The sequence below is a fragment of the Macaca thibetana genome, chromosome 3 (genome assembly GCF_024542745.1).
Source record: "Macaca thibetana thibetana isolate TM-01 chromosome 3, ASM2454274v1, whole genome shotgun sequence".
NCBI lineage: Eukaryota > Metazoa > Chordata > Mammalia > Primates > Cercopithecidae > Macaca > Macaca thibetana.
This window is the reverse complement of record NC_065580.1, coordinates 41014164-41967108: the sequence shown is the minus strand read 5'-3', so window position 1 is coordinate 41967108 and position 952945 is coordinate 41014164. Positions and strand designations below refer to the sequence as shown.

Sequence of the window (952945 nt, the reverse complement as noted above, 5' to 3'; positions counted from 1 at the left end):
TCTTTTGAAGGCAGGCTCTGCAGAGGAGGTGACAAGGATCAGGTCACTCTCCCCGAGTCCTAGACATGGTCCCTGTGTCAGTCTGACACAGCCCTGCACAGCCCTGGTAACTGACAGAAAAGACATCTCATTGGGTTAGTCACTCCCTTTGCATAATGTGAGGTTATCACATTACAGCCAAATTAATGGAAGGACATTTGAAAACTGGGCGACCTCTTTAAAATGTTTTGTCCCATTAAGACTTTATTTATAACTTTTAATATTAAATTCTGTCAGTGAGGAAACATCACCTGGTATAACTGCTGTGAACTTACACGCACTTCTTGTCTAGTGAATAGGATATGTATTCCTGTGAAATTCTAGTAAAGCTTCTGTGTTGTTACATCTAAAGAGAAAACAACTCCGGAGACCTTTCGGCATCTATGCAGGTCGTAAAACTACACTTCCCAGATGTTATTGGATACAGGTGTTGGTCCTTGCTAGCAATAATTGAGAACATATGAGAGCATGGACATCCTTTCTGCATGCTCGAAGTTCTGGATTAAATAGTTCATTCAACAGACTTTAGTTGGAGTCTTCTCGACATGCCAACATACACGGTGTTCATATAGAACCAAGTCCTCTGCGGACCCAGTGACTCACAGTTGTGTTCCTTTAGAAAGATGCCTAGCTGAGCAGCGTCAGTTGGATGATACTCTAGACAGTACTTAAAGAGGTGCTTCAGAGCCTCAGATGATTGAGTTCTTAGTGAATGGGCCACGTGGGCGGCTTGTCATGGAAGGCAGGCACAGGTGGAGGCTGTGCCTTTGACGGTAACTTCTGAAACTCAGCCTCTTCAAGTGCAAGACGAGAGAGTCATATTAGAAATTCGGCTGGGCGCGGTGGCTCATGCCCGTAATCCCAGCACTTTGAGAGGCAGAGGCAGGTGGATCACGAGGTCAGGAGTTCAAGACCAGCCTGGCCAAGATGATGAAACCTCTGTCTCTACAAAAAATACAAAAATTAGCCGGGCATGGTGGCGGGTGCCTGTAATCCCAGCTACTCGGAAGGCTAAGACAGAGAACTGTTTGAACCTGGGAGGTGGAGGTTGCAGTGAGCCAAGATCACACCACTGCACTCCAGCCTGGGTGACAGAGCAAGACTCCATCTCAAAAAAAAAAAAAAAAAGAAAAGAAAAGAAATTCATTTCTGAGGTTCACGCCAGCTCTATGGTGAGTCTGAGGGTCGGTAGAGTTCAGAGGATGGGGTGGCCATGGAGACCTTCTTGCAGGGAGGTGTGTGTAAGCACCTCCAGAGTGTATTCCCCCCGTGAAGGAGGGGAGACAGGAAGGGGACTGGCCAGGACCTGGTCAGGAAACACACCAGTTACAGAAACGGACAATTCAATATAGACAACTGGAGAACATCAAGGGAACCCTGGGCTATTGCAGAAATAGGAGGTGCAGGAAGCAGCTAGCACTCTTAGATATAGAGGAACAAAGGGAAGAGGTTGGGATTTTTTGAAATTAGAAACTTGGAGCTAAGGTGGCGGTCCTGGCCTGATGGTGTTGGTATCTGTTAAAGCCACAATAAGGCTGGTCTGCAGGGTGAGAGAAAACTGTAAACTAGAACCTGCTGCTGCTGCTGCTGCTGCAGGAGGAACTGTTGCTGAAATAACACAGACAGGAACATCCAGCAGACAGAGCGCATCCCCTGTCTTTCTCCTCTTCCAGCCTTGTAGTCCCCTCTGATATCTTTCTGAGGAGCCAACCAAGGAGTGGCTGGCAAAGCAGAAATATGGTTTGCAGCTTCAGCCAAGTGGCCAGAGCTGTGCACTGAGTGATGGTCTGGAGATGAGAGAGTATATTCATACCCAGCCCAGGAAGAAAGGGGAACAGGGATCACTACTAGCTAGGGAACTTGTTTAAGCAAAGTAGTAACCATATTCACCATGTCCAATATCCCCCATATCTGCTTGTATCATTGTACCCATTCACTCTTTAATCCCCACAACCATTGTATGAAATTACTATTGTTATTCAACTGTGGCAAAGGAAGAACTTAGCTCAGATGGGTTAAATAATTCTCCAGTCTTACCCAGAATGGGGATCAGAATGCAGAATTGTCCCATTTTAAAGCTCTTCCCATCACAGGATGCACCGTGTGTGCTGAAGATATGCTTGGTATGTCTAAGCAGCAGTGAGTAGACTGGAAGGATTCATGGGGAACAGATTTGGAAGGGGAAGTATGGGCTAGATTGTGAAAGAGTATGGGATTTGGACCTTTTAGGCATTAGGAACCAATGAAGATTTTGGAAGACTGCAGAGAAACGATGGAAACACTTTTAGAGTGATTTATTTGGAAAGAGTGAACAAGGTGGATTGATGAGAAGAAAGTCTGGTGCCAGTGAGTCTCATTGGGCATTCAATTTAATAATTTAGAAATGAAGTGATATAGGCCTTGGTTTGGATGGTGGCAATGAGAAAGAAGAGGAAGGGAAAAATATTTGAAAGAAAGAATACACAGAAATGGTTGCACATAGAGATTATATGAAAAGTAGGACTCAAGGATAATTCTGAGATTTGGGGGTCTTGATAACTAGTAGAATAGTGTTTCTCCCTTCAGAAACAGAACTTTTGGGAATTCTGGAATGTTCTTCCTTTTCAAATGTGGCCTCTCTCCCTGCACTGCCCCCTGCCCCTAATTCACCATGATGGCATAGGATTCCCAATGCTCTGAGCTTCACCCTTGATTACCATCAGCAGAGTTGATAAGTTGAACTAATTCAGAGATAACTGTTTACTGTGTAGTCAGGGAAAGCATTCGCTTGGAGACTGGAAACTGCTGTTTTTCACTATCACCAACTTGCTGTTATTCACTAGCTTTGACTTATTTGACAAGTTATTTGATAGTATGGCTAAGAGGATGTATTGGGATAATATAGGTCAATGGTTCTCAACCTTTGGTTTTATTGTAATCCCCGGGGAGCTTTTAAGAAATACCAACACCTTGGCCCATCTCCAGAAATTCTCAGTTAATCTGGGATAGGGCCCAGTCTGCCCCACACCAACCCAGGGTGGATCCAAAGGGGCAGGATGGAGGGGGTGACTGGGACCCAGTGTTTTGTTGTTTTTTTTTTACCAGCATTTCTGGTTATCTATTTGAATGCTCCCTCACATACATTCTCAAGGACTCTAGAGGGTCTCACTAATGTCTAAGGGTTGTCAGCACAAAAGAACTCACCCAGAACTGGTTGACCACATTCAGGACACTGTGGGCATCTTGCAAGATAAAGGGGCCAGGGGAGAAAAGATCTCTGCTTGCCAGTACAGCCACAGCCGAGTAGGACATTTTGGATTTTCATAGCCTCAATCAATGAAAACATATTTAAAAATTCAACTAGACTTATATAAGAGGAAGAATTTGTTACTCTACCTTCCTAATGTTATGTGAGTGTCATGGGGCATTCTGAGGGGGATAGGTTATGCACGTGGCTGCAGTTCTTAGAGAGGTAGCACATTATATTTGGGTGGTCCAAGCCAAGTTGAGACCCAGTTTACCCAGAGGGCATGTGCTAAAGTATAATCCAAATTACCCTTGAAATTCTCTTGTGAAGATCTGAAGATAGTGTAGTTCTGCCCTCACAGTTCAACATAGATTTTCTTTTACTGTTAAAACTCGTTGCTTATTCTTCCCCGAGCCCTTAAGGGATGGTTGGTTTGTGTTTTAAAAGAGCCATTTATACCTAACAACAATATTTCTAAATACAAAATTCACACCTAGAAGGCTCAGGTGCTCAAGTGAGAGACAGGCTGTGCCCAGAGACATGGACAGTAACTGAGGGAAGCACAGATTCAAGTCTCCAGTCCATTGTCACTCAGGGATGCCTGCTCATTGAGGTAATGGCCCCACTAGCTCACATTTTTACCCATATCTCCCCCAACCACTTCACTGTCTCTTAAATGCCACAAGTGTTAGGTTTCTGATAGAGGTCATCAAGACCTTGTTGGACACTCTGAGAGGGGTAGGTTATGCATTAATTAAGCACTCATATTAGATGGTAGATTAAAAGTCACTGATATAGAGAAGGGGCTAATTTCCCCAGCACACATGCCACACACCTAAGGACATCTTCATGTTTGGCATACAGTAGTCTCCTGTCAATGAAAAGAGTAAAACCCTGTGAAATATTTGAAGAAATTTATTCTGAGGCAAATATGAGTGACCGATGGCTGGTGACAGCCCTCAGGAGATCCTGAGAACATGTGCCCAAAGAGTTTAGGCCACAGCTTAGCTTTATACACTTTAAGGAGACAAAAGACATCAATCAATACATGTAAAATGTATATTGGTTCAGTCTGGAAAAGAGAAACAACAGGACGTGGGGTCTCTCAGGTCACAGGTAGATTCAAAGATTTTGTGATTGGCAATTGGTTGAAAGAGTTAAGTTATTATCTAAAGACTTAGAATCAATAGAAAGGGTTAAGATAAGGGATTGTAGAGGCCAGGGTTTTATTATGCAGGTGAATTCTCCAGGTAGCAGGCTTCAAAGGGAATAGATTGTAAAATTTTTTTTTTTTTTAAATCAGACTTAAAGAGTCTGTTCTATCAGTAATTTCAAAAGGAATGAGGGTATAATGAGGCATGTCTGACCCCCTCTTCCCATCATGGCCTGAAGTAGTTTTCCAGGTTAACTCTGGAATGCCCTTTGATGAGCCGGGGGTTATATTCAGATGGTTGGGGACTTGCATTTTATTTTTTGGTTTACATACCCTATCTGTGATTTATCTTTCCATAGTTTCAGTTACTTGCAGTCAACTGTGGTTCAAAAATAGGTGAGGACAGTACAATAAGATGTTTTAAGAGAGAAAGATCATATTTACATAACTGTTATTGCAATATATTGTTATAGTTTTTCTATTTCATTATTAGTTACTATTGTTAATCTCTTACTCTGCCAAATTTATAAATTAAACTTTATTATAGGTGTGTATGTATAGGAAAAAATGTAGTGTATATAGGGTTCAGTACTACCCGAGGTTTCAGGCATCCACTGGGGGGTCTTGGAACGTATCCCCTAAGCATAAGTGAGGACTACTGTACCAGCAACCCTAGGATGATCCAGATGGGCTGGAATCCTCTTACTGAAGCATTGGCTTTGACATCAGGGAGCCTGGTGCCAGCATTTTGGAGTGTGAAGATTGTATTTACATTCCTGACTCCTCCCACTTTTCCCACACTCCCACCCACCCTTAAGTTAGCATCATCCATCTATATCATTGTGTCCTTAGGGTAAACTGTGTGTGTGTGTGTATACACCACTTCTCCTGTCAATGGCTTCTAATCATCCCTCATTCTTAGCATGATGTAATTAAGCACCAAACTCACATTTTGTGATCCTTGTGGTAGGTTGTAAGGAGAGAAGAATAGAAACTTAAAGTAAGATTGGCCTGGTTTCATTCTCTGTTTGGTCCAAACCTCAACTTATGCCTAGAATTGGCAACCAGAGGAGAAAATGGCCAGCAGAGAGTCTACCCAAGAAGACTAGACTAAATTTCCAGGGTAATTTAGGTTTTTTTTTTTTTTTTTTGTTTTTGTTTTTGTTTTTTTTTTTGTCCTTGAGTTGCTTCTACAACTCTCCAATGTCTTTAAAAAGTAAGATTTTGAAAATAGTTTTTTCTAATTGTCACAGTGGGAGGATTGGCCTCCAGTCGACTCCATCTTACCTGAAGGCATGGGTGAGGTTTTTAAGCTAGTGGGTCTGTGTACTGTAAATACTAGGTATCAGATGAAGACATAAATCAGCTTAGAGCAGGATCTCATTATGAAAGGAGTCATTTGTGTACCCAGAGTTAGTTATGCTAGTATAAGAACACTACTAGACTCTCCTTACCCTAGGGTGAGGACATTAGCAGAATCTTTGAAAAATTCCTGTGGTTTATCAGTTTGCAAAAAGATCCTTGGAGGCTCATAGTATGGAATGAGTGTGAGACTCCACCCTCATCTTCCTAGGAATTGAATTAGAGAAATCCGTTTTTAAGAGTGTGGCCCTAAAAAATAATCTGCTGGCATGAAAGGACCTCAAGGTCCCTAAAGGGGAATTCATTATGAGAGAGTCTGCTTGTGATTCCCGTTCAACATAAAAGCATGGAGGTTCTTTGGGAAGGAGAGGTTCTAGCAAAACATGTAAGTGAGGCTGAAGAACCTGTGGATCTACCCACCAAGACATATTGTCATTCTTTGAGAACAATAGATGAATATGTGAGTGAAAAATAAAAGAGCTATACCTTTGGAACCTAAGTGTGAGCTTTGGGCTGTTCAGGGATCTGCACTGGCAAGGGTATACCTGATCTTTGAGCTAGAGTCCTTGCAACTCCGCAGGGCTGGTGTTCAATGATGGGGTCCTATGTAAGTAACAGAAGCAGTAATGCTGGTAGGCTAAAGAGACTTTCCAGTTAGGCTGCTTGGAAATACTAACCCATTTAGATTCAATGAGGCTTGGGGATTCTTGGATAGTTTGCAGTGGGAGCCTCAAGAGAGAGATCTTGGATTTATACTAATTAGGATTGGAGGAAAATGTGTAAATCTGGTAAAAAGGGTTATACCAGCTATACTAGCTTTCAAGCTCTAGTTATTCATTTGTAATGGGAGTAGGGACAGAGTATAGGGGAAGAAAATTCTAGTAGCATGATCATGTTTTGAGACAACCAGCTCTTAGGGATCATTAGGCTTTTGAGATCCTTTTACTCATCTGCAGGAAATCAGAGTGTGAGTTTCTGATGCTTTCATGTACAGGTCATTATGTATACACCAAAGACTTACTTGAAGACACTTTCTGAGCCATATGATAAATAGCAGGCTATTGAAGTTACCATATAAAATCGGAGTTTTCTTTACTTTAAGAAGTGTTTTGAAAGTAGTAAGCATAGTTAATGCTCTCCTATTCTTGTATTTTAATTGTTGCAGATTATTTTTCATTAGATTAACACTAAGAAGTCAATATTGTAATATATTTGTGGCTCTCAGAAAACCTACAATAATTTCAGTTGTAACCAATTTACAAAACAATCTTGGCAAGAGGTTGGTTTGCATACTTCTGAGAGATTCAAAGCTGGGTACTACCTTTATGGTATGAATTTGTACCAGGCTTGATGAGAATTTTTTTTGAACGTGTACATCAGAATTACTTGAAGAACAGTTGAGTCTTTTGTTTATTCATTCCTTTGTTTGAAAAAGCATATGAACTTATCAAATACTTGCTTTATCATTGAATCCAGATTGAGACGTGAGAAAATAAATTGGTGTAGGGAAAGGGAGGAAGGGAGGGAACCTGCCTAAAAGAAATAGTCCAGATCATCCTTGGCTAATGTGTATTGGAATTGTAGCTTTATAGATTAGATTAATTTTAGTGAAAAGTTGACATTTTATAATATTAGGTCTATTGTAGTATTCTCTCCATTCATTCAAAGTATCTCCTTTTCATTACTAAAGTTTTGTAGGTTTCTTTCTTAATAGTTCTGCATAGCAATTACTGTTTATTCCTAAGGACTTTTTGTTTCTGCTGTGAGTTTCTACTATCCTAACCAGTTTCCCAGCTTTCAGAAAGTTCTTCCCACATCCACACCTGCAAATTCACTCTCCTTTTAGGTTGACTGAAGAGGTGTAAAAATTATTTTCATCTTTCTATGAGATAAATTATTCATTTTTTTGTTATAATTTTATCTTTAAAATTTTAGCATGCTTACTTAACAATGTCTAAAGTTTATCAATACTTCTACCCTTCTAAACAATTTTAAAAAGTTAAACTGCTTAAAACTGATCACTCCATTTCCATCTTGATGTTGTTGCCAATACTTTGTTTCACTTTGTTTTATTACCAGACATTAGTAATTACTAGTTATTTCTAAATATTCACTGTTGCCTACATTTACCTGCACAAGAACAAATTTATTTATTCATCATATCTTCTTGCATCTCAGTTCTTCCTTTTGGAATATATTTCCTTTTTCCTGAAGTTCCTAGATAGAGTATGCTCTTGGTAGATTTTGTCCCAAAATGTCTTTATGTTTTCCTTGCTCTTTAATAATAATTCAGCTGGATATAAAGTTACAAATTGACAAGAAATTTGAAAATTGATTCCATTGCCGTCTGCTTTCTATCAATGCTTTGAAAAAGTCTACTCTTAGTTTGATTATTGTTCTTTTTTAGACAACTTTACTTTTTTCTCTGGTAGCTTTTTGCGTCTTCTCTTTTTCTTCTACTCTCTACAGTGTCTCAGCAATATGTTTTGTTATAGATTTATTTTGTTAATTCTACCTTGTAGTTATGCTTCTTGAAACAGGGTTTATATATTTCATCCATTCTGGAAAGCACTCATTTTTCCCATTCTCTGTCTCTTTCTGGAACTTCTAGTATAAGTATATGAGGAACCTTTTCATTCAATCTTCCATGTCTCTTAATCCATTTTGTACTTTTTCTTTATATCTTGGACAACATTCTGGGTAATTTCTTTAAATCTATCTCCTACCTACTTCATTAACTTTTTCTTTAGCTGAATCTATTTTTTCTGTTCAGCAGAAAAACTCCACTGAGTTTTTTTAAAAAAAGACGTATTTAATCAACATCAAGATCAGACTCTTACATTTAGCGATCAACAACATGTGTACAAAAATAAGGATATTATAAAACTTTTGTTATAATGCTTCATACTTTCCACAGAACAAAACCTAAAATACCTGTTATATAGCTAGTCACAAATACTATCCTTTTGGTTTTTTGCTTATAGGAGTATGTTCTAAAGCATCTCTTTATGTAGGATGTAGATCCTGCCACTGCAGTTGGCTGAGTTCATAAACCTATTGTAACCTGTAGCTTTCTTGTTATTTTTCAGGCTTTCCTCTTTTGCTAAGCACTTTTTCTTGGCAGTAGTTCAAATCTTCTGCCACTGCTATAGCTTCTGCTGATGCTAAAACAACCATAACCACCTTGCTTTTGTGGTTTGGCAAAGTATTGGCTCTCCTGGTATAAGAACTGGAGCTTGTGCTCTACAGTCTCCTTCCTTTAGGGGTCCAGAATTTGAAGATTATTGAAATTGCCATTGTACACTGTAGCTTCCACTATCTCCAAAATTGCTTCCATCATTACCAATACCATTATAACTATCCCCACTGCCATCATATCCACCACCATCATGGCTGCCACCAAAGCTGTCACAACCATTGTAGTTTCCTCCATAATTAAAGTTGCCATTCCCTCTAAAATAACCTCCACAATGACTGCTGAAGTTTTCAGAACCACTTTGACTTAGATAAGGCACTTACAGTCTCTTGCTTAGCCAGGGATTTCCCTACTTCACAGTTATAACCATTCACAGTATGTTGTTTCTGAATGACAATCTTATGAACTTATGGTCACCAAAGTTTACAGAAGCAAAGACTCTCCTCTCATCACTGCCTCAGTCTGTAATGATTTCACTTCAATCTTCCTATACTGCTATGTATTATCTATTATGAGAATGATAGAAGCAGTTGCCTGTGTAAGGAAATATTTAGTGGCTGCTTCTGTAGAGCAGGGGTTGATTTTTTTAAATGAAGATTGGGATAAGGGGATGGAACTTAGGCTTAGCCTATAGTTCCATCAATTTTATTGTCCCTAGGAGGTTTACCTCCATTAACAGGATTTCTGCCTACATGAGTCATTATTCAAGAACTTACAAAAAACGACAGTCTTATTTCCCCAACAATTATAGCTATTATAACCCTACTCAACCTATACTTTTAGGTATGCTTAATTTACTCTGCCTCAGTGACAATATTTCCCACATCCAATGACATAACAATAAAATGACAGTTTGAAAACACAAAGCCCACATTATTCCTCCCCTCACTTGTCTCTTCTACCCTCCTTTTACCCATTTCCCCATTAACACTATCTATGATCTAGAAATTTAGGTTAAACAAGACCAATGGTCTTCAAAGCCATTTAACATCACCCGTCCAATGAATCCTCCCAACGAAAAAAGCTTTATGTTTCTATATTAATTATCCTACAGATTTTTTAAATTATAGCATTCACAACCACAGAACTAATCATATTTTATATTCTCTTTGAAGCTACACTTACCCCTATGCTAATCTTTATTACCTGCTGAGGTAAACAACCAGAACACCTCAATGCAAGCTCATATTTTCTATTTTATACACTAGTAGGGTCTCTCCCCTTATTATACTTATTTATACCCAATTACCTTAGGTTCACTAAATAGATAATAATGACATTCATCACCCAGGAACTATTAGTCTCCTGATCCAATAATCTCATATGACTAGCATGTATCATAGCTTTTATAGTAAAAATACCGCTATATGGACTTCACTTATGACTCCCTAAAGCTCACATGGAAGCCCCCATTGCCAGCTCAATAGTACTTGCAGCAGTACTCCTAAAATTAGGCAGCTACGGTATAGTATGGCTCACCCTCACCCTTTAGCATTGACTTAATGGCAGAATATTATGCTTTGTTGTTTGGACTTATGTAGTACAGGAATAACTGCTAGAATGAGAATAGAGAATAGAAGGGCCAGTATACCTCCTAGTTTATTAGGAATGGATCATAAGATTGCATAATCTTCCTATACTATTCAGAATAATCTCTTATATGTTGTTCTTCAATGTCTTCCTTAATGCCACAAAGATCTTTTTCATAGGTAACTGGGCACCTGGTCTTTGGTAAAATGTTTAAAAAATATCCCTCTTTGATTTCACAACTCTTCCACCTTGTGTGGACTTCCATCCATGACTGAATCTGCTTGCACCACGGTGGCATATATGACAAACCTAAAGATTCTGGAGTGCTTAGTGTGTGCATCTTTCATTACCACACAATCTGTGTGCATTTCCCATTACTGAAAATGGCTCTTCCATCTTTTATGATTATTTTAATAAAGAGCTTCTGCAGTTCTTTGGGCTCTTTGGGACACTGACTAAGACATGACTGCAACAGGAGGTGACTACTGTGTTTCCTCTGTTGTGGCCACAGGCAGAAAATCACAGAGTTTTTCATATCAGTGGTTATATTTTTAATTTCTGGGTATTTCCTTCCTTCCCTCTTTCCCTCCTTCCCTTCCTTTTTTTTTTTTTTCAAGGTCTCGCTCTGTCACCCAGGCTGGAGTGTAGTAATGCAAACATAGCTCACTGCAGCCTTGACCTCCAGGGCTCAAGCAGTCCTTCTGCCTCAGCCCCCTCAAGGAGCTGGGACTACAGGTGCATGCCAAAACACCTGGCTGATTTTTGTACTTTTTTATAGAAATGGGGTTTTGCCATGTTGCCCAGGTTGGTCTTGAACTCTTGAGCTCAAGTGATCTGCCTGTCTCAGCTTCCCAAAGTGTTGGGATTACAAGCGTGAGCCACCACACCTGGCCCTGGGTGTTCTCTTTCAAACATCTTTTAGCTTAACCTTCCTTCCTTCCTTTCCTTCCTTTCCTTCCTTTCCTTCCTTCCTTCCTTCCTTCCTTCCTTCCTTGACTGAATCTTGCTCTGTTGCCCAGGCTGGTGTGCAGTGGCGTGATCTCGGCTCACTACAACCTCCACCTTCCGAGTTCAAGCAATTCTCCTGCCTCAGCCCGGCTAATTTTTGTATTTTTGTTAATTCAACCTGAGTAATCAAGCATTAGGCAGAGGCTTGGAGAAAACTCTTAAATTATGATTCATACCATGTCTAAGTTGATACATAATATTTTAGAACCATCATCAATTGTGGATGGACTCTCTACATGACAGAGAAAGAACATTTCTTGTGACTAGAAGTCTCAGATTTTCTGCAAGAATCTAAAAACTATTTTATTTTATTTTTTGAGACTGAGTTTCACTCTTGTCACCCAGGCCAGAGTAGAATGGTGCCATCTTGGCTCACTGCAACCTCTGCCTCCTGGGTTCAAAAGATTCTCTTGCCTCAGCCTCTTGAGTAGCTGAGATTGCAGGTGCTTGCTACGATGCCCAGCTAATTTTTGTATTTTTAGTAGAGACGCTGTTTCACCATGTTGGCCAGGCTGGTCTTGAACTTCTGACCTCAGGGGATCTGCCCACCTCAGCCTCCCAAAGTGCTGAGATTACAGGTGTGAACCACCACACCCAGCCAATCTTTTTTTCTTTAAATATTATGTACCTTATTTATGTATTGTTCATTTTTAATTTTCTTTTATGGTTCTAAACAGATTTATTTATATAATCTGTCTGTAATAATTTTATTATCTGATATTCTTGGGAGTCTAAGTTTATGATTTGTTTGTTCTATGACTCTTGATCATGGTGGCTTATTTTGTGGTGTGTTTTGTAATTTTGAATTATGGACTCAGGTTTGGTGAAATTTTTATCTGTGGGTATCCCCTTTAGCCTGGTTAAAAATATGAGCTTCAAGGAGGTTTTGCCTTTGCATCTGCTCAATCCAGAAAGTTTTTAAAGGTTGATTTCTTGACTAAACAATTCCTGGCATATACAAATTATGTAAATTCTAACATAAGAATAGGGTGAGAAGAGGATGTCAGCTGTAAATGGTCAGAGGATACATTTTCTCTACTACAATTCTATTTTACAACAGACTAGTTCGTTGCTGATTCCCTGTGGTTGTGGTCAGATTTTTCCTTTATTAAATACATAGCTCTTTGAAGAGTCTGACTGTAACCTTATTTCCTACACCAACGTGGTCTTCAAAACCCAAACATCTAAACAGAAGCATTAGTAAACTTCTACTGGGGTACCGAATCGGGTTTTCAGCTTTCCTCTTCATTTTGGTCTTTGGAGCTTTCCTATATTAGAGACCGAAGGTTGGGAGAGTTCACTTATACATTTCAAAAGATGTTTATTTTACTTTATGCAAAATTTCTGGGCATTTGTAGCTGGGGGCTTTTTTGAGAAATATTTGGTTTGCCATATTACCAGAAATATTTATGTCTCATTTATTTCATTTATCTTATTCTATGGTGTTTCCCAAACACTAGGGAAAAATGTTTGGCAGATTGTAAATTGTACCAGATATTTGTTGAATAAATAATTGTTGAATTAAGGAATAAAGCTGAATAATATCCATGTATTTTAGAAGAAATGTTCAGAAGATAGATTCTTAACTCCAGGCAGCAGCAGTAAGGATGGGAATTTTCAGCACTGTTCAAAGACAATGAAAGAAAATGATATTTGGAGAAGAGTTGTTCCCTGTCATGGGTGTTAATATATTCTACCTAGGGGTCTGACTCTGCTATAGTTGCTATTAGGAAAAAGGCTTACATGTCCAAGGAATAGAAAAATTTCCTTTGGCCATCATCTCACTCTATTTATTGCTCCAAAAGAATGAATCATTTGACTACAATAAAAGTTGATTAACAAAAAAGAAAGAATCAAATTCTAGGCAGGATTAAACTCCCTAGATTTTATTTACTTATTTAAATTACCACCTTCTTCATGATCTCACATTTCTTAACAGCTTTCTCACAGATTAAAATGCATATCTGGGGGCAGTTTTTTTCCCTATCATGAATAAACATGAGTGTAAATCTATTCCATACACTTTTAGAATAATTATAATAAAATTTCTCCACCCTCTCCCCTGACCCCTTGTTTAAGATTTCATTTATACAAAGATTCCCTCATTTGCCTTCACTCTTCAAATATTTATGTGAGGACTTGTCTTTGGTTCCCCTACTTTCTGAACAGATTTCCCTTTTATTAATTTGGCCACCATCAGAAACAACCCCAATCACAAGTTTGGACTAAGTGACCAGTCAATTGGAGGTCAGTGCTGGGAACCTATGTTCATCCCTACTGGACTGTTTCTAGATAACAAGGTGTATTAGTCTGTTTCCACACTGCTGATAAAGACATACCCAAGATTGGGTAATTTATAAAGGAAAAGAGGTTTAATGGACTTACAGTTCCACATGGCTGGGCCTCACAATCATGGTGGAAGGCGAAAGGCACATCTTACATGGTGGCAGGCAAGAGAGAATGAAAACCAAGTGAAGAAGGAAACCCCTTATAAAACCATCAGATCTCATGAGACTTATTCACTACCACAAGAACAGTATGGGGGAACCGCCCCCATGATTCAATTATCTCCCACAGGGTCCCTCCCACAACATGTGGGAATTATGGGGGCTACAATTCAAGATGAGATTTGGGTGAGGACCTTTTGTTTCTAGAAGCATTATCCAATAATCCTGTATTATAAAAATCTTCCCAGTTTGCCTTATGAAGAGAAAGAACACCCATACTTCATGTTAAAGGAGGCAAAAATCTTATTGTTAATAGATGCCAATATCATATTTATATGTACTTTTTGCCTTTAAAATATTTTAAAATACATCATTACATTTGAAAGCAATTCTGGAAAATATTTCTTAGATATTGTTGCTAAGAAAATTCTTCCTTCTTCAATGAGAGGGCAAGTTTATTATGAAAAGTATTTTTTAAATTATTGACATGTTAATTAGACCTGAGTAATCAAGTATTAGGCAGAGGCTTGGAGAAAACTCTTAAATTATGATTCATACCATGCCTAAATTGATACATAATATTTTAGAACCATCATCAACTGTGGATTGACTTTCTACATGACAGAGGAAGCAGATTTCTCATGACCAGAAATCTCAGATTTTCTGCAAGAATCTAAAAACTATTTTATTTTATTTTTTAAGACTGAGTTTCACTCTCGTCACCTAGGCTGGAGTGGAATGGTGCCATCTTGGCTCACTGCAACATCTGCCTCCCGGGTTCAAGTGATTCTCTTGCCTCAGCCTCTCGAGTAGCTGGGATTGCAGGCGCCTGCTATCATGCCCAGCTAATTTTTGTATTTTTAGTAGAGACAGGGTTTCACCGTGTTGGCCAGGCTGGTCTTGAACTCCTGACCTCAGGTTATCTGCCCACCTCAGCAGTGCCGGGATTACAGGCATGAGCCACTGTGCCTAGCCTATTTTATTTTAAGGAAAAGTGCCTGTTGTGTATAATTCAAAGTCACTTTCTGGTAGTTTTGTTCAATATGTACCTACATATGATTTGCTATCTAAATTTCATATAAATTAAATAAAAATCATAGAAATATTTTGGCCATCCATGTATCCTCATTTTTGCTTAGCGAATATGATCATTGAACTGGTCGTTTTCAATAGCCAGTTGGATGAATGCTCATTGAGTTCTAATCACAGGAAGCCTCTGTTATTCTAGAAAGGACACTGGAGTGAGAGTTAGAAGACAAATACTTGAGTCCAGTCTGTGCCTCTTATACGCTTATAAGTCTTTCATGACCTGGAGCAAATTACCATATCTGAAACTTGCCTCATCTCAAAAATGGGGATAATCATATCCATATCTAAGGGTGGTTCTAAGCACCAAATCCAATCCAAGTACTTTACAAAGTGCTTGTCAGGCAAAAGGAAAAGTGTTCAGTGTCAGTCCTTCCAGAAGGCTCTGAGCAAGTGTATGTCTGTCTTAGTCACGATTACATTTCCAGTAGGTAGCACAGTGATTGACTCATAGGAGATGCTCAATACAGCCTTACTGAATGAATAATAACTGTTCTTCCCTGAAGATGATTCAGAGTGTCTTGCTCATATCACAGTTTGAATCATGAAGTTTCTTTTGTTTTCCCATGAATAACATCTGGAGGTTGGAATAAATAACCTACAAAGTTCCTTCCAAATATGACATTCTGTGATGCCAGGAATTTTCACTCTCAGGGTCCCGAAGTGTCATGTAACCTCACTGCTCTGTTGAAGTCCCATATCCATATGACAGAACAATAATAATTTTCAGAAACTATTTAATTATCTGTCTACAATATGTAGGCCAGAGGAATCATCTTGACTTGCTCATTCCGTTGGTTCAGAAAAATTTAAAGAAATTTGCCAATGAATGGTTAATAGCCAAAGAAAATATTCAAATTCATTTGTCTGTATAGACAGTCTACTGAGTAATTCTTACTCCAGTTACTAAATCCTGTAGAAGAGGAAAATTTCTCATCTGTGAATCATGATTCTAATAAAATCTCCAAGGGCTGGTGTAAATACTTTTAAAAACACAAATGCTTATTATTTCATGAGAGTTGCTGAGAAGATAAGGCATTGTTTATAGTTACAGTAATATATAGGAAAGTTAAACCCGTACTCCCTTCTTTTTCTAGTCGTACTTTTAGGCTGGGAATATTTGTCTTGATTAAGCACGATTCCAAAATGACAATTCAGGGTTCAAGGCCTTTCACAAAGTTTCATTACCATTGGAGAATAATGATCCAGATGCCAAAGATTATGTGGGTGAGTAGACTTTTGGAGACACCGATTCAGATTTTGTTTTCTGTTTTTCCTGCTATTTCTTTGGCTGGTGGGCGACCTCCACTTGTAACCTGAAGCACCTAAACATTTACAGATGGGTTTGCGACGCTCCCCAGCCCCTGCTGAAGCCACCAGTGTGAGCAGTCCAGCTGAGTGAATCCTGGTTGCATCTTCATCATTTAATTATTTGAACCGGGTTTACGGGCAGTAATGTGATTCCTCTCGTCTGTGGAACTTAGGAAAGCCTACGATGCTGTTAAAAGAGGACTGGGTGAACTGCCTGGGGAAATCCAGGGCCTGTGATTCAATTTCAGGGGCTTTCACGGGGTCAGTCACTACTCGGAAGTTACAAAATCAATTTAAGGGTCCAAAAATAGTCTATATGTTAAATTGATCGTGTTGATCAGATTTTAATCGTGCTCTTATCTAGAACTAGATAATACCATGAAGGAACAGATCACGAGCTATTTGTTCATCCAAGCGGTTCTTGTCTGATCATTGCTTCGTTGGGCAGCATAAAATATAAATTCAGTTTTGCCCATGAATTGTCATGGCAAAGACAAGCTTTCTGATTACTTCTGTCAGTCAGTTGTCAACTGCCCCAAATTCTCCAGCCAGCTGGGGTTACCCTTCTTTTTTCCTTTGAGACAGAGTCTCCCCCAGTTGCCCAGGCTGGAGTGAAGTGGTGCAATCTCGGCTCACTGCAACCTCTGCCTCCCGGGTTCAAATGATTCTTCTGTCTCAGCCTCCCGAGTAGCTGGGATTACAGGCATGTGCCACACATCCCGTTAATTTTTGTATTTTTAGTAGAGACAGGATTTCACCATCTTGGCCAGGCTAGTCTCAAACTTCTGACACCAAGTGATCTGCCTGCCCTGTCCTCTCAAAGTGCTGGGATTACAGGCATGAGCCACTGCGCCCACCTAGGGTTACCCTTCTTCTTGTCCACCACCTAGACTGTTTTTTTTTTTCTTCTGCACTCTACTTCATTTTCCCTCCAGCATGTGCTGCCCTTTCCCACCCTTTACTGGCACACGTTAGACAGTATTTCAGTTTGTTCTCTGCTAAAATACCAGCTGGACCATGCCAGGGGACATGTGGTGGGGCAACTGGCAGTGAGGAGGGGGGTTTCAATGAACAAACTGCAAATGAGACCCATCTGACCTTAAACTTGAAATTCTCTCTCTTCACTTGAAACCCAGATTTTCTTCATTTCGCAGGGTCTCCTCCTTATTATTACTCTCCCTGCTGACTATCTTGAGAAACTCAAATGTGTTCAATTATTTGCTGCAGAGGTCTGATGTTCTCACTCCTCCACCTTTCTGGGCATATGTATCTTGGGGATTTGGGGTTTTCTGTTTTTGTTTTTCCCACTGAGAGTATTGTGAAACTGAAGAATTCCTAAGAACTCTGCCTCCAGCTTCTAAAACCACATTATTGTTTCTCCTTGTTACCCTTCCATCCTTTGTCTGATTCCCCTCAGTTAATGCCCATCCTAGAAACCCAGGAGCCTCACACTTGCACAGACTCCAGGGACACACAGTGCAGGCCTACAGGAGCTTCCAGTCAAGTCTTAGCCTTTCTTATTCTGCCCCATGATGCTGAGGGGTTTCACAACTACCCCTTTTCCTAAAGATTCCTTCTAGCAAGCCTGATACATTAATACTAAGAAGCCATCTCATTCAACTAATGTTCCCGATGAGGTGTTTCTAACTGAAAGTGGCTTGCATTTGAATAGAGGGCTTAACCCAAAGTGTTAGACCAGTGGTTCTCAACTGGGAACAATTTTCCTCTTACCCCTCCTTCCTTCCCTGGGGAACATTGGGCAATGTCTGGAGACATTTTTCGTTGTCACAGCAGAGAGTCAAGGGAGTTACTTCTGGCATACAGTGGCTGGGAAGAGACTAGGGTTGCTTCTAAACATCCTACAATGTGTAGGACAGCCCTCTTACACAAGAAGTTAGAAAACAGGAAAATTTCATTGACAATTTCAGGGCAAAATATTTGGGGGAGATGGTCTTTGAAAAAAACACACAGACACATGAATCACGACCCCTTTTTATTTTAATTTTTTAAGATATAGGGTCTTGCTGTATTGCCCAGGCTTGAGAGAAGTGGCACCGTCATAGCTCTCTGTAGCCTCAAATCCCTGGGCTCAAGCCATCCTCCCACCTCAGCCTCCTAAGTAGCTAGACCTATAGGTGTGTGCCATCACACCCAGCTTATTTTATTTTATTTTATTATTTATTTTGTAGAGAAGGGGGTCTTGCTATTTTGCCCAGGCTGGTCTTAAACTCCTGCCCTTAAGTGATCCTCCTCCTTTGGTCTCCTAAAGTGCTAGCATTACAGGCATGAGCCACCACACCCAGCCGGTCTCTCTTTTTCAGATCATCTAAGTAGGTGCAGGAGTTTCTAGATGGGTGGATGGAATCCTAGAGGGACAGTGTGCAGTCTAACCGCAGGGCTGCAATGTGGTGCTTGAAGTGTAGAGCACATGCCTTGGTCAGCCAGGTCGCCCTAAAACACAGCTCATCCAGGAGGAAAAAGTGGGGAGGGTGGACTTCCTTTTCCACAGGAGAGTTTATTCCCATTTTCTGAGCTTTTACTGCTTGATGGAAGTAGCCCCCAAAATCAGGATGCACAGATTTCAGTAACTGGGCAAGGGATTCTGCATGTTTCTCACCAAGCAGAGAAAATGCTATTTCAGCCCAGAGTCAGCACTTACAGGGAATGCAATAATTTGAGAAGTTGATGGGAGTGAGTTAGCTGCTAGGGAAAGACACCGAATTTATAAACACTGACAAAACATGCTAACATCAAGAGAGGGCAAGCACTCAGATTGGTGCACACAGGAAAACACAGGGTGAAAATGTGGCATCATTTCTCAATTTTTAACCTAAGCCTCACCCATCAACTCACAAGAATAGCTACTGAGGCAAGTCAATTGCCCTCCTGAACATCTTTACAAACTTGAAAGATGCCTCTTGATTGAGTTGTTCGAAGTATGGTCCTGAGAAAAGACAAGGGAATAGTTCCCATAACCTGCAGGGACTTCTTTTCACCAGAGGGTTTGGCAAGACTACCATGAGTTTAAAATAACAGAGTTAACACTGAAAATTCACTTTATTATGTTTTGACTTCACAGAAAACGTAGACTTGTAAATAACAATAGTTCTTTGTAACAATCTGCATGACACTTTTATTAGCTAGTGGAAGTGGGAGGTTTGGTTAAACAGGAATCCATGTGAATATCGGGGGGAAGAAAGCTAGAGCTGGAACAACTATGATTTAGAAAAATAATAATCATGTTGGGTTTTGCAAATCACCTGTCACCTTGCTGATCCCCAGAAAAATGTAAAGAACATTCTCATGGATGAGTGAAAATTTTCTCTGCCTAGGTAAGGAGAAGGTCAAAAGACGCACAGCTTAGCTGTCAGTTCGCACCCGCGGATTGCTTTTCAGAGGCTCAGTGTGGACTTGACAAAAGCTATTTACCAGCTTTGGAACTGGCAAGGTTTATTTGTTGAGTACAACTCTTGCTCTTAAGATAAGGAAACCCACGCTGAAGTACAGTAAATAGACACAAAAGAATGGTTCTGGTCCATTGGACACCCCTCTGAGCCTTTATTCTGAGAGTCGGCAAGAGGAGAGATGAATGTTTTTCAGCTGAGCGAGACAACAGCCCGGGGCCAGCTTTTAATAACCGAGAAGTAATAACAATACCCCGGCCTGAACAAGCCGGCCAGGAGAGCGCATGCACGGTCATGTTGTCCCTTCTGAGACACCCCTGCTTTAGGTCTGTTAGAGTTGATGTGAGGTTCCTTCATAAATTAATATGGCCTAGAAACGTCGATGTGAAACTGGATTTTCTGACTTTAAAGCTACCTTCTTTGAAAAAGAAATGTAATGCCTGATTTTTTTTTCAGACTTTGTAATAATTCTAGTTAAAAAACAATACAGTTGTGACCATTTCAAAACACCTCTTGAAATTAATATTGGCTGCCTGGAACAGAGCTACACAATAGGTGTGGACAATCTGAGCCATGGCCTGGGTCTCTGAGCCCGGTGGGCCTCACGATGGCTCAGGAAGTAGGTGCTGAATGTAGGGACAGGGAAGTGGCAGCAGGAAGAAGGGTGGGGATTACCAACAAAAGCAGAAAAAGCCACTGGCCCCCACCCCCCATTTTTTTTAAGAGACATAATCTCACTGTGTCACCAAGGCTGGTGTGCAGTGGCACCATCTCCGCTCACTGCAACCTCCGCCTCCCAGGTTCAAGTGATTCTCCTGCCTCAGCCTCCTGAGTAGCTGGGATTACACCACCACCATGCCTGGCTAACTTTTGTATTTTTAGTAGAGATGGGGTTTCACCTTGTTGGCCAGGCTGGTCTCAAACTCCTGACCTCAAGTGATCCACCCACCTTGGCCTCCCAAAGTGCTGGGGTTATAGGCGTGAGCCACTGTGCCTGGCCTGGAAAAAGCCACTGCTCTTGATCACCAAGCTTGGCCAGTCACCTGGCAAAAGTTACCAGGTTCTTTCCCTCTCATGTCCCCTCCCATCATCTGGCCCCACCCAGATGCCACATGATAGATCCCTCTTTTCAGATGTTTATTTCAATCTGGTGACACCTGGAGAAGGGAGAGCAGATAGCATTCTGGGGTGCCCTATGCCTCTCCTGCTTCCATTCTGAGGCATCTTTAGTCCAGTAACATGCCAGAGCTCTCCCTCATCCCTGAGGGGCACAGAGCCAGAGCTTAGTGTGGTCGTGGCACTGGGGACTAGTGTGCTTGAGCTTAAGTCACTTGAGTGGATAAATCATCTCTTAAGGCAGAGGATTAACTCTTTCAGGCCTTGGGGGGCTACCCAAGATGCTGAAACTGAATGCTCATTGACAAAGTATGTTCCAAGAATACAGACAAATATCAGTCAGCACCATGAACCAACTTAACAGAACCAAATCTGTTGAAGAAAACAACTTATATGCTCAGTCTCAGGGTCATGTGCAGATTATATCTTTATTGTAGAAAACTCCAGTGAACTAGTCTATGTCCTATTGTGGGCACTTTTTCAGATATTGTAGAAAATTAATGGACATTATCTTGGACCTAGAAAACTTCAATTTATAATAAGATTTTCATAAGGAGGGAATTTGTAAGGGGATTTCCCAATTATTTTGTTTTGGCTAATTTGTGCCATACATTCCCCTTAAAAGCCTCAGATAATTCAGAGTTTCAGTGTATTTCAGGTTCCTGGAATACTGATCCTCTACCAAGCTCGAAGGCAAAGGAGTTTTAAAATTACCTTCATTTGTTTTGTAATTTTTTTCCCAAACAATAGACATTTCCTCTTTCAGAAGTAAAAACTGATAGCAGTATTTCATTCTCTCATTTTTCCCTCCTCAGTGGCAGGACCCACCACCACTTGCGATGGTTGCCATTGTCTCCCTTATGGATTAGGACAATTTATGTAGGTTTCTACGTGGATATGCCTCGTCCCCTTGCTACTTACCAGGAGGGATATATCTCAGCATAAAAAGAATGTCAGATCTAAACATCCCAGGCATTTAAAAAAAAAAAAAAAAAAAACCAGCAAACACCCCATTGGAAGCTAAAATTATTTAAAATCCACTGAGTTAATTCTGGGAGAAACTAGTTTCATTTAATGGATGAAGTCCTACACTATCTCAGACTCTCAGAGTGTGGTCCTATTTGTGATGGAGCATTGGGCAATGCCTGATATGTGCACCGATCCCTTCACCTCTCTTGGTCTCAATTTCCCCAAACTGAAGGAAGCTGAGATGTCTCCTAAGATCCTTTCCAATTTGAAACACAGCCTGGATTGATGATTTCACAGTTCATCTAGCAGGAGGAAGGGCTGATGGCTGTGGGGCTCCCATGAAAGTGCCTTTGCACTCTCATGAAGGAATTCACACCAACCTTCAGTGTAACTGAAGACTGAGCAGCTGCCCATGTGCCTGGCCTTCTTCACACCAAGTTCAGAGCAGCTACTGTCATTCTACTGCTCCCAACATCTGAATCCATAGGATAAAAGGAGGAAAGAGTCACTTTGGAAAAGTTAGAGAACAAGTTAGGGGTTTGGGAGTGAGGCAAAGGGGATGAATTATGTCATTTTTAAGAGGGCTGGAGGCAAATGTCAACTATGACAAAGTACTCCAGTAGGTTGTTTTCTACGAGTCTCAGTCTAAATGACCTTACTGTCCAGTATTAGAGAATGAGGAAGCACCAACAATTTGATACCAGATGCATGTAATAAAATATGCTGTTAATGTAGCACTGCAAGGAAATCATATACAGAATAAGAACCAAATTTTTCAAGAAGACAAGAAGTAGTTATTTCACCTTTCTTTCATTTAATATTAAAAAATGGTGCAGGCAGCCCCTCCATTTTCCCTGAATGTCATCTTTTGGCTGATGGCAGGAGCCAACCACTATTTGCATACTGATACTCCCATAATTACAGCTGAGTCCCTTAAACATAGTCTCCAAGTTACGATTTGTTTGCAATATAATATAGCAGGGTTACCAACTTTATAAGCAATGCTATGTGTCATTTGCTTTAGGCTACAGTATCACATCATCTTGTAAGCATCAAATAAATACAATTAAATATGACAGGTCTTTAAACTGGGCTTGAAGGGTGATGGGCATTAGCAGACGGTGGACGTGGCCGACTTCTTTCAGGCATCTGCTTCATGTAAGGCTGCCCCAGGCGTGAGTTAGCTCTGGAAACCTCTCTGTCAGCATGTTAGTTCACCAATCTTGTATCCCCAAAATTTTCGTCCTTAAAGTCATTTCAGTTATGAGGTTCCATGGCTCACATGCATAACACCAGATAGGAATTTTATTCTCCCTTTTTTTTTTTTTTTTTTTTTTGATCTGTACAGATACATTTCTGATATTCCATCCACTGAATTATTTTCCACCATATTGACCCAATAGTTACAGAATATTGCCAGACCATTCCTCTTCCTCATAATCCCCTTCAGGTTCTAAGTGAGAAGGAAGTCTCATTCCCTAAAGATTTTTTCTATCAAGGGGACAGCAATGCAAAGCAATCCCTTTCTGAGGCTTTTGCTCTTACAAAGATACAACACACCACAGTACCAAAGCACACACGTCCCCACCTCGTTACATCAGATTTTAATATGGCAATAAATGCCTTGAAAAATACACATTTGAAACTTAAAAGTGTATTGAAAGCCATTCTTCTCCAGGCAATTACCAATTACCCCTAGGGGTGGTAGCTGTAAAACCACTTGATCAGACAAAAGTCTTGGTCTTTTCAAAAATTAAAGTTAAGTCAGGGGCAGTTGATTCTGCTTTCTTTACTGTTCCCATCAGAGAGAAGTATGGAATTTCTTAATTGGGACCATTTGTGGGAAGACATTGAGAAAGCTCCTTTGAGCCACTCTTTTTTTCTGCCTGGCCAACTGCTCTAGAAAGAAGAAAAGTTGAGGTGGGTGGAGACAGTGGTCTGGGCCCACCACCCTCCGGGTTGAACAGCCTGTCGCGCTATTTCCAAAGAGAACTCACCAGGAAGGGAGATGACCCCAGAACGCCGGGAGATGGATAGAATAGGGTAGGCTTTAGGTGCAGCATGTGGCCCCCCCATCCTGGGGCCCCCAGAGAGGAAGAGGGGCTTCTGTTGAGACAAAGGCCACATGCCTTAGGAAATATCCCCCCAGAAAGAACCTGAAGGTCCAGGGTTCTTGCAGATCCAATGTAGTCCTTGCAGAAGGGAAGGTGGATGGTGACATCTGCTGGGGTCATGTGGGGGTTGTCCAGTCGGCGTTCTTGGGGGCCTTGCATGTGTGCACATCCAGGGCCTCCAGGCAGTCCTGACAGCGCACGGCGCAGCACCAGTGGAACTTACACCCACACTTGGTCATCCGGGTGACATGGGAGGTGTCGTAGCCTCTCCCACAGCACATGACTTCGCAGCTGTCCATGCCCCGGGAAGTCAGGTTGCACACACGGCCTGCTGTACCCAGGGAGCCTGGAAGACAAGCCAGGGAGTGTTACTGAAAAGGTCTGGGTGGGCTCCAATATGCCTCCGGAGGAGGAGCCATGAGGTCCATCCGCTAGGACAGAGCCCTGGCCCGCTCTCCCTACAGCCTGGGGCTGTTATACCCATTCTGTGGGCCCATGCCACGTGTGCCAGTCCCATTATGCCAGCTGCAGGAGTACAGTGGTGCTGAGAGGGCCGAGTCCCGAAAAGGTGAACATGAAACTTTGGATTTCCTTGGACACCCTGAATCCAGCTCTCCCACTTCTGAGTTGGATAAACTTTGCAGATTATCCTTACCCAGGCTTGAATTTAAGGATCCTTGATCAAGCAGAGCCAGATCAAAATAAAAGAAGGATCTATCCTGGCTCCCTCTCCCTACATCAAACCACATTAAGGAAGCAGTGACCAAGGTTAGCTCTCTTGAAATTTGTCAGGGCATGGAGCCCTCAAAGGGAGGCAGTGTTATCTCCCTAGACCTGATTACACTGGCTTATTAGAAACAGAATAGAACTCTGGTTCTGAAGGGGAGAAATGAGCATCATTTTTGTGAGACCCCGAGGAGGGAGAAAGGCCTCACCAGGTTTATCATATTAACTGTCTCTCCTGCTGTAGTCTGGCAGGACATATAGATGTGTGTGAGGTCCTGGGTGAAGCCAGGATTCCAGGCCTTCAATAAACAAAACTGGCATAGAAAATCTGCTAGGAATTACCAGTGGAACATTGTCTTAGTTAATCATGGTGATGTTTGCTAAATGGCAATCCATATTTAGGTATTTGTTTATGAAAAATAATTTTAAAGCTAGAAAGCCTATTCATTTACTCTACTCTTGGGGACGCACTCAGAATTCTTTTATAAGCACATTATCAGTCAACAGAACGAAGCGTAGTAGACATTTTGGGAGAGTGCTGGGCTTACCATGATCCTTTCTACTTCCTCCCCCACAGAGATGGGCACCTGGCAGCCATGTTGTATAACATCACCCTGCTCACTGGTGACCAATAATTGGACCAGGGGCAATCACCTGACTTGTGCTGGGCCAATCAGGTAAATTCCCTGAAGATTTGTGATTTTGACAGAGATGGTCACTATTGCCACTTAAAAACTCAGTTGCTGTTGGCAGCTGTACACCATGGTGAGGTCTGCAGACTTGAGGAGGTCCACAGAAAAATAGAAATGAAGCAAATGTACAGTGACAGTGAAGACAAGACATGGGAAGAAATGCTGCCCAGATCCTGAACTATTTTCTAGTTCTGCTTCCATTTCTCCCTGAGGCCTGGCTGCATTCTAATGCTTGAGTTCCTAGAGACTCTGTATCCTTAAAAGAAGCTTCCCCTTGTGGCTTAAACTGTCCCAGTTACTATTGCTTGCTATCAACATTCCTACCTAATTGATAAACCTAGAGAAGCTAAACTCTTATTTAAAAAAACAAAACAAAACAATTTATATCAGGGTGAAAAAGACAGTGACTTAATCCATTTTGAGTTTCTCCATCATTTAACTAGGAATCTCTTCCTTTTGATATCTCTGACAATGCCTCGTGACTGGCTCTCTGTTTATCACAGTCCACTCTGTGTTGGAATTATCTACAGAAATGTCATGTTGCCCTCCCTGTTCAGGATGACCAGGGAAGCAGCAAGGTTCAAGCAGGGCATGGGGTCAAGAAGAGGAGAGGGTGGGGCAGCGCTTGGTCAGAATGATTGGCAGCGGAGAGCAGGAAGACTGGCCGGGGAACTTCATGAGGACAGGAAGGATGGCAAAAGGCCGGGGTCAGGGTGGAGGGTGGGTCAGCCAGGGATGGCTCCGAGCTTGCATCGTGCTGAAGAAGCATGGGGTTAGAAGAGGCAGCAGCTCAGCTTGGATTCCAGGCAGCCATCAGGACAGTCCTCAAAATGTACTGATTATGCGGAAAGGACTCACTGCCAAATGCTGCCTCTTCACAGCACACCCATTATTTCATTCAGTAAACATTTAGTGAACACAAACATGTGTAAGACACTGTGCCAGCTGCTTGGGGTTTGGGGGACAAGGGAGAATAAAATAAATAGGACCAAGTTCCTATTCTCAGTGAACCCGCTATAAGGCGCAGAGATAAATATGTAAAGAGAAACTTCCACTACTTTGGGTTGTCTGATTTGCTAAGGACCTACTGTAACCCACAGTACAGTCATGTGCAAAGCACCACAGCACACAGAGCTCAAAGACGGTCAAATGAGGTTATTTAGAGCTTGAACAATCAGGGTTCAAATCCTAGATTTGCCATGTATCAACTGGGTGGCCTTGGGCAAGTTACTTCAACTTGTTAAGCTTCAGTTTCCTCCTGTGCAAAACTGGAATAAAAATAGTTATTTCATCATAGAGCTTTTGGTGAGAACATAATGAGATAATGCATGAAAGCACCTGGCATAAAATAAGTGCTCAATAAATGTTAACTATACATGTCTTCATCTAGCAAGTGTTTCTTGAGTGACTACTATGTGCTAGGCACAGTTCTGGGAACATGGGATATATCAGAGAACAAAACGAAGATCCTGCCCTGAGAAGTTTATGCTCTAAGAGCATGAGCCAAACATATTACAATAGTGATATTTCTTGGTATTAACAGTAGCAAATAGAAGCCATCAACTACACAGTTTTACAGAGGAGGTAGCATTAGAGATAGGTGTAAAGGATGACTAGAAGATTTGCAGGTAAAGAATGGGGTACACAGCATCCAAGAGAGAATCTTCCGGCAGAAATTCTGAGGGCAAGTTCACAAAAGACTGCTGATTCAGGGAGGGTATTAGAGACAATGAGCATAGAAAGGGAGGCTGGAGCAACAGGTTAAATTTTTGTTGTTGTTGTTGTTGTTGTTGTTGTCTGAGACAGGGTCTCACTCTGTCGCCCAGGCTTGAGGGCAGTGGCACAAACATGGCTCACTGGAGCCTCGACCTCCTGGGCTCAAGGGATTCTCCCACCTGAGCGTCTCAAGTAGCTGGGACTACAGGCACACACCACCACGTCCGGCTAATTTTCATATCTTCTATGGAGACAGGGTCTTGCCATGTTGCCCAGGTTAGTCTCAAACTCCTGGGCTCAAGTGATCCTCCTGCTTCGACCCCCACCAAAGTGCTGGGATTACAGGCATGAGTCACACGCCTGGCCTAAAGGGTCTTTATGCATGCCACAGTTTGATTTTTATTACAAGGTGGGTGGTGGACCTGTCCAGACCTTTAATTCTGAAAACTGTGTTGCAGAGATAAGTCTGGAAGAGCAGCTTAGGGCAGGGAGGAGGGCTGTTGGAATAGTCCAAGCAAGAGATATTGAGTGAAGAAACAAGCAGGACAAATACATGATTGGCTGAAGAGGGTGAACCACTAGAACTTGATGGAATTAAGGAGTAGAGGGAGTGTCAAGTAGGAAAATACTAAAAAAAAGTTAATTTGGCTGCATACCAAGGAAGTAACTGGTGCCCTTGATGAGAGTAGTTTCAGTGGATGATATACATGAGTGTGGTGGAGGAGAGGACATGGGGACAGTGAGTGTAGGTAAAGTTTTCAAGGGGCTTGGTGATGAAGAGGACAAAAGAGAGTAGGGCTGAGAGTGGTAATGAGAGCAGAGGTGGGACTTTAAGATTGTTTTAGGCCATTACATTTTTTGGTGGTATGTTTTGCAGCAGTAGATAACTGCATAAGGTTTTCATTTCAGATTAGGTTTCCATGTACATAAAGTACAGAAATGGGAAAAACTAGTCATTGCTATTAAAGTCAGGGAGGTGATTTCCCTTGGGGAATAGAGAAAAAGAGCGTGAGACATGCCTCTGGAATACTGGGCCTCTTCAGGTTCTTGATCTGGGCACAGGTCATGTGGGTGTGTCCATTTGTGAGAATTCATTGTGCTGTACACATGGAATGTGGGCACTTTTCTGCATTTCATATTTCAATAAGAAGAAGAAGGTGGTAGAGTAAGAAGAGAAGGGGAGGGAGGAGAAGGAAGAAGGCGAAGAAGATGAAGGGAAAGAGGAAGAGGAGGAGGAAGACAAAGAGGAGGAGGAAGAGAAGAGGAAGAGGAGAAAGAGGAGGAGAGAGAGGAGGGGGAGGGGGAGAAAGAAGACAAAGGAAGAAGAGGAGGAGGAAGCAATGGTGGCATGTGCCAAGGCCAGGAAAGGAGCAAAGCTCTGCAAAAGAGAGTGTTCCCTATGGCTGGTACACAGTACTCAAAGGGGAGAGTGTCAGGAGATGAGGCTGGAGTGGTGAGGGGAAGCTGCATTCGGAATGGTCAAGGGGTTTAAAATTGAACTGGAGGGCAACAGAATGCTATCAGGGGCTTTCACGCAAAAAGGCAACGTGATCTGATTTGTGTTTCAGAAGGATGTCCAAGGGTGTGGGGCTGGAAGGAAGTGGAGGGGGCTGGAGTGAGGGCAAGGAGACAAGTTAGAGACCAGTACAGACTCTGTGCAGGACATGAGTAGCCTGGATTAAGACAGTGGTAGTGGGAATTGGAGTGGTTACTAGAGTCAAGAGAAGGGGAGGAGGCAGGACCTGTGGGACATGGTGACTGAGTGGAGGCTGGGAGAGGATGAAAAAAGTTAAGAGGGTTTCTCAGGTTCTGGCCTGAGTGACTGTTGGTGCTGTTAATTCCCTGACATGGGGACACTTGGTTAGGGGCCAGCCTAAAGAAAAGATAATGAGTTCAGTTTTCAACAGGTTGAGTTTGCTGTGACTGTGGGTCATTCAGGTAGAAACGTTTGCTGAAAATACTCTCTGGGACTCGAGAGAGGTGGGCATGAAGACTCGGGTATAGAAATCTTTCGTGCAGTGGTGGTAACTGAAGCTACGGGCGTGAATGAGACCCCAAGTGGGTGTGAAAAGTACTCTCACTTGGCATCCCAGAAGTGACTCTTAAGTTTTACTTTTTTGTTATTGTTCATATGCCCTGAGCAGCAGTAAACATTCTTCCCTTCTATTGATCTGTATTTATCACAATGGGAATACAGTGCCGTGCATTAGAATTCTTTATCTGCCATAGGGCTTTGGGCTTAAGGGAGCCAGGATAAGGAGGTGAAGTGTCTCGTTCCTGACTCAGACTGTCGATCTTTCACTGAAATCTAACTTGGTGGTCTTTCTTTCCTGAGTGGCTTACAGCCTGATGAGGTTTGAGCTTGTGGTCTGACTCAGCCTTCTGTAATGGTCATGGTGTCTTTTGTCCCCCAGATGCAGAAAACTGAACCAGACTGTCTGAACAGAAGGATCGCTCAGTGTAGTGACCTCAACACCATCCGAACTCAGAGACAGGAGCAGACAAAGCTATGCCCATTGACAAAAGCTTAACTCAGAAGTGGTTTCAGTAAAGGAAACAAAGACTTTGGCAATGAGACGTCTCAGTAGTTCAATGCTCAGCTCTAAAATGCTGGAAAACACAATCTGAACATGCCACTCTCTACCAGCTGCCCAAACAGGGCATAATGAAGGCCCAGAAGACAGAAAATGAGAGAGGGTTTTTGAGGATTGACAGCCACTGATGAGAGAACAGCAGTGAGGTCGCAGCCTGGGACTGTGACGGGCCCCCCGAGGTATCAGGGGCACCAGAGAATGGGCCAACTGGGCGGGGAAGGGTGGTCCCTGCAGCTGGAAGGGAGGATGAGGCTGCCTCGTGATGGATGACAAATTGGCCCTGTTTGGGGGTTTGGATCTAATTAGATCTAATGACAGGTTGTAGGGCAGAAGGGCAGTTTTGACACTTGCTGTCATTTTAGCAGAACATAGAGCCATTTCATCAAAACCCTGAAAAGAGCATTTCCAGAGTGCAGAATCTATACAAAATCGCTGGCATTACTTTCCCTTAGTGAATTACAATAAAGACTCATTATTATCAATAGCAGTAGGGCCATACTGTTCCACTGGTCTTTTCAAAACAGAAAGCATCACCATTATGTTTCAAATAAAATATAAGAACCAAGAGTATATGTTTATATGTGTGTGTGTGTGTGTGAATGAAAAGGAGCCACTGACTTTTACCATCTGCCTATTTGTTTAGTTCTAAATCTTTGGGACACATACTTTTAGATCTTTTTTCTCAAATAATTTACAAACTTGTTAACTGAGTCACTCACCCTTGCTTGGGCCACAACAGGAACCACCAGGGAAACAAACCCGGCTACATCTATCAGCCTTAATCCCATAAGGGTGAGTTTTCACATTTTCCAAGCTGAATGGAGTGAAAAACGTCCTTTCTTGTTTTTTTTTTGTTGTTGTTGTTGTTGTTGTTGTTTCTTTCTCATTCCTCCTTTTTCCTTTCCCTCTATCTTCTTTTCACTCTTTTCTTTCTGTTCACAACTGGAACCAATATTTATGGAGCACTTATGTGAGCTAGCCCCATGCTTAGCATTTTACCTGCCTTACCTAATTTAATTCTCATAAGCTTCTAAGGAAGGTACTATTATTATCACCATTTTGGAAATGAGGAAATGGAGATTCAGGAAGATTAAGTAACTTGCCCAAGATCACACAGGCAGCTGGTGGCAAGGACAGGATTTGCAAGCAGGCTCGCCTCTCTAGAGCTGAAGCTCTTGACAGTTGTGACATTCTGCCCCTTTGCCGAGTGCCTCGTCCTCGTGCCTGGCCAGGCACCAGAAAGCAGCCTGCTTTATAATATTATGTGACCGGTGCGGCAGCGTCTTTCCCGCACTCTCTTCTTTTATCAAATGAGTAACTTGCAAAGGTCCTGACATGTAACTTTTTGGGGAGAGGGCCTTTTTCTCCAGCTCATGATATGCTGTAGACAATTAAAACACACAAAGTTATGTAAGAAACTGAAACAAAGACTGGGATAGCATGGTGTTAGTTGCTCATGCTGCATTTTTCCTATATTGATATTCCTAATGGATTCCTATAACCTTTTAGAGAAATGAGAATAATTTGTTTGCAATGCCAGGATGCACGTCTCCAAAATATGCGTGCCCTCAAGGTGATTTTAATGTCTGTCACGGATGTGGCCAAGGCTGAGGACACTGAGCCTTCTCTACGCAGAACCTTCTGGTTTAGGGAAGCCAATAGCATCAATTTGTATCTCATCAAGACTATAACTGCTCAGATCATCTACCTAACTCTTCATACTTCATTTGAAGATTCTCTGAGCCATTTCCAACAAGCATCTTGATCTTTATAGGACAAATATTTGTACCACACTATATCTACAAAACAAGTGTAGCTGGGTCTTAAAAATACTCCAAAAGAGACATTTTAAAAAGATTTTCAATTACTGGTCCTATCATTAGAGTCTCCAAAATTGATACTTTAAAAGGATAAACATATATCTGGGTGCTTCACATTTAACAAGTTTGTTCTACAAAATCATTCATATTGGTTTATAATGTTATTTCTTATTGCAGTTTGATTTACATAGTTCACCTAAGAGGAGAGTGACAAGTTGGAAATTCATTTCTCTGACTTCCTTTTGCTTTATATTTGTGAAGTGTCCCCAAGATGTGTGGCCTGCCTAAGTCCAGAGCCCAACCCCCAGACACAGAAGGTTGCAGACTCAAAACTTCCTGTCATCTTTATACCAAACAATTGTGAGATCATCGTCCTAAACGCAGTGTCTGTAAGATCCGGGCAGAGTTGCTAAGGTTTGGCAATGTCTGTGCTGTAGGGAAGGAGCTGCTCCCAGCCAGATGGACCTTTTGCTTGCCCATATGTGTTGTCCTCATCCCGACTCGCACAAGAGCTCACAAATGCATACGATTAAAAAAAGGACAAAGAATTGGAGTTTCTAAATCACATCGGTTTGGGACCATGTAACACTTTTGGTGGGGCAATGCCAAGGGAACTTTACAGAATTGAGAATCCCATCTCTAGAGCTATAAAATTAATAATGGAGTCAGGGTTCCCAGTGTAAAAACATTTCTGTCTCCACTAACATGCATCTTGCTGACAGCAGAGGAGGAACAGAGGGGCTTTTGCTAATAGTTCCCAGACCCACACCTCTGGGACCTGGAGGAAGGGCTCTCTCTCTCTCTCTCTGTGGCTGTCTGTCTGTCTCTCTCTCTCTCTCTCTCTCCCCCTCCCTTTCTCTCCCTACCCTCTCTCTGTCTCTCTCTATCTCTCCCTCTCCTCCTCATCTCCTTCTCCCCCCGACTCCTCTCTCTGGATAGGCCTGTGTCTGGAAATTCCTGCCACTCCAGGATGACAGAGGCCCATATGTTGACTATTAGGGCATAAAGCAAGATTCACTTAAGCCTGTCATCCAATAGGCTGTTTCTCCTCTGGTTGACTTACCACGTTGTCATTAATGACACAGATTTATTGAGGGAACAAAAGTATGTTAAAGAGCAAATGTTAGGCCAGGCGCGGTGGCTCAAGCCTGTAATCCCAGCACTTTGGGAGGCCGAGACGGGCGGATCACGAGGTCAGGAGTTCGAGACCATCCTGGCTAACACGGTGAAACCCCGTCTCTACTAAAAAATACAAAAAAAACTAGCCGGGCAAGGTGGCGGGCGCCTGTAGTCCCGGCTACTCGGGAGGCTGAGGCAGGAGAATGGCGTAAAAACCCGGGAGGCAGAGCTTGCAGTGAGCTGAGATCCGGCCACTGCACTCCAGCCTAGGCGACACAGCGAGACTCCGTCTCAAAAAAAAAAAAAAAAAAAAAAAAAAAAAGAGCAAATGTTAGAGACCGCACATTCATTCACTGGCCAGGCTCACCCCTTCCTCACATTTGGACTGCACAGCTTAAGCTACATAGGAAAGACAATATCTTCACTTATCTCAGATGATTTTATTCAGTGTTTTCATAAGTTGGAAAGTTTGACTGGCACAGGAAAGCATGTCCCATTAAATTAGCAAATCTTATAATGGAATTAAAGTTGTTATGGTCAGACTCTGTGAGGCTTTCCATATCTGGCACTACACAGCCTACTCAAAGCTATTTCCCACAGTCCTCCACCTGTACCTGCTAACACGGGTGTCTCTTCACTGTCCTACTGAGGTGACTTTCTGATGTCACAGTCATGTAGACTGTTTCCTCATAAGAGTTACTTTCTGCCAGGCACGGTGGCTCACACCTGTAATCTCAGCATTTTGGGAGGCCAAGGCAGGTGGATCACAAGGCCACGAGATTGAGACAGTTTTGGCGAACATGGTGAAACCCTGTCCCTACTAAAAATACAAAAATTAGCTGGGCGTGGTGGCGTGCCTGTAGTCCCAGCTACTTGGGAGGCTGAGGCAGGAGAATCACTTAAACCCAGGAGGCAGAGGTTGCAGTGAGCCAAGGTCGTGCCACTGCTCTCCAGCCTGGGCAAGAGTGAGACTCTGTCTCAAAACAAAAACAAAACAAAAAGTTACTCTCATCTGCTGCATTGGCCTTTCCTATAACTCCTTGCATCAGAAGTGTTCCCATCTTTCCAGATTCAAGCCTACTTCAGCATTTTCTATACAGCACTTTCGGTCTGCAAGCCCAGTTATCCTCCTTCATTAGGCCTGTAATGCACGTCATGCCACAGGGCTCATGCACTGTTTGGAAATATTTGATCATTTTTCATGCCTCTTGTCTCCCCAAGGACAGGGGTTGGGTCTTATGCTTTCTTCTTATGCTTTCTTCTATATACTGTGTAGTGCTCAGCTGGTCAACACATATGTGCTGATTTATTAAATATCACATTAAAAATCGTGTATTAAAAATTTAGATCAAGGCCGAGTGTGGTGGTTCATGCTTATAATATCAATACTTTGGGAGGTCAAGGTGGGCAGATCACTTGAGGTCAGGAGTTCAAGACCAGCCTGGCCAACATGGTGAAACCCCATCTCTACTACAAATACAAAAATTAGCTGGCTGTGGTGGTAGGCACCCATAATCCCAGCTACTCGGGAGGCTGAGGCAGGAGAATCGTTTGAACCCAGAAGGCGGAGGCTGCAGTGAGCTGAGACTGGGCCATTGTACTCCAGCCTAGGTGACAGAGCAAGACTCCGTCTCGGGAAAAAAAAAAAATTAAGATCCGCCTTCCTTTTGCCTGATGAGGGCACATTTCTCCAGGGACTGGTCACCCAGTCTTCAGGCACCATGGTGGCAGGAGATCAGCTAAACCTTGGCTCTATTCAAATGATCTTGCTTGGTATATGGAAAACACATACCAAAAATGTGGCACATTTTTAAATGATAGAAATTAAAAATGACAAGAAAGTTGGTGGTATCAATTTAAGGGTCTGTTATTGCAAACTTAAACTTAATTAATAATTAATTCATTCACTTACTGTATCAAAGGAACCTTAGAAATTGCTAGACGGAACAACCATTTCTTAAGAGACCCAGAGACGTTAATTTGCCCGTTAGTCCTATTGGTAATCAGCAGAAATAGTCCTATGCAGCAATCTGTAGCACCAAAGCCTCCTTATACATCACACAGGGCTCCTTCCCTAATAATATGAAATTCACATATCTTTAAAAAAGAGATTTACCAGTACAAAATAGGTGTCATGGGGAAAGCTTAAATGAAGTAAGCAAATTTGTTATTTTAAAGTATTTTAGCATCATCCTTTTGTTTGCAACACATTTAAGTGGTAATTCAAAATGAGTACTTTCTATTTCCAAAATACAAAGATAAAAGGACATCTATTTGGTAAAGTATTTGTCAGTAGTTCAAACTAAGTCAAAGAATTAGAAATAAGAAAATAAGCATTTTTCTTTTCCTGAAAGAAAAGTGTCTTTTTTTTTTTTTTAGAAAAAAATCCTTTTTTCAGTATTCACAATTCAATATGATTATCACTGTCAATTCAATTTAGGGCACATTTTAGTGTATCCTAAAAATATAGTAATTCTACTAAGTTTGTATTTTAAAAATAACACAGATTTATAGATTGTGCCTATAACATCAAAGAGCATTGGATGTGATAAGTATTTTTGCTAGGTTAGTACCAGAATTAGGAACTACCCAGGGAGGCCAGTGATAGTAGTGAGTGAAAAATGCCCTTCCAAGAGTAAAAGAACTGAATCTCTGCTGCCAGTTAAAAGCAAGAGATATAGTTTGCTGATGAATTTGTTCACTTGAGACTTTTTATCTCCAGGGAAATAGCCAGGCAAGCAACATCTGAAGCTCCTTAAATGCCTTATGAATGTGCCTGAATATGAGGAAAAATTCCACTGAACACTTAAGCTTAAATGGGAATTTTCATAGGCTGTGTATTAAAAGCTAATCAGTGCTGGGTGGAGACGTGCTTAGTAATTCCCTTCAAAGGAACCGAGTTATCTTTAAGCTATGAAGCAGCACTAACACACTTAAGAATGCAGCTAATCTAATGAAACTATTTTATGTTTTTTACAATTAGCCATTCAATTCACTTCAACACATGTTTGTGTACTAGGAGTTGGGGAATGAGTGAGCAAGGCAGATATAGTTCCTGCCATCACAGGATCCTCAGTGGACTCCAACGGTACAGGCAGGTCACAAACACATGTTTATACAAGCTATGGGGGGGGGGGGGGGGGGGGGGGGGGGGGGGGGGGGGGGGGGGGGGGGGGGGGGGGGGGGGGGGGGGGGGGGGGGGGGGGGGGGGGGGGGGGGGGGGGGGGGGGGGGGGGGGGGGGGGGGGGGGGGGGGGGGGGGGGGGGGGGGGGGGGGGGGGGGGGGGGGGGGGGGGGGGGGGGGGGGGGGGGGGGGGGGGGGGGGGGGGGGGGGGGGGGGGGGGGGGGGGGGGGGGGGGGGGGGGGGGGGGGGGGGGGGGGGGGGGGGGGGGGGGGGGGGGGGGGGGGGGGACTCCAACGGGGGGGGGGGGTCACGGGGGGGGGGGGGGGGGGGGGGGGGGGGGGGGGGGGGGGGGGGGGGGGGGGGGGGGGGGGGGGGGGGGGGGGGGGGGGGGGGGGGGGGGGGGGGGGGGGGGGGGGGGGGGGGGGGGGGGGGGGGGGGGGGGGGGGGGGGGGGGGGGGGGGGGGGGGGGGGGGGGGGGGGGGGGGGGGGGGGGGGGGGGGGGGGGGGGGGGGGGGGGGGGGGGGGGGGGGGGGGGGGGGGGGGGGGGGGGGGGGGGGGGGGGGGGGGGGGGGGGGGGGGGGGGGGGGGGGGGGGGGGGGGGGGGGGGGGGGGGGGGGGGGGGGGGGGGGGGGGGGGGGGGGGGGGGGGGGGGGGGGGGGGGGGGGGGGGGGGGGGGGGGGGGGGGGGGGGGGGGGGGGGGGGGGGGGGGGGGGGGGGGGGGGGGGGGGGGGGGGGGGGGGGGGGGGGGGGGGGGGGGGGGGGGGGGGGGGGGGGGGGGGGGGGGGGGGGGGGGGGGGGGGGGGGGGGGGGGGGGGGGGGGGGGGGGGGGGGGGGGGGGGGGGGGGGGGGGGGGGGGGGGGGGGGGGGGGGGGGGGGGGGGGGGGGGGGGGGGGGGGGGGGGGGGGGGGGGGGGGGGGGGGGGGGGGGGGGGGGGGGGGGGGGGGGGGGGGGGGGGGGGGGGGGGGGGGGGGGGGGGGGGGGGGGGGGGGGGGGGGGGGGGGGGCTATACACACTGTGGCACGTGCTATGAATGAAAGAACGTAGCTCTGTTTGGACCTAGGGGTTGGTAGTGAGGATGGAGAGGTCCCAGTGGTACCCAGCAGACAAGGAAGGATGGCTTCCTTGACACAGGGACTTTTAGGAGGTCACAAACACATGGTACCCAAGGATGATAGGTGACAAGGAAGGCACGTGCTATGAATGAAAGAACGAGCTCTGTTTGGACCTAGGGGTTGGTAGTGAGGATGGAGAAGCAGATAGGTCCTTGACACATTTAAGAGGTCCCAGTGGTACCCAGGATGATAGAGGTGACAAGGAAGGAGTGTAAGGAATGACTCGCAGATTTATGCTTGACCACAGAAGTGGGTGGCAGTACCATTTTCTGAGATGAGGAGGGCTGGGGGAAAACAAGTTTCAGGTGATAGGGCAAATAAGGAGTCCAGTTTTGAGCAGAAGCAGGTTGATATAATTGTATGAAATCTGGGTGAAGCTGTCAAGCAGGGAATTGGATACAGGATGATGGTACAGAAGGCAGACAAGGACAAAGACAGCATTTAAAACCATAGGAATGGAGAGACCAAACCAGGGAGAAAGTACAGAGAGAGAGCAGAGAGGGTTCAGAGAGCCTGGAAGATCTTCAAAATTTGGAGAAGGAGAAACTGGCAACTGAAATCAGAAAGGACCAGTTATTGGAGCAGGAGGAAAAGCAGGGGAGTGTGGTGTTATAGAGTCAAGAAATTAAAGTGTTTTGGGGAAGAGGGAAAGGCTAATTATACTATACGCCGCTAAAGAGTTTGAAAAGAGGGCTCAATGGATAGTAATTAATACTAATTCTACAGCATAATCAGTAACTACCCATGAAAATGGTGGCTTATAAGCTTCAGTGAAACATTTTTTTCTACAATTCTCTTCTGGTCTAGCTATCTTAGCACCTTTTAGATATCAATTCATGAATTTCTATAATTCTCAAAGCAGAAGGAGATGAATAACTCATTCTTTACCTTGTCAAAATGACATATGTAAGATAAGACCTTGTAACAGAACAATGCAACAAGGACTGAAACCTAAACACCACCACTTTACTGCCCCAGTGTGAGGGTTCTCCAGCACCTAGACTCTGTCCCAGTGCCTGGCTACTGCTTCAAGGACCGTGAAGTCAATGACGCCATAAGGGTAAGGACTGAGTCGGTTTCCCCAACCCTGCATTTCCAGTGATTGTAAGAGTGTCTGGCACATAGGAGGATCTCAATGAATATTTGTGCCGGGAAGAAATGAGGGACTTAAGGTGTATCGGTTAGAACTTCACATATTAGCGTCTAAGTAAGATCCACCCATTGCTATTGGCTGACATATTTTTAATCATGTTTAATCATTAAAAACATGTTCCCTTGTTTTTAATCAGCTGGTGGGACACAATCCCGGCATTCGTCAGCTTCTGCAAAGCAGGCCACACCGCTGGGCATGAGAGAACACCAGTCTCTGAAAACCATGATTGGGATGGGGTACCCAAGGGTTCTGAGTTCTGTTTGTCAAACATGATTCGTGTGGGGGAAAAATATGATACCTCAGTGCTTACACCATTCACAGCCTGGAGTTGTCAACCGGGCTTTGGAGTTTTTTGCAGGCAACAAGTTAAACAACCACTGAGCTCTGTTTGTTTTTTGAACTTGACTGGAGAAGAGGTGGAGGGTGGCTTGTTTCCTGCAGTTAGAGAGGAGACCTCAGGGTGACCTCTGGCCCAGGTCAGGGTTTTTACATCATAACTAGTGAAAGTGGCCTGTGATTAGGTGCAGACGCATTCTCTAGAGAGGAGAGCAGCAGCATTCCTCAGTTAGAGATGAGCCTATCTCTACCTTAAGGGCTCCTTTGATTTACAGATGCCTGGAGCAGTGACCAGAGCAGATAACTATAGAACCACCAGGATACTCATCCCAGACAGTCCAGCTCCCAAGATCTAGCCTCCAGTTTGGCCTGCAAAATGTCACATGCACAACGTCACACGGTTGTATGTACTCTTCAGATCTGAGCTGCACGGGGGCAGTAATTATAGTTGAACCTTAGAGCACTCAGTTTCTCCAACTGAAGACTAGAGGAAAATGTCTTTTGCTGTTGTTCTTGCCATTATAATATCTTCCTTAATTGGTTTTTAAGCTTACTATTTCTTTTCTCTTTTTTTTTGAGACAAGAGTTTCACTCTTGTTGCCCAGGCTAGAGTGCAGTCTGCCGAGTAGCTGGGATTACAGGCATGAGCCACCACGTCTGGCTAAGTTTTGTATTTTTAGTAGAGACAGGATTTCACCATGTTGGCCAGGCTAGTCTAGAACTCCTGACCTCAAGTGATCCACCTGCCTCAGGCTCCCAAAATGCTGTGATTACAGGCATGAGCCACCGCATCTGGCTGTTTCTGTCTTTTCAACAACCATCTTACTTCGCTTCTCGCTGCATCAGGCACGAAGCACACAGCCGCAGGTGCTGGCTTTCTGAAGGAAGTTATATCACTTATTTTCTCTATTAACTTATCTCTCTTCTGTCTGAGACAAATTTTAGCTTATCTGACTTTAAAAAATATGAAATTGGTTCTCAGTTGGTGTTGATTAACCAATGTATTGGATCAGATTTCCAGTAAGATTCCTAGATTACTTATAAATTATTTGAACTGTACTTAATGTTCTTTTTGGCTGAGCCTAAGAAAATGCCAAAGTGGTTGATGCAAACCTTGCAATATTTCTTTTGAATTCTGTTGACCATCATATGATTATTTTATTAAAAATATGATTTAGGATATTTGATATTATGTAAGCACAAGTCCAGATAGTTAACAATTTTTTTATTGTATATATTTGGAGTCCTATGCAATTAGCCGCATGTATGAGATGTATAAGATGCAAGTTTTATCTGAGAAAACCCGCTTCCACCCATATGGCTGCTGAGGGCCTTGCTCTTGGTTATGTAACCAATGGCCTTTTAAAGATGAGGCTTGGTCAGGCACGGTGGCTCACGCCTATAATCCCAGCACCTTGGGAGGCCGAGGTGGGAGGATCATTTGAGGCCAGGAGTTCAAAACCAGCCTGGGTAACATAGCGAGACCCCCATCTCTAAAAAATAAAAAATAAAGTTGAGGTTTTATCCTGGCCATTTTCCACTAGAAACTTCTGTAGCATGTGCTCTAGCAAGTCAGTCATCCTGGAAAGAATGGAGTCATCCTGGAATGTCCTCCAACCTCTGGTTAGTAAAGGCAGGGGGTGTAACAGAGAATCTGAGACCTGTAAGAAGGGGGCTTTCTGCCTTTAACTCAGTGGGATCTGGGAGCCTCTCTCTTCTCAAAATGAAGGTGTTGGGTATCATCTTCTCAGTCTGCACTGAAGAGCCACAAGCATGTACACATTATTGAGTAAGCACACCACCGAGAACCCCAACCCCACCGTGCTAAAATCCTCTTGCATTAGGAAAGGCCTGTTTCCTGGTAAACAGAACTCTGGCATGTTCAAAATGGGCTAGCATCCTGGGATAGCCAGGCTCCAAAACAAGTCCAAAGTTTGCAGGCAAATTTAAATCAAGTAATTAATACAGAATTTCTTGTTTTTCATTTTCTCTTTTAAAATCGGCATTAACCCTTCCTGACATTGCATCTCATACCGCTCACTCTGCTTTGTTGTGGTTATTTTGTTTGGTTTTGCTTCTTCCTTTGCTTTCCATCATTGCTTTTGTTTTAAGATCACGCACACTTAATAGTTTTCAACTTAGTGGGCACCTTCTACTTGCTGGCACTGGGGAAGCAATGGTGGTGAGAAGGTTGAACATCATTAGGGAATCAGTATTTGGAAGTGACTGGCTTTACTCCTGCTAGTCAGCAACTGCATCGTGTGCAAGGCAGCTTGTTGACTGAGGTGAACTGGCTTGTTTTATCAGTTAGGTTTGCGCAACTGATGCAGTCTACAGGTGTGGTCTACTTTTTTCCAAAGGAAGTGGCTCTTCAGCAACCTATTGAACCAGCATCTCAGGGAGCTGTTCCTGAAATTGTATACGTTTTTCTGTTTCTCATCATTTTAATTTTTTTTTTTTTATTGCTCTGTTGCCCAGACTGCAGTGGCATCATCGTGGCTCACTGCAGGCTCCGACTCCTGAGCTCAAGTGATCCTCCCACCTCAGCCTCCCAAGTGGCTGAGTCCACTGGCGCCGCTTTTCAAACTTAAACACCTCAAAGTTTGAAAAATCAGTGATTTAGTTAGCCTGTGATTCCTAATTTTCTCTAATTATTAGGCAAGAAGAAATTCAGGGAGACACACCTTTTTTTTTTTTTTTTTTTTTTTTTTTTTTGAGTACCTGATTTCTTGCTAAGGAAAACTAGATAACTCTAAATAAACATCTCCCAAAAAACATCTCCCACCATGGCTTGCCCAGTATAAGAGAGTCATTCTTTCACTTTTAGGCCAGCATCCTCAGGAACCCTCTTTGACTGCAAATAAAATCATTTCAGCCATCAAAGCTTTCACTGACAGCAGTTACCAAGTCAGCCTCTAGAGAAGTCCTGAAATAATGCTAACAGGCTAGTGAAGTTTGATGAGAAAAATTGCAGAGTGGAGACCCCAGGTTATTCCTGGATGGGGACAGACTTAGCTGGAGAAGGATGCGGGAACATTTGTTGCGTTCCTGCTGCAAGTCAGGCCCTGCGCTACACACGTTATGTGTATATTCTCTGACTCTTCAAGGCAATTACCTCCATTTATAGAGAAGGAAAGTGACGTTCCAAAAAATTACTTAACTTGCCCAAGATGGCATGGCCTGCAAGTGAGAATAAAAAAAATAAAAACAACAACCCATACCTTTCTCACTGTGCCACTTACGTCCCAGTGTGTGCGTGTGTATGAGTGTGGCTGGGAGTAGGTCCTGTGTGATGAAGAGGCAGCATGAGGATGCGCGAACTTTATGGGGTGAGGTGCCCACAAAGAGGGGAGGTCAAAAGTAATCAGAATCAAGCTTCACCCACATTTCGGTTAGGTTGCCTTGAAGCGCTTCTCAATTACAAGCCCCTCAGATTTTCAAAAGTGTCAATTCAATGTCTTTGATTGCTCCTAAGAAATAGTTAGCTGGCTGGGTGCAGTGGCTCATGCCTGTAATCCCAGCACTTTGGGAGGCTGAGGAGGCTGGACCACCTGAGGTTGGGAGTTCGAGTCCAGCCTGACCAACACAGACAAACCCCATCTCTACTAAAAATACAAAATTAGCCAGGTGTGGTGGCGCATGCTCATAATCCCAGCTACTCAAGAGGCTGAGTCAGGAGAATTGCTTGAACATGGGAGGTAGAGATTGCAGTGAGCCAAGATCATGCCACTGCACTCCAGCTGTGGTGACAGAGCAAGACTCTGTCAAAAAAAAAAAAAAAAAAAAAAAAAAAAAGTAAAGAAAATAAAAAGAAAAAAAGAAAGAAAGAAAAGACAGCCAGGGCTGGGTGCGGTGGCTCATGCCTGTAATCCCAGCACTTTGGGAGGCTGAGGCGGGTGGATTACCTGAGGTCAGGAGTTCGAGACCAGCCTGGCCAACGTGGTGAAACCCCATCTCTACTAAAAATACAAAAATTAGCCGGGCGTGGTGGCACACACCTGTAATCCCAGCTACTCGGGAGGCTGAGGCAGGAGAATTGCTTGAGCCCGGGAAGTGGAGGTTGCGGTGAGCCGAGGTCGTGCCACTGCATTCCAGCCTGGCCAACAGAGTGAGACTCTGTCTCAAAAAAATAAATAAATAAAAAATTAAAATAAATAAAGAAAGAAAAGAAAAGAAAAGAAAAGAGCCAGGCTCAGGTTTAAGTCCCTGCTCTGCCTCTTACCAACCACAAGTGGTTGGGGAAAATCTTTACCCTCTCAGAGCTTCAGTTTCCTCCCATAAAATGAGATAATAACACACTCACCTTATAGACTCTCTGTGAGAATCAACGAGAGAATGCAGTTGCAGCCCTGGCATGTGATGGGTACTATAAGATATATCTGCTATTTCAGGATTAAGAAACAGAATTTCTTTCTAATAGAGTTGAAAAAGCAGAGTACCCAAGAATAACTTAGTAACTTGAAGAGGCAGCAGGGATTAGATTCAGAATCACCTCTGTGGGGTAAAAAAAAAATATGGTCTATATTTCGTTGACAATAAATGTCATACCTGTTATACCTAAGGCAGTACATATTCCTCAGGTACACCAGCTGGCTTCCCTGTGCAAACTGCTTCAATCCAAAGAACCAGAAAAGACATGCTGGGGAAGAGGGTCCTCTTATATTTGAAATAAGGTTTTTGCTCCCCAAGGCCTTTTCACATATGTGTCCTTGGAGGCAGGCAGGGGTAAGTGTGTAATGACAGGGTCAAAGCACAGGCCAAGGGATCAGACATCCACCCTCTCCTACCAGTGAGATCGTGAGCGGGTCATTCACTTTTCTTATCTGTACAGTGGAGAAGATGATATCTAGGGTTGCTTATCTGACTTAAAAAGTAAGATGTGAATGTGGTTCTTGGTTGGTGTTCATCATCCAGGAGCCACCTCTTATTCATTTTTCTTTTTTTTTTTTTTTTTTTTTGGTTAGTAACAAGTTTCAATACATTGTTGTCATAGGGCTGCTGTAAGGATCCTACTGTAAGGATACAATAAGACCATGTGTGCAAGAATCTCAGCTCAGTACCCAGCGCACAGGAGTCAATGCATAGGACTTAAATGATCAAGACAGCAGCATCTCCATGCTCAGTGTGAGGAGGCTGAGGTTAAACAGCTAGTGACCGGTAGAGGGGGGTCAGACCCCTGGGACAATCCTGTATCCAAGCATAGGTTTCATGGTGATTTCATTATAACTTTGACCTGACAGGTAGGATGACTTGTTAGAGGTCCCAAAGTGTGTCAGGAATGCAGTGGGGAACAGCATCTGGTCCTCTGCTCAGTTGTCATTAATCCCTGGGCTGCGTGTAGCAACCTGCTCAAATGCTGCAAAGAACTAGCTCATCAAGCCATGAAGGCAATTCAACCACTCAGGGAAAAAAAAGGCTTTGGCCTCCTTGTGACATTCCCTGGTAACCTTGCCTCTTGGTCAATCTAACTGACAGCTGGCTGCCATCTACACCATTTTTTTGGTGCCTCTGCAATTATTTTGAAATAAAAAAAAAAAAAACTCAGACTCGAAGTTAGAGGATTTTTTTTTTTTTTTTTCTGATAATGAATTCCTTTGCTTTCTACCAAGTCTTAGAAATTGACTTGGGCTGTGGACTCCCATCACCTCCTATGAACTTAGATTTGTACTCATTCTTATTTTGGACTAGAATCTTTACAAAGAATGAGCTAAACCTGGAGCTCAGAATTGATCAGGAGGAGTGAGAGGTAGAGCATAAGCATGTGTAAACCAGATAGGTGGGATGGCTGCGGTGTTGAGGCTGACAGAGCTGTTCTTTGAGGGATGGAGAAGGTACCGTCTGGAAGGGAATGGTGTGGCTTTCATAAATGAAGGGCCTCTGACACAGCCTTTATTATACACTGCCCACCTATAGCCAAGAGAGTGGGGATAAATTCTTGCTTTTTATCTTTGGCGATTTCTAAGCATATTGAAAAGAGCAGGGAAGGGGAAGTAGGGCAGATTTCAGAAGAGTCTAAATTTAAAGCCCTGGGACCATTTTCCGTAGTCACAGAGGTGGGATTTAATGTATCCTGCTCTCAGCTTCAGGATCACATGAAAGATGCTGGGCTGCTCTCCCTAGTGTACATCGTCCACTAACTAGAAATCTGCCCAAGCTGAGGAATTTTGCTAATCTGCGTATCTTGACTTTTTGCCCCAGACATTGTGCAGTTTCAATTTCTCCAGAATCTGTGCACTGTCAACCCATTTCTCCAGTTGCATAGGAGAGCTCTCTGTGCAGTTTCTTTTCTTTTCTTTTTTCTTTTTTTGAGATGGAGTTCACTCTGTCACCCAGGCTAGAGTGCAGTGGTGTGATCTCGGCTCACTGCAACTTCTGTCTCCTGGACTCAAGCGATCCTCCCACCTCAGCCTCCTGAGTAGCTGGGACCACAGATGCGCACCATCATGCCCAGCTAATTTTTTGCATTTTTGGTAGATTCAGGGTTTCACCACGTTGCCCAGGCTTTTCTCGAACTCCTGAGCTCAAGCAGTCTGCCCACCTCGGCCTCCCAACGTGCCGGGATTACAGGTGTGAGCCACTGCGCCCGGCCCTGTGCAGTTTCAATAAGAATGGTGAGGATTGTGAGCTTCGAACCCAAAGACAGCAGGCTGAAAATACAGAACCTCATTTAAATTGTGGATTATCAATTGTTGAAAGAATTAGGTGCTATGAAGAAAGTCTTCTGAGCTTACCTGCCTCTCGGTCCCTGATACAGTAGTCTGGAGAATTCTCAAAATACACGAGGTCATTTTTTGTTGGCTTCTTAAACCTCTCGTTAGCCACAGTGAAACCTGTACCATCCTGGTTCATGACCACCTGGATGGCCCCATTGTACTTCCTCCAGAGATAATCGCCCGTTTTCCTGAAGTCGGCCATGGCCAGCCAGCATGTCCTGAGAGTACACGAGCCGCTCACCCCATGGCATTTGCACTCTTGTTTCAAGAACCGCTTTACAGCCTGCCAAAAAAGATAGGGCCAAGTTCAGTGAGGTGGCTTCGAGCAGGTGACACATGCTACAACTACTCTCCTTGCCTCCCAGTAATCCAGAAGTGACTCTCAGGATGCTGGATCCCGGGGCGAGTGACTGGGAGATGTTGAAGCATTGCTTGTCGCTTGTTAGCCACATTAGCCACCTGCCCTGACTGCAGCAGGCAGGACAGTGGGTAGAGAGGTGAAGGATAGCGCCTAACTGTGTACCCCACTGGCTAACAGTATAACAGAAACCTCACTATTTAACAGGGCATGTGGCCAGTTTGAAGAGCGAGGGACTGAATTATTTTCTAAATAAATAGAGCTTTATTATAGGAAACATGTATACTATCCAATTAATGCTGTCCAGTTTAAAATAAAATAATATAAAAATGTATGCTATTATGCAAATTAGATTAACAAAATAACTGCTAAGTCCGAATCCTTCAATAAACCAATCATAGTAATTGGTACTACAGCAATCCTGTGCTACTGTATTTATTTTGCCGATGATCGAGAAGCAAGGCTGAGAGAGGTAGAAGCATTCGCCCAAAGTTACACAGCCAGGAAAAGACAGAGCCAGGCTGTCCTGCAAAGTCAGTCAGTGACCCTGAGGCTGACAGTAACTTGGGGAGATTCAGCTTAGATGACAGGGGTGGGTTTGCTCTGATCCTTCTTAGAGAGGAAGCAAAGAAACTGGGACAGGCTCATCTCGGCTGGCTCCCAATACAGAGACCCCTTTTCTGTGGGTGCAAGGCCTGTGGAGAGGAGAGGGGACGGGTGGGCCTGAAACTTCCAGGGAAGCTTCTGCTTTGTTTTCATGAGCCAGCAGAACAGCACTTTCCCCAAAGCAATTTGGTGAGCGTTATCCTGCCCTGGCCCATTTTCTCCTTTGCTCACCCAAGTGAAGAGATTATTAGTGCTCATGGTCCTCACAACAACTTTGATCTACTGCTCTTCCCATGTTACAGATGAGGAACCAGGGATGGGGAAGGCAGGTGACTTGCCCAAGCTCCGTAATAGGAATTCACTCCCACTCTCCCCAGGCTGGGCCTTGGCACTAGGTGTTTTTCCCACCTTACCCCCACCTCCATTGTGGATGGTGCACATTTGAAATCTGTCCCCCTCAACACGAGCCAGCCCTGGAGGGCAAGGATGGAGAAGCAAGCAGGAAGCATGTGCTTAGCTTGACTCTCCCAGTTACAGGGACCCGGGCATCTTTAAAGGATGTCTTAGAATGAACTTCCTCTTTGGAATTACACTGCCCCATGTGCCCCACCCCCATCTTTATATTATGAGGGTTTGGTAGGAGGCTCACAGGATGGCCTGGATGGCAGGCCTCTGCCACAGACACAACCCTGGGAGTGCCATCTTGGCCCTACCACTCTGCCCCACGTGGCTGTCACCTGTCCTGGAGCTGTCCCTCCTAAGATCTTGGAGCATGCCACACAAAACTCACTCCACACCACGTACTTGGGAATTAAACGTGAATGCTCATTTTTCCAAGTTTATTCTTTCTAAATCTAGATTATTTAATCATAAGTAATACTCCTAGATTTAACAATGACAGGAACTATTACTGCTTCTCCTCTACTTTCTTTCTTTCTTTTTTGAGACAGAATCTCACCCTGCTGCCCAGGCTGGAGTGCAGTGGTGTGACTGTAGCTCACGGCAGCCTTGAACTCCTGGGCATAAGCAATCCTCCTGCCTCAGCCTCCTGCATAGCTAGGACTACAGGTGCATGCCACCATGCCCAGCTCATTTTAAAAGTTTTGTAGAGATGAGGGTCTCACCATGTTGCTGGGGCTGGTCCGTAAGTCTTGAGTTCAAGCAATCTTCGCATCTCAGCCTCCCAAAATGGTGGGATTATAGGTGTGAGCCAATGCATCTGGTCAGCCCTCCCTTTCTAATATTGAATTTCCAGATCATAAACTTCAAAGCTGATATTTTTATACAATTAATTGAAGAATTTGCTTATTAATTGAAAATTGGATCTTAAAAATAACGTTATAAATCCTTAAAAAAAATGTGGTGGTGACGGACAGGATCATCTGTGCAACCTTCTCCCTTCCTTGCTAACAGTTTTCGTTCAGGTGTTGGGCAGCCTTGTGTTCCAAAGGACTCCTGACCCCAGAGTAATCTAAATCGCTGATAGTAATTTCACTGTCTTGCCACTAATTTTTTTCCAGCTTGGACCATGTGCTGGTTCAGTTTGGGCCAATCCTGTGATAGGAGAAATCTCTTAGGAGTCTTGTAAAAAAATGTTTCTTCACTCTTTATTTTTCATTTATTTATTTTGTTTTTGAGACTGTGTCTTGCTCTGTCGCCAGGCAACTCACTACCGCCTTCGCCTCCCTGGTTCAAGTGATTCTCCTGCCTCAGTCTCCCGAGTAGCTGGGACTACAGGCATGGGTCACCACGACCAGCTAATTTTTATATTTTTAGTAGAGATGGGGTTTTACCATGTTGGCCAGGATGATCTCGATCTCTCGACCTTGTGATCTGCCTGCCTCGGCCTCCCAAAGTGCTGGGATTACAGGCGTGAGCCACTGCACCCGGCCATGTTTCTTCACTCAAAAAGAGACACATGAGGTTGGGGCACAGTGGCTTATGCCTGTAATCCCAGCACTTTGGGAGGCTGAGGCAGGAGGATCACTTGATCCCAGGAGTTCAAGAACAGCCTGGGCAACATAGTGAGACCCCGTTTCTACAAAATAAACTAGCCAGAGGTGGTGGCACATGCCTATGGTCTCAGCTACTCGGGAGGCTGAGGTGGGAGGATCGCTTGAGTCTGGTGTCCAAGGCTGCAGTGAGCTATGATTACATCACTGTACTCCAGCCTGGGTGACAGAGTGAGACCTTGTCTCAAAAATAACATAATAAAATAAAAGAGGCACATAAGGAGAAATACCTTGTCTCTGTCTCTAGATGCTGGTTTCCGTAGCAGCCTCTCTGCAACCTGAGGGCAGCAATGCCGACAGGCAGCAAGCTGCAGGCACACTTGACGGATGTGAAGATCTGGGTTCTGGGGATGCTGCTGAGCTGCTCAATGAGCCCACTTTGGACCTGCCCTACCACCCGACTTTTTGTGATCCAAGTGAGTAAACTTTCCTCCTTTTTTTAGTGCCTTTGGGATCTGTTACTTGTAGCAGAAAGTATTTCAGCAGGTACCATGGTCACTTCTTGGTGGTGGATTAATGACAGGCTTTATCTGACAATAAACCTGGGAGGAAATTGAGACAGCATCTCTAGTATTGGGCTTGCTCACGTCTCCAGCATCCACTGTTAACGCACAGTGCGTTCAGTGCTCAATCGCGGTTTGGGGCTACCTTCATCTCTTCTACGTACTGGGTTTGCCGACTTGAAATTCAAACCCTTAACCTTGAAGTGGACAAAAGCGTACTCAATCGGAGAGGCAGAGGGAAGGGGATGTAAGCCAAGGCAGCCTGTTTTCAAGAGTAACTGAGATAAGAGTAAGGATATGGGGGCAAGAAACTCACAATGAGGATTCCTAGTTTAGAACAACTCCAGTATTCAAATGTTATAACATGGTAACAGTAACAACCACGTATTGAGTGAGTGCTTCACTGTGTGCCAGGCTCCACACCAGGTGGTTTACACACATTATCTAATTATCACCATCAGGCAAAGTAAGTTATCATTCCCATTCTATGGTTATGAAAACCAGGGCTCTGTAAGGAAAGGAAAATCCCTAGTCACCCAGCTATTTAGAGGTAGAACAAAGATGTGAATCTCAGATCTGTGCTATTTCTAAAAACACACTTAAAATTCTACTATAAATCACACTGTGATTTTGAATTATGATTTGCATTGTGATTTTGAATTATGCATTCTATTTCCCTCCATCCTTTTTTTTTTTTTTTTGACAGTCTCGCGCTTGTCACCCAGGCTGGAGTGCAATGGTGCGATCTCAGCTCACTGCAACCTCCGCCTCCTGGGTTCAAGCGATTCTCCTGCCTTAGCCTCCCGAGTAGCTGGGATTACAGGTGCATGCCACCATGCCTCGCTGTTTTTTGTATTTTTAGTAGACATGGGGTTTCTCCATGTTGGTCAGGCTGGTCCTCAGGTGATCCATCCGCCTCGGACTCCCAAAGTGCTAGGATTACAGGCGTGAGCCACTGTGCCCGGCCCCCTCCGTTCTTTCGAATAATCAAGAATTGACATAAAATATTACATACCTTTTGTAATGGGGCAGAGGAGGAAGAATAGGTAGAGAGAGAAATAATGGGGGATTACATTGCATCTTCCAAACTAATCATTAAAAATTTATTAGACAATTCACAGAAGAAATACAAAGTACTAACAAAAGGACAAAAAGGTGTTTGAGTTCATTAGTAATTGGAGAAATGCAAACTGAAATAATACACTTTTTTGCCTATCAAAAATAGTAAAAATGTCAATCGTTTTTAAAATTTTAAGAATAAAAAAATAGTAAAATAGTAAAAAGACTGATAATGTTTGATGTTAGAGTCCAGGGGAAGAGATGCTTTAACAAACCATTGGTGGGGGAGTACAGTGATCCATCATTTAAACGAGGAGTGTTTTTGCAATACCTACAAAAATGTTAAATGTACGTATCCTTGACCTTTTGATTCCACTCTGGAAACATCTGCACAAGCTTGGAAGGATACACGCCCACATGGATCTTCATGCAGCTATTGCATAATTAGTAACAGCAAAATATGAGGAAAAACCCAAATGACATCAGTAGGAAAATGGCTAAGCAAATTATGGTATATGCTTAATAATGGAATATTATGTGGTCTCTTAACAATGAAGTAGGTCAGTCTTACAGGCAGGCAAGAAAGTCAAGTGATATGAGCAAAATGAAGAACAATATATGTGGTATGATCCACTTTTTAAAGGCCTGCATATGTGTGTATACTGGCAGAAAAAGGAGAAAAGATGTTCTTTTACAATCTGGCTACAGTTTGAGGGATTTCATGGTCTCGAAAGAGAGGGGAAACAAAAAGGGTGAAGCTACTCCACATAGTAAAATAATAGGAATTTGAGGCTTTCTCCCTGGCAACTGGAGAGGGCAGGCCAGTGGGTGTCACTCCTGGCTACATATTAAAATCGCCTGGAGATCATTTCCAGCCTCTCCTGAGACTGCGTAAATCAGAGCCTAGGGTGGTTGTGAGGCCTGGGCCTTGAAGGTACTTGTGGTTCCTCAGGTGATTGATTCTAATATGCAGTCAGGATTCAGAATCATCCAGACCCAGGGATGCAGAAGAGAAGGTGAGAAACCCCTGCACCGTGGCGGGAGTCTGGGGCCTATGGAGGGTTACAGAGGTGAAGAATTCCTGCGGCAGAAGCCGACATTACATTTCTAATAATGGGGAAATCGTTATTCAATTAGAAATTGTTTCCCACCCTATGCCTCCAAAACATCGCAATCTCCAGGAAAATGTGCCACCAGTGACAATCTCTGCTAGTGCTGCTTTGGAGGGAATGAAAGATGGGTGGTGGCCAGCGTCCAACCCAAGTACCAATGGATCAATGGATTAGTGGGCCACACCAGAGCAACAGGCTATAGTGGTGGGATACTCCCCCTGGGGTTTTTGGAGGCACTGGGCAAGGAGCTTGGTTGGGGTGGGGGGCCAGTTTCCCATGCACAGTCACTGATGGAGGGACTGGAGACATTTTATTTGGATGATAAAGGAATGAGTGACTAAAGTCAAGGACCTCTGTTCTGTAGCTACGCTTAAGTAAATTTTGATTCTAAAATTTTAAAACAATAAACATCTACATAATATTAACTGCACAGCCAAGAACTGTGCCAGGATTGCAGTTCATTGTCTCTGATCCAAGATCACAAACCTTGTATCAATGAAGGATGTTCTTAAAGTGAAGTTGGGTGTTTTCTCGTTCTGTTTGCTACCAAGTGCATTGGCTATCACCTCATGTTTTCCACCCTCACAATTGTCCCACCTGCCGTCACTTCTCCTCATTTCCTGAGGGCAGCCACAGTCTTCTGTCCTTTAGTGCCAACCAGGACTGGCTCCACAGCTCAGACCTAACTTCATGCCCTGCTAGCCTGGACATGCTGTATCCTAGATGCCATGTTTTCTCTTTTGATGTATTCCTCCTTTTTGCTGCAGTACAGTGTTGAATAACTCCTTTAAGGTGGATGCATTTTCTGAATTCTTGCATGTCTGATGTGTCTTCAGTCAGCCTTCATACTTGATTAATAGCTTGGCTGGGTATAGAATTCTGGATTTAAAACTTTGAAAGTATATATCTGCAGGCTTTTGGCTTCTAATGTTGCAGATGGGAAGTCTGATATGGGAAGTGGGGGAATCTTTGAAAATGGATTTGTTCTTATTTTCATTTTACTTTGTATTTTTCCCCTATGAAAGCTCCCAGAATCATTCCCTTATTCTTGGGTTCTGAAATATCACAATATTATTCCTCATTAATCTTGTTCAGCACTCAGCAGACCCTTTAAATCCTCTCCTCCACGTTTTTTGTTTTCTTTTTTTTTTTTTTTTTTGAGACAGAGTTTCATTCTTGTTGGCCAGGCTGGAGTGCGATGGTGAGATCTCTGCTCACCGCAACTCTGCCTCCCAGGTTCAAGCGATTCTCCTGCCTCAGCCTCCCAGGTACCTGGGATTACAGTTGTCCACCACCATGCCCGGCTAATTTTTGTATTTTTAGTAGAGACGGGGTTTCACCATGTTGTCGAGGCTGGTCTTGAACTCCTGACCTCTGGTGATCCACCCGTCTTGGCCTCCCAAAGTGCTGCGATTACAGGCATGAACCACTGTGCCTGGCCATTTTTTTTTTTAAATGGCATTCTAATTAGCTGGTTGCCAAATTTTGGAATTGGTCCTCTATGTCACTTATGTTTTCTCTCATCTGTTTTCAGTACTTTCTTCCCAATTTCTTGAGGAAGAAATTCCATCAGAGTAACACTCCTGGCTCTTTCCAGCCCCTTACTCATTTCTCCCCAGAGGAAGAGAAGTGATTCGTCCAACTGGTAAGTTTAGAGGAAGGAGCAGGGCTTGTGTGCCTGGGTTCTTTCTCTTTGGGGATCTGGTAGCCTGTGGAAATGAGTTGTGATCAGCTCCTACCATCTAGCGTGTGGCTCCCTTGCTGCGGGGGCTCTGAGGGCCAGCCTGTGGCAGGTGAGTCTTCCTGGCTCAGGGTTGGGCTGCTCCGGAGCACCGTGCTTCCAGCCCGCTTCCTCTAGGGCAGCATTTTCTTCAATCACGAAACTGCCACTTTGAGTCCATCCATTTGTCCATTTTTCAGTTGGTTTCAAACTCAAGTGGAAAAGAGCGGGGGGCATTTATGGACCTCCTTAATAAACATTTATCTTTTGGGCTTTTTGATGTACTTTCTGAGAGGTTTATTTGGCATTCTCTTCCAAATTCTTTCTTCTCTGATCGTTACCTTTTCAAGCCTTCCATTCTTATTTGTGGGTGTCAATATTATGTATCTCTGTGAGGAGACTGATTAGGCTATAAAAATGTTCTCTTATCCTTGAATTAACTGCTTTTTCTTCTGGAGTAATTTTCCTGCAATTTTTTTTTGTCTTTTTCTTTCATGCTGCTATATTGAATCTAATATATGATAATCCTTGGACAGTCTCTTCATATTTAAGAATGAAGTAGTAAAAAGGCATTCAGGAACTCTGGTTACAGAGGTGGGACTTGTGGACCAAAAAAATGTTGCTTTCTGGTGAGTTGGCAGGACAGTGACTATTTTTTTGAGATGAGCTCTTGCTGTGTTGCCCAGGCTGAAGTGCAGTGACTATTCATAGGCACCATAATAGGGCACTACAGCCTTGAACTCCAGGGCTCACGTGATCCTTCTACCTCAGCCTCCCAAACAGTTGGGACTACATGCAGATGCCACTGCACCCAGGACACTGGCTCTTATGCTGAGGACTCTAACTCCAGAAAGCCTGGGATGTTAAATGCCTGCTCATGGGGAGAAGGGAGGGGTTGGGGTTCCCTATTCCATCGATGGAATTTTCAGTTATTCCCAACTTTCAGGCCTATGTTTCTCTCCAGGGCTTATTTATATCTGGGGCATTCTCAGGGCTTCTTCCCTCCCATGTTGGCAGTTGCCCCATTTGCTTTTATTCTTCTAGCTTGTGGCTTCTCCATCCTTCTTTATGAGCTACAGTTTATTCATTTGCTTTCCACTTTCCATAAATTCATTAAGCTCTTTCATTTCTTTTACTATTCTTCTTATTGTCAATTTAAACCATTTTTTCCATTACTACAATTTTAATGAAGTTTGGGAGGAAGAGGGGAAACATTACATGTCCCGTTCACATCCTTGAGTCAGTTTGCATTTTGAAATGTTCTGGAAGGAGACAAGGACTGTGAGGGGAGAAAACGGGCCCATTTTATGATATACATTTCTGCACTGCTCAAGCTGTTGCTTTTGATACTATGTGCAAGCACTGTTTTTACAATAGGAAGAGAAAGAACTAGAATAAGAATCAATTACAATGACTTGCTGCCTCTTGCTAATGTGGGATACTGAAAGCTTCCGTCAGAACCTCAAGGCCATAGCCCGTGACACAGTCACATCCTGGTTTCTATTTTGTCTCTTGAATCTTTCCTGAAAAGTCTCTTGTTCTACTTCCTCCTTCTTTGATTCTTAGTGCAGGTCGCTGTCAAGATTCCATTTTCAGCATTCTCATATGCTCCTGTTCTCAATTCTCCCAGCCCCCATGGTTCTCAATATCACCAACTGACCAGCACAATTTTTAATCAGTCCCCACTCCTCCCCATGTGCCTTAATCCCATCTAAGTTTTACTCCGTGGCATCCTGTCAATAAATACTTGTTCATGTGACATGGCTACACTAAAAAAGTAGTTTTTTGATGACTTCTAAGGACAGCAGGACTCTTTTGGTGTTTAGCTTCATAGAAACCATTTTTAGCTTAATATATAACTATTCTCAACAAAAACTCTTCAATAGGTTCATAACTGTTTCAGTGCTAAAATCTTAGCAGATTTTTCATGTGGCCCTTCATTTTTTATTTATTTTGAGCATTTTAAGCCTTTGACCTGCAGAGGCTATTTTCTAATTTTAAAATTTAAGAAACTTCTATTTTTTAAAGTTCTTTTTTTCTTTTAAACAAACTTCTAGATATTAGCATTCTATACCAGATGCAGAAGTCTGTTTAAAAAAAAAAAAAGGCTACAGAAGAAGAAAATACATGCATTGCATAGGCTAGAACAATTCTATTTTATATTTCTCTGCTCTAACTTTGTGTCGGAGTATAATACCGAGGCATCATATTCATTAAGTTCTTACCATATATCAAACCATGCCAAGCACTTTATATTCACTATTTTATTTAGTCCACACTACCACATAAGATATATACTATTATTATCCCATTTTATAGATAAGGATGTTGAAACACCCAGGAGTAGAGGAGCTTGCCCTAGATCTCACAGGCAGTAAGTGAGATAACCCAGGCAGGCAGGATATAAGCCAAGTCTGTCTGACACCAAAGTCGACATCACTCTGCTGGTGTTTTTCATATTAGGGTTTGCCAATCTCTGGGGCTCATGTTCCTTGGATTCGTTGAGTTCTATAAGCTTTTACACTTAGTGTTTGCGTATCTAATTATAGTCTAAAAGGAATTATATTGCCAGTTATAAAGACAAACTTCTCCTAAGGAAGTTTTGGTTTCTTAAGTCAGTTCTGAAGACTGAGTCCAAGCAGCCCTTACAGTGTCTTTGTAAAACTTCTTTGTAGAACATGAGAATTTTTTTCTTGTAGGTACCTGCATTTTGCAACGTTTATGAACCCTGTGTCATGTCATGCTGATTTTCTTCCTATCAGAAAGAAGGCAGTCCATTTTATGCTGTGTGAAATATTTGCCAGCTTAACAACTTGTCTTAGAAATCCTAGTTAGAATTTATTTTAGGTCTCCATATACTGTGTCTTCACTAAATTATTTAGTTAAACTTGAGCATTTGAAGAAGTGTTAGTACTTCACTTTTTAGTTGGGTATATTCTACAAAGTCAGTAATATATTTCTGGATCTATATCAGTTTTCCTGAGGGAAACTCTCATTAAAAACATATCATTTAATTTTCAGATGCTGGCTTGAAGCCAAGTACATTTATTAACAATTAAATCCTTTTGACAGGTCCACGTCTCTAAGATAGAAGTTGCTGAAAATTGGGCCAACTCATACCTTTTAAACATACACACTCTGGAACTAAGAAAAAAAAATATTTATTAAAAAACTGTGCAGTTGATTTGCTTATGCAAACATTTATTAACTTAATAAGACATTGTGATTTCTTGAGCACTGTCATTCTTTAAAAGCAGTGACTGTGGGTGGGCTTAGCTAGAAAATATAAGGTGTGGAATTTACATTTGTGGAATTCAAGAACATTACCACTGACTAACCATATATCTAATAATTCTTATTGACTAATGAGGCAAGTCTAAAAAACATTTTCCACTAATAATAGTACTTTACATGGAGTTGTAACAATTTTGTTAAGAGTTATTCCCTGTCTTGGGACTTGACTTCTGGTTAGTTTTTGATTCATATGATAAATAATGATCTCTAATATCAAGCACATATTATTTTGGGGTCCAACAAGACAGAGGTGAGGCTGGCAGAACTGATCTAACTTTTAAAAATGCTTTTCATTTCATGAACTAAGGAGACCAGTAAGTAAACAAATACCTACTAGGTGAAATTTATACCCCATAAAGATGCTCAAGATTGTTGAAGGGAGAGTCAGGATGAGTAGGAGGTTAAAGCAACGTGGCTCTGCAGTTCAGTATGGCTTTGGCATTTTCTTTCCTATTGATATTCCCTACTGTCTAAGAGTGGGATTTCTTTGTCATCATGCCCCAGTTCTCTTAGGTCACACCCATTATTCATTTATTATTATTTATTTTAAATGGCATCAAGGGATCAATTTTTTAAAGTCTCGGCCAAACACAGTGGCTCATGCCTGTAATCCTAGCACTTTGGGAGGCTACGGCAGGAGAATCACTTGGGCCCAGGAGTTTCAGACCACCCTGGGCAACATAGTAAGACCCTGTCTCTACAAAACATTAAAAAAAAAAAAAAAGAAAAGAAAAAGAAAAATTAGTCGAGCACAGTAACATATGCCTGTGGTCTGAGCTGCTTGGGAGGCTGAGGTGGGAGGATCACTTGAGCCTTGTGCAGTGAGTCATGATTGCACCACTGCACACTCCAGCCTGGGTGACAGGTCTCAAAAAAAAAAAAAACAAAAAAAACATCTTTTTAAAAGTCTTTATTAGAATTTGGATTTGCTTGCTTGTAAGGTTTGACTTACATGTAGTACAATATCCATTTCTGTTTACTTTGGAGGCACTTTCTGCAGGTGGAACTTAGAAGTATCTGGTCTGTCCCAGCGCCCAGTAGGCCATGCTCATGCTCAGGGGCAGGTCCTAGTGCTCTGCAGCACTCACCTTGGGTGGTGCTTGTTTGGATGGTGAGTGGAACTAGAAATTTTGGACCCCCTCACCCTCTGTGCTTCTCCATAGAAAATACAGGATGCCAAGTCAAGTTTGAATTTTAGATGATTTCAGTGAGCAAATATATTCAATTTATTTGCTGATTCTGGCCACCCTGCTAAACCTCAGTCTCCTCATATGCAAACTGTGTATAATAATGGTACCTAATCCTGAGGCTTGCTTACCACCTGGTGTATATGCGTATGTATTTTATTTCATATGGCAACCCTGGTTTGGTAACTTGTGCAAGATTTTGCTCAAGTATTAGAGCCAGTTTTCTGATTCCAGGGCCTTATCCTCCATAATGCCTCAGTCAAGAACTCCTAAACTAAGAGCTCCCAATGGGTAGAGTAGCCAATCATGACATTAACTATCATGTTGAAAATGTAAATATCAACACAGTTGCCATATGCTAATTTTTTAATATTAATAAACACCCAGAAGCTTACTATATCAGTACTTATATGTATATTTAAGGCTAAAAATAAAATTCAAAGAAATACAAATTTCTCACAATTTTCCTAGTAAATCTATTTTTTTGATGTGGGATCTCACTATGTTGCCCAAGCTGGTCTCAAATGCCTGAGCTTAAGTGATCCTCTCACCTCAGTCTCCCTAGTAGCTGGGATTACAGGTGCATGCCACCTTGCCCAGTTAATTTTTTAAGTAATGAATTCAAACTTATTACAGAAGGTTTGAACTTTGATAGCTATCACTCTATCAAAGTGGACTCTAGAGAAATTAACAAATGCATGAAAATTAAACTTAAGTATTTAACTTTCTCTCCCACTGTTCAATGCCTTCCTCTTGTCTTCCCGGTGGCATCCAAATGTCTCCGCACAGTATATGAGACTCTCCAGGCCGGGTGCCGTGGCTCAAGGCCTGTAATCCTTTGAGAGGACAACTTGGGCAGATCCCTTGGGCCCAGGAGTTCGAGACCAGCCTGGGCAACATGGCAAAACCTCATCTCTACCGAAAAACAAACAAACAAGCAAAGACACCCAAAATTAGTCAGGCATGGTGGCATGTGCCTGCAGTCCCAGCTACTGAGACTGAGGTGGGAGGATCGCTTGAGCCCAGGAGGTCCAGGCTGCAGTGAGCCGAGATTGCGCCACCGCACGCACTGCAGCCTGGGTAACAAAGTGAGACCCTGTCACACACAAAAAAAATAATAAATAAATAAATAAAGGACTCCAGATCTGGCTGGGACTCAAATTTTCAGCCTCAGTTCCCATTAACTCTCAGTCTTGAACTCCACCCTAGAGTTCTTGTATTCCTCAACTTTATGATACACTTCCTGCTCCAACATCTGTCTTTGTCTTGAAGTCCCTTCATCCTGGAAAGTGCTTTCCCTATCTCAACCATGGGAAATCTTTTATCTCCAGCTCAAACACCCAGTTCTTTTTTTGATACAACCATTATCTCCTCAGCTAACTGGCCATGTGGCTGATGATGTTATTATACCACATAGCATTGCTTGCCTTGCAATTGTATTACACTTGTCTCCTTGACTAAAATTTAGTTTCTTATGGTCAGGGGCTGCTTTGTTTTATTCTTTTCCACACTGATTTAGCACCAAAATGGATGCCTTTCCCAAAGTAATTCCTTAATAAATGATCTGTCGAACCAAAGTTAGTCCCAAAATACAAGAACAGAGCTCTGAATGTTGCAGTGCCGTTTGTTGAAATTTTGTGAATCCTCCAAAAAGGTTAAGGTGGTTTGGGTGTGCTCACAATGACTGGCTGTTCAGTTTTCAGCACTTACAACAACTCTTCCTTGCCATTAAAAACCAATACACATTCATTTTAGAAAATGTGTGAAGACACACACAAAGGAAAAAAATCATCAGTAAACTACCTTCCAAGGGTAGTTTACTGGATTTCCCCCCGTACATATAGAAATATGGTTTGTTTCCTCAGAAATACTCAAGAAAGGCAATATGGAAATGTAGATAAGGGCACATGGGAGAACAGGGGCGGATGTGAACTCCCAGGATCTAGTACTCTGTGATTCTATGACCCTGGTTTAGTCTCTCTATCCCTCTCAGGGCCAGTTTCTCATCTGAAAAGTAGAAATATGAATGCTCTTTTTTATTCCTACAGGGGTTTTGGAAAGATCAAATTATAAAACATTTGACAGTATTTTGTAAATTGAAAAATACTATATGTCTGGTTTTATAAGTATGTTAACTGAATAGAAGATGACTCTATAGATAGATGGAGTGATCAGATTGAATCCTAAATAATAATTCCAGGTGGATGGACTTCTGCCTAGCTCTGTTACCTGACTTACAAATAATCTTAACTTCACAGAAGGGAAAGGAACTTTTATTAAGCATCTATTACATGCCAGGTTCTGTGCTATCTGCCTTACACTTGTCTTCCTGTAGCACCACAAAATGCCCTTTCATACATGAGAAAAACAGATTCAGTGAGCAAAGCCACTGATATTGTAAGATTAGAACCAAGGTGCATCTGATTTGAAGTCCCATGTTCTTTTCTATTTTTCAGTTAGAGGCACCTTTTAGGGAAAGCATTTTCATGGAATTCCTCTTATTCTTGTGGAAATTCTTACTCTTATAGAAACTTTCAGAGTGATGGAAGGGCAGTAAGATTGGAAACATGAGTTATTTTGATACAGATTCCCTTAGGAACGTTTAAAGAAGTTGTGATTATTTCATTATTTCATCTTGGAAGAAACAGTGAACTAACTTTTTTGTTTGTCTGTTTTGTGTTTTTGAGACAGGGTCTCGTGCTGTCACCCAGGCTGGAATGCTGTGGTGCGATCAAGACTCACTGCAGCCTCAACCTCCTTGGCTCACGTGATCCTCCCACCTCAGCCTCTTGAGTAGCTGGGAATAGTAGCTGAATAGCTGTGGTAGTAGCACTACCACACCTGGCTAATTTTTTGTATTTTTGTGTAGAGACAGAGTTTCACCATGTTGCCCAGGCTGGAAGAGTGGACAAATTTAAAAAGTGCTTGTTTACAAGCTCATTAAAGGAAATAAATGGCAGATGTTGACCTTTTGCACGTAATTTACCTAAAAATATCTTAAAATATAATTTGGAAGTTTTTGTAGCATGGCTTCTTTAGACCTAAACAGAGCTGCTGAAGGATGTTATAGAATTTCCTTCTTGATAAAATATTTGTTTTGAACAAGACAGGCTTATCTTTTTGGTACTTATTCATAGTCCTAATTGGAGGTGGAAAACTAGACTCAATCAAGGATGAGCATTCAAGTAAACATGGAAGAAAAAAATCATTATAAATTCTGCTGAAACTGTGATTAAAATAAATGATATAGCACAGAGGATCTAAAATGATATTACAGTACAGAGACACATGAGGGTGCTCTAACCAACTGCTATAATAAATAAATTGTTCAAATATTGGGGAAAAATTAAGGCCCGTGGTGAATGGCAGTGATGAATTCTGACTTTTAACATTAGCTAAACAGAACAATCTCAGAATAGATGGTGTTTTAAAAATAAAATTTATTGCTCTCCCCTACCTCTCCCAGTTTAAAAAGTAGATGTTCATATTGGCCAATTTGGAAAATACTGAAAAGCACAGAGAAGAAGAAACAAAGTGGACTGATGTTACCGTCAGCCCTGGGAGGTGGGGGCTTTCTAGAGCCTAGAGCCAAGCCAGTTGGAGGCTTAGCTCAGGAGGCCTGCCTTCAAACACAAGCCCAGCCTGTTCTCATTTTGATTCCACAGACCTTCTGCTAGTACGAAGGGGGAGTAGAGACTGGGGGTCTAATGACCGCAAGAAGAGAATTAGAGACGCATGTTTATCTCAATACATTTACTCTCATTAAAGTTCATATTCACTGACATCATGCATCTCCTTGAAAAAGTCTGCCCACCCACCATTAATTAAAGCCACATTTTAAAAAGTCAGCGTGTGCACTTTTATTCCAATCAAAAGTAGCCTCCTAAGTTTTGCAGAGCAGGCAGGAGAATATCTGAGGCCTGACAGCTGTTCACCTCTACATGGTGAAGAATCATGTGATTTACATTAAAAGTTGTGTTTATTCAGGGCCTAAAATATAATAGGTATGATCTATTGTCTTGAAGAGTTGAAACATTCAATATCTAATGACCTATTTAGTGAAATTAACATTTATTTTGATAAGTCAATGTTCTTTTGGATACAATATCTGACCATATGCTTTTATCTTTCCAAATAGAGAAATCTACCATATACCCTGTTTGAATGATTAAGCAGCACACTCCTATCAAAGACACCACACTTTATAACTTATACATGCACTATCAATGTTAGGACAAAGGTCAGTGTAAATTTTTTTATCCAAATCATTGCACAAACGGTAATTACCAATAGTTGTAGGATTGCAAAACCATAGTCTATTTTCTTGGCAGTAGTGACTGTAAGTTCATAAATTCATGAAAATTAGGAATGTTGATTTTTAAAGTTCAAGAAAGGTACTATTTGTAAACAGTTCAGGTCACACTCATGTTATACCATGTGCTAAGCAAGAGTTCTTTCCTTCCAACTTCCTTTGAATGAGATTTGTTCTCTCCAGGAGCCTAGTAAAGGGGTTTTCATCCATTCTTTTCTATTATTTTTCCTATTAAAGCCCCCCCCAGGGACCGTTCAATTTTATGCTGATTTTTCTTTATATATTAATATCAAACACATTTTTATGTTGTGGTGATAAAAGACAAATTATGGTTATCTCTTCCTATTGGCAATTAGATTATTCTAGAATAGTTCTGAACAAATTTTTGATTCACCCAGCCAGTTAATGCTTTCCACACAAAAGTATCAAGTACAGCATTACATTCTGTAGTTATTCTGGTCATACCACCATACCAAAAGACATGGGTCATCAATGGGTCGGAACATTGCATTGAAATGGTTTAATCCTAGGGTAAAGCACCCCTGGACTAGGTGTTGAAACCTGACTTTCTAGTCCTTTCTACTAACTTCCTTGTGACCTTGAGTACCTTGAGGGCCTCAGTTTCCTCATTTAACAAATGGTGGTTAGAGGGGGAACACTGACTGGAGCCCAGGAAGTTAATCAGGTCTAGAGGAGAAGGGGACAGAATACCCTTTGGGGATCATGTCTTCCCCTGGTCCACTCACTTATCCAGCACCAGAAACAACAAGGTGGGGCTTTTATGAGTGAGACTTGGGTCAGGTTCCAAAAGAGGGCATCCCTAAATCTCGAAGAAGCCAACGAATCATGCTTGGTGAGTTGTTCTCATGATACATGTAAGAAAAGATGCTCTGGGTCTTTACATCCCTTAGATATAAGCATTCAATGTACCGTTGCTATGTAGGATGAAGCACTATCCTAACCCACAGATCGTATCTTCTGCTTAAATGATTAGTGTCCAGAGGGACCATAAAAGACTTGAATCAACACAATGCCAAACGCAATGGGTGGACTCCTTCAACTAGCTGTAGGAAGGAAGGTGGAGTGTGGGTGGGAATATTTCAACCTAGTTGTTGGTATTCTTCAGAACAAACAGCAAATGGCTAGCGGATAGTAGGAAGTTGTGACTACACAGCATTTTATCAATTCTAGGAAAGTTTAAAATAAGCTCTGCCTAAGTGGTTTATAAAGCCATGCAGCCTACAAAATGAACACCGTTGCATTTCCGTACCTTCCTGCCAGCTCTGTTGTTATGAAGATTCATCAGGGCTCTGGCATCCTTTCCTTTCCTTTCCTTGGCATCCACGAATGCGCGGGCAAATTTGATCCCATAGTCAATGTTATCACTGCAGCCACCCCAATCAAAAATGCCCTTGCTGTCCTTGGCGCTTCCCATCTTCTTTGGATCACAGGAACAGGATTTTACTTCTCCTTGGCTACAGGCCCTGGTGATGGCAAATACAACTCCAGCTGAGGAGATGGCATAAACAAAGGCAGATTCCCGACTACCTGAAACAAAAATGCTTTTCTTAAAAGTGGTCCGGTAGCACTATTTCTGAATAACTTTCATATGATAATTGTTTAATACTTGCTCTGTTTCAGACAACCTTTGCCACTAGACAACAAGGTACTGATATTCTTGAAGGGTTCTTTTCCAGAGCCTGGGCTCTTTCTTTAATATGAATCATCTCTATCTAATAGAAGTTTTTGTCAATTTAGATATCTATATGGCAGCTCTTCTTAAATAAGGAGTATCAAAGAAAAAGATGGCCTTGCCCAGCTCCTGGCTTCACATTAGTCTCAAACACAGGCTTGCCCTGTTTCAACAGAGAGCTCCAGATGTCCTAGAAGAGAGGAGCATAGCATCTCTAGGCCTTTTTCTTTACTTTACAGTCTGAATGCTACAATTCTATCATTCCGCAATATAGTTGGGAACTCATGGCACCACAGCTTTCCTCAAAAAATCCTTCCAAACCTCCAGGACTTCCTGAAGATACTCATATGCATTTAAATTATTGAGAATGAAATACTGAATTCAAAGAAATCTAGGGACCAAGGTGGGAAGAGAATTCTGGCAGTAACCAGCCCCTTGCATTAACACGGGAGAGCTTTGGCTTGGCATTGACTTTCATAAGTAATTGAGAGATTGCTGAAGGCAATATGCAATATCCTTGAGTTACATACTATATGTCTAACTATTAAGGTGAATTTACTTTCTTCTGGAACACCTGCACTAATCACTGGTATTGGGTAAAAGACAGTGAAAAGTTTTTCTTTGGTTTTTCTGGAAGGAAACAAATTTACCGCCTATAATTAGACTTGGGCAAGAACCCTTTGGGGTGCTTTCTTAGAATTGTTCTTTATTAGAGCACAGGCTACTTTCACTTACAGGCTGAAAGGTACATATTTCAGTGCAATAACTACATTAAATTATTTTAATAATCTGTAGTAACTCATAACACGGTGTTGTGGTATAGTGACAGATATAAGGCTCTTTAGGGTCCGTGTGCACCTCATTTTTCAAGTGGAGCTGTATTTCATTGTTATTAGCATGCCCTTTTATTAATGGTTGCTGCAGCAAATATATTAACAATCAAAATAGAAGCTGGACAACCTAATGCCAATGCAAGGCAGAAAACAGAGAACCATTCGGTGATTCAATATGTCAAGAGGAGTGTGACTTTTTGAACCACACAGCTGGGAGAGCAAACCACCTTTTCGCATTGAAGCCCTGCTTGTTTCCGTTTGTCATTCAGTGTTAAAATTTATTATACGTCCCTTGCAATATTTGCTCTGCTAGTCTCATTATTAAAAATCAGGAAAACATATCTACACCATATTAAATGGCACTTACCTCAGCCTTCAGAAAATATTTACCCCCCAAACCTCTAACCATCAAAAAAGGAATCAATCATGCCCTGTAGTTAGGTAAAATCAATTACATGACTATTCGCCATAGGTAGCAGGTAGTCCTCCCCAGAGGAAATATGATGGTTATGAGAGCTATTTTAAAGAGTCCCAGCTTATACTATATAGATCACAGATATTCTAAGTGGAATTGAGATGTTTTGTAAAAGAAGGTGACTAATACATGCTAATGTGACTTAATCTCAGGTAGTGGCTTTCAGATAAATAAAACTTTTATTATATCCATTTTACAGTTTAGGAAAATACCTTTTCCATAGTTACCCCATTTATCTTCTAAAGCTTCATTTGGGATTTAGAAGCCAGTGCCCATGTTTAGAGAGATCACATAGAGGAGGAAATTCCCAAAAGCTGAAGTATGTAGCACTAGTCTTATTTTTTAAGGAGAAAGAAGAGACATTTTATGAGGTGGTCTGTTACGGGAAAGGCATGGAAGATGGGGATGATAGTATATCAGGTAACCAGACAGTACTTTGAAAGCAACAAGAGAAATAAATTGTCTAGGTGCAGAATTCATCCTAGTATAACTTGGAAACAATTACATGTTGACTGAAAGCAAACAAATCACAATCTGCTTCATTTCAGAAATAATTTCCAAAGTAAAAATATGACTTTTCTAAATATTTGTCATTTATTATTCAAACACATTACTAAATAGCTAGATGTTCCTTTATTTAAATTAAAAATTTAGCACATTGACTGGGTTTTTCATTTTACCTCCAGATGGTTTGGTACCATGTAGATATAGCCCTAAGATGTTTTCAGTTAAGTGTTTAGATGAATCACTAAAATGTTATGTGTGAAGTAGTAGCACATTTCAAGAGCTGGCTTTGTAACAAAACAAATTTTGATCTTGGGCCTCTTCTTAGAAAGATTCTTTTTAAAGCTATCACAAAATGAAACAAAATCCAAATCTAAGTGGTGACATCTACATTTCCCAATGTGTTGCTATTGAAGTTTCTCTAATTTTTGTATGGAGATAAATCAAGCAATGTCTGTTAAGTACATAGGCACAGTTTTTATTTGGGGTAGAGGGATTGTTACCTAGGAAGGCAAAACTCTAGAAGCTAGGGTTTCTTGAAGGTTATGGGTTGTTTGACTCTCTTTAAAGTATTTGCTTTATAAAAAAATATTTATAAGGATGAGACCTAATTACCTTTGTGTTTTCTAAGGCTAATTCTAGAATTTTGGAGGTGCATTCTTGCAGGAATATTTTTAGATTTGCTAGTTCTGTCCTTGTTTCTCTGCCTGTGACTGGTAACTGTCTGTTGAATGAGTAAATTACAAATGTTTCTAAAAATTGTTCTGTCTTACTCTGACTCTCTAAAGCCAAACAGGCAAATTTTCTCCATTTCTCTATGACCATGGGACATTTTGGTAATTTTATGTTCTTCTTATAATGGTCTTGCCTGTTGCCTTTCCTATTCATCTATGAGCATATTTAGGTGTCCACAACTCTAAGATGTAACTTTCTCTCTAAGCAACTAATTGTAGAAATCTTTGGATAGCTTCATTGGAATTTCTTGATTATTTCCAAGATGAGCTGCTTTAGGCCAAATTCAGCCCTCCCATAACCAACACAAAATCATCACTGACAGTCATAATAGTTTGCATAAATGTTTGAGAGGGAACCTGGCCTTCTGTGAAGAATGGAAAGAAATTGTGTAGCATGAGTGGTTTAAGTTCTGAGTACTTTGGCAAAGTATCCTGCTTCATTTGAAAAAAAATCTGACGGAAGTATGAGTTAGAATCTCTTATTTACCTGAGGCCTAGACTAAGTTAAACTAGTTCTGTTTCCTCCAGTCCTGTCACCCAGGCTGGAATGCAGCAGCAAGATATTGTCTCAATGCAACCTCCTCCTCCCAGGTTAAGTGATTTTCATGCCTCAGCCTCCCAAGTAGCTGGGATTAAGGGCATGTACCACCACACCCATGGGGTTTTACCATGTTGGTCAGGCTGATCTCGAACTCCTGGCCTCAAGTGATCTGCCTACCTCGGTCTCCCAAAGTGTTGGGATTACAGGAGTGAGCCTGGCTGTTGCCTCTAGTTCTAACCTCCTTCCTCTCAGCAATTCTATAGCTCTGAAGAAACTAATAGTGTCAAGATTAAGTTACAGTATTTTATGAATGAATCCCCAGCTTTGATGGATATATTTTCTTTAGGATCACTGGTCAATATTGCTTCCTTTGATATGTGATCTAAAGGTTTTATTCAAAGTGTAGACACCTTAATACATCCAGAGATGATCATATTATAAATGAGATGCATATCTAATTTGAAATCATTGCAAAGTGGTTGTAAGCACTTTGAAAAAAAATCCTGATACGTTTTAAACACTGAGAGCCATGCATAATCTATCCAAAGATTACTTGTTCTAGATATTTGCAAACTCTCTTTGACAAGGTCCAGTTTCGTTGATTGATTCACTGTGAGATAATCTAGGTGAAGTCTTAAAATTCCATGAAGCTGAAATTTATTATTAACCTTTCAAAAATTTGCGATGTCATATCGAAACTCCAAAAGGAATGCAGAAGAATATAGTTCTTAAACTAGAGAATAAAATTGCAGAATATTGCAGTAAATTAACTTTAGGGATACTCTAAGAATGAGAGTACTACGCCCTTGGGGGATTTTAGAGACATTCAGTTATGCATTTGGCCTCATAAAACCCTAGGGCTGTGATGATTACATGATAGAAACACCCTCTGTTAAGCATTACCAAGTGCACATTCCGGATGATTTTCTTAGGAATTGGGGGGGGGTAGGCAAAAAACAAGTATAAAGTTTCCTATTTTGGGGGTTTGCACATAAACTGCTGTGTTATCAGTCAGATTTTCTAATAGCAAATGGGCTGTGGTAGTTCTTGGAGAATGCTAATAATGCCAGGTTAGCAGATGGGCATTATTTGAAAATAAAATATGATTTTCAATTAATTTTCTTTAATTTTGCATTAGCTAGCAAGCTACTTTCCATATTCAGAACTTTTAAGAAGTTTGCTACGTAATTAGAACATGTTTAAGGTTCCTGTTAAGGAAGAAAAAACCTCTATGGATTCATGTTTCCCACCTCTATCCCCCATAGCTATCCTTATTGCTTAAAATGTAACTGGAAAATAATAAGTACCCACTACAAGTTTATCCACTCATTCATCATAATGAATGGACAGGGCCCGCAATACACAAGGCACCAAGCAAGGTACAGGGAATATAGGTTAGTTTCTGCTCTTAAAGAATTTACAATCTGTTGGGAGGAAAAATGTTGAATTTAGTCACAGAGTGACTCAAGGCTGAGTAGCTGAATGGAAGGTGAAAAGTGGTGAGTAGAGATTTGTCTCTGCTTCTTAATAACACTTACGTGGTGTTTTTGCAATGCTGATCATCTTTTGCTGAGAAAAGATTTGAAGATTCTATCCTGATGATCTGCTCAAATTCTTCTGAAGGAAGCCCCAGAAAGACAAGGAAAAAGTCAAAAGAGACTTGTGGCTCCTTCTCTCGTCTCTTAGAGACGAAATCTGAACCTGGAGGATGTGTCGTATTGAAGGGATGGACAGAGCAAAGAGTGAAAAGACAACAACCTGGGGTTCTACTTCTTCCTTTTAATTCACCTCTTGTAAGCCTCTAGACATGTTCCTTGATTTCTCTAGTCCTCACCTATAAAACAGGGACAATGACGCCCAACAGAACAAACTTCTGACGGAAGAAAATGCAATAGAAGATAAGCAGGGTCTCTGAAGACAGGGTGAGGGAGCTGTGCATGAGTAGAGAGCCATAGGGCTGGGTGAAGGCAGGGGACTTACTTCGGAGTAGGACCCTGCCAAAGAGGCTGTGATCCCTGTCCAGGGTGTTGCAATTCCAGCGGTGCTGGCGGAACTGGTGCTGGCATTCCGCTGTCCACTCGGCCACGCCCTGGCTAATGGCACGCATCACATCTGGATGTCGGTGACACAGCTGCCGCTGGCTGCTCACCAGGCCTGGCACATTATCGCACATCACCCTGGAGGAGCCACCTGTAGCTCTCATGTACCTATAAGGGACAAACCAACACAGAGGTGAGGGCAACGTGAACAGAGAGGCCTGACTCGGTGCTCCTGGGAGACTAAGGAGTTCAAAGCACTTTTCAAATATGAATTCCTTATCCTTCTGGTGGTATTAGAAAGCAAGGGTTTTTACTTTTTAATGTAGTGGAGAAACAGCCAAGGCAGGCAGGCATAGTGAGTGATCTTGCAGAAGTCATCCCCAAAATGCTGTGATGACTTCTGTTGGACATGAAGCTAGGTCCACCAGATGATGCTCTGGGCGGGGGGACAGAGGCAAGGTCGGCATCTGGAGAAATGAATGATGGGTAAGAAGCAATGTGTCTTAGGGAGAATGTGTGGAAGACTTTTCTCAAGAAGGTTCAGATCTCAGTGACACAATGTGTCTGGACTTGGCTTTGAGGGAAGCTGACCTTAGAAGCTCTTCGTTCCCATTTATTTGACAGAATGTCTTAAGAACTGTCTGTATCTGTCTAATCAACACCTGCTGGTATCTGATGTTACACTCTCCTCACAGACAGGCTGTTCTTTCCTTACTGAAGAGCCTTTTAAACATTTCCATTTTGTAGCTCTTTTTGGCTTTTATAAAGATCCTTTGGAAAAAATTCTTTCTATTGTTATTAAGGACACTAAATGTTTGGAAGAATCAAACAGTGTTATAGCTCCATAAAGTACTTTTTGAAAAGAAACTTTAACAAAAAATTACATCATCATCTCTACCCAGATGTTCTCTATTAGTCGTGAAATGTTTAGAAAGGTACCTTTTATATAACCCAAGCTGCCATAGGTGTCTTTTGAAGCGATCAAACAAGGAGAATGTCTTTTTCTTGTATTTTCATTATTTTATATGATCATAAAATCGTTACAGCTGTGACTTCCAAAAAATATATTTAAGTGACAGCTGAGAGACAATGTGACAAAAAGCCCGAGCAATAAATAATGTTTATACACCCATGGAAACAGAAATAGTCATTTTATTGAAAAATGGTCAGTCTGATAAATCAATCTTTGATCCTGTGTCAGCAATGTCAAGGCTAAACGCCTCCCTGTTCAAAGCCGGCTTAGGAAGGAATTGAACCCCTCTTCCCATCAGCGCATTGCCTTGCTCCTTTGAAGAGCTCCAGTGTCTTCCTAAACATTTCCCTGCTCTAGACTGTAATTAAGCTGAGACCCCTTACCAGATTCTTTAAAAATTAGCCCACAATAACGGGTCTCTCTGAATCAATATTTTAATATCTGTTCTGAAACTTTTAGGTGCAAGGAAATTACAGGGCTATCAACTCTATCTCTTTCCAAGACCAGAAAGTCGGCAGATGAAGAACAGTTTCTAGATGGGGAGGCAATCTGCCTTTGGAACTTTTAGCGACCTGTTATGGTTCAACATTCCATCACTATGCAAAAATAAATAAATTGCAGACCAAAGTACAAAGGAAAGCAGCAAAGTTACTCTTTGCGGGGACGGTTGTGAACAGGGTAACATCTTAGAGACAGACCCGGGGTTGTAGCTTTGCATTAAAGCCATAGTCTCTACCTGGAGGCAGCAAAATGTTCTTCCGCCCCACTGGGGTGAACCTGGAATGTGGAAGGACGGGAAATAATACAAAATCACACGCTTTGGGTTCTACAACTCCTGACTGCCTGAATTGGCCCGTCGATTTACCTTGAGGCAGTTTTGGGAGGGGGGTGGGGCGGGGGAGGCGGTTGTAGTTTTCAAGGTGAATTTACACACACACACACACACACACACACACACACACACACACACACACACACACACACGTCTGTGCTAGAGCTGGAGACCGGGCTAGCACGTCTCTCAACAGGATAAGAAATTGGCTGATTTTGCTGTCGCTCAGCTGGATCCAAATAAACCAAACATCGGAACTCTCATTTGGTGGGGGAATGTGGTTTTATGGAGTTGTCAAAGCTGAAATGATCTTCCGGGAAAAGAGAAGGGGCTCACCACGGGGCGATAAGAGGGCAGTAGCCAGGGTTCGGGCCAGAATCCGAGACTGCTGCGGCCGCGGGGAAACGCAGCCAGGAAGGGTCTATGTGGCCAATGAGGTCCCCACTCCGATCTCCAAAATACCCCCGCGGTCGCGCGCGTGTACTTACCACCATGAAGAGTTGACCTCGGGGGTGAGCCAGGTCAAGAGCAGAGGGAGCCAGAGCCAGATTCCACCGAGAGGGGCGTTCATATTAACCCCCTTGCGTCTGCATCAGGTCAGACTCCGTGTGCGGGCGCCATGCGTGCCCAGAGCAGAAGCGCTCAGCTCCGGGAGCGCCTCGTCACGGCAGCCGGCGCCTCGCCGCGCCCCCGCCCCCCGCTCGCGTCTGCGACGAGTGGCGAGACTCGCTGATAAAGTTTCAAACGATGGGCCCGGCGAGCGATAAAGGCCAGCCCGGGCCGCCTCGCCCACAGCCCAATTCCCCAGGCGCGGCGAGCGCCTGCAGCCCGAAAGCTCTGCGCGCCTCCCGCGCGCCCCTGTCCGCTCTGCTCCCCTCCGGGCGCAGCCGAGGGAGGGGGTGCTGCGCCTGGCGGGGGTGGGGAGAAGCGCGGGGTTTTAGACAAGGGTGCATGAAATGATGGCAAGAGATGTCTGGGGATGAGGTGAGGCGGGGAAGGGGGAACACCGCAGCATGGTTACGAGCACACGCGAATACAGGCACCTTTAGGGAAGCTGGGGCAAAGAGCATCCGTGGGCTGTAGGAGCGCGCGGTCCGGATTGCCGAGGCCATCCGCTGGCAAACAAGTCCCTGAGCGTGCAATGTGGGGCAACGAGGAAGGGGGCTGGGGGATAAGGAGATTACTATGCATGGGATACAAGAATCCAGAGATGATTCTCAACTCATTGCTTCGCTTCTCTCCCTGACGCTGGGATGAAGAGCTAGCACTTGTAAATTTGGAGCTGCCGCGTCTATGCAGGGCAAGATTAGGGAGGGGCCAGGCCTCAGCGAAATGACCTGTTGGCTTTGATTCCTTGGTGCTGGGCTTATATACAGAGACCACAGGGAGGGGAACTTGGAGGGTACATGACCCTCGGGACCTAACCCAGCAGTATCTGCCAAAGTACCCAGGAAAGATGCAGTTTTTACGCACATCCAGCTCCTCTCCGGAGCTGCGGAGCGCAAAAGATCACCCAGAGAGGAACCGAGGCAGCCAGGCGTTCGCCCGGGGTGTGCGCCCTTGCACCTCCCGCCGCCCGGGCGCTCAGCCTGTGCGCCTTGTGGAGGTTAAGGGACCCTCGGTCCTGGACCTGGGCCCCCGCCCAGCCAAGAGAGAGGGGCTCGGGCCCGCGGGTGGAGCATTTTGAGCAGTAGCTGGCTTGTAGCAGCGCCGTTTATCACCGGAAAGGAAGGAAGACCAGGAACTCGTGGCGGCCGTGAACTGTTCCATTGCTCTTTTCCTGGGGTGGAGGGACTCACTGCCCGCCCGAGGAGCGTGCTCTGGGGAATAGAGTGTGCGCCTGTGTGTGTGTGTGTGTGGGAGGCGAATTGTTCGCAGGGCGTGGGGGAGGGGGTGCCGCCCAGATCGGAAGGACGGGCTCTCCCTCTCTCCCGCCCACCCTCGGGCCTGGGCTGGCCAGAGCGTCAGCCCTCGCCGGCCACTAGCGCGGTGAGAGGCTGGACGAGGCGAAGCTCAGAGACGCCAAAAACCTGAAAGATGCTGTCATCGCCACCCCCTTCCCCCACGCTGGTCCCTGGCAGGTCCGGCCCCTCCCAGGCTGACCCAGATACATCCCCGTTTGGGTCCGGAAAGGGAGGGGAGGGAAACAAGCACCGCGCCACCCACGACTCGGGAAGAGGAGGGCTCCTCGCCAGGGCCGCTCCGTATCGCTGGGCCGCGACCCAGGGAAGTTCTGCTTGGTCTGCGTCGGTCGGGCGGGCGGGAGGTGCAGGGAGGGTGCATGCGGCGGCAGGCGGCGGGGCGGGGGAGAGTTTCTGCTCGCCGTGTGTGCACGCCGGCCATGGGGAGGGTATGATAGGCACCGGAGAGCAACGCGTCTCTCATGTACCTCCATGCTTCTGCTCACAAACCTCCTTCCCCCATGAAGCAGGGGAATAAACTAAAGCTTACCTCCACCCTTCTTTGTCCCGCAGTTTCTTGAAGTAAATCCAGACACTTGGGAAAGAAAAGGTGGTTGGCTCCGAGGAACCATAAACATTGCCAAAATCCAAAATTTCACTTCTACCGTGAATAAAGTAGGAGTGTGGATGTGTATGTTGGGAAAGGTAGGCAGTTGTATGATTCTCTCATGGAGAATACGATTTGAAACCACCTAAAAACTCCAACTCAAGTTCCACCCATCTCAGCACATCGTGTCCTCACAGCTAAGGGGTGTTAGAAGTACATGGAATGTGACCATCAGCTTACAGGCCTTTCCTCTCCGCCCGGGGAATTAGTGAGTGGCCAGGAGACCTGCCCTTCAGTTGATGGTGAGGCCAATGGAATGACCTAAACCTGAAACAGACCTCCTGGAAAAGGAATGGACCATCCCCAAAAACTAATTAAATCCACCCCAGAGGACCTCATCCTGGGGCAGGAGGAGGAGGAGTGCCACATGTCTCGCAGAGAAGAAATTGATTTTGGTGAAAGGCAAAAGGCTGAAAGTGTTCGAGTGAAGCTAAATCCAGATGTGAAAAAAGGGTCCACCCAAACACCCCTTCCTGACCTGTCTAGAGGCCGTCTGGACTCAATGACTTGTCTCTTCCAGATCTGTGATTCCATTTCCCTCCCATTCTCCACCCCTTTCACTTATGAACCGTTACTTAGCTCCAGCATAACTTCTTGTCGTGCCAAGAAGGCCTTTACTCACTCCTTGTCTGTAGTTATTCTCTCAATGGACCCGTTCACTTTGAAGATAAGGTGTTCACTAGTAGACATAGTTAGGAAATGCTCAAGAAAATTAGGAGGAAAGAAGGTTACAGCAAACCTTACTTATTTTACAATCAAAACTACCATCCTAAAGAAGAGTTAATAAATAATGAAGTAAATTGCATATGACTTCAGCCTCGCTATAGCAGATGATGAGGTAAGGAAAGAAAGGGTCACAGTGTCTTTAGATTTATTAATTTAAACATCTGATTTTTGATTTCTTCAATGAGAAATCTCAGAATTGACTGTAAAATTCATTTACAGTATACAGAACCCAATTCTGTTTCTGGAGCTTAATGTTAGTTTGCTTATAACTTCTGTATAGCACTGTAGCCAAATGAGTCAGTCTATTTTCTTAGTTAGATCCATTGTTTGTCTAATCTCCCAGGGCAGTGTAAGAGAACTCATTTACTACTGAGCCATCTCCACCCTTTAAAAATGGAGAGTTACTTCTCAACCAAATAGTTATTTGTCTTGCAGTCTGAACTGGCTTTTTCTTCAGGCAATAACTCCTAAGATAGCCACTCACTAACCAAAGGATAAGTGATAGTATCAATCATTTAAATCTCAGTGTGCCTTTAAATTAAAGTGTACCAAAATCTTTTGCTTCCAGCCATGAGAGAGTAACAAGTACCTGAGTAGCTCTCCTTCTCAGGTATTGGACAGTAGGCCCCACACGGCTGTGATCCTTGAGAGAAGGGAAACATATTGAGTTTGCTCCACAACTATCCTGTAATTGTCCAGGTTTTTCTGCTGAAGAGAAAAACGTTTTTCTAGAATGTAGGAAGGTAGAACACAGGTAAGGCAGACGTTTCAGTTAAGGGGGGAGAGACTGGAGTTTTGGTTTGTTGAAGCAGCTGAAATTTCTGAAGATAGGTAGTTATGGAAAAGGGACTCCCCCACAAGTCTACATGGAGATTCACCACCAGTCCTTGGCCAACAGCTGAGCTGAATATAGACATGACAAAACTCTGCAAGGCCTAACACAGATTACCTGCTGCATGTAGTGCATTGTTGAGAGACGTTGGAGTTCCATCGCAGCAGGGCAGCGAGACCTCATTGAGCACTTCAGGGATTCAATTGAGATGCTAGAAAGGCCTTGCCTTAAAAGCAACAATCAGGCGAAAAAGCATGTCTTAGAGCAAAATTCAAAATCTTGTTTCTCCATAGCACAAACTGTAACGAAGAATAATATGAAATCAGACAGGACCAGGGAAATTTATAAGAATGAAACAACACCCATTAAAAGAAAACAACATGATACAGACTCCCTACAATGGATAATTAACAACAAAAAATTTAATAGGCTGGACACGATGGTGCACGTCTATAGTCCCAGCCACTTGGGAAGCTGACAAGGGAGGATCACTTGAGCCCAGGAGTTCAAAACCAGCCCAGGGAAACATAGCAAGACTCTGTTTCTAAACAAACCAACCAACAAACCCAACAAACAAATATAGACAAGTGAAAAACACACAAAAGTGACCTATACTGAAGAGAAAGCAGTCAATAGAAACTGATCCTGACATGGCCCAGATATAGGAGGAATTGGCAGGAAAGAATAAGTAACTATTATAAATATGTTCAGGTATTTAAAGGAAAATGAATGAACAAGTGGAAAATGAACAAATAGAGAATCACAGTAGAGAAATGGAAGCCAAAAGAAAGAAATGAAAATTCTAAACCCCATTAGTATAATTATCTAATTTGCAAAATTTGTACTTTCTGAAATGGAATTCCAGAAAGAAAGCAGAAAGAAAATAGGGCAAAAAAAAAAAAAATTTGGAAATAATGCCCCAAATTTGGCCCAGATGATGGGAAGCATAAATTTACCAATCTAAGAAAGGTGGAAAATCCCCCAAAGAATAAATAATCAGCATATCACACTGGCACACACCAAACTATTTAAAACCATAGATGAAAAATTTCTAAAGCAGCCAAAGGAAAAAGATATATTAAATATAGGAGAACAAGAATATGAATTACACCTGGCTTTTAATCAGCAATAATGGAAGTCAGAAGACAATGGAATGACATCTATAACATGCTAAAAGAAAAAAAAATCCACATAGAAATCTATAATCAGTGAAAATACCCTCTGAAAATGAAGTGGAACTCTTTTCTTGCTTCTTCTTCTTCACTTAACCTTAGGAATAAGAACCACATTGCATGAATAAGAGCAAAATGAAAACAGAACAGCCTGAATGAAGTCTAAAGCCAACCCTAGACAGGATCAAGATTTTCCAGTGGTACTTTTTTTGCTATCCAAAAAAAAAACTCCACCCTCCATGTTTTTTTTTTTTTTTTTTTTTTTTTTTAAGACAGAGTCTTGCTCTGTTGTCCAGGCTGGAGTGCAGTGGCATGATCTCAGCTCACTGCAACCTCTGCCTCCCTGGTTCAAGCAATTCTCCCTGCCTCAGCTTCCCGAGTAGCTGGGATGACAGGTGCTCACCACCACACCTGGCTAATTTTTGTAGTTTTTAGTAGAGACATGGTTTTGACATGTTGGCCAGGCTGGTCTTCATCTCCTGACCTCAGGTGATCTGCCCACCTTGGCCTCCCAAAGTGGTGGGATTACAGGCATGAGCCACCACATCTGGCCAACTCCACCCTCCTTAAAGGAACATAGTATCATTCAGGATCTCCACAAATTTTCAGCAAATTAAAAATTATTTTTTAAAACCCCAAACAAAACAAAACCTAGGAAAAAAAACAACAGAAAACAGAAATGGACCCACAGGTAATTTAGAGTTCTGACTTATCTGAGAGGGACTCCAAAATAATTAAAAATGTTAAAAAAAAAAAAAAAAAAAAAAGAACAGACAATTTTAAGAGAGAGTTGGAATCCAGACAGAAGACTTAACTAAAAATCCAGGACTACGGAGAGGAGAACAGAAGCAGTTACTGCAATTAAGAATTAGATAAATGGGTTGAGGATCTATCTATAATCAGCAGAACAGTGGATTAGTAAGCCAGAAGAGAGGTCAATATTAAATATCCAGATTAATGCACAGAGAGTATTAAAAGTATAGAAAATATATAAAAGAAAAAGATAAATATGATAGAGTGAAAAGGTCTAACCTAATTGCAATTGGAGATCTAGATGAAGAAGAGAGAATGGGACTAAAGAAATATTTAAATAACTACCCATTGAGAATTTTCCAAAACTGATGGAAGAAATCAAACCACATATTCAAAAAAACAAAAACAAAAAAACCAAAAAACCCCTACAAACTTGTAGCAGGTTAAATACAGAGAAAACTACGTTCAGGCACATCACACATACATTTCTGACAAAGGCAAAAAGAAAATATTAAAAGTTGCCAGAGGGGGAAAAACATTAATTTGAGGAGAGAAATCACAAGATATGGCTGACTTTTCAATAGAAACTATTGAAATCAGAAGATGGTAGAATGGCATCTTTGAAAAAGAGGTGGAGTGGGGAAGGATACTGCCAACTTGGAATTCTATAGTCATTGCAAAGAGTCTTAAAAATGAAGACAAAATAAAGATGCTTTCAAACAAAAGGTAAGAAAATCCCTTATTAGCAGAGTTAATAATTATTAAGCCAGTTATTTAAGCTGAAGGACAATGATCCCAGACGGAATTATAGAATCAGAGTCCCCTGCTGGTTTTTGTGTTAATGATGTCATATATTTTCTTCTACACATTTTAAACTTTAAAAGATACTATAATCATTGTTTTAAGTGTCAATACTATTTTATATTTATCTATTAATTTACCTTTCCCAATACACATTCTGTTTTGCAATTCCATAATTCCATCTGGGCTCATTTTATGTACTACTGAATGGTGGTGAGTCTCCCATTTTGCTTTTCTTCTGCTATCCTGCAGCCTGGACACAAGGCAGCAAAACCGTGAAGTGGGAGCTGGCATGGACAGAGAGGCATACAGGAAAGGTGTCTGGATTAAAGGAGTGTGAAAGAGATTTCTAACATACTCACAGTGAGTGGGAGAAGTTCCCTGGGTTCCTCCCTTTTAATTCTTTCACATCCCACACCCCTAGGCAAACCTATGCCAATGTTGGCAGCAGTGACAGTAGCAGCAGTGAGAGCCCACTGGTGCTTAAAATTCTGAGAAATGGGAAACTTTCTGTCCAGAGAAACTGTTCCCAAAAAGATGAGATGAAATTCCATAGCTTTTTTCCCCCCTCTTTCCTTCTGCCATGTGGTCGTAGACATGGGTGTAGTACAGGAAATGTATGGCAGAGTGAGATGACTAAAGCCAAAGTTTCTGGCTAGAGGACCAAAAAGAGGAGTCCTTGAAAATCAGAAAGTACTTAGGAAGTCAGGGGAAATGAGAATCTTGGGAAAGCAATCATATAAAGTTATATGTGAAGTCCTGTGCTTACCCTGTAGGTTATGTACACGTGGATTTGCCCCTAATGATCATATCAAAAACTTTCAGAATAGAACTATGGGATAGACCACAATCCAGGTCCAAGACAAGATAATGGGTTTTACCCATGAGACAGGCATGAATAGCATTACAAGGCCTTTGAAAACTGAACTAACATCAGAACCAGAATCCACATAAGGCTGGTCAGAAATTGTGGCCTGAACTCAATTAGGTTGCTCATATGTTGAAACAAGAATATCAACATTCCACATAGATAGCATTTAAATAAGACCCGGAGTCTCTTAACATTCTATTCTGAATGTCCAGGATACAAGAAAAATTACTTGGCATACAAAGAACTAGGAAAATTGCAACTCGAATAGAAAAACAGTAAAGAGACACTACTGCCTAGATGACAAAGATGTTGAAATTATCAAAGACCTAAAATCAGCTGTTATAAAAATTCTTCAAGAAGTAAGGATGAGTACTCTTGATACAAATGGATAATATAAAGTCTCAGTAAATAAACAAAAAATTTAAAGAGGAAACACATGGAAATTTCAGAACTGAAAAATTTATTAACTGAAAACTCTATCTCAATGGATAGGGGTGATAACAAAATGGAGATGACAGAGAAAGACGTGAATGAACTTGAAAATAGATCAGTGGAAGTTATCTAATCTTAAGAGCAGAGGAAAAAATATTGAAAAGAAATGAAGAGATCCTTGGGAAATCTCTGGAATAATACTCCAAGGTGCAACACTGTGTCACTGGAATCCAAGAAAGAGAGGGGAAACAGTCCACTGCAGCAAAAAATATTTGCAGAAATGGTTAAATACTTACTAAGTTTGGCCAAAGGCATAGACCTAGAGATTCAAAAAGCTCAGCAAATCCAAAGAGGATACCTCCAAATAAATTAATGCTGAGATACATAAAAATAAAATTGCTGAAAACTAAAGGCAGAGACAAAGTCTTATAAACAAACAAAGACAAATGATGCATTACTTATGGAGAACAAAGGGGAATGATGATTTAAATTACTTTAGATTTTTCATCACAAATTATGAAAGCAGAAGAAAGTGGAACAACATTTTTTAAAGCACTGATAAAAAGAACCATCATCTCAGAATGCTATATACAAAGAAAATATCCTTAGTGAAAGTGAAATAAAGACATTCTCAGATGAAGGAAAACAAAGACAATTCATTGTCAGTAGACCTGTTCTACAATACTTGCTAAAGGAAGTTCTTCAGACAAAAGAGAAATGATATAAAAAGGAAACCTGTAAAATATGAAGGAAAGGCAAGAGAAATGGTAAATAGCTGAATAAAAGTTACAGACTCTTCTAGTCCTCTCCAGTTCTTTAAGAAGGCAGAAAAGGGGAAACAGGATTGAAAAACCAAGATAACACATAGAAAACAAATAATTACATGATATACTTAAATCTAAACATACCCATAATTATACAAAATATGCAAGATCAAAACACAGGTTTTTTTCAAAATTGATGTATTTATTATAATAAACACAAAATTCAGGAACAACAATAATAGGTGGTATTTGGTGATAGAAATGATACTTAAAAAATAGAAGTGGTATAAACAGGAAAAAGGCAGTAACACAGTTAGAACCATGAGACGTCATTAATACTAAACCACAATCTATGAAGAGAGGAGATAAATAAAAGAGTGATAGCTGAGTTTGAAATGAGATATTACCACCTACCAACCAGAATAACTAAAATTTTATCGATCAATCTGACATTGCAACTGTTAAGATATGAAACAAATGGAACTCTCACTTCTTGCTAGTTGAAGTAAAAGTGATAAAGCCACTTTGGAAAACTGACAGAATCTACAAACTCTGACCACATGCATTCATATTGTTTAACAAGTCCACTCTAATTATATACTCAACCAAAATGCAAACACAACAATTCTAAAACAGAGATTTTCTGGATGGATAAAAACACAAGTATATGCTGTCTACAAGACATTCACTTCAAATACAATTATACAGGTAGGTAAAAAGGAGAAGTACACAAAAAGATAAATGACACAAACACTAATTAAAAGAAAGGCAAAGTTGATATATCAATATTAAAGTAGATATCTAACCAAAATAAAAGTTAGCTAGGATAATGAGGGAACATGACATAATGATAAAATGGTCAATTCACCAAGAAGACATACTGTCCCTAAATGTGTATAGACCAAACAATAGATCTTCAAAACATATGAAGCAAAAATCTGACAGAACTGAAAGGACAACACAGACAAATGCACAATTACAGTTAGAGATATCAACATTCCTCACTCAGTAATTGATAGAACAAATAGAAAAATCAGGAAGATACAGAAAAACTCAACAACGCCATCAACCAATTGAAATTAGTTGACAGTTATACAACACCTGCCACTACAACAACAGAATATACATTCTTTACAAGTGCATATGAAATATTCACTAAGATGGATCATAGGCTGGGTAATAAAACAAATCTTGACTAATTAAAAGAATCAAAATCATTCAAACGGTTTCACGTTCATTACAGAATTAAATGATAAATCAATAAAAGAAAGGGAACAGAAAAATCTCTAAACTCTTGGAAACTAAGGAATACACTTCTAATCATCTTTGGATCACAAAAGATGTCTCAAGGGATGTTAGAAAATATTTAAAGTGAATAAAAATGCATTATTTTGAAACTGTATTTAATATAGATTCTAAGAAGTCAAGAATACATATTGTCATCTCCTGGGTAACCACTAAAAACTAACAAAATATATAACTGTTCCAGTTTTCTATTGCTGTATAACAAACCACTCCAAAACTTGACACTTCAAAACATCAATTTATTATTGTCTTTCACAGTTCTGTAGGTTGACCAGACTTAGCTTGGTGGTTCATGCTTGGGATCCTTCATATCATTTCAGGGGTTGCAGCTGGGACTGGATTCATCTGAACGATTGACTGGGCTGGAGGTCCCATGTGGTTTTTTAACTCCTATGTCTTGCAGCTGTCATCCTCTTCATGGCCTGGATTCTTACAAGCTGGCATAGGACTCCAAGATGGAGGAGGTAAAAGTTGCCAAACTACTTAAGAACTACACCTGAATCTCATCAAAGCAGTCCCAGGACCTGCACAGATTCAAGAGAGTGAGAAATAAACTCTGCTTCTTGATAGGAGAGTAATAAAGTAACACTAAAGGAGAGCATGTGGCAATAGGAAATATTATTGTTGCCATCTCTGGAAAACAGTCTTCTACAGTCTTCCCTTTGGACACAACAATTCACATTCCTTCCACATGGGCGAAATAAACCCACTCTCTCTCCCAAGTCCCCTAAATTCTTATTCCAATATGGCATTGGCTTGAAGTCCAGGACCTTGTCATCTAAATCAATTACAAATGCAGATAAGGCTCCTCAGGTGCAGATCCTAAAATCTTTATGAAAATACAATAGGCATAGAACAGTCATCACAATTTTGGAGAAAAACAACTTGGGAGATTTACATTATGAGATATCAAGCTTACTTACTATAAACTGTAATAATTAGGGGAAGGTGATATGGCACAAGAGTAGTCAAATAGGCAAACGAAACCTAATAAGAGTGCAAAAATAGACCCATATATAGGACCAACTTCATTTTCAGCAAAAATGCCAAGCAATTTAATGAAGACGAAAGGAGAATGATTAAAGTTTTCCAATTTCTAATTTTAAGGGAAAAAGTTAGAGCTACAACTTCCCTTTAGACTGTCCATCTGGTATTATGTTAAAATTTTAAGGATCATCACTAAAAAGAATTTTAAAAAGATGTAAATTTATAATCTCACACAAAATGGAGGGAGAATAAAAAAACAAACTCCATACATTCAGTGGAAAGAAAGTAGGAAAGGAGAAGAGCTTAAAAGGAAGGCAGAAGGGATGTTAGAGATAAATGCAAATATATCAATAATCAAAATAAATGTAAACGAGTTGAACTTTCCGTCTCTATTCAAAGACAGGGATTGGTAGATTGATTTCCCTTTAAACCAAGTTATATGTTATTCAAAGAGATATCGGAACTTAAGGACACAGAAAGGATGAAAGTATAACTATCTTAGAATCAGACAAATTAGATGTTAAGGCAAAAACATTAGTAGAGATAAAAAGGTTGGTGATATAATGATAAAGATAAAATTGACCTGGAAGACAACAATAATTTCAATTTCACCTAACAATACAGTCTCAAATATTCATACCAAAAATGAACAGAAATACTAGGTAAATAGACAAATCCATTACCTTAGTGAGAATTTTAACTCATCTTTCTCAGTAATTGACTGTATCAGTTTGCTTTTGTTATGTAATACACTACCCCAAAATTTAGATGCTTAAAACTGCAATCACTTGTTAGCTCATTATATTGTGGGTCAGCAATTTAAACTGACCCACAGTTCATCTGGGTAATTCCTCTGTTGATCTTCACTGGGGCCATGCAAGTTTGATGGCCTTGCTCACATGTCTATGAGTTTACTGGAGTGATAGATAACTGGGCCATATTTATCCCATTATCTATTAAGTTAATGGACCTTGTTCACGTGATAGAAGATCAGAAAAGTAGCAAGGAAACAAATGTTAATGCACAAGCACTTTTCAAGCCTTTGCTTGCATCACATTTGCTAATGTCCTACCGGCTGAAAAAGGTCACATGACCAACCTGGATTCAAAGGGTGGAGGAAGAGATTCCAGTTTTTTCGATGGACCTGCTATCTCATTTCAAGGGTATAGATTTCAGGTGGGAAAAGATTTTGTAACCATTTTTATAGTCTACATATTGATAGAGAAAGAAGACAAAAAAATTAGTAAGGCTATAAGAAGTTTTGAACAATACAAAAAGTTTTGTATGCTTTATATGTAAAACTTGTACTCTACAATTAGAAAATACAAAATCTTTTAAAATGGACATAATACACCTATAAAAATTAATAATATATAAAGTTACAAAACTATTCTCAGCAAAAAACCAAAGAACTGCTCTTTTATAAAAAGAGCAAACTCAAAACTCAGTTAAGCTAGGAATTAGTTACAAGATAACTTTTTAAAAAGCATATTTAGAAATTTTTAAATGTTTCTTAAAAATTAGTTGATCAAAACAGAATTCATAATAGGAATTATAAAATATTTTGAATGTAAAATATTGGGAAGACTGTGGCATAACTTATGAGATATAGCTAAAGTGATATTTAGATAAAAATTCTAGCTTTAAATGTTTACATTAGAAAAGATGAACAATGTAAACTAATGAGTTGTGCACATTGTCTTAAGTTAGAAAAAGAACAACCAAATAAACTCAGGAAAGCAGAAGGAAGAAAGTGAAAAATAACATAAAGTAATGAAATAGGAAACAGATTCACTAGAAAGGTTCTATAAAAACAAATGCTAGTTTTTGAAAAGTTTGATAGACATGTCTCTTACAAGATGAATACAGAAAAAATGACAAAGACATAAACTGTTAAGAAAAAAGGAGAATTACAGATTCAGTAAGATTTATAAAATAGAGACCCTGAACTCATTTAAACAAAACCAAATAAAGACAATATAAGAAAAATATCATTTATGAATCTAGATGCAACTATAAGAAATAAAATATGATAACATCATGTGTGTATATAAATCATGGTCAAGGAATTCAAGAATACTTCAACATTTAAAAATATCTGCCGGCCGGGCGCGGTGGCTCAGGCCTGTAATTCCAGCACTTTGGGAGGCCGAGGCGGGCAAATCACGAGGTCAGGAGATCGAGACCATCCTGGCTAACACGGTGAAACCCCGTCTCTACTAAAAATACAAAAAAATTAGCCGGGCGTGGTGGCAGGCGCCTGTAGTCCCAAGCTACCCCGAAGGCTGAGGCAGGAGAATGGCGTGAACCCGGGAGGCGGAGCTTGCAGTGAGCGGAGATGGCGCCACTGCACTCCAGCCTGAGTGACAGAGCAAGACTCCCTCTCAAAAAAAAAAAAAAAAAAAAATTGCCAATAAAACACCATAGTGTCTGCAGGGAAAAAAAATTGAAAATCTGTCAATGTCATTTAATATATAAATACTTTTGAAAGGGAAAAATATGATTATTCCAAAATATGCAGAAAAAAATGTTTGATAAAATTCAACAGTTGACATGAATTTTATGTTTTTTAAAAAAAAACTTTTTACATAAGAGCAATAGGAGTAAACTTTTTTTTTTTTTTTGAGATGAAGTTTCACTCTTGTTGCCCAGGCTGGAGTGCAGTGGCATGATCTTGGCTTAGTGCAATCTCTGCCTCTTGGGTTCAAGTGATTCTCCTGTCTCAGCCTCCTGAGTAGCTGGGATTACAGGCGCCCTACGCCCAGCTAATTTTTGTATTTTTAGTAGAGACAGGGTTTCACCACGTTGGCCATGGCTGGTCTCGAACTCCTGACCTCAGGTGATCCACCCGCCTCGGCCTCCCAAAGTGCTGGGATTACAGGTGTGAGCCACTGTGCCCAGCTAAAAACTTTTTTAATAATTGAAAGGAATCTAACAGACTTACAGCAAATGTATCACATTTAATAATGAAATATTACAAATATCTTCAAAGTTACAAAACACGAACATCCATTATCACCACTATTATGAACTATGGGATTGAGATTCTAAAATGTTATGATAATAAAGAAATATGAATTACAAGAAATGGAAATCAAGAAAATTTTTATTATTTGCAGATGATGTGAACATGTACATGGAAAACCTGAAAGTATTAAAGAACAAGACTATCAGAATAAACTGGTGATGGTAGTATGCACCTGGAGTCTCAGCTACTCAGGAGGTTGAGGTGGGTGGCTTGGTTGAGCCTAGGAGTTCAAGGCCAGCCTGGGTAACACAATGAGACCCCATCTCTTCATAAAATCTTAATATATTGACAGCAAATAGATGAATGGAATAGAATGTAAAATTCAGAAACAGATCCACAAGTACATTAGAAATTAGGAAATAAGCCCCACTTCAAATCAAGGGAAAATGATGGATTATTCAATAATGGTGCTGTGAAAATTGGCTCACAATAAGGAAAGAAATGCTATTAGATGACTTTCATACTGTGCACAAAAATAATTTTCAGATACATTAAGGACCAAAATATGAAAAGTAAAACTTTAAAACAGAAGAAAATATAGGTAGATATGTTAAAGGTTTGGGTAACAAAAAACACCAATGACAAAAGGTAAGCAGCAGATGACAGCTATTTCAACATATGTAACAGATACGGATAAGTATTTCAAATATTTAAAGTACCAAAAGTCAACAAGAAAAAGATAATCCAGTAAAAAAAAATAGGCAAATGATAGTAAAAAGCAATTTATAGGGGAAAAAGGGCATATACAGAGATGCTCAATCTCACTTGTAATCAGAAAAGTAAAAAATAAAACAAAAAAATCAATTATGTTGAATCCATCAGATAGAAGAAAATTTAAGTCAGTTAATATTCAGTGTTGGCAAGTGTGGGGGTAGTGAACACTCTTGTGCACTGCTAGTAAGTCTAAATTAATACAGGCTCTTTGAAGAGGAATATAGCGGTGATGCAGTCAAGCTCTCGCCTAAACAGATGGAGGATAATTCAAGGAGGTTCAATTTACAAAGAGACTATGAAGATGTGAGCAGAGGAACTGTTACCACTTCCAGATCCAAAGGGACAAGGAGGAGTAAAAGTTCATAGAATCCAGAAAGGGAAAATCTTGTAGAGCTTGCTTTGAGAGGAGCAGCGCTGTTTGGTTGAGGGACACAGCACAAGAAATCTTGTAGGAGGGAGCTGGTGAATAAATACCTAGACTGCACTCTCCCTTAGATATTCTGCTGGGGTTCCTCATTGGATAAATCCAACCAGGAGCTGAAGGGCCCATCGATATAGTTCATAGAGTCAGCCTCCTAGGGCAGGGTAGGATGGAGAAAGGAAGACTCTGAAGGGGCAAACGAAAGTTAACTGGCAACATCAGTAGTTAACGAATTGAAAATATTTGTGCCCTACAACCAGCTATTCCATTGCTAAATATAGTTACAGAAATTTTGTTGTGCATAAGGACACATGTACGTATGTATAGCACAATACTGTTGAGAAGAGTAAGTGAAAAATAACTCAAAATTTTATCAGTGAGGGAATAGAGAGGTAAAATATGGGATGAAAATGTGATGGCATACTGTAGAGCAGTTACATGAATTAATGACATCTTCACTTTTTACGGATGAATATGAAAACAAGTTGATGGAAAAAGTAAAGAATAGAATGAAGCTACATTAGTAAAACCCCGTATTAGTTGGGAGTGTCTTTAGCAACACTGACAGAAAACTTAGCCACAGTTGCTTAATCAAATAGGGGTTTACTTTTCTCATGCTCTAAGAAGCCCAGAGGTAGACTATCCAGAGCTGGTGCAGCTGCTCTAGGATATATACAAAGAGGGTTTTTTCTGTCTCACTGTTCTTAGTGTATGGCTCCATCTTATGGCTTTCAGGTATTTAGTAACAGCCCCAATGCTTAAAATAGAACATTTCAGTTTATTTAGCAATTCTATTAACCTGGGCTTTTCCATGTCTTTAGTATTAGTTTTCAAATAAACTTAAAGTAAGTAAATACTTTTAAAATCAGTTGAATTCAAATCAAGAAGAAACTGAGAAAATATCTATATCTCAGGTGAATAACCTCTGGTGCACATGATGGTATATAAAATGTTTCAGGAAGATGAGGTCCTCTGTGTGACTTGGGGAGGTGAAAGTGTAGGTAGGTTTTAGGATAAGTACCAAGTAGACAATCTGAACAAGATTGAGTCGTGTACATTTCCACACCGCCAGCAATCTTCATCTATGGAACAACAAGAATGTAATCTCTAGTTCTCTCCATTGTCTCAAGAGGGTTTACTAGTTTGGCTTTATAGACAGTGGTTTCTGCTTCTAACCTGCAACTGATTGCACATCTTTGCATTTGAGTAGGTACAGTTTGTTGAAGAGGAAGAAGGGAAATAAAGGGAGTCTTATGAGATAATTTATTCTCTGTTTGACTGTTAGCTGTTGTCTTGTGGATTCTGAGTATGTCTGTGCCAGTTTAGATAATTTAAGTATTTTTAATTATGTCACTACATTATAGAAAATATTTATTTCAAACAAAAATATGGCAATTTGAAAAATGTGACTCCTTTTCTCACACAGAGTATCATTTTCAGTGCAAGGCACTATAACATATGTTTTATTATGAATAACAACAATAGAAATTATACTGACTACCATTTATTCAGTTTATACCATGTAGCAGGTATTGCAGAAAATCATTTATATGGTTTAGTTCACTTAATCCTTATAGCAACCTTATTTATTTTATTAAATAAGCTTATTATTATTATTTTTGAGACAGAGTTTTGTTCTCATTGGCCAGGCTGGAGTGCAATTGTGTGATCTCAGCTCACCGCAACTTCTGCCTCCTGTGTTCAAGCAATTCTCCTCAACCTCCCGAGTAGCTGGGATTACAGGCATGCAATATCACGCCCAGCTAATTTTGTATTTTTAGTAGAGACGGGGTTTCTCCATATTGGTCAGGCTGGTCTCGAACTCCCAACCTCGGGTCATCTGCCCACCTCAGCCTCCCAAAGTGCTGGGATTACAGGCGTGAGCCTCTGCACCCAGCCTAAATAAGCTTACTAAAATATAGGTTTGATTACATTACCTAAATGACTGGCATATAGTAAATGTCCAATTAAGTGTTATTTTAGTATAATTATTGTTATTTTATAGATGACATGGTAGATACATGAAGGGCTTAAGTAGCTTTCTGAAAGCTACATAGCTAGTAAGTGGTAGAGCTGAAATTGGTACTCGCATCTATCTGGCTCCAAGTCTGCATTAACTATAAAACTCTACAACAACTTCTGTGACATTGCATTTAACACTTGAACAAAAACCCTAGCTCAGGATGATATTTATGTTTTGGATTAGGAAACTAGGTTTCATAGAAAATAATTAATAATGATCTTTTTTTTTTCGTGACCTATTCAAGGGCACTTCTGGTTGGTGACAGAGTTGGGTTCCCTGGGAAGAAAATCCTGGTGGAGATTAGTATATGGGACACATTGGGAAGTGCTCTGGAAAGCAATACCTGTGCAAGGAAAGGCAATGAAATAGGATTAGGCAGACGGAGAATATGGGGTGTGATGCCCTCTCAATGAACGCCTCAGCCATCCCCACTGGGAGTTCTAAAGTGGGATTGTCTTCCAGAGTTGTCTTGAGTTGGGATGAGGGCCCCTGAAATTGGAGTCTTTCTATCCCCAAGTTGACCAGTCATTTCTGTAAATAGGAAATGCTATAGGGAACTCAGCTATCTTTGGCAGAGAAAACTCTCAAAGAAGGTTGAGGGCTTGGGGCTGTCTGTTAACTGTACTCCAGCCACTGGAAATAAGTCATTTATTCTTAAAGGCAGATTTGGGAGCCACATCACACATTCACTTCAGTATACAAAACTTTATTAAGAAAAAAATTACTATTTTTCTTTCATCCTATGCTGGTATTCCTATTTTATTTAGAAAATGATGTAAGGACTTTGCGTAATAACTAACCTTTTGTTTCCATATTTTAAGTTCAATCTTGGTACACCGGAGCTAACCATGTGTGTTAATTGTAATATTACCATTAATATGACAGTTAATTATAATATTACCACCAACATAACAGTTAATATAGTTAATTGTAGTATTACCACTGAAAATTCTAGGTGTTTTCATACTCTGTATGGGGGTTATGAACTCCATATGCAACACCAAAAATTGGTTTAATTGAATGAATCTTGAATCCATGATGAGAAGTTGGTTTAAATCTGGCTTAAATGTCCTCTAAAATATTTCACACATAGGGAACTTTGCCAGTTTTTCATTTGTAGCTGTTTTCTTTGTAGAAGTGTTTTGTAGAAGGTTATAGGTTGAGGTTTAGCCCTACTCCTACATGGAAAATTAAGTGAATCTATTCTATACTCTCAACTGAAAAAAAACTGTTAAAAAACAAAAACAAAAAACTTTGACCGCTCTCTCCAATGAAACAAAATGTGTTTTTCTTTTTACAAAAGTTTACATCTTTAAATGAAGCTAATCCTACTGTTTCTCTTAATAGCAAAAATATTAACTATATATATATATATATATATTTTTAGATATTGGGTCTTACTCTGTTGCCCAGGATGGAGGGCAGTGGTGCAATCATAGCACACTGGAGCCTTGAACTCCTGGACTAAAGCAGTCTTCCCAGCTCAGCCTCCTGAATAGCTGGGACTACAGGCATGCACCACCATGTCTGGCTAATGTTTTTAATTTTTTTTTTCAAAGAGATGGGGTCTTGCTTATGTTGTTGCCCAGGCTGGTCTCTAACTACTGGCCTCAAGCAATCCTCCTGCCTTTGCCTCCCAAACATTGGATTATAGGTGTGAGCTATGTGCCTGGCCTAAGTATTTAAATTTTCTGACCTCTGATCTCATATTAAATATGTAATATATGGTTATAGTGCTTGCACATACTGAGCACTCAGTGATTGTTTAATGAAATAAAATGTCTTTATAAGTCAGTTTCCCAAAACTATTATGCTGGCAACAGCCAAGTATTAAGAATAACTCTCATAATAGCAAATCTCTAAATGTGAGTTCAACAGGAAAATCACTTATGAGGGGTTCAGTTTTGTCTCAGCATTGATTCATGTACATAAAGCCCCTAATAGCTTTGTTCTAATTTTAAGAATTCCAAATCAGATCCACTTCTGAGGATGGCATTATTCTGATTAATTTAGTCAGACTGATCATCTGTTTTACAGATGAGGAAACCAAGACCCAAAGAATGCACAAGCTAAAAACAACAGGGCTAGAATCTAGGATACCTCTGTTCTATCTCTAAATTTAGAGATAAGAGAAAGATTAGGGGTTGAGAAGGGACAGCATACAACAGCAGACATGAAACTCACAAAAGAAAAATAATAAAGAAGATTACAGTGTTAGAAAGATACCAGAAGGGAAGCAAATGTATGGAAACAATTATAAAATATCTGTTTAGAAGAAGGTGAAAAATACTGTCTACTGAAATAAGTCCAGGGATAGTGCCATTCTTGAAAATGTCTTCATTTACTCTCCCTCCAAAAATGTTATACAGTATTCAAAACTTGTTAATTTAATACAAAATATTGAGCAGATAATCTGAATTCACAGGTAAAGAAATATAGCATTGCTCAAATGGTTTAGAGTTTGTTTTTCTAATAACTAATGAATGGTGTCACATAAGTGCAGTATAACATTTTTATTGGCACTTAAAATAAATGCATTACTCACTAGTGGATATGTCGAAAAGAAAATATCCACCCAAATTCTACCCCCACAGAGCTAAAAATGATTATTTATTAATCAGTGACAGTGATTTGGAGTGCAAAAAAGAAATCATCATGGTTGTCTGTATTCTGAAAGATTAACCATCATCAAAGTGTTAAGATCAAAAAATGGTTGGCACAAACCTTCCCATAAAACAAAACAAAACAATACAAAACAAACACACACAACCTCAGTTTTGATTCCGTTCCTTGAAATTGTGGCTGGATTCATTTTTTTTTCTCATTCTACTTCCTTAGTACTTTTTAAGTTTAATTTTTTATTTCAGTAGGTTTTTGGGGAACAGGTGGTATTTGGTTACATGGCTAAGTTCTTTAGTGGTGATTTCTGAGATTTTGGTGCACCTATCACTTGAGCAGTGTACACGGTACCCAATGTATAGTCTTTTTTTCCTCATCCCCACCCTTTTTCCTGAGTCCCCAAAGTCCACCTTTGTGTCTTCATAGCTTAGCTACCACTTATGAGTGAGAATATATGATGTTTGGTTTTCCATTCCTGAGTTGCTTCACTTAGAACAATGGTCTCCAATTCCATCCAGGTTGCTGTGAAGGCCATTATTTCATTCCTTTTTATGGCTGAGTAGTATTCCATGGTATATCTATACCACATTTCCTTTATCCATTTGTTGATTGATGGGCATTTGGGCTGGTTCCATGATTTTGAAATTGCAAATTTTCACACTGCTATAAACATGCATGTGCAAGTATCTTTTTCATATGACTTCTTTTTCTCTGGGTAGACACCCAGTAGTCGGATTGCTGGATCAAATGGTAGATCTACTTTTAGTTCTTTAAAGACTCTCCACACTGTTTCCCATAGTGGTTGTACTAGTTTACATTCCCACCAGCAGTGTAAAAGTGTTTACTTTTCACCACATCCATGTCAGTATCTATTATTTTTTTATTTTTTGATTATGGCCATTCTTGCAGAAGTAAGATGGTATTGCATGTGGTTTCGATTTGCATTTCCTTAATCATTAGTGATGTTGAGCATTTTTTTCATGTTTGTTGGCCATTTGTACATCTTCTTTTGAGAATTGTCTATTCATATCCTTAGCCCACTTTTTGATGTGATTTATGAGTTCCTGCTAATTTATGAGTTCCTTGTACATTCTGGATATTAGTCCTTTGTCAGATGCATAGTTTGCGAAGATTTTCTTCCACTCTATGGGTTGTCTGTTTACTCTGCTGATTATTTATTCTGCTGTGCAGAAACTTTTTAGTTTAATTCAGTCCTATCTATTTATTTTTGTTTTTGTTGCATTTGCCTTTGGGTTCTTGGTCATGAAGCCTTTTCCTATGCCCATGTCTAGAAGGGTTTTTCTGATGTTATCTTCCAGAATTTTTATGGTTTCAGGTATTAGATTTAAGTTTTTCATCCATTTTGCATTAATTTTTGTAAAAGGTGAGAGATGAGGATCCAGTTTTATTCTTTTACATGTGGCTTGCCAATTATCCCAGCACCATTTGTTGAATAGGGTGTCCTTTGCACACTTTATGGTTTTGTTTGCTTTGTCGAAGATCAATTGGCTGTAAGTATTTGCCTTTATTTCTGGGTTCTCTATTCTGTTAGACTGGTCTATGTGATGATTTTTATGCCAGTACTATGCTATTTTGGTAACTATAGCCTATAGTATAGTTTAAAGTTAAGTGATGCCTCTAGATTTGTTCTTTTTGCTTAGTCTTGCTTTGGCTATGTGGGCTCTTTTTTGGTTCCATATGCATTTTTGGATTGTTTTTTCTAGGTCTGTGAGAATGATGGTGGTGTTTTGATGGGAATTGCATTGAATTTTTGGTTGCTTCTGGCAGTATGCTCATTTTCACATGAGCATGGAATATGTTTCCATTTGTTTGTGTCATCTATGATTTCTTTCAGCAGTACTCTCTAGTTTTCCTTGCAGAGGTCTTTTTACTTCCTTGATTAGGTATATTCATAAGCATTTTATTTTTTTTTCCAGTAAAAAGGGTTGAGTTCTTGATTTGATTCTCAGCTTGGTCACTGCTGGTGTATAGCAGTGCTACTGATTTATATACATTCATTTTGTATCCTGCAACTTTACTGAACTCATTTATCAGTTCTAGGAGATTTTTTGATGAGCCTTTAGGATTTTCTAGATATACAATCATACCATTAGCAAACAGTAACAGTCTGGCTTCCTCTTTACCAATTTGGATGCCCTTTATTTCTTTCTCTTGTCTGATTGCTCTGGCTAGGACTTTCAGTACTTGGTTGAAGAGAAGTGGTGAAAGTGATTATCCTTGTCTTGTTTCAGTTCTCAGGGGGAATGCTTTCAACTTTTCCCCATTCAGTATAATGTTGGCTGTGGATTTGTCATAGATGGCTATTATTACCTGAAGGTATGTCCCTTCTATGCTGATTTTGCTGAAGGTTTTAATCATAAAAAGATGCTGGATTTTGTCAAATGCTTTTTCTGCATCTATTAAGGTTTTGTTTTTAATTCTGTTTATGTGGTGTATCACATTTATTGACTTGTGTATATGAAACTATCCCTGCATCCCAGGTATGAAATCCACTTGAACATGGTGGATTATCTTTTGGATATGCTGTTGGATTCCATAGCTGGTATTTTATTAAGGATTTTTACATTTATGTTCATCAGGGATATTGGCCTGTAGTTTTCTTTTTTTGTTATGTCCTTTCCTGGTTTTGGTATTAGGTTGATACTGGCTTCATAGAATGATTTAGGGAGGATTCCCTCTCTCTATCTTTTCAAATAGTGTCAATAGGATTGGTACTTCATTGGATGAGGAGTGTCTTTGAATTTCTAATAGAATTCAGCTATGAATCTATCTGGTCCTGGACTTTTTTTTGTTGGCAATTTTGTAATTACCATTTCAATCTTGCTGCTTTTTATTGGTCTGTTCAGAGTCTCTATTTCTTCCTAGTTTAATCTAGGAGGGTTGTATATTTCCAGGAATTTATCCTGGGAGGTGTTCAGTTTAGCCTTGAATGATCTTTTGTATTTCTGTGATACTGGTTGTAATATCTCCTGTTTCATTTCTAATTGAGCTTATTGGATCGTCTCTCTTTTTTCTTGGTTAGTCTCACAAATGCTGTATCAATTGTGTTTATCTTTTCAAAGAACCAGCTTTTTGTTTCATTTATCTTTTGCATTTTTTTGTCTGTTTCAACTTCACTTAGTTCTACTCTGATCTTGGATATTTCTTTTCTTTTACTGGGTTTGAGTTTGGTTTGTTGATGAATAGAATGTATATTCTGCAATTGTTGGGTAGAATGTTCTGTAAATAACTGTTAAGTCCATTTATTCTAGGGTATTGTTTCTGTGTTGACTTTCTGTCTTGATGACCTGTCTAATGCTGTCAGTGGAGTATTGAATTCTCCCACTATTATTGTATTGCTGTCTATCTAATTTCTTAGATCTGGTAGTAATTGTTTTATAAATTTGGGAGCTCCAGTGTTAGGTGCATATATATTTAGAATGTGATATTTTCCTGTTGGACTAGTCTATTTATCATTATATAATGTCCCTCATTGTCTTTTTAAACTGTTGTTGCTAAGAATAAGAATAGCTACTCCTGCTTGTTTTTGGTGTTGATTGCATGGAATGTCTTTTTCCACCCCTTTACCTTAAGTTTATGTGAGTCCTCATGTGTTAGGTGAGTCTGTTGAAGACAGCAGATACTTGGTTGGTGAATTCTTATGCATTCTACCATTCTGTATCTTTCAAGTGGAGCTTTTGGGCCATTTACATTCGATGTTAGTTTTGAGAAGTGAAGTACTATTCTATTCATCATACTAGTTATTGCCTCAGTACCTTTTTTTTTCATTGTGTTATTGTTTTATAGGTCCTGTGAGATTTATACTTTAAGGAGGTTCTATTTTGGTGCACTATGAGGATTTGTTTCATGATTTAGAGCTCCTTTTAGCAGTTCTTGTAGTGCTGGCTTGATAGTGGTGAATTCTCTCAGCATTTGTTCGTCTGAAAAAAAAAACTGTACCTTTCCTTTATTTATGAAGCTTAATTTCCCTGTACACAAAATTCTTGGCTTATAATTGTTTTGTTTAAGGAGACTGAAGATAGTACCCCAATTCCTTTAGCTTGTAGGGTTTCTGCTGAGAAATCTACTGTTAATCTGATAGGTTTTCCTTTCTAGGTTACCTGATGCTTTTGCCTCACAGCTCTTAAGATTATTTCCTTCGTTTGACTTTTGATAACCTGATGACTATGTGCCTAGGTGATGATCTTTTTGTGATGAATTTCCTGGGTGTTTTTGAACTTCTTGTATTTAGATGTCTAGGTCTCTGCAAGGTCAGGGAAATTTTCCTCGATTATTCCTTCAAATATGTTTTCCAAACTATTAGGTTTCTCTTCTTCCTCAGGAATACCAGTTATTCTTAGGTTTGGTTGTTTAACATAATCCCAACTTCTTGGAGGCCTTTGTCCATTTTTTCCCTTTATATTTGTCAGATTGGGTTAATTCAAAATCCTTATCTTTGAGCTCTGAAGTTCTTTCTTCTACTTGTTTGATTCTATTGCTGATGTTTTCCAGTGTATTTTGCATTTCTCTGAGTGTGTCCTTCATTTCCAGAAGTTGTGATTGTTTTTTATTTCTGTTATCTGTTTCTCTGGAGATTTTTCTGTCCATATCCTGTATTACTTTTTTGATTTAACTTAGTATTTACTTTTCTCTAGCATCTCCTTGAGTAGCTTAATAATTGACCTTCTGAATTGTTTTTCTGGCAATTCAGAGATTTCTTCTTGGTTTGGATCCATTGCTGTTGAGCTAGTGTGATCTTTTGGGGGTGTTAAATAATTGTTTTTCTGGTTCCTTTTCATTTGGGTAGACAATGTCAGAGGGAAGATCTGGGGCTCAAGGCTGTTGTTCAGATTGTTTTGTCCTACACGGTGGTCTCTTGATATGGCACTCTCCTTCTTCCCCTGGATATGGGGCTACCTGAGAGCTGAACCATAGTGATTGTTACTTCTCTTCTGGGTCTAGCTACCCAGTGAAGCTACTGGGCTCCAGGCTCATACCGAGGAGTGTCTGCAAAGAGTCCTGTGACATGATCTGTCTTCAGGTCTCTCAGCAGTGAATACTAGCACCTGCTCTGGTGGATATAGCGGGGGAGTGAAATGGACTCTGTGAGGATCCATGGTTGTAGTTTCGTTTAGTGCACTGGTTTTGTGTTGGTTGGCCTCCAGCCAGGAGGTGGTGCTTTCAAGACAGCATCAGCTGCCATAGTATAGGGAGGATATAAGCTTGCCCTAGGGTGACCTGGATAAGTATTTGGGTTTCTCAGGTGGTGAGCAGAGCCATAGAACTCCCAAGAGATTATGCCCTTTGTCTTTGGCTATCAGGACAGGTAGAGAAAGACCATTAGGAGACCATAAGGGTTACGTGTGTCTGAGCTCAGACTCCTTGGGCGGGGCTTGCTGTGACTGCTGTACAGGCTGGGGGTGTGTTTCTCAGCCTGATGGAGTTACATTCCCAGGGCGATTATGGCTGCCTCTGCTGCATCATATAAGTTGCCAGGGAAGTGGGGGAAAGCCGGTAGGGACAGGCCTTATCCAGCTCCCATGCAGCCTGAAAGGCCAGTCTCACTCCCACTGTGCCCCTCCAACAGCACCAAGTTTATTTCCAGGCAGCCAGTGAGCAGGGCTGAGAACTTACCCCAAGCTACAAGCCTCCCTGCTGAAAAAGCAAGCAGAACTTTCAGATTTCACACCTCTCCACCTGCTGCAGTTTCTGTGCTCATATCTGCACTCCCCATGGACCCCCTCCCCCAGATTCTGTTCAGGAAACTTCACGTTTTGTCAAAATTGTTAAAGTTCAGCTGGAAGTTTCCTTCTCCCTGTGGTCTTTCCCCAATGCCACTGGGAGTCCTCCCTAAGGACCCCCGTGGGACATAGTCAGGAATGGCTTCCCTGGGAACCAAGAGTGCCCACAGGGCTCTTCCTGCTGCTTCCTCTACCCGTATATTTTGCTCAGTTCCCTAAATTAGTCTCAGCTCCAGGTAAGGTCAAATCCTTCTCCTGTGATCTGGACCTTCAAGGTCCCCAGTAAGGATGTGTGTTCTGGGGCAGACACAGTTCGCGCACTTTGGGCACTCACAGTGTTTTTGGACATTTCATAGAGCCTGCAGTGGCAAACTGCTTCCTTAAGAGGGTCTGTGGATTCTCTTGGCTTTCTTGGTATGTTTCTGTGGTAGTTCTTGGAATGAAAGTTCATGATGTGTGTCCCCACATGCTGCTATGTCCATCCGAGAGGAAGCTGCAATTTAGCCCTGCCTTGTAGCTGCCATTTTTCCCTGCTAGCCCCTGGATTCATTTTGGATTGATACCCTTTTAGACATTTAAATCTTGTTTCCATATTTAATAAATATAATTCATCTAAATTAGGTATTACTGGAAATACCTTCCACAGGAAAGCCTTCAAAATTAACAGTGTAGCCTTGCTTTATGTATCATTTATCTAGCCCTAATGTAATCTTGTCAAACCTAGGTGGCGTTTTCCTTTTGCTTCACACAGACTTTAGGTGCTCTTAAAATTTTCAGCATCCTATAGTACTAACCTAAATTTTTAGCATCCTATAATGTTAACTTAAAGCTTATAGAAAAAATCCCTAGCTAGTGTTTCTGGTTTTTAAACAAGAATCCTGCACAGTATTCTGGGGTAAGTTCTATACTAAGCACAAAGCAGATGCCCCAGAAATACTGATTAAAGAGTTTTACTGCCAGGATGGTAGTATGATGAATGTCATAAATGCACTCCCCAGAGAAACAAGCAAAACTGGAGAAAACTATAAAAATGCAACCATTTAAGGTCTTTAGAAAATGTCCTAAGGACACAGAGCAAATGCAGAAACATTTATTCAAGAAAATCTACTAAAACTTAGCACAAACAATGAGACTGTAAGCCATGATCCACTGTCACTTGAAGCCATGATCCACTGTCACCATATCCCCAGCCCCAAGCCAAAACAGCTTAGCAGAAGCTCCACTCTGGGTGGATATGGCCCAGAAGATGAGCTCCCTCTCCTCTTCAGTTCCCAAACAAGTGTTACCATATCTCATCTGAAGAAGCAGCCTACCAGCCTTTCTTATCCCCTTCAACTCAAATGTGAAGTGACTAAATTCTGGTGAGTATGGCTGAGAGGTTGAGGGATTTCTCCTTTCACTGAGCGCCATAGGATGGGGACTCTTCCCCCAGACAAGGAAGGCTGAGAATACTAAGGCCGAGGATACTAAGACCCTGAATTCCTTCACCGTGCTTGCTGAAAGGCAGAGGTTCCATGCTGTGAGAAGCAAACCAAGAAGACCAGAGGCTACTGCTCCACCCAGCACCTAGAATAGTGGCTCAGAGATTCTGCCCATGATAAAAAGCAGTCCTTAAGAAAAAAGTAGCTCAAAAGCTCTCCCCAAAGGAACTGACTTTATTTAAAATAGAGTGTGTGGAAATTCAAGCCTAAGGACACTCTGGAAAACAATAGCTCCTCTTAATTAGGAACAAGTTAAATTCTAGACCAGTTAGTTTACCCTGGAGAACCCCAGGGAAAGAGACAGCTAAGAAGGGTCCTCTTGGGGTCAGAATACACCTCAGAGGCTGGCCTTAAAAACAACTCTGTCCAGTTTTAATTCTATCAGAATACAGAGTAATTTATTCCCCAGGCTATGTCAAAAACAATAGAGCAATTGTCCAGTAATTAGTGCAGCCTAAGGGCTGGGTGTAACACACAATGAGCCGTACAGCCTAGAAGGAAGATTAGAGAAACAGGCAGTTTAAAAGAGCCCTGTTAAAAACCACTGTCATCCCAGGGTGACTATATATGCCCAAGACTGCTCTCTCTGAGAAGAAACATCAAGGACTTCACAATTTGGGGTAAGTAGACTTCACTAATATAATCCAGCCAAATCACTAAACAAAGAAACAAGCAATCTCCTGTGTGGGGAGGGAAAGAAGAATCAGTATCTAGAATTGCTAGAATATATAACCTAAAATATCAAGTTTTCAACAAAAATTATGAGACATGCAAAGAAATAAGAAAGACTGACCCATACATAAGAAAAAGAGTAGGCAACAGAAAGTAACTGTGAGAGGGGCTAAATGTCATATTTAACAGACAAAGACTTCAATGAAGCCATTATAAATATGTTCAAAGAACTAAAGGAAACCATGGTTAAGGAAGTAAAGAAAGGTATGAAGAAAATGTCTTATCAGAGAGAATATCAATAAAAAGAAATCATAAAAAAACCAAAAAGAGAATTCTGAAATTGAAAAAAAGTACAATAAATGAAATGTAAAAATTCATTACAATGGCTCAACAGTCAGTTTGAACTGGCAGAAAAAGGAATCAGTGAACTTGAAGATAAATGAAAAGATTACATAATCTGAAAAGGAGAGTGAAAATAGAATGAAGAGAAATAAAAAGAGTCTTAGAGAAACCTGAGACCTTTTGGGTATACCAACATTGGTATAATGGAATGACCAGAAGGTGAGGAGAAAGAAAAAGAAAGAGAAAAAACATTAAAAAAAATAATGGCTGCAAACTTCCCATATTTGATGAAAAACATTAATATACACATCCAAAAAGCTCTGTGAACTCCAAGTAGGATACATACAGAGGTCCATATGGGGGCTAAAAAGCACTGGGATGACATATTTAAAGTGCTGAAAAGAAAACTCTAAAGACCTGTCAATCAAGAATCCCATATCTAGCAAAACTTTCAACAACAAAAACAAAGTCATTTCCAGATAAATAAAAACTGGAAGAATTCATTGTTAGCAGACCTACCTTATCAGAAATATTAAAGAAAGTTTTTAAGAGAAAGTAAACCCAGATAGTTCTCTAAATCTGTTACTTGTGGCAGGTATCTGAGTTACCAGCAGCATAGCCATATGTGTCCACAGTAACTTCAAGTCTTGCCTCCTCAGAAGAAAGAATTTGATTGAGGAGTGTAAAGCAGAAAAAGGGACTGAGGCAAGTTTCAGAGCAGGAGTGGAATTTTATTAAAAAGGCTTTAGAACAGGAAAGAAAGGAAAGAACACTTGGGAGAAATCCAAGTGGGTGACTTGGAGAACAAGTGCAGTGCCTAACCATGATCCTAGGACTTTATAGGCTGCAATCTTGCACCCTTTTCCTGTGATTCTGCCCTTAGTGTAGGTTACCCACATGTGCAGTGCCCACCACCCACCCCCTTACCTCTGGGAAGTGAGCACGTGCAGTGTGTTCAGGAAATTCTATGCATGCCCATTGGAGGCCTTCCTCCCATTTCTGGTGTAGTGCCCCCAAAGATCATACTTCACCATTTTGTATTTTAATATGCATGCCCAGGAAGTTGCTTCTCCCTGGTGTCTGCATTTAATTAACACTTTAATGTTAACAGCTGTAGATCATCAGGAGATTGTCTCTCCCTGGAGCCCTGGTGCCAGCTGCCGAATTAGAATTAGTGTTTTCAGAGAGGCGGTGTGATAATTGTCAAACCATCACCTGACTTTCCTAGTGGGTCAGGGAGAAGAGCCTTCTCTTGTCCAGCTAATGCCTATCTAACTACTATAACAAATCCACACAAAAAATACAAAATGGTAAAGGTATCTATGTAATTATAAAAGATAGTATAACTGCATATTTCTTTCTTCTCTTAATGGTTTGAAAAGCTATTGTATAAGTCAATGTGTATACAATTGCATTGTTGAGCCTATGATGGATAGAAATGTATTATATTTGAAAATAAGAGAACAGTAGAAGTCAAAGGGAGCAGGGTTGTATTAGAGTAGGAAAATAATAACAGATGGTAACTTGAACCCACAGGAACAAAAGAAAAGAACCAGAAATGGCAAATATGAGTGTAAATATAACAAACCCTAAATATAAATTTGCTCATATTTCTGTTCTCAACTTCTTTAGTAACATGAAATTATGTAAGGTAATAATTACAATACTATAATATTGGGTCAGTAACTTATATAATTGTAATAGAGATAATAATAGTTCAAGAAGATGAAAGACAGAATAGAGCTATACAAGAGTAACATTTCTATATCTTACTCAAATTAAGTTAGTATAAATCTAAAGTAGATTGTTATAAGATGTATATGGTAAATCCTAAAGCAACTACCAAGAAAATAACTTAAAATATAGTTCTAAAAAACCACTAAAGGAACTAAAATTTTACATTGGAAAATATTCACTTAATATAAAAGAAAGCTGTAAAAGAGAAATAAAGAAACAGAAAAGTTATGAAACATAGAAAACAAAAAGTATAATGGCATGTGAATCCACCTATGCCAATAATAACATTAAATGTGAGTAGATTAAAAAATTCAATTAACAAGCAGATTGTCAGATTGGATTAAAAAGACCCCTCAATATCTACTAATATGTTCTTTATAGAAGACACACCAGAGATTCAAAGATACAAACAGGTTAAAAGTAAAAGGATGATAAAAGATACACTCTGCAAATAGCAACCATAGGAAATCAATAGTGTCTATGCTATCAGACAAAATAGACTTCAAGACAAAAAAAAGTTACTACTAATAAAGAGTATCTTTTTATAATGACAAAAGGGTCAATCCATCCAGAAAACATAGCAATTTTATGTAAAAATAACAGGGTCCCAAAATAACATTAGACAAATGATGACAGAAATGAAGGAAGGAATAGTTAACTGAACAATAATAGTAGAAAACCTCAATACCCCACTTTCAATAATGAACGGAACAACTAGGCAGAAGATCAACTTCTGTCTGAAAATAGAAGATTTGAACAACACTATATACAAGTTGACCTGACAGACATTTACAGAATACTTCATCCAACAATAGCAGAACACACATTCTTCTCAAGCACACAGGGACTATTCTACAAGATAGACAACACATATGCTAGGCCATAAAACAAGTTTCAATAAATTTAAAAGGACGGCAATCATATAAAACAAGTTTTCTGATCACAATAAAAACTGGAAATTAATAGCTATAAGGAAGTTTGGGAAATTAACAAATACGTGGAAGTTAACATACCCTTAAAAGAAACAGGTGTGGTGGCTCACGCCTGTAATCCCAGCACTTCAGGAGGCCAAGGCGGGTGGATCACAAGGTCAGGAGATCGAGACCATCCTGGCCAACATGGTGAAACCTCATCGCTACTAAAAATACAAAAATTAGCTGGGCATAGTGGCGCATGCCTGTAATCCCAGCTACTCGGGAGGCTGAGGCAGGAGAATCGCTTGATCCTGCGAGTTGGAAGTTGTAGTGAGCCAAGATCATGCCACTGCACTCCAGCCTGGTGACAGAACGAGACTCCATCTCCAAAAAAAAAAGAAAAAAAGAAAAAAAAAATAGAACCAGTGGGTCAAGGAAGAAATCACTGGAAAAATTAGAAAATATGTTAAGATGAATGGAAATGAACATATAATATACAAATACAGGATGCTTCTAAAGCAGTGCCTAAAAGGAGATTTATAGGTTGTTCTTTAAAAAGATCAACAAAATAGAAAAACTGTTAGCTAGACTGACCTAAACAAAGGAAAAGACTCAAAGTATTAAAATCAGAAATGAAAGATGTTACTATCAACTTTACAGAAAAAAAATTACAAGGAAATACTATGAACCGTATGCCAACAAATTAGATAATGTAGATGAAACAGAAAAACTCCCAGAAAGACAGAAACTTCTCAAATTGACTCAAGAAGAAATGAAATGCTGAAATAGACATAACAAATTGAATTAGTAACAAAAACCTTCCCACATAGAAAAATGGAGGCCTAGATGGCCTTACTGGTAAATACTATCAAGTGTTTAAAGAAGAATGAATACCAATTTCTTCATGAACTCTTCCAAAAAATAAAAGGGAACATTTTTTAACTCATTCTATTAGTTATTATCCTGATAAAACCAGATAAAGACATTGTAAGAAAACTACAGATTAGTATTACTTATGTATATAGATGGAAAAATCCTCAAAAAATACCAGAAAATCAAATCCAGCAATATTTAGAAAGAATTAAACACCATGGCCAAGAGGAATTTCTCCCAAGAATGCAAGATTGGTCACACCAAATCAATAGAATAAAGGACAAAACTGCATGATTATGGGAATACATGTAAAAACATTTGGCAAAATTCAACATGCATTCATGATAAAAGCACTCAACAAATTAGCAACAGAAGGGGACTTCCTCAACCTTATAAAAGGCATTTATGAAAAACCCACACCTAGCATAGTACTTGATGGTGAAGAACTGAATCATTTCCCCTAAGATCAGGTATAAGACAAGGATGTTTGCTCTTTTTCCTTCTATTTAACATTGTACTGCAGGGTCTAGTCAAGGCAATTAGGCAAGAAAATGTAATGAAAGGCATGAAGATTGTAAAGGAAGAAGTAAAATTACATCTATTTGCAGAGAATGTGATTTTGCATACAGAAAATCCTAATAAGTCTGCCAAAAACTATTAGAAATAGTAAGTTCAACAGGGCTGCAGGAATCAAGATAAATATACAAAAATCAATTGTATTTCTATACAGTAGCAATGAGCAAACTGAAAATGAAGTTAAGAAAACAATAGCATAAGAAAAACATGCTTAGGAATACATTTAACATAAGAGCAACATTTATACTCTGGAAACTATAAAGCATTGCTGAAAGAAATTAAAGATCTAAGTAAATGGACAGACATCCATGTTCATGGATCAGATGATTTAATATTAAGATGGCAATGCTCCCCAAATTGATCTACAAATTCAATGCACTCTCTATCAGAATCTCACATTTATGTAACATCAACTATCTTCAGTGAAAGGTGCCAAGACAGTTCAATGGGGAAAAGTACAGTCTGCAACAAATGATGCTGGGACAACTGAATATCCATATGCCAACGAATGAAATTGAACCTCTTTTTCATACCATATACAAAAATTAACTCTAAATGAATCAATGATCTAAATATAAGAGCTAAAACTATAAAAATCTTAGAAGACAACACATAACAAATCTTCGTGGTCTTAGATCTGGCAATGGATTCTAACATATGACATGAACAGCTCAAACAACAGGAGAAAACAAATTAGACATCATCCAATGAAAATAATTTCTTATCAAAAGACATTATTAAGAAAGTGAGAGGAAAGCCTAAGAATGGGAGAAAATATTTGCAAATCATGTATCTTATTAGGGTCTAGTATCCAGAATAAAGAACACTTATAACTAAATAAGACAATGCAAGTAAAAAATGGGCATAGGACTTGAATCGACATTTCTCCAAAGAAGATATACAACTGGCCAATATGCACAGGAAAAAATGCTCTTTAGCCACCAGAAAAATGCAAACCAAAACCACAGTGAGAGAACACTTTACATCCACTAGGATGGAAATAATAAAAAAGGCAGATAAATGGCAAGAATGTGGAAAAATTAGAACCCTCACACACAGTGGGTAAAAAATGTAAAAAGGTACAGCTACTTTGGAAAAGGTCTGCAATTTCTCAAATGGTCTTATAGAGTCATCATATGAGCCCATAATTCTCCTCCTAGGTATATATCTAAGAGAAATGAAAACACGTTCACAGCCCAAAATGGAAAACAACCCAAATGTTCATCAATTGATGACTGGATAAATGTAATATATGCATACAATGAAATACTCAGCATAAAAATTAATGAAGTACTAATACATACTAAAACAGGGATGAAGTTTGAAAACATACTCAGTGAAAAAAGTCAGTCACGAAGGATCACATATTGTATGATTCCATTTATATGAAATGGCCAGAAATGACAAATCTATAAACAGAAAGTAGATTAGTGGTTTCCTAGAGCTGGGTGGGGTTGGGGATGATAGATAAGGAGTAAGGGGTTTCTTTTTGGGGTACTGAAAATGTTCTAAAATTGAGTTTGGTTATGGATAGAAAACTAATAGATGAGAATCCATTGAATTGTATGCTTTAAATGAATGACTTATCTCAAGAAAGCTTTTAAAACAAAACATCGAGTGAACAAATACAAGATCAAGTGTACATTTTTTTTTTAAGACAGGGTCTCACTCTGTTGCCCAGGCTGGAGTGCAGTGGCGCAATCTCAGCTCACTGCAACCTCTGCCTCCTAGATTCAAGCAATTCTCTTGCCTCAGCCTCTTGAGTAGCTAGGATTACAGGCACGCACCACCATGCCTGGCTAATTTTTGTATTTTTAGTAGAGACGGGGTTTCACCATGCTGCCCACGTTGGTCTCAAACTCCTGACCTCAAGTGATCTGTCTGCCTTGGCATCCCAAAGTGTTGGGATTACAGGCGTGAGCCACCACCCGGCCAAGTGTACAGTTTTATAGTGCAGTCACATGGCACACTGCACTATGAAATGCGATGTTTCAGTCAATGATGCAGGAATATCTGCATATAATGGAACTGAAAAATTCTTACCGCCTAGTGGAATCATGGCCATTGTAACACTCTAGTGCAATGCATTACTCACGTGTTTGTGGTGTGATGGTGTATACAAACCTACTGTGCTGCCAGTCATATAAAAGTCTAGCACATACATTATGTACAGGACATAATACTTGATAATGATAATAAACTATGTTAATGATTGAGGTATTTGCTAAACTTTTAAATCATTATTTAAGAGTGTACTCCTTTTACTTATTAAAAAACCTGTAAAATAGGCAGATCATTCAGGAATTATTTCAGAAGGCATTGTTATTACAGATGACAGCTGCATGCATGTAATTACCCTTGAAGACCTTCCAGTGGGAAAAATGTGGAGGTAGAAGACAGTGATATTGATGGTCCAGACTTTGTGCAGGCCTAGGATAATGTGTGTATGTTTGTGCCTTAGGTTTTAACAAAGAAGTTTAAAAATTTAAAAAAAAACACAAAGGAATACTTTTAAAAATAGAGAAGAGCTCATAGAATAAGGATATAAAGAAAATACTTTTGCACAATTGTACAATATATTTTGTGTTTTAAGTTAAATGCTATTACAAAAGAACCTGTTTTAAAAAATTAAGTTCATAAAGTAAAAATGTTACAGTAAGCTGTTTATTATTGAAGAAAAGTATTTAAAAATAAATGTAGTGTAGCCTAAGTGCACAGTGTTTGTAATGTCTACAGTAGTATACAGCAATGTCTTAGGCTTTCATATTTACTAGCCACTTACTCACTGACTCATCCAGAGCAACTTCCAATCCTGCAAGCTTCATTCATGGTAAGCGCCCTATACAGGTGTACCATTTTTATCTTTTATATTGTATTTTTACTGTACCTTTTGTATGTTTAGATATGTTTTGATAAAAATACCATTGTCTTACTTGCCCAAAATATTCAGTATAGTAACATGCTGTACAGGGTAGTCTAGGAGCACAATATAGCCTAGATGTGTAGTAGGCTATACCTCTAGGTTTGTTTAAAAACACTCTATGATGTTTGTACAATGACAGAATTGCCTAACGATGCATTCTCAGAATGTATCCCTGTCTTTAAGTGATGCATGACTGCATTTACTATTTTTAAATATTTTAATTTGCAAATCTTTATAAAGTATTCCTTATACTTTATAACCTTAGGTTTTCTGTTTATCAAAAATGTGATAAACTTGCTCATATTAATGGTATTCTAATTCCAAATTTACTATCTTACATGAAAACTATCCTAATACCAGATTTTAAAACTCTCTGAATTTCTCTTTAAATTTTGCAGTTTTTTTTTTTTTCAATAATACCTACAATTAAACTTGTTTTCAAACTTAGGTTGTAGAGTAGGCATTTTATAGTTGTTTTTTTCATAATCCACTTTTGTTAATATGCCAATTTTTTACCTCTTAAAATCTTGGAATTTTGGAGCTTGAAATTGTACATATCATTGAATTTTTATGTATATACCCAAGCAACTCCTGGCCAGATCAAGATAAAATATTTCCAGTGTTCTTGATTCTTTTTCCAGTCAATACCTACTTCTCAGACCTAGCCACTACCATCACTTCTGTAAGTTTGCCATAAATAAGTTTTCCCTATTTTGAACTTATATATAAATTCATAATATGGTATGTACAAAATTTTGTGTTTGGCTTCTTTTGCTCAATATTGTATCTGTCTGATTTGCCCATGTTTTTGTGTAGTCATAGTTTGTTCTTTTTTATTACTATGCAGTATTCCATTGTCCAACTATTCTGTTATTTATCTGTTGCAGTTTTGGGCTACTAATAAACCTACAGTGAACATTACTGTATATGTCTTTCTGGGGAAGCGTGAACTCATTTCTCTAGGGCACATATTCAGAAGAACTGCTGGGTCATCAAGAAAACGTGTTTAGTTTTAGTAGATACTGCCAAATGGTTTTCCAAAATGGTTTTCCCACTCTGTGGTTTAAACTAGTAATGCATGAGTTTCAAGTACTTTATCCCTACTACCACTTGGTGTCATTCTTTTTAAATTTTAGTCTTTTTGATGAGTGTGTAATGGTATTATATTTCATGGTGGTTTTAATTTACATTTCCCTACTGACTAATGCTGTTGACCATCCTCTGGGCCAAATTTGGCCCATGGGTTGAAGGATGCTGACCTGTGCTCTTGCCTAGCCTCACTGGCCACTCTTTAATCTCCTTTCCTGATTCTTCCTGTCTCCCTTCCTTTGAATTTTGGTATCCTAGACTTACCCTTCTTCTTTGTCTACATTATTCCCTTAGGGATCCAGTCGAGTCTTCTTATCTCTAAAGTGACAACACTCAAATTTTTATCTTCTGCCTGTTTCTCTCTCCTCTAAATTTCTGACTAAAATATTCTGATTATTAAAAATTACTCCCTTCTCATCTCTCCTAATTGTTTTTGTCTTCTCAGAGACTTCCTTATTTCGGTAAATGGCAACTGCATTCTTCTGGTTGCTCAAGCCAAAAAACTTGAGTTATCTTTGACTATTGCTTTTCACTTAGAACTCACATTCAACCTGTAAGTAAATCCTATTGGTTATATCTTTAAAACGTGTCTTGAGCTCAACTGCTCTGTTTCCAATGTTAATTCAAGCTACCATCATCTTGCACCCGGAATATTGCAGCAGCCTCCTAACTAGTCTCACAGCATCCACACTGGTGCCTCTAGTCCATTTAAAAATAACAGTACAGGCCGAGTGCAGTGGCTCATGCCTGTAATCTCAGCACTTTGGGAGGCTGAGGCGGGTGGATCACAAGGTCAGGAGTTCAAGACCAGCCTGGCCAATATGGTGAAACCCTGTCTCTACTAAAAATACAAAAATAAATAAATAAATAAATAAATAAAAATAATTAGCCAGGTGTGGTGGTGGGCACCTGTAATCTCAGCTACTTGGGAGGCTGAGGCAGGAGAATTGCTGAACCCGGGAGGCGGAGGTTTCAGTGAGCTGAGATCACACCACTGCACTCCAGCCTGGGTGACACAGCGAGACTCCATCTCAAAACAAACAAACAAAAAAACAGTACATTCTATTGCTATAGTGATATTTCTGCCTCATGGTTTTTGTTCTGGAATAGTTTCCCCCCAGGTATCTGTATGGCTTACTCTCTAATCCTTTATGTTCTCAAAAGTTCTGAAGTTTGAGATGTCTTCCCTGACCACTCAAAGTACTACTTCTACCCTGCACTTCCTATTTCCTTTTGTCTTGTCTTCATAGCACTTATCACATCTAATATCTTATGCTTCATCTGTTAGTTTATTTCCATTAGAATGTAAGTTCCATGAGGGCAGGGATAATTGATTTCCCAACATCTAGAAAAATGCCTGGCACATAAGTGCTCAGTAAATATGTGAGTGAATGAATGGATGAGTGCTGGAAAGAGCATGGGACTTAAAGTTAAACTGATTGGATTAAAATCCCAGCTTTCTTATTAGCAGTGTGAATTTCAATAATTACTTCAACTGTCTCTGAAACTCATTTTCTGTAAAACAGGAATATATACCTCATGGCCCTGGCCTATGAATTAAATGTAACATTTATGAAGTGCTTGCCATATATTAGGCATTCAAATGGTAATCTGTCCATCTCCGTCCTAAGCCTAAGAAACAATAATAGTTCTTTACAGTATAATCAGTTTATTTTTGAGCAATACTTTTTTTTCAAAAGAGGAAGTTGCAGAAATATAAGTTTGAAGTCACAATGTAGTTTTTTTTTTCAAAAGCAATTTAGAAAAAATAATTTATGAAATAAATGTCAATAAATAAATACTGTAATAACCCAATAGGGAAAAATAGATGTATTTTAAAAGGAATTGTGAAACTACAGTATGTAGAATACAGGGCTTTTAATTTGTTTCTCAGAAAGCAAAAAATATTTCAAATGTGTTTGAAATAACTGAGTAAAGAAAAAGAACCCAAACAATTAAGATAGGAAATAATAAAGGTGGAAATGAAGTAAAAATTTTAAAATGTAGTTGACCAATAAACCCAAAAGCTGATTACTTGAAAATATTAACAAAATTAATAAATTTCTGCTTACAGGATTAAAAGAGCCTCAAATTTGTAACTCTGTGACATTAGACTGAGGTCTGTAAACTATAGCTTGGTGGGCCAAATCCAGGCAACACCTGTTTTTGTAAATAAAGTTCTATTGTACCACAGCCACATTCATTCATTTATGTACTGTATATAGCTGCTTTTGTGCTACAATAGCAGAGTTAAGAAATTCTGACAGAGACCACATGTCCTGCGAAGTCTAAAATATTTACTATCTGGACCTTTACAAAAAAATGTTTGCTGACCTCTTAACTAGAGGTATGCAAGTTCTTTTTAAAAAATGATTCTATTTCCTAGGGAAATAAGAAGCATGGCCATCATTTTAAGAATGAGATGTGGAGGTCTCAGAAGTTTGAGGGAAGAGCAGCCCGAAATAGTTATCTGGTAAAAAGATTACTGAATGTATCAGAGAAATGTAATAAGTGTATCAGAGAAAGGTAGTAAGATTGACAAAGGGCACTAAACACATCACTAAAGGATAGTGGAAAGTTGGGACAAGTAAGCATGCTTCTCTTTGAAAGATACTTACATCCTCAAAATAGATTATTTGTACCAGAGTTGGTTCTAAAGATATAGGAGCATTTTCTGATTCAGATTAATTAAAAATTAAATACCAACTAATTTTTAAAAAGGTTTACTACTTTCAAGTGCATAGAATTAAAACTCAGCTGACAATATTTGTGCCTGTGGTTCAGGGAAGTCTCTAGGGGACACTTACTTTAAATCCTCTTCTTGTTTGAAGAAGAGAAGAAAAATGATTTATACTGAGTTATGTGTTACAAAAGAATGGATATTCTAGAAGCAATAAATGCCTCCTTTCCCACAAAAAAGCACTGTAATCAGGTGAGATAATCAGAGTAGGAAGAGACTTATGCTCTAGATAAAATAACCAATTTTAAATTACAAGAAAAACTTTACCCATAGAAATAACTTCACTAATCACAACAATGCTGCTGTGCTTATTCTCAATCTGTAGTCTAAAAATCACACTGTATTTGTCATGGAAATAAAAAAATCACCATTTTATGGAATTTTGTGACAAATCCTTTTGGAAAGCAAGTGTTTTATAAATTCACATTTTCAGTTTGTCCTAATATTTGCGAGATGGTTTGTTTTTATACATTACTGTATAAAGACATACACAGTAATGTTCATGGTAGGTTTATTAATAGCCCAAAACTGCAAGAGATAAATAACAGAATAGTTGGACAATGGAATACTGCATAGTAATAAAAAAGAACAAACTATGACTATACATAAAATAGTGACCCATCCAGCCAACAGAAGAAATATCAGTATCTTTAAGATGAACTGAGGCGAAAAAGACCATCATAAATAGATAATCTGATAGTATGTCTGTCATTTTCTGAGAGTTTTTTTTTTTTTTTTAAAAGAAACTAAAACACAAGATTTATTGAATGTTTTCTATTTACCCAAGCACTGTGCTGGGAGTGAAACACTGTATGTATTAAAATAAGTACCTTTAAAACTTCTAAAACTCATTTAAATGAGGAACTATCAGAAAAAAATATGCCTTGCTATTTAGCAGTTAGGTTAAAATGTCAGGCACCAATTCATAGTGTGATCACTTTCCAATGACAACTGGTTGAGCATATACTCAAGAAAAGAATGATTGAAATCTTGTTGTTCTGGTATAAGAGCAGAAACTGCGACTAATTATAGATCCTTATAATGTTCTTCCTTTCCACAATTTTTTATCTTTGCTTTGTTTACTTCTCAAACAACTGTAGATCAACTGCATCTGTTTAAGTACGGCACTAAGTCAGGCAAGATTTAAATACTATATTCCCTGCTAAATTGGGCCTGCCTTTTTATTAACTTCACTTTAAAAATCTGAGTATCATTAGGGTGATTTTGAAAAATAAATCTTACTTTAGATATGATAAATAATATGTCAAATGCCATTCACTTTAATAACATTTGTAAGAATGTTATATAGTATGTATGTTCCCCAAAGTATTTTACATAAAAAATTCCAATGTACTTTGTACTTTCAACACTAGTGTCTAATTTTTTGCTGTTTTAATTTGTATTTAAAATACTTTTCCTAAGGATTTAATCCACAATTCAAAACTTTTAACATTTTACCTTTATCCTTTGTATTTTCACAGATACTTTCAAAATTAGTAATTTCCTCATAATGTAATATAACAAAAAAACCAATAAAAATCCTTATTATGTAATAATGGAGGGGGAAAAAAGAAATAAAAGAAAGCTGTTAATTTATGAACACTTTACAAATTCTGTAAGATTCACTACGACAAATGAGCACACTTAAAAAAAGTCAAAGATATTAGATATAACTTTAATTTTGAATGTGATTTACATAAGATCAAACCAAAGAATTACTTATACTTTACTGCCTAATCAAAATTAACATAAACATAACAAATAGTATTTATAAGTCAAAGTAACAAATCACTTTTTAAAAGAAAAAATCTCTACATTGTCAAAATTTTTCCTATGGAATATTGGCAAAGAATGTAAAGTTATATTGTGCCACAAATAGTTAAAAGCAATGATTTTTGGATGGTTCAATAAGATGTGTATATATAACTTAAAACAAATATTTGGGTTATTTTCTCTGGAAAGTTAGCTTGCAAATGAAAAGAAGAAAACCGAATCCGCATACTGTAATAGCTGTCCTCTTCAAAATTCTACTATTCCATGTAGATACTTCTTCCCTTAATTGTATATGAGTTGGATCATTTTCCCGTTCATTTTGCAACTAATATTTGCATGGAAAAAGAAAAGAGTTATTGTATATTAATAAAAACATTTTGATTTTTAAAAATATCATAATATCCATGTTAATTCAATTCACTTGTTTAGATGTAGGCAACTCAAGATTCCCATGGAAGATTTAAAGTAAACATATATGTCTTGAAATACAGTCTTTCATTAGCATCCCATTACTGTAAATTATTAGTTTGCCATTAAAAATACATGCTGTCACAGATAATCACATTTTAAAATGGTGTTTTTATGTCATAAGACAAAGTAACTTTAAATTTAAAGTTTCTGTTTTACTTATAAGGAATGACAATTGATACTGATTTGCTTGTGTATTACATATCAATTAACATCTTACAAAAAAGTGAATCATTATTATAGCAAACCTAAAACATGAAATTTAGCAAAAACGAGAAGACCAGATGCTACTGGTAGAAACTTAATACTTTATTTAAATATAATTGCAGTAACAAATGTCAACAAAAACTTAAGTGGTTCTTTTAGTAATTCTCAGCAATGAAAGTACAGTACCCATTCAGTTTGTAAATTCCCACAGATACAAATTTCTTGCTCAAGAAGCTCCCTTCTCCCCTACCTACTGTGTGTGTGTGTGCCCACTCTGTGTGTTTCTGTGTGTGTGTTTCTGTGAGAGACAGAGAGAGAGAGGGAGAGAGAGAAAGAGAGAGAGAGAAGGGGGAAGTGAGAGAGAAAAGACTTAAAGAGGGAGGGCTGAGAGGAGAGAGATGGCTTTTGGGGGTGGGGCACGAGAGAAAATAAGCAGAAACCAAAGATCCTTGAAAGATAAAAAGAATCAGGCACATTTATAGAGTGATATTTACTAGAAACATCCTGTGCTGGAGTGATGACATAAATACTTTCAACATCAGCAGGAATAATGACTTCCAAATTCGACTGTGTAAATATTTAATTAAAAAGCTTGCAAAATTAATTTTAAATTTATAGCAGAAAACCAGACTCCAACGCCAACTCATTAATACCATATTCTTGGTCTAACTTCCAAATGGCTTCATTCAGCAACAGATTCCTTTTTGACACTGATGCTCCATTTACTGAATCCTGAGACAGTCATTCCTTTTATTAACCAATTACTTAGAATGACCCTTTCTGACAGGAGCCTGTCAGTGTGTTGGCTTGAAAGAGAGTGATGTGGTGTTAAAGTCTAGCCTTGACCTCTCCCACCCTCTCTCTTTGTTACCTCCATACACTTATCTGTGATAACTCATGTTTCTTAAAAAAAAAAAAATCCTTCGATTATTACTGGTAAACTCTGAAATAATATAAGCTTAACAGGCATCATAGCATATTTGCAAATCTGGAAGCCTTCATAATTCCCTAAATCAAAGCAGTCTTATGTTTGTTGAATGAATAAATGTCAGAGATAATACAATTTCTAAGATGCCTTTTTTCTTTGGAAAGAAATTATTTTCTACAAGAATTCTGAAACATGGTGCTCATTTCCCCATTTAAAATGTCCTTTCCCACCTATTATTTTGTATAACAGAATTTGCTTCACAACTTTCTTCTCACTTTAAAAGACTCCTTTTGGGCTGGGCGCAATGGTGCACACCTGTAATCTCAGCACACTGGAAGGCTGAGGCAGGAGGATCACTTGACCTCAGGAGTTTGAGACCAGCGTGGCTAGCATGGTGAAACTTCGTGTCTACTAAAAATACAAAAATTAGCTGGGCGTGGTGGTGCATGCCTATAGTCCCAGCTACTCAGGAGGCTGAGGCAGGAGAATCACTTGAATCTGGAAGGCAGAGGTTGCAGTGAGCCAAGATCGCGCCACTGCACTCCAGCCTGGGCAATGAATGCAGTGAGACTTGGTATCAAAAAGGGGGGGGGAAGACTCCTTTTGATTTAACACATTAATAGCTAGAATGACAATTTATTAATACTTGGAACATGTATAAAGTCTATTTTGAAGAAAAGAACTTTTTTGATAAAATATTAATGAAAATGTTAAATGAATTATGGGTTGAAGCTAAATAATGTATAATCTAACCTTCAAATCAGATATTTCACAAAAGCTTTATAGACATAAATTTATTAAACAGATCAAGAGCTCAGAAGTGAGCTCTCTGGTCGACTGGAAGTGTTTTTCTTTATTATCCATCTTCAACAAAGGTTCCCATTCCAACAGCTTAGATTTTGTTATAGCCATTTTTTTTCGAAGTGGAAAAATCACCTGTCCTTAAATACGGATATATATTATATATTTTTCTGTATGTGTGAAAAACCAGAACCAAAAAAGTCCATACTCTTTAGAAAACAGTTAAATTATAAAAATATTACAGAGAGTCTGGACAATCAAAGGGGTATTTCATCCACAATCCTGTTTCTTTAACAGAACCAATAAATACTTCATTTATTTTATCTGTACATTTACATGTAAGTAATAATGTACAAATATAATTTCGTATCTTTAACCAGCTGATATTTAATTTTCATTTTTTAACTGCTTATTATTATAACAATTGGTATAGCATAATTTATTAAGTTATTCTCCTAATATAGAATACTTATGGTACATATAATTTGGGATAAAATACTATCAAAAGATACAAATTTTTAATGGTACTTGGCACATCCTGCTAAACTGTTTTTGAAAGGGCTTGTGTTACCAGTCTCACATAAGAGTATCAGTTTGGTGAATTCTAACTAGAAATTGGTAGTGATACATTTTTCCCTGCTAATTGAAAAGATAAAAATGACACATTCTTCTTTTAGTATGTATTTCTTTAATGGCCAACAAAATCTGTTTCCTATGTATATTTCTTCCTTTGGAAACTATCCTTTTCCCCACTTGTCTAAGTGTTCCATTTGTTGCTCTTACCAGAATTGCTTCATGGTCTAACACCTTTTGCTGTAAATCATTTGCCTTCGTTTCCCCTCCTTTTAATGTTAAATATATACCTTTTGAATTAAGTCTTTTAATTTGCAGACTTCTTTACTCAAATCTTCAACATTATTAACCAATTCTTCACAAACTGAAGTAAAATTCCGGGGAGAAGCCCATTCCAGCGTTATCTGTTAATATTTTCAAAAGTTCAACAATAAATAATGGAAATAACTTCCCACAACTTTATATCCACAAAGATTATACAACATTCTTAAATATTAAATTATATAATTGATATATATACCAATTTTGTTGATATAGGATAAATATCAAAATTGTTTAGGATAAATACACCAAAAATAAGTAACTTTATAAAAATAATCAAATGAGCTTGCCAAATGCATTTCCTGAATATATGTATATATAACTTTCTATATGGAGATTAATATTAGTAATACCATTTATGATGAACAAATCAGTTCATGAAGGTTTTAAAAATGACACGATTCTCATATTAATTGATGTTATATAAAAATCACTGGAAAACAAGTGCATTAAAAAATTTTTACTCAGACAAACAGCTAAAACCTAATCACATGAAATAAGCTGCTTTTGCAGGCCACTTACACTTTTTCTTCCTTTTTTTTTGAGACAGTGTCTCGTCCCGTTGCCCAGGCTGGAGTGCAGTGGTGCAATCATGGCTCACTGCTGCCTCAACCTCTTGGGCTCAAGTGATCCTCCCACCTCAGCCTCCTGAGTAGCTAGGACCACAGGTGCATGCCATCATGCCCAGCTAATTTTCAGTTAGGACCAGAGGCACATGCCATCATGCACAGCTAATTTTAAAAAATTCTTTGTAGAGACAGGGTCTCACCATGTTGCTCAGGCTGGTCTCAAACTCCTGGCCTCAAGCAATTCTCCCACCTGGGCCTCCCAAAGTGTTGGGATTACAGATATGAGCCACCATGCCCGGCCACTTGCACTCTTCCTATTCTAAATTTATTTAAAAATTTTTTATTGATACAGTTTTTAAATAACACACTGTTTTGTTTCCATTTTCACTTGGGTCTCCTGTCACTTTATATTTTAAACAAGAACACATGGTAAATTCAATACATGGATCAGTTTAATTTTTGGTCTGACTCGTTTTCTTTTTCTTGAGGTAAGAATACAAAGTTTTAAAATTAGTATGTAATGAAATAATATTAAACAAATTGAGTTATTTAGATCTTACGTGATTTTGCAGAACAAATGATATAATTTTAGCAAATCAGTACTATTTATTGAATTATCATGAACTTATCTGGAATGTTCTTCAGTGTTCATACTTTTCTTCACTTAATAACTTTTGTAGAATACCTTTTGAGAATTTACAGGTAACTCAGTAATAATATTCTGTACAGCTGTTATTAAATGGCCACACTGTTTATTTAATTTGAGAAGAAAGTTGAGGAACTCATCACCACTAAAGAAAGGAAACCAACAAACAAGCAGGAATTACCAATAAGAGCAATTTATTTCATTCTACTAGGCTAGTTACTGAAAATCTAGTCATAAAATTAGATTCTTCCAAAAGAATTCATGGAACAGCTAATACAGATTAGGTACTGAAACAGGCACTGATTATAAAAGAAAAACAAACCTCCAATCCCGAGAATCTTAAAGTTCAGGATAAGATGCAGATATACAATTGCAGCTTTATTATTCACAGGAACACATGAAGGAGGAAGATAAAATAATATCTGAGTAGCTACTATGTGAAGACACTGCACTAGTTATTTTACATTTGTTATTTCTTTTGATTTTTCCTAACAACCCCTATAGAATAGATGTTGTTAATACTATTTTACAGTGAAGACATCTAAAATTCAGGGGGAATGAATTTAATATCACATGAGAAGGAGGAAGTAGGGAATTAGAAATGCTTTACAGAGATAATACTTGAATTGTGTCTGTGGTTGAAGAAAAAGTTTGCCAAGTAGGTAAGGAAGAGATTCTGGATAAAGAGAATAGCAGGTGCAAGACTACAAGGGTAAAGGTCAGTAAGGTGTAATTAAAACACAAATTATTGAAAAGTAGTAAGATAAAAGGCTGGATATAACCATTTATTAAAAGAACTTTTGTGTCAGCATAAGGAATTGAATTTTACCTTTCTGATGATGTAGAGTTACTAAGAGATTTTCAACAGGAAATTTGAAAATTAGACTTTTAAATGAGAATGTTTATTTGGAGAGTGGTGTGGATAAAAGGAACACAAAAATAGAAGCAGAATAATTAGGCGACTAACAGAGAAATGCATCCAAGAGATGATGAAGGAAAACTTAGACTAAGGATCTGGCAGTGGCAGTCTTACTGTGGGGAGGAGGGAGAGCAGTGGCTTGAGAAACCTTTAGGAGAATAAACTGAAAAACTTGGTGATGGATTGTATGTAATGGAAGAATCTATGATGATTCTCAGTTTTTTTGGTGTCCATGGAAGGCAGTGCCACCAAGCAAGGAATTGAATTTGGTGGTGGATGGTGGAGATAAAAGAAAACATTATGGCATAATAATTAAGAGCACAGGCTCTTGAGTCAAGAGTCAAGAGTCAATGTGAGTTTGGATTCATCTTCCACACTTACTAGCTTTATGATTTTGGGCAAGAATAATCTTAAGCCAAATGTTTTCGTATCTCTAGAATGGAGACAGCAGGACTCAAGAAGACAATGTACATAAAGTACCTAGGATTGTGTCTAGTACATAGCTGGTGTTCAAGTAAATGTAATTATGATGACTGCAATGGTGAGGAGACATGCAGGTGGCAACAACAAGTAAGTGGTAGAAAATGGGGGTCTTGCAAGGGTATTTATTCTGGGCTCTAAAGACTCATGAAGATAGATACAATTCAAAGTCGGTGAACCTCAATGGGAAAAAAATATGTCTTTATTTTCACTAACTTCTAGCCAAGATTCAGTCTTTCCTTGAATTGTGAAGGTAGCACAAACACAGTAGTATTAGAAATGTCTCCAATAGAAATCAAAACTATGATCATAAAGACGACCATAAGACATATTGTGAAGAAGGGAGAGTTGACAGGGGTGGAACAGAAAAGCCACTAAAGGAAATGTAGCCTGAGAAGTAGAAGAAAATCAGTAGTTAAGAATTGTTATGAATGACAATGAAGGGGATGGATTCAAAGGAGAAAAGATTAAGCACATTAAATAAGTATACTGATTTTGGTAATGAGAAAACACTGGTGACTAGATTAGCTTCAGTGGCAGAAGCCAATTTATAGTAGAAACAACAAAGAAACTTAACCCAACAGAAAAGTTGGTCAAGGCTATTAATAGGGAATTCAGAGAAAAAAAAAAAAAGAAACAAAATTTGAATGGATAATAAATGTGGGAATACAATAACCGTAAGATGCCACATCCTAGCAGAATGATAAAAATTAAGATCATTAATATCAAGAGTTGACAACTGTATTAGATGACCTTTCTGGGGAGTCCTTCAACAGTATCTACTGAAATAAAAATACACTAAAAACTACTATTATTGGACCAAAGGTAATTTGTGTGTATGTGTGTGTGTGTGTGTGTGACAGAGTTTCGCTCTGTTGCCCGGGCTAGAGTGCAGTGGCGCGAGGCTCACTGTAATCTCTGCTCCTGGGTTCAACTGATTCTCGTGCCTCAGCCACCTGAGTAGTTGGGATTACAGGTGTGCACCACCATGCCCAGCTACTTTTTGTATTTTTTAGTAGAGATGGGGTTTCACCAAGTTGGCCCAGCTGGCCTTGAACTCCTGGCCTCACGTGATCAACCTGCCTCAGCCTCCCAAAGTGATAAGATTATAGGCGTAAGCCACCATCCTAGCCCCCAAAGGGTACTTCTAAGCCCATACAGAAATTCTTATTTGTAGAAGTTCTGACTACATACTATACAAAGTTTCTTTCACACTATTTCTAGAAGGAAAGGTTATAAAAAGCAAGCAATGTCAGCCTCCAATGAAAATAACAGAAAACTTCTAAGATACAGTACTGGGATGTATATAGTATTTTCATTTAAGACAAGTCTTTTAGCTATTAGGTTGAAAAAATGAACAATTTCACTTTAACAGTTTTATAAAATACAAACTTTATAAACAAAATACATATAATCAGTGACTTAGAATAAAAAGTATCTGATGGTTGCTTTCAACAAGCAAACCTAAAATTAAAAAATGTAGGAAAACCCTTGTTCTGTTTAGCAATAAGTATTCATAAAACCATTTTCAAAAAATATGCAATTCTTCTTTATTCTATTTTCTTTCTGATCTTTACTCTAGAAAACACAGAACTTGGAGTATATGACACATTTCTGCCAAAGCAACAGCAGTGATTACTTGTATTTTGTTTCCGTGTACTATTTATATAAGTACACTTATAACTTAGATTTCAGTGTTCTTTAAATATTCCAATTTTATTTATCAAGAATAATTACGAAATGAGTAATTCACTAATGCCATATATATTTAATTTATGACCTCGAGGCAATTAAGATCCATTGAGAATTATCATTTGAATTATCAACTGATAGCAGGTATGTAATTTTAGATAGGTGATTCACAAATATATATGTGGAATATAAATTCATCAGTTCTTATTCTTAAGATAGTAAGAGTTCAAATAAACAAATTTTATTACTAGCAAAATTAGTCTTAATGAATGAAAGGAAAATATATACCTTTCTTGTGACATATAATTTTCAGAGCCACTGAATATGGATGGACAAATTGTACAAAACAAAACTCTACAGAGTGCCATTCACACTATGTGAATGGTGTGTCTCCATCACAGCTGCACAGTATATGACCTATACAACTTTACATGGCAGGCCTGATAACTTTGTGCTTATTTAAAAAATTCAAAATAAGCAGATATGACACAGGTATAGTAGACTGTATTATTTGATCAAATTCTCATGTCTTTTCTACTGAGCTAACTACTACCAGTTCCCTGACCCCTGTCAGGGGACTATAATTCATGCCCCAGGGGCATGAGGCCTGACCACATGACTTGCTTTAGCAAATAAAATATGATTGGAAGTTACTGTGTAACTTTTGAACAGAAGCTTCAAGAGCCACTGAATGATCCTGCCATCTTTCTCTTCTTTCCCATGAGAGCAGTATGTCCCAGGTTGAGACTGTTCCTCCAGCCTACTCTCAGAATGACAAGATCACTGTTGCTGACCCATGATACAGATGATCAGGAAACACAGTTTGTTGTTATAAGTGACTGACATTTAGAAATTATTTGTTACTACAGCATAACATAGTATAAGCAAACTAAAACAACAGGCCATTTAAAAACTCTGAAGTCAAGTACTAAGATAAAATTTATACTTTAAATAAAGGTATTATAAACAAAGGTATTATGTGCTCATTGTAGAATATCTGAAAAAAATTAAAATCGTCAACAATCTTACCACTCAAAGACAATGACTAGTACTATTTTCTCTCAGAATATATTTTTATAATACACATTTTCTTCCAGTGTTTTTCCTATGGATATATATAACTGACATTGCTTCACATGACCTTTTATATTGTGCCTTTTATAATTATCATGAGTATTTTCCCATGATGTTAAGTTTCAAAATAATTTTAATGATGAAAAAATAATTATATTGATGCAATGGAATTTAACCATTTTCCTGATGTTCAGTATTTAGAGTTTCAAATTTTAGAATGTTTATAAATAATAGGGGTGAACAATACACTTTTACATAAAATCTTAACATCTATATAGATTTTTTGGGGTGGAGCAGTTTTCTTGATGGACATAGCTTTGAGATGCTTTTGACACCTTCAAGTGGATGTCAGTTAGCTCAGACAAAGAGTCTAAACAGGAACAGTTAAAAATTTCAAATGTGAATGAAAACTTATTATTTCTGTTCAAAATATCTAAAATTAGCAACAGAATGGATATTACAATTTTAAATTGCACTCTTTATTTTTTTAAGAGAGTCTTGCTATGTTGCCCAGGCTGGCCTTGAACTTCTGGGCTCAAGTTATCCTCCTGCCTCTCAAGTAGATGAGACTACAGGCACACCCCACTGCATTTGCTTTAAATTGCATACTTTAATTCTGCAAACATACTAAGGCAGAAAAAAGTAAGTGCAGTGTCTGTATGCATTGTTGTAACAGATTATTTTAGAAGATTTTGACACACAGAAGAAAACTATCTTAAAATAAATCAGTAAATTGTTGAAGTCACATTACTAGGAGATTATAATCAATCAGTTCAACTTTTCCTGCTGTTAGTTTTCTTATGACTTAATGACTGATTTCTTCTTTAAAGAATGACTTTGAACAAATGGTAAGTAAAACCTTTTCCGTAACAGCATGTAAACAAAGTCTGTGATTTAATAACAGGGTCAAATTCCTGGAATATATGTCTGCCAGTTTTATTTTTTTAAAAAAATTCAGTAGCTTTTTATAAGTGAACCATTCAGGATTCTGTACATTCTTTACATTTATTAAATCCCGTAAAGTAAATTCATATAGGCAACCCTGCCATCATACAAATAAGTTACATAAAAACATTTAATTTGTAACTCAGTCATTTAGAACTTAGAATATTTCTTCATAGAAACAATAATGAAGAAAAGCAAGAAAATGAACAATGATATTTAAGAAGGTGTGCTGATTTTTAAGTCCTCACAACTGAAATCCTTCACAATGCATTTAAATATTTAAGAATTATTAAGTTATTCTGAAACAATGATGAGGCATTATTTTAAATACAGATCTTGCTGTAATGAGATATATTAAGGAAGAAGAATGGAAAAATGGGAATAGGGAATTTTAATATGGGGAATATTTATAATTTAAGCTGTATAATAAAGTTTTTAAGAAATTAGGATCATCTATATTATTTTCTGGAATACTTCTCTGAACTCCAAAATAATGTGGAAATCTATTGTTTGTATGTTTAATTAATGTTTATCATAATTACAATATTAGTTTTAGACAGACTATACTAGTGATAATATCACTGCATTTACAAGTATAGTATAGGATATTATAATTCATTAACTCATTTATCCATGTATTCAATAAAATCTTGCTATACAGTCATGTCCCAGGCAATGGATAACACGGTTAATATATACACCAAGCTCCTTAGGTCATTCTGATAACGTAGCCAGGTAAGGAAATCACTAGCATAAATCATGGTTATGAACCCTAATATGTTTTAAAAGCATATATATAGAAACCAAGTCTCTACTAACATGTAAGGTACTTTTATGTTAGCTATGTAATCCTCATTTGTAAAATTATTTTAGGGAAAAAATCAAACTGGAATACGTTGAAATAAAAAACAGTATTTGTATTATCAGTAGAAAACTAAAATGATTGTGATACTCTTAAATTAACTAAAAAAGAAAACTTAGAAAATAATACTAAGCTAGTATTAAAAGTAAGATTACAGGAAACTGAGGAAATAGAAAAAATATTTGTGAAGATTTCTTACAGGGAACTTGTATGTACTTTTAAAAGCTCTAGAGGCAAAAAATTTGATTTGTCCTCTGTACAGGCATTATTCCTATTCTTAGTCCCTGTGGTAATGGTTACTTTTGAACTCATATGAAACCAAAAGAAAGAAAGGAAGAGAGTTTCCTAAGCAATAAAAAAATAGAAAGAATGAGTTAAGAGAAGCTTACATGAGCAAGAGATTGGGTAAAATGTAATTAACCTGACCAACTGCAATGAGAGGTAGAAGGTGGGGAAAAACATTTGGTGCACAAATCCTCAAAGTTGGGGAGAGAAAGCCATTGTAAAAGAAAAAAGAATTTCATAGGCTGGTTATAAGGTAGTGTTGCTAAGTGACATAATTTCAAAATTATCTAGTTGGTGGAATGAAAACAATTATTATAGGTTATTTCGGATTATAAAATCTAGGGGAAAATTACTGAAAAGACAATCATATAATCTAAAAGGCAGAAGAGGCCTTACAGGGTTTGTATTCTATGCTATGGTTAAATTCTTTCCATAAGCAAAAACCTCTAGAAGTAGCTATTATGTACAATAAAACTGTTACCTTATTTATTCTGGACATTATACTTCTATTAATGCAGCCTAACAGTGCTGGCTTTCCATGACTAGTCATGTGACACTTTAACCTAAACTGAGTTAATAATAAACTTAAAAACTCTTAGTGATTCTTCATGTATATTAAGTCCCATCCTATAGTAATATAGTTAATCTTGGACTTTCCATTTATCCTTATTAAAGTTAACCCTATTAATTTTGGGGAGATTTGCTTCAACCTGCCAAAGCCTTTAAAATCTTAATTCTCTGTATCTCCTCCATCTAGCCACCAGTCACATGTAGCTATTGAACCCCTGAAATCATAGAGTATATTCTCAGACTATAACAGAATCAAACTGGAAATCGATAACAGAAAAATCTCCAAACGTGGACATTAAACACCATACACCATGGGTTATTTAGATAATCCATGGGTCAAAGAGGAAGTCTCGAAGAAAATAAAAATATACATAGAAGTGAATGAAAATGATCACACAGCGTATCACAATTTGTGGAATGCAACTAAAGCAGTGCTGAAAGGGAAATGTAAAAGACTAAATGTTTACATAAGAAAAGAAAGTCTCAAAAATGATCTAGATTTCTGCCTCAAGAATCTAGAAAAAGAGCAAAATAAATTCAAAGTAAGCAGAAGGAAGAAAACAGTAAGAATCACAGCAGAAATCAATGACACTAAAAGCAAGAACAATACAGAAAAGTTACTGAAACAAAAGAGCAGGTTCTTTGGAAAAACAAATGCGTAAACCTCTAGCAAGATTAACAGAGATAAAAAAAGAAAAGATGGAAATCACCAATATCAAGAATGAAATGGGATATTATAACAGATCCTACAGTCATTCAAAGAATAGCTGGAAATACTAGGGGCAACTTTTGGCTTCATCAATTAGAAAAAATGAACCAATTCCTTGAAAAACCACACATTACCAAAACTCAGCTAAAGTAAAATAGATATAACTTGAATAATCCTATGACCATTAAATAAATCAAATTGTAATTTAAAAGCTTCCCCCACAAAATATTCAGGCCCAGATGGTTTCACTGGAGAAATCTACAGAATGTTTAAAGAAGAATTAATGTCAATTCTACACAATCTTTTACAGAAAATAAAAGGAGAGGGAATAAGTCCCAATTCCTTTTGTGAGGCCAGTGTTGTCCTGATACCAAAACCAGACAAAACGCAAAAAAGAAACTTACAGAGCAATATTCCTCATGAACTTAGATACAAAAATTCTTAGCAAAATACTGGCAAATCAAATCCAACAATGCATAAAAAGAATAATAACCCACAGCCACATGGGATTAATCCAGGTATGCAAGGTTGGTTCAATAGTTAAAAATCTAACAAAGTAACCATATCAACAGGCTAAAGAAAAAAGTCATATGGTCATATCATTTGGGATAGAAAAAGCATTTGAAAAAATTCAACAACCATTCATGATAAAAACTTTCAGAAAAATGAATAGAGCATAACTTCCCCAATATCATAAAGAGAATCTACAAAAAAACCTATAGCTAACATCACAGTTAATTAATACTAAAAAAGTGGATGGTTTTCTTCTGAGATTGGGAAGAAGGTAAGAATGTCCACTATCTACAACTCCTATCCAACATAATATTGGAAGTCTTACCCACTGCCATGAGGGAAGAAAAAAGGCATACAAATGTGAAAGGAAAAAATTAACCTTTTTTTGCAGACTACATGATTATCTACATAGAAAATCTCAAACATTCTACAAAAAACCTCCTACAACTAATATCTGAGTTCAGTAAGGCTGAAATGTACTGTCAAGACACAAAAATCAATTGCTCATGGAAACAAATAAAAAGATAAATACCATTGGCAATTGCGCCAAAGAAAACAAAATACTTAGGTATACATCTAACAAAATATGCATGAAATCTGTATGATGAAAATGACAAAATGCTGATGAAAGAAAACAAAGAAGGTCAGAAATGGTGGCTCAGGTTTGTAATCCCATTACTTAGGGAGCCAAGGTGGGAGGATCACTTGAACTTAGGAGTTTGAGACCAGCTGTGGCAACAAAGTGGAAACCCTGTCTCTACAAAAAATTTTAAAAATTAGCCAGGCATGGCGGTACATGCCAGTGGTCTCACCTACTCAGGAGGCTGAGGCGGGAGGATCACCTGAACCCAGGAATTCGAGGTTGCAATGATCCATCATTGTGCCATTGCTCTCCAAACTGGGTGACAGGGTGAGACCCGGTCCCAAAAAATATATTTTAAAAAAGAAAACCTAAAACTTTTAGAGATATATGTGTTTATGAATTAGTATAATTGACATAACTGTCAATTATACCTAAATTAATCAATAGGATTCATACAATTACCACCACAATCTCAGAAAGTTTTTTTTTTGTAGAAAAAGCTTTACATAGAAAAGCTTTATCTAAAATGTATATGGAAAGAAAAAGGCTCTAGAATAGCCAAGATGATTTTGAAAAAGAACAAAATGAGAGGAATCACTCTTCCTGATATAAAGGCTTACCATATAGTTAAGAGTAATCAAGACGTGGTACTTTCAGAGGGATAGACATATAAGGAACCCAGAATAGAGAACCCAGATTATACCCACACAAATATGCCCAATTAATTTTTGACAAATAATCAAAAGCAATTCAATGGGCGAGGAACAGCCTTTTCAATAAACAGTGCTAGAGCAATTATCCATCCCCTGGTAAAAAAAAAAAAAAAAAAAAGAACCTCGGCCTAAACCTCATAACATTACAAAAATGAACTCTCAAAATGTATCATGGACTTAAATGTAAAACTATAAAACTTCTATGAAAAAAGCATAGGAGAAAATCTTTGAGACCTAATTTCTTAAACTGTTATTTAACTTGATACTAAAAATATACCAAAAGTAATGTTCTATAAAGGGAAAATCTGGTAACTTAGACCTCATCAAAATAAAAGTTTTTGCTCTGTGAAAGACCCCATTAAGAGGATGAAAAGAAAAATTACAGAGTTGGGAAAAATATTTACAAATCACATATTCAACAAAAGATTTGAATGTAGATAACTCCTAAAACTCAACATTAAAAAACAATTAATCTAACATAAAATTGGCAAAAGATACTGTTAGAATTTCACCACAAAAAGTACACATATGGCAAATAAGATATAAAAAGCTGTTTACATCATTAGCCATTAGTAAGTGCAAGTAAAAACATAACAAGCTATTACTATATACCCATCAGAAATGGCTAAAAAATATCATGCTAACACCAAATGCTGGGGAGGATGGAGAGCAAACTGGATTACTCATACACTTGCTGGAAATATAACAGTATTGTCATTCTGGAAAACAGTTGGACAGTTTTAAAATACACTAAATATGCAACCACCGTACAACCTAACAATTGTCCTCTTCAGCATTTATCCCAAAGAAAGAAAATGTATTTTCTAATAGACTCTTGTAGATGAATGTTCATAGCAGTTTTATTTGGAATAGCTAAAAACTAAAATCTATTCAAATGTTCTTCAATGGATAAATGGTTAAACAAACTGTAGTATATACATACCATGGAATACTACTCAGCAATAAAAAGGAATGAACTATTGTACTGATACATGCAACAACTTTGATGAACCTCAAGAAAATTAGGATGATTGAAAAAAGTTAATCTCAAAAGGATTTATACTGTATGATTCTATTTATATAATATTCATGAAATAACATCATTAAAAAAATGGAGAACAAATTATTGGTCACTAGGGGTTGGTATGGGGAGAAGGTTAGACGTGGCTATAAAGGGGTAGTGTGAGAGAGCCCTGTGTTAAGTACATTGAACACGGAAGTAGTTACATGAAGCCATAAATGTGATAAAATTATATATATACACACACACAGATGAGTGCATAACTCACAAAATATGAGTAAGCTCTATGGGTCGTACCAATGTAAATTTTCTAGTTTTGATATTGTCCTACAGTTATAAAAGATACTAATACTGGGCAAAACTAGGGAAAGAATGCATGGGACTTCCCTGTGTATCTCTTTGAAATATCCCAAGAATCTATATTTCAAAAAATTTTAAAAAATCACTTATTGCTGTATAATATATTAATAAAATCAAATATTATTTTCAAAATAGATTTGGGATTATTAATAACCATTGCTTGACAAGTTTTTAATATTGGAAATGAAGTTTATATTTTGGTAACATAATTTCTTATACAGTAAGGCTGAAAATAGAACTGAGCTACCTAAGAAATGTTTTCTTATTGACCTAAGTGAAAATATTACTTTGAATTTTCAATTTAACCTCTAAAATGATTTTTAAAGGTATACTATAAAAAAGTATGGGATTGTTTATAAGGTTCAATTTAGCAAGATGCAATGAAAAAATAAAACAAAAATATTTCTATGTGAGTTAACAAGAAGACACATTGTTTGCTTCTTGGTAAATGACTTTATAAAAATTGACTTTACAAAGCACATCCAATTTCAGAACACAGTATCTTCCAAAATCTATTACCCTGGGAAAATGATCATATCAAGTAAAATGACTCAGACATTATGAAAATTAAACTAAAAAAGAACAATTTGTTCTTAACACTATTAATGTAAACAAATAAGTTAATTTTACCTGATTTCTAACTTTATCTCTTCAGATAACTCTCCAAATTGTATCTCTTCTACCTGTAGTTCTTTAAGAGCAGCCAGAATTTTCTGCTGGTCTTTACTGGTAATTCCATTCTAAGCAGAAATAGTTTTAAGGTACAGTAAATTAGTTAGACTTGAATAATTTAAAACTCAAAATCACTGAAGATGTTTTCTTACTTGATGAATTCACAACTTGAAAAAATAGGCATACAGTGGAAAAATAACACATTTCTAAAATAATATATGTTTTTCTTATAACTGTGATTGATGTTAGTTACAGCATTAAAATATTTAGATATATAATAACTATAGCCAATTTTTTTGCAATACATAACAACTATGATGGACTCCCAAAACAAATTACTAGAACTTAATATTTGTAATACTTCAAAAAACACAGTAAAACGAAATTGCCTTCAAATTTTCATTTAAAAATCAGTGATAAATGAGAATCAAGTCCTATCTTTGTTTGTATTCTACCTTTAGTGTTAAACTAAATTTTCTATACTGGAGTTAGCTTTGTAGTATGCTTATTTATTTTTAGTGATATTAAAAATTTCAAGTTTCCCATGTGGTCATGCACTCAGATCATTGCTTTTTACATATCCTATTTATCAAGGTGTCTCTAACACATCCCACAGCTATATGTTATTAGGTAATACTAGATGGCAAAATAAAAGGTCTCAATAGTTTTGAGAACCAAACAAAAGGCTTGGGAGACATATGTTAATACCCATATACATAGAAAAACAATCTCTTATTTGTAAGTGCCCCAGTTTACAAATCTATTTCACATTTGAAACTGAAGGATCAGTTTTAGTTCAGATGTCATGACAATCTGAAAAAAAAAAACAAACAACCCAAACTCTAAGTCATTACGTGTTCTTAAAGTAACTTAACACTAACACAAGACTTTAGATATGGTTATGCGTAATCATATCTAATCAAGGACACAGTAAAAGAGCAATCTTTTGTCCGTAGCCCTAGTATTTTAAAGAGAAAAGGATCCATAATTTTAAAAACATCAAACAATATATCAGGAATTTCTGAAACTGATACTAACCTTTGTAAATTCATCTTCCCTCATGGTCAAAAGGTGTCTTAACGTTATATCCCTTTCCTGTATAAAAGGAAAAAAAAGGCCACCTTTCCATATAATTAAAATAGTAGAAGGAGAAGTAGGCAAGTGTTCATAAGCTAGTTACTTGCTTCACTCTCAAGCAAATTCCAGTTTTCTAGAGGGAACAGGATATGTAGATATAGAACTATAATATTAAGTAGACAGTAATGAGTATCATAATAACTATTCACCTAAAAAGTATAAACATAGCTAGGTTTTCAGATTCAAATGATTACTATTCATATTTGCTTACATTAAAAGAAAAGCAGTTCTATAAAATTTGGCAGAAATGATGTTTTATGAATATTTTAAATTTCTGACTGTATCACATTAAACCATCATGTAGTTTTATTCAAGATTTCTCCAAATAGGGAGACATTTGAAGATTATACAATGAAGCCCAACTCTGAAATATTTTAACAGAATGTGCACACTCCAAAGAGGAGTCTATCTTAAATAGCGCTTTACTGCTTCAGTATCCCCACCTAGCCGATAATAACTGTCATGGACTCAAACCCCATAATGTATGCTTAAAACACCCAGACAGTCCTTGGCATATGATCTGATTTAACCTTCATGACAACCCTACACTAGGTATTATTATCCTTATGAAGCAAATGAGATATGTAAGTCACATATTTCAGTGATTAAACATCAGAGCAAGAATCTGATACCAGGTGTGTTTGGTTTAATATCATGCTCTTCCAATATTCTACTCATGAAGATGAGCAACTACAGAAACAAACTAAGGGCTCAGGTGTATATGAAGGTTAGACAATGGGTAAAAACTGTTTAATTTCAGATTCTAATTTATGAAAATTTCTAGAATAATACATTTTTGAAATGTTTGTTTCAAATTTAAAATCGGGATGTACTACAAATTACGGAGAAAAGTGAATAGGCAGTTATTTATAGACATGTTTATGAATTAATATCTAATGTTACAGTAACCAACAAACTAACATATATGCATAACTCACTGTAGGTTATATAAGATCTTACCTTTAGTAAATCTGTCATATGTTCAAGTCCAATACCATGTAAAAATACTTCCAGATCTCCAAATGCTGTATATGAACTGTATACATTTATAGCAATGTCAATTTCAGAACAGACTATAAATGCACAAATAAATATATATTTATATTGCAAGAGAATACGAATAATGATGAATTCATGTAGCATATATGTGCAATCTGCACACCAGACCTATGCTATATCAAAGGAATGAGTAAGGTTTTGTGACTGAAGGTGTATGAGGAGTATAACTCATCTTTCCCCAAAATGAAAATATATGTCAGTATGTACACCTTGTGAAATTTCTGCACATAAAAATCTCCTCAGCCTGGCACAGTGGCATACACCTGTAGTCCAAGCTACTTGGGAGGCTGTGGTGGGAGAACTGCTTGAGCCCAGGTGTTTGAGGCAAAAAAACCCACAAAAAACGGGGGGGGGGGAACCACACCTCTTTAATTGCAGTAAGTAAAATGTAAATAACTTTAAATGGGGTAAGGAGATAATTATTTTTGGCCATGTACTGAACAGCAGTGTTCTGGGGGGGAAAGTGTATGTTTAATTTTAGCATATAAAATTAGAACTGTACTAAAAATAGTTAGAAAACAAGGTGTAATACTGTTTGAACACTAATATAATTTCAGAACATTTAAAAATAGATTTTATTGTTGATATCGTACTTCAAGTTTACATTTAAAGTTATTATCATTAGTGTTAGTACATAAAAATGATAAAAATTTTCTAAAATTCTGGAGAACATTAAAATCCCAGACATTTAAAAATGCTTGTAAACATTTAAAATACCATATATTTTAAATAAGTCACCACATTTACTACAGTAAAATATACACAAGTTTTACTTATAGGTATTCTGTTGAACTAAAACATGCTATATTACCTAAAAATGTGATCTTTTTCTCTATCAGAATCTGTTGTCAATATTTTACAAATAGTGTCTTCTTTAGTTAGCTGTTGAAGTTTTCCTTCCAATGGATTTAAAGTAAAAGAAAGTAAGTTGAAGATCTGAAAAAAGTTAACATCATTCAAATATAATTAACATTGCATACTATAACTTAGAGTTAAAAGAAACCAAACATACGATTATCTCATATCCAGAAAGGAAATTTTAGCAAGTAAGTGGGACAGAAGTTTCACAATTTACTACCCTGATAACAACTTTAAAAAATTGATACATCACAGTTGTACATATTTTGGGGGGTACATGTGATATTTTGATACACATATACAATGTATAATAAACAAATCAGGGTAATTGGGATATCAGGTAAGTGCTTCCTTGACCTATAATAATAATCAGAAAAGAAAAAAGTACATCTAATTCAAAATAGTAAAAATTAAAGTAAGATAGTAATTACTATTTTTGGTAAGATCTATAGCAAAACTAAAAATTCCATTTGGATAAATGACTCAGATTAAATATTAAGATAGTACTTTGAAAACATTGCTAAGTGGGAAGAGAGTAATGCGCGTGACTAAATGTATACAAATCCTAACTGAACACCTCAAAAATACATGGTGACATTCCTGAGTTTTAAAATCTAACTTCTTAGGAAGTCAAGGTTATATCATGTAATCAGCCAAAATACAAGATCAAATCTCATTTCAATAAATGATTTATGACTCAAAATAACCTTTGATGTTCATAAACTTCTTATGTCAAGTTTGGTGTCATCTACTCTACATTTAACAATGTAATAAAATAATTTTAAGTTTTTGAATTTTCAAAGTTTAGAAGAAAAATGGTAAATTCCTTTTTGAAGTTCTACAGGGCTTTAGTGATTACTGTTTACCCTATAATAATTCTGAAAATATTAGAATAATACTTGGAAAATGATAGCCATGTTTATCAGACTGCTTAAAAGGTTAGAGGAAGTTACTTTATATGCAGTAAATGTGGCTTGGTTTGATGATTACATGACGGAATCTTTGGAATTTTACATGCTTTCAAATTCAGGAACTCAGTGTTACAAACTCCCGGACTAAACAACTTAGTTTTATTATTGTACTATATTTGATCCTTGCTTACAAGTTACAGACTTGTGGCTACAGCTTTAATCTTCAGACCAAAAGTTTATATTGATAAAGTAATTTAATGTATGGCAAGTATTTATTATTGAGCTTAACATCTAAATGATAGATTATACATCCAGGTATATTATCACTTTATCGTATGCCCTGTCACACATATAAGAGTAAATGTTGCTTAAATAATTTAATTTTTAAATTTTTTAATATATTAATTAAACTTACAAAAGAATGTTTTAGTTACAAGTTCAAACTGGCATTTTACTAGCTTTCACTCAATAACTTAAAATTCTGGACCAGTTTGAAATGTTTAAATAGTATATTACAATTTTATTCCTGGGGCCAGAATAAGATTTTATTACTCTTTTATAGAGCTTTTAAATTACTGTATTATAAGTGCCTCTTGTTTCACAGAAGATGAATACTCTAGCAAAATAAAGTTCTCATTACCTGGCTGGAGGAAAGATACATATTTAAACATTTAATAATTGCCAGATACACTATAATTACCCTTGTAAATTCTAACAAATTAATAAAAAAGTTCTACAAATGATAATGTGACATGCCACAAAAAATAAGTTTAATATGTACAGAAGGATACCTCATGATGTTTGTTTCTTTTTGCAATCTCACTTGGCATCTTTCCATCTTTGGTTTGTAGCATTTTATTAGCTCCAAGTTCAAGCAACTTCAAAACTATATTTTTATGACCCTGACGTGCTGCCCATGTTAAAGCCTGTAAGTGGGGGGAAAAAGAAGATTGTTTAAAGAGAAGGAGTGTATATGAGACAGACAGGAAAAGTTTTTAACAGTATTTATGACACAATAAAAAAGAGAACATAGTTAATTAATAGAATGATGCAATCTCTTGATTTTACAACATAATGTAAACATATTTCCAAAGTTGTAATTGCAAAGCTGACTGCAAAGCTCATTGATTTTTTAAAACCAGTGTTTTATACAATTAACTGATGTTATGGAATAAAAGGATTTATTTGCCAATCACCAGTTTTCTACAAAAAAGAATTCTTAGGTATATTTTAGAGCCCAGATTTTGCTGTGTGTTACAATTTTTTTTTTAATCAAGAGTAAGGACTAAGAGAGTCAATTAATTCCTCTTTTTTTGAGATGGAGTTTCACTCTTGTTGCACTTCAGCCTGAAGTGCAGTGGTATGATCTCGGCTTACTGCAACCTCTGTCTCCTGGGCTCAAGCGATTCTCCAGGCTCAGCCTCCTGAGTAGCTGGGATTAAAGGCGCGTGCCACCATGCCTGGCTAATTTTTTGTATTTTTAGGAGAGACCGGGTTTCACCATGTTGGCCAGGCTGGTCTCAAACTCCTAACCTCAGGTGATCTGCCCGCCTTGGCCTCCCAAAGTGCAAGGATTACAGGCGTCAGCCACCATGCCAGCCTTTTATTTCAACTGTTGCTTTTTTTCACCAGATAGCAATTATATTCCAGCCCTTTTGTAATTATTACTTCTTAAAACTCTTTTTTTAAAATGGATTACTGATAATAACAGAAACAAAAAGAAACATTGTAAAAATGTTTCTCACAGTGTAACCATTCTCATCCTGGGTATTAACTTCTGCTCCATGAGCAACAAGGAGAGCAACAACCTGGGTGTGACCATCTCGAGCAGCATACATGATTGGGGTCATAAGTCTCCTAAGGAGGAGGAAGAAAGGAAACATTTGTGTTAATGCTGCCATTAATCTCTCATTTTCATTAATTTAACCATACACAATACCACCAGTACTACTTTGAAAATAAAGAAAAAGAAATGAAAGCTTTTGCTAAATCAGGTGATTTAAAAATCCAATCTTCCTGCAAATAAGTACAAGTGAAAGAGATGACACTTTTAAAGTGCTGAATGCTTACACAGCACCCTCTAGTGAATAAATGTATTAAAAAATACATGAAATAAGCCATGCTTTCTACTATGAAGTCTCACTAATATACATATTCATCTAGAAAATTATCAGAGTACCCACACTATGCTTCTGCTAGGAATATAGTAATGAGTGACACAAACAAGGTCCCTGCCCTCAAAGGATTTGCTAATACTAAATGCTTATTACATTTTATTTAGAGGATTGCTGAAACAAAAATGTAAATTTAAAAACTTTATTCCTTTATGTATTCTATTATGATTCTACTTTAGTTTGAGACTGAAAGAATTTTATTCTGACCGGGAGACTTACTGTATGTAATCAGAAAAGAGATAAGTCCAATAGATTAACCAGCTTAATATTCTCTTAAGAGTACTTTCTGGGAGAGGATAGTGGTTTCTCTGTAGTTTATCATTTCCCAAAATTAGAGATTCAATCCTTCTACTCCTGGAAGTTAGTCAGCTTCTGGGCCTCTTCCAAGGACACCAGATTTTATCAGCTCTACTTGGGCTGAACATAACATCATGGTCTGTTTTAAAGGAGGTCTGAGATTCTGAGTCCATTTTTCCTGAGTTGTCCTCAAGATCTGATTTATACACAAAGAACTTTGGAAAAGAAAAATAAATAATTTCAGAGCTCCATGTTTTGATCTTACCAAGAAAGTTTTTATTGGTTATTCACATTACATATACAACCTACAAATAGACTATTTCTCTGTAAGGCTTGTTAGCATAAGGTATACCCTGAAATCTGATCACTTCACACCAATGTCCTTATTAGCACAAAGCAATTCCTATATATTTGTTTCTTCTATTTCATGGTATATTATAATTTGAATGTTTTATGTGAAATTATATGCTAAGGCAGTTGTATAACATTGCCTCCTCTACCTTGAATATCTCTTACATAGTGGCTTCATTAGATAGACAATCTTTATGAAGTAAAGATTGAATTTCCTAGATAACTTAAGCAAACGTAAAAAATTATATACAACTTGCCAGGTGTGGTGGCTCCTGCCTGTAATCTTAGCACTTGGGGGGCTGAGGTGGGTGGATTGCTTGACTCCAGGAGTTCGAGACAACAGAGCAAAGCCCCGCCTCTACCTCTACTTAAAATTAAAAAAAAAAAAAAAGTTAGCTGGGTGTGGTCGTGCACACCTGTAATCCCAGCTACTTCAGAGGTGGGAGAATCACCTGAGCCTGGGAGGTCAAGGCTTCAGTGAGCCAAGATCATGCCATTGCACTCCAGTCTAGGCAACCAGAGTGAGACCCTGTCTCACAGCAACAACAACAACAACAACAAAGCCACAAAAAACCCCCACATACACACACGCATGACAACAACAAATTATTTGAATTAACTAACCATTCTAATTCAAATTCTTCATTACATCTAAGTCCAAACCATTGATGTCTCATCTCCACTGCACTTACCCCTATAATAACCCAAATCGGCTCCTCTCAGTCTTCCCTATTTCATGAAGCCACCATTAACCACATTACTCAGGCTTAAGACTAGGCATAGTTCATGACTCTTCTCTGTCATTCCGAGTACAAGTCATTGGCAGCTCCTATTAGCCCTACCTTCATAATCTGCTTCTGATCACTTCTCTTCACCTCATTAGCTTCTGATCACTTCTCTTCACCTTCATAATCTGCTTCTGATCACTTCTCTTCACCTCATTAGCCACTGCAGTGGTCCAAGACAACATCATCTTTCTCTGACTTATATTATTGCCATAGCCTTGTAACTCCTCTTCATGCTTCTATTCCTGGCCACTTACAATTTGTCTTTGAAAATGCCAAGATCTCCCCTTTGCAGGAACTGTGCAAGTGCTCTTCCCTGTCCCCAGACCTTCATACTGCTAACTCCTTATTCTTATTCAGATCTTTATTATGAGAAGATCAATAAAATTTACAAACCTTTAGCTAGACTGATTAAGTAAAAAAGAGAGAAGAAACAAGTTAGCAGTACCAGGAACAAGAGAAGTAACATCAGTACAGATTATCCAGATTGTAGAAGTATGAGGAAGTATTATGAACAAATTTATGCCAATAAATTAGACAGGTTAGATGAAATGGATAAATTTCTCAAAATACACAAACTACCATGGCTCACTCAAAAAGAAATAACTTGAATAGCCCTAGATTTATTTTTTAAAAACTTAATTAGTAATTATAAATTAAATTAAATTTTCCACAAAGAAAATAACAGGCCAGATGGCTTCACTGGTGAATTCTACCAAACAGTTAATGAAAACAACACCAATTCTAAACAAACTCATCCAGTAAACTGAAGAGAAGAAGCTGCTTTCCAACTCATTCTATGAAGCACAAATTACTCCTATACCAAAACCAGAGGGTGCCATTATAAGGAAAGAAAACTATAAACCAATAATCTTCACTGAAAATAAAAATGTTTTGAAAAAATTTTAACAGAATCCAAAAACACATAAAAAGGTTAATACATCATGACTAAGGGAAATTATCCTAGGAATGCAAGGCTGGTTTGATATTTGAAACATCAATCAATATAATGTACCATATTAACAAACTAAAAATGAAAAAAAAAACCCTCAACAAATGCAGAATGAGTATTTTACAAAATCCAACATTTATTTCTAACAAAAACACTCTCTCAGCAATGTAGGAATACATGAGAACTTCCTCAACCTGACAAAATCATCTATGGAAAATTTACAGTTAACATCATATTTAATGGTGAAAGAGTACTTTCCCCCAAGATCAGAAACAAGTCAAGGATGTATGCTCTCACATTTCTACCCAACATTTTATTGGAAGTTCTAGTCAGTGGAATAAGACAAGGAAAAATAAGAAAAATGGTAGACCTCCAGATGGGAAAACAAGCAAAATTGTCTTTATTCACAGACAGCATGATGTATATAGAAAACCTGATGGACTCTACAAAAAAAGTACTAGAACTAATGAATTTGGCAAGATTACAGCATACAAGAGCAATATTTAAAAAATCAATTGTATTTCTTCATACTAGCAATGAACAACATGAAATGAAAATAAAACAATACAACTTATAGTAAAAATATAAAAGCCAGGAAATCTATTACTGCTTATTAGAAATACACCCAGTATTTGCATATATGCATACATAAATACATGGTGATGGTGATGTATTTATGTATTTGAATATATCTGACTTACAGTTGTCTAGGTAACAATTTGGATCCAGAAGTCTTTTTTTTTTTTTCAGATTCATTTTTTTTTTTAGTACACGTTAAGGTTGGTTAATGGGTATATTGTGTGTTGCTGAGGTTGAGGTTTGGTCTTCTATTAATCCCACCACCCAAGTAGTGAACATAGTACCCAATAGGTAGTTTTTCAACCCTTGACCCCTCCTTGCCTCCTCCCTTTTGGATTCCCCAGTGTCTATTTTTAACCAAGTATCCCAGCCTCAAAATGCATTTTAAAACTTTTTTTCCTTTCTTGTTTTCAGCTTTGAAACATATTTTGAAACGTTTTGTTTCTACTTTTCCCACCAGGCACTTCAATGAACAGTGCTTGCTTATCTACTTATGTGCTTGCTTAGGTAATCCAGGGGCCAATTTTGAAATAAACCAGGCAGAGAGATACAGCTCCCACTTAGGGGTAGTTACGAACAGTTAGCCTACCACTACCAGGCCAAAGTCAGGATGAGGCAAACCAGACCTTCGGGACAGGCAATTTCTCAAGATAATCATTGAAACAAGACAGGTAGACCTGCACCCTCGGGTAACACTCCTGCATATTTTCCACACCTTTTCCTTCTTAAACCCCTTCATTTAGCCCAAAAGGTTGGAATGGTCTTTTGAAGGCATGAGCCTGGCCATTCTCCAATTGCTAGCATTTGATAAATAAAATTACTTTCCTTTCACCACATGTTGTTTCTTCTGTTCTTGGTTTATGGGTAGCCAGCAGCTGGACTTAAGCAAGTTACCTGTTGTTTCCATCTTTATACGCATGTGTACCCAATGGGTAGCTCCGACTAATAAGTGAGAACATGTGGTATTTGGTTTCCTTTTTTTAGTTTTCTTTTTCTACATAAATTCACTTAGGATAATGGCCTCCAGCTGCATGCATGCTGCTGCAAAGGACACGGCTTAATTCTTTTTTATGGCTGTATAGTATTCCATGGTCTATATGTGGCATATTTTCTTTATCCAGTCTTGATAGGCACATAGGTTGGTTCTGTATCTTTGTAACAGTGGGGTTTTTTTTTTTTTTTTTTTTTTTTTTTTGAGACAGGGTTGTACTGTCACACAGGCTGTAGTGCAGTGGTACAATCATGGCTCACCACAGTCTCAACCTCCCAAGCCCAAGCAATTCTTCCATCTTAGTCTCCCAGGTAGCTGGGACCACAGGCATGTGTTACCACACCTGGCTAAATTTTTTATTTTTGTAGAGATGGAGTCTCTGTATGTTGTCCAGGCTGGTCTCGAACTCGTGGCCTCTAGCGATCCTCCCACAGGGCTGGGATTATAGGCATAAGCCACCATGCCCAGCTGCTATTGTGAATAGTGCTGGGATAAACATAATGAGTGCAGTGTCTTTTTGGTAGAATGATTTATTTTCCTTTGGGTATATACTCAGTAATGGGATGGCTGGGTCAAATGGTAATTCTAGTTTTAGTTCTTTGAGAAATCTCCAAACTGTTTTCCACAGTGGTTTAACTAATTTACATTCCTGCCAGCAGTGTACGTGTTTCCCTTATCTCTGCAGCTTCACCAACATGCTATTTTTTGACTTTTTATGTATTATTTTTTGAGAAGAAGCCTCACTCTGTCGCCTAGGCTGGAGTGCAGTGGCGCGATCTTGGCTTACTGCAACCTCCGCCTCCTGGGTTCAAGCGATTCTCCTGCCTCAGCCTCCTGAGTAGCTGGGATTACAGGCACCTGCCACCGCATCTGGCTAATTTTTGTATTTTTAGTAGAGACTGGGATTCATCATCTTGGCCAGGCTGGTCTTGAACTTCTGATTCTGGAATCCACCTGCCTTGGCCTCCCAAAGTGCTGGGATTACAGGTGTGAGCCACTGCGCCCAGCCTGAATTTTTAATAATAGCCATTCTGACAGGTGTGAGATGGTATTTCATTGTGGTTTTGATTTGCATCTCTCTGATGAGTAGTGATGTTGAATACTTTTTCATGTTTCTTGACTGCTTGTATGTCTTTTTTTTGAAAAGTGCTTATGTCCTTTACCTACTTTTTAATGAGGTTATTTTTCTTACGGATTTAAGTTCCTTATAGAGTCTGGATATTTAGTCCTTCGTTGGATGCATAGTTTGCAAATATTTTCTCCCATTCTGCTGATAGTTTCTTTTGCTGTCAAGAATCTCTTTAGTTTAATTAGGCTCCACTTGTCAAATTTTGTTTTTGTTGCATTTGCTTTTGAGAACTTAGTCATAAATTATTTGCATAGGCTAAGGTCCAGAAGAGCATTTCCTAGGTTTTCTTCTAGGATTTTTGTGGTTTGAGGTCTTGCATTTAAGTATTTAATCTATCTTGAATTGATTTCTGTATATGGTAAGCAGTAGGAATCCAGTTTCGTTCTTCTCCATATGGGTATCCAGTTTTCCCAGTGCCATTTACTGAATAGGGTATCCTTTCCCCATTGTTTATTTTTGTTTACTTTGAAGAAGATCAGTTGGTTGTTGGTGTGGGTTCTCTATTCTGTTCCATTGGTCTATGTGTCTATGTCTGTACCTGTACAATACTGTTTTGGTTACTGCAGCCTTTTAGTATAGTCTGAAGTCAAGTAACATGATGCCTCAAGGTTTGTTCTTTTTGCTTAGAATTGCTTTGGCTACTCAGGTTCTTTTTTGGTTTCATTTTTTTTTTTTTTTTCTTATTTTTTGAGACAGTCTCACTCTGTTGCCAGGCTGGAGTGCAGTGGCATGATCTCGGCTCACTGCAACGTCTGCCTGCTAGGTTGAAGTGATTCTCCTGCCTCAGCCTCCCAAGTAGCTGGGACTACAGGCATGCACCACCAGGCCCAGCACATTTTTGTATTTTTAGTAGAGACAGAGTTTCACCATGTTGGTCAGGCTGGTCTCAAATTCCTGCCATCAGGTGATCTGTCTGCCCTCTGCCTCCCAAAGTGCTGGGGTTACAGGTGTGAGCCACCATGCCCGACCTCATATGACTTTTAGAATAGTTTTTCCTAATTCTGTGACAAATGACATTGGTCCTTTGATAGGAATCACATTGAATCTGTAGATTGCTTTGGGCAGTACAGATATTTTAATGATACTGCAGTCTTCCAATCTGTGATTACGGAATTCTTTTTCATTTGTTTGTCATTTATAATTTCTTTCAGCAGTGCTTTTCAGTTCTCTTGTAGAGATCTTTTACCTCTTGGTTAGATGTATTCTAAAAAACGAATGGAAAATCCTTTTCTTTCAGCAGTGTTTTTCAGTCCTCCTGTAGAGATCTTTTTACCTTCTTGGTTAGATGTACTCCTAGGTATTTTAATTATTTTATTTTTTTGCAGTTCTTATAAATGGAATTGCATTCTTGATTTGGTTCTCAGCTTGAACATTATTGGTATATAGAAATGCTTCTGATTTTTGTGCATTGATTTGGTATCCTGAGACTTTACTAAAGTCATTTATCAGGGTTTATGGAGTCTTCTGGGGGAAATCTTTAGGGTTTTCTAGGTATGGAAATAATACAATAAGCAAAGTCATTTTTAAACATTAATAATATACTGTTCATATGTTTTAATTTGCCAATAAGTGAATTTAAAATTATTTTTCTCTGAGGAAATTTCCTCTGCGTTTTGTCTGAATCACCCAAGTTCTGATATAAAGGCCTTGTGTTGTCACTTTTACCAGTTCTATTTTAATTAATCCAGAAATTACCAGAAATTATTAAGATATAACTTTTTTTTTCTTTTTTTTTTTTTTTTTTCTTGAGATGGAGTCTCACTCTGTCACCCAGGCTGGAGCGCATGGCACAATCTCTGCTTACTGCAACCTCTGCCTCCCAGGTTCAAGCAATTCTCCTGCCTCACCCTCCTGAGTAGCTGGGGACTACAGGTGCATGCCACCATGCCTGGCTAATTTTTTTGTATTTTTAGTAGAGATGGGTTTCACCACTTTGGCCAGGCTGGTCTCGAACTCCTGACCTCAGGTGATCTGCCCACCTCAGTCTCCCAAAGTGCTGGGATTACAAGCATAAGCCACTGTGCCTGGCCAGGTATCATTTAAAAAAAAAAAAAATTCTTAAGGACTTTCTTTGTGGTCTATGACGTAACTTATGTTGAAAATAATCCATGCATGTAAATTATGTTAAAGTCAGAATTCTAGGTAAATATCAACTAGATACTCTTGTTAATTGTGTTATTCTATATTTTTTGTCTAATGTTTTTCTAAGAGATATATTAAAGACTTCAAATATGATTATGGATGTTCCACTCTTTTTTTAGTTCTACTAGTTTTTGTTTTATATATTTAAAAGCCATATATATTAAAACCATCTTGTTAAATTGTTGCTTCTAAAAACATCATTTTCTCTTTGGTCCCTTAAGTAATTTTTGCCTTGCATTTTATTTACTACCCTGGGGTATTTTTTTTTCTTGATATTTACCAGGTATAAATATTTGCTGAATAAATGGCATTTAAAAAATCATTTTATTTAATTTCCACTCTAATGTAATTTTTATTTTAGGTGTGACTTCACTGGATTTTGCTTTTAGCCAATATGAGAGTTACTATTACTTTAATAAGTGAGTTTTACCGATTATATTACTTTTCTTAGTTATTAATATGGCTGCATTTATTTCTGACACTTTTGCACCTTCTGTTTATCATGCTTCCATAATAAATACATGTTTCCATGTCTCCTTGGACATGGAATCACCTTGTTAGACTGATCAAGTTCTCTTAGTTTCACTCCCACCCACTTGATCTGAAAGCTTTTAATTTCATTATTTTCTTCAAGTACAGTACTTACTTTTAAGTCCTCTCCTCTCCAAAACGCTTATCCTTACTATTCAACAAAGAGAAAAGTTAATCAATAACTATACATAGTTTCATGAGAAAAGAGATGTTTACTTTTATTTTGCTTCACTCGCTCCTCAGCTACTAGAACACCAAACTTATGATGGAAAGTTAATACAAATTTAACATAAATACTCTTCCCTATGCCGGCCCCCCTTTTTTAGGAGACAGGGTCTTGCTCTGTCACTCAGGCTAGAGTGCAATGGCACCATCATAGCTTACTGCAGCCTTGATCTCCTGGGCTCAAGCCATCCTTCCACCTCAGTCTCCCGAGTAGCTAGGACTACAGGTATGCACCACCATGCCTGGCTAATTTTTAAAATTTCTGTTGCCCAGGTTGGTCTCAAACTCCTGTGCTCAAGCAATCCTCCCACCTTGGCCTCCCAAAGCACTGGGATTACAGTGGTGAGCCACCAAGCCTGGCCAAGATGGTCATTTCTTGATAGGAGTTTTCTTGATATATAATTAATCTCTTCTGTAGTTAACTTTGAGAATTTTTGCCTTCATTCTTAATGTTCTGAAGTTTATTGTGATGTGTCTACATATTTTAATTAAAAATGTATATATATCTATTTGTATATAAATATTTTATTCAATAATTCTTTCAATCCTACAAATTTGTTTTCAGCTGGGAAACATTCTTGGTCTTTATTGCTTCAAATATAGTCTATCTTCTATTTTCTCCTTTGGAATTATTATTTGATAGATGTTAGGACTTCTGGAAATATTCTCCATGTCTCTACCTTTCCTTTATACTTTCCATTTCTTTAGCCCTTTGTGTTATATTCTTGGATATTTCCTCACCTCTATCTTCTAGTCCACTAATCAGCTCATTAGATGAGTCCCATCTACTCTTCTACCTCTTCTACACATATACTTAGTTTTAATATTCAATAGTTCCTTTTTTCATAATTCATTGTTCTTGTTTTTTAATATCTGCTGTTATTTTGTGAAGGCAAATCCCTATTTTATTGTTCAGGAATAAAGGCCTTTTTAGATTCCTCTATTTTTCCCACTTTCTCTAGCTTAAGTCACTCTTTTGTTGAATTTGTTGTACCTGTTTCATGATACCTACATTCTTCAGATTTTGGTGATTTATGGTTGTGCACCTACCTTCTGGTCTATGGCAAAGGCCTCCAAACACAGAAGATAAGATAACCTTGTCTATCAGTAATGCAGATTTTAGGTATTGCTAGAGTTGCCCATCTGTTTCTTTCTTTGGCGAGTTACTCTTTTTCCATTGCAGAGATAACTTTTTTTGTTTCAAAACTAACTTTATCAAAATATTTTAATACCTTTATATCTAAAGCTTTCTGTGGAAGGGCAAGACTTTAGCATATTCTCAGTTTAAGAGCTTGAATTTATAAGCCTATTTTTCCAAAAATTCTTTTTTTGGTCATGTTTTTCTTCCAGAATTTTTAGAATCATTTCATCAAGTTAAAACAATCCCTTTGGCACTCTGAATAAGATGTTTAATTCTATAAATTTAGATTTAAAAAAAAGTCTTTTTAAATACTGAGTCATCCTAGTCAAGATGACAACCAACATCCAGCCAACATGACGTGTCTATTCAATCTTCTTTTATTTTACTTGGTGTAGTTTTAAAATTTTCATTTAGATCTTTCACATATTTAAATCATAATAAATTATATTCTCAAGCTTTTCGTTTCTTGTGAGTTGGAAATCAAATGAAGTTTGCACATTAGTTTTGTAGAAACTACTATACTTTATGATTGTTATTTCTGAGTTGACTATTTTCGGTTTACCAAGCATACATTAATACAATTTAAAAATCATGATTTTGTTCTCCTTTTCCTAATAAAAAGATCTAATAGTTTAATTAGAGGCATAGTTCAATGGTTTAGATCAGCAGTCAGCAAATTTTTTCTGTAAAGGGCAAGACAGTAAATATTTTGGGCTTTGTGATGTATACAGGGATTTGTCACAACCACTCAACTCTGCTGTTGTATCATGAACACAGCCATAGACAATATATAAACAAATGAGCACAGCTGTGTTCCAGTGAAACTTAAGACGTCTGCCAACCTCTGATTTAGAGTGTTAAGCTGTGGAGTCAGAATGCCTAGGTCTAATCTAGCCTCCAACATTTACTGGCTTAGATAAGTTTCTTAAACTCTCACTGCCTCAGTTTCTACAACTTTCTATGAACATAAAATAGTTTCTACATTTGTGGCACCTATTTGTGTTAGTATCACAATCTGTGATGAGAAAATAATGTTTAGTAACAAAGAACAGTACCATGCACAAAGTAAATTCTCAGTAATTAATAGGTATTTTTATTATTAACTACATCTTGTACTTTTCTTACATAACTGAATTGCCTTACAGTTCCCAAAACAATGGTAAAACTAAAAGTGCTTATAACAAGCATCCTTGCCTTGTTGCTGACATTAATGCAAATGCTGCTAATGCTTCTCCATTAAACATGTGATTTGTTTTGTCTTCAGATATATGTTTGTGAAATTAAGGAGCTACTCATCTAATCAAATTTTACTAAGGTTATAAAAATCAGGGATTTTAACTTTTATAAAATATCTTTCTGGCATCTATTATAATGATAACCACCTTAAAAATCCTCTGACCTGCTTATATATTTCCTTAATGTTGAACCATTTTTGTATAGTTGACCTCAATCAATTTGATCAGGTATATTATTCATTTAATTTGCCGATAACATTAAATTTGCTAATACTTCATTACGTGGTTAAGATTTGTGTATCCATGTTCATATAAGATTTCTTTAAGTGGATCTTTTTTAAATTGGATTTCAGAATCAGTGTTATGTTTGCTTTATAAACAAGAAATGAAAGGTTTTTTTTTTCCCCCTTAGGTTTTGATAGTATTAATGTAATCTATTCCTTGGAAGTTTAAAATAAGTAACCTATTAAAATCTCTGAGCCTAACACACTTTTTGTAAGTTATCTTTCTGACATTTTTTTCTCAAAAAATGCATTCAAAATCACAACATAAAAAAATTTAAAGCATAAACAAAAACCGAACTAGAAATAGCATCTACAACATATATTAAAATAATTAAATTAAAAATAAAATTATTTAATTTAATACAAATAATCAAAATAACTAAAAGAATTTAAAAACACCTACCAGACATGGCGGCAGACACCTATAGTCCAACTTCTTGGGATGCTGAGGCAGGAGGCTCTCTTGAGCCCACGAGTTCAAAACCAGCCTGGGCAACATAGTGAGACTGTCTCCAAACCAAACCAAACCAAACCAAACCAAACCAAACCAAACCATGCCAAACCAAACCAAACCATGCCAAACCAAACACAATAAAAAACTAAAAGATCCAATATACAAAAGATTCTTGTTAATCAATAAGAAACATGTGAACTACCAAACAGCAAAACTACAAGGTACATAGGCAATTAATTAGTAGACAAAGAAATACAAACAACTTACAAAAATATGCAAGACTAATCAATTAAGTATTATTAAAAAGCATGCAAACTAAAATGAGGCATCATTACTTGCAAATCAAACAGTAAAGCTCACAACGTAAAAAAATATCTAGTGCTGTCACTATGTATGTCCTCTCAAGTACTGTTGGAGATAGTGTAAAGGTTTTCAATTTTTTCAGAAGACAATTTGGTAACACCTATTAAGGCAGAAGAATAGGGTCTGAAGGCAGGGAATTTAAGGCCAATTCATGCTAATTTCCTAAAGCTGGAAGAAAACACTGGGTCTGAAGGCAGAGAACCTAAGGCCAATTCATACTAACTTCCTAAAGCTGGATCAAAAGAAAAATCCCTATCTCTCCACAGCCTAGTAACAAGGATCAAAGGCTACTCCGTCTACAAGCCTCTCCATTCCACTAAGTCTCAGGTGGAAAGGGAAAGTGCCACAGATTGGCCGTGGGCCAAGCGCGGGCTATCCCTTTATCTGCATAGGGTGCCAGTCCACTCTGGCCTCTGGTTGGCCACAGGCGAACTCACTGCAGCTATTAATCGGCCACAGGCCAAATCCTTCATCCACATAGTGGGTGGCCAATAGGGACCTCAAAAGGGGTACTTAAACCCCAGAAAACCTTGTCAGTGGGGCTCCTGAACCACAAATGATGTATTTGTCATTTCTCTGTACTAAAGGTAAAATAGTTGGTCTTCATGTCATATTTTTATATATAGTTCAGTATTATCTGATCTTTTTAATCTGCTTAAAACACTCCCATCCTGTGGAGTGTTACCTCGCTTCAATATATCCCTACTTTCGCTGTTTCGTTCCTTTCTTACTTTGTGCATTTTGCTCAACTCTTTGTTCAACACGCCAAGAACCTGGACATCTCATGCTCAAGGCCTGCCTTCCCATAACACTATCACAATTCTAAATACACATCTACCTTTGTCTCAGCAACTCCACTTTAGGAATGTGTTCTATCAAAAAATCTATCCAACTTGCCAAAGATGTTCACTGTAGTACTTTTTTTGTGAAACTAAAAAATGGAAACAATCCAAGTGTTCTTCAATGAAATACTGGATTAAGATATCACATCCATACAGTGGAATACTGTACAGCCATTATAGAGAGAGAAGTACCTCTATACATACTGGCAGGTATAGTGCTGACTAAACACTGTTTAGTTGTTCTCGCAATAATCTTTTAATTGGATTTCTTGATTCCAATTCGTTCTCAATCTGCTGTCAGAATAACCTTTACAAAATATTAATATGTTCATTCTTAAATTATTCAATAGCTTTCATGATAAAATTCATATCTCTCAGTAGGATTACACAGGTTATTATCTCGCCTCTGCCAAAGTGGGTCAATTCTGACCCACTTTCTACTCTAATATCTCATGATCTGGTTACAGTATTTCTAGATTCACTATTTACAACTGCCTAAATGAAACAGGCTCTTTCATCTTTCTCCACTTGCATGTGCACCTCCCTCTAAACTGAATATTAATTTTTATGATCTTCAGTTGGCTAACTCCTACTTATTCTTCAAAACAAAGTTTGAGGCTGGGCACAGTGGCTCAAACTTGTAAGATCAGCATTTTAGGAAGTCAAGGCAGGAGGATCATTTGAGACCAGGAGTTCGAGACCAGACTGGGCAACATAGTGAGACTCTGTCTTTACAAAAAATTAAAAAAATCAGCCAGGCATGGTAGTATGCACCTGTAGTCCAAGCTACTTAGAAGGCTGAGGCAGGAGGATGGCTTGAGCCCAGGAGGTCGAGGCTGCAGTGAGCCAGGATCACACCACTGCACTCCACCCTGGTCGACAGAGCAAGACTGTCTCTCAAAACTGAACAAAGCTGAAACTAAATGCTAAAAAAATACAAAACAAAACCCACCAAAACCAAACAACAAAAAACAACTAAGTTTGAGAAATGAACCTCTAGGACGGTTTCACTTGTCATCTGCATCTAAGTTTTCCCAGTTTTTGTTCCTAGAGACACTTTCTATTACCTCTAATCTTCCTATGTTGTAAATGCTTATAGCCTTGGAATCTCTTTAGTACTGTCAAATTCTTGAGGTAAGTACTGCGTCTTTCATCTTCTCACTCTTAGCGTTTAGCATGTATTAATTGTGTAACAGAAACCAATTTTAAAAACCAATGACATTAAGTGATTTTTTTCTTCATCTACCAGGCTTCCTCAAATTTTTTTATAGTCAAGAGTTGGCTACATGTAAAGTGTCCAGAACAGGGGAACCTATAGAATTATAAAGTAGATTAGTGGTTGCTAAGGGGTGGGGGTTGGGAGGTTTGGGTGGGAATCAATGACTGCCAATGCATATTAAGTTCCTTTTGGGAATGATAAAATTGTTCCAAAATTAGATTACGGTGATGGTTGCAGACTACCATAAATATACTTAAACCATTGAACTGTACACTTTAAGCTTTACATTACATAATTGTATCTCAATAAAACTTAAAAAAAATAAGAGTTGGTTAAAAAGAATAAAGTTTATGTACATTATATAACCATAATTAAACTTTATTTCTGGATGATACAGAACCTTTCGTTAGTCTCAATTTCTGGTTATTTCATTTCAATAAAATTTCCACTAGAGGGCATTCAAAGAAAAGCAGAAATCCCAAATTGTCATGGCTCCATCGATGTCAGTAATGGAAAATTTGCGACAATCTTGCTTGTCCACCTCATAAATAGAGACTTGAGTGATGCTATTCTGGTGCAGAAAGCAAAACTCAGTCCGACAGAAAAAATATGTTTTCACCATGATGTATTTGTCACTCATCTGTACCAAGGGTAAAATGGTTGGTCTTCATGTCATATTTTTGCATACAGTTCAGTATTATATGATGTTTTTAATCTGCTTAAAACACTCAGTTTATAGTTGAGAGATTAATAAAACAACTATGATAAAGGAAATTTTGACAATGATAAAATGCTAGGAATTAGATATCCATTTCCACCTATCAGAAAAGTTTTGTTAGATCAAACCTCCCACTGAAAAAGACTGTAAAAGCTGATAAAATACAAATATGCTTATAGACACAGTAGAAAAACCAAAGTTGCCAGAACAGGAGAAGCCAAGCTCCGGGAGAGAAAAGCAGCATTTGTTGAATTGAGTCTTATATCCCCTTCCACTTTTTCCCTTTAGACATTTGCCAGTTCCTGGGTAGCATTAGGAGAAAGCAGTACCTTTAGACCTTCTTATGGTGATGGGGAACTCCAACACTAAAACTGGAGTTCAGGTCTACTAAAGCACTGAGAACTTCAAGAATCTAGAAAAAGGGGAGTAACAGAAAGGTGACCCTGCAGAGAAGTGATCTTCTGTTGGACTTCTGCCTTCAAAGTATTTTCAGGGGCTGAAGAAGACTACAACCACCAAGCTAAAACTAGATGCTAAGAGGGCTTTCAGCCAAATAACAGAGGAAATAAAAATTGGCATTCATGATCCTCAAAGGGAGAGTGGCTCAGATAAACACCCCAAGTTTGAATTGAGACTGTGGAAAATAACAGGAAATAAATGGATCCTGAAATCCAGCCTAAAATCATCTTAATCCCTGATTTAATTGAGGAGACCTGCCCTTATTTTAACTATCAGTCAGAAGAATATTAAATATTTTCTGGAAGCAAACAGACCTGTACCAAATTTTTATATAATATCCAGCATTCAACCAAAAGTTACCAGGCATTCTAGGAGACAGAGCCAAATGACCAAAATAAAACAAACAAATAAACAAACAAAAATCCAGACCTACAGATGTTAAAACATGCTCTAGAATAAGTGTGATTACTGTTGAAGAAAAATAGAAGGAAAAATTAATTAAAGACCTAAACTTTAGGGGAAAAAAAAGAAGCAATCGGAAATTGTAGAACTAAGAAACAAGATTAATGAAATTGAAAAGCTAATAGATGGGTTTAACAGTAGATTAGCTACAGAAGAGAATTAATGGCCTGGAAGACAGACCAAAAGAAAATACCCAGTGTGAATATGGAGAAGATAAAAGAAGGAAAGAGTGTTAAGAAACAAATGCAATATAGATATAATGGTCTAAATCTCAATTGGAGAGGAGAATGAAGAAAAAGCAGTATCTTAAGACATACTGCCTGAAAAATTTCCCAAACTAATGAAATACATCAAACAACAGATTTAAGAATTCCTGTGGGACAAAAACAAAACCCCATTATACCTAGGGATATCATAGCAAAGCTGGTTTTTGTTTTTTTTTTTTTTTTTTTTTTAAAAAAAGACCAACAGAAAATCTTAAGAACAACCAGAGGGTAAAATCTAGTACTTTCAAAGAATCAACAATAAGAGTAACAGCTGACTTTTGTTGTGCTGGACCCCTACTGGCTCCAATAGGGATGGCACTGTGTTTAAGGGGTCGAAGGAGAGACCCAGAATGAACAAATGAGACATAGAGTTTACTAAGAACTTACAGGGCAGTCCATGAGTGACAGGCTGGACAGGAAAATTGCTACCGTTTGTAAAAAGCATTTATGTATAATAAAGCATAAAAAGCTATTTATGCATAAAAAGCATAAATAGCATTTTAACTTTATAATTTCCACCTAGCAACCTTCACCTAGCAACCTCCACTTAACCCCAAAGGGTCTCTAATCCCCTGTTCAGCCTGCATTCCAAGGAATGGGCTAGGCGTTCAGATGTCCTTCGTAGATAAGGAGCGAATCTTCGGGTTGCCCACTCCCAGATTCCTTAGCTTGGAAGCTCAAACACGAACACACATTCTACTTAGACCATACAGCCATTCTTAGGGTATGCTGGAGTTACTGCTGTAAAGTGCATCTGCCATACACTCCATCTCAGCATATTCTTGAATGGCCCTCACATTTTTATCATGTTTTTTTGTGTGTGATTTTTGGGGGCCAGGTATGTGGAGGAGCAGTATGTGCAGCCAAATGCTGTGGCAGCAATACAAACTATAACAAAAGAGAATGCCAAACATAATAGAAATCATACTGTATTAAAGGTTTTTCTAAGCACTTGGGAGTTGATTAAACCAGGCTCGGTGACCTCAATAAAAGATTGTCCTTCAGTTGTCAAACAGGTGACAGGGCTGAGCACCAAATGGAACTCTGCACTTAAGGAACTATTAGTTGATGTGCTCCCCTTGTTTGGAGCCTAATATTGCAGATATGTATGCTATTTGGCCACATCTGTGTCTGGGAATTCCCAGACTTTGGTTTCTGGAAGGTATCCTTTAACCAACCTGCTATGGGATACTGAGTGCATACCAGCACTGGGAGCCCCTTTGTCATGTTGTCCACTGTTGTAAGAGATGATATTTAGCATTGAGTTGTTGCTCCATGATGATATATTTAGCTTCAGCCCCCTTCCATAATTGGGACTAGAACCCTAATGGCACACCCCTCAGGGTAACTGGCTATGTCCAATTCACAAGGTTGTTCCTGTACTAGAGTTTCCAGTCATAACTTTAGTTTGTTTAAAGGCCTCATCGTCCTCTGTGGACCAGTTCCAGTGAGCCCCCATCTTGACTAAGTGATATAGGGGCCTGAGGAGTTGGGCCAAATGGGGAATAAAAGGACACTAATACCCTATAAGGCTTAAGAAGGTCTGCAACTGCTTTGGTGTGGTAGGACATGGGTAGTCCTACACCTGATCTATAATGGCAGAGAGAAGGACTTGACTTTACTCTTACCCAACCAGATGACACTGAGTATTTGATTGATAAGCATGGACCCTTAACTGTCTGTGCTGCCCATACTCTGTCTGCCAAGTGAGATGGCAAGGTGGGGACTAGCAAGCTCCATACCACTGCAATTTGTAAGGTACAAACCACTGCAGTTTGTAAGGTAGAAAAAGACTTAGTTAGCATGATATCATCAATTTAATGGAAAACATGTACCCTCTCCAGGGTAGTCCATTGATTGATGTCTGTGGTCATTAGACCTTCGCAGATAGTGGGGCTATGTAAATATCCTTGGGGCAAGATGGTAAAGGTCCATTGTTCTCCTTTCTAGCTGAATGTAAATTGGTCTTGACTTGGGCGAAATGGGGATGCTGAAGAAGGTTTGGCTAAATTAATAAGAAAACATTACATGCCAAGCACCTGTCCTATTTTCATCAGAAGGGAAGTGGTATTTTAATTTTTGGTAATGTATTGTTATTTTCCATGTCCCGTCAGGTTTTTGTACAGGCCACACAGGGTTGTTTTATGGGCTGTGCACTACTGGCCTCATAATGCCCACCTCGGCTAACTCCTTAATAGTTTCTGTGATTTTATTGTGCCCCCAACCCCCACTCACAAGTGGTATTGCTTCAGCACTACTATTTGCTATGGGGCTGGCAACTGTATTGGTGTCCATTTTGTGTTACTGTGATTATGTTTTGTCATTCTAACTCTCAGTTTGAATTTTTTGTCAGTTTGGAGGGTCAAGCCTGACAAGATCCCCATTCCCAAGATGTATTTTGGGACAGGAGCTATATATACTAAATAGGGTCTTCGTGACAGTCTCCCAACTTGTAATAGTAATTCAACCTTTATACCTCATTCCCTGTCCCCCTTTACTATCTATTGCTGCTATAGGCCCTTGGAACTGATAGGTGTGTTACCATTTATGAGTGTATTTGGCTCCAGTATCCACTATAGAAGGGGTCCTCAACCCCTGGGCAGCAGACTGGCACTGGTCTGTGGCCTGTTAGGAACTGAGTCGCAGAGCAGGAGGTGAGTGGCAGGCGAGTGAGCATTACCACCTGAGCTCCACCTCCTGTCAGATCAGTGGTGGCATTAGATTCTCATAGGAGTAAAAGCCCTATTGTGAACTGCGCAAGCGAGAGATCCCTACGTTGCATGCTCCTGATGAGAATCTAACGCCTGCCTGATGATCTGAGATGGAACAGTTTCATCCCAAAACATCCCCCCATCCCCAGTCTTAGGAAAAACTGTCTTCCACAAAACTGGTCCCTGGTGCCAAAAAGGTGAGGAACCACTGCACTAGAGCAAGCACAGTCTGTTTATTTTTAGGTGACTTATATACAGTTTTACACGAGGCCTCTGGTCCTTGGCCATCATTGCTTTTATTGCGATTCTGAAGCCTTGGCCTTTATCCTAGGCTAAAGGGGTTAGTGCCTGCCATCTCTGTATGCGAGGGGTGGTGGGCTGAGCTTGCGGCTCCTTAGCGAAATGCTGTTCTGGCTTGAGTTTTTATTACAGTCTAACCAAAACAGTGTTAGACTTTTTATCTATTTTTTTTTTCAGTAGGTATCCCTGCCATCAGCAGGTTGCCTACATCTATCAGCAAATCACTCTGACAAGCCCCTTGACTGTTTCCTTTTTTTTTCATGGCTCCCTTATCTTTCATCCAGCAGTGCATACCTCTTGCTTATGCTGTTTTTCTGTTTCCCTTAAGTCAGTGGCCACTTGGGCTGCCCAGGATACTGGCTGCCATATTAGGGTGCTTAAGATGGAAACCGGCATCCTATATCACTACTTAGGTGTCAATTGCAGAATTATCTCTTTTATTCTGGCAGTAACCAATTCATTGTTGGGATCGTGATGATTTTTAGTAAAAATATTAATAGCATGTTTCATTCCCCACTCCCAGAGGACGTCCTGCAACTTTTTCAGTCTGCCATTGCAAAGGAGATGTGGAGATGTCTCCCTCATTTGGCCAGGCCCCCTTGAAGCCCACAACCACTCAGCTAAGGAGGGGAATGGTCTGATCCTCATTATTGGTGCCATAGAAATGCTGCCTCAGGACCAGGTGCTTTGTGATGGATGCCATTTTATTCATCTCGAATCTAGAGAGTATAGTATTCTCTGCCCTCACGTCCCATGGACAGAGAAACCACCCTATGACTGACTCTCTCCCCTTCTGTTTGAACCTATTTCCCAGTTCCACAGTGGTATAATCCCATATTGTGGTATGCTGCCCTCTTTCAGGCAGGGCAAGTCTTGAGGGGCTTCCTCTTGTGGGGTCCACTTTTACCTTGGTCGTGGCCAATGTACATGCAGAGAGGATGGGAACCTCTATGGACTCATCCTAGTCTTCTTCCTCCTTCCCACTAGAGCTCTCCATGAGGTCCCAGGACTTAGTGTTACAGGATGATTTATTCATGACAGCCCTAACTTGTCGGCCTGGAAGTTGACAACTCTTCAAATGAGTTATGTGGCAAGCCAGAGTGTCCATTCTGTCATTCTGTTGGCACAGGCAGGACAGTAAGGTCTCCAACATTTTAGTCTGAGCTAACTAAGCATTTCTTTCTAATCACAGCTTGCCTTATAACTGATGCACCCTTGCCTGTGCAGTGACCTCAGCCTCAGTGGCTCCTCAACACACAGGAGCTGCCAATGAACTATGGCTGTCATAGCTTGGACATATGACTTTCACTTAGTTGGATCTACCCCCTGCAGCAGCTCTTCCAGACCTTTTGGTGTTATGGGGCATCCCCATACTCATGCAGTGGGCCTCATCCATCAAGGATAGCAGTTATTGGGCCCCACATAGATGTGGATGGCCATCCCAGAGTTTCCCTTGTGGATTTCCTTTTCCCTGATCGCATCATCTTGGTGCTCACAGGATTCTTTCCAACTTTCTGGCTGGACTGCCAATTGTTGTGTGGGACTCCTACTGACTCCAATAGGGATAGTATGTTTGAGAGTCTGAAGAGGAAACCCCAAGCCAGTGAACAAGCCATAGGGTTTATTAAAGACATATATAAGGTGGTCCAGGAGCAATGGGCTGATTAGGAAAACTGCAACTATTTCTTAAAAGTGTACAAGTTACATAGCATTTTTACTTAGAAATCTCCACCTAGCAACCTCCATCTAACCCACAACAAAGGGTCTCAATCCCCTGTATGGCCTGTATTCCAAGGAATGGGCCAGGGGTTGAGATGCCCTTCTTAGATAAGAAGTGAATCTCTAGGTTGGCTACCCCCAGATTCTTTAGCTCAGAACTCCAAACACATACTCTTCTTAGACCACAGGGTCATTATCAGAGTACGCTTGAGTTAATGCTGTTGGGAATACAAGCTTTCAGTAAAAATAAAAGACAACAAAATGATAGCTTTAAAGTATCAAAAGAAAGTAATGCTAACTTAGAATTCTATACCCAGTGAAAATAACTTTCAAAAATAAAAAGCAAAATAAAAATACATTCAAAATAAAAATGCTTTCAAACAAAAACACAGTCACCAGCAGATATATTAAAAAAAGGTTTTCAGAAGAAAAATGATCCCTGATTAAATCCCTGTTTAAAACATGAAAAGAGAGGATACAATGAAGAGAGCCATAAAGGGTGAGTATGTGGGTAAATCCAAATAAATGTTGGTAATAATAACATAATTGATAGCAATACTAAAATGATAATAATAAATTGTGAGGTTTAAAGAGAGATAGATTTCTATAATCCCAGCACTTTGGGAGGCCAAGGCGGGCAGATCACTTAAGGTCAGGAGTTCAAGACCAGCCTGACCAACATGGTGAAACCCAGCCTCTACTAAAAATACAAAATTAGCCAGGCTTGGTGGTGCATGCCTATAATCCCAGCTACTTGGGAGGCTGAGGTAGGAAAATCTCTTGAACCCAGGAGGTGGAGGTTGTGGTGAGCCGAGATTGCACCATTGCACTCCAGCCTGGGCAACAAAGAGCGAAACTCTATCTCAAAAAAAAAAAAAAAAAAGAGATGGATTTAAAATATACGACAACAATAGCACAAATGCAGGGGTGGAATGGGCACAAATGAGGTTAAAATATTCTAAGATTCCTGCATTGTCCAGGAATTGTTAAAAGTACTAATTTAGAGTAGACTAATAAGTAAAGAATATATGTTATAATCTCTAGGGGAGCCACTCAAAGAATAATAAAAGAATGAGTAATTACAGCAAGATAGAAAATGGAATAATAATAAATAATATTTGATTAATCAAAAAATAATCAGAACTGGAAAAAAAGAGCACTGACTAATGAAACACCTATCAGTGTGCACATTAAAGGCAGGTAGACTAAATACTTCAGTGAAAAGAAAACTACTGTCAATCAATCTGGCTTAAAAAAGGAGAACTATATATTACTTAAATAAAAGCACATAGAAAGGCTGAAAGCAAAAAGATGGAAAAACACTATACACATGCTCAAGAAAGCTGATATACCTATACCAATATTAGATTAAGTATATTATAATGAAGTAAGAATTACTACATACAAAGGGGTACACTTCATAACGGTAAAAGGTCAATGCATCAGGGATATGGTAGGCTTAAAAGATGGAAGCAAAAGTTGACCAAAATGCAGATCTCAGTAACTGATAGAACACGGAAGTAAAAAAAAAATCAGGACAGTAGTCACTGCTTTATCCATGGGGGATATGCTCCAAGACCCCCAGTGGATGCCTGAGGCCACAGATAGTAGTGAACCCTTTAAATACTATGTTTTTTTCCTATACATATGTGCCTATGAAAAAATTTAATTTGCAAATCAGAAGCAGTAAGTGATAACAGGAACAAAACAATTGCAATAATATACTCAATAAAAGTTATATAAATGTGATCTTTCTCTCAAAATATCTTATTGCACTATATTCATCCTTTTTCTTCTTGTGATGATATGTAATGATAAAATGCATATGTGAAGAGATGAAGCAGGGTGAATGACAGGCATTGTGATGTAGTGTTAAGCTACTTTGACCTTCTTACAATACATTAGAAGGAGGATCATCTGCTTCTGGTGATCCTGCATTATCAAGCCATGACAATGTCTATGGTTGGATGTCAGGAGAAGATAATGTAGATGACTAACAGCCAGGTAGTGTGTAAAGAGTCTTCGTCCAGATACGCTGGACAAAGAGATAATTTACCTCCCAGGTGGGAAGGAGAGGGATGGTGTGAGATTTCACCATGCTACTCTGCCAGTACTTTCTCATATTCACCAACTCAAAAGCTCTCTACAAATCCTACAGTTTAGGGTTTTTTATGAAGGGATCATTAAATCATTGGCCATTGGTAATTAGCTCAATCTCCAGCCTCTCTCATCTCTCTGTGGAGGTCAGTGGGTAGTGTTAAAAATTTCTACCTTTTAATCATGTCTTGGTCTTTCTGCCTCCCTCCCCGACAACCAGTCATCTCATTAGTATAAGATGTCTAAAGACTCTTATCACTCAGGAGATTCCAAGGGTTTCAGAAGTTCTAGTGTCAGGAGCCAGTGATTAAGACCAAATATTTTAACCAAACATACTCTACATCATTCAAAAGATCACCCCATCATTCAAGAAATTACAAGGCATGAAGGAGCTTGTCCCAGGAACCAGGGGACAAAGACCAAATATATATTTATTATATCACAATATCACAGTAGACCATTACACCCAACCATTGCCAAATCACATTATTTTATAGTGCAAAAATTGACCATAGGCTGGGCTATAAAGAACATCTCAAAAAATTTCAAAGATCTGAAATATATAGAATATGTTCCTTCACCATAGTAGAATTCAGCTAGATATTAATAATGAAAAGCAAACTAGAATGAACTGTAATATAGCCAAACATTAGAACATTTCTCAGCAGTAAAAAGAAATGAACTACTGATACACAAAACATAGGTTCTCAAAAACACGCTGAGCAAAAGAATTTAGACGTTAAGAAGTACAATATTGCATAATGTAGTAAACAGCACTAATGCAGGGTAAGAAAAAATAATGAGTGGCTGCCTTCTGGGTTCAGGGGATTATCTTGGAAGGGGCCTAAGGGAGCTTCCTAGCGTAAGGAAGAATATTCTATATTTTGAAACAGATGTGGGTTACATGGGTATATGTATTTGTCACAATAAAAACTCTACACTGAAGATCTATGGATTTCATTTTGTCAATTAGATCTCAATAAGAAAGTGGAATAAAAAGTATGTCAAGTGGCATTATATAATGTTTACGGATGATTACATACACACGCACAGATGGATGATCACTTGTGTAATTTAACTTGGGCAGAAAAAGTACACACAAATTACAAGACTGTGGTTGCTTCTATCAGAAAGAAAGAAGGAAAAGGAATAAATATGATTGGGGAGGATACAAACGGTCCTTTAACCACGTTGTATTGTTTTACTTAAAACATATTTAAAGAAAAATTAGAATAATTAGGCAAAACATAGCTTTTCAAAGACTGTATGAATTACAGTTTTGATATGCTAACAGCTCTAATAAGAACCAGTAAAACAAGGAAATAATTTATTTTAAAAAATTATTCAGAATTCTAATAGTTAAAAGTTAAACATATTAGCAAAAAAGAAATCTGCTTTAAGTCAGTGTTCCTTTACAGTTTGTCACTGAAAATATAAATAAGGTGTCAAAAAAGTCCCTTGCTTTATTTTAAATAAAATATTTTAGCCAGCCAAAAGGGGATAAAGAAATTTGAATTCAACTATATGTTCAGGAAGAACACATTCAAATGTGGAATGTTAATTATAAGATAATCCAAGATTTAATGACACTGTTATCTGTTTAATAAAAATGAATAGCATACAAATTAAGGGGGACCTTGTCAGTTATTTGAAAAACTACCAGGATGCATAAAATTTAGCAAAATTTGAAAACAAATATGTATACGAGCTAAAACACTCAAATGAAAACATATTTTTATTATGTGAAAGAAAAAACTTCACTACTCCTCTTCATAAAAGATTAAAAAGAAGAGTTAAACAAATCCAAGTGAGGCTTCCAAGAAAGAAAAATATTGTTCTCTCTCACCTAGAAAATGTATGTTTAACTAGCTTAGAATTAAGGGATGGATGAGGACCATATTTATGACTTTGCTTGTTAATCATCTTACTGCTTGTTTTAGGAACATGTAAAATTCTCATTAATTCTTTTGGGATTACACATTTATTATACATACTTCTATAATTTTGTGTAACATATCCCTTATAAATAAACTTTTTATGTAGATAATTTATTTTTACTATTTCCTTGAAAACATACTACCCCTAATTATTAATAGATACTCCTTGTATCTGCTTAGTAGTACAGTCATAACTAAAGTGTGATTCTTTAATGGCATCAGCCATTTTTTAAGAAACTTGTCATATTTATATGCAACACTTTTTACAAAACAATTTTACATGATATTGCATCTGACTGTCACAAGAATCCAGCAAAATCAGTGAAACAAATTTTCTTATCTTATTCCATAAATGAAAAATAAAAGTTCAGTTTCAGAAGTTAGCAAGGTTATGAAGCTTATAGTAAGAGGACTTGGGACATAAATTCTGAGTCCAAGATCATTCACAAGTAAGTAATTTTCAATTTTTCTTAATACAGTAACTCAAAATACATTTTTGCTTAATTTTAACAATGAAAATTATGACTATTTTGCCATTATAATGCAATTTTACAATAAAATGGCGGATGAAACAATGTAAAAAATTACAAAGAAAGGATAACAGGGTTTTTATTCAAGCATAGCAGGGTGTTTTTTGGAGAGATTCTTGTTGAGAATTTCTGGTTATCATTATACTGTTGAAAACCAATACACTAAAGTTAGACAACTTATAAACAATAAATTATAAACTCATACACTAGTTCCCTGATATCAGCTATTAGTACTTCAGGACAGGGTATGGAAAGTTGTTTTCCTGAAAGATGTAAGAGGAAAAAAAAAATCACATTTTTAAATGAAAGCAATTAAGCTGTCCTTTCAAATTTAGAATTTAAAGTATAGCAAAAGACAAAAAAGCTAAATTCTCAAACAAACTTTATAAGGAGGTAGTGGTATAATTTTAACCTAATCAGTGTGTATAACATTATTACAATCAATAAGACTTATCAAGAGGTAGTCTATTTGATGGAGAATTGGGTTCAATTTAGAAATAGTAATTTCCTACCATGTACCAGACACTAATAAGATAAAAGTCAAGTCAGAATTTGAGAGGTGTTTGTGTGTGATCTTGGTTTTTATGTATGTGTTTTGAAAAATTAGTGCCAAGAGCTTTTCATCAACTAGCTTTCTTCACCTCTATCCTATTTTGTGCTTTCAAAAGGGCCAGTTAGATTTCTAGGTATCTGAATAGCAATATTAACATATGCCTTAAATATGCAAGGTAACCCTAAGATATCTATCACTGTCTGCATACAGGTAAAACTGCTAACAAAGGTAAAATCAGCTCCTATATGTAGATAAGAGATAAATTTTAAAATAATGGGGGCAATTTATTAAAAAATATATTAAAGGCTAAAAACATAAGGAATGATGTTCAGAAAAATAACAAAACTATATAACATGCTCACTTTTATCCATGATATTGTTCAAACCACAAAGCCTAATAATATGTTAGCAAAAATGCCAAAAACAAAATGGATACTTTCACATGGTTTACCAATGTAAAGTGGAAAAAACTTTTTGGAGGACAGTTTGGATATAACTTGAAAGATTTTAAATGTGCAAACCTTTTGAGCAATTCTACTTCTGAAAGTCTTCTACAGAATTAACACGCACCAAGGATATTATCATCATTGTTATGGCAAACAAACATCTGACGCTTACTCTGTGGCTAGGCACTGTTCTAAACACAAAGCAACTTAATGATGTGAGTGGTATTTTTATCCCCTAATATAAGAATGAAACTGAAAAGATGAATAACTTGCCCAATTACAGAGCTAGTAAATGACAAAGTTGGGATTCAAACCTTGGCAGTCTGGCTCATAAGACAGTACTCTTAACTACCCATAAAACATAACGATAAAAATTATAAACAACTTAAATGCTGTCAACATAATGGTTCAATAAATTACAGTGCATTAATAATAAGGAATATCAAGCAGCTAAAAAATGGAGGTAAACTTATGTACTGACAAGGAAAGATCCCAAACAAGTGAAAAGAAGTGTCTGTGTGTGTGTGTTCATTTGTATGAAAATGTGTATTTTTAAAAAGGATTAGGGACATTTACCAAAGTACTTAAAATAGCTATCCTGGGGCAGAGAATTTAAGGAATTTCTTTAGTCAACAAAGACTCATGATTTACTACATGAACTTCTATATTATTTTAATCTCTTATGACAAAAATGTCTTGATTATTTATAGTTTTTAAAAGGCTAAAAAGAAAAACTACAACATAAATGACAATTTCTTGTAATGTTTTCTAAAGATATTTCTAAAAATTCTTTATGAAATAATAGTTTTGTAATTCTAGTCTACGCTTTTAGAGCAAAGATATGTCACACGTTTACTTACAACTAGAAAACAAGTCACTATTGTAAGCCAAAATTACATTTTTATCTACCAAACTGCTCCTGTGACATTTACAACTAAATTTATGTTCTGAGAAAGTAGGCAACATTTTTCCAAAGGTATCTTCTGTTTATTAAAACATGTAATAGCATTCAACAAGTTAACAATTACACAATGATTACGTCAAAACCTAGGGCATTAATTAATGTGTTCTGCCTTATCAATGGTAATAAAGCATCTATTGAAATTAAAATGCCACATCACTTTACAAAACCCTTATCTTTGGTAATAAAGCATCTATTGAAATTAAAATGCCACATCACTTTACAAAACCCTTATCTTATGACTAAGCAATCTTAACGTAACAAATACATATATGCTAGAGAAATTGCCTTCTAAATGTAAAAAAAATATATATTTTTTAATACAAGAAAAGGTTTCAGCAAACTAGGGGGAAAACCCACAATTTCTAATAACAAAAATGTTAATTGCATATATTTTTTAAAGGCTTATTCTAACAATAAAAATGTCAACTCCAAATTTAAGGTTAAATTGAAGATTTACTATGCCAAGTTCCAATTAATTTGACTGAAGGCCACCTTGTTTTCAGACCTACAGGTGATTAAGCTAAGTTAAAGTGGTAACATTTTTCTGTTTCCATACTTTTGTAGTTTTAGAGTGTTTAAGTGAAAATATTCAACTATAAATTAGGGAACAAGACAGAAAAAAAAACCCAAAAACCCAAACCCAAAGATACAGGAAGTTTAACACAAACATATGTTTTGCAACAATATAAAAAGTCATGCTGCTTAAACTGTTGTGAAAACACCCTAAATATAGACAAGATGAGGAATATAAATACATTCTACTGGTGGATCCTGTTCAGATTAAACTGTTATAAATACCCTTATCAAACCTCTGTTACATTCAAAGGCACTTAAACGCTTGAGCACCAATTTTCTGTTCTGTAAAAAATAACATACCATTTATCAGTGAGTTGTAAAGATTATTTAGACAATGCAATGTATTAACACAGACAAGCAATTAACACAGTGCCTATTACACAGCAAATATTCAATGAATGTTTCATTTAAAAATTATAAAGTCCCCAAACAAATCCTAAAGCCAAAATAAACCAGTATTACATTTCCATATTTGCCACATAATGTACACTGTGTTAAATATTGTCAGTATCAAGATCCAAGAGAAGAATGAGATGTAATTTGTGTCCTAGAGGCTTAATTTTAAAAATGGCTTTCAAGTTGTCAGTTTTTACCATAAGTTCCATAGATGCTAGAAAATGGAAAAATAAAAGAAAATAAAGAAAAAGTAATAAAAGAACAAAGTGGATCTACATATCATATGGAAAGTTGTCCATGAATTAAATCAATGCTATTTCCAAAGCTATTTTAAATAACATTTTAAAAAAGAAGTTTGCATGAGAAGGAAAGAATTACAGAGCTGACACAAAAATAGTTATAAATAAACCATTTAAAAATACAGAAGATGCTGATTTCTATTTCTAGTAATTTTAAGTTAGATAATTTGGACCAAAACTGTGAATCTAGAAGTTTTTAAAAATTTCTTAAAAACTGAGGAACTAAATCCATTATTTCAACAACAGATTAGAAGGTGAAGTGAGATTTAGTGACATAGAGGGAGGATCAGAAGCTATAATCCAGAATATGGCATGAGACTGAAAAATGGAAAATGAAAGAAAGATATTGAGGATACAGTAAGAAGATATAATGGATATACAACCAGAGACTCAGAAGGAGGATGTAATATTTGAAGAAACAACAGATGTGAGATTTTCTAGAACTGAGGTGGCAACCCAAAATTTAGAAGATGCTTGTCATGGTATCATGATGGAGATACCTAAATTAATAATACCACATTTAAGTGATGTTTTTTCAAGAAGCTACTTTCAAGATGAAACAGAAGAAATGTTGGAAGAAGCTACAAAATTTTTGCAAAAAACAATGACACACAGGAATCCAAATGATATTAGCAAATTTAAATGTTTACTTAAAATTTGGATGCAATATAAACTTTAAAGCAGATGAGAATTACTCCTTTAACGTACCTATTTAGTAAGTTTGGAAATATTCACCATCAAATGATAACAATTTAATTATTTATTTTTATTATACTTTAAGTTCTGGGGTACATGTGTAGAACGTGCAAGTTTGCTCCATTAGTATACACGTGTCATGGTGGTTTGTGCACCCATAAACCCATCATCTACATTAGGTATTTCTCCTAATGCTATCCCTCTCCCAGCCCCCCAATCCCCTGATAGGCCTTGGTGTGTGATGTTCCTTTCCCTGTGTCCATGGGTTCCCACTGTTCAACTCCCACTCACGAGTGAGAATATGTGGTGTTTGGTTTTCTGTTCTTGTGTCAGTTTGCTGAGAATGATGGTTTCGTTTCATCCACATCCCTGCAAGGACATGAACTCCTCCTTTTTTATGGCTGCATAGTATTCCATGGTGTGTATGTGCCACATTTTCTTAATCTAGTCTGCTGTTGATGGGCATTTGGGTTGGTTCCAAGTCTTTGTTATTGTGAACAGTGCCGCGATAAACATACGTGTGCATGTGTCTTTATAGTAGAATAATTTATAAGCCTTTGAGTATATACAAGTAATGGGAATCCTGGGTCAAATGGTATTTCTTGTTCTAGATCCTTGAGGAATCACCACACTGTCTTCCACAGTGGTTGAACTAATTTACACTCCCACCAACCGTGTAAAAGTGTTCCTATTTCTCCACATCCTTTCCAGCATCTGTGGTTTCCTAACTTTTTAATGATCGCCATTCTAACTGGCATGAGATGGTATCTCTTTATCTGTGGTTTTGCTGTCTGCAGTAACCTGAGGTCCAAAAATATTAAATAAAAAATTCATAACTTTTGAATTGCACGCTGTCCTGAATAGTGTGATGAGATTTTGTACTGTCCCACTTGAGATATGAATCATCTTTTGTCCAGCATATCCACGCTATATATACTACACATCCAAAGATCAGATTGACAGATCTTTTCAGATCATTTCAGGTCACCAAGAAAGGTGAGTACAGTATAGTAAGATATTTTGAGAGAAACCATATTCACATAATTTTTATTACAGTATATTATTATCATTGTTCTATTAGTTATTGTTAGTCTCTTACTATGCCTAATTTATAAATTATCACATATATCCTAGGAAAAAAAAAAACAGTATTTATAGGGTTTGGTACTATCCATGTTTTCAGGCATCCACTAGGGGGTCTTGGAATGTAGCCCCCCTGCACATAAAGGGGAACTTTGAAAGAAAACTGAAAAAAATGAAATTAAAAAAAACAACAACAAAGGTACTTAGTGATATTAATGTTTAGTACACATACACAAATGGCTTGCTGAAGCAAAACAAATGGAAACAACCACAACATACTCCAAACATGATTCCCAATAAGCAATTCAGTGGGTAAAATAAAGGAGTGGGCCAGGTGCAGTGACTCATGCCTGTAATCCCAACACTTTGGGAGGCCAAGGCAGGTGGATCACTTAAGGTTAGAAGTTTGAGACCAGCTTGGCTAACATGGTGAAACCCCATCTCTACTAAAAATACCAAAATTAGCCAGGAGTTGTGGTGCACCTGTAGGCCTAGCTACTTGGGAGGCTGAGGCAAGAATCACTTGAACCTGGCAGCTGGAGGTTGCAGTGAGTGGAGATCCACCACTGCACTCCAGCCTGAGTGACAGGGAGAGACTCCATCTCAAAATAAATAAATAAACAAATAAATAAATAAATAAAATAAAAAAATAAAGGAGTGGATAGTCAGTGCTTGCTACTTGAAGCATTGATACAAGGCACTTGTCCCTGTTTAGTGACTGAGAAAAACGTACTATATTGTCAGCACTCATGCTGTCTTAGCACACAGCCTAAATATTTTAACATTCTGCCTACTGAAGTCTAGTTAACAACTCTGTGGCTTTTTTGTCTTTACTTTTAATTTCTAAGCCAATCGATTTTTCTGCCTTACTGGAACACTTGTTTTTCTCAGGCCATAAAGAAAATAGCAAACTACTAATACACAGAGCATGGATGAGTCTTAAAATTTATTATACCCAGTTAAAGAAATCACAAAAATACTATATAATTCTAGAACAGAAAAAATTTATAGTGGTAGAAACAAGATCCGGATCACATGGTTGCTTCTGGTGGAGAGGGAACCTGACTGGCAAGAGACATGATGGAACTTTCTGGAGTGATAAAAATATCCCATCTTGTGGTGTAAGTTACACAAATGCATGCATTTTTCAAAACTGATCCAACTATACACTGAAAATGTGAGTATTTTAATTATGTGTATGTAAATTATGCACAAGTTAAAAAATTTAAACTATTACAGAATTCCCTCAGTACCATTCAGCGAGATTTCTAATTAGTTAAGTAGAGGAAATTCAACAGTTTCTTCTTAATCTTTATTCTTCTATCTACCCACTTGTAGTGCAGTGCAAACAGAACCAAGTAATTCAAGTGACTTTCATTTTAAGATCTACAAACCTCTAGAAATTATCTTCCTGCTCCTAATACAAATCAGTAACTCATTTTTCCCCATTTTATCTCAAAGTAAGATCCTGTCTTTTGAGGTATTTCCATAGAATGGAGAAGAGTTCATGCTACTTTACATATGGAAACTGAGACTTCAATCTCAAGCTTAGAGGCTGATCTCCAAGACTTTGCTATTACTTTCACTTCGTAAGACAAGACTACTGATCCCATATTAGTTTAAAAAAAAAAATTAGAAGCCATCTTTCTTTGCAGCTATCAAATATGTGACCACCTATTTAGCTTTCGCAAAATCTAGCCATTTATGTTTTATGGCTGACTCTTTCCTTGTGCTCTTTTTCTTAAGAGGTAATTTTTCTTAGCAAAGGCATTGCTCAACAAAACAGGCTACATCAACAGCTTGAAAATAATTCATCTAAAGATCTGTTTTTCTCCTTGACATCTGAAGAGTGGTTCCCAGATGTATTGCTGGTATCTTCTGGCACTTTTTACAAGAATCTAAAGCTCCCAATCTTCTAATAGGTTTTGACTTTTGTCACTGCTAATGAGTTAGCTATAAAATTCTCTCCAAATTTCATTGTACTCCCCTTGTGTCCTGATATGTTTTGTCTTTTATACTGAAAGTAAGCTACCCCTCCATGTCCCCTAATGCTATCCTTCTTATAAAATTTGCAGCCTAAAAAGCACTATTTGCCATAACTTACCCTCTTTTCAGCTCTATCAAGAAAACACAATTCAATTTTATTGCTTTATGTTTTGAGCATTAAAAAATAAGCAGCTGAATAGTTTTTCAGGTTATTTCTCACATTAATTAATTAAATGCAGATTGCTTTATTTTCTTCAATCATTCTATAAATTCTCCAATTATTTTAGAGAGTTGACCACATACCAATCTTAATCTTGTACTCTTTCAAATTCATCTGCTTATTTAGGATTTTCAGTTTTGAAATTACCTTATAGTGTGATTGCCTTATAGTTTTTAGCATAAGATGCTAACCTTGTGTCATTTTAATTCAAACGGAATCTGTTTTTCCCAATACACCTTATGTACCAAACGATATCTTCTAGTTCTTGAGAAGACAGAATAGTCTAGAACCTATGATACTGGCTTGACTGAATTCTATGTGTTTACAACATTTTAGGTGATTAGGAAGGTAAAGACTTCACTACCTACAAAATCTCATAGAGGCAGTTGGAAAAAAATAAAGTGAAGAGCACCAAGCAAAAATTTTATCTTATGTCACTTCTAAAGGTATACATCAAAATTACAACACTCATAGAAGTTTACTTTAGCGAGGAGTACTAAAGCACATGTCCTAATTCCAAGATATAACCAGATCCAAAAGTTACATTTTATTAAGGATTGTACCATATACGACAGGATAAAAGTTTTTGTTAAAAGTTTGAGGTGGGGTGCAGTGGCTCATGCCTATAATCCCAGCTCTTTGGGAGGCCGAGGCGGGCGGATCATGAGGTCAGGAGTTTGAGACCAGTCTGGCCAACACAGTGAAACCCTGTTTTTACTAGAAATACAAAAATTAGCCAGGCGTGGTGGCATGCGTCTGTAATCCTAGCTACTCAGGAGGCGAAGGCAGGAGAATCATCTGAACCCAGGAAGCAGAGGTTGCAGTGAGCCAAGATCTCGCCACTCCACTCCAGCCTGGGTGACAGAGCGAGACTCTGTCTCAAAACACAAAACAAACCAAAAAAAAAAAAAAAAAAAAGTTTGCAGGTAGGCCAGTCATGGTGGCTTATACTTTTAATCCCAGTACTTTGGGAGGCTGAAGCAGGCAGATTGCTTGAGCCCTGGAGTTTAAGATCAGCCTGGGCAACATAGTGAAACCCCATCTCTACAAAAAATACAAAAATTAGCCAAGTGTGGTAGTGTGTGCCTGTAGTCCCAGCTACTCTGGAGGCTGAGGTGGGAGGATCACCTGAGACTGGGAGGCAGAGGTTACAGTGAGCCACAATGGTGCCACTGCACTCCAGCCTGGGTGACAGAGCGTGACCCCGTCTTAAAAAAAAAAATAAAGGTTTGCAGGTAGTTTCTCTGTCAGTTCTTTTTTATCTTTGTTTAAATATTAATTAGCCACTCAATAAACCTTGGCCCTTCTCACACTAGATCACGGTTTCTCAACCGTGGCACTACTGACATTTTGGGATTTGTAATTCTTTGTTTTGAGGGGTTGTCCTATGCATTTTGGGATGTTCAGCAGCAACCCTGGCTTCTACCCACTAGGTACCAGTAGTATCTCTCAGGTATAACAATCAAAAATGTCTCTAGACATTGCCTAATGTCCCCTGAAAGGCCAAATAGACCTTGCTTGAGAACCACTACAACTAGACCAAAATATATTTTTAAAAATCTCAGCAAAGATTTAGGAATTATCTAAAGCTGTAAAGTACCTTCCAAGGTTGCTGTCCAGGTATCATATAAACTAAACTAATTTAGAACAAAACTTCTGGAGTAAAGCATAATTCTTTCTATATATCAGGTACTAGATCATTACTATCTGAACTAAAGAATTATGAATAATAATTCTATTTGTGCTAGACATTTTTGTTAGATGGGCTACTTCCTACTCATTTTAAAGATTAAATGAAACACAAAGAGAGATTTAATAGATGAAATACAAGATGCAGTCAGAAAGGAAGCCAATGTGATAGAAATTTTAAGCATTCTGATTCATTTTTATTACTGACATTTCAAAAGATGCAAGATAACATTTATGCTTGACTTCTATGTATCTAGAAGCTATTACATACATGTTATTACCTAGTTAATTCATGAAGTCTTAAGAAAATGTAAACACTTAAGAAAATAGAAAATGGACATATTTTCTTAGTATTTTTGTAAAATTGTTTAGTTGTTAAATGTTATACAGAGAGAACATTAAGAGGCTTTACTCTTACAGGTCAATCGTCATATTCTTTTGAGGAGTATGATTCATAAGAAATTATACTATAGTTTATTGTCCTCCTTTTCCTCTCATTCTAAGTTATGACATTCCTCTCAAAACGTAAAGTTGAAAGACTACCTTCATGATATCCGCTTCCTCTGATAATCTTATAGAATTGGAACCATGGCCTTATGAACTATTTTCATTCATCAACTCTTTGGCCAAGTAAACACTGTTCATGATTTTTAAAAGGCTGATACCAAAGAAAAATTATGATTCAACTTGAATTTTGAACAGATATAAAGGCTCTTACCTACAAGCAACATTTGGATCAGCATTTCTTGAAAGTAGTAGCTCTACACACTTCAAGATCTGTTCCTCTGAGCCATGAGCAGAACATGCAGTTATCAAAATAGTTTGCTTATCTATAGTGAATAGAAAAGTGAGGAAAAACCCCCATACATCAAGAGCATCTATTTGATGTCTTTACCACCCAAAACATTCTATTATTGCACTCTAAAACTCTATAACCTCCTCCTAAATCTCTCTCTTAGCAGATAACTTTGTCTTCCTTCATCAAAAGATGAGATTAGACATGAATCCCTTTAGTCTCCAAAGTTTATCTATAAGTCATTTAACTTCCTTCCCCTTTTATTCCCATTACTTCAAGAGAACAGAAAGTGGTTAAGGACATGGACATAGCCACATTGTCTGGATTTGAACAGTTTTTGTTAAAATTTGCCTTGCTAAACTCACGTTTGGGAAACAATGATCTATATTCTCTGATTTCACTTCTTACCCATTTGAAAGCTCCTGAAATCTGGCTTATAAACTACCCTACTGAAATTGCTGTAACTGCCACATCCATTGGTTTGGTTTCTTTTCAGTAATTTTGTACTTGATCTTTCTGAACTCACTGTTTCCTAAAACTCTTCTTCCCTTGGCTCTCATGGTGTCAGCAAAGATTAGAGTAAATTAAACACAAAAAACACCTATTTTGAATTAAAACTTCAAAACAGGTCACCACAGCTATGATTCACATTAGTGGCTCAATATTGACAGAGCATATTCTAGTCCCAGTACTGCCACTGAGAAACTGTAACTCCTGTGATGTCTTAACATCTCATTAGATCTAATATACAGATAAGAACCTAATATCTGCCCTTTGTATGTGATAGGGTTATTGTGGGACACATAAAGGAACTTTTATGTACATTCTGTGAAAAATATATTTTATAACTCTAAGTATCCCTCTGATTACAAGGAGGGAGAAGTATAAAAATAACAATTATTAATTTTTTGAGAATATTTTATACACTTTTGAAAACCTCATTCCTAAGCATAGCTTTCATTGAGTAATTTTTCTTTTTTTGAGACAGTGTCTCACTCTGTTGTCCAGGCTGGAGTGCAGCAGCATGATCATAACTTACTGCAACCTCAAACTCCTGGGTTCAAGCAGTCCTCCTGCCTCAGCCTTCTGAGTAGGTGAGGTTATAAGTGTGTGCCACCACCTCCGGCTAATATTTCTTTATTTTTAGCAGAGACAAAGTCTCACTATGTTGTCCAGGCAGATCCTGAACTCCTGGGTTCAAGTGATCCTCTTGCCAAGGACTCCCAAAGTGCTAGGGCTAGGATTATAAGCATGGGCCACTATGCCTGGCCAAGTGATATTTTTAAATGATACCATAAAAAGAAAAACCTAACAGAAAAAATTAAACATGAAACTGTTAAGACAGAAATTTATGTAAACTATATAAATGAGAAAAAAGAATAAAATTGTAGGTATAAAATTAATGTAAAAATCAATTCTAAAATGAAACCTATACCTGAAATTATGAAGCAAATTTAGTTGTCTATTGAAAATATGTTAAAAATAAGTAATCAGGAATTCAATGTAATAATTAAACTCGATTTGCTCATATACTCTTGTTCTTCTAACACTCAAAGTACTACTGAATGGAAATTATTTAGTAACAAGGACAAAGATGGATTTCATGAACTATCTTTGAAACAACTTTAAGTGATGTAATTTGGAGTTTAGTTTAAAATTCCAGACTGATTTTCAAGTAATTTGCCACTAAATTACAAGCTTTTTAATGTTTCTTTCAAAGAATTTTTCCTTTAAAAGCAACCAAAACCTTAAAGTTAAAGGTATATAATAACAACCAGTTATAAAGATACTGTAACTGGAATTTATGTTTTTGGAAAGAGTTTTTCAGAATATGTATGGCTTCTCATTTGATTTTGTATACTATTTACATAATATAATAAATAGAAAGGTTACTTCAAACTGCTTTAGTTTTTTTTCACTTCATATAATAGCTACTTGGAAATCAAGGAATCACAGTAAACATAATCATTTAAGTTATCTGAAACATCTTACCCTTCTCAAAGCTTGCATTAGCACCTCTGTCCAGAAGGACTCGAACCAGTTCTGCATTGGCAACACTAGCAGCATACATAAGGGGAGTCCATCCATACTGAAAGGTGGAATCTACACTAATGCCTGTCAATATAAAAACAAGCTTTTAAAAGCCCACTACCACCAAAGAAAAAAATCAGCCACCTTATATGCTTAAAGTACTGTGTAAAGTGACGTACATCAAGTACTTTATTCCACCACGGGAAGTTTTGGTAATAATGGCTTCCAAAAAATAGAAAATAATTCTATTGGGACGTTAATACAATTTGCTAAGTTCAGTTTCGCTACAGGCACTACGTTCCAAAAGACTGATCTGACTGATGTTTAATCATATAATATGTAACTGAGTATGTATATATTATAACAGGTTTTTACATGCTACCTTTTTTTCTCTAGGGGAGCTGGGAAAGGTTTCACAGAGGTAAAATGCCTTTTAAATTAGAATATTATCCCTGGGCAATATCAATTATCTCTATGGTTGAAAATACCACATATATCCCTCAAAAACCTTTAACTTTACTCCTAACACTAAACTTACCCATGGGTGACTTATAAAACATGAAGCTAAAAAGATAGGTTAAGGTTAGATTATGAAAGCTCTCTTAAGAAATGCAGACTCTGTTTTTGATCCAGAAAATGACATCATTACATATGTATTATAAAGACAACACAGATACCACTATTGAAAATGGGACAGGAAGCAAGGAAACTAGTTATAAGGCAGGAAGTTTATAAGAAAATCAGAGAAAGGGCAGTGGAGAGAGAAAGGAAGGAAAACAAAAGGACATTTCAAAGATAGGGTCATCAGAATTTAAAATTACTTTGAGGAGGAGGTATGATGGAAAAGAACAAATTAAAAATGACTATCAAGTTCTATCTTGGACAATCGAATGACAAGCAGTGAGCTAAAATAAAAGGAGATATCAGGTACTGAAAGTAAGTTTTGTTTTTGTTTGTTGTTCTTTTTTAGATGGGATCTCACTCTGTCACCCAGGCTGGAGCACAGTGGCATGATTATGGCTTACAGCATACTCAACCTCCCAACTAGCTCCGACTATAGGCACGTGCCACTATGCCGGGATAATTTTTTTTTTTTTTTGTAGTGGTGGAATCTCACTATGTTGCCACGGCTGGTCTCAAACCCTTGGCCTCAAGCAATTCTCCCACCTTAAGCCTCCCAAAGTGCTGGGATTACAGGTGTGAGTCACTGGTTCTGGCCAAGAGATCATGACTTAAGTAGCAATCTTTCTCTTAAATCTATGAAATATTTGCTAATCGCAAGGAAACAACATTTTTCTGTTTCAAAGAAGGAAAACTTGCATGTGAAACACCACTGAAGGTGGGCCTGCCTTTAATACCTTGTAATTTACAGGTTCTATTGTCTTTGGCTATAAAATGTCCTATGCGCACAGATTAAGGTCACATCACAGAAGAAATGCAGACTTGGTGGGGGGTGGGGGTGTCACTTTTTTGACTGTATAAACACTGGGTCACTGAACGACTACATATGTCTAATATCTAATTGTCTAATTTTAATTGATATAAGGTACATAATAATCATTGGGAGAAAACATTAAACCATCTTAGTATAGACATATACTGCTAGCCCTACTTGTCTTCTCTAACAAGTCTTCCTCTTTAAACTGCTTCAATTGAAAGCATATCAATGAGATCAGAGAAAAGATCATTGTTTTCTCAATTTACTGAGAGTACTGCTCAAACTGTGATAGCAAAGATAGAAAGGAAAAGATGTGAAGAAAAAGAAGCAAAGGCCAGGTGCGGTGGCTCAGGCCTGTAATCCCAGCACTTTGGGAGGCGGAGGTGGGTGGATCATGAGGTCAGGCAAACGAGACCATCTTGGCTAGCACAGTGAAACCCTGTCTCTACTAAAAATACAAAAAAAAAAAAAAAAAAAAAATTAGACAGGCACGGAGGCAGGCGCCTGTAGTCCCAGCTACTCGGGAGGCTGAGGCAGGAGAATGGCGTGAACCCAGGGGGCAGAGCTTGCAGTGAGCTGAAATCATGTCACTGCACTCCAGCCTGGGCAACAGAGCGAGACTTCGTCTAAAAAAAAAAAAGCAGCAAATGTGGCATTATAGTATAAAATTCTTACTAAAATTCTAACTTAATGTTTAACCTCTAATATTTAACATAAATTACTAAGCACATATTATGTTCCAGGCATAGTGCAAAAAAAAGTAGGTTTCAAAAAGATGAACACCGTATATTTACAGAGCTCAAAAACATTCAAAGTAATACTATATTGTTTAGGGATATAGTAAAAGTATAAAGATACTCATAAGAATGATAAACATCAACTATAGAAAAGTAGTTATCTCCAGAGGGGGTACCTTTCTTTTCTGAATGTCTAAAATATGTCATACTTTAAAGAAAATTGAAATGATAGTACACAGAACAAAAACTGGAGACATCTTCAAATGGTTAAAAGTGGTTGACTCAAAATGTGCTTTTATTTTTAGAGTTTTCAATCGGTGCAGAAACATGTTTCAAGAACAACAATGACTTTGAAAGGCAAAAAATTAACAATATTTTAAAAAACAGTTACATAATGACATCTGGAAGGAAATACCCTAAAACAGGAGTTAACCTGTGAAAGTGAGGCATCAGCAGTAAGGGGAACGAGAGTGAGGACAATGGTAAAGAAATCTTTCTACTTCTACCTACATTTCTATTACTGGCTTTTAAAAATGAACTTTAAAAATTTTTGTAATTAAAAACAAATTTCAAATGGTTGACTAAATAACTACTTAGCAGCAGGCTCTGTTCAAGAGACTGTAAACCTCTAACCTGCCCATCAATCATATCAAGTCTTAATCCTTCAAAAGCCTCTATCATGTTAACTGTACCTAGTCCCATTACTCCTAAGGCAAATTTTCTTTTCTAAAACAAATCTCTGCTTATTCCACCCCATGCTATGTACACTATACATATATTAACATTAGGTATTCAGGCCTCTTTCTACTTATTCAGAGTTTATTCAATTTCATTTTTCAATTACAAACTCAAGTTCCACTGTCCAAAAAGTCATACAGATCCTTCTCATATCTTACACGAATAACAGCTAATGTTTACATAATTCCTATGTGTTCTAAGTCCTTTAAAAGTGTATTTTAATCTTCCCCCTTGCCAACAACACTTTGATATAATAATCCTCATTTTAAAACGGACAGAAATTGAAACTTAGGAAGATTTGGTAATTTAGTAAAGGTTACAAAGTCATCAAGTGGCACAGTTAGTAATCAAACCTAGATCTGTCTTGTTTTCAAAATTATTTACTTTTCAGTAAACTATGCATTGATTCTAGCATAGAATAAAAACATTATGCTACATATAATCACATCTAACTACCTTGTGTGTGAATGTTTTGTATCTACAATGGCAAAAACCACAATTACTTTTGCACCAACCTAAAGTAAATGCTTGTTATTCCTTTGAGTAATTTCAATCATTATAATCAATAATTTACATTTCTATGTCAAGGTAATTAAAATTTTTTTTTCATTTAATCCACACACACAAAAAAAGTCATGAAGCCCAGGACAGAATTATGATGCTTTACATAAAGAAACTGATGCTCTCTGGCTGGGTGTGGCGGCTCATGCCTGAGATCTCAGCACTTTGGAAGGCCAAGGTGGGTGATTACTTGAGGTCAGTATTTCGAGACCAGCCTGGCTGACGTGGTGAAACCCTCGTGTCTACTAAAATTACCAAAATTAGCTGGGCTTGGCGACAGGTGCTTTTAGTCCCCACTACTCGGGAGGTTGAGGTGGGAGAATCGCTTGAAGCCCGGCCCCCAGATGGAGGCTGCAATGAGCCAAGATGGTGCCATTGCACTCCAGCAGGGCGACAGAGCGACGCTCCATCCCCTCCAAATGAAAATTGATGCTCTCAAAGCTTAAATGCCTCTTCCAAGAAACCAGAGTAGGCAATAAGCTGGAAGAAATTATCCATATACTTATTCTGATTCCTAGCTCAGGCCTCATTCCACCAGCACAAAACAAAAAACTGTAACGAGAAAAACTAAAATGTACTCGAACCAATTCTTAAGAAACATACAACAGGCAGGGCACGGTGGCTCATGCCTGTAATCCCAGCACTTTGGGAGGCTGAAGCAGGCAGATCACGAGGTCAGGAGATCGAGACCATAGTGGCTAACATGGTGAAACCCCATCTCTATTAAAAAAAAAAATTAGCCGGGCGTGGTGGCACACGCTTGGAGTCTCAGCTACTCAGGAGGCTGAGGCAGGAGAATCACTTGAACCCGGAAGGTGGAGGTTGCAGTGAGCCAAGATCGCGCCACTACACTCCAGCCTGGGCCACAGAGTGAGACAACATTCCCCCTCACCCCCCACCACCCAAAGAAAAGAAAAGAAAAGAAAAGAAAAGAAAAGAAAAAAGAAACATACAACATTACAGCAGAGTAAATGAAGAGAAAATTAAGAATGATCAGAGTGGGACAGGATTAGAGTAGGCCTCTTGCTTGAAGGAGGTGGAAGAACTGATGGAAGATAAATAGGGTGGCATTCCAAATGTAAGGAGAGAGTAAGAAAATAAGACAGGCAGGACTCAGAGTCAACGAAGATTATGCAGGATATTATGATAATTTATATTAACATTTGTTGTGTTTCCATTAGAAAAGCAACATAAATCTTTTAAAAATAAGGAATCCTTGCAAACTTAAGACAGTTGTGTTCAGGTGAAACTGTCCTTATCTCTCACCAGAATCTAGGAGCTCCTGGACCAATGAAACATCTCCGATGGTCATTGCTTTCTTAAATTTTTCTTTCTTTTCCTCAATGGGTAACAGCCCTTTCAATTTCTAGAAAAGTGAACAGTTTTAAAAAATTCTTGTTATATATAGTTTTGTTTCCACCTCATCAGGAAACAATAATGTTTGGTTAAGTACATAGGTTTTTTTCTTGGCTTTATTTTGACCGAGATACAAAGTTTGAAAAGAATTCGTGTCGAAAATTATCTTTCAAGGGAATAGGTAATGATGGATCCAAACCCAAGTGAAGAGCTACAACGATCTAAAGAAGCGTATTTGGTGGTAACCACAGTTGGGGAACAGGAGGAAATTTGTGCGGGTTTGCCTAACTACAAACGCCCGTATTTCCACTGAGAAAAAGGGAAATACATGCGAGGAAGTGAGAGGTTTCACCAGGCTGGGCCTCGCCTTCGAGGGCCAGGGAAGGCCGAAACCAGGTGTGGTCAAGACAAGGCCTCCTCTGCTACCTGAGACGTCCGGTCGAGATACCCAATCTCCCAGCCGTCATCCTCGCTCTCGCTACTCTCCCCTCCGCCGGCCACTGGCAGGCCGCGTAGCCCTCCCGCCGCCATGCTAGCCAAGGCAGCTTCCTGTGAGCAACGCGCGTCCTTCAGTTCTCCATGCGCATGCGCACCGGGGTGGGGCGTCCGAAGGGATGCGCGGGAAGCAGCGACGTGCAAGTGCTCGGGTCTGGAGCCTTCCAGCGCAGGCGCACAGCGGCCCGCTGCTCACCTACCTACCCCGTCCCTAACCTTGAGGCTTCCTGAGGTGAAAACCTGGCGTGTCTAACACTGGTGATGAAGTTCGTGCGCCAGGCTCCTGCTGGCACTTCCAGTTCCTCTCAGAGACTTACCTTTCGACCTCTTTAAAGTATTTGCTTGATGAAATTCTTGCTCGGCAAAGAATGCCTTACATGTGGCAGGAGCACACTAGGATTTAATGGCAAGTAAGACTAGACTTTCCCCGCCATCCTTTTCATCTGCCCCCCTGCCAAACGTCTGTTAAATCTGTATCCCCTGGGAGACGGAATCTTCCTCGGAGCACCTCGCTCAGGAGCACCACTCAGACATTCAAGAAGCCCTTACACAAGTAGAGGCCGACAAAGGAGCCAGGAGAAAATACTGCCGCAAAGAATTCTTCTTTTTCATTTCATGTGATCTTAGATCTCACCTTAGATTTAGAAGCTTCAGACCATCAAAACACTTCCCCGCTATGTAGTGTAGATGTCCTAGAGGAAAATATGAAAGGAGGGGGTTTCTGGGTACAGTGGATCCAAAGAGCCAGAAAGAAAGAAATGACTTAAATGGTCAGAGAGCAAATAATTCAAACAGCTCCAGGTGGAAGTGGCCCAAGCTCAAACTCATCTTTCTACATGGTAGAAATGTAGAAAGGTTCTAGACGGTAGAACTTCTAGATGCTGGTAAGACAGTGATTTTCTTCCCCACCAAAGAAAAGTAGATCTACCACGAAACAGGGCATATTATATGTATCTCAAGATAATAGCCATGCACTATTATTTGAAAGCTTTTGCTGTTTTTTTTCTTGCAGATTCTTTGATAAAAGATTTTGAAATTATGTACTTCAGAGACTCAGAGGTAAGTATTTTTAAGTAATTTAGCTATTTGGGGGCCACATCTGTCTTTCTCAATGCATTCATTCAATAAATGCTAGGGATTACTTAGTACAGCCAAGTGCAACTGGGTTTGGGGAGACAACGTCAAAGATAAACCATGGAGCCTCATGGAGCTCACTTTAATAAGTAGAGTTAGACAATGTGCAAGGAAACAAAAACACTATTGCGGATTGTAAGTGCTTCAAAAGAAACAAGTGTGCTCAGTTTCTGGAATCAAACCACTTTGGTGTTTCCAGGAGGAGTCACTAGCTGTAGCTGTGTGCCCTTGGGCAATTTACTTAGCATCTATCTGGGTATGAGCTAACTTATCTGTAGAAGGGAGGTGATGATAGTACCCACCAAATAGAATTGTTATGAGGACTAAATGAAGTAATAGGTTTGGAATAAGGTCTGTCTCAATGTAAGAGGTAGATTTTAGATAGGGTAGTCAGACCTGTGCAGAGTCCTAAATAACAAGCCATATAAGAGTGGAAAAATAGAGCTTTCCTGGCAGTGGAGAGGAATATTACCAAGGTCGACAAACAGAAGGAAAAAAAGCTCATCACTGACCATTAGAGAAATGCAGATCAAAACTACAATGAGATATCATGTCAGCCAGTCAGAATGGCAGTTATTAAAAAGTAAAAAACAACATGCTGGTGAGGTTGTGGGGAAAAATAAATTCTTTTACACTGTTTGTGGGAGTGTAAATTAGTTTAACCATTGTGGAAGACACTGTGGTGATTCCTGAAAGATCTAGAGGCAGAAATAGGATTTGACCCAGTAATCCCATTACTGGGTATACACCCAAAGGACCATAAATCATTCCTTCATAAAGATATGGGCACATGTATGTTCATTGCAGCAGTGTTCACAATAGCAAAGACATGGAATCAACCCAAATGCCCATCAATGATAGACTGGATAAAGAAAATGTGGTACATATATGCCATGGAATATTATGCAGCCATAAAAAGGAATGAGATCATGTCCTTTTCAGGGACATGGATGGAGGTGGAAGCCATTATCCTCAGCAAGCTAATGCAAAAACAGGAAACCAAATGCTGCATGTTCTTACTTATAAGTGGGAGCTGAATGATGAGAACATGTGGACACAAGTGGGAACAACATATACTGGGGCCTGTCACAGGGTGGGGGTTGGGAGGAGGGAAAGCATCAGGAAGACTAGCTAATGGATGCTGAGCTTCATACCTAGGTGATGAGATGATCTGTGTAGCAAACCCCCATGGCACATGTTTACCTCTGTAACCTGCACATCTTGCATATGTAGCCCTGAACTTAAAATAAAAGTTGGGAAGAAAAAAACAAAACAAAACAAAAAAACACTTCTAGGCACCAAGCAAAGAATTCAACACTCAATAAGCCTCCAGGAACAAGCCTGGACTGGCATGCATTATTGAAGTCAAAATATATTTTGTCTCCTCTTTGGCTTTTTACATGCCTTGCCCCCTTGCTGAATACTTATTTTCTCTGTTTCCAAATCAAAATAGTGGATAATACTAAGCAATTAACTACTCTCAAGTTTATATATTGTGTGTTCAAAAGACCAGCCAACATTTCTCATTTTCATGTTACAGTGATGTAATCCAACCCCAAGAGTACACTTAACTCTTAAATGAACTGAATAAATTAAAATTTTAAGCTGAAAAAAAAAAATAAATAGGATTTGGTGACTGGATATAAAGGATGAACAGGAGAGGGGAGTCAAAGCTGATAAGACAAGAAGAAGAAGGAGGAAAAGTTTGAGGAAACAGGTAAGCTTTGTTCTGCAGAGACACATCTAAAAAGCTAAGGAACATCCATGTCCAGTTAAGGTCCAAAGTTCCCCAGAGAGGCCTGGGCTATCCAGCTTTAGAAGTCATCTTCCTAAGAAGTAATAATGGACATATTAAAGTAATAATGTTATCAAAGGAGAAGGGATAGGATAAGATGAGAGGGTCAAGAATATATTCTTAGGGACTATTTGTTTTTTTTTTCCTGTTTTTTTAATTATTATTTTCAATTATTATACTTTAAGTTCTAGGGTACATGTGTACAACGTGCAGGTTTGTTACATATGTATACATGTGCCATGTTGGTGTGCTGCACCCATTAACTCGTCATTTACATTAGGTATATCTCCTAATGCTATCCCTCCCCCATCCCCTAACCCCACGACAGGCCCTGGTGTGTGATGTTCCCCATCCTGTGCGCAAGTGTTCTCATTGTTCAATTCCCACCTATGAGTGAGAACATGCGGTGTTTGGTTTTCCATCCTTGCGATAGTTTGCTGAGAATGATGGTTTCCAGCTTCATCCATGTCCCTACAAAGGACACAAACTCATCCTTTCTTATGGCTGCATAGTATTCCATGGTGTATATGTGCCACATTTTCTTAATCCTGTCTATCATTGATAGACATTTGGGTTGATTCCAAGTCTTTGCTATTGTGAATAGTGCCAGAATAAACATACGTGTGCATGTGTCCTTAAAGCAGCATGATTTATAATCCTTTGGGTATATACCCAGTAATGGGATGGCTGGGTCAAATGGTATTTCTAGTTCTAGATCCTTGAGAAATCGCCACACTGTCTTCCACAATAGTTGAACTAGTTTACAGTCCCACCAACAGTCTAAAAGTGTTCCTATTTCTCCACATCCTGTCCAGCACCTGTTGTTTCCTGACTTTTTAATGATTGCCATTCTAACTGGTGTGAGATGGTATCTTATTGTGGTTTTGATTTGCATTTCTCTGATGGCGAGTGATGCTGAGCATTTTTTCATGTGTCTGTTGGCTGCATAAATGTCTTTTGAGAAGTATCTGTTCATATCCTTTGCCCACTTTTTGATGGGGTTGTTTGATTTTTTCTTGTAAATTTGTTTACGTTCTTTGTAGAGTCTGGATTTTAGCCCTTTGTCAGATGGGTAGATTGCAAAAATTTTCTCCCTTTCTGTAGGTTGCCTCTTCACTCTGATGGTAGTTTCTTTTGCTCTGCAGAAGCTCTTTAGTTTAATGAGATCCCATTTGTCAATTTTGGCTTTTGTTACCTTTGCTTTTGATGTTTTAGACATGAAGTCCTTGCCCATGCCTATGTCCTGAATGGTATTTCCTGAGTTTTCTTCTAGGGTTTTTATGATTTTAGGTCTAACATTTAAGTCTTTAATCCATCTTGAATTAATTTTTGTATAATGTGTAAGGAAGGGATCCAGTTTCAGCTTTCTACATTTGGCTAGCCAGTTTTCCCAACACCATTTATTAACTAGGGAATCCTTTCCCCATTGCTTGGTTTTGTCAGGATTGTCAAAGATTAGATGGTTGTGGGTGTGCTCTCCAGCAAGGGCTCAGAACTAGGCTGCGGCTGAGATGGCTGAAATGGTAGAAGTAAACTTCAGAAGGTAGGTAATAATGAACTTTTCTTGTTTTGGGGATTGATTATTTCTTTAGGAAGCCACTAAAGGAAAGGGATGACTTCAAGGGCCTAAGAAATAGTAACTAAAGAAGCAGGAGACATGGAAGAGATCAATGCTTCAAAAATCTTTCACTGAATCGTAGTCTAAGATAACAATCACAGCAATAATAATGATAATAAATTCATTTTATGGACTTTTCTTATATTAAGTCACAATACTCACACAGTCCTATTGAGGTATATGCTATCTCAATTTTACAGAAGGAATTAGAGGCACAGAAAGGTAATGTTATCTGCCCAATATTATCTACCCAGGAAGACAGGAAACAGTTGGCTCTGCAGTCCATGCTTTTAGCGATTTTTGTTTGTTTGTTTTTTGACAGGGTCTCACTGTGCTGCCCAGGCTGGAGTGCAGTGGCATGAACACTGTTCACTGCAGCCTCAACCTCCTGGGCTCAAGCAATCCTCCCACCTCAGCCTCCTGAGTAGCTGGGTGTATGCCACTATGCAGGCTAATTTTAAATTTTGTTGAGATGGAGTCTCGTTGCATTGCCCAGGCTGATCTCAAACTTCTGGTCTGAAATGATCCTCCTGCCTCAGCCTCCGGAAGTGGTGGGATTATAGGCGTGAGTCACTGCACCAGGCTAGTGATTACCAATACTTAAATAGCACTTCCATGTGCCTTGACACTTTTCTAAACACTTTGTAGTCACTAATTCATATAATTCTCACTATAGCTTTTTAAGGTAAATACTATCTCCATTTTATAGATGAGGAAACTGAGGAAAAGGAAGGTCATATCAACTGCCCAAGGTCGTAGATGTGGAACTTTCTAAACTAACACCAGACTGTTGGGCCTCATAGTGGTGCTCAGATGTTACTTGGAAAGTATAATGCTCACAGAAGCACTCTCTCCCTAGGGGAATACTTGTTTCCACCATTTGTTTTACTCTCTGTAGAGGGAAACATTCCTTTCCAAAGGAGATTTCATCTTCGGACTAGTAAATCAGACTTGGAATGAGCTATGATTCATTTACAGGTAAATCACAAGCTTTATTCCTGGCCAGATAAGAAATCAGTAATTTGGTTTTGTCTGAAGAGATTTGGGAATTCCCCCAAGACGATTTCCTGGAGTGGGTCAGAATGCCACCTACACACTGGGTTAATGACTTCAGTGTTCTGCTTGGTTCACTGATGACAGGAAACTGGTAAAACAAAGAGGGTGAGAAACCAGCTGTATCACAGTAATAAATATTACTCAGATTTAGGCTCTTCTTCCTAGTTCCTGAGTTTGTTTTTTAAACTTTCAAGCTTTCACTCAGACAATATGCAATGATTAGCTAGTAGTTTGTTTTAATATTACAAATGATGATGGTGGATTTTGCGGGGAATTAGTTTTAAAGTTAATGTTATCATATTTTTGCAATTCTTATTTTCAATAGTTTGAAAAAGTTCTGTTGGGATCCTGAATTCTTAATTTTGACTGAGATATAGTGGGATTAATTGTCTCTTTTGGAGATAATTTTAGAGGCATAAAAATGGTAAATCAATTTTTTTCAATTATTAGAAATTATGTGCACAAGATAGTCAAGGGGAAAGATTAGCAACTGCTTTTTAAAATATAGCATTAATTGATTCCACAAATAGTTACTATGCTGCTACTATATTGTTTAGGCATCAGGAATAAAGTTGTGAGGAAGACAAGGCAAGATCCTTGACCTCCAAATGTTTATAGTCTAGCAAGATAAATTAATAAATACATAATTAAATACTAGGTAATGATAAATTCTACACAGAAAAATTAACCAGGTAAATGAGATAGAGAATAATGGAAGCAAATCAGAATTAAAATAGGAATTTCAGAGAAGGCCTCTTTGAGGTTTTATTGTTATTGTGATAGAAAGTTTCAAGGCTCTGATTTACCATTTTAAAAGGTAACTCTAGCTACAAGGAGAAGAGACTGTATTTATGGGAGCAAGCGTAGAATCAGGAGCACCAGTTAAGAGTCTAATATAACAGTCTAGGTTCTCAACCTTATCTGCTGCTTAGAATTCCCTGGAGATAATTCTAGTCAACCCCAGTTGAAACCATGTACTGTATGTCAACATCTTTGAGAGTAGAGTCCAGGAGTTGATATTTCTCAATGTTCCTCTGGTGATTTTAATATATAGCCAAGATTGGAAAAGGTTGTGGAAGAAAGATATCAGACAACAAGTCTAAATCTAGTAGGAACACGGAAGCTGTGAAAACAGGACTGGCTTCTTTTCTGGATTTATTTTCTTCTTTAAGGAATATGGTTAGGTCAGAGAACAAAACAAATTCTTAAACAAAGAGGAAAAAATTTATCAGAAAATGATGAAGATGGATTTTGGCTAAGAAGCATTAACTAATATACTACAAGGAAGTAGTGGTAAATGAAAATGTTCGTCTTGTTTTGTTTCTTCAAATATTCTAGTATGGAGTCCATGGATGAAAATGGTTGTGAAAGGATGATGTAGGAAACTGAGTCTCTAGTGGTTATCTGTGGAGGTGGCTAGATGTCAGATTCAGGATTTATACATTTTGTAGAGATAGCAATTAAGATTCACTAATACATTGGAAGTGGGATGATAGGGAAAGGCTGGTCAGGGATGACATCCGAATTTTAAGCCTGAACAATTGGGTGAATTGTTGCATTTACTTCGTCGGGGGAAAGCGGTGGAAAAGTAGGGATGTATTTGTGTGGGGGAGGAGGTCAAATATTGAAATTAAGAGTATCAGTTTGGACTTTATAATGTAAACAGTGCTAATTAAACTCTAAAATGAATGTAAGTGTAGAGTGATATATAGATTCACAATTTGAATGATCTGTTTCCTGGAATAATTTTCTTTGATTTTATGTCTATTTATTGTTTGAATAACTAGGGAACTTGTTTACTTTTATCTCATTTTTTTTTCTTCCTAGATTTTTAATGTATACCCTACTACATTGCATATAGGTATGGTAGAAGAGTGTCTTAAGACTATGCTAACCTTTACTCCAACAAAAAATTATATTTTGTAAACTGTAGTCCCAATAGATTGCTGGGGAAGAGCAATAACACATAAATGCATGAACATGTTAGTGTTAAAAACATTGCAAAATTATAAGTTTTAAAAAATGGATTAAAAGGTAACTAATGAAATTTTAGAACATCATTTCCAAAACTTGCTTCACTATAGAACAGTTTAAAATTCTAATATATTGATGAAAACCAAAAAGAACTCAACAGATTTAATGGGCTCTTGAATTAAAGTAGATAGCAAAAAATGGGCTTTTAGACAGCTTATTCACTACAAGAGAGAATCATTTATCATGTGTATAAAATACAATGAATTTTAAATAACATAGCTCTATGTTGAAATTATAAGAAAGAATACATAAATTAGACAAATATATATCACTTATTCAAATTCAATTGTAATATCAAATGTAATATCAATTGTAATATCAAAATGTCATTAACTGGAAAATAATACTAATAACTAAAATTTATTGAGCATTTACAGTGACTAAGAACAATTTCCAAACATTTTACATATATTAACTCTATCAGTTAAGGAATACTTCTAGCTACAAGTGACAGTATTCAGTATTGGTCACTTAAAAACCTATGGTTCATTGCTTTTCATGTTAAAAGGAGTGTGGAAACTGGCATTGGTTCAGTGGCACAGTGGTTTCTCATAGCATCTACATTGCTCTCTTGGCCTCATCCTCTTGGTTGCAAGATGTCACTCCCAGGTCCAGGAAGCATGTTTGTGTTAAAGACAAGAAAAAGGAAGGAAAGGATGGACCTGGATACATCTGTCTCTTTTTATCAGGAAAACCAAAGCTTTCCTAGAAGCTCCAACAGATTTCTGCTTAGGTCTCCTCTGCTGGCACTATTACTTAGCACTCCTAGTTGCAAGGGAGGTAGGGAAATCATGTATTACATTTTTTTCTGCCTTTATAGCAGAATAGGAGAAAGGAAAAGAAGGTTGAGAATGGGTTTTGAATTAGACAGCCAACAGTGACTGCCACAAATTCATGTCTTTCTTGTGAAAACCCTATCAAAGTGGTACTTTTGTTTATTACCATTTTGCAAATGAGGAACTAAGACAGTGAGAAGTTAAGAAATTTGACCATGATCACACAACTAAATAATGTAGAACCAGAAATCAATTCAGGTGGTCTGTCTGTCTCCAGAATCGACTCTCTTCTCAGCCACTCTACTGTAGTATAGAAATAAAGCCACAGACAGATTTAACACTGAGCCGTCTCATGTGAGTGATCTTCCATATAACTTCCTTACATTCTCATGAATGATATATTTATTATAATAGGCAGTGCATTACCTAATGATAAAACTACATAAATGTGTGCTATTTCTCTTATTCTTTCTAATTATGCCAATAATAATAAACCACATGGTTAATTCAAATTTGTAAAGTCACCCTTTCAAATAATTCTAAGTATTTTCATACATATTATATACTTCTGATTTCCTCATAAATCCTTTGAGAAATAGAGAGAGGTAGATGTGATTATTTGCATTTGATAATTTGGGAATATGAGATCAAGCTTGTATCAAAAAGTTCTGGGACTTAAACCTAGATTTACATAGAACCAGACCATTTGTACTTCCTTAGATACCTGCCAGTATAGATGTCTTTACTTTAGGATAAATATTAATTAAATTGCAGAAGAATTGAAACAAATGTTAACGTTACAAATTTTCTCACCAAGGCAAAGGTTTAAAACTTTAAAACTCTACGTTTAATGTTTCTTAATATCTTAACAATGGTCTCTGAGATACCATATTTTATGAAAGCTAGTTCTCTTGGTTAGTAGAATTTCTGAAACATTTATATAGCTCTATTTTATAAAATGCATTACCCTGAGTAATTATAAATTATATGCAGGAAGTAATGTATATTTTGTTGTTATTTTTTGAAATTAAAAACTCACAGATATGATTCATGTCAAGTATTTTTTTCTGTTGGAATTAATCATGAGTTTGTTTCTTATAATAAAATTAAGTCATTTTTATTAAGTTTTTTCATATTTTTTCATATTTTGATTTTTTAAAATTTATTTTTTGCTATAGCTTATTTTTCTTGAATATTTATATTTATGCTTTTTGTTTCTATCCAGATTGGTTTTTTTCCCTTTAATTTTTCAACTATTATTTTGGTGGAGGGGTACATGTGCAGGTTTGTTATATGGGTAAATTGCATGTCACTGGGGTTTGATATACAGATAATTTTGTCACCTAGGTATTGAGTGCAGTCATACCTAATAGGTAGTTTTCAACCCTCACCCTCCTTTCACCCTCCACCCTCAAGTAAGAGGGTTACTTACTTGTTAAGATTGAGGTGAAAAAATTGCATGTCACTGGGGTTTGATATGCAGATAATTTTGTCACCTAGGTATTGAGTGTAGTCATACCTGATAGGTAGTTTTCAACCCTCACCCTCCTCTCACCCTCTACCCTCAAGTAAGAGGGTTATGTACTTGTTAAGATTGAGGTGAAAAATTTGTACAGCCTTCCACAGTTTTAAAGAGGTAGTAATAGATACTTATCCTCTTGGTGATATCAAATGTTGTTTCTTCCAAGTTGTTTTTCAGACCTGGTTTGATGTAAGGGTTCATCAGGAGGAGTCCTAGGGTATCTTTGCTATCTTTGTTCCCAGAAGCAAGATGCAACGGAGTTCAGAGGCCTTTTGTTTGGGCATTCATAGCTGCATCATGTGGAAGGAAGAAAGAAGCCACTCTAGTGTTATTACACTTACAAGCGTTGTACGGGGGTATCCAGCTATCCACAGTCACTGGATGAACATCTGCCCCTTGTGCAGTCACCTCATGGATGATATCTAAGTGTCCATTGTAGACTGCTCGATGAAGAAGGGTATATTCATCTTTGTCCCTAGTGTTGTTCACATGATTGGCTTTTTCAGAAAGTAGTCTTCGCACTATAGTAAGGCTAGAAACATGCCTTCAGTTCATGATTTTCAGTTTTTTCTATGGACATCTGGTGGATTATGGTGCGCTCCTGTTAAAAAGTGGATTTATTTCAGCAGCCCAAATAAGCAATTTACTTAGATCTCTTCACACATTTTTTTCTTGCAATTCATATCACTCTTCATTTTTTTCATCTTGCTCCTCACTCATCTTTATCAGAATTGCTTATTCAGAGACTTTGAGTACCAGTGGGAATAAGGTATTCTTGTATTTCTAACAATTCAATTTGATTAAGGTATTCAAAAAAGCTCAAGGAATTTTCTTGGTCTGGTTTTCCATCATCGTTCACTTTCCTTATCCATTTTTACTACTGTTCTAAATAAAAAGTACTTCAAATGCCAGGGTATAAATAGTATAAGTAATCTTTCTAGAAATGTGTTATATCTACTTTATTTTATTCATCAAGATTTGATGATATTCCTGATATTCTGTCAGTAATTAATAGGGTGCCTTTCCAAACTTAAAGGGCATATTCCATTTTGGGAGAGATGTGAACTATGTCAATTTATCACAAACAACTCAGTGACAGGTGGGGCTATAATCTCCATTTTACAGATGTGTTAGTTCATTTTCATGCAGCTGATAAATACATACCTGAGACCGGGCAGAGAAAGAGGTTTAATGGACTTACAGTTCCACATGGCTGGGGAGGCCTCACAGTCATGGCAGAAGGCAAGGAGGAGCAAGTCACCTCTTATATGGATGGCAGCAGGCAAAGAGAGAGCTTGTGCAGGGGAAATTCCCATTTTTAAACCATCAGATCTTGTGAAACTTATTCACTGTCATGAGAACAGCATGGGAAAAACCCACCCCCATGATTCAGTTATCTCCCACAGGGTCCCTTCCACAATATGTGGGAATTATGGGAGCTACAAGATGATATGTGGGTGGGGACACAGAGCCAAACCATATCAACAGGTGAAGGCATTGAAATTTGGATAGATTAAAACAACTTGCCCTAAATCAAGGACCCTTCAATGGAATTGAAAGGCCAGATATTCTAATTCAAAGGTTCCACATTGTTTTTCATTGCACTACATTTTACTGCTCTAAGCACAAAGCAGTAGAGATATTCTGAACCCAAGGATCCAGGGGCAACAGTAAGGGGAAGTAGGTAATAAAAACCTGTAAACTAGAGAGTCTGGTGAACAGGAGTAAGGGGAAAGGGCATGCAGTTCCAGCCTTGTGCCACTAGCTGGTCACTCATAGACCTAGGAGTTCTGCCTGCAGCCTTCCTAATAGTCAAGAGTGGAGAAGCCACTTCCTCCCAATCTGGGACCCATGATGGAGTCTGACCTACAGGGCTTGGCCTGAGGTCACTTGCCTCTACAGACCCAGGAGTTCTAAGATGGCGAGGGTCTACCAGGAAGTAAGGCCCCAATTTTAACATTTCTACAATGTTTTGTAAATAAACAAAATGAGATGATTATTTATCTTTAGTAGACTTGATTGTTTGCTACCATGTCAAAATAGCTTTCATTTTTCAGTGTTTCAAGGTTGTAGAAAATGTCAACTTAACTCTAGAAAATGGATTTATGCAGTTATTGCTGCCATAGAATGCTCTTAAAACAGTTTTTATGAACCTGAAGAAAATGACCACTGGCACATATCATTTTTGTTTAGAAAAGTTTATGTTTATTTCTATGCACACAGTAATTTAAGCTCATTATAAGCTGCATGTGTTTGGTTTAAAACCATGTTTGGAATTGTCACTTTAAAATAAAATGGTAATATAGATATGATGTTTTTGACATCTGAGAAAAATTTTAGAAATGTGTCTCTCATAATTCGTTATATGGATAACAAACATCTTCAAAAGGGGCTAATTGAATGGTATTTATTATATTTTGGGAAAGAGGAGCAGCTGTCTCCTTGCTCTGACTTGACTTTATGGCCAACACTTTTCTTATGTTCTTGTAGCCCAGGTTGAACAGACTTATGTGATTTATTAAACTGTAATGAACTAAAGAATAGATTTTCTGAAGCTTCATAGGTTCTTGCTGAGTATTGTGAGCAAGGTAAACTGAAAGCAGCAACACAAAGAGGAAGGTATATTTAAGATGCAAATGGAATGACCATTAAGCACCTATAAAATGTGGGGCCTTTTCATGCTATTTTATTTAAGTCTGAAAATCACGCTGAGAATTACATGTTAGGCTGATTTTGCAGCCTAATGGGGTCAGGAAATTTAATTACCTTGCCTAGAATCACTAAATTTGAGCTTGGATTTGCAACCAGGTCTGTTTTGTTCCACAATTGTTCAACAAATATTTCTTGACACCAAACTAGGCTTTGAGAAAGACAAAGAAGGAATATTGTGTTGTAAATGTCTTTACTATGCTTTAAACATCGTCTTTCAGATTATAGTCATTCCATAAAATTCTCTACTTTTTTAGATAACAAAGGTGAGTTGTTATGTGCTGGTTGAAGATACCTATAAGAAACATAAAAGCCTTGTTAAACTTAGTTATATTTTAATGGGAATGGCCTTAAGAGTCTGATGGCAGGATCCACTCAGTAGCATGGGAATGCATACAACAGAAGACGACTCTTGGGGCTGGGTGTAGTGGCTCATATCTGTAATCTCAGCTCACTGGGAGGCTGAGGCAGAAGGATCACTTCAGCTCTGGAGTTTGAGGTTACAGTAAGCTATGATTGTGCCACTGCACTCCAGCCTAAGTGACAGAGCTAGATCCTGTCTCTTAAAAAAATAACAGGCTCTTGGATCAGGGGAGGGTGCAAGGGTGGTGGTGGTCATGGTGGTGAAGGTGAGGTAGAAAAGGGTGAGGTGAAAAGGCTAAGAAGAAAAATATCCTAGTTGTAGGAAAATCCTAAGAATACCCCAAAGTTAAGTAGGATTTAGCACTAGGAGATGGGGGAGAGAGTGCTAAGTTTGTTCCAGGAAAGGCACAACAAGAGGTAATTGCAGGCAATAGATGACATTCAAGAAGTGAACAGTGGTAGCTTATTCCAATCTGGCAGGTATGGAGAGCAGGAGCCAGACCACAAAAGGAGGGTCAGCAACAACCATGCAAAGCATCCCTCTACTTTTAATCCCCCTATTTCATTCATTCCTCTTCGTCTTGTTACCCTTGTATGAGGTATGACCTCATTTCATACCACTATCCACTTTGCTCACTCCTCTTTCTCTTTTCCTTAAACATGCTAGATTCTCTCCTATTTTAAGTCCTTTGCTGTAGCTGTTCCTTCTGTCTGAAATGCTCTCCTGGTGATCTTCACTAGACTAATTCATTTACCTTCTCCATGTGTCTGCTTAACTCTTACCTTCTCAGTAAGGCCTCTCATGCCCATCCTATTTAATACAGCAAACTGCTCCTTCATCCTCTGGCATGTCTTACCCTACTCCATATACTTTCAAAATTCATAGTGGTTACCACCTTCACTCTCCAGCATGCCCTACCCTACTCTATATACTTCCAAAATTCATAGTGATTACCACCTTCTAACATATTACAGTGTATTATTTGCTTATATATTATGTTTATTTTCTGCTAAGTATAAACTCATGTAGCAGGCATTTGTGTTTTATTCTTTGATATATTTTAATACCCTAGAATAGTGCTCTAGGCAAGCTGGCCCAAGTTAATGCCAATCACAGATGTCACCTCTGAACCGGTACTTGTATCTTTAACCTAGTCTAATATATATCACATGAATAAAAATGACAAAGCAGTAGTCCTTAGGCACCTATTGCTATTATTCTGTAGCTCACCACCAACCCTCTTTACTATTACAGGATCTGAGTCTTGTGTATTAACCCACTACTGCCTGCCCAACCACCACCAAAAAGTGTCTCATATCCTCACAAACAAATTTGGTCAGCTACTGCAAGGGTTCAACCATTTTTCACTTTCTTTCCATTCTAGTTCCCTTATGCTAAATGGTATGACTTCTGCAAATTCTTCCATATCTTCTTGGCGAGGCTGCTGCTGTCATGAGAATCACATACCAACCCCACCACTTGGGCTTTTTCAGTAAGTACCACCACTGAGTTGCTGGAGACTAGGCACTTGCACAGACATCTATAAAAATAGGCAAGAATGTCTTTATTGTGTCATGCTCTACTGGAAGGGAACCCAAAAATATTTCCTTACTTGTGGAGTTTTGCCAAGGACAGTGTCTTATTGAAAAAAAAACCATATCATTCATTAAATCATTCTTGCCTTCTAGCCATTTAGCATTTTGTAAAGCATCTATTTACTGAGCACATTTACCAGCACCAGCCCTATGCATTATTTTCTTTTTATCCTTGAAATAACCTTGAGAAACAAGGGTTATTCTCCTCAATTTTATAGATAAGGAACCCAAGACCAGAGAACTTACATACTCACCAAGTGTCACATAGGTAATAGCTATGTGGTGATTAAAAGCCAGAACAATTAAGCCCTGTAGAAGATGATGTGCAGCTATATCTACCTTACCCTGCTGTCCATTTCATCCTCCAGCTCATATGACTGTGGGCTGATAATTCAGAGAGTTACTCTCTTCTGAGAGACTATGTTTCTTCCAATTCCTACCGGCAGATCCTGACCAATGACTCAATGATAGGGAGTTATAAAGGACTAACCACTTGCTTCAAGGTAGGGCTAATTCTGTGGTGCAATTTGTGCTCCAGAGCATTCCTGTGGGATCAAACTGAAACTAGTCTCTAACTGAGCCACATTCTTGCCTCTCCTGACCTATCCTACTTCCTTCACTTTTCTTCTTTAGAGAGTACAGCCCAATAAATCACTTGGACAAGAAAACTCATCTCATGCTTTCCTAGGAAACCTGACTTAAACCAGACCCATGATCCAATTTTTTAACTACTGCAGTACACTGCCCTCTTTTTTTATAAGACCAAGAGAATTTACTCAGTTATTTCTTTCCTTACTATAAAGTGCCTCAGTTGCTCATGTAAATGGATAGTACAATACAGTAAATTTCTATGATGAATGCATCTTGTGATCGGGTTCAGTTGTTCTTACACTCTGTTCTTTTCATGGACAGTATTCTAAAGTTGAACATATATGAATATTTGTAATCAGTCTTGTGAACTGCTGGCCCAATGATTTCTAGTGAAAATTTTAGACTGCATTCCTTTGGATAGAATTAAGTTTAATAGTTCATAATTTTTTCTGATAGTAAAAATTGCAAAATTAGAAAATTTGAATACTTTTTGATAACAGAATACTAGATGATATTCACAAAGAACTTTATTTTTCCAAGCACACATTAATATTCTACCATTGGCTGACTGAAATGTATGTCTTATCATTACAAATAACTTCTGTGTAATCAATCCACACAAGGCATTCCAGTGGAGGTCCTTGTTGATTACAGATTGTCCATTTTTACTTCAAGGTCAGGGAAGCAGATAGAATTTGTAATGAATGGTATAATTGTTGAACATTTAAACAAACACAGTCTATTTGGAGGTGAACAGTATGATTTACGTAATGGGAAATCATGCCAACCAATCAGGTTTGGTTTAATAAAATGATAAATAGCTATTTGAAAAAAAAAAGAGGAACAATTAGATGTAACTTATTAACATTAGAAAAAATACCTTTGACAAAGTCTCCCTTTTCCCTGCTGTGCCCTATCATCCCCACACACATCCCAACACACACACATCCCCCGCAAACTGTTTCTTAAAAAGATACACTACAAGATTAGAGGAAATGCTTTATTTTATCTAGAAATTGACTAAGAAACCAGGAATGAAGAGTTGGAACAGTTGCTTTTTAAAAAAGAAAACCGGTAGTTGGCTTCCGCAGTATGAGGTACTGACATTAATCTAAATTTTTTACAGATCAAGCACTTATATTAAATCTTTGCATTCACAGTTGTATTAAACAAGTGATTTTTATATGTGAAAAGAAATTAACAAAGAGGTTTTAAAAGTCTGAGATGCCAGGAGAGAGAACAGAAGGAAGAGAGTTGAACTTTGGTATGGCTAAGTATAAGATAAGGTGTATGGCTAGAAATAATTCAAATTATAATTGTGGGGACATGATCTTATGAGGTCTTAGACCTTCCCTACAGATTTTTGGAAGTTAAAAATGATGGTTCACATTTAAAACATTTTTAATTTTATCTTTATTGTGGTGAAATATACATAACATAACATTTACCATTATAACAATTCTAGTGGCATTAAGTATATTCACAATACTGTACGGCCATCACTGTCATCCATTTCCAGAACTTTTTCATCATGCCAAACAGAAACTTTGTATCCATTGTACAGAAACTCCCCATTCCCCTTTACCCCTTATGCCCTGGTAACCTCTACTCTCTGTCTCTGTGAATTTGCCTATTGTAGGTACTCCTATAGGTGGAATCATATAATATTTGTCCTTTCTTGTCTGATCACTTAGCAATGTTTTCAAGCATAATGTTTTCTTGTCACTTAGCATAATGTTTTCAAGTTTCATCCATATTATAGCATGTATCAGAACCTTATTCCTTTTTATGACTGAATAATATTCCATTGTATGTATGTTTTCTTTTACTTTTCCTTTTGGAGACAGGATCTTTCTCTGTTGGCCAAGCTATAATAGTGCTTGGCACTCTTGTAGCTCATTGTAACCTTAAACTCCTAGGCTCAGGTGATCCTTCTGCCTCGACTTTTCACAGCACAGGAATTACAGATGTGAGCCACTGTGCCTGGCTTATATGTTTTCTTTAAAAAGAAAGTGTATACTATCAGCCATGCACTATGTTAAATATTATATGGCTAATATCTCATTTAATCCTCACTACAGCTAATAGAGTAGATAATATTATTATCTCCAATTTATAGATGAGAACACTTTGCCCTAGAAGGTTTAAATACCATATTTTAGTAAGTGGTGGAGATGGGATTTAAACTAGGTCTGTTTATCTCTACTGTTCAATTGACAATCCTGAACTTCAAAAACTATATGAGGGCAGAGCAAGATGGTAGAATAGAAGCCTATGCCATTCGTCCCCCTCACTGGAATACCAAATTTTAACAGCTATCTTCACACAGAAAAGCACCATCACAAGAACCGAAAATCAGGTGAGCAATCACAGTACCTAATTTTAACTTCATATTGTGGAAAGAGACATTGAGGAAGGCAGTCTTGAATCGCCGATGCCACCCCTCCCTCATTCCCCAGCAGCAGCCAGTGTGGTGCAGGGAGAGAATTTGTGCACTTTGGGGAGGGAAGAGCACAGCGAATGGTAAACTTTACATTGAACTCAGTGCTGCCCTGTCACAGCAGAGAATAAAGCCATGCTGGGCTCAGCCAGCGCCTGCACAGGGAGGGAGCATTTAGACCAGCCCTAGCCAGAGATGAATCACCATCCCGGCGGTTGGAATATGAGTTTCTCAGCAAGCCTCGCCACTGTAGGCTTAAGTGCTCTGGGGTCTAGGTATACTAGAAAGGCTGTCTAGGGTACAGGACTACAATTCCTAGGCAACTCCTAGTGCTAGGCTGGGTTTAGAGCCAGTGAACTAGGGTGGCACCTGACCTAGGAAGACACCAGTTACTGCAGTTAAGGGAGTGCTTGAGCCATCCCTTCCCCAACCCCAGGCCACATAGCTCACAGCAACAAAAGTGACTCCTTCCTTCTGCTTAGAGGAGAGGAGAGCAAAGAGTAAAAAGGACTTTGTTTTGCATCTTGGATACCAGCTCCACCACAGTAGGATAGGGCACCAGGGAGAGTTGTGAGGCCCCCATTCCAGGCCCTAACTCCTGGATGATATTTCTTGATATTTCAAGGGAATAGCTGCCTTGAAGGGAAGGACCAGTCCTGGTAGGATTCATCACCTGATGACTAACGAGCCCTTGGGCTCTGAATAACTACCAGTGATAACCCGGGAGAATGCTATGGGCCTTGGGTTGTGAGATGTGCTGGCTTCAGGGGTGACTCAACACATTCTTAGCTGTGGTGGGAATGGTGAAAGACTCTTTCTGTTTGAGAAAAGCAGAGGGGGAAGGTAAAGGGGACTTTGTTTTGCACCCTAGGCAACAGGTCAGTCACAGTAGGGGTAGAGCAACAAGCAGAGGTCCCTGAGTCCAGGCCTAGGCTCTTGGACAGCATTTATAGACCTGCCCTGGGTCAGAAGAGGAGCCTGCTGACATGAAGGAGAAGTCCCAGACCAGGCAACATTCACCACAAACTGGGTGGAAGAGCCCTTGGGCTTTAAACATCGGTGGTGGCCTGGCAGAACCCCCTGGGGACCGATGGTGCTGGTGGCCACAGGGAGAGGCTCTTCTGTCTGTAGAAAGAGGAGAGAAAGGTGGGAAGAACTTTGTATTATGATTTGAGTGTCAGCTTAGCCACAGTACAATAGAACATCAGGTAAATTGCCAAGATTGTTTTGACTCCAATCCCTAGCTCCCAGACAGCATCTCTGGACACGCCCACAGCCTGGGAGAGCTCACTACTCTGAAGGGAAAGGCCTTAGGCAAGGTCCAGTGCTGTGCTGGCTTCATGTTTGACCCCGCACAGTCCCAGTGGTGGTGGCCACAGGGATGCTTATATCACTACCTTCCCAGTTCCAGGTGGCTCAGCACAGTGAGATATTCCATTTGTTTGGGAGAAAGGGAAAAGAATAAGAGTCTCTGCCTGGTAATCCAGACACTTCTTCCAAATCTTATCCAAGACCACCAAGGTGGTACCTCTATGAGTCTGCAAAAACCACAGCATTATTGGGCTTTGGGCCCAATTCCCTCAAAATACCTGGAAAGCCTTCACAAGAACGACAGGCATAAACAAGTCCAGACAATGAGGACTGCAATAAATATACCTAACTCTTCAATACCCAGATGCTGACAAACATCTATAAGCATCAACAACATCCAGGAAAACATGACCTCACCAAATGAACTAAATAAGGCACTAGAGACCAATACTAGTGCCTTATTTATACATCTATAAGCATCAACAACATCCAGGAAACATCTATAAGCATCAACAACATCCAGGAAACATCTATAAACAACATCCAGGAAACATATATAAGCATCTATAAGCATCAACAACATCCTAGAAAACATGACCTCACCAAATGAACTAAATAAGGCACTAGGGACCAATCCTGGTGCCTAGAAACAGACATGTAACCTTTCAGATAGAATTCAAAAGGGCTGTTTAGAGGAAACTCAAAGAAATTCAAGATAGCACAGAGAAGGAATTCAGAATTGTATCAGATAAATTTAGCAAAGAGATTGAAATAATTAAAAAGAATCAAGAAAATTTAGAGTTGAAAAAGTCGATATGCTGTAGAATGTATCAGAGTCTCTTGATAGCAGAAAGGATCAAACAGAAGAAAGAATGAGTAAGCTTGAAGACAGGTTATTTGAAAATACACAGAGGAGACAAAAGAAAAATAGAATATAAAAAAACAAAGCATGCTTATAGGATCTAGAAAATAGCCTCAAAAGGGCAAATCTAAGAGTTAATGACCTTAAAGATGAGGTAGAGAAAGAGATAGAAGTAGAAAGTTTATTCAAATAGATAGTATCAGAGAATTTCTGAAACCCAGAGAAACATATCAACATTCAACTACAATAAAGTTATAGAACACCAAGCAGATTTAACCCAAAGAAGACTGGCTAAAGGCATTTAATAATCAAGCTCCCAAAGGTCAAGGATTAAAAAAAGGATCCTAAAAGCAGCAAGAGAAAATAAGTGAATTACATATAGTGGAGCTCCAATATGTTTGGCAGCAGACTTTTCAGTGGAAATCTTACAGGCCAGGAGATCATGGCACAACATATTTAAAGTACTGAAGGAATAAAACTTTTACCCTAAATAGTATATCCAGCAAAAATATCCTTTACGCATGAAGGAGAAATAAAGACCTTCCCAGACAAGCACAAACTGAGGGATATCACCAACACCAGACCTGTCCTACAAGAAATGCTGAAGGGGATTCTTCAGTCTATAAAAAAAAAAAAAAAAGGATGTTAATGAGCAAGAAGAAATCACCTAAAGGTACAAAACTCACTGGTAATAGCAAGCACACAGAAACACAAAGAATAATATGACATATAATTGTGGTATGTAAACTTGACTTCTGTAGAAAGACTAAATGATGAACTAATGAAAACTAATAATGACAACTACTTTTCAAGGCCTAGACAGTGCAATAAGACATAAAGAAACAAAAGTTAAAAGGCAGGGGGACAGATTTAAAGTATAAAGTTTTAATTTTCTTTTTGTGTGTTTGTTTATGCAATCAGTGTTAAGTTGCATCAATTTAAAATAATGGACAATGGGCTATAAGATAGTATTGGCAAGCCTTATGGTAACTTCAGATAGAAAAACATACAACAATACACAAAAAATAAAAAGCAAGAAATTAAAGCATACCACTAGAGAAAATCACCTTCACTGAAAGGAAAACAGAAAGTAAAGAAGGAAGAGAAGGCTGTAAAACAACCAGAAAACAAATAATGAAATTGCAAGGGTAAGTCCCTACATATCAATAATAACATTGAATGTAAGTAGACTAAACTCTCAATCAATAGACATAGAGTGGCTGAAAAAAACAAGACCCAGTGGTCTGTTGTCTACAAGAAACACACTTCATCTATAAAGGTACACATAGACTGAAAATAAAGGAATAGAAAAAGATATTCCATACCAATGGAAACCAAAATAGAGCAGGAGTAGCCACACTTATATCAGAGAAAAATAGATTTCAAGACAAAAACTATAAGAGGAGACAAGATCATTATATGATGATAAAGGGGTTAATTCAGCCAGAGGACATAATGATTGTAAATATATATGCACCCAACAAGTGCATATATATTTACAATATATATTAATAGCATTGCTGCTGAAATCTACAAAATCACCCAGATATATAAAGCAAATATTATTAGAGCTAAAGAGAGAGAGAGATATACCCCAATACAATAATAGCTGGAGACTTCAACAACCCACTTTCAGCATTGGGCAGATCTCCCACACAGAAAATCAACAAAGAAACATTGGACTTAATTTGCACTATAGAACAAATACTCCAAAAAATGGACAAAGAGAGAATACTTCTAAACTCATTCTGTGAGGTCAGTATTACACTGATACCAAAACCAGACAAAGACACATCAAAAAAGAAAACTACGGGCTAGTATCTCTTATAAATATTGCTGCAAATATCCTCAATAAAATACCAGCAACCAAATTCAATGATACATTAAAAGCTCACTCATCATGACCAAGTGGAGTTTATCCCAGGGATTCAAAGATGGTTCAATATATGCAAATCAATCAATGTAATACATCATATCAACAGAACGAAGGACAAAAAGCATATGATCATTTCAATTTATGCTGAAAAATCATTTGATAAAATTCAACATCCCTTTATTACAAAAACTCTAAAATCTTGGTATATGAAGAATATACCTCAACATAATAAAAGCCACATACAACAGACCCACAGATAGTGTCAAACTGAATGGGGAAAAACTGAAAGCCTTTTCTGTTAGATCTGGAACATGACAAGGATGCCCACTTTCACCACTGTTATTCAAAATAATACTGGAAGTCTTAGAGTAATCAGGGAAAAGAAAGAAAGAAAGGGCATCCAAGTAGGAAAGCCAGAAGTCAAATTATCCTTGTTTGTAGAGGATATAATCTTATATTTGGAAAAAATACCTAAAGATTCCACCAAAAAACTATTAGAACTGATAAACAAATTCAGTAAAATTGCAGCATACAAAAATCAATAGCATTTCTATATGTCATCAGTGAACAATCTGAAAAAGAATTCAAAAAAGTAATCCAATGTAAAATGGCCACAAAAATGTACTTAGGAATTAACCAGAGAAGTTAAAGATCTCTACAATGAAAACTATGAAACACTGATGAAATTAAAGAAGACACCAAAAAATGGAAAGATATTCCATGTTTATGGATTGGAAGAATCCTAAAATTTATGTGGAATTACAAAAGACCCAAAATAGCCAAGGCTATCCTGAGGAAACAGAACAAAACTGGAGGAATCACATTTCCTGACTTTAAGTTATACTACAGAACTATAGTAACCAAAACAGCATGATACTGGCATAAAAACAGACATATAGACCAATGGGACAGAAAACCCAGAAAAGATAACCCACAGACAAATCCACACATCTACACTGAACTCATTTTTGACAAAGTTTCCAGGAATGTACACTGGGGAAAGAACAGTCTCTTCAATAATTGTTACTGGGAAAACTGTGTAAGCATATGCAAAAGAATGAAACTAGACCCCTATTTCTTGCCATACACAAGAATCAAATCAAAATGGATTAAATACTTAAATCTGAGAACTCAAACTATGAAACTACTCCAAGAAAACATTGGGGAAAATCTCCAGGACTTTGGTCTGGTCAAAAATTTCTTGAGCAATACCCCACAGGCATAGGCAACCAAAGCAAAAATGGACAAACGGGATCACATCAAGTTACAAGGCTTCTGCAGAGCAAAGGAAGCAATCAACAAGGTGAAGAGATGATACAACCCACAGAATGGGAGAAAATATTTACAAACTATTCATCTGACAAAAAATTAATAACCAGAATATGTATGGAGCTTAACTCTATAGGAAAAAATCTAATCTGATTTAAAAATGGGCAAAGATTTGCATAGACATTTCTTTTTTTTTTTTTTTCACAGAAAATCCTTAATGTCGTTCTTTATTTTTTATTTATTTATTTATTTATTTATTTATTATTATTATACTTTAAGTTGTAGGGTACATGTGCATAACGTGCAGGTTTGTTACATATGCATACTTGTGCCATGTTGGTGTGCTGCACCCATCAACTCATCATTTACATCAGGTATAACTCCCAATGCAATCCCTCCCTCCCCCCTCCCCCCTCCCAATGATAGGCCCCTGTGTGTGATGTTCCCCTTCCTGAGTCCAAGTGATCTCATTGTTCAGTTCCCACCTATGAGTGAGAACATGCGGTGTTTGGTTTTCTGTTCTTGTGATAGTTTGCTAAGAATGATGGTTTCCAGCTGCATCCATGTCCCTACAAAGGACGCAAACTCATCCTTTTTGATGGCTGCATAGTATTCCATGGTGTATATGTGCCACATTTTCTTAATCCAATCTGTCACTGATGGACTTTTGGGTTGATTCCAAGTCTTTGCTATTGGGAATAGTGCTGCAATAAACATACGTGTGCATGTGTCTTTATAGCAGCATAATTTATAATCCTTTGGGTATATACCCAGTAATGGGATGGCTGGGTCATATGGTACATCTAGTTCTAGATCCTTGAGGAATCGCCATACTGTTTTCCATAATGGTTGAACTAGTTTACAATCCCACCAACAGTGTAAAAGTGTTCCTATTTCTCCACATCCTGTCCAGCACCTGTTGTTTCCTGACTTTTTAATGATCGCCATTCTAACTGGTGTGAGATGGTATCTCATTGTGGTTTTGATTTGCATTTCTCTGATGGCCAGTGATGATGAGCATTTTTTCATGTGTCTGTTGGCTGTATGAATGTCTTCTTTTGAGAAATGTCTGTTCATATCCTTTGCCCACTTTTTGATGGGGTTGTTTGTTTTTTTCTTGTAAATTTGTTTGAGTTCTTTGTAGGTTCTGGATATTAGCCCTTTGTCAGATGAGTAGATTGCAAAAATTTTCTCCCATTCTGTAGGTTGCCTGTTCACTCTGATGGTAGTTTCTTTTGCTGTGCAGAAGCTCTTTAATTTAATGAGATCCCATTTGTCAATTTTGGCTTTTGCTGCCGTTGCTTTTGATGTTTTAGACATGAAGTCTTTGCCCATGCCTATGTCCTGAATGGTACTACCTAGGTTTTCCTCTAGGATTTTTATGGTATTAGGTCTAACATTTAAGTCTCTAATCCGTCTTGAATTAATTTTCGTATAAGGAGTAAGGAAAGGATCCAGTTTCAGCTTTCTACTTATGGCTAGCCAATTTTCCCAGCACCATTTATTAAATAGGGAATCCTTTCCCCATTTCTTGTTTCTCTCAGGTTTGTCAAAGATCAGATGGCTGTAGATGTGTGGTATTATTTCTGAAGACTCTGTTCTGTTCCATTGGTCTATATCCCTGTTTTGGTACCAGTACCATGCTGTTTTGGTTACTGTAGCCTTGTAGTAGAGTTTGAAGTCAGGTAGCGTGATGCCTCCAGCTTTGTTCTTTTGACTTAGGATTGTCTTGGAGATGCGGGCTCTTTTTTGGTTCCATATGAACTTTAAAGCAGTTTTTTCCAATTCTGTGAAGAAACTCATTGGTAGCTTGATGGGGATGGCATTGAATCTATAAATTACCTTGGGCAGTATGGCCATTTTCACAATATTGATTCTTCCTATCCATGAGCATGGTATGTTCTTCCATTTGTTTGTGTCCTCTTTTATTTCACTGAGCAGTGGTTTGTAGTTCTCCTTGAAGAGGTCCTTTACATCCCTTGTAAGTTGGATTCCTAGGTATTTTATTCTCTTTGAAGCAATTGTGAATGGAAGTTCATTCCTGATTTGGCTCTCTGTTTGTCTGTTACTGGTGTATAAGAATGCTTGTGATTTTTGCACATTAATTTTGTATCCTGAGACTTTGCTGAAGTTGCTTATCAGCTTAAGGAGATTTTGGGCTGAGACAATGGGGTTTTCTAAATATACAATCATGTCATCTGCAAACAGGGACAGTTTGACTTCTTCTTTTCCTAACTGAATACCCTTGATTTCTTTCTCTTGCCTAATTGCCCTAGCCAGAACTTCCAACACTATGTTGAATAGGAGTGGTGAGAGAGGGCATCCCTGTCTTGTGCCAGTTTTCAAAGGGAATTTTTCCAGTTTTTGCCCATTCAGTATGATATTGGCTGTGGGTTTGTCATAAATAGCTCTTATTATTTTGAGGTACGTTCCATCAATACCGAATTTATTGAGCGTTTTTAGCATGAAGGGCTGTTGAATTTTGTCAAAAGCCTTTTCTGCATCTATTGAAATAATCATGTGGTTCTTGTCTTTGGTTCTGTTTATATGCTGGATTATGTTTATTGATTTGCGAATGTTGAACCAGCCTTGCATCCCAGGGATGAAGCCCACTTGATCATGGTGGATAAGCTTTTTGATGTGTTGCTGAATACGGTTTGCCAGTATTTTATTGAGGATTTTTGCATCGATGTTCATCAGGGATATTGGTCTAAAATTCTCTTTTTTTGTTGTGTCTCTGCCAGGCTTTGGTATCAGGATGATGTTGGCCTCATAAAATGAGTTAGGGAGGATTCCCTCTTTTTCTATTTATTGGAATAGTTTCAGAAGGAATGGTACCAACTCCTCCTTGTACCTCTGGTAGAATTCAGCTGTGAATCCATCTGGTCCTGGACTTTTTTTGGTTGGTAGGCTATTAATTATTGCCTCAATTTCAGAGCCTGCTATTGGTCTATTCAGGGATTCAACTTCTTCCTGGTTTAGTCTTGGAAGAGTGTAAGTGTCCAGGAAATTATCCATTTCTTCTAGATTTTCCAGTTTATTTGCATAGAGGTGTTTATAGTATTCTCTGATGGTAGTTTGTATTTCTGTAGGGTCAGTGGTGATATCCCCTTTATCATTTTTAATTGCATCGATTTGATTCTTCTCTCTTTTCTTCTTTATTAGTCTTGCTAGTGGTCTGTCAATTTTGTTGATCTTTTCAAAAAACCAACTCTTGGATTCATTGATTTTTTGGAGAGTTTTTTGTGTCTCTATCTCCTTCAGTTCTGCTCTGATCTTAGTTATTTCTAGCCTTCTGCTAGCTTTCGAATGTGTTTGCTCTTGCTTCTCTAGTTCTTTTAATTGTGATGTTAGGGTGTCAATTTTAGATCTCTCCTGCTTTCTCTTGTGGGCATTTAGTGCTATAAATTTCCCTCTACACACTGCTTTAAATGTGTCCCAGAGATTCTGGTATGTTGTATCTTTGTTCTCATTGGTTTCAAAGAACATCTTTATTTCTGCCTTCATTTCGTTATGTACCCAGTAGTCATTCAGGAGCAGGTTGTTCAGTTTCCATGTAGTTGAGCAGTTTTGATTGAGTTTCTTAGTCCTGAGTTCTAGTTTGATTGCACTGTGGTCTGAGAGACAGTTTGTTATAATTTCTGTTCTTGTACATTTGCTGAGGAGTGCTTTACTTCCAATTACGTGGTCGATTTTGGAGTAAGTACGATGTGGTGCTGAGAAGAATGTATATTCTGTTGATTTGGGGTGGAGAGTTCTATAGATGTCTATTAGGTCTGCTTGCTGCAGAGATGAGTTCAATTCCTGGATATCCTTGTTAACTTTCTGTCTCGTTGATCTGTCTAATGTTGACAGTGGAGTGTTGAAGTCTCCCATTATTATTGTATGGGAGTCTAAGTCTCTTTGTAAGTCTCTAAGGACTTGCTTTATGAATCTGGGTGCTCCTGTATTGGGTGCATATATATTTAGGATAGTTAGCTCTTCCTGTTGAATTGATCCCTTTACCATTATGTAATGGCCTTCTTTGTCTCTTTTGATCTTTGATGGTTTAAAGTCTGTTTTATCAGAGACTAGTATTGCAACCCCCGCTTTTTTTTGTTCTCCATTTGCTTGGTAAATCTTCCTCCATCCCTTTATTTTGAGCCTATGTATATCTCTGCGTGTGAGATGGGTCTCCTGAATACAGCAGACTGATGGGTCTTGACTCTTTATCCAGTTTGCCAGTCTGTGTCTTTTAATTGGAGCATTTAGTCCATTTACATTTAAGGTTAATATTGTTATGTGTGAACTTGATCCTGCCATTATGATATTAACTGGTTATTTTGCTCATTAGTTGATGCAGTTTCTTCCTAGCCTCGATGGTCTTTACATTTTGGCATGTTTTTGCAATGGCTGGTACTGGTTGTTCCTTTCCATGTTGAGTGCTTCCTTCAGGGTCTCTTGTAAGGCAGGCCTAGTGGTGACAAAATCTCTAAGCATTTGCTTATCTGTAAAGGATTTTATTTCTCCTTCACTTATGAAACTTAGTTTGGCTGGATATGAAATTCTGGGTTTAAAATTCTTTTCTTTAAGAATGTTGAATATTGGCCCCCACTCTCTTCTGGCTTGGAGAGTTTCTGCCGAGAGATCTGCTGTTAGTCTGATGGGCTTCCCTTTGTGGGTAACCCGACCTTTCTCTCTGGCTGCCCTTAAGATTTTTTCCTTCATTTCAACTTTGGTGAATCTGGCAATTATGTGTCTTGGAGTTGCTCTTCTCGAGGAGTATCTTTGTGGTGTTCTCTGTATTTCCTGGATTTGAATGTTGGCCTGCCCTACTAGGTTGGGGAAGTTCTCCTGGATGATATCCTGAAGAGTGTTTTCCAACTTGGTTCCATTTTCCCCCTCACTTTCAGGCACCCCAATCAGACGTAGATTTGGTCTTTTTACATAATCCCATACTTCTTGCAGGCTTTGTTCATTTCTTTTTCTTCTTTTTTCTTTTGGTTTCTCTTCTCGCTTCATTTCATTCATTTGATCCTCAATCGCAGATACTCTTTCTTCCAGTTGATCGAGTCGGTTACTGAAGCTTGTGCATTTGTCACGTATTTCTCGTGTCATGGTTTTCATCTCTTTCATTTCGTTTATGACCTTCTCTGCATTAATTACTCTAGCCATCAATTCTTCCACTTTTTTTTCAAGATTTTTAGTTTCTTTGCGCTGGGTACGTAATTCCTCCTTTAGCTCTGAGAAATTTGATGGACTGAAGCCTTCTTCTCTCATCTCGTTCTCCGTCCAGCTTTGATCTGTTGCTGGCTATGAGCTGCGCTCCTTTGCCGGGGGAGATGCGCTCTTATTTTTTGAATTTCCAGCTTTTCTGCCCTGCTTTTTCCCCATCTTTGTGGTTTTATCTGCCTCTGGTCTTTGATGATGGTGATGTACTGATGGGGTTTTGGTGTAGGTGTCCTTCCTGTTTGATAGTTTTCCTTCTAACAGTCAGGACCCTCAGCTGTAGGTCTGTTGGAGATTGCTTGAGGTCCACTCCAGACCCTGTTTGCCTGGGTATCAGCAGCAGAGGCTGCAGAAGATAGAATATTTCTGAACAGCGAGTGTACCTGTCTGATTCTTGCTTTGGAAGCTTCCTCTCAGGGGTGTACTCCACCCTGTGAGGTGTGGGGTGTCAGACTGCCCCTAGTGGGGGATGTCTCCCAGTTAGGCTACTCAGGGGTCAGGGACCCACTTGAGCAGGGAGTCTGTCCCTTCTCAGATCTCAACCTCTGTGTTGGGAGATCCACTGCTCTCTTCAAAGCTGTCAGACAGAGTCGTTTGCGTCTGCAGAGGTTTCGGCTGTGTTTGTTATTGCCCTGTCCCCAGAGGTGGAGTCTACAGAGACAGGCAGGTTTCCTTGAGCTGCTGTGAGCTCCACCCAGTTGGAGCTTCCCAGCAGCTTTGTTTACCTACTTAAGCCTCAGCAATGGCAGGCGCCCCTCCCCCAGCCTCGCTGCTGCCTTGCTGGTAGATCACAGACTGCTGTGCTAGCAATGAGGGAGGCTCCGTGGGTGTGGGACCCTCCCGGCTAGGTGTGGGATATGATCTCCTGGTGTGCCTGTTTGCTTAAAGCGCAGTATTGGGGTGGGAGTTACCCGATTTTCCAGGTGTTGTGTGTCTCAGTTCCCCTGGCTAGGAAAAGGGATTCACTTCCCCCTTGCGCTTCCCAGGTGAGGCAATGCCTCGCCCTGCTTCAGCTCTCGCTGGTCAGGCTGCAGCAGCTGACCAGCACCGATCGTCCGGCACTCCCCAGTGAGATGAACCCAGTACCTCAGTTGAAAATGCAGAAATCACCGGTCTTCTGTGTCGCTCGCGCTGGGAGTTGGAGACTGGAGCTGTTCCTATTCGGCCATCTTGCTCCGCCCCTAATCTTGAATAGACATTTCTAAAAAGAAGACATACAAATGGCAAACAGGCATATGAAAAAGTGCTCAGTATCACTGATCACCAGTGAAAAGCAAATAAAAATTATAATGATATATCATCTCACCCCAGTTAAAATGGCTTTTATCCAAAAGACAGGCAATAACAAATGCTGGCAAGGATGTGCAGAAAAGGGAACTCTTGTATGCTATCAGTTGGAATGAAAATTAGTAAAACCACTATGGAGAATGGTTTGGTGGCTCCTCAAAAAACTTAAAACTAACATGATCCAGCAATCCCACTGGTAGGTATATACCCAAAAGAAAGGAAATTAGTGTACCAAAGAGATAGCTGCACTCCTATACTTGTTGCATCACTATTCACAATAGCCAAGATTTGGAAGCAACCTAAGTGTCCATCAACAGATCAATGGATAAGAAATTGTGTTACTTATTCACAATGGAGCACTATTCAGCCATAAAAAATGAGTTTCAGTCATTTGTGACAACGTCGTTGGAACTAAAAGTCATTATGTTAAGTGAAATAAGTCAGGCACAGAAAGACAAACATCACATTCTCACTTATTTGTGGGATCTAAAAATCAAAACGACTGAACTCAGGGAGATGGAGAATAGAATGGCTGTTACCAGAGGTTGGGAAGTGGGAAGGTGGCAATGGTTAATAGGTGCAAAAAAAAAAAAAAAAAAAAAAAAAAAAAAATTAGAAAGAATGAATAAGACCTAGCATTTGATAGCACAACAGGGAGACTATAGTCAATAATAATTTAATTGTACATTTTAAAATGACTAAGGGCATAATTGAATTGTTTGTAACACAAAGGATAAATGCTTGAGAGGATCGATACCCTATTTTCCATAATATGATTATTACACATACCATGCCTGTACCAAAATATCTAATGCACTCTATAAGTATATACATTTATTATGTACCCACAAAAAATTTTTAAGAAGAAATATATAAAGCTATAGGAGAACATGTAGGGAATGAAATTTTAGAGTAAACAGAATTGAAGGATTTGCTGTTGCAGGAACTAACAAATAGATAATTTTTCTTCGAATAGATGAAGGTAGAAAGGCAAAATGATTGGAGTTAAATATTGAAGGATATGTTTAGGATAAATAGAATCTTTTTTGATAAATCCTGGAATATTAGAAATAGAGATCTTCCCTTAAATTTTTTCAAAAGAAAAATTTTAAGAGAATTACTGTATTATTTAAGAAGTAGAAGTCATAGAGACTGAAAATATGGATAGTTATAAATAAGGGTTTATATAGGTTCAAATATTCTATTAAGAAAAAATAAGGATATTATGAGACTTCAACCCTAACTTGTTTTTAATTAATTCATTAATTTGTTTGTTTGTTTGTTTGTAAAGCCAGGGTCTTCCCATCTTGCCCAGGCTGGTCTTGAATTCCTGGCCTTAAGCAGTCCTTAAGCTGATGGCATGTAAGGCAACTATACTGTCCCACATCACATGCTGTAGTCACATCTTTAAAGCCAGATGAATTAGCTTAAAGGTTATCTGTTAAACTTTCAATCTCCAACAAACTGTTCATTAATCTGTACTTTAACCCTTCCAATGTCAGAAAGAACACAGTTTCATTTCATCATTGGACTATTCAGACATACTGTTTTTGTTTGTTTTCTTGAGATGAAGTCTCGCTTTGTCGCCAGACTGGAGTGCAGTGGCACCATTTTGGCTCACTGCAACCTCCAACTCTCTGGTTCGAGCAATTCTCCTGCCTCAGCCTCCCGAATAGCTGAGATTACAGGCATGCGCCACCATGCCCAGCTAATATATATATATATTTTTTTTTTCTGTAGAGACAGGGTTTCACCATGTTGGCCGGGATGGTCTCCATCTCCTGACCTCGTGATCCGCCTGCCTTGGCCTCCCAAAGGGCTGAGATTATAGGTGTGAGCCACTGTGGCCAGCCAGACATATTGTTTTATGTTGAGAGTATATCTTCATCTTTTGACTTTCCAGCCTAGGGTCTTACTCCTTTCATGAGACTGTGCAGAGCAAGTCTAATGTTTTCACCCCATGAGCATGTCAAATATTCCCTACTTTCTTCCTCTTAATCTTAATCATGGCTCAAGATTAGTAGCCACGACTAGAGAGGCCAAGATACTAGAGAATAAAGTTCAGATTTTGCTCAAGATGCTTATAGATTTCTAACAGGCTACAAAAGCACTTAATTATAAAGGAAAATATTAATAAATTAGACTTCATTAAAATTAAGAACTTCTTTTCATCAAATGATACTATTAATATAAGTGAAAAGTCAACTTACAGAGGGAAAGAAGATATTTGCAGTATACTATATCTGATGAAGAACTTATATCCAGAATATATGAAGAACTCCTAAAAATCAACAAGAGGTAGCATATGAGATAACAGAAAAATGAGCAGATGAATTGAACTGGTACTTCACAAATGAATACATTCATTGGACAATAAACATATGAAAATGTACTCAAAATTATTAATGATCAGAAAATATAATTTTAAACTACAAAATACTTCTATTTACCACAATGACTAACATTAAAACAAAATCCCTGATAGTACGTAGTATTGTCTTAGAGGTGGAACAACTAGAACTCCCATATGCTCTTGGTAGATTATAAATTATGAATTGGTACTAACACTTTGGAAAACGATCTAAATATTTACTAAAATTGAACATATGCAAATCCTATGACACAGATTTTTTCCTCCTTGCATATTCCTTAAAATGCAAAAACAATCCAAATATTCATTAGAGTAGAATGATATATTTATCAAGAGTACACATACAATGGAACACTATGTAGTAAGGAAATAACTGCCTTTATATAGAACAACATGAATGAATCCCACAAACACAAATTTAGTGACAGAAGCCAGACACTAGATAGTACATACTGTAATTTCACTTACCTGAAATTCAAAAACATGCAAAAAAAAATTGATAGTGGTAGAAGTCAGAATAGTTTCTTTTGGGAGGAGATAATTATTGAAAGATGACAGGAGGGAGGCTTCTGTTTTGCTGATGTACTCTATTTCTTGATCTAGTGGTAGCTACTTGGATGTATTCACTTTGTAAAAGTTTGTTGAGATGTATATCTATGTATCTGTCTCTCTATAGGTATATATGACTCATATATACTTATATAGCTCATATATATATGAATTCTATACTTTTCTGTATGTATATTAAATTTCAAAAAAATTAACTTTAGAAGGAAAAATTGGCCATAGGTGGGTCTAAAAATTCCACTTAACCTAAAATGTAGGGCTGCCATATTGTGTAATTGATGAGTCTATCCTTTCATAATAAGCACAATATAAAAACACTGAAACTTATGCTGCACTTAACAAAGTAAGTTTTGTATTGGGAAAATCTGAAAAATACACAGAGACAGTCATTTCCTAATCCTTCTCCCCCACCCAGTAAAAGAATTCTAGCTCATCCCTTTTCTAGAACAAGAGCTGGGCAGTAAATGAGTCAATTACTGATCTAAATTTGTTTTAGGCTCAGGTTTTAGAACATATACGAACTGTTCAACATAGGTTCGGCACATATCAAGCACTTAAGATATAAATTATTATTAAATTTTTGATATTTGCATCCCACTTTATTCTTGAGTTTGCTACTAACTGAAATATCAGAGTCTCTTTCACAAATGATACCACTGCAAACCTCATGCTTCTGCAAATTTTGAACCTGTGTAGTAATTCCTGTTTTGTTTTGGTACAATTTGTTCTATTTCCAGTCTGTTGAAATCTTTATGGATTGGGATTTACTTAATTTTATATTCAACATTGGTGAAAATGTTGGTCAGGGAGGACTAAAGATAAAGCCCTGTAGACCATCCTTATTGACTTCTATCTTGGCTCACAGTGAGACATTAGACCCTTTTGGATATGGTCAGTCAATTATGACTACTGCTAATGGAACTCACATCTAGTCCATGCTTATTTGGTCAATAAGAATATAAAGATAGAAATGACATAAAATGACTGGGCGCAGTGGCTCACACCTGTAATCCCAGCATTTTGGGAGGCCGAGGTGGGCGGATCACCTGAGGTCAGGAGTTCAAGACCAGCCTGGCCAATATGGTGAAACCCCGTCTCTACTAAAAATAGAAGACTTAGCCAGTCATGGTGGTGGGCACCCATAATCTCAGCTACTCAGGAGGCTGAGACAGGAGAATTGCTTGAACGAGGGAGGCGGAGGTTGCGGTGAGCCGAGATGGCGCCACTGCAGTTCAGCCTGGGCACCAGAGCGCGACTCCATCTCAAAAAAGAAAGAAAAAAAAAAAAAAAAAAAAAAGAAATGACATAAACTATCTTTCATAATATTTTTAGATGTTTTAGAGGTTTGTTAGATGTTTATACTCTTATTTTAACATGGTCATTTACCTAAACTATATAAAATAGTGAAATATTTCCAAAGTCTCCTAATTGTTTTTACTCCAATCCTAACTCACAGGCAACATTTATGTATGAATATTGCTTCCAAGAAGAGTGGTGGGATAATATGATGGCAAATTAATCTGGTCTAATGAAAAATTTTATAACACTAAATATTCCTTGTATAAAAGTGTGCTTTTCCGGGGTGTTGTTTGAAGCTTCTTTACTTTTCAATTTTCTCTTTTCACCAGCAGAGGGCAGGTAAGGCAGAGAGAAGAAAATACTGTAAAAGTATCTCGTCCTCCATTCAACTATTTAAAACACTTCTCTGATATATTTACAAAGTGAGCTATTTTGTTTTCTCTTTTATATTTTGAAAACAATCGATCTAAGTATAAATTTTAATTTCTTACATATATTTGGCTTAATGAATCTCCAATGAAATTAGTACTTTGAATTTTCAATTAAGTTTATAAACGAATTATAAATTCAGACTTGAAAAGTCTGAATATTCTTTATATTTTGAAGCGATAAAAAATATCCCCTTTTATATTGGGTAATTCAATTTATTAGACTTTTTCCTTTTGTGGTTTTCTAGTTCAATTATGGGTAAGTTTATGTGAATATTTTCCATAGACATCTTAATATAGCCATTTGGTCATTTCCTTCAACATGCAGATTTGTTAAGCATGGTTTTCAGTTTTATTAATCAAGTAATGTATCTTATAAACATAATTGAAGGAAACTCAAATGGGATGTGATAGAGTTTTGTTTTTTGTTTTTTGTTTTCAACAATATACTTTACAGGAATGTTTAAATACAGTTTAGTAGGTATATTAGGATGTTTTCTCTTGAAACTTTAAATATGTTTAATTAATAATAAAACATCTTTTTCAAAACATTAGATGATATGATAAACTATGTAATTCAGCAGTTCAGAACACCTTGCACATAACCTTTGTTAAATCAAAAGTCAGGTGGCAACTTGGATTTTTGCCTTTTCACCTTGAATAATGGCATTGTTCTGAAGTTCAGTAGTGGGGAGAGATTGAGTAATTCTTGGGAAGATAAATCCCCATATTGCTTATTCCAAGTACTAGAAATTACTTCTTTCCTTTGCTTATTGAGAACCTCATCTTTAAGAGTCTTTTTTTAACTGTCAAGTAAGGTTATGTATGAGGACTCCCCTTGGTCATACTAAGGAATATTTCCAAATACTGGACAAAAATGAACTTCCTCAGGTCACCTAATGAATGGAAGCTTACAGTTATTATAGCTAAGAACATAGGTGTAGGGGAGAACACAAGGAAAGGATCGTCTGGACTAAGCAAAAAGGAAATTCTTCCAGTTAGGCAGAGTGATGAAGCTTCAGGCCTAGGGTTGCTGTGACAGCCTCTTTACTGGTTGCCCATACAATGTCTTCCTTTTCCACTAGGCCACCATGTGTATTTATTCTACCTTTTTCTTTCTAAAATGCAACACGTTGATGTTATTTCCTTACTGAAAACCCCATGCTGACTTCCTTTTGCCAATGATAGTAGGCGTGGGACTTCTTTTTCTGCCATTTCAGACTCTGAACAAGGTCCCAATCTGATTTTCTACATTTACTCCTTCCTCTGCTTTTCACAAACCACAAAACAGTTCTATTTCAAAAGTATGTCCCTTTCCACTCATATCTTTCTCAGTCATCTCTGCCTGTCAGTGGCCCCTTGTCTTTCAAGATCCATTGTCAATGACATTTTCTCCTGAAGACATATCTTATTCTTAACTGGATGATCTTTGGTGCCCTTAAGTCTCATGGCTATTTGCATCTCTAGAGTGGCCCTCATCATATTCTATTATCTATTATTGGTATTTGTATATTCGTTTCTCTTTATATGCCAACCATAAACTCCTTGAGAGCAGGGACTGTGTCTTGGTGTCCCCAGAGATTAGCATGGTGTCCTGCAACTGGCAGAGTCATTCAGAGACACCAGGGCTCTTTGTATTTTTTCAGGCCCTCAGTATATTAAAAACTGAAAAATGCCAGGGTTACAAAATTGTGGCATATTTTAAATGTTAACGTCAAAAAATGGATGTGATAAAAACACATACAGCCCACAAGAATCCCCAGTGTAATTGTGTGCTGCATAAGATAATTACAGGATTTCTAAAATATTTAACTCACGGTGTTTTTCAGTTGGCATAGTCTGATAACTGTACACAAGTGTAGTGTTGTATGTTTTGCATGTTGATTTTCTTCTTTCTGTTTTGTCAGTTTGCCTCTAGGACTGTTAATTTGAGGCCTCGACCAAAGGACCCTCTAGACTCTATATGAGGGGTCCCCATATGTAGATGTCTGATAAATGTTCACTGAAATGAGTTCAGTTTAATTACACACCAAAATGATGCTATATATAAATATTATACAATGAATTTCTATTTTTGTGTAATCATATTATTCAGAAATAAGCTTGAAAGTTATTAACATCTAATTTAATATCTAAATTTAACTTTCAGTTGTTTTACACTTTGAAGGTCAGAGAACTAGATATTGGGGAAGAGTTCTGGGATACACCTGCAGAAGGTGCAAGTTTGTTACACAGGTATACATGTGCTGTGGTGGTTTGCTGCAACCATCAACTCGTCATCTACATTAGGTATTAGGTAATTTCTTCTAATGCTTGCCCCCCATCCCCCGACAGGCCCTGGTGTGTGATGTTCCCCTCCCTGTGCTCATATGTTCTCATTGTTCAACTCCCACTATGAGTGAGAACATGCAGTGTTTGGTTTTCTGTTCCTGTGTTAGTTTGCTGAGAATGATGGTTTCCAGCTTTATCCATTCCCTGCAAAGGACATGAACTCATTCTTTTTTATGGCTGCATAGTATTCCATGGTGTATATGTGTCACATTTTCTTTATCCAGTCTATCATTTATGGGCATTTGGGTTGGTTCCAAGTCTTTGTTATTGTGAAGAGTGCTGCAGTAAACATACGTGTGCATGTGTCTTTATAGTAGAATGATTTATAATCCTTTGGATATATATCCAGTAATAGGATTTCTGGGTCAAATGGTATTTCTAGTTCCAGATTCTTGAGGAATCGCCACACTGTCTTCCATAATGGTTGAACTAATTTACACTCCCACCAACAGTGTAAAAGTGTTCCTATTTCTCCACATACTCTCTAGCATCTGTTGTTTCCTGACTTTTTAATAATTGCCATTCTAACTGGCGTGAGATGGTATCTCATTGTGGTTTTGATTTGCATTTCTCTAATGACCAGTGATGATGAGGGTTTTTTTCCATATGTTTGTTGGCCGCATAATAACGAGTATTCAGATAGGAAGAGAGGAAGTCAAATTGTCTCTGTTTACAGATGACATGATTGTATATTTAGAAAACCCCATCGTCTCAGCCACAAAACTCCTTAAGCTGATAAGCAACTTCAGCAAAGTCTCAGGATACAAAATCAGTGTTCAAAAATCACAAGCATTCCTATACACCAGTAATAGACAAACAGCCAAATCATGAGTGAACTCCCATTCACGATTGCTCCAAAGAAAATAAAATACCTAGGAATACAACTTACAAGGGATGTGAAGGACCTCTTCAAGGAGAACTATAAACCACTGCTCAAGGAAATAAGAGAGGACAAAAAGAAATGGAAAAACATTATGCTCATGGATAGGAAGAATCAATATTTTGAAAATGGCCATACTGCCCAAAGTAATTTGTAGATTCAGTGATATTCCCATCAAGTTACCATTGACTTTCTTTACAGAATTAGAAAAACCTAATTCAAATTTCTTATGGAACCAAAAAAGAGCTCATATAGCCAAGACAATCCTTAGCAAAAAGAACAAAGCTGGAGGCATCATGCTATCTGACTTCAAACTGTACTACAAGGCTACAGTAACCAAAACAGCATGGTACTGGTACCAAAACGGATATATAGACCCATGGAAAAGGACAGAGGCCACAAAAATAACACCACACATCCACAACCATCTGATCTTTGACAAACCTGACAAAAGCAATGGGGAAAGGATTCCCTCTTTAATAAATGGTGTCGGGAAAACTGGCTAGCCACATGCAGAAAACTGAAACTGGACCCCTTCCTTACACCTTATAAAAAAAATTAACTCAAGATGGATTAAAGACTTAAACATAAGACCTAAAACCATAAAAACCCTAGAAGATAATCTAGGCAATACCATTCAAGACATAGGCATCGGCAAAGACTTCATGACTAAAACACCCAAACCCATGGCATCAAAAGCCAAAATAGACAAATGGGATCAAATTAAAGAGCTTCTTTACAGCAAAAACAATCATCAGAGTGAACAGGCAACCTACAGAATGGGAGACAATTTTTGCAATCTATCTGTCTGACAAAGGGCTAATATCCAGAATCTACAAGGAACTTAAACAAATTTACAAGAAAAAAACAAACAGCCCCATCAAAAAGTGGGTGAAGGATATGAACAGACACTTTTCCAAAAAAAGTACTCATTTTTACTGCCTGATTAACTAGTTTTATATTTCCCTGCCCTATGAGGCACATGAAGAGTCAAATTGTATTTTCTATGACTCTTCTGAGTTAGTAACAAAGATGAATGCTTCATGAGAATTAGTATAATTTATTTTTCAAAACTGCCCTACAGGTGGAAAATAATGAAGAATTCTATCACTTCAGTGTATTTAGAAATCATTATCATAAGAGTGAAAATTGATATGAATACTCAATCATTCTTTGTTATTGGACAATATAGCTTAATTTTGCGTAGAGGTATGGGATACCTGAGGAGCATAAATACATGAATTATGTGTCTTTGTAATTCTCTTTCTAGTATAAGCATATAAATCAGGCACACCTGGGTGTGTAAGAACTCATCGTAAGAATTACCATTGTTTATTTTTTTGACATGTATGTATTTAGATTTTTTTAATGGTATAATCTCATTCCCTTAGACTAGTTAGTAGGATGATATGTTTCAAGCCCTACTTTGCTAAATTAACATGAACCCAACCTTTCCTATAAAATTATTTTATAGTGAAAAGGAGAACAAGAAATGAGTTGTTATAATTCAGCAGTAAGAAAGGAAATTTGGTTGTTTAAACATTAGGCATCAAGTTTTTCTCCTACCTCCATACAACTGAGATATCTGATGCTTTTTCAAGGAGCAGGGGTCACTCAAGGAGCAAGGATAAAGATGGATTGGACATAAAGGGTGATGAAGTTTGAATTAACTTGTACTAAATGCAGGTGCTTCTGAAATGTCCTCTGCAAGAATCACATGTAAGAGATACATAGTTAAATACAGAAAAACTTGAAAGATTGTTATTTGGGAAATTTATTGATTATTTTAAATGTTAATTTATTTACATTTATGTAAAACGTATCATATGTTAAAAACATTTAAAAATCCATAATAGCCCTAAAGGTTTTTCTATGACTAGAAGTAAGTTGTAATTTGAATAAGCCATTCTCACACCTCTTTCATATTCTCATTTTTATCCACAAATCTTTATATTCACCAAAAGTAAAAAGCATTTTATTAACCTACAATTTGTTTTTAACTAACGCACACAAAAGCATTTTAAATAAATCACAATAGAACTTAACCTTGGGAAAACTGAATATCAATATGCAGATGCGATCAAAATAGGATTTTATGGAAAAAGGTGAGGACAGTTTCATAAAACCTAAGGAAGAATTTCAAGAGGACAGTTTGTACATACAAAAATATTCCTGAGGCTGGGCACGGTGGCCCATTCTTGTACTCCTAGCACTTTGGGAGGCTGAGGCGGGAGGATTGCTTGAGCCCAGGAGTTTGAGACCAGCCTGAGCAACATTGAGAGACCTCATCTCTGCAAAAAATAAACAAAATTAGCTGGGTGTGGTGGTACATGCCTGTAGTCCCAGCTACTCAGGAGACTTAAGTGGGAGGATTGCTTGAGCCAGGGAAGTCGAGGTTGCAGTAGCCTGAGATCACAGCACTGCACTCCAGCCTGCACGATAGAGTGAGACCCTGTCTCACAAAACAAACAAAAATATGCCTGAAAGGATAGTTTTCATACTGCTTACTACTTTACAGTTGAGTAGGCATGTATATGTCCAACAGGCATCTGAAAATACACACTTATTTGTGGACAAAATTCTGTTAATTATCTAATTGTGAAACATGCAACATAGTCCCAATCATGTCAAAGTCTCCAACGAAAATTTAAAATGTATCTTATTTGGAAGGACTACAAACTTTAATATTTCTGTACAATATTATAAAACGAAACCCAGTATGTGGCCTGATTTATATATATAACCACATGGAATTCTATACTGAAGCCCGACAAAACTTCCATTACCCTCCACATCCATAATTTATCCTTCGCTCTTTCTGCCAACCAAAGGTGTTGGACAATGATTTGAGGTCTTAGTCTGAACTTTTGAATGAGAGGTGCCCCATCAGCTGGACTTCTCCTGAGTGTTGAAAAGGTAAGGGGTTTTGCTTCTTTATTCACTCCTTTCTTACTATTTGCATTATAACATAACTCTCTTGGGACTTAAGGGAAAAAACCATACAGTCTCTTTTGCTAAATGCCAAAAATCAAGAAGCCAGTTGAAGTTTTCAGTGCAAATTGTTTCACAAGTGTTACACAGTAGAAAACTTTTTCGGCAGTTTACGCCTGTAATCCCAACACTTTGGGACACTGAGCTGGGTGGATCACGAGGTCAGGAGTTTAAGATGGTGAAACCCAGTCTCTACTAAAAATACAAAAATTAGCTGGGCGTGGTGGCGGGCACCTGTAATCCCAACTACTCGGGAGGCTGAGGTAGGGAATTGCTTGAACACAGGAGGCAGAGATTGCAGTGAACCGAGATCGCACCACTGCACTGTCACCTGGGCGACACAGCGAGATCCATCTCAAAAAAAAAAAAAAGAAAAAAAAAAAAAGAACAACCAAAAAAAAAAAAAAAAAAAAACCAAAAGACTTTTTTTTTTGTCTCAGTTTGAGGTCTCTTGTTAAAAATTTAAAGAAAATTAATTTTACAATTTCCTATTCTCAATGATTTTGATTTATTGACGTTTTACCCTACAACAATATAGTGAAAAAGTGTGGTTTTGCGATTGGTTAGACGTAATTCAGGACTGCCTATACTAGATGTGAGGCTATAGGCAAGTGTGTTAAAGATTCTTTGGAATCTTATTTTACTCAAGAGTAAAATGGTATGTGTAGTAATGATTATTTCATAAGGATATTGAGAGCATTAAATGAGGAATAAAAACCACATAAAAGGCTTAGCATATTAGAGACTTAATACAAATAAATTTCTTGCATTTTGCTTATCCTGGATATACCATGGGTTTGTGTCAGATTGGAAAACAAGATAGCAACAAAGATCCATGTTTCATGCTTCAGTGACTTAAAATATTAGTTGTTCTGGCCAGGTGCAGTGGCTCATGCCTGTAATCCCAGCACTTTGGGAGACTGAGGTAGGATGATGGCTTGAGCCCAGGAGTTTGGGACCAGACTGGGCAATGAAGTGAGGCCCTGTCTCTACAAAAAATAAAAAACATAGCCAGGCATGGTGGTGTGCACCTGTGATCCCAGCTACACGAGAGGCTGAAGCAGGAAGATTGCTTGACCTTAGAAGGTAGTGAGCCTCGTTTATGCCACTGCATTCCAGCCTGAGTGACAGAGTGGGACTTTGTCTCAAACACACATACACACACACACACACACACACCCCCACACATACACGTATATTAGTTCTACAAATAAAAATATTTTATTTTCAAAACATGTTTTACTAAAAGTTTTTCAGTAAGGATGTAAAAACCATTGCTGGTCAACTTTGACTACTTCCAAAATGCTTTTTTTGAGTGAGATGTTACACCTCTTTGTTAGTTCATTGCAATAATACTGAAATATTTAAAATTGAAACTCAGTAATGGTAAATATAGAAGAATTAGAGGATAAAATGAATGGAGAGATGGAAAGGTACAGATTGAATATAATTATTTAAGTAAAATACTTTCCTAGAGAAAATAAAAAGTAGAACTTTGAGGTTGAATCTCTTTTAATGTAATGTTTTTCTCAAATCCAAGTGTTTTTACACTATACAATAGGAGTAGATTTTGTCACCACTCTGTGCTCAAACTAATTTTTCTTTCTTTTTTTATTTTTACATTAAAAAATTTTACTTTAAGCTCCAGGATACATGTGCAGGATGTGCAGGTTTTTTACATAGGTAAATGTGTTATTTTTAATTTAATTTAACACTTTTTATTTTTAAGTCATACAACTCTCACAGCCAGTAGTTAATATTACCTTGAAAGTTTGGTATGGTTGATGAATTGCGTCCTGTTAATAATTGCTACAGATTTTTGAATAATTGCAGACCAGTTTGATGGTCCTGGGTTGGCATAAGAACATGAAGATTTACTTTTTCCTGTGAGCTTTCTTGGGATGAAGAAATTTAGTGTTTTTTTCTTTAACTTTTAAGAAATGTTTATTGACTATTTTTTACATGATTTATTTCCCACTGAAAAATAAATTCCACTGGGCATAAAATGTATTTTTGTAAGTCACAGAGTAACCCAACTTGAAGCTAGTTTTTCAGACTTAGGCAGTTCATGCTGTAAGCCCTAGATCTCATGGTCACCCTTACAAGAGAAATATCTAATTGAAAAAATTAAATATGAAGAGCATTAATTTTGAAAGTGCTAAAATGACATAAAGGGATCTCACTGGGCTTGAGATATTAAGTATTAAAATTGTTAAAGGTTTAAATTGTTAGTAACTTATTGCATAGAAAATGTGCCAAATGTCAGTAAATAAAAAAATTCTTTTTTTTTAAAGAAAAATTTACAAAAAAATTATGACAATACTACAAAGAGGTTCTGTACAACCCCCACCCAGTTTCTCTTACTATTAACATCTTACATTAGTATGTTACGTTTGTCACAATTAGTGAACCAATATTGATACATTAGTATTAGCTAAAGTCAGGGTTCTTTTTATTGGAGAATGGTGTTAGAAACTAAGGTCTGGGCCCTGTGGTATGGTGGTTGCTGTCGAGATGTCATTACTTTTAGGTTCTCTCCCAGCTGACAGAGCAAAGAAATATATGTGTGTATATTAACCTATGTATACACATACATCTATGATTATTTTGATATGTAACATCTGTATCTTTATTAAGCTAAATATGAGTTCATATAGTGTCTTCAATTCTAATCAATTACAGTATAGATTATTCTAGCCTCTTCCTCTTGCTTATCTATAACTTCCTATTTCAAACAGTGAAAAATCTGTCTTCCACCACCTACTATCTGCTTACCTAATTTCTCATTTCCAGTTTATGTATGTAGTGGTTTCAGAATTATTACATATAGCCGTGTGGGATACAACTTTGTCAACTAGAGTGGTGCTTATGCAGGTTCTGTTATCTTTAGTTTTACTGACTCTACTCATTTCCAAAGTTGTTTAGTCCAGAACATTTCACTCACACTCCTCCTAGTGAAGTTGTTTCATGTGTTAGTAACACAGATTCTTTTTTTGCAGTCTGCATTCCATTTTAGGGTTCCCTCCTCTCCGGTCTCCTAAATTATTATTATTTTAATTCACATACATCAAGGTTTATTCTTTGTGCTGTAAAGTTCTATAGGTTTTGACAAATGCAAAGTGTCATGTTCCCATCATTACAGTGTCATACAGAATTGTTTCACTGCCCTAAAAATATCCCTTGTCCTTTGCCTATTCAACCCTTACCCCCCTTTCCCACACTCCTGGCAACCACTGATCTGTTTATCATAGAGCTGTGCCTCTTCCAGAATGCATATAATTGAAATCATACAATATGTAGACTTTTCACCTTGGCTTCTTTCATTAGCAATATGCATTTAACATTCCTCCATGTCCTTATGTGGCTTGTAGTTTATTACTTTTTACTGTTGGGTAGTATTCGATCATAGAAATGTACCACAGTTTGTTTATCCATTCGCTGATTGAAGTATACCAATATACCTAGGAACATGACTGCTAGATCATATAGTAAGACTATATTTAGCTTTGCAAGAAACTGCCAAACTGTATTTCAAAGTGGCTGTACCATTGTGCCACCAGCAACTCTTGCCAGTGATCCAGTATTGTCAGTTTTTTGGATTTTAGCCATTCTAAAAGGTGAGTGATGGTATCTCATTGTGATTTTAATTTGTAATACTCTAATGACAAATGATGGTGGGTTTCTTTTCATATGTTTGTTTTCCATTTGTAAATCTTCTTTAGTATGGTGTCTATTCAGATGTTTTGCTTACTTTTTAAAACTGTGTTGATTGTTTTCTTTTACTTTTTCTTTTTTCTTTTGATATGGAGTCTTGCTCTTTCACCCAGGCTAGAGTGCAGTGGCATGATCTTGGCTCACTGCAAACTCCCCCTTCTGGGTTCAAGTGATTCTTGTGCCTCAGCCTCCTGAGTAGCTGGGACTACAGGCGCCCACCACCACGCCTGGCTGTTTTTTTTGTATTTTTGGTAGAGACGAGGTTTCACCGTGTTGGTCAGGCTGGTGTTGAACTCCTGACTGCAGATGATCTGCCCGCCTTGGCCTCCCAAAGCTAGGATTACAAGTAGGATAGGCATGAGCCACTATGCCCAGCTGATTGTTTTCTTATCATTGAGTTTTATATTCCTTCATTTTTGAATGGAGTAAATAAACACAATAAAACTGGTTGAGAAGACATGCATTTAAAAAATCGTAACGAATTGTAGGATACACATTCTATTATTTCATGGGAAAAATCATGGAAGAGTCAGTTCAGTATTCAGTGAATCATTAATGTGAGGATGTAAAATTTGATACACACACAATTTATTGAGCACTTATCCTATGTCAATCAGTGTGCTAAATTTTTTTCTTTTATATTAACTCATTTAATTCCCACTACAGCCCTGTGTAATGGCAGCTGTTCTTCCCACCATTTTATAAAGGAAGAAACCTTAGATCACACTCAGTAGAAGAGTTCTAAACCCCTATGCAGTGCTGTCTGATAGAAAATATATTTTAAAATGAGATGATCTAAGGTTTGTTTACTTACAGAGCTAAAGGAAAGTATGTCTTAAATTTAATAATGAGTGATTATAGAAACAGATTACAGGAAATAGTCCATCTTTCTTGAATTATCCAAATTGTTACAAGCCTCAAATTCATTTTTGTTTGTATGAGAACACATTTAGGTGATTGGATAGAAGTATATAGTTTTTCCCAGATGTTAAAATTTATTTCACATTAACTTTTTTTCATCTTTACTTTCTTCAAGGCAAGTAGGATAGAATGTAATAATCAAATAGGTTTTTTCCCCCACCCCATTTTAGAGCAGATAAATAATTTCCAAGAGCCATTTGCTTTGTTATTGGATAAGTAATTAACAAAAAGAATTCCTAAAGACAATTAGAATCATGACCAAACTGAGTCTTAAAAACAGCAGTACTCATAGCTGGTGGCTGGCTTGGTGGCTGGCGATGAGCCTGCAGCATGGGACTGGGTGTTCCACCACAGCTTGGCTGTTGTCCAGGGAGCTCTCAGTCGCTGGGATTCCCACAGTGCCAATCACGAGGCAGGTGCAGAAAGGATGAAGGTTTCTGTTCCCCATTAGTGTTGAGGGCATGCAGGTCGTCTGACATGAGGGGCATGAAAAGTGAAGTTCCTGCTTTGCTTTGGGTAAGAAATCTGCATTGACAGGGGCTCAAGAACCTGCTCTTACACCTCACATGTCTTAGCCTGGCCTTTGAGATGAGTAGGGAGTTTGAGTGGGAGTTTGAGTTTCCTCTTAGAAAAACAGAACCGAGGCACTTTCATTTTTTAGTTTCCTAGTACTTTTGTTAAGAATAAAAGCCAAAATGAGTTGTAAAAATTTAAAATTTTTAGATTTTAAATTTGCATTGAAAAAATTAATGCTTTCTTTTTCTTTTCTTTTCTTTTCTTTTTTTTAATGGAGTTTTGCTCCTGTTGCCCAGGCTGGAGTGCAATGGCATGATCTAGGTTCACTGCAACCTCTGCCTCCCAGGTTCAAGCGATTCTTCTGCCTCAGCCTCCTGAATAGCTGGGATTACAGGCACCTGCCACCACATCCAGCTAATTTTTGTATTTTTAGTAGAGACAGGGTTTCACCATGTTGGCCAGGCTGGTTTTGAACTCCTGACCTCAGATGATCCACCTGCCTCAGTCTCCCAAAGTGCTGGGATTACAGGTATGAGCCACTGCGCCTGGCCAAAATTAATGCTCTTAACATGTAAAAAGTAAAGTGCAGTGGAATTCTGGCACTTATGCAAGATAATACAACTTAAAAGATTTATAAGAATATTAACTGCTAATGAACAGTAGAGGGATCTAATTAACATTGAAAGTTAGATGAGGAAAGTGTTTGTCTTCTATTCCCAACAGGGCATCTTTGTAACTATGACTCCTGAGAAGATTCTGTTTTCAGTCTTAAAACAGGAATGGGGGAAAAATGCAGGCCTCGGTAAGTACAAAAAGGGGAAACCAAAGGAGACAAGGGAGTTACTGTAGATTTTGCAGGGCTGAGGAAAGTCAGAATAAATACCAGAGGCAATGATACTGGTAATTTTCTTTGGGCTCAGAGAAGTAATGCTTTGCTTTGTCAGAGTTGTAGTAAAATTTAGATCTAAGAAGCTCGTTGGAAGTTGTAGCAGAATCCTGTCTTGTTTACTGTGTCCACTGCCTGGCACAGAGATGGAACTCTATAGGCTTTCCAAAAACATCTGTGGAATGGAATCAGAAAGTCACTTTATTTTCCAAGATGCAGTTCTTTATTTTGAAAGATAAATATTTAAAAACTTTATACATTTTTGACATGATTATGACATACATCCTTCCAGGCTTTCTTCAATGCTTATGCAAACATGTATATGTGACCTGTAGGTCTCCTTTTACCCAGTTTTTGGAGTACAAATAAGGTCACATCTCTTCTTAACTTTAAATGTTTAAAACATTGAAGTTAGCAAGAAGCCCAGAAACTTTTTCTAAAGAACTTTTCCACCCCTAATTGTCCAAGAATTCCAAGTCTTTCTTGGTTCAAATAGGTAATTTCTGTTTCTAAACACTAGAAAAAGGAGAATATGAAGGATCTGACTAGTCCATTGTCACATGCCCCACCCCATTTTCTGCTGCAAGAGCCTCTGTCACCACAGCATTGTGTCACTGATGAAAATAGGTCCTCCCACAGAGTCAGATGCATCCCAGTCTATTGCTACTATTATCACCCTGTTGGAACAGATCCCTGCACGGGTCACAGTAGTTCCTGGAAGATGAAACTCATTCTCCCAGCCTTAATATCAGCCAGTAACACTTTGTTGTTGGAGTTCCAAAGTTGCTATAGTAGTTTCCAAAGCCCACCTGGCACCTAAGGATGGGTGAGTAAAGACAAGTTTCCAGTTTCAGCTGCAGAAACAAGAACCCATCTCCCACCACATAGTAGGTGTTGGCATTAAACTTCTCTCTTACAGTGTGGTGTGTTCTCCTCGGTATCTTCGGTATTTCTGTTTGCTCACTCCAGTTGGGATTATCTCAATGCACCAAACAGATTCTAACTACACTGAATCTCAAAAGAAATAGAAGTAGTCTTTGTCAAGCCACAGAAAAGAGCTTGTTCTTCTTTCTTCTCCTCCTAGACACCTACATACTTTTCATTCTTCTAATGAAGATGGTCCATTCAATACATTCAAAAGAAATGAAGAAAAAAATACAAGTCTAGTTTGTGATAAGTCCTTGTTTTCACCTAAACAGAGAAGCAAGAACACAAATTATATAAGGCACCTTTCTCTTAAATAAACAGAAGAGTTCTATGTGGTCTAGTTACACAGAGATCACAGTGATTAACTACTCAGTTCTGGAGCCAGACAACTGGGTTTGTTCAGATTCTGGCACTCTTTCTTGAATTTGGGCATGGCATTTAACCTTCTGTACCTCAGTTTCTTCATTTTTAAATTGTGATGTTAATAATAAAATGTACTAACTTTGTAGGGTCTTTCCTGAGGCACATAATGCAATTTAAACAACAAACAAGTATACATAACAGACATTTTTTTCTTACAAAGACAGTACCATACTAAACTTAATTTGCTTTATTTGAAAAATTATATTTTTAGGTAAAACTTTGTAAGTTAATTTTTTTTGGATGAAAAACATGATACCAATTTATCAATTTGATTTTTCTTCATTAGCATGATATACTTTGTTCTAGAAAGGACTTAGGCAATTTTCATACATGTCTTTAAATATAATTTTTGCACATGTAAATAAGAGTTCCAAAGTGTTTTGCCATCACTTTGTCAGTGTTGCCTCTCAACAGCCTTTGAAGTGGGGAGATTCCAGTCAGTGTCTCAGACACAAGGATGCAGGCTGTGGAGGCCAGTGAGCCACAGTCACCGAACTGGGAATTGGCTATCCTTTTGACCATACAGATTAATCACTGTAGTTTCACCAATCACATTGAACTTGAAGATCAATAAATGACCCTAAAACAATGAGATTTCATAGACTCTTTCTATGTAGTGGAAGTTAAAGCAAATCAGAAAGGAGTCCCTAAACCTGTGAATTCTTGAATTTTAGTTTTCCAGGCCAACAAGCCTTCTTTAAGTGACTTCATGTCCTGTACTTAGTTTTTGATCATAGATTGGTATAAGAAATGACCATAAATGTTTTTGAGAAAATTATTGCTGAAAATACTGTTCATGATGCCACTCAATGATGTAAGTCTCTAAACAGCAAACTCTTCCATGAATGGGGTAGAGGGAGGATGGTTTTTCTTTCCAGGTGAACTTACATATTGTCTTTTCTCAGATATCAGACCATGAGAATAATACAATGGATTGGGCTTTGACAGCCAAGACTTTCAGAATTGCTGTTAGTGCCCATGTGCAATGAAATTTTTCTATCATGTCTCTCTTATTATTATTATTTCAAATGCCCTGTTTTAACTGTTTTGATTACTGATTATCTATTTAGAGGGAAACAGTTATAAATAAATAATTCACTGTTCTATTTACTGTGCACCCCTGCCTTTCTAAATATAACTCTTCTATGTATCATGTAAATTATCACAGAACTCTTCTGAGAAAAAAATGGTTACTTTTCTTTTTAGAATTCAAATTTATAATTATCTACATCTATAGATAGCATCTGAGTTTCAGCATGATATCACCAATGAAAATTTAATCTGTGTTATGAATTCCCTTGTTTCTAGAAAGGCTTCAGCGGGAACATGGGAAGAGAACCCATATGAATAAAACATTTCATGACTGGCAGTTTTAGAAAATCTTACAGGATTTGGTAGCTTTTACATTTATGACAAAATTGTATTTTTGATATTGTTCATAATTATTTCAGTTCGTTAGCAGCATTAATAAGCTCCCATTTTGAACAGCTTGAAGATCTTTAAGACTTCCTTAATGAGAAACTACCTTTAAGTTATAGAAGACCCATCAGGGTGCCAAATTCCATCTGGACAGAGTTACAAATACACCACTGTTTATGAGCTGAAAAGTAGAGCAACCAAACAACAGAGCTTTAAAATGCTATTTCAATACAAGGGGACATTTTCACCATATAAAAATAGAAGTTTGTCTGTAAATAAAAATGATTTTACAACTGCAAGAGTACTTGATTTACCCCTTTTCATTTAGTTCCAATACCAATAAATTCTTAGGGAATGAGAAATTCCAGTGTTCCTGAGAATTCTGATAGCTTTTAGAGAGTTCAGTTTTCTGTAGCATTCCATTTTGCAATCCTACACAAACTCCTAATTTATAACCAGTGGTATGTAATGATAATTTCTAACATTTATTAAGTGTTTATTAGGTTCTAAGTGCTTTATTTCTGATATATATATCACATTTAATTTATTTCATCCAGTGGTTCTCAACTGGGGACAGTTTTGTATCTCTCTCCCCAAGATATTTGGCAATCTCTGGAGATAGTCCTGGTTGTCACAACCTAGGATGTATGTGGTCCTACGAGCATCCAAGGCATAGAAGCTAGAGATACTGCTGAACATTCTACAGTACAAGGGCAACCCTCACATCAAAGAATTATCCACACCCAAATGTCAATAGTACTGAAGTTGAGAGACCCTAACTTAATCTGTTCAACAACCCTATGAGGTGGGGGTTTTTTTGTTTTTTGTTTTTTTTGGTCGGGGGAGATAAAGTCTCACTCTGTTGCCTAAGCTAGAGTGCAGTGGCATGATCACGACTCACTGCAGCCTCGATCTCCCAGGCTCAAGCCATCTACCTGCCTCAGCCTCCCAAGTAGCTGAGATCAGAAGCATGCACCACCACACCTTGCTATTTTTTATTTTTTGTAGACACAAGGTCTTACTGTGTTGCCCAGGCTGATCTCAAACTCCTGAGCTCAAGCAATCCTCCCTCCTCAGCTTCTCAAAGTGCTGGAATTACAGGTATAAACCATGGCACCTGACTAAGGTGGGTATGTTTAACCTTGTTTTGAGGCAAGGAAAAAACAACAAAGAAAGGTTAAGTAACTTATTTAAGGTCACAGAGCTAAGTGTGGTGCCAGGATTGAAAACCTAATTCTTTATTGCTTTAGCACAAGCTATTTCCACTATACTCTGTCATGTTCAGAGAATGTTGATGTCCATCAGTAGATTCTGAATTTTGAAGGATGGAGATACTGCCTTATTCTGTACATCTGCTTTAGCATCCAAGCTCTTGCTTGGTGAAAAATTAATGTTAACCATTCATCTCTTGAGCATCTTCAAATATCCCCTTTAGAATGACATTTCAACTATTAGGTCAGTAACCCCAAGAGAAAATGGTTGGTTGAGTGCATATACTGTATTACAAAATAAGGGCTGAATTCAAAGGAAAACATAAGATGCAATTCGTGCCTCCAAGGAGGTTGTAGGGAAGAGGGGTTATGTATGTATGTAAATAGAAGTTGGTGTGCGTGTGTGTTTATAAACAGAATTGTCAGACCAAACATTATTTTGGAAGCAGTAAAAGTAAACTAGAATCTGACTAGTCATTTCCCAGGACACCTCTTTCAAGTCCTGAAACATCTTTGTAAGACTGTAATGTGTGTTTACATCCTAGGTAATCACTGTGGCCCACTGTTGAAGAGCTGTGGCCGTTCTTACCCTTCTAGCTTAGATAAATTTATAAGCACAACCAGACTACATATATGAAGCTGACGAGACCTTGTCTTTTTTTTTTAAATGAGCTTTTCTTCCCAATAGGAGTGACTATTTCTTTTCTTCTTCCACATTTTCAGGTTTTAGTGTACTTGTGATTGCTACCCACTTATCACTGTTAAAGTCCACTCAGGAGAGAATCTGAGAAACACTCTCAAATTAAGTTGAACATGATGGATAAGTAAAGTATTGTGAAAGTTCACTCCCATGATTTCTAATGGCGAAACCTGGCAGGGTGAGTAATCTTTGACAAGAAGGTTATCACTCATAATCTTTCATATATTGAGATCATGTGTAAGAAGCACCCAGCACATTGCTGAACACAAAGTAGGTATTAAATAAATGTTGGCTTCCTTTTCTCCTACTCCTCCTTGCTCTTCTTTTTAATATACCTTTAAAATGATGCCACACAAATGGCCACACAGTCTTCGATATTTAAGATCAGTTCGGGCATTAGGAAATTCTATAGGGGAAGTATGTGGAATCATTAAATGCTTGGGCTCAGGCCACGGATTGTTTAGGTTTAAATCCAAGTTTCCTCTTTTGTTATTAATTGTGCAACTTGCTTGGGAAAATATGAAACTTGTTTTTCCTCAGGTTCATTATCTGTAATATATAGTTAATGAAGAAGTTACCTGTCCCATGAAGGTGTTGTAAAGATTAAAAAAGGCAAATTAGGCTGTGTATTTGTCATTATAATTTGGCATATATGGTAAGTGCCCAACAACCATAGGCTATTATAAAATTGTTATAAAATGATATGAGCTATCATTGAGCAGCATGAAAGAAGAGCTTCACTGTTTCACCTACTCTCACCCTGGCCCATTAATCTCTTTCCTGTTCCTGACATTTCAAAGATACGTTTAGGATTTCAGTCATGACCTTAAGTCACATTTGAACAGTTTTCTGGTGGATAAGTCCTTATTCCCACATTATGTATGTACCTTGATGCAAATTCTGAATATCATGTCGCAATTAGTGCATTTGGACATGCTTGCTAACTGTGTTAAAGCTCTGAATAATGGTAAAGTTTTATTTCTACCAAAACAAATTTGGACCATAATGTTTTATGATAAAAATCTATGGTCTTCCTATGTACATGTGTGTGTACATGCTTAAAATGGAATGTTATAGTTAAATGTAATTCTTTAAAAGTATATAACTCCAGTGGCTACTTGGTTTGGCTACTTGGTTTGTAGATATCTGCTTTCCTGTTTCATTGTTAAACAGGCCTAGAAGTTATTATTTCATGAAACTAATGTGAGGAAAGAGACTAGGTTGATGTATAAGTGACATTATAAAAATACATGAGGGATGATTTGATTAGAAGCAGTATTACACAGTGATAGGAGTAATGGTTTAGAACTAGACCCAGGTTTGAATCTTAGCTCTATCATTATAGGCATTTACTTAACTTTTCTTGTTTTCTTACTCAACTGAAAACTGAAGATAATAACACCTGTTTACATGGTTGTTGTAAGGGTTATATGAATAATGTCTGGCAAATAGTAAGAACTCAAGTAACTGTTTCATTCTTTCCAGAAGGAGATTGACTGAAAAATATTTGGAGTCTCCTGCAGCCATATTCCTTGGTCAGCTTCTATGATTCTCTTTGGAGCTTAATTCTTAATCCCTTTATTTTCACTTGCTTGTTGATAACAAAGAATAATTTATTTCAAAATAATTTATTTCAAAAATAATTTTTTGAAATAATTTATTTCAAACGCATGTATTATATTTGATGGGCCACACTAATAGTTATAAACCAAACAACAGATTGGGGATGGGGAAGTGGATGGAGTGAGTTCAGTCACATGTCTGGGAAAAGTCAATAGTGAAGACAGTCTCAATTTTTGTCATACTGGAGAGATGAAAACACAGGTAGAGGATTTCAAACAACAGGGTGGATGGTGAGTTAAAAGTGCTAAGGTTCTTTCCTGGTGTCTAACTTAATGCAATGTGGTTTATCTCTTTGCCCTTTTCTCTACTATTCAAATTTAGGATAATAAAGATTAAATGTTTCTAAATCTTACTTTACAATATTCAAGAAAAAAGGTATGCTTTTGTCCACTGAAGTGCAAAGCAGAGCTATGAAAACCTGCTGAACACATTCTTTATTTTCAACACATGTTCTTGTCTTTCCATCATGAAATGCATGTTTTATTTGTACTGTAGTTGGGTGACCACAAGTTAACAATAAGATCATTCACAAGACCCTTGCCTTAGATGTGTTGACAATGAAGTAATCAGGCCAAAATTTTTACTTTCCTTTGAATTTTTCAATTCAAACACAATGTGTGCTTGCTTTTACACAATAGGGTTCAGGGATTAGAGGGTTGGCTCTTTAAATACCGTCAGAGACACAGGCAATCCTACACCAAGTGCTCAGAAGGAAGGCGCCTACGCCTGGGAATGTCCAGTTGCCCTTGGAGAGTTGAAGATGGCGTTTCTCTGAGTCAGGTCAAAGTTAACACATTACCTTCGCTTCAAAGACTGCTTGGATTCCTTTCGGTGGATTAGTCAAGATGTTTTGCTGACTGAGACTAGGAAATCTATAGGAGGGCGGGTTAGTTTACATTGTTGCTTGTCATTGTCGCTAAAACACTCCAAAGCCTTCCTTAAAAATGCACACTGGACTAAAAACGACAGACAAGGAACAAATCCTGGGCTGGTAATTAGGCGAAGCACTATCTCCTCTTACCTCCTTGTAGATTTTTTTTCCCCCTTTAAGTACGTGTCCTCAGATTTCTTTGTCATCCTTGGAGTTCACTCACCTAAGCCTGAAACTAATAAAGCTTGGTTCTTTTCTCCAACCCGCAGAGGAAGCGCTAAGGTGAATGCATCAGACCCACACTGCCGCGGAACTTTTCGGCTCTCTAAGGCTGTATTTTGATACATGAAAGGCACATTTTCCTTCCCTTTTCAAAATGCACCTTGCAAACGTAACAGGAACCCAGCTAGGATCATCGGAAAAAGGAGGAAGAGGAGGAAGGCAGGCTCCGGGGAAGCTGGTGGCAGCGAGTGCTGGGTCTGGCGGACCCTGCCGGAAGGACGGTCCAGGAGGCTCTCCGGGGAGCCAGTTCTGCCGGTGGCTTCTTCTGTCCTCCAGCGTTGCCAACCGCACCTAAAGAGCGGCCGCGACTGTCGCCCACCTGCGGGATGGGCCTGGTGCTGGGCGGTAAGGACACGGACCTGGAAGGAGCGCGCGCGAGGGAGGGAGGCTGGGAGTCAGAATCAGAAAAGGGAGGTGCGGGGCGGCGAGGGAGCGAAGGAGGAGAGGAGGAAGGAGCGGCCGGGGTGCTGCCGGGGGTGCGTAGTGGGTGGAGAAAGCCGCTAGAGCAAATTTGGGGCCGGACCAGGCAGCACTCGGCTTTTAACCTGGGCAGTGAAGGCGGGGGAAGGAGCAAAAGGAAGGGGTGGTGTGTGGAGTAGGGGTGGGTGGGGGGAGTTGGAAGCAAATGACATCACAGCAGGTCAGAGAAAAAGGGTTGAGCGGCAGGCACCCAGAGTAATAGGTCCTTTGGCATTAGGAGCTTGAGCCCAGTCGGCCCTAGCGGGGACCCCAGCGCCCGAGAGACCATGCAGAGGTCGCCTCTGGAAAAGGCCAGCGTTGTCTCCAAACTTTTTTTCAGGTGAGAGGGTGGCCAACCGAGCTTTGGAAAGACACGTGCCCACGAAAGATTAGGGCGTGTGTATGGGCTGGATTTGGGGAAAAGAAATAAGCAGTTTTTAAAAAGATGCGTTATCATTCATTGTTTTGAAAGAAAATGTGGGTATTGTGGAATAAAACAGAAAGCGTTAAGAAGAGGTTGAAGAATGAATTGAAGCTGATTGAATAGACAGCCACATCTACTTGCAACTGAAAAGTTAGAATCTCAAGACCCAAGTATGCTACTATGCAGTTATTTTATTTGATTTTTCTAAGAAACTAAAAAAACTTGTTAATAATAAATACTTAAGTGTGGTTTATTGGTTTTCCCCCTTCATGCCTTGGACACTTGATTATCTTCTTGGCACATACAGGTGCCATGCCTGCATATAGTAGGTGCTCAGAAAACATTTCTTGACTGAATTCTGCCAAAAAAATTTTTGGGGTAGGTAGAAAATATGTGCTTAAAATATTTATTGTTATGAGACTGGATAAATCTAGTATTTGTCACAAGTACATTGTTCTTTAAAAATTGAAAGCAAATTTGTTGAAATATTTATTTTGAAAAAAGTTAACTTTACAAGCTATAAATTTTAAAAGCCATAGGAATAGATACTGAAGTTATATCCAACTGACATTTAATAAGTTGTATTCCTAGCCTAATGTGATGAGCCATAGAAGCTTGCAAACTTTGAGCCATAGAAGCTTGCAAACTTTATCTAATGAGATTTTGAAAAACAGCGTCTAAGTTCGGAATCTTAGGCAAAGTGTTATTAGATGTAGCACTTCATATTTGAAGTGTTCTTTGGATATTGCATCTACTTTGTTCCTGTTATACCTGTGTGAATGAATGAGTAGGTACTTCTCTCTCGTGGGACATTACTTGACTCATAATTACCCAATGAATAAGCATACTGAGGTATCAAAAAAGTGAAATATGTTATAAATAGCTCATATAAGTGTGTAGGGGGGAAGAGATTTAGCTTTCACATTTCTGTTATGTTTAGTTCTCTGCATGTGCAGCTAATCCTGGAACTCCGGTGCTAAGGAGAGACTGTGGCCCTTGAAGGAGAGCTCCTCCCGGTGGATGAGAGAGAAGGACTTTACTCTTTGGAATTGCCTTTTTGTATTGATGTTATAGCACCTTTTGTTACTTCTTCTATAAAATCGGCTTATCTATTGATCTGTTTTCCTACTTCTTATAAAATCAGAATGTCAATTGGCATAAATTATAGACCTTTATAGCAGAGAACTTTGAGGAAGCTAAATGCCAATCAGTCTAAAAATGCAGTTTTCAGAAGAATTAATATTCCATGGATAGTTCTAAATACTAATGAACTTTAAAATAGCTTACTATTGATCTGTCAAAGTGGGTTTTTATATAATTTTCTTTTTACAAATCACCTGACACATTTAATATAGGTTAAAAAATGCTATCAGGCTGGTTTGCAAAGAAAATGTATTACAAAGGCTACTAAGTGTGTTAAGAACATACTCATTTCTGTTCTCCAAAATACTTCATAAGTTGCTCCAAGAATAGGTATGTTTTTAAAAGTTAAGTTCCTACTATTTATAGGAACTGACAATCACCTAAAATACCAATGATTACAAACTTCCTTCTGGCCTTCTGGACTGCAATTCTTGTAAAAAACATATTTTTTGCATTAAGTTAGGCAGTATTGCTTAGTTTTCAAAAGTGGTAGATTTTGGAGTCAGATTATTTCGATTCAGATCCTACATCTACTGTTTAGTAGCTGTGTTGCCTGAGGCAGGTCCCTTAACATCTCTGTGTGTGACTTGACCTTTAAAATTTGGAGACTGTCATAGGGGTTAATCCCTTGAGAAAATGAATGTGAAGGGTTAGCCCAATGTTAACTGCTATTATTATGGATTACCATATTTTTACATTCATTACAGTACATGTACCTTGTTAATATAAGATGCTCAATTCATCTTTGAGTATAATTTTGTGACTCTTAATCTGGATATGCAATGAGTGGGCCTGGATGAGAATTTAATTTATGAAAAATTGTGTTTCACATGGCCTTACCAGATATACAGGAAACACGTCGTATGTTTCTATCATAGGTTGTTAAATGCCTTAGAATTTAACTTTCTGAATAGGATCCCTTCAGTTTGAGAGTCATACAACAGTAAAATTGTTATGGTATGGGTTATAGATTGTATTGAATATCTCTTTATAGGTCTAGGTTTTGTCATTGGAAAACCAAAAAAGTTTGGAAAAAAAATCTAAGTTATTTCTTACTTTCTTAATTTTGCATGGATTTCGCATCAAGTATAAAATTTGAAGAACATCTGAACTATCATAATCCATATATATATATATATATAAAAACAATAAACATAATCTAAGAGAGAATTTTACCATAAAAAATTCAGGTAGTTCATGACTATCATGGCAAACAAGTAAATTAAATAGAAACTTTTATGAAAATGACATTTATGAAATAGGAAGCCATTTTTAAACTAGAAGTGATATATTAGTATAAAATTTGTAATTCATATACAAGTGGGATTGATTTATAAATGGTCACCAATGGAGATTGTGCTATTTAATTTGGGAAAATTTTTAAAATTTACATTTTCTCACAACTTTTAAGGTAGTTATTCAGTTTGTTCCTCTCTGTCTCTTCTCTCATGCCCTGAATTTTTCATATTTCGCTTAGTTGTAAGAGTGTATATCAAATCGTGTGTCAGAAGACATACTTGAATTTTGGTCATGATATCTGTGCTATAAGTCTAGGTCTATAATGAGGAATTGTGGGAACCCCACAGAATCCAAGTATACAGTGCCATTGATTTCTTACAAGGGATGTGGAGTCTCTTATAAACTCTACAGATTAAGTCTCAAGTAAGACCAAAGAGTAAAATATTGTTAGGATCTAAGGTGGAAATTCAGCAAAGAATCACATAGTCTAAGTCTCAAGTTAACAGTAAGATAATTTGAGATACTTTTGTAATTATTAAACACAAAGTAATGAGAGATTTTTAAACAAACCAATACACCTGAATTTATATATTAGAATAGGTATGGTGGTTCCAAATAGCTACCTAATAAAAACCACACTCATATTCTAAACATTCTGCCTTTGATCAAAATAATTTTGGGTCTCATTATGAAATTGCCTTTCTAAGTAATCCATAAATTTCTTCTCATAAGTATATATTAGCCTCATTATTTTATAGTTATTATTTTATATTCATAGCTTGCTTTAGATTAAAAATTGTATTACCCAGACTGGTCTCTTGGACTTGCTTTCAAGTGACTTTTGACTGTACCACAAAATCAAATTCACTCTGAAAATATAAAGATTTTTCATCATAATTTCCTTTGTTAACAGCCAAATTCTACCTAATTTTAGGTGTTTTCATTAAAAAAAAATACATTGCAAACTTTAAAGAAAATTCTTTGTTTGTTTTTAAAAGACAGTGTCTCACTCTGTTGCCCAGGCTGGAGTGCAGTGACACAAGCATAACTCACTGCAACCTCCACCTCCTGGGCTTAAGTGAGCCTTCCATCTTGCCTCATGAGTAGCTGGGTCTTCAGGTGTACAGGTGTGTACCACCATGCCTGGCTTTTTTTTTTTTTTTTAAGTTTTATGGAGACAGTATCTCACTATGTTGCCCAGGCTGCTCTTGGAGCTCCTGGCCTCAAGTTATCCTCCCACCTTGGTCTCCCAAAGTGCTGGGATTACAGGCATAAGCCACCTCACCCTTTCAGCCTAAAGACAATGCTTAATGAAGAGAAATATAAGTGCTTTGAGCAATGGAAGTATAATTAAAATTATATAATGAAAGATTTAAAAATGGCCATTTTGAATGGGACTACACTTAATTTGGTTATATAAATTATGATACACTATTAAAAATTCATCATGATTATTTTATATTTATATTTTATTTACATGTTGGCAATTTGTGAGGAAAGCTAAAATTATGGCTGAGCCATAAATACTTTTGCAGTTTGTCAAGGGTGTTTGTAAAAATGTTGCCAAGGAAGACCAGTTGACTACTCAAACAAGGGTTTAGTCTAGGTCTGATCAATACATATGCATTATCTCAGGTTTGTCTATCAGACAAACCTTAGGCTATCCAAATCAAAATAAAATAGATGCATAAAACAAAGGCCAATATGTGTTGAACAATTATATTGTGATATACAACTGCCAAGGGTTCCTGATTACCATGAGTCTATTTAGTTAGTCCATGAGCAAATGTCATCAATGAAAGCCCAGGGTTTCCATATTCTCTCTTGTCTTTGTATCTTGTAGGAATTGGAGGGCTCTACTTCTGGGATAGGAGCCCTTCTGTCTTGAACAATGTTGCCTGCACACTAACAAATGTTGACTTTCTACACCAGTCCCTCAATAGTCTTTTCTATTTATCTTCCTTTTGCTGACCATGTTTTGTTATTACACAGTTGAGATTTTTCAACTGGGAATATGTGTTAATTTTGTATTAATTTTGATTAGCTTAACTCTCAGAGTTCTAAAAGTACCTCCTATACATGATATATGACTAAAATTATAATCACATATGTTTATATATAAAATATCTGTGTATATATGATTATATGATTAAGTTTCTTTTAGTTAATTTTGCAAGTTTTAAAAAGTTCTCCTTTGTTTTGAAGTTTATTCCTATAGTTTTTTATATGCTAGTTTAATTATTAATCACTTGATTCAAGGAATATTCTTATATACTTATAAGGAATAGTATAGTTTTAATATTTAATGCCTTGCTAAAGAGAGAAGTGGAATCTATTTTTCTTAGCTGCTTCATCAATACTTTATGTTTGATGTGACAGTCAAAATATCTCTCACAGCTAACTGTTATACTAGGGAAATCATGGTTTTCCAGTTTTCCATTTATGTTTTATAGGAGGGAGTGGAACTTATTGTAATAATACTCAATACATAAATGTTAACGCTTGTCTGAAGGTCCTTGAGTGAATACCGCTATAAAATGTGTTATTGTTGCTAGTGTCATTTCACAAGAGCCTATAATTTCAGTGTGATAGAGCTACAATGTAAGTATAGTATTGCAAAACCATCAGGAAGGGTGTTAACTATTTAGCTTGCAGTTATGTGTTGGTTGTCAAACTTTAAAAACATCTCTGACTTGGCAGCAATTTTGGCAATTTTGATCCTGATGCATCTGCGTAGGGCATCTTCCTGGCGAAAAACCTCTGAGATGCAATGAGGTCAAGAGGGGAAAACAGACTATGATAAAGGTCTGGTTTTTTGGAGATCTTGGCAGAAAGATTAATTTACAAATATGTCAAGTGCATGAATCATGGAGGAAAACATTGCTATTTCTATTGGTTCTCTTTAGACCTCTAGAATTGATTTATCACATAGTTGTTTCAGTGTGGAATTAGCATTACAAAGTGGCTTTATTTGAGGGCTTTGTGTCAGCAAAGAGCTTAGGCTTCTTTTAGCAAGAAGCTTGTAAGAATTTAATTTACTATTAGATTGCTTGATGTAGAGAATTACATTCCTACGGAGCTCTGAAAAATCTTTTTTCAGAGTTTTTCACAGCTGTATTCAAGTTGCAAGGCTTGTCAAGTTTGCTATTTTCTGTGCAGCTCTATTAACTTATTACTATCTTTTGACATAAATTATGATTTCAAATTGTAAAGCTCTGGATGTCAGGGCCTTTTCTAATTTGTTTAGTATAATATTCAGACCATTTCAGGACTCTTCCATGGAATGATTTAATAAAGATCTTTTTGTGATGGTTATGAGTTCATGGTGATCAACGCTAGAGACCTATGTATATTGTAGATCGATGACATTCAACAGTCCTGCAGTGGTGGCATCATTTTGATAAAAAGGGGTCAAAGCAAGTGGGACTGTGGGTAGATTTTTAGTACTTAGAACAATTATTCCATCAAAGTTTTCTTGTGTCCCTTCTGCCTTAGCCTTTGTAGGATAGCATGCTTGCTAATTTCTTGCTCATGGGGTAAGGAAATGAAGATTTTTGCTAGGTCTGTAGGATTATTAGGACTCTCAGGCCTGAAGCTATGCCTGGATATAGCCAGAAAATTCTCCCATAGCTTGCTCCAAGGAGCTGAGATAAAGCGCAGTACTTCTTTTTAGGTCATGATTCTGGGTAACTTGAAAGATGACCTCATTCGTATTCTGTATTCTATGTGAGACATTAAGAAGGTAGAGGTGGACAAGAAGGAAATTGTTGCTGCCTTTATGGAACACATTATCTGAAACCCAGGTTTCTCAAGGGCTTCATAGAAGCACTCAACTGGGGCACTTAACCCGAGTCTAAGGCTGGTTAAGGAAGGCTTGCTGGGGGAAGTGTCTTTTGCATTCACACCTAAAGGGGGTTATTCAATTAGAATTATCCAAAGAGGGTGGGGATGGGCTAGGAAAAATTTAAACAGATAGTGTGGAGGACTGACAGGATAAGTAAGCATGGCACCTTCAAAGTATCCTGAGAAGTTCCCTATGACTGGAACATAAAATGTGTGACAGAGATTTGTGGGAGATAGGTCTGAAAACTCTAGCAGGGGCCAGATCATAAAGGGCTTTGTAGGCTTTGCTTGGGCTTTATCATACTGGAAGTGAAGAGCCATGGGTTTTAAACAGGAGAGGCACATAATCAGTTCACATACTGTTGCAGTTTTGTAAAAGAAAAGATGAGCTGAAAGAGTGGCCATGGTGGGGGCGGGGGTGGGGTGAAGAGAGAGAGATTTTAAAGACATTTAGGAGGTAAAATCAACTGGTTTGGTAATTAATTAGCAGTGGAAAGTGAAGGAAAGAGAAGAGTTAAGGATAACATCTATATTTGTTGATTTGGATAATAGAGGGGATAGTGGTGCTGCTTACTGAATGAGAAAATTTAATCAGAGAATGCATGGAGTAGGAGTGCAGACCTATGTGACTCTACTTCTCTCAAAACAAGAAAAGGAAATGATGTGTATGGCTCAGGGTCAGGTAATATGGTTATTTGAAAATGTATTAAAGTGATTTAGAGCTTAGTCTTAGGTAAGAGATATAAGATGTCTGAGGTGACAGTTTTATAAACATGTAGAGTGCCCACTTGTTTGGCCTTATTGTGGCATAGGTGTGACCTGAGAGTGTTAGGAAGAAGCAGCTGAGTTCTAGGGACAGTATTGGTTAAATTCTACTTAGAAATTATACTTAGAACTCTCCTATATAACCTGCTAACTGATGTCTGAACCTCCTGATAACTTCACTCCTTTAGGGAGTGCTTTTCAGATCTTGGGACACAACATATGAGAGATCATAGAAATTCCATGAGGTATGAAAATGTGCTTAGGACTTCAGATATTGTCTCCAGTGATTGAATAAAAATAGGTGCTCACCTACTATTATGAGGTTTTTATGTGTGTTAAAAGAAAGTTTTCATTACTTTTGAAAAGGTTATGTATCCTTGTTTTATGTTAAAACTTTGAGCTTTGTTAAATACACAGAGTTCTCTTTCTTAGCATGGCCTACAGAGGTGCAGCTACCTCCTACCTGACTTCACATCTACTCCCAAATGCCTAGTGAAGGCTTAAGAATTTCAAAAAGGGACTCTAGAATTTCATTTGGTACCAGTCAGATAAATACGTGAAAATTAAACATAATAGGCAGAATCCCATGGGTACTGACAGCTGTGTTTAGAGGTGATTCAAGGGCCAGACCTTAGAGTCCAGCATTGGTTATGGGTATGACAAGAAAATGAAGCCTATGTTGGCTGGGATTAGCAACCACAGTTCTAGAGGAAGCAAGGTGGAGAAACTATATAGGGGGCTCCCTTTGTACATTTTATTTATTTTAAACATCTCTATAAACTCTAGAAATTAAAACAACAATACCAACACAAAAGCATCACTTTTTCAACCAAAGTCCATTGCATACTGTTTTGTGTAAAGGGCTAGACAGTAAATATTTTCAACTTTGTGGGCCACCTAAGTCTCTGCCATAGACAATATGCAAACAAATGGGCATGGCTGTGTTTCAATTAAACTTTATTATTGATATTAACATTTGAATTTCATATAACTTTTACATGTTGCAAAATATTCTTCATTTAAATTCTATTGCAATATGCTTTAGAATGATATAGTGTTTTTTTTTTTTTTTTTTTTTTTTTTTTGAGACGGAGTCTCACTGGTTGCCTAGGCTGGAGTGCAGCGGTGCGATCTCGGCTCACTGTAAGCTCTGCCTCCCACGTTCACGCCATTCTCCTGCCTCAGCCTTCCGAGTAGCTGGGACTACAGGCGCCCGCCACCACGCCCGGCTAATTTTTTGTATTTTTAGTAGAGACGGGGTTTCACCGTGTTAGCCAGGATGGTCTCTATCTCCTGACCTTAATATCTACCCTCCTTGGCCCCCAAAGTGCTGGGATTACAGGTGTGCACCACCGCGCCTGGCCAATGATACAGTTTTTAGTCTTTCTTAGCTTAAAATAAAATCTAGAAAAAATTTTAAGGCTTTTATAACTTTTTTTTCAGTAACTGAATAATTTTAAAAGTCAATGAAATATTTAGACATGTAAAATGAACTTTTCAGGAGAAGAAAATGGTAGCCTAATAGTTATTAGATTATTGTCCAGAATAATTTTTGACTTATAAGCCTCTGTTGATCATTTCATTGCCTCTTTTTTTGGAATATGCATCTTTTAATGTGTCCTTCAAGGCAAAGGCTCTATCTTATCTATCTTGTGTCTTACATTTTCCCAGGGCAATGTTTTTCACAGTTTTTAAAAAAAACTATACTGTAATCAATTTTCAAATAAAATGTTCCGTGGGACCACAGTATATACAAATAGCAGTGACAATAAAAAATAGTAACTCTCCCATAAATACAAAGAAACAGTTAACCTAGTGCTCTAAAGTAAAGGCTGCAGTGATTTTGTATAACATTTATATGCAATTTTCTTGATCCTGCATGCTTGTGTTTTTCACAGAGTTATGTTTCTGAAATTGAGACACCTTTCATAATTTATATCAAAAGAAACTTGTCAGCCACCAGACCCAGAAATATGTTGTAATATGGGAACTTAGCAATACATAAAGGTATATAATCCTGTGACCTCAGTTGAATTATTTGCATTGGTTGCATCCCACAAGGTTGACTCTCACATTTAGTTTGTTGCTTGAAATGTCTTGGGATATATTACTTTGTGATCTAGTTTTGAAAAAAACAGGTAATATTTAGTCTGAAGTTTGTCTGACATACTAAGCAGTGTAATTAAAGTAGAAGTTGCCTAAGCTCAGCACTTTATTATGCCTTGAAATTATACTGCCTGTCCTACAGGTGAAGGTGTTATGAATGCAGCTTGTCACTGTAACCCTATTCATAGCTCTGAAAGGCTGAGAGTGACTCAGAAGAATATTTTTGCTCTGAATATGAAGAACGCTTAGACTAAAACTTTAATTATGATGCTGAAGAAGAAAGTGGTAGGTGATTGCATGAATAAGTACATAATATTTGTTAATTTCTAAAAACTGTGTGTAGTTAATGTAGTACTTCTTTTTGGAAAGGCTATTGTTAAATTGATGGTAAATTATATAACCAATATCACCTTAAAGCAAGTAAGCATGGTAAAGTATTATAAAACCATGATAATATCATATGTGGCTTATTATTGTTATCTGAGTGTTGTACAACTCTGTTATGCTGCGATGAGACCTCATGCAAACAGGTATGTCAAAGATATGATGGGCTGTTAACTGAGCTTGACCCACATATGGTGTAGTGACATGCTCACTATTGCAGTGCAGAGATAACCAATAACAGATCATAACAGGTTTAAATATGTGCAAAGAGATGTCAGCAGAAGCTTTCCTACAGAGTGGATACTAAACAAGTAAGCCTGACAGCCCAGGATCATGTTTGGATGAATCTAGTGTGCTCAAATTAACATATAGTCCTACATTTGAGAATGTGTGATTTTTTTTGTTCCTATCTATAAAATAATATTTTAAAATATATACATTTCAAATCAGAAGTTGGTGAATTCTCTGAAATATCTCTAGAGAACACTCGGTATTGGGGTTCACAGTATGAAAACCACTGACTTAGTTCTTGCCCCATCTTGGTTGTTGTTGATCTTCTCTTGTGTCCTTTATTTCACCCATTTGTATCCTTAGAAAATGATCTCATATTCTACTTCATCTTTATCTTCACTGTCAACTCTCAGGTAGCAATATATGATAGAAGAAGCATGTACTTTGGAATCAGAGACCTAGCTGGAATCCTAACTTTGTCACTTATTAACAACGTGATCTTAGGCAATTTACTTAATCTCTCTGAACCTCAGCTATTCACATCAGTACGATGAGTTATCCTTATCTTAACATGGCACAGTATTATTTTCATATCAAATATTCATTGAGTATTTACTCTGCATATTAGTCAAGGTTTTTCAGAGAAGTAGAACCAATGGTACACACACACGCACGCATGCACACACACACACACACTTTATAAGGAATCGACTTTCATAATTATGATGGCTGACAAGTCCAAAATCTGCAGTATGGTTCAGCTGGCAGGAAACCCAGGAGAGTCACTGTTCCAGTTTGAGTCCAAAGGCAGTCTGTTGGGGAATTCAGTATTTTTCTGGGAGGCCAGTCTTTTTGTTCTATACAGACCTTCAACTGATTGGATGAAGTTCACCTTTATTAGGGAGGACAGTCTGCTTTACCCAAAGTTTACTGATTTCAATGTTAATCTCATCCAAAAACACCCTCCCAGTTGACACATAAAATTAACCATCATTCTTTGTAAGCACTTTCTATGCATTAAGTGATAGCAAATAATGCCAGACATAGGGTGTCTTTAATAAATGGTAAGCACTGTTATCAGCAACAACAGGATTATTATAATTAGCACCTTTTGATCTTTCTGTCTGGGCTCTGAGAAAGTACCTCTCTTCTCTAAATTTATCTCTCCTCTCCTATGAATTAGACCCAGTGCTTTCTCTGAATTATGGAGGTCACACTCCTACAAATGCCCCTTCCCAATTCCACATCTGTAGGCTTTCTTTGCCATTGACTTTTATCCCTAGCTTTTAAATTTACAGGCATATGTCAGTTAACAATGGGAATGCGTTCTGGGTAATATGTCCTTAGGCATTTTTATCATTGTGAGAATACTATAGAGTATACCTACACAAACCTAGATGTCGTATAGCCTACTACACACCTAGGCAATATGACAGAGCCTTTTGCTTCTAGGCTACAAACCTGTACTGAATACTGCAGGCAGTTGTAACACAGTGGTATTTGCATATCCAAACGTGTCTAAACACAAAAAAGATGCACTAAAAATACTATGTAATGATCTCGTGGGACCACCGTTGTATATGCAGTCTGTTGTAGACTGAAATGTCATGCAGTGCATGACTGTACCTTATATACTAAAAGTATCACCTTTGTTCGTTTGTCCCCTTGTGTGCATCATCCTAATGTGGAATTTCTCTGTTGCTTAGGACCAGCATATTAGTTTGCTAGGGCTACCATAAAAAAATACCACAAATTTGGTGGCTTAAATAACAAGAATTTATTATCTTACAGTTTTGGAGACTAGAAGTACAAGATCAAGGTGTTGGCAGGTTTGATTTCTTCTAAGAGCCATGAGAAAGAGTCTATTCCATGTCTTTCCCCTACCTTCTGGTGGTTTGCTAGAAATCCTTGGCATTCTTTGACTTGCAGAGGCATCACCCTGATCTCTGTTTTTATCTTCACATGGCGTTCTCCCTGTGTGCCTGTCTCTGAGTCCAGACTTCTTTACTATTAATATAAGGACACCAGTCGTATTGGATTAGGGTCCACTCTATTGACGTCATTGGAATGTTATTACCTCTGTAAAGATCCTATCTCTAAATAAGGTTACATCCTTAGGTGCTGGGGCTTAGGACTCAAACATACCTTTTTTGGGGGAAACACAGTTCAACCTATAACAATCAATAACAGTCTTTAGGAGCAGAATGAGATATGGAAGTAATTTGAAACCATAAAATATATACATGTAGGGAGTTAATCTGTGAAACCTTTTGAAAGCCATATGTACCTCATGTATAGTGGTCCATAAATAGCATGGAGACATTGCAGAGGATGTTAAGGGATATGATACAGGAACAATCCAAGAGGGTTATAAGAAAAAGGACCTTTTGCTCTTGAGAGGACTGAAGAATGACTTTCCATTTATGAAATTTTGGTACATGTCCACTAAAAATAAGATGAAGGCCAAATATTAGGAAGAATATTTTGATAATGGAGAAGGTTGCATATAAAACATTTTATTGAGGAGAATTAAATAATGTTGGCTGGAAGTTTTAGGATGATCATCTTTAGGACTCAGAGAAGAGAAGAAACATTTTTAAAGAATGGTCCCTGAACAAGTATAGACACCCTCACATATGCATTGCATTTACTATAGAATTGAAAAATGTTCTAACCTTTTTTTTTTTGGCTTTTAATATATTTGACTAGGAGTAAAGGCTAAGCAACACCTATTTGCAATCAGTGTCCTCATGTGGGCTCTAAACATATCATATTTGTGTAATTAATTAATTGACATTAATTTGTTCAATTTCTGCTCTGTCCCAGGCACTGAACAACATGATGGAGATAAAAGATAAATATTACACTTACATTGTCCTCAAGAAGTTAGTCTTCTGAGGGAAAGATATTAGCAAACAAATTGTAATGTCAATTATGTGCCATGTTCCATGCTAGGCACAGGGGATATAATAATTTTGAAAAAACAAGATCTATGAAGTGTTTCTTCTTGTGGACCTTACAGTCTAGGGTGTTTGGAAGTATGGGGGATTGGCAGACAAGTAAATACACATTTTGTGGTAAAGGCTCAGGTGGAAGAAGTACAGGATAGAATAGAGCACACGACGGGGAATTAACCTAGACTTCAGAGAGGCTCACACATACATAATTTATGTGTGACTATTTCAGTGCATTTGAGGTTTCTTGGAAATAGAGGCTAGGTTTTATTTTAAGGAAGTTATCATTTGTTTTTTTTTTTTTAGTGTGATGTGGCTGAGCCAAAGATGCCATGTCCAGTGATGGTAATAGGAGAATCTTTTTAAAAATTAAGAGCCACCTAATGAATCAATAGTTCCATTCAGTGGGAGCTCCTGCAGAGTTAAAAGAAGAGACTCTGGCGCAACGTTTCCTTTAAAGTTCATTTTCCTAGAGTGTGAATGGAAGCAAGAGATTATAACATTTTGAGATCAAAAAAAATTCTGAAATGCCTATAAAAATTATTATCTCCAAATTATCATGATTTGTGCTTTTAATGACCTGATTGCAAAGATGAACATTTTGAATTATTAAATTGCTTATTAGGATTGGTTAATGAATCAATTATCTTTTACTGTGTGTTTTGCTATTGGAAAAAAATATCAAATTAAGTGTTTTGCAGACCTTTACTTAGGTATATGTTGCTTTTATGAAAAAATAAGACGTAAATATTAAGTAAAAGGGATTTAAAGCAAGGTTTTAGCAGTAGAGTCTTATTGATTCCTTGGTAAACCTTGAACCAATTGTCTATATTCTCTGCCTGTGTCTTGCTCCTTGCTTCTGTAATTCACTGTGGGAATGGGGGATTGTTAATCCGGGGGTGCTGTCCAATCCTGCCTCTCTCAAGTTTTGCTATTGGTCTCCCTCCCAGTGATAGTAAAGCTTCAAGAAAATGAAAGTAGTGTAAGTATTGGTCCTCAAACTCAAGAACAGGATGAAACTTAAATCTTGAGTCATACAATTGTGTCTACATACATTCCCTTGCTCTCCAAAAGGAGAAGTAAAGAAGATGCTAACTTTAATTTGCAGTACTTAGCAATTTGTTTTCTTGAGGGTTAAGTAATAACAATGGAAGAAAAAAAGGGTTAAAATGGCACCCAGAACCCAATTCCATGTTTAGTTTGAAAGTGGGAAATCAGCTATCACTGAGAAGTCTGAATCCAATGCCATGATGTTCTTTGAATCCTTCTGAGGAATAACCATGCATAGCCATAACATAACTGTATAACAGAGCAGAGAATATAAACAAATGAAGGTGAAGGGATGATTAAGACAGATGAGAAAAATTCCAGAATTGACTGATCATTTTTGTCTGTTTAGATGATTTCAGGCAGAATCCTGGAGACCAACTTTATCACAATTGAATTTTAAAAATCATCAGCTTTGCCGTTGTGATGCAGCATCAGTTTCAGTATTATCCTTGGAGTATTAATTCTTAATCATCTTCATCTTTGAACATTTTTGAGGTCACTTCTAGTCTCTATTTCACCAGTGAAGAAACAAATAAAAGTCCCCAAACTCTATTGGGTGGAATTACACAGTATTTTTTTAATTATTATTTTGGGAAAAGTCGATTCAAGGCAGTAACTTGCAAGCAAGTGTTAGAAAGGATTTAATAAATAGTAATTTTTCTGTACACATAGTGAGAGGTCATTAAATCATTTGGTTGTTGAAAGTTGTAAGGAAGTCTAGCATGCGCTTTGCCTGTAGTGGTTCCTGACTCTACAGCCCAGAGCTTATCAGAGGATTTATGTCCCCAGAGAGAAATGCCACCTCCACCTTTCAATACACACTTTAGCCGAGAAAAATCAAGTACTTTAATTCCAAATCTTGAGTTAATTCCAGAATGACAACCATGGCTCGGAAAAATATGGGTATTTCTCTGTCAAAGGGCAGAGAAACCTAGTAGAGAGTGTTTACTTTGGGTCCTAGTGATGGTATCTGAACAAGCTAGGTGAACAAAGAACCTCAATAAGGGATTTTGAGGTCTAGAAAAAAAAGAGGAAATACCAAATAAATGGAATAATTATAAAACAAACACCAGCAAAGTTAAATCAATATATCATGTGGTAGATATCCTTATATCACTCATGTGATGTCTATTTTGTTTCTATATTAGGCAGAAGAGAGGTGGAACTTGTTTTCCTTTTTCCCTCTCAGCTAGGAATGGACATGCTTAAAACTGTTTCTCTGCTTCTGTTCTCTAAAATGTGATTGTCTAACAGTAACAGTGATGACGTTTTGACAGTTGCACAAGTTTCTTTCTTTAAACTTTTAAAAATGCCAGCCAGTAACCCAGTGGCATTTCTACCATAAAATCTTAAGGCCAATTCATTTCCCCTCTTCCTTATTTTTTTGGTTTCAAATATATTTTTATTGCCAATGGAAATAAAAATCCTAAATTAGAGAGCAATGGTATCCCTTGTCCTGTGAATAAAGAGCTCCTAAATGTGAACTTATACAGGATGCAGCAATTTATAGGGTAGTTAATCATTCTTCTTTCTAGCCAGTTGTTCCAGCTACAGTTTTATGGCGCTTGTTAGTGGCTTCATTCCCAGATAGAATAAAAATCAAACCAAAATCATGGAAAGGCACTCTGAGGATGCTTCTCTAAAGTAGATGGGCATCATCTATAAATCACAATGCTTTGTTTCTCCTGTTATCTTTCAAGATGGATGGGGATTTTTTTGTTTTTTGTTTTGTTTTGTTTTTTGTAGCATTGCTTATTATTGCCTCTCAAGTGCTTAAGTCTTTGAAATCCAAGTCATGTGAGTGAGTTAGATACAGCTGTTGGAAATGGCCTTTCAACGCCAATGGTACACATTCCTTGGTTTCTTTACAATACTATTGCTCTTACAACTTCTTATCTGAAGTCATAAATTCATAGTTGTCCCAAAAGTTAAGTTCCTTGCTTCTAGAGGACAGAAAATAGACAATTTACACAACTCATGGTGCATGTCACCAGTCCTTAGATCTTCTCATGAGCTATGCATGAAATCTTAACTCGCTTGCTGTAGCCACCAGCCATTAACATATTTGAAAGACCTTAGTGTATCAAAGTCACTATAATGAAAATTTTGATTTCACCCATTCTAGGAGTGAAAAATCAAATGTTCAGTAAAACTTTCTAAAATTAACACTGACAGTTGATTTCTGTATGCTGTTGTTCTTAATAATAACTTTATTGGATATAATTCATATTCAAAACAACTTATCCATTTAAAGCATACAATTCAATGATTTTTTTTTAGTATATTCAAAGAGTTGTCCATCACCATAACCAATTTTAGAACACTTTCATCACTGCAGAAAGAAACTCCATTCCTATTAGCAGTCATTCCTTATTCCAAATCCCCCTGCTCGCCCTAGACAACTACAAATGTACTTTGCATCTCTATAGATTTGCCTATTCTGGAAATTTTATGTAAATAAAACAAAGTGTTCTTTTGTGACTGGCTTATTTCACTTAGCATATTTTTTTTAAAGATTCATCCCTGTTGTAGCATGTATCGGTGCATCATTCTTTTCTATTTTTTTAGAGACAGGGCCTTGCTCTGTTGCCCAGGTTGGAATGTGCAGTGGCATGATCATGGGTCACTGTAGCCTTGAAGTCATGGGCTAAAGCGATTCTCCCACGTCAGTCTCCCGAGTAGCTGAGACTACAGGCATGCACCACCATGACTGGCTAATTTATAATTTTTTGTAGAGACAGGGTCTTGCTATGTTGTCCAGGCTGGTCTCAAACTGCAGGGCTCAAGTGGTCCTTCTGCCACAGCATCCTAAAGTGCTGGGATTACAGGTGTAAGCCACAGCACCTGGCTTGCATCATTCTTTTTATTGTTGAATAATATTCCATTTGTAAGAATATGTATTTTATTTATCCTTTCCCCAGTTGATAGATATTTCGAGTGTTCCTAATTCTTGTCTATTATAAATAATGCTGCTATGAACATTTGTGTACAAGTTTTTATGCAGACATACGTTTTCCTTTCTTTTGGGCATATACCTATGAGTGTAATTGGTGGGCCATATAGTAACTTTATGTTTAATCTTTTGAGGATTTTTCAAACTGTTTTCCAAAGTGGCAGCAGCATTTTAAATTCCTTCCATCATTGTGTGAGGGTTTCAATTTCTCCACATATTTGCAACACTTACTATTATCTACATTTTAAAATTACAGCCATTCTACTGAGTATGAAGTGGTATTTCACTGTTTTATTTTTCTTTCCTCGCCAATGTTTGTGGATTTTCTTTCCATTTTCTTGATGATGTCCTTCAAAGCACAAAAGTATTTAATTTTGATAATTTCCAATTTATCTGTTTTTTGTTATTGCTGCTTGTGCTTCTGGTGTTGTAGCTAAGTGTATGGTACTTTAAAAAGTAGTTGTAATATGGCAAATTGGATACATGTGTAGGCTTTGGTGTCACAATCCTAATTTTAAATTCTAACTCTGCCCTTGACAAATTAATTAAACTTCCTTAGCCTCAGTTTCTCAACTGTAAGATGGAGATATTACCAAGACCTACCTCTTGAATTGTTGTGGGGATCAGGTGAAATAATGTATGTGAAATATTTAGAATTATGCAGGTCTGTGGTAATGACTACTAATGTTAGCTATCATTATTGTTATAATCCCAATAATATATTCTGGTGCTTTGAAAATTAAACCAAAGCCAAGCAGTTGATATGAAGAAGCATGTAATAATGTACAGACACAATGCTTTATAGACAACATTGAATTTGGCTCTCATGAACTTCAGGAATAGTGGTCATGGTAGTTATTACCTCCAGCAGGAACTGTAGCTGAGAGATCTTCAGAGCTTTTTCCAAGGCTGTATCACTGGGAAATAATAGAGACAAGGTTACAAGCTAGGGCTGTGTTTTCTTCTTAATATCTTTCAGGTTTTTCAGTAACAGATTGGTAGTAGGCATCAGGTGACAGGGGATTCGTATTCTTCAAGGTGAAATATTACCTTGTTGAGAAAGAAACCATGTGTGAGACAACCATGTTGACAAAGAAAAAGTGATTTTATAGAAAATTAATATAGATAGTGAGCAGTATATGAAAATCATGGAGTTAGAACATATTTGGCCAGAAAATTTACATTAGTAGTTACCCATGGCAATTAATGCTTTATAATTACATGTACCTTTTCTTTTTTTTTTTTAATTATACTTTAAGTTCTAGGGTACATGTGCATAACGTGCAGGTTTGTTACATATGTATACTTGTGCCATGTTGGTGTGCTGCACCCATCAACTTGTCAGCACCCATCAACTCGTCATTTACATCAGGTATAACTCCCAATGCAATCCCTCCCACCTCCCGCTCCCCATGATAGGCCCCAGTGTGTGATGTTCCCCTTCCCGAGTCCAAGTGATCTCATTGTTCAGTTCCCACCTATGAGTGAGAACATGCGGTGTTTGGTTTTCTGTTCTTGTGATAGTTTGCTGAGAATGATGGTTTCCAGCTGCATCCATGTCCCTACAAAGGACACAAACTCATCCTTTATTATGGCTGCATAGTATTCCATGGTGTATATGTGCCACATTTTCTTAATCCAGTCTGTCACTGATGGACATTTGGGTTGATTCCAAGTCTTTGCTATTGTGAATGGTGCCGCAATAAACATACGTGTGTATGTGTCTTTATAGCAGCATGATTTATAATCCTTTGGGTATATACCCAGTAATGGGATGACTGGGTCATATGGTACTTCTAGGTCTAGATCCTTTAGGAATCGCCATACTGTTTTCCATAATGGTTGAACTAGTTTACAATCTCACCAACAGTGTAAAAGTGTTCCTATTTCTCCACATCCTGTCCAGCACCTGTTGTTTCCTGACTTTTTAATGATTGCCATTCTAACTGGTGTGAGATGGTATCTCATTGTGGTTTTGATTTGCATTTCTCTGATGGCCAGTGATGATGAGCACTTTTTCATGTGTCTGTTGGCTGTATGAATGTCCTCTTTTGAGAAATGTCTGTTCATATCCTTTGCCTACTTTTTGATGTGGTTGTTTGTTTTTTTCTTGTAAATTTGTTTGAGTTCTTTGTAGGTTCTGGATATTAGCCCTTTGTCTGATGAGTAGATTGCAAAAATTTTCTCCCATTCTGTAGGTTGCCTGTTCACTCTGATGGTAGTTTCTTTTGCTGTGCAGAAGCTCTTTAGTTTAATGAGATCCCATTTGTCAATTTTGGCTTTTGTTGCCGTTGCTTTTGGTGTTTTAGACATGAAGTCCTTGCCCATGCCTATGGCCTGAATGGTATTATCTAGGTTTTCTTCTAGGGTTTTTATGGTATTAGGTCTAACATTTACATCTCTAATCCATCTTGAATTAATTTTCATATAAGGAGTAAGGAAAGGATCCAGTTTCAGCTTTCTACTTATGGCTGGCCAATTTTCCCAGCACCACTTATTAAATAGGGAATCCTTTCCCCATTTCTTGTTTTTCACAGGTTTGTCAAAGATCAGATGGCTGTAGATGTGTGGTATTATTTCTGAGGACTCTGTTCTGTTCCATTGGTCTATATCTCTGTTTTGGTACCAGTACCATGCTGTTTTGGTTACTGTAGCCTTGTAGTATTGAAGTCAGGTAGCGTGATGCCTCCAGCTTTATTCTTTTGACATAGGATTGTCTTGGCAATGCGGGCTCTTTTTTGGTTCCATATGAACTTTAAAGCAGTTTTTTCCAATTCTGTGAAGAAACTTATTGGTAGCTTGATGGGGGTGGCATTGAATCTATAAATTACCTTGGGCAGTATGGCCATTTTCACGATATTGATTCTTCCTATCCATGAGCATGGTATGTTCTGCCATTTGTTTGTGTCCTCTTTTATCTCACTGAGCAGTGGTTTGTAGTTCTCCTTGAAGAGGTCCTTTACATCCCTTTTCAGTTGGATTCCTAGGTATTTTATTCTCTTTGAAGCAATTGTGAATGGAAGTTCATTCCTGATTTGGCTCTCTGTTTGTCTGTTACTGGTGTATAAGAATGCTTGTGATTTTTGCACATTAATTTTGTATCCTGAGACTTTGCTGAAGTTTGATTTTGCTTAAGGAGATTTTGGGCTGAGACAATGGGGTTTTCTAAATATATAATCATGTCATCTGCAAAGAGGGACAATTTGACTTCTTCTTTTCCTAACTGAATACCCTTGATTTCTTTCTCTTGCCTGATTGCCGTAGCCAGAACTTCCAAAACTATGTTGAATAGGAGTGGTGAGAGAGGGCATCCCTGTCTTGTGCCAGTTTTCAAAGGGAATGCCTCTAGGTTTTGCCCATTTAGTATGATATTGGCTGTGGGTTTGTCATAAATAGCTCTTATGATTTTGAGGTACATTCCATCAATACTGAATTTATTGAGAGTTTTTAGCATGAAGGGCCGTTGAATTTTGTCAAAGGCCTTTTCTGCATCTATTGAGATAATCATGTGGTTTTTGTCTTTGGTTCTGTTTATATGCTGGATTACATTTATTGATTTGCATATGTTGAACCAGCCTTGCATCCTAGGGATGAAGCCCACTTGATCATGGTGGGTAAGATTTTTGATGTGCTGCTGGATCTGGTTTGCCCGTATTTTATTGAGGATTTTTGCATCGATGTTCATCAGGGATATTGGTCTAACATTCTCTTTTTTTGTTGTGTCTCTGCCAGGCTTTGGTATCAGGATGATGTTGGCCTCATAAAATGAGTTAGGGAGGTTTCCCTCTTTTTCTATTGATTGGAATAGTTTCAGAAGGAATGGTATCAGCTCCTCCTTGTACCTCTGGTAGAATTCAGCTGTGAATCCATCTGGTCCTGGACTTTTTTTGGTTGGTAGGCTATTAATTATTGCCTCAATTTCAGAGCCTGCTATTGGTCTATTCAGGGATTCAACTTCTTCCTGGTTTAGTCTTGGGATAGTGTAAGTGTCCAGGAAATTATCCATTTCTTCTAGATTTTCTAGTTTATTTGCGTAGAGGTGTTTATTGTATTCTCTGATGGTAGTTTTTATTTCTGTGGGGTCGGTGGTGATATCCTCTTTATCATTTTTTATTGCATCTATGTGATTCTTCTCTCTTTTCTTCTTTATTAGTCTTGTTAGCAGTCTATCAATTTTGTTGATCTTTTCAAAAAACCAACTCCTGGATTCATTGATTTTTTGGAGGGTTTTTTGTGTCTCTATCTCCTTCAGTTCTGCTCTGATCTTAGTTCTTTCTTGCCTTCTGCTAGCTTTTGAATGTGTTTGCTCTTGCTTCTCTAGTTCTTTTAATTGTGATGTTAGGGTGTCAATTTTAGATCTTTCCAGCTTTCTCTTGTGGGCATTTAGTGCTATAAATTTCCCTCTACACACTGCTTTAAATGTGTCCCAGAGATTCTGGTATGTTGTATCTTTGTTCTCATTGGTTTCAAAGAACATCTTTATTTCTGCCTTCATTTTGTTATGTACGCAGTAGTCATTCAGGAGCAGGTTATTCAGTTTCCATGTAGTTGAGCAGTTTTGATTGAGTTTCTTAGTCCTGAGTTCTAGTTTGATTGCACTGTGGTCTGAGAGACAGTTTGTTATAATTTCTGTTCTTGTACGTTTGCTGAGGAGTGCTTTACTTCCAATTATGTGGTCAATTTTGGAATAAGTGTGATGGGGTGCTGAGAAGAATGTATATTCTGTTGATTTGGGGTGGAGAGTTCTGTAGATGTCTATTAGGTCTGCTTGCTGCAGAGATGAGTTCAATTCCTGGATATCCTTGTTAACTTTCTGTCTCGTTGATCTGTCTAATGTTGACAGTAGGGTGTTGAAGTCTCCCATTATTATTGTATGGGAGTCTAAGTCTCTTTGTAAGTCTCTAAGGACTTGCTTTATGAATCTGGGTGCTCCTGTATTGGGTGCATATATATTTAGGATAGTTAGCTCTTCCTGTTGAATTGATCCCTTTACCATTATGTAATGGCCTTCTTTGTCTCTTTTGATCTTTGATGGTTTAAAATCTGTTTTATCAGAGACTAGGATTGCAACCCCTGCTTTTTTTTGTTCTCCATTTGCTTAGTAGATCTTCCTCCATTCCTTTATTTTGAGCCTATGTATGTCTCTGCATGTGAGATGGGTCTCCTGAATACAGCAGACTGATGGATCTTGACTCTTTATCCAGTTTGCCAGTCTGTGTCTTTTAAATGGAGCATTTAGTCCATTTACATTTAAGGTTAATATTGTTATGTGTGAACTTGATCCTGCCATTATGATATTAACTGGTTATTTTGCTCGTTAGTTGATGCAGTTTCTTCCTTGCCTCGATGGTCTTTACATTTTGGCATGTTTTTGCAATGGCTGGTACCAGTTGTTCCTTTCCATGTTTAGTGCTTCCTTCAGGGTCTCTTGTAAGGTAGGCCTGTTGGTGACAAAATCTCTAAGCATTTGCTTATCTGTAAAGGATTTTATTTCTCCTTCACTTATGAAACTTAGTTTGGCTGGATATGAAATTCTGGGTTTAAAATTCTTTTCTTTAAGAATGTTGAATATTGGCCCCCACTCTCTTCTGGCTTGGAGAGTTTCTGCCGAGAGATCTGCTGTTAGTCTGATGGGCTTCCCTTTGTGGGTAACCCGACCTTTCTCTCTGGCTGCCCTTAAGATTTTTTCCTTCATTTCAACTTTGGTGAATCTGGCAATTATGTGTCTTGGAGTTGCTCTTCTCGAGGAGTATCTTTGTGGCGTTCTCTGTATTTCCTGAATTTGAATGTTGGCCTGCCCTACAAAGTTGGAGAAGTTCTCCTGGATGATATCCTGAAGAGTGTTTTCCAACTTGGTTCCATTTTCCCCCTCACTTTCAGGCACCCCAATCAGACGTAGATTTGGTCTTTTTACATAATTCCATACTTCTTGCAGGCTTTGTTCATTTCTTTTTCTTTTTTCTTTAGATTTCTCTTCTCGCTTCATTTCATTCATTTGATCCTCAATCGCTGATACTCTTTCTTCCAGTTGATCAAGTTGGTTACTGAAGCTTGTGCATTTGTCACGTATTTCTCGTGTCATTGTTTTCATCTCTGTCCGTTCATTTATGGCCTTCTCTGCATTAATTATTCTGGTTATCAATTCTTCCACTCTTTTTTCAAGATTTTTAGTTTCTTTGCGCTGGGTACATAATTCCTCCTTTAGCTCTGAGAAGTTTGATGGACTGAAGCCTTCTTCTCTCATCTCGTCAAAGTCATTCTCCGTCCAGCTTTGATCTGTTGCTGGCGATGAGCTGCGTTCCTTTGGAGGGGGAGATGCGCTCTTATTTTTTGAATTTCCAGCTTTTCTGCCCTGCTTTTTCCCCATCTTCGTGGTTTTATCTGCCTCTGGTCTTTGATGATGGTGACGTACTGATGGGGTTTTGGTGTGGGTGTCCTTCCTGTCTGTTAGTTTTCCTTCTAACAGTCAGGACCCTCAGCTGTAGGTCTGTTGGAGATTGCTTGAGGTCCACTCCAGACCCTGTTTGCCTGGGTGTCAGCAGCAGAGGCTGCAGAAGATAGAATACTGCTGAACAGTGAGTGTACCTGTCTGATTCTTGGTTTGGAAGCTTCCTCTCAGGGGTGTACTCCACCGTGAGGTGTGGGGTGTTGGTCTGCCCCTAGTGGAGGATGTCTCCCAGTTAGGCTACTCAGGGGTCAGGGACCCACTTGAGCAGGCAGTCTGTCCGTTCTCAGATTTCAACCTCCGTGTTGGGAGATCCACTGCTCTCTTCAAAGCTGTCAGACAGAGTCGCTTGCATCTGCAGAGGTTTCTGCTGCTTTTTTGTTGTTGTTGTTTAGCTGTGCCCTATCCCCAGAGGTGGAGTCTACAGTGACTGGCAGGCCTCCTTGAACTGCTGTGAGCTCCACCCAGTTCGATCTTCCCAGGGCTTTGTTTACCTACTTAAGCCTCAGCAATGGCGGGCGCCCCTCCCCCAGCCTCGCTGCTGCCTTGCGGTTAGATTGCAGACAGCTGTGCTAGCAATGAGGAAGGCTCCGTGGGCGTGGGACCCTCCTGGCCAGGTGTGGGATATAATCTCCTGGTGTGCCCGTTTGCTTAATGCGCAGTATTGGGGTGGGAGTTACCAGATTTTCCAGGTTTTGTGTGTCTCTGTTCCCCTGGCTAGGAAAAGAGATTCCCTTCCCGCTTGCGCTTCCGAGGTGAGGTGATGCCTCGCCCTGCTTCAGCTCTCGCTGGTCGGGCTGCAACAGCTGACCAGCACTGATTGTCTGGCACTCCCTAGTGAGAGGAACCCAGTACCTCAGTTGATAATGCAGAAATCACCTGTCTTCTGTGTCGCCCGCGCTGGGAGCTGGAGACTGGAGCTGTTCCTATTCGGCCATCTTTCTCCGCCCCCCCCTTTTCTTTAATAAAAAAGAATTCTTTCCTTCCAAAATTACGCATGCTATTTTAAACATTAGAGAATATAGAGAAACAAAAAAGAAAATATATTTTTTGATATTTTCTTAATATTCTTCTGTTCCTAATAATGTTTATATTTTAGAAGCATCTCATGAAATGGGTAGATCAATTTTCTATTTAATGTTTGAATTCATTAGACATGAAGTTAGCAAATTAATTTCCATTAAGGTGCCTATATGGTTGTAAATCCTGGATCTCCAGAAGATTTTTCAGTATTGGTTTGTAGTCTTTTGTTTAGCAGCAAATAATTAGTTCTCCAGAGCTTCTGAAATTAATTGAGAGGAGAAGACAGCAGGAGCAAGTGAAAGGCAGAGCCAAGTTTATTGCTGTTTGGTTATTCCAGGTGTGTCTGCTTTGTCTCATGAAACACCTGGGTGATCATTGATTTCTAGTGGAAGAAATGCTGAAGTAAAAATCCTGACTGTGCATTTAAAAATTCTAGGTTTAATAAACTCAGGTTTTTTCAAAGGGAAGGGTAGCTGGAGTTTTGCACTAACTAATATTTCATAAAGTGTCTAAGTATATATGTCTGGGTTTTTTTTTTTTTTTTTTTTTTGTATTTCTAAGACTGGCCTGAGGTAGGCATGGAGAATTCCTTGATGGGACATAATTTTCATTCAACTTTATTGATTTAACCTCACAAAATAAAATATATCCTTAAGATGACTCTGTGGCCATTGTTGGGCAGCATAAGCATAATGGATTTTAATTATCATAATTTACCTTAAACCCAATTTCTATTTCAGGATATAAATAGAGGTTTATTCTAGTGAATCTTCCAGGAACTACTAAATGATACTAATAATTATGGATGGTGAACTTAAGTCTTTATATTACTGAATTTGTTTGGTTTGATGATGCTAGGCTATGGCATTCTTGCTAATCAAAACTATGTGTCATGGTGTAACATAACTTATTAAAATGGGCACAGATAACATAGGAAGCTTTTTATAAAAGCAACTCACAAATTGTGTTATTTGAAATGAACTGGCCATTTATGGGAATGGTCACTGGGTTGTAGATATGGATCAAAAGAGTTATGTTTATATTTTGTAAAATACCTTGAGATTTATTTTTAAATTTCTTGAAAATGCCTTTTTTTGTATGGTATTGACAGTGAAATTCTGCTGATTTGTAAATATAGTATCATATTTTAATAATTTCAAACATATTGGAAATGCAGAATTTATTCATAGTGGGAGCACATTTTCCTTTTTACTAAATGTTCTACAGGTTCTTTTCTTTCCATCCACACACGGTGCCATTACCTTCATTCTAAGCCTTTCAAACATCTGGAAGTAAGTGATCTGCTGCACTTAGCTCTTTCCAGCTGAGCTGATTGTTAAATTTTCAGAAAATTTGTGAGCTAATTGTTAAACATGGCCATTATTAAAAATTAAATTATTTCAACTTATAATTAAATAAATTATATTAAAACAAAAGTATTAAAAACTCTAACATTGGCTGCCTAGGCGCAGTGGCTCACGCCTGTAATCCCAGCACTTTGGGAGACGAAGGCGGGTGGATCGCCTGAGGTCAGGGTTTTGAGACCAGCCTGACCAACATGGAGGAGCCCTGTCTCTACTAAAATTATAAAAAAAATAGCCGGGTGTGGTGGTGCATGCCTGTAATCCCAGCTACTTGGGAGACTGAGGCAGCAGAATTCCTTGAACCCAGGAGGTGGAGGTTGTGGTGAGCCGAGATTGTTCCATTGCACTCCAGCTTGGGCAGTAAGAGTGAAACTCTGTCTCAAAAAAAAAAAAAAAAAGAGAAAAAAAAGAAAAAGAAAAAAAGAAAAACCTCAGAAGTTATCACTTCCTAATTATTTTACATTTTACTATTATCTATGCTATTAAGGTTGTTTGCCTTCATTGTATTTGAAAGGGGGACTGTATTCTATTGTACTTTCATTGTACTATTCTAATATGCAACTGTGTATCCCTTCCCAACTCTGTGTTCAATGACTTTATATTTGGTTGCTTGAAAATGGTGATGATGAGCGTATTTACATCATAGAAATTGGCAAATGCCATAAGTCAGTTTTTGTTTTTGTTTTCCGGAGAGGGGATTGTTAAATATTTGCCTGCATGCAACACCGCTACATGCAGTCTGCTATTTTTTCTTCCTGCTTTGAGGCTCCTCTCCCAGCTGTCTGTCTAGCACAACCCAGCATACTAAATTTTCTTAAATAGGGAAAGCTGAACATGGTAAAAGAATGAATGAAGTCAGAAGAATGTGGAAAAATCTAGTCTTTGCCATTTAGTCCAGTTTAGCATCTCTAAGCTTCCATTTCTTTATCTGTAAAATTGGGCAATGATCCCTTTTTGTTCTACTCATTTAGGAAGATTTTCAAATGAAAACCACAACCTGCTTATGTTTATGAAGGCACTTTGGAAAGCACTAAATACACAGTTTTTTATTAGTAGTAAACACTTACTTCACCTTTTCACTTCTTGACTTTAGTTTACAAGGACTCATAATCTAAATTAGATCGTAAATTGCTGTCCCAGATTTTTTTACAGCCTAACTGCCTCCTATATGTTCGACTTTCCTTTTGTTCTTTATGTTAGATACTGGGATGGTATGCACCAAGTGGGTGTGCCATCACTTTCTCAGACGATGCCCCCTGAAGACCCTGCATGATTATGGCACTCATTTTCCTGCTGTATTCAGACTGGCCTCAAGTATTTTCATTATTGCTCTCCAGGAAAAATTGCAAATCAATCAAACTGGGCAATGAAGACTAAACCTAATTATCGCTCTTTGTTAAAGACAGCTCTTGTTAAAATGCAGATATTGCAAATTAATGGAAAAAACATGCCATAGTAAACCATAATCACTCATTAATAGCTTAGTAAGGAATAAATGATGAAGTTACTTAACCTTAGAGCCCTAATTCAGTTAAGTTTTAATGAAGGACAAGTTGTAGAGATATCAGGAACCCAGGGCAGGCACCTACTGAAGAAGTTCCAGACCAAGGAAGTATAAAGAAGGACCTGGACCCTTAGGGTGGGAGCAATGAGGTTGGACATGAGGGCCACCTGCAAGGTTTTGCCCCAGAACAGTGTCAAAATGTTTGCATTTGGCATAGCCCTTTCTCTTTGTTCTGAATGGCTTTGCTAGAATATTTTTTCTTTTATGAATTTATCTTGCTTCTCAGATATTGCTAAAGCACTCCCTTTTGATTTTTGGTGCTTTTGATACATTACCAAATAAGGTCTGAATGACACCAAATTTTAGAATTCTCCAGAGAAAAGAAAGATGCTGAGGGAAAAAGCATAGGTTTTGGACTCACTAAATCCCAGTTCAATTCCTTTCTTTAATAAATACACAAAATTTTACCTGAGAAAGCTCTCATGCTCTCAAATTTTATTTAGAAATTTCTCTTTGTACATGATTGATTTCACAATCCCTCTTCTGCCTCCTCTTCCACTTTCTTCTTTCTAGATTTTCCTATCTTTATGAAGATTATTCTGCCTTATCCTCAATAGTTAGAAACAATACTTTTGAAAATCACTAGAGTATCCTGCATAGTGATTTCCCATGCCAACTTTACTCATTTCCATTATAAATTATTATTTATTGATGCCTAGAGGGCAGATGAGTGTAGCTGCTATGGAGTGACGAGACAAAACATAAGAAAGTTATGATCCTACCCTCAAGTAATGATTCAAACATGATAATTAAGTCAACAAATTGATAGAAACTAGTCACTAACTCTCTGGCTATAGTCAGTTCCTACAACGAATAGCTCATTAGTGAGTATGCTGTGCTACAGTAACAAAATTATATAAGGCTTTTGATTAAGTTTTGATTAAGTGCCTGTCTTATTCAGAGTTCATTTTATATTTGAAATAGAAGAGGCTGGACTTCAGCAATTTGCTATAAACTGCTAGTATATGATTGTTTGGGGGCAGTTTTTTTTTTAAAGAATAATTTAAATATGGAATGTTTAGCAGTTTGCTTTTTTCCCCTGAGAAAAACCATACCATTATTCCCAATCCCTTTGACAAAGTGTCAGTCATGTTAGTTCAGAGATACTGATGTTTTATACAGGTGTACCCTGTAAGAGATGAAGCCTGGTATTTACAGAAATTGACTTATTTTATTCTCATAATTACGTGTACATAATTTTTCACATGCCAGAAAATTTGAACGGTATCAGATTCTAAATCTGTATTGGAGACCAAATCAAGTGAATATCTCTTCCTCCTCTCTTTATTTTAGCTGGACCAGACCAATTTTGAGGAAAGGATACAGACAGCGCCTGGAATTGTCAGATATATACCAAATCCCTTCTGCTGATTCTGCTGACAATCTATCTGAAAAATTGGAAAGGTATATTCATGTACATTGTTTAGTTGAAGAGAAAAATTCATATTATTATTTAGAGAAAAGAAAGGAAGCATATTGAAACATATTGTAGGTTTAATTCTTATATTTAAAAATAGAAGCCATTACTGACTAATGCCTGCAATCCCAACTACTTGGGAGGCCAAGATGAGAGGATTGCTTGAGACCAGGAGTTTGAGACCAGCCTGGGCAACACAGCAAGATCTTATCTCTACACAAAATAAAAAAGTTAGCTGGGAATGGTAGTGCATGCTTGTATTCCCAGCTACTCAGGAGGCTGAAGCAGGAGGATTACTTGAGCCCAGAAGTTTGAGGTTGTAGTGAGCTATGATTGTGCCACTGTACTCCAGCCTGGGTGACAGAACAAAACCCTCTCTCTCTCTTAAAAAAAAAAAAAAAAAAAAAGGAACGTCTCATTGACTGAAATCATTAAACAATAAAATTGTAAAAGAAAAATAATCAGTTTCCTGAGAAATGATTTTTTTTTTTCCTGGAAAATTCGGTTTCAGATAATTTATCTCATTAGAGACCATGAGATGGATTTTGTGAAAACTAAAGTAACACCATTATGAAGTAAATTGTGTATATTTGCTTTCAAAAATCTTTATATTTGAATACAAATGTACTCCCTGGGAAGTCTTAAGCTAATGACTACTGGCTATTGAACAAATATAAAGAATTGTATATTTTTGAGTACCTATTACATGCCAGGTAGAATATCTTCTCTCAGCCACTCTGAGTGGAAAGCATCATTATCTCCATTTTATAGAAAAGCAAACTGAGGCTCAGAGAGATGATATGCTTTGCCAGTTAATGAATGACAGAACCATGATTCCAGCTGAGGTCTGTATTGCCTTGCTCTCTAGGAATGGTAGTCCCCACCATAAAGAATTTCTCAATTTCCTTTCCAATCAAAAGGTTAGGACCCTTTTGATTGCCAGTGACAGAAACCCAATTAACTAGCTTAAGTAAATAAAAAGGAGTTTATTGGCTCATGAAGCCCGAACTCTGTGAAGACCTAGGTAGAGAACTGGCCTTAGGAACTCAATGGGACCAAGGACTCAAATGCCACCTGGTGGCATTTGCCTTATGCTGGTTTTATTTTCTCAGACCGCACGGGCTTTCTACATAAAGTGGATCCTTGGTTAGAATTCTTCACTCCTATCTTTAAGGACCTTGAAAGAAGGAGCCCTTTGTCCTTGGTTAAATGTGAAAAACCCCAGAGACTCTTGAGTCACAATGCTTACCCCTTGGGCCACTGATAGTCTAGAATGAGCTAGGCTAAGTCTTGTGCCAATAGCACAGGCCTGATGCCAGATAAAAGGGAGAGTGAGTGGGGATAAAAGATAGGACATAGCTAATAAATTATTGTACCAATGTAAAAACATTGAGTTGACTTGCAATTTGTTTCTTTTAATTAAATTCATTTCCTTTCTTTGGTATTTTGAAGGCAAAGTAAGATATTAAACTTTATTTTTATTGATTTTATTCAAAGAATTAAGCTAGTAATTGCAGATTCACACTTTTAAGATCAAGGGCCAGCTTCTATTAATGAACACTTGGTGTGTGCAAGTGCCATGAGGTAGGGATACTTTGTTTTGTTTTTTATTTTTTATTGGGTTTGATCTCTTTTGTTTATGATGCATCCCCAAGTGTCTAGAATAGGACCTGGCATATGGTATATACTCAATAAGTATTTGTCGAATGAATCAATGATTGAAGGTGAAATGGCTAGCATTACACAGAAACCTGTAGCATTGCTGGAGAGATAAAATATAAAACATAATCCATTGCAGGTATATTGACAAGTTTAAAATAATATAATGGATATTGAATATCTAAGTTTTTGTTGTTGTTGTTGTTGTTGAGACAGAGTCTCGCTGTGTTACCCAGGCTGGAGTACAATGTTGTGATTTTGGCTCACTGCAACCTCCACCTCCCAGGTTCAAGTGATTCTCCTGCCTCAGCCTCTTGAGTTGCTGGGTTTACAGGCACCTGCCACAACGCCTGGCTAATTTTTGTATGTTAGTAGAGGTGGGGTTTTGCCATGTTGGCCAGGCTGGTCTTGAACTCCTGACCTCAAGTGATCCGCCCACCTCGGCCTCCCAAAATGCTGGGATTGTAGGTGTGAGACACGGTGCCTGGCTTTGAATATCTAAATTTTAATTGAATGGTGAGGGAATGATTAATCAGAGTAGGGCTGGGTTAACTGAAAAATATGTACTGCTGATACGTTTGTATTTATGGCCAGATAGAGGACATGAATCTGAATTTGCAGAATTATCTGGCTTAACATTTTTTTCTCTTCAGTTTTCACTGTATCCCCCATGTTGATTCAATTTAAAAAATATGCCTATTTTACTTCAATTCAACAATGCTGTGCCAGTACAAACCCATACATTCTATTATTTTTGTTTTGTTTTTGTATCTCTTCACCCTGTTACTTCTTTTCTTATAAAATTGGTATTTGAAATTTATTGAAGTATTTTGGAAGAGTGACATACCATTTTTGGTACTTTGTACCTCTGCATCCTTGGAAAAGTGACCCTGGCTTCACGTTTCATAACTGCCTTGTGACCATGGCCCTCAAGTGGTTGCCAGATGGTTGAAGAACATTAACCCATCTGGCTCCATTTTGTGACCATGGATTGAATCTTCTACATAACTGCAGTATGCAGATCACATATCCATTCCAAGATTGTAGTCAGGATATGAACTTTATAAGAATAAAACTTATTCCCTTCTGATTTGGGCCTGGTATGTGGTGCTACTAGAACCACACCACCTACTCTTGGTGCTAACAATTTGTGGCACCAAGTTGTTCAAGTTTCATCCATTAAAGAAATTCCCCAACCTTGCCTTCTCCTCAGGTAACTACCCCATTCTCTTTTTTTTCTTTCATAGCTAATATTCTCTGCTCTCCTGGTCTCTCTACTTCTCTTTCATTTATATCTCAGCTCCTGAAGTATGGTTTCCACCATGTTCCTAAAACTACATTGCCCAGGGTCACTAGAGACCTCTTATGAAATATAACGACACCTTTCTACATAACTTCGGTGTGGACCACTTTTTCACATTGAACCCATTTTGTTGGTTTATGTACACACCCCTTCCTTGGCTTTCCCATCTGATCCATTTCTCCTTTGATGGAGAAGGTGAGTCTGCTCCATATTTAGCTTCTTACTCTGAGTAACCAAATGTTATGAATGGGAGGTTAGCTCTGTTTGTGAGAGAATGGTGGAGAAGAGTGTGGGGAGGTAAATAGATGGGAAAAGGTAATTAGGCTTTGTAGAAAGGCTCTCATTAGCGAGCTTCTGGGGGATGCTAAGATCCATGCTCAGAGATTGCCAAGCTTGTCTTCAAATCTCAGCTGTATATTACTCCTTTATGCTTTTTTTTAATTTGTGGTGTTTGTTTTTGAGACAGTCTCGCTCTGTTGCCCAGGCTGGAGTGTAGTGGTGTGATCTCAGCTCACTGCAACCTCCACCTTCTGGGTTCAAGCAAATCTCCTCCCTCAGCCTCCCAAGTAGCTGGGACTACAGGCATGCACCACCATGCCCGGCTAATTTTTGTAGAGACAGGGTTTTACTATGTTGGCCAGGCTGGTCTTGAACTCCTGACCTCAAGTGATCTGCCCGCCTTGGCCTCCCAAAGTGTTGGGATTAGTGGTGTGAGCCACTGCCCCAGCCTATTACTCCTTTAGAGTGATTTAGAGCTAAGTTTATTTATGGTAACTTGATAGTAATGGGAATAACCATTGATGAAATGTAAAGCCTTTATCTAATTGTTTACGTAGTTCTTGCTTGTGGTTCATGAAATTTTTCATCTCTGTACAGTTTGAAAATTAAGATGATAATTTTTACAGATATTTTGTTCCTTTGTGAAGAGAAAAAAGGCTTTTATTAACAGAAATCAATGGCAATAACTTAATAAATACAATCAACTGGTGTTCCTATAATATTTAAAAGAAAACAAAGTTTGCTAGATTTCAGCCAGTTTTCAGACTATTTAATGTCTATTCTTACTATAATAGAAAATATATAATTTGATCCTGTTCTCATTTTTCAAAGACTTTTACTCTAATAAATGATTTTAGTAGTTGAAAATGAAGTTTAATGATATTTTATGCCTCTACTTTTAAAAACAAAGTCTAACAGATTTTTCTCATGTTAAATCACAGAAAAAGCCACCTGACATTTTAACTTGTTTTTGATTTGTCAGTGAAATCTTGTAAAATCTGCCACAGTTCTAAACCGATAAAGATCAAGGTGTAAGGGAAAAATGTAGAATATTTATGTGTTTATTTTTTCTCCCTTGTTCTAAGCACAGCAATGACTATTTGTAAAAGCCTTACTTTATTTGTCCACCCTTTTCATTGTTCTTTAGAAGGCCAACACTTTTCTTTAACACATACAATGTGGCCTTTTCATGAAATCAATTCCCTGCACAGTGATACAAGGCAGAGCATTGAATTCTGCCAAATATCTGGCTGAGTGTTTGGTGCTGGAGGGTCTCCATGAGGTTTTGTCTCTATAAATCCTTGGGTTAATCTCCTTGGATATACTTGTGTGAATCAAACTATGTTAAGGGAAACAGGACAACTGAAATATTTGCACATGCAACTTATTGGTCCCACTTTTTATTCTTTTGCAGAGAATGGGATAGAGAGCTGGCTTCAAAGAAAAATCCCAAACTCATTAATGCCCTTCGGCGATGCTTTTTCTGGAGATTTATGTTCTATGGAATCTTGTTATATTTAGGGGTAAGGATCTCATTTGTACATTCATTATGTATCACATAACTATATTCATTTTGGTGATTATTAAAGGACTAGGAAATCTGGTTAATAGGTATAAAAATATAAAGGATGAATCCAACTCCAAACACTAAGGAACCACCTAAAACTCTAGTGAGGATGAGTAAAAATCCTTTGAAACTAAAATGTCCTGGAACACAGGTGGCAATTTACACTCTCATTGAGCTCAGCAAAATAAATTGGTTGCTTAAAAATTATTTTCTGTTACGATTCCAAATCACATTATCTTACTGGTACATGAGGTTACTGGTGCCTTTATTTTGCTGTATTCAACAGGAGAATGTCAGGAGACAATGTCAGCAGAATTAGGTCAAATGCAGCTAATTATACATATGAATGTTTGTAATATTTTGAAGTCATATCTGCATGCTGAATTGTTTCAAAGAAAAATACTAAAAATTTAAAGTATAGCAACAAATTTCTCTTGCAATTTATTTTCTTAATATCTTACATCTGATCAGTGTGAAGAGCTGCACATCTGAAAATCCAGGCTTTGTGGTGTTTAAGTGCCTTGTATGTTCCCCAGCTGCTGTCCAATGTGACTCTGATTTATTATTTTCTACATCATGAAAGCATTATTTGAATCCTTGGTTGTAACCTATAAAAGGCGAAAGGTTCAAGACTTGTTTAATCTTCTTGTTAAGGCTGTGTACAATATTTGCTTTGGGGTGTTTACTTACCATATGAATTGCTTTGTGTTTGTATTGGTCTTTATGCCTCAGGGAGTTAAGCAGTGCTACAGTGTCTCCCAAAGAATGCCATTTGTGTTACATTGCTTAAAAAGTTTCAGTTCATATACCTCCATGAAAAATGCACTTAAAACTTATCTTAACAAAAATAACTACACTTAGGTCCAGAATGTTCTCTAATGCTCTTGAGAATTTCCTAGAATAAATTTTTCTGACTTTTGAAATAATAGATCCATAATATATATTCTTATGGAAATCTGAAATCATGTGGGAAATTGGGGATAAAAAATATTTTATTAGCAAATTTAAATGAGGTAGATGGAGAATTAAATGTCTTTTAAGTTACCTTTGAGATGATTTTTCTCAATCACAGCACCACCCAGAGCTTTGAGAAACAATTTTATTCACAGCTTCTGATTCTATTTGATGTAATTTTTAGAAAATAAGTTTTGCTGGTTGTTTTGAATCAGGGTATGGAGTACAGTTCACTCTGATCCTATCATATACATCATGTAAGTATTTAACATTTTCAATAAATGATTGTTGGATTGAAGTGAATGATATTTCAAGTAATTGTTATGTCATGGCCAAGATTTCAGTGAAACTCAAAATTTCTCCCTGTCGTGTTCTCCATTGCATGCTGCTTCTATCGATTAACATAAGCACTACTGAGTAGAAGCTAGAAGAGGGGTCTAATTAGAAGGCCCCTTTCTATTCTCTGCTTGGCTTGTAAAATAATTTATTTCTCTAGATCCCACCAACATAGTTTCATGTGAGCAAAAACCTAAATGTCAAAGTTTGTATGACACATGGACATGTCTGTAGAATTTTTTTTGGTCTGGTGTATGCCAAAAAATAAACATGATATAGAACAGTTTAATATTTATTGAGTACCTAATCGGTTCCAGTTCAATATGAAGCTCTTTATGCAGATTATTTTATTTAATTTTCCTAGTAACTCCATGGAGCAAAAATTATCTCTAATTTATATAATAGGAAGTTGAGCATAAGGGAAATTAAGTAACTTTCCTAAACTTACATATATGGCAAATTTGAGAAATATCTGTTTCTTTAGCTCCAAAGCCTTTGACCCTTTCACCATATTAGATTATGATTGCTATTAAAATATGATTATAATTATAATGCTTGTACTTAGGTACTCAACAGAATGGTGACTCTAGTAACCAGCCTTGGTTCTGCTGAGCTTCTCTGCATCTTCTTAGGAGACACAGGCTACAGAGCTTGAAGGCTGAGGATTCTTCCAGGGTCACTTCAGGGGCAAATCTGAAGAAAGTTCACAACAGGTAGCAGGGCAGGAATCAACGAGATCTTCTCAGTTAGTTATACCCGGAGGAGGAACTGTATGAAATCCCCCCAAGAACCAGTCATGCTAAGTGCCAAACCTACAGACAAAAATAAGGGATAGGAGAATGAAGTAGGTATGGAGAAAGATGAAATTGTTCTTAAACTTCTCAAGATTAAAAATATCCCAGCAAAGGAGATCTTAAAAGCCCTTCATGGTGTATTAGTTGTCCATGCACGGCGGTGAGTGGAGAGGTACTCCTGAGCCCAAGGCTACAGCTCTGGAACTAGCAGCACGTTTGAAGGGGAAAGCGTGTTTCCACCATCTCAGCTCCTACTGATAACCAATGGAATGTTGGTGAGTGAAGGATCCAGGGGGAAGAAGCAGCTGAAATGTGTATAGTGAGAAGGCAGAGAGAATAATATTTATATTGGGAATGGCACGAGTGTGATGAGGCTGCAGGTTTTTCACCCTTGTCATGGAGAAAAAGCCACGCTGACACCATGCAGTTTTAAATAGTGAAAAATTTGCAAATTGTTAGGTCTTAAATAATTTAGATAGCCATAGTGGCCATTTAGATTAGTGCAGTTTTTTTTCAGGGTATCTGATCTCTTGATTTAATTCTTTTCATCTCCTATAAAAATAAAAGAGGGGGAGAAAATTTAGCCATTATAGTATTTCTGTACATTTTCTCCATCCTTTTACATAACTTACACCAGTACCTTCCTATTTATAGTATTCTTTATGGGTATTTCTTCTTTTCTTTCACTGAGCAAGGATAAATGAGCCAGGGATTCTTGAAACTGCTATAACACTTCTCTTCTTCTCTTAGAACTAGATGGTCATACTTTAAGAATGTCTACACATTCTTAGTCCCTCTAAACAATGACAGTTGTGGCATAAAAATATTTGGTTGGTGTCAGGACTGATAGAGAAAAGTACTATAAAATTTGCTGTTAACTGTGAAAGGTTAAAAAAAAGGAAATGCCATCATGAAGGAGCTAATCTTTCTGAAGTACTGCTGTAATTTTAAATATTATTAGCTATGACTTCTCACCATTAACTATGCAGTTGTTTTTTCTTCATCTGACTTAGCAGCCAGATAGATGCAACATTGTCTTTAACATTTAAGACTCCCAGCAAAGCCGGGCACGGTGGCTCACCTGTGTAATCCCAGCACTTTGGGATCCTGAGGCAGGCAAATCACAAGGTCAGGAGTTTGAGATCAGACTGGCCAATATGGTGAAACCCCGTCTATACTAAAAATACAAAAATTAGCCAGGCATGGTGGTGGGCACCAGCTACTCGGGAGGCTGAGGCAGGAGAATAGCTTGAACCTGCGAGGTGGAGGCGGAGGTTGCAGTGAGCTGAGGTCGCGCCACTGCACTCCAGCCTGGGCGACAGAGCGAGACTCCATCTCAAAAAGAAAAAATAAATAAATAAATAAAAGACTCCTAGCATGGAAGGGAAACTGGCCGCTGAAATCCTGAATGTGAGAGTCAATCAAGGATGGTCTGAGGGAAGTCAAGTAGAGGGAGCTCTGTAAGCAGATTGCTGAGAGAATATGATTATCACAAGGCATTTATGATGATAAGAAATTCACAAGCGTTCATTCAAAAATATTCTTGATTCCTAGGTAACTCTGGGCATGTTTCTACCAACAAATTGAGGCATATGTCAGTGCAGCCTAGGCCACACTACCTTTTTTCATTAAACCTCACAAAATTAAAGGACGTAAAGGAGAAGTCCTGGTACTCATGTTGCAGACTACAGTCTATATGGCAAAGGAGGATCTCTGTCCCTTATGTTTGGATAAAAACATTGGGTAGGCATTTGAATACAAGCTTACTGCTAATGTGGGGGCCAAGGTCTTTGGCCCCCGAAAGGTTTGCTGAAAAATTACTGACAGGAGGCAGATTGATAAGAGGAAAGGCACACAAATGTATTTGATGTGTATACATGGGAGCCTTCAGGATGAAGACCCACCCTCACAATGCAGTATGGAACCTTGTATACCATCTTGAGGTTACAGAAAGAATGGGGGCTTGAATCTTTGTAAAACAGGTTTCAGTGGCAAGACAGGTTATGAGAGGGAGAAAGGAAGAGGCTTGGGTAGCAAAGGGGGTGTTGTTTTATAGATAAATCCTTGGCAGCCCACAGAGAAAATAGATGGTAAATGTTTCTTTTCAAACCTTGGCAGGTGTCAGACTCTCAGTTAATCTCTCCTAGATTTAAAAAAAAAAAAAAAAAAAAAAAAAAAAAGGCCTGGAAAGGGAGAGCCTGGCTGCACTAACACGTTTTCTACAGATGCAAGTTTCTCCCACAAAATACAGCTTTGCAGAACCACTTCTATCCACTGGGCCTCTGGCAACCATTTCAAAATATGTGAATGAAATATATGTGGGGGTAAACTATTTTTATTTACTTCACTAAAGAAGGGATGGTGTTCTTTCGGGAATTCTGTGCATAGAGGGCCTGTGGCTTAGGCACTTTGATTTATGTATGTTTCTTCCTGTGATTGGCTACCTAGGGACTGCCATCTCCAGCAAATCTTCTAAATGTCTGCCATGTAGTATTCCTTTCTTATCTTTCTGTCTCACCCCCTTATCTAGCTGCTTCTCTAACCCCAGAGTGACACTGTACTCCCCACAATCTCCTATGTCCTGAATATTTTACCCCATCCTAAACTCCATCTCTAACACAGCTGCATTTTCTCGTGCTATCTACTGCATTGTACATCTTCCCCTTAGTTCCCATGATGCAACTCTGCCCTACCCCAGAAAATGTAATTTAATTGGTCTGGTATAAAACCTGGGACACTATCATTCTTGAAATGTTCCCCAAGCGATTCTATTATACTGCCAAGGTTGAGAACTACTTGTAGCAGGCATCAGCATGGTCACTTAATGATTTGACTTTTGCTAGATCTAAGGTGAGGAAATTGGAGAGTGGTATCCATAGAAAGAACTGTTTAGTTTAATTTTTTTAAAATTTCTTCTTCTAAAAAAAAATCCAACAACAAGATACACATGCAGAACATGCAGGTTTGTTACATAGGTATACATGTGCCATGGTAGTTTGTTGCACCTATTGACCTGTCTTCTAAGTTCCCTCCCCCACTCCTTACTTCCCAACGGGCCCTGGTGTATGTTGTTCCCCTCTCTGTGTCCACCTGTTCTCAATGTTCAACTCCCTTTTACGAGTGAGAACACATGGTGTTTGGTTTTCTGTTCCTGTGTTAATTTGCTGAGGATGATGGTTTCCAGCTTCATTCATGTCCCTGCAGAGGACATGATCTCATTCTTTCTTATGGCTGCATAGTATTCCATGGTGTATATGTGCCACATTTTCTTTATCCAGTCTATCATTGGTGGACATTTGGGTTGGTTCCAAGTCTTTGCTATTGGAAACAATGGTGCAATAAACATACATGTGCATGTGTCTTTATAGTTGAATGATTAATAATCCTTTGGGTATATACCCAGTAATGGGATTGCTGGGTCAAATGGTATTTCTAGTTCTAGATCCTTGAGGAATCGCCACACTGTCTTCCACAATGGTTGAACTAATTTACACTCCCACCAACAGTGTAAAAGCGTTCCTATTTCTCCACAGTCTCTCCAGCATCTGTTGTTTCCTGACTTTTTAATGATCACCATTCTAACTGGTGTGAGATGGTATCTCATTGTGGTTTTGATTTGCATTTCTCTAATGACTAGTGATGATGAGCTTATTTTCATATGTTTGTTGGCCGCGTAAATGTCTTCTTTTGAGAAGTGTCTGTTCATATCCTTTGCCCAGTTTTTGATGGGGTTGTTTGTTTTTTTCCTGTAAATTTGTTTAAGTTCCCTGTAGATTCTGGATATTAGCCCTTTGTCAAGTGGATAGATTGCAAAAATTTTCTCCCATTCTGTAGGTTGCCTGTTCGCTCTGATGATAGTTTCTTTTGCTGGATAGAACATGTTTTACAGAGTTGTGAGAATTAAATGCGTTAAGCCCATAGAATAGATTCTGGTACAAAGCAAGTGCTCTCTCTCTCTCTCTACATGTAGAGCTCTGTATACAGTGCTGCAAAAGTAATTGTGGCTTTCACCATTGAAAGTAATGGCAAAGAGCATAATTACCTTTGTACCAATTTAAATATATGAAAGGAATATATATGTAAAACCTATATATATGTCACATGTATGTCCCTAGCCTATTATTATAATATATAATATATTATAATTATATATAACATGTGTGTTATATATAATATAGTAATATTTATTCCAAATAAATATATACTATAAATAATATAATAATTTATATTATATTATAATATATAATAGACTATATTATATTATATTATTAAAATATATGCATATATACATATGTATATATATGCCTTTCATAGACTTAAATATATAACAGCAATAATAGGTTAGCATATATATATGTTTGCTATTTTGTTTTGTTTTGTTTTGTTTTCTGCCTTTCAGTTTTAGAGACAGGGTCTCATCATGTTGCCCAGGCTGGTCTCAAACTCCTGTGCTCAAGTGATCCTCCCTGCTTTGGCCCCTCAAAGAGCTGGGATTTCAGACATGAGACACTGCACCTAGTCCAGTCCCTATATTTTTAAATAGACTCTACCTAAGTGCACAAATACTTGTTATTTACATTTAGTTATTTCTGTATATATACTATAAGCAAATCTTGAAGCACCAGTTTGATTTTTATAAGGCACAGGAATATATTTTGCTAATGCTTTAAAATGACGGCAGATTCTAGTATTACTTTAGAAATTAAAATTAGGCCGGGCGCGGTGGCTCAAGCCTGTAATCCCAGCACTTTGGGAGGCCGAGACAGGCGGATCACGAGGTCAGAAGATCGAGACCATCCTGGCTAACACGGTGAAATCCCGTCTCTACTAAAAAAAAAAAAATACAAAAAACTAGCCGGGCAAGGTGGTGGGCACCTGTAGTCCCAGCTACTCGGGAGGCTGAACCAGGATAATGGCGTAAACCCAGGAGGCGGAGCTTGCAGTGAGCTGAGATCGCGCCACTGCACTCCAGCCTGGGCGACAGAGCGAGACTCCGTCTCAAAAAAAAAAAAAAAAAAAAATTAAAATTAATATTTTAACACGTCTTTCATTATTGTGTTATCTGACCCAAACCTATTATTGCTGCTATTGCAGCAAATCCAGGAGGTTTTTCTTATAAAATATGGAGAATATAGCTTAGATTTCTAGTGAAGATGTTACTAGCAATAATTAGTAAAATCAGTAAGCACTAAAAGGAAAATACCAAAACCAAAACATTTTGAATTAGTCATTGAATCTAAAAGAAAGATAGATTTATGTTTTGAGATTCTGTTCTAGGTGTGGTATATGTGTATTTTTGCAAAAACCATAAACAATTGTGGCAAAATGAAGGAAATATTTAAAAATAAACCTCTTAAACAATTCTTCAATGGATTAAGCATGAATATGTTTTTATTTTCTTTGATGAATATGGAAAAATTCTTTTCCTTAGCAATTTGTATGAAGCCAAAAACTATTGTCCGACTCTGCTGTATCAAAATAAACAAAAAATTGACACTCACTTTACCCTGCCAAAAGCAAAATCTTAAACTTTTGCTTTAGTATATAAGCCAGCATTCACTGTATCCTATAAGTTCTGAGTGTAGGTGTGTTTGCTTTCTTCCATTTTTTTGTATGCATGTTTTCTTTTTATTTATTATTGTAAGTTATGTGAAATTTTTATCCAAATTTTTATTTTTTTCTGATTAATAATCAGAATAATCAGATAATTACTGATAAATTTGATGTTCATCCTTCCAACTTTTTCCCATGGAAATTTATACTTAATAAAGGGGAGAGGTCATCATTACATAATGTCCTTTTAATCTGCTTCTCCCTTTAATGTGTTGTGAATGCCTTTCTGGGTCATTAGATGTTTTTCTACCTAATTACTTTCATGAATCATATGGCTGTACCACGATTTATTTAATCAATTCCTCATCATTGAATATTTAAATTGCCTCAATTTTTTACTACTATAAAAACATCCTTCAGTACACACCCCTTTAAAAGCTGACTCTTAGAAGGTGTTCTTGACTCTCTACCTAAATGTACAAATACAAATAAATTGCTTTCCAGAAAAGGTGTACTACTAATTTACTTTCCTGATACTAAACTATGAAAATTCAGTCCTAACAATAGGTATTTTAAAAAATGTTTTTAAAATGCTAAGTGAAAAAGAGCATATTGTTATTTTCATTTGCATTACTTTTGGTTCCTAGTGAGTTTAATATTTTTGTATATTAATTATGCATTTATATTTCTTCTTTTGTGTGTGAATTGCCTTTCATGTTCTTTGTGTGTTTTTATTTTGATGTATTTGTCTCTTTCTTGATACATGACTGAATATTTTCCCTAGCCTGTCAATTGCCTTGTAATTTTGAATTTTGTTTCTAGTGAGTTTTGTTTTGTTTAACAATTAAAAGCTTTAATTTTTGAAAAATTTGCTGGCAAATCTATATATCTTCTTTGTTTTCTGCTTTGACATTATTCTTTTATAAAGACCCATGCCACCCAAATGTTATGTAAGCATGCAGCTATGTTTTTATTATTTCATCTTTTATATTTAACTATCTGTTCTATTTGGAATTCATTGTGATGCATGTATGAGGTAGAAATCTAATTACAAAAAGATGAGTATCCAGTTCGTCCATCATTTATTGCATGATCTCTTTCTCCATTGAAGTAAAATGCTGTATTTTATAATATATTAAAGTATTACATGTGCTTGGACATGTTCCTGGACTTGCCAGATAAATGAGTCTCTTTCTTTGTCTTGTCACATATTATTATGGCTTTATGTTTTCATATCCAGTAATGTAAACTCTGACACATTATTCTTATTCCTCAAATGTTTTTGATGAATTCTCTTCCAAATGAAATGTATAATCATTGTATTCATTGATTCAGCAAATATTTGTTGAGTGGATATTCTGTGCTTGGTATTGTGCATGGTGTTAGGATTGCTGCCAAAATTGAGACTGACAGTCCCTACCCTTATAGTGCCAAAAATTCTCTTCCAAAAAATCTTTAAATTTTCATGAAGATTGCACTAATCTTATAAAATAACTTGGAGGGGAATGTAATCTTTGCAATATTAAGTTCTTCATTTTAGAAAGTTTTAAGTCTCTCCATTTATTTGAGACTTTTAAAATATGTCCCAATAGGCCGGGCGCGGTGGCTCAAGCCTGTAATCCCAGCACTTTGGGAGGCCGAGGCGGGTGGATCACGAGGTCAGGATATCGAGACCATCCTGGCCAACATGGTGAAACCCCGTCTCTACTAAAAAAAATACCAAAAACTAGCCAGGCGTGGTGGCGGGCGCCTGTAGTCCCAGCTACTCGGAGGGTGAGGCGGGAGAATGGCGTGAACCCGGGAGGCGGAGCTTGCAGTGAGCCGAGATTGCACTACTGCACTCCAGCCTGGGCGACACAGCGAGACTCCGTCTCAAACAAAACAAAACAAAAACAAAAAAAAGTTCCAATAATGTTTTGTGAGTTGTATATTTTAAGATATACATCTTATTGCTATTACAATGTATCTTTTGTTATATTGTTACTATGAATGGGATGCTCATTTAATTAGTTGTCATGTTTGGTATATAGAAATCGATTTTCTTAACATAGTTCTTTTTTAAACCTCTATCTTTTAAACTCTTGATTCATTTACATTTGTTACACAATCATATTCTATGCTGATGATACTTTTTCTTCTTCTTTCCAATATTCGTACCTCAATCATTTTTCTTGTTGAGTTGTATTAGCTAGAAATTCTAGAAAAATGTTAAATGGTAGTAATAGCTACTATTCCGTTTTTTCCTGATTTTAAATGTAATGCATCTAGACTTTTATTAATTATGGCATTGATTGTTATTTTGAGGAAGAAATCCTTTTTCAGGTTAATAATATATCTTTATATTCAAGTTTATTAAGAACATTTATCAGAAACAGATATTGAAATTTTATCAGATTCCTTTTCATTTGTTATTGAGATAATCATTGGTTCTTCTGTATTCTGTTAATTAATTTCTCAAAATTAAACTGTCATAATATTCTTAGGATAGAGACATATAAAGTACTGTATTTTTAAAACAAGTTAAAATGATAATGGTGATTTTATTAAGTGACCTCACACAATAGAAAACACTGTAGCCTTAGAATTTTTCCAACTGATCATTCTACTTAGAAACAACTCTGCTTTGGGATCAGAACTCTAATTTATAGTAAAGTAAACCGGGATTAATTCATTTGATGTAATCGCAAGCATGAGTTCAGGTTTCTATTTTTTCACCTGAACTTTCCTTCATGGTTTGAATATCTAGAAAAAGTAGAGTTTCCTATCTCTAGACTAAACATTTGACCCTATCCTAGGTATGCATTATAATTTTTTAACCACAAATGGTTAAAGAATTTAAACTCATCTACAATAACTTTGAAGCTCTGAGCTTGAAGATCCTGTGAGAAATGAGATACCACTCCTAGAAGATATAGGAGATATTTTTAGGCTTCCAAAGTTTCCCTGGGAGGCTGATCTAAATTGAGTCACAAACTTATTCTCACCAGGAATGCAATCACTTGAGCTGTTTTCCAACCTGAGCCCCTCTACCCAGATGATCTTCTAAACTCATACTATTCAGACTTTCATCCTTTTTAGTAGAAAATAGCCATAGTCATGGCAGGGTGAGGGCTAGGACAATTACGCAAGGAATTCTTGGCCTCTGCCATGGGACTCTGCAGACTCAGATCATATAATCAGAGATGTTAGCACTGGAGGGGACATCACAATTAGCCTTCTCCACCTCTTAGTTTATCAGTGAGGAAAACTGTCGAGAGCAGGGAAGTGACTAAAGTAACACAGCCAATGTAGGTAATGTGCTGGATAAGAATTTGGAATTCACGATTTTGAATTCAGTGTTTATTTCACCATCACACTGGCTTACACATTGGTATCAGGCTTCTTCTATTATTGAAGTGACCATTAAGTGAATTCCATCTTGATTCATGTCTGATACAGAGTAATAAACTATTTTATTAAATATCCAAATAATTATACATTCCTCCTTCTTACATGCAAGCCTAAGTTTGCTTGTACTACTTCATGTGGTAACAAATCAGAACATTTCTTGTGTCTGTGAAAATACTCTGAACAACGGAGTACAGTCAGCTTTCTTGTACCAAGAATAGAGGGACTACGTTTCTCCCAGTCATTCTGGGGATAATTTTTGTAAAGGATTGCACGTCATAGATTAAGCTAGGTATCACTTACCAGTGTTTTTTTCCAAATAAAAAAAAATCAGGTGATATCTATAAATGGTTCCATTGTAAATATTAAAGAACATGATGCTTAAAACAGATTAGGGAAAACTATAGAAGGGGTGGAGTTTCGGAGTGCTGATTTTGTCCTTGAATGGTAACAGCTCCATATGGTGGTGAGGTTTATGTTGGTTTGCTGTTTGCAGGTGGTCTTATTATTAGAATTTTTCATACTGAAAATGAACCACATTTTAGTTTGTAAACATATGCCCTTCCAGAGTCGTGCTACCAGTTCTTTGTGAAATAGGTACTGTTGTTCAAAGGATGACTATGTCCTCTTTGGTTGAGGAAAGACGACAACTAACTCAGTAATGACAATATGTAAAATAGGTATTACAAACCAGACATGGTGGCATGAGCCTGTAGTCCCAGATACTTGAGAGGCTAAAGCAGGAGAATCTGTTGATCTGTGGATTTGAGGCTGTAGTGTGTTGTGATTGCACCTGTGAATAGCCCTTGCACTCCAGCCCGAGCAACAAAGCAAGACCGTGTCTCTGAATTTTTTAAAAAGGCATTCCATTCAGATTAATACGCATTTTAATTGTGTTTTGTTATAAATTACAACTAAATAAAAATTCAACAAATAAGCCTGTTGTGATAGGGAAACATCTATTGTGATCTGGAAAATATAATGGAGAGATCCAGTGGAAGAGATTTTGGTTCACATTACTCAAAAGAAAATAAACCTTATAGAAGTCTTTACACTTCTAACTTGAAAAATTCTGTGCTAAAATTTAGCTTGGTTGCTAAAATATTTCTCTTTTTTCTCAGAAGATTATTTTTAGCATCCTACAGACACAAGTTACTTTTTAAAATATTTACATACTTGCTTTGCAATGTATTGTTTATCAGTAGTTCTGTATTCTTTGAGATAATCTATCCAGTCTCCCTGTATTGACTATATGTCTGTATAGATATATGTTAGGAGATAAATGAGTTCTGAAAGGGGAGAAATGTGTTTATGCTAATCATGATATAAGCAATTGACCTTATAAGCAGTGTTCACGGTTCATACCTTTCCTGTTACTGTCTTACAATGAACAAGAAACGATGCTTTATCTGGTATGCATCGTAAATAATGCCCCTTGCTCTCTGCATCATGACCACATGTGATACTTGTAGCATAGATAGCACATGTAAATCCAGTGGCCTTGACTGCAACTCAGGAGAGCATTTTGGCCAAGTACAAACCCACTAGTCAAGGAAAAAAAAAAAAAAAAAAGAAAAGCAAATCAAAGTAAATTGATGGTATTGATATTTGTCTATGAAAAACAGCATAATATAGAACAATTCTGGGATAAAATATTGATCTCAAATAATTTTAAGGATTAAATATTGCCACTGTAAGCATACTATGAACAATTATGTTTGTAGTACAGATATATTTATAATTTTAAATCTAAGATTTACCTTAATTGTACATTTTCCTACTTAAAAACATTACTTTGGAAAAAAACATACTTGAATCTAGAGAAAAGTTGGCAAATACATATGGAAGTTTGTAAAAACATCCAGGGCAGCTCTTTCACTGACTGCAGTAACAGGAGTGAAAACAGCACAACTGCTTCAATGTACAGCAATGGGCAAATAACCCAATGTATTCACAGGGTGGCATGTTAGGCAGCACTTAGAATAAATGAGTTGGTTATACAAGTATTGATAAAGATAAATGTGAAAAACACAGTGTTAAGTTTTTAAAAAGTTGTAAAAAGCACAGTAGGATGTCATTTATATAAAATTTAAAAACCTCAAAAGCCGTTCTCCTTTGATATATATTCTAAAGATGAACATATGTAATAATAGAAGTACAAAACGAACATAGTATATACTGTGCAGTCATTTGTGTACTTACTTTTCAAAAATATTTAAGTAGATTTAGCAAACTATTTACATGTAATATTTGGGTAGGAGGTTGGCAATTTTCTTTTTAACACCTGCCTGTCTGCTGTCATTTAAACTCACATTTAACATGTGGCTATGTGAGGTGAGAGAACTATAATATTTCAGGTTTGTGATTAGTTTGGAGGCTTTTTAAAAGTTTGAATGTTTTCTTGCATTCAGAGCCTTAGTTGACTTAGTTAATTCAAAATAAAACTTATATAAAGCATAGAATGAGCAGCTATACAAAGCTACTCAATCAATGTCAGCTCTATAGGGGTTAGGATTTCTTGTGGGGATGACATTGACGTAGAAAGCACTGTCATCTATTGAGAATGAGGGGGCTGGAGGTATTGGATACTTGAGGTTTAGAAAATACATTGTAGAAAATGGACAAAAAAAAAAAAAAACAAATTAAGGGATGAGGCAGAATAGTGCTTGGCAATACCAGGGATAGGGGGCAGTCTTGCTTGGAAATATATATTTTAAATGGAACCAATTATCATAACATCATTTCCTTTCAGGGATACCGTCTGGTCCCTATTTTACTGGGTCATTATAAAACAAAATGGGGAATTATGCATCCTTCTCTTTTGAGGTCAATTTAACAAGATGGGTAAGAATTAGACCTCCTGGGTTCAAAATCCCTGGATTCAGATCTATTCTTGTATATTTAGGGGAAGTGGTAATAAATTCGATGGACAATTTGGTTTAGTAGTAGATTGAGGACCCTGATGAGGTATATTTGGGAAAACATAACTTCTGCTCTCCCTCACTGACTCACGGGCCTTTGAGGAGTCCAGCAGTCATTGGAATCTGGCCTGAGATTGAGGCTGCTGGCAAACTCCTTCACCAAAGTCCATTCTTATTGCTGACTGAGAAGGGACTAGCATTGGAAATGGCCAATTTTAAATACCACTAGTGCTGGTGTGCTCCTGTCTCCCATTGCCAGTTCTGCCTTATGTGGTTGCCTTGAGAAGCTAAGTTCATTCTGAAAATAATGCCATTGCCCAAAACACTTTAGAAAATTCTAGTTTGAAATTACATCAAGCCACTTGGTCTCTTTGGCCTCAGTTTCTTCATCTGCCATGTGAAAATAATAGTGCCTACTCTGTATCTAAGAAAGTCTCTATAGTAAACAAAAAAAAATGCCTATTCTGATACTGAAAGTTGTTATGAAAAATAAAAAAGGGAAATGCTTTAGAAACTGTTAAGTGCTATGTAGATGTTACTAATTAACAAACCATTTCAGAAACTATACTTTTTATTTTATGGCCACTATTCACTGTTTAATTTAAAATACCTCATATATAAACTTGTCTCCCAGTGACTTTTGCTATAACAAATCCCAAATCTTATTTCAAAGTATCAAGATATTGAAAATAGTGCTAAGAGTTTCACATGTGGTATGACTCTCTATATAAACTCGTTTTAAGTCTCCTCTAAAGCTGAAAAGTCCTGTGTTGGAATTATCAGGGTATTTTATGAGAAAGAAATGAAATTTAATTTTCTCTGTTTTTCCACTTCTGCAGGAAGTCACCAAAGCAGTACAGCCTCTCTTACTGGGAAGAATCATAGCTTCCTATGACCCGGATAACAAGGAGGAACGCTCTATTGCGATTTATCTAGGCATAGGCTTATGCCTTCTCTTTATCGTGAGGACACTGCTCTTACACCCAGCCATTTTTGGCCTTCATCACATTGGAATGCAGATGAGAATAGCTATGTTTAGTTTGATTTATAAGAAGGTAATACTTCCTTGCACAGGCCCTGTGGTACATATGTTCTGTATGGTACATGTTTTAATGCCATAAATTAGGTAGTGAGCTGGTACAAGTAAGGGATAAATGCTGAAATTAATTTCATATGCCTATGAAATAAATGGCAGGAATAATTAATGCTCTTAATTATCCTTGATAATTTAATTGACTTCAACTCATAATTATTAAATATCTTCCGTCAACTGCCTCTGTTGTAGTTTTTTTTTTTTTTTTCTCCTAATCATGTTATCTTTTTTTTGGAATCCATGGTTTCCTGTTAAGGTGACACACAGCCTACATAAAAGTAATTGACAAAATATCATCTTATAGTAAAATGCCACATATCTTTATGTTCAGTAAGAAGAGTGTAATATATGATTGTTAATGATAACCCAAACAACAAAAGTTTTCACCTTAACTGGTTGTCATAAGTAGTAGTATTCACTGCCTTATTTTGAGTTGGATTTTTATCATCCTATGAGCCCTACAAATTTAAAGGTTTTGGAACAGCACGTGTATTGAAACCATAAGAACCTACTCTGCTTTTCTGCATGTATTATCCAGACAAGGGCCCAAGTTGCTGAGGCATCATATAGGTGTATTCAAATTAACATTTAACTACCTTACAAACACAATTTAAGGTTGTTTTGAAGGCATGTACTTGCATCATCCTGATTCACTACCATGTGTGACTAACTTGGATCTGCAAAGTCATTATAGAAAGTTGTTTTGATGGACTCATTTGGATATTGCTTTACCCTTCTTCTCTTTTTTCTTTTACCAATGTAAATATTAAATACTTGGCTTTTAAGGGCATAGATCTGAAATCTGCCTCTAGCAAATAACCCATAACACTTCTAAGACACACCTGCAAGGTCAACTGTGTTGTAAAACCTTGATAACCATACTTTATTGTTCAAAAAAGCCTTTTATGAAGGCAGAAGTAAATAAAAACGGAGTCCACAGTTATCACCTCAGCTGCAATCTCATCAGTTCACAAGTACCAGGAAAACGTGATAAATCAACAAAAGTTTTATTTTGATCTGAACATTTTACATAAGTGAAGACATTGTTAGATATCATTTGGAATGTAGAATCTACACAGCGGCATATCAGAGAAAGTTGAATTCAGTTTAATAAATGTTTATAGAAAGTGCTTGTTATAATGACAATAGCTCAGGATGTGCATGACAAGCTTTTAAGTGATTGGGTACACTCTCATTTGATCTTCTGCACAACTCTTAATGGTAGGTACTATTATCCCTGTCTTATGGATAAGGAAACTAAGATTTAAAAAGTACAGAACATGGTGCGAACACTGCTTCAAAATTTCTAAAATAGGTAAATCACAATCTCTGAACTGGAGGATTTTCTAACCACTAGGGACAATAGAGTACTGATATTTAGTGGGCAGACTGTAATGCAGGAAGAGACAGGCATGGGCTAAACGGGTGTAGAGATCAAATAAAGAGCAGGTTAGTTTGTAAACAAGTCCATATGTAACATTTAGCAGAAATACAGGATATAGGTGCTTTCAGACCCAGATGCATTGATAAAAAGTTAGGTGGTATTGTATTTGTCTTCCTTTCTCAGTGTTGCATATCTATGTTTTTGCCCAGTTTGCTTCATCTCTCTAGCCACACTTATTGGCCTACATTGGCCATCATCACCAAAGAAGGCAATCCCATCTCCGTGTGGCTTTGGTTGGGTCCCTAAAGTGAACCTTGTGTTTACTCTTCCCAGGTCTCATGCCTTCCCATATCTGACCTGTTTTGTCCTCATGGTCAGGATATGTGGGACCTTTCCTACAATGTTCCAAAGTTTGTAATAGAGCTCTCCTCTGCTTTGTTCCAAATTCTGCAACATTTTACTTTAAATAATGAATTTAAATACAAACTTGAGCTTTGCCTATAATTTTCAAGAATGCAGAGATAACTAAATTAACCAAAATATTCATTGAGTCCTTACTGTGCACACAGCTCCATGTTAAGCCTTGTGCAGCACTCAAAGTCGCTCGAGACTAAGCCTGTTACTAAGTCATGTGCAATTTAGCTCAATGGATTTCCCCCACTTCATATTGCTCTGATAATGTTTTGGAATTAACTGCCTTGATTCCTTCCTTTCTTTGCTTATCTATACACTATTTATTATTCTACACCATCTCAAATTTTAACTCCTCAAGAAAATCCTTCCAGATTTTTCTAACCAGGAGTTTTAACTTTCTCTTAACTACCCTATTACTTTCTACTTCCCTTAACTCGTCTATCATATTATATTTAGTTATTTATATACTAGGTCACCTTGACGATGGGATTATGTTTTAATAAATCTTAATAATCCCTGAGGCATCAAGTAGAGTGATTTGCACTTACTAAATGCTCAACAAATATGTGAGGTATTCACTTGAAACTAATATTAAATAATTCCCAGTCAAAGTGATCTAATAGCAAATCAATTCTTCAGTTTTATAGGCAAAATATGACTCTGATCTTCCATAATCATAGTTAAGTTGTCAACTTTATAGTTTTAATTAAGTAAATTTAATTGACAGATAAATAAGTAGATAAAAAATAATTTACCTGCTTAACTAGTTTTCACATAGCATTGCATTTTTCTTTGTAAAATGTATGGATTTTGTATTGACAAACTTTTACACAAAAGTATTAATTTTTCAGTTATTCATCATATACTTTTATTGACTTTAAAAGTAATTTTATCCAAATGAGTTAGTATAGAACTACATGAAAAATTCAAGGCCAAGGCTTAATTTCAAATTTCAGTACCTTTGGCTCTATCTTTTAAAACAAAACCAAAAACTCCCACACGGTATAAATGGTATTTAAGTATAATACCATTCTCATTGTGAGGAGAAAAAATAATTGTTTCTCTCTAGATGCTGGAAAATAAAACAACTAGAAGCATTCCAGTATAGTATTGACTGTTAAAAGAAATATTTATGAATCTAAGATGATAGTAAGCTAGATGAATAGAACATAATTTTCATTACCTTTACTTAATAATGAATGCATAATAACTGAATTAGTCATATTATAATGTTACTTATAATATATTTGTATTTTGTTTGTTGAAATTATCTAACTTCCCATTTTTCTTTTAGACTTTAAAGCTGTCAAGCCGTGTTCTAGATAAAATAAGTATTGGACAGCTTGTTAGTCTCCTTTCCAACAACCTGAACAAATTTGATGAAGTAGGTACCTATTGATTTAATCTTTTAGGCACTATTGTTATAAATTATACAACTGGAAAGGTAGAGTTTTCCTGTATCAGATAAGTGGTTAAGTCTTGCTCAGCTCTAGCTTCCCTATTCTGAAAACTGAGAAAGGTCAGTTGTATAGCAGAACACCATCCTGGGGTCTGGTAGAACCACCCAACTCAAAGGCACCTCAGCCTGTTGTTAATAAGATTTTTCAAAACTTAATTCTTATCAGACCATGCTTCTTTTTAAAACTTTAAATCTGTTATATACTTTGGCTGAATATGATACTCTGAGCAATTCTTGTTCTGTGTTGTCTTATGTGATAAATAAATTCAAGGTCCTTGGGACATATGATGTGTTTTATTTATCTTTGCACATCCAGTACTTAAAATAGCATGAGACCCACAGCTGGTACAAAATTAATTACTGTTGAATTGAGCAAATATTTGTTCTAAATGTCTCTATCAAATGACAGAGTTGTGCAGTTGTGTAGATTGAGTCTCTGGAGAGAGTTCTTTGTTCTCTCATGTTCTGTGCTGTGGTTCTTGCTTTATGCAAAAAAAGTAAGTTACTTAAAACCTGGACTAATGATAACTTAACATGTCCAATCTCAATTCCACTGAATAAAAATATGCTTAAAAGTGCACTGGCTTGAAATTTGTTCTTTGGGGAAACCTATTCTATGTGTAGAATGTTTAAGCACATTGTTATGTGCTCCATGTAATGATTACCTAGATTTTACTGTGCTCAGAACCACAAAGTGTTTGACCATATAAGCTCCTTTTACTTGCTTTTTTTCATATATGATTGTTTGTTTCTAGGGGTGGAAGATAAAATGACACCTGTTTTTGCTGTGCTTTTATTTTCCAGGGACTTGCATTGGCACATTTCGTGTGGATCGTTCCTCTGCAAGTGGCACTCCTCATGGGGCTAATCTGGGAGTTGTTACAGGCCTCTGCCTTCTGTGGACTTGGTTTCCTGATAGTCCTTGCCCTTTTTCAGGCTGGGCTAGGGAGAATGATGATGAAGTACAGGTAGCAACCTATTTTCATAGCTTGAAGGTTTTTAAAATTATGTTTTCAAAAAGTCCACTTTAGTAAAACCAGGATTGCTCTATGCATAGAACTGTGATCTTCAGTGTCATTAAAAAAGACTTTTTTTTTTTTTTTTTTTGGAGATGGAGTCTAGATCTGTCACCCAGGCTGCAGTGCAGTGGCACGATCTTGGCTCACTGCAACTTCTGCCTCCTAGGCTCAAGCAATTCTCCTGCCTTAGCCTCCGGAGTAGCTGGGATTAGCGGCGCACGCCACCACGCCCGGCTAATTTTTGTATTTTAGTAGAGACAGGGTTTCACCAGGTTGCCCAGGATGGTCTCGAATGCCCGACTTCAGGTGATCTGCCCACCTCAGAGCCTCCCAAAGTACTGGGATTACAGGCATGAGCTACCGCGCCCGGCCTAAAAAAGACTTTTTAAGATGGTATAAATATTACTTCCTGTATCAATGGGACATTTTTTTGCTTCTCAGTCTCCTGAATTTGTTTATAAATATGTTGATTCAGTTCATTTTTTAGATTATAAAACAGTTAAAAATGGATAAAACATTTATGTGAATTAAAGGGAATACCTAATTTTTGTGTAGAGTTGATTAGCTTTTACTACTCTGGTTTATGGATCATCACACCAGAGCCTTAGTTACTTTGTGTTACAGAATAACTAATACTAGTGAATGAATGACTTACACAAGTCACTGCTTATGATAAAGGGCTTGAATTTGTCAGCTAGAGTATGATAGAAAGTATATAAATTTTGGAGTCAAATAGCACTTTGTTTGAATCCCAGATTGCATACTTACTAGTTATGTGACCTTAGTCAAGCCACTTCATCTCACTGAGTCTTTGCTTTTTTCATCTCTAAAATAGAGATACCCACTGCTTATAGACTGTCGTAAGGGATAGAGATGGCAGATGGAATGAGTCTGTACAATATCTGACACATAGGAGGCATTTACTAAACAGTAATTATTATTTTTGTTACCATCTATTTGATAATAAAATAAATGCCCATCTGTCGAATAAAAGAAATATGACTTAAAACCTTGAGCAGTTCTTAGTAGATAATTTGACTTGTTTTTACTATTAGATTGATTGATTGATTGATTTATAGAGATCAGAGAGCTGGGAAGATCAATGAAAGACTTGTGATTACCTCAGAAATGATTGAAAATATCCAATCTGTGAAGGCATACTGCTGGGAAGAAGCAATGGAAAAAATGATTGAAAACCTAAGACAGTAAGTTGTTCCAGTAATTTCAATGTTGTTAGTAATTCTGTCCTTAATATTTAAAAAATATGTTTGTCACAGTAGACTTCCACTTCTTATTTGATGTTTCTGACAATCAAATGATTGCATTTAAGTTCTCTCAATATTCATACATTAGTTGCACAAATTCACTTTCATGGGCTGTAGTTTTATGTAGTTAGTCCAGGGTGTTATTTTGCGCTGCAAGTATATTATATTGATACCTTATTAAAGAATTTCCTACATGTGTTCACTGCTGCTCAATACATTTATTTCATTAAAATAATGATCAAGATATTGAAGGCTGATTGGTAACTCAGATGGAACTGGTAGAGTATACAATTCTGAACCAAATAAATGATTCTCTATTATTATATCTTAATTTATGTGTTACGGTACATTAACCATGAAAAAACTTGTGTCTGGTTAGAATATGTTTGCTCTTCCTTAACTTGGGAATGACATAGGGTAGTATTCACAAATTGGGTTCCTATAAATCCTCCACTTGAAGTGAAGTCAGTTCAAGTAATGAAAGCTACCTCCTGAGATAGCATCAGTACTTGGCACCTATCTCTAGTGTTCTTTCACCTCATATAACCTTTCACTGATTAGTAAGGATTATATCCAACAAAGAAAGTACAGCGCAGACTGAGTTATGATTACTGAGATAAATCTGGGCAAGATGTAAACTATAGCATTTCTGTAGCAATGAGACCATTTTTCTTCAGTTGAGCTCCATGTTCTACAAACTCCAATCTAAAAAGGTTCTAGGAGACTCAGTGAAAGTTGATACACTGTTCAAGGAACAAATAATTTCAGCACATGAGAATTTCACAGGGAAAAATATACTAAAAAGAGAAGTACCCTTATGGATGGTGTCAGTATGGGTTATGAGGAATTCAGGCTGCTGAGTCCAGTACACAATGGTAACTGAGCTGCAGGTGTGTGATTGGAACAACAAAAGAAATGCTGAAATATTAAGTCCTTTGCCATGTAAACAGAAAGAGTAAAAGAGTATTTATTTCCCAAACATTATTGGTCACCTGTTTTTGTTATGCATTTCAAGATAAATCCAGGAAAGGAATTGCATTTTCTTTCCAGAAAACAAGTTCTTGGGGGAATTGTTCAATTGGTAGATCTTCTTTATCTCATTAACAAGTCAGTGTTCCATCACACTTGCTCTCTGCATCACTCTTCTGCAAACACATGTATAGCAAGGGTGATGACAAGGATATCAGAAGATCTGGTTTTCTCAAACTCATGATAAACTCATGACTGGGTCATTCTTGGTGCTGATTTTACTTTGTTTTTTGTTGTTTTTTTGTTCCCTCTTCCTCAAAAGATGAAATCTATTCCCTTTACTTGGTATTTCTGTTTGATATATAGTGAATGTTTAGTTGTAACCTTTATAATCTGGCATGAAATTGTCACTCGAAAAGGCTAGAAAGTGTTGACATAAATATGGGAAAGCAAGAATTGCCCCTACTCAAGAGAGCAAATATAATGTTCTGGAAGAGATTGGCAGAATTCACATCAAAGGAGTGATTACCTCAGCCTGGGACACTGTTGTGCTGGTCAAAAGGCTGTGCAAAGCTCCCTGAAAATCCACTTTTTTATTGCTCTTTAGTAATAAAGTCACTTTCAATTTTAAAAATAAGAAACTGATATAATAGTTTTATGAGTTATAAAATGTTAGCGATTATATTATGGAGAATCTACTTTCTGAGTGATTCTTACAAATGTTCTTGGATCCATTTTTTTTTTCTTATAGTACTTCTTCTTCCTATTTTTCTCAGCTCTAATATATTTCAACAACAGTTCAACAAATTTAACATTTTTATAAAAAGTGTTTTCTATCATTTTATAAATACCAGCCTAGTCCATGTTTTTCCTTTTCTTGTTGAGGAGAAAGGACACACATTGTAAATTTAAATATAGACCTCTACTGTGCTATTTAATCTTGGCAACAACTCCACAAAGGAGATGACATGTTTTCCTTCTATAGAGGTGGATTCTGTAAAGTTAGAAGGCAGAATGACTTGCTTAAGATGTCATAGCTGTAACTGGGAGAACCAGGATTCAAAGCCAGGTGAGATGCCAAAATCATAATCTGTCTTCAGTGTCAAGTTACTGAAATTGGTAGACCTAAATAGACTGAATTGCAATCTGGGTTGGGCACATTGAACTCAATTTTCTTCATCAATGTGCTCAGATTACATTTTATTTTTCAGACTAAAAATGGAAAAAAGATTCCCTCTTAGTTCTGCACTTGAGAATGAGAATAGCTTTTCTGAATTAAGGAAGAACTAATGCCCAAATGCCAGGTACCCACATGTGCTATGCCATGGCACAGCTGTTGCCCCCTTTCACCAGAGCCCTCTGCCTCTATCCTGGTTGACCTTTCCTTGGGCAAGAACTGGATGGGGAGGATCACAAGTGACTCCAATTTGTATGGCTTCTGGAAGACTGGGACCGAGTTGAAGGCAGTGTTGTCTCCTGCACTCCCTGTTTTCTGCCTGTTAGAGCACTGAAGCCTCACATATATATTAAAAAAACTAATTTCCATTTGCATTTCAGACTAGAAGATTGAATGTATAGTGTAATGTGATTGCAAATAATTATGTTGAAATGAGACAGAGAGGATGTAGTATCTACTTTCATAATTTTTCAAAACCCACCTGCAACTTGAATCAAAAGAACTACTTGTGTGTTTTGGGGTTTTTTTGTTTTGTTTTGTTTTGTTTTGTTTTTCAAACGCAAATCCTGGAAACCTACTGAGACTCATTCAATCAGTATCTCTAAGAGGCAGGCCTGAGACTGTATTTTTAAAAAGCATCTCAAGTGATTTTTACACATGCTAAGGTTTGAGAACCACTTCTCTGTAGCTTATATGTTATTTTCAGTGTTCCTCAAAGCCAAGTTAGAATTTCCGAAGTGCTAAGAATCCATTAGATAATCACAGAATTGTCTTTTTCCTTCATAAATCTTGCAACATTGTTCTCATTTCCACAATTAATTACTTAAAACACTAACCAACCAACAAGCAAAAAATGATTAGTCTAATCTTACAAGTTAGTAATGAAGTAAAGGTTTAAAAATAATGTCATAATAATGTTAGTAACCAATTATTAATTATAATTTAAATATAATATTTACAAGTATGTACAAAACACTGGTACTTTCATTGTTATCCTTTCGTATAAGGTAACTGAGGCCCAGAGAGATTAAATAATATACCCAAGATCACACAGGTCATATGATGTGGAGCCAGATTAAAAATATAGGCAGAAAGACTCTAGAGACCATGCTCAGATCTTACATTCCAAGATCCCTGATATTTGAAAAATAAAATAACATCCTGAATTTTATTATTATTTTTTATAGAACAGAACTGAAACTAACTCGGAAGGCAGCCTATGTGAGATACTTCAATAGCTCAGCCTTCTTCTTCTCAGGGTTCTTTGTGGTGTTTTTATCTGTGCTTCCCTATGCACTAATCAAAGGAATCATCCTCCGAAAAATATTCACAACCATATCATTCTGCATTGTTCTGCGCATGGCGGTCACTCGGCAATTTCCCTGGGCTGTACAAACATGGTATGACTCTCTTGGAGCAATAAACAAAATACAGGTAATGTACCATAATGCTGCATTATATACTATGATTTAAGTAATCAGTCAATAGATCAGTTATAATGAACTTTGCAAATGTGCAAAAATATAGAAAAAGAAATTTCCTTCTCTAGGAAGTTATAAAAGTTGCCAGCTAATACTAGGAATGTTCACCTTAAACTTTTCCTGGCATTTCTCTGGACAGTATGATGGATGAGAATGGCATTTTATGCCAAATTACCTTAAAATCCCAATAATACTGATGTAGCTAGCAGCTTTGAGAAATTCTGAAGTTTTCAGGTGATAAGACTCAATTTATATGAAGCTAATTGGATAAACTTGCGTATTATTAAGCAAATAAATGCTTATTATGCTTTTTTGCTGTTTATTTAAATATTTAACCCAGAAAATAAGTCACTGTGACAGAAATAAAAATGAGGGAGAAGGGTGAGCCACTTTTAGGTAGTTCTGGCATTATTTATTCTAGGCCAGAGGTTGCAAATGGTGGCCCATAGACCTAATTTTGGCTCCTAGACATGTTTTAACCTTTCATTTAAAAAATTTATATTGGTTGCCTGCAATTAAAAATTGGGAGATGTCTCTCACACACACACATAAACACACACACGCTCATGTGTGCAGCCTCTTTTGAAGAATTGGAATAACTAGTCAACTGCGTCGTCCTTTTCCACAAGCTATGGCAGCTCCCTGCTCACAGAGCGCCTGCCATCTCCAGTTCATCACGCTGTCTTCTCAGCCCCACTCCTTAATTATATCACCTGTTTGGTCCTGAGACTAAGTGAGTTTGAGATCTGTGATTTAGACAAAGTGGTGACTCTAGCTCTGAATCATAGTAAGTAGCTCTGGGAATCATCTTGTCTTCTGTTAATCCATTGAGAGAGAAAGAAAGAGAGAGAGAAAGAAAGAAGAAGAAACAGATCTGGGGAGAGTCACTGAATGGGAGCATACAGACAGAGAAACAGATCTTGAAAACCAAACTGGGAGAAAATGAGAGAAACCAAAAGAGAGGTAAACAGGAGCAGAGAAGAAAATGAAGAAGCGAGGCGAGGACCAGGCTTTTTCATTACTTATGGCCAAGACTTCCGGATGCATGGACTTAATTCTTCCTTATGCTCCTACCTTCCCTAGGGAAACTGATTTGAGTCTCTAATAGAGCCCTTCTTTTAGAATCACAGTTTGATGCCTTAAAACTAGTTATATATCTTCACATGCTTCCTTAACCCACAGAAGTGATGCTAATGAGGCCTTTAATGAGGAGGGTGCTATTAAGATGAAGACATTCATTTTTTCTCCATCCAGTGTTGGATTAAGGCACATTAGTGGGTAATTCAGGGTTGCTTTATAAATTCATCACTAAGGTTAGCATATAATAGTACAAGGAAGAATCAGTTGTATGTTAAATCTAATGTATAAAAAGTTTTATAAAGTATCATATGTTTAGAGAGTATATTTCAAATATGAATCCTAGTGCTTGGCAAATTAACTTTAGAACACTGTAATAAAATTATTATATTAAGAAATAATTACTATTTCATTATTAAAATTCATGTATAAGATGTAGCACAATGAGAGTATAAAGTAGATGTAATAATGCATTAATGATATCCTGATTCTAAAACATGTTTTTGCTCTCTTTTATAAATAGGATTTCTTACAAAAGCAAGAATATAAGACATTGGAATATAACTTAACAACTACAGAAGTAGTGATGGAGAATGTAACAGCCTTCTGGGAGGAGGTCAGAAATTTTAAAAAATTGTTTCTCTAAAGACCTATTTTCTTCTTGGTGAATCTGGATTTCATCCTGATGGCAAATAAAATTAGAATGATGATATAACTGGTAGAACGGGAAGGAGGATCACTCACTTATTTTTTAGATTAAGAAGTAGAGGAATGGCTGGGCGCTCATGCTTGTAATCCCAGCACTTTGGGAGACCAAGGCAAGTGGATCACCTGAGGTCAGGAGTTCAAGACCAGCCTAGCCAACGTGGTAAAACCCTGTCTCCACTAAAAATACAAAAAATTAGTTGGTCATGATGGCAGACGCCTGTAGTCCCAGCTACTCGGGAGGCTGAGGCAGGAGAATCACTTGAACCCAGGAGGCGGAGGTTGCAGTGAGCCAAGATCGTACCACTGCACTCCAGTCTGGGCAGCAAGATGAGACTCTGTCAAAAAACAAACAAACAAACAAAAAAATAGAGGAATATTAAATGCAATATAAAAGCTCTTTTATTTCTAAGTCATATAATTTGTTTCACATAACAAATCAGGAAATAATACAGAGATCATAGGCTTTGGAGCTGGGTTTGAATCCTGGCTCTGCCATTTACTTTCTGTGTAATCTAAGTCAAGTTGCTTAACTTTGTGGGCCCTCTGGCTCTCCATGTGTAAAATGGAGAATATTAATATTTACCTTGCAAGTTTATTGTGAAGACTGAAGGAGACATTTTGGGTAAAACATTCGTCAGAGTACCATGCACACAGTGGTTCCTCAATAAACATTAGCTTCTCTGATTGCAAGTTCCAGTCCAAAGTGCTTTATATATACCAGTTAATAAAAGGATGTGGGAGAGATATACCCGTGTATTGTTTTCTACCATTTTTAACCTATTTTCATCCACCATTACAAATTCTGTTATACTGCTCGACATAAAAAATATTATCAATGATTTTTAGTCTCTGAAGAGCAATATTTGATTATTGAGCACACCTGTGGAATTTTTAGTTTCTTCTCACTTACATGGGTTGTGTACAGGTAGGAGGTATGAAGCCAATGTCCTAGGTCTAAATCTTTCTCAATGTCATACTTTGGATTCATTTATATAAGTAACTTGAGTACCAGTGCTTTGTTTTACTTCATTTTTTAAAGATATAGGTAACAGAGTAATTCCCATGTGCCTAGCAAAATTGTTTGGTATAAAAGTTTGTGGATCAGATTTATTTTACTTTGATTTTAGGAATTTCAAGTGTCTTTGTAGGCATGAAGGAAAAATATGTAGTTTGACATTTTCTACTACTTTCAGGTCATTATTTTCCTACTCTAGTGCAAAAATCCTCAATTCCTGTCTCACTCCATCTAATTAAATAGGTAGCATGCTTGAGCTCTTACTATGTGCCAGGCACTAGGATAAGCGCTTTATATGTTTTTTGCCACTTAATTCTCACAGCATTTCTATGACCTCAATAAAATTAATATTTTCATTTCACTGATAATAAAATGGAGGCTTCAAAAAGTTTAGGGACTTGGCTCAGCTCACACAACTGGCAAAGATTGAAAACGGATTTTGGTCCCAAATGTCATAGGCTGGAGCCCTTTCACTAAACTGTTGTCTTCCATCTGGTGGCATCTACCTCTTCCAGTCTTTGTCACCTAAACTCTGTGCACCCCTTGATGGCATTTACTTATGATGCTGATGCTTGTTAAATTTCCTGTTTGAGACTTTAATATCCATATAAACGAGTCTTCCAATACTTTACTTAGAACTTTTATTTTGTAGTGACTTCTTCAGAAGCTTTCTCTCTTAGTCATATCCTGAGTTTTGTTAGCACCTGGACTTACCTCGCTTTGGAATTGTTGCACTCTGAAATCTCTTTCGCAGCCTGGAATTTCCTAATCTTCCAACTCTTTGAGTCTTTTAATTCTACATTTACTGCCTTTCTATTTCATCAGAATTTCTAGTCTCCTTAATTCTTCTTTTTGGACTCCTGATTTAACCTCTGCTTATTCAAAGAACAGTAATTTCATTCTCTCAGCTGCACTCTCAATTCCCTTTTCCTTTTGGTGATTTTTTTTTTCCCTGCAAAACACTTACTTTATCAGTTTTGGAGAAGGAAGTGCTATCTGAGAAACAATAGTGCTATCTGTTGACTCTAGTCAACTGTAAGTTTTATACATTTATTGTTTCAACCTTATATGGGTCTATAATCCTTCTTGGGAAATCCTTTCATTTGTCTTTAATTTTCTTTACCATTTCCCTAAAGGCTATTCCAGATTTTTATCACATTCACAAAATTCCCATCTTCTCCCAGGATCTGTTCACCCCCAGTAGATGGCCTTGTCTCCCACAATACATAGAGAAAATAGAGGCCACCATCATATTTGAATGTTTCCAACATCTCTCTTCATCCTTGGAATTACCTTTTTCTTCTTTTGTATCTAAGAGAAAGACGTATGCTTCCTCTTACCCTTGTCTGAACTATTCTATTTTGCTTCATCTTCTCAGAACAGGGGACCAGCAATTATTCTTCCTCCAGAAGCTTCAATATCTTTTGTCAACTGACTCCTTCTCATGTTTAAATATTTTCAGGTTAAACAATTTCTTCCCTGACTTTTGCTCATGCAACCTCATGCCCAAAACCTTATCACTCTTCTTCCCTTTGCTGTCAAGGCTGTTCTCACGTCTTCACTTTTTGTGGACTTCTCCCCACTACAACATAGATTCTGCTATCACCAATCTATTAAAACTGTTATACTCTTGTAGAATATATCATTTAATGTAGCTTCAGTGAACCATTCTTTCCAGATCATTTTGGCCTCAGGCCATGACTTCTAAGTCTGCCCTGCCTGCCACTTAAGTGATTATGGGCCACTGGGTCCCCACCTAGGCTTCCGTGTTAGTTGGTTTTCACGTTGCTGATAAAGACATACCCAAGAATGGTCAATTTACAAAAGAAAGGGGCTTAAAGGACTCACAGTTCCACGTGGCTGGGGAGGCCTCACAATCATGGTGGAGGATGAAAGGCGCGTCTCACATGGAGGCAGATAAGAGAATAGAACTTGTGCAGGGCAACTCCCCTTTATTAAACCATTGGATCTTGTGAGACTTCTTCACTATCATGAGAATAGGATGGGCAAGACCCGCCCCCATGATTCAATTATCTCCCACTGGGTCCCCTCGGCAACACATGGGAATTATGGGAGCTACAATTCTAGATGAGATTTGGGTGAGGACATAGCCAAACCATATCAGCCTCATTCTGACTTTTTATGTTCTCTGTGGGTGACCTCTCTCAGGCTCAAGTGATATCAATGTGCTGATGACTCTCAAATGCACATCTCTGGCTTCAGTTTCTTTCTTGAACTTCATACATATGTTTCCAAATTTCCTGCACGTACCTCAATGTTCTTGTTCCTCACTCCCCAGGCTTCATAAATACCCACTCATTTTAGTGTATTCTCCATCTCCTTTGATAGCATCTCTGAGAGGCAAGTCCCTGGTGAGTTATATATGACTCCTCCCTTGCTCCAAACCTGAGAGTAAGTAAAATTCCTATTAACATATTAGGAAGCTGAGGCTTAGACAGTTAAAGTAACTCAAGCATGGTTACACACCTAGCTAGGGTAGAGCTAAAATGTCAGGCTAGGCTTCTATGACTCCAAAGTCCTTTCTCACTCAGCATATCATCACTTATTTAAAAAAAAAATCACATATATGATTTTTTTTTCTTTAAGAGACAGAATCTTGCTCTATCATGTGGGCTGGAGTGCAGTGGCACAATCATAGCTCACTGTAACCTTGAACTTGGGCTCAAGTGATCCTCCTGCCTTAGCCTGTTGAGTAGCTAGGGCTACAGGTGCACACCACCATGCCTAGCTAATTTTTGTTTGTTTGTTTTTTGAGATGGAGTCTCACTCTGTCACCCAGTCTGGAGTGCAGTGGTGCAATCTCAGCTCACTGCAACCTCTGCTGCCCAGGTTTAAGCAATTCTCCTACCTCAGCCTCCTGAGTAGCTGGGATTACAGGTGCCTGCCACTGCACCCACCTAATTTTTGTATTTTTAGTAGAGACAGGGTTTCACCACTGGTGAGACTTGTCTTGAATTCTTGACCTTGTGATCCACTTGCCTCGGCCTCCCAAAGTGCTGGGATTACAGGTGTGAGCTACCACGCCTGGCCGCCTACCTAATTTTCAATTTTTTTGTAGAGACAGGATCTCACTACATTGCCCAGACTGGTCTTGAACCCCTGTTCTCAAACGATCCTCCTGCCTCAGCCACCCCAAGTGCGGGGATTACAGGCATGATTCCTTGCACCTGGCCCGTATATATGATTTTTAGTATATGTAAATATACACATTTACTATATGTAAATGTAAATATAAATATAAATGTATGGAGTGATATCCATTGAAATGTTAAACATAGTTCTTAGTGGTACAACTACAGGTGATTTCTCTTTTCTTATTTCTAGTTTTCTATGTTTTCAAATGTGTCTTCTGTAATCAGAAATAAAAGTTATAGTAACAATAGTCTTCCATTGATACAAGTGCTTATTGGATAAAAGTCCCACTTCTAAGCATGAAACTCACAACTTTTAGGTTAATAGCCTTTGTCACCTTGTCAATACATCTGACCCAGCCACTCACACCATTCCTGAGATATATTTTGTTCCTTTGTGCCTAAATCACTGTGCATGCAGATCCATCTTCCCGAAACACCTATAACGATGTCTTAGTCTTATGAAATCCTACTTACATCCTTCATAGCCTAGCACGCATGTAATTTACTTGGTCAAGGGTGAGTCAGTTGTTCTCTTGAATGTACTCCTATATGACATGGTGTGATTTCAATTGTTGCACCAAGCACATTGCAATATTAATTCATTTATCATTCTCCCATGTAGGACGTTTGAAGTAGTTTCTAATACAGAGATTATACTCAATAAATATTTATTAGATAAATAAATGAATAAGGGAATAACAAATACCTTTGTCTCATTTTAAAATACTTTCATTGTTAGCTACCCATATAATAAAAAACTCAAAGCAGTAGTCTTCAAGCTTGATTGTTTATGTATGCCTTAAAAGAATTTTGAAAACCTATGTACCCCTGACACACTTTTAAGTTAACTTATAAATATTTCGACATAGTTTTAAGTGGTGGCAAATGATGTAGTTTCTTGTGTATTTTGCACTGCGTAAGTATGCTACATGGATTTCTTCAAAACCTTGAAGCTGCAGTTTCAGTGCATTCAATTTATGGAAAATAAATGAATTCATGAAATTGGCTCTTATTGTCAAGTCAATCAGCTAGATATAACTTGCTTTCTGTCAGGAAAAGTCTGACTTTAAAATACAGATAATTAATAACTATTATTAATTACTTTATTAAATTATTAAAATTAAAAAAAAATTAAATAATTTGTTAATTAAAATGCCTTATTCCCCTACTCATTTCTGCAATTTGACTCTAAGAATAGATAAGACACATAGATTGCCTTATGTTTGAAATCTGGGTGAAATAAGATACTGCCTCCTTCAGTATTTCTGCCTTTGCTTTTATGGGAGCCTCTTTCAAGAGAAAGTCATTCTCTCATGGTCCCCTTGTTTGAGTCCCAGAGGTTTTTCTACTCCAGAAAGTTCTGCGTAGTAAGACTAGTAGTATACTCCCTTGCGTGGTAAGTGAGAAGGCTGTCTGTATAAAATGAGGGAAGGACTCATGAGAGGGAAGTAGGTCAGGAGAAATGATAGATTCTCAGGCAGGTTAATTGTAGGAAAGAGTTAATAGAGTCCCTTAAAACAAGGTGCATTTGCTTCCTCCTGATCAATCTTTAGGACTGTTTACTTTGATTTGAAGACCACTATGCTAAAGCTTCCCAAGGGGCCAATAGTGAGGCAAGGAATTTTTAAAAGGGAATTACTTCTTCCTAGCTACTTTTGTGAAATGAATTCATTTGAATCATCTGGCAATCTCTTCATATTTATTTTCAACAATAATTGCTTCAAGAAATGCTCTGAGCTTCTCAGAAGAGGATGCTACCAAAAGTAATGGAGTAGAATTCAGATTTGGGTTGTGACTTAAAGCTATGTGACTTTAGTCAGTTAACTGCTGAGTCACAGTCTACAGCTTTGAAAGAGGAGGATTATAAAATCTATCTCATGTTAATGCTGAAGATTAAATAAGTGTTTATGTACCCAGCTTATAGGATAAGAGGGGTGTGTGTGTGTGTGTGTGTGTATGTATATATGTATGTATTCAGTCTTTACTTAAATTAAAAAATCTTTAACTTGATAATGGGCAAATATCTGAGTTTTGGATCATGTCCTCTAGAAACCATATGCTATATAATTATGTACTATAAAGTAATAATGTATACAGTATAATGGATCATGTGCCATGTGCTTTTCAAACTAATCATACATAAAACAAGCATTTATTGAAAATATCTGACAAACTCATCTTTTATTTTTGATGTGTGTGTGTGTGTTTTATTTAACAGGGATTTGGGGAATTATTTGAGAAAGCAAAACAAAACAATAGCAATAGAAAAACTTCTAATGATGATGACAGCCTCTTCTTCAGTAATTTCTCACTTCTTGGTACTCCTGTCCTGAAAGATATTAATTTCAAGATAGAAAGAGGACAGTTGTTGGCGGTTGCTGGATCCACTGGAGCAGGCAAGGTAGTCTCTTTTATTCTTCACTATTAAGAACTTAATTTGATATCCATGTCTCTTTTTTTTTTGTAGTTTGTCTGTAGTGCTGAAAAGTATTTTTGGAGAAATTCTTACATGAGCATTAGGAGAATGTATGGGTATAATGTCTCGTATAATAGAAATTACTCCACTGATAATTTACTCTAGTTTTTTATTTCCTCATATTATTTTCCGTGGCTTTTTCTTCTACATATTTATATTTTGCATCACATTCAACACTGTATCTTGCACATGGCAAGCATTCACTAACTTTATTGAATAAACGAATCATCCATTTTACCCAGTCTTCACCAGAACAGACATTTTTTCGGAGCCAGTCCAGGAAAATCATCACTTACATTTTGCCTCAATAACCTCATGAGCAAAAGGTCCCCATTTTTGTTAACATTAGGGTTTTCAGAATAGATTTAGATTTGCTTATGATATATTATAAGGAAAAATTATTTAGTGGGATAGTTTTTTGAAGAAATACATAGGAATGTTAATTTATTCAGTGGTCAACCTCTTCTCCATATCTCACCCTAAGAACAACTTAACCGGGCATATTTGGAGACACATCTGAAAAAAACTAGTAGATTAGAAAGAAAACAGTGCAAAAGGACCAAACTTTATTGTCAGGAGAAGAGAAGACTTTGTAGTGATCTTTAAGAACATAACCCATTGTGTAGATAATGATAAACACTTGCTGTCTTTTACTATTGAGAAAATAAATTTAAAAGACATGAAAGAATCAAATTAGAGATGAGAAAGAGCTTTCTAGTATTAGAATGGGCTATAGGGCAATAGGTATTTGCTTCAGAAGTCTATAAAATTGCTCCTTGTTCCCATTTGACTGTCATTTTAGCTGTGGTACTTCGTAGAAATGTAAGAAAAAGTTTAGTGATCTCTTGAAGCTTTGCAAAATACTTTCTAGAATTATACCCAATAATCTAAGTCAAACAGAAAAAGAAAGAAAGAGAGGAAGGAAGAAAGAAGGAAATGAGGAAGAAAGGAAGTAGGGAGGAGGGAAGGAAAGAAGGAGGGAAGTAAGAGGGAAGCAGTGCTACTGCTGTAGGTAAAAATGTTAATGAAAATCGAAATTAAGAAAGACTCCTGAAAGGCGATTATTTATCAATATCTAAGATGAGGAGAACCATATTTTGAAGAATTGAATATGAGACTTGGGAAACAAAATGCCACAAAAAATTTCCAGTCAATAAATTTGGTGTCAGGCTGGGTACAGTGGCTCACACCCATAATCCTAGCACTTTTGGAGGCAGAAGCAGGTGAATTACTTGAGTCCAGGAGTTTGAGACCAGCCTGGGCAACATGGCAAACCCCATCTCTACAAAAAATACAAACAAACAAACAAAAAAATAGTTGGGTGTGGTGGTGTGTGCCTGTAGTCCCAGCTACTTGGGAGGCTGAGGTGGGAGGATCACGTGAGCCTGAGAGGTGGAGACTGCGATGAGCCATGATTGCATCACTGCACTCTAGCCTAGGTGATAGGCTTAAAAAAAAAAAAAAAAAAAAAAAAAATTGGTGTTCACAATGATAATAATACAATTTGGTTGTTTCTCTCTCCAGTTGTTTTCCTACATATGAAACAGGCTTTTAAAATAAAATAGCTGAAATTGTGTATGTTTTCTTACATAAACATTTTCTTTCTTAATATGTTATTATTTTTCTTCTGTACTTGTGTATTATTACTAGCAGTTTCACTATTAAAAAATTATACCATAGGAGGGGTTGATACTAAATAAGTTAACAATGATCTAAACAAGGATGTTTATGAAAAGGTAGTAATTGTGTTTCATAGAATTTTAAAAATTAATTCTGCATATGTCTTCAAGATCAATTCTATGATAGACGTGCAAAAATAGCTTTGGAATTACAAATTCCAAGACTTACTGGCAATTAAATGTCAGGCAGTTTTATTAAAAATTGATGAGCAGATAATTACTGGCTGACATTACAATTGCATCTTATGGGAAACAGCTATGAAGGCAGAGTCAGAGGAAAGCAGTGGTCCCTTGGGAATATTTAAAAACTTCTGAGAAATGGAGTTTATCAGCTCAATCTAGGAGGTTGCCTTTTAGTAGTATTAGGAATGGAGCACTTTATAGTTGTTTTTTTTTGGACAAAAGATCTAGCTAAAATATAAGATTGAATAATTAAAAATATTAACATTTTAATTTAAATCTTACCCACTCAATACAATTTGGTAATTTGTATCAGAAATAACCTAATAATTCTTCTACTTCTATAACTTACTCTGATATGTTTGCAGAGATTTTATGTAAAGCTCTTCAATATAACATTGCTTTCAGGAGCCAAAAATTGGGTGGGAGGAGTCTCATAAATGTTGAATAATAGGAGTTTGATTAGATAAATTCTGGTGTACTTCTATAATGGCATGCTATTCAGCCAATAAAAGGGCTCTTAAAGAATGACTGTGACAGATGTATATGATATACTCTTAAGTCAATAAAGAGTTACAAAATGTTATGTACAAGTTACAAAATGTTATGTACATTATGATCCATTTTTCATAAAATCACATGTGTATGTATATATGTGTCTGGAAGGATAAATTTATCAAGTTGTTATCTGTGAAATTTTGGGTATATTTTATATTTCTAGATTTTCTGTTACTTTGTTACTTTGCTGATAAAGTAATAACCTTGTTGACTTTTATCACTCTCCCCTATTCATAATCATCTAGGCTGCAAAGGGACCATGTCTTCTTTATTTTTATATTCCAAGGACTGTCAACAAGTGCCTAGCACTTGACAGATATTTTATAGAAATTTAACTGAATATCTTTAGGAAATAGATTTTTGTTTGTAGTTGTTCTAGTCTACATTAAGTTTCTTGCACTTATGAAACTTCCTTGAATTATTTTAGTGAAGCAATATTAGTATAGAGTTTTGCATCACAGGATGCTCTTGAGTGAAAGCTGGCTTGTGGCATCTCACCAGTGGGTGGGAAGTTTCAGTCCTTCTGTTGTCCACATCACAGCTGAAGCAGTGCTGTTGCTGACAATTCCTGACACCACCTTGTCTCTATTATCTATCATTGCCTCACTATGGTACTGAGTTTTAGCTTATTCTTGTAGTAACCAGAACTCATATGTATAGAATAAGCTATTAGCTCATGTTTTTGCTTGCTTTTCATACAGAATACATGTCTGCAAAGAGTTTTATCAATGTTTTGGAATTTTGGGAGATATGAAGTTAAATTCATCATTGAACATATATACATACACACATATGTATAGACATGATACATGATTTATTTTATTTAATTTTTAAAATTTTATTCTTTTTAGAGATAGGGTCTTACTCTGTCACCAAGGCTAAACTTCAGTGGTGTGATCACAGCTCACTGTAACCTTGAACTCCTAGGCTCAAGTGACCTTTCTGCTTCAACCTCCCAAAGTGCTGGGATTATAAGCATGAGTCACTGTGTCTGGTCCAATATGTATATATATATTTTTAACCTGGATCATCACTATATTGTGTTTGGGTTCATAAAGCTGTACTATGTGAAAATATCACTTCTAGTTTTAATTTTGTGCAAAACAATTTTATATAGAAATGAGGTAATTTAGATTTTTTCCACGTAATAAGAATTATAAAATTTACTGAAACAAATATCAAAAAGATATCTGTTACTTGACCTTCCTTTCTTCTGAATATATTTTAGGTGATATTATTTATTAAAATTTAAAAATGAAAATTAAAATATATAAAAAGTTGAAAATTCTTCCTCTCTTTACTGTCTCTCATTTGTCCATTTTCCATTCTACTGCATTCCCTCATCCAACCAAGGTAGCCAACCTGGGTAATTTTTTTTAGTATCTTTCCAGAGATGTTTATATATATACACACATATATACACACACATATATATACATATATATAATCAATATATATTTTTATTGTTCCCCACCTCTCTTTTTATGTAACAATATGCAGAGTTTTGTTTCTTGCTTTTCCCACTATCTTGGACAACTTTCCATATTCAAAGCACAGAGGACTTGCACATACATACACACTGCTGAATATTTGTGTCTCTCCGCTGCCATTCATATGTTGAAATCCTAACTCCCAAGGTGATGGTATTGCAGGGTGGGGCCTTTGGGAGGTGATTAGTCCATGAGTGTGGAGTTCTTAGTAAATGAGATGAGTGTCTTTATAAAATAAGCCTTAGAGAGACCCTCACCCCTTAGAGACAACCTCACCCTTTAGAGAGACCGTCACCCCTTTCTGTCATGTGAGAACACAGCAGGAAGACAGCTGGCCATCCAGGAATCAGGAGTCTCTTAGCAGACCCAATCTGCTGGCACCTTGATCTTGGACTTCCCAGCCTCCAGAACTGTGAGACATAAATTCCTGTTATTTATAAGTCACACAGTTAATGGTATTTTGTTATAGCAGCCTGAACAAGGACACACACACACACACACACACACTTAAATAGATGCATAGTATTCTATCATATGGATGAATATTCTATGATAAAATGAATCACTATTGATTGACATTTGGGTTGTTTCCAATATTTTGTTAACACAAAGAACAACATTATAAATAACTTTATATACATACCATTTAGCACATCTGCAATTGTATCAGTAGGCTTCCTATAAGTGGTCAAGCATTTGTGTACTTGTGATTTTGGTAGATGTTGTCAAATGTCCTTCCCTGAAACTTGTACCAATTCATACTCATGCCATACACTCTATATAAGAGTGCTGATTTTCCCACAGTGTTACTAACAGATGATATTATCTAATTTTAAAAGTTTCTCCTCTTATGGAGAAAATAGTATGTCAATGTATTTTTAATTTGCATTTCTTTTATTATGAGTAGTGTAAGATATCATTTCAACTTATACACAGGAGGAATTTATCTCTATATAAAGTGATCCTAGAATCATAATGAAAAATATCACCAACTCATTAGGAAAATGTACAAAGCATTGAACAGATATTTCATCAAAAATAAAAATATAAGTGGCCTTTAAACATTGAAAGGTAACATTTGAACAAAGACTTGCAGGATTTGAGGGATTAGGGAATGTAGACTCTGGGAAGAGTCTTCAAAGTAGCAGGTGAAGCAAGTAGAAGGTGAAGCTTTCAGATGGGACTAACTATACCTGTCTGGTTTGAAGAACAGTAAGGAGGTCACTGAGGCTGGCATAGAGTAAGACAGGAAGGGTAGAATACTGTCAGAGAAGTAATCAGCGGTGGAGGTAGGGGGTAGACCATAAAGTCCTTCATAAAGAGTAAGGCTTTTTTCTCTGGGTGAGATTAGAGGCCACCAGAGAGTTTTAAACAGAAGTAACAGGGCCACTTTGGCTAATGTTTTTAGGCTATTCTATAGGGAGACAAGGGAGGAAGCAAGGAGATGAGTTAGGAGTCTATTGTGCCAATTCAGGCAAGTGATGATGGTAGCTTGATCCAGGTAGTGGTGGAAGTAGTATAGTAGGAAGTGATCAGATTCAGGACATGCTTTGAAGGAAGATCCAATAGAATTAATGGATAAGTTGAACAATGGTATATGAGAAAATTCATAGAGGAGTCAAAGATGATTCCAAGCTTTCTGGACTGAGTAGCTGGAAGGATAAAGGTACCATTTACTAGAAAGATAATGGGGGAAACAAGTTTTGGTTGGAGCTTGGTTAAGTTTGAAATGCCTATTTGACATCCAAATAAAGATGTTAGTTGGATGTACAAGTCTAGTTTCAAGGAAGAGGGGGCTGGTAGTGTGAAGATGGGGCTGGATGAGATTCCAAAGGAGAGAGGGTTGATAAGAAGAGAAAGGGGTCTAGGGGTTAGCCTAAGGGCATTCTAAGTATTTGAGGTTAGGGAGGTGGGTGAAGAAAATCCAATAAAATAAAAGTCTGAGAAGATAAAGCTAGTGAATGAATGTGGCATCCTGGAACCAAACTGATGTCAAGGAGAAGGGTGTTATCAGCAAGGTCAAATGCTCATTCATCAAGTAAGATGAAACTGTGATAATTAACCAGTGTCTTTTGAAATACAGAGATAACTCGTGACTTAATGAAAGCAATAGTAAAGAAGGTCAGACTTGACCAGAATGAAATTAGAAAGAATAAGAGGAAAGAAAAGACCAAATACAGACCACCCTTGATGCCTTATTCTTTTGATATACTCTTGGTGTCCACTCGCTAATACAATTGACCCTTAAACAATACAGGCTTGAACTGCATGGGTACACTTATTTGTGAACTTTTTTTCAACTAATACATTGGAAAAATTTGGGGAGATTTTTGACAATTTGAAAAAACTCACAAACTATGTAGGCTACAAATATTGAGAAAATTAAGAAAAAGTAAGATATGCCATGAATGCATAAAATATATGTAGACACTAGCCTATTTTATCATTTACTACTATAAAATACACACAATCTACTATACAAAGTTAAAATTTATCAAAACTTAACACACACTAACCCTTACCCTACCTGGCACCATTCGCAATCAAGAAAAATGTAAACAAACATAAAAATATAGTATTAAACCATAACTGCATAAAACTAACTGTAGTACATATGGTACTACTGTAATAATTTGGTAGCCACTTCCTGTTGCTATTACGGTAAGCTCAAGCATTGCAGGTAGCCATTTAAAACACCACGTGATGCTAATCATCTCCATGTGAGCAGTTCTTTCTCCAGTAAATTGCATATTGCAGTAAAAAGTGATCGCTAGTGATTCTCGCATATTTTTCATCATGTTTAGTGCAATGCCATAAACCTTGAATAACATCAAGCAATCCATACAAAGTGCCACTAGTGATGCTGTGAGTGCTCCCAGGAAGCATGGAAAAGTTGAAACAGTACAAGAAAAAAGTTGAATTGCTTGGTATTTACTATATATTGAGGTCTGCAGCTACAGTTGCCTGCAATTTCAAGATAAATGAACCCAGTATAAAGAGTACTGTAATAAAAGAAAATAAAATGTGAAACCATCAGTGCAGCTATGCCAGCAGGTGTGAAGACCTTGCACTTTTTCAAAAATACAAACTATGAAATATGTGTTAACATAGTATGTTAACTATGAAATATGCTATGAAATATGTGTTAACATAATATGTTAACTGTGAAATATGTGTTAACATAATATGTTAACTATGAAATATGTGTTAACATAATATGTTAACTATGAAATATGTGTTAACATAATATGTTAACTATGAAATATGTGTTAACATAATATGTTTATGTTATCGGTAAGGTTTCCAGTCAACAATAGGCCAGTAGTACTTAAGTTTTTGTGGAGTCAAAAATTATATGTGGATTTTTGACTACACAGTGAGTTGGCACCCCAACCTTCATGTTGATAAAGGATCAACGGTATATTATTTATTTTTTGTATTTATATTCATAAATAAGATTAAATCTGTATTTCCAAGCAATCTTCATAAGATTTTGTTGTTATTATTATTATTATTATTATTGAGACGGAGTCTTACTCCTTGTCGCCAGGCTGGAGCACAATGGTGCGATCTCGGCTCACTGCAACCTCTGCCTCCCGGGCTCAAGCAATTCTCCTGCCTCAGCTTCCCAAGTAGCTGGGACTACAGGCACACGCAACCACATCGGCTAATTTTTGTATTTTTAGTAGAGACGGGGTTTCACCATGTTGGCCAAGATGGTCTTGATATCTTGACCTCGTGAACCGCCCGTCTCGGCCTCCCAAAGTGCTGGGATTACAGGCGTGAGCCACCGCACCCGGCCATTAATATTGTTACCCAATAAAAAAAATCTGGAAGCTTGTCTTCTTTTCCCCTGATTCTGTAACAGTTTAAATAGCACTGGAGTTACCTGTTTTGAATTTTCTTTTTTCCCAAGCGGTCCCTTATGAGTTTTCTCTCTGTTTTATTTATTTCAATTTTTATATTGTATTTTTGCAACTCCTTTGATGATACTTTTCTTCTTGATTAGGTTTCTACTAAAACCAAACAAGCTTTCCATGAATTAGCTTTTAGATTTACTTATTAGTTTAACTGTTCTGTTGTATCGTTATATCAACTGTTCTGTTGTATCTGTTGTATCGTTAAATTTTATAATTATAAATTATAAAATTTATAAGTTTATCTTTATTAATTATTCTATTTTTCTTCTGCTTTTTTGTTGTTTTTCTAGTTTTTGAGTTAGATGTTTGATGCTTTTTTAAAAAGTTGTGCATTTTCCTCTGGGTAATACTTTAGCTATGTATTATGGATTCTGGTATATAGTGTTTCTATTACATTGTTTTCTAGAAAATCTGTAGCTTTGTTTTATATTTGTTTCCTCTTTGACCTAAGATATCCTAAGGGAAAGTTTAACATTTTCCAGAAAGAAAACAAATTTTCTTTGTTTTCCAAGAATGTTGTTCAAATTATTTCTACTTCTTGGAATTTTTATCATTTTTGTGTATCCAGTAAATAGTCAATAATTGTACTTGCTCTCTGACCACATAAAAGAATGTATTTGTGTAATTTCTATTAATAGAGTTCAACTCAGATATTAAATGTACATCATTATTCATGATATTTAGGTCTTCTACATCTTCACTTATCTTTTTTCTACTTGCTTTGTCATTAACAGATAAAGTTGAATTAAAAGCTTCAACTACATACGTTTCTCTCTGTTATTCCTTATCGGTTCTGTAATTTTTACTTCAAGAATATTGCTTTTTAAACGTAATGTGTAGATACTTATAATTGCACTCTAGCATTATAAAGATCCTTTTCTTTTTCATTGAATGTATTTGGGCCTACATATATATGTCTAACATGAAAATTATAGTCCTTTTTTTTGTTTCTTTGTTTGTATTTACAGTTTTAAGTTCCATTTTCAACCTTTATGCATTCTTTGCTTTAGGTGTGTCTCTTTTAGTTAGCATAAAGTTAGGTTTGTCTTTAATTTCATCTGAAGTCTTTTCCTCTTAATAGATGGGTTAAGCCAAGTGAAAAATAAAACTGACTTACATACTTTTATTTCAAGTATGTCCTCCACAAATATTTTTGAATAGATTGGCTAATATACTTTGGAATTTGTTTAAAAAAGGTTTTTTAAAAAAATAATTGTGGTGAAATGTACATAACATAAAATTTATCATTTTAACCATTTTTAAGGGCATAGCTCTGTGGCATAAAGTATCCTCACATAGTTGTGCAACTGTCACCTCCTTTTGATTTTTGTTTACTAATTTTGTAAATTTGATTCATCTGAGTTGTCTTACTATGTTTTGTTGTATGTTTTTCTTTCCTTTGTTATGAAGTCACTGTATTGTCTGTAGACTATGTGTATCTGTGAGTGTGTGTGTATATGTGTGTATTATGGCTTTTAAAAAAGTCTGTATTTGTGTTCCAGTGGCAATAATTATACTAATAACTTTATGTTAAATTTTTCATTCTATGTGACCCTAGTTCACTAATATGAGCTCTGATAAAATCAGTGCTTTTTCGAGGTTAGGAGATCGAGACTAGGAGATCGAGATCATCCTGGCTCACACGGTGAAACCCCGTCTCTACTAAAAATACAGAAAATTAGCCGGGCGTGGTGGTGGGTGCCTGTAGTCCCAGCTACTCAGGAGGCTGAGGCAGGAGAATGGCGTGAACCCAGGAGGTGGAGCTTGCAGTGAGCCGAGATTGCACCACTGCACTCCAGCCTGGGCGACAGAGACTCCGTCTCAATAAATAAATAATTAAATAAATAAATAATAAATAAATAAATAAATCAGTGCTTTTTCTTCCTCTGCTACGTCCTTTCCTTCTACTCAATTTTAGTCAGTAGTAGTATCTTTTTTCAGATTTATCGTTGTATTGTTAAATCTGCTTATGCTTCTGTTACTTTGTTTATTAGCTTTAAATGATACCTTTTGATTTTCAGCTTTTCTTGATAAAGTAATCAGCAAATTTCCTTTACACTCCACACTTACACCCCATTTCCTTTGTTTATTTGGTTTTTACTGCTAACTTTTCTTATTGTCGGGCATATAACAGTTCTTCAACTCTAATTCTGTCATTAGTTTTAATTTTTGTTCACAGTTATATAAATCTTTGTTCACTGATAGTCCTTTTGTACTATCATTTCTTAGATGACTGTATACTCCAAGAAAAGCTCATGGGAACAATATTACCTGAATACATCTCTATTACCTAATCTTTACCTAATAAGATGAAGATAATGAATCTACTTTGTAGGATTTCTGTGAAGATTAAATAAATTAATATAGTTAAAGCACATAGAACAGCACTCAACACAGAGTGAGCACTCAGCAACTGTTAGCTGTTACTAACCTTTGCCATTCTTGTTCCAAACCTATTCCAACTATCTGAATCAGGTGCCCCTTCTCTGTGAACCTCTATCAAAATACTTGTCACACTATATTGTAATTGTCTCTTTTACTTTCTCTTGTATCTTTTGTGCTTAGCAGAGTACATGGAACAGGAAATATTTTAAATATTTTCAATCAAATTAGTTAATAGGATCTTTAAAAATAAGAATATACACTTCTGCTTAGGATGATAATTAGGGGCAAGTGAATCCTGAGCGTGATTTGATAATGACCAAATAATGATGGGTTGTATTTCCAGACTTCACTTCTAATGATGATTATGGGAGAACTGGAGCCTTCAGAGGGTAAAATTAAGCACAGTGGAAGAATTTCATTCTGTTCTCAGTTTTCCTGGATTATGCCTGGCACCATTAAAGAAAATATCATCTTTGGTGTTTCCTATGATGAATACAGATACAGAAGTGTCATCAAAGCATGCCAACTAGAAGAGGTAAGAAACTATGTGAAAAATTTTTTATTGTGCATATGAACCCTTCACACTACCCAAATTATATACTTGGCTCCATATTCAATCAGTCTACATATGCTTATGTTTCCTCTATGGGTAAGCTACTGTGAATGGATCAATTAATAAAACACATGACCTATGCTTTAAGAAGCTTGCAAACACATAAAATAAATGCAATTTATTTTTTAAATAATGGGTTCATTTGATCACACTAAATGCATCTTATGAAATGGTGAGAATTTTGTTCATTCATTAGTGAGACAAATGTCCTCAATGGTTATTTAAATGACATGCATATAAATGATATGTGGTATCTTTTTAAAAGATACCACAAAATATGTGTCTTTAAAAATATACTGCAAAAATTATTAAGATAATTTTAATAATACTATTGCCTAATGGAATGAGCATTGATCTTCCAGCAGAGAATTAGAGGGGTAAAATTGTGATGATATTGTATCCCTGGCTTTGAACAAATAACCATATAACTTCTAGTGACTGCGGTTCTTTGATGCAGAGGCAAAAAGAAGATGATGCTATTACTCATTTCACAACAATATTGGAGAATGAGCTAATTATCTGAAAATTACATGAAGTATTCCAAGAGAAACCAGTATATGGATCTTGTGCTGTTCACTATGTAAATTGTGTGATGCTGGGTTCAGTAATTATTGCTGTAAATGTTAGGGCAGGGAATATGTTACTATGAAGTTTATTGGCAGTATACTCCAAACAGTATTTCTGATTCAAAAGCAATATCTTTGATAGATGGCATTTGAAATTCCTTTATATAATCTTTTATGAAAAAAATTGCAGAGAAAATAAAATGTAGTTAAAAATACAGTATCCAAAAAAATGGAAAAGGGCTAACTGTGGATTAGATAGAAATGGCAATTCTTATAAAAAGGGTTGCATTCTTATATGAATGGCCCTCCATGTATATACTCAGTCATTCAACAGTTTTTTTTAGAGCCCCATTCTTATTTTTTATACACTTTGAGAGCATAATGAAAAGAAAAGCTATCCTGCAAAAGTTTTGGACTTACTTCAGAGAGGATATACTTCATTCCTCAAAAGGCCTTCTTCCAGGAATAGTATTTCATAACCTGGAGGTTGGAAAAATCTGGATTTTATACAAAAAAATCTGAGTGTTTCTAGAGGACACAGATATTTGTCTAGGAGGGGACTAGGTTGTAAGAGTGGTAGTACCTTGCAAGATAAATCATGGGCTTTATTTACTTATGAGTGGAAAAGTTTTGGAAGGTGCCTTGCGGACTTTTTTTGTGTTAAGTATGTGTTTTCCCATAGAAATCAATTTATAAATGGTGGTTGGATTTCCTCAAATCAACCTTTAAAAGTATATTTAGCCAAAATATAACTTAAATATATTACTAGTAATAAATTTAGTACTGTGGGTCTCTCATTCTCAAAATGAGCATTTACTAATTTCTGAACACTGTGCTAGGTCCTGGGAATACTAAGTTGAATAAGACATAGTCTATTTTCTGAAGAGTTTATAGCAGAGGCCCCTGTATTAATAATGAAGGATTGTGTGGTATGTGAATAATATATCAAAAAGGTTATTAAAAATAATGAAAAAAGGAGAAGAGGAAGAACATCTTTTTTTTTTTCTGATTGCATGGGCATCCTTAAAATTATTTTTGAAGTGTACAATTCAGTGTTTTTTTAGCATATTGACAGGGTTGTATGATCATCACCATATTTGTGGCCCCTTGAAAAGAAATCCTGTGCCCATTAGCATTCAATTACCATTCCTTTGTAGCTAAGTCTTCCCAATTCCAGCTTTAAGCAATCACCCATCTACTTTCTGTCTCTATAAATTTGTCTCTTCTGGATGATAATATAATAGGGGTTTTTGTGCCTAAATAAGTTTCTAAAGAAGAAGAAGTTAAGGAATCATCATTCAGCAAATATTTATTAAGACTTGCTATATTTTATACAGTGTACTAGGAGTTGGAGATGAAAATATGTGTAGAATATGAATCATATACTTCAGGGGTTCGTGGACTAGTGGGAAAGACAAACATATCAATAACAAATCAAACTAGTGATGTAATAGAAAATGACAGAGGCGTTTTTACAGGAGTAAAAGGAGGTAGCATGGACTCTATCTGGGTCTGCATGATGTGAAGAGTAACCTCCTTACACAAAGAGGCACAAGGCTAATGTCCTCTGATACAATGATTCACCATGCAATTCTAAGGGTGACAAGAATGAAACTTAGGGCCTTGAAGGAATATTTTGATTAAGAGCTGCCAATAAAGTAGAGTGAAGATTAGATTGATGTGAAGAAGTAGGAGATTAATGAGTAAATGGTCACTGGCTTGTTGAGAAGATTAACTGAGATGTACATATAATGTACCTAACACAACGTCTTGTACAAAGTAGCCATTCAGTAGAGACTAGCTTGTATTATCTCCCTTTGAGGTGAAGAAAACTATTAGAAATAGTATTTCTATTACTGATAGTATTTCTTCTACTTATGCCTCCCTTTGAGGTGAAGAATACTGTTAGAAAACATGACATGGGAGAAATACCCCTGAGAGCCAGTTCTTGTTAGTGACTACTGTGCAGAAAAGATGGAGGTTGGTGTAATTAAGGAGAAGGAAAGCCATGAAGCCAAAGAATTATGAAAAAGCATCAGTATGAATTTTCATGATATGAATTATGAAAAAGCATCAATATGAATTATGAAAAAGCATCAATATGAATTTTATAACCACAAAGTGGTCACTTATGGTTATAAAAGGATGGTCACTTATAAATATGGTAGTTGTTCTGTGTGATACAATTTACAGAAGTTGGTATATCGTGTGGAAGAAAACAGCATAGAATCCTGAAGGTCTGAACTGTGGCCACACTGGCTCCATGCTCAAGAAATGGCAATGGGGTTGGGAGGTGATTCCACTTTATGTCCCTTTCAGACACATAAACATGACTTGTGTGAGTACCTTATGCCAGACACTATTCACTGTGTAGTGAGCATGGTGGGTATGAAACGACAACTTTATTGTCTTTTCTGTCAAAGAACTTGTAGGCTGGTTGGGGGAAGAGACCATTTCAATATGAAGTGCTGAGCTAGAGCTACCCTTAGGGCACTACAGAAGCCTAGTTGATGGTTTTTAGCCTGGCTGGACAGTTCAGGGATCTCTAAAATCAGACGCCTTGAAGACTGAGTCGAAGACAAAAAATATATTTTGGACAGAGGAAATTGTATGAACAGAAACACAGGACATGAAACTACTTGGTTGGTGCAGGGTATCATCAGGATAGAACCAGATAGAACCAGATAGAACCAGAGTGTAAATAAGCCAGAAGGCCATGTCATGGAGGCCTTGTATAGCAGTCTCAAGAATTTGATTATGGAGAACTTTCATCAGGGGATGATGTAATCAGCTTTGAAGTGTGGATATATCACTGACTGTGATAGTGAGGAGCAGAATTAAGGTGGACATGATTAGAAGCTTTGTGAATAGCAGAAAGAACATAGATTTTTAAAGCTGACAGACTTGGGTTACTGAAGAAAGTTACTTAACCTTGCTATGTCTTGAGTTTTATCCTCTGCAGTATGGGGATAATACTGCCTATTTTGTAGAGTTTAGTGGATTATTCTGGCATATATAATATAAAATAAAAGTTATTATTATTATTGACGGTACCATTTGCTATTCTGACTAGAAGGAGAAAGACTAATAGGAAGCTATTTCAGGAATCCGGATATGGTCATGATGGACAGGAAGAGACAAGAGTTATATATAGGAATTCTGGGAAGATAAGAAATGTCATGTTTATGTACTATTTGCATCCATCAGAAAAGGCATCAGGAAAAATGATCCTTCAGGAAAGAGTGATTTTTTTCTTTAAGAAATTAGAAGAGGAGAGAAATTGGTTTGAGATTAAGGACTCCATGCATAACAAAAATTGGGAGGGAAGACAGGTAGAAATGCTATGGGGTTAGGAAGGAAAAATGCAGAGGTGAATTACTTAGAATTGAGACATCTGATCAAGACAGAGGAATCACAGCTTTTGCTAACGAAGTACTAGTGGAAGATGCCACTAGGTGAGGTTTAGTAAATAATTGTTGACTATAGGCTGCATTTAAAAAACTAAACAATTTATGCTTCTTCTTTGCCTAAGTGTCAAATAAAACATTCAGCTTTTTATTTCAACGTATCTCTGAGTCCCTGTTCCCTTTTATGTTCTGCTGACTTTTGTAACTGATTTAGGCTTCCTTAGTCATCTTATGATAGAAAAAATCACCCAGGCATTTCCTACATTTCTTGTATTTTTTAAAAATGTAATGGATGTAATGAATTTTAAACAAATGTAATGAATACAATGAGTAACTTAGTATATGCTGTTTTCTTCTCTATACTGAATGTTTAATATATGTTCTTTTCTATGCAACTACATGGTCAATTCCTTGAAAATATCAACTCCAAAATCTTTATTTTGGTATACTCCATGTAGCACATTGAGAGAGTATTAAACTCTTGTTGGATGATTGTTTCAGAAGTGTTTTGAAGTAGGCATGTCAGTTGCAAAAATTTTGCTCAGCAAATGTTCTGTCTCACAGTCTCAAGACATTGAACAGATGATTACATGGTAGCATGTGATTGCTGGGAGTAACAGATAAAAGTAACTGAAAGTGCTCAGTTATCCTGACAGTGAAAATCAAAAGTGTCCCCTATTTTCAGTGACTTAAGAGTTTCCATTTTTGTGTCTTTGGTATTGTTGTTAAATAAGTGTTCTCACCTTTGAAAAGGCCAATAAGAATTCAATACACTATAATGCCTGTGTGCCAAATGAAGGTGCCCTTTTTTTTTTAAGTGTGGAGGAGTTTTGATCATAAGAACTTGAAATACCTACAGAATCCTTTATGGTTAAGCAGCTGGTGCCAGCACAAGAATCCCTCAATATGTTCTCCATGAAGCCCTGTTCACCAAATGCAAACATTCATGATTCAGTATGTTTTCATTTTGACTGCCAAAGTTGATCTATTTCTTAATATATTACATCTAGACTTGGAACTGGAGATGAGAACAGAATATTATCTTCCTCATTTTTGTGTTTTTGTTCAACTCTTGTTGAACAAAATGTCTGCAAAGCACTTGCGTATGTAATGATCCTTGATGTCATAGGAGCAGGCAGGTAAGTGTAAAGTTGTCTGGATAGGAGAAAGCATGCACAACATATTTCACATAGTTTTCTGATTTCAGTTTGTTTTTGGAAATTATTCACTCAGTGAGATAGCTTAAAGACGTTATCACGGGGAAGGGCATGGAGATAGTTCTGTGTTGATAGAAAACCTGTAATGTACAGCCATGAGTGACGAGTCAGGTTCGGATTCTTCACCTTCAGTCCTCCTCTTTCATAAACAGCTCCATGTTTTGTTTTACATTTTCTACTTTAAATATAGGTTATAGAAGAATGAATTTCTAGGCAAAGTGACACTTATTTTAAAATACTATTATGTATCCCTGTGCCCATTAACTTATCCTACTATTTTTCTTCCCCTGTGTCCAAACCACCTTTAGAATCTCCTAAATATTTGTAGCTTTTGTAAACAGCACTGGAGACTTTGCTAGTTTAAAAGGAGAAATCAACATAATTAAGCCCTAGTTAATACTTTTGGAACCACGTAATGGTCTTCTTTAAGTGTCTGTCATGACAGCCATTACATATACATTATAATAAAAATTTATTTACTGTGTAAGTTGAAGAAGGTAAAATCTGGATGTAGTTTCTAAACTCTGCTTGGCAGTTTTGTACTTAAGTCACTAGAAGAAAAAAAAATTGGGAGGGAAGCTGACAAGAATTTACTGAAAGAAAAAAATACTTGGGAGGGAAATTGGCAAGAAGTATGAAAAAGCTTGGGAGGGAAGTAAGCAAATAAATGAGTTAATGACTGTTCTGGAAAATAAATTCTATCATGCAGATATCACATGACTGATTAAATTTGAATTTGACCTCCTGCTTTCCAGGTCTGGTAAAAACTAACCTGCAAGAACTTGAAACTTAACCTTTGAATGGTCAATCTACCACTGTAGGAGAATTTATGATCGTTCAGTTGGGAGAACTGAAAATAAAAAAGTACCATAGGAATTAACATTTGCATTCAGTAGCCAACACATAATGGACATCTAAAACAGGAATTTGAGGCCAGGTGTGGTGGCTCATGCCTGTAATAACAGCACTTTGGGAGGCCGAGGTGGGTGGATCACAGGAGGCCAGGATTTCAAGACCAGCCTACTAAAAACACACACACACACACACACACACACACACACACACGCGCCAGGCATGGTGGTGCACATCTGTAGTCCCAGCTACTTGGGAGGCTGAGGCATGAGAATAGCTTGAACCCAGAAGACAGAGGTTGCTGTGAACTGAGATCGTGCCACTGCACTCTAACCTAGGTGACAGAGTGAGACTCTGTCTCAAAAATAAAATAAAACATATATTTGAAACACAATGAACTATGTCCCTTAAACAAGAATAAACATCACTAAATGACTGTACCTTGAACTACCTGTAATTTCTCCTGATAGGTAATTAAGCTTCAAAGCACTGACACTTATTTACTGTAATATGAAGCAATAACTTTAAAAACAACAACAACAAAAAACTATTGAACCAGAACCAAACAGGAATGCTATAGCATTTTGTGAACTAAACTGCTATTTCATTTCATTTGAGCCCTGGAACTTGAAAATAAATGCTAGCTAACATCTGTGAACAGAACAGACCCATAAGCACTGTGCTAACCACCTTTCATGAACTGGTCATTAAATCCTCACTTTCCATTTGTCTAGTTACAGCTTCACTCGGAGTTTGCAGTCAAAGTGAAAACATGCTGAATTCCAAAAGTGTGAGCTGGGTTTTAGAAGTTAATCACAATTCTGGAACTAATTATTAGCTTAACAAATGAGAGTTCTTATGTTTTTAAAACCAAAATAGCCCTAAGTCTGTCCCTCCTAGTAAGATTTGGGTCAGTCAATGGAACAGTAGTATATAAATATAATTATAGCTGTCTAGGAGCAAACTATCCTATGAATAGATAATAAAATTAAGACACTGAAGCCATGTTTTCATATTAAAACACAAAGTAAAACATCATTGTTTTCCAAAGGTAAAAGCCATACTGTATCATGATAAATATATATATATATATGCCTGATGTTTCAACCCTCTTGAAGAATTGAGATTCTTGACTCTACACTCTTAGCGTTTTCTATATTGAACAGATATCTAATTTAAGGAGGTCAAGAGAAATATTACACTTATTTTTTAATGGTACCTTAGACATAGAAGGAACCTTAGAAATCTCTGGCTGATTCTTTACATCTGCAGATGATCATGTCACTAGGCTTCTGACTCTATAGCCATAGAAAAATGTTCGTGAAGACCTTTCAGGAAGGGAATGTTGGTATTTCTAAAAATTGAGTACAAGTATTCTCTAGACAATACAGCTCTTGAAATGGTAGATTGTATTCCCATTATTATATTTCAGAACCAAGACATTAATACCTACTTTTTATTTACCAGGTTTAGTTATTCTTGAATTAGATTTTATAAATTAAAGAAATAGATTTCAATAAATATCTGTTGAGTTCCTAGTATGGACACACTGTGTTTGGCACCAGGGATGTTGCCTGCAAGTATAACAGGAGTTCATATTTGTAATGAGTTTATGATTTACAGATATTTTGAGGGTGAAGATATATACATATATATGTGTATATGTATATACACACACACAAACACATATGTGTATACATATATATACACACACACATTCATTTAGTAGTATTTACTACTAAATATTTTATGAGTGCAAACTTTGAACTGGGGACTGGGTCAAACTCTAGGAACATATTTGATGACAAAGACATAATCCTGTCCTCAAGGAGCTTTCATTCTAGTAGAGAGGATGAAAACCAGTACAGTTTGGTAAGTTATATGATATTGGTTAATGTAGGGTTCTTATGTAAGTCTAGAGAAGTAGCATTTAATCTGGTCTTAGAAGGTCAGGAAAGGTTTCCTTGGAGGAAGTGACATTTAAGCTGAGAGAAGATGGATAAACAGGAGTCATCTGAGTGAACAACAGGGAGAACATTCCAGAAAGAGAACAAAATGTACAAGGCCTGATGCCAAGAGAGAACATTCATTACATTGGGGAACTATAGTCAGTTCTGTGTGGCTGGGATGTAGAATGAAATGAGCCTGGACCCAAGAGAGCACTTTGCCCTGTGGGGAAGCTGTAGATATTACTGTAAGGTTGGAGTCTGGAAAAGTTTGAAGAGGCCAAGTAAGATTCCTAAGTACCCATTGGATCAAGGTCCTTAATCTTACAAAAACTTATGCAAATAAATAATAAATAGATGACAACCCAATAATCAAAAATAGACAAAACATATAAGAAGAAAATGTATTAAAAATATTCAAAGCATTCAACATATACAAATGTGTTCAATCTGATATATAATGAAAGAAAAGTATAAAACAACATTGGGCATGACTAAATAACAGTATGAGGGAGCCTGAGGAGAGGCAGCATTTGAAATTTCAGTACGGAAGAGAAAAGGGGTGACTTATAGAACAAGGAGACAGAAACCATAGAACATGTTTGGATCCTTTTCATGTGGGGACCCTTTTCTGAAGTAGGATGAATACAAGTAATGTGTGTGGATGCAAATATGAGGTAGGATGTAATGGGAAGTTGAGCAAATTCATATTTAGTCATTCATTCAAAAATACTTAATTGAGCTATTGCTGTGTGGCAAGCATCATTCTACAAATGGAGGACACAGTGGTAAGCAAGACAGTTTGTACTCTCGTGTAGCTTACCTTCCACTTTGAGAGGACAGATTACAAATAGGTTAAAAGTCAATAATACGATGTTTCAGCATTAACAATGAAAAATTAGGGTGATGTATAGTGTGCCTGGGAAAGAGCGTTCATGGACCTCTTCATTCTCTCCTCTCCTGGTGTCATAAGCTACTGCTTCATTAATGCTGCCATTTCTCTTTGTTTATGTTTCCAGTATAGTACTCACCACATTATTACTATAGAGCTACCTTATGAAGGTGAAGGTGTCCATCTCCCTACTTCTAAAAAAAAAAAACACCCAAAAACAAAAAAAGAGGCAGAAAGACAGAAGGTCTAACTTTGATGTGTAACGTAACCAGTGAAATCCAGTTATTTTACAGCACTCCAGCTATAGAAGAGTTTGGGAAATGTAGTGTTTAGTGTTCTAGCCTTTGTAGCACAGAAAATGCCTGGAAGGAAAGGAATTGTGTCTTCCGCAATTGCTTTTCTTTATGGGGAAGTGCTATAGCCCAAATAATATTTTAGGAATATTCATCTATTGTCAATATGCAAACTGGAAGGGGATAATGAAAATGTTCTGGTTAAAAGTTTATGAAATATTGTTATTCGCATTTTAAAGTAAAAAGGGGCAATGTTTAAGGGACTTGTTTAAGATCACAAGTCTCATAATTGGTGGCACCAGCAATACAATCCAAATCTAACTACTTATCTTTTTGCTATGCCTTATTAGTGTTCATATTAGAAAAGAAATTCTGTCTCAGACACTAATGACTTGTTCTTTGAACACCAATTACTTTAAGTTAGAACTTCATACTAGTTAATTTAATTATGGGGTCGCAGTATTATTAAACTATCAAGACTGTAAATTTTCTGTTTGTAAAGGAGATTAGGATAACAAAGATTAGTGAACTAATGATATTGAGAATTCTATGACATAATTTTGGAAAATATTTGCAGGATATTTATTTTTGTGTAAATAATGCTTTCAAGCTACCGTTATCCTAAATAAGTGTATATTTGGGAAAACCACCTATTCTAACACACTTGAAATTTAAATAAGTCAGGAAATTTTTTTTCCAGATCTTCTCCCAAATTATCTTCTTCTTTTTCCTCTCCTCTTGGGAAAGAATCTCTTCATGCCTCATAATATCAAATTTAAACTATGGAAGTCCAGGTGGTGGACAGTCAGCAAAGGGGAAGATGAGAAGCTTGTGTTACAAAGCCAGCTCTTGACAGAATAAGGATCTGGTAGGAACTTCAGAAGTAATGGGTAGGTAAGTATGAAGGCCAGCTGCTAAGATCTGAATTACAAAGCAGAAGACTTATTTACTAGGGAGCTGGAAAACATATTAGGAAATCCAGAGCAGGGACAAATTTCAAGATAGCACAATAATATAGCAATGAAGTACTGAGAAAAGAGTTTTTTTTTTTCAGGGATTGGATTTATTCTAGCATTTTAGGCAGCATTTTGGGCATTTCTAAGTGGGCAGACTTAGAGGAGGTAGTTAAGGAATTAGCAGCTGCTAAATGCCAATTCTTAGACCAGTTGAATCAAAGTCATCTAAAAAGCTTTCAGAAACCAGACTTTTTAAGGGCCATTTGAGGATTCTTAAATCTGGAGTCCAGAAATCCGTAGCTATATGAGTCTAATGTAGAGCTAGAATAAGAAAAATAAAACAGTTTGTTTGTTTCAGGTATCTTTTCTAATATTATTTCCCTTACCCCAAACACCTTAAGTCACTGCACTCTATAGCCATTCTTTTAAAAATGCTTGAATTATTCGTTTCAAAAGCAAATACAGATCTACACACATATAGAAATAAACATTAAAGAGACAAAGATATTAAACAGAGTTATATATGCTTACAAGTTCATACATATATATAAAACTGAATATTAAGTGTGATACTCGTGACAAAATCTATTAACATCCATTATGTTAGTGCTTTTTGTACCTTTTGTTGGGTCTAGTAAAAATTGCATTGGAATTTGAGTTTTCTGCTATACATTTGGTCGGTTCCTATCAGTGAAGGAAAAACCTTTTTTTATTATTATTTTTTATTTATTTATTTTATTTTTTGAGACAGAGTCTTGCTCTGTTGCCCAGGCTGGAGTGCAGTGGCATGATCTTGGCTCACTCCAACCTCTGCCTCCCGAGTTCAAGTGATTCTCCTGCCTCAGCCTCCTGAATAGCTGGGACTACAGGCACCTGCCACCAGGTCTGGCTAATTTTTGTATTTTTAGTAGAAACGGAGTTTGCCATGTTGGCCAAGCTGGTCTTGAACTCCTGACCTCAGGTGATCTGCCTGACTCAGCCTCCCAAAGTGCTGGAATTACAGGCGTAAGTCACCACGCCTGGCCCCTTTTTATTTTTCAAGTTGATTGAAGATTCTTAGTTCTCATGCTTTCTAGTAGTGATTAATCTTTAGCCAATATTTCTATATACAGCTATCATGTTTGACTTAGGTCAACAAATGTTCTTTCCTAAAAAAACAGAATCCCAATTTTAATTTCTAAATTATTTAGTATCTATTTTCTGCTGTGAAAGTTGAATTCTGTTGATATATATCATACAGGGCCATGTAGCATTCTCAGCTACACATTCACATATATAGTAGCTGTATACAAAAATATTTAATTCATTGTCTCTCTCTAATACTCTCTTGACTCTCTATATTCTCTCACACACTCTATTCTTCCCTTCCTCTGTTCTTTCTACCTGTTCCCTCTGCTCCTACCACACTTATTCCCCCCTTGTCCATTTTCCTTGTGCATAAAGCACAACACAAGTGCTTAGTAATTATTAAATGTTAATAACAATGACAGTAACCACCCAATGATTTAGTGTTAATGACATGCTTTATTGAATGACATTACCTCTAAAGTTCATGTTTCCTTTACCCAGCCAAGCTTCTTACACTCCTCCCTTACCACAAGCATCTATATTGTCAAGGTTGTTATAAAGAGTAACAAGCCAGCCACTAGAAAAAGGTTTATGGTATTTTCCTATCTACAAAGTCACAGGAAGCTCAAATGTACTCAGTAAATATTGCAAAATTACACAGGACCATTAAATGTAACACTTCGCCCTTTCTTTAAAGTTGTCTCTCTCTCTGTCTTTCTGTCAATATAGCAACTCCCTGTATCATTGCCCTGTTGTATTTGCAAATCAGAGTTAATAAGCTTTATATTAGCAATTACTCCTTAACAACTTCTGGTTTGTTTGGTCCAGTTGAATAATGTTAGCACTTAAAAAAATAAAATTATAAACATTTATATGAAAAGTGCATATATCATACTGGAAATGTTGTTATACACTCCTTAATAATTAAGTTAATCTTTATTGCACACTTATTATAATATCACTTTGACCTTCTCTAGTACTCTTTATCTAAGTATTCTCAAGTGCTTTACAATCTCAAACAGACCCAATGTGTTGTATGCATAGAATCCTTTGAAGCTGACATTTGTCTTTCTGACCAATTTGTTGTAAAGGAAATGAGCCAAAAAACAAGTATCTAGATGAGTAGCTCAAACATTAGTACACATAGTAATCACAGGTTAAAATGCAGATAGATTACCCTGTTCAAATTCTCATGAGTAAGAGTAGGTGAAGCATTTTTAAATAAGCTCCCCAGGTGATTCTGAAATTGGTCCAAGGACCACATATTAAGAACTAATGATCCAAATAATTTGACTTTTTATCTGTAGATTAAACCATGCTGAGAAAATTATTAAAAATTGAAATGGCAGTGGAGGATGGTTTGAAAGAAAAGGTTTTCAGGGCCCTTTCAACCAGAAAATTAATTGAACACAATATTAAAACTCTATATTTGGTTTAAGACTAAGGCTTTGTTTTTAAATCTCAGTAATTTTTATGTAACAGGTCAATTCATTCCCAGAATCTTAATTCCAATGAATGATTTCCCACAACATTTTTTGTGGATAACTCCAAGGGACCTCAAAGGAAGTTGTAGGTTGTAGTGTGAACAAAGAGAAGTGGAATTTGTCCCTGTGTGTAAGGTTTCTCTAAGTAGCACAGGCTCTCATACTGCTTTTTAAAAAAATTATGATAGCATCAAGTGGAATTAATTTTTTTAGATCATACTTTCACAGAAGGGAAAATCTACTGTGAAGGCTGGAAAACCAACACCCTTAAGATAAATATGTTACCAGATTTCAGCACCCTTAGTAATCAGCAAAGATAAATGTTTAACAGTGTGTACAAAATGAAGTGTTTTATGTTAAATCAGTTAGAGAAAGTCAAATACTAATAACGTGGTTACAAATGAACAATAAATTAGGTAATCAGAACAGGTACAGGGATTAATAGCAGGATATTGGTATTATTAATGTATTTTGTTTTAAAATAACGAACTTAATTACAATTCTCCTCATCCTACCCCCACTATTTTATTTTATTCCAGTTTCAGCAGTTTCATATTATGATCTCTGAGGCACTTATTATTAAAGTTATCCAAATGTACACATTTCTCTTTATATAAATGTTTCAGTCCAGAAAAGGAGGCCAAATACATTGCCTCACAACATCTAATCTTTTCAGATGTGGGAATCTTTTATTTTCACACTTTTAAAGGTAATCTGTATTTCTGGTGTCTATTGTAGACAGAAAACTTTCATATGACAACACTCCTATTTCCTTAACTCCATTGATAGGGGCCAAGACAAATTCTAAGTAGAACTTTTTAGCCTGTTCTTCTTACCATCATTCTTTCACAAAACCTCCAGCTTTAGACAATTGCTATTATGAATTTGACATGTACTTTCCCAATCCATTTACATAAATTTACACCCATATATATGTATAGTTATCTATGAACAATATTTAGTAGCTTTTTTGTGTGTGGCTTTAAAATTTACATAAATAGTATAATTTGTGCACATCCTTCTTTAATTTGCCTTCTTGGCTACTGTTATCTTTTTGGGATCTAGCTATACTGCTGGTATATAGAATTCTATTTCATTCTTTTTTCATTGTTGTTTTGTACCCATAATGTGTCACATTTTATTTATTCCTTCTGTTACTGATGAACATTTAGATTCTTCCAGGGTTTTACTCAATACTGCCATGAAAATCTTTGAATTTTTCTCTTTTGCACATACACAAGAGACTTTTCTGACATATTATCTATAGGTGAATTGTGTGGTCACAGGATACATACACACATTTTAAATTTCACGAGATACTGCCAATTTGCACTTTGAAATAGCCATACAATTTACAGTACCACCAGCCACTTATGAAAGTTCCCATTTCTTCAAATCTTTGAAAGTTCTTGTTATTAACAGACATATTAATTCTTGCCATTCTGATTTGTAAATCAGAATCTCTATTGTTCTATCTCTAGTTCTAATTTGCAATTCTCCAATTACTTATATGATGCTATATATTTTCATGTTTGTTAATCATTCTGATTTCATATCTTTTGCCAATTATCTTTTTGATAAGTTATTGTGGCGGCCATGAGATGTGCCTTACAGAGGCCTTGCTAGAGGGAATATGATTGAATGAGAGCCCCAGATGCTGTGTATTAAAATCCTTCACTGAGTTTGTCTCAAGATTTCTCCTTGCACATGAATGAATGAGTAAAGCTGGGATACTAAAGCAGATGTGTATTTGGGAGATATGAGACTTCTTTAGTGGCTGATTTTTGGCTCACAAATGACTTTGCCAAACCTTCCTTAGACTGCTCAGTGTTCTAACATCTTCTATCCAGCCTTCTACCCTTCTTTCCTTTACTAAGGGATTGAATTTACTTTGATGTTTCATAACCTCCTCTGCCTCCCTCCTTATTTCCTTTTATACCATTATTTCCCCTAATAAATCCTTGCACATTTAATACCATTTTGCCATTAGCAACTTGCAAGTCCTGTACTAACACAGTTCTGTACATTGCATTACCATCCTCTAGAGTGGGATCTTTTGTTGTAGAGAGTTTTAAAATTTTTATGTAGTCACTTTTATCCATATTTTTCTTTATGGTTTGTATTTTTGTGTCTTTTCTTTAGCATCTTTTCTAACAGAAATAATAATTTTTAAAATTATTATATATAAAAATAATTATTATATAGATAATATATAGAATAATATAATAGAATAAATATTATTTATATTTTATAACAATGTGGTTATATATGTCTAAATATTATAATAAACAAAATTTATTATACTTATAAAATATAAATAAATATTATTGTTATTTTATAACAATATAGAATAATATAATAGAATAAATATTATTCTATATTGCCAAAAATTTGAAAGTTGCAATCATTAGAATTAATTTTTGTATATTGTGTAAGTTAGGAATCTAATTTTATTGTTTTCCATATGGAAAGCCACTTGTCCCAATATAATTTTTTGAGTAGTCTCTCCTTCCCCTATTGTCATTTTGACATCTTTTTTCTAGGTTCTGATCTATGCATGTGTTTCTTTATGGAAGAGTTGGCCCTTTGTATCTGTGAGTTTTGAATACATGGATTCAATCAACTACAGATAGAGAATATTTAGAAAAAGCATCAGAATTGAACATGTATATATATTTTGCTTGTCATTATTCCCTAAACAATATAGTATAACAACTATTTATATAGCATTTACGTTGTATTAGGTATTGTAAGTAATCTAGAGATGATTTAAAGTATACAGGAAGATGTGCATATGTTATATGCAAATACTAGCCCATTTATATAAGGGTCTTGAGCATTCATGGATTTTGATATCTACAGAGAGTCCTGGAACCAATTCCCCACAGATGCCAAGGCACAACTGTATTTATTCTATCATCTACTTGTTTAATTTCACATCAGTATCTACATTTAAAATAACAATAACTTTATTCTGTATATTTTTTATTACTTAGGATTAGAGAGTTTCCTCTGGTGGGGCATCATAGTGTCTCAAGCTAACCATAAAGACAAGGGAGGGCTAGGATCAGTAAGACTGGGCAGAGGAAGATACAATAGATCTCCTATGCATGAAACAAAAGTGCAGCTCAGAAACCTGCTCTTTCATTAAGTTGTCCTCTATACCCTCACTAGATTGTAAATTCTTGAAATCAGAGGCTATACCTTAATTGTCTCTGGTACCTACAATACTTCACTCACTGCTTGGAACATATTGCCTGCAATAATTAAGCCTGCTCTGGCTCCCAAAGCATAGAGCAAATCTAACCAGAATTTACCACAGTCGCTATCCAAAATACCAATTACAGTTGACCCTGGGACAATGTGGGGGTTAGGGGTGCTGATTCCCCATGTAGTTGAACATGTTGCATAACATAATACATAACTCTTGTTATTATGTAACAGGATTGAAGATGATAAATCTTTGGAAAGTGGGGCAAATAAATTCTTATGAATTTCATATCTTCCACATATGTTGTACTTTTTTGATAAGAAGTGGTAACCCAGTTCAGAAGGAAAATAATCATCCCCTTTTACTTATGCAGGATATTCAGTCTATCTTAGCACCATAATAGTGAATGATGGAAATCAAGCTCTATGAATACATTCCTATGTACATATATATGGCTATATAGTATACATGCATGCACATATACATATATAGACTTTCATATATGTGTATATACATTTCCATATATGTATCTATATTCAAATGTATATGTGTATATAGCCAAGTTATTGTGCAGTTGACCTTTGAACAACATGGGTTTGAACTATGCAGGTGCACTTACACATAGATTTTTTTTTTCCATTTCTGCCACCCCTAAGGTAGCAAGGCCAACTCCTCCCCTTGCTCTTCCTCCTCAGCTGACTCAACATGAAAACTATGAGGATGAAGACCTTTATGATGATTCACCTCCACTTAATGAATAGTACATACATTTCTTTTTCCCCATGGTTTTCTTAATAACATTTTCTTTTCTCTAGCTTGCCTTATTGTAATGATATAGTATATAATGCATATAACATACCAAATATGTGTTAACTGACTGCTTATGTTATCAGTAAGGCTTCTGGTCAACAGTAGACTATTGCTAGTTTAGTTTTTGGTAGTTACAAGTTATATGTGGATGTTTGACTGCATGGGGAGTCAGCACCCCAACCCTCATGTTGTCCAAGGGTGTTGTACAAGGGTCAGTTGTAATTGGTATTTTGGATAGCAGCTGTGGTAAATTCTGGTTAGATGTACTATATTTGTAAATGAAAATCACATTGATTAAATATTATTGAGGAGAGCATTTCTAAGGGTAAAATCTTGTCTAATGCTTGAAACATCTTCAGTTTCCTGTCAGTTTAGATCTTTTTCAAGTAATTCTGAAAATCTCTCTTTTAAGCTAAATTTAACACAACCAAATAGCCAAATATTTAAGTTCCACTAATGAAGATATCTGAATTTCTGTTAAAAGTTTAAGATATATGTTAAACCCTTCTAATATAACTCTTCTTTTTCTCAGTCAAACCTTTTTTTTTTTCTAACAGTTGCTTTGCTGCTTCTTTCAAAGTCATGCTTCAGCAAGGTTGCTATTTAAATGTCTGACTAAGCATGTTAGCTATATAATAAGATGGCTGGATAAGAGATAAATATAGAAAATTTAGCTTTTTTTTTCTTGCAATAACCCTTTAGGAATTAAAATGGAAAACTAATAACTATTTGATTCATAATAGTAGCAAACCATAAAATATTTAGACAAAAATCTAAGAAATTTATAAGATATATATGGAGAAAATTGAATTGAATAAACCCTTATCGAAGTACGTAAAACAAGACCTGGATTAATAGAAAGATCATGATTTTTCATAAAATTTTGCATCTTAAAAATGTGAACCCTATCCAAATATAGGCACATTTAACAAAATTATAAATATGACCCAATAATGTTGGTTTTGAAATTTTGTTAATTGGAACTTAAATTTCATATAGGAAGAAAAAATAAAAAATAAAAAATATTTAAGAGTGCATGCTTTGTATACAAATTGCCTTAATTGGAATCCTGGCTCTATCATTTATTAGCTGTGTTATCTTTGGGATGACATCCATCTTTTCTTATAGATATGCTTAAAACAGTGCCTGACATACAGTAAGCACTAAATATCCATTAGCTATTCTTCTTATTATTTATGTTATTAGTATTGTTAATATTTGTTATTATATGAGAAGACTAAATGACCAAAGAGAGTCAAGAAATTTATGAATAAGATTTATGCTTTGTCAGATATTAGAGCCATTAAAAAAAACCCAAAGTGCCAAAAAACCTGGCAAAATGTTAATATAGGAATAAAAAAATGGATCTTAGGAAATATGAGAATATGATATATGATAGATGCTAAATGAATTCAGTAGAAAAAATATTAATTTAATAAATCATGCTTGCTATCCAAGTAAAAGAAAATGAGGTTAGATTTGTGTCTCATACCAAATATAACCATAAATTTTACCTTGATTAAATTTTTTAATTAAAAAAGAGCAATGATATTTGAAAAGAAATATAGGATCCTCAATGTATATCAGTTACCTGAAGGGTGGGTAGTACTTTTCAACAAATATAGGAATTAATCACTTGGAATACTAGAAGAAAAAAAGATAGCAAACAAATACAGGAATTCCAATTTCCAGCAGATACAGTGATTTCATGAAATGTTAACTGTGCACATGATAGATGGTCTATGGATAGTATAAAAGAGAAAAGAAAAAATGTTTTTTAACATATGCAGCAAAAAAGGTTGTTAACATCTATTACATACAAATAAAAATGAATATGTAACACAGAATTCAATAAAAATAGGCATTTCACAGGAGAGCAATTCAGATGTTCAGTATTTACAATTTCATAGGTATTAAGGAAAATACAAACTAAAATGGCAAATTAGCAAAAATTGAGGTGTGATTATATTAATATCTATATATTAATATCTATTGGTGGTGGTGATTATGGGGAAACAGGTACTTTCAAAACTTGCTAATGTAAATATAATTCTTTTGGTTGTTTTGTAAAGGAACCTGGCAACGTCTTTTAAAAATAAAGAAAACACGTACTTTTGACCTAGCCATCCCATTCATGAGAATATGTCTTAGAAAAATAAGATCACAAAATCATAGAGATTTATGTGCAATGATATTATTGGTAGGTTCTTTTATGAGGAGGAGTGTGGATAGTAAATGCCAGGGAAAGTCACATAGTACCTAATAAGTGTATTTATGAACTACAAAAGCTTACACTTTCAGTCTAGTCTAGTCCAGACTGCAAATAAATGTGAGCAAGTGAACTCAAGCACAGAATTGCTTGAAGGCAGGTTGCATCAATCTGCTTTCTTACAGTATCCTGATATTGACTTATCAAGAAAGTTACTGTGGTGTTGATTATTAAAATATTTATGTATCTAGGTATTTTTCATTCAGTAGTATGTTATTCAATTAGCAACAAGTGTAGGGATTTAAAGATATTCTTGTTTGTTTTTACTGCTGAAACATATTCTAGTGGAAATTTCAAATAAACAATTAGTCATCCTAAAAGCAAGTCACGTTTTCTCAGAAAAGACAAGGTGAAGAACTTATATGTCCTCCCTCAATTCGTTTATAAGAATATAAGATGAATAAAAATATCATAGCACAATTTAGCATTGTAAAATAAAATTAACTGGTCATTTCTAGTGTGGTCATGCTTGGAAGGTGAAAGAAGTCAAGATCTTGTCTGGGAACATCATGTCTACCTTGACCTCACCCTTAAGAATCCTAGCCTTTAGTTTAAAATCACATGGCTACATACACACCAACTTCAACAACAGTACATCTGGCAAGGTCATGCAAACCTGGGACTTGAACTTCTGATTCTAAGTCCAGTGCTTTTTCTGGACATCATCTCTTGTACATTCCTTATGATGATATGCTATGTGATCAGGCCTTAAAATCTGCTTTTTTTTTTTTTTTGTAAAGGCAGAATAGGGCATATTATCACATCAGGTAAGCATTCTATTCAAGGATAAATGGAAATGAATGTCATATATAGGTCACTGATAAATATCTCATTACAAAATTATAAGAGTTACCAATGTTTGAGTAACTTAATATACAATGTTTTTACAACTGTTAAAGGAAGATATTATTATCCCCATTTTATAGATGGACAAGTTAGGGCCAGAAAAGACTTCCTCAAAGCTGTTAGTCCTGTAATGGAGACAGGGCTAGAATACAGGTCATTTTGCTCTTTGACTAATGTTACCACTCATGTTTTGTATTTTGTGTAAAGTTTCATTTCATTTTACTTTATTTATTTTTTGAGACAAGATCTTACTCTGTCACCCAGGCTGGAGTGCAGTGGAGTGATCACGGTTCATTGAAGCCTTGACCTCCTGGGTTCAAGTGATCCTCCCACCTCTCAATCTCCAGAGTAGCTAGGGCTACAGGTGTGTGCCACCATTCCTGGCTAAATTTTGCATTTTTTGTGGAGACAGGGTTTCATTATGTTGCCCAGACTGGTCTTGCACTTCTGGGCTCAAGCGATTCACCTGCCTTGACCTCCCAAAGTGCCAGTATCACAGGCTTGAGCCACCATGTCCGGCCAAGTTTTATTTTAGAATTTAAAAAAAAACAAATTTCACTTGGATTGTTACATTTTATCTCATTGCTTTATATTTATAGAATTGCTTTATAAATGCCACTTTCTTAATTTTCATAGTTAGCACTCTTTATGAAACATAAACTATTATTTGACCCAGGTTTTTTTAGAGGAATTGAGTCAGAGACCTGTTAAGTAACTGAGATTTCACAATAAGCCAGACAGACCAGAGTTCAAATTCTGGGTCTCACATTATCCAATTCAATATTCCAGCTTTGTTACTTATTGAGCAACCACTACAAACACAGTTTACATGACATCTGATAGCTCTCAAAATGGATTTTACAAACATAATTCAGATTTCAACTCAGCAGTGACTCAGGAGGAAGGACACTTGGATGCATTTCTTTATGGCATTTTTCCCAGGGCACACACAACCTGGAAGATCTCCCAAGTATCAGGGAAGGTTTCACCCTGAGGAATCCCATTCCCTCTAATCTGGGACAAGGCGAAGGAGAGTACTGTCTCTCATCAGCCATATCTCCCCAGGCAGGCCTGGGCCTTCCTGGAATGCATGCCATGGCTTACTAACTGAAAGTGTTGAAAAGACCAGGCACTGCGGCACACTACACTATTCTTAAAATAAAAAGGAATCAGAGTAGCTTATGGTTATAATTGAAATGGACAGAGTAACATGGTGCCAAGAAACTATTAGCAATTCCTTCCCTAAATCCCTCATTTTCTTAAAGCATTTTCTCCTTTTCCTCAACAAGGTTTAAGTTAGGATTTGAAGAATGATAAGACTAAAAAGGAGGGTTGTTTCTGGTCTTTGGAGGAATTTGATGTTCCATTCGATCTGAGTGTGCAAAGCCTGAGTTCACATGAGATCTTCTGATCTCTTTCTCTAATATTTTTCACCTTATTCATACAGGAAAAAAGGAAGGGAATACTTTATTTTCATTCTCCCTCCTCCTATTTCCTTGACTTGTTTAAAATATAAATGTTATAGACACCTAAAATAGAAATTTGACTGAAACAGCCTCTTAATTATTTTCTTAAAAATTAATGTAATAAAATCACATTGTAGTCTTTGGACATTTAAATCTAGAAGGGATATTTTCTTTTTCTTTTTTAAAAATTTAATTCAATAGTATTTGGACTACAGGTGGTTTTTTTGTTACATGGATAAGTGCTTTAGTGGTGATTTCTGAGATTTTGATATACCCGTCACCTGAGGAGTGTCCACTGTACCCAATATGTAGTCTTTTATCCCTCCCCCTGTCCCACCCTTCCTCTATTGTCCCCAAAGCACATTTTATAATTCTTGTGCTTTTGCAACCTCATAGCTTAGCTCTCACTTATAAGTGAGAACGTGCGATATTTGGTTTTCCATTCCTGAATTACTTCATTCAGAATAAATTGTCTCCAGCTCCATCCAAGTTGCTGCAAAGGCCATTATTTCATTCAGTTTTTTGGCTGAATAGTATTCCATGATGTATATATGCCAGATTTTCTTTATCCACTTGTTGATTGACAGGCATTTAGGTTGGACCCATATTTTTGCAGTTATGAATTGTCCTGCTATAAATGTATGTGCATTTTTTTTTCCATATAATGACTTCTTTTCCTTTGGGTAGATACCTAGCAGTGGGATTGCTGGATCAAATGGTAGTTCTTTTAGTTCTTTAAGGAATCTCCATACTGTTTTCCACAGTGGTTGTACTAGTTTACAATCCCACCAGCAGTGTAAAACTGTTCCATTTTCAGCACATCCATGCCAACATCTATTATTTTTTGACTTTTAAATTATGGCCATTCTTGCAGGAGTAAGATTGTGGTTTTAATTTGCATTTCCCTGATAATCAGTGATGTTGAGCATTTTTTCCTGTGTTTGTAATTTGTTTGCATATCTTGAGAATTGTCTATTCTGTCTTTTGCCCACTTTTTGATGGAATTATTATTATTTTTTTTTCTTGCTGATTTGTTTGAGTTCCTTGTAGATCCTGGATGCTAGTCCTTTATCGGATGCATAGTTTATGGATACTTTTTCCCACTCTGTAGGTTGTCTGTTTACTCTGCTGATTATTTATTTTGCTGCACAAAAGCTTTTTAGCTTAATTATGTCCCATCTATATATTTTTGTTTCTGTTACATTTGCTTTTGGGATCTTAGTCATGAACTTTTTGCCTAAACCAAGGACAATAAGAGTTTTTCCAATGTTATCTTCTAGAATTATGTTTTCTGGTCTTAGATTTAAGTATTTGATTCATCTTGAGTTAATTTTTGTATAAGGTGAGCGTTGAGGATCCAGTTTCATTCTTCTACATGTGACTTGCCGGTTTTCCCGGCACTATTTATTAAATAGGGTATCCTGTCCCCACTTCATGTTTTTGTATGCTTTGTCAAAGATCAGTTGGCTTTAAGTATTTGGCTTTATTTCTGGGTTCTCTATTCTGTTCCATTGGTCTACTTGCCTATTTGTGTACCAGTACCTTGCTGTTTTAGTAACTATAGCCTTGTAGTATAATTTGAAGTTGGGTAATATGATGCCTCCAGATTTGTTCTTTTCGCTTAGTATCCCTTTAGCTATGTGGGCTCTTTTTTAGTTCCATATGAATTTTAGGATTTTTTTCTATTTCTGTGAAGAATTATGATGGTATTTTGATGAGAATTGTATTGAATTTGTAGATTGCTTTTGGCAGTATGGTCATTTTCACAATATTGATTCTACCCATCCATGAGCATGGGATGTGTTTCCACTTCTTTGTGTCATCTGTAATTTCTTTGAGCAGCATTTTGTAGTTTTGCTTGTAGAGATCTTTAACCTCCTTGGTTAAATATATTTTCAAGTATTTTATTTTATTTTATTTCATTTCTTACAGCTGTTGTAAAAGGGATTGAGTTCTTGATTTGATTCTCAGCTTAGTTGTTGTCAGCAGGGACATTTTCTAAAGTATGGACTGTAGTTCCTTATCTTCTGTTTCTTATTGACACCTTCACTTTTCTTGTCCTTTTTTCCCACTATTATCTTCTTGACTTTTTAATATTTAGATATCTGCTTCTCCTGACAGTTTTTGCTTTTCCAATTTTCTTTCTTTTTCTCCTCTGCACACATTTATTTATTTTCTTCTATGTAGTTCTTTATTTTTAACTTAATATTTGATTAACTTGCCTTCCCTGTCTCTCTTCCTTCTTTCCATAAATCTTCATTAGTTGCCTGTGCTAGGCTAGGATTCTATACCCTCTAAATCCATAATCTGTTTTCTATAGTCAACTGTGTTATAATCATACTGTCAAGATAATTACTTATTTTTAGTACTTAAAAATATTTTGAAATTTTAACCAGTTTAATTAATACAATGTTGAGTTCAAATCTGAAAAAACAATGGAAAACTGTAATAATTTTAGCAACCTCCTGCTTTTTAATAATGTATTAGAAAATTTGCCTCTTTATCAAAAGCCTACAGTGAATCTATTCATACAAGGCAAAAGCAAACCATTCTCTTCATTCTCTTTTTTTTCCCCAAGAGATTTAAGTGCTTTTTTGTTTGCTTTTTTTTTTTTTTTAAAGATATAGAGTCTTGCTCTGTCACCCAGGCTGCAATGCAGTGGTGTGATTGTAGCTCGCTGTAGCCTCAAATTCCTGGGTTCAAGCAATACTCCTACCTCAGCCTCCTGAGTAGCTGGGACTACAGGTGCATGCTACCACGCCCAGCTAATTTAAAAGAAAAAAATTGTGTAGAGATGGGTCTTGCTATGTTGCCCAGGCTAGTCTTAAACTTCCAATCTCAAGCATTTCTCCCACCCAGCATCCTGAAGTGCTGAGATTATAAGTGAGCCACTATGCCCAACCAGATTTAGTTTTTAAAAAGAGAATGCGATTTGAAAAGGGAAAAATGTGAGGCAGGAGAGAAGAAATACACACATGAGATGTCCTGTAATTGCTATAAAACTGAAATCTTCTGCCTCGCTAAAGGAGCACTTCCATGAACACCTCTAAATTACCTCATTACCTTCTAAATTAGGTGTGAAGTCTACCTTCTAAATTATGAGTGAAATCTACTGCAGTCTTGTTATTTGGATGGAATCCTAGGCACGTGGTCCAGTTCATGAGTTGAACAAAAGCATGCTCATTTAGGCCAGGTAGAAAGAAAGAGCTATGTTTTACAGGTCTCATAACCACAGAAGGTCCTCCCCATAAGCAGTGCTTATGGGTATTAATGACCTCTCTCTATTTTATTTCTCCAGCGCCTGAGTAGCAGAGTCCATTGAGTCCTGCTACATCTCCTCCAACATGTCAGCATTTTTTTCACAGGCCTTTTGTCACTCTAGATCAGAAATGTTGATAGCAACAGTTCCTTGAGGGCAGTGGCTAGCATGATTCCAGCCAACAGGAGCTGCCAAATGGTTCTCAATACAAATGACTACTTATTAATCTATTTACTTTGTGCATTTGGAGTTTTGCATGTGAAGTCCTATTTATGTCCATATGATAGATAAATGAAACAAATGAATAACAGAAGTAACCATTTTGACACTTTAGATATAGATAATATTGGATTATTTCTGGATTGTGAAAGAAGAAGGAGGAAGCATATGGAAGAGAATTTTTAATAGAGGGGAGGAAGAAGGAGGTGGAAACAAATGTGCAAGGATGGGAGGAGAAAAGGGAGAGAGCTTTTTTTCTTTTCTTTTCTTTTTTAAGGCTAATGAGAGTTTACTACCTATCTAACTCTTCTCATTCTTCAAGACTCAGACCAAATCCCATCTATTTGAAAACCTCTAGGGTATTCTATCTATTGTATACTTCAGTTATGTGCAAAATTAATTTGCCAATAATTGTGAACTCTTTTATAAACTATCTTAAAATGGTTAGCTAATCTTTGGGATGGTATTTAGCCTTCTGCAGGATTATGACTTACCTTCTAAATTAGACGTATAATGCCTAGGAGTCAAGGACTATTTCTCATAAATTCCAGTCTTCTTTTACAATGCCTAGAATGGCTGTTGCCACAGAAATGTTCATTACCTGGGAGGAAGGATGACAGGAGAGGCAGAATGAGTGGAGAGAGGTCGTGGGAATGAGGTGCTGAGGATAGATGAGGAAGAAAGCTGTTTTATTTGGGAGGATAGGTGAGAGAAGTATGGAAAGGAATTGCCTTGGAACCATGGAAGCCCAGTGAAGATACTTAGATCCTGCAGAGGTGTAAATAGTGTTCTTTTAGTTTCTCTTATTAGGAGGTTGATTCATTTTGGGAGATTTCTTTCGAAACGAGTGAACTTAAATTGGAGAAAAGTGCATTTTAGTATGTTGATAGCATTTGAATTTGTAAAATGGACCTATGGATGATCTACACACATTTATATGCCTATAAATATATACATATTTTATGTTTTGGTATTTTATAATTATTATTTAATGATCTTTAATGACATTTTAAAAATTAAATAAAAATTTACATCTAAAATTTCAGCAATGTTGTTTTTGACCAACTAAATAAATTGCTTTTGAAATAATGGAGATGCAATGTTCAAAATTTCAACTGTGGTTAAAGCAATAGTGTGATATAAGATGTGCCTTTCAAATTCAGATTGAGCGTACTAAAAGTCACTCTCTAATTTTCTATTTTCGATAATAGGACATCTCCAAGTTTGCAGAGAAAGACAATATAGTTCTTGGAGAAGGTGGAATCACACTGAGTGGAGGTCAACGAGCAAGAATTTCTTTAGCAAGGTGAATAATTATTGGTCTAACAAGCATTTGCCGTAAATGTCATTCATGTAAAAAAAATTACAGACATTTCTCTATTGCTTTATATTCTGTTTCTGGAATTGAAAAAATCCTGGGGTTTTATAGCTAGTGGGTTAAGAATCACATTTAAGAACTATAAATAATGGTATAGTATCCAGATTTGGTAGAGATTATGGCTTATTCAAAATCCATGCCCATATTTTGGTGTCTGTATATTTGTTTGCCTCATGGTATAGTTTACTACAAATGGAAGACTCTAGGATTCTGCACAATACTGGCAAGAGAAGATGTAAATATCTGTGAGTTCCATCATGGACCCCGCCACTCCAATGTACACACCAGCTTTAGGCTTCTTGGTATAGATAAACATCTACTTTCAAAGCTTTTCATCATGATTTTCACAGCAAAATAGGAAGGCAAATGATGTCACTTAGCTTAAAATCTATAATATTTAAAATAAACAGGACAAACACATTAACATTGTTGGGGGAGGAGGTCCCTAGGTAGAAACACTCTTGGTCCAAGCCTTTTAAAGCTGTTAAAGAGATGTAAATATAGATAATGTATGTCAAGGAGAGAGCTTTGTGGTTAAACTGTAACTTTCAGTTTAAACAATTATTGGTGACTCTGATGTCAAATGTTTCTCAAGCTTTATCTGAACAAAATTCTTCTCACTTTGTTGCCAACGTCGTTAACAAGAAATCACATTGACTCATTGATGTGTTGGCTCCTTTCCCTTACTTTCTGTTGCTTTCCAGAAGCTGAGACTGGAAACTAATGCTCACTGAGCACCTGCAATTGCCTGGGAGTATTCTAGTCGTGTGTGTATTTTTGTGTGTATGTAATCTCCTTACAGCTCTGCAAAGTAAGAATTGTTCTCCCTGCTTTACAGAAGAGATCATAAGATAATTGAGGCTGTTAGATGTTAACTTGCCAAAAGCCACACAGGAAAATTGTAGAGTCACAATTTGAACCAGGTCCTTTTGATTCTTTACATTAAACCATGCTTTGATCTTGGAAACACATTGTAAGGTAATAAATCAATAGATATGGATAATTCACAGACAAGATAATGGCTTCTAAAAAATATGGAAGTTGATTATTTTTATCTGAGAGCCAAAGTAAGATTTATTCTAAGTATTCCACAAATTTAGATAAGATAGAGTATATGGCTTCTAGACATCCAACATAGAATTGAGTTTGTGTTATCAGTTTAAGATTTGGTTTTGCTGTAAGGTGCACACACTTTGAGGAACTACAAATAATTGTCTATTCTTATTCTGATCAGAATGTGTAATGTGTTGTCCAGTTTGGGATGAAGAATTTATTGTTTCTAATCTCATAAGAAACTTGTCATACATGTGAGGGAGAGAATTAAGAACTGAGTGTGGGGGATGGAACTGTGTACATTTTGACGGGATCCGTTATGTAGCTCTTGCATACTGTCTTCAAAAATAAGTTACACTATAAAGGTTGTTTTAGACTTTTAAAGTTTTCTCATTGGTTTTTTAAAAATTTTAAAACTTGGTTTTAAAAATTTCTTAATTGTGTGCTGAATACAATTTTCTTTTTCACAGAAGTACCAAAAATTACATGTATAAACACAGAATCCTATGTGCTTGAGATATAAGTAAGGTTACTAAAATCACACTTGAAAAATGTAAATGTTATAAAGAAATTGTCTCATTTCTATTAATATGAGAACTGTGTCTTCATCTTTATTACCGTTCTAAGGTCAACTCAATGTAGATTTTACTTGCTTATAGTTTCATATTTTAGCTAAATAGTAAAATAATATGGATATACATTTTGTTGTGAATTATTCATACTTTCCTTATTTGGATCTTTTATAAATATGACATAGAGACTAAAACTACAAGGAACAAAATGCAATATCAATTCTACAGTTGTGGCAGCACTGCTATCAATTTGTTGATAGTGGTTAACACTTAGAAAAACATTTTTAAAATAATTTCACATAAGTACTATAATTCATTAGCTATCTCTGACATTTTACAGTTTGAAATAGTTTATTTTCTTCTTGGTGTCTTCACCAAAACCCAACATCTTCGAGGGCAGGAACTGTATAATTTTTGCCATTGTATTTTGAGCACATAGCATGGTACTTGTCTCTAAATAGATACTATTGTTAAAAGTTGTTTTTTTTTTTTAAGGTAATATTTTATAGTGTATGCTATGGTACAATTCAGTTTGTGACTTTTGCTAGTTTATGCCACTTACAGTTAGCAAAACCACTTCAGCAGTTCTTGGAATGTTGTGAAAAGTGATAAAAATCTGCAACTTATTCCTTTATTCCTCATTTAAAATCATCTACCCCAGTAAAAACATGTATAAAAGAGCTACTTCTGCACCACTTTTGAGAATAGCGTTATTTCAGTGAATGGATGTAATGACCATATTGTAATGCATGTAGTGAACTGTTTAAGGCAAATCATCTATACTAAAAGACACAGGAAATAGTAATTTAATTTCCTTTTTCTTTTTAGAGCAGTATACAAAGATGCTGATTTGTATTTATTAGACTCTCCTTTTGGATACCTAGATGTTTTAACAGAAAAAGAAATATTTGAAAGGTATGTTCTTTGAATAACTTGCTTATAATGCTTATGCTAAAACACAAGAAAGAAAGTCTATCCCATCATAGATTGCATTTTACTTCTTGAGAAATATGTTCACCATTGTTGGTATGGCAGAATGTAGCATGGTATTAACTCAAATCTGATCTGCCCTACCTGGCCAAGAGTCAAGATTGCTTTCATTAAAACCTTTTCTGACCACCTCATGCTAAACCAGTTTCTCCCATTGCTATACTGTTATAGCAATTGCTATCTATGTAGTTTTTGCAGTATCATTGCCTTGTGATATATATTACTTTAATTGATTATTATACTTAACATTCTTATTTACTTTTTTGTGTATTTTACTCTGTCTTCTCCTTAGATAGTAAACTTCTTAAGAAAATACATATGCTAAGTGTTTTACTGGTTTAATATAGGTGAATGCTTAGACCACTCATCTACCTCAATACTTCCTTGGAGATCTCCTCCTCAGTCACACAGAGCTCAGGAATTATATTTCCTTGGAACTCCTGTTAGGGTCCAATATACATGAAATTCCCTAGACAGACAGACAATCAGTATATGGCTTGCTTTCAAAGTTTCAAAATGGTTTCATGGACTATCAAATAGTTTATTCGGAGAACAGTTATATACTCTTCTAGAAATAAAGATTTTAAGCAATAAAGATGTATATGTGTATAAAATGGCTGGATTATTCCTAGAAGTACCTTTCTTAGAATTTAGTTAAATTTAATATCCAAAATACTATCTTTACAACCCTGAGACTGTGAAAAGTAACTTCTATCAATATAAACTTTACTACATTTGTATTGTGTTAGTGTGTTACAGTACAAACTAGAACAATGTATCTTTCTATATGATATATTACATAATACCTAAAAAAACTGGTATTTCTTAGATGATTCTAGTCAGGATTTACTTCTAGAACAGATTAAAGTTTTATTAGAGGAGAGTCAAATTAATTATCCAATTCTCAGTTGTTATTGTTGCTGTTTTATTTTTAGCAAAACAGATTAGTCTTAATGTAAGCACTTGAGAAATAAATTGGTGGTCAGCCTAAAATGTAAACAAGAAATTAATAGAAAATTTAAAGAACAGCAGAGCTCTGACATTTAAAAGAAATGAAGTACAAATCTCTAGGGACCTTAAAGGTCATCTAATAATTTCCTCATTTTCTAGATAAATAAACTGAGACCCAGAGGATAAATGATTTGCTCAAAGTCAAATATCTACTTAATATAGGAAATTTAATTTCATTCTCAGTCTGTTAACATGCAACTTTTCAATATAGCATGTTATTTCATGCTATCAGAATTCACAAGGCACCAATTCAATTACTACAGAGTACTTATAGAATCATTTAAAATATAATAAAATTGTATGATAGAGATTATATGCAATAAAACATTAATAAAATGCTAAAATACAAGACATTATTGCAATAAAGTATTTATAAAATTGATATTTATATATTTTTATATCTTAAAGCTGTGTCTGTAAACTGATGGCTAACAAAACTAGGATTCTGGTCACTTCTAAAATGGAACATTTAAAGAAAGCTGACAAAATATTAATTTTACATGAAGGTAGCAGCTATTTTTATGGAACATTTTCAGAACTCCAAAATCTACGGCCAGACTTTAGCTCAAAACTCATGGGATATGATTCTTTCGACCAATTTAGTGCAGAAAGAAGAAATTCAATCCTAACTGAGACCTTACGCCGTTTCTCATTAGAAGGAGATGCTCCTGTCTCCTGGACCGAAACAAAAAAACAATCTTTTAAACAGACTGGAGAGTTTGGGGAAAAAAGGAAGAATTCTATTCTCAATCCAATCAACTCTATACGAAAATTTTCCATTGTCCAAAAGACTCCCTTACAAATGAATGGCATCGAAGAGGATTCTGATGAGCCTTTAGAGAGAAGGCTGTCCTTAGTTCCAGATTCTGAGCAGGGAGAGGTGATACTCCCTCGCATCAGCGTGATCAGCACTGGCCCCACGCTTCAGGCACGGAGGAGGCAGTCTGTTCTGAACCTGATGACACACTCAGTTAACCAAGGTCAGAGCATTCACAGAAAGACAGCAGCATCCACACGAAAAGTGTCACTGGCCCCTCAGGCAAACTTGACTGAACTGGATATATATTCAAGAAGGTTATCTCAAGAAACTGGCTTGGAAATAAGTGAAGAAATTAATGAAGAAGACTTAAAGGTAGGTATAAATTGCTTGTGGGTATTTCACCATACAGGGTGCAATTGAGTAGAATGCAATATGTAGCATGTAACAAAATTTACTCAAATCATGGGATTAGGATAAGGTTTATCTTAAAACTCAGACAGTATGAAGTTCATTAATTATGCAAGCAACTTTAAAATGTAAAATAACAAATGATTTCTTTTTGCGATGGACATATCTCTTCCCATAAAATGGGAAAGGATTTAGTTTTCGGTCCTTTACTAAACCAGTGATAATTGTGACTATAAGTTAGAAAGCATCTACTTTATTACCATCTTGAACCCTCTATGGGAAGAGGTGCAGTATAAGTAACTGTATAAATAAATAGTAGCTTTCATTATTTATAGCTCGCAAAATAATCTGTATGGAAGTAGCTTATATAAGGTATATAAACATTTAGACTCTTGATGGGACTCACATTCTAGTTTGTGTATCAGTCTTGCCTGAATTTAGCTAGTGTGGGCTTTTTTTATCTTGTGAGTTTGCTTTATACATTGGGTTGCTAAAGAGATTTCTTTTAGAGAAGGTATATGAAGCTCAACATGTACTAGTGCCAATCTTCAGACAGAAAGTTTGTTATATTAGGTCTTAAGAATAAAAGTATTTTATTTTTAAAACAAGAAATAATGTAAAAAGGAGAGTTTTTGTTATTTTAGTAGAAAACTTAATGCCTTGGATGAAATGAGCCATGGGCAGGGTTGTAATTAATTGATATATTTAATAGTATAGATCATTTGAGAATAATGTGACCTTTGACAAGACACAAGCCATTAACATCTCTAGGCTGAAGTTTCCTTCTTTGTAAAATGAGGGAATAAAATAGATCCCTAAAGTGCGTAATTTTAGAATTTCCATACTTTACGAAGGTTTCCTAAACGATAATTCATTTATATAGTGTTTTGTTTGTTTGTTTGTTTGAGATGGAGTTTCACTCTGTCACCTAGGCTGGAGTACAATGGCGTGACCTCGGCTCACTGCAACCTCTGCTTACTGGGTTCAAGCAATTCTCCTGCCTCAGCCTCCTGAGTAGCTGGGATTACAGGCATGCACCACCACACCCAGCTAATTTTTGTATTTTTAGTAGAGAAGGGGTTTCATCATGTTGGCCAGGCTGGTCTCGAACTCCTGACCTTGTGATCTGCCCCCCTTGGCCTCCCAAAGTGCTGGGATTACAGGCATGAGCCACCGCGCCCAGCCTGAGCCACTGTGCCCAACCCATTTATATAATTTAATATCAATCTAAATGAATTTCTCAATCCTGAGCCTAAAAATTTAGTTGTAAAGAATGATAGCCTTGACTAATAATAGTTTCCATTTATGGATTGCATCTAGTTCTAGGTGGCATACATTTAGTCCCCACAACTACCCTGGAAGGTACTTAAAATTTTTCACATTTGCAGATAAGGAAATTAAAGTTCAGAGAAGTTCAGCAACACGCTTGAATTCAGGCGGCTCCTAGGCTGTTAATGGTGGAGTTTGGGTTCAAATTCAGATCTGTCTGACTCAAAAAATGCATACTCCTAACCAGTGCACTATATCCCAATACCATAGGACCTCTTCTTTGTGATTCATAGTGTTTTCCTATGAGTTTTGTTGATCTTGTGAGAAACAAAACTATCTTTTTCCTTTGGACTATCTGGAATCTCTCTTTTTCAAAATTTTGAAATGTATCGATATGCCAAAAGACAAAGATTTCTAGAGGAATAGGAATATGCCTAGGATGAGAATTATGTAATTTAAATCATAGTTGCAAAGAGAGATAGTCCTAAGTTACTAAGGAATGTTCAAACACAAATGGGCTTTCAGTCTACTGGAAGACCTTTATAGTATATACAGTGCAGTATACTGACCTGTACTTGTCCATGGACCCCTGAAGAAACGGGTTAAATCAAAGAGAGTTCTGGGAAACTTCATTTAGGTGGTATCATTCATTTGATAAAAGGTATGCCACTGTTAAGCCTTTAATGGTAAAACTGTCCAATAATAATACAGTTACATAATCAGTGATACATTTTTAGAATTTTGAAAAATTACGGTGTTTCTCAGTTTTAATAAAGCTGTGTTGCTCCAGTAGACATTATTCTGACTATAAAATGACATCATACATGGCATTTATACTGATTTATATTTGTTAAAATACACTTAGATTCAAGTAATACTATTCCTTTATTTTCATATATTAAAAATAAAACCACCATGGTGGCATGAAACTGTATTGTCTTATTGTAATAGCCATAATTCTCTTATTCAGGAGTGCTTTTTTGATGATATGGAGAGCATACCAGCGGTGACTACATGGAACACATACCTTCGATATATTACTGTCCACAAGAGCTTAATTTTTGTGCTAATTTGGTGCTTGGTAATTTTTCTGGCTGAGGTAAGACTGTTCTATTGTAAAGTATACTGTGATTTAAAGTTAAATTAAGATAGTTTTGAAGGATGTATACATATATATGCACACACTTAAATATGTATATATACACATACATATATATGTATACATGTATGTGTGCATATATACACACATATATAACTATGTATAAGTATGTATATATTTATATATTACATATATTTGTGATTTTACAGTATATAATAGTATAGATTCATATAGTTCTTAGCTTCTGAAAAATCAACAATTAGAATCACTATTGATATTTTACTATTTCATATTACATATAAAATATATTTAAATACAAATATAAGAAGAGTTTTTAATAGATTTTATTAATAAATGTTAAGAGATTCAAAAACTCAAAAGTAGAAGGCTTTTATTTGGATTGAAATTAACCAATTAGAATCACTATTGATATTTTATTATTTCATATTACATATCAAATGTATTTAAATATAAAGATAAGAGTTTTTAATAGATTTTACAATAAATGTTAAGAGACTAAAAAACCCAAAGTAGAAGGCTTTTATTTGGATTGAAATTAAAGGCCAGGCACGGTGGTTCATGCCTGTAATCCCAGAATTTTAGGAGACTGAGCGGGGAGGATTGCTTGAGCCCAGGGGTCGAGACCAGCCTGGGCAACATAGTGAGACACTGTATCTACAAAAACATTAAAGAATTAGCTGGGCATAGTGGTGTGTGCTTGTATGCTACCATTTACTAAGGAGGCTGAGGTGGGAGAATCGCTTGAGTCTGGGAGGTCAAGGCTGCTGTGAGCTGTGATTGTGCCATTGCATTCCAGCCTGGGTGCCAGAGAGAGACCATATCTCTAAATAAATCATAAACAACAACAACAACAACAACAACAAAAACACTGAAAGCAAATCTGTATTAAATTTTAAATTCATTTGACTCTAGATCATGGGTGTCCAACCTTGTGGCTTCCCTGGGCCACATTGGAAGAAGAAGAGTTGTCTTGGGCCACACATAAAATACACTTACAATAGCAGATGAGCTAAAAAAAAGAAAAAAAAGTCCATGCATAATCTTTGTGATATCTGCCACCACAGATAAGCATAATAGTCCTCTCATTCAAAAGGTTGGACACAGCTGCTCTAGATATTTTATTGTTAAATATGCAGGCAATTACTATTTAAATGAAGATTTCTTCACAAAATGAGATTAGATATGTATTAGTGGCTTAGCATTCATTTTAGACAACCCTTTTAGAGAGTCAAATCACACACTTGCTTACAGAAATTTTGTTGTCTTCAATGTCCCCATTGTGGTTTCTTTACCAAGCCTCTACTGTTCTTCACATGGCCAAGTTAAAAAAAAAGAGTGGGGGCGGAAAGAATGAAAATTGCATGGTAGGCCACAAGTTCAGATCCTCATCAGCACAAGATGTGATAGTAGAAAAATAGTAATTTTTAAAAAGTATGTTCACAATTATACAACTAAGCAATTCATTCACCAGTGTTCACAATTCTATTGCCTTCTTTGAGCCAAAATTTCCATAGTTTTTCTTTTAGACTAAGCTCCTTTATGATACCATTGTGCCCATTTCTCATTACCATTGAAATGTATCATGAGCATGTCACATTCTGGTACAACTGCTAATCCAGGATGACAGTTTAGTTTTTTTAAATTCAATTGAGAGTCTTGTACTCATGACCAGAGAAACTAAAGAAAGGTTAAGATACATTTTGTCCTTGATGTAAGTGGTTTATCTATTTTTAGTTTTCCTAAGGTTCAAATTTCAATTTAGATTTATGTTTTTATAGGTTAGGTAAAATATGCTTCCCTTTTGAAATATGAAGTATGTAGTCTTTTTAAAAACTTCTTCAAAGCTGTTAAAGTGAAAAAAATTAATTTGGTCTATTCAGTTTGTTAGCACTTATCATTTTGGAAAGAAAGTGACTCTACTTTTGTATTTTGTAACATTTTCCCTGCTATAGGGCAGTATCTTCTGTGAGTTCTTAGACATTAGCACCGAAGAAATAGGCAAAAAAAAAAAAAAATCTATTATGTTAATTCTTAGAACCCCTGCTTGGCAGTGCATCATTGACTAGATGGAGAAGAAATGAAAATAATACATTGGGAAGCAGTTTCCTGGTTCTTTTGAAAACACTTAGAGAGTCTTGTTGTTGACTGGAATATCTGAAGATCCTTTTTAATACTTTCATTCTATGATTGTTAAGAATATGTTATAGAACTGCTTTATCCTGTTTCTTTATGACTTCCCTTCTGCTTGTTGATTAGAAATCCCTGAGTGGCTTTACATTATTAGTAGTAGATATGTAGTATATTCCCATAATACCACTGCTGCTGTTGACTAATAGTAATTATTTTAGGGCAGCTTTATGACAGTTGGTTTATGTTTTAGGGTGTCATTTGACTTGTGAAGCATTGAAATCTGGATATTAAGCATGCTGTTTTCTATGTGGTATGGAATGATTCTTAAAGCCCTGAGAAAATTGAAAATAAAAATATTTTTCCTTTTTACCCTAATCACCTATGACTGTCACTCTATCATAAACTGAATAAACTTTATAACCTGAAAACATTTTGAAAATGAAATGACAGAACTTGCTTACTCTATTGTTTCTATATGTACCAAATATTTTAAAAAAGTATTATGCTAAGTCCTTGAAAATATTTTGTTCTAGTCAATTTAAGCAGTTTAGGTTGGTAGTTCTCTGTGGAAACAGCCACGAAATAATTTTATATTATGATGACTAGACCAGTCTTTGAACATTACTTTGGTTATTGTTCCATTAGTAAATTACTGAAGGCAATCTCACTCTGTCGTCCAGTCTGGAGTGCAGCAGTGGTGTGATCTTGGCTCACTGCAACCTCTACCTTCTGGGTTCAAGCAGTTCTGGTCCCTTGGCCACCTGAGTAGTTGGAATCACAGGTGTGCACCACCAGGCCTGGCTAATATTTTTTGGCATTTCTAGTAGAGATGAGGTTTTGCCACATTGGCCAGGCTGTCCTCAAACTCCTGGCCTCAAGTGATGTCCGCCTTGGCCTCCCAAAGTGCTGGTATTACAAGCGTGAGCCGCTGTGCGTGGCCTGAAACTTATAATTCATTTCCATTAATATTAATCTCACCTTTTCCAGTAATTAATTGGTTTCACAGGTATTAGTCCCCTATAATCATTGAATGGCAAATGAAATTATTTATAGCAAATAAACAGATTAATTATCTGCCAGCAGGCTGAGATTAGTTTCTTTAAAAAATGTTTATTATTTAAAACATTCAGCTGTGATCTTGGCTTTCTTGTGAGGTTCAGTCGTTTCTATTGAATAAAGGAGATAAATGGCAAAGAATTTACTGCAGTGAAATTTGAATTCCGTTAACTTAATGTGTTCTCATCCAAATAATAGTACTTAGAACAACTATTACAGCTGCTGGACCCGGGAACACAAAGCAAAGGAAGATGAAATTGTGTGTACATTGATATTGGTACACACATCAAATGGTGCGATGTGAATTTAGGTGAAGATGTTAGAAAAAAATCAACTGTTTTCTTGTTCCATTCCAGGTGGCTGCTTCTTTGGTTGTGCTGTGGTTCCTTGGAAAGTGAGTATTCCATGTCCTATTGTGTAGATTGTGTTTTATTTCTGTTGATTAAATATTGTAAATCACTGTTTGTATGTATTGTAATCTACTTTGTTTCATTTCTCCCAAGCATTATGGTAGTGGAAAAATAAGGTTTTTTGTTTAAAGGATGACCATTAGTTGGGTAAGGTGACACATACCTGTAGTCCTAGCTCCTCCACAGACTGACGCAAGAGGATCACTTGAGCCCAGGAGCTCAGGGCTGTAGTGTTCTATCATTGTGAATAGCCACTGCACTCCAGCCTGGACAATATAGCAAGATCCTATATCTAAAATAAATAAAATAAAATAAAATGAATAAATTGTGAGCATGTACAGTTCCTGCAGTTTCTAAAGAATATAGTTCTGTTCAGTTTCTGTGAAACACAATAAAAATATTTGAAATAACATTACACTTTTACAGTTTTCTTCAAATGTTTTAATTTAATAAAGAACAACTCAATCTCTGTCAATAATGAGAAAACATATCTATTTTCTTGCAATAATAGTAAGATTTTGAGATTAAGGGTGCACACTCTTCTAATGCAATATATTGTATTTCTTTAGACTCAAATTTAGTTCCATTTACATGTATTGGAAATTCAATTAGTAAGTTTGGCTGCCAAATAACAATTTCCCTTTTGCTTTACAGCACTCCTCCTCAAGACAAAGGGAATAGTACTTATAGTAGAAATAACAGCTATGCAGTGATTATCACCAGAACCAGTTCGTATTATGTGTTTTACATTTACGTGGGAGTAGCCGACACTTTGCTTGCTATGGGATTCTTCAGAGGTCTACCACTGGTGCATACTCTAATCACAGTGTCGAAAATTTTACACCACAAAATGTTACATTCTGTTCTTCAAGCACCTATGTCAACCCTCAACACGTTGAAAGCAGGTACTTTACTAGGACTAAGAAATGAAACTGCTGATCCACCATCAATAGGGCCTGTGGTTTCATTGGTTTTCTAATGGCAGTGCTGGCTTTTGCACAGAGGCATCTGTCCTTTGTTGAACCTCCTTTTGACTGGCATGCACATTTCTCAGATATTATAGGTTATCATATGTTGTTGCTCCTAATATTTCTGTGTTAGATAATTAGAGTAGCTAGGTTTGTAAGAATGTGATGTTGGTGGGACTGTAGCAGCACAAGAAGGCCCTTATGGGTCAGTCATACCTCTCTTTTCAAATACTTGGTCTAGCTCTCTTCTGGGCATCTTGTTGCCAATATATAATATTGTTCAAAAGGGCAGGAAACTTAAAGTGATCAAAGAAAATATGTTTTTTTGTATTGATTAAGTCTTTTGATGGGGTAGAATAATCTAATTTCATGTAACTGCTCAAAGTTATATGGTAGAGGGGATTCCAAATGTATTTTAAAACTATTTTTGTATTATCATATTTGAAGTAATAGAAAGTCAGAGTAGTAAAATAAAGATACTAAAAATTTTAAAAACTAATAAGATACTTTGGAAGAAATCAATTCTGTTGATTCCTCATTAGACAAATTTGCACTGAAAGACTGAGGTTAATAAGGATTCCCCCAAGTTTTTTCACAGCAACCTGAGAGCACTTTCTCTGTTGAGGCATTTACTCTGTGATATGAAAAGATGAATAAGTCACAGTTCTTGCCCTGGAGGAGGTCACAGGTGAGAGGAGGAATTGACACAGAAACATTTGATATAAAGCAAGGAATAAATTCCAAGACTAAAATTTTCAGAAATCTAAAAACTCAAGATAAGAAAAACCCATCATATTTTCTGGATGACAAAATTTCAGTGTTATAGTATGTAGGAAGATCTTGATATTTATTCTGAAGCCCATGTGTCTTGCTGAAATCTTGCCTCATTTGGATATACTCATCACCATCCTCTGTTTTGGAGCTAAGAATTTTAGACTCAAGATGTCCAATTAATTGATCCATTGATTTTATTTTTTATGGAAATCTGAGACCCAGAGCAGGCAGGGGATTTCTCGCACATTTCTGGAAGAGTCAGACATGAGCCATGTGACACAGTGGAAAGAACATGAGCATTGCCTGAGCTCTGAGTTGGCGCTATAAGAGCAGTGATCATGGGCAAGTGACTCTCCTGAGCCTTGGCCTCCTCACCTGTTAAGTGGGGAAAAGAATATTTCAGAGGATCTTTGTGAGAATGAAACAAGGCAATTTACTTGCCTGCTACATAGCCAGTGGGAAATCAATATAAGTTCCCCGTGGTTCCCTTCTGTGGGGTGTTGTTCCCACAGAGGGTGCACTGGCCATTCCACCTCTTCTTTTCCAAGCTCCTGTTTCCCTTTAATGCTGTTCATAGTTGGTTCCAAACCATTTGAAATATAATAAGCACCAGGATGGTTTTTTCTTTCCACCAAAGCAAATTTCATTTTCTAAACACTGTTTATAAATACCAATGGCTATTTTTTCAATTTTTGATTATCATGGAAAGATACAAATATATTTAATTAAATATGCCAAAGAATGTATTAATAAATATGTATTAAATAATTCCTACATATAAGGCCTTTTTTCTTGGGGCTATGGGTGATACAAAATAAGTGTGGCATGATCCCATTGAGCTTTAGCAATTTATAACCTAGAAAAAGAGTTAAGATATGTTTATAAGTTCCTGTGATATAAGACATGCATATAGTCATTATAACAGAGGTGCAAACAAGATGTATTAAGTATATCCAGAGGAAGAGATTAATCCCAGCTGGAGAAAACACTGATGTTTTCTTGCAGCAGGGGCATTTGAGTTGAGCAAGGGAGGAAACAGATTTTGACGATGAGAGCTGAGGGGAAAGGGGTTTCAGGTGGAGGGAACCACATGGGGAAAGCAGGGAGGTAGGAAAGTGTAGAGTGTGTTTAAAGAATAGACCAGTTTGGCTGAAACAGGATATTTGAGCAGAGGAAGCTTGTACTAAGTAGGTGGGTTGAGGCCAAATTATGCAAGGCATTAAATATTAAACTAGGAATTTTGGACTTTATCCTGCAGTTTATGGGGGGTAAATGATAAGATTCAATATCACTTTATTTGTACAGTATTATGTTACATTTTATCAAATTGTTTGTTTAATTCCTGTCTAGACAATGAATTTCTCAAGGACAAGGAGCATGGCTTATTCACCTCAGTTATTTCAGTGCCTAGTATTGTGCCTGGTACATAGTAGACACTTGTATATAACCTTTTTAAATTGAAGCAACAAGTTATCAACCTTACAAATGTGAATCCATGATTCAGATGACAGGTTGAAATGTAGATTGTCCATGAAGAGGGTAGAAAGAGAGTATGACAAGGGAGGACCAGACAGTGGGGCAGGCAGGGAGAGAGAGCAGCCAGGGTTTTGGTAGAGGTATGTCAAAAAGGTATGGAAGTCAGAGGAAAAGGAGACCCCTATGTTATGGAATACAAATGGAGGAGATGGTGACAGCGTATCGAGTAAGTTGTCATTAAATGCAAGGTTGCAAAAATAAGATTGTAATAGCAGGATGAATACCCACCTATTCCTAACATAATTTATAGTAAAATCTATTTCAAAGACATTGGTTGTTACTTGAATCTTACAGGAATCTGAAACTTTTTAAAACGTTTAAAAGTACAAGACAATAACTTGAACATATAATTATTTAGAATGTTTGCAAAGAAACAAAATTTTCTAAGTCTTTATCTGATTACATGCTAATTCTTATTTGGGTTCTGAATGAGTCTACTGTGATCCAAATTTAGTATTGAATATATTGATATATCTTTTGAGGAATTTGTCATCTTGTATATTATAGGTGGGATTCTTAATAGATTCTCCAAAGATATAGCAATTTTGGATGATCTTCTGCCTCTTACCATATTTGACTTCATCCAGGTATGTAAAAATAAGTACTGTTAAGTATGTCTATTTGCCATGTTGTTTTTTAAATAATAACAAAAGCAAATGCAATTTCGTTTTCAATTTTTATTTGATTGAGAGTTGAAGTCCTGTCTATTGAATTAATTTTGTGATTATCCAAAGCCTTCAAAATAGACGTAAGTTTAGTAAATTCAATAACAAGTCAGAACTGTTTATCTGGCCCAGACCTGAGGCAATCCCACATTTAGATGTAATAGCTGTCTACTTGGGAGTGATTTGAGAGGCACAAAGGGCTATCTTTCCCCAGATCACTGGCCGCAAAGTGTGACATTTTGGCATTGGCATCGCTATTTTATGGAAGCCAACCTCCCCGCAAAAGGCCTGTATTAGAATCAAGATGGATTCCCTGGGTGGGTTACACTTGAAACTAGCCTCACCGTGAACATTTTAGCACAGAGTAGCTAGCCCATTCCCCCACAGTAAGGACCATAAGGAAGAGAGAGAAGCAAAGATAAGTTTTTGAACAAAAGAAAGGGGAAAGAAAAATCTAGGGTTTTATGAGGGCTGTCCCTGAGTGATAGATGTGAATAGGCCTCCAGGGAAGCCTGGCTCAAAGGCTGACTCTTTGGGTTGGGGTGACTGACTGGTGGTGAGAGTGGAGAAGAAAAGGGCAGTGGAGGAGGTGAAAGTGACCTTGGGACATCAGGTCTCCATACGTGACAGGATTTAAGGAGTGTTGTAAGCTGTGGTTGTTGGACCAGGTTTGAGCACAGCTTCCTGAGCTTCCTGACTGGTTTAGGTCAAGCTCCAGAGAGCAAATACCACAGTCTCAGTGATCTCCCTGGAGAAACAGTTGGAATAGGATGCTGCCCATGTTGGGATGAGTCATTGTCCCCTCTTGCTCTTTCCCCACCCCTGCAAAATAATAATACTGTATTTGATTGAACATATAAAACAAAAGAAGTATTATCACGTAAGTGTGTATATATAACCAACATTGACAGGTGCAGAAAAATCAGACTGTCAGTTAGCCTCATCTGAAATGATTGACACAAGTATATTTACTGTTCCAAGTGAACTTTGGCATTTTGGATATCCTTCAGTTGTTCTGTTTAAAGATATAACTTAGAAGCAGCTGATGGAATATTTAAATCCATGCTTTGAATTCATGCATTCAAAGAAACATGTCCTGTGTCACTAAATGCTGACATTTGTTTTTCATGTTAAGAGTGTAAATAACTTGTCCCAAATATAATATTATTACATCAGATAAAAATTGGAATGTGAACCTCTTGACTTGATTTTGAAAGTATTTGCCAATGGTGCCTCTTGATAATTATTTGAGGCTCACTTCAGAACTCCTCTGTAAGAGTTAATTTTTAAGTATTCATTTTATAAATTACCATTTTTGACATACGTGATGGCTCTCAAATTTTTTCTTTTATGCCAATTTGAATCACTTCTGCTCAACGTGTTTGTTTTTTGTTTGTTGGCTGGAGTGCAGTGGTGCAATCTTGGCTCAATGCAACCTCCGCCTCCTGGGTTCAAGCAATTCTCTTGTGTCAGCCTCCAGAGTAGCTGGGATTACAGGTGCCCACCACCATGCCTGACTAATTTTTGTATTATTTCACCACATTGGCCAGGCTGGTCTTCAACTCCTGACCTCAAGTGAGCCACCTGCCTCAGCCTCATAAAGTGCTGGAATTACAGGTGTTAGCCACTGCACCTGGCCCGGTTCAACTTTTAATGCTAAGATTCATTTGTTGTTGTTTCACAGATGATTAAGCAGAGGTCTTTTATATTAATTTACCTATTTTATTTGTAAGAGAGTCTCATATTAAGAGAGCATAATATACGACAATCCAAATACAGTACAAATTTGGTTAATTTTGATTTTGTTAAATGATTAATCACAGGGGTCCTTTAAATTGTGAACTCCTCTGATTATACTTAATTGTGTTATACCTCTAGTTATACTTAATTTCAGACAAATAAAATTTAATTCTATTCATGACATTTCAGAAGCAGATCTGTTGCACAAAATAAAGCATACCTATAAGTTTTCTTTTTTAAAAATATTTCTGTTCACTCTATTTTCTATTACTTTTCTCTTTTAAAATTTTTAATTTTATTGTGGCAAGTCCACTTAACATGAGGTTTACCCTCTTAACAGATTTTTATGTGTAAAATACAATATTGTTCACCATGGGCAAAATGTTGCATGGCAGATCTCTGGAACTTACTCATTTTGCACTACTGAAATTTTATACCTGTTGATTAGTAACTCCCCATTTCCCTCTATCCCCTGTCCTGTTGCCCATGGTTCTGTTCTTTGCTTCTTTGAGTTTGAGTATTTTGATATCTCATATAATCTTCATTCTATTTTCTAACTTTTGACAATGTTCTGACAAATTTGCTTTCTGGATTGGAGCACTGTATAGTGAAAATTGAAAATCGGGGTTATTTTCCACAGATTCCCACTATTTTACCCTGAGCAGACACTTATCTTGAAGGGTCTCAGGTTTGTCACTTGTAGAATGGGGAATATAAACCTAATAATGGTCCCTTTCAGTTCTAAAGTTATATCAGTTGAAAATGCATGTGTCACTTATGGAAACTGGTAGAGAACTGCCTCACTGAATAGCATACGGATGTTATAAAGTGTTTATTTTTTTTCCTTTCTGCTGACAGTTACTTTATTTATACTTTATTCAAATGGGTTTTTGTGAAGTAAGTGTTGGCAGACTTTGTACCTTTTAAAAATGTATGTATTTGGTGTAATGTAGAAATATGGAATTTATTAAGTATGATTTATTTCAATGTTAAGCATGAGAAAATATGCTCCAAAAGGTTAGATAGCTTGCCTAAATGACAAGCTTGTATTTCAAGCAGAACTTTCTGAATCAAAAGACTCCAAGATGAACGCCCAACTTTCAAAAACTGTCTAACCAAAATAAGTCCTAAGATTTACCTTCATACTAAAATTATTTAAAAAGTTTATGTTAAATTAATATTCACTTAAAATGTATTTATCATACAATACTTTAAAGTGCCTGGGAAATGAAAATATCCCAAGATCAAAGAACACCATGTTTTCAAAACTTCAAAAATGTTATCAGTGACATGAACAATTTTTAAAATTTTCATAGAGCCTATGAAAAATGTACTTGCAAATGGTTACTTTCCGACTAGGAATAGAATGGGGAGAGTATTTAGAAATAAATCACTGACACACTTTGTCCACTTTGCAATGTGAAAACGTTTACTCACAAACATGTTTTCTTCGATCTCACAGTTGTTATTAATTGTGATTGGAGCTATAGCAGTTGTCGCGGTTTTACAACCCTACATCTTTGTTGCAACAGTGCCAGTGATAGTGGCTTTTATTATGTTGAGAGCATATTTTCTCCAAACCTCACAGCAACTCAAACAACTGGAATCTGAAGGTATGACAGTGAATGTGTGATACTCATCTTGGAAAAAAGCTACAAGAGCTATTTGAGATTCTTTATTGTTAATCTACTTTTCAAAAAAAATTCTGTTTTTAAACTTTCACATCATATAACAATAATTATTTTCTACATGTATGTGTCTATAAAAGGAAACTGTATTACAAAGTACGCATGGATTGTTTTTCTTAATTAACGGCCATGTGACTTCATTTTGGTTTTAAAATGGGTATATAGAATCTTACCACAGTTGGTGTATAGGACATTCATTTATAATAAACATATCAATTAAATTAAAAAATGATAGTGCTGCTATTACTAAAGGTTTCTCTGGGTTCCCAAATGATACTTGACCAAATTTGTCCCTTTGACTTTTTGTCTTCGGACACCCTTCCTTCATGTATTGGAGCTGCCATTTCATGTTCCCCCAAACTCTACTTGAGCTGTTAGGGAATCACATTTTGCAGTGACAGCCTTAGTGTTGGTACATTTTCAGGCAATAATTTTTCAGTGTATTTCTGCTTTGTAGGTTATTAGCTAAATCAAGTCACATAAACTTCCTTAATGTAGATACTTGAAAAAATTGTCTTAACATTTTTTTCAGTGATAATTAATTTAGAATTAGCCAGAAAATTCCCAGTGGTAGCCAAGAAAAAGGAATAAATGTTGGTGGTGATTTTTTAAGTTCCCATCTCTAGTAGCCAAGTAAAAAAGGAGGGTAGCTCATTAATAAAATAACAAATCACATCTATTCAAAGAATGGCACCAGTGTGAAAAAATCTTTTTAACCAATGACATTTGCGATATGATTACTCTAATTTAGTCTTTTTCAGGTACATGGTGTTATGAAATTGCATTCTGTGTTTATGTTATTTGCAATGTTTTCTATGGAAATATTTCACAGGCAGGAGTCCAATTTTCACTCATCTTGTTACAAGCTTAAAAGGACTATGGACACTTCGTGCCTTCGGACGGCAGCCTTACTTTGAAACTCTGTTCCACAAAGCTCTGAATTTACATACTGCCAACTGGTTCTTGTACCTATCAACACTGCGCTGGTTCCAAATGAGAATAGAAATGATTTTTGTCATCTTCTTCATTGCTGTTACCTTCATTTCCATTTTAACAACAGGTACTATGAACTGATTAATTTTAGCTAAGCATTTAGTAAAAACTTTGTCAATGAATAAAATGCTGCATTCTTATAGGTTATCAATTTTTGGTATCTTTAGAGTTTTTTTGGAGTTTAATAATTAACAAATTTGTTGGTTTATCATTGAACAAATGATTTCTTTGAATTTCCATTGTTTTATTGTTGAACAAATAATTTACTTGAAGTTGGATATATATGGTATTATCCCTGTTTTCACAGTTTTAAAAACCAAGGCACGCAGATTGTCAGATAGCAATTCTGTGATTGAAGGGGAAAAAATGTCACCTCTTCATACTCATATTGATGAAGAGTCCTAGCTTCAAAATTAATAGATCCCTAAAGAAGGGAAATGAAGCATCTGCATTCACACACACACACACACACACACACACACACAGTTCCCCTTGTCGGTAAGTTTTGTTTCTTAAATCTCTACTAGGTAAAATTTGTTATCTAATTGCAAATTTTGCACAAAGTAAAACTGTCACAGAAAAGAAAGGAAGACTCATGTTTTTCAAAAGAAAAAAAAAAAGAAAGTGCCATGTGTTTTAAACACAAATGTTCTGGATTGATTTTAGGATCTTTAGTGAAAAACAAAGTATTTCATAATAAGTAAAATAAAAATGTATGTAGGTAAATTTGTTTTCTCTAATTTAAGAATTTGAATTTCTGAGTATTTATGATAAGTATTGAAGTAAGTTGTTATATGTGACAGTGAATATTGGCAGAGTAAATGCCAAATCAATGCCAAATCTGGGAGATCATTTGATTGTAGGAACAGAATTCTGCTCAAACCAGAAGCAGGCATTTGTTGGAGTTACAGGAAGGCTTCAAGGAACAACGAGAAGGTGGTGCCATTTGACTCTTAAAGAAGCTGGAACAGGCACAAGAGAGTCAGCTGCAACTCTTCTTCTTCTTGAGTCTATATCTGTCCTGGGTCCATGCCTTTCTGTGACTGCTTCATTCCTTTCTCTCTCTGAAGACTGGTTTTCCTGGTGTACCAGTGCTATGCCACACTGACTTTATGTAGTGTCACTGTTCTGGCCTCCTGAATTAACTGGCTTTCCTGGTGTACCAGAACTATGCCACATTGACTTTATGTAGTGTCTCCATTCTGGCCTCCTGAATTAACTGGCTTTCCTGGTGAACCAGGGCTATGCAACATTGACTTTATGTAGTGTCTCCATTCAGGCCTCCTGAATTAACTGGCTTTCCTGGTGAACCAGGGCTATGCAACATTGACTTTTTGTAGTGTCTCCATTCTGGCCTCCTGAATTAACAGGAGAGCTCCTCTGTACAATTGCAAAGTCCTGGAGAGAACAGAAAACAGGTTCCTTTTGGCTCAGGGGTCCACCTGCAGTCTACTCCACTGCTATGAGGATAGTGGGTTCGCCACCTTTGTTGTTCTCACAGCTAGGGCAGTGGGAAATGACTCTATGAAGGAATATACATGGGCAGGCAAATGTACTAATCCTCATCAGTACTGCAATTTTAGGCAACTTTAAAAAATTCTTTTAAGTTATTTGAAAATGGGATCAAAGAAGGCTGAATTACATAAATGAAGATTTGTTAACAATTCAAACCAATATAACACATGCTATACCATGGTTGAGTGTGATTGAGTCTTGATTTATTAGGGGCAATAATCAAAACATTTAACAATCATTATAGTACAGAACTTACCCATCAAATCAGATGGTCAGCCAGAGTGGATGTTGGTCACCCAGCTATTATTATCCCCGGCTCGACTGGTCTTCAGCTGTGTTAACTTGAAAACGTTAATTAGCTCTCTAAGCCCCTCATTTTCCTCAAGTGTAAATAGACACAATAATATTACCTATTCCATAGGTGTGGGTGAATAGTAAATGGGATGATTTGTCCAAAACACTTAGTATAGTGCCTGGTCCATGGTAAATACTAAATAAATGTTATCTGACTTATTATTATTAAAATTTTATCTTCTCATCTTAACCTTCAGAACAAGCAATATATTGGGGTCTAGATAAATCTAACCTATATGAAAATAATTTAGTATTACCTACAGATATATGCTCTGTATATTATGCCTTCTGTTAGAGGAATTGCAGAAACAAAAATTTCAATTAATAATAAGAGAAATTATTTCTCCCAACTGTAGAACCTTTTGACAATTTTATCATGCATTACAGGTGTAAGATCTCTTGATTGGGACTTGATATTTTAACTTTATAATAATTTAAGAACATTCCTCTTAGAGAATTTTTATGTCCATAATACTGAATACTTACGAGTTTTAATTAGCGGTCCTTTTTAGCCCTTAAAAAAAATTTATTGTAATTAAACACTTAAGTATCATTCTTCCCAGGTGCACTAATCTTTTTTTTTTCTTTTTTTATTTTTTTTACATAGAGGGTATTATTTTCTCTTTCCAAATGGCAGACCTGTTAGTTTTCTGACTGTCGGGTGAAGTTCTAAGTCCATTTACTTCCCAACAGTATGCAATTAACAAATGTCCTCCTTGCAAAGGCGCAGAGCACATCTAAACATCTAAGCATGCAGATGCTGTTTGGACACACTATTCCCCTGCTTTTGGTTTCTTTGTATAGGAGCTCATCTGGATACAGGATATTTTCCCATTGCCCATTCTAATATTTGTTCTCTTATTACTTAGAGAATAATAGTAGAAGAGACAAATATGGTACCTACCCAATACCAACAGCACCTCCAACATCAGTAACGTTTTTTAAAAAGGGCAACACTTTCCTAATATTCTATCACTCTTTGATTTAAAATCCTGGTTGAATACTTACTATATGCAGAACATTATTCTATTAGTAAATGCTGTGATGAACTGAGACTTAAAAATTGTTAAAATCAGCATAAAATTGAAATGTAAATTTAATAACATGAGTTTCATTTATGTCTTTTGTGCATCTATAGGAGAAGGAGAAGGAACAGTTGGTATTATCCTGACTTTAGCCATGAATATCATGAGTACATTGCAGTGGGCTGTAAACTCCAGCATAGATGTGGATAGCTTGGTAAGTCATTATCATCTTTTTAACTTTAATGAAAAAAATTCAGACAAGTAAAAAAGTATGAGTAATAGCATGAGGAAGAACTATATACCCTATATTGAGCTTAAGAAATAAAACATTACAGATAAATTGAGGGTCACTGTGTATCTTTCATTAAATCCTTATCTCTTCTTTCCTCCTCATGGATAGCGACTATAAAGATCTAATACTGCAGTGAGCATTCTTTCATCTGTTTCCTTGTTCAGGATTTTCTAGGACCAATACCTGGGAGTTGTACTACTGGGTCATAGAATTCACCCATGCTTAACTGAGTGGTGCCAAATTGTCCTCAGGTCTGTTGTACTGACATATATCCCCATCAAGAGAGTGCAAGAGTTCTCATAGCTACATATCTTCAACAACATTTCGTGTCTGATAGATGTGAAGTGATTGCTAAAAATGTAGGGCATCTGGATACATAATTATTGGCTTTTGCTGTTCTCTTACATTAATTTCTTATTCATGTTGATTACTCATTTGTCACCTAGATTGTTTTTTCTTCCTTAATTAATTTGTAGGAATTTATGAGTTATGGATTGTCAGTTCTATACATTTCAACCATAATCCCTCAGTCAGTGGCTTGGCTTATAGAGTCTTTTGATGAAAAGAAGATTTTAAGTTTAATAAAGTTCAATTTATTGTCTTTTCCTTTATGTTTTATGCTTTTGATATCTTTATTAAGAATTCCTTCCTTATCTTGAGCTCTCAAATTTAGCAGCATAACATTTTTATACTATTATTTAAATGTTTTTCACATCATTTAGTGATAGTGCCTTTCTTATTCCTAAAGTGCTTATCTTTGCCTTCTCTCTTTCTGCTTGATAAATATTGCCACACATTTGTATACTGTATTAGTGTGTACAAAGACCACATTTTAGTTGTGTTATTTCTCTCATTTTGGTTTTCTAGAGTGCAGAGCCATTAATATTATAGTAATGTTTGTGTGCTAATACCATATCAGGGGCACAAATCCCATTGCAGCAGGACTGAGAAATTAAAGGAAATGATGCACATTTACCCATTTTTATTAAAAAAACCAAATGCATAATTTTCAATCAGACTATGTGGTTGGTCTGGATAGCTTCATCATTGAATTTTTAAAGTATTTTTATGCTACTGTATTTAAAATTATTCATTCAGCACTGCTTTTGTAGATGGCTTAGAAACCCAAGTTAAGAATGACTGTGCAACACTATTATTATACTCTTTTTAAAATTATGCTTTTTGCTTAAGTGTCTTTCCTTGTTCTCTGAGACAGTGTTCGTGTTCCCAAACCACACACAGTTATTCAGCTATAAAATTTGTATGATCAACTCCTGTCAGAACAAAGAGCATTATAAAAAATATCTCCAGGGAAAAGAAAACCCTTTTAATGCTCTCTTCTGGTCCATGTGTCTTCTTCTTTTCTTTAAGCATTTTCATAACACATTGAGCTGTAATTTAATCGGAACATGATTTATACTAAAGTTGGTTTCTTTACCTCTAACTTTTTTTTTTTAGTTTGATCAGCTCTTTTTAGCTTCTGTAGTTCTGTCTTTAATTCCATTCCAGCATGCTTTTGGAGTTGGGTCTCATAAATGTATAGAAATATTTCTGTTGGAAAACAGCAGGAGAATATTAAATGAATATTGTGCTTACATCTATTTAATTCTTTGCCCAACCTTCTACAACTTTGACTTTATATTTAAGCTCCTCATGCACTTACATGTTTCTTTACCTAAAAACATCTTTTTACCATGGATGTATACAATTCCTTTCTCTTTGCTGTATTAATTTTCTTGGTTTACATAGTAGCCTCTACACATTGATGTCAAAACCTCTGTTTGGTGCATTTCTACTCTGCATGTTCAATCTCCATGAAAGTTTCTGTAAGGCATTTTCATTCCTCTGGTTTTCACATGTGCATCCTGGCTTTGTGACCTGTGCTTTGATATTGTGCCTTTCATCTTGTGGCACTGAAGGATCTTTGCAAGGACCTCTTATGTTATAATACAGTCTATGAAAAGTATCAGTATTTGCACTTGATCACATTTTAAAAATCACATTCTTTTGTTTGAATATCAAAGCTAATATGTGAGTTATTTCCCTGCCAAATAGCACAAGTAGGCTTTCCTGGATGTTTATGGGCATTAATCTGGTTATTGATTCCCATCATACTGCTGTTACCCATGCCATTGCTAAACGTATACAGTAACTTTTTTGTTTTCACCTTGGCATATGTTGAGAGTAGGAAATAGATATGACTGTGCCTTCAAATTTTACGTTTGTATGATGTTAATCCCAAAGGTCCTTGTGACTTCTGAAGTAAAAACTCAGTGTTGTCATTTTACTTACTGAGTTGTTAACTGAATTTAGCGTTGAGTTTACAATGGAGTAAACAAGGTGTTTAGTTTGATGTATACTTCTACTTTTTCAGAAAAAAATGTTTATACTTGGAAAGAATAGTTTATTTACCCAACTGGCCTAGTTTAGACAGCAACACAAAGTCAAATGTCAACATAACTCTGAAGTTATAAAAATGACAGTGTGGCTTTTTTTTTTTTAACCTTCCACCTGGTGCTTAGGCCCAAGTGCCTAGCTTTCTGTAGCGCTCAACTAATAAAGGTAATGCTTTGATAACATTTAACCTCGAGTTGCATTGTGTCTGTGATCACATATCTCAAATACTGGTACACAAAACTGTACAACCACCTTTTTTATTAGATTTTCCTACTAAATTCCTTATTATATTTCCTAAGATAGCTTTTTCCCACCTTCTTCTCCCGTCTCAAGTGCTCCAATAATTCCAACTCCTGCACTTTCAGCCAGTGACTTTATTATATCTTTTTAAAAAAACTTAAAAAAAATTTTTGATACAACCAGAAAGAATTTTCTCGTTTCTCTCCACTGGTTGCACCAGCCTACTGCACCTCTCCTCATGCACCACCTTCTGCTGGTGTTCTTGCTCCTATATTCAGGAGCAAGTAATATGCAATACCTCCCTCTTTGTGGGACCTTTCTCATTAGCATAAAAATACTTTCCCTTGATCTCCAGCTACTATCCCGTTTCTTTGACCTATATATAGCAAAATATCTGAGAAAGGACAACTTTCCGTCTTTTCCTCAACCTACTTCCATTTTTTTCTCAATCCACTTTCATTTCATTGTTTTCCTCAACCCATTCTTTCCACAACCTACTTCATTTTATTTCCATCAGCACCATAACTCAGGATCAACATCTTGTCAGAGCCAATTTCCTTGTCTCCCTTAACAGCTCCAGCAGTACTTATGCCATGGACAAGTTCTTCTTGTGATACTTTCTCTCTTGCTTCCATGACACTTCTCTCGCTTCATTTTCCTTCTACCTCTCTGGCTCCTCCTTGGTCCCTTTTCCTGGCCCCTTCTCTCAGCCCTGTTCTACTGACACTCTCTAGCTGTTATTTTCTAAACCCATGCTTCAGAAACCATCTCTTGATGAATCTTGGAAGGCCGAGGCAGGTGGATCACTTGAGGTCAAGAGTTTGAGACCAGCCTGGCCAACATGGTGAAACCCCATTTCTCCTAAAAATAACAAAAATTACCTGGCCATGGTGGCATGCACCCAGCTACTAGAGAGGCTGAGGCACGAGAATTGCTTGAACCTGGGAGATGGAGGTTGCAGTGAGCCGAGATCGCGCCACTGCACTCTGGCCTGGGCGATAGAGGAGACTCCATCACACAGACACACACAAAGAAAATAAACCATCTCTTGATGAATCATAAATTCGTATCTCTAGTTTAGACCTCTATCCTGCTCTCTAAATGTGTATCCAGCTCTCATCTTGACACCACCATATGTTCATAAAACACAATTACAGAATGTCTTTCAGTAGGCTTGACATTTTAAGGCATGAGTTTCTGTTCAGTATCTCCTTAAAATATACCCAGGGTCTCAGGAGACTATTAAAACAAGACAAAGCTTCTATTCTACTTACTAATGTGTCTGGCCTTATTTGGCAGGTTGGATAAAAAGTCATCTGAACATTGTCACTTTATGAATAATATAGTTTAATAGTTTGTGAATCACCCCTGTAATTTAATAAATAGTAAAATTATCAGAATCTAATTTAATAATTCCTGTTGGAACACCCCATGTTAGGGGATTTCCAGTTATTTCAATTGATATCTCAATGTTTTAAAAAGTGTTTATTTCTATTAATAATTCACTCTTTATTTTAACATAAATTGTGGCTTCTATCTCTATTCACTTCAATTGTATTTCTCATACCATTCTATAGACGGGGTGAAAAGAAAAGTGTTGATTTTTTAAAACTCCATACCTCAAATACTATATGAATTTATAGTTGTTATTGCTAAAGCAATTATCTTATATTTTTTCCTCCAAAAGAAAGTTGTGTGCTGGTTTATTTTCTTCGGACTCATAAGATGCCTTCAATTTTTAGTAACATAAGTCTTCTCTTTCTCCTATTCTTAGCTACTTAAGCGTTATGTAACTTAAATAAGCACTTAAGATTTCTATCTGTATGAACGAATAAAGATTAAACAAATAAGATCTAGAAAGGGTGACAAGGTGATGCTTCAAACTGAACCATACCAAGCCATCTAGCGACTGATAAATTACTCACACTCATAGTCACATTGTTGGAAAGCAGCCATTGACAATTCAGTTTGTTTCAAGACTGTCTACCACATAATGGGCACAACTAAAAGATTACTTTTTGTCTTTTACTGTTTGTTTTGTTGATCAAGTGACTGATTGTACAATCACCAACAAGAAGTCTGATGTGTAAAGAAAAGGGGAACCTGGCTTTTCTGCCTTACTCCTGTTGCCTAATTCTGAGCATGTGGATATTATTCTGTTTCTTTAATTCTCCCAGAGAAGCAGCAGATAAACCATCCCTGTTTCCATTAGCTGTCTACCCTGTTCAACTTTGTGTTTCTGATAACATAAGAAGAAGAAAGCCACCAGGGTAAGCAGGGAAGGCAATGAATCTGCAAGGCTTGTGGATAGATTTCTGTTAGTGAGGCTCTAGAAAATTCTTCCAAGATTGATGCAATCTGAGAAGAGTTTTCTGTCGATAGAAACTCCCGCGGTTTCTCCTTTGTCCTTTTATTGTCTGTGTTTGTTTTGGGTTCCAGTAAAGATCAAGCGACTGATTGTACAATGACCAACAAGAAACCTGATGTGTGGAGAAAAGGGGTACCTGGCTTTTCTGCATTACTCCAGATGCCTAATTTTCTTGTACTGAAAGTAGTTTTTGCTGTAAGAATCTGAGGGGAGGAGTCATTTCTTCAATTTTTTTTGGTCTCCTTTTAATGGTTTCTTGATCACGTCTATCTTTATTTTTCTATTTCCACAAGTCTTTGTGGTATATTTTCCTCTCATGACCTCTATCTCAAGACTTCCTTCCATCCATCTCTTCTCATTGCATCCTGTAGAGTATCTGTGGTAAGAGCCCTGCATTCCATTCTGGCCTTGCCACGTGTGGCCTTGGGCAAGTCCTAGATTCCTTGAGGGCCTTATTTTTCTCATTTGTAAAATGAAACCCTTTGGTGAGAAGTTTTCTAAGGTTCCTTCCAGCTTTGAGAATCTCTCTCTTCTAGATCTTTTCAAATCTTGATTAGCGTGTAGGCAGGTATTATTCCACATCCTGACAGGAATCACATTTCTGCTACTATCCCTGAATGCTAGAGTCCATTGATTAAGTTATTCACTGCTGCAATTATCAGAGCTGACCAAAGAACTCTGAGCCAGTGTGTAACGAGAACTAACAAATGAAATGCCATTATTATGTTCTAGAGTCTTGAATTAGTAGAAGAGGTTTAACAAGAACCCTAAGAGATTGCTGGAATGTTAAAAACAAACAAACAAAAAAGGTTGAAAGGTTTAGAAAATTCACTGGGCTTTGTGCCTATCATTTTACTTCCTGGGTTTAGATAACCTCATTTTTGCAATGAAGGAATGAATTAGATCACAAGTTCTCATCCTAGTAGCACATGCAGAATCTTTATAAAAACACAGAGTAGCCAGGTGTGGTGGCTCATGCCTGTAATTCCAGCACTTTGGGAGGCTGGGGCAGGTGGATCACTTGAGAACAGGAGTTGAAGACCAGGCTGGCCAACATGGCAAAACCCTGTCTCTACTAAAAATACAAAAATTAGCCAGACACATGCCTTCCAGCTACCGGGGAGGCTGAGGCAGAAGAATCCATTGAACCTGGGAGATGGAGATTGCAGTGAGCCAAGATAGCTCCACTGCACTCCAGCCTGGCGACAGAGTGAGACTCTGTCTCAAACAAAACAAAACAAAACAAAACAAAAACACAGACTATTCAGGGTCCACTAAAACCTGTGAAGTCAGTTCTCTTGGTAGGGGGCAGGGTGACTGAGTATGATGTTTGTCATTTTAAAAGTGCTCCGGGTGATTCTAGTGTGTATCAAGCAAGACTTGTGAACCACTAAACTACATGCTAAGACCCATTTTAGCTCTGATTTTCTGTGAGTCATAGCAGAGGACTCAGGAAACTTTTTCAATAAAGACTACGATAGTAAATATTTTCAGTTTTGTGGGCTGTGTTGTCTTTATGACAACTCAACTCAGTGTTTGTAGGGCAAAGCAGCTGTACATAATATGTAAACTAATGGGAGTAGCTACATGTGTCCTGTGGGTCATAGTTTTGCTGACCCCTGGTCTATGTCATAGAATTTCCTTTTGAATTGATAGACCACCAGCAAATGACTTTTGTCCTATATCAATCAATGATACATACATAAATCTCTACAAGACATGTAAAGGATGAGGCTTAATGACAGAGTAATTTGGGGAAGACACAATATTGCAAAATTCCAATGTTTGGAGAAAAATCGTATTAAAATAGTGAAAACTGTGAGAAGGCATTTTGATTTGTTGTTTTGGATTCCTCTTTTTGCAAATTCTTTTGAAATATTTTCAGTGGAAGTCACATAAATCCAATTGCATTCACCAAGCTAGATTGTAATTAAGCTCCAGAGTAAGTAATAGATGTGATGAGTGATGTCTGAGCTTTTACATGGAAGAGTAAGTTTGAGTCTTCGTTTGCCCATTTACACACTTAGTACCATGTTTACCAAAGTTCTTAGTTATTGAAAATGGGCACCAGCATATTTTGAAACCTTGGTGTTAACTTGGGATATGCCTTTTGTCATGTTGCAAATAGGTTTTGTTTCTGTTTTATGAAGATCACCATCTCTGTCACTTCTAATAGAAAAAGTGACACTGACTTCTCAAGTGATTTGACACAGGTTAAAATACGTAAACCATTTCTGTAGAGAGCAAGCTGTAATAATACACTAAAGGGCTAGGTTTATAGTATAATATAAGTAACTCATTTATGCTGTTAATAATTTATAGCAACATGGCACTTGACTGACTTTTTATGTGCTCTAGTCGTGTAAGTAATAGATGTTGAAACATAGACCAGAGTTTCAAGAACATGTTTTGGGCAGAGTCTGTTTTCTTGCTATTATCTCTTAGGTTTATGTTCATGGCCTAAAGATTATGCTAATGGATCTAACTTGGCCTTGGATGTCAGGTCTGTGTTAGCGAGTATTGAAAAGCATAGTTTTTGCCTACTGAGAAGGATTTATGATTTAAAACCCCTAAATCTCCCCTTTTATATACTTCATACTTACAAAATTTTTCCTGTGAAATGTGTGACTTTTTTACATTGTGCCTGTTTTCTAGATGACTCTCTTCATATTTATTTCTTACAATCCTTCAATAACTATCAGTCATGAAGTCTCTTTATAGTGTTGCCAGCCAGATCTCAGGTGTGTGAAGTGTATTTTCTATTATGGCTTTTGGGGTATGATGGCACATAGTTTGGGTGTTAATGCCTAATCTTGATGTGCTGGCTTCTGGACAACCAAAAGGATGAAAGGAAATAGAACAAATATTTGTGTGAGGGAGAGGAGTCTGGTTTCTTGACTTATTCTAGAAAAAACCTGTAAGCCTCCTCTTCCCTCTTTGTCATACAAAGTGAAAAGGAAAATCAAGAATTATTTTCTTCTTGGCTTAAATGCATCCTTTACAAAGTAAGGCTGAGATTAGGCTGTGAAGCTATCTTTTTGTCAAGACTGTCATAATCCCAAAACACTTTGTTCTTCTAATGCTTAGGTTAGTTTGAACTTTGACCATTTTTATAAAGATAGTGAGGTCCAGTTTTAAGGACTGACCCCTTCTCAGGGGGCTCAGAAGAGGTTTTGGAGAATAATAAAATTAAATAATGAAACCAAGAATTTAAACCAGATGATGATCCTTAAGAAAAATTCTCATCAAATTTGGGCTAAACTCTAATGTACAGAGGTCTGCACAAATTATGTCACGTTTTCTTCTCCACAAATGAAGAATGGGGTTCATTGTGTCATTGGTTGGGTCTCATTTTGGCTTCATCTTCTATTTCTCAAAGTCTAAGGAAAGTGCTCCTACCGAAGCAGGTGTTGGCTATCATGAGACTTTGCTGCTGGCAGGCCAGCTTGCTGCTCTAGACAGGGATATCCCTCGATCCTCCTTGGACAACTCTTTTCTGTGCACAGGAAACAGCAGGCTGGGGTTAAGGAGTTTGCCAATCCAGTCATTCTGATAATTGTGGAATGTGAATTTCTATCCAGCACAATCTAGGTAGGTAGCTACACAATGGCACAGTTTTTATGTATCAGGTGAAAATGTTTAGTAGGCACTCTAAATGAGAGAAAAGGTTAAGTGAGGTTAAAAGCTCAAAGAAAACAAACAGATGAGACTAAGAATAGTTTGATAGGTTGTAACTTCCGTCTAATCCAAATAGCAATGAATATTTTGAGGCTGAGGAGCTGAGGGGTAAAATTGCAGCCTGGACTACTTGCTAATGTAGACTTGTAGCACTGTCATTCTTACTGCACAGACACTGCTTTCTGCATGGGAGGTAGAATAATGAATTCATTCATTATTAACAAAGATTTATTAAGTGACTGCATGGTACTAACCACTAGATGGGAAGGGATGTTTTGAACTGTCCATTGTTTGAATATAACAAGGAACACTTTGAACGAGGTTACTGTAGTAGGCAGAATTGGTTTAACATGAAGCCTATGAGACATAAGCCGCAGGTCCTCTCACGTGCAGGAACTCCTTTGAAGGCCCTGTACTTAATTTTGTATGCATAATTTGGATTTGGATTCTTTTTTTTTTTTTTTTTAAAGAATTCCTGAAATTACTTAAGCTTCAGGCTCCACGAAACCTGGATCCATCCCTGGTAGCAGCTGTGAATCTTTGACTATGAAATTAAGTGTACAAGAAATAGGACTTTACTTTTTCTGTGATTGAGTTTATTTTCTATTTGAGCATGCATTCCACTGAGTGAAAGAAAATAATATCATTGAATTCAGAGATTTTGCTGGGTTCTAAGTAGAGTGTACAGACTGCCATGATATTAGGAATTAAAGAGTGTGTTGCCCTACATCATCTTTTGTCTGTGCTATCTCTGAGGCAGTGATGTTCCTGTGTGACCTAGAGGGGCATGGTCCAGGTAGATGGAGTCTTTGTCCTTCTTGTTCTCACTGTGCACTCTCCCTTGCTGCCTGTGAGGGGTCAAAATATTCAAATCTGAAGCTATATCAAATCATCTGTGCGTAGACATTCCAAGCAACCAAGTTCACTCTACTGCTGCCACGTCATGCAAGGCACAGGAAGCTTCACTATGGCATGAGTATTTCCTGGGCTTTGCCTTGGAAGTCAGGCACAGGCCTCCTTTGTTCTAAAATTCCCCACATCTACTTGAGGATAAAGCCAGGATTTGGTTGCAAGGCAGAACTTTTCTTAGAGGACCTGGTATCTAAACCCTTTTGTTATCCCCACTTATGGAGTGAGGAGAGTGACTACTTCTAATCCATCATAATTTTGTCTATGGTTACTGTTTTTGCATGAACACGATGTTTTGAGTCCTTAGGCTTTGGCTTTTGGCGCTTAAAGGCCAATATTCACATGGCTCACAATTTTCAAATGATCAATATCTGACTTGAGTTTCAAAAGCCAGTTTTTGAAACTTAAATGACCAGAATTGATTTGTTCTGCTCTGGTTCTGATGTGGCCTCTCCTTCCGGAGATACTGGAGGTAGAATAGTCAAGCTGGAAAGCCTGCGACTACAAGGAATTGGTTAGTAATTCATAATGTTATCTGTCCACATCTATTCAGTAATGGCATCTCAGTGGCTGCACAACTGACCATGGTGAAAGTGTTTGCACAAGCCACTTTTTCTTCCTGTCAGAAAGTGTTCTCACCCACTGAATTGAATGACTGTCTGATCATATGCTGTGAATGAGTGCCCCGTCTTAAGATTAAATCACGTGTTCTTGGCTAGGCATATTTGTCCATGCTGTGGGGAGCTATAATAGTCTGTCTTAGAGTCACATTAAGCAGCTAGACTGTAAGAAAGACAATGAGTTGGAAAGTTACATTTTCTAAATTTGATTGATACATTCCATTTGTCACATTTCACATTAGAAGTTGTGGACTCACCCTCTATGGTGAGCTTCACTAATGCAGAATGTAATTTGCAATGCTCAAACACAAGTCCTAAACAGAAAACATTTTATGTTACATTCCAGTGCAGCCAAAATAGTGGTTTTGAAAGTCCTTGTTTTCTAATAATACTATGTGTAATTTTGAGTCATTTAATAGCAACAGTTAAATGTTTTATTGATTGGAAGTATTGAAATGTGAAGGATTCTTGTTATATAGTGTCTTTCCTATTTTGCTTAATAAAAAATAAGTTTAGAATTGTGTATAGAATTAACGTGCAAAAACATCAAGTCTCAACTTTATACAGTTAATCTATATTCGTGTATACCCTTCAATTATTTCAAGAGAGGGATACTATTGTTATGCAGGATAAATACAATGAGATATTTTAAATGCATTGTAACTGTATCTCTGGCAGTTTCATCTCAATAGTAGTTGTAATTTTAATTTATCTCCCAGACCTTATTATAAACTAGTAGCTCTCTATGACAATTAATGACACTGTAAGAGTGTATTTTAATTCAAAGTTAATCAAGAATGACTGAGTTAAGACTTAGCTACCCCTAAAAGTAACTCATAAATCAGAATTTAAAATATTACATGCGGAACAATCATGACTATATGCCTTTTACTTCCTCAACTATTATTTAGGGTGTGGGCTTTGGGTCCTTTTCACTTCCATTAATAGTGGGCTTGACTTCAGAGGATTATTTTCTTGAATCTTGAATAATTGATGAACAGCAATTGAAGATATTTTCAAGATGAAGGAAACTGAAGCCCAGAATCACTAGAATGAAAAAAGAACTTCCCAAACAGTGCAGGCTTGATCAATGGCATGTGAAAACAGGCAATACAGTTAAGTTGCTAAGATGGAATTTTAATGTTCAATTAAGGATCTGTGTCTAAACTCCTCTGCTTTATCCACTAATCATTCCATATTAAAGATGAAGAGTTTTTCCCATTTCAGCTTTTGATAATGAAAAATAGAAATAATAGAAGCAAATGCACTTTTGCACACATTTTTTTCCAAAAACAATAATTTTTAATGTCTAAACATTTGGTATAAATAAGATGATATGTTAATATTGTAAAGGAAAGCTCGTTAAACTTTTGACTGAATAAAGCCAGCATCAATAATTACTAGTAAGACTAAAAATAAGAGTAAAATTGTGTCTAGTCAGCTACTAATACCTGGGAAGGATTGAGTCACAGGATCAAAGATGATATCTTTTAAAAATAGAAGTTGAGTGAATTCAAAGTCTTCAAATTCTTTTTTTTATTCATTTATATTTATTTACTCACTAGTATATTCATTCCTTTATTCATTTATTGTTCAAATATTTATTGGGTACTTATTGTATGCCATGTTGTTTTAAAAATCATATTCCAAATTCCAATAAGTCGTAATTATTCAAAGAAGTATGTTTTTTTTAAAAAAAGGAACACCTTTAAAAATTATTGAGTCATTTTATTTCTGAATGCATTAAAGATAAACTTTATTAAATGTTACATGAATAGATTTATAAAGCAGATAAATATTTAACTTCAAATATAACCCTTATATGCAATTACATTTTCCTTAGCACTAAAAATGAGTATTTAAGTAATTTAGATTAAAAGTGTAATTATTTAACTGCAGATATTTACCAATTACTTAAATTGTTTGAAGATTATAGCGAAGTTGTTTAAAATTGTCTAATCATCAAGAGTTCACTTAACCACCTGGTTGACACATAAAATTATAGTTAGTTACTAAGGTAGTTCGAGAGAAAGAGAAGAATCTTCAGTAGTGATTTTAAGGTGTGGTACATTTTATTAGAATATACCGGTTATACAGCATTGTGCAGTGCTGCTCATAGTAGAAATAAATTTTCTCTTTGACGTCATCTATTCCCTTGAGAATAGTTTGGCTATTTATGTGTGGCTTACATAACTGAGAATTAGGTGATCACAAAAATAAACAGGCCTATACAGAGCCCATTTATATAAGTCCTGGTTGTTTCTCTTCGGTTAAGCTTTTAATTATGTCCAATTATTTCCTGTTAGTTCATTGAAAAGCCCAACAAACAACCAAGTGACAAGTAGCAAGTGTCGCATTTTACAAGTTATTTTTTAGCAAACATCAAACTAATTATGAAATTGTCTGCCATTCTTAAAAACAAAAATGTTGTTATTTTTATTTCAGATGCGATCTGTGAGCCGAGTCTTTAAGTTCATTGACATGCCAACAGAAGAAGGTAAACCTACCAGGTCAACCAAACCATACAAGAATGGCCGACTCTCGAAAGTTATGGTTATTGAGAATTCACACGTGAAGAAAGATGACATCTGGCCCTCGGGGGGCCAAATGACCGTCAAAGATCTCACAGCAAAATACACAGAAGGTGGAAATCCCATATTAGAGAACATTTCCTTCTCAATAAGTCCTGGCCAGAGGGTGAGATTTGAACACTGCTTGCTTTGTTAGACTTCTGTTCAGTAAGTGAATCCCAGTAGCCTGAAGCAATGTGTTAGTAGAATCTATTTGTAACATTATTACTGTAGAGTAGAATCAACGTTGAACATACATGTTTTATTATATGGAATCATTATTTTTAATATGAAATTTAATTTGCAGAGTCCTGAATCTATATAATGGGTTTATTTTAAATGTGATTGTACTTACAGAATATCTAATTAATTGCTAGGTTAATAACTAAAGAAGCCATTAAATAAATCAAAAGTATAACATGTTTTAGATTTTCCATCTTGAAAATACCTTCCAATAATATCTTATTACTGACTCCATCTATTGTCTTAAATTTTATCTAAGTTCTATTCTGCCAAACAAGTGATACTTTTTTTCTAGCTTTTTTCAGTTTGTTTTGTTTTTCTTTGAAGTTTTAATTGAGATATAGATTATTTTTCCTTGTTATTTACTATATTTATTAAGCATGAGTAATTGGCATTATTTTGAAATCCTTCTCATGGATCCTAGCACTGCGCTGAACACATAGAAGGAACTTAATATATACTAATTTCTGGAATTGATTCTTGGAGACAGGGATGATCATTATCCATATACTTCAGGCTCCATAAACATAGTTCTTAATTGTCTTCAAATCCCTAATTCTGGACTGCTCTATAAATCCAGACAAGAGTATTATATATTTTGATTGATTTTCTTTTTTTACTTAGATAAAATAAAAGGGAGCTGAAAACTGAATTGAAAACTGAATTTTAAAACTTTATCTCTCTGTGGTTAATTGCAAACACAGATGCAAAAATGTAGAGAGAGATACAGTTAGTAAAGATGTTAGGCCACCGTTACTAACACTGCCATAGAAACAGTTTTGCTCATGAGTTTCAGAATATATGAGTTTGATTTTGCCCATGGATTTTAGAACTTTTAGAATACCATAGGTAACTGAAAGTGTCTTTTCCTGGGGCACCAAGATGAATGCCAAAAGTGATATCATTATTATAAACAATAGCAAGAATCGGTTGGTATAAACCTGGTAGAAAGCCTAATAAATTGACTTTCTCTCCTCCTGACATCCTGCCACCCCTTTGCTTTGCTAATGCTCATTTGTCCACTAAATTAAATTCAAGCAGGCCCTAGTAAAGTAATAGAATTTGTGGAGTCCTCATTAATATAGGAAGTTTCCCTGATGTGAGATTAGTAATTAGAGATGTAGCAAAATGAGAAAGAAGTAATATGCTCAGGTATTTCATTTTCTTTGAACCTGTATATACAAAATAGGCCATGTGTGTTCAGTAACTATTCACTGCAAGGCACTGTCTGGGTACTTTGGGGGAATTGAAAATCACTCGCATAAGGCTATGGATTGTGCCATTTGTCAAAAGACAAAATGACAACAAATTTAGTTTAAAGATCTCAGTCAGCTTTATTTTCTACTCTAGATTTGGGCAATCCTTCATTTCACAAATTGGAATAAGTGTTCCACTAAGTTGAGCAAAGGAGCTTGACTTTATAGACCCAAAAAAAGGGCCAAAGGAAGCAGAAACAAAGAAGAAAAAGAGAATTGGTCATTTCAAAGTTACTTTTCTTGAAAGGTGGGGATAAGGAAACAGAATAATAGGAAAGTCACTGATTGGTTAACATTGCATTAATAATTAAAACAGAGGGAACTTTAAGATTGAAGTTTGAAACTGACCTGTTTGGGAAATCAGGCTGTCTTCTTTCTTGATTTCTTGGAAGGCCAGATAACGACTCAGTTTTGCTTTGGTGAACATGGGTGATTCCATTTTTACTTTTAGTCTGGTCTGTTGAGGCCTCGTGAGAGAGCTTAATCTAAAACAATGACTTCCTGTAATTTTTGTTTGACACATCCAAAGAGGGACTCTAATATTTATTGAGAGCTTATCATTTCCTAAGCACTGTTTAAACACTTTTATTTGCTGTTACATTTGATCTCATTATAACCCTAAAGGCAGATATGATTGCTTTTATTTTCCACAATGGAGGAAACTGCGGTTCAATTAAGTGAGTAAGGAAGCAGGGATCTTAAACCCAAATCTGTCTGAGTTCAAAGTGCTTTTTCACCAGATACCATTGCTCCTCTTTAAAGAAGGTGGAAGAACAGAAAACATGGGGCAGGGGAAGAAAGTTTCTGTCCCAGGAGATGATAATCTAAAAGGGGAAACATAAGATCCACTGAAACCTGAGGCAGATTTATTGTGATAATAACAAAGCTTAAGTTTCACAGACCTTCACTTGCCTGAGCCAACTTCGAAGGCCCTGTATCTAATTTTGTATTTATAATTCTATAATCTTTATTATTGAAAAGAGCCCTCCCTCCAAATTTACAAGCCTTGGGCCCCTAAAATCCTTGAAATGCCCTTGAATAAGAGATATCCAGGTAAATGCTATGGGAATTCAGAGGAGGAAGCAGTTAGTATCAGTTGGCGGAGAGTTAGGCTATTAAGGGAAGGTTTTATACAGGAAGTGGCATTTAGAATGAAGCTTTGAGAATTGAGCTGTGTTTTTGAACAAGTAAAGGTGGTGTTGCAGAATTTTGCTCCTTAGTTCAACTAAAAACCCGGGTTCTTGTCACATGATCAGGAAAATATAGGCACACAGATACATTGAAGCATGAGTAGAGTAGGATTTTATTAGGCAAAAAGGAAAAAAAGAAAAAAAAACTCAGCAAATTGAGATGGAGTCTTGCTCACAGATTGAATCCCAAGCCACCACGCAGGAACTGAAGAGATCAGCCTCTCCCCTACATAAGGTGCAAATTTCCCATAGCTCCACCCACTTCCCCTCGGTGTGCTTGTGAGACTCCAGTCCACACGCCCAGACGAGCCCTGGGCAGGTTCCCTCATCTGCGCAAAAGCATCTGATGTAAACACTTATGGGGTCGGTTAGAGATTCTCTGGGACCCTTTTTAAAATCTGCCTAGGCATTTGGCTGTCTCAGTGGGTGGGAAAGGGTGCTCCAGGCAAAGGGCATAACATGAGGCAAGGGGCATGCACAGAAAACAGTGACTGGTTCAATCAGGTTGGGGGATGCCAAAGGAAGCAATGGGAGACAAGATTGGAGCAAGATAGATAAGAAACTATGGATCTTTTTTTTTTTTTTTTTAAATCTATATAAATATAGAGACAGGATCTCACTGTGTTGCCCAGGCTGGTCTCAAACTCCTGGCCTCAAGTAATCCTCCCGCCTCATCCTACCAAAGTGCTAGGATTACAGGCATGAGGTACTGTGCCCAACCTCCAATTTTGGATTTTGAGAGCTAAAGCAATACAGTTGAAAACTCAGATGATCCAGGTAGATTTTGCTATTAGGTGCTATTTGGTTCCTGGTATAGAGCTAAAACCCTTGCAATTTCCTAAGTGATAAGAGCTACAGGACCATCTTTTGTTATATGTTTCCCGCCCCCCTAGTTCCTGAAATAGCTCTAGAGCAATAAAAGTGAATAACATTCTTTGTTATTCATAACAAGCCCCTATCAACCATACCCCAGTTTCTATTTATGAGGTGGCTTTTGGGAAGTCCCTAAAGACAGGAGTGGGGAAGTGCTGGTTGCCAGGGGGTGGGTTGAAACTTTCAGCTTCACCCCTTGACCTCCAGGGAGGGATGAGTGGCTGAAAATTGTGTACAATCAACAATGGCCAGTGATTTAATCAGCCATGCCTATGTAATGAAGTCACCTGATAAGCCTTAACTGGAAGTTTTTTTTGGAGAGCCTCCAGGTGGGTGAAGACATTGAGGTGCTCAGAAGGTAGTATTCCAGAGAGAGCACAGAAGCTCTGCTCCCCTTCCCACGTACCTTTTGCTATGCGTCTCTCCCATCTGGCCGTTCTTGAGTGGTATCCATTTATAATAAACTGATAACCTAGTAAGTAAACTGTTTCCCTGAGTTCTGTGAGCCATTCTAGCAAATTAGCAAACCTAAAGAGTTCATGGATATGTGCAATTTACAGATGCGCAGTCAGAAGCACAGGTGACAATCTGGGCTTGCCATTGGCATTCGAAGTGTGTTGGGAGGCAGTCTTAAGGGAATGAGCCCTTATCCTGTGGGGTCTATGCTAATAACCGACGGTTATCAGCATTGCTTGGTGTCGAAAACCCACATTGTTGGTGTCAGAAGTATTGTGAGTAGGATAGGGAAAACAGTTTGTTTTCTTTTTTTAGTGGTCTTTGGTCATCTTCAAGAGCAGGGTTTCTCAAAGGGTGGTCCTTGGACCAGCATCATCTGTACCACGTAAGAACTAATGAGAAATGTTCATTCTTGGGCCCCAACAAAGAATTAAAAATTCTGAGGATGTGAACAGGGGTCTGAGTTTCAGCACAACTTCCAGACCGTGCTGATGCATTCTTGCCCAAGCATGAAAGCCCTTGTTTAAGAAGGCCGTTAGGGCCGGGTGTGGTGGCTCATGCTTGTAATCGAGCACTTAGAGAGGACATAGTGGGAGGATCACTTGAGCCCAGGAGTTCTAGACAAGCCTGGGCAACATGGCAAAATGCTGTCTCCACAAAAATTATAAAAATTAGGTGGGCGTGGTGGTGTGTGCCTGTAGGCCCAGCTGCTTGGGAGACTGAGGCAGGAGGATCACTTGAGCCCAGGAGATTAAGGCTGCAGTGAGTTGTGATGGCACCACTACAGCCTGGATGGCAGAGTGAGACACTGTCTCAAAACAAAAAACAAAAGGAAGATAAATGAAAAATAAAGCCATTAGGTATAAAGGAGTGATGGTAAAAGACTAGTTGCAAAAGGTTAGGGAATGGGTGGTTACTGAAATAAGAAGCTATGTAGAACACCAGTGTTGGTGGTAGGAAGTAGAAAGCAAGAGCACTGGTCTGTGGGGAATGGTCATAGCAAATGCAATATGGAGGCATTTGCCTCTGCACTGAGGAGAAAACTATCTTCCCCAAGATAGGAGGAAAGGAGATAAGTGGAGTTAAAGAGAACCTTTGAGCACAGAGTTGGGAAACTGAAGGTATTTGTGTTGTGCTGCCTCAATCTTTTAATTGAACTATAAAACTTGAGTAGTTTCAGTTATCTGACTTTATTTTTCTCTTTTGATACTGTATTGGCTATTCTGGGTCTTTTGTCTCTCTTTATGTACTTAAGAATCAGTTTGCCAATGTATGCAAAATAACTGGCTGGGATTTTGATTGTGATTGGCTTGAATCTATAGATGGATTTGGGAAAGACTGACATCTTGACAATGTTGAAGCTTCCTATCCATCATCATGAAATATTTCTCCATTTATTTGATTCTTTGATTTCTTTTATCAGAATTTAGTTTTCCTCATATAGTCTTTTTTACATATTTTGTTATATTTTGTTCAAGTATTTCATTTTTGAGGAATGCCACTGTAAATGGTATTGTGATTTTAATTTCAAATTCCAATTTTTCATTGCTGTTATATAGGAAAATGATTGATTTTTTTTTGCATATTTGCCTTATATCTTTCAACTTTGCTTTAATCAATTATTGATAGTTTCAAGGATTTTTTGTCAACTGTTTTGAATTCTCTACATAGATGATCATCATCTGAACTTAGTTTTATTTCTTCCTTCCCAATCTGTGTATCTTTTATCTCCTTTTCTTATTTCATTAGCTAGGACTTCCAATATGATGTTAAAGTAGTGGTGAGAGGGGATATCTTGGTCTTGTTCTTGATCTTAGTGGGAAAGCTTCAAGTTTCTTATTAAGTACGATTTTAGCTGTAGGGTTTTCATAGAAGTTTTCTTTCTAAAGTTGAAGAAGTTCCCTTCTATTTTTAATTCGCTGATTTTTTACAAAATAATCAGGAATGGGTGTTAAATTTTGTGAAATGCTTTTCTACATCTATTGATTTGAGCACTTTATTTTTCTTCAGCCTGTTGATGAGAAGTACATTAATTGATTTTTGAATGCTGAATCAACCTTGTATACCTGGGATTAATCCCATTTAGTTGTGGTATATAATTATTTGTATACATGTTAAATTCAATTTGCTAATACTTTTTGAGAATTTTTGCATTGGTGTTCATGAAAAAATATTGGTGTGTAGTTTTTTTGTGACATCTTTATCTGCTTATGGTCTTAAGGTAATACTGACCTCAAAGAATGAGTTAGGAAGTATTTCCTCTGCTTTTACATTTGAGAAGAGATTGAAGGTAATTGGTAAAATTTCTATTTTAAATATTTTTGTGGAATTCACCAGTGAACCCATCTGGACCTGGTGCTTTCTGTTTTGGAAGGTCATTAATTATTTTAAAATAGATATAGGACTATTCAGATTACCTGCTTTTTCTCATGTGAGTTTTAGCAGATTGTCTTTCAAGGAATTAGTCTATTTCATTTAGGTTATCAAATTTGTTGACATAGAGTTATTCATAGTATTCTTTTATTATCCTTTTAATGTTCAAGGGATCTGTTTTGATGTCCCCTTTTTCATTTTATTGATATTAGCAATTTGTGTCACATCTTTTATTTTTTTTATTGTTAGCCAAGCTAGAGATATCTCCATTTTTGATATTTTTGATGAACCAACTTTTTGTTTTATTGATTTTCTCTGTTGATTTCATGATTTCAATTTAATGTTTTTTTATTATGCTTATATTTGATTTAATTTGATCTTTTGCTAGTTACCCAAGGTGGAAGCTTATATTATTGATTTAAGATCCCTTTGCATTCTTATACATTCAAGGATGTAAATTTCCCTCTAAGCACTGCTTTGTCTGCATCTCACAAATATTCATGAGTTGTATTTTCATGTTCATTTAGTTTGAAATATTTTTAAATTTCTCTTGATATTTCTCTTTTGACCCATGTGTTACTTAGAAGTGTGTTGTTTAATCACCATTTTAAAAAATTCTCTAGCTATGTTTCTGTTATTGATTTCTAGTTTAATTCCATTGTGGTCTGAGAATACATATTGTATAATTTTAATTTTTATAAAATTTGTTAAGGTGTGATTTATGGCCTAGAATGTGATCTATCTTGGTGAATGTTCCATGTAAGCTTTGGAAGACTGTGTATTCTACTATTTTTGAATGAGGTAGTCTATACACATCCATTGTGTCCAGTTGATTAATGGTGCTGTTGAATTCAACTATGTCCTTACTGATTTTCCACCTGCTGGATCTGTCCATTCTTTGTAGAGCGACACTGAAGTCTCCAACTCTAGTAGTGAATATTCTATTTCTTGTTACAGTTTTACCAACTTTTGCTTCGTGTCTTTTGATACTTGTTGCTAGAAACATACACATGAAAAATTGGTATGACTTTTGGAGAGTGACCCATTTATCCTCGTATAATGCCCCTCATTATTTCCTTGCTCTGATGTCTGTTCTCGCTGAAAGAAATACAGTCTCCCCACGTCTCTTTTGGTTGGTGTTAAAATTAGTTAACTTTCTTCGTCCCCTTACTTTTAGTTTGTATGTTGTTTTAAATTTAAAGTGGGTTTCTTGTAGACAACAAATAGTTCAGACTTGTTTTTTGATCCACTCTGACAATCTTTGTCTTTTAATTGGAATACTTGGACTATAGATATTTTAAGTGATTATTGATATAGTTAGATAAACATCTACCATATTTATTACTGTTTTCTGTCTGTTACACTATTTGTTCTTTGTTTATATTTTTATTGTCTACTCTTTTTCTTTCCATTGTGGTTTTAACTGAGCATTTTATGTTTCCACTTTCTTTTTTTTTTTTATTATTATACTTTAAGTTCAAGGGTACATGTGCACAACATGCAGGTTTGTTACATATGTATACTTGTGCCATGTTGGTGTGCTGCACCCATCAACTCGTCAGCACCCATCAACTCATCATTTACATCAGGTATAACTCCCAATGCAATCCCTCCCCCCTACCCCCTCCCCATAATAGGCCCTGGTGTGTGATGTTCCCCTTCCCAAGTCCAAGAGACCTCATTGTTCAGTTCCCACCTATGAGTGAGAACATGCGGTGTTTGGTTTTCTGTTCTTGTGATAGTTTGCTGAGAATGATGGTTTCCAGCTGCATCCATGTCCCTACAAAGGACACAAACTCATCCTTTTTTATGGCTGCATAGTATTCCATAGTGTATATGTGCCACATTTTCTTAATCCAGTCTGTCACTGATGGACATTTGGGTTGATTCCAAGTCTTTGCTATTGTGAATAGTGCCGCAATGAACATACGTGTGCATGTGTCTTTATAGCAGCATGATTTATAATCCTTTGGGTATATACCCAGTAATGGGATGGCTGGGTCATATCATGAAAATGGCCATAGTGCCCAAGGTAATTTATAGATTCAATGCCATCCCCATTAAGCTACCAATGAGTTTCTTCACAGAATTGGAAAAAACTGCTTTAAAGTTCATATGGAACCAAAAAAGAGCCTGCATTGCCAAGATAATCCTAAGTCAAAAGAACAAAGCTGGAGGCATCATGCTACCTGACTTCAAACTATACTACAAGGCTACAGTAACCAAACAGCACGGTACTGGTACCAAAACAGAGATATAGACCAATGGAACAGAACAGAGTCCTCAGAAATAATACCACACATCTACAGCCATCTGATCTTTGACAAACCTGAGAAAAACAAGAAATGGGGAAAAGATTCTGTATTTAATAAGTGGTGCTGGGAAAATTGGCTAGCCATAAGTAGAAAGCTGAAACTGGATCCTTTCCTTACTCCTTATACAAAAATTAATTCAAGATGGATTAGAGACGTAAATGTTAGACCTAATACCATAAAAACCCTAGAAGAAAACCTAGGTAATACCATTCAGGACATAGGCATGGGAAAGGACTTCATGTCCACTTTCTTAGCATAGTAAATCTTCTTTAAAAAAACTTTTAGTGGTTGCCCCTAGAGTTTGCAATATACATTGACAGCTAATCTAAGTCCATTTTCAAATAATACTAAATAATTTCATGTGTAGTGCAAGTACCTTTTAATAATAAAACACTCCCAGTTCCACCTTCCAGTCTCTTGTATTGTAGCTATCATTTAGTTCACTTACATATATGTATATACCTAGGTATACACATTATCATATTTATGATTGAATATATTGATGAAATTTTTTGATAAAAACTGTTATCTGTTAAATCAATTAAGAGTGAGAAAAATAGAAGTTCTAATTTTATTATAAAATGAAATACCTTCATTTATTCATTCTCTAATATACTTTCTTTATGTAGATCCAAGTTTCTGACCTGTATAATTTTCCTTTTCTCTCTTCAACTTCTTTTAACATTTCTTACCAGCCAGACCTACTGACAACAATTTTCCTCAATTTTTGTTTGTCTGATAGAGACTTTATTTCTTCTTGACTTTTGAAGAATAATTCCATAGGGCACAGAACTCTCGATTGGTGATTCTTTTCCCTCTCAAACTCTTAAACAGTTCATTCCACTGTCTTCTTGATTGCATTGTTTCTGAGAAGTTAGGTATAATTCTTATCTTTGCTTTTCTGTAGGCAAGATGTTTTTTCCTCTGGCATCTATCAAGATTTTTTTTTTTATGAATGTGTGAATGTGATATGCCTTTCTTGTTGAACATGATATGCCTATGTGTCAGATTTTTTTTTTTTTGCATTATTCTGCTTGGTTTTTCTCTGAGTTTCTTGGATATGTGGTATGGTATCTGACACTAATTTGGAAAAATTCTCAGTCATTGTTGCTTCAAATATTTCTTCTGTCCTTTTTTTTCCTTTATTCTCCTTCTGGTATTCCCATTACATGTATGTTACACTTTTTGTAGTCATCCCACTGTTTTGGATATTGTTTTTTCAGTTTTTTTTTTTTTTTTTTTTTTTTCCTTTGCATTTCAGTGTTGGAAGTTTCTATTGACATATTCTCAAGCTCAGAGGTTCTTTCCTCAGCTGTGTTCGGTCTACCAATGAGTCCATCAAGGGCATTTTACATTTTTATTACAGAATTTTTGACCTATAGAATTTCTTTTGATTCTGTCTTTGAATCTCCATTTCTCTTCTGCTTTTCATCTGTTCTTGCATGTTGCCTACATTTTCCATGAAAACCTTTAGCTTTTTTTTTTTTTTTTTTTTTTTTTTTTTTTTTTTTTTTTTTTTTTTTGAGATGGAGTCTTACTGTTGCCCAGGCTGGAGTGCAGTGGTGTGATCTTGGCTCACTGCAACCTCTGCCTCCTGGGTTCAAGTGATTCTCCTGCCTCAGCCTCCCAAGTAGCTGGGATTACAGGTGCCTGCCACCATGCCTGGGTAATTTGTGTATTTTTAGTAGAGATGGGGTTTCATCATGTTGGCCAGGCTGGTCTCGAACTCCTAACCTCAAGTGATCTGCCCACCTCAGCCTTCCAAAGTGCTGGGATTATAGGTGCGAGCCACCATGCCCAGCCTTTAGCATGTTAATCATAGTTGTTTTAAATTCCTGATCTGTTAATTCCAACATCCCCATCATATCTGACTGTGGTTCTGATGCTTGCTCTGTGTTTTCAAACTGTGGTGTTTTTTTTACCTTTTAGTAAGCCTTGTAACTTTTTATTGAAAGGTGGACATGATGTGCTGGGTAAAAGGAACTGTAGTAAATAGGCCTTTAGTCATGCAATGGTAGGTGTAGCAGAGGGTGAGGGAAGTATTCTGTAGTCCTATGATTAGGTTTTAGTCTTTTAGTGAGCCTGTGCCTCTGCAGCTTAGAAGCACTTAAGTGTTTTTTCACCCCTTTTGGTGGGACATAGTGACTATTGTGAGAGGGAGTTGGAGTTAAGTATTTTCCTTCCCCCAGGTCAGTTAGGCTCTGAAAAAAAACCCTGAGAGGTTAGGCATGGTAAAATAGTCTCTTTTGAGGACAGGTCTTGTTATAAGAATAGAATGCTCTGGGGCCAGGTGCAGTGACTCACGCCTGTAATCCCAGCATTTTGGGAGGCTGAGGCAGGTGGATCACCTGAGGTCAGGAGTTTGAGACCAGCCTGGCCAACATGGCAAAACCCCATCTCTACTAAAAATACAAAAATCAGCTGGGTGTGGTGGCATACACCTGTAATCCTAACTACTCGGGAGGCTGAGGCAGGAGAACTGCTTGAACCCAGTAAGTGGAGGTTGCAGTGACCCAAGATTGCACCACTGCAGTCCACACTGGGCGGCAGAGCAAGACTCCATCTAAAAAAAAAGAATGCTCTGGCATATTTCAAAATGGTTACTTTTCCCTTTTTTCCTCTGATCTTCACTGTAAGAACCTGGTAAGCATCCTACAGGCAAAATTCACAAAACTATAGAAGTCCCCCGGTGACTTGGGCCCACTTGGAATTTTCTTGCTGTCACACTTGTTCACACTGAATCTCCAGCAATTTTTCACTCACAGTTTAGATTTTCCTACCCTAATACTGGTTCTCTCAGAGGTTTCTGCTTATTGTTTTCTGTTGTGTAAGTTGTGATTCTCTGTACCTAGTTGCCTGTCTCCCATTTTGGGGGGCAGTGGTTTGCCCTGTGACCTCACTTCTCTGACAGATCTAAGAAAAGTTGTTGATTTTTCAGTATGCTCTGCTTTTTACTTGTTTTTAGGATGAAGCCAACCACTTACAGAATTTCTACAAACCAGATCAGAATCTGGAAGTCCTGGGTTTTTTTACTTTTTTTATTTTTTTATGCCTTTATTTAGCATGTTACCTATCTTAATACATTTTAAATAAGTGAATGCATAGCTTATATCTACTTCTAGGTTATATGCTTCCTTAGAATAGGAATTGATTCTTAAAATGTTATTCTGCTCACACCTGTAATTCCAGCACTTTGGGAGGCCAAGGCAGGAGGATCACTTGAGGTCAGGAGTTCAAGACCAGACTGGTCAACATGGTGAAACCCTGTCTCTGCTAAAAATACAAAAATTAGCTGGGCATGGTGGTGGCCATCTGTAATACCAGCTACTAGGGAAGCTAAGGCGTGAGAATTGCTTCAACCTGGGAGGTGGAGGTTGCAGTGAGCTGAGATTGTGCCACTGTACTCCAGCCTGGGAGACAAGAGCAAAACTCCATCTCAAAAATAAATTTAAAAAATAAAAATAAATAATAAAAATAAAAAAATAAAAAATAAAATTGTTATTCTAAGCAGTCTCTGAAGAATATAAATTCTACTGCCTTGCCTTTAGAACTTATAACAGCATCTTGCAAACTATCACAAGATGCTCCACACATATTTCTTATGTGCTGAATTAAGAAGTCGACTCAAATTTAGTATACTAGTAATATTTTTGGATATCCCAAAACACTACCAGCTCAGTTTTGGGCTGCTCTTCTTAGGGGAGAGAAAAAGCAGTTAAAATTTAGGACTTAAGTGGGCATCTCGTTTAATTTTTAATGGATTTCTGTGTTGTTGGTAATGGTGAAGAGATGAAAAGAATAAATATTATGTGCAGAAAAATTATTCAATCTTCATGTGAAAACACTTTGTCCATAGCAATTACTTTATGGAAAAGATGTCGTATTACTTTCTTTGCTCTTAACTGAGACCTTTAATTTAAAGAACCTATACTTTACAAGTTTTTATTATCAATGCATGAAAAATGTAGCAGCTATTTCACAACCTTTACTTTTAAAATCTATTTTTCTTTTTAATCTCAAATAGTTTTTTCTTAAAAACTTTTGACTTTTTATCTAAATTGTAATAGCCAGAGCACCTTCCCCCAACTAGAATATCCCATCCTTTTTGTCTTTTCTTTTTCCTCTCAAAATGCCTACTGGGAACTTAATTTGGAGTCAGATGCTTCATGATAAATCTGGACTTATCAAAATTCCTCAGATGGTATATTGTATGTGTCACAGTACTGGACAGCCCTCTGATTAAATAGATATTTGATAGTACTTCAAGATCTATACTTTTGGATGAACTTAGTTGCTTTCTCCATTTGTAGTCTCTTCAAAATACAGAAATGCCGGAAATAATTTATAAGAATATTAAGGATTCAAATCATATCAGCACAAACACCTAAATACTTGTTTGCTTTGCTAAACACATATCCCATTTTCTATCTTAATAAAAATTGGTGTAAAGTTGTTGAATCATTCAGTGGGTATAAGCAGCATATTCTCAATACTATGTTTCATTAATAATTAATAGAGATATATGAACACATAAAAGATTCAATTATAATCACCTTGTGGATCTAAATTTCAGTTGACTTGTCATCTTGATTTCTGGAGACCATGAGGTAATGAAAAATAATTACAAGAGTCTTCATCTGTTGCAGTATTAAAATGGCGAGTAAGACACCCTGAAAGGAATGTTCTATTCATGGTACAATGCAATTACAGCTAGCACCAAATTCAACACTGTTTAACTTTCCACATATTATTTTGATTTATCTTGATCCAACATTCTCAGGGAGGAGGTGCATTGAAGTTACTAGAAAACACTGACTTAGATTTAGGGTATGTCTTAAAAGGTTATTTGCAGGAAGTACTCTAGCCTTATTCAACAGATCAGTGAGAAGCCTGAAAAAACAAATCCCGGAAACTAATTATTATGTGCCAATTATATAAACAAGAAGACTTTGTTGGGTATAAACCAATGATTCCTTGCTTTTGAAAAATGTGTCAGATATCATGCATTACCAGCAGTTCAATGATATAAGGAAACCAGAGTAATAGCTAAAACCTTTAAAGCTAAACCAAAGATTTACAAATTGCCCCTTCATCCAGTCTTTCCCAGCCTAAAAATTGAGTTCTCTAAAAATTTCAGTATTTGTTTCTGAAGAGAAGGGAACATGGACATTTATCTAATCCTCATTAGAAACCTATCTAATGATAACAAGGATTTAGACCTCAAGTACTTCTTACCAAAATTCTTTTTTTTTTTTTTTTTTTTGAGGCGGAGTCTCGCTCTGTGGCCCTGGCTGGAGTGCCTTACCAAAATTCTTGATATGACCTCATAGCAAATTACTTTCACCTATTGAACTTTCCTTTCTTTTATTCCCCTGGACCTCACCTGCACTGGGCATATTCAGGTTGCTTATACAACATTTTACTATTGTGTTAGAAAAATCTTGACACATGATGAATATGTTTGTGTAACATGGGCTGATTCATAAATGAAAATGTGCATTGAAATTCCACAATATTTTAAAATTAGGAGTTTGTCTAGCAATTGAACAAAATTGATTAAATCCACTATTTGTTAGATCAGCTAAATTACATGAGTTCATCCATCTGCTCATAAATCCATCCTTTCTTCCATCTGGCTGTCCGTTAATCAATTCACATAAATATTTATGGGGCACTTTAGGTAAGCCAGGTGCTAATAATTCAATACAAAACTAGATAGACTCCCCTGTGTTTGTTAAACTTATATTTTTGGTACAAACACAAGCAATAATCAAGAAAAAATATAAAAAGTACTAATTTTGATTAATACTATGAAGAAATTCAACAGGGTGTTGTACATAACATTTGATTGATCTGGTTTTCTCAGTTGTCTGAGAACAAACATTTGTGAAAATCTCATTGTAGAGTTCTTATTATGGATAGAGGGTCAACTGTGTCATTATTGCTTTCCAGCTTATCCCAAATACCTAGTTTATTACCAGGTTGCAAATAGTGTTCAGTAAGTTATTCTTATTAAGCGTCGTTATGTACTCTAAAATATTTATTGTGGTCCATTCACTGGTTCTGGTTTACAAACTTACTTGTCTGTGATGACATAGTATAAAAATATTTAGAATTTCATTTTTATTATATATTTTTAAAGTATTGATATATAGTGAATTAGAAATTTAAAAAGAAAACAAACTGTCCTTCACTACAGATTGAAAAGCATTATACTAAAAGACCATTTGCTCAGTTATAGTACATAAAGGTCAAATGACTTTTTAAAAAATGATGAAACAAACATTTATTCAGTGCCACTAACTGTCAGTCAGATTTTTCAGTGGTCAGTTAATGACTGCAGTAGTGTTCTACCTTGCTCAAAGCACCCTCTTCAAGTTCTGGCATGTAAGCTGACATCCGAACACAGAGTTGGGGCTCTCTGTGGGTCACCTCTAGCATTTGATCTCCTCATGCAGTGCATGGTGCTCTCACATCCATGCTATGTTCTTATGGTCTTTAGGTAACAAGAATAATTTTCTTTCTTTTCCTTAATATACATTTTGCTTCCTGAAATTCCCTTCTCTCCAGCGCGGGTGAATGTCAGAATGTGATTTGACCACTGTCCAAAGTACTCATTCACTGAAGAGTGGTAAGGCCTTCGCCCAACCTGTCTTCTCTGGGAATATACTGCTGCCCGAACATATCATTATTTACTGCCAGGCTTGAACTTGATCTAATTAATTTATTAGGGTCAACATCTAAATATTAGAACTATTTCAGATTAAGTAATTTTTAAGTTATATCCACTTTGGGTACTAGATCAAATTGCAGGTCTCTGCTTCTGGCGTGAGCCTATGTTGAGAGATGATGAAGACACTCTTTGCTTTTCCTTTATGCAAAAGGGGCATTTTCATTCTTTTTGTCATTAGTAAAAGTCGGTGATGAAAGAAGTCTGCATCAGGGGTCCAATTCCTTATGGCCAGTTTCTCTATTCTGTTCCAAGGTTGTTTGTCTCCATATATCAACACTGGTCAGGATTGAAAGTGTGCAAAAATGTTTGAATGAATAAGTAAATATCTTCCACTGGTGACAGGATAAAATACTCCAGTGGTTTTTATTGAAGTACAATACTGAATTATGTTTAATGCATGGTATCTATATGTCACAGGAGTAATCCCATCACTTTTACCTTATAGGTGGGCCTCTTGGGAAGAACTGGATCAGGGAAGAGTACTTTGTTATCAGCTTTTTTGAGACTACTGAACACTGAAGGAGAAATCCAGATCGATGGTGTGTCTTGGGATTCAATAACTTTGCAACAGTGGAGGAAAGCCTTTGGAGTGATACCACAGGTGAGCAAAAGGACTTAGTCAGAAAAAAAGGCAACTGATTTACATTTTTTACTGCTATTTGATACTTGTACTCAAGAAATTCACATTACTCTGCAAAATATATTTGTTATGCATTGCTGTCTTTTTTTCTCCAGTGCAGTTTTCTCATAGGCAGAAAATATGTCACTAAAAGTTTGGAATTCTCCAGTTCTGGTTATTGAAATGTTCATAGCTTTGATAGTGTTTTTCAGAAGACCAAATTTACAGTGGGAACCTTGGGCTTTTGTTTTTAACAGCTCTTTTTTGTTCCTGCTTCAGTGGCCTGACCTCCAAGTTAGCAATCACCAGGTTGAGAAATGCTTTGCAAGACAAAAGATGCTCCTGAAATAACAAACACTTGGAATCATGAGGTAGTGGAATTGAAAATAGAAAGTGTAATGATTGTTTTTTGTTCTTTGGATGGAATGAACCATGTCAGATTAGTCTGTAGCTATTTTTTTTTTTAATGTCACTCTGATTTGGGTCACAAAGGATCTCTAGCCTCACTGCCTTAGTATCATTCTACTAATTAGAATGTTACTGTGTAAGAGCACTTCTTGTATATGAGAGAAATAGCAACAGTTTCAGTTTAAAATGATCTAAATGGAAACCAAGAAATGTCTTTACTGGGACCAAATCTGGACGACATTTACTGTATTTTTGCTGGTATTTTCTCTAGTCTCTCCGTGTATATTCACACTTAATGATCATTTTTCTCCTTTTGTACTAATGGGCCCTGAATCCATTCCACTACCATAGTTCTTTCTAATACTACTCTACTTTTTACACAAAATTAAAATGCCAGGAGCATCTCCAGGTAGACTGACTATAAATCTAGACTGAAAAAAAGGCTCGTATTTCTTAATAGATTACCTTTGTGGAACATTTGCTCCTTTCAACTAATGAGGCACTAAATATTGTAACTGCTCAACTGGTGCTTTTAATTTATTTGTCTAGACTTTGTCATGTTGCCAGAAGCTTTATCCTGGTTGGAGTTTTGAAAACAGTATTGTTTCCTCAGAAAGAAAAAACGGATTGTTAGATGATCTATAGGTAAAGAAACACTGGAAATACAAGTATCCCAAGGTGATAGCATTAGGCAAAATAAAAATGTTGAAAAGCGAAAAAGAACTGGTTGATAGAGAAGTGTTGTTATTCAGTATAACCTAAGTCTTCTGGTCCCGTTTTAAATGAAAAATAGTGAATTTTTTGGTTTTTGTTGTTCTTGTTCACACAAATCTGCCCATTAGAATAATTCAAGCTCTAAAAATTAATTTCAATTTCACTGAGAATCCTTTAGTTTATCTACTATGTAGTAGAGAGGCTTCGTGTTATTGCATGTTCAACTTAGGAACATACATATGCAAGACATGGAGGAAAACCGAGTGGGCCAGAGTTTTGAAAATTCTTTATCTTGCCTTTCTGCCAAAGTGAGTCTCCCAAGCTTGTCTTCCACCCCACCCCCCCATTTCCACTCTTCTATGGTTTCTAGCATTATATAAACCAAACAAAAAAAAATATGTTCAGAGATGCCTTCAGAAATGCTGGATGATCTTGATATAGATGCTTCTCATATATGTGTTTATGATGCTGGTTTCTGAGGCTGTCTCTCAGTATCATAAAGATGTCTGTAAACAGAATATGCTATTTCTTCTTAGTGACAAATTTTGAACATTATGTGAATGACCAAGAAAGAGCAAGAGGGCAAACTCCTCATATATTTTTGATGTCTAAACCAAGAGATGCTTTTCCTAACTTTTCTTTGAAAGTTCAAATTAAGTAATTTTATCTTGTCCTAAAGTTTAAACTTTAAAAAGAAAAAAAAAGGAAGAAGGAATTAAAAATCCAAAGAGAATTATGTTTGTTTGCTTTTCCAGTTTTTTCTTCCTTCCAACTCCCAGACTTTGCAAGGGCATAGTTCTGAAGATCTCTGACACTGAGACATTAGAGATCTCTGTATCAATGGGTCATTTGTTTCCAGACACATGAAACAGGAACTTTGAACAAGAAATTTCCCCTCTTTTTCTCAGAATGATCCTGAGACATCAGCTGTGGAATCATAACATGTCATTAGTTTTGGCAGGTCCTTGCAGGTGTTTTGTTTTGTTTTGTTTTATTAATGTTCTTCCCTCCTGTAACTAGACAGCAATCTTAGAGAATGCGCCAGCTTGGAAGACTATTGTGTAAATTTCAAGGTGGAGCCTCCTTTAATTCATTGTGTTACCTGTGAGCTGTGAGGTCACGAAGAGGAGACAATGAGGCTTATCATCAGAGCCCCATTGGTTTAGGCAGTTAGAACAACAAGATCTGAAATGGTTTATTGGCCTTGAATTTGTGTTAAGCACTTAATTCATAAAAAACAGAAAACATATTTTTAAATGTATTTCTAAATCTTCAGTTACAAGTTTGAAAGGTGACAAACTATTCTGAGGAAACGACTAGGCCTGTTCTTGCAATTAGTCTTTATGATCTGAAAAGAATCTATGTCCACACATAACTCCCACCACAAAGTTGGGGCACTTTTTGCTCTGGGACATATCAAATGGGACCAAAACATGTGTTTGTAGATGTGAATGACGATTCAGCAGTGTAGCAGTTCTCACTCATTTTATAATAATTAACAACTTAATAATTAATTATTAAACTCCTACATGCTTCACATTATAAGTCTGATAGCTTCTGTGGTTATATAAAAGGTATAGATAGCACTTGTCCTTGAAATGTCACAGTGAGGTCCCAATCCAACCTATGAGCTTCAAATGAAAAGTTCAAAATTACACTCATTGTCGTAAGTCAGAGATCAAGGAAGAAAGGGTTTAACCAAAACGATGAATTAAATATAGGTGATTAAATAGAGTCATGGGTCAAGGCATGGGCTAGTTAGCGAACGTGATGCGGGTAATTAGGAAAGGCCAGCTCCCAAGCCCTGTTGTTGCTACTCCCCCACATCAGTGATCCTTTCTTTTTTTCTCCTCCCACTGCAATGCCTTCCTCATCTTTTCCCTTATGTCGCTCTGTTATGAGTCACACAAATTAGACTTTTCAAAGCAACATTCATGTTGTGTGAATTTGGTGTTTTTGACTAATCCCAACATTCCACCCCCACATTCCAGTCCCACATGGGATTTAGAGCGTTGTTTATAAACCTGGCACTTCTAATATATCTTATATTAGAGTAATCCTTGTATTTGTTTAATTTCCACTTAGCAATGTAAATACTTGCAGGTATCCTAGTTAAGAAAGCAAGGTTTAAACACAAAATCATCAACGATTAAAGCAGAGTTGATAAAAGAATGTAATAGAAATGCTAGATAAAACATAGATTTTTTTCTTACTAATTTTTCTGTCCCTTATAGAGTGCATAACACAATAGCTTGCTTGATAAGAATTCAATATGCGTTGTTTTGTGCTGAATCACTAAATGCTTGATTTCTTTAACGAGAGATTGTGGTTCCATCAGTATCTGAATTTTAGTCTATGTAATCTTGATTTATCTGTGCATCTGTTTTATTTTCTGTAAAATGAGTGTAATGGCAGTAACTAATTCATTGTGTTTTTGTGAGGATTAAATGAGTTAATAACTAGTACTACTCCCTGGCACAGAGTAAGTACAATATGCTGTGTTGTGGTTGTTATTATTATTTACAGTTCCTTGAGCACAAGAAATAATGTCCCCATCTTAGTACTTTATTGGAGGTATGTACCATAGAAGTGAACAAAAGAATATAGTTTCCCAAAGAAAGTGATAATTAAAGTGGTTCATAAAGGGTCATAAAGCTTGTAGATTTTAGAATGGTTGGGGGCATGAGGATGTTGAGAGGGTATTCCAGGATGCCAGGCAGGGAGATTATGGACAAGTACTAAGATGGGAACTAGAAAAAGTTGAGGGGCAAAAGGTCAGAGGAGGTCACAAGTTAGGGAGTATTAGGAAAAAGAAGTTAATACTTGACAAGTGCCAACATGGCTTCATGAGGAATGGGTTGGGCCTTTTTGAGTGAGGAAGAGGCTGGTGAAAGGGTGGTGGAGGACCCTGCTGCTGCTTGCGGCATGGGGTGTAGGTGGCAGGAGAAGCAGGGACATGAGCTAGGAAGCTCTCCAGCTATGAAGTGATGAGTCTGGAGTAAAATGAGGACAGTAGGGGTGGAGTACTGAATTCAAGGGAGGAGAGAAAAATAATTTGTATAGAAGTAGGTATGATGTAATTTTATTCTTTCTGAGCCTAAAAATGTGAAATTTTTGATTATTTGGTCAGACCAGGAAAGTATTTTATGCTATCTCTGAAAAAGTATATACTAAAAAGATGTAGTATAAAAAGGTTGTAAGGCATTAAGTAATTTTAGAGGAAACAATAATTTGGATATCTTACATGCAATCATTTATATGCAAAGATATGTAAATATTACAAAATTATTCTGTATTTGTTATAAACCTTAAATATTTTTGACTGAGGAATATTTTATTCATCTATTTATAGCTACTTTGTTCTAACTAATACATATTCTTGAAAACAAAGCAACACTTTTTCGGAGACAGAGTCTTGCACTGTCACCTAGGCTTGAGTGTGTTACCTTGAACTCCTGGGCTCCAGTGATCCTCCCACCTCAGTCTCTTGGGTAGGTAGATTATAGGCCCGCACTAACATGCCCAACTGTATTAGTCCATCCTTTCATTGCTATAAAGAAATACTGGAAACTGGGTAATTTATGAAGAAAATAAATGTAATTGGCTCATGGTTCTTCAGGCTGTGCAGGAAGCATAGCAGCATCTGCTTCTGAGGAGACCTCAGGAAGTTTTCAATCAATTATGCACTTAATTCATAAAAAACAGAAAAAATATTTTAAAATGTATTTCTAAATCTTCAGTTACAAGTTTGAAAGGTGACAAACTTTCATCAATCAAAGCAATTCACTACAACAGAAATTAGAACATTTCATTGACCTTTTAACGGAAGGCACATAGGGAGCAGGCATGTTACATGACGAATCAGGAGCAAGAGAGAGTGAGGGAGGAGGTGCCACACACTTTGAAATGAGCAGATCTCATGAGAACTGAATCGCTATCATGAGAACAGCACCAAGAGGATGGTGCTATACCATTCATGAGAAATCCACCCCCATGATCCAGTCACCTCCCACCAGGCCTGCCTCCAACATTGGGAATTACAATTCAACATGAGATTTGGGTGGAAACACAGATCCAAACCATACCACCAGCTAATTCAGACTGGGTCTTACTATGTTGTACAGGCTGGTCTTAAACTCCTGGCCTCAGGTGATCCTCCTGCCTTGGCCTCCCAAAGCACTGAGAATTCAGACATGAGTAACAGTGCCTGGCCAATACTTATTTTTAAACATTCTCTAACATAAATTTAGGATCTTGATTTGTTCACACTGAACAGATTTTTAGTATACAGATTCAATTTATAAGAAAATGTTGCAGACATTGTCAAAAAGGGAGATCCAAACCACTGTGATATTTATAAGCATTTGGGCCACATTTTGATAGAACTATACATGGAGTGTGTGTGTGTATGTGTGTGTGTGTGTGTGTGTGTATGGCATTAAATAAATATATATACACACATACACACACACATATATATACACATTATTTACCTACCTACCTACTATAGATAGATAGATAGATAGATAGATAGATAGATAGATAGATAGATAGATAGATAGATAGATTTCCATTCTGAGCCAAAGTCAAACAGCACTGTATGCTTAAAGAGAAACAGTCACACTTCCCACTTATGTAATTTATATTACATCCAGTCACCACACTAGCCAAACTGCTTTATTGTTTTTTGTTTGACATCCAATGCTAAAGCATAATGCCTATTGCAGTGAAATATACATGAGCAACCCTGAGACCTCCATATAGGCTCATCTGTTACCACTGAGTTGAGTTGAGGAGTCAAGCTGTAGTAAAAAGGTTTGTCACAGGGTGAGTAATGGTGCTCTTATTTTTCTCTGGGTCTCAAGTGCTCTTTATGACATATATGGCGTTAAATAAATATCAGATATTTGCACATCCTAACTTTCCTATTGGTGAAGTTTCTTAAAAGAGAGATAAAGGGCCATTGTGTGACTGATAGTTTCAGGTATATTTTTTGCTGCAAAATCAGTCTGAGTGTACCACATTGGGCAAACCACTTAACTTCTCAGGGCCTTGACTGTTTCATTTGTAAACCAGAGGAAAGGACCTGGGTGACCTCCAAAGACCTTTCAAATTTAGAGATGAGTTTGTGGAAAGTTCAAACAGTTTATAAAACAGAACTAAGACACCCACTGGCACCCCTGGAAGCAAGAGAGTGCCAGGTACTATTTGTAATACAGGAATGAAATGCCTAATTGTATGAAATTGAATTCTAACTGAACCAGTTTGTTCAGTTAATTTTTCTTTTTCAATTAGAGTACTTACTTCAGTACCTAACACTAGACAGTAAACTGTAGACAAAAGAGCTACAGAACTTCTGAATGGTATCAAATTCACCACACTTAAAACTTTGGGATGTCTAATTTCAACCAACAGCTTTCTTTCTTCATAATGTTGAATATATATCTATTTTAGCTAAAATTAATATATATCAGTATACTTCGATAGATATTTTATATAAACTTTTAGACTATAGTATTATGAATAAAAGTTAGACCTACCATTTCCCAAGCAATTATAGAGAACAATAAAAATTTTAATGGGTTGTTAGTATTATTTCTTTAAAGACTGTGATACTAATAAATATTTGGCCACATTTTAATAGAATTATACATGGTGTGTGTGTGTGTGTATATATATATATGGGTGTGCATATTATATATATGGCAGTAGATATATATGTATATCTCTATACACATCTAGATAGATATATACATGTATATATATGTGTGTATACATCTATATACATATCTGTGTGTATATATACATGTGTGTATACATACATACATATATCTGTACATATATATAGTGTGTATGTGTGTATATATATATTTTTTCTGAGCTAAAACAAAATACTAGGTTGTAATAGCTATTCTTTCAGAAAGAAGAAAAACAGCATGTGCTGAACTCTGAGTTTGATGTTTTTGTATTTTACTTCCTATATTTTCATATGAGTCCATTTATTTATTTGGGCAGAATTGATTGAGACTATATTACGAACACAGCTTTTGCTAAGGACAGGGTACACAGCAGTTATGGTCTAGTAGGAGAGATGGATGTTAAAAACAAAATGTTCACAAATGCATGTATAATCTTAATACTCACTATAAGCTATGAAAGCAGAGTATGAGTATTATGAGACCATATGTTGGGAGACCTTATTTGGTGTGGAGGATCAGGAAAGATACCCCTGAGGAAGTGATATTTAATTTGAAACCTAAATAAGGCAGTTGTCCATGGAAAGAAGGTAGGGAATGAGATTCCCAGGCAAGGGGAATCCAATGTGTGAAGAAGCTGAGGGAGTGAAGGAAAGCCAGTGTGGTGGCAGGAAGAAAGGGAAGAGAGTGGAGAAGGGCACTAAGTGAGTCAGAGAAGTAGGAGGGGCTAAAACATGTAGGGTCGTGTAGGCCATCTTAAAGGCCTGAGTGTAGTGGAAAACCTTTGAAGGTTTGTTAAAAGGTCAATGAGATGTTCTAATTTCTGTTGTAGTGAATTGCTTTGATTGCTGAATGAGAATGGATGGGAAGAGATGCAAGAGTGAAAGGAAAGAAATTAATTAGGAGGCTCTTGCCTTGCTCCAGATAGGACTGATAATTAATTTTATTTGGGAAGATCAGGGAGAAAGATAAGTCATGAATGACTCCCAAGTTTCTGGATTGAGGAAATGAAGGTACCATACACTGAGATGATAAGGCCTAGGGGTAGAGTAGCTTTGAGAAGAAAGGTAGCACCTATTTCATAAAACATGGAGGATCAAAGAGGCTCGGTTCCTGTTTGTAGACATACCTTCCAGGCCAGAACTGCATTACTACAACATCTTTGCAAGCCACATTGCCTTTCATAACTCTCTGTCTGTGTTGATGCTGTAACATTTTTGGCCTTCCCCCCACCATCCTCCCGCAGTCCTCCATGATAATGCCATTATTTCATTTCAGTTTGTGTGCTTCCATTGAATGTGTTAAGTCTCCTTGAAAGTTATAATGAAGCTGTAGCCCATATAAAACCCTTCAACTCAGGTCCTGCATAGGAAGAGGAAGCTAGTCTCTCCAGGAACTGAGCCTGTGACCAGAGGGATGGATAATTGTCTAAATAAAGAATATGCTGCTGAGCACTGATGGACTCTTTATGCATCCATCAGACTGCTGCTGCCCAACCTTTAATCTTTCCTGAGCTTTAAATAGGAAGGAAAAAATGGTCCACAAGGACTTGAGCCATTTTGCTGTGGTGATGAGAGGCACAGGTTTAGAGACAAACACTCCTGTGTTTGAATTCCAGCTCCTACTATCTCCTAGCTAAATGACCTTGGACAAGTCACTTACCTTCTCCAACCTGCTGATTCTTCATGTACATAATAGGATTTACCTCATGAGGTTGACATGAATATTGAAAGAGATAACATATAGAATGAGCCTGTCCCAGGACATGGTTCATAGTAAGTCTGCCATAAATGGGAGCTATGGGTCCCATCCTTTTGGTGGAGATAACTTTTCTGTAGCAGGTAATACATTGATACTTGGTTAACCCTTAAAATTATCATTTCCTGTTCTTTTCTATAATGCTAGAAACCTTTTATTTAAAGAACCACAATATAAAATGAAAAATATATAAAAAACAGCAAATGGCAAAATTCTATCAGCAAGGCTTTTTAACTTTATATACTAAATAAATCCAATTGTTTAAATAATGAACTGACTCAAGTTCTCAGCACTGCTTCTTGTTTAATTCTCTTTAGTTTTTCAGAATTCTCCAATAATGACCTTTGTCTACTCTCTTCAGTTTATTCAGCCATTACTTTTATTTATATAGAAGTTTGGAGGTGTATACACAAACATATCCATCACATATCTTATGATCCTATGAGTCATATGCTTATCTCTTATATTCACCTCTGTAAAGCAATGTAGGTACCTTTCAGGAAGGTGATTTTGATGTAGGTTGAGAAATATCAGCATAGGGTTCCTAGCTGACCTCTCTAGAGAGTTCCTGAGACATGTGACAACAACTTTTTCTTTAAGTCATAAGGTATGCCCCAGGGTATGACGTTTCTAACATGACCCTCAGTAAACTTGGCTGCCTTGCTGAGGATACTCTCCTGCCTGAGAGACACAGACACCATTAATTGGGGATTGACTTGCCTTATGTGGTTCCTTGTGGACCAGATGGCCACTGAATATTCTCATTTCAAGGCAATTGGTAAAAACTACACTTCAAGAAATTTCATTCTTAATTCCCCTTAATGGATGTTATTAACCAAAGGCAAAAGAAAAAAGGATAAAAAAATTATTCTAAATGTTGATATCAAAAATATTATTTTCAATTCACCCCTATGCACAGAGAACTAAATATTATTATTGTTATTGCATGGGCATTCCCCAATGAGACAGTGATTTTCTTTTAAGACATTTTAAAATAATATAGGTAGACCTAAGCAGACGGTGATCTGGTAAGTAGATGTCTCAGAGTGATAGCTGTGCAATGCTCCATGCAGGGAATTAGATTGTCATTTTGTTCCTTACCAGGAACATGCATTCAGTTAAGCAAATATTTGACTTCTGCTTTTCCACTGATTTCTAAGTTGAGGCTCTCTCTTGTGCCTCTCTGATCAGATAAGTAGAGTTTTGCCTTGGTTTATAGATGAGATAAACATGTGTATTTGAATAAGCATAAGTTAAAGAAATTTCAAAATCCCTTAGGAAGCTAGGCTTATCAGAGAAATCCAAAGAAATACATTAACAAACTAGGAATTTGTTCTACCAAGTTAATTATAACTCATAAACTTACAGTTTTTTTTTTTTTACTTTTAAATTTTATATTACATTTGCTTGTAATAAGGAATCTTACTAGGAATAAAATTTTTTAATATTCTACAATTAACAATTATCTCAATTTATTTATTCTAAAGACATTGGGATTAGAAAAATGTTCACGAGGGACTCCAAATATTGCTGTAATATTTGTTTCTTAAAAGTATGATACAAAGCAGACATGATAAAATATTAAAATTTGAGAGAACTGGATGGTAAGTACACGGGTGTTTCTTATTTTGAAATATTTTTTCATTTGAAATATTCTACAATACAATAAGGGAAAAATAAAAAGATATATAGGTTATTCATACTTTTTTCTTCTTTTCTTTATTGATATAGAAAGTATTTATCTTTTCTGGAACATTTAGAAAAAACTTGGATCCCTATGAACAGTGGAGTGATCAAGAAATATGGAAAGTTGCAGATGAGGTAAGGCTGCTAACTGAAATGATTTTGAAAGGGGTAACTCATATCAACACAAATGGTTGATATAACTGACATCATTCTACACCTTTGTGTGCGTGTATGTGTGTGCACAACTTTAAAATGGAGTACCCTAACATACCTGGAGCAACAGGTACTTTTGACTGGACCTACCTGTAACTGAAATGATTTCGAAAGAGGTAACTCATACCAACACAAATGGTTGATATGGCTGAGATCATTCTACACACTTTGTGTGTGTGTATTTCTGTGCACAGCTTTAAAATGGAGTACCCTAACATACCTGGAGCAACAGGTACTTTTGACTGGACCTACTTCTCTTCTCAGTAGTAAGGCTCCAACTATCAGGCCCTATCTTGGTCCATTTAGGCTGTTAAAATAAAATACCAAAGACTGAGCTGCTTATAAGCAATCTTTGGAGGCTGAGAAGTCAAAGGTCAAGGTGCCAGCAGGTTTGTTGTCTGGTGAGATCATACTTCCTGGTTCATTGATGGTGCCTTCTTGCTGTGTCCTCATGTAATGGAAGGGGCAAGACCTCTCTGGGGTCTTTTTTACAATGGCACTAATCCCATCATGAGGGCTTTGTGCTCATGACCTAATCACCTCCCACATGTCCCACATTCTAATACTATCACCTTGGGGGTTAGGATTTTAACATATGAATTTGAGGGGGTGGGGGGACACAAATATTTAGACCATAGCATTTCACTCCTGGCTTCCAAAGTTCATGTCTTCTTCACATGCAAAATACATTCATTCCATCCCAATAGCCCCCAAAGTCTTAACTTGTTCCAGCATCAACTTACAAGGCTGAAGTTCAAGGTTTCATCTAAATATCATCTAAATCAGCACAAACAGCTAAATCAGGTAGAGTGGGACATAAGGTGTGATTCATCTTTAGGCAGATTGCTCTCCAACTATGAAACTGTGAAATCAAACCTATTATGTGCTTTCAAAATAAAATGGTGAAACAGGCACAGGCTAGACAGTCTCATTTCAAAAAAGAGAAATAGAAAAGAAAAAAGGAGTGACAGGTCTCTATAAGTCTAAGACTTTAAGGCTCGAGAATAATTTGTTTTGTTTTACTCTCCAGGCTTACTGGAGTGGTGTCTCACCTCTGGACACCCTGGGGTGGAGGCTCTATCCTCATGGATTTGAGTGTCTCATTCTTTGTGGCAGGTCTGTGCTCCAATCCCACACCTATGGCTCCCTGAGTGTGCAATTGCATGCCTGGCGGTTCTACTGGTCTGGGATTGCATAGGTGGCCCCGCCTTCATAGCTCCACTGGGCATTGCCCTACTGTGGGCGCTATGTGATGACCTCTTCCCTGGCCCTCTACCTGGGCCCTGTGACTCTCTGAGTTCTTGAAATCTAGGTGAAGGCAGCCATCCCCCTACAGTTTTGCTGAGAGTAGTGCATGAGCCCTGGAGTCTGCTAGAGCTACACCTAGGGTGGTGGAGATGCTTGGCAATGGAGTATGGGGAGCTGATATGGTTTGGGTGTGTCACCACCCAAATCTTATCTTGAATTATAATCTTCATAATCCCCATGTGTTGAGGGAGGGACCTGGTGAGAGGTAATTGGATCATTGGCGTGGTTTCCTATGCTGTTCATATGATAGTGAATGAGTTCTCATGAGATCCAATGGTTTTATAAGGCAGTTTTCCCTGCTCTTACACCCTCTCTCTTGCCTGTCACCATGTAAGACATAACTCTTTCTCTTCTGCCATGATTGTAAGTTTCCTGAGGCCTACCCAGCCATGCGGAACTGTGAGTCAATTAAACCTCTTTTCTTTATAAATTACCTAGTCTCTTTATAGCAGTGTGAAAATGGGCTAATACAGGAGCAAACACTGCAGTGTGAGGTGGCAATGTAAAGTCTGCAATGAGGTGGCAATGTGAAGTCTGCAGTGTGAGGTGGCATGGGACAATTGTAGCCCCTCCTTTGAAATCTTTCTGCCCCACCCCAGGCTTCTGTACTCTGAACCTATGATGGGAAAGGCAGCTTGGAAGATCTCTAAATGGCTTTGGAGTCATTCTTCCATTGTCTTGGACTATAAATTCTGGCTTCTGTTTAGGTGGCTGACTAATATCCCCACTGTCTTAATGCATAGCACCTAGTTTCTGTTGAGATGGCTAGTCCATAGTAATCTCCTTATCAAATTTGGCCACAACCTTTGTATTCTCTCCTGAGAAGGCTTTCTCATCTTTCACAATATGGATAGGCTGAGAATTTTCCAAATTTTGAAGTTCTGCTTCCCTTTTGATCAATAATTCCATTTTAAAGATTTTAAAGTCATTTCTCATTTTGAATTTTACTATGAGCAGTCAAGAATAACTAAGGTGCTCCTTCAACTTTGCTTGGATATTTCCTCAGTCAAATATTCGATTTCACTGCTTTCATGTTCTGCCTTCCACAAAACTCTAGGACACAAACAACTCAGCCAAGTTCTTTGACATTTTATAACAAGGATAGCTTTTCCTCCATTGCCCAATAACGTGTTCCTCATTTCCATCTGAAAACCCATCAGATTGGGCCTTTACCATCCATATTTTTGCAAATATTCTGCTCATGACCACTTAGGTATTCAGTAAGAAGACAGTAGCTTTCTCTACAGCTCTCCTCTCCGCAGCCCTCACCAGAATTGCCTTTAACTGTCCATTCACAGCAATGTAGGCTTTTCCTAGCATGTACCTGAAAACTCTTCCAGTCTCTACTTATTACCTGGTTCCAAAGCTGCTTCCACATTGAGTATTTGTTACAGCAGTACCCAGATCCTAGTACCAATATTCTGTCTTAGTCCATTAGGGCTGCTACAACAAAATACCATAGACCAGATGTCTTATAAACAACAGTAAAATTTATTTTCCACAGTTCTGGAGGCTGGGAAGTTCAAAATCTGGTGCCAGCAGATTTTGTGTCTGGTGAAGGCCTGCTTCCTCACAGATGTCTGTGTTCTCACTGTGTTGTTACATGGCAGAAGAGTGGGCAGGCTAGCTCTCTGGGATGTCTTTTATAAGGGCACTAATCCAAATCATGGGTTTAGGGTAGAGCCCCATGACCTAAATAACCTCCCAAAGGCCCCACCTCCTAATACCATCATCTTTGAAGTTAGGATTTCAATATATGACTTTGGCAGGGGGACAGAAGAGTTCAGTTTATAGCAAACCCATAGATAGCACTACTTTGTCCTTCCGTAATCAATGTGCATCAATGAAACATGAATTAGAAGAGACCCAGGCAACTCCACTACACTGGGATTATTCCCAGTATAAGGTATCATCTCTCCACACCTTCTCATCTACTCCCTATCTGAGTTCTGAAGTTCTCCACTACAAGAAGGAGGCTTTGGTTTGACTTGATATACTTCTCTGGGAAACATAGGTTTAGCACAAAAGAGTGATGCTCATTCTAGAGCACCTGCAAATGACTATAGTTTTCTTTGGAAGTTGCCAGGAATCGTCTGCCTTTGGGTATGTGGCTGTGAGCACTGCCAGGCAAAATACCACATGACCTAGATGAGGCATATGCCATCCTTTGAAGCATTAGGACATTATATAGGAAATATATTAACTAAAATGGAATAAAATTTTCTAAATAACACCTTATGTTTATCCAACAGGTGGTTCATTATAATTGAGGGCATTATACAGAGGAATTTGGTGGGGAGAAGAGCTGGAGAAATTCTCGGTTTCTTTAACAGAATACTCTAGCTATAAACTTATAATTTTAAAAATATAGGCATTATATTAAAGAAAAGGGGAACATAAATTATTTTGTTTTATTAAACTTAAGTCCAAAGGTCTGGATTGTGGCAGAAGCAGAATAGGATCAGGGGACCTAAAATGTTCAGCCTCAAAGGTCTTCTTAGAGAACAACTGTATTCCACTACTAGCACTTTTGGTCCTTGTAGCCCAATTTCTGTTTATCCCAAATGTTCTTCCCTTTTCTGCCTCCCTTCACAGTGGACCTTGCCAGGAGCTTTGAAATGCCTGTGAGTGTTAAACACTTACCCGTTGAGTGCCCAACCTTAACATGCCCCTAATAAAATGTACTTAGATTAACCGTTTTCATTATCAAAGTTTCCTTATTACCCAACAAACACAGGGGCTTTAAAGAAAACATTAACTAAATTGCAAGTGACACATTTTAAGATCTTTGATGTGACTTCAGAGAATGCACTATAGGAACACAATGCAATGGGAGAGAAACTTGGGAGGGAAGACATTAGCCTTTATGAAATCTGCAAGTATTGCCAAATCAAAATAAAATTTACAGGAAAGCAGGATCATAAGTATAATCTAAAATCTTAGAGCCTGTGGTTACGATTTTAAATACTAATATAATGCAAAACTTTTACCTGTTTAGATTTTTATTTAATCAGTTCATATTTAGATTTATATTTTTACTGTTCTCCTTCTTAATAATTCACTATTCACAAAGATGATGATGTTAGTCTAACTTTAATGTCATGAGCACTTTGAGTAGTAGTGCGGAGTTTTTGTTGAGTAGTAGTGTGCTTTTTTGAGTAGTAGTGATAGGTTTTTGATGAGGAAGCCTGCTAGCAGCATACAAATAAGCAAGTATCAGCCTAGAGAAGCAGAAAAGGCATTTGGGTTTCAAAGTCACGAGGCCTAGGCTTTAGTCTAATACAGTTGATAATATAATTTGCCCAAACAGGACATTTTTGGGCGTGTCAGATACTAAATTGGAAGAGGACATTATGACAACAGTGTAAAGCAGGACTTTCCAGGGCAAACCAGGATGTATGTCATCTCACTTAGTCCTCTCTGTGTCCTTGCCATGACTAGTATCTCTAGAGGTAAATGAACAGAATAATGACAAATAGCCAAACACCTGAATCTTATCCCAACAGCACCTCCTACATAATTCTCCATTATCCCAAATGGAAATTAAAAATATATACAGTGACAATTCCAGGCCAAGAAATGCTTTATTTCTAGCTTGGACTTGGCTTCCAACTCCAGTGCAGAATCTTATCCTTGCTGATCTGGACTGCATCTCATGAAGCCATGAGGACTTGTGCCTAGTTACTAGCTGGAAGGCTTAGAACCAAAGCTGGTCCAGACAGCCTCCTTTTTCCTTATTTCCTGGGTCCAGACCTTTACCATGGCACTCTGCCCTGTCATTTGATGGGGGAATTTAAAGCAAGACCAAGGGAAGGAAAGAGAGTTTCTAAGACCTAGAAGTTGGATAGTTTAATTTACCCATCCCAAAACAGCTTAGGCTCAGACAGCTTCTCTCCAAGATTGGTGCCAAACTGAAATTACCAGCTGTGTAGACAAAAGAGAATTTTAAAAGAAACTGAATCCCGAGAGAAAAACAAATAGACTTCTGGCATTGTGGCCCAATAAATTGGTAGGATTGTTGTGACTTTTCAAGTTTACATGTAAAATGGGCCCAGCGCAGTGCCAGGCAAATATAGGTACCAAGTAAAAGTAACTATAATCATGTTTTTTTTAATCTGGACTTTACTTGGTCATCCTTTAAATGGTGTTTGACAGAATCCTAGTTCTTGTCTCACTTTACTTAATTTCCCTGGGAAATTTCATGTGTCCTTTTGGCTTTAACTAATATCTCTATTTTGATGACCTCCATATCTGCCTGTTCCCAGAGCTTTCCATCTGATATCTCAGCATATGAAAAGCACCTTATGTCTATGATTGTGTTCCTTCCCTGCCCCACCACATACCTGTCCTGTGTTCCTAATTCCACTGAATGACATCCCACCCTCCAGTTTCCCAAAGCCAAGACCTGGGACTCGTCTTTCACTCTCAAGTTCCTCCACGGGTACCCACATGCCACATCCTGTCAATGCTGTCCCTCGGGAGTATCTGGAATATATTCACTTTTCTTCATTTCCACCTGACACCACTGTTAACACTTGCATGAATTTCTGAAATAGCTTCCTGGCTCATTTCCCTCATTGACCCCCAACAGTTCATTCTGCTCTTTGCAGCTCTGGTGATCTCTCCAAACCCCACATCTGATCACTTGTTTCTTCCCTTCATATGGCTCCTTAATGCCTTCTGGACTAAGTCCACACTGCTTAAGGTAGCTTACCAGGTCCTTCATGATTTCATCTTTGTTTGGCTTTCTACACTCACTGCCCAACTTCCCCTTACTTTCCATGATTCAGTTATACTGATGTTCTTTGGTTCTCTAAAGCACATGTGCTTTCTGTTCTGCAGAGGCTTTTTTGTTCACATGCTGTTCTCCACCTGGGAAACTCCCCAGCCCTTCACTGCCTGCTTCTACCATCTTTCAGGCCTCTCCTTACACATCACTTCTTTCCAAAAATCTGCCTCGACACTCCAGGTCTCAGTTTCTTAGGTGTACCCTATAACTCCACCCCTTTCTTAGCATTTCTCACTCTGGCTGGAGATTTACTTTTTAACTTGTCCATGTCCCCTACTGGAGTGGAAGTTCCTGGAGGTCAGGGATTCTATCCTATTCATTGTGGTATTTCCAGTGCCTAGAGTAGTCTTGCACACACGGATGGTATTCAGTAAATATCAGTTGAATGAATAAGGCGTTCTTTCATTTCATATGTAATAAATCATGGAAACAGCCTTATGATTGATACACAGCAGGTATTACCATCCTCACTTTAAAATGAGGACTCAGAGCCTTGAGATGTCTGAGGGCCTCGACTGGGACAGCTGGCAGATGCGGGAACAGAGCTTCATCACCCCTGTGGGCTATCTCAGGGTTGTCTGTAATCTAAGTACAATGTCTGTTGATTTTGGAATGAAGGCTTTTTGGGTAATTGTTTGCTTTTTCAATTACTTATAAAATAGTTTCCATCCTTACTCATTGATAGTAAGGTATTTTAGAAAACAAGCTAAATAGCAGCAATAGTGGCCTCGTAAGTTGAAAATTTACCCTGAAAAATCTACAGAGTAGCAAACAGAGTATTAAAAGGAGTTGACTGTGTCTATTTTTATAACTGTCACTTACGGATTATTCAGTAAAACTGCAATTCACTTTTATGATTTTTTTTTCATGTTTCTCTGTCACAAGGGCAAACTCTTGCTCCATAATAACATTCCAGAGTACGGCAATAGCAAAAGTCAACATTTTGAATCCTTTACAAACTCTTAGACTTTTTTTTTTTTAGTTTAACATGTTACAAAACAAAATTTCTTCTTTTTTCACAGCAGTTTGGGAAGTACATACTACTTACTAGCTCATTAGCATGAAGCTGTCAAGTTATTTTTCTTAAAGTTCTTTATATCTACAAACTGTTGATGTTTTTATTTATTTATTTTTAATGCTAGGTTGTAATGAAAATAATTAGAAAACTTTAGATTCCAGTAATTTTGAAGTCTTCTTGGTTTGGACAGGACTGAGCTAAAGTTTGTACATATTTTTTTTAAATTTATTGAAAAATGGTTTCTAATGATAGTGTTAACAAGATTATATTGGGGACTGGACTCAGTGGCTCACACTTGTAATCCTAGCACTTTGGGAGGCCAAGGCGGGTGGATCACCTGAGATCAGGAGTTCAAGACCAGCCTGGCCAACATGTAGAAATCCCGTCTCCACTAAAATACAAAAATTAGCTGGGCATGGTGGCAGGCACTGTAATCCCAGCTACTCAGGAGGCCGAGGCAGGAGAATTGCTTGAACCTGGGAGGCGGAGGGTGCAGTGAGCCCACATCGCATCACTGCACTCTAGCCTGGGCAATAGAGCAAGATTCTGTCTCAAAAAAAAAAAAAAAAAAAAAAAAAGAAGAGAAAGAAAGAAAAAAAAAGAAAGAAAAGAAAGATTATATTGGGAATATACATGTGTGAGTATGTGTGTGCATATATATACATATTTAAAGGATAAAGGATTCTGCTGCCACAGATCACTAAATCAGATGATCTCTAGCAATTTCCTGTTTGTTTGTTTTTTGCCCATAGTGCTTATCTCTTTGAACAGTAATTTTCCACTTACTATTTTTCTCCCCTTTTGGACCATAATTTCCTTTAAGGCAGAGGCTCCTGTTACTCATCTTTGAATCTTGGGTCTGTCAGAGTACCTAGAATTTAATAAACTCTCATTAAGAGCCAGTTGAAGGAATACATGACTAAGCAGTCATTTACATCCGAAAGATCCGTAGGAGAATTCTTATCAGCACATATGATTGGTAACAATAACTTTGTACTTTTCAAAAACAATTACTAATCTATCTTGCTTTCCATTATCTCACCAAAGCCTATTACCATGTCTGGCAGAAAATAGGCACTTAATAAATTTCTTAAATGTTTACTGACTTCAATTTTAAGTTTTATTAACTATGTTGACTTTTCTGTAATGAAGATGATTCTAAAAAGCTTTTTACTATACTTCATAGTGAATGAAACAGTGAGATAGGAATATTGCAAAATATCCCCTGCATTGGTCAGTCTTAGTGTCATTCATTTTAAAAATTCTATTCTCTAAATATTGACAGTTATATATAAATTTATGTAATTATTTACTTCTAATAAAGAATTTCATCTGGGGAAAAACATACTTTGCTCCACTCTTTGCCACAAGTGCAAAGTCTAAGACAGTCAAACAGCTTTCCTAGTATGGCCTTAGGAAATCAGTGTATGACTAGTGTGAATCTAGAGGGAGCGTACTGCATTCTGACCAAAATCTCCACCCTGTTACTATGGCCATCACTAACTTCACAGTATTGCAGTACTTCCTGCTAATTTAATTCCCAAGGCAACTTGTGAAGGAAAATTTTTACAAAGCTGTTGTCACACAAAGGTAGTGTTTCAGTTACCGAGCCCATGTCCTTGGAGTTGCCCAGGCTCCAATAATACTAATAATTACTGTACTTACCATGTGCCATACTCTGTGGGAGCCGCCTTCCACGAATTATCTCTGGTAATCCTGGTAACAACCCTTTGACATCAATATTATTATTTTCTCCATTTTTTTACATATGAGATAAATGAGACTTAAAATAATGCACCTGATATCATCAGCAAATGAGCCGAAGAGGACAGATTCAAAGCTGACTGTGTTTGACTCTAGAGCTCCAGTCTTTAGCCAGACCTTTTCTTGCTGGTTAATTTGACTGGAAAAAAAAAAACAAAACAAAACCTCAAATACTGCTGATTGATCTAAAGTACTATCATTTCTGTCAGTGTTAGGGAACTTTTAATTTTATAATTTGATTTTGTGGGAAATTTATAGCATCTTAAATACTCACGTGCAAAGTGATATGTCTTAGATAACATTTTACAATGGCAGAGCTTAAGCCAGTGCTCATTCATTCATCCTTAAGTTTTGATTTATTTATGATTCATCAAAACTCTGTTTTGTTCGGCCACCCACATTCTAGGAGCTCAGTACCTATTTGATAAATGAATGAATTGTTGAGGTTGACAGTTACCCAGGACTGGCATTAGGAACACAGAGCTGAAGAGCACGTTTTTACCCTCAAGAAGCTTACAGTCTAACGAGGGAAACTTGCACAAATTCTACTATCACTAGGTACCTGGTTGAATGCCTTAGGAGATGATCAGGGATATTCAGAAGGATATGTCAGGCTTAGCAATGGCATCACTTGAGAGTATCAAGGTGTTTAGGGAACTACAAGATGTTTGGTGCCGCTGGGAATAAGAGTGAAGAGGGCTCCATTTGGATGCCTCATATACCAGGTGAGAGACCTTAGATTTTATTCCACCAGGAGGAGAACTACCATAGGATTTAAAACAGAAGTGATATGGTCAAACCTACATCTTTGGAAGATCCCTGGGGTGTTTGTATGGTGCACTCACAATTTGACTAATTGAGATTTGTAGGATGATGCCTAAGAGATGATGATGACCCAGACTGGGGTCACTGTAATAGAGTTGGTAAGAAGGAAAATGATTTAAAAAGTAATTGGAAGAAGTCTAGGGATCAAGATAAAGATTTGAAAATTATTAGCTTATAGGTGGTCCTCAATTCCCTGAAAATGACTGGGATCTCAGAGGAGAGTCTGGAGAGTTGGAAATGACAAAGACTAATATTCAAGGGGGCAGGAAGAGGGAGAGTTGTTCACACATGACAATAGGAAGAAATGGCCATAGAGTGTGTGGTTTCTCTTAAGCCAAGGAGTAGATGTTTTAAGAAAGAAAAATTCTTGTGGTGTGAAGCAGTAGAGACGACAGATGCACATTAATTTCTTGAGATTTCTAGATGACTAAATAGGCGGATGTTGAATGATAGCTAAAGGAGAACCTAGAAACAAGGGAGGGATTTGGTTTTTGTTTTTTTAAAAAAGATAGACCATAGCAGCTTAGCTTCATAGACTGAAACAATAAAAAACATTGAAGGCACAAAGAAAGACACAGGTCCTCTAACTCCCTGCCCAATGCCCTTTATTCAAATTCTCAGCACCTGTATTTCTAAGTTTTATGTTCGAGTCTTCGGGGATACATCAGAGTAGCCCCCCTTGTCGAATAAATGTGCTTACATTTCCTACCATACCAGAAACTCTTCTCAAACTTTAATTAATTTCCACAAGGTGAGATTACTTTAATGAAAAACCAACCAAGGAAAGGAGTATCATGTGCAATATACTTTCAAATGTGTTTTGTTTGTTTCCTATCCAGCTTAAAAAAACAAGCCATTAGTCCTAACACAACTTTCATATTCTACCCCAATATCAAAGAGGCTTAAAATCTCCTGGTAAGATGATGGACACACAGTTAATTTTTTATGAACAAACACAGTGTTTTGGACCATTTCTGATTTTAACTCTGAAATCAAAAGATTCTTTCTGAGGCCATTGTCTCATTCTCCATTACAGTCAGGTGGGAGCCCATCTTACCTCCTGATACTAAATTCTAGACTTCTCAAGGGCAGGAGACAATCATCTGTATATCTCTTTGGCCTTCATACACTCAGGAGTACTTGCCAAAAATAAACATTTAATGCACATTTATTCGAATAATCGATAAATCCAATACTTCAATAACTGTCATATTTTGATAGAATGGGTTTCTATATCTCATTTGCATTTTCAAACTTTACTTTTACTGTCTAGCTTAAAAAAAAGTCATTGACCCTAATACAGCCCTCATTTTCTACCCCAATATCTAAGAGGCTTTATATGTCCTAGTGTTATGCCACTATTTTAATGCCAGTATTTTTTACTTCATATTTTTATCTGTTTGTTAGTTAGTTTTTATGATTTCAAAAGATGAATAGCAATTTTCCATATGTAATTTAAAAAACCCCACAGTTGATTATTTTATGCTATCTTTTGTCCTCAATCATGACAGAGTAGAAGATGGGACGTAGCACCAAGGATGATATCATACCTCCATCCTTTATGCTGCATTCTATCTTCTGTCTACATAGGATGTCATACTAGAGGGCATACCTGCGATGTATACATATTATCTTTTCCAGCATGCATTCAGTTGTGTTGGAATAATTTAGGTACACCTTTATAAACCCTGAGCCTCACAAGAACCATGTACCACGTATTGTTTCCTTACTACCTTTTGGGATACGTGGCACATAATAGGCACTCATTGAAAGTTTCCTAATGAATGAAGTACAAAGATAAAACAAGTTATAGACTGATTCTTTAGACTTGTCAAGGTAATAAATAGACTTTTGCTCAATCAAATTCAAATGGTGGCAGGTAGTGGGGCCAGAGGGATTGGTATGAAAAACATAAGCTTTCAGAACTCCCGTGTTTATTTTTAGAATGTCGACCGCTTGAGTGTTTTTAACTCTGTGGTATCTGAACTACCTTCTCTAACTGCAGGTTGGGCTCAGATCTGTGATAGAACAGTTTCCTGGGAAGCTTGACTTTGTCCTTGTGGATGGGGGCTGTGTCCTAAGCCATGGCCACAAGCAGTTGATGTGTTTGGCTAGATCTGTTCTCAGTAAGGCGAAGATCTTGCTGCTTGATGAACCCAGTGCTCATTTGGATCCAGTGTGAGTTTCAGAAGTTCTGTTACTTAATAGCACAATAGGAACAGAATCATTATGCCTGCTTCATGGTAACACATATTTCTATTAGGCTATCATGTCTGTGAGTGGGGGCCTCCCCCAGGAAATGAAATAATTGCCCAGTGGAAATGAGCATAAATGCTTATTTCCTTATCTAAGAGTCTTGTGTTTTCTTCTGAAGATAGTTTTTAGTTTCATACAAAGTCTTCCCCCTTGTCAATACATGATGAAACTTTTAAATACATGGGCATAATCTGATCCTTATGATTTGCCTTTGTATCCCATTTACACCATAAGCATGTTTATAGCCCCAAATAAAGAAGTACTGGTGAATCTACATAATGAAAAATACACTCATTTATAAAAGTTTCTTCGAAATATTTGTCCTGTTTATTTGTGGATACTTAGAATCTACCCCATGGTTGAAAAGCTGATTGTGGCTAACTCTATATCAACATTATGTGAAAAGAACTTAAAGAAAGAAGTAATTTAAAGAGATAAATTAATAGAACAATAGACATAATTACTATTAGTAATAGTAAATACAGATAATTACTGTTCTGTGATATTATGTATAGTATTTTCTTTCTTTTCTAGAACGTACCAGATAATTAGAAGAACTCTAAAACAAGCATTTGCTGACTGCACAGTAATCCTCTGTGAACACAGGATAGAAGCAATGCTGGAATGCCAACAATTTTTGGTGAGTCTTTATAACTTTACTTAAGATCTTGTTTCCCTTGTAATGCTTGATAACAATCTCAGGTGTGATAGTTCCTGCAAACTGTAACAATGTACAAGTTCTTTTCAAAAATATGTGTCATACAGCCATCCAGCTTTACTCAAAATAGCCGCACAAGTTTTTCACTTTGATCTGAGCCATGTGGTGAGGTTGAAATACAGTAAATCTAAAATGGCAGCATATTACTAAGTTATATTTATAAATAGGATATATATAATTTTTGAGCCCTTTATTTGGGGACCAAGCCATACAAAATACTCCACTGTTTAAGATTTTTAAAAAGGTCCTTATGATTCTTTCAATAACTAAATCTCCCATGGATGTGGTCTGGGACAGGCCTAGTTGTCTTGCAGTCTAATTTATGGTATTAATGACAAAGTTGAGAGGCACATTTCATTTTTCTAGCCATGATTTGGGTTCAGGTAGTACCTTTCTCAACCACCTTCTCACTGTTCTTAAAAAACTGTCACAGGGCCAGGCACAGTGGCTTACATCTGTAATCACAACACTTTGGGAGGCTGAGGTAGGAGGATTACTTGAGGCCAGGAATTCAAGATCAGTCCAGGCAACATAGTGAGGCCCCATCTGTCTTTATTAAAACAAAATAAAACTGTCACAGATTCTTTCAAGTGATGTTTACAAATTCTCTATGGTTTAGTCACAAGGAAGTTCTGAGGATGATGTATCACGTCATTTCTGTTCAGGCTTTTGAGCCTCCTGGAAGTAAATGGTTTCCTTGCTGAAGGCTTGTTATTACCATGATTATCACTAAGCTTGAAGTAACAAATTAGGGGGACAGACTCACAACCTCTTGCCCTGCCATGGACAAGTTCAAGAATCTAAGTAAAGTCCTCTATTGTCTGATCTTGGATTTGCTCAACTTGAACAAGCCAAGGAGGTGTATTAAACTCAGGGACATCCTGACTAGTCTGGAATTCTTAAGCTTCAGATCACTGTTGAAGAAGTTCAACTCTTTTTTTTTTTTTTTTTTTTTTTTTTGAGACGGAGTCTTGCTCTGTCGCCCATGCTGCAGTGCAGTGGCCGGATCTCAGCTCACTGCAAGCTCCGCCTCCCGGGTTCCCGCCATTCTCCTGCCTCAGCCTCCCGAGTAGCTGGGACCACAGGCGCCGCCACCTCGCCCGGCTAATTTTTTGTGTTTTTAGTAGAGACGGGGTTTCGCCGTGTTAGCCAGGATGTTCTCGATCTCCTGACCTTGTGATCCGCCCGTCTCGGCCTCCCAAAGTGCTGGGATTACAGGCTTGAGCCACCGCGCCCGGCCTGAAGAAGTTCAACTCTTTATGGTGCTGTAGACTTACACTCATTTTTTAGGTAATATATAAGGGACCTAATATTTTGTTTTCAAAGCACCTTCAGTTCCACTAAACCTCCCTGAAGAATCTTCCAGCTGCTGAATAGAAAATCACAGCTAATTTCACAGATGGTAGAACCTCCTTAGAGCAAAAGGACACAGCAGTTAAATGTGATATACCTGATTGTTCAAAATGCAAGGCTCTGGACATTGCATTCTTTGACTTTTATTTTCCTTTAAGCCTGTGCCAGTTTCTGTCCCTGCTGTAGTCTGACCTGCCTTCTGTCCCAGATCTCACTAACAGCCATTTCCCTAGGTCATAGAAGAGAACAAAGTGCGGCAGTATGATTCCATCCAGAAACTGCTGAATGAGAGGAGCCTCTTCCGGCAAGCCATCAGCCCCTCCGACAGGGTGAAGCTCTTTCCCCACCGGAACTCAAGCAAGTGCAAGACTCAGCCCCAAATTGCTGCTCTGAAAGAGGAGACAGAAGAAGAGGTGCAAGATACAAGGCTTTAGAGAGCAGCCTAAATGTTGACATGAGACATTTGCTCATGGAATTGGAGCTCGTGGGACAGTCACCTCATGGAATTGGAGCTTGTAGAACAGTCACCTCTGCCTCAGAAAACAAGGATGAATTACGTTTTTTAAAAAAAGAAACATTTTGGTAAGAGGAATTGAGGACACTGATATGGGTCTGGATAAATAGCTTCCTGGCAATGGTCAAATTGTGTGAAAGGTACTTCAAATCCTTGAAGATTTACCACTTGTGTTTTGCAAGCCAGATTTTCCTGAAAACCCTTGCCATGTGTTAGTAATTGGAAAGACAGCTATAAATGTCAATCAGCCTAGTTGATCAACTTATTGTCTAGTGAAACTCATTAATTTGTAGTGTTGGAGAAGAACTGAAATCATACTTCTTAGGGTTATGATTAAATAATGATAACTGGAAACTTAGGTGGTTTATATAAGCTTGTATTCCTTTTTCTTTCTTCTCCTCATGATGTTTAGAAACACAACTATATTGTTTGCTAAGCATTCCAACTATCTCATTTCCAAGCAAGTATTAGAATACTGCAGGAACCACAAGACTGCACATCAAAATATGGCCCATCCAACATCTAGTGAGCAGTCAGGAAAGAGAACTTCCAGATCCTGGAAATCAGGGTTAGTATTGTCCAGGTCTACCAACAATCTCGATATTTCAGATAATCACAATACTTTCCTTACCTGGGAAAAGGGCTGTTACACTCTTACACAGGGGACAGGATGGTTCCCTTGATGAAGAAGTTAATATGCCTTTTCCCAAACTCCAGAAAGTGACAAGCTCACAGACCTCTGAACTAGAGGTTGACTGGAAAAGTATGTTAGTGCAAATTGCCACAGGAAAGCCCTTCTTCCCACAGAAGCTCCAAGTAGAGGATGTGTAAGTAGATAGGCCATGGGCACTGTGGGTAGATACACATGAATTCCAAGCATTTAGATATATAGGGTGATGGTGGTATGTTTTCAGGCTAGATGTATGTACTTCATGCTGCCTACACTAAGAGAGAATGAGACACACCCTGAAGAAGCACCAATCATGAATTAGTTTTATATGCTTCTGTTTTATAATTTTGTGAAGCAAAATTTTTTCTCTACGAAATATTTATTTTAATAATGTTTCAAACATATGTAACAATGCTGTATTTTAAAAGAATAATTATGAATTATATTTGTATAAAATAATTTTTATATTTGAAATGTTGACTTTTTATGGCACTAGCTATTTTTATGATATATTATGTTAAAACTGGGACAGGGGAGAACCTAGGGTGATATTAACCAGGGGCCATGAATCACCTTTAGGTCTGGAGGGAAGCCTTGGGGCTGATGCAGTTGTTTCCCACAGCTGTGTGATTCCCAGCCAGCACACAGGTTCCCTCTTAGATGCAGTTCTGAAGAAGATGGTACCACCAGTCTGACTGTTCCCATGAAGGGTACACTGCCTTCCTAACTCCAACCTGACTCTTAAGAAGATTGCATTATATTTATTACTGTAAGAAAATATCACTTGTCAATAAAATCCGTACATTTGTGTGAAACTTCGTTGTTTTCAGATGCGTTCACTTGTCATGTTTCATGAGTCTCTTACTCCAATCTCTAAGCTTCATGGAACATGAAACATGAATCTGTCTTTTAGATATAGCCTCTTTTGAGAATCTCACATGAATTAGAACACACATTTTTAGTTATCTTTTTAAACTATGGTAAAATATACATAACATAAAAATTTCCATTTTAACCATCTTAACATTCAGTTCAGTGTCATTATGTACATTCACATGGTTGTGCAAATGTCACCACCATCCTTCCACAGAACTTTTTTTTCTTGCAAAACTGAAACTCTTTACCCGTTAGTCAATATCCCCCCATTTATCTTTCCTCTAATGCCTGGCAACCACCATTTTTCTTTCTGTCTCTGATTTTGACTACTGGAAGGACCTCATAGGAGTGGGATCATACAGTATTTGTATTTTTGTGCTTATTTCATCTAGCATAATGTCTTCAAGCCTCAACCATGTTGCAACATGGGTCAATTTTCTTCCTTCTTAAGGTTGAATAATATTCATTATACAGTGGTCCCTCCTTATCCTTAGGGGATATGTTCCAAGACCCCCAATGGATGCCTGAAATCACCAATAGCACTGAACCTGATTACTGTGTTTTTTCCTATACATACATACATATGTATAACGTTTAATTTATAAATTAAGCACAGTAAGAGATCAACAACAGTAATCATAAAATAGAACAATTATAACAATATATTATGACACGAGTGATACAAATGTGGTCTCTCTCTTTCTCAAAATATCTTATTGTACTGTGCCACAGGTAACTGAAACCACAGAAAGCAAAACCTTGGATGGGGGGACCACTCTATAAATATGTACCACATTTTTCCTCACCCATTCATCCATCACTGGCTACTTGGTTTGCTTCCACCTTTTGGATATAGTGAATAATGTTTCTATAAACATGGGTGTACAAATATTTCTTCATGTCCCTGCTTTCATGACTTAGGATATGTTTGAAGTTATTTTTATTTTAAAATGGAGGCTTATAGAACACAAAAGATTTATATTCTGCAAGTGTCCATCTATTTCTTTTAAAGTTTTTTCAAAGAGTGTTAGCTATCTCATAGCTCTTGATAACTTAAAAAACTTCATCAAGGAAAATACTATTTCTGTGTTGGCACCTGCATGGATTTTCTTTGTCCAAATCCCTCTTTTAAATTGATGAGGCTTCTTTAGTTCCTTTTTTGCTTCCTTGTTGAGCTTCTTCATGAAATGTGCAGTTGCTAGCATGTGGTGGACGAACTGCAGATCCCTACTGAATGCCAGGCCCTCCGGCCCTGTGTTCTCTTTCTTGGAGAGGTTTGTTTTCACACGTAACCCCAAGAGGGCAGTCTCAGAGCATGTTCTAGTTTAGTTCTTTTTTAAAAATTACTGAACTTTATGTTTTTTAGGGCAGTTTTAGGTTCCCATCAAAAGTGAACAAAAAGTATGGAGAGTTTACATATAACTCCTCCATACATGATAGCCTCCCCCACTCCACATCCCACACTAAAGTGGTACATTTGTTACAACTGTGAAAGAAAATAGAATTTCAAGACCCCAAGCTCACTATGCCAAAGGGAAAGTTAAGCTTCAGAGCTGAATTACTCAATATTCCCTTCCTTTTGTTCCCTAACAGTAGCTGTAACTTCACAATCCTGTGTGATAGCCTCATCCATACACCAGGTTTCCACAATGATAGAAGGCTACGTATCTCCTGAAATGGCCTCCCTCACAATTGCTCCCAAGAAAAATCCTTGTGAGCCCCTATCTTTTAGGATGCATATCGCTCCTATAAAATATCCCTAAAACTGAGTTATGCTGAATTTCACCCCGACAATGTCAATTACCAGCTTGTCTTCATAGGCACAGGACAAGGGCAAGACTAGAAATCATCCCGCTGTCTACCCTGCAATGAACGCATAATTGACTTTTCCTCTACTCCCTATTTTTACCTATAAAATTTGGATTTACTGAACACTCACCAGAGCCTCACCTGAATGGAACCATTTGCCTCACTGCCTACCCTCCCTCCTCTTCCTTCTCCATGTTTGCACTTTACTCTTTAAATATTAAAGTTCCCAAACCCTCTTTGGAAAAGCACAGGTCGCAGATGCTCCTCTGGCTTGTGTTCTTCCTGGGTGCATCTGCAAACTTTGGCTAAACAACTCTCTATCGATTGAGACACCTGCCTCAGTCACTTTTTTCTTAACGCAACCAATGAACCTACATTGACACATTATTAGTGCCCAAACACAATAGTTTACATTAGGGTTCATTATTGGTATTTTACATTTGATGGGTTTGGACAAATGTGTAATGACATGTTAACTGCCATTACAGTATCTTACAGGGTAGTTTCACTGCCCAAAAAATACTTTGTGCTCTGCGTATTCATTCCTCTTTCTCCCCCAACTTTTGGCAACCACTGACCTTTTTATTGTCTCCATAGTTTTGCCTTTACCAGAATGTCATCTACTTAGAATTATGCAGTATGTGGCCTTTTCAGATTGGCTTCTTTCACTTGGTAATATGCATTTAAGATTCCTCCGTATCTTGTCATGGCTTGATAGCTCATTTCTTTTTAGTGCTGAATTATATTCTATTGTCAGATGTACCACAGTTTATTCATTGACCTACTAAAGGACATCTTGGTTGCTTCAACGTTTTGGCAATTTTCAATAAAGCTGCTAAAACATCTCTGTGTGTGTGTTTTTGTGTAAATGTAAGTTTTTAACTTCTTTGGGTAAGTACCAAGGAGTTTAATTGTTGGATCATATGGTAAAAGATGTTTAGTTTTGTAAGAAACTGCCAAACTGTCTTCAAAGTGGCTATAACATTTACAGTCCCACCAGTAATGAATGGGAGTTCTGGTTTCTCCTTATCGTTGCCAGCATTTGGTGTTGTCAGTGTTTTAGAATTTGGCCATTCTAATAATTTTGTGGTGGTATCTCATTGTTATTTCAATTTGCATTTCCCTGATGACATGATGTGGAGTATGTTATCATATGCTTATTTGCCAGCTGTATATCTTCTTTGGCAAGGTATCTATTAAGGTCTTTGGCCCGTGTTTTGAGCAGGTTGTGTCTTATTGTTGAGTTCCTTTATTGGATTTCCTTTGTTAGCATGGTATAACTTTATCCATCCCTTTATTAATCTACCTGGGGCTTTAAATTTAACTAGATTTCTTACAGACATCATATATGTCTTGCTCTTTGATTCACTCTTACAATCTTTGTTTTTTAGCCCTTGATGTTTAAAATGATTATTGACATAATTGGATTAATATCTACCATATTTATTACTGTTTTCTGTTTGTTTCCTTTTTTCTTTATTCCTATTTTTACTTTCCCCAGTTTTTTGCCTTTTTAACTTTTGTTGAGCATTTTACAGGATTCTATTTTCTCACCTTCTTAACACAGCAATTCTTTTTTTAACCTTTTTTAGTGGTTGCCCTCTACAGTTGGCAATAAACATTTACAAGTGATCCATGTGCCTTTAAATAACAATATTCCATTTCATATCAGTGCAAGTACCTTAAATTACAAATTTCTAGCTTCTGTCCCTTTTACCATTGCTGGTGTTCATTTCATTTATATATTAGCTTATATATATCCTGATACTTGACTTTTCCTCATATCAAATTTTCTTTCCTGTTTTGCATTTAAAAAAATAAAATAAACTATTTTAGTCACATACTTTCTATTTGTTTGTTTGTTTGTTTGTTTTCTGTATTGAAGTCTTGATTTGGGGGCTTTACTTGTCCCTGTCTATGCCCACTCCTATCTGACACACACTTTCTTAATTTATTTCCTAGTTGTTTCACTTTGTTTATCTTCATTATGAGGAAAAAAAGCCAAAACCTGAAATGAATACGCTTCCTTCCAGTAACCTGGGACCTTCCATGGTTGGGAAATTGTTACCTATTTGAGTGAAAGGCTAATAAAACCCCCAAAGTAAATATTTTAGTAGTTCACTAAAGAAAGAACCTCAAATACTATGTGGAAGACAATTTAAAATGAGGTTTCAAGAGCTCAATGTAAAAACCTGTTTGACCTGTTAAAACAGGTGTGGACAATCACAATTCCCTATTTAAAAATACAGTGAAAAAACCTACAAATGCAAGACAAATACATTGGAGCATGAGAACTCCAAATTGTTAGGTTAGGAATTAGAAGCTGTTCCCAGTGTGCAGAGCTAAGAGACCCTAGTCATTGTCAGTTGACAGGGAACAGGGACTCAATACCTGTGTACTTTCTCAGAGACGGAAGAAGTCTTGGCAAAATTTTGGGTTTATCCTTAATTCCATATTGTGGGAATACTCAATTGCTCTTTAATAACTCAGTATTGATAGGGACAGGGGGGCAGAGAAATTCTAGGCAGAAAAGGGCGAGTCCCTGGCAAAACCCCGCCCTCAATCTGAAAAACCTGAAACTGCAGCTGAAAGTGAGAACTTCCATCCCTGTTTTCCCACTCAAATGTTGCCTTTTTCTAAACTACCCACGGCCTGCCCCACCCCATCCTGTGCCTATGAAAACCCCTGACTCAGTTGGTAGATGGGACTATAACTGGACATTGGAGAGAAGTGGCTTGACCTCAGAGCGACAGCTTGACAGCATACTTTGGAGAAGAATCTGACAGGAGAAGGCAAGACTTCAGGGGAAGATTACCTATATGCGCTGTCGCCTGTTCAGCTCCCTTTCCCACCGAAAGCCACTTTCATCACCAATAAAATCCCCTGCATTTACCATCCTTCAATTCGTTCATGTGACCTCATTTTTCCTGGACGCCAGACAAGAGCTTGGAGGCCACGAGTATGGATACAAAAGGCTGTCACACTGGCTCCTTGCCCTTGCTGGTGGAGGGCAGCCGCCTCACATGAAAAGGCAAAGAGCTCACTGAGCTGTTAACACTTAAGCCGTCCGCAGACGGCAGAGCTAAAAGAGCACTGTAACACACCGTCTGGCCTCCAGGCTCGCAGGCACTCCTGCTTGGATGCTGCCGCAGGGCCCCGCACAGTCTGCCGCTGCCCACACCTGAAAGCGGTTGTCTGGTTCCTGCGCTCGCTTGTTCTGGTTCTGTACTCATTCATTCGCACGCTCCCTCCCACAAGGGGTAGACAGGGCGGGCTGGGTAAATGAGGCACCCCTGTCTCATATCCCATGAAGGCGTCGGGGAAATATCCTGCTTCAGTTTCTCTAGTTGTAAAATGGTTAAGTACATTATGAAAGGTGGTCAACAACTTTTAAGTGAATATGCTAATGCTGGGTTTAATTCTAAAAAAGTTACTTGGATCAAAAGTTATGATTCATTCAGTTCCAATACATCTTCTATTCATTGAAGTACAGAATCTGTCCACAAAGTACAATTTTATCTTCAAAAACTGCCACCTTGTGGAGATTTGGTTCTATTGTTAAGTCAGCCAATTTCCCGAAAGAACACATGCCAACAACAGAAATGAGTACAGAGCCTCACATACTAATGTAAGTGAATCTCAAAGACATTTTATCTGTAAGCCATTTGGAATAGTAGAAATGAAGCCTGAATAGTTTTGGGGTACAAATTGCTCTTTAACTATGTTCTTTCGCATTCACCTTTGTCGCTGATGGAATAATAGAAGGAGCAATCTTTATCAGCAATGGCAGATGTGCTGATAAATGAAACCAAAACTGAATTGATGAATACTGACACAAACACTCATACAAGAAATTTAAAAATCTACCTTGTAATTAATCCTTATGAAATTTAAGTCATAATTTACCAAAAATTGTAAAGAAATAAACTTTCTCTGTTTTATTAAAAGAAAGGATCAATGCATTTGGCCACAATTGACTGGCCATAATTTTTTGTCAATATTCTGTAAGCTAATTAAAAATAAGACTACTTTAAATATAATGATCTCTCTTGTGCTTTGCCTTTTCAGTGGCAGCAGGTACCATGGGCTTATTCATATTCTAAAAGAGAAGTTGTGTGAGCAAATTTGTCATCATAGGCAATCCTCTTGTAAGGAAAAAATTATGATTTTTATTTTCTCTTATCTCCCAATTGGATCAGATACTCCAGTGTCCTTGGGGAGCCAAACCAGGAACCCGTGCGTCCTTGCACAAACACAGCTTCCTTCCTGCTTGGAGCTCACACCACGCATTTGCATTTGAACCAAGCAATGTTGACAAGCTATTGAGCCACAGAAGTCAAACATTCCAAGTGAGCCTGAGACGACCATTACATTCTTTTACATATTCTGGTCAATTAAAACTTTAATTGTTTAAAATTTCCAATAGATACAAAGATAGACATAGAGTATAATAAACATCACACCCCTGTCACTGAACTTCAATAGTTATCAGCTCACAGTCAATCATATGTCATCTATGCTCCCTCATACTTCCCTCCTATATTATTTTGAGCAAATCCAAACAGCATATAACTTTAGCCCTCTGTCTCTAAAAGACACGGCTTTCTCCATCATTCTTTTTCTTTTGAAACTGATCCATATTACCATTACCATAACTAGAAAAACAGTCATCTTTAATATCCTCAAATATTCACTCCATGTATAAATGTCATTGTCAATTTTTTCCCAAACATGAGGTAGTCCTCATGTTGCAGATTAATATGGCACTATGAAAATCACCATGCAAGAGAATTTAAATAATTAATGGGAAAAATTGTTCCATGACCTTTAAAAATATTAAAAATTTAAAACTCTCTTACTGTTGGTTATAAATAATAGCGACACAAAAATAGTGAAACATTGAGTAAGTAATTTAAAACATTAGAAACATTGAGAATTAAAATGTTTCTTTTAAAGTACTTATCAAGAGTAGTTTGAGCAATACTTGGTTTCTTTTGGTTATGTAACTTGCAATATGAAGAAAGCATCTTTTCTATGCCTGGGCAAGTTGTCATACTCCTTTCTAATTTTGGACCAGCTTCTAACATTGTATCCTTTGTGACTTCAATGTTTGTGACTTCAAAATATCTCCAAGAGTTTGTTTAGGGTAATGATTTTTGCTGATGTCACCTCCTCTGGGGCATTTGGCAGGCATTCTTGCTAGGCGATCCCAAAGCAGAGGGTGGAAGGGCCCATAGAGAGCAAGAGAGAAAGAGGGGAACCTTTTAGAGGTGATTAGGCTATGAGGGCTCTGCTTTCATGAATGGATTAATGCCATTATGGCAGTGAGTTCAGTATAAAAGGACAAGTTTGGTCCCCTTCTCTCTCTTTCTTGCTCTCTTTTCGCCCTTTTGCCTTCCGCCATGGGATAACACAGCAAGAAAACGCTCACCAGATGCTGGCCTCTTGATATTGGACTTCCCAGCCTCCAGAGCTGTAAGCCAATAAATGTGTGTTCATTATAAATTACCCCAGCTGTGGCATTCTGTTGCGGCAGTACAAAATAGATCAAGACAAAGGGGGATTGCAGGCAGGAAGGGAGCCCCTGACCTCTTAGTTTCACTCATCTGGAATTTAGCCACCACAACACAGAGCTGGGACTTGAGGGGATAAGAAATGCCATTGACCTGCACTTCCCGGGGTGATAGTACAGTTCTGGGCTGTAAACTCAAGGGAGAGGGAATGCCGTCATCTTGGCCACATCAGCCTGGAGCAGAGCTTCTATCACACCAAATTGGGGGAGGGAAGAGGGAGCAGTTTGTGGCAGCAGTGCCATAAACTTTTGTTCTTACTGAGATTAGCATATTTTCTGGAATAAATGCTGCTTCTTTTGCTGTATGTGCTTAGGGCCATTTTCAGAGACTTTCAATGATTAATAATTGTTACCAGTAATGGTTATTTTGATGGGTAGTTGGTCCACAGAGCTCCTCACCTCGCTCTTCTAGAAATTGTCTTTTAGTTTAGTATTAATTCCTCAATTTTTCAGTTTTTTTTTAACTTTTACCTCCAGGATGACTCTTTGAAACAACTCTTATTTAAATTATTGACTGAAACTTTTATGTATAATTCTCATTTTGTTCTTCACACAATCTCTGTGAAGGAGGTTCTAAGAACTAAGAGGATTAGAGAGGGTAAGGATCTTTCCAGAAATTACCCAGCTCTCCCAGATTTGGAACCTTTAGAAAGTTTATATACTTACTGGAAAACTTAGCTCATTTTTAATCAGAGGGAAGTCATTTTACAGTGCCGCACACAGGGAGTCAGATAACTACTTCCTAGTTACGTTTTCCTCTCTAGAGACTCAACTAGCCCTGCTGTACTTTCCCATGGGGTCTGAAACTGCAGAAATCTACTGAGAAAAGCAGAATGCTCACAGCAAAATAAAACTCATGTTTTCTAGCACTACTAAGATTCAGGCTTATGCCTCTGTATTTGATTTTTTAAGTCTTGCTAATGTCAAAGTAATTCTATCTCACACATCCCAAAGTCTGTAAAGGTGTAATAACAAGGGGTAAGATTGTCTTAAATCTGCAGTTTATTAATCTGTTTAGTGGGCTACTCTGGGTTACTGCAGGACCTCTCAAGGTCTCTAGTATGCAAAGGTGCATTTGACTCTGTAAGAGTGGAATATCACATGTAGTGTTTCTCAATTGATTTGACTACATAACCCTATTTTTTTTGTGCCATTTATATCCTGTGTTTTGGGGAAGGTTGGCCTAGAACATTTATTCTAAAAGGAAAGGGCATGGGAAATTCTTACCTTTGGCAGTGTAGGGGAGGAAAAATTGCATAATTCTTACCCATTTAGTTTATTTTGCTAGTTTACAAATTAAATTGAGATAAGACAGATTAATAGGAGAAAATCAACTTTAATTATGTGTGTATATATGGGAGTCCCACAAAAATGTAAGACTCAAGGAAGCAGCCAGATGATTGAGACCTATATATTATCCTGAGCTACAGAAAGGGATAAGGGTTTGGGGCTTTTGGGGGGTTGTGGAGGCAAATTTTGGGAAGGCGAGGAGAGGAAATGTATGATCAATAAAGGTTGGGTTGTTGCGCAGATAAAAGTATCTCAGGTGATAAAGATGTTTCCAAAGAGTAACTCCCTTCATGGTACATATATTTTACTCATGATCATTTCCTTTATAGATATAAATTTCCTTTACAAAAGGGAGAATTTATATTTTATTTTATGTAGAGAAGTCGGTAAAGAGCTTTTCCTGTATTGGCTGGTTCTCAGTTTCTTTTAGCTCAAAATGATCAACATGCCGAAGTGGCATGTTCTGAAATGACATGTTCTGAATCCTTTCAGCTGGAATATATTTGTATATCAACAGGATTTCCATCTGTCAGCCGTTAGGGTCTGCTTATGGAAGATATAAGCACCTGGATGATCATGATGAAAATCTGGAGATTTTCAGAAAACACCGGTGCAAGGCTCCACCCAAAATCAATTAAAGAAGAATCATGGAAGATGGGGTTAGGTCACTGAGAGCTTGAAAGGCTTCCCAGGTGATTCTAATATGCAACCAGTTGAGAAGCATGGATTTTTATATTGGGCTTTTCAGGCTGACTGAAAGAACTGCGATGCTCAGGAAGCCAGGGGAGCCTGGCAGGAGTTTGACTGGGGAGACTGAAGCTTCTCAACAGGGACAAGAACCGTAAGCTGGTGCCTGGCACCTAAGGGTACTTCAGAGGTGCTCATTAAAAAAGAGGAGATGACATCAGGCGAGAATTCTTAACCAGACATTCAACAAATTGAGGGGCGTCTATGTGTCCTAGGTGCTAGGAACTTGGCAGCAAACAAGGCAAAGTTCTCGGTGTCATGGAGCTTACATTCTAGTGGATGAGGACAAAAGTAAGTAAATGTTAAAAATATATAGCAGATGGTAACTAAAGAGAAAAATCAGAGAATTAGATTATTTGCTGTAGCATCGTCAAAAAGTCATTAGTATGGTGGCAATTGAGCAGAAACATGAAGGAAGTGAGGAAGTCAGCTGTGTGGGTGTCTTGAACAGTGTTTGAAGCAAAGGGAAGAGCAAATGTAAAGGCAGAATCATGGTTGGGATGTTGGAGGAGCAGCAAGGAAGTGCTGTGAATCCTGGGGACAAAGAGGGTTAGATGATATGGGCCTCTGTAAGGGCACTGGCTTTTACTTAAGTCATAAGGGAAACCTTTGGAGTTTTTGAGTGAAGAGTGATGTGATTGGAGTTACATTATAGCAGGGTGACTCTGATGCTGTGTTGAGACCAGAATGAAAGGTATGGAGCATGGAAGCAGGGAGACCAGTTAGGAGTCTATTGCAATAGTCCTGGTGAGAGACCACAGCAGATTGGACTAAGGTGGCAACTAAGGTATATCGGAGAGGTGGTCAGATTCTGCATTTATCTAAGCATCCAAATTTGCTGATGAATTGTATAGTGTAGGAAAGAAGGAGAAGACTCAAGGATGATGTGAAAGATTTCGGTCTGAGGAGTTGTAAGGATGAAATTATTTATTGAGACTGAGAAGAATGAAGGAGAAGTTGGTGGTATGGGAAGGATTTAGGGCATTTTAGACATTGTTAAGTTCGAGACATCTTGTTGGAATGGCAAGCAAGGCAGTTGAATCTGAGTCTGAAGTTCGGGAAAAAGATTCAGAGTGGAGACAGAATTATAAAAGTTATCAAAATGGAGATTGCATTAACACAATGTGTGAACTAGATTCTTGTTACTTGCACCATCTACATCACCTGGGAGCTTGTTAGAACTGCAGCCTCTCAGACCCTACCTCGGAACTGCTGACTCAGTATCAGGATAGTGTCATGATCCCAGGTGATCTGTAGGTACTTCAGAGTTTGAGGATTCCTAGATTAGACTACCTAGGGTATGAATGAATGTAGAAGAGAAAGACTGAGAACCTGAGACAATCTATCTTTGGATGCCTTGGAAAAGTAGATGGAGACTGAGATGATGTAGGGAAGGGGAATTTAGAGAGAATAGTGTTCAAATCCAAGTTAAGAATGTGTTTCAAGAAGGAGGGAGTTAAACGCGTAGGTCAATTAAGATAAGGAATGCTAATTTACCACTGGATATAGCAATATTAATGTCATTAATTACTTCTATAACAGCGTTTTAATAGGATTCAAGATATTGGGAAGAGAAATATTAGAGACTGAGGATAGACCTTCATGAGTTTTTTCTAAAGGAAAGGAGAGAAAGGGAGAACTGCATGGGAAACTGAAGACAGGTGAAGGTTCTGGGCACGGTGGCTCATGTCTATAATACTAGCACTTTGGGAGGCTTGGGAGAATTGCTTGAACCCAGGAGTTTGAGACTCCGTGGCTACAAACTTTAAAAAAAAATTAGCCAGGCATGGTGGCATGTGCCTGTGGTCCCAGCTACTTAGGAGGCTGAGGTGGGAGGATTGCTTAAGCCCAGGTGGTTGAGGTTGCAGCAAGCTCTGATTATGACACTGCACTCCACCCTGAGCAATGGAGTGAGACCCCAACTCAAAACACAAAAAAGGCGAGAGAAATAATATTCTACTGGTATGGTGGATATACAGATAACAAATTAAGGGGTGGGGCATTTGGCAGAGGTGGGGGTATGTGGAGGTCAAAGCAACTCTGTCTTGGAGGCTAATTCACCATTTTGACTTCTGATTAACCCCTCTTCCGAGAATGCCTCTAAGATTTCTCTTTTATCTACTGTTCCTTGTGTAAGAGCATGTACTTACCATAAATCCTGCCTTTAACCAATTGTTCTATACATCCCTTCTGAAGCACATATATACCTTTTCCCTATGGTCTGTAAACCTGGGGTATGGAAAGTAAGGGTGTGGAGATCCAGCATCTTGTCTCACTGCCACTGAGATACAGACATGGCTTCTGTTTGTAAGTCTCTATTAAATGTTTCTTTCCAAGAAACTGGATACATCAGCCTCTTTCTTCAGCTTCAGCTTCTAAGTTTGGGAGTAGGGTTGGGTATACCTGCCCATAGCAGAACAGGGGAGAATTGAGAGTTGTTCCAGGATACCCTGAATAGTTGAGAGGGAAGGAACCCTAGGAACAAGGGATCACCTTTAGTGAGGAGGATGGAAAGTCACTCTTAGAAGTAGGAGAAAAGGTAGCTTGGTAGATGTGGGGATAGACAATTGTAAGTTTTCTTTCAATTGACTCAGTTGTTATCAATGTGAAGGGAGGAATATTCATCAAGTAAAAATGAGGAGGGGAAAGAAGATACTGGGGATATAAGGAGAATAACATATGAACTGTCACTTAAGACAGTTTCCCCCAACATTTTAAAGTCATGGCACACATTAAAAAATGAGAATATTTGAGTGGCAACTAGGAGGGGATTTGGAGCCCTGGCCAAGTTTACTGGGGCAAGAGGCAAATGGCTCAGGGGTTCTGGTTGCCATTTGCCCAGATAGCTAAAGAAAGTAATATCTTCTGGCATCCTGATTCTGTTTGACACATGAATTGGGGAGCTCTGAAAGAAGAGATGGGAATGAATGATGCATAGACAGGCAGAAAGGTAGTCAGGTAGCAGGAAATACCTTATGTGCAGTGAAATTCATGAATTTGAAGAGGAACTGGTGAGGATGGTTGTATTTTTTAACCACTTCAGCTACATAGGTGTAGTCATACAATAGGGCTAGAACTGGATTTAACTAAGTTTGGGGTTATGCCTAGCAAGTACAACAGAAAGAGAGGGGATGAGGGAGTTGAGGAGAGATGCCAAGTGTAGACTAACTATGATCATGTAATATAAATCAGGTGAGAAGAGATATTAGGACATGGAATAGGAGGAGAATATTGAAAAGGTAGTTTGATGGGTTCTGAATTTTGTGGGGTCTTGGTGTTTTTGGAGATACAAGAGGGAAGGAGATGACTGGAGACTAGAATGCTTGCAATTGATCATGGATGAGATGCAGGTGATGGTAATGACGAAGGGTGTTATATGGGAGTAAGAAGCAGAGGCACCATGGAGGAAAAGAGGCTGTTGGACTGAGAGGTGATGGTATTGGAGGAATTATTTACATTGATATTAAAATCTCTATCAATGATAACAGGGGAGGGTGACAGTGAATCTGGAGGTAAAATTCAATTCATTTGATTCATTCAACAAAGGAAGCAAATTAGTAGCAAATTTTGTAGCATAACCCCAACAAATCGACATGACTATCCAAAGAAGGGCCAGTGTAGTCTGGTGGTAGAGTCTGAGGTCAGAACTTCAAAAAAAGGGCATTTGTTGGGGAGGGAGATACGATGTGTACAAGTGACAATAAGGAGCAAGGAGGCTGTCATCCTCTACCTCCATGTCTGGTTATCAAAGATGTTGGGGGAGGAAAGCAGCCTGCTTGAGAAGGCCTTTGGAAAAACAGTGTCCCCAAAGGGAGGCAGGTTTTCATTTGGACCATGTGGTGAAAGAAAACATTCACCAACTGTTTAAAGATGCAGGAAGTTTTGCTGAGAAGATTGTGACTCTGGAGGGCACAAGGAGATAGTTTGGGGAAATTGGGAAGGTTTGAGAGATGAGAGACCATTGTGGTATGTGTGAGGTACTAAGGAGATGAGAGCTCAAGTGCCAAGGTCTGGCTTGCAGAGGCAGGCTTCTTGTTACGAAAACTGCTGCTTTATGGATACTGGAGAGCAAACAACTCCAGATAGCTTCAGTGTTTTCTACCCAAGCAACTGCAGGTTATCTAACATCACTTTTCAGAGATCATATTTCTTCTGAAGACAGAAAACAATTTCCCCATAATCCAGCTGAGAAAATTGCTTGGCCTTCCCTCAACCCTTTCTTGAAACTTTCGTAAAATTGATTCCAGAAATGAGAAATGAAAGAGAATCTTGTTCTTGTTTGTTGTTTTTTGAGATGGAGTCTAGCTCTGTTGCCCAGGCTGGTGTGCAGTAGTGTGATCTCGTCTCACTCACTGCAACCTTCGCCTCCTGGGTTCAAGCAATTCTCCTGCTTCAGCCTCCCAAGTAGCTAGGATTATAGGCACCCACCACCACATCCAGCTAATTTTGTAATTTTAGTAGAGATGGGGTTTAGCTGTGTTGGCCAGGCTGGTCTTGAACTCCTGAACTCGTGATCCGCCCGCCTCGGCCTCCCAAAGTGCTGGGATTACAAGCATAAGCCACCATGCCTGGTCAAGAATCTTGTCTTAATCCCCTGTCTTAAGATAATTTATCCTGGAAAAGTGATTATCCATTTTCTTCAAGACTCTCTCCATAAAGCCTCTTTATGGAATCTCCTTTCTGATTTGAACATTGATCCAAATCATAAACAATCCTCATTCCCTCTTAATGTTATGTATCATGGATGTGAGACTGGGTGTATTCTGGTGTATATGTGGGGGAACAGTGGTGCCCTGAATGCCCTTTAGACCTGATCTTTATGAATCGCTATGATACTTATATTTCCTATGACCTGTGTGATTTTGGTTGTTACTTATCTTGACGAATATTCTTTTCGAAAATATTGTGCGCTGAAGGACACCTAGAAAATTCCAGGAGTCTGTCTAGGTTCTAATTGAGATGCAGTTTCCTACCTTCATAGCCTTTTATTGGGCAATCTTTGTTGACACTTGTTTTCCAAGTTACTGGATTACTCATTTCAGAGTTCAGTTACCCAGAAACCACCTACTTCTATGCCCACAATAAGAAGCAAACGAGGTTTTTGCAATAAAGACAATCAGTATCTAGGATAAGAGCTGGCATGTGGGCTGGTCCCATCTTTGCTGTGAAGCTACAGGGAGGAGGTAGGGAAGGGTGAGTCTGCCTTTCTCACAGTTTGTTGAGTAACCCCAGCGGGACATCCCGCCTCACATCCTGGCAGTTGAATTAGCTGGGCTCTTCAAGGTCACAAGAAGGAATCCTATACCCATCAGCTGCAATGATAGGAGTTTATTGTTCGAATAGTAAGGATGGGAAACTTCCTCATCAGCTGCTCAATTCCCCCTGGTCCCAGGGTTTCAGAACTGGAATAACACACAACAGGCTTCTTACCTCCAATCAAAGGGCAGGCAGGTAATTTGTCTTCTTTTTGTTCCCCTCACACAATGTAGAGCACACAATCGGGTCGGCTTTTGATCTCTCGCTATAATGCTCCACAACTGGACGTGGTTACCAAGTCGCCTCTGTGACGGTCAGCTTTTTCAGCATTAGGAGTTTTAACTGAGGCTTCAGGGATGCATAACCCCCCTGGGATTTTGTGCCAGAATGAGGGTCTGTCCGTGTGTGCATTTTCTTGCAAAGCATATGATACTGTTTCTAAAGGCGCCTCAATCTTTGCTTCAATTCACTGTGGCTAGTTGAACAGATTTACGTTTTACTCATGGCTCGTGACAATGCAGGCAGGGATGAACCCATCTGAATCACCATCCTCAAAAAGAATCCATATGCTGGCAGCAACTGACTCCTCCTGCAGCTGGTCATGTATCAGAATGTTGTGTGAGGTAATCCCCTCACTTCCTCACACTGATTTCTGATAACTCCTCCGGTCCTTCCGTAAGTCATAGAAATGCCCCTGTCTTCTGGCCGTGTATACGTGCTCATACACCAGCCCCACATCCATGACAGAATGTAGAAAAGTTTTCTTGTGTGGTTCTATAGCCAAATAAGCCCCTTTCATGCTATTCAAATAGGGTTTCATAGTGCTGCACTCAGTTCTATTTTTATTTTAAAATGATCAATGTTGTTGACTAAATGAAAGGCATTTCAGGATTTTTAGTTCTTGGAAAGCAGATGGTTTATATATCAATCTCCTACTCTTTAGTAGCAAAGATTCTACAACTGCATGTACGAACTTCAAGAATTCCAGGCAATCCTAAAGGTTTTTCTGGGCCAAGCCTCTGTGCAGAGGTATGTTTTTAACCATCTCCAGTGGGATTTTCAGTATTGACTCAACTCCAGTCAACAGCGATATCAAAACAAATGAACATCGAGTCTGAAAAGAAAGTCTGAATACTGTTCTCCAGTCACAAAAAAGACGGGTGATGTGAATGTGTGTTGCTCTTTAAAGTTAGTTATTTTAAGTCAAATACACTCACTTCTTGATATAATCAATAACCTTCATAGCTGGGGGCTGCCTGGGCTTCAGACAGCAGAGTTAGAGAAAACAGGTGATTTGTGTGCTGTTTGGCTTTGGAGCAATGCAATATGTGGTTCAAATTCAACCTCATTTCATTAACTCTAACTGAAGTACCTGATAGCAGCTACCAAAACTAACATGTAGAAAATAAACGTTATTTCATCCAAGAGTTCACTGACACTGAACAGTTTCAGAGACTTGGATCACATGAATATAATAAAAGAGCTTTACAATTTTTAAAACTAGGGATGATTACTATTCTATCAGCATCAAGAATCATTTCTAATTCTTGTAGACTCTTTTCCATGATAAGATCAATGTAATTTATAACAAATTACCCTTGGTTTGAGTCCTTGGAGAAAGCTGGACTCAGTTTTAAAAAGAGAATGAAAATTAATTTCAATCAAAGGCACTTAAGGCTTTTATTTATACTTTTGCATTGTTTTAGGGAATTTTTGTATGTTTATCAATAGTCTTTTATTACAACATTTTATCCTTTGAGGTAAAACAAACAAACAAACTGGCTGGGCATGGTGACTCATGCCTGTAATCCCAGCACTTTGGGAGGCTCAGGAGGGCGGATCTCTTGAGGCCAGCAGTTCAAGACCAACCTGGCCAACATGGAAAAAACACATCTCTACTAAAAATACAAAAAGTTAGCTAGGCATGGTGGTGTTCGCCTATAATCCCACTACTTGGAGGCTGAGGCAGGAGAACTGCTTGAACCTAGGAGGCGGAGGTTGCAGTGAGCTGAGATCATGTCACTGCACCTGTGCTCCAGCCTGGGCAACACAGCCAGACTCTGTCTTAAAAAAAAAAAAAAAAAAAAGCAAAAAAGCGAATGTTCAGTAATATGCTTTATACAAACCTTAAAGTTCCCATATAAACCTGGAATCAGTTCTAGGAAAGACACATAAAGCATGGTGATTATATTTTATTTCACTCTGTTGTGGGAAGAGGCTGAGATAATGTTTAAATTAAAACAAAAGTGACAAAGTGACAATACCCCTGTGAAGGAGACCAGGTCAACATAACCGGCTGGCATCATGTTTATCTTCTCAGCACTAAAATCTAAAAAAAACCACACACACACAAAAACTTTTTGGCTCTACTTTTGACCTTGGCTTTTGTATTGGTGTTCGTTGTGGTTTTCAGAGAGGCTTGGTTCCTTTATTTTAAGACATCCTATTTGTTGGAGGAACTTCCATTAAATTATCTTGTCAGTTCTCACTAAATTTTCTTTTCACAGCTCTTGCTGTCTGGGTTATAAACACCCATGGCAAACATGAGAGGCCTCAAAGGAATGTGTGCTGGGATCCTCTTGAAATATTATTGCCCTGGATCCTTTGAGCTCTTTACCTCCAGAAAGCAGCATGGAGAAGGTGGGCAAACCTGCATAGTTTCTCAGAATGGATGAGTCTTTCTTTAAAGTAGACATGCAGAGCAGCTCAGGAAATGACTGCTATTAAGCTGACAGGCTGGCAGAATATTATTAATAAATGTGAAATAAGCAACTGTCCTGCAAGTATTTCTTGGATGCTGTTTATCCTTGATTTCTATCCGATGCTCTTTAGCACATCTCTCAGAGTCTAGAAAGTTGTCTCCTTTTTCCCTCAAGCCAGATGGGTTACTGCTTTCAAGCTATTTTTGCTGTGAAGACAACAATAACAAAACAGCAATGCCAAACTACTTATTTTCAAAACCAGTTTGATTTCCTCTGACAAACCATCAAGCCAGTGTGACTTTGCATCACTGGATTAGGTTAGTGTAGGTGCTGTGGTTTGAATGTGTCCCCTAAAGCTCGTTGGAAACTGAATCCCCAATGCAACAGCATTGAGAGGTGGGAGCTTTAAGAGCTGAGCTGATTAGGTCTTGAGGGCTCCTTTCCTCATTACTGGGTTAATGTCATTATCGTGGGAGTGGATTAATCAGCCAGGGAGTGAGTTCCTGATAAGATGAGTTCCCCAATTCCCCTCTTTTCTTCTGTAACAGACATGCTCTCTTGCCCTTCTGCCTTCTCCCATGGGATGACTCAGCAAGAAGACCCTTGTTAGATGTGGGCCCCTCAGCCTTGGACTTAGCCTGCAGAACTGTAAGAAATACATTTCTGTTCTTTATAAATTACCCACTCTCAGGTATTTTGCTTATTTATAGCAGCGCAAGATGGACTAAGACAGAGTGTAACTAGATGTATGAGGACTTGACCTCTCTCTACATAGGCTATCTATCTTTGGAGTACAGCTCCAGGTGGACAGTGGCACTTGTTTAGGCTTGTATTAGTTGGAGGACAGCCAGGAGTGAATAAAAAAAATCCATTTTGCTTCTAAAATTAAAAGGGTCATTTTAATTAAAATAATTCTATAAACATAATTTATATTAAAAACAAAGTCATATACAAATTAGAGAAAAATATAAAGAAATGCCATTTCCTAGGTTTGATTCAGACATCTTCATTTCTAAAATTAACTATTCCTGAGTTCTGCTAATGTGTCCTGCCACAAGTGTAGGCATAACAAGGTGAAGGAATTAACTACCAGGCTCTGAATCAAGGGACTTGTTTAATGGAATTACACATAATGAAGAATCCTACTCACTTTGAATTCAACACGGGGGTTATTCTTCCCACCAAAAGAAGCAGAGAGGGAAGGAACCTCCCAGAAAAGTCCAGGCAGAACTTATAAGTTTGAGCCGTATGAAACAGCTAATATTTGACCATTTTCGCTGAAGAAACACATCAATTCCATATTGATTGACACAATAGAATCAGCAAATTCTATAATGGGAGCTGTGGCCTTTTCCACTTTTTTCTTTCTCCTATATTGGAGGAGAAATTCCCAGAAGGGATTAAAACTTGCTCTCCCTTTAGAATAGGCAAGAAATTGTTTTCTCTTCCTCCATCCTTCTGCAATACCAAAAAATATCTTTAAGTATTCAAGTGACATAAACATTATTCCTATTCTCTCCTGGGATTCAGCCATCCAGCCTTCTATACCCCAGTGGGCCTCAAAGTTCTTTTTTTTTTTTTTTTTTTTTTTTTTTGAGACAGGGTTTCTATCATCCAGGCTGGAATGCAGCGGTGCAATCACTACAGCCTCAACTTCCCAGGCTCAAGTTATTCTCCCACCTCAGCCTCCTAAGTAGCTAGGACCACAGATGTGTGCTGCCACACTAGGTTTTTTTTTGGATTTTTAGTAGAGATGGGGTTTTGCCATGTTGCCCAGGCTGGTCTCAAACTCCTTGACTCAAGGGATCTACCTGCTTTGGCCTCCCAAAGTGCTGGGATTCCAGGTGTGAGCCACTGAATTCAGCCCTCAAAGTTCTCTCTTAATTAATCCTCCTAAGTTTGCTGGGGCAGAGGGAGGGTGGGGTGGATATGGGAGTACTTTATATGTATAAAATTTTGCCATGAGGTAGGTTTTAATTCTCAATTATGTTTTCTAATTTCTTGGTGTATTCAGGTGTTGTTCATGATATATATCTATAACCTCAACTGACTATCTCAATTAAGATTTTTGTACCCAATGAGTTTAGGCCACATAAGCCTCATCCCTTACAGAATGTTGTTTAATGAGTGTTATACCTGTCTAGGCATGTTTCCTGTTACACTTATGTAAGTTTTAACTTTCTTGAAGGCTGTCTCAGAATATATTCCTATGGCTCAATGCCTTTTATGTTCTTGACTTCCTGTCAGTAGAGGCCATAGCAACATGTGCTTGCTCACCTCATCTGCTGTTCAAATGAGCACACATTACCTGGCATGGGAAAATAACTTCAAATCTCTTCAGACAAAGGTCCAACAGGCCAGACAAGCTCATGGCTAGTTCCTTGCCCTGAACAATCTTATTTACAGAATATCCAGCATTCAAAATGGAGGAAATTCCAGCTCATGATTAAACTCTTTAGCATCCTTTCAACATTGACACCATTATATATTTGGATTAACAGCATTTTAAGAAGATATAGTGTATTAGCTTCCTAGGGCTGCTATGACAAGGGACCACAATCTAGATGAATTAAAAAGCAGTTATTCTCTCACAGTTTTGGAAGTTCTGGAAGTCTGAAATCAAGGTATTAGCAAGGCCATGTTCTCTCTGAAGGCTTTAGTGGGGGATTCTTTCCTGCTTCTTAGCTTCTGGTGGTTGCTGGCAATCTTTGGTGTTCCTTGGCTAGTAAATGTATCCTTTGAATCTCTGCCTCCATCATGTGGCACTCTCCTTCTGTGTGGCTGAATTTCTCTCTTTTTATCCTTAAGGATACCTTCATCCAATATGGCCTCATGTTGATACGATTAAATTTGCAAAGATCCTATTTCCAAATAAGGCCATATTCACAAGTTTGGATAGACATGAATTTTGGGGCATGCTATTCACCTCAGTGCAAGTAGTCTTGAAGGTTTGCTTCTAAATACACTAAATTCATTTAAATAAAACTAAATGTGATTCAAATAAATACTTACACGTAAATAATCACCACCATGTCCCAAGCTCCATCAGCTCCATGTTTATATTCATTCATTTGTTCATTTAACAAATACATATTAAAAGTCTCTCATGTGTCCTGATCAGTGCTGGGGCCAAAATAATGAACCAGAGGGACAAAGTCCCTGTTTACAGGATGTTTACGTTCTCACTGGGAGAGTGATAAACAAGTATAATTTCATTGGTGCTCTAAAAGCAATATTTATTGAGAACTGACCAAGTGACAGTCACTGAGAATGAAGAAAAGGTGAAGAGTAAAGTCCATGTCTTCATAGAACTTACATTCTATTGGTAGGGAGACAATGCATAGATGAGTAGATAAGTACACAAATAACTTTAGCTAGTGATAAGTGCTATCAGGAAATAAAAGGCAGGGCAAATGGTTGCAGGGTCAGAGAGCTTTGTGTCTTTTGATCTGAGCTCTGAAGGAAGCCAGGGAATGAGTCTTGTGAATGTTTGGGTTTAGTGTCCTGGTGGGAGGAACTGTGAATACAAAGACCTTGAAGAGAGCAAGTTCGTGGTATATTTGGGAAGAATAGGAGGCCAGTGAGGCCTCTTGATGTGAACCAGGACAGAGAAAGGGACTGAGTTGTAGCCTGGGGCTCAAACATCCTAGTAAACCATGATAAGAGCTGTTACTCCAAGTACTATGGGAAAGCGAGCAGAGGGTTTTGAACAGGAGAGCAACATGAATGTACTTGAATTTTAAAGGGAGACCCCCTGGCGACAGTGTGAGTACTGGACTGTAGGGGGCAATGGGTGGAGAAGGGGTCATGCTTGGGTGGGATTTTGACCACAGAGCCTATGGTATTCAGAGAGTGGAAAGTGCTGTGAAGTAGACATGGCATGATGGAGAGGAGGGTAGGAAGGAACGTCGTTCATTGGGTAGCTAGTAGATAGGCTTCACTGAGGAGGCGTGTTTTCACTCATATGTGAATGACTAGAAATTGCCAGCCTTTTAAAGATGTTGGAAGATATTTTCAAGTAGAAGCAAAAATTGGAAAAAGAAAATTGGAAAGTTCTAGCCCTGGTGTGTTCGAGAAAAGAAAGGAGGACATTTGGAACCTAGTAAGCCAGAAGATGCCCTGTAGGAGATGAAGGAAAACAGGGAGGGAGGGCAGTGTCAGGAAGGCCCCTGTGGTCCTTCCTGGTACTGTGAACTTCCTGAGAGTACTAGAAGGAACAGTCTGTCCATAGCTTGTTGGCGCCTGCTATTTTGTATGGTATAACATTCCCTAATGTGAGAGGAGGAAGTGATGACGTTCTGAGGTGCAGAGAGTTAGAAGATGTCTCTCCACAAATATTACAGGTCACAATTTAAAAATGTCGATGGCCTTACACATAGCAATGTCATTTCTAGGAATTTATCCTACAGAAACAAAATTACAGATACTTTAGAGCATAAAGATTTTCCTGTGGCCTTGACTACAATAGCAAAAGTAACCAAAAATAACCAGAAACACCTGGATACAGTCCATTGTTAAGAAAACAGATGAATAAGTTATGGTGTATGTAAAAGTGGACATGCATTTAGCTATTAAAAGAATGTGTGGGAGCTATATTTGTTAACTTAGAAAAATGTCCACAATTTATATTTCAAATGGTAAATTGACCTACATAAATAATATGTAAATAAAGTATAATACATAAAATATAAAATTATTTTAAAAAACTCACCATGGTAGCGTGGTGCAGTGGCTTTCACCTGTAATCCCAGCACACTGGGAGGCAGGCAGATCATTTGAGGTCAGGAGTTCAAGAGCAGTCTGGCCAACATGGTGAAACCCCATCTCTACTAAAAATGCAAAAGTTAGGCGTGGTGGCACGGGCCTGTAGTCCCACCTACTCGGGAAGCTGAGGCAGGAGAATCCTTTGAACCTGGGTGGGGGGGCGGAGCTTGCAGTGAGCTGAGATCTTGCCACTGCACTCCAGCCTGGGAGACAGAGTGAGACTCCGTCTCAAAGAAAAAACAAAAACAACAAAAAAAAACCACCCACCGTGAGGTGATGGAAGTGTTTTGAATCTTAATTTTGCTGGTGGTTTCACAGGTGTACACAACTGTCAAAACACATGGAATTATACTTTAAGGAAATGCAGTAGTTCCTTGAACACAAATAGTTTCTCAAAGTTGAACAAATGTTTTGTATCTTAAAAAGTTGTCTGTCTTCTATCACTTTGGTGCGTATCTACATTTGAGTAGGTTTCTATGTGCAAAGGAAGAAAATATAGGAAGATACAGTGGTTACATAGAGATGGGTTTGGAGAGAATGGTACCTAATTTTATAACCCTAGAGTGTCCTTAGCCCCAAATTCCTGTCCAACCAAAATATCTCAGTGTGAAGATACACCTTTGTTGCCTACCAAGCAGAGGTAGCTGAACATTTGGGCTGGCTAAGTAAGGAAAATACTTCCCATGTCACTTCTGCACTTTTTGTACATGTGGAAGTTGAGGAGAGGTGGCAAGGACATTTTCCAACATGGTGGTAGTTAGCTAAAATTAAACTTAAGCCAGTGATTGGAGCATCAACAAAAGGATAATTATCGTCTTACAGTCTATCATGGAACATAGTGGAAGAACAAGATCTTTGAGGTCAGAAATACCTGAATTTTACCTCCAGACTTGTTCCTTCCTGGTAGAACAAGTTTTGTGTGGCTTTGGAAAATTAACCTACATGGTCTTTATTTTCCTCAAATGCAAACAATAACTCCCATAGTGTTGTAGTAAAGATTAAATCAGATGAAATGGTCACAGAGCCTTCTACATTGTAGAATGTCAGTACTTGATATCATCATCCACTGTGGAAGAAAAAACTGAAGTTCTCGTTCTGAGGATTAGTGAGTTTAAAGTGCTTATTTGCATGGCTGGCCTAGGTGTTATTCTTCAAAAAGAACTAATTCTAGACTCTGCTACAAGCCCACTATACAATATTGTTGTGATCTGCTAAGCTTTTAAAAATTGAATCTGTAGGCCAGGTGCGGTGGCTTACGCCTGTAATCCCAGCACTTTGGGAGGCCAAGGCGGGTGGATCACAAGGTCAGGAGATTGAGACCATCCTGGCTAACATGGTAAAAACCCATCTCTACTAAAAAAAAAATGCAAAAAATTAAGCTGGGCATGGTGGCAGGCACCTGTAGTCCCAGCTACCTGGGAGGCTGAGGCAGAGAATTGCTTGAATCCGGGAGACGGAGCTTGCAGTGAGCTGAGATCGTGCCACTGCACTCCAGCCTGGGTGACAGAGCGAGACTCCATCTCAAAAAAAAAAAAAAAAAAAAAAAGAATCTGTAATGACTTCAACATGTTCTCCTATATCCCAATGGAATCACTACGTTTCATCAGATTGCTCATAATTTTCTGAGCTCTGTTGTGCCAAGTTTAAGGCAGCCGGAACTCTCTTCCCTTGCAGACAGTGAAATTTCTCCTGTTTGAAATGATGCTCATAGATGTTTATATGATGCTCATATTGGGAGGATGACTCACCCCAAATGGCCTCTCACCCCAAATGGTTGGTGGTCTTGTGGTCTATTATCCAGGGAGACACCATTGCTCCTTGTCACACTGGTGGCAAGCAGAAGAGATTAGGTTGTCCTTTGATCTGTTGATATACATGCCACAATGTCAGATGGTATTTGAGATTACGCCCTGAGCTCAGAGATGCATGGCGTGAGGATGACATGTGAAGGATATCTCTGTGCCCCATTGCTGTGGAGCAGCCTCTGCTGCAGGACCTGACCTCTCTTGCATTTACAGTAAATCCTCCTTATCCATGGTTTCGCTTTCTGTGATTTCAGTAATGTGAGATCAACCAGGATCTGAAAATAGGTGAGTATAGTACAAAGAGAGAAAACATCAATATACTTGTTACTAAAGTATATTGCTATACACTTTCTCTTTTATTATTAGGGTTGTTAACTCTTAACTGTGCCTGACTTACTAAATTTTATCACAGGTATGTATGTATAGAAAAAACAAAACATATAGGGTTCAGTACTATATTCAGTTTGAGGCATCCATTGGGGGTCTTGGAACACATCCTCCACAGCGAAATAGTGACTTCAGTGCCCTCTGTCAGTGCAGCATGAGGTGCATGGCATTAGCATCCTGGGTCTCAGTTTCTCTTTACAACAGACTTGGGTAGGTAGCTTTACGTTAATCACTCTGGGTCTAAGACACATGTCCCACAGAAATGGGTGTGGAAGTGTCCCCTCCATTCTCAGTCACCAGTTGGGAGCAGCATGCTGGAAGCCTGGTCTCAAACAGATGCAGAGGGGAACCCAGAGTGTAGCAGCTGAAGTCAGCAACAATTATGCATGCTCAGGACATCTGAGCAGTGTGCTTTCATGGTGAAACCCTGATATAACTGTGGCTGATCTTGATGTCAAGAAATGAGAACAGGAAGATAAGTGGGTTCCCAGGTGGTGGCCTCATTTATTTTTGAAGTATGGAGTATTAGGATTATTCTAGCTAGAATGGGAATAGGGAATGGAATTGGGGGAGAAACTTGAGTGATGGTTTAGAAGAGCAGGAACTGAAAGAAGGTAAGACTTTGATCTGCACAAGGTCTCACTGAGAATGGGTACCATAAGGGACTGTGATGTGTTGTGGCATTAACACAGCATGACTATGATTTTCCTCCAGAAGGATGTAGTAAGAATAGACAAGGTAGATTTTGTGACTTATCTCTTTACTGTTAATGCCACTCCTGGTTCCAAGGCTGCCCAAGTTTTAAAATTCTAAAGTTATTAGTAACTTGTCCTTTATTTGATTAAACACAAAAAAATACATTGATTGAGCCTTATGTATGAAGCACAGGAGGAGATATAAGAATGGATTTCCGCCATCCAGGAATGTGTAACTTAACAGCAATACCTATGATGCAAGGCAGACTATGACAGGTAATATAAGAGAGGTAGAAATAAAGCCTATGGAACTTCAGAAGAGGAATAGAGTACCCGAGTGGGTAAAAGAGAGGACAGACTCAAAGACTTTATGGAGGTGGCTTTGGTTTGGGATTCATAAAGTGGGTATAATGGTGACAGATTTGTTATCTACGTCTGCTATTGTACCAGGCAGAAACCTTTCTTCTCCTTTTTAATCTGCCTTTTCAAGGCCTTCATCTAGGCTGGATGGTGACCGCCTCATGCCCAGATTACTAACAGATTACTCAGTCCCTCTTTAAATCTACAGTCTCATATGTTTGATTACAAATGCAACTGGGTTAATTATGTTGTTCATATAACCTAGAAGTTTGGAGGCCCTCTCCCTGTTTTTCAAGCATAACTGACGTTACAGCACATCGTACTTTTTGCTCATTTCCATGATGTCATATTGTACTAATAAGTGCTCTCTAGACTGTGATGAACTAGTTGAGTTATAACCTTGGGTAGGAAATTACATATGCTTGGTACGTGGTAGTGTTAGGGCAAGGTCTTTGTTATTTGCTTAGTTTTCTCACCTGCCAATGGGTTTGTAAATCATAGTCAAGGTCTTGGTTTGGAGAGGAAGGGAGGTAGCTCTGCTATATTACCTAATCTGATTTTTACCAGTAAAGAAGCTAATGTTGAATGTTGATTCTTCACTTGGATAAGACTCCAGTTGTTTATGATATGGAATTGTAATGTGGAATAATATTTTCACACATCAGTAACAAATCTATAATGAGTTCCTCTTCTACCTTGCCAGTTACTTGGGATAAAAACTACTGGAAATTACAAGATATGCAAAATGTTGCATAATCAGGGCCTCTATCTTAAAAACTGATTTGCTACTATTTCTGGGAAATGTGCTTATTGTACAAGTTTGTAGCTTATTCACTGCTGTTGTTAAATTTTTCAGATAGGGCTCAACACAGTCCAGCAACTAGCTATGCTTAGCCTCCTTACCTTCATTTTTAATGCAACACAGTGAACTCCAGACAAGAAAACACATTTAAGACCCTTTACACTTGACTGATGCATCTGAGGCTTTGCAGTGTTATGCAGAGGTACCAGTAAATATTTAATAGTTGTGAATGAAATTAAAATCATGGAACTCTTGTCTAACTAAATAGGCCCCTCCAAGAGACTTCTCTGGTGCCATTTACTTACATAGTAGGTGCTTAGATGCTTCATGATTAGTAATTTTTATATCCTTTCTTGAGGTTTTTTGTTCTCTATTTGGTGGTAAACTCTGGTAATGAATTTTCACTACAATTTTTGCCTAGGTTGCTACTATTGGTCTATTAGGGTGCCTTTTTTTCAGAGGAAAAGACATCATCTTTTAGGAAACCTTGTCAAGGTCAACAAAACATGAACTTATTTTAATAATCCTTTTGTATTAACAGTATTTACTTTTAGGATTATGAAGATGTGTTTATCCTTCCAGGCAGCAGGCTGGGATGTTGCTACTTGAAAAAAAAATGTGGTCTACTGGAGTTGGAGAATAGGCAGGAAACTTGATGTCATAAAGCAAAGGAGGTAAATGGACAGTACCTTAGTGTGGTTAAGGAAAGGGCTCTGAGGGAGGTTTAGTCTCTCTCAGATGTGGTAGAAACTTCCATGTGAGAACATTTTCCAACTCAATCCAACTCAGATGAGAACACTTTTTCTATTCTCCATAAGTCTAACTGTAAGCTTTTTTTTTTTTTTTTTTGTACTTTATTTTCTTTGAGAGGTGGGGAGGTGAGCTGCCCTTTCTTTGACTTAAGGTTCTTACTTTTTTGGCTTACAATTCTCAGAGACTCTGGCTGTCTATATACAGAGGACATTCAGAGCTCCATTTCAACAAGCAATTGCATCTTTGATCCAATAATCCTCTAGCACCAGGATTTGGAAATCCTTTCCAAAACATTTTCCAAATAGTTCTTACAACCATCCCTTTTCATTAGGCAACTTCCAGGTGAATAAACATGGCTAAACACTGTCCACACTGCCTTGGCAAGGGAACATCTAAGGCTTGGGTAATTGATTTCCCCATGGTTGTAAGAAGTTCACATGACATTATTCAATCATCTCTCCAGTTTGCTTGTGATTGCTAAATCACTTGTGACATTGGCATGACCTCTACATTTAGACTTCCTTATTCTTACCTATAAAACAAGATAAAAGGATTACTTGATTGATGTCTCCAAATGGCCAGTCTGTGGACCACTGAAGCACACTGGCTGCCTCATGTCCAAGTTCAACTGTGAACTGTGTTATCTATAACACAAGCCTTAATAACTCAATCGTCTTATTCTCTGACTCTCTCTTAGAGACACTTGTAATTAATTTAGGTAAATGGCCAGTGCTCAGGCCTAAAGTTAGGATCTGCCAAAGGAATTTACCATGAAGCCACACTTGTAATGACCCTCCTGAAACTCCAAATATTCTCCTCAGAGGTTGCAGGATAATGAAGTAGTCATAGCCATGTGCTACGGACCTAGACCAGCTCTACCTTCATACTTCTGCTACTTGACCCTGGTGGATCTCATCCAGAATCAAAGTCTATCTTATGCTCCAAGTAGAAAAATATGAATGAGTCCGATTGTGCTTTCTGATCCAGATGACCATGACTCAAACTACATGGCCAACTGGCCACTCCATCTACAGTTAGAAGTACCACTTTAGCAATAATTGAAATAAACTCAACAAATCTGCTAGAGTCAAGACTGAATTATGTATTGTTTTATAATATCGTTGCCATATGAAGAGGAAAACAATTGTATGTGGCCTATGAAAAAGGCATTACCATCCCCGGATTGCAATTTTCTGTTAGTTTGTTTGTTTTTTTTTTTTGTTTTTGACGGAGTCTTGCTCTGTAGCCAGGCTGGAGTGCAGTCGCATGATCATGGTTCATTGCAACCTCTGCCTCCCAAGATTAAGCAATTTTCCTACCTCAGTCTCCCAAGCGGCTGGGACTATAGGCGTGCACCATCATACCTAGCTAATTTTTGTATTTTTAGTAGAGACGGGGTTTCACCGTGTTGGCCAGGATGGTCTCGATCTCTTGACCTCATGATCTGCCCACTTCGGTCTACCAAAGTGCTGGGATTACAGGCGTAAGTCACTGTGCCTGGCCTGTTATGCCTGTTACGTGTTTTTTTTTTGTAATGACAGCTTTATCGAGATATAATTCACATACACATAGGATATCATACAATTTGCCCATTTAAAGTATACAATTCAGTGGCTTTCAGTATATTCAGTTGTGCAACGATCACCACTATCAATTTTAGAATCACCTCAAGAAGAAAACTCATTCCCTTTAACTATCAGCCCCCATCCTTTCTATCTCCCCCAGTCCTAAGCAACACATAATCTACTTTCTATCTCTGTGTATTTGTAAAATTTTAAAAAAGATTGACTGTTCAATTTGAAGAATTTTTAAAAGTTAATATGTTCACAATAATATAGTTTATATGTGTTATATTGTTGCGGAAAGTCAGGGACCCCAAACGGAGGGACCGGCTGAAGCCATGGCAGAAGAACATAAATTGTGAAGATTTTATGGACATTTATTAGTTCCCCAAATTAATACTTTTGTAATTTCTTACACCTGTCTTTACTGCAATCTCTGAACATAAATTGTGAAGATTTCATGGACACTTATCACTTCCCCAATCAATACCCTTGTGATTTCCTATGCCTGTCTTTACTTTAATCTCTTAATCCCGTCATCTTCGTAAACAGAGGAGGATGTATGTCATCTCAGGACCCTGTGATGATTGTGTTAACTGCACAAATTGTAGAGCATGTGTGCTTGAACAATATGAAAACTGGGCACCTTGAAAAAAGAACAGGATAACAGCAATGTTCAGGGAACAAGGAAGATAACTTTAAACTCTGACTGCTGGTGAGCCGGGTAGAACAGAGCCATATTTCTCTTCTTTCAAAAGTAAATAGGAGAAATACCGTGGAATTCTTTTTCTCAACAAGGAACATCCCTGAGAAAGAGAATGTGCCCCGAGGGTAGGCCTCTAAATGACCCCTTTGGGGGCGGCTGTCTTTTATGGTCGAAGCTGAAGGGGTGAAATAAGCCCCGGTCTCCTGTAGCACTCTTAGGCTTATTAGGATAAGGAAATTCCCGCCTAATAAATTTTGGTCCGACAAGTTGTCTGCTCTCAAACCCTGTCTCCTGATAAGATGTTATCAATGACAATGTGTGCCCAAAACTTCATTAGCAATTTTAATTTGACCCCATCCTGTGGTCCTGTGATCTCGCCCTGCCTCCATTTGCTTTGTGATATTTTATTACCTTGTGGAGCATGTGATCTCTGTGACCCATACCCTATTCGTACACTCCCTCCCCTTTTGAAACTTGCTAATAAAAACTTGCTGGTTTTACTGCTCAGGGAGCATCACGGAACCTGCTGACATGTGATGTCTGCCCCGGACACCCAGCTTTAAAATTAGCTTGGATTTCCCCCTTTTCTAGATCATTGATGTGGAGAAATAGACACTGGGTCCTGTTTTCTGCCTTCCATTTGACCTAGTGCCCACAACTAAACACACAATTTTCTTCAAAAATTAAGGCACGACAAATGAGATAGCATAACTGACCCTTCTGATATACTTTTTTTTAAAAAAAGGGGAAAAAGGCTATCTTAAGTTAGGAACTACAGAATTGACCTGGAAAAAGAGTGAGCCCAAAAGAAAAGATTCCTAAGGTGTATATCATTAGTGCGATAACTAGCAGGCAACGTAAGCAGCTTGATCAGCTCACTGCGTGATTGACAGGAGATGGAGAAGATGTTGGGGGTGTTGGTGGTGGTAGAATTTGGGGAAGAGTTATTTATATTTGGGTGCAGCATATGAGTTTTCTCAGAGATTCTTTGAGTATTAAAAGTGTTTAATTTTTATAAAAATTTTCAACAAAAAGGCAAATACCTAAGTACCCTGCAGAAGTTTGAGACTTAGATACCAATTCAAAAATCAAGAATTATGACTGTTCTAGAAGTCTTATGGAACTTGTATATTTCATCTGTGTGATTTTTGGCAATCTGCATCTTGACTTTGGCACAGATAAGTTACTTACCTGAGGTTTTAAAGCAATAACTCTTTAATTTAGGGTAGGCTCTGTTTACGACTTGGTCATGAGTGGTAGATACCCTGGGAAGGTGGACACTTTTCTCAGTCAAAGGGAGGTATCATTCACATGGAATTCTATATAAATGTATACAAATAGTGTCCCCTAAAGCATATGTCTGTTGATGACTCTTTAAAGAGACTGTGCTGGTTAGATTCTACAATATACAGGTTGATTATATCCAATGGGAAATGTGGCTCTACAATATACGGGTTGACTATATCCAATGGGAAAAGAAGGCAGACATTCAAATGACTAATCTCAAGTCTGCCCCCAAGGTACTGTATGATTCGATGATTCTGGGCTTCATTTTTGAAAAGTCTAAAGAGATGACGAAGTAGATCTGTCAAGAAAGGCATGACAAGAAACAAAATGATTCATCTTGGCTGTGTAAATGCTGTAATGAATGGGGAAGTTGGTAGATGTGATCTTAACAGGGTGTAGGCTTGTGCTGAAATAATAAATAAATAAATAAATAAATAAATAAATACAAACCACAAGACTGACGTGACTGCCCAGTTGTGAACATTGTATGAAGGATTAGTTGGCAGAGTAATGCTTTTCAAGTATGTTGGATAAATATTAGGTTTAAAGGCCAAGATGCTTATAAGTATTTACAGGATTAAGTGAGGTATAAAATAATATTTAGTGTCTCAAAGGATGGGAAGGAAGATAGTGTTGTGGTCATTCCACAGAAGAAGTTGGAACTGCACACCCAAAATTCGGTTCAGATATCAATGCTAATGATGACACAAATACACACATACATATACACATATACCTCAAGATGGTATAAAAAGTTTATTACTCATATAATGAGGTCTTCTGAGAAAAGCAGGCCAGGCTCCCAAGCAAGTCTAAAAATGGATTGAGAGAACAGGGAGGGAGAATTGACTTGGGGTTTTATGTGGTGGAGTAGTGTGGCTGGAGAGAGAGTTCTCTTGTGTAAGCTGGGGTTTCTTTGGTTTGAATTTCTCAATAATGCAAAAGTTGGGGCATCCAAGCATCTCATCAGCTTCTCTAGATGTGGCTTGAGTTGCCTGGAGGCAAATTCAACTGTTAGTGTTTTGTGTCCTAAGATGTTTTGTCTAATCTCAGGTAAAAGTTTTTCCTATTTTTTAGAAGATGTATGATTTTGGCTCTTATACTTAGCCCTATCATCCATTTTGAGTTTATTTTTATATATGTTATAAATGAAGGATTAGTTTTCTTTTATTGGTATTTATTGATAATACAACTGTTTCAGCACCACTCGTTGTAAAGATTGTTTTTCTCCGTGGAACAACTTTGGCACTTTATAAAAAAAAAATTAAGCATGTGTGAGTGGGTATATTTTTGAACTCTATTCTGTTCCAGGATCTGTATATTTGTCCTTATGCCAGTACCACCTTATCTTAATTACTGTAGTTTTATAGTAAGTATTTTCTGTTAATACCAATTCTACAACTTTATTCTTTTCAAAATTGTTTTGGCTATTTTATATCTTTCATATCTTCATATAAATTATAGGTTCAGCTTATTTTTATAAAAAATCAGAAGTTTTTTGCAACTTCTGCAAAGGTTTCTAATGGAGATTGCTTTGAATCTATGAATTATTTGGGGGAGAGTTTACATCTTAAAAATATTGATCCTTATCCATTGACATGGTACATCTCCATGTTTTTTAGTTTACAGTATATATATCTTATATATTTTATTAAAGTACCCATAGATATTTCTTAATTTTGATGCTATTATAAATATCTTTAAATTTCAATTCGCTAGTATGTGGAATTACAATTTATTTTTATATATTGATCTTGTATCTTATGACCTTGCTAACTTATTAGTTTTAGTTGCTTAATTTTAGATTCCTTAATTTTTGTAACATCAATCACATCTGCAAAAAAAGTTTTACTACTTTTTCACCATGCAAACTTTAATTTTATCTTGTCTATTTGTACTAGCTAGAATCTCAAGTACAGTGATGACTAGAAGAGGCAAAAGTGGTCATCTTTGTCTTATTTCTGATCTTAGGGGCAAACATAATGTTAGCTGTGTTTATTTTGTTTGTTTTTTACAGATGTACTTTTCAAGTTAAATGCCTTCTCTTCCTAGTCAGCTGAGAGTTATTTTTTAATCACAAATGAGTGTTAAATTTTGTCCTATGTTTTTCTGTCTGTATTGAAATGATCATGTGTTTTCTTCTCCTGTGTTTCACCTTTGTTTTAGAAAGATATTTTCACTAGATACTAAGTTTTTAGGTTGACCATGTTTTTCTTCCAGCATTTAAGAAATACTTGATTTTCTTCCAGCACTTCAGAAATATTTGATTTTCTTTTGCAGAATACAGTTTATGATAAATCTCAAGTAGTTCTTTCCTGTAACATGCCTTTTTCTCTGGCTACATTTAAGATTTTCTCTTCATCACTTAGTACTTCCTAATTAACAATCCATGCCCCAGGATGGTCAGCTAGCATTCTAAAGAGGAATGCAGAGGCAGCTACCACAAGCACTTCTCTAACTTTATTATTGATTGATATTAAAGCCTTTGCTAATTAGTGTAATGTCAGAAATTAGTGACTTGACGATCAGCTTGCTGGAAGTTAGAAATATGATCTTGTTGGTTAAATAAGTATTCAAGTTCTGTAGTCTGGCTAAATTATTTTGAAGATATTCTTGGGAGAGACTAGGGTGTAAGCATCAAAGAAACCCAAGCACCTTCTGCAAGGGAGAAGGGGTTGGGTGGGTGTGAAATGATGGAGGTGGGAAAGGAAGACCAAAAAAGGGGTTGGGTAATGCCAAAACGCAAATACTGGGGATTACTAAAAGACGTGGTTCAAGAGAGAAGCTACTCCATGGGTGCTAGCCAGTGTCCAGAGAGAGAGGCCACTGCAACTGGCCCTATCTGGATGTTCAGGGCCCTTGAGGATACATTGTTTGCTGGCTGATTGCCCACACTTTCCACGGGGCCAGTTCTATTTCTTTAGTTTTTGCCCTCTGATTATCCACTTCATGCAATGTGACTGCAAGAGTTCTAAAAGCCTACATGATAGACATGTAGATACCTGTGATGGTGGTGGAGATGGTGAGAGTGAAAAACTCACAAATTTAATTGAGAGGAGCTTGAACTGAAATGGGGGTCTTGGTTAGGCTAGGACACCACCATTATATCATGAGGATCATCGTGATCATCATATTTTTATAGTTCTTGTCAAACATATATTCCTATGGTTCTTGTATATGATAGTACTAGGTATTAGAAGCCAAAATAAATAAGGTATGAATGGACTTCGCCTTCAAGCAGCTGACAGAATTTGGTTGGTAGTAAATATTTGGAACACTCTTTTTCCCCTTAAAGTTCCTGGACTCAGCTAGGACTAGCCAAATGAAATATCTCTTTACCAAAATGCTAATCTTCAGCCTGTGTTGTTTTTTGCCCTCGTGTCCGCTTTTCTGGCTTTTGGCCCATCTTTTCCTTGGCTTTGTTGCTCCCCACTTCCTGTTCCAGCAGGTCCTTGGTCACTACCCCCGCTCATAACAACATGCACCTGGGGGCATCGCCTGATGTTAAAGGTTCCTCAGTCGTATCTGATTCCTTCCCTCTAACTAAATGCAGGATTCTGATTCCATTCCCTCAGCATTTGGGCAGGAAAAAAAAATCTGAACTATTTGAGATGTGCCTGATGAATTACAGAAGCAGAGTTCTGGAGTTAGAAGGTACCTTAGTCCCACGTTAAAAACCCAGGCCCAGAAAAGTGTCACATGGTCAATGACACAGATCACTCACGGGCAGAACAGAGAGAGGAGTTTCATTACTTCAGTTCTCTGTTTACCATATCACAAAATACTGTAATATATCACATTCTCATAAGGCAGTTCAGAAATAAGGAAGAGAGGAATAGCATAACGGGAACACCACGCCTTGCCTCTCAAATTACACCACACGGAGGCTGTATATTACACTAGTTCCAATTTCATTGCTCACAAAACCAGTCTTGAAAATGCCCAGGTAAAGTAAATTGTCAGGAAGTTCTGAATAATAAACTCATTTGATAAAACCAACTCACACTGCTTCTACTTTAAAAAATACCCCCTGAAGGACTTGTTAGGAAGAAAATAGAACATTGTTTAGGTCCCTTAGCACAGAGGCCTGAAAGTCAAATAAACTTGGTCAGGCTGTTTTCTCTTCCTAAAGAGAATAAAAGGCCCCAGATCAATGGGTAGTCACCGTAGAAAGAATTTGGCTCTAAGTCAGAGTGACTTGAATATCTGTGTGCTATTTTTATTTCAGAAAACCAAGAAGACACACCAAAAAATCCCGATTAAAAGGGAAATGTGTTTAAAGAGCTTGTTGACCTCTTAAAAACAAAACTTCCTGCATAGATTTTGGTTAGGATGGCTTTAAATCTGTAGATTTGGAGGTTTTTTAAAAAATACGGTGCATTATTATTATTATTATTTAAGACAGAGTCTTGCTCTGTCACCCAGGCTGGAGTGCAGTAGCACAGTCTCAGTTCCCTGCAGCCTCCGCCTCCTGGGTTCAAGCAATTCTCCTGCCTCAGTCTCCCAAGTAGCTGGGATTACAGGTGCCTGCCACCCGCCTAGCTAACTTTTGTATTTTTCGTACAGACAGGGTTTCACCTATCGACCAGGCTGGTCTAGAACTCCTGACCTCAGGTAATCTGCCCCACTCAGCCTTCCAAAGTGCTGGGATTACAGGAATGAGCCACAGTGCATGGCCAACATATTATTATTAACTGTAGTCACCATGATGTGCAATGGATCTCTTGAACTTATTTCTCCCTTCTGATTTTTTTTTTTTTTTTTTTTTTTTGAGACAGGATCTGGCTTTGTTGCCAAGGCTAGAGTACAGTGGCATGATCTTGGCTCATAGCAACCTCCACCTCCTGGACTCAAGCTATCCTCCCAACTCAGCCTCCCAAGTAGCTAGGACTACGGGTGCACACCACCACACCTGGCTACTTTTTTTCTGTATTTTTTGTAGAGATGCGTTTTGCCATGTTGCCCAGACTGGCCTCAAACTCCTGAGCTCAGGAGATTCACCTGCCTCAGCCTCCCAAAGTGCTAAGATTACAGGTATGAGCCACCATGCCTAGCCTCTAACTGAAATTTTGTACCCTTTGAGAAATACCTTCCCAATCTCCTCTCCATTCTACTCTCTACTTTTGTGAGTTCACACTTTTTATAGATTCCACCACGTAAGTGAGATCATGTGGTATTTGTCTTTCTGTGCCTGGCTTATTTTGCTTATCATAATGTCCTCCAGGTTCATCCATGTTGCTGCAAATGACAGGATTTCCTTAAGACTGAATAGAATTCCATTTTGTATATATGCCATATTTCTTTATCCACTCATCTGTTGATGGACACTTAGGATGATTCCATATATTAGACATTGTAAATAGTGCTACAGTAAACATGAGAGTACAGGTATCTCTTTGACGTGCTGACACTATTTCCTTTGGAAATAGCCCCACCAGTAGTATGATTGCTGGATCATATGATCTATTCTTTTTTTTCTTTCTGTGGTTTTTTTTGTTTTTTTTTTTTTTTGAGATGGAGTCTTGCTCTGTCACCAGGCTGGAGTACAGTGGTGCAATCTTGGCTCACTGCAACCTCTGCCTCCCAGGTTCAAGTGATTCTCCTGCCTCAGCCTCCTGAGTAGCTGGGATTACAGGTGCATGCCATCACACCCGGCTAATTTTTGTATTTTTAGTAGAGACAGGATTTCACCATGTTGGCCAGGATGGTCTCGATCTCTTGACCTCGTGATCCACCTGCCTCAACCTCCCACAGTGCTGGGATTACAGGCGTGAACCAGCATGCCCAGCCTATTTTTAATTTTTAAAGGAAACTTTATACTGTTTTTCATAATGGCTGTACTAATTTACATACCTACCAACAGTGTACAAGGAGTAACTCTACACCCTCTCCAACACTTGCTACCTTTCATCTTTTTCGATAATGGTTATTCTTACAGGTGTGAGGTGACATCTCCTTGTGGTTTTAATTTGCATTCCCCTGATGATTCATATGTTGAGCATTTTTTCATATCCCTGTTGGCTTCTCTTGAGAAATATCTATTCAGGTCTTTTGCCCATTTAATTGGGTTGTTTTCTTTCCGTTGAGTTGAATTTTTATATATTTTGGATATTAATCCTTATCAACTATGTGGTTTGCAAGAATGTTCTTCCATTCTGTAAGTTGCTTCTTCACTCTGTTGATTGTTTCCTTTGCTGTGTGATGCTTTTTAGTTTAATGTAATTTAATCCCACTTGTCTATTTTTCCATAAGAAGGGTTGCCAATGCTGCTTACCCTGGCTGCTATGTACCCTGATCCCTGAAGACCCTTTCTTGAACCATTCTGCTCTAAAGTAATCCTCCTTCCATGATCTTTACCAAGTGCTTTGTATTATTAATACATCACTCTACTGATTTCCTTTATAGAACATACACAATGAGAAATTATCTTGCTTTGTTTCTTTATTTACTGTCTGAGCCCTATTAAGATGGAAGTTGCCTGGCATGTCTTAATGCTTTATTCCTAGTCCCTAGCACAATATTACTTTAATAAATAAGTAAGGTTTGAAGCCACTCTGAGCAGATGTGAACATTTGAATTATCTTAGGAGAAATATATTCTTGATTTGCTTAAATTTACAACTGAAATGACTTTTGTGATATACACAGCTGATGCCCTTACTATAAGGTATCAGGATATATTGGAAAAACTGGCAGGATTTAAAATGTTTCCATTGTGTTTTTCTTTCTAGGAGGCAGAAAAACCCTCTGAATTTTTACCGTGATGACATTAAAGCCAGAGATGTTAAGTGTCACTGTAGTTAACTCCATGGCCAGAACCTGAGCTGGCAACTCCTGATATGAGTGCTTCACTATGAAAGACAGACTAGATGTGGCATGTAACTGCACATTCCTTCTCAGTGTGTTTCCCAGTCTTCTCTTTCAAATTCACACTCAATGGCCATCTTGATACACAGCTAAACATATTTATTCATGGTCAAAACCAGGCTAATAGAGGATATCTATTCACTCATTTCCTCCTTTGACACCTGTAGAATGTTATCTGAATAAAATGATTTTGCAAAGGGATGGGACAGAATTTAGAAAGCATCACATTACTTCAGAGAGTGACTTTCCTGTAATGGGTCTTAGTTGTTAAGAACAGATGCCTAAATAAGGTGATGCCTGGGCCTAGTCAACTGAATTTAATGTTCACTAAGGATTAACTGCTCACAAAAAACATTGTATTTGTGAAAAATTGACCTTGCCTATCAAAATTGGCTACTTCTAATAACTAGCTTTTATAAAGTCTACTTGTTTTCTCTTTTACATAAATAACTACAAAATGTATTAGTCTACTTTGGAGAAACTCTTAAAATAGAATGAAATTGAAAATTGCTAAAGTGTTATAGTTATTAATTTTCAGTTAGATATTTCTATGAATTAAATTATACACTCATGGTTTAAAATCCAATTTTCATAATATAGTTGCCAGCATTTGTGAATTATTACAATTTGAAAAGATTTTGGAATGCTGCAACTTTTTAAGAATGTTCTGCTCTGATCTTTATTTCCTTTCTTCTAACTCTGGGCTTAGTTTGTCCTTGTTTTTCTTTCTTTTTTAAAAAATTATTATTATACTTTATGTTCTGAGATACATGTGCAGAATGTGCAGCTTTGTTATATAGGTATACACATGCCATGGTGGTTTGCTGCACTTATAAACCTGTCATCTACATTAGGTATTTCTCCTAATGCTCTCCCTACCCTAGCCCCACACCCCTCCCCACCGGCAGGCCCCGGTGTGTGATGTTCCCATCCCTGTGTCCATGTGTTCTTGTGGTTCAACTCCCACTTATGAGTGAGAACATGCGGTGTTTGGTTCCTGTGTTTGTTTGCTGAGAATGATGGTTTCCAGCTTTATCCATGTCCCTGCAAAGGACATGAACTCATCCTTTTTTATGGCTGCAGAGTATTCCATGGTGTATATGTGCCACATTTTCTTTATCCAGTTTATCACTGATGGGCATTGGGGGTGGTTTCAAGCCTTTGCTATTGTGAACAGTGCCACAATAAACATACTTGTGCATGTGTCTTTATAGTAGAATGATTTATAATCCTGTGGGTATATGTGCAGTAATGGGATTGCTTTTCTAATGTCTTGAGGTGTGACATTTAGGTTATTTTGGATCTTTGTTCTTTTTTGATGTATATTACTGTACACTTCCCTCATAAAACTGGCTCACTGCACCCCATAAGGTTTGGTATGGTGTTTCCATTTTTGTCTCAAGATATTTTTAATTTGCCTTTTAATTTATTCACTGATCCATTGGTAGTTAAGCATGTTAATTTTCATATATTTTTGAATTTTCTGAAATTTCTTATTGATTTCTAATTTCATACCATAGGTCAGAAAAGATATTTGATATGATTTCAATCTTCTTAAAGTTTTGTTTTGTGGCTTAAAATGACCTATCCTGGAGAATGTTGTGTGTGTGCTTGAGAAGAATATATTCTGCTGTTGGAGGAAATGTTCTGTATATATCTAAGCCCATTTGGTCTGAAGTGAAGTTTAGGTCCAATATTTCTATACTGATTGTCTGGATGATCTGTCCACTGTTGAAAGCGGGATGTTGAAGTCTCCTACTGTTATTGTATTGCTTTTACTTCAGATCCTTAAAATTTGCTTCATATGGAATACCATAAAATGTTCTGAGATATTGATTACTTATTTTATGAATCTGTGAGGCAACTAAGGCGGCTTTTCTGCGTTCTCTCTCTTAACACTCATGGACAACCTGTAGTTTTTTTTTTTTTTTTATTATGTTTTCTCTGTAGTTAAAAAAAAAAAGACTGGCCAGGCACGGTGGCTCATGCTTGTAATCCCAGCACTTTGGGAGGCCAAAGCAGGTGGATCACTTGAGGTCAGGAGTCCGAGACCAGCCTGACCAACATGATGAAACCCCATCTCTACTAAAAATAAAAAATTAACTGGGCATGGTGGTGCATGCCTGTAACATCAGCTACTTGGAGGTTGAGGCTGGAGAATTGCTTGAACCTGGGAGGTGGAGGTTGCAGTGAGCCGAGATTGCACCACTGCACTCTACCCTGGGTGACAGAGACTCCATCTCAAAAAAAAAAAAAAAAAAAAAAAAAAAGTTGTCTCATGCCACACAGCTAACAAACAGCAGTGCTTAATTCATCCCCAAGACTGTTTACCACCAAAGACTGTATGACCCCTCAGTGCAGCCCCCACTTAACTAATGCAGTAAAGAACTGCCACCACTAGGTGCCATTATAGGGTATTGACTTTCAAAGATTTTTGACCGTGACCCACAGTTATACTTTGTGTTACATACATACACATACATTCTTACATCCACATGATAGAAACAAAATTCTCACAGTTCTTCTATTGACTGTGAGACAATAGAAGATGACTGACATTTTCTATTTTTTAATGCTAGTTGTAACTCACTAAATTGCTATAATGACCCATTGGTAGGTCTTTACCTGTATTTTGAAAGCCCTGTTCTAAGTGTCCTCTTTAGACATCTTGCAGTCTGCCATCAATTACAAAAAGTGCGTTTGTTGAATGTTACTGACAGTCACATGGATCAATTACTACAGGTCATCTTAATAATGTATTCCAAATTTGGTTTTGTTTTCTCACCTCTAGTTCTTGAGTACACTAATGGGATCTTTATCTTCAGAAAAGCTAACATAAAACACAATGCCTTATCACTAACAAATCAAATTAGATATAATTTAAGCAAGTGTATGTGAGCAGGAAAAAAAACACATTAGAACCACCTGAATGTAGATATGATCTATGATTTTGAGAGCATTCAGTTTTGTTCTCAAGATCAGTGACATAATCTTTACATTGTTATTTTTAAGGTATGTGCCGTTTTGTAATAGCAATACAATGCAGGTATGTATACTTCATTGTAAATAACCATTCTGGCCAAAAAAAGGCTTTCAATGACTTTGGACAAGTAAATGATTCCTGGTACAATCATACTTCTTTGGTATTTATGAAAAAGAAGATGTTTTAACCCCTGAGCACCCAATTCCTGGTGCTCCATTTAAGTATTTAAGATATTTCTAATAGGGTTGAATCTTGTTGTGAATAGCTAGTGAAATACTAACATGGAAGGCAAGTTTTATGAGCATTACTAAATTGAACACAAATTATCTGTTGCATAGACTACAAAGAGCTATAGATAAAAAGTACAGCAAAATGATTTCACTAAATCAATATTTTATTCAGTGTCAAAGCATCTTAACTGAGTTGTATAAGTAATTTTGTCTGTAATTTTAGAAGTAACACTTGTAGAAAATATCAATTTTATTATCAGTTGTGCTACTAGAAATAATATTGAAGGAGTTAATTCTGAATTAATTTATTCATTTATGCAGTTATTTATATCCACTTAGGTACAAAACTTTTGTAAGAAAGATAACACTTTTATTGCATTATAATTTCATATTTTACAGGAGTCATAATGCAAACTCATAAGCATAAATATATACATGATGCTACCAAATGGCAATGTAACTACTAAGAGATTTAAAACATAAAACTAGAATTTAACAAGCAAAATACTTAATATGGCTTTTAATGGAAAATAACTGTTTAGAAATGATTTGTTATTGCCCCATTCTAGTCATTCCCCATCAAGTGAACATAAAATTATGATCTCCATTTAAAATGGTACATGTTATCTAAGCCAAAGTTATACATTTTGTAGCATGTATGTAGTATGATTTGTGGACTTCCTTAAATATACATACATATATACATATATACAGATATACAGTACACAGTTCTGTTTTAATACCCCTGAACATCTTGATTAAAACTATTACAATTTTTTCTATTATAAAACTACTTGAAAAGTTGGCATAACTTCTTGGTATCGAAGTTCAATCCTACAGAATTAAAAAAAAAAAAAAGCAACAAAATGTTGGTTATAAATACATTCTTTACAAAAAAAATTGAATAGTGGTCCCGCACTCATAACTTATATTACAGTGAAAACATTTTATCCATTTAAAGGTATTTATATCTTGTTGTCCTTGGTTTCTGTGTGAAACAGAGGAAGTTAATAGTGAGAATATTGTAGGCAGGCCTATTTGTTAGGTTTGTCTAGGTGTTCATTTTTGTGTAAGTTCCAATTCTCTTCTTTTGAGTTGTTGTTGATTTCTATTTGCCTTGTATTACTGCTGCTGCTGCTTCTTTTGGTGTTCTGGGAACACAGGGTGACTTTACTTCTAGGAACAGGAAGAAAAGATTTAACTCTTGAAACACCCAACTCAGTCTTTGATTTACTGTTGCTGCATTCAGTAGTTTGATGGCTGCTGAGAGGACTGACCTCCTGTAAGAGACGAGAAACCACACAAGTTTATCACATTTGCCATTGTCACCAACTTCTCCTGTTATGAGCCCTACCCCTGCCTCCTCTTTGAGCAAATGCGCAGGAGTTTCTAAAACTATAGGTTCTCATGAAAAATCAAAAGAAAATGGAGAGGAGAAGCTGAGTAATTAATTTCCTATAGATTTACTGCATGATTTTCATTAGTCTCCGTCTGGTGTTACAAAATTCCTAAATATAGGAGTCAGTGAATCAAGTGCTAAGGCATCGCTCTCCTTACCAGCAGAAACTTCACAAAATTACAGGCATGAGGAAATCACCAAATTGGAGTAGTCCAATTTGTAGGTAGCTCTGCAGACTGTCACCTTGGGTAAGTTACCTAACTTTTCTGCCTTCTACTTTCATGTCCTAAAAGTGACCTATTACTCAATAATCAAATAATCTGGGGGCATAGAGCAGAAAACATAAGAGAAACATCCCTTCCCTAGCAGAGCCTACAGTCATCTATGATTAGGTTGCTCAAGATGTTCCATACTTGGAAGCTGCATGTATCTCCTTTCTCTAGTGTTTCAGAACTCCTGTGATTACCTGGTCAATGTCTCTTTTTGCCCATGAAGAATCTGAAAGCTGGATAGGTAAGATGATTTGCCCACAGTGAACGGAGTGGTGAAGCTGGGACAAGACCTCAGGTCTCCCAACTTCCACTCAAGGTGTTTTCCCCTATATTGCATCAAATTCTGCAAACTAACAAACATGATATGACTCCTACTAAGTGAGCTACTCTGAAAGCCTCTGAAGGAGCTGACCTTAATAACTTCCCCTCTTCACAGGTAATAATGCAGCCAACAGCAATATAACCATTAAAAGATTTAAAACAAAACTAAAATTTAACAGGAAAAATCTGACTTCACCTGGCAGTTGCATTCTCCTGGGTATCGTCTTACATGATATTGGAATCACCTGGGGGAGCTTTAACAGTCATTGGCTGGGCCCTATTACCAGAGATTCATATTTAATAGTTCTGGGGTGTGGCATGGACATAGGATTTTAAAAAATCTTCTCTAATATGTGGCCAAAATTAAGAACCCCTAGCTTAACTCCTCAATATCCTTTTCCTCCACTGACCAATTAAATCAGGGGTCCCCAACCCACAGGCTGTGGACCAGTCCATGGCCTGTTAAGAACTGGGCAGCACAGCAGGAGGTGAGCGGGGGCAAGCCAGCATTACCACCTGAGCTCTGCCTCCTGCCAGATCAGCAGCATTGGATTCTCATAGGAGTGCACACCCTCTTGTGAATTGTGCAAGTGAGGGATCTAGGTTGCCCAGTCCTTGCGAGAATCTAATGCCTGATGATGTGAGGTGGAACAGTTTCATCCGGAAATCATACCTTTTACCCAGGTCCATGGAAAAATTGTCTTCCAAGAAACCAGTCCCTGGGGCCAAAATGGCTGGGGACTGCTGTCCTAAATGGTAGTATTTTTCTTAGCCCTCTATAAGTCACACATTGGTGATTTTTCCCTTCAGAGTATTTCAATCTCTAATTAAATACTTCCCAAAATTCTTTCTTTAGCCCTCATTTATCTCCTGCATTTCCACCCCACTAATTCACCTATATGTCTAGTCACACTTGAAATTCTTTCTAAAACTGTATTTATTGCATTTCCTCAATACTACTCATTTCTAAAGCCTTTTCGCTTGGCGGCTCATTACTGGTTAAGACTGCTCTCCCAGTGAATTTAACAGGAAACCCTCAGTTATCTTTAGCAGCTGCCTCTCTCTCTCATCAACCTAATCCAATGTCACCCACAAAATGGGCAGAGAATTATGGCTGTATCGGTGCAAATAGGAAGGTAAAGTCCTCACTAACTGCACAGAACAAGTCCCAAACTTTTAACCATGTCACTAAAGTTCTTTTATAAAGTTTGGCTCCAATCCCCTTTAAATCCCATTTTCCCTTTATTTCCCTATTAAAGTCCTAATTCTTTAAGGCCCAACACAACATGTCCATTAAACCACCCCTAAATCACTGAAGTGAAATCTCTTGGTGTCAGATTTCTAGACTCAGCTAATCATAAATGGAACAGCAATGTAACTCTAATATACACTTGGCTAGAGGTTTGGGAAAATATAAACACACTAAAACATCAAATGTGTAATGGAGAATAAAGAGGGGACAAATCCGGGGTCCAGATCACCTGCCTTTGCAGGGAAAGGAAAGAGAAGTCTAGACTGCAAGAAGCTAGCTTAGAAAGGCAAGAGCTTCCTGACATAACAAAAAAGAGATGGGATCGGTTTTAACTACGTCCAAGGAAGGCTGGAAAAAAGCTGAGCTACATCTGGTGAGGGGACACATCCTAGTCCATCCTTGTCACCTCCATGTGTAGTTGATGGTATGTGAAGGGTGAACCTGCTTAGTATGTTCTGCTTTTGTTTTGTAAGGATGCTTATGCTGTCAAGTTACCAGAAAGAAAATGAGAAGCTATATTGCTTGTCATGAGTTGGATGGTGATGGAGCCACAACTGTAAAAACAGTGCAGGTACCATGATCCAATCTCATTTCTCCTAACAAGAAATTACTGTTAAGTTTGCAAAATGGAACTTAGTCATGGGCCAATTACAACTTGTAATTTGGTCTAACACACCAGCAAATTCAACACATACATAGTATTCAGAAAACATGAACTATGGCATTATAAGAAGGATAACAGCTAGTTGCTATACAGAATCCGGTGGTGAGGGGAGTTGTTTAATTTTGCCATTATCATCAAATCCACAGAGTTAATGCCATGGCCCAGAGGAAGGAAAGGAGACATACACTGTGTGCTAGTCTGTTTCTGTACCTGCAGCATGATGGTGAGGGGAGTGTACCTTCATGGTCTGAGGCAGGAAATGTCCACATGAAATGAAGTACCACAGTGTGGTTTGGTCAGTCCCTGGAAGTGTGAGGCTAGGATGGAAGGAGGTAGGATGAGAACATGGAGAATCACGAGGGCTTAGTGTGAGCCATAGCTAATTCAAGGCCAGCAGTGCAAGAATAGAGCAAGTGGCCGATGCACAGCGTCCTGACTGAAAAGTACTCCTGACACCCTAGAAGTCAAGCCTAGGGAGGCAGCGGAGTTTAGGAACAGGAGAGTTATGAGTGTTTAATGCTTCCTGGGCCAAAACCCCCAAAGTATCTGTATTAAATGTATAACGTTGACTATCCATGTTGCTGTGCATGTTAAACTCAAAGAGAAACTAATTCATATAGAAAGGCACTGACCTAAAGTAAGTTTTATTTAGCCTTAAAGAATTGGTAAATCAGAGCAATTCATTCAGTGAAACTCATTCAACACACAGCATCTACTAGAAGCTAAGAAGATGCTATAATTCCTCTAGGTGGGAAAGTAGGGGGCAGGAGGAAAAGAAAAACATGTAGGGAAGGTGGCACTGGGGGTGAGTCTTTAAAGAGGCACAGGACTGTGACAGGTGAAGAGAGAGGGTTCTGTGGGGAGGAGTACAGAGGGGAGTAGTAAATTACATGTAAAAAAGGAACGTGTACAAAACAAGATACATGAAGGCATCATGTATCAATCCCTCTAAAGATACATTTGGAAAAAAAGAAATGGGTGGAAAATGAAGATGACTGATCAGGGCTATGTTTTAGAGTAGTGGGTCTCAACCCTGGCTGCATGTAAGAATCACCAAGGAGCTTTAAAAAACCCACTGTCCAGGCTTCCCCTCAGACCAGAGGTTGGGAGGGGGGAAAAAAAACCTCAAGTGGATTTCATGCAACCAAAGATGTGAACTTGTCCTTTCGGAGGATTAGTTTGGATTTACATAAAAGGAAAACATTTATTAGCATTTGTTCTTCCTGTTGATTTAAATATGCATATTTGTTTTTAATTTAGAAGGCCGGCTAAATTAGTAAACCCAATTACGCTCCCTTACTGTTAGAGTAGTGAGGAGTTATATTGTGGCAAATAATAAAGATAAGTTACTCATTTTTGTTTTCCAACAGATAATGATGGTTGCATGGCCCCTCTCCAATGGAGGCATTGCCAGCCTTCTGGCCATGAAGGAGAAAATGATTTCAACTAACCCAGGGAGCTCTTACCTCTAAATGGAGATACTTCCTGATAACAGAAGAAACTGGGCATCTAACCCAGAAATACCAGCTCAGTAGGAGAAAAGGCATGAGCCAGCCAAGGTTTCAGAAGGCTGCCAACAGTTAAGTACCACTTTGCCCTCTGCTGGCAGTTTCCGAGAAAAACATCTTCTAGCTCTTAGGGGTGTCTTCAGTGGGCAAAGGGAGAGAAGACTAGGAGGCAGTGGTCCTGATCCCCACATCAAATTGCACATTTAAACAATAACATAGGTTTTTTTTTGGGGGGGGGTATAAGAGCCCATATAGTGTAAAAGGACTCGTTTTAAAAAAGATCTTTTAAAGCTGCCTAGAACTTTGACTTTCAGTACTACTTTATTTGTGGACAGTACCTTACTGTAGCAATTCAATACGGTCACGTGACAGAGAAGTAGTGGTATGACCATGTTTTTCCATTAGACATTTGTCTACCAGCCAACAATATTTTTACACAAGAAAGTGATCTGGGCTTATGGGGAAGGTGGCTCACTGTTCTCTTGCTAAGATCCTTCCACTGACCATGTTCCACAAGGAATCCTAAATTCTTGGGTCCTAGAGACCGGCCTCCAGTCAAGCACAGCTCAGGGCAAGCCATAAATACAGGGGGAAGGAGTTGAGGCTTTAAAGATGGCAAAGGAATGGGCCCTGGACAAAGTGTTTTCCAACCAGAATGCTCAGTGCTGACTCCAGGTCACCTCCTTAGGCCATCCTCCAAATTTTGCTGGGCTTCTAAATTGTTCCCAATTGAACAAAAAAAGGCAGACATTATGCTAGCGTGGGCGTGAAAGCCATGCTTTTCTTCACAGGACATCATGTTTAATATTTTGTATTAGAGCCCCAGCCGTGCAAATTCCCACTCCCATACCTGCTCCCCCAATGCATGCAGCTCACACAGTTCCACATGGATTAGCCAGGACCAAAACCTAATGAAGCAGTGAGGGAGCAGGGTTGTGGGGCCCAGTGCTGCTAGGTGATCAGATAAGGCTTAATAACTTAATAGTCTTACCATGCTTACTTTATAATCCTGCTCTCTGCGCCCCACCCTCCCACCCACACACAGGTCTTTGTAAGCCACCTTGGGAGTAGATGAGAACAGGATGTGAATGGCAATCAATCAACATGGTTTGGTGAACAAACCATCTATTACAAAGTGCTTCTGTGAAGTCTGCATCCTCACAACATTACTAATGAGTGAGACGTTTCCTATTGTTTCTGCTCACCCAGGAATACCATGCTGTGCCAGCTCTTGCCATTTATTAACCAACTGATAATGGTGCAGTGTTGTAGTCATGGAATCTATTTCAAAAGGTTAAGGAAGTCTACTGGAATCCTGGTTCTTCTGGTTGCCATTCAGATTTGTTTTTAAAGTATCATTGAAATGTAATGCATGTTATAGAAATTTTTTTGCAATGTATAAGACCTTTATGTTATCACTCAGTGCTTTGCTTTGTTATAATTAACTCTAATTTTCTAAAATACAGGAAATCTTAAGAACCACCAAGATGACAATTTTGTTACCATAGTACCCCCCTCACCCACAATTTTGTTTTCTGCGATTTCAGTTACCTGTGGTCTGGAAATACACAATTCATAAATTTGCAGGCCATTCTAAGTAGCATGATGAAATCTTGCACCATCCTACTGTGTTCTGCCCAGGATGTGAATCAACTTGCCCATTCTGTCTACATTACCCACCCACTGGCCGCTTAGTAGCCCTCTAGGTTGTCGGACTGAAGGAATATAGTGTATATAAACTTTGGTTGGGGTTCAGGCATCACCTGATGAGGCAGAACTACTGTATTTCTAGTTTTGTCATGTACAAATGAAAAAAAAAAAGGAGATATCAACAGACACCCAAAATTTTGGAATCAAAGAGAAGGGAAAAAAGTAATGCTTTTCTATGTCATTTTTTCCCCAAGATACTCTATAAACACTCTTTCTAATCTTGATAAACTGATGAACAATTTTACCTTTATCCTACTTCTCAGTTCTTAGCTTTGGTTTTAAAAAAAACTCTCTGATTCACACTGAAAGATGATTTGTGAAGTCAATTCCATAGCAATCATCCTTTGCTCACTTTGGGGGGAAAGGGACACTTACCTTTTGTGACACTGGCATTCTCAGATTATTAATAGTTGCTGAAAGTACAGGGTTGTTTCCAGAACTATCAAACATCCTTAAATCATCCCTGGAATCAGCAATCTGGAAAATACAGAATTTACCCAGTCATGTCTCCACAGTCACACTGTGCATACTCAAGGCACAGCTAAATGGTGGAGAAACCACAGCAGAAGTGTTACTCTTCTCCTCCTCCCTGCCCCTCAAAACCTGAACTGTTCACATGAAAGACTTGAAGTCTTCATGTAAAACTGACAGCAAATGCATGAGAAACATCCTCTAAGGAAAAAGAATCCATTTAAAAAGTCAAGTCATTTTGCAAGTAAAGAAAGGATATAAAATTTGCAAGATTTTAATCATTACCTTTTCCAGTGGATATATATTTTGTTTCCAACACAGTTAAATAAGATAGTGAATTCTACTTTGTTGTGGATATCATGACGATTCAAATAAAACACAGTTGAGTGTTTCAGGGGAAGCTGAAAAAGTTACAGCCACTCAAAAGGCATCCATCAAGGCAGCTCTGTGAAACCTGCTGCACATACCAGAGTGCCAAAACAGGTTGAACTTGATGCTGTCCATGTTTTCTTTGAGATTTCAGGTCACTGAGATGTCAGGTCACTGGTTTCCATATTTGGCCTCAAATTTCACAGCTTAAAGATTATGATGATATGCATTATACAAGCTAATTCTTTTTCTCATTTGCAAAGAAAGTTGTTGCTTGGTCTATAACATAAGTCTGCTGTGATGCTTGTTATAATTTTCTTACTGATAGATGACTGATACGCCAAAGTTAGGAATGTAGAAAGGAAAAAGATCTGAGGAAACTCAAATTTAGGCTTATATAAAAAGCTGCCCAGGCTGGGTGCAGAGGCTCATGCCCATAATCCTAGTACTTTGGGAGGCTGAGGCGGGCAGATCACCTGAGGTGAGGAGTTCAAGACCAGCCTGGTCAACATGGTGAAACCCCGTCTCTACTAAAAAATCCAAAAATTAGCCAGGAGTTGTGGTGGGTGACTGTAATCCCAGCTACTCGGGAGGCTGAGGCAGGGAGAACTGCTTGAACCTGGGAGGCGGAGCTTGCAGTGAGCCAAGATCCCACCACTGCACTCCAGCCTGGGCGACAAGAGCAAAACTCCGTCTCTCCCCGCCCCCCCCCCCCCAAAAAAAAGCTGCCCAAATGAATTGATGTGACTCGTACTAATGCAATTAACACACAATTTTAACTTCAGGTCTTGGAGGAGTTTGGAAAAGCAGGCTTCACAAAGTAGAGCTCCTTTATTGTATAAATGATATTTCGGAAGAAACGGCCTTTCTAAGCAAGGTGAGGGATGGTTTGATTTGGAGCATTAACCATGCTATTCAATAAGGAATTTCTTTTAGGGAATTGTGGTCCCCCAAAAGTCTCCCAGCTATTGAGTAGAGCCATTCAATGCCCCCCAATTGTACTGCTCACCTTGCTGATATCAGACTCAGACTTGCTGGAGCACATGCTCTGAAGTTCCTTGACAAGATCTGCTTCGTCATCCGAACCCAGAGAGAGTCTCTGATCCAAATTCAACGTCAGTGACAGATCATTCTCTAAAGACCTAACGCAAAGTTCAGAAAAACGTTTTTCAAAGTGAGAACAATTCCCAATTTGGAAATCTAGACACTGTACCTTTTTTGGGATTTGGTGTGGGGTAGGGAAAATGTTTTTAATATCCTTTAAAGTATTTCATAAATGTCATTTAATGCAACAACCCACTCCCATATCCTGAGAGACTGGAATACAAAGGTAAGAAATTTCTACAGGATTTTGATAACTCCTACTCAAATTCTTGAGAGGATAAAATTTTGTTTCACAAAGAACTTCACTTTGATGTACAATATTCAGGCTCCCTCCTATTGCCGTTTCTTCTGTCTCCCAGGCCAGATAGGATGCTAAACACTGGCATAGGGGACAGTGTGATAAAATGGGACACAAACACGAATTTCAAACTTGGCTCTATTGCTAGCTAGCAATATGATCATGCACCAGGTTTTCTCAGCACCTCAGTTCCTGAGTTCCCTTTTCTATAAAAACCCTTATGTGTACATCCTAAGGTTGCTGGAAAAATGATACAGGCTGTTGCATGTCATGGATCTAGCTGTGGTCCTGCCAGAAAAGAGCATGCCATGCAGTTTCCTTCATCTCCCTTCTCTCTCTTCACCCTCCCCTCTTCTCTAATGCGGCAAACCAGCGGACATGATCCTAAATGTTACCTGCCAAGGGACAGGGCACACAAACTGCCTAAACATTTCTATTCTATAATTGTACAAATCATCCTTTATACCTTGATATGTGCAAGCTGAAATAGTCAATTTCTTAGGAACAACATAAGAAATTATCACTGTAAATATATAGCACTTAAAAATCACGCCTGTAATCCCAGCACTTTGGGAGATCTAGGCGGATGGATCACAAGGTCAGGAGTTCGAGAGCAGGCAGGACAAGATGGTGAAACTCCGTCTCTACTAAAAATACAAAAATTAGCCAGGCACGGCGGCAGGCCCCTGTTAATCTCAGCCACACAGAAGGAGAATCACTTGAACCTGGAGGTGGAGGTTGCTGTAAACCGAGATCACGCCACTGCACTCTATCTAGCCTGGGCAAGAGAGCAAGATTCTGTCTCCAAAAAAAAAAAAAAAAAAAAGTCATGCTGTTTCTGTAAATCTGTGGAAAAGTCATCTAATGACTGTCTAAAAGTTCACAAATGTATAAACACAATTTGTTTAATATTTCTAACCTTATTCAACAAACTACAAGCAAAATAGTCTTTATATTGCATTATATTAATCTTAAGGAACAGTTTAGATGTCATCCAAAGACACCATTCATTAGATTTCAGTTTAATATCAGCATTTGAATGACATACATTATTTTAAAAGCACATTAACAGCATAATATTCATACAAATAATTGAGAACATGGAACATTTAAAATAGTAATTGAAGTTACTTGATTTATCTTTGTTTGCTGTGAGTTAAATTTGAAAGGGGAACTTACTTTTGTTTCGACAGATTCCTGTTATAATTCAGCTGTGATATAGTCTTATTTTTTATACCTGTTAAAAAAGAGAACCATTTTCAATAGATCATTGTCCCTATGCCTCTTGAACTCCGTATTTAAAAGAAACAGACTGTGGACTTTGCAGCACTTTCACACTGTTCTTGGATTAGTATCTACCATTTGAGATTTTCCCCAGGACAGAGGCTTTGGGCATAGCCTCCTGCACAGGCATTGTGGGAAAGTCAAGGAATAGCCAACTCCCTCGAGTACATTTTGGTGGAACTTGGTACTACTAACACTACCTGAAGCTCAAGTCAAGAATCCTGAATTTCGCTTTTATAGATGGCCCTTCTCTCTAGTCAAGTCCCTAGTTCCTCAGGCCCTTGTTCTCGAAGGACCAAAGAAGATTTAATACCTGCCTTTGGATGATGGTAATCACCCTTTCTCTACCTTTGTGTGCATTCTAACACTACTATGTAATCAAGAATAGTTTTTGATATGTGGCATTAGCCATGCACTTGTAGAAATTTAACTTTTAACAACTTTTGCATTATAGAGAAAATATGAACAGGGTACAAAAAGTCATGGAATTTAAAAAATGCTGAAAATCATATCAATGTTTTTTAAACTGCAGATTATGACATAGTTAAAAAAAAAAAGAAAATAGCCTGTATTGATTATCAGTTATACAAACATACAAATGCAGAGGTTTGTGTGTACAGGTCATGGTATAAAATGTATTTCTCACTATGGGTTATGGTTAAAGTTTGAGAAACACTCTTATAAACCATTTTAGACTCAATATTATGAATGCATTAAAACAGTTGCTTTTGAGTGAATTCTAAAAATATAATATTGCCAACACAAATTTTCTCTAAAGAATGTTTTTGAAAAGTAAATATATCCTCATTAAAAGAAGATCAAAGAAAATCACTGTCAAGTTTCTTTACTCATACTTTTGTCATTATCATCCAAAGCACTGACTAGTGGCTTCTACTAATCACTACATAGCGCACAGCCTTGGGCTCTGCCTTAAAGGCCTGGGATCTGACAACAGGCCTTTCTGTTTTAGATCAGAAAAGAAATGGTCTGTCTATCAAATTTTATGAGCTTCCATAGTGATCTGCATGCAAAGGGATTCCTGTGTTGGGTTTTTTTTTTTTTTTTAAACAAAAACCAAGGTCACTGGAACCATGGTAATAATCATATATACAATGGAATTATTAGAAAAATTTACCATTATAAAAATAACGAGAGGCATGTCAGTCATGGTTTCTAACCCAACTACTGACTCATGAATTATATACTTTGTAAAATTAACTTTTAGAAACTTCCTTGAAGTCTGTGTAAACTCTTGTAGCGTAGTTTTATTCTGTCAAAGAAGTTCATGCTTTAAAGAATATAACATTTGATATCAAATAGTTCTAAAACAAATTACTAAAAATACAAATAATTTCAAATCTATTCATCGTTTTTTACATTTAACATAATATAGTTTTCTGAGCCAGCCTCTTCCATGATACTGCTTTAAATTCATATTCATTTTGTTGATTGTCCACTCTAAAGCATATACAAACACTTATTAGCTCAAAAAGTTGGTCTTAAACATTATAGAGATTCTAATAAACTTAGAAATGACACAGTGAAAAGCCTCAATGGGTGTCCAGTTATCTAAGTACCCACAGATCATTGCATGTCTAACAAGATTAGGGTGGCATGGACTACAGAAAATAGCACTGGGCTTGCAAGAAACAATTATAGAACCACATATTTCCAGGAGAGGTGATTTGGAGCAGGTGTTCTAGGGTTTCTGAACCTGAGTTTTGTTCTCTGTAAATGGAGATCATTATCATTGTCTTAGAGCTTTCTTGCATACCAAAAGGACTAAGAGCAAATGAATGGTATAATCTTTGCTACAGAAAGTCACCTGGGGGTCTATATTAAATTGACGGGCTGGAGTCCAGTGATTCTTACTCCCTGAATCAAACACTCTGACAACTTTGGGAAGTAATGACAAGCTCTGAAGATCAAAACAGTATCTATTATCAATATAAAATGCTTATCTTTTTAAAAGTATAAGAAAATTCATTTTATTCAGTAAATTTTCATTCACTTAAAAAAAGGGGTCACAATTTGCTATCATGCACTTAGGGTAATTGGGGAGCCCTAGCATATATTGATAGGATTAAAAAACATTAAATTGTTATTAAAATTAACAAAATACAAGCTTAAAAATGAAAAATATACTCATAACTAAAAGCAACTTTTTTATGTTTTTAAAAATACAAGATTTTAAGCACCTCATTTAGAAACCCCACTGCTAAAAGGTGGCATAAAATTCTACAAAACAAATACTTTGAGAGGGGAGGCAAATGAATGACATAATCTGAAGTCCACGGTGCACATGAGGTGGAAATTTCCTTTCACTTTTATTCCAATTTGGATTTCTTTTGGGAAGGACATTTATAATTTATATAATGGCTGATTATCCTATTATCAATGCCAAAAGGAATAGGTCTAACACCAGAAGATACACACGTGTTACATCTTCTTTGTTAGAATGAAAGCTTACACACTTATTTTTCACGTGATGTCCCATCATATGAAATCTGTCCAATTTATTACAATGCCTCAATGAAGGCAGGAATTTTTTTTTTTTTTTTTTTTTTTTTTTTTGAGACAGAGTCTCACTCTGTCACCCAGCCTGGAGTGCAGTGGCGTGATCTTGGCTCACTGCAAGCTCTGTCTCACAGGTTCAAGCAATTCTCATGCCTCAGCCTCCTGAGCAGCTGGGACTACAGGCATGCACCACCAGGTCCAGCTAATTTTTATATTTTTAGTAGAGACAGGGTTTTGCCCTCCTGACCTCAAGCTATCTACTCGCCTCGGCCTCTCAAATTTCTGGGATTACAGATGTGAGCCGCCATGCCGGGCCAGGAATATGTTTTTTTACCGCTCTATTTCCAGGGCCTAGACTAGAACCCGGCACATGGTACATGTCGTCCATGAGAAATAAATGTGTACACCTGATTCACCTGGAAAGGCCTTAAATGGGTATCAATATGTCTCTACACGTATTTTTTTAAATGTAAGATTAACTTAGGAGTGACATAATAGTAGAGAAATATGCCAATGATTTTATTATGCAATAATGCAATGATTATACAAATTGTGAACACCAAGAGAAACAAATTAGTAAATGACCATTAACAACTTAAAGATTCATTTTGGAATTCTAGTTTGAAAGTGGTATTTTTCAATCCTGAAAATACCATATATAGGGATCTCCTATATATTTTTGGAAATGTACCTACTATATAGTTTGTTTATTCCATGAGAATGTGCATTGAAATACTTAAACTTTGTTTTGCCAAATGCATAGTGATAAAAATGAAAGCAGATTTGCTTTCAGACACTGGACTGGGAATGTCCAGCTCCTTGCAGGCAGCATGCCCACCCCGGCCCCTTACCTTCGGTGCTTAGGTCTGGCTTATTCCAGGTGGGTAAAGAGAAGCGGCCAGACTTCCTGCGAGGACTGGTGTTCACCTTTCTCCAGGCACCACTCTCTCCTTTCTTTTTGTTACAACTGTTATAACTGGAAACTATGGATAAAGGGAAACTTCCTCCTTTGAAATCAGCTGTATGCTGGTCTAGTTCTGAAACAACACAAATCACACAGGGATAATGCAGTTTCACTGATTAAAGCAAAATCCATTTCTATTTCTTAAAGATATGGACTGTTCAAAATCATGCACTTGTTTAATATCCAAGCTGGGGTTTTGTGAACCAGCACAAACTTTACTTGGAGGTCTAGAATTCAAACATTAACCAGTAATAAAAATCACAGTTCTGGAACACTGCTATCAAATGTATACTTTTCTAATTACAAAGAGAAGATAGACAGCTCTCTAAAAACAACTTCTAAAAGGTATTTTATAAGGGTGTGAATTTCCTCTCCTCTCTGCAGAAACCCACATACCTGCTCTGGGGAGGGGACAGCCATGCAGTACAGCTTTATTTAGCAAGATGCTGAGAGCAGCTTTGACCACAGCCTGCTGTCCTTGGCTAGGGTGTCTTTTAGCAGTTGTCTGTCCAAAGCCAGGTTGTCTTTTCACAGAGGCTCTTGACAATATTGCTTCTTGAACTCTGGGCGCGATGACGCCGTTCCACAGCTTAGACATCCACCTAGCAGGAGAGGGGCCGATTCATCCCTTAGGAGCAGGCTTCTCAATAATTACACACAATTCTACGAAAGGACAGTTTGAAGACTATGGGGAAAAAACGTTAAGTGTTTCTATAGATATGCTACCTTTCCCAGGTAGTTTTCAAATAAGTGAAATTACCCAATACAAAAGTAGTTTGAATCTTTCTCAAAAATACAATGTATTTCAAATGAAACTGGTTGTTTACATGTCTCTCTCAATGTAGAATCAATGCTTGAGTGCTGAGTGAATGAATGCATGAATAAATACATGGAAAGGAAGGTAAATATAAAGACTGAAGAAATCTGGAAAAGATTTCCTAAAAGTCCATGTCTAAATAGCTTCAACTTCTTTGTTATATCTCCTTAATAAAGTACACGTATATTGTATTTTAATATTTCTGAAATTGGGATCTTTTTTTTTTTTTGAGACAGTCTCGCTCTGTCACCCAGACTGGAGTGCTGAGGCACAATCTCAGCTCACTGCAACCTCTGCCTCTTGGGTTCAAGCAATTCCCATGCCTCTGCCTTCCAAGTAGCTGGGATTACCCGCAAGTGCCACCATGCCTGGCTAAGTTTTGTACTTTTAGTAGATATGGGGTTTCACCATGTTGGCTAGACTGGTCTCAAACTCCTGACCTCAAGTGATCTTCCTGCCTTGGCCTTCCAAAGTGCTGGGATTGCAGGTGTGAACCACTGCGCCCAGCCTGACATTTATTGTATAATCACTGGTAAATTAAATCTGCCTGTCCCAAGGCAAGGGCTCACTGTTGCGTGTGGGTAGGCTCAGTTCTATCGGGAGAATGGGGGTCAACCAGCTATCGCCTCAGGTGGACTGTCTGCATTAATAGCCATAAACAGTGGGACTTCAGCCCAAATTTGCAGCACTCAAAATTAAAACTAGATTATGCTTCGTTACAGTATTTAAAAAACACTTATATGATTAAAGGCTATAGAAACAAAACCACATCTCCCGGGTCAGGAATGTTTCCAAAGCTATTAGACATTGCATGAATCTTTCAAGAATTGTCAAAAACTACGATCCATCAAGTTTCTCTCTTAATGTCTAGTGCTATGCAATCGGGGAAAAATAAAAGTGCGATAGGGAACACAGACAAAATTCTGGTATTTTACAGCATGAATCAAAATTATGCAGTTATTCCTAAAAGTGCTATAGCATAAATATGATAAGCTGTGGTTTGAAAAAAAAAAAAATCAACTCCTTAGCCATTGGTAGACAATTATCTGCGGCATTTCTGCACATCTGGTGTTAGTTTTTGTTCGGAACTATCTTTTCAGTCCTGGAAGACAGAGATAAAGGTCTCCTTCAGGAGCAGAGGGCAGAATTGTTTCCTGACCAGGATAATAAAAATAACATCCTCCAGGGCTAAGGGTCGACAGAGTTGCAGCATCCCTCTTTAGAAGCCTTGGAGGGATGGGAAGTGGGGAGTTCCACAGCTGTGAGGCAAATCCAGCATCCACATGGGCTTCTATGTATCACCCCATGGGACTTCAGGGGTAACGGGAACCTATGTAAAAGTGAAGCTCAGGCTGCCTGCTGTGTTGTGGATGATGAAGTCCTGCGCCCTCACTCAGCATCCTCAACCATGGCAGGCTAATATGGTAGCTTGCAACTAGGGTAAAAATCTTGGAACCTCCACAGTTCTTGACAAAGACTATACTCCATATAGGAGAGGTCAAAATTGGTTCCTAAGAATCTTGAGACTCTGGATGTAAAAAAGACTAATTTCATTGACATAATAATGAAGAAAGTGGTAATTATATCAATAAGTGTATTTATTTTGTAGCAAAAATCTAAATATACATTTAATATAGTACTTCTTTCCCACCAATTAGCTGTTATAAAAATGGCGGTTTGTCTTACAACAGAGAAAATATACATGTACTTTTTAGAGGCAGGGTCTTGCTCTGTCACCCAGGCTGGAGTTCGGGGGCTTAATCAAAGCTCACTGCAGTCTTGACCTCCTGGGCTCAATTGATCCTCCTACCTCAGCCTCCCAACTCAAGTAGCTAGGACTGCAGGTGCATGCCACTATGCCTGGCTAATTATTTTTCAAGTGATCCTCCCCTCTCAACTTCCCAAAGCAATGGGATTACAGGCATGAACCACTACACCCAGCTGAGAAGATATTATTTCAATCTCCTGCTTTCCAAGACAGGCTTCTGCCTATGACACCAGAAACTACAGAATCAAATCTGCTTGCTGGTCACAGAACCATGACTAAACTGGATGGTAACAAATTTTTTCTCCTTTCAATTTTCTCCTGATTTTCTGTTTCATTAACCTTATTGTATATATGTCTGTTCTCATAAGCTGCTTCAAAGGAAAACGCAGTAAGTACTGAACATAGGTCTCAATAAAGGGAGAAGCTTTTCAATTCATTAACAGAATGCAGGTTTTTTGGAGGGTGTGCATACAATACTTGATGAAACTTCTTATGTGGGACCTCACTTAGGAGACTCTGCATAGCAAGCCAAGCATAATTTGGATGAGAGTTTTCTAATAGAGGAAAAACCTAGCTCTCGGCAAAAATGCAGCTGCCCTAGGGGAAGCACCCAGTAGACAAGCTGTGGCCATCCTCTGGAAGAGCAGAGAGCACTGGCACTCTGTATCAGTGACAGGAGGTGGCGCAAGGCAGCCTGGTCAGCATCCTCACCCTCAAACATCTGAATTGGCCATGTCTCCATTATAAGCAGAAAACTAACGAAAAATGGCACTTACTTCACTGTCACTTGGGCATGTCCAGGAACTACAGGACAAGACAGGAAATATTTTGGTCCAAGAAGTGCTTCAGGTGTGCCCAAGCGGGCCAGGCAGGAGTTAAGCTGACGCCAGACGGACAGAGCCCAGTCGACAATCTTGCACACAGGATCGCAGGGTGAGGGCGCCTGACCTTTGAACTAGAGAGACAGGGAGGTAGAACCCAGGGGCTTGGTTTAGAACATTTTGTTTTTAAAAGCCCAAAATTAAAAATATGAAGCTTTAAATCAAAACTGAAAACGAGTTGAATTTTATGTAACTTTACTTGGGATGGCTGAATGAGGGATAATAACACACTATAGTTGTGCAAACATGTTAGTGTGATAAGCATTTTTCTCCTTTAATTCTCACCATGAGCTTGAGTTAGGCATTTTTACCCCATTTTACATATCAGGAGCCTAAGGCAGGAAGAAAAAATAACTTGCCCAAGGTCCTACAGGTAATAGTGACAAAGCCAGAGCTAGAGTCTATTTATATTTTTATTAAGGTATAATTGACAAAATTATATATATATATATATAGTGTATATTATGATGTCTTGATGTATGTATACATTGTGAAATTATTCAATTAAGCTGATTAACATGTCCATTTCTTCACATACTTATTTTTTATGGTGAGAGCATTTAAGATCTACTCTCAGCAATCTGCAAGTATACGTTAACTACATAGGGTTTATCTTTAATAGAAAAATAGGATACGGCATCTCGCTGAAATAATAAAGGAGTCATTTATCACGTTTAAAATAAATTCAGTAATCACTATTAAGCTAAAGAACTTCCTCTTCTTCCTCAGGCTTAACATTTCTGAAGCTCTCTGTTCAAGCTTCACTTTCTATGGTCAGCCAGGGCTGAAAGAACAGGCTTAGCTTTGTGGGCAGCTGACAGAGGGAGAGGGGCCCCCCCAGCTGCCTCATCAAGACCGCATGTAGAGGAAGGCAGGAAGGCAGAGCTCGCATTGGAACTCGGTCCCCAGGGAAACGTTCCTTTTTCTGGGAAGGCTGAATTCTTCTCTTAATGACTAATAAACTGCTTCTAAAGCTCAGACTGTTAGATATCGTAACAGAATCACATTTCACAGTCGCCAAAGGCAGAATGTAATCTGTCTTTCCTAAGGACCTGAACCCACAGGTGGGCACCCCTTCTCTCCAAAGTGTAGATGTTGTTTATATGAAATTTCTCCTTTTGCAAGTTGGTTGTATTATGGGAAAAGTGGTTACTGGACAGTACATTAAAAACTGGTGTTTCATTAAAAGATCTATCCAATAAATAGACTTTCTAGTAACTCCATGTTTTCATTTCCTTCCCTAGAGATATATTCCTTCAGTGTTAATGGATACTTTTGTGTAGAGGTGTGTATGCCTACTACGTATTCTATGCCTATTTGTTATTGCTGCTAAGAAGGAAAAATCCATATTAGTTAGTATACTCATGAAATACAGAGGACACAAAATAAAAGGTGTGAAAAGCTAATGAAGAGCAAGTGATCAGTTCTGGTGTGGTTTCATGGAGTGCAAGATGCCACCTGCCTTTTTTTTTCTTTTGAATTTTACCAGCTGGAAAAAGGAGGAACTTGAGCCAGGCCCTTTATCTCTCAGATCTCTTCCAGACTGGCAGTCTTGAAGTAAAGACAGACACAAGCTGCTATGGTAATTCGAAAGAAGAACTGACTAAATACAGCACGGTCAGGAAAGACAAATAGATGAGGTGGGACTTCAGCTGGGTCTCCCACAGGATGTCCGGGACACGGGATTGGTGAGGGGAGGTGGGAAGAGTGTCCCAAATATGGAAGAGGGAAGGAACTGTGCAGGAGCAGTCAAAATGGATGCTGATGTTTGCAGATAACAAAAGGGATGAATAAATGACAGACTTCTACAAGTAAACAGTCTATGTACCTGTTACTAATTCAAGGTGCTGGATCTGATCCCCCATCTAGCAAGTCCCCTGAACAAATGACTTCACAGCCACATAGTTGTCCTTGAGTTTTCTCACATGCCAACCTCCTCCTCCCTAGGCCTGAGATGTGTTGGCAAGTGCTGCTCCTTCTGCCCAGACCCCCTGCCTCCCTATTCTCAGCAAACTCTTCTTCCTTTAGATAACAAATTAGCATGACCTGCAGATCCTTCAATGTGACCACAGATAGAGAGGCCTCCACCCCAAATTCCTAAAATAAGTACTCTTCCCACTTCCGCCCGAGTTTCTATAGTGGTACTTTACCTGTTTCTTTCACAGCACGTATTAGCCACCTGTTTAATTAGCATGATTTGAGTGTTGTACCCATGAAGTTGGACAGAATCAGAACAGGGAACACAGAGTTTAATCTGATGTCATTTATCAGATTTGTGGCCCTGCCACTCACGAAAAGACAAGGCTTAAATAGTTGAATCCAGTCCAGTGGTGAAATAGCATGGGTAAAGGTTACAGATTCAAATACAAGCTGAGAACTAGGTAATGTGTAAACTGAATCTACCCCACTCGGAAGGCATGGACTTAGATACTTGCACACAGTGACTGTTAGCGGGACTCTACTGATTATTTTCCTGTTACTGAGGAAAGCCTAAGGGCAGATCACAAGTCCTCGACAAGCCTGGCCAATACACAGACTTGGCCAGCCAAGAACATAACCCTGAATTTTCATGGAAATAGAACCCACGTTTCTTGAGATGGAAAAAATTGGGGGGTATGGGGGCAGGAGGTATATTTTTATCTTCATTAATATTCAGAATTAAATACAATCAAACATGTTATGGGTTAGGATGAGAGAATCATATATTGGGTGTTTTTAACTACTTGAAATGTTACAGGAATTTCATATATTAGAATAGCTTCATGTCCAGTTTAAAATGGTAACTGAGTTACTGATTTAGGGTTGTGACCTTAAGAAGGGGTAAGAGAATTTTATTAAGTTTATGTAAATGGTACAAGAATTAAAAGAACATTTATAAATTTAATTTTCTGGTTTTATAAGAGTTAAGTACTTGGGAAGATTTTTCAGACAGCAGAAATTTTTATAAAGAGAAATAAAATATATTAAAGTTTTAAAGACCAAACTATTTAAAGAAATGTAATTAAGCTGTAAGAGTCCCTTCAAAGGTGATTGTTAAATCTTGCTACATTTATACATAGAAAGATAAAGCTTATACAATTAACTTAAATGCCTGAGGGAAAGCTGGGTATTTGGATGTACAACTCTAACACACTGAATACATTTTTAAAATAGCACTTGGTTAATGCCTCCTGAATAAAAGCTGTCCTCCAAGGTCCCAATCCCTACAAAGATCATTTCGTTGTGAAGGTCTGTCTTTCCATGAGAACACTAGCTCTCTGAGGGTGAGAGGAGCCTCATCTTGTCCCACAGTCCCCAGGCCAGGGGCAAATGTTTACAGGATAACCAGCTAACACTGTTCTGATGCACTTATCACACTGTGTTTTGATGATCAGTTTGCATGGCTATATGTCCTTTCAATCTTAGTACTGGATCTTCCTTGGTGTGCCACAAAGTGAGGATTTAGAAAACGCTATGACTGACCCACGGGAAGAACAGGCTGAGAAGTTCTAGGTCTGGATGACTGATAACAAAAAAGGAAGTCGGCAGGGGAAGCCCGGAGTTAGGTTTGGGGACAGGACATGTTGAGTTTGTTATGTGTGCAGTGTCAGATGGACTGTATTATATAGATCTGTAGCTGATTACATGAACTGAACACAAAATAGAGGGGTACGCAGACAAAGGAGAAAGCTGGATGAATTTTAAAACATGAATTCTGGAGGAAACATTATTTACATGTATATATAGTACTTCACCAGGTATTACAAATAGTTATGTGTTAACTTAATACGAATGACATATTTCATATTCTGGGTAAGTGACGAGATGCTGTATCTGGATTTGTAGGATGTTCAGCTGGTACTAATGGTAATGAAAAACAATTTTATTTTACTAAAAGTAAGGTCTCAGATAAAATGCTAACGTCACCAAAATGTACAGAGCTCTTTCAGCATAAATACATTTTTCCAAAATTTCAAATTTGCACATTTTAAATAACACCATATAACACACATGACCTAAAAGGAGTAATTCTTTTTAGAATTATATTTTATAAAAATCAAATCCCTTTTTGGTGGTATGGAGGGTTCACACAAAAATAAATATTTATTTACTTTTAGGAGAAATATCTCTTGATTAGAAACCAGGCACAGAAACTAAGTTTGTATTTTATAAGAAAGAAGATTCACATAAATCTTTGCTTTACCAAGTAATTATGACATTAAGACAGAGGACAGCTGTGAACATTGGTATGTCCTACACGAAGGAAATAATGTGGCCAAGGAAAAACAAAAAAATTGATTCTGTGATACCAGCAGCTCTATTAAATTGATATCACTGTATTATCTGAGGCTTTGGGATTTGTTACAATTTTCCTTCTCTTCAAAAGAGGAATGATCATTATATAACTCTTTGATATTTTTTAAGCAACAATTCTGAGATCATGTATTATATAATTAATGATAGTTAATATTTCCTACTAAAAAGGGAATAATTGTTTTTTATTAAATACTAGTAGAAAGCCTAGTACTGTCCCGAGAGGTCGATTTTCTTGTCTCTCTCCAAGGAACTAGAAGAAGAAACTGTGATCAATTACCAGCGTGCTGTAAGTGTCCACAAAGATGAGGTTCTGTGACATTACAAGATTCCTGATGTTTTGCAGGAGTCATCCGTTCCCTTGTACACACACCCCAGGGACCGTTCTATTCAGCTATTTGAAGTGCTTGTTGGTAAAGGAAAGGCATTTCCTTTTTTCCACTTTCTATTCTTTGCAGCACACCCCACTCTCAAATGCAATGGAAAAGAGAGTGAACCTGAAACTTGGAACTTTCCTTTCAAAATAAGTTAAAACAATTTTTATCAGAGAGCCAGGGGAAGGGCGGTATACTTTACATGAAATAGTGCCAATCCTACATAATAGAACTGGTATCGTTTCTGATTATTTATGTGAATTATCTTTGGTAATGAGCTTTAAATATTGACAGTGATAAAGTTAATGGAAGTATCGGCAATTTGAAAAGCTACAGTTTTTACCTCACCATTCTTCCTTCTTGTTGAGATCATACAGTGGCTGGGCTTTGCCCAAAAGCATATATTTATGACCAAGTAACTGATTTAAATATAACATGGGGTAGATTTCTCTCATTAAGTTAGGAATTTCAGATATTAATTCTAATTACCAGTGGCAGACGCTGTTTAATGAATTCCCAAAAGCCATTCTCACCCCACACTTCTCCCCACCACTATCTCCCCGCCCCAGCACACATGCCTGCACACACTCTAACATAATAGACGCAGAAATTTGTTCAAGCATTTGGTGGAGAGCTTCAATCTTGGAAAGCAGGTTTGGCCATGGTCTGGGATGAAACCAGTTTTGGTAAATGAAACATTAAAGAGAAGTCTTATGTTTCTGGAAAAGTGCTTTCCTCCCTGATGAGGAGACTGAGGAAGCCAAAGCTCTCTATCCTTCACTGCAGCCCGCTTCCTGCCCCGAACATGTTTTCACAAGGGCACAGTGTCTGCAGCCTTTTAGGCACACTGCAGTCTTGAGGGGAGGGTCAACAGACTCCCCTGGACCTGGGACCTGAGATGTTGGACACCTACCACAAGACATCTGGTTATGCGAGGGTGAAAATCCTTTCTGTGAAGCAGCTAGCAGTTGGAGTGTTCTGTTTTTAGCAGCTTAAAATATTGCAATAATGCAGTGACAATACTGTTCTTCAAATGTGGCCCATCGTGCAGGATTAAATGAGAAAATCTTACTAAATCAAGCTCTATGATTTCTAATCTACTTTGACACTCAGCTACTGGCCCACTTTAAAAATATTAAATAATGATGTGTTCGATTTGGTCAACTCTCAATTATTTTTATCATTTGGGAGAATATAGAATACCTATTTTGTGATTCTGTGAAAGTCACTAAAAGTTATTATTACTCTTGAAAATGTGTCAAAAGATATAGAATTCTACTTATTCATGTGGCTTTTTAGTATTTACCATAGCGTAGTATAACAGGCCTATTGTAAAATGTGCCCACAGGGGCGTATGTTTTGAAGGCCTCAAGAAAACAGGAAGTTTTCCTTAAGAAGAGTGATTAATTTTCTAACCAAGCTTTTTACGGCATTTAGAACTTGGTGAGATTCCTTGAGAACCACTGATAACAATGGTAAAACTGATTTACTTTTTCTCGTACTTAATGCAGTGCAGAAATTGTTATGGGTTTCACATTCATTATGTTATTTGGCCCTTCAATGTCAAAAACCTGTACTTGCCCAAGGCTGCATAGTTAGTAAGTGGTGGAACTCAAGCCGAGATCTCCTGACGACTAAAACCCCTGCTCTCCTGGCAATGGGCTGCAGTTGCTGTTTGTTACCTTATTCACAACTTTCCTTCGTAAGAACCTCTGCAGCAGTCCTTGCATGGGCTCGCCATCCCACCGCAGCTGCACCCAGCGGAAATGCTGCTGCACCAGCAAGTCGGAGCCCTGGAGACAGGCCTTGGCGATGGTTCCCATCAGAAAGCAGTTCTCATGAAAGTAATAACATTCGGACATTCCATTTCCTGAAACAAACCAAAAGCAATGGCCCATCCTCAGTGAGTTATGTTATGGGACCAATTCAAATGAAAATAACTTAAAGAACATGAAGGATAACTGGTACTCTGGGAAACAGAAAGATTAGAATAGTACGGAAGCTTGCTTCTCAGCATGGTCCCTCTATTAGCGTTACCTTTTTGGAAAGTGCAGGGGCTTTCAGTGCTGCGATTTTCAAGAGGTGCCAAAAAGTCCCTCAATAACTCAGACAGTGAAGATTTTTCCAAATTCTCTAAAATGATGATGATTTTCTTCTTACTGGGAGATTGTTTCACTGGAATCAGACAAGCTATAATAAAAAAGGAAATTCAGTGATTCAAGCTTTTGACAAAAAATTATACAAATTGGCAAAACTTAAAAAGTCTGAAGTTATAAAGCATTAGCAAAGATGTGGTATAATGGAAATGTTCTTAAATTGCTTGGGGAGTGAACAACTCTGGAAAACTGTTTGGTATTATTTGATATGTTTGAACACACAATGATCCAGCATTCCTTGCTCTATAACAAGTCTCAAACGGAATCAACCCCCATCCATCAACAATAGAATAAATGAATAAATAAGAGTATGTTCATACAACAAATAGAAAGTGAACAAATGACAACTTGCACAACATGGAAGACTCGCAAACAATATATTAAGAAGCAAATCACAATAGATTATATACAATGTGTTTTCATCATGTAAAGTTCAAAACAGGCAACACTACATCTATAATTTAGGGATTCATACGCAGGGAGTAAAACTATAAAGAAAAGCTAAGAAATGATTGTCATGAAAGAGTAGTGGTTACTCCCAAAGGGAAGGGTTTGCGATAAGAGGGATGGACCACACAGTCACATTCTGAGAGCTGAGAATATTTTACTTCTTGGCCTAGTCAGTGGTTACATGGTTATTTTATTTTAAATTATTAATTAATCTGTAAACATAAGTAGTATGTATTTTAGTATATCTATTTCATAATACAAAAGGCTAAAAGCCCTTTAAATTATGCATATGTAAAATGTTCATAAAATTATGCAGACAGGTGGTGGCTCATGCTGGTAATCCCAGCACTTTGGGAGGCCGAGGTGGGCAGATCACTTGAGCCCAGGAGTTCGAGGCCAGCCTGGGCAACATGGTGAAACCTTGCCTCTACAAAAAAATACAAAAAATTACACAGATATGGTGGTGGGCGCCTGTATTCCCAGCTACTTGGGAGGCTGAGGTGAGAGGATCACTTGAGCCCAGGAAGTTGAGGCTATAGTGAGTTGTGATTGCACCACTGAACTGCCACAGAGCAAGACTCTGTCTCAAAAAAAAAAAAAAAAAAAAAAAAAAAAAAAAGTAGGACCTCAGAGAGATAAGTAAATCCCTCTCTCCATTTTCCAGATCTCAGAGAGGTTGAAGTAATTTGACTGTGGTCTCAGAAACAACGCTAAGGGAGGAGTAAAATCCAGGACTTCCGACTCATATTTTCCCATTCCTTTCACTCAGAATAGGAATGGCTGACTTCGTGTCAACCCAAAATGAAAGTTGGAAAAGTAAATGAAAAATTAATATTATATATAGGAAATGAATAAGGGCACAAAACATACTTAAAACAGTACCTGGCACCTACCAAGCAAAAACTATTAATATTTTAGTTAAAATGTGTTATATATGGAACTTCCCATATACTAATCAATTACAAAATAAAATCACTTTAGTTTCTTGAAGATTCTAAGATGCCATAGTTTTAGTCAAATCAACCTTGAAAAGAGACCAGTTTAAGATACTTGAGAGTAACATTACCAAACAGTTGACTTTTTACAAATATTCATGATAGTACATTCTCAATTCCTTCTTGTTACTATAGACACAATGCATTTTCATTTTCAAAAGAGCTCCTTGAACATTGCAGATGAATCTCTTCTCAGACAGAAATGGCTTTTCTGGATGCTATGAAAATTTAAAAACTAGAAGGCTAGAAACAATCACAGCTACCTCTCAATCTAGTTGTACTTGTGGAGGGCCGTTAACACTAGCATCTAGTGTGTGTCAGATCACTTTCAACACAGCTGTTTGGTAAAGAATGCTAAAATTCTATGTTTCTTTGGGTTCAAATATTATTTCAGAATTAGATGTATTGTGGAAATATGAGAAATCCGTAGTTGGTTAAAACGACAATGGAAAACTAACAAACATTTTTAATTCAGTGATTAAAAAAACACACAGGATTGATGGTTTATGTATCTGGTTTTCTGTAACTGAGGACTGAAGGTCTCCAGTTTTTCCCTGATTTGTGTTAAGTGCGTTGCCAGTTTAAGTGGCTCTGAAGCTGCTGCAGCCAGCCAGAATGTATCTGAAGGAAGGACTATTTCCTTGCATTTCAACAAATGTTTATCCAATGCCTCTTTGCTACAGGTACTGCATGCTGAGTGCTATGGCATGCCGGAAGTGACTCATTCTAACTGGGGGTGTGTAGCATTTTACTTATTTTTTTGAGACAGAGTCTCGCTCTGTCACCCAGGCTGGAGTGCAGTGGCGTGATCTCAGCTCACTGCAACCTCCACCTCCTGGGTTCAAGTGATTCTCCCGCCTCAGCCTCCCAAGTAGCTGAGATTACAGGTACACGCCACCGTGCCTGGCTAATTTATTTTTTTTGTATTTTTAATAGGGATGGGGAGTCACCATGTTGGTCAGGCTGGTCTCAAAGTCCTGACCTTGTGATCCACCCGCCTCGCCCTCCCAAAGTGCTGGGATTACAGGTGTGAGTCACCACACCTGGCCAGCATTTTAAACTAAGTTTAAGAAATGGCACTGGCTGAAGAATGGAGGCTGGGCAGGACTCAATTCTAGAAGGGAATAGGGTATCAGATCAAGGTCAGAATAGTTACAAAAGCAACATCATGGTGAGCTCAAAGCTGATCCATATGGCAAGTTGGGCCAGGGCTGGGAACTTGGGATGGAGCCACAGGAGTGGCAGGGGGCCCAGCAGTCACAGCTGCAGAAGACAGTCTGCATTTTCATCCTGAGCTGCATAAATCGCTGGACCCATCCCCAGTGATTCTCAGTGATTCTGATTTAATTGCGCTGTGCTGGACCTGGGACATTGGCATTTCGTAAAAGCTCCCTAGTGACTAGAACATGCAACCAGGGGTGGGCTTTGCTGATAGGAAGCCTCAGGACCAAGCCAAACATGAAAAGTAGAAGACCCAGAATGTCTTCTTGGGAGGGAGCTACCGGTTCTGGGAATCAGTGGAAGTCTTTAAACAGGAGGATAAACAGGATTTGACTCCTGCTCTGAGATCCTCACTGGTGCAGAGAATTGGCTGAGGAGGAAAGAAATAGGAGAACACACCACCTAGACTCTTACTGCTACGGTAAAGGAAAGAGATGATGGGAGTCTCACCCAGGACCAAGGCACAGAATGAAAAGGCCTTTTGAGACCGAATCAGTACATCTCAGTGGTTGACTTATTGAGAGAGGGGCAGAGAGGAAATACTGGAGACAACTCTGAGGTTTCTACCAGAGAAGAGGCTGAGCGGTTAACGGAGGCAGAGAGCAGAGGACCACGCACGCACTTGGGGAGGAGGTGGTGGTGATGGGTTATGCTTCAGGCTTGATGTGTTTGATGCATTCTCTGGTGCCCAGCAGGTGGTGGGGCATGAGGGTGAGGGCATCGAGGAAGGATCCATGCTGGAGATAAAATAAATGACTTTTCAGGCATGCTGGGGTCTCCTGGAAAGAGGCAATATGCTCATTCTCCTGGGTCCACAAGCAAAGACTGTATTGCTAATGACCTAATACATCTCACATTCAGTGGACAGTTTGTGCCCTAGAGGAAAAGGGGGAAGGGTTGCTATACATAACCGCTGGGTTATCTTTCCACTTCATCTCTGTCTTGGTCTCCCACGAGGTAGCAATCAAGGGTCAAACAGCACAAGTTTCTTTGGGGAAAAGCTTTGTCTTCATTCGCTTGCCTCATCGCCTCAGTTTTTCATTAGTACCTACTTTTCCATCTGACCACTTAAGTTCAACATCCTTAGTCCAGGTGGGGCAAAGGTGAATTTCATTTTAGTTGAGAAATAGTATGTGTCTAGTTCAGGTTATTCTGCATAGTTTCAGGTCTAAAATATTAACCAGCCACAGAAGCAGGAACTCATTACAGTTTCAAGGATTACTCAGTCTCTGATCAGGACTTACCGAGGGGTGAGAGAAGGCCACACACCCCATGTTACAGCTGCAGGGTTCTTTCTACCTATGGCCCAAAAGTCAGCCATTTAAATTCCCTTTGCTTTGTGCTACTTCAAAACGCTATTTCTGAAACCAGTCTGCTCTTTTTGACGGTTTTCTTCCAACTTTATAGTCTCTCTCAGCCCTGCTCCTCTCCTGCAGGTCAGTAATTTTAACTGGACACTGTCTTTGTGAGGCTCAGGGCTACATCCCAGTTTTGTACATCCTTATATTAAAAGTCCCGGAGAGTGAATTCTGCAGCCAAACTTATCAGTTTAAAAATAATTAGCGTATCGCATTTCTAAACCCAAATGGCTTTGTGTCTTAGGTGACTGATTCCAAGTCTATAATCCCCCCTTTGAGGATAGAAAACAGCCCCTCTTTTCCAAATGCCCTTAAACCCCGGCTCTGGAGGAACGATGTTCGGAGAATCCCAGTGGGAAGCACAGGACAAGTCTTTAAAGAATCTCCAGGGATGCAGGGTCCAAGGAGGTAAACTCATTTCTGGAGACTCCAATTGTCATAGTCTCCTACTGTTATTACAGCAATCCTATCCTCATGACTTTTACAAAGGAAAGTTCCCTTGAAAAATTCCAAGTATTACTTTAAAATACCCTTCTAGTCTTTAATTTTTTTTCTGTTTTACTGTTTACAGTCACTGTAATTTCAAAAAGTATCATCTTGCTAACCCAAGTCCGTACTTTATACTGAGGAGAAATTTGACCTAATTCGAATATGCATTCACAGCCTCCTTACCAAATAACAGAGTCAAATGACGTGACCCTCTCTCAAGAAAGGGAATATGAGAAGGAAATGTTATTTTAAAATAAACACAAAGCAATTTATGCTAGAATAAGTGCTGTGTCATTTTCTTTGAAACGGTCTTTTGTTCTCTATTATTTTCTTCATTGGCACCGTTTTAATCTCCATTTAAGTTTTAGATTCTTAAAGCCAATTATTTAAAATACTTTTGCTACTCTTCATTTCTGTCCTTTTTGTTCACACCCTTCTTTAACTCTTTTCTGTGACTGTTCCCTGGCTTTCTTCTACAGCGTTGTAGAGAGGAACACACAAGGCAATGTGTGCTTGCTCAGTGGAAGACAGAACTTCAGCATTCTCACCCCGTTCAATCCATGTAGTTTAAGGCTCTCTCTTTAGAGAAAATAAGGTTAACCATCAGGAGTACGTGTAGAATAAGGTTAACCATCAGGAGTACGTGTAGAATACCTCAGGAATCAGTGTACTCTTCAGTCGTGGTACTTATCATTTGACCACTTTAATTCCTTGGTGAAAAAAGAGAGTAGCTGGTAGATAATCCCTATATGCTCATTATTCTAAACGCTTGGGTGGAACAGCCTAAAAACCTCCTTTCCTCCATCCAGATCTCTGACTTCTCTACTCGGTGGCCTCATCCATCGCCCCTTGACTGAAGCATCATTCCCTGCTGCATGCTTTCTGCACAGTGAAAGAACTGACGACACGCCTGTCGATGGATCCTTCCCTCTGGCTCGCAGGAGCTCCCCCGCACTGCTCTGAAGTCTCTGGTGTCCTTGTTGATTCTAATTCTCCTCTATGTCTTCATCAGCCTCCAGCCCACAGCATGGGCCCTATTGAGAGGATGGCAGTGGAGGGAGAGTGGGTTTTAGGATATGAGGGTGAACTGTGGCAGGGCAAGGATGAGAGGCCAGTCAACAATGTTCCTGATGTAGATTCTGAGAGCTTTAGCTTTCATTCTGGAGCCTTGGGGGTATAACAGCAGGGAATTGTCTGAATGGTTTTGTATCCTCCAGTGAGCCCCCAGATGCCTTATGGAGGGCCCATGGAGGGAGTGAGACCAGAGGAAATACAAAAGGTTAATGATGAGGCCTCCACAATGCCTTGAACAAGAAATAATAGGTGATGGGGGAAATGGAGAGCAGGAGGAGGAGACAGAGGAAGCAGATTCCAGAGAGCTTAGGGACTGCCTAGATACGGGGAGTGAGGCAGACAGGAAGTGATAATGCTCACCTTGCTAACTTGGGCAACTGCAGTCAAGGTCTTAGCAGATGAACCTTGTATTTGTATCATAGTTTTAGTATTAAAAAGTGAAGAAAGATAAGTTACTAAGCTACATACAGAATAAAAATCCTTCTGTATGAATTTTCTTTTCTGCTTTACTGCTTACGATCATTTGCAATTTTAAAAAGTATCTGTCTTACTAACCCAATTCCATACCTTGCACTGAGGAATATTTGACCCAATTATAATATGCAGTCACAGCCTCCTTACCAAATCACAGTCATGTGATACGAAGGGTATAGAAGGATTTTTATTCTGTATTTGGAGACAACATACCATTTCCTACTCTTCCTTCTTGAACCTAGAGTGTAGTTTTTTTTTGTCCTTAGTCTATTGTTCAAACACTTCATTTTTTAAAATCCAAATTATTCTTTGTGCCTAGTCATCAATGACTCCCTTATCAATGTCTATTTCTCTATCCCTTATCAATGCCTGTCTCTCTAATCTTACTTCTTTCTACCTTGACTCTAAGCAAGTTCTTCTACTTGTTGCCACCTGATTGAACTAAGAATTCTTTTTCTTTGCCTATGCTATTGCATCAGAAAATTCACCAACTCTTTCAACAAATAATTATTGACAATTTATATACAAGCTAAGAGAAGAATAAGCTAAAGTGCTAGCCTTCAAGGAGCTCATCATATAACATGTGTGGGACAAGGCAAAACCCCAAATAATACCCTCATTGCCTTGACATACAGTTGGGTGGGGCCCAGAAGTATAAATAAAGTCCACTGCTGTTTACCAGAAGGAGTGAATCACAGAAGCTTCATTTGAGGTATCCTTAAAGTATTTCAACAGCGGCTTTTTCTATAGTTTCCAGAAGGGCAGAGACTGTGTCTATTTTAATCACTAGTGTATAACAGACTACTCTGCAACACACCAGTCACGTGGTAGCCATGGTGTCTGTGTGATGAGAGGCGTTTACGTGTTTACTCCTTAATTCTAGTGGAAGCTGCAGCATGAGCAAAGACATGCAGAGTGGAAAAGCAAAGGATACATAGGGAAGAAACCTCCTATTCTGCTGCAGCATGGGTATCTATGTTAAAAGTGTCAGATCAGCAACCTGGGTGGATGAATGCCCCAGAATAGAAGGCCTTGAACAGCACCGACCTGGTGCACTGGGCGATGGAGAGATGTGGAATGGGGAGGGGCAGAAATCACCGGGATTTTCATCAGAGGTCTGCTGGCCTGTGAAGAATGTTCAGGGAGGAGAAACAAGAGACAGAAAACCGTTTACGTCAAAGCTAGGAGTTCCAGGAAAGGGGGGCATAAAGTAAGATGGTGCTGATGGAAATGGATTTTAAAAAGCAGATTGAGCCTGACTAGCAGGATGTGACCATGGACTGTGGGATGAGGGTGAGAGGCCCACAAATGAGAGCACCTGGGATTCCATGCGGTTCTCATTTGCTTTTAAAAATTAGAATAGTTAGCAATATTGAAAGAACAAAACCCCAAAGTTTTTACATAAAAACCTGGATTTCTGGCTTCCTCCTAAAAGTCACAAGACCTGACGACATTGGACCTACAATTCTGTCAGCAACGAAGAGCTGGTTCTGAGAGCTGCTGCCCCTCCTAGAGGTGGGGGCATGCCTCCCTCTCCCTGCAGCCCCGCCCAGCCTGCTTCACCTCTTCCTGTGGCTTGTTGTTACTTGGGGGCATTGAGGTTTTCAAGCCTGCCAGTGAAATCTGAGTTCCCAGCGTGGGAGCCAAGAGACACGGGCCACTCTCCAAACTGGGAAATTAGGAGGAGGAGCTCTTTTTAAGAAGATGCCCACTGTAGATCTAGAAATGCTGAGTTGGTCACCTTTGCATCCTTCATGATCCTGTTCATTGCACTCCAGTTTTCTTAGCTCTCTAAGCTTAGAGCAGAATTTAGTCTGTGGTTGCTATCTACTCTCATAGGGTGAGCACAAAATACTTTAGCTTCTTACTTTGAGAAGAAGCGAGACTGAAAGTTGAAAAACCGTGGGAGACTTTTGTTAGATAATAGGGAAAAAACATATTTTGGCACTGGGGCGTTAAGGCCAGTAGTGATTAAGGTCAGGCTTAGGAGCTGGAATGCTGGGATTTGAGTTCCATTTTATGTTCTTCCGTGGGATCTTTGGGCAGGACACTTAACCTTTTATCTCAAGTGTTTTCATGTTTATAAATCAGGGATGGGATTGTATCTGCCTCAGAAAGTTGTGAGTTATAAATGCAGTGTTTAGAATAGGGCCTACATGGTGAAACTCCATCTCTACTAAAAACACAAAAATTTGTTTGTGTGGTGGTGAGCGCCTGTAGCCCCAGCTACTTGGGAGGCTGAGGCAGGAGAATCGCTTGAACCAGGGAGGCAGAGATTGCAGTGAGACGGTGCCACTGCACTCCAGCCCTGGTGACAGAGTGAGACTCTGTCTCAAAAAAAAAAGAAACAAAAAAGGAATAGGGCCTACCAGAGTAAGAGCTTTAAAAATGTTAGCTATGATTAGTAACATTATCAGAAAAAGCAGCTTTCTGTAGCTAACTGTCACTAATTTCTAGCCCAAGACTGGCCTGTGTAGTACAGTGATATTCAGATTCTACTGGAATTTTCCTGCCCCTAAAATGTGCTTCTAGGTTTGTGGTATCCTCAGTGAAATCCTCAGTGCTTCCCTAAACCTGCCTCTTAATTTCATTTCTTTTTTAAAAAATTAAAAAAAATTGTGGCTACATAGTAGGTGTATATATTTGTGTGTATATAAGGTGTTTTGATACAGGCATGCGATGTGAAATAGTCACATCATGAAGAATGGGGCATATTTATCCCCTCAAGCATTTATCTTTTGTGTTACAAACAATACAATTACATTCTTATAATTATTTTACAATGTACAATTAAGTTATTACTGACTATAGGTACAATTATTACTGACGATAGTCACTATCAAACAATGGGTCTCATTCATTTTTTCTATTTTTTTCAGTACCCATTCACCACCCTGACCTACCCCCCAACTACCCTTCCCTGCCTCTGGTAACCATCCTTCTACTCTCTATCTCCATGAATTCAACTGTTTTGATTTTCAGATCCCTCAAACAATGAAGAACCTCTGATGTTTGTCTTTCTGTGCCTGGCTTATTTCATGCAACATAATGATCTCCAGTTCCATCCGTGTTGTTGCAAATGACAGGATCTCATTCTTTTTTATGGCCGAATAGTGCTCCATTGTGTAAATGTACCATATTTTCTTTATCTATTCATCTGTTGCCTTAGAAAGTGCTGGCTAGGCACGGTGGCTCATGCCTGTAATCCCAGCACTTTGGGAGACCCAAGGTAGGCAGATTGTTTGAGCTCAGGAGTTCAAGACCAGCCTGAGCAACATGGTACATTCTTTCTCTACAAAAAATACACACACACACGAATTAGCTGGAAGCGCTGGCGCATGCCTGTAGTCCTACCTACTCAGGAGGCTGAGGTGGAAGGTTAGCTTGTGCCCCAGAAATCAAGGCTGCAGTGAGCTGAGATCACGCTACTGCACTCTCTACCGTGGGTGACATAGTGACCCTGTCTTAAAAAAAAAAAAAAAAAAAAAAAAAAGCACAGGTAATTTCTATCGTCCTAAGCCTGGGCTACATTTGCCCTGGCCACAAGATAAACACCCCTCCCCAATAAAGAGATTTTGAATTTGCATTTCAACCTATCCTCCAATCTTACAACTGCTTCCTTTGCCCCTTCCCCAGGGGTCTCTGTGGCTTTGAGCCCTAGGAGACTAAAGCCTGGTCCATTTCAGTTTTGTGTCAGAGTCACTATTTATGCTATTCTACAGTATGCAATGCAGGGTAATGCTAATTCCACCCGTGATGAAGCTTGGGGTGCTAGACCCTGGAGCCTAAGATTGAAAACTCATTAATAACATTACATTAATAAACATGTTTGATCCTGGTGCTGCTACTACATAGCTGTAGCAAATTATTGGACCTTTCTGTGACCCTTTCCCCACCTTTGAAAGTAGAAATAATGCTACCTACTTGCACAGGGCTGTTGTGGAGACTGAATGAGTTAATTAGTGCATGTGATATATTTCACTAAGTGCCGGTCAATGGCATAGCAAGAGTGAGGTAGAGAAAGTGGTTGGCCCCAGGTGCAGCACTAAGGGATGTATTGGTTGTAGAGAATTTATGACTAATCAAATTTACTAAAAAATTGATCTGCTGTGTATCACCACCATGCTCCGGCAATTCTAAACAGCATCAAAGATGTGATACCTAGTCCAGCTAGGGTGAACTGCTCCTACCACCTCCTCCCTTGGTATACCACTAGTGCCAGTAAGACAGTATGTTAGCAACAATTAATGATTCATAACAAAAGATAACAAAAAGAAGAAAAAAATGCAGGATGCTCAACAAATGCAACAATATGCACATGAAGATAATCTGTGCAAGTGTTTATCCCACAGCTGCTGAATAATTAAAGTTATCTTAAATGTATCCCCAAGCAACACAGTGTATTTCCTTGTAATGGCATCATTGAAGAGCACGCCTTTAGGTTATCACAGTCAATTTGCTGAAATGTTCTTACCGCTACTGATGAATAGGTCTAGCAGCTGTTCCTTGGAAAAGCCAGCATCGACTTCAGCTCTCACTATTTCACAGGAGAATCCCGCAGCCATTTGTCTGTGCTGTGATAAGAAAATTGGGTGATTAGTTCTACGCACTTGCCAATTTTCAAAGAAAAGGAGATGGTAGACAAGTAACCAATACCTTCAGGCAGAGTGCAAGTTGACGTACTATGTAGTCTTGCAAGCTTCCTTCTGGGCCGTGGAAAATGACATTATGATATTGCTCAACCTATTAACAAACCAAGAAGAGACCTAGGGTGAAGATGCTAAGTTGGGAAGAGAAAAAAAGTGGTACACAAGTGTGGAATTCTTTTTTGATTGTCCTCGTACTTTCAAAAGATTAAAAACAATATTTTAGAGGTTAGCTTTTTTCACTGGACACGTGTACTCTCATTTGAATGTGAAACATGGGCAAAGGGTACTTAGCAAGAGCTGACACTTTATAAAAAAACACATTTTTTTCCCTCTATTTTCTACAGCGAGGGTCAGCAGGGTAGCTGAGAAACACAGTTCCAAGTTCATTTTGTCCCTTCCAGAAATTCTGTAACTTTTCCTATATTATCCTTTGCAGATGTTCTTTATGTGGAATTTTGTCAATGCTTATTTAGCTTTATAGTGGTTAAAACAGTAATGCATTTCATTATGGAAATTTTGGTAAATATAAAGAAGAATAAAAAATTACTGAGTGTCAGCACCCACAGTCACCGTAAATATTTTTGTTTCCTTCCAGTTTTTTCTTTGCATAGTGGCTGTGTGTGTGTGTGTGTGTGTGTATGTGTGTGTGTGTTTAAAAGATGGGTATGTGAGTGTAATCTTTTTATAGCTGTTATATATCAGAGAATGTCTTTGTGTTGACGGTAAAAGATGTTTTGATGAGTATAAAACTCAGATCAACTTTATATATTATTCCATTCTGGAATTGAGTGTTTTAAAGAAATCTAGGTAGAGATGGATCACATTTGCTTTGTCAAAAAGAAATTCTCCTGCCTGGATGCTTATGGATTTTTTTTTAACCTTTATCCTCGTGTATAAGGATACCTCGCCCGAGAACATGGAGATTCAGCAAGCACTTCGATGGAAAGACAATGATCATCTACACAGGGCAAAGGCAGCGATGTCTTGAGAAAAATGTGGAGGGGAAAGTCAGCCTCCCACTTCTGTCATTCGAGGGCGGACACCCCTGCCCCCGCCCAGCACACAGGCTTGGGAGAAGCTTTCTTAATGGAAAGCAGGTCTTGCAGCAAGATCTTGCAGGAAAGGACTTGGACAGGTGAAGCTCCAACCTAACTGATACAACTGATATTGCTCACATGTGAAGACTGAGCCACCCAGACTTAATGGGAGTTTTGAGTTTGTTTTCTCTATAATCTAGAACAGGACAATGTAAGAACGTGTGTGTATATCTCCGTGTTGTCTCTCTCTTGTACTCTGACAAGGTTGTCCCTTTGAGATCACAGGAAAAGGCCCATCCTTTATGGTAGCTGGGATGGACTTCTGGGAAGATAGTAAATATGCTCCAGTCCATCATTACAGGGAGGCAGATTGTGGGATATAAAAGGCAGGCTTGAAGAAAAGTTCTTAGCATAAGAGATGAGGTAACTTTTTCCTTACCCGGGGCCTTTAAGACTTGAGTTTTGGGCCGGGCGTGGTGGCTCATGCCTTTTATCCCAGCACTTTGGGAGGCCAAGGAAGGCAGATCACTTGAGGTCAGGAGTTTGAGACTAGCCTGGCAAATATGGTGAAACCCCATCTCCACTAAAAATACAAAAATTAGCCAGGTGTGGTGGTAGGCGCCTGTAATACCAGCTACTTGGGAGGCTGAGGCAAGAGAATCGCTTGAACCTGGGAGGTAGAGGTTGCAGTGAGCCAAGATCATGCCACTGCACCCCAGCCTGGGCAATAGAGCGAGATTCTGTCTCAAGGAAAAAAAAAAAAAAAAAAGACATGAGGTTTAGCCTGTAAGGAGACTAAGGAAAGTTGGTGAGCACTTCTGGGAAGTGGAGGAAAGCCAGGCATGACCACCAGGAGTCAGACCATGCGCTAAGGGGGCGGTGATCCTGTAAGGGTCTCCTTGATGTTGGGCTTGGGACTGGGTTTTAGGCTCTGAAAGACACCATGTCTGGTAGCCTCCAGTAATATTCTCTGAGTTGGAATACTATTCAATGATTAGTATGCCTTCAATAAAAGGCTTACGGTAGAGGTGCAGGCAAGGACCAAACCTGGAGCAGGAACTTCCCTAGAGGCACAGGAAAGAATACCCTAGAAAGTGCTGCTGAGGTTCTGCCTCTAGGCAGCAGTAAGGCAGTGGGGCCACAAGTCTGCAGGGGTACATTATTATTAAATAATAAATAATTATTGAAGAATAATACATTTCCATTTATACTTATGAGATGGGGAAGCCTGGGCGATATACAGATTGTACCTGTCATTAAAAAATATTGCCCAGATATGTCTAGTTATAGCCTCTTTCTCCCAATCTTAAATGGAACATGGTAAGTCCTTTTGATATGCATAGTCAGAACTTTTTTGGATTAGGAAATTTTTCCCCAATTTTTTGGTAATTTCTCCTCTTCTAGTTCTCTTTATAATGAACACCTATAATGCTTAAGTTCTCTGTTTTCTGCGAGTATGTCATCTCACCTCACCGCTATAGCTCTGTCCTCTTTGCATTGAGAGAGCTCCTCAAGTTAGTCTTGCACAACACACAAAAGAATATTCACGATCTCACTTCTGTTCTCTACAGTCAAATGCAACTTTATGCCATTGCATTTTCAATTGTTCTTATAGTTCCTTACCTCATCCATCTCCTAAACTTTTCCTTGTAATCTAAGCCCAGACTCTACTATGACTTTCTTGCTCTGCTTTCATAGTCTACCACCTTGCATTCTGTAGACAAAGAACATAATTTTCCCAACTTTTTCTGTTTTTCCTAGTTGCTGTGGTCAAAATGTTTGTGTTGCTTCCCCTGGCCTCAATTCATATGTTGAAATTCTAACCCCCAAGGTGATCATATTAGGAGCTGGGGTTGTGAGGAGGGATTAGTGCCCTTATAAATGAGGCTAAGGGGAACCCCTTGCCCCTTCCACCACTTGAGGATTGAGTGAGAAGGTGCCATCTATGAACTAGGAAACAGGCCCTTACCAGACACTGAATCTGCTGGCACCCTGATCTTGAACTTTCCATACCCTGGACTGTGAGAAATACATTTCTGTTGTTTATAAGCCACCCAGTCTATGATATTTTGTTTCAGCAGCCTGAATGGACTAAGACACTAGCAAATAATTTTAAGGGTGTGTTCTTCCCTGAGTTTGCAGACTGAAAACTGATCTGCAGTATTCTTCTATAGGTATACGGTTATTTTGTTATTATTTGTTTATGTGCTATGAAACCAGAGGAAGAATTTTGCAGGAAAGCAGGATGTGTAGACCACCACTGGCTTCACTCACTGTCCACAAATTGGGTGGTTGAATCTCCTTCTTGGGTCAGTGGGTGGATGAAAACTTGGTGTCTGCAATTGCTGGTTAAACTCCTGGGTCTAGCAACGGCTGCAGTGGAATGAACTCCTGCTGTCCAACACAGCAGATAATGCATGAGGATAAACCACAGTCCCGGGAAGCGCCGCAGCCCAGCAGCTCCTGTCTCCATCCCTGCTGAGTGCTTATGGAGAATCCACCTCCTAGGCTGTAGCACAGTTTCACTAATCCCCACCAACTTTTTGTCCAGGTATTTCTAGGACCCGCAGTCTTCAGACGGATGTGGAAAGGCCTCCTGGGAGTGGAGGAGAATATCATAGTGCTGCAAAAAGCAGAGACTATGCAGTAAAGGATAAATGCCCAATTTTCTAACTGGTATAAATCTTTTTTTTTTTAACCACCAGGAAGATGGTAGGGGAAGGATGATAATGATTTCCTGCCTAATTTCAGGTAGGCCTCACATAAGTGGGCCTAATACTCTATTACTCTTAACGAGAATAGAAAATGCTTCCAGATTCTTGCTGAAGAGAGACCTCAGTTCTATTTTTCTGTGACTGTGAGGTTTTGCCAATTTTCAAAAGTACTTTAGTGGGAAATTGTGTATTAGGTACACAATTTGCTAGCCAGGTGCAATTTTAAACCAGAGCTCTTGAGCTTTCTAAATTAATCCCAAATTGCTATGATTTATTGGGTAGAATTTTTTTCACAAGTCATGGATTGTTTCACACCAGTGAATCAGAATACCGAGTTTTAAGATATACTGAAAATAAACAGGCTAAAGATTTTCAAGATTTACCCCTGAGATTTTTCAGCTAGCGTGGCTATTTAATCTTGTCTCACTTCTGAAAACAAGAGTGCTCTATTCATTATGGCCACTCTGTCAAACTGCCTAGACTTTCTTAAGATTGATTTTGGAATCAAATAACATAAAGAGACCCAGTTTCATAAAGGAGCTGTCTTTAGTTTCAACACTTCATTTGTTCTCAGACTGTAGGTTTTTACAAACACATGCAGGAAACATTCAATTTAAAATTTCATTGAAAAGGCCATTCACCAGAAGTAAGCCCTTTGCATTTACATAGTCTAAAGTCCTTCACGGGATAAAGTAGAAATATAAATAAATAAGTGAATTAGGTAGGTAAAGAGAAAAACAAATGGATATACTTCCAGATCATTCATACATTTTAATGCATGCATTTCATTAGTAGGTTTCTCTTCATTTCAGGTATTACCAATTTTTTGTAAATGGTATTCTGTTATCTCATCAAATGATATAGTCGCGTTGATTACCATTTAAATTCTGAACAACAACAAAAATAGCTCAATTACTGGGAACCTGTTACTCTATCAGAACCGGGGCGAACATGCAAAGCTTTGCTAAGACATTACATATTGTTTTGAAGTTATATTATATTTCTCCAAATATCAAAATCTTGGGTATAATGAATATATATACTCCATGCTTCCAGCAGAGGGCTCTAAAGATAGATACACAGGCAGAGTTTTTGGGGAAAGAGGGGTATAAATATTCTAATTGTATTGAAAGGAGATCTGTTCTTTGAACAAGATCAAACAAAACTTTTAAAATTACAGTCTTAATTGTAGTTATCAGAATTATACCCTAAGTGCACATTTATAGTGTGACATTTCTGCTTATTGGTAAAGGGACACTGGCCTCATTATCACAATTGGTACCAATCCCTTTTATTCTTGTGTCTTCACAGACTATTCAGGAAGCTCATCACATGTCAATTAGTGCTTTGTGAGCCAAACAGATTCTGGATTAAATGGAAACAAGTGACCTCAACAATAGACCATGCATCTCTATTTTTTTCCCTCCACAATGCTTTCCTGCAGAATGGGGTTTACCAGAAGAGCTGTGATCTCCACTACTGTTGATGTGGCACCTGTAATGTGTTTGCAGAGCTGTGGCATTTTAAAGCAATAAATCCTAAGTTTTGTTTGGAGTTTCACTTGTCATACATAGTCCGAGGAAAAGCAGCTTCTGTCCAGAGACAGTTCTAGGCCAGCTTGTGCTGACTAAACAGAAAAGAAAAATAAAAGGGCACTATAGAGCCAATAAAATTGGGATTGTTAAAATCACATGCTCTATAGCTACAAATTTCATTCTACCCACATCTGACACCTGATTTTACATAACTAATTTACTTGTGACTTTAGAGCCACTGATGACACAATTACGGTCTATTCATTAACATAAAATTTCCTCAAACAATATTGGTACATCCAGCATTTGGAATACAAAAAACTGGAATTCTTCATGGTACAGAGCATTTTAATCATTTGCTGAAGTCCCTTTTAAAGAATAGGTATAAGAGTAATAGGAATCTAAGAGAAATTACAGTTCACATACATAGCAGACTTGGTTACTAACTTCAAATATAGACAGGTCCCCATTTATTGATACAGATATAATAATTTGGGTATTACAGCTATTTCAAAAACATAAAACTATAAGATGGAACTTTTAGACATAACTGCTCCCTTGTCAGCCAGCTCTGGAATTCATGAAGTTTTTCTGCTTTAGACCTTTTCTGGGCTGACACTTACTGCCCAGGTTCTTCTTCCACTATTGCCATGGAAGCCAAATGTTCCACTGGTGGCAGAGCCACCTCTTCCTCATATCACGCAACCAGCTGCTTCCCACTTTCACTGGACCTCACCCAGGCTTGCTCCTCCCTTCCCTGAGAAAGATCAGGCTAGAGCTGGCCCTCTGCTACCAGGGTTGTGGGATGTCTTAGACACATAACCATCACTTACAACCTTATTTTTATGGGAAAGTAGCGAATTTATTTTGGGAATGGATGGAGAATAACTAGGCTCTCCTAGTGATGATTCTCAATGACTGGCACGGCACATTTTGGAGTGAATGAAAAACAGGTAGAAGAATCTGTCAAGGATCCCATCCAGGACATTCAGAGTCCTAATTTTAAAGGAGCACTCAGATCAAGATGATGGAACTCCAGCATTTTTTCTAATGTAATAATTATTCATAGTCACTGAATTATTATAATACGAGGTTTCAAATAACCTAACAAAAAATTGCAACTGGTTAAGAGAAATGTTTAAGTTAATGCAAAAAATTCAACAATTACAATAAATTACTAGCGATTCAAAACTCAATTGGGTTGAATATTTCCTCTATTAAATCAAGGGTGGAGATTTAAAATGTACTTGTATTATTTTTAACAACAAAAGTATTTAAAAATAACATCGTTTTAAAAAACAGAAACAGAAACAGAATCCTGATCTAAAGTCTTCACTACATGTGGTTTTCTGCATAAGGGTTTTAACACATGCATTTTAGATATTTGCATAAATAGTAATGACTGGTACTGCAATGCTTAATCAATAGGCTAATAACCTAGGCTAATAAACTATGATTACATGCATGAGTAGGCAGAAAGGCTAGTTTCAACTCCGTGGGTCTCACCATTTAATTGCTGGAGACGCTGGGTAAATTACTTTGAGTCTTTGTTTATTTACCTGTAAAATGTAACTTGTATGGGGTATCTATCTCACAGAAAGATAAAATGAGATTATCCATATATTTAGAACAGAGGTTGGTGTATAATAAATGCTCAATAAAAAGTTAACTATTCAAAAGCAACTATCATCAGAGTGAACAGACAACCTACAGGACGGGATAACATTTTTGCAATCTATCCATCTGACAAAGGTCTCATATCCAGAGTCTACAAGGAACTTAAACAAATTTACAAGAAAACAAACAAACCCATTAAAAGGTGGGCAAAGGACACGAAGAGACAATTCTCAAAAGGACATGCATGTGGCCAACAAACACATGAAAAAAAGCTCAACATCACTGATCATTAGAGAAATGCAAATCAAAACCACAATGAGATACCATCTCACGCCAGTCACAGTGGTGATTATTAAAAAGTCCAGAGGCAACAGATGCTGGCAAGGTTGTGGGAAAAAAGAAACACTTTTACACTGTAGGTGGAAGTGTAAATTAGTCCAATCACTGTGGGAGAGTGTCGCAAATCGTCATTTATTTTTAGAGGCAGAAATATCATTTGACCCAGCAATCCCATTACTGGGTATACACCCAAAGGAATATAAATCCTTCTATTATAAAGATACATGCATACGTATGTTCGCTGCAGGACTATGGATAATAGCAAAGGCATGGAATCAATCTAAATGCCCATCAATGATAGACTGGATAAAGAAAATGTGGTACATACACACCAAGGAATACTAAGCAACGATAGAAAGGAATGAGAGCATGTTCTTTGCAGGGACATGAATGGAGCTGGAAGCCATAATCCTCTGCAAACTAATGCAGCAACAGAAAACCAAACACTCCATGTTCTCACTTATAAGTGGGAGCTGAATGATGAGAACACATGAACACATGGTGGAGTGGGAGGAACAACACACACTGGGGCCTGTCACAGTGGGGGCTGCGGGGAGGGAGAGCATCAGGAAGAATCGCTAATTGATGCTGGGCTTAATACCTAGGTGATAGGATGATCTGTGTAGCAAATCACCATCGCACATGTTTATTTAATAAACCTGCACAAGTACCCCGGAACGTAAGATAAAAGTTGAAGGTAAACAAAGTCAACTATTACTACATTTGTATATCTACTGTACAGATTTCCAACAATTCAACACACATCAATGTGCCTGTAGTTATTTGTGGAACTGGGAAGCTATGCCATTCTCTGGCTCAAATTTCCCCAGTGGCTTCCTATCCACTTGGAGTAAAATTAAAATTTTTTGCCATATTCCTGCATGATCTAGTTTCTGATCATTTCCCAGACTTCACTGTCAACCTAGATACATTTGTATCTGTGGTTCCCTGTACCTCAAACACCCTCCACAAGGTGACTCCCTTCACTTCATTTGTTTTTCAGTCCAAACGTCACTATAGTAAGATCTTTCCTGATAACTCCATCTAAAAATAGTGCTTTCTGCCTCCGCTTCCACCCACTCTTTATCTCCTTGTCTGCTTTATTTTACCTCACACTTGTGTTAGTGCTGGTCATCACATTACATATGCATTTATTCATTTGATTTTTTTAAAATCTGCCTTCCTTACCACTAGAAGGCAAACTCTATAAGGCCAGGGCTCTATCCTCAGTTTCTAAAGCATTACCTGCATTTAAGAGGCTCTCAATAAACAGCTGTGAAACAATGGAAATAACAGGACACAAAAATGCATAACACAGGGCCTATGCTCTTAAGGGGCTTATAATTGTTTATGGAAGAGAAAACATTCACAACCACTATGATATATTGTTGTCTCAGTCACTTTAAATTTTGCAGTGACTGCTGAAATAAGTGATACATTTTTATTGTATTCATTCAAGAGTTAATCGTTGGATTAAAAAAGCCTTTTATGTACACTCACTGAATTCAGAACAGAATTAACAACAGGGTTTGGTCTCTGATTTGCTGTTAACTGGTAGTAAAACTATGTCTTATGTAAAAGGGGGCACACATATAAGTGTACTTGGAATATTTTACATATAATGTGACTAGCAGACATTTCATTTTCCAGATTTGCTAGTCAATGCTAATTTGCAGTTATGTTTTATCATCTTAATTGATGAAGGAAAAGCCCTGGGTCAGAACCTTGCCTTGTATGGAGAAGCTGAGAATGGGGAAGAGGAGAGGAGGGAGTGGTTCTACCAGCTGATTCTACTGAGAGCCTGAGGCTAACATTCCTGAAAACCAGTTGATCACACCCTTCCACCTTCATGTAAACCAAGTAATGATATAGATCTCCTTCCTATCACAGGCATACTTTGATGCTTTTAGGAAGGGGGACAAAGAGTAAAGCAAAGAAGTCAAAGTATCAGATTCAGGAGAATCCACCTTTTCCACATTGTGAGGCTTTGAATGTTTCTCTGCTACTGGGGCTGCTGGTACAGCCACAGTTAATCCTAACTTTGAGCCTGGCTAAATGATCAATGGAATGGTTTTGAATACTTCTTTTCATAAGGAGTGAAAACAAAGGCATCAATTCACAGTCTATGGAAACAACTTTTGTCAAGGGTTATAATTTCAACTCATTTATTTAAAAAGGTCATCTAAATTAAGGCAGCAAGCAAAATTATTTTTTGATGTTTTATACCGGTAGTATTAGTTTTAGATAGATCTCGTACACATCAGAGACTTGCACAATTCTGGTTTCATCACTTATTAGATGTATGACTTTGAGCATTTTACCTCTCTCTGTTCAGTTTCTCCATGTATAAAATGGATGAAATTATCTCATAGGGATGTTTTGAAGGATAAATAAAATAAATCATAACAGCACTTGGCATATTGCATGGCATGTAATAAGTATGTAATGAATGCAAAGCATTACATTTATCCATTTTACATTTATAATTTGCTACTTTCTTTTGATGATCATATTCTTCTTCTTCCTTTCAGTAATAGACCACCTGGTTTTAGGTGGGTGCACGATTGCCCAGGAAAAGGTTCCACTTCCCAGCTAGGCAGCGACAGGTGTCTTAAGTTCTGTTGAATGGGATGTGGGCAGGAATGACACGGGCAACTCCCCTGAAAGGAAAGGCTTGCCCTCCAGGCTGTCTCCTTCCAGCTAGGAAGTGGGAGTGGAAGTGGTGACTACCTTTGACCCAGCAACACAAACAACATCCCAGGGAAGAGTGGAACAGGGAGAAAGGGTGCTGAGATCCTGGGGAGGTCACCCTGCCACTTCTCCCTCCCCAGGCCTCTCACCTGCTGGGACTTACATGTTTGAGAAAAATAAACTTCTATCCCGTTTAAGCTGTAATTATTTGGTTTCTGTTAAAGTGGCCAAATTAACGTTCTCACTAATGCTAGCATCTTTACTCAATTTTAAGTCATAAAAGTTTATAGTAAGACATCTTAATATTTGTGGTCATTCCCTTCCATACTGATCATCATTTACTTGACATCAAGTCCTTGTTAAAGGAAGACAACCTGCTCCTGCCCAAATTATAACACTTCACAGGTCACAGGTGGCCTCTGGATCCAGGCAATAGATACCCGGATGACAGTGACAGACATCCAGACTATGTAATTGGCAGGCTGACAGGGAGGGGGCTGGTGGGGAAGGCAATGGTGTCAGAGCACAGGGCGGGTTTGGAGGGCTTGCACTCCTCCTTTAAACATCAAAATGGGCCACCCAGTTTTCCAGTGGCAGGGATGGGAAACACAGGCCTCCACTCAGCAGTGTGCACCTACCAGCCTGAGGTAGTTCTGCATCATCTGGAGAGGGATCATGGAGGCATAAGTCACACTACTGAGGCAGCCTTCTTGAGGACCTGTAGGAAAGGACAGATAAAGAAGAAAAATGGGCACTCCTTTATTAAATATAAATGATCAAAATACAACAGAATCTATCATAAAAGAGAAGTGTGTTTTTTGACTTATGTAGGCAGAGCTGACATTTGGCCAGGAGGCACCAATGTGCCTTTCTGTTGTGAAAATATTGTCACACTTTGTTCTGGCTGATAAACTGCCACTGCTCCTGACCTCCCGAGAGCTCCCAGCTGCTCCTTCCCCCACCCCCTGGGATGCCCGCCTACCTCCCAGCAACCACAGCCAGGGCCTCCAGATCCCAGTCCCAACACTGTGCCCAGTATCTGCTGATTGCTGGGCTCAATGTTTTACAGTTCATAAGTAAAAGTTATCATAGATCATTGCAATCTCAGAAAGCTTTGGCCTTGGCCTGCATTAGGTCGACTGGCGATACTCTGCCACCCCTCCCCCTAAGTTCTGCCATTCTCTCAATACATTGTTTGGGCCTAAAGCAATTTTCTGGGGTGGCCTTACACTTTTCTTTAAACTTCAATAAGTCCAGTTCAAGTAATAAAATAAATATTTATTAATTAAGATTGAATTTTCAGACTCCATTCCCAAGTATGGGAAATACATGATGAACTCCATAGCTGTTTAGCATCAAGGGCTGAGAAATTGAGTATTCCTATACCACGTAGCAGTAGCATGACCTTAGGCAAGAATATCAATCTCTCAGAGCCTCCATTTCCTTGGATATAAAATAGGGATAAGCAGAAATGCGTACCTCATTGGGTTATGAGAATTAAATGATTTGATACTTATGCTATAAACAACAGGGTCTAGTACATAGTAGGTGCCCACTAAACATTAGCCTGTACCAGTTTAATAATCATATTAAGCATTATTAGGCACAATAAAAAAAGACATTTCTCTTTTAACACAGTCTCTGTCACTCTCTTCTCAGCATGCCAGTTTGGCCTCTGGTTTATTTCCAATGAGTGATGCAATCAGAATGACAGGAATCAATGATCCAGACAGACATCACCATGGGTGTCAAGAACATAGCTTTTGAATTTTCCTCCCCTTAATCAAACATTTCAAAAAACATCTAATTACCTAGTGGTGGAAGTCACATGTGCGTGGCTAGAAGACATGGGATGAAACTTGAAGATTTAAGAACTGGTGCTCTGAGGCAGCCATGAAGCAAACACTCTTTAAACGTTACCTTAGTTAGGGACATCCTTACCTGACAAAAGCACAGTGATGTGCTCTGCCTTATTCTTCCTCATAAAGTCCCACGGGGACTGCGTGAAGCTCTGACCCACTGACCATGGCACATTTCCTAGTTCCAAAAAATGAAATAAAATGTCAAGGGCAGCTTATGAGTGATTTTTCTCACAAGGGTAAAACGTATGCTCTCCTCTGTGAGAACCCGAAGGAATCCAGAGCTTACACTGTCAAAGGCACATACGGAACACATACAGGGCCACACAAGGGGTTAGCTCCCTAATGAAATTCTTGTTGAAGATTGAAAGGAAGGCTTTCAACCTACAGACTTCTCCAAAGCAGCCCATAGGAGGGATTCAGGGAGAGATCTAGAAAGCAAATATATCCACTCAAATATTTCCAGGGTTAAGCTCTTAAGAACAAAGCTGACCATAATCTAAAACTGTTTCAGGGTTCTTCCAATGCTTGTTTCTCAAAGCTTAAGCACTTTGGGTGAGATATCAGATCATTTATGATCTGGTCCCTGATCCCCTTTCCAGCAAATTTTTAGATTCCAGAAAAAAAAAAAAGTAGATAATTTCAGGTGCTCAGAATAAGGCAGGCCCTCTCCCATTGCGGGCCCTCTGCTCACTCTTGTTCTGAAAGGGTGCCACTCCATAGGTATCTTCCCTAGGGGGTGATTGGTAATACGTATTTGTTTTCTTCTCTAACTTCCACAGATGAATTCCTAAATATCTATTCTCAGCATGCCTCCAATATACATGCACACCCACCTGTAATTCTGCTTATCTGCTGACCTGAAGTTCCTTTCATGTAGCTTAGGGTATGAATCCAGCAAACTCACTTACATACACACACAATAATAACACTAATAATTACCAGTTATGAAGTGGTTACAGCAAGGCACTAAATTATGCCCTTTATCCACAGAACTCAATGATTTTTGGATGTGAAGTGTTACTAGGGTGCTCGATACCTCTGAGACAAGCACGAACACTGCAATAATCAAGCCTTAGCATGCACTGTTCACAGAAGTAAACTTATCTGCTGGCAGTGAATATCCATCTGCCTTTGTCAGTTTCCACATTAGCTGAACAAAGGCTGATGGAGGGCCATTTCCTTCAATACACAGTTGACTGACTTTGTTTATCAGACCCCGGGCCAGAACCATATTTTGAGTAATACTTCATGTGTGGACAAAATGTGTTCCTAAGAACTGAATCATCTCTTAATGCAATTTTAAGTACATTCTAACAATTCTATAATTTTTTTTTTTTTTTTTAAGAGACAGGGTCTCACTTTGTGGCTCAGGCTGGAGTGCAGTGGCTGCATGATAGCTCACTGCTGCCTCAAACTCCTGGGCTCAAGGGATCTTCCCACCTTAGTCTCCGAGTAGCTGGGACTACAGGTGCATGTGACCGCACCAAGCTAATTAAAAAAAATTGTTTTGTAAATATGAGGTCTCACTATGTTGCCCATGCTGGTCTTGAACCCTTGGGCTCAAGTGATCCTTCTGCCTCATCCTCCCAAAGCACTGGGATTACAGGTATAAGCCACCATGCCTAGTCAATAATAGTAATTTTAATGATCATACCAAAGATCCATAAAATCAAGTTGTCATGAATACTCTTCTCTAAAAACTAGTAACACGTTTTGAAAGTAAATAAACATATATGGGTAAACAGAATAAAACACTTTCTGATATAATAATCTGACAGATAAATAGCAACGGTAAAACGCCCACCTTTCCCTCAACCTTGGACCATTCTTTTCCAGTATGGTGCTGTTGAAAGTACACAAGCTTTTCTATCAGACAGAATATGATCTGAATCCTGTCTGCTTTGCTCACTGGTTCTGTGCCCTCAAGCAAGTCATCTTGTACAGAGTTATCAGTAAAATGACACCATTGAAAGGACCATTTATAAAGCACCCAACACAGTCCTTGCAAAGGAGCAGGTTTCCCATAGATGGTAGTTCTCCTGGACCAAGAAGAAAGGAACTAATCAGGGACAACTAATATTTACAGAGAACTTACTATGCTCAGCAGAAAGCAAATCTCCTAAGTTCTTTGGAATATGTTTTGTGCTGTCTATCAAATTGAAATAACCAGTTATCACCCTGATTCATCCCATGTGGAAGCAATGAATATATCTTTATTAAAGTGCTTCTTTCAAGTCTAGACTTCATCAGAAAACCTGTCCTGGAGGTAAGGTACTAATGCACTATAGTGCTCCTGGGTCAACCCGAGAACAAATTTTGAGCTGTGTTCATTACTTGTGCAAAAGCAAGCAGCTGTGGGGTGTTCAGTTTCTTGCATTTATCTAGAATAGCAAGTGCAATCACAAAGCCTCATCAAGGGCTTTCATGTTTTTTACTCTTTCAGTATTATTTGAGGTATAAAAGCATTTTTATATTAACAGGCAACATTACATAATGGCTACATTGTGAATACTCAAGTTTTTCATCACTGGCAGCTGCCACAATAAGCTTTGAATGTGCTTAATCAATGAACTAAGAATCAGGTTATGAAACCCATAAACATAAATAAACCCAGAAATTTCACTTTCTCTTCGTCATAAGACTGCTGATACCTAGCGTGATGGATCGTATGCTTGTTGCACTGAGGCCGATGTTGGAATTGGTGGTGTTATTGCAAGTCACGTCTTCCAGACTCCACCATCCATCAGAAGAGATTGCTTGGAAATGATTTGTCAGAGCTTGACTCACTGCTTTTGAAAAATCATCCCATGATGTCTGTTTGCGGATATTTAAAGCACATATTGTGTTTTCGCATTCCAAGTCATCAGAACCATAGTTGCTTGGTTCAATCTCACCCACTGAAATCCTTAAGGGTATTTTAAGAGCATCTGGTAGAAGAGTAAAAGAATTAGGAGTTAAAAAAATCCGGACAGAAAAAAAATGCAAAACTATTATATAAAATAAGCAGATACAAACATTTAAAAATACAAACCAAAGGATAGCTATTTTACTCCATTAAATAACATTATATTGAACATTCTTACACCAGAGTAAACTTTTGTCTTCCAATCTCTTCAGTTTCTTTGGAAGCATGCTGCATGAACTGTCTCTTTCCTTGCATCTTTGGCTTTTTCTATTTCATTAACTCTTTCCCATCAGCAAGATTGTCAAGTTTTTAAAAAAATATCTGAAATAACTATAACCCTCCCTTGACCCTGAGTTCTCTATATTCTCCTTTCCTTCTTAGATAATGTCATGGATGAGGCAGGCTATAGTTGGACAGGTTGGGATGCTTAGGATAGTAACTGAGAACCTTGGGTTGAGCCCCAGGGTCAGCGTCAGCCTCCTATAGTTGGGTATTCTTGTAAATTGCCTTGATTTCTCTGTACCCCAATTTCTTCCATAAAATGGAGGGAATGTACATTGAGTTGGTATGAAGAATAAATGAACTTACTTTTGTAATAGATTTTATATATTCTTATATGGTAAATACCAGTAAGTATTTGATAAATGGTTAACAGGGTAGTACGAATGAACTTCTGAAAAGCTCTTTTCAATTTCTCTGACTGAGGCTCCAGCGCAGTGGGTAGCACCCCCATGTACTTCTGTTCTCATGGCTGAATTGTATACTGAGTTACGTGTGTTTGTTTCCAAATGTTCTATATTCAGTGAACTGATGACTACAGTTAGTGAATTAAATATTCCATAAATTGATGAAATATGAGTTACCGTTCCTGTGAAAACTAAGTTGAATTCTTTAGAGACAGTTTAGGAACTGCTAAAAAATGTTATCTAATGAGGTATAAATGGGACAACTATATGAAATGAGAAAGGGTTTAATAATCTCTGGACAGATATCACCTTTAGTTTGCTTCATAAATGTGTTTAAGCAGTCAAACACTAGAAATCATAGACGATGAATTAAAGGTATGTTTTTTTAAACAAGAGTATGTGAAATTTTAATTAGCAGAACCCACACTAAAGACTTCTATCTAAACGTTGGTTAAAAAAATTACTTTGTATGCTTTACAATTAAAATGTTTTAAAACAACATGTGTTTATATGATTCTCTTCTTAAACTGGATTTTTCCATTAACTAACCAACTGCTGGATTACTTTATTTTCCATTTGCTGACTCTCAGTCATCTTACTTATCCACAGTACCTGACACAAGTGATCTCTCTTTTCTCCTTGGTATAATCCTCCTGGATCTCCATACCCATAGATGGTAGTTCTCCTGGAAGGAGGTAGTACCTCCTTGGTCGCTCTTTAATGTTGTTCCTTTATTGTTCCCTTCACCTTTTCCAGACTTCTTAACGATAGTGTGTTTCGGGGCTCCTTTCTCTATTTACTTTGTGCATGTTCATTCCCTTAGTGATCTCATCCAGTTCCATGAGTTTAAATATTACTGATAGACTGCTGACCTTCACATTTATTCATCAGCTCTCACTCGTCTCGGGAATTCCTGCTGATTCGACATCTCCACACAGATACCCTAAAAAACATCTCAAATTCCTGCAACCAAATCTGAACTCCCCAACTTCATGAGCAAAATCTGTTTCACCCACAGCCTTTCCCCTAACAAGTACTGGCAACTCCATCACGCCAGTTGCTCAGACTGAACACCCTGAATTATCTATGAATCTCTTCCCTCTCTTAAACTTCACATTCAATCCATGAGGAAGTTCTGTTGACTCTACCTTCAACTGTATCCAGAACCCAAGTCCTTCTCACCACCTCATCTGCTACAGTCCTACATTGAGCTACCACAATTGTCTCTCACCTGGAATACTACATTCATGTACTAACAGGTGTTCCTGATTTGTCTGTGACTTCCTATAGTTGATTCTCAACAAAGCAGCCAGTGCTACTGTTAAAATGTGCATCAGATCCCATCTCTCCTACAGTCAAACACTGCAATGGCTACCTTAAGTTCTTACAATGGCCTACACGTTCCAACAAGATCAGGCCCCACTTCACCCTGTAACTGCTCTCCTGCACTCAAACACTGAAATGGCTAGGGCTCTGACCTGTCTTCCTGCTTCTCTTTCCTTTTAACCCAGTCACCCTGCCCTCCTTGCAGTTCCTCAGACACAACAGGAATGCTGCTACCTCAGGCCTCTGTCCAACTGGTGCTAAAGCTCCTACCTTAGATATCCACATAGCTGCCCTGTTCACTTCCTTCAAGCCTTGGCTTCAATGTCTCATCAGTGAGGCAAACTTGGCCACCATTTTAAAAGCTAAAACCCACCCTTACAATCTCCATCCCCCCTTAGTCTTTTCCATAGCATATCTCACCACCTCACAAAGCCAAAAAATAAATTTTTCTTATGTTTATTGTTCATTTTATCTCTTAATGTTAGACTATAAGCTTCAGGATGAGAACAATCTTCTTAAAAATTCTGACTTACATCAAGTGGCTAAGATAGTGACTGGCACAAAGAGCAGCTCAATAAAAGCATGTGTTCAATGAATTAATAAAAAGGGGTTTATTCAATGGATGAAGAAAACTATTCTACCGGAGATTTCTCCACTGCCTTTCCATATTATTCTCTGCTTAAAATAATCAGCTTCTGTCTACATAACTGCATGAAACTTGTCTCTGTTAGCAGTAACTTCCTATTTGCCAAATGCAACGGACTCTTTTTATTCCTTACAGTCTAGGGAATGTGATACTATTAAATTACTTCTTCCTGTTAGAAAGGTCTCCTAACTTGAATCCAATTACGCCATTGTTTTCTTTTCTTTCTTTTCTTTTTTTTTTTTTTGAGACGGGGTCTTTCTCTGTCACCCAGGCTAGAGGGCAGTGGTGCCATCTTCTCTCACTGCAGCCTTGACCTCCCTGGCTCAGGTAATCCTCCTGCCTCAGTCCCCATGGAGTAGAGAACAGATGGGACTACAGGCGCATGCCACCATTCCTAGCTAATTTTTTTTTTTTTTTTGTATTTTTTGAAGAGATGGGGTTTTGCCATGTTGCCCAGACTGGTCTTGAACTCCTGGTCTCAAGCAATCCTCCTGCCTCAGCCTCCCTAAATGCTGGGATTACAGGTGTGAGCCACGATGCCTGACCATACACCATTGTTTTTTGGCTCTTTTCCTTCCTATTTCCCAATCTTCTTTTAGAGTCATTTAAAAAAATCTTCTCTGACCTGAAGATAGGGGTTTCTCTGGGCTTGGCCTTCAGTTCACTTCTCCCCTCACCCTATACATCATTCCTGTCTCACAGCACACCTATAACTTGAACCATGACACTGTTTCTCCAGCCCTGTTCCTCCCTTGCTTGTTCAGGCCTCCTTCCCTCTTACTAGGTACCAGTCATGCTCCCCATCTATGGTACCCTGTGTGTCAAGATAATTATTTCCCCATTACCTACCACTTATGTCCTCACTTGCAATCATTCAATTGTTCATTCAGGTCCATGGGATTGCCTCAAAACTTACAGGGAGGATTGAATCAAAAGGAATACAAGGCCTTTTATGACCTGACTCTAGACTTTCCACACTCATCTCCCTCCTCTCCCCAGCACTGCAGATATAGCTAAATATCTCTAAAGACTCCAAAGCATGTCCCCTTCAGTGCCTCCAGATATGCTGCTAGTTCACCTGGAATGTCTCTATTTTCCACTCTTTCTTGGCTCAGCCCTTCAATTTTCACTTAAATCTTCCATGGGGAAGCTCTTACCTCCCTTATGCATATTTTTACACGTTGCCTCATTTAGTGGTACTTATAACAAATATAGGCTTGGAGTTGTATTTTTAAACTTTTTACACAGATGGTTTTATATTATGTGTCCTTTATAACTGACTTCACTCAACATTTTTTTAAATGTATTTAAGGTGATTTATACAGATAAAATTTATTTTTAAGTGCTACTTGGTACCTTTAAGATATGAATTTTCTAGAGTTTATTCTATTTAACCATTCCCTAATATATTTCACTTTAGAATGCTTTCGGTTTTCTAGTATTACACACAATGCTGCAACACACATTTTCATATGTCTCCTGGTACACACATGCAAGAGTGCTTCTAGCTATGTGCTTAGGCGAGGAGTAGTTTGTTGAACAAATGAAAATAATTGTGCATCTTTGTTCTTCTTTGACACATTCTGTTCTTCACTTTCTTTCTTTCTTTCTTTTTTTTTTTTTTGAGATGGAGTCTCGCTCTGTCACCCAGGCTGGAGTGCAGTGTGGCATCATCTTGGCTCACTGTAACCTCTGCATCCCAGGTTCAAGCAATTCTCCTGCCTCAGCCTCCTGAGTAGCTGGGATTACAGGCATACGCCACCACGCCCAGATAATTTTGTATTTTTTAGTAAAGATGGGGTTTCTTTATGTTGGTCAGGCTGGTCTGGAACTCCCAACCTCAGGTGATCCGCCTACCTCAGCCTCCCAAAGGGCTGGGATTACAGATGTGAGCCATCGCACCCGGCCCCACTTACTTTCTATAGTTCATTTACATTCACAGCTTTTATCATCAGCCTTATGGAAGTAATCATAATCTAAATGCATATCCTGTCTTTTTTACTTCTCTGATTGTCAGGATTGGAATCTTAGAAAGACTTTAAGAAACGATCCACTCTTTTGCACTCAGGTATACGAATAATTGTTAACCCTACTAACAGGCGAGCAGACTGAGGTGAGAGAAGGCTAAGCACCTTGCCTGACATTACACAGACCTCTGGGAGCTGGGATTCAGACGCCCTTTCCCTTAAATCAGACTACCTAATGTCCAGTCTTCCACAGGATGTACACCTGCAAAGCCTGCCAACATGTCCGAGATAGAAATTATACTCAGGTCTCCCATACCAGTCTTCTATTTCATAAAGTCCTCCTTAATCCTCAGTTTTAGGATTTCTCATCTCTCTCCTCATTATATACCATTTCCCTCTCTTCCACCCTGGTCCAACTGAGGACTCATCATTAAAACTCTTTGATGCTTGATCTGTTTCCAGACTCTCTATAGGTTGATGTGTCCCACAAAGAGCTGCCTACGAAATTCCAAAACACCGTTTGTATCATATTATGCACTATCAAGAATCTCATTGACTTATCTTTGTCATATAAGGTCAAAACTACTGAAATGAGCATTAAACTGCCCAAAACATCAATTGCGCTGTCTCATCCTTCCAATTTCCCACCTCTAATCACACTTCTATCCCAGCCATGCCGATATGCTTCATATTTTTCACATCTAAGATATCACAGCTATATCTACTTATTCAATTTTTAAATGTTTAATATCAAAATGTGGAATATAATTAAATGATAGCATTTACATTCCATAATAAAATTTTAGCCCAACAGAAAGTTTTCCATGTTTGTTGTTAGGGTAGCATCAGCTTATAATAAGAGAACTATTTTAGAGAAATCCTATATAAGATACTCTTTCAGACACTGAGCAGTGATTCAAAAGTTTAAGGTCCTGAAAGCTAGACTTTAATGATAAATAAAGCCTTCTGTCAACGAAAAAAAAAAAAAAAAAAAAAAAACCACTCAGGTTTAAAGAGAATTTCTATGATTCTCTTTTATCTTTTTATATTAAAGTTTACTTACACAGTTTGCATATATACTTCCTAGCCATTGTGAAATTTTCTTCACAAAATAAAAGTATATGAAGGTATGTATTAAGTTGAAGATAAAAACATTATTTAAGTTTTTAAAAATCTGCTTATCCTAAAACTGAATTACTGATACAGCTGGCTGACTGGATGGATAGAGTGATAATCTTAATATAAGAGGTCATAATGTTTCGTAAGGTCTATACTCCACACTCACAAACCCACAAGTGAGCCTTTATAAAATATGCTGAGGAGCATATACTCTTGGAGCTGAAAGGGACCCAAAAGATCAACAATTATCTTCACAGAAAAGTAGGCAACCAGGTGCTGGGAGACAACCAACTTGCCTGCCTCATACAATCAACTGATGCAGAGTACACAGCTGGGATTTCTCATATCCTGCCAGTCTAATGTCTAGAAAGACAATCTAAATCAGAAGAAAAATGCAATAAATATTTAGATTGCTCTCCTAGGTCAGTAAAATACAAGGAGAAGCCCGCATCACTTGAGTAGCAATTAGTTCTGCAAAAAGTCATTCTACATGGAACAATAATTATCAGACTTACAGTCAGTATTTTTGCCATAGTTGGGGCTCCAAAAAGGTTAAAAAGGAGGTGCAAAAACTGTAAATAGTTTTTCCCATTGTACCAGAGGCCCCAGCAGCAGAGGGGAAAGATAAACAATAAGCTCTGAACATCACTCACTCAGATTCTCCAGCAAATGCTTGCAGTCATCAGTGGCAACATCATGCACAGTCCGATTGCACTTGTCTCTCCTTTCTGGCTCAAGCCCTCCGTGTCTACACAAGATTTCTAGGCAGTTCTGTAAAGACAAGAGCTCGATTACCTCCAAGTCCAAATGAATTAACTTGAGTGCAAAACCCAAAGGAAAAGCCAGTTGCCTATACAATCAAATCAAGAATTCACAGCTATAAATCTTATTCCAATTCCATCAACCCCAATATACAGATTAATCTTAGATTAAACTAAACAATGTCTAGAAATGCAAAGCAAAGAGTGCTTATTTAAATGCAAATGATAGGATCATAACACTGTTCCACAGAACAGCTTCTTAGGTTTCAAGAAAAAAAATAGCTTGGTAATCACTCAATCTGCAGATTGAAATTAAAAACAAAATTAATTTCAGCAGACATTCTCCTTCTATGGTAATTTGGCAATTTAAAGGAGAAGACTTTTGCTATAACAGGATGTACTTTGCTGTCTTCTAGACTATAAACTGCTTTCCTGGTAATATAAGTGCAGGGTTCTAATTTTAAAAACTCTAAGAGTCCTCATAAGCATATTTGTATTTGAGATGTTACCCTGCCATATTTTATGTGAAAAATATGCACATCATGCTGATTGAGATTTTAGAAAAACATTCCCTATAGATATTGAAGTGATGCTCCCTTTCCTTTTCAGCTTTTTCTTCTTCTGTGTTGCTTAAGGAAATCTCCATTCAAAAAGTAGAATTATGAACTGAAAAGTCTTAGTCCTCCATATTTTTTCAAATGCAAAGTAGACAATATATATACATACATTTTCTAATAAATAATCACATGGCAAGGTATTACATCAGGATATTTACCAAGGAACTCTCCTATATCAATGTTTACCACTTGATGATTTGTTTGCTAATTTCTCACAAGGCTAAGGAGAAAAATGAATAGACCAGAAAGCATGAAAAGGAACTAATAACCAAAACAAGCAATGACCTGCCCATCACTCCCCTAAACACACACACACACACGCACACACACACGCACACACACCCACTCGGAGGCATGGGGCTGTCTTGCAGTTCTAACAACATATTAAATCAAGTCATCTTGAATAGCTTTTTCTTATCTTTCTGTAGCATACCCTTTCATCCACTTTTAAAATATACTTTTTTGTCTTCTAATATAAAATATTTTTATAAGAAATACAATATCCGGCTGGGTGTGGTGGCTCATGTGTGTAATCCCAGCACTTTGGGAGGCCGGGGCAGGTGGATCACTTGAGGTCAGGAGTTTGAGACCAGCCTGGCCTGGCCAACATGGTGAAACCCCATCCTACTAAAAATACAAAAATTAGCCGGACATGGTGGTGGGCGCCTGTAATCCCAGCTACTCCGGAGGCTGAGGCAGGAGAATTGCTTGAACACGGGAGGCGGAGGTTGCAGTGAGCCAAGATCATGCCACTGCATTCCAGCCTGGGTGACAAAGCAAGACTCTGTCTCACAAAAAAAAAAAAAAAAAAGAAATATAATATTCACATAGAAAAGTACACAGAAGTGGACAACTTGAAGCATTATCACAAAGCAAACATATTTGTGGAAGGAGCACTTTGGAAGCCCCTTTTGTACTCCATCTCAACAATTAACTCCTCTCTCCCCCACAGAGGCAACTACTATCTGATTTCTAATTTTAGAGATTGGTTTGGCCTATTTGTGAACTCTATATAAATGGAATCATACTGTATGTAGGTGCATTCTTTCATTCAATATAATGTCTCTAAGATTCATCCATGTGTTGGGAGTAGTCAGAATGTGTCTTCATTAAAAAATGATAACTATGTGGGATTCCATTATATTCCATTGTGGTATACCACAATTTACTCATCCATTCTCTTGTTGATGAACATTGGTGTTCTGCTATAAACATTCTAGTACATGTCCTGTGGTGGACACGTGTTGGGTATTTGGTATATGGTAGGGCTGGACTGCTGTGCACAGGGCATGCACATGTTCTACGTTAGTCCATACTGCAAAGAGCTTTCAAAAGTACCTACACCAATGTGCACTTCCACAAGGAGTATACATGACTTCCGGTTGCTTCATGTTGCCTCTGAAACATACTTTTAAACGCCATAATGAGTTCGCTAGAAAATACAGTGAGTCCCCAAGGGCCAGAAAAAAAAAAACAAAGAGTAAGCAGAAACCACCAATTTAGTGAAACTTTAACAGGAAGCCAGTGCTGCTCTGAGGGTAAAGCTGACAGAGAGAACCTTCTTGGATGTTGGAAAGATGGGAAACTAGGCCTTGGGTTTCCTGAGTAAAGAAAATCTGCCTGCTTGCAAAGGGAAGCAACTAGGACATTTGTTTCTCCCTGCCTGACCCTGTTCAGGTTGGAGGAATCTCTCTAAAACTTGCCATTTAAGTCCGGCAGTCTGTACAATTATTATGTGGCCATTAAAAAAGTAAATCTTAAAGAAAAGTCTGGAAGTCTGACTTTCATAGGTCTACAGTTCAGATTTAAGAAATCGCTAAGAAATTAACAGAAAACAAAGTCAGATAAATAAATGTCAATTCATATCAATTTGTTGTTACTAATTTGGACAAAATGAGTAAAAATAAGATAATGTTGATTGAGAAATGAACTCTAATTAGAAACTTAACTAGAAAGCAATCTGAGAACTAAACTTAGTGAATTCTCAAGATGATAAGTGATAAAAATCACGCATTTATTTTGCAAGTTGGAACTTGCAGTAAATGTAGGTAAGAGCCACAGCTGACCTGGATGAATCCTGCCAACCAAAATGACTGTATCTACCACTGTTGCAGAATCATTTAACATTTTCTTGCTTTCATTTCCCTATCTGTATTTCAAGTATCTATATCTCATAAGGTTAACGTGACTTAAATGAAAGAGGCACACAAAGTTCTCATATTCATGGCCTGTACTAAACTCCCAGTAGTTATTAGTAGCTATTATTATTACTATAATCAACATCATCATCACCAGCTAGAAAACAGTCCAAATATCCAGTTAACTGGTGAGGTATCATAGCACATCAACAAATGTCACTAATCTCAAGACAATTTAAGTACTGTTACTTCAAATTACAAACAGAAATGATAAAAGGTGTAACACAAGTTTGCAATACTCCTGAACTGCCTGACCCTGTTCTTTTATAGTCTTTTATTTCTGACCTTCAAAGTAGGTGATTTCTAATTTTTCTTACATTCAGGTAGGTCAGGGGGCCAGACCATAAGCAGTGACTTTCTCTTTAAGGAAGCATGAATGTCAGTCCCCATGAGGGTAGCGCATAGCCAAACACTACTACAAGTGTAAATTCTGCAGCATGTGCTGGCTGCATAGGGAACTCAAAGAAAGTGAAAACTTTGGCCCCACTGACACTTAACAACAACAGCTACAACAACTATTTGAGCACATACTAAGTTCCAGGCACATACCACACTTTGCAAGTATTCAATGTTCGTTTAGCCCTCACAACAACTTTATAAGCAGGGCACAAAGCCCCTTTGGGCCAGGGACTATTACATGGGCTGAGGGTCCTGATGGTGAATAAGGTAGAGGAATTCCATGTCTCAGGGAGGAATGCAAAGTGACCTGATACACTCAGAAAAGGGGCTGGTGAAGCAATGAGTACAGTTTTACTTTATGGAGGAGCAGGAAGAGGTAAAGAGGGAGAGAAGTATCTATACTCTCTCCTTGTTGAATGGGATTGTGTGAAGAGGACAAATGCTGTGATTCCAGTCTCTGCTTCTGGAAATAGAGTCCCAGGGGCCCTAAACTGGGCAGGATGTCCTACCCAAGTGATACGGAGACAGGGCTCTAGATGGATGAGTTTAAGATAAATTCCTATTAGGATATAGAGACATCTGCTATAACAGAGACTTTTTAAAGAAGTAGCTTAGGCCTCAGCTTTCACGTGCACTCACATTCCACTTGCTGGAACTCAAATATTTGGCCATAGTTCCCTGCAATCGAGACTGGAGAATGCTGTCTTTATGCTGGGTGCCCATGGGTCCAGCTGAAACAGAGGGATCCATGATTATGGACCAGGGACAGAGGAGAGGTTGAGGGGTGAGGGAACTGCCAGGCTCCTTTCAGCAGAGCTGAGAAGCAAGGTACCAGCGTCCAGGAAATTCAGTAGCAACCCCGAGTCCAGAGAGCTAGAGATAAAAATCAAAGTCAGAGCAGGGAGCCAGGAGTTTGAGAGTGAGCAGAGAGAAAGAAAGTGAAAAAAGTTTGCAAATATACATCGAAAGCCCAGCTCAAGTGCTGAGAACAACCTTGGGGTGTACCTGCTGCTTTACAGGGCTGGGGAGATGGAAGCCGTTAATGTGGGAAATAATGACATGAGCAAGAAGGTAGTTAGGTGTGCATGGCCAAAGATGAAGGTGGCTGCTGTCAGCTGTAAAGGGTTGAGTGCTATGCACTTTGCATGCTTTTCTGTAGGCATGAGGATGTGTTTGGGAAGGAAAGCGCCATGTTCAGCTCTGTTCTGCAAACCAATTGTTGTAATGAAAGATTACATTGGAAAGGAAGAGAGTGACAGCAAGGAGACCAGTTAAGAAAAAGAAAGCAGTCCATTCTCTTACTGACTCAGCAAACATTTAGCACTTTTGGGTCACAGACTCTGCTGGACACAGTATATAGAAGGATTAAAAAGTAACTGTTCAGAGGAGATGGAGAGGCAGCGAGGCATGCAAACAATTACAATGAAGTACATGCTCTCTAAGCAAAGTGTGGAGAGGTATCCTGGGAACACCTAACTCCAAGAAGCCAAGACAAGCTGAAATGTTTTCCAGGCAGAGAGGGGTCAAGACAGGAAAAGAGGCCATTTGAGGTAATGGGAGCAGCAGATACAAAGACAGGGAGGGGAGCGAGCACAGGATGTTTGCACATTGACCAGTATGCGTGGTCAAAGCCTAGCACGCACAAGGGAAGGAGACAGAAGTGTGCCTAGGGGAACAGACCAAGGCCAGATCAGGAAGGGACTTGACTGTTATGATAGGCATCCCTGCCCTGGAAGTGATAGAGGCTTAGGAAGACATGAAGCAGGTAATTACAGCACCATGTTCACCTGTTAGAAAGGCCCCTCACATGGCAATGTAAGGGAAGCAGAGAGACCGAACATGATGAGACCACGGCAGTATCGTGAATGTGACCAGACAGCAGATGATGAGGGCTCCCTAAGGACAGTGCTGACAAGACTATGGAGGAGACAAGGTATTCAAAATTTATTCATAAAAGAGTAAATTTAGAGTTGTGTTGATCATTTGAGTTCTTTCAGTTAGGAAGATGGAACAAGTAAACAAATGCCAGGTGATGCTATTGGAGTAAGAGAGAAGAAGCAAGAATTGCAGCAGATTGGCTAAGAAGCATAAACATTTGGGCCCAAGAATGTGCTAGAAGAGCTATCTGGTGGAAGCAAAAGTGAATGTAGTCCCCAAACTGCAGGATTACCCTACAGTTGTTTAAACTGGAACACATTAGAGAGTGAAAGGAGGCACTGTTAATTACACTGGGATGACAGGCATAAACAGGGTTGTACTGAGCAAACTGGAAAGTTTGTTCCCCTGATTATCAAGGAAAGGACCTGCCTAGACAGACTCAGAAAATGCTTAAGTAGGGCTAGAGATGAGATTTTAGAATCTGTATAGATTATATTCTGCGGATCAACAAGATCATTCAAGTGAGAAAGTTCAGAGTGATGAGAAAAAGGATCAAAACCCAGATCCATGAAAGGTGTTGGTGGGAAACACTGGACAACTCATGTCTTGGATGAGAGGTGGAGCATGACCCTGGGCAGCCAAGTTTACATTCCCTTTAGGGTTCTGTCATTCATTGCTGTCCAAAGTAAGAAAGGATTCAGTACTCTTCACTGAATATTATAGGGAATGAGTATAGAAAGGCATTTTCCAGAATATTTTTTTCTAAAAATTAAAAGAAAAAAGGAAATAATCATAATCAAAAGCATTACAACAGTGTTCAAAGAACAGATTTCTATTTATCATGATTAAAATCTAGTTCCAATGACTTCGTGCCTTTGCAGGCACCTCATCTAATTTTCTCTTTTCTAAAGTAGCTACCCAACTCCATGCAACAATGAATAACTTGAGCGACTCCTATTATCTTGTTCTTGTATCCAATTCCTAGGAAGAAGGAATCCAAATATTGGGGCATCATGTGGACCTTTGCACATACCTCATGGAGACCTCTTGGAGGACCGAGGTGGCTGCTACAGTGTGAGTACAAACGTCTGATCCTCATGTGGCTAAAAGCTTAACAATGCATCAGGCAGATCGCAATCCTAACACATAAAAATGATCTAAAGTGGGTAACAAGAGGGCTACTACCTGACCAGAGGGCAGTGGGCCTAACCAGACATGACCTCTAGGATGCTGGAGATGAATGTCTGGAGGACAACTAAAAAGGCAGATATGGAGATACGGGTTTGGGACTAGTTACTGCAGGAGTCACAGCTGATTCCTGAAAGACCCCTGAAAGACTGGATAAGCTCTTAGAAAACAGGAGTAGGCAGCTGAGAATAAAACTTGGGAGTTGCTTAGAGTTAAAACACACACACACACACACACACACACACACACACACACACACACACACACACACCCCAAAAAACAAAAAGCAGAAAAACAAATAGAAAGCCTGGTCAGCAAAGTTGGAGGGGAAGTGAGAAAAGGACAGTGGTCTGGAAGCCCAGGGAGGAAGGAGTTTGTATTAAATCGTCAACTTGTTAAAACACCCAGGGAGACTGAGCAAAAGCAGAAGTGACAGGAAGCCACTGGCTTTGGTAAGCGAGAAGTATAACCACCTCCTGTAGTGAAAAATTCACGCAGTCCCTCCAGTGAAAAAAATCTCTTGGTATATGAACTTCAACAACAGAGCTGCTCAAATCCAGACAATCTCTTAAATTTGTTTCTGTTGCAGGAAACTAACATGTCAATGGTTTCATGACAGAATAGGAAGTTTCATTAAGAAATTCATCCATCGGCCGGGCGCGGTGGCTCAAGCCTGTAATTCCAGCACTTTGGGAGGCTGAGACGGGCGGATCACGAGGTCAGGAGATTGAGACCATCCTGCCTAACACGGTGAAACCCCGTCTCTACTAAAAATACAAAAAACTAGCCGGGCGAGGTGGCGGGCGCCTGTAGTCCCTGCTACTCGGGAGGCTGAGGGAGGAGAATAGTGTGAACCTGGGAGGTGGAGCTTGCAGTGAGCAGAGATCTGGCCACTGCACTCCAGCCTGGGCGACAGAGCAAGACTCCGTCTCAAAAAAAAAAAAAAAGAAATTCATCTATCTATTCAGATGAAACGATGGAAACAAAGGCTTATCCTTAGTTCAGCAGCCTCTCTGGAGTAGTCAGGCCAGCTATAGAGAGAGGTTTTCCGACGACATTTAATGGTGGTCTGCACAAATTTTTTAACCATTGGGAAAAAGACCAGGGGCTAACATGGAAAAAGGACAGATGTGGGAATTTGATCTTCAATGAATGGAGCTTGAGGAATTAGTTACCCATTTCCCATTTGTTAGAGATAAAGACTTAGTTTCTTTATCTACAACACAAGGGAAATTGACCAGATGAACTATGTCAGGGGTCCACAAACCCCCGTCACAGACCAGTATCAGTCCATGGCCTGTTAGGAACCAGGCTGCACAGCAGGAGGTGAGTGGAGGGTAGGCAAGCATTCCTGCCTGAGCTCCGCCTCCTGTCAGATCAACGGTGGCATTAGACTCTCATAGGAGTGTGAACCCTATTGTGAACTACATCTGCAAGGGATCTAGGTTGCGTGCTCCTTATGAGGTGGGACAGTTTCATCCTGAAACCATTCCCACCCCACCCCACCCCCAACCATGGAAAAACTGTCTTCCACGAAACTAGTCCCTGCTGCCAAAAAGGCTGGGGACCACTGAGCTATGTTATGTCCCTTCAAGCTCTGAAATTCCACAATTCTCTACTGAAAACCATGTGGAAACTGAAGTCATCTTCTTGGGTAGCAATGATTCTACTACTCTGTGTAGATTAGACAAATGTATGCTAGAGTAAAGAAAAAAACTATTTTTAAGCTCTACTTGTGGTCAATGTAGAATCTTTCTACCAGTGCAATGACTAGCTCAGAGCTGTATTTTTTCAGAAATCTGGCCTTAATATCTTAGTTATAAGTAGATTACTTTCTGTAGAACTATCTCAGCCAGAAAATAAATATTAGACAAATGACACTAATACATTTTCCAATATCTTTGACTAGGGTAGAAGGAAGTATGGTACAATGAAAAGACTAATGGATTCAGGCAATCTGGGCTTCATTCCCAACTTTTATCTACTAAACCCTCTGGGGTTTAAATGTCTTAATCATAAAATGGAAAGGTTAGACTAGAAGATTTAATGTCCACTCCAGGGCTTAAAAAATATATTAATAGCCTAGCAGCATGTGAATATTGTCAGTCATGCCCACTTTTAAAAAAATCTCTCTTTCCTTGTCCAAAATTCATCTTGTGCTTCTTAAAGTAAAAGAATACACGAGAGTCATAGTCTACGGGAGAAAGAGGTCACATTTCCCTTGGACAATATGCCAGAGGTGTGGAAATCAATGACAATGCCCTCTTTGATCATAAAAACACCAGAACTAATGAAGAAGTCATAATTAAGGAGTTGAGCGGCATCACAACTGCCCTACACTGAAGGGTAACTCACCCTGGGGAGTGAGTTCCTTTCTGCCTAGCCTGAGAGGTGCAGTAGCTGAACATCCTAGATCAAGGGTGTTCAGGTTTTGTTTTTCTTTCTTTCTTTTTTTTTTTGCCTCTAGGCTGAGTGCAGGCCTAACACACTCCTATCATTAACATCTCATATTACATTCAGAGTTTTTCTTTTAAAGGAGTGGAGGCAGGTTGCAAACTACCCTTTCCATGCACCTCTACAATAGCAAAAGAGATTCATAGTCCTAGATTAACTGTACATATTCAGGTTTAAACTATTCACATTTCCCATCTTTGTCTCCCAAAAACTTTTATGTCAAATATTATTGCATTCCATTCAAATCATACATACAAATCAAGTTCCCAGAATTTTTGTATCTTTTTGGTCAAAGGGTGAAGTTGGGGAAACAAAACAACAAAACTACTGCTAACAAACCATACCTCCAGACTCAACTGTATCATGCCCTTTTCTCATTTTGTAAAACACCAAAGTCCAAGATGAACAGCTTCTGCCAAGATCACAACAGGAAGTTACCCAACCAGGAGCTCTAAATACACATCTTTAGCTATCTCCATCTGGATGAACAAATCGTAACACATTCAGCATGTCTAAAACTGCATTCTGTCTTCTCGATCAAAATGATCCTTTTCCTTGTTCTTTTTGGGAATGTTACTACTATCTTTTTATTCAGCTCCCCCATTTCCCTCATCTAACATGCTCATTCCTGGGGAATTCCTAGTATTTCTCATTATTTCCACTGCTCTCATCATCTTTCATGTAGTGTCTCTTCCTGATACCAATTTCTTTGTAATCTCAAATCTTCTTGATGTTCTTGCTAAATGAATCTATTTAAACTATTCAGTTGATTATTTTGTTCCTTTGTACAAAACCTTTCAATGGTTTCACTTTGAATAGTAAATTAAGACCAAACTCCTTGCTATGTCACTGAAGGCCCCAGGCCCTGCTGTGAGACTCCCAGTCAGGTCTTATTTCTCACTACTCTCCATTATCCCAATTAACCGGGACCTGTTATCCACCTCCCTACTTCCATGTGTTTGTTTTTACTGCTCCTTTCACCTGAACCACTCTCCTTTCTCAATGGTGATGGTGAATTTAATCCTCCTTGCAAAGCTCAAAATAATTTCCAGCTCCTCCAGAATGAGCCATGCCTGAGCCTAACACTCCTGAAGTTCTGCCCTTTGAAATACGTATGTTCTCCTTCTTTTTCCTGTAATTGCTGCATTTTTATACTGTTCCAAGTGCATTTCTGTTCTCCTTGTGTTCATTTTTGTGCTTTTCTTGTCCTACATTTGTCTTGTACCCTGCACACTTGCCACTGAACTAGGAGCTACCTAATGGCAGAAATGATCCTTACAAATGTTAGCACACACAGTAGCTTGCACTCAGGAACTTCCTAATATCTTATTATTGCTAACACAAATTAATGCTAAAGTGATTGACATCAGAACAACATGAGTGAATGGATTACTATATTACACTATTTCTTTAATATTCAGAAACATTCCGTATTCTATCTGAGCATCTAGAGCTCCCTCTTAGATATTGGTAAGACAGCACAGACAGGGGTAAGTTTGGCAGCTGAGGGTACAGGGCAAGAGAACGAGCTCTGCAGCACGAATGTGAATCCTCACCCTGCCTCTCACTAGCAGCGTGGTGTTGGTACTGAAGTAAGCAACCCAATGAACTAAATCAACGCCAATGATTTGCTCCTATTGTAGATAAAATGTTTGAAATTACCCTCATATTTCTCATTAACAAACTACAAATAAATTATTTTTATTAAAAGTCTCTTATGCCCTTGACCATAACTATTGCATAGGAATAATGTCAATTTGTATTGGTAACATCTGCAATTGTATCACTCAGTCTCCAATTATTCAATTTAAGTACACTTCATCTATAGCAGACAACTTCGCCGCTCATCAAATTACAGCTGCATGATGAGGCCAGCTGCTAACAGACACACCTTAAAACCTTTGGAAGCAGCGATGTGGGCAGCAGTCCAGCCTTCTCTGTTGGCGTGGTTAATGAGGTCTGCAGGAACAACAGGCTTGAATATGCCTTCAGGACTCTCTTCTCCTCCATCCAAGTCAAAGACACCTGACTCGGACTCCTCCTCATTGAAAGAATTTCCACAAGCTGGTATTCTATGGTACATAAGAAGCTTGAGGCTGTCCACATTACCAGTGTCCACAGCTGCATGAACTGGTGTCCAGCCATCCTGAAAATAAAATGACCAGGGGGAAAGGGTTGATAACAACATTAATGTCAAGGATAATGTTATTGAAAGTTCACTTCAAAATGTTCTTGGGCATGGACCACTGAGCTGGGAAAAGCAGGCATTCCAATCCTGAACATCAACACTGATGAGCTGGGTAAAGTTCTCTGACTTCTGTCAGTTAACAATATTTCCAACTGCTATGACTCATGTTTGCTATTTTGTAATCACTTCTACCTACCAGTTAAACATTTGGGGTGAGCAGGTACTGCCCAGGGCATAACTGAGTATTATGTATGGTAAATCAAAATCTCAATTTAATACTATGAAAGAGAATGAACTTTAAAGGAATTAAAAAATTTATATGCAAGAATGTTATTAGTAGAGTACTGAAAGAATGCAGTTATAAGCCAGTTTTACTTATAAGGCACTGACCTAACTCTGCGATCTTAAAATTTTATGCCAACCATTCCAGAAGGAAAGATCCTAAATAACAGGGAAAAGGTAGACATAAAGAAAAAACAAAGCCAAATAATTTCAGTGCAGGTTTACAGGCCCCTATTGAGTGTTTTGTGACTGCAGAGGGATACTGATCATTATAAGCTTAGAAAATGTTTCAACTAAAATTACTGGGTCTGTTTTCTAGAATATATTACTTTGGAGCCTCTATTACCCACTTAGCTGGTAGATGGAGTTAGGGGTATTAATAGAAGTCCTTTTTAGGGCAGTGATTCTCAGGTGTGGTCCCCAGACCAGCAGCATCAGTATCACCTGGGAACTTGATAGAACTGTGAATTCTTAAGCCTCATCTCAGATCTATTGAATCAGAAACTCTGGGGATGGGGTCTACCAATCTAACTTAACGATACCTCCAGGAGATTCTAAAACACTAAAGCTTGACAAGCATTATTCTGGGAAAAATCTAGGTTCTATCTATAGTCTCTTCATCTTTATATAGAGATGGGTCTGCATTCTATTCGGACACTCATTTTCTTTATTTTTTAAAAAAAATTTTCATAAAAGAACCTGGCTTATTTTGGTGATTTGTATTTTGGCTATGTTTTTCTACCTTTAATTTCCCCTTGACATACCGTTTTCATGTAGTATTTCACACTGCTATACTAAATATATTTCAGTAAGCTACAGTACACTTTTAAAAAATAATAGGGTAGAAGACAGATAAATAGACAATTAATAAGAACAATCTAAATTTGGGTTAAGTCATCTGATCATTTGCTAAAGCCGTCCCTTTGCAATGCAGCTTTTTCTCTGGTTTGGTATCTCATACCAATAAAATCCACTTGGCTAAGACAAGACAAGGGTGCTCCAAACAGATAAATAAAGTTCACTTGGCTAAGACAAGTAGGGAGCTTCAATCAGCTCCATTCAGGTGTGTTCTTCACTGGGTTGTGGACACCTTTACTTGGGTAGTATAACAGTATACCACACAAGTAGTCTACTACTGAAGACTATAAGTGCTTTTGACCTTTCCCGATTTATATTAGAAAGGCCATGCAACCATTTCTGGAAAAATAAATTTCTATCTTCCATCCTTTTTTGATACTTATTATAAGGCACAGACATAATTGTTCCCAATTACACTGTTTATCTCTGAACTTTTGAGCATCCATACTTTCAAAGATTTTGTTCAGCTCACCAGCAACTAGCTGGAGAGAATGGATTTCTGTGTTCTCTAACTTAGGATGTGACTAATTTTTATGCTGTACTGCTTTTTTTTTTTTTCATTCAGCCCAGTGATACAAAATTATTTTTCACTATAGAATTTTATACTGAATAAGTGTAACACCACAGATTTCTCAATATATATAAATAACATGAAAAATATAAAACTAAACTGTTTTCTCAGATTTTCAAAAAATAGGAAGTTTTTTTAAAAAAAACTCTAGCAATAACAGTCATTAAAAATGTTTATATCTAGCTTATTACATCTCTGCTTATATATATGATTTTTTTTTTTTTTAGGCGGAGTTTTACTCTTGTTTCCCAGGCTGGAGTGCAATGGTGCCATCTCGGCTCACCACAACCTCTGCCTTCCAGGTTCAAGCGATTCTCCTGCCTCAGCCTCCCAAGTAACTGGCATTACAGGCATGCACCACCATGCTCAGCTGATTTTCTATTTTCAGAAGAGATGGGGTTTCTCCATGTTGATCAGGCTGGTCTCAAACTCCTGACCTCAGGTGATCTGCCCACCTTGGCCTCCCAAAGTGCTGGGATTACAGGCGTGAGCCACCACACCCGGCCACATCTCTGTGGCCATTATTAACCATTGGTTCTCCTTTACTTAAGAAAACACAGGATCTGAGACTATTATTTGTTGAATGAATAAAAAATTATACCTCCCTTGTCTGCCCTAGTTCTAAAAATAATCAAAGCATAGGTATTTGTTTTCCTGTTTGACAGATGAATCTGAGGCTCAGAGGTTAAAGGACTGGTTAGGCTAATGAACAAGACATTTAATTAACAGGAAAGAGATTCAAACAAGGGTCAGACACTTTCCAAATCCTACGAGCAAAACAAAATAAAGCAACCTCTATTTTAACCTTTATTTTGTTTTTCTAGTTGTAGAGTTTACAAATATATGGCAAATTATGTATACAGGGGGGAAAAAAATAACCAGAGTGGTACTCACTGTGGTTTTTACACTTCGGTTGGTTCCGGCTTCCAACAAGAGTTTAATACATTCTTTATTTTCATTTTTACAGGCCAGGTATAGAGGTGTCTGTCCTCCATCAGCAGCATGATTAATGTTAGCATCATATGCAATTAATAATTCTACACACCTACACACAAGATTAGGATTAATTACATAAAACCTGGGTTTGACCTTTGAAGCACCACCTAACCAAGATATTAAATACAGAAAAGAAGGCAATGCTGCATCTTTATATACATCAACTGTTTCTATTTATATATATATATCAATTATTATGGATCTTATTACATGAATACTATTTTTATAAGGCTAGAAAATATATTCTAATAACAAAATTTCATTTCTCCCATGAAAATTTGAAAAGTGCTAATACCTCCTTTATGATACTTCCCTATAACCAACTTGTGAAAGCAGAGTCCTTAGAATTGAACTTCCTGGGATGAACGGTTTAACTGTACTTGATAAATATATATTATTTTGGTTCAAAATAGTTTGAACATTGAAAAAAGGCTGCTGAGTCATTCTGAGATTTTCACTTGAGAAAATAATTATAAATAGCATAGACAGCAGGGCACCATGTGCCTTCTCTATAAAAGGCAGCAGAATGGCTGAGAAAAGGGTTGCCTTGGGGAGAAAAGACAGCAGAGGTTGTCCTGTCTCCTGAAGGCAGGCCAGCTGATGAGGAAAAAGATAGCTGAGCAGAAACTCCGCTGCCCTGAGAATCAAGGAGGAAAGAAATGAGGTAAAGTCAAGACTTTGTGACACTTAGTTACTAGCTAAACATGCGGAGCTTAAGTTGTAAAATTAGTTGAGAATAAACTTAAAAAGAGGGCTAAATCATAATCAAAGAAAGAAGCAATCCACTTCATCTTTTATTTTCACTCCAATGAATGTTTTTCCTAGTTTTCCCTTGCAGTATCTGACTTTTATTTATATATATATATATATATATATATATATATATATATATATATATATATATATTTTAAATTAAGTGACATGTTGATGTATGTGTGTATCAGACACATTTAAATTAACCAATCCGGCCTGGTGCAGTGGCTCACACCTGTAATCTCAGCACTTTGGGAAGCCAAGGGGGGCAGATCACGAGGTGAGGAGATCCAGACCATCCTGGCCAACATGGTGAAAACCCATCTCTACTAAAATACAAAAAATTATCTGGGTGTGGTGGCGTGTACCAGTAGTCCCAGTTACTCCGGAGGCCAAGGCAGGGGAATCACTTAAACCCAGGAGGCGGAGGTTGCAGTGAGGTGATGAGCTGAGATCACACCACTGCACTCCAGCCTGGTGACAGAGCAAGACTCCGTCTAAAAAAAAAAAATAATAATCAATCAATCAATCCCCAGATTTCTCCAGGGTCCTTCCTTTTTGCAGAGTTATCCATGCTTCCATTCCTGTGACTGCTATACTCTCCAAGAAAGTGGCCCTACAGGCTGCCTGGTGAAAGTAAAGGTAAAAAGCACAGCTCAGAAGGAGAAATTCCTTTTGAAGGAGTCAGGATATGCCCAAAGAGTACAGCAAAATCAGTGTCTAGGGTTCTCAATGACAAACTCAGGGTAATGAAATATGTGTTCGATATGCAGAAAAGTAAATCATGCTATACATAAATAATTCATTTTGTATTTTAAAAATTTTATATTTATGATTAATAACATGGATTCAACCTTAAAAACCCCATTTCAATAATTCTGTAATTTGTTAAAGAACATTTCTATCGGGACAGTTAGATTAAAAAGTTAAAAGCAACTTGTGTTTCCCACAACCCGACATTTCAGCACAGGCAGAAAAAGCAACTTAGCTATTTTCTATTTTTTAAAAATTAAAATATGACTTTTAATGTTAAAAAGTCATGCCTATATCTGACTGACTTAGTAAGCTACTAAATAAATCATTGCTAAAGTTAGGTATATTTTAATTAATAGGTATCTTTGGCTTAATGCTCAAACTTCTTTCAGTATGTGAAATTCATGCTTCAATTTTGTTTTAAATGGTAAAACAAGATGAATAATTAGAATACATTACCACTAGGAAGTTCAGATTATTACAACCAATTTAATTCCATGTTCTACTTTTAGTGACATCATAAGTAAAAAATCTTTTGGGGGGTTGGAATGGTGTAAAATAGTGAACAACAAGCTTCTCAACAGTCTTTTATCTCATGACATATGTGTTGACATGCCAGATTATCTTCTGAAGAAAGTTCATTTACATTCAGTTGGGACACAGCACAGTTCTCTTCTTCACTTCCCTCAAATATTAACTATTATTAAGAGCAAATTTAGAATCCTAGTTTGCATTTAAATCCTCAAATATATTTAGTGAATTTATTTGCCAGTGATTTTAAGCACTAGTTTACACATCCAGCCGGAACTAAAATATGTGTGCAAATTATAAAAAGAGGCTTTCACAGTGAGAAAAAAGGAATTAAGAGCAACTTACTCGAAATGTCCCTGAGCAGCTGCAGCACACAAGGGTGTGAAGCCATTTTTATCAGCAGCATTGATTTGGGCTTCTGCACTCAGCAGCAATCTCACACAGTCTATGGATTTTAATAGAAAGCCATGTAAATTCCCCATTTGGAGTTAAGATGTGCCAAACTCTATGCAATCTGTAGATAGATTCTAAACCCAAAGGGCCTCTCCCCTGCACAGTTCATCTCACAATTCCATCATGGCAGACCTGAGACTCTGCAGACTAATTTATAGGAAAAGCAGCCTCTTCTCCCAAAGATTATAATACCCCAGACTCACTGACTAAGATGGGTGTGTGTGTTTGTGTGTGTGTGTGTGTGTGTGTGCGTGTGCACGTGCATGTGCCCATGCGCGCGTGCATTTTGGGAAGAGTTGTTGCTGAGTAAAAAAAATGTCATGTGCCAGAAAATGCTTTACCAGATTTTTCTACCAGTCTATCCCAGAAAATAATGTTCCTGGATGGAGAACCAAATTCACTTACCAAACTGAAATACCATTCTTTGTATTTAAATAAATTATTACTTTATGATGTTTAATCTTTAAACTGCTTCTGGATGGTGGGCATACTACCCTTAACTCCATGAATGAGGCTAAAGGACAGCCCATTGGAAGTCACCTAACTCAGGAATAAATGCCACCTAGATGTCACATTCCTCATGTTACTTACTAGATTTACTTCTTCTATATTAATGAAAATCTCCATAGTGTTTATGAAGAATTCTAGAATACTTAAAAAATAATAGGCTCTCTGAGGTTGCTAGAATCCTCCATTTATCTGAATTAATCGACAGTCACATGGGCTCCCATATGCAATGCTATCTGACTTTGCATTTGCGGTCAAATCCTCTCTTTTTCTGCACTCCCATATGTTTTGGTATATTTGACTACAGGATTTGCATTTTAAAGAACAAGAATAATTCCCAGTCTTCATCGATATACCATTTATAGTTACACAACTTCTCGGTTCTTTTAAGACATTCAAATAACCATAAATTCTTCCAACTGTGGAACGATTTCAGGCCCATGTCCTTTCCTAACTACTAAAACTTTCCCTCACTGTAGCATGTAGCACTAAAGTTCTCATAATTAGACTTTCTCATATATCAGGTATTTCTAACGGACCATAAATGCAAAGTCATCTTTGCATAAAACAAAGATTACTTTTTACTAGCTGTGGTAAAACTTTATATTAAGGAACTGTACAATTTGGATTTTTTAAATGTTTATACAATCTTTAAATCTCATTTAATACTATCAATTACCACCTGTAAAAGAAAAATAAAACTAAATTGAGCCTTAGGCTCATAACAATGGATACATGGGCTTTTGACTTTCCCTCCTTTTGCAAGTGTGTGGTGTGATAAGATCTTGCCATATTTACCTGTATGTCCATTCTTAGCAGCAGAATACAAGGCAGAATGGCCATCTTCACAGGAGTAATTAATGTCCAGTCCTTCTTCATTAAGCAGCATTGATAATAAAGTGACATTTCCCTGGGCAGCAGCTTGCTGAAGAAGGGTGGGCCTGCCAGCCAGGGGGGCAGGACCACCACTCATTAGCAAAGGGGTTAGGGAGGGTGACCAGCCTGTAGGTTAAAGTGACCCTCGTTAGAGAGTAGGAGCAAGGACAAGAGATAGATATTACCCATTCCTTTCTGAATTACACACACACAAACATATGAACATGTGTCCCTAGAGGATTATGTGGTTTCTAACATTATCAATCTGTTAATATTTACTTAGCATGAATCTGAACTGTTATTTCAGATCTTATATCTGCTGCCAATTAAATCAACATACATAGTGAAAAATTATTTTTAGTCATGAGTCTTGTACAGGTAAGTGTTAAAGTGGTGATTGGTTTTAGGAAAACTTAAGATGGCTGTCTTGTTTTAAAAGTTCAAATTCCTCTTCAGGATTTTAAAACAATTTGAATTTTAAAATGTAAAGGTTTTACAAGGTAAAGTTTTCCTCTAGTTCAATACTAATCTGGAAAAGTGAACTGATATTTTTAGGTATAAGATAAATAATTGTAAGAAACAGATTTTTCTTTTTCAACAATGTTTCTAAAATGTTTAATTACAAATTTTATGTAAACTGTTAAGATGGACCAAAGAGTCTATTTATATTCCTTGAATTCCCTTATTTGGGAATGGAAATAATGGAGGCCAACTGCTATTCAGTATTAAGAGATAATAAAATATAACATATATAACTGGATCTAGAGTTCACCAGCACAAATATTCTATATACAATTGTGAAGACGGTGTCATCTGGCCACCTTTACAAAACGCCTAACAAACTTTTAATCAGCCAACAAAACAGGACACTCAATATGTAATTTTAACAAAAACAATGAGTTATCATAGTTAGATATTTCTCATCAGTATTTAGCAGCTTTAGAAGAGAATCTGTTAAGTGTGTGAATTCGGCTGCATATAGCATGAAAAACTTTCTGAATTCTTCCTTGATCAAAAGGCTGTAAAAACAGTAAAGTAAAAATGTTCATTCAATGTGATATATAGGTATTTGTGTATTTTAGACTTAAATACAGTGAATTTTCAAAATAAGACATTTTCTTCTTTTTCCTTATAGGGTTCTAATACGTGTAACAGCATTGTGCATATGTACATATATTTATCCCTAAGAGCACACTTTCACAGGCCAATTAGGTCTAGTTTGTCCTGACCAAAGTGATCACAGATGGAGGGCTTTATTCTAAATAGTGCTTCACAATGGCTAGACCCTAAATTTCTATATGCACAATACATCTCATTGTACATAAAACAAAGATTACTTTTACTAGCTGCAGTAAAATTTTACATTAAGGAACTATACCATTTGGATTTTTAAAATGTTTTATAACTATCCACTACCACCTGTAAAAGAAAATTAAAACCATATTGAACCTTCTGCTCATAACAATGGTCATATGGGCTTTTGACTTTACATCCTTTTGCAAGTGTGTGGCATGATGAGATAAGATCTTGCCATATTTACCTGTACATCCTTTCTTAGCAGTGGAATACAAGGCAGAATGGCCACCTGATTACGATACGTGGTAATATCCCTTTAGTAAGATACAACAGATGGATGTTTTATACCCTCTGTACATTTGGTATCAGCATAATTATTCTAGGCATATAAGTGTCATATTAATACACATATGTAATACTCAATTCTTATGATGAAATCCTAAATTATTGGCCTTAAATTATCTTAATAAATATTTTCAAAGTACATATCAAAGGAACTTCTCAGTATTTAAAAACTATTTATTAAAAAAGGCAAAACAAAGCCAATTATACAAATGAAACTACACTGCTTATAAAAAGCTGGATATTATATCTTTATAATCAATTACTTGGGTCTATGAATAATTTATTGTTTTTAATCCTATTAGGACTATATGTAGTGACATACAAAATCAAAATGCTCATAAAATTCAATATTTATATAAACTTTATGATATTTTCCTACTGATACTCATTAGCTCTTCTTACAAAAGTAGTATTTTTACTTCATACTTACAAGAAGGCTCCTCTCTGGTACATTTTACCTTTTGTATTTTCTTAAAAACAAACAAACAAACAAAAAACAGGCCCACAAAAATTAAATCAGTACTTATTAGAAATGGATAAACAGAGAAATTATACACACGAAGGTATAAAACCTCGACTGCAAAGCAAACACAGGCAATATGAAGGCATCGCACTACAGTCCTCGGTGGAACAGGAGGGAATGGGGCTCATACTCAGCCTCTCTCTCTTTCATTCTCTCTTTAGATCTCATCCAAGGGGTCTTGGTTATTGATATTCTTTTATGAATACCAATACATGTAAATGGCTTGCTATTCTTTTGGGTTTTGTTTACATTTTTCTTTTTTCACCATAAATCTAGGCTTTTGTGGGGAGAAGACAGTTTAAATATATTTTTCAACTGCTTTATACAGAAATACTCAATTGCAGCTGTAATTTCCTGGGAAACCCTATTTTTAATAAGTTATCTGAAAAACAAATTTTTTTCTTCAATTTGTTTTCCATCTTTAGACCACTGAAGGGTCGTCTTATACAGAACTACAGAAGATATATCAGTTGCCTTATTTTCTTAGAGGTCTGCAATATATTTTAAAAATCTTTACAGAAGAAAAATGCTTTACAAATACCAAGTATTTTAAAATTGTAAATACATTTTACATCTTCACTAACATTTCCAATGTTGTCTAACACACAGACAAGCTTATTTTAATAAATCCTGCCTAAATGTGGGAAAAATAAGACTTCACCATGAGACTACATTGTTCATCTGAAATTACCGACAATGATAAAAATGGTAATGTTTAGTTAAGAGGTTAAATAATGGTTAAGACAGAACAGACCGGTATTCGTACAGCTACTCTACTGATGTTAGCAAAAAGTCAATCAGTTTCGCAGTGTCATATGCAAACATTAGTAAGGTGAGCATCCTGCACAACATGCCAGGAGGAAGGGAATGACTGGACATGCAATAGCAGAGGGAAGGAGTGAGAACAGCTTCCGGCATCAGCTTCAGAGGGTGGAGAAGGTTAATGTCATAGCCCAGATCATTCTTGTTTTCTGATTTAGCCTTTAAGCCAATCATACATGGAGGATAATTTTTAAAAGTCATGTTTCAATAGGGAAAAGGTGTAAACCAAATTAAATCAAATGTATCAAATGAAAAAAAAAAAACCACAGAAAAAACAATTTCCAAGGGTATGGAAACTCAGTTGCCTGGAGTGATTTCTGGTTTAGGCTTCTGTTCATCTAACATTTGAAATGTGTTTATTTGGCAAGTTCAGGAGGAACAAGAAATTCTAGTTCATTTAGAATTAAGAATGTTATTTAAAAATTTAACATTTGGCTATAAAGGTTGCCAAATAGAGTTTGGGTAATTTATACTACAATTCATTGAAAGGGCAACTTCTGTCATTCCAATTTTCCTTGGGGCTCTAACTTAGTCATAATTGTTATAGATAGAAGCTGACATGGAACACAGGATTCTAGAGTTGGAAGTACTATGGGCCAGTAGTTCTCCAAGGAGGGAGAGGTAGTTTGAAAATTTATCAGGCAAGTTTAAATCTTTTATTGTTTGGGAATATTATTATATTATTATAATTTTGGTTCAATGCTTTTTTTGAGACATAGTCTCACTGTGTCACCCAGGCTGTTGCACAGTGGCATGATTAAGGCTCACTGTAGCCTTGACTTCCTGAGTTCAAGTGATCCTCCCACTTCAGCCTCCTGAGTAGCTGGTACTAAAGGCACACGCTACCATGCCCAGATAATTTTTATATTTTTTGTAAAGATGGGATTTCGCCATGTTAACCCAGCTGGTCTTGAACGCCTGCGCACAAGTGATCCTCCTGCCTCATCCTTCCAATGTGCTTGGATTACAGGTATGAGCACTGCAGCCCGCAATGCTTTTGCTTTTAAATGAAAAAGCTAATGGCTCAGAGGGAATTAGCTCTCTAGGGTGATACTTAGAAAAGGGCAGGAATGGACTAATCCTGCCTTACTATACTTAGTTCAGCGCTTGTTTGATCACAGAAATTGGAAGAGACATCTGTCAGGTATTTGACAGATGTGCATTGTCCCTGTGCCTTGCTTTTGGCAACCACAATTGAATCAGTGGCTGTTTGGAAGGTTAATACCCTTCAAAGGGCTAATGACCTGGAGAGGCACAAGCTCACCCAGGGACACACAGGTTAGTAAGCAGGGTGGAGGCAGCTCTGGTGTTTCTTAGTTGCAATGGGCATAGTGGCAAAAATAGGGGTAATCTCAATGCAAAACAGAGTTTAAATCCTCTATCTTATTTGGAAAGTTCAACGCAACATTTATAGTTGAATTGTAGAGTTGTAGACCTCCATTGTGTAAGTGTAATCACACTTTCATTTCCCAGTCTAGGTGCTCAGTAAACACTTGCTGAATGACTCAAGGCTTCCAGTGCCTCCCTTCTCCCTTAATAAGTCACATCTTATAAGCAAATGACATAGAAACCTGTTATTCTACCAAAAGTAATTCTGCAGTTCTGAGAGGAATAAATAAACAAAATACTTTGGCAAAATTGCAGAAGTCAGAGAGTAGAAAATAAGGAATCCGTTTTCTGTATCTTCAGGGGCTGGTATTTTTTTGGTCTCTGGTCTATAGTGTCTTTTGCTTTCCAGACATAAGTGAAGGGCATTTTTCAGAGGGGTTATAGCTCTTTTATCTAAAATTTTACTGTATCCTAGGGCAGGACATCCTGGTGAATAGATAACAGATTAGTAAATCTCTGTCTTTAGAAGTTAACACATTTTAATCCATTAACTTTTCAATCCTATTGACAAAATGTTCCTCAGTCATAGATCCTGGTTTTAAGGTTTCTCTGCCGAAACCAAAGGGCATGTGCAGCTAAACCCTGGACCACAGTCATGACCAAGGCAACAAGTGGCAGACCCTCAAGGTCTCAGAGTAAAGATGGCTTTGTATTTTTTAAAGTGACAAAACTTCTATATCCTAGGAAGTGTTTTCTATTTTACAGTCTATGCATTTGTGGCAACAGCACTGCCACTGCTCCACACATTTTTGGAACTTGTGTTTTGTGACTGCCCAAAGATCTTATAGTACATTCTCTATTCTACTGAGTAGCAAAATTCCTCTTCTGAGGGTGGATTTAATTTGTAAGAAACAGCCAAAATTATTTTAGGCCACGAGAAGAGCTGTTCAGCTCAGTAATACCATTTTGGATCAAAAATATAGAACGCTGAATGCCTGTAAAGATATCTCAAAATAATACTAAAGTCAATTCCAAAGCAAATTCTCAAAAATACTGTAAACAACAATATCATTGAAGCAGTAATATCATCTCTACTTATTGATTACTCATGCTATTCTAAGCTCAATACTATGCTGACAGATTAGAGGATCTGCTCCTCCTAACAGCCACCCTCCCCCATATGAGTAGCGTAAGAAGTCACCAAAAATGCACAACTGTAAATGGCAGAGACTAGATTTCAACATAGATCTAACTTCAAAGTCCATGCTGCTTCCAATTCCCTATTTTGCCCCTCAAAATATGGATAAAGCCTCTCAAAGACCTTAATTTCAAGTTGATAGCTTATAGTTGGACAAATAAATCCTAAAGTACTGCTGCCATCACCTGATAATTAGCAAATATGATGCTATTTGCTTTTCTCTCTCTCCCTTCAAAGTACTCAATATAACAACTATTCAAACCTTCCTGTAATTATAAAAGTTTCCTCCCGTTAGAACCAACAATCTCCACCAACCACTGAGATCCCATGGTAGGAGAGACTTCTCCAAAGCTTCAACAGAACTTTGTCTTCCACATTTTGAGGGGTAAAATTGGGAACTGGAAACAGCATGGACTTTGCAGTTAGTCAGATGGGTGTTGGAATCTAGTCTCTTGTTATTTATAATTATGTGTTTTTGGTAACATTACTTTAGAGCCACATTTGCTTAGTAAAGAACTAATCCAGTCATGTCAATAAAAAGCAATGCTTTCTCTAGCACTGTATAACAAAAAGGAAAAATCCACCTTTTCTTTGTTCAAGAGTCCCAGATTCAGTGACTTCATAAGCCACACCTGCAATGGAAACCTTCTGTAACATAGCCCACATGCTATGTTAACCATCTGTGCCCAAGTGCTGGAAGACGGCAGCACTAAATAGGGTACATGGCTTTTAGAAATAAACTTAGAACAGATTTATAAATATTCACACTCCATTTCTGAGGGTAAAAAAAAAAACAACAAAAAAAAACTCTAAACACCAAACTGATATTAGAACTTAAAATATACCAATTACAGAACAAATCTAGTCAATTTGGTAATCCAATATAGTGTTAATAATTACTTGAAAGGCCTTTAAAAATGTCATCTCAGAAGGAACAGAATTAAACATGTACTGTCTGATGATGACCCACTGAGGTCTTGCGAGATAAATATTTAATAAGAAGGAATACTCTTTTCTCCCATGTAAATACTTTAGTCTCTCTAAATTAATGGTCTCCATGTGCTTTAAGCCACTACTTTCAGGTTATTTTAAAAGAAGAAAGCACTTAGCATAGTGAAACCGCAATTCATATAGCAAGATGAATCACCATACCCTGGAGCCTTTAAAAACAAACAAACAAAAATCAAAAAACAAAAAACAAAAAACAAAAAAAAGAGAGAGAGAGAGAGAAAAGAAATGGGTGGGGGTGGGGGAAGCATAAAATTAAAAAAAAAGTTTCAAGGCAATGTGAAGAAAATCAAGGCAAGTGAGAAGAGAGGCCATATTCTTTAAAAAGGGTATAACAGTTCGATCCCTTTACCTGATGCTGTTACCAGGAGGCTGTCTGAGGCACCTGGTCTACAGGATGAGGCACTAACGGGGTTTATGGAAGAGCAAAAGGCAATGGTGGTAGGAATGACAAGGGAACTGTCTGAACATGCAGGTTGGTTCAGTCCGGGGGTTGCAGCAGGCCAGGCACCCACCTGAGATGTGGCCAGGGCTGAAACGGTACAGCCTGCAGGTGCCACAGTTAAATCTATGGATGGTTTTGGTGGCAGCTGAGGGGAGGATGACTTAGGAAGGTTGTCCTCATTGGTCACCCTGTTCCCTTGTGGCAAACTGGAAGGAGGCGAAGCCACAGTTTTGTTATCAACTTTGGCCCCTGTGTTCGAGGCCCTGCTGCTGTCTATAATAACCTTGAGTTGGGGGTGTGGTGGAGAAGGAGTTTGGGAGAGCCCTGGCTTTTTTGGAGGGATAGGAGGAGGATTTCCTCTGTCAACTCGTGCAACACCGTGAGTCTTTAAACTGGTCCGACCGACTGGAGGGTGAGTGCCAACATCCCCTGTTGGGGGCGCTCCAGGCCTTGAGGGAGCACCTGCTTGAGGGCTTGTAAATCTTGACAGTGCTTGGGTCACAGTATTCCGAGCTAGTTGTTTGGCCACTAGGTTGTCACGACTTGTAGGTGACATATCTCTTGACGGAGGACTTTGGGTAGTATTTCCATTTTGGTCTGGGTCGTTAGCATTGCCCTGAAATCTAAATCTAGCTGCTTGGATTCGTGGGTTTAGACCTGGATGCAAAGAGGCGTTGGCACATGGTGAATGTAAACTGTGCATAGGTGGAGCCTGGGAGTTCTGAGGAGCTATGCCTGGTGTCTGAGTGGTGGGAGGGGCAGCATTACTGGGAAGTGGGGGTGTGCTACTGGTTGGATCTGGTGTTGAGTCAGTGCTTGGTCCATTTTCCTCAATTCTGTTTGCACTTGGAGGTGGGAAAGCGGGTACAGAAGAGCCAATCAAGTCACCGTGGGAAGCCTGCCTGTCAATACCTGGTCTGGCCATTGTGGCACTAGTGCACACGCTCCCTTTTGCATTTGCAGAAACTAGGGGGCTCCCTGTGGAAGGTTTTACAGGCATGGTTAAAGGCAACTTTTTCACATGGTCAGCACTTTCTGTCACTAGGTCTGTCTGGCATGCAACAGACCTTGTCACAGTTCCTTCTGTTCCCACAGATATGGAAACCAAACGCCTATCTTTTGTCTTCCGTGGAAGAGAGAGGCTTGGTTTACTGTCACTTCCCCTTTTCAGTTGCTCAATCATTTTCTTCATCTTGTCTATCTCCTCTTTGAGGTCAGTGGTGTGTGCTTCTTCCCGGTTCAGCTTGGCACGAAGCTGTTCCCGCTCGGTGTCAAACTCAGAGAGCTGTTTTTCCATCTGAGCTTCCATTTCTGTGCTTCTTCGTTTCTCAGCAGAGAGTTCTTCTTCTAATTCATTTGTCTTTTTCTTTTCCTCTTCCAGTTTGGCCATTATGTCTTCGAGCTTCTGGGCCTCCTCTATGACCTTGCCGGAGAGCTGCTTGCACTCTTTGACCAGCATCAGGACCACCTGCTTGTTCTTGCCGCGCTCTTCCTCGAGGCGGGCGGCCAGCTTCTTGTGCTCTTGCTCAAGGGCTTGTAGCTGAAGCTTCTCCATTTCCAGCTGAAAGAAATTCACAGGAAAATCCTGATTAATATACAGAATTTTCTTTTCACCAAGGAAATGCTTTTTGTGAGATTTTTATTAATTTTCTAACAATTACATATTCGGGTTAGCAAAAACGCCACATTTTCAAAAAGTGTTGTGATAAGAAATATTTTAAAGGCCCATTAAAATGAGAAAATAGATGTAAATGGCTTTATAAAAACATCTAAATTACAACAACAGAGAATTTTTAAAGTCTACTGAAGTTAACTACAGAAAAACAGAACAATAACCAGATGCTTTAAATCACAGGGATCAGAAAGATCTATTTTTGTAAAAACACAGCTCTGTGATGGAACTGGTGATATTTTTAAAAAAGGTTTAATGCTTTAAAATAATTAATCTCTGAGGTAAAGTATCATGAAAAGTACTGAAAACCGAGGACTTCAGTTAAATTCTAAGCCACTATGTTTGCTAATTGTATTATCTATCTCAGAAATGTACCTTCTTTGAGCTTCCTATGATGAGTTGTTGTGGAAATCATATAAAATTACATATGAAAGAAAGTTCTTTGAAAACTCTAAAGAGCTAAAGAACGATCTTATTAGAACTATATTTGGTGTCAGTGAACCTGGAGCCTCACCTTGTCTCCTACTTTGATCCCACTTGCTCCCTTAGCTTCACTGGACGCCTGGAGTTTCCTAAACACGGTTCTGTCTTGGGGTCTTTGCCCTTACTGTTCTTTCTGCATGGGATTCCCACCACACACCTTCCCATAGCACTCCCACAATAAGCCACTTGTGCACGGCACAAGAGTGACCCATGGGAGGGTGAGTGGGAGCAAAACTCCAGAGCTCCCCCTCCCTTCCTTGAACTTCCCTACTCACCCAAGTCGCCTGCCCAGCCATGAAGACTGGGTGCCTTTTCCTTCACAGAAAAGCACTGTTTGTTCACCAAGCCATGGGCCCTTAGGATTGGTGCTTTCTAGAGTAAAATCATTTTTCTAACTGATCAACCTAGACAGGGAGCTTTTAAAGCCTTTCTCTCTCCAGATGGGGCTTTCTAATATACACAAAAGCTCCCAATAGCACGGGGGTTGGCTCGTTCATTTCTTCCAGGCTTCTGCTTAGCTGTCACCTTTACAGTGAGGTCTTCCCTCACCACCCTATGGGAAATAACAGTCCCTCCCACCCCTGCGTTTATCAACCTTTGTTCACTACATGCCTGCACCCCCTACCCCGAATGTGACTTCACTGAGGGCAGGGACTGTGTCGTTAAGACCTAGAATAGTGGCTGGCACACAGTGGTGCTTCATAAATTGTAAATTGAAGGAATTAGCTAAAATTAACATAGTTCCACTGATAACAATCAACTTCTGTTACTAATGGGCTTTCTGGCTACGTAGGCAGCCTCACAGCGGCACTGGTCTAACATGTTCCTGCAGATTTCTCACTTCTCTCCAGGGGAGCATCTGTCATGAGGGGCTCTTGAAGGACAAAGGTCACACCCCAAACTGGGATACAGAAGCCAGGTTGGCCCACACGCCTCACTTCCCCAACTAGTGAAATGTTCCACTGGCAGTCCATAATGGGCCTTATGGTTCCTAAAGGTTAAAGTAGATCTACCTGATTATAAAGCTGTGAATAGGACTTGCTTTCTCATGTAGATGTTAAACACAAATATCCTCTCAAGAGAGTCACTACTTATTTGAGTCAAATTTTTGTCATCAATAACAGAGGAAGAAGATACTCTCACGACCTGTAAGTCATGAAGATGTTCCTGTTTCTTGCCCTGTTACAAAAATCCATGACTCCATTCCCCTCACAGTCAGTCATGGGACCAAAAGGATGGTCAGAGATAGTGATTCTTTACTCTGAGATGCTTCCTGCTTTGACAAACGATTGCTAAACAGCATTGGGATATGTCTCATAAATAGATGATCAGGAATAGAGATTATTCCTCAAGCATAATTACACATATACTTTATTCTACTGGATAAAATTTTGGGAGTAATTCATAAGTAGATTAGGTAAGATTGGGGAACAATAGTGTTGTCATATACTGTTTTTATATGTATATCTTATTCACGTGGGTGCCTTGCACAAATTTGACATATTATTAACTAAAACACATTGAACTCTTCTGAGATGCACCAAATAACACACTGGTATTAGAAGGCATATGCAAAGTTAGAACTGTTAAGAAAACTTAAATCTTATTTTATGCTAACCCTAAGAAAAAAAAATTCTTACAGCAATGTAAGAAAAACATAAACTAGGCCAATTTTCTGCTTACTATTAAAATACAAATTTCATCATTTGCTTCTGAAGGTAGAGAATTTGAAGAGCTACCTTCATTTTACAAAACAATAACTAGAGGCCATATGAGTGTTTTTCCTAGTGTCATCCAGCTAATGAGTGTCAGTCATGGCAATCACTCAGGGTTCTACTTGTCTCAGATTTTTCTCGGCATATCTCACATCTTGTCCACAGTAATTCTGCACTATGGATCGTCATCTTTCAGAATCAAATCGAAGAAGGAGTTCCAAGCAGAGACCAACTCAGCTAATCTCAAATATTTATACAGAAAACTATACTATTATAAGAGCATCTGTAATTCCTTTCTATCGTTGTCCTCCATCACTTGTGCTTTGTAAATCCTACCTCAAACTAATACATGTCTTAAAAAAATTATACCACAAGTAGCAGAGCACAGAGGAAACCTCACAGTTGATATACCTATAAACACATGGCTCCAAACTCAACCTCTGACTCCCAGCCATCAATCACTCTACCTAACTTCATTTAGCTTCCTCTGCCATTTACTACAGGGGATATTTCAAACCTCTGCTTTCCCCCAAATCTTCACCCAATGACCTCTTAACTGACTTAGTCTCTCTTTACAGACTCCTTTATCGAAAACATTCAAACTCACTCACTTCCCCTCTTCATCTTATCTCCTCCTTTAAGCTTTATCATAGCAACACCAATCCATATTTCCTTCCCTTCAATCAAAGGGGGAAAGGTTTCCATCTGCTCAGTGGTGGACTTTCCTTCAGCAATTAACTTCATTTTCTCCCGTCACCTCTGGGACTCATTCCATCAGTTATTATGTTGCTCTTTTTAAAATATTAAACACCCTTTTCTCTACAGGAGCCTTCCAATAACAGTATACAAACACAGTATATAAACATTTTTATATTAAAAAATTTTTGACCATTTCAGTCAAACGATGTGTACTTAAGAGAATGAGAGATGTAGTAGTAAATAACATACTCCCGTACCTTAAAAATAATTTTTATATAGTACTAAATCCTGATCCCAAACTTACTGTGTGACCTTGGTAAGTTCTCTAAAAATTGGTTCTGTATGGTCCTAATAATTACATTATTTTATGGTTTTAAATAAGACAACACGTGTAAATCACATAGCATAGTGCCTGGCACTAAAAAATACTAAGTTTTCAATTCATAATACAATAGCTACTTGTATTAATTTAAAATGTGTGTAACTTTGCACTATATTTCTTCCTCTGAAAACACACTAGAGGCATACAAAAATCTAGAGAATACACCATATTAAACATGTAGATGAATGTTTTTATAAGTTAGATAGGGGTTACAATTTAGCAATTATAAAATATATCAGAGAAAGTTCTGCTACCAGTAATGGATAAGCAATGGTTATTAGACTAATTCTCCTGCAGATAATAATTACAACCCCTTGAAAAACATATAGAACATAGTGATTTAAAGGCTCGTGAGAGCAATAAAAGAGGTAGAAATGAGAGAGGAGTAGACCCTCCTGTAAGAAAGGAGCCAACAGCATTGGATGAGATTGGCCTTTGTGTAGCTGCTCAGCTGGAGGCAATTCCCTATTCTGGTAGCACTGGCAGCTGAAGCTTAAGTACAATGCACTGGTGATATGGGCTTGAGGTTGCCATGATTTAACAGCATCCTTGTTTGATCCTTGAATTATACATTCATGGGGAAGACCCCACAGAATGACAGAAGGTGGCTGCTGAATGTCTGACAGAGCTGAGCAAAGACCTCAGATGTTGTCAACTGCAAGGAGACAGAATATGAATCTAACCAGGGTAACTGCTTACTAGAACAAAGTACAACTTTTCAGCAGGTAACAGAATCCAGAGTCTGCAACATATCATCCTCAGTGTTCAGTATACAATAAGAAATTACTAGACAAAGAAATTAAGAAAAAGTGAATCGCAGTCCAGAGAAAAGTAGTCAATAAAAACTGGCCCAAGATGATCCACACTGGTATTAGTGACAAGGATTTTAAAGCAGCCATTTTCAAAGAAAATACAGTCATAATAAATGAGGGGAAGGGGAATCCTGGCATACAAATAGAAACTATAAGAAAAGAACCAAATGTACAAATAGAACTGATAAGTGTAATACCTAAACTGACAAAAAGTTCAGAATGGGCTTAATAGCAGATTTGAGAAAGCAGAATAAAAAGAATAATTAATTTGAAAATAAAGCCAAAGAAAGTATCCCATTTGAAGAGCATAGAAAAAAATGATTGAAAAAAAATTGAACAGCATCTTATTCATATCTAGGGCAATGTAAACTGGTTTAAATTCCATGAACTGGAATTTCAAAAAAGAGAAAAAACAGAATGCAGAAGAAAAATATCTTAGAAAAAATGGCCCCAAAATTTACAAATTTGATTAAAAAGGCAAACTTACAAATCCAGGAAACTCAGCAATTTCAAAGCAGAAAAATATAAAGAAAGTTATACCTAGGCACATTGTGGTAAAACTGCTGAAAACAAAGATAAATAATATTGAAATCAGCCAAAAAATTAAAGACATATTACATACAGAGAGCCTGCAACATAAATCATGGCAATGGTGTTAATTTTCTCTAAAATATACAAAGCAGAAGCTGACAGAAATGCAGGAAAAATAGACAAATCTACAATAATAACAATATCTCACTTAAAAAACCTAAATTAGAAAGCTCAGCAAGAATATAGTATATCTGAAAACACTATAAAAATCACCTAGCCATTGATATTTATAGGGTGGAATATACCAAAATTACAAAAGATATTCTCTTCAAATGCACTTGCTGAGCTATTGAGAACTACCAAACCAACAGATTTCAAAAGGCTAAAATCTTATAGAATGTGTTCTCTGACTGAAGCAGAATTAAACTGGAAATAAATCATAAGATATTAAGAAAACCTCAAAATTCAAAAATAAAACAATATATTGCTAAATAGTAAAGAGGATTAAGAGGAAATCACAAAGTAATTTAGAATATATTTGGGGCTGAATGAATATAAGAACACAGCATACCAAAATTTGTGGGACTCAGTGAAGGCAGAGAATCTAAAAGCAGCTAAGGCAGAGGGCAGAGAGAAATTTATGGCTTTAAATGTTTACATTAGAAGAGCTGCCTCAAATCAATCATCCTAGCTTCACCTTAAGAAGCTAGGAAAAGATGAGCAAATTAAATTCAAAGCAGAAGGAATCAAATACCAAAGAAACTGATGAAACAGAAGAAATAAATGACAGAGAAATGAACAAATCCAAAAGTTGTGTCTCATCTAAAAGATTAATAGTATTGCTAAATATGTAGAAAGCCAGATTTAGAAATAGAGAAAAATACAAATTACAAACAACAGGAATGAAAGAGGGGATATCACTACAGAATAAAGAAATATTAAAAGGATAACTTTGTGCCAATAAGTTCAACAAATTAAAAAAAGTCCTCTGAAACGTACACTTTCAGACATTACACAAAATGACTAGAAAATTGCAATGGCTTTATATTTTTTAAGAGAAACTAAATTCACAATTAAAAACTTCTTCCCAAAGAAAACTCCTAGCTTGTAAGGCTGTACTGATGTTCTAGCAAACATTAAAGAAAAAAAAAGTGATGCCAAACTTACACATACCCTTTCAGAAAATAGAAAAGACTTCCAATTCACTTGATGAACAAAAAATTACCATTACACAAAACAAAATATTTTTTTAAAATTTACAGAAAAAACATCTCTCTTGGACACAGACACAAAACTGTTTAGCAAAACACAGGCAAATGAAATCCACCAATATATAAAAAGAGTATTAAAAAGGTGACCATGTGATATTTACCTCAGGGGTCTAAGTTGGTTTAATATTTGAAAATCAATCTATGTAATTCATTATATTAAAAGATCAAAGAGAAACACCAGGATTATGTCAACAAATGCAAATAAGCTATTTTTTAAAATCAAAACCATTCATGATTTAAAAAAACCTTTCAACAAAGAGTAGTATAAAATCTCAAATGAGATAAAGAGCATCTATGAAAAGCACAGCTAACATTGTACTTTATGATGAAACATGAAATATTTTTTTCCCTATGAAAAAGATAATAAAGTCTACTTTCACTACTTCTATTCAACATTGTTCTTTATGATGAAACATGAAATATTTTTTCCCTAAGAAAAAGACAATAAAGTTTACTCTCACTACTTCTATTCAACATTGCACTGGAGGTTCTAGTCACTGCAATAATTCCAGGGCAGTGATGGGGAAGAAGAGGAAAAAGGCAGGCAGGCAAGTAATTTGGAAAGGAAGAAGTAAAATGTTCTCTACAGATCATTATGTTTTATATTTTTAACCTAGAAAATCATGAATATACAAAATATTGGCTAGAACTATTTAAGTAATATAGCAAGATTACAGAATACAGTGTGAACATACAAAGTCAATTGAATATCTGCACATTAACAACAAACATTTGAAATTCTTAAACAAATAATGCTATTTACAATAGCATCAAAAAATATGAGTAACAGCAACAAATGACTAAGACCACTACACTGAGAGAAGCCAAATATTGCTAAGAGAAATTAAAGATCTAAATGAATGGAGAAATGTACTACAACCACAGGTTGGAAGACTCCATTTTACTAAGATGTCAGTTCTCACAAAATTAGTCTACAGATTAAATGAAATTTCTATCCCTGCAAACTTTTGAAGACACCAAACTGCCTTTAATTTTTTTGTAGGGAAGCCCAAAGGATCTAGACTAACCAAACCAATTTTGATAGAGCAAAACAAAGCTGGAAGACTAACAGCTCCTGAATTTAAGGCTTACTAACTATAAGACAATAGTCATCGTTTACTTAAAATTTGAATACAGGTAAGACTAATTCATGATGAAAAAATCAGAATAGTGCTCACTAGTTGCCTGAGTTGGGGGAGAGACTTATTGGGGAGGTACTCCAGGAACCTTTATGTGGTGATGGAAATATTCTATATCTTGTTGGTGGGGTGGGGGATGCACAAATTACACACATGCATGCATTTTCAAAACTCATTAATTTTTAAACTTGATATGTGAATTGTACTTCCTGTAAACTTTGCCTTAAGAATCTGTAAACAAATATTGAACTCTAGGTTTTCATTTTGGCCTTATACAGCAGTATGAGTAAGTGATTCTGAAACTACTCTGTATGTTCCACACTTGAATAAATGAGTAAATATACTGAAGTACAGTGAAAATCGGGTTTCTCACTGGTGGAAAAAAGGAGTCATAAATAGAAAAAAGACTGGCATATACTCTCTGGCTCGGAATTAGATTCAGGAATGTCAGTGTCAGTATACTGACAGCTTGATACATAGAAAGACAAGATATAGCTATGTTTTGTGTACATATGAACATGATAAATATATGTAATTTCCTAGCTCCAGATTTGCTGCTATGCACCATCTCTCATTAAATAGGAAACGTAGTGCTCCTGGAAGAAATAGCTAATTCCAAGCATTGGGTTAAAGAAAACACAAAATGAGCTGGAGTATCTTGCTGCAAGTGCTCAAAAATGACGAGAATATCTAGAAGGAGCCAGCTTAAGAGGGCTCCCAGTGGCCAAATCTGGGACAGATGGTGATGGTAAGTTCCTAACTCACCAAATAGGCATCCATGACTCCACACTGATGTAATAAACAAGTAAACGGGGGAGAAGAAAAAGCTTTTCCTTACAGTAGTATGCCACATAAAAAAATGCAGAAGGAATAATGGGGTTGGAAAATCATCAGTGGATTCTAAAACTAGCAGGTGAACATTTAATGAATAAGATATTTAAAGAATATCAACATATTTCTCCACAAATTAGTTACTAACACAAAAGGAACAATAACAACCAAACAGTGAGGAAAACATGCAAAAGCTGAATAAAATCACCAGGAAACATTAGACAAACTTGAATTATGTTTTACAAAATACCTAGCCCATGCTCTTCAGAAATACCAAGGTAAATAAAGCAAAGAAAGACTGAAGAACTGTTACAGCTTAAAAGAGACTAAAGAGAAATAACAATTAAATGCAATGCCTGATCTTGAATTGGGAAAATAATTGTTACAGGGACCATTATTGGAACAACTGGGGGGAAATGAATATGTGGATTAGAAAAAATGCTGTCTCAATGATACATTTGCTGATTTTAAAAAACTGTATGGTGATTATGTAAGAGATTGTCCCTGTTCTTAGGAGATATACATCAAAATATTTAGGCATAAAAAAGCATATGTCTTTATTCTCTAATGGTTTGGAAAAAAATCTGTGTGTGTGTGCTCACACATGCATGTGTGTAAAGGAGAAGGAAAAAATGATAAAGCAGATCAGATATATAAACAACTATGATTCTGGGTAAAGAATGCTGATATTGTACTATTCTTGCAACTTTTCTGTAAGGTTCAAATTATATCGAAATTAAAAGTTTGGAAAATGTAAGCAGCACTACAATAGTGGGAAATTACAATTACATAAGAAATAGACATGGTAATCACTTGAATATGAGGAAGGAGAACTTCCCCAACCTACTAAGGCAGGCCAACACTCAAATTCAGGAAATACAGAGAATGCCACAAAGATACTCCACGAGAAGAGCAACTCCAAGACACATAATTGTCAGATTCACCAAAGTTGAAATGAAAGAAAAAATGTTAAGGGCAGCCAGAGAGAAAGGTCGGGTTACCCACAAAGGGAAGCCCATCAGACTAACAGCAGATCTCTGGGCAGAAACTCTAAAACCCAGAAGAGAGTGGGGGCCAATATTCAACATTCTTAAAGAAAAGAATTTTCAACCCAGAATTTCATATCCAGCCAAACTAAGCTTCATAAGTGAAGGAGAAATGAAATCCTTTACAGACAAGCAAATGCTGAGAGATTTTTGTCACCACCAGGCCTGCCCTATAAGAGATCCTGAAGGAAGCACTAAAATGGAAAGGAGCAACCTGTACCAGCCATTGCAAAAACACGCCAAAATGTAAAGACCATCAATGCTAGGAAGAAATTGCATCAACTAACGAGCAAAATAACCAGCTAATATCATAAAGACAGGATCAAATTCACACATAACAATATTAACCTTAAATGTAAATGTACTAAATGGTCCAATTAAAAGACACAGACTGGCAAATTAGATAGAATGTCAAGACACATCAGTTTGCTATATTCAGGATACCCATCTCACATGCAGAGACACACATGGGCTCAAAATAAAGGGATGGAGGAATATCTACCAAGCAAATGGAAAACAAAACAAAACAAAACAAAAAAGCAGGGGCTGCAATCCTAGTCTCTGATAAAACAGACTTTAAACCATCAAAGATCAAAAGAGACAAAGAAGGCCATTACATAATGGTAAAGCGATCAATTCATCAGGAAGAGCTAACTATCCTAAATATATATGCACCCAATACAGGAGCACCCGGATTCAAAAAGCAAGTCCTTAGAGACTTACAAAGAGACTTAGACTCCCATACAATAATAATGGGAGACTTCAACACTCCACTGTCAACATTAGACAGATCAATGAGACAGAAAGTTAACAAAGATGTCCAGGAATTGAACTCAACTCTGCACCAAGCAGACCTAATAGACATCTACAGAACTCTCCATCCCAAATCAACAGAATATACATTCTTCTCAGCACCACATCGCACTTAGTCCAAAATTGACAACATAGTTGGAAGTAAAGCACTCCTCAGCAAATGTACAAGAACAGAAATTATAACAAACTGTCTCTCAGACCACAGTGCAATCAAACTAGAACTCAGGACTAAGAAACTCAATCAAAACCACTCAACTACATGGAAACTGAACAACCTGCTCCTGAATGACTACTGGGTACATAACGAAATAAAGGCAGAAATAAAGATGTTCTTTGAAACCAATGAGAACACAGATACAACATACCAGAATCTCTGGGACACATTTAAAGCAGTGTCCCAGTGTCCTCTATAAATTGTAGAGGGAAATTTATAGCACTAAATGCTCACAAGAGAAAGCAGGAAAGATCTAAATTTGACACCCTAACATCACAATTAAAAGAACTAGAGAAGCAAGAGCAAACACATTCAAAAGCTAGCAGAAGGCAAGAAATAACTGAGATCAGAGCAGAACTGAAGGAGATAGAGACACAAAAAACCCTCCAAAAAATCAATGAATTCAGGAGCTGGTTTTTTGAAAAGATCAACAAAATTGATAGACCGCTAGCAAGACTAATAAAGAAGAAAAGAGAGAAGAATCAAATAGATGCAATAAAAAATGATAAAGGGGATATCACCACTGACCCTACAGAAATACAAACTACCATCAGAGAATACTATAAACACCTCTATGCAAATAAACTAGAAAATCTAGAAGAAATGGATAAATTCCTGGACACTTACACTCTCCCAAGATTAAACCAGGAAGAAGTTGGATCCCTGAATAGACCAATAGCAGGCTCTGAAATTGAGGCAATAATTAATAGTCTACCAACCAAAAAAAGTCCAGGACCAGACGGATTCACAGCCGAATTCTACCAGAGGTAGGTACAAGGAGAAGCTGGTACCATTCCTTCTGAAACGATTCCAATCAATAAAAAAAGAGAGAATCCTCCCTAACTCATTTTATGAGGCCAACATCATCCTGATACCAAAGCCTGGCAGAGACACAACAAAAAAAGGGAATTTTAGAACAATATCCCTGATGAACATCGATGCAAAAATCCTCAATAAAATACTGGTAAACCAAATCCACAACACATCAAAAAGCTTATTCACCATGATCAAGTGGGCTTCATCCCTGGGATGCAAGGCCGGTTCAACATATGCAAATCAATAAACGTAATCCAGCATATAAACAGAACCAAAGACAAAAACCACACGATTATCTCAGTAGATGCAGAAAAGTCCTTTGACAAAATTCAACAGTCCTTCATGCTAAAAACTCTCAATAAATCCAGTATTGATGGAATGTATCTCAAAATAATATGAGCTATTTATGACAAAACCACAGCCAATATCATACTGAATGGGCAAAAACTGGAAAAATTCCCTTTGAAAACTGGCACAAGACAGGGATGCCCTCTCTCACCACTCCTATTCAACATAGTGTTGGAAGTTCTGGCTAGGGCAATCAGGCAAGAGAAAGAAATAAAGGTATTCAGTTAGGAAAAGAAGAAGTCAAATTGTCCCTGTTTGCAGATGACATGATTGGATATTTAGAAAACCCCGTTGTCTCAGCCCCAAATCTCCTTAAGCTGATAAGCAACTTCAGCAAAGTCTCAGGATACAAAATCAATGTGCAAAAATCACAAGCATTCTTATACACCAGTAACAGACAAACAGAGAGCCAAATCATGAATGAACTCCCATTCACAATAGCTTCAAAGAGAATAAAATACCTAGGAATCCAACTTACAAGGGATGTAAAGGACCTCTTCAAGGAGAACTACAAACCACTGCTCAGTGAAATAAAAGAGGACACAAATGGAAGAACATACCATGCTCATGGATAGGAAGAATCCATATCGTGAAAATGGCCACACTGCCCAAGGTAATTGATAGATTCAATGCCATCCCCATCAAGCTACCAATGATTTTCTTCAAAGAATTGGAAAAAACTGCTTTAAAGTTCGTATGGAACCAAAAAAGATCCCGCATCTCCAAGACAATCCTAAGACAAAAGAACAAGCTGGAGGCATCACGCTACCTGACTTCAAACTATACTACAAGGCTACAGTAACCAAAACAGTAATCAAATCATGATACACGATTTTTAATAATTTCCTATGGTATATTAATATTTGAATAACTGCTTTTTGATGTTCAAAAGCCTGGCATTTATTTATTTATTTATTTATTTATTTATTTATTTATTTATTTGATGGAATCTTGCTCTGTTGCCCAGGCTGGAATGCAGTGGGGTGATCTCAGCTTACTGCAACCTCCGTCTCCCGGCTTCAAGAGATTTCTTTTGCCTCAGCCTCCCAAGTAGCTAGGACTACAGGTATGCGAGACCATGCCTGGCTAATTTTTGTATTTTTAGTAGAGACCGGGTTTCACCACATTGGCTAGGCTGGCTTTGAACTCCTGATCTCAAGCGATCTACCTGCCTCAGTCTCCCAAAGTGCTGGGATTACAAGTTTGAGCCACTGCACCCAGCCAAGCCTGGCTTCAATTTTAATAAATGTTATGAGCCAGTAAGTATTTCAAGCCACCAGTATATACAATAAACATCTTTTTTCCTGGTGATCATATGCCTTTTGAATCTTATGTGCTATGAAAACCAAAACATCACAGACATGGTATTTCTATCAAAAATGCAAAAGCTCATCAAACTGTGATCAAACTAAGAAGTCCTAACTCATTATTATAAATTTCATATATGACAATTCACAACAGCAAAGACATGGAATCAACCCAAATGCCCACCAGTGATAGACCAGATAAAGAAAATGTGGTACATATACACCATGGGATACTATGCAGCCATACAAAGTAACAAGATCACATCCTTTGCAGGGACATGGATGGAGCTGGAAGCCATTATTCTCAGCCAACTAATGCAGGAACAGAAAAACAAACACCGCATGTTCTCACTTATAAGTGGGAGCTGAACAATGTCAACACATAGACACAGGAAGGGGCACAACACACACTGGGGCCTGTTGGGGCAGGGTGGGAGTAGCGCATCAGGAAGAATAGCTAATGCAGGCTGAGGTTAATGCCTATGTGATGGGTTGATGGGTGCAGCAAACACCATGGCACACGTTTACCTATGTGACAAACCTGCACGTCTTGCACATGTGCCCTGGAACTTAAAAAATTTCCTGCATGTTCATTCTCCATAATATGTAGAAAAATGATCCATTTCAAGCAAAATCTTTTCTGTGACCTCTGTTCTTGATTGTTTCAATCTTTATTAATACATTTCGAATGTCTTTTGAATACCCAACCTTCATGTTTTTAGCTCTTTTTGAAGCATGAACTAGATCAATCATACATTTAATGATAAGGGTTTTAGAGCTGGTCTTTTGATCCAATATCATATAGGCATTTTTTCCCTCTAAACTTTGGGATATTCTCTTGATTGTAGAGCTATGGGGGAATAAATGTGTTAATATCTGTGTCTCTCAATCTTAAGTGGCTTGAGGGAATGACATAAAAATCACAAAGAATCCAAGGTATTAAGGATTTTCAACTTTTCTAGCAGTAAGGAAGAAATACAGTACATATAGGAAGCCTGAGAAGCAGGAGATCTGAGTTCTACCACCGAGTGGCTATAGGAAAGTCGCCCTCGCACAGCAGTTAAGTATGTGGACTCTGAAGGCAGACTGCTTGTCTTCAAGCCAACAGGCACAGCTGTTCAAGTTCTCTGTGACCTTATTTATGCTTAAAATGCAAACATAGTAGCCTTTACTATATGTAATAACAATATCCTCAGGATCAAATGAGTTGATTTAATAGGGAATGGCATACACTGTGGGCTCATTACATCTCAGGGGAATCCCTTAAGCGCTCTGAATTTAATTGTATAATTTTGAAACCTCCTGTCATTATCACCATCAAGAGTCATTGATTCTTTCCTATATTTTTTCCTACCATCAATAAAGTAGTTTCCAGGAACAAATATTTTAAAGAATTGTTCAGGTCAGTATAACAGCAGTGAATGTGCACTTGTTTAAATTTGAGTCACCTTGGTATTAATTTGTTCACACATTATCACAAGCAATGTCTTTAGAACTTTTGAAGAGAAAATATCTAAACTGCGTACAAGGAACCACACTAGAAACTACAAAGGACGTGAAAATCCATACATTCCACTTACTTGATTGTAGGACTACACAAATTTTAAAGAGATGATCAGATGGCAGGACCACATACAAAGTTAAAAAGGAACCACAGTACACCTAAATTATGGAGTTCCAGGTGACTTTGTTATGTTATTGTTGAATTTAAATCTCCTTCAAACCACTTTCAAGTAGGGGCTGAGGGAAACTTGCATGGAGCAGTATCACCAAACTCTTTTGCAAAAAGCAGTGGATTGTGTGGAAGAGCTCAGAAGAATGAACACAGCTTCACTGGTAGTGACAAAGTGGGTGGTTGCTCCAAGAATAGCACCCAAACTGGAAGCTATGAATGAAGAGGCACCAAGCACATGTTTTTATAGAATGAAAGGGAAAACTATGTAGGTGGGACCAAAGCAGCAATGTAAAGGCAATTAGTTCTAATTCAAAGTGGCAAACTGAGAGGATAGCAATTATGGCCATTTATAAATTGAGAAAGCAGAGTGCATATCTGCCACACCACAAAATACTCTTATGACATTTAACTGTATTCTTTATTGCTCTCCCAAAATCTTTTAAGGCTCGTTGCATCCCTGTCCTCTTCTCTCTCTGGGCACCCCAACCCATCTGCTCAATCTGGTAAACAAATACCTAACAACAAAATATATTAAGAGATCTTTTCTTCTTTTTTTTTTTTTCTTTCATTTTTAATTTCAAAGGAGCTGTGGCTAACATTCAGTGATCTGGGCTATACAGTTCTCATCTGCCCCTCCCGCTTAATCTAGAGTTTCAAGAGTGGGAAGGTAAGCCCTGGAAGCAGAGGTTTGGCTCATTTCTTTCTTTTTCTTTTTTTCTTTTTTTTTTTTGAGACAGAGTCTCACTCTGTCACCCAGGCTGGAGTGCAATGGCGCGATCTTGGTTCACTGTGACCTCTGCCTCTTGGGGTCAAGTGATTCTCTTCCCTCAGCCTCCTGAGTACCTGGGAGTACAGGCGCACACCACTACACCCGACTAAGTTTTGTATTTTCAGTGGGGACGGGGTTTCACCATGTTGGTCAGGCTGGTCTTGAATTCCTGACCTCACGATCTGCCCACCTGGACCTCCCAAAGTGCTGGGATTACAGGCTTGAGCCACCATGCCCAGCTAGCTCATTTCTATTTACATGGATCAGGCAAACTGCTCTCTCCTTGAAATTTCTACTCAGAACCACAGACCTCAATCTCCAACTCTCCCTTGATAATGGCTCTGCAATGCTCCTGGGGAATCAAAATGCATTTTGTAATGTAACAATGCAACAAAAAAAGACTCAGGGATGAGCTAAATAATCATTCATGTGCAAAATGTCCTAAATCTTCTCCTGAAAATTTTATTACATATGATTCTCTACCATGTTGTTACTGAATGAAAGTCTAGAAAGTAATTTAAAATGAAAATACATTCATATATGTAGTAAGCAATATATAATGAAGAATATGGAATAAAAATGGCAGAATAAAGTACAATTGTAAGAAGAAATGGGCATATGAAATCAAGGGAACAAAACAAATATTTTGTTCTTTTCTGACCCATTTCCATTTCTTCGGTTGTCTAGCACTGGAAACTCCTTCCTATGTTAGGAGAATTCTCTATTTTATGATTCTTCCCTATAGAAGCTAAATACGTCCAACAGTTGCTTTCCTGGCCTTCTGTGTAGCCTAAGCTTGGCTAATGACATACACCTGTCTTAGGCTTCAAATGGAAATGAGTGATATAAAAAAGAAGGACCCGGGGAGGGACCACTCAGGATCTGGAGCAGTGAGGGCACCGGTGCTGTCTGGCATCAACAGGGTGAAAAGCAAGCTGCAGCATCCATTTCCCATCAGATCAGCAGACGCATCTCCTGCTGCAGACTAGCTCTGCAGAGGGTACTTGTCTGTGATGCTGGCTGGGAACAGCTAGTCCTCTAGGCTTTGCTAGCTATGCTGAACCACGATGTAAGCCAACTACTATTTCTGTAAACCAGTCAACAAATGCCCTTTCTGCCTTTTCAATGAATATTGGCTTCACCTCCTCAAAACTAAGAATCCTGTTTGAGGCATCTATTGCCATGCAACTCACCTATTTATATTGAGCTGACACGTAGAAGGAGCTGTATCTAATATATACAGTTATTTTTAGTTTTTGCACTGGTGAAAAGAATTGCTCCCTCTCTGAATTTCCAGGTTATTATTTTGGCTACACACATTCAAAGTTCTGATCAAGTTAAAAGGTCTTTCCTACTTCAGGTCTAGAATTTATACTTCCTAAATGTGAAGAAAATGTCTGAAAATATATAGATTTCCTCCCTACTGTTCAAATAAATTAGAATGGAAATTCTATTAAAAGATGATAGACAAGATTTAAAAAAAAAAAAAAAAAACTCCAAATATCATTCCATCCTGGGTTACTGGCTCAAAATGGGAAGTGGATTACCGGAGGCGAAGTTCCCCATGATGATTACTCATTAGCTTATTCAAAGTGGCTTTACAGGCTCAGTCCATTTGCCAAATTGACTCTTGCCCAAATTTCCCTGGCACACAAATTACCAAACAGTTAACCCGCCTATTCGTAGTCGCAGCAGGAGCCAACGCATGAATGAGCACAGACCCTGTCCTCCTGCCTTGAGAGGCAAACCAGAGCAGCGCTCAGGCCAAGTGTCTTAGAATTACCAAAGAGATATGCCCAGTGTCAGATAATAAATACTTGAATCATAGATAATGGAGCCTTTGCTTTCCCAGACATTTGCTCTGGCAGTGATTTAAAGAATAGAACTCATTTAAAATAATGGATTTATTTCCTTATGGCTTTTAGATGTTGAAAGCTGCAATTTACTCTATATGCGAGGGAACTGAAGACATTCGGTTAAAATATTTGCTTTCAGAGGACTAAAGGTGACAGGTAATTTTGTTGTTAAAGAGATGACTTTGGTGTTTCTGCTTTCATCAGCTGATACGGTATTTTCTTTTTAAGCGAAGACACAGGGTAAGAGTACAAATTGTAACTCTTCTCATACACTATAATCTACTAAAATATAATATTTTTTAAGGACAAAATGTAGCACTCCCTGTCAGAGAAACCCTTCACTGAGACTACACAGCCGATGAATTTGGCTATAAAGGACTCCTGTATTCCCATTATACATGGGAGACACACCACTGGCTCATTTTATATTAGCCTCTCAGGACCCATAGGACAGAAACAATTTCCTTTCACTATCAGCCAGGTTGGAAATGACCCAGTCATTCAGAAACAAACAGGATGTAAGTTGATTTAAAAAAAAAATCAGCTAGATAATAAAATCTTTGATCCAACTAGAAGTGTTCGTTTTTTTTTTAATTCTAAAAGAGAAATGAGTTTTGTTAAAGGCAGAACAGAAGTAAAATTTAGGAAAGTATTTTTTATATATTCAATGACAACAAAATGTTTTCTTAATTTTTTATAATGCAGTATAAAGTCCAGCAGGAATAATTTATTATGAAATAACTCATTTGACACATTACAGGCATAATTGAAATGTATCCCATCCAAGAAATACAAATGAGTTTCAGTGACATCAGCTGAAATTCACTGGCTCTTGTTTATGTGGTTTGTGGGGAGTTTTGAAAACCTCCAGATATCTTAGTGGTTGTCTGCAGGGTTTTGTAGAGGGCTTGCAAAGTCCAGAGTAAAACTCTGATTTTGCCTTACATCTATGGAAAGCCTTCTATTTTTCTTATTTTACTCAGTGCTTTAGTTTCCTACCATGCAACATACTGAGAAAAATGTTTGCTTTTTTGCAGCACCTACACCAGAACACTGACATTTATATGTTAATGTAAAGATAAAATTTCAGGGAAAAGACACACATTAAATGACAATATGTATCATAAATATTTATAAGTATAGTGCATTCAGGTTAACCGTCAACTAGTGTTACATATATTAGAAGTTATCTGAAAAGGCCAAATAAAAGAAACATTTTAATTTATGCTTTAATAATAATGGTGGAGAGAACACATTAGTTTTAATTTTAATCAAACCACACAGCATGAGCTTCTAGCTTTCTCACTCTTTTTTCTAATAAAAGGCATCGATAGTCTTGGCAGCATATTGGAAGGGCAAAATTTAAATTTCTATTTCCTTATGGCTGATCATCATAAGTTTTATTGAACTTTGTACTCTTTGAAGCAGATACTTAAGTGAAAGGAACATGTGTGCGATGGTGGGGGAGGGGGAGAGGAGGAGGAGGTTGGTTTAAATGAAACACATGTGACCAGGAGGCTTGAGGTCTGCAGCTGACACAGCTATCACATCCCAGAGGTGAGTCTGACACTAACCAGGACTTTCAGATGACACATTGAGACTGGATATACCACGCAAACGTGCATTCCATTTTCTTCATGTTATTTTCATTTTCCCCCACCAAAAATAAGAAAAATAAAATAATTTCTAATTGCAAATAACTATTTTAGACAGAAGCTATATACAATAAGTTGGGATGTTACCATACGATCAAAGAGTGCTGGTTTATCACTGGATTAACCTACCTAGCAGCTAAGCATGTTTTCTAGAAGGCACTAGGAAGTCCAAAAACATATAGAGAGAGATTTTAAAGAAAGTATCAAAGTAACAATTATCAGAAACATAATTTTTCTATTATACTTCCTTTATGGTTTAGTGTTATTTTGAGTTACATTTTAAACACTAGGTTACATTGGCTTAAAGAATCTGTCAGCCTCTTGTACTTCTAAGTACTTACTGCAAATATAATGCTGTCTGAAATATATACTGTCTGAAAATATAATGCTGAAGAACAAACAACAACGTTGGAGATGATCTCCTCATTCAACATCATGTCGGGGAAATGACCATTTGAACGTCTCAATACCTTCTTTTGTCTGCTCTCAGCAGCAGCCAGCTGTGCGGACATCCTTTCTTGCATTTTCTTGCAGTGGGCCATGACTGCTTCAAGGATGGAGAGGGGGTTGGTACACACTGGCTTCTTCTCTTTGTCACCAGCACCTGCTTCATAGTCTCTCTGGAGTGCCAGGAATGGGTCATTTAGATTAAATCTCCCATACCGTTCCTGGATAAATACCTCCTTCCTGCGAGCCTGGAACAAAGTTAGAGAAAAGTATTGAAGAAAGAAATGAAAATATACCTAAAGATATTTATAAGAAGGTTTTGTGATTACACTTGGTATTCCCAACAGCTATGAGTAATGGCTTATGATGTCAGTGGTGAGTGAGAGGCAAATGTGACCCCCAGTCTCCGACTAGCCTGGAATGCCATTCCATCTGCTTTCAAATTTTCTTCCATTAAGAATACTGTATCTTATATTGCAAATTATGCAAATATAGTTATTTCCCATGATGTCCTACTCCTCAAGGATCAGAATTTAAGGAGCAGTCTTTTTTTACCCCCGCCTCCACACACCCCCACTCCCCCACCCCACAGGGTCTTGCTCTGTCATCCAGGCTGGAACGCAGTGGCACAATCACAGCTCACTGCAGCCTCAATCTCCTGGGCTCAAGCAATCCTCCTGCCTCAGCCTGTCTTATAGCTGGAACTATATGTGCAAGCCACCACACCCAGCTATTTTTTTTGATTTTTTAATTAAGATGGGATCTCACTTTGTTGCCCAGGCTGGTCTCAAACTCCTGGGCTCAAGTAATCCCCCAGCCTCGGCCTCCCCAAAGTGCTGGGAGCCGCCACACTCTACCTAGTCTTTTCTAATTTAATGTAAAATCAGAAATATTGACAATTAAAATAATTTTTAGCAAAAGTTCAAAAATAAAATTATCTCTATATTGATAGAACTTATATTTAAAATAATATCAGCTTAAATCACTCATAGAAAAAATCCCCTGTAAGTTTTTTTTATAGCCAGAAGGAAATCACATGGATGTCTGGTAAGAAGAAAATTCTTTGTGAAATTTTTAATGTAAAAATTTTAATTGAAAAAAATAAAAATTTTTAATGTAAAAATAAATCACAATATTTGTAGTTTGTAAAATTTGACTAACTACAACAGCCTGCAGAAAATTTAAAAAGGCATCTATCTCCTTCTCACTGAAGGGCATTAAAATATAGTTCACAGAATCCCAGGAAAGAATGCAACTTAATTATACTCTAAATGTCAGTCCATCAGCGACAAAGTTAATTTCACACCCACGTAATGAGGGCCAAATGCAATTTTCTATAATTAGCCTACAAAGTCATTGCATAAAAGTGGAAAAGAGCAGTAGAAATGTATTAAAAACTAGCAACATTTTCCTAATTCAGGTCATTTTGGAATAGCCATTAGAATGAAAAAATCTATGTCACTGCCAGTAGAAAAATTAAGTTAAAATAAATCAAGCTTATTTGTCCAAAACATTAAACATGGTTTCTGAAGAAATATTATTAATCCATACAGTTCCATATTTTAAAGGGAACTGAATTGGAAAACTACACTTTTCCATTTTAGTCCACTATCAGCAAGCCAACAACTAGATAAACACAAATCTAATGACAAATGGGAAAAATCTAACATTTCTTTCCTTATTATCAACTTAGATTAAGAAATAAAATTTGCAAAAAGTCCAGTTTCACCATGAAATTTAAGCTAGCTTTCAGAAGACCACTTTAAACTTAAAAGATAAAGTTTATGAGTTAAAAGCACTTCGTGTTTCTAGATTCTTTAAATTCAATTATGTAATCAATACGCTGAATAAGTATCACTTGAGAGATGCAATTTCAAAAGCAATTTCATTTTGTCTTTCACATTTTTCTTAATATTATTCAGTGTAGTAGTTCTTCTTCCACCCTTGGATGAACACTTGGATAACTCTATGTTTTTTTCTAATCGTTTTAATTTAATAAAAGACCTACAGTCACTTTGAGTCAAAACAGCCTTAATTTGGTTATTAGAATGTCCATATTCATTCAGTGGTACGGCAACCTCCCTTCCTCAGCTAGCATCTGCTGCAGGCTAACATTTACCACCCGGCAAAGAGGTATATATGAAAACCTCTCTCCTTTTCCCAAAACCTTCTCCCCCTCATTCTAAGGTGTTGTAGTCACCTCTGGGTTGGAAAGGACTGGAGGTAGATGATAAAGGAGTGGTGAAGGGAGCAGGAATGCCGTACCTGACTGGTTCAGTTGGTCAGCTACCTTTACCAACCCAGTGTGAAGAATATTTAAAGTCTACTCTTTTCCCATGAAGTACTTGGTGTCTTCTTAGAGGAAAACCCCCTCTTGCACTGCTGGGACCCCTTCATCTACAGTTTCTTCAATGTAGGCCATAAATGTAGGACAAGCTACATAATCTGCAGGACCCACTGCAAAATGAAGACATGGGCTTTTTGTTCAAAATTATTAAGCATTTCAATATGGCAACAACACAGCATTTAACCAGACAAGGGACCCTTCTAAATGCATGGCCTCTGTGACTTCTCAGGTTGCACACCCATGAAGCCCAGCCCTGCATACTCCCCTTATCAGCATTGGGAATGCACCTTTTGACAACTGAGGTCCCATGTTCTCTACAGACTTCCCTATTGAAGAGGACTTTAATCTATCTCATTCCTACCATTTCAAGACCATGGCCCAACCTGGTCTACAGGAAACACTCATGGATCTTTATCTAAACAAAAGCTGGGAGTCTCCACAAGATGATCCCCACATCTATCTCTCCTTCACGTCCACAGAATGGCTGCTTGTTCAGCCCCACCTTCACTGAGGCCACCAAGATCTACAGGAAAAAACCTATTATGTCATTCAAAAGTCTCTCTGAACCCCTCTTCTCTTCAGATGAAGGGAGAAGCAACTGAATGGGGCAGGACTCAGCAGAATTCTCTGCAGAGAAATGCTCTCTGATAGAAATCTTTCTTTGATGTCCAAAAACTACATTATTTTATACCCTCAATGTGGATGAAAGGTTTAAAAGTCAACACTAGCTTTTAAATATTTCTTATGAAAATTTGCATCTTGGTCCTCACTTGAGTATCTGATATTCATTACAATGAGTTATCTGCTGAAACTGACATTTTAACAACCCATTGTAATTGCCTGATGTCTACTCACCCATACAACATATTTTATGATGTACTGTACTTGTAACACTAATCAAGCAATTTCTTAACATGCAGGTTATTCTTAAGCCTGAGTAAACTTTTTGATAAGTGGGTTAAAATTGATTGTATAATAAAAGAGGTAAATACATATATCACAGACCTAGTTCCAGTTTTACCCAACAGATTTCATTGTCAAAAAGTATTTCTTTTTTTTTTAACTGGCGTGAAATAGTTTTTTACATGTGTATTTTTGTTCTGTTTGTTTTTATTTTAAAATTACTAGTTTTAACTGAGTCACATTGTGACACTGTTAAATGCAGATGAATTTTTTTCTGCTGAAAATGTTGTATAATGATACGTGTACAGGTTGATAAACATAAAACTGCCTATTTATTTGAGATAGGGTCTTGCTCTGTCACTCAGGCTGGAGTGCAGTGGCGTGATCACGGCTCACTGTAGCCTTGAACTCTCAGGCTTCAGTGATCTTCCCACAGCTCAGCTTCCCGAGTAGCTGAGACTATAGGCATGTGCCACCATGCCCAGCTAATTTTTAAATTTTTGGTAGAGATGAAGTCTCACTATGTTGCTCAGGCTGATCTTGAACTCCTAAGCTCAAGTAATCCTCCTGCCTCAGCCTCCCAAAGTTCTGAGATTACAGGAGTGAGCCTCCGTGCCAGCCTAAAACCGCCAATTTATTTGCTTCACAAATATGGGCTGACATTTAGCCTTTATGAAGTATAAAATATGTATATTAGATTCCTTTAAGGATAGATACTGTGGTTTTGTATTTGCTGCTAACTAGCTATGCAACTTTGCTGCTGATATCTTTTGTTGTCAAAATGAGAGAAATGAAGCGGTATCATTTGTTGCTTAAGACACCTTGAGTTTAGACAATAAACCTGGTCTCATTCTTTCATTTTTAAGTCCCTAAAAGCATGGAAACCAGGCAAAATGAATGTCAAAGACTACATGTTCTTCATTAACATTAAACTGACTCCTAAACACATATTTATTATTTTCAGAGATGACAGGTTGTTGTTCTATGACCACATATGTATTTATTTGTATATATCACATATATTCAACATGTACTTTTGATATTTTTTTATTTTTTATTATTATTATACTTTAAGTTCTAGGGTACATGTGCATAATGTGCAGGTTTGTTACATATGTATACTTGTGCCATGTTGCTGTGCTGCACCCATCAACTCCTCAGCACCCATCGACTCGTCATTTACATCAGGTATAACTCCCAATGCAATCCCTCCCATACTTTTGATATTCTTGTCTTATAGCAAGGGTTTCTAGAAATATGTAATTCTAACAATTAAAATGTCCTTTTTGATCAGGCTTTCTATCAGGCTTATAAATTAGAATGCAGTTGACCATTTTGATTCCATGGTGAAAAGTCATAGATTAAATAACAATAGGACATGAAGACAATGCTATAATATAAATTCAGTGTACTCACAACATAGAATATGACAAATTATCCACTAATAACTAATTTTTAAAAATATTTTGATATATTTAATGTTGGAATAATATATACTCATGTATTTTTAAAATTACTCCCAGAGAGAAACAGAGTTACTTTTCTATATGCATATATCCTACCACCAGTGGATGAGTTTTCCCAGATGGAGGAATAGAAAATATAGTAGATCCATTATCTATCTAGGAACTTTTGGTGACTTGGAAATTTCAAGATCCAACAACAGGTTCCCCACTATTAAGATGCTGGGCAGTGCTGACTCCCACAAACGCAGGCAGGAGACAGGTAGCCAGCATCAGTGTGTATATTTGGCATGCTACTAATCAGTGTGAAATGGCAGACTTTTGGGGAACTAGAGGTGATATGCTCTAGCAAAAGGCATCCACGTTTTTTTTGTTTTGTTTTGTTTTTTAAATCATGACACTTTGCCAGTGAAACAAAATAAAACTGGCAGGACTGCTTTGGATAGCAGGACACCCAGTTTATCATCTGTGATTTATGGGAAGAGACCAGTCACTCTGGGACTCACTGGCCTATATCGTCTCTTAAGCATTTTGCCTTGAGTTTCTTTTAAGTGGGGGTACTTGTATTTAACTGACACATCCAACCCACTACAGGGCAAAAAACAGGTGCATAACGCATACTTGTTGACTGAATAAAGGTAGCATCTAACAGACTTAGGAAAATAGCAGATGTATCCTTGAAGAAAGAGCTCAGACCACATTTCCCTGTTGGAGGGAAGTCTCCTTCCCAGGGGGGGGCAATCTTCTCAGGAACCTGGAGAGGAAGTTAGGCCAATATCAGACTCCTCTATGCAGGACTAATTCTAGAGAAAATGATAGCTAAGGATCAGTTCACCTACTGCCCAACACAGAAAGCTGGGATCCCAGGAAGGATTCATCAACTCTCCAGCCTAAAGCCAGGTGACAGCAGTTCCAGGAGAACTACAGGGTATATCAGTTGGTTTTCTATGGTTCACTGTGCTTTGTAATGATCATTTTTCTTTGCACCCCCTGAATTGTGCAGCATGGAGGCACTCTGTACACTACACAGTTGTCGGAGTAGTCTTTCTAAAATGGAAACCTTCTCATCATTTCTCTGTTCAAAGCCTTTCAGCACTCTTCTGCCCCAGGCCTTTGTGTTGCTTGGGATGCTTCCCCTCCTTCACCCATGTATCTCCCCATGAACTGCCAACCCTCACTGCCAGCTCTTCTTCTTGTGCTCATGTCAAAAGTTTCAGAGTTTAGCTTAATTTGGATTCAAGGAAACATCTGTAATGAAACATATGTCCAAGCCACTTGAAATCTCTTCAGTTTACCTACTTTTCAACAAACAAAATGTGTATTCCTTCTAACATTCTTGTAAAAAGTTTACTGTTCTTAAAATCTTACTTTGCAACAGAGTGCTTATTTTTAATTTTTAATGTATTACATTATGTTTAATAAAGGCAGATCAACAATATAGACACGTTTTAATAGGTAAGGAGATCATGTAACAAAAAATGACTTGAAATGTTTATTATGCTGGGCTTGAGGAGGCCTGACCCTAAAAAAGGAAGAGATGAATGTGTAGAGAATATCTTGGTTTATGCATCAGAGTTACTTGAGAATGAAATGCACTTTAGGGAAATGAGTCATTATGAAGACACGAACTAGTTGTAATAATAAAAACAGACTCTTAAAGGAACTCTTAAACCTAGCCACACTGATGTATAAAAATATAAGTTTGGCCTGGTGCGGTGGCTCACACCTGTAATCCCAGTACTTTGGGAGGCCAAGGCAGGCAGATCATGAGGTCAGGAGATTGAGACCATCCTGGCTAACACAGTGAAACTCTGTCTCTACTAAAAATAAAAAAAGTTAGCCGGGCATGGTAGCGGGTGCCTGTAGTCCTAGCTACTCGGGAGGCTGAGGCAGGAGAATGGCGTGAACCTGGGAGGCAGAGCTTGCAGTGAGCCAAGATCGCACCACTGCACTCCAGACTAGGTGACAAAGTGAGATTCTGCCTTGGAAAAAAAGAAAAAAAAAAAAAAATATATATAGACACACACACACACACACACACACACACACACACATATATATAATTTCATCAGAATGTGAAGTTTTAGAAGATCTTGTTGAGAATGTTGCAAGCAGGAAGTTGAAAGACGACCATTATTACCGAGGATTTCACATACATGAGGTTCCTACTTTGGCTTTCCTTGTTTGATGTAATCAATTGAACTAGTTTTGACATGATTAGTAAAAATAAAAGAAAGCATACTTAAAATATACAATCTTTCCTATAGCATGTAATCCTCTGAGAAATAGAAACTAGAACTTGTACAGTGAGTCATAATTAAAACATTATAAAACATACTATCAATTTCAAAACATACTGACAAGCTTATAAGCTTTTCATTTTATGAAAAGCCAAAATAATTCTGTAACAATTTTAAAAACAATACTAACAAAAGATAACTTTTATTGACATTATTTATTGCTAGGTGCTTTTTATTCATTTTGTCGTAAAAATAGGCCCAGAAGATAGCCATTATTTTAATTCACATTTTATAAATAAGCAGACTGAGGCTTAGAAAACTTAATGTGCTTGCCGAAGGTCACTTTAACAGCAGCTGATACTCAACCCAGGCAAGTCTTACTCTAAAGCCTACATTTTTAAGCACTGAAAGACAATTATGACTAGAGTATTTTGGAATGCTAGAAAAGGCTTCAAAAATAATTATTGTTTACAACACTTTTTAAACCAGTACAAGAAATTATGTTTAAAAGAAAGACAAAAGTATGACAATGTTCTCAAAAGTTAGTTTTCTATATGCTGTATTTGTACTTCCATTATTACTGACCATATACTAACATGATCTAATCAGACTTAAACAGTTTTTCAAGATTCTGCACAGAATATATTGTATCATTTAAGTTTAAAATCCAATGATAAAAATGGTTTCCAGATATGCTTTCACAAACCACTGATTACCTAAGAATAACAAAAAATAACAAAAAACCAGCATTAATATAGATCTAACTGCAAGAAGACTGCCAAGGAATTCTGTACTCAGCTCTAACCCGCTAAACACAGCTGTCACTATCTTGGGTGCCAATAATACAAAAAGCCACAGCAGAGGGTCGAAATGTTGAGCCCAGTCTGACAAAATGGACTTTTTCAGGAAGAAATGTGAGTCAGTTCTTGAGTACAAACACAGAAGCAAGCATGAAAAACACGTAGGGGTGTCAATCAACAAGATATTGAGCCAGCAAACCATGAAATAGACACTGCCCCTCCTCCAAACCAGCAACTCAAACCCAGACTTCATTACTCAGTAGAGAACAGGTATCAGAACTGGACCTATGGACTCACTTTTGGCTGAAGTATTCAAAGAACAATCAATAGCAAAAGGATCTGAAAACAACACTGAAGAGGAAGAGCAGAAAGAACTAGGGACACTTGAAAGAGGAAAAGCCTTCCAGAGGCATGATGGTGCTCTTTCAATATCTGAAAGCATTTTATGTTTAAAGAGGTGTTTGAAGATTTATTTATGTGATTCCCAAGGAATAAAATTATGGCTAATATAATAAAGAATTTTTAAGGGTCAAAGGTTTTCCACAGATACAACGAGCTGCATTTGATTGGAACAAAAATCTCTGTCTCCAGCTGTGTTTCAAACACAGGCTAAAAAAACACGTGATAGAAATGTAACTCAGAAGTCTCAAAAGTCAGGAAGGTCCTTGGCTTCTAAACTGTTATATTCCTCTCAAACCCTGAAATTCTATGACTCAAAATCAAAAAGGAGAGAAAATACATAGAGATTTTTCCAAACAGTCAACATAAAAATTTATCTATCCAGCTGTAAATCTCTGTCTTAGTGTTAAGGAGTTCAAGTAGAGCAACATTAAATAACACTAACATTAAAAGCTCTTTTAAGAAGGAAGGGGGAAATTCCTACTTGTAAATAAAAGGGAATGGGAAGCCAGAGATACGCCATGGTCCTCAGAACTCATTCTCGCTCTAAGAGGGGTTGTATAGCAGAGGAGTGAGTTCACACATTCACGTACTTTCTCTCTTTTCTCCTTCTCTCTCCCTCTCTCTCTCTCTCTCTCTCTCACACACACACACACACACACACACACACACATATGGAATGGCTGGGTGACTGCAGAGTGGAATAACAATATAAAAGTTACACAGTCGTCTGGAGAAGGATAATCACTGCCCAATGCCCTTCAATGATCAGAAAGCCTTAGAAATTAACTGGCCAGGAACTAAAAATAGCTTCTAGAATTACGACTTAAATGCCAAAAGAACTGAGTTCATTTCAGTGTCTGCATCTCAGACACCGCATCTATGTGTGAAGATACACTTGAGCCACAGAAGTGAAGGAGTGTGTCATGGTGTCAAATGATTTTCTGTGCAATGCTGAGAATGTCAGAGAAGAGGTAAGCTTTTCCTCTTCCCTCTCGCCTCCCACCTTCATCTCCCAACCTTTCTGCCACCTACAATGTCCTACCTGCTCATAGACATCATAATCTGGAGGTGTGGAAATTGTCATGCCAGGAATATACATAATGCATATCATGAATCATACCAAGACTTTGATTTATTTTGTTCCCAAAGCTAAAATCTGGAAGGCATACTTCGATAAACCACCAATTTTCTCTCAAAGTATAGACCATACTAACAGAATTCATGAGAGGCTTGGTTTCACAGAAGTCAGAGCCAGAAGTAACCTGTCTCCTTTCTGAAATCTCCCACCACTTTCTTTTTGCCTTGTATGCCACTTACCATCCTGCACACATTCATTAGTGCTCATCTCAGCCAGATGTGGGAGCCCATGCTCATCTGTAGAAAATAACAACACCTTTATTCCCTAACTAGGTCAAGAATGGTATACAAGTGCTGCACTGTTCCACTCTCTTGCCCAGGTAGATATTATTAAATTATCAGTGCACTTAAAGCTGAATCCTGAACAACCTCCAACTTTGTCTTAATAAGACTCCAGATAGCCACCGCCTATCAATAACAACTGGAGCACAGATGAACCAACTCGCCATTTCTGCCCTGGGCACTGAAATATTACCATTAGGTCTTTACTTCTAGAGAGTATGTTTTTAATTTTGATGAAATCCAATTTAACCACTTTTTAAGGTTTCATGTTTTTCATCTTCTATTTAACAGCTAAGAAACCTTTGTCTAATTTGAAGTCTAAAGATTTTCTCCTGGAAGTTGTATGTATTTAGCTTTTAAGTTCATGATCCACTTTGAGGCAATATTTGTGTATGGTGTTAGAAAAAAAAAAAAAGGTTGATGTTCAATTTTTCCACATATAGATCCAATTTTTCAATCATTTGCTGAAAAGACTAGCCTTTACCCATTGAATATCTCTGATGCCTTTGTTGAAAATCAACTGACCACATACGTGACTCTATTTCTGGATTCTTTGTTCTATTCTGTGAGGTATATGTATGTTTCTTTGCTTTATAATAAGTGCTGAAATCAGGCAGGCTAAGTCTTTAAAACTCTTCTTTTTTTAAATTGCTTTTGTTATTCCAGGATCTCTGTTTTCCACATAAATTTTAGAATCAGTTTGTAAGATTTAAACAAGTCTCCTGAAATTTTAATTGAGTTTGGTAAGTTGTTTTATATTCTCTCAGCAATTTTCATTTTGTCTTCAGCATAAAAGCTTTGTTTTGAATATATTTTGTTAGGTTTATTCTTAAGTATTGTATTTTTTATGCTACTGCAAATAAATTATTTAAATTTCACTTTCTAATTATTTTTCTAATAGTATGTAGGAATATAACTGATTTTTCAATACAAAGTTTTAAATTCTACACATTTTATAAATTCCTTTTTTGGTTTCAGTAGTTGTCTTTGAAGACTACCTAGAATTTTTACATAAGCAATAATATCTGCAGAAGTGACAGTTTTACTTCTTTATGCTTTTTATTTTATTTCCATCTTGCAATGGCTAAGATTTCCAGCACTACCTTGAACAAAAGTGCTGTAAAAGTGCTAAGCGCTTTTCTTATTCCTGTCTAAATTGCATCCCTCAATTATTATGCTGGCCGTGTGGTTTTTTCGTTGTTGTTTTTCAGTTTTCGTTTATTTTTTTTTTATTTTTTTTTTTTTGTAGCTGCACCCTTTATCACTTTGAAGTTCTCTACTATTCCTGGTTTGCTGTTGAAATTTTTCAAATGTTTTTCTGCATCTATTAATGAAAACATGTGGTTTTTGTCCTTTATATTGTTAATACAGTGAATTTTATTGTTTGATGCTTGAATATTAAACTCTTTGATTATGATATATTGTTGGAAATTCAATTTGCTAATATTCTGTTTAGGATTTTTTTTTTTTTTTGAGATGAAGTCTCACTCTGTCGCCCAGGCTGGAGTGCAGTGGCGCGATCTCAGCTCACTGCAAGCTCTGCCTCTGGGATTCATGCCGTTTTTCCTGCCTCAGCCTCCCAAGTGGCTGGGACTACAGGAGCCTGCCACCAGGCGCGGCTAATTTTTTGTGTGTGTTTAGTAGAGATGGGGTTTCACCGTGTTAGCCAGGATGGTCTCGATCTCCTGACCTCGTGATCTGCCCGCCTCAGCCTCCCAAAGTGCTGGGATTACAGGCGTGAGCCACTGCGCCCGGCCTTTTTAGGATTTTTTATATCTATAGTTATGAGGAGTATTACTCTGTAATTTTCTTTTTTTAAATACCTTTGCAGTTTTGGGATTACGATACTCTGAGCTCATAAAATGAGTTCACCCATTTACCAGGGAAACCATCTAGGCCTGAAATTTCCTTTTGGGAAAAGTTTTTGATAGTGAACTCAATTTTTAAAATAGAATCAAGGCTATTTGGATTTTTTATTCCTTCTTGTATTCGTTTTATAAGTGGTATTTTTTCAAGAAATTTGCCTATTTATCTAGGTTGTCAAAAGTATTCATAGTATTTACTGAATATCCTTTTAATGTCTGCAGAATCTATAATGATAAATCACTTTTTCCATTCTTAATATTGGTGATTTGCATTCTTTTTTCCTTGTTCATTCTAGCTAGGAGTATTTCAATTTTGCTGATCTTTTCAATGAATCAACTCTTATCCTTATTATTATTTTTCCTATTGTATGTCTATTTTGCATTTCATTGACTGCTTTTAACAAAATTGTTTTCCGTTCTACTTACTTTGTGTTTACGTTCCTGCCTTTTATGTCATTTCATAAAGTAGAAACATAGGTCATTGATTTTACATCTTTCTCCTTTTCAATATAAACCTTTAGAGCTCTAAATTTTCCTCTAAGCACTGTTTAGCTGCATCTCAAATGTTTCGACATGTTGTATATTTGCTGCCATTCAGTTCAAATTACTGTCTAAATCCCTTTTGATTTTGTCTTGGACACATGAGAGTTTTTTTTTTTTTTTTTTTTTTTAAATCCACAGATACTTGGAATTTTCCTAAATAGCTAACTGTGACTGATTTCTCATTTAAGTCTATTAAGGTCACTGAATACCTATTATTTAAATTAAGACTTGTTTTATGGCCCAGCATATGGTCTGCCTCACTAAATGTATCACATACACTTGACCAGAATGTGTTTTCTGCATTACTGGATCTAATACTCTACAAATGTCAATTAATCAAGGTGGCTGAGGGTGTTTCTGTTTTCTATGTTTTTACTGAGTTGTTTTCTAGCTCTTCTATTAATTACTGAGAGAGCTATTAAAAGCTACTATGATTATAAAATTGTGTATTTCTCTTTTTAATTGTCATTGTTTGCTTCCTATATAATTGAGGCTGTGTTATCAGCCACATAAGCACTTATGTCTTTGTGATAAATTGTCCCTTTTATCATTATAAACTGTATTATCTCTTTAACACTGGGCCTGTTATTGAATCTTCTATTGTTTCCTTTGTCTTTCTATTCATAATTCAACAATATTAATGTTTTAATTTATATTAGCAAATGCTACCAACCAGTAGGACAACACTCTCTCACAATGTTCATTTCTTAAAATCTGCTATGCAACCAGCTTATTCTTCTAGATGCAATTTAGATTTCATCTGCTTTGAAAAATAAGCAACCATAATTTTGATTGGAATTATATGTAAATTAGAGATACATTTAAAAGACTTTTTCATGAAATTAAGTCTTGTGGTTGAAAAAATTGTTTCTTAATATATTAAAATTTGCTTTTATAGCTTAGAAAGGTTTATATTTTCAAATAAATTTGCATAAATTTGAAAATAAAAGAAATATTTTCAGATATCTTTGGTAATATCCTCACTTGTCTAATTTTCTTTGTATTTATTTTATCTTGAATAAAGTTGCTAAAGCAGTAGGTCTCAATCCTGACCACTCATAAGAATCACCTGCATAACTCTGCAAACATTCAGAGTGGGTCAACACTCAATGGCAAGTCCACTTGATACTCTTAAGTCCTTTGATGCCCCAACCAAGGATAAGAACTAGTAACTGATTTCTTGCTCTTCTTGGACACTTTCTGTTTGTTTCTGGAGACAGGGTCTTGCTCTGTCCCCCAGGCTGGAGTGCCATCATGGCTCACTGCGGCCTTGACCTCCTGGGTACAAGTGATTGTCCCTGCTCAGTCTCCCAAGTAGCTGGGACCACAGGCACACAGCACCACTCCTGGGCTAATTTTTGTATTTTTTGTAGAGAAAGCATTTCACCACGTTGCCCAGGCTCACCTAATTTCTTTATGCTTATTTTCAACTAGGGAATCTTTCAGGTCTTTTTTTTTTTTTTTTTCAAGCAGCTATTAGATGGAAATATTTTATATCCTTTCCACTTTGAGGATGATTTCTGTTTTCTTCTTATGTAAACACTGCCTTGTCTGGTAAAAAACATGCTTAGGTGGTAACCTTCACAACAGTAGATACTAATTTCAACATCTCCTGAATTCAGGAGTATGCAAGACCAAGCCTGAGGTCAGGTGGATTTTTTTCCTTTTCAGTAAACCTTCTGTTTTTCTACCTTACTAAGTCAATTCTTTTTCTTACCTTAAAATACATAATATTTAAGATTACTCTTGGTGGCAGCTGGTATATTCTGGGCATACAGCCCTTTTAATCTAAAAATTATGTGAAATCTTGGTGGTAGCATTCATTCCACTCATTCCGGTCTCTTTGAGGAACATCAATTTTTCTCCTGGTGGACCTCCATTCTGTATCTTGCACATACATGAATCTTCATTTCTACTTTATCACTTTAATCCTTTCCACTGAGTTCCAGGAGATCTTCTTAAGTTTGTTACTGATCCAATTTTTTTACAGTGTTGATTTTTTCTACTACTTTCAATACATGCTTTAATTCTGCTGATACACTTTAAGTTTTCATAACAATCATATTATGTAGGTGCTGTGATGCTCATTTTAAAGATAAGAAAACTGTAGCACCAAGAGAGGGCAAGGGACTTGCCCACAGCTACATAACTAGAAGTTTGGGAGTCTGGACTCACTCCCAGCAATCTGCCTCCAAGATCTATGCCCCATTCAGTGCTTTCTCTTCCCTAGCTTCACAGCTAGTCCACCCTTCACAATCTGGCTTCCTTCACTTCAACGCCTAGGTTTCTTCAAATTGTAAGACACAAGACAGATGGTATCTAAAAATGATACTCTAAAATTTGTTTCTTGTAATAATTTTGTCAAATATAAGTTGTTCCTTTGCATTTTAAATGTTACGTTATCTTCTTTGTTCTATGCTGCAAGATCTTTCATGGGCCTTATGTTTTCTTTTTTCTTGTTTACTCCATCCTTGGACCAGTAGGAGTTAACCCAGATCTGGTATTTATCCACAAGCAGGGCATGCAGGTAGAATCTTCCTGAATATATTTACTGTCCAGCTGGTTGCCATTAAAATGCTTCTTTAATACCAGGCAGGTAGACTGGTACAAATGTACATTTCATTGCCCCTTTCATTCAAGTGAGAGAGAGTAAAGGCCAATGACAGGCCTTTCAAGATAAATGGGCTCCTAGTTAGGTTTTTTCCCCCGTCTGTGTTAAGGATATGCAGTCTCTTTGGCTGTGTCTGCTTACTAGGTACAAGGAAGTCTGTCATTGTCTGTCCTTGCAGAGTATAAGGGAATGACCAGCTCTCAGGTTGTTGCTTCTGTCTGAGTCATGCACTGTTGCCATGCTGCTTTCTGTAACGTCTCCTTCACAGTCACAGAAGGGATTTCAATCAGCATCTCCTACCTATCCCACTTTCTACGTTGGCCTCTCCAAATACAAGAGGGTAGGCATTGGCTGGCTCTTTTCCAGAGCATCACAGGGTTTCAGGAAGACTCAGTTCTCATTTATCCTTCAGCCTGGTCATATAGACATTAAATCTAGCAGGCATTCCTTAATTTTTCAGGATATAGGTAGTACAACAGTAGAGGGGTGAGCTCAGAGGTCAAACTGGATTTAGATATAGAATCTATTGCTTCAAAGTTATGCAAACTTGGGTTGGTTACTTGACTCCCCTTGAGCCATCACCAGTTACATGAAGAGAGTAGTGTACCTAAACCAGAATTTTGTTGTTGTTTTGAAGAAGGAATAATACATGTAAGGCACTTAGCTGGGTGCCTAAACAAATGCAAGCATCCAACAAATCACAGTTATCATTACGATAATGATGATGCTCTTTCTAGTTTGTAGCGTTGGTGTAAGGTTTTCCCTATTCTTATATCCTTAGGATGTAGACAGGAAGTGGGAAACCAGGTGCCAGTGCCAAAGTTTCCATGTTATTTAGAACTCCCAGTTGCAGTTTATCAGGTATCTAGCATGCTGGGTGACTGTTCTCATGTGTGTGTCCACACAGTCACAACTGTTCTTTCTCTTTAATTGCATCACACTTCAGAAGAGAAAACCTCAACGCTCCTAACCATCCATTATTCTAGAGCCCCTCATCATCTTTGGAGGGCCAAGAACTACGGGGGCATTCATGAAACACAGCCAATTATGTCAAATGTAATCCAGGTGCCCAAGGCTTGCCCTTATTAATAAATGTTTTTCAGCCTTCAGGGTAAATTTAGATATGAATGTATAAATATTGTTTGTAGCCCTAAAATAACTAATGTACAAAAGTCCTTCATTTACTGAAGTTCTAAATCATATCCTTTATGTTTTCTCAAGCTTCTAAATCCTGAATTGATTACAATTTTCTAAGCAATCCTATCATAAAACTTGTCAAAGTTTGTGATATTATAACAAACTAGCTAATTATAGAAATAGCTCCTATAGATGACTTAGAACATCTGTAAGAAAATGTTCTTTCAATAATTTAAAAGAAAGTTGAAATTTCTATTGAGCATTATTATTATTATTATCATTATTATTATTATTAGATGGAGTCTCACTCTGTTGTCCAGGCTGGAGTGCAGTGGCACGATTTCAGCTTACTGCAACCTCCATCTCCCAGGTTCAAGCAATTCTGCTGCCTCAGCCTCAGTAACTGGGATTGCAGGAGTATGCCACTGCACCCAGCTAATTTTTGTAATTTTAGCACAGACAGGGTTTCACCATGTTGGGCAGGCTGGTCTTGAACTCCTGGCCTTAATTGATCTGCCTGCCTCAGCCTCCCAAAGTGCTGGGATTACAGGCATGAGCCACCGTGCCTGGCCAATTGATCATTACTTCTAAAGTAAGTGTTTACAAAATAAGGCTTCTGAAGAAGGGTTTGATACTGTCCAAAGAAGCAATCATCATGTTGTGGGAGATGAATATCACTGTAGCAAGCATACTGGGAGTGGGGGCTCATGCAGGATTCAGCAGATGCTGCTTTCATGTTTGCTAGACCAAATTCCTGTTCTGGAAATTTTCAGACAGGAGTTTCCCCCACTTGCATGTTGTTCTCATCATTATGAATGCACAGAAGCATTTTCTTATTTGGCTTTGATCATGTTTGTTTGGTTTTAATCACTCATAACAGAAAAAAGATTCCCAATATTAAGCTTCTCATATAAAATAGACACATAAGCAGGTACACAAACAAGCAAACAAGCAAATGAAGACCCTTAGGAGAATGCAGGAAGTTTCCCTGAGGTGTTTCAATGTTTCAGGAAGAATGTAGTTTGCAGTATGATAATTCCAGAAATGCTTACTTGTATGTGACTTGAGAAAAGAAATGGGGAAACAGTAATGGATGTGGAAACAAGAGTTAACAGAAGCATTCCCACACACAAAATTTAAAAAGTGAAAAACACAGAAATAAAGGTAGTTTCTTGTCTACTGGGTATAATACAACAGATAATTTCTGTGGGCAGAAGTTATGATTTAAAATTTTAAATACAGTCCCTTTTATAGCTCCAAGAAACATAAGTTGACTTGGTTAAAAATAAAATTCCCCAGGACATTAAGAGCGAATGGTGGGGACAGTTGTTTTCCTGTACTCCCCCTACGCCCCCGCCCCAAACTCCCTACAGAACCAGCCTTGGCCCCTGAGGAGTAACTCGCCAACTGCATGAACCACTGAGCATCTGGAAAAAATAAACAGAAAGATCTTAACATTTTCACCATCTACCAGCTGAAGATGACTCACTCCATATCAAAAACAATCAAGGGAAAAGGAATGTCAACGGGTTGAAAGCAGCCTTTATTCAAACCCTGCCAGTAATTTTGCCACCATTAAATAAATGTTCCCCCGTACTTGAGAGAAGGTATACCTCCTGCTACTCCCAGAGCAAACCAGAAAACCTTGGAGGCTGACAGAAAAGGATCATGGGGCAGTCCAGAAAGCAAAGAGAGTCCTTTGAGGGTAACTTCATCTTATCCCCACAATAAAGAACATGTATGCCCCTCAGATGGGTGGCAAATGTGCAAACTGTGGGTACGGCACTCCTGGCTACCATGAAGTCAGAGGTACAGGGACCTAGGCAAAAGGTGAAGGGAAGAGGTGGTCTTGCTTAAAGGGTAGGCACATCTCAGCAGGACAAGTATCATTTGCAGGAACAGGGTAAGAATCTATTTTAGATCACGTAATTTTGTCTTCCTTCATTGTAGGTAATGTATTAACTGCCGTAAAAAATGCTTTACAAACCATCAAGTGTAGTGCATAGGTTAATTGGTATCAGCAATGTAAAACTGAACAGGCCATTTGTCACAAGCCTGTTTGTGTTTGTTCACATTGGTAAAAATGCTCAACTATTTATATTTCTGCTAGACTTTTTATATTATATCATTTATTCAATGAAAATTCATCAAGAACTGTCTATGTGTATACAATTTTTCTCCAGTAATCAGCTTCCCTTGTCTTCCTTATTATGTTGGGCATTTGGGGGCAGAATGGGAAGTGGGTGGTATCTATTAAATAGTCTGTAATACAGAATAAATGCTAGAATACTGTAAACATGTGTTACACATTATAAAACAGTGACATGTAGTGTCTGCTCCAAAGGAGTTTAGCCCAAGACAGATGCTAATCATTTCCTGACTCTCCAACATGATGTATGACTGGCTGTGATCAATTTCTGAAAAGACTAAAACTGAATTATATATTTAAAATCTATTCTTGTAGGAATCTGTTTTCTCTTCTCCAAGCTACGCCACCCACTTTCTCACTGAAAGTGGAGCACAAGCCTGCAGGCCTCGGTGGCCTCAGAGCATATGATACCACTCTTCTGTGTAGGTGGCACATAACAGCGCTTGTTGGAATTTGCTGCAGGAAGGAGGTCAGGACCTAACTATTCCCACCCCCTCTATTCTGAAGCAGCTACTGAAGGCATCTGCCTCTGTCCTTTAATGTCCTTAGTCTCTCATCAATATTCCTAGAGAACACAAGGATGGCAAAAACAATAAAGTAAGCATGAGACTAAGGTCCGTAGCTTCTGCCCAAAATATGTCTGTTCTTAAGACTCATCAGTTACACGGAAGTGTCAGTTTAGGCAAGGCTAAAGCCTGTGGTCAGTCTCTCAGCTAGGGCAGACAGGACTACCAGTTCAAACTAAAGGTACTCATTTCCTTTTCACCTGCACACCTTTTCTTTGTATTGGGAAGATGATGCTGCGGACTTTCTCAGGACACAGGGACTAGCAATGAGGGATCCACATATGCTCATGCCTGTTCCTGTTAGTCACTATCTTCCCATATAGCCAGCCAGTGGAAAAGGACCCAGGTATAATTTCACTGCCTCTGTGCAATAGTAAATGTCCCCAGTAGGAATTACATTCATAACTCTGATCACAACACTCCATGCTCAAACCGATTGACCAACTGCACATCAGAATTCATACAAGAAGAGGTGTCAGAGTATATACGAGGCATCCTGATACTTTGAGCTGTCTCAGTGCGGCCGTACATTTAGAAGAGACCTCTAAAATAATATCATGCTTGCCTGTGAACGCATAGACTGCTTTGCCTGTGTAGTCTATTTTTAAATATTGGTACCAAGCACATGGATTCTTGCAGCTGTGTTTGAGAAGTAAAGGGTAACGCGTACTTGAGAATTAAGACTGGCATCCATAGAAACAATTCCTACCCCATTCCATAGAAATAGGAGTATCAACAGAAGAGTCCACCAAAATGATTTTAAAAAATCAATTTAGGCAAGTAAATATCTTGATAGCCCATTTCCAAAATTACTACTTTGGAAGCTAATTTATTATTAGCAACAGTCTTAATTTTATTTCTATTTTTCAAAGTTAAAATGACTCTAATAATAGATTTTTAAAATACACGCACAAGTACATGTACAGAGTGTACAACAGGCAATCAAGTTATTTCTAATTGAATGTACTTCTAAAGGTGACCTAAGTTACAATGTTTCACTATAATTCTGTTGAGCTACAAAGTCACACTACAAGGCCAACAGCAAGGGCTCCATGGAGACCTCCTAAGGTCAAAATATTCATTAGCACCATGATATATTCAGAATCTACCCTAAGATCAATTAACCTGCTAGCTTGTGAATGAGTGAACAGCCAGAGACATACCGAACATCAATGCATCTGGAATTCCTATTCTTTCCTCCTTGCTCTTTGAGTGCCATGAACACTCAAACTGATTTGGAAATGAAAGTAAATAATTAGAAAGCCAAATACATGGCCATTGGGAGAAATATCCTTAACGCTGATATACTATTTGGAGGGAGAAGAGACTCAAGAAGCATTAGAGTCATTAAATAGCTGATGGTTTTGACTAGACTACCAAATAGTCAAAGAATCCTCTTGGCTAGAAAAAAGATAATGTTTTCACATATAAGTTATATATATATATATATATATATTTGTTTGTTTCTTAAAGTAAATGAACCTCAGGGTTAAAGTGTAATTCTAACTGTGTATGAAATATTTATTGGCTATTAAACCTACACTTTAAACTTTTCAAGCACTTAGAGATAAAACATAAACATGGCTATCTAAAGACCTAAGTCCCCTCATCCACCAACAACTCTGTCATTATCCAGGAGTCCCTGAATCATGTGGATAAGCAAAAGAATCAGAGCTCACTATTTCTTAATATTCTAGGCTCCAACAGCCTTCATTAGAACTCCCTGACAACTTCATGTCTGTGGGCTTCATCATGACTACATAAAGATCTCAGCATTTTCCTCAACTTCATCTCCCACTGTCCAACCACTTTTTCTCTCCATCCAGTGCAGAGCTCTTAACATTTCTCCAGATGATTCTGGAGAATCATCTTTTGCTCCAGAGGAAAGCAAGATTGAATGTCATGAGGAGGATAAGGAGTGTAGTGAAGGTTTGGAATGTCCACCTTGAGCCACAGACACAGGAGAGGATAGGCTCCTTCTTGCCAGTATGATTCAAGCCATTATTTCTCAATACTGTGAGCTTGGGTCCATCCAGAATCTGCCATCTGTGCTCTCTCTAAAGTACACAACAGCACATTTGAAAGACTGTATACATTTGAGGTCTCCAAACTCACCTGGGTCCCAGGAGCCAAGACTGACAGTTTCAATGGATCATGTTGGCTGGAAGGAGCCTATTCTCTCCTGTGTCTGCGGCTCAGGGTGGACATTCCAAACCTTCACTGCACTCCTAACCCACCCTTATCCTCCTCTTGACATTCAGTCTTGCTTTCTTCTTCAAACTAGGGATCAGCTTCTTTTTCAAGTATTTTCAACATTCTGCTCTCAACCTTATTCTCTTTCTTAAAGGAAAGCGTTTCTTTGCCCCTCTCTAAGGTTATTAATTCTATCTGTGCTGCCATCTCTGCTTCCTTTCCTAAGCTTCTAGAAACAGTATTCTATGACCAAAATGACATGCTCCAAACACTTAAATTCAACTACCTCTTAAACAACTTGGTTTGGACGTTTCAACAAGCCCCCTGAAACTTAACAAGAATTAAACTGAACTCTTCATCCTTCCCACCCAGCACCTTTTACCTCATACATTCCATGCCCTGGCTGTGACACTGCCATCCTACAACTCACCTGAAACCTGAGTGTCCACAGAGAGATCACTTCCCCCCTGCCCACAGTTAGTCAGTCAAGGACTATAATGGCTACATCTTATTACGAATCTCACTCATCTTTATCCCCTCCTCTCCATCCCAGCCACGCGACTCTACACCTCAGCATCTTTCACACTGACAATTTCAGCTGCCTCCTGCTCATTCCCTACGTCTTCAGACCTAACACTCTTTCAGTCAACTTTCCTCTCTGCTAAGAGGGACTGCCCTCAAACGTAGGTCTAAGGTATTACCGTATTTCTCCAAATCTGTCAGGAGTTCTCCAATACTTAATAATACAGCCCAAACCCTCACCGAGCAAGTTCTTCCATTATCTGACTCTTTATTCTCTCTCTACTCTCATTTTTTTTACATACTACCACTCATCTCCTCCTTTCTCCCTGCAAAGTTTTGTATTAACTATATTTTTGTTTGTTTGTTTGTTTGTTTTTCTGTATTCTTGATGCTCTACTATCTGAGATATCACTGACTAGGGAGAGATTGTCTTTTCCAGGGAAGCCAATTCTTAGAGACAGCAAATGACTACCAATCTACAGCCCTTTGTTCATCAACCCTTTTTTTTTTTTTGAGATGAAGTCTCACTCTGTCGCTGGGTCTGGAGTACAGTGGCGCAATCTCGGCTCACTGCAACTTCTGCCTCCTGGGTTCAAGCAATTCTCCTGCTTCAGCCTCCTGAGTAGATGGGATGGGATTACAAGCACCTGCCACCATGCCCAGCTAATTTCTTTTTGTATTTTTAGTAGAGACAGGGTTTCACTATGTTGGCCAGGTTGGTCTCAAACTCCTAAACTTGTGATCCACCCACCTTGACCTCCCAAAGTAGTGGAATTATAGGCATGAGCCACTGCATCTGGCCCATCAACCTTTTTTTCATGGAACTCATACATCAACCTACTACCTCCCTGCACTAATCACCCTCAGGTCCAGGTATCCCGTAAGTCCCATAACCAGAGGCAGTCCCTACAGCCCAGAAGCCTGCTGAAATTATTCAAACTAGCTAATCTCAAGCCTGCTTTCCCCTGCCTCACTCCTTCCTTCCCATGGAAACCACAATAAGGCGCTGGCCCGTGCTTCTCCTCACTCTCTCTGCCTCCTGACCGACCCTGGTGCTTCCGCACGGTCCTATTGGCATACTTTGCCTCCTGTTTCTATCTCTGAGAATAAAAAGGTCTTCCTTCATGATAGTTATTTCTGTGTGTGTGTGTCTTGTCTTATCTGACTAAAACAAATCCTGAGTGCATTTTAAAACAAGTTCCAACTACAGAACAATTTTGAGTCCTGAGTTCGCCATGTGGTTTCATGCCTGTGTATGTGTAGCTGCTGAGTTGCATCCATCCTTCAAGAGCAATAGTGTCTAGTTTGTCTTTCTCTAAAAAGCCTTTGCCAACCACCCTAATGCTGAGCCCATTCTCCCTGATCACCATTATGTTGTACATAGCTCCTCACTGAATTCTTCATATTCCACTACAACCTAGTTATCTGTTTGCAATTCCATGCAATTCCATCTCCTCTCTGTCTTCCAAGGCTAGGCTGGGAGCTACAAAAAAAGAGACCAAGCCATACTCATGTTTATTGTGAGCACTTTACCTAGTATACAACAAGCACTCAATGAATTCCTCAATTAGTTTAAGTGTCCATTGCTAATGTCAGTACTGAGCAGTACTTAATGACCAGCCTTGCTGCTCTGAAATAGAGCTTCTCAATTAAGAATTTCTCAGCTGAAAGAAAAAAATGTTAATCAGTAATAAACTTAGATGCTGCTTACTCACAGTCCTTTAAAAAATATATAGATAGATAGACAACATCTTAATGGTGGCTTCACCAGTAAAATACATTCACTTCGGAACATATTTTCTTTTTTCTTTTTTTTTTTTGGAGATGAAGTTTTACTCCATCGCGCAAGCTGGAGTGCAGTAGCATGATCTTGGCTCACTGTGACCTCCGCCTCCCAGATCCAAGCAATTCTCCTGTCTCAGCCTCCCGAGTAGCTGGGACTACAGGCACCTGCTACCATGCCCGGCTAATTTTTGTATTTTTAGTAGAGATGGGGTTTCACCTTTTTGGTCAGGCTGGTCTCAAACTCCTGACCTCAGGTGATCCATCCACCTCAGCCTCCCAAGTGCTGGGATTACAGGTGTGAGCCACCGCGCCAGGCCTGGGATGTATTTTCATATGTATATTTGACTAAGGGTATGTGATACAATTTTGGAATTTGCAATACAATACCTGCAAAAAAAAAAAAAAAAAAAACAGAGAATACAATCTGACTCTAAACTAACTGAGAACTTATGCTAGTATCATTTTTTCTCCCTATTTATGACTCCTTTACAACTCACCCCAGTTAGGAAATGATGGGAAAGTGTAGATCTAAACAAACTAATCTCTCTCCATTCTCAAGAATGGCAGTTTAGTATTTAAATCTTAAATTGTTAGAATTCTAGATAAGTACATAAAGAAAAGAATATGTACCTAAGTCATTTTTAAAAGAACTCTAATACATTTAGTATTGATAAAGGAACACACTTTACTTTTTAGTGCGAGTCATAAACTTGTCCATTTTACACTTAGAGAAATCTCATTTAGAACATTCAATATTGCTTTCAAGAAGTGATGAGATTTTATAATTTATTCTATTTTGTTTAAACGTAGGGATAGAAATGCATGTACTAATTCTTTTTTTTTTTTTTTTTTTTTTTTTTGAGACGGAGTCTCGCGCTGTGTCACCCAGGCTGGAGTGCAGTGGCGCGATCTCGGCTCACTGCAAGCTCCGCCTCCCTGGTTCACGCCATTCTCCTGCCTCAGCCTCCGAGTAGCTGGGACTACAGGCGCCCGCCACCACGCCCGGCTAGTTTTTTGTATTTTTTTTAGTAGAGACGGGGTTTCACCATGTTAGCCAGGATGGTCTCGATCTCCTGACCTCGTGATCCACCCGCCTCGGCCTCCCAAAGTGCTGGGATTACAGGCTTGAGCCACCGCGCCCGGCCGTACTAATTCTTTAGTCCACACCAAAGGTGCTAGGTTGGGTTTACTTACTCAAAACAAAATAATTCTGGTCCTTCAAAAGCTGCACAAGAAAAATGCTTCAGGTTTCACTTGTTTACTTTGAGTTGCCTCTTGGAAATGCCTCGAAATGATGCAGCAGTGTTCCAGTTTTCCTATACTCTTCAGATAATTGCCAGCATCAATAAAAGCAAAAACAGCTTGCAGTGCACACCTCCGTAGGTGGAATTCTAAACCTGAGCAGCTCAGCTGCCACACATGAATAGATGCTCTCAACACTAAGCCTCCCACAGGGGACAGCTGAAGTTGCAGTTTAAAAGTGTTTGCAGAAACAGGAATGAGCCTCTGTCTGAGCCCTAAGGATGGCACGGTGAATTATCAGTGTGTCTTGTCCACATGAAAGATATGCACACTAACTCATGTTTAATTAAGTTTGGCCCAAAACTGACATCTTGCATGTTTTAAGTTCAGCCTAAAGATTTCTCTGTATGTAGTGAACTGTGACCCCACTTAATGTGTAAACAGACTGGAACCTACTTTTCTAACAAGTAGCCAAGGCTCAGCCAATCACAGCAGCCAAACTTCAGTCAACCACAGGGGGCCAACAGTTAGAAGCAGATTCAAATAAGGCAAACACTCAGCTGTAACCTATCCAGCCGTTTCCCTCACTTCCCTTTTCTCTCTCTAGTCACTTTCCTTTTTCTGTCCGTAAATGTTATCGGCCATGTGGCCACTCTGGAGTTGTACCAAACCTATGCTGGTTCAGGGGCTGCCCAATTTGAGAATCATTCTTTGCTCAATTGAATTGTTAAACGTAATTTGTTTGAAGTTTTCCTTTTAACACACGCTTGTCTTGATTAAAGCCAGAGGGTCTGGTGGTGCATCTGGAAAGAGACTGGAGATTATAAGGACGCAGAGCCACATAATTCAGTCCACAATGGGGGCTCTGGTTTTCAACTGCCTAGATTTGAGTTTTGGCTCTAAAGTTCCTACCTTTGTGATCTCTGCCAAGTTGCTAACCACTCTAAGCCTCAGTTTCTCATGTGTAAACTAGGTAATATCTAATATTAGTAATAACACCTACAACTAATACCTAAGTCACAGGATTACTGTAAGACTTAAAGAAGTAATGTACAGCACGGGGCACATTGCCTGACACAAGGAAAAGTGACGAGTTCTGTCACTTTCAAGAAGAGAGAATAGGATAATTGACATCTCCCTATAACTACCACCCAGACTAAGTCTGAGCTGGAGGACTGGACAGAGGAGGCTTCATTACCAAGACAGTTGTTTCCACTTTCTCAAGCTACCTCAAGTGTTAAGCACAAACCCATTCTTGGAGTAGTAAATTAAGAACTGTTGCTACCTTGTTAGCATTTCATGTCCCTTCCCACCCCACGTTTCTTTTTATAAAACTAAAGAGAGTGGCCGGGAGCCGTGGCTCACGCCTGTAATCCCAGCAATTTTGGAGGCCAAGGCATGCGGATCACGAGGTCAGGTGATCGAGACTATCCTGGCTAACACGAAAAATACAAAAAATTAGCCAGGCATGGTGGTGGGCACCTGTAGTCCCAGCTACTCAGGAGGCTGAGGCAGGAGAATGGCGTGAACCCAGGAGGCGGACCTTGCAGTGAGCTGAGATCGCACCACTGCACTCCAGCCTGGGAGACAGAGCGAGACTCCGTCTCAAAAAAAGAAAAAAAAAGAAATCGGGATTGAGAGACAAGGAGTGTGAGATTGAGTTCTGATTGACATCATTTGAGCCCTTATTTTTAGCCAAACCTAAAAGCTAGACTTAGTCCTGTAATTTTTCAGTTACATCAGCCAATATATCTCTTGGGAGGTAAGGGTTTCTGCCATTTGCAACCAAATATTTCCCTAAGCCATTGAATGCCATTGAATGCCAGACTATTGCAACAACAACAAAACCACCAATAACAACAAAACGTTCACTTGCTAACATCTACCAACCTAATAAACTTTTACTACTTTTCTCACTACCACTAACTTGGACAGCATTCTTTGCAGATTTTTTTCTGATTTCTGCCTCTCTCAGTATACCCCTGCTACCTTCTCTGCTCTCTCTTCCTCCCTGTCATTTGCCCTAGTCAGCCTCTCTCAATTAAGAAAATACCAACTACAGGTTGAGGATCCCATAGTCAGAATGCTTGGAACCAGAATTATTTTGAATTTGAGATTTTTCAGATTTTCAAATATTTTCATGTACATAATAAGATATCTTAGGGATGAGACCCAAGTCTAAATATGAAATTCATTTATGTGTCACATACACCTTACACACAAAGCCTAGACGTAACTTTATATTTTAATAATTTTGTGCATGAAACATAGTTTTGTGTTTTGACTGTGATCCTCCCATGAGGCCAGGTATAAAATTTTCCACTTGGGGCATCATGTTGGTGCTCAAAAAGTTGTGGATTCTGGAGCACTTTGAATTTCAGATTAGGGATGCTCAACCCATACCTGTCTATGAAGGATGGCTCAGATACCCTAGAAAAGTGACATCCACCTGACAGTGTAACCTGCAGTACCCTTCGTCATCTGGCTCCCACCTGCATTTGTGGCCTCACTACCTACTACCCTATCCCTTACACTAGCCAACCCCCGGAGACAGAGATCTGCGAGTTAATCACTCATGGGTTAAAACCTCAAAATTTGTGGTTAAAGCCACAAAACTGGTTGGTGTAGTTTCTTACGTGACCACAGATACATGAAACATTAGCCTCCAGGATGTAATCTCCTGAGATGAGATAGTCTTCACCTAGAGATAAGTACTACCTACCAAGTTGCTAGGCAGCACTGAATATTTGAATGCTTTCCATAAAACCCTCCCTAAGTAGCAGAGCCCATCTTTCGTATTAGCAATCACCAGGAAAAAAAAACACTAAACTCTGACTCCAAAGATGGTATTTCTGCCACTAAGACCATGTGGAGGGTTTGGCTGCTGAGCTTCAATTTCTGATTTCATAAAATGGGGCCTGTTATAAAGAATGCATGGCACAAAACATGAGCATGGTCTCTAATGCTAATATCATCAAGGAGTCTAATGTGGTTATGTGACACCTTGTTTGGGGGGATAACTTAGACTACAGCCAATTCTTCTCTTTAGACACTATTTGTTATTATAAAGAAAAAGGAGAGAAAATTTTTAAAAATTCATTAACAGAGTAACTCTGCATTAATCACACGCCGAATCTGTAAAAACTACCTCAGATATTCAAAAAATTAATAGACATGAATTCAGTCATTTTTACAATTGACCAGCTATTTAACAAATGATCTAGCTTGGAAAATTTGAGATGGACGAATCTCCAAAATCTCCATTTTTTAATCTATGAGGGCAAGTCATATATCACCTTTGATTTTGCCTTTACAAAAATGTTAATACAAATAGTGGCATATAAAATACAGAAAGAAACCTGCACTAAAATAAAGATTTCAGGATTTACTATAGTTTCCTGGGCTTGTTCTTATTAATCTTTTTAATAATGTGCCTTTATGTAGCTGCAGCTGGAAACCATGGTACCATTTTACTATTTGGAATTTCCTTATTTCTTCAAAGTGCTTTCCACATTTTTGTTTAATAATGTATAGTAACATTGCAAAGGGAGGGGGCTTTTAAACAAAATCTTCCAAAGAATTTTTTTTAAATCTTTTAAAAAATCCTCCAAAGTGCAATTTCCACAGGTTTATGGTCCTTTCCTAGAAACATTAATATTCAAGTTAAGGCCTTCCCCAACCACCCTACCTAAAGTAGGAACCTGCCTGTAATTTTCTTAGTACAGAATTTCATCACAGTTTATAATTATTTTCATAGCGTGTTCTCCTCACCTGTCTGGCAGATAAGCACCCAGTCATCAAGAGTTACCTACAACTATCTGAGTTTATATATGTAGTCTCACTGAATCCTGACAATCATGTTAAGATAGCTCTTTATATGCCATTAGTCAGAGTAGTAAACTGAGATTTAAGGAACAGGCATAAATTTCCTAACTTCACACAGCCAATAATGGCAGTCTGGACTTTAGTTCCTAAGCCCTGTGTCAGAACCACAGAATTGCCTTAACAATGCTTCTAATAATTTGGCAAAATCCTCTAGTCATAGCTAAGGGATCATAATCAATAGAAAACTTCAACACACTTGTAATGTGACAAATTGTTAGATTTAATATGCTAGTGGACTATTCATTTTAATACAGGTACTTTCTGTTAATTGATTCTTAGGAGCATTTCAGTCCCATGGGGAATTTAATAAAAGTGCTACTTCTGTCAAAGGAAGAATCAAGGTCAAATCTCTGACTCCAGACTGAAGAATGGCAGGAAACCAGAGCCCAGTTTTAGTTCTACTTCCTGCTGTGGGCCTGACCAGCTTTCAGAACTCCGCACACATTGTTCCAGCTCCCTACTTTAGCTTTATCATCATCTACAGGGCCCCATGGCGTAATTCACCTTTACTCCTCCAAAATTTCCCCCAAACAGTTTTAAAGTAGGCTTTATCTATAAAACTTTTTATGACTATAACTCTCCCTAATAACAATAAACTACCAAATAATCAAATCTGGTTAACATAAATGTCTAAAGGCTGAAATTATTTTCCTGATTTTGAAAGATTCACTACTCCAAATTTACATGGGGTATATAGATTAATAAATACACATGTTTCTATGTACGCATGCACAAATATATACATATACATACATGCACACCTGTTCAAACAATCCATGAATATCTAGGGTATATTTTAAAGGTTTTGGAAGGCTACAAAGTACAAAACAATAACTGAGCCTCACAGTTTTATTGAACCCATGGGCTTCTGAATCATTGCTAGTTCCAGAAATAGCCTACAAGGGAGAAAAATATCTTTTGTGGAAAAGCAGGACACTTGGTAACAACCAATAGTCCTGTCCAAAAAAAGTTGAAAAGTAAGGGGATATTTCTGATACCTGTGAGCATCCCCAGCATCAAGTTGGGGTCAGGAAAATAATAGAAACTAAAAAAAAAAAAAAAAAAAAAAATCCTAAATTAGCCAGGTGCAGTGGGGCATGCCTGTAGTCCCAGCTACTGGAGAGGCCACCTGGGGAAGGCCATCTGAGCCAAGGAGATTGAGGCTGCAATTCAGCTATGTTGGCGCCACTGCACTCCCGCCTGGGTGACAGGGTTTGAGCCACTGTCTTAACAACAAAACTTCTTTCCCAGCCTCCTCCAATGTCCTCTCCACACATGTAAACCATTACCACACAAGTGCCTTATTGTAAAGCACACATGCATTTGTGATACAGTTAGCTTGCTGTGGCTGCGAAGCATATGACTACTATCTCTTCAGGAAGAAGTCTGGGTCTCTCCTGCAGGCAATTATTTCCAGTATCACTGGGAAAAGCTATGTTCTCCAGCAGAAAATCTGAATGGTGAGGGCAAACTTCAAGTAGAGAGACTGCTCATCTTCTCATGAGGGACTGAAACAGCCCAGCATGGACTCTGGAGGAAGAATGGGTCTGGGTAGTGCAACACAGCTGTACTTCAAAAGCCAAATTAAGCAGTTCTCCAACTTTCTAGTCTCAGGACCCCTTTATGCTCTTAAAAATTATTGAAAACACAGAGATTTTGTTTATGTGGGTTACAGCTATTGCTAGTTATCTTATTAAAAAGTAAAACCAAGAAATTTTAAATCAATGCATTATTTTTAAAATAATTATAAATCCATTTATGTGTTAATTTAAACAACATATTTATGGAAAAAAGCACTATATTTTCCAAACCTAAATAAGTGAGAAGAATGGCATTGCTTTGTATTTCTGCAAATTTCTTTACTATCTGGCCTCACAGAAGACATCTGGAGTCTAGTATCTGCTTTTTCATCTGAGCTGTTAAAAAATCATCTGTCATTGTAGCCTCTGGAAAGCTCCAATGTATACATACGGGAGATGAGAGTGAAAAAAAGAAAATAATGTTTACTATTATTAAGAAAATTGTTTTGAACTTATGGGCTACTTGGTAGGGTCCTGGGGATCTTGAATCCTGGACCATACCTTGAGAGACTAGACTCTACTTTCTGTCTTTTTTTTTTTATTCCTTTCATCTCCATCCTTTCATTAAGCCATTTGGAACATTTTAGCCTTGTATCAGCTTTGCTATAGAGGATGAAGAGTTATATATATATATGTGTGTGTGTGTGTGTAATATATATAGATATGAAGAGTTAAATATATACATGAAGAATTACATATATATGAAGTTATATATAAAGAGTTATATATATGAAGAGTTTTATACACACACACACACACACACACACACACACCAGAAAGTTAATGAAAGTACAGCATTCCCCACACATCAAATCCCAATATGGTGGTTGCCTCGGGACCCAAAAGGGTCTTCCCCGTACCTCTCCAAAGATAAAATTAGTCTCAGATAGAAAGCTATGACCTTTCAGTTAAATCTCTTCTCCTCCCTCAGAAATCGTGTGCATAGGAATGCAGGGGAATTAAATAGGTGTGATGAACACATGATTAAACAGGCAGAGACACTACTAACTGGTGTCATCAGATAAAAGATTACTTCTCTTTTGCATGATGGCTGAAAAAGATGAGGTACTAAAAAGAATGGAAAGTCAAAACATAAAAGAGAAAAAAATGGAACAGTAACAACCAGAGGAAGTTGCCATCAGAATCCATAATCAGGACAGCAAATATCAGGGATGCTACTAGAAACACACTAGAACCTAGAGACAAAAGAAACAGCAGTTCCCTTGCTTGGGGAAGAGCATGAGAGAGATGGTTGGAAAAAGAGACACCTGGGTTGAAGCCCAGTTTCTCACAAGCTCTTCCAGGCTTCATGGCACCACACTAACTACTAACCACTCTACGTAATATAGGGTTAAAAAATAGGTGAATAATAGAGGAAATTGGTGGAGGGGGGCACATGAGAACCCTCTCTACTTTCTACTCAATTTTTCTATAAAGCTAAAACTGCTCTAAAAAATAGTTTTTTTTTTTTTTTGAAACAGAATTTCGCTCTTGTTGCCCAAGCTGGAGTGCAATGGTGCAATCTCGGCTCACTACAACCTCTGCCTCCCAAGTTCAAGCAATTATCCTGACTCAGCCACCTGAGTAGCTGGGATTACAGGCACCTGCCACTACGCCTGGCTAATTTTTTGTATTTTTAGTAGAGACGGGGTTTCACCATGTTGGCCAGGCCGGTCTTGAACTCCTGACCTCAGGTGACCTACCCACTTTGTCCTCGCAAAGTGCTGGGATTACAGGCACGAGCCACTGTGCCTGGCAAAATAGTCTTGCATTGAAAAAAAGAAAAGAAGATCCATCACTGTAAAGTATAGTAAAGTACTCCAGGGTCCATAGAAACATATACTCAACCAACAACAGAAGTAGGTAATGTGTAAAAGTGTCCTCCCCACTGGCTCCAGTTTCATCTATGGAAGAAGAAAATAGAGATAGAAAAAATGTATTCACCTAAAATCAGAAAATGGATATTTCTGTATAACAAAAAAGACAAAAGAAATTGTTTCTATGTCTATACAATATTCATTAATCTAAACTCCATGATATAAAGATGCATCTATATTTAACAAGGAAAATTTGGAGTCAATCTAAATACTTTCATTCAGCAAATATTTATTGAGCCAGGTATGACAGAGCAGTGAACAGAATAAAATTCCTGCCCTCGTGGAGCTTACATCCTAGTGGGAAAAGTAAAACAAACTATAAACACGTAAAAATATATAATATAGTCAGCCCTCTGTATTCATGGGCTGGGGATTCACACTCACAGATTCAACTGTCGAAAATATTTGGGGACGGGGAAAGAAGAATGGTTGCAATCTGTACTAAACATGCACAGACTTCTTGTAATTATTCCCTGAACAATACAGTATTAACAACTTTTTACATAGCACTTACACTGACTTAAATATTATAGAGAAAATTTAAAGTATATGGGAGGATATGTGTAGGTCACATGCGAATACTACGCCATTTTATATGAGGGCATCTGTGGATTTCAGTGTTCCAGGGGGTCCTGAAACCAATCCCCACTGATGCTGAGGGATGACTACCTATCAGATAGTGATAAATGTATTGGAGCTAAATAAAGCAAGAAAAGATGGAGATTGCTTGTGGTGTAGGCAGGAGTGCCCATTTTAAATAGATGGTCAGAGAAAGCCTCACTAAGATGACATTTCAGCAAACATCTAAAACGGTGAGGGAAGGAGCTACAGGTCCATTTAGGAGAGGTTTCCAGACAGAGAAAACAAACACAAAAGCTCTAGGGGTGAACAGGCAAGGGGGCCAGTAGGGCTGTAGAAGAATAGGAATGATGCTAAGAAGTGATTCAGAAATATAAGGGAGGTAGATTATGCAGCCTTGAGGCCACAGAAAGGCCTTGGCTTTTTACTCCAAGCAAGATGGTGGCCACTGAAGGCTGTGAGTTGAAGGGTGACATGATCCCACTCTTGCTTTAACAGGATAACTCGATGGCTATGGAAAACAGAAGCTGGAGTGGGGCAGCTACACAAGTGGGAGGACCGGTTAGGAAGGTATTAAAATAATTCAGACAAGAGGGTTGCAGTGGGCAGAATAATGGCCCCCAAAGATGTCCACATCCTAATCCCGGGGACTGGTGAATATGTTCCCTTACATGGCAAAAGGGATGTTGCAGACGTGATTAAATTAAAGATCTCAAGATGGGAAGGCTATCCCAGATATAGGTTGGTCAAATGTAACAGCAAGGATCATCGTAAGAGGGAGACAGGAGCCTGGGAGTCAGAGAAAGAGGCATAATGAGAGAAGCAGAAAGGAGAGAGAGACAGGGACAGACAGACTCTGCGGGAGGGATAGATACTAGAACATGCTACCCTGCTGGCCTGGAAGAGGGAGGAAGGGACCATAAGCCAAGGAATGCAGCCAGCTTCTAGAAGCTGGAAAAGACAAGGAAAAGGATTCTCCCACGGAACCTGCAGAAGAAATGCAGCCCTGAGGACTCATTTTAGACTTGTGACTTCCAGAACTGCAAGATAATAAATCTGTGTTCTTTCTAAGCCAGGATGTTTGTGATAATTTGTTGTATCAGCAATAGGAAACTAATACAGGTTGGGGTCAGTGGAGACGGGGTGAAGCAGTAGGATTTAAGGTATATCCTATCCCTAGAGACAACAAAAAGGACCAACAGGAGGACATGGTGAATTTAAAGTGAGGGCAGTCAGCAAGGCTGGATGGCTTTTCTCCAGCCTTGTGCAAGCCTATTGGTGTGGGCATGAGGTAAGCAGAGAGTTTAATTTCACCAGCGCCAGGGTTTTGCCAAGTGAGGACCAAGGGAATTGGGGGCATTTGCAAAGGAGGAACTGCAGCAATAGTTCATGGGGTCTAAGATGGGTAAGGAGATGTCCAAAAACTGAGGTTTCAGTAAATAAATGATACACAGTGATTGAAAATCTCAAAGTTGAAGAATAGCTAGGGATATATTCACTCACAATATATTAAGAATGTAAACAGGCTGCACAAATTACTGTGTAGAGCATGTTCCCATTTTTGAGAGATCTGTATTATATGTGTTCATTAATGCAGAGAAAAATGGTTACTTCTGAGTGATGGGAAAATTTCCTCTTTTGTGTCTTTGAAGATACTCAATGAAGAACATTTATTACATTAATAATTAGGAAAAAAGGTATGTTAAATAGCACAACTATTAAAATATCTTGCAGATTATGTCATTTAAAATTGTACCTACCTAAATTACACATTTCAGGCTGCCCTAAATTCTAGCAGGCACTACCTGTGCTCATTAAGATGACACAGGTTTTTATAAGCAAATACATTTGACTGGGCTGTGCTTCTCTATGGAGGGTTTTCAAATTAAAACATTACCAAAGGATATCCACAGCAAGGGTTGTGGTTCAGCCAGTACACATCAAGATGGTGTAATGAATATGATCTGTCCTGGTATTTTAAGCATCCTTTCTGACTTACTGCTGCCTGCGTGGTTTCTGTTAATTTTTTTTTTTTTTTTTTTTTTTGAGATGGAGTATCGCTTTGTCACCCAGGCTGTAGTGCAGTGGTGCGATCTCGGCTCACTGCAAGCTCTGCCTCCCGGGTTCACGCCATTCTCCTGACTCAGCCTTCCAAGTAGCTGGGACTACAGGCACCTGCCACCACGCCCGGCTAATTTTTTGTATTTTTAGTAGAGATGGTGTTTCACCGTGTTGGCCAGGATGGTCTCGATCTCCTGACCTCGTGATCCACCTGCCTTGGCCTCCCAAAGTGCTGGGATTACAGGTGTGAGCTACCGTGCCCGGCCCTGTTAAATATTTTGAATACCATCCCTACTAATAGCTAATGGAAAAACAGTTGATGACAGAATATAGAAGAATAATAAGGTTTTGGTTCTTCAACCGTGTGAAATACTGTATAGTCAAGAAGGTTATAATTTATTAATACTAGAAACACTAAAAATAGTTAAAATGCTTAATAAGAAATGAGAAATACAAAACTGTTGTATAACTTGTTTACAATTATGTTATGGTGTTAGGTTTATGGGTAAATCTTAAAGTCAGTAATTTAACAATCAAATGATATATGTTTCCACTAAGAAAAGGAAGTACAACTTTCTGGTACATAAAGAATTAGAACTCTGTTATTAGTGAGAAAAAATAACCCATGGAGAGAGACTAATCCCACATAGACCCAGAGTCATTGTTCATGTACCAAAAGAAAAATTAAAAAAAGGAAATATACTTTAAAATATCATAATGCTATTTACAGTTAAGAAAAGGATTAATGAAGAAACATTTGAATTGCCTATAAATCAAATTGTTATATTTTACAAAACTGTTATAAACTCAATTCTCATAGTTATAATTACTAATAAAAGTGTTAAAAGTTATTCTATTATTATTACTATCTAACCATCTTCATTCCTTAGTTAAATGTATCAAGATCTAAAAACTGGCTTCTTAAATATTGTGACTTTTTTCCTTAAGGTAATATTTATATAATTTAATGTCACTTTGTAATTAAAATATATACACACACATATATATACACACACATATATATATACTCTCATGTTAAAGGGGCGGTTTCACTTGTTATGAAGAAAAAATGGTAGTGAATGTTTACCAGAAGTTACACTTGGTTAGTTACAATGTAAAGACAAATTGACTTAGAGACAATTTTGAGACTGTTAAGAGACACCACAGAAAGAGCAACAATGCCCTGCAAAAATCCACATTCAATTCACCAACAGGAAGAGGAGCTAAATAACAAAATTTTAGATTACAGGGTTACCAACATGCTTCTAACATTTTAAATCATTTCAGAGGCATCCAGAAAAAAAAAAAGAATGCACAAGCTGGTTTTCAAAGCAATGAAAAGTGGGACAATAAAGAGAGTTGGAAAGTCCAAAAGCAAAAATGCAGAAAACTGGGCCGGGCGTGATAGCTCACGCCTGTAATCCCAGCACTTTAAGAAGCCAAGACTGGCAGATTACTTGAGCCCAGGAGTTCAAGACCAGCCTGGGCAACATGGCGAAACCCTGTCTGTAATAAAAATACAAAAATTATTAGCTGGGTGTGGAGGTGTACGCTTGTAATCCCGGCTACCTGGGAGGCTGAGGCAGGAGAATTGCTTGAACCAGGAGACAGATGCTGCAGTGAGCTAAGATCACGCCACTGCACTCCAGCCTGGGCAACAGAGCAAGACTCCAAAGAAAAAGAATGTTCTAAACTGAAATAAGTTGATTAGAGAAAATAACTAGCCAAATTATTTCAGGGATATAGAAAAATATTATTTACTGTCAACTACCAGTACTTAAACTATTAAGAACTATATATTCATAAATTCATAACATAATTTGTGTTATAAGCAGTCATCATACATTCTGACAAAGAGTGTTATAAGCCAAAATTATTTGCATTGATATAACTGTTTTCCATGCTTTTGTTCCATGTTCAAATTTTTATAGATCTTCTTTGCTAACCTTTTTTTTTTTTTTTTTTTTTTTTTTTGAGACAAGAGTCCTGCTCTGTCATCAGGCCGGAGTGCAGTGGTGCAATCTTGGCTCACTGCAATCTCCGCCTCCCAGGTTCAAGTGATTCTCCTGCCTCAGCCTCCCGAGTAGCTGGGACTATAAGCGTGTGCCACCATGCCCATCTAATTTTTGTATGTTTAGCAGAGACAGGGTTTCACCATGTTGGCCAGGATGGTCTAGATCTCTTGATCCCGTGATCCACCCGCCTCGGCCTCCCAAAGTGCCGGGATTACAGGCATAAGCCACCACGCCTGACCTGCCTAACCATATTTGAATACTTGTTCAGTCTAGAAAACATGTACATAAAATGATTAAATAAGGAACAATAGCAAACGTTATGATATCAAACTGGTAAATGGTTTGAAGGTCACACAGCCCATCTGCTTCCTGAGATGATCTGCTGAAGATCCAGTTCACGGCAGACCACCATGCTGTGGTGCCCATCCCTCTCTAAATCCCACTGTCTTGCCCACGCCTCGCCACCCCACCTCATCACTTCCACCCCAGCTACTTTGCCCAAGCATCCTGCCTCTCACTTATGTCAATGAATTTTATGCAAAAGCACCTATTTATACCCAACCATTTCAGTTTTAGGTTGATATTGTGGAACACATGACCACACTACCCAATACCTCCAATTTGAGGAGGCAGAGAAGAAAAACTTTAGAGCCCAGTATCAGGAAAAGTTTCCCTTCCCTGAGCAAGTAATTGCTACGGCTTTTTTCTACCTTATAAACAACAACAAATCATAGGTAACTCAAGCTACTCCTATTTTATTTTCTCTTTTAGTTGATTCAGGAAACTTAGGACTCTAATCATTTGCTCCAACCCAAGAGCTCAGCTTCTGGTTTACGTACTGGGACTCAAGTAAGATTTCATTAGAAGAAGAGGTCTTATTATTAAAAGGTTTGTAAACCACTGTTCTAGTCCCTAATTTTTATAGACTTGCATTTTCCCATTTTGCTGTTTTTCTTCCTGTAAACCACTTCAATTCCTATGTGAAACCATTAGAGGTGTGAGTGAGTAATTACATCAACTGTAATAGCAATCAGTTGATTGCATACAATTCTTAATGTCTTAATAATTCATGTTTCATTTTAATCCAACAATTCAAGAAAGCTCCTTTAGTGCTATTTCCACAGGCTTCTTTAAGAAAGTTTCCAGGCTGAGTCACTTTGAGGCACTTGCTGATGGCTTTTGAAAAAGCTGTCCTGAGAAGAGCCACTGCCTCTTTTTCTCATCAAGTAAATGGGCAAAAGAAAAAGACTAGACCAATTTGGTGGCCATCTTGCTTCCTGAGCAGAAAGCCTTTCCAGCCCTGACACCTAATCAGCATCAGCGATTTCACCGCACACCCTGATGTGATGTTACACAAATACACCAGCTTTATGAGTGACCATCCTTTGGATCAGCGGTTCTCAGACTTCAGCATGCATCAGAATCACCCAGAGGACTTGTGGAAACATGGAATGGAACACTTTGCTTTATCCCCAGAGTTCCTGAGTTAGTTGATCTAGAGTAGGGGTTCTAAGAATTTGCATTTTTAATGAGATGAAGCTGATGATGCAGGTCTGGAAACCACACTTGGAGAACAAAAGCCTCAGATCATTCAATTTTCCTGCTTGATAATCTTCAGGGACTCTGCACTGCCTATCAGGTTAAGCACATAAATGCTTCAGCTTGGCTTTCAAAACCTCCTGGATAGAGCCCATTGGAACTCCTACTCCATCAGTCCATACCCCTGTGCCTTCATCCATTACCTCCTCACTCTGCCCAGAGCACACACAGATCCTGTGCTCTGGCTCTTTCTGATCAGAACGAACATCTCATTGCTCTATTCATTAAGGTACTCATTCTTCAAAAGACTGCAAGAATGCCACCTCTTCCCAGAAGCCATCCATAATTCATCTTCATTAGAACTCTTTTCTCTGGGCTTTACTAAAACACTTACACAAGCCAGCTCTGCATTATAATTAGTAGCTATTACCTAGCTCTCTTCCATGAGATTATATAGAAGAGTAGTTAAGAAGATGCATTTGTAGTTAGAAAGACCTGGGTCCAAACTTTGGCTTGGCACTTAATTGTGTGACACAGAACACTTTCCTTAACCATGAGCCTTAAAGCGAAATAACAACAGTACCTACTTCCAGGGATACTCATGAAGGTTAAATGACATAATCCACATAAAATACTAAATAGCATGCCTAGCAGTCAGGGCTCAGCAAACAAGGGCAACTATTTCCTAGAGGTTTTAGAACATCCTCCAATTCTTCATCATTTCTCCCGTGTCAGGTTTATGTCTCTTCACCTTGAATCTGAGTTCTGTGACTGCTTGATTAATGGAATATACAACAGCCTCCCCTTATCTATGGGGAATATGTGCCAAGACTCTAAGCGCATGCCTGAAACCACAGATGGGACCTATATACATGGTTTGGTTCAAGGCTGCAGCGTGCTATGGTCGTGCCACTGTACTCCAGCCTGGTTGACAGAGACCCCTTCTTAAAGCAAAACAAAACAAACAAACAAACAAACCACCTCTATAGTCACTGGTACAAAATAGTCATACTGCTTTGTAATTTCAAGTAACCGAAGAATGACAGGTAAATAGGAGAGACTAATAGTCACTTTGAAAAGCAAGAAATTCATGAGGCCACCACCTGCACATAAGGAGAGATCAAAAGGAGACATGGCAAAGCAGCTGCACAAAATAAAACAACTTTGAGGGAGTTGCACAAAATCCAGGGAAACCTAAGCAGGTGGGGACCAAACAAGAGAAACATGGTTATTTTTATTTTATTAGATATATTATAAATATTAATATTTTGCAAATATTTTGTATTCTTACCTTGGCCCTATTATTACACACCTCTCCACAGTGGGTCTGAGAAAAATACCATATCAGTCATGGTACATAATCATAACAGCCCAGTACTTTTCCATTGTCGCACTTATCACAAATGGAACTTATTATGGTTAGTGTTCTTTACTAGACAATAAATTTTAGAAGTACCAGGAGTATTTAGCATACACTCTCTTCCCAGTGCAACACCTGATATGATAAATATACACAGAAAATATTTACTAGGTGAATGTTGAACAGCTAAGCACTAAAAAGGCCATTGGAAGAACTAGAACAAATGCCTGATTTAATTGAGCATGAATTCACATGGAGTATAGACACAATGTCCTTAAAAAACAAAGTTTCTACCCTAACACAGAAATTGCATTAGGAACAACTATTTGCTGTCATCAGTTAGAAAATAATGCACTGTTAAGCTTGGCATGGTGGTACATGCCTGTAGTCCTAGTTACTTGGGAGGCTGAGGTAAGTGGAGCTCTTGAGCCCAGGAGTTTGAGTCCAGGTTGAGCAACATAGCAAGACCCTGTCTCTATTTAAGAAAAAAAGAAAATAAAACGGAGAAAGAAAAGAAAAAGAAGAGAGGAAATAAAGGAAAATAATGCACTCATGCTGGAGGAGATAATTTTATTTCCAATCTCTGTTAATACCCCTCCCCCCACACACAACAAATTACCTACATTTAGAGCCATCACCCAGAATTCAGAGCTTCATGGAACCATACTTTAATTAACGTCAACTGTAATTGCTTCCTCAGATTCCTTCTTTCCCTTTTACTGTCAATCTATTTCCAAAAGTGGTTAACATAATCTCCCTTAAACATTGTTTTTATCACATCTGTTTCCTACCTCAGAGCCTACAGTGAATCTCAATTGTCAACTGTCTGAAATCTAAACTTATTAAGAGTTTAACATATTCACAATATCTATTAAGAGTTTCTAAAGCTCTTCCATTAGTTGTCCTACCTACAGTCCACCAAACCAAACTCACAACTTGTTACTATTCCGATACAGGCACAAAAACACATGGAACCTCTGATGGAGCCAAGCAGACATGCTGGAAGGTTGCTTCTCAGTTACACCAGTCAAGTCTCATTATTTTGTCAAGAAACTCCAGAAGGAAGCCCAATACACTTTTGAGACTTTTTATGAAAAATGTATTCCCAGGCACTCATGGAAAGAGACTCATCAATAGAAAATAATCAACTCTTAAGTTAACTTGTAGGGATTACTTAAAAGTTTGTCTTAAAAAAGACAAATCTAACCTAATCTAAAACTAGATTCTGTTGATTCAGACTTCATGAAAGGAAACCTGAACTATCTAACAAGGCCAGTGACACATCTGCATTTTAATATATCAATTACTTAAAATACTGAACTCTTCCTAGGTAGTGCCTCTATCATGACCCTGGCTTACATAATCTACCCTCACAAATTCACTTCAACTTTTATTGATTGGAAAAAATAAAGAATTTTATAATATCAAGGAAATCCATACAACAGCCTTTCATGGAAACCAAACCAAATTTCTATTTAAGGACTCAATTTACTACCTGCTGATGTTTTGCAGATGCAAAACAAAAACAAAACAAAAAAAAACAAGATCAAATATGAAAACTAAAAGATGTACAAATTTAAAAACAAAATGCAACTATAAGAGACAGACTTAACGACTGAAATATGCAAAGATGGTCAGGGTGGAAAGAGCAGTTCCTCAGTAATTGTGTCCTCGTGTATTTCAGAAATCTCCATCACTTCCCTAAACTCAGGTCATGCGGCATTCTCACATGCACCAGCATGTTCCCTGTCATCCAGAGGATGACAGAATCATATCCCAATTACAGAAAAGTACAAGCTTTTAGTATGATAATTAATAAGAAGGACACATTAAAAACCAATGATGTTCTTCTACATTATCATTCTTGCCATTCAAAAGGATCTTAGAAACCTTCAAGGCTTTACTTCTGTTTATAATTACCTGTGCTCAATCGCAAGGGAAGAGCAAATGAATGATTAAACATAGAACACTAACAATTTCTTTGTAGCTTCAATTTCTGCGCAGCTTTTGAAATTTACAATTGATTACAGGTGTGTAGAAATGGTCTGAGACTTCATAGCAATTAAAGAATCCATAAATGACAACTTTCAGCTCTAGGAGAATGCTTAGTTTCATTAATGTTGCCTTTGGGGGAGAGACATGGTGAGGGCTAAGGTTAGGAGTCAGACAGAAAATGGCAAATATCCTATTAGCTTTACTTTCTCTGTTCCTAAAGTAGGGGTACTATCACTGATCTCAAGAGATTTCATAGGGATAAGAAATAATGCCTATGAAGTGCCTGACATATAACCAAAACCTAACAATATTAAGCCCCATTCCATCTCCACCCCCTGCTAAAACTCTAGCTTGTTGTAAACAGCAGTTAACCTCAGGATTCCCGCAAAGCATGAGCCAAATGGAATTACCCTTGTCTTGATTTTGGCTTGTTTACTGCCTAACCCACCATCATGGGATGGATGAAGGTGGCTGTAGAAAAGAAATTGTTTTAGTTTAAAATGTTAAAACCACCCTCTTCTTTTTTCATTTTTTTGTTTACTTTTAACTGGTTGTGAAGAGGTGGTTGCAAACAGAATTATTTATGCAAAATTGAAAATAATGCCACACAAAATTCAAAAATTTACATACTAAAGACCATGTTGCACACTGTATGAGCATACTGCTTTAGAACCTTGTTTCCTCTTATAATCAAAACATAGAATTCAGCATAAAGGTGGCAAAAGAAATTTCTGCAAAAACCCATGACTTGTAGCTTAGCCACTAAGTGTCAGGACGAGGTGGCTAAAATGTAACCAGAATGCCTCAAAGGAATATCTTGTATTTTCAGATCACATGGAATTCTAAAAATGAATTGCTAATTAGACTGACAGTCCCCACAATTGTGATCATGTTCAAAGTGTACAAAAATATATTCCTTGTTTCATCCTATTTGTAACCCTGATTCTATCCTGCACCAGAACAGATCAAATGGTATGTGGGAGATTGATCTGGGAAAAGCCTCATCTTTAGTTTGTGCTCCTTACATGTATCTTGATAACTTATTAATAATCAGCAGGCAGATGCTACACAGTTACTTCAGTTGCTTATTATATGGGCTAGAAATGGTGATCATAAACATTTTGCTTTCACGACCTCATCACCTAAATTTTCTAATATATGGAAAAGCAACGTTTTGCATGGTATTCTATATTTTGTTTGTTTGTTACTAATGGTAAATATTTATCAGAGAAAAAACTGACCAGAAGTAAAGAATCAAAGTTGCTCATTTCAGTGTTTGTCCTGCTGGAACAAATACAATGCTACTTAAAATTCATCAGCTATTTCTTCTTTCTGAAAACTGATTTGCTAGCAGAAACAATACGAAATCTGGTCAACACCCTTCTTCCTTTCTCTAGCATGGCACAAAAGTGTTATCTCAACAGACAGGAAAGGAAACTTAAATTAATTTATGTTTTCATAAATTCAGCTCTGCTCAGCAAATTAATTCATTCATTCATTATAATGAACAGCACAAAAAGGGTATGTTTTGGTCTATCAAATGCCTGCATTCACAGGAGAATTTTGAAATACAAAAGACTGCATGTTTTACTTAGCTGAAACCAATAAAAAGCCAGATTGTTATTCTTTTATCAGGATTTAGCAGACATGTCATATGAGGAAAACATTCACAATACTCTGTAGCATACTCTGTAGCTATTTTTAAAACTAGAGTGGTACCATTATTTTATGTAAAGTGATTGTCTTTGTTCTATGTCAAGATTCTAGCACTGAACCATACAACTATAAAGGCTTTTTTAATTTGAAAACTACGGTATTTAATTTCTGCATAAGGAACTGTAATTCAATTTTAAATAGTAAAATATGTAATACATTTTGAAAGTGTCCTGAAGTTGTTAAAATGGGCATTTTCAGAATACTTTTAGTTTAAAGGCATACTTTTTCAAGAAAATCATTGTATCATTATGCAACATATTTGAATAGAGTTTTTACATTTATTTTTAGCAAAAATAGACTTTTTCTTTTCTTTTTTTTTTTTTTTTTTTTTTTTTTGAGATGGGGTCTCGCTCTGTCACCCAGGCTGGAATGCAGTGGCTTGCTCTTGGCTCACTGCAACCTCCGCCTCCTGGGTTCAGGCAATTCTCCTGCCACGGCCTCTCAAGTAACTGGGATTACAGGTGTGTACTACCACACCTGGCTAATTTTTGTACTTTTAGTACAGATAGGGTTTCACTATGTTGACCAGGCTGGTCTCGAACTCCTGACCTCAAGTGATCCACCTGCTTCAGCTCCCCAAAGTGCTGGGATTGCAGGCGTGAGCCACCGAGCCCAGCCTGAGATACATCTTATAATCACTGGCAAATTAAATCTGCCTGTCCCAAGGCAAGGGCTCACTGTTGCACGTGGGTGGGCTCAGTTCTATAGAGAGGATGGGGGTCAACAAGCTATCATCGCAGGTGGACTGTTTGCATTAATAGCCATAAATACAGGGACCTCATCCCAAATTTGCCTGCCACCATGCCTGGCTAATATTTGTATTTTTAGTAGAGAGACAGAGTTTCACCACATTGGCCAGGCTGGTCTTGAACTCCTGACCTCAAGTGATCTGCCTGCCTCAGCCTCCCAAAGTGCTGGGATCATAGGTGTGAGTTGCCGCGCCTGGCCAATTTTAGCAAAATCAGTTTTAAAAATAGTCCTTCCTTGACTAGCATTACCTCCTTAAAGCAGCGTTTCCCAAGCAGCAGCAATGTGGTCCCCCATGGAGAGACCCTGTTGTCACAGCTGAACAGTTGCTACTGGCATCTAGTGGGTAGAGACCAAGGATGTCGCTAAATATCTTACATGTACAGGACAGCTCCCCATAAACAGCAAAAAATAAAATGTTCCCAAATATCAACAGTGCTGAGGTTGAGAAAATCTGCTTTAAAGCAAAATTACTTAAGAGCTTTAAATTTTATTTTTAATTTTGAACCCCATGAACAGCCAAGTTTTTGAAAAGGAAGATCGTTCTAGGCAAACTCAATATACTGAGTCACGGTCTGAGAAAAGTAAAACCTAGGCCTAGATGGCATTACCCAGAACACTAATTTTAAATATGTAAAGTCAAGAAATACAATTTTCTAAACAGCTACAATTTTGGCATAATACATCTTCACTTATATGTACTTCAAAGTTTATTTTTATGCCTGCTACACAGTAGGTACTCATCAAATCCTTATTGAGGAAGGAAGGAAGGAAGGAGAGAAAGATCTAACTTCCTATATCTTAGCCCAGGATATTTTGAAAGATAATATTGAAATCAGGATAGGACCCCTCCCTCTTGGACTTCGGCAGGTTGTTAATGTTTTCCCAAGTCCTCCCATCTTCCATAGTACTACAGTGTAGCCAGCTAGCCATGGTCATTTTCCAGGCTCCTATGCAACTACGAAAAGCTGCATGTCTATGAAAGGCCTCACCGATATACTGTGTGCACTCTGCAGAAGAAAGACCATACTTAGAGGAATTGCTTGCCCTTCATTTCCCATCTTTCCCCCTTACCATATATTGGGATGCAGAGCTGGCACTGATCCTGTTTCAAGCACGCTGATGAGGTTAACTCCCTAATAAGAGTTGTAAAACAAAAATAACCTGGGTTGTTGAATGACCACTTGGCATGGAGCTGACTCTCCAGCTGGGATCACTCACCTCCAGATTGTCATGTGAGAGAAATGACCTTATTTAATCTACTGTATGTTGAGTCTCTTTCTTACAGCCACTTGTACAAGGCAATTCTATAACTGAGTGTCCTGTGTTACTGGGGTGATAAATGCATTCTATCTGAAGAAATGTTAAACTGGATAATTTTTAAACATGACAATGCAAATAATAATTGAAAGTCTAGATTATATAGTTACTTTATATGAATATTAGGAGGAAGAACTGCCATGGGTTTATTATAGTCAATCTCAGTTATCCAATCTAAAAGGAAACAGGCACAGAAAAAATCTGAAGATAATTGCCAAAGGAATTCATTGTTTAAATGATATTTATGTAAACTCATGCTAATGATAGCAGGCTGGGCCCTGTAAAATGTAGGCTTAAGCACATAATTTTGACTTTTAAAATTTTATAGTTATAGCATTTTCATCTAGTTATAGCATTTTCATCATCTTGACTTTGTCTCTCTTTGACTAAGATACCTGTAAGAATACCAGTAGCAAGAGGAAAAAAGAAACAAAGGCCAGACGACTCCACAAAGTAAACAAACTTGAATCACGGATTTCTGTATGAATTGTGTACTCAGATTTTGAATAGTCAATTAAATTTAATTCAAAAGCTTCTGTGCCTATCTTGGTATTCAGAAAATGCGGCTGCTTCTCTTTGGGCACATTCTTTATTAAACTACAAAGTATTTTTCTTTGGGCTTTATCTGAATGTATCTATTTGTTCAAAGATTTATTCCTACTCTATGTGAATATGGAGGAATTGTTGACAAACTAAATATTTCCCATGAGAATCAATTAAAATATACTTCGGTTAATCAGCTTTATGCAATTCAGATTTTTCCATCAATATCGCTCTTTTAAAAAATTAATGTCTTCACTACTGTCATGCACTTTTTATACTAGGAAGTATCTATACCTTAAATATATGAAAATAGCAAAGGTACCAAGACATATATTGCAATCTCTTAACATCTTCCCCATTCCAAATTATATTTATGGATTGTTTTGAAAAGTCCGTTGCCACTAATTCAATGATATATGCAATTTTTAATAACTTGAAATCAAAGCATCAAGATAGCATAATTAAAAAAGTAAAATAGCTTCATCTGAAATATATGTTTAAAGATTTAAAATTCTAAAGAATTTGAACGTCTCACAACAAAATCATTTCTAAATGTAATAAAGTTCAGTGTACAAACTAGGTATCTTTATAATTTATATATTAAATTCAAAACTATTTACTATTTTCAGAGGAATATTAATTTTGGCTGAAAAAAAAAACCAGGATGCACTTCCTTCACAGTTGAATAGCAGCACACTGATTACCGAGTGAGGAGATTTTGATTCTTGATTTCGGAATAAATTGATCTCATAATGTAAAACAAAATTAAAATGACACTTTCACAGCCTCTCTCCTTCCCAATTTCTTTCTGGGGCATTAGTCACTCAGCTACATTCCACCACTACAGGAAAAGGCAAACAGATGACACACTGGGACCGTGAATGTCCCAGGGAACATTCAATTAGTACATCACCATGGTGAGTCTATGATGGCTACCACAGGTATGTGAAGATGACATTATTACCTATTGTAAAAAAAAACAATCATCCAAATAGAGAAATCACAATTCTGAATTTTAAACCAAAAAAGCTTTAAGATTCTCCATATACACCGCGTTCCACGTGGGAGGCTGTGTGAAAATGAACTGGAAGCTCTTATGCATGCCATATCTGTGGCCTTCGATAAGTCAGAAGTCTCCAGGCTTTTCTGTTTGATTTTATCTATACACAAAGGAGACTGGTCTTGGCCAGTGGTTCTCCACAGGAGCAGTACCCTAGGATGTGTTTTGGAAACAGACTAGCATTTTTTATTTTCGCAGTGATGGGCACTTAGGGGAGGCACGGCAAAGATGTGGTTCCTTTCCACACATTAAAGGAACTGTGCTGTGTTCTCTGTCACGTTCAAATATTTCTCTGTTCATTCCTTTCACTTGAACCTTCTAGATGACCAGGTTAGAGAGTAACTCCTTTCTACTTATTAAACAAGTCAATTTAATTTTTAACAAACTGAATTTTCCAGGGATTCAACTCCTGTGTATGTGTGTGCTTTTGTTTGCCACTTTACTAAGTCATTCACCATTTCAGAAAATCACCTCGCCCACCACAAATCTGCTGACTCAGAGTAAACAACATAGCAGGATGGGATCAGGATTCTTTTGCAACTATTATATTCACGTCAATGCCATGAATAGGTTCAAATAGCCACGTGTTTGTTTTATCATGTCTTTCAGTACAGTCATGTCTGAGCATTTATATATTGAGCATATCATATTTTATTTTAACTATTTTCCTGTTATCTTTGTACTGGTTTTAACAGAACCTACTTATACATGCAATTCTCCACAAATTTCATTGCAGGATAGTAAGAAGGTGATAAAATATTTTATGAAAAGGAGACATCACATCTGATAGGGAGGCAAAACACTGACCTACGACATCATCTAAGGCTCCTCGTAATTCTAACATTTCTTGATTCTGTGAAAAATGTCCACTCAGCAAGTGCTGATTATTAGCAAGCTTTTACCTCTACTCTTACATTTCAACATTTCCAAGTATTGCAATTAAATTAAAAAGAGAAATACCTGTGGTCGCTAAGGTGATACATAAAAACACCGACTTCATTAAACGTTCAAACATTGATGTTAGTGGGGAATTCCATAGTGCTGATGCCTTTAACAGGTTAACACAGGACCAAAAAAAAAAAAAAATATCTAAGGCACAGTTGGAGCCCTTCACTTCTATCTGACCACAAGAGGCTATACTACTGGCCTCAGCAGCTGACTATGCCCTTGTTCTGTCCTTGGGCTAAGGGGCACATATGTTAGTTATATGCTGCCTCAGCATCTCTCCCAAAAATTTCATTCAGGAAAATATACATCTGCCAGTAACAAGATGTTCTAAATGTGGAACAGGATGAACATAACCAAACTGCAAATGTCTACTTAGAAGCACTTGTCATTCAAAAGGCAACACCTTCAACTCAATATTGGCTTGCCGACAGTACAACTATACTACCATTTTTCTGTGGCAATTTGTTCCTGCAATCAAATTGAGGGATAATCATTACATCTGCTATGCCAACTTCTGGTTTATGAAAATACATTGAAGACACGACTTCAGGAGCTATCTCTTCTTCCCACACAACTGAGTTCTCCCCATGTCTACCTTTTCCATTATTATGTCTGACCATCCAGCACTACCACCTCTCTCCTCTACCATATAAGCTCCTGTCACAGGCAACGATGTGTTAACATTCCACAGATTTTCATACGTACATGAAATTAAACTTACCAAGACAATGTTTGGGGAAACAATTCCCTGGTGAAATAAGATAAACCCATACCTAATAAATATAGCCTTCTTGGTCAAATGACCAAGAGCCAAAAAGATAACTAATTACATACAAACTATTAAACAGAAAAGAGGGACAAAAACAAGCACCAAATTCTGTTTGATCTACATACCAAAACAAAAGCAAGATCCAGAACATTCAATTGGAAAACTGCATCAAGAAAGTCTAATAACCATTGTTTTTTCAAAAAGAAAATTTTATTGAGGCATTTAAGTAATAAATTCTTTGTAAGCAATTACAGAAATATTTCAAAATTACTGAAAGATCAAAAAAATTAACACTTTGAAGGTATGGATAAACATTTACTTTTTAACTCATGAGTTTCTAAAAATAAAATAATAATTTTTATAGGAAGAAAAAATATATATTACCAGCAATCTTTTTTTATAAACCTCAACTTTTCCTCACTGCCCTCACATACATGTAGGATACCAAATCAGCAATTTTCTGAAAATGCGTGTTTCTAACCAAATAAACATGTGAAACATAAAAGGATTTCTGAACGAGTACAGCTGACTCCTCAAGTTTCCCACATTACACAGTCTACTCTCAGCTCCCAGCATTTCAATGACCATCTGACTTCAGTGTTTGTTTGGGCTTATAAAGGTTATGGGTTAGTGCTTGGGGTGAAGAGCACATTTTGACCTGATGTAACATTTTATATCTACTTGATTCAAAAATTAAGAAAAAGAAGGTTTGCCAATGGCTCTTTGAAAAAAGCAGATGACCCAGCATGGAGACCCAGTCCTGTGTCGTTCTTACCCGCAGGGCCTCGATGACGAGGTCTCTGGCCTCCAGCTCCCCTTCCATCACGCTGAGGAGCATCCGCAGCTCGGATTTACTGAGAGTATCCACGTCAAACTCTTTTTTCTGTAACACATAAAAAAACAAGGCAATGAAAAATCTTTTCCTAAGGAAGACACACACATCCTAAGAGTTATGCAATGGATCATTTTTATCCCAGTGGCTCAGCAGATCCAAGAGGCACTGGGGTACTATTTGCAGCAGACAATCTATGCCATGACCTTCTAGGAGGAGAGGTAAAAACTATAACGCCAGTCTCTCAACTCTCCTCTCCAAGGAGCTATAGTTCCCCAGCCTGCCTGCACACCCAGACTCAAAATCTCTCCAAATCACACAGCACAAATTTAAAGTCCCTGGAGTCTGAAGCAAAACATGTCTGGTATATCTTGGGGGAGTAGGGGAGTTTCAAGAGAAGCAAAGAAAGCATGGATGTATTCCTAGAAGGGCCCCAACATAAAGACTCCTGGGAGGTTTTTATAAATTCCAGAACATCCAATAATAATAGGTCATGTTTACACACTCTGCAGCAGAGGCCACCAGCTGGCAGCCAAATCTGGCCTACAGATGTGTGTTACTTGGGTCACAAAGTGGGTTTGTCGTCGTTGTTGTTTTTCATTTAGCCAACATTTAAAAAATCTTAAGATGTCACCAAAAAATCCAGATCCCTGGCTTGTCTTCAAATGTCAGATGACTGGGTAACTCCAGATTCATATTTCCTCATGGCAATAATGCACAGAGCCAGGAAATAGCTGCCCCTTTAGAAGGAACACATTCCTCATGTTGCCAACCCTCCCCCACCAACACATACACACACACACACACACACAGAGTACAGGCACACACACTTTTAAGAAACCAGGACTGTCACTCATATGTGGTCATCTGGGCGGACAAAGTCCGGTGAGTTTGGAACCCCTGCTGTTTGGTTATCAAAGTGCCTTCTTATGAACGCCTCTGTAGCTTCTTGGCAGGCCTGGGAGGGAGCTGAGACTGGAATAAGTGAGACTTCCAGGGACCTAGCTACAGCTTGAAGTCAGCACCAGGGCCCTAGGTGTGTGTGGGGGGGAGGTGGGGGGAAGGGAGGGGGTCATAATTTCTCACACAAGGTTCTTCCAGCCCTTTTGTCTTCTCTAGTAGATTTCTTTCCTGAGCGACTGCATCCAACCTCTTAAGGCTTTAAATTTCATAGGTATACCACTGACTCTCGATTCTTTTGTCTTCCACTCCAACCTCCTTCCTCACAGCAACTTTTACAAGTAGGTTCTCCGGCATTCATTTTAGAGATAAAGCTGAGAGTGAGTTCACAGTCAGCCTGGGTGAGTCCAAAGCCTGAGCTCCTTCCACCGGGCACACTCTGCTCCTCCCTTCTGTACACAGACTCATTTGACAAGCCCAGTCACCATCATAGAGAAGGGTAACACAACATTTATCCCCAAATCTGTCTGTACACTCACCCTCAGAAGCCATTGTTCAAAACATGCCAGAATATTACTTCACACTTGCATAGCACCCAATGGCTTCCAAAGTAGTCTCAAAGAATTGACTAATTTACACCATATTGCCATCTCCATTTTTAAAATTGAAACTCAGAAAAGTCAGATAATATATGCAGAGCATGCAACCAGTAAATGGTAAAACGAGGATACATGACCAAATGCCATGACTTATCTTCACACTTTACCAGCATGGCACCAACATTCTAGAATAAGCTCTTTGAGATGAGATAAAAATGGTACCATCCTATCAATCAGCCAACATAAACACTGGGCTATTTCTGTGAAGACACAAAAGTATACATAGTAAAGACAATAAATGATTTCAGAGGCTTTCAAACAGGCATGACCAGAACGGTAACATTTAAGTTTCAAAAGAATCTTCTGGAAAGAGATATGATGGTACAAAGGGGAAAGAGACTAGAGCTAGGGGGTTCTCTCAAGAAAGATTTTAAAAGGATCTCTCTCTTAAAATTATTTCTTTTTGCATACACACTAGACAGAGAAGTTATTTGGAAAGGTAAGGGCTAAGGATAAAGAGAAGAGGAAAACCTATAGCAAGCATAAATCATGTATAGTTCTCAGGGATTCCTACTTCAAAGATTTCTTAGAGATGCTCCCTATGAATAGTAAAATCCAATGTACCAAGTCCCAATCTCTGCTCCCACTACACAGTAGTGTCCATAAAGTCTTATAAACCAATTGTTCTCAAACTTTGGCATGCATAAGAATCACCTTAAGACCTTGTGAAAAAACAGGCTGCGGTGCTCCACCCCTGGAGATTGTGATTCAGTGAGTCTGAGGTGGGGCTGTGAATGTGCCCCTCTAACAAGCTCCTGCTGATGTTGCTGGTCCACAGACTACATGCTGAGGAGCACTTCTATAACTCATGCCATCCTCTGTTTTCTCATCTGTATAATGGAAATCCTAACATCTACCCTGCATTCTTGTGAGGATTAAACAAGAACATATCAATGAAGTAAGTGCCAAATGAAGGCAGGAGGTTGTTATTATTAACCCAGATGTTTCATGTAGAGAGGAGTAGGGTATTGGCCAGGAGCCTATTTCTTTGAAAATCTACCAGCCCAAGTCCAATAAACTCAGTTTATTGGCTATGATGAAAGACAGGCTCTTTTATCCTGGTTTTTCCCACTGAGATGGGAGAGTAAGCTGCAATTCTTATGTGCTTTAGAGGGTAATGTTTTATTAATGATGCTGCTGGTTGCTCTAAAGATTTTAATTAATTGTATATTTTATTGTCCTGCTTCTCCAAAGCTTTATAAGCAAAGTGCTCCATTTTAAAAACTAATAAATTATGAAAGACATTGCCAAGATCCTGATTCATATTAGAGTCAGGAGAGCCTGCCCCGCTTCCATCAGCAGCAGCAACACATGTGACCTACAGCCAAAACTTCTGTTTTTCTATACGCGACCATCAATAAAGAGGGAAATTCATTAAAATAAAAAACATTGGTACAAGGGTTCTTGCTAAACCATAGATTATGTCACACAGAATGTTAAAAAATAAATCTGTCTCCCATCACAACGTATGAAGTGATGTACTGTTTGAAACATACAGTGCATCTGTCTGCTTGTCTGTCTTCTCTCTCTGTCTCCACCCCCATTTCTCCGCTACTAGTCATAGTAAAATTTCTCTACTAATTCCTGGCCTTTCATAGTGCAAATATTGTAATAATATTTTCAAATCGTCAACACCTTTCATTTCCACTCTATTCTGGCAAAACAAGGTAAAAACAAAGTACTGTGCATGAAAAGATGCTGGAGATCTTAAGACTCCAAGTATTTTATAAATAAATATAAAGCACTTTAGTATTTTTAGAAAAATAACCTCAGAAGCAAAAATTCTAACAAAAAAACTGTATTTTTGTTAGAATATATATATATACACACATATATATGAATGAAGTGGCATGTTAGATGCATATGGTACAAAAGTACTTATAGAAAAAATATTAAAGTTTCTTGGTTTAAGAGCCAAACGAATTAAGTCATATGTTTATAAAAGACTGCACTGATAATCTAATTTTCAAATTGGATAGAAGACAGGACAGATCCAAATGCTGCCACTCACACAAAAAATTAAGGTCTCTGTCATGGCACTCATGAAAACATGACTCCCAAATCCCCATCTCCCCCCAGAAAATAACTAGAGCAGACATGTTCACAGACCGAGGTTTACTATTGAACTTGCCTTTGCCAATTAAAAAAGAAAAATCCAGTTCTTATTTTTTAGTGATGAAAAGAAGCTAAAAACAAAATAAAACCAGATCTGTGCCAGGCACGGTGGCTCACGCCTGTAATCCTAGCACTTTGGGAGGCCAAGGCCGGCGGATTGCCTGAGCTCAGGAGTTCAAGAACAGCCTGGGCAACACGGTGAAACCCCATCTCTACTGAAATTAAAAAAAAAAAAATTAAAAATTAAAAATTAGCCAGGCGTGGCAGCGTGCATCTGTAGTCCCAGCTACCCTGGAGGCTGAGGTGGGAGAATTGTTTGAACCCAGGAGGCAGAGGTTGCAGTGAGCAGAGATTGTGCCACTCCAGCCTGATGACAGAACAAGACTCCATCTCCAAAGAAGAAAAAACAAAACAAAACAAAAACACAGATTTCAACTCCACAGGTCACTCTTCCGCCTGTTACATTTGCCAGGAAAAGCATTCCAGAAAAAACACTTAACACCTGGTTTTAAAAATCTGACATGGCAGCTTCAACCAATCCAGAATCTGGTCATCAAATACAAAGTATGTGATGTTTGGGATATAAGTCACATATATTAATTTATTGTATGTTAATCTATTGTATATTATAATTTATTATAATTTATTTAAAATTTAAAATTATACTCATATAATTATATATAATATATATATATGATATATTATGTATAAATTAGAAAGGAGAAATAATCCCAAACTCAACTGTTCAACACTGTAGTTTTGAACAGCTCTGAATTACTTGGGGCAAGTGTGGGGAGAGCATTCTTGAGGATTTTTTCTCATACAGGCTGAGAGAGAGAGAAAGAGACAGAATAGACAAAACAGACCCTGGCTGAATCAAGCCATCTTGAATTTCCAGAATTGAACACAGGCCAATACCAAGTTTGCCCCTCCCCAAATCTAAAACACTAGGTTTATGTGGGGAATTCAGTAGACACGGCTAAATATTAATAGAAAAGTCTTACCCATATCGTTTTAGAATTAGTGGAACCAACCAACATTGACTGGTTATCAGAATGCCTTCAGGAGACATTATGAGCCACGGTGGCAGAGACACCCCTCAGATCTTTCCTCAAATACATCCGTCCTATCAGGGTTGCTGGGGGATATGTTGGTAACTAAATACAAACTCAGGCACTTTATCTGGCTCTTCCCAGCAACACCAAGAGCCTCTCCTTCAGTTTAATATCCAGCAGGTTGTGCCTATTTTCCATCAGTAAGCTTTACATAGGAGAAAGCAGGCAGACTGGAAGGTGGGGTGATGAGTGATGTGGTAGGAAACAATCAGCAAAGTAGGGCAAATCAGTTCATCTGTTTGAATCTCAGGTTTTCCATCAGTAAAAATAAGGATGCTGGAGTAAGTGATCTCTTAAATCTCCTCCAGCCCCTAAATGTCCTGATTTCATAAGTACCATCAGGGTAACTGGATTACTGGACTGAGGAAATTTATTTAGGTCATTTCCTGAGTCTAAAAGCCTTTGTGAGGTACTTGAGGAAACTGATTTTGCCTCTTTGCTCAGAAGTTACAGAAATGTATTTTCCTCCTAGTTTAATAGTGCATGCTAATAATAATGCATTTAGAACTTTGTATGTAAGCAAGCTTTATGCTTTGGGGATGAATAAGGGCTATCAAGAAGTAAAAGCAATGAAATCATCTTGAAAGTTCACCATCACAATGCAAAGGCTGTATCACCGACATGCAAAAAATTAAATCCACCTCTCTAGGTACACAAGAACATGCACTATGTTAGGAATTCAGCTAATTATAAGGATTTTCATGAAGAAAAGTACATACTTCTCAATATCTCAAACTATTTTCAAATCTCTGAAGTTACTTCTTGCCTTGAGATTATCTTCCTGGTTTCTCTCTCTTCAAGGAGGAAAGAATTTTTGTGATGGGGTTGCCTACTTCTGATGCTGCTCTTCCTAAGAGAATGGATTCTCCTCTGATTCATCTGGGTACTATCTTTCTTCAGCACATAGCTCAAACCCCACTTCTGAATGCCTTTCCAGACTCCAGAAATCTCTTGTTCTCTCCATTCAGTCTTAAAATCTGTTCTATTACTTCACTTGGCGGTTAATCATGTCCAGCTTTGTGCATTTCCTCATAGTAAACTTATTATCTCTATTAACTCTATTTTCTCACCCCTACTAGATGTGTCAGGACAGTAAGAATATTACTTCTTCACTTATTTTATCCAACGTGCTCCCCCTGCCCCAACCCACCATATACACTTTGGGTATAAAATGTGTACTGCACACAGTATGCAAACAAAGTGTGCAAAGGATGTCTCAGGTACATCCATCTTACTAAGATACAATGTTTCAGCCCAGTCTAGGTGCAACTAAGTAACTGTATTAGATCATTGACTCAGCGTTTCAAAAATCATCTAGAGTAACCTAAACTAGGGAAGCTGCTTGATGTTCTGCTTTAAAACAACATATAGCACAGAGAACATGGGGTCTATTTGGTGTCAGTTCTCCAAGGTCATGCACCTCAAATCAACCACACTGTCTGGGGTCTTCCATGCAAGACAAGAAATTCAATGTATTGAAAGGAGGTAATACTGACAAGGAAATAATGTCAGGAAGGAAACCTGGTAATGGATGTGACTAATTTTAGCTAAGAGAAAGCTGGAAAGAATGGCAGAAAAGTGGCTCAGTCAGGGGTGACAGCCTCTGATAATTAAGCCCAGCTACCTCCCTTTTCCTCCTTTCAGATCTCCCTGCAGTCTCTATTTCCTCCTTAGGGGAAAAAAAAGGACCATACCTCAAACAATACAAACATCTATTTTCACTCTAACTCAGTTTTTCGATGATACATCAGCCCGACATGGGACATGGATCAGCTCCACGGGCAAGCAGACATTCAGATGTAATAACCATCCTTTAGGAAGCTTACAATGCATTAAAGAATAGTCTTGATTATCTGTAGGTGGCAAATGTCTGCATGCTGATTTTCAAATGAAGAGGCTGGGCCAAATTAACAGGCAGGCCTTTGGAACCATCTTGTCTTTTCAATGAAATATAAAAATGTCAAAACCAAATCATTTGCAAACAAGTATCCACTCCACATAGCAATGTTACCTTGACTACACTACCTTTACTATAACCTTTTAAAATGATCTCCAACATATTAGTTGGTTACTAACAATTTATTTAAACAGAGTATCTCCCCCTACTCTAAAATCAGGATTTATATATGGAAGGCATCATACTGTACACAGCATTAATAATATGATCTCATTATTTGTGTAAGTTATTTAAAACATTAAAATTTTAAAAATCTTTCAATATCAATATCATCATCCTCTCTTGTACCTGTCCTCTGATTCTTTACCTAACTACCAAGAGAAAAGACAAATCTCTTTTTCCACGTTATACAAGCTTTGCAAAGGAGCACCAACAGAGAACAATGTAATCAAGTGTGTTCAAATAAAGTATCCTTCTAAAGCAATACTCAGACAGGCTTCGGTGGCAAAGTAAATGGAGCTGGGGGATATTGCTCCATCCTTCCTAGGCACATTCAATGCTGAAATTCCACTTCCACATTTCTGTGCAATTGCAGACTATTCTAAAGCCTTGCCTGACCTCCTTTTTCCTGCCCAATCTTTCCTTTTATTCCCTCTTCCTGTTTCCAAACTTCCCCACATTTCTCTTAATCCCCTATCAATCATCTTCTCTCTCCTCCACACCCCAATGGGTGATGTGGCCTTGACTCTATTATTGGAAGGATGCAGGATGGCAGGGGTGCAGCCTCAATCATCATTTTGAAAAGAGAGAATCCAAAGAGAAAACTAATAGTGTTGCAAATTAAACTTTTAAAAAACCTCTATAACGAATCTAAGAAGTCATTAAGAAAAGCAGCTTGGAAAGGGGCAGTATTAAGATGAAAATTTTTACAAATAAGAATTAGGGTCATCTTTTTGGATCAAGATCCATAATGTCTATAATGTTAATTATTACAAGTCACAGGCCAATAGTTTCACTATAAGCTAGCTGGTAACACACAAAGTGAGTTTTCCAATTAGCCACTCAACATTAAGTTTTATGACACAACTTCTTGGTGAGCTTCCTTTCATTTTGTTCATTCAGTGAATATTTGTGGAGCACTTACCATGTGCCTGGCATTGTGCTAAGCACCTTTGCTTTCCTTTACAAGCTTCACACAACTCTCCTCAGAGGTGGAGGCTGCTCTCTCCCAGCCACAGCCTTGCTGCCCACATGATCAACATTAGATATTTGTAAATGTCTAAGTACCAAGGCTGTGAAACATTTTCTCACCTCATAAAGTTATGTGAAACACACAAGGATAGAACCAACTGGCAATCTAGCCTAGGCATGGATTCAGTCACTGAGGACAATTGTTCTCTAAACAAAATTGTTCCTGTGAGAAATACAATAACAAAGACAGCAACGACAATAATAATCAAGTCCAAAAACTGGGGCAAACAGAAATCTACAACCTATTATTTAAGAAGAAGAAGAAAAAAAAAGAGTGAAATGCAGGACACTGGAAACAGTTATAGTCTCATCTTTGGAAAAATATTCCAGTCAATTTCCTCAACTTCCAAGCTATTTTTCTGAACCATATAACTGCGACCAGAATGGGAACCTCTTCGCTCATCGCTGAAAGCCCTTCGCGTGTGTCTCCCTAGGATATGGCCACATTCACACACTCCTTCCTGCAGTGCTGGTCCGAATCCTCCTTCAATCTCAAGGCCTACCTCAAATGTCATCCTTCTATGGAATTTTCTAGATCCATCCACTAGGAACCCTCTCTATGACTGTCTCTCTCCAAACTTCTAATGCAAAATCATTTGTGCCTCTCATGACACCATCATCTCCAATTTGATTCCTTGGCACATGGCAGTTTCTATCACTGGAATGTATTACTTTAGCACAGCAAAGATGACATTCATGATGCCTGTATCTCAGTAAGTGTTCAGTAATGTGTGTTAAATCTATGTTATTTCCTATTTAAAAATTAAGCTACAAAACTTTCAACATTCTATAGCTGCCATATAACTATAATTTAGTTTAAAAAAACACTTAGTGAAATTGGCTACGAAAGATCTTTCCAGTGCATTTACATGCAATACTGTCACCTGGAAAACAAAACTTTCAAGTTGCCAGCTGTTAATTTGTTTAACATCACTGTTGTGCATTTTAAATCACTGTCCAAGTTTTTCTTTGTCACTGTCACCATGACAACAAATTTTATACCTTTTTGCATATTAGCTGCTCCAGAAAAGCTCAGAATGACAAGAATGTTGGTTGGCTTCCCAAATATAGCTCTCAAAAGATCTCCATTTTCCTTTCACTCCAGAATTCTTTGGTGACAATAAAAAGCATGAAGATTTCTGTTTTCCATACTGCCTTATCCATTAGGAGTTATTTTCAGAGTAGAAACAGCAATATGGCCTATAAAAGTCATCACATTTGGCCAGGGCACTGAAAATAACCCAGGTTTCCCGGCATGGTTCACAGCAAAGACTATTAATATGATCCTATTGAATAATGTAGCTGTTACCCAGCCTTAAACTTGGGATGCTTTCAGGATTTAAACAGCTAAGAATGAGGATCACAAACTAAATTTAAAACATTCCACTAAAAATGATATTAAACTGAAAACTATAAATTAAGCTTGTCTCTAAGCAACAATCTAAATAGTCAAAGCTTACTGAAAACACTCACTTTCAAAAATAGCCTACTGCTTCAGAGCTTCCATTGACTCCTTACTGCCAAATGTATACATAAAAATCACAATATGTAAACCAACTTGAAATTCAACAAATCTCCAAAATGCAAAGTGAATTGTTCACTAAAATAAAAATTAAGTTATCAGTCAACAAGAACCCAAAGTGCATTAAAACGCCTTTGATTTTTAAGGAGCAATTATGATGACACATATCACTCCTCTACACTAGCTTTCCTTTCACTTTAAAATCAGTCTATAGGTAAAGAGGCTGATAAGAGAGAACCATGCCTTATGAAGTCAAAACTATTTGGAGGAGTAAAATAAAATGCCCAATATTCTACATAAGAAGCCATCATCAAAGTTTTAGTAAAAAGTCAGAAATTATTACTATTTTTTAAACTACTAGATGAAGAATCCTTATTGCATCTCGCAACCCTAAAGGATTCTATGGAAATAGCAAAGAAGGTTCATGTTCGCAGATTTTCCATGGCTCTGCCCATTAACAAGGGTGAAATTATCAAATCCCCAACTATCAGCAGCGAAAATCAGACTTGAAAATTTTAAACAGAAGAGAGGGAACACTGACCTTGTTAACACAGAAATCTTCCTGGCGACCTGGGTTCTGTTTACGATCTAACCAAACAAAACGATATATCAGCTCTACAGACCATCAGTCAGATATTTGTGTTTGGGTTGTCAGGTGATTAAAATATTGAGGGTAATAGAAACCCATCCTGAGTGGATTAAGTAAACAAATTCAAACTTCCTGGGGAACAGGAAACACACACCCTACACACACACACACACACCCCTACACACACACACACCCCCCCACACACCCTCTTTCTTCTTCCTCTTCCTTCCCCTTCCCACCTTTTGGGGATGAAGGCACCAAATCATTTCCACTTGCCAGAGAGCCTTGTCTCAATAGCTAGTTTCCTTACTGTGCCCCACAGTGGGGAGCTGATTCACATAAGTGGGCAGGTTTCGCTTGAAATCTTAAAGTTCTCATTTTCTATGCAAAGAATGGAAACTCAATTTTCCCAAAAGTTCAAATCAAAACTTGCCAGTTTTGCAAGTGGAAATCAGCAGTCCTCCTCCCCCTCTCGGTTTCTCCTTCCCTTCCCAGGCTCAGCTCCTCTCACCCCAAGTACCTTCCTCCACATCTCTCCTCTCCCTCTCCAGAAAGCCCTACCTCCAGAGGGTGGGAGGAAGTTAAAGCGGCCCCGGCTGTTTACGCCCGGCCCTGCCCTCTCCCGCTCCTGCACGGACTCTGCTCAGGTCTTGAGAGGAAGAGAGGGGGCGTCCACGCCCCGCTCGCTCCATCCCACCCCGATCCTTCGGCGGGAGCAACCAGATCGGGCCAGAGTGGGAGGCGCTCCTAGATCTGCCTTTCTCTGCAGCTCCTTGCAGCTCCTGCTAAGCTGCTTCTCAAACACTCAGAACGTTTTCTACCCAGGAAATGTGGGTCCAGCCCTTCCCCAAGGTAGAGGCTGGAAACCACCAGCGAGTCTCTACACGGGGTTATTCAGGGGGGTGAAAGGAAGGACCAGTCATGAATGGTAGCTCATTCAGCTTCTAGACTCCAGAGAAGAACAATGTCTTGAAACCAGGTGCAGAACCTCCACCTCTCCCGGGCATCGCCTTGGGAAGAACTAACCCATCCACCCGACCCCAATCACCACCACCAAGTGATGGGGCAGCAGGCTGCTAGGACCTAAAGCGCTGGCCTCAGCGGCAGCAGCGCTGCAGCAGGACAGAGCCCTCTCCCAATGGGCCTCCCGAAGGCACAGGAACAGATGCACACAATGGGCATCCCCACACCTGCTGGGCGATGGCCCACCTCCCCCAAGCTGCTCTCCCGGGTCCGCTGAGCGGTACCAGGCACCCCTGAGACAAGCGCTCGCAACCCCGCGCGCAGCGAGAGGTGAACAATGGGGGGTCAAATTCGCCAGGAAACACGTCCCAGCCTTCGCCCCCGGTCAGAAGCGACCGCAGCGGAGGGAGTGAGCATAGGGGTCGCACTGGACGCACGCAGGGAGCTGGGAGAACCGAGCGACTCGGGGCCGCTTCCCGTGGGGCGCGGAAGGGACAGGAGGGATCCCTAGCCCGGGTGGCCGCTCCGCTCCCACCGGCCTCCGCCGTGTGGGCACCCCGAGAAAGGGGCACCGGAGGGTCCCGGGCTTACGGAACGCCCCGGGGGTGCGGAGCCGGGTCCGGCTGGGACCCCGGCGCCGCCCCCAGCCCGCGTCTACACTCGCCCCGCGCCCGCCCCAGGAATTCGGTTACCGCCGCCTCCGCCGCGGCCCCCGCCGCGTCCTCCGGGGCCCGGGACAAGTCGGGCTCGCAGCTCGCGCCGTCCGTCGCCATCTTCCTGCTCTAGCGGATCCGAATGCGAGCTCGGAGCCGCGGCTCCGGACTCAGCCTTCTCCGCGCGGGCGGCGCTTAACCCACTGCTGTCCGGGACGCGGGCGCGGGAAGCCGGGAGCCGCCGCACTCCCTCCGCCCCTCGCCACCGCCCTCGCCGCTTAACCCGCTGCGCGCCGCAGCGCCCCGCCTCGGTCCCGCCCCGCGCCCCGCGCCCGGCTGGGCCAGCCGCTGGCTCGTGGAGGTGCGAGAAATGGGCGCACGACCTGGCTCCGCTGCGGCCCTGCGCGCGGACTGGGGATCAAAGACCACGGAAGAGGTGAAGGGAGAAAGCGCCCGAGGAGCAATGCATTCCGCAGAACCCCCACCAAGCCGGAGAAATCCGTGCACAGACCGGATTAAATGTCAGGCCTCCTGAATCTGAATTCTGTGAAAGATCAGGGAAAATCCTACACTTCAGCTCCCTCTATCCCACCGCGAGGAATCACATAGGGCACCCCTTTCTTCTTAAATTGCTCTTTCTTAAATTTCATTGCCGCCAGGGTATTTTTACCCTCCCAATATATATACACACCTGGCTCTGATTTATTCTATCGTTGACTCTAGTCCTTCTCCAAAAACAATTCTCAGATGAAAACGATTTGTCTGTCCTGTTTTCTTTTAGTACGAGGCACCAGCCCCTCAGCTCCTAACTTTCTATACAATCTCCTTTTCGGGGAACGTGTAGTGGGCTGTTTTATATCCTATGACCCCCCAAGTCTGAAGTCTCTCCTGAAGGACTCACCAAGAAGTGTTAAATGTCATAGCTTTAAAAGCTAAATGTCATGCCCTCTACTTCTGAGACAATTTTAAAAAATTACTCCGTAGTGTGAGGACACGTGCACATATACACCAAAAACAACCAAACAAAAGCCACCTTTGTAAAAATAGATTTTATGGGAATTACACGTCTCAGAAGATTTTTCGTGAGATGAGTGAATTAGGCCCAAACTCTTAATTTTCCCTTCCCACATCTAATTCGGTTCCTACCCTTTGCTGCCAATTTCCAGAATGTGAAAATCTATCACCTCACCAAGACCATATGGTACAGCCCTTGTGAAATCACCAGATCCCTAAAAATGTGTCGAATGCATAAAATCAAATCGAGACATTCAAGCTGTGTCTCAAAGACGTAAACTCAAACCACAACCAAATCCTGCACTTGAAATTTTGGAAGATGAATGACTGGAATGTTCAGTCCAAGGGTTACAGATCAAAGCTTTTTTTTTCTTTCTCTCTCTCTCTCTCTTCTTTCTTTCTTTCTCTTTCTTTTTTCTTTCTTTTTTTTTTTTCGGCAGGCTCCTAATGACAGATTTTGACTCTTTAATTGCTCCACTTTCCAAAGTAGACCCAAATATGACACAAACCAGGGCAGAGAAAATCTTTTCTGCAAAGACCCTAAAAGGGATTGATTAATAAACTGAAAAGTTCCCTCCAAGAAGAGAGGTCAAGAAAGAACTTTACCTAGAACTCTGGGGCTAAAAGTCAGAGACTTAGAAATCATCTCCAGGTTATCCTGTGAGTACAGGTACTTATTTATTCATTTATTTTTATTGACTCTGATAGTTACTTCCTCACGTATCCCTTTAATATCCATTCCTATTCATTATACAACTTTCCTTTATTAAGTATACTCTCTAAAACTACTCAATATTAGAATAACTAGATTTCTTTAAGATGAAAGAAAAGCATTGGACGGTAAAAGTTAGATGCCAAACTGATAGTAAAAATGTAAAGTCCAAGAGCATTCCTTGTTCTTTTCAAAACGCGTTTTCACACATTGCAAGGCAATCAATTTTCTTGATTCTGATGTTGAATACTCCCCAAGCAATTAACTGGCAAACTTCTGGAAAAAAAAATAGCAATACATTTTACTCAGGGTTAAGAGAAATATGAAATGACACTATCTCTGGGAAGCAAATCCCTTTTGTACATGCAGCCCAATTAAAAAAAAATGTTGGGAAAAAAATAGCTTGTATTCACCTAAATACAATTAAAGCAGGATCATGTCACAAGGAAATCAGTCCCTGTCCCCCGCCCCCCGCAACCACCCCCCTACCCATCCTTTTTTGTTTGTTTTTGTGAAATGGAAAAAATACAAATAAAAAACAGTGATAAAAATCACAGGACACCACATTCTTTAGCCTCCAAAATCCAGGACCTTGGAAGGAGAATTGACAGCCTTCTGTTTCCACCTTAAAACCAGCACTGTTGAAGGTTGGCTGAGGATCTCACCTACTGCACAGACGGGGCACACTAGGAGTTAACTTCCTCACCAGTAGCCTGGCCTGGGGCTGCTTCTCCACCGGGAGGACACTTGCATGTTTAAATTCCCTCTTGAGAATTAGCCTCTGCTACTATTGCAAATTAACTCTTTCTAAGACTTTCTTTGCACAAAGGCAGGCTCTATTACAGTCAAAGCAAATAGATCTGAAAGGGTAGTGACTTGATGGCTTCAGAAATTAAATCTTTTGAAGCCTCATTAAACAGCTAAATAATAATAATAATAATAATAATAAAAGATATCCCAGGGCAACAGTGAAAATTACTGAAAGGCAGGGTAAAAAAAGGAGAGTGACAGAAGTATAAACGAAAGGAAAATAAATCCCTACAACAAAAATGAATCATGAGTCTTAATCAGTAACTTCCTTTTGGCATTAAAATGGAAGGAGTAATACTGAATATATTGCAAATAGAGAAAACTATTATCTACATCCTTTTTTTGGATCATAATAATGATGCTGATGACCCACTGACTAAAGAATTTGAGGGTAATTATTTTCCGAACCCTGCAATAGAAGTATTTGTGCTGAGCTATAGTACACTCTCTAAGGGTGAAATGACAAGGGAAATGAGTTCTTGAAGGTAGAAACGCAGACAGATGTTTGGGTGCCAAGTGGTTTTCTGATTAAACCATGTCCTTGGCTTCGTCAACCACATGCTCCAGCCCACTAAACCAAAAACCCAGAGAGTTATACATAATAATAAAACAGGACGCTTCCTTCCATGTGAAAAGATAAAGTAATATACACAGAGTCTAAAACTGTTTCTGTCATGGAGTAAGAGAATTCTTTATTTCAGTCAAATGACAACATTTATGTTAATTCCAAAGAGCAAACCATATGTCATCATGTCTTAGTATTGCCAAATGACAAAATTACTGAGTAGCAAATCATTTCTGACTGTATCCGCAAGCCTATAGTTACACAATTTAAATATTGTAGACCATGCGTGTCCCTGTCTGCAGCACGGTGACCAACCTAGGAAGCCCCAAATCTTGACATCAGGAACTCCGCAGATGAGCTCTGAGTGTCCATTGCCAGAAACGAGTCTTCCTATGACCTGACTACATTCCCTCATAGTCAGGTTGTCATTATCTACATGTGCCTCAAGCTTTTTGTGGATTTTACTCAGTAAATTTAATTCTGATATAGTTAGCCACTCTTGTCAACAATCTATGGTTTTGGAAGGCCTCCTCCACCAACTGCAGTTGGTGTGTGCCAAAGGAATGCAAGCTAATTTTACCTAAGCTAAAGCAAAACATAATTAGGGAATTAAATCTGCTATGTAGGAAGCAAGCCAAAGCGAAACATAAATAATTATCACAATCACTCCCAGGCCCTTTTAATACTACCTTTAACCGGGAACTGTATTTGTTCATTCAATTGCTGAAATAATGTCCAAATATAAGATTTGACTGCAAGGTTAGAGCCACATTAAGAAAATCATCCCCCAGTGCAGTCACTCTAAGAACAGAAACCAGCTAAGACCAAACAATGAGGTAGTGTTGGTTCCATTCTCTTGCATGGTTTTCACATTTTAAATCATTACTTGTTGGTTTGGACTCTTATCTGCAGAAGTCATTTACAAGAGTAAATTTTAGTGCAGAAAGATGTTTTAGTACAAAACCGCTATGGAAAAATAATTTTAACAACAACAAAAAAATATGTTCCGCTCTTGCCCCTTATCCACCTGAATTGGAAATGGACCTGAATATTTCTCTTTATTCAGCATCTTTAGCAACCTCACAAGCCTGCAGTATATAGTTACTAGGCAACCATTAAAGCAGGGTGTTTATACCATTAGGCATTAATTACAGTGGAGCTTCATTTTTCTTAGAAAGTTTAAAAACTATATAAATAGGTTGTGAGATCAGGCCCTTTTCTCCTCTGATTAGAAGTGTGGATCCAGCTGTAAAACTACAGCTGAGATTTTTCTTTCATTTGGGAATACGCACTGTTCAACACAAAAGGAAATTTAGTGTTTGAAGAATTAATAAGAACACTAAAGATGTTGTCTTTGGATTTTAATAAATATGCATATGGCATTTATGATTGACTCAGTGAGGATTTACTTGGGATACAAAAAGCCGGAGAAAAGCTATACATGAATAACTCTCCTGTGCCAAACTGTGAAATAAACCAATACATTAACACGTCCTAGACAATCATAATCAATTGTCATATACCAAATTAATAGAGTTTCAAATACATTTGGAATTTTTGAGATGTAAATTTCACCTTACCCTTCCTCAAATCTCACTTGATGGCAATAGTTTGCAGTTGTCTTTTTTTTACCATCAAGACTTTTTATATTAATCCAAATTAGTTGGGGTTATTTAAAAATCACCTGGAAATGTGATGACATCATTTGAAAATATATACATATATATAGTAGGAGCTGTTCAATTAACCGATAAGTATACAATATAATTTAATTCATAATATTTATAAAACAATGTCATGGCTAGACTTGAAGGATTAATTTATTTCATTTCTTGATTCAAGAACGGAAGGGAAAAAAAGCGTTGGTATTGCTATTTTCATTCTGAGGAAGGTGAAATTACTTGTAGAATAATAAGAAAAAATACTTCTAACAAATCATAATTAAGGTTTAAGCAGCTTCAAATGTTTTATTCTGGCAATTAAATAAAAATTTACTGAAAATGTTTTATGCTAGCAATGCAATCAATATTTTTTTCTTATAGCAAAAGATAAATAGCCACATACTGGTCATTACTATCATAATCATCATGACAGCCTCACTCACTATCCGTTTCAGCATTAGCATCTTTGTTAAGAATCAGTTCAGTTTGGAAGGATTTTACCACTACTTTTTTCCTCCCTTTGACGTCTGTTAAGGACCTCACTTTGTTGGCTTGCAGCCGCCACCTCCTGATAATTGATCATCCAAAGGACACCATGCCATCTGATTCACAAAACACATTTGCTTGACACTCTTTTGCCTTGACCAGCCCTCCATCCTCACCCAATGTGGCCACAGATGCCATTAGAATGGTAGAGGGGAACCCCACTCCCAGACTTTAAAATTTGAGGTGGCAGCAGGTTAGGAATTGAACTGAACCTGCTAAACATTACCTGACTTCGAATAGTGGGTAAAGGCACCCATATTCAAATAGCACATTGCATTGTTCTATTTTCTGTACAGAAACATTTTTAGAACTATAGAAGAAAACATAACCAGAATCATAGTTTTGTGGGGATTTTTTGAGACGAAGTTCCATTCTCATTGCCCAGGCTGGAATGAAATAGCACGATCTCAGCTCACTGCAACCTCTGCCTCCCAGGTTCAAGTGATTCTCCTGCCTCAGCCTCATGAGTAGCTGGGATTATAAGTGTCTGCCACCATGCCCAGCTGATTTTTTTGTATTTTTAGTAGAGACAGGGTTTCACATGTTGACCAGACTGCTCTTGAACTCCTGACCTCAGGTGATCTGCCCACCTCAGCCTCCCAAAGTGCTGGGATCACAGGCGTGAGCCACCGCGCCTGGCCAGTTTCGTGTTTTTATTTTATTTTTATTTACTTAAGAGAAGGTCTTGCTCTATTACCTAGGCTGGAGTGCAGGGATGTGACTATGGCTCACTGTAGACTCAACCTCCTGGGCTAAAGAGACTCTTCTACTTCAGCCTCCTGAATAGCTAGGACCACAGGTGTGTGCCACCACACCTGGATAATTTTTTTTCTTTTTTCTTTTTTTGGTTGAGACAGGGTCTTAGTATATTGCCCGGGCTGGTCTCAAACTCCTGGGCTGAAGCCATCATTCCACCTCAGATTCCCAAAGTTCTGAGATTACAGGCATGAACCATTGTGCCTGGCCCAGAATTGTAGATTCAAACATGAGCAGTAAAGAAACAAAGCTGCTAGAAGAAAAATATTTTCATGAACTTGTAATCAGAACATAAGTTCTTAATTTTCATGTTATCCAACTTATCTTTATCTTGTATGGTTAGTGTTTTTTGTGTCCTGTTTATGAAATTTTTGCTGAGCTCCTAAGTCACTGAGATGCTGTTTTCTGCTGGTTTTCTTAGAGTCTCATCCCACACATGCCCAGCTTAGAATTCTGCCTAATTTTGAGAGGAAATTGCATGCATACTTTTTGGGCTCTTTTTCTGAAGTGTCTTCCTCCTCTGGAACTTTGTCCTTTAAGTCCGAGACTCTTGGGCAACTACTGAAGCCTGAGCTCTATCTTCTTAGCCCAGTAAAAGTCATCTTTATTCCCCAACTGCCCCATTCCCATCCTAGCTCTTCCCTCGAGAATCATAGCTTTTAGTGCCAGGCGCAGTGGCTCATACCTGTAATCCCAGCACTTTGGGAGGCTGAGGCGGGTGGATCACCTGAGGTCAGGAGTTTGAAACCAGCCTGGCCAACATGGCGAAATCCTGTCTCTACTAAAAATACAAAAAATTAGCCAGGCGTGGTGGAAGGCACCTGTAATCCCAGCTACTTGGAAGGCTGAGGCACAAGAGTCACTTGAACCCGGGAGGCGGAGGTTGCAGTAAGCCGAGATCACACCATTGCTCTCCAGCCTGGGCAACAGAGCGAGACTCTGTCTCAAAAAAAAAAAAAAAAAAGAGAAAAGAATCATAGCTCCTAAAGTCCTGTCTGCACTCATGGCTTACCAATGCCTTTTAACAGTTGTTTTATACAGGTTGTTCCACTTTTTTATTTCAGCAGGAGATTTGGCCCAATACTAGCTTCTCTGTCATGATCAGAACTGAAAATCACACTTACTTTTAGAGAGTATTTATAAGAAAACTTCCTAATGTTTCCTTGTCTAATTGAATTATAAACAGGACTGTATTATTTGTTTTTGTATCCTGGGAGTGAGGTGAACCCAACTTAGACTCTCTATTTGCCATTGACAAATAGAGCCCAGGCACAAATCTGCTACCTCATCTGTAGTTGACATGAAAAACCAGGCTAGCAATAAAGGACCACATTGCATTCCTGGAATATAATACATAATACATGTAGAACAAAGCCATCTCAAATGTGAAGATTCTAGTACATTCTGAAAACTTTTGGCAGATTTTCTGAACTTTGAGGTCAAATGAAGATTAGTGGGTCTGTAAGAACATGCACTCTACACTTGTAATATCTGACACTGAGCCCAACACATAACCAGCAGTCAAGAAATATTTATTCAGATTAATTGAATGGAACAGATGTGTGGATAGATGGAAAGATAGATGACTCAATGGATCAAGTAAATATTACTCCTTTCTTACCTTCTCTCATGAGCCCCTTTGACACTGCAGTGAAGCCTATGAATTTCTTCTCAGAAAAAAATTTTAAATATATAAAATAAAACACACAAGATCTTAAAGGAAACAATTATATTAAAATCCAGTGATCAAAATTCTGCATACAAAAAACAAATTTGTAATGTAGTGTGGAAATGTTTATTAGCACAGTAAATAACAAGATATAGTGGTGAACTCCATAATTAATATAATTTTGAAGTTTCCATGATTGTAATTTTTTTTTTGAGACAGAGTCTCACTCTGTTGTCCAGACTGGAGTGCAGTGGCGTGACCTCAGCTCACTGCAACCTCAGCCTCTGGGTTCAAGCACTTCTCCCACTCAGCCTCCCAAGTAGCTGGAACCACAGGTGCCTGCCACCATGCCCAGGTAATTTTTGGATTTTTAGTAGAGGGGGGGGGTTTCGTCTTGTTGACCAGGCTGGTCTTGAACTCCTGACTTCAAGTGATATGCCTGCCTCAGCCTCCCAGAATGCTGGGGTTACAGACGTGAGCCACTGCATCAGACCCCATGATTGTAAATTATATTTTGAGATATCTGCAACAATTGTATCGAGATTTAAACATATCTGTAACTTCTGCTATGACACAGTCCCAGATATTACAAGGTCTTTTATGGCCTGTTGCCTTAAGTTGTAATTGAAATAAATGCTCACTATGAGAGGTTAGGAAGCATGAAAATATTTAATTTTAATTTTTTAAAAAAGTTCATGTTTAAAAATTTCATGTTTATAAAATGTACATATTAAATGTATTAATTAAATTGTTTTGAGAGATTAAAATTTAGATGTGATCGGTCAAGTAGGGTATGCTAAGTAAAAGAGAGCTTAGAAGATCACCAAATGCTCTGTCCTCCAAACAAATACAACTTAGGTCGCATACTCTACAGTAGTAGTTAAATTCAAGGTTACATTATTAAAACTTCTTTCTAGCTGTGTGACCTTGGACAAGTATTATGTCTCAGTTATCTCTTCGGTTAAGTGGTAATCATAATGGCTCTTATCTCTACAGGGTTGTTGAGAGGATTACATTAACTCATTTAAAACACTTAGAATAGCGCCTGGCCCCCAGTAAGTTTTGGCTCTTATTACCATTTTCATGCTCTTCATACACTTATTAAATAATTAATAATCACTCTAATACACACATGGAGTTTCAGAAAGAAATAACTTGTTGAATTAATAAAAATGATTCTACAACTACACAACAGTCCCAACAAGGCTATTTGTATAAATTTTTAATTTTAAACCAAATATTCCATGATTTTAGATTAAATATTAAAACTCTCAATAAGTGCTTGCAAAAGTCTTAATAGAGAAACTCAGGATGAATCATATAAATTGGAAAGTCACTGCCATTTCATGGATTGCTGGCTGAGTGACAGCATCAGTGGGTGCTGGGGTAGAGGGAAGTGGGAAGACGAATCGGAGGGTGTGGATTTGAGCCTGCACATTTTTACAGTAAATCAACAGTCACCAACCTTTTTGGCACCGGGGAGCAGTTTCATGGAAGATAGTCATTCACAGGGGTGGGTGGGGGATGGTTTCATGGATGAAACTCTTTCACCTTGGATTATCAGGCATTAGTTAGAGTTTCGTAAGTAGCCCACAACTTGGATCTCTTGCATGCTCAATTCACAATAAGGTTGGTACTCCTATGAGAATCTAACACTGTGGCTGATCTGACACAAGCGGAGCTCAGGTGGTAATGCTTGCTTGCTTGATGGCCACTCACCTCCTGCTGTGCTGCCCAGTTCCTAACAGGCCATGGACCAGTACTGGTAGGCACCCAGGCTGTGGGAACCCCTTCCCTAGATCTGGAAATACATCATGATTCCTGTCCATTGGACAGTGAAGTTTATGTAGGTAATCTTTGAAACAATGGCAAAAAGAAATTGGAACAGGCTTTAGGCTACTATGGACCACTCCGAAGTATGTGGGTTGATTTTCTTGAATTTTGGAGAGCCCTGAGATGCAGCTGATGCTATCTGAGAGCTCAGTGGAAGAACACTCTGTGACTACCATGTAGGAGTGGAACTGGCATGGCACAGTGGCTCACGCCTGGAATCCCAACACTTTAGGAGGCAAGGTGGGCAGATCACTTGAGGCCAGGGGTTCGAGACCAGCCTGGCCAACATGGTGAAACTCTGTCTCTATTTAAAAAAAAAAAAAATATATATATATATATATATATATCTCACTAGATGTGGTGGCAGGCACCTGTAATCCCAGCTACTTGGGAGGCTGAGGCACAAGAATCGCTTTAACTGGGGAGGTGGAGGTTACAGTGAGAAGATAAGGCATCATTGCACTCCAGGCTGGGTGATAGACTAAGACTCGATCTCAAAAATAAAATAAAATAAAATAAATAAAATAAAATAAAAGGAGTGGAACTGTCAAATGGTGAAAACAAAAAAGTAAGAAGTAGAAATCGTGGCCCACCTGCCTCTTGGGGGCTTCACCCTCAAGATGATTATCGTAGAAGGAGTCTGTCACTTTGCTGCAGATCTCTAACAAGGAGAAGCTTCTCTCACAGCCAGAGCAGTTTCCTTTCTAGAAACAGGAGAAGAGAGAGACCACTGTCTTGGGAGAGAAATCACAAGTTGTCCCGATCCTTCTCTAGGTCTCATAGCAGATCTAGGTCAAATGAAAGGAAATATACGACCAGTTTGCAAGAGAAGAGGTGTACAGGAAATTACTTCATTTGACAGGAGTATATACAGAAAATTCAAGTTTTATTTGAAACTTCTTAAACTTGTTTCATTTTAAAGATGTTTTAGTTGTTCAGATTTGTTTGTCTCTTGAAACCGTGACACACAAAGGTGTAATTTTCTATGGTTTGAAATGGATCATATGAGACATGAAATACCAAAAATTTGTACTTTACAATGTTCCCTTAAGCAAAATTGAGTTTGCTTTGAACTTTACACATAGACCGATAATAAACCTCTAAATCCTGCCCAGCAGAAGTGTGATCTTTTTTTTTTTTTAACACAGAAACAACTGGCAAAAATTGAAGTAAGATTTACTTTTTTTTTCCATAACTAGAATACAGCATGCAGCTAAGTTGCACAAGCAGTCCTTAAAAGCTGCTATGAAACACAAGCCATCAGGTAAAAAGAAACACTGCACTCTTAAGTTAGAGGTTTTTTAAAAACAGAAGTCCAAAATCAAGATGCTGACACCTATGGTTCCTGATGAGGGTCCTCTTCCTAGCTTATAGATGGCCAGCTTCCTGCTGCATCCTCACATGGCCTTTCCTCAGTGCATGTGCAGAGAGAGAGATTTTTCTCTTCTGCCACCCACTAATAGTACAACCATAAGGACTTCACCTTCACAACCTAATCTAACTCTAATTACTTCTCAAAGACTTCTCCAAATATCATTACATCCAGGGTAAGGGCTTCACATATGAATATTAGGGGGACATGACCACTCAGTCCTACAAGATTCAAGTTCATTTCTGTACCATCTCATTCACCTGATTTTGAACAAACTTTAATGGGTCTAAGAAAAAGAAGATTCACAGCCAGGCCATCATGAATTGTGCAAAGCTTGTTGCATGTTTTATTTATGCCTCCGGTATACCCTACATGCAAACATTTTCTGACAAGGTTGCAGGGCCCAGAATCACCCACACTACACAACTCAGGGGATGCCACTCATCTGATAGTCTACGTAAATGGCATCCTCATGCTCCACAGAAATCTGAATAGGAAAACTCAGGAAACACTGGTATGGTGAAAGTCCAAGGGACTTGGTCTTGAAGACCTCTTTGAGCATAATTTCTCTGTGACCTGACGCAAGTCACTGATCTTCAGTGAGTCTAGTTTTGTCTCTACAAAATGGGAATGATAATTTCAATACTCACTTTACAGGGTTGTTGTGAGGATTCAGTGAGATTAATATGGACAAATGCCTGAATGCTGAAAACAGCTACACAAGTAGTATTATGGGCTTGATTTACCTTCCAGCCCTTGCATTCAAGGGTTCTTTCAGTTGGATATAGACAGCCTCATCATTAAGAAACCCCAACAGCCCTTAGTTGGGTCAGACCATGTTGGAACTTCTGTTCTATATACACATATTTCTGAGCTCTTTATTAAGGAAATGCCTCTGGAGTTTAAGCATAGAAGGAGTTTCTCTTTCCCTCATTACCACATTTTTCAAAAAGTGAAATTTCTTCTGTCAAAACACATCAAGATACCATGGTGACAATTGCTATAGAAATGCTAGATTTGGAAAGAAATGAAGAGATTTCTATTCTGTTTCCTGCTATCCATGTTTAATAGGCTAAATCAAGCCCATGCTAGCTACAAGACTGAAAATGACTGTTTGCCCCATATATCTTGACCACACTCCCTGCTCCAAACCTTAAATTCTCACTTCCTAAGGCCTTTCAGAGGTTGTGCATGAAATTAAGTCTTAGTGTAGCAGTATTTGAGACACAGAGAAACTGGATGGCATCAGCAGAGTTTTTTCTTTTTAATTATCCACTTGAATGTAGATCACAGAGTCACTGTATTAAATGATTATAGGGGCCATGTGTATAAGATATCCGAATAAGGCTGGCTAGGATGTAAGACAATAGGGAATGATAGACTTGAGCCAACAGCAGTGCATAGGCTCTGTCCAACTAAAGAGGAAAAAAAATCCTCACGCTAAGTCAAAAATATACAGACCTAGTGATGTTAGAACTTCTAATTTTTTAAGAGAAGGAAGAAATCAAATATTTATGTGATATTTCCTAATATAACAAATATATCTGCAAGTCAAAGCTGCCCATGGCTGCCAGTTTTCAACCACTGATCAAAGGATGCCTTAAATCCAGAAATTATCTCCCTCTGTCCTTAATACACAGAAAAATTAAAGCATGCTAAATGTGGATTCCAAGATATCCCCACTGAGGAAGTCCCTTTTGGAGCCTAAACAGTTGCATATTTTAACAGGCAGCCCGGGAGTTTCATCTAGAGATCACTCAAGGACCCCTTTTGGGATACACTGCTGGAGACAGCAAGCTCCTGCAAGCTCATATCTACCTTTGTTTCCCTTGAGCCTAGCACATTGCCAAGCACAGGAAGTTTTAGGAGTAAATGAATTCTTCCACATCCTAGTGCTGTATCATATCACTAGTAGATATTTAATAAAAAGATATAATTATCCTTGAGTAGCAAGGCCCCCAAGATACAAGATGCTAAGCAAATAGAGGGAGATAAATTTGGATTGGAGTAGGGGAGAAGGGTAAGGATTGTGGAACATGGGACATTATGTGGAGAGGGCAGGACTGAGAGTGGCCCACAGTGGGTGACTGACTCCATACCATCTAAAGGGCTCTAAGGCACTGAGAAATGTTTACAGGCACCACGAAAAAAAGGTCACTATATGAAAAAGACACTTGCAAATGCATGTTTATAGCAGCACAATTTGCGATTGCAGAAGTATGGAACCAGCCTAAAGGTCCATCAACCAACGAGTGATAAAGAAAATATGATATGTATCCACCATGGAATACTACTCAGCCATAAAAAAGGAATGAAATAATGGCATTCACAGCAACCTAGATGGAGTTGAAGACCATTATGCTAAGTGAAGTAATGCAGGAATGGAAAACCAAACATCGTATGTTCTCACTTATAAGCGGGAGCTAAGTTATGAGGACACAAATTCATAAGAATGATGTAATGGACTTGGGGACTTGGGCAGAACTATGGGAGGAGGGTGAGGGATAGAAGACTACATATTGGGTACGGTATACACTGCTTGGGTGATGGGTGCACCAAAATCTCAAAAACCACCACTGAAGAACTTTTCCATGCAACCAAACACCACCTGTTCTTCCAAAACTATTGGAATCAAAAAAAGTATCTGTTTCACCACAATAGCAAAGTTTCAAACAGTGGAAAATAATTAGGCCCTGAAACTGTAACATGACTATTTATCTTTGCTTTTTATTTGTAAAAATTATGGTGGTTAAGAAAATACGTCTGTGAATTAAGGACAAATAGTAACAGAACTCTCTCAACCAATATATAATAAATATTGATATTTTAATTCTAACTCTAGATTTTCCTATCTTAATTTCCCTTGCAACTCATTTATACATTCCTCCAATTATCTTTAGAGTGAATCACAAAATGTCATGTATTTAAAAGTAACTATGCAGCAATATTTCCTGCTTCTCAGGAGAGGGGTGGTGAATTTTTAATCAATATTGACTTTGGAACAACATTGTGAAAAATATTTAAAAGGATTAGACTTTTCCAAATTAATTATTTTGAGGGCCAGCATAGTAAAAGTGAGAAGAAAAGGATGTAACAAAAACAATATGCAATTACTTTTAGCATGTTCTTACTAATTATAAGAATCTCCCATTCCCCACCTTCTTTTTACAGAAACAAAGTCCTTTCCCTCCTGCCTGTCTCCAGGACCTGGCTGGGGAATCATCTGAAGTTTGCACAGCCTGGGTCTCTCAACTCCAATACCTTCAACCTCCCTGTTACCCTCTCGGAATTGGTCTCGTTTTGATCTCGTGACATTATTTGACTATTTAAAATATGTGTTGGTAGCCTTTTTCCGTAAAGTGCCAGGGGTAAATATTTTAGGCTTGTGGGCTAAACACCCTCTGCCTCAACTATTCAGCTCTGCCCTTGCCATGTGAGAGCACCCATAAATGTTGATGAAAGGGTATGGCTGTGTTCCAATACAGCTTTATTTACAAAAACAGGTGTTGGGCCAGATTTGTCCTGTGGGCCACATTTTGCCTATCCCTGTTCTAATACAAAATTATGTACTTTTTGCATCATTTACAGTAATATCTTCCCAACTACAGTGTAAGTTTCTTGCAGACAGGAATGTCTATATTCTGTTTTTGCAACACCTGTAGAACTTAGCCACAATGTTTGGATCATTTTCTGATCTTGATGAATGGTCATTGACTAGCTAGTTGTTTTATTTTGTGTGTGTGTGTGTGGCCGTGGGAGGGGGGTGGAATTTGGTGGGGAAAAGTGTCATAAAATGATGGAATTTTTGAATGGAGAAGACCTTGTCTGTCACCCATCCTTGGAAGTGAAACCAAGGCCCAGATGGGCTTATTATTTTGGATATACAGCAGGTCACATGTTATCTCTCCAAACATAAATGCAACTCTAGGGATCCCAACTTTATCAGACTTCTATTAACATTCAAATGAAATAATTTCAGCTCCATCCACACAACCATGGTATGTCCAGTCCGTTCCTTTATGTTCTTAAAGATTTCCTAGAGGTATCTTCAGTTCCCTGACATTATCTCCTCACTTGCTGCTCTGAATTCTTCCTTTTGACCCACTTACGCTCAGATCTCACAATGATGGCATGGTTTTCTTTTTTCTGCTCATGGAGGGTCGATCTATGCTCAGCTTTTGCCTTAATAAAAAATGTCTCCACATCTTCAACCCAATTCCTCTTTGGATAAATTTTAAAATCCAACCCCCTGCTGATTCAGAAATGTGTCCTCGAAATCCTGATGAAAGTCATCAACATTTGTGTATTCACAGCAGCCAAGAAGATGGTTGAGTTTTACTTTTAGGGATTTGAATTATAGAAACAATTGTTTTCCAAAATATCACACTGCATTGTTATGCTAAATATGCTTTTTCTTACTATAAACACCTTACACCCACTGTTCTTACTTCCAGAGATTCTAATTTTCATTTTCAAACCCAGAAATCCATGCATCCGTGGTGAGAATTCCTGAGCCAAAAGATGCTGAATATAGTTCTAACTCTGGCAGAAAACCCAGGGTAAATTTACAGAGTGAGAAGGCTCAGATTAGAGAGAACGGACAGATTATGGTAACATTCTGCTACTTTGGGAGTCATATGCAAAGCAGGCAGCCAATTTTAGATAGTTCATTAGAGGGAAGTGAAGTATCCTTGGTGCCCCTACTGACAAAGCTTTGATGCATAAAGTAATCTCAGAGTATGTGCATAATCAAAGATTTAAGATATCCAGCAATAGCAGTAAGGGCTTTTCTCTGAAGAAACAGCACTACAGTGCAGATCGGGGATAATAATTTTGTGAGATTCCCAGCTGGTTTAATGGAATTGAGGGGTAAAACAGAAAGACGGCCTGGAATGAAGGGCATTCCCCTAGCTATGCCTCACTCAGGATGATCGTTAAATCCTTATAAAGAATGGACTGGAGTACCCAGCACTGCCCCACCACATGTTTATCTGTGGCTGTCAAGTAACATGATATTGGAATAAAAAATGTCCTTCTACAGTGTCGGTTCTCTAATTCTCACCTTATTCTTTTGATAATTCAGGAAAGCTTTATAACATAGTTACCTATCTAAACTGGAGAACAAAACTGGGTAATAATGTTTGACCTTTAACAACCTTCATATTGTGTCTCCATGTGTCATTATATATTATGTTGGATATTTAGCCTGCATAAATCTTAAACCTCAGCCAAAACACTAAATGTTGGCTCTTAGATGGCCTTTTATACAACAGGATAAAAGTGCAGTTGAGGCCATGCTCTATATTCTCCAAATGCCTTGTGATCACACAGGAAGATGGCATTTCCCAAGTCACCAGATAGTTCAGTTGGGGCCATGTAACTAGTTCTGGGTACTTGGCTACAAACAGAAGTGACATATATAACTTCCAGTTGAAGGCCAGGTGCGGTGGCTCACGCCTGTAATCTCAGCACTTTGGGAGTCCGAGGCATGTGGATCACAAGGTCAGGAGATCGAGACCATCCTGGCTAACACTGTGAAACCCCATCTCTACTAAGAACAAACAAACAAAAAATTACCCAGGCGTGGTGGCGGGCGCCTGTAGTCCCAGTTACTCGGCAGGCTGAGGCAGGAGAATGGCGTGAACCCGGGAGGTGGAGCTTACAGTGAACCGAGATCCCATCACTGCACTCCAGCCTGGGCGACGGAGCGAGACTCTGTCTCTAAATAAATAAATAAATAAATACCAGCTGAAGCACAGAACAGTGGTGATCTCTCTTCCCTTGCTCAGGGACCTAGACTTCAACAATTCCAGATGGCAAAGCTATAAGATGGACCCTTGAGTCACTGCCTGGATGACAAGTGCCTTAGAAAGCTGCCTGGCATGAGAAAATATGCTCACTGTGTTACACCACTGAGAGGTGAGCAGTAATTTGTTACCATAGCATCATCTAGCCTATCCTGACTAATATGCAAACTGACACTGAAAATGAAATAATTATTTTTTATTTAAGTTACTGGGAAAAATTATAAAAACAAAATGCAGTTAAATTTTAATTAGAGAATATGTTAAAAGAAATACATTCTGTGATATTCATTATGTAGGAATAATGAACTATGTTAATAAGGAAAATCAAAATGTCTACATTGCATAAAAATTATCCAAACAATACATTTTTAGAAATTGAAGTGAGTTTAAGAATTCTTTAAAACTCAATGCCTTTTGTTTAAAAAAGTTACTGACCCTGGAAAAAGTTTATTTTATTCTCAGTGAGGCCCTAAAAATTACAGAAATACATACAACTATTTACATCATAAACAATAGGGTTGATTTTCATGTGCATGTACATTTTGTAAGTTAAATTACGTAGGCTTCACTCTATTTTGTTTGTTTGTTTTTGAGACAGAGTCTCACTCTGTCGCCAGGCTGAAGTGCAGTGGCACAATGTCAGCTCACTGCAACCTCTGCCTCCCAAGTTGAAGCGATTCTCCTGCCTCAGCCTCCGGAGTAGCTGGGATTACAGGTGCGCGCGACCATGCTCAGCTAATTTTTGTATTTTAAGTGGAGAGGGGGTTTCACCATGTTGGCCAGGATGGTCTTGAACTCCTGACCTCAAATGATCTGCCTGCTTTGTCCTCCCAAAGTGCTGGGATTACAGGCGTGAGCCACCACGCCCTGCCAGGCTTCACTCTTAATTTACTTCATTGCACTTCTCCACTTTAAAGAAGATTAGCTTCCAATGCTCTAGGTTAGGGGCTGTCAAACTATGCCTTGCAGGCTAAATCCAGCCTGCTGCCTGTTTTGGTAAATAAACTTTTATTGCGACACAGCCATATTCATTAATACTTATGTATTGTCTATGGCTGCTTTTGCTGTACAACAGCTGAGTTGATGAGTTGCAACAGAGACAGTCTGCTAAGCCTAACTTGCCTACTCTCTAGAACTTTATAGAAGAAACTTGCTGACCACTTCTCTAGGGAAAGTGAGACCACAGCAAAAATGTGAAAACAAACACAAGGAGTTTTGTCCTTCGATTCTTAAGGGACTTCCCATGGTGTTTTAAGCTATATACAATTTTCATCTTAACACACTTATTTTAGAACCTATGCCATATATATAATATGAAATCACAACACCTAGTCTGTTATCTCAAATTCTGACTTAGAGGAATGAAAAATATTAATAGTTTAAATTTTACTATATATAAGCTCATCTTCAATATTGACAATGCTGCTTCTAATTCTTCTTCCAAATTATCTTGCATGTTATTGTCAGGATAATCTTTCTATTTATTGGTAAGATTTCCAACAAGTGGCTGTCATGCCAAACCAGACCCATATTGACTTAAGTAGGGATGGCACCATGTTTGAGAGGCCAAAGAAGAGAGCTGGAGCCAGCAAATGAGGCATAAAGTTTATTGAAGGGACTTGTATATAGGTTCATTCAGTGATGGTGGGCTGGACAAGAGAACCATGATCACTTGTAAAAAGCATGAAGTTTATATAGCATTTTCACATAGCCTCCTCCCGCTAACATCCTTCATTTGACCCAAAACAAGGGACCTTATTCTCTTATATGGCCTGCATTCCATGGGATGGGCTGGGAGTTCAGATGTTCCTCATAGATAAGGAGTGAATCTCCAGGTTGGCCATTCCCAGATTCTGTAGCTTGGAACTTTAAACAGACATTCTTCTGAGACCACAGAGTCATTTTCAGGGTGCAGAGTATGCTTGTTACTGCAGTCAGGTGCATCTGCTGTATAGTAACTCTTTTATACTCTCTCTTACCTTTGATAATACTCAATGACTTCCTGTCATCCATGGTTTCTAGAACAGACTCATTTGCTCTCCAGAATCTAGCCAGTTTCTCTAAGACAATCTTATTTTCTATCACTCCATGACATTCTTTTCTTTGTCACTCAGAATTTTTCACTTCTTTTCTTCTCATGTACTCTATGAGGGAGAAATGACCTTGTCTGCAAGTAAACCTGACTATAATAGCTTAAGCAAATAAGAGTTAATTTTTTCCCCCAACACTGTGAGAGACTGGGTGGTAAGTGGTGTTGATTTAGTAACTCAATAGTGTCAAGGCTTGTATTTTTAGAATTCTCTAGGCTTTCCCCTCATGGTCACAAGATGAGTACTGAAGCACCAGCGGTCATATTCATAGCCAGGGCATGCAGAAAAGAAAGGGGAAAGGATAGTGTGAACCATCTGTCCCTTTTATCAAGAAAGCAAATACTTGGCCAGAAACTTCAAGCAGAATTCTATTCATACGACTTACTGGTCAGAGCTAAATCTATGGTCATATGACCACACCTAACTGCAAAGGAGGCTGTGCAAGTACTTAGATTTTCTAGATCTTAAGTAGAGGCCGACAAGGACAACTAGGCTACAAAAGTATGTTAGCTAAGCCATCCAACATGGCCTGTTGCATACATATTGAACAATTTCTGCCTCCATGTTTTTGCATACAGTCTTCCCTGCCTAAAATGCTCCCTCCAGCCTTCCTTATTCTAAACTTTACTCTTTTTTTTTTTAGTTTCCAGCTGTACATTCCATCTCCTCCATTAAACATACTCTGAAAATTCCAATTACCATGATCTCTCCTTTCTCTGAACACTTTTTTTCTCATACACAATAACATAACATCTGTTTTTAAAAATTCAAATTGTGCTACATTCATGCCATGTTGGGGCTTGGAAAACAATAGCTCAAAATGAGCTTTGGCTTTCTCTGAAGTTTGCCAATCTACCTGAAAGCTATAATAGATCCTCCAGAAGATACTCAATTGCTATGAATCCCTTCCCCAGATAGGACAGCGACTGGAGGAAATGGATGCATCTCACAGAAAGGAAGACTAGAGTTTACCCCACACCCAGAGCCCAGACAAGCTTTGTCCCAGGCTGTTGTCTGTTCTTCGGGTCCATTTATCTTCCCTAAATATCATTTACTCCTCCTTGAGAATTGCCTGCATTCCCCACTTTTCTCTCCTTTATGAAGAGGTCATTTAAGCTTCAACCATCTGGCGCTTCTTTGAGTCTCATATTTTGTGGGATTCCCTTGTGCTTGCACCTAATAAATGTGTATGCCTGTTCTCTGTTAATCTGCCTATTGTCAGTTTGTTTTGTAGGCTGGAATTATTGAAACTTTAGGGGGTGAAAGTTCATTTTGCTTCTACCATCACGTTTTTGTTGTTAACTTCCTAGTAGGACACTTGAGTTCTTTTTTTTAATTGTATTTTTCCATAAGTTATTGTGGTACAGGTGGTATTTGGTTACATAAGTAAGTAGTAAGTTCTTTAGTGGAGATTTATGAGAACCTGGTGCACTCATCACTCCAGCAGTATACACTGCACAATGTTTGCTGTCTTTTTTTTTTTTTTTTTTTTTTTTTTTTTTTTGAGACGGAGTCTCGCTCTGTCGCCCAGGCTGGTGTGCAATGGTGCCATCACGGCTCACTGCAAGCTCTGTCTCCTGGGTTCAAGCGATTCTACTGCCTCAGCTTCCCAAGTACCTGGAATTACAGGCACACACCACCACACCCAGCTAATTTTTTATTTTTAATAGAGACAGGGTTTCACCATGTTGGTCAGGCTGGTCTCGAACTCCTGACCTCGTGATCCACCCGCCTCGGCCTCCCAAAGTGCTGAGATTACATGCATGAGCCACTGCGCCTGGCATTTGTTGTCTTTTATCCCTTGCCCCACTCCTACTCTTACCCTCAAGTCCCCAAAGTTCATGGCAAAACTGTTTTCAGTATCTTCTCTTCAGGATCTTCTACAAAAAACAGTCTCATTGAGGTAAAAGTTGATATTTTACAAAAGATAAACTCTTTTTATTTAACTATTTAGTGACTGTGTTTCAAAGCATCTCACAGAGTTTAGCAATAATTACGTTTTAAAACTGTCATGAATTGTGGCTTCACAATAATGGACTGAGCCCTGATACCAAACACAACTGTAACTTCACGGTCACATCTTACAGATATTGATGCATTTAGCATTGTTAATAAAATGGAAGACACTGAATTTGAAATGTATTTGTTACATCATGCTAATTATTAATTTGACTAGGAGCTGATTACTCTGCTTAATGGGCTGTAAGAACTCTAACTCATGTATACTATACTACATAGGAGGTTACCTTGTTGATACTTAGTATAAATGTGATTTAGCTAGGAATTTAAGACAAGGTTTGGGTTCCTAACTCAAGAGGTTGGAACACTTCAAAAAACAACTCTTTTCCGGGCTTCCTAAGCTAGTCTCCCTTTGCAAAGGTCTGTTCTGGTGTTTATTACTTAATTGCTGACAAGGTAAATCTTATTTTTCTCCCCGGTCTTCTTTAGGGATTTATGTTTTTCTTTCTCAACTGAGTATTTTTAGATTTGGTTTTTCATGTGAAATATCTTTCCCTCACATCAGAATAATTCTTTCTCCAAACAATTACCAAATAGCTGAAAACTTGTTTTAATTTCTTGGATGGTGATTTGAATGACTGTATATAATTTACAATATTAAGTCATGTGATTGCAAAGGTAGGAATATTTTTGGAAAAAAATTGAAATAGGAATTAATAAAAGGAATTCCTAGCTCATTAAAAGTGAGTCTAAGTTTGGGTATGACAAAGATTCTCTCGTTGACCAAAATTTACTCAGGTTCTCCTGAACTCTTGTCAACTAGGTCTTGAATTTTGGACTTTTATGTTTGTCCAGTTTTAGCAAGAACCTGCTAAGTCAGTTTTGCCAGAATCTCTCACCCTCCATATCTGATCACCCTCAATATCTTATCAGACTTCTCATCCTCCACCACCCCACCCCCCAGGTGATGTCTGATCACCCTGGCCTTCCTTCAGCAAAAAACCCTGTTAGGTTGGTTAAGCTAGAATCCCTCCTTACCCCTGATATTTCCTCTTAGTGATTTTTCATCCACTAACCCCTCTTCTGCTCCTTGGCCATAAGTCCCCACTTGTCCTTGTTGGAATCAGAGTTAAGCCCAAACTCTCTTCTTGACTGCAAGACCCCATTGCAGTAGTCCCTATACTTATCACAATGGTACTCTCTTGAAGAAAGTCTTTCTTACTGTCTTCAACAATTGTCATCAATAATTTCTTCTTTTACAGGTACCAGTGTCATTTAAAAACAAACTGCCTCACCAATACAAACATACTCTTAAAAGGATATTGTGAATCTAAAGTCAGAGAACTTGCAGGATTATAGCTGTAGATGATCAAACAAAAAAAGAACAAAGGCAGAGGAAGAAATGAGAGAGTGTGGCCTTCCCAGAGACCCACTCCAGCTCTCCCTTGGTCTGCTTCTCAGACAGTAGGCACTGGCATTGAGAAATAAACCATGCACCTTTTGAAGTTATGCCACATCAATCACAGGCCTTTATATACTGATTAACTGCCTCTCTCAGCAAGAGGGATGATCCACCTCACTCTCTCAGCACAAAATAAACCAGTTTTGCAGCTCATGAATTAACCCTTCTTTTGCCAGGCAAACTATTTTCCAGGATGATGAAAACAAAAAAAATAACATTTCAGATAATTTAATGATGAAATTAATGATTATTTTCTGGCTAAACGTAAGCTGGAAACTCTAAGATCATTACCTAATAACCTAGAATGGCTTCTAAAAACCCAGAGGTGGCAAAGGATGTGAGAATTAACAAACTGGCAGCATCCCTAAGTATGCAGTCTGACTACCTTTGAGAGGTGCAAGGAATTAAAATCGACATGGATTCAGGAAGGGCAACTGCAAGCTACATGTTTGGGAGAATGGAGTTGCCTAATTTCCCATGAAGGATTTGCTGGGACAGTGCTTCTGTAAACTGAATGTGCCTACAAGTCACCTGGGAAGTTTATTAACATTTTGATTCAATATATCTGGATGGGTCCTGAGTTTCTGCATTTCTAACAATCACCCAGTGGATGTGGACGCCGCTGGTCTGTGGACCACACGCTAAAGCAATCTGGTTCTTGAGAACTCTTACTATAACTCAGCAATCCTAACTCATGCGCCAAAGCTAATGTCATCTTTGCCCTCCTTAAACATGTGGAGTCTTTGCAACTTTATAGCCTCTCCTACCCTTAGCCCAACTTCAGCTGTATCAGATCAGTGGTGGCCTTCCCAAGTGAGGTCTGTCACTAGGTTATATGTAGTAGCTGGTGGACTGCAGGTCCAACTGTATTATTTTGAAACAATGTAGGCATTGCTTTACCAAATCTTACAGAAATTCAAATATATCAAACAGAACAAGTAGGAAGAATAGGAGAAGGTTGTTCATTACATGAAAAAAATGCACTGAAGCACATGAGTTTTCTCACTTTGGCATATGCAGAACATATTTCAGGCAAAAATGCAAGACTGAGTTTGCATGTAGGCATGTATTTGTGGTGTTGAGCAAGTAACCAACCCAGTTCTGCCACTTGGATTGGTGCCCAAACAAGGAGCAGTAATGATACCTTACTTTTGCTTGTAAAGTTACAAAGTACTACCACATGCACTATCTCTTTAATCCTTTTAATAAGCATCTGATTAAGAGTTATTCTTATTTTACACATGAAGAAACAGAAACTTGAAGGTCACACGTCTAATTTCCCAGCCTAACAAGTGGCAAACTTCAGACTTAAAACTGAATTTCTGAGTTTACTTCTCTTTCTAGCATCCTCTATGCTCTGCCATTGCTCTCAGCTCTGGTTGTACATTGAGATCATGGGAAGAGCTTACAGAATGCTAATGCCTGGGTCCCACCCTCAAGACATTCGGAGGTCATTGGTATGGGAAGTAGCCTGGGAATCAGGATTTTTAAAGCTTTCAGGTGAGTCAAATGCAGTTATTCAGGCTTAACACTGTTGAAATCTGGGGACAGATCATTCTTTGCTGAGGAGGACTGTCCTGTGCATTGTAGGATGTCTAGCAGCATCTCTAGCCTGTACCCTCCAGACACCAGTAACACTCCTCCATTTGTGACAACCAAATGCCTCCAGACATTGCCAAATCTTCCCTGGGGTGCAAAATTGCCCTATTGAGAAGCACTGCATAATATAAAGCCAAAATTGTGAAGGACTGATAAATAAGTACGTTATCATCAGCAATCGTAGTCTATTTCTTCATTTCTTAATTTACCCCACTCATGGCCAAAGAAGTAAAACAATTCATCATCTTTCCCTCTTCCCCATTTCATCAAAATTAGGAGCTAAACCTGATACACATTTTTGGAATACTATATTTATTTGATGATTATCTAATCTAATGGAAGATAGGAACTTCTGTTCATCCACAGTCTCTTAATTCACTCAATTACATTTCCTTAGTGATATTATGTACTAGTATGTCTCAATTTTGTCTGATAAGAATCACCTGGAATTATAACAGATTCCTCGGCCGTAATCCAAAACTAATGAATCCAAATTTTTAGGGAAAGGTCAGGTAATTCAGATATTTAACAAGTGTCTCCAGGTAATTCTTATAATCAGGGAAGTTTGGAAAAAATTAGGTAATACAAAGGGAATACAGAGATGAATAAGACAGAGCTCCTCAAGAAGACGTGTAATTAAGTAGTGATAACTCACGATGATAAAAGCAAAATTATAAGTGTGTAGAAGCTTAGCATGTAGCATAAAGGATGGAATCATTTACTTATTTTGGCTAGGAGGCATAGCTCAGAGAAGGGCATATGTAGGAGATGATATCTGTCTTGGATTTTGAAGCATAAATACAACTAGCCAGGGGTACGAGGCGTAAAAGTACATTCTAGGTAGGGAAAATCAACAGGAGAAAATCATCTTCTGTTTCTAGATGCCTAGCCTATATAACCATGCATGCAGTAGGTGCTAAATACCTATTCTTTGGTCAACCTTAAACCCACTGCTCCTTCATTATAGTGCTCTCTAGTCAGTGATTCTGCACATTGAGTATTATCCTTAAATGGGCATGAAAAAAGTTTGACTAGGCAAGGAGGTTGCTAGTAGATTAACATTTGTATCTAATCGAAGCCCCCTGCATATTCATATTTAACTCTGAATTTTTTTCCTTGGAATTAACTTTTGTACTCTTGTCTGATGACTGTTGACTTCTTAAAACCTATTCCATAGGTCTTTGTGAAAGCTGAAATTACTGTGTGATTATTGTACGAACATGAAGGACTCAACATGCTCTTAGATTACTAATGGGAACATGAAAAGCATTTGCAGGCTGGGCAGAGACCCATCTTAAAGTGATGATGATACCGATATTGCAAGGAAACATGAAAATTTGAGGACATTTCTGAATACTCCTTCTCTGCCTAAGGCTGTCTCCCAAGAAGCCTGAGAAAATAAGGCTTGTTCCATAATTAAGAGACCAGCTCAAATATAATCTCCTCAGAATGGCTTTTTATGACTACCCACACACTATTTCCTTCATCTCTTTTTCTTATCTTTTTCATAGTATTTATAATTCCCTGATATTGTGTATCTGTTTATTTGTTGTTTCTCTTTCCTCTACTAGATTAAAAGTTCCAGAAGGTCAAGAACCTTGCTAGTCTTATTTACTGTTGAACACCAACTCTCCAAAAAAGTCCTTCATACATAAAAGCCATTAATTAAATAACTGCTGAATACTGAATAGATTATATATTATTTTAGAATCCTGGTTTTCTCCTTTGTAGGCTCAACATGCTTGTCCTTAGTTGTCTATGTCTAATTTTCTTTCTGGACTGTAACATTCATTAGGGCAGGGATGGTGTCTACCTTATTCTCTACTTATTCCAGCATGTAGTAAATACGTAAAAACTATTTATTTAATTAATCGAACTATGAATGAACAAGTGAATCAAAATAGAAGGCCAGCACTAGATGGCTTTACTCTAATGAGCCAGTTTCTCCAACAGCACACTGACCATCAGCATAGACGTGTGGGTCAGCAAATTCCAGGATTAAACAGTTCTGATTATTAGAGCAGTCAGCTCTTCCTGTGACAATAGTAACAATAGAACAAATGAAATGGCTAATGAGCAATAATCCTGTTACTCTTGAAGAGCAATTTAAAAAAAAAGTCAAAGAAGAAAAGAAATCATACATCAGTGGCAGGGAAGCTCACTGAAATTGTTGACTAATGTAGGTGAAACAGAGGGTCTTGCAAGCCAAGAAATGTGGGCATCTGGTGAGAAAATAGCAGAGGCAAAGAAGCCCAACCTAAAGAGACAGAGTGAGCCCAGAAAGCCCAATGGAAACCACAGATGTGGTCCTATCCCTGAAGTTCACATTTGTCTACTATCGGTCACAGGTATTCTACTCTAGGAAGTCATTCCCAATCATAAAGACATTCCAGATTCAAAGAGGAATATCTGCTGACATCATGACCTTCAAACTAAAACTTGCTTCATGCTCAGTATACAACTGCGTGGTGGGGGAGGACAGCCTTCCTGCATTCTTAACTCTCAACAAGTAAGAACCTGATTTTCACAGGGTAGTCATTGCCAATGAAGCAGCTACATTGTCTGGGGTATGTACACTGGGCTTTGTCATCGTGTGCAGGGAAAATTTAGGATGCAGACACACATGAAAAGTTTAGGAGTAGAGGTTTATTAGGCAGAAGAGAAGAGAAAGAGAAACAGCTCTCTCTATAGAGAGAAGGGTCTTCCAGCAGAAAGGACCAGCTGCAGACAGAAGACCCAGATTTTATAGTGTGGTTTGAGGAGGCAGTGTCTGATTTATGCAAGGCTCACAGATTGGTTCCATCAGGTAAAATGTTTACATAGCAGGCATGGAAGGCTGGTTGCCCCATCCTAATATTATTATGCAAATGTATTTTCCTTGAGCAGAGCCATCTTGTCTGCTCCTTCCTGTACAAGTGGCTGGCAGAGAAGGGAAGATGGGGCCGCCATCTTGAACATGTCTAGTCTCTAGTTCCTGCAGGCATTCACCCATGCAACCTCCTAACTTGCTTGTCTATGTCTGCAGCTCAACTTTACAGGCTGCTCTTTGTTAGAAAATGATTTGGGGCTGCTTTTCATTACAAAGGAAAGCCTTACCAAGGCTTCCATACCCTTACTATCTGCCTAAGTGATTTCTTCTTAACCCCTGTATCACCGAAGCTCTCAAATACACTTTACCACACCTTTTGTGTATCACACCACACATAGAAAATTATAATAGTTGTGTGGTACACTTGAATAAGCAGACATGGTTGCTCCACCTGCCAACTCGGGGGCAGAGGAGAGCAGTATGTCAGGCACACCTGGAACTCATTGGAGATGGAACATTTAGCCTGCAGTCCACTGTTTAGAAATTCTGCACTGGCAGATGTGTTCTCATTTTTCATCAGCCATGGAAGGCTTATATTATGCTAGGTTCTATATGCATCCCAGAAATATTTTGGGGCACCTACTATGTGCCAGGCACTTCTCAAAGTAGGAGACAGAACAGTAAAACAAAGACCCCTTTCTTATGAAGACTACATTCTAGGAAGGTGAGATAGAAAACCAAACCTATGTTGGGCGGTGACAGTGCTACAGAGGTAAATACAGCAGGCAAGCATGATAGAAAGTGATGGTGTGGGGGCAAAGCTGTGAGCAATTTTACGTAGAGAGAGAGAAGGGTCTATTATCTGCTTATTGCTGCTGCAACAAGTTGTCATATATGTAGTGGCATAAAATAACACAAATTTATTACCTCACAGTTTTGGAGCTCAGAAGTCTAAAATGGATTGGCAGGGCTACATTCCTTCTGGAGGCTCTAGGGAAGGGTCCTTGCCTTTTTCACCTCTTAGAGACTGTCTGCATTCCCTGGTTCATGGTCCATTTCTCTACATTCAAAGCCAGTAGTGTAATATTCTCAAATCTCCCTCCCTCTCACTCCTCCTTCTTATAAGGACCCTGAAATTACACTGGGCCTATCTGGATAATCCAGGAGACTCTCCCCATCTCAATATTCTTTATTCACATGTACTCACAGTTGCAAAGTCTATTATGCCATGTATGGGAACATATTCAAGGTTCCAGGGATTAGGACATGGACATCTTTGGGGGTCATTATTCTATGTAGGACTCTCCGACAAGGTGACATTTGATCAATGACCAAATGGAGGTGCAGGGCAGCCATGGAGCTATCAGGGGATTGGGGGTTCTAGCACTAGGGGAAGTGAATGCAAAAGCGCTGTACGGGGAGTTGACTTGATATGCTTAAAGAATGGTAAAGAGTGTGTCCAGATTGGAATGAGAGGGCAATTATGGCAGTGGAAAGATCAGAGGGATGGCAGCGGGCCAGAACAGGTATACAGGGCCCAGGAGGCAATGTCAGGATTGCATGGATAAGCTCATTCAATTCATACAACAACAACCTGATAAAGTAGGTACTATTATTTGCCTTGTTTTTAAGGTTGAGCAACTGAGGCTCATAAAAGTTAAGTACGACTCAAAGAGCAAATATTGAACTGAATCTGATGATTCTGGTTTAGAGAAGTGAGAAGATCCTGGACAAAATATCAATATCCTTCTGAGTTGCAATTTCAGTTGTGACTCAGAAGCCACATGTCAGTGTGACAGCACAAGGAGCAAGGCCCAAATAGCTGCCCTCCTACCAGTTTCCCATTTGACAACAAAATTAAGGGTTTAGGCAGCTGTGATGTAACTAAAATTAAGTCAGGCAACCTTTTTGTTCGTTTACTATCTGTAAAACAGTAATACAATGTTGCAAATGTACCTTGTTATCAAACAATAAAAGAGATTCAGACTAATATGAATTTTCAAAACAGAAAAATGGGACTTTATTTGTGCCATGAGAAGACACTCTGTATTAGCAAAACATCATCCAAAGCTTTCTTTATAATCGTAAGTTTCTCTGGTATGCGCGTGCGTGCACACACGTTTTCTGATATTTGATTGGCAACTTTTTAAGAAAACTAGTGATTACCAGAAGTGCCTTTATTTTGTCTTGCATATATTAGTTCTTTTTCTCTAGCTCTGAGATGTTGCATTATTCCCTGCTAAAAGATGGAGAGTTTGGGGATGAGTTTGCACATTGTGTACCTGAGGGGTTCCTGGAAAGAATAAAAGGTTTCTAGAAGCATCTTAATCACAGATAATTCTTTTTCTTCCTTCCCTGAGTCCCATGTCCAATGAATGCAGTGCATTTAGGGGGCAGAGTCAGGCCCAGTGTGGCTGGCATTGTTGCTAGAACAGTCCAGCGACATGGACTATTAATAAAATTGTATGTTTATGTAAAATTGGGCAATTTAAAAGCAGAGCTATGTGTTCCTTTCCAAACACCTTGGTTGTTTAGAATAGAATTGTTAAATGTGTGAGTTGATTCTTTAGTTTCCAGTATTCACAGCTCCCACTCACAGCTTTGAAAATTCCTTTATGGCATCCACTTACGGTAGTCAAATTGCGAAAGTTAAATGATATGCATTAAGGAAAAATGGGCCCCATGTGGCTGTTGGTGCTTTTGTCATCTTGTCAGGAGTCAGGAATCCTAGAGAGACATGCATTGTCTGCATAGCTGTGCTTGCAGAAAGAATACATGGTATGGAGTGTTAGAAATCATAAAGACTCTCCCTGCATTTGATCCATATCACAGCTCCCCGCTCTGCCACGTGGTGCTTCCCACTCATTTCTGCCACCCCCACCATCCTCCATTCTTTAACACGCGTGGTAGCTCTGTGGAGATGGAAGTCCATGTCACTGCATCGTGATGTTCAACCCCTCATGCCTCTCTTCCCCTATCCCCATCCTCCCCCAGGGTGAGTGTTTTCTGAATTGCAGTGATGTCAACAAAACAACAGACTTGAACAACCAGGACAAATCCAGGTGAGATCTGAGAAGACTCCCGTGGAGAAAATTTTGCCTTGCAGCCTCTGCAGTGAAATTGCACAGTAGAGCAGAAAAATACCATAATGAGAGACCCAAAGGAAAATGGCGTTTTATGAAGTGGAAAGTGGAAAGATGGCCAGATGTGGACACTGCATATTTAAAGATATTCAGTGATGCAATTATTATAAGTGCAATGTCTCAATTTATAGACACTGAGGGTACCTGAAGTGACCAGAACATGCTCCTGTGATTTCAGCAACTTAGGTAACCCAGGAACAAGTCTTATCTGGTTATCTGGCCTCATTGTTCAGCGAAGCCAACTTTGCTGGGACGAAGAAAGGACTGAGAGTTGTAGATTTGAATGAAGGCTTTTCCACTTACTGATTTTGTGAATTTGGGCAGCTTACATCCCTTTCTGAACCTCAAAGTTCACGTAAGGAAAATGGGCATGATAGTGTTTCTCTTACTGGGTCGCTGTGAGGCACAAATGAGATCATGCATGAAGAATTACTATGTAAGCTGTGAAGTGCTGCACAAATGAAATTTGTCAATATTAAGAAAAACCAAAATTATCACATTGACCTTGGACTCACCCAATTTCTTTGATCTGTTTAAATGTGGTAAGAGGTACCACATTTAACCTCCTCAAAGGAGGTTTAGATATCGTGCCAATAACTTGTGTCATTAGAAACCAACCAACATAGGTGAAACAGAGGGTCTTGCAAGCCAAGAAATGTGGGCATCTGGTGAGAAAATAGCAGACGCAAAGAAGCCCAGTCTAAAGAGATAGAGTGAGCCCAGAAAGCCCAGTGGAAATAGTATTGTCAATACTATTTTCAACTTACTGGTAAGAATACAAATTTTTAAAAATGATTCTAATTGCATTAGGTACAATAAAAACCTACTTGAAGTAGTTATAGAATATGTAAGATTTCAGCAGTATTTGGTTGTTTTGGACAGCTGACCAAGGAGGAGGGTTAATTGAGGTTGAATTGGGATCCTTCTATTACAGAGTTAGGCATTTTTTGTCTGCAAAAGGACTGGTTTCTTTACAAGGAAGCTAATTTCTTTTAGACCGAGACAACTCTGTAATTCTCCACTAGTTATGACTTAAACATAGCACCAGATATTGCCCTTGGCACAAGTAATATGCTAACCCAAAATGTTTCATGTTGTATAACAATACTTGCAGTTATCGTGCTATAAATTCAATTTCAGAATTTTTCAGTATTGCTGCTCTGTGAGCACGGACATTCCTCTTGTCTTTGTTCATTCTTTCATTTGTATTTTTTCTTTCTTCTCTTTGCTACTCTTCTCTTTTTCTTTTAAAAAATTCAGCTATTTGTCTTTCCAAGACCAAGAGCAACTTATGGGGGTCATATTCAACCAGATACACTGTGTTAGTCAGTGTTTGGGATCATCCTAATACACTTAGCTCTAACCCCTTACTCTTGAAATTGTGGTTTCCAATAAAGGAGATTCTCTAATAATGGACCTGAAATGCACTATTAGGCCGTGTGTTGTAGAGGGAGAGGTGGAGACAGGCATATTTGGGAAAAGAGCAAACATTCATGCTAAAACACAAATAAATAAATGAGGCTAGAGAAGTTCCCCACCCAGCGCTGTCTGAGTTGAATAAGAAAGGGCGAGAAGGCTGTTTGACATACTCAAAATAATGTCCAGGTAATTAATAAACAAGACATGCTGGCATTGTAAATTGGTTGGGTGACCTTTGATGAGAATTAAAATACAACACATGCCCCTAATTGAATATTTTTCATTTTGTATCCTTAGTCTGATAAATCTGTGAGAAGATAGAGGTATATGTAACCTACATCTTTACCCTTAATATTACTGCGATTTCCAGTTTTCCCATTGATTAGAGCGATTTTCTTGACATACTCAAATTGTCAGAGTATGAATAAGAGAAATGTCTTAATGATATGATTTATTGCAGAAGCACAGGATATTCAGAAGAAGATGGCAAAGACCTTTTATCCTTTCTGTTTTGATGACCAAGCTTTCAGAAAAATAGATGTGAATCATTCAAATTAGTTTCCCCAGGTCTAGAAAACCTCAGTTGCCATTTTAGTTGCTTCTGCTTTTCTAGGTACTGAGATAATATATGCTATCTGCCCTCCAAAAATATATAACTGGAATATAAATTTGATTCTTATATTGCTTCAGACCTAGCCTTAACGTCTAAAGATTTCTCATATTCTCCTCACATCTTTGAATTCAATTTTTCAAAAATTTAATTCAATCAGGCTTAAAAAGAAACAGTAGGATCTCCATTTTGGTTGACATTTTATTTTTCTGCTCCTACAATAAAAAATGTTTTTACCTACCGTGAGGTATAATATTAACCAGGTTGTGATTTGGAAATCTTTTAAAATCTTTATTAAATCTTTCATGAATAACATACATATGAAGAGATTTTAGTTGGAGATAGTCATTCAATTTGATTTAAATTAGAAGCAGCCATTATTTGTGGTGAAGTGTTTTTGCAATTACTGATAGAATGCATGAGGTAATATAGATAAGTATTAACAGAAATACTAAGCTCATCAAGAATATTTTAAAATAAGTGTAGACCTTTAGTTAATAGACAATCTGGTTTTTGTTGGGTTGGCCATGTAATATATATAGTATATTGAACAATATATAAATGCATTGCTACTTAAAATTTTACACATATTTTCTGAGGGTAGATTGTTTATATTCTCTATACTAGGAGATGTGTCTTAGGCAGTTGTATTTATTTGATATTAGGCAAATTATTTAACTCAATAGTTTTCTGGTAACTGCTGGTTGAATGGCTAAATGTTCTCTGCTTGGATCTCTCATCCTCCCCTGCCTTTCAGCTACATCCTCTGTCCTCTTCCTGATCTGTGAGAATTATAGGTTTTTTTCTCTGTGTACTGCTTCCCTTGATTTCTTCTACTACCTACCATAACCCATTCATTGCTGGCTCAAACTCATCTTAGGGTCTTGAAACTATCGAGGCCTGGCCCCAGGGGAGAGAGTCATTAGCCATGGCTTCTGTCCTTTGCTTTGTACACTGGGCACTTCTGCTCCAAGAACAAGACCAGCACTGAGCTGCTTGAAGTAGCAGCAGCAACAGCAGCAGCAGTGTATCTGAAAAACTAGGTTCCCTGAGAAAGCTTTTCTCTTAGAAGATTGTGGCTTGTAGAGTTGCTTCTTGAAGACCTTGCCTCTGGTGTTAGGTAAGCATCCCACACACATTAAACAACACACTTCATTAAAGGATAATCCTCAATTGAAAGCAAGGTCATCATGCATTAACAAGGTTATGATGGATCTTGTGTTCCATAAAAAGAGTTTATGAGCTTCAGAAAGAACACATTTGTTTCCTTCTCAACTGAAGGAGACTCTACTGTTCGAATGCTCCTGGTGTTTAGTAAATCAACTCTAGTTTTTTCACTACCTCATATCAAAATTAACTTAAAAATGCTATTTATATCAGGCAAAAAATTCCAGTTAAAAGTGAGAATCCACTCTATATAATTATTTAACATCAGGTAGAACCACCCACCACTTTTTTCCATGAAAATGTTTATTTTTAAATTGAGTGTATCTATTTTTTTAAAGAGTTAAACAAAATGCATGGGACTTTAATAAATAGCTGTTGTTTCCTAGCCTTCAACCTCTCCCTTTCCATTTTTCTCTCCCATCATTCATTCATTCTTTCTTTCTCTCCTTTCCACAATAAGCCTCTTCTCATTCTTTGTTCCCCCGGATCTTCTCTTCACAATCAAGTATCTTGCTCTCTCTCCACTGTATTGGTAGGTGGGGGCCGCCGAATCCTTTCAGTTTTCCATTTTAGTTCTTCTTCTGTTCTTGCAGTACACTTTCCTTGCATGCATTCATTCATACCTGCAACATCAAATGTCACTGAAATGTCCATAGCTCCCAGGGTTAGAACTTTGGTCCAGATCTCTTTCTTTCTTTCTTCTTTTTCTTTTCTTTTCTTTTTTTTTTTTTTTGAGACAGAGTCTTGCTGTGTCACCCAGGCTGGAGTGCAGTGACGCGATCTCGGCTCACTGCAAGCTCCGCCTCTCAGGTTCATGCCATTCTCCGGTCTTGATGTCCTGACCTCGTGATCCTCCTGCCTCGGCCTCCCAAAGTGCTGGGATTACAGGAGTGAGCCACCACCCCTGGCCCACATCTCTTTCTTGAGCCTCAAATGTTTATTTCTGTTTGTTTACCAGGCAACTCTGCTTAGATAATCCACAGCAGTGGTGGTCCAGCTAGAATTCATCATCTACAATAATCTCACACCCTGCTTCCATAAATGCCTTCCTGAATTTCTTGTCTTATAAATGACACTTAATCCCACTGCCCAAGCCAGAGACGAGGGTATCATCTCAGATTACAATTTTTCCTTTAAATCCTGCATCTTGTCAATCTCTGTGCTCCATTGATTTCATCTCCTAAATAATTCTCATTTCAGTCCCCCATATCTGTTTCCATGGTCACTGGAATGACTCACGCCCATGCAAATGGCATTGTTTGCCCATTTGACATAATAGGGCATTTTCTGATTGTTCCACTTTTAGCCTTATCTCATTATCTCCACAAAGCTGCTGCAATTTTGCAGTGTGAAAATCTGATTACTCCCTCTCCAGCCCAAAATTCTGCAGTGACTTCTTATTCTCTTCAGATGAAATCTACAGTGCTTTGCTTGACAAAGTCTTCCATGATCAAGACTCTATCCAGCCTCCACTTTCACCTGTTCTTTGTACCTTTAGCCCGTCCCACTTAACACTTTATATTCTGCCAAAATTGGGCCACTTCTAGTGCCTCAAACACTCCACTGTCTGCACACCGCTAGATATGGCGCATTCTGTTCCTTGGCTGGCATACCCTCAGCATATGTCTGCTCATTTCTCAAGGATTGTTTGGGAACTATCTGTCTGTGAAGCTTCCTTTTTGTCCCTGGGCATACAGGCTGTCATTGTACTTAAGCCTTACTTTCATCAGAACAGGAAGGATCCTTCTGTTTGCTTCTGTCTATTACATTGTAGCCTTCTTGGAGGAAAAGTTATGGTTTTCCATCTATGTGTCTGTCACATACAAGGGTCTAACATATAGTAGGAACTCAACAAATGTTCATTAAATCGAAAGATAACTGAATGAACAAATGAATGAAATTACAAAACAATTGAAGGTTTGAAACTATGTGATGCCAAATATACTTGCATAAACTTTTTTTCATTTCAGCTTTTCATCTTGATTCTGCATAGACACATCATTAATTAAATTCTGGGTGCATGACAGACTTTATAGAGCATGCTCATATTTTTTCCTAAGATGAAGATAAAAATATTTGCATGTAAATGAGACAATACCCAACCTCAGAGAAGCACTATCCCTCACTCCTCCAAATAAACTCCATTACCTGTTGGGAAATAAATGAAAATGAATCCACTGCAGTAATGGGTTTTCAGGCCAATTTTCCAAGCAAGAGCTCTTTTCTAGTTGAAAGTAAATATGGTTCCTGAGCTTATGAAATCAGCCCTTGCTTATGTTTACACATGCATTGAGGATGCATTCATATCCATGAAGTTTGAAATCAGCCCTAAGCATGAGCAAGACATTCATGGTTTTACAAATTCCATTTACTCAGATTAATAAGCAAATGCTTAAGTTTCTAAATAATTTGAGTTATGAAGGCATCTCATATTTGAAGCATTTGCTCTTGTTTCTAATTTTTTTAATTCTGGAAATTGAAATGTAAGGCAATAAAGCAGAAAAATGCCCACATTCTTCTGGTAATAATTCTTTCTTCCCTTCTTCATGCATTCCTTTAAGTCTCTTCAGTTCCCTTCTAAAGTGGCCAATTGCAGGGTGTGAGGACTTACTATGTGCCAGGCACAAGGCTAAGCATGATGTCTTAATAGGATTTAATCCTCTTAACAACGCATGGAAATGGATACTATTATTATCATCTCCAAGTAACAGAGGAGGAAATGGATGCAGGCAGAGAGTAAGTCATACAGCTTATAATTGGTAAAGCCAAGGCTGGAACTCAGGTCTGATTTCACAACCTTGCCTGCAATCCTTGGTGGCCCGTGTCATTCAAAGCATGGGTAACATTTGTGAGATGGAAAATTATTCCAGCCTGTTTTGAATCACCTCACACTCTGTTTAATAAGAATTGCATGTATCTCATTATTATCACATTGCCTTTTACATGTACTTTATAAAGTAGGCATTTTATTTTATTTATTTATTTATTTTTACAGCTAGTGATGTTGATTCCAGTTTGTAAGATGTAATAACTGGTTCAGAGAGGTTAGATGCTCCAAAGAAAATGAAGGCAGCAGGGAGGGAAGTTTTCTCCATCTACATGATATTATTGAGAAATAAAAAAAAAAAAACAAAAACAAAGGGAAACCTGAGAAACCAGAGATATTTCAGATGAAGTGGCATTGGCAAATTTTTCCTGAGAGATAGCAAGTATTTTAGACTTTGCAGAGGCTTTGCAGCCTCTATTGCAACTATTCAATTCTGCTGTTGTAATGTGAAAGCAGACACAGAGAATAAGCAAACAAATAAGTGTGACTGTGTTCCAACAAGACTTTATTTACAAAAACAGGCAGCAGGCCAGGTTTGACCCACTAACCATAGTTTGTTGATGCTTAAAGCATCCAACTACATTTCTTATATTGTGTTATCAATCTACATATTTAGAAATGCCTAGATGATGAGCAGAATGTAGATAAATTACAGGACAGTGATAGCATTTGAGGTCTATCAAGATTATTTTTGTGCTACATAGCTAAAGCCCCACTGTTTAAACTGGATATTATAAAAGTTCAAAGAGAGATAATCTAAACTCTAGAAGCAGGCTGTCTGGCAATTTATGACATCGAACTGTGAAGTCTTAGAAAAGCTTTTGACAGCTGTGGAACTATGTTCATACAATTTGGAACTGCAATCTTAGTTGGGAGGATATACATTCAGACTCAATACAGATAATACAAACATGTACTATAAATCTTTGTAGTGTAATCAACAAAGTTGGGCACAACAGTTTTATGGCCCAACTAATAAACTGCAATTTTTCTTAAAAAATACTAGAAACAAGGAAAAACAGACCTTATATGCAAATTTCAACTTCATGGATCTTTATGACGTTTTCGTTTATTTGAGAAATGGCAAGCCTGGGCGCAGTGGCTTACGCCTGTAATCCCAGCACTTTGGGAGGCCAAGGCTGGCGAATCACCTAAAGTCAGGAATTCGAGAACAGCCTGATCAACGTGGTGAAACCTCGTCTCTACTAAAAATACAAAAATTTGTTGGACGAGGTGCCCGGCGCCTGTAATGCCAGCTACTTGGGAGACTGAGCAGGAGAATGACTTGAACTCGGGAGGCAGAGGTTGCAGTGAGCTGAGATCACACCGTTGTACTCCAGCCTGTGCAACACAAGTGAAACTCCGTCTCAATAAATAAATAAATAAACAAACAAACAAAAAAATAAAGGCAAGCCTATTTTAGGATGCTGTTACTGTCTTTTAGATGGATGTAGAAGGGTAGAGAAGCCTATGGAAACAAAGTGTTTGAGTTGGTAGTTTCACTCTGTCACTTCCTAGCTGTGTGCACAAATTCTTAAGCATCTATAAGCCTGGGCACAGGCCTGGCACATAGTAACTTCTCAACAAATAGCTGCAAAAATGATAATGTCATTTTTCCCCCTGACTTCCTCCACCTACAGGTTAGGTCTCTGCTTTACTAAAAATAAAAAGAAAACCTGAATTTGGATGTTGAATTCGAACACTGATTTGAATACTAAGGTAGAAGCCTTTTGGTTATTCCAAATAAATGATCACACAGTCTACAAACAGCTTCCACATGCTCACTATCATTCATTACCCGTAAGTCTGTGCCCCAGCCTTCCTGTGATAGGAAAAAAAAAAAACATTTCTTTCTTATGGCATTTTTGTATCATTAAAAAATAATCACACATAAACCTATTGTGTGCATTTGATACTTTGTTTAAAAGAAACATGTCACCCTTTAGTGTGTGCGTGTGGGAGGCTGAGGCGGGCGGATCACAAGGTCAGGAGATCGAGACCACAGTGAAACCCCGTCTCTACTAAAAATACAAAAAATTAGCCGGGCACGGTGGCGGGCGCCTGTAGTCCCAGCTACTCAGGAGGCTGAGGCAGGAGAATGGCGTGAACCCAGGAGGCGGAGCTTGCAGTGAGCCGAGATCGCGCCACTGCACTCCAGCCTGGGCAACAGCGTGAGACTCCGTCTCAAAAAAAAAAAAAAAAAAAAAAAAAAAGAGAGAAAGGGAGAGGAAAAAAGAGTCAGAGAGAGAAAGGGAAAGAAAAGGTGTACAGATCCCTAGGCACATTCAAATATACTAGGTGATGCCATACTTTTTTTTCTAGTAAATTATAACATGTTACCATTAGCAGTGGGTGAGAATTTTCCTGGCTCTGTATCCTTATAAAGGTTTGGAATTATTAAACTTTTTAAAATTTTGTTTTTATTGACACATAATAGTTATACATATTGACGGGCTACAGTGTGATGTTTGATACATGTATACATTGCATAAAAATAAAATCAGGGTACTTGGCATATTTATTACCTCATGCATTTATCAGTTTTTTGTGATGAGAACATTCAAAATCTTCTCTTCTAGCTGCTTTGAAATATATAGTACAATATTTTTAACCATAGTCACCAGAACGTATTTCTCCTATCTGGCTACCATTTTACCTGTTGCTCAATGTCTCTCTGTATTCTCTTTCCTCTCCTCTCCCTAGCCTCCAGTAACCACTATTCTACTCTCTACTTCTAAGAGATGTATTTATTTAGATTACACATATGAGTAATATCATATGGTCCTTGTCTTTCTGTGCCTGGTCTGTTTCACTTAGCATAATGCTCCCCAGCTTCATTCATGTTGAGGCAAACAACAGGATTTCATTCTTTCTTATGGCTGCGTAGTATTTTATTGAGTATATATACCACATTTTATTTATCCATCCAGCTGTTGATGGGCACATAGGTTCATTCCATATCTTAACTATTGTGAATAGTGTTGCAATAAACATGGGAGTAGAGATATTCCCTCAACATATTGATTCTGATGAGGGGTTAATATACAGAGTATGTAAGGAATCCAAACAACTCAATAGCAAAAAAGCAAATAATCTGATTAAAAAACAGGTAAAAGACTTGAATAGACATTTCTCAAAAGAAGACATACAAATGGTCAACAGGCACCTGAAAATATGCTCAGCATCACTAATCATCAAGAAAATAGAAATCAAATAGAAATAGAATCACCATAAGATCCAACAACCCCACATCTGGGTGCAAATTAGAACGAAACTGAATTGTTCAACTTTAAAAATTTTTCAATCTTGTGGGTTTGAAATGGATTCTTATTGTAGTTTTAATTTGCATGTCTTAATTCCCTAATGGGACACATAACTCTTATATATTACATGCAAATATAATCCAGATTTTTTTGTATATTATATAATACAAATGTTTCATAAAAGACACTTATATTTCTTCTGTTGAGACATGCCTGTCAAAGTCCTTTGCTCATTTTTTTTTCAGTTGATTACTTGTCTTTTACTTATTGTTCTATATGAATTTTTAACAAAGATATATTCTGGGTAATTCTTTTCAGATTTAGGTGTTGAAAATATCTATCATAGTTTGTGGCTTGTCTTTTTATTCCCTTTCTTTGGTGTCCTTTGATGAACTAAGTTCTTAATTATTAGTCAGTCAAATTTGTCAATCTTCTTCCTATATATTTTGACTTTTTTCATCTTATTTAAGAAATATTTCCCTACCTTAAGGTTATAAAATTATTTTTAAATGGTCTTCTAAAAGTTTTTACCATATTCTTATGTGCATTTAGGTTTTTAATCCACCCCGATTTTTGTGTACAGTACGAGGTGAGGATACAATCTCACTTTTTCATCTGTTGTTCCAGCACTATCATATTAAATAATCAATTTTTTCCACGGATGTACAAAGCCTGTTCTGTCACAAATAGAGGATTTATATATTTGTGGTTTGTTTCTGGCCTATTTTTTTCCAACCATGGTGCAATATCATGTTAACAACTACTATAGCTTTATACTAAATCTTTATACTGACAGGGTAAATCTTCCCACCTTGCTCTATTTTTCTTCTCTAGGAATGTTTAGCTATTCTTTGTCCTTTGTCCTTTCAAATGCATATTAGAATAAGACAGTCAATTTCAACAAAAAATCCTATTGAGATTTGCACTGGAATTGCAATCCAAATTGGATTTCGACTAAATTTAAAAACAATTGACATCTTGGCTGGGCCCAGAGGCTCATGCCTGTAATCCCAGTGCTTTGGGAGGCCAAGGTGGGCAGATCACTTGAGGTCAGGATTTTAAGACCAGTCTTGCCAACATGGCGAAACCCCATCTCTACAAAAAATACAAAAATTTGCTGGGCATAGTGATGTGTGCCTCTAATCTCAGCTACTCTGGAGGCTGAGACAGGAGAATCACTTGAACCCTGGAGGTGGAGATTGTAGGGAGCCTAGATCTTGCTACTGCACTTTAGTCTGGGCGACAGAGTGAGACTTCATCTCAAAAAAACAAAACAAAAAAAAAAAAAAAAAAAGAAAGAAAAAATTGACATATTGATTATGTTGAGTCTTCCTATTCAACTGAATTATATTCATTTTCCATCTATTTATATATATTTTATATTTTCAATAAAATTTTACAGTTTTGTACCAAAACATAAAGTATCTAGAAAAATATGGTACAAAATTGTAGAAAATTATATCTTTTTTCTCAGTATTTTATGTTTTGTTGCTATTGTGAATGATGTACTTTTAAAAATTATATTTTTCTTACTGATTACTGCTGATATATAAGAAATGCATTTGACTTTAATGCATTCATTTTTATTTAGTAAACCTTACTAATCTCTACTAGTTGTAATGATATAGCTTTAATTTTCTTCGGAATTTCTTCATTGTTACACACCTTTCATTTCTTATACCCTTTTCTTCTTTCTTGCTTTTCTCTATCTGTACTGGCCCAGACCTATAGTGTAATGTTCAACAAGCGGGGTGATAGTGAGTATTTTCTATTTTCCCTGATCTTAACATAAACTATTTTGACTGTTCACCATTCAGTAGGATTCTTGTGATATGCTTTTTGTAGATGCTCTTTCTTAGGCTGATATAATTCTATTCTATTTCCAGTTTACAAAAATATGATAAAAATTTGCTGAATTTTATTAAATTTGGTCTGCAACTACTTAGGTGATGTATGGTTTGTCTTCTCTAAACTACAAAGGTGGTCAATGACACTGATTGATGTTTTTGAATTTTTATTTAATATTTTTTTTAAATGGAGTCTTTCTTTGTTGCCCAGGTTGGAGTACAAGTGGTGTGATCTCAGCTTATTGCAACCTTTGCCACCCAGGTTTAAACGATTCTCCTGCCTCATCCTCTGGAGTAGCTGGGACTACAGGCACATGCCACCATACCCAGCTAATTTTTGTATTTTTAGTAGAGACAGGGTTTCACCATGTTGGCCAGGCTGGTCTTGAACTCCTGACCTAAAATGATCCGCCTACCTTGGCCTCCCAAAGTGCTTCAATTACAGGCATGAGCCACTGCACTTGGCCTAAATATATTTTAAATTATATATATTAATCTTTATACTTTTTGTTGAGATTTATATAATTGACACATAGTAAGATTCATACTTTTTAGGTATACAGTCCTATGAATTTTGACACATGCATAGAGTTGGGTAATCTCTATGTGATTATCCACTCCATTTCCCATTATCTTATGGTCACCCTTTATGGTCGTATCCAATCTCACCCTAATCCCATGGAAACTACTGAAATTGTATGCTATCTAGCCTTTTGAGACTGATTTTTTTTTATGGCTTAGCATAATATGTTTGAGATTCATCCATAATGTTGCATATTTGGTAGTATTCCATTGTATGAACATAACAGTTGGTGGACATCCATATTGTGTCCAGTTTTTGGTGATTACAAATGAAGATGCTATAAACACCCAGGTGTAAGATTTTAAGTGAACACTGATTTTCATTTTACTTGAGTAAATACGTAGGAATGGGAGTGCTTGGTTGTATAGAAAGGGCAATGTTGGCTCCATAAAATGAGTTGGGAAATGTTTCTTCTTTTTTCTGGAGCAAATTATGTGTAGTTGGTCATTTTTCTTCTTAAATGTTTAGTAGAATTCATCAGGAAAACAATCTGGACCTGGGTTTTTCTTTCTTGAAAGATTGTCAGCTATGAATTAAATTTCTCTAATTAATATGACTATTCAGGCTATCTAGTTCTTCCTGAGTGAGTTTTGGTAATTTGTGTCTTTCAAGGAAATGGTACATTTCATCTGCATTGTCAAGCTTATGGTTATAGGGTTGCTCTTGCATTCCCTTATTTATCCTTTTAATTATCTTTAGGGTTTATAGTAATTTTTTATAAGATGTTTTTCTTTAGAATCTCTGATGATAATTGTGCTATAATAAACTGTTTTTAAGTTGGAACGATATACATCTCTTTTGTAAAAATTTAATGTAATATGTAAGCAACAGAAAGTAGTTCTATTAAATAGCGGCCAATAGAGGCTGATGCCTCCAATAATCTCTTGTCAATGGTGATAGTGTGATTTTCCTCATCGTATTCCAAATATGCCTTAAAACATTGAATAGACTAGTTTGACAGGAGTGCTATAGATCCATCTTTTGTTTTATTTGGTTCTAACTTACCACATGTTGTAACATTTTGGAATATAGCTAGATAATTATATCAATGTATTGTACTCAGGTACAATAAAAAACGTTTAAAAAAGGACATTTGCTAAAAATATTGTCTTCAACCTTGGTTAGTCCTTTCATGTGTACCATAAGTTGTTTCTTGATGATGTCTAGAAATTATATGTGGATCTTGACCCGTAAGATTGGATTCTGTCTAGCTTAATGTCTAAATAGAAGTACATTCTCCTATAGTTATAAACAATTATCCAAATTCCCTCCTCTAACCTATTGCAATGATTACACCTACAATTACACATACATTCACTCTCTCTGTAGTGGAACACAACCCACATTTCTTCCCAGTTATTGTAGCCACCTCTGAGCCCATGATATCTGTTTAATGTCCATTCTTCTCAGGTCTTAATATGGCTTCTTGTGATCCCTGTTATTTATGTTCCAAATAAGAAATTTAGCCACCCTTAACACATCTAGTATGCCAATCAGTGGAAGAAACCTTTGTGTATTAGTCAGTGTTTTCTAGAGAAAGAGAACAACATGATATATATGAGGAGATTTACGTTGGGAATTTGCTCAATGATGATGGAGGCCAAGTAGTCCCACTATATACTATTGGCAAACTGGACAACCAGGGATGTTGGTGGTGTAATTACAGTCTGAGTCTGAAGGCCTGAGAACCAGGGGAACTAATGATATAACTCTCAGTTTGAGGCTGAAGGTCTGAGAACATGGATGGGGGTGAACACTGGTGTAGTCTAAAGACTCAAGAACCAGAAGCTCAGATGTCCAAAGGCAGGAGAAGATGGATGTCTCAACTTAAGAAGAAAGAGAAAAGAATTCACCTTTCCTCTGCCTTTTTGTCCTATCAAGCTTCTCAACAGATTGGATGATGCCTACCCACACTGGTGGGAGCAGATCTTCCTTACCCAGTCTGCTGATTCAGATGCTATTCTCTTCCTGAAACACCTTCACAAACACATCCAGAAATAATGTTTTACCAGTTATCTTGGCATTCCTTAACCCAGTCAAGCTGACACATAAAATTAACCATCACACAGTGGTTAACAAAAGCTTTTAATAAAAAATATATTTTGCATGGGGGGATCATGGTAAATGGGAGGCAGGACTAGATTGCAGGTCCCACTCGGATGGACAAAGCAATGTGTGGAGGCTTGCATAGTGAAATTTTGCTCCAGAATGACTGCAGGAATAAGTTGGGAAAGCTGAGAGAATATACAGACCCTCTGAAGGAAGTGGATTGCTCCTGCAAGACCCAGGAGACACCCCAAATACTCAGCCACAGCAAGACCCGCACAAGGAGAGTCTGAACTCAGACACGCCTAACCCTGCCCCACCTGATGGTCCTTTGCTACCCACCCTGGTAGCTGAAGACAAGGGACATATACTCCTGGAAGATCTAAGGCCCCATCTACTGCCTGTTTCACCCTATACTGATGCTCTCTCAGAGCATCTTACAGCTGATGCTCTCTTCAAAGCGCCACCTGCCAGCAGGAGGCCAACCAGCACAAAAATAGTCCATTAAAAATAGTCCATTAAATGACCAAAGCTAAGGACCCTCACAGAGCCCATTTTACACCCCTGCCACCTCTACTGGAGCAGGTGCTGGGATCCATGGCTGAGAAACCCATAGATGGTTCACATCACAGGACTCTGTGCAGACATCCCCTAGTACTAACCTGGAGCCTGGTAGACTTGCTGGGTGGCTAGATCCAGAAGAGAGATAACAATCACCTCTCATGAAGACACATCCCTAGGAAAAGGGGGAGGGTACTGCATCAAGGGAACATCCTGTGGGACAAAAGAATCTGAACAGCAACCTTGAGCCCTAAACCTTCACTCTGACACAGCCTATCCAAGTGAGAATGAACCAGAAAACCAACTCTGGTAATATGACCAAACAGGGTTCTTTAACACCCCCCAAAATCAGAGTAGCTCAACAGCAATGAATCCAAACCAAGAAAAAATCCCTGATTTATCTGATAAAGAATTCAGAAGCTTAGTTATTAAGCTAATCAGGGAGGCACCTGATAAAGGTGAAGCCCAATTTAAGGAAACAAACAAACAAAAAAGATACAAAAAATAAAGGGAGACATTTCAATGAAGCAGATAGCATAAATAAGAAACAATCAACACTTCAGGAAATAATGGATGCATTTAGAGAAATGCCAAAATGCTCTGGAAAGTCTCAGCAATAGACTCGAATAAGGAGAAGAAAGAACTTCAGAGCTCGATGACAAGGTCTTCAAATTAACCCAATCCAACAAAGACAAAGAAAATAGACCAAGAAAATATGAGCAAGGCCTCCAAGAAGTCTGGGATTATGCCAGATGGCTAAACCTAAGAATAATTGACGTTCCTGAAGAAGAAGAGAAATCTAAAAGTTTGGAAAACATATTTGGGGGAATAATCGAGAAAAATTTCCATGGCCTTGCTAGTGACCTAGACATCCAAATACAAGAAGCTCAAAGAACACTTGGGAAATTCATCACAAGAAGATCATTGCATAGGCCCATTGTCATTAAGTTATCTAAAGTTAAGACCATCTTAAGAACTGTGAGACAAAAGCACCAGGTAACCTATAAAGGAAAATCTATCAGATTAACAGCAGATTTCTCAGCAGAAACCTTACAAGCTAGAAAGGATTGGGGCCCTATCTTCAGCCTCCTTAAACACAAAATTATCAGACAAGAACTTTGTATCTAGCTAAACTAAGCTTCATAGATGAAGGAAAGATACAGTCTTTTTCAGACAAATGCTGAGCGAATTTGCCACTACCAAGTCAGCACTATAAGAACTGCTAAAAAGAGCTCTAAATCTTGAAACAAATCCTGAAAACACATCAAAACAGCATCTCTTTAAAGCATAAATCTCACAGGACCTATAAAACAAAAATACAATTTAAAAAACTCCAAAAAACAAAAATCCAAGGCAACCAATAGCATGATGAATGGAATGGTACTTCACATCTCAATACTAATGTTGAATGTAAATGTCCTAAATTCTGCACTTAAAAGATATAGAATTGCAGAGTGGATAAGAACTCAACAACCAACAATCTGCTGCCTTTAAGGGACTCACTTAACACATAAGGACTCACATAAACTTAAGGTAAAGGAATAGAAAAAGATATTACATTCAAATGGACACCGAAAGTGAGCAGGAATAGCTATTATTATGTAAGACAAAACAAACGTTAAAGCAACAGCAGTTAAGAAGATAAAGAGGGACATTACATAATGATAAAATCCTAAATATATCACAATCCTAAATAAATATGCACCTAACACTGGAGCTTCCAAATTTATTAAACAATTACTGCTAGACCTAAGAAATGAGATAGACAGCAACACAATAATAGTGGGGAATTTCAATACCCCACTGACAACACTGGACAGGTCATCAAGACAAAAATTCAACAAAGAAATAATGGATTTAAACTATATACTGGAACAAATTGACTTAAAAGATATTTACAGAACATTCTACCCAACAACCACAGAATCTATATTGCATTCCACAACACATGGAACTTCCTCCAAGATAGAGCATATGATAGGCCACAAGATGAGCCTCAATACATTTAAGAAAATCAAAATGATATCAAGCACCCTGTTATACCACAGTGGAATAAAACTGGAAATCAACTCCAAATTGATTTGAAACTCCAGATTGATTGAAATGTGGAAATTAAATAACCTGTTCCTGAATGAGCAACAATGAAATCAAGATGAAAATCAAAAACTTCTTTGAACCACATGACAATAGTGACACAACCTTTCAAAACCTATGGGATACAGCAAAGGCAATGCTAAGAGGAAAGTTCATAGCCCTAAATCCCTACACCAAAAAGTCTGAAAGAACAAAAACAATCTAAAGTCACACCTCAAGGTACTAGAGAAACAAGAACATACCAAACCCAAACCCAGCAGAAGAAAGGAAATTACCAAGATCAAAGCAGAACTAATGAAATTGTAATAGCAAAAAATACAAAAGATAAATGAAACAAACAGCTGGTTATTTGAAAAGATAAATAACACTGATAGATCATTAGCAAGATTAACCAAGAAAAAAAGAGAGAAAATTCAAATAAGCTCAGTTACAAACAAAACAGGAGATATTACAACTGACACCACAGAAATACAAAAGATCATTCAAGGCTACTATGAACACCTTTATGTGCATAAACAAGAAAACCTACAGGAGATAGATGAATTCCTGGAAAGATACAACGCTCCTAGCTTATATCAGGAAGAAACAGATATCCTGAATAGACCAATAATAAGCAGTAAGATTGAAGTGGTAATAAAAAAATTACCAACAAAAAGAAGGGACCAGATAGATTCACAGTAGAATTCTACCAGACATTCAAATAAGAATTGAAACCAATCCTACTGACACTATTCCACAAGACAGATAAAGAGGGAATCCTCCCTAAATCATTCTATGAGACCAGTATCACCCTAATCTCAAAACCAGGAAAGACATAACAAAAACAGAAACCCACAGACCAATATCTCTGATGAACATGGATGCAAAACTCCTTAACAAAATACTACCTAACCAAATCCAACAACATATCAAAAAGACAATTTACCATGATCATGTGGGTTTCATACCAGGGATGTAGGGATGGTTTAACATATACAAGTCAATACATGTGATACATCACAAAAACAGAATCAAAAACAAAAATCACATTATCATCTCCATATATGCAGAAAAAGCATTCAACAAAATCCAGCATTCCTTCGTGATTAAAACTCTTGGCAAAATCAGCATACAAGGGACAGACCTCAATGTAATATAAGCCATCTATAAAAAATGCACAGCTATCATTATTCTGTATGGCGAGAAGTTGAAAGCATCAACTCTGAGAATGGGGACAAGACAAGGATGCCCACTCTCAGCACTCCTGTTCAACATTGTACTAGAAGTCCTAGCCAGAGTAATCAGATAAGAGAAAGAAACAAAGGGCATCCAAATCAGTAAAGAGGAAGTCAAAGTGTTTGTGTTTGCTGATAATATGATTGTATACCTAGACAACCCTAAAGACTCCTCCAAAAAGCTCCTAGAACTGATAAATGAATTCAGCAAAATTTCTGGATACAAAGTTAATGTACACAGATCAGTAGCTCTTTTGTAGACTAACAGCAATCAAGGTGAGAATCAAATCAAGAACTCAATACAGTAACTGCAAAAAAAAAAAAAAAAAAAAAAAAGAAAGAAACAAAGAAAGAAAAGAAAATTCTTAGGAATATACCTACCCAAGAAGGTGAAAGACCTCTACAGGGAAAACTACAAAACACTGCTGAAAGACATTATAGACAATACAAACAAATGAAAATGCATTCCATGCCCATGGATGGATAGAATCAATATTGTGAAAATGATCATACTGCCAAAAGCAATCTACAAATTCAATGCAATTCCCATAAAAATACCACCACCATTATCACATGGAGCCAAAAAGGAGCCTGTATCGCCACAGCAAGGCTAAGCAAAAAGAACAAATTTGGAGGGATCACATTATCTGATTTCAAATTATACTATAAGACCATAGTCACCAAAACAGCATGGTACTGGTATAAAAGTAGGCACATAGACCAATGGAATAGAATAGAGAACTCAGATATAAACCCAATTACTTATAGCCAACTGATCTTCGACAAAGCAAATGAAAACATAAAGTGGGGAAAGGCCACCTATTCAACAAATAGTGCTGGGACAATTGGCAAGCCATGTTTAGAAGAATGAAACCGGATCATCATCTCTCACCTTATACAAAAATCAATTCAAGATGGATCAAGGATTTAAATCTAAAACCTGAAACTATAAAAATTCTAGAAGATAACATTGGAAAAACTCTTCTAGACATTGCCTTAGGCAAGGATTTCATGACCAAGAACCCAAAAGCAAACGCAATAAAAACAAAGATAAATAGCTTGGACTTAATTAAACTAAAGAGCTTTTGCATGGCAAAAGGAACAGTCAGCAGAGTAAACAGACAACCCACAGAGTGGGAGAAAATCTTCACAATCTATACATCTGAAAAGGGACTAATATCCAGAATCTACAACAAACTCAAACAAATGAGCAAGAAAAAGCAAACAGTTACATCAAAAAGTGGGCTAAGGACATGAAGAGACAATTCTTAAAAGAAGATATACAAATGTCCAACAAACATATGAAAAAATGCTCAGAATCACTAGTGATCAGGGAAATGCAAATCAAAACCACAATACGATACCACTTTACTCCTGCAAGAATGGCCATAGTCAAAAAATTAAAAAATAATTGATGCTGGTGTGGATGCAGTGAAAAGGGAACACTTCTACAGAGCTTGTGGGAATGTAAACTAGTACAACCACTATGGAAAACAGTCGGAGATTCCTCACCTAAAAGTAGTACTGTCATTTGATCCAGCGATCTCACTACTGGGTATCTACCCAGAGGAAAAGAAGTCATTATACAAAAAAGATAATTGCACACATATGTTTATGGCAGCACATTTGCAATTGCAAAAATGTGGAACCAACCCAAATGCCCATCAACCAATGAGGACATAAAGAAATTGTGGCATATATATGAGAGAGAGATATATGTGTGTGTATATATATATATACACACACACACACACACACATATATATATGTGATGGAATACTACTCAGCCATAAAAAGGGAATGAATTAATGGCATTCGCAGTGACCTAGATGAGACTGGAGACTATTATTCTAAGTGAAGTATCCCTGATATGGAAAACCAAACATCTTATGTTCTCACTCATAAGTGGGAGCTAAGTCATGAGGATGCAAAGGCATAAGAATGACACAGTGAACCTTGGGGAGTCAGGAGGAAAGGGTGGAAAAGGAGTGAGGGATGAAAGACTACAAATTGGGTGCAGTGTATAATGCTTGGGTGATGGGTGCACCAAAAATCTCACAAGTCACCACTAATGAACTTACTCATGAAATCAAACTCCACCTGCTCTCCAGTAACCTATGGTAAAAAAAAAAAAAAAAAAAAAAAAAAAAAAAAAAAAATTAAAATTAGGATTAGGAGCCAGAGAAGCAGCCCCTAGTGACACTATCTTTATCTTGCTAGGTAAGCAATTTACCTCTATTTGCAGACTTCCCTTTATGGAAATAAATAATCTAGTAGGTAGTCATTTTGGGTTGGCTTGACTGTTATCTACCAAAAAGGTTTAATTTGCTCAGTGTCCTACATGATTTGGTCATCAAGGATATTTGGGAGGATTTATGTTCTGGGAGATATATTTCGTTGGGCTGTGACATCAAACATGTAAATATTCAGCAAAACAGAAGTTTATATCTTGCTTACATCATAGTCCAGGAAGGCTGTAGTGTTTACCACCTTCAATGCATGATTTACAAAGTTGACCTGGTGATCTTCTCAAGTCCTGTTAACTAGAAGAGAGAAAGAGCATGAAGAACGTGTGCAAAGTTTTCATAGGCTAGGACTGGAAGAGGGAGACATCGCTTCTTCTCATATGCCATTGAAGATAGTCAAAGGACCACAACTAAGTGTAAGGGAGATTAGCAGTGTGCCTGAAGAAGGGAAACAATTCTGGTGGACAGTCAGGCATCTTTGCCATAGGACTGACAACTTCTTCGCTGTGCATTTCCTGTTGGCAGTGATATAGAGCTTCAAAAATTGCCCTAAACAATGAGTTGTCTTGTATCTCTTTCAGTCAGAGTTGTTTTGTGTTTTGTTTATTTGTTTGGGAGTGATGATGGTGACAATAGAACTTCCTTAAAATCCCAGTGGGTTGCTTGTTTAGGAATTCCTTTTGCTAGTAACTGATGTCAGAGCAAGATGTTTGAATCTGGGCTTCTGCCCCTTCATAGTTGTGGTTTCTTGGTGACTCTTCAGGGGTGCTACCCATCCTTATGGGACTTGATTTGATCTCTGACTGCATGATGGCACTGGAGATGAGGCAAGGTTAAGGACCCCTCTGCCCCAGGTACTCCCAATATGCTTTATAATCTGGGGAAAGGAGAATGATGTTTGCCAGGTATAAGTGCTTTGGAAACATCTAGGGAATCTGGTTTCTCCATTCTGGTTGAACATTTACTGGAATTGGGTGCAGTGAGTTGCCTTTTGCAATCCAGAGCATGTCCAGTAGCAGAAAAGGGCCTTTTGAGTAGAGCTGTGTCTTTCTCCTGCTCCACTTTTAGATGGCTCTGCTTGGTCCTTTGTTGTTATTGTTGTTGTTGTTGCAATGCCTTATTGAAGCCGTACTTTTTGTTGGTGAGAAGTAACCAATACTTCCAAATTCCTGTTTTCTTTCTACCAAGTCCCATAAAGTTCTAAACTCAGTGGGAATAGGCACAGGATCCACATAACAATGAACAATGAACAATGATTAACTAACTGCTTTGCTACTGAGTTCTCTAACTCAGAGTGGAGGAAACCTCCTTGTCCTCTTTACACCTGGACACAGACAATTCCACATTTTGGATCTGTCCCCAGCAATGCCTGTGGTCCTGTTACCAATTATGGCATCAATTAGGGCTCCGTTGGTTGCCAATGGCAGAAACCCCACCCAAAGTAGCTAAACAAATACAGAAAAAGACAAACAAAAAACACAAGTTCACCAGAGAGTAGTGCTGTTTCAATAGAAATAAAATTTGAGATTCATATGTAATATGAAAATTGCCAGAAGCCACATAAAAAGATAAAATGTAATAGGTGGAATTAATTTTAAGATTTAGTTTATTTAAATAGTATATAAAAATATAATTTCAATATATATTCATTATAATTAATTAGACATTTTACATTCTTTTTTCATACTGTCCTTAAAATAGAGTGATATTTTACACATACATACAGAACAATTTAATTTGAACTAGTCATATTTCAAGTGCTCAGTAGCTGCTTGTAGCCATTGGCTATGATATTAAATAGCATAGTATTAAAGCATATTAGGGTGGTTCTTAGAACTGAAAGAGTTCCTTAAGAACCACCTCTGCTTCTGTGAGATGGTTTCATTACTGTACACTTCTGATTTCTCAGTGTGCCTGGGCACATGGTTGCTAGCCTCTCTAGAATGACATTCTCAGCTTCATCAGAGAGGACAGAACTCTTCATCTTCCCATCAAGCTCTCCCTGCCTACCCCAGCTCCAATTCAAAAAAATATTTGGAGGAAACTCTGACTGTCCATTTTCAGGTCAATCAGATGGCCCATTAATGAGGTGAGATAACACAATTCATTTAGTGTAGGACAGAGTGGGGTTCTGTGACTGACAGCTTAAAAAAATCCTTATGACTAGAGTGGGGAAGGAAGAGCTCTTCAAAAGAAGAAGCGTTTCTTAAGAAGAGGATAAGAAGTACTAGGAACTCTGAAACAATAAATGTATACATTCTCCTATGCCCAAGGAAGAATAAAAATGGCTGTTTATGCAGGTACTATGACTATTGTTGGATGAACTGAAAACTCAGGTACAGACACTATTATATGTGCTTGCTATGTAAATGTTCAGTGAGCAAGCTTGGAATTTCTAGAAAATGAAAATGGCAGTTTCATTTAACAGCTAACTCCTTAATCAGCATATTTCTCACACATATTGTTGTTTTTTTGGTTAAAAAATGATCAGGATGCAGAATACATTGATTTGGTAGTTTAATATTAAATCAGAAAATGTTGTCTTCCTAACTGGAAATGAATGTGTGGAATGTCGGAAGAAAAACAAAATGTCAGGGATCAATAGTATTTTTTAAGAATACAGTCATGGATTATTTTATAAAAATGAAAAGATAACAGAATCCCATAAAATCCTGATAAGCAGCAGACCCTACTGTTTCCAGGACCTTGCCAATTACTGCCAGTTTGCAAAATCCTTCCTGGAAAGATTGACTGATATGTGAGTGTAACTGTGGATCTTTTTCTCAGATCAAGACACAGAGCAGAAGCTTCTCTGGCTGCTGTGGCAGGTGATCATTTAAGGTTAAGGATGATTACTGTTTATCTTAGTCTGCTGGGACCCATCAGTAGCTTTCAACACTATGAATATATGATGCTAATGTTCCTCTTAAATGTTCTGGCTAATGTAAAGGAGACAGCTTTCTCCAGGGTAAAATCAGTCCTGTCTAACACACTGTAGCTGAAGATGTTCCTATGCTTGGCCTAAATTGGTACTGATGGCAGGATTATCTTGAGAATCAGTGGAGTTGAAAAAAATATCTTTTACAATTTTGCGCTTTAGTTCTTCCTGTCCCTTCCATGTGGTGCTGGAAAGTCAAAAGACACGGCTGTCCACTACAATGCCCTCTTCATCACAAAATCAGCATTTTTCTAAGTTAAATGTGCATCACAGTCAGGTAGGTACTTAAAAATGTATCTCAGATGGCCCCACCACTGGAGACTTTCAGTGTATTTGAGGTGGGACTTGGGGATATTGATGTTTTATAAGCCCTGTAGGTAATTCTAATGTACACACCTTTAAACTCAAACTGGAGTTTAAGCTGTGTCACTGTCTCCAATTTTCCATTCTGATCATGTATGGAGGAATGAAATAAAATAACATGAAATCATAGTTCCCTTCATATAAGCTCCTTCTTAAAAATTTTTTAATCCAGGGAGGGGAGAATCTGGAGGAGATCCAGATGTCTGAACCTCCTGAAATGGTGTGCAACATTTTATATACCTGTGTGCTTTTTGAAAGAAATATACTCATAGCATTTATCAGATTCTTCAAATTCTCAAATGCTAAATAGATGCATTAATAACTCCCCACTGACCACCTACTTAAATATAAATGCCTCAACTTGGCATTTAAGACATGCAGAACACTATTTTAAATCCACTGTCCAGTTTTTCTCTCGCTCCTCTGCATGTACTCTAATTTCTGGTCAAAGAGACTATTCACTGCTCCCAGAGTATGTTGCTATTTCTGCACCTTTGCCCAAGCAGTTCCTTCTACCTGAAATGCCCCCTCTTATTGAAATTCACATCACACATTATCCATTTTAAAAATCATTTCACCTATTTAAAAGAGATACTTTCACTGGTTATAATTGCTTTCTCTTCCAAGACCCTAAAACATTTCATTTGAATCTGTTTTTATTTTATTTTATTTATTTATTTTTAAGATGGAGTCTCACTCTGTTGCTCAGACTGGAATGCAGTGGCCCGATCTTGGCTCACTGGAACCTCCACCTCCTGGGCTCAAGCAATTCTCCTGCCTCAGCTTCCCAAGTAGCTGGGATTACAGGTGTGCACTACCACGTCCAGCTAATTTTTGTATTTTTAGTACAGACAAGGTTTCATCACCTTGGCCAGGTTGGTTTCAAACTCCTGACCTCAAGTGATCTGCCTACCTCGGCCTCCCAAAGTGCTGGGATTACAGGCATGAGCCAACATGCCTGTCCTGAATCTTTTTTTTTTTTTTTTTTTTTAGAGTTACTTGCTTCTTATTTTATACACCTAAATTTTGAAGAATTGTTCCTTAATTTTCTCTGTAACCACTTTTACTTCCAGTCCTACACTTAGCATAGTGCCTTCTACATAAAATACTAAAAAAAATTTTGTGAAGTTAAACTAAACAAAGTAGTCACTGTTGGATGTTATATACTTAATTAGCAAAACATTTTTAAAAAATCTTATTTAGGAACTAAGGGCAGAATATGTGTATGCTTCTTAGTATATCCTCAAGGGTAGGAAAATCATTGCCCTTTGAGAGTAAGTAGATTCACATCAGAAAACTAAAAAATTCATGTAAAACCAAGTCTGTTGCACTTATATATAAATATCAATGTGAGACTTACATTTATATGTTTTCAAATTACTTGCTACAAGCAGTTAAAACAAGAGTTATGTAAGTGTATAACAGCAGAAGGTAATAAGTTTTAAGGTCAGGTTTATTGAGGTATAATGTACAGACAGTAATATATACCCTTTGTAGGCATACAGTTCTGTAAGCTTTGACCAACTTATACAAGTGTATAACTACCATCATGGTCAAAATATGGAACACATTCATCATCCTCAGTTTCCAAGATGCCTTGCACCCCTCTGTGGAGAATCCTTTCCCTCCTCCCTGAGCCCCTAACAACCACTAATCTCTTTTCTTGCACTACAATTTTTCTAGCTTTCTCCAGAGTAAATGCATACTGTTACCTTAATGGAATCATACAGTATGTTGTAAGTGAGCCTGGCTTCTTTTACTTAGCATAATGCTTTTGAGATCCAAGGTGACTTCTGAAAAGAGGAAATCACTCTTTTGTGTATATTCCAGAATGTTATTGAAAAATTGCGTCAGGGAACCCCTTACACGTTTTATACTATGCGATGATTTTTTAGTTTCCTAGGGTTGTTGTAACAAGTTGCCACAGGCTTGGTGGCTCTAGGCAACAACAATGTACACTGTCACAATTACAAAGGCAAGAAGTCTGAGATCAAAATGTCAGCAGGGTTGATCCCCTCCAGGGGCTCTAGGAAGAGGCTCCCATTCTTTACCTCTTCCAGCTTCTGGTGGCTGTTGACACTCCTGGGTTTGTGGTGCCATCATCTATTTTGTCTCCATCTTTACATGCTCTCCTCCTCTTTTCTGTCTCTCTTATGTGTGCCTCTTATAAGGATGCTTGTCAATAAATTTAGGTCACATCTGGAGAATCAGGTGGATCTTAGTTACATGTGCAAAAACACTTTTTCCAAATAAAATCACATTCCCAGACTTCAGGTATTATGGTATGGGCATAACTTTTGGGGAGTCACCATTTAACCCCAAACGACACTATACTCTCTGGCCCCCTCCAAATTTACATCTTTCGTATGTACAAAATCCGTTCATGTCATTCCAATACCTCCAAACATCTTGACCCATTATGGCATCTACTCTAGGTTCAAAATCCTATCTAATTATTATCAGCTCAAACAGTTCCAAATGTCGTCATCTAAATCCTCCAGTCAGGTATGGGTGAGTATTATTGATCTAGAGGCAAAATTCCTAACCATCGGTGGACTTGTGAAACTAGGACACAAGCTATCTGCTTCTAAAATACATTGGTGGGGCAGGCATAGAATAGACATTCCCATTTCAAAAGGGAAAAAATAGAAGGAATAAAGGGGGTAATTGACCCCAAGCAAGTTTGAAATCCAGCAGGGCAAGTTCTGTTCAGTTTCTGGGGCTCAAGGCTCTGTCCTCTGGACCTTCAGAAACTCTGCAGACTTCTGTCCCTATAGCTCTAGTCTCTGATTCTACACCTCTGACCTCTGCCTCTGTACTCAGGCTGCTGCACTCAGAGTTATCCTTCCTTTTTTTTTTTTTTCCTGAAGGACTCATGTTTAAACAAAGTTAAGCTGAGTAGCGCCATCAACTCATTTCCTGAGTACAGAATTTCAAAAGTCCAACAGTCCTTTTTCACTTGCCCTACCTCTCTTCCCTTCAGTTGGTGCTGGCAGGGTTTCTGCTTATACAACAGTATCAAAAACCTTGTGGATCTCCTGTGTATGTTATGGAGATCTATGCCATTAGAGAGCAGGGTACTCCACAGATCTTTCCTGGATAATCCTGTCTCTATTCTTAGCTCTTTCTGAGTGATTGAGTGAATTCATGAGTAAACTCTTAGAATTCTCTCCAGAGCATGTATTCTCAACAGTGAATTTCCTAATTTTAGCGTCCTTTGCAATATGAATAGGCTGGGTACCTCTCAAATCACCAAATGCTGGTTCCTTTTTACTTAATAGTTCCTACCTCAAATTTCTCTTTCCTCACACATTTTACTAAAAGCAGCAAGAGGAAACAAGGTCACATTGTCAACACTTTTCTTGGAAATCTCAGCTAAATATCCAAGTTCATTGCATAAAAGTTATGCTTTCCACACAACTATAGAACACAATTCGGACTTACAGTTTCTGCCACTATATAACAAAAATTTCTTTTCCTCCAACTTTTAATAATACATTCTTCATTTCTGACTGAGTTTTCACTAGCAGTGCCTTTAATGTTCATATTTTTAACCAATATTCTGTTTATGATTGTGTATGTATTGTCTAAGACAATAAAAGCTTTCTCTATGATGTTCTTCACTTCCTTCTCAGCGTCACCATTGTCATCTTTGAAATCCATATTTCTATCAATAGTCTGTTCAATATAATCTGGGTTTTCCTTTCTTTTCTTTTCTTTTCTTTTGTTTTCTTTTTCTTTTTCTTTTTATTGAGACAGGGTCTCACTCTGTTGCCCAGGCTGGAGTGCAGTGGCTCGATCTCAGCTCACTGCAACCTTCACTTTCCAGTTTCAAGAGATTCTCCCACCTCAGCCTCTCGAATAGCTGGGACTACAGGCATGCACCACCACACCCGGCTAATTTTCATATTGTTTGTATTACGTAGAGATGGGGTTTCACCATGTTGGCCAGGCAGGTCTCAAACTCCTGACCTCAAGTGATCTGCCTGCCTTGGGCTCCCAAAGTACTGGGATTATAGGCATAAGCTGCTGCACCCCACCACCTAGGTTTTTTCCTATCATGGTCCTCAAAATTCCTCCAGCCTGTATCCAAACGCGCTTCCACAATTTTAGGTATTTTTTTTTGGAGAGAAAAACTGAACTTCAAAAAGCCCACAAAACCTCTATGTACTAAAATTATACACATCAAGTGTTGGTCCAATCTTGTATCAATCTATTGACAATTAAACACCACCGTGTTTTCCTCACCTGGCTTAGTTTAACATACCCAGGTAATTATTATTCAAAGTATTTGTTCCTTTGAAACAAACTGTTAAAGAGAGCTCAAATCATCAACAAACAAACAAGACCTTTTATCAATCATAAATTATTAATGACATCTCGAAATTTCCTCAAGAAAAATAGGTTTCAACTTTTTTTTTTTCCGGTTGACAAACTTTGAGAGACACTGCTGTTCAATGCAGCACACACACGAATAAAGACCCTTTTTGATAACAAGGACATTATAATAAAATACCCCTCATACCTCCACCTCTAAATATAAAATTTCTCCTTTGGAATTAATGTTGCTTTCTTCTCTTGAATTTAGATTCAATGATCAACCAACCTAAATTAGATCTAGCCATAATTTTTAAAATGATTGCATAAAAACAGGGAAGTAGTTTAAAGCTCTCAGATACATAAGTTATAATAATAGATATATTTTATCAGGCTACAGGAAATGTACTGTCATTTTAAATACCAGAACGCTACTCTTGCACCAAAATCTGGATTAGCATCTCACCAGAGAAACAAAACCAGTAGGAGATTATACACATATATATATGTATATATATGTATATAGATAAGGGATATATATATGTGTATATGTACATACATATGTGTGTATATATGTATATAGATAAGGGAGAGAAGAAACATACATATATATGTATCTATATCCCTTATCATCTAACATAAGATATATTAATAAGTTAACTTTACCTCACTGTATTTAAGTAACAGCATATCAAAGAGAAAAGTGAACTTCACACAAGGACTTTGCATCCTCTTGTGGAAAAAGATCTTTATGTTTTCAGTTTTATTCAGGATAATTTTATCAAGTTAAGTGGAAGGATGACTTTGTTATTATCTTTATTTGAAGGTTAGGTATGGTTTAAGGAGATGTGTATGGGTGCCAAGATGACAAGGGGTGCATTATGAAGGCCCCCCTTTTTTTTTTTTTTTTTTTTTTTTTTTTGAGACGGAGTCTTGCTCTGTTGCCTAGAGCAACAGAGCTGGAGTGTAGTGGCACAATCTCAGCTCACTACAACCTCCGCCTCCTGGGTTCAAGCAATTCTCCGGTCTCAGCCTCCCAAGTAGCTGGGATTACAGGTGTGCACCACCACGTCGGGCTCATTTTTGTATTTTTAGTAGAGACAGGGTTTTGCCATGTTGACCAGGCTGTTCTCAAACTCCTGACCTCAAGTGATCCAGCCTCCTTGGCCTCTCAAAGTGCTGGGATTACAGGTGTGAGCCATTGTACCCGACCAAAGGACATTTTGTGTGTCAACTTGGCTATGCCGTAATACCCAGCTATTCAATCAAACACTAAACGAGGTGTTTTTTGAAGGTATGTTGTAGATGTGATTGATATGTATAATCAGCTGATTTTAAGTAAAGTAGATTATCCTCAATAGTTGATGTAGTCCTGATATAGTCAGTTGAAAGGCCTTAAGAGCAGAACTGAGGCTTCCTTGAGGAAGAAATTCCACCTGTGGACCACAGTATCAGCCCATGCTTGAGTTTCCAGCCTCCCTTCCTGGTGGTCTGCCTTATAGATTTCAGTCACATTCTTTCCTTGCCATCACTTACCCTTGGAGGCTCTTCCATAGCCCTCCAGTGTCCTTCATGCCTCCCATTTAGTTTTAAGGGTTTCACCATAACTCAGAATAAGAAGCGAACAGGGGCTAACAAATGTAACTAACATATTTTACAAACATTTCCTGAAGGTTGCAAAATCTCAACAGTCGTGGCCCTTGACTTACAGGTCCTGGCTTTGTCTGAAACAAAGAGGAATGCTTTGAGGCTTCTATTGATTTGATAGGGGCTCATAAATGTCCCTTCTAAGAATCTTTCCCTTCGTTAGGGCCTTTCTTACTAATTTTAAGTTGGACCCAAGGCAGAACAATGGATTCCTCTTTGTCTTGTGTGGCCAGTCCTCATTCTGCCAAGAGATGGCTCAGTCCCTGACTATTACCTCACGTTTTTAGCTGAAAGGAAAAATTATATGAATTTGAAATGATAACCAGTTTAATACTGCTAATAAGTAATATTTTTCTAGTTCAAAAATATGAATATTCTTAAAAATATCAAGATTGAAAGCATGGCTGTTGACAATACCCAAGCTCATCATCCCTGATTGCATTTCTGACGGTTCATTTATTTAGGATGACTGAAAGGAACTTTTCAAAATGAATACTGTTGATATTGTAAATACTAAGGCAGTAGGCTGATTAAAATGACCCTGGAGAGAATGGTCAAAATTTCATTTATTCTCCATCTTCCTGTCATGAAAGATAATTTTGTGGCAAAGAAACAGATATCAGGAAGACATTGTTAAAAAGAACATCTGGCTGGGTGTGGTGGCTCACGCCTGTAATGCCAGCACTTTGGGAGGCTGAGGCAGGTGGATCACCTGAGGTTAGGAGTTCGAGACCAGCCTGGCCAAAATGGCCAAAAACCCTATCTCTACTAAAAATACAAAAAATTAGCCAGGCGTGGCAGCAGGCACCTGTGATCCCAGCTACTCAGGAGGCTGAAGCAAGGAGAATCACTTGAACCTGGGAGGCAGAGGTTGCAGTGGACCGAGATCATGCCATTGCACTCCAGCCTGGGCAACGATTGAAACTCAGTCTCAAAAAAAAAAAAAAAAAAAAAAAAGAACATCCTACCTTTTCATGCTATCCTTACTATACAGATCTCAACACTTCTACAAACAAATTGAGTGTAGTACTTCAGACCAATGGGAATAAACATGTTCAGACTTGGTCTTTATTGTCCCTACTGAAGCTCATGAGCACAAGAGTGCACAATAATCCAATGAACCCTGGGCCTCTGTGATACAGGCAAATTGAGTAAGTCAGACAATGTCAATATTTCTGATTCAACTTTTATGTGTAAACTACGAAAATGAGCCACGGTGTTCACGATGATTATCCCAGATGTAATGAGTATCAGCTATGTGGTCACAGATATAGTACATTGTGCTGTGGAAGAAAAAAAAGACACTGCATGCTTTAAAAAAATGCAAGTTTCTATTTTTGTCTCATGACTGCCCCTAAATCCCTTGCCTTATTTCCTTCTAACAGCTATCTTCAAGAAATTGGAGAATTGGAGAAAATATGCGTCCAGAAAAAATAAAGGCTAAGATCTTCAGTTGCTCCTCTGGGAATTATATGCATCAGAAGTCCTTCATGTGGATCATTTATTCTCTAAGTTTTAAAATCGTATACGTTGTTCAGGTTCATGGAACATTCTATATAACTGGATTTTGCAGCTATGTTAATGATAATAATCAATATTTCTCAAATTTAAAAAAAGATTTGAGCAGATACTTATGCCTTATGAATATCTAAGTTTTGTGGATCAGACATGTGCACAGAGTTCTTTGTTAATAATACCTTAAAAATCAATTTGTTTAGTCATTCATCAGGTATTTATCCCTCACCAGCTTTCTGGCCTTGGGCAAATCACATAACCTTCATGGGTCTGAATTTTTTCATTTATAAAATAAAGAGAGTAATAAAATATATAACTCAGAGGAATGTTTGGAATTCACTTGCTTCACAGAATGCCCAGTGCATTGTTGGTACTTTTAGTTTGTGTCACTGTTGTCACTGTGGTTGACGGTATAGTTCATCTCCATGTGCAGGTAATCTCTAGGCACAAGGCGTGGAAAGAATAAATTACCCATGGCCCCTTCTTGTGAGAGACTTCTTGTCTAATGGGAGAAAGGCATATAAGCAAATACTTGCACTTCATTGCTACATCTGCAGAAATCAAGGTCCAATGTATTGAGTGTCATGGCAATCCAGAGGAGATAGTGTTGACTTTTCCTGGAATTACGAGGAAATGCTTGAATGGACAATTGACTTTTGAGCTGAGCCTTGAAGGGTGGGAGGGAACCATCTAAATCAAACTAGAAGTATAGGAAATCCTTGTGTATAAGGACACATCATCTGAGAGATGCAAATGAAGATGGCTCACGTGTAGCATAACTAGTAATTCAGGAGGGCTGTAGCATAGAGAACATGTTAGGGTTGGTTGGAAACAAAATATCTTATGACATTAGTTACTTCCTTGCTTATTTATTACCTATCTCTTTCACTAGAATTTAAATTTTATCAGGGCAAGGACTTAGCTTATTTTATTTTCTTCCATATTCCCAGCAACTTCCAAAGTTCCTAAAACATGGTGTAATTATACATTATTGTTTGACAAAATTCATCAGTTATCTATTAGTTACCCAATTTACTTGCCTCTAACAATGTTCCCATCCCTTTCTTATGTGCCTCCGTGTCACTTTCTTAATAACTTTCCAGGTATACTTTTGTGTGCAGGTCTCCTAACTCCCTTACAGATTAGAAGCTTTTTATGAAAAGTGATCAGTATCATGGCTGCTGGCACATAGTATACATGCATAAATGTTTGTTGAATGTAAATATTAGAGTGTAGAATACTCCTATCAGATTATTTCCTAATTTGTTATAGAACACAAATGTGGCAGATGCCAGAAAGAGAGCGGAGGAAAAGATGCAGAAGGCAAGCTAGCCCTCCCTCATGACGGAGCATCTGGACCGTTCACTATCACCTGCTTACAGAGAAATTAAGTCTGCACATGCAGGTGTTTGTACCATATATACCACAGTGAAGCATGCAGACATCTTTCTTTAGATAGTAGTTGCTAGATATCTATGTCTTGCCTACATGAAACGAGTAACTCTAATGTTTTGCTCAAGCAATTTTGATAGACCCAAACATGTTTTGAAGGGGCAAACTCACTATATTTTTGTGGGCAACTTTTTTTTTAAATTTATTATTTTATTTATTTATTTATTTTTTTACATAAAGAAAACATATGACTCTAGAGGGACAAGGTGGAATGATTTAGAAGTAAAAACTAACATTTCATTCAATGGCCGTCAACTCCCTTCACAGGGAGCTATCCATGGAATTTTTCACACATTATCCTCCCTTCCCCTCCCTTGACTTGGTGGTTATAAAAATCTATGACCTCTGCCCTGTAGGATTGATAATGAGCTAGAAAACAGGCTTTTAATAAGAAAATTACAGCATAAGGCAGAATGTGATGGGTGACGGGTGAGTGGTACAAGGAATCAGTTAGGATCATAAGCAAACATGAGCCTAAACATTAGCTGCTATAACATGATCAACTGCTCTAATTTTCTTTATGGTGAAATTAGCTCCAGGAAAGTGGGGATCCTATCAACTCCATGTACTATTGTATCCCAGTACTTCTTTTAATGCCTCATATTAAATAGGTGATATCAATAAATATTTGTGGGATGAAGGGCTGAATTCTTCCCTCTGCAGAAGGAGTTCTGTTGTCTTACCAAGCCAGTGTGATATTTTTGTAGATCCTTATAAACACAGTCTTTGTACAAGGGCTAGTTTGGTATTCATCAGTCTCTCATACTGTGTGTGTGAGGGGCGGCGGGGGGAGAAACACAAGAGAGAAAGGGAGATGCATGACAAAGGGTAGGATGTGGGAGAAAAAGTGATAGATTTATAATCAGTTTGAATTCCTTCTCTAGCATTCCTATATGTGTCACCTGGGTAACTGCCTTAACTCTGAAACCTGCCTACCAAATAGGAAAAGTTCCTCTCCTGCTGTCCTCCCAAAGCAGCTGTATATGAGAGTGTTTGAAATTATTAGGCAATATAACAAATGCAAATAACTGTTCTTGCATGCCTAGAGTCACAGGGTGAAATGGCTCCGCTCCTGACACTGTTTGGTGCACCTTCTTGATCACTAAGTACCCCGATGGCCTCACCAACGAGAGCTATCAGACCACTCCTGAAGGTGAATGTTCCTTGCAGCAGGTCTAGTTCCTACAGGAGGCAGATAACATCACAGCAAGGTGCATGTGTACGAAATAGCATATTGTGTACAAAGTAGCATACCCCATAGGCATTATAACGACCTCTAAGACTTGCTTTTATAGTTTTTCAATTTTTGTACTTCTTGTACCCATTACTTAGTAAGAAAACCATAGAGAAGGAAATGCACACCTGCAAATGTACACTTAGCTTCTGAGGTAGACAGGCAGGGCCAACCTATGGTGTTGCTCTGCGTACTAGCTGTGAGTAGGGTCGGCTGCCTCACAAGGGACATAAATCCAGAAGTGACAAGAAAGCCACAGGCAGACTCTCATATCAATCCATCCTCTTGGCTTAAAGTTGAAATGCAAACACCTGTCAAAGAGTTAGTTGTTACGCATTATCAATCACATTTGTATGCATGAAGGCATCTGCTCCTCTCCTGCCAGAGACTAATGTAGTGAAGGGCAGAAGGTTTACTGAGTGCTGGAAAAGGGAAGGAGGGCAACTGGAGGGGAGAAGGATCACAGAAAGACAATCTCAGGAGCACTAGGAGATAAAAGCTATTAAAAGATAAAATGATGTTAATTCCAGTTATTGTGCCACTACATATATAAAATCGTGGTCAATTACAAACTTATTTTCAACATGATAAGAAAAACTTGCAGGTTGAAGAAGACATCTTTTTATATTTCTAAAAACAGAGGAGGAATGTAAGTCATATCATAAACTTGAATAGCTAAATTTTTTCAATACAATTCCTTGATTGGTCAAAACCCCTCCCTACTCTGTAGGGAGGACTCCAGATTGCTTTTTTGATAAATTATTCTCCTGTTTTTGTGGAGTGCACATTGTAGAAAAGATAGTTGGTGGCCGCTTAGATGACCAAAACATTAATTGTTCTTCCAAGTACCTGCGGCAGTCTTCATGTTGGAGAATGGGGGTTTCACCAGGTATCCTGGTGTACAAGAGAATGATACAATTCCCATCAAAGGTCCTCTTTCCATTAAGGAGAGGAAATGAAACAATCTGATTCCTGAAGATATGCCTGAATAAGTCCTTTTATCCAATATTCCTCTAGTGCCCCTGGAAAGATACTCAATCTTTGCCAAGTTGAGGTCTTGTGGGGTTTACAAGGCTCTTTGGAGCTATGTCAGGAATACATTGGAAAAATATCTTACCTGCCAGTTGACTGCATGTGAGTATGCAAAGTCAGAATCCTGAAAAATTTAGCACTGTGGGGGAATGAGAGAGGGTTGGAATGCTTTAGGAGGTACTGATTATGACCATGAGTATCAGGATGAGTATGACCAATTGTATCAGCTGGTCATCTAAGATGAAAACATCAGAACCCTATCACATTGGCTTACACAGTGAAGGAATTTATTAAAGGATATTAGGCAACTCACAGACTCTCTGAGAGGTCTATAGAATGGGCCTTGGAAGCTCTGGAACCAGGAACAATGACTAAACCACACATTGAGGTTAATCCAACAGAGATCCTGCTGCTGCTGCTACTTAGTGCAGATACACAACTTGCTTCACTGCTACCTGGCATTTGATTCCAGAATTTTCATCTCTGCTGTCTTGGCTAGCCACCTGTCTCTGTGGTCATTCATTCCAGATAATGAATTACTCTTGGTACCTGCTTCTCAAGTTGGTTCCTTTCTATATAAAAGTTTCACAATGGCTTATCTGACTGTTTGCACACAAGCTGAAAGAAAGGCTAAAAAAGAGTTTCTGACTTCTATCCCCAGAGAGGTGAAACATGATAAGGGATAGACTCCAAGCAATGGGAGGAGAATTCAAAAGATGCAAGCCACATTCATGACAAAAGGCAACAGCAAATAAAATGCTCTTACTTACTTCCCTCCCTCAGCTAATACAGAATTTCAGCCCTCAGCAAAGATACCTTTAATATTCTGGGTGATTTCCAGATGAGTCTTTTCCATGTTCTTAAACAAATCTAGATATAATCACATGGGTGTAAATTTGGACAGTGTTTTTCAATTCTTCTGGTGCAACAGTCTGTTAAAAGAGTGTCAACATGGTCTTGATTACTCCATAAAGTCTCACAGAATTTTTGGGAAAACATATCTTTCAGTTTTTAATTACAGTCAAGCCTGTGTTTTTATTATTGGCTTCATATATAAATCCCCTCAGGGCCTGGCTTTGTGCAAAATCTAAATGACTTTATATTTCACTTATATAATAGCACTCTCCCTTCCCCCATTACCATTACACTTTATTACTGGATGGATCTGCTTCCCTTTTTTCTTAAGATATCTTTTCTACCAAAAGATACCTCAGTTCCTCCTGTACACAGACTTTTGGATGTCCTACCCCCACCAACAGGTCAAATTCACGAGCATATTTCTGAATTCCTCCTTAGATATTAGTATGCTTTCTCAGTTTTTATAAATGTAAAAGTCCCTATTTCACCTTCATTTTTAAAAGAATGTTTTGCTAGGTATAAACCTCTAGATTGATAGTTTACCTCTTTCAGTAATTTAAAGATATCATTCCATTTTCTTGAGGCTTACAATGTTTTTGCTGATAAGTCTGCTATCATTTTTATCTCTGCTCCTCTATATGTAATGTATCTGTTTTACTTTGTGAACTTTAAAGGTTTTCTTTCATTAGTAGTTTTTAGCAATTGAGTATGATGTACAGTTATGCTATTTTTTTAAACTTCTCATAAACTTTTTTCAAAACATTTGTATGAAATTAAGGCATTTTTAGATATATGAAAGCTGAGATAATCTATTACCAAATAGGCCTATATTAAGTTGTGTAATGATAAATGTTTAACAAGTAGCTTTCCAGAAAAATAAATCTAGATTTGTAGCATTTTGTGATTTCCATGCTGTAAATATTCCTTCAGTGGCCAATTTTATGCTAACAACCTATCATTTCTGAAGACAGAGTATGGAAGAGATGCTCACAATGTTCCTGCAAATTTCTGTCAGCTGGCTCCAGCACATTGCTGCCTGCAGCATAAGAAACATGAAAGGAAGCCCTTCAGGTAGAAGAAAAATGATACCAGAAGAAAATTTGGATCTGTATAAAGAAAGAAAAAGCACTAAAAATTGAAAATATGTAGGCAAATATAAAATACTTTTTCTACTTAAAATGTTTTACTTTAAAAGATAATTGACTTTCTAAAGTGGAAATAATAACAATGTGTACCTAAACCCTAGACAACCATGAAAAAACAATGACAATGACAACAGCAGCAGCAAAGAGGTACAGAGAACAAACCAATAATAGAAAGAAATAGAAAATAGAAAGAAATAGACAGAAAATAGAACTGATAAATGAATTAATTAATTTCATTATCCCCTAAAAAGGCAGGAACAGAAGAAAAACTGAAATGGTAAGTGCAAGTAGGAAATTTAAGCCCAACTATATTATTATTACATAAAATGCAAATAGTCTAGCCACTCCAAATATAAGGTAGAGATTGTCAGAGTGCATTAAAAGAAGGACCCAACTATATGCTGCTTTAAAGAAACACACTTTGCATATAAAATCTTAATATTTGAAAGAATGTTATAATCAATTTTTTCAGATTAACAGATGGTTACTCAATGCACAGAGTCCCTAATTTTTTTTTTTTTTTTTTGTACAGTGTCTTTCTCTGTCACCCTGGCTGGAGTTCAGTGGTGCAATCTTGGCTTACTGCACCTCCATCTCCCGGGCTCAAGCCATTCTTGTACCTCAGCCTCCCGAGTAGCTAGGACTACAGGCGTGCGTCACCAGGCTTTTTTTTTTTTTTTTTTTTTTTTTTTGCATTTTTAGTAGAGACAGGCTTTCGCCATGTTGCCCAGGCTGGTCTCGAACTCCTGAGCTCAGGCAATTTGCCTGCCTCGGCCTCCCAAAGTGCTAGGATTACAGGCGTTAGCCACTGCACCTGGCCTGTCCCTAAATTTAACAAAAGACTATGTTCTAAGCAGAATGAAGTAAATTTATAAAAGGAGTTTTGGATTGAGAATCAGAACATCTGGGTAGGGAGTCCCAGTTCTACATGTTACTAGATGTGTGGTTTTTGCTAAACCATACCTCTCTGGGGTTTCTTTCTCTCTAAAATAGTGGGTTCTTCAGGTAGATGAGGGAAATCATTTATCAGAATTACCCAACAAACTTCTAAAACACTTGTGAGGCCACCCCACAACCCTCCCAGACTCTAATATTTTCTCAGATTGAGCCAGGAGGGTCTACGTAGCCTGTTTATATGTTCAAAAAGCTCCCTAGTGATTACAGTGAACAGTTCCACCCCCACAGCCTACCTGAGAGTTGAAGATCACTGAACCTTATCGTTTCTATGGTTCCTTCCTTTTAAAATATTTTACGATTCTCTGATTTGAGCAGAATTAATATTTGGATGTTCTTCAAATTACCTGAAGTTTGCAGCCACCTACTTGGCCAGCACTGACAGGCCCCAGGCTCGACTCCTTGGCATCTTGCCATTTCCTTTCAGTTGATGGATTATAAATGACACTTGTAACTCTGTTGATTTGCCTAGAGATATTTCATTTCAGAGTGAATGCATAGATCAAATAAAGGATACACTATAGAAGCACATATGTAGTTGTCTATGCAATTCAGTTCACCACAGCATAACTGCTTAGAGACTGTTCAATGCTGCCTAGGTCTAGGGTGGCTGGCATTGATCTATCTGAAAAATCAATGAAGTCTGTGCAATTGAAAAGAGAGCACTAAATTAGCTTTACTGGTTCACAAAACTGGAAAGTAGGTCGGTGCCCAACATTCCAGTAATTGCTACTAGTGCTGTGGCAGGCTCAGTGGCAGATACTGAGGAGCAGGACAGCCACCTAGAGCCCTCAAGTCAGGAGGAATAAGGCCCTGAGTTTCCAATTTGAGCTAGCCCAGACTAGCCCGCTAGGTCCAGACTGGACCTCCCCTTTCAGCCTTCATCTAGGGCTATAGGAAATAATTTTCTGTCATAGTATATGGTTTATTTTAGTTTTAATATGTCAGAGATGTTTCCTTTAATTATTTTCCCATTACTTTTGCTATTTTTCAAAGACTTTTCTCCATTCCTCCCCTGAGAGTACTCGAGGACTCTGTGTTATTTAATTTCTAACATACTGCATTTCAAAAGACTGATAGAATTAAATCTTGGCAGAAAAAGGGGCCTAATTAAGCAAGAGTGGGTCATGTTCTCATTTCCTGTCCTTAGTCAGGATGAAGGTCTTTTTAACTGTAGGGTTCAAGGTAAGGGACTAAAATTTTTATTCTAATAATTGTGAGCATCACCCTCTCATACACAGGTCAAAAGAGAGACCTGTGAAAGCCCCACTGAGGGAAGCCATTGATGATTTCAGAGGTAAGGAGATGGAAAGAGTAGACTGCCAAGTGGCCATAGGCCGGAGTGTGCAGCTATGGTTTAGCTATCCTGTGTCAGCCTTGTATATTGTTGTGGTCCTTGGTAGAGATCTCGACCTATGTATAATCAGGATGAGACCTTGTTGAAATCAAGAAGTAGGTGAAATCTTTCCCCTGACTTCACATTTCAGTTTCCCCTTTCATTGCCTTGATTCCCAGTATCTCTCCTGCCATTCTTTTCTCTTCCTCACAGAGAAGATGCCTGTCTCATTCTCAGGGATCTGTCTACCAGCCTAACCCTTCAAGGCCCCATTCTGAGATTTAAGTGCAATGGTGCTTGGACTTGGGCAACACTATGACGTTGTGGCTTTCATTGAGAGATCACAAGAGAGAAGAACCTCAGAGTCCAGTGGTAGGGCGTTAGGAAATTTGGCAGCGGACAAGAGAGACATTTGAATTAGTAGCTTCCTGCTATTCTAGTATCAACACATTTGTAAGGGATAAGGTCCCTGCACCATAAGGTCCTGACAACGATCCTTGGAGCATGGCATCACTGCTTCGTCATTCCGTACCTTTGCTAGAGAATATGAGGGGGAGAAGAGAATTTGTTAGTAGGGATCTTGTGATTGTGCATAGTGCTCTGACATACATTATATTCTTTCAGACTTGATGTTATTTGGGGGCTGGAAAGATCAGGCATTATTATGCTCACTATATTAAACCAGAAACTAAATCTGAGAGACCAAGCCATGTTCCTAATATCTAGGAATAGTTGAGCCCCACTAGAAATCAAGTGTCTCGGCCCAAAATCCATCTTGCATTAAGTCTGTGTGTGTGTGTGTGTGTGTGTTTGGTGGGGGGGGGGGGTATTAATTCTATATATTCCATTTTTGTACAGAGTTCCATTTTGCCACATGTTCATTTAAGGCTGTGAAATAGAAGCCAAAACAAACACATACAACTCTTTATTCTTTTAGCCCAAGTCTTCTAGAAAACAGAGCCTGAGGCAAAAACTCGCATGCTAATGCTTTAATAGGGGTGCAACCCCAGGAAATTAAGAGTAAAAGAAAGAAGGAGTGAGGCAGGGAAGGAAGGAAAGCTTAGTGGATTCTGTGATGCAGCATTCAGGCCTCACCTCGGGAATGATGGGATCACTCGCTCAGCTACAGGGACTGCTGCTGGGAGACAAGCTGTTAGCCCTTTTCAGGAATTGCTTTGGCTGAAGAGAGGTGCCTCATGCTGGTAACATGCACTTCCCAGAGCAGCCTCAACCAATGACTTCTCGAAACAGCAGTATAAAGTCCTGGTCCCCTTGCCTGACAACTTCTAAGGACTAGCTCCATGCCAGAGGTCCCATGTAGTCAGCTGAGGCCTTTGTTATGGCTCATCACAGCCCAACTTCTCCCCTTGCCTGCCTTTGCTTTCATTCCTTCTCAAGATAGCTTCTTAATAAACTTCCTGCACCTTAATCTGTCTCAGTCTGCTTCCCAAGGAACTCAACTTATAAAAATATACATTTACATTTAGTACCAGGATTGTGTTAACTCCTATGCCCTCAAAATATAGTCCAGAGAGATCTGGATCATCTGAACATTCTCTAGAGCGTTGTACTGGTTCAGTATACTGAGGACATCATTCTAATATGACCAGAAAAACAAAAAGTGGCAAATATTTTGGAGGCTTTGACCCTATCAGATGGAAGATAATCCCTACACAGACTTCAAGGACCTATTACATCAGTAACATTTTTAGGATCCAGGGGTCTAAAATACTTCCTTCATATAAAGGAGAAATTATTGTATCTTTCATCTCCCACTAAAAAGAAAGAATGGTTATGTTTGACAGGCCTGCTCAGAGTCTGAACCAGCATATCCTAAACCTGGGCATACTGCTCTGACCTGCATTCCAGGGGACCTGAGAGGCTGCCAGGGCTAAATGGGGCCCAGAGTAGGAATGGGCTCTTCAGATGATATAGGCAAGTGGCCTGCTATAAGGGTCATGCAAGTTAGCAGACCCTATGGTCTTAACAACATTAATTGTGGGAAAGGGGCCACGATTGATGATTCCTTTCATGACAAGACCCAATGGAAATGGCAATGCAGACTCCTAATGCCATGTCATGTGCAGAGGACAGTTATACACTTATCCAGAAACAGCTCCTGTCATACTATGGGGTAGAGTTGGAACACCTGATCATGGAGCATTGTTATCCTATGGCTGGAATTGTCATTATGAGCTGAACCCTGTCAAACCTACTAAGGTTCAGGAAGGTCCCACAGCAATCTATCTTAAGACAGAAATGATACATCCTGAATTGAGCCCAAGCGAGACCAGAGTGTAAAAGCAAGCTGTACAGCAGGTGGCCCAGAACCCCCATGTCACCCATCAATGTGTTCCAGTGCCTCTCCCCGAAGTTCACTCTTTTTTTTTTTTTTTTTTTTTTTTTTTGAGATGGTGTCTCGCACTGTCACCCAGGCTGGAGTGCAGTGGCGCAATCTCAGCTCACTGTGACCTCCACCTCTCGGGTTCAATAAATTCTCCTGCCTCAGCCTTCTGAGTAGCGGGATTACAGGTGCCCGCCACCATGCCCAGCTAATTTTTTGTATTTTTAGTAGAGATGGGGTTTCACCATGGTGGTCAGGCTGGTCTTGAACTGCTGACCTCGTGATTCACCTGCCTCGGCCTCCTAAAGTGCTGAGATTACAGGCGTGAGCCACTGTGCCCGGCCCCTGAGTTCACTCTCACAGCTGCCGGGGGCATCTCATGCTCACCTGATAGAAGAGGTTCACAGATGGAATGGCTCAGCATGTAGGTGTAAGTCAGAAGCAGATGGTGGTTACTTTGTAGCCTGATTTGGGTGTGGTCAATGGGTCACAGTTTGGTGCAACAGATTATTAACTTTATGAGCAAAGAGAACTACCGCAAGGGCACAAAACATACAGGCAGTGGAAAATGTTTTGGCCAGCTGATAAGGGGTCTGGAAAGAGAAAGATTGTAAGATTGGAAACAAGGAGGCATGTGGATGAATATATGGGAGTGAGCACATTATGTGAAGACTTTTCTGTCACATGCAATATCTACTGGAAAGTACCCATCACTGAAGAGGCACTTCACAGCCAGGTAGCCAAAAACAACTCAGACAGTTGACACCAACTAGCCACTGTCATTGGCCATCTAACACTGGCAAAAGGAGCACAGGAGTGGAGTTGCCATGGTAGCCGGGCCTAACAACATGGGCCCAATAGCATCCACGTCTGCTTACCTTGGCTGATCTATTATTGCCATTGCCAAATGTGCCAGCAAAAGAGAACAACTCTATGTCTTTATTGTAACATCATCACTAAATAAGCCACTCGGTGACAAGTCGACTACATTACGCCCCTTCAGTCTGGATGGGCTGGCGATTCATTTTGACAAGAGTAGACCTATTCCTGGTATAGGTTTCTTTTTCCTGCTCACAGGACCTATCCAAGATCTTACAAAGTGTTTGATCCACCAGCATGAGTTTCCAGAGAACCCTGAATCAGACCAAGGGACCTACTTTGCAGCAAAAAAGGTGTGAGGGTGAGGCCATATCACATACTTCACCACCTAGCAGGTGCCGACCTAGAGGAGCAATGGCTCACCCTGCTAAAGGCACAGCTGAGAGGATTATCCTGTTGAAGCACCAGCTCAGAGGATGGATGACCATCCTCCAGGATACAGTGCACACTCTGAACCAGCAAGTATGATATGAGATTGTGTTCTCAACAGGTAGAATGCATGGGCAAGGGCTGGGAGGGAGAAGCAGGAGTGGCTTGTTTACCATCGCTCCCCAGCACCCATTTGAGGAGTTTGTGCTTCCCATCCCCACAACTGTGAACTCCATGTGTCTAGAGGTCCTGGTTCCAAAGGAGGAACCCTTCTACCAGAGGACACATCAAGAGTCACACTGAACTCTAACTGATATTGCCACCTGGGCACTGTGAAGTAATCATCTTGTCAGGGTTAACTGAAACTGAAGCCTAACTAGGCTAATGCTTCACAATGAGGGCAGGAAGAAATATGTTTTGTTCTTACATGATTCACTTGAGTGTCTCTTTAGACAGCAACCATGGTCTGCAAAGGGCACAATGCTCAAGGAGCTCAGATTTCTAAGGGATGCAGGACTGAGTCATGCCACTGGGTGAGCCACTGAGACCAGCAGAGATGCTAGCTGAAGGTGAAGAAGATCTAGAATGGACAATGTGAAGGGAGATGATGAATATAAATTGAGTAGCAGCAGCAGTGGAGCTGTAGTTCACCCTATTAACTTTCTCTTTTTAAATTTCCTCCAGAAAAAGAAGTGCACTAGTGTCCTGAAGGAGTGATTCCCAGAATTTATACAAAGAATTAGATCTGAACTGTACCGGGGCACATTGATGTGCCCTCCACCTCCCTCTTCAGGAGTGATGCAGACTTATTCCCTTACCTGCTGGGATTATTATCAGAAAACAGCCCTGGATGTCACCTTTGTTCAGCATTTGCCATTGTCAATGCCATGCTCTCTTCTTAGGATAGCCTACATCCAATGACTGGTTGATGAAGGAGTAAAAAGTATCCAGCCTCTATGGTCCAACCTGGCATCATTCTGGAGGGCCATCAAAGCTGCAAAGATTCCTGTGGGTGTGGCTGACACGTCACTCGAGAGTGTATCACAACCCAGCTAATTTCTCTGCTCACACTGCTTCTTTCCTTAGAGGCTGAAGGTCTTACAGTGAAAGTAAGAGGATTATGAACTCGACTCAGGACAACTCTTTCCTAATGTGTTTTAATGCCAGACACCTTCAAAAGGGTTTTCATCACATTTAGAATTATCGTGGGAAAATTTTTATGCATTAACCTGGTGTCTTTAAGGTATTAAATCTTTTTTCTTTCGGAAACAGAATCTTGCTCTGTTGCCCAGGCTGGAGTGCAGAGTGCAGTGGCTCCATCTTAGCTCACTGCAACATCCACCGCCCGGGTTCAAGCAATTCTTGTGCCTCAGCCTCCTGAGTAGCTGGGATTACAGGCACAGGCCAACATGCCCAGCTAATTTTTTGTATTTTAGTAGAGACGGGGTTTCACCACGTTGCCCAGGCTGGTATCGAACTTCTGAGCTCAGGCAATCCACCTGCCTTGGCATCCCAAAGTGCTAGGGTATTAAATAGGGAAATGATACTAAAAGAATAAAGCATTGTTATATCCTCTGGAGAAGTTCAATCTGGAGGGGGCAAAGGATGCATAAGTAAGTTATTGTAATGTTACCATCACTCCCCAGTGGCTGGCACGGTAGGGCTGGAAGGATGGAAATATGTTTCCAAGGTCCAGGAGGAAGAAAAGGGCACTATGGGCAGTGGGAATAGCACAGGCCAAGCACAGAGGCAGAAACATGCAGCAGGTTAAGTGGTGTGGCTGGAACAGGGAGTGCTGAAAGTCTGCAGATGAGCTTCAGGCTGGAGATGAAGAATAAATCAGTCAATCAAATAGGTCCACAGGGCCAGCCACAAGTGAAATTCAGTCCAGAGTAAAGCAGTGCTGTTTGGAACTAGCAATATCACCCACAATTATCTTACAGACTTGTAAATTAGCTAAAAGCTGACTAAGGTGCTTTGAATTGAGCCAAATATTTTTAGCGACCTTTTTCAATACACAAGCACATTGTTAACCAAGACTGGGAAGTAGGAAGTATGTGCAGTTTATGATTTTAACTGATACCTGAATAGCATCTGTGGTTACGGGCATGGACTCTGGAGCAGGCTGTATGGGGTCAAATCTTGGTCCCCAGATGTACTTACTGTGTGACTAAGGATACTTATTTAACTTATTTGCACACCACTGCTAATCTCTAAAATGAGGATAACATAGGCCTATCTCAGGGTTGTTGTGTGAACTAAGTAAGTTACTATATGTGAAGTACTTAGAACTGTGCTCGATACATATTAAGCATGAGAGAAAAAGAGACGAGATGGGAGATGGAAGGAATGGAAATGCCAATGAGTTAGCAAGGAGAAAAATTATTCCCTGTGAGTGATCAGACAGTCATAACTAAAGTTATCGTTTCATCCTTTTTCCAAGGAATACCTGAGCTATGACTATGCTAAGCAATAGTTCTTACATGATTTCCAAGGAATACCTGAGTTATGACTACGCTAAACAATTGTTCTTACATGATTCACTTGAGTGTCTCTTTAGACAAGAACCATGGTCTGCAAAGGGTACAATGCTCAAGGGGCTCAGATTTCTAAAAAATGCGGGACTGAGTCATGCCACTGGGTGAGCCACTGAGACCAGCACAGATGCTAGCTGAAGGTGAAGGAGATCTCGAATGGACAATGTGAAGGGAGATGATGAGTATAAATTGAGTAGCAGCAGCAGTGAAGCTGTAGTTCACCCTATTAACTCTCTCTTTTCACATTTCCTCTGGAAAAAGAAGTGCACCAGTGCCCTGAAGGAGTGACTCCTAGAATTTATACAAAGAATTAGATCTGAACTGTACAATAACTAAATTGTACAATACTAAACAAGAGTATCCAAGCTCCCCATGGGCAGTGCCACCGGCCAGTGTACACCAATTAATCTCAACACCAGAGGCAAACGGGTCAGAATCCTCACTGTGACTTGCTCCAACCCACTGAAGCAACTGTACTTCCTGTGTTTGAATTGGGTCATATTTCAGTGCATCTGTGCCCACTACCTATTTGTCTTTCTATTCTTGGATGTTTTAAAGGTTTGCCTTGAGGGGCAGATGGGGGAGACAATGCAGGCCTGTAGTGGGTTTTTGTTTTGTTGGGTTTTGTTCTGTTTTTTAGAGTCCAAAGACCAGGAGCAGAATGCTCTCATTTTCCACAGAGAGATACTGAGGAAGGAGGACTTTGGCACCTCTGAGTCAGGCAGTGGTGAGGAGATTTAGAAATATGTCTCTCCTGAATGTTTTTGCTTGTATATATGTCAGCATTTTACTGACTCAAACATAAAATTGAACATTTATTTACTTGGAGCAAGCCATTGTTCTATAATATTTGATGTGTCTAACTCATTGAAAATGAAAGGGAAATGGAAACAGCATTTTAAAATGAAAATATGATTTCATTGTTCTTAGCTTCAGTATTCTTTAACTGCTTCGCCTCTGGAGTCAGTGTGAGGTCCTTAATCAGGATTTGATTCCAGAAGCAGCTAATTATTAACCTGGCCTTGTACAGGCCACTAAACCTTTTAATTAATAAGTAAAATGGTATCTACCTCCTAGGATTTTGTGAAGATTAATAAGTTAATTAGAGGACATAATGAATGTGAAATCCATAGAACATAATAGGTATTCAGCAAATGTAAGTCTCCACCCATGTCTGTCCTGTCCTAAGAGATGGAGTTTTAATGAGGACATCACTTAATTTTAACACGAATACAATCACTTCTTTCATAATCATTTCCTCCTAAATCAAAAGTTGACACAGAACTCATTTTCTGTCTGTGGATCTGCTTCGTAATTTGTAAAATGAGGTAGCTAGATTATGTTTCCCTTCCAATGTCTTCAAAATCTGGGTTTCTATGGCTTCTTCCTAGTTTTCCATTGGCCTGGGAAAATCTATCCCAGTCATCAAATTCTCCTGTTTGCTGAGAGAAATAATAAGTTTAAATGCCTTGGGGTGAATAGAAATAAAATATCTCACATGCTTTCTGTATGAAAGCATCTTTTTCCATTTTTGTTAGCTGCAAAGTACTATACAAGTACACAATTTATTGTCATTCTTACTACTATTATTCTTACCACTCTCACTATTCTGTTTTCTCCGTCTCCCACAATTGGTTGGGAGATGTAAGTACTTCATGTTAGGATAAATAGATAACTAGGTCTATATATAACTGTATATATAAACATATAATTGTTCAGAAAGAACAGTATATGCATAGGCACATTCCTACTCATTGTACTAATCATAGTTTAGTTTCCATTCCATCTCTTTCTAACCCTGTCTATTCAGTCACTTGCTGTTCTTTCTGACTGGAGTGACAGTATCAATCAATCATGCTATTCCTATGGTCAGAAATTCTGGCTGCTGTTGCCACCACCATTTAGGAGCCCCCTTGTGAATTCCTGCTTGACAAGAACTCTCTGTACCTATGTACTGGGCTGACTGAACAAGAGAAGGATCTGCCTTCCTTAGTGGCCACCTAGAGTGGTTGAATTATCTGACTTAGTAGTGTTGAGGTGTTGTTGCCCAGTGGAGCAGATTTTGGCCAATGGGAGAGAAGTGTATCCTAGCAATTGATGTGCTCTATCTTCCTCTTCTCTCTTTATTTCCCATTGACTATTCTGAGTGTAGTCCTTTCTCACAATCTCCCTTATGTTCTATGATAGTTGAGCAAACAGGCATGTTTGGTGATTGCTGTCTGTCACCAGTTGTGTTCCCTGAGAAGCAGACTCTAAGACAGTTTAGTGTGCAGTATTAAAGAATATGTCTAGTTTACTCTTTATTTCATCTATTAAGATCCTTCCTACTTTATTTTTTTTTTCATTTGTATGATTTCTAGTTGGCCCATTTTCATGCATTCCTGCTCTTGTTTGATAACTTTATGTTCCTGTTTCTGGGATGCTATTTACTGCAATATCTCTCTGAGAAATTTAAACATTTGTATTAAATGAGGAATGCTGTCTTAGTTATATTTTATCATTTGTGAATTCTGCCAATATATGATCTTTTGACTATCTCACATAGTAGAAATTTTCCTGTATGCTTTATAATTTTCAGTTACGGGTTTATCTTCCCAGGGTGCTTATTTTTACCTACACCTCTTCCTATCCAGTGGTTTCACGGTGCTTCATTGAGCTCTCTGTGTTGTTTAGCCCAGTTAAGCTATTGGTTGGGGTAGATTCTTAAACTTTTTGTTGTTGCTGTTTTTGTTAAATTACTCCATTGAAAACTTGATGATATCCCTGTTTCCTTTTCCCTAAGAAATACAAATACACATATACACACACTCTTCTATTTATACCCTTAGAAAGTTTATGGGCCTTTCAAAGCCCAGTCATACATCTTGTAGGGGTACTTAGACCTCCAGTTAAGAACTCTGAGTGAGGAGTTTTGAGTTTTTATACTGTGGGGGTACACAACCTCTAGATATTTAGCGCTCTTGCAGTACAGCTTCAGTTATAATTATCTTGAAGGGTTTCTGCTTGGGCCATAGATAAGTGGCACATTTTAATTTCAGTCATTTTTATATGTGCATGGGAGCAGCTCACTGTGGTTTTAACTTGCATTTTCTAATAATCGATGATGTTGAGCACCTTTTCATGTGCTTGTGTGCATTCTGTACACTTTTTTGGGGGCGTGGGAAATGTCTGCTCAAATCTTTTGCCCAATTCTTAAAAGTTGGGTTATTTGTTTTTTTATTATTGTGATTTTCGAGTTCTCTTACATTCTACATACTAGCACATTATCAACTATGTGATTTGCAAATCTTTTTCTCCAAGTATGGTTTGTCTTTTCATTCTCTTAATGTCTTTCAGAAAACAGAATTTAAAATTCACTGAAGTCCAATTACTTATTTTTTTCATTTATAGATATGGTTTTAATGTTGTATCTAAGAAATCTTTGCCTAGCCTAAAGTCACAAAAATTTTCTTTTTCAAAAAGTCTGATAACTTTAGGTCTATGATTCATTTTAGTATTTAGATATGATGTGAAGTTAACATATATTTTTAGTATTTAAAAATATTGTATTTCTCTTTTATTTGGAACTGAAGGGGGCTGGTTATGAGCTTGTTTACTCCAGAAAATTGACCCTAATTGGTACTACATTACACAGCATTTCATTCAATAGTTCATTTGTTTGATATGCAAATTAATTATATATAGGCTAATTGGCTAGTTTCCAATTAAGAGAAGGAAATGACTGGCCATGCATGAAGTACTGGCTAATGGGGAACAGATATGTAAATCATGCATTCTGACTCTCAGCAGACTGCCTGATTCTCCTAAACAACTGCGTTGGAAAGGCTATTTGTGTAATGAGATCAAACCCCTATATTATCACATGTCTATTTGTAATTAAGTAGTAAGTATCAATGAGGTCTAAATAAATCAGTTCAAAGGTGGTTAGTAAATTAAAAATATGCTACCAGCTGATGAAAGCATCTCTTCAAAATATAACATTGATGAAAAATATTTAATTAGTATACATGTTATGATGGAAACTGACAGGTAAAGGGCTTTCTAATATTGTTTTGAACTTCAATATATTTTCCCACCAAGCTTGTGAGATTGAAAAATGCAGCATTTTATTCACACTTAAAAAAAATAAAAAATAAGTTTCTCTGTAACTTAGAAAAGAAGTTTCTTTTATAACTAACAAATATTTTCAGAGACAAAGGAAAAAAAGGAAAACAAAGGACTTCAGAATGAGGCAGTAATATCTGGACTATATATTCATGCCCAGTTTGGAAAATATAGGTGATTTTAATACCACTTTTTCTTTTGTATAAAAATTCCAAAAATCATGAAGTATAAATCATAAGAAAAAAGCCTCTGCATTTTTACCTTTTTTGGAAAACTGCTACTAACAATGTAAACTATTGTTATAAAATGGGTTGTAATAAACGTTTCTCTTAGGATAGGAACTACATTTGATTGGGAAAGTGCTTCAGGTAGAGTATGAGACCCTGACAAGACCTTAATACTGTTGAAAATGTCTATGCAAAACAATAATACAAATTTACTTGTTACTTTGGAGAAAGAAGGAGGATGAAGGAGAAAGAGAACAGAGATCAGATAGGTTGGAGAGAACCGTCTATCCCTGATATGAACTTCTCCCCTGAGCCTGGGTATCTCCAAATCTTCAGTAAAATACACACAAGAAGCACAAAATGCATATTATTACATATCCTGTGGAAAAGTTGAAGCAGCTGAGACCTTCATCCTGACTAATACATGGCAAACAGAGGTATCATGTGCAGATGACATATGCGTGGTAGCGGAGGAGCCTGGAGAATTCAGGAGAGGAACTAGCAGAAACCATGGAATTTCTCTCACGGGACTGTGGAGCTGGGGTTTGGACTAAGTTCACCCAGATTTCTAGGGGTCCAGGGGACCCCCAGTGGGGATATGTGGGCTACATATAGATTTTACTGCTCTAAAAACAAACAAAGCAGATTTGTATTTACTAATACAAACACATGTCTATTAAAAAGAAAAAGCAAGTTGTATAACAGTCTCCCATTTTTCCAAATAAGTCCACTGGAGGTTACATATCAGAGGGAGAATTTACTATACAAACCAGATCTACATTAAGGATATGTTCGGATACAAGAAACAGGTCCTAGCAATGGCGCCCAAATGGAAAGAAAGCAGGAGAGGGTGAGGAGAGTCAGAGGTGTGGCCGAGCAAGGCTGTACAGACCCCGCTAAGCAATGGCAAGGAAGACTAGATGATCCTGTGAAAAATGGAAATCAGAGACCCCTTGTTAAGGACTTATTAAGAATTCCAAGATGGCAACTGGAGAGCATTAAATCATGTGTGGGGCCCTTCTAAGCACTGGATCCTGTGTGGCTGCCCAGATGACATGCCCATGACTAGGAGGATAAAGTCTATAATTCCTGTGCCTTGTTGCATATTTTTCTCTTCTTTTAGTGCTCGATTTTTGGGGAAAATGACTCTTTTCTTCTAAAGGAAACATACAGTGAGACAATAAAGGCTTACTTGCCCCAAATCTCTTTGTTTACCACTTATTTTGTCTTACTTCAGCCAGGCAGCTTAGAAGGCAGCTTCTGCAAACTGTCTTCCTGAAAATCATCATTAGCAAGACTCACATTGACTGAGATCTGAAATCTGTCATATACTGGATTCAAATATCATTAGCTTATTATTTCAGTCACATGTTCTTTTCTATTGTTTTGTTTCTTTTTTTTTTTTTTAATTGAGTCAGTGTCTCACTCTGTCACCTAGGCTGGAGTGCAGTGACACAATCATGGCTCACTGCAGCCTCAATCTCCTGGGCTTAAGCAAGCCTCCCACCTCAGCCTCCCAAGTAGCTGGGATTACAGGTGCACACTACCAACACTGGCTAATTTTTTTTTTTTTTTTGCATATATTTTTAGAGATGGGATTTCACCACATTGTCCAGGCTGGTCTTGAACTGCTGGTCTCAAGCAGTCTTCCTGCCTTGGCCTCCCAAAGTGTCAGGATTACAGGCATGAGCCACTGTGCCAGGCCTTATTTCATATTTTCTAGTAAAACTGTATTCCAACCTGATTGTTGTCGTGAAAACAGCAGTAGTGAGTGTAGTGAAAAGTGTAAAAATTCCTGGCACGCAGTAGGTTCTCAGTACCTCTTCATATATCAATGAATTAATACAAATTTCATTCTAGTCTCAGTTCTAAATGTTCCTGGGGAAATCATTTAACATTGGGAGGCCTCAATTTCTCTTCTGAAGAACAATGGGGATGAAGTAACGATCAAGCCTAAAAGTGTTTGTATAGTTCAACATTTAGAAAGATTTTAAAAGAGAAAGAGCTGAGAGGATGGTAAGGGCTTACTTCTAGCAACCATTCTGTGCTTTGGAAAAGCAACATTAGAATAGGAAAAATTATATAAGCACAACTTCTTAATTTTGAATACATAATCAGTTAATGTATGTATCTGTAACTTTCACATTAATATACTTCTAGCTGCATTATTTATTTATTCTACATGTCTAAATCTGCCACTATGCTAGTTCCTGTGTGGAAGACATGGCTAAAGAGGTTAGGTTATAACTATCTGGTTTCACATCCAGACTGTTAATTGGAGAATGAGGTTAAGGTCTGTAACCCCAAGTCTTGGTCTTTGGACAGACTAAAATTCATCATTCCCCTGAGTCTTTCAGTGCAATATTCACCCCTAAAGCTTACCTATATTGACTGATACAGATTCTCTTAGAAACTTTAAAATGTATTTCTGGGCCAGAGTCAAGGAAAAACAAATAGTGACCTTTTTATTGACAGTTAAATATCTACTTTCTCTTAAAATGCACATATTATCAACAAAACCTCTCCCCAATAAAGTCTCATACATTTAAAGCAGCTTAGTAGCAGATTGACAATATTAGTTCATGAGCTGGTCAGATTACATTTAATTAACAGATACTTTTAAAATCAAACATAATAGCATTTTCCTCCCATTCTATCAATGAATTGAAGAAGATAACTTTATCTGGGAAAACTAATTGTTTTGAAAACACTGCTCAATTTAGTAAAGTTGAAAAATTTTTAGATACTTCAGCAGGAGAGAAGCATAAAGTCAGAGCCAGTTATGAGGAAGCAGAAAGACAGCTGGGCCTGCAGTTCTGAAGGTTTGAATTAGCTTTGCTGCTTACGAGTTTTGGGGCTTTGGACAAGTTTTAAAACTACTCCAAGCATTATTTTCTTTATAAAGGGAAATCCTAATTCTAGCTCACAAGGATGTTGTAAGAGCTACACAGTGGAATAGCATCATGTTTGCATCTATGTTATACAAATAATGTGCATTCTCCCATGAAATTAAAATACATAACTATATGTCCTCTTTTATACAATTTAATATTTTGAGAAATAAATTTTGCAAACTATCCTTTGTTGTATACTATACTTTCTTTATTCTGTAGATATTGTCTTAATACATACGTATATTTTAAAAGGCTGTTTGTATAAAACTATGTGTGGTATTCTTTATGGGCTATGGGTAATTGTATCCATATGTGATTTTTACCTTATGAAATTGCTTCACAATACAATCCCCATATAAGATGTGACTCTGCTGCCTATGAAAGTGTTTTTGCAAACCTTAAAAATCACGCATGTGTAAGATATTATTAATATTTTATTTTCATTTAGAAGGAAAAGTGAAATACAATAGAAAGGAAGACAGTAGGATGAAAAGCAGAACCTTACATAAAGATTTTCTCATATTATTTTTCTTAATTGCCCATATAAAAAATATATTTTATATGTAGTCTAAATATATAACATTGCAATTTAGAGTGTGCTATCTTTTAGCCTCAGAAAAGTGGATTTGTGTATGCAGAAAAATCTCTATGGACATAAAACAGTACCTTAATTTTAACACAATATTTTATCTTTAGTAGTCATACAAGTTGATTTTAAAATAATAAACTGAGTTTAAATCCATTGAATAATTAATTTTTGGATAACTGATGAATAACCAATTCTTAAATTGGTTATTCTTAAATAACCAAATTCTTAAATTCTTCATAGTGACTCTATGGCTGCTGAAATTTCACTAATGATTTTTAAAAACGTTATTCAACTGAAATTAATACATACATATCTGTTCCATAAAAATGTAAAGAGAACTTTAAGTTGTAATTAATCAAATGTTAGAGCTTCAAAAACTTTGAAGGACAATTTTCATTCTGTTTTGTAATTTAGAAGTTGAAATCATAAATGGGTAAGTGATTTGTGTAAAATTACACATCTGCCACGGAGAAGATGGAACTCAAGGCTGGAAATTTGAAAGCCAGTCAGAACAAAAGCAGGTCAGCAGAGCAAGGACAGCTGAAACAGCCTGCTCATGAACTTCATCCTTGCCAAACACCTCAGAAACATCACAAATATTGAGGCTCTTCAGCTTGTCCTGGAAGGCTTCCAGAGTAAATATATAAGGTCACAGGAATATATAGGAGGTCATAAACACTATACTTCAATGTATTTTAGGCACATGAAAACATAAAAATGCTGTACAATACCTCCTACCTAATTAAGTGTTATTGTATGCTAGCAAGCCATTCCCTTGGTTTTATTTCCACTTTTGGTGGCCTGATTTTCTTTGATTCTTTTTTCATTTATTATTTTTATTTTTTGAAACAGAGTCTTACTCTGTCACCCAGGCTGGAGTGCAGTGGCTCAGTTTCATCTCACTGCAACATCCACCTCCTGGGTTCAAGTGATTCTCCTGCCTCAGCCTCCCGAGTAGCTGGGATTACAGGCATGTGCCACCACACTTGGCTAATTTTTACATTTTTGGTAGAGACGGGGTTTTGCCATGTTGGCCAGGCTAGTCTCGAACTCCTGACCTATGTGATCCTCCTGCCTCGGCCTCCCAAAGTTCTGCGATTACAGGTGTGAGCCACTGTGCCCAGATTTCTTTGATTCTTTAATTTATGTTTCTCCGTGATCATATCTTAATCCCATTATCCCATTACAAACACTTAGCAAAAGACAATGCTAACAGAGTTTTGACCTGGGAGAATGCTCTTCCTGGCAAGGTAACTTCCAGGTATAGCTGTTCCCCTGAAGGGTTTCTGTGGCATGGCATCCTACAGGAACATGTGTAGGTGTTGAGACAGGTTTCAAGTAGTGCCTCCAACACTTACTAGCTGCATTTATTCCCTCAACTGAGACACTCATTCTCTGAGCCTCTATTTCCTCATCTGTAAAATGAAGATAATGTTGTACAGTAGATCTAATAATTCAATGAAGTATATAAAGTGCTTAGCATAGTAGGCACTCTATAAAAAGTAGCTCCTTATTGCTATCAGAAGTTTCTTACTTTCCTCAATCAAAGAGAAGAAATATCAACTTCAGAAAGAAGACGAATAACCTTTCCATGGGAAAAAAAATTCCTGTTCGAATAGTTATGGTGATGAGCCTTGTTTCATAATTTCCTCAGTCTTTTTGACATCTTAAGCAGCACCTTTCCGATCACCATCTCTTAGTCAGTAAACTCGTGTTTATTGACATGGGTGAGAATATGAACAAAGTCCAAAGAAACCATGTTATTTTTACTCTAGAAAGATCATTGCACTGAATTGTTTATCTTGCCATGTATTTCCTTTTAAAAAGAAGTAAGAAAGACCTTTTTAAGGGGGAAAAATTGTACTCTCTAGATACTTGATATGCGATCTCAGTTCACTATCACTGGGGGACTTTATCAGGTCTTATGCTCATTAAGATGCTTAGTGGCTAAATGTCCCCGTCCCTCACACCATCAAAGGCAAAAACTGACTGTGTCATTTAGACATCCAGCACAACCCTAAGTAACAATAACTACGGATGGCCAGGAACATTAACCTTTTAAGTTAGCTCCCAAACAAGATCCAGTAGGAAGCAAGAAGTCATTCAACATTCAGATTTAAAAGGGAAGCAACCCAAATCCCTGTGCCAGAAGCAGCACTTGTTTACTGAGACATGTCCAGTGGGCTTGAAGACTGACTTCACAAAATAGAAACCAGCCAAGAGGACAGAATGTTTCTGTTTTCTGCTGCTTGGAAGACGTAGAGATAGTCCGACCCTTGATGTTGTCATACCAATTTATCTTAATTTCTGCATTACTCAATTTATCTGTAGAAGAGGTAATGAGTGCTTTTTGTTTTCTCTTTTTTTAAGCAGTAATGGGAAATATCATGAGTCACATAGATAGAACACTCTTCAAAAGGCTCCCCTGATCACACTGGCTGGATATAAATCTTTTTCCTTTCTCTGTGCTCTTGTATTAGTTTTTTTTTTTTTAATCACACTTCCTTAAGTAGGAGCGATTTGTGTCTATGTCTTAATCTGGATTCTTTGATTCTTTGAGAACAGGTGGCTGTCTTGTATATTTTTCTATCCTGCATAACATCTAGGATAGTTTTTACAGTAGATAATATGAAATGAGTGCATAAGTGGAAAACTGAAGGTGGTGGTTTGGATCTAATCAAAAGAATGGACATGGGATGAAAATAACAACAACAAAAAGTAGCCCAGAGTGACTTAACTCTGGCCTAAAGAATGGAATCATTAGAAGCCCGCAAACAATTTTTATTAGGTCAGTCTCAATTCTGCATGTCCCTTGGCAAACATTTTATTTCTTTCACTTTTCCTCATGCATATATATATATATATATTTTTGCACCTTTATCATCTTTACTTCTCATTTTTGTTTGCTTTATACACTAGCTCTTTGAAGTTATAAATTTTAGGGAAATTGAGCAATTGTTGCCTTCTTTAAATTAGATCATGCTAGTAGAGTCAGCAAGTTTTTTTCTGAATTCTGCATAGACATCTGTCTTCCTGTTAACCATTAGTTTTGATTAACATAGGTAATGCAAATTGTACTTCCTTGTGGAGTCCTGGTTGACAATGCATGATACATACAATTAATCAAAAGCAAAATGAAAGCAAATTGTGGACAGGTTATTTTTTCCATAATGAGTAATATACATTGATAGATGATTTCTGTTAACAAGAAGTTCAAATTACTTCGTGAATTTGATTTTCCCTTCCTTGTAAGCAGCTGGTAAGGATTAGTTTTGCTATGTTTGGAGAATTTGAGGCTCAAGATTGCGCAGGAGCAGTCAGGACCTGGCCAAGCTCGCAGACTCCTAAGTTAATATAATCTGTCTCCGGGGTCATGTGTCTTTCTATAGAATTTTATTAAGTACCTTTGGTATAAAGACAGATACTCATCAACCACATGACAAATGTGATAGCAAGTTTGCAGTCCAGTTATGGGGAAACAGGGACTAAATGAACCCACAGCTCTTCTCTCTGCCTGTAAGGTCAGCTCCTGTACTCTTTAGAAGAACCTAGAGGCTTCCTCCTTCTCCCTTGCCCAACCTTTTGTCAGCTTGCCATGAGGAAGGCTACCAAAGGGGCTCTCAGTGAAACTTCAAATCTTAATTCATGGAGGGGCTCAAAGACCATTTACTCCTTCTAAATAATTTTCTGCTCAAAATATAGAAAAGAGAGTATAACATATATTTTAGGGCATAACGGGGAAGTAAGGAGATGTCATTTTAAAAGAGTCGTACATCTTCTCTTTTGTTCTTAGGACAGTCATCTGAACTCCCTGGGAGAGGGGAGGGCAGTTATAAACAAGATGAGTAACAGCCTAACAATGCACTTTCAAACCAGAATATTGTTCCCCAGCAATATTCCAGAGACATCTGAAACAGCATTATGTCCCTGAAGAAGAGCAATGCCTGCTTTCATAATTTTCATTTGGTTATTAGGGTTTTTACTTTTTATTCCTTTTAAAATCAAGACCCTTTTCAGCAGAAATTGAAAACCACAGTTGTTTCCATTTGGGGGAGAATGCCCACTGCTTTTTCTGTTCCATTCATATATCTGCATAATTGGTTGATTCTGCAAGCTGTAATCTAATGATTCTTGTTTTGCTAGGAAACAATTTAATCTTAAACTACGTTTATCTAGCCTCCCCCAGGACTGACATGCATCATTACCCTTCTCAGTCTTTGTGGACCATATGAAGAAACTGAAGAAAATTTATAGTGCCCTGAAGGTATTACTACCAAGTAAAATAATTGTCTTTAATTTTGAAAGCTAGCTAGAGTGTGATCTCTCTTGATTTCTGAAATAATACTCAGGTTTTAACACTGTGTTATTTTTGCTTAAGTCAATAAATGAAAAATGAAGTAACCTCAACCAATGTTGTGTTCTTGTAATAACAAAATTGCTACGTCTTCTGCTGGCATTGCATAGGCAGTTTGTTAAGAAGGCTAACTCCCCAAGTTCTGCTGTCAGAAGAGGAGGTTATACAAGCACATAAACAAAGCTGTTCTGTCAGACAAAATACCAGTTAAGCTGTGTTCGCTATGGCATAAATAAATGTTCCCTTCAGATCCAGTCAATGTGAGAAAAACAAGGAAATTACAAAGGGTAGTTTTAATGTTAAGAAGACAGGAGGTTAGCAGGCATGAAGAAAGTTTTAATTGTTTTACAAATGTTTCCCGTAAACCACCCTGAACAGCTGGGCCTCCATAAGCAGCACTAGGACATTTTGGAGGAGAGTATCTTAGACTTGGAACAAGAGAAGTAAGCTCCGCAGTCCTCTAAAAATGTATTTAGAGAAATTGCCAGAATAATGCTGACTCTACCAATGCACACAAGCTTTTCTTCTTTTTCCCGGCAGGCGAATTTATGCAAGCAAGATATTGCTTTGAAAACAAGCCATTTCTTTTTAAAATGACATTTTGACTAAACACAGAGTCATAAGGAAGCCTTCAATACAAAAGGTGATGTAATTTTCCTAAGACTGTTGAAGCAAGACTGACAGAAGTAGAAAATCCATAAATCCTGTGCTTTTTAAACCTTGCTCTATAAACTATAATCATATCAGTATAGCACTGAATTAAGGAAGGCATTTCTTTTCTCTTTCTCTGAATAATATAAATATTTTGTGTAATATCTCTCTCATTTGTCTTTTCTAGTAGAGGGTCTTTGATACTGACATGAAGGCCTTAGAGTCAGCTATTTTCCCCATTTAGTCTCTAAATTACATTCATACATATGTAGAAAGTCATGCTTCTATCTATACAAGTATTTATTATTTATGTTTCTATGCATGTGCTTATATTCTGGTTTATTCCATAAAGACTTTAGGTGCTAACAGTAAATACATGTAATAAATTTGCAAAGCAAACACACACACAACAAAACAATAGGACAGGGAAAATCTAAATTACCATAGGAGATGTAAATGGGCTAAGGGAAAGTGTCAGAGAGAATATATTATGCCTAAGAAACTTGTAAATTTCTATTTAGTTCCCAGAGCTGAACAACGCACTTAGTTCTGAACTTTACCACTGACAAAGTAACAATAAAAACAGACCATTAAATTGTTTTCATTATATATGAATGTCACGAAAAAGGCATAGAAAATTCTTAGGAAAATCACAGCTTCTACTTAACAGTTAGCTCCTATTCTCCCACAGGTCTTTGTACTGGGGACGCTAGTGACTGTAAAGGACAATGTGCTGGCCAGGTGTGGTGGCTCACACCTGTAATCCCAGCATTTTGAGAGGGCATGGCGGGAGGATCGGTTGAGTCCTAAAGTTTAAGACCAGCTTGGGCAACATAGGGAGACCTCGTCTTGACAAAAAATAAAAATAAATAAAAAAAGGACAATGTCCTCGGGAACATCACCACAACAAATACACTTCTAGTAGTGTGTTCTGAGGAAAGGCAAGAGCATTATCTCTCATTTCAATCCAGGAGAAACAGTTCTTCACATGTTCATGGGGAAGAGTTCTGATGGGCAGTTTGATGTAAGGATAAAACACACTATGCCTGTTTGTAAATAGATGGACTGCATGCACATATGTGTAGATAATTTTAGTTTTGAAAGTGATCTTACAGAAAATATTAGTGATGACCTATTGAGCAGTTACTATGGACCAGGCATTTTATTTACATACCATTTATTTGTTCCAAGACTTTAAAATATTTCCATTTATTTGTCCTAAGACTTTAAAATAATTTTATTGCATTTATTTGTCCTAAGACTTTAAAATAATTATCTTTACTTTTCTCTTCTATATTTTATAAAATGAGGACACAGAACAGAAGAATTTAATATACCTGTCATAGGTGTGTATAAATATGTATATATATGTATGAAAACATTAAAAGAAAAAGTAAAAAATCCACCATTGAACTGAAAGATTTGAACACATTTCCCTCAATAAATGATAGATCAAACAGACACAAATCAGTACAAGTAAAGAAAATTTGACTAGAACAATCAAATTGCTCAGTCTACTGCAAAATTTTCCAAACCTCTCTAATGGCCTAATACCAGACCTACTGAATGAGACTCTCCAGGAAAGAGACCCAGAAAGCTGTATTCCTTGGGTGATTATCATATAGGAGGTTTAGTGAACACTAATCTAATGAAAACATAAAAAACTCTGGACCCAGTTCAAGTTACAAGGAACATTTACCAAAACTTTGAAACATTTACCAAAATATAACAATGTTTTAGGCTATACAGCAAGTCAGAGTAAACTCCAAAGAATTCATTTTGCAGAGAATTCCATCTCTGACCCAAACTAGATTAAATTAGGAAATAAACTTAAATTTTACATTCATGCATACATGTGCAGGACAAAAAAATGGAAATTAAAAATATATATATTTGAATAACTCGTGGTTTAAAGAAACATTAAAAAGGGAAAAATTTAAAAATGAAGAAAATAGTGTAACTTAAAAATTTAGAGAGGTAGGTCAGTGGTATGTATGAGGACTTTTATGATTTAAATGCTTTATCATAAAAGAATAAAGTGAAAATTAATAAGCTTGTTTTTGAAGAGACAAAAAACAGACAACTCTCTGGGAAGTGTAATCAAGAAAACAAGAGATAAGATTCACAGGAATCCTTAAAACAATGAAAAATTACAGATACTGCATAAATAAAAGAAAAAAACCTGCTCTGATGCCAAAAATTTTGAAAACTTTCAAGAAATGGATATTTTCATAGAGTAACAAAATTTATCAAAATTGACTCAAGATGAAATAGAAAATGTATCTTTGTAACTATCAAAGTCATTAAATAAGTATCTTTTAAAATGTTTCCAGAAGGAAGACATCATGCACATGTGTTTTTAGAGATAAATTCTTCCAGTCATTGGAGGGACATAATTCTATATTTGGCATAGAGGAAGTGAGAACATTCTACAACTCATCTTATGAAGCTTAATAACTTTGATGACCAAATCAGAAACAGGCATGATATGAAAAGGCAGTTAGGTGCCAGTCTCACTTATGAATATTGATCCACTGATTTTTTGACAGCCAAGTTACATTTACTTATTTTATTTTCTTAATAGTATAATTAGTTTATTAATGATATAATGTATTTTATCAGTGGTACAATATAATTCAAGTTATTGTTGTTAAAAGCATAGAATTGTTATATTTTTTCTGGTGAATTAAAACTTTGATCATTTTGTAGTAGATACCTTTATTTCTAGTAATCTTTCTGTCTTGTTATATTTCTGTATTAAAAATTAATGGCATCAATTTTCTTTTAAAGAGCACTTTTCAGATATATCTTTTTTCCATCCTTTCCAACTTTTCTGTGCCTTTTTATTTTAGATATTACTCTTATATCATCTAGCTTTTTTTTTTTTTGAGATGGAGTCTGACTCTTGTCACCCAGGCTGGAGTGCAGTGGCGTGATCTTGGCTCACGGCAATCTCCACCTCCCGAGTTCAAGCGATTCTCCTGTCCCAGTCTCCTGAGTAGCTGAGACTACAGGTGCACACCGCCACACCTGGCTAATTTTTTGTATTTTAGTAGAGATGGGATTTCACTATGTTGCCCAGGCTGGTCTTGAACTCCTGGGCTCAGGCAATCCACCCACCTCGGCCTCCCAAGTGTTAGGATTACAGGCATGAGCCACCATGCCTGGCTGCATCTAGCTATTTTTTAGAAAAAAAAAAAAAAAATCTACTCTGACAATCTACGTATTTCACAGGAGAGAAATCAGTCTATTTACATTTATTTAAATTATTTTCTACCAACAGTTTCTTTGCCCTCCCCATCCCCCTTTTCTTGTCCTATTTTAAGTTGATAGAATTTTATCATTTCAGTTTTTTTCCTCTACTGGTTTGGATGTTCCTTATGCTATATTTGTTCTTAGTCAAACCCTTGAAATTTTACTGTGCTTACTTCACAAGACTTAAGTTAATAATTACATGTATCCTCCTCTTGAATAGCTCCAGGACCTATGAATATTTAACTCCTTCCACCACATACACTACCTTTTAGGTTTCATGCTATTTTGTTCATTATTTTATAGTTCTTTGCAATGCTTAATTGTTTTATTCTTCAAATCAATAGTTATTGCTGTGTTCAATGTTTATTTAGATTTATTCTCATCCTTAATGCTTTCTTGATTCACTAATTCTTTTTGCATCTCAGATCTTTTTCTGGGGAAAAATATATGTTTCTAAAATTCATCCTTTAGATTTTCTTTTACTGAGAATCTGTTGGTACTAAACTCAGTTTTTGTTCATCTGAAAATTTCTTTATTTTACTCTCCTTTTTAAGTGTTTGTTTTGAGTATACAAATGTAAATTGACAGTTATTTTCTCTCAGCAGATTGGTGCTACTAATTCCCCTGTTTTCTGCCTTTCATTTTTGCTCTTGAGAAAGCAACCATTAGACTAAATATAGTTTATTTTTAGCTAGTCTATCTTTGCTCTCTGGCTGTTTTTAGGATCTTTTATTTTCTCTTTGGATTTCACTGGAATGTTTTAATATTGAATTTTAAAAATTTATTCTGTTTCGAATTCGTTAGGTTTACTCAATCTAAAGATAGATGTATTTTCAATTCTGGAAAGGGCTCAGTAATTATCTTTTAAAATAACATCTCTTCCCCTTCCTTTTAATTCTCTCCTTCTGGATCTACAATGGGACATATTTTAGGCATTTATTCTCCGTGTCTCAAGTTCTCCTTCATAGTTTTTATCTCCTTATCTGTCCGTGCTGTATTCTAGAAAAATTTTTAGAATCTATTTTACAATATGTAATTCCAGTTTTCTTTCCCCTTCCTTCCTTCCTCCTCTCCTCTCTCCCTCCCTCCCTCCCTCCCTCCCTCCCTCCCTCCCTCCCTCCCTCCCTCCCTTCCTTCCTTCCTTCCTTCCTTCCTTCCTTCCTTCCTTCCTTCCTTCCTTCCTTCCTTCCTTCCTTCCTTCCTTCCTTCCTTCCTTCCCTCCCTCCCTCTTTCCCTCCCTCTTTCCCTCCCTCCGTCCCTCGCCTCTTTCTTCTTTCTGCCAAGGTGTCTCTCTCTCTCACCCAGGCTGGAGTGCAGTGTTGCAGTCTCGGCTCTCTGCAACCTTTGCCTCCCAGGTTCAAGTGATTCTCCTGCCTCAGCCTCCCAAGTAGCTGGATTACACGTGTGCACCACCACACTAGGCTAATTTTTGTATTTTTGGTAGAGATGGGGTTTTACCATGTTGGTCGGGCTGGTCTTGAAGTCCTGACCTCATGTGATCCACCCGCCTCGGCCTCCGAAAGTGCTGGGATTATAGGTGTGAGCCACTGGGCGCCTGGCCATTTTTCATTTTCTACTAAGTCTGATTTGCTGCTTAATTGTCCAAGTTTTAAAATTTCAATGATTTTATTTTTCATTTCAAAAAGTTCTATTTGATTTTTTTTTTTAAATGACTGTTTTCTTTTGCTCATTACTCATGGTTTCAATTCTCTATTATGTGTCTTAAGCATATTAAACATGCTTATTTTATGTGCTCTGTGTAATAGCTTCCATAAATGTCTAGTTCTGTTGTTTGTTCTTTTTTTTTTTTTTTTTTTTTTTCTCTCTGATTCTTAGTATGGTGCTATTACCTGGTATGGCTTGGAATTTTTTAATTATGATTTTAATTCATTGTGGTTTACATATGGGAATATTTTGAGGTCTGGATCTAAGAGGCATTCTCCCAGAAAGGATTTGCCTTTATATCTACCGGGCATGAGGAGGCCCTGCAAACTCTGGTACACTTTGTTACAATTAATGACTTCAGGTTGTAGAAGACACATAGTGTAATATCAGGCCCCAAGCTCTCTACGTTCTGACCCTTAGCTATGAATTCTCAAGGGAGATGTTTTCCCTTTCTCCAAAGCCAAGGCAGACAAGTTTTCAAGGGCTGGTTTTGTTTGTGTTTCTGCTTCCTAACTCACCCTTTCCTGGAGGACAGAGTCATTCCTGAGTCTCTGCTGTAAAGGGCAGACCTCCACATGACTCCCTTGCCTCTGGGCCCTATGCCTGACTACTAATCCCAAGAGGCAGCCCTCCTCCTCCCGAGGGCTGCGTGGACTCAAGGCTCCCTTCCTTCTCTTGTATGCCTTTGCTTCACATTCCCGCTTCAGAGGTGTTTTCTTACTTTCTTGAAAATTCACATATGACTTTTAAAAGATGTTTAGAAATTTTTTTTTTTTTTTTTTTTTTTTTTTTTTTTTTTGAGACGGAGTCTCGCTCTACCGCCCAGGCTGGAGTGCAGTGGCCGGATCTCAGCTCACTGCAAGCTCCGCCTCCCGGGTTTACGCCATTCTCCTGCCTCAGCCTCCCGAGCAGTTGGGACTACAGGCGCCCGCCACCGCGCCCGGCTAGTTTTTTGTATTTTTTTAGTAGAGACGGGGTTTCACCGTGTTAGCCAGGATGGTCTCGATCTCCTGACCTCGTGATCCGCCCGTCTCGGCCTCCCAAAGTGCTGGGACTACAGGCTTGAGCCACCGCGCCCGGCCTAGAAAATATTTTACACAGCATTTCAGTGCTTCATACCAGCAGCTTTTCAAGATCTCTAATCCATCCTACTGTTGAAAATAGAAGGCCACGTACATTTCCTTTTTTAAAAATGTTTCTTCTTCTTCTTCTTCTTTTTTTTTTTTTTTTTTTTTTTGGCATGGTGGCTCACGCCTCTATTCCCAGAACTTTGGAAGGTTGAGGCAGGTGGATCAACTGAGGTCAGGAGTTCAAGACCAGCCTGGCCAACATGGCGAAATCCCGTCTCTACTAAAATTGTAAAAATTTTGCCAGGTGTGGTGGCGGGCACCTGTAATTCCAGCTATTCAGGAGGCTGAGGCAGGAGAATCGCTTGAACCCAGGAGGTGGAGGTTGCAGTGACCTGAGATTGCACCATTGCACCCTGGCCTGGACAACATGAGCAAATCTCTGTCTCAAAAAAACAAAAAAAAACAACTACCCTGCCTAGGAGTTATTAGTGAAGGCATATTGGGGATCCAGAATTGCTACCTCTGCCTAACAGTAAGAAGGACTCAGAGAGTGCCAGTGAAGGCTTTCTGAGGAACTTAGGCTTTTGCCTGCACTTGGCCAATTGCCTGTCTGCGGTAGTGTACTATAGTTTTGCAAGATGTTATATTTGGGGAAAACTAAGAAAAGGATCTGCAGGATATGTATTATTTCTACGACTATTGTGAATCTAAAGTTATCTCAAAATAACATTTATTTTTAAAAATTAAAAAAATAAAAATAAATAAATAAAATATAATGTTTAACTTCAGGTTTCATTTTAAATTCAAGGGATACATGTGCAGGTTTGCTGAGGTTTGGGGTATGAATGACTCTATTGGAAGTGGTACCCAATAAGTTGTCTTTCCACCTTCTCTCTCTCCCCTCTGTAGTAGTCCCCAATGTCTATCACTCTCATCTTGATGTCCATGTGTCAGGTACTTTTTCTGAATGGTACCTAATGGGGAAGTTTTCAACTCTGGGCTTGACAAATATAGGAAGATTGATTAACTATAAAGTGTTTTCTAAATGTTTAGCTTAAATATAAGCATATGTACAAACAAGCACAAAGTGTACAGATAAAGCTACAAAATAATCAATCCCACAGGGAACTCTTACCCGGGAGTGGCTGAAAGATTCTTTAGTCATCATCCTGATCCTATAGTCCCCATTGAGCTTTCTCTTTTAATAATGCTGGTTGACACAAGTGGCCTCAAGTTTTTAAAAGAGATTTCAGTTTCTGAGAACTGGCAGTCTTTATGTCTGTACAGGATCTGATTTTGGTCTCCATTGATTGTTGGCCAAAGTGCTGGCTATTCTGTTGCTCTTGTTTCTTTACATATTGTGCATACGCTCAAAGAGTATAAACTCGCAGCTGCCTCACCCTAACGATTCCATTTATTCAAAATGCTTTCAATGTATTGTTATAATGAAAAGAATTATGGTAGTTTTTTTGGGTTTTGTTGGAGGAGAAACAAGGCCATGATGTGATCCTGGGGCAATGTAGAAAGGATGTTGTAGGTAAGTTTTGGGTTAAAATCCCAGAGCTTTTTTCTCCATGTACACTTCTGTTTCTGTCTTAAAAACAGTTAGTTAAATGTCACGACAGGTTTAGTTGCTATGATTGGAAGACTGCTGAAAGGCCGTGTGCCAGATAGAAATCCAGGTTCTATTACTACAGAGAAGGGGAGAATGGATATTGGGAGAATTCAGTATGTGTGAAGGATATTGGTGTGAGGCCATGCTTGACATGTAGGTCTTGGACCGAACAGGAAGAATCCTAAGCTAAATGTGTTAGCTTTTATCTGATAGGTAAGAGGAAACCACAGAGGTGTTTAAGCAATGGAACAGAATGTTCATATCATGTGAAGAAAATAAAGTTCAACCACATTTCAGAGAAGCCAGACGTAGAAGCAATACCAAGAACAATTTGATATTTTCAGAATTATGTTCAAAATGTTTCATAATTACACACTCATCTTTATATGATATATAAAATAAATCATTTCTGCATCAAAATAGGCCCACTTTTAATATAAATTTATATCAATTACTGAAACTTTCATTCCAGAAAATGTGTATATTTTTAGAGCATTTAGTGTATGAGACAAAAAGGCCTTTGTGACATATTACCCTCTATTTTCTGTCTGTTGGTGTCTCTTAAAAGGAACTTCCTGGCATTTACCACAGAATGATAGCTTAAATTCAATTTAATACTCATCTTTGTCCTTAATATTCCCTTGGGTCATTTCTCAAATGATACATTTAGTTAACTGAGTTGACACGAGAAATTAGGAGTAATTTTATACGCACTTTCCTCTTTGTGAAATAGGCAAATTGTTATTCATTAGCTTCCCAATTCCCCAGAAGGACATTTTGACCTAAGTACAAAGTGTTGTTATTGAAAACTTTGAAGGACAGTCAAAATTATGAGTTTCTCATAAAAGCAATTTTTGGCATCTTTACACAGACTGTGTAAAATGATTTAAAAAGACTTTACTACTGATGTTTTGATAAAGTGCCACTTTGCTTATTTAATGACAAAAAGATCCAGATGTAGTTGGATGTATGTAACATTCAACACGACTGAGTTAACTATTTTTCTGTTTGTTTTTCTGTTTGATAAATATAGGCAATTAGTGACATGGTGCTACCATAGCCTTGATAGTTTTTGCCATTGCTTAACTAAAATAATAATATCAAATTACATTGCTCAATTTCCATGAGGACCAAAGTGGCTGGGCACAATTCCATCATTTGCTGGAAAGGAAATGATAACTGAGTCATGTCCTATGGTAATGATTGGCACAACTTTGTAAAGAAGAATTCATACCCAATCAAATTTATTTCTTGCTATTTCTGAGTGATGATCCATTGAGCCTGAAATTAATTTAATTCCAGTTTCTATTATATTCAAACCAATCAGAAGATATGATCTAGCCAAGTGTTTATTAAACTGTAAGGTTGTGAGCTCTTAGCATTCTCCTCTTATTTAACATCTGATTTCTTTTTCTTTCCACCCTATTTCCATGTTAGCACATTATTCTTTATCCTTTGTTTACAAGCATCATGCCTTTGCTCTCTGCCCTCTCACAAACAGAATCTAGTTTTTGAAAGAAAAAAATGTAATTTAGGTTGAATACCTATTAGGAAATAAGATAAAAATGCATTGCATTTATTAACAAAATGAAAATCTGAAAGGTTTTGGTATCATTGTTAAGTGATAAGAAGTGTTGTACTGAGAATATCAGAACCATTTAAGGATTTTAAATATTTAAAAATTTGAATAAAGTACATGTAAATCTAACTAAAGGATTTAAACTAAAGCTGAAAAATTCCTCAAAAAGGTCATGAGTAGGGGCTGTCTGAGGGTAAAATGACTTTTTTCACATCTGTGAAAGGATGGTGAATTTGGCCCACCAGGAATTCATGGCAGCTTCTACCTGGATGGTCTCTGCTGTCTGGCAATCCTTTCAGGCCTCTTTTGTAGATTGCTTGTCTGCTCTACCCATAAGAGCTATTCCAGATTTTCTCTGGTCTCAAACATGAGTCCCAACTACCTACCCAGATTTTAATAATTGGCATTTCCTCTTACTTTTCTGACCAGATGAAAGCAGTAGGTTCTGAAGTCTTTCACTCCTGCATCATCTGACTTCACCTGTCAACCCCTTTCTACCCTCATGAAGGGTTACGTGATCCCAGCTCAGCTCAACCTGAGGCTCTAAGCTAGATCCCGCTCCCTGTCAAAGGATGTAGCATAAGCTGCTCACCAGGATAAATGTGCTGTTAATTCTGCTCTGATATTATGGCTAGTTTTAATAATTGAGCTTCTGCTTTGTTATTTTGACTCATAGTGGACACTGCCTTACTCAGCAATTCACTTCCCCTTACCAGTCTCAATTACTAAGGTTTGTCTAAATCATCGTCCTATTGCTAGAACATTGTCATTTGCTTCTAGATTCCCTTATGCTGTAGAGTATCTTGCCATTTAACACCTGTCCCCAGACTTTTCACGAGTTCTTTGTATACTTGAACTCTAGTTGCCTTCCCTATGTTGCCCTGATAGTGGCCATGTACTGGGCAATCTTGTCATCATAAGCTGGGTACCATGCCCTACTGTCCTGTGTACACTTCCTCTCTCTATCTGTACGTGGCTCTGTTGTACAGTCCTTTCCTACCCCGGTCATCATGTTCAGTCTCCAATCTCTTCAATAGGCCAAATCTCATCAAGGTGATAAGCTCTGTTCTGAAAGCTTAGATGCTATAAGCTCATTCCAGATCCCCATCCCCACTTTTCATTATGTATAGAAGAAAAGGTGATTTCACACCATTCCAAGTCTGGCTCCTAGAATATTTGACCGGTGCCCTTAATCCTCTCCCATCCTACGTCTTTTCGTTTATCTAGGGTTTTGGTCTCTTATTCACTCTCTCATTCTTACTTTTCCTGTGGGAACTTTCAACTCTGCGTTCAAACATGCACTTGTTTTCCCAGGCTTGAGATAAAAGAACAACATCTCTTGATCTTGCTGCTAGTGCTTGACTATTGTTCTGTTTTCTCCCTCCTTAACTTAATAAACTTTTATAATAAATGACCTACAGGGGCTGTCTATCATTTCTTACCATCTATTCTGCTCTTTATATCTTAGATTGTGGCCTGCTCCTCTTTCCTACCCAAACTGCTGAAATATTCATCATCTGAATCAATAAATTTGGTGATTCTTTTTCGGTTCTCATTATTCCTAATTTCTCTCTGCAATAATACCAACAGTCACCACTTATTGAGTAGCTGCTGTGTGCCAGAAAAGTGTTCAAGCTTAATGAAAATTTGCAGACGATTTTTTCCCCAATAGTGTTAACTTTAACCATCTGAGAAATAAGTGGGTCTTTTAAATGGGGAATTCTCTTTGCTTCTGCCCTGTTCTTTCTCCTCCCCACCTTATGTTGCTCTGTTCACTAAGAATCAACTTCTGTGGCACTTGGGGAAACCTTCCTGCTCAACATCTGGCCATCACTTGGAAATGTAACTTTTTCTAGTAATTTTTGCCTAACAGTTAAAGGCACCATTATAAACCACAACATGATATGAGCGGAACTTTGTATGCTCTAATTACATGGGCCCCGTCATGTGTGTCTGAAGTCTTACATTTGATTGGCTCTCTCCTCTGCAATGTCAAATGGAAATGTACTCAGCCAGAGGTTTTTCTTTTCAGGGTTTCATGCATTATTGATGCTTCATGAAAACAGAATAAAAAATAATCTTATCATTGACAAAGAAACACTTATATTGAACTGCTAACATCTCCGTGGAATTTTGTATTTCATTTACTTTTGAAAGCCAGTTGTATTACTACCATCCCTCCATCTCTCCCCCTCACACATCCACACACTCAAACTTAGAGAAAGGAAACATTCAAAACATGATCTCTGTATAGAAGCGGTCAGGGGATTAAAGAGCTAAAGACATATTTTCAAATTTAAGTAACTGTATAAATTAAACCTAACACATACTGATACTTCCTTTGTGCAAGCAAGGATTTCTTTCAAAGTATTTGTGTTTTATCTATGCATGACTGTATTTGTTTGTTTTTTCCTCTTATGACATTAAGGTATGTCTCTGTAATGCCCATATGAAAATAGAAAAAAAAAGTATTGATTCTACCTCTAATCCCTAGAGAAATGAGAAATGAAGTAAACAAATTAGTAGTTATTAATTAAGAGATTATTACCTACACTAGAAACTCTGTATGTCAGGCATAGGCCCTTCATGTTGAGATTCATTCCCCAATCCTTTTCTTCTCAACTCTGTCACACAGATAGGAATATTTGTTAGGTTCCTGTCTCTACTGGATTATGGATGGATCTGGGCAATGGAAGGCACTCTCAAGAGGCTTGAGGACCGAAGGAAGGAAGAAACCAGGGTATTTCTCTTCTCTACCCATTCTGCTTTGAATGCAGGTGAACGGAGGCCACTTTCTGTATTAGTCAGTGTTCTCTAGAGCGACAGAACTAATAGGATAGATATATATATATAAAGGGGAGTTTATTAAGGAGTATTGACTCACAGGATCATAAGGTGAGGTCCCACAACAGGCCATCTGCAAGCTGAGGAGCAAGGAAGCGAGTCCAAGTCCCAAAACCTCAAAAGAAGGGAAGTCAACAGTGTAGCTTTCGGTCTGTAGTTGAAGGTTCATGCGTCCTAAAGCTGAAGGAGTTGGAGTCTGACGTTCAAGAAGCATCCAGTACTGGAGAAAAATGGAGGCCAGAAGACTGAGCCAGTCCAGTTTTTCCATGTTCCTTTGCCCGCTTTCATCCCAGCTGTGTTGGCAGCTGATTAGATTGTGCCCACCCAGATTGAGGGTGGGTCTGCCTTTCCCAGCCCACTGACTCAAATGTTAATCTCTTTGGCAACACCCTCACAGACACACCCAGGATCAATACTTTGCATCCTTCAATCCAATCAAATTGACACTTAATATTAACCATCACACTTTCCTTTCATGGCTCCAGTTTCCACCATACAGGCCACCATAGTCCCAGGGTCCTCTGGGTGTCCTCTCCCATGGGGCTCTGGTAACACTATGGCTTCCCTCTGTCCCTTTAGAGGAGAGAGTGGCTTCCTGAAAGTTGCTTCCTGGGTTGCCTTGCTGGTCTTTCTAGGTCTTATCCCCTGTGGAACAAGTTCTCTAGATTTCATTTCTTCTGTTTTTGATATTCAAAGTGGTTTCTGCTTCATGGCTGGATCATAACAGACACATATTACCTATTCAGAAAAACCCAAATAATGCAATGATTCTATTTCTTCCAGATATGTATGCTTTTATGAATAGAGGAAAAAAATCTATGTACCACTTTTTAAAAATGCCATCATTTGCTTGTTTAATCTATTGTATTGGAAATTAAAATTACTTCAAAACTTTTCCATTTTTTTCATCTATTGTTTAATGTTTCTGATATTACTCTCTCTTAACAGTATACCTACAACATTAAAATTTTATACCAGAGTTTTTATTACTCCCTAGGAGTACAAAATTTGACATTGTATTTTTCATACATTTTAAGCTATTGTCATAGCCATTTCATCTTTGGACCAAGCTTCTCTTGCTCATTTTGTTAATGAGTTATCTTCTTGTAAGTCAATCTCAAAGAAAAATGGCTTTTTGGCCTATGTTAGGATTTGTTTAACTCATTCAAGCCAGGGCACACTTTTGACTTAATAAATGAACCATTACTATTAGGAGATCAGCAAAATCTATTTGACGCCTACCCTCTATAGCTCTGTGATATGTATTATGGGAACAGAAACATGAAGGAGCTCATGCAGCCCTACCTGGTAGATAGGGAGGGGAGGACCATTTGGTTTTCAAGGGATGAAGGTACAGAATGATATGACTAATAACCATAGAAGAAAAGGCGGTCACATAGAGGAATTTAGGCTTAAATTTTGTATAAGCATGTTATATCCTGAGATGAGTCACGTGAATGGACCGATATTACAACCAGGTGGGACTGGCTAAGAACTACTTCATGAAAGAAGTGAGCTTTAAGTAGAAGAAAGAGACCAGGCAGCTTTAGTGGGGAGGGTGGGGTAAAATGACATTTCCAGGTAGGGAAAAAGCACACACAGAGGCTTAAAGTTCCAGAAAATAAAGAGCAAATGGATTTACCAGGCATGAGCACACAGGAGCAGGTCAATTGTGAAGCAGAGGGGGAAGAGGAGTAGAAACAGCAGCCTAGCACAGAGTCCTGAATGAGTTAGGAAGAGATTTGATGCAGAAGATGAAGAGAGGATTCCGAGAGTGAGAATAAATCGCTTTCTTTTAACCTTATCTCTTTTGTGCTTTGAGACCAGAAAACCTTCTTAACGTGTTAGGGGATTTTGGGAAAAATGTCCCTAATATGTGAGAATAAAATAGAAACTTGTATATAGAAGCCTGTGTATATTGAGGATGCTCAGCAACTTCGATGACTTATGTTTGATTTGTATGAGTTCAAATGGCCCAAAAGGGCTGGAAGTTAGGTCTCCAGACTTGAGACTGATGTTTTTCGGACCAGGTCATTCTGTTTTACAAAGCATTACTTGTCACTACTTGGAGACAGAATATTGGACTGAATAGATAACTACTCTGATCTACAATGGCATATTTTTTGGTTTGTTTCTTTATGATGAAATCTTTCACTTTTAAAAAAATGTCCTCAAGATCCTCCACACTAACATTAGTCTCAGAGTCTCTGATTTACCTTCACTCTTCCACTCTCCACTGCTGACAGAGTGCTCAGATTTGATCACGAGGTCTCATTGTTTAAAACTTGCCAGTGTCTCTCCACTCCCTGCAGAGAGGTCCATGCTCTTGGTATGGCATGTGTGTAGGGTTGCCAGGTCGGCAAATAAAAAATGCAGGATATCTAGTTAAATTTGAATTTTAAACATTGGATTTTTAAACATATAAGTATGTCCTGTGAAATATTTAGGACATACTTATGCTAAAAAATTAATGTCCATCTGAAATTCAAAGGTAACTGAGCACCCTGTATTTTATTTGGCAACACTAGATAGAGAGTCCATCCCTTATCTTCCACCCTAGGCACTTCTTGCAACATCCCCTCAGCCCCGCTCCACCCTGGTGCCCACCATTCCAGCCATCTCCATGTGCCCCATTTCCTGGGACCCTCCTCCACCTCGTATGTTACCAGCCACCAGCACTTTACTCACATTGTGCTCTCTGCCTGAACTAAAGTTCTTTTACTTAAATCTGGACCTTGAGGACTGTGGAACTCCAGATGGAGCACATTCAATAAGGTGTATTCTGCCATTTCTCCTGGAAGCCCCTGCTTCTGCCAGTGGGGCAAAGGGTTCTAGGTGAAGGGGTTGTGGCTGTGCTGTTGGGGAGTAGGAAATCAATATTTCAGGCCTGGTCTTTTCAGTCTGAAGGGGTTCTGCCTGTTTCAAAATAACAGAGTCTCACTTGCTCCTGAAATAACCTTCCTTACAGCTTTATGAGTGCGGCCTTGACTCGGGCCCCCATGCTCAAGGGTCACTGTCCTTCCCAAGCTGTCCTTCACAGCTCCCTTTCCGGACTGGCCATCCCCACTGTGAACGCTGCTGGGTTCATGTGGATCATCAGAGAAGCTCCAGCCTTGTGTTGACTGGGGTCCTGCTTCTACCCACACTAGAGCTCTCCAGCAAAGCAGCCTTCCCAAATTATACCTCAAATGGTGTGGATGCTGTTGTCAAACTGGTTTGCCTCATTTTTAAATAATGTCTATGTTGTAACATCGGGAAATGTGACCCTTGGATAAACAACTTTTGATCTAAAAATCTCTCTATGTATGAAATTGAAATAGGACACATCAATTAAACTCTCAATCAACAATTAAGCATATTTTCATGTTATGAGGACTAAGAATAATGGGTTTGATCAAGTTGCTATTTGTGAGAATATATTGACCCTGCATCTAAGAAATTCCGCTCCTGTGGGAAGAGCTTATTCCTGATATCAAATGTAATGTTTCTCTACGACAATCAGAGTGTGGGTTTCTAGCAGGATTTCCCCCTGGCTGAATAAACAAATGTTACAAAGTATTTACCAGTGTATCACTAGAAGTTTCTGGAAATTGCATTTAAAAGATCTGTCTGTGTACTTAGATTCTTCCTTCCTTAGGCAGAGAACCACACAGACAGTCCCAGGCTAATCTGCAAAGCGCGTTGCAGTTGCACTAAATCCTCCCAGCAAAACATCATAAAACCCTTCCTGTTTGACTTTACACAGCATTTAAACATCAAAATAATTACCAGGAGGCTGAGGAAGCTGTGTCACAGCGCAGGTCAAGCTGTTCTCTCTCGAAGCAGAGGTACAGAGCAGAATGTGCACAGCAGCTGGTTAGGGCAAGTGTGCCAGGCTTAGGGATAGGACAAAAGGCAGGACACTGTAATGGGAGGTCAATTATCTCATGCCATCATTAGGTACTAGCATTGAGTAACTTTATAAAAGAACTACTTTATGTTCTTTAGAAGTCCTTCAGAGCTAACATGATGCAATATAGCTGCTACTCATTCACTTCCTTAAACTTTAAACTTTTAGAGGTTTACAAATTAAATGATAATAATATAAAACAATTACGTCCAGTAACAGCCACATCTCACTGATTGCCACTGCTGTTATATAAAACTCCTTAGAGCACTCTCGGTTTGATGTTAAAATAAAAAAAGAAAGGAAAGCCTCGTTTTTCAAAAAGGAGGACAACTGACTCTTCAAGATGCATTTTTCTTCCTTTTAGCCCTTCATGCATGCCTCATTCTGTGCATGAAATAACTGAATATATTTCCTAGGGTCGGTCACTCTGCTTTCCACAGCTTGCAAAAATTAAGGGATATTATTGGATTAAAAACAAGCAAACACTGTGCTCATTCTGTCAAACAGCCATGCTGTTCTGAATATGATGTGCCATGCTCAGAAAATAGGCCGTGCTCATTTTTATTGATTTATTTCAAAACTTCTCTCAGTCAAAGCGATCCTGGAGGTTTAATAACTTTTTTGGCTATTGACTGTAGCAGAGACATATTAGGCAGGACTGGTGAAATATAGCCATTAACATATAAATCCAATGCCTTATCAATAATACTTTTTAAAGTTGGTGACAAGACCTAAAAAACATCATTTAATACCATTACGTTCAGCAGCTTTTTCATTTGACATGATGATTTAGTGATTTAGTGCCATGACTATAAAATGTCAGGAGGATTTATTGGCATGCAGCAGATCAATTCGTGTTAGAAAATAGGAACAAAAACTAAAACATCCTTTTTGTGACCTACTATATTCTGTTCTAAGCAGAGAGGATTGAAGTATTATCTAATTAGAACCCTTAATATTAGCATTAGAATTATTTTTTCTTAAATTTCATTCTAAAGCATGTAGTAATTGTGTCTATGAGTCATGGCAGAAAATGAAAGATATTTTATCCACAGGCAGCAAGTTTCCAGTTCCATCAAGCTCAAGTAATAATTTTATCAATCATCATATAAAGAGTAGATTTCTAAGTGAATCTTGAATCTTTTTAGAGGAATAAATGGGAGAGAAACACCAGGACATTGAATTATTTCAAATATAATGACAATGACTCCCTCCTGACATATTGATGTTTGTTTCCACGGAAACATTGTTTACAAAAAAATAGCTAATATTTTGTTTTGCTTGGGAAATCAAGTTTACACATTTCTGCCAGCACAATTACTATGATTGGTTATGAGAATTCGCATTGGACTTAATATCACTTCTAAGCAAGTGTGATAAATGCTATAGTAGGAGTATGCTGAGAGCACAGAGGAGGATCACGTAGCTCAGACTATCCAGGAAGGCTTCTTGGAAGAGATGATGCCTGAGTTACCTTCAAGGACAAGAAAGAGTTAGGTGAAAAATGAAGGAAGGGATATCCAGGCAGAGGAAATAAAAGAGGAACAAGAAAACAGTAGAGAAAGAAGAATCAGATTTTAGGTGCGCCTTTGCTTGTCTCTGTCTCACTGAGACTTTTTTTTTTTTTTTTTTTTTTTTTGAGATAGAGTTTCTGCTGTTGTTGTCCAGACTGGAGTGCAGTAGTGTGCTCTCAGCTCACCGCATCTTCCACCTCCCATGTTCAAGCGATTCTCCTGCCTCAGCCTCCCAAGTAGCTGGGATTACAGGCATGCACTACCACACTTGCCTAATTTTGTATTTTTAATAGAGATTGGGTTTCTCCATGTTGGTCAGGCTGGTCTCGAACTCCCGACCTCAGGTGATCCACCCACCTTGGCCTCCCAAAGTGCTGGGATTACAGGAGTGAGCCACCGCACCTGGCCGAGAATCTTTACCTGGAAGACGATGAAGGTCTGTAAAGGCCATTTGTTATTTTTACATGTCAGGTATCTGTTTTCTTTGAAGGTAACTGCACTTTTACTTTCCCTGGAGAACCATACATCCCCCACATAGGCTATCAGGTTTGAGTGAATCAAATAATTCTAGCTTCATGGACATATGACTTAGGCTTGGCCAGTCAAATTTCATTATACTAACCAGAGTGATTGGCTCAGAGGTGGTATTATTTCCATATTGTTAATTGTAACCAATTAACACAAATTTAGTAGCTTAACTATAAAAGTAAATTTATTATCTTATAGTCCTGGAGGTCTGAAGCCCCCAAATCAAGGTGTCAGTGGGGCTGTATTCCTTCTGGCTCTAGGTATCTTTCAGCGTATCTTTCAGATCTTTCTCTGACCTCTGCTTCTGTCATAACGTCTCCCTCTATGATTGTTACCTCCCTGCCTTCGTCTTACAAGGATTATGTTATCACATTAGCCCCTTCTGAAGTATCCAGGAAAATCTTCGAATCTCAAGATCCTTGACTTAATCACATCTGCAAAGTTCCTTTTTCCATGTAAGGTAAGATATTCTGGGGACTTAAACATTGACTTCTTTGGGGGCCATTATTCCCTCTATGATGGGGATGTTCATGTGACCCAAGATAGGCCAGTAAGACAGCCCCTACATTAAATTGGAAATATTAGGAAAGAGGTACTCTCTTTTTGCTAGAGAACTAAAATGGTGGAAATGTTAAATTTAGAGCTGCTTGTACTCATTTTGCTACGACTTGGGAGCACCTACCTTGGAATAAAGTCAACAGAAACACAACAAAGTAAAGGGTGCAGAGGGACGGAATCCTGTTGTCCATTGCAGCTGGATGTGTGTTTCTACCTCTGGATTTTTCAGTTACCTGAGCCAGTAAATTCCCATTTTTGTAGAAGCCAGTTTGAAATGCATTTCTCTTTATGCAACTAAGAGTCTTGAGAAATATAGCAGCAAGTAAGCCTTTTAAGAAAGGGACTTAAAACATTCAGTTTTTACTTAATAAATGAATAACTTGCACTGGCATGGAAATGTGATGGAAACAAAGCAAGTCTGGAATTAGCAAGATGAATTAGGGAGGAACTTCAGCAGATAAGGAGAGAAATTATGAAAATGTGAAGCAAGGCCACGCGCGGTGGCTCACTCCTGTAATCCCAGCACTTTGGGAGGCCAAGGCGGGTGGATCACAAGGTCAGGAGTTCAAGACTAGCCTGGTCAACACATTGAAACTCCATCTCTACTAAAAATAAAAAAAATTGGCCTGGCATGGTGGCGGGCACCTGTTGTCCTAGCTACTCAGGAGGCTGAGGCAGGAGAATTCCTTTAACCTGGGAGGCGGAGGTTGCAGTGAGCCAAGATTGTGTCACCACACTCCAGTCTAGGCAACAGAGGGAGACTCCATCTCAGAAAAAAAAATAAAGAAGAAAGTCAGTGGTAGTGGCAACAGAGGAAGTAATAAATTCAAGCTATAGTTCGAACATGAATGCCAGGATTTGGTGACTGATTGGATGGAAGGAGTGACTCTTGGCTGAGTTCCAGGTTTCTGGCTTGGTTACTGGGTGAATACTTGGGTCATGAATGAAGTCAGCTGAGCTAGGCATATAGATTTGAGAATCATTGTACAGGTGTTAGAGAAGTCTATAATTTTAGACAAAATTATTTTGAAATAATACAGCTTTAGAAGAGAAGAAGATGGAGGACAGAATTTAGGAAAGTGTTTATAAGAGATACTGGCATCATAAAAATGAACAGAGGAAAGAATGTCAGAGGAAATAAAAATATCATATTGCTTTATTTTTCTACATTGAATTAAATGATTACATTTTCTTTAGAAACTGTTATTGGCAGAGTGGTTTAAAAAAGTCAATTTAGGAATGCTGAATCTTCCCCAGTGAATTCCTGGAGGCTTACGTCTTGTCCTAAAATTGATGGAAGGGCCTCCAGTCTTTAGTTCATTATGATTTCCATTGAGATGATAACTTTCATGGCTCATACAACTCCTTCAAAGGTGGACAGCTTCTTCTTTCACTCCAAGACCCCGTAATGGATCAGAAGATAGAGACTGAGATGAGTTAAGGAGAGAATTGAAGTGAAGAGAGTGAGTGTAAATTATTTTTTCTGAAAGTTTGGGTATGGAGAGAAGGAGATGGTGTGGGATTGGGGGAGGAGAGATGAAGGTCAAGAGAAGTTTATATACTTTCCTATTATGGATTGACTTGCTAAGAAATCTATTGGTGCTTTGGGTTCTTGGTTTTGTTTTTGTAGTTTCTGTTTATTTGTTTTCTACCACATGCTCATCATAAGAGAAATATCATGTCTTTCCTTTTCCCTTGCTGATATCAAATATCTCAAGACAGTCAGTCTGGCCCAGACTCAAGATTTTTGCCCGTGGAAAAGAAATAGATGTGTCTGTGAGTATATGATAATAAAATAATAGTTGGAGAGGGTGGAAGGAGAACAGGCTTTGGTGGTCAGAATATAGGTTAGTGGATCTTGAAGAATCATCCAGAGAAATCACTGAGGGCAGGTTTGCTCAGATTCCACAGGGAGATTCTGCAGGCATAGGACTGAGGTGATGTTGGCATCTTCATCTTAACAACCACACCAGGTAACTCTGATTCAGGTGGTTCAATAACTACATTTGAAAGTTTTATTCTTTGAGGGTTACATGAAGGAAGGCACTCTAACTTCAAGGAGGTATTGAATCTTGAAAGTCAGAAAGAGAGTTGCAACATCCTAAGATGGTGGAGCCAACATAAGTGATGAGCACTAAGAACTGAGGCCTTGAGAAGCTGAGTTGTCAGCTTAGCTTGGCTAAGCTGAGCAAGGAAAGAGTGCTTGCCTTTAGTGGAGGCACTGGCCTGTGAGCGGACCACCCAGTCCTCTAGACCTGAGGTGGGAGGGGGAGCTGCACCTAATGACTGGTATTGGACTTTGATAGTGAGGCCTCCAGTTGAAATTAATTTGATTTAGAAAAATAATGTGGCATTTCTTATACTTTAAGAGCCAGGGAACAATTTACACCTGATATTTATTTCATTTTTAAGGATAGGAGAAAATTGAGCATGGTTGGGTCATGAGAGGAAAGAGGTAATTGTAAAAAGGAGAGATTGGAGAGAGAAGACATTTCCCAAAACGTCTGAATGGGTTCTGGGCATTGTTACAATGATAATGATGGATTTCCTATGGCAAATCCAAGATGCAAGACAGAAAGCCCTCTGTCAGCAAGTAAGTCTCTGATCCACAATACTCTGCCCTTTGCCCATTCTTGCCATCACCTGCTCAGGTGTCACCTCCCCTGGGAAGTTTTCCAAGCCCAGATTCTTCTGACCCCTCCTATCTTTGTGGAAATGTTAGATGTTGCATTGGCAGCAAAGGACAAGCAACTTTTTCAGAATACCATATTCTTCCTGATGTTCCTGGCATCGTCTATGCACCTTTTAATTCACCTGTTTGTTCCGAGTGCAGGGGTATGTGTCATTAGTCTTTGTTTCCCCAGTGTCTACCATCATATCTGACACATAAGGACTTAATTCATGTTTTTTATATTGAATTAAACTTTTGATAATAAACTTACACAGTTGACTCTTGAACAACATGAGTTTGAACTGTATGGGTCCACTTATACATGGAACATGGATTTCTGCCTCTGCTACCCCTGAGAGAGTGAGATCAACCCTTCCTCTTCTTTGTTAGCCTACTCAATATAAAGACAGTGAAGATAAAGAATTTTATAATGATTCACTTACACTTAATGAATAATAAATATATTTTCTCTTCCTTATGACTTTCTTAATAACATTTGCTTTTCTCCAGCTTACTTTATTGTAAGAACACAGTGTATAATACATATAACACACACAATATGTGTTTATTGACTTTTTGTGTCATCAGTAAAACTTCCAGTCAACAGTAGGTTATTGGTAGTTAAATTTGGGGGGAGTCAAAAGTTATGTATGGATTTTTGACTGTGTGAGGGTCAGTACTGCTAACCCTCAACATTGTTCAAGGGTGAACTGTAGTATCTAGCATTTAATTCTAGACTAAGAACATAATGAAAAAGTTTGCCACCAGTGATAAACCGGTTGAAAAAATTTATGTAGCATTTCTAATAATACATAAATTAATGTCCATTATTTATTATCCTAGCTAATTCACAATTCTCCTCTTTTATTTATTTATCATGATATTTGCACATCTAGAATATATTGGGCAGTAGATATGTAAATAATGAACAATACCTAGTACTGGTCTTCTATGAGCACACGGTCTAGTAGCAGAGGCAGATAAGAATATCATTACAGTGAAATTACATTACAGTGAAATAAATTCTGTCATAGGCATAGGCACAGGATGTTATTGCAATACAAGAGAGAATCTGAGAAGGAAACTATATGACTTGAAGGGGTGTAAAGGGACAAGGAAAGGTTTATAGGGGAATCTAAGCCATGAACCATGACTAAAGGACAAGTAAGAGTGATCGTGGAGGGTGGGGCAGAATAGGAAGATGGGGCAGAATCCGTTTTCTGTCCCTCTCCCTTTAATGTTTAGGAAACAGCCAGTGTTTCAGTACTGCTGGAGTGTGGGGTTTGCGTGAGGATGTGGATAAGCTTCTAATATCTCAGCTACATGAATCATAGAGTTATTTGTGGAGTTTTATGTCTTGGAGTCAAACAACTGACTACGACAAACAACTAGCCTCAAGTTCAGGTCTTGATTCCAAATCTGAAAAGAATATTGATCATACCAGTAGAGTAGAACAAAGCTCCAGTGGAAAAACAAATTAGAGAGTTCATTGCAGTTGAAAATGTTGGATATTGCATTGCCAGAAAAGGACAAGGAACTACTGAAAGTTCCCCTTGTATTTTAAGGGGAACTTCTCTATTCTCTTTCCAAAGAATTTCTCTGTTGGTTTGAAGACACTAAATAGGCAAGTACTTAGAAACTGAACAATTCATTGTGCCTGTTTCACTTAGTATATCCATACACTGGTTTTGCTTGGAATTCATTCACACCATTGATTTGAGTATGCTGTTTTGGTAGTTGAGAGTTTAAGCTCCTTGTCTTTCTCCTTGTAAGGATATAAATCTCTCATGCTAATAATGATCATTTTTATTCTCTGAGGCCTCTCCAAGAAATCTAAACTGAAAGGTTCAGAATGCCACAAAACAAAATTAAGGTTTTCAGGTAATGTTTCCTTCAGAACTTGGTAGAAACTTTATTAGCATTGAAGGTGGAGAGAGAAGAGGCACTCTATGGTGAGGTTCAGAGCTCAGGTGTAGGAGAAAAGATCGAAAGGACTCTCAAGACCAGGCATGGGAGACTCACCTCCCTTCCCTCTATCCCAAGTATGACCTTCACTCATCTTTTCTTGCATCCTCCATTTGAGATGAAAATGTTACCTAGGCATCAGGAGATGAAGATCTAGAAAAGATTGTTTTAAACACCTAATTCTAGATATGTCCACATTTCCTCTTAACTTATGTTCATCCCTGGGCACTCGTGGAATGTAAATCTGATTAGTGAATAGCTTCCTACTCTTCCTCAAACTTTGATCGAGGCCTACAAGTCTCCATATCACTGCTTACTTCTACAGATACAACCTGGCAACTCTGGAGTTCACTCGAGATGATCCAGCCCCATGCTAGCCCATTCTCAATCTCTTAAGTATGTAAATTTCTCCAGTTTATGGCATTTGCACTTGCTGGTTCTTCCACCTTAAGTATTCATTCCATGGTTCATGACATTTTTGTTGTCTTTTGCTTCAGGTCAACAGAGTAGTCTTTCCTAATCATCTTAGGCTCTCATTTCCAGGCGCCACCACTGCCCTTTGATTCCATTATAACTATCAGCTGGTTTTCTGATTTGTCTGTCTCTCCCAGAATGCCACTGGTTCTCAAAGGCTTTAAAATATGAGTGTCTAGGTTCTACTCAAGATATTTTGATTTGTGTGTTCTGAAATTGCAGACTGGTCATGAAGAATTTTAATAGCTCCTTGGGTGATTTTAATGAACAGCCAAGATTGAAAACCACTGCTGTGGATCATTGGTTCTCAAAGCGTGGTCCCCAAACAACAGTATCAACATCATCTGTGAATGTGTTATAAATGCAAATTCCCTGGCTCACCTCAGGCCACCTTGAATTAGAATCTCTCCTTGTGATTCTGAGGAATGCTAAAGTTTAAGAACTGCTACTCTAGAATAAAGTCCCTGAGGGTTGTTCTTTGGTATCCAGATATTCTGCAGTGTCTTTGACCTATAAGGTGTGATCGATATTTGAAACAGCAAATGAATAATCAATAATAATCATAATCAACCAATGAATAAATTACATAAATGATACAATGAAGGTATGACTTTTTCTTGCAGAATTGAATGCAAATGATTTGATTTCAATGCACATCTTTCTACTAGGACCTCAGGATAAATTTGTTCTACTAGCCCTCATTGAGAAGTTATGTCATAGCAGAGACAGAAGAGCAGAAAATAGTGTGATTTCCTGAACTGCTGCCCCAGCAATTCTTTTTCTCAGCCTCATTTATTTAGTTCCTGTCACTATAGCACTGAGTGTTTTGACAAGTGTGCTATTTTCACTTCCATGACTTGCACCTCTAATTCTAAGGTGGCAAAGTGGAGAGGCTACTTGCTAGATTTTATTGGTAACAGATTAACACGTACATTTGTTTTCCTTTAATTTCCCAGTTAGTGGGTCACTAATGACTTGCCCAATCCAATTAGGGGATGCCTGCCTTTTCTTGGATGAGCTTCCATGCATTGCATGTGAACAGTCCTCTGCTAGAAGCCCAGTGTTGCTATTATCTGCACCTCCTCCCTAGCACCATCTGGAAACCTCACCACCCTCAGAATGCAAGGTGCATCCTTCTCCATTCTTACACATTTTATCATGCTGAGAATGCTCAGGCACTGGGAGACCTGTCATGATTGGCTTGCTTCAGAAAAAAGAAAAGATTATCTCCTCTAATTCTAGTGTGAAGTTGATATATAAGCTAGACAGAAACAATGATATTAGTTCAAGCTGCTTAGAAGTGAATTATGCCTTCCCTTGGATAGAGTTTCTAACAAATAAACCAAAAGCTGCTACTGGGGGTGGATGCTAATTGTGTAGCTCAGACTTGTTTCTGGTATTATTCTCTATAATAAATCACTCTCCCAGACCCTAGAGAGAAATAATGCTACAGCTTTACACTGGCTGAAATGGCTGTGCCTGCAATCTCCTCCCTTGCCCAAGGGTGCTCTGGAGAGCTTTCCTTCCAGATCACAGGGTCCTAATTGGTGTGCATTTCAATGACTTTCCTGTAGGGGCAGCAGCAGAAGCTTTGGAAGGACACAGCAAAGACTTGCTCAACAAAGATGCTCTACTCCCTCCGCTCCTTGTCCTCAGTGGTTGAAATTCTCAGCTGTAGTTGCTCCTTTAAAAGGCAGGAGGATAATTACAGTTTGGGTAAATTTCTTCCTGGCTATCTCCTTCTCTGATTCTTATTTTCCATCTTCTAATGTTACTGAAGATTAGCTTAACATAGATAAATCATTTCAAAACCTTGAGGGGGAGGGTGAGGGGAAAAAAAAAAGAAAACATCCAGGAAGAGAAAATGAGATTGAGATCACAAATACAATCATGGGCTGATATGGTTTGGCTGTGTCCCTTCCAAAATCTCAACTTGAATTGTATTCCCCAGAATTCCCACATGCTGTGGAAAGGACCCACGGGGAGGTAATTGAATCATGGTGCTGGTCTTTCCCGTGCTATTCTCATGGTAGTGAGTAAGTCTCACAAGATCTGATGGGTTTATCCGGGGTTTCTGCTTTTGCTTCTTCCTCATTTTCTCTTGCCGCCGCCATGTAAGAAGAGTCTTTTGCCTCCTGCCGTGATTCTGAGGCCTCCCCAGTCATGTGGAATTATAAGTCCAATTAAACCTTTTTTTGTCCCCAGTTTCAGGTATGTCTTCATCAGCAGTGTGAAAATGACCTGATACAGTAAATTGTTACTGGTAGAGTGGGGCATTGCTGAAAATATACCCGAAAATGTGGAAGCAACTTTGGAACTGGGTAACAGGCAGAGGTTGGAACAGATTGAAGGGCTCAGAAAAAGACAGGAAAATGTGGGAAAGTTTGCAACTTCTTAGAGACTTGCTGAATGACTTTGCCCAAACTGCTGATAGTGATGTGGAAAATAAAATTCAGGCTGAGGTGGTCTTAGATGGAGATGAGAAACATTTTGGGAACTGGAGCAAAGGTGACTCTTGTTGTTTTAGTAAAGAGACTGGTGGCATTTTGCCCCTGCCCTAGAGATTTGTGGAACTTTGAACTTGAGGGAGATGATTTAGGGTATCTGGTGGAAAAATTTATAAGTAGCAAAGCATTCGAGAAGTGACTTGGGTGCTGTTAAAAGCACTTAGTTTTAAAAGGGAAACAGAGCATAAAAGTTTGGAAAATTTGCAGCCTGACAATGTGACAGAAAAGAAAAACCCATTTTCTGGGGAGAAATTCAAACCAGGTGCAGAAATTTGCATAAGTAGCAAGGAGCCTAATGTTAATCCCCAAGACCATGAGGAAAATGTCTCCAGGCCATGTCAGTGAATTTCCTGGCAGCCCCTCCCATCACAGGCTCAGAGGCCCAGGAGGAAAAAGTGGTTTACTGGACTGGGCCCAAGGTCCCCATGCTTTGTGCAACCTAAGGACTTGATGCCCTCTGTCCCAGCTGCTCTAGCCATGGCTGAAAGGGGCCAATGTATAGCTCAGGCTGTGGCTTCAGAGGGTGGAAGCCCCAAGCCTTGGCAGCTTCCATGTGCTATTGAGCATGTGAGTGCACAGAAGTCAAGAATTGAGGTTTGGGAACCTCGGCCTAGATTTCAGAAGATCTATGGAAACTCCTGGATGCCCAGGCAAAAGTTTGCTGAAGGGGCGGGACCCTCATGGAGAACCTCTGCTGGGGCAGTGCAGAAGGGAAATGTGGGGTCAGAGCCCTCACACAGGGTCCCTACTGGGGCACCACTTAGTGGAGCTGTGAGAAGAGGGCCACTGTCCTCCAGACCCCAGAATGGTAGATCCACTGGCAGCTTGCACTATGCACCTGAAAACGCCAGACACTCAACACAAGCCCGTGAAAGCAGCCAGGAGGGAGTCTGTACCCTATAAAGCCACAGGGGTGGAGCTGCCCAAGACAATGGAAGCCCCCGTTTTGCATCAATGTGACCTGGATGTGAGACCTGGAGTCAAAGAAGATCATTTTAAAGGAGTTTTACAATTTGACTGCCCTGCTGAATTTCAGACTTGCATGTGCCCTGTAACCCCTTTGTTTTGGCCAATTTCTCCCATTTGGAATGGCTGTATTTACCTAATACCTGTACCCCCACTGTATCTAGGAAGTAACTAGCTTGCTGTTGATTTTATAGGCTCATAGGCAGAAGGGACTTGCCTTGTTTCAGATGCTACTTTGGAATGTAGACTTTTGGGTTAATGTTGAAATAAGTTAAGACTTTGGGGGACTGTTGGGAAGGCATGATTGGTTTTGAAATGTGAGGACATCAGATTTGGAGGGTCGGGGTGGAATGACATGGGTTGGCTGTGTCCCCACCAAAATCTCAACTTGAATTGTATCTCCCGGAATTCCCACGTGTTGTGGGAGGGACCCAGGAGGAGGTAATTGAATCATGGGGGGCTAGTCTTTCCTGTGCTATTCTTGTGATCATGAGTAAGTCTCACAAGGTCTGATGGGTTTTCCAGGGGTTTCCCCTTTTGCTTCTTCCTCATTTTTTCTCGTGGCTGCCATGTAAGAAGAGCCTTTCACCTCCTGCCTTGATTCTGAGGCCTCCTCAGTCCTGTGGAACTGTAAGTCCAATTAAACCTTTTCTTGTTCCCATTTTCGGGTATGTTTTCATCAGCAGCATGAAAATGAACTAATACATGGGCTGTCCTTACTTCTAATAACGAGGGAGAGCAGATGCCCTGTGCAGCATCACAAATGGGATTTGTACATGCCCTGAAATGTGCCACTTTTCTTCAAGTGTGATGTGAAGACGAGGTAGACAGTTGTATGATGAACATTCACTGTGGAAACTGATCCTGCCACTCAAACCTTCCTAGAATGGCCAACAAAGAAACACGTTCCAGGACCATAAGTTGTATATTAAATACCTCATCTATTTATTTATTTATTTTTGAGACATAGTCTTGCTCTGTCGCCCAGGCTGGAGTGCAGTGGGCGGATCGCAGCTCACTGCAAGCTCCGCCTCCCAGGTTCACGCCATTCTCCTGCCTCGGCCTCCTGAGTAGCTGAGACTACAGGTGCCCGCCACCTCGCCTGGCTAGTTTTTTGTATTTTTTAGTAGAGACGGGGTTTCACCGTGTTAGCCAGGATGGTCTCGATCTCCTGACCTCGTGATCCGACCGTCTCGGCCTCCCAAAGTGCTGGGATTACAGGCTTGAGCCACCGCGCCTGGCCCTCATCTATTTATTTTGACAGAATTTATGGCATGATGAACATCCTGATGCCCTATATTCAAAATATCTTTCCAGCTGGGCTGACCTCGATGACTAAACTTTCCCATTTTCTCACTCCTTTTTACTGAAGCAAGATTTCTACTCTATTGGGGGCAAAGGAAAAAGGGTGGGGGATAGTGGTAACACCTCAGTCTGCTCTCTGCCATTAAAGCCATAGCTTAAAGCTGTTTAGGTCACTTTAGGTCCCTTCACCTGTATGGGCTCTGATGCAGAAGAATCAGGGTAGTTCTGGAACGGCAAGCCCTACTAGGTGGGCTGGGGCAGCATGAAGACAATGGACTCCTGGCCTTGAGCATAGTGGAACGTGGCAATGAAGCGTGATGCCCAGAAAGTCACCAGAACAATCCTTCATTTATTTTCTAGGTTTTTTAGGTTTTCACTCTGCAGCCAGAGTAAACCTTTAAAAGTCCAGCTCCAACCATGCCATTCTATTTACTTCAGCGGCTTCTAACTGCTATGAGAATGAAGACAGAGCTGCTCAGATGGACTCCTGCCCACCTCTCTGGTCTTATTTCACAGCCCTATTAAATGCTCTTTTAACATATTATATTTTATATGGCTTATTATCATTTTATTTTGATAATTGTATAATTAGTGGCTTAATGTTTATTTCCATTGAATTGAAATCTTCATGAGATGGAAGAGATTTTATCCATCTTTCATCGATCTTCAATGCTTTAGTTTCAGAATGTGCTACAGAGCCTTGCTCACAGTAGATACTCAAAAGTTATTTGTTGAATGAAGCGAGTAAGAAAACATTTTGGTTAGAAAACATAAGGTGTCTACAACCAAAATGTGGAAAAGGAAAGGAACAAATAGATAAACATTTCAAACTAAAAACAATGTATTCTCTCTTTGGGGGGGAAATTGTGGGTATTGTCTCATTAAAGGTCTGAATGAAATAAAAAGTTTTCTTTTTATCAATATTCATACCTCATAACTCTTTCCAATGCACAAACCTTATTAAATTTAGCCAAAGTGGCAAATAGTTATTGTTATTGGTAATAAGAAATAGTGGTTAATTCTCATGCATCCATACATATTTTCTTTGACAAATTTTGATCTTGGGCTAACTTTTTTTGAATGCTAAAAAAAAATGCAAGATGATTTCTAACTCATCACTTCTAGGCGTGGGTTAGAGAAAACAAACCCAAACACTTTGAGAAAGTTCCAAATCCAAATCTAAAATCATCTGGAATATTTGGCTGCTTTAGATTATCTACTTGTGATCTGTATAAGCACATTAGTACAATTAATTGAGAACTGGCCTTGTTGATATTATTAGTAATACTCCTTTAATTTAAACCACATTAGACACAACAATTCTATTCCTAGAGTATATATCCATAAGAAATGGATACAGATTTCTAGAAAAAGACCTATTATGGGAATGTTCATGCTCACTCTATTCCTAATAGCCCAAAACTGGAAATAATGCAAGTGTCCATCAACAAGAGAATGTGTAAAAAGAACCATAACATTTTATACTAGAACACAACTAATATTTTATATTAGAACATGACTCAGCAATAAAAAGGAATTACTGATACAAGCCACAGCATGTTTGAATCTCACAGACATGTTGAGCAAAAAAATCATACTCTATGGTTTCATCTAAATGAAGTTCAAGAACAGGCAAAACGAATCCATATTTCTAAGCTAAAAATCAGGACAGTTGTTGTCTCTAGAGAGGGGACGATGAAGGATTGACTGAATACGACCATGAGGAAACATTTTGAGGCTAATGAAGTATTCTATATTTTGATTTGGGTGATTGCAATGTGGGTATATACATTTGTAAAAAATGCATTGAAGAAACACCTAAGATCTGCATTCTTAAGATCTGTGAAAGTGTGTGGTCTAAGTTAGGTAGATTATGACTCAATAAACAAAAATGTCAAAAATACAAACCAATAATTGGCATTGTCAAGAAAATACTTTAACAGCATCAGAAATAAAACACGCCTTGTTTTTCCCAATGTACTTGGCATCAAAATTGGAAAAAAATAAAAATGGTCATTAATATACATGATGAGATATATGAATTAAATTGTGCCCCTAAGTTATAACAAACCTCATATGCGGTTAACCAACATATCTACCCATGAGTGCAATGGTGAAATTCTCACAGGGTAGGAATTTTTTCTTGTTTATATCTGTGTCTCAAGCATCTAGCTCAGTGCCTGAACTGGCTCTTAGCTTGAGTGAATCTGAAGAAGCCTGAACTTCTCCAGGCCTCAGTTTTTTCACCAATATAATGGAAATAATACCTGACTTTCCTAAGTGTATTGTATAAACAGCATAATAGACTATCTTAGTCTGTTTGTGCTGTTACAATGAAATACCTGAGATGGAGTAATTTATGAATAATAGACATTTATTTTTCACAGTTCTGGACGCTGGAAAGTTCAAGATGAAGGCTCTGGCAGGGTTGGCATCTGGTGAGGGCCTGTCTCCCTGCTTCTAAGATGTCAGCTTGAACACTTCATCCTCACATGGCAGAAGGCACAGAAGAGCAAAAAGGGCACTAGAGTGCTGCCTTCAGCCTCTTTTATATGAGACTTTTAATATTTTCAGTAGGTTGCTTTATGTGCCAGTTTCTCCCTTTTCCCGTAAACTGATAAGATAATGACGACAGGACTCTAGGGAGACGTATATAGTCAAACTTTCAAGACTTGGCTCAAGGAATAAATCATCTATAGAGACTTTCTAGTACTCCCCCACTACACACACACACACACACACACACACACACACAAAAGCGTGCACTTAACCCAAATAAAATTGGCCACATTCTCTTTGGTGTCATAAGGATGGGAATTTATTTTATTAATCTTTGTATCTTCAGTGTCTAGAACAAATAGTCCTCACATGAAAGATATTTGATTTTTTTGAATAAATAAACCTCAATGTATTATAGCAATATTAATATATAGTAATATACAGCAAGAGTGTTTTGATTTTCTAGGGAATACAGAATGTGTGTTGCATTTATGTATGAGTAGGTTTTCTTTATATCCTCTATATATGAATGAGAAAATTGCGTCTGTGGAGATTAAGTTCTTACTTGCTCAAGGTCACTCAGTGGCTGAAATGGGAGTTCAATCCCACATTTGTCTGTCTCCTCCCAATAATCATAACCATTTTGTCATACTGCCAGGTCATTAAAGTCACTTTTATACCAGGCGTTATATTTCAGATCTAACCTAAGTCAAGTCTAGTTGGTGTAAAATAATCCTTCTAAAGATGGAAAGATTCTTCCTTTGATGACTAAGCTTTCATTGCTAGATAGAGTGCCAGGATAGAAATAAAAAAATTTCTGTTATGGGGTCAGGCAAGTCTCTTTTGAACTTTTTGGGCCAGGGTAAATCACTAGATCTTTCTAAGCCTTTATTTTATTATCTTTAATTAGAGAAAATACTATCTACTCTGTTTTACCTCACAGGATAGAGAGAATCATACAACAATATGTGGAAGTGTTCCATGAAATTTAAAGTGCCAGAAAAGTATTCTTTTAAAAAAAGTCATGTCAATACAAACACATGAACCATTGCACTGTTGAATTCAAACATGCACATATTTGGCCATTTTTAATTTTTGTCATCTGTGTGTGTGTGTGTGTGTGCACGCGTGCGTGTATTTATATGTATGTGTGTGTATTTATATGTGTGTGTATGTATGTGTGTGTGTGTGTGTATGCAAAAGTTATCTTTAAATAAATCTTTTTAAAATGAAGATAACTTTTGGGTAATTTATGGGATCTTTTTAATTGAGGTTTTTCTATTCCAACTAACACGACCCCATGGATTGGTTTACCAGCCTGCAATGAGAGGCCTCGTGACCATGTGGCCTACTCATTCAAGCAGATGGAATAACATATTTGGTGTTAATTAAACCTTTAAAGGGTCTTCAAAGGGTGGCAGTAAATACTAGATATTTCCCTTATTTAAAACACTAGCTGACGAAGAGTTCTTTTTTACTTTTTAATGAATATAGGATTCCCATCTGTTATCTTTACAAAAATGCAGCATGTAATGCAAAAGCAAAAATAGAATTGGAAAAATTGTGTCATTCCCTTTCTCTCACAGTAAACCATTCTTTTCCAGATGAAGCCTCTTTTTTTTTTTTTTTGGCCACCATATCTCAGAGCCATGGGAAACTATTGATCAGTCCTTGATAAAGCATAACTAAGTAGGTCTTTTGGTTCCTTGTGTTTTAAAGGCGTAGTGATAGATACACCAGGTTGGCTCATTCAGCACCAATCCCAACCCCTGATTAGTTTGGCTCTGTGTACTCGAGAGGCTGGAAAGCTTAGGATTACATTTCAGTCCTCCATGCAATCCACCTGGGAGAGACAGTGATGTGGAAGTGAGCAATGTGAGGAGAGAAAGGCTCTTCAAGCAGGCAGGTACAGGGCGATTTGCTTCCTTCTTGGCAGCCATGGTGGCGTTTCTGGGGTCTGGTCCTAGCATGTTAGGTTGCGGGTACAGAGAAGTGGGGGTGGCAGCAGCGTTTTAGCAATAAAAACCCTGTGAGGCAACTGAGCATTTTTCATACTTGTTTCCGTGGCTGACTGCATACAAGCTTGTTTTTCTGGCCCTCCCAGAGAAGTTTGTGAACTACCTAACATTCTTTAATCAACTCTATTTTGCTTAAACTAGTGAGAGCTGATTCTGTTGCCTGTAAGAGTCTAGGCATGTATAAGGAATGCTACATAGTGAGGACATACATCTATTGATACACTTAAACACTGCTAGTCGCCTATCCAACTGGCCTTTTCACCTTTCTTAACAGAACTCCATTTTGTAGGGGGTAGGCAATGTCTCCAGTTGAAAAAAAATGACATTTCCCAGCTTCTCTTGCAATTAAGCATGACTGCAGAAATAATTCTAGCCAAAAAGATGTCAACCGAGGATATCTGGGTAAGCTTTACTTCCCTGATATAGGCACCATCTTCTTTATACCTGTTTTCTGCCTGAAATATAGAAGAAGCAGCTGGAGCTTCAGCATTCATCCTGGAATCACAACGGAAAGGCCCAGAGAGTGGCAGAGATCCTGTCCTGACATCCATGTGCCTCTGCCCATGCCAGTAACAAACACCTGCATTACCTCTGGACTTCTTGTTGCATGAGAATAAAAATAGACACTTATATGCTTTAGGCACCATAGTCAGTTGCTTATCATCGAAATTAGGTCCCTAATGTAACTAATTTCTAACTCAACTAAAAGTAAAAGTAATACAAGTTAGAAAATGTTCCAACAAAGCAGCTATTGTAGTTGTAACCATTTGGGTTTCCATAACAAAAATACCACTGACTGGGTGGCTTGAAAAACAAATATTTCCTTTTCACAGTTCTGGAGGCTGGAAGTTCGAGATCAGGGTGCCAACACTGTCAGGTTCTTGATGAGTGCTCTCTTCATGGTTTTTAGATGGCTGACTTCTTGCTTCTCATATGGTGGGGAATAGAGAGAGATGGGAAGCAAGTTTTCTCATGTCTATTCCTATAAGGGCACTAATCCCATAACATGGGCCCCACTCTCATGACCTAATTACCTCTTAAAGGCCCCTTTCCCCAAATATCATCACATTGGGGATTGGAGTTTCCACATATTAATTTTTAGGGGGCACAAACAGCCCATAGCAGCAGAAATTTTAATAACGTTTATCTTTGGTAACAGGAAGCCTGCCCCTGTCTTATAATAGGAGCCTGGGCTAGATTCCCAAAGAGCCCCTCAGTTCCTTTCCTCACTCGTTGGCATTCATTAATTAATTCACCTATTTCCTAAAGAAGGTCCCATCTCCTACATCCAGTAAAGTGGAGAAAAGGATCTTGCCCCTTCTCCAGGATTCCACACTCAACTCTCAAAGACCAAAATACAGAAGCCACAGAGAGACAAATTTCAGCTATCTATAAAAGACTATTTTTCCAGAGTTTCCCAAATATCAAACAAGCATAATTGAAGGTAATGAGTTCCCGGTCACTTAAGGTACAAGCATAGGCTAAATGACCTTTGGGAGGGGACATTCAAAGAGAGGGATCAAATATTAGACCATGATTAGAAAGACAATTTGTTTTCCAGTTCTACAGTTCTTGGGTTCTATGTCAACACCTCATTCATAAATGTTTTGCAGTTGACTATCAGTAACTGGTTTGTTTCACTGACTCCTCCACTATCTTTGTGATGAACGTCCACCTCTCCAATGTCTTGTGTGTTACAGGTGTACCCTTGTTTTAAATTTACAAGGTACAAGGAAAAGCTCTGGGGAGGAAATGAACGTAGGAAGCCAAAGGTGAAGCAAACTAGAAAAAGTGAATAATGAAAAAAGACCAGTGCCTACAGAAGGAAGGGAGTTAGGTTCATTAAAGCAAAGGTTGAAAGCGAGTAGATTAAAAAGCTGAATTAGATTCAGTTCCTAGAAACAAAACTTTCTAGAGACTTGAGGGCATGAGGACCAGGTGATGTAGAGCATCTGGCTTAGGATGCTAGAGAAGGACCTAGAGAGAGCAGTTTCAGCCTGACTCGGGGAGAATGTGCTAAGCAGAAAGTCTGCTTTCCTTACACCATTAAGGTAGAGATTGCTCAAGGACAGAGAAGTACGATGGGGTAAAAATAAATCACACGTCTAGTGGCGCCAAGCAAGAACCTGTCATATGCTGACCTGTTTGTAGTCTGCTACCCTGGGATTACTCACCTGTACCAAAGTAGTTTCTTGCACTCTAAATCATTTGGCTGAGTGCAATGTTCCTGATTACTCATTACAAAGACATGGTTGTGAGGGAGATTAGGGAGCAGTGCTGTGTTCCCAGGCCCCTCTGCCTGGGAAAGTAAGAAGATCAGGGATTAACACAGGGAGCCTCCTGAGTGGACACATCCTGCTTGTTTATCACTTGGCTCTTCTTTACCTGATTAACTCAGCTGTCTCCAACAACAGTTCTTCTGGTCCAGAGATATACCATGTTTCTGCCTGCTCAGCCCAGGTGTCTTTTAAAGTGAAAAGGTGTCTGGATTTCATTTCATGTTCCTTAGTCTCTGGTTCCTAAGTTCTTCATGCTGGCTAATGTTTCAGGTGGTTGCAAAGAGGCATCATTTCTCAGAAATGCTAATGATATTTCCCAACCAACCAAATCACAAATCCTAACTGGATCCTCAGCCTGGCTTGCTTTCAACAAAGCAAGTGATTACAAGGAAACAGAAAACAGCCTCTGCTTTGACTTAGCTTCCTCTTGGCTGGCTTTGAGCCTTGCGGGGTCTGTTTCTCACCCCCACACAGTTCCCTATCACGGCTCAAGCTGCTGAGGAAGTGACTAGCAGAGGCTCTGCCTGAAGCACCCCTCTCTCTGCATCCTACCTCCATGGAGAGGCACCCTTCCTTCCGTGGCAGATGCTCCTGGAAAATGCTCTCCTAAAGTTTTACATGAGGCATTTCCAGACATGAAAAGCCTCTTTGCTTCCTCCACCGTGCACTCTCTTACCGCCCTCCTCTAACAGCATCTAACATCAAGCAGCCCCACAACTCAGAGAAAAGCCACACATCAAACTGACCTTCAGAACGGTCAGCTTCCACTTTCCAGGAATTTCAGGAATAGTCAGTTGTTTTCTACAGGTAGCTGAATTCTTCTGAAAATAACATATAGACTCCCCCCATCTCCCACTCTGTCCTGAGAATGTTGGTATCTGTAGTGGGAAGGTATAAAACAAGAAATGACTTTTTTGATGTGTATTGGCAGCCCAGCTTTCTTTAAGTTGAAAATGTGCTACACATCACAAAATTGAGGACTGGTCAGTCTGTCCTTCCTGCAGGAGCCTCTAGGCCGTCTCCAGAGTACTCGGCCTCCCTGCCTCCCTGAAGTGCCACCCTTCCCCAACACATTCCTTTCATCTTCTTAACCAAGGAGTACTCCCTGCTTCATTCAAATGTGACTTCAAGTCCTATTTCACCTTAGAATCCCTCACAGACTAGTAAAAAAGTGATATTACTGAACACTTAAGTATGACAAATTCCATGCATGTCTGCAACTCAGGGCTGTGAAAACGCTCCATGTTAAATTCATAATGTAAATGTTGATGTCATTCATGCCATGTTAGCTGTGTTCATTTATACTAGATCTCTAGAAGGTAAGAAGATTTAATTCAATTCACTTTCATAAATATTTGGTGAGGGCTATATGCATAGTAACATCTTTGCATAGAATCATGCAAGAATAATAGCTAATAAGTGCTTTTTGATGAGAACCCTATTTTATACTATGCTGGATGGCCTTTAATTTTTGTTATAGGATGTTTTGAAAAGAGAGGAGAATATAATCACTATTCTTCAATAACAAATCATGATTTTATTGAAATTTCAAACTATTGTATTTCAGAGAACTTCTAGACACCCTTCAAATAAAGTGTTTGGTTTTATTTTTTATTGGAACAAAAAAAATGGTGGAAGAAAGCATTACTGTGGAAGGCATACTTCATGCTAATATTCATTCTCAAAGTTTCCATAAATTAAAGAGAATAACCAACTAAAATCCATGCAAATAATTATTCCAAGTCCTATCCATAATGTAAATAGTTCTAAGAACAGAAACTTGGGATGATTGGAAACATATTCTCTTTGCTCTTAATCTGACAATCTGGGTCATGACTGATTATTTCACATATCATGGTAAAGATTTATTTTCTAATACACTGAACGAACATGAACAACACACTGCTTGGGATTATGCATTTTCAGGTTCCAAAGAAGTCTGAGAAAGGTCTTGGAAAGCATCTCCCTAAGGGAGGAAAGGCTGTGGTTATGGAGATGTTAGTGCCTCTTCTGCTTCTTCAAACCAAACCAAAACTTGACCTTGGGACAAACTTCGAAAACAGCAGTAGGCAGTTACTTGCAGCCTTCTCCAAAGCTGTCAAAATCCAGTGTCCTTGCACTGAGTCTTAGGGGAAGGGCAGAGAAAGTGCCCATGATAAGGACAGCAGAGGTAAGGGTATAACCCTGTCCTCATATTACTCAGGCAGGACAGACTGTTGCCTCCATGTGTAATATGAGCCATGCAGAGAAAGTTCACCTGCTCCAAAGTAATTCTACTTTCTGGTGTCAGAGTACCTGGTGTGGGATAGATTTTAGATTGTGGTTGGCTTCTTAGTAACTACATGGTTTTGGTAACAACAATAGGAGGATGTCAACAACAGCAGATGCCACTGAATCTTACTTTGCACTGGGCACTTCTCATGTGCACTTTACATTTATTCACCTGTTTAATTCTCGCAACTCATCTGAGAGTTACATAGCAGTATGGTACCCATGTTACAGGGAAAGAATATGAAGGACAAACAGGTCAGGAAATATGTCTAACATCACAAAAGAAGAAAGTCATATAGTCTGAGTATTAGTGTCTTTTTCCATAAAATGGGGATCATTTTTTTTTTTTTTTAAACATTTCAGGGCTAGTATGAGGATTAAAGAAATAATAAAGGTAAAAAATCTGGCACATAATAGATGCTCACTATGTAGATATATTATTTATAATTCCTTTAGATTAAAAATCCTTCCCCTAGTTTGAGACCAGCCTGGGCAACATAGTGAAACCTCATCTCTAACAACAACAACAACAACAACAACAACAACAACAACAAAATCCAGGAGTGGTGGCACATGGCTATACTCCCCCAGCTACTTGGGAGGCTGAAGTGGGAGGATTTCTTGAGCCCAGGAGGTTGAAGCTGCAGTGACCTATAGTCGAGCCACCGCACTCAACCTAGGCAACAGAAAAAGACCCTGTCTAATAATAATAATAATAATAATAAAACCCTTCTCCTCACCCCTTCCTATTATGAACCCAAAATGACTCCTCATTTTTCTTAGAGGTTGCTTACCACCAAATGCACAAGCAACCTAAGAATCAGGACAGAAGCACAAAGCAATCAAAATAATCCAATGGAAATAAGCAATCAAACAACCGTCTTGCCCATTATCCTAGCAGAGCCTGTGGGAGCCTCGCTGAGAGCCTATTTACACAAAGGCAGCCCTGGTTCTAAGGAGCTTGGCTCTAAGATGATTAAAATGCAAATTAGAAGAGGCTGGTAGGGAGCAAGCACACTGCTGGTAGCAAGTCCTGACAGCTGACAGTCTGGCTGCAGGAGGGGAAAATGCAAGCACCATAACGACCAGACAGAAGAACTCAAACTGCAGACCGTCTGGACTCCCCCCGAAACACAGAATCCCTAACAAAGATTACGAGTCCTCTGAGAAGCCTATCCTGGCACCTTCTCACCCATTTTGGCAGTCATTACTCCTCCTCTGTGTCTCACAGATGCCCATCCCTGCCCTGTTCGCAGCTCAGGTCTAGCCTCTCTTGCCCTGGACTTTAGGAATTTGCCTTCAGCATCCTCATCCTAATTGGACTGTAGGTTCCTTAAAGGGAAGGGCATTTATTGTATTCATCTTTGAGTATGTCTGAGTCTCTCACATAAGGGATACTCAAGGTATGTTTATTGAATGAATGGTTATTGATTTAATATATTACAAGAGAAAGAGATAGGAATTTAAATTCATGTTTTCACAGATAGGAAACAATGCAAAGGAATTTGAGAAAGTTTCTATTTGAAGCCATTACAACTTTAAAAGCTTTCCCTTAAATAGGTAAGCTTCTATCGCCTGGAAAATTAATGTCAGTATGGAGCACATCATTAGCTGAGGGTTCTGGATAAAGTAGGCATTGCTCTGTAGTACAGCAACCCATGGATGAGAAGAGGAGAGAAACCACAAGAGGAGAGGGAACTAGGTGTTAATGGGAGCCTGGAAATTCTAAGGAGAAGTGGGGTACAGGAGACAATGAATACTGAGGATGAGTATGATCAATGCTATAATTGTACTGATGGCCAGCTCTTCTCTTTTTCCAGAAAATGAAATGCCATTTTAAAGGAGACTTGGGATATTCATTTGAGTTACTTTGAAAGGTAGTATCAACTTTATCCATTTGAAAGATTGAACATAAGCAGGATAATAAAATGAGATGATAATTCATTGGATAAATTGTGAGGCATTTATGCATCAGGGAAGGGTACTTTTACAAAATATACAGAAAAAGGCTTTGACTAGCAAAAAAAAACTAGACTCTAAATAGACTCAGTAATGGAGAACCCATGAGCAGCAAGATGTGTGGTTTTCTAGGGCTGGGGACGAGGAGAGACAGAGAGGAGGTGAATAATGAGTGGCTATCATGTGTTACTAAGCATTGGGATTTGGCTGGGATTGTGAACTGCAAGTCCAGAGATGGGGCAGAGAGAGAAGACATAGATGAGTTTCTGGGTCTGAATTCAGAGGGGAACCGTACCCATCTTCCAATATAGAATCAGAGAAGCAGCAAGACCTGAGAATAGAAAAACCCTGGAGATGTGCCTGAGCAGTCCTCTAGAACCGCCTTCCAAAGCCAGGAGCAGGGGAATAATTCCTGTGTGCTTAGGCGTAGCACAAAGGTGATGAGGACTATGAAGGGCCACCAACCTGTTCACAGCCCTGTGCTTCACAGTCACAGCAGCACGAGCCATGACCCTGAGAAAGTCACCATAATGAACTCAGAGAAAGCCAGACCCAAGCGGCCTTGGAATGGGTTCCTGAGTGGACACCACTGTAACTTAGATGGGAAGGATCAACCTGAACACCAGTAAAGAGAGAGGACAACCTGCACCAGCTACCAGCCCCCCAATTCATGCCTCACTACTAAAGATGACCCCAGAATGAGACAGAACCTCAGCCAAGGGAGCTGTTTCAACCTTGCAGTGCAATAGGAACTTAGTCTATGGACTAAATTTCATTCCTACAAAAACACCCACCTTTTGCCACATCATCATTGACCCTAACCTAAAGCGCATCATCAGGAATGCCCTCTGAGGCTAGGAGCCAAAGGCCTCTTGCTTTAAGAGGATGGAAACTGCACACTATTGACCTGTTTGAAATTTCAAAAACAATCTGGACCCAATCTTGAAAGGTCACCCTGTGACGGTTGTTTGTAACAAAGTGAATTGAAATGTGTTAAAGGTGAGACTGGGCAAAGCATCCAGAGCTTCAGGGCTGTTTGCCTTGCAAGACAGCACTGGCCCTCCTCCACAAAGTTCCTGTGGTTTGTGCTTGGAAGACTCCTTCTCTGATAGCCCAGTGACAGCCCACAGCAGGATAAAAGGTCAATTAAACCTGTGACAACCCCTCTGTGAAAGCACACAGAAGAGCATGCCCCACACTTGTGTTCTTCCAATTTCCATAGTCATGAATTTTATTCTGCTGTTCAGACAGACGCCTGTGAATGTAATAAGGAGAATTTGAATCAGCTAAAAGCTTCTGTTTCAGCTGTTTTCTTTTACAAATTTGGTTTCCATTGATATTCATTCATATCTCATACCCTTGATAGACTATAGTGAGGCTCCATCTTATTGTTTTTAAAGGCATGAATTAGATTTTACATGCAAAATAAAACCTGTGAAATTTATTTTCCCCCTGAGTGAAAGAACTCACCTGGCACCTGGAGCAATTTTGCAAACTGTGCCAGAAACAAGAATCAGGTCTCACCAGTGAATACAGGTTTTTGCAGCCTAGAAAACTGTACTGCAAATGACATTCTAGAGGTCAGTTGTAATGTACTTTCTTGCCTTCATAAGACAATCTGAAATGAAACCAAACCAGGAAAAATTACCATACCATCATCCACGCTGTCAATTTGGAAGTCTTTTTTACTAGACAAAAGTATGTGTGAAGAAAATGAAACAAGTGAAAACAGCACTGATCAGAAAGAAGATCAGTGTTTTGTTTAACACTGTATTAGTCAGCACAGGCTGCCATAACAAAATACTGTAGACTGGGTGACTTAAAGAACAGAAATTTTCTCACAGTTCCAGAGGCTGGAAGTTTGAGATCAGAGTGCCAGCATGGCTGTTTTCTGGGGAGGGCCCTCATTTTGGTTTGCAGACAGCTGCTTTCTTGCTGTGTGCTCACATGGCTGGGGAGATCTCTTTCTCTCTCTCTTTCTCTTCCTGTAAGGCCAACAATCCTATAGGATTAGGGCCCCACCCTTGTGACCTTTTAACTTTAATTACCTCCTAAAGACCCTATCTCCATATACAATCACATTGGGGGTTAGGGCTCCAACACATGAATTTTGCAGAGGGACGCAATTCAGTTCATAGGAAACACCTGTGAGGAATCTTCTACAGTTACTCAGCAGATGTATTCCCTTAGTGTAAGAATTCTGCATTGTGAATACATAGTATTTAAGTATTCTTATTGGCTTTAAAACTTTCAACATGTGCTAGAGAAATAGGAACTTATTAAAGGGTAACTTGGACCTGCATTCTGGAAGCAAACATTCTCTCATTTGGTTAATAACAAGGATAGGTCAAAGTTGGGTCTAATAAATGTGTAACACTTCTTGTCATATCAAGGATTCTCCCTTAAACATAAAGGTTTCTCCTAATATAAACTACTTATGAATCAGCCAGAGCCATTGTCTAACAGTTCCACAGGTGAGAAAATCTAAATCCTTTATGCAGTTCATTAAGATACCCTCCTACAAACATAATTCTCCCAACATCACATTGTCCTGCAGTCTTTCACTTTACTGTGTCATATAAATTCTGTGTGCTATTTAAGAAATCCAGATTAGGTATGGTGGCTCAGGCCTGTGGTCCCAGCACTTTGGGAGGCCAAGGCAGGAGGAGGATCACTTGAGCCCAGGAGTTTGAGACCAGACTAGCCCTGGCAACATGGCAAGACCTCATCTATATTAAAAAAAAAAAGAGAGAGAGAGAGAGGGAAAGGAAGAGAAATCCACAGATCAAAAACTAAGATCTGTACCTCCCATCACCCAGGTACTTGTCTCCAAGAGCATGCCTAAATGTGTCCTATACCACAATAATAATCATATTCCAAAGTCTTGTCTTTTCCACAAGCCCTACCTCATTCATCACCTAAACACAAAATGATCATTCCTTCTTTCAATTTCTATAGCACTTATATTTCCTGTTTGTAAAATCCACTTGGAAATTAACTGTTTACTGTGGCCTTTCTCAATCTCAAACCTATTCTCAGGTACCATTAGTTCTCTATGAGAATTTGTAGGTGACTATCTGCTTGTTTCATTTTTTTTTTATAGTCTCACACTATTGCCTGGGCTGGAGTGCAGTGGCACAATCTTGGCTCACTGCAACCTCTGCCTCCTGGGTTCAAGTGATTCTCCGGCCTCAGTCTCCTGAGTAGCTGGGATTACAGGCACCTGCCACCACGCCTGGCTTATTTTTTATATTTTTTAGCAGAGATGGGGTTTCACTATGTTGGCCAGACTGGTCTTGAACTCCTAACCTTGTGATCTGCCCACCTTGTTCTCCCAGAGTGCTGGGATTACAGGCGTGAGCCACTGCACCCAGCCTCATTTTCATGATACTCTAAAAAATATTATAAGCATGCTTTGCATCACCTGATGAATACCTTATAACTGAGAACTGCCTGATATTTTCACTGTCTATTTGTGTATATGACTGTTTTGGTCCCGATTAGTACCACTTTAATTGTAACAAGCTAATTAAGAAAAGAACATAGGCAGACAATATGCAAATGGTGCTCTTGCATTAAGTGAAAGCTAAATGAGAGTAAGGTATTCTACATGCTGGAAAGAAATGGCCATTCACCATTCAAAGAGAAAAAGCACTTGGAGAATGATGTCATTACTCAGTACACAGTTGTACGAGCATGTCAAACTCAAAAGAACTGGTGCCATGGAGTCAACACTGCATTCATCTGAAAGGGGCAATTATTCTCAGGAAAACAGTATTACCACATTACACTGATCATTGTTAACTGGAATTTGTGGTGTTCTTTTGTTATCTTTAATTTATAAATGTGTTTTGGCTTCATAGCTATTAAGAACTATAAGCATATGGAGTATACCTGGTTTATGGCTATACATATTTAAGTTTAAATTACGATATAATTTAACTGTGGGATTCCACAGATTTAAAAAAATATTGTGACATTTCTTTGATTGCGGACTTTAAATGGTTGTTTCAGTCTTTTACTATTTGACTATTTCCATCTGTTACTGTCTTGCTGCTCCAAATGAAATTTTTCTGCAGGACAGAAATGAGCCTTTGGGCCATTTGCATCCTCTTAGCACTTTGTGCAATGTTGTGGACATAACAAATGCCCAATGACATTTGTGGATTTTAGCTCTTTTCATTCTGGACTTAACTTCCCTTTCTAGAATATTTTCTATTTTTTTTTTTAATCCACTTCCAAGTAAAGTATTTTTATCTACTCAGTCAAATGTTTCTGTCTGCCAAGATTCCAGGTAAATAATAGTTTGCCTTTATTGAATATGCCCTGTGTGCCAAGAACTGCTCTGAGCATTTTATATAGATCATCTCAGTTCATCATTATAACCATAAGAAGGTAGGTGGGTGTGTAAGGCCATTCTTGCATTGCTATAAAGAAATGCCTGAGACTAGGTAATTTATAAAGAAAAGAGGTTTCCACAGCCTGTACAGGAAGTATGGCGTTGGCATCAGCTGAGATTCTTGAGAGACCTCAGGGAGCTTTTACTCATGATGGAAGGAGAAGCGGGAGCACACACGTCACATGACAAGAGTGGGAGCAGGAGAGAGAGCACGGAGGTGCCACACACTCTCAAACAACCAGAACTATCATGAGGACAGCACCAAGCCATGAGGTGTCCACCCCCATGACCCAAATATCTCCCACTAGGCCCCACCTCCAGCATTGGGGACCACATTTCAACATGAGATTTGGGCAGGACAAATACCCAAACCATATCAGTGGGATGATAAACAGACTGCTTCTACTTATTAATAAAGAAACTAAGCCATACAGAGCTTAAATACTTTGCCCAAAAATCATACAGCTAGTAACTGCTGAAAGTAGGATAGCAACCAAGGCATACTAAGCTCATTGTCCATCCTTGTTCTGTCTGCAACTCAAATTTGCAAAAGGAGTGTGAAAGTCACTGCTCTATCACTGCGCTGTTGCCTCCTTATTATGAGAGGCTGCATCGGAAGAGTGCAGTGTGGATAGGGAAAATGTCCACATTCACACTTTAGAGAGGTATGTAGCTACTACATCATTTATTAAACACCTACCATGATATCTATTGTAAATGTACAAACAGCAAAATATATTATTCACACTTCAGATTTCTTAAGTTGACACATTGTTGAAAGGAAAATATTTTTATGTTTATTTGGCCTTTTACTCATATTTTTATCTTGCCTTTCACTGTGCTTGAAATATTGTGCTTGGCATGTATATAGCATTTCAGTATTTGTTGAATGAATGAAATCCCCTTCTCTTTCAAGTTTTGTGATAGTCAACTGCCCCATTGGTTTAGGTTTATTGTCCATGAGCAAAACTCACTTTATTTTCATTGTCAGCTCATTTTTTTTTTTTTTTTTACCATTTACAAAACCCACTAATTCTCAGACCATGTCTGAATGCCTGATAAAATGGGATGTGGCAAAGATGGGTTGATATTTTTATGAGCTTAATGATGTAATATATTTGGACATAATGGATTACTGGAATGATGACAAATGCATTGACTGCAAAAGAGCAATTCAGTTGTGGTCAATAGACAGTCTTCGAAGCATATCTTTTTATGGTATTTTTTTCTGCTCTTTTGTCTAGGCTGCAAGAAGAGTGGAAAATCTTCTGACAGGGTCTCTCCTTGCAGCCAGTTTGCAGTCAGTATACACACTTCGTTAATATAACAAATCTAGTTTCCTTGGTTATTGGATCAAAATTTGATTTCCCAGGAGACTCTCCTTGTCTCTGCCCCTGATGATGAGATTTGTTCCCTGGTAATTCCACAGTCTCCCGTGTCACCTCACAGTGTGATCAGTCTCATCTCAGACTAAACATGAGGGTAACCCCAGGGTCATTATCAAAGTGTTCTGTGTGTGAGTATGTGAATTGCGGTCTGTCCTGGATAGTTCTGAAGACTCACTCATTCATTCATTCATCCACCCATTCCCTTGACACACATTTATTGAATACTTTGTGACAGGAGCTAGGAACTGGGGATAGAGGAAATGATTTGGGGAGGGGGCCACACCTGCTCACAAGGCACTGCCACTTCAGAGAGACATGCAGTAACTGTTATGCAGTGAGGTAAGCACCGTATCTTCACAGGTGCTCAGACCCTATCAGGAAGAGGTGGTAGGAGTGAGGTGGTGTACACAGAATGTAGCACTACTTTGGGTTGTCATAACATCTTCTTGAGGCCTGTTTAGAACAGCACCCAGAGTGACGGGTATAAATGCCCCGTGTGTGAGACCATCTTTAGAAAGCATGAAGTCTCACCAAGAGATGAAGTGAGAAGCTGAAAATGCTGGCAGCCAGCATAATGGCTGGTTGAAGCCTTGTGTTGCTGTTCTTTTTTAATGTGTATAAATTCACGTGAATTTTCATTCTAGCATAATATAGCATATTTATTTTAATATAAAAATGTGTTAAATTACTTAGCCTCCTTCCCACCACCCATTTTGCAACCCTCAAGTTCCTCAAGTAAAATGTATACTCTAGGAAAAAAAATGACAAGTTCTTCCTGGGACTTTTCATACTCTCTGGCACAGCAGTGAGTACTCCTATTCTGAGCTGGGAGGAAAAAAGAAACACTGTAAGAAAAAGAAGCAGAGTAACAGAACATTTCATTCAATATGACAAAAGTATGATAAGCCTCAAATATCCTTGGCTAAGCTAATTGACAAAACAGTGTAAAATTCTATTAAAATTCATGGGTCATAATTAGTTTGGCAAAAATAATTGAGAGAAAGTTTAAAAAGCTGTTGGTAAAAGTAATTTTGAAAATGCAAAGCACTGGTTTAACAAATACATTTTGTTTAGATAGATAAGAGAGAAGATTTGAGAATATTTATGTATTGGTTATCATAAAATGTATCTTAAGTTTACACTTATTCTAGATCTTGTCATTATAAAATTAGGGTTTGATTTAAGTCTATTTTCTTTCTTCTTATATTGAATGGTTTTTGTAGGTGGTTCCAAGTTCTGCTAACTTATAATCTTGGGACTATGCATGTTTATCATAGGAATCTGAAGAAAATATTTGTTGTAGAAAAAAAAGAGTTTACTTAAATGTTTAAACCATTTGCTCTGGGATGTTGATCTTATTCACCAACCTTGGTATGCTAAATTCACTGACTCAGACCTCCCTTATCTGGTTCTAATAAACTAAATTAGTATAAGAAAAGTTGAATAGCCTCTCTTAGAATTAGAAATGTAGCTAAAGGCATTTCTGTTCACAAAAAGCTACTTTTGCAAAGACAATAAAGTGATTCTTATAGATTAACTTTCAAACACAATGTAAAATCTTGATTTTCTTCTAAGTTCCCCAACTGGAACTCAACAAAAATCATTTGCTATCTGCCACCTGCCCCTCTCTCCCTGCTGCACGTTCCTCTTGTGGCTCTGGCAAGCTGCTGCTATTCCTCCGCTTTCCTTCCCTAGCCTGTTAATGCGTCAGCACTCACCCAGTTACCCCAACTAAGATCTTTTTTGATTTCTCTTTTCTTCCGTCTCTACTCACCTGTCTTTCACCACCACTTAACTGCAAGTCATATCTAATAAATGACAATGGTGGCCACGTGCTGCTCAGTGAGGGGGATTCTGTCAGTCCTCACTTCCTGACCTCCTATTCCTGGCCTTCCCATGCCTCCACTTCATGTTCTGGAACTCAGTAACCTAGATTCAGTTGCCAGCTTGGTGACTAACTTAGAAATCCCACAGGATGTTACTATTCAAAACCTGTCCTCTCCCTGCACCACCCCCAACCCCCAGTCCCAAACCAGGCTGTAGGTTGGTGTGCTCCAGTCTTACCCACTGTGTTTGTCCACTCAGAGAGGGAGATCGGGGACACATCTCCCAGCTGGCAGCTGCTCCCCATTCCAACCCACACCCCACCCTGCCACCAGAAGCACCCTTCTACTCTGCTACTCAAAGCAGACATTGAATCTCTGCTTCCCAACACACGATAAGGTCTGTAACATCGTGTAGCAGGGCACATAAGTCCCACTGCAATCTGACTCAGACCACCACGTCCCCTACATTCATATCATGTTAGATTATCTCAAACATTATTTTATTTGACATTCCTGAGTTGCTACTACATAGCCAGGCATTGGGCTGGGGTTCCACAATGAGTAATTTTGATACTCCTAGAAAAGTAATACCTAGAGGGGGTACGGAGAAGCAAATGATTAAAACACGGAATGATGATAGCTATGAGTGATGGTCAAGAGACAACCTAGGAATGTACCTAATCCCGCTTGGAAGCCTCAAGTAGCAGTAGATTTCCAGAAGACATTTGGGAATGGCAAGAGCTGAAAGATGTCAAAAAGTTAGACTAGCTTCTCTCCTTTGAAAGATCTTTTCTCCTTTCCAAGAGAATTCTTATTCAGCCTTCAGGGCTACTCTTAGGCTTCCCGCTAACCTTCCCAGGCAGAGTCAAATGTGCTCTCACCTGCAGCACACCTGAAGCACATCTTTCATATCCATATTACTGCTCTTATCCCATTGCATCACAGCGACTGGGAAAGACACTGGCCTTGCCCTCACCTGGGAACTCCATCAGGGTAGAGAAGGTGTCCTTATCCGTATCTGTGCCCAACCTACCAGATACTTAGTATATGTTTAATCAAGTTTGATGAATAATTCAGTTTAACAAAGAATGATTGTAAGCCAGCTTTAACATTTGAAAGTCTATTTTAAAATATGTAAGACATCTGTAGGGACATAACACCTCCAAGAGTATCTTTTATTGTACCAAAATTCTTTTATACTTTAGAAAAAAATACACTGAAAAAATAAAAAAAAAATAACAATTCCCTATAGAACTAAGCAAGGTCTCAGAAATGCTTTCTTATGTTTGAATACATTTTATAGCACGTGGCTGATTTAAGCGATGTTTACAGTTGCTGCTAAATTGTGGGCTGTTAGACACTTTAGCATTCACAGACTTCATTTGTGGGTGGGGACAGTGCAGACAGCTTAGAGGAAGGAACTTACAGTCCCTGGCCAGGCCAGTCTGGAACACACTCACCCACTGGCTTCTGGGCCCCTGGAATTGCACTTATCTTCCACCAGGACCAATGTGGCCACAGTGTATAGTTTTGTACAAGGCAAGAATGGCAATACACCTCCAGGATAATTAAACTAATAACAATTACACCAAAAACTTAGTATCCATTTTGGCATCTGGAAAGGTCACTCCCAATTAAATTGCTGGCAGAGCTTTCCACAATTTCCGACTTCACATCCCCTAGAGGAGTAATACATGGGCTATTTTGGTCACTAATAAGCTCAGGGTAACTGAAAATATATACCCATATACCTCACCACCACATGTTGTTTTAGAATTTCTTCTAAAATATTTAGAAGACATTTCCTGTAGACACTGGCAGGCTATTGTTTGTTTTGCTTTTCTATCTGGTATTCAATTAATATACTAATAACCACTCTAATTTATCCTGCTATAATACTGATCTTATTTTTTCAAGTGGCATGTTTATTTTCACTTGGGGACTGAAAAATACTGCAGATTGGAAGCAACAGTTCATTTGCAGCTGCCACATCTAAAGCAACTCCAGTGCTGTTAATGTTCTGTAATGGGGGCATCTAACTTTCTCCACTTGCTTGGCATTCTCTTGGATGTTAATGTTCATTAGCTTTATATTATTAATTTAATGTTTATAAACATTGTTAATAAATATGAAAGACGTTGCAAAGCACAAATGGAGCACTAAAAGTTAGTAAGATAAATTAGACAACTTTTGCAGATACTTGTATGTTATAGGGTGTGTTTTTCCTTTTCCCACTTTTCATCTTCCCTATTAACCAGCTCTGTTGGTAGTGATGAAAGTCACTGAAATTTGCTCTGAAGTCACAGTGGCATTTTGTAGGTGTGAAGCTGGGAATTTAGGGAAATCTCAGTGAGAGGATCAGAATATTCAGAGAAAAGTCATTAAAATGGCAGGTGAGTGAGCTGGAAATATCCTCATTGCATAGATGGAAAGCCTGTTAGTTGAGACTACCTATTGGAAAAGATAATAAAGGTGAGAAACTGCTATATGGCTGAAAGTGATGATTATGGGTTATATTTTTCTATCTCCTTTAGTGTTTTTCAGTGCTGGGCAATTGGTAGGCTCAGTCTTTGAAGACTGATAGATGTTAGCTTGATGCATGGTTCACAAGATGCCAGCTCTGTGGGTTCATTCCTCCTTTAAGTTGGTCTGTGACATATATCCCAAAATTCTCACATGGGGAGCCCAACCCAGATCGCAGCATTGTCACAATAGACTTTGAAGTTCATTAACACTACCGAATGTGTTCCTAGAAAGTAGGCTCTGCTGAGAATAGGTCAGAGATATTGCTCCTTTCTTGTAGTTACCACTCATTACCCCATCAAAATCTCTAAATAATTGTTGGTGCTCTCTCTTTTTATCTGAAGAGAAAAATGCCTTTGAGATAAAAACCCCAGGATCATGGTGGGCAAGAGGCAGGACTAGATTGCAGCTCCCATGCAGATAGACACAGCAGTGTGTGGAGACTCGCATCTCGAACTTTTGCTCCAGAATTACTGCAGGAATAAACCAGGAAAGCCAAGAGCACCCAAGACCCTCTGAAGGAAGCAGATTGCTCTTGCAGGACCTGGAAGATACCCCAACTACTCAGCTGCAGTAAGACCCACCCAAGGAGAGTCTGAACTCAGACACACCTAGCCCTGCCCCACCTGATGGTCCTTCCCTACCCACCATGGTAGCTGAAGACAAAGGGCATATACTCTTGGGGACTCTAGGGCCCCACCCACTGCCGGTTTCCTCCCTATACTACCACAGCTGATGCTCTCTTCAAAACGCCATCTCCTGGCAGGAGACCAACCAGCACAAAAATAGTGTATTAAAAAACCAAAACTAAGAACCCTCACAGAGTCCATTTTACTCCCCTTCCACTTCCACTGGAGCAGATGCTGGGATCCATGGCTGAGAGACCTGTAGATGGTTCCCATGATAGGACTCTGTGCAGACAACCCTCAGTACCACTCCAGAGCCTGGTAGACCTGCTGGGTGACTAGATCCAGAAGCTCTCAGGAAGCCACATCTCTAGGAAAAGGGGGAGAGTACTACACCAAGGGAACACCCCGTGGGACAAAAGAATCTGAACAGCAACCTTGAGCTCTAGACTTTCACTCTGACATAGGCTACCTAAATAAGAAAAAATCAGAAAAACAATTCTGGTAATATGATAAAACAAGGCTCTTTGACACCCCTGAAAATCACACTAGCTCACCAGCAATGGGCCAAACCAAGAAGAAATCCCTGATTTACTTGAAAAATAATTCAGAAGGTCAGTTATTCAGCTAATCAAGGAAGTGCCAGAGAAAGGTGAAGTCCAATTTAAGGAAATCAAAAACATGAAACAAGAAATGAGGGGAGAAATCTTCAGTGAAATATATAGCATAAATAAAAAACAATCAAAACTTCAGGAAATAATGGATGCACTTAGAGAAATACAAAATGCTCTGGAAAGTCCCAGCAATAGAATCGAACAAGGATAGAAAGAACTTCAGAGCTCAAAGACAAGGTTTTCAAATTAACCCAATCCAACAAAGACAAAGAAAAAAGAATAAGAAAAAGTGAACAAAGCCTCCAAGAAGTTTGGGATTACATTAAATGACCAAACTAAGTATAACCGGTGTTCCTGAGGAAGAAGAGAAATTTAAAAGTTTGAAAAACATATCTGGGGGAATAATTGAGGAAAACTTCCCTGGCCTTGCTAGAGACCCAGACATCCAAATACAAGAAGCTCAAAGAACACCTGGGAAATTCATCACAAAAAGATCATTGCTTAGGCCCATCGTCATCAAGTTATCTAAAGTTAAGACCATCTTAAGAACTGTGAGACAAAAGCACCAGGTAACCTATAGAGGAAAACCTATCAGATTAACAGCAGATTTCTCAGCGGAAACTCTACCAGTTAGAAGGAATTGGGCCCTATCTTCAGCTTCCTTAAACAAAACAATCATCAGCCAGGAATTTTGCATCCAGCAAAACTAACCTTCATAAATGAAGAAAAGATATAGTCTTTTTCAGACAAACAAATGCTAAGAGAAGTAACAAGTACCAAGCCAGCACTACAAGAACTGCTAAAAGGAGCTCTAAATCTTGAACCAAATCCTGGAAACACATCAAAACAGAACCTCTTTAAAGCATAAATCTCACAGGACATATAAAACAAAAATACAATTAAAAAAACCAAGGTATACAGGCAACAAATAGCACAATGGATGGAATAATAACTCACATCTCAATACTAACACTGAATGTAAATGGCCTAAATGCTGCACTGAAAAGGTGCAGAATAGATAAGAATTCACCAACGAACTGTCTGCTGTCATCAAGAGACTCGTCTAACACATAAAGACTCACATGAATTTAACTTAAAGGGATGGAAAAAGACATTCCATGCAAATGGACACCAAAAACCAGTAGGTGTAGCTATTATTGTATCAGACAAAACATTTAAAGCAACAGCAGTTAAAAGAGACAAAGAGGGATGTTATATAACGAAAAAAGGCCTTAATCAAAAGGAAAATATCACAATCCCAACTATATATGCACCTAACACTGGAGGTCCCAAATTTATAAAATAATTACTGCTAGACCTAAGAAATGAGATAGACAGCAACACAATAATAGTGGGAAAGTTCAACAGTCCAATGACAGCACTAAACAGGTCACTAAGGCAGAAAGTCAACAAAGAAACAAAAATTTAAATTATACCCTGGAACAAATGGATTTAACAGATATTTACAGAATATTCTACCCAACAACTGCAGAATATACATTCTATTCATTAGCTCATGGAACTTTCTCCAAGATAGACCATATATGATAGGCCACAAAACAAGTCTCAATAAATTTAAGAAAACTGAAATTATATCATGTACTCTCTCAGACCACAGTGGAATAAAACTGGAAATCAACTACAAAAGGAACCTTCAAAACCATGCAAATATGTGGAAATTAAATAACTTGCTCTTGAATGATCATTGGATCAACAATGAAATCAATATGGAAATTAAAACATTCTTTGAACTGAATGACAACAGTGGCACAACCTATCAAAACCTCTGGGATACAGCAAAGAGGGTGCTAAGAGGAAACTCGTAACCCTAAATGCCTACATCAAAAACTCTGACAGAGCACAAATAGACAATCTAAGGCCATGCCTCGAGGAACTGGAGAAACAAGAACATACCAAACCCAAATCCAGCAGAAGAAAGGAAACAACCAAGATCAGAGCAGAACTAAATGAAATTGAAATGAAAAAATACAAAAAATAAAGGAAACAAAAAGCTGGTTCTTTGAAAAGATAAATAACATTGATAGACCATTAGCAAGATTAACCAAGAAAAAAAGAGAGAAAATCCAAATAAACTCAATTACAAATGAAATTGGAGATATTACAACTGACACCACAGAAATACAAAAACTCATTCAAGGCTACTATGAACACCTTTAAGTGCATACACTAAAAAATCTAGAGGATATGGACAAATTCCTGGAAAGATTCAACCCTCCTACCTTGAAGCAGAAAGAATTAGATACTCTAAACCAACCAATAACAAGCAGTAAGTTTGAAATGGTAATTTAAAAATTGCCAACAACAAAAAAAGTCCTGGACCAGATGGGTTCACAGCTGAAATCTACCAGACATTCAAAAACGAATTGGTACCAATCCTATTGATGCTATTCCACAAGACAGGGAAAGAGGGAATCCTCCCTAAATAAATATATGAAACCAGTATCACCCTAATCCCAAAACCAGGAAAAGACATAGCAAAAAAGAATACTACGCATCAATGTCCCTGATGAACACAGATACAAAAATCCTTAACAAAATACTAGCTTACCGAACCCAACAACATATTAAAAATATAATCCACCACGATCAAGTGGGTTTCATACCAGGGATGCAGAGATGGTTTAAGATATGCAAGTCAATAAATGTGATATGCCACATAAACAGAATTAAGAACAAAAATCACATGATCATCTTAATAGATGCAGAAAAAGCATCTGAAAAACTCCAGCATTTCTTTATGATTAAAACCCTCAGAAAAATTGGCATACAAGAGATATGCCTCAATGTAATAAAAGCCATCTATGACAAACCCACAGACAACATAATACTGAATGGGGAAAAGTTGAAAGCTTTCCCTCTGAGACAAGACAAGGATGCGCACTCTCACCACTTCTGTTCAACATGGTACTGGAAATCCTAGCCAGAGCGATCAGACAAGAGAAAGAAATAAAGGCATCCAAATCAGTAAAGAGGATATCAAACTGTTTTTGTTTGCCAATTATATGATTGTATACCTAGAAAACCCTAAAGACTCCTCCGAAAAGCTCCGAGAACCAATAAATGAATTCAGCAGTTTCAGTATAAAAAATTAATGTATGAAAATCAGTAGCTTTGCTATACACTGACAACAACTAAGCTGAGAATCAAACCAAGAACTCAATCTCTTTTACAATAGCTGCAAAAATAACATAAGATACTTAGGAATATACCTGACCAAGGAAGTAGAAGATTTCTACAAGCAAACTTACAAAATACTGCTGAAAGAAATCATAGATGACACAACAAATGGAAACATATCCCATGCAGTATTGTGAAAATGACCATACTTCCCAAAGCAATCTTCATATTCAATGCAATTCCCATCAAAATACCACAATCGTTCTTCACAGAACTAGAAAAAAAATCCTAAAATTTATATGGAACCAAAAAAAGCCTGCATAGCCATAGCAAGATCAAACAAAAAGTACAAATCTGGAGGCATCACATTTTCTGATTTCAAACTATACTATGAGGCCATAGTCAGCAAAACAGCATGGTACTGGGATAAAAATAGGCATGTAGAACAATGGAACAGAATAGAGGACTCAGAAATAAACCCAAATACTTACAGCCAACAGATCTTTGACAAGGCAAACAAAAACAAAGAGGGGGAAAAGACGCCATATTTAACAATGGTGCTGAGATAATTGGCAAACCACATGTAGGAGAATGAAATTGGATCCTCATCTCTCACCTTACACAAAAATCAACTCAAGATAGATCAAGGACTTAAATCTAAGACCCAAAACTATAAAAATTCTAGAAGATAACATTGGAGAAAGCTTTCTAAACACTGGCTTAGGCAAGGATTTTGTGAACAAGAACCCAAAAGCAAATGCAATAAAAGCGAAGGTAAATACCTAGGACTTAATTAAACTAAAGAGCTTTTGCATGGCAAAAGGAACAGTCAGCAGAGTAAACAGACAACCCACAGAGTGGGAGAAAATCTTCACAATCTATACATCTGACAAAGGACTAATACCTGGAATTTACAGTGAACTCAAACAAATTAGCAAGAAAACAAACTATCCCATAAAAAAGTGAGCTAAGGACATGAATGGGCAATTCTCAAAAGAAGATATACAAATGGCCAACAAACATGAAAAAATGCTCAACATCACTAATGACCATGGAAATGCAAATCAAAACCACAATGTGATACCACCTTACTCCTGTAGGAATGGCCATAACCAAAAAATCAAAAAATAGTAGATGTTGGCGCGGGTGCAGTGAAAAGGGAACACTTCTATGCTGGTAGGAATGTAAACTAGCACAACCATTATAGAAAACAGTGTGAAGATTTAAAGAGCTAAAAGTAGAACTACCATTTGATCCAGGAATCCCACTACTGGTTATCTACCCAGAGAAAAAGAGGTTATGGTACAAAAAAGCTACTTGAACATGCATGTTTATAGCAGCACAATTCACAATTGCAAAAATGTGGAACTAATCCCATCAATCAACAGGTGGATAAAAAAGCTGTGATATATATATACAACAGAATACTACTCAGCCATAAAAAGGAATGAATGAATGACATTTGCAGCAACCTGGATGAGATTGGAGACTATTATTCTAAGTGAAGTAACTCAGGAATGGAAAACCAAACATTGTATGTTCTCACTGGTAAATGGGAATTAAACTGGGGAAAGGGTAAAAAGGGGGTGAGGGATAAAAGACTACAAATTGAGTTCAGTGTATACTGCTCGGGTGATAGGTGCACCAAAATCTCACAAATCACCACTAAAGAAATTACTCATGTAACCAAATACCACCTGTTCCCCAAAAACTCTTATGAAAAAAATATGTCTGTATGTGTATATATATATGTGTGTGTGTATATATGTGTGTGTCTATTATATACATATATACGCATGCCTTTGAACCAAGACCAATTCCTTAAATTTTCTCCTCCATAATCCCTAAATATTGAGAATGAAATGCTGAAAAAGACCTGGACTCCACTCTCCAGGAATTTTACATACTTCTGGAGGAGTTTGGGTACTTAGGTGGCCAAAGCACAGGTACTCACTGAATGCCTGCAGAATTGAAGTAGTTAAAGGAGACTCCCATTTTCTACCTCCTGATATCACAATTATTTTCTTTACTCATATGCTTGGTCTTGAGAGTGCGTTTGAGTCATGCCTCAGAATGCCTTGAGTTTTCATTAAACTTCGTGACATTTTGTTTTTTATTTTTTAAATGCAAGGGTAAATTTGCTTCTTAAGCACAGTAAAAAGTCATTTAAAGACAAATCTCATAGATAAAATGGCTGATAAGTCTGGAGACTAGTACTGTAAGACTATAATAAAATATGACTATGAAGCAACGAGGTCACTCTCTTACTCATGAACTAATCTGGAATGATGTAAAAATAATAGGAACTAACAATTTGAGCACTTAATCAGTTCAAATGCTTTGTGTACATTATTTCACTTAATTTTCATAATTCATGTATCATTTAATTTATACCAAATTAATTATGTAACATTCATGCTTCCATTTACAAATGTGAATAGAGATGCTAAGAGCCCCAAGTGTCATAAAGGGAGGACAGAGATTTGAAGCCAGGTATACCTGGCACCAGACCAATGCTCAGTCTAAGCCACCAACTTGTCTTCCACAAAATAAGATCTAGGGCTGTTTTGAGTAAGTAGACCATAATCTCAAGGCATTTTGAAGAATAATTCAAGCTCTTCAAATCTGGATATATACTGCCTGTGGTATCTTGGGTAAAACTTAGTCTAAAAAATGTAATGAATCAGTGCATACATGGCAGCAAGAGGTAAAGGTGATAATCTGTAACTATAAATTCAGAGTGTGCACTCAGTAAATAAGTGTGGAAGTCTTAGTGCATCGTCTTAGGGACATTGAGGAAAGCAGCTTCTCTCATTATATTGAACAAACTTACATTAAGAATACAATAAAGGGTAGGGAGGAAAGAACAGAGGCCTGCAAGTGAAATATGCTCAGTATCAAGGTTTGAGAATTCGTCTGTCATATTTTTCAATTTTCTTCTGTTTTTCAGGTGATAGGGTAAAGCAGAAGTCAATGTCCAGAAATGTTGAATTTTTGTTTTGTTTTGTTTTTTCGCATTTGTTCTATGATTATCCTGAAGATTGCAGGAGGTTTTCAGTTCATTCACTGTCAACAGTCTGTTGTAGACCACTTACTATCATGCCTATTTTTGAAAGTATCACATCTGAGGACCAATGTAAAGTTAGTAAAAATAACATAAAAAATCAACTAAGCTACACAGATTTTGGAATATAGATGGGATAAGGCAAATGTTAAGTTGCTTCACACTTTCAAAAATAAAATAAACACAACATTTAACTCTTTGGAAGATACCTGTTAGTATAAGCTTTGAAAAAACTCCAGGGATGATTAAAATGTGGCACGTGCACAAGAGAGAAAGAGAGGTGGAGAGAAAAGGAGTGAGGGGAGGGAAGGATGGAGCGAGGTGGGGAGGGAGGGATGGAGAGAGGGGGAGGGGGAGAGAGAGAGAGAGACAGAGAGACTATCAATATCCATGTGTACAGGAATTATTTTTTGAATAGAGATTTTTTATCTACAGTTATAAATTTAAAGAATATTCACTAAATAATGGATTCAGGTGCTTTCAAACATATTTTTTAATGAACAGATTAGCAATGGAACAAATAATCACAATCTTTGAAGATGAGAAGCTTAAAAGGGGAAGAAAGGGCACTTAGTTATTAAATATATACCTCCAGGCAAATCAAACAAAAAAAACTCAGGGCATCAAAATACTCCTGGGTTTTTCTGACCCCTTTAGGCTTAGAAATTCTAATTTTAACAGGCTCAGGATATTATTTTGCATGTTTTTGCAACTCATTAAAGAAGATAAAACTCTTTCCTTCTGAACTGAGCCCTTTATTTTAAAATAAAATCACCCAGCAAACTTCTTTTATTGAAAGGTGTAAAAAGGATCCAAAGCACTAAGTATTTATTAAAACAATGTATAACTTAAATCTTAAGTCTTTACTCTCATCACACATCACCAGCATGTCAATTGGCTGTGGATGTTAGTGTTAGTAGATAGTGAGAAAATCAACCTGCTATTTGGCCTACATAACTAGAAGTACATCCCTCTAATGTCTTTCCTCCTGAATCGACTGGTTTTTACAGAACTATCCAATTGTGTCACTGGATAGCTTTAACTATGTTTGCTTTCCAGTTATCCTATCACATAGAAAAATCATTTTGACAAAAATTGTAAAAAACAGTAAGTTATGAAACACTATCCATAATACGCTTATAATAGTGTATTTTAATATATATAATATGCACATATGTTCATATATGAGTGTACATATATATGTATATATGTTCATAGTAAAAGATAATGATATTAAACTATGTTAACTGCAGTTAATATGATCTTTTAAGATATATATGTGTATGTGTTCAGGGTAAAAGATAAAGAGATATTAAACTGTATGTTATCTGTAGTTATTTTTAGTAGGTAGAACTGTAAGAGATGTTTATTTTCCTTTGTGGTTTTAAATTCTTTTCTAAGTTTCCTACAAAAACGAGTGCTACTTTTGCAAACAAGAAAAAAAGAAAGCCAAGTACTAAATATTATTTCAAAATTTGGCATGAAATATAAAAGCCCAAATTAAGTATGTTCAAAAAGTCTGTCAAATTCTCATGTTTACACTGTTCCTTCTACCATAAACATAAAGGATCCGCTTGAATAATTTACATACTTATGGGGAAGATATGGTCTTCAATACAAATCACCTGGTTTCGTGATTGTTGAATTTAGATTGTTAATGGTAGTATGACTCAGCCATTTAAAGATGGAGTCCACCACATCCAACCTTACGCAAGAGGGCACCAAATCAGTTCAGCTGATGTATGGTAAGAAAAGTAGGAAGATGAGAATAATGTTAGCTCAAGCTGAGCACATTCTATTCACCACTCATCAATGACCAGCTGCCACCTGCTCCTTCCCCAAAGTTCAACTATGTCTCCCTATCAAGTGATTCCTTCATTCTGCTTTGAAGGGCTAGCTTCAAAGTAGATGAAGAATCAAAAAGATTTATTTTGCATAGCTCCAAGAAGGAGAGAGAGCATCAATGGCCCAGATCAAAATTTAGCTTAGGAAGAAGTATCTGAGAGCTATGGTCAAAATCTCTTTCTGCTGGGGGAGGAAGTAAGGTGTCAGTGAGGGTCTGGTCCAGCTGGGACAGACTGAGGGATTTGTTCCACCAAAACTGAGTAACAGTGAAATCCAGAAACCATGAAGAACAGAGAATCAATCAGGAACGTAATCTGGTAAGATAGAGAGTGGAGTTGCCCTAGTGGAATGGCTAGAAGAAGTTGTCAGGAGGTGGGGACCTGACTGAGGTATAGACAGTGCTGGTGATGACTTAGGAACAAGATCAGCTACCAAATTTGTGAAGCCCAGAAAATGAAAATGCAGTTGCTTGTTAAGAACTTAAGAATTTCAAGACTGTGACAGCAGAGTATTAAGTCATGCAGAAGGCCCTTTGAAACTGGCCTGGCATAGCAATAGGTCATCACCAGGAAGGAGAGGAGTGTTCCTGGGTTTATCATTTTTGGGTGGTTCTTACTTGCTCATGGACTCACTGATGAGTAGTGTGGAGACGTGGACTGTATTTAAATGACAATGATAAGGAAAAAGAAAATGGAAATTTTCAAAATGGAATTGGAAAGTAATGTTACAGGACATGTTCAAATATAAGCTGCATGTTACAGAGAGAATTCAAGCATTGAGTAGGTATTTAGATTCGAAGACCTTTAAGATCCTTTTCAACTCAGAGTCTAGAATTGTATGCTTAGATTGGAGGGGCTAAACATCATTTAAAAGTATTCTGTAGACTATGGGTTCTGTAAGGCCTCAGTTTTTCATGTATTCCCAATTACAATTGTTTCAATTCTCATATATATTATAATCTTACTTGTCGGCCAGTTCTATCTTAGAAGCACACATGCTGTAACACAGTATTTTCCCTGCTGCCCTGCTTAGCCTTAAAATCATTGCTCAGCAGGTAGATTTTAAGGCAATAGTCCCAGAGACCTTTTGGATATTCTTTTTCATCTCTAAATATAAGAAACAGGAATAGAACATTAGATCCTATCCTCTGTTCAGCTGAGTTCAAATTCCTTTCTCTTCTTCCATACAAACATTCATACAACACAGAGAGCTCATTTTCTTAACTGCTTATCTCCTCATGTTACTGTGTAAATTGTTCTCATTCCTCATTTCTCCCTGTATTCACACTTGTTGCCATGTGGCATTGCATTTCCTCCAACTAGAGATGGAGTATATTTTACCATCTCATTGACGGTGGGCTTTACCATGTTGCTTTAGTTTGCCCATGGAACATGGACAGAAATGGCAGTGTGCCAGTTCTAAGTCTAGACCTTAAGAGACATTACGTGTTTCTACTTGCCAATTTTTCACTTCTGGTAGTGCCATGAGAAGAATATGTGCCAGGTATCTCATTGGTGGGAGGATAGGATAAAAGATTTGTGCAACAGACAAAGGCCTAGTCTGCAGCATGGAACCACGCCCAGCCAAACCAAGCTTCAATCAGCCACGCATGAGCTCATCTGTAAGTGTGTGAGCAAGAATAAATAATTATTGTTTTAAGCTACTGATTTGTTTTCTAGTATTATTGTAACAAAAACTGGTATATCTTAATTTCCTAGCTCTTCCATACTTTTTTTTTTTTTTCTTTTTCTTTTTTTTTTTTTGAGATAGACTCGCACTCTGTCACCAGGCTGGAGTGCAGTGGCACAATCTCAGCTCACCGCAACCTCCACCTCCCAAGTTCAAGCAATTCTCCTGCCTCGGCCTCCTGAGTAGCTGAGATTACAGGCACCCACCACCACGCCTGGCTAATTTTTGTATTTTTAGTAGAGACAGGGGTTTCACTGTGTTGGCCAGGCTGGTCTTGATCTCCTGACCTCCGGTGATCTGCCTACGTCGGCCTCCCACAGTGCTAAGCCACTGCACCCAGCCTCTTCCATACTTTTAATCAGTTAAGTGATGGTGAATATTGAACTCACTAATCAGTTGTGAAGAATGTTGTGATTACTAATTCAAATTTTGGAGTATGTAGACATGGATTGGAATCCTATCACTGTTATACCAGTCCCTTTTAACTATTAAGCTCAGGGTCTTCCTCCACTAGATGGAGATAATAAAATGCCCTACTTTTTGAGATTACTATGAAGACTGAATGAGGTGATGCGCTTAAAGTTCCAAGCATGATAATTGTCCCGTTACTGAGATTGGCCTTGAGTAAACACAGGATAGCCAAGCAAGCATGTCTGGAGAGGTGTGGACATTTGAAATAAGAATCACTTCATGAGGCTAAAACAATACCTTTTGTCTGAAGCACAATCAAAATAAATTATCAATGAAAAAATAACATGATTTAAAAGGAATTAAATGAGAATACACCTGAATATTTTCTGAAACCATTACTATGGCACAGCTGGTACAGCAATAGCTACATCCTCTCAACCCACAGAATTCACCTGAAGTGGAAAGTAAAAGGGACACTTGTTCTAGGATCCATTATTATTTATCATGGCACAATGAGTAAAATGAACAGATGGCCAATTATTTCTGCAACTGCAATAAATGAAGCTTTTTTATGGGAAGGGGGGAATCTAGATCAACTACCTTGCTTATATACTGATGGGAAAGCCAAAGGAAAACTTTGACGTGTAGAGGTCAACATCAATAAACATCCACAATCTGTTGCTGGTTCACAGAAATATTATCATTTTTCTTTTGCAATAATTTCTGTTATTGATTTACCAGTACATCTGTGCTTTAAGCAAAGGTTCAATTCTTTCCTGCCAATCATTTCTTCCTAATTGAGTTTTGTGACAGTTAAATGAGATGATGCATGTGAAAAAGAGCTTTGCAAGGTGTAAACGGATGTACCTACTGGCTAATTTAGTTTAAGTTGAATTGTGCAAGGATTTAAACATGCTTATCTGTTCCATTACAGCAAATTGTGAAATGTCAAACCTGGAATTAAAACTAGATGATAAAAATCAAGGAAAATGAGCAGCTGGTGGGGGAGCTGGGAGTGGGGGAATAGTGTTTCCTTCCAGAACCACTCACTGAAGGGATAGCGATTAAAACAAAGAGGTGGGCAATTCAAGGGAAAGTGTTCTTTGGGTGTGTTTTATTCTCCCAAGTATGTTTCTGTCTGAAAGAGTTACCAACTGTACTTTATTTTAATTGAATTAAAAGAGAATATAACTTGCTACTCATATACCAAAGAGTTTATATTGTTTCTGCAGTTTCAAATTTGTGTGTGCGTGTGAAGGTCTAAGTCTTAAAACAGTCATAACATTTATACATTTATTTATTTATTTATTTATTTATTTACCAATATGCGACCTATGCTCAGGACACCATTTCTCCTCATTTTTTTTCTGGTCCCTTACCAGCACTTTCCATGATCTATCATAGGGAGTGTGTAGTCCCTAGAGATGTGGCATGGGATAAAAATTATTTTAAAACGTTTTCCCCTCTTGTGGTGCTGTTAGAAGAGTAGGGAAGAGCCAACGATGGGGCTAAGAGCATGGGCAGTGACCACTGCTATTTTTGGCTCTGTGACCATGGGCAGTTCAGGCTTCTGATCCACTAAAGATGGAATCACAATAGTACCTGCTTCATGGGGATGTTTTCAGCATTAAGCAAGGTAATTCATAAAGATAATTTAGTTCTGTGCTTGATTGTGTTCCCTTAATATTGCCACTATTATAGTCACTGGGTGGTAAGGAAGACCATTGTATGACTGAGATAAATGGAGGATGTAGGGAGAGGTGCAGACGTAATTGTCAGCTGATGCAAAGAAAGAACAAAAAACTCATTAATTTAACAGATTCAAATTCTGGGAAAATTGAATGTCAGGTCTAAGTTCTTTTGTAATTATAAAAGAATCAAATGCTAAAAAAAAAAAAAAAAATCCCCAAAACAGTGCTATGGGAAAAGATTATAGGGAGACTGATTAAGCCAGTAGGAAAAAAAAATACTGTATTTAAGGATATTAAAAGAATTTATCATCATGGAACATGCTCATTATATACTAGTTGTATCTGTTTGATAATGTAGCCTAAGATCTTTATTTAGTAAAACAGCCAGGTTCACTTTACTGTGTACATTTAAGAGAGACAAAATTGCCTTTTTACTTTTTAGAACTTCAGTGTAGAGTATCTTTTGCACTAAATGCACTAAATTCAGGGATTTTAGTGATAGTTTCCTGTAAATGTGCCATATTGTACAGCTGAAGTATGAAAAACAGCATTCCTGAACCCCTTTCACATAAAAAGCTTGGCACAGATCCTCAAAAACCTCTTAAATAATACTGTCAGTGACCACACTGTCAGCATGAATCCTTATTAAGTAATTTTGACAAACCCCATCCTATCCTATCTGTGCAAATAATTTTCAAATATATTTAGGATCATGGATATTAGTTGAGCCAGCAAAGCAAATTAACACCACCCTCACCATTACAAGAAAATGGGCACCCATCTTTGTGTCAGATTAGTCACGTTGCATGCCAGAAAAACATAATCAGATCTGGCTTGGCCTACCGTTTTATCTTCTGTCCATGTCGGCAAACCCTTCAGGAATCATGGAAGGTTGCCACACTGAAACATATTAATTAGCCTGCTTGCCCAGAGTGAGTGCTCTGGATTAGTGCCTGCGTTTTGGTGCTGCATATATTCCAAAGAGAGTAGTAACACAAAGTGAAATCTGGCCCAGACCAAGGGATTGCAGTTGCTCAGGCAGGGATGAAGGTTACCCAGGTCTCAGCCGTGGTGCTAAGTGCCCTGTGGTTCCTCATTGAATCAGAGGCAAAAGACCAGGAATGTCATCACTTCTCAGCTCCCCTGGATTTGGGACATAACAGTCATAGTACTCGATTTGGGAAATCTCTTTACTCCCACTGTGAAAATATGTCCCATTTTGCTGCCATAAATATTTGTTCAAGGCTTTCTAAAGTAAAGTCGAGGATTACAAAGGTTCTTTCATAACATAGGGACCTTTTATCCCTTAGACAGTTTCTTTGAACTAGAAGATAAATTTGAAGCAGGATAAAGGAGGAGGTAGATGAAATAGACACAGAAAAGATATCAGGGATTAGTCAGCCATATAACCAGTGCTCGAACATAATTTTAAACTCCTTGATCTTAGATATTAGATGCAAAGGAGCATTATCTGGCTTTATGTCCCCTTTCTTGTCTTCTTCAAAATGTAGTTCTCCCTTGCAGGACATAATTTTTGCCTGGATTGTTTCAGGGCCAGAAAAAATAAACTCTATACAGGTAGTTCAGAGATAGAATATGTGAGCATGGCATGGGGAGAAAACCATAATTAAGACCTTAAGGATGAATCTTTAAGTCTTTTGGTTTACCTTGTGTAACACATAGTGTATTATTTACAGTTGCCATATCATTTACATTACATTGCATTTCATTACATGAAAATGCAGTTTCTCAGGATATTTGTAGGTAAACTTTAATAATTTAACATATCTAAACACTATATACTTAGACTATTCTCAGAATTAAATAATTACAGCCAAAGACAGGGAATGTTATTTCTAGAATAGTTCCATGCATTTCAGCCAGTTTGGTTTGCAAAACTCCTACTAAGTTGTCAAATTACATGGTGACCAATACAGGAGCCACTTTCGTGGTCAGAGCCCTGCACACTTGGTGAGACATATCAAGTTTATTAGTGTATGGACAAGAAGTCTTAAATCTTATAGCCAAGAGGCTAGGTTCAACCTATAAATGTGTTTTGTTCGACCTGTACACTGTTAAACATTTTTGATGCATTTAAAAAGCGAGATATTTCACACAAAATCTATATTTCTGGCTTCTCCTAAAAAGTTGGGTGATCTATCAATCTTGGGGCTATAGTTCACACAGAAAAATCTGCAAAAAACTCAATGAGATACTCTTTTGGTATGCCGCATCCCCCATAACTTCCTATGCTATTACATCTAGCCCAAAGCACTCATTGCAAATGCTCCATAAATAGATGAAAAATGAACTTGTAGATACATTTCTTATTTTGTAGATAGTGTGAATTGTTTTCTGCATTTTGTAGCCTGGCTTAACAGCCATACACATAAACACAAACACACAACATAGTTAAAAGAGCAGGTATGATTGCAAGTATGGAAATGAGAACTAAAAGATTTGTCTTTTGGTCATGGATCTGCCAGTAAGCCAGTTGCATGTTTTGGAAAATGTTCTGTGCTCTTTCCACGTCTAAGAAACTCATCTGTAAAATATTGAATGAGCTTAGATAGCTTCCTAGCTTCCCTCCCAATCTAGTATTTTTGCTTTATCAAGAGGAAAACTTATTTTCTATTTTAGTGATTCAATTTGATTGTTTTCACTATTAAAATTAATTGGATCATAGAATTAAACTGAAAACAAAATCAAGAGTCTAGCTTCTCATTTTTTAGATAGGAAAAACTGAAGAGATCATGCAAATAAATAACAAAAAAAATGCATTAAATGCAAGCAGGAGGTATGTTCAAAAATCTATGTTAAAACAGAGACGGGAGCAGACGTTCTTTATTTTATCAAAAGTATCATTTTCTCCAACCTGCTGCTTTATCCATAGGAGGGTATTTCATGAGCAACATGGCTGGGATGAGACTTTAAAATGACTTTACCCAGACCGTTGATCTAATTATCCAATCTGGAACCTTACTTAGTATTTCCTAAACTTAGTGTTCCCCAAACTTTTATTGTAATAAGCCTTGTATTATTTGGGTATATAGCTTTCCTTTCTAGCACATCGTAAAAAAATTTTTTTTTAATGAGATAAAATCTCACTCTGTCACCCAGGTTGGAGTGCATTGGCACGATCACGACTCACTGCAGCTTCAAACTCCTGGCTCAGATGATCCTCTCTCCTCAGCCTCCCAAGTAGCTGAGACTATAGGCATATGCCACCACCTGCAACTAATTTTTCCATTTTTTTTCTAGAGAATGGAATTTTCACCATGTTGCCAGTGCTGGTCTGAAATTATTGGGCTGAAGCACTTTGCCTGCTTTGGCCTCCCAAAGTGAATAAACTTTTAAGAGCAAGAGTCACCCATTCTCTCTCTCTCTCTCTCTCTCTCTCTCTCTCTCTCTCTCTCTCTCTATTTATTTAAGACAAGGTCTCACTCTTTTGCCCAGGCTGGAATGCAGTGGTGCAATCAGGCTCATTGCAGCCTTGACCTCCCAGACTCAGGTGATCCTCCTGCCTCAGCCTCCCAGGTAGCTGGAACTACAGGCACACACCACCATGCCCAGTTAATACCCTTCTTTTTATTTCCCATCTCAAGGATCCATTTTTAGCTTTGCACAAACTAGGTATTCTGTAAATATTTGCTAAATCTGAAGAGAAACTTCCAGATTGATAAACAATAAGGACATTTTGATTTGGTCTGAATAATTAAAAATGTGATACCATCATGGGCTTGAGAATCAAAAACATAGTTTTGTCTTGAGTAATATATCCCATTTTGCTGCACAGCAGTTCAGCTCAGTAAATCTTCACTATGCATCTCCTATGTGCAAAATATGTATTAAATTCTATGGGGCAAAATTTCCTAAACCCGACTGGATCATTAGTGTCACCTGACGAGGTTTTAAAAACATAGATTCTGAAGCCACACCTCTAGAGATTCTGATATACCTAGGCTTGGGGACTCTACATGTGTTTTTGAGTTCCCCAACTGATTCTGACCATTACTCAGGTTTAGGAAATATTGCTTACGTAATATATAGGTAAAGAATGTAATTGCAAATTACACACTTCATTCTGAGTTATGTGATCTAAATTTCAAGTCCTTAGCCACTTCCTTTCAGAGGAGAGTAAACAGAAGTTGCTAATCTCTTAAAACCATCTACAAATATATTAGTGTCTGAAGTTTGGAATATGTGAGTAAAAAAGAATAAGAAAAATTAAGTTACAGAGAATGTTAAATATTGTCTCTCTCTGTGGGGAGAGAAACTACTATTTTTTCCTCATTAAGATAATTCAGGAATATTAGCAGTAGCAATGGAAGGGGCCTGCTACCTTATCTCTTGAAAAAATACACTATTACCATGGTAACCACTGAGATGGGACAAGATGTCTCCGTAGAGGCAGAGAATAGAACCAAGCATCAGTTGAGGAAAAAAGTCCTAACTACCAACAAATGATACTCTTAGCTATGTTTGTATAAGCTCAGATTGTTTTAGGTAGGACTTCTAAATTAAATAATTTCAAACACATTACTATGCCCTCACAAATAAATGCAGGGGCATAGCAGCTCCCCACATTAACTACCTATATGTGGGTTTTGTGTATTCACATTAACCAACTTGAATATTTCTATTAGATCACCTGGTCCAGAAAATCAACCCAGTTTTGTCATGTAAAACAAAATAAGAAAGAAAGCAGATGCGATGCTTTTATTCTAATGATGATAATAATAACAATGATAACTTCCATTTAATGGGGACTTACTATACCAAATACTTTATGCATATTATGTCATTCCTTTCTTGTAGCAGCACCACAAAGTAGATATTATTTTTATTATCTCATCTTATAGAAAAGGAAACTTTGTTTTAGAGAGGTTAGGTAATTTACCCACCATCATAGAGCTAGCAAATAGTGGAGCTAAGAGGAAATCTTTCTGACACTGACTCTTAGAATCTCATCTTCCAAAATAAAAACACATGGTTTGTACCACAAGATATATGAACCATGGTCTTGACAGCCCAGTGTTCTCTCTCAAAGGATATTAGAATCTCTTTGTGGAAGAAGGTGGTTGTTCCTCTGCACTGCACTGCATTGCCCTCAGAGGTCTGTGCTATACAATCCTGTCAGTTCTTTAATCTACTCTTAAATTTATGTAATTTATTGATTATTCTCTGGTATACAGTCATGTAATAAACACTGGTGTACCAACCAAGTGCCAGGCACTATACTTGCTACTGGGTATGTAAAGGCATAAGGTGACCTCTGAACCAAAACAACTCATAATCTAGTGATAAAGACAGAAGCATGTAGATAATCTTAATATAATGTAATGTAATGGAGTTGCACAATAGAAAGAGGAGTTTGCAAAGGTGAAGATGGACAGAGAAGCTCTCACAGAAGTGACACTTTGAACGGGGTCTAGTAGTGAGTAGGATTGGGCAGCAAGATGGGGGAAGGCACTTTAAGCTGAAGGAACCGCACTTATATACAGGAATGCAGTCACAAATGGCTTGATATTGGGAGTCTGCATCCCAACCTTTGTCTAAATTCTAAATACTATTGGAGTTTAGTGGGCAATAGGAGAAGAGGGAAAAGTGAGATTGAAGAAGTCAGTAGCAGCCACGGGTTTATACACTACTGTTGCAACAACCATTTTTTATTTACTTGACAATATATGTCTGGTACTGTGTCAAGTACTTTACATACATTGTTCTGTGAGGGAGTTTACAGTTGAAATTGCAGCTCAGAGAGATGAAGTATTTTTTCTTATGTTACATAGCTTGGATATAGATAGAATTTGATTGCAGATCTGGTTAGTCTTCAAGCATGCATTTCTTTTCTCTATATCACATATAGGTGTTTGGAGATTATTTCCTTATAAGCAATAAGAAGCCATTTGAGAATTTCACACTGCCATGTAATATGATCAGATTTGCACTTTGGAAGGATTTCTTTGGCAGCAATGTAGAGGATGAACTGAGAGTGATACAGGACTAAGAAGCCAATTAGGAACTTAACTACAATGGTTCAGATGAGGAAAAAAAACACCTAGGTTAGTAGTTCTCATGGTCAGCTGTTCATTGGAATCACCTGGGAAATATTTAAACCTGCAGTGGTCCTTAGGTATCCATGTGATAATAGTTCCAGGATGTGGACCCTGAGTGCAGACATAGAGGGCCAAGTGACTATAATGCCTGGGTACCACACTCAGAGATTCTCTTTTAATTGGTCTGGAGTGTGACTTGGCCATTAGGATTTTTAAAGCTCCCCAAGTGATTCTATTATGCAGCTAGGGTTGAGAACCACTGCCTTAGCCAAGTCAATGGGGACAGAAATAAAGAGATGAGCTTGAGTATTATTTAGAAATTAGGCTCAACAGGACTTAGGGTCAACAAGACTTGGTGGTTGATTGGATATGTGGGTGGTGGTGATGGGGGTGAAGCTACAGGTGAGGAAAGATTTGAGATAAATCCTAGGTTTCTCATTTAGAGGATTGAGAAATTAGTGGCATCATTAGCCAGGATAAAAAATACAAGAGTAAGAGAAGACTTATAAACTCCGGAAGTAATAGACCATAGAATAGAATAAATACGTTACATATAACAACAAATTTTTCAAATATTTGTAACAGACCCAGATTTTTTTTATCAAAGTGAGAACATATAATTTTTAAATCTTTTGAAACTGAATTCTACCCTGCTCTCCTCTCTCTCGTGTTGACAACCTCATTTACCCTCTCTCCGGGCAGCCTCACCCTTCCTGCAGCTATAAAGATCAAGGAGAGTGAGTCAATGATGGTGGCAGGTTATCACAATTGCTACAACCCCAACGACTTCAATTCAAGTCACAAGCACTACTAAGGGAGTGACCACCACTTGTCTCCTATGCGAAGGACCAGTCCTAGTGATAATGCTGACAGCAGATAGAGAGCAACTACCTGAATCAGCTAACACTGAGTTATTTACATCTACAAACAACTGGGTCAACAGGAGAAACAACAGCCTTTAATATAGTGGTTCTCATCTTGGCTTCATGTTGAAATCACCTAGAAAGTTTTAAAATGTAGTGATGCCTAGGTTTCATTACCAGTGTCTCTCATTTTTTCTGTGGTACAAACTGGACATTGTGATTTTCTTAAATGCATGGGAGTTTCTTAATGCTTGGGTTATGCTAATATGCAACTGAGGTTGAACCAATGATTTAGTACCTTTATGTACCTTTCAAGAGACTGCATTCATGTTAGCAAGTAGATTGTTGTGGGATAATCCGGAATGGCCAGAGAATGCCTTTGTTTTATGTGACGATTAGCAAAAACTACCGTACACATTAACACTTTTGCAAGCAGTGTACTCTAAATGGTCAAAAGTTCATATATATACTTCCAGTTATCAGTGCCAAATGCGATTTTTGACTTTTCAGACAGAAATTAACTGCCTGCATTCTACTTTATGATAATAGTCAGAGTCTACTTAGGGAAAATAGACTTATGCCCAGTAGTACAGCAAAAGGAATTGAATGTGAATACTAGTTTAGAAGTGTTGGAAGTGCTGAAAAGAAAAACAGTCTGGGCAGGCAACTTGGAGATGGACAAAAAGAAGCTACATACCACCTTGTAGAGCTTGAGGGATAAAGGAGAAAACATTTTTAGAGTCATCCCTCAGTATCCATAGGAGATTTATTCCAGGACCCCCACAGATACCAAAATGTGCGCATGCTCAATTCTCACAATTGGCTCTGTGGAATCTATGAATACAGGAAGTCAACCCTCTATATCTGAAGGTTTTGCTCCTGAAAACACTGTATTTTTGATATGTGCTTGGTTGCAACCATGCATGCAATATCCAAGGATATGAAGGAGCTGGCTGTATTTATTTTTAAGTGGACCCATATAATTTAAATCCAGGTTGAACCCAAGTGTCAACTGTACTAGCAAGTAAGAGCTTGGGCTGCCTTTGGGAGCTGAGGTCTTCAAAGGAGCTGCTTCCTAACAGCAGCTGGAACCATACAGATGCAGCCTCTGCTGGAGATGCTTTCTAAAGCTGAGAGAAGAAAACTTTCCTTTCTCCCCTTGGAGAAAACTTTCCTTTCTTACTTGCTCTTCAGTCTCCTACCTGTGACTTCCCTTGGCTGAACCTAACAGGAAGCCAGTTTGTATGGAATCCTGGGATGCATAATCTGCAGGGTTTAGCATCCTGTAATATACTGCAGAGCTGAAAGCAAACAAGCAAATGACTGGGACTAGGATTCTGAGCCAGATTTGTCCCAGATTCTGGCTGTAGTTACATTCCATTCCTGCTGGTAAGTATATGTAGGATAAAATACAAAGCAAATGGAAAATTCTGGGTTTTTCTCCTTTATTCCATGTACATAGGAACAATTATTCTACAGATATATACTAGTAATTGTGCTTACATTACCAGCTCCTCAGCTGAGATGTTCACACTTGCAGAATGTATTTATTCCAATATAAAACATGTGAACAATCTTTTTGACATGCATAAAAGAACAGACATGGATACAGATAAAACAAAGAACAGAACTTTGAATAGGTGTGTCTCAGCTTGCAGAATTTCACTGCTACTGAACAGTTAGTGGTAGCATAACAGCTGCATTGAGGATGCTATTTTCGTATAAATAACAAGTCTCATTTCCACAAGCCAATTCACAGGGATAGAATTTAGACAAATCGTTTTTCCCCACACAAAAACTGCTTTGGTTACATGTACTGAAAAACAAGTAAGAGTCAGGTTGTGTTTATGCAAACCTGCCAATGAGGGAACCATATGGCTTCAACTCTAAGACCAACTTTCTACCTGTTGGTGGTCCTACTCTACTATTTAGAAAGGTCCTGTATATTCTCAAATAATATTCTTGGTTAAGATAGATGAACCTGGTTCCAGATGGACCCTCTGGCTGGAATATTGGTTAAAAGCACACCCTCATGAATTTGAAATGAGCTATGGACACACATCCAGCACCTGTATTACTTTACCAAGACAGCACTGGTCTGAGTGAGGTGGAAAAAATATTATTTTCCTATCCTTCCTTGAACTGTAAGAACTGTAAGAAGTATTAGAAAGAACAAAATAACTTTGGGAGGATTCTAATTTAGTCTTAGGTATCTATTCATGAGTCTATTCTGATTGAGATGGTTGTTACACTGGATTAAATCAATTATTTTACAGTGTTTTTTAAAATTTAGAAACAAGATTTCTTCTGAACTTTGTGGTTTGCCTCCCTGAAAGCTCACCTTAAGGGGTGTAGGAAGCTCACACAACTGAGCAGCAGAAGGGAGGCTTCCAGCTGCAGAGCAAGCAGAATAACACATTAAGCAGTAGTCTCTTCTGAAAATCTAGACATGGAATAATACTTCCTCTGAAAAAACTCAGTATAGGCCAACCAGTAACCATGGCCATGGCCACATTTGGGGACCAGGGATCTTTGCAGCTGAGGCATTACCTCTTGATTGGGAGCCCCTTATCATGGATGACCTGATATTAGAAGACAGTCATAGGGATAATACAGGTAAGTACCACCAATGCATTAAAAATTCTAACATCAAGATGCACATGGCCTTCTCCTAGTCTGTTCCACATACAGCATTTATTTGGGAAGTTCTTCAAGAATACATTTTCTCCTGATCTTCAATTTCAAACAAACTCATAGGGTGAAATGGTTAGGTTTGTGCAAAAAGATGGCACTCCCTTTTAGCATCTCATGGATCACAGAACATCTCCTTGAATCCTAGACTCCAGAAAGAGAGGAAATCCTTGTCCTGACAAGTTGATTTTCTTTGCTTAGACTCAACCAATAGAGATAAAGGGTGCAGGCACTTGGTGCACTGTATCTTAGTGGCGGGATTATTATGTCCACCTGAAGGCTTGAAGGATTGTGTGCTGGTGCAGGAACTATCTTGCATGGGGCGTGTGTCTAAGTTTTGCATCCTAAACACTGAAGGGTGTGTGAATTGCCAAGAATACCTGATCTGGTCCAACCTAGCAAATATCCAATAGGATTTTTCACTGGTTTTCTGGTTTGTTGTAATCCTTATTTTAATGAAGGCAAAAAGTAAGGTTTTAGAACATTAAAAAATTTAGTGTTCTTAAAGGTTTTAGTCAGTTGCATCCTGAACACTCCCTTTCATCTCCTTCTTGCTCATGCACTTGGGAGTGACATGGATGGTGGTAGAATTATTGTGTATTAAATAATTTAATGATTTATTTTATACCACAGCATCTACATGGGTCTCTCTCTCCCTGGCAATGAAAACAGACAATACTTGCTGATGAATAAAATCATTTAGAAGTTTATTTGTCACTAAATTGAATCAGCTTTCCTCCAAGGATAGTCTTCTCTTCATCTAGAAATTTACATATTTATACAAAACCCATGATCATTTTAATCTTTGTTCTGTCTTTTGACTCCACGCAGGTTTTCAGTGAAAAAGTCCCTAATTTGGTGTTGCACTTAGGCTTTTACCAATGTGACATTGCAAGAAAGGAAGTCACTTGCTGTCCTTGATAATCTCATTTGGCTTCAGCATAGTTCTTTGAAGTAGTTCCCTTCCTAGCCAGTTGTATTCCAAATGTGTACAAACCATATTATGTTTTTTAAATCTAAATCATACAAAAAGATAGACACTACTTCCTGTTATATCTTATAATATCACTTTGTATCAAATTGATATCAATATTTCATCATCCTTGAACTTCTGATTCCCTTTTTAGTTTAAGTTTTCTTATCTTCAGATTTTAAAGTCTTCCTTATAAAATTCTGTTTGAACTTGAACATATTAATGCATTGTGTGGTCAGTCTTGCCCCACATAAATTTACTTTTCATTCTTCAACATTCTTTCATTGTTTATCATACTTCTTTACTGTTTAAACCTCATTTTCATAGTAGTTCAGGGGATTCAGCCTTAGTGTAGCATCTTTCTCTTAAGGACTGGGAAATTTTCAAACCAATTCAGACCAATCTGTATATCAATTATTCACAGTGGAGTGGTAAACCAAAGAGCTGTGGGAAGTCATTGATACATGCTACACCAAGGGATATTGAAAATCTATTAGACATTAGTAGACATTGTTAAACAAATGAATTATTTCAAAATGACAACTCTTTCAGAACCATGGACAGGTGCACTGCCCGCCCCTCCCACCCCGCCTTGTGCTGATCTCAAAAGTTGGGATTATAAATTGAAAAATGTAAAGTCTCTTCATTATGTAGCCTTTCTTAGTGCTTTAACATTTTAAATGTCCTAGTTATCTTTTCAGGAGGACTATACAGGAGACTGGAGCCTGAGCTACTTTTTCAGAAAGTTTACCTAGGAACCTGAAGTAGAAGTCTATTAACAGTAGATTGGCAACGCACACCATCGTCTTAGAGGCCTCATGGCTCTTGTCTGAGGATTTATGTATTTGTATATTTCTCCAAGAGCCTAATATCCTGAGAGAGTTTAATGGCCTTTGACTTTGACCTAGTGACAGTAAAGTTTGTTGCTTAGTTATTTCACTTAATAGAGTGTTATAATTCTATGCAATTGTGTATGAGTACATTAAAATAACTAAAGAGAGGGAAGTGGGAAAGGTAAAAAGAAGAAGTGCAAATGATCTTGAAGAGGTAGTTAGATATTTGTGGTCAATTTGATCTATAATGTCATGAGAGCCAGTGCAAGAAAAAAAAAATGTGGTCAGTAATATTCAAAGGAAGGTTCTTTGCCCTCTGTAACCAGATATATGAATATTTCACTGCTATGTAAAAATCATCTGAAACAGCATTTATTAGATCCTTTATGGTTTTCTGATGAACAATTATCATTCAAGATAAAATGTGAGCAGAGGGACCTGGATTAGGTTCTCGGCATATTCCATCTAACTTTTTATACTGGATTTCTATAATTCACCTTCCCTCTCCTAAATAATCACCTCTCTCCCACCACCCACCTATACTGTAATTATATTCCTGTGGATTTTGTAACTGGGAATGCTCCCTTTTATGTGAAAATGTAGCTGGTGTCTCTTTGGAAAGGATATAAGACTAATTGGCTACTTTGGCAATCACTTAGTCCTGAGTCTAGCAGGAAGGGCTGGTTTCTGGCAGGAAAGAGAATTAAATGCTCAAATTCCCAAGCTGTCAGCTAGCAGATGTATGTTCAACTAGGAGAACAAAGAACCTTCTGGAACAACATTGAGAGCTCTGGGTGTGTTGTCAGTTGGAAAGAAATCTGACTGTTTCAGCTCAGAAGCAAATGCTCAACTCCATGTGTTCTGACTTTCTGCACCAATCCCCTCACCTCACCTCTCCAACCCATGGCTCCTGCCTGCTGAGAAAATATCACTATAAAAAGGACACATATGGTTACAAATTCAAATTTTCACCCCTACCACATATCTGTGCATCTTTATCGTTGAGCTAATTGCATTAGGCAGCATCAGGTGCTTCCCACCTGGCCTTCTTGGTGGTTGGCCTATAATCCTATCTCCCTGTTCCCAGTGCCAGGCTCAGGTAGACCACTGACTGTCTTCTGGCCCAGGCAATGGCAACAGTCCAGCATTCCCTACAAAAAGAGCCAACAACCTGTTTCTAGGCATTTGATTTCTACAAGGATAAACTCCCTTTTCAGTATATTTTGCCTTTAAGGTATCGGGGGAATATAATAGATGGGCACAGCTTGAAAAGTCTCTAGATATTATTCATGTCATGCTATTTTCAGCAGACCTATAAACTGTTTATGATTTTTTCTACTTAGTAAAATCTTGATACCTTCAAATCTTATCCACACTCCAACAATTTCTCACCACCTCTGTTTGTGACTCCCATTGTCTGAATCACTATCAAATCTCACCTGTATTAATGTCCTTGTCTAACTTGCATTTGGAGTCTACCTTTGCTCCACATCAGTCAGATCTCAATCAATTCTGTCATAACCTATCACATTTCTGCTTGAAAATCCAGCAACAGTTTCCCAGCTTACTCAGAATAAAAGTTGAATTCCCTCAAGTCATTCATAATATTTTGTATGACCTGGTCACGATCAACTCTTTGGCCTCAACCCTTATTTTTCTCCTATGTTACCGATGTTTACTAGGCATGCTGCCACCACCCAGATCTTTAACTGGCTGTTTTTTTCATTTTAATTGCATTTCCCTGAGAGTCTCATGGCTTACTTCCTACTTTGCAAATTCTTTCTTCCACACTTTTTTCTCCTTAGTGTTTATCTCTATATATTTTAGTTATTTATATTGTTTATTGTCTTTTCCACTATAATGCAAGCTTAATTTCCCCCTAATTTCCATGTTTGCCCTGTGATTTTTTTTCTTTATCTTATTAGTATCTGGCATTCTTTGAAGCAATCAGCTTGACATTTTTGCCTCAAAGTTATCACTTGTATCCCTCTCCCTGCTCAAGGCCCATCTTCAGTAGACTAAACAAGTTTCAGAAACACACATACACACACACACACACACACACACACAATCCTGTATACTAGTAAAGGAGTGGGAAGGAAAATATTCTAAGATAAAAGGATAATAAGTTTTTACACAGTAATTCTGTTTAACAGGTAAAGAAATGCAGGATAACAGAAGGCAGAACTTTGTTTAATGCAGAAAATGGATGGGAAAAATTCTAACCACAACAGATGAACTCCAGAGTCCTGCTGTGAAAACAAAGAATTTCAATTCTGGTCAAATTCTCAACAGTGGCATAACTCTTAGGAAATCTCAGACTTCTCAGTCTTCAGATACTTCCTGTCTAGGTCTACTCTTCTGCATATTCCTAGATTCTTATCTATTCGGACATGTGTCTATGTGACAGTCATTTTAAGTCAAGATAGGAAGGATTGTCTTTCCTTAAGTCTCCAGGCCCTTGGGAATTAAATATACTTTATTGGTTATATAACCATTCTTTAACCTACAACTTTGGGGCCACAGCCTTTTTTTGAGGCTTATTCTGGGAAAATAAATAAATAAGAGGGGCCCTTATTAGACTTTTTCCAATTTAAAGAATATCCTTATGCACAATACTCCATAGGAGTCTCAATGCCAATTAGTTGGTGCAAAAGTAATTGGAGTTTTTGTTATTACTTTTAATGACAAATAAAATTAATTTGTCAAACACTTTTAAAACAGCTGAGAATTCAACTAGCTGGGATAGAGAAATAAAAATTTTATTTTAATGACAAATAAAATTAATTGGTCACACACTTTTACATCAGTTGAGAACTCAACGAGCTGGGATGGAGAAACTCATGTCAAACACTACCACTCTGACTTAGAATAGTGGTCTTTATATTTTTCCTCATAAATCCTTTCCAAGATTTTGAGATACAATTTACCTCCTCAAAGTTTGTTTGCAGGAAAAAAATCATCACAATATTAAGTAAGTGTAAAGCATTTAACTTCTGGCACATTGTAAAAGTTGGACTTTAGCAAATAAAACTATTACAACATTCTTGTAAGTATTTTATGAGAAATCAAGTGCTATATGATAACCACCATAATCCATTTCAAATGTATTTATAAATTCTTCCTTAACATTTATAAATATTCATTCTTCCTTCTTTATTTGTGAACTCATATTAATAATTTACTATACTTCCCAGATATTCATTCTTATGTAATATATTTTGTGCTTAAAATCTATTTTGTTGATCATCATACCATGCTTATCTGTAACAAATGGTACATATAGTTTTAAATTTTACTTTGTAATTATCTCTAACCATGAGACTTTAAATGTTGTGATGTTTTTCTGGGTTGAGTTACCAATATAATTTTTAATAGTATAGTCTTGTTCAAAATAACAAAAATATTAATTTTTTTGTAAATTAAACATAAAAGTAAGCTTTTAATGAAAAAGCTTCTTGGAATGAGATGAACAATAAAATCTCCTTAGGCTTTTAGCGAAAGAGAATAATGTTTACTGCTAAAAAGTAATTATACATTATAACATCAAACATTGTATAAAATGAAATTTTATGAAGATTAACTATAATAGGAGTACTTTACTTAATATTATATATACAAGTTTCTAGCCCCTATCCCAAGAGATTCTAATTTAGTTGTATGCTGCCCATACTTTGAGCAACACTGGCTTGTAGAACCTATTAAATATTTGGGTCCTAATTCTAAGTGCAAATGAGAGCCCTTGAAAGTTATGTTAAGGACTGACGTGATCAGAAACTGCAGAAAGAGCAAATGAAGAGTGGGTTGTTTTGGGCCAAAAGAGGCAATAGGGATACCAGTTAGATTATTTCAGTAGTCCAGGTGGGAAAGGATGGTGCTAGTATTGGTAATGGAGAGAATAGGTGCCAAATACATCCTGGAGATAAAATTAAACACGATATGATGATTAATTGAATGTGGGAAGTCAGGTAGATGTGAGTGTCAAAGATGACAGGTTTTTGGCTTCAGAAACTAAGCGATGATACCATTTACTGAAGTATGGAATACTAAAAGTGAAACAAGTTGGGGAATGCATAGAGGAAGATCATGGTTTCCACTTTGGATATGTTCTGTTAGACACCCATGAAGTTGTAGTTGGTTGGTTACCCCACCATGGAGCTCAGAAAAATAGTGCAGACCAAAGCAATGGTTCTTCAACTTCAGTTAGCATCAGATTCACCTGTGGAGATTGTTAAAACATAGATGATTGGACCTCACTCCTAAAGTTTCTTATTTTGTAACTAGGGGCATGGGGAATAGAGAGGTGAGAATTTGAATTTCTAGTGAGTACCCAGGTGGTGCTCTTGCTGCTGGTTCAGGGACTGCATTTTGAGAACCAATGAGGTAGATCTTTACATCTGGGATTCTTTAATGCATGAGATTGTATGGGGGCCCATAGGAGTATGGGGGCCATAGGAGTAGATGAGATTACTCAGGAATGGGAGCATAAGTAGGCCAAAAATGAAGCTTTGGTGAACTTCAAAATGTAAATTACCAGTAGAGGATTTAGAGTTCCCAAAAGAAAGTGACAAGACTGAGAGGAATGAAGAAAGTTAGGTGAGAGGTATTAGTTCAACCAACTTCTTATAAGTCTTTGTAGCCCTACAGAATTTGCCATAGCTAGTTCTAAGAAAACTCATTAAAACAATGAATAAATGTACTCTGGAAATTCACCACCATCTGGGAGTAGAGCATCCAGCAAAATCACTGAGGATTGTCAACATGCAGACAATCTTTGATACAGGCATCACTTAGCCTTATCTGGTCCACTGGATTCTGTTTCTATTATGTACTTGGTGGTGAGCTCCCTCTGCATCCTCAGGATGTTAAAGATGGTGTTTGGTCTCAGAAGGAAAAGCAACTACCCCATACCTCCTCCCTGCCTCATTACTGAGGGACCAATAATCTCCTTGACACCTGACAGTTTTTGTTTGTTCATTTTTATTGTTTCTAGTTCAATCAACCTGACAACTGACACTTTTTTTAATTGTTTCTAGTTTAATCAATCTTTTTCTTACAAACTAAAACATATTAGCCATAGGGTTTATATATTCACTAATAAATTAATTGAGGCATATCCGAGCAAGAGACTCAAGTGAAATTGACTTCCAATTCCATCAGGGTCTTTTGTAACATCAAGGAAGTCCATCTAGCCTCTTGGGCCATGCTCTCCTCATAGTATCTGGTGACACCTGCTGTGTGACTGAAATTCCTCACACCTGTTGCATGACTGAAGTCCCTGGTAGAGAATGCAGAGTTATTTCTGCTATCATCCACTCCCAGAGGCACAGGGAGAGTTCTGTTAGTGATCTACTCCTTCACAGTCACAAGGCTATTCTGAGGATAATTTTAGCATCTCTCATCATGGGTAGAAATCACTTGAGCTCCTGACATTTTCTGGCTCTTCATAGCCCTGTGGGTCAGGACTGCCCACACGTAGCAGGTGATTTGCCCACACAGAGCAAGCACAAAGCAAATAACCTTTGTCTTAATATTAACATCCACCAAACATATTTTCTGAGGCTTCTCTGGATACCAATCTGTCTTGCCACTCTCTGGACCCTGCCTATCAAGACTTCCTCATACATGGATGGAATAGTCTACCAGTTTACGTATCTACCTCTTCACTTATTGGGACCACCCACCTACCCACCTGCCTGCCTGCCCACCTGCTTACCTGAACTATGAATCTGGCTTTGTCTGCCCCTCTGACACATTATGATTTTTAATAGAACGAGCTTTGCAGTATGCAATTTAACCCACAGCATCTCATTTTTCTTAAAGTTTCAATTACAAGTAATAAGTGTGACATTCGATGTTCTCCTGCAATTCATGTTATGCAATAAATACAAAAAATCATTTTTTTGTAAATTGGGAAACTTAAAAATATAGCTCTAATAGAATATTTATAGCATTTCCAGAGTACACATTTATACATTATACATGATTCTTTTATATACTATGAATCATTTCCCCAATGTATATTTTTCATACATTTAGACTAAATTTTATTAAAGTAGAACACTCCAGTAACCTGAGAATAACTTGTGTCATTTATAATCCTTCTTGTCTACAGAAGGAGAATAATTCCAACCTAACTGGGTTATAGTACTTGTTACTATAAAACCTCTATATAGTAAAGAAAGCCCTCCCTACGGCTCCTCAGTCCTGCAAGCATACACTGTATTTAGTACCAAATTGGTGTCTTCTGGATGATACAAATGTCAAGAGTAATAAACTTCTACATTGATGATGTTTTCTGCCTGAAGGTCCAATGTATCTAAAGTAACACCAGGACTCTATACATAAAACAACCAGAATGTGGCACAATTAAACCAATCATTTCTGCCAAGTTAATGAATATGCCAACCGATAATGAAAAGTCCATCTGCAGCAATTGGTACTGTCTGAAATGAATGCATCAGCTGTGCCCCAGTTCAATGCAGGGGCTGAATATAGAAATGGCCTAGATACTGCCAACATTTTTTTCCATACAAAGAAGACTATGATTCTGTTTACATGGCAGCAAAAGGAGGATGTTCTTTCCTTCTTAGGGTCATCAGGGTGCCCCACATTTGCCACTGATTCTGCATGAACAAATCCTTTGAATCCACCATTTTTGAGATACATTTTTAAAGTAAAACCAGCCAGTTCCCCCAACCCAACCCCCAGGTCTAGGTTTCTGGGAGGCAAAATTACTCAACCCTGGAGTTGACTAATAATGTGGTAGGGCCAGGGCAAACATGGGGTGAACCCACCATGGAAGCTGCATATGAGCAGAAATAATAGATCGACAAGTAATTGACATTTATCAACTGCTCAATACTTAAGTATACCTATAATATAAATTTACTTTAAACATACTAAATTATTACCATTCTGTGGTCAGATGGTATATCCAATACATCTTTATAAGTCCTGGTAGCACCCTCCCCCCACCATGCAGAACTACACAAAACAGATGCACAATCTTTAGGAGAAACATAGACTATCAGAGTTGAACCCCAGGAAACTCCTAAAAATGTTTCAGTCCAATATTTTTCTGAAATATAAATTCTTTTAACTATCTCACACAAGGCATCTGCTGAGTTTCTGCATGGATGTTTCCAAAGCTAAGTAACTCATTGCCTTCTGGGCATGCTCATTTAGTTGCTGAAAGTTTTAATTCACTCAAGGAAGAAATAAAACACAGTCAAAATGTGAAAAGTCACAAGTATAGCATTTTGAGATGGACACCACTTTGGTGATAAAAGTCAACATCTTAAACTGCACAATCATTATAATCACCCTTTTGCATGTGCATACAATTCTCTTGCTTCACTCTAGCCTTGTCTTACCCCCTTGGCTAAGCCACAACCCTGGTTAAGTCTATCTCTTCTACTAGTCCATGCCTGCACTGTGCGTCTGATATGCATGAGTAAAATACAAACCTATGCTGACTGGTCACCCTTTAATATCATGAACCTCAGAGGTTCTCTAAAGTTGAACAGCAATCATTCTATTTCCTAAATCATCTTTTCTCTCGCTCTTTGGGATAACTTTCATGTCTCTCTTCTCTCCACAAAACTTGAATATCTTCTCCCCATTCTTATTCACAATGGATCACCTTTCTTCCTATTTTATTGAGAACATACATGTAATCGGAAAAGAAATCCCCCAGCAACTCAACTACATCTACCCAACTACCTACATCTGTGCTCATAAGCTGTCCTTGTGCCTGAGGCCAAACTTTCCACTTGTACTTTATTTCCACTCTCTTGGCCTGCTTAAGAAATTACTTAGCAATTTTTCCTTTTTCTTCATTGTCAATTTCCCTTTCCCTATTGGATCATTACCATGGGCATAACATGATGCTATTTCTCAGAGTTTAAAATAACCTTCTCTTAATCCCTCTTCCTGTTTTTGCCACTGTCTCATTTTCCTCATTCCTTTTCCAACAAAACTCGTTGAAAAAATTGTCTATACTATCTAGCTCCAATTTTCTCCCTCCCATATTCTCTTCAAACCACTTTAGTCAACTTTTACCTATTTTATCACAGGGAACATTTTCTTAACAAAGTTACATTGCAAAGTACATCTTTCCCTCATTGTTAACCACCTCTCAGTGGCATTTGACATAATTGATTACTCTCTTCTTCCTTCAAACATTTTCTTTACTTGCTGAGGTAGCTTGTCTCCAAAGACAGCTATGATCAATTCTTTCCCTCCCTGTAAGTGCATACCACATCCTCATTGAGAAATGGTGTGCATTTCTCCACTCCCTTAAATCTGGGTTGGGCTGTTGATTTTTGAGAAATAGAATACAGTGGAAATAACACTTTAAGTTCAGATCTAGCCTTTAAGAGGATTGGAAGATCCTGTTTCCTGCCTCCTGTATCTCTGAATTGCCATGTAGAAAAACCAGGAAGACCACATGGAAGAGTTACATGTGAGGTGCCAGATATGTGGCTAGAGAAGCCATTTTAGCATTTCAGTCAAGATCAGCTGGGTCAGATAACTCCAGATCCAGCCAATATCTGACTGCAACTGGATGACAGGCATCTAAAGCAACAATCACCTAATGAGCTCAGTCAATTCATAGAGCCCTTACATATAATAATACATTGTTAGCTTAAGACACAAAATTTTGAGTTGGTTTATCAGACAGCAATAAATAAATAGGTCAACACATTTGGCAGGCATGAAGACATGCCTCCAACTAGAGGAAGCTTAATTGATCAGGGGCCCCAAACTGCTGCCTCTGAAATACAGTATCATGTTGGCATCAAGACTAAGCTTCCCAATGGCTAGATATGGCAGGGGTATTAAGCAGACTCATTCCTGGGAGGCACAGGACTCTCCAGATGGATGACTTCGGCTTGAGGACTTTCCAGTGGACCACTGAACCTTCTGTAAACTGCATCCACTTAACCTTCCTTCTTCTCTTCTTCACTCATGGTCAGACTTGCAATACGGTCTCTCAGATATCCTGGTCTTGTGTGGTTCCCTCCTCCACTTTCGCTCATGGACTTTTCCCTAATAAAATACTTGCATATTTAATTCTGTCTTGGCTTCTGCAGAGAGGACCTGGGTTAACCCATCACACTTGCCTGACACACCCCTACCTCTGTCATCACCCCATTTCAGTTTCTTTGACTGTTGACTCTTTAGCTACCTGAATTTGAAGTGCTGACATGACCCAAGATTTAGTCCTTAGACTTCTCTTTTCCATACTCATTCGCTTGGAGATCTGATTCAATCTTATGGCTTTATATACCATCTGTAAATTAAAGACATGAACTCTAGACTTAATATGTCATTCACTCAGATGTGTGACGGGAACCTCTCAAATTTAACATTTCCAAAACTGACGTTTTCCCCAAAACTTGATCCTCTTGCAGTTCATCTCGTAAGGCAATCTTACCCTTCTAGTTACCGTGGCCATTCTAGGCTCACTGTCTCTCATCACTGCTGGTCATCAGTAGAGCCTGTCATCTATAACTTCTCTCTCTCTCTCTCTCTATATATATATGTGTGTGTATATATATGTGTATATATGTATATACATATACATACATACATATATGTATATGTACACATATATACACACATGTATATACACATGTATACACACATGCATATATGTGTTTGTATATACATGTATACACACATATACACATATATACATATATGCACATATACACACATACATATATATGTATATATGCACATATACACACATACATATGCATAGATGTATATATGCATATATACACACATACATATACATATATGTATATATGCATATATACACACATACATATACATATATGTATATATGCATATATACACACATACATATACATATATGTATATATGCATATATACACACATCACATACACATATATTATATATGTATATATACACACATCACATATACATATATGTATATATGTATATATACACACATCACATACATATATGTATATATGTATCTATACACACACGTACATATATATACACATGTATATATATGTAATTTGACCCACCTCCCTTGATCCATGCTAGTCCAATGCATCAACATCTCTCACCTGCATTATTGCAGAAATCTCCAATCTGCTTTCCCTGCTTCTGCCCTACCTTCACCTTATTCTCAAAACAGCTGCCAGAGCAATCTTATTAAAAGCTGTCAGATCATATTGTTCTCCTGCCTCAAACCTCCATCTGCTCAAAAATCTTATCTTACTCTGAGCAAAAGACAAAGTCCTCATAATTATGTATAAAACCCCCAGGCCCCCAGTACCTCTCTGACTCATCCCCTCTCCTCTCCTTGCTTACTCTGTGCCAATCACAGTTCCCTTGATATATCTGGGACCACCTGGCTTGCCGCAACTTCAGAGGGTCTCTGCATTGGTTCCTTTGCAGGGAACCTTCTTCCCCTCACTTCTCTCCAGTTTTTATCTAAATGTCAGCTTCTCAACTAGGCCTTCTCTGGCCACTCTCTCTATCTGTAGTAACATTTCCCTAGGACACTTTGTATTCCCCATTCCCTATTTTTTCTCCTTAGCAGTTGTTACTGTCTAATATTAACTTGTATTTTGCTTGCTTGTTAATTGTCTCCCCCACTATAATGCACACTCAGTGAAGGAAGAGATTTTTGTCTGTTTTATTCTCTGCTGTTTTTCAGCACCTAGAATGCTGTCTATTACATAGAAGATGTTCAATAGATATTCATTGAATGGATAACTTTTCTGAAATAAAGTAGCATAACAGCCAAATTTTACTGTCTGGCACATATAAAATTTTCAATAAATATTCATTGAATTAATTAATGAATTATTTTCCTAAGATGAATTTTAAGAAATATACATGAGCCAATTTCACTGCAGTGAACCAGAGACATGAAATGCTGTTTGCTTCACTGCAATTACACAGAGTATATCATTCTGTAGATGAATCATAAGCACCATAAAGATTTGGAATCTTTTCATAATGTAGATATTTTCAAAACAATAGTATATTTCTTGACCCTCACATGTAATTTCTGTTGGTCAGTGATTGATTTGATTTCCTATCCTTGACTGCTAATTATAGTAAAATCTAGTTAAGGCAAAACCAAAGGGAAAATTCCCTACCTTATTTCTTGGAAGAAGAATGCAACCGCAACTTGTTTTTTGGTAAAAAACATTTGTTCAGATAGAATGTGCAGATTTCAAATAAAGGATAGAAAGGAAGAAAGGACATGCCTAAAAATTCAAAACTTCTCCCAACTCCTTTGGATGAAGGACAACTTTAGTCATTTGAGCCCTATAGTTTTGGTGCCCCAAATTCCCCACCTCCTCTTCCCTCTCCTCTTGACATATATTTAAAACGGCCAAATGCAAAGAAACTCTCCATATTTTCACAAGGGAAAGAAGCTGTGCATTCCTTTTACTTTATTCTGAGATATTTTTAGCAGATCTAAAGAACAGTTTTAGACAATAGCAAAATATGGCTCTTTGAGAACTAGTTATTTAAACCCCTGCTGAATGTATCCTGACAAAAATTAGAGAGTTTTATTAATTAGATAGCCTGAGGAGAGAATTAAATCTTGAGTCACCACCCTGTGTGACAAAATAAGTTGAAATCTTCAAACTTAGCCTTATAATTAGAGGTTCCCAGTGAGAAAGAAGGAGCAGTCGCTATTCACATAGAACCTGGCTGGCAGTGTGCATTAGCTAGAGAAAACTGCAGCAGCAAGTCCAGAAGGACAAATAAAAAATGGGAGACATTGAAAATGTTGTGTTCCTGACTTCGATCTCCAAGAAACCAAAGCAGTAAGTTGAAATTTGCTTTGAAAAGCAGGGGCCTGTGACATTGTCTTCCCAGTTTATACCGAAGCACTCATGCCATTATCTGCATAAAGGTTAAAAAAGGAAAAGTTTAATTGCCCCACCACTTTCTGAAGGATAAAAAGGTAGGGATGAGAAATCAATAGAATTATTTCCCAAGCCCAGCAGGCAATATTTTTATCTGATAATTTGTACTGGAGACCTGGTGAATTCCATGCAACTTCAAGTATTCTCTAAAATAGAGTGCCACGTTGAACCTCCCATAAACGAGAATGCTTACTTTTCAAATATATGACATTTTTCAAATCATTTGCATTTTAAAGGTCTAAGGAATTTTAATCACTGATCAGTTTTAACCCACGTTTCCTGCATGCGTGCAGAAGCGTACACCCTCGACTTTGCCATCCTCATAAAAATTCTCTCTTAAGCTCTTACTTTCATGTGTTTTAAAATGGCTCAGCTCCCCCGCAGCTCTCATCAGCCTGCTTCCCAAGTGGTCCCCTGCCTGAGAAGATGAAAGGCCCTCTTCACCTCAGCCAGGGCTTCTGTTTCTGCTTTCACACTGATGGAAAATAACTTAAAGATGGGAAAGTAACTGAGTATCACAGGCTGACCTTGAGCTGGTGTGATGCATTTCCTCTCAGGGGCTTTTTCACCACTCATGTGGTCTTCATTCCCAATTGAAAGAGGCACCTACCTAATACTCAAATTTCTTTAATAAATTTTGCTAGTTCATGTCTGACCATTTATTCTGAAATATGAGAAACCAAAATATTTCATGGTGTATTCATTTTACCCTATTACATTATGAGTTTCTTGAGGATGGGAATTAAATCCTTTATTTTATTTATCAAAGGCAGTATGTTGTAGTTAGGAGCACAGACTCTGGAGTCAGGCTGTCTAGTCAAATCCCAGCTCTCTTTTTTATCAGCGGTGTAACCTTGAGCAAGTCACCTAACCATTGTGTATCCTGTGTCTTCATCTATAAAATGGCAATAATATTATTACCTACCTCCAAGGGTTGTTGTCAATATTAAATAAGTATATGTAAAATATTCTATAAATGTAACCTATTTTTATTTTATATTTCCTTTTACTAACATAGAGGCAGACTTACAGTTAGGGATCTTGGTGACATTTAATACCTCCAGGATTAAAAAACACATAAGTTCTGTGAAATCTACTAAGTAACTTGTACTGGTCATTTTGACAATTACTAAAACCGTTTCCAGAGCAAATTTCAGTAGACTCAACTTCTGGACATCCAGAAGTCAAATTTCAGTAGACTCAACTTCTGGACATCCATTAGCTAGTGTTTAAAGTTGCAAGGCTGATTTCCTTATGAATGAAGAAATGGTGCTCTTGTCAAAACATTCAGACAATACATCTCTCAAATAATATGCAGTCAATAATATTTAAGTGATTCTCATGGTATTATGTAAGATCACCACCAATAAGCTTTCACTGAGTGATGATTGTGTGCTGGGCACTGAGCCAGATGCTGAGGACAGAGAGAAAGCCAAGACATGGTTCTTTATTTATTTATTTATTTTTGAGATGGAGTCTCGCACTGCCACCTGGGCTGGAGTGCAGTGTTGTGATCTCACCTCACTGCAACCTCCGCCTCCCAGGTTCAAGTGAGTCTCCTGCCTCAGTCTCCCAGGTAGCTGGGATTACAGGCATCTGCCACCACACCCAGTGAATTTTTGTTTGTTTGTTTGTGTTTTTTTTAGTAGAGACGGGGTTTCTCCATGTTGACCAGGCTGGTCTTGAACTCCTGACCTCGTGTTTCACCTGCCTTGGCCTCTCAAAGTGCTGGGATTACAGGCATGAGCCACCACACCCAGCCTGACATGGTCCTTTATAATAAGATTGAGATCTAGCAGGAATGACAGAGTACCTTCATCAAAAGATGAGTAAAAGTAATTGGCAACATATATCAGTATAAAATAAGTGGAGCAGGCCAGGCATGGTGGCTCACACTTGTAATCCCAGCACTTTGGAAGACCGAGGCAAGTCAGGAGTTCAAGACCAGCCTATCCAACGTGGTGAAATCCCATCTCTACTAAAAATACAAAATTAGCCGGACATGGTGGCATGCACCTGTGATCCCAGCTACGTGGGAGGCTGAAGCAGGAGAATCACTTGAACCCGGAAGGCGGAGGTTGCAGGGAGCCAAGATCGTGCTCCAGCCTGGGCAACAAGAGTGAAACTCCATCTCAAAAATAAATAAATAAATAAAATTAAATTAAAAATTAAAATTAAAAATTAAGTAAGTGGAGCAGATAATCATGCTTTAGCAATTAAAAGAACAACAGGTTATTCTGGATTTGGGCTACTACATAGCACAAGGTGGTGTCAGTGGGTAAAGTGACAAAAATAGTTTTAATATGGGAAAATGCAAGATTACTCATTAATGATCAAATAAAAATTAAACTTATACAATTTTAAAATTATGATTTACAGGAAGGTATGTTTGACCTATTAATTTGTTATAAGAAAATCATCTAAAATGCATTGTAGGCCATTTACTGAAGGCATTAACTTGACAATCAAGAAGGCTAAGAGATGAGTATAGTAAGGATGACTATCAGACAGAAATCCTTATCAACTCCTTGTCCACACCAGCTTTAGCCTCACCAGAACTGCCTCATTAATTTCCTGTCATTTTATCTCCAGAAAGAGAGTCATTTTGGAAAAGCTTTACAGATTTACTCATCATAGCTACTGGCACATAACACAAATGGATTTTCTCTCCCCCAAAATTCAGTGTGTAATAAATATGAGGTATTTTTTTGAGATTTAAAAGACATAAATATAGGTCAAATAAAAAGAACTTACAAAAGCACACAGTAAATTTATATATCTCATTACTTTATAAAGTAGATATGCTGAAAATGTATATGAAACTTTAATAGGATTTAATATAATCTAAAAAACATATTAAAGAAAACAAGAATGTTTGTGTCACTACATTTCTGAGATTGCTATAATGGTAAAAAAAATTATGTTCCAATTCTCTCAACACATAAAGTATGCTATGCTATAAAGAACACTAAAGTCAGAAGAGCTGTACTCAAATTTCATTCTGCCACCTACTTATTATGATGTTGACCGAGTTACATCCTTATAAGTCTAAATTTTTCTCATCTGTGAAGGATAATAAGAGTTTCCTTAGAGAATTGTTGAATAATACATATAACACACTTGAAAGTATATTAACCACAAACTGATGTTTATACATAAGGTGTGAAATAATATCCTCCATACCACTGAGATGTAGAATATCAGAATGACCCAATATCACATTGATGGTTCTTGAGTTCAGTGTCTGAAGTTTCCATTTATCAGCTTTCCAATTTGCAGTCTTTTAAGAATACACTTACTTTATAACACTAGGCATCTCTTCCATGGGTACCTTAGTACAGTTACCTTTTATTCTTAGAATGTGGAGCTAGATTGTAAGGTAGGTGGGTGTGGTGGTTAATTTTATGTGTCAGCATGACTGACCACTGGGTGTCCAGATTAAACATTATTTCTGGATGTGTCTGTGAGCATGTTTCTGGACATGATTAGCATTGGACTCAGTGGGCTCAGTAAAGTAGGTTGCCCTCCCAAATGTGGGTGGGCATCATCCAGTCAATCCATTGACGGCCTGAATTGAAAAACAGACTTGAGCTGGGACATCTCATCATCATCTCATAGACCCTCGGACTGAGATATATGTCATCAGCTCCCTTAGTTATCAGGCCCTTGGACTTGGACTGAATGACGCCACTGACTTTCCTGAGTCACCAGCTTGCAGATGGCAGATCTTGGGACTTCTCAGCCTTCATAATTATGTGAGCCAATTCCTCATAATAAATGTTTCTCTGGAGAACCCTAATACAGAGGGGAAAATGTGAGGATTCTGATGGCTTTAAAAAATGCCTGAGGATATCAGAATTCCTAAAAATCCTGAGATGAGTGATACAATGGGGTGGTATAAAGTTTACTGAATGAGCACTTCATTTTCAGGGCTAAGAAGACCTGCCAGGGTCCTGGTGAGGGAGTGAGCTGCTCAGAAATGCTGGCTTTGGAGAAGTGCAACACACTAGTAGGTTTTTTCTTCAAGATTACATTAAAACTATAATATCTCATATTTAAAAGGAGAAGCCTACATTTTAGTGAATTCAGAATTATTGACCCCCGGGACACCTCATGCAAACCGCCATAAAAGGCTTCAGGAGTCTGGCTTTATTGACAAACAAACAAATAAAACAGCTCCGCTGTAAACTACTTACTGGTTTTCCAGAGAAAGTTCCAAATGATCTCTGATAATGTCACTCCTTTCCTGAAAATCCTTGGATGCAACAGTTCTCAACCTTGGCCAAGATTAGATTCACCTGTGAAGCCTTCAAACGTCCTGCTGCTTAGGCCATATTTCAGAACAACTAAGTTAGAATCTCTGGGGGTAGGACTCAGGCCTTAGTTTTTTTTATAGCTCCCCAGATGATTCCAATGGTAGCCAAGGCTGGAAACCACTACCATAGTAGTTTTCCGTTCCCAGGTGAATTGAATCCAAGCTCCTTAGCTTGGCATTTCCATCTTGCCTCAGCTTGCTCCCATCTATGTTTACAGCCTCATTTCCTACATCTGCAGTGCCCCGGCCTAACTAGTCTTTCTGTTCATGCATTACTTACCTGCTGATGAGGTAGATCCCCGTGTTTACCTCCAGTTATCTCACCTCTGCTTATTCAAATTACATTCGTCTTTCAATACCCAGTACTACCAGTTGTGGTAGTACTTTCATGAAGCTTTTCTGATCCCCCAGTGTGGTGGTTTTCAACATGCCTGCAAATTCTTTCCTACTACTCCCAAAAAAGGTGGAGTCTAATTTCCTTCCCTTTAAACATGGGGTAGCCTTATTGAATTGATGCTAATGAACAGAATGTGGTAGATGTTACTATAAAGTCATACTATAAAGTAAGGCTATATGAAGTCATACAGCTTTCATCAGGCTCTCTCTCCAGACACACGCCAAGCTGGAGAAAACAGGTGAAGAGTCCACAAAAAGACAGGGTGAGATGCCTGAGGAGCCTCAGCGATTCCAGCCCACCAGCCCTTTGAACCTAGTCACCCTCAACTGCCAGACATACAAACAAACAAGTCTTCAAAGGACTCCAGACCTCAGACTTTGAGTCATCCAACTGAGGCCCCAGACATCACGAAGCAGAGACAAACTGTCCCTGCTGTACCCTGTCCACATTCCTAAGCCACAGAATAATAAGTGGGTATTGCACACCACTAAGTCTTGGGACAGCTTGCAACACAGTCTTAATAATTAAAACTCTCACTTTTTTAAATCTCTGTCTTGCATTTGGTACTTAACCTATTCTTTCACTATTGATATTACTAAATATATCATATCTCCCATCCTAGATCACTAGGTCTTTGATGGCAGAACCTATAGTTTATTGATTTTTGTGTCTTCCACAATGCCTTGCCCTAAAATGTGATCAAAATTTGAGTGAATTTATAAATTCCAGCATGGACAAGAATTAGCCCTGTGAAAGCATCATTCCACTTTTTTCTGTTTCCAAATTCCTGGCTATAATTGTCAATTGAATTCACCTGCTTTAATTAAATTAACAGCATTGTGTTACATGGAGACAATACAAAGACTACAAAGGGAAATGTTGAGACTAACAATGTACAAGGCAATGATAGTGACATATAATTAATAAAATACAATTATATATAAGTTCAAATAATATGCATTATGGATCTAGCATTAACTTTTCTAACCTTTGCTTTCTTAGGAACTGATGACATTTGCAGTTCTGTGGATAAGGGGAATGTTTCTGACTGTGTCTGGTTGCATCATCTTGTCTTGGGCTGGAAGTGTCCCTCTGCACATAGTATCCATGTCCTGCTTTGCCTCTGCTGGAATGTTTGCTCTTTGTACATGTTTTGTTTCATTTTTGTTTTTCTGTTTTGTCAAATGCGGAGCTATCTGTTTTAAAAGGCAATGTGACATGATAGGGAAAGGTTGCACTTCCTGGGTTGAAATCTGGGGTTGAAGTTCCTTTGGCTGATCTGCCTTGGGCAAACACCTGCACACTTGTTATATTCAAGCTCCTTAACTGTAAGGAGGGATGGGAATTCTGATCTTACAGGATTGTTAAGAGAAATAAGTGAGATGAAATACCTACAGTGACTTGGCAGTGATGAGCACATAGTAGGCATTAGGTATCTTATCAATTACCTTCAGTTTTTAAGGAGGAATTACCTTATATTTAGAATTTGTGTCAACTTTATGTTTGAGGAAGTCCACTTTTCTCCAACATACTTCAAAAAATGGTAGCTGTAGCTATGGCTTTGAAAAGACATTGATTGGTCTATTTCTTTCTTTCTCATTTCTTTCTCCCTCTCTGATCTGCCTGTCTCTTGCTAAGCTGAACTAAGACAAAATATTATTTCAGCCCCTGATATGTTGCCATGAAGAGAGACATTTTGAGGCAGGTGTAATCTAAAAAATGCTGCCCTACTGAGCTGACATCTTTTGACTCCATGATACTTCCTATGTTACCATTCTAAACATTCCCCTGGCTATAGTTTTTAGAGTAGAGATGAGCGATATATCAATTTTACTACTACTATGTATAGATTGCAAATCAATTTGAAAAAGTACAGGCCCAAGAGATTATTACTATCAGCTCTCTCCCTAACCCTTTTTCTTCACTTAGAGTCATCATATGTGGCCACCCATCTTCCTCTCCTCATCATTAATTCCCAAAGTCTGGTCAAGTGTTACAGTGACATACCTATCAAATCTTTCCATTCTTCCTACCCTCCTACCACTAACATGAAAAAGTCTAGACCTATGCATCTCAAACTTTAATATGAATTTGAATCACTAGATGAACTTATTAAAATGCAGAATCTGACTCATTAGGTCTGGCTATGGTCCAAGATTCTACATTTCTAACAAGTTCTAGGGTGATTCAAATGATGCTCTTGTTCTAGGACCACATTTTGGGTTACTAAATTCTAGATTACAGCAATAACCTCTTTCATGGGCTCCCTGATTCCACCCTTGCCTACGTCATTCTTAACAGTAACACCAAAGGTAAGAAATTTAAAATATAAGGTTGATAACATCTCTTTCTTACCCCCAGTTCCAGCTCCACCCATGCTACCATTCTTTTCAATGAAGCCCTCTAATTGTCAAGATGAAGTCCAAACTCCTTAGCATGGCTTATGAGGCTTTGTAAGACTTCATTCTTTCTTGCCTCTCTAGCCTCATTTTGCTCTATTTCTTCATTCAACAAACATTTGAAAAATGCTGCTATGATGGACCCAGAACTCAGTTCCTACTTGTCTAAGGGCCAGCCACAGCCAAGAGCTTGCAGTGCCCCAGCAGATTTTTCCTGCTTCTAAAACTTTTCCGGTGCTGCTCTCTTTGTTTAGAACATGCCCATCCCTCCCCTCCTCCCCTGTCCCAATCTTTCTAGTTAAAGCCTCCTTATCATTTAGTACCAAACATGGGGAGGACTTCTGAAGACTCTCTCTACCCCCATTAAAATACCCCTTCTGTGGGCAATCTATTCATAACTTCTATTTTGCACAGTGTCTGGACAGAGTAGGAGCTCAGAAACTACTTGACTGAATAAATATTAATAGCACTTAGGGTACTGTACTGTAATGGGCTGTGTATCTGACTATTTCCCCATAGCAAATTTCTTTTTTTTTTTTTTTTTTTTTTTATTTTTTATTTTTTTTTTTAATTTATTTATTATTATTATACTTTAAGTTGTAGGGTACATGTGCATAACGTGCAGGTTTGTTACATATGTATACTTGTGCCATGTTGCTGTGCTGCACCCATCAACTCGTCATTTACATCAGGTATAACTCCCAGTGCAATCCCTCCCCCCCTCCCCCCTCCCCATGATAGGCCCCGGTGTGTGATGTTCTTGAGAACAGAAACCATGACTTTTATCTCTAGTGGTGGCAAGGCAACTCCTTAATATTTATTGAACACATGAATGAATGTGTGCATAAAAGAATGAATTAGAGGATGGCATAACTTAAAGACATAAGCAAAGTTATATATGGATTAAAATGTTATAGCATGAGAAAGTAATAGATGCCAAGGCTCAGGAATGGGCTTAATAAGCAGGAAAGATTGGAAATAAGTCGAAAATAAGGATGAAAAATTGGTGTTTAGGTTTCTAGGTTTTGGACGGGAAATAAGGACTGCTGCTATAGGTAAAAGTCCTTGTTATTTAGGTTTGGTAGAAGTTAGATGCAAGTGCAACCATATGGGAACAAACACTCTTGAACAAAGCAGAGAGACCCTACAGTTGCAAATTCAGCCAAAATCAATTTTCACAACTACCCAGATGTTCTGCTAACGTTTAAAAAATTTTCCAGTTTCAAAGTATTCACAACCTAGTAGAGGGGCTAGCCAAATATGTTATCAATTAGGGAGGGTTTCAAAGGGAAGACCAAAGAGATATAATTTGAGTATGTCTTTCATCGAGCCACAATAATACCCACATGTTCACATGAAGTAGAACTGAATTATGAGATAATAAACACACCCACAGGTATTTGTACTTTCCTCTCATTCCTCGCATATTATGTAATGAGGATTTCTATGGGCAGGTTCTACATTGCAGAAAAGATTATTTTCTGATGAATTCATAACATAAAAAACAAAAAGCAAACACACACACACACACACGACAGATCAGCCCCTGCTTTCCTGGTGGTTTAAATTGACAACAAACATGGCAGAACAGAGAGCCGTAAGTGCCACAGTAGTGTTAGGGGTACACTCCAGTGGGTCACAGATAAGGACATCTCATTAGATGGGGCTTCAGGAAATGCTTCCTGCAGTCCTTGTCACAAAACGAAATAAAACAACTCTTAAAATTTAAAATGACATAAAATCAAGCAACCAACACACACAAATCCAAACTCAACAACCAACCAAAGAAGAAATCCAAAAATTGTTTTTAAAGAATCCTCAAAATTATTAAACCAGAGATGGGATTCTTCTTCATAGTCCTTCCCTTTTTCCCTCTCTCATGTTTTTAACCTTCTTGAATTTTTTTCTCTCCTGCCCCCTCATTTTTCTCTTCCCTCCTCATACCTCCTCTCCTTGCTTCCAGTCTCTACTTCCTACAAGTAACTAATGTAAGGTGGTGGGTGTGGATGAAGTTGGGTTAAATCCCCTCCAGGGCTGGATTGTGTGAAAGGATGAACTATGGGCTCTGATCCCCAGGAATCTGGTGGGGATGGAAATTCTGATCTGGTCCCAGCAGCCACCAAGTGGCAACCTTTTCCTTCCCAGCTTGGATTTGGCGCCTTGGTACTTGAAAGATAAGCAGGTCTAGTGCTTGACAGGAAATCACTCAGGGTGGCGAAGGTGGCCAGGTCTAGGAGGACCCAACCCCATGAGTTGCCAGGACCCAGGCACTGAGTCACCATCTGGGCTGTCTTTGTAAGCATATCAGAAAAGTCTGCACCTTCCTAGTTCAACCACTGAGCTTCTATTTTTAAACATCTATATTTTTATTTTATTTTGTAAAAGTTTTATAAATTTTAGTATTTTAAGTCTTTGGTTTCTGAGATCAAGAAAAATAAGATAGATTCTGAATTTTAAAAATAATAAAGTACTATCCAAATAAAGACCAGATGACTTTGTTATGTGGTTCTACTATGGTATACCCTAAGAGTAACTTGTATACGAGATCTTAGCTGGTCATCAATCATGACAGAGAGAGTTTATAGGATCTCTGATCTCTCTGAACTCATTTACAGCAGAGTCAAAAAAAAGGGTAAATTAAATGCTCTCTGGACACATATAAATATAAATAGAAACTATTGTAGAGTTTCTATCTTATAGAATGTCATAAAGGGGAATATTTCATTTCTAGATTCTCTTATAACTGGTGATTGTTAGTATAAGGAATACTCTTTGGAAAGCTTTTTTCTTTTTGTATAGAATACTCACAGAATATGGATAAGAGTCCAATCAATAACATAAAGTTGAACTGCCAAGACAGAGTATTTAGAGTTAGAAGAGAGGAATTGCCAAAGATACAAAGATGGGAAATCCACGGGTGGGCTCTGATGAGGAATTGTGAATGTAAACAGTAGTAATAGTCAGGGAGGGAGGAGAGAACCACAAATTGGTGCGATGTAATTCAGGGAAAAGAAAGTTTTAAGGAAAATGAGCAGAGCCTCAAATTCTGTGTTTTCAAAACATTAACTCATGAAATTACCTCTTAAAATTGACTGCTTAGAATTCAAAGATTGTCTACACAGGAATCACTCTCCAAGATTTAAAAACTTTTGAAGTTTGGACGTTCTTCCAAAAATTACGATTTAGAAAGATCATAGCAAAATAGAAATAAAGGAAATGGTCAGGGCAATTAGCCTAACCAGTGTGAATTTGCCTCTTGTTAATACAATGTGATTGTAACTTTTAGGCCAGTCATTGTCAAGGTTTTATGTTAGATTGCCAAACATCCTCTCCTCAAAGTTTCCTTTATTTTATTCATTGTTTTAAAGACGAAGTCTTTCTATGTTCCCCAGGCTAGAGTGCAGTGGCTATTCACAAGCACAATTATAGCACACTACAGCCTTAAACTCCTGGGCTCAGGGAATTGTCCTGCCTCAGCCTATCAAGCAGCTGGTCTGTAGGTATGCGCCATCATGTCTGGCTAAAGTTTCATTTTCGTCTCCTCCAAATAAAGAAGCTCTTCAGAACGTTCTGAGTCTCATGTCTAGTAAGCAGGCTGGTGAGGAAAGCAGCAGTTTTTGAAGAGTGAGCAAGAAGAACCAATAGTCTTTCATTTTTCCCTTTAGGTCTGTTCCCTTTTCTCCACCTACGATCACTCTCCCTGAGACCCTGAGGCCCACTGAGGGTGTTTACCATGTTGCTCTATGTTAGGGACGACAGTTTTTTGTTTTGTTTTGTTTTTTGAGATGGAGTCTCACTCTGTTGCCCAGGTTGGAGTGCAGTGGCATGATCTTGGCTTATTGCAACTTTCACCTCCCAGGTTCAAGCAATTCTCCTGCCTCAGCCTCCCAAGCAGTCTGGATTACAGGTGCCCACCACCACACCTGGCTAATCCTCCTGCCACTAAGGCATTGCTTTATTTTTTTTTTCTCAGTGAAACTCAGGTATTAGATTAATTGGAAATGAATTTATCCTAACGGCTTATTATCTTTACAGGCAACATTCTTCTTGACAAAGTGCTTACCGTGAACACAATTCTGCTAGCCACATAACACTGCTCAATCACTGAGTCAACTCATCAACATATATCAATATAAGTAAATCTCTGTACACATTTAGTTTCTATTACCACTATCAAGAGAATTAGTGACAGCTTTCATCACAGCATGTGCTGACCAGCAATAGCTACTTGTGATATTGGATTATGTAAACCAAATAATTTTTAAACTTTTCATTTTAGACTCACACATACTATAAGTAATTATTCAAAATGAACGAGGTCTATATTTTATCTCATGGGAGCTTTGATTACCATCCACCTATTTGCATAAGTCTTTATAGATAACAAAATTTTCCAGTTAGATGAAGCATTATTTCTTTAAGCAGTGTACTTCGTTCTAACCATTTTAGTTGTAAATTTAAGAAAATAAGTTTCACATGGTCTGCATTCCTAAATTAGAGGTAATATGGTGATCATTTAGGAATACCATTATATATACCAGTAAAGCTCTGTTTGTTAACATCCCTGGGAACATTTACACCTATACAAACTGGCCTGAGACTGATGTGTTTTTATATTATGAGATGTGATTTTTCACTGCATTTCTGTATTTTATTTTTCCGGTTGTCATCAGCAGCCACTTTTCACTGTCATATGTGTGCCTCCATCAGCCCTTTGTTCTCCTTTCTATTTTGCTACCTCAACTCAATCATGAGTTTAGATTACCAATCTTAATAAGATTGTGTGTGCATTAAATGTAAATAAATATTGTGTAAACAATTGGTGTAAAAGAAATACACAACCTTTGCTGCATGGACAGGGTGGTATTGAGGCTAGTTTTTCCCAGTCCTTTTTGCTTCCCTCCTGTGCCATGCATCTTCAGCTCTGACCTGAGTGGGAGCAGAGGGTGACTTTGAGGGTGAATAACCTCCAAATGATTGAGTTATCACTGAAGGTAGAACTCTAAGAGTCTGGTATCTGTTATCATTTGGAATGTTTCAGAGTCCCAAATGCCACTTAAGAAGCATCGATATAGAATAAGGTCCATGTATGGGAGATGGGGCAGAATTAGCAAAGTATCATTAACCTTTTATAGTAGCAAAAGAAAAGTCATACCATGATTTATGTGAATTTAAATGCAAAAGTGGCTCAGTTCTTGTGATGCTATGACTTTCTGCAATATTCAGGTGCTCCTTGGAAACTTATGTCTGAGGGAAATCAAGAAAGAGAGATAAAGAGATAGAGAGAGACAGAACAATAAAGGTAGAAAGAAACATAACAATGCTGTCAGTAAAATCTGTAAGATGTGCAAGACATATAAACTCAACGGGAGTGAAAACTGGCCCTCTGGAGGAGATGAAAAATCTTATCATTTTAATGTGTAAAGTACAGATATACATACAGTACATAAATAGATACACAGTGTATCTGTGGTGTTCAAATTTCATAGAAGGTGGTATTAGGAAAAAATGTATAAATAAACTCAGGGGAATTATATGAAAAAGAAGTTGAGAAACACTGTTGTAACACATGAAATATGAGACTAGCACCTCATAAAGAAGGATGTGGTGCTGGCAGACATGGACAAGAGAAGCAGGACCTATAGGCATCCATATTTGCATGTTCACCAAATGGTCCTGTCTTCCTCTCCAGGTTCCTTTCACTCAGTCACCTGACAGCACCTTTTGTGCTAGCTGAATCACCTGCATTTCCCCAAGGTGCCATTCTGTTTCTTGCTGCTGAGCCTTTTCACATGCTGGTCCTTTGACCTAGGATTCTCTTCTCTCCCTTTCTCACCTGCTAACCCATTCTTAAAAATCCAAGTCAAACATCACCTCACGCTAGAAACTTTCTAGAGGTGTGCAAAACGATAATAACAAAAAACAAGCAAAACTAAAGGAAGAAGGATAGGTTGCTAACAGGCATATTGTGTCATTTAAAGCTGCCGACTTTGAGCAGAGACCTGAATGAAGTGAGGAAGACAGCTATATGAATATTTATAGGATAAATGTTCCACATTAGAAAAAAAATGCCCTGAAAGCAAAGCAAGTTTGTCAGGCTCATGAAGGAGTCTGGTGTAGCTGAAGCCAGCAACAGAGAAGGAAAGTTACAGGAAATTAGGTTGGAGAGGTTAGGAAGTGTCATATTATATAGGGCATTGTAGTGTTAGGAATTTTCTACCCAGTGTGGTGGAAAATGATTGGAGTATTGACAGCAGGGTGTACCATGGGCTGATTTGTGGATTTAAAGGCTCCTGTTGGCTACTGTATGAAGAATTGATTGTACAGGCACAAAAATCAAAGCAGGGAGACCAGTTAGAAGTCTAGTGAAAGAGTGTAGTGAAAATGATGGTCACTTGAACTGGCAGGCTAGCAACCAAGTAGGCAAGAAATGGCCTAGAATTCTATGTGTCCCTCCATTCACTGGACACAGAAAACAACTCCCCAAATTGCAAGGTCAATACATAACTGCTAGAGACCTTGTCCAACTACCCCAGGTTGATTAGGATCTTCCTTCTCAGGACTATGAAAGCTCTTTGTATATTCTTTCATTATTGCACTTTCCTCAGTCAATTGTAGTGACTTATGTACACATCTGTCTATACCATGTTACCAGCTTGTTGAATATTTTGTATTTAGTCACCTTGGCATCTGTAAGGCCTAAGACATTATGAGGCACATGGTAAAAATAGTCAACATCAACAAGCTTTTACAATTTTCTGAGCATTTTAAAAGTGTTGTTTCATGTGATACAACAAGGCAATGAAGCAGGTACTCTTACTATCACATTCAAACGAGGAAAGGGAGGCACTGGGAATTTAAGTGACTTGTCTAAGTCCATATAACTAGTAGAAAATGGTGGCAGCAGTCCTCAATCTCATCTCTCTAAAGATAGAGACTTCACTTTTAACGATTTTCCAATTCTGCCATAATGAATGTTTTGTTCTTGAACATCAGACAGAGAGATCCTGATTTAGTATGAAATTAAAATTAGCTTGCGTAGAATTATCAGTAATTATACAAAAATCTACTTCAGGCCTTAGTGACACATCCAATGTCTCTATACTATAATTTTTCTAGTATAAGAGGCACTGATTTGGGTTAAAATTCTCTGAGGCTGAGGCTCACAGGAGTACACTTCTGGGGTAGTTTGGTCTCAGCAGGCCTTCCTGATGCCTCAGAGTACAGCACACTGTTTATTATATTTAACTAAAATTTGCTGTCCTTCATCTATTGCTGAAATGCTACAGACCTATTATTAGTTTAATTTTTTAAAAATCTGGCTTATTTTCCTAATCATAGTGATAAATCTGTACCCTTCTATTCACCCAAGTGTCCTTTGAAATGATCACCTGTGCTTTTAATAACTCACTAGATGTGAACGAGGCACAAAGTAAAACTCATTATTGGAGACTGCCACCTCAGACCATTTTTGGAACAAGACAAGGTGTAAATGAATAAACAAGTAACCAACCAAACCCACGACTTTGGCTTCACTATCACAATGTGCTGACTAAACTTAGCAACCGCTGATGTGAAAACACGTTCCCAAACCAAATGCATGGGAAGAACCACCACTACCACCCGGGCTCCATCAAGAGAAGAAGGAGGATTTTCTAAGCAGGTCAATTGTGTTTCTATCTTCAGACTGACAGAACACAGTTAAAATTATTAACATAATGTGTCTCTTCATTCCTTTCTACCGTGAAAGAGATGGGTGTTTCTTGTTTTCATCCCTTTGTTCCTTTCCTTTGCTGGCATTGGATACTGAGTTTCTATAGAAAACTGGGCAAAAGAGGTGCATTGCTTTTCGCGTTTGGCTTACACTATGCTGCAAAGACAGTTTTGTTCTATTCACCTCTCTTTTTCCCACCCACTCCTCACTTGTGATTTCAGAAAGCCTGCTGTCTTTAAATCTAATGAAACCTTCTGGAATTATTCCCAACCACTGTGACAAACATTAAAATACAAATATTAGCAGGGAAACTGTAATTTTTAGGTCATCAGAATTAGAGGGCTGGTGTTTACAGTCTTTATCATCCTTTCAACACACTCAAAAGACATCCTTGGCTTTAAAGACAATGCTGTGTTTGCAGATCCCAGAGGTAGAAGGTCGCTGAGTTATTCTGAAAACGAAGAAAAGCACCCTCCCCAAGGCCAATGTGCCACAGCTTTTTATAAGCATTGCTCTTTGAAAGTGGGATCTTGTGGGATCTCATATTTGCATCTTGTAACTTTTTTTTCCCTAACAATCAGGCTATTTTTGGCCAGCTAGTCATAAAAACGAACAGAATAAAAGAAACAACAGAGCCTAAGCTGGAAATGTACCTACTCACAGCGGGAGCCAGCAGAGCTGGTCTTGGGCATGTTGGGACATTGGTGAAAGCATAGCACTCAGCTCCACTGCCTTCTCTTTCTAAAAGGTGCCCTCCTTCATCTTCCTCATTCCCCTTCCCATTCCTCAGGATTTCTGGTGTCCCTAACAAAACCTCTTTATAGAGTCAATAGAAAGTGTGACGATGTGGTATATTGGAAACAGTACTCAATGTACAACCCACTGATTCCTGGCCTCAACTTCATCATTTATTAGCAATTTGACATAGGGCAAGTGGTTCAACTCTGACTCTTCCTAGTTTCCTCATCTATAAAATGGGATCTCTACCCAGTCCACTTCACAAACTTATTTTTAGGATCAAGTAGGAAACCATACAGGTGTATTCTATAAAAACATGGTACAATATATAAGGCATGATTAATTTCTGTTTTATTGTCTTGCACGTGGTGGTTAATGGATACTGATGATTGCTAAATGAAAGCTTGTCATTTGACAAATGTTATCATTCTAAGAATGATTTATAATTTCACAGGGGTAAATAGGATGTATTTGGAAAGGGAAATATACTAAAGTCATTCTTTTTGCAGTCAGTTGAATAATCAGATTTGATCATTAATATCAATTATTAGGTAACAAGGGGCTGGTACACTTTGGGTAACTGCAAACAGTAGACCAGTCTGGCCATTTTAATTGAAATGATGCTGAAGTCACTTATGGTTCTATTACCAAATGGTTCCAACTTCTTATGGGTTCCATTCCTTACCAGAAATGCTGGAAAGTAAAACAAAACAACAAATTATATTATATCCTGAGTTCCTCTTGAAACTGGCAGGTGTGTAGCTTAATTGGCAATCAGATGAACCCACAGTGAGATTTGGACATAGAAGTGAGTGCATGAGAGAATGGACATGTGCCTTGTGACAAGTACAGTGGCGAAGGCATCTAGGTATTTCAGAGTTAGCCATGGCAGAGTTTTAGCCTCTAGTTACTTGATTTGCTTGGGTCTAAATTTTGAAATGACTAAGAAATCACTGCCTTTGATGGAGGCTACCTAGAAATGACTAGATTATATCTTCCTCAACTCTAATGGGAAATAAGAGTCAGATATTATAGCAAGCAATGAAAGAAGTAAAATTATGTTTTTGCTCAACAAAGCTTGTGAGTATGAAAATCTTGTTACATCATCTGTCTTGAAGATGGCTGCAGATCAATACATATAGATTAATGACATTTTTTAGCTGGCTGTATAATGTATACACACTTTTTTCTTCCTTCTTAGGCACTTCCATTTTTCACTGAAAACTTGGAAAGAATCATTTTTAGAAGCTGCACAAGATTTCATTGTATGTATACACCATGATTTATGGATCTACAGCTCCATTTTTACACAGTTCCGTAACACATTTTTTGCTATACTAAAAGCGCTATACTAAAAATAATTTTGACATTTTGAATTATTTCCTACAAAATATTCATAATTAAATTTTATGTTAATGCTTTTGATCACTTCCATATTCTATAAGGTTTCAATTTTTTAAGAAAAGCTGTCTAAAGAATATTCCTTATACTAACAATCCATTTACAAAAGAAATTAGAAATGAAGTATTCCACCTTTATAGCATTGTCTAATATTTTATATTTATATTTTATAATAGTTTATAATTCTCCAGAAAACCTTTTATTTACCATTTGTTCAACTCTGCTGTAAATGAGTTCAGAGAGAACAGAAAATCTGTAAATATTCTCCTTGCCAGCTGCCAGGAGAGCTTAGGATTCTTACCCTAATGGGACAGAGTCCATGGTTAAGATCTTGCTTCTGAGTCTGCTCCCCACCCACCCACCTTCACTTCCGAGAGGCTCAACCCCAAAATTAGTTGGTTGTGGGAATTAGACATTGAAGGATAGGAATGTCTGCAGGGGAGGAAGGGAAGGAAGGAGAGGAGAATTCAGGAGAAAGAGAGAAGATGAGGGGGCAGGAGAGAAAACAGTGAAAAAGATAAAGAGGTAGGAGAGGGGAGAAATAAGGAAGAGTTCAAAATAAGCTGCATCCAAATATTGTTCTCAGATTTGTTTAATTAATCCTATCAAAAATGCAAATCAAAACCACAATGAGATGTCAGCTCACGCCAGTTAGAATAGCTATCATTAAAAAGTCCGGAAACAACAGATGCTGGAGAGGATATGGAGAAATAGGAACGCTTTTACACTGTTGGTGGGAGCGTAAATTAGTTCAACCACTGTGAAAGACAGTGTGGTGATTCCCCAAGGATTTAGAACCAGAAATACCATTTGACCCAGCAATCCCATTACTGGGTATATACCCAAAGGATTATAAATCATTCTACTATAAAGACACATGCATACGTATGTTTATTGTGGCACTGTTCACAATAGCAAAGGCTTGGAACCAATCCAAATGCCCATCAATGATAGACTGGAAAAAGAAAATATGGCGCATATACACCATAGAATACTATGCAGCCATAAAAACGATGAGTTCATGTCCTTTGCAGAGACATGGATGCAGCTGGAAACCATCATTTTCAGCAAACTAACACAAGAACAGAAAACCAAACACTGCATGTTCTCACTCATAGGTGGGAGTTGAACAATGAGAACACTTGGACACAGGGAGGGGAACATCACACACTGGGGCCTGTTGGGGGTTGGGGAGGTTAGGGGAGAGATAACATTAGGAGAAATACCTAATGTAGATGACGGGTTGATGGGTGCAGCAAACACCATGACATGTGTATACCTACGTAAAAAACCTGCACGTTCTGCACATGTATCCCAGAACTTAAAGTATAATAAATTAAAAAAAAAAAAAAAAACTTTCAGAGCTTTTTGTTTGGTTGGTTAGTTTCATTTAGCTTGTTGTTTTGGTTCTTTTTTTTTTTTTTTTTTTTTTAATTAGAAGGGCTGTTTTATTTCCCTTTTGCTGCAAGGACTGCAATCTTTCTATCAATAGCAAACTGGAGATCTTTCAGATAAAGCATTTCTGCTCCTCTTCATCTTCGTTAGTTTCCCTGCAGGCAGGTGGAATGACCATGCAGCTCTGGTTGTGCTCATGTCATCACTGTCATGTTCATAATCCACTCACTTGGCAAGTGTCTGACTAGACATAGCATCATTGTTACCTAGCAGCTTCACCACACCATTGCACAGATGCTAACTGGCTCATCCGGCAGAGCAGTGGTCTAGACTTGCACTCTGGGCCTTGGTTTCTCTTTTTCATGCATTGAATAATTAAGTGAATGTTCTTTGAAGTCAAGTTATAAATGGTTCAGACTTTGGGTTGTTTAAATCATGAAACATTTTGTATCACTTCAAAAGTAAGAATACTGATGTTTTAATTTACAATAACATGAAATGTCAAAAGTCATATAGGAATCAGTAGACAGAGGCCTTTTATTCCTGGAGCTGTGCTGGATTTGAAAGTGGGGGTCTGTGAGGGAGAGAGGGGCCAATAGAAGAAGAAAGGGTGAAGAGCTTTGCTACTCTCCCTTGCTGCCAAAAGAATTCCAGATATTGACACTTCCTTCAAAACTAGGACATGCTGACTTAATGAAACTGATTCATAAGCCACTCTTGGGCATTTAGTTCTTCATGGTATAGATACAATTCTATATGCAACTTTTTTATGTGCCAAAGGAGAAAATACTCCTGCTTATTTTTTATGTGGTATTTCCAATTAGGTCATTGTTAGAAGTGCCATGGAACTCTATTTTATTTTCTTATGGTCTGATGCAACTTTAATATGTAAGCAACATTGATACTATGAAGAAAGAAATGGCTGCCTTCTTTGTCAATGAAATATTAAAAATCTTGAATTGTGTAACAGTTAGGACATAGAAAAGATTAAATGTTCAAAACAAATTCTAGTTCTTAAAGTACCAAAAAAAAAAAAAAGGAAATATTCATGGATTTAGCTCATACAAACATGTTTCAAACTCTGAACTTATAACATTGGTGAAATATACTTCCCATTGGTGTGTATGCCTTGTAATTGATATTTTTTCTACTGTAATGAAAAACATCAAATCCTACAGTCACTCCTTGAATATGCTGTTCACAATTCTGGCTTCACCACTCAGAGCTTTGAGAACATTTTTGTAAGAATTACTCTTCCTAAGAATCAGAGTGACCTAACAGCTTGCACCACGCACTCCCAATCTGCTGCTTTTTGAATGTGTAAAAGATTAGATTGTTTCACTCCTCAAGTAATGAAGTCTTTATTTTCATCAGTGGTCTTTTTTCATAGTAATTCTCTGCAAATTTTCTACAATGTTTGTGACTAATAATAACCTCCTTTACAAAGAGGACTGCTCTGCTTTCTGTTTTTTTTTTTCCCCTAACACCATATTATGCTAAAATACTTCTTTTCTCTTTTTTATTTTACCACATATTTTAAAATGGTGGTTCCAGGGGAGTGGAAAAAAACATTGGGCAGGACATCAAAAGATCTGCAGTCAAATCCCAGTTTTATTATTTACAAATTGTATGACATTAGGGAGGTCACTCCTTAACCTTTGATCCATCCTTTCTCTACTCATGCAAAACATGGATATAACTGTAACAGCTATATCAAAGAAAAAAACAATTTAAGTTAGAGTACGTTTTAAATCACAGAGTGATTTTGAATCTAAGGTATTATCTAAGGGCCCTTCTTTCTCCTGTCTCCCAACTTTGAGCCTTCCTTTTTACCTTATCTTCTCTCAAAGTTTCTGTATTGATGACAAATAACTATAAAACTCCTATCGTGACCTCTGTTTCTAGCTTCAGTCACCGGCTCAGCTGTCTAGACATTATAACATCTTCAAGGTCATGGAACTGTTTTCTATGTCTTCACATGTCTCAGACCAACCAACCAGGACAAAACTAGGGAGATTGTATTTGCTCACTCATAATTTAAATTAAACCTCAATTTAACACATCAAATCTAGCCATTTTTCCCCAAACCTGGATTTTCTTTCCCCAAACTTTCTCATTTTTCATAAATGCTGCCCATACTCTGGAGGCACCTGGGAATCCAAGGCATTGTTGTTCCTTTGTTACCACTTTCAGTATTCAGTCTAGCATGAAGTATTTTTGATTCTTGCTTTTCTGTCTCTTTTGTGTCCCTCTCCTTCATTCAAGTTTCCTACCAGCATCCTGGTTTAGATTTTTATTACTTTATGTCAAGACTGTTACAATAGTCCCTTGGTTTACATCCCCAACCACAAGTTCTCTTTAATCCATCTAGTACCTTTTTGCTAGATTCCTTTTCTGAAAAAAAAAAAATTGTAAAACCAGGGTCTGAGAGTGAACACCTAGACAAATTCAGACTTGTCTGAGTTTGCCTAATAGTTACATAAGGAACTTCAGATCTTCAAAGGTTACCGTCACCTGAAAAGAAGGGAAATTCTCAATAGTTGTGATAGGCAGCCTCTAAAATGGCCCCTGTGATCTCTCCCTTCTGGTATTCATACCCTTATGTAATTCCCTCCCCTTGAACGTAGGCTGGACCTACTGGTTTGCATGTGACAAAGAGAATATGGCAAAAGTGAGGAGATGTCATTTCAGAGATCAATTTACAAAAAATAAACCATGATTTTCCTCTTGCTTGCTCTCATTCTCTTTTCCTCACTTGCTCTGAGAGAAGCCTGCTGTCATGTTCTGAGCTACTGTATGATAGGCCAATGTGGCAAGGAGCTGGTGTCTAGTCAATAGGAGACCCGAGCCCTGCCAACAGCCATGTGAGTAAACTTGGAAGTAGATCCTCCCCCAGTTGAGCCTTGAGATGACTACAGCCCTTGTTAATACCTTAACTGGAACCTTCGAAGGACCCCGAGCCAGGGGACCCAGGTAGGCCATGCCTAGATTCCTCACTGACAGAAACCATGAGATAATAAATACTTATTGTTTCAAGCTTCTAAGTTTCAGAATAATTTTTATGTAACAATAGATAACTAATATAACAGTTTAGTATGTGTAAGTCCACCTTGTTTTCTGGCCTTCTCCTTATCCGCTACAACTTGTGGTCAGAGCCCAGGGGGCAATAGGCTGCGATAATAATTTTCAACAAGACTCTGAGAAGAGAGAACCTGCTACTTCATGGACCAAGTAACAGAGTATAGTATAAGTGGGAGTTATCCCACTTCAGCAAAGGGACTAGGGAGGAGCTGAATATTATGGCCACCAGAAGTGCATTAAAAGCAGAAAAGATGACCACGATCTGGGTGCCACAATGTCTACATCAGAGATGACAAGTGATGTCTTAGCAATGGTTCAGAACGCGCGCAGACATTGGTAGGGTCTATCACAGGGAGTTGGAGGGAACACAAATAGGCAGGAAGAAGCCAATCAGAGTTACTCATAATGCACCCCGGAATCTTTCTAAATGACTTGAGGAAAGCTGGTACCAAAGTCAGAATGCATCTTCTTTATTTCTTTTGTACTATTGGGGTCCCATTAATCCTCCATGTAGGTGGAAGTGTGGGAAATACGAGTCTTACCTGCTTCCATCATGTCACCTCACTACTCTTTAACGTCTATATTTGAACATTCCAACAGTTGGCTTCTAATTCTGTTCTGTCCCATCTATATTCAAGTGGATGTGCACGCTCTCTCTTAATGCACTGCATTCACTTTCCCCAGCCTTCTCACTGAATATCACTGTCCTTTCACTCCTTAACTAATGCCTATCAATGTTCAAAGTACAAGGGAAATCTTATCTTACTTTCCATACATCATGCAAAATGATTTCCATGATTCCTCTGTGAGTATCCACTGTGAAATTATGAAAAATCAATCTATCAGCTGAGTATAATATAACAATTGTTTTAGAACATGCCTAGTATTGGTTGGACATTCCCAAAGATGCACAATATATCTATAACATGGTCACTACTCTTAAAGTCTCTTAATTTTATTATAAAGGGAAAACCTTCTCTTGTGAAGCAATCAGAGAACATAGATATATCAGCATATCAGTAGTTCTTTTAGAACAAGTCAAGTTGCTGCTTAGAGTTGCTTACCTTTTAAAAGATAATGAGGTTAAGAAATAAGAGATTAAAACGTTTTTTGGCTATTTCCACCCTCACGTTGATATCAATTATAAATGGGAACTTCTAGGTTGTAGTGATGGCAAAGATGGTTGCCTCGAAGTTGATCTCTGCTTCAAGCTGATTAACGAAGTTATTCCTGGTGAGGCATTCATTTTACTGCTCTCAGCTGTCTGTCACTAAATCCAGACATTTGGATCCCAAAAAAAGTCTTGAGGGAATAGGAATAATGTGAATAAAGTAATTTGGCCAACATATAAAGTTCATGTTGTAACTAGTTATGTAATACCTGCTAACACACTAATACAGTCTGTTTCCTACGCCCCCCTCCTCCACTGGGCCCATATGGTTTAAGAAGCAGAAACCCTGCATTCCTTAAGCTTATTTCATAGGATGGTTTCAGTCTATCACCAAATAGTCATTTCATTGTTTGTAACTTGCCTATCATGCTTGTCCCTGGAAAAGAATATACTTTTATTAGGGAATAATTACAAGTTGTTAATCACTGTGTTATAAATAATATTTTAAAATATCACTGAATACAATTTTCCATTCTAGTAATTTTTGCTGTCCTCAGCCCTTTACTCATCAAACATGAAGTGGCCATTACTTGAGAGCATGAGCAGAACCAACCAAGAACAATGTTTCAAAATAAACTAACAGGAAGTTAACTAGAGATAGTCACGAAAACAAAGGCTTCCTGTAACAGCCTTGCGCCTGAGAAGGGAAAGTGTTCCTTAAATTCCTAAAGCTCCCCTTTAAATATAAAAAAAAAAAAAAATCACAGAGCATAGAAATGTGCTGCAAGCTGTGGAAGAGAGAGGACGTTCATTATGATTTTTCTGAAGACAATGTTTTGTCACACAGGGATGACAGCCTGGAGAGTGATGAGAGTCTGTGAGGTGAATGTGGTGCTTCTGAGAAGGGCTTAGTCCTCCCCCTCTTCTAGAATGAAACCTTGATTGGGGATGAGCAGGGTACTGGGGGCAGAGGAATCTAAGGGCAGATAGGATTTATGCCTCACCTCCCAGCTGGCAAACAGTGATGACATGGGATAGCTATTATTGAATAGAAATAGCGATTAGCTGTGTTCAGGTACACAGAGGTCTCATGAGTATCTGCTCTGGGTTCCCCACGACAGGGAAAGCTCCAGAATTTCATCCCAGGGAGGATTTTTAAAAATGCCAAGAGGGCGTGTATATTGGAAGATTCTTGAGTTAAAGTAGAGTGAAGATGTTACTGCCAGAAGCCACAGCAAGGACCACAGACATCAGAGGCAACAACTGCTGGATATATTTGGATGACTTGCCCCAAATACATGTAGCATCCATGACTACAGAGTATTGTAAAGACCCCTGGGGATAAAATACCCCAGGGAGGCCAGAGAACACCCTAGGTCAGCATGTGTCAGACAACCCTCCGAGGCCATGAGGTTTCAAAATTTCTTGGTGCTCACATGCCTCTGGCTCAAGAGAAGGAGGAAAAGGAGGGGAAAGAACTATGAAAGTCTGAGCATTTTTCCCAATAAGATGAACTAATCTGGGAGAGACATATTTTCAAAAAGAAAATTCCCTTTAATTAGAAAAATGGGCCTAAGTACCGTGGCTCACGTCTGTAATCCCAGCACTTTGGGAGGCTGAGGCGGGTGGATCACTTGAGGTCAGGAATTCGAGACCAGCCTGGCCAACATGGTGAAACTCTGTCTCTACTAAAAATACAAAAATTAGCCGGGTGATGGCGCGTGCCTGTAATCCCAACTGCTTGGGAGACTGAGGCAGAAGAATTGCTTGAACCCGGGAGGCAGAGGTTGCAGTGAGCTGAGATCACGCCACTGCACTCCAGCCTGGCCAACAGAGTGATGCTCAGTCTCAAAAAAAAAAAAGAAAAATTAAGGACTCTCCTACCCATCCCCAATCCCTCCAGCCTTCACTCATATATAGAAACAAGGTCTTCAGAGAGAGTACAGTTCAGTTACACAACACTAGCACTCCAGTTCTTCCCATCTGAATCATAATGACTATAAATCACAATGACTTTATCTAACACTCTGTATGACGATTTCTTCCTTTCCAAATATTTTTGAGGAAAATGAGCAATATGTAACATCCTCAGTTTTAGCATTTAGTTCTGAAACATAATTTAGCAATACAGTAGAAACTCATCATATATTATGAGGAGTCCAAAACCTTCAGTTGAGTAAAATGTGGGGGTAATGATTTTCTAGGTTAATGAAATGAGGGGCTTGGTGAAAGCTGGCCAATCACTGATCACATTATATCCAAATTTATGTCATATCTGAATTCATAATACTGGAGGATGCTTCATCTGGGAAGGAGTCAGGATACTTAAAACATGCTGTGATAAATGTTTATTTTAAAATAGCCAAGATGAAGAGGCACTCTTTTTTGTGTAAAACAGTTTTCTTTCTTTCTTTTTAAAATCAGAGTGGTGAGCAGACAACCAATAGATATGGAAGTCCTTTAGGTGATGGTCTTGTGTCTATTAAAAAATCTTTCTTATAATGGAGTAGTACCCATTGTTACTACAGTTCCTTGCTAAATAGATTAAAATTCTATGATGCTCGATAAGAAACAGATAGCAACTCCTAGGGGTTTTGTGGAAAGCTCAGTCATTCTTTCTCTGAGTGTTGGTGAAGCCATGTTTTGTGGTGATGAATATAAGGTAGCTCAGGCGGCTGACTGAGAAGAGTACTTTCCTACTTTGGCCAATGTATGTAAACTCTTCTACAAAATCTTAAATTTAAACATTTCTCCTCAGACTCCTAAAAATAATACTTTATTTTGAAATTATTTTATTTTTTAAAAAATTGACCAAAACACAACTTGTCCCATTTTACAGATTTGAGGATAGAAAATGGAGTTTCTTTCTCTTCTCCTAGCATTTGAACCCACCGCCACTGCAATGTTCTCCTCAGCCTCTTCCTCTTTGAGTGGCAGCAAGTCTCCTTTGCCTTCAACTGTGCAAAAATGTCAACAAAATCACTTCCACTTGAGTTATCACAACTGTACCTACTTCCCTCGAGCAAATGAGTACATGTAATGCCATTAATACCCTTCACCATTGTATCATAACTGGTAGGGGATGAACGAACAGACTGACTAATGAAAACCGCCTTTCTTTAAAAAAAAAAAAATCAATTTCCATTTCAAATCTCCTACACCAGCATATCAAGTCATGTCTGAATATTTAATTCCTATGAACACAGAACACTTTAGAGGAGCCCTCCAAGACATCACTGAGAATGCTCTCAAAATCCACTAACTTACACTGCCTCTGGTCTTAGACAATCGGATTCTCCCTGATTATGGATGAAGAGAAACTCTGGTACTCTCCAGCAGAAGCTCTCAGTAAGTAGGAGTCATGACAATTATTCCCATGCTCAGGCAACAGAAATACTGCAGAAAAAATTTAAGCATGACCTCACTGTTGTTTAAAAGTCACATATGCCTAGGAGGCATTGCAATTTTGTACTTAAGGAATGTCAATTGACACTTGCTCCATAGCTTATAAAGTTTTCAATTTGGCTAGTTATATTTACATCATATAAAATAAGATTCCTAGAGCCATTGGTAAGTAAAATACAATTCTCATACTCCCTGTGTCATAATCATACAATCATCACTGTTTTAGAAATAATTGTAGAGGGGATATTTGAATACTCAAATAAAAGGGGATATTTGAAAACTCTGCAGGCAGAGCCACAGAAACAGCAATTCCTCTTGTAAATGAGCTGTGATTTAAAATTTGAAATCCTGGTGGCGAATTGTCTCTTATACCTCTCAACCATAAAGTCAGAGCCAAAAGGGGAAGATAACTGGGTGCCAAGCAAGCGAGTTCCCACAGGATGCACATTGTCAAATAAGTCACACAACCTCTGAAGCAGCTCTTTAATTGTGTATTTACAATCATTATGTTCCAATTTGGTGATACAGGACACATTGGAGACTTTCCCATTATTTTTTGTAAACAGTATGTGTATTACAACAATTGATCAATTTACCAGTACTTTCCTTGTTTGCTGGCAGAGAATACTTAGAAACAGTCTTTCCACTGGAACATTATGCTAAGAAGTTTGGGCCCAGTAGAAAAGGTCAAATCAAGACCAGCATCTGTGTGTGCACAAGTGTCAGTTGAAGACTGGTCACTCCTTTTTATCTTCTACACTTTTGCCAGTCTTTTAATAATTGTATTTTAATAAAAACAGAATACATGTTTCCAACTTATTTACAAGTATATGACAATAATATTATTTAAGACAATAATATTATTTAAGACAGTTTTCCTATTAGCATCTTAGAACCAGGGACTTGAATTTGGCCCATTATGAATTATTTTAAGCACTCTCACTTCTCCCTATGTACAGAGTTTGAGTTACTTCAAGCATAGTAAAAATGTTCATAACCCTAATTTTACTTTGTAATACATTAATCTAGTGTCAAACCTCGCCAAATCTAACTATAATTTGTTCACACATTCTTTAATCTTTGCATGTGTCCAGCTGAAATAGACTATGAATTTAGAGTAAAATTTTAGAAACAAAAAAGCAACTGCAATATGGAAAAACAATGAAATCTAGTAAAAAGAATGTTTCCCGAGTTCAAGTTTTGGATTGACATCTAAACTATACATCAGCAAAATAACCAGTGTTATTTAACAAGTTTTGTTTGCAGTTGCTATGCAATTTGATAGCTTAAACTGAAAGTTAACTGTTTTAATTTATTGTTCTATCAATGAAAACTCTTCATTTCATGAAAGACTAGACATGTGGCCACTTGAAAAAGAACTAGATGACTCAACAATCATTCATCAGTTAAAGGTCTTCCATCTACTTTAAACTGTGCTCAGATTCTCAGCTGCTCGAGTGCCTAGCTATTTTATTTTTCCTGGAACTCAGAAAAGCCCAGTTAGTAGTTTTCATAATATAACTCAAAAAAATGGAGAAGTTTAGGATGTATCATTATTTAAGCATTGATAACTTCAGTGTTAAAATTATACTGATGTTTTTCCAGAACTCTTATGTGGAGTTTCAAATGATTAAATGTCAAATCTCTCTAGAGTTTCCATGTGCTAAACACAGTGATGTCTACATCTACATAAAAGATGATTATGCAAGGTCTAACTAGCATGGTAGCCCCACGCAAACTCTAAAAAATAAACTCGACTTACACAACAGTGAAATTATAAAAGATTTTTTTCTTCTAAGATCACACAGAAAGAATATAGATTCTTTTCCAGCTATCATTTCCAACTGGCATTTTATATTAAAATACTCAATTTCCAAAAATACTAGTGCTGGAGAGAGTCAAATCAGAATCTCTAGCGGTGGGTCCCAGGCATCAGTACTTTATTTTTTTCAAAGCGTCCTCGATGATTCTCATGTGAAAGCAGAAAATCAGTGACTTACAGGAAAGAAAATTAGAAATGAAACACAAGCTGGAGTAAGTTTACAGGAAAGACAAGCTCAGTACAAGACTCTGGCCACAGTTTCAGGAGTCTGGGTGAAAGTATGTCAAAATTGGTTTTAATACCTACAGCACTGAGTCTTTTCTTTGATGCAGAAAACATGAAAAATAGTTTCTCCATTTCTTCACAGGTTTGATTGTATCTTAGGCTTGACAAAGGCACTGTTTATTCACAAACATTTATTGTGTTCTAGGCAGTTTGCTAGGCACAAAACGACGTAGAGTAGAGAAAGCCTAGCCAGGTACCCATAAACCATTTATATCAACCAATTGTGCTTTCCAAAACACATTGACAATAATAATCACATGGAACTTTTTCCCTAGGTAATTAATCTTTACAGTGGTAACACTGCTACCATTCACTATTCTTACAATTCCAATATCTACGACAATTAGTAGTGAAGTGATTTTAAAAAGACAAACGGGAGTCCACTTCCAGGAGGAAAACCCTCAGTTTGAGAGCTTAAAGTATAACAGCAAAATCATAAGACACTTCACCTAACCAGACATACAGGTAAATATATCTTAGAGTAGTCATAAATAAGCTAACTTTTGCAGGGCAAAATAGGGAGAATCAAATCAATAAACCCTTTATGCTTTTTAGGGTGACACAGTTGAGTTCTGGCTTCTGGATTGTTAGTTTGGTTCAGGTATGGTTTCATCTATGAGGAAGTGTTCTTTGATGGTTTTACTTTCATAAACTTGCTCCCTTTTCCCCCAGATATCAGAGAAAAAAAAGGACAAGCTTCTGTTGGATTGGATGGATTAGCAGTGGAGGATGAAGATAGGGAAGTCGTGGCTAAGGAAGTGCTACTTGAGGTGAGTTTTAATAGAAAAAAAAAAAAAACAAAAAAAAAACACAGCTGTATAAAAAATAATGTGTGGGTGGGGAGGGAGGAGCATGTTTCAGGCAAAAGGAACAGCATATGCAAAGACTATGAGTCATAAACCAATGGGGTTGTTTTGGAATTTCCAAGAAGTTCAGTATGACTGGAGCATCGAAGGTGTGAAGGGAGGGCTGGGAGTTAAAGCCAGCAAGGTAGGCTTGGGATGCACTAAAAAGATATTTGTAATTTATTCCACAAACTCTGTATAATCTTTGAAGTATCTTAAATAGTGAGGAAACACCAAAAGACTTCTATTTGAGATTTAAAGAATTGTTTTGACAGCTCTAGGGATGTAGCACTCACATGGGGTGAGTTGGTGCAGACTAGAGATGACCTAGAGGCTACTGGAAGGGAGGCAGACCCGAACTCAGGAATAGTGGTGGGGAGGGAGAAGAGGAGAAGATGACAAAACCATGCTTATAAGATATAATCTCTGCCATGAGGGCTGAATGAGGAGGAGAAGGGTAATTCCTAGGTTTTTGGATTGAACAACTGGAAACTGATAAAAACTTTTATGGAAATAAGATATGGAGAGAATTAGTTCTGGTGGAGGGTAAAGGCATGCAATTTTAAATGCGGGTTTAATAGTTTGAGAAACAGCAACAAACTGTCTCTAAAACTGTAGAACAAAAGTTTTTGAGGACCCAAGTTTAAGGGCATTTTATAAAAAATAGCTGGTCAATGCTCTTTAAAAATGGCAGAGTCATAACAGACATGAGAAGACTGAAGAATTCTTCCAGATTAAAGAAGACTGAGTAGATTTGATAGTCAAATACACTCATAATCCAGAATTTCCTTTCTTTACAAAGAACATTATTGACAGTTGGAAAAATTTGAGTACAGTCTGTAGATTAGCAACTAGTATTTTATCAACATAATACTAATATTGTATTCATTTTCTGATTTTTCTTAATTGTGCTGCTGTTATGTAAGAGAATGTCCTTGATTTTCAGTAAAATACACTGAAGTATTTATGGGAAAAAGGATGGCATATATACAACTTACCCTAAAATAGTTCAGGAAATATAAACCTCTATATGTATAAAGACTAAGTGCTAAAGGTAATGTGATAAAATGCTAATTTTTGATAATATGAGCAAAGGGTATATAGGAACTTTTGTACTATTCTTGTAATTATTCTTTAATTATGAAATGATGTTAAAATAAAAAACTGAAATCAGCAAAAAGTTCTTTTGAAATATTTAAAATTCTTAGAAAAGCATAAGAATAACACAATGCCTATATTCCCTCCAACTAGAATAAATAACAACTAATATTGTCTTATTTACTTTCAGTCATTTTTTGGGGCAAAATATTACTTCATAACATTTTATTTTCTGTAAAAATTATTGTGTATATGTGTATCTGAAGAAAAGGAGGAGGATGGCAAAGGCTATATACTGAAGTACATTTAATCATCACTTAAATTAGAAATAATCAGGCCGAGAGTGTAAGATTACCCCAGAGACTGGGGTGATAACCCTCTGGGCTTAGCTTTAATGCATGTTTACTTCAGCAGAGCATGATTTAGTTAGCCTGTGAAAGGGTCAAAGGGTTAAATTTTTGTTTTGGTTTCTGTAGAAAAGCCAAAGCACCAATTCTTTTCATATATTAGAAAACTCTAAGAAAGCACTTTATTTCTCCTGTTGTTTCCATTTGATTAAAATCCACAGAAAAGCTACTTCAAAGGTGCTATTCAATTGAAACTACAATAGGAAAAAGGACAGGCTATTCACAAATATCTTTCAAGAGTCTCTTTTAAAAAAACAATAAATAGTACAAATGGGTAAATATTGCCAGAATATGTGACACCAAATACTGAAAACTGTGGTAGAGTTATAACTTAAGTGTCCAACAAAGATGGAACTTTTGCAATGATCTTCTTACTCTTTGCTCCTGGCCACCATCCTATCTAGGACGGCTAAGGGTCACTGCTCGATGCTTATTTGGCTCAAGATGGAAGTCAGGAGACTTAATCTGAACAGATATTTGAGATGCACACGGGTCACTACACTAGCCATGCATGATGTCTGGTCGTCCTCAGGTATTTTATCCTGATACTCGTATCTTTAAGGCCTTTAATCTTACTTTTCTTGGTAAACACAAGAAAGGCCAAGAGAAGAATAGGAATCTAAGACCAGACAGCAAATCAAAACACTGTCAATACTGGCACAAATGGAGCAAATCCGTGTGGTCTAATGATCAGAAGCGATTGCTTCAGGACTAGATCCTGGAACAAGGAGCTCACCCCTGCCAGACAGAGAAAGGAACTAGGGGTCCTGGGAGTTGGCAGTGCTGGCTCCCCTGTACCACCTCTGCTTCTCTTTTCTCTCTCTCCTCTCTTTTCTTTTATATCATCCTGCTCTCCCTCACTTTTCATTATTTTCCTGACTCTTTTAAGCTGTTCCACCAAAATAGGTTCTCTCCTTGAAGTACAAAATAGTGCTCTCCTTGAAGCACTGCCTTGAAGAGGATGCACTATCATCTCTCTTTGGGAATTTAGAAAGCCTCCCCCACCTTTCCCAGATGTCTTTTGGTTCCTCCTTTTGTCTGGCAGAGAACAACTCCTAAGTCACATGGTAATGACTTTTTTTTTCCTACAATCTCTTCAATAGACAAAAATATGATTCCCTTTTTCATTTTGAGTAAGTCTCCCCACATCATGTCTTCAAACTGTGATTAAAACTTCTTAGTTTAAGCAAATACAATTATTTTCATGACAAATTTTTATGTCCTGACATGGAAAATAAATATCATCATTGTTGAGTGCTGTGCCCTTCTTTCTCTTTACTGATGAAAAACACGGCTGGTAGGATACAGAAGGTGTCATAAAGATTTATATGAAAAGGGTCGGGGTGGGTGGTGAAGGAGAATCACTTTGAAACACAAAAGAACTTCTGCTGAACTGGTCATTTTCTAATTGTAAACAGTGGCAGCCGGGTGTGGTGGCTCACGCCTCTAATCCTAGCACTTTAGAAGGCCAAGACAGGCAGATCACTTGAGGTCAGTAGTTTGAGACCAACTTGGGCAGCATGGTGAAACACCAACTCTACTAAAAATACAAAAATTAGCCACGCATGGTGGTGTACCGTTTGTAGTCCCAGCTACTCCAGAGGCTAAGGCAGGAGAATCGCTTGAATCTGGAGGCAGAGGCTGCAGTGAGCCAAGATAGCAACACTGTCTTAAAAAAAAAAAAAAAAAAAAAAAAAAAAAAAAAAAAAGCAATGGCTACTAATGTGACCAAAATAAAATATCCTTACATGCAAAATGTTTCTGAATATCCACATTTCAGTATAGGACCTAATACTGAGGATGTTTAGAACCTATGGTCTCCATTCCCCAGGAATTTATATTCTTGAATGCTTCATAAGGTCATTAAACATTAAAGAATTATTTAGTAAAGTTATGGTAACTCTATGTTTGTGTGCTTTACAGTAATATATCTGAGGAGATACTCACCTAAATAAAAATTGTGTTTATCTCTAGGTGGTGGTATTTTATACAATTTTTAAAAACATTCTTTGTATTATTGTAATACATATTTGATGTCTTAATTATAGTGTATAATCAAGAAAAATAATTTTCTTTGCTAATTGAAAAGCAGATCTTGAAACATTTCGAACATTCATTATTTTTCAGTGTTGAAAGTTATATTACAAAAAGTATGTTTTTAATGCAAATCAATTTTTTGATGAAGTAACATTAAAATTAATTTTTGTTCCTCGATAATATTTAGCTTTTTAAAATATTGGGTGTTTGTGAAATTCCTGACATTATACCCAGTTTCCTGTGTGCAAGCTGAGTTGCTATGGTGACATCACTTTGTACTTGCATCTGAAATTTCTACCTTATAGTTTCTAACTTCATATTATCTTATTCCCATTGAAGTTTTTAAAAAAGTGGTTTTGATTTTCTGCTATGAGGCCCAAAGGACTCTTGGAACCCTTTTTCAACAGAGACCACTAATCGAAAGCAATGAAAATAAATCCTCACTGCACTTAGGAGCAGATCCAGACAGATCTCAGCCCCCATCCTCTCCCACCTACCATCTGGACCTCCCTGCAGCTACCGGAGCAGCCGGAGAAGGCAGAGAGGAGCACCTCCCCCGGTCCATTAACAGTGGCAACCGCTAGAAGCAAGATTCAAAAAACAAAGAGACCCTGAAGTCATGATTTCCCTCCATTACCAATGCTTCTCTGACCTGACAGGAGCTTTAAGAGATCCTCTAAAGTCCCTTTCAAATCTAAAATCTACGAATCTGCAAATAATTAATAAGATAAAAAATAGCCATTCAAATGGAGTGTTTTACCCTTCTTACCAGAATTAGGGATTCAATTTCGATCAACTTTTTGATGTCAGATGTATGAATGAATTGTCATGGCTCAATTCTGTCCCCTACTCCTCCTCCATTTCCAACATTTTTCAAGCTGATATCCTTCTCATAAAACATCTTTCAATCAATTTAGTGATATATAGTTGCTTGGTAAGTATATGGCCTTCTCTGGGATTTGATCCATCAATTATTCTCTCCTCTCTGTCTTTGCCTCTGTCTCTCTCTCCCTTCTTCAGTTATTCGTTTTCCATTGACCACTCATCTCAGTTTGTAAACAGGTCCAGCTCTTCCCACGTTAAATTAAAAAAAAAAAAGCCTTCACACTACTTAACACTCTCTCCTACTTCCGCTGCAATCCCATCATTCTCCTCCCTCCACTATATATACCTTCACTTTCTTTTCCTACCTGCCTCACCACAGATTGCTTCCTTCTGTAGTCACTCTGCTTCAGCCACTGTCATTATGGTCATCAATGGCCTTCGAAAAACTAAACCAACACTCATCTTACTGGACCTTGCTGTGCCATTTTATTTTGTTCATTTTTCTTAATTAAAATTTGCTTCCATCAGGCTTATGAGCACTAAAGTCTCCTGGTTTTTCCCCATTCCACTAGACCTCCGGCCGATTTCTCATTTTCTGCCTACTGCCCGATGTTGGTGTTTTCTAGAGTCCTATCCCATGTTTTCTTCCTCTTCCTAGGCACCTCACCCAACTGATATTATCAGCCATTCCTGTATATCTCCATGTCTCTTCTGAGCTTCACATCTGTATTTTTAACCAGTGACTATCTACTCTTTCCTCAGTTATCCACTGAGCCTATACATTGCACCAAATAAGACACATACAAAAATTAGCCTGACTACTAGTTTCTTTTCACTCATTTTCTCCTCTTTTAAGTCTACCTTTTGTCCAAAGATACAAATCTTATCATTTTATTCCTCTGCTTTAAAAAATTGTAGGGTCTCCCTAGTGCCCAAATGATAAAATGCCAAACCCTGACTTGCAGAGCCCTTTCTCTACAGCCTACCTTTTCAGCTGCATTTTCTTTCTTTCTCCTTTCTATGCTCCTAAACCTGCCAAGTAACTGTACCTTGGGGTACTCCCCCATCACATCATCTTTATGGGTTTGGGGTTTCATCTGTGGTTTTCTTGAGCTGGAATGCTCTTCCTCTCTCTTAACTCTTCTTCACTAGTTCATGTGTTTCTTCCTAAGTTAAATTTTCCTGGATTCCTCCCCCTACCGCCACCACTATTTGTTGATCTCTACCATAACATTTTTACCCTACTGCAAACCTTGGGCGAACAGGGTTTCCCTATTTCCTGTATCTCGCACAATTCCTGAAACACAGTAAGGCTCTTAAAATATATGAATGAATGAACAAGTGAATTTACTGCAAACATGCAATGAATAAAATTTATGCATGCACAGAAAAATAAGAAAGTTTGAAATTCAAGTGAATGAATAGGGTTTTCATTTACATTTGAGTTCATCATATTTCTATGAATCATTCATAACAACTATGATTAATATGTGCCATAATATGACTCCCCATTCTCTCCTCAATCCAGGAGTTTTCAAGGGGGGAAGTATGCCTTTGGCAACCCACCCACCCCATTCCCTAACTTTGGCTCCATTTCTCTCTCCAGGAGCCCTTTCCTCTTCTTTCCACCATTCCAACGTCCAATGGTGGACATTCTTTCCATCATTAAGCATTAATCTTGTGTTCAAATATTGTACTTAGCTGAGCACAGAACTAATTCAGATTATTAAATTAAAACAATTTTTTCTTCATATTTGTTGCATCCTAATGGTAGTAAATTGGGTAACTAATTGTAATCAGCTTTTATTCATTCCTCCTTCTTCCTCTCCTCAGTGATTATAAAATAATGCCTGCAAACCTTATTGGAATGAGACAGGTACAGGAAAGTATTTATGACAGTTGTAAGCAAAGTCTGTATTGATCCATTGCCAGCAAAAGATTTGGAATATGTTTTCAGATCTTTACTCTCTCTTATAATTAATACTGGGATACTATGTCTAGGAGTAGAGACATCTAGAGACGATAGCATCTATTTGAGAACCAATTAGTTTGGGTTGTGATACTCAGCCCATGGAATTTGTAGGAAAATTAGAATTGCTGAAAGTTGAGAAGTTTTTAATTTTTGGAATCCTAGGCCAGTAGTGAAATAGATGCCCATTTACTACCTTTTAATTAAGTGTCAAAGTCATATAACTTCAATGGAGTATTGTTGCTGGTAGACTCCATTTTAAGAAGAACTATTTATCATCATTTTGGGGAGACTAATTACTCAAATGATTATAACTAATTAACTAATTGCTAAACATCAATAAACACACCTTGGAAAATTAAATATAAATGGAATGTCACTGAGGAAACAAACAAGCAGTACAAACTTTCTTCAATAAATGTCAATTTTCTATGTCACAGAAAGGAAGTGTTTTTCATCATTAAGGCAGTTTTAAAAAGAACAATTACAAAATATTAAAATTACTTTTAATAGTTTGCCTGTATTTCCAATACACAGTCCAGGACAGATAGAGGTTGCATTTTGCTCAATTCAACTACATTTTTTAGGACAACATATGTATTAGATGTTTCTGAGCAGCTATGCTATGTTTCCATCATCCTTTGCTTTTTTCTGTCCAAGAGAGAACACCAAGACTGAAGTCATTGATTCAGCCTTTCATATCTATTGTTCTTAGTAACATTGAACCAGTGACAGAGCTGAATGGGAGCCCTTTAACAGCCTGAGGAAAGCATGGCATCATGTTCATGTCCTTGTCAGAAAACTGAGCTAGATAGAAAGCCTCATGCTACAATATAATTTTTGTTAAAGTTACAGATTGAGAGGAGATGTTAGACCCTAAAACTAACATTTTAAGTTATGCCTAAGGGGTGCTAATACAGGAAATGCTAAATATTCAGCACTGTCACTCAGCTTTGCTTATGGAGAAAGCAGGTTTAAAGGAACAAAAGTTCAGGCTTGAAGAGAATAAAATATATTCTTGGCTGAGCACGGTGGCTCACGCCTGTAATCCCAACACTTTAGGAGGCCGAGGTGGGCGGATCACTTGAGGTCGGGAGTTCGAGGCCAGCCTGATCAACATGATGAAACCCTGTATCTACTAAAAATACAAAAATTAGCCAGGCATGATGCTGCACACCTGTAGTCCTAGCTACTCAGGAGGCTAAGGAAGGAGACTCGCTTGAACCTGGGAGGTGGAGGTTGCAGTGAGTCAAGATCACACCACCATGCTCCAGCCTGGACAACAGAGTGAGACTTCATCTCAAAAAAATAAAATCAAATAAAAATAAAATAAACCCAAAAAACAAAAACCACAAGAACAACAAAATAAATAAACCCAAACAAAATATATATTCTCAAAAGCAAAATATATATTCTCAAAAACAAAAATATATTCTCAGAGATCATTCTGAGGGACCTTATAGAAGGACTATAGAGAAAAATCTCATCCGTCAGTGATGGTGGATAGATATCACAGGTTGCTTAAATGCATCTAAAACTTGAATCTTTTTGGTGTCAGCTGGTGAAATCACCTCCGCACTCCTGTTGTCTATTACCTATTGAATCACTACCCACTCATCAGTAGGCAGAGTGGACAAAATGGCCCTGCTTCATGGAGAATAAGAGTTCCCTCTCCACCCAAATAGAGAGGCTTTCTGGTAGAACGGTGCTTAGATATTTTACTCCCCATTAGCTATGTATCTCTGCTGAACACAATATCCCTGCTTAACCCTGTGCGTGACATAAAAAGCCCAACATCCATCTCTCCTCTTGCATGTAATTTTCCATACAGTTAAGATGAGGTAAATAGGAAGAATCATGTACAAATTGTAGTGGTTCAGAATATTTATTTATTCTAATGCAACATTATTTTTCTTTCAAATATCAGCTGCTGTAAATATGGGATGGCTACTATGTACTTATGTTTTTATTAGTAGTAGTAAGTTTATATTATTATTGGTATGTTTTTATTTTCCCTACTGAAAACTCTCTGAGAAATAAATAATTCAAAAGTTGAATTTCTAGGGGCAACTGAGTTACTGTTGCTTTGGAAACTAGTTCTGTGTATATCTATGAACTCAATTAATATTGAACCACATTTTTTAAATATCAAAAATAATTCTTATTTTCCAGGCACTTTTTACTCTTTCACTGTTGATTGGATAAGGCTATTCAAATTGCACAGAAAATGATCTTATCAATAGTAACATCTAACCTGCACTTTCTGCTACAGGAATTATGGAAAGGATATAGAATTAGGTCTTTGTGTTGAGTCCAGTATGTTTGGAGTTAAATCCTGGGTTCCTTCATGACATTATGAATCTGAGTCTCTTTTTACTAAAGGAGAGGTTGCCTTGTGATTCTCTGAAAAATTCATTTAGGGAAATTCAATTAGATATTCACATGGATAAATGCAATTAATACATAGTAGCAATCTGTTTAAAATATTCAAAATAAGTTTGCAGATACTACTCCTCTGTCCTACCATAATTATACAATTAATAATGATTATTATTACTTAAGAAGAAAACCACAAATAAATAAATAAATAAATATCAAAGTTATCCCTTCAGAACATCTCCCCTTAGTGATATGCTTTTAATGGTAGAAAACACAAATAATAGAATCTTGTTTTGGAAGAAACATTGGATGTCCTCTAAGAATAGAGATGAGAGGACCACATCTTGATGAAGATAAAAATGAACGATGATGCTATGGTGTGATAACTATGAACTGGGACTATCTAGTCAGATGGGAGTTGCGGAAGGTGCTGCCAAAGGCAATCACAAAGCTGTTCCAGAAACAAAATGTACGCCTAATGGAAAAAGCTAATGGCCCAGGCATTTTCTAAAGCTACATCCTGCTAAAAATCAGTGCATCTGGTAAATGTTTGACTTGTCTTCAGAACAATTTCATTTTTCAAATTTTAGAGAAAGCAATAAACCCAGTTACAAAGACTGCAGAGGGTTGATGAAGAGAAACTGACAGAAACCTTGGGACCATGACATTTTAGAATGTGTAACAGTCAAAAAAGCTTGTATTGGGCATAGGCACTAAGGTCACTAGTCTTTGAAAAAGTAAACAGTCAAAAACTTTAAAGAAACTAGACTGGCCCCTCTGTGGTCACTCATGATGAATTAAGGAGAGTAAGAAGGAGTAGGAACACCATTACAAAAGAATTCCTTCAGAGGGAGAGGAGAGAGAGAAGCACATAAAGTCATCGATGTCTACATAGGGAGGTCCGTGCTGAATTCATCCTTTTTTTTTTTATTTTATTTTAAAGGTCAAGAAGGCTGAGATCTATAGATATCATATGATTAGAGCAGAAATCCTGCAGAATGAATTAAAGATTGGGGAAAAAACTGAGAAGTTAGAGAACTTTTTAGGTGTACTCAGATAAAAAGACATTGCAGAAAAAGTAGGATAGACTTTATGATCAGAAGAACAGACTGGAATCCTGATTTGCTAATGACTAGCTGGGAATTTTGTCACCTAATCAATTTGACCCTTATTCCTCATCTATGAAATGGTTACCGCACCCCAAAATTTCTAGTAAGGATGAAATAAAACTGGTAAAATATTTAGCCCAATGGTTGATAGTCGATACGTAATTAGTTCTATTTTAAAAGCATTAACTCCCATCAGTATTACTATTAATAATAATATCGACTCAATTCCTGGAGCTTATAACATGATAACGGGAGAAAAATTGAATTCTCGTTTTATTTTCTATAATGTTACCTATCACTTAAAATTTTGTTTCATTTGTGTGTCTGCATACATGATAAGCATTATTTCTTTCAATATTTAAGACTATGGTGGACATATTGATTAAAATTGAGCCTGGAATAAAGATTTTGGCATTCCTTCAGACTGAAACAAATCAGTAATTAGTCTACAAGTTTAGGTGTGATTTAACAAACCAGGAATTAATCTGGCCACATTATTGTTACATTCATATTTCACCATGCTGTCCATATGAATAGGAAGTCAAATTAACTGTTAATATTCAAACATTCTGTATGTAATATAGAGAAGTATTCAACAAATGTTTGGTGAATAAATAAATCAATGAATTAGGAACTAGAAAGAACTTGAGAAGATAAAGAGAAGTGATTTTTAGGCGACAAAGGGGGTAATATTAGTTTCTCTTTTATTTCTTTTATTGTTTTTATAGTACTATTTTCTATATCACATAAAGAAAACTTTAAAATAACTAAAAATGTTTCCCTGATTTTCTGTTTTGATAGCTTGATCAAAAGAGGAACCAAGTCTAATTTGTTGTAACTTGTATTTTATGGCTTCGGATCACTACCACATTCTATTTGTTCACAAGTTATCTGTTCAATTACCTATGCTGAGTGCCTCGCAAATTTGATGGCAAGCAGCTTCGTCCAAATTGATGGTTTCCACCTTTTTTTCTTTTTTGACTGTTGATAAAATATTTACCTATAAATTTAAACTATCCTGTTGAAGGAATAACATGACTAATAAAAATACACTGTTTATGAGGACAAAATATGTAGAGTTTGAAATGTAATTTTGTTGTTGTTATTGTTCTTGCAAAAGAGGCTAGACTGATTCCAAATTCATTTGTAAATCATTCATTTGATATCAAGTAGTAATGCTTCCTATTGTCTGGTACTAAATTTAAACTGAATGTACAAACTGAGAGACTAAATATGCTCCTTTATCACTTGTGATACAGGTTTTGCTTCTAAGCAGTTCTAACTTGTGGACAAAGTCAATGAATTATGTTATTCGTTCATTCATTCAGTAAATATTTACTGCATACATTTTATCTACAACGTGCTGTGGGGTGAATTAAAATTAAATGAAATGTATTTACTTAATAAATGTGTGATACAGTAAGAGAATAAGAGATGTGCAAACTCCTGTGGTAATATGTTTACAAGAAGTATTGGTAGTGAGCCAGAGACATAGTGGAGAAGGTGGCATTTCACGGATCCTTAAAGCAATGATAAAATATGTAGAGGGAGAAGAAACTGGTGATGGCGATGGGATGGGGTGCTTAGTCAAAGCAGAAAAGAACTTCACAAGCAATGTTAGAGAGAGCACAAGAGTCAGGCACTTATGGGGAGTAAGGAACATTTCCACTAAGGATGAGTTTTTTATAACAAACCTAAAGGCAGCTGTTTGGATCAGATTATGAGGAGCAGTAAATTCTAGGCTAAGAAAATTGATTTATTCTATAGGAAATAGGGAAATCATTGTGGTTTTTACATGGAGAAGTATATTATCATAATTACATTTCAGGGAAAGTTTTCCAGTTGTGATGTTTTCAATATATTTAAGAGAAAGAGTTTGAGATGGGTAATTATTAAAAGAGTCTAAGTGAGTAATAATGAAGGATAATCTAGACTGGTGACATAATATGCTTTATTTTATTAATATATCTGCATACTTAATACAATGTTTTGCATTACAAACAAATAAAACATATTTATTCAGTATCTCCTTACTTAAAACCCAGGCAAGATGTCATATTAAAGGTTAATTATGGTGACAATAAAATTAAAAATAATTGTACCATTACTGACATGATATTCAATTCATGGGTATAAAATAAAATATGAGAGAACTAAAAATCTCATAGTGTTTTGTAAGACAGTAGATATAAATTAAAAAGCAATCTAAGGAAAACAGGTTTCTGCCAAAATGGAAAATTGTCTTAGAAACTGCTAATTGTCACCTGAGAATCTTTCCTCCCTTTCCATTTTAGTAATAAAACCCCCAAATTTATCAAGGCACGTGTTCCCCCAGAATAAAGGTTATATATACTTCCCAGCTTTCCTTGTAGCCAGATGGCGTCATGCCATTAAAGTCTGGTGAATGAGATTTAGCAAAACTGTCCTGTGTGACTTCTAGAAAACGTCCTTAAAGGGAAGGAATGCACTCTGTCACTTCTCTTCCTGCCAGCTGGACTGTGGACCTCATAGCTGGAACCTAAGCAGCTACCTTGCACCCAAGATGAAAGCCAAGTATTGAAGATGGCAAAGCAAAAATCTAAGAGGAGTCTGGATCTCTGATGATCATGGAATCATCATAGTACTCATGGAGAATACATATCAGATAAATAAAACAATGAATCTTGCTTAAATCACTGTTGTTTTGGTTTTCCCATCACTTGCAGCCAAACCTGATCTTTAATTTAATATCGTTCTAGCACTTTATTGTCAAATGCCTTGAGAACTGAAGGAACCCAGAATGTGGGATATGGTTACAGGGTAGGCTTTACTATAAAACTGCTATAGGGAGATATTGGATAGAATCTGAGTGGAACAGAAAAAGAATAAAAAGGAAGAGAATTTGCTTGGTACAAATGTGTAAATCCAAGCCTGTATTTTTGACATTTTTAGTATTACAGATATATTGCTTCTGCTGCTGATCAAGTTGGTGTAGGTAATAAATCATAAATATGAGTATACAATAGAATCTAGACATGTTGGTATACCTGTTCTACAAGGTGTCACTGCTGCCTAGAAGCAGCCTCGGATGTGGAAGAGGATTATTTTCCTGGTACCTGGTAAATTGGCCTGGGATACTAGAAAAGCCCTCTCTCTGTTGTAACTGTCATTCAGGAGGGTTTGGTGAGAACGGAATAGAAAAGCATAAGAGCAATTAATTAAGAAGTAGATTTTTATTTAAACTGAACTTTCTTTCAGTCAATTTACAAATATGTAAATGGGTATTTGTCATATAAGGCACTCAAGGATACGGTTCTTTGTTACTCCAAAACACCTAAACCAGAGGAGGAACTAATTAAGTATTTCTTAAATTGAGGAAAATGTCTTACATAGCCTTAATCAAAGCATAGCAGACCGAAGGAGGAGCTTGTGCGTGGTGATTAGGGGCTCTTGGGCCAGGAGAAGAAGTAGAACCATTGTCATGGGACAGTAACTTGGGCTATTTAAGTAGCAAGTAAAGATTGTCAGAGAGGCTCAACATAGACAGAAAGAGTCTGCTTCACTAAAGACATGGAATGTAGAGCCAGGGACAGGGAGAAGTTTGGGCAGAAATCTTTTATCAAGGAGGTTTTTAAGGGAGTAGGGTGTCCTGGTAGGTGAACTCTGCAGAGTTCAAGAAGTCTAGAAAAAAGCTGTGAGGAGGGCCGGCTGGCAGGTGGATTGGCAACGTGTGGTGTTAGTCTAACCAGAGGGACTCCAGCTTAGGCCTTAGTAAGAATAGCCGGAGAATGTCAGGACAAGCAACAAACTGAACTTAGATTTGGAAAACAAAATGGAGGCTTGGTGATGAGGAAGGATGCAAAAGACTAGCTATTCAGACCAGGTATAAAGAACAAGGTTAGAGGGGCCTTAGAGCAATATTTCCCTTGGATAAATAAGATAACTGGATCCTGAGCTACTGAGCTATGTAGGGATGCAGGGGTCCCTTTATTCTTGGGTCTAGAAAGATGTTGCGACCATGAAGGGGATCCAATTGGCCTCACATCGAAAACCTAGAAGGCTTTAGTGAGAGGCAGGCAGCTAATCACATACTGAACAAAAAGGATTCGCATGCAACCAGGAAATAGTTGCTAACTCATTCTGTGAGGCTGGTTCGACTCTGGCTTTAAATGCACTTTAGAACAAATATTATTGACTTTTCTGGTCACTCTCAGAATCACCTCTGGTCATTTTAGTTTCCTAAGTCACAGTTCTAATACTAAAATAACCAATCCCCGTGTAATTGTAAAAACTTCCAATTACAGCTATATCAACTCTTCTCTCTTCTATAGGAAATAGGGAAATCATGTGGTTTTTACATGGAGAAGTATATTATCATAATTACATTTCAGGGAAAGTTTTCCAGTTGTGATGTTTTCAATATATTTAAGAGAAAGAGTTTGAGATGGGTAATTATTAAAAGAGTCTAAGTGAGTAATAATGAAGGATAATCTAGACTGGTGACATAATATGCTTTATTTCATATTAAGGGAGGGTCATCTTCCTCTCCGTTTTCATGTTTTATGCTTGTATCTCTCTTCTCCCAGCTTGCTAACCCATGGTTTCCATTCAAGATGAAGCTGCTGGGGTTTGGGGAAAAGATGAGGGAAGGGAAAATGTTTTGCTTGTCAGACAATGACAGAGAACTGTAACTGACGTTCTCTGGGCTTGGCAAGTGTTTAAAGCTCTATTTCTCTTTTGAGATGCTTTTCAAGGTTCTTTAGAGTTAAGCACATTGCTGAGGATCATTTATTCAAAGCTCCTGTGGTGCAGGGCAATGCATGTCCTCAGCTTCTAAACATCCATGTGACATTTCCTGCTTCTCTCTTCTCTAGTTCGATCATGTCTCCAGGCAATCTTCTTGAAGAAGATAAATGTTACTCAACCTGCTTCTCCTTTCTCACTCCTTCTCTTATCTGGTAGATGAGAGACTGGTTTTTTGTTTTTTTTTTTTTTTTGAGATGGAGTCTCACTCTGTCGCCCAGGTTGAAGTGCAGTGGCATGATTTCCTTCTCTTCCTCCTCCTCCTTCTTCCTTTTCTTCCTCTTCTTCTTCTTTTTTTTTTTTTTAATGCCTATTTTCCTGGGCAGAATAAGGGGGTGGGAGGTAGAGGACTCACAATTCTCTGATAGTTCTTCCCATAAAACCTCTTTTAATTTCCATTTCTGCACTTTATTAACTTCAGTGTGGGTGAATTCCTACAGAAAACTAGCGTTTGACCATGTCCTTTGCAAGCCTCGTCTAGTAATCCACATCTTATTTTAAAGCATGGAGTAGTTTGCACATACCTGTTAAGGACTCAGACAAAGCTAAGGCTTAAGTACTTTTATTTTAACATTCAATCATAATCGCACTCATCTACATTCTTCTTAAAATTCAGATTTCACCATGTTCTGATATTCCTTGTTGAATTTTTTATCATTGTTCTCATTTGCTTATATTAACAAGCTTCATTATCAAAAATGATGCCACCCACTGACCATGATAGGACAGCACAGTGAGGTGTTTGTCAAGACTCCTCTCCACCCAGATGTACTCACACAGCATCCCTTACAATCACAGATGACTTTAAATTTGAGGGAGCTATCCTTTGCTATAGCGGACTTGCCAACTATTCCTAAAGTATGTCTTTCCTTACTCATTTTCAAAAGGAGATTTTTATTTTCTCCAAGTTCTTCTTGAGCCAGATATTTCGGTAAAAGCTCACTTTCACAGAATTAGGCTGGGTGTCGTGGCTTATGCCTGTAAACCTAGCACTTTGGGAGGCTGAGGGAGGTGGATCACTTGAGATCAGGAGTTCGAGACCAGCCTGGACAACATGGTGAAACCCCTTCTCTACTAAAAACACAAAACTTAACTGGGCATTGTGGTAGGCTCTTGTAATCCTAGCTACGCAGGAGGCTAGGTCAGGAGAATCGCTTGAACCTGGGAGGCAGAGATTGCAGTGAGCCCATATTACACCATTGTGCTCCAGTCTGGGTGACAGGGCAAGACGCTGTCTCAAAAAAAAAGAAAAAGAAAAAGAAAAGAAAATCACTTTAATATGTTACATTTTACCCCTGAACAAGAATGGTGGGTTTTGCACTTAGATAATTAGACAACATTCCAAATTTCCATTGGATGACTTTCAGGAAATTTGCTTAGAGTATTTGGGGTGTGTTTGTTTTTACCCCGCCCTTTTTTGTATCACAGTTAGCCATTGTTTTTTTCCCAATTAAGTTGGTACATCTGCAAAAGTTTTTCCATGCCATGTCCAAGTTAACAACAAAGCCATTAAAGATACTCTGCATGGCTGGAGACAATTTAAGGGATGTAACAAGTAGAAAGTTTTTCTGGAAAATTGAACTCTATTTTGGTTTAATGAGTGCATGGTAATGATTTAGCTTTGCTATAAGCCCAGCTTTCAGAAAACAGTAGAATAAAATATTTTCAATTTCTAAATAAATTGTCCTTTTGCATTTAAGATAAAAACATCGAAATTTTAGAAGTCAGTATTTAATTGATGGGCCTGATTGAGAGCTTGACTCTCTCCTACTTTTGTTCTTTGAGTATCACCTCATTTCAGACACTTATAAAAACATCTACTCTGATACTTTGTTGGACAGAGAGAAAGAGAATAAGAGGTCTGCAGCATCACTGCCATATATAAATTTGTTGGTAATATTAGCAATAAAACACTTCTTTATTCACTGAAAAATAACTATTAAAATGTCTATTCAGTAAATAAGATTATTCAGGCATTTTATGTGTGGTGGGAGGAGAGAGAATATGAAAGAGGAGAATACTAAGGTCTCTGTTTCCAAGATATTTTATATGAGAAAGCAGCATTTTTAAAATGTGGAAGGATACAGGAAAAACTGCATTTAGCAACTGTCACATATAAACTCAAGTATGTTTATAGAAGAACTATTGAAAAATGAAGAAATCAAATTATATTATGTGAGGAAAAAAGAAAGAAACCAGGCATATTAGTTTGCCAAGACAATCTCAAGGGAAATATGATAGCTGTTTTATGTGTTGGCAGGATCGTCATTTGCAGAGAGAATACATTCTAATGGCTCTGGTTTCTAGAAGAACAAAGTCTATACATCTCAGTTGGGCATACGAAATCTTGCACAATCTGATTCCAGTTTTCCAAATTATGTCTTTCTAATTGCAACTACATCAGTTCCAGACTTCTTTCTTACTCCTATACTTTGCCATATATTATTTTCCTACCCAGAATGCTTTATCCTCTTTTCTGCCTAATGGACACTTACTCATCCTTAAAACATAATTTTGGTTTTGTATAAATATATAACTTCCTATTGTACACCCAAATCAATGACCAAAGGAATACAAAAATTAAAAAAAAAAAAACCTAACTTGGGATTGAAAAATAGGGACGAATAGTTGATACATGCCAGAAATTATAGGGATGCCTGTTAGATATACCGCATGTGGGCCCAGGTAGAGAAAATACACCAAAACCAATCTGCCACTTTCCTCCTTTAAGGTAGCGGGTATTTCAAAGACCAAGTTGAGGAGATCCAAGATGTTCCTCATGATACAGGCAAGGAACAGACCTCCAAGAATTTCTTTTGCTATGAGGGCTCAACAATATTCAAAAGTAGTGGAGATTGAATCTCTTGGAGTTCTTTTTTATATATTAATTAATTAATTAATTAATTAATTTATTTATTTATTATACTTTGAGTTCTAGGGTACATGTGCATAACGTGCAGGTTTGTTACATATGTGTACTTGTGCCATGTTGGTGTGCTGCAGCCATCAACTGGTCAGCACCCATCAACTCCTCATTTACATCAGGTATAACTCCCAATGCAATCCCTCCCCCCTCCCCCCTCCCCATGATAGGCCCCGGTGTGTGATGTTCCCCTTCCCGAGTCCAAGTGATCTCATTGTTCAGTTCCCACCTATGAGTGAGAACATGCGGTGTTTGGTTTTCTGTTCTTGTGATAGTTTGCTAAGAATGATGGTTTCCAGCTGCATCCATGTCCCTACAAAGGACACAAACTCATCCTTTTTTATGGCTGCATAGTATTCCATGGTGTATATGTGCCACATTTTCTTAATCCAGTCTGTCACTGATGGACATTTGGGTTGATTCCAAGTCTTTGCTATTGTGAATAGTGCCACAATAAACATACGTGTGCATGTGTCTTTATAGCAGCATGATTTATAATCCTTTGGGTATATATCCAGTAATAGGATGGCTGGGTCATATGGTACATCTAGTTCTAGATCCTTGAGGAATCCCCATACTGTTTTCCATAATGGTTGAACTAGTTTACAATCCCACCAACAGTGTAAAAGTGTTCCTATTTCTCCACATCCTCTCCAGCACCTGTTGTTTCCTGACTTTTTAATGATCGCCATTCTAACTGGTGTGAGATGGTATCTCATTGTGGTTTTGATTTGCATTTCTCTGATGGCCAGTGATGATGAGCATTTTTTCATGTGTCTGTTGGCTGTATGAATGTCTTCTTTTGAGAAGTGTCTGTTCATATCCTTTGCCCACTTTTTGATGGGGTTGTTTGTTTTTTTCTTGTAAATTTGTTTGAGTTCTTTGTAGGTTCTGGATATTAGCCCTTTGTCAGATGAGTAGATTGCAAAAATGTTCTCCCATTCTGTAGGTTGCCTGTTCACTCTGATGGTAGTTTCTTTTGCTGTGCAGAAGCTCTTTAGTTTAATTAGATCCCATTTGTCAATTTTGGCTTTTGCTGCCATTGCTTTTGGTGTTTTAGACATGAAGTCTTTGCCCATGCCTATGTCCTGAATGGTACTACCTAGGTTTTCCTCTAGGGTTTTTATGGTATTAGGTCTAACATTTAAGTCTCTAATCCATCTTGAATTAATTTTTGTATAAGGAGTAAGGAAAGGATCCAGTTTCAGCTTTCTACTTATGGCTAGCCAATTTTCCCAGCACCATTTATTAAATAGGGAATCCTTTCCCCATTTCTTGTTTCTGTCAGGTTTGTCAAAGATCAGATGGCTGTAGATGTGTGGTATTATTTCTGAGGACTCTGTTCTGTTCCATTGGTCTATATCTCTGTTTTGGTACCAGTACCATGCTGTTTTGGTTACTGTAGCCTTGTAGTATAGTTTGAAGTCAGGTAGCGTGATGCCTCAGCTTTGTTCTTTTGACTTAGGATTGTCTTGGAGATGCGGGCTCTTTTTTGGTTCCATATGAACTTTAAAGCAGTTTTTTCCAATTCTGTGAAGAAAGTCATTGGTAGCTTGATGGGGATGGCATTGAATCTATAAATAACCTTGGGCAGTATGGCCATTTTCACGATATTGATTCTTCCTATCCATGAGCATGGTATGTTCTTCCATTTGTTTGTGTCCTCTTTTATTTCACTGAGCAGTGGTTTGTAGTTTTCCTTGAAGAATCCAGGAGTTGGTTTTTTGAAAAGATCAACAAAATTGACAGACTGCTAGCAAGACTAATAAAGAAGAAAAGAGAGAAGAATCAAATTGACGCAATAACAAATGATAAAGGGGATATCACCACCGACCCCACAGAAATACAAACTACCATCAGAGAATACTATAAACACCTCTATGCAAATAAACTGGAAAATCTAGAAGAAATGGATAATTTCCTGGACACTTACACTCTTCCAAGACTAAACCAGGAAGAAGTTGAATCCCTGAATAGACCAATAGCAGGCTCTGAAATTGAGGCAATAATTAATAGCCTACCAAACAAAAAAAGTCCAGGACCAGATGGATTCACAGCTGAATTCTACCAGAGGTACAAGGAGGAGCTGGTACCATTCCTTCTGAAACTATTCCAATCAATAGAAAAAGAGGGAATCCTCCCTAACTCATTTTATGAGGCCAACATCATCCTGATACCAAAGCCTGGCAGAGATACAACAAAAAAAGAGAATTTTAGACCAATATCTCTGATGAACATCGATGCAAAAATCCTCAATAAAATACTGGCAAACTGGATTCAGCAACACATCAAAAAGCTTATCCACCATGATCAAGTGGGCTTCATCCCTGGGATGCAAGGCTGGTTCAACATTCGCAAATCAATAAACATAATCCAGCATATAAACAGAACCAAAGACAAGAATCACATGATTATCTCAATAGATGCAGAAAAGGCTTTTGACAAAATTCAACAGCCCTTCATGCTGAAAACGCTCAATAAATTTGGTATTGACGGAACGTACCTCAAAATAATAAGAGCTATTCTTGGAGTTCTTAGGCTGCTATTTCAACTGGAAAAATGCAAACAAAACACTAGGGATGAAGGCTAGGCTAGACTGTGTCTGGAGAACATGTCCAACAGAAACCTGTATTTAAAAAGCTCATCCATCCTTCTACTTGATGTGCAGATGATAAAGGTATAATAATCAAAGCATCTGAAAATCAATGTTTTGATGCAACAATGATCAGAAAGCACTATTTCAGAAACAAACTTAAATATATATGAGTTTTATTAATTTCTCTTAGTTCCTATTTTCTTGGTTGTAAAGCACAGATGATGATGATATAACACATAATACAAGATACTAAAGCATTATAAATTTTAAGCAGGCTAATGCATATTTAATGATTAACACAATAAGCACCAATAATTCCTAGCTGTAGGATTACTATTATCAAAGTATTACTTTGATATAATGAAGCTGGAATTTTAAATCACTTAGAAAATTATCCTATAATATTAAGAATTTGAGAGAAAATGAGTTTTTGACCATTGCTTTCTAAATTACTTCCTGCAATTGATAGTGATAGTTAACCTCAGAATAGTCTTTTTCAGAAAACGCCAAAGACATGATACATAGGGAAAATAATGTCTGATTTTGCCACACAGAAATACAAATAAAATTTTTTAATCAACCAAAAACATATTAAGCAAAACTTAATGGCAAACAAAAATGTGGGGAAAATATTCACAACACAATTGGGAATTTAAGTATTTGTAAAACATACACAGAACTTACTATTTAATAAGAAAAATAAAAACATATTGCTTAAAAATCGAAACACATTGATTTTTTAATTTCTTAAAAAAGAAATTAAATAATGCCTGAATGCATTCAATAAATGTTTGTTTAGTACTTACTCAATAAATGCAGTATGCCTACTGCCGGGATTACAGGCCTGAGCCACTGCACCCGGCCCCTCCCACCTTTTGTAGTCTCCAATGTCTATTGTTTCACTCTACATGTCCATGGTACCCATTGTTTAGCTCCCACTCATAAGTGAGAATATGTGACATTTGCCTTTTTGTTTCTGAGTTATTTCATTTAGGATAATGGCCTCCAGCTTCATATTTATATATATTTGAATTCTTTAAATTTTTATATATTCGTGGGGTGCAAGTGCAGGTTTCTTACACGCTTGCATAGTGGGTGAGGCCTGGGCTTTCAGTGTACCCATCACCCAAATAGTGAACATCATACCCAGTAAGGAATTGTTCAATATTCGCTCCTTTCCCACCGTCCCATCTTCCTTTTTTTTTTTTTTTTTTTTTGATACAGAGTCTCACTCTGTCAACAAGACTGTAGATCTTGGCTCACTGTAACCTCTGCCTCTCAGGTTCAAACGATTCTCATGCCTCAGCCTCCCTAGTAGCTGGGATTACAGGCACATGCCACCACATCCAGTTAAATTTTGTATTTTTAGTAGAGATGGGGTTTAGCCATGTTGGCCAGACTGGTCTTAATCCTGGCCTCAAGTAATCTGCCTGCCTTGGCCTCCCAAAGTGCTGGGATTACAGGTGTGAGCCATTGGGCTGGGCCCCTCCCACCTTTTGTAGTCTCCAATGTGTATTATTCTGCCCTGCATATCCATGGTACCCACTATTTAGCTCCCACTCATAAGTGAGAATGTGTGGTATTTCATGTTTTGTTTCTGAGTTATTTCGTTTAATATAATGACCTCCAACTCCATCCATGTTGCTGCACAAGACAAGATTTTATTTTTTATTGCTGAGCAGTATTCCATGGTGTGTGTGTGTGTGTGTGTCTCACATTTTCTTTATCCAGTCCTCCACTGATGGACACTCAGGCTGATTCCATATCTTTGCTATTGTGAATAGGGCTGTGATAAACATCTGAATGCCAGCATCTTTTTGATATAATAATTTATTTCCCTTCAGGTATATACCCAGTAATGGGATTCCTGGATCAAATGGTAGTTCTATTTTTTAGTTCTTTGAGAAATCTCCATACAGTTTTCCATAAAGGCTGTGCTAATTTACAATTCCCTCCAACAGTGGATAAGCATTCCCTTATCTCTACATCCTCACCAACATCTATTGTTTTTAGACTTTTTAACAATAGCCATTCTGACTGGTGTAAGATGGTATCTCACTGTGGTTTTAATTTGCATTCTCTGGTTAGTCATGGTTGAGCATTCTTTCCTATGTTTGTTGGCCACTTGTATGTCTTCTTTTGGAAAATGTTTGTTTCATGTCCTTTGCCCACTTTTTAATGGGGTTATTTTTTTTTTCTTGTTGAGTTGTTTGAGTTTCTCATACATTCCAGATGGTAGCTTTTCATCCGATGCATAGTTTGCAAATATTTTTCCCATTCTGCTGGTCGTCAGTTTACTTTGTTGATTGTTTCTTTTGCTGTGTAGAAGTATCTGCCTCTAAAAAGACAGGTAAAGTATTCGACTTCATGAATCTTATCTTTTGGAATATTGATAAAAGCAAAAATATATACGATCAATAGACACGAAAACAATTTCCTCAGTAAAAGTCAAAGATATAAAAATCAAATCAATATATAATTTTTGACCAATCAAACATCCAAGATTTTAAAAAATACACAATGTTGACAAGGCAGTGAATTAGATTCTTTGCCAGTAAGAGAAATTAGAGGTAGTTTTTGGAGGACAACTTGGTAATAGTTATCTAAATAAGTTTTTAAATTATTTTATCCAATAATTCAATTGCTTATAGTTTACTCTTAGAAAATATTCAGTGGTGCATGGAATATTTTGATCATGATGATGAAAAGTTCTGCATTATTTCTAAGAATAAAAAATTTAAAACAGTATTTTATTTCTGTAATAGAGTTTAAGTAAATTGAGATCTATCTGCAAAACAGACTACTATATAACTAAAAAACATCTAAAAGGAATATTTTAATGAATTAAAAATATATTATTGGGGTCTTATTAAATTTAAAAAAGGCTTATAAAACATGTTAAATCTGGCGTTTTTGTATGAAAGTTTTTATTTATGCATAGGAAAAACATCGAAAAATGTTCACTAAATTAGTAACTATTGTATTGTTGGGTGAAAATTCGATACATAATGTTTGTTTGCTTTATCTTTTTCATATTCTCCAATGATCAACATTGAATTTGAAGTTATTTTATAATCAAGCAGAAAATTAATGACAGGAAGCAAAACCCAGCTAGAATGATCTTCCTCTGTGAAGTCTTGGTCCACTCACCTAGTTAATCTGGGTTACTTCTTCCTCTATATTCTCGTAACATTTTGGCTTATCTATTTTAAACATGTACTAATCATTTATGGACTTTTCTTTCCACTGAGATCCTTTAAAGTGGAGTTATTTCATCTCTATGTTCTCCTTTTTGCTCCTCAGTTACTAATGCAAACCCTGTAGTAGAATAGAGGCTCGGTGTTCTGAGTTGAATTGTCTCCCCAAAAAGTATGTTGAGATCCTAACACAGAGTAGCTGTGAATGTGATATTTGGAAATAGGATGTTTACAGAGGTAATGAAGTTCAGATGATATCGTTAGGATGCGCCCTAATCCAATATAACTGGTGTCTCTATAAGAAGAGAAATGCACAGACACACACCATGTGATGATGGAGGCAGAGATGGAAGTGATGCACCTATAAGCCATGGAATGCCAAGGATTGCTGGGACTACAAGAAGCTAAGAAAAAGGCCTTCGGGGAAAGGATGTGCCTGCTAACATCTTGAGTCTGTTCTTCTAATCGCTGGAACTGGGAGAAAACAAATGTATGTTGTTATAAGCAACCCAGTTTGCAGTACTTTGTTACAACAACCCTAGGAAATGAATATACTCCATGAACAATTACTGAATCATAAATTAACAGATTGTTTCTACATGACCCCCAGGGATCAATTCAAGACCAGGGACTGGGTTTAGAGGAAAAAGATTCTTGCGTCTTCTATTAGGAAGAATTTGTCTGAAGAAAATTCAAGACGTAGGTTGCTATTTGGACACTATTCTAAATTCCATAGTTCTAAAATATAATGTTTATTTCATATTAACAAAATAGCTAATCATTATTTGGATGTATCAGCTTTACAATCTAAAACCCACTGCAATGAATGTAAGCAAAAGCAAGATGGTATGGTTTTAGTGAAGTTAGGTAATAATAGCACCATCTACTGGTGTATGAACAATGCCATGACTGATAATATTTGTGCAAGTTGTTTGGAATAGCACATAGTAAGTATTCAATAAAAGTTGGTTTTCTTTCTTTTCTCCTTGCTGGAGGTAAAATAAAAATAAATAGTATTAATGGCTTAAAGTTTCCAAATTCAATTTATTTAAAATAAATCCCTATATGTGAAAAAGGTAATTAATGAAATATACAAAGTCCATTCTGCTTTAGATGTAGTATATCTGATTAGAATAGAAAGGATTGCAATTTGTGTCCAACTGTGGCATAAGACTATAATTCATTTAAATATATATAAATATAAATATAATTCACTTAAATATATATGTACTTACTATGAGTAAAGAAATAACGCAAAGTGGACATATAAATATGAATGAGTAATTTTTGATAATTTTTAATTATTAGAATAAAAAGTAAGCTTTCTTCATTATGCTTGTATAAAGAAAACATTCAATAAAAATATATTTAACTGTAAATGTCTAATGTCTACGGGATTTAAACATTTTTCAAATGGCTAATCTGGCACTGACTCATCCTCAGGGTATAGATTAAACATGGATCTACACACATATTTTTCACCAGTTGTGATCCTACTCTGTTAGAGTGTGATTTTTCATAAAATGTTCCCCACTTACTACAGTTGTACTGTTTTCTTCCTCCACTACCCCTTCCAGGAAACATTTAGAAGTAAACATCATATTACATACTGTTATTGGTTTTTAACCTGAATTTCATGAAATAATAGACAACAAAATTATATCTAATCCCCAACCCACATAACTCACGGGGAATGATTATGTTTGTGCTGTGTGCAAATGTTAGCTCATTCTTTCAACAGTTTAATAAATTACAGTCACAGGTAGAAAAGAGCAGTGACTGATACCTGTTTATTTAAAATATGCCCCTAAACCAGGCTGGAACCCAGAAATATTCGGTATCCAGAAGTGTTTACCCAAATTCACAAATCTTTCAGATTGTGTCTGTACAGAGTTGCCGACTCAAGTAATCTGTTCTAACAGGCTTCTGTAGTACCCTTTAGGTTGCTCTAAATAATACTTTCAAAAAGCAAGGAGCTTTTTTTCTTGAGAGAAAATTTCTACACAGTGAAAAGTTTATTTCAATAATTCTGACATTTGGAACTATATAAGCTGTGAAACTGAAGTAGCAAAATAGATACTTAAACACTTACATAGTTTTTATCTACACATTATAAATTCCCTTTTTGAAAAGTTCCCTTAATGGTGTTCCCACACTATTCTGGTCTCACCATGAAAAAGTCTGAAAACAGAACAGTAATTAAAATACAGGTGAGAAAAAAAATGATTAAACAGGTCTGGTATTTCTTTAAGGGTGTGTAAACTTTATTGCACTTTTATTATATTGAGATGTAATACATAGGTTTTAGAATCAAACAGGCAAAGATTGAAATTCTAGCTCTGATATTTACTAATTTGGGAAGTTTGCTTCATTTCCAGTAGTCTCATGTGTAAATTAGTGTAAGCAATATCTATATGCCAGCATTTCTGTAAGCGTTAAATTATATCCTACACATAAAGCATCTTGTCACATAGGGACACTTAAATGTTGAATGTCCCCTTTCCTTTCTTGAGGAATAATTGGGGGAAGGGAGACAGGAGGAATCAAAATATTAGAAATGTTCATTGTATGATTTTGACTGGCTTTCTCTCTTTTTGTCTCTTCTTTCTTTTCTGTTTCTTTTTTTTCTTTTCTTCTCTCTCTCTCTTTTTTTTTAAGGTGGACAATGTATAGAGCTGGCTGCAGGGATGGTAGGGCACCATCTGTACTTTTACTTATTTAATTTTTGATAAAAATTGTATGACTATAAAATAGACTACATTTTTCAGATATAGATATCTGAGATAAAGTGAAAGATGGGTGAATGTGATTGCATTGAAATATTTCATAGTTCAACAATTTCAAAAGCATGTTTGCACGTAATCCCACCCACACCATTATGTGTCTGCAGTAACACATGAATATTTGAGGCAGAGCCAGGTACATTGCTAGGCTTGGCATAAGAATACATGGCAAACAGTGTTTGAATAATTTAAGCCTTCGTGTTTCCCAGTCATCATATAGGCCTCCTGACAGAATGCTGTAAGTGGATAGTGTCAACACCAGAAGACTGCTGAGGAAAAAGAAGACAAACCTAGGGGTACTGTCATGATCGGTTTCTCACCAGGTGCATGGGCTTCCACAAGTTTGAAATTTATCATTCAACAAACATTGATTAAGCACTGACTTTGTGCCAGACCGTATGGTTACTAGCTGGAATACGGCAGTAAACAAAGTCAGTGTGGTTCTTGCCGTCATGGAACATATGAGCCATTCTAGTGTCAGAAAGTTAGTTCTTAAAAAGGTGATTAGGACAGTAACAATAAAAGAAGACTGGACAAAGCCATGAACGTAGCTGAGGGTGAGCAGACATCCACTGAGGATACCTAAAATATTTGATGACAATTATGCTTTTGCAATAAAATGCATATGAATATGTAGCCACAACTATCACTTAAATGGGTAAAATTAACCACAAAGTTTAGAATGGTTGAAAGATTTCCTGAATATAAAACCTTCTACATAATAGATCTCTTATTTAGGTGATTCATGAAAGCCCGATGATCATGGTTTGTTTAGAATTTGGAATTCTCATTTTCTGGAGACCTAATTTCAGGAATCCAGGATTCCAAGCATGAGTGTCTTTTTAAGTTAGCTTTTTAAAAGTAAAATATCTAGATGATTTGGCAAAGTATTACATATCTGAAGTCTCTGTTTTCTGGTTTTGAATTGTCAAGTGTGTTAACTGACATCAAAAGACACAGTATCAGACTCAAAGTAATAGAACTACAGCTTGTAAAATTAAGGATGATGATATCAAGAATATTTAGGTATATTGAGTAGAGCAGTTTTTCTGGGCAGAATAAGATCAATACATATTTAAATCAAAAACGAAGGAGTCTTTGTTTGGCTGTAATTCACAGGCTCATTTATCTGCTGTCTGCCAATTATGGAAAGGACTTTAGTTGGCTTTTCAATGCTTCTAGTCATTTCTTAGTGTTCTAATTTTTTTTCTATATTGCCTGAGAAGAATGATAAAAAATTATATTTGCACAGCTGCATCCTGTGTTGTCAGCATGAAATACTTACAGATGTCTTTTTTTCTAATCAGAAATAAGTAATTTTCTAAATTATTTCCAAAATAAAAACTCTCCTTTAAAAAAAAAATCTCAACTTCTATCTACCCACACTTTGAATTTAAATATGAACATCTTTTTGCTTTGAAGTTTATCCTATAAACATGCAAATTTTATAAACTGATTTCTGATACAAGTAGTGTCTGGAAATACTAGTTTTTATCTATGAACATAATTATTAATAATAACAAGTGATCATTTTCAAGGATACTTTAGAAATAAGGTAAGTATTCTCAATTTCCTGTTGAGAAAACTTGGACCCAGGGCAGATAATTAACTTTCTCATTGCTACAGAGCTAGCAGTTAGGGTATGAACCTAAGTCTCTTACTTCAAAATTCACGTACTTGCCCAAAAAGGTTTTGTTTTGAACAAAAATTTATATGGCTGCTTGCATGTTATTTGAAATACTTTCATGTTGTAGTTATGAAGTTTCAGTCGTTGTAAGAAATAGACTCCACAAACATTCAACAGGGATTTTTTTCTGACAGGATTATGGTTTAGTTTCACTATCTTTATCACCATCAAAGAATAAATATCAAATTCTTATGCATAAAGAGCAGGGTAGATCTTGCCCTCTAGAAATTGTGGTAATATGAAAACAATATAATTCATACTGCTTTTAGTCTTTTTAAAATGAAAAAAAACTTCATAGCTGCATTTACTATACACACACATCCATACACATGTGTGTATACATATAAATTACTTTAATAATTATCAAATTTATTCTTAACTATTTATGTATCTCAAATAGGATGTCACTAATTAATATTTACTTAAAACATTTCTATTTATAAATATAAAATATTTCCTCATCAGCTGGAAACCATCATTCTGAGCAAAATATCACAAGGACAGAAAACCAAACACCACATGTTCTCACTCATAAGTGGGAGTTGAACAATGAGATCACATGAACACAGGGAGGGGAACATCACACACTGGGACCTGTTGGGGGCTGGGAGGCTGGGGGAGAGATAGCGTTAGGAGAAATACCTAAGGTAAATGATGAATTGATGGGTGCAGCAAACCAACATGGCACATGTATACCTATGTAACACACCTGCACGTCGTGCACAATAAATAAATAAATAAATAGCAAAAAAAAAAAAAAAATTCCTCTTCTTCTTCTAAATGTTCATTTAGCATTCAGCCAAATTGTCATTGCTAGTTAAATTTTGGAAAGGGAGTCATTCTGTGATGAATAGTATTAGAATGTTATCAGTTGGTGTTCTCTGATTGCAAGATATAGAAAACAACTAATTATCTCTGGCAAAATAAAGAAAGTTAAGGGACATAAGGTGGCTCCCAGAGGTGAAAGAAAAGTTGAGGAAGCGATCTCAAAAACAGCAGGTTCAGGAAATCAGGGACACTGTTTTCGGGCGGCAACCTCTTCAATGAACCAGCATTAATCACATATTGTCTTCAGTCACTTAGCTCACAATTAATATCCCAGAGAGAGAGAGAGCATAATTCACTTCCTTTGGGGCACGGGTCCATTTGCTACCAAGGAAGTTCAAGGTACTTTAACGTCCCCCTTACAGATTGTACACAATCAGGAATAAATAATTTCCTCGGGACAAAATGGGGTTGTCTTACCCAAAGAAGGGTTAATGAGTACTGGGAGGTGAAAATAAGTAAACAAAAATAAAAACCCCAATATAATAATTGTAGCAGATAATTTTCTTCTTTTTTTTTTTTTTAAATAAAGGGATCAAGATTTGCTCTTCTTAACGCTAAATTTCTGTTACAGCCATGGATCAGTTAATGACGGGGATACACTGTGAGAAATGTCATTAGGTGACTTTGTCATTGTGCAAACATCATAGATTGTACATGCACAAACCTAGATAGTACAGCCCACTTCACACCTAGGCTTCATGGTAAAGTTTGTTGCTCCTAGGCTGCAAACCTGTATAGCTTGTTACTGTACTAAAAACTGAAGGCAATTGTAACACAATGGTTAAGTATTTATGCATCTAAACATAGAAAAGGTACAGAAAAATATGGTATTATAATCTTAGGAGTCCACCATCGTATATTCAGTCCATTGTTGACTGAAAGGTCGCATGAATGTGTTTTGACAGCCATATTTTTTAATCAAACATAAAAACAGTGACTTTTTAGATGTACTTAACATTTTCAATGCTACCAAAACAAGGAAATAAATTTCTATAATTAGTTTGCATTTTCAGAATCTACAGAAGATATCTTCAATTTCAAAATGTAATATTTTTATTTCCAAAGTACTCTTTTTTTTTTTTTTTTTTTTTTTTTTTTTTTTTTTTTTTTTTTTTTGGTGTAGGAGACTCAAGTAGTCACCTAGGAACTTAATTTTATATCCTATTTTTCCTGTCCTTCTCTCCCCAGCCTCTCACACACCCAATTTGGCTCATTTTTTTTTTTCATATGTAACTTCTGAGAAAACCATAGTTTCTGTGTTGCATGTTCTGCTTTTAGTCTCAGCATCTAAAGCTTCTTATTCGGATGCTCATCATTACCAATCTTTCTAGACAATATTTTACTTTAAAAGTAAAAATCATTTGACCTTAGTATATTCAACTTGACTTTTTTAAAGCTTTTTTTTTTGTCAACTCAGGGTTCTTTTCTTTTTAGCAACTCCTGCGAACTTTCTAACTCTGAAACCTATGCAGGAAAATGTATCTATTTTTACCATCTGTCTTTCTCACATTGTATTATTAGGAAAGAACTTTTCAGTATGAATTTCATGAGATGAAGCGGGTGACTAATTCCCATCACAGGATTGCACGATGACTCTCTTAACACTTCTTCCCCTTATTACTGAAGATTCCTCTGCTCTGTGGTTTGTTGCTATACATCAACTGCTATTTAGAAAAAGTTTAACATAAATAGAGAGTTATTTTAAAAATAATGACTTTTTGGAGTGCTTCTTGAGTATAGGTGATGTTCTGTTTCTTGATCTAGGTTCTGGCTACACGCTGTGTTTTGTTTAGTTTGTGAAAGTTCATTCAGCTGTATACTTATGATTTGTGCACTTTTCCTCAATTAAAGTGTACTAGAAAATACTGCTTAAAAAGAAAAATCACTCTTTGTTATATTTCAGTTATATTTTGCTGCTTTTTGTCACTGAGGTGTTCATTATTGTTTAATTGATCTATTAGAGCTCTTCCAGCAAGTCAATATCCTTGGAGTCATCCTTGACTCCTCTCTTTTTATTACACTTATATCAAATCTGTAGGCAAATACTTTCAGCAGCACCTTCAATATAAATCCATAATCCTACCACTTCTCCCCACTCCACTGCTACCACCTAGCCAAGCCAATGTCATCTTTTGTATAGATTCTTGCAAGGCCAAGCAAATGGTCTCCCTTCTCCCATACTGCCCTTATCCCTTATTCAGTCTATAGAGCACACAGCAGCCAGAGAGATCCTATCCAACTGTAGGATAAATTATAAATTATATGATTCCTCTGCTCCCAACTGTCCAGAGTCTTCACATTTTACTCCAAGTAAAAGCCAAAATCATTATTGTGACTCACAGGGTCCTGTACAATTGGCCCAGCGTGACCTCTCTGATATCTCCTACTAGTCATCTTTTTACTCACTCTACCTCACCAAGGTGGCCTCTTTGATCCTTTTTCAACACAGTAGACAACCTCTGTATCAAGTTCTTCACAGTCACAGTTCCCTCTGCCTTAAAAACTCTTCCTCAAAATATTCATTCACATGGCTTGCTCTTCTCACTTTAGGTAATGTGACCTCATTGAGACCTTTCCTGACCACTGTAAAATTGCAACTGTTTCCCTCCAGCATTCCTTATATCCTTTCCCTGCCTTACTCTTAGACTTATGACCATTTAGTGTGATATATGTATATATATATATATATATATATTTTTTTTTACTTATATACAGAAAAATACAAATATAGATATAGATACAGTCAACCCTCCATATCCATGGGTTTCAGGTCTGTGAATTCAGCCAACCCAGATTCAACCACTGTAGTTTCAGCCAACTGAGGATTAAAAATATAAAGATAAAAATAAATAATAATACAAAAATAAAAAATAGCATAAATAGAATAATACAATATAACAACTATTTACATAGCATTTACATTGTATTTGGTATTAAAAGCAATCTAGAGATGATTTAAAGTATATGAGAGGATGTGTGTAAGTTACATACAATACCACACCCTTTTATATAGGGGCTTGAGCATCTGCAGCTTTTAGTAATCTGCAAGGGTCCTGGAACCATTCCCCCTTTAGATACTATGGGCTGACTGTACGCATATGTATAGACAGGGTCAGTAATACATTGTTTTATGTATCGTTAGTAATCCTTTGCCAGCCATGAGAAATGCATTTCTGAAAAAATACTATGATTATTAAAACCACGATTAGCAATAACAAGGTCTCAGAAAAATAGAAGATACATTTTTAAAATAATCAAAATAACATTACATATGTAGATTTGAAACATAGTAAATAGAAGTTATAGAAGACATCTGCTGCCAAACAACCTAGATTAACCAACAACAAAATCCCACCCTTAGGCAGTCCTTTTAAATTTCCTCCAATTGTTCAAAAAATATTGCTGAGGCTTTCCGTTCCACTAAGGAGGTTCTGCCACAAGTTTTCATTTCTGTAGAAAACTGTACCTGTTTACATTTTTTTTTGTATCAGCTCTTACTGAAATACAAATGCTATGGGTTTATATATGAATTGTTTCTTGTTTGCCAATTATTGGTGGGGAATTATTGGTGCTTCAGGAAACTAATATAGTGGATTGTGGCTATTTTTTAATAAAATAGAATAAAATAAAAATAAACATTAATTCAGGCTAATGTTATTAGTATGAATCCTGAGTATCAAAGGTAAATATTACTTTATGAAACTTTTGTTTCAGTTGTGTGTGTGTGTGTGTGTGTGTGTGTGTGTGTGTGTGTTGGGGTCATGATATGTAATAAATTTCCTATTGAAGTTTGCAGTAAAAAATTTGAAATACATTGTTCTAAGCACATTTGCTGCCTCAAGCCACCCAGAAACTTGCATATCTTGTATCCAACATTTGCTTTAACCAATAGAATACTCCCATGTTTGTGTATTTTGCGACAAAAGGTAGGAAAATCTGACATTTCTAAGAATCCAAACGATGCCAGCCATAAAGCATATTATTTCCAGAAAGAAAGGTTTCAGTGGGATAACTGAAACCAAGAGATTGGCCAGTTAGTTGAGTAATCACTGGCCAGAATGGTTATTACTGATTCAATTAGAACTTCCTTTTCTTAGATTGCATTTCCTATGATAAATGGAACTATGTAGTGTCTTTTAAAATTCCAAGTACAAAATGAAATATTGTGCATCTATATGCTTCAATTTTCAGAGAGAACTATATAACTCTACAGCATTCTGTATTTATTTCAGAACTCTGATCCAAATTCATATTCTCCTCCCTTTAGACTGCCATTAACATTTGCATGAGTGGTTCGGAAACAAAGTATATCTGATTAGGGATTGCTGATCCACTCACAAATTTCTCCTGTGTCTCTAACAAGTGATAATATCCCCCATCCTGAATCCAACCACTTTCCAGCAATATGGAAACATGATGAGGTTATTTCATTTGAGGGACCATCCACCTGTTTCATTTTCTTTACTTTACCCCTGCCAAATTATATATAACAAAAAAATTAATATTGACCTAAATCTATTTAGGATAACCCACTGGTAATAGCTATTATTTGGCCATTCTACAGAAACATGAATTTTATGTGGTTCAACAGAAAAGTTGGGTATATTCAGTTATGGTAGAAATCTATTGAAAAATTATGTTCAGGGATTTAGAGGTTGGAATGAGGATATTTGAGTGATCTCATAAGAAGATAATGCCATGCGGATGTCTATGATTTCCATGATACGAGCACTTAATACATTTGTGTTATTATTCATCTCTTCAATACTACATTTTTTGAGCACCTATAGGGTGCTCAAACACTTTCTTGGTGTTCAGTATAGAAAGATGAATAAGATGTAACTCATGACCTTAAGGAACTTGCAGTCCAATGGCCTATATTCCATTTGAATTTGAATGGAAACATTAGCTTTAAAGTCTGTGCTACCAACTAATTATTTGTAGGAGTACAGTCAGGGTGGTGGGAGAAATTATAAGAGGAAATTACAGAAAAAAGCAAACCTTCCTGGAAGGCTGGGAGGTTTTGCAAAAGCTTTGAAATAAAATTTGGCTGAAGGCAGCTGAATTCTCTTAAGAGCTTAGGTTAGATAGGAAGGGGATATAAAGAAACCGATCTAGATAAGTTAGTTTACTTAGGCCTTGGAACCTGGCCTTTAATCATCCACACGCAGGACTACTCTGGAGGGCAACCATATTAATTACCCACAAGTGTGTTGACTCAAGGCCTTTGTCATTAAATCTGTACCAAATAAATGCCTGCAGCACCAGCTTGTCAAGACCATGGCTGCTACAACTCTTTGCAGCCCCCTCCTCGGTGTCTGAGAGCAGCCCAGTTTCACTGGATACCTGTGTCTGAGTGCATTTTTTCATCTGTTCGCTTGGTCATGATCTGCAGGTCGAACCCAGCAAGTGGTGGCCCGTGTGAGGAACGCTGCAACGGTTCAAGATGGAACCCTCGAAAACAAAGGTGAAGAGACTGTGCAGTCAGTAAGTCATTGGTGCCCACTAGGGATTTCCAAGTTTGAGTGAATTGTTCAGGCTAGGGTTTCATCAAGGGACAACAGTTATCAGCTCAACAGCAACAGTATATAAAAGTATTTAAACAGCTGCTTAAAGCTAGTGGAGCCTCAGGCTCAATTAAGGGACCTGATGCAAACTGTTGTTTCCCATAACGCATGGTTCCCGGAAGAAGGTAAGCTAGACGTGGAGCTGTGGGAACAAATGGGGAGAAATCTTAAACAACATCATGTACAACGGCAACAGGTCCCAGTAACATCTTTAACGTTATGGGCTTTAGTTAGGGTGGCTCTAGTCCTGCTCTATGCAGAAGAGCCTAAAAAGGGAAGGGAGGAGGAGCCATCACCTACGTTACCATCTCCTTATCCCTCAGCCCCCCTAACACTGGGCCAAAATAACAAAGAGGAAACGAAGGTTTTGCCTGAGACCTCTCCTCCAATAAATTGGAAAAAAGACAAGGGATACGCTACAGCTATGGGATCCCATCTTAGGCAAGCGGCATTAGAAGGGGAGCTCTTAGCCTGCCCAGTAGTGCAAGATCAACAAGGCAATCAGGTACATTAACCCATTTATTTTAATGCTTATAAAGAGTTAAGAAAAAGCATTAAAGAAAACGGAGCCACTAGCCCGTTTATGAAAGGAATGATTGAAGCCATGGCAGACAACTTCCGTATGACCCCATGGGACTGGTGAGTGCTAGCTAACACAACTTTGGAGTCCAGGCAATACCTCCTCTGGAGGGCAGAATATGATGAGTTGTGCGAACAACAAGCCAACCAGAATCAATTGGCCAGGCAAGACATAACAGCGGATATGCTCCAGGGAAGGGGTCCTCATGCCGATGTACAACAACTAAATTTTGATCCCCAGGCCTTTGCACAAGTGTCTTTGTGCGATCTTAGGGCCTGACAAATTCCTGAAAGCAAAGTTCAACAGAGATCTTTTATAAATGTTCGACAAGGGCCTCAGGAGCCATTTGTTGAATTTATCAATCAGTTAACTGAGGCAATTAGGAGACAAATTAGTCACGCTCAGGCTGCTGATATCTTATTTTTGAAATTGGCTTATGAAAATGCTAACGTCAATTGCCAACAAGCAATGCAGACAATCAGAGGAAAGGCAGCCACAGTCGAGGAACTTATACAAGCATGTCCACTGTTGGGGACTGAAACACACAAAGTCAAAATATTGGCTATGGCATTAAGGCCTCCTAAAGTGAAAAGGGAGAGAAACTCAAATTGTTGTCTATGTGGAAAGCCAGGTTCATATGAAGAGGGAATGCCCCAATAATATAGACCAAGGTAACTCAGGAAAAGAACCCCCTTCTATCTGCCCCCAATATAAAAAGGAGAAACAATGGGAAAATCAATTCAGGTCCAAATTTGATAAAAACAGCAACCCCATAAATAACCAGGTGGGAAACTTCATGAGGGGCTGGCCCCAGGCTCCGCTAAAAACTGGGGCAATGCCAGCGGCTTTCCTCAGTCAGATGGAAAGCCCACAGTCCTCTCTCTCAGAGCAGCCACCACTGGCAGCATAGAGCTGGACTTATTTTGCCCCAACAAATTAGTGCTAAAAGAAGGAGAAGACCCTAAAAAGGTTGCAGCTGGGATCCGGGGCCCACTGCCTCTGGGAACAGTCGGGGATTAGTCCTAGGGAGATCAAGCCTATCCAGTAAAGGAATTAATGTGTTCACCGGGGTAACTGATAGTGATTATCAAGGTGAGATATTAGTTATGATGAAATGTAAAGGTCTGCATATTCTTGCCCCTGGATCAAAGATAGCTCAGTTACTGCTTTTACCATACTGGGTCCCCAACACCCATGGAAAGGAAAGGGGAAAGGGAAGTTTTGGAAGCACAGGAGCCACAGGAGAATACAGGAATCAATTAATCACTGATCAGAGACCCATGATTACCTTAAAAATTGGAAATAATAATTTTGCTAGCTTATTGGATGCAGGGGTGGATACTTTGATCATTAGTGATCAAAACTGGCCAGAAACTTGGCCTTGGGTCACTCAGAAACAAAAAAATTGTCAGCATCGGGGAAGCACACACAGCCAAGCAGAGCAAGTACTCCCTAACCTGTTGTGATTCAGAGGGAAGAAATGCAGTTCTACAACTTCTAATTATGTGCATCCCTGTTAATCTTTGGGGATGGGACGTATTAGCACCACATCACACTTATTCTAAACTTGACCACATAATTGGAAGTAAAGCATTCCTCAGCAAATGTAAAAGAACAGAAATCACAACAAACTGTCTCTCAGACCACAGTGCAATCAAATTAGAACTCAGGATTAAGAAACTCACTCAAAACCACACAGCAACATGGAAACTGAACAACCTGCTCCTGAATGACTACTGGGTAAATAACGAAATAAAGGCAGAAATAAAGATGTTCTTTGAAACCAATGAGAACAAAGACACAATGTACCAGAATCTCTGGGACACATTTAAAGCCATGTGTAGAGGGAGATTTATAGCAATAAATGCCCAAAAGAGAAAGCAGGAAAGATCTAAAATCAACACTCTCACATCACAATTAAAAGAACTATAGAAGCAGAGCAAACACATTCAAAAGGTAGCAGAAGACAAGAAATAACTAAGATCAGAGCAGAACTGAAGGAGACAGAGACACAAAAACCCGTCAAAAAATCGATGAATCCAGGAGCTGGTTGTTTGAAAAGATCTACAAAATTGATATACTGCTAGCAAGACTAATAAAGAAGAAAAGAGAGAAGAATCAAAGAGATGCAATAAAAAATGATAAAGGGGATATCACCACCGATCCCACAGAAATACAAACTACCATCAGAGAATACTATAAACACCACTACACAAATAAACTAGAAAATCTAGAAGAAATGGATAAATTCCTGGACACATACACCCTCCCAAGACTAAACCAGGAAGAAGTTGAATCTCTGAATAGACCAATAACAGGCTCTGAAACTGAGGCAATAAATAATAGCCTACCAACCAAAAAATTCCAGGACTAGACAGATTCACGGCCAAATTCTAACAGAGGTACAAAGAGGAGCTGGTACCATTCCTTCTGAAACTATTCCAATCAATAGAAAAAGAGGGAATCCTCCCGAATTCATTTATGAGGCCAGCATCATCCTGATACCAAAGCCTAGCAGAGACACAACAAAAAAGAGAATTTTAGACCAATATCCCTGATGAACATTGATGCAAAAATCCTCAATAAAATACTGGTAAACCGAATCCAGCAGCACATCAAAAAGCTTATCCACCATGATGAAGTCGGCTTCATCCCTGGGATGCAAGACTGGTTCAACACACACAAATCAATAAACCTAATTCATCACTTAAACAGAACCAATGACAAAAACTGCATGATTATCTCAATAGATGCAGAAAAGGCCCTTGACAAAATTCAACAGCCCTTCATGCTAAAAACCCAGGGCAATCAGGCAAGAGAAAGAAATAAAGGGTATTCAGTTAGGAAAAGAAGAAGTCAAATTGTCCCTGTTTGCAGATGACATGATTGGATATTTAGAAAACCCCATCGTCTCAGCCCAAAATCTCCTTAAGTTGATAAGCAACATCAGCAAAGTCTCAGGATACAAAATCAATGTGCAAAAATCACAAGCATTCCTATACACCAATAACAGACAGCCAAATCATGAGTGAACTCCCATTCACAATTGCTACAAAGAGAATAAAATACCTAGGAATCCAACTTACAAGGGATGTGAAGGACCTCTTCAAGGATAACTATGATGAAATAAAAGAGGACACAGACAAATGGAAGAACATTCCATGCTCATGGATAAAAAGAATCAATATCGCGAAAATGGCCATACTGTCCAAGGTAAATTACAGATTCAATGCCATCCCTATCAAACTACCAATGACTTTCTTCACAGAATTGGAAAAAACTACTTTAAAGTTCATATGGAACCAAAAAAGAGCCCACATTGCCAAGACAATCCTAAGCAAAAAGAACAAACCTGAGGCATCATGCTACCTGACTTCAAACTATACTGCAAGGCTACAGTAACCAAAACAACATGGTATTGGTACCAAAACAGTTTTATAGACCAAAGCAACAGAACAGAGGCCTCAGAAATAACAGCACACATCTACAACCATCTGATCTTTGACAAACCTGAGGAAAAACAAGAAATGGGGAAAGGATACCCTATTTAATAAATAGTGCTAGGAAAACTGGCTAGCCATATGTAGAAGGCTGAAACTGGATCCCTTCCTTATACCTTATACAAAAATTAATTCAAGATGGATTAAAGACTTAAATGTGCGACCTAAAACTATAAAAACTCTGGAAGAAAAACTAGGCAATACCATTCAGGACATAGACATGGGCAAGGGCTTCATGACTAAAACACCAAAAGCAATGTCAACAAAGGCCAAAATAGACATATGGGATCTAATTAAACTAAAGAGCTTCTGCATGGCAAAAGAAACTACCATCAGAGTGAACAGACAACCTATAGAATGGGAGAAAATTTTTGCAATCTACCGATTTGAAAAAGGGCTAATATCCAGAATCTACAAAGAACTTAAACAAATTTACAAGAAAACAAACAAACAAACTACCCCATCAAAAGGTAGACAAAGGATATGAACACACAATTCTCAAAAGAAGACATTAATGCAGCCAACAACATATGAAAAAAAGCTGATCATCCCTGGTCATCAGAGAAATGCAAGTCAAAACCACAAAGAGATACCATTTCATGGCAGTTAGAATGGCGATCATTAAAAAGTTAGGAAACAACAGATGTGGAGAAATAGGAACGCTTTTACACCTTTGGTGGGAGTGTAAATTAGTTCAACCATCGTGGAAGACAGTGTGGGGATTCCTCAAGGATCTAGAACTAGAAATACCATTTGACCCAGCAATTCCATTACTGGGTATATACCCAAAGGATTATAAATCATGCTACTATAAAGACACATGCACATGTATGTTTATTGTGGCACTATTCATAATAGCAAAGACTTGGAACCAACCCAAATGTCCATCAATGATAGACTGGATTAAGAAAACGTGGCACATACACACCATGGAATACTATGCAGCCATAAAAAAGGGTGAGTTCATGTCCTATGCAGCAATATGGATGAAGCTGGGAACCATTATTCTCAGCAAACTATCACAAGGACAGAAAACCAAACACCGCATGTTCTCACTCATATGCATGAATTGAACAATGAGAACACTTGGACACAGGGCAGGGAACATCACACACTGGGGCCTGTCTGGGGGTCTGGGGGTTGGGGGAGGGATAGCATTAGGAGAAATACCTAATGCAAATGACAAGTTGATGGGTGCAGCAAACCAACATGGAACATGTATACCTGTGTAACAAACCTGCATGTTGTGCACATGTACCCTAGAACTTAAATTATATTAAATAAATAATAAAAAGAAAGGAATATTTATTGCATAAACACAAAAAGAACAAGGAATTTTCAAGAAAACCATAAAACAGTTCAGAAGATTTCTAGTAAAAGATAACGGAAGACTAACTAATGGCACACATAGCAGTCAGCCAAGGTTCAGAATTGACTCTTTCCATCCTGAAATCAAGGAATGGAGAATGAAAAAACTAGAAGATCCTCTGCAAAATATTGCCATCTAGGTCAGAAGCCACCTAACTCTTCATGTACTCTGGGGCAAACAGCGCAGTGAGGATCAGCAGTGGTGAGTTATCAAGACAATATTTTTAAAAGTTTATTACATGTTTATTTATAAAAAAGTTTATTACACTCTGTAGAGCATGCACTATTCCCTTGGCAGCAGTGAATAACTTATCACTAGGACTAAGTGGAAGGGAAATAACTGAAAGGGATATAAAGTTGAGAAGTGAAACCATCTACAGTAGTGGTTTTCAAACTTTTGCTCACAACATATTTATGCTCTCAAAAACTACTGAGACCCCAGAGAGCTTGTTCAAATCTATTATAGCTATTGATATCTACCAATAACAAAACCAAGAAAAAGTTTAAATATTACTTAATTTAAAATAACAAGAATATATCTAGGGCATGTTGCCATAAATGATATATTTTTATGAAAAATAACTATTGGGTGACCTGTCTCCCTAGGTGTCTCATGCTCTGCGACATCTTGCAGTATATACCAAGAATGCAAGTTTTTGATTTTTCTTGACCCAGGTTTTCTCATGGTAACAAAGGCTGCAGGAAGCCTTGAGAGATAAGGCAATGTCTCCTTCCAAGACAAATAGCAGGCTTGCTTACTGCCTGCTATAAATTGCAGGTTCTTCAAACTCAGTCTTCCTCTCCTATCATGCAACCCACTGTGTGTGCTGGCATCCACCTAGTTTCATCTGTGCCCCCCTTGAGGAACTGGTACTGACTGGGGGGAACAGATGTAAACATGTGGACATGCTGGCTACTGTTTTGTGGTAACGAAGTCTCTCAGCTCTGACACAGGAGTCTTATGACTTTTGTCAGCCTTCACTGAACTGTGGTAAGCTAACTTGTTAACTTGCAAATAGTATAAAACCTTATACTCTTTACAGCTCTTGACAGTAACTATATTTTCAACAACAAAATGATATAATGAGAAAAGCAGTATTAATCTTTTCTTGCAAATCTCCAATGTCTGGCTTAGTAGTAGAGAGCTGAGTTCTCATATCTGATTCATTCTCTTCTTGCAATATGTTGTTTTGGTTGAAATATATGATGAAAATCTGGTCTCACACAGACATATAGTTGGAAAAGAGACAAACTTGTGAATCCACTAAAAGGATTTCAGGATCTGAGTGGTTCTTAGACCATGCTTAGAGAATTGTTGATCTATATCCACACAGCTTACTGTCTATATTAAGATGGTTTTGTTATTGGACAGTCTGTGTTAACATGACTTAACTATGTCACAAAATTCTCACTCTGGGAAATGAAGTTGTAAATAACTTTAGCATTTGTTTTGTTACTGTTATTATTGTTTCTGTTATTTGCTATTTATTATTTGTTACAAGAGTGTTACGGAAATCTGCTTATCCAAATATTCAACCACTAAACTTACCCCCATCAGGGTAACAGATCATTCATTGGTCTCATCAAAGCTGTTTATTCTTCAAGACCAACTTCAAAACCCTTGCTTTGCTGGGTCCACGAATCCTAAACAATTATTTCATAAACTTTGCTGAATCTCAATCAACCCTCATATCATATTGAAAGACCCACCGTAAACTAGACTTTCCATCTCTAATGAATAGCTTGTCTTTCACCTTCTCTTCCTAAGTCACTACTAGAGAACTGTTGATATTAGTGACCTGTCATAGAGCAATAAGAAATAAACTTGGTTTTCCTTTATAAATGGGTTGGTCTGGTAGATGGCAACAGATAATCTGTTTTATATTTAGATCATTCTCTCTTCAATAAATAGGTCTCTGTCTTGAAAAACTAAGGATCACATGTGCTTGATAAGACCTTTTCTGTACATGTTAGCAAGAAAAAGTTCTGGGGCCTTTCATGAAAAGGAGAAATCTTGGTATTCAATCTATCATTAAATTCTATAAACTTAGGGTTGCCATATTAAGCAAATAAAAATACAGAACAGCCAGTTAAATTTAAATTTCAAGGAAACAATAAGTAATTTCAAATTATAAGTGTATCCCAAATATTGCATGGGGTCCTGTCCTGTCCTGTGTCTTATCAAGCAACCCTACACAAAACCTGTACTGCGACTTGCGGCTCCACGTTAACAACAAAGATTTTTCCATTTGCTTATTATTCTTAATCTGAAATATGCCAATCACTTCACAAAACTGAATACAGTAGTTACCTTAGGTTCCTTAGTTTGGTAGGCAAATTATAGATGAAGTGGAAAAAAAGCAAAATTTCAAATATATTTAAAAACTCTGACTCTATCAAAGAATTTTAAAACTTCTGTTATTTTTAATTTTTTAGCACCAAATTGTAAGGCTTCAGCTATAACTGCAGGCTAAAAGCTATCTGTCATGGTAGAATGACAGCTGGAATCAAACTATATGTAGAAAGAGACATGGAATTGCAGACACTACACATAGTATGTAAGAAAACAGCTGTGAGATTGGGATTAAGAGTTGGAGCCAAATATGAGATTATTATAGTTATAATAAAAAAATGAGAGTTTCTCATGTCCTATAGGTCCATGTATTGATATGATATGAATCCTTAGTCTGGATTTCAGGGCATAAACGTGTTATAGCTAATGTTCAACCCTACACTAATATACAATATTTACTGAGACTACCTAATATTCAAGGCTAGTGAAGAACAAGAACAATCTTCAAACTGCTCTGTTATAGTACTATAATTCTGCATAACATAATTTTTTGAGAATTATCTTTTATGTAGTCTAGTGACAGAGAAAAATATAGTCATGTGTCACTTAAAGATGGGGATACGTTCTGAGAAATGTGTTGTGAGGTGGTTTTGTTGTTGTGTGAACATCATAGAGTATACTTACACAAACATAGATGGCATAGCCTACTACAGATGTAGGCTGTATGGTATAGACTGTTGCTCCTTGTGGCTTAGGCATGTTACTGTGCCGAATACTGTTCAATACAGTATTCAGTTCTTGTAGGCATGTTATTGTAGGCATGTTACCATACTGAATACTGTAGGAAATTTTATCATGATGGTAAGTACTTCTGTATCCAAACATATCTAAACATAGAACAGGAACAGTAAAAATACCATATAAAAGATAAAAAGTGGTACACCCATACAGGGCACTTACTGAGAATGGACATTGCAGGACTGTAAGTTACTCTTGGTGAGCCACTGGGTGAGTGGAGAGTGAATGTGAAGGATTGGGATATAACCCTACACAACTATAGACTTTATAAAGATGGAACTCTTAGGTTATGCTACATTTAATTTTAAATTTTCTCTTTCTTCGGTAATAGGTTAACTTTAGCTCAGTATAATTTTTTAATCTGAAAACTTAATAATTTTTAACTTTCTAACTCTTTTGTAATAACACTTAGCAACAGACATTGTATAGCTGTACAAAAATAATTTCTTTCTTACATCTTTATCCCATAAACTTTTATTAAATATTTTCCCTTTTAAACTATTTTGTTAAAAAGTAAGACACAAGCACACACGTTAACCTAAGCTGAAGGACCTGCCTGGGGGTGTTTTACAGTTAACTTTAAAAAAAAATAAGTAGGATTATACTTTAAAATAACAATAAAAAGTATAGTATAATACATAAACCAATAACATAGTTGTTTATTATTATTATCAAGCATTAGGTACCATAGTTAATTGTATGGGCAAGACCTTTATCCAACTGGCAGTGCACCAGGTTTGTTTACACCAGCCTCACTACAAACATGAGAGTACTTTGTTGCACTATGACATCGCAACTGCTACAGTGTCACTAGGTGATAGGAATTTTTCAGTTCCGTTATAATCTTACGTATATCATTGTATATGTGGTCTGTCATTGACCAAAACATCATTATACAGCACATGAGTATATGTCAAACTGAAAAGCAGAAGACCTACCTGGATTTTAGTCCCAATTTTACAACTAATTAGCTCTGTAACCTTGAGCAGTTTGGTTTCTGTATTAGTTTGCTAGGGATGCCATAACAAAGTACCACAGGCTGGGTGGTTTAACCAACAGAATTTTTTTTTTTTTCTCACAGTTCTGGAGGCTGGAAGTCTGAAATGAAGGTGTCTCCAAATAACAGTCACATTTTGAGGTACTGTAGGTTTGACTTCAACATATGAACTTTTTCAGGGGTGCACAATTTAGCCCATAAGAGTTCCCCTTTCTGAATCTTGGTTTCTTTTCTCATAAAATAGGGATATTGGAATTGATCATTTCTAAAGTTTCTTCTCACTCAATAGTTTATATATAATAACAGATTATCTGTTATATTTTATGGACTACAAAATTAAAAGTCACAGTATAAGACTCAAGCAAACTAATATTCATCAACAGAAATGTCTGAAATCATGATACTATTATAATGTTAATGAAGACCACAGATGGTAAATGTTCATTTGAATTTCAAATAGTTGCAGCTTTTCAAATGTAGTGAACCGATTCAGCAAAATTTGCATAGTAGGAAAAATGTACATAATTGTTTTTCACTATTGCAATAGGACTCAGCAGGACACTGAAAATATCTATGGAAAGGTCCACTGATTGATGATAAAAACAAAAGATTTTTTTTTATTGAGGCTATGAAGGAGAAAATGAGGTAATTCTATAATACCATACTCTGTGGTTTGAGGATATAGGAAAACATTTGTGTATTTGTACCTCTTATTTTGTTTAGTTTTTTCTGTAATGATTTTAGAGCTAAGTGTATAGCATGGTATATGTTTTCTCAAAGTTTAGCTTTCTTTATTAATGACCCAGAAGAGGAGAAATCTTTGTCTCCATAGTCACCTGGAGAAATTCAGGATTCATAACCACTCCATGGTAGATACAGAGGCCTCCATAAACTCTTTAGTTGCAGTTTGCTCAATGCCTTCAGTGAGAAGTGATCTAGGCCAGTGGATCATAAAACTGGCCATATTGATTCAGTATGTCCAGGATAGAGTTCAAGAGTCAAACTTTTTGACAAGAACATCACCCCATCTTCCTACTCCTACCACAGAGGATTTTGAGGAAGCTGGCCCACCTGTGTTTGGCAATTGCTGCTAGAACCCTGGATCTCATTTAGCCATGAGAACTCGGAATCTACCTGCAAGAGCCCATCACTCCCTGGATCATTGGAATGGTTTGGCTTCAATCTCTCTCACCAGAGATACACTATATTCTACAAGATTAAGAACGATGTGTAAGAAGCCAGGAACATATTGTGAAGGTACAGAGATACATCAGAGATACTCTAATATATTCAGAAAGTCTTATACCCTAAAAATCAAGGATCATAGATTTCCAGTGAAGTGACCCAAACAGTGTATGAACTTAAAAAGAGGTAAGACTTTACTCTTTCCTAGCCTTTTCCTGGGGTGCACATTCTCCCAGTTTGTACCATGCATTTGCTAGGAAAAATTATGGAAGATTTTGAAATTTAGTGGGAATATTGTCTATTTCAGCAATCCAGGTTGTCTCTGCCTTTGCCTTTGACTATATTATTTTACAACACTGTAGAGATAGAAGTTAATTGTAGAAAACTGGGGGTAATGAGAATACTTTCTGTCCATAGAAATGTAAATTGCATCCAGTAGAATGTCAGTGATTATTACCCTGTAGATATTGATCAGTTTTGCCAGTTTTACAGCTGATATGGTTTGGTTGTACCCCATCCAAATCTCATCTTGAATTGTAACTCCCACAATTCCCATGTGTTGTGGGAGGAAACCAGTGGGAGGTAATTGAATCATGGGGGTAGGTCTCTCTCATGCTGTTCTCATGATAGTGAATAAGTCTCGTGAGATCTGATGGCTTTAAAGACAGGACTCTTCCTGCACAAACTTCTCTTTTCCTGCTGCCATCCACATAAGATGTGGCTTTCTCCTCCTGGCCTTCCACCATGACTGTGAGGCTTCCCCAATCATGTGGAACTGTAAGTCCATTAAGCCTCTTTCTCTTGTAAATTAGCCAGTCTTGGGTATGTCTTTATCACCAGCGTGAAAACGGACCAATACAGTAAATTGGTACTGGGAGTGGGGTGCTGCTGAAAAGATACCAGAAAACATGGAAGCGACTTTGGAACTGGGTAACAGGCAGAGGTTGGAACAGTTTGGAGGGCTCAGAAGAAGACAGGAAAATGTAGGAAAGTTTGAAACTCCCTAGAGACTTTTTGAATGGCTTTGACCAAAATGCCAATAATGACATGGACAATGAAATCCAAGCTGAGTTGGTCTTAGATGGAGATGAGGAACTTGTCAGGAACTGGAGCAAAGGTGACTCTTGTTATGTTTTAGCAAAGAGACTGCTGGCATTTTGCCCCTGTCCTAGAGAGTTGTGGAACTTTGAACTTAAGAGAGATCAATTAGGCTATATGGTGGAAGAAATTTCTAAGCAGCAAAGCATTCAAGAGGTGACTTGAGCACTGTTAAAGGCACTCAGTTTTATAAGAGAAGCAGAGCATAAAAGTTTGGAAAAATTGCAGCCTGACAATGTGATAGAAAAGAAAAACTCATTTTCTGAGGAGAAATTCAAGCCAGCTGCAGCAATTGCATAAGTAATGAGGACCCAAATGTTAATCCCTAAGACAATGGGGAAAATGTCTCCAGAGCATGCAAGAAGTCTTCACGCCAGCCCCTTCCATCACAGGCCTGGAGGCCTAGGAGGAAAGAGTGGTTTTGTGGGCCAGGCCCAGGGTCCCCATGCTGCGTATAGCCTAGGGACTTGGTGTCCTGCATCTCAGCTGCTCTAGCAGTTGCTGAAAGGGGTCAACATAAAGCTTGGGCTGTAGCTTAAGAGGGTGAAAGCCCCAAGTCTTGGCAGCTTCTATGTGGTTTTGAGCCTACGAGTGCACAGAAGTCAAGAATTGGGGTTTGGGAAACACCTGGATGCCCAGGCAGAAGTTTGCTGCATGAGCGGGGCCCTCATGGAGTACCTCTGCTAAGGCAGTGCAGAAAGGAAATGTGAGGTAGGAGCCCCCACACAGAGTCCCCACTGGGGTGCTGCCTAGTGGAGCTGTGAGAAGAGAGTCACTGTCCTCCACACACCAGAATGGTAGATCCACTGACAGCTTGCACTGTGCACCTGGAAAAGCTGCAGACACTCAAAACCAGCCCACAAAAGCAGCCAGGAGAGAGGTTGTACCCTGCAAGGCAGCAGAGGTGGAACTGCCCACGACCATGGGAACCTGATACTTGCATCAGTGTGACTTGAATATGAGACATGGAGTCAAAGGAGATCATTTTGGAGCTTTAAGATTTGACTGCCTCACAGGATTTCAGTTTTGTATTGGGCCTGTAGCCCCTTTGTTTTGGCCAACTTCTCCCATTTGGAACAGCTGTATTTACCCAATGCCTGTACCCCCATTGTATCTAGGAAGTAACTAACTTGCTTTTGATTTTATAAGCTCATATGCAGAAGGGACTTGCCTTGTCTCAGATGAGACTTTGGACTGCAGACTTTTGAGTTAATGCTGAAATGAATTAAGACTTTGAGGGACTGTTGAGAAGGCATGATTGGTTCTGAAATGTGAGGACATGAGATTTGGGAGGGACCAGGGGCGGCATTATATTGTTTGGCTGTGTCCCCACCCAAATTTCATCTTAAATTGGAACTCCCACAATTCCCATGTGTTGTGGGAGGAACCCAGTGGGAGGTAATTGAATCATAGGAGCGGGTCTTTCCTGTGCTGTTCTCGTGATAGTGAATAAGTCTCACAAGATCTGATGGCTTTAAAAACAGGAGTCTGCCTGAACACACTCTCTCTGTTTGCCTGCTGTCATCCACTTAAGATGTGACTTGCTTTTCCTGGCCTTCTGCCACGATTGTGAGGCCTCTCCATTCATGTGGAACTGTAAGTCCATTACAACTTTTTTGTAAATTACCCAGTCTCGGGTATGTCTTTATCTCAGTGTGAAAACAGACTAATATGACAGCCGTTTATAAAAATCATTTCAGCATTTCTTATCTCACAATAACTGTTTGGTACTTTGTTTTCACTTGATTGGTTTATAACATGTTTTCTTACCAGTTAATGAGTTAAATAGAAGGCTTGATACATGGCCACTTGTATTACACATTTAAAATGTATCCTTTTACCTGTTTATTTATTAAACATTTATTGGCACCATATTAGATACCCCAAGCATCCTAATATACTGATATTCATGCTTTTGTGTCATCCACTCTCCTTGAGTATGGGCTGGATTTATTGATTTGTAGGCAAGAAATAGAATAGCACAGAAGTGAAGTAATGCCACTTCCAATATTAGATTATATAAAATTATAAATTCTTTGTTGAACACCATTTCTTATTCTTTCGCAAGCTTGCTTTGAAGGAAGCCAGCTGCCATGTAAGCTGCTCTATAGAGAGCCTCATGTAGCAAGGAACTGATGTCTCCAACTAGCAGCCACATGAATGAGTTTGCAAGTGAATTCTCCTAGGTCAAGCCTTGAGATGACTATAGCTTCAGACAGTCCCTTAAAACTTGTGAAAGACCTGGAACCAAGACACCTGGATTCCTCACCCATAGTAACTGTGAGATAATACAGTTTCTTTAAACCATTAAACTTTAAGGTAATTAGTTATGCAAAAATTGATAACAACTATTATATATTTTTTCTTGGAAATCCATTAATATATTCTGTCACAGGTGTTTCTCCAGTAACCACTTAGAATCAGTATGGAGATCTTGCACTCAATATTGTTGACCTTCAGCCCAATTGTCCAGAAATAGGTTTTAGAGTATCCAGGCCAAGGTGACCTGCGCTAGAAACTAAGCAGGCAAAATAGCACAACAATTCAGAAAGAAAAAACATCCTTCCAGAGAGTCTCCAAAAGATCTAGTGTGACAACACAACTTTTACAAGTAGTACGGAAAATGACCAGCAAAAGGAAAACATCAGTTTGTAATGTGATGTTACATAAATCATAGAATAACTTTTTAATGCAACCCAAGATCTGCTGCATATAACCCAGCTTCTGTTTGAATCCTGTGGTTTCTTCTCACATGTTGTCATACACTAGTTCTGTTTTTTGTTTCTAGTTTTTCTTTGCACTCAGCAATTCCATACCCATTCTCTCTTAAGGGATGGCATGGAAGAGTTCCATGGCATTGGTCTGTGTAATGATTTTTTGGACATAAACCTAAAAGCCCAGGTGACAAAAGCAAAAATAGACAAATGGGACCACATCAAACAAAAAAGCTTCTGCACAGCCAAGGAAACAATCAACATAGTGAAGAAAAAACAGATGAGAGAAAATATTTGCAAACCGGATATCTGCTAAGGGGTAAATATCCAAGATATACAGGGAACTCAAACAATTCAATAGTAAGAAAACAAATAACCCTATTTTTTAAAATGGGCAAAGGATCTGAATGGACATTTATCAAAAGAAGACATATAAATGGACAACAAGTATATTAAAAATGCTCCAAATCACTAATCATCAGAGAAATGTAAATTAAAATACCTCACATTTATTAGGATGACTATTAACAAAAAGCCAAAAAATAAGTGTTGGAGAGGATGTGGAGAAAAGGGAACCATTGCACACCAAACACTGTTGGTGAGACTGTAAGTTAGTATAGCCATTAAAAAAATTAATATGAAGGTTCTTCAAGAAAGCATAAATAGTGCTACCATATGATGTAGCAACAATATGATCCAGAAATCCCACTATGGGGTATATCTAAAGGAAATGAAATCAGGATGTTAAAGAGATATGTGCACTCCCATGTCCACTGCAGCATTATTCACAATAGCCAAGATACTCAATCAACCTAAATGTCCATCAATAAATGAAGGAAGAAAATGTATTCAATCTTTAAAAGGGGGAAAGTCTTGTTATTTACATCAACATGGATGAACCTGGAGGACATTATGTTAAGTGAAATAAGTCAGCACAGAAAGACAAATACCATATCATCTCACTCACACACATGGAATCTAAAACAAGTTGATCTCATTGAAGAGTAGAATGGTCGTTACCAGGGAATGGGAGCAGCTGGGGAGATATTAGTCAAAGGATACAAAATTCAAAATTCAGTTTGATAGGAGAAATAATTTAAAGAGACCTATTTTAAAACATGGTGATTAGAGTTAATAACAATGTATTATATTCTTCAAAATTGCTAAGAGTAAATTTAAGTGTTTTTATTTTTAAAAAAGTTTTTAGAGACAGGTCTAGCTCTGTCTCTCAGGTGGAGTGCATTGGTGCGATCTCGGCTTACTGAAGCCTTGACCTCCTGAGTTCAGGCCATCCTCCCACCTCAGCTCCTCAAGTAGCTGGAACTACTACTAGACATGTACCACCTGCCCAGCTAATTTTATATTTTTTTGTAGAGATGGGGTTTTGCCATGTTGCCTAGGCTGGTCTTGAACTCCTAAGCCATTCTCAGCCTCCCAAAGTGCCGGGATTACAGGCGTGAGCCACCACACCCAGCCAAGTGTTCTTACCCCAAAAAAGGATGGTGATAATACATGTTAATTAGCTCGATTTAGCCATTCCACAATGTATAAATATTTCAAAAAATATGCTGTATATGACATATATATACAATTTTTATTTGTCAATTAAAAACCAACCAAACAAAAAAAAAAGTTGCATGGACCAGAGTGAGAAGCAACAGTGTATAAGTACACAGATTTTGGAACTGGAAATGCCTAGGTTTGAACTCTGGCTGTCACTAACTATAGGGATATGTCTGAATCTTTTTTTTTTTTTTTTTTTTTGAGACGGAGTCTCGCTCTGTCGCCCAGGCTGGAGTGTGGTGGCGAGATCTCTGCTCACTGCAAGCTCCACCTCCCGGGTTCAGGCCATTCTCCTGCCTCAGCCTCCCGAGTAGCTAGGACTACAGGCACCCGCCACCCTGCCCGCCTAATTTTTTTTTGTATTTTTTTTTTTTTTTAGTAGAGACAGGGTTTCACCGTGTTAGCCAGGATGGTCTCAATCTCCTGACCTCGTGATCTGCCCGCCTCCGTCTCCCAAAGTGCTGGGATTACAGGCGTGAGCCACTGCGCCCCGCCCGTCTTAATCTTTTAATAGCCATGTTGATGTTTATCTTTCAAAGTTGCTATGAGTATTTGAGCCTAAAGTTTGAAGTAATGCATTAAAAGATCCAGCACACAATAGGTGCTGGATAAATAATGCTCATCATTATTATTATTCTCATTCTCATTTTATTTTTTCTTAAGAGTGGTTTTATGGGCTGGGCATGGTGGCTCACGCCTGTAATCCCAGCACTTTGGGAGGCAGAGGCAGGCGGATCACGAGGTCAGGAGACTGAGACCATCCTGGCTAACATGGTGAAACCCTGTCTCTACTAAAAATACAAAAATAAAATTAGCCAAGCGTGGTGGCGGGGGAACTGAGGCAGGAGAATGGCGTGAACCCGGGAGGCGGAGCTTGCAGTGAGCTGAGATTGCGCCACTGCACTCCAGCCTGGGCAACAGAGCCAGACTCGTCGCAAAACAAACAAACAAACAAAAAGTGGTTTTATGGCATCCTCCAATATATTTTATTAAAAAATCTCTTTGTCAAACTTTATTTAATAGCAGAAGATAATTACAGATTTCACCCACTTGCCTATCCCAAAATCTAGAAAATCGTATTTCACTTTAAAGGTACCATCAGTAAAAAGCACACACCTACATGAACATGCTGGTTCTACAGTGCTTACTGAATGCAGAAGAAAGGTTTTGTTCATTTATTGGCATCTGCCATGTAGAGCATAGGCTGAAAGCACAGGAAATTTACCAAAAGGCAACTTATAGCGTGTCCCCTACTTGAGAATAAAAATAAAATATAAAATAACCTAAACATTGACAACCTAAAACAGCTAAAAATCTTTAAATTTAACAATATATATTTGGTAGCCTTCTTAGTTGCGAAAAACTAGAAAATCAAGGAACGAGAGTAAAAGAGAAAATTCATCTTAATGGTGAATTTGCTAGTAGTTTTAAATTTTTGTATTATATGCATATATTGCTTATTTAAAATGTTTTAAATTAAAATACATCCACTCTGAATTATATTAGTGAACTAAAATTATATTAATATTGCCCAATTTATTGCCCCTTTCAGTTTTATTATTCCCAACATTTCTTTGTTCTATTTTAGCAGAAGAGCACACGGACTCAATTCTAAACATTCCCTTTCAAAAGTAGTGCTGAGTATCAGTTTTTCAATCCAGAAAAGTGGCTACCCTTTCAGTTTTGCCTTCAATTTGATTAAACATTTTACCCAACTTTGATCATCTGAGGTTAGGAAAGAATTCACCTCCCTTCTGGATCTCTCCCCAAAGAGAAAAAACAAAGAAACTTTCTACTGGTTTTCAAGCCAACTATTTCTTATTAGTCACAGCTTTAGGCAGTTTATCCTGGGCCTGCACCCAGGACACATCTGGACACAGCAAGCTGAAGCTCTCATTCTTCTCTCTTCACCTCTGAGAGTGGGAGACTGCTGGAGTGTGAACCGCCCTGATATTCTGTCCTTGTTCTTGAAACTTCTTAATATTGCCTCCTCATTTTAGAGTCAGAATAAGACTAGGAGGGGAAAAAACAAAATTTACAATATCAAGGCTATTTTAATTGTCCTTAACCCCAAGTAGTAGCAGTAGTTATAGTAATGGCTTCCGGGTTCTCATTGCTACCGGACAGTTAGTGGAAAATTTAGGTCCTCCAAAATTTTGAAACCATTATATACAGATTCAGTGGAAATAAAGCAAAACAAAATCTTCAATTTATTCGAAGTCAAATGACTCCTACTTAGCCAGGACAAACCAAAGGTTTTCGACGTTTGGTAAAAAAGAATAAAAGGAAGTCCTATCACTGTAACAGGTACAGTATTTGTACTGTAGATCTTTGTGGATCTAAGAAAATCTGCATCTGACCTCTATGTAGAGCTAAACATGAGAGGGAGTTACGTGAAAGGGAAGGTGTGAGGGTCTGTCAAACTCTCCACCTCTCACTTCTCTGCAAGGAACAGTAAGACCTTTGCCTTGACCCTGAGAAGGCACACCCATCTTCACAACCCATTAGAGACCTCATTCTTTGTTTCTCCTCTGTTTCCTGCCCCACCTGCATATGTGCATGGCTTAATTCTTGACCTTGCATTTTAAACTCATTAACTCATTAACCTCATGGACTTACTTCTATTTTTGATATGATCTCTCTTAATAGATGTTTTTTACTGCTCTGCTAGCTGGATTTCTGCTCTTCACTTTAACTACCAGCTGTTTGATTTTCAGCAATGTTTCTACTCTGTCTTCCCTTCCTAGCAATAAAATAAAGATGGCAACACTGCCTGTCTCACAGGGTTTTGGGGAGGATTAAATGAGATAGAAGACACACCATTCTTAGAACAGTGCCTGATATGAAGGAAGTGCTATATGGGTCAGATGTTATAATTTTTATAAGAAATTTCACTTTTTTCCCTTTTTCTGATTTTTAACTTTCACGTATTTTCTTGAATTTTAATTTTAGCATTATCTTGCATCTTTTTCTTTCTCTTCTCAGGTTGCTAAGTCTATTATTTTAAATCATTATGTTTGATTTGGTCTACTTTCCTGTTAGAGTTTTCCAATCGTTTATTTTAATTGCTAGTTGTAGGCCTTTCTTCTACTTAGGTTTTGTTGACACCCTCTATTTTCCTCTTTTTCTTTTTCGTTGGTTGGATTGGTGGTGGTGTTGGCAGGGGCACATGTGGATTGTTATGGTGGTGGTGATTTTTAATAATTTGTTTTAATTATGATCAAAAAGCAGTCTAGAGAAGTGATTAGTAAACTTTAATGTGTCTCAGATTAATCTAAATAGTTTGTTAAAGTAGACTGATGGCACCATGCTCAGAGTTTTGACTCAGAAACTAACACGTCTAACAGGTTCCCAGGCGGTGCCAATGCTATCGGTTGGTGACCACATTCTGAGAACCACTGGTCTGAGGGAGTGTGAATAGGGGAGACAGCCTTTATTATACTAGAGAAAACCCTTTCCATGTACCCTCGCCCATGGAGGTTTGGTTTATTTCACCAGTGGTTAGAACTGGTTTAGTTTATTTAACCAAATAAACCCAACATGCTTTATTTTATTCTTCCCAACATATTCCACTCCCTGCTCAGTGTGGACTTTTCCTAGCCACCCTGTGTGTGTGAGTCATCGATTTACTGAAAAGTTATCTATTCAGACCTCACACCATCCCCCTTATGAGAAAATCTGTGACTTTGAATCCATGGTATCCAAAATATATAATGATTGGATTTTAGGAAAACCTTAGCCTATGTGTGCCAGGAGGGAAAAGCAAGGTGAACTTCATACCCAATAATAAATACACTGTTAAGTCCTTACTCTTATGAGGAGCCAGGGGTAATGGAGTTCCCAGATGATCCCCTGGGAATGCTATGGTACAAGTCAGGTTCCTGTTACTTCTTTTAAAACAGTCACTTTTAATAAAACTTTGGGAGGACAGTGGTAGAGACAACTAAAATACCCATGATTACCCATCTTTGTGTCCTTTCTTTCTTCTGGGGATAACTATTTCCCCAGAGCATATATGCATTTTTCCCATGCATGTTCACATAATTTTATTATCTGCATGTCTTCCAATATTAGTATCATTATGTATTATATATTATTTATGTATTTGGTATCTTTTTTCCCACTTTCAGATGATCCATGTTTCCCTTCTACCTCTATTACCCTGTTCCCAAATCCCCTTAGTCCCCCAGATTCTGGAATAAACAGAATTACAAGTAAATAACCAAACTAGACTTTTCCAGTCCCTTTCCTTTTTCCCTTGAGAGAAAAGGATGTTATCCTGAGAACACTAGAGTCCCTCAAGGGATACTTTATCAAATTTGGGTACAGGTCATAATGATAATTCTGATAACAGTTTCCTCCTTATTCCCTATCTCCTGTTGGCTTTATTTCCTCCACTGAGGGACAGATTTTCCCCATGAAAGAACTCTTCTCCAATATCAAATAACCATCTGTCTTCTTCCTACCTCTGATGCTCTGCCATCTCAAACATACCACAAAGTTTCAGAAAGTGGGCAGTCACTTCACTGTCTCCAGATGGAGAGATCTGATCCAGTGCCTGACTCCTGCCGTGTCACCAGCCCATGGGGGAAATAGTCAGAAATTCTACAGATTCACCCACCACCTCTGCCCAGGTGGGCTCAAGCCAGGTGGATGTGGAGTGCACTGGTTTTCAGGAGATGGCACTCTGGCAGGCCATAGCCACACAGCATCACCAAGGAGTATGGCTTTTTAAGCCTGGTAGACCTGGAGCATGATCTGCATGCTCTAAAAGTCCCCTCTTGGATTTCAGTCGGTTGGGAATCTGACATGAACATCTCCAAAATGTTGAGAGCTTTTAATATTCATCGCCTGCTAAACTTCTGAATTTTACATCATCCATTTCCCTATATGTCGCCTTTTAGGCCTTTTAGTTCTCTAGCCACCATAGGAAAAAAAATCTTTCCAGAGACAGAGATCAATCCACCATCCTTACTTCTTTCACATTTAGGGCTACTGTTGCAAAATTGCCTAACACATCCGGAAAGAAATATTTTCTTGTGATTTTTGATCTTATTGGCAGTCTGAATATCGTGTGTCTCCATGTTAAAGTAAGCATGTAGTTTATCACCTAGCCTGGAACATTTTTGAGAGTGACAAATGCTACACCAGTTGGAGTGCTAGTACATCAGGAGAATGCCAGGACAGTCCAGATAAACCAGAACGCACAGGCATGTGCACATAATGTGCACATTCCCTCTCCAAAAGGAAACGTGCAGAAGCAGCTTTCAGTAAACAAGTTGTTGTGTCACTCCTGCCAGGACGATGCTTCCGTTTGCAGCTCCAGGAAGTCTTGACACTGGCTACACTGCACAAAATATATTTGCACACATGTGGGATTTGTAGTCCAACTCCCTGGTTTCTCTGGGTAGATAAATCTATACAAGTCTGTTACAAATAGAACCTTCATTGTCTGTGCACTGCATGCTTCAGCCTTGGCTCAAAATGTAGGGATTTGCATTGTTTCCTTTCTCTAGGGAAAGCATTGGCTACTTTAACATTTCTGCCCTCTCTCAGAACTGCCAAGGAAGGATCTTAGCAATTACTAGCAACTCGTCATGCAAAGAGGAGTGACTTAACTGATTGGGTAGACTAGGGAGAAACCAGTATCTATAAGGCCACACTTCTTAATTGATCAGGGGTAATAATAGTAATGCCTAATATTTATTGAGTATTTCCTATTTGTCAGCGACTTTACATGTTTCTCTATGGTGCACTAGTTTCCTGTGGCTGTTGTAACAAACTACCACAAACTTTGAGACTTACAACTACAGAGATTTATTCTTTTACAGTTCTGTACACCAGAAGCTTGAGATCAAGGTGTCTGCAAGGCTGCACTCCCTGTAGAAGCTCTAGTGGAGAATCAATTATTGGCCTTTTCCAGATTCTGGTGGCTGTTACCATTCCTTTACTTGTGGCTGCATCACTCCAATTTCTGACTTCATGGTCACTTTGCCTCTTCCTCTTTGTCTAATATTCCTCTGCCTCACACTTCTAAGGATACTCATTTATTAAAATGTAGGGCCTACCCAGATAATCCAGGATGGCCACCTTTTTTCAAGATAATTACACCTGCAAAGACCTTTTCTCCAAATAAGATAACATTCCCAGGTTCTGAAAGTTAGGATGTGGACATATCTTCTTGGGACAATCCTTCATGGTCCCTTCACGGGTTATCTCTCTAAATTCTCACAACGTAAGTCGAGAAGATGGGTATTCAAAATACCACTTCTATTTTTCCAGTAGGGAGATAGGGCTTGCTTTCTAAGGTCACAGAGCTAATCAGTAGAGGAGCCAGGATTTGAACCCAGGAAGCTGGATTATAGTTTCCACAATCCTAACCATGATGTTAAGAACACTACAAAATAGGTGCTCAATAAGCTAATACCAAGCTTATTGAGTTGGTGTCATGGAGACATTGTAGGAGTTCATACATGGCCTTCTTTCTATGTCTTTCACTTTCTTTTATACCCTTTTCCTTGTAAATTAAAAAGGATCAGAATTCTTTGTTACTTCTGGCCTCCATATAGTAAAAAGACCTAGTAGGTCAGTCCTACCTTTGGACCAAGAAGCTGAAGACAAAGTAGGAAGGCCCAGATTCTCCAAATTCTCATGATATGCTGCAGTTTTTGTCAGAGAGATAATTGTGTGTATATGTGTATCTTTATATTATATAATAAAATATGTGTGTTGCTCAAAACAAACTGCTCAGTAAAATTATCGGAGCTTATGAGAAAATAGAATAGAGCAGACCACTCAAAACTTGGTGACCAACATGCTAATAAACAAGCCAATGAAAACAAAACAATAATCAGCATCTCAGAGAAAACTTGGACTGCCCAGAGAGGCAGCTCAGCATGGCTGGAGGCTGCCACAGAAAATATTTAAAATATATGCACAAAAAAACACCAGGAGAATAAAAAAGCTGGACATATGGCTTACTTTGTTTCTTAATTTATTCCACAAACCCACCCCTGGTGGAGTTGTTCACTTGTGTGTGCCTACTCCCTCCCATTGCTGGCAGGTCTGCAGGACCCCACCTCCAGGTGCTGAGGCACATGAGACCTGCTTCCACTTGCTCTATTCCAGCAGGAGTCAATGACGGACTTTTACCTTAAAATGAAAGAGCAAACATGAGTGCTACCTTTTTAGGCTATTTTATTGTGCCACATGTATTTCTGTGACGTGACTTAGCTCATACACAATTAGTAAATAGGGGAGTGATATCAGGCTAACACAGATGTCAAATTGGTTCATTCTCAACTTTTCCTTAGTCAAAGGAGAGTGGAAGAATTATAACCTTCTGCAGGAAAGAAAAACACTCTGGAAGATGGCCGAATAGGAACAGTTCTAGTTTCCAACTCCCAGCGCGAGCGACAAAGAAGACCGGTGATTTCTGCATTTTCAACTGAGGTACTGGGTTCATCTCACTAGGGAGTGCTAGACAATCGGTGCTGGTCAGCTGCTGCAGCCTGACCAGTGAGAGCTGAAGCAGGGCGAGACATCCCCTCACTGGGAAGCGCAAGGGGAAAGGGAATCCCTTTTCCTAGCCAGGGGAACTGAGACACACAACACCTGGAAAATTGGGTAACTCCCACCCCAATACTGCGCTTTAAGCAAACAGGCACACCAGGAGATTATATCCCACACCTGGCCAGGAGGGTCCCATGCCCACAGAGCCTCCCTCATTGCTAGCACAGCAGTCTGCGATCTAACCACAAGGCAGCAGCGAGGCTGGGGGAGGGGCGCCCACCATTGCTGAGGCTTAAGTAGGTAAACAAAGCCGCTGGGAAGCTCAAGCTGGGTGGAGCTCACAGCAGCTCAAGGAGGTCTGCCTGTCTCTGTAGACTCCAGCTCTGGGGACAGGGCACAGTGAAACAACAACTAAAGCAGCAGAAACCTCTGCAGACGCAAACGACTCTGTCTGACAGCTTTGAAGAGAGCAGTGGATCTCCCAACACAGAAGTTGAGATCTGAGAAGGGACAGACTGCCTGCTCAAGTGGGTCAGGGACCCCTGAGTAGCCTAACTGGAAGACATCCCCCACTAGGGGCAGTCTGACACCCCACACCTCACAGGGTGGAGTACACCCCTGAGAGGAAGCCTCCAAAGCAAGAATCAGACAGGTACACTCACTGTTCAGCAATATTCTATCTTCTGCAGCCTCTGCTGCTGATACCCAGGCAAACAGGGTCTGGAGTGGACCTCAAGCAATCTCCAACAGACCTACAGCTGAGGGTCCTGACTGTTAGAAGGAAAACTATCAAACAGGAAGGACACCTACACCAAAACCCCATCAGTACGTCACCATCATCATCAAAGACCAGAGGCAGATAAAACCACAAAGATGGGGAAAAAGCAGTGCAGAAAAGCTGGAAATTCAAAAAATAAGAGTGCATCTCCCCTGGCAAAGGAGCGCAGCTCATCGCCAGCAATGGATCAAAGCTTGACGGAGAATGACTTTGATGAGATGAGAGAATAAGGCTTCAGTCCATCAAACTTCTCAGAGCTAAAGGAGGAATTACGTACCCAGCGCAAAGAAACTAAAAATCTTGAAAAAAAAAGTGGAAGAATTGATGGCTAGAGTAATTAATGCAGAGAAGATCATAAACAAAATGAAAGAGATGAAAACCATGACACGAGAAATACATGACAAATGCACAAGCTTCAGTAACCGACTCGATCAACTGGAAGAAAGAGTATCAGCGATTGAGGATCAAATGAACGAAATGAAGCGAGAAGAGAAACCAAAAGAAAAAAGAAGAAAAAGAAATGAACAAAGCCTGCAAGAAGTATGGGATTATGTAAAAAGACCAAATCTATGTCTGATTGGGGTGCCTGAAAGTGAGGGGGAAAATGGAACCAAGTTGGAAAACACTCTTCAGGATATCAACCAGGAGAACTTCCCCAACCTAGTAGGGCAGGCCAACATTCAAATCCAGGAAATACAGAGAACGCCACAAAGATACTCCCCGAGAAGAGCAACTCCAAGACACATAATTGCCAGATTCACCAAAGTTGAAATGAAGGAAAAAAATCTTAAGGGCAGCCAGAGAGAAAGGTCGGGTTACCCACAAAGGGAAGCCCATCAGACTAACAGCAGATCTCTCGGCAGAAACTCTACAAGCCAGAAAAGAGTGGGGGCCAATATTTAACATTCTTAAGGAAAAGAATTTTAAACCCAGAATTTCATATCCAGCCAAACTAAGTTTCATAAGTGAAGGAGAAATAAAATCCTTTACAGATAAGCAAATGCTTAGAGATTTTGTCACCACTAGGCCTGCCTTACAAGAGACCCTGAAGGAAGCACTCAACATGGAAAGGAACAACTGGTACCAGCCATTGCAAAAACATGCCAAAATGTAAAGACCATGGAGGCTAGGAAGAAACTGTATCCAATAACGAGCAAAATAACCAGTTAATATCATAATGGCAGGATCAAGTTCACACATAACAATATTAACCTTAAATGTAAATGGACTAAATGCTCCAATTAAAAGACACAGACTGGCAAACTGGATAAAGAGTCAAGACCCATCAGTCTGCTGTATTCAGGAGACCCATCTCACACGCAGAGACATACATAGGCTCAAAATAAAGGGATGGAGGAAGATTTACCAAGCAAATGGAGAACAAAAAAAAGCAGGGGTTGCAATACTAGTCTCTGATAAAACAGACTTTAAACCATCAAAGATCAAAAGAGACAAAGAAGGCCATTACATAATGGTAAAGGGATCAATTCATCAGGAAGAGCTAACTCTCCTAAATATATATGCACCCAATACAGGAGCATCCAGATTCATAAAGCAAGTCCTTAGAGACTTACAAAGAGACTTAGACTCCCATACAATAATAATGGGAGACTTCAACACCCCACTGTCAACATTAGACAGATCAACGAGACAGAAAGTTAACAAGGATATCCAGGAATTGAACTCATCTCTGCAGCAAGCAGACCTAATAGACATCTATAGAACTCTCCACCCCAAATCAACAGAATATACATTCTTCTCAGCACCACATCGCACTTATTCCAAAATTGACCACATAATTGGAAGTAAAGCATTCCTCAGCAAATGTACAAGAACAGAAATTATAACAAACTGTCTCTCAGACCACAGTGCAATCAAACTAGAACTCAGGACTAAGAAACTCAATCAAAACCACTCAACTACATGGAAACTGAACAACCTGCTCCTGAATGACTACTGGGTATATCACGAAATGAAGGCAGAAATAAAGATGTTCTTTGAAACCAATGAGAACAAAGATACAACATACCAGAATATCTGGGACACATTTAAAGCAGTGTAGAGGGAAATTTATAGCACTAAATGCCCACAAGAGAAAGCAGGAAAGATCTAAAATTGACACTCTAACATCACAATTAAAAGAACTAGAGAAGCAAGAGCAAACACATTTGAAAGCTAGCAGAAGGCAAGAAAGAACTAAGATCAGAGCAGAACTGAAGGAGATAGAGACACAAAAAACCCTCCAAAAAATCAATGAATCCAGGAGTTGGTTTTTTGAAAAGATCAACAAAATTGACAGACCGCTAGCAAGACTAATAAAGAAGAAAAGAGAGAAGAATCAAATAGACGCAATAAAAAATGATAAAGGGGATATCACCACCAACCCCACAGAAATACAAACTACCATCAGAGAATACTATAAACACCTCGACGCAAATAAACTAGAAAATCTAGAAGAAATGGATAATTTCCTGGACACTTACACTCTTCCAAGACTAAACCAGGAAGAAGTTGAATCCCTGAATAGACCAATAGCAGGCTCTGAAATTGAGGCAATAATTAATAGCCTACCAACCAAAAAAAGTCCAGGACCAGATGGATTCACAGCTGAATTCTACCAGAGGTACAAGGAGGAGCTGGTACCATTCCTTCTGAAACTATTCCAATCAATAGAAAAGGAGGGAATCCTCCCTAACTCATTTTATGAGGCCAACATCATCCTGATACCAAAGCCTGGCAGAGACACAACAAAAAAAGAGAATTTTAGACCAATATCCCTGATGAACATCGATGCAAAAATCCTCAATAAAATACTGGCAAACCGGATTCAGCAGCACATCAAAAAGCTTATCCACCATGATCAAGTGGGCTTCATCCCTGGGATGCAAGGCTGGTTCAACATTCACAAATCAATAAACATAATCCAGCATATAAACAGAACTAAAGACAAGAACCACATGATTACCTCAATAGATGCAGAAAAGGCTTTTGACAAAATTCAACAGCCCTTCATGCTAAAAACGCTCAATAAATTCGGTATTGACAGAACATACCTCAAAATAATAAGAGCTATTTATGACAAACCCACAGCCAATATCATACTAAATGGGCAAAAACTGGAAAAATTCCCTTTGAAAACTGGCACAAGACAGGGATGCCCTCTCTCACCACTCCTATTCAACATAGTGTTGGAAGTTCTGGCTAGGGCAATCAGGCAAGAGAAAGAAATCAAGGGTATTCAGTTAGGAAAAGAAGTCAAATTGTCCCTCTTTGCAGATGACATGATTGTATATTTAGAAAATCCCATTGTCTCAGCCCAAAAGCTCCTTAAGCTGATAAGCAACTTCAGCAAAGTCTCAGGATACAAAATTAATGTGCAAAAATCACAAGCATTCTTATACACCAGTAACAGACAAACAGAGAGCCAAATCATGAATGAACTTCCATTCACAATTGCTTCAAAGAGAATAAAATACCTAGGAATCCAACTTTAAATGGATGTAACGGACCTCTTCAAGGAGAACTACAAACCACTGCTCAGTGAAATAAAAGAGGACACAAACAAATGGAAGAACATACCATGCTCATGGATAGGAAGAATCAATATCGTGAAAATGGCCATACTGCCCAAGGTTATTTATAGATTCAATGCCATCCCCATCAAGCTACCAATGAGTTTCTTCACAGAATTGGAAAAAACTGCTTTAAAGTTCATATGGTACCAAAAAAGAGCCCACATCTCCAAGACAATCCTAAGTCAAAAGAACAAAGCTGGAGGCATCACGCTACCTGACTTCAAACTATACTACAAGGCTACAGTAACCAAAACAGCATGGTACTGGTACCAAAACAGAGATATAGACCAATGGAACAGAACAAAGCCCTCAGAAATAATACCACACATCTACAGCCATCTGATCTTTGACAAACCTGACAGAAACAAGAAATGGGGAAAGGATTCCCTATTTAATAAATGGTGCTGGGAAAATTGGCTAGCCATAAGTAGAAAGCTGAAACTGGATCCTTTCCTTACTCCTTATACGAAAATTAATTCAAGATGGATTAGAGACTTAAATGTTAGACCTAATACCATAAAAACCCTAGAGGAAAACCTAGGTAGTACCATTCAGGACATAGGCATGGGCAAAGACTTCATGTCTAAAACACCAAAAGCAATGGCAGCAAAAGCCAAAATTGACAAATGGGATCTCATTAAACTAAAGAGCTTCTGCACAGCAAAAGAAACTACCATCAGAGTGAACAGGCAAGCTACAGAATGGGAGAACACTTTTGCAATTTACTCATCTGATAAAGGGCTAATATCCAGAACCTACAAAGAACTCAAACAAATTTACAAGAAAAAAAGAAACAACCCCATCAAAAAGTGGGCAAAGGATATGAACAGACATTTCTCAAAAGAAGACACTCATACAGCCAACAGACACATGAAAAAATGCTCATCATCACTGGCCATCAGAGAAATGCAAATCAAAACCACAATGAGATACCATCTCACACCAGTTAGAATGGCAATCATTAAAAAGTCAGGAAACAACAGGTGCTGGAGAGGATGTGGAGAAATAGGAACACTTTTACACTGTTGGTGGGATTGTAAACTAGTTCAACCATTATGGAAAACAGTATGGGGATTCCTCAAGGATCTAGAACTAGATGTACCATATGACCCAGCCATCCCATTACTGGGTATATACACAAAGGAGTATAAATCATGCTGCTATAAAGACACATACACATGTATGTTTATTGCGGCACTATTCACAATAGCAAAGACTTGGAATCAACCCAAATGTCCATCAGTGACAGACTGGATTAAGAAAATGTGGCACATATACACCATGGAATACTATGCAGCCATAAAAAAGGATGAGTTTGTGTCATTTGTTAGGACATGGATGCAGCTGGAAACCATCATTCTTAGCAAGCTATCACAGGAACAGAAAACCAAACACCGCATGTTCTCACTCATAGGTGGGAACTGAACAATGAGATCACTTGGACTCGGGAAGGGGAACATCACACACCAGGGCCTATCATGGGGAGGGGGGAGGGGGGAGGGATTGCATTGGGAGTTATACCTGATGTAAATGACGTGTTGATGGGTGCTGACGAGTTGATGGGTGCAGCACAGCAACATGGCACAAGTATACATATGTAACAAACCTGCACGTTATGCACATGTACCCTAGAACTTAAAGTATAATAATAATAAAAAATGAATTAAAAAAAAAAGAAAAGAAAAACACTCTGCTTCTACAGAAACACATTTAGCTTTAATTTTTTAAATGTAAAGCTAATATCTGGACTCTTAGAGAGGAGTCCTGGACTTTGCATAGCTTTTGGCTAGTTGTGCTGCCTCAAGTACCCACCTTGAAGGCAGACCCAGAGACTCTGAGCTCCAATTCTATCCATATTGTCTTAGTGTCATCCAGTACTGCTGCCTTCTTTTGTCTATTCTCAATTGGTGCAAAAAGGAGAAAACACAGGCTCTAGCACAGGCAAAGCTGAATCCCATCATGGTAATCATCACAATAACAGCAACAGGCACTCAGAGAGCCCTTACTATTGTTACATGCTCTTGTGTATGAGAGTATTAAATCAACTCATTTAATCCTCAACACAACACTTAAAAATAGGTGCTTTCAGCTGAAGAATAAGACCTGGGAAGGGTACATGATTTAGCTAAGGCCATTGTTATTAAACTGGCACAGCTTGGAAAAGAAGTAAAAAGTTTTAGAGTTGAAATGATAGTTTAGGATATTGGGGTTAGAGGTTAAAGGTAGAAAAAAAAAAAGAGCCAATACCAAGCTTATTGAGTTGGTGTCATGGGGACACTGTAGTACCAACTTAGATAAACTAGAATTTGGAAAAGTGCTATGGGATTATTATAAATGTTATCCTGATGCTGCTCAGATAATTGATAGAATTATAATGATTAAACATACTATTTTCAAAAATCACATAACAAAATGAATTCAAGTTCTTCAACTAGAATAGCAGCCTAGAACAATTCTTACATGTATAAAAAATGGTCTGTCTGATAGAAGAGTTAAACTTTTCCATAAGGGTGAAACAAAATTACCCCCATTATTCTTTATAACTCGATTCAAAATGACTGAATGCTACTTTCAGATGAGCTGGACACAGACTTACATAGAACAGAGAAATATTATTTTATATTCCAATGATATGGTTATATTATCTTAATTCGTGACTGGCCTGAACAAACAACTGACTCTGCAAGCTCATTATTGCCATAAAACTGAGTTGTAGCTCAACTTTTCAAATATGAAAATAATCACTTTTAGAAGGATGTCCCAGAACTTTTAACCAGTTTATAAAGTACAAGCCCATACAACAAGTTATCCTGGTGAACATTTCACAAATAGGGAATCTCCTTCGAGAGTATGTGAGGAAGTAGAGCTGCTTAAAGTTGGATGATGTATGGATGGTGAAAGGACAGTTTAAAAAATTTTTGCTTTTGTGGTTGTTTTCTGAATACAGCATCCGGTTATACTGCTTTAAATTGCTTTCAAGCTAAATCAATTGTTTCCATGCTACACAGAGCAGAACTTTTGGATTTGATTTGATATTAATCTGCATGCTGGAACTAATCTAAAATTATATTTTGGGGAATACTTTAGCCCTCTGCAGGTATTTTCTTAACTCGCCTCAAGGGGAAGAGATAGAAAGACCAGCAGAGTAGTACATATAAGTGGGTACATATCTGCTTTGCACCATACCCTTTTTACTTTTTTTAAATTCCAATCCTAATATATCCCATCTGGTCACATTTCATGTCTTATTATAAATAACTATAAATCACTTTTTGAAGAAACTGAGGTATAAATAAATTGTAAAAGAAATTAAATATATTTTAATATATTAGTTCAAGTATATTTATATTTCTTCAAATACAAGTTCAATTGCTGGCATAAACATACACACATACACACTGAAATGTCACCAAAATTTGCATAAGAAGTTGTTCTCTCAGTTGAACAACTAAATTGTTTGCTGAATCTAAGGCTCCAGATCTTGGATTACAAACCATATTTAAAACCTCTAAATACTAAACATTTTATTTTCTCAAAAAAGGAAATTTGCAATAGCCACCTTTCCTAAGAAGACAGTATTCTCTTTCCAATAAAGTGTAATTTTATATTGAGAAAAGAAAGTTGCATGCACCTCAATGCACTATTTTAAAGTATTTTGGAGATATCATACTTCTTTGCAGGAATGGCCAATACAGAGTAAGTCATCTTCCCCAGCTGGTCTTCTACCTGACAAATGGCTAAACTTTTCCCCTCACTTCCATTAGATTGATACACTGAAGCTAATGTCTAGTCCTCAGACTGTGAGCCCTTTTACTAAAAGGGTAAGACTAAAACTTACAGTCACAAGTTCAACTATTTCCACCAGTCCTAACTTTGGGCCTGGTTCTTGAAATAGAACATGAAAGGATTTTTTTGTTTCATTATCCGACAAAATACCTCTCTAAGTTTATTTTCCCCCAGGATGAAGAGTCACAGAGGAGATTTTTAGTACAGGTAGTTTATTTGGGTGGTGATCCTAGGACATACGAGTGAGAGACCAGAAAAATTAGTTCAGAAAATAGGAAAAGCCAGCATAATGGTTAATTGCCACAGATCTCACTGTGGGCAAAATTAGCTCAATTCACCAGGACCTATTGAAAAGCACACATCATGCTTCCCAGAATCATATTCCTAAAGGACAAGTGGCTGGAACATCGATCCACCAGCTTCCATCTCCTATTGCTTTAAAGCAATCCTGACAATTAACTCACCTGTACTTTCAGGTTCTCCAGCATCAGGGAAGGACTTGAGGCAGAAAGCAGAAAAATACTGGCTTCCTTGAGGTGGGAAATGCAAAGTCAATCTAAGCTTGCATAGACATGTATACCACAACTACAGCTAAAATCAGAGGTAGGCCTAGGTAATGAAATTCAGTGTTCCAGGGGTGTCTAAAAGCACCCAAATGTGGTAGTAGATGGTTAATGTGGCGACCTCCAGTGAACCACACCTCTTAGATGGCTCTTATCAGAGCAGTCACAAGTTTAGCCCTTCTGCTGTCTCTGGGCTGAGCTTGTGACTGCTCTAATAGGATACAAGAGAACTGATGCTGTGCCCATTAGAGGCTGGGCCCTTAACTGATCTGGTAGCTTCTACTTCCTGCTTCTTAAAATACTTACTCTTGGAACCCAGCCTCTATGACTTGAGGCCCCCTAGCTTAGAGCTCTAGCAGGGCTCCTGGTCAATCCTCCAGATGACTAATGTTGTCCCAACAGGCAATACCATGTGCAGCGGAAGAACTGCTCACAAGCTATAATAAAACATTCTTTTAGGCCATTACATTTTATGGTGTTTATTTTATCCAGCAATCAATAGCCAAAATATTGGTCAAGAAACCTTGCATAAAATAGTGTTCCCAAAGTCGCTAGAAGGGACAGCTATGTCTTCTATAACATGACCATTGGAGAACTGCATTTTCTAGTTTTGCCTATTTCTTACTTAGTCATATGGTAACCCTTATCTTATCCTTGCTTATCAGTTATAGCTGTGGAGGATTCAGAATAATTTTAATGCTTCTGACAGAAAATACTTTTGATGTATCTTGCCAAACTACTTAGTTAAGCATTATTGTGTAATAGATTTTTATGTATGCTCTAATTTTCTTCCTCAGTGTGGATGGTTACAGAGTTACCAGATTCATTAAATGGTCATTCAACAAAAAGTCATTTAAAATTCATTGAACAAATATTTATTGAGTACACACTATGTGGCAGGCATTATTCTAAGTACTGGCGTTATGAAAATTAACAAAATAGAGAAAAAACCCTGTTTTCTTGAAAACAGGAGATTGACAAAAAGCAGAATAAATATAGGGAATATTCAGTATTTAGAGAGTGGTAAGTGTTAAGAAGAAAACTAAAGCAGGGAAGGGATGATGAAAATATTAAAGCGTGGATGTTAAAATTTTAGTGTAGTGGCCCAAGATGGCATTGAGAAGATGGCATTTGAATAAAGGTCTTGAGGAAAAGAGGACGGAACAACAAGGAAATCTAAAAGCGGGGAGAACAGCAAGAACAAAGAACTTCAGACAAAACTGTGCCTGATGTATTCGAGAAACAGTGATGAGGCTATTGTGGCTGGAGCTGAGTGAGGGAATTGCAGTAAAAGATGAGATCTAAGAGTTGATGGGGAACTAGATCATACCGGATTTTTTAGTCATAGTTAGGATTTTGGCTTTAATTTTGGTTGAGAATGGAAGTCACTGGAGAGTCTGGGCAGAAGGGTAATATGATCTAAGTGTTTTAAAAGATCATTCTGGCTTCTGTGTTAAAAACAGATATGGGTAAAGGGACAAAAGAAGATGCAGGAAAATCAATCAAGAGATCATTGCAATCATCCAGGCAAGAGGACAATGACTTGCACCAGAACGGTAATAGCACGGGTGGTGAGAGGTAGAGAGATTAGACAGATTCGGGATGTAACTGAAAATACAGCCAGGCAATGGGATTTGCTAACAGATCAGAGGTGAGGTGTGATTAAAAAGAGAGAGGCATTAAATGTTACTCCAAAGTTTGAGCCTGAGCAACAGGATGAATGAAGTTTCCATTAACTAACACGAGGATGTTTGAGGGTTTACTGTTACACACATTAATTTTGAGATGGCTATTAAATATACAACCGAAGACGTTGAGGAGGACGTTTTATCAACAAGAATGGAATTCAGGATAGAGGTTCAAGCTAGGGCCATACATCTGTGAATCATCAGCATATGGTATTTAAAACCATAAGACTGGCTGAAATCACTAAGAGATTGAGTATAGCTAGAAAAGACAAGGGGTCTACAGACTAAGTATTGGGTACTCTAAACTGTAGAGGTTGGTAGAGAAAGGGCATTTATATAAATTGGTGTATTATTTGCACACAACCTAGGCACAGCCTTTCATATACTTTAAATAATCTGTGTATTACTTATAATACCTAATACAATGTAAATGCTACATAGTTGTTATACTAAATTGGTTTTATTTGTATTATTTTTATTATTGTATTATTTTTTATTTTTATTTTTAAAATATTTATTTATTTATTTATTTATTTATTTATTTATTTATTTTAAGATGAAGACTTGCTCTGTTGCCCAGGCTGGAGTGCAATGGCATGATCTCAGCTCACTGCAACCTCCACCTCCTGGGTTCTAGCAATTCTCCTGCCTCAGCCTCCTGAATAGCTGGGACTACAGGTGTGTGCTACAACGACTGGCTAATTTTTGTATTTTTAGTAGAGATGGGGTTTCACCATGTTGGTCAAGCTAGTCTTGAACTCTTGACCTCAAGTGATTCATACACTTTGTGCCTCCCAAAGTGCTGGAATTACAGGTGTGGGCCACCACACCTGGCCTATTTTTAAAATATTTCTGATCTGGGCTTCATTGAATCCCAGACGTATTAGATGTAGAACTCGTGGATATGGAAGGTCAACTGTAAATAAAGTATTTTAAGGAGGAGAATGTAATTAATTGTCAAATTCCACACAGTTCAAGGAAGATGAGGTTTGAGAGCTATTAGATTTACTAACACAAATTGCATTGATGATCTTGGTAAGAGCAGTTTTGCAAAACAGAGGTGGTGAAAGCCTAATGGATTAAGATAGAGAATGAACTCTCTCTTGAGTAGAGAAAGTAGAGCCAGTCACTATAGAGAATTCTTTTAAGGCTTTTGTATTAAAGGGAAGAAGCAAAATAAAACTGGCACAGCAAAATTTTTTTTTTTAAGGTGGGAGAAATGACAGTAGGCTGATCGGAATTACCCAAAAGAGAATGATTATGGTCGAAGAAAACATTGAGAATTACTAGAGTCATGCTTTAGTGGGTGTAAAGGGATGCCTTTATAGTGCATCAATGAGGGGTTGGTCTTAGCTAACAGTATGAACAGTTCAAGCTAACTCTTCATGACAGCAAAGAAGTGAATGGATACAGATGTAGGAGTTAAGTAGATGAGATGGAGAGTTCATGGAAGTTCTTCTCTAAAGACTTCCATTTTGACAGTCAAATAGGAATCAAGGTCATTAGCTAAGAGTGATTATGGTAAAAGAGGTGTTGGAGGTTTGCAAAGAGGTTCAAAAAGTATGAAGTATCAACTAGGAGAGCATGAATTGGGAATATATACCATCATTGCAGCACAGTACTGAGGACGTTGAAGGACAGTGGTCATGAGTTCAAGTGGAAGCAGTGAGTATCATTGTGTCCTGCATAACATGTAGCTGTGTGGGTGCAGGAGCCACAGAGAGTTGGATTTAACCAGGTTGTGTTTGGCTAATTAATCACAGCAGCATACTCCACTCTCCTCATCCCCCTCACATTCTCATGGAAATATCTGCTTTCTCTTCCTAACAGAGGAATGTTGTTCAGAGATCTTGGTGATTCTGACTCAGCTTTCAATATTTTGCCCAAGGATGTCTTGCAAATGTTTTGTATGTTGTCGTTCACTTTTCCTTTCCCATCCCACAATTCATATGTTTTTCTATTTTCCATGTTATGCAATATAGTTGTACACTGACTAATTTTGCAAAAGGGGGCAAAGACAATTATGGAAGGAGAGGTATAATTAGAGCTTCAACAGTATCTCAATAATGTTCAATATCATTTACTGAGCACTTTTTATGTCCTAGGCATTTAACATACATTTCCAATCCTTTTAACAAGTTTCCCCACTTTAAAGGAAGGAAAATTTAGAAGGGAAAATGAGTTGCTCAGCTAGTATAGGCTCAGATCCAAGCCCTTTTCTACATGTCCCTACAGAATTGACTCTGGCCACAGCTCCACACTCTCTAGCCCTTATTTGCCAAAACCAAAATCAAGCTTTCATTGTCCCAGCTCTAACTGTTGCATATTCAAATGCTGTTATGTGGGCTTGCCCAAATATCCTTAGTCCAAGGTGTCATTTCCAGTCTTTCTTTCCAACCACTAGACCTCATCTGCTCCTGATCTTGGGACAAAAACTTTCGTTTTCATGGTTTAATCTTAACCCATTCTGCAACACTGAATTTTACTGATGTCCTCTTGTACAGTTTTAAACCTCTGAATACCTTTGCCTATATTTATAATATCCTGGCACTATGACATTTTGGGCCAGATAATTTTTTCAATAGTGGAAGCATGTCTTGTGCATTATAGGCTGTTTAGCAGCATCACAGACCTCCACCTACTAGATGCCAGTGGCACCCTTACCCTAATTGTGACAAACAGAAATAGCTCCAGACATTGCCAAATGCCCTCTGGGAGGCAAAGTCTTTCCTGATTGGGAAACACTGGATTTGAAGTAAAAATTAAAGTTAATTTTAGTTTTTTGAAAATGTTTCCGTAATTTTATATTGCCACTTTATCCACAATTAAAGTCTCAGTCTAAATTCATTATAATAGTCCCTATCTTCCCATTATACTTTGAAACAAATAAATCTATAATAACATTTATCACATTTAATTATAGTGCTTTAAGAAACCCAAATATCCCATACATATTTTTGGCTATAAGACTAGCATCTCTTTGGTGACAGAGGTCATGTAATTTGCATCTCCAATACTTGCAAATATCCTAATACATACTATGTGCTCAACTTGTACTTTTAAACTGTGTTGGGAGGAATTCCATGTGTTGGCTTTTTAAATGATCTATGAGTACAGAATACCCATGTATTGTTTTGTAACCTTTATTCACATCACGGCCCTGCCATCTAGTGGCTAATTACCCAAACTACAGGTACAACATCTGGGATGAAATAAGCTAACAAGCCATATTTCTCAAATACAAAAATGCAAAACTACATTCACTGTCATAAGATAAAGAAGCTTCAGAACTTCTTTCACATAAACTACTGAAATATTCTAATTTTTAACTCTTTTCCTAGTTGAGTGAAATTAATTCACCTGTATCAGGCTTTTACCTCCCATATAAAACATTTTTTTTTTTTTTTTTGCAAATGAGTAAATATATACTGATGTAATGTCTACATTATCCCCCTTTGATTTTATACAATATCCTTTCCTAATCAAGCTCCCTTTCCTGCTTTTTCCCTCAGTTACCTCTCTCCCTGAAGAAACTAAACCATTCAACAAAACACCTGCCAAGACCCAGAACTCAGAGAAGTAAGACCTAAAGAAAAGCTCCCCAGAGAGTAGGATTCATTGTTGGATTCAGCCCAAAGTGGTTCCACTATTTGGACTGAAATAGGCAGTTTTGTGAAGCAGGCTATTAGTGTGGTTACTGCATTGACTGAACTGATACATCAGTTCAGCCAACAAGGTTAATCCGAAATGAGTCTAAGTTTAAAAAATTAATTGTGAAGAAGCATCTCCATTATTGATTGAATGAACCTCTCACTAACTCAATGCCTTCACCACTTATGATTGTGTGCTTTCAAGTGTCTCATTCATGCATTCTCCTACTGTTAGAAAAACAATAATAGAGTTAATTAATAATACATACAGATTGGATGGGGGTCTAACAGAATGGAAGGAAGATGTGACATAAGGTTGTCAATTCAATTTCAACTTTACTATTTAGCGTTTGAGAGAACATAAATTATTAATTCATATTTATGAGTTACAAAATGTATTTGTTTCAGCAGGAAGGCATAACCAAATGTCTCTAAAATAAGCTGAATTGTTCTTTCACTTATCTGTTTTGTTGAGATCATTAACACACTTTGAAGTCAAATGCAGCAGATGCATAAACACTCAGTTCTCTTTCTTCCTATTAGCTCCTCATACATTGATTTGAAAGATGAATATTTATTTTTAATACTGCAAACTTACCAGTGACATGACCTCACTTTTTCACTGTCAGATCCTTAACATGTCTAATGAAGTTTAGGAAATTACTTAGATCAGTTCCTCATTGCATAGATGAAGCAACTGGGGTTTTGAAGGGTTTAGCACCATCTCCAAGGTAATGTATCTAATTATGGCAAATGACTGTAGAACTCTCCACTGTTGAGAGAATAACTATTAGCCCAGAGGCTGCACCGTAATATAATTCCTTAGGCTGCACACACCACTAAGAGGATGACAAGATGAGACTACCAGGTTCAAGCCCATCATACTTCACATCCCTGTGTATCTCACTAATCTGTAGAAGTTCCAACCTAAGTCCTTCTTTTCTCATAAACTCATAATCCACAAATCTGTTATTCTCTCCACTTCTCCCCCTCCCCAAATAAACCCTTCTAGTGTCTCATGTGACTCTCATCTGTGTTCACCAGTACCCTTTCCCTCATTTTCCCCATCACCTCCTTGCTTTACCTTAGTTGAAACCTATCTGGTTCCTGTGAGAATGTCAGGGCCAGGATTGGAGGTAGGTGCATTCCTTGCTCCCTCCCATTGCTACTTTCAAATTAGCTCACCCCTTCCCTCCTGCAAAAATCATTGTTCTTTTGATGTTTATGTCATCTGGATATACCACCATTTCTTAGTCCTTCTCACTATCTTCTGCCAACATCCTAGTCAAATCTCCTCAATTACTGAAGTCTTCCGTTCCTGGCAAAAGACCTTCCATTCTAACCCAGTTCCTTCCTTTATCCTTGGTGATTTCCATACCTGACTAGATTATGCAAAAACTCTCAGCCTCTTAGTTTTTTTACTTCCATATTCCGATGACATTTTCATTTTTTCCACTTCAGTCATCCATTCTATGTCACACCTTGGATCTTTTCCTCTCTTAAGAAGCAGCAACCCTTTCAAAAAATTCAAATAATAACATCTAACTTTCCTTCTACAGCTTCCTATGCATTCAGGTCATTGATGCAAGTACTCCATACAACCACATAGTTTCTCAATGATGTGGGGACATTCAATTCTTCCATCTCACCACTTTCTTATCCATCAGTCCCCTCCTGCCATTACTTCCCATCTGTTCAACACAGATCCCATAATCAATATAGTTCTCCTTTTGAAATACTTTCAACTCCCAGTCCTTTCTTTGCTTCACTTGAGCTGATCTTACAAAAAACCCAATCCATGGATGAACTCATTCTGCTTTAGACCTCTCATTTTGCTATGTATGGAGATATTTAACTTTTTTTCTATAGCTATGTATGTAGAAACAAAAGGAAGGATACTTTCTTACATGACTCAGCATTCAGCTTAATTTTTTTCTTTTGGCATAGTGAGTTGGGGTCCCAAGTATTTATTTTCCTTTCACGTTTCTCCCCCTCCTTTTAAAAAAAGTCTTTTGGAGAAAGTATTTTGGAAGAAAATTAGTCTCTTGTCTCAAGTTTTGTCTGATCTCTTGTGGTTACGGCAATTTATTCCTAGATAAATAGGTCTCATGTTAGGAAAGCTCACTTTTACCATGTTGTAGTCTCACTCCCACAAAGAAAAACTAGGAGGAGGAAGAGAGAAAGAAAACAAAGGAAAAAAAGGAGAAAAATAATGAAAAAATCCCAAAAACAACAAAGGGAGAACAATTCTGGAAAATTAATAAATATTACTCTGAAGCCTATACATCAGATTGCAGGTATGAAAATGGCTTATAAATAGGTTGCTGTTATTTTTTTTTTTAACAAAATTTAAGTTGTCTAGCTTCCGTATTTCTAATCAGAAAAAATGGGGGTGGGGGGAAGGAAAAGAAGGAAGAAAAAATTGAAAACATGATTTTGGAGACTTTTGATCAGGAAAGATTTTAGAATTCAGTCCAAATTGTAGAAAAATAATAAAAATTAAATAACACTCGACCAGGCTAAAATCTAATAACAAGTGTATTATAGTTTATTCTGAAACATGATTTTTTTTCTAATTCCCTAATTTTATAAAAGACAAAAATCATAATAGGACAAACTTATCTGTAAAATAAGTTTTAGTCATATTATACTTGACTTGATTATTTGCATAAGGTGCAGCAAGAATAATCATTTACCATACTGGCTCCCTCTTTTTTGAAACTGGCTTTGCTGGAAGCTTTTCCATAAGGAATCTAAGATTAGACCTTTTATAAACCTCATGCCCAGCCAACAATTTATCTGTGCCTGCAGATACCTGTTTGAATTGGGTGAATTCCTCTCTTTTTGAGGTCCCAATAAAACTTGGGGTTCCTGGGCCTATCAGAAAGGGATATTCTTTATTTAAGACAAGTCAGGACCCTGTAAAGGACAAGGTATGAGGTCAGTTTTTCCAAGGGGCTTTTATCAACTCTGTAGGTCAGCCTGCTCCAGATTGGATCAACAATCCTCATTAATACACCAGCTCTCCATGACAGTCCTGGAAGTTTTCTCTCTACTCCAATGGCACAATTTCTAGTTACCAGAAACCTATATTTAAGAGTACTTCTCAGTATTATTTCTGATTATAAATCACCCCATAGAAGGATGAAAATAAAACAACAATTGTGGATGACAAAGGTCTTAGAACAGTCATACTTAAAGACAGAGTTGACAAGGAAATTTGGTTACTTCTGTGGCATACAACAATTTTACATAATAATCATAATCACTACTGACAACATATATTAAGACATAACAGAATCACAGAAATCTCATACAATTTTGGAACACATACTAATAACCCATTTATATAAATATAATCCAAATAAGGTTAAACACCATTTTATATTTGACAACGCTTTCTGTATGATTTTTATTATACCAAATAAGCTGAACATGTCTCTTTTGGGCTTCAGAAGACCTAATACCAAAAATTAATGAAGTCAACAGAACTGAATTTAAAATTTGATACTGGAAAGTTTATCAAATATAAAAAGCTTAAAACACTTCATATCACATAATAGAATCACAGCTCATTGTAAAATAAGTCATTCATTTAGCCAAAATGATAAGTCAAAGATTTCCAAGAAAAGGCAAAAATCTTTATTCTTTGAGAGAGGAGGCCTTAATTTCCCAAACAACAAGCCCTTGAAAAGACAGCATGAGGCCAATTAAATCTATCTCTCACATCTTATAAACAAATCTATTAAATTTTAACTATCTTGACCATAAGACATAATTTTCATATACTTTTTTATAATCTAATTTTTTTTTTTTTTTTTTTTTTTGGGACAGAGTCTTGCTCTGTCGCCCGGGCTGGAGTGCAGTGGCCGGATCTCAGCTCACTGCAAGCTCTGCCTCCCGGGTTCATGCCATTCTCCTGCCTCAGCCTCCCGAGTAGCTGGGGCTATAGGCGCCCGCCACCTTGCCCGGCTATTTTTTTGTATTTTTTAGTAGAGACGGGGTTTCACCGTGTTAGCCAGGATGGTCTCGATCTCCTGACCTCGTGATCTGCCCATCTCGGCCTCCCAAAGTGCTGGGATTACAGGCTTGAGCCACCGCGCCCAGCATATAATCTAATTTTTTATTAAATAGTTGGTTAGTGCTCCAAGAAAAGCTTGTTAAGCTGACACAGGGGCCCAGATGCTGATCTTGCATTAGTGTGCTTTTGATATTAATGTTTAATTTATAGAGAAGCTCTGAACTAATTCTGTCTCTCAAAATTGGCCCTTACAACCTCACATGTCCACCTATTCTGCAACAGTCCCTGGGCCCAGAGGTATAATTTCTGGTTCTGTGTCTCATGAACATGGAGTATTTTGATTGTCATATTCTCTCAGGTCTGAAGATGAGGTTTTAATTGTTGTCAGTGTTAGGATTTAGCATGACTTGGTGTGCTTTTTAGACCCACGCATCAAAACCCTGTAACTTAACAGCACAAGGACTTTAAAAGCAATACAGAAAGTTACATGGATGAGATAACCTTCATTTTTAAAATGTTTAAATCTCCGTTTTCCTAAGCAAATCAAAATTTAGTAACAATTACCCAGGACTTATTTTGATAAAATGTAAAATCTGTTAGGCCAGTTACCAAAAGGCAAAAAACAAAACAAAACAATGAAAATCAATCTTCTGCAGTGTGATTGCTTTTCCCTAGAAGAAGTCCACTTAGCGTGCAAGTCAAAACTAATGAAAATGGTACTTGAATTAGTTAGATATAGTAAGAATATGTCCTGGGTCATAAGTTAAAGTTTTAAGTTTCATAGAACACGTTTAAAGCCAAGAGCACAGAATGTTATATTGGAAGAAAACATTTCCTTTAGACCTTTAAGGTAAAACATTTTTAGTTTTGGGCCACAAGAGTAGTTAGAAGCTGAGGGAAAAAATTACAGGAGCTGACAAAAATGTTGAAGGAGAGAGGTATTATCTCAGGCCATCTTGAAGGAGAGAGAGCTGAAAACAGTGAGACAGGATAAAAGTTGAACTTTTAGGTTAAAAAAATTAAAATCTCTTGTAATTTTATTAAGCATAAATAAATACCTTAAGAAAATCTTGTTGTTCTGACCAAATATTTAGCATATTAGTGTATTTTTAATATCAAAGCCCAATCTCTAAAAGACTATTATAAATAATTTCCTTTTAATTATAGCCAACTTAAACACAAAGATTTTTTTCCATAAATTCTCCTTTTACAAACCTTATTACAACTTATACATACCATTTACAACATGCTTGGACGTGCTGTTTTGTCCTAAACATCCCTCATTCCTAAATAACCAGTGAGTTTACTTTAGGACAAAAATTTACCATACAAGATTCTTTCTCATATAAAATTATTTTCCTTTTAACCTTTCTTATAAAAAATACCTCTTTATATTTATTACTTTCTTTACATCTCTCTTATTTACTAGTTCCTTTTACTTTGTTTCAAAAATAACCTTTAAATAACCTTTGAATTAGACAAAAATTATTTTCCTTTATTTTTAGAAAAATCTTTTCTTATAATTAAAAAAAAATTGGAAATGACCTAGCCATTTAATAAGTATCTAGTATTTAATTTAATGTAAGTTCACATTCCAAATTATATGACAAGTCTATTCCATTTACCTAACTTTTTTATAGTTTATCAAGATTACTTATGAAAACATTTAAAGTTATTTCCCTGTTAACCATTTTATAGCCTGTGAATTTCCTGTGTTTACCTAAGAAAGAACTTTAAGGTTAAAAAGATGGTTTGTTTGTTTGTTTTTTGTTTTTGCCAACAATGCAGGATTTAGCTATTTTCATTAAACCAACAATATTTAATGACTTCTTGATTAAAAAATTATACAAACAAAGATAATTCTCTTTTGGGATGTATTTATAGCTTTATAATCCTCATAACAAATGTTGACACCTTGTAATATCTAGCAGAAATAAATATAACACTATTTGACCAATAAATCTAAACAATAATATATGTTGACAAATCTGAAGACATGTCTAATTTTATTTTACCAATAATTTAAAAACCAGCTTATTTATTAGAAGTTTACTTAAGTCATGTGAATTTGAAAAAGTATTTGGGCTTAAGGTTTCTATTTTTCTGATAAAGTATTTGACATAAACTTTTTTTCTTTAAGTCAATTAATTAGAGCTCTTTTATATACTTTGGTAGTGAAGCATATACAAGATGTAAATATGCAGACGTTTTAGATACACAGGTAGTATTAGATCTTAAAGATTCTTATAGATTCATAAGACCCTTTTTCCGCCTATTTGAGACTTTCAATTTCTTGATAACCTGTTTCACTACCCTAAGCAACTGTCAGACAGATGGCCCTAAATTTGCATACTAAAGGAGAAACTCAGGTAAAAATCAGAAAGTGAAATTTACATCTCAAAGTACATATATACACATGCAAACACACACACACACAGAGATTGAGAGAGAGAGAGAGAGAGAGAGACTGGTTTGTTAGAGGGAGTTAAAAATGAATTCCAAGTCAAACATCGAATTCTAGATATGTACCCTAGGATTTTATAAGGAGGCCAATATTATTTAGGTAGTTTTATATTTAGTCTCTTTTAACTGGACCTCTGAGTTCTGGGCAGAGCCCACAATGAAGCCTGGATCTCCAAAAACAGAGACATATCATGAAACTAGACCACATAATGTTTTTACAGTGCACTTTGTGACAAGGACATCTCTCTTAAGTGTCTAAACCATGTCACTTCTGTCTTAAACAGCCAAGAATAGCCCCTGTTGTATGTAGTCACTATTTTAGACCAAAAAAAAAAAGAAAGAAATCAGGTAACATAATACAAACGCAAGCAGCTTAAGGTCTTAGAGGAACTTGTCTGTTTGCAGTCTTGGAGTTCCATAATGAAAAACAGAGATTTCTTACCAGAATGGAGTCTGGGGTCCTCACTGTTTTCTTTAAGAAATTCCAGACTGTTAGAAATTATTTTAGGTCCCTTATGTAGCAGAGCGTAGCAAGAGGAAGGAGAGATAGACAGAAGTAAATGGAGAAAACAGAATTCAGTCAACTGAGAAGAAGAAAAAACCTTTTACCCTCCCCCAGAAAGAAACAAGATAATGGGAGAGAACAAAAGTATAAAGGCCTTTTAAATACATATATTTAAACCCTGCATATGTATGTAATACATATATATGCAGTATTATGCATATGTATACACATATACATCTTGGATATTAGCTTTTAATTAAGCTGACTTTTAATCATTGAGCTCTTTAAAATATCCTTTTAAATCTCTTATTACCATATTTTATCTGGGACAAACTGATTTTTCAAAAGTAACACAAATACCAATCCAGAAAAGATTTGATTTACAAACCAAACTCAGGCTGCCATGGTGAGAGAGGGGCAGAACCTTAGCTACTGAACTGTAGCATGGAGTGACCACCGTTGTTGATCTTTGAGTTTGGCTTTGCTAGCAAAAGGTGTCCTTGTTACATAAATAAAGCCCTTCAGGTAGTCAAAATCTTTCTTTTTTCTTTTTCTTGGCCATTTTTTTTTCCTTTTTCCTGTTTATGTAAACAGCTGTGGGAATTTAGGCAATTCAAAGATTGTGTTCCCCATAATTCGGAACTTTCCTTCAGATTTAACCAAGTCAAGTAGAGTTGTTCAAACTCAGTGGGAGAAAGACTGAAATAAAACAACAAAAACAGAAACAAATAAAAAAAATCAAGTAAAACAAATAAGTGATCACACAATTTATATGATTATGGAGTGCTCTAATAGTAAAGAGAAATTAAGACCACCCGCTTGTTAATGTTAATTTTTAGTCATTAAGGAGAATTTCCAAGACAAAAACCACAATTCAGCTACTTAGCCAGAAATGGGGCCCAGGCTGAAGACTGCTCTCTAACACCTTAGAAGCAGGGGAAAAAACTTTCAAACTTGCCTTCCCTGTAGGAAGTGAGCTAAAGCTCCAGAAAGGAGTTGCCTGCCTCTAACATCATGGAAGCAGGAAAACTCTCATTCTTTGTTGTGAGTAAAACTCCAGAAAAGGAGTTGTACAGCAAAATAAACCTCAGATCTCAACCAAATTTGGGAGATGAGAGATTCTCTGGAGTGGGGAGCTTCTATACCTCAGCAAATTTTCCTACTGGTTTGAGCAATAAAGATAGTTCAAGGGCCGGGCGCGGTGGCTCACGCCTGTAATCCCAGCACTTTGGGAGGCCGAGACGGGCGAATCACGAGGTCAGGAGATCGAGACCATCCTGGCTAACACGGTGAAACCCCATCTCTACTAAAAATACAAAAATTAGCTGGGTGTGGTGGCGGGTGCCTCTAGTCCCAGCTACACGGGAGGCTGAGGCAGGAGAATGGCGTGAACCCAGGAGGCGGAGTTTGCAGTGAGTGGAGATAGCACCATTGCACTCCAGCCTGGGCGACAGAGCGAGACTTCAACTCAAAAAAAAAAAAAAAAAAAAAAAAAAAAAAGATAGTTCAAGCTGGTCCCAAGCACTGATGGGAGAGTTACCAAAGGTCAGGGCCACCTCCACCCAGAGTCCCTTCTGATGGTCACCAATTTGCAGAACAAAAAGTACCTGAGACAGTTCCCAATCAATTTAGAAGCTTATTTTTCCAAGTTTAAGGACATGTCCAGGAGAGAAGTCTGTGTCTTTCTCCAAAGATGACTTGCGGGGCTTCAATATTTAAAGGGAAAAAGCAATCTTAGAGGAAAGAGGGAGGGTATGGTCGTACTACTGAATCCACATGTTGCAAGAGGAAAGGAGCAGGTAGGAGATAGTCAATTATATATTCATCTCGCACTCACTAAATTGGCACTTTACATAACATAAGGGGAACATAGAGTAGCTACCTGTGGAGACATTTAACTTTTTGTCTGTAGTTATTTCCTTAGGAACAAAAAGAAAGGCACTTTCTTGCACGACTCAATCCATGAAAATAGGACATCATCCCATTTATTTATGTCTTTTTCAATGTATCAATGTTTTATAATTTTTGGTGAACAAATCTTTCATCTTTTGGTTAAGCTTAATCCCTAAGTATTTTACTTTTTGTTGGTGATGTAAATGGAATTGTTTTCTTTCAACCTTTCAGATCATTGTTGATTTATAGAAAAATCATTGATTTTTGTATGTTAATTTTGTATTCTGCAACCTAGCTGAATTATTTTTTAGTTTTTTTTTTTTTTTTTGAGGCGGAGTCTCGCTCTGCCACCCAGGCTGGAGTGCAGTGGCCGGATCTCAGCTCACTGCAAGCTCCGCCTCCCGGGTTCACGCCATTCTCCTGCCTCAGCCTCCCGAGTAGCTGGGACTACATATTTTTTAGTTTTAACAGATTTCCTTGTGGAGTCCTTAGGGTTTTCTATGATCATGTCATCTGCAAACATAAATTTCTCTTCTGATTTGTATGCCTTTTCTTATTCTTGCTTGACTGCTCTAGCTAGGACTTCAAGTATTACGTTGAATCCAAATGACAAGAGTGAACTTCCTTGCCCTATTCTGGATCTTAGAAGAAAAGCTTTCAGTGTGTCTCCATTGATTATGATGTTGAGGGTTTTTTGTTTTTGTTTTCTTTTTGAAACGGAGTTTTATTCTGTAGCCCAGGCTGGACTGCAATGGTGCAGTCTTGGCTCAGGCTCACCGCAACCTCTGCCTCCCTGGCTCAAGTGATTCTCCTGCCCCAGCCTCCCAAGTAGCTGAGATTACAGGTGTGCACCACCATGCCTGGCTAATTTTTGTATTTTTAGTAGAGGCAGGGTTTCTCTATATTGGTCAGGTTGGTCTCGAACTCTTGACCAAAAGTGATCCCCACGCCTTTGCTTCCCAAAGTGCTGGGATTACGGGCGTGACCCACCACACCCAGCCAATTGTGGGTTTTTATACATACCCTTATTGTATTGAGGTTCATTTCTTTTATACTCATTTTGTAGAGAGCTTTTAAAATCATGATAGGATGTTGAATTTTGTCAAATGCTGATACTGCATGTATTGAGATGACCGTGTGTTTTTTTCTTTCATCCTATTAATGTGTATCATGTTGATGGATTTTTGTATGTTAAACAATTCTTGTATGCCAGGGATAAATCCCACTTGATTATGGTTTATGATCCTTTTAATGTGCTGCTGAATTCTGCTTGCTAGTATTTTATTGAGGATTTTGGCATCTATGTTCATCAAGGATATTGGCCTGTAGTTTCCTCTTCTTGTGATGTGTTAGGCTTTAAAATCAGGGAGATACTGGCTTGATAAAATGAGTTTGGGATTGTTCTCTCTTCTAGTTTTTAGAAGAGTTTAAGAAGAATTGGCATTAGTAAAATGAGCAAATCACAGAAGGACAAATACTATATGATTCCACTTATATAAGGTATCTAAAACAGTCAAACTCACAGAGAATAGTCAAACTCATAGAAAATGGTGGTTGCCAGGGCTAGGCAAAGGGAAAAATAGAGAGTTGTTTGATGAGCACAAAATTTCAGTTATGCAAGATGAGTAAGTTCTAGAAATTTGCTGTATAATATAATGCCTATAATTAAGAATACCGTATTGTGCACTTCAAAATTTGTTTGGAGTAGATTTCATGTTCAGTATTCTTACTACACAGACACAAAAAACTAACAAAGATGAAAGCACCACCCAGAAACTTTTGAAGTGACAGATATGTCTATTACCTTGACTGTAGTGATGATGTCACAGGTGTATGCATATTTCCAAATTCATCAAACTGTACACATTAATGACGTACAGTTTGTTGTATAACAATTATACCTCAAGAAAAATAAAGGAAGGTAGAATAAATTTTCCAATCTGTTTTTTTTTTAGATTGTCATCTATCTAACATCTTTTGCACTACTATATAATTCCATTTTAGAATTTGTGTGTCAGTTCCTATAAAAAATCTGCTGTGACTTTCAAATGAATTGCACTGAATCTACAGATTAATTTGGGATTTACTGATATCTTAACAATATGGAATCTTCCAAATACATTACTACACTATTCCATTTGTTTTAGTCTTCTTTGGTTTCCTCTGCAATGTTTTGTAGTTTTAAATTTAGAGGTCTTGCATATATTTTGTTATTTTTTTCCTAGGTATTTGAGGGGTTTGTGGCTACTGTCATTGGTATTGCTTTTTTCCTTGCTTGTTTGTTGGTTCTGGGTTTCCATTTTAAATAAACGTTGTAGTTTGGAAACATTTTAGATTTACAGAAATGTTAGAATGATAGTAGAGTTCTGGTATACTCCTGACCCAGTTACTCTCATCGTTAGTATATTACATTTCTGATCTATTTTTGTCAAACTAAGAAAATTTTATTGGTGTATTACTAAAAATGGTAACTGAATTGCTTTTAAATTTTATTTTGAAATTTTTGTTGATAGTATATAAAAACAAAATTGATTTTTGTATATTAAAATTTGTGTTCAGTGCTAAATGCATTTATTAGTTCTGGTAGTTGGTTTATGGATTTCTCTGAATTTTCTACATACACAGTCCTGAAACTGTTGAAGAATATCTTTACTTCTTTATTTACAATGATTATGTTTTTTATTTCTTTATTCTGCCTTATAACACTAACTAGGAACTCCAGGCCAGGTGTGTTGATCACGTCTGTGATCCCAGCACTTCGGGAGGCCAAGGCGGGCAGATCAATTGAGGTCAGCAGTTCGAGACCAGCCTGTCCAACATGGAGAAATCCTGTCTCTACTAAAAATACAAAAATTAGCCAGGTGTGGTGGTGTGCACCTATAATCCCACCCATTCAGGAAGATGAGGCAAGAGAATCACTTAAACCCAGGAGGCGGATGTTGCAGTTAGCCAAGATCCTGACACTGCACTACAGCCAGGGCAACAGAGTGAGGCTCTGTTTCAATTAAAAAACAAAAAAAAGAAAGAAAAAGAAAGAAAGAAAAGAAAACCTACTAGGAACTCCAGCACAGCAAGCAGACATCATGTCAGTAGGTATCTCTGCCTTGTTAGCAGTCTTAGGTGGAAAATGTTCCTTTATTCTGTTTATGTGGTAAATTAGGTTGCCTGATTTTCAAATGTTAAATTAGATTTGCATTTCTGGAATAAATCCTACTTGGTCTTCTATAGAAATTTTAACACTTGTACTCTTTAATCAATCCTCTCTTGTGGGACCTTTGTTATTTTAAGTATTCTGGTATTTTATTTTATTTATTTTTTATTTTTTTGAGATGGAGTTTCGCTCTTTCACCCAGGCTGGAGTGCAGAGGCGCAATCTCGGCTCACTGCAACCTCAGCCTTCCAGTTTCAAGCGATTCTCCTGCCTCAGTCTCCTGAGTAGCTGGGATCACAGGTGTGCACCACCACGCCTGGCTAATTTTTGTACTTTTAGTACAGACGGGGTTTCACCATGTTGGCCAAGCTGGTCTCAATCTCCTGACCTCGTGATCCACCCACCTCAGCCTCCGAAATTGCTGAGATTACAGGTGTGAGCCAATGCACCCAGCCATATTCTGGTATTTTAAGTAGCATTGTAATAATTATCCCTGCAGCTACATTATTACATACTTTCATAATAATTTCTACACGAGCAATCCCTAAAAATGGAATTGCTGGGACAAGGCTTTTTAATATTTGTTATAAAATTTTCCCCTAGAAGTTTTGAATAAACATATCCCCTATTTCTACTGAAAGCACCTCCTCTGCAGATGCTCCTCTGCTTATTATGAAGTTATGTCTCAATAAACCCATGTTACAGTTGAAAAATTGTAAGTTGAACCATTGTAAGTTGGGACTCTCTCTATAGCATTTATATATATATAAATATAATATATATATAGTAGCCAAATCTGGATGCTATCATGGTTTAAATTGCCAATTTTGTAAGCAAAGATGTATCATTTTAATTTATATTCATTTATTTATTAATGAAGTTACACTTTTTTGCAAATACATTTTGGGAATTTCTCTTTTTTTTAGTGTAAAACGCTTATTCATACCCTTTGTCTAGTTTGCCAGTTAGAGTGTTAAATTTTCTCTTAATGATTTGTAAAAAAAGGTTATATTTATCTTAAGCTTTTGTATCAACTACATGATATGATAATAATAGAGTTATTAAGAACAAGTTAGAATACAAATTAGAATCTCAGAGATTAAGGCACTGACCTTAAGTGGTAAATTGAGGATGATGCCAGATTTTAAAGGATGGTGAACACTATCTTCTGTAGAAAATAGAAAGGCTTTGATAGGGAGATACACGATATAACTTATGTTGTGGAGCAGAGGTCAGCAAACTATGGCTTTTGGGCCACATCTGGTCCATTCAGATTTTTGTAAATAAACTTCTATTGGAATAGATCTACAACCATTTATTTATGTATTGCCACTCATACAACTGAAAACTAACATGCTATCATGGCAGGGTTGAATAGGTGCCACAGAGACCACAATGGCCCACAAAGCCCAAAATATTTACTGTCTCTTTACAGAAAAATTTGCCAATCTGTTTTAAAAAGATAACTCTGGCAGCTGGATGAAGGATTAATATTAGGGAGAAATTATGTGCATGAAACATATTTGGAAGGAAACTGTGCTACTTCAGATAAGAATGACAAAGGCCTAGTCGAAGGCAATAGTAGTAGGTAGGCATGGAAAAAAAACGAAAAAAGAAGACAGACATTTTGTATGCAAAATTAGAGAAGAGAATAAAATATATATAAAAAAGATTTTTTAAAGAAGAGAAAGATTCCAAATTTTATATTTTTGGTGATTGGAAGGATGGTGGTGTTCTGAATTGTGGTAGAAGAAAAACAATGGGGGAAAGAAACATGTCCAGAAACAACAGTGATTTTCATTTTGGATAAGCTAAACACCTGTAAGATAAATGCATGGGGCTTGCCCAAATTATCCCCAAACTGATCTCTAAGCAAATGTAGTTGTGGGGGTCACTGGTCTATAATTGGTAGCTGGTATTTTAGGAAGCCACCAAAGGAAATGTAAAATAAATAAGTTCTCTGAACATCTATATATAAACAGTTGTTGAAACTGTCATTAATTAACACCACAGAAGATTACAGAGAAGTTAAAGTAAATGAACTAAGTCCAGATATATCAAAATAGATAATTGCAAAATACATAATGATGAATTTTCAAAATGCAAGGTGCAAAGGATGCTACGATGCTGTATATGGGAAATTTTAAAAACAAAATGACATATGTTGTATACAGACATACAAATATAGAGATGACAATACAACTTCAGAATATTAGGATAACAGGTAGGAGAGGAAGAGAAGAGGAAGGGGACACTAGCTTGATCTGCCACATTATATTTCTTTTTTAAAAGGCTGCCAGTAGAAGGCACTGAGAGAAAAGTATAAATTGCCATGAGAAAAATTAAGAAAATACAGGTCCTGGACATTAGGAAAGCGAGGAGGTATGTTCTCAAAAGAAGAGCATAGAACATACCATCCAACTTTGCAGACAAGTCAAGTAAAATAATGATTAAGAAGCTGTCTATTATCAGTCAGAAACCTTTAAGACAGTTTCAGCAGAATAATGAGGGTGGGAGCCAGATGGTGGGGGGTGGAGAGGAGATACTTGGCACCGAAGGAGTGGAGGCAGTGACAGCAAACGGCTCACTCAAAAAGGCTGGCAATGAAGAAGGAAAGAGGAAAGAAAAGAGAAAGATACATGGTAGTTTAAATGAGAAACATTTAATTTATCTGATGCTTCAATTTCAGGCCAGCTAGGTCCTCAAATAACTCATTTTTTTTTCCTTTGCAAAACTTCAAGTTCTTATAGTAGCAAAATAAATATGTTTTTTCATTAAGGGATTATCTCCCTAACTCACATGTTAATATGACACAAAAAACATTAAGAGCTTGGTTCATATCACATAACATGAACATTAGTCTTGCAAAAGTTGAGAAAATGTGAGTCATGAGACGTAGGGATTTTCTAGGTGTACTGCTCACTCAGATAGATCCCCACAAAGTGGTATGTATCTTGATGCAGCCAACCAGTCCAGGATCTGTCCTTACAGAGTGAGACTCCGTCTCAAAAAAAAAAAAAAAAAAAAAACAACTTAATTTCATCAATGTGAACACATTTAGCGTATTCGCGAAGGTGATTCATACTAACGAAGCTCATCAGGGTCTGATATTTAAGCCATTTTATTTATTTACAATAAGGAGTTTGATTGCCAAGCACTCTAGACATAGTTAGCCCTAACCAGTGAGCCCAATTATCCCTAGGGTATTTGGGAAGCAAGGAAGCAGTTAAGGAGTTACTTATTGGAATGTGTAATGACATCTGGTTTTGATGTGACAGTCTCTGAAATAGCTATATTCCTGTTGAGTGGATTCTTGAATCGGCCTAACAGAGCATTCCCTCTTGAAGTGAAGGCATGCTCTTACAGATTTGCTTCTTCTGCACCTTTATTTCTAAATTTCCTTTTGAAGTACATATCCATGCCTTACCACTGTTAATACCTTTCTGCCTAGGAACAGACACATCTCTTTAAAATGTTCTGCTTTTCTCTGCACTGAATGCATTATGCATGTTATTGCTTAGCTTTCAAAGTTCTTTGAGGACATCTATGATCACTCAATATAGATGACATTTCATTTGTAATGATGACTTTTACCATTTCTGAGGACAACTATAATTTCATTGTTTATTCTATTTTTCTTCAGGTAAACTTACTTCTTTACTTAAATTTTTTAAAGGACACCTTATATTACTACCATCAATTACCAACCCAATTTATTTGACAAAAGTAAAAAAACCAAAAAGATAAGCATAATAAGGATACAATTATATTCTTTAATAATTCATTTGTTTCACCACTACCTGTACACTGATATGCCATCACTTATTATCACAACTACTCAAACATGATATTATTTTGTATTTTTTCATGCAGTTTGTTACAGTTCTGCAATCCTATCCTGTTGCTGATGATTGCAAAAGTATTACCTTGTAATAACATCAGCACTGCACTGACTTATGAAATCCTGATGTGAATGTCAGCTCAACCTTTAAAAGAAACTTAAGGAAAATATGAGTTGTTTATATGAAATGTTCCTTAGGATAATATCATTTAAATGAGATCAATTTCCATGGAAATTATCTAGCATGTCTTTCACAAAATTCTATAAAAGAGCTCTGACGGTGCACTTAAAGGGCTATCATTAAACCACTTATTGCTGTGTAGGTTCTGATTTTAAAACTTTTTCTCAGACATAAAAAGGTATAGTTCTTTTGGACCTTCAACATATTGTTATTTTGCACAATTCATTCTATTCAATTTATGTAACACTCTAAGACATTGTAAATGTCTGAAAATAACTATGAAGAAGAAAAAATAAATAAATAATTATGGATTTGTTGAAAAAGGGACAAAGGCTATATTTTCAGAGGCTATTTGAGAATATATAGGGAAGCTGATTAAGCACAGACAATCCTGGAGGAAAGCCTAAGAAAAGTTTCTCTATCCTTTTAGTTAGCAGTGATTGTGGGTAATGCTTTTTGTCCAGAAAGTTTGTGAGCAGAGTCTCCAGAAAGTAAATATTGTATTCTCAACCATAAGATTTTTAGGACTTTTCACTAAAGGAGAGCAATTGTACATGTCATATAGTATTAAATCTTTATTTCCAAACTTGGTTTAGGGTGATATAGAAAACTTCAACCAAATTTTAAATAAAATAATAAACATCTTAGTAACAGTTTAGGTACTATAAATATTAGATATAGGGAATACAATTAAACTTAATATAACTGATGAGCTACGTACACATCTTAATCTCAGAGATTTTTTGCATTAGTTTCAAACACATCTTACAAAATAGTGGATATTTGTTGGTTGTTACCTCAGCATCCATTTCCATTTTTTTCTCAACCAAAACAAACCTGATTTCCTTAGGAGTACTTACCCAACCTCAGTACAAAGTGACCATGCAGATGGAGTGGACAGACCTCATCCCCAGGTTGAGTCCTGCAGAGCGTCTTGCACTTGACCACAGTGATTGATCCAGAAATGGAGATGTATCACATTTTGGCCAATAAAACATTACAGATGTGCTAAGGACTCCTACAAGTGAAGTTTCCTTGCTGCTGCGGGAGTTCCAGGAACCTTCCATGAACAGTGTGAGAAGAATGTGAAGTTCCTTAATGATGTCATGAGAAGATCTAGTATGAAAACTAGTCCAACATCTGGAGGAAGACAGAGCTACAAGAATCAAAATGGACTCAGTGTCCAGATGGCAACATGAACTGATGAATTAAGTCTCCCTTTCATAAAGCTTAAAATTAGAGCAGTGTGTACACAATTCAATTACATGAACTCATACTCCCCAAGTTTTTTCTTTCATAATCCACTTTGGTTCAGGTTTTCTGTTACTTCCAAAACCCTCCCAGTCAATGTAGGAAGGTAATTTGGAACACTGGAGGAAGTATTGAGGTCAGGAGATCTGAGTTCCGGTTTAGTTTTGCCATTATTTGTGTGATCTTAAGCAAGTTCTTTATAACAAAACCCTTTAACCACTGTATCCTTTTTACAATAGCATTCATTCTAGATGATTTCTATTAATATAACATAGAACAAATTGGCTATATTCTACCAAATCCACATATCTTTCTGAGTGTACAGGTGGACTCTATTTATTGGCCTCCAATTAGTTCAGTTGGGGAATTGTGATTCAGTTCTAAAAGATGGGATGTAGACCAAAGTGATGAAAACCACACCAAGGCCTTTTACTTCATATGATTCCAAAATCCCCTCTTCCCTCTCTTCGATGACTATGGAGGCCAAATACTGAAGATGGCAGAATCAGGGATTTCTGATTTTTACTAGGATTCAATACCCTCTTCCTCCAAGTTTTCAACTTTCACAAAATATTTACAAAACATTCTGAAAACTTTCCAATGTATTTCTGTTCTTCCAGGAAAACTTCTCCTGGATAAAATATTTATTAATTGCACTCATGAAACTGTCTCAGAATTACTTCACTAATAAATTTTAACAGAAATTATGCATGATTTGCAACCTCCACCCTAATTTAAACCTCATTTACAAAATGAAAAAAAGATCTTAGTGTATAGTTAACTGCTATTTTTTAATACTCCCAATTTGTTGTTATACAACATTTATTTCGTATTCACCTGGAGTCTGATGTGGGTATAATAGCTCTCCTAGAATTTTGAACAAATGGGGTAGACTAGGGAGTTACAATTCAGGATGAAATAATCAAGGCATCCTGTGCAAGGGCTTGAACCTATCTCTCAGCAGATGAGAATCCACTGCAGAGCCTTGAGTGGAGGGTATGGCATATTAAGGGAGCCAGTCAAGAAGTGAAATGACCAAGAGACATCAATAAACTTCTCTATATCAATGTTGGCAAGTTATCCCACTATCTCAGGCAGGAGGAGACATTCATTGATTAAACTGATTCTTAAGCCAATCTGGAAATTTTATATCAGCCTTCTAAATTGGATTTATTTTGTCTCTCCTAACTAGTCCCAGACAGACCTTTGTCCATCACTCTACTTACTGGATACAAGAAATAATTCACTAATGCTAAAACAGGATCCTTCCAATTCTCATTTTCATCTAAGATTTTGTGCCCATTGAAAGTTGAGCCAATTGTGGATAACTCCATTTCCTTGCCTGCTAACCCAAACTCAATATAGGGAGAACCACCTCAGCTAGTTCTATTTATTGCAAAGATATCATTACAATGTAAACTCCTCAAAAGCAGGAACAGTATCTTATTTAGCTTCAGAGAGCCAATGACTATCTCAGTATTCTGCACTTTGCTCCACCGTTTGTAGAAGTGATAATGGTCGGGAAATAAGGCTCTCTGTCTAGTAGTGACCTCTTGATACCCAATTATCTTGGGAACTGAAAGGGGCAAGAGACACCACCCACAGAGAAACTGAAAAGTTTCTGTGCAAAGAGAGATACTGTTCCCAGCAGTATCTGTGTGGCAATACACACCACTGCATATTTTCTTCTGCTTTCCTCTGGTGGTTAATGTTATATACATACAAATAGACATGTATACACACACACACACACTCCACAAAAAAGGTAAAAATCTTAAGAAAATGTGTCTTACTCATTTCTAATACTCTATATGAAAATAATTTTTCTATTTTTTTTACATGTCAAACTTTCGTTAAAGATTTCTGAATGAGTGAGTAGAAAAGGTTAAAGTCCAGTGCAACATCTATATTTAGAGAGGTTTTCTGTGTAAGTTTCTTTGGAGAGGTGTGCTGGGGGAGGAAAATTTCAGGTAAGTTGTGTCAATTGCTGCAATTTAGGTTAGACTGGTAATGTCTAATGTGTTTATAGTCATCTATTTGTATGGAATGAAAGACTACAAAGAGGGTCTTTTTCTTCACTCATCCCCCAGGGTCTTCTGGTCTTCCATCTAAACACTGGGGAAGGCAAAGGAGGGCCAGCTACAACAGAAGCAGGAAGAGCTATTTTCACAAAGATTCTCTAAGAAATGAAAACACACTTTTGATTAATTTATTTACTTTGGAGACAGGGATTCACTCTCTCCCAGGCTAGAGTGCAATAGTGTGATCACAGCTGACTATAGCCTTGAATTTCTGTGCTCAAGTGATCTCTCATCTCAGTCTCCCAAGTAGCTGAGATCACAGGCTCACACCACGATGCTCTGTGGAAACATACTTTTTTTTTTTTTTTTTTTTTTTTTAACCAAATTGGTAAGAGTGAAATTCCATAAACTCCAGGTCCTTGCAAGTTCACCAGCCCATGCCCAATTACTCCAGGTAAAAGGTCTGGGTAGCTTATTCCTTCATCTCCACAACTAACTGACATCACCACACCGTGAGTTTGGCTCAGGCTTCTTGAAAGCCACTAGGTCACTGTGGTGTTGGGGAGGAAGGTGAGATCAAATTTGTCAAATGTTTGCTTGAAGAGCCCAATAAGTTTGCAGGATGTTCAGGTTTATTTGGTGGTGACCACCTATGCCAGTCCAGAGACAGTGGCTGTTATTGCTGGAGGACAGGTGAGAATGGCATCTCACATTCACCTAACAGTGCTCTCACCTTGGCTTGCTTTGAACCAGTAAGCAAGCAAGGCAAATGATATACATGAGATTAGAATATAGATTTGTGGCTGCAACAAGTGGGAGGTTCTCTCAGAGTCTGGGGATCTCACCCTCCCAGAGGAGTGAATCAGTAGGTCAGAGCAGCTCTGAATGTGGGCTCACTCTCTACTTTTCACATTTCCGGCTTGATGAGGTAAGGGGTAACACGCAGTCAAGAGTCTGTCCTAACACGATAAAATAAATGTTTTCTGTGCCACAATCAGATAACTAAGTTATTTCTTTGTATCATTTCTTGCTACATAATTGGGCCACGTTGAAGTCTGGTGCAGCAGACAGACTATGGTCTACTAAAGACAGGAATTTTGTTTTTGAGTGAACAACCCACTTTAGACCAACTTTGGTGGTAGCAAAGATTGTCTACCCAGGAATATTTAGGGAGGCTTGTGCAGATCTGTGAAGATGGGCAGAACTCCCATCTTCACCTGTCCTTTGCTTCACATAAAAGAGAATCAGTTGGGAGGCTGAGACGGGTGGATCACGAGGTCAGGAGATCGAGACCATCCTGGGTAACATGGTGCACGGTGAAACCCCGTCTCTACTAAAAAATACAAAAAACTAGCCGGGCGAGGTGGCGGGCGCCTGTAGTCCCAGCTACTCGGGAGGCTGAGGCAGGAGAATGGCGTGAACCCGGGACGCGGAGCTTGCAGTGAGCTGAGATCTGGCCACTGCACCCCAGCCTGGGCGACAGAGCGAGACTCCGTCTCAAAAAAAAAAAAAAGAGAATCAGGTGAAGTCAAATGATGACAAGGACTGGGGCTAGACTACTGCTCCTAACTCAAGATACAGACCTTTTTAAAGGAAGAGATCTTTTGATCTCTATCTTAGTTTGGGTTCTCCCAAAAGCAGATCCTGGGGCAAGAATTTAAGTGCAAGTAGATTATTTAGGGAAAACCAGTACGGGAGTGGAGTTATAAGGAAAGGAAGTGAGCCAATAAAATGTGCACAATTAAGCCAGCTACTGTTGAATGAGCAGAGATATAGCCCCTGGATTATCCCACCTTGTTGATGAAGAGGTTGTTATTTACAAACTCAGTCACTGACTGAAGACTGCTCCCTGAGGGAGTGTTAATTCCCCAGAATTCCTAGCCTGCCACACATGGACGGGGTGCAGAAAACGCCTTCGAATGCGGAGATGCACGTATCAAAAATTGAAAGTACACAGGAGCAAAGTGATTTTGAGAGAAATGGGAAATGGATATTATTATATACTAATATACCTAGAAGAGACATAAAACTTGACTAGGTAAGGAGTCGTCAGGGCTTTGCACCAGCAGCATCCCTGGAAAGAATGTGCAGTGATTTTCAGGGTTCATGGTGGATTGACTCTCCAACAGCTCTCACAGGATGCAGGGTAAGGTATTTATTTAAATAGAAAAATAAAGTCAGCTAATGGGTTTGATAAGGATATGGGCTCTACCATAAATATGACTTAAATTTGCAGCTACAAAATTTTAATGAAAATATATTTAAAGCACATAAACAAAATACCATGTGCTAGAAATTCCATTCTTTGCAATTAATATACTACATAAAAATTTAGCATTTTAAAGTAAGTATGCATAAAAGGGTCTTAAATTTTTTTTTAGTTAAAATTTAGAAGCCATATGAGCAAAAATAGCTTATAATTGTCTTACAATTATGTGAGCTACTCAATATCCTTTTAAAAAGGAGAATAAGATTCAGAGGTTAGGTAGCTGGGTGGCAGGTGTCAAATGCACAGTAAAACTGGGTCAGCCAGCTTTGAACCTTTGAACACTACTGTCAAACAATCAGACTGAAGCTTCTGACCCAACACACAGTGACACTGCCCACTGTGCCCTGGATGTCACCACAGGCATCAATGGCATGCTCCTTTATGAATTTGCTCTTGCTACAACTGGTGTGACCATCAGAGTTGTTTCTCTACAGGATTTGCTGCTATGCAGCACCAGTCCTCAATTCAGTAACTGTGGTAGTCATAAGCAGAGCCTAGGCCTCTTTCACTGCAAGAAACATCAGAAAAAAAGTGCCTGATATATTGAGCTCTATCACCAAAACTTGTAAAATAGGGAACTCTCAAGAAATAAAAAGACTGATGTTAAGCAGCCAAAAGGCAATGACTAATGTCCCCAACAAATAGCTGTCTTTAATTAGATTTATCTTTTTGTTTTCAAAAAATCTCTACTGAGATTTTGTTTCAATTCATTGCATTATTTTGACATGTTGGTGATTTTCAATTTAGTTTCTGGTGCATATGTTAAAATGCAGATCATTCTTTATTTTTGATCATGCCACATGCATGAAAAATTCCTTATGTGAGTTATTATCACTGGGATAAAGTCTTGGAAAAGTTCCTGCATATTCTTTTTGTTATTGTTTTTCATTTCTTTTCCTGCATATCCTTGATAGAAATTCTAAATACAATAGGAAGTAGGGTAGGTAGGGAGGAAACAATACAGGCTTTCTCTGAAGTCCTCTGAGGTTTTGTTATGTCTGTTTATTCTCAGTGCAAAAGGTCATGTTCAGAAAAATGGAAGAATCATATCTCAAAGCTAGTCAAAAATGGGCATTATGAGAATACATGAGGTTGGTCAGAATGATGAATTTGGTAATATAAAAGCTCTGGAAATCTCATTTGTTAACATTAGAGAACAGGGGTCTGCAAACTTTCTGTAAAGAGCCTAATAATAAATATTTTAGGTCTTATGGGCCTCTGTTGCAATTATTCAGCTCTGCTGTTGTAGCCCCAAAGCAGCCATAGATGATATACAAATTAATGGTTGTGGTTGTGTGCCAATAATATTTACTAACAGAATGATTTCCCTAAGGTCTGTAGTTTGCCAACCCCTGTAATAGAAAATAGTAATAATACAGATACTTAATATTAAAGAAATGGAAAAAATGCAACAGAGGCAGAAAAGTGTCGAATCTGTCTCTTCCTCTTTGTAAAGAGTTAGGCCCAGGAGTCTGAAGAAAAAGTCACAACTGCTCAAATCTGAATAACCTTAAGTGGTCCTTTGTCTATATATGTTCTTTATTTCTTGACACTACTGTGAATTCTTCTTGGGCAACAATCTCAATGGCAGTGCAGTACACTGGAGCTTGACTGTCTAGGTTCAAAGACTGGCTCTGTTAATTACCAACAAAATGACTTCTGGCAAGAGACAAAACCTAAAGAAAAAACCAGCAGAAACCACTGGAGTGACAGAGGTGTGGAACACAGTAGGTACTTGACGAAGATGACTTAAGATTTAGGTAAAGACTGAACATGTACCACTCCTACTTGTCATGACAGTGGAGCATCCACTTCATAAGAATGACAGTATAATGAGAAAAACACACAAATGAAATAATACTTTGAAGAAACTCACCTTTTACTTAATATCACCACAGAGGAAATTCTGGGTGGAATTTAGAATTCAGAAAGACTTTGTGCCACAGAGAAAGACTGCCACGAGCAATAGTACTTAAGTTGCTTAGAATGAATAAAAAATATTCAAAATCTCCTATGTACAGTATAGACACTTTCTCGGTGACTTTGGTCAGTGACTTTTTTTTTTTTTTTTTTTTTTGGTTTTATGGATTTATTTTCAAAGAGTAAAACACTTATACAATTTAAATACACGTCCATCAGAATCACTCTGTCAGAGTCAGCAATAATGCGAAAATGTGTCCTCACTGCCAGACATTCGCCACTATCATCTGAGTCCTCTCTCCCCAAAGCCAAAGGGTCTAGAAAAGATAAAGTAAGTTCAATGTTATTTTTGATGTGTTCTTACTAATGGTAAGTGACATCTTTCAGGTGCTAAAAATGCAGCATCTGGCTGAGTGCAGTGGCTCATGCTCATAATCCCAGCCCTTGAGGAGACCAAGGTGGGCGGATCACCTGAGGTCAGGAGTTCAAGACCAGCCTGGCCAACATGGTAAAACCCCATCTCTACTAAAAATATAAAAATTAGCTGGGCGTGGAGGTACACGCCTGTAATCCCAGTTACCCAGGAGGCTGAGACAGGAGAATCGCTTGAACCCAGGAGGCGGAGGTTACAGTAAGCCGAGATCATGCCACTACACTCCAGCCTGGGCAACAGAGCAAGATTCCATCTGATACTTTATTCATACACATCCTTCTTATCTGCAATGTAATCTACAATTTCTTGTGGACACATTAACTTTTCAGCATCTGTATCAGGAATTTCAAACCCGAATTCGTCTTCCATGGCCATGATAATCTCCACTTGGTCCAAACTGTCTAAGCCCAGGTCTTTCATAAAATGAGAATCGACTGAAAGCTTCTCTGGGTCAATCTTGTCATAGAGTTTCAATACGTAAAGAACACGGTCCCGGATGCCCTCTAACGTCAAAGGGGGCATGTCGCTATACTGGCGGCACAACTGTGTAACTCTACCAGGAACCTGCGCGAGCTTTAAGGCCGGCTGCAAAGGCCCGAGCCTCGTCTGGGTCCCCACGGAGCACAGACCGGTGCTGAGAGGCCGGGCCACGGCCAGCATCGGGACCCGGGGCAGCGGCGCAAAGCGGTCAGTGACTTTTATCCAGGAAGACAATAAATTAAGAGGTTGCATACGTGTATCACTTTTTATTCCTTCCATAACAAATCGCCACAAACTTAGTGGCTTGAAACAACAAAACTTTATCAACTTACAATTCTGTAAGTCTGATATAGGTCTGACTGGACTTACATCAAGGTGTTAGCAGAATGTATGCCTTTCTGGAGGCTCTAGGGAAGAATCCATTTCCTGCTTACTTAGATTTTGGCAGAATTCAGTTTCTTGCTGTTGTAGGACCAAGATCCCTGTTTTCTTGCTGTCTATAAACTAGGAGCTGTTCTCAGCTTCTAAAGATAACCACATTTATTGGCTCATAGCCCTCTTCCTCCAACTTCAGAGCCCATCAACAGCAGGACAAGTCTTTTCATGTCACATCTCTCAGACCCACTCTTCTGATTCCCTCTTCCGCATTTAGTGACTCATGACTAGAGGGGGCCACCTGAGTAATCCAGAATAACCTCACCATCTCGAGGTCTTTACCCTCAATCACATTTGAAAAGTGCTGTTTGTCATGTAAAGTAACAATCACAGTTACCAGGGAATAGGATGTGGACATCTTTGGGGATTAGTGGGGGTAGGAGAGATTATTCTACCTTCCAGAATATCCTAGTTGCCTTTCCTATTCTTCCCATCGGTAGTGACATCTGAAAAATGTCAACCTACCTTTGAGTATTTGGACTCAAAGGTATATATATTCCTTGAGATGTCTGAAAAAGTCTACATACGATTGCAATGATATATCCATGGATATGCGCCAATCATATGTACATATAAACTCAAAATTCTGTCTTTCAAGTAGAACAGTTACTTTTATTAATTATTGTAAGACGCGCTGAACTAGAATCCAGGAGGCCTTGATTGTAGGTTCTACTATGTAACCCTAAAAGAGTCACTGAACTTATTTGGGACTCAGTTTCCTAATCCACATGACACAGAATGTAAACTTGAAAATTCCTAGGTTCCCTTTTAGCTCTAAATATCTGTGATCCATGGTCTGAAAGAAAAAGGGTGGAGGTGGGAGAGTCATTCTGCTTTGTTACAAAAATGAAACAAAACTTATATAATGAGAATTTATCAGAAATAAGGGAAAGCTCTGATATTTTTTCTGCCTCACATGTTTTCAATTAAATTAAAAAAAATATTTAGGGGGTACAAGTGCAGGTTTCTTACATGCATATATGAAATCTGGGCTTTTAGTGCACACGTCACCTGAGTAGTGAACGTTGTACACAATAAGTAATTTTCAACCCTCATTTGCTCCCCATGTGTTTTAATGTAATTTCAGGCATTTGCTTTCCATTGATCACTCAGGGTTATTTATGTTTAGCTTTTGTCAATATAATTCTTATACTTCACTCTCACTATTCTATTTGCATTTCTATACCTTCTTACATTATTCATCTCTCATTGCCTAACCTCAGTATTGTTCTCCAAAAAAAAAAAAACAAAAAAACCCACAATAAATTAGCTTTGCTCTCCCTTGCCATACAATGTCTGCAACAAGTCCAAATCAATCTATTCCTTCTGTGTGGATTATAACATTAAGGAATGAATTCAGACTGAAGATCCTGGCAACCTAAGTAATTTCTGACATCAATATTATTTTCCAATTTTGGCGTGCAAAAATTCAATGGAAATGACAATATAATTTGACCTGTATTGCAATCCAAGCTACTAGAGACAATTTTAAAAAGCCAAGCAAAACAATAAAAAAAGAAAGCAAATGTACTCAGCTTAAAATAAAGTTCCCTAATCTGGTTCACTATAGTGATAACACATACATGGTAATTTATTTTTTAAAAATAAATATTGAAAAATGATCAGGTGTGGGTGTTCCATTTGGATTAGTCATATGCTGTATGTGCTATTTAAATAAAGCTGTCCCAAGTTATACGAATTCAAGTACCTTTCTACGGCAAAGTCAGAGGTGGAAGAACTGTCTACCTAAAGAATTACTTGGTGCTAAAGGACAGTGTGAACCACAGAGGGAGGTAAGTAAAACAGGGGCAGGATGACGTTATTTAAATTCCAGATTCTCAGTGGAATACTAACATAGTCTGTTATGCTACAGTACTGTCTTTTTTATTTTTTATTTTTGAGAAAGGATCTGGCTCTGTCACCCAGGCTGGAGTGCAGTGAGAAGATCCTGGCTTACCGCAACCTTTGCCTCCTGGTCTCAAGCCATCCTCCCACTTCAGCCTCCTGAGTAGCTGGGACTAGAGGTGTGCATCATCATGCCTAATTTTTTGTAGAGACAGGATTTCACCACATTGCCCAGGCTGGTCTGGAACTCCTGAGCTCAAGTAATCCTCCTGCCTTGGCCTCTCAAAGTGCTGGGGTTAAAGGCATGAGTCACTGCACCCAGCCGAGCACTGTTTTTTATAGTACACATGAGGTCACATGAGATTGCTAAATAGGAAAGTAATGTTAGAATAATAAGGAAAGTGGGTTGGTTCATACATAATTTTTCATAGCACTTTAATGCTTTGTAGTACAAAGACACGATAGCTGAAGCACAAGTATTGCACTTTGTTTTGTGATTGCACCAGGCCTGGGAGAATACAGCATTCAAATGATGAGCTTTCACGGTGTGGGACCCCATTCTTCCCTGGGCTTGGTTCAGCCATGTGCTCCATTTTGATAGTGCTTATTTTGCAGCTCCCTCACATTTTTGGGCAAAAGCGACATCAGACAATGAGTCAGAGCCATCCATCTCTGGCAACTCTACATTTCCTGCAGTTTGCAACTGCTTCCATCTGCAACTTCTGATGATCTGCTGCCCTTGTTTCCATCACTCATCAGTGTCTACCCTTCTATAAATTGTCATTCTTTAAGCAACCGTCAACTTTTTAAAAAAGATAAAACTCTTTAAGTTAATATAACATTGCTTTATTTGTTAGGAGTTTTACACGTCCTTTTAAGTGAACTACTATTTTCATTTGGGTTGTTACTGTCTGTTAATACTACAGTTGAGTCGTTGCCAGACTTTGTTGTGTATTAGTCATCTAGGGATGTTTTAGAATACTGAGGCCCAGCTTCTCCCCTCATTCCATTTAATTCAGAATGTCTTGAGTGTGGGAGCCAGTTATCAGTTTTTAAAGATCGTATCAGTAAGTAGCAAAGTTTGGGAACCACCACTCAGTTGTTCAGAGTTTCAGAGGGCTTTCCCAGACTTATTTTTCCCTTAGGCTCTTAAGTGAGCCATTTTCTTAAAATGTGAAGATCTTCAGGAATACATTATACATAGCATATTATAGCCAGAATGTTTTGTCATTTTTTGGTTTCTGCTATGGTCTGGATACTGGTGTCTTCCAAAATTCATATGTTGGAACCTAATATCCCATATGATTGCATTAAGACGTGGGGTCTTTTGGGAAGTAAGACATGAGGACGCTGCCCTCATGAATAGGATTAGTGCCCTTACTGAAGAGGTTGAAAGGAGCTGCCTTGCCACCTTCTGCCATGTGAGGATGCAGCAAGAAACTGTCATCTATAAGGAACAGGCCCTCATCAGACACAGAATCTACTGTTGCTTTGATCTTGCATTTCTCAGCCTCCAAAACTGAAAAAAATAAATTTTTGTTGTTCATAAATTACCCGATCTATATGTATTTTGTTATAGCAGCCCAGTTTCCAAAATAAAAATAATGTAAAGGGATAGCAGGATTTGGGGAGTGAAAATGGCTAGTTAAAAAAAAAAATTTTTTTTCTTTTTTTTTGAGACCAGTCTCAGTCTGTCGCCCAAGCTGGAGTGCAGCAGCATGATCACGGCTCACTGGGCTTAAGTGATCCTCCTACTGCAGACTCCCAAGTAGCTGTGAACACAGGTGTGGGCTACCATGTGCAGCGAATTTTTGTATTTTTAGTAGAGATGGGGTTTCCCCATGTTTCCCAGGCTGGTCTTGACCTCCTGGGCTCAAGCAATCTGCCCACCTTGGCCTCCCAAAGTGCTGGGAACACAGGTGTGAGCCACTGCACCTGGTCTAAAAATTTTAATAATAAAAATCAATTTTAAAAATACCATAAAGAATGCATAAAAGCATACGTAAGTATTTTATTAGTATATATTGCCCTTTATGAGGTGAAACAGAGGGCCTCCTAAGATATACTGGTTCTCCAGATCTTTAAGGTAAAGTATATGCCCATGAAAGTATCACCAGTATGTTCTGTGGCCTCGCCATTGGCTAGTGAGCAAAGTTTACATAGTTCTACAGAACTATGTAATACATCAGATCAAAAAATACATCATGTTTACATAGTTCTACAGATTGGCCCTATCTACTTTGTTAACAAGCAGTCTTGCCTTTTCCTGTGTCTCCCTAATCTTGCTAACTTCTGATTCACCAACTACCATCACTATGCCACCGAGGATTTGCTGTCTGCCTTTTCTTTTTCATTTTTAGATGGGGTTTCACTTTATTGCTCAAACTGGAGGGCAGTAGCTCCAATATGGCTCTCTGCAGCCTCGACCTCCCTGCTCAAGCTATCCTCCTGCCTTAGCCTCCCAAGTAGCTGGCACTACAGGTGCATGACACTACACCCAGCTAATATTTTTTTTTTTTGGTGGACATGGGGTTTTGCCATTTTGCCCAGGCTAGTCTCAAACTCCTGGACTCAAGCAATCTTCCTACCTCTGGCTCCCACAGTGCTGAAATTATACATGGGAGTCACTGGGTCTGGCCTCATTACCTTTCTTAGGCTCTGTCTTCACATCACATTTTTTTCTGCCTCTCCATCCTTTTATTATTATTTACTTAATAACCTCTGTCAGCACAGAATATGCCTCTCCATTCTTATTGCTACAAATCAGAAACTCATACTTCAATTCCTGCTGGCCTTTTTATCTTCAGTTTTTACCTCTGCTAAATATTCATGTCAGGACCAAGCGTAATGATTCACGCCTGTAATCCCAGCACTTTATCACCTGAGGTTGGGATTTTGAGACCAGCCTGGACAACACGGTGAAACCCCGTCTCTACTAAAAATACAAAAATTAGCCAGGCGTGGTGGTGCATGGCTGTAATCCCAGCTACTCGGGAGGCGGAGGCAGGATAATTGCTTGAACTCAGGAGGCAGAGGTTGCAGTGAGCTGAGATCCGCACCACTGCACTCCAGCCTGGGTGAAAAAATGAGACTCCAAAAAAAAAAAAAAAAAAAAAAAAAAAAAAAAAAAAGCATTAATGTGAGGTTATTTTCCTAAAGTGTATTTAGTGTATTTGCACTTCTTCTCAAGCACTGATTTAAGTCTTATCTTTTTTGTAAAACCTTCTAAGATTCAAACTCATATCCATCTTTCCCTTCCTTAAGCACTTAAAATGTGCACAGCTGCATCTGTCCAATCATAAAAAACGGCAGTGAACAAAACACCGTATTGGAATAAGCTTTGGGACTTAAAAAAAAAAAAAAAAGAAAAAAAAGAAAAAAAAAGGTTCTTTATGGTATACCCTATGTCCTTGAATAGTGTGTACTTATTATATATCAGGCTCTTCAAGTATTACTTTTAGTTCCTCAACAATTACATGTAGTTTTGTGTAGTTTTCCCCATTTTACAGATGGGGAAACAGGCACAGAAAGTTAAGTATGCTCAAAGTCACACAAATAAAAATTCAGGCAGTTCTTGAGTCAGTGTTCTTAATAATGATCCTAAACTCCTTCTCAATTACCAAATCACCTATATTTGATTTTTTCCATCCCTTAAGTAATGGAGTTAAATCTACCTGTCTTTATTACCCTAAATGAAAAACATAAGTAAAGCACTTTGTAATGCATAGTGTTAAATGGAGACTATTAATAACCTTTATTTGTAATTTGGAATATTCATTTTTTAATGCAATAATTATTTCACTTTTATACTTAAAGGTCTGTAACTATTCAGGAATTTCCTTGTAAGTAGAGACGCACGATCTACTTATGTCCTTTTCTGCCTAGGAGAACTCTGGTTAGATCTATTCAATATATATTACTGATTGGTTAACACCCTTGCAACTTGCAGGGAAGTAAAGCATAAACACATAAAAGGAAATAAAAGTTCCCATCACATAAGGTTAAAAATATTATTTTATTTTAAAAAATTTATTTAAAAAATTGTATAGTTTTCCATAAACTATTCAGAGAAGGGCAAATTCAGTTTCCTCAGATTCTACCAGAAGTCTGATCCTTTAGGTTAATGTTTTCTGCTCAAGAGTTAGATTCAGAAGTAATGGAATAAAATTATCTATTACAAGCATACTTTGGTTGATACTTTATCAGTGATATGTCATTTAAATACGCATTACTTTGAGAGATTTGGACTTAAGGGGCAAGTTTCACCCTTAACTCTTAATTTTTTAGTAGTCAGATGTTTATATGTATCAGTTTTCCCTTGTTGGAGCTTTAACGTAATTCTCCTTTATGAGATGCTAAGCTCTCTACATTCACATACTCCCAAGGGTACATGGCTAATACAGATAAATCATACATGTAATGTTTGCATCCAGATGTAATTCATTTTTTGTCTTAATAACTGGACTTTTATCTATCCAGAGGCTTTCTCGTTACATCTGTGATCCTTACAGACTACAGAAAACATAGCAGTTTTAAGACACATGCAAAAAAGTTTCCAGCCAAAGAGATTTTGTGATGCTCCATAAATACTGTACATCTGTTATTTATCTGGCATATTACTTTAATAACTACACAAGGCCATAGACTTACAATGTATTTATGATGAAAGTAGTTTCGTAAGCTACCATATAATGTTAAACATTTTCAAAACAAAAGCACACTCTAAGTGATGAAAAGCTGTTGGGAGTATTTATTTTTTTACTTTTATTTTTTATTTTATTGAGATGGAGCATCGCTCTGTCGCCCAGGCTGGAGGGCAGTGGCACGATCTCCGCTCACCGCAACCTTCGCCTCCCAGGTTCTAGTGGTTCTCCTGCCTCAGCCTCCCTAGTAGCTGGGACTACAGGCACCCGCCACCACGCCGGCTAATTTTTGTATTTTAGTAGAGACGGGGTTTCACCATGTTGGCCAAGATGGTGTTGATCTCTTGACCAAGTGATCCGCCCGCCTCGGCCTCCCAAAGTGCTGGGATTACAGGTGTGAGTCACTGTACCCAGGTTTATTTTTATAAGATCACACAGAGGTTAGTTTTTATGTTTTTGAGATGGAGTTTCGCTCTTGTCGCCCAGGGTGGAGTGCAATGGCGTGATCCCAGCTCACTGTAACCACCGCCTCCCGGGTTCAAGCGATTCTCCTGCCTCAGCTTCCAGAGTAGCTGGGATTACAGGCACACACCAACACTCCCAGCAATTTTTTTGTTTTAAACAAAACTCTTAACACCTCGTTAATCATTAATTAGTCTTTGGGTTTTGATTCAACTCCTAACATTTGCAAATCACACAATTATCTTTGTTCTTTCATTTGTGGAAGACACTTTCATTTGTTACCCTGAGAATATGAGACATTCACAATCTAATTCCTGACTACATTTGATTTCAAACAGATCGGAATAACTTCCAGAATATAAAATATTAACTATTTGGGAGTCATCTTGTAGGTATCTTGTGGGTATGCTCTAATTAAGAAATGCTTCCTTTTCCCAGGAAAACTGCTGACATTGCAAGAGTTATTCCAAAGCCACAATTCTTAAGAAAATACATGTTTAACCTAAATCATAAAGATATTTTGTAAAAAAAGGGAAATCGCTCCTGCTGATGTTTTGTGTATAAATCTCTTTCTAACTTCAAGCTCTCTCAAGTTAGGGCAACACAGTAAATAAAGTGGGAACAGTATCACATTGGGAAATATCTGAAATGATACCTATGGCACTATAAGGAAACTGAGGCCCAGAAGAATTGAAGTGACCTGTGCAATGACACCAATACGTTAGCAGAGCCAAGATTAGAACCAAGTTTGGTGCCTTCCTGCATCAGTCCTTTCTTGGTGCTGAAGGAGCCTTTTACTTATTAATTTCACCCTGGAGAATTCCGGCAGACCATCCCAGCGTGGTAGAAGCGTGAACATTCGTTTTCTAAGGGATGGTCACACACCTTTTTCTATTTGCATTTAGTTTCTTTAAAAAGTAAAAACACCTCCATTTTGGACCACTTTTAGAGACAAAAGCAGAACATACGAACGTGCATTTCATTGTTGAGTTCTTAAGACGCTTACACCGTGTGGTTATAACGTGCGCAACTTTGTCCCGGCCAACTGGACTTATTTTTAGTGTTATTTTCGGCTCCTGCTGCAGAAAACTAGGGATTCAACTACCCGCACCCGCATTTCACACAACAGCGCTCGTCTACTCTCCTCCTTCACTCCTAATAAAAAACGCCTTATCCTGTTTCTTCCTTCCTGCTCTACCTCAACATTTTCACTTATTATCTTCCACCACACTGGCTTTTACTCGGATTGGAAACCCACTCTCCCCCAACTTCTCTCTCGTACCCCACCTTCAGGAAGCGTCCTCCTTTTTTCCGCCTCTCGTTCTCTTTGTCTTACACGGCTTCCGGAACACGGCCCAGAATTACAGCGAAAACACACTGCGCACGCGCACTCTGTCGTCAGAGCGGCGCTGCTTCTGTTTGGTTGGCTAGTTCGTCCCAATTTCCGAGTCAAAGGGCTGCGGAGCAGCAACTCTCACGATATTTGCGGCGGCCCGCAGACGCGAGCCGCTGCCGAGTTCTGGCGCGCCCTTTCAGTTCTGTTTGTGGCCGGCACCACTGCGTTATCCGGAACTGCCGGTCCGAGCAGCATGACGTCCGCCTTGGAGAACTACATCAACCGTATCCTCAAGCTGGCCGCCGCGGGCGTGAGCCGGGGCCGCGGAGAGGCCGCCGCTCGGGGATCGGTGGGAAGTTGGGAGGCCCGGCCGCGGCGGGATCCTGGGGGCGGGCGAGATGAGGACCCCGGAATGACCCAGAGTTCGGCGGCGGCGCCTAGAGCCTGCCAGCTGCTGCGGGCCCAGGGGTCCTTTCCATTTTGTCTACAAAAGCCAAATAAAAACCCAGTGTGATTTTTCCGAACTTTTCTGTCTTAAAAAAAATTACGCTCTTGATTCTTCCTTACTATTTCCCTAGGGCATAAGTGTTCAAGTTTGTAAATAAGATGAACAGTCGTCCTGGCTGCGACAACAGTTTTGCAAATCTGTGTACTTGTTTTATTCACATAATATGCTCATTAGTTCGAGGATAGCGGAAAGTTTAACGATGGTTCACAGACTGTTTCTGTCCCTTTACCACTTGAAGACCCTACCTGGTGGTGGAATGAAAAAAATGCTTGCTGTTGTAATGGATTATAGTGAGGAGCAAGTAACAACCCCACGGGAAGTCTTAAAATAGACTTTACACGTGTTACCGTTTTAAAGTCTCAGAACAAAAACACTATGTTAAGTTCAGGTACAAACTGGGTGACAAAAATTAAATACCGAATGCTTTTAATGTTACAGGCATTGTTAGTACCTTGTGACACTGATTATATAGTTTACTTTTGAATTACAGAAGCCTGCCCCGGAAGACAGTTTTTTAACATGCTTGAAAATCGTCCAACATCGATGAATTTAGTACTCATCCAGTTTTCATTTTAGATATAAACAGGCCCAAGAAACGAAATATCCTGTCCGAAATAATAGATTGGCAGCATTCCTAGTAGAAAAGTGTCAAAAATCCAGGATATTTTGAGATAGGATACACCGATCACATACAGAAAGAGGTTTTCTTTTTCTACTTTTTCCTTTTTTTAGTCATGTAATTATCACAAAACTAAAACAAGCTTTTAAAAAATTTTTTTTCTTTCTTTTTTTGAGTCGAGGGTCTCACTGTGTTGCCCAGGCTGGAGTGCAGTGGCTTGATCATGGCTCAATGCAACCTTGAACTCCTGAGCTCAAGCTATCCTCCTGCCTCTGCCTCTGTCTCCTGAGTAGCTGGGACTATAGGTCACCAGGCCAGGGTAGTAGAGATGGGGGGGTCTCACTGTGTTTCCCAAGCTAGTCTCACCTCAAGTGATCCTCCTGCCTTGGCGTCCCAAAATCTTTCAACGTTTTTATGTAGTGAACTTAGTGGCTGTGTTGAACACTTTTACCTAATTGTCATATTTGTTCTAATAATTTAAATCATTACCTTGCCAGAGTCTGTTTTCAATTTGCATTCCCTAAGAAACACTTTCCTTTATTCAGTTATCAGGAACTGTTGCCGTTATTACATCTGATGGGAGGATGATTGTGGTAAGTCTTCGGAATTTTCATTCTCTGCTTTCCTGTAGGTTTATTGGTTGCAAGTTTTATGTGAAACCTCTGATCTCTAATGCCTAGACAGCACATTACACCTGTAGTGCAGTTTTATTATAATTCAGCTCTTTATCACTTTGCTGTCAATCCACGTTTTCCTCACTCATAAACGTGGCGTGTTACCTACAAGGCTTCTAGGAGCTAGAGTTATAGATTCTGCCCTCAGAGAGCTCCTAGTCTGCAGACCTTCATTAAACTTACTTTTCTTCTTCCATTTTTATTTCCTTCCTCATTCGGCACCACAGGAATCAGAATTTTTTGAAATTTTGCATATGCTTAGTAACTTTTTAATGATTTAGATACTATTAACATCTACATATCAACATTTAAGGCTTGTATACAATCTTAACATTCTTTGTTTTTAGGTTGTGTGACATGTCTTCTGTAGGACACATTATGATGATTGACTCTCTCTATATACACATATTTACGTAAAATTGGCTTGTTCCTTGAAGTTGTTTCTCCCTTGCTAATTTATGTCATATAACAAAGATTAAACGTTCCTATGGTGATACTTGTATTTGGAATTTGATCTGAGGAATTCATCTCAAGATTTTTGGGTACTTGATTATTTCTTCACTTATAATTCCTACTCCAAATGCTTTCAAAAGAATTTTAAGGCTACTAAACTTTTCTAACCCTACCTAGTTTCTTTAAATAATTTGATCCCTTATTTTTCCATTCTGCAGTTTTGCTTTCGTTTGTTCTTAGTGACTATTGTTAGTCAAAGTTCTAGCTTTGCCATTTACTAAATTTATATCGTGTGCCAGGTGCATATGTGTTACATTAATTAATGTACATACAACCTTGTGAAGAATAAGTACCCCTGTATTCTAGATTAGGAAACAAGTTCAGAGAAGGTGACTCACTTTCTCAGAGTCACAAGGGTAGCAGGTGACAGAACCAAACTGGGATTTAAATTTGGTTTGACATCAAAGCCAAGGCCAGTTGCCTGGCTTCTTTCTTAAGGAAGCAATCATGTTTTCTTAGGCACCTCACATTGTATTTTTTCAAATGTGGACAGTTTGACATATTTTAACCTCAACACTTCAAGAAGCCTATTGCTATTAATAGATGTTTGCATTATTTTTTATTTAGTGAAAACCTTACGTTTAAATTTTCTTATTTTTGTTAACAGGATAGATAATAAACTGGGAAATTATTTTTAATTTTAAAGAAGAAGGAAAGCGATATAAAAAGAGCATCTTAAGTTCTAAAGTTCAATAGTTCTGTATTTCTTTGACACATAATTTATTTGATGGGATAGTTAATGGGCAAAATGAAGCCAATAAGTTATGAATGGGTGTTTATAATAATAACCATTTGCTAACTAGTTCAATAAATACTCCATATTTTGTTTCTCTTCCAAGTTATAGATTTCTTTTTATTTAATTCTCATTTTATATATTTTGACTTTCAGAGGATAAAACAGTTTAAGAGCTTGAGAGATTTAACCATCAAAACCAATGTTAGTTGATAATTCTTCAGAAACTTGAATACCATCTGAGTTACTCTGTTATGCTAGACCCATGCCTTCTTTTATTCAATTCTAAACTTTCATAAAACTCTCCCTGATTATTTCCTTCAAGTTCTGGTTCTAATTAGTATAGTCACATTTGTATGTACCTTACTGGGAGAGTTCAATAATACATCCATTTGATACACATTAAACAATACATGTGAGACAGACGGAGCACCGGTAACTAGTAAGTACTCGTTAGGTGTTATATGTAACTACTAAATTTTTAAAATATTTATGGGACTGATTTGAATCTCTGAAAAATGGCAAATTATATTTACTTGTGTATGATAGTATAGAATGTTACGGTTTAGTGGTCTGACTCAGGAGCTAGCATTTTGTGGTTCATCTCCTGGCTCTGCCACTTACTACCCATGTGCCCATAAGACACACCACTCTGTGCCTCAGTTTCTTCTTTGAAATGGGGCTAATTATAGTATTAAAGGGTAGAGATGAGTTGAGACAATGTGTACGATGTGTTTAGCACACTGCTTAGTGCTGGTATGTAGCATATAGTGATACATTACATTGCTGTAGTTGGTATGTATGGTTCTTCCTTATTTATGTATATTTGCCCATCAGTTTCCCTTAAATCTCCTTTGTTTTAGTTTATACCTTTAGCTGCTGGTCTTCGTAAGCTTTTATGCTAGTTAGTTTTTGGAGATACTCAAATTAGTACATAGTTGTCGTTTCTAACTGTCGTCAACTCTGCATATGAGTGAGATGTGTGGTGCAGGACCCCCACCCCAGCCAAACAACCAAGAGGTAAATTGTGTACCCTTGAATACTGTTGGTTTTAAAAAAGGTATTTTATTTGACATTGTATTGTTACTTGTATTGGAATACTTGGCAACTGAAATGATTGTGAGGCTGAATTTACACTTTCAGGTAAACCAGAATATTTCTCTTTTTCTCCTGAATATTTTCTTTACAGGGAACACTGAAAGGTTTTGACCAGACCATTAATTTGATTTTGGATGAAAGCCATGAGCGAGTATTCAGCTCTTCACAGGGAGTAGAGCAAGTGGTACTAGGATTATACATTGTAAGAGGTGACAACGTGTAAGTAAAATATATCTGTTAAAATTATAAATGATACTGCCTTACTTTATGGAGAAGAGGTTTTACCCAAAATACCCTATTGTATTGTCCATATGTAATTAATAGAATCTTGCATTCATTTCTTTTGTAAATACAGTGTTTCTTATATTTGCATAAAGTAAGGCATAGCTATACATTTTATGTCAACACTTTATGTTTCAACCAAAGCTTTCTCTCTACAAATTAAACTTACCTGAGATTTTCCCATTTTTCTACTAGTTAAGTAGCCTGGGTAGAGTCCAGAAAGGGCCCTGCCTTATATTAAATACTTCATTAGAGAGGCTTCTTCAAATGTTCTTAGAAATACCCAGAATTTTAGAGGAACATATTTCTAGAGTCCAAGGCCAAAGTTTGAAAAATGATTTTGAAATCTCTCATTTGAACAATACTAATTCATGCTCAATAACATAGATGTATTTGTAAATAAGTACTTACTTGTTATTCATTTTCTTTTAATTTTTTAGTATCATTGACACACTTACGATGTCCCTGTGGCCTCAGTTTACTTGGGACAGACAGATATAAAAGTTTAAGAGTAATTGGCCAGGCGTGGTGCCTGTAATCTTAGCACTTTGGGAGTCTGAGGCAAGTGGATCAGGTCAGGAGTTCAAGACCAGCCTCGCCAACATGGCAAAACCCTGTCTCTACTAAAAATACAAAAATTAGCCAGGCTTGGTGGCGTGCGCGTGTAGTTCCAGCTTCTCGGGAGGCTGAGGTGGGAGAATCACTTGAACCCAGGAGGTGGAGGTTGCAGTGAACCGAGATCATGCCACTGCACTCCAGCCTGGGTGACAGATTGAGATACCTTCTCAAAAAAAAAAAAAAAAAAAAAAAAAAAATGCCGGGCACAGTGGTTCACGCATGTAATCCCAGCACTTTGGGAGGCGGAGGTGGGTGGATCACTTGAGGTCAGGAGTTCAAGACCAGCTTGGCCAACATGGTGAAACCACGTCTTTACTAAAAATGTAAAAAATTAGCCAGGCATGGTGGCGCAAGCCTGTAATCCCAGCTACTTGGGAGGCTGAGTCAAGAGAATTTGCCTGAGAGGTGGAGGTTGCAGTGAGCCCTGCACTCCAGCCTGGGCAGCAAGAGCAAAACACCGTCTCAAAAAAAAAAAAAAAAAGAAAAGTGGCTGGTGTGGTTCCAGTGCCATGGCTCACGCCTATAATCCTAGCACTTTGAGAGGCCAAGGTGGGTGGATCACCTGAGCCCAGGAGTTCAAGACCAGCCTAGCCAGCATAGTGAAACCCCATCTCTCCTAAAAATACAAAAATTAGCCTGATGTGGTGATGGATGCCTGTAATCCCAGCTACTTGGGAGGCTGAGGCAGGAGAATTTCTTGAACCTGGTAGATGGATGTTGGAGTGAGCCGAGGTTGCGCCTTTGCACTCCAGCCTGGGCAAAAAGAGTGAAACTCCATCTTGAAAAAAAAAAAGAAAAGTGGCTGATGTGACAGAGGAACTGAATTTTAAATTTTATTTAATTGTAATTAATTTTAATAGTTACATGTGGCCAGTGTTAGAATAGTTATAGAGGCTAGAAGAATGCCAAATCAATTTTCTAGAGAGTACTACACTGAATCAAAATATAGTTGGAAAGAAGCAAAAGATGCATTAGCAATTTTAAGCTAAGATACATTAAGCTAGATACATTAACACATTCTAAGGGACTAACTGTCCCCTGGAATAACTTAAAATAAAAAGTGCAGGAATAATTTACTCATTTAAGTTGTTTATGTTAGCATCACCTTTAGATGAATAAATAATTTGATCTGTAATCAAAAATCAAGAGTTTATAAAATATTTTATAGAGATGACTTTTAGATGGAGTTACAAGGTGAGCTATAAGTAATGAGAGAGAGGCAGAGCAGATAGGGCCCAGGTCTCTGGATCAGAACAACACTGTTTATATGGGAGCTGTGCATAATAATTGATTTTAAGGTTTCTCCTCCTTAAAACAATTTTTTTTCTTGAGCTTCAGTGAAAAAAATGGTGTGCTAGAGCCAGCTCGTACTGGCTTATGAAAGCAGATTGTTATATTTTAAGGAATTTTACAAGGTAGTTAATGTCTTGTTAGTAGCTTGAAATTGGCTGTGGTAGGAGTGTTTGCACAAGGGATATTAGTAAATGCTGCAAATCAGGCTACCGCTTTTTTTCCAGAGAGCTGTTTTTTAAACATTTATCAGCATTTCACTGCTTACCATAGGGATTTTAAATGATACTAAATATTTAAGAGTGGAATTGGGGTCTTTAGTTTATTTTGAGAAAACTTAATTTATTCTACCAGAGTTTGATATTTTTCATTTATTAGAGGACTTAAGACTTTATATATTTTGAAGCAAAATTGGGCAAATCGCTTATTACTAGTATTCGTCTTGAGAATTTGGCCGGGCACGGTGACTCACACCTGTAGTCCCAGCACTTTGGGAGGCCGAGGCTGGCGAATTACCGGAGGTCAGGAGTTGGAGACCTGCCTAGACAACATGGTGAAACCCTGTCTCTACTAAAAACACAAAAATTAGGTGGGTGTGGTGGCGGGCGCCTGTAATCCCAGCTGCTCGGGAGACTGAAGCATGAGAATCGCTTGAACCTGGAAAGCGGAGGTTTTGGAGTGAGTCAAGATCGTGCCACTGCACTCCAACCTGTGCGACCGGCAGAACTCTATCTCAAAAAAAGAAAAAAAATAATAAATTTTACTCTTAATAAAACCAAACAAATGTAAACCCAACAAATACTTTTTAAAAATAATATTTCATAGTCATCTTGTGGTCTGAGTGATAACATTGAATATTTCCAGTTAGAGGGCTATGGGTTGGTTATCTAACATGGTATTAATGAATTTAAAGTTATAGATATTATGTTAGTGTTGAACAAGAAAAAATTTTCTAGCTTTAACCTGAGCCAATCACATAAAAAATGATTTGTTAGATACCAAAGTACTTGGTCCTACTATTACTTTTGTATATGAAGAACTGGCTTTGGATTTAACTGAAAACTTAGGAAAACAATCTAATAGCTGTTATCTGTATCATTGATTTAATTCATCAAAGTTACTCAAATAATTGATACTTTTATTTACTAATTATTTTAGGAGGGATTTTGCGAAATTTATTTTTAATACAGTCCTAGAATTGAATTGAAATAATACGATTTGCAAGTTTGAGAGTTTTTTTACCGTATCTGTCCCTGTGTGTTTGTTTCCTTTAAAGATTCATGATATAATCACTATGTACAATGTGTCCTTTAATATTGGTTCCTGTAATGTGCCTTCAAATTATTTCTTGAGTTTTGTGATTTAAATATGCAGTTCACTGACTCATGCCAATGTTTGCTTTTTTACCTCAATTAGTTCTTTTTACTATGCTTTCTCAGTTTTATGTTTTGGAATAATGGTACTCAGTGCTTTGATTTGATTAATAAGATTTTTGAAACACATGTAAATTTATTTCAGAAATGTGATTGTTTTAACTCTGACTTTTTTAGTGCAGTCATTGGAGAAATTGATGAAGAAACAGATTCTGCGCTTGATTTGGGGAATATTCGAGCAGAGCCTTTAAATTCTGTAGCACACTGAGGAAAAACTACATGCTTGGACATCTGTAAATCTTTGTACAGAAACTGATTATTCTGAGGATGATATATGGAATTTTTATGAATGCGTAACTGGATTTTGACTCCTTGTTGATTCATTGTAATGTGTAAATTAAAATATTTCTACATTTTATTGAAAAAACTTTTTTTTTTGCCTAAATATAAGTTTGGTAGCTTGGTTTCTTTTTTTTAATTAAATAGTGTGAAAATATAATGGTCATTCTGAAAACTTTTAGCAAAAAGTAGTACTTTTTGATACTTTAGTATTTATGGAAACTAGTGGAAAAGAGAAATTAGTGTGCTATATAAATCAGGCATTCAAATAACATTAGTAGTACAGGATATGTGTGTTTTATTTCCCTGATATTTAGGAAAATCACAGGAGGGCAAATCTTTCCTGGAGTTATCTGAATCATCGGCATTTATCCAATTCCACTGGTAGTGTTTTGCTAGTGCTTCTAAAAGTTGCTTCCTAGCATTTTGAGGTGTGGGTAGGTAAAAATGTGTTTGCTTGTGAAAAGCAAAAATGCTGACAAGGTTTTAATAGATTGGCCCAAAATTCCAACTTGAATATTAAGAATGACTAGCAATGGTAGAATTGACAGAGATGATTGGTAAAGTCTCTTGATGCCCAATTGATTAGGTATGAAAGTAATATGAACACATTAATGTTGAATTTCACAGACAGTATATTATCTGAAAAAAATTGATTCTGTGTAGTCTTCAATTTTTAATTTTTAAGAATTGGAGAATTTCTAATATTAACGTTTATAAATGTGAGTAAATAAACTCGAAGTTTGTATTGAAGTAGTGCTATTATTGTCAGCAATTTTACATGATTCATTATCCATAAACCTGATTTCAGAAGACGTCAACTTAGTTTTTTAAATAATTGATAGAAACAATGCTGTAAGTAGTGTTTAGATATCCAGGCTAGTCCACAAAATTTCTGATCAACTCATGTATAGGCCAAAGTGTGTATCTTTGTGATGAGAAGAAAATAGAAAAATATTTACATCCTTGTACTTGAAACAAATTTAAATAGTTTCTTTGTTTTGTTTTTATGAAAGTGCTTAAAAATAGTCGTTGGCAAACTTTTTCTATGAAGATCCAGATGGTAAGTCTTCTAGGCTTTGAAGGCCATATGGTCTCTGTTATAGCTACTCACCTCGGTTATTGTGGCATACAAATGACGATAGATAATACATAAATGAATAGTGGCTGTCTTCCAGTAAAACTTCATCTATAAAAATGGAGGTGGGGGCTGGATTGAGCTTGAAGGCATAGTTGCTGTCCCTTGGTTTAAACAATACAAGTTCAATAAAAAATGAACAATTTGTATAAATTCTGGAATAGATCCTTATAGAGAGTTTAGAGGTGGGTTTCATTCATATTTTAAAACAGTTTAAACTCCATACTTATTAAACATAATAGCTTTTTGGGGGAGGAAAATATCTTCACTCAAATCAGCCTTGTAAGGGGAGAAGCACTATTCCCTAGAATTATTTGGTTGATGTTAAGGGCTGTCTCTGGGAGGATTAGAGAAGTTAGCTAGTATTGGCTATTCATAAATGTTTGGCTTTTATAGTATAATGTTTTATAATCAATTTATTAATAAAATGATGGAAAGTGGGTAAGGCAAACCGGCAAATTTAGGGACTGAATGAAATAGTATATGGCATTTTTAATTGGTAAAGTAATTCCAAAAATTAAATAAGAATACACATCATTCAATTGCTAAGAAAAATGCATTCTAATGGTACAAATGAAGTCCAGAGTCAGATCTTTTCTCAAAATCCTTGGCATATCAACAGAAATTACACATAAACAAGTAAATAAAAACCAGTCCTGTCCCTCATGATAATGAGTTTCTAATGTGATGTATTCTTGGCTATCTGAAACACCTTATAAAGCTGTATTTTCCTGATTGATGTTGGAAAAAGCATTCCCAAAATGTGAATTATTGTTTTTATGAATAGTTATGGAGCTTGTGAATGATAATATGCCAGATGATCTATGTAATTCTTTATTCCTGGATACAAGCACATGGTCAACTTTTTATGCTTATGACTGATTAAAATTGGATTTATTTTTGCATGAGAATTGTAAGGGAGCCACAACCATGAGTAGTAACATAATTAATATACAGTGTCAAGATATATTTAATGAGACATTTATTCTATAACCAGTTTTTATTTATAAAGAGGCTCAAATCAATTTCAACCTGTAATTACCTTTGTGCTTTGTGACTCGGGCACAATCTGAACCGAGCTTGATGAATCAGAGATGTTTCTTGGCAAGATATTTTCATTAAAGTTATTTGGAAAGGGCAATTAACTGCAAAAAGGACTTTTTTTTTTTTTTTTGACTGACAAGATACTATCTAAAATAATAGTTTAAAATAACATTGCTTTTAGGTCAAAGCACTTTGGTAACTTGGCCTCACATGCTGACAGTTTTGGCTTAAATATTACAAATCTTGATCCCAGAAGAACAAGAGAGAAAGTTTTACTAATATTTGCTTAAACATCCTGTTTAACATCCTTCCTAATTTTTAAGCTAATAATGTGAGATACAAGTATGATAAAAACAACTTTTGAACGTTATTTAATGCAAATACAGAATAACAATGTCAGCATTTTCCTCAGCCGTGTAACCTAAGATTCATCATGTGAATGAGAAAGTAAAGTCCCTTTATAATGGCATGTGAACCAGACAGTTTAGTAGCCAGGGTTGTAAAGCAACTCTTAACTGACAATATAGTATATTCTGGGCCTTCATCTTTAAAATTAGTAGGTAGCATTTATTGAGTGCATATCATGTGCCAAGCCTGATGCTGAGTGCTTACAATGATCATTTTATATATGGGAAAATTGAGGCTCAGCAGGGTCAAGTGCCTTATAAGAGGTAGCACTAGTAAGTAACTGCTCAAATTCAACTAGGTCTTTCAGCTCTTTATACTACTGCCTGTTATCAGAAAGTATAGTCTCAACATCTGCTATCAAGCATCTATCAGAAGCCTGATGAGAAATATCCAGATGATCTAACACAGTTCCCAAACCTGCATTGTGGGTCATTTTCATTATAATTACCTAAGGTGCTTTAAAAATTTTCTTGGGCTCTACTCGTTGTGGTTCAGCAGCTGTGTAATGGAGGAAAAAGGAATAGTCGCTAAACAGCGAAGGAAAGCATGGTGGAATTATTAAAAGACCTAGCACTTACGTGCTAGCATGAGTCTCTAACCCCACAGAATTGAATTCAAACACAGGATCTTATTCCAGATAAGGATAATGACATCTATCTTCTTGGGTTGTAAAAAGTAACATTAGGCTGCATTTTAAACATTTGGTATGATTTTGAGGACCTAACAGTAAACAGCTATTTAATACTATTCCAGGTAGTCAAAGGCCCAATGTATAAAAGTTACAAATACAGGTCTTGTCAGGTTAGCTTTTTAAATGTCTGTCCCACTGACTACCATATCTCTACAAGAGAACAGATGAAGAATACAGGTTGTGTGGGAAGTATGTATAAGTTTACACTATTTTAACAAATGTACAATAAAATTTGTTTCTATGTCAGCATATACTCTTGACTCAAGGAGTTTGAAAGTGTAAACTCAAAGGTCTTTCACGTGTAAAGCGGAACCTCTCCATTCTGTACTTGTATAGTCATTACCTCATATAGATTCAATTTTATTAAATTGAATTTTACTTATTTTGGGTTTAAAAAAACTTGGGCTGTGAATCTCAGTTTTAAGTCATGGGCAAATTTGATAAAAATTGCTTTCTGTCTACATGTAATACTGAAAAAAATGACAAGGTAAAGCTATCTCCATTTAGATTGATACCCATTAAATAGCATAGTGCTCCCATTAAACTAGCGACAAATTCATTTAATTGTGAGATATCTAGTACTTATGCTTCATCCTGTTTATAGGGATTATTGATGTGAGATTTGGTCAGATGCTTTGATGTGATCTTCATTCCTCTGTATAGTGAGAAACTATGAGACGTGCTTAGTCTTCGTAAATCGATGCTGCCTCCTAGTGGCCATTGCTTTCTTTTCTACCTGTCCACAAGCTTCAAAAAATTAGATTTTGGAATTTTGTCAGGGACATTTATTAAGCCATTAATACATGCCAGGCAGTGCGCTCAAAGCTGTGGATAAGCCAGGGAACAATATTCTTCACCTTGTGAAGCTTCTACCTATCTATCTATCTCAACCAAATCATCTTGACTCAGATTTACTGTCCAAGGTCATGTGTTATTTCATCAGATTCTTTCAGTGTTCTGCGATATAATTTATGGGTTCTGGATTCATTCAAAACAACTAGAAATAGTCTTGTTTAAATGAATATAATTCAAATCAATTATTTTCCCCATCTATTTTTTTTTCTTTTAAGATGGCTAAGTCTGTAGGTTGCATAATTCTAAGGATAAAGGCGAAATAAGACTTCACCAGGAGAATTTCTTTCATTAGTTAGCAGTATCCATCTGCTGCCTACTGGCGTCATTTGTGGAATGAAGGAGCTGAGAATTGTTCTGCCAGGTATCTTTCAGACCTCTTGTTGGTTTTGGCATTAAGTTTTTTTTTAAAACTCAATTTTTGTATTAGGTTTTGTTATGCCTTTTTATTTCCTTCTTTTTTTTAGTGTTTCTTTTTTTTTAAAGTCCTTTAATTTTTATTTACTTATTCATTTTTGAGACAAGTCTTGCTCTGTTGCCAGGCTGGAGTGCAGTGGCGTGATCTTGGCTCACTGCAACCTCTGTCTCCTGGGTTCAAGCGATTCCCCTGCCTTAGCCTCCCAAGTAGCTGGGACTACAGGCTCGCACCACACACCCGGCTAATTTTTTTGTATTTTAATAGAGACGGGGTTTCACCATGTTGGCCAGGATGGTCTCGATCTAACCTCATGATCTGTCCGCCTTGGCCTCCCAAAGGGCTGGAATTACAGACATGAGCCACTGTGCCCAGCCAAAGTCCTTTTATTTTACAGAGTATTACTTGTCGGAAGTGGCACAGATCAAGCATTGCTACAACTAGTATCAAATTCCCATCAATGTCCTTTCAACCATATATGATATGCTTTCTTCTCTTTAGGATAATGTTCAACTATACTGTAAATATTTTGCTTTTACGTAGTTCCCCCCCACCCCTGGATATACTGGCTTTACAAATGCCATATAATTACTATGGTACCAAATTGTTATTACATTTGAAATATGCTAAAAAGAATCCAGGAGTCAGGGTGGGTGGGAGACATCTCCAGGGGGACACAATACATTGTGTCTTGTATTAAAAATTAGTGTGTGTTGGGGTGGGGAACAGGCAGGAAACTAATGTGTTTCTGTTTGATATATGAAAATATGCACAAGCTATCTTATGTTTCATCTCATATCAAGATGGTTATAATAAATCGTACTCTAGAAAACTCATTAACTGATACAAGTTGCCAGAACATGCTGCACTATGGCTTATTTAACATTTTAAAACAAATGCCCTGAAAGTGATCACAATGATAGTTAAAAGTTAAATTTTTGTATTTTAAAATTTAAAATTTTATTTTAAAAAGTAGCTGTCTCAATCTGACTTGGATAAACTTTATTGTAATTGTGCTTCTGCCAATTACAGAGACACTTCAATTCACACTAATAGGAGGTATGGTTTTTAAAAGGAAATTGTTAATTAGGGTCTTGAGCTAGTCCAGTGTAGCATGGCAGTGAAAGGCACACACTCTGGAGTCAGATTATTTTGTAGAGTTTAGCATATTAATCTTCCTGTGTCTTAGTTGCTATGAAAATGAGTACCTACCTCCTTGTACTGTCAAGATAAGCGTTAGCACTCCTTAGAACATACTAATTTGTCAATATTAATGATAGCTAACAATTATCCTGATATTGAATGAGGGACTCCAAATTATTTACTGTGGCCTAGGAAAAGTACTAAGAAGTAATTGATAGCATTCCCTGATAATTTTGATGAAAAAAAAAAAAACTATGAAAATTCTGGACAGACTTAGAAATGTATTGGAAATGAAAGTATGTTTCCCTTGTGCAAAGTAATGTGATGTTTTATCACATTTTTTAAAATTAAAAATTTGATCAAATTTTTAAAAGTAACATGAGGCAGAGAAAGTACAGAAAGGAGCAACCAAAGTCAAAGTGATTAAATTATAAAAAGGTTAAGATTTCTTTAGTGTGAAAAGATAAATGAGAAATAAGAATATGCCAGAGATCTGAAATGAATGGATAAGAAGCTTGCATATCTAATTTTGTATGTTAAAACCAAGTATTCTATGAAGACAGGAAGGATAATTTTAGGTCAAAATGAAATTCTACATTAAAGAAAGAAGAATAAACCTTAACTCATTAGTAATCCTTCATTTCCTGAGTATTTACTGCATGACAACAATAACAGAGATGACATGCCCGGTAAAGTGGTGTTTGAAGGCAATATATAAAAGTTTCCCATGCATGGCAAAGGTGCATTTGCCTCTATGCATAGCAATATGGGAGAGGTTGGAGGAGAATCTTCATGGAAATGGATGACTTGTGCTGGAGTCTAAGGATAGTAAGGATTTCCATAGATGGTTACGAAAACTTCAGATTGGCAGACAGGAAGGCAGGAAGAAGTAAGATGTGGTTGACTAATAAGGAGTAGACTGACCTCTCTGTACAGTAAAGGCTCAAATCCTTTAATATTGCAAAGGACGGACCTGTGTTTCACCAGTTCCTGGAAGAAAATCTCTTGAGTCCTTGGGATATCTTACCTGTTACAAGTGCTTTTGTACGCCTGAGACCATGGGCCTTGCTGTTACAGTTTAAGCTCTGGGAAACTGGAGATTCAGTAGCTAAGGTCAGTTATGAGGGAGCTGAATATTTATGTGACTGAACCCCGATAAAAACCCTGAACACCAAGGCTCAAGAGAGCTCATTAGCAATACTTTGCATGTGTTGGTAAACACCGTTGCTGAATTAGGTGCTGTCTGTGCAGCTCCACTGGGAGAGGACATCTTAAAGTTTGTGCCTGGTTTCTCCTGATTTTCACCCTGCACACCTTTTCCATTTAATCTATATCCTTTCACTGTAATAAACTGTAACTGGAAGCATAGCAGCTTTTCTGAGTCCTATGATTCCAAGTGTATCATTGAACCTCAGTATGATCTTGGGGACCCCCAACTCACTATCTAAATAAATTTTTCATTGAAAATTAGTGAGAAGGGAAAAGATGGCCTTCAATACTAGTGCAAAGTTAATACTTTATTCTTAGAGCAGCAAGTTGCTTTTAGGGGATTAAAAATGTAAGGTGTGTTAAAGGAACATGAATTTGGATGCATTGAACAGTATTGGTAACCTGAAAGAGAAACTGGAGGCAAATTGTTAGGAGGTAATTGCAGTAATTAAACTGAGCTGACACATTTTCAGGTATGATAAAGGCTGGCAGTACAGAGTTTCAAAAGACGTATATAAATTTATGGAAAGGAAATTTTGGAATGGTGATTCTAACCTTTAAGGTTGGTGCCAAGGAAGAAAAACAACTAACTTTGCAACAATCTGTTCAAAAAACAATGAGAGTTACCAAATGCCAGACACTGCTAAGTGCTGGGAACTTAGATGTAACCAAAGACTTACAAGATACTAGTCTTTAAGACAGGCTTTAAGAAATTTTCAAGTGTAGGGTAAGGCCATCTCCCTAGCAGGTAAATACTGACATGGTGAAGATATGTATTGGGTGATATGAGAGCCCATAGGATAGACATCTAGAGAAAGTTTAATAGCAACACTAGGCTGGACTGAGTGGTGAATGGGTTGATATAGCAATTTAATAAACGTGTTATTGCCACTGTAGGCATTTTGCTCATAGCTTAGGGCAAGTGATAAAAAATAGAGCTTAACAAAGGACTGTATGTTTTAGTTTGACAGCAGTGTCTAAATTACAGATTAGAGAACTAATGACCAGCCATACTGAAGACAATTATCTGGAAATGCCTTCCCTAAGTGCCAACAGATAATGAAAATATAATCAATAGCTTTAAGTGACCTCATGCATCTTAATGCCTTGCAAGCAACATGTTTTTCTGACTTCCAAATATAAACAACCTAAGCATTGTGCAGTAGCCATGAGGGATTAGGTATCCAAGTGCACATTGTATTGGCTTTGTACAGCCCTTGGAGGGAGTAATAGTTTCAGAGTCATGAAATAAATCATAAGTAGCTGTTCTGGTGCTCTCTAGAGGCAGAACTTGCTGAACTTAAAGACTGTTAATGGTACAAGTGAAAAACCTCTCAGCCCTACATAGCATCTTTAAGAAAGCTTTAATTTTGGTTTTTCAGAGCAATATTCACATGACATCTTTAGGATCTGGAATCTTATTACCATTAGGTTGGAACTCTACCTAAACTAAAAATAAGTGGTCTCTATCAAGTTGAAATTACTTTAATATTTTCATACTATTTATTTAAATACGGAGAACATGTCTAACCATTCAGGGCCATTTAATTATCAAATTATTAATGATTCTTCCATAATAAACAAACATAAACTGTCATATTTGTTGACTTATATTTCATTCCGTGAAATTCAAATTTAATTAATTGATAAAGCACATTGTACTTTATAGTAGTTTATTCCTTAAGTGTTTGAATTTACACTTTTTTCCTCCTGTAACAGAATCTATTCCCAAGGCAATCAACATTTTAATGGAATGAACTGAGGTTTGCAATTGCTAATGTTATTCTCCCATCCCAGTTTTTACTTGTTTCTTGTAAAAAAGGAGGTTTCTAAATCTTGACTCTTGATTGACAATTAATGGGCCAAGTTTCCCCTTAGCAAACACTTTTCACTACACACTAATATTAGTATCTAAATTATATTAAAATCTCTGTAATATGGTAGCAATTGACTTGAAATTTGTGATACTTCAACTTGTGCTAGGTTGTAGTTTTGCTTGTATCACTCATAAAGAATTACTAAAAATGCAAAGGGCAAATTTGAAATAACTATAAGAATAAACCTTTAATGAACTTTTTAATATGAAATACTCAATTGTAAATAACCATTATCTTTACTGAATCAGGAGATGTTTCATTAACTGTTACCAGTTATTTAGAGTTATTTATATATTACAGAATTTTGAACTAAAGGTAAAGATCATCTAGCTGAATTTCCTTTATATTAAAGAGGAGGAGAAAATCTTAATACTAAGTATGTATGAGCCTGGAGCAGCCATGGAGCAAGTAGAGAGGGTCTCCTAGGTGATACCAACTCAGGAAAGCAGAATCAAGCAATAAAGAGACATTTTGGGCCTGATGACATCATTTCAGCACCTGGATCCAGCAATGCCTGAAGATGTGACTCCTAGACTTTTCAATTACATGAGCCAAAATGGTTCCTTTGTGTCAATAAATTGCATGCATTTTATAATGTACAACCAAGAATCTTAATATTTATTATTTTGCATTAAATATCAGTAAGTTTGATATAAAAATCTCAGTAAAATTCATTAATTTGAGAATGTGTCTGTATCATAGTTAAGTTTGAAACCTACATAATTTTCAATATTTATACCTTTTACTGCAAAAATAAAAATGAGTTTATCCTTGCCCTAAAGCTGTAAAATTAAACTCTGTACAATTCTAGTTATTTGAAATATAAAATTATTGGCCATTTCATGTATACATTTGTGGTAACACCTTAACTTTTTCCCTGTAAGGCTATCTTTTGATATTTCTGTTTCCATCAAGCAGACTTTGAATGCAGCTTTATCTTCTGGGTTTCCCTATTTATAATTAAGGGTTTGTCCCTAGTTCACAAGTAATCTTCTAGCACAAATTTTATAAACAAATGCCCTGTGAATCTGCATGGCACTCTAGATCCTGATCACTTCTATGTGAATTTGTGATATTCTGCTTTTGGACTTGTAAGACCAAGAGCAGACTCCCTAAACACAGAGGAGGCAGTAATTTTGGACAGCTTAAACATTCTGGCTGACTGCCACATCAATGCTATTTAATAACAGAATTCTGTGGATGTCTTGAAATACATACATTGGCAGTTTTTTGGTTTTTGTTTTTGCTTGTCTCACACATAATGCTGATTAAGAATTCTGAAATTTGTTTAGGGTGCAAGTTTCACAATTAAGAAAATATGCATACTGATTCTAAACAAGGGCTAGAATCTCAGATTTATTTGATCTTTTGTAAAATAAATCCCTAATGGCTGTATTGGGGTAGGTTAAATAAGTAGGCTCAAATGAGACATTTAAAGAGAAAGGGGAAACTCTACTAGTAATAATTACAGTTCTACGTGCATAAAAAGATAGCACAAAGGTGTCCACAAGTCTGGACAGAATTCCAAACAAATTTATACAATAAGGTAGAAGAAAGAACAATTGAATCTTCTCTTAATTTCTCAGGAGACACATAGATGCACCTCGTGATAGTCTCCTGTACACCTCTTAAGAGTTCATTTTGGAGGAATGTGATTATTCCTCCAAAGGCCAGAAGGTCCATACCTTGCATTGTAAAATCAAAAGGTCATGTCTCCTATTGGGCCTATTATGTTTTCAAAGAGACACCCTAATAAGAGGAAGGTAGACAGCCTTTCTCCTCAAAGAAAATCTCACCATTTTACCTTTACAATTTTCCCATTTTGTTACTAGTTTATAATAACATAACTTTCTAAATAATGCCATTTGCCATATCTATTTTTCTTTGAGCAATAGCAAAATACAAAGCAAAGCAATTATCAAAATTACAATAGGATGAATTAAGAAATTAAATAGTATGAATACGACAGCAAAGCAATCTACTTGCTTAGTAGTAAGCTTGTTAGAATATCCCTTTTTCTTAGGTTGGTGCAAAAGTAATTGCAGTTTTGGACCATGAATTTTAAATCATTATAACTAGGCTCAAACACGTCTTTATTAATCAAAGTAGGAACCATTACAATCAACACATTTTTACCAATGAGAAATAAGTTTATTACTGTAGTGTAAAAATCCTTGCTTCAGGATTTGACAAACTCTTGGAAAGTATTTTCTGCCTCCTGTTGTTTGTGGAAACATTTCCCTGCAAGTTCTCCAGATGCTTGAAGAAGTGGTAGTCGACTGGCAAGAGGGCAGGTGAGTACGGCGGTGAGGCAAAACTTCGTAGCCCAATTCGTTCAACTTTTTTTTTTTTTTTTTTTTTTTTTTTTTTTTTTTTTTTTGAGACAGAGTCTCGCTCTGTCGCCCAGGCTGGAGCGCAGTGGTATCGTTCAACTTTTGAAGCATTGGTTGTGTGACATTTAGTCGGGCAATGTCGTGGAGAATTAAGCCCTTTCTGTTGACCAATGCCGGCTGCAGGAGTTGCAGTTTTCAGTTCATCTCATCAATTTGCTGAGCATAGTTTTCAGATGTAATGGTTTAACCAGGATTCAGAAAGCTGTAGTGGATCAGAATGGCAGCAGACCACCAGTGACCATGACCTTTTTTTGGTGCAAGTTTGGCTTTAGGAAGTGCTTTGGAGCTTCCTAAAGTGGTTGCTCTCAGCTCAGCCACTGAGCTGGTCATCGCCAGTTGCCATACAAAATCCACTTTTCGTTGCACATCACAATCCAATTGAAAAATGGTTCGTTGTTGCTGCATAGAATAAGAGGACACTTCGAAACAATTTGTTTTTACTTCCGCTCAGCTCATGAGGCACCCACTTATTGAGCTTTTTCACTTTTCCAATTTGCTTCAAATGCAGAATGACCAAAGAATGGCTGACATTGAGTTATTCGGCAACTTCTTAGCTAGTTGTAAGAGGATTGCTAGATGATTGCTCTCAGCTGGTTGCAGTCAACTTCCAATGGGCAGCCACTGTGCTCCTCATCTTCAAGGCTCTCGTCTCCTTTGCAAAATTTCTTGAACCATCACTGCACTGCATGTTTGTTAGCAGTTCCTGGCCAAATGCATTGTTGATGTTGCGAATTATCTCCGCTGCATTATAACCCATTTTGAATTCGAATATCACTCGATTTGCTTTTTGTCTAACATCATTTCCATAGTCTAAAATACACATAAAATAAACAAGTAATAAGTCATTAGCAAACAAACATAAAGCGAGAAAAGCTCATTAAAATGATGTATAACAACGACATTTCAGAATGTATTCCAATATCAAACGGCAAATTCCAACAATGCAAAAACTGCAATTACTTTTGCACTCACCTAATAAGTTGAGTGCATTAGATACTCTAGCAAACTCAGATATTCTAGGAAATAAAAGATTCTGTAGGGAGCTAATTTCAAGTTCTTTGTGGGAGTCATATATCAGTCTTCTTGAGTCAATGGCTTTACAGGAAAAGCATGAGTCCAGTTGGGTTTTTCTTTGACTCTGATAGCAGTATGAAGTAATCAGTGACATCTAAAAGCTTACCCCTTGGACAGTGATGTCTGTCCCTTCTTCAAAACACATTTATATTGATGAAATTTCCTGGTCACAAACTTCTTCAGGACACAAAGACTTTCTAGGTCCTTCTTCTGCAAATAAGAATTTTCTATTCTTAGGACTCTGTCTCAGGGTTTCTGATTCTGGGGGCATTGCTGAAATTTCGCCAGCTCACATTTTGCAGAAAGTCTTCAAGTACAGCTGGCTGTCAGCAAACCCTCTTAATGGGCCTCTAGCATTTTCAGCCCTGCCACTGTTACGGGGTGTTAGACAGTTAGCCTTTGTTGCCATCACTCCACCAATATGGTGAATTATCTTCGGGCTCCTGATGGGTTTGTTTCATTAAACAAGCAAAGCCTACTGGTAGTGGTATTTCATGCATCAGCCAATACCTTTCTTCATGCATAAGGCTGTGAATTGAAAACCCACTAAGGAATATTTCTGCAAACCTCTATGGATTTTTCTGGGGTGAGGATAGAGAAGTCTTTAAATGAGGTCTCTTGGCTGGAGAGAAGGGCATCTGCACTCCTAGATTAAGGTCCAGGATAGCTTCTTAATGGATCCATTTCACTGGTGACTCAAGTTCTGATGCCTTCACGTGTGAATACTGTTTTATCTAGGTTTTCGACTATTCCTTGCTCGCCTTTTATCATTTCTGCTTCTCGGGTTACATGATATATGGAAGGTAGGGGACTCTTAGAGATGGAATATGGGCTTACTCTTCAAACAGGAGACTGGATTTTAATCTTGGCTGTGTCACTTAAATGTACAAATAATTTAAGCTCATAAACGTTCAAATTTTTAACCTGTAAAAAATTAGACAAATGCCCAGACTTCTCCCTGGGTTGTTGTGAAGATTAAATGAGACAATGTATGGAAAGTACTTTAGAAACCATAAAGTGTCATATGAAAGGAAGTTATGATTATCATTGGTGAGTACATCAGTTAGAATGGTATTTGGCTATAACCACTGGAAACTCTGACTGCCAGTGGCTTTAACAGGCAGAAGTTCATTTATCTCAAGAAAAAAGAATAGAAAAGTGAAAAGGAAGGCAGTTCAGAATGGGGCAGCTACTCAAAGAAGTGACCCAGTACCCAGGCCACTATTTTCTGTTTGCCATCCTTTTGTTCTAATAATTTGTCTGTGACATCTTGTGACTCATATTTTCCATCTAATTAGAGAGAATAAAGAAAGATGAAATAGGAAAGTGAGATTATCACATGGGAGAAATAAATGCTTTTCCAACTATAACCAGCAGACTATACTGGCAAAATACACTGCTTGAATGCCATTGGCCAGATTTTCGCCATATGGTCACCCTAACTACAAGGGAGGCTAGGAAGGTGAGGGACTTTTTTCCTTTTATAGTGACATTTTCCCATTCCAAATAAAAAAAGGATTGCTGTTAGGAAAAAGAGAAGAATGGGGATGGGATGGACAACCAGCAATGCCTGCCATTGTGCTAGTATAGGAGCAAGTACCTCAGAGGCATGTGAAAACAACTTCTATGCCCAAACAGGATTCTTTTTATATCTCTGATATAAAATGCAGAATATGAATTTTAATAAATTCCCCAGGTGAATCATATGCACATTAAAGTTTGAGGAGCACTGATCTATACTGTCTTTCTACACACTTTTTTACCTTACTTTATCCCTCAGGATTCTGGCATCGAGTCCCTCCCTATCAGTCTTTAAAAACTGTAGCCTTAAATCGGTAGGGATTTAGAAGACATGAACAATATTCTCATCCATCTTGACCTAATTGCCATTTATAGAACGTTCTATCCCAAGACTTCAGAATATATATTCTTTTTAAACATTTAATGAAAGGATTTAACTCCTAAACTCCAAAGCAAGATATTCTAAGAAGACTCATTAAAAAAATTAATCTTAAAAAACAGATTTTAAAATTGTACAGGAGAAATGCATATATGAGTACAGAATTATGGGGCATTCTGAATACTAATTTAAGAAAGAAATATAAACCCCTTTTAAAACTCATATAATTTTCCCATTTCCCTCAAAGAAGATACTAATATTTTTGATATGACATAGGAGTAAAAATTGAGGGGAGGTCCTAATATCCAATATTAATAGAGCTGTGATTATTCAAGCTTTAGACTTAAATTTTTTAAATAGAGTAATGGTTGTTTGGTAGAGATTAATATCTAAATAAGGAAAATGAAGAAAGGGACCAAAAATCAAGTAAATAGGATAATTGAGTTTTAATGGGGAAGAATTTGTATATCATGATTTTACTACCCTGAATACCAAAGTCAGTGATGTCTCCAAAAGGCAAAGGGAAGTGTACCATTATTTTTGAGCACTATAAAAAGTGAAAGGTCATCTGCCAGATCTAACATGGTATACTCTAATGGAAAAATCAATATTCTCTTCCTTCTTATGATTCTATGGTAACTGTTGAGTCGAGAAAATAAATCATAATTTGTGATTTCAAACATTTAATATGTGCACATGTATAACATACTCATCCTTTATATTTATCATGTTTTTTTGAATAATTTTTCCACCTTATTGAATATGAAGTATATCTCCATGTTCTTATAGCTGTTTTTCTTGGTTGCTTTCGAATTCCTTTCCTCCCTTATTGGTTACCTATGAATTGTTTAGTTCTAACAACGATTTGTAAATTTTAATATTATAGATGTATTGCTGTTAATTATTACATCTAAAAATAAATTATTTTACAGAGGCTACTAAGAATGTCCATGTTTTTTCTGAGAGTCTTGCCATATTTTAAGGGTGATATGTAATTATGGGGATAAGGGATGGTATGTAAAAATGGCAAGGACACACTTTTTTAAAAAACAGAAGTTTACATTTGAAGAAAGCCCTGGACTTTGATGATATAAGAAGAATTTTAATTATTGTCCTCAAGCAAGATTCAATTTTCTGATTTGATGGGGCTATATTTTTCATTTACTACAGTAAAAAATAAAGCATATGAAACTATAAACAAGACACCTGCACATGTACGCTTATCATTGCACTATCCACAGTAGCAAAGTCATAGAACCAACCTAAGTGTCCATGAGTGGTTGATTTGATAAAGAAAATGTTTCATTCATACACACACACACACACACACACACACACGCATATATAACATTTTTGTATATATACACAATAACATTTATTGTATACATATTGTATATATAGCGTGTATAGTGTATATATATAATGTGTTTATGTGTATATATACACACATCCCATGATATATATAATAGATAAATATATAATATATAATACATAAAATTATATATATAATGGAATACTATGAAGCCATAAAAAAGAATTAAATCATATCCTTTGCAACAACGTGGATGGAGCTAGAGCCCATTATCCTAAGTGAACTAACTTGGAAACAGAAAATCAACTATCACATGTTCTCACTTATCAGTGGGAGCTGAACGGGTACACATGGACACAAAAATGGAAATAATAGACACTTGGGACTACAATGGGGGGAGTATAAGAGGTGGCTCAGGGTTGAAAAATTACCTATTGGGTAATTTTCACTCTATGAGTGATGAGTACACTAGAAACCCAATCTCCACCTTTACACAATATATGCATGTAATAAACATGCACATGTATCCCCTGAATCTAAAATTTAAAAAAAGTATATGAAATTTAAATTTCAAATTGTTACATAACTCAACTGACAGATTTCAAATACCTTACTTTCCTATATGGCTGAGAGGTAGTTACTAATTTGATAAACTTAGTTTTAGTATATTCTGGAAAAATATTAAGAATAATGAGTATCAAATTGGGCCAAATAATAATATTCATCTTTGCTATGTGATCTAATTCAAAGAGTACAGGTTTGGGGTCAGACATATTTGAGATCAATTCCATGTTCTGTCTATTACTAACTCCTTTTTATAAGGCTAGGGTATAGATCAAATGAGATTAAATGTACATAATCCACAAAAGATTACATTCCTTCCCCCTGTTTTATGACTATACATAGAATAGGGTATTCATTAGGTTACCATTTAGAGTACTATTGACGAATATTAGTTTTTGGAAATGAATCTAATTCATTATACATTGAAATGCCAGGTTCATGCCATCCAAATGATCTCTTGCAGAAAAAAATAGTTAAATGTAATTATTGGTAGGAAGTCATTTAGATAAATGAAATCATAAATGGTACAGGTTACTTTGATTTGTTTAAAAAACTAAAGAAAAATGATTGTGTAAGTTCAGGTCCTTCCCAGAAAAAGAAAAGAAAAAAAAAAAAAAGCACACACACACGCTGTGGGGGCAATGGAAGAGTGTCTGCACTTACATATAGCTACTAAGTAGAAAGCTGTAAATAAATACACTGACAATGGAGATGAAAAAAAGGAGATGAACTGAGAGAGTTAGACATTGAATAAATGGATTCTGTGAGGTGGACATTTCGCTTATAATAATTATCAAAGAAAAAGAAGAGAGAGAGAAGGAGAGGAGAAAGAGAGGCAAGTGAGAGAGGAAGGAAGGAGTGGTAGAGACAGAGGTGTGACAGGACAAACCAATTAGGTATGAGCTTAAGCCAAGGAAGTAAAAGAAAAAGGTAAGAATAATAAAGTCTATGACAATACATATCAGAAACTTTTTTCATAGACATTTATAATTAAAGTCATGTATATTATTTTACAATTATTTATTTATAAACACTTATTGTAATAAATAATAATAGCTTAATTTTATAACTATAAATTGTCATATGCTTATTACTACTACCTGACAGCTGTAGATTACTGGACAGAGCTAGAAGACAGAGAGGTGCAAAAATAGATAAATTATTAAAATAAAATCTGATACTTCTCTCTATATATGGTTTGAAATATATATTTAATGATACATGGGCATGGGTTAAAAAATGAGAAATTATGGTCTAAAATTCCCTGTATAAGCTTACAATTAAAAAATATCAGAGAACATACTGTGTTCTTCTTTTTTATTTACAGTTCTTCAACATAACTTAATTGAACTTACACATCATAAACATCAATAGGGAATATAAATGTATGCCATACATTTAGAAATTCAAAAATATTGCTAGGCATATTATGCAGATTACATTATTGTAACATTGCATTTTAATGCCTTTTATGTGCTGGACATTATTCCAGGTACTCCAGGAAATCTACAAATATGACTCCTGATCTCAAACAGCTTAAAATTATGCAGGAGATATAAAATGGGTATAAAATAACTATGAAACAAAAATTCCTGAGGTTGGGGAGCTCTAGAATGTGGTTATCAAGAGCTATTGCTTCTGGAATTATTTTAGCAGAGCTTGCATTCTGGGATTTGGATGAAGAATTTTTACCATACTCTTAATGAATATATTTGGGAAGTACAGGGAAATTCCTTTGTAATATTGGTCCGGGGAAGATAATTTAAATTCGTCTTACAAGATAAGCAATATTTCTAAGATTTTGTTCATTCGAAGTATAGAACCAGTAATGAAGATAGAGAAAAAGTTCTCTCTTTATATACATAGAGTTCTCTCTCTCTATATATAATTACTAATATATATTACATATATAAATATGTTTATATATAATATACAAACATTTATATTATATATAAATTTAGGTTATATATATATATATATATATATATATAAGTTTTGGAACTGAGAGGTACCAGGGAGATTTCATGATCACTGCAGTAATTAATTAATTCAAGAAAATAACATTTTATTAGGTATAGCTGATATAAAAGGCTACAATTAATTTGATTTAAATTCACAGTAAGACTCCTTACCCTTGACTTATTTTCCTAAGTAGAGAAACCAATTAGAAACACTCTCTAAATAGATGCTGAATCTAATTAGTGTAACATAGTCCATATGCATAGTATATTTGCATTGTACATTGTGTTGCGAAATATGTATTGTAATTTCTAGAAGAACAGACTTGCCAGAGTAGATATTGCTTATGTCAATTTCATGAAGATAAAGAAGCCAATCAACTCATCTATGGTCCTGAGGCCATGGTTAACTGAGGTCTGCCTTCAAACACTGGATGAGGAAAACAAGGCTTATCACTTCAACTAGAACAAACTCTAGGTCTAATCAATCTTCTCAGAAATAAATTTCAACTGGAGTGAAAACATAACTAAATCTCACTTCTTCAAGTGGATCTTATTGGATCCCACATTTTGATACTATTGCTGTACAAATACCATGGAGAGAGGAAAGAGAATGGATTTGGGAGCCAGGCAGGCTTGGAGTTAAATTATGCTTTAACCATTTTTTTTAACTGTAGAATCTTGGGCCAATCAATCTCTATGAACAGCATGGCAACCTTGTAGAGTGATTATAATTATGCAGAGAAGATATGCTTAGCACATAACATGGTGTCTAACCCGTAGTAAAACATTGAATAAATACTAGTTCCGTGTCTCCCCACTCTCTTATTTAAAAGATAATAAAAGAATCATAAAATTTTGCCAGCTTAAAGACTATTCTTCAGAATTCTCATCCATTACTAAAAAGTATAAGGAATTCAATTAAACAAATATATAACAACATTAAGAATATAATGTTCTGAGGCTTTGCTACAAAGTAACCCTTGGAACATACTTGAACAATATTCCAGAGTGAATATTCATTATACTCTTGTTAGACAATTAATGCATTAAAATGTCTCACGTGGCACACCATCATATGCAAGGGAGGATGTGATTTATGAAAATTTGATACCTAAAAGTGAATTACAGTTATCATAATCCTAACCTGACCCTATCAAACTAACAGAAAATGTCATCATGAACAGAATTGGTGTCACAATTGGACAATGACAAATTTAAATAGTGTGATGTTTCTGAGTTTATTCCAGTAGGGTCAGAGAGCATACTTATTTTGCTCTTTAATCCTTAAGTCCAAGGAGGGAATATTGGTAGACACCGCTGAGTGTAGCAGAAAGCATCCATTGTAAGGTCTAGAGGCACTGTATTGTACAAAATAGCAGATGATAGAAAACAGGTAAGAGATAACAACCCTTGCAAAAACTTTCAAGGTACCAGGGGAGAGATGTGCAAGAGAGACCAATGTACTTACTTACTCTCTCTATTCTTCTTCTCAGGAAGATGTTCATAAATTCATTTAGTCCTAGCCATTTTATCTATCCTTTGACTGAATCCTGCAAACGTGGCCATTTCTCTCTCTCTTGGAAAGAACAAATGAAAAAGTCCCATGTTAAGAATTCATATATTCTGAACGACTTGGAGGTTACACTCAATGAATTAAGTTGAAGAGGAACCTCTGAGAAAGTGGAGACATGTGCCAGAGTGGGACCATCTGGAGATGCAACTCATATCAACATGTTCAAGCTTCCAGAGTCTGTCATCAGTTGTCCCTCCCACAGTGGGATAAATGTTTGTTCATATCATGTAAGCAAAACTGTATCTTTTTTTTTTTTTTTTTTTGAGAAGGAGTCTCGCTTTTGTTGTCCAAGCTGGAGTGTAATGGCAAGATCTCGGCTCACTGCAACCTCTGCCTCCCGAGTTCAAGTGATTCTCCTGCCTCAGCCTCCTAAGTAGCTGGGATTGCAGAAAGGCACTACCATGCCAGATAATTTTTGTATTTTTAGTAGAGATGGGGTTTTATCATGTTGGCCAGGCTGGTCTCGAACTCCTGACCTTAGGTCATCTACCTGCCTTGGCCTCCCAAACTGCTGGGATTAGAGGTGTGAACCACCATGCCCAGCCCTGAACTCTATTTCTAATAAAGGGTTTGCGATTCTTGTTTTAAGTGATGATCTCTTGGGATTCTTTCTTTTAGGTGGCAGAGAAGCTGTCTGGACTACTTCTTATGGCATGATGGTTCAAAGAGTTAGCATCATATGATGTCACTTTTCTAACCCTTTCCATAATCATGCTTTATCAAGCATTATGACAAGACCTATGCCAAAGGACAAAAACAAACAAACTTGAATGGCTATAATCCATTAAATTGGCATTTAATTTTTTAAACTATTGAAAAAGCGATTTGCTGATTATTCTATTATGGTATATTGTAACAAAACTTAGCTGCCTTGAAAATTGAATATAATTAAAGATTTAAGTAAGGGAACATAGATATCACCCTCAAAGTAGAAGCATATGTAATATATAAAGTAATTTAAAAAGTATATTTAGGTAAGAAAAATATGTTTTATTCCCCAATATTAGGTCATAACCTAGTACCCCTGAAAGATACTTAATAATTACTTGTTAAATGAATAAGTGAATGAAATTGATTTGAAAAACCATTAAAAGTAACTGTTCTGTATGGATACCTTGAAGATCAGAACTACACCTATTTCATGTTTGCATTTCTGGCATCTAGCAAAATGCCTGACTCATAGGAGTTTCACTAAACGTAGGCTAAACTCATGGTGGCCTCATGCAGTTGTTCAGGTCATGCACTACACAAGTTACCACACCTAAGGAGACACAATTTTCACTGTAGTATTGTATTTTTGTTTTTGTGACACATTTTTGTACATCTATTAAAACTCTGAGTAGAGTCCAGAGATGGTCTCTTTGTATATTTATTAAACAAATGCACATCTTCTGGCTAATGCCAATAAAGTATCTTCGTTGTAACAAAATTAGTAAATCATGACGATTAACCAACAGATGAAATAAAAGTATTTTGTTCTAATGGGAGTCAACATATATCATTCCTTTCAACTTATGAAAGGGAAAGGATATTAGTAGACTGTTAATACAACATGTTACAACCATGTGTAAAATAACTTGTGATTTTCAGTAAAAAGTTGCTTTTAATTTCTATAAGAATCCACAGGAGTAAACTGAAAATATAATTTGGCATTAATGTACACTGTCTAAACCTGACATGTCTTTTTTTTTCTTTTAAATCTGACATTTCTTATTGTAGTTCATATTTTCTTCTGTTTGTTTACAGTCTTAGTTTAAATAGACAAGCATTTTTATTATGAATAAGTCATTATATTTAATGGTTATTTATCAGTAATAATTCACTTCTAAAAGCAGTAGATCCATTTTATAACAAATCTAATGTTATAGAGAAACAAATAATATACTTATTTTTAAAGTATATATGTATTTAAAATAATTTACTTAATTTAAGTAAAAACAAATACTATACTTAATTTGTTTTTTACTTATATAATGGTACTATATGGGCTTTTTGAACATAGTGAACTTTAGAACCTAAACGTTTCTCTAAATGTATATATATACAATGGAATACTATCCAGGCTTTAAAAAGCAGGAAACAACATTGGCATTTAATTTTTAAAACTATTTATAAATATAAATATAATTTATAAATTAAAACTATTCATAAGTATAATAAATAGTTTAAAAATTAGATGTCATTTGTAACAACCTAGAGGGCATGTGCTAAGTGAGATAAGCTAGGCACAAAGGGACAAATATTGTATGATCTCACATATAAGTGGCATCTAAAAAATTGGAACTCACAGAAGTAGAGGGTGAACGGTGGTTACCACATGCTCCTGGTGGTTGGGAGGTAGAGAGAAAAAGGGGAGATGTTGGTCAGTGTACAAAGCTTCTGTTGGACAGGAGGAATAAATTCTGGCGATCTTTTACACGGTATGATGACCACAGTTAATAATAATGTATTTTATACTTCAAAATGGATAAAAGAAGATTTTGAATGTTCTCACCGGAGATAAATAATAATATTTGTGGTGGCAGATATGTTAATTACCCTGATTTGAGCATTCCACAATAAACACATGCATCAAAACATCACATTGTACCCCATAAATATGTGTAATTATAATTTGTTAATTGAAAACTTAAAAAAACCTCAAAAAGCACAAAAGTTGTACCATCTTCCAAGCATACTCACTGACAGGAGAACAAGAGCATCAAAAATAATGGAAAAAAAAGGCATGAGGTAGAAAAAAATGGAAAAAATATTTATTATTTAATGGATATTCATATTTTATATTTCTACTCATTCTGGTTCTGGCATATTTTAGATTTTAAAGAATTTATCCACTTTATCTAAGTTGTTAAAATTGTTGGAATTAAGTTTTTCATAATACTACTTTATTATTTTTTAAATGTCTATGGAGATCTCCCCTTTCATTCCTGATATTGGTCATTTGTGTTCTCTCTGTCTCTGTCACTCTCTTACATGGGCTAGCTATGGTTTATCAATTTAGTTATTCTTTTCAAAGAACCACATTTGGTTTCATTTATTTTTCTCTACCTTTTGTACATTTTATGCTTCATTGATTTCTACTCTCATTCTTTTCCTTCTACTTTTTTAAAGTTTAAGTTGGAAGCTTAGGTCATTCATTGTAAGTCTTTCTTCATTTGTATATAAATATTCAAAGGTACAAATTTCTCTCTAATCACTGAATTAGCTTCATCCCACATTTTCGTATGTTATGCTTTAACTACCAATCATTTAAAATGTTTTCTAACTACCTTCATGGTTTCTTTTTTGATCCATGGCTTATTTAAAATGATCTTAAAATACAATTTTTAAATATTTGTGGGTTTTCCAGAAACATACGTTTTACTGAATTCTAATGTCAATCTGTTGTGATCAGAGAACATTTACTGTTGCATTTCAGACCTCTAAAATGTATTCAAACTTGTTTTATGGTCCAATGGTCTACCTTGGTGAATGTTTCATGACTATATAAAAATAATGTATAATCTTCAGGCATTAGGTGTAATGTTCCATATATGTTAATAGGTTTAGCTGACTGGTAGTGTTGTTCAAATTTTCTGTGTACTTACTGATTTCCTTTTGTCTAGTTGTTTATTGGGAGAGGAGTGATTAAAATCTTCAACTATTATGAAAGTAAGTTTGGCTTCAGATATTATTTCATAATTTGACAAATCACTTCTTAAATAATCCAAAATTCTTAACTTTTAAGAGAAACTAATAAATTTACATAATGATTTTAAAAATGATCTTTCATTGTCAAAACTTTCATAATCTTACTTTCCTCTTTAGCAGGACTACCAAAAGAAAACCTATATCAGAAGTTTTAACCAGATTGCTGTGTCTGAAAAAAAGAACATTTGAGTCTCTTATTTTTCCTGAGAAATTACTTGGTGATTGCTAAGTAAAAAAAAAGTGTGATAAATAACACTACTATTTTAATACTGATATTAACATAACAACCGTATTACATAACACTCATTTCTGACAGAAGAGACAGCAGCTCATAACCATATTAATAATTATATAAAATTAGTATATATCTATCCACTTCAAATTTCTGAGCTGTATGAGTTTTATATTAGTATGCAATTGAAAAATTATGGCTGAGTAGTCCTAAACTGAAGTTGGTATAACTCTTTAAGTGGAGGTGGCATGATGTGATGGAAAGAGTCCTGAAGTCAAAATAGTTTAGTAATTCTTGCCCTGGCTCTTACACGTAGCTGTATTTTTTTTTTTTTTTTTTTTTTTTTTTTTTGAGACGGAGTCTCGCTCTGTCGCCCAGGCTGGAGTGCAGTGGCGCGATCTCGGCTCACTGCAAGCTCCGCCTTCCGGGTTCACGCCATTCTCCTGCCTCAGCCTCCCGAGTAGCTGGGACTACAGGCGCCCACAACCGCGCCCGGCTAATTTTTTGTATTTTTAGTAGAGACGGGGTTTCACCGTGGTCTCGATCTCCTGACCTTGTGATCCGCCCGCCTCGGCCTCCCAAAGTGCTGGGATTACAGGCGTGAGCCACCGCGCCCGGCATTTTCTTGGTTAAGTACTTTCTCTTAGGCTCAGGGTCTTCTATCAGGTGTAGATCTTATCTGTACTTCTTAACTTACAATAGTTGTTGCAAGGATTTAACAAGATAGCATATACTACTATTTTGTGAGGTAGTGAAGTAACAGAAGAATTTGCTCTTGAGCTTTACTACTGAAACTATTCTAGAACCCCAAATAAAACCCACTGTCTATTTTAACATAGGTTTTATGATTTCAAAGTTTTGCAGTTTTCACAAAATGTTGTAAATCCTGACATTGATTATTAGGTAGCCTATTGTTTGTGGTTTATAATTTCATGCACACAGGTTTCTACAGCAGCCTTATTCACAATTGCCAAAACTTGGAAGAAACCAAATGTCCTTTGACACATGAATGTATACTTAAGCTGTGGCACATCCAGATAATGGAATACTATTGAGTATTACAAAGAAATGAGCTCTCAAGCCATGAAAACATGGCTAGTGATACAGTTTGGATATTTGTCCCTGCCGAAATCTCATGTCGAATTGTAATCTCCAGTACTGGAGGTTGGACCTGGTGGGAGGTTATTAGATCATGGGGGTGGATTTCTCATGAATGGTTTAGCACCATCCTCTTGGTGCTGTACTGGTGAGTGAGTGAGTTCTCATGAGACCTGCTTGTTTAAAAGTGTGTGGCACCTCCCTTCTCTCTCTCTCTCGCTCCTGCTTTTGCCACGTGATATGCCTGCTCCCCCTTTGCCTTCTTCTGCCCTGACTGGAAGCTTCCTGAGGCCTCCCCAGAAGCAGATGCTGGTATGCTTCCTGTAAATTCTGCAGAACTGTGAGCCAATTAAACCCCTTTTCTTAAAAATAACCCAGTCTCAGGTATTTCTTTATAGCAGTGCAAGAACGACCTAATGCAGACATGGAGGAAACTTAAATGCATATTACTAAGTGAAAGAAGCCAGTCTGAAAGGTTACATAGTGTATGATTCCAACTACAGTATATGACATTCCAGAAAGGCAAGGGCCTGGAGACAGTAAGATCAGTGGTTGCCAGTGGTTGGGGAGAGGGAGAGATGAAAGGGCAAAGTAG

General features: G+C 37.8%; 6 protein-coding genes and 1 pseudogene across 12 annotated transcripts; 2 read left to right on the top strand and 5 right to left on the bottom strand.

Moving 5' to 3' along the window:
• Positions 1–22540: 22540 nt before the first annotated feature.
• Positions 22541–70724, bottom strand: WNT2 (Wnt family member 2). The gene is made up of 5 exons (XM_050785109.1): positions 70341–70724; positions 67989–68215; positions 62499–62776; positions 45084–45348; positions 22541–24307 (listed from the first exon to the last, which is right to left on the bottom strand). Exons 1-5 carry the CDS (start codon positions 70421–70423, stop codon positions 24078–24080), a joined length of 1083 nt encoding a protein of 360 aa, XP_050641066.1. The 5' UTR covers positions 70424–70724; the 3' UTR covers positions 22541–24077.
• A 39797-nt stretch (positions 70725–110521) lies between these two features.
• ASZ1 (ankyrin repeat, SAM and basic leucine zipper domain containing 1) lies at positions 110522–174651 on the bottom strand. 2 transcript variants are annotated; one of them, XM_050785106.1, is made up of 13 exons: positions 174490–174651; positions 173974–174073; positions 169195–169317; positions 167125–167236; positions 132351–132462; positions 131397–131531; positions 129648–129772; positions 128738–128813; positions 127679–127735; positions 126599–126708; positions 115282–115387; positions 113997–114110; positions 110522–111054 (listed from the first exon to the last, which is right to left on the bottom strand). In XM_050785106.1, exons 1-13 carry the CDS (start codon positions 174592–174594, stop codon positions 110902–110904), a joined length of 1428 nt encoding a protein of 475 aa, XP_050641063.1. In that variant the 5' UTR covers positions 174595–174651; the 3' UTR covers positions 110522–110901. The 2 variants fall into 2 exon arrangements, with proteins under 2 accessions (XP_050641063.1, XP_050641065.1); XM_050785108.1 differs by lacking the exons at positions 167125–167236; positions 169195–169317; positions 173974–174073; positions 174490–174651 and adding an exon at positions 132999–133456 and having other exon boundaries at positions 110795–111054.
• LSM8 (LSM8 homolog, U6 small nuclear RNA associated) lies at positions 162623–927864 on the top strand. 2 transcript variants are annotated; one of them, XM_050785113.1, is made up of 5 exons: positions 162623–162626; positions 919840–920013; positions 921409–921449; positions 923966–924093; positions 927615–927864. In XM_050785113.1, the coding sequence occupies exons 2-5, from the start codon at positions 919983–919985 to the stop codon at positions 927703–927705; spliced, it is 291 nt and encodes a 96-aa protein (XP_050641070.1). In that variant the 5' UTR covers positions 162623–162626; positions 919840–919982; the 3' UTR covers positions 927706–927864. The 2 variants fall into 2 exon arrangements, with proteins under 2 accessions (XP_050641070.1, XP_050641069.1); XM_050785112.1 differs by lacking the exon at positions 162623–162626 and having other exon boundaries at positions 919801–920013.
• Positions 184560–188945, bottom strand: LOC126951197 (ankyrin repeat domain-containing protein 49-like; annotated as a pseudogene).
• On the top strand, positions 228981–409812 carry CFTR (CF transmembrane conductance regulator). Its single transcript, XM_050785105.1, has 27 exons — positions 228981–229164; positions 257606–257716; positions 262385–262493; positions 277322–277537; positions 280668–280757; positions 281637–281800; positions 282931–283056; positions 286450–286696; positions 288344–288436; positions 294917–295099; positions 305730–305921; positions 331972–332066; positions 334592–334678; positions 336173–336896; positions 339172–339300; positions 342864–342901; positions 343572–343822; positions 346703–346782; positions 350063–350213; positions 351121–351348; positions 354289–354389; positions 367125–367376; positions 383134–383289; positions 393615–393704; positions 405492–405664; positions 406277–406382; positions 408047–409812. The coding sequence occupies exons 1-27, from the start codon at positions 229112–229114 to the stop codon at positions 408245–408247; spliced, it is 4446 nt and encodes a 1481-aa protein (XP_050641062.1). The 5' UTR covers positions 228981–229111; the 3' UTR covers positions 408248–409812.
• Positions 450603–612622, bottom strand: CTTNBP2 (cortactin binding protein 2). Of its 5 annotated transcripts, none has more exons than XM_050785100.1 (23): positions 612452–612619; positions 600692–600799; positions 551759–551983; positions 531162–532815; positions 524211–524414; positions 522798–522897; positions 520314–520464; positions 517412–517666; positions 506679–506796; positions 500028–500303; positions 497456–497551; positions 496153–496232; positions 485589–485675; positions 485407–485506; positions 474753–474905; positions 474398–474585; positions 467944–468122; positions 464979–465184; positions 464470–464655; positions 460997–461054; positions 459425–459557; positions 457951–458052; positions 450603–451729 (listed from the first exon to the last, which is right to left on the bottom strand). In XM_050785100.1, the coding sequence occupies exons 1-23, from the start codon at positions 612530–612532 to the stop codon at positions 451484–451486; spliced, it is 4986 nt and encodes a 1661-aa protein (XP_050641057.1). In that variant the 5' UTR covers positions 612533–612619; the 3' UTR covers positions 450603–451483. The 5 variants fall into 5 exon arrangements, with proteins under 5 accessions (XP_050641057.1, XP_050641058.1, XP_050641059.1 ...); XM_050785101.1 differs by lacking the exon at positions 612452–612619 and adding an exon at positions 611036–611914; XM_050785102.1 differs by lacking the exon at positions 612452–612619 and adding an exon at positions 611317–611913.
• Positions 910239–911736, bottom strand: LOC126951198 (acyl carrier protein, mitochondrial-like). Its single transcript, XM_050785111.1, has one exon. The coding sequence runs from the start codon at positions 911285–911287 to the stop codon at positions 910790–910792; it is 498 nt and encodes a 165-aa protein (XP_050641068.1). The 5' UTR covers positions 911288–911736; the 3' UTR covers positions 910239–910789.
• Positions 927865–952945: the final 25081 nt, after the last annotated feature.

Coding starts and splice junctions, on each gene's coding strand:
- CFTR (XM_050785105.1), top strand. CDS start 229,112: ATGCAGAGGTCGCCTCTGGAAAAGGCCAGCGTTGTCTCCAAACTTTTT. Junction 334,679..336,172: donor GAAAAAGAAATATTTGAAAG/GTATGTTCTTTG, acceptor TATATCTTAAAG/CTGTGTCTGTAAACTGATGG. Junction 354,390..367,124: donor GCATAGATGTGGATAGCTTG/GTAAGTCATTAT, acceptor TTTTTATTTCAG/ATGCGATCTGTGAGCCGAGT.
- LSM8 (XM_050785113.1), top strand. CDS start 919,983: ATGACGTCCGCCTTGGAGAACTACATCAACC. Junction 921,450..923,965: donor CTGATGGGAGGATGATTGTG/GTAAGTCTTCGG, acceptor TTTTCTTTACAG/GGAACACTGAAAGGTTTTGA. Junction 924,094..927,614: donor ATTGTAAGAGGTGACAACGT/GTAAGTAAAATA, acceptor TGACTTTTTTAG/TGCAGTCATTGGAGAAATTG.
- WNT2 (XM_050785109.1), bottom strand. CDS start 70,423: ATGAACGCCCCTCTCGGTGGAATCTGGCTCTGGCTCCCTCTGCTCTTG. Junction 62,777..67,988: donor TGGCAGGGTCCTACTCCGAA/GTAAGTCCCCTG, acceptor TTTTTGTTTCAG/GTAGTCGGGAATCTGCCTTT. Junction 45,349..62,498: donor ACAACAGAGCTGGCAGGAAG/GTACGGAAATGC, acceptor CTTTTTTGGCAG/GCTGTAAAGCGGTTCTTGAA.
- CTTNBP2 (XM_050785100.1), bottom strand. CDS start 612,532: ATGGCGACGGACGGCGCGAGCTGCGAGCCCGACTTGTCCCGGGCCCCG. Junction 474,906..485,406: donor AGACCTATTCATCAGTAGCG/GTAAGAACATTT, acceptor TTTTTATTATAG/CTTGTCTGATTCCAGTGAAA. Junction 458,053..459,424: donor CTGAGTCTGATATCAGCAAG/GTGAGCAGTACA, acceptor TGTATTTTCCAG/ATTGCTGATTCCAGGGATGA.
- LOC126951198 (XM_050785111.1), bottom strand. CDS start 911,287: ATGGAAGGAATAAAAAGTGATACACGTATGCAACCTCTTAATTTATTG.
- ASZ1 (XM_050785106.1), bottom strand. CDS start 174,594: ATGGCGGCGGGAGGGCTACGCGGCCTGCCAGTGGCCGGCGGAGGGGAG. Junction 169,318..173,973: donor CCAGGAGCTCCTAGATTCTG/GTGAGAGATAAG, acceptor TTATATTGACAG/GCATTAGTGTAGATTCCACC. Junction 132,463..167,124: donor GATCCAAATGTTGCTTGTAG/GTAAGAGCCTTT, acceptor CCTCCTCCTTAG/GAGACTTATGACCCCAATCA.